Source organism: Neofelis nebulosa, chromosome 11 (genome assembly GCF_028018385.1).
Source record: "Neofelis nebulosa isolate mNeoNeb1 chromosome 11, mNeoNeb1.pri, whole genome shotgun sequence".
In the NCBI taxonomy this organism is placed as follows: Eukaryota; Metazoa; Chordata; class Mammalia; order Carnivora; family Felidae; genus Neofelis; species Neofelis nebulosa.
In genome coordinates, this window is record NC_080792.1 from 92665564 (window position 1) to 93657043 (window position 991480).

At 51.8% G+C, this 991480-nt stretch overlaps 5 protein-coding genes, 2 long non-coding RNA genes and 1 pseudogene across 15 annotated transcripts; 4 read left to right on the forward strand and 4 right to left on the reverse strand.

The window, feature by feature from the left end:
* Nucleotides 1–226: 226 nt before the first annotated feature.
* Nucleotides 227–84227, forward strand: GLT1D1 (glycosyltransferase 1 domain containing 1). Of its 6 annotated transcripts, none has more exons than XM_058691489.1 (12): nucleotides 227–1690; nucleotides 15858–16006; nucleotides 25877–25982; nucleotides 30092–30143; nucleotides 40712–40748; nucleotides 42508–42564; nucleotides 50158–50253; nucleotides 51679–51728; nucleotides 64303–64346; nucleotides 64884–65004; nucleotides 75300–75398; nucleotides 83901–84227. In XM_058691489.1, the coding sequence occupies exons 1-12, from the start codon at nucleotides 1674–1676 to the stop codon at nucleotides 84060–84062; spliced, it is 990 nt and encodes a 329-aa protein (XP_058547472.1). In that variant the 5' UTR covers nucleotides 227–1673; the 3' UTR covers nucleotides 84063–84227. The 6 variants fall into 6 exon arrangements, with proteins under 6 accessions (XP_058547472.1, XP_058547470.1, XP_058547474.1 ...); XM_058691487.1 differs by lacking the exon at nucleotides 227–1690 and adding an exon at nucleotides 3068–3188; XM_058691491.1 differs by lacking the exons at nucleotides 227–1690; nucleotides 83901–84227 and adding exons at nucleotides 3068–3188; nucleotides 75651–76968.
* LOC131489498 (OTU domain-containing protein 5-like) lies at nucleotides 2331–3934 on the reverse strand. 2 transcript variants are annotated; one of them, XR_009250604.1, is made up of 2 exons: nucleotides 3830–3934; nucleotides 2331–2560 (listed from the first exon to the last, which is right to left on the reverse strand). XR_009250604.1 is itself a non-coding variant. In XM_058691493.1 (2 exons), exons 1-2 carry the CDS (start codon nucleotides 3120–3122, stop codon nucleotides 2426–2428), a joined length of 291 nt encoding a protein of 96 aa, XP_058547476.1. In that variant the 3' UTR covers nucleotides 2331–2425. The 2 variants fall into 2 exon arrangements, 1 of the variants encoding a protein (XP_058547476.1); XM_058691493.1 differs by lacking the exon at nucleotides 3830–3934 and adding an exon at nucleotides 2967–3122.
* LOC131489502 (uncharacterized) lies at nucleotides 65011–70303 on the forward strand. The gene is made up of 2 exons (XR_009250606.1): nucleotides 65011–65283; nucleotides 67814–70303. It is a non-coding gene; the product is annotated as an uncharacterized LOC131489502 (long non-coding RNA).
* Nucleotides 84228–100605: 16378 nt separating the features above from the next.
* Nucleotides 100606–110492, reverse strand: LOC131489501 (uncharacterized). The gene is made up of 2 exons (XR_009250605.1): nucleotides 109997–110492; nucleotides 100606–101057 (listed from the first exon to the last, which is right to left on the reverse strand). It is a non-coding gene; the product is annotated as an uncharacterized LOC131489501 (long non-coding RNA).
* Nucleotides 110493–131355: 20863 nt separating this feature from the next.
* On the reverse strand, nucleotides 131356–691341 carry TMEM132D (transmembrane protein 132D). Its single transcript, XM_058691494.1, is given in 10 exon segments — nucleotides 131356–132952; nucleotides 135629–135820; nucleotides 137993–138269; nucleotides 140418–140623; nucleotides 214309–214452; nucleotides 310176–310359; nucleotides 434147–434293; nucleotides 545575–546466; nucleotides 691023–691083; nucleotides 691085–691341. Coding segments are annotated over 10 exon segments (3303 nt in total). The 5' UTR covers nucleotides 691103–691341; the 3' UTR covers nucleotides 131356–131770.
* LOC131490644 (U6 spliceosomal RNA) lies at nucleotides 225590–225688 on the reverse strand (annotated as a pseudogene).
* Nucleotides 691342–849193: 157852 nt separating the features above from the next.
* On the forward strand, nucleotides 849194–851126 carry FZD10 (frizzled class receptor 10). The gene has a single exon (XM_058691495.1). The coding sequence runs from the start codon at nucleotides 849364–849366 to the stop codon at nucleotides 851107–851109; it is 1746 nt and encodes a 581-aa protein (XP_058547478.1). The 5' UTR covers nucleotides 849194–849363; the 3' UTR covers nucleotides 851110–851126.
* Nucleotides 851127–955845: 104719 nt separating this feature from the next.
* PIWIL1 (piwi like RNA-mediated gene silencing 1) lies at nucleotides 955846–987392 on the forward strand. 3 transcript variants are annotated; one of them, XM_058691496.1, is made up of 22 exons: nucleotides 955846–955971; nucleotides 957972–958139; nucleotides 959273–959358; nucleotides 959914–960025; nucleotides 964700–964825; nucleotides 965333–965547; nucleotides 966129–966250; nucleotides 966389–966469; nucleotides 967111–967308; nucleotides 967732–967843; nucleotides 971888–972014; nucleotides 972216–972333; nucleotides 972834–972948; nucleotides 974007–974194; nucleotides 974568–974640; nucleotides 978726–978926; nucleotides 979036–979139; nucleotides 979995–980065; nucleotides 980160–980313; nucleotides 983572–983697; nucleotides 986289–986436; nucleotides 986571–987392. In XM_058691496.1, the coding sequence occupies exons 3-22, from the start codon at nucleotides 959281–959283 to the stop codon at nucleotides 986685–986687; spliced, it is 2586 nt and encodes an 861-aa protein (XP_058547479.1). In that variant the 5' UTR covers nucleotides 955846–955971; nucleotides 957972–958139; nucleotides 959273–959280; the 3' UTR covers nucleotides 986688–987392. The 3 variants fall into 3 exon arrangements, with proteins under 3 accessions (XP_058547479.1, XP_058547480.1, XP_058547481.1); XM_058691497.1 differs by lacking the exon at nucleotides 955846–955971 and adding an exon at nucleotides 955984–956045; XM_058691498.1 differs by lacking the exon at nucleotides 955846–955971 and adding an exon at nucleotides 956960–957088.
* Nucleotides 987393–991480: the final 4088 nt, after the last annotated feature.

Consider the following 991480-nt stretch of genomic DNA (forward strand, 5'->3'; position numbering starts at 1 on the left):
AACGGTGCGTTCACGCGGACCATGTCGTGTGGCAACGATGAGAATCTTGGGGATGAGCTTCCTTGTGCTGAAGAGTTAAGAACCCACCACGCCCCACCTTCAGAACAGCAGTGGGAAGAAAGGGCTGCTTGCCTTTTGCTGAAAGCTCGAAGGGAAGATCGTCCGGTTCTGGTTGACTCCCCACCCCCCCCACCCCCCACGCCCCCCACCCCCCCGTTCGCCAAGCAACACTAGAAGAAACCAGTTACTTTAGACCTGCGGCTTTCTTTTGCATTTGATCATGTCAAGTGCTGTCCGGAAAGCCAGAGAAAGGAAAGCTAAGCAGGGCACTTAAACCACAGTTGTATGTGTGTCTTCTGATTTCAGGAAGATCCCCGCCCCCCACCCCGCACGCCACGTTTCTAGTTCTCAGTACTGTGGTGGGGGGACAAAGGTGGTGCAGAGACTGGAACCTGATAGAAAAAGAGAAGGAGTTTGTTAGTGTCATGAAGCAAAAAGAGAGAGAGAGAGAGAGAGAGAGAGACGTCAAGTGTTGATTTTTATCATGAGCCATTTCTAAAGTCAGTATCTCGCCCTGAAAATGCGATCACTTTTACACGGGGCAAATAACATAGTTTCATTTTTCCTGGTGCCGTGAACTGGAGAAATAGTCTAAGCAAACACTATGATGAAAGAAAAAATAGATTTTGCTTTACATATATTTTAAGGCCCTTGTGTTAGAAGCATCTGGAGAAGCGTAAGAGATGCTTACGACCTTTTCTGTTCTAGTCGTGCCCCCCCCCACTAATTATTTCTATGTCATCCCGTGATATCACATTTGTCTGTGAACCCTTTTCACTGCCTACTTGGGAGAATCACAAAAGACTTCACCAAAATGAACTAATTAGCTATGATACTGTTTACGGTCCTTCTTTTGTCTCCTAAATGGGCACACGGAAGCAATGAACAAAGAAATGGGCCCCCAAAGATCTGTCAGAATCTCCTACCCTACAGAACAGGTGTATGCCAGAAAAATCCAACGACAGTGAATTTCAGCCCAGCAAATCCTATAGCAGCACTGACTTCCATTAAAAAATCAGGAGGGGCGCCTGGGTGGCTCAGTCGGTTAAGCGTCCAACTTCAGCTCGGGTCATGATCTTGCGGCCCGTGAGTTCAAGCCCGCGTCGGGCTCTGTGCTGACAGCTCAGAGCCTGGAGCCTGCTTCGGATTCTGTGTCTCCCTCTCTCTCTGCCCCTCCCCTGCTCATGCTCTGTCTCTCTGTCTCAAAAATAAATAAACATTAAAAAAAATTTTTTTTAAATCAGGAATGCATCATCGTGGGAACAAAATTTCACAGCAGTGCAAATTCAACGATTTCACTTAATTCAACAAACATCTACCCGGTGCCTACCCTACCGATGACATCTTCCCAAGCAAGGGGGAGGTTGGAGCCATGACTAAGCTCAGACTCAGGGGTAGGAGGATTGGGAAGGGTCCCAGCACGTCGGTCAGGGCGTTCACACAAGCCATCATCTTTGATATGGGCCTGTTAGTGGGTGGAGTGGTTTGCCCTGGAAAAGATCTGTCCACAGACAAGCCCCTGGAACCTGTTATTGCTAAGTGACTGCCATTTGATTCAGGGTGATAATGTGCCCAGCAGTCACGCTACGTTTCCCAGCTGCCCTGGATGGAAGATGTGGCCAGGTACACGGTAAGATAAAGGCCTCAGGGCTGGGTGACACTCCAGGAGGAGCTCTTAAAAGTAAAAGTGTCATTTTGGTGTGCCCTTTTGCCCCTGCTCCCTGCTGCCTGGAACGTGAGTGTGATGGGTGGGGCTTCAGCACTCAAGCTTCACCTTGTGGCCCTGCTGGGAACAGAGGCCAAACACTGGGATGCTGGAGTTAGAAAGAAACCTGCGTCCCTGGTGACTGTGGAGCCAAGAAATAAGCTTCAGATTCTTCTTAAAACAGGAATTGAAATGGAGATCATGAAGGAATTGAAGTGAGTCATCAGCCACCATGGTGAACTGAAGAGCCCCGGCCCGGGCCCCGTTGTGTTAAATTAAACAAAGGCCCCTAGACCCACGGGGCTCTGATGCCTTGGTGCTGATGTGAATAAGCCTGGAGGGAGCCTGTAAAGGCCTCAAGGTTAAGGTTACCCGAATCAAAATGTAAGAACAACCAATCGGAGACAGCCAACTAGGCTTCAGGCTGTAGCCAATTAACCATCTGGCTTTGCGTCAGCATTTTCTGTGTACAGGTCTCTCCCGGAGCTCCTGTCCCGCCCCAACCTCTTCCAGTTCAGCACTTCTCCCCTGGAATCAACTTGTGCTCAAATGAACTTAGAAAAGCTCAATATAGCCCAGTTTATCTTTAACACATCTAAAGGGGTCGGTTGCCTCTTAGATCTGGTCAGTTGTGGAAATGATGGCTTCCTATCTGATTTCTCAAGCATCATCGTAGATCCCTGGTGCTGATACCCATCGGGCAGACGCTGGCCACCCGGGCGCGGATGGCAGTCCTTCCGTGGCCGCCTCTGGCTCCTGAGGGAGCGGATCTACAGTCACCCCTGCTGCTGGCCCCTGTGGGAAGAGACCCAGCGCCTCATACATCCCATGGGAGCAACCCGCAACTACCCCTGGGTCCCAGGGGGCTGGAAGTGTGTGTGTGGGGGGGGAGGGGGGGTGTGACCAACCCTGGTCCCTGTGGGAGGGGCCCCCAGATCCCCTCTGCTGCTGGTCCCCAAGGGAGCAGACCTACAGCCTGGCCCCCTTGGGAGCAGACCCACAGCCACACCTGGTCCCTGTAAGAGCGGACCCACGGTTGCCCCTGGACCCCTGAGAGTCCAGCCGTGGTCTCTTCTGGCTCCCCTGGGAGGGGCCCCCGAGGAACCCGGGGTGCCGGTCCCGCGGGAGCGGTGTCGCGCTCCCTCCCTCCCGCCCCCCACGACCCCCCACCCCGCGCGCGCCTGGGACCCCAGCGCCGAACCGGCGAGCGCGGGCGAGGCCTCGGGAGCGGCGGGCGGAACCGACCGAGCGAGCGCCACCGCCCGCCGCCGGGGTCCGGGTCCGCGTCCCCGGCCCCGCCCCCGCCCTGGGCCTGGTCGGCGGCGGCGGGCGGTCGATGGCCGGGCGGCGGCGGCATGCGGCTCCTGTTCCTGGCCGTGCTGCGGCGGCACACGGGCAACGCCGTCACGGCCGAGCGCGTCCGGTAGGTGCCGGCGCGGGGCGCTCCTGGGCCCCCGGCCCCCCCAGACCGCGCGCACAAACGGACGGGCTCGGCGCGCGTGGGGCCTGTGCGCGCGCGGGGCCTGGACCGCGGCTCCCGGCTCCCGGGCCCGCCGCACGCGCCGCCCCCACGGGCCACTGGGGAGGGGGTCCGGGGCGGGGGGGCCCCACGCGGGTCCCGGCGTGCCTGGCTTCCGCGTCCCCGGAGCGCCCAGGTCTGGGGACTGCGCGGCGCCTACATTGCGGTGGGCAGAAGACAGCGCGGAAGCGCAGGGCCGCACGCGGTGACACGCGCAGCGTTATCTGATGGGGCAGGGACCGCTCTGTGCACGGGAGCCCTTTGGGCAGGATGCTCCGGGAGGCCTCGCGGCCGGAGTGGCGTTGGCGCGGAGTCCTGGGTGCAGGAGGGTCCGCTGAAGCCCGGGCTTCGGGAGGGTTTCCAGCCCAGGACGCGGCACATTTGCGGGCCTGCCCTCCTCCTTGGGGTGGGCGCCCGGGGCGGGGGGGGGGGGGGGGGGCGGGGACGTCATTGGTCGGGGCCCTGCCGCCCGCGGGGGCCTCCCGGCGCCCCCCCACCCCGCCCCCGCGCTGCCTGGGCGCATCTTCCTCTTCCAGGGTGCTTACCTGCTCCACACTCACTTCTGCAATTATCTTGTCCTTTGTTTCCCTGGGGACTTGTTCTCTCCTCCTCACTGGCCTGTGAGCCTCCCCGGGGGAGGGGGGCGGGGGGCAGGAGCAGATTGCTGCCTGGGCTTAATGGAAACAACTTCTTCTTTTTTTGAACTGGCTTGCTTCATGAAATTTCTTAATTTACTTCCCCTCTGCGGGTCAGCTTCCCCATCATTAAAATGAGCCATCGGGGCAAAGCCCACCCTTTAACGTCCCTTTCCACTGAAACATGTTATGGGTCTTCTAAAGACGGAGAGCAGCAGGATCCTCTCTCATGACGGGTAGAGGGTACATCAGTTTTCTGAGCTTGGCGATTAGGATTTCACGGTGAGGATGGGCATCATTCGGGTTTATCTGCCGTCGGATGGCAGTGACCCAGCTTCACTCATGGGCACCCACAGTGAGGAGGGCAGGGTGGCCTCTGCTCTCGTGGAGCACGTGCCAGCAGGGGAGAGACTCTACGGGAGTGAAGTAAAGGAGGCAGCTCCAGATGGTGATTAGTGTCGTGGGCTTAGGGGAGGCTCTCTGAGATGGTGACATTTAAGCTGAGACCTCTGTGACCGAGCGAGGCAGTCCCTGAGATCTGGGAGGACAGCTGGGGAGGAGGGTAATAGCACGAGCACGGGTCCCGAGGCCAGCTTGACATGCCTGAGAGACAGAAAGAAGGCCAGGCTCTCTGGAAGACACGAGTCAGGGGGCGAGTGCCGGGAAAGGGTGTCAGAGAGAGAGGCCAGGTCCCACAGGGAGCCAGAGAAAGCATGTCTTTCTTTACCGTTTGGCTCTGGATGTGAACTGTCCATGTGAACCTCAGGATTCCAAAGGCCCCCAGGCGCTCCCAGCCAGGGGGCCATAAGCAGAAGGAGGCAGGCATGTCCAGCGAGACTGCTGGCCTTTAGCTGGGGCGCGGGGCCCCTGAGTGACTCTGCTCTCTTCCCAGCTGTGCTTCATGAAGCATGACAACAATTGTTCTTTGTGCTTCGGTCTGTTCAGGGCCAGCTTTGTCTGCCCTTCGCCCTGGAGGGATTGCAGAAAAAGAAAAATCAGAGGTTGCCAAAGGCATCTTGTGTCGTGTAAAAACGGAGGTTCCTTGAGGAGAATGCCAGGTGTCCTGGAAGGGGAGGGGACGGAGGTCCCTATGAAGACAGAGGTTCTTGTGGAGCCAGAGCCAAAGACCCCTCTGACCCTCAAGTGACCGTGGACAGTGGGGGAGGGAGACCCCCAAATGCGTAAGATTGAGGTTCCCTTCAGTCTAGCAGAGGAGGGTGTCTGAGTTAGATAAGATTGGAGCTTTACAGAGAAAAACGGGGCCCCTTCTGGTGCATCTGTTTGTAGTTGTAAGTTAACCCCCTGTCCGTAAGAAGGGACGCTGAATCGTCATGAGTACATCCATAGGCAGGTAGAGGTGAGGTGTCCCGAGAGCAGGGAGGTGGGTGACCCATCCCAGGCTAGGGGAAACACACAGACCGGTGGAAGACAAAAACTCTGGGGCAGGGCTTCCTGCCTTCACTTGCGGGCTCCCCAGCACGTGCGACGTAGGTCCGGTCACCTGAGCTCTGCTGCTCAGAGTTCTTATCCACAAAGAGGGGATACTGATATGACCTGCCTCATAGGTTCCTTATGAGGTTTAAATGCGAGTTCGTACATTTCCAGCATTTACAACAGGGCCTGGTGCTCAATATGCATGTAATAAATGTGAGCGATTCATGATACCATGGACCCTAACTGGCCAGGTGGGGAAGGCTGGACATACAGGGAGGACGGTGTCCTAGGCAAAGGGGCAGCGGGCGGGACCATGGGGGAGAGCACATCCCTTTCGGATCCGAGTTGTGCGGCCTTAGCAATGCCCGATATGCTAGATGAGTGATTCTTAGTGGGATCAGGGGCCAGAAGGATGTGCAGAGGAGGAAGGAGCAGTTTTGTCCCCCGGGGGACATTGGGCATTGTCTGGAGACATTTTTGGTTGTTACACTGGGTGTGAGAGACCACTGGCATCCAGTGGGTAGAGGCCAGGGTGCTGCTGAACAGCCTACGATGCCCGGGGTGGTCCCCACAGTGGAGAATGATCCAGCCCCAAATGTCAGTAGTGCTGAGAGAAAACCCACTCTGGCTGAGGTGGGCAGATAAGGCTGGAGAGGTAGGGGGGGCCCCGTCACACCGGACCTACGGTTTTGGGCCACCAACAGAATTAAGCCACCAAAAGCTATCTGACTTCTGTGTTGTAGAAGGTCCTTTGGGCTGCATTCTGGAGGGTGGATGAGGGTGGGCAGAGGAGGTTAAGTGTGGGTTTGCCACATTTCAGGAGTAAAATAAACAGGGCTTGGCTGTGGAATGTGGAGCGTGTCAACGACAAAGCTAGAATAATCGAGTGAGAGGTCTGGTGCCCTTTATCCAGGGGAAAACGAGGCACGGAGCAGGGCCGCCCCGTCTCACAAGCAGGGGAGAACTTCCCGAGGGATCGGGGACAAGAGCGGGTTTCGTGGAGCCTTAGAACCGCAGGGCGGAGACAGGCCTGGCTGGCTGGGAGGTCGGGGCTCCTGGGTCCCGTGAGCCAGCTGAACCCAGTCGGAGGGGCCCGACTGGTGTGTGCTAGGTCTCCTCGAAAGTGATGCATTTCCTGGCTACTGAGATTCAGGTTTGGGACGTGGGCCAGGCCAACGGGAGGTCTCCATTTTATGGGTCCCGACAGATGAAGAGTTTTCGAAGGTGCAAGCTTGGAAGACGCTGTTTGGGGGGAATAGTTTGTCTGAGGATCAGTCACTAGACAGGGACACTCTTACTGTCTGTGTGGCCCTTCAGGTACCCCTCCGTGTGCTGTGCATGTGAGCTCACCTTGTGTTCTTTAAAGAAAAAAATTTTTAACATTTATTTATTTATTGAGAGAGCACGAGCAGGGGAGGGGCAGAGAGAGAGGGAGACACAGAACCCGAAGCAGGCTCCAGGCTCCGTGCTGTCAGCACAGAGCCCGACGCGGGGCTCGAACCCACGGACCGTGAGATCGTGACCTGAGCTGAAGTCAGACGCTTAACCAACTGAGCCACCCAGGCACCCAAAAAAATTTCATTTATTTTTAGAGACAGAACAAGTGGGAAAGAGGGGGGCGGGAGAGAGAGAGACAGAGAGAGAGAAAGAGAGTCTCAAGCAGGCTTCACGCTCAGTGCGGAGCCCATTGGGGCTCGATCCCACGATGCTGGGATCATGAACTGAGCTGAAAACAAGAGTCAGATGCTTAACCAGCACAGCCACCGAGGCGCCCCAGTTCATTCTGTGTTCTAACTCCGGGGCCGGCTGTTAATTAGCATTTTAAATACCCTAATCTGGAGTTGTTTCCTAAGCACTGCAAATGTTAGATTTGTTCATTAGCGTAAAGCATCTCAGAAATAATTACCAGTGTCGAGGGTCTGTGGTTTACTGGAGGGGTTCTGGAGGCCCCTGTGTGAACACGTAGTCAGGGAGTCAGCCCCTGGCCCCACTGTGGCACAGATTCAACCGCAAGGTTGGCTGGTCTGGCTGTCCGAGCGGTGGGCAGAGGGGACCTGTGGTTTCCCCACCCACCTGTAATACCCTGAAGCTGTAAACATTTCCTGGAAGAACCTGACAACAATTTTGACAAGCCTCTAAATCAGGCGGATGGGTTCAGATCAGCCCTTAACAAAAAAGGTCACAATTAGGAGGTGCTCTGGTAAGTTAAAAACAGGGTCAGAAACCTAGGGAACAAAGTTCATTTCACTGGTGGTGGAGAAATAAATTGCATGGGTAATGGATGTAAGATATATGTGTGTGTGTGTGTGTGTGTGTATATATATATATATATATATATATATTTTTTTTTTTTCCACACAGTTGTTTTCGTGAAATCATGGGGGATCCATAGTCTCAAAAGTGGGAGGCTGGTCCTCAGAACCCTTGAAATAATCTTCTCCATCAAGGCCGGACAAAGTTATGGCCGAGGGCCAAGCAAGGCAGGGCCTGTCCTATGAGTACAATCTGGAGGACGTGGCACCTCCCAGGGGTGGTGCTGGCCGCTGCTTGCCAATGGCGGTGGCTGTCCGAGCAGCTGGACCGCGACCAGCTGCCCACAAGCCCCAAGGTGTGTACTCTCCGGTCATTTCCAGGAAAGGACTTCTGACCCCTGCTGTGAACCAAGCTCTTGTCGGGACACTGGGGGCCGTGCCTGGAGCTTTGACTGCAGGGCTCCCAAGGGCACAGGGAAGGGCAAGGCTGAGGCTGTTCCAGCCCAAGAAGGGCGTTCTGAGGCTCAGCGACGCCCACGGATGATCGTGCTGGCATCCCAACGAGCACGAGTGTCACGCACGGGGCGCTGGACTTTGCATGGAGGCTGTCGCCGGCTTGTCCTCTTTCTCCTTCCCGAACAGGGTGTGCAAGACTGGGCACCGCTGTAGATAACAGAGGCAAACAGAAGCCTGTATGGAGATGCGCTGGCAGGAAGGGAGTGTCCCCAGGGTGGCGTGGACCCAATCCGGACTCCTCCCCGCTGTGGTAGTCCTGGGTTCCACGGCGGCCGCCCAGCGTTTGGGAGGAAGGAAAAGTGAGAACGGAGTGCTCACAGGACCACAGGCTGCTGCGGAGGCCACTGGGGTGGGGGTCGGGGGGGACGAGGGAGAGCGGGGGTCTGAGAGCGATGGGAAGGGCCTGGGAGAGGACAGGGCTGGTTCCGCGGACCTGTGTGTATGGCAGAGTGGGGCCAGGCACTGCGGGGGGTACACACTGCGAGCACATCCTGTGTGCCGTCCCGCCAGGGGCTGCGAGACCACAGAAACACCCCTGGCCCAGGGCGGGACACACGCGTCCCAGCCAGGCCGCGAGAGGCAGACACCCAGGCGGCCCTGGCTTCCGGGGCGGAAAGCGCAGGGGAGCCAAGGGAGAGGCACGCTCCAGTGAGGATGGGGGGGAGCTGCGCCCTGCGCTGCGAAGGGTCCCTGAAATGACGAGCAAGGGGGCTGGGAGCTGGCGCCCGGGGCCACCGCCCTCCCACCCCATCTCACCCTGCGGCCCTGGCCAAGCCTAAGCGGGTGGCTGGAGCCTTGCTGGATACACCGAGTGTGGTACAAAAGGCCAGGGGAGAGGAGAGGCCAAGGTATTGACAAGAAAATCGCTGAAATGATGGGAAAAGGAATCTTTGCCGGGAGTGGGAGGCGGGGCGGCTTGGAGGTGAGGGGCTGTGAGGTCAGAGGTCTTTGTGGTTTTCGTGATTGAGGAGCCTGGGGGAAAGATAAGATTGTGGTCAGAGACTGGATGGCTTCACACAGGGCTTGATGTGGCAAGCAGGTGAACGTGAACGGTAAAGGCTCTATGCTCCTTGTCCGTAGCGGCATCAGAGATTGTCAGCTTTGGGGCGCCTGGGTGGCGCAGTCGGTTAAGCGTCCGACTTCAGCCAGGTCACGATCTTGCGGTCTGTGAGTTCGAGCCCCGCGTCGGGCTCTGGGCTGATGGCTCGGAGCCTGGAGCCTGTTTCCGATTCTGTGTCTCCCTCTCTCTCTGCCCCTCCCCCGTTCATGCTCTGTCTCTCTCTGTCCCAAAAATAAATAAAAAACGTTGAAAAAAAATTTTTTTAATTAAAAAAAAAAAAAAAAAAGATTGTCAGCTTTAAGGAACTGAAAGCCAGTGCAAACTGCCTGGAGAAGGCAGGGCACTGAGCGGCTCATGCTGTCAAGGGTCTGGAGGTGGGGCAGGCTTCGGGCTGGGTTTTGCAGCTCAGACGGTAAGGACAGGCGTCCATTTCTTGCCTTGGTCCACTTCGCATTCCTGCTGGATTTTCCTTGCTGGTCCCTCCACTTCCAGCCCAGCAAGAAGGAGAGTCTGAGTCTCCACAAGTCCCCCCCCAGGTCCCAGGGCTACATGTCCAGGGCGGGGGCTTGGGCAGCTGGATGTTCCGATGGGCACAAGCCAGCAGGAACACGCCTGGGCCTGGGGTGGGGTGCCCCCTACTCGGGTGGGTGACAGGGACATTCGGGGTTGTAGGAGGGGGAACATGGGATGCCTCTGCTGTGGAGGCCACCAGTATGGGTGTGAAAGCTTCACTAATTTTTATCAAGGAAAGTGGAAAGCAGACCCCCAGGAACTTTTGAACACATTGAAGGAGCAAGAAATACCTTTGGGAACATTAAAAATCAGAAACTTCCGGGGTGCCTGGGGGGGCTCAGTCGGTTAAGTGTCCGACTTTTCTCAGGTCGTGATCTCGCAGTTCGTGAGTTCGAGCCCCATGTCGGGCTCCGTGCTGACAGCTCGGAGCCTGGAGCCTGCTTGGGATGCTGTGTCTCCCTCCCTCACTCTGCCCCTCCCCTGCTCACACTCTGTCTCTCTTTCTCTCTAAAAAAATACAAAATCAGAAAGTTTTCCATAGATACTAAAACACCTTTTTTTCTCCTGGTAAATTGGCAGAACGGGCAGTACTGGGACACCTGCCCACCTGGTCCCTGAAGCCGTGCGAATGAGTGCGTCATTTTACATATTCCAGCGGCCACATTAAACAAAGCAAAAAGAAACGCATAAAATTAATTGCAATGTATTCTTTTGAACTCAGCATGTGAAAAGATCATGTCAACATTTCATCACTCCAGAAATTTTTAATGAGCTGTGTATGTATTTTACGCTTAGCTCATCTCTATTCAGGTGCTTAACACACCTCTTCAGGCACTTAGCACATCACTTTGGGCATTTAGCACATGTCTATTCAGGCACTTAACACATCTCTGATGGGGTTTTGGAGCCTTTGGGAGGGTGGGGGGGGGGTTCAGAGCCAAAGGCCAAGAAAGAACTCTTGACATCTTGGTGCAAAAATATGATTTTATTAAAGCTCAGGGACAGGTCCCGTGGGCAGAAAGAGCTGCCTCTGTAAGTGTGACAGTTTATATACTGTGGAGTGGGGGGGGAGGTGAAGTCAAGAGGAAGTTTCTTAAAGGGATTTCCATCTGCTAAAGACCCACAGATCACTGGAGGCCTGGCTGTGGTCAAGCTAAGGCTGTTTTCCCCCTAGCAAAGCATTAGCCTGAAGACAGTAGGGAGTTCCTAGACGCGAGGCTATTGATAAGATGGCCCTTTTCTTGTAATTTACTAAGATATTTGTAAACTGATGGAGACTCTGGTCCTGTGATCTCTGTCAGTTTAACCGTTTGTTTTCTGTCCTTTCCTGTGTTCTTGGGCAGCCAGCGGTGCCTGAGGAATGTCACACACATCCCACTTGTGTGGGCGGGGGGGGGGGTGTGGGGGAGGGGAAGGTGTTGTTAGCTCCTGCTTGGCCCTCAACTTGCCTTAGGCTCCCTCATCATCCCTATTCAGGCACTTAGTGCATCTGTTTGGGCACTTAGCATATCTCTATTCAGGCACTTAGCACATCTCTATTCAGACACTTAGCATATCTCCACTCAGGCACTTAGCACATCTCTGTTTGGACACTTAGCACATCTCTATTCAGGCACTTAGCATATCTCCATTCAGGCACTTAGCACATCTCTGTTCGGACACTTAGCACATCTCTATTCAGGCACTTAGCATATCTCTATTGAGGCACTTAGCACATCTCTATTCAGGCTAGCTCATCACATCTCGTGGTTTTCCACCCCATTTATTTATTTACTTACTTACTTACTTACCTCACGAGTCCAATCTCAGCAGGCCCTTCCTGACCTGGTCATTTTGCCTGTTTTCTCATGGGACTTTGCACCCTTTTAAAAACGACTGGCTCCACAACAGTAACCTCTTGACTACCAGATTCCCATTAGAATCCCAGTCAAAAAGGAGATAAACTCTACAGTTTACAAAACACACTGACAGCATATTATTCCAAGTAATATCCTGTCCTGCAAATGTATTATCAGCTCACATAATCCACCGAAGTTTCCCTGGGGCAATGTCTCCTCTGGTTTGCCATCCCAGATTAGGGCCTGAGCCCTTGTGCAAGGCCTTCGCACATCTCCACAAGCGCCCTCATCCCAAGACCAGCACGATTTCTTTGACACATCACAAATTCTTGAAATGCTGTGCAGAGAGCACCGTTCTGCCCCAAGCCAGCCAACTTTCCCCCGCAAGAAACAGCACATCCCCGTGTCTCCCCGAGCTGCCACTGAGGCGGCCGGCCGGCCAGGTGGTGCTGTGTCCTGTGAGAAGCACTGGGCCTGGCCAGGTGCCCCCACTCCTTATTTGCATAAGTTCAACACACAAATGATCAAGCTTCTCTACCCACTGAGTTAAAGAGGATGGCTTTCAGGCAGGTCGAAGCAGGTAGGATCCCATCGAATCTGGAGTCAGGTGTGTGCGCATAGTTCCGTCTCTTCCTAGAACTGCCGAGTAAATGCTTAAAACCTCTTAATTTGTTGGCGATGCTTTCTTTCTCCAAACAGCCTTCAGTCAAGTTCAGGTTCAAGTTTAGTTGAACCAAATGATCACTTACAGAAGGAATCGGGACAGAGCAATTTAAAGGCATCAAAAGCCAACCAGAAACAAGGGCAAACTCTTAGTCATAGAGAATTAGGGAGATTATATATATATGTAGGAATATTTATAAGATCATGAAGTTGGCGTTAAAATGCCATTTAAAAATATGTTTAATAGATCAAGAACAACCCATTATCTGTACCTAACCACCTCCATTCCATATGTCCTATCTTATCAATTCCACATAAGCCAGAAATGGCTCAGCAATGGGTCCTCCAAGTGGAATTCAAACTGTTTCTTTTCCAGTCATCAACACATTTGTTTTTGGTTTCTTCTTTCTTAGAGCTTTAAGGAAATGGAATGACAGTTATTCGCCCATGCTCAGAAGCACACTGAATTCTTATTTTTGTGTAATACCCATGTTTAGGCTGACGTGAGCTGATTCTGCTTGTAGGTCGCCCTCAGCCCTGCCAGAGGAGTCGAGGTGGGGTGAGGGGAGGAGGGGCGGTGCTACTGGCCGACGATGATTGATCAGCGTTAAGGGCGGAAACGATAAGATCAAGGTACTCATTGCACTTCAACAGCTTAAGCAAACTTACATGTCAGGATCTCAGTTTGTCTTTATTTGCTCAGTGACAGCTGCAACATTGTGCATTTAATCACAGCACAAGAAGAGAACACAGAGAGAGCCATTATCATTCCCAGAGTAGTGCAGGTGGATGCTTCTCGCCCTACTCCCCGGAGTGGGCGGGAGCAAGACGCGTGAACCCGCTGTTTGTGCAGAATTCCTTAGTTTGCATGTGGCTCCCACATTGCAAACAGCTTGGCCATTTGATGACCACTTTGCTTAAAGATTCTACTTCCCTCGTTCTTTTATTCTTTTCCTTGTTCTTTTCCTTACACTATTGCTCCTAAACGCAGGCCAACTAATTCACCCAGTGTTTAGCTGAAGAAATAACAAGCCATTTTATTGTTGCAGTAAAAACAAGCAGAAAAAGGGCTTTGTTGGACTTGAACTTTGTACTACAGCGACTTCTGGGTGATCTAAGATGCTCGAGTGTAATTTTAAGTGTGTTTGATCGTCACCTATGGGCTGGCTTTGTAATCAAAGCTGATGTGCAACGTGACTCCCTTATCTGCGGCTCAGAAGGATCATGAGAGAGAGAGAGAAAGAGAGAGAGAGGCTCAGCGTGATGGAGAGACAGATGTGTAATGCGATCAGGGGCTGTTGGATGTCACTGAGAAGAGCTGGCATCAGGAAATGGCCTGTCGTGGCCATGGGGATGCAGAATGCATGCCACGTCGGGTGCCCTGCAGGTGGAAGGCAGGTCTGGAGCTCAGGTGGGGGGTGGGGGGTGGGGGTGCGGCTGGCATGCACTGGCAGGGCATACAGGCTGTTGACGGCGCTGTGTGCTAGGCCAAGGCATTTGGACTTCATCCCGGAGACCCATTCAGCCGTTATTTCATTCAGGTGGCGAGACAGATGTGGGCCCCCTTCTCACAGCTGAGCTGGTGACCCTGAGCCCTTTGAGGGTTTCAGTCAAGGGAGACCTGGGTCCGTTCATTCTAAGTACTCATGCACACGTGCCTGCAACAATGGTAAAACATAGTATCTACCCGTGGTAAAAGTATCCAGTGTCTCCTCTGGAGACACAATCCTCCGATTTCTCACTCACCCTACAGATATTCTGGGCAGGCACACTACATATATACAAAGTATTCTTCCCCTGGCTCTTTTCATTAACCACGTATCCCATAGCCCATGTATACGGCCAGTTGATTCCAAAGTACAGCTGACTCTGGAACAACATGGGGTTTGCACTGCACCGGTCCACTTACATCCAGAGTTGTTTTTGTTTTTGTTTTTTTTCCAAATACAGTACAGGACTGTAACTGTATTTCCTCTTCTTTATGATTTTCTGAATAACATCTTCTTTTCCCTAGTTTATCGTTAAGAATACGGTATATCCTACGCGTACCATACAAGTTCTGGGTTAATCGACGTGTGTGTGTGTGTGTGTTGTTAGTAAGACTTCCAGCCAGCAACAGGCTGTCAGGGAAGTTTTGGAGGAGTCAACGTTATACATGGATTTTCAACTGTGTGGAGCGGGAGTGACACCCCAAAGTCCCATGTTGCTCAAGGGTTCCACTGTGCTTTGCAGAGGTCTACTGCATGAGGGCAGCGGAGCTTTAATGGCCGGAGAGCTTGTCTTGTACGTGCCATCATGTAACCGGTCCCCTCTGCCGCACACTGAGGTCACTTCCAGGCTTTTCGGTAGGTGAAACACAGCCGAGGAGCCTCTTCATGGATGCATGTGTTTGCACTCACATCCAAGTGTGTTTTTGGAATTAATTCCTGGAAGTGGAGGTGTTTGGTCACCAAGTTTGTGCATTTTAAGTGTGCTAGCTGTTGCTTCGTTGCCCACCAAAGAGGTTGTACCAGTTTACCTGCTCAGAAATGATGCAGAGGGGTGTTTATTTCACAAAGCCTTAGGCAGACTTTTGATCTTTACAGATATTCTTTGTTAAAAAGACGACTAAAGTTGGCCACCATTTCCTGTATCTAAGAACCCCAGTTGAATTTCTGTTTCTATGCACTGCGATTTAGGTCCATGCCTATTTTGGTATCGAGTTGTTACCTGTTTTTTTCTTCTTGTTGATCTATGAGAGCTCTTTATTTATGAAGCAGATTCGCTTCTTTCCTTTTGTAAGTGTTATAAGTAGTTTTTTCCCCCAGTTTTCTGTTTGTCTTTTGATTTTGCTCATGCTGTTGTCATTCAGAAAGGTTTTTTTAAAATCAGATTTATATTCTAGATTTATGTTACAAGGAACTGAACTAGGATGAGAAGAAAGACACGTGTGAAAGATATTTTTGAGGTAGAATGGAAAGGCCATGAAATGTCTTTTGAAGTCTCTATTAAGAACTGAATTTTAGGGACTCCTGGGTGGTTCAGTCAGTTGGGCATCTGACTCTTGGTTTGGCTCAGGTCATGATCTCACGGTTCATGAGTTTGAGCCTCACGTCAGACTCTGTGCTGACAGTGCAGAGCCCGCTTGGGATTGTCTCTCTCTCTCTCTCTCTCTCTGCCCACCTCCTGCTTGTGCTCTCTCTCTCTCTCTCTGTGTGTCTCAAAATAAATAAATAAATAAACTTTAAAAAATAGCTGAATTTTAGATGCCTAAAAGCAAACTTTGGGTATCATCCATAATTAAGGGACAGGAGAAAAAAGTGGAATCAAGGACATAAAACACGGAGCTTTCTGGCACAGCAAATGCCACTGAAAAATGCGTGTCCTTTGTCTCAGGGCTGCAGAGACTTCCTGAATTAGCCCTTCAACTCGCTGGCCTTGGTCCTGACCACAGTCCCAGGGACCGGACCCTGGGTGGGTGAATGGTTGTTGTCAGTGGCTATGAGCCTTGTCCTGTATTTTGGGAGGATTGCCCCTTACAGGACAATTCAGAAAATACGTTTTCTTAACTTTTTGACTTAAATAACCTTTGGATTCAAGATCTTAGTCGTAGCGGCCGCCTGTGGTATATTTACCTTTTACCTCCTTTTTTTTCCTCCCTCTGTTTGTATTTGTCGATAAAGGGACCACCTGGAGGCTGCAGGCCACGTGTGTATTCTGAAAGATGCCTCCGACTTGGAAAGCTCGTCTGAAATTGCCAAGCTCATCGAGGCCGAGAGCCTGGAGGCAGCAGTGGCCCTTCATCTGTACAGAGGAGGCAGACTCCTGCAAGGTAACCGTCTTTCTCGTCAAAGTTGACACACCAAAAGTCATGAGAACCAGACGCACGCACAACCCCAGACAAAACAGCTGAAACGGTTTATCCTGTTTATCCGGTTCGAAACTGGGAGGGACACAATTGTCTTTCTGCTCCGGCCTTCTTTGTGAGTAACCTTCTAAAATGACATAACCGTGCCAGTTGGGGACTGATGGGTGTTGAAGGTCTTCTGCTGCACTGACAGCTACTATCCTCAACGCCTTCGATGTACATCTTGTAACTCAAAGTATAACTTTCAGGAGTTAAACATACGCGTCTTTTGCAAACACAGAGCGGGCACGCATGAAAAACTGCACCCAACACTGAGATCCCAAAGCCCGCTTAAATACCATTCCATTCGAGGAACTGGGTGTTAAATAGGTGATGTAACACAGAACATTAGAATTAGTTTGCTATTCATGTCCAGTGGGCAGCGAACAAAGCTTTGGGGCTATCTTTTCTACTGGTGCTTTAGGCAGGGCTCTCCAGAGAGACAAGACCCAGGGGACGTGGAGAGACACATTTAAGACGAGATTTATGGCGAGTGGCTTGTGTGAGTGCAGAGGCCTGAGGTCTCATGGTCTGCCGTCGGCAGGCTGGAAACACCAGAACAGCCCGTGCTGCATTTCAGTCTGAGTCTGGAGGTCTGAGAATCGGAGGGGTGGCTGGCGTGAGTGGCTGGTTGAGCCTGAAAGCCTGAGAACCAGGCACTGGGATGTCCGGGCACGGGGGAAGGAAGAGGGCCGTCTCAGCTCAACAGAGAGAGTGAATTTGCTCTTCCTCCGCCTTCTTGTTCTATCTGGGCTTCCGGCAGATTGGGTAGGACCCGCTTGCATCAGACTGGAATGCTGATTCATCCCACCCAGAAACTCCCTCACAGACACACCCAGAAATAAAGCTTACCAGCTGTCCGGGCACCGACAGGGCACAAACCTTCACCACTGCACAGAAATGATGTACTTCTCTCTCCTTGGCCCAGAGCCGCGTAGTATTTAGTGTAGCTTCACGGAGTACGAGCTCTTAACTGGTAAATAGTGAAGGTGAACAACAGTACCCTCTCTGAGAAATTAACCGATCACTGCACGCGGGAGCTTCCTTCGCTGCTTCCCAGGGCCATTGAAAGCACGTGCACACAGTCCCTCTTTTGGGTGTAGCTACAGTTTGGGATATTTCTCTTTTTTTTTTTTAATCTTTTTTCAACGTTTTTTATTTTATTTTTGGGACAGAGAGAGACAGAGCATGAACGGGGGAGGGGCAGAGAGAGAGGGAGACACAGAATCCGAAACAGGCTCCAGGCTCCGAGCCGTCAGCCCAGAGCCTGACGCGGGGCTCGAACTCACGGACCGCGAGATCGTGACCTGGCTGAAGTCGGACGCTTAACCGACTGCGCCACCCAGGCGCCCCAAGTTTGGGATATTTCTTGTTAACACTCACGAGGCCAGCTTGACATCAGTGAGAGCACAGAGACCGCCAAGTGAAGGCAGAACAGATCATTTCGTCTTAGTTGCACAACGCGCGCCTTTTTCCAAATGTGAATTAACTGACATGGCACCAGTGACACATTTTGGGAGCTTGTGTGTCACTTGAGGGCCCCAGTTATCCACGGGAGTGCAGCTCTAGTCGGAAAAACGCGCCAAGCTTCTGAAAGTTTCGGAAGCGTCATGGCCAACGGTGACGGCCTGCTTCTGAACACAGCGTCCAAGTCACTTCCTGTTCTCAGGCTCTCCCCGCTGCCTCCCGCGCCCACCGCAGGGAGCGGGGTCCTGTCTGGATGCTCATGTCCTATCTGGGCGCATTCTGCCATGTACTCTTTGTAGGGGCTCCTGGCGGCTCAGGTAAGTGTCCAACTCGATTTCGGCTCAGGTCCTGATCTCACGGTTCGCGAGATCGGGCCCCACGTCGGGCTCTGCCCTGATGGTGCAGAGCCTGCTTGGGCTTCTCTCCCTCTCTCTCCCTCTCTCTCCCTCTCAGAATAAATAAATAAACATTAAAAAAAACCCAGTGTACTCTATACAATTGAAGCTGCCACACGCACATGTTAAAACCTCCCTTCAGTGCAGCGCGAACGTAACAGGATGATACAGCACGAAAAGCAAACCTTTCTCCCAATTCTTATTCCACCTGTCGAATTTCTTATCCCCCGAGGCAACTACTTATCATTTTCTGGTGTGCTTTCGGGGACTGCGTTAGAAGTCCTGGACTAGTTCTCTGTCAGTACCTGGCAAATTACCCCCAAAGGTGAGCAGCATGTAGCGATACACGTACCATCCGAATCGCTTCTGTGGGTCTGGAATCAGAATCAGCTGCGCCGGGGGATTCTGTCTCAGGGGTCTGGCAAGGCTGCAGTCGAGACTCCTTACCACATGCCAAGGCCGGGGCCGCGTCATCTGGAGGCCTGACCAGTCCCGCGTGAGCCGTTTCATTTGCAAGGTGGCGCCATCGCACGGCTGTTGACAAAAGCCCTCAGTCCCTCGCCACGCGGGCCTCTGCCGAGGTTTCTGGGGTGTCCTCAAGACAGTCAGCTTCTCCGAGAGAGGGCACACGGGAAGCTGGTTTGTCTGTTATGAGCCAGTCTTCGAAGCCATACGGCGTGAGGTCTATAGCCTCTGCCGGTTACACGGGTACACGGGTCAGCCGTCTTCAAGGTGGGCAGGGGCCCCGCCGAGCGTGACCGCCAGGCGCTGGCCACCTTGGAGGCTGGCCGCCACGGGAGCCCGTGCGCGTATTTGTACGATCTCCTCCACAAAAGCATGAATGGGAGCTTCTTGCTGAAGCAAATTCTGAGCATCTACAAATTCTGAGCATCTTGCTTTTCACCATCTAACAGTGCCTCTGGGAGGCTTTCCCACAGCAGCACAGGTATAGACCACCTTGTGTCAGTACTTGCCTAGCATCCCGTGCACGGGAGAGCCATCATCTAACCAGGCTTCAATCAGCGGGCGCGCAAGTTGTCGTCAGTTATTTTCTCCCACCGTCACTGCAGCAAATATCTCTACACGGACGTCTCAGCTTCTAACCCTATGAGAATACACCTGTGCTTCCGCATTTTTGCCACCCTGCCTGGAACCATCAGCATGAATTGTTTTCTGCCAGCAGGGAAGATGTTCCCGAGAGCATTTCTCCCGGAGGGCTCTTTTCTGCTGAACAAGCTTATGACGGTGGATTCTGTTGCAAGTGTCCCGGGACACAGAGTCTGAGGTTGATCTCAAAATAGGAAAAGGAACAGTGTGACTTGCGTCGTGGAGGCCAAGATAAAGTTCACGGCTCTTCAAGCTCCTTGGGAACCTTTACGAGGTTGTCACTGGCTGTTGTAGGTGCTGTGCACTCACAAGGCTTCAGGCCCTGAGGCTGGTGATTCTGTTGGCCTTCAGCTGTATTTTTGTCTATAAAATTATGTCTGTTTTTTAAATGTCTTGCACACGCACGCGTGGAGCGTGTTTTGTGCCCACAAGCGGGTGACTCAGCATCTGCACGACACATCTCAGAGACCTTTCCAGATCGGTAGGGCTACTTCTCCCTCGCTCTTTTTCCTGGCTGTGTGGTATACCTCTGGAAGGATGCGTCGTGTTTATTAAAAGTCTCTCCAGGTCTCGCTGTCACAAGCAACGCCACAGCAGCTCTGACCACATTTTTCACTTCACTCTGTGGGGACACTGGTGGAGTGAATTCTCTGAATAAACCAGCGGCCAGAGGACTGTGCATTCTTCGCTTGGATGGACACCAACAAGTCGTCCTCTAGAAAGGCTACTCCCGTCCGTGCTTAACCAGCAGATGGATTCGCCCTCACTCTGGTCACGGCCCCGGGTTTTTCCCTGCAAACTTCAGTTTTTCTCAATTTTACCATGCTTGGCCTTTCTTTCAGATAAATGGAGGAAATGCACAATGTTGCCCAAGGCTGTGCTTTACTCTCACGATTGGGAGGAGGAAGGAAACCCTCCCGAAGCCTGTTGCACAAGGGAAAGGATCTTACTGCTGGCGGTCCCAAATGTGGAGAAGTGAAACAGCGCCCCCCTTGGTAGATTTAGTTAGACTTTCATGCGTTTATTCCCAGCTGCTGTCTTTATGGTAGCTACACGCCGTTTATTCATTTATTGCCGAGGGTCATCTCTTTGAAAGTCAGCCCCTCCTCTGAGCAGCAAACCACAGAAAGCATTAGAACCGCTGTCGGTCGGGGCGCCTGGGTGGCGCAGTCGGTTAAGCGTCCGACTTCAGCCAGGTCACGATCTCACGGTCCGTGAGTTCGAGCCCCGCGTCAGGCTCTGGGCTGATGGCTCGGAGCCTGGAGCCTGTTTCCGGTTCTGTGTCTCCCTCTCTCTCTGCCCCTCCCCCGTTCATGCTATGTCTCTCTCTGTCCCTAAAATAAATAAAAAAAAAAAAAACGTTGAAAAAAAAAAAAGAACCGCTGTCGGCAAGTCGAGACGGCGCCACACACCTGGTGACTTTCACTTACCGTGTCTGGGGGTTTCCATGCCCGGGACCGTGTGGCCACCCCGTGCTGTCTCTGTGCACTGGACCACAGACACCGCCCAGTGCTGGTAGCTGGCTGTGTAGGATTCCGTTCTGTGCTATGTTTCTGAAACGGTCTTCATTAGATTAAACTATCTTTTAAAATATATAGCATTTAGGGGCCCCAGGGTGGCTCAGTCGGTTAAGTGTCCGACTTCACTCAGTTCGTGAGTTCGAGCCCCACGTCGGGCTCTATGCTGACAGCTCAGAGCCTGGAGCCTGCTTCCGATTCTGTGTCTCCCTCTCTCTCTGTCCCTCCCCTGCTCACAATGTCTCTCTCTCTCTCTCTCTCTCTCTCTCCCAAAAATAAATAAAACATAAAAAAAATTTTGAATAAAAAAATATATGGCAATTATTGGTTTTTTAAAATTACATATAAGCAGGATTTGGAAACTTCATAAAAACACAAAGAAGGAAATACAGCACTCCAAGTTTCACTACCCAGACATAACCACTGTTCTATGTGTTTGTTTTTATTTATTTTGTTTTTCAAAATTAAGTTTATAAAACAAGATACACTCTTGCAATATAAACTTGCAACTTCTTTAAAAAAAAAAAAAAACATGAATTGTTGCCTGTGCCAAGCACTGTGGTAGTTGCTATAAATGTCTGGTAATGTCCAGTCTCCCTCTCTCTGCAATTTATGTGTGTATTTTAAAAACCGTGATCAATGTTTATAGCAGCGCTTTCGACAATAGCCAAATCATGGAAAGAGCTGAAATGTCCATTGACTGATAAATGGATAAAGAAGATGTGGTTTATACACAATGGAATGCTACTCGGCAATGAAAAAGAATGCAATCTTGCCATTTGCAACAACGTGGATGGAACTAGAGGGTATTATGCAAAGCGAAATTAGTCAGAGAAAGATATCATATGACTTCACTCATCCGTGGAATTTGAGAAACTCAACAGATGAACATACGGGAAGGGAAGGAAAAATAAGATGAAAACAGAGAGGGAGACAACCCCTAAGAGACAAATACAGAGAACAAACTGAGGGTTTATGGAGGGGAGGTGGCAGGGGGGATGGGCTAGATGGGGGATGGGCATTAGGAGGGCACTTTCGGGATGGGCACTGGGTGTTGTAGGTAAGAGATGAATCAGTGGGTTCTGCTCCTGAAGCCAAGACTAAATCGTATGTTAACGAACTTGAATTTAAATAAAATAAACAAATAAATAATAAAAGCTGATCCTATGACAGTTTCACAGTCTGGTTTACCTACCAACACATCAGGGACATTTCCCCGTCACTGAATGGTCTTCGACGGCGTGATTATGAACGGCCACGTCTTACTTCCGTTTTGCCCCTCAACTGTGAGCGATGTTGTGATGAGCCGGTTTCTGCAGGAACCTTGGGAACCCGTCTCTAGGATTTTCTCAGAGTGGCACAGCAGCCCCCCAGGAGTGTGCATTTTTACAGCTGCTGCCGATGCGTACTGCCCAACAGTCGCTCGTCACTCGTCACTTGTGTATGTCTGGGTGCAGTAAATATATCTAAATAAAACCTTCATGGCATGGACAAATGGAAGTTCACTTTTCGCTTTAAAACCAGTATTTGCTGAGCGGATAATTAGGTAATCGCAGTTGCTAAGACCAATGGTCAAGGGAAAAAGCACATTAACAGTATGAATATTTACTGCAGCTATATTCCAGGTGCAATGCAGTTATTAAAAAAAACACCATATGAATTTCAATGCTTTATTTAAGCGATGGACCAATGACCAGATTAGCTTTCAAAGTAACACATTGTATTTGTTCTTCCCTCCTGGACACGTCTGTGAAAGACTTTTGACGTGTATACCCACCAGTCGTTCAAGTATATGGGAACAGAACTTCACAGCTACCCTTGTCTAAAATATACTAGAAGCCTGCTCTTGTGCAGGACGCCCCCTGGGGTCTCCTTCATATGCCCTAAATGGCGCACCAAGCAAGTTTCCCAGGCGACCTGATGTTGACAGGAAGCTGCATGAGAAGCATTTTGATGACGCCCTTTCTCCGTTTCTCATTGAGAATCTGCTCAGGCTTGAACCTGGTGAGGAAGCAGGTGGTGTTCTGTGGCTGATAAAGGAGCCGGGTTCAGGAACCTGTGGTGTTTCTTCCAGCAGACTATTGGGAATGAGACATTTCTAGCAGAGCCACTGATCTGTGAAATATGACCAGCCACTTGGGTGGCTCTGAGTAAATGCACTTGGAAATAGTTTGTATCCCAGTTCTCAGGCTCAGCTCATTTCCACAAGTGCTGTTGGAAGATTGAACTTTTAGCAGGTATCGTATTAGGAGCAAGGGGTACAAAACTAATAAGCCACAATTCCTGTTCTCCAGGATTTTCCAACCTACAGATCAATCCCAAAGCCTTACAATACATGGCCTGGCATCCAAGTGGGGTGGGTGACTTCTGAGGAACTTGGAGAAGACTTTAGGGAGAAGGGCATGGCTGAGGGAGGTTTTGAAGGGTCAGTAGGAGTTTGCAGACATTTATACACATCATGCCATAGCAGAGGACTTCTAGAATGTTGGGAGCGTTGCTTTGTTTTCTTAACCATAGAACAAGTGTTGAGAAAAAGATAGAGAAGTAAATGAAATATCCCACATTCCGTTCTCCCAGGTGCTGACTTAATTCAGACAGCTTCCGGATTTATGTATTTCGAAACTTCTTCGGCGTGAAGCACGCTGATACTGTATCACATGGAGTCCATGCTGTACCCGTATGGCTTATGCAGGGAGCCATTTAATCTCCCGAGTACGTCAGCCAATTGTGACCTCCATTTCACAGACGAGATGGCTGAAGTTCAGAAAAACTCAGTGACTCACTCAGTTACGCATTTTCCAAGTGGAGAACCTGGATTCTGAGCCAGGGTGGTCTGGTGTTAAAGTCTGATGTTTTTCCTACTAAATTAGGTTTGATATATGGGAGCGCTTGCCAGTTGGCTTAATTAACTAGCGGGGCTGATCATTTTCATTCCGGAACGTTCTCATAACTTTCGAGCAGCTTCTGTGATTACTCGGTGTAATATCTTTCAGGTGTCCACTGTTCTGTCTTTGGAGATTTCAAGGAACGAGACTTCCTCTGCGATTTTCTTTCCCCTCCTAAAGTGGCAGTTTTTGTTAGGGGGATGCCATCCATATTCGCCCCCTGTCGGCACTGTCACAATTCGCCACAAGCCCAGGGGCACAATACAACACACATGTATGGTTCTCCAGCTCGCCAGGTCACAGAGCTGAAAGGGATCTCATGGGGCTAAAACCAAGATGTTGGTGGGGGCTGTGTTTCTCTCTGGAGGCTTTGGTGGCAAATCTGTTTCCTTATTTTCCACCTTCTGGAGGGACACTCACTCCCATCCCGAGAGCCGGTGAGGGCCAGTCTGGTCCTCCTCACATGGCGGCCCTGGGAGCTCATTGGCCCGCCTCTTCCACCTGTAAGGCCCCCGTGATTACACTGGCCTGCCTCGGTAATCCAGGATAATCTCTCGCATTTTAGGGTTAGCTGACTGGCCCCCTCGATTCTAAATAGCTTAACCTGCCTCTCCCCTGAAACATTCTTAGGATCCAGGAATTAGGAACGGACATCTTTGGGGCCCATTATTCTTCCCACCTCATACCTCCCTCCCATCCCCGAAGATCGGTGTCCGTCCCACATGCTAAACCCATTCCCCCTGTCTCAGCATCCCCAGAAGTCCACACCCATGACACGCCGTGACTTATCTCTACTGGGAGTGGTTTTCTACAACCATCTGTAGTTTTGGAAAAGAGCATACCTGTCCATGGTAAACAGCACCGACAACATAAAATGTTAGAGTGAAAAGTAAGTTTCCCTCCCATCCCAGATCTGTGGCCTTGTGGGTCCCTTGTCCAGAGGCAATGACAACCAGTATTTTGTGTATTCTTTCACAGAACTTATACATATATACAAATGTGTATTTATATATGTATATGTATATGTGTATGTATATATGTGTGTGTGTATATATATATATATATATATATATATATATATACCAGTCTGCACTTGATTTTTCTCATGTGACAGTAGATTGTTTTGATTCTTTTTGTGTCAGTGTAAACACACACACACAAAACATATGCATCTCTTGTTTCTTTTTCTTTTTCATTTTTTTAATGTTTATTTACTTTTGAGAGAGAAACAGAGTGGGGGAGGGGCAGAGAGAGAGGGAGACACAGAATCTGAAGCAGGCTCCAGGCTCCGAGCTGTCAGCACAGAGCCCGACGCGGGGCTCGAACTCACAAACCGTGAGATCATGGCCTGAGCCGAAGTCGGACACTTACCTGACTGAGCCACCCAGGTGCCCCTCTTTTTTTCTTCTTCTTTTTCTTTTTTGCTAAAGGCTGGTCTTCACTGATGTATCTGAGTTGCTTCCCATCTTTGCTTTCCCCAGCCACCTCGTGGTGCCCGTGGGTGCGATTCTTGGGCTGAGTATCTAGAGGCTGAATCCTTAGCCGTCAGATTGCAGGGAAAGGGCCACCTTGCCAGAGAGGAAAAAAGATGGAATGTGCTAATTTGCACTGACAGAAAGAATTCTCAGGCGAATAAGAGGGAAGGCGAGTCCCCTGTGACCGACACACTGAATCTCGGGCGGGATGGCTGGTTTGAGAAATCCCAGTAGGAACACTCCGGTTAGAGCTGGTCTGTTTGGTGGTTTGCCGGCCAGTGTCTCCTGCCATTTTTGGCTGACTCTGCAAGTCCCTCTGGGGAGTCACTTCTGCTAAGCACGTCATGTGGCTTGATCTGTGCACACCCGATGCCTCACACGTCTGAGCTCATCCAACGTCCCCTGACTCAGCCTGTCACCAGCCCAGAGTGCTTCACTCAGAACAGACTCGCTCCCTGGCAGGTCCCCTCTTCCTTCACATGTGCAGGGTCTCGGATGGCTCGGGTTCCTACAACAGCCCTGCATCATGCTCCCTGGAGCCATGGTGGCCCCGGGGGCGCCCTACGTCTCCCCTGGGCCCTCGCTAGCACGGCACCTGCTACTCTGATCCCCAGCCTGGCTGCACGTGGACTGCTCCTTCTCCGTCACAGATGCCGGATGAGCCCGTCTCCAATGAGCTTGGCTCTGATGGATGGTGGCCACGGCACTGGCTTTCACCTGTTAAAATTTAACGCTAATTGATTTAAAATAGTCCTGGCACCCGTGGTCTGACATGACCAATCCCCGTGTCATGTTTATAACAGGGATACCTATTCTGTTCCTCAGGCGAGCTGGATAAAATGAAACAAACAACAAAACATGGTCCCCGGGTTTCCATTGCTTGGGGGTGGGCTGGCGAGGGCTGTTGGCAAAGCCACGCTCTGCCTCACTAACCGTCATAATTTTGCAGGTCACGGGATTCCCTTTGGAATCATCTTCGGTGGAACCGATTTAAATGAAGATGTTAACCATGGAGAGAAGAAGAAAGTGATGGGGAAAGTCCTGGAAGAAGCCAGGTAATGCCTATGAGAACTTCATGGCTGGGGGGGGGGGTGGGGAGAGGGAGTTAACCCTTTGGGGCCTGGTGCATCGAAACCCAAAGACTCAGGAGGCAGTAGTTTGGGAAGTTTCCATCTTCACATAATAAAGCCAGTGTCTGCGTTTCATTTCTTTCTTTCTTTCACTCAGCACGTTTGAATTCTGCCAGGAAGAGTCACTGTAAACAAGTCATGGCATGAGGATAAACTACGGTTAATATTGGGCCAAGCTTCGTAGAACAGGCTGGAAGGCAGGGCCCTGCTGTCCTATAGCACAACACAGGCAGGTCCCAGATCTTGGGCGCACGAAGCGGGTGTCTGGAGTGTTCTGAGCAGGGCTCTGAGCCGCGTGGGTTTCTGAGCTATGTGAAGCCGTCAGGGACAGGGGTCACTGGAGGGATTGCTCAGCAGGGTGCCCTTTGACGAACACCTTCCTGTGTCCCCCTCCCCCGGCCCCTGGCATCCACTGTCCTGCTCTCTGCTTGTCTGCATTTGACTCCTTTAGACTCTCATGTCAGTGGGACCATACAGTGTGTGTCCTTCGTGCCTGGCTTGCTTCGCAGAGCACAATGTCCTTCATCCGTGTTGTTACAAGATGGCAGGATTTCCTCTTTTTTCAAGGCTGAATATTAGGTCACTGTATGTGCTCTCTACATTTTTTTTTTTTTTTGGTGAAACATATACTACTTAAAATTTTTCAGTTTATTTGTTTATTTTGAGAGAGAGAGAGGCAGGGAGGGCAGACAGAGAGGAGAGAGAGAGGATCCCAAGCAGGCTCTGCACTGTCAGCACAGAGTCCGACGTGAGGCTCAAACTCATGAACCGTGAGATCATGACCTGAGCCAAACCAAGAGTCAGATGCCCAACCGACTGAGTCACCCAGGCGCCCCTACAGTTTCTTTATCCACTTGTCTGTCGATGGACATTTAGTTTGCTCCCATGCCCCCCAATAAATGGCCAACCACAAAATGTCTGTTCTGTCTCTACCCCTCTCCCAGCTGGGAAGTCGCGGTCAGGGAATCCAGAACTCTTTGAAGCTTTATGTCACGGAGCATTCCCAATCCCTTTAAAGACAGCGCTCCAGGGTCCACGGTGCAGCCTAAGGCAGCCCCCTCCCCTTTTTATAAGGTGGGAGTCAGTCTTGCCCCTGAAAGCTGGGGTTACAGCGGTGTATTCGTCCATTTCAGACCCACTTCCTCCTGACAACATCCTGGACGTGAATGTGGGGACACAACCAAGTCCAAATAGACAGTTTACTGTGTGCATGTGTGTGTGTGCACCTGTGTGTGTGAGGGAAAGGGAGAGAGGGGGAGAGAAAGAAGGAGGGAAACAGGGGGAGAGAGAGGGAGGGAAAGAGAGAGGGAGAGAGAGAGGGAGAGTGAGAGAGAGGAAGAGGGAAAGAGAGGGAGAGAAAGGAGGGAAAGAGAGGGAGAGAGAGGGAGGGAAAGAGAGAGGGAGAGAGAGAGGGAGAGTGAGAGAGAGAGGAAGAGGGAAAGAGAGGGAGAGAAAGGAGGGAAAGAGAGGGAGAGAAAGGGAGGGAGAGAGAGAGGAGGGTTATGGTAAACAAAGGTATACAGAGTTTGGGGTTTATCTTGAAAGGTGATCTATCATTATAGGTTTTCTTGATGTTGTTCTTACGCCCTAAAAATCTATTACCCTTTGATTCATGCAGTTTGCTATGCACGGTCTTACAGAAGGAAAATAATTCTGCTTGGTAGAAACATTATTGAATGAATTCATCTCGTGGTATTATCATTAGCATTATTCATTGTGTTGTTATTAAAACACAATTGATTTTCATCTGGGAGGGGTATTGATTGAAGCCCATGCGTGGGAAGTCGGATGAATCATAGATTCCCCGTCGGACAGCACACGGCGTACTTCTCTGTAAAATATTGAACTTGTGTAGCTTTATAATGAGTTTTGTTTTTAATCAAATACTTTTAAAGTAGTTATATTTTTCTTATAAAGTCTATTTTTGAACTTTTCCAATGTTTGGAACCTTTTTCCTCTCTGGTATAATATTGAAATTACTTCAGCATCAGCTATTTGGGTCGTATTATAATGTGGTAAGTATCTGGGACTTGTAAATACTAAATTAAGTAAGGGGTTTGAGGCCTGTGGAAATTGTTTTGTGAAGGATTGTGCAGGCTCACCTTAGAGAAACCTAATGTTGCCAAGCAAATGAGCAAAAGAGCTTATGTGAGATACACTGCCTCAGAGACAGTTTCGCCACTAGGAAATACGTAGCACGTGATGGGTAAAGCCCATGGGATGGTGGGTCAGAGGGTTCAGCATGAATAATTTCAGAGGGTCTTTGAGCTACAGTGTTACTAAAGATGTTTTCCACGAGCAAAATCACGAGTCAACGTATGTTTTGAAATGGCGATATTCGTCCGAAAGTGGGAAAGCGGTAGTTTTCTCGTTTTCGTAAGAAATGCATTATTTTAGGGTCACCTGGTGGCTCAGTCGGTTGAGCATCCGACTCTTGATTTTGGCTCAGGTCATGATCCCAGGGTCACGGGATCAAGCCCCACGTCAGGCTGCAATGCTGAGCACAGAGCCTGTTTGGGACTCTCTCTCTCTCTCTGTCTCTCTCTCTCTGGGATTCTCTCCCTCTCTCTCTCCCTCTCTCTCCTCTCTCTCTGCCCCCTCTGTCTGCCCCCCTCAAAATAAATAAATGAATAAAATAAATAAATATGTATTTATTAATGTTATTTTAAATTTATTTTCTTAGGATCGTGGGGTCAGAAGCTCTCTTAGTGGTTACCTGCTGGGTGGGTGGGTGTGAACCCAGGGCAGGGGTCTGTGTGGTGAGTGAGGGGCCCCGAGAAGGAAAGGGTCACCTGCCGCTCCAGAAGAAGCAGAAATGATGGAGCTCACTCGGTGGTCCTGCTGGCTCCGGAGACGTTTACACGTGCCCTCTTTCTTTCTTTCTTTTTTCATGTTTGTTTATTTTAGACAGAGAGAGAGACAGAGCATGAGCAGGGGAGGGGCAGAGAGAGAAGGAGACACAGAATCCACAGCAGGCTCCAGGCTCCCACCTGTCAGCACAGAGCCCGACGCGGGGCTCAAACCCATGAGCTGTGAGACCATGACCTGAGCCAAAGTCGGATGTTTAACTGGTTGAGCCACCCGGGCGCCCCAGCACGTGTCCTCTGTCTGATGCAAACCTTCCCAAGGCTGTCGTTGCCCCCTTGAGGCCTTGACCCCCTTGACGCCTAGGTCCTGAGCAAATGGGGCGCCCCAGCAGAAGGGGTAACGGGGCGGGGCGGGGGGGGGGACAGCCCCTGGGCGAGGGTGCCCGACCCCCCTCTTCTGCGCTCGGCCCCACGCACCTGCTCTTCCTGTTGGGATGGACGGCAGGACTCACCTCCGTTGGCTGGTTGGTTTGTTCAGTCCGCGGATGTTTTTGCCGGTGTGCGGGTGCCAGGCACGAGTGCAGGGCTGGGGGCGTCCAGCGCAGAGCGATACTCTCATGGGGGGGGCGGGGGGGGGTGGTCCTGCTTGCCAAATGAGGGGATTCACTTTGCGCAAAGCACCCGGAGGATGCTTTCAACACGCCCCACCAGTCCTGAGCCATTTCTCCCGGCAGGGGGCCCCCCTGAGACGCCCCTGGCTCATCCCGTGTGTACCCAGCCCTAGTTCTGGACACACCGTTGCTCAGTGAATGTGGACATGAACATTCCGTGACCACGTGCCTTCAGTAAACTTTGAAGACGTTAGCAGCGTCCTCCTGTGCTGCACTCAGGGCTAGACGGCCTGTCCTTGGATCTTTTGCGTGTCTCCCGCTTCTGGCTTCCCGGCTTTTTCCCGGCTTCCCTGACCTTGCATGGCAGGAACAACAACAACAACAACAACAAACTGAAATTCTGAGCTTCATTTGTTTATTCCTTGCACACCCAACTTGTTTCGATGTGCGTGGAGATTAAACCTGACGGCCTCTGACCACACGTGATAGAGATTGATAGCACCTGAAACTCGGAGCCTTGCCTGTCTCTGACAAGTGGTCCCAAAGAGCTGTTCCATGGTCATGCTGATTGAATTCTGCCCTAATTGTTTTCCTCATTTTTGTTCACTTTTACTAGATTTGCCGTCGCCTTCACAGAGTCAATGAAGGAAATGGCACAAGCACAGTGGGTATGTGTTTATTTTGTGGTATTATTTGGGCCGTGCTGGTGAGGTTGGGGGGGCGGCGCTGAAGGCACTTTGATTCGAACTGATGATGTTCCCATGGACAATGCTTACTGTGGCCACAATAGTGTATTATGTTTCCCGTATATCGATGTTTTTTATTTGTGTAGATGCTCTTTTTTTTGTTTGTTTATTTATTTTTGAGAGAGACAGAGATAGAACGTGAGTGGGTTAGGGGCAGAGAGAGAGGGAGACACAGAATCCGAAGCGGGCTCCAGGCTCCGAGCCGTCAGCACAGAGCCCGACGCGGGGCTCGAACTCACAAACTACGAGATCGTGACCTGGGCCGAAGTCGGACGCTCAACCCACTGAGCCACCCAGACGCCCCTGTGTAGAAACTCTTAAGACGTCACTGATTTTTTTTTTTTTTTTTTTTTTTTACATTTCTGTTTTCCTTTTGTGTGCTCAGATTGGGTGATTTACAGGCTGTGCTGCAAATGTTGCAGCCAACTCAGGTGCACGCAGAGCAACAGTCTTTTAGGCGGTGGATGTAATTTCCAAGGTTGGACCATTTATCCAAAGAGCTTTAAAGCAGAGAGGACTTTTCGTAGCTCTGCAAGTTAGTTCCCTTATTGACTTCTTTATTCAGACGGCTGGGGGGAGGGGGGCAGGGGAACGAGCTGGGGGCAGTCTGAGTTCTCGGCGGGGAGTCACAGGAAGGCCTGGCAGAGCAGGCTGGAAATGGAAGCAGCCAACCCAGAGGCCACTTTGCCTCCCCAGCCACAAGCACAAGGCTCTGCTCTCCGGGCGGGGGGACCTGCAGGGAGCCTCGGTCACCAGCTCACCCGCTGTGCCCAGCACTTAAGCCCTTAGCATTTGTCCGCATTATTCCTGTTGGGAGTATTTTACAGGCTGGGCACTTTCTTTATGGGATTTCTGCAAGATTTGGTGCTCGTATGCTGCCGTGTTGGGACAAGGGCAGATGCAGGTCCCTCACCGAAAGCTCTGGATTCTGTGGGCACGTGGGTGCGCTCACCCCCACGGCCGGGGCGCGACACCTCCTTTCTTCACGTCAAACGCTTCCCGGGCAGGAACTGGAGGTGGCCTTTTTCAGCGCAATTTAATACATTGAACATCTCAGAAGGAAGATCGACGAGCTTCCTGGCCCCGAGTTCCATGTTGTACCTGTTTGGCCACCTGCGTCCTCATGGCGTGCTGGTCCTCTGAAGTGATGCTTGTCCCCCTGGGGGATCCCGGGACTCTTTCAGGGTCTCCACAAAGCGGAGCCTATTCGCGTAAGAACAGGAAGCCGCTGTGTACCCTTCTCACCATTGCGAAGTCAGTGTCGAGAAAACCCGCGGACCGCTTTAGTCCCGGTGAAGGCCACCAGTGGGAGCCAGTAATAGCTGATTATTCACACCACCCACTTGTAGTTTAAAAAAGAAATCCCTTTAAGATTTCCTTGCTGAGCCAATAATATTGTTTAATTTCATCAACTCTCAACCTTTGAATGTAAGTTTTTTTCATGTCCTGTGTAATGACACAGGGAGTATACCTAAGGCTGTCTGCTGCCTTCTGAGTGAAGCATGGTGTTTATCTGGAGATAAAGGCGCTTGTGTGGTTGAGTCGCAAATGGAACCAGATACTTGAATGATTGGCAGACAGGCTTGGGCATTTGTCAGACATTTTTCTTCCAAACAAGTGGCTCGAGCCAGTCACGGTAAGCAAGATGGCTGGCATTATCTGTTGCCCACAATAACATTTGCCCTGTCGAGCAAAAAAAAAAATCAAAATTTCGGAAAGCCACCACGCGGTCCACAGCTTCCCTGGTCATGTTAACACAAGACTCTCCTGGTCGTGTTAACACATGAGATTTTTGTTTCGATGTTGTGTCACGAAATGCCTCAACATTCGGAAGATCTGCACCGCTCAGGGAATCCGGTCTTTTTCAGATGACGGAGGTGTGGCATGTGACATAGTCGTGCACAGGTGAAGTAGCCATCCAGAGTGCAAGATGGACCCACGGACTTTACTGGAACAGAGCACGATACGATTTCGGGTTCCTTTAGGACATTCCCATTGGTTGAGTTTTGGTGCAAGCATCTGAGAATAATGCTTGCAGTGATCTGAAAGCCCCCCCCCCCCTTTCCAGCGACCTCTCAGGGAGATGCTGAATTTCTTCACATTTCTTCACATGCCTGAGTCCAAACAGCATCCTCAAACAGGTCCAACGGAGCAGCAGATCTGGGACCCCGCCTGTCTTCTGTTAAGCCAGACGGGGAAGGAAGCGTCTACCTGTTGAAGTGTATGTTCCTGGTCTGTGAATCTGCATGTAGCCCTACACCCCCCACCCCCCGAGCTTCTCCATCTCCAATGTCACCTCTGTCCGTTGACCCTAAGTAGAGATGTGTTCACTTTACGGTACGTGTTAATTTTTGTCACGTAACAAGCCACACCCAACATAGCGCCTTAGATCAAACACTCGTTATTTATTCTTTGCGTCGCCTGGGTCAGCTCAGCCAGGCTGGGTAGTCTGGGGTGGCCACCTTGCTAACACGGCTGGGGCCTTCGCTAGGATGGTGAGGACAACTGAGGCCTCTCCCCCCCCCCCACCCCGGTCTGCTGTCCCCCATGAGGCTCCACAGCAGGAGAGAGCAGGCACCGGTGTGAAAGCTTTCAACCTGATGCTTGCCTAATGTTTGGCCAAAGCAAGTCAAGGAGTGGAGATAGAGTCTGCCTCATAATGGGAGGGGCTTCAAGGGCATGGACACAAGGAAGGATGCACTTAGCGCCGGTCCTCTCCTTCGCCCTATGTGGTTGTGAGCTCCCTGAGGACGGGGACAAAGTATGGATCGCTAGTGCGTCCCCAGAGGGGTCACACCTCCTCGTGTTCAGTACACGCTTGTTGAATTGGATTTACCAAGGAAGGACCCTTCTTGAGAACTTCTTAATGTAGAAATTTCTACACAAGCAAAAGCAGCAGGAATAGAAGAGTGAACTCCCATTACCTGCCACCTGCTTACACCCTTCAGTGCTTACTTAATGCACCGTCATTCTTCCCGCTCGCACACACACACACACACACACATGCATGCTCCTGCACACATACATACACACACGCACACATGCACAGTCACACACACTCTCACACACGTGCATGCACACACGCACACACTTATTTTCTGGAATATTAAAAAAAATCACGCCATTTCACCTGCAAATATATGCCATTTTACCTACAAATGCACTTTGATAATGATTTTTTTTTAAACCTACGTACCACGTTCTGGACAAATTTTTGTGTGGGAAGACCGTGGGAAGCATGTAAGGAAGGAGTAAAGCGGGACTCAAGAATATTAACGTGATTTAAGATTTTTATCAACAAATTCTGGACGAGCTCAACTGAAGGAGTTTGGATGGGGAAAGGAAGGAGAGTGAAATGGGAGCCCCAGGCACGCTGAATCTGAGACAGATATGGGACTCAGTCGTAAATATCCGGAGCGTCGCCGCGGTGTGAGGCTGTCCCGGGGAAGAGGGCGCAGCTGGAGATACAGAGCCGGGAGTCACTGGTGTCACACTGATAACTGACAAGTGGGACAGTTATTCTTACGTGAGTCCAATTTCCTACGTGGTGAGGACCGCACCGAATGCACAGAGCCGCCACGGTCTGGGTGGGTGTGGCAGTAGGGGTGATGATGCCCCAGACGTGCCCGTAGAAGGGATAGCTTATGTCTGGGAGCTCACCTGAGACCACTCACGTTCTCAAACGGAGATGGCCACACCAGAGGGACTGTAATCCCAGGTCAGTGGTCTTTGTTTTCAGAAGAGTCTCTTGCAAGTAGCATAACCAAAAAGCTTGTTTTTTGTTTTGTTTTGTTTTGTTTTGTTTTTAAACCAAACAGGAAGCAAATGTTCAGTCTGGGGTGATGATATAAGAGACCGTATAATAAAAGCTGACACTAAAGAAAGGAGGCATCTCGTTTTAGAGTTTAAAGTGGTGGGGGTTAGTTATGAAATTCGAACATGAACCTGTGTTTTTAATACAGTGTTTTGTGCTATTTTTGGTGGATGATTTTTCAGTAAAGTTCTGCTCAATACTTCATCTGATCAGTTTCTACAGATAAAAAAAAACGACCTATAAATAATGTAAAGCTTCATTATTCAGCTGCGTTTGTATAATTATTTTAGATGGATTTTTGTACAGATGATTTTTTACTTAGGTCTTCTGAACAGAGATACGGTTTTTGAGTAATTATGTTTGACTCTTCATTATTGAATTGACAGCTTTTGTTTTTAATTTTGTGTCCCTTTGTTTCAGGAGCAGGCTTGACTCGGGTTGTTGTTTACTGCATCCTACCTAATTATTATCAAACCGGAATCAAATTCCGATAATCTCAGATTAGAAAGATGTGTGGCATTTGCGTCTGATTGCACAGAACTCACTGACCGTTATTCTACTCGTGGTTGTGGTTTATTCTTGTGGTTGGTCTTTATCAGGCTCAAATCAGCCCAAACAAAGAGCCGTGTAGGGCCAAGGTGCCATTGCCTTCTTCCCCGTGGAGTCAAATCATTCCACCCCCTGGTCATTGACCTGAGACAATGTGCATGGAGCGTTAGCCACCCAGGGAGCTACCCAAGTGGAGGGTCCAACATTTTTATTGGAGCTTCATTCTGTAGGTTTGGGTGGTTGACAGCTCATGTGCAGGAATCCAGTGTTCAAAGTGGACAGATGCCGCTTGACTCCAAGTTCCCACCCTAAATGACCCGGTTGGTCTTTGTGGCATGGCCGGCCCCCACCCTAAGCCCATTGGTTGTGACTGGCCCTGCCCTAAACAAAGACACTCCTATCATGTATCATGTAGATTATCTCCCAGAGGTCACATGCAAAGGCCAAGTTCTTTATTGTACATCATCTAGCTCCAAAATCTTATTATTTCAACATGTCATCAATATAAAAATCACGAATGAGATAGTTCACTTTTTTCCTGGTTTGTTTTTGTACTGTCTTCAAACCTCATTGTGCCTTATGCACTTAGGGCACATCTCCGTTCAGAGCAGCCCTTGTTCAAGGGTGCCCTGGTCTCCTGTGTCTCCGGTGGCTGGTTGGTCAGCCCAGCCCTGTACATACAAGTGGGGGATGAGCTTTTTCAAGATTGCGAAGACACACTCTCGCACAGCATTGGGGAGTGGGAGATATCTTAACGGAAATGTATCCAGAACGGTGTATTTTGCCAGCCCCGGGTCCCTTCCTGCCCTCTGGGAAAGCCAGGGTACTACTTTGGAGGCTGTTTATGGTCCCCTATCTATCTCTGACTGACTACACAGATTAGTTGGATTGGATTTCAATAAAGATGGTTTTATTTTATCTCTTTTAATTGGAAATGCCTTTGTTTGGGCTCATCGTTATTATTTTTTAGTGTTGTTTAAATCACCCGTAACGTGACAACGTGCCTACTTTGTGAAGGGCACACTCCCAGCGGGCTCTTTACCGGGTCTGCACACTGTGTCGTTAATATTTATCACACGAGTTCAACGCCGGTTGTGTTTTGGGAAAACGCTGCTCTGTTGGTTTGTGAAATTATAACCTTGATGTGGCGTTTTTAGGAATTTGGTTCACTACCCATCTCTAACTTTGATGTGTGCCTTATGGAAACGTAAAGCTAATCTATACAGAATGTTGGTTTCTTATTACTGTATGTAATACACATTTCAGCATGCAAATTTGGGTTAAAAGTGAAGGATGCTTTCTCTAAATTCACCAGACTTTCACCAGAAAGTGTGACTATTTCACAGGAAGAAAGAAAGAAAGAAAGAAAGAAGGAAAGAAAGAAAGAAAGAAAGAAAGAAAGAAAGAAAGAAAGAAAGAAAGAAAGAAAAAGGAAGGATGGAAGGAAGGATGGAAGGAAGGAAGGAAGGAAAGAAGGAAGGAAGGAAGGAAGGAAGGAAGGAAGGAAGGAAGGAAGGAAGGAAGGAAGGAAGGAAGGAAAATTAGGTATACATCTTAATGGAAGTTTTTTCTCTCCACGGAAGCAGTGATCGTGGGTTTAATATGTCTCTGTTGGGTCCAAAACCCCACAGGCTTACAGAAAATTAAACTGCACTCTTGACCCACTTTCTCTAAGAAGTTCTCTGCTGAAAGGACTTTCTCCAAATTCTAATATTTATAAGCTGTTTTGTAAACATCTTGAGTTTGAATAAATATTGCTTGAAGTGTTTATTGAATTCGAAAAACCACAATGATAACCAAAATGGCCCATGTGATTCTCTGCCGAGGTTAGCACTGAGCTAAGCCTTCTGGTGTCTTGACATTTTGGAGTTTTTTGTTTTTTTTAGTTTGGAGACTGTGCGTCACTGCCTGCTGGGGCTTACCGTTCTGTGGCTCGCCTCGGCACTCAGAGAAAAATAACTTTCTCGAAGCAGTTTAGGTATAGGCAATACGTAAAGTGTACTTTTCCTTTCAGTGTGTGCGTATACTCATCAAAATTCTTTTGGAAATTGCAATGCAGAAAGCAAGACAGATTTCGTGGGCTGTCACCTGTGCAGCTGGCAGGACAGGTGAGCTCACTAAGCCAATGGAGGTGCTCCCTCGTGCCCCCCCGTCTGAATGAGCCGCGTGTGAACTAATTGCTGACCTATGTACTGAATGCATGTTGTCCTGTGAACGCTTTCTCCCCTTCTTCCCCCATGGTCCACTGCTCTGTACCTGATTATCTCTGAAAATCACACCAGCAGCGGCAGGAGCCATGCAGACCACAGCTTTTGTTATGGTTCCTACTGTCATGGAAACGCAAAGTCATTCCCCTCGTCAGTTTCATCCTTAGACGCCATCCCTACTTGTATGTGGCCCTCCCTGCAAATACCCTGTAACAGAAACTCCAGGGACTGATCACACCCTAGGAAGCTAATCGTTTTTAATAACTTCCATTAAGATTGGCTTTCCTCAGAGATTTCTCGATAGAAATGCAAATGTTCTTTGCATCTTTCTTCCCCAAATGAGATCCCTGGGAATTGGAAAGTTTTAATGTAACTCAAAGAATGGAAAACGCATCAGTTCCAGAGCGTAGACCGCCCCGCCCGGCACCTTTCACACGATCATGACCTGGGGCTCAGACATCTGGAATGATCAGAAGTGCTGAGAATTCCTCAAATCACCAAGGAACAGAAAGGCCGGGAAGCTTCTGAATCACATCAACGATTCCCAGTAAATCTATTTACTCCATAGATTTAACTGTTGTTTTTTTGTTTTTTGTTTTTTAAGACGCCTTCCTTCAGGTTTTCCTGTTGGCGTTTCTATTTTCTGTGCTGCCAGCTAGCTTTGGATACCACGGGACTGGATCCCGATCCAGTCTTCATTCAGAGATATTCCTCACCCCATTCATGAATCCTTTTCTTTTCTTGAAAAATCTCCCTTTGTCTGGTTCAGTTGCAAGAGCTCAGTGAAAAGGCTGTGCCCCATCTATCTTCTTTCCTTGCTTAAAAACTGATATCCAAGGGAAAGCGTAGGGAGAAAGGAAGAGAACCACGTTCCCTGAAAAGAGCCCAAGTCCTATGCGTTTTTGTTTTTATTTTTCTTAACATAGGTATACTTTGAAGCTTTCCACTTATGAGCCATGAGTTTTGTAACTCTCTGAAAAGCACTTTTAACGAAGCCATCGTCAAAAGTCACGTCGTCATTTCAAAGTAAAAATCAGTATTTCGTCCCAGAGACTGTGCGTATATTTCAAAAATAATACTTGCTGTGGTTTCTACTTGCAGAGAGCTTGATTTGAGAAGGTTATGTAAATCAAAAAACAGGGGGTTTGTTGTCGCTGCCTGTTATTCCATTATAAAAAGGCATCAGTTACCGTTTGGACCTGCTAGAAAGTCAGGTGTATTTGTAAGTGTCTATCCGACAGGACACTGGCTTTTTATACCTGGTAATGGGCCAAATTAAGTAATGGGTTTCTCATAGACACTTCCCCACCCCCTACATGCACACACGCTCACACACAGTCTTCTTTTTCATTTCCTGCATCAATGAGCTAATCTTGCAAGGGAAGTGATATACAAGGATTTTGACTCTTGTGTTACTTCAAGGCAAGAGAAACAATAATAAATATTGAGAAAAGAAAGCTAATTTGTACTTAGAGCATTTTAATATAGATAATGTTTTTCAAAATCAATATAAGTCAGTTGGCTTTTGCCAGATTTCTTTTATTACAGAGATTAAAAATAACCCAGGTCCAGATTTTATTTATATATATATATATATATATATATATATATATATATATATATATAGTAACTGCATTTTCTCGACTTGCTAGGATGAGATCTTAAAATACCATTCGTAACATGTTTAAACATCTATATAGGACTTGATACTTATTTTCTGATGGTCTAGTAGATTTAGGGGAAATAATGCTCAGATATATGCCAAGACCAGCAGATAGATCCAGAAATTTCCACACAGAGTCCATTCATTCTGCTTATGGAGTTTGGATACCAGTTTAATTAAGTTTTGTTTGTGTCAGATGGAATTTTCTTGAAGGCAGCATTTTGGGCCTATGCATTTCTACAGTAGATGGAGCGTATTTCCAATGAAAACAGTGGCAAGGCAAAAACCCTATTTTGCCTTCCCTCAATTAATCAAATCTATGTAGAATTATATTGAATCTGTTTTTGTTAAACGCTGGTGTTCACGTTAATGTTCAAATGCCAGGCTGGTCTGTGTTTGCCAGTGTGTTAGCCTCACTTTCCGAGCCAAGGTTTTAGACTTGGGGCTGGTTGAAGGCACCCACAGGCAACTCCATACTCCAGTAAAAGTCTCTCCAGCCTTCCGGTGAAATTATAATTACACAAAAGGAGTATTTTAGGGCTCGGAACTTCTATTTCTAATTTCAAATTGTTGCTAGCAGCCATTTTTTTCCATTAAAGTTAACTTTTTTTTTTTTTTAACTGGTAGGGAGGAGAATTTTTAAAACTTTTTTAATGGTTTATTATTTTAAGAGCATTTTATTTTATTTTATTTTAAAAATTTTTTAATGTTTATTTTTTGAGGGGGGCAGAGAGAGACAAGAGTGTGAGTCGGGGGCAGAGGGAGAAAGAGAGAGAGGGAGACACAGAATCCGAAGCAGGCTCCAGGCTCCAAGCTGTCAGCACAGAGCCCGATGCGGGGCTCGACCTCACGAACCGTGAGATCAAGACCTGAGCCGAAGCCGGACACTCAACTGACTGAGCCGCCCAGGCGCTGCTTAGGGGCTTTTTAAAAGGGGGGTTCTTCCCTGCTTTATGGAGAATTGAGGATGGTCCAGGCTTTTGAGGTCTTGGGTGCTTCTAAGGATTCGATAGAAAACGTAACACTCAGGACCAAAGCAAAGAGCACCAAGTCTCCTGTCTGTGTACCGAGTTGCATTCAGCTCCCTGGAGACAGCGGGATGCTGTGCCTCCCACCCCCTTCCCATCCACCGGGTGGAAAGCAGGGTCACCCCCTTCTCCCTGTCCACTGGCCTCCTTGGTGGGACCGCTTTGGCGTCGGCTAGCTTTCCAAACCTAGAACTGATTGAGAGTGTGGGTGGAAGTGGGTCTGCACCCACGTGCACCAGCATGGGCTCCACATCACCTTGGGGGTGACGGCACCCACCCACACACATGCAGGCGGGGGGGAACACCATTCCTGAGCTGGGCTGGTCCCCTCATGCACCAGTGGGATGCGTAGGTCTCATGACAAACCGGTAAAGACCGTACCTTCCCATCAGGTTCTAAACAGCCATTGGCGCCTATGTGACCCGCAGCCTTCCGCGCTTTGTGTCGAAACTCGATTTTAAAAGTATTTAAGCCACCGATCCAAAATGAGTTTAAGAAATGGATTCTTTTTCTCTCTAGTAGTTTTCTGAAGGTCCACCAGAAAACACCGCCAGGAGTAGTGAGTTTATATGTTGGTACAAACGTGCTCCGTCATGCAAAGTGCCGCCTGGTCCAAGTCAGAGAGGCACTCGGGGAGGGTCCTTACAGGATCCTGGAGACCAGTCCTTCCCGCGCCTTGAAGAATCTGCCCCCACCCCCCTACCGTGCCTGTTTTCCTGTTTCTCAACATACTGATGTGCTTCTCCCCTCCCCTCATGACCCTCCCTTCCCCCCTTCTCTCCCTTTCCTCCCCTTCTCTTATCTTCTCCACAGGTGGGGGTTGGGGAGTGTATTGTTTCCATTCAAGGATATGTGTCCCCAAACCGCTAGGGCACAAGGTAGACAGACACCACACGGGCTCTGCCGCTGGCTTGTTCTGTGTCTGACCTTCAGTAACTTTTCTACTAACGTCGTAACTGGAAAATTGTGATAACGCACTGCGCCTAATTTAAGGGACCTCTTTCTTTGTGCTTCTGACCTTAAAGATGCTGTGTTTTAATGGGCTAACCCCATTAAAGGCAGAAGGTAGTCTGCTTTTAGAAAGTAACTAGTCTGTGAGCATCTGTGTGGATGATCCTTTGTGGTGTTTTCCAAGGCGATTTTTTTAATGACCTTCCTTTCACTTCTAAAAGACGTTTGTAACGGGCTATCCGATTTACACTGTTTTCTCTCTCCTCTCTTTTCAAAAGCCGCATGCTAGGGGTAAGATCTATGTCCAGAGTCAAGGTAAGAATTTTAACATGTACGTATTTTTAAAACATGAGTCCATTCAGAGACCTGTCCTGAAGTGTTTGTGGATGAATACAGTGTCTTGGAATTACCTAATAATGATTAGTAGAATGGGTATGCTTGGTATTTCCTTACACGAAGATGAAGGACAGATATGAGAGCATTTATAAAAGCGTCATTTAAAATGCAGTTCAGTTAACACTTTCCACCAGCAGAAGCACGGTGCACTCTCTCGATGGTGTGTTTACAACAGGAGACCCGAGTGTGTCTGTTTTAGTTGAGATGAGGGGAAGTGCACCCCCCGCTTCCTGCCCTCCCCCAATCCCAGCCTTTCAGGAAGCTCTCAGCATCTCCTAAACACAGTGAGGAAACCACTGTCTTATTTTTTTTATAATGTTTATTTATTTATTTTGAGAGAGAGAGAGAGAGCAGGGGAGGGGCAGAGGGAGAGGATCCCAAGCAGGCTCCGCACTGTCAGCACAGAGCCCGACACGGGGCTCGAACTCATATACCGTGAGATCGTGACGTGAGCCGAAATCAAGAGTCAGACGCTCAACCCACAGAGCCACCCAGGCGCCTGAAAGCGCCGTATTATTGTTTAAACAACAGAAATCACAGGAAAGAAGCGGTTCCAAAGAACGTGTAGCTGCAAGCCTAGGTCAGCACAGGTGTTGCGGCCAAGGCCACGAGTTCTAGTTTCGTGAGGAGTTTTCCAAGGTGCTGAGCCCCAGAGGGGCCCGGGGCCCCCAAATCCCACCTCAGCTGCACGGTATAAACCCTCTAGGGGGTTCAGTGACATTTGTAGCAGAAGAATTACTTATCAAATAAACCCTTTCTTGGAACTCCCACTTTAAAAAGAGATGCCGTGACTCAGTATGTACAGAAGGCGTGTGAGTGTCAGGGCAGGTGCAGGGTTAACACCTCCCTGTTCCTCCATCGTGGCCTGATTTATAGCCCGGGGAGCACATGGGTGCACCATGAAAACACGGCTTTGAAGCACACATAGGTTTGGACGCAGCCTCCACCCCCTACGCCCTGAGTCGCTGGGAACACCGTTTGAACCTCCGTGAACCTTAGTTTCCAGCCGGATAAACCGGAGGGGTCAGTCTGCCTGGCGAGGCTTTAAGGGTTTCCAGGAGTGCGTGGGCGCCTGTGCCCAGGGCAGGCTTGCATGCATGCTCATTAAGTAGGACAAAACTGAGTAAATCTGCATAGCTCAGGGCAGATGACAGTCTCACAGGTACATTGCAAACAGGGTTACATGACTTAACTTACATTTCATAAAATGTCAGATTTTCCCCGTTACCAAGATAAGCTGTTAAGCGTTGCCTCTGAATTTTCTACATCTTAAGATGTGCAACTCAGAGAATGTTAAACTTAAATCCATCCGAGGCGATGATACAGATAACAGGATGTGTGATTTGGAGAGGGTTGAGATCAGGAATTTTAGATTAAGATGTAATTGCTACAGGGGGGCTGTGTTTTAGAGGCCGGTAACTTGCATGCATTTTTTAGGGACTCGCGTTTTCCATGACCTGGCGACTGTCCCGCCCAGTAACAGATGGTGAGGTCGAGGGGGTGCACCTTTTCTAGTTGGGGACCCGTGGGGTCCCATGCTGGAGGGATGAACAGGTGTTCACGAAGCACTCAGAACGTTGAGTTCTTTGTAAGAACCACGCATGAGACCATTATGTAAACATCAGCACAAAATGGCTGGTTACTCCTCATCATCATGGACTTTCTTTCTCTTTCCCAGGAATCGTGACAGGACCAAACTCTGCCTTTAACTGGAACACCTTTCTTCACCAGTCAGGTGAGAGATGAATCTTCTTACACGAGTTTGACTGGAGTGCATCTTATCACTGGCGTCGGGTACATGGTATGCTCACGTGCTTTTGGAAAAGAGGCCCAAAGAAAGGGGCTTCCTCAGGTCAAAGAAGTCAACGGTTTTAGGTGAACAAGGGAAGGAAGTGGCAGGAATGGGAGCCAGACAGGATTAGGACAAACGTGGCTTCTCTCCGTTTCTGGAGACGTCATTAGTGGTCTCATCCTTGGGAGAGCAGGAGGAAGCACGGGTTTGTAGGAGGATTTTTTTAATCTGTCCTGGGTTCAAATCTTCTATTAGATACATGTATATACGGGGGCACCTGGGTGGCTCAGTGGGTTAAGTGTCCGACTCTTGATTTTGGCTCAGGTCATGATCTCACCATTCATGAGATCAAGTCCCACATCCAACACTATGCCAACAGCACGAAGCCTGCTTCGGATTCTCTCTCTCTCTCGCTCTCTCTCTCTCTCTCTCTCTGCCCCTCCTCTGCTCACGTGCTCTCTTTCAAAATAAGTAAACTAAAAAAAAAAGGTACATGTGTATATGTGAATATTTTCTCCTATTTCCTCTGGTTTACCTTTTCATTTTCTCCTAGTTCACCCATTTTTATTTAATGGTTAATTAGCACTGTTTGAGCCCTAAGAAACCTTTGCCTGTTCACAGTTCACAGAGATATTTCCCCACTTCTTTTCCTCCAGAGGAGGAAGTGTTTTAGTGTTTTGGCTCTTTCATTAGGATCATAATCCATCTGAAATTAATTTTTAATGGACTGAGCCACCCAGGCCCTTCCATCTGAAGTTAATTTTTGTTGTTGTTGTTTTTTAAATTTTTTAAAACGTTTATTTATTTTTGAGAGAGACAGAGACACATTATGAGTGGGTTAGGGGTAGAGAGAGAGGGAGACACAGAATCCGAAGCAGGCTCCAGGCTCCGAGCTGTCAGCACAGAGCCCGACACAGGGCTTGAACTCATGAACCGCGAGATCATGACCTGAGCCAAAGTCGGACACTCAACCGACAGAGCCACCCAGGTGCCCCTGAAGTTAATTTTCATGTGTGGTGTGAGATAGGGAGGAAATTCATTTCTTTCGGAAAGTGGTTCTAGTCTCATTCGTTGAAAGTGTTTTTCTTTCTCCATCAAAATGCTTTGCTGAAAATCAGCTTTCCATCTACCCGTGTCCATTGATCTATATACGTCTGTCCTTATGCTGATATCACGTTGTCTCCTGCTGTTGGTTTATAGAGCATGTCGAGAAATCAGGTAGTGTGAGTCGACAGCTCTGTGTCGGCTAACCTAGGTTTTTTGCATTTCCATATACACTTAACACACCTTGTCAGTCTCTATAAAATCTATAGGTCAAGTTAGGGAGAATTGACATTTTAAAAATAATTTGTCTTAAAATCTATGAACATGATATATCTGTCCTCTTATCTAAGTCTCATTTATCTTCATAATGATTTGTACAGGTCTTTATGCCTTTTTTAAAAAAAATATTCTTAGGGATTTTATTATCTTTGTTGCTATTATAAAGTCTTTTTAACTTTTACTTTTGAATTGTTTGTTGCTAATATGTAAAAACACAATTGAGTTTCGACGTTATATTCTGAAATCTTATGCACTGACTTATTAATTCTAATTACATCATGAGTTTCAATGCCTTTATAGTGTTATTTTGAATTCTGTAAACTTATTTGATCCATCCCTTAAACTTTTGGATATGTAGTGGCGGAGATGCTAGGATTTCAGTCTTCGTATATTTGCCAAGTTGTTGTCTTTGGAACACCTGAAAACAGAAGCTCTGGGTTAGGTTATGCCCTTAATCAGAGCGTTCGTACGTTGTGCGCAACGTCTCCTGGAAAGGTAGCATCAATGTGCTTGTCTGTCAGCCATGCTGCGAGGGCGCCATTTTCCCTACACGCGGTGGAAGTAACAGTCTAGCCTTTGTATCTTCCGTATATGGTACGATCCAAGTGCAGTCACAATGTTGAAACAAAACTTTGTCGCACAACATCTTTAAATGTAGAGAGTTTGCTGTCCACAGATGAGGCCCCTAAGTGTATACTATTGGGGACTATCACTCCCCTGTAGTCTGACCAACCCGGCAGCTCTGCTGAAGATGTGGGAACAGCTGAGTGGACTCACCAAATGCAATGTCAAGTTTCGGAATACCTCTGTTTTAACCTGAACTGCTTCTCCCGAGAGTCAACGGTGCGAGGGGACTGTAGGTGGGGAGCTGACGTTGCAAGCCCGCTGGTAACTTCGGAGAAGAGGCTGAAAAGACAAGACTCCAGGCCCCGTCCGCAGCCTGCATGTGCGTAGCTGGTTTTCACTCCAAGCACAACAGACAAAAGCCCACCCCCCCACACACACACCGAACGTCAGAGTCAGGTTCCCTTGGAAGAAGAACATTTCCAAGCATTTTATTAGAAACGGTTTTGAAGTGCATCCATCAGCCTCAGGGCCAGCAGCAGGGCCGTCCTCTGCCTCGCGAGTGAACCCTCGCTGTCCCGCTGCTCTGGCACACCAGCAGGTGTGGGCCATTATTCAGAACCGGTGCGCCCGTTTGAAATCGCCTCTTGTGCAGTGACTTCATCGTCCATATCTCACGGGACGCCCGTTGTGGTGTGCCTAAGAGTCATAATTCCCAATGGGAGAGAGATTTCTCATCAAGCCCAGAGTCTCATGGCTCATCGTTTCACCGGTCTTCCTACCGAGTGATTAACGGAACAGCCGGGAGACATTCAAGACGCCTCAAGACGGCCCTTCCCACAGAGACCCGCTTGGCGGCTCCGTCTCGACGTGGACAACTACACGCTGTAACTGTGTCCAGGATACACGGCAGAGGCGAGCTCGCTGGGGTCGTGGTAGCCGGCTCTGTCGGATCTTGGCGCAAGGGTGGATGCGGAATTCATCGGCGTCTCCGGGTTTGGTGACCAGGCGTCCAATCTCATTTGTGGAGCCGTTTGTCTTTGTCGCAGGTGACTCTGGAGAGAGACTGCCTTCCCCACCCATCCTCCATCGTACCCTGGCCTCCACAGCCCATGATGGTGATTTGTCACTTCTGCTTTGAGCTTCAGACAGCAAAGACAGAAGACACGGTGAATTGGACACAGACTGTTAATGATCAAATACTCACCCTCAGAATCCTTGTGAACTGTGTAACCTTGCGATCAAGGGGAGGGGGTGGGGAAGGGCCTTGGTTAGCAGCCCAGACCCACAGGGGGGTACTCGATTAGTCACCAAAGTGTAGGGTCTGTTTCCTCAGTATCTGATGTCTATTTGATGAGGCATCCTTCCTCACAGTATGACACAGGTTTTGCCAAAAATACTCAGTTCTCTCTCCAAGTCCTAAGTTTCAAATCACTGAATCTTTTGAGTCCAAAACATTGCTTTTATGCTAACCAGATTCCATTTTCCAACAGATCAACTAGGAAAAAATAAAGACTAAAGTAGAAGGGCGCCTGGGTGGCTCAGTCGGTTAAGCGTCCGACTTCAGCTCAGGTCATGATCTCCTGGTTTGTGAGTTTGAACCCTACGTCGGGCTCTGTGCTGATGGCTCAGAGCCTGAAGCCTGCTTCGGATTCTGTGTCTCCTTCTCTCTCTGCCCCTCCCCCACTTGTGCTCTGTCTCTATTAAAAATAAATAAATGTAAAAAAAAAAAGACTAAAGTAGAATTTTTTCACATATTTACAATAGTTATCCTGATCAGGAAATAAAAGCACAGACCTCACGTTGGTTACCTTGGAGTTTGTGCATTTGCAGGTACAACTTAAACATTGTTATGGTTCAGTGATGGATGATTCTTGCTTCTCGATGGCAATGACCGACACATCGAAAGTTAGTGATTCTTTGTTGGTCATCAAACCCCAAAACTATGAAACCTTAAATTTGACCGTACCTTCTCAGTGTTCTGTTTCCCATTTTACTCAATTTCTATTGCTAATTTATTTCATTTTCTGCCTCTCTCCTTTTGTAAACTATACTTCTATTTTCCTGTGTTTCATATGGAGAACTCACGTTACCAGATCCCGCGATATATCCACAGCCTCCAAATCAGATTTTTCAGCTAACATTCACCATGTCTAATGCACTCAACTGAAGTTCTTGGATTCTTTTCTCCTTATAATAACCCATGAGAAAAATACACAGAAGACAGCAGAGAACGTGGCTCACTGCGGACTGGGTTTGTGTCGTGGAGTCATCTGACAAATCACCGGGGGGCTGGGCAGTGGGACTGGCACCTAGCCTGCCGGGGCCCATACGGTTCCAGACCGCAAGAGCGACTCACTCTGTTTTGGAGACAAAAATACCACTCTCCAGGAAATGGTAACATCGGAAGGATGGACGTGTAAATCGTGCATTTGTGAGGGATGAGTTCAGACCTTGAGTCACGGTAAACGTGGTTGCTCATAGAAAAACAAAGGGAAGAAAACTAAGTGTGGAGTTAAAAGGAAGAAATGAAATCCACTAAAACGTTGCCTAGGCGTCTGCATCACTTCCAGATGTCCACGGGCCAATTTCTTTTAATTCTGTTTTGAAATCTAAGAATGGCCACCGTACGTGCCCGTAACCCCGGCCAGGGACACAAGGGGAGTCCGTGCTTCTGTGTGCTGCTTCGGCACATGCTTGTTTGATCATGATTTTCCAGCTGTTATCTTTATGTCTTTGACAATGCTACCGTTGTGTGTGAGAAGTGCACAGAAGCTGTTCAAACCCAAAAGCTGCGTCTGCATTTTATTTTTAAAAATCTTGGAAGTCCTAGAATAAAGCAGAGCATTTAGTCCTTTGTCCTGCTGTTGGCTAACTTCGTTTCCTAAAGTCTCATGACATTTAATCTCAACCCGGGAAGGAGATGAGGAGAGAGGCAAGAGAATATTAGGCTAGCACTGTGTCCCTCCAGGGTCTGGTGGGTCGGGGCCCTCAAAATCAGTGAGCGAGTTGGGGGCCAGCACGTTTAAAACTTGAAATGAGATGAAAGGAATACTTCCATCAGAGTTCCTTGTATGTGATAAGGCTAATATTGTTTGCAACCGTGTGCGTATACAAGCTTTGTCATGTGTATGAGGTCTCGGTACGGTATGTATATCTTACCGTAAGTCGTGGAACGTTTTGAAGATCAGTGTTGTAAACCGTGCGTTGCTCTCCCTCAAGGTCGGCTCCCCAGGCATCTGGGGTTGGGGGCAGGTGGGACCTCTGAGCAGAAGGCGAGCACATCTCCCGAGCCTGCTGTTCCGGGTAGCTAACGTGTGTCACATCCCAACAGAGGAACACAGCAGGTTTCCACATCTGTGCTTGCCGCACCGCAAAAACACAGAAGAGAGTGGAGTCTTTGTACCAAGACGTCACATAAGTCCTTAGAATACTGCCGCTTTGGCTGCCGTCTCTGGGCGCCATCTTGCCGTGTTCGCTTCGGCATTGTTCCTTTCCTCGGTTCAGTAACACGGGTTCCTCTGATTTCCCCCATGTGGGCACTCCATGCTCCTTCTGTCTTCTCCTCTTCCTCCTCTTCCTCCCCCTCCTCCCGCCTCCTCCTCCTCCTTCTCTCCCCCTCCTCCTCCTCCCCCTTCCTTCTTTTCTTCTCCTTCTCCTTCTTCTTATCCTGTAATTGAATAGATATTCCATGTACATCATGATGATGATGCCCGTGATGTCGCGCCCTGCCCAGTGGACCACATGTGGAGATACATCACATCAGTTTCTCCCTCACTGGGGATTTTTTAAAAATATAAACTGAGTGCATGTTTGTGTGTGTGTGTGTGTGTGTGTGTGTGTGAGCGCACATACCTTGTGCCCTGGGCTAAGGCTTCCTCCCCTAGTTAAGTGGGTGTCCCCTGAGTTTCTCCTTGTACAGCTGTTACCTTTCTGTTGTAATTAATAAATAATTTCCATGAAGGCACTTGTCATTTTTGTCCTCACCACACGTTCAGTCTCTGGCTTCAGTGTTCATTGAGGTTCTGGCCTAGTGATGTGATTTATCTTTCTCACACCTGACCTTCCTGTCCTTAAAGGTATTTGTCAACTTCATTATTTACTAAAGGGAAGAGCTTGTGTCCTGGCCTCAAACCCCTCCACTCTTGAATTCAGATTCTGCACATAGCTTCTAGCTTCAACTTTTGGTCAAACAAATACTGAACTTTGTATTTTTTTTTAATTTTTTAAGGTTTATTCATTTTTCAGAGACAGAGCATGAGTGGGGGTGGGGCAGAGAGAGAGGGAGACAGAGAATTCGAAGCAGGCTCCAGGCTCTGAGCTGTCAACACAGAACCCAACGTGGGGCTTGAACTCACAGACCATGAGAACGTGATCTGAGCCAAAGTCAGACGCTTAACCTACTGAGCCACCCAGGTGCCCCTAAGCTTTGTATTTCTAAGCTTAGTCTCAGGGCACTCAGGATATTGGGGAAATATTTTACAAATGCAACATACGTCAATGCAATTGTCAACAGTTACTTTAAAGACTGTGATGTATTTTGAAGGGTTTTCTCAGAGGTACATCCCAACCTTACCCTCTAAGTAGAGAGTTTCCTGAGACTTGGTCACACATGAGTGTTGTGATTCTCCAGGGTTTGTGATTGTGCGAAGGTGGCATCATTGTGTCTTCTCACAGTCACCCCGATTATATTACTGTTCAAGGTCTGCAAAAGCACAGAGTAACTGAAACTTTTTGTATTAAGTCATGGGGGAAATGAAATGCATGAATGAGAACCCCCCACCTCGTGATTTTACGTCCAGTCATATGTGTGGAAATGATGAAGTCATAGGTCAGCTTGCACTAATTATACGGTTAGTTTCTACTGAGTCACTTACCTGTGGCCCCGCATCAACGCACCTCAACATTAAGGGGCTTCAGAAACCAGCTGGTCTCTCACGACGGAGCGGCTGGCAGCTCGGCCCAGACCCAGGGAGTGGCACCTGCCGGCTTCACCTGCCTGCGGCTGGGCTCACGCTCCCTTTGCAGTGGGCTGAGGCCCACCAGTCCTGCGTGTGGCCTCCCTGAGCGGGGGTGGTGGGGCGTCTGGCCGCAGAGCCTCGTCATCGAGGAGGCCAGATCGGAAGGTAGTGATGCTCCAGTGGGCAAGCGAGACTGATGCACGCGCCTCCCATGGCTGTGACTCGGAAGTCACTCCCTGTCCTTCCCCTGGGCTCTGTTGGTCAATGCTGTCACCAAGCCAGCCCAGAGCAGAGGGGTGAAGAAGCGGGTTTCGGCTCTCCAGGAGAGGGGCCACGCTGAGACCTAACCCCTTTATATTATGGATCTGTGGGCACATCTGCGTTCAGTGTGGGAACCTATGTGTACATGTGCGGACCCGAGAGCATATGACTATAGAAAACCGCATCTTACTGGCATTGTCTCCAGATATTTTCCAGGGCCACATTTCTGTAATAATTACCCCTTCTCACTGCACAGAGGAGTTGTGTTTACTGGGCTGAGCTCCACTCAGTTTTCCCACCAGGACAAACTATTCCCCACCGTGTTGTGTGGAGGTTAGAGGTCAGGGCCCCGTGGCTTCTGAGCTCTACCCTCATGGAATCAAGCCGCCCTCTCTTCTCTGAAAACATCTCAACTCCTCTGTTGCAGGGATTAACCAAAGTGCCGATAATTTACACATCTTCCTCCTGGTGTGTGGGCTGAGACAAGTGAAGGACCCTCTCTATCTGGTGGACGCGTTCTCAGGTACATCTGGTTTATGGAGCTCTGTTTGGGGGTCTGGCCTTTGCGTTTCCGTCTTTAGGGTTTTGAGTTTTGCTGTCTCTGTGTTTCCACACGAGCAGAACGGCTTCTCGATGGTTACTCTGAAACAACCAGAAAAGGAACCACACTGCATAGTGACCTCTGGTGCCCTTGGCGTCTGAGGAAATAACAAAAATAGTGAATAATTGCAAGAATAATGTAAATGAATCCAAAAATATTTTACACACGTCAGTTTGTATGATGCATTTGGACTTTTGTTGCATAGCTTGAGTTAAATGCTTTGGTGCATCCCAAATTCCATGCTGGTTTGCTCAGTGATTACTCCTGGTGGTCTAGTCGGTGGGAGATCTGGACAGTGCATAACGTTCCAAAAGGGAGCATTTTACGTAAAAGCATAAGGTATTCAACATTTACATTTCAAATACAGGAAAGCCTTGGTTTGAGAGCATAATTCGTTCCAGAAACATGCTTGTAATCCGAAGCACTTGTCTATCAAAGCAAATTTCCCCATAAGGAATAATGGACACTCAGATGATTCGTTACACAACCCAAACATATTCATATAAAAATGATTACAATACTGTAATATAACACAAAATAATAAAGAAAATACAAAGCATAGAGAAAAATAAACAAATTAACCTGAACTTACTTTTGAAAACCTTCGTGACTGGTGTGAGGGAGACAAGAGTGGAGGGTTATTTTGTAGGACGACTTTCACAATCACTAATGGAACCACTGCTATCTACTGGCTCCATGGAACCTTTTTCTGCATGGGGGCCATTGAATATGCTCACATGGATGTTGACTTTATTAATAAACTCTTGTCATATTCTATATTTAATGTAACTGGCAATAAGGTGGCAGAGGAACGGGTCTATATCCACAGGCAGCCTGACCTAGAATGAAGCAAAGCATTTCTAAGCTCACTCTTGTCTGGAAAAGCAAAGGACTGTCCACAGGTGCTTTGAGGTGACAGAAAATACACCAGTGCCCATTGTGGGCACCTTCTAACATTCTGAAAAATCAGTGATTTCTGCCAGACACCACAGCCTGAGACCGAGTGTGGGAGATAATCACCCACAATCCTGCAGAGAAAGAGAGAGAGAACCATTGGCTCAGCTGTGATCATGTGACATTGCACATCATGTATGACTCGTATTGCAAGACATTGCTCATTGATCAAGTTAAAATTTATTAGAAATGTTTGCTCGTTTTGTGGAACACGTGCAGAACAAGTTACTCACAATCCAGGGTTTTATTTTACATATAATTTGACTGTATGAACGAGAGCCAAATAGTATGAAATAACTCATATTATCACGAACTTAATGTTAAACTTAATAATGTTTTCAGCTGTGACATAAAACCATTAACGTTATTTTTTTTTCTCTTTTTCTTCCCAAGAATGGCATCGAGAAGAGCCTAATGTTTACATGGTGATCGTGGGTCCTGAAGTAAGTCGATGTGCCATACACATGGCCCTCATCCCTGCTTTCTTCTTTCTACGGATTTCCCAAAAGTAGCCGACGTTCCTTTTCTAGCCAACTTTCTTCCTTTTTAAATAACTAGAGTCTGCCTTTTTAAAAATGAAAACCACACCAAGATTATGAGGCTTTGTAAATCTTTACGGCTAGTTTATTGCTACAAAGGCTAGGTTTGTACAGAAACACAGAGGAGTCACGTAAGGAGAAAGTCCCGTGAAGAGAAAGTCTAAGCCGGTGCATAGGCACGCCTTATGTGTGGCCCTTATGGTCTCTGAAAGCCCCCGAAACTGCACGACAAACGAACACAGAGCTATTTCTTCAGCCGAGCAGCAGATTAATTGGCTGACTCACATGTAGGAGCCAAGTGGCTTGGAAAACTGCTGTCTGTAAGCACGAGAAAGCCACTCGGCCCGGGGAGATGCTGGTGGCCGTTGTCCAGGGAGTGCAGGCGGGTGGAAGGCCCGGGGGACCCTGCCTCTCGTTCCATGGGCCTCTGGGGTATCCGCTTGTCCCCTGGACGGGGACACAGGTCAAGCAGGTGCTGCTCTGTTCCACACGCAGGTCTGAGTGCTCAGGATTCGGAGACTCTGGGGGGACACATGTCTTGAGAACGAACCTTGATTTCCTCCAAGCAGCTTGGAAAACGAAGCACCCTTGGTGTTTCCAGCCGGCAGGGGTGTGACACTGTAGGAGCAGCTCCTGTCCTCCGGGGGGCAGCAGACGGCACCTGCCTTGGGAACAGCATCGCCCACCAAACTGCCTTGGTTTGTCCTGTCTACCATCCTGGGTTTAGCTGAGCTTGTGACCTCGCCGTGTTCCCCCACTTTATACGACGGGGGCGCCCCTGAGAACCTGATTGAGTGTGGATTCCCACACGACTCCGAATCCTATCTGTCTTGCGGTGTCCCCGCTGTAGGTTTTCTGGCTCCCTGGGGACCCACAAGGCACGTGGTGGGGGACACACACTTGTCTCGAGGACTTTGGGAAAACAACCCGTCTACCTGGAAAAAGGCTACTTAACCTAATAAATGTATCAAGGGCTAGAATCTGCAACATGGAAAATGAATGGCCCCGTAATCCCTCCACGTGTTTGGTGGAACATGTACTCACACTCATAGGTACACCTGCATATGCACGTTACACGCGCGTATACGGCTGCTCAGTGTCAGCCCGTCAGTGGCAACAAGATTACACCCAGTGACTAATTAATGGTGAGTCCCATAGTGGCAGAGTTGTTTATTATGATTTTAAAAAATGTTTTTTTAAATTTTTTTCATGTTTATTTATTTTTGAGAGAGGCAGAGACAGAATGCGAGTGGGTTAGGGGCAGAGAGAAAGGGAGACACAGAATCCAAAGCAGGCTTCAGGCTCCGAGTTGTCAGCACAGAGCCCGACGCGGGGCCTGAACCCACAAGCTGCGAGATCATGACCTGAGCTGAAGTCGGACGCTCAACCGACTGAGCCACGCAGGCACCCCTAAAAAATTTTTTTAATGTTTATTTATTTTTGAAAGAGAGAGAGAGACAGAGTGGGAGTGGGGAAGAGAGAGAGGGAGACACAGAATCTGAAGCAGCTCCAGGCTCCCAGCTGTCAGCACAGAGCCTGATGCAGGGCTCAAATTCATGAACCACAAGATCATGACCTGAGCCCAAATCAGATCCTTAACGAACTGAGCCACCCAGGCACCCTTATTATGATGATTATTTTAATTCTCTTTCCACCCTTCTGTTTGAAGAGTGTATTTGGAAGAGAAAGTTTTAGTTTGATGCTAAAATCCTTGCTAACCAAGAGAGAAGGCCTCAGGCTCAGACAGAATTTAACGATGTGGCTTTTGTTTTCCACTGTTTCCATTTTCATGGCTACATTCTATTTATGGTGCATGATCCTGGCTTTCCAACTATGAACACTTTCTTTAAAAATAAATGGAATTGGCTTCAAAAAAAGGTATTAAATCAGCAGCAGTACAGATGGTTTGCAGATAGGACAAATTATGAAAATGCACACAAGTGGCCGAAGTTGGGGGAACAGTTGTTACAAAGTGCTCGCGTTCGGGGTGGAAGAAACATGGGGAAGAAGGCTTGGTGAGCAGAAACGTTTGCCAGCACTGAACAGAAGACGACCCGACTCCTCCAGCAGACCCTTCCTGTGCCGTGTTTCCTGGAAGGAAACCTGTCGGGAGGTGGCCCTCTTGGAATCACACGTGAAGCACCCAGTGCATGACAGAGACCCCTTCCCAGGAAAGTAGTGACCAGGAGACACAGGAGCTGCTGTGTGTGTGGCGGGGGGAGGGGGGCATGGTCCTTTCCTGCACCCCCACCCCCCCGCCCCGGGATCCTCCCCTCGAGCCCCGTTGCCTCCAGGTGAGGGACGCAGTGCCCCTACGTTCTTGAGGCTTCTCAATCCAAAGCCTTTCAGGAGAGACACGGCCATTATTTTGTTGTGTGTACTGAACAGTCAACCGCTGTTTCTCACTTCCCAGAGGAAAGATGTCTTTTCTACCATTTGCCTTCGGAACATATCCCTTTCCTCTAACTTTTGCCTGCCTACTTCTGAAAGAACAGTGCACGTCCAGAAATGTGTCTCTTCCCCCCTAATTTCAGCGCAGGGAAACTTGTGGGCTCAGGCAGGAGGTCGGACAGCAGGGCGGGGGACTGAGGGGACAGTGGTTCAGCTGCACGTTTTTGTGCCCAGACCTTCAGGCCCTCTCTGGACTCCCCAGAGGAGCCGTGGGTCCACACGGCCGCCTGGAAATGGGCGTGCAAAGTGTCTATTTTTAAGCAGGTGCTGGGAAGTAACTAAACACACCCATGTGTACACACACATACACGCACAGAGGCCCTACAACTCGCCCCTTGTAGTTTCTTTTTATTTCTTTAACTCCTGGAAGGAGGTGACAAGTGGCTTTGCCGAAGGCTGTGACGACTCCGCCTCGTGATGAGCTGATTGGACCCGATGTTCCAGGATGAGGGGCCCGGTGGTGGTGCGGAGCCCGGTGAGGCGAAGCTGGGCCGAGGTGATGCTGGAGAGCATGTCGCCAGAAGCCTTCTTGATTCCATAAGCTCCAGGGGCCCCTCCTCGCTCTTTCCAAGCTAGCCTGGTAAGCCCACGACACCTGAGGACAGGCCCTTGCTTAACGAATGCAGATCCAAGACGAGGCCCCGCCGACTGGACCACCTACTGGGGCCCTAAGGACCATCTGGTGCACTGATAGCCCACACACTCCTCTGCTTGCGTGCAGCTCGGAACCCAAAGTGGTGACGGGAGAGGGGAGCCCGGGAAGGGGCACTTCAGGAGGGGTCCCGGGACCCTCGGTGAAGGGTTATGACCTGAGAGTCACTGGCCACAAATGACTCAGGATTCTAAAGCACCGTTTCCACAAGGCCCTTCCCCACAGGAAATGGGGAAGCACATCCACTGGGTGCACGTTTGCTGCTCAGCAAAAGCAGGAGCCAGCACGGCAACCTGGAGCTCTGCTAGGGTTCGCCCGCTTCCTGCACCGCCGAGGGAGACCACGTCCTCCAAGCCCGAGTCCGCTTAGGGTAACACAGCACCGCGCCCTGGAGAGGGCCTGCATGCAGAAGCGAAGGCTTGGGGTCTCGCCAGTTGTACATGTCTTGGTCCCTTTGGGCGGCTGCGACAGAATCCCACCAGCGCAATGGCGAACCAGCCACAGAAAAGTATTTCTCACGGTCGTGGAGGCTGGAAGCTTGAGAGGAAGGTGCCAGCACGGTCAGGTTCTGGTGCGGCCACTTTCTCCCTGTGTCCTCACGTCAGGGAAGGGGACAAGGACGATCTCCGGGGTCATTTGCGAGACCTGATCCCTCTGGGTAAGATGGATCCTATTCCCGAGGGCTCCACCGCCTTGACCCACTCACCTCCCAAAGACCTCACCTCCTGACACCATTGTCTTTGAGAGCCAGGATTTCAATGTATGAATTTGGGGGGCGGGGACACAACACTGAGGCCACAGCAACATATCCCTGTTCATAAAATGTCGTTATCAAATCTAAGGGACAACGAAAGTCACCGACAAAACCCTGATGTGTCACCGAGCAGACAGAATAACTTGAGCTTCTAAATATGGCCGCGTTGAACCCAACGAGTCACAGATTCGTGCAGACAACCTGTCTTCTTGATTCCCTGTGTCCCACAAAAGATACAAAACTGATCTATCGAGACACACATCTCAGATCCTCCAGTGACTCACGCGGCTAGCGTCTTGTTTGTTTGCTTCGTGACCAAAACAGGGGGCGGGGATGCTGGTAAGTGCTCAACAGCTAGTTCTCCTGGGGAGCAGGACAGGGGAGCCCTATTGTCTGGAAGCCCGACTGGCCTATTCCCACGGTATAGAAGCTTCTAGCATGGTCAGTTTCAAGTTATCAGGGGAGATGTTTCTAGAGAGAGTTGAGATGTGTGTGTGCATATGTGGCTGGCGTGGGCAGGAACCAACCCAGCACATGGTAACGTGGTGCCCTGCTCACGTGCGTGCAAACGCACACACACGTAGGAACACGCACACGCACGGGGGCACATGCACCGGAAACCAGCTTTACTAGACAAAGGCTTCTACGGCTTCATTCAGTTCTGTTCTCCGGTCCTTTCTAAAAGACTGCTCTACCCCACTCTTCACTGCTCTCTTCCATGTCACTTTTAAAAAGCTTGTTTTTACCCCAAAATCGATTTCATGATTTGCTTCCCAATCTGAAGTGTGAACATCACCGACTTGGCCACGCTGGCTGGCGTGGGTGAGTGAGAGTCCCGCTAAACGTATGCGCCCTCCAAGGCCCCAGATGCAGGCCTGGCTCTGTGGGGACCTGACGGCTCCGTGGAAACCAGCTCTCCCTTCGTCGTTACAAGATTTCCAAACATCTGTCAGCTTTCACCGCCAAGGATTCAACCCAACATCACTTGGGAGCACGAGGAGGGGACTCCAACTTTGCACTTGAATTTGAGTCCTTGCTGCGACATCAGTGGGTTAATGGAGTTGAGAAGTGGGTCAGAGTCAAACCTCGGGACACACCGAAACCCACGCTTCAACGGCTGTGTCATGTGTGAGATCGACCACCCTGAACATTACCGTTATTTTTGGCGTCTGATGTGAGTCCGGTCCTCCTCACTCCGTCCCCTCCTTTGTTAACCGCCAACCTCAGAGGCTGAATAAACTCTTTAGGTACGGAGTACACACTTTGGGAGGGCTGTGGCTTTTCCAGGTCCTATGCAGGGCCTCTCAGCATAAAAGCACATTGACTTGGTTAGCCGAGCTGTCTCGAACAGTGCGCCATCTGGTATTAGGGAATTAGTGAGGTGTGGGCAGCAGTGGCTCCTCTCATCCTGTCTGCACGGAGCTCAGCCACAGGGAGACCCCAGGGCAGAAGAAAGTGCTGCCCAGCCAGTGCCCCTTGGCTGCAAGCGTCAGACCAACCCCAGCAAATGCAACTTACCGGAAGATGACAAGAGTCACCAAGAGAAGTGTTGGGAGGCTGGAGACCGGGCTTGGGTTTCTGCAAGAGCCCGGAAGCTCCAGAAGCCAGGGGAGTCTTAGCCGGGGACGTTCCATGCAAGGCGCCCCATGGGACAGGGGGACAAAAATGAGCTCTATCCACTTTTCAGTCTCTGGATCCTTCTGTTCAAGGTCTGAGTTCCAGCTTGGGTTACGTCCCACCCTTTTGCAAGAAGGGGACCAGGCACCCAGTTGATTCTACTTTGAGCAACCATGTCCATGGGGAGGAGACGAGGAAAAGCCCAAAGGAAGGTAGACTCTGGCAGAAGAGGGGACGCTGAAGAGTCACAGAAAAAACAGATGCTCGCGGCATGTGTGGTTTCCCTGTTTGTTTTAACGATTGGACACAAGTGGATACTTAAAAAAATTTTTTTAATATTTATTTATTTTTGAGAGACAGAGAGAGACAGAGCATGAGCAGGGGAGGGGCAGAGAGAGAGGGGGACACAGAGTCCGAAGCAGGGTTCATTTAGGCTCTGAGCCGTCAGTACAGAGCCCGACGTGGGGCTCGAACTCACAGACTGTGAGATCATGACCTGAGCTGAAGTCGAGTGCCTAACTGAGCCACCCAGGTGCCCCATTTTGAAAAATTTTTTAATGTTTATCTTAGAGAGAGAGAGAGAGAGAGAGAGAGAGAGAGAGACAACACAAGCAGGGGAGGGGCAGAGAGAGAGGGAGACACAGAATCCGAAGCAGGCTCCAGGCTCCGAGCTGTCAACACACAGCCCGACGCAGGGCTGGAACTCATGAACCGTGAGATTGTGACCTGAGTCGAAGTTGGACACTTAACTGACTGAGCCGCCCTGGCGCCCCAAAAGTGAATACTTTTATAGGTCAATTGATGGGAATAATACAGCCACTCCCTTTGGTCCCTAGCATTTATTCAGGGCTTTTTCCTTCAGGGAAATGGAAAGAATGCCCCTGAGCAGTGACAATTGTGCTTATTGGCGAAGCTACAGTGTGTCCCTTGCTGTGTCATCCTTTACGGACGTGTCACTGTATGACAGAGCTCGTGGGCAAAGCGTCAAGAGGAGACTTGGTTATTTTTATTTATTTCATCGCTCATTTTCATGGACAATATGTGTGTGTGTGTTTATGTGTGTGTATGTATGTGTGTGTGTGCACGTATGTTTAAACATATAAAACCTGACTCCCCTAGGCAATCCTTCAAGAAATACTTACCGAGGGCCACCGTGTTGTGGGCACATGGACATGTCCCAGTGAATAGCGCAGACGTGCCCCCCGCCCTCATGGAGCACGTAGTTCAATGCAGACAGAAGCCCACAGATAATTAGGGGCTGGGGGCGTGTCATCAAGGGAGAGCCAGGGGCTGCCAGGCATTCACGCGGGCTCCTGCCGCTTCCTGCGGCCCAGCCCAGAGGGCAGGTGCCACACCGCTCTTCCGAATATCATGGCTCTGCCTTTCGATTAGCATTTATCGACTCCAGCATCTGTTTAGAAAATGGCGTGCGTGTTCTTAGGTCGCTGGAAAAAAAATCAATGATGTTGTGTACGTTTTATCCTGTAGATGCCACGCATATGTTTATGTTTGTGGCAGTAGTTAGCAAGCACATTCTAGAAAGCTGGCTCTCAGTCCCATACGGAATCTACAGAATCACACATTTGCTGCTAACCACTGGCGGGTGAGTTAACGCCCTTGGACCAAAGGGCATCGTCTGTGTCGCGGACAGGGAAGTTCTGCATGGCCGTGTAGTACGGCAGCTACATTCACAGACTCCGGAGTCAGCTCATGATCGGTGCGCTCGGTGCCTCAGATTCCCCATCTGTGAGGTGGGTACGACCCAGAAAGTGCTGCCTGCCTCACCGTCTGCTGTGGGGACCAGACAGTCGAGCTCTAGTACGGCGCCTGGTTCACAGGCAGCATCGTTCGACGTTGAGGGAAAAAAGACTTCCCCATGCCAGTGTCTCCTTTCGGCGTGGACACACTAGGATCCTGCCTTAGCAGCAGGATGGTTTGAGTCTGGCCTTGGTTTTCTAGTAAAGCTTCCTTGATCTCTCAGTTCAACCATTTTTGCAAAGCGTGTGGCAAGCTCTTGAGTGGGTACATTTCCTGGGCTCTTTGATAACGAGTGTGGTATGAACACTGGGCTTGAGCACAGCAGTTTAATGACTTCCCACGGTTACTTCTTATATCAAAGATTATTTTCCTTAAGCCTAGGAGTTGAAACAATATATTTTGCTCAGAAATAAATAAGCGGAGAAGGAGGAAATGAGAATTTTCTTTGATGCCTGAAATGCTTTTGCTTTTTAAAATTTCATAACATGTGCTTTCATTACCTGGAAAAAAAATCTACCCTTCTTTGTTTCTTTATCTTGCATTTTGTTCCACTTGGCTTCACTAGGAGATTTGAAAATGAACTGATGTGGAAGATAAATCCAGAAAACTTTCATCCGGTTTGTATTTCCAACTTGAAAGTTATTGTTCACACCTTCAGCTACATTTTAGTTAACACGCTAGGTATTCCAGCAGATTTCCAAAATTTTCCCCGATGAATTACTTTTCTCTAATAGCTAATCATGAGGGCAGAGCATGCTAATAAAATTTAAAACGGGGGATCTCTAACTAAAATTTATCGTAAGTAAAATACGAATTTGAAAATCAATATGTAAAGCCAAAAGAAGGTTTTCATTAGGCTGTTTCCTTTTTCATGAAGAGATGTTAGGGTCGTGATGCAATTCAATTATTTAAAATCACTTCAACAGAGAGAATCAGAAAAGAGAGACGGAAAGGGTAGGGAAGCTGTGCATTTAGCAAATATCATCAAGCAGAGAGCTGTATGAAAGAACCCGGGCCTGGCCTCGGAGGGAAATGGATGTGCATATGGGGACAAGACGGACATGTACCAGACCAGGCAGGCCTGCATTTGGTAGCAGCTGGAAGGAAGGTTGGGGAGGAGACACTGCTTCCGGTGTAGATGATCGGGGAAGTTCTCCCAGGGAAGTGGCTTGTGCCTTTGCCGTGGGGCTGAATAGGTGTTGGGGATGGAGGGGTGGCATTCCTGGTAGTGAGAATGGCAATAATCCCGGGGTGGGGGTGGGGGTGGGGGTGGGGGGGTTAGAAATAGAAAGCTACAGGTGGTAAATCGTGGGGAAATAAATAGGTAATCCACGTTGGCTTTTTCTGAACTATTTGATCAAATCCATGAGTAGATACCAGAGAGGCAGTGGAGGACAGTTTTGAGAATTCAGTCTCCTGGCCCAGCACCTGTGCAGCTCAGTGGTCCTGGTTAAATCACAGAAGCTCTATGAGCGTCACTGTCCTCTTGTGTAAAATGGGGTACCAATAGCATTGTCGGCAAGAGCAGCTTAGTAGAACGTAGCCTAGAACTTGGCCACGTTGGGCCCAGAGTACGTGGTGAATAAATATTGACTCCTGACAGCAGCAAACAACACATCGTCCATAAGTATGAGTTTTTGTTCTTCAAAGATCCACCTAGGAACAGGGGTGTGTTCACAGCCTCCGCACGTCTGTCTCTAACCCCAGCCCAGCGGATGGCTGGCCGAGCTCCACCGCGGGAGGAAGCGGGGAGGTGAGGAGGCCCCTAGACCATGGTTCCTGCAGAATCTACTGCCTGCGGGTTGACCGGCCGACCCGTGGTGAGGGCCCCGCCAATGACTGGCACCTGCAAGCGTGTGCCCTCTGCTGGGGGCTGAAGAAGCTTCACCCTTCCGGGCCCGCCCGCACGGGGCGCTCAGGGAGAACTGTCCTTCCCGGAAGTGATGCAGGGACTTCGCTTCCCAACATCCTGTGCAGAAATTGCTTGGGACCCCTGAACACATCTGAACGTCCAGGGTGAGGCTGTTGCTGGTTACCAAGAGGTGAGCGAGGCCTGTCTGGTTGTCCTTGGGGAAGACACCGGCCTGTGTGACACCCCCGCAAAGTCTGTAGGGACTTTGCCAAGGGACACACGGCCAGCACGCGGCACACACGGAGGACATGCTTAAGAATCCTCTAAAATGGGAAACTGCTCGTTCTGAAAACAAAAGCTCTCCTCTTGTTATTGGTGGTCCCAAATATTAGAGATTTTCCCCCCCAGGGGGCCAAAAGGCACCCAACTATGTGATCATGAGTGGAAAAACAGGGCCAGAAATCAGGCATTGGCAACTTCTCCTTTTTCATTTGTGTGCGAATTTTTCATCTAAAAGTGGAGATTTAAAGCATGAAGGCAGGTCGAAGTGCCCCAGCAAGAAAGTTCAGCAACCGGATTTTATAACAATTATACACAAGCCTATTAAGTTTTCCTGGATCATGCAAGCGTTTGGGGTTTCTCAGCAAACTGCTTGTCGATGGCAACCAAAAGGTGTTGCCGAATTGTACTCGCACGGTGGATTCCGCCCGTTTATACTCTCTCCTCACTGAGGTGTCTACACCCAAGTACATCTGTCCTCTGTGCTGTTCCTGTAAGTTCGCTATGCAAATACGTTAAACTCTAAAAAGATTTTTTTTTTTCTGGGAATAATCTCAGTGTTCCTTATGCATCCACGTTTGCTGTGTTAGCTTTGTGGGATACATCTCAAGTCATGCCGGTTGTTTGAAGGATTTGGGGTCCAACACACATGCACACACACACACACACACACACACACACACACACAGTGCTTCCTGGCCAAAAGAAATGAAAAGTTTCAGGAAAGCAACACTTTTTTTTTTCCTTCCGTTTGCATGATAAAAGTACAGGGATATTGTCATATTCATTAAACCGGCTTGTTTTGTAATTCCTAACACCTGCTGGCAAAGCGTGGATGAGACTAGAAATTGAATCTGCCCTCGCTGCTAGCTCACGGGGAGTAACGGGCCAAGCCAGCAGGCACCATATCAGTAAAATGTGTTTATGCCCTCATCTGTCTGTATCTTTGGTGATGTGCTCAGAATTTCATGTCACACTGGCAGAAACTTAATATTTGTTATTTTTCATGTTTGTTTATTTTTTGAGCGGTGGGGAGGGACAGAGAGAGAGGGAGACTGGAGCCTGAAGCAGGCTCCAGGCTCCGAGCTGTCAGCACAGAGCCTGACGCGGGGCTGGAACCCACGAACTGTGAGATCATGACCTGAGCCGAAGTCGGACGTTTAACCGACTGAGCCATCCAGGCTCCCCAAACTATTTTAAAAGTGTATTCGTTGTTCATGACACCAGGGGAGGAAGGGCCAAAGGCAAACGGTGGTCTGCTGGTTGTGTCTGCACTTGGGTGAACACACGCCGTGCCCCCCGCCCAGGGGGTCCCCTCATGTTCTCCTGGTCCCTCAGAGAGTAAGCTCGACGGATATGAGGTCACGTGCGCTCGCGGTGTCACGGCCTGGGCTCCGAGGGCCGGTCAGGGTGCCATCCTGTGGGCACCGGGCACCTGGCACCTGGCTCTGCACCTGTCAGTCCTGCGCGTTGAGAAGTGAGGCAGCGTCGCGGGCACCGTGCGTGTGAGGCGATGTTTACAGGCCTTGCCGGTGCCGTGGTGTCGTCCGCAGCTCTTTCTAGGACATTCAGCCCTTTCTTCTGCTGTTCCTAACGGTCATGGCCCCGCACTGACGCCTTTGGTCCTCCCTGCAACCCTGAGGCTCTGCTCCGACGCTCACTCGACGGCCGAGGAAACTGAGGCCGGGAGAGGCGCACGAACGCAGGTGCGGCCGGGGGCTCTGAGGGGCCTGGGGGGATCTGAGCCCCGCTGGCCTGCACCCCCTCTCTTCCCGTCCCTTCCCCGTCTGGGAATGCGTTTGCTGAAAACCACGCGGCCTCTCTTCCGGGACGACACAGTACGGGTACGTCAGTTCAGCACGTCCTTCAGCAGGACTACAACAGACAAAGTGCGGGCCCTTCCCCTGGGGACAGAACGCCTCCAGACGTGGAGTGGGAGCAAACTCCAGGCTCGAGGACATGAGGTTGTGACTAATTAAGGTTTCACTTGCCGCCCCAGCTTTTCTTGAGATATAATTCATAGGCCATCAAAATCACCATCTTAAAGTATGTGATGCAGTGGTTTTTAGTATCTTCACATAGTTATGCAACCATCACCCTTACCTAATTCTGGAACATTTTCCTCACCGCACTAGAAACCCCATGCTTATTAGCGGCCACTCCCCATTGTCTGCACCCCTCCCCCCGTTGTCTCCACCCCCACCACCAGTCCCTGGCAGCTGCTTACCTGGTTTCTCTCCCTTTGGATTTGCCGCATTCCGGACGTTCCATGTAAATGGGGTCACATGGTATGAGGCCCTTTGTGACCACTGATTTCACCGAATGTCTTGTTTTAAGGGTCACGCATGTTGCGACAGGCGTCCGTGATTCTCCCCTTCGTGTGACTGAGTTATATTCCACTGTGGGGGTGGACCTATTTGTGTATGAACACATCCGCCGATGGACATGCCCTTGGCTTTAAAACTGCGTTTCCACGAAGACACCGTGTCAAAAATAAAACTTTGGGGCGTCTGGGTGGCTCAGTCCGTTAAGCGTCTGACTCTTGATTTCGGCTCAGGTCGTGATCTCCCGGCATGAGATTGAGCCCCACATTCAGCTCTGTGCTGACAGTGTGGGGCCTGCTTGGGATCCTCTCTCTCCCTCTCTCACTCTCTCAAATAAGTAAATAAAATTAAAAACTATTTTTTAGAAATAAAATACAATGTTAATTCTGTTGGATCCTTTGTCTTAGTTCTGCCAAGGATTCCGACTCATTCTGCCCGAAAGGTTTAGGACAAGAGCCACCACTCAGTGACTCCACCAGACCGTCATGGGACAGCTGTGTGGCCGGCAGACCACACTGGCTGTGGATGACTTCTGCTCGACACCTTCGGTGGCTGTCCCCGGGGCTCCCCCAGGCTTTGTGTGACAGGCTGAACAGCAGACACGAGGTCATGTGGGTTTCTCTGAACTTCGTCTCCAGTGCGACTCTGTCCCTCGTCGCTATTACCTAGGAGCGGAACCCGTTTGACTTGGTTTTCTCCTTCCTGAGTTGTTGAGTCCAACTCTGTTGCCGTGACATGAAATTCTCTTGAGACCGAGGCTCTTCCTAAAATGTATCCTGGTGTCTTTTCAGGTGGACCCAGTGTTTACAAGGGAAGTGGGAGCCAGAGTAAAGAGGTAAGTGTGGGACGTGAACAAGCATTTCGCAGGACAGGAAACCCGGAGGCTGGTACATCCCCTGCCCCCGACTCATGGTGCCCAGGCTCTGTTCCCGGCCCTTCTGAGCGTCACCCCCTGTAATGTCCCGATGATCCCGGGAGGTCCGAGCTGCTCTCCCTCCCCCCACTCGACAGGAAGGACACCGTGCAGGTAGCGTAATAAATCCCCGAGGTAGTGGCGATGCCCAGCCTCGCTTGCTCAGGGAGACGCGGATGAAGAACACTTAGAATCGTCACTGGTCACACTGGCCAGAGCTGAAAAGACCTGAACTGTCCAGAGCGCGGCTGACCTGGGGGAAACAGAAACACAGGCTTCAACAATTGCTCACATAAGAAACAACCAACTATGAGTATGAGTCCAAGTGACTTGGGTCCTGTCTCTCTGTCCCACTGTCCTCGGCCTGAGGGTGGCAGGTGGAAACTGTCGCCTTCCCCCTTCCTGCCCCTTCCCCACATGATTCGCAGGGACAGAAGCACGTCCCCACTCCTGTTTCAGGGCTGCGGGCGTGCGGCTGATCCGAGAGATGCCCCAGGGGGACCTACACGCAGCGCTCAAGAACTGCTTCGCGGTGGTGAACAGCTCAGTCTCCGAGGGCATGTCTGCGGCCATCCTGGAGGTAAGCACGAGCCCGAGTCCCGGCACAGGAGCCGGCAGAGGGCCCCTCCTCCCTGCTCTCCTGGGCGGAGGGGGCGTCCTGGTCAGTCGAGGTCCGCACTTCTCACAGCTGCAGGGAGCAAAAATTCCCTGGGATTTTCGGAAGCCGGTTTTAAGTTCTACATGGGACTTAACACCATTTCCTGTCTCTTGGCCGTTTGTGGTTGCCAGCTACAAAACAAGACAAAACTCGGTGGCCTCTCTGAGCCGCTAAATCTCTGTGATGGGAAGGCGCTGACTTGTAGGAGGCTGGGTGGGGAACTGGGATGGGGGGGGCGGTTATTGTGGCACGAAGCCTTCTGTTTCTTGGTTTCTTCTCCCCCTTTTCAGTACGTTCTCTAATCCCAGAATTCCCGGGATGAGGACGGGTCGGACTTTGGCCTGTGGCAGGGTGGGGGCGGGGACGTGGAGGGGGGGTTACAGGTGCAGGGGGAGGGGCCGGGCCGAGCAGATCCCCTCACTCAGCATCCGGCTTCCTAGGTACAGAGACTCACCTGTTCTGCAGGGGTGGGGGAGTCGGGGGTGGGGGGGGGTGGGAATGGAGCCTGTCTACTTGGGGGTCCTGAAACAGGAGTGGGCACATGCTGTGTCCCCCCGCCCCAACGTGTTGTGGGGGGTGGGCGGCAGGCTGTGGCTTCTGACAACGGGCTCCATCCAAGCCCTTGAACCTTCCGGCTTGAGCCTCTGCAGTGGCCGGCTGACTCACCAGGGTATCTCGGCTGCTTCCCACGGTTTCTTGGGCGGCCAGCATGCGTCCAGCCCAGAGGCCCTCCCTTCCCCTTGCTGTCACTTCATCTCACTCTGGAGCCCTTTTCCAGAGGGGGCTGAGCGGGGGGCGGCCTGCGTTGGCCTGTGGCCCTGACAGCACGTCACGAGTTGCAGCACATACCTGGCTCTCATGGCCCCGAGCACGCGCCTTGAACGCGGTAGGCACGCCCAGGGTCTAGGGCAGGATAAGCCCTGCTTGGAGAAGGAAACGGTGGCCATCGGGCCTCCAGGACCGTGGACTGGGTTTCTCGTTTTCTTTCTCGCTACGTGGCTTTCTCCTTCCGACGGCTACCTGGAGCGATGCCATCGTTTGTGGTCCGTAAGATCCATTTCTTCCCTCGGACACCAGTCGAATTTACCGAACAGGTACCATTCGGTGTCTCACAGAACACGGTTCGTAACTAAAGCAGGAAAAGGAATAATCCTCCCTAAACTAAGGAACGACTGATGTGGGTGCCTAATATTTTCTCGTGGGATCGTTTAAAGAAGCTAAACCCAAACAGCATCAGGAACAGGGGTAGAAGCTGAACACGGGTGCCTGGATGCCAGCCCCAGGCGCCCCCAGAGCGCACAGCGCGGACCGAAACCCGCTTGTCGTCAGGCACAGCCGGGACCTCCATCCGAGCTGGATGATGAGCGTCTGTCTCCACGAGGCTTGTGCCCGGGGTCAGTGCAGGCCTTGGGGAGACGCCTTCCACTCCTGTCCCAGCTTCAGAAGCGTACCTCTCACATCCCCAGTCCTTGAGCTGGTGCTGATCGGCTCCTTTGTATGTAAATACACATTTTCTTGTTCAAGTTCCCTAAGATTCAGTACAGTCAAATCCAGGAATGATTTCATAACCAGCACACGCAGCGTCTGACAAGGCAGCTGGGAGCGGATCCGACCGCCCCCTGTGTAGCTGTTGTGCGCCTCCTGAGAACCCCAAGTGACCGTTGGGTTGAGGGTTTTGAATGAAACTGATTTTAGGGGAGTGGTCTGGGTCCTCGTCATTAGTGGCCATTCAGAGAAGCAAAGTGATGAATCACAGAATGAATGCCTATCACTTTTGAAGGAAGCGATCTTCCGACCTCTCAGAATTAGCTTTGTTCTGTTTTGTTTTGTTTTTCATGGAAGCAAATAAAAATCTCATTTGCTAAAACACATCTCTTACCAAGAAACTCCAAAAATCAAGCCCTAGCTGGGTGTGTGGGCGGTAGGGTGAATATTCCTACGGCAAATTCGTGGTTTCAAGTTTGGACTCATTATGGAGTTGAAGTCCCCTGGAATCAAACTGAAGTAATATAAAAAAGTATGCTCTTACTTCAGTCTTCCTACTTAGGGCCTCCTCCCCAACCCAGAACACACACACACACACACACACACACACACACACACACCACTCTGTGGGTCAAAGTTTCTGATGCCCGGGGGGAAGGAAGGCTGTATTCTAATGTTTGTTGTTTTTTTTTTTAAGAGAGAGATAGAGTACGAGGGGGGAGAGGGGCAGAGAGAGAGAGAGAGAGAGAGGGAGAGAGAATATCAAGCAAGCTCCATGCTTGGCACAGAGAATTTATGTCCTTGTTTGGGGCAGAAAGAAGGAGCTGGAGGGGCGCCTGGGTGGCGCAGTTGGTTAAAGCGTCCGACTTCAGCCAGGTCACGATCTCGCGGTCCGTGAGTTCGAGCCCCGCGTCAGGCTCTGGGCTGATGGCTCGGAGCCTGGAGCCTGTTTCCGATTCTGTGTCTCCCTCTCTCTCTGCCCCTCCCCCGTTCATGCTCTGTCTCTCTCTGTCCCAAAAATAAATAAAAAATGTTGAAAAAAAAATTAAAAAAAAAAAAAAGAAGGAGCTGGAAATAGGAAGGAGGAAATCCATAAATGAAGGTAAGGTTTTTGGAAAGTAATCGCTGCTTGGCAAGAAAGGCGGCTGCATGATTGGGACAGGGTGGGAGGTGAGGCAGCGGTCAGTGGTCGGGGAGGGAGTGGTGGTCAGTGGTGAGGGTTAGTGGCTGAGCTGTGTCCCTGCAGGAGCTCGGGTGTCGGAGTCCTAGCCCCCAGAATGCAGTCTCTTCTGGAGATGGGGCCTCTACAGAGGTGGTCACGCTAAGATGAGTGGTTAGGGTGGAGCCCAAGCCACCACGCCGGGTGTCCTCGTGAGAAGAGGCCATCTGGACAGACAGGTGCACACAGACACAGGGAGAAGATGGCATCTCAGAGCCAAGGAGGGAGGCCTGGACCAGATAGATCCTTCCCACGCCCTCGGAAGGAACCGACCCTGAACCTCGATCTCAGACTCCCCGCCTCCGGAATTGCGACCGCACATCCCGCATAGCTTAAGCCGCCCTGCTGCCGTGCTGTGTTAGCCCTCGCACACCACTGCGGTGGGAGGGGTGCCCGACCTCGACGCTAGGCATTGTGGGGAGCTGCTCCCGTCGGGATCCAGGGGAAGAGGGACACAGCAGGACGACTAGCGGGGCACCGAGAACCAAACGCATGCCTGCTTCCTGCCTGATTCTAAGCTGCTTTCCTTCCGGGAGGGATGGTGGGGCTTCTACAGAAAGCAAGTATCCCCACCAGGCCGTGTAGCTGCCACCCTACCTAGATCCCCTGTGCTGCTCGACACCGGGGAACATGCCTGTCCTGTGACCTCACCGATTCCCGACCAAGGCAATCTCCAGTAAGCGCTGTTTTTGTATGGCCAGGACAAGGCATTAAAGAAAGATAAAGCCACAACATTTATCACCGGACTGAAAACGAAGAAGTTTCCGAGATAAAGAAAAACTCATTAATTTGTGTTCAGTGACATCACCAGCCATACACACAGCATTTCATCGGATTTAGTACGGTAACAGTAAAAAGTTAGCAACAAAGTAGTCGCTTACTGTGCAAATAAATTTATTGACAAACAATATTTGGGCATGCGTTTTATAGATTGTTATCCTGGGCTTTTGTTCTGGACTGTGGGGCCCACTCCGAATATAGTGAGAGGTATTTCGCACTGTGTCTTTTTTAAATGCTTCTTTAATACAACAATTTTATTGAGCTATAAGCCACATAATGAGCGTGTACATTAGTTCACTCATTTAAAGCATCAGTTCATTCCAAGTGTGCAAATTCAGTAGCTCTTAGTCTATTCGCAAGTTGTGAGCCATTAGCAGCTTTAGAAAATTTTCATCGCCTCCCCCCCCCCCCCACAAACATTGCACACATCATCAGTCACTCGCCGTTTCCCCAGCATCCCCTGCCCCCACACCAAGCCCAGCCTGAGACAACCACTGGTCTGCTCTCTGGTGTCACAGATTTGCCTCTTCCGGACATTTCTTACAAAGGGATCCGACAACATGTGGGCTTTTGAGACCTGCTTCCATCACCGACATGATGTCATGTTCTAGGATGTGCGGGTACCTCCTTCCTTTTCACTGCTAAACGCACCATGGTAGGAACACACCGCGTGTACAGATCCACGCACTGGCTGATGGACGTTTGGGTGGTTTGCACTTTTTGGCCGTTATGAATGCTGCTGCTGTGGACACCTGTGTACAGAAGTATCTGCTTGACCACATGGTTCCACTTCTCTTGGGTTTACATCCAGGAGTGGAGTTGCTGTCCCTTCGAGGAGGAGCCAGTCTGTCTTCCAAAGTGGCTGCGTCATCTCATATCCCACCATCAGGCCATGGGGAAGATCCAGGTGCTCCACACCCTCGTCAACGTGTTACTGTCTTGTTGGCGACAGCCGTCCTATGCTGTGTGACGTGGTCGCACGTTGTGCACTTGACCCGTGATTCTTTATAGATGAGTGATATTGAGCATCTTTTCGGGCGTTTGTTGTCCTATTTATATTTTCTTTGAAGAAATCCCTTCTCAAATCTCTTGCCCATGTTTTAAAACAATTTTTTTCAACATTTGTTCATTTTTGACAGAGAGAGAGAGAGAGAGAGAGAGAGAGAGAGAGAGAGAGCATGAGTGGGGGAGGGGCAGAGGGAGAGAGGGAGGCACAGAATCTGAAGCAGGCTCCAGGCTCTGAACTGTCAGCACAGAGCCTGATGTGGGGCTTGAACTCATGAACCTCGAGATCATGACCTGAACCTAAATTGGACACTTAACCAACTGAGCCACTCAGGCGCCCCTCTCTTGCCCATTTTTAAATTGGGTTGTTTCGCTCATTATTGAGTTGTAGGAGTTCTTTATATATTATAGATATGAGTCCCTTACCAGATAGATGCTTTACAAATGTTTTCTCCCATTCTATGGGTTGTCTTTTCATTTTCTTAATGGTTTCCTTTGAAGTTCAAAAACTTAAAATTTTTATCAAGTCCAATGTATCTATGTTTGTTGTTATTACTGTTGCTTGCGTTTTTGGTGTCATATCTAAGATTGCTTGCCTAATCCAAGGTCTCAAAGATTTACTCTTGTATTTTCTCCTAGGAGTTTTATGAGTTTAGCTCTTCCATCGGGTTGATGATTCATTTTGAGTTAATTTTCATGTATGGTCTAAGAAAAGGGTCCAAGTTTATTCTTTTGCTTGTGTATACTATAATTTTTATTCCAAACTTTAATATAATTTAATTTACTTTTTTTCTAGCTCCCTAGTTCCTAAGGGCACCTGTTATTTATTTGGGATTTGGGGGTCTGGAATGCAGTCTTGAGCTCTGGGACATTAGTTTTGCTGTGTGAATCTTACTGATTCAGGTAGAGAAACCATCAGCAACCTTAATCTTACTTGTAATGATAACTATGCCTAGAAATGAGTCTAAGCTCTTCAGTACCATCAGTGAAACCTCCCATCACCCTTAACAAAGGAGATTTTATTATCATCCCGATTTTACATCAGAGGAAATAGGCGAACAGGTGAGAGAGCATGACATTGGCTCAAGATCAGACAATTAGTACAGTTGACCCTTGAGCAACATGTTGGGGGGCGGCGCTGACCCCCACACATCACAAATCCATGTATACCTATTGACTGCCCCTGAACTTAACTACTGACAGCCTACTGTTGACCGGAAGCCTTACCAATAACATAAACAGCCAATGAACACACATTTCGTATGCTGTATTCTTACCATAAAGTTAGCTAGAGGAAAGAAAATGTAATTAAGAATCATAAGGAAGAGAAAATATGTTTACAGTCCTGTAGCATATTTATTAAAAAAAAAATCCACACGTAAGTAGACTCTCATGGTTCAAACCCCTGTTGTTGAAGGGTCAGCTATACGTAAAAGAACCAGGATTCAGACCCAGTCAGAATCGCTTCAGAGCTTTTACTTTAAGAAAATTATAATTATTTTTTTTTATCTTTAAAAGTTTAAGCCTCAAATTTAAATCCTGTTATGCAGGGTCTTTCTTACCCCCCCTCCACTCCATATTTACATTCCCTTCTCCCACAGCCACACTCTGGTTCCCAAAAAATGTGATCAGAGAACATACTTTTTATGATTTCAGTCATTTTGAATGTATGGAGTCTTACTCGTTTTGACTTAACATATGGTATGTTCCGGGGGAAAAAAACCATGTGTGCTTGGGAAGAATGTGTCTTCCGTAGTCATTGGAGGCTTGTGCTGAGAATGTCAGGTTAATTTGGTTAGTCCTGTTCAGGTCGTCTGTCTCCTTGATGGTTGTCTGTGGTTACTCTATCGGTTATTGAGAGTGGGGTATTGAGATGTCCCATTATTATTATTAAATTGCCATTTCTCCTTTCAATTCTGTCAGTTTTTGCTTCACATGTTGTGGGGCCTTGTCTTTAGGTGTGTGCACATGTATAATTTTTATGTTGTCCTGATGTATTGATCCTTTTATCATTATGAAATGTCCCTCTTTGTCTCCAGTAACAGGTCTTGCCCTAAAGTCCATTTCATCTGGTGTTAATACAGCCAGGGCAGTTCTTACGGTTACTGTTTGCGTGGTGTATTTTCTCATCCTTTGACTTTCAAACTTTTGCGTCTTTGAATCCAAAGCGTATCTCTTGTAGGCAGTGAATATAGTTGCATCTTGCTGTTTTTAACTGAGCCTCACAATTTCTTCCTTTTTAGTTCAGTGTTTAGTCCATTCACATTTAATGTAGTGACTGAAATGGTTGGTTTCCATCATTTTTTTATGTGCTTCTGGATTCTGTTTGCTACTCTTTTCTTTAGGAATTTTAGGGAGAGATTTATATGTGAGATTGGCCTGTGGCTTTCTTTCCTGTGCCATCTGTCTCTTGCTTCGGTATTGTCGTTGAGCTTGTTTCATAACAACTATTTGGAACGTTTCTTTCCTCTCTGTGATCTGGAACAGTTCCTGGAGCCCTAGGATTATGCAGCTTGATGATTGTGTCGAATTCCCTTGTGACACCGTCTGAGATGATCCTTTTGTTGTAGGCGGTTTCCTTGATGACTTCTCTGTGTCTTTTATAGAAATTGATCTGTTTTAGCCTTTCTACTTCGACCACGTTTAATTCAGTAAGATGCATTTTCTTGGAAACTACCCATTTCAGTTAGATTTTCAAACTTACTTGCAAAGATTTCTATAGATACCCTCCTATAACTTTAAACGTCTTTGTTTCAGTGGTTACTTCCCCCCTCGGTCTGTCTTATTTTGCTTTCTCCTTTCTTCTGGTGATCAGGGTGCTGGTGACTTCTTTGTTTCATTGGCTTTTCCCCCCCAATGAATCTCCACATCAGTTCCTTTGTTTTTGTTTTCTACTTTCTCCTACTTCCTTTGTTGTTGTTGTTGTTGTTGTCATCTTCTTTTCAGGCCTTGGAGTCCAGCAAGTCTCCTCTACTGTGTAATACCACCTCGTTACCTCCCCCCAATCAGCTGGTCCCGTCACCTAAGCCTCCTGCATCCTGCCGTTTGCAGGTTGATAACAAATGTTTATCAAATGAGTGGACAACTCTCAGCGGTGTGCAGCCTTACGTGTAGGGTGGGTGCTCAATGAGCGCTGGCTGGGTTGATATGCCAATGAGTCTGCACAACAGGAGGGGTGATAATAAGCTCATTTTTGCGTGAAACAGGGATATGTTTCATCCCTCAGGATCGGCGGGTCCTGTGACTCTCTGATCACCGGTTTTACAAATCTACCCTTGTCTCTTTAGCGCTATATCTACCTCTGTAGATATCGCCTCTCAATCTCTGTATCTGCCACAGATTCCTCACAAATACTCCGGTGCTCAACCCAAGTCGGGGGATGAATGTACCGCTCGAGTCTGCAAATGCTGTGGGGGCTGCCTGGGACAGAGGAACACGCTACGGGGCTCGCCATGCACCCTGACGTGTGGCTCGCCTTCTTTCTGAACTCTGCCCTGACACGAGGCAGTGGGTGAAACAGGACAATCTCAAAAGTCTCATCCATGCGGAGGATTCAGCAGTTAGTTGACAAATGTCTAGAAACGAAATCACAGTGTGTTGTGTGAGTTTAACGAGCTAGCGACCTGCACTGTGTGACAAGCAGAGAGACAAGCCATATGACTCATAGCTTCAGTCACCATAATTATGTTACGACCTCGTAACTGATGTAGTTGATGTGCCAGTCAGCTTATGCCACAAACCACATAATGGTGTTTGCGCAAAACGACATCTGAATTTTTCATGCACTGTGGAGAGGAGAGTTTAGTCCCTTCTTCCCAAATGATGCAACCAAGACCCAGGGAGACGTCCAGGACCTCGACAGTATACTTGCTCTGTTGGTGGTTCTTGGATTGAACAATTGGAACTTTCACAAGTGCCTCATCGTGGGGTGGGTGGTATGGGGCAGGAGCCCGGTCGGTTTTCCTCCAGCCCTCCAGGCAACTGGGCTGTACTCCCAACGGGGACACCCACTGTGTTCGCCTGGAACAAAGATAATAAGACCGGGATCTTAATTCAAGACCAAGGCCTCTTGATCCCCAGCCCGTGCCGTCATCCAGGATGCCAGACCATGCCTGCAATGTGTCAGAACCCAAGGGGCCCAACCAGGAATCCATAAGCACTTGCGACCTAGTGTTGGGACGTGACCATTTCAGGTTACTTTTCCCTGGTGCCATGGAGGTGCCTCGTTCCCAAGTGTGATGACCATTGAAGATCCTGGTCCTGGCCCTACAAAAGGAAAATGGAAAATCTGACTCGGAGACCTTCTGTGTGCTTGAAATGCCAACAAGAGAGACTGGCAAAGACGGACCCATCACTGTGTTGGGGACGCAGCCGGGCGGCTGGGGAGGAGCACTTCAGCAGGGGCTCTCGTCCACAAGTCAACCTCTACTGCTTTCCCCGATGGTGGAAGCAAAGTAGCCCCAGAGGAGTGCCGACAGGAAGGGTGTCTCCAGCTCCTGCGTTCTCTAGGGCCTGGATCCTGAGCTCAAAGTAGACCTGGAAGGGGTAGGTGATGAAGAGCCAGAAAACAAGGCACGCCCACAGAGGCAACAGCGGGTGGTCAAGATGGCCACGGTGAACAACGCAACTGAGAATTCACTCTGCGGATGCTCCTGGGGCATTGGCCCCACAATATTTATTGAGCGTTTACTATGTGTGACGCCGGGCTCTGGTGTTCTGTGGGTGTTGCTGGCATCCCTGCCTTACGAAGGCTCTGGTGTCACAGACCTTCCCACCGCGGGGCACGAAGCGGCTGTGGTTGGGTAGACTTATGTTTCTGGGAATGGAGGATCACCCCTTTGTGAGCAAACTTTGATTCCACAGAAGTAGACGCCGCAGGCAGGGGCAGCGTGCCCACGACGTGCTTTGGTGGAATGAGAGCCAGATTATCGGTCTGCTGTTGGCGCAAGCCAGTCCTGCCCGTGGGCACCAGGCTGCCAAGGGCGTCCCTCTTACCCGCCGGACGGCACCCCCCGCACGAAAGTCCCAGGTGATAGTAGCCGCCGGATACTCACTGTCGGAGGCCGGAATGGACCCGGAAGAACTGGCCTCTCCCGATACCCTTGCAGGTCGAGCTCCCCAAAACTGCAGGCAGAGAACCAGAGAGGTGCTTCCTTGCTGGGTGGGTGAGGCCAAGTCTTCCCGCTGTGCTCGCGGGCACCGCCCGAGGTCTCGATGCCAGCTCCTGCCGGGCTGCAGATGCCATGTGCGGGCCCCATTCCCTGGGGGGTGGAGAAGCTGCTTGGTGAATAATCAGGATGATGAGTCACGCCCCTTCCTTCTCTTGTGTGCGTGCCGAGGAGACGTGCTCAGTCCTCCCGTTCTCACTGCTTGTGCTGCGGGCAGATTACCCGCCGGGGGAGTGATGAGGGTAATTAAAGATGTGTACCGCAGGCTGGCACTGCCCAGGCGTCCAGGGAGCGTTTGGAGAGAGTGCGTTTCTCTGTGACACTGTGGCAACCGTGTCAGACAGAGCCTCACGGTACATAGCTTTCCAGAACTAAAATTCAGCACGTACTTTGACAATGGCGTGCTTCGATTGGCTCACCGCTCTGGCAAGCGGCGTTTCTATGAGCTGCCAGAGGTCCGGTTGCCATAGAAGTTATTCCCCCCACAAACTGGCTCAGGCCGCCGGAGAAGCTCCTGATCGCGACTGCCCACCTGTCTCCTCTCTCTCTTACGTCCTCAGGCGATGGATCTGGAAGTTCCCGTGCTGGCCAGGAACATCCCCGGGAACGCGGCAGTGGTGAAGCACGAAGTCACAGGGCTGTTGTTCTCAGACCCTCAGGTAAGGGAGGTGGGGTCCCCGGGATCGGCTCATCAGAATGATTTTCGTTCTGCGGTTCCCATCTTTTCTCCAGCGCCCAGCGCCCCCCTCCCGCCTGCTCCCCCTTGGTGGGAGCCCCGTGTGCAGCGCGTGTCCCCGCCCAGAACAGTCTGATTCTGCCTCCAACAGGTGGCGTGGCCTTGAGCAAGTCAGGTCACCTGTGAGACGCTTGGCTGTCTCGCTTCCAAAGCGGGCACGGCCTTCTATTTCTAGAATACCTGCTGGTTTCCAGAAGGTCGCCGTATATCCGATCACCTGTAATGCCTCACAACAACGTACAGGATAAGCCAGGGGCTTGCATCTATGCATGCGCACACACGTGTGTTTTGGAAGTAAGACAGGATGGTGCCTCTGAGAGCGGGCACGGCTGGGGCACGCGTATGTGTGTGCCTGGACGTCTGGGAAGCGTGTGAAGGGGTTTCCCGTTTGCAAGCTGCTGAGCTTTCCAGGGTGCTCGTGTCTGCCTGCACCTGAACCCCCAGGGACCGCGTGCGAGGCGTGTGGCCGGGTCTCCAAGCCCTGTTTTGTCCTCTGGACACGTGCAGCTCATTGCACCTCCTGCCGCCTGGGGGTGTGAGGGGGGACATGCAGGGTGAGCGTGTTCACGCCCACGGGAGAGCCCTGGACCTGTCACCATGGAAGGAGAGGCACTACCACTGACAGCGCCTTGCGTCAGGCGGTCGTAAAGGAAGAGTCTCGGGCCCGAGTTCTGCTCTTCAAGTCTTTAAAAATCAGCTTCTACTTCTCCACGTCTTTATCAAAGCACATGTTCTATTCAGAAACGTATGGATTTGTGCTTAAAAATTGCAGTCGATTCACCTGTTTGAGAACGCGGTTCTTCAGACGTCCCTGCAGCAGGTGTTTAATCCGAGGCGGCCCTCCCTTTCCCTGGCTATGACGACGGGTCACCTCCCGTCACGGCCGACTGGCGCGTTGGCTCGCCCGGAAGGCAGGTGCACCAGCCAAGGGGGCGGGGGGCTTACCCTCGGCACCAGGGCCTTCCCTTTCGAAAGCAACACAAGCCACAGCCGTACGAGCCTGTGAAGTCTTTGGAGTGGGCACCTCCCGATTCTCCAAGCAACGGTTCCTGGGTCTGTCAAAATCAGCAGCAGCCGAGCTTTTCGGCCCGATGGCATCGTCTGCACCCTGGCAACTGCTTTCACTTCCATCTCCCCAAAGGCCACGTCTACTTATCTTATAGCTCAATTTCAGAGCGCTGTAACTTTGCCAGCGAGAGTCCCTCCGGTGGGGGATGCCTTCTAACATCAGCAAGTAACCGCCCCCCTCCCCTCCCCCCCTGCCATAGGTCAGGTCACTTCTGCCAGTGACTGGCGTTCCGACTCTCAGACACGGAGCCGCGGCAACTCACAGAGTTAAGTCAAGGACCTCCTTTGATTCCAACACCTCTACGTTGGTTTCTACAAAGGATGTTTTTAAAAAATGATTTGGATTGCCCATGGTGGGGGGGGGGTGGTGGTGGCTGTGTTTTTTAACAGACTTGAAAAAGCGCGCTAGACGCGGCTGTCACGCACGGCGTTGTCTGTCTTCTTTGCGGTTGGGACCAGACTCGCCCAAGCCCAGAGTGGGAGCTTCGTTCCAAAGCAACATGCGTTTTAAATAAACCAGCACCTCTGGTTATAGTCACGTCAACCGAGGGGCTCCAGTGGGACCGGCCGCTGCCTGGCTAGTTCAGCGCTAGCCCTCGGTCCCCGGGGACGGGACGCAGAAACCTGACGAGGCCCCTGGCTCATGGGCTCCATACCCCGCTGGCCCACCCTTCCACCCTTCGAAGCAGAAGACACGCTTCGCATAGGTTTTGCCTGAAGGGCATCAGTGGTTCTTGAGGGGCATCCGTATCCTCTGGCTCATTTTGTGAACCTTTTATTAAAACTAACACAACAGCAGGGGCAGAGACGTGACCTTTCCCCTGAGAGCGTAGCCCATACTCGGCGACGGTCCCCATCAGGGCCCTCACTCCCTGACCCCTTCCCTGTGCACCCGTCGCCCCGTCTTCACGCTCCGTGACAGCCAGCCTGCCCGTGGCCGGAGGGGGGGGGGGGCCAACCGCGTGCTGAGTCCTGAGGGCTCACGTCTTCCCGGCATTGGGTTCGGAGCCAAGCCAGCTCTGTGTGCAGGCCTTCTCCCGGAGCCCCTGGTGGTGCCCATGTGTGGCCCCAGAAGGTAAACGATCAGAGTGGTGGCAGGAGCCACGGTCATACCTGGTCAGCCCGGACAGCAGAAGTGAGGTCGGGGGAGGAGGTGCGTGACATATGCGCGTGGCCGGGAGCAGGGAGAGGGAAGAGAAAAGAAGCGGGTGTGAATGGGGCTCTCTCGGGGCCAGGTGGCTGGTGCCCTCATGTGTGGGGCACGCGGTGGAGACCACACCCGCTGGGGGGAGTGAGTGCCAGCCACCCTGGGCCCTTGGCTGGACTCACGGTCGTTGTCGTGTTTGAAGACAGGCTGGAACTCCCAGATTGTACTTGGCTTCTACCAATTTGTAAATCTCGATATTTCGGTTTTTAAAGTCATTAAACACAGCACGGGCCTGTCCCAGCATGCAGGGGAAGACTGGCCGTGCAGGCCGCCGGCTTGATGTCTGCTCCGGACGAGGGCGGACCCGTCTCTGCAGGAAGGAGAAATGGACATTCCCAGCGAGGTCGTGTCCCAGGTGGCGCATTCCTAGGCCCGAGGCTGCGTCTTGCCCTCCGGGGCGCAGGGTCTCACGAGCCAGAAAGAGGAGTTTGGGCGGGAAGGACAAGAGTGGCGGGTTCTCCCCGTGTCTGTGCGACAAGGTACGTGAATCGGTTCACGCACCAGGCGTGTAAGGCAGACGACTTTTACTGAGCCTCCTGTGTGGCAGGCGCTGAGCTCAGTCCTGGGGACAAATGCTGGGAGAGAAAGGGTCCAGGCCCCCTGGGGCTCACAGTCTAGGCAGGTGGTGGCAGGATAGGGCAGTGTGTCCCTTTCACGGCCCTCAGCACGAGGGGCACCACCCCTGATGGGAGGCTGGCCCTGTGCTTCACAGGGATGGACTCCTGTCACGCTCACAGGTCCTGCCTGCGGTGGACAAGGCCGGTGTGGAAAGAGGGAGGTTCCCTGCAGGGAAGGGCACTGGGGGTCGGCAGGGCCCCGCGCGTGGAAGCTGGGGTGCGTGAGGGTGTGCGTCGCGGGAGAGCTGGAGGCAGTGCAGTGTGCCGCAGGGAACAGCATGAACGAACGAGAACTCACGAGTAGGGTGCCTGGGACTCAGGAACGTGGGGGGCACAGATCTGGTGGGGTCCCCGCGGTGTCCGTGTCCTGGTGTTAGGCTGTGATTGTTTACATGGTACATTTTTTATAGGAAAGTTGACAGCATAAAAATTAAGAAGTGGCCACAATTGGCCATTTGGAGACAGCCTCCTCTTTCTCCAGGACACGTGCGCACATGGCCCACCCCTTCCCGTGTGGACGGGCCCTTCTGTCGCATCTTGGTTTGGTGACACATCGTGAACTGCTGTTGTGTCCACGGCCACGGGACGGAGTCTCGCTCCCGTGGATGTGGAGACAGGGCGCCTTTTCTCCCCGGGGCACCGCACAGCAGAGGTCGGGTGTGTGTCCAGCAGAGCAGGTGGGGGGCGGGGCATGCTGACCCGATGCCTGGGTTCTTTGCCAAGTACTTCCTCCTGCTTTGTTGGGGCCGTTCCCGGAGCTGGTGGTCCCGGAAAGCGTGGCCTTCAGCTACCGCCCCCGGGGAGGCACGGCTGGTGGCTGAGGTCCGAGGGAAGGAGAGCGTGACCGCCCCGAATGAGGCTGTGTGCGGACATCCGTGTGGACGAGGGCAGTGGTTGTCATCCTCCCCTATGGGTTTGTGGGCCGAGGCGGCCACGCCCAGGCTCAGCAGGACAGCGCTGATCAGGAGGCTTTGCGGGGGCCGGAGGCGGCCTCGGCCGGGCTCTGCCCTGACCCCCGGGCCTGCCTCCCACAGCCCGCCGCAGCCAGCCTCGTATCTCGTGTCCCCGAAGTGCGGCCGGGCTACCTTCGTGGCCGCTTTCCTTACGCATTTCTTGAGGGCTTTGCTCTTTCTGGCTCACTCTGTGAGGCTCCTGACCCTGCTGTGGTCACCGTGCATCCCCCAGAACCGTCCCCCGGCCACCTCTCCTCCCAACGCCTTCTCTCCCGTTCTGGTCTTTGCTTCCCGAGACCGGAGGCTGAACGGTCTGAGTGTAATTCCCGCTTCGGCCACTTTGCCTCTTACTGTGTGACCCTGGGCACAGTTCCTGGACCTCTCTGTGCTCCTGCCTCCCTGTCTGTGCGAGGAGCCGTGAGAACAGCGCAGAGTCCCCATCCCTTTCTGCAATTCCGAAATCCAGAAAAGCGCTTGGAAAACAATCTAATTTTCCGTGAGCTTCGTGCCAAAACCGACTTGGCAGCGAAGTCGCATCTGAGCCGACGTGAAGTTATTTGTGGCTTTGTTTATCCTGCTTAGGGTGACCGTTTGGACGTTCTGATTCGGAAATTGTGGTTTGTCGCGTACGGGGCGCCGTCTGAAGCCACCGCAGGGCGCGCGGAAATGGAAAAGGGCACAAACGCCATCGTTAAATCCCCCAAATCCCGGATTCTGATCATGAGCCGCTGCCCGGCAGAGAGCACGTGACAGATGCCGGCTGCCGTTTGCTGCTGATCTGCGGCCGGTCCCAGCCCCGCTGGAGGCTCTGGGCCGGACTCCAGCCGCCCTCGCGGAGACGAGAGCGGGAGCAGGCTTGCACCTCCCCGAGGCTCTCTCCTTGACTTGCTCGGGAGCCGGAGAGAAGGAGGAGGGAATTAGCTTTCCCACCACATGGATCACATGGGCTGCCCTTGCCCCGCCTGTCCCACGCAGCCCAGGGGGTCAGAACACGCGCCCAGGCCTCCGGCACGCTGTCCCTCGTCCCGGGGCATGGCTGGCTTCGGGGGCCTCGTCTGTGGGGTGACGGGTTGGGCACGAGCCAGGTGCCGTCCTACAAAATGGCCTGAGCGAGGGGGTTGTTTAATAGCCAAAGCTCGGCCTTTATACGGTCGGGTCTAGCTTCTCTTGGAGGGATAAGGATACATGGCTCAGAGAAGGTGGTGGGAGGGTAGAACTCTTGAGAACCATCTAGTTAAGAACGAGCTGCAGCATTCTGGCTGCAAGGGCGTTGCTTTCCAGGGAGGCTTCCCCCCTGCCCTGTGGCGTTAGGGGGACGTTGTTGTGACAAGGGTCCCAACAGGGCTTTAAATGTGAGTTCTGTAAAACTGCCCCGGCTCGCCATGCCCTGGACCTTGCCAGGTGCCACCGGGAGAGAAGGCGGGTCAGACGGACTCAGTGGCGAGTTTCCCACCAGCCACGGAAGACTCCTCGGGGAGGAAGGGGACTCGGAAAATGGCAAACTGCTCGCTGAATCGTTGGGAAAATGAAACCACGCTCTTTCGCGTTGAGTTTTGTTTTTAACTTAAAAACGTGTGACCTGAGCCCTGGTTTGCACACCTGTGGCCCTGGGGTGGCTCAGGTCCACACCTGCGTCTCATTTACTTTGCCATGTGCTCCACGTTTTGCATTGCTTGTCGGTATTTATCGCGAAGAGCTTTTATGTAAACATCCGGAATCTAGGCCTCTCTTGAGGAGCATGGAGAATGTGACCTCCAGTCCAGGCCTGTATTTTCTGTGGCTCGGGTGGGCGCTCGGGTTTCCAATGCTGGCCTAGAACCCTGTCTGGATCTGGATCTGTCTTTGAGCTCTCTATGGTGGGATGTGGGATGTGGGATGCCCATACCTGGCTCTGTTTTTTTTTCTTTTCTTTTCTTTTCTTTTCTTTTCTTTTCTTTTCTTTTCTTTCCTTTCCTTTTCTTTTTTCTTTTTTTTTCCTTTTCTTTTCTTTTCTTTTTTTTTCTCTTCTCTTCTCTTCTCTTTTCTTTTCTTTCTTAAAGCTCATTTATTTTTGAGAGAGAGAGTGGGGAGAGGGGTAGTGCAGAGAGAAAGGGAGAGAGAAAATCCCAATCAGCAAAGAGAGAATCCGCTGACAATGCAGAGCCCGATGCGGGGCTTGACCTCACGAGCTGCGAGATCATGACCTAAGCTGAAACCAAGAGCCGGGCGCTTAACCGACTGAGCCCCCCAGGCCCCCACATTTCTGTTTCCTCTTAACTGTCTCAGCGTATGTCCCCTTCACACCTTTTAACTTATTCTGAACGACCGTCAAGAGGAGACCATTACTCTGCATGAAGCCCCTGATGAACGTCCCCGCCCCCAGTATTTGCCCCATGGGGTGAGAGTCAGCTAACTGATCAGTTTTCTGGCAAGTTCTACGGCCAACAGCTCTGCAGAATCCAGGGCGCTCTGGCCGGCCCGCTGATGCCTTGGGGCCTGTGCTGGTTTCCGAGGAGCTCTGCTGAAACTCTCACCGCCTCGCTGCCCGGCGTGTTTGGTGAGGCACGCCTCCGCCCCGGCCCTGGCGGGCATCTCTGTCCACGTGCTGTCGTCCTCAGGAAGGCCAGCTCGGGTTTCTCCAAGCGGTGACCTCAGGGCCCGAATGAGAGCAGGAGATGCCCGGGGGCTTTGCGTGGAGGTCAGACACGTCACCCGTGACACATCCCCGCCGGTCAAGCAGGGATTCAAGAGCTGCGGACCCACCCCCACCTGGTGTGTGGGAGGAGTGGCTGAGTCGTACTACAGAGCAGTGTGTATGTGGGGACGGGGGTTGTGGCCACGCCCTCGTGTGCAGTCGGCCCCGGCAGGTGCCCCACCATCTGTCCGCCGGCGTTCTTCAGGGTCCATGGGTGTGCCCTCTGCGTGTGGCCTTGGCGGTCATGCAGAAGCTGGTTTAGTCCAGAGGAAAATAGTCCCAGAGCCCCGGGAGGGAGTCTGACCACCCACCAGTCAGGTTCCCCTTTTCTTTTCCCTGATACTTCTCTCCCTTTACCTCCGGCCACTCACCCAGGGTTTTGTTATGTGATGGCCACGGTGTTTCTGATTCCGCACCTGAGTCTCTCGTGCTAATTTATTTAAGTCTGCGTTCTGTTTGGTCTTCTGTGCTGAGAGGAGACAGTGCACTTTGTCACATTGCATCCATACAAGCTCCATCATTCAGGATTTTGCTGTCAAACGGTCACACATTCTGTAGAAATCATAAAGTCCGTGCGTTAGATAAATCCAAGATATGACCAGAGTCGTAAAATAATATGCCAAAGCCATAAGCCTCTCGAATAATTTTTATAAGAATGTTGTTCTACTATAAGGTGAGAATAAATATGTTACATTTTTATTATAAAAGAACACCCATTTACTAAAAACTATATACATAACACATAAAAATATAATTCCACTCTATCGTAAATATCGCTGTTTATATTGCTAGCTATAAAGGGCATTCAACGTTTAATTAACAATAATTTTGAGAGTATGTGGACATTCCTTTCAAACAGCAAAGCATCGTATGTTAATCCGCGTCCTGGCTGTCTTCTTGGCGTTTGCACAGGCTTTCTGGAGTCCTGGAGACAGTGATGGCCAAGCGTGTGCCGGGCTGTGCCCGGGGCCCTCTGTACTGACTCGTTCAATCCCATAAGCATGTCACGAAGCAGATGCTGTCATTGTCCCTCAGTTACAGATGAGGAAACACAGGCACAGAGAGGTTAGGAAGCGTCCCCATCTGGAGGTGGGGTGTGAGGGTAAACGCAGGCCTCCTGGCTCACAAACTTGGCTCTTGGCTGAAACGCAGTATTAACACGTATGCGTGTGACCCTCCTCTCTCTGAATACTGTTGAACAACCGAACAGTAATCATTCTGATTCTTTCCAGTTTTGAAGGGCTCTGATATTCGAAACCCGTCAGCAGGACCGCACTTGCGTTAGTGACGACTGTCTGAGGCTGTCAATAGATAACGTCAATAGATAGTACAGTTAGTTAACGGAGGAAAAGCCCAGAAAACCGAGGACATTCGGTCTCCTCTCCCTCCTTCGCCCGGGGAGTCTGGGGCAGGGTTGGGCTGACCCATCTGGTGCCACTGACCCTGAAGACAGGGTAAGTGTGAGACTCAGAGAGTTAACTGGCTTGGCCACAGGCACACAGCTCACTTGGGTCCTGCAGAAGGATTTGAGCCCGGCTCTGACTCTGCAGCCTGGCACTCTCCCCCCACGGCAGAGCATCTGAAGACAGGCTCTGTGCCCGGGAGAGAGAAAAGAAGGCCCAGCACAGTGGGAAACCGATGGGGCAGGGGTAGCATCGGACAGCGTGTGGGGCTCAGATCCTGGAGCAGGACCCAGGTCACCTCTCAGCCGACACTCATGAGCGAGGGACCAGAGAGCAGACCTAAGAGTCATTGCAGAGGAAGGTTTTGAAACAGCAGCTGTCAGCAATCCAGGGAAGAGAGGGGGGAGGCATGGTTGGTGGCTCCGCGAGCTTTCCCCGGATGGTCACCCAGCACGTGTGTGTGTTTGCTTACGCCTGTCTCTCTCCCACCCGTCCCTCGGCAGGAGTTTGTGCAGCTGGCCAAGAGACTGGTCAGCGACCCTGCACTAGAGAGAGAGATCGTGGCCAACGGAAGGGAGTACGTGAGAGCGTGTCACTCGTGGCAGGCGGAGAGATGCACCTATCAGAACCTCATCAGGACCCTCGAGGGAAGCATCCAGGACTGAGGGCGCTCGCCTGGTGCCCTCACGCGCCCGCCTGTGGCCGCCGCCAGACGCGCAGCCCCGGGCAGACTCCCAGAGACAGAGCTCTGGGCCACCGGGTCCATCCCAGGACAAGTCACACCGGTTTTATCAGAATCCTAGATAAACAACATCAGTTATAAGGCAGAACCGCATCGGGATGTCTGTGCTTCCAGATAATATCCCGGATGTGTTTACAGATCGGTCCTGATGGAGACGCGGCAGCTCCTGGGCTCATGGGGGTGGGTGGGGGGGATGGGGGAGACCACGTTAGCTGCCCTGGGACCCCAGGTACCACAGGGCCTCATTTGCAAACCACCCAGTGCAGACGCTTCCCTGTGGGTCTTCTGATGACTTAGGACCCATCGTTGTTCAAAAAGCAAAAGCAAAATCGCACGTCCGCACAGAGGGGTCCTGGCAGGTACGTGCACGGGGCCCCCGGCTCGGGGAGGTTTGCTCCTTGGGACACCAGACACAGGGCTGTGGCTGAGTCTCCCAGCAGCATGGCTCGCTCAGCAGTTCCATAGCTGAGAGGCAGGGCATGCGCCCTGGGAAAGCGGGCAGTCCACACTGCAGGCTCCTCCTGGGAAAGTGGGCAGTCTACACTGCAGGCTCCTCCTGGGAAAGCGGCTGGGAAAGTGGGCAGTCCACACTGCAGGCTCCTCCTGGGAAAGCGGCTGGGAAAGCGGGCAGTCCACACTGCAGGCTCCTCCTGGGAAAGCGGGCAGTCCACACTGCAGGCTCCTCCTGGGAAAGCGGGCAGTCCACACTGCAGGCTCCTCCTGGGAAAGCGGGCAGTCTACACTGCAGGCTCCTCCTGGGAAAGCGGCTGGGAAGGTGGGCAGTCCACACTGCAGGCTCCTCCTGGGAAAGCGGCTGGGAAAGCGGGCAGTCCACACTGCAGGCTCCTCCTGGGAAAGCGGGCAGTCCACACTGCAGGCTCCTCCTGGGAAAGCGGGCAGTCTACACTGCAGGCTCCTCCTGGGAAAGCGGCTGGGAAAGCGGGCAGTCCACACTGCAGGCTCCTCCTGGGAAAGCGGGCGCAAGGGGATGGGGTACACAGTGCTCACAGCCTGGAAGACACTCCAGCGACCCCCAGATGGAGCCTGGGTCGTTGCGGTCAGCGTCAGGGACCCAGGGGTGGGGGCCCAGCGGGTCACAAGCTTCCAGCCCGTGGCAGGACCGGCCGTCTGGTGACGTTACCCCACACCCCACCTTGGAGGCCCAGTGTGGCGAGTTTAGCCAAGTGGAGCCGTCACTGGTGTGATGTCCCTGCCGCAGCAGCACGGCGTCCCCAGAAGCGGTGCCTACTCTCCTTTGGAGGCCACACCGGCCCCTGGTGGGTCTTGAGTCCCTGCGTTCCCGGGGACGTGCCGTGGCGGCAAAGGGAGTGGAGAGTTCCACCGCGTGGTGAGAGGAAGAAAGCAGTAGAGCAGCCTCGGGAGACCACGGCACGTGGTGCTTCGTTGGTCGGTCTAGACGCCGGCAGACCTGGGGGCGAGCAATCACCTCGACTGGGGCTCCATCCAGGACGCAAGGACACGTTCAGGTTCTGGACGCTCCCTGTCCACCTCGCTCAGAGCCGAGCCAGGAAGGCAGCCGCTCCTCACGGCTGGGGTTTGCACTCGTGGCCCTGCCGGGGGCACAGCAAGGAGGGGACTCGAGGGAGAAGCCGAGCCCGAGGCGGCTCCCTCTGAATCTGGAACTGGCAGTGCCCCTTAGAGAGAGCCACGTGACGGCTCAGGGGCCACCCAGCGGTGCTGCTGGTTAGAAAACTCTGGTTGTTCGGAAGCTTGAACCCATTCCCTGTTGGAATGCTGCAGTAGATGCTTGATCACGCCGTACCTGAACGCCATCGGTTTGCGTCCCTAGATAAACATGCTCCCAAGCTGGACGCACTTTGGGGATGGGCGTGTTTCTGAACGAATAAAGTGCGCCACCGTCGGCCCAGGGAGACGGCTGCCGTGTGTTCCCGTTGTGTGCGGCGCTCTGCGAGGAAGCGCCGCCCGCCCCCCACCCCCGCCGCCTCCAGCCCCCACCCAAGAGGTGCCAACGCTCCAGAACCTCATCAAGAGGGGTTTCAAACACCATCGCTGTTTTACTGCCGAAGCGCAGACGAGAAACGGTGCTTTTCCACAAACACGGCAGATGATTCTACTTTCATACGCAGTTAACTTTACGCTTAAACATTTTGTGCATCGTTTTCAAATTTGCTGACGTACAGGCTTGAGGGACGCCAGGAGTGACTCTCCAGATAGAGCTGAGACACGACAGCCTTCACGTACGGAGGGAAACTGCATTTCAAGGAGGCACCGTGCGAGGGAGCCAAGGGGCGCTGCCTCCTCGCGGCCTCTGCTCCCGCGGCAGCTGGCGCTGCTGGCTTCCCGTCGAACACCCCCCTTGCCCTTCCACCCTGTTCTGGAAGAGCTCGCTGCCTCGGGGCCCTGCTGGTCTGAAAGCTTCCTCGCAGGTGTTCAAGGCTTACAGACGCAGACCACGTGGGCTCTCCGGGGGCGGCTCCTGGTAGCGGGACTTGCCTGGCGTGGACCCCGAGCTTTCCGCCATGTGGGGAGGGCAGCTCTTACGCGTTTTCCCGATGAAGGACGCAGTCCGTGTCTTGCTCCCACCCCCTAGTTCCTCTTTTCTTGCCTCTCCCCACGCCCCACCCTCACTTCTCCTTCCCGACCCAAAGTCCTGGGAGGGTCAGGGGGCTCATCTGGAAAGACCTCCCCCCCAGGCAAGCCGCCCTCATGGGAGAGGCCACTTTTTTTTTTTTAAGTTTGCTTATTTGAGAGAGGGAGAGAGAGAGAGCACAAATTGGGGAGGGACAGAGGGAGAGGGAGACAGAGAATCCCAAGCAGGCTCCACACTGACAGTGCGGAACCGTGAGATCCTGACGGGAGCAGAAGTCAGACGCTTCACTGACGGAGCCACCCAGGCGCCCCAGGGACAGGCCACCTGTCGAAGCAGTGGTTCGGAGGCTTGGCTTTTAAAACTCCTGGTGCCCGGGCCGCATGGCAGACCGGTGCCATCGGCTCTCGGGCGTGTAGGCTCCCAGGCCCGCAGCTTCTCAACCATCCAGGCTGCCGCGGAGAGGGACCCTGCCGTCTTCGATGCTCCAGCTGAATAGGGACCAGAAGTTCGCTGAAAACGAACTTCTAGGAAGGGGCTGGATCACGACCTTGTATTGAGAACTGAATCCAGAATTAGGCACATGGGTTACATTTGCCTCATGTTTAAGATGATTTGTTTACACAGGTAGAATTGAAACTCCAAGGGCAGGGCCGAGATGCACTTCCCCCAGAGTAAAAGGCAAGCACAACAAAAGCCCCAGGACCTGGCCCGTGTCCCCAGCGCCTGTCCTTCCTCTGACTGTTCTGTCTCCAGGTGCAGCGGCCACGAGACACCCTGGCTGCAGACTCTGCCGTTGCTTCGGGCATCCCACTTTGTTTTTTTTTTTAATGTTTATTTACTTTTGAGACAGAGAGAGACAGAGGATGAACGGGGGAGGGTCAGAGAGAGAGAGGGAGACACAGAATCTGAAACAGGCTCCAGGCTCCGAGCTGTCAGCACAGAGCCCGACGCAGGCTCCAAACAGTGAGGCCTTTCTCAGCAGAGGCCCTGAGCTCACTGCGCAACGTCCCAAAGCCTCCGCCCTTAGAAGGCTCGTGCTCCGCTTAAAACGGATTTTCTTCTTTAGCTTCTAATGTAGAAATATGCTCAGCATTTTCCCAGATCAGAAAGGTCAGCAAGCAGGCGTCTGCAAGAAGCCGGAGGCCAAGGGGCCCGGGCGTTCTATGCAGTGAGCTTTCTGACGTGGGTTTTCCGTGCCCGGTTCTTGCATTTTCGAAACGCCCAGAAAAACGGCTTACGGGGTCTCAAGAGCTGCTGACTTCCGTCCTCGAAGGCTTCCTCCCCTCTTTGCGCCTCTGGCCCGTGTTCCCGGATCTCTAGACGCGTTTAGAGGCTTGGCGGGCACAGAAACACCTGTGACTGCAAAGGACCTGTGTTTGTGACGTAAACAGTCTTGTGACCCCATTTGTGTCACTGAGGGTGAATGTGAATGCCCACCTGCTGGCAACGGTGACCATCCTCCGAGCTCCTGGAACAGCGCAGGTTGGGAGGTGCCCCCGACTTGCACCTTCTGGAAAGGACTTACCGCACAGGACCCTGTCCCCACACGACTCGTCTGGACTCACGGACGCCCCACTTGCCAGACGCAGGTCCTGCCAAGGCCCAGCTGGTCTCACCAGGGGTCAGCCCAGTGGCTTTTCCCTGCCGACCAGTCGAACGACACGCCCGCTCGTCAACCTGTGTTCAGGCTCTTTCCCTCCCTGGGTCTCCCGGGAGCCACTTCCGAGCCCCATCCTTCCCAGCCTTGGGGGCCTCCTCCCATAAGAGAGAAGCCCACGTGCCCAAACCCACGAGACGCCCGCTGCTCTCACGGGCAGGGTCCTCCCTATCGTGAGAACTCTCAGGCGTCCTTTCCGATGAAATGCCTCTTTGCTCAGCGGGGTTTACTTTCCATTCAGTAGTCTCTTCTCCGCAGTAAGTCTGTGCTCACGACAGCCCCGGGACCTCGTTCTGGCTCTCTCTCCTCCTTCCCCTGCCTGTCTCTCCCTGTCACTCCCTGATGGGACGCGGGACCGTCTCCATATCCCATGTAGCCGTCGTCAGCTGCACACCGAGGAATCTCATTTGCATGGCGGTCAGACAAGGGTTCAGCCCAGGTCAAAGGCAGCACCAAGTTGGCGCACTTGAGGGAACATTACTAAACCACCGTTATCTCCCGTGAGTTTCCCTCTATATTTACCTTCCTTCCCACACTTTGCTGCCCTACGAGCTCGAAACCCTTCTCCACAAATGTATTGCCCCTTGTTAAAATGGGTTTCGTCCAAGTCTGCGGGTCTGGCCACCACTTTGGGGGGATTCGGTTCATTTCTGTGAGCCTCCCTTCCCCATATGCACAAAGAATAAACTTTTTTCTCCAGTTCATGGGACTTGGTTTGCAGGCCCCCGGGTACAGAACCTACAAGGGGGTTTCCTCCCCTCAGCTTTCACATCAGCACGTGTATTTTGAACGAGGTACCTAGTTACAAGAAGTGTTATTATTTTTTTTTTTTGGTGATATGGAAATGGAATTCTGATCCATAGGACTTAAATACAATAAGACTTGATTGTTTCTAGAGTGTTTCTTAAGTAGTTTGGGAACAACTATTCTTTGAAGAGCCTCATAAGCTGACATTCTGCCTTCACGCAAATTTTTTTCTATTTTTTTTTTTGACGGAAGAATAACATGCCAGCATATTAATGGATACGTGTGTATATCTGTGCATGCACACACACGTGTGTAATTCTTCGTGCAGATAAGACCGCTCTGAGCTTATTACGTTTGTGGAAGGAGATGGGCTCACATCCATGCCAGATTCGAGAAGAAACAGTCACATCCTTGGCCTTCGGTTTCTGAGGGGGCTTTTGAATTTCCTGACAGAGAAAACAAGTCTTGGAAAACGAAGCTGTTTGAATCGCAGAGCAGGAGTGTTTGAGAGAGGAAGGTTTTCGTGTTCAAACTGCAAGGCCCAGGCAAGTGTCAGAAGCAAACTCCTGAAGGAGCCGATACCTGCTTTCATGATCCGATTAGAAAGAAATGGGTGGGGGGTCAGGTGATCGGGCGGGGCGGGGTGGGGTGGGGGGCAGAAAGCCGGGAGCTGAGCCTGAAGCCCGGGTGCCGGAGCCCTGCCTCCCTCCCCCACCCCGCCTGGGGCATGCACTAAGTTTGGGGACCCTCCCCTCGTGGAGCCCGGGCAGGGTGCAGGCCCCAGAGCCGCAGCCTGGTCCCCAGTGACATCGGAGCAGAAAGACGTGACCGTATATAGCACCTGTTCTAAAATACGCACATTAGAACATTTGAGGTAGGGTAAAACCAACATTTAAAAGACCGATTTTTAGGGGTGTCTGACTCTTGGTTTCGGTTCAGGTCACGACCTCACAGTTGTGAGATCGAGCCCCGTGTCGGGGCTGACGGCACAGAGCCTGCTTGGGATTCTCTATGCCTCCCTACCTCTCTGCCCCTCCCCTGCTCGTGTGCTCCCTCTCAAAATAAATAAATATACTTCAAAAAAAAGATTTTAACTCCCAGTCCCCAACAGGGCCACAGGGAGCACCAGGGCCCTCAGGAAGCAGCAGGAAGGGGGCAGATGTGGGCAGCAGCCTTTATGGAGGCCTCCACAGGGACGAATGGGCTCGTCAGGGGGAGCACGATTAGGGCTGGCCCGTGTGAGTGGCTTTCATGGGCTCTAGGACCTGGGGACTGTCCCTAGTTGTCCGGCACGAGGCTGTCGTGGGTCAGGCCGGAAGAGAGTGTCCACATCTGGACGTAGGGCCGATGTTAAAACCTCAGATTTACCAAAGCGAGAAACCTAGTTAACGCACTGTCAGGGACCGGGGAAAAAGGAAGGGGGAGGGGGACCCCGAAACGGTTGAGTTTAAGCCCAACATCCAAAGTAATAAGAGTAATACCAAAGGCTGGAGAGAGCTCACTCTGGACCAGACGCGATCCTGAGGGCCTCCTGTTGATTTTAACCCCACAAAAACCCCAACTTTTGTTGTGATTCCCACGGTACACAGGAGGACACAGAGGCACGAGGGGGCGGAGGGGACGTGGGAGGGACACGTTGGCCCGGAAGTAGGCAGATGAACGCGCAGCCAAGGGGTGTGACTGGTGGCAGTCCCTCTCCCCTCCATAGGGAGGCCTGGCCCTCCGTTCCTTGCAATCTGCAGACAGACCCCCCCGCCTTCTCTGGTGACGGCCTGAGCCCCAGAGAGCTTCCTTCCTGGGGGGCCCGAACGCTGAGATGATCTGACGTGGGTTCTAAAGGCCTGGCCCCCCGCCTGGGTGGCACAGTCGGTTGAGCGTCCAACTTCAGCTCAGGTCACGATCTCGCGGTCCGTGAGTTCGAGCCCCGCGTCGGGCTCTGGGCTGACGGCTCAGAGCCTGGAGCCTGCTTCCGATTCTGTGTCTCCCTCTCTCTCTGCCCCTCCCCCGTTCATGCTCTGTCTCTCTCTGTCTCAAAAATAAATAAACGTTAAAAAAAAAAATTTAAAGGCCTGGCCCCCTCGCCAACCCCGGACGGCTTCCAGAATGCGGGGCTGAGGCCGTCCTCGGGACAGCATTGCACATCTGCGTCTCCATTCACTTCCCGTCCTTCTCTCCCAAGACAGTCTCCGTGTTGGGGTCTGCCTCCTGGGGACCCCAACCTGGGACAGTTCCAGAAACATAACTCTGCACCTGAATACGTGACCTGAGGTGCCTACGGCCACGACGGACGACTTTCCACACCCGGTACAAATTCTTCTTGCTTGAGAGAATGTAAAACTCATCTCCCTCCGTGAATGCAGAATCTCCCCGAACTCTCACTCAGAGAAAATTCTGTGGGAAAGGCAACGGCCTTGCCCTACTGGCCCCACCCAGGGAGGAAACGAGGTCGAATTCTCTAGGACTGGTGCCGTCGGGGACATTTTTAAAAACTGTAAAATAAGATCAGGTAAAGCCATAAACGTCGTGGTTGACTTCTCTAAATCAACTGCGTTGCGATTATGACAAGAATCGTTTGGTTAATATCTGATTTTGCAGATTTCTACGTGTCTGAGTCCTAATCAGTAACATATACATTATTACCAATAATATATGTAACGTACAATCTCTTCCTCTGGCTACAATCCGTTCGTTGGTCCAGAGATGAACATTTGATCTAAGACAGGCAATCGGAATCTTTCTCTGAGAATTCTGAGCTGGGATAAAGAGGGAAAAACGCAACAAATATTCAGAAAAGAGCAGAATGTGAAATGGAGACAGAGATAGGGACAGAGACAGAGATGGGGACAGAGACAGAGGTGGGGACAGAGATAGAGACAGGGACAGAGACAGAGAGGGGGACAGAGACAGAGACGGGGACAGAGACAGAGACAGGGACAGAGACAGAGACGGGGACAGAGACAGAGACAGGGACAGAGACAGAGACAGGGACAGAGACAGGGACAGAGGGTTTTTTTAACATGTTCAGTTCCCAGATTCCGGTCGTCCGTGCTATAGTTCCAGCCCTTCAGTTCCAAGGGACCCCCTTGTCTTTCAAACAGATTCTTCTGTCATCTCTTGTTATTTTCGGTTGCACGCAATGAAAAGAGGCTACAGTTCCTCCAGAAAGGTGACACTCTGGGCTGTTTGGAGACGACACTGTCATCGGAACCAGGCACCGGCAGGTCGAGTCTAAAAGCTCGCGCTCGAGTCAAGCTTAGCGGTGGGTGAGTTACACCATTCACCAAATCTGGGGTCTGGTCCAGGCCCTGAGGGAGCACCGGGTCATGCCTTTCTCAACCCGTGTTGGAGCTGCTGGGTAGGGACCCTCCCACTGGCTGTGAGACTTCCGGCAAGTGGATTCACGGTGGGGGGCAGAGAATGCTAAACGCAGGCCCATATCCGCTCTCTCCTTCTCGCTTACCACCAAGCCCTGCTTTTGTTCAAGGAGGCAATGCGCCCGTTAAAAACACACACCGTGAGTCCAAGTTGTAAGCAGGATTTTGCAGGTGTGACATTACGAGACACAGATGACCTCTGCCCTTGACCTCTTCCCCTTTTTGCTCAGAACTCAGGCGCAATGGCTGGAACTCCAGCAGCCATTTTGCAAGCATGAGGATGGTGGGAAGACGGCAGCTGAAATGTTCTTGAAGGATATCTAGAGGGTCTCTTTCCACGGGCACAGTAACCCGTCTTTAAAAAAAAAAAAATTCTGGGGCACCCGGGCGGCTCAGTCGGTCAAGTGTCTTGGTTTCAGCTCGGGTCGTGATCTCACGGTTTGTGAGTTCAGGCCCCGCATCGGGCTCTGAGCTGGGAGTGGAGTCTGCTTGGGATCCTCTGGCTCCCTCTCTCCCTGCCCCGCCCCCACTCTCTCTCTCTCCTTTCTCAAAATAAACAAACATTAAAAAAAAAGATCTGTTGTACAAGGTAAATCCATCACGGCATTCATTACGATACCTAATTTTAAACAATGCAAATATCCAGAAATAACCAATTAATTATTATCTGGTTATATAACACGGAATCATGTGCTGCCTTTAGAAATTATATTGTCGGGGCGCCTGGGTGGCGCAGTCGGTTAAGCGTCCGACTTCAGCCAGGTCACGATCTCGCGGTCCGTGAGTTCGAGCCCCGCGTCAGGCTCTGGGCTGATGGCTCGGAGCCTGGAGCCTGTTTCCGATTCTGTGTCTCCCTCTCTCTCTGCCCCTCCCCCGTTCATGCTCTGTCTCTCTCTGTCCCAAAAATAAATAAAAAACGTTGAAAAAAAATTAAAAAAAAAAAAAAAAAGAAATTATATTGTCAATGATATGACTGAACAGGGAGACGTAGTCACCATAGTACGTGGAGTATGGTGCCAGTTTTATTACCACTTATGCATAGATACGCATAAAGGCGGGACTTACAATGATGCACATGCATCCATGGTTGGGGTGATGGGGTGACGGGCGGGATTTATTTTCCTAAGCGTTCTTCCTGTGGCTTTCTGCTTTCCCAAAACGAGCATGTAACACATTGTTGCAGGTTAAAACTACGTTTTCCCTTTTTTAAGTGAAGGAAACTAAGCAGGGAAATTCATCACGGAGCCCTGAGTCCCCCAAGTCTCGCTGACTGTTTCCCGAGTTCCCACTAGGTCCAAACCCTGACATGCCGTGCCTATGTGTTATTTCTGCAACAAACCGGCTGAGGCCGTGCCACGAAACGAAGGGCTTCCTTCCCTCTCGTTTCTGGGGGTCTCACGGGAGCTATCTCTTCCAAAAAAAAAAAAAGGCTTGAGATCTTCATCAAAAGCTAAAATCATGCTTTGTTTTCATATCTCACAGGCTTCTGGTTTAAGGCTGTATTTTGATCTTCTTGGGAAGTAGTTAAAGAAATGGCAGCAACAGGGCACGCACCAAATGCAGGGCCGTGGGAGTTCACCACCCACCCAGACCAGCACCTGCCTTCCACCTGCGAGGGCTTTAAGGGGGAGATCTGGAGTCACTCTCCAGGCAAAGACGGCCAAGGTACTTCTTAACCCGGCTGACACGACCCTGAGCTGTGTTGTGACTGCCCAGTCACTGTGGCTTAATGTGGCTTAAGTCACTGGCTTAATGGCACACATTGGGGATGCCGGCTTCCATTCACGGGTGCCCAGGGTGACCTAAAGCCCTAACGGCCCTTATCCCTGGAGCACCCAACTACCCAGATCAGAACTCTCTGAGCTTAACTTTCGTTATATAATAACCTCAGTCATGAGAACTCGAGAATCTCCGGGCAGGAGGCTCTATTTTTCCAGGTGGAAGGCAGTGACGAGCCACGTAGGCAGAGGAAGACAGCCCCTTTCTCTATGAGCAACTTGTAACTCAAGCCGAGACCAAACACATAATTAATAGCTCACTATAATCGCACGCACAAAGCACCACCCGTCTGCGGACTCTCTCGTCCTTCCGGCCGTGGCTGCTCACAGACGATGCTGTAGTTGGGCGAAGAACTTTCTGGTTAATCTTCTTCGCCCATAACATTTCCATGAAAAAATAAAGAAACAGTTTGTCAAGGGCTTGTCCCAGGCGATGAGGCTTCCGTGTGGAAGCCAACGATTTAATGCCTCAGCGGGAATTTTCCATTAAGTTGTCCAGTGCAATCTCGTCATTCTGGGAAGGAGACCCCTTTCTTCTGTGCTTCTGGGTTGGGCGGAAGCCAGACGCTGGAAAGTCCACGCTGCATCTAGGTGCCCCCGCTTCGTGGTCGGGGAAGAATTCTCAGAGCGCGCTCTCGAGATGCATTATTTACCGGTTTGCTGTTCACTGGCTTGTGAGCACTCTGCCCACGGCTTTGTTCTTCCAAAGGGCACACTGGTTGATTACCCCCAGGCCTGCCCCACACTTCATCCGCTGTCCGTTCCGATCTCATCCAGTGTGCCTCAAACGGGCTTCGTGCATTCATCCACTCATCCGTCGTCCCCACAAGTCATTTCCGAGCACTTACTCTGGGTCAGGCCCTGTTGTGGCCCTGGGGGCCACGGCCGTGAGCCAGGAAAGGCCAGCTCTGCTCGCTGCCCTCATGGCTGGCGATCTTCTGGTGGGCGGAGTCCAACCGTGTACCAGGACACAAATCAATTTTTCAAAAGGTATTTCCAGGTTGTGATGAGTGTGGCGAGGAGACAAAACAGGGCTGGAGAGTGGCCGGGGTCTGGGTGAGCAGGGCGAGATCTCCTGGCATCAGGGCAGGGGGACCTTACGCTGATGTGGGTGCACGAGAGGCTGGAACGGAAGGTACCCCAAGCCGGAAGAGCAGATGCCGGTGCCCTGGGACAGAAGGGAGCCCCGGAGCTGGGGGAACAGGAGAGGCGGCGGCCACGGGTGGAGCTCAGGAGAGGCCTGGAGAGAGGTGGGCCACGCGCTTAGGTCTCAGGGGTGAGGGTTGCGGAGGCCCTTGACGGCCCTGGGGTTTCAATGCCAGACCAGAGAGTTTTGAGCAGGGAGGGGGTGGCCCGGTCAGACTTTGCTCCTGAGCAGAGGTGGATGGCAGGGAGCAGAGTGGGTGCTGGAGGAGACCACAGTGGAGGCTCGCGGAGGACGGAGGAGGAGAGCAGAGCAAAAGGGACAGCTCGGGGTCCGTTCTGGAGGTGGAGCTGTTGAAGTGTGCTGTCCCCTCGATGTGGGGGGCGCAGGGAAGGGAGGAGTCAGGGGCACCCCCGCTTCTGGCTGGGCAGCCGGGTGGGTGCAGCACCGGGAGGTGGGAAAGTGGGCGCGGTGGGTGTGGGTGGTGCATCTGATGTCCGCCCCCCCCCCCCCCCCCCGCAAGACGACCACAGGACCTTGGCTCTGCTAGGGGTGACACCTTCCCCAGGTGACCGTCCACGCGTCCTGGCTTCCCTTGACCGCACAACGAAGTCCTGGTCAATCTGACAAAAGTGGCAGCACCGGGAGACCTTTCCAGAAAGATCTCTCACAGGGAGCAGCCCCAGAGGCTCACTTTCTCCTTCTCGTTACTTGGAATGATTACGTGAGAGTTGGAGCTGCAAGGTTCGTCTTGAGGCCTTGAGGCGGGAGCCCGGGTCTCCGATGAGGCTGGGGGTCGTCGGGTCAGGCCCCGGGCTGCCGCCCCACCGCCTCTGGAGCCCGCTGTGTTTATGTGGCTCTTGCCTTTGTCCCCCGCGGCTGCACCCTACCCGTAAGGGGGGGTCGGAGGCGGAGGGTCTGTCTGGGCCGGAGCGCAGGGTTAATTAATTAATTAGCTCGTTATTAGTCCTGACGCTGCACAGTAGGGAAGGAGGCTGCTTTTCACGTCCTACAAGAAAACTGCTTCTTCAGCAGCTTCGCAAGATCAGAGAACGAGGACCGTCCTTCCAGAAATGTTCCAAACTGACAGTAACCGGGTCCTGCTTCTCCTGACGGGTCCGGTGTGTGCCTGGGGCCCAGGGGGCCGGGGCGGCGGGGGAGACCCTCTGTGGCGTGTGGGAAGGAGTGCAGGCTGGGGTGAGTGGGTCGGGGCTGGGGCCTCCTGCCGAGACGCCCGCAGTGGCCCCCAGGTTTTCGGGAAGTGCCAGAGGAACGGCGCGACCGGCGGGAGCTCTGCTATGAGGTCATGGTGACCCAGGAGGACGGGCTCCAGGCGCGTGTCCGTCACCTGCGCCGTGGCTCTTGCGGCTGTGACATTCTCTGGGCTTATTTTAGAGAGATTTCACCACAGCGGTCCCCATGGGGAAAAGCAGGAATCGCAGACACTCATGGGTTCCCTGTGCGCCAAGCACCAGCCGCCTCGCCAGCCTGGTATCACGAAGGGCGTCCACGGAGCTTGCAGCCGGGCCACGGGGTCGTGCGGGCCGGACGCTGACGACGCCCAGGGCAGCTGAGTTTCCCAGGGGCCTGAGAGCGGCCTCCCTGCGTCCCACTTGACCGGCACAGCGGTCCCATCTCTGAGGTGCAATGAGGACACAGAGAGGGGAAGGGTCTGTCCAAGGTCCCACAGCTGGGTGAGGGGGGGTGTGGGACCCAGGGCGGTCCTACTCCCGAGCCCCGCTTTGCTTGGGCCTCTGCCTGGTTCTGCTGAATCGGAGCCTCTAGGTGGGGCCCAGAGACTATTCAGCAGGTTCTCCGGGGGCTTTATGCCCAGAAACGTGAGGAGCGTGGTCTGGTTGATTCCTCTGCTGAGGAGCAGGGCAGACGGGGCAGAGCTGAAGCTGGACCCCGGGCCCCCTGCCTCCCTCAGCCCGGAAGAAGCTTGCCGGCCTCTGGGGGTCACGGGGTCCCTGTGGGAGCACCCAGCTCTCCCTCGGCGGCCCCTGGGGGGGCGGGAGTGGCCACATAGGTAGGCACAGCAGCCAAGACCTGTCACCCTTCCTGTTAAGTTCAGTGCGGTGAGCCTCTGTGTGCACCTGCTCTGTCCCCACCTGTGAGGTCCCAGGTCAGGCTCAGCGGCCACCACCAGGTTCGCGACAGCCTGGGGACAGAGCCCTGGCATTGATTCCAGCCCTCCCTACCCCTGAGCCTCTGTGACCTCCCTCAGTGGCCAGGCACCCCTCCCCCGCCAAGCTCCCCCACCCACGGCCCCACCCCTACCATGTACAACACGCCGGTGCACACTTTGAAGGCCTGACTCCCGTCACATCACGCGGCCATGAACGCGAAGCGTGAGGGCAGGAGTAACTTGTCATCTTTTTTTTAAAGCTTATTTATTTATTTTGAGAGAGAGAGAGAGAGTGAGCAAGAATGGGGAGTGGGAGAGAGAAAGGAGAGAGAGTTCCCAGCAGGCTCTGCACTGTCAGCACAGAGCCCGACACGGGGCTCGAACCCACGAACCGTGAGATCATGACCTGAGCCAATCAAGAGTCGGATGCTTAACCGACTGAGCCACCCGGGCGCCACTCATCTTTTTCAAGACAGACACACACACACACACACACACACACACACACACACAAACTAATATAAGCACAATAAAATAGCTATTGCTCAGGAAAAGAAAAGAAGAAATAAATGTTCCAAATCAGCACACGTGCGCCCTATCCACCTTTACAGTATCCGGCAATTTCCTGCCCATCCTTCCGCACGGCACGGCAGACCTCACTGTGGGCGAGCCTTCCCGAGGAGGGGACTGGAGGGAAGATGGGGGGGGGGGGTCTGTAGAGTGTGCTCTGGATCAAGGCTTTAGGGAGCTGGGGACCAACGGGATATGTGTCCCTTCACATGACTCGTCTCTCCCGCCTTTCTGGATAAAGGTCATCTATCGCTTCAGCTTAGTCTAACCAATACTTAAGCAGCCATTCAGCCGGGTCGGAACCATTTTCGGAGGCTACTCACACCACAGAGAGATCCGAGTTATTGCCAGGGCCCTGAGGAAATTAAATGGAAAGCAGTAACTTTAATCTAACGCAAGTGATCCGGCAAAATTTATGTGTGCAAACAGGCCCATACATGTGCACACACGCTCACTTAGTTGTAAGGCTCGTACAGAGAAACACCGCCCAGCGGGCTCGCGGAAGCTATGGTCGAGTCTCCTCCTGTCTTTGGACTGAGTTTGAAATGGCAATATGTTACATTAATACTCTGTTAGTTACTGTGTATTTTATTTTTTTATTTTTATTTTTTATTTAAAAAAATTTTTTTAACATTTTATTTTTGAGACAGAGAGCGAGCATGAACGGGGGAGGGGCAGAGAGAGAGGGAGACACAGAATCGAAAGCAGGCTCCAGGCTCCGAGCCATCAGCCCAGAGCCCGACGCGGGGCTCGAACTAACGGACTGCGAGATCGTGACCTGAGCTGAAGTCAGACGCTCAACCGACTGAGCCACCCAGGCGCCCCTACTGTGTATTTTAAAAATGGGTTTGAAGTCCTGGGGACCGGAGGTACCGCACGCGGATCGAGGTCTGCGGTGGCGATTAGTGTTACATGGTGACACGTAGCTGCTACACTTGTGAGCACAGCATGATGTATAGATGTGTCGCCTCACTGTGTCCTACACCTGAAAGTAATGCAACATTGTGGCAACTACACTTCAGTTAGAAAAAAAAAAAAAGAGGGTTTGAAGTTCCCGAGGAATCAGGCATGTTTTCATATATAATAACCTTTGTTTTTATCGCTGGAAGCTAGAAGCACATTTCCTGCGTTAATTCACGTGGTCCTTGCATTCTTGCTGTGAGGCATGGGCTGTGACTGTCGCCCATTGTGCAGATAAGGAGACTGAGGCACAGGGGAGTGGACAGCCATCCCTCCCCCTCCCCCGGCCCTCGGTGTCCCTCCCGTAAGAAGCCGTGAGCACAGGGTCCACCTGGCTGGTCTGGGCAACCTCCTTGCCTCCAGCCCCCGACCTTCATTCCATCTGCAAAGTGTCCTTGGCCACGGAAGGCAACATATCCATCCACAGGTTCCAGGGATTAGGATGTGGATCTTTTCTTTTGGGGGGGCGGCGAGGGTTCACATTCTAGTTACCACATCAGCTAAATCAAGAGTTGGGGAGAGATGCCTGGATCGAATCTGATTCATCCACACTGCTGGCTTCTGCAAACCCATTTGTGCTGGGTGTGCCCTGTGAGTGTCTCATTCTGAGAAGCAGGCCGTCAACCTTCGTGGTCAGCTGTCCCTCCACTCAGTGGACGTTTGGTAAGCCCTCCAGCACATTTGCGATGTCTCGCTCTGAGTAGGTTCTCAGCAAGATTTTGTGGGATTTGAGTGATCATAGTGAGTTTGCACAAATATTGTTCACCTTTGTTCTAGGAACTGTTCTATTTTTAAATTTATTTTATTTAAAAGTTTTAAAATGTATTTCCAGAGAGAATCGGGGAGAGGCAGAGAGAGAGCGAGAGACAGAGAACCCCAAGCGGGCTCTGTTCTGCCAGCTCAGAGCCCGACACGGGGCTCGCGTCCACCCACGAACCCTGAGATCGTGACCCGAGCCGAGATCAAGGGTCGGACGCTCAATCACCTGAGCCACCCAGGCGCCCCACTCTTCTGTCCTGTTAGCGCGAATCCGCACATCCTGGAGGAAGGCAGGAAAACCCTCTCTCCTTGGGCCGTTAATGCAGCACCCAGCTTCCATTTTTGCTAAGCCTGTTCACTTTTCCAGCATTTGCAAGGTTTGCGGTCTATAGAATTAACTCTCGATGGTGCCGGGCCTCTAATTTCAGCCTTCTTAGATGACTGTTTCCCTGGGAATAGGAGCAAAGATTAAAACTGGGCCTGAACAGTTGGAATTTATCAGGTGTCAATGAGCCACTTCCCTTAATCGCCCTTCTGAAAGCCTAATTGCTCTCCCCACACTTCGGCTCTCATTAAAGTAACCGGCCGAGGCTTCGGAGGGGAGCCCACACCGAGGAGGCGGCAGGCCGACCCCCAGCTGGCCGGGAGGCGAGCACAGACCCCAGCGGCAACCGGTCCACGGGCAGCAATTATAACCGTTAGCCAGCCATTAAAGTAAACTGTCATCATAAACTGTTTCCTATATCACAATTAATAAACGACAACAATAAACGAAAATAAAAGGTCCATCATTTCATTTTTATGTCACGGGGGTCTGCTGACGTCTGTTACACAGTGACACGCGCAGTGTGTTCGCAGTCAGAAGAACCGAGGGCCAGCGTTGTGTGAGCTCCGCCAGCCGGGTCTCCGAGAATCACCGAGACACCATGAGGTCGCTGTCAGCGTCTTCAAGCCCCGTATTTTCATCCAGTTCTTATCCAGAGGTTGTGACGTGATCTAACTGAATCAATACTTAACTGAGACGTTTCGTAAGGAAACCCCCGTTCTGACCCCTTCCAGGAGGATACGAATATGCCCTCCCCAGGAAGGAGGCTAGCTGCGACAGCAGGTGCAGTGCTCATATCTCTCTATGGCTCGGTGTCCTCCTCTGTAGGATGGGGATTTGAAGGCTGGCTGTGAAGCTCAGATGATCGGCAGCAGGCAAGGCAGCTTGTCCGGCGCCTACCACCCTGAAAGCAACATGTGAGGGTTTTCCACTATTTGTTATGATTATTAATTACGATTGCTACTTTGTGTTATCAGCTATGCCCTGCAGGTATGCGAGGTCTCAACCCCTGCTCTAATGCCTTTCCACTCTTCTTTCCCACTCTGTTCCCGCGTTGGCAGGAAACAAGAAAAGCCAGGAAACCAGGAAACCAGGCAGGAAAAGGCAGGAAACCAGGAAAAAGAAAGGACAGCAGTTGGAAAACAGATTGGCGTCACTGTAGGATTCCGAATACCTAGATTTCCAATTCTCTGTGGAGGTTTTCCACAGACTGCATGGCAGGAAGCATCCTTCAGGCCACGTTGCCTTCAAGAAAAGCCCATGGGTGTCATCACTTTGTAAGACAGTGTGGCGGGAAAGACTGAAACTAAGGATGCGATGCTCTGGGACCGCGACCCCCTTTCTGAGAGGCCACTCGAGAGGGTACTTTGGCGAGTGCACCGGCCGTCAGGATGACACATACAAAAGTGGTTAACTTTTAAAAATTAACCGAATCTTTAAAAAAACTGGCAAACAACATTCTCCTTCTTTCGTCTGTAGTTCCCTGAGTTTTGACACACGTATGGGTTCTGGACCTAGCAGCACAGCCAGGGCCCATGAAATTCCCTCGCGGACGTTCCTTCCCTTTATGCTCCCACCCTCGCCCGCCCGCCTCTGGCAACTGGGACCGCTTCTCCATCAGTACAGGTGTTGGGTTTTTTGTTTTGTTCTGTTTTTGAGAATAAGACAGGAATGGAAAGATGTGATGGGCCTTCTGAGATTGGCTATCATCTCTAATAATGCAAAATCGAAACTAATCTAAAAGTACACCCACAGGGGAATAGTTAAGTAAACAGGTAAAAACAGCGTGTGAAATACCACGCAGCGGTAAAAAAATAAATAAATAAATAAATAAATAAATAAGGTAGGCATATATGCGTTAACACTGATAAAACTCCATGATACGCTACGTTACCACTCATGCGAATTCCCTCCCCTACATAAGGTTCTACGTAAGCGCCCAAAAGACTGCCAGGAAGACCCCAACTAGACGAATGGTTACCTGATAGGGGCTGAAATGCTCTCTGCAGACAGCCCATCCCTCATCCTGCTAGCCCGTGGCCACCTCCCTCACCGCCCCACCACCACTCCCCCACCTCACCCTCAGCTCTGTGACATGTTGGGATAGAGACTCTCCAGCACAGTCCCCCCAGTTCTGCTGTTCACGCCCGCTCTCCTTACCCAGTTTAGACACCACGTTCTACGGTAATCAGCAGACTCTTGCTACACCCTGCCCCCTCCAACTCTCCTGGCTGTCTTGCCATGTGTTAGACTCACCTAGAGAAAAACCACCCCCAGCTAAATCTCCCCCTCGTTTCCTACATGGTTGCACCCAGGCAGGTAAAGGTGGTTGGGGGAAACACCCACCTGCACCCGCTGGTATCACTGTAAATTCTCAACTGACAACCTGATAATTGATTATTACCCCCAACGGCTGCTGGTACAAAAGCAGCAGAAGCACGTTAGCAGACCAGCTTTTCTCTGCCCCAACGTATGTAAGAGTTCTCACTGGCTGGGGAAGGAGAAGGGACCAGAAGCCTTCTGCATACCGGATCGAGATGGAGATAACGAGTGTCTTCCACTGACACGATCCAGAAGCCCCGAGAGAGCTGGTTCAGCACCCAGACTTACTTCTCCTTCCCGTCCAGTGAGGACGTCTGACCAAGAGATGGCCAGTGAGATGTCTGGTTTTGATTTGCAAGAGCCACCTCCGAGATGGGTTCCAATGACTCCGAAGAGTGTAAGAGCCCAGGACACCTGGGAGGATTATGGGGTATGGAAATAAAACCGTTCTCTTGGCTACAGCAGGATTAGGAAGAAATAAGTGGAATTTCCTCTCTGGGCACTAACAGCTGCACGGACCAGCTGGTAGGGTGATGTGAGTGGAATATGGCGTAGCTGATCACCAGCCGGACTCCGTGTTCCCCGGGGAGGGCGACTGAGCCTACATGGTCTTTGCTGAATAACTAAAGAAGCGGGTAAGCTGGTTCAGGGTAAAGGGAGAATATCTCAATGAGGGCATCTCGCGTGATGCCCAGATCCCAGCGGAAGGCTTCTGGAACGTGAATATGGGCAACGCCTGGTCAGGGCCGGGTTAAGTGATTTAACAGTGGTCATGTTCGTGTTCCGGGCAGGTGCACAGAGGGCGTCCTCCACATGGTGACTCTGGGACCCAGGTCCTCTCCACCTTGTGGTTCTGTCCTCCTTCGAGGCTTCTTCGTCCAGCTGGTGGATGGGGAACGAGAGCTGGGCTTCTCCGGGCCGGGCCTTCCGGGCACACGCCATGTCCGTGTGCAGTGCGCTGACCAAATCTCAGGCATTTGCTTTATGCGGCTGCCGGGACACCAGGAACTTTAGCTGAGCTGCGTTCCCAAGAGAGGAGGAAACTGGGGTTTGGTGAGCCAGCAGCAGCGTGTATAGTCTCCAAACTAAGCAGGTGAATCTCCTTCCTGCCCCCTCGCCGCCGGGTAGGACCGAGCTCCCCTAGGCTCCCTAGCCTCGGAAGCGGGGGTGTGAGGTCGAGGTGGACAGCGACGCCAGGGGAACGAAGACACATCGGAGCCAGGAGGGCTCCCTGACGAATTAGCACATGCTGGCCACAGAGGCTTTCCGGGATCACCTGTAAGTGCACCCCTTGCTGTGCAGACTGTGGCTAAGTATTTTTAGCAGGGCCAAAAGTTCCCTTAAGCACCGTAATTATCCCAGTTGGAGATGTCAGGAGAGTTTACAGTTAAGGAAGAAGTTAGTCTGCCGTAAGCAAGATAATGAGGTACACCCTGTGCTGTTTTTATGGCTTTGGAACAGAACATTCCTGCGGCCGCCTTTACATACGGACGGAGGACTCAATTGTCCTTTGGGGAACCATCGAGACATAATTTCTCTTCAGTAGAGCAGGGTAAGTTATTCTGACCCACACAGCTCACACCTCAGGAGGGAAGAAAATAAATCAGCACTCTGTGGAAAATCTTCCTTCATTAGGCCCGGCTCTGATGAGGCCCCGTGGGCCTTGCTGGTCTGAAGGCAACACGCAGGCTGACTTCTCCAGAAATAAAAAGAGACCCGAGGTTATGTAAGAGGCTTTCCCGGAAACCGAGGGCTGTTGAAGGGAAATGGGACACGGGAACTTGGATCCTCGCAGGAAAGAAGTCATCTGTCGTAATAAATGGCCTCAGAGAGGGGAAGTGGGCTGTGATGCGGAGGGTATGGGGGGGAGGGAGTCAACACAGCACGTGTGTGGCCAGATAGGCACATATACATGTACATACAGTAACACACGCAGTGGTACCCACTTCTGGGGGAGCACCCCATCACGACACGTTTTTTCACATTTACGCGGCAAAACGCACACAAACGTAATTGCAGTAAGTGTGCTAAACGAACACTTTACACGGTTCCTCATTATTAGACCGGGAAATGCTTTTGCCGCAAACCTCCGAAAAAAATTTCTGGGTCGTAGAGACATATTTTATGTAATTTGGGAATTGTGGATGAGGGACTGCAGATCGGTGAGGGTGCACAGAGGCCCTTGCACAGTCCCGGGCACGTGCAGGAACGCTGTACACATCGACACTACATCTTGGGCGTTGGAAGAGGGTTTCGAGGATCGGTCTGGGAGAGCCAACAAGAGAAGAGGGTTGAGGAGCGACAGAGATCCAGAAGAGCACTGTGCAGCCTGAACGAGGAGGTGAGCCACCAAATGCTCCTGTCCCTGGAGGAAGCAGGGTGTGCATGATGAGAACTCGTGCTTTGGCACTGGATCAGCTTACACGGGCCCCCAGCCCCAGCATCTCCTCGTGGGTGACCTTGGACGAGATACCTAGCCTTTCCGTGCCTCCTGGAACCCAGCTGTGCCGCGGAGACGCGAAGTGGTCTTTCCTCGGGGGCCCTGGGGGGCCGCCACCAGAGGCCGGGCCCCGTGACGGTAAGTCACTACTTTTGTCAGTGAGGAGCAGGCGGTGGAGACAGACTGCATTTGGGGAAAAAGCGTGTGTGCCCAGGGGGCAGCGAGGGAAGGAAATCATTCTAGGGAACGTTGTTTCGGTCACACTCAGGGAATGCAGACTCCTCACTGGACACACGGGCTCAGAGAGGTAAGGTGACTGGCCCGATGTCACACAGGAAATCCTTCACAAAGCCTGCTTTGGGACTTCTGTCTTCTCCTTTCTGGTGCTGCCTTTCCCCCGCCATATTCCTTTATTTTTCTACTACAGGAGCAAACGAGCCCAGGTTTTCTTGGGATCAGTGTCAGTGTGACTTCAACGGGGATGGAAACGTGACGTATTGAGCACGATAGATGGGGACCGCATTCCCGAATCCGTGGCTGGTGCAGCTCACACCTACGAGAGCCAGTGGCCCGCAGGTCATGCTCCGAGATGCAGACAGATCCAGAACGCTCCGTGAGCGTGCAGTTTCCGGCCCCGGGCTAGAATTTAGAAAAGGCTGCCTCAAACTGTTCCTGCGCTTTAAGATGCCACCAGGGCCCGAAGCCTGGGGTGAACTACTCAGAACGAGGCTGTGCCCCGACTGCCAGGGATGCCGTCTGGGCGGGGAAATCCATTGAGTGAGACAGAGCCCGAGAGAAGGGGCATACACAATAGAAGCCACGGTGCCTGGTGCAGAGGCACCAACATAGGACCATTCGGGGAAGTATTTTTGCCTGCCCAGTCCTTGCACCTTACTGTACCGCCCACAATGTCCTCAGGGTCCACCGGCATTGTAGCACAGTGTCAACATTTCATTTCCTTTTCTGGACGAATCCCGTCCCCTTGTAGTCAGGCGTTGTGAGCCACGCTGCTGGGAGCACAGCTGTCCAAATAACCGTCTGGGTCTCTGCTCTCAGCTCTGCAGAATCATTCTTGCTGATCCCTTACAAGGCACTGTGCCGGAACCTTCCGCAGCTGTCCCTGTATGGGAAGTCCGGGACGCACAGCTTTTCTTTCTACTACTCATTCACCTTCTCTGCCTCTGAGCAAGTGTCAGTGAATCTGCTGGATTTAATTGTCCTCGTTTTACTTAGGCGTTCTTCTAAATCACTAGTGTTTTAGCAAGCCCCTTTTATCATTCCTGGAAGATTATATGCTCCTTTGTAACGGGGACCTCAACTAAGGCATTCCCCTCCTGCCACTGTCCGCAGTCCCCAGAGAAAACGTACTAGCCCTGTGTGCCACCTTGCTGAGTAATGACGGCCAATCTTATCGAGCCATGTTGAAAATAACGGATTAAAGTCACTCTTCCCTGGGAATACACTGGCATCCACCTAAGACCTAAAGCATCTTAACCGAAAGCAATTTCTAATGCAGGGATTTGTGACATCTGGCCACCTAGATGGAGGGAAGGATAATCGGAATTTGAGGGCTTTTTTAGGTTAGGAAGACACCTCAGCACAACACGTGCCCATCAGCTGGGTCTGTCAGCTTTGCACTTAGCAGCGTCTGCAGTCAGCCACAAAAGCTGCCCGCGCCTCCCGGCCTGGCGGCTTTGCCAGCGGCCCGGCGGGTCCTGAGACGGAGCCTGTTCTTCACGGCCGCCCGGTCCTCCTAACAGCCGGAACATCCCCTCAAAGGTCATTTTTGTTTTCGAAAGATGTGACATTTTTTCAGTTGGTTAATGACAAACTGGGGATCTGCAGTGTGTAGGTCTGTGGTGCTCAGATCAGAGACAGCCATATGGCTCATGTTTGAATTTCAGACTGTGGGCGAATGTAGGAGAATTTGCTCCTTCGCGGGCTCGCTCCCCATCTGGCCCCCGGGGAGTCACAGCTCGTGACACTTGGGTGTCGGCTGGTCCTTTCCTTGGGTGGCTCCGGGACTCACGGCTGGCTGTTCTGTTTTCCTGGAGTGGTGATTTTTAAGTTATTTTGGTCCCTGGTCTGGACACCAGCAAATTGCAGACGCGGTGCTTACGCGCCCCACCTGCAGGGGGCGCCCCTCTCTCCCGGCTGGCCTCCGTGCTCACCCCTCCATGTCCAGGCTCCACCCAGCACTCAGAGCCACCCTGCACGAGCTGCAAACAAGGCTCCGGTCCAACCAGGAGTTTTCCTTGCACTTAGAAGGATCCCCATCACAGCCAGGTGGCCCCGCCCAGGGCCCCCGTCTCCCGCCCCAGCACCACCCTGTGCCCCACCTCCCCTACCCCTAGACACGATGCACGTCAGCCCTTGGGGTCCCCTTTCCTGTGATAACCAGCCCGCCTCTGCTCAGAGCGCTGGCTCAAATGTCACACCCTCTGGGGACACCACTTCCGCCAAAGGGCCATCCGCCCCAGGACTTTCATGTGTGGCCCAGTGGCACGATCTGAAACGACCTTGTCCGTTTACCGCTTTGCTCGTGTGCTGCGTGCCCCTTCCCCGCCCCTCACCATGAGGACTCCGGAAAAGCAGTCACACTGGCGAAGCTGCGTCCAATGCCGTGAACCCCGCCCGGCCCGCGGCAGGTGCTTGAGGGGCATCTGAAGAACAGACAAGCGTATCCCCGAGTTGCTAGAGAATTGCATGACACACGGTCTGTGAGGCTGGGTGGGGGCTGGACGCCGAGCTGAGGCTGCACCGACGTCACCTACCTTCACGATGACCGACAGGTGCCACCGGGCGGCAGAGGCTGCAGACTGGGGACCTCCCTCGATGTCACGTCTGAGCCCCAGAATGACTATACCAGGTCAGTTTTCAGAATGTTTTTGAAGATTGAGCCAGTGTTAACACATTGGAGGGTTTATGTTAAATCCTGGTTTCTAGATTCTGTCCTTATAACCGCCCCCCAATAAAAAAATCTGCCAGCCCCAGGCTCACATTTCACACAGCAACCTGTGGCTGGTGCTGGGCAGCACCTGCTCCTTGTCACTGGGGCTGATTGCTTGCTACCGCAGTCCCTGCCATTGTTACCCTTGCCAACTGGCTCCCCAGGAGCATCTGAGTTCCTGGGATGAACAGGGGTGCGGTGATCACAGCAGGAGCCTCGAATCCCAAGGGTCTGTCTTTCTGCAGCAAGGGCGGGTTGAGGCAGGAGACCCACAGTGGCCGTAACCTCCCCCACCTGAGGCAGGCCCCCTGGGGTCACGGATCGGGCTAACGTGGCTGTGGGTGATGCTGGCCGCACGCCTGCCCCCCAGGAAGCTGATGGCCACGAGCTTTGTGCTCCCATCCCGCCTGGGAGGGCGATTCCACTCTGCCTGTAAGTCCAAGCCTTCCAGCCCTCAGACGCTGGGAGCCAGGCAGCGTCCCACACTGCCACCTAGCTCTCCACCGTCAGCCAGGAGAGGGGCAGAGACAATGCGTGTCTGACCGCCCGACACAGTGAACAGGGAGCTCTCACAGGCGCGCTCTTGATCAGTCAGGCCGTGCCCCACACCTCCTGACGGCCCGCCGGGATCGGGCAGGGAAGGAGCTGGCAGGCGGCCGGTGTTCTCGGATTTGCCCCTAAAACCAGGGCTTGAGGGGAGGCACTGTGTACAGTCATGTCGGTCCTGCTTGATGTGCCGCTCCGCTTCTGGACCCTTCCCTCCACACACAGACACACACGCACACACGCACGTACAGGCACACGCGTGCACGGGCCTCGTCTCCCTACTGCACGGCACTCGGGAAAGATGTTGTCAGAGAAAAGCTGTCAAGATCCGAGGTGCAGAGTTTAGTTTGTCAGGTAGGACCCCTGGCACTCGGCTTTTCTGTTGAGCTCTAACACCACCTAGAACGTGGTAGAACACTTCTTAGGTTGGTCCTGTTCCTCACCCCACAGGGTGCTCGTCTCCTCCCGGAGTCGTCCCTGTCTGTAGTGGGACAAAGAGGTCCTCTCAGATTGACGTCCGCCTGGAACCCCAGGGGTGACCTTATTTGGGAACAGGGCCTTCACAGATGTCATTAGTTAGGGATCCCAAGACGAAGTCATCCTGAATTCAGGGTGGGCCTTAAGTCAAGGACTGGTGTCCTTGTACGAAAGGAGCGGCAGAAAGATGCATCGGGGGAAGGAGGCCACGTGAAGACAGAGGCAGAGGAATGCCTAGGGCCACCAAGAGCTGGAAGAGGCAGGACGTGTTGAAGGGGACATGGCCCTGCCCACACTTTGATCTGATTTCAGATCTGCTGCCTCCAGAACTGCAAGGGAGTAAACTGTGGTTGTTTTAAGCCACCCAGCTCGTGGACGCTATAGCATGCTCTGTGGGGGATTGCAAATCACCCTGGACCGTAATTACTGGTCTCCTCATTTGACTGTAAGTCTCTGTATCCTTGGTTCTGACCATGGCATGTAGCCGGCAGGATTCAGAGCTTGATGGACGAGTGAGCAAGTCAGTGAATGAGTAAACGGACGTGGCTGTGTGAACCCGTGGTGCTGGTGGAGCCACTGAGGCATCATCCCACCAAGAGCCGCGCCCCTCTCTCTGGGCTGAGAACACATGGAGGCAACGGATCCGGCCTGCAGACCCCTCGTCCCCATTCCGGTCCCGAGAGTGGTCAGATTACTAGGGCTCAGTCTTGGGCCTAATGCTCAGAGCGGCCTCTTGAGGGCATTCACCTAAAAGAAGTCATGCTGTCTGTTGAAATTAGGAGAGGCGATGCAGGGGTGAGCAGACGCCTCTGTGCACACCTGCGCTGCCTCAAAGCTCAGTCACCATCATCGCCGTGGGATGACCCGTGGGAGCAAGAGGAGGCGTGAGGAGGCGGCCTCCATCCTGCTTCCCCACGGATCCTGTGCACAGCTGGCAACAGTGACCGAAATGTCCACCCTCGCCACCCCACCCGCCCTTTGGCTGTCCGGTCTGCACCGGAAAGAGCACGTACAGTTTGAGGACAGGAAAACGTCACGACCTCGGTCCCCGATCGGCGTGTCGCGTCTGCCGCTCTCGGCCTCCGTGGGCCTCGCAGCACCAGGTTACCTGACTGAGAGCAGGTCCGGGAGGGCAGGGGGCTCCTGGAAGCGCCGGGTGTCGGGGGCGAGGCGGACGGGCAGGTGGGAAGGGGTGGCCAGGAACCTGCCCCCATGGGTGGACTCTGTGTCCCCGCACAGCCACGCAGCAGGACAGGACAGCCATGCAGCTGAGGAGGAAGGGCCCTTCGGCTGGGAAGGGTGAAATCCAGTTCGCCCCGCTTGGCGGCTGCAGGGAAATGGGGCGATTTCAGGCCCCGGGCGACATGAGGTCGCCTTCCTCCGCCTACAGGAAGTCTTTCTGTTCAGCCGAGGAAACGAGCCGGGGACCTGGTTTCCAGGCCAGCGGACATGCGAACGCCCCCCTTGTCTACGTCACAGCCTCCCCGGTTCTCCTTTCGGGAAGCCGCCCAACACACGGCAGCCATGCTCCAAAGGGGGTCATGTGACCCGCGCCCAGCCAATCCAAAGATGGCAGCCTCAGGCCCATTGTGATTGGCTCGGAGATAGACACATGGCTCAGTCACGAGCCAATGAGGCTCAAGTCCGGGACATTTACCGGAAGGGCCCGGAAGAGGAAGAAAAAGAGGTTGTTTGTAGAAGACCGGTCTCTGCACTGCAGCAGGCGACCCGAGGGACAGCGTGTCTGAGACCGGCTGCGGTGTCCGCACCAAGCGGGGCCGCGTCTGGGTGGTGCCCGCCCTGGGAGTCCCGCCTTCTGGTTACGGCGGCCCGGGTGTGGCGGAGCTGTGTGGACGGATGCCCGCAGGTGCACGCGAGACCCGGGGAAGGTGGCTTGCGCGGAGGCCGACCGCCACGCGCCCGGTGCTGCAGAGACCACCCATCAGCCGTGTTCGGTCTGAGGCCCCTCTTCTCGGAGCTTCCCACTCACAGGAGTCAACATTTTATCTTCCATGGACTTTTCCTAACATGGGAGGCATCTCATACTTCCAGAAATTTCTGCCTGGTTGATGCTTCCTGGTGACATATAGAGGCACTCGCATCTCATCAATAACTTCTGTCGGAGATGTATTTTTCAGGAAGATTTGCTTCCAGGAAGCTTGTCTGCAGACAGCTAATTCCATTCGTGTGATTTGTTACCATCTCACAGTTTGATTCACACCGTCTCTGGAAGATTAGGGGAGCATCTTTGGGGGTTCTTCCAGCGTTCTTCGGTTGTCAGTGACAGGTTGGTTTTGACCAGTTTAAAGAGGAAGGGGTTTCGTAGAAGGTTATGGGTGGGGCGCCTGGGTGGCTTAGTCAGTTAAACGTCTGATTTCAGCTCAGGTCATGATCTCATGGTTGGTGGGTTCAAGCCCCATGTGGAGCTCTGTGCTGACAGCTCAGAGCCTGGATCCTGTCTCCCTCTCTCTCTGTGCCTCTCCTGCTCACACGGTGTCTCTCTCTCAAAAATAAATGAACATTTTTAAAAATTAAAAAAAAAAAAAGAAGGTTAAGGGGTACCTTACGAAGTAGAAAGTTAAGCTGAGACTCTGGACTTAGGCTGGAGAGGAAGGAACAAGGCAGCAGAACCAGGGTAGGTCACAGGAACAGAGGGCACCTGTGGGGACGCCCCTTGGAGGGGATGTCTTGACTGATGGCTGCACCCACATCCAGTGGGAGGAATGTCACTCCCAGAGCAAATTCGGGATGCTGCCACCCAAAAAAAGGGTGATCAGCAAAACAGCACATGCTTGTTATACCCTGTGTTGCCGTCTCTCTCTTGATGGACAGAGGGATTGTAGTCAAAATATTTAAGGGCCAGTATGACACTGACTAATCAGAGAGGGAGCCATGGGGATGGGTCTCCTGGACATACCAGCTGAACAGCAGCCCAACTGTAGGCGTTCAGATTCCACTCTTACAGAATCATTTCTTTCCCTGAAGGCTGGAGAGGTTGACACAGAAACACACTGCTTTCTTGTTTACCTTGTCTCCCTCCTCTGTATATTCTCTGGATAATTTTGGAACCAGCGTGTCCAAGGGTATGAGTACCGGGTTAGGAATTCTGACATTCTGTCATTTCAGCTGCCCTACTGACATTGAGCCCCATCGTCTTATTTGCACGTCAGATTTCCCATCGTGAAACTGGGGTTGTGGTCCTTTAACTCTAATCGAATCCGACAACGGTTCCTTAGAATCCTCCTTACCTAGCATCTCTCTGTGACGGATGACAAGTTCATTAACTGTCTGAAAGCAACGTTTCCCGAGGAAGACCGCCACTGGTCTTGCAGCCGCTCCCTCGGATGGAAAAGCACGGTCGCCAGGGACTTGAAGATCCCCGTCTTGTGAGCTGACGACAGTTAGAAGTACACACACTTAGCATTACTGCTCTCGAAGCCAGCTTTACTTGGAGAAACCCACCTCCTCTTCCAAAGGAAAAAAAAAAAAAAGCACAAAGCCAAACGGTGTCTCTTTTCATCCAGGAGAACAACAGCTTAATTGCCTCAGCCATTTGGTTACCAAATGCAGTGATACGTTCACTAATGAAATGTCTCATGCTATTTGGCTCCTTTGAGGGGAGAAAAGAAAAAAATAAGCTCACCCCAATCTATAAATCAAGTTGAATAATTCTGTTCCCCTCTAAAGGAACTTTTTCCCACCCTCTGTGTGTTACGTTATCTGTGTCCAACAGACGGTGGCAGAGGGAAAGATGACAGGACGCTCTAGCAAATCTAATGAAGGAGCTCCAAATATTGTATCCAAATAAATGAAGTGAATAATGCAAGCGCTCATTCCTGGTTTTTTGTTTTTTGTTTTTGTTTGTTTTTTATAACCACCCCCAGCGCGCGAACCACAAGAAGACGTGACTCACGATGGCTGAGTTGCGAGGTGCCACCAACACGCGTTTCTTAGCGGAAAACAGGCAGCGTCATTGCTGTGTTGGATTTCAGGACTTTGTTTGGGAAGTGAGCAAGAACGGGAAGGTGGGAGAAGAAGAATCACAGCCTTTTTTCCAAGTCCAAGTTTTTGCTTCGGATTCCGTCGGACGGCAGAAGACAGGTTCCTGGGAGTGAAGTCTTCCTGGATCTGCGGGCAGGCCACCCGTGGGAGATGTCGTCCATGAGGAGAACGCTGCTCAGATGCGGCTCCCACCATGGCAGGCCCTTGTCGTTTTCTGGCTGCAGCACTGAGATCCTTCTCGGGAAGCCTCCCCGGGTGTGGCGATTTCAACAACATCCTAGGGCTGAAGATGAGGCCATGCTCAGCAGATTCACTGAGCGCTCGCCATAGGCCAGGAATTGCTCTAAATAACTTATTATTTCTTATGACAAACTACAATATAAAACTAGTGAAGTATCTTCATTATAAAACAGAACAGCTCACTGAATATCACTAATAGTAACATTAGCTAAACATTAAATTATTATTTTGTTATTTATTTATTACAGATAATTTATTACTTAATTATTATCAACTCAATCCTTGCAATTATAATTTGAGGTGGCTCGTTATTGTCCCCATTTTACAGATTAGAGAACTAAAGCAGGGAGACTTGTAAATGCGTTACCTGCACGGGATCAAGAGGCAGAAAGGCCGGCAGCTGAACCCAGGAAGTGTGGCTTTGGCTCCTTCTTGCCTTTTCAGGACCACATTCCATTGCCTTTCCTGAGGAATAAAATGCCTCTAGGTGCCCCTACGGATGTCTGTTTATAACATTATACAATTCTTGGGGCGCCTGGGTGGCTCAGTCGGTTAAGCGTCTTACTTTTGGTTTTGGCTCAGGTCATGATCTCCCAGTTCGTGAATTCAAGCCCCGCGTCGGGCTCTGTGCTCATGGCAAACAGCCTGCTTGGGATTCTTTTTCACCCTCTGTCTCTGCCCTGCTCTCTCTCTCTCTCTCTCTCTCTCTTTCTCTGCCCCCTCTCCTGCTCTCTCTCTCTCTCAAAATAGATAAATAAACATTAAAAAAATAATGCTGTAGATAGGGTGATTTGGTGCTAATGGGGGTGCCCTGAGCATCCTCCCCAAACAGAGTGGCTGACTGAAATTCCACTTCCCTCCTGCCCGTGGTACCACATCACTTAGGTGGCACCACAGACTGGACACCTTACTGATTTGGAAACGGGGGACGGCGTCTGCTGCTTTTGCCAATCATCTGGTGGCCGTCGCCCCTCTGTGTGGGTCCTGGCTAAGTTTGCTGTGCCTGGTCCCCCCCCCCCACACACACACCTTAGAGAATTTGGACTCCTCGTGTCCAAAGACACTGCGATACAGTTACAGCACAGCTCCCTGCGTCTTGCTTTGTTATTTTCATATAATTTACGGACCACACAGTAAAACACCCAACCTTGTACTCAACATGGCGTTGAAATTGAGGAGCGGCAGTGCACGCGAAGTAGTTTTTGAAATCAGGAAAGGTGGATGGGGGGTACTTTCAGAGTAACCTTGTTGGGGATGCAGGAGGCTTGCTAAACCCCACCCGGGGCTTCCTGCAACCCTGGGGGGGGGGGCCTGAGCCCTGGGCTCAGCCTCAGTGTCATAAACACACGATCGCTGGCCCAGCCCAGTTAACAGATTGAGGGGCTGCAAGTAATATCATGTTTTGCACACAACATTTAATCTACGGATATAAATCACAAGGAACACGCATCATTGTTTTCAGCTAAGGTGCGCTCCATTGAATCATTGAGAAGTACAGCCTCACTTGAACGGCTGAATGCTTTGAAAACAAAACGGAAAATGGAGAGGTTACATTAAGTGGGACACGCACAGATACAAAGTGGGATCGTCATGTTGAGCGTGTGTGTGTGAGTGTGAGTGTGTGTGTGTGTGTGTGTGCGTGCGTGTGCACCAAGCATATCCATAGGATGCAGGCTCTGAAAACACCCAGGCTAATGTCGTGTCCTGGGTGAGCTACTTAGGAGCTGTGTGATCTTGGGCAAGGACCCGGGAGCTTGGAATTCAAGGCCAGGCACTCCGGTTCCAAGTCCTTGCCCTCAACCATTATGCTGCCCTGCTTCTCTGGCATGATAATACACGGTAAGTCAGGAGACAAATGTCCTTCCCACCCCTTTGCCTCTGATTCCCTCCAGAGCCAAACATAGTTACTAATTTCTTACCTATCATCCCAGTAATACAGAGTTTGATTGAACGGCTACCTGATCTAGTCCTTACATTTGTACATGTATGACATAACAGGACGCAATGTTTCACACCATGCAAAGGTATTCGTTTCTTTTGACATCTTTTACCTAAACCCCATTACATAGAGCTGTCCCTGGTGTGAGCGGGGGTGAGCCACTCCTGGTAGAGTGACATCATGCTGGTGAACTAAGGGGTGGGCAGCTCAGCCCACATCCAGATTGACTTTCCCAAATCCAACCACAATGACAAGACCCCCTTTGATGGCTCTGATGGCACCGTGGCCATCCCTTCCCCAGAAACCATCATACTACCAAAGACACCAGGAACCCTGTATAACCCCATAGACCCTACATAACCGTGGAGTCTGCAGGATCCTGTGTGGTACTAGGAAGCCACACTGGTCCTATAAAGACTAGGGAAACCATCATGGCCCTAGCACGGTGTCCTAGTTAGCTACTGCTATATTTACATCCAAGCATGAAAATCTGATGGCTTAAGTTAATAAATACTTGTTCAGCTCACGAATCTGTGCACTGGCTGCACGTTTCTGCTGGTCTCAGCTGGGCTTCCTGTTGTTCCTATGTCAGCTGGTGAGTCAATCGTCAGGTTGACTTTGCTGATTTTGACCAGACTCTGGTGTCTGGGGCCTTGGCTAGGATGATGCAATCGCCTCTACTAGTCTACATGATGCACTCCCCAGCAGGCTGGCCTGGGCTTGTTGATATGGAGGGAGAAGCTTCCAAAGGGTGACCGGGAGCGGGGCCCTTAAGGCCTGGGGGGGGGGGGGGCGGACCAGTGTCACCCCCACCAAACAAGAAGGCGAGCTCAAGTTCAAAGAGTGTAGAAATAACGCTCCACCTCTTGATAGATGGGGTTGCAAGTCACATTGGAAATGGCGTGTGTACACAGGCAGGAGAACTGGAACCCCTTTCTGCCCTGGAGCCTTGGAGACGCTTCTGTGTCTACAGAAGGCCTGCGGAGCCCAGCCTGCCTTCAAGGGAGCCCCGTGGGTGCCATGGCCAGTTCCCTGTTGACAGACATTTAGGTTGTCCCCAGTGTTTTGTTACTTCCCAGAGCTCTGCAAGAAACATCTGCACATCCCCATCTGTCTTTGTGCAAACATGCAGGCCCAGAGAGAGGATCAAATACCCAGTGTGCTTCGCAGAAGGAATCTTCTCTTTTCTGGGGCGGGGGCGGGGGAGAGGGAGGGTCATTTGGCGAGACATCTAAACAACTACACGCAGGCCCCGCACGAGAACAGAGCTCCTTGAGACCTGCTCCCGAAGGCTCGTTCGTCATCAGAGGCAGTGGTCCTGGGCCCGTGGCCGTCTCTGTGCCAAACCCATTTGCTCAGCACACTTCTGCGGGAGTCAGCATGGGCCTCCCGCGCCTTCCACCGAGTGCGCCTCCTCCCGGGTCTCGCCCTGCCATGCACGCGGAGCAAAGGGATGCAGTAAATCAAATCTCTGCCTGATGGTTCAACACTGCAGAGCACCCCAAATCCCGCCCCGCAGGTCAGTGCTACTGTTTAAGAGGAAAATTCCTCGCCCATCTCTGACCTTGGGAACCAGCCCGGCGCATGCATAGGAATGCCAAAGGCTAAGAGGAAAGCTATTGATCAGGCCTGGAAGGAGAAGGGATAACGGGGAGTCATAAACGCTTATTAACAGCAGAGAAGGGGCTGGCGCTGGGGTTTCTGGCATGAAAATAAAAGGGCAGAGAGGGAAGGTACAGAATTGGAACATAAAATCTCAGAGTTGGAAGGAACCCAGCCATCTACCAAGGTCAACTGAGGGAAGCTTTTAAACATACCAGCCCCCAGGCCCCCTGCCCCAGATCCACCAAGTTGACATTTCTTGGGGGGGGGGGGGGTCTCTCCGTCTGCATTCCCTAAATGCTCTCTGGGTAGATTTTGGGACTTGCTGACACAGCCCAGGGCCGTCATCCACACCCCAACACCCACGAAAGACGGACCTGGACATACCTACGATGATGATAATACCTGTTTACTGAGCACTTACTATAGCCAGGCGGTGGGCTTCATTGCCCAGCCGTCCTCGCCCCCCTATGCTGTGCGTGTAAGTATTTGCCCTACTTCCCATGTAAACAACTGACCATCAGAGACCGGAAGTGAACAAAGGCCCGGGGCTGGGAGGCGGCAGAACCTAGGTTCACACCAGAGACAATGTGATCCCAAAGCCTGTGCCCTCCTTGTCCCTGACTGCCTCTTCTGTGAGATGGGGTGGTGGTAGCAGCCAGCCCAGACCCGTCCCCAAGGCCCCCAAAGCCCTCGCTCTTAGCCCGTAGACCTTACTGCACTGCATAAGGGTGTGCTTCTCCAATTAAAGATAATACCGAGTGACTCTTATTACAACTGCTACCTGTTCTAGGTTCCTCTGCCTCTGGGGAGGGGGGGACACAATAAAATACAGAGGTGTGTATAAATATATAATAATGCAGAAATATATTTATGTGCATGTGAAGATATATACATGGTGTGTATGTATGTATGTGTGTGTGTGTGTGTGTGTGTGCGTGTGCATGCATGTGATAACACACAATCCTCTCCACACATACCCAGCCAAGGTAACCGGAATTCAGGGGCCTTCTCGGCACTGCCTTTGGAAGACCCCATGAGATGGGCTTTCCGAGAGGTCAGGGCCTGGGCAGAGACGGCCCGTGGTCCCCATAATCCATTCTTCCCGCCTTCCTTTGCGTGAAAGGATCCCCCAAACTTGAGCTAGGCACATGGCTTCCTGGGTGGTGATACTTCCCAGCATCCCTTGCAGCTCAGGGTGGGTGGGGACGAGTCCAGGCCAATGGGAGGTGAGTGGAAGAGAGGTGTACAACTCCAGGGTCACGTCCATCTGAAGGGAAATTTCTCCCTCCCCTCCTCTGCCTTTTACTTCTCCCTGGAGGCTGGAAAGAGGGCTCGGGTTCAGTGGAGGAGAGGTTCTTAGCCAGAAGCAATTTTGCTGCCCATGGGACACTTGGAAACGTTTGGAGACATTTTCCATTGTCAAACAAGGAGGGGGTTGCAACAGGTGCCTAGAGAGCAGAGGCCAGCGGCACAGTAAAACATCCTTCAATGGTCAAAAAATTATGCAGCCCCCAATATTGATAATTCTGAGGTTGAGAAAGGATGTAATGAATGTATTTTCTTTTTCCTGGAAGCTTAGCTTGTACCCTGATATGGGACTTTAATCAAAATGTAAGGCATCAGAGGGGGGGTGCCTGGGTGTTTCAGTCAGGTAAGCATCTGACTCTTAATTTCAGCTCAGGTCATGATCTCATGGGTCATGGGATCGAGCTCCACATCGGGCTCTGTGCTGACAGTGCAAAGCCTGCTTGGGATTCTCTCTCTCCCTCTCTCTGCCCCTCCATCTCTCTTTCTCTCTCTCAAAAGTAAATAAATAAACATTAAAGAAACCCCATAAGTGTCAGAGATCCCAAATGACTGTGGCCTGGCTGTAATACTAGGAGAACAGAAATGCCCCGTTATTATCAGGAAACATATAATAGGAAGATCGGTTTGTTTGGTTTTTTTCAGGTAGAATGATTGAAGGCAAGGAACTGACTCATTAATACAAGCAAAGTAAAATTTTCTGGAAGGCCACTGGAAGCTCAGAAATTCACTGGGGAGAGAGGACACAGGCAGGGACCAGGGTAGCTTTGGAGACTGGGAAGCAGAAGCGGCAGGAAAGGTCCCAAGCAGGGACACATGGGTTGAGCAGCTCCCGAGAGAATGGATGCATTTCACCAGCCCCTTCTGTCCTTGGTCATTTGTTTGAGAGGTAATGGCCCGAGAGAGCATGTGCCTGGTTAACCAAGCCTAGAATGTGAGCGCACCTGCTGGCTGGGCCCCCAGGTGTGATAGAAAAGCTCCGGGTCAAGGGGCGTCCAGGTGATCTTTGACTTCTGTGCAGAAGGTCACCCACCGGTCTTTACTGTCCCACCGAGAATGCACGCAACTGAGGTCATCCCCTAATAACTTGGACTGTCACTAGGAAACGGGGCTGGATAATACAGTGGCCCTAACCAATAAGCACTGGGTGCGAAGTCAGGAGACAGGGTTCAAACCCTGGCTTTGCCACTCACAGGCCATGTGACTCTGAGTAAATCCCTTTGACCTTTTCTGTCTACAGCTCAAGACCAGGCTCTCTCTCTCAATCCATATCCACCGACCCAAATTGCTCAGCCCTGCTCGAGCGTGGGTACAATATGCTTAATAGCTGCTGGTAATATGTCATCCTCCTTGCCAAGATCTATATATTGACGTGTATGGCTCAGGCTATTTGTCTGTACAATTATACATCAAAAAATGGACAATTTTAATTGCACACATTGATTACGGCTCAGTTATTTGAGGAGCATTTAGACAGGCTGGGTATGATTTTCAAAGCCTTCATATACTTTAAACCATCTCAGCAATTGGAAAGAGACAGAACAGCCTACTGTGTGGTGAATCGCCCAGGAAGCCCAGAGAGGCAGCGGTGAGGTCTCCTCTCCCCTTCATCCCACACGAAAGGTCCCCAAGTTGAAGGTCTGATGCTCATTGATTTACTTGGTGAGTGAGGAACAGGCCGGCAGCCAATTCTTCACTCTCTGAAGGAGCAACCAGTTGGTTGATCTTCCCTGTTCTCTATCCGTTCCCCTTTTTTTATGGAAATAAGAAAGCTTACCTGAATTTTCCAAGAGGAATATCATGTGATTTGGGCGGGAAGGATTCAACCCACTGCTGAGGAGTGGGTCAAAGTTTGGCCAGTGGAAGATTTCCATTTTCCCCTGGTTATCTGGTGAGTGGTTCAAGGATGGGTACCTAACTCAAACCAGACCAATGAGTCCCTTTCTGGATTCTTATTGGAACCACTGGGAAAGAGATATTCCCTTTCCTTAGTGGTTTCCTGAGCAGTTGGATATAAGCTCATCAATATGGAGAAGGTCATTTTTGTTAGTAGTTGGACAGAACCTACCTGCAAGGGTTGTGATCTCCAGTCTGCAAGATGGCCCTCTAAGATTCTTTCTTTTTTATTAAGTTTATTTACTTATTTTGAGAGAGAGACAGAGAGATAGAGAGAGAGGGAGAGAGAGAAAGAGAGGGAGAGAGAGAGAAAATCCCAAGCAGGCTCTGAGTTATCAGTGCAGATCCCAGCACAAGGCTTGAACTCACAAACCATGAGATCATGACCTGAGCTGAAGTCAAGAGTCAGACGCTCGGGGCACCTGGGTGGCTCAGTCAGTTAAGTGCCTGACTTCGGCTTAGGTCATGATTTCACCATTTGTGGGTCTGAGCCCCGCATCGGGCTCTGTGCTAACAGCTCAGAGCCCGGAGCCTGCTTTGGATTCTGTGTCTCCCTTTCTCTCTGCCCCTCCCCTGCTTGTACTCTATTTCTCTGTCTCCCCAGAATAAATAAATATTAAAAAAAAAAAAAAAAAAGAGTCAGACGCTTAACCAACTGAGCCACCAGGTGCCCTGGCCATCTGTGATTCTTACCTACAGGTATTCAGGGCCTTGTGTGGTTCCCTCCCATACCACATACAGTTAATCTGTGTGACCCGGAGAATACCAGAAATGATAGCATGTGACTTCCAGAGCTGGGTCATGAAACACACTGTGGCTCCCTTCTTGCTGTCTCTCGGATCTCCGGCTCTGGGGCAAGCTGACTGCCAAGCTGTGAGGTCACTCAAGCAAAACTACAGCAGAGTGGAATGTTCAAGACTTTCAAATAAGCACTAACTTTCCAGACAAGTGGGCGAGCCACCCCAAAGTGTATCATCCAGCCCCAAACTGACAGATGCCTACAGCCTCAGCCTGCATCACGACAGACCCTGAGCCATAATCCCCCGAGGGACGGCTCCCAGATTTCTGACCCTCAGAGATCGTGATGAGTAATACCTATGCATTGCTGTGAGCTGCTAAGTTTGGGGGGTGTTGTTATGCGGCAGTGAATAATGAATCCATGCTACTAGTTTGGGTGCAGAAGCACCCCGCCTTGGGGAAGGCGGGTCCTGCCCCATTAAGCGCTCACTGAAACCCTCTCGCTCCACACGGTGGTTTGGTTGCTGTCTGTTTCCGTGGGGGGAGAGTCAGCCCTGCATTCACTGAAACACCATTGGGGGACTGTTTGGACCACAGGCTCGTTATTTAACCCATGTGTGAGCTCTCTCGCTCTCTCCCTCTCTCTCTCTCAGCCACAGTTATTTTCAAATACCTTAAGGAGAACACTGAGTTTTGCATATTCCTTGAGGCTTTTTAAAACTGGGAGCGTAGAGATCCACAGTCAGCGGCGAGAGGCACCTGATGCGGTGGCACATTGACGGCAGCCAGTGGGGCCAGGGCACAGGCAGGACGAAGGAAGGACACAGGGCATGAGGACCGTGCCCCTTCAGGACAGAGGGGACAGAGGGAGCCCCGATCACCCTCAAGACTCGCCCTCCTTGCTTTTGGGAGCAAGGAAAAATTTGGAATATCAGTGGGATATTCAGCTGAATCTGGTGACTCGGTAGATATTCTCAGGTTGACATTTTCCTAAGATTGTGGGAAGAAAGGGAGGCGCTAAAAGGAAAACGAGGATCTCATCTTCCGGGACGTCTGTGTCCGTGCTGGGAAGGGACGAAATTCCCACTTTCACCGGTGTCCATGTCTTCCGGGGAGTAGCACGCCCTTCCCGTTTCAAGGCTGCAAGACCACAGTCTGTTTTGGTAGAGGGGCACAAGGTTCGAGAAGGTGGCCGGCTGGGGACCTTAAATCACTCCAGCTGCTCTGTAGACCCACTGGGCTGGAAGGGAGCGAGCGCCAGGCTCACAGCCCGAGAGGATGCCCCACGGCCCCCAAGCCCCAAGGGTCCTCCAGGCCCGGTGCCAGTCGGCCGTCTTCACCGCGGGCTATAGCGTTCTGTGTCCACGCCAAGAAGACCTTGCTGCTTGGCCAAGGTCCCATGGCGACACCTACGGGATCGCTCCCGCCATCTTAACGAGGCAGCCTGGTCCTCCCGTGGGACGGGCTCGCCTGCTATGGCAAAGCCCCGCGGAGTGCACCAGAAAGCATACACTCAGCCGTAGGACTTGGCTGGGGTCACAGGGAGGTGGCTTCCAGCAGGTGACAGCTTCTAGGGCACAGGTGTGAGAAGCGAGGCGTCTGCAAGGGCTTTGCAAGGGGTGCCCAGGCCAAGCGACATTCTCTCCGCACTGTAGGTGGTGAACTGAGGCTGGGGGTGGTGAAGGGACTTGTGTCCGTCCCCTGGCTCTATCACAGAGTCACGGCAGCACCACAAAAGGCTGCAAATACTGACAAGGGAGTGACCCCAGCTGTCCTCTAAGCAGCTGAGGCCACGCCAAGGTCTGAGCCTGGAAGTCCGCCCACGTCTGCCCCTGGGGAGGAGTGGGAGAGTCCAGTCCTGTTACCTGACCTTCAGCGGCCGGTTGTAGGAGCGCCATGACACCTGCACCCCATGTCCACGCGGCTCCAAAGGGCGGATGCGGAAGGGGGCCGGCGGTGTGGCCGGAGAACCGGCCAGCACCCAGGCCGTTGGGGGAAAGTCGGGCTCTTGGGTGACACCGTCACAGGCGGAGCAAAGCAGGCACAGTTCTTGGCTGATTAGCCTGCAGCAGCAATGAGAGGCCGACAAGTGGGTCCCCAGTGTTTTCCCCACGTTGGCATCAGAATGAAGATTAGGACTCCAGAGGACACTCCTGTCTCTAGGCGGTGCCTTCGTCCTGCTCTTCCTGGCCCAGCCCACGGCGGCATCTAAGTCATGCGGACCCTTGATGGGGTGGGGAAGCGGCTGGTCTGGCAGCAATCCAGTCCCCTCCTCCTGCCCTCGGAGCTCCCGCCTCAGCATGGAGGTCTGCTCTCAGGAATTCAGCGGCTCAGTGAACCAAGCAGCATGTGATGAACATATCGTATTACGATATTGTATCAACCAGGTTGCTGCAACACTAAAAATTACACCGTAACAGCAGTGATGTAACAGAACACAGGCTCCTTTCGTGTCAAGAGGGGTGTGGGAGGGTCGGTGCCCTCTGGGTGGGGCGTCCAGGCTGCTCTGACTCGTGCCCCATGTCAGCATGTGGCTTCTGGGTCACCAAAACAGGATAAGAGAGAGTATGGAGAACTCCCACTGTCTCTTCCCCACCCGCACTGGGAGTGCCACCTGTCACTACCCTTCATAGTCCTTGCTGGTGCCAGTCACGTGGCCCCGAGTGCCGTGCAGGGCAGGCTGTGAGCACCCCAACTCCCCCATGCCCAATCATGTCCAAGTACCTGGGGGCTAGAAAAGAAGGGGGGACCCCCTGCCTGTCCGTGGGGACAAGAAAGAGCCAGAGAAGTTCTCTTTGTCAGCAGCCTCTGGGGACAGATTGTACACAGCACAACTAGCAGAACACTGAGACGTCTGTCTAGTGAGGTTAATCTGGGAAGAAGCGGGATACTGAACTCATACCATGCTCTGTTCACCGAAGCTTAGGCCTTCAGAGCAAGCCAGAAAGGTCTCTATAGGAAGACGAGAAGAGGTATCATCATCTGTGTGTCTCCCGAGGGCAGGAATTGCAGCTCCTTTACTTTCCCTCCCTTGAAGACCAGATCTGGACTTCCCTACTGGCCCAGAGGAAGATGCTGGTGTCACAACAATTAGATTCTATTTTAAAATCCCCCTAGTTGTACTTTGGTTTTCTGGTTCCCACTAAATACCAACTTAATTTGTTAGACCATGCCTTTATCTTCCCTGATCTGTAAGCCATTCATTTTCCATCTGTCCTTCCATCCATCCACGTAAGCATAAAAACAGCCATCCAGCTATCCAATCATCTGTCCATCTGTCTACCCACCTCTCATCCAACCATCCATCCATCCAATCATCCACCCAACCATCCATCCACCCATGCACCCATCCACATCACATCTGTCCATCAATATGGACATCCATCCATGCAATCAAACACCCATCCATCCATCCATCCATCCTTCTTCCCATCCATCCATGCAAACATACAAACATCCATCCATCCATCCATCCATCCATCCATCCAGAAAATGCTTATTGACTGCTGACTCTTGCTAGGCATGGCTCTAGTCACAGGGTATATAGCATAGAATAGGTTAGACTAGGTCCTTATTCTTCTGGAAAGAAAATCTACAAGGGAAGACACAAGCAAGAAAGGAAATACTTAGAAAGGACAGCTCCAGAGTGTTCTGGAAGCCATGGTAGGCAGAAGAGGGGATTGTAGGCGGGGAGGGCTGACAGGAGAGCATGAGGTTGCTCTTAAGGATGTGTGACGCCCACACATCCTCGAATGGAGTCCAGAGTGGGCCTGCGGAAGGACCAGAGGAGCTGGGGCCCCAGTGATGAGGAGGCAATGAGGGCAGAAGCTCCGAGGTGCGGACGAGCCTCTTTTGTGGGAGGACGAGACTGAAGGAGACCAGTGAGTCTGGACTTCGTGAGAGAGATGGGCAGAGGCTGGGTGGGGGCAGGGTGACGGGTGAGGCCACATCACCCTGGGCCTGTGGGCCACAGTCCCGACTCCGGACTCCATTTGAGGATGTGTGGGCGTCACTGGAGGGTTTTAAGCTGGGAGTGACGCGATGGATGCTTTTAAAAGGTCACCCTGTTCATTTTCATTTAGCAAACAGTGAAGTGTCTACCTAGTAGATTCATCCAAGAGCCATGAAATGCTCTGGACGCAGAGGGAGCAGAGTAGAGCAAGGCAGGAGCTTTTAAAGTTATAAACCAATAAACCAAACGCTGGCCAGGGTGCTCTGAGCCTATTAGCATGATGGGTGGATAGGACTTGATGGACCATCAGGGAACAGGAGCCACGGGAAGCCCAAAGTCTGGCCGACCAGGAAAGAGGCAGTGACACAGACAGTGTGTGGCCCCGTAAGACCCTGGGGGGGGGGGGGGGGGAGCACCCAGCCAGAGAGTGGAGGGTGTCTGCAGCCATCTGTGAAGGGGGCTTGCTCTCGCTTCCTCAGCCTGGCCCTCGGTCTTCTGGGCTCCTGCATACGGTTCCAGTGTGGGGTGCCAGAAAAGGCAAGGAAAGAGTAGTGGTGTCAGTTGCTTTGCAGGAGCTGATCCACTCTTATGGCACGAGTCTTGATTTTCCTCTCGGAAACCGTCCTTTCTCTACTGTGAGCCCCTGTGGTTTAGGTGGGGACTTAGCCCTTCGCCAGCTTCCAGGCCTGGAGGGAGACACCCATGAGCAAGGCCTGGGTCACTCCATCTTACAGGTGGCAGATTCCTTTTAGCTTCAGCTTGTGACCCAAGCTGGCCTGCAGGGGTCAACTGAGCGACTTTTTTTCTTTTTTTAAAATGTTTATTAATTTTTGACAGAGAGAGAGACAGAGTGCGAGCAGGGGAGGGGCAGAGAGAGAGGGAGACACAGAATCCGAAGCGGGCTCCAGGCTCCCAGCTGTCGGCACAGAGCCCGACGTGGGGCCTGAACTCAAGAGCCGTGAGATCATGACCTGAGCCGAAGTCGGATACTTAACTGGCTGAGCCACCCAGGTGCCCCCTGAATGACTTTTTCTGAAGGCATCCGGACAGTCACTGTCTTTACTCTGAGATTCTTAGCTGGAAAACCAATGAGGCTGGAGCTTCTGGGGGGCTCGTGTGAAAGAGCTCTGCCTGAGAATGAAGTCAAACGGGCAGGTGCAGAGCTGGGACTTGGGGAGGGTAAGACACAGGACGCTTGGGTCAACTGTCTGGGAGTCCGACGTGCTCCCTGGAATAATAAATTCCGCGCCTGTTCCGAATTTTTTATTTTCCTTTCCGAAGTCCAGTTAAAAGATTTTGAAATATCATTTGTGATAAAAAGATTCTCACTAAAGCAAACATCCAGACAGGTCTCCTTCCCTCCCAAGGGGACTACTTTGCCCCTGGAGTGGGTACAATTCTCCCTGCCCCCAGAAGAGATGGTGAAGTCCTAACCCTCAGAGCCTGTGAATATGACATTGTTCCGAGAGAGGTCTTGGCAGATGGAATTGGGTTCAGATCTGGTCATACCGGAGCGGGGTGACTGCAGCCCCTATTAACAGGGGAAAATGTAGACCCAGAGACACAAGGAGAAGGCCGCGTGGTGACAGGCTATCATGAGGACCACCAGAAGCCAGGGAGGAGGCATGGTCACAGCCCTCAGGGGGAACCAAGTCTGCCCGCACCTTGATTTGGGGGCATCTGGCTGCCAGAGCGGTGGGACGGTCGGTCCCTGCTGTTTGAAGCCTCCAGGTTATGGGAGCTGTTGTGACAGCCCCAGGGAAATGAACACACCTCCCAGAGTCACTTAGCCTTTCCGGCACCTTTCCTGCTCCTGTCCACACACGTACGATACGCAGATTAGCGTCCTTTCCCACACACCCAGCATCGGGGCCAGGGCCGGGGGCAGGCGCGCGGCAGAGAGGAGGGCCTTTTGGTCCTGAGCGGGCGTCCGCTGATCCGAGTCAGACTTCCGTTAGACCTCTGGCCACAACGTCCTTCTCCCCCTCCCCATCGCTCCGTCACCCCCCCCGCCCTGGTCACCCCAGGCGCAAACCCAGGCCCTCGATCACCACTGGACTGGGGGACACAGGCCACCCACGGGGTGCATCCCAGTTCACCCCTATCCTGCCAGAGCCGCGAGGGCTGCTGCTACAGCGGGGGGGGGGGGGGGGGGAGGGTGTCCCCCAGGGAAGCGCTAATGACCACACCTGCGAAGCGACCATCGGGGTAGTTAATTCACAGTTACGAGCCTTCCCAGAGGGAGAGGATACGCGTCCCCTCACATTTCCAGGGTGTCCTGGCATCACCCTGCTTGCAAAGCGGGTGTGGACAGAGGGACGCAAGGCTTTTGTGGACGCATTCGTGGAAGCCCGCTGGGCCTGTGCCCGGTTCTGGGTTGGCCTGCATCACTGTCAGCTGCCCTCGATGTGCTCGCAAGTGTAGCTGCCGGGCCTCTGGCCAGAGGTCATGGTTACGGGTCAAAACGTGTCCTGCCCAATTCACACACTGAAGTCCTAACCCTCGGTGGGAGAGGGGACCTTATTTGGAAATGGGGTCTTTGGGGTTCTTACAGAGGTAATTGGTGAAAATGAGGGCTTATGGGGGGGGTGCCCTCCGATGCGCCTGGTGTCCTGACCAAAGTGGGGATCTGGACACAGACACACACAGCGCGCGGGCAAACACCACGGGAACATGAAGGCGGGAGGGGGTGAGGCCGCTACGAGCCTGGGAATGCCAAAGACGGCCAGCAGAGCAGCAGGCACTGGGGAGAGGCCTCCCACCCTGCTCGCCCCTGACACGGCTGATCTGGCACTAGCGGCCTCCAGGCGGGGAGACGGGAAGTTTCTGTGGTCCGAGCCCGGGTCCGGGACGACGAAGGCAGCCTAGCAGAGCGAGGCCCCTGATGGCCACGTCCCGGGCACCGAGGAGCCGTGAAGCCGCAACCTCCAGGAGGCACGGGTGAGCCCGGTTCCTGTTCCCCGGGGGCCTGGCCTCAGTCAGCAGCTGGGCAACTTCCTGGCTCGAGAGGGCCCCGCGGGGGCAGAGGTGAGGGCGCAGGCCGGGTGCGAGGGACAGCCGGTGGCAGCTCTTTATTACAAAAGACACCGGCCGGAAAATCATCCCGTCAAGACTTTCACACGGCTTCTTCCTTCCTGAGTTCTGGGCAGAGATCGCGTTACGGGCTGTGGGGTGGTGGCCCCCGGGGTTGCGTATGTTAGACGACAGTCTGTTTTCCTGGGAGACCACAGGGCTGTTATTCTCTGTTTCATAGAGCAATATACTTTCCCCTAATTGTCTTGCGAACACAGCACTCCCCTCAGCCTACATTTGCCTTTCTCACTTTTGCGTAGAGTCATGAGCAGGGAGAAATATTCCTCTATTATATGGAAAGTTGTGGCACAAATGGCAACTCTGGGTCAGGGAGACAATCTGGGTGTCCTGCCTGGAGGCGGCAATAGCAAACTCACCGTTTCCAACCAGGGCCAGGTTGGGTTGTCAGCCCCATTTTGCCAAAGTGTCCGGATTTTCAAAAGGGGATACAAATCCAGATTTTTAAAAGCGAAATGGCCGAAGCGTCTAGGGTCGGCTCCGTCTTTGTCCCGTAACGTGTTTCATCTCCTGTCTGTAACGGAGGACGATCTGAAATGTGTTTCGAGGTTATCTCCCTGCCCCCACTAGATGTAACATCCCGGAGAGCAAGTATGTGATGTTTCCTGTCCCACCTGTCACATTTACTGTGCCATCGCCCAAGCCTGCGGTAGTTTCTAGCCCACAGTGGGTGCCCAGTAAATGCCAGTAAGTAACTGGCCCATTGATGCTGTTGCACGAATGCAAGAATTTCACGCGACTTCTTTTTCTGTGGAATGGCTTTGGGGCTGCATTTGACTATTAGGGGAAAGGAAAAGTCAACCTTTTTCATTCAGCCCAGAGCCACGGTGGGCGTCCCTCGGGAAGCTGACATCTGAATGCACACGTGAGATCCAAAAAAAAGGACAGAGCAGTTTTCCCCGCTGCAGCCCAGAGGGAGCCGGGATATACGCTCGCCTGCCACGGCTCTCACTTACCACCATCCGTCAGCAGGCTTTTAGCAGGGAATTGCACGTGTGATTTATTTGAAAATCCTTTCGGGTCCTGAAGGAGAGATACTTAGTACACAGTGCACTTTGTCACCATGTGTCAACATTGTCTCGGTGCACAGACCACATTACACCGTGTAAGAGTGTAATTGGATTGTGCTGGGCCCCTTCAATCTGCATTTTCATTTACCAGAAGCCGCAGCATTTGGAGAGCTGTCCGCCTTGACGCCAGCCCCACGGAGGGGGTCAGAGTGTGGAAAGACAAAGGACAGCCATAAAGCCGCTGAATGCAAACTTTATATTTACAGTCAGTAAGTTTATAAACATATATTACATTCTTACGACCTACAATACATTCTGCAGGGAGGCGGGTCTGGGAGCGGGCAGCGGCTGCTGTATTAAATGACATCACGTGGGTAAAAATGGAAAGAAATACAAGGAGGCTATAGAGAGCAAAGCCCCGTCATTGAGCAAAAGGGTGACAATTTAATTGTCCAACCAGACAAGGTGAGTAGACTTGGGGACAGGAGCAGGTGGCTTATGGCTGCTGGAATCCCAGTCTTAGAGCAAACGGGGAGCACCTCAGTTGCGGGGGGGGTGCTAAAGTGGGAAGGGTGAGCTGGCAGAAACGACACCCATGATCTAAGGAGAATTCAGTTATATGCACTGGAGAAGGGGTGGGAGAAAGAGAGAGGGGAGGAGGAAGGGGGGAGGAGGTAAAGGAGGCGGGAGGAGGAGAAGGAGGACAAAGGGGAGAGGAGGGGAGGAGGAAGAAGAGGAGGGCGATGGAAGGATGGGGAGAAGGGGAGGAGGGGGAAGAGGGGAGGAGGACAGTGGAGGAGGGGAGGAGGGAGAGGAAGAAAAGGAGAGAGGAGGAAGAGGAGGGAGGAGAAGTGGGAGGAGGGAGGGGAGGGAGAGGAGGAGGGGTGAGGAGGGAGAGAAGGGGAGAAGGGGAGGATGGGTGAGGAGGGGGAAGGAGGGGAGGAGGAGGGAGAGGAGGGAGGAGGGAAGGGGGAGAAGGGAAGGAGGGAGAGGAGAAGGGGAGGAGGAGAAGAGGGAGAGAAGGGGAGGAGGGGTGAGGACGGGGAGGGAGGGGAGGAGGAGGGAGAGGAAGAAGAAGGGAAGGGGAGAAGGGAAGGAGGGAGAGGAGAAGGGAGGGAAGGGGAGGAGGAGGAGAGGGAGAGAAGGGGAGGAAGGGTGAGGAGGGGGAGGGAGGGGAGGAGAAGGGAGAGGAGGGAGAAGGGAAGGGGGAGAAGGGAAGGAGGGAGAGGAGAAGGGAGAGGAGGGGAGGAGGAGAGGGAGAGAAGGGGAGAAGGGGTGAGGAGGGGGAGGGAGGGGAGGAGGAGGGAGAGGGAAGGGGGAGAAGGGGAGGGAGAGGAGAAGAGGAGGAGGAGAGGGAGAGAAGGGAAGGAGGGGTGAGGAGGGGGAGGGAGGGGAGGAGGAAGGAGAAGGGAAGGAGGGAGAGGAGAAGGGAGAGAAGGGGAGGAGGAGGGAGAGAAGGGAGGAGGGAAGGGGGAGAAGGGGAGGAGGAGGGAGAGAAGGGGAGGAAGGTTGAGGAGGGGGAGGGAGGGGAGGAGGAGGGAGAGGAGGGAGGAGGGAAGGGGGAGAAGGGGAGGAGGGGTGAGGAGGGAAGGAGGACGGGGGAGAGAGGGAGGGAGAGACACAGAGGAAGCAGAGAAACAGGGTCAGGGAGACACAGAGACAGACAGGAACTGGAGAGGAGAAGGAAGGCAGAGGGACGGAAAGTGACAGGGAAGACACCCAAGAGACCTGGCCTCTGTGCCCCAGGCCGCTGGGCCTCTCCCGCCCCTCCCCCACCGTGGCGGGAGCTGGAGCTGGGCCGGAAGCCGCTCATCCCCCCCACCCCCCACCCCCGTTCTTAGGCTTCCCACGGAGGGGAGGGGGGCATTCCGAGTCCTTCGGATTCAAGCCACAGCAAACCTCTCAGGGCTGAGCAGGGTCTCTGTCTGCACCCCACGCGCGGACGCCTTGGTCCCCCCACGTGTCCAAGCCCGTGCAGGGGTGTGGACGGGCTTCCTGCCATGGCTCTCCCCGGCCCCACACCCCGCAGGGACGCCGGCACGTGTCTCTGTGGCCGCGGACGGGAGACCCGGCGTGGCCGTCACGGGGCTGTCCGTGAACAGCTCTCCCGTCTTTCTGGAGGAACAGGGGAGCCAGTGTCCCTTGGGGTTGAGTTCACCGCGAGAACCACTTGCCCGCAGAGACCTGCCTCTTCAAGAAGGACACGTGACGTTCGCCTGGCGGGGCCACTGCAGACTGTCCCCTGGAGCTGACACACCGGCCGTGGGGGAAGAAGGACGCCGTGAACGCTGGAAAGGCCCCCACTGCCCACGAGTGACCAACGGCTTTCAGAAAGGTGGCCGGGTGGGGGGGTGAGTACAGATTCTGACACGGTGAACTCATCCCCAAAAAGCCTGGTTCTTGGAACCGGCCTGACATTCTATGCCCTGTATCCCGAGCTTACGAAGGAAGCAACGCCCGGACCGCTCTGAGGGGTCTGTTGGTTTCTTCTCCGCATCCAGTTACAGAGACATTGGTGGCCCCTCTGCCCACGTGCTCCCTTTCAGTCCCCGTCAGCAGCGCCCCGGTCTGTCGTTGGGCCGGGCTGGGCTTTGGGAGACAATCCGTCGTGGTGATGCCTCCCAGGAGCTGCCTCGCCCTGGCCCCTGCCCCCGACCCCGCGCACGGCCAGCTGTGTGTCCGGACCCCAGCGAGGCACACGCTTCCGCGGAGTCTTGGTCGCCTTCCACGGTCTGCACGACCGCACACGGGAGCCACGCGGCTTCACAGTCTCCCAAGTGCTGTGATTAAAGACAGAAAGAGGGCCCTGGGCAGAGGGGGGCTGCTTATTCCCAGAACCTTTCGGAAGCTCAGTGATTCAGAACTCGGTTTTTCCTGCAAGTTTTAAAAATCCTGCCATGCACGGTGAGCCTCTCGGCACTGACCAAGACACCGTATGGTGGGACGTGTGCACGGGTCCCGATGTGGGGCCACCCCCAGGCGAGCCGGGGGCATTTTCCGGGGCTCTGCGGACAGGGACGACCTCATCGTGTCCGGTCGCTGTGCTCCGTCCCCAAATTAAAGGCTGGGAGTTGAGTGCGAAGCAATGTGTGCGAGTGTCCCAGCTCACGCGTCCTCACGTAACCTTCCCGCGTAGCGGTGTGGCTGTCTGCTTTCCCCAGGGTCCAGATCCCGGCAGACCCAGTCCGTGTCCTCACCACTGGTCGGGACGGAGTTCACGGCGGGGCATCCTTCATCCGAGGGGATGGTGGTGAAGGTGGTAAATTTTACCCTTTTCCTTTTTGAGGTCGGGGACGTTGGGGGCTCACTCTTCTGATCCTTCCCGTCAGCAATGGTGGGTCCCGAACACTTGAACAGCTGCCCGTTGATGCTCTTCTGGGAGTTTGTGCTCAGGAGATACTTACTCTCCTCGAAATACATGTCCCTGTCAATGGCGGTGATCTGCTCATCTTGGGAGGAGGCGAAGTTAATGTGGTTCTCCAGCAGTTCTGACCGGTGGCTCAACCCAACCCAGTCATGGGAGTGACTCATACCTTCTTGCTCTTTGAAGGGAACCTGTTTGTGCCTGTACTTCAACGCAAAGGCCACACAATTTATCAGGAAGACCAAAATGGCCAGGCAGAAGACACCCAACAGGGCATACATGCCGATCTCCAAGTCGCTCAGCCCTTTGGATGCCTGTGTGAGGCCGTTCTCATCCACTTCCCCATTGCTGCTGGGCGGGCCCCCCTGGGTCGGGAAGCTGGTGAAGTCAATGGGGACAGTCTGCAGACGGCGGCCGTCGTCTAGGAGGCTTTCTTGGTTCTTCTTTCTCTGGAAGGTTGACCTCTCTGTCGTGGACCCCCTTCCTTCCATGAGGCCCATGGAGGAACTCCCGTAGTACGGTCCCCCCTGGCCCCCCCACTCTTGCAAGGGTTTTTTGGGTCTTCTGTCACTGACATTATTTTCTAGGTGAACTCCTGCCCCCGTGTGTCTGCTGTCACTGGTGTTGGGGTTAGCATCACTTTGGCCAAATTTAACTCTGACGTTGGCCGTTCCCACAGCCAGCACACTCTTCCGCTTGGACTTCTGGCACGATTCGCTAATAACCATTTCGACCTTGATCAGGGGACCCTGTCCCTCCGTTTCAGCGGCGATGATCGGCCACTTGACTTTGGGGTCTTGGTGGATGGAGACCACTTTCTCGTCCAGGGACGTGGTCATCAAGGAGAAGTCCTTCCCATCGTAGATATCCAAGGGGGTGATGGAGCCATCGCTGAACTGCACCCAGCAACTGATGGCTGCCTCCTGTCGAATAAAATAAACCAATCAACATGGCCCCAAAGCTCACCGAACACCAAGTCTTTGTAAAGGAGACATTCTGTGGCCAGGATAATACGACCAGAACAAAGGAAAACCTTTTAAGCAGCGCAGAAATAAGAGACAAGACGCACGGGAGGTCACGGAAGAAAACCAACTCTTAGGAAGACACAAAACCGACAGCAAACAACCACCAGACTGAAATGACAATGAACCCGGGCCCGTAATAAACACTCCAGAAGAAGATCCTCTTTTTCCCTCTGGGGTGTGGAAAAAAAGATGGGGTTTTGAGGCAGGGCGAGATCTACGTCTGCGCAAACATAAATTGCACGTCAAAGGATATTACTGGCTAGTGGGATCATTTGCAAGTGTTACACGTTTACGCGGAAAATATTTTTTGGATTACTTTTTAAGTTGCTTTAATACCGAGTCTCTGCTCATTACTCACAACACAGATGAAACAGGGGCAGGACAGGACCCAGGACCTCACCTGGGTCTACAGGACTAGGTTTGTACGCGTTTCCGGACCCAGCGTGGACTTGGGACACCAGGAGTCAAACCAGCCAGGGAGATAAAGCCAGCGCCATCTGGCTTTTCTTTCTCTGCCAGCCACTCCCCCCTCAACCAGCTGGGGAGACGGGGAGGCCGAAGGGCGTCCAAGGCCAAGGTCTGAACCCATCTCAGTCTCTTGCCTTTTTACTTTGTTGCTTTAGACCAACTTTCCTTGGGACTAGGTGGACCAGGCAGACGAAATCACCTCCGATTTAACGGGAGTGGAGACGTCACCGTGCTTGACAGCGAACTGGTGGGCCCGTTGCCACCTGCCTCCCCCAGATGTCGGAGAACCCGCCCCACCCCAAGCCCGGAAGGATTACTAGCCTGGACAGGCACGTGATCCTGTACACCCAGCCCGGGCCGACTGGACCAGGGATGAGACGCACATCTCAACAGCTCCGAGCCAACGGGCATCTCTATCTGTCAAACTTGAAATAAGACAGACGGGACTGACGCCTTAGCTGTGGGAGGATGCGTGGGGGGCTCACAAAAATCTGGGGGATGAAGCCCCCCTCGCAGCGACCGCAATGGAGCAGGGCTAAGCAAGTGTTTGGGGACAGCACTTATCTCCAGGAAAAGAAAAAGAGACAGACCAAAAGGAGGTGTGGCCACCGAGAGACTGCAGACACTCTTCCTCCTCTGAGCTCCTACAGCCGGGATCCGTGAGAGCCCCCAATCCTGGTAATAAACCCCTTGTTTTCTTAAGCTCGCCTGAGTGGATTTCACCTTGCAAGCCAAGGGCCCCTGAGCGTGACAGAAGCCAGTTTTGCACGGGGGCTGTTCAGTCTCTGGAAGCAGGAAGGAAGGCTCCTCCAACGTGGCTCGTGGCTTCAGCTCCTTGGGCTCAGCCACTAGACTCTACTACTGGTCGGCATCGGCTTAGCCCAGCCGCTAGGTGCAAAACGCTACCAACACGGTGCAGGAGCCCCCGGACGGAACTCTGATTCGCCAGGTTCTTCCGATCTGCCACGAAATCAGAGCAGGAAGTTCAAATGCCCCTGAGCTTCTTGCAACTGAAATGTCAGAGCCAGGTGCAGGCAGGGACTAAGGGCCATCCAAGCTACGCACGCACGGAGCAAACCTCAGGGTCCCCTGTTGAGCTCTGCCTGTTGGGAACATTAGCTCTTTGGCCTAATTCTAACTCTATCTTACCGCTTCCTTAACGCCTAGCTGGTGGTCCACTTGATTTTATCTCCCCACGAAGATGGAAAGCAGCCTCGGGGTATCTCTCCTTTGTGACCTGCACCTTGCTTCCTGCCTGGCATCCTGCCCTGAGAAAAAGGTTGGTCTTTGGCGACCATTCACATCTGCTACTGGAATCACGCCCTTCCCAGGGTTTTATAACCCAGACCGCTGCAGGCACGGGCCACAGCGAAGGGGCCGAGTGACGCCTGCCGAGGAACACCCAGTGAGCGGTACAGGCGGGGGGGACGCGAAGGCTCCGTGTGTCCTGGGACAAGCCTGGCTCGGCTTGGAGCACGGGCACAGCCTCGGCAGTTCCGCGGGTGCGGGTGCCGGGGGAGGGGGCTCCCGTCCAGTAGGGAAGCTGCCAGGAACACCCCTGCGTGGGCTGGCGGCCTCCCCGCAGCCCCGCGGGAGGACAGTCCTGCTTCACGAGGCACGGGGCGAATCAACGGCCGGAGACCACAGCTTTGTTGCTCCGCAAGGCTCACCGGCGCCTCCATGTTCCCCCTAAAAAAGAATGCTTGCCCCCTCTAACGAGGGAGGAGCACATCCAACCTTTACAGATGGCCTATCTGCAGCACCCTTCGTTTGGAAACCGTGCCATCAACACGCAAACACATACACCGCACAATACACATTGCACACGTACACACACAGAGCCCCGTTGGAGCACGCGGGTTGCGAATACGGCTGACATCCCCACGAGGTCCTTCTGCCCTGAGCTGAACTACAAACCTGGTGAAGGGAACCTCTGTCGCCCCAGACCTGCCGCCCCGTCTTCCTTGCGGGGACTCGGCAGCAGGCCGCAGGCACCTCCCAGAGGCACTGCTACCCCACTGCTGGCCGAGGGGCAGCCACGCCTGATGGGCGACCCGCCTGCCGCGTGCCCCCACCTGCTGTGTGGCCCCAGCCCCACCTCCACACCTGTCTGGGCCTCTGAAGCAGGTCCTGGGCCACCGCAGTGGCAAAGACGGCTCTGTTGCTCCCTGGGCTGAGCTGCAGGGAGAGTGACAGCCCGGTCACCAGCTGGACCCCGAGGTCTGTGATGGTCACCTTCTCATCCAGCACGGAGATGGTCTTTTCCGCCAAGATGGCGTCCGACAGAGGTGACAGGATCTGAAAGGCAGAACCAACACAGAAGGAAAAGCTTTCTGTGGTCGCAGGAATTCCTGCACTGGCGTCAATGATGCGCGTAGAGACAGACGGATGAGCCAGAATGACAGAAACGGGTCTTTCCCACGGATGTCTTCTTCCAAAAGACGTAGCTCTCTTGTGAAAACACGATGCACTTTTAAGCATTTTTATTTTCGAGAGAGAGAGAGAGACAGAGAACACAGATCTGAAGCAGCTCCAGGCTCCGGGCCGTCAGCACAGAGCCCAACGCGGGGCTCGAACTCGCACACCGTGAGATCTTGACTGGAGCCGAAGTCGGACGCTCAGCCGACTGAGCCCCCCAGGCGCCCCTCCCAGCTCCCTTTAACCTGCTCTCCTGACACGTTTCTCAGTGCCTGTTGTTACTGATATTTATGAAGACATGTGTCACCGTGGCAGCTCTTCCCAGGACCCCCACATGCCACCTTCCGTCTCTGGGTCTGGTTAGGACAATTTGAATGGCAGTCAGCATGACATAAGAGTCCCCAGGACAAAGTGGACAAGCGAACTTATAACTCAGGAGCACTCGGCGGGAGTAGGTAAGAGGGTCTCAGCAGCAGCTGTCCCACCAGGAAAGACTCTCCAGGTTCAACACGTGGGAGGCTGGTCCATTTCCCCCTCCGTAACGCCTGATTCGCGAGCACAATGCTGTTCCCCTTGTGCCCACGCTACCATTTAGGGGGAGTGATTAATGCCCCGTGTGTGTATCCGGTTTCCAGGCATTAATTTAGCCTGTTGTAGACAGATTCCAGGAATTTAGATCTTGGGTTTAGATCTTTCAATTAAACGCCAACCGTGGAGGTTTCGAGCTCTTGTCTACGGGGCAGATATATTTTGTTTCACATAAATAAAACTTTAAAACGGAATTAATGGCCACCCTTAAGACAATCAGAGGATTTACTACAAAAATATTTCTCGCTTTTCTGGAAAGGCTGCTACATCTGGCCGTACGAGACTTGAGTTTTCGTTGGCAGCTTTAAGATATGAGCAGCAGCCCGGCCCTCACCACTGTCTGCACCGACCCCTATGGTGTTCCCAGCACTTGGGAGCCTGAGTCAGTAGCTGTCTTTCAGCTCACGCCCGGCCTGCTTTGCTCACAGTTACTTTCTCAGGTCTTAGAGGTCACTGGAGCATGTGACCCCTGGGTCACCTCAAACCCATTTATTTTCTTCCTTGAGTAAAATGATCTCTTTTAAATACCAGCCGATTTTCCAGAACGGACATGCTTTAAATCTTGCACAATCCAATACTTCCCTGACAAGGCCTCCTTGTACACAGCTGTGTCAGAAACCCCACTGAATGGCTAAGAGCGGGATCGGGGGCAGCCACGGAGGAACCATGCTTGTTCTCAGACCAGAGGTAGATAACTAACCCCAAGGGGCCGCCTGGAACAGCATCCTGGGGAGTGTTTGTTTCAAAACTCCATGTTGCAGGAATACCTGGGGTGCTCAGTCAGTTGAGCATCTGACCCTTGATTTCAGCTCAGGTGGTGATCTCAAGGTTCGCGGGATCAAGCCCCGCATCGGGCTCTGCGCTGACAGCATGGAGCCTGCTTGGGATTCTCTCTCTCCCTCTCTCTCTGCCTCTTCCCTCTCTCTGCCAACCCCCTTGTTGTACCCTGGTCCTCTCCCATTCATTCCCAGCTACGGGTGCCCCCGACACCGTGGGAGCAACATAACTTTGTTCCTCTTCTCAGCACATTTCTGACATGCCCCACTTTTCGTCCAGCCTGGGGTGGGACCTCACACGGCAGGGCATCACAGCGGATGGAGAGAGCTGTTCCACGCGACGATGGGCAGCAAGAAGCCACTGGCCATGCCCACGGTTCCCATGAGGCTAGCTCGGGCCAAGAGCCTTCTCCCCAGGATGGTAACACCCGCCATGGTGTAGACAGACAGCGTATTCGGCTTTCAAACAAAACCCGACCAGAGGAGCTGTCCAGGGTCTGCCAAGTAAATGCAGGCAACACGCGAGGAATCTCGAGATTCCGGTCACGTCATTGCACTGCTTGTATTATTTGGGGGACGATTTCTTTCACTCTAGAAATAGGTGTTGTCCTGAGCAACGACCAACCGTTCTTGTCTGGCCAGAGAAGAGGCAGGGATACAGAGGGCCCCTGCCTGGCGCGATGCTTACCTGAATGGTGGTCATGCCGAGCTCCTGGCCAATCAGGACTTGGCCCCCTTGCAGCCTGGCGATGCGGGGTTCTTCCACCTGCGTGAAGTCATTCACCAGCTCCGTGATGTCCACCTGCCAGTCTGAGCCCAGCAGGTGGACCAGGTGCCCCCCGCGGTCCGCCGCCTCGGCCACAAACTGCGTCAAGACCCGCACCATGGCGTGCTGGTATTGGAGAGTGCACCCACGGCCCCCTCTCCTCTCGTCCTCCTCCTCTTCCTCGCTGTCCCGGGCCGGCCTGTCAAAGGGTCAGTTCAGGTTAACAGGTCCTGATCTGGGCCGACGGCAGGGGCTGCAAGGGGCAGTGGGCAGTGAGCCCAGCCTGGTGGGTACACAGGTGACACTCAAATGTATGAGTCCTGACAGTCAGAAGGGGCTGTGATGTGGTCAGCAGAGCTCCTAAGGTCCCCGGGGAGCCCCACCTCCAGGAACGTGCTTGGTGGAACCCCCCCCCCCCCCACTTTGAGTGTGAGCTGGAACCGGGAACCTTCCTCCAGTGCAAGACCACAGCCAATGGTAGGGGAAGTCGCTTCCAAGATTAGGGTCTGAAAGACTGTGACATGTATCCTTTCCTCGGTTCCTCTCTCGCTTGCTCTCCTGAAGCAAGCTACGGGGTCGTGAGCCACCCTATGGAGCTGGCCACATGCCAGGACAACGAGTGAGGAGCCAGGGCCCTCCGTTCCACGGCCTGGGCCGGCCGGCAGCCACGTACGTGGGCTTGGATGCAGAGCCTTCCCCACATGAGCTCCAGCTGACCAGACAGCCTATGGGAGACCCAGCTCAGCCATGCCTGGACAGCCGATCCGGAGAAAGGGTGAGATCATACGTGTTTCCTTTCGGCCACTAAGTTTGGGGATACGTCATTAAGTTGTGCAGTGATGGGTAACTCCTATGACAGGGCTGGGGACGGTGGGAATGGCCCTAAAACCAGCACTGCAAGGAGGTCAGTGTTGAGCTCAAGGCAAGGTCACATGGCAGTAAGTGTAGAAAGGGCCGCCATGGTTCTGCTTGGGGACAGATGTTAGCTGCTTCCCTCGTGTCTGATGCCTTCTACCCAGCCCATTCTTTCTGGCATGTCGTGGTCTCTATCTGAGCGACAGCCCCATTCTGTTGTCAGAGCTGAGCAGGACAGCCGTGACACTCTGCATCTTGATGTGCCGAGATCAGACTCGGCCCGTCCTCGGGGGAGTCCTGGCACCCACCTGCCCTCGCAGGCTCAGTAACCCCTCCTAAGGCCGCCCTGCCACCTCCACATCAGAGACCCCGGCCACCAAGGAGAGGATCACTGCCGAACCCATCTTCCAACCACACGTGGGACCCACGGCCTGCAAGCTTCCCCCTCACCCAGCAGCACAAAGACTAACAGGGATGGAGCTCCAAGGGCAGGGATGTAAACAGAGGTCATCCCTCAGACCAGTGCCAGTCTCCTCCCCCGCTGAGCACACAGACACCAGGAGAGCTTCCTCCTCCTCTAATTCTGCGCATGCTCATTTTTGACTTTCTGTAGGTCGCCGGCATGCATGTCCTCAGGCACGGGTTTCTCCGAGGTGACAAAGTCCCTGAACAAAGAGCCTGACCTCTTGCAACTCTCTTGGCATCTGGTGCCCGGTGCAGACAGAGGGGACCTGTCACTGGGGCGCCTGGGGGGCTCAGCTGGTTACGTATCTGACTCTTGATTTGAGCTCAGGTCATGATCTCACGGTTGTGGGATCGAGCCGCGTGTCGGGCTCTGCGCTGAGTGTGGAGCCTGCTTGGGATTCTCTCTCCCTCTCTCTCTGCTCCTCCCCCCACCCCCAAAATAAATAAACTAAAGAAAAAAAGAAGACCTATCACCCTATCAGGCACCATCAGCACAAAGGGCCAGGCATGCAGGTCACAGGCTCTGACTTCATCTCCCTAGGACCAAGCAATCTGAGAGCTTCTGGGCTGGGGGCACGGAGAGGTTGCCCAGGTCCAGCCAGAATGCATTCCCAGGCCCCCTCCTTCTGGTATCAGCCCATTGGTTCAGGCAGGGTTGACCTCTTCCTCCAGGGGACTGTGGATGAGGCCTCACCGGGCAGTGTATTCCGTGTCCTCGCCACGGTGACTGGATCAGGGACAGGCACACAGCCCAAGGGAGGATAGCCTAACCCTAGGACTTCTGCTGGAGCCACTGGGGAGGAGAAGGACGCACCTTCTGTGGATGGAGTGCAAGTCTGGAGCCTCACGAAAAAAGAATACGGGGCCAACACACAGCAAACCAGGCTGAGAGGTAGGGAGAGATTCCACCCGTAAGGGATCCCCGGATCCACTCAGGCCTGAAATTAGCTACCCTGCAAATTTCCATTTTTAGCCGAAGCCTGTTTGGTGTGGGTCTCTAATATGGAGTCCTGATTAACAGGCCCACCGTTTGTTGGAGACGATGGGCACCCTCCAGCCCTTGATCTGGTTGAGCTCGGTGTCCGAGACCTCGATCTGCAGCGGGAGCCGGGGCACCCACACCGTCATCTCCAGAGGGCTGCTCAGGTGCTGGTAGGTGAAGTTCACCACCGCGTTCACCTTGCCTTTCATTTCTTTCCCGTTGACAAAGACGTAGTCGCAGCGGTCAGACACCTGCGAAGAGGAGAGAGGGGGTGGGAGGGACGTGAGTTCTCACGGTATCTCATCGCCAAAGGAACAGCGGAGAAGGCGGAGGAGGCGGGGGGAGGTGCCCTCACTCTCTGAGGAATAAGCCATACTGGTTCGTACACAGGTGCCAACACAGGTCCCCTGCTGCCTCTGTCCCGCTGCACCTCTTCTGGCAGGTGGCCATTGGGTGTCGGGAGCCGTGCCCTCAGTTACCCGGGTGCCGCGTGCTGCCCACCCTCCTCTTGGCCTGCTGACCCCCCGCTCTGCCCGGTGAGAGGACCCGCTGTGCACACAGCCACCACCCCGAGCACCTCCTGGGGTCAGGCGGAGGCTAGGTTTCGCTGACACTACCCTGCTAGAAACTACACGCAGCTGGAAAGGCACAGCCTGGACACCCCCTCCCCACCCCGTCCGCCCTGCTGCCTCCCCCTCCAAGTGCAGCATCCCTGCCCGAAGGGCCCGAGGAAAGCAAAGCAGAAACTATCAGGTTGTTCGAACATCATAAAAGGCATTTCCAGGGAAGGCCCCGCTCATCTCCGCGGTGAGGCGGCGGGGATACAAAGGCACCGAGGGGCGCTGAGAGGTTCCGCGGCCGCTGATGATCAACGGCTCTGAAGGGAAACGCGGACTCAGGCCCGTTTACATGAGTCAGACCAGGTTGTCATCCTAAATATCTGCCATTAGCAAAAGTACTTAAATCTGATCCAAAGGCCGAACGGAGCAGCTCGGCGGCTTTGTCACCATCGTGGCCCGGCCACGGCTCTCCTTGCCCCCAGCCCGTAATCTCAGGCTTTTCCTCTTTCAAGGGTTCCAGAAAACTGGGCTGAATTGTCACAGATGAGCTGACTGGGGAAGGCAGAGGGAGGGAGGGGGACTGAGACAGAGAGGAGAGGTAGGGGAAAAGGGAGGGGGGAGAGAGGGAGGAAGGGAGAGAGAGAAGGAGATGGGGGGAAGGTCGGGTTTGTAAGACTTGTTTTCGGGGAAACTGGCCATTTCGTGAATGTAACTTCCCGGCCCTCCTGCTGGACGAGGTCTGGGGGGGGGGGAGACGGGAGAGCATCTCAGGCGGGGCCACCACCAACAGCCTCCTGTGGAAGGTGGGAGTAGGTGCCGGGGTAGATTGTGAACTTAGGGCTAGGTCTTAGTGTTCTGCTTTGTTGTGAAATTCAGTGTTTATTCCTCAAAGTACTAAGAAAAGGGGGGTGTGTATAGGTGCATGTGTGCACATATACTTGTGTGCCCACACGTGTGTACAGACATGTGTGTATAGTGTGCATGTGCATACATGTGCATGTGTGAGCATACATGTTGTGTGTCCGTGTGAGTATGTGTACCCGTGTGGGCATGCATGTATAATGTGCATGTATAGGGGCCTGTGTGTGCATGTACTTGTGTGGGCACACATGGGTGCATGCATTAGAATACATGTGTATGTGCACATGTGTATAGGTGCACACGTGTGCATGTACTTGTGCGCACATGTGCGTGTGTATACGCATGTGCATATGTACTTGTGGGCCCACATGTGTGTACATACATGTGTGCGTGTATGTGTATAATGTGCATATGCATGCATATGTATGTGGGTGCATGTGCGTGCATACACGTGCATGTGTGAGCATACATGTGTGTGTATGCGTACCCGTGTGGGCATGCATGTATAATGTACATGTATAGATGCATGTGTGCACACATGTGTGCACGTGTGAGAACACATGTGCACGCGCACTGTGCATAGGTGCACGCGTGTGCATGTACTTGTGCGCACACGTGCGTGTGTATACGCGTGTGCACATGTACTTGTGTGCCCACACGTGTGTACACACATGTGTGCATATATGTGTGTATAATGTGCATGTGCATGCATGTGTGCGTGTGGGTGCGTGTGGGTGCATACACGTGCATGTGTGAGCATACATGTGTGTGTATCCGTGTGTGTATGCGTACCCGTGTGGGAATGCATGTATAATGTGTGTGTGCAGGTGCAGGTGTGTGCATATATGTGCACGGGTGCGTGCAAGCATAAAGTGTTTATGGCAAGTAATAAAAACACAAAACATGTCTCACTGGAGGGTCTGTGCTCTCCGCCCCACCGTTCTCTGGTTTTCCGCGCACGGCCAGAGTCGGCACGGAGGCAGTGAGCGGACAGCTTACCACCGGCGTCTGGCCCTCCTTCAGGCACACAGCGGGGCTGCCCTCCTAGTTCACGAGTGGGACAGAGAGGGGACTGGGTTGACAATGAGCTGTGAGCAGCACTTGATTCCCCACGAGGGGCCGTCTAGGGCTCCCTGCCCGTCTCTGTGGTGCCGAGGGTTCTGGAGGTGGTGACTCCAGCCGGGGCGCCCCCGAGCGCCTGCGACAGCCCCCGACAAAGCTGCAGGGACAGGCGGCCTGGGTGGCAAAGCGCAGCTCTCCTGTGTGGAGTCCCTGATCCCCTGGGTTCCGTTACGCACCAGGTTAACGGGTTTAGTGAGCTGGGCAGGGCGAGGAAGACACACGAAGGTGGACGAGATCATGAGCAGGTATCTGGGAAGATCCTAATTCTTGAGAACACAAACTGAGCCACGAGTGCAATTGGGGCCTGCAGTGGGGGCCAGAGGTCTTGGTTATAAACACGAAATCTTTCCTTTATGCCCAACTTAGGGGACCCCCTCCCCCACCTCATGCTAATGGGTTTCTAGTGATGGAAACTGTGCAAAGGAAGTAAACTAAAGATCAGGGAGGAGTGACCCACGGTCTTGCAGGCTTCACCATGGGGGAGAGTTTGGGAGGGTGGGGGGATCACGCAGCGTATAATGGGATCTCACAGGGGAAGGGGCTGGTGGTAAGTGAAAGGGGTTTCCAGGGGCGTCTGGGGGGCTCAGTCGGGCAAGCATCCGACTCTTGATCTCGGCTCAGGTCATGATCTCATGGTTCGTGAGTTCGAGGCCTGCATTGGGCTCTGCGCTGACAGTGTGGAGCCTGCTTGGGATTCTCTCTCTCCCTCTCTCTCTGCCCTTCCCATGCTCCCACTCTCTTTCTCTCAAAAGAAATAAATAAACTTAAAAACACATATATTGGGTTTCTGGAGCCTTTGTGCTGGGGACTTAGGGGGTATGACACCTGCCGGGGGTACTGATGCTCATAATCTCATGGCTTGGGGACTATGGTACCACCAGGCCTTACTTGTTGCCATTCTCGCACGGGGAGGGGCCTCCAGTCTGGGGGTGTCAGGGATACTTTGGGGAGTGCCCGTGAGTGAGCTTGGGCTGCAAGTCCGGGGGTTTCCCCCTTGCTGGCTCTCCCCGTCCCTGGTGGCCCTAAGTGCCATCCAGTCCGTCCAGAGTAAGCAGAAAAGGGGGTGTAAAAACACCCTAGAGAGAGGGAGGGAGAGGGAGACAGAGGACAGGGAGGGGGATCCACATGGCAGACGTAATTCAGTTTAGGATTCTGAGATGAGATTATCCCGGATTTGGGGTAGGCTGCAAATGCGATCGGTGTCCTTATAAGGAGAAACAGAGGAGGATTTGGCACAGAGACCAGGAGGCCATGTGTAGCTGAGGCCGACGCGGCAGGGACTGGCCACGTGTGCCTGGGCGCCGGCTGCCCAGAGCCCCAGGAGCACTCAGGAGCAGATCCTGCCCTGGAGGGGACATGATTCAGGCTTCTGGCCTCCAGAGTCGTGAGGACAGCACGCCTGTCGTAAGACAGCCAGCTTGTGGTCATTGGTCAGAGCGTCCACGGGAAACTAACCCGCACCTGTGCACGCTTCCCCGGCTCTGACCTTCCCCGCCCCCCAAACAGGCCTTACTTCTGGGGCTTTTCTCACTGAGCCTCCCGCACGAGGCGCTGGCCCACCTCGTCTCCAGGGAGCCTGACCCGTGGCTGGGCCGACCCTGACTTGGGAAGACACCGGGCTCATCCCTCCAGGGCCCGCCTGGTCCCAGAGGAACGTGCCTCTCCGGTCCTTGGGCCCCTCTTCTCTCCCTCTCCCTGGAGACCGCCAGATGAACGGTCCAGGTGGGCGGACAAGACCTGCCCGTTGCCTCTGAGCCACCCCTGCACGGTGCTGAAGGTTTGAGGGGACCCTCCTTCAGAGTCGGCTTCCAGCCCGTGGCACCGGACCACCGTGAGGACGTAGTCAACTCCAACTCCCGCTATGCACAGTCCATCACCTCTGTGAATTTAATGCCATTCCTCTTTGCTGTTTGAATGCTGTATGAATTCAATCTTATTTAAATATCACCAACATTCATGGTAAAATTTATGTCCTTCTTGATATTTTTTCTCTTCCATTTTTTCCCCCCAAGAGCTAGAGAGAAGGATGTTAAAATTCTGCCCACCCCCACCCCCCAGATTTGGCAACAAATAAACAGCCTACAGGGATATTTTGCATCCAATTCTCAAGCTACGTGTTACCTTTTTTCAGATTAGTCTTTACCCTGCACGAAAATGACACCATTGATCATCGTGGTAACAAGAAAAGCCCCTAATGTTTACTGAGCGTTTGCTACACGCAAGGCGCCCATGTGGAGTATCTAATCCCTCATTCCACGTAATCTGCAAAATAAGTCTATTGGGTAGGTGCTATTACCCCATGTTCCAGGTGAGAAACTGAGGCACAGGGTTCCGCAGCCACGAGGGACGTGTTACACTGGGCTAACTGATCAGAAGAGAACTTTACCCAGTTTACGCTGCTGGAAGGCAGCCCACCTCACTCACGTCTGTTGGTGCAAAGCCGACAGGCTTCTGCCAAGGGACAAGCAAGTTTCCAACGAACACACGGAGGAGGAGAGGCGCTCGGTGTGCAGAGGGAGCGGGCCCTGTTAGGGGCTCACCTGCGGTCCCCCCAAGTCCTCTGTGAAGCCCTGCCTCCCAGGACCCCAGACTGCGACCGTATTTGCAGACGGGACCTTGGAAGAGGGGATGATGTTAAAACACAGACTTTGGGGGAGACAGGACGGCACATAAGGGACCCAGAGGCGCTCAGACCAAGTGCGGACACGGCGAGAAGGTGGCCGTCTGCAAGGACAGCGGCAGCAGGAGTAACCAGCCCTGTGGGAACCCTGACCTTGTACTTCCAGCCCCAGGACTGTAGGAAAAGCATGCTGGGATGTGCATCCAGGCCGTCCCGGCCCCCTTCTCCCTGGTGCCACGCGGTGTGACCGTGGAGCTGTCTGGGGAGGGGACCCCGAGACAGAAGGTCTACCAGGCAGTGGTATCTGTGGAGGAAGCGGGAAGGGGCACAAGAAGGGCGGGGGCTCTCAAGTCAGATGCAGACCGGCTGCACCGAGGGGGCGGGCCAAGGCCGGCTGCCCAGGAGGGGAGCACCGTGCGGGAGAAAGCGGCCAGGCCCTCGTGTCCCCGTCTTCGTAGTCAGCACGGCCCAGCTCAGAACTGAGGGACCCGCGGAGCTAAGCGCCAGAGGATGTCAGCAGAGCAGAGACCCTTTTCCGGGGCTGCATCCGAGTGGCCCATATTTATGACACCGAAGTCGGAAATTCTAGCATCTTTGGAATCCTCCATGTGCAACAGCCTATTCTCCCCTCTGAAGCCCTGACTTTAAGTTCCCGGGAAGCTCTGTTATTTTAATTTTTTTAAATGTTTTTGAGATGAGAGAGAGACAGAGCATGAACGGGAGAGGGGCAGAGAGAGAGGGAGACACAGAATCTGAAAGAGGCTCCAGGCTCCGAGCCATCAGCACAGAGCCCGACGCGGGGCTCGAACTCACGGTGTGAGATCATGAGCTGAGCCCAAGTCGGACGCTCAACCCACTGAGCCATCCAGGCGCCCCAGCTCTGTTCTTTTAAAACCCAAACGAAACACGCTTACACGAGCCTACGCGCCCACCTGCTGTGTTTCCCGGGTCAGAAGGAATAATGCGCTCGGCGAACGCTGCCTTGTCTTTGTTCTGAAAGCCGCCGGCGCATGGCCCCTGCCGCGGGATCACGGTCGTCTCCTGTCCTGCCCCACACGGCGGGCCGGCAGGAGCCACGCACACTGAGACCCTCCCACATCCCCTTCTGGCTCAGCTGCAGAAACAGCTCCCTGTTAACCACACGCAGACGCACAGACGTGGAGGGAAAACCGGTATCTTCGGGAAGGGCATCCTTAGCTGAAGGGACTGACTCCTCTCCTGCCGGCAGCTGTTGAATTGCGTTCCCCTGGTGCGAAGCCTTCCCTCAAATAACTCCTCACGGTCCTCGGAAACAGGAAGCCACTCGGGGACGCTACAGCGTGTGGGTCTCTTTCTTCCGTCTCTCTCGCGTCACACGACGCTCCTGACACGGAAGGAGGAGCTAAAGTGAGGACCAAGCTGAAGTCCGCTCCTCCGGGGCCCGAGCGTCGTTTTCTCTTCGCGCTCCCTGGAGCTCGTGCAGGCCAAGGCCAAGGCCTTGGGAGCACAGAGCCTGTGTCCCCTGCCACATGCCGAGCAGCGGCTCCGGGGCCCCGCAGAGTGGGTTCTGCTCCGTGGAAACACGGGAGACGCGTCTGTGGGTGCGTGCTACATCAAACGCGGAGGCAGGCAGTCACGGTCCGGGAGCCCCGGCCGCCCCGCCAGCCTCTGGGGCGCGACCCCGCAGAGCACAGGTCTGATGTGCCCGCTGCGCCCACGGCTCTAGACCGGACATCTCATCCTTGGCCCCGGCTCCTGCTGGGTCCCCGGGGGGCGCTCGGTGACCGCGACGCCCGCACTCCTGCCGTCCGGGTCCCCGCGCCGCGAAGGGAGGACAGGGACGGACGGACGGGAGGACCGTCATGGGCTCTCGGCGTGCAGGCAGGTGAAAACCAACGAGTGGGCACCGTCCTCACGGGGACCCGGGGGGGCGGCCAGGCAGCCCTCCTGCTTTGTGGCAGGGAAAGGAAAACGAAGACGCTTCTGGGAGCTGCACAGACAACACGTTCCTCTTCCCCACGGCGAGAACACGCTTTCTATTAATGGCTCTCCTCTCCTCATCAATCCCCATCCGACCTCCTGTCCGTGGGGCTGTGATCAGCATTCGGCAACCGCAAAGCGGTCCATTTCCACACAGGTCATGCCTGCCCTCTTCTGTGCTGGTAGTGCCACCGATCGCGGGGAGTGGCCCGGGCGGCTCCTGTGCCAGGATGTCGTGCTGGTGGAGGGTGCCCAAGGCCCGAGCCAGCTCACTGCTGCCCTGCCAGCTGTCCTTCAGAAAGAAGGAGTGGGCATCCTTCCTCCAGGCTGAGGCATCCGAGCACATGGCACCCCTCTACCGGAGTCCTGCAGTGCACAACCTGTCCCACCACACACGGCAGTTCTGGAAGACGGCTCCTGACTTCGTAGCACTGGAAAACGACCTTAAATCATGACACCACTGGCCCCATTGCCAAATGCCTCATGGCCCCTTCCTGCTCAATTCCTTTCTTGGCGATGAGCCTTCCCTCCCAAGCTCAGTGTGCTGGGCATCCCTTCTACCATCGTTCTGGTGGCTGCAAAGCACGGGGTGTTCCGGGACTTCTGTCTGAGACTTTCCCAGTCAGTGTTTACTGGCAGGTGGCACCGCCCGCTCTCGCTCTTGAGGCCATCTGTGCACCTGCCCCAGCCTCCCTCCTTCCACCGAGGCACCTTCTGCAAGTGACTGAACAGGAGGGTCCCCTCGTCGTCCAGATGCCTGCGACGCTTTCCCCACTCGGAGGGGCAGAAACCCCACTAACACCGCACAGACGGCAGCCGGACAGGGAGGGGCAGAGCAGGAGCGTGGACCTGGCCACAGCGTACCCACCAGGTGTCCCTCCCGGAGACGCAGGACCGAATGACGGTCGCTCCACACACCGGGAGCAGGTCCCAGCACGTAGGAGGGAGGACGGCACACTTAGGTGAAATCACGGAAACGTTGCTCAGCACCCACAAAATCTACAAGCTGCTGGCGGTGCCCTTCTGTGTTTGCCCATCGGGGAGACGGTTATTTCTAAAGTCCCGAGTCTGGCCGAAATCCACACGGCTGCAGGAGGTACCCGTCCCCCGGCTGTCTCTCCCAAGCAAACCCCATTAGCTCTCCGAGGGCCGTATTCCTGCGCCCAGGCCCCAGCCTCGACCCCGTGGCACCGAGGAAGCTCACCGCGAGCTACTTTTCCCGGATTCTGGGAGGTCAGCCTGAGCCAAGCTGTGTCTCCTATTTCCCGGCCTGGTTTCCGGGCGGCACTTCAGGGTTCGGGGAGAGGGCTCGGATCCAACACCTTTGGACGGCCTGCTCGACTCAGCCGTGGCCCCGCGGGGAGAAGGGAGGCCACAGGACTCAGATGCATTGTCCCGGGAGGCCACGGCCCCACTCAGGGGCCGGGGAGGCTGAGCCACCGGGGTCGCCCAAACTCTTCTGTCCCCTCTGCCGTCCGGCCATCACCTCTGCTCACTCTCTAACGCGGCGTTTCCCAAACTCCCGCAGTGGTCCGCCTCCCCACGGAACAACTGTCGGAGTCAGACGTCGCCTCTGGTTTTAATATTTCGATCAAAATGTTTGACCTGCTTTTCCAGCACATCGTTGTGACACACTTTAAGCATAGGGGAAAATCCGTATCGTACAACGAACACCCACACACCCGCCGCCTAGCTTCTGCAGTGGACATTTTCTGTGTTTGCTTCAGCAACAGATCTCTCCGCGTTTCAAGCCTCCGTCCCTCTGCTTTTAGGATTCCCTCCAAAGGAAGCTGCAAACATCAGTATCTTTAATGCTAAATGCTCCAACTTGGGGCACTTCCTGCCTCTCTGATTCATCCCTTGCAGGTGCTCCCCTCTCAGGATCGCCTGCGTGCCCAGATCTGCCCGCTCCCAAAGATGCACACGGCCCTTGAACGTGCCCCACGTGCTGGGATCGGAGAGCTCGGCGGAGGCAGGGAAACGGCACACTCCGTCACCACTTCTACCCTCCCCCCTCCACCACCGAGAAAACTCACCAGTGGTGCGTCCATCCTCTGGCAATAAAGCCCTTTGGTCCCTACTGACCCCAGAGTGGACTGAGCCATCCTGAAGTCTTTGTTTTCTTTTCAATTTTGCATTATCTACTTTTTCTCTTCAGTCACAGAATGTAACACATATGCAACAGAACATTAAACACGTACGGCTGCACGAAAATTATAAAGCCAGCACAGACCAGCAAGCCGTGCCGTGATAACACCCTCCCTCTCTGTCTTACCAGAGGTGCCTAAGTCAGCAGAGGTGCTAGCAGGGAAGGGGCGGGAGGGCCGTGCTGGGCCTGCTTCCCCTGTCAGCACAGACCGCCCAGCCCGACCCGGCCCGTGACTCTCCTTGTGAATCACCCAGGTGCTTGCTGACCACACAGCTCTGCGGGCCACACACACCACATGGGTGCAGGAAGGAGCCAGGAGTGCTCTTCACTGACGTGGAGGGAGCATCAGGGCGGATCCCTAAGCGAAAACGGTCAGGCAAAAGCACCCGGCGTCCATGGCAAAGGCCAAACACGCCCTCAGCGCTGACATTCTTCTTGGCTCTTGGCTGTCACTGCCCCCTGCATCCTTAGGACCCTGGCACCTCCCCACTGCAGAGCAAAGAAGGGGTGTAGGTGCCCTGGAAGGAGGCCGTGAGGACCCGGACAACAGAGAAGCCCACGGAATAGGGAAGGTCAGAGTATATATGTATAAACGTCCTCCAGAGGGACATAGAAAAAGGCAATGGAACCCATAGAAGCAGGGGAGGAAGAGGCAGGGTTGCGACCCGTCCTCGGGGAGCACGTGGGCAGCAGACAGTCGCTTGCTACCATGACAGGTCACTCCCGGGGCGGGAGCCAGGTGGGGACCCGCCACACAGGACACGTGGACGCATGGGCTGCCAACCTGCGGCCCAGCTCCGTGGTGGCCTGGCTTCTCCCCCTGCTGATTCTGCTTCCCCCTTTCCCCGCACAGCGGCTGGCCCCCCTCAGAGGCGGTGGCCCCTGATTCCAGCCCAGCACCTGCTCCTGGAGAGCCTGCCTGGTCCACTTAGCCCGGGTGCTGTACCCAATCTGCAAGACGGGGAGACTGTCAGCAGCAAGTGTTCATGTCTCACATTTGCAGAGGCTGGACGTCCAGGGTCAAGGCGCCGGCAGGTCCGAGGTCTGACGGATCCCGCGTCCTGGCTCGTAGACGCGGTCTCCTCGCTGCGCCCTCCAGTGCTGGAAGGGTGGCACAGCTCTTTGCAGTCTCCTTTATGAGGACATTGATCCCGTTCATGACCAGCTAACCCCCAAAGACCCTACCTCTCAATGCCGTCACCTTGGGCATCAGGTTTCAACACATGAATTTGGAGGGGCTTGGGCGTTCGGTCTATAGCACCATCTATGGCAGGACCTTAGTGTGTCCCTTCCTCCAGGCAGCCCTCGCTTTGCACTGTGCTAGTGAAACAGGTAAGATCAGGGGGCGGGGGTTGCTCAACACATGGTCACAGACCAACGACACGGTCCTGAAGCAGGAAATCCCGCTAACGGAACGCTACACAAATGAGAACCGCCCACCTACCATTATTCTTTTAACCCAGGTGAATATAGCACCAAGTAAGAAGAAACTACAAAACTGCAGATCTCCAGGACCGTCTGCAGACCTTCTACAGGGGGCTGAATCGTGCTCCCCAAATGCTTGTCTACCTGGACCTCAGAATGTGACCTTATTTGGAAATAGGGTCTTTCCAGACATAGTTAAGATTCGGTCATACTGGGGTCAGGTGTACTCTGGGTCCGGTGAGCAAATCCTTGTAAGAGCCAGACGAGGAGAGACACAGGCATCCAGGGCAGAAGCCATGAGACGATAAAGACAGAGGCTGGAGGGAGGCGGCCACTGGCCAGAAGCTGGAGGAGAGGAGGAAATGCCGTACCCCAGAGCCTCCGGAGTGGGCACAGCCCTGCGGGCTCCCTGGCTGTGGGATCCTGGCCTCCAGGACTGAGACAGAAGGGAAGTCTGTTGCGGAAAGCCACCAGCTTGCAGTCATTATTATGGAAGCCCCGGGAAACTAACCTGTCCGCTGAGTGGGACTCCTGAGCGAGGCCAGTGAATCTGCACCCTGACAGGCAATTCTCATTTCTGATTCTCGTTCACCCTGTGAGCTGAGAGCCTGAGCCCAGAGAAGGGCCAACCCGAGGGGCTTCTTACAAAGGTGAGACCCACCCGTAGGTTCTGAAAGGCGTGGGTTTCCATTGCATCTTCCAAAGTGGATGAGAACTGATGACGGAGTCCTCCCTCCCTGTCAGCCCCTCAACAGAAGCCCAGCTTTCCCAGCTGCTCTGGGCTGCAGGACTGTCCGATTAGTAGCATTCGATGTTGCACGGTAACCCTCAATGGGGCAACGTGAATGCTCACACGGGCATTTCAAACACAACCGTGTAGCGTGGGTCGACTCAGCATTACCTACGCAACGTGCTCCCTCACCACCTGCAGAAGTGCTGTCTCTGGTGGCCTCGGGACCTGGGCCAACAGTCCAGGGGCGCCACGATAGGACCTCTGCTCAGTGGGAGTGGTGGTGGCGGGGTGGCAATGTCATGACCACAAATGTCTGCTACTCCTCTGCTTCCTCCCTCCCTCCCTCCTTCCTCCTTCCTCCCCTTATTATTCAAAAATTCATTTTATGGGGAACCTGGGTGGCTCATTCAGTTAAGCATCTGACCCTGGATTTTGGCTCAGGTCATGACCTCATGGTTCATGACTTGGAGCCCCATGTCAGGCTCTGTGCTGGCAGTGCAAAGACTGCTTAGGACTCTCTCTCCCTCTCTCTCTGCCCCTCCCCTGCTCTCTCTCAAAATAAGTGAACTTAAACAAAAAAGTGCATGGGGCATTCTTTTACAAAATGCAGACTTATCATATTACTACCGCATTATTCTTGGGACGCCATTTTAAAAACTCATCCATGGTTTTCCATTGCTTTGGGGTAATACAGGAGATTCTCACTGTGCCCCACAAGGTCTGATGTAGTCTGGCCCCTGCTGGGTTCCTGGGTCCTGTCCAGCACATGTCCTCCTCAGCATATCACAAGGTGAAAGAAACGCCAGTCTGAAAAGGAGCCATACCGTGTGACATTCTGGCAAAGGCACAACTATGGAGACGGTAAAAAGATTAGCAGAAAGACCAGCAGTCAGGAAGGAGGGAGGGATGAACAGCAAAGCACATGCTCTCTTTGGGGCCAAGGAGCCGTTCTGTATGGTGCTGAAATGGTGGCCACGTGTCATTATGCATCAGTGAAGACTCCCCAGACTCACAGCCAAGAGGGAACCCTAAAGCAAACAAGCCGTCATCTCTAATAAAGCGTCAATATTCGTTCAAAAAATCCCCAACACGTACGTAGCGTTTACTACGTTGCACGCACTCTTCTAAGTGCTTTCCGTTTTTTATTGAATCTTTATAACAAGCCAGTGAGGCAAGTATAATTGCCGTGACTGCTTTACGAGAGAGGCACAGAGCCAGAGACGATGGCTCGGGTCTGAACTGGCGGGAGCCCACGCGGGGCACTGTCTCGCCGTCTCTAACTCAGTCAACCCCAGCGAGCCCCTGTGACAATCTGATCTCGACTCGACTGCAATGAAGAGAAATACTGACATCAATGAACACGTCTCCTTTTAATGATTTTTTAAAATTCATAAAGCTTTGTCGTGTGTTATGAATGTTTCATGCCGGCTTTTCAAGTCGGCATACCTCAGTGGAGATTTTCTTTCCAACTGCTAATTTTTTTGGCATTACAATGGAAAGTGGATACTGGCTCATGGTCTAAAAGTTAAACAGAACAGAAAATTGAAAGAAGCACGCACATTGTGCTCGCTCCGGCAGCACATATACTAAAATTGAAAGAAGCACGCACCTGCGAGTCATATGTCCCGCCCACACCCACCAGGTTCCCTGTCCTTCACCCTGAAAGGGAACTGTCGTCGGTACAGACTCTTGTGAAGCCTTTCTGAGTCTCCGTATGTACATGCATCTAAGTATGTACTTTATAATTGTTTTCTAAAATCATGATGGCCAGTATTCTACCTCCTGTGTTTGTTTGTTTCTCCCTTTAAAAATACAGCTTGTAGAGAGTCCTAAATCCTTCTTGGTAATATTCAAAAAGTCTGTGAATCAAAGTCATGCTTTTGAAGATGATGGTTGAGTGGCAAAGGGACGCCCATTTTCCTTTAAACACAGGTGACGGATATCGGCACGGTGGTCTTCTGAATTATCGGGAACGTCTGCGCGGGGGCCTGGCCAGCCGCTCCAGGTTGCATCATGACGCAGCATGCTTAGTGCCCAGGATGCACCTGCCCTCCGGCCTCTGTGCCCCCCCACCCCTGGGGCCAGCAAGGTGTCCCTCTCATCTCTGCCCTGCTGGACCCTGGGACAATGAACACAGGAAATATCTAGTTGGAAGTGTATGTGTTCTCCGGTAACTGTGACATTTAGTAGTGATCAACCCGAGGGCCTTAAAATTCTGAGTTAAAAAGCAATGTCAAAATAGGTCTCTGGGTGCCCGGTGGCTCAGTCAGTTGAGCATCCGACTTTGGCTCAGGTCATGACCTCACGGTTTGTGAGTTTGAGCCCCGTGTCGGGCTCTGTGCTGACAGCTCAGAGCCTGGAGCTTGTGGGGCCGTAGAGGAGGGTGAACTGAAATGGCCAGTAGAGCAGCTCGAGGACACGAGACACAGCAATGGTGTTACTTGACCGGACTTTGTATAAAGGAACGTAGCTGCCAGATCTGGAATGAGGCGCCACCTTGGAGTCTGAGGAAGGTCACTTGGACCAGCGGGGCTAAGTGCTCCTTGACACGGCACTGGAGAGAGCCATGGACCGGGAATATGAAGTGAAAGGAATCCGTTCATTCAACAAATATTTTACGAGCACCTTTGTGTCCTCAACACTGGAGATAAAGCAGTGAATCACACAGATACAGCTTCCTGATTTCAGGAAGTTGATGGTGTCGTCGGGGGCAAAGACATAAATCCCGCCGGCGTCAGGGTCTGGGAAATGAAATGAAGCCACTTGCTGCGGAGAGATGGGGGAGAGGGTGCTGGCGGGAGGGTGGCGGCCCTGGAGGGAGGGGGGCCATGTTCTCACTGAGACCTGAACCGTAAGTCTTGTGTCAACCGTGGGAGGGCCCGAGCCAGGGGATTTGGGGGGGGTGGGGTGGGAAAATCAGACAGTGGAGACGAGTGTGGCATCTTGGAGAAATAAAATAAATGGGAGGCGCTGTGGCTGAAGCCTCAGCGAGAGAAGAGGCAGAAGGAGCGTGGGGGTGGGGCATGGGGGTTGGCAAGGCCAGATCACACAAGGCCTGAACGTCCTGGAGAGGAGGTTAGATTTTACAAAAAGCACCAACTGGGGCCATTAGGGTGTTTCGTGCATGCGAGGGACACAGCCTGAGTCACGTGGTTAAGAAGCCACTTGGGCACCTGGGCGAGGAGTGGGCTGTAGGGATGCTGAGCTGAAGCTTCCTCCCATGGACGGGACCACCGGTGTGCAGATGACTGACGGGGAGCGGGCTTGCGGCCTGGTGTCGGGACGCCACCCCAAATAGATTGCAAAGGCAGAGAAGCAACTTCACAGAGGGGCAGCCCGGCAGACAGCACCTTAAGGAAGGGGTCCACGCTGACATCATACTGACGAAAAGCACACCCTCGTCCAATCACGAGAAAACACCAGACAGACCCAAACTGGGAAGCGTCCTTCAACATAGCCACTCAGTACTCTTCAAAAATGCCAAGGTCAGGGGGCGCCTGGGGGGCCCAGTCAGTTGAGCATCTGACTCTTGATCCCAGCTCGGGTCATGATCGTGGGTTCCAGCCCCGCGTTGGGGTCTGCGCTGACAGCACGGAGCCTGCTTGGGATTTTCTCTCTCTCTGCCCCTCCCCCACGCTCTCTCTCTCTCAAAATAAATTAATCACAAAAAAAGGAAAGGTCATGAAAATAAGGAAAGACAGAGGAACTGTCCCAGATTGGAGGAGACGTAGCAGCCACAAGAGAGAACTTCCCACTCCGCTCTTGTCCCTTCCTTCTTTTCCACGTGAGGCCATGGTCCCTGGGGCTGCAAGAGCCACCTTCTGGTCACGAGGGGAAGCTCCCTTCGAGGTCACCAGGACAGTGGCCAGCGAAATGCTAACTTGGTCCTGGAACTGCCTATCCCAAATCGTTCTGTTCAGCGAGACAAGAAATATCTCAGCTGTGGCTGCACATCAGCGTTACTTGGGGGGAGTTTTTGAAAGTACGGATTCTTGGGTCTCACCCGAGACCACCTAAATCTGAACTTGGAGGGGTAGGGGGGTAGTTACTTTTTTATTCTTCTAATGTGCAGCTGGGTTGAGATCACTGGCTTAAGCCACCGTTGCTGTTGGACACGACATCACTCCCAGCTGGAAGCAGTCTTGACCAGTCCCATCAATGTGTCTGCGTCTACCTATGTGCCAAAAATGATGGAACTCATCGTTTATATGCCATCAACTTCCGGCCTCTTGGAAGCTGGTGAAATCTGGCTCAAATTCCCGCCTCCCCACCCATTTCACAGTCAGGTGGGAGTTTCACAGAGATGCGTCCCTAAAGAGATCGACTCTAAGGCCAGTCAAAGGTCAGCAGCTGCCTTGAATGGTTCTTCTCCCAAGCAATGTGTTCAAATGTTCAGGTGCTCTTGTGCTACTGGCAAAGTAAGTGATTTAACCATAATTATTTAAAACCACTGTCTCTTTCCATTACAACTGTATCTTCCTCATGCTTAGTCCGTGCCAGAGGGGTTTTGAGTGGCCATGGCATTTTTCTGTCCCTCTATGGGGCAGTTGGACTTGGGATATTACTGGATGTGGGTCTAAGGGGATCCATTTATGTGGTGTCCAGTTAGTTCCACGGCTGGCCATCCTGGTCTAGCACGACGTCAGAAATACTTAGATGGTGAGCTACGACAGCCAGAGCATGTGACATAACGCCCTACCATGAACTTGCATGTGGCATCGGGCTCTGGAAAATGTGGAGGGTACAGAAGAAGCGAGGTTTGCGGTCCAAGAAGTCAAAGGCTTGACTGGAAAACTGTTCCCATCATGTGACGTGCAACATTGGGGGTGGAGAGTTCCGTGTCCCTCTTACGATGCGCTTAGAAAAACATACGCTCTAACATGTCAGAAACCGGGCAGCCCATCAAGTAATAAACACACTCCACATTTTCTTCTTGGAGTGGGAATTATGCAAATTGGATTTTATCAGAATTTCTGTTTTAATGTCTTGCTTACTTGACGCGAAATATTGGCAATGACAAAGATGACGTAAAACTCCTAACACATCAATCTACAAAGATTCCGATGGCAAACTGGTTACGGTTAATGACTGCCAGGAATTCAAAGAGTATCTAAGATTAGTCACTTTGTAAGGAAACGTGAAATGCCCTGAAATCTTACAGCTTGTGGAAAGAAGACACAAGAGGGTTTGCCGAAATTTGAGAACAATTATACATGGGGTTAAGCATGTCAGGTTATAAAGCTAAAGGAAAATTTTCTAAACAACATTAAAAACATTAATGTTGATCTGCGATGCTAAAAGAAATATCGAATTGCCTTTCAATTCTATCACTAAGTGAAGCACTTATAAGATCATTGTCAGGAATGCTCAAAGTAGATACTGCCAGAAATACGCAGGAAAAGGTAGGACAGGTTAGTTACCGATTTACTTAAAAATAAAGATGTTATAATACTTTTGATATGTTTGATACATTTTGTGATGTCTGTAGCATTTTCCCATTTTTTGCAACTTGTAAGTTGCTGATTCCTTTACTTGATCTAAATAAATATTCAGTAAGCTTGCGTACATGGTCTTGCATTCATTCTCTTAGACGTGCGCCCCCAGCCCAACGGTGAAAGTTTCAAGCTGCATAGAATCTAGGTTTGGCCCTGCCACATTTCATGGTTTCTGGATGTTCAGCTCCCCTCCCTGTGCTGCCCACATGGACTGTCTCAGATCCATCCCAGGCCAGCCCGGAAAACGACCCTCCGCTGGTTTCCACGACAGAGACCCTCACGATGAGTCTGTCATGAATTCCCGGGGGGCGCGCAGGTGACGGGGGCTCACAGTGCCTGCAGATGTAGGCTGGCCTCCTCCCTTCCTCCCCCTCCTCCGGAATAACATACTCCGTGCTCCCCTTGACTCACCAGGAGCGACCCCATCCACTCAGGACCTTGTACGCACGGGTACTTTTGTTTCCACAGAAGCTGAATTACAGCCTAACGTTCAGATGTGCACACACCTTAACTGGACGACTCAGTGGACATCTACCCAAGCGCGCGCCTGTCAAAGCCTCCCGAGCTCAGGACCTCCAGCACTCACACAGACGCCCCAGCTCCTGCTGTCCGTCACCCCCACGCCTCCCATTAACTATTATTCTGACCGTTCTCCCCATAGATTAGTTTTCCCCATTCTAGAACTTCAGAGAAGAAACCACACGGCACATTCTGTCTTGTTTCCAGCCTCGTTTACTTGCTGTTAGGTCTGCGAGGTGTGTCTATGCTCAGTGTTCTCTGTTGCTGACAAGCGTAGAGGTGAGCACACAGCGTCCTGTTTAACCAACTGAGCCACCCAGGCACCCACAGCGTCCTGTTTATCTCTCTTACGGACGGGTGTCTCCATCATCGCCAGCCGTCGGTTATCATGAACAAAGCTGCGTACATCCTCATGCACAGCTTTTGCAATGCATGCCATTTTTCTCGGGGTGGAACTGCTTGGTTTTGGGTAGACACGCGTTTTCCATTTTTCTCGGGGTGAAATTGCTCAGTTTTGGGCAGACACGCGTTTTCCATTTTTCTTGGGGTGAAATTGCTTGGTTTTGGGTAGACACGCGTTTTCCAACCCCAGAACTCTTAAGGGCTTTCCACCTCCCTCTCAGCCAACAAACTCGGTTTCTTCTCTAAGAGGGATCCTGGTGCCAGCTAGGAATGTAATTATATTTCCCCGTCTCGTTGCAATGATCTGACTGGGGCTGGAACTCATCCGCACAGGAAGACCAGAAGAAAATGGCGTGTTTGCTTTTGGGATGAAGGGTATCTTGACAAGGCTGAGGGGGAGCGGGGGTGCCTGGCATTTATTAATGGCGCTTTGTGCTTTTCCGTTGGTTCGCACAGATCGACAGCGTGAACCAACCCAGAAATAACGTGACGTGTTCCCGGAAGTGTGTTCGTTTCTGGAGGGATTATGCGTGTCCATAGCTGGAAACTCCTGATCAGCTCTTAAGTACCTTCTGGGACACTACCTCCTAATGGACATGTATGTGATCAGAGCTGCTGAAGGACACAGCTCGGAAACCCATTCCTTCTACCCTTTTAGAACATTAGCAAGAGACTAGCTCGGTGCACACGCAATCCTTCTAGCTCGGGGTTTCTTACGCTTTCTGTGATGAAGTTACGTTTTTTTTTTTCTTTAATTTTCAATCCAGCACAGACTAACACCTCTGTAAAACACGATAAAAATGTGTTTGGAGGATGTGATGCTGTCCGGTTGCTGTCGGCATTTCTGGCTGCTTGCGCTGGACTCCTGTACCGATCTCGCCGAGGACTGGCGATCAGGTCTCTGGACCTGAGCTAGCATCCCGACCACCCTTGGTGGTACACCCGAGCCCGTCTGCTCCCCGGCCAGGAGGCTCCCCTCCAAACATCGTCAGCATGGGGTCCCTTGCCCCCACGATGCCCCTGCTAATTCACACCATGTACGGGGGGCAGGACGTCTCCTGGAGGATGTGCCCGGCTGTGCCAACCCGCACGCGCCTCTCTGTGGGAAGAAGGGAGCGAGGGGGGCATTGCCTGTATGGCTGCTTCTCTGCCCGCAAGTTCTCCCAGTAAATTTCCCTTTACTTTTTGCTCGACGTGTCACAAGAAGTGCATGTGCTTTAAAATTCGCCGAGGCGTGACATACAGGGTATTTAAATGCACAGATATTAATATCTATAAACCTCTCCCTGCGTTTGTATCTATATATCCATATTCATACCCATCGCTGTGGTGTCTATTTCAGTGATACTCGGAACCGGGAGCACTCTTTGCGTGGTTCTGTGACCCTGAAGACGTGGCTTCCCCTCTGATGCCTTCACTTTCTCCTTTTCCAGCAAGACCCAGTCTGCAGTTTCTGGCTCCCAGACCTCTCCACCAGCAGAGATCCTGGAGCACCGAGTGCCCGCAGAGGGGACAGACGTCACAAACAGCAGCTTGAGAGGCTACGGTGGGTTCGTTCTCTCTCACTTTAATTAGCATGGATAACATCTCGTGTATACTAACCCACTCAAGGCTGCGAGCACCCCATCAGCGTCTAAGGGATTTGGCTCATTAAAGAACAAAAATATGCCAGCCCTGTCAGGGTGGTGGGTGCATGCTATGGGAATAATTACGATACGTATGCGTTTGGCAGGAATTTATATTAGGTATTGAATTAGCATCCTTGAATTAACACAGGGTTCTACTTTAATATATTTTTCAAGAGCCTGATAAAATGAGCCAGAGAAGAGAGTTTTTATCTTCGTCGCTCCAAAATTTTAAATTAACAAAAGCTTTTTTCTCTTCATTATTAGCATCAGGCAATTACAAACCAGGGCCAAGTCCTGCATGAAAGGATGTGTCATTAGAGCTAACAGATCTGTCACTGGAATGCCAAGACGCTTCACCAGGAGGATGTCATATCTGCAGTGGTTCTGGGCGTGTGATGCTCTGCATTTGGGGACACCATCTAAGGGACAAGTATGCCGTCCAAACCAACCCAACATCTAAAGGGGAAACACTGGGTGCCAAGGACCGGCGGACCCGCCCATCAATCACGCACGCCGAGGGAGACAGATTCATGACACACATGCACACATTCGCTTCAAGGCTTTCCTATTGGACTCAAGCTAAATGCACCAAAGCACACATTTCCTTGATTAAATTTCTGATATCTCCAATCACTCACCTCCAAAGAGTGCTTTTTCTCCTCACCTTGCGATCTTTCAAAGCAAGACCTTTCCAAAGCCCATTCGTTGCCGAACGCGGCACAAACCAAAGTTCCATACCTCCCTGTGCCAAATGCCTCACGGTCCCCAAATCCAAACGAGTCTGGAGCAGCTGAGGCTCGTTTCATCACCGTGGCTGAGACCTACAATCATCAGATACGGGGGTGGGGGGGTGGGGGGGGGGGAGGGATTGGCAGGTGCTGTTGGCTTTCAGCAGGTTCTGAAATCTTCCCAAGAGCCAGATTTCGGGCTTTACTCACACAAACGAAAGGAAATAAGCCGAATGCACGAGAAAATCGGCTGTTTTAGGACATGCGAAAAACCTGCTATCCAGGCGTTTGCTAAGTATTGGGGCTTTCGGAAACGCTTGTATTTTACCCTTGGTTTCTGGGCAGGCGGAAAGCAGAAAGCCGCACAAACGCGACCTCAACCGCAGCGAAGGAGATTTTTGTACACTCGCTGCATTTACGTCTCGAGTTCAGATGCCCGGCTGACCGAGGGGAAGGAGATCGAGGTTGGCTGGCCGTTTGTGCCAACGCCCCGGTGTCCTGGGTCTGTGTTCTCACTCACTTTCTAACCAAAGGGCCTGCTGGTGCCTCACCTTGTTCCCCGAGGCTTCTCTGCTGCTGCCACACGGGCACCTGGGGGAACTGCTTAGAGGGCGACCACCTGTCTCGGGTTGCCAGGACCGCAGAGCTCCCTGGGACGGGGGACCTTCAGCACCACGTCTGGGGTAGCCATGGGCAAACCAGGACAGTTGGTGCCCTTCTGCTTGGTCTCAGGGACCCAGGCGCACACTTAGAAGTGCAAGGAGCTAAGAGCCTAGCCTAGCAACCCTCCAGCCACGGGGGACTTGGGAACTGTGGGCAGTGCTCCCCTCCTCGAGAGTGCTCCACACACCCCTCTGAGGGCCCCAGCGGCACTGAGCCCCTGAGCTTACGGACGAATGCGTCCTTCCCTCATTCCCTGCATCATTCTTCCTGCTCTCCTCAGCCTGCTCCCTGGGACTGCTTGCCAGAAAGAAGGACCTCCATGCAAGCTCAAATATCAAAGCCCTGTGTTTGTTTTTGGAGGCGGGGGACGGAAAGACACATCGTCTGAAATATTGTTTGAGCACTGCGGTGGTTGCTGGGATCCGGCTGCAGAGGCCAAGCCTCCTTGCTCAACTCGGGGCAGCTCAGAAGGGCCGTACCAGCCCCAGGACCCCCGTGGGGGCTTTGCGGCACTCAGCGCCCCGCTCTGTCCCATCCTGCCTCTGTGGCTCCCCCCTCCAGGTGTGGGTCCCTAAGCGATATCCTGCCTGCTAACCTCCACCTCGGGCTCTGCTTCAGGACAGCCTAACCTGCCACAAGCACTTTCTGGATGCTTAGGATGCAGCACTTAGAGCAAAAAAACTCCTGGCCTCATGGACTTGCAGTCCAGGGACACATACAAATGATAATCCGAGAAGCAAGCACATCCCCTGGCAGTGAGACACGGTACGGGGAACAGCAAAGCAGGGCTGAGGGATGGACAGTGAGGGGCTGGGCGTCCAGACAGGGTGGCCAGGAACGTTCCGGGCGAGTGCCAGGCTTTCCAGAACCTACCAGTGTGGATGTCCGGAGACTATTGCAGACAGTAGACGTTGGTGGGAACTACCCGCCTGTGGGTTACGTGCAACCTGTTCTTACAGGCAGACGAAAACTCGCCCACAAAACGCGGTCCTCACCCATTAGAATCATCTGGGAGGCGGGGGTGCTGGAAAAACGCCAGTTCCCAGGACCCACGGTTCCCAGGGGTTCTGATTCCCCTGGATGGTGGTGGGGCCTGGGCCTCAGAATTTAAACAGCTCTCCAGGTGACTTCACAGGACGTGGGGTGGACACCAGCGAGCTAAATGCTCTCAGAGTTGCTCTGTGGAGAAAATCAGCACCCGCACACGCGAGAAATCCTGCCGGAAAGTAGCACACGGCCACCAGGGATCAGAACCAGGCGCATTCAAAGCGTGTTTAGGAAAATGTGAGGGACTGAGGGCGCGTGGTGCCCCGGTCACCGCGGCCCTGCAGGAGCTTCTCACCACGGGGCTTGTTCGACTGGCTTCGAGCGAGGGGCCCAGGTCAAGGGCCGCAGACACTGAGGGCAGGGACGTCCCCACTGCCCGTGCAGATGCATGAACAAATCCCACCAACTGAGCCTTTTAAAAACTAAAACTTCATTACGTTTAAATCATTTTTGGACATTTATTCATTTTTGAAAGGCGGAGAGAGACAGACTGTGAGTGGGTTAGGGGCAGAGAGAGAGGGAGACACAGAATCCCAAGCAGGCTCCAGGCTCCAAGCTGTCAGCACAGAGCCCGACGCGGGGCTCGAACTCACGAACTGTGAGATCATGAGCTGAGCCGAAGTCGGCCACTTAACTGAGCCACCCAGGCGCCCCAAAACTTCATTACATTTAAAAAAATACCCCAAACCCTGAAAAAGGACCCGTCAAGCAGTGTGTGCAATGTTATACTGAAACACGCCCCAGCTGTGTTTCTCTGCACGCCCACGGAGCCCCCAGACCAGGAACTCATTCTTTTTTTAAAAAAAAATTTTTTTTTAATTAACGTTTATTTATTTATTTATTTATTTATTTAAAATTTTTTTAACGTTTATTTTACTTTTGAGATAGAGACAGAGCATGAACGGGGGAGGGTCAGAGAGAGAGGGAGACAGAATCGGAAACAGGCTCCAGGCTCCGAGCCATCAGCCCAGAGCCCGACGCGGGGCTCGAACTCACGGACCGCGAGATCATGACCTGAGCCGAAGTCGGACGCTCAACCTACTGACCCACCCAGGCGCCCCAACGTTTATTTATTTTTGAGACGGAGAGAGACAGAGCATGAACGGGGAGGGTCAGAGAGAGGAGACACAGAATCCGAAACAGGCTCCAGGCTCCGAGCTGTCAGCACAGAGCCCACCGCGGGCTCGAACTCACAGACCACGAGATCATGACCTGAGCCGAAGTCGGACGCTCAACCGACTTGAGCCCCCCAGGCACCCCCAGGAACTCATTCTTATATTCCAGTTCCCACTAAGTGCCCGCAATCTTTGCTCTTGGAAACTTCAGTGAAATAACCAAAATTAAAGGCAAATATTTTCTCAGTATTCTGAAACTTTTGCTGGAGGACAAATACTGAACTCTCAGCTGGGTTTCGCTCGAACGATTGCAAATTTAGCCGTCCCAAGTTGTTGAAAGCAAGAATTCATGGCACAAAGCAATTATCCTCTGTTTACAAAAGGGTTGGGTGCGAAGTTTTCTCCTACACTTTACTGTCGTGTTTATTTGCAATAAGTGATGTTAAAAGCATTTTTGAGCGCAAGAGAGCTGGTGCAATCAGTTGCTTTAAAAAGAAGAACACTGAAAAAATAGCTTTGCCCGGAATTTGTAAAATAGCTGGAAAAAACGTATGTGTGTGTATACACACATATGATATGTGATTATATGTTATAAATTACATAACACATATAATCACACACTATTAATTATAATGTAATTATAATAGTATAGTTGTAATTATACACCTATATATTAAGTTCCTAAAAACGTAAGAAAGATTCTGTCTTGAGGAAACGGCAATGTGGTCCTTATAACTGGAAGCATTTTTAAAAAATTAAATTACGGGCAACGGTCTCTGCGGTCAACTAAAAGCAACAATCTCCGTTTCCAGAGACCTTTCACAAAGAGACACAGAGGAGTGTCTGGGGCACTCCTGGGGGTGACAGACTCACCCGCGGAGGGCTGGGCACGCAAGTGGCCCGGGGCTGGTGCTAGGTTAGCGGAACAGGCTGCGGTGGCCGCGACACTCATTGCAACTTACGTCCAGGTTTCCTTTCAAGGATGCTGGCTGGAGGGTGTTAGCTGCCACTCCCATGACTTGGGATCGGATGCTGGTGCTGAGATCCCCTCGCCCCCACCTGTTTCTCTCTCCCTTTCCTGCTTCTCTCTTCTCCCTCCCTCCCGTTGGCCCCTTGTGACTCAGGGCTGGCGCCCTTCCTTCTATGTCAATGTCTTCAGCTCAAGGTAATTCTTTTCTTTGACCTGGACAGGCTGGGAATGATTTAGAGCCCTTACTATTTGCCAGGCATTGTTCCCAGGACCTGCAGTACATTATCAAATAGAGGCCCTCTGACCAGTGTAGGAGATAATTCCTACTATTCCCACTTAATAATTAGAGCACGGAAACACCGGGGGAAAATCTGTGTAATGTTACTCAGTGAGGAATTAATGGGGTCCGGCTTTGATCCTGGGCAGTCACCTCCAGAGACTGACTCCTCCATGTTGGACCGCGCAGCGGGAAGCAGGACCGGGGAGGCTGGGGCTCTCAGCTGGTCAGACACATCGTGTTTGTGGCTCAGAGCCTCATGTCTGTGGCAGACACACTGGGTTTGAGGTCCAGCACTGCCCTTGCTAGGGGGTGACTCCTCTCAGGGCCTTGGGTTGGATCACACCCTGCTTCCTCTGGGACAGACCTCATCCCCGTGCTGCACACGAGGCACGTCTCGGGCAGGGCCGATCCCAGCCCGGGGCCACAATGGCGGGTCCGTGGCTGTGTCTCAAATCAAAGCCAGTCGATCACAGGCCTGCCCTGATACCCTGCTTCAAGTTAAAGTCTGTGAAGAGACATTCTTTCGTCCTCTCTGGTCATGGGGACAAGCGGAAGAAGCAAATGGAATTTCTCAGGGCCGTGCTGGCCTGGATGTGGGGGGAGTCACGTGAACACAGATCGGGAAGACCGGCCAAGGCGCAGAGATTACAGACTGATGGCGGCACCTTAGCCTCCTCTTGAATCTCATGACCTTGACCGTCTTGGGAGCACCATTCAGTTACTTGGTAGAATGTCCCCTGATGTGGAGACCCCGGGTGTTTTCTCGTGATTAAGCTGAACTTGTGTGTTTCTCAGCGCCTCGTCTCAAGGGTACGTTAGCACTGCTTGGAAACTCTATTTGAAAATAGCTTCCTGTAGCTTCCCTTTATAAACCCTGGATGAAAACCCACCAGAGGCATCATCGACACCATCTTTTACGACGGCCAACCGTGTGCCAGGTGCTGTGTGACATACTTCATAGTCACTGACTCGCTAACTCCCGTGGAAATCCACTATGACGGGTGCCCCTCCCACCCCCGTTTACCACATGAGAAACCGAGTCAGGGGGACTAAGTGACTTGTCCGAGGTCACACTGGAGTATGTGGTTAAGTCAGAGCTTGAATCTGAGTCTTAGTGATGGCGTGCCCCACTTTATTTCCCCCCCTCCTTGAATGTGACGTTCACCTCTGCCTGCCCCTGTAATGTTCAATGCTGCAATGCATTTAACTTTCCAAATTCCCCTGAAGGTGGTAGTGGTTATGTGATACCTTGGGGACAACAGGAAATAAGCTGATGGGCTCTGGAAATGTTCTGCTTTCCTGATACACCCCGTGCCAATTTCTGCTTCACTCTTGTTCTTGCTTGGAACGCAGAACTGCGGCTGGAGGTATGGCAGCCATTTTGCAACCATAAGGCAGCAGACGTGAGCAAGAAAGTGATTCTATTTCTGAGTATTTATTTGAAGAAAACAAAAACACTAGTTCAAAAAAAGATAAACACACCCCTGTGTTTACTGTACCATTATTTATAAGAGCCAAGATATGGAAGCAGCCCATCAAGAGATGGGCTGAAGTGGGGCTTGAAGGGTCCATCAAGAGAGGAATGAATAAAGATGTGTGTGTGTGTGTGTGTATTTATATGTGAATAGATGGATATATCTATATCATATATATTATATGTATCATGTATATATAAATGGATAAATGGATATATATAAAGGATATATACATGTATATATATACACACCACATCTCTTTTATCCATTTATACACATCCATGTGGATATATACAAGTGGATCCTTTATACACACACGCGCGCGCACACACACACACACACACACACACAATGGAATATTCCTCAGCTCTAACAAGAAGGAAATCCTGCCATTCGCCACAACATGAATGCACCTAGAGATATTACGCCAGGTGACATTAGCATAGCAGAGAAAGGCAAATACAGTGCGATTTCACTTACGTGTGGAATCTAAGTCAAAAAAATCCCAAATGAGCAACGAAGTCAACAAACAGAACTGCAATAATAACAACAAAAAAGAGGAAGACTGGTAACTACGGAGAGCACCCTGCAGTTGCCGGGGGGGAAGACAGTGGCAAAACGGGCGAGGGGCATGAAGACATACAAACTAACATTATATATTAGCTACACTTTAACTCTTAAAAAATCCAAAAACTGGCTCCAGGCTCTGAGCTGTCAGCACAGAGCCCGATGCGGGGCCCAAACCCACAGACCGCGAGATCATGACCCGAGCCGGAATCGGTCGCTCAATTGACTGAGCCACCCAGGCACCCCTCGATGCAAATGTTTAATGTAACAATTCCAGATTTTCAGATCCTGGCCAGGATTCGGAAACGCTCAGGCCAAACACAACGTGCGCATTGCGACACAAGACCCACGGACGGACCTTCAATTTGCAACCTCTGACTCCGACAAAAAGCGAACTTCGCGACCTTTGTTTCCTTGAGGGATGTAAGAGAAGGGGGATGTTGCAAGAAACCGGGATGGAACTTCTCTGATCTTTGAACTGGCAATAAAAACGGACAGCAAGAACAAGTTGACAAATAGTATCTTCTCACATCGCCATCCTTCTTCAACCCGGAGGCTGCAGACCATGAAATATGGTGACAGGAAGCCCATTCTTCCAGCCTCGCTGGGTCTCTGCCGGCAGCACCACACCAACGTCCCCGCCTTCGTGCGGATGACAAACGGCCGCCTCCAGACTCAGCCTTGGCACGCTGACTTCCGGGGCGGCACACGGCAGCCCCGAGAAACCGTCTCAGCAAGAGCACGTTGAAATCCTCCCCTTGTGCACACTCTATTTTTTTTTTGCAATATTAGTTAAAGCTTGCAGGGAGGAAGAAAGATGAGTCCCAGTTTACAGTTAGGAAAATAGAGGGGGAAAAAGTCAATTCTCCAAGGTCCTACTGAAGGAAGTGCAGGGTTGCCTGGAGCAAATGAAGTCTTTCTCTTTCCAGTTGAGTTTCTGGCTCCAAACATAGGTATGTGGATGCATGCGTGTGTGTGAGTGTATGTGTGCATGCGTGTGTGCATGTCCACGTAGACGTGCATGCATGTGCGTGTGTGTATGTGTGCATGTGTGTGAGTATGCATGTGTATGTGAGTGTGCTGTATGTGTGCATGCAGGTGTGTATGTGTGCGTGCATGTGCATGTATTTGAGTGTGCATGTGCGTTCTATGTGCGTGCGTGTGCACGTAAGTGTGTGTAAGTATGCATGCATGTGTGTATGTGTGCATGTGTGTGAGCATGCGTGTGTATGTGAGCGGGCGTGTGCGTGTATGTGTGCATGCAGGTGTCTGTGTGTGCATGTGTGTGCATGCATATGTGTATGTGTGAGTGCATGTATGTGTGTATGTGTGCATGCATGTGGGTACATGTGTGCGTGTATGTATTTGAGTGTGCATGCGTGCACGTGTGTGCATGTGTGTTATGTGCACACACGTGCATGTATTTGTGTGTGCATGTGCGTTCTATGTGCGTGCATGTGCACATAACTGTGTAAGTATGCATGCAAGTGTGTATGTGTGCATGTGTGTGAGCATGTGTATGTGCGTGTGCGTGTATGTGTGCATGCAGGTGTCTGTGTGTGCATGTGTGTGCATGCATGCGTGCATGTGCATGTATTTGAGTGTGCATGTGCGTTCTATGAGTGTGCGTGTGCACATAAGTGTGTGTAAGTATGCATGCATGAATGTATGTGTGCATGTGTGTGTATGTGAGCGTGCGTGTGCGTGTATGTGTGCATGCAGGTGTCTGTGTGTGCATGCATATGTGTATGTGTGAGTGCATGTATGTGTGTATGTGTGCATGCATGTGGGTACATGTGTGCGTGCATGTGCATGTATTTGAGTGTGCATGTGTGCACGTGTGTGCATGTGTGTTATGTGCACACACGTGCATGTATTTGTGTGTGCATGTGCGTTCTATGTGCGTGCATGTGCACATAAGTGTGTAAGTATGCATGCATGTGTGCATGCATGTGCATGTGTGTGTGCACGTGTGTATGTGTGCACAGACATGTGCATACTGGCAGGTACAAGCTGTTTTCAGGTGCTGTCACATGCAGTGCCAATTTCCAGCATATTCAGCCACCAACACGGCCTGGCTACAATGGCCATCCGGTCAGACACCCGCCTTCAGTTCAGCCAGGCCAGTGCAACCCTTCTGAGTGTCACCCGTGGTCGCAGGGAACACCCGAAGGGGTGAGGGTAGAGGGAGGGGAAGGAAGCGGATTTCCCCGGCCAATAGCACTTGCCACTGGTAAATGACAACAAATAAAAACACATTTCCTATCCTGTCTCTACCGTGGAACTGTTGCCTGGCCCAAAAAACAAGTGACAGCTCTGTTGGCTTTATGTCCCTATTTTAGTAATACACTTTGTTTTGATTTTATTTATTTTTTTAAATTTTTTGCATTTGAGAGAGAGAGAGGGAGAGAGAGAGCAGGGGAGAGGGGCAGAGAGCGTGAATCCCAAGCAGGCTTCATGCTCCGTGTGGAGCCCAACGAGGGGCCTGATCCCACAACCCTGGGATCACAACCCGAGCTGAAATCAAGAGCTGTAGCCTCCACCAGGGGCCCCTAGTAATACATTTTAGAGTCTGCAGAGAAACATGCATTTTTAAACTTGCCATGGACTTCTCCTCTTGTCTCTTAGGGTACTATTCACATACAGTAACGTTTGATAATATGAAGCATGCACTTTGATGGTGTTTGGTGATTTGCACACGATCGTGTGACCCCCACCACTGAGACATGGGACACGGGCTCTTACTCTCAAGGTTCTCATCTATCTTCATATTTGATTTCCTTTTCCCACCATGGGCCACGGGCAACGACTCATTTGCTTTCTGCCATTGCAATTTTTCCCCCCAGAATTTCATGGAAACAGAATCTTTCAGCATATAATCTTTTATGCTTGCTTCTTCCAGACAGCACAATGCTTCTGAGATGCACCCACATGGCTGAATGTGTCAATAGCTCACCCACGCTGATGGCTCAGAAGCATCCCCCCTCCATGGTTTATCCACCACTGGCTTATCCATTCACCACTTATTACTGGACATCTGGGTTGCTTCCAGGTTTTGGCTTTTATGAATAATATCACACGCTCTGAATTTCGGCTTGATTTTTTAGCACTACGTATCCCATGGATGACCTCGCAACTCTTAGCTTGAAATATATAAAAACAGAGAGGGGAAATAACTTTGCTTTCAACAAGTTGGTCACTGGCCCTGCTAAAAACTAGAACAGCCCCAGGAAAGTGGATGCCCTTGGGTTTATGGTCCGTCTCAGGTTCAACGGCCAACATGATTAGATGGGAAATGATTCACTCATCCGACAAATGTCTGTGGTGTGCTTTTCTGTCAAGGCCCCTTCCCGAACTTGGAAACACAATGGCGAATTAGAGTCTTTGCTCTTGCCGAGAGGGCAGCTGGTATACAACCAGAAAAAAAAAAGTCCATGAACGGGTCAGGATTATTTTTGGTGATTCTGTGAATGACGGAGAAATTAAAACGATGTGATGTGATGGTGAGTACTTCCTTGGGTTGAGTGATTAAGGAAGGGAGGGGCTCCTGGAGGGGTGTTGGCAGGAGAAAGGTGTAGTCGCTGGGAGAATTCAATTGACAGCTATCTTTAGACCTAAGTGAAACAATCAGGCATTACCTAGAACAAGTGGTTGGAAAAAAGGCTGATACTGGGCTGCGTTCTACGGGACCCCAAAACCAGTACAATTTTCCCGGAAAAGACGAGGTCGTCTAGAGTAATAATGATTAGCCAGAAGCAACACACCGGACGTCTTCTCCCAAGTGGGCAAAATGTATCTATAAAAAACAATCTCGTGCAACCAGTCGTACGTTTGTGGACCACCTTGGAAGGTGGTCTCTTCCATAAACATAAACATTTGTTGGACGAACGAGTCATTTCCCATCTAATCATGTTGGCCATTGAACCCGACCATAAACCCTCAAGTTTCCTGACCCCAACCCCCAACATAGTTATCACCACCTGTGGCTGATGGCAGCCCCGATTCTCTGTGCTGATGAAGAACATCACACCCCACCCCCCCCAAAGAAATAATAACACGAATCAGAGACCATGAGCATGCATACAACTACGATGTGAGCTTCCGTTTACAGCCAGTGTAGCCCATGGATTGGCCTCATAGCCCTTGTTCGCTGTGTGTTTTGTTGAGTTGAATGCATTTATGAAGATCTGATATATGAGACTTTGATTTCAATGGAATGTTGAGAAATGTATAATTAAGTTGGTAATCAATATTTAAATACAATTTAACTTAATACGTTAAATTTGTTAAATTAAAATTTTTAATTTTAAGCCTATTTACTGTCGGAGTAGCTTATGGCCTTTAGAGAAAAGTTAATTGTTTAAAGACTGAGAAATTGGATGGGGGACACAATACATGTCGTGAGCACTGAATTGCAACGGTAAGGGGGTCATCCGGAAACCGTCTCTCTTCGTGGCTTTCCTTTGCTTCCCTAATCACAGAAACTCTCCCGTAAGCATGGCCCCTGTTGGCATAAGATGCCTGCGGGTGGTCTCAGATGCTTTTCTTTTTTTTTTTTTTTTTTTTTTTTTTTTTTTAATTTATTTTTTTTTTTTTTAATTTATTTTTGGGACAGAGAGAGACAGAGCATGAACGGGGGAGGGGCAGAGAGAGGGAGACACAGAATCGGAAACAGGCTCCAGGCTCTGAGCCATCAGCCCAGAGCCCGACGCGGGGCTCGAACTCACGGACCGCGAGATCGTGACCTGGCTGAAGTCGGACGCTTAACCGACTGCGCCACCCAGGCGCCCCTCAGATGCTTTTCTAATAGCGCCCACTGATTTCCAAGATCAAGTGTGATTTGACCGAGTTGCGTCCCGTGCCCGCCCCTCTCCCAATCGTGATCAACACGATAAAAGTTCTGCTCTGCAATTCTGGAGCCAGAGAGGGTGAGAGTGGCCCATTCAAACCACAGGAACACATGGGGGTATTTCCCCCAAGGAAGCTAAGCCTAAGGGGAATTGCTGGGTAGAACCAACAGCCATACACATATATGAACTTCGGGGAAAAAAAGGAGAGACGTAGCAGTTCTGAGACCTGAGTTCCTGACAGCACAGGATGCATGCAAATGAAAAAGGCTTTTTATTGAATTCCCAGGCTTTGACATTGTTCTTACTTTCCTCCGGAAGGTCAGTGCAGTTTGAGAACTCAAATTATGCCCCTCAGAACAGAAGTGAGCGGGAGACCCGCTGAGCTGCACTGACGACTTTGAACTCCCGGGGGAGACTCCCTGCACCATTCGTGGGACGGTTAATTGGGGCTGTCTTGTGACAGCTGGGCAGATGCCTTGATTTATTATTTAACATTTCTCTGCTGGACCCTTATCTACTCAGGTGGTTGATCAGTGGCCTGAGGGCCAAGGTGATATCTACTTATCTTTCTTGGTATTCTCTCCTAACAGAGGCTTTCCTGCAGGTTCCCAGTTAATGAAGAAGAAAGGTAGAAAAAAGGAGGAGCAGAGTGGGCGGCAGGGATGAGCCAGGGTGGAGGGCAAGCCTCGAAATTCTGAAACAAGCAGAACATGGGAGACGGGGATTGTGTGCTTGTCACTGTCTGGGGGAGGTGAAGCCAACGGTCTCTAATCAATCACAGACCCTTGCGCAATCCCTTCCCACATCAACTGTGGGCTTAGTGTCAAAATGATGTTCAGATCTGCTCTGGCCAATGTGACATCAGCAAGCATGACACAGAGGCTTGGGGAGTGCTCGCCCACCGGAGTGCGCCCTTTGGAGGCCAGGGGCCACCTGCCGTGCAAGGAAGTCCCACTGGACCACGTGTGAACCCTCGTGCAGGAGAACCAGGGCCCCGGCTGACCACTGGACTCGTGAGTGAGGCGTCTGGCACCATCCAGCCCTAGTCCGGCTTCCAGACAATGGTGGCCACTCATGTGATGGCAGCTGAGATCAGCCCAAATTACAGAGTCACGCGTATATGTAACTGATGGGTGTTTTAAGCCAGTCTGGCGTGGTTTTTCACGCAGTAATAGGTGGTTGGCACACCCTCCATCAGCAATAATCTAAGGCAGTGTGTGTGCGTGTCTGCATCGAAACACATATCTGGGTTAGTTGCATATATTTTGTATCTTACACATCAGTTGAAAAACCGATATGCTATAAAAGTGCACATAATCAAAAGTTATATCACACAAGACTTCTCCTGCACGTGATGCCTGATAATATTTTCTACCCCTTTCCTTCCACTCTTTCCCTCGTTCCCTCTCCTTCTCCTTCTTTAATTCTGATTAACAATCCCCTAAATCGACTGCACAACTCACTAATGCCTCGTTATTCATTTTTCAAAACCCCTGGTCTAGAGAATGTATTTTTAAACTGGGTGGGGGGAGGGAGGGTAGCAGGGATGAGCTTCATGGGGTAGTTCCTTACATTTGTAAGATGACTTCTCTGTGCAAATGGCCGTGTGCATTTTCTGGGAGCGGGCCCCAGACTTCTGTCACACTGAAAGAAGCAACCATTGATAATGAGTCACTCCGTGCTCTCCGGCCAGATGATGTCATCCACGGTCACACTGTCGCCAAGCTGAAGGCGATAACCCTGAATCTCTATCTTCAAACCTGGGCTCTGGATTCGCAGCCAACAGCCTACTGGGTATTTCCATCTAGATGTCCTAAAAGCACCTCAAACTCACTGGTTTCTAAGCCTTTTCGATGTTTTATTACCCCTGCCCTCTGCCCAAACCCAGTGCCTCCTGACATTTTCCATGCCAGAAGCCTGGGAAGTCATTCTTGATGGTTTCTTCTTACCAAGACTATGTAGAATCTGATGGATTCCGCTAGATACCCTTCAAATCCTTCCTTCCTACCTAGCGTCTTGGCAATTGTCCTGGTTCCAATGTTCATTATCTCTTTCCTGGATTGTCACCAGGAATCGTTAGTGGCTTTCCACAGGGGATTTCCATTTGTCGGGTCTATTTCCTACCACGGCCACCAGAGTGGTCTTTGAAAATTACACGTCATGACATCACTCCCCTCTTTGAACATTAATTCCCCAAACACCGTCCATACTACAGAATGACAAATAACAGACTCCTGTGCATGGGCAAAAGGCACTCCACGACTGGACCAGCTCACGTGTCTAGCTTCGACTTAAGCCACGTCCCACCTCGCGATGGAGTCTTTAGTTATTCCCCTCGACACGCCCCTGCTCAAATCTTTGCACACTTCCCCTGTGGCACCCTTACCCTGTGCGTCCAGCGGGCAAACTTCTACACATGCTCTAAACCTCTGCCTAAAATCTGCCTTTTCTGGAAAGACTAACAACAGTGGTGGTCAGTGCCTGCTGAGCACAGAACGCTCCACCCAGGGCTTCACATGAGTGAGTCCACTGGAGCCGCACATAGCCCCACAAGGGAGGTGCTGTTAGTACCCTGATTTTACCGATGGGGAAACTGAGGCCCAAAGGAATTGTGAAATCACATAGCCAACAGGAGGCCACTGGCAAGACTCAAACCCAGGCAGTCTGGCTTCTGAAGTCAATTTGTTGGCTGAAAAATACTTTTTATTTGGAAATGATTCCAAACTTATTGAAAAGTTACAAGAAAAATACAAAGAATGCCTTACGCTCTTGACCCAGATACACCTACTTTTAACATTTTGCCTACTTGCCATTATTTGTTCTTTTATCTATGTATCTATCCATCTATCTGTGTATCTACCTGTGTATCTATGTATCTATCCATCCATCCATCCATCCATCCATCCATCCATCCATCCATCCATCTGTATATCTATCTGTGTATCTATCTATCTATCTATCTATCCATCTATCTGTGTATCTATCTATCCATCTATCTATCTGTGTATGTATGTATGTATGTATCCATCTATCTGTGTATCCATCCATCCATCCATCCATCCATCCATGTATCTACCCACCTACCTACCTATGTACCTATCCACATATCCATCTATCTATCTATCTATCTATCTATCTATCTATCTATCATCTATCTAATCTACCTATCCATCCATCCATCCATCCATCCATCCATCCATCCGTGTATCTATTTACCTACCTACCTACCTGCCTGCCTATTGGCCTATCTTTCCTTTCTGAACAATTTGAGAGTAAATTACATACAGCATGCCCATTTATCCTTGGACACTCAAGCATGTATTTCTCGAGAATAAGGATACTTTCTTACATAACCTCAGTACAGGTATCAAATTCAGGAACCTTTTAATTTAAATTGATCTAATCTTCTGTCTGTAGTCTAATTTGGTCACTTGACCCAAGAATGTTTTTATAGATTTCTGTTCCCTTCCAGTATGAGACTCTGTCTTGGACTGGGTATTGCATTACACATCATGTTTTTCTTTAATTTGGAACATTCCTTGACCTTTTGTTCTCTTTCACAGTATTGACAGTTTTGAAGAATACTGCCAATCGTTTAATAGGATGTTGCCCATGGGGGTCAGTCTGATAGTCCCCTGTGGTTAGACTACTCTATGCACGCCCCCCTGGGATATCACAGAGGAGATGTTGTGTTCCGCTCACCGGTCACATCACAGGCATTAGATGTCCACCTGCACCTTAGGAGTGATGTTAATTTCGATCACCTGGTCAAGGTAGTGGCTCACTTCCCCATTCTGTAGCTACTCCTTTTTTCCCTGTAACTAATAAGCTTCCTTTGGGACACACTTAAAACCATGAGCATCCTGTCCACCAAATCTCCTCGTCCTCACCTTAGGTTTAGCATGAATTACTGATTCTCATCTGGACCAACCTGGGTGGATGGTTTCAAAATCACGATTTCACCCCCAGTTTCCAGCAATCTCTGCGTGCTCTCTGGTTAGCATCTGGCACCTGCTTCCGTCCCATCTCCAGACAGATTTGGGCGTCCCTTACCTATATCCCCATGCTACTATAACAGAAATTAACTGTCTGGTTTACTCAACTCTGTCACTGCCAAACCTGTGGTTTCTTGAGGGCAACCACCCCGTCTTTCCACCTTTGTATTCATGGCAATTGTGAAGAGCTTGTCCTAAAATGATCAGGAATATTTCTTTCTTTTTATTTAAGTTTATTTCTTTATTTTGAGAAAGAGAGAGAGACAGCATGCACATGTGTGCATGCATGAGTGGGAGGCGGGGGGGAGAGAGAGAGAGAGAGAGAGAGAGAATTTTAAGCAAGCTCCGAGCTCTCAGCATAGAGCTAAGGGTGGGGCTCACCAACCATGAGATCATGACCAAAGCTGAAATCAGAAGTTGGATGCTTAACCGATTGAGCCACCCACGCGCCCCAGGAATATTTGCTTTCAAATGAGATGAAATCTGTCACCTAGTGCGGTAGACAGAATATCGCCCCCACCAAAGTGGGCCTCGTCCTGATCCTTGGAACTTGTAGGTGGGTCGCCTTACATGGTAAAGAGGACTTGGCAGGTATGATTAAGTGAGGACCTCGGGATGAGCAGACTACCCTGGATATTCTGTCCGGGTCCACTGTCATCCCCAGGGTCCCTCTAAGAGGGAGGCAGGTCAGGGAAAGAGATTGGAAGGTGCTCTCTCCTGGTTTTGAAGATGGAGGGAGCCAAGAGCCAAACAGTACGAGGCGCTTCTAGAAGCTGGAGAAGGCAAGGGCGGGATTCTCTCCCAGAGAGAAGGAGCGCCCGCACCGGGATGTTAGCCCCTAGAACCCGTTCCTGGACTCCCGCCCTCCAGGACGGGAAGAGAATAGATTTCTGTTGTTAAAGCCATTATGTGTGCAGCAGTCTCTTAACAGCACTGAGGAGACACTGATGCTCCTGGTTCAGTGGGGACTGTTGCCCTCCTCGCTGGCAAGGAGGAGAAAGGCCTCCTGGCGTGCACCCCTCATGCCCCCACTACCTCTGAGGGTTTCCTGCTCTCTAAACCACCTTGCACGCACCGGGTTCCGGCCTGGGCAGCCACATCTCCGGCTGGCCCCCCCCTCCCCTTTCGTCGGAAGGAAGGTGTTCTCCATCGTGGGCCTCCCCAGCTTGCTCAAAAGGGATTCTCCAGAGAAACACTGCCCCAAAACCATGGGGCTCAAGTCTTTCCTCCCCTGAAACAAAAGCAGGGGGATGCCATCCCAGATTTCTGTGATGGCTCAGGACTAAGGCTGGAAAAACACCCAACACAACAGGCGACCGGGCGTCACTGGGGAGAGCAGAGGAAGGTTTGCGCTTCTGTCCTTCCAGAGCATGAAAGTATCTCTCAGGGCTTCCTGGTCCCTTGAGATCTGCTGGACTTTGAAGATGAAGCAAAGCATAAAGAGAAGGGGTATGGAGGCGGTGAGGGTGATTTCGCCTTTAAGTCCTGCCTCTTCCCTCCCAGAACCGTACACCCTCCTCCCGCACGTCCGTGTGCAGCGCTGGGGACCGGACGCGGCATCGCGAGGGACAGAAGTGAAGCTAGCTCACGTGAGACCCACGGCCGCGGCTCCCACAGCTAGCTCGCGGCTTCTCCGATTTGTGGGCCTGGACGCTCATCTGTTTCTTCTCTCGGGGAACAGCCTAACCCTTTTTGTCAAAAAACCTAACGGACGCCCCAGAGCAGAGGGGAGCGATTCCTGACAAACTGGTGCTATTTTTCCACAGACGTAGAACACGGATGGCAGCAGGCAGGAAGCCATGACCCCCAGGGAGGAGCACCACTCTGCCCACACCACTGCACACCCCGGGCAAGCACCCAGGGCGTGGGACACCCGGGTCCTGCTCTCGGCTGGCCTTGAACGTGCCGCGTGCTTGACTCACGAGCTCGTGTTCTCCACGAATGAGTGGGAACAACACCACCATTGCTGTGCACGCTTATACATACAGTCTCGGTTATTCCCCGTGACACCCTGTGAGGCATGTCCCCCATCCCTTTGTTAACCATCAGGACGCCTGGGCCGAAAGGTGTGAGCGCCATTTGCCCGGTGACAGGGTGAGTCAGTGGCAGAGCAGAGGCACGGACTCAGTGCTGGCTCCCTACGTCCGAAGTGCTGACAGGCTCCATCACGGAAGAGGACGGACACACAGCCCATCCCTTCGCCCCAAATCTGCACAGCCGTCACGGGTGGCCACACTAGGTGGAGGGTCAGGAGCCAGTCTGCAGGTATGCCCACTCGGAAGACAGCGTCTCGGGTCTCCCCGGAAGGAAGAAGAGAGAGAGAGAGACAGAGACAGAGCACGAGCAGGGGAGGGGAAGGGAGAGAGGGAGACACGGAATCCCAAGCAGGCTCCGGGCTCCGAGCCGTCAGCACAGAGCCCGACGCGGGGCTCGAACTCACGGACCGCGAGATCACGACCTGAGCCGAAGTCGGACGCTCAACCGACTGAGCCACCCAGGCGCCCCTTTTGCTTCCTGAAACCCAACACCCCCACCCGCACACCACCCGCTCTACTGGGCCATTTTCCCCGTGGAGCTGGGAAGGTGTAAGACAAGAGGGATCTTACAAAACAAATCTATCGCAGTGTCTTTGACGCTTCCGGGCCTCCCTCCAGAATGTGCCGGGTGGGGAGAAGGCACTTCTCTGGCTGCCCAGGACTGCGGGGCGGGCACACAGCACGGCGATGGCTCAACGTTAACGGGGCGTTAACGTTCACCAAATACTCAAGGATGCCACGCACTTACCAAGTTATAAGATACCTGAACGTACATGGTGATGATGGGACAAACGTTTACGTTGTGAAAGGATCCCCCCATCTCGTTAACACGTTTGTCACCTCACCTATTTGTCTTTTGGGGCGTGCAAGTTCTGCTCCCAGCAAATTTCAATTTGTCGATGCAGTGCTGTCAACAGTGGTCACTGCCTTTTACGCGAGACCCTCAGACTGCCTTCGTCCCGTACACCTACTGAATCCACTTGCTTTGAAATCAGTTCACTTTATTATTTTCATTTTTATTTATTTATTTCAGTTTTTAAATGTTCACTATTTGAGAGGGAGAGACACAGACAGACAGAGAGCAAGCAGGGAAGGGGCAGAGAGAGAGAGGGAGACACAGAATCAGAAGCAGGTTCCAGCCTCTGAGCTGTCAACACAGAGCCTGATGGCGGGGCTCGAACTCGTGAACTGAGGTCACGACCTGAGCCGAAGTCAGACGCTTAACTGACTGAGCCACCCAGGTACCCCTCAACATTGCTGTCTTTTTTTTATTATTAAATTTTTTAATGTTTATTTATTATTGAGAGACAGGGCATGAGCAGGGGAGGGGCAGAGAGAGAGGGAGACACAGAATCCGAAACAGGCTCCAGGCTCTGAGCTGTCAGCACAGAGCCCGACGCGGGGCTCGAACTCAGACTGTGAGATCACGACCTGAGCCGAAGTCGGCCACCCAATTGACTGAGCCACCCAGGCACCCCGGAATCAGCTCCCTTTAACACCCTGGAGGTTTCCACAGGCTGGGAATTTTCTCTGGAAGCTTCCAAGGGCTGGGGATTTTGCTCCGAGGTCCTGCAGGTGCTCTGACACTGAGGAGTAGGGAGCTGGAGCAGAGCGTCTCTCCACATTCCCGCCAACCTGGAAATTCTATCTGCCGAGGTCTTCAACCTGCCTTTTCATCAGGGTCCGGGAGGGAGACCAGGGGCAATCGGGTTTGCGGTCTCACCCCTGCTCGTGGCCTCCTGCTCGGCAAGGCAGGAGCACGGAAGGCGCTGGAAAACACCCAGGTTTGACCCCACGTAGGTCTGGGTTCCTGCACGAAGGCACCGTCATAATGAGCCGTTTCGAAAACGTCCAACCACTCCTGCAAGCACGTTCTGTCAGTGGGCGGTGAAAGAGGGGTCCCAGAGAGACGGGGTTCTGGCGCATCCGGGGGAAGCTAGTGGTCCTGATGCTGGCTCCGTGCACTCTTCTGTCCTCCAGAAATTATCTCCCGGGTGTCTGACGTTTCCTCCCATTCGCTCCCCTCCCTTCCTCTGTTCCGAGTCACAGCCCTTTGCAAACCATGCCCGGCTGGCCACCAGGTGGTGGCAGGCGGGGTGGAGGAGGGGACATGCCGGGGGACTTCTGCCCCCATCCCTCCGTGCTCCCGACAGCGTCTCTGCTGGAGGCCGGGTTTCCAGCTCCCACGCGGCCCCTCCGTGACGCCAGATCCTCTGTGCGTCCCCAGACCGAGAGGCGGTCGTGCCTGCCGGCCGTGGCTGATGTCGGAGCGTCTCCCGATTTCCCCTTTGCCCCTTCAGGTCTACAACTCTACTCCCGCACATTCAGTTCCCTCCACCGAGCTCTCTCTTTGCTGTGTTTTCTAATATCCCGATTGGGTCCGGCTTCATGCGCTCCTTTGCGTCCAGGGCTGTGCCGGACACGGCGAGGCGAGACGGAGTCGGGACGTGGTAACGCATCGCAGATGTGAGCCAGAGACACGTGCGCGGTGTACCTGGGGGGGCTCGCCAGACGCAGACCTTCCACGTGGGCACGCAGGGTCTCGTGCGGTAAAGATCAGAGGTTTCTGCCTAAACAGGTGGAAATCAGTGCTCGCCGGCTTTTGCTGCCTCCCCCGTGAGGCTGGATCTCGGTGCTCAGGTCACAGTGAAATGTCACAACCCCCCCCCCCCCCCCCGGCTGCGCTGTGAAAAACGGAAGCAGAGATGTGCACATACTAATTCCTTCTACCTCCTCACGCTCCTCGTGGAGATTCTCACAGGCTGATTTTATGAAGCATTTTCGTACTTACAAAGAAATATTATGAATGTTGCACCTTTAAGGTACCTACGTGCTTTTCAGAATGCCGGAACCAGAAGGAAGGGGTCTTTTCAAAGAACGCCGGACTCAGCTGGTTGAGGCCGCCCCAACAGGAAGATGAGGAGACCCCGGGGCCCCTCATTTCACTGGGGATCAGTGAGGAAGGCAAAAGCGTCAGGTGCAATTTACGGGAGAGATTTCGGGGGGCTGGGTCCCGTGTCTTCTGTGTGCCTGGGACCGGCGTGTGGCACAGGATGTGCACTCCAGACGAGACCGTCCAGAACCTTCACCGAGTTTCTGGTTAGTCTTTCATTGTCAAAATTTGCTCTGAAACCATCACTAATCTCGTATTTAAAGTTCAAGGGGCGCCTGGGGGGCTCCGTCGGTCGAGCGTCCGACTTCGGCTCGGGTCATGATCTCACGGTTCCTGAGTTCAAGCCCATTGTTGGGTTCTGTGGTGACAGCTCGGAGCCTGGAGCCCGCTTCGGGCTCTGTGTCTCCCTCTCTCTCTGTCCCTTCGCCACTCTCACTCTGTCTCTCTCTCAAAAATAAACATTAAAAAAAGTAGACTTCAAGACACAAGTTCAGTGAAGCCTCAATGGCTCTACCTGGATGACCAATAGTACACTTGACACAAGGTTGCTGGGTGGTCCACAGCCCGGGTTTTGGGATGGGATGCCCCGGGGATGCCGTGAGGGGCAGAGACAGCGCAGGTGGGAGTCCCCAAGGGAGGCAGGACGGCCTCACAGGACACACAAGCAGGTACCAGCATCCACGGGGCCATTCAGATTTGAGCGCTGCTCTCCCCCGCCCCCACATGTTTAGAAACCGTGGGAAATACGCGTTGCTTTCCCAAAGTCTGCAATTTATGTTAGCGAGCCAGGATGCACGGCTCTGATTTGTTCCCTAATTCAACAAGTACGGACTCTTCAGCACCCATCACGATACAGCATTTCCAGGGTTGTTCAAAAGACGGATCCTGCTGTTGGGTGCTGTTCTCTCAACATCTGGCCTCCTCAGATGATTTCATGGGGCGTCTGGGTGAAAATCACTAACTTATAAATACAACATAATATTTAAAAACTTAATGGTAATGACACTCATTACTAAGCAGGATCATATTGTTTGTGATATTACCCTGTGACACCTGTGTCTGACTCAGTGACAGATGGCTGGTGCCCTTAGCCATTTTTCGTAACCACTTGGCTACTTTTCATTTTCTCTTCCTCCCTCCCTCCCTCCCTCCCTCCTTCTTTCCTTTCTCTTTCGCGCTTCCTTCCTTCCTTCCCTCCTTCTCCCCTCCTTCCTTCCCACCCTCCCTCTTCCTTCCTCCTTCCCTCCCTTCTTCCTTCCTTTCTTTCTTCCTTCCTTCCTCCCTCCCTTCCTTCCTCCCTCCCTCTCCCTTCCTTCCCTCCCTCCCTCCTTCCTTCCTTTCTCCTTCCTTTCTCCCTACCTTCCTTCTTCCCTCCCTCCCTTCCTCTCCTTTCCTTCCTTCCTCCCTCCCTCTCCCTTCCTTCCTTCCTTCCTTCCTTCCCTCCCTCCTTCCTCCTTCCTTCCTTCCTCGTTCCCTCCCTCCTACCTTTCTCCATTCCTTCCTTCCTCGTTCCCTCCCTCCTTTCTTCCTTCCTTCCTTTCTCCCTTCCTCCCTCCCTCCCTTCCTTCCTTTCCTTTCTCCCTTCCTCCTTCCTTCCTCCCTCCCTTCCTTCCTCCCTCTCCCTTTCTTCCTCCTTCCCTCTTCCTTCCTTTCTTCCTTTCTCCCTCCCTCCTTCCTTTCTCCTTCCTCCCTCTCTCCCTCCCTCCTTCCTTCTTTTCTCCTTCCTTTCTCCCTTCCTTCCTTCCTTCCTTCCTCTCTCCCTTCCTCTTCCTTCCTTCCTTCCCTCCCTCTCCCTTCCTTCCTCCCTCCCTCTTCCTTCCTTCCTTCCTTCCTTCCTTCCTTCCTCGTTCCCTCCTTCCTTCCTTTCTCCCTTCCTCCTTCCTTCCTTTCTCCCTTCCTCCTTCCTTCCTCCCTCCTTTCCTTCCTCCCTCCCTCTCCCTTCCTTGCTCCCTCCCCCTTCCTTCCTTCGTTCATTCCTTCCTTCCTTCATTCCTTCCTTCCTTCCTCCCTTCCTTCACCCCTCCCTTTTTTCTTTCTTTCCCTCCAACCCTAGTTTGTTGGTTCCAACAGTTCTGGTGGTTAGAAATGATGGCACACCCAGAGCATTTGCTGTGGCTTCTCATCGCTGACTACGTCCTGGGAGTCATGTAATTACTGCCCAGTTGTCTGCACCTCCCACTGAAAGGACACATTCCCAGTGGGTTTTAATCATATTTACACTTCTCTGCCATCACAGAGTCAAGATCAGGGAGCATACTGTTGACCACAACATAACAGACTATGGCGTCATTTGCCGCTTCTCCCTCATGCTCGCACAGCACAGACGCCCAGAGCTGTTGTGTATGAAACACACACATCAATGAGTCCTTGCAAAGTAAAGCATTTGCGAGACTGCAGGTACAAGTAATTGCTTTTGCACACAGAATGCTGTCTGATAAAAGAGGTTCCCAACACCGCCTCGCACGTACTCTCTGAGCCTCTGACGTGCAATTTGCACCTGACTTTGCAAGCTCCTCAGAGCTGGGCTAATTTGTACTCATTTTACACTACAGGGAGCCCATGCATCTTTGATGGTGATTATGTGGTTTTGTTTTCTTTCCCTTTGACCAGAACGTGAGCTTGGTATAAGAGCACGATGTTGTTCCTGTGGTAATAAGTTTATGAGAGAGGTATTTCTTCCGAAGGATTGGAAACGTTCCACGTCAGTTTAATAAAATCCAATTTTCAGGGAGTCATTAGCATTCATACTCGTCACCCTTTTCTTTGTTATACCAGATCATCGTATTTCCGGATCCCCTTGTCTCCTGTCCACTCGGTATGTTAATTCCGTCATTGTAGATGTAACGCTAATATTATTATTTTAATCACTATGCTTTGCACTTAGTTAGCCTGCGTTGATCTATCTTTACGAATTCGGAATGTGATCCCAACGCAAGGGAAACAATACGCATCACAGACTTCAGAAACTCAAAGGAGACACGCGCACATTCCCCCAAAATACGTCAGCTGATATTAATTATACGCTGATAGCTGAGTGTTAGCTGAAGATACAATCCCAGACCATCTGGTCCTTGCAATGCCTACACTCTTAAAAATTATAGTGATTATTAAGAACATAATGTGGTTTTCTTAATAAGCGTAATTAATCTCACATTTAAAATTTATGACACATACGATCTCATTGCTTCTCCTCTGTGGCTGTCCAGCCACTTGCTACCCTGTTGTACATCCTCCGCCAGAGAGTGGGGGTCTGGCCGGTGGGGGCGTGGAAGTCACAGCATGACGTGCTTACGGAAAGGGGGTTCGGTGTGGCTGGAGAAACGCAGCTCGACAGGTGAGCGGGGGAGGAGGGACGGGAGGGGGTGGCAGGTGCGTATTTCGGAGACCACCGTGTGCTCAGGGACCCACATCAGGCAGAAGTGCACCAACTAACTGCCCAGCTGGATGGGGAAGTGGGCTCAGCTCTGCAGACTGGCGGAGCCCCCCCGCTGGATCTCGGCACGGGTGCAGCTGCCAGCAGAACGCAGTCCGCCGAGAGCCCCGTCTCTGTCTGATCCCCAGTGATTCCTGGGAGGGGACACCCAGGGGGCCTCCTGGGAAGTGTCCCGCAGCTCTGGTGTCCCCGGACGTCCAGCCGGGGCTCCCCTACCCACTGCGGGGGCCACAGGCCCAGGGACCCTCGTGGCCTGGTGTGGGGCCAGGTGGGGTAAGGCCCTGTGGTCAGTGCTGCTGTTCACCCGTCTCGTGCTGTCCTGCTCGGACGGGCCTCCACACTCCCGGGTTTTCAGTGGTGCCTCGTCGATGGACAGCTGCTAGTGCGGGGGACCAATCTGGTCCCCGCTAGGACGGCGCGGCCTCCAGGGGCTGTCAGCTCACAGCCGAGAGGGGCCGGAGCCAGCTCGGGGTCACCTCAGTATCCACAGCCAGGACCCAGGCCCGTACGCCCATCGCCCAAAGCCTGGGTGGGCGAGACTCCTCCGGGCGGATGACGCTGGCGACAGAACCAAAGCCAATCGAGTCCTGGGCAGGCTGCTCTCTCTGGCCACTGCGGGGACCACGGCGGCCAGGCTGCGTGGAGGTCCGCCTTCAGATGGCACTTCTCGGTCTTGGACAAGCTCCCACCCGGCTCTCACCAGTCCCACAAAGGCAGCGGGGACGCTGCGAAATTATCCTTGAGGGGCGGACGCCCGTGGTGGCTCCCGGTCTGCAGTTTCCTTCTGCTCAGCACGAATTCCCACAGCCACTGGCGCTCTGGACTCATCCAGGCTGTGTGTCTGGGCTGCCGGGGCTGGACCCGGCCCCACAGGCGGGCAGGACTCAGGCCTGGGCCGCTGGACGGTCACCTCCGCCGCCCTGGTGACTGCTTCAGTGACACACATGTGGCCGGGGCCCTGCGGAGAGGCGCTCGCTTCTCCCCTCGTCCTGGAGTGTGGGCAAGAAAGTCTGAAGGAAGAGCCTGCTCGAGAAAGACGCCGATGTCGAGGAGGACGGGCAGGCAGAGACCCGGCCTGCCCGCCGGGCTGCGCCCCAGCTGTTACCTGCGGACGCGAGGCTACGTTCACCGGTAATCCCCTCGCCTCCCTTGTTCGGGGGCAGATGAAGCCACTGTGACTAAGCCTCTGTCACGTGCAGCCACGATTCCGGACAGAAACGCCGTCTCTGGGGGTTTTGCTGCGACCGCGCTACGTGCGTGGTAACTGTGCTGAGTGACCAGACATAACGACACGGTTAACGACTAAGAAATAAGGGTCTCTCCAACTCTCTGCTGAGGACGTGTGGCTTCAGTCCCCAAATCCACGTGAGGCACATCTCCAGGCAGAAGCAGGGACCTGGTCTGCCTTGGCTTGGCCTCTGGCATCCGGGGGGGAAAGCCAGTGCACCCCTGATCGAGTCGGCATTTATTCTGAACACGCTGTCAAAATCACCTTTACCCCTAATGCTTACAGGAACACCAAAACCAGAACGAAAATCTTAGCAGGGGTCTTTAACTGAACAGCTTAGGTTTTTAGAACAGGCTGTCAGACATCAAAACCCAGAACCTTCTGGTAAGCCAAGCTTTGTGTGGGCACTTAGCATCGTAACAGGCTTACCTCAAGGAGCGTATCTCGGAGGTCTGGGGACAATTTATAACAGATCCCTTTTATGTTAACAGAGCAAAGCGAGTATATAGTACCCTTCATGTGTTTCCAGTGATGTTGGAGCCTGTTACGCGACGGTTAATGAGTGAGAAGTTAGATCACAATCCAACTATTTCAACCTGCAGAGAGCACGGCTTCCCAGAGCTCGCTAGAAGTCACGCACAACTATGTTCGCCTGGTACTCGTCTCGTCCAGCTGGACAACTGCACGGTTTCTTTTTTTCTGAGTTTCTGACACTTTGGAGATGTTTGCCATAGTCCCCAGCAACGTCAGGATCTTCCAGAGGGAGCAAAACCTTTCAGCAGGTTTCAAAAAGGACCTCTCTCCTTCCTTCACCTGCTCAAGCCCCCTCCCCTTTTGTGGTTGTCTCCTAAATGCCTGCATCATAAATTCCTTCTGCGTCTCTGCGGTCTGGGCCGGTTGATCCCTGGGCCGCTCGGGGCCAGGTCCGGCTCTGAGTACCTCCAGCCCCACCAGGAAAGGCCAGCGGTGGTCCTGTTCTCTGCGTTCCTTCCCCTCCTTGGGAACTTGTACTCTCTTCTTGGAAAATAGCTGGGAGATATGGGAACCCCCCCCCCCCCCCCCCAGTGCCTATGAGTAAGAGACCAATGATGTAAATCGTAACACGTGATGCGTGATTCCAGGCCACGGAATAAATACTCTGGGGCAGGTAAGACAGAATGAGGCAGGGGTGCCTGGGTGGCTCAGTCGGTCGAGCATCCGACTTCGGCTCAGGTCATGATCTCACAGTTTGTGAGTTCGAGCCCCGCGTCAGGCTCTGTGCTGACAACCCAGAGCCTGGAGCCTGCTTGGGATTCTGTGTCTCCCTCTCTCTGCTCCTCCTCTGCCCATGCTCTGTCCCTCTCTGCCTCTCAAAAATAAATAAACATTGAAAAAATTAAAAGAAGAGGACAGAATGAGGCAGTTGTGTGCTAGTCCGGTGGAAAGCCAGGCGCACAGCAGACGTGGTGAGTCACATTCTGTGCATCGCAAAGGTGGGGGTGGACACACGGATGTCTCGACTGTCCCCGGTGCTTGAACTGGACACTAATGACAGGGCAGAAGAGCTGGGCACCAAGGTCCGGGAGTGCCTTGACTTCATTTCACGAGCATCCGTGCGCGGGTCCTGTGACCTGAGTCCTCATCCTGCCTCCTGCACAGACTGTGTGTCCCCGCGGCCAAGCTGCTGAACCTCACTGTGCCTCGGTATTTCCATCTGTACAGTGGGGAAAATATCAGTGCTTCCCTCATACGGTTATTACAAAGGGTAAATGAGTTAACACATGAACAGTGCCCGGTTCAAACGATGTGCCGAATGAGTGTTAATTATAATCCCTGTTTCAGCCCCTTACCAGGCACATGGAAAGCCTTCTGTAAATCAGGGGAAATGTGTGAAAAACAGGCGAAGGTAAAAAAGGAAATCTTATTCGGACTAAGGAGACCCTTTTCAAGCCCAGGAAGCGATCTTTTCTCTTTGCTGCTGCCCCCACTTAGCTTCCAGCATAAACAAACACGGAGGCAGAGAGAGGCCCAGGCTGCCTAGAGGAAGAGACAGAGCTTCTGAAAAGGACTGAATAATCGTGCGTGGACGCAGGTCAGCAAATGCCACCGGGGACATAACCCATTTGCTTTCAGGCTGGGCAGGCGGGACGGTGGGGGGCGGGGGGGGGGGGGCTCCAGGAGCCAACTCTGGCTTGAAAGTTCAAATGAGCTTTGCCACCACGCACAGGTCCCTCCTGGCCCCGAGAAGCGGACAATTCCGAGAGCTGCACACTGTCCCACTTCGTCTGTTCTCTGTCCGTGTCTGCATCACGCCTGCGTCAACAACGCAAAAGCCTCCACCCCTCCTCCAGAATGTTCCGGGACACAGCGGACGCACCCGACGCTTGCTGATGGTTTGGGCACGGAGGGGCTCGAGGGGCAGAGAGCAGGCAACACTGGGGACATATGGGGACACCTGCCGCCAGAAGGGCACAGCCCCGTGTCCTGCCACGGGAGTGTCCACGGGCCGCTGGGCTCTGCCCTCCCTTCCCACAACCTCCACCTTGTCGCACTTCTCCTGTGACAGATCACATCCTCTCCTTCCAAACCACACCTGTTGTCACCCTGAAACATGGAGGCGGCGGGAGAGAGCGCAAGGCAGGGCCGCGAGGGGCACTGGCTCACTTGCTGTCCTCAAACAGCCATTAAACATTGCTTTTCTAAATACATCACAACAGTTTCCTAAAGCCATCTTCTCTGAGATGGCTTTTGCCTCTCTCTGGGTCCCCCTGCTCGGTGGAGATTAGGTTGGAGAGCCCCTGAAATTATCTTCCAAGTGAGGCCAGCCTCTCCCGTGGCCCCCTTGAGGATAACCTAGTTTGCTGTGTGCGGATGTCATTGTTGTGGAATGCAGGGTGGGAAGCACCCGCTGTCCTGAGGGCGTATGGTGACAAAAACTTCCCAGGGCCCTCACAGGACCCCTCGGTTGCTAGGAGGGAGGGAGGTTTTCAAGACCGTTTGGGGTGGGGACCAGTGGTCCAAAGTGGGGGTGTCATCAGACGTGCACGTGGGTCTGCGTTGGTGACTCAGGCTGACGCAAAGCCCCACGGATTTGCTGGGGAGCATTTAGTGCCACCGACTGCAATGTCGTGTCTTGGAGAGTAACGAAGGAAGCTACGGCCTGAACTGTGCCCCCCGCCATTGTATGACAAAGCCCTAACCCCCAGGGAGACTGTATTTGGAGATAGGGTCCTCAGGGAGGTGATTACGGTTACATGAGATCATGGGGGGCGGGGGGGGGGGGATCCTTACAAGAGACAGCTTGAAGCCGGAAGGCAGCCGGCCGCAATCCGGGAAGAGCACTCTTGCCACAGGCCAATCCCGACGGCACCTTTGTCTTGGACTTCTGGTCTCCAGAACTGCGAGAAAACAGATCCCTGCCGTGCGAGCCCCCCAGCCCGCGGTGTGAGTCACGGCGGCCCAGGAGGCTGATGCGCGAGCGTGTGAGTGTTAACACAGGTGTCCCACATGCGGGCCAGACCTGGGCCGGCAAGGTCACCACCCAGCATCAAGCACGAGGCCGTCGGGCCGTGCGGACCCCGTCCTCGACGGAGACGCCACGTGGCCGCGGATGCCACGCAGCTTTGTGGCGTCACAGCCCCCCTGGCCTCCCTGTCCTCACTTGCTCTGTGCAAGCCCCCCGCGGTCCCCGGATGAGGTGCTGAGTGGGTGGCCGCTGCCAGGAGAGTCTCCTCTTGATAATAAGGCAGCTGTGTTCTTCAGGAATTAGTCCACAACAACAGAAGAGGTAATTGTATTTGCGTCTGGAATCGGCGAAGCGAGGCGTTTCTCGGGGTAACAATGTTAAAGCAGTTTTAACAGCTATTGTTTCAAATAGGGTTTTAATTTCTTGCTCCTACGATGAATTCCATGAGCTTCGGGATCCTACTGCGTGTTTTTTATTTCCTCTTTCTGCCTCTTCAGACACACGATCGGCCCTTTCCTGTCCCCGGCCTCTCCCAGAAAACCCACTTTTATGGAGTGTGTGGCACTCCATCGCTTTTCCCCGCCCGATTCCGGGCTGGGTCCGGCCGGTGGGAGGCAGTGGCAGGAAATCAGAGTAGGAGGAGAGAACGGCCGGGGTGTTTGTTCCCTGCTGGGCTGCTGGTGTCACATTGGGTGCCTCTGCCTGTGCACGGAGCCCCTCGCGGTGCCGTGGCTCCATCCGGGGTCCAGGGCCAGCCCCCCGTCCCTCCCCTTCAGGCCCACGGGAGCCAATGGCTTCCCACCGTGACGGCTCCCTGGGCTCTTCGTCGTTCCTGCCCTCGCCTCTGAAGACGCCCCTTCCCTCACGTGTCGTCAGTTCCCTCTGCACCTTTCCTGCCAGCCCGAGTGACACGGGGTAATCCCCAGCTTCATCTTTGCACCCCTTCACCCTCTGTACTCGACACGGCAATCCTCTCTGCAGGAGAGACGATCATTTACGTGCACCAGCTGGAGGGAAGTTGGTACCAAACGACTGTGCATTCTTGTTCAAGCACGTGGCTTCTGTGTGGCTCCCGTGCCCTCCCTGACTGGGGCTGGGGACCCGAGCACGGTGACCGCCAGCTACCCCGCGGGCAGCTCGATTTGTGCGCAAGATCCTCAGCAGCAATCTCCGACCCAAGCTTGGGGTCTGGGGGCTGGTGGGAGGTCATCCCAGCTCCCGGCTTCGCGCTCACCAGGACGATGCTCCCTGGCCCAGCAGCGGCAGGAACGGAATGCGAGGGCACCTGCTCTGAACCAAGTGGGATGCTGACACCCCTGGTGCCCGTGCCCCGCGCTGGCCTGGCGGCTTGTCCACCAGTGAGATCTGCCGAGGGTCTCCGCAAAGGACCAAAGCCAGCCGATGGCAGTGAGGACTGGGAGCATGCAGAATACCCAGACTCTGCGGGCGGACGGTCTGGCAGTTTCTTACAAAGTGAGGCGTATACTTAGCGTGTGACCCCAGCATTTCACTCACACGCATTTACCAGAACGAAGCAGAAACACGTATCCGCATGCTTGCATATGAACGTTCACACCCGTATCCACGTGAGCTGAAACCTGGAAACACCCTGGGTGCCCATCCCCGGGAAATACGCTGGGAGTGGCATCGTCATGCAATAAAAAACCGCTCACCAGTAAGAAGGAAAGGATTATCGCCCCACGTGATAGCTTGAGCGAGTCTCAAAGCTATTGCCCAGAATGAAAGAAGCGCTCCCCACCCGCTGGATGTACGATCTTAAGACAGAACAGCAGTGGGACTCGGCACCTTACGAGCTCAGCGGCAGGGTCTCCCCGGCAGCAGGGGAGGCAGAGCCTCGAGCAGGGAGGCAGGGAGGCTCCCCAGACAAGCCCCAGCAACGGCTCATACCTAAAAGCAGACAGCGGAGTCAGCTGTCTGACTGCCCAGCGAGGTGGCTTCCACAGCTGCCAGGTAAAAACGGACACTGGTGGCAGGAGTCAGGCCGCTCCCACCCCAGGGACGCAGCCCACCGTCCCAACGTCTCTCCACGGACTGATGCCCGGTCAGGGGTCCACCGCCTTCCCTTGCTGCTCCTGGCTTCGTAATTTTCCCCAGCAGAGCCCAATTCTTGACACGTATCACATGACATCTTGGAGTCTGCCTTCTGCCCCTTTGCACCACGGTAGACATTGCTGAGATCTCCGGGAGGTGCGGCTCTTTAACATTAAAACAATCTAATTTTGGATCCAAATGGCAGTCTGACAAACTGGGAACCAGCCGAGCCCTGCATTCAGAGTTGCAAAGATACGGGAGCTCACAGAAGTGCAAAGAATTACCCTTTACCCAGAACATCGCAGGGGGCGGCCGTGGGCACTAAGTGGATGTCTGTGGGTGGACGGAGCGAGCCTTCCAGAAGGAGAAAGCGGTGGAAAACAAGTCTTTCTCCTCTTGTCCTCCGGGATGACCACACAGTCGAGCCGTTGCCAGGGGTAAAAATGGCGGCCGCATTCACCGAGATAACGATGACGAAGGCAGAGTTCATGGAAGGCAAAGTACGAAGTCATGGCGATTCTTGGAAAAACGCATTCACTTGGGGAAACACTGAAGGAATTAGCCGTGGGGTGGGGGGGGGGGGGAATGCGGCTTTCTGTAAGACTTGGAACAGTGGTTTCTTAGCAGAAAGAAAAATGCCTACCGCCAAGAATGGTTTTGCTCAACAGTGTTCCGCTCGGACCCTCATGTCATGTCTGTCCGCACCCAGCCCCTTAACTGTGCTGTAACTCACATCCCACACAAAGAACCCTTCCCCAGCATATCCTGTTTGTAGCGTCTCCACAGACCTACGCACCCATGACCCTTCTAACCACTGGCACCCCCACAGCCAGCCCCGGCCGGCCCCCTGCAGCCACCAGCCAGCTTCCTGTCTCTACGGGGTTGCCGATTCCAGATATCTGACAGAAGTGGGATCCTACAATGATGGGAGGCTTCTTGTCTTCTACTTAACATAATGTTTTCAAGGCCTGTCTGTGCCCCGACACGTCGTGAGTTACCATGTGCCCCCCCCCCCCCCCCCCACCGTACATCTAACCTTGTGACCGCCGACGCGTTGGGCTGGATGCTTCTCTGTGTGCCGCACGCTGTTCAGGACCAGCCCTGTCCACCACCCACTGGACGCCATGGCATCCCCTCCCATGTTGGTGGCAACGATAAATGTCTCCAGATATCGCCAGATGTCCGCGGGTTCAGGACAGGGTCGCCCCTGGTCGTAAGTCTTGGGAGCCAAGCTCCTGACAAAGCCACGCCTCACTCCGCCCCCATCGACATTTAGACACACAAAATCCGAGGAGGTCAGTTTACATCCCGAAGCCGCACACGGAGTTGGTGGCCAAGAAAGGGGCTAGAAACCCCAGCGTGTGACAATTTACCTTTCAAATTTGCCTTTGCTGAAATCGGGCTGCTTATTACCCAAACAGTGCTTTCTTAAAACAGCAGGTTTTTAGACCTCACCTGGCAATCAACTCATCGAAAGGGCTTGTTAGGACACGGATTACCAGTCCCAACCCTCAGGGGTTTTGATCTGATTTGATAGCTCTGGGGAAGGGCCCTAGAATTTGCTTCTATCCAGTCCTCAGGTGATGTCAAAGCTGGGACTCTGGGGATCCTACCTTGAGAACCACCTCAACTCTTGCAGGAGAGTAGGATCCTCCTGTCCTTTTTATGGACCAAGACTCTCACAAATTTCTGCTGTGGGCAAACAGGAAACATACCTATGAGGCGTGGTGGTGCAAGGATGCTGTGGCTGGAGCTGTGGCAGCCACTCTGGGATAGTGAGTACAGAGCCAAGAGAGGGGCTGGGATGCCAGCCTGGAGGCCTGGCAGCCCGGAGCTGCTGACATAGCCACGTCTGAAACTGGCAGTCTATGAGCTCGTTATCCTGCAGCATGGACTATAACTCGTTTTATTAGGCACTTCTAACCTGTTGTTCTGTTATTTTCACCTGAGAGCATCTCGATGAGTGCATTCACCTTGTAGAATGCAAATACAATGAGGGAACTTAGCCCACCTATGTTTTGTTTATCTCTATACGCCCACCGTGTGGGAGTGAGTCTGACACAGAGGGGATTCAAGGCGTACTTGGTGAATGAAGGAAGGGATTAGCTGCCGAGACTCTTCTCAAACTTCTGCTGTCTACACATCCCGTTTTCTGGATGTGAAAAGCCACGTCCACTAAGACTGTTACTTTACGAGAACTCCCTTAAGCTTCTGCTAACGCAAAATATCTGCGATCCCAGTTCTGATGTGCTACTCCTATTTTCCTAATATATTAAACTAGATGCACAAACACCGTATTCCGAAAACATCGATCTATGTACCATCTAGAATCCTTACGGCTGCAGTCCCGGCCACACGTCAGGAGGCCATGCTGGACCACGGCCAGCACTTAATTGGGCCCACGGGGGTCCAACTTGTTCTTGAATAATCGTGAAGTCTCCAGGCCCCTCTCTCATTTAGAGCCTCTGCACTCAGGTCCCGGGTGAGGCGAGGAGAGGCGGGGAGATGGTTTCCGAGCGCTCTTACCATACGCGCACCGAACACATAGAAGATGGTGAGATCTGGGGCCGGTCCGGGGGACCCTCGGAGCTGTGGCTGATTCACCGGTGCGCTGGGGTGTGGGGTTAGGGTGCAGGGAGCGAGCAGGGATTCCCCGTGTTTGCTGATACACAGAAGAATGAGGCTTGCTTCTTCCCAAAGTATTCAAAATGGGCTGTGTTAAGAAAAACTGCTTTCGACATGCACAGCATGATGCTTTATGCCCCCAGACGATTTTCTTATTTTGTACCTAAACATTATAAAGCAGGATGTTCCCTAATGATGCCTTATTTCTCAACACAAGCTTAGGCAGCCTTTATTGAGCTGGCTCCTTTTGTCCAAAGCCAGGCTTTTTCTCACCAAAGATTTCCAGCCAGAGGGATGCTTTGCCCGATGAGTGGATGATCTTTTTAACACCTGCAGTTTCGGAGTCTCATATCGCATTAAACCAATCTTCTTTTGTGATTTATATTTATGTGTTCAATTCTAGCACCTTCTCCTACCCGTATTCTCGATTTCCTCTCTGATTCCTTTTGTCTCGGTGATATCATTTTGTAGCTAAGTCCTAGGCTGTCGCTTTGCATTTACGAACCGAGATATAAATGTGCATGATTACTTTTGTGAGTATCCGTAAGGACTAATGCACTGACTGGATTTCTAAGACGGGGCTGTAACTTCTACTTAATGGACTGTCCTCACCCCAGCCCTCCAAATGCCCAGCTTTTTAACAATCCACACAGGCTGGAGAGGTATAAACATTTGTTAATTCCTTTTCAGGGGTTTTTCAGATGTGAAGAAAGGTAGGGCTGTATCAAAACTGTCTGAATTTTAGAGTAATTCTAAGTTGTGGTTCAAGAGAGGAGGGGAATGGAGGTCTATTTGAATAAGAATGGACCAGACGAAACCTAGCCAGGCTACATGAATACTCATCCAAAGTAAAAATCGGACCGTCTAGGAAACGATGCAATGTGCTGGAACAAAAGGCGCCCAGGACGTGGAACCAGGTGTTTATGCGATCACCTAACTGCCCAACTGTTATCAAGAATGTCCAACATTATGTATTCCAGCCCCCTTATCTGTCTTACAATTTTTTTTCGCAATGAGGAGACTGTATGAGAAAACCGCATACGTTCTGAATACGTTCATATATTCAGAAACACAGCACCGCATCAGGGAAGCCATCCTAGCAAGGCAAAGCCGTCTTGCTGCTATAGCCCCCTTGCTCTCTCAGTTTGCCAAGCCTGCCGTTGCAAATGCGGTGGTAATGTGTCCGCCTAACTTCTTGGAGGTAGTATCCTCAGCTTTGTAAGTTTATTTTTGCCACGTCCAGGAACCTTCTGGGTTTGGTCTCACACAGGGGTTGGGACGGGAGGTCAAATATTCTGCAGAGTGCACACGCCCTTGCAAACTCCTCAGGGCAGCGTCGTGTTGGATCCGGAGACCGTCCCAATAATTCCAACACGTTCACGCCCCTGTCCGCAAGGGAACTGGTCACAACTTCTCCGGTCAGGGATGGGCTGTGGGGACGGGGCTCGGGTCAGGGACCCCGCTGCGTGGAACCTGGTGTCTTCCCAAGCCAGGGCAGCCAGATGCTGACACCCCAGAAGCATCTGGGAAGGGAGTGGTCCCCGGGGAAGGCAGATTTTGGCTCCCTCCTCGCTATAGCCACAAGGGGGATCCTCAGCGCATGCGAGGTGGGTGAGATCTCCCTCCTTATCTGATGATGATTTCTCCGTCTCCCCCCTCTAGCCCACGTACGTAAGTAGCTCTCGGTGACAAATCCACACAGCGTGGCTCCCCTGTGCCACCCAGAAGCATATACGGCTGGGCTTCCTCATGCAGTCTTTGGGACTCATAACTTTAATTCCTGAATCTCGGGAAATCTTCTGACGGCCTGGCCACGGCCAGGGATGGAGATGAGCCTCAAGGAGGAGAAGCTGAGTTTTGACACAGTCCCCCCTTCTCCACGCCAGGGAGAGGATTTCACCTCCTGGGATTCGTGACACCCCATCCACTCGGCTTTGGCAGCTCTCCCTGCAACAGTGCAGAAGATACCCCGCTTGTAATTACAGTGAATTGGAACCCATTTAGAGACTCGCGTGGCCCCTGAGAGAACGTCAGCCGTCTTACTGTCAGTAATTAGCTTTGCAGAAGGGCGGCCAGTGACGGCAGGCCTGGTGTGACGACCAAGTCTGGTGATTAGTGTCCAGGAAATCAAACGATTTCCCTCCACTGGGTCGTGGGCATTGCCCGTCACAGCTGTCAAGAGACTAAGTGCTAGGCACTGAGGTGTACTTAGCCTGAGAACAAAAGCTGCAATTGGTTAAACGTCCTGTCGAGCACGTTGGGAGGGAAAATGCAGATCCAGCCAGGGCAGCCCTCGGTCGTGGCCGACGTCGCTCCGAGCGTCTTCGCTGGGATTCGGTGCCCGCTGGGCAAGGTCCCCCCCAACACAGACCTCCGCAGCCTGGAAGGGTATCACGGTGGCAAACGACAACTGGAGAGATTCGATTCTTGGGAAACGGGGAATGAACGGGATAAAGGAAAAGTGCTGCGAATACGTACAAGGGGAATCACAAGTCAGAATGCCTTGTGAGTCGGGTTCTAAAGCCAATGGGTTCCTTCCCTGAAACAAAGGCTTAAGGAGGTCCTAATGAGGCATGTCCCCGTACGGGCTCTCTCACTCACCGGAAGCCGGGGATCCTCACTCACAGGATGGGTGTTTGCAAGAAGACAGGGCTGGCAGTATGTGCTTGTACCCCAGGCGACGGGGGCCGACCCGAGGCTGAGCTCCCCGCACGCGAGGAGAGGGATCTGATTTGCTACCCAGACCACGCGGAACAAAGGTGCAAATGATTTCACTGAATCTCAAGTCTAAAACCAATTAATGTGGGCCTGGTACAACCCAAACTGAACCCATTCATTTTCTCCAATTACAGAACAGCCTCCCGCTGGGACTGGGAGCTGACCTTAAAGGTTAAAATTCCTAGTTCTGCCTTCAGGGAGGAAGACCCAGGGGCTCATGTACACCACCCCACAGAAGCGGGCCAGAGGAGGAACCGGGGGCCGGGCACGAGCGACCGCCACGTTGGAAAAAGCATTCCCAAGGTTTCAAAGAAAAGAACATTTCTGTTATCTGAAATAAACTAAAAGTGTGGCGACGCAGAAAAAAATCACATTTTCAAGTCGAAAGAACTTTTGGAAACAAAACAAATGAAAACAAGTTATCACATGGCAAATCCTCAATTAACCTGTCCACCCAGAAAGTCAATGTTTTTCCCAGGTGTTTCCAAATATAACAACAATTGGTCATTTAGTATGCCCAACATTCCACATTTCCTTCTCAAAACTGGTTGACTTAAGATTTCCTTTAAGAATGCTTAAAGCTTATCTATATTTTTATAACCATCCATCCACCCTACCTATCTGTCTATATACCCATACTATCTATCAATCATATCTATCTTTCCATCGCTATCTGTAAGTCATATCTATCTACCCATCCATCCAACCATCCATCCATCCATCCATCCATCCATCTTGTCTATCTATCTATCCATCCATCCATCCGTGCATGTATGCATGTATATATCCATCCATCCATCCATCCATCCTCCATCTATCCATTTTATCTGTGTATGTATGTATCTATCCATCCATCCTGATATCTATCTATCTATCCATCCATCCATGTATACATCCATCCTATCTATCTATCTATCTATCTATCTATCCATCCATGTATGCATGTATATACCCATCCATCCATCCATCCATCCACTCCATCTATCTATCTATCTATCTATCTATCTATCTATCTATCATCTATCTATCTCTCCACATCACTGAGTGTAAGCCACTGTGTTCTGAAATACACTGCATATACAGCTCCTGAAACAATCCAGAGGCCCTGGAAGTGTGTCTGGTTTTGATGAAGTGATCTTACTGTGACAACCCCACAGAAAACCTCTAAATTGAACTGCCACAACAAGAACTCCTCAGAGCTGTCGAGGGTTCCGCAGAGGAGTCGGAATAGGGCGCTGAGCTCCCGACTGCCACTGACAACAGAGCTCAGGGAGGTTTGTGACCTGAACAATGCCGGGCCTTTCCTTCAGGAGCCTCTAGCACGTCCATCGGGGGAGTGGGTGCAAGCGAACGTTGGCCCCCACAGGGGTTTTATGTGCTCATCTCTTGAGAGTGCATATTTATTTATTTTTCTGAAGGTATTTTTCTGCTTTTCTTAATGTTTACTTTTGTGTGTGAGAGAGAGAGAGTGTGGACAGGGCAGGGCCAGAGAGAGGGAGACACAGGATCAGAAGCAGGCTCCAGGCTCTGAGCTGTCAGCACAGAGCCCGATGCGGGGCTCGAACTCTTAAACCGTGAGATCATGACTTGAGCCAAAGTCGGTTGCTCAACCGACTGAGCCACCCAGGTACCCCAATGTTTATTTATTTTTGATAGAGACAGAGCGCAACAGAGGGAGGGGCAGACGCAGAGGGAGACAGAAGCCGAAGCAGGCTCCAGGCTCTGAGCTGTCAGCACAGAGCCCAACGCGGGGCTCGAACCCACGGACCGTGAGATCATGACCTGAGCAGAAGCTGGACGCTTAACCGGCTGAGTCGCCCAGTGCCCTAAGAATGCATATTTAAAATTTAGGTGATCCAAAGATTCCCTGGGGCAGGGCCGACTCGCATCCTGCTCCTCCGGGCCTGCTCTGGTCGCTGGGGCTGGTGGTTCTCTTTGCCTGTGCGAGGAGCCTCCAAGCCCACACTGCCTCTGGCTCGACTCTGCCTCCTTCCGCGCCTCTCCTGGGGCAGGGACTCTGACCTACACTCTTCCGGGGTCACTGTTCCTTCCACTGGGAAGGGGTGTGTGGCCGGGCTGCCCCTCCCCACCACATGACCATCCCCCCCCCGAGCCATCTGCATTGCCACTGGGACCCACTGCCTGGCTCTCCTGGGTTCTGTCTCTCGGCGTCTCAAGCAGTGTGTTTATTTGTGACAGGTCCTGGCACACACTGGAGCCAGACCGCCTGGGTGTAATGTGGCCGTTCTTCCGACCCCTCATCCACAGCACGGGCCCCACCTTCAGGGGGCGTTATGAAGCCGACGGGCGCTGTTGCATGTAAGGGCTCAGAACAGTCCCGGGGCCGGAATGACCACGACGAGTTAGTGTACCTACCACCGTTCGCTAAACTAGAACGGCCGTTGTAAATTCACTATAAATAGGACAATCTCATCTTTTTTCAGATTTGATTTGGCACAGTACTAACATCTCATGAATGCTCAGAATTCACTGAATTAAACCTAAGTATTTAATCCATTTTGATACGGTATTTTTACGTATTACAAAATATGAGGTAAATCACGCACTCGTCGCACGCTACGTATTGAACAACTACTGTCCATCTAATGTAAATAATCAGCTGCTCCTCTGGGTTTCCGGGCCCTCCAGCCCGAGAGTGCCTCTTTACTTCACTTCTTCCCGGGTGCACGGCTAGCCTCCCTGTCAGGTAAATCCTCAACCAACTTGTCCACCTAGAGAGTCCGTGATTTTCGGTAGGCAGGACGGTGTGACTGAGCTGTAGCGAATGGAACACATCCAACCAGCATCGTGCATGATTCTCCAGACGGCTCTCCATCCCGGAGAGCTGGGCAATAGAGTAGCCCCAAGATGGCAGAAGCCTGGGTCCCCGAATCGTCTCGGGGTGGGGGGTGGGGCAGGGCAGGTGATGTTGGCTGTTGTACAAAGAGAAATGGATCCTGAGTGTGTTAAAGTCTCACTCGTTACAACAGCGAGCCTCCCTCTAACCAGTGCACTGGGAGGAGGGCAGGTGGTGGGGCACTAAGGAGGCTTATGGTCTTGGAGGTAAAACGAGGCAGGGGGATTTGGACAAGGGTGTCGGGGAAGCAGTGGTGCTGAGGGAGGGCCGCCGGGGGTGGGTGTGCGCAGTGAAAGTCTGGAACAGTGCTACTTAAAAGTTACTTAAAAATCAGCTCAGGTAGTAAACCTCCATCACCATCATTAAACCAGAGCCACTGAATTTTTAAAATAGTAAGAGATCCGGCTGTGCAAAGCGAGCGTGGTGTGTGCTGTCACACGGACACAGTTAGAAGTGACAGGCTGCTGTTCTCCCCTCTCTGCCCCTCGGAAGCGATGGAACTTGACGTGTTTCTTCTCCCGCGCAGTCGTCTCCCCGCCAGCGTGAGACAGAGCGAGTGCGCGCTTCAGTGACGAGGCTCACCTGTGCTCACCGATGAAGGGTAAGCCCACTTCCGGCAGCGGGCTCGGCAGTGGACATCTGCGCACTTAATGAAGTCCTAGGTCAAAGCGGGATTTTCTGAGCATTGCGCACGACCTTTACTGCTGGTGTATATCCACCCACCTCCGACCCACATTATTCTTTATCGAGACGCTTCTTTACCTCTTCTTTACCCTAACTGCTTTTTCAACTCAGTCTGTTCCCAAGAAAGAACATGCAGGAAAAGCACAGTTGACTGCGTCAGACATATGTCCCTCTAATGGACATCAGAGTATAATCCTCCTAATACAGAGGATGTTCTTGTCGCCGTCTTGACAAACGTGGTGAATTACGCCTGAGCAAATACTACGTGAAAGCGTCCGGGACACGCGGCTTCCTTAACACCACGCAGCTCGGTGAGCGAGCCCTGGGGGCCTTCAGAAATCAGGACCGTGTCCTTTCTAGGTCTCACCTTGGGGGTGATTTTTTCCTCTGGAAACAATTAAATCGTAGGTTGTCATTCAGTAAGAAGCTGCTTTGGGGTCTCTGACCCACAGAAACACATCGATGTTCGCCGCTCAGGTTTTGGCTGTGCTTAGAAATCTCCCCCTGAATGTGAGGTCCCCCTAAATATGAGGTCCATTCTTGCTCCATGAGGCAGTTCCTGCTTGGCCCATATCTGGGGTGACCACACATGTGGTTTGTCTAGGACAGGACAGCTGTGCGCCTCTACTCGCGAATAATGTCTCATTTGATTCTAAAAAGTGACCTAGTGGGAGGAAGATACTAAATTAGATTCCACTCGGAAATGGCCCATTGGCTGCTCCCATCACAGGATCCCTCAGCATCTGAAGCTGTGAATGGCATGTCTGTGCTGTTCCAACTCCCTTTACCCTCCTGCCCCCCACGAACCTGCTTCTTTCCAAGTTCGGTATTCGTGACTGTCCCCAGATCTGACCGAGCCGGGAGCCTGGGCACCATCCGTGGACTCGGCTATATCACCTGCCCCTTCTCGCTGGCAGTACGTACCCATTTAATCCCTTTCCCCCTGCAACCCCTGCCACGATTTTTGGTCATCACTCTTCCTGTCTTGCCTTGCCCGACACGTGGCCCCTTCTGCCTTCCAGTCCCTGTGCTGCAGCCAGAGGGACGTCCCTACAACACACACGGCTTGTGCCACTCCAAGCGGGCAGACGGGACCCCGAGAGTCTCAGCGTGGCGAATGGATGGACTACATCCACGCTCTCGTGACTTCGCGCTTCCCCCATCAGGAGCTAGCGTCTGTTTCCTACCGCGTGAACTGGGGCATCGAGACGTGCTGGCCAGTAGAGCTGAGCGGCTCTGAGACCAGGCTGCAAGAGACCTTGTGCGTGTTCCCCCTTCTCTTAGACCCCGCCACGGCCCAGGTGGCCTGCTGGGGGATGTGATTCGTGCGGCCGGGGCATCTCCGACCGCCAGCCCCAGCTGACGTCCGTCCCGGCTCGGCCAGCCCTGCGGCCCTCCAGCGGGCCCCGGGTGCACGAACCAGCCGGGCTCAGCTGAGGCCAGCATCACTGCCCAGCGGACCACAGGCTTCTCAGGGAAACCAGTGCGGACTTTAAAATCGTTACTTCGTATGATGTTTGCTAGGTAGTGTCACTGTGGCAACAGAGGACAGCTACACACGGGGGCTCCAGGACGTGGGTTTCACGAGCCCCCACCCACGGACATGTCTCTGCTCCCCAAACGGGGGCGACTCTGCTCCCAGAAGACGGTCAGCAATGACCAGAGATGTTGATCCGCTGTCACCCATGGGCATCTCGCAACCCCAGGCCGGCGTCACCTCCTACCCCTTCAACGGCCACGCTTCAGACCCTACAGCACACGGAGGCCCTCGGTTCTAGCGTTCTCCCTTGGGTTCCCTCTGCCTGGGAAGACTCACCCAGTCTCTCCTGCGGCCCCTTCAATCCACAACTCTGACGCCACCTCCTCCAGGAAGCCTTCCCACACTCCCCTTACCAGAGGCAAGTCCCTCCTCGGTGAGCTGAAGTACCTCCCGTGACACCCATCACCTTGCACTGTGATGACGCGTCTGTTCCCAGCGCTGAGCTACCTCTGGGTCTATGGAGAACGTACCTGGGGTGCTAACCAGACAGAGAGAGGGAGGCAGGGAGGCAGACTGAGATGGAGACAGAGAAAGAGAGAGACAGACACAGAGAGAGAGAGAGAGACAGAGGTAAAGAGAGGGACAGAGACAGAGAGAAGTTTCAGCCTTTATGAGCTCCTCCAGAACTTTGAAACCAGAAACCCTGGAAAACAGGTAAATGTCGTATCCCACACGAGACAGGGTGGGCTTAAGTACCAAGCTGGATCCTGGCTCACGGCACACACCGTTCTAAGTGCTGAGACCACCCACCCTCCCGAAGGACGCACAGCGCTGCTCGGCTGCAAGACAGCCAACACTGTCCGCCCCTCGCTGGTCAGCCAAGGGCTGGGCCTCCAGGCCCCGAGGGGCTGTCCCAACTGGGAGAAGCCAGTGGTCCTGACAGAGAACCATCTGCGGCCCTCGGTTCCCCACGAGGAAGGAGAAAAGCCCCTGAGAGGTTACCGCCCGATGGAAGCCAGGGAAGGACGCCCCCATGAGGCACCCAAGCGTCTGGATGTGTCCAAGCCATCACCCGTCACAAAGCCAGCGGCTTGGGACCTGCCATCCCAAAGTTGGGGAGCCCCCGGACAACAAAGGGCCCCGGGCTGCTTGGAGATGAGAGAAGCGAGAATAAACAGACGGCCTGATGCGGAAACTTTCACATCTGCACCTGCTGGCCAGTAAGGAAAACAGTCCCCGCTCGGGCCTCAAGAACGAAAGCCCAAAGGGGAGATGATGCTGGAACTCTGCACGAGGGCCCGAGACCAGCTCTGGGCAAGGGGGACACACCCGGGACCTGGACACGGCCCCCGTGGGGCCCTCGCGAGGCCCGGCAAAAGGGAAGCATTGCAGGGACCAGGGGCTGACCAACAGCCCGGCCATCCACGGGGATCAAGAAAACACGTGGAGGGAGGCTGTGTGTGGCCACGGGCAGTCCGTCTCCTATCCTGTCACCTACAAATCAAGAGAGAGGGCTGTGTGTACCGTGCCACCACCTAAACATCAGAAGAACACATCCCGTCAGCGGAGATGTTGGCGAGGTGGCCCGGGACGACATGTCCCCAAAGACATCAGCACACGGATGCCGGCACCTGTGAACACATCAGGGAAGTAAGGTCATGGATGGAGCCACGCTTGCTCAGCAGCTGACCCTGAGATGCACAGATGTCCCGGGCTGCGCGGTGGACCCAGTGCGGTCAGAGGGAGGGGCGGCGGGGAGAGAAGGGGAATTCTCAGACGCGCGACCTCGGCAACACAACAGTGGGAAGAGCCACACTGCAGGCTTTGGACACGGAGGAAGGGGCCATGGGCCCGGGGACGTGGGTGGTTTTCACCGCACTTTTTCAAAGGCATTTAAAACTTCACAGGATTTAAAAACTTTCTGGGGTGCCTGGGTGGCTCAGTTGGTTAGGCCTCTGACTTTGACTCAGGTCACGATCTTGTGGTCTTTGAGTTCAAGCCCTGCGTCCGGCTCTGTGCTGGCAGCTCGGATCCTGGCTTCAGATTCTGTGTCTCCCTCTCTCTCGGTCCCTCCCCCACTCACACTCTGTCTCTGTATCTCAATAATAAATAAAAGTTAAAAAAAACTTTCAGCGTCTTTGGCATTTTAAGTAACAAGCCTCTGCCTTGTGCCTTCAGACACCCCTTCCATAAGGATCCTGGAAAGTAACAAATCACCTTTAAAAAAAGTCATTTGCCCAAAGCGCAATTTACGAGCCCAGGATCGTGCTCCTGAGGGACAATGGTGCTGCTCAGTTCCAGGAGTGTCCTCTCTCCCTCCCGCCCTCCCTCCCTCTCACGCTGCCATACTACGAAATCAATGTAAAAATCGATGATGAATTAAATCTGATGACATATTAAAAATTGATCTATTCTTTTATCTTTGTAAGTATTAGACATATTTCATTATTTTATTTAACTAATTTGATTATACTTTATTATTTTGTTAGTACTGCTCTCATCATCCTGCGTGGTTTCACACGTTTTGCTTTCACGGAGAGAGAACACTGTAATAATCTTGGCTTCAATATGAAACAATTTTTTCTGTGGCTTTTTACCCCAGCTTTAATGAGATATAATTGACATAGAATACCGTGTAATTGTACAACACGGTGATTTGACCCATGTATCTTTTGTGAAATGGTCCCCGCGACAAGGTTAGCACCTCCTTCACTGCGGTGAGAAAATGTAGGCTCTGCTCTCTTGGCGGCTTCCCAGTCCCAGTACGTAAGGCAGGACTGCGAACTCGGGCCCCCGTGCTGAACATCAGATTCCCAGAACCTATCCATCTTGTCACTGGACATTTGTGCCCTTTGACCCACAGCCTTCGAAGGGGGAAAAGTGACGGAAACAGATTCTGCCCTGGAACCGCCCCGAAAGGACGCCGCCCTACAGACCCCTTGATGTTAGTCCGCTGAGACCCATGCTGGTCTTCGAACCTACAAACCGCAGCATGATAGACGTGTACTGTTTCGGGCCAATACGCTCGTGGTACTTTCCACAGCAGCCGTGCAAAACCAACACAGATCGCAAGGGGGTCCACACAGCAGCAGCCGGGCCTGCCACCACCTCCTGGCCTCACTGCCCCAGCCCCGGGCACCGCAGAAGGCACGGTCCTGCCTCTCTGGCTGCCCCCTCATGTGTATCGCATGTGCCTGCCCCACACGGTGCCTCCCACCCTCTGCCCCCCACCGCTGCCCTTCTGGCTCCCAGACATACCATGCAGCTCCCACCTGAGAGCCCTCTCCCTGCTGTTCCTCCTCCCCCAAACACTCTTCCTTCCTGCCCACCCTCTCTGGGGACTCGTTCCCTCCTCCTCTGGGCCTGGGCCCAAGGTCCCCTTCTCAGTGAGGCAACTACACTCTTATATGAATATACACATGTATGTGCACACACACACACCTTGCTGGGAAGGCACAGAGGAGGAAGGCAGACGAATACACATATGTGTATAATTATAATTATACGTTATATTACATATTGTAATTATATGTAATTATAATGTATTTTTCTGTTTAAGATTGTATAGGAAGACTTTATATATTCTACTACACATAGGAGAATATATATATATAAAACTTTCATATAAAATGTAAGGCGCAGAGGAGGAAAAGAGAAGCATATATATTCTAATATTATGTATTAGAATATATGTATTATAATTATATTCAAACATATAATTATAATATATATTTTATTCTATTTAAAATTGTGTAAGAAGGTTATATATTCTATTATATATAGGAGAATCTATGTGAAACTTTCATATAAAATGTAAGGCACAGAGGAGGAAAAGTGAAGCATATGTATATATATTCTTATATATAAGGTTCTATAAGAAGGTTTTATATATTCTGTTTTATATAGGAGAATATATGTGAAACTATTATACAGGAGATACATGATAATAAAATACATATGTGAAAAAGTATGCATGTATAGGATATACAGAAAAGTAAAAATATTTTTCCTCCTCTGTAAAGGAAACTACATGTACGAAACTCTATATAGACTGTAGATAGCTTATATATGTGGTATATATTAATGTGCAGATGACTAACATGTAAATAGGATAGATTCTCCCTCCCCCGTATATACATCCTGTTTTCTTCCTCTGTGGAGGACGCTGCATATACATGAAATGATATATATGGGATATATTCTGTCTACATTTGAAGCTATATATATATTTCGGTATATGTATCTTATATATATGTGAAAATACCTATTTTCCTTTTCTATAAAAAAAATTATTCACATATTTATGAAAAAATATGACATAGGATACTATATATATATCTCCTATACTTGTATAGATAGGATTTCCTATTTTCCTTGTCACGAGGGCAGGAATTTTGTTTTGTCCGTGGCTCAGTCTACAGCACCTGGAACCGTGTCCCGTAGGCCATCAGAGATTCGGTAAATATTTGTTGAATAACTTATGTTTATACTTAAGACTCTTTGTTAGACTGTTTATAAACATTTTAGTATGGTTTTAATTTTGAACTCTATATGGGAGCCTCCATAATATCTTCTGAACTTTGGGTCTCTAACATCTTCATGTGTTTTGGAAAAAGAGTATTTCCATGTAGAGAGGTGGCCAAATATTAGCCCGGGCCGGGCCTCCCCTGTGTCCTGCCACAACGTGGCTTGTGTCTAAGCCTGCCGGAGAGGCCTCTCTGGAATAGACCCCTGGACCCGCCATCGTGGTGGCTTTTGTGCCAAGAAATGTTACTCAGAGGCCTGAGGGTCCACATTCGGGACTAGGGACCAGGCTGGCTCTCTCACGGACTGAGCCCACCGCCTCCAACGTGAGAAATCTGGTTTCACCAGTGTAGAACTGCCTCAGAACTCGCGTGTTCCTTTTGGTCACAAACACACATCGTACTTCCTGGTATGTCCTTCCTCTCTCTTCTTGGATTAAAGACCTTTCCCTCAGGGAAAGACAGCAGAAGCTTTCTGTGACTCACCCTAAAATTAAACTCAAGACTCAACGTCAAGCTCTTGGGAGACAGGAACACAAGACTCTGAAAGAAAATAATAGTAAAAAAATCCCTTTGGACAAGTACAGTCTCTAATTTTGGTTTCTACATGTACATTTTTTGCCACCTTTTCCTTTCTCTTAATTTAACTCTGTAGAAGCAGCTGACAAGGGTGTGCTACTGGGTTGGTACTAATTATCTATTAGATAATTAGTTCATTAAGGAGAGTCTCTGCTGTCCATTCAGGTTTGCAACACAGCAGGTGTATTGTCAGCTCAGATACATTCAAAATGTGATGTTCAAGGGAAGCCTGAGTGGCTCAGTCGGATGAGCAACCGACTCTGGCTTAGGTCACGATCTCACCGTTCAGGGGTTCCAACTCTGAGCTGGGCTCCGTGCTGTCAGTGCAGAACCCACTTTGGATCCTCTGTCCTCCTCTGTCTCTGCCCCTCCCCTGCTTTCCCTTTCTCTCTCTCTCTCTCTCTCAAAAATACATTTTAAAAAATGTGATGTTCAAGCGGGCCTCTGCATGCCTCGTTTTAGCACCAGTGAAGGTTTGACTCCTAAATCGTCAGGCAAGATAACAAAACAAAAAACAAACCACTACCATTCTAAGGCTGGGTTTTACAAAAAACATAATACAACGGCTTTGTGCCAACCATGCACATTCTGTATATACTACACACTGCTTAACTGTCTGGGTCCTGAGTGAGGATTTAAAATGAGTCACAACCTGCATCTCATGCCCTAATGCACCTGTTGTCAGTATGTTTTCCTTCTTCATAGAACAGTGTGTTTGTAGTCACAGAGCGAGTCGGATAAATGACTTCCATCACAGAAATGGAGGGGAATTAGCCAGGTTCACCCTTACAGGAATGTTAGAATCCTGGAAGGTACTACACCTGCAATTCCAGCTGCTGCCACCAGGTGGTGCCCATCAGGTAACCCGCGGTTCATACCCAAAAAGAAAAACAAAACTCACAATTTCAGACTTTAAACTATATTACAAAGCTGTAGTCATCAGAGCGAGAGTCTGGGTCCATCCAGGTGGGCCTCTGCCGCCTCCAGCTGATGCCTCCAGGTGTGTCCAGCTGACAGCTCCCGAGCATTCGGCGAACAATACATCCAAAACCCAAATTTACTAAAGGAGCCCATTAAACACAACGTATGTGTGTTAACGATGTCCATTTAGCCAGAACTATCCCAGAACGGTAAAGGAGGCTGTGATACTTTATAGCTCACTGGATGTTTCTCAATGCTGAAATACAAATCTAGGTTTATTCTCCCGTCATTCATTCAGCAAATAATTACTCAGGAACTGCCACGTGCCAGGCCTGTGGTTTAGTCCGGGAACCCAGAAATGCGCTCGATGGGTCCCCAGTGTAGGATTTCTGCAAACCCATCAGAGGTGCCCACACACAGACAACTCAGGATAAGAGTGGTCCATGGGGCGCCTGGGTGGCTCAGTCGGTTAAGCGTCCGACTTCGGCTCAGGTCATGATCTCACGGTCCGTGAGTTCAAGCCCCACGTCGGGCTCTCTGCTGACAGCTCAGAGCCTGGAGCCTGTTTCAGATTCTGTGTCTCCCTCTCTCTCTGGCCCTCCCCTGTTCATGCTCTGTCTCTCTCTATCTCAAAAATAAATAAGTATTTAAAAAAAAAAAAAAAAAAAAAAAAGAGTGGTCCAAGCCCAGGACGGTCACGTCTTACCTAAAGAAAGGTCAGTCACCTGCAGTGAAAATTACTCTTGCAAATCTTTTAAATTGAAACCCTTTTGGCCACGAATGCTTTGTTTGACTTCTAAAGTCTGACTTTTGCCATTTTAATCCTTAAAACCTTGGAAGTAACCGTGCCCGGTCTTCCTGCTGAATCTAATCATCTACACGGTGCCTGCAAAAGGGACACTTGGCCCATGGCCTCCTGTTCCCATTGAAGCTTCAGAGAATCCCAATTAACGATACATTTCACATAGGAAACGGGAAGTATGGAGTAGTAATCAGGCCGATCCCTGTCTTGCTTACCTCACCCCTGCTCCTGGCCTTTCCATCCAGAATGTTCTCTCTCCACAGCCTTCTAAACATTCTTTACTCCTTCTGAACTGGACCAACAGAGCTGTTTTCATACGGTTCTAAATACCATCCATCAACTCACTATCCCTATCCATACTCCCTCCTGGGGCCCGGAGGGTGGGCCATCCACTGTGTTTGGGATGTTTTTGCTTTTTTATACGAAGGTCCAGGGAGATCCCACTGCACAGTCAGTAAACAGGCATCTCCCACGTACTGAATTTTTCCTACTGGAGAGAAGTTTGTCTCTGACATCAGTATCCTCTGTGTGGCAGCCCAGAGAGATGATGCTCTCTGCCCACGTTCGCGGTACAACTTCCTAGCTAAGGGCCTTCCTTTCCGCAGCTCCTGGCAGAGGGCCCACGAGATGCTCCAGGCACTGGGGGACCAGCGATGACCCAGCCTGCAAGCCCCTCCCCTCGGAGAGGCAGACAGCGAACAAACGGACAAGGGAAGATACAGTAAGACAATGGGGGTATGTTCCACGAAGAACAGTAAGTCTGAGAAGGGGGTGGAGACGGGTGGGAGCCACGCCCTGGAGGAAGCAGACGGTGACCGGGTGTGCCTCTGGCAGAGGACAGGACAGCAGTGCGGCTGAGGGGAGAGTACGGAAATGAGGTCAGGGAGGGAGGGTGCGGGGCGGAGGGTGGGGAGAGGGACGGCTGTGGTGCAACTGTAAGGAAATGCAGCCTTTTCTCCGAGGGGGATGGGAAGTCACAAGAGGGTCTTGAGGGCACAGCGATGTGTTGCGACGCGCGCTTCTAAAGGGATGCCTTCGCTGCTGGCTGAGAAGAGAGTGTGGGGCACAGGACAAAGCCGAGGGCAGCGACCAGTGAAGAGGCTTGAGGAAAGTCCGCTTCACCCCCCGAACCCGGCTCCGCTCGGCCAGTTACAGATGGAGAGAATCTGTGCGACATTCTCCAGGCTCACAGTGCAGGGACAGGCATCGTCCTACTCACAAGACGAACAGACGGCCAATCAGAACGACTGTAAGGTGCAGAAGCAGGCGTGCCACGGGAACGTCATCACACCCACTTCCCGAGGGAGAAACCGAGGAACAGAGAGAGACTACGCATCTAGCGCTGGTTCTCATCTAGAAGTATCGGGGCCAGGATTTAAATCCAGGCAACCTGGCTCAAGAGCCTGCGCCCTCAAGAGCCCCGTGCGCTCTTTCCGCACGGCGAGTCAGGTAGGACACAGTCACAGCTGCGCCCCCCAGTCCGCCGCAGGCCCCACCCCTCCCTACTGTTCACACGTGTGTTATCTCCTGGATGTCGTAGCCTGCTGGGTTTGTGATCTCTGGTCTCTGCACTCAGGGACCCCTCACGTAAATTCTACGCAAGTGGGGGTCACGGTATGTGGTTTCCTTCTAGGTCTGGGAGGACAAAGGGGTGTTGTCTCTTATGCCCACGCTGGCAGCGTTGTGAGGGGTTTCCGGCCCAATGTCTCAGCACAACAGAAACACGTGCTGAATTCTACTGGTGATGTCTGCCACGGGGCTGGCGCTGTCCTAGGCTAACCCGGGGTGTGGGGCCAGGCTGATCCCCATTCTGACAGAAATGTCTGGAAACTGATACATACAGCGTCTCCCAGGAGTATATTTGCTTTAACAAAGCATCGCAGGGAGGTGTTCACGCTCAATCCCACAGCATGGCATTTTGCCGGAAGGACGGTAACCATCCATGGAGGAGTTATTTCTGGCCAGGAGCGCAGGGTCTCAGGGCGCCCGGAGAGTAATCGCCCGCGGAGGAGAGGCCTGCGTGGAGCCCCTGAGCAGAGATCCACAAGCCTCTCTGTAGGAAACGGATGGTGAGGGCACCAGGCCCTGCAGCCCTACGGCCCTACTGCTCCCTCACTGCCACTCAACTGGGCCATGGCAGCGCAAGAGCAGCCACGGAAATAATACACGAATGGGCATTCCCGGCTGGCTCCCATGGCGGGAATCGTCCGCCAAACCCTGTCCTGACGGATGAGTGATAGAGGCAGGAAGGGAACGGGTCTTGGGTACCATGGCAACGGGCCCCACGAATCTTGGCTTCTGAAGACGTGTCAAAATTCTGCGTGTTCAGAGCGGCGTGTCCGGAGACGGCCACCGGGAGCCTCCTAACACCACCCACCCGCACGCCTAGAAATCGTTAAGATGGCACATTCTACGCTCTGCGTATCCTGCCACCGTTTTACAAACCCTCCTCCGGGTTCCCTTACGCAGAAACAGATAACACTTCTTTCACGGCCTTGTTGTGAACATCCAAGGGGTGAACGCTGGGCTGCTGTGTAAGGAGTGAGCAACACACACTCAAACGCTATTTCTGTTATTATTGGTGCACCACGGGCTGCCTACACGTGACTCGAGGCGGAAGCCTAGGGCGCCCCAAGCACGTTGTATATCAGAAACTGATAGACACGGAGGAAAACAGCTGGCATCTAGGAGACCGGCCTGTGCATGGGGAAGGGAAATGCTTCCTGTAAACCCAAACATCGAATTGCAATCAAGGAATCACAAAAAGCTGACACTAGGAAGGAAGTCAGTTTCAGGCAAGGAACACCATTATCTGGTGTCAAAAGGGATGAGAGAAGCAACAGCACCAGACGACCCCCAAGTCCCTGCCCACCGCCTCCGGGCTGTCTTCCATCATTCCTCTCCTGCCCCGCCTTCGTGTGCATCCCCGGCTCCCGCGGGTGGCTTCACCTCACTCTGCAGCTACAGACTCCATCCCGCCGTGGGAGACGCCTCGTCTACAAGTGGCCTGGCGGAGTGGTGTCCTGGGGGGGGTCCACCTGCTCCGAGACCCCGCTGGGCCCAGGAGCCTAAGAGGGGCCAAGTCACGGACACCAGTGCGTCCCCCCCACCAGGGCAGGACAGGATCGCGCTGGAGCCTGGCGGGGGGCGGGGTTAGAGGTCGGCTGCTTTCTGACGGCTCCTCCCTGCAGGGGACCCAGGAGCCGTCTCCAGCGGGACGGCAGAGACCGTGAGGAGCTTTAATCCCTGCTGCTGCCTGTTCCTTCGAGGGATACTTACGAGGCCATCTGGCTGCAGTCTTGGAGAGAGACAACCGAGCTGCCCTGCAGAGCAGAACCGCAGCCGGAGGGTAAAGACGGGACTAACGCAGGCCTTCCTGCTCGCGGCTCCCTGCGCTACCCGGTGACCGAGCCCCGCAGTGCCCTGCAGGGCTGTGTACCAGCCGTGGCTCCCTCTGTTGGGGCCCACAGCCCCCGCCAGGAGGAGCCAAGCAGCAGGTGCACACCCAGCGCTGTGCGGGGGGGGCCGACAGACGGGTGGAGGGCCCCCGCCCCTCCGGCCACTCTCCCGGCCTCCAGCTCGTCCACGAAGCTTGCTCAGTGTCTGGCCCCTTGCTTCCCCTGACAGAGGTCAGTAGCCGTCTTCTGCGGGGACCAACCCCGGGAGAACGGGCCGGGCCGGGTTACGCCCTGTTCCCAACGGGCATGTCTCTGCTGGACACACAAGGGTGGACCCTGAGCTGGGAAAATACTGCAAGGTGGCGAGTCCAGCTGTGACGGAGGGGCTGAGTCCCCCGTCCCCACAAGGGACCGGCCAGTCCACTTTGGAGCTGCTCGCGAACACCCAGAACCACAGTGGAGAAGAACAACTCAGCCCATGTCTTGGTGATACTCCAGCAAATCCGTCTTTTTTCCCACAGCCTGTGATAGACCAGCTGCCCATGGCACCACTTTGGGGGTTCCTAAAATCCCCTCACCCCCAAAGCCCAGTCCCAGGCAGTGGCAGGGTGGACGCATCTACAAAGCCCGTTCCCCTTCTGTGCCAACAGCACACAGAGCTGTCCTGGGGCCTCCCTTCCCCGCCTCTCTTCCGCGGATCATGTACTTTGGGGTGATCAGGCTTCGGACAGTCGGGGGGTCGGAGCTGCAGGCCGGGCTCAAGGATAAGGAGGACCACCTGGGTGGGTCCCAAGAAAGCAGGTGCCAGGACGGGCCCAGAAGGTCTGCCTGGGATTCGAGCCACGAAGAGGCGCCTGTCTCCTCCCACAGGGTGGCCTCTGGGAGCAAAGCCATACAGGAAGGAGCTCTGTCTCCAGGTGGGGGTTGAGAGAGACAGAGACAGAGAGACAGAGAGAGAGACAGAAAGAGACAGAGAGACAGAGGCAGAGACAGATGCAGAGAAAGAAAGACAGAGAGACAGAGAGAGAGACAGAGACAGGGAGACAGAAGGAGACAGAGAGTGAGAGAGACAGACACACAGAGAGAGACAGAAAGAGACAGAGACAGAGAGATTCAGAGAAAGAGACAAAGACAGAGAAAAGGAGATACAGAGATACAGAGAGTGACAGATATAGAGATAGAGAGATACAGAGAAACAGAAAGAGAGACACACAGAGAGAAACAGAGACAGAGAGACAGAGAGAGACAGGAAAGAGAAAGAGACAGAGACAGAGACACAGAGATACAGAGAAACAGAGAGAGAGACAGACACACAGAGAGAGACAGACACACAGAGAGAGACAGAGAGAGAGAGATACAGAGAAAGAGACAAAGACAGAAAAGGAGATACAGAGAGTGACAGATATAGAGACAGAGAGATACAGAGAAACAGAGAAAGAGATACAGAGACAGAGAGACACAGAAACAGAGTCAGAGAAACAGAGACAGAGAGACAGAGAGAGAGAGACAGAAAAGAGAAAGAGGCAGAGACAGAGACAGAGAGATACAGAGAGATTCAGAGAAACAGAGAGAAAGAGAGACAGACACAGAGAGGAAGGGAGGGGTGGGAATGTTCTCATGATACCTTCTGAGAGGTTTTATTTTATCTGAATAAAACCCCCCAAACTATCCCTGACTCTGGACTTCCCAATGACATCAGCCAGCAACACTTTCTGATCTTTTTTTTCTAAACTGGAGTCGGCGTGGGTGGGATTTCCCGTCATTTCCAGACCCCAGGACTCACGACGGACGTGACCGCTGAAGTCTGCTGGCTCCTAAGCTGTGCCTCCATCCGTGCGGCTTGAGATGCCCTTGAGACCCCGGGTTTCTGGGGGTGACTGCATGAGGCCCGGGATCACTCGGGTCGGTCTGGACTCTAGAGCATATGTGTAAGTGAGGACGGACTTCTTTGGTGACTGGTATCCCAAGCCTAACTCAGACCGCTGTGCACAAAAGGGATCCCAGTTCGGGAATGTTCCCGGCAAGCCTGGCTGGTCTGACAGGACTCGGGCTCTCGGGCGCCCTCACAGGACCTGGCTTCCCTGCAGAGTGCCTCTGCCTTCTCTGTTGTTGGACGTGTCCCTGGCAGGTCCCTTCCTCGAGAAGGTGACTGCAGGAGATCTTGTCAGGAGGGGAAATCTTTCACAGGAGTTGCATCCCGCGTCTCCAGGCTGCCCTTGTCGGCTGGGATTGGGACCCTGTCTCTCCCTGAGCCAGTGACGGGGTCCAGAGGGATGCAAGGCTTTATGGCCACGCTGGGTCACTCTGGCACCAGAAGCTGGAGTGGGGACAGCACCGTGTGTTACATGGATTAAGTGCAAAGACATAGAGGAACTTTCTGGAGAGCACGTTACTGTTATGGGAAGACGGGCAAGTGAGAGCTAGTGAGAACACACACGGATGTCCTTCACGGGAGCCCGCAGCCCTCTCTGCACGGACGCGTCCTCACTGCCCTCCTTCCCACCGCCCCCGCTGCCCGCGACGTGCTGCCATATCTTGTTTCGTCTGGCCGACCGCGTGCAGAACCGCCCTCAGTGTCTGGGAAGTGTTTCCACGATTCAGTGACACGTTTTCCCTTCTAGCTGGTTACCGACCGCACGGTTCGCTCATTCATTCAACGCACATTTGCTGAGCACGTCCTACGCGCCCAGGGTTGTAAGTGACGGGACAGAGCGCCGCAGGGAGGGAACCCGACAGCACTGCCCTCCCAGAGGGCACACGGAACACCCCCACTGACCTTGCTGTGAAGTCATCCCGGAGCACGGCTGCACCCTGGCCAGCCTGGGTCTGGCCCTCCTTCCCAGCCCCCGCACCGCCCCCCCCCACCCCCCGCCACGGCCTCCCCAGGGGGCAGGAAGAGGCCCAAAGCACCTGGCAAACGCTGAAGGTCAGGAGCTTTGCAGACCAGGCTCAGCCTCCAGCGTGGGTTTGTACCCTGTTCTACTACTGTGCAGGGGAGGGTCTCCGGACCCCAGCGGTGCGGCAGCCAGGACGGGCCGGTGGACACAGACACCGCCATGGCATCGGAGTCCCAGGGAGGACAGGGAGGTGTCGACTTGCCTTGATGACATCCTCGTCGGACGACCTGCACTCCACAGACGTGAGCACATCCGTCACCGTGCCGTCTTCCTCCACCGAGACCACCTTCACCGGGACGGCCACCGTCTTCCCCGTGAGGATGGCCGTGTTCAGGATCTCCGCCTCCTGGAACAACAAACACACCTGCCCGTCACACACCTCCCGCTGGGCGGACCGCCTCCCCGCCACCCCTGCAAACGCCCCAGCGCCAGCGCCGCCCGGAGCCGACGGTCTCCCGTCACCCGGACGTCCACAGGGAGAGTGTGATGGGGAGGGATGCCACGTGCGGAGGGGCAGGGGCGCATCTGACGAACGTCACCAAGTGCCAGGAGCCGTTCATCTGAATTTCCAGATGAGACCAACAGGCATTCGTATTCTCTCCGTTTGGTAGATGGCACAGAGAGGTTGTGTCACTGGCCCGAGGTCACACAGCTAGGAAACAGTGAGGTGGGATCTGAAGCCAGGGAGTCCGGCAGCTGAGTCCCCGTGAGAGCTATTCCAGCAGGTCTGAACTCACACAACACGCACGTCTGCCTTAAGCAGTGAGCTGTCGGCCAGGGGCGCAAAGCGCCGTAAACGGAGCTGAGGTCACCTGCTTCCTCCAGTGTGTGGGGGGCACGTGGACACTGAGACCCTCACTCTCTGACTCTTCCGCTCTGCCTGTCTCTCACCTCCTGTCCCTTTTCCGGGCTCTTGTTGGGTCCTGGCCCCTGTGCACATTTGTAGTGCCCTTGTGGCTCCAAGGACACACTCAGCCCCACCGATGTGACACTTGTGTGCAAAACACACACACGCACACGCTCACCCAAACATGCCTTCTGCCTGATAACCACGTTTTTCAGCTGAGCTCAAGGGGTGTCCCGCGGGATGTCCCCGCCTGCCCTTGTTATTTGCTTTCCGAGCTTCCCGAAGCCTGGGAAATACAGGCACAGAATCTCCTCTGTGGCACCTGTCACTGCTGCTGTCTCACTTGGGAGTCATTCAGTCGGTCATCCCTCTTCTAGGCCACCAGGTCCACGGGGCTGGATGTGCCTTCTGCCAACCCCCCCACCCCCCCAGTGCCCGGCGCAGTGCTAAGCTATGGCGAGCGGTGCACGTCTGCAGAATGTACGGCTGAGGACTTCAACAGGAGGACTGCAATCCACAACCCCCTCCCTGTTCTCAGTCCTGCGCACGAACCCCGACCTGAGCAGCGGCCGTGCTCCACACCTGTGCCCAGTGCACCTGTGCCTTCTTCAGATACTCCTACAGGGCTCTGGGAGGCCACATGAGCCCATTTCTCAGATGGGTAAAACTGAGCTCCAAGAACCAGAAGTGGGTCTCATTTCCCTCTGCGGGGACCGTCTCCTCCAATCACATGGCGATCAAAGTCCCCATGTAACCCGCAGCCTCTGTACAGCACGCTTGCCGAGTTCCAGCCCACAGTGTCATTGACCACACGCGACGGCGTCCCCGAGAGGCGTCGTATCGGCGCGAATGCGGAGTTTCCTCTGTAGGTCCGACCTTGTCTGGCCCACCCTTGGTAGAGGAACAGCAAAGCGCCTGGGGGGCTGCTGGGAGGTACATCTCTGTCTCTCAGAGCCAGGCTCGGGCAGGTTCTAGCTAATTTGATTTTCATGTGAAATCACAAACGCCCGTTTTAGGAGCGTGCCAGAAGAAGGAATAGAAATGTATCATCTTCGCATTGCATAACTGTTTTCCTTATGTTAACTTTATTTCTTACGTAAGATCTTTTTTCCTTACAGGACGAGGTTCATCTTATAATTAGCTCCTTTGGTTTAGATTTGGATGCAACACTACATACACACACACACACACACACACACACACACACACACGCATATATATACATCTGCATATGTATTTTTTTCTTTATTTAATTCTGAGAGACCTCCAGTTTGGAATGTTCCTGAATCTCAAAGACCATGCCTGATACTGTCTCCATACGCAGGAGCCTCCAAAGGCCCGTTGATTATGCACTTGGGTTTGGTTTTGTTCCCTCCTCTGAGTTCCCAGCCTGATGTGATTTCATCTTGGGCACAAACACCGTAAAAGAGTGAAGGGGTGGGGGGGGGGGGGAGTGAGGCTATGGTGCTACTTTCTGCTGCATCTGGGGAGAGGGGCCCGCGTGCACGCTCCTACTGAACGGGTAGAGATCCAAGAGGACCGTTCACACTTTGGAAAAACACGGGAAAATGCTCCTTAAGTCTCTGGCCCAAACTGGCTCATCCCAAGGGAAGGAGCAGACCGGGCTGGGGAGCGGGGCATCATGTCCGATGACATGAGTTTCAGGGAAGAGGAGAGCGATTTTGCACCTCCGTGCAGGAAGGGTTACGAGCATCTCTGTCCACCAGTAAAACCCGAGAGGCCTTCAGCGTGTGCACACGGACGCCAGCACGGGAAGGAACGGCGGCGGGAATTAGCTGGCGACCATCTGTAAGCCCAGATGTCTGGGGTGCTCCCCTGGCCTCCGAATGGGCATGCCACTCTGCCTGCAGGACCTCGTGGGGATTCGTGAGGCAACTTTCAAGTCCTCCCTGCCTTCTCTGTGCACGTCCAGGTTTTCGAGGTCAAGAGCGCTCTCTCCGGCGCAGCTCTGCCGTCCCCGGGAGGCGAATGACAGGTGCACAGCTTGTAAAAGTCTCCAGGTAAGAGGTGGTGGACGTGCCCTGCACATTCGACCCGTAAGTGCCCGGATGATTAGATGCCATAAATCCCTAGAGAGCTCAGCTGCCTTACGGTCATGGGCTCTCTTCACCCCAGGCTTTCAGAGCTGGGAAATCAAGGAAGGAACCTCTTGAGAAAGCTCGTGTCCATCCTCACTGGTGGCTCCATGCTCCCTCTGCTACCTGGATGCTGTGCACGCCAGCAGTGACTCACTGGGTATCTGACCACAGAGCATCGGGCTCTCCAGAGGCCAGGAGGAGGCAAAAATGGCGGGAGAAGGTGACGGTGCCTTGCGAAAAAAGGGGCAACCTCGTAAGAGAGGCCACAGATAACGTTTCTGGGGATTCGACTCTTTATCTCTTGTAAGGAAGCAATCCCTGTCCGGATTTTGCTGGAGAGGCGATGACTCACATCTCTGCCCGGATCCCCTCTAGAAACCGACTCTGGCACAAGGATTCAAGGGCGGTTTATTTGGGGGGTTCGGGAAGTGTCAGTAGGGGAGCAGGGAAGAGAGAGCCAGGAAGGCGCGTGGGCCACGCCAGCTGCCACGGTGGACAGCTGGAGCTTGATCCCGCAGGACTGGGCTGTGATGCAAAACACCATGCGTGTCAGATATTTCAGACATTCCCTTGCAGGGAAATTACCTAAAATACACACTTAAAAATAATTCCATGGTGGGGCGAGGGAGCTGGGTTATTTATACGGCACCTCCTGAGAGGTGCTCCGGGGGCCGACCGTGCCCGGCAGGTCCAGCCTGCTGCACGAGCAGAGGAGGCAGCCCTCCGTGGTTTCAGAGAACACTCTGGACGGGTGCTGTCCAGAGCGCTCTGCCCGCGTGGGGTATGGAGCTGGGGCACGGGGCAGGATCTGCTGCGGTAAAACCGAGGAATATAGCGTCTCATACCAAGGTCTGATGGATTGGGCCCGGAATTAGAGTGTTTGTTTCTCTTAAACTTCCTCACGCCTCTGGCAGCCTGATTTTCTGCTCTGTGAACACAGTCACGGGTTCACCTTCACCCTCCAACATCCATTTGAAAAACAGAGGGGAGGAAATGATGGAGAGATAAATACGGCACGGGGGCCCTTCTAGAACGCACCGCGAGGTTGACCGGGGGGGTTGCCCACTTGGTGTCCACCCTCCTTTCTGCCCTCCTCGAAAACCCCCCATTTTCTCTGAGGCTGTAAGATGCCCAGCTAAAATTACTGCTTTTTTGGGGGGGGGCTGCCCTTACTCTGTGACACAGTTCTGGTCCGTGAGATATAAACGGAAGTCAGTTGGTGAGGCTCCCAAAAGAGTTCGTTGAAAAAAAAAAAAAAAGCAGATTCTGAACGTTGATTTGTGTTTCCCCATTCTTCCTGCTGTCAGCACAGAGGATACTGGAGTTGGGGCTGTGTCCTGCACCCCAAAGGTGAGGGCGTGAGGCTAAAATGCATCATGTTGGGGGTCGAGGGCAGGGAATCTGTTGCCGGAGCGTTGGGGGCAAATTCTGCCTTGGACGAGGCCCCCTGGGTGACCTTGGGTGACTCACCTAACTCTCGGTGCCTCATAAGCTTTGACTATGGACTGAGGACACAGCAGTGCCCCCCTCCCGCATCTGCCCCGGGTTTGGTGACTTAGTAATGCTGGAGAGCTTACAACAGTGGCCGGTGCCTCGCCCACCCTGTCTCTGACTGTCTCATAAACACGCAGGTGTGAGTGGTGGCTGGGCCAGAGTGGACAGCGTCCCCCCAGCATCCGCGTCCGCTCACAACCTCAGAATACGACCTCATGCGGGAAGACGGAGCTTTGCGGATATAATCAGTTAAGTTCAAATGAGGTCGTCCTGGATGGGGGTGGACCCTCATTTAATGGCTGGTGTCCTTATGAGACCAGAAGACACAGATGGTTCTGTGGGGCTGCAGGCGGGGGACATCAAGGAAGCCAGCAGCCACCGAGGCTGGAGGAGATAAGGAAGTATTCTCCCCCAGAGCCTTGCGAGGGAGCGTGGTCCTGCCGCCATCTTGATTTTGGGCTGTGACCTCAGAACGGCGTGCGGACAGATGTCTGCTGTTTTTCGGCCACCACGTTTGTGGTGCCGTGTTTCGGTGGCCCCAGGAAACCGGTACGATGGCCGAGCCAAAGAGAAGGAAGCGGACGCCAGCGAGATGGATCAGAACACTAATCCCGGACGCCCCCTCCAAACGCACGGCACGGCAAATTCTGAGATCTTGCTCATTCACACCTGTGTGCGTGTTCTGTGGCTCACAGACGGGCCACAGTCCCATCACAGACCGCCTGCCAGAAACAGGCCCTCCCTTTTCCCACGTCTTGGGCTGAAACCAGCAAGTCGAACTGCCTATTGTTCCTAATGAGGGGGGAGGAAACACTTTTTTTGTCTTCACCGTCACCGTGGCCCCTTTGGAGATCACGCACCATTTTAATATGTGGTTCTGAGACCATCCACATATGTCGCACTGGAGGCGTAGGGTTGGAAGAAATACAAAGAAGCGTGGCGTTGGCGGTCTCACCGCTTCAACCTCAACCAAAGCATCGCGGGTAAGCTTCAAGCAGCCCGCCGGAGGAGGGCAGACAAGGGCAGACATCCCGTAACACCACCGGCGGCCGCCAGCCACGTCCCTCCCCTGCACACGCTGAGTGTGTCACAGCATCTTACTCCCTGAGAGAGACACCTGGGAGACGGGCATTTCCAGCAGGGGGAAACACAGTCAGCGGGCACACTACGCCTGACTCAGCGTGGACGTGCACAAGGGAAGCATTTCCTACCTGGGCCACCAACGAGGACCTTAAGAAAGGGTACAAGCTCTCCCCCAAACAGGGCTTGAGTGCAATACCGCGGCCGAGTTCCTTATAACATCTTTTATTACGAGTCCCGCGGACGGAAGCTTCTGGTTTTGCCTGCCAACCTCTTGTCCGTAACCGTGCACCCATTTTCCTCTGGGAAAATCATCCCTTTTCCTTCGGAAGGAGAGTCACAGCAATCCTCCCCGCCCCCGGCCCAGAGTAGGCTGGCATCCTCTACACGCGGTGGGGCCTGTCCCCCTGGGACAGAACTCCACTCAAGGGGAGCGGGCAGGAGCCGAGATGCTGGGATCTCCTACGCAGTCAGCGGCACCTGAAAACCGGTCGTTCAGCCTGTTGTCTGCATTTCCATGAAGGTCCTGGCTCCCACCTTTCTGGCTGTCCCATCCATTCTTTGGGAGAGCCCATGTTCTTTCACTAAATTCCTTTCTAAAAATTTTTTTTAAATGTTTACTCATTTTTGAGAGACAGAGAGAGAGCAAGCCAGGGAAGGGCAGAGAGAGAGGGAGACACAGAATCCGAAGCAGGCTCCAGGCTCTGAGCGGTCAGCACAGAGCCTGACGTGGGGCTCGAACTCACAAACTGAGAGAATCATGACCTGAACCAAAGTTGGATGCTTAACCAATTGAGCCACCCAGGCACCCCATCACTAAATTCCTTTTTAGAGGATGGTTCTTATGTTAAGTGTTCTAACACACACACACACACACACACACACACACACACACACACATAATAATGATGATGATGATGATGATAATGGAAACTTTGTAAGGTGATGCCTATGTCTGTGGCCTTGATCATGAGGCTGGTTTCACAGGTATGTATACTCCGGTCCAGACTCAACGAGCTACATACATTAACTATGCACAGCTTTGTAAACGTCAACAATACCTCAAAAGTAGTTAAAAAAAACAAAACAAAACAAAACAAAAACCAAAAAACCAAACTTAACCAGAATCAATTTCCTTTGCTTCCAAGGAACTGTAATCAACACAGTTGACCAGGAAGGTGGATGAAAGCACATTGGTTCACAGGGTTTCCTCCCAATTCTCACTGGGATGCAGACTTCGTACTTGGTAACAATTACCAAGCTCAGTCCCCAACTTGCGGGCTGGAGACGGCATTAGTCTGAATCTGCACCAGAGCACAGCCTGGGGCGGCGATGGGTGGAGTTGATTTATTTGCAAGGGAGGGGGGGGGGGGTCAGGGGAGAGGCGTGGGAGGCAGACAGGTGGTGCTATCAACCTTGCAAGCAGGGACCCTGGGCACTAGTGTCTGCAGAGGCCTGGCCTCCCAGAATTGTCTGACGTCAGGCTGAAAGCAGGAGTTCCCTCCAGGGTGTCATCTGCCCACCTGTGCGGAGGTCAGGTGGCTACACAGTTCTTCTGTGTCAGGAGAGAAACTGCCCACGACAAAGTCTGGGACACGTATCTCACTTTCTAAAAAACAAAAGAACACACCTAGGCTTTCTTGTTTGCACGGAGACTTGTGGCCAGAAATGACAGTCACTCACACAGCAGGTTTCAGAAGCAACGCTTCTACTCTGTTCCGCTTATAATCGTCGGAGAAGGGAGACACTCAATGAGACGGCATCAAATGCGCCGCTGAGGCAAGGACACACACGTGGGCGCATCCCTCCAGGGCATCTGGAGACGACTCACATGCCCTGTGTCAAGGATCCAGGCGGACAGGGCGGACCCCCTCTGGGAAGGTCCCCTGCAGGGCTCTGGGAGCTCACTGCACGTGTACCTGCAACATCGTCCCTCCCTCCTGCTACTTCTGCAACCGCACTGCTCCTATTATAGATGGGCCCCACCTGTCTCCATATATTTACTCCTTCTTCAAGAATATCCTGGAAACCACGGTCAGTCTTGAGAGATACTGTGCAGGTCCAGGATCTTAGCCGTAGACAACGCAATCCACTCTCGTTCATTTCAGCAGAAAGGGGTTTGCCGAGGCATCGGCGCTGTTGACGGGGTTGCGGAAACAGACCCCCACTGACCTCCCGAGATCAGTGTGCGGAACCCCTCAGTGTTCCTGCCTCGCACCTGCTGCTTCTGCCCCGACTGGGATGCTGGGGGATCAGGCACATTGGTTTAGACCCTCGTTGACACTCCCCACCTCCCACATACCTCGCCTTCCCCCTGCTGGGAAGAAAGCGTCACACAGGCACATCCAATTGGCAGAGACCGAACCACAAGCCTGATCCCTCAGGGACGCTCTGTTCTCTCCCAGGGGAGGCCGAGCAAAGCAGATTTGTGGAATTTATTTAGAGAACACGAGATTTCCACAGCAAGGGGCTGTAAAGGATGGAGAGAGAGTGTCTTCTGGGCAGCTGCATTTGGTGGTTTGCCACGACCTGTATCAGCATCGCATGCCCTGGGATCTTTGTGATGTTTAAGTACAAAAAGGCATATTCTGCTAGGTCTGTTGGTTCTCTTTAATTGAAATTTTACTCATTTTATATTTAGTATTATTTTTTAAATCATGGTTTTAAATTTGCATCCAAATTAGTTAACATTTAATCTTATAAGGATTTCAGGAGTAACATTTAGTGATTCATCACTTACATACAACACCCAGTGCTCATCCCAACAAGTGCCCTCCTTAATGCCCACCGTCCATTTAGCCCATCCCCCATCCCCCACCCCCCACCCCCACCCCCACCAGCAACCCTCAGTGTGTTCTCTGTATTTAAGAGTCTCTTAGGGTTTATCTCCCTCTCGGTTTTTATACTATTTTTCCTTCCCTTCCCCTATGTTCATCTATTTTGTTTCTTAAATTCCAAATATGAGAGAAATCATACTTGTCTTTCTCTGACAAATATCACTTAGTATAATACCCTCCAGTTCCATCCAGTTACAAATGGCAAGATTCCATTCTTTGTTATCGCCAAGGAATACTCCATTGTATCTATATACCACATCTTCTTTATCCATTCATCCATCGATGGACATTTGGGCTCTTTCCATACTTTGACTATTGTCGATAGTGCTGCTATGAACGTTGGGGTGCGTGTGCCCCTTCGAAACAGCACCCCTGTATCCCTTGGATAAATACCTAGTAGTGCAACTTCTGGGTCGCAGGGTAGTTCTATTTTTAAGTTTTTGAGGGACGTCCATACTGTCTTCCAGAGGGGCTGCACCAGTTTGCATTCCCACCAACAATGCAAAAGAGATCCTCTCTCTGCGCATCCTCACCAACATCTGTTGTTGTCTGAGTTGTTAATGTGAGCCATTCTGACAGGTGTGAGATGGTATCTCATTGTGGTTTTGATTTGTGTTTCCCTGATGATGAGTGATGTGGAGCATTTTTTCGTGTGTCTGTTGGCCATCTGGATGTCTTCTTTGGAGAAGTGTCTATTCACGCCTTTTGCCCATTTCTTCATTGGATTATTTGGTTTTTTGGGAGCTGAGTTTGATAAGTTCTTAATACATTGTGGATACTAACCCTTTATCCGATATGTCATTTGCAAACATCTTCCATTCCGTCGGTTGCCTTTTAGTTTTGTTGATTGTTTCCTTCGCTGTGCAGAAGCTTTTTATTTTGATGTGGTTCCAGTAGTTCATTTTTGCTTTGGTCTCCCTTGCCTCCGGAGACGTGTCTAGTAAGAAGCTGCTGCGGCCGAGGTCAAAAAGGTTGGTGCCTGTTTTCTCCTCTAGGATTTTGATGGCTTCATGTCTTATGTTTAGGTCTTTTATCTAATTTGAGTTTATTTTTGTGTAAGATGTAAGAAACTGGTTCAGGTTCGTTCTTCTGCATGTCACTGTCCAGTTTTCCCAACACCAGTTGCTGAAGAGACTATCTTTTCTCCATTGGATATTCTGTCCCGCTTTGTCAAAGATTAGTTGGCCATACGTCTGTGGGTCTGTTTCTGGGTTTTCTATTCTGCTCCATTGATCTGAGTGTTTGTTTTTGTGCCAGTACCATACTGTCTTGGTGATTACAGCTTTGTAATATAGCTTGAAGTCTGGGATTGTGATGCTTCCTGCTTTGGTTTTCTTTTTCAGCCCTCTAAAAGCCCCTAAAATGTTATTATATTGGCATCATTTACCCTTGGCTCTAGACCCCACCTCCAACAACACAGAGAAGTATGACCTTATGATTCTTTGTCCACAAGAGACTGAATTCTAGGACGTCAAATGTCAGAGGGGCGTAAGATACAAGAATTCAGTTTACATTAGCCAACTTAACAATAAAATATTAAAAAAATAAATCAATCTCTGTAATTTTGCAAATATTTGTATAAACTTAGAGAAAATTTTAATATTAAAAAAATAAAACAATATACTCTGCAGTTAAAGACAGATGTTCATATCTGGTATAAAAGTGATTTTCTTCCTCCTGCTAAATTATATCATACTTAAAGGTGATATTTGAAATATGGGGGGAAAACCCTAAAACACACAGTATGGCATGAGTCGTGACTGATCGGAAGACATACCTGGTCAGTCAGTCTGGATGCTGACGGTTATGTCACATGATCGGATTTCAGTGTAAGACAGAAAAAGGAAGGCTCAGGAGGCATGCCACTTGTCCCCCTGTATTTTCCAGGTCCCTTGCAGTTAGACAGAGCCACACGACACTCACAGCTCCCAAAATGGGAGGGAAGTGTTGTCTTACTTCTTGGGTTGGGGCAATAAAGCTTTCATGCACAATTACGACCTTTCTCATCCGCTGCCCTGGTGACTGAGGAGGCCGCCATGTTCCAGATGGAGCTGCCATGTTCCAGATGGGGCCGCCATGAGATGGGAGAGCCTGTTAGCCTGGTTACCCCAGTCACCGTGCGGAGAAGAGCTTTCTACTGACCCATGCAGGACAGGAAGCAAGAGTAATGAATATGCTTTCCTCGTCTTCAGGCAACAAAGACTTCTGGGGCCACTGGCTACCGGATAACACCTAATCTATCCTAACTAACATACGACACTTCCCAACTCCAGTTTCCAAAAATAAAAATATTCATGAACACTCTGAACTCTGCCCCAAGCCGAAACAGATTGCTCAGGTATGAAAAGCTAACCTTGCCTCCACATGCTGGGCGGCTGGCCCACTGTCTCCTGATTTCTGTTGTCGTGAGCTCGGACAGACCCGGCCCAACTCAGTGCGGAGACCAGACCCCTCTGCAGCTGTGTTCTTCCCCAGTGTGATTTCTTAACTGTGGTTCTTTTCCTAAGTCTTTTTCGATGCATTTCCCCACAAAGATCAATAACCCAATGAACAGAAGGATGACTCATCACCCTGTCCTTGTTTTTTGATGGTTTGGTCAAGCTCTGTTATTCCAGCCCCCGCGACCTATGCCCGCATAAATAACATACACTTACTAGACGATGGGCTGCAGTCTGCCATTCATACCACATGAAACAAAAGAGCTGGTACGTGAGCATCGAAATACTACATTTCACTAGCAATAATGCTGCATCGCGATAAGTAACTTGCATGCTTCTTTTAGTTTATATTTTTTAATTTTTAAATATAATTTATTGTCCAATTGGGTTCCATACAACACCCAATGCTCATCCCAACAAGTGCCCTCCTCCCATGCCTTTTTAAAAAAAATACGGAATGCCTGGGGCACCTGGGTGGCTCAGTCGGTTGAGCGTCCAACTTTGCCTCAGGTCATGATCTCGCAGTTCGTGAGTTCGAGCCCCGCGTCGGGCTCTGTGCTAATGGCTCAGAGCCTGGAGCCTGTTTCAGATTCTGTGTCTCCCTCTTTCTCTCTGCGTCTTCCCCACTCACGCTCTGTCTCTCTCTGTCTCTCAAAACTGAATAAATGTTAAAAAATTTTTTGAAAAATAAAATACGGAATGCTTCAGAAATTTGTGCATCATCCTTGCAAAGGGCCATGCTGATTTTCTCTGTGTCGCTCCAAGTTTAGCAGACCTGTTGCCAAAGGGGGCACCTGTGTGCTTCTTTTAACAAGTGGGGCGCATCCGTCAATTTGGCCTGTGCTGCAAACACATTTATGAACCCCTCTGTTTTTAAAAGCTGCTGACAGCTTAGAGCCTGAACCTTTTGGATTCTGTGTCTCCTTCTCTCTCTGCCCTCAGTTTAATGTGACATCAGCGCCTCAGTTTAATGGTTGCGGCACAGTATGGAGAATTACCGCGTTCCAGCAGCCGTAGCAGGTAAAATGCAATTATCGTCCCACCCGTGGGGAAGTGGCAAAGATGCCACACAGCAGAGCCCACACGGGGCTGATGGCCGCGTGCGCCTCTCGCTGGCCGGGCCGTCTTCCGGAAGCCGCTGAAGCAAGTCAGGTGCATGGTGCTTCTTCTCTATGTGAATGAAAACACACCACCTCGTGGTTGAAATGCTCCACTTGTGGAAGGGTTTACCATAAAATGCCACCAAAGGCCATCCTTATCTCCATTCCTTCCCACTATTTCGTTCCCCTCTGGCCACCCCTTTGGACTCCTAACTGTCACCGAGGCGTTTTCATCTGTCTAAACAACACGCTACGTTACACTTTCTCGGTATGGCGGGCTCAGCCATCATCTGCCGATTTTCTGGCACGACGGGTGAAACCTCGTCTCTCTCTGTTTTCTCAACCACCACAAGTAGATTCCTGTTTTGGTTCTTCCGTGGGCTTTATTTCTAACCTGAAGCAAACACACCTCTAATCAAGACACAACGTGTTGTAGGTGCCCGGGTGGCTCAGTCGGTTAAGCGTCCAACTTCGGCTCAGGTTATGATCTCGCGGTTCGTGGGTTTGAGCTCCGCGTCGGGCTCTGTGCTGACGGCTTAGAGCCTGAACCTTTTGGATTCTGTGTCTCCTTCTCTCTCTGCCCCTCCCCTACTCACGCTCTGTCTCAAAAACGAATCAACCTTAAACAAAAAAAATTAAAGAGATGCTGTGTCGATTCTTGAGGGGTTGTGTCTGCAGAGGCGGTGACACTCCTCCTGGGTGGTGGCGGACACAGGGTGCCCTGGCCTTCAGTACGGGCTGGCCTCTGTGACTCACACGTGTGGTCGACATGCCGTGCAGGTAAGGTTGTGCTACTTGTGAGGCTTGGCCACGGAGCCACTGTGTTTTCTCCGATGATGCTCGTTCGTGGAACTTGGCCACCAAGGTGTGTGGAGGCCCAGGTGCACAGGAGGGGCCAGCGGAGGTGGTCTGGTCCACGGCCATGGCTGTGACCCATTGCCCACCCCACAGACATGACCACGAGGAAGCCTTCCAGAGGACTCCCTGCCCCAGCGGAAGCCGCCTCACCGAGTCCCATCAACTCCTAGAACCCTAACGAGAGCATAAGTGGCCACTGCTGCATGACCACTGGCGTCCCCTCACGCAGCCACGGACGCCTGAGACCCCCACGCACCGTAGGAAACGACAGTATGAGCCTGGTTCCAACTCCCGCCCACTCTTCCTACCACCACGGCCTCCCAACATCTTCTCGTTTCCAGCTGACACTTCCTTCTTCCCAGGGCTGACAACGCCCCCACCGTGCCCCCAACTACCACACAGCCTTCCATGCTTTATACGAAGGTTGAGTCCAGAAGCTGGAATCTGGAAACGGGCCTCCGATGCTCACACACCGTGGGGCCGTTTTCCAGCCTCCAGGCTACTGCTGTTCTGGGCCAGATAATGCCTTGTTTTCGGGCTATCGTGTGCACTTTGTATGTTTAGCAGCATCCCTGCACTCAACCCACTGGATGCCAGGAACGGCCTCTTCCAGCCGTGGCAACAAGAGACGTCTGCAGGCTTCTCCAAACGTCCCCTGGGAAGTGGTGGGGGGGCGGGCGGCCTCGAGACCGTGCTGCAGGAGTGAACCGTGCCAGGGACTCTGTCCTGTGTCCTGTTATTTCTGTGTCCACGTGTTCCTGGTCGCCTCTTCTTCTGCCTTGCCTTTGCTTGTTTTAATAAACAGAATGCACCAAAGGATGGGGGAGGTTTTCAAAGCACAGAAGCAGGAGGGAAATCCTCAATTTTCTTCCTGTTGGTGGCAATTACAGGCTTTGCAGCATACAGGGCTTTGTGTGACCAGAGCCGGCAGAGCCGGCAGGCTGTATGTGGTCAATGTACTCTTGAAAACCAAATATAAATCAACGTTTAAAATCGTATTTTTTTTACACCAGAGGAGTTTCCTATTAAAAGTGATCCTAAGAGGGGCACCTGGGTGGCTCACTCGGTTAGGCGTCTGACTTCGGCCCAGGTCACGATCTCACGGTTCGTGGGCTCGAGCCCCGCGTCGGGCTCTGTGCTGACGGCTCGGAGCCCAGAGCCTGCTTCGGATTCTGTGTCTCCCTCTCTCTCTGCCCCTCCCCCACTCACACTCTGTCTATCAAAAAAGGAATAAACATTAAAAAAATCTAAAAAAATTTATAATCGAGGGGCACCTGGGTGGCTCAGTCGGTTAAGCGTCCGACTTCGGCTCAGGTCATGATCTCACGGTCCGTGAGTTCGAGCCCCGTGTCGGGCTCTGTGCTGACGGCTCGGAGCCCAGAGCCTGCTTCGGATTCTGTGTCTCCCTCTCTCTGCCCCTCCCCCGCTCATGCTCTCTCTCTCTCTCTCTCTCTCTCTCTCTGTGTATCAAAAATAAATAAACTTAAAAAAAAATGATCCCAAGATAGTAAGTTCTAGGCCCAACTCAAATGCTATATCTTTCTTAATCCCTCCAGGTGGAAATGATCAGTGTTACTGTCTATAGTTTATTATCGACATTACATAAGAAAAATTATATATGGAGACAGTAGAGCCTGGTTCTGGGGCCAGACAGCGTGACTTTGAACCCTACTTTCTATACCTACTAGCTCCAGGACTGTAGACAACCTAGGTAGGGACTGCACCGTGCCTCAGTTTCCTCATGTGTTCAGTGGGGACTGTGAACATTTCCATGTTATTGGCTGGAAGTGAGGACCGAATATGTGAGAGGCACTCAGAACCGTGACTGGCAGGTGGTAAGAAAACCACGTGTTAGCATCGTCATATGGTCACTCGACGTGGCCTCAGGATTTCTTCCCGCCATGCCTAGCAGCCTGAGAGCAGGAGCCGGGAAGGGGAGCCCAGGCTGAATAGCGTGAGCCCTCCCTTGGCACGGCTGGGCGATCTCGGCCAAGTCACGTACCCCCTCGGGCCAACTTTCCCGTCTTTCAAGAAGATCTCAATGGCATCTGGGAAAGCCTGCTCATGTGCGGGTCACGTAGGCACTGTGCACCTCGTTTTTCTGACCTGGAAAGCGGGGTTCTAAGTAGCATCTACCTTGGTGAGTTCTCGTGAGGGACGGGTACGCTAACGCATGCCAAGTGTTCAAACGGTGCTTGGCATCGCCAATTTTTCAATAGGTTGGCTATTATTAGCAGTATCATAAGACATGCGGTGACTTATATTAATTCAGGATGTTCTTGGCAGAAGGAAAAAGTGAGAGAGAGACTGAGAGAGGGAGGGAAGCAGGGGGTGAGCAAAGGGGAGGGGAGGCGGGGAGACACAACCCAACTGCACGCCCGTGAGCGCTGGCCCTGTCCTGGAGCGAGACCGTGGGGACAGGCAGGGACCCAGTGGCCCACAGCATGCGCCTCTTACAGCACTGACAGGAACTTCAGAATTAAAGGTGTATTTTTCAGCCGCAGGTGCCCCAAGCATGAGCCAGCCGCTCACCTGGAGCCCAAGCAAGGAGCATTCAAGTGTCTGAACACGGAAGGAAAAATGGAGGTTTTGAGGCTTAGAGGCTGTGTTTTGCAAACTCAGGTTTTGCACATTTCCTGATTTTTTTTGAGAGAGGCTGAGAATCGATATTTCTATGTGAAATCTCCTGAATTTCACATTGGGCTCACGTTTTGTAAAAAACACCAAGAAGCCGGGACAACATACATTTACACGGCGTGTTGACCTCCGTATGGGCTCCAACTGGTGACTTCTCTCCGGGTGGATAATGAATCGCCCCTAACCATGAGATCCCTTGTGGGTAAAAAAGGTGAGATGTTTAAACTCTTGCTTGCCTGCCCGCACCCACCAGCAGGGCCAGTGCTTTCCCAGGACCCTGGTTCACTTCTCCCGGTCACCCCGCGACCCCTGCTGTCTGGGAATGCGGCCCCCTTTTATCCTGTGCCACCTGAAGAAATCTGGTCTCATAAAAGCACTGCTCAGTTTTGCATAACTAATTTCAAATCGTATTTAGCATCAAGTTTCAGAATTAAGGAGCTAAGTGACAGCTGTTTAATTAGCTCCTTAAGCTGATTAGACGGCATTACCAAAATCCCCTGAGGAGGAGGACGTCACCGTGGGGAGACCCTCGGGCCAGGTTCCTGCCACTGTTCAAACTCAGTAAGCTGCTAAGCCAATTGGCCAAGCATTCTTGACATCCTCAAGGATGTGGTCAAATAGAGATTTCTATTTATGACATTCACTGCTGCAGGAGACTCTAAGGGACAAAAATAACGCAAGCCTCTTTCGGGATGCTAGGCAAACAGACTCTGCATTAAAAAAAGAAAAGAAAAAAAGGAGTCAATTGGGAGTCTCAGAAAGCACTTTAGGACATGCATAAGCCCCATGTGTTCCGTCCTTGTATTGTATTGAGGAGAGGGGCACAGATTAACCCTTCGTCCCCACCGAATAGGCTGTCTAGCCTCCTCCTGGTCAGTAAGACAAAGGCATATTAACGAATTTAAGACTTTAAGCCAATTTTATCCGTGAGATTAGTGCTTTCAAAGTGGCATTTCCAAGAAAGACGGGGAGACTACAGTATATGCCTGACTTTGTATGTGAGCCCGGGAATGGACGGACATCCCTGGCCCTGGAGAAAGTGTACAAAACGCTGGGTTTTCATCTCGATGTTCCTTTTTCATCCGCGGCAACACTGGCAACAGGACGTGTGGACAGAGTGTCTGAGACCTTCTCGGCAGGAGGGAGGCTAAGTCAAAATGCACACTACCATCGGCCCAAATTTTCTGGAAACAGGACATAAGTTTAACTTTTGAATTGAGTTTTAGAGGGGATGCTTCCAGTGAGCCAGGGTGGGCGGTGGTGTGAATCCCAGACTTGGTGGGATTGGTTTTGGGTGCTGAAAATTTCAGCTCCCTGCTCGAGGGAGGAAGAGCGGGTTTTGGGAGCCGTTCGTGTCGTTATTTTCCTTGACAGCTTTAGTGAGATACAATTCACATCCCACATGAGTCACCCATGAGAGTGTGCACCTCGTTACTTTTCAATATATTCAGAGATGTGTGCGACCATCACCACAGTCTATCTGAGACCATTTTTATCATCTTGAAAAGAAGCCCGGTGCCCTGTGCCCTGTGGCTATTGTCCCCTCCCGTCCACCTGCCTGGCTCCGGCCGTCAGCCATGGCCAATCTACTTCGTGTCTCCATGAATTTCCCAGTTGTGGACACTTCACAGGAGGTGATTCATGCGACACATGGTCTCCCGTGACCGGCTGCTTTCAGGAGGCATCACGCCCTCACGCTTCATCCACGCCGCAGCGTGTGTTCACGCGTCCCTCCTCGTACGGCTGGGTGACGTCCCTTAAGGCATTGAAGCACTTTAAGTCTTCCATTTTGCACAACTCAATTCTCCCGATGCCGTTCAAGTCACAGTCCGTAAATTAGGGTTGTGTCAAGCTGAATCCAGCTCACGGAGGGCTTTGCTTGAATTGCACAGATTTAATCCTTTTCAACTGTTCACAACATTTAAAAATTGGGAGATATGCGAAAATCTGGATTTCTGGTTTGTCTCGAGTAATCAGAACAGACAACTCTGGGGTATCATTCCGCAAGCTCCAAGTAGTGACTCCCCTCCCTTCCACCAAAGTTCCCATCTCCTGTGTGCCACACGGCTGGCCGCAGGAGGCTGAGTCTGGGACGCCTCGTATAGATGATTCTGGACTGCCAACACGTGTGTGATCCAGCAGTCCAGGACGCAAACTTCACCCGATCCCAACAGCTAAACTGAAAACAAGCAGGACACATTAGGGACACAGGGGTAAGGATGTGGCTTCGTTTAGAACTTTCATAACTTTTTTGTTAAAGCAGGATACCGTGTGTCGGAAATGATACATCCAGGGGTTCACTGCTCTCCCTGATGAGAAAAGCCTGACAGAATTACAAGATGCCGTTGAGTACCCTGAACATATATCCGTGATTGACGACTGAGACTGTCATTGATGGTTCTTATGAGAATCTTCGCTTCAGCCTTGGTTCCAAACAGCAATTCTGTGAAGCTCGGCATGAATATTTAATTTATGTCTGTTGATAGAGTTCTCTTGATATCATAAAGTATTTGCTCTTTGAAACTGGGGGAGTTTTTGCCTGTAGCCTTTAACTAAACGAGCTGTCAGCCCCTTTCTCTATCACTACAGAAAAATGCATGTCAAATTGTCAAAGGCAACAGAATTTTCCGTAGGCTGGAAGAAGCCTATTGGTTTTATGGTACGTGAAACTAAGGAATTAATTCAATCGGTACGGAAAGGTCATACAAAATTAATAAACATCAAAGGGCCGCTGCAGACTTCATTTGACTCAGTGGGCACCTGAAAGCTGGTCTTGCTTAGAACCCCAACCCTCCAGAGGGATGGTAAGTAGTTCCGAGTCCTTTTTTGACCTGTAAGCCATAGGGATTTCGGAGAGACTTACTGGTGGGGCTTGGAGCCACGTCTCAGTTATCTATGCTAATGAACATCCAGTGGCGTGGCTAATCCCAAATCATGTGAAGTCCAAAAGTCATCTGCAGTCTGGCCCTGGAATACATTATGGGCTTTTTCTTTTTTTCCACCAGACAACTTCTTAATTACGTTTTTCTTAGGCTAATGTAAAAAATGAGTTTGCATGTCTTGAGCCCACACTAATTGGGAATTGCGGGGAGATGCAATTAAGATTGTTCTGGGAGGCAAGGAAAGAGGAGTCTGGGTTTTTTCAATGACCACAGCCATCCCTGCATTGACTTCACCCCCATGATGTACTACTGGCCGTGGAAATGTTTCTTAGATCTCTGCTTCCCTTTCTGGGGGGGGGGGGGGATGCCACCTTCAGGAGGAACAAAATCAGTATTCTTGGCTACTCCCCCAGCCGGAGTCTTTCTAACCCCATCTCTTCTGGTTATCCAGGCCTAGGATTCCAGGATTCACAGCTGTGCGTGGCTGGTGGGGCAGTCCTCCGCGAAACACAGATGGGTGCCAGGCGTGCTTGACGAAAATGAAAATGATTCTACGCCGTCCCGTACAGCGAGGCTCTGTGAACGAAACTGTGGACACCGATCTAACTCTCACCCATTTGAAATGCAGAGAAGTGTGGGCGAAGCAACTCTGTCGTCAGGTGTCGGTGGCCCCATGTGACCGCGGAAGGCCAAACCATTGGAAGTTATCTCATCCAGTCCTGAGATATCTGGGTTCTGCTCATTTGCAGACTGATGTCTCTGGCTCTGACCTCTCCCATGAGCTCCCGACTCAGATGTTCCCCTGCCTGCCTGACCTTTCCAATGGGGTGTGTCCAACTCCCTGGGTCCCAAACAGAACTCTTGCTATCCCCGCCTTGAAGCTCTCCTCTTCCAGCGCTCCAAATAGTACGTGGTGCCACCTGGTTGCTCTGGGCAGAGCCTCAGGGATCGTGATTCATCCTTTAGTCCACCCCCGTGTCCCATCCAGCAGAGCATCCTGGGAGCACCAGCTCCAATGAGTCCTGCACACCCAGCCACTTCCTTCCACCTCCACCCCTGTCAACTTCACTCAAGCCGCCATGATGGAAGCCAGCGTTAGGGAAAGCTTTGAAACCACTCATCTTGGTATTCTACAACATTGCCCTGGTCATTCCCAGAAATCATTTTTCTCTACACATCTCTTGCCTGTTTGACCACACCAGAATATAAAGCTCCAGGAGGGCAGGGCCTTGGGGCTGCTCCACACACAGCCCTGAGTACCTGTGGGAGACACCGTGTGAGCTCTGCCTCTGGGTGTCATGCGTGCTTAGCACGAGGCCCATCAAGGTGCAGTCAACTCCCACTTTCAACAGGTAACTCGCCTCATGGCCGTGTTCCCTTCAGTGTTTGGTGCCACACTGAAAGCGAAAATGCTTCACTGGTGGATCCTTATAGATATCTCTAGCTTTCACATTGCCTGGCTGGACTCAGGAAATCTTGTCACAATCATAAAGCCTGCAGGGGAAACTGAGTCACACGGTTAAAGCAACTCAACTTTGTCGGATGCTGCTGAACGCAGAGCAGGAACATAAGGAAGCGTTGCTGCATCTGCTGGGATCGCGGGGAGATCACCACCTTGTGCCGCCATCTTGATTTTTTTCCTACTGAATTCAGCTGGGCTTTGGCAGGCATGTTTCAACCGGTGTGTAGCCAAGAATGCAACTGCTGCTCATGTGCCCAGGTGGTCCGTGCATGGTACTATTGAGTCCGAAGTCAGGGGTTTAATCCCTACCTGGTCACAGGTTTGCTCAAAACCAGCAGGCTAAGATGGTGACCCTGGCTCTGGCCGACAGCTTAATACTTCCAGGAGAGAATCACTTTCAGTCAAGCCACCACGATGGGCAGCCAGGGGTGTGAAAAGCGTCGGACATATCGGAGCCTTGTCATCCTAAGGCTCTAGCACACCTGAGGTTGAGTCCAGAACTTTACCCCTCAAGTAAGGCTGCAGGGGAGATCTGACCAATGCCAGGAATCCGCCTCAGACCTGGGGGGATGAGTCCCAGACATCAGGAGTGTCGTATCTTCACCGGACATTCTAACCCAGTGACTTCCAAACTTAGTGGCTCCTGGCATCACTGGGGCAGATTAAACAGTGCTGATGCTGGATCATGCACTCAGAGATTCTGATTTAACTGCACGGGCTGCCGTCTGGACCTTTGGAAATTTAACATCTCCCCAGGTGATTCTCACAGACAGCAGAGGTTGAGAACCACCGGGAATTATCTCTGCCCACGATGGATGGCCACTTTCCCTAGTGATTCAGAAGCCTCCCCACCCCGACTGGATCTATAAAACACATGCACACACCAACACGGTCCGAGACAAATGACTCAGCAGACAGGGCAATCGGCAAACCAGTGCGAGGCAAAAGGTTTACGGCTCCACGTTTAAGGGATATTAGAAGAGAGCAATGATGCCATAAAGTAAACACAGCAGCGAGGGAAGGATTCACCGCAGAGAGTGGGATTCAGGAAGAGTAATGTGAACCTTGGCTTGGGTGGAGCAAGGCGATTCCAAGTGAGGCAGGTGCAGGGGGTGAGGCAGGACCTCACAGCCCCGGCCCGTCCATCACGCCTCATCTGTGGCATCACCACCTCCAAGAATCTTCTCTGACCACCAAGGGGCTTCTGCTAGTCCCGGCTCCCAGTGTACAAACCACCCCCCCCCCCCCGCCATCCGTTCCCCACTAGAACGCTCCCTCTTCAACTTTGTAGCACGTACAATTAGAGATGACCCTATTTTTCACGTTGAAGGTTAATTTGTTAAATTACATGATTATTAAGATGAGAAAAAATAAAAATTATTAAGTAATTCATTGTTTAGCCTTCTCAGTTGAGAGATTTACACTTTTAAAAAATTTTTAATGTTTGTTTATTTTTGAGAGACAGAGAGAAACAGAGCACGACTGGGGTTGGGGCAGAGAGAGAGGGAGACGCAGAATCCGAAGCAGCTCCAGGCTCTGAGCTGTTGGCACGGAGCCCTACATGGGGCTCGAACCCACGAACCGTGAGATCGTGACCTGAGCCGAAGTCGGACGCTCAACTGACTGAACCACCCAGGTGCCTCGATGGTTTAGACTTTCAAGCTGTCTCCTGCTCCAGACTAAAAGATGGACAAAAACAAGGACACCGTGTGTCTCGCTTACTGCTGTCTTCAGACCGCGGGGCAGTGGGCACAGCACCTCAGTCCTCCGTGGGTACGTAACTGGGTGAATGTTACCACAGGTTTGTAGAAGAAAAGGGTCTTTTCTCTCCTGGCTGTTATTCAGTTACTGCTGCTGGTCACTTGCAAATTTAGGGAGCTTTGGAAATGTGAAATCCAAGAAGCTATTATGAAGAGACATAATCGGTCTTGTAAAAAATATTCTTAGAAATGACACACAAGTAAAGGCTTCAGATCCTTTCTCATTGTAGGCATGGCAGGAACCGTTAAATACCTAATCTTTTCAGACCGGTAGCAATAGAATTTATGTTAATGCCCGCTCTGTATGCTCAAGAAAATAAATCTGGGCTTGACTTTGGCTTTCAAAGCTTGTGCCTTGAAAAATCTACATTTCTCCAAAAACCTGATTTACAGTAACTTGCAGTCTCTTCTCACCTGCCCCAAACACAAGATCGGTATTTCTTTTGTGCTTCTTTTCCAAAATGAAGTACATTTCGTGAAATTTCCAATATTATCTAAATCTCTTTAAAATACCACAGGCGCACAGAGTCACAAATCCATAAAGAATGCCGACAGCAGCGACTCCTTATGTTAATTGGATAGGTTTTAATAACTGATAGAACTCTAAGTACTATTATTGTGGGTGAACATAATGGTTTTCATTCACAAAGGCAATCTATGTGGGTGAAATCCATTATCTTAAAAGTATTTTGATAAGGATAGATCTATGTAGAAATGGCTATGCTTCTCCCCTGCAATTGTGAAACCCCATTAAACATGCCTAATAATTAGCTGGCCGAAGAGTGTCATTAGATGTACATTAAATGTGTATTTAAGGCATATTTGAGACACTTCATTAAAGGTGACACAGTGAGCCTTACTGAATAACTTTAATAAAAATTGTAGTCAAATTAAAACTTAAATTTATGGTCACTCCTTTCTGTGAGAAGAGAGCGCTGCACTGAATTCTTGTTTTTTGTTTTGTTTGGTTTTTCGTCCTCGAGAGATCAGTCCTGGTCATACTATGTATTTTCTAACTACTTTATTTAGCTAAAAGTTATATAAAGTGATGGGGCGCCTGGGTGGCGCAGTCGGTTAAGCGTCCGACTTCAGCCAGGTCACGATCTCGCGGTCTGTGAGTTCGAGCCCCGCGTCAGGCTCTGGGCTGATGGCTCGGAGCCTGGAGCCTGTTTCCGATTCTGTGTCTCCCTCTCTCTCTGCCCCTCCCCCGTTCATGCTCTGTCTCTCTCTGTCCCAAAAATAAAAAAAAAAAAAAAAAAAAAAAAAAAAGTTATATAAAGTGAATGCAACCATTTTAAGTGTATAATTTGATGACTTTAAGTAAATTAAACATTTTTTATTATTTATTTTTGAGAGAGAGAGAGACGGGGAGGGGCAGAGAGAGAGAGAGAGAAAGAGAGAGAGAGAGACGGAGACACAGAATCCGAAGCAGGCTCCAGGCTCTGAGTCGTCAGCACAGAGCCCGAGGCGGGGATCGAACCCACGAACCGCTAGATCATGACCTGAGCCAAAGTCAGAGGCTTAACCAACTGAGCCACCCAGGCACTCCAAGTTTTAGTAAATTTATATCACTGTGCAACTATTACCACAACCCAATTTTAGAGCATCCCGTTGTCTCTGAAATGTTCTTCCGTACCCTGGTATGGTCAGCCTCCCTCCCAATCGATGACTTCGAGTTTTTCACCACCCTTGAGTATTCTCTAGATATTTTATGCATGCATCATCAGGCAATACATCCTCTCTTTAGCATGACGTTTTTGAGACTGGTCTATGTTGCTGTGTGTTCATTCATTTGTTCCCCCTTTTTACTGCGGAGTAATATTCCACTCTGTGGATATATCACACTTTGTGGATACATTCGCCAGTGGGTAAACAGCTGGGCTTTCTCACTCTGGCTACGATGAATGCAGCTGATGTGACCATTCAGAGAGAAGTCTTCGTGGGACATACGTTTTCATTTCCTCCGGAGAATGGAAACACCAGGTCCTAGAGAAGTTCACGTAACTTTTTAAATCTGCGCGCTGCTTCTCAACATGGCTGCAACGCTCCCATTTCCGCCACCGATGTCTGAGGCTTCCGGCTTCTGCACATCCTCTCGAGACCTTATATTGTCAACCTTTCAGATTTTTGCCGTTTTAAGGGAGCGTGTGGATGTATCTCTTTGAGACGTTAATGTGCACTTACCTAATAACTAATGTTTTTGGACATATTTTCAGGTGCTTTGTTTGACATTTGTAGGTCTACTTTTATGAAGTATTTATTCTAACAATTTAGTTATTTTTATAGTATAGTGTGTCCTACATCCTAATTCAGAGATGAGATTTGCTAAGATTTTGTAAAGCATTTTTGCATCTGTGCTGGGAGATATTGGTCTACGGTTTTCCTTCTTTTGATGTCTTTGTGTGGTTATATTATTGGAGTAATCCTAGCGTCATTAAATAAATTGTGAAAATGTCTGTAATTTTTGAAAGAGATTGTGCAGGATTTACTTCATTTTTTAAAACTAAATACCTTATTTAGTTTGTTAGGATGTAATACACCTTTATTGAGGTGTACTTGTCATGCAATCAAACACACTTATTTAAAATCCATGACGGGGGCGCCCGGGTGGCTCAGTCGGTTAAGCATCCGACTTCGGCTCAGGTCATGATCTCGCGGTCCATGGGTTCGAGCCCCGCGCCAGGCTGTGTGCTGGCAGCTCAGAGCCTGGAGCCTGCTTCAGATTCTGCGTCTCCCTCTCTCTCTGCCAGTCCCCTACTTGTGCTCTCTCTCTCTCTGTCTCTCAAAAAATAAATAAATGTTAAAATCACTATTTGCAATCTAAGGCACAAATCACCAGCGTCAGAATTTCCTTGTGGTCCTTGACCATCCTGACTTCCCATACTTCCCTGTCACCAGCTCCCTTCCCACCCCATCTCTAGGCAAGCAATCATCTGCTTTCTGTCACCATACATATATAAAATATATATATATATATATATATATATATATATATATATATATGTATATATATATATACACACATATATACATAATGGATATATATAAATGGAATCATTTAGTATGTGTTCTTATAACATACAGCTAAGTTGGAGGATACATGTATTGACGGTTGAACTGTGTCCCTCTTCCCCCCCCACCCGCCCCACCAAAAATGATACATGCAAATCCTAACTCCAGTAATCTGTGAATGTGACCTCTGAAAATGGGGTCTTTGTATCAGTGATCAGGTTAAGATGAGGTCCCACTGACTTACAGTGGCCTTAATCCAGTGACTGGTATCCTTACATGAAAAAGGAAATTTGGATGCAGACACGGAAACAGGGAGAATGCCCAGTGACCACAGAGGCAGAGATCCATATGCTAAGGAATGTCAAAGATTGCAACCACCAGAAGCTGCAGGATGGACCTTCCCTGAAAGCCTTTGCAAGACAGCACGGCCATACCCACACCTTGACTTCCGGCTTCTACCTCTAGGGCTGTAAGAGAGCACATTTCTGTTGTTTCGAGGCTATCCAAGTTCGTGGTAATCTATTACGGCAGCCCTAGTTCACGACTACACTTTGTTTGGAACAGTTGTGATTATAGTCCCCTGGGTCTGGAGCCAGATTTCCTGAACATATTTCCCTCTCAGTACCTTAACAAAACTGGCCTTCTCTTTGCAAGGAAAGGGCAGGAATGGCTCTTAGGTTGCCTTCCAGTCCAACTAGATGGATGGCCATTCTGTCCCTTAGAGATAAAGCTTGCATCAGCTTCATTGTAGAACATTTGGAAAATACATGGGAAGCATAAAGAAGAAAATAGAGGTGAGCAATAATCTTGCTACCCAGACACAACCACCGTTACGATTTTGATGTCTATCCTTTAAGACTTTTCCCAGTATCTAGGACTATTTGTTTGTTTTATGTATAAAATGAGTCCCCGGCTTCCTTTCATGGCACTGTGGATGGGTCTCATTTCCTATTCTATAGCTAATGTAACTTTGTTCACTTTTAGTTCAGTTTCAGTAAATTGGTTTGCATTTTCCCGAGGGGGGCAGTAATTACGCCGGCCAAGCAGACGTTACGCTACAGAGCAGCTGAGGCAGTTGGGTGTCATAAATTCTCTGAATTTTTTTGTTGAATGAATACAAACTTCAGAACTGTCCCGAATGAGAACATATCAACCTAGACAGTATATTGTTTCCAAACTGTAACATCAGAGAGCAGGAGAATGAGGGAAGCTTCAGACGCAGACCAATTTCTTGATTTGTGATTAAAAAAAATAAAACCTTTGCGATACTGAGTGTTGAATTCACCTGTGTCATCATTACCATTTTTAGAGATATTTCCTCCCCCCAGGCTGACCTCTCCAAAGTCCAGGCAGGAGACCTTGTGTATAGGTGCACTAATGCTCAATTTCTAAGGTCAAGCTCAACATATTCGTACCCAAGCTAATGATCTTCCCCTACTTGAGTCTCCCCATCCCAGATAACGACACTGCCTTCCACCCAGGTGTTCAGGTAAGGGCATCTGGGGAGCCCCCAGACATTCTTCAGCCATCTATCCAACCAACCATCCATCCATCCATCCATTTATCCATCCATCCATCCATCCATCCATCCATCCATCCATCCCTGTGTCTTCTCCATTCAACCTTCTGGACCTCCTTCAAGCCCGTCTGCTTCTCTCCATACCCATCATACCCACCCCAGTCCACAGATACCCTTATCTGAAGTGCCATTTTCTCCTGCCAGAGCTGTGCCACTAAAAAGAAGCCCCCCATTTGGCCCACCCACTCCTGAGCCCCATTTAATAATCCGTTCACTATACCCCAGTCAAAAGGGCCTTTCCCACTTCCTGACACCCCATTCCCCTGCCTTACCCATCCCTGGCCAAAACCCAACCTCAGTATTTTCCACTGCTCTTGGAACAGCCAACACCTCCCTTGATGCGACCCACGAGGCCCTTGGTGATGTGGCCACTTGCCACCTGCCCATGCACACCTTTGAGACACTCTTCCTGCCCCTGTGCTCTGGTCCTGCATCCTTCCATGATGCTCCCTCCTGCCCCATGCTCTCTGCATGCCCTATTTTCTCACCCTGCAGCCCCGCCCATCCGCCCCGCGGATGTACGAGGATTTCCTCGTACTCATGCTTTGGGTCTCTGACCAAGCAACTCTACCTTGGAGAAGCATCCTCCACTTGTCTTAATAAGCTAACCTCTACACCGCAGCCCTTCTGGGATGCTCTCTCTCCTTCCCAGCACTCGTCAGAGGTAAACCGTCACATACGTTTGTGTTCATTATGTGATTCAGATCTTTCTGACTCATACTGGAGTGCTTGGAGAACAGCAGATGACCCAAAATATTTACTAAATGGATGATGCAGAGGAGGCCCTCCTAATTATAAAGATGAATGCATGAAAGGGAGACCAAACTTATTGAAGAACCAGAAAAAAACCATTACCTCCTATAATCTCACTAATCTGAGGGAGACAGAGACAGAGAGAGACTCCGAAGACTGATCCATTGACCCGGGGCACTTGGGTCAAGGGGCACTTAGTAACATCCATCTCTCGTGTTCAAAGGTCTCAGTTAGGACCGTAGAGTCCCTCAGTCAAAATGCCATTCCGAAAATGGCTGTGGCCCTATGCTTTCAGATCTGTGGAGACCGGCTTCCACACCTTCTCCCATTGACCCCGTTCTAGAGTTCAGGCCTCGATTCAAGACATGTTTCCTTATGTCTGATAAAGTTGTTCTTTTCCTCCTAAGAGGGGAATGAAGTTTCAGAAGCCTACTATTTTTGGTGAGATATTTATGCATGCACCAAGTGTACAGAATATGTGTATATGGACAGAGGCCATTTTCATGTCTCCTTATACCCTTTGCTTTAAAGTCTATTTCACTTGATAGTTTTATGGCCATACTAACTTCCTTTTGGGTAAGAATGGCTTTGTATGGTTTTCCAACCTTCTTTCAGTCCTGCCACGTTCTTAATTTTTAGGAGTGCATTTGTGTGTGTGTGTGTGTGTGTATGTGTGTGTGTGTGCGTGCCTAATACTGTTTATTTATTTTTGAGAGAAAGAGAGAGGGAGACACAGAATCCGAAGCAGGCTCCAGGCTCGGAGCTGTCAGCACAGAGCCTGACGCGGGGCTCGAACTCACAAACTGCGAGATCATGACCTAAGCCTAAGTCGGACACTCAACCGACTGAGCCACCCAGGTGCCCCCTACACATTTTTTAAGTTTTCTCTGATGGTCTTGGTTTTTCAATTGCAAAGTTTAATTCCTTTTCATTGGAAATCATTACCTATGTATTTGAATTAATTTATTTTGTGCTTTATATGTTTTGTGTTTTCTATTTGCCCTGGTTTTTAAACTTGCTTGATTTCTTCTTTCTTCTCTTACTACTTTTGTTTTGTTTGGGGTTTTGGGCTGTTTTTCCTCCCTTCCTTTGATCTTTCTTCTTTTTCTATTTTCAGAAGTTAAACACTCATGTGGCTCCTATTTCCAGCAATTATCCCAGAGATTTGATTTCTAATGACGCCCATTGATTGGTTCTTTAATCATTTAATTATTATTCAGCGGCTACAAAATGCCAGACACCGGGACTATGAAGGTGAGTAAAACACTCTTGAGGACACTCCTGTGTAGGGTGAGAGGCAGTATTTTTAAAGTAGGGTAGGGTCTGTAAGTCCAGCCCCTTTCGTGTCTTGTCTACGGAAGACCTTGTTAATGAATCTCACGCCGGGTGCAACGCCAGCCTTAGCGTCAGAAGTCCACTCAAAACCGACAGCTGGACTTAGCCCTCAACCACAGCACAGTGAAGAAAGCCCACGCGTGCGCGCACACACACACACGCTTTTGCTACCTCCGATCACAATAGATAAACTATAATACAAATCACTCGATGCTCTTTCAGAGGTGATGTAAGCAGATGTAGGGAGCCCTGTATTCACTGCAGTAAAAACTATCATGTGCCCCCAGCTATTTCTTGTTGCAGGCCCTTCTGATTCGCTTTTCTAGACGAGGACTTTGGAGTGTAGAAGTCAGGAGCGTTGAACCTAAGATTTATGAACCAGCGGGTACCTTTTCTACCACAAGGCAAGGCTAAGTGGATTTGCCTACATTGTATCCATGGCCTTATCTCCCTCGCGGCTTGTCCTTTGCAAAAGTCCATGTGGGTTAGTGAGAAGCTGGGGGGAGGGGCTGCAAATACCAGTTTAACCTAGTCCCACTCTGGGTCCACACATGCAGCTGCTGCGCAAACCTACTTCTGCAAACCAGATTAGAACAGCTGGAAAGAGCTTGGCCTCTGGCTTGTCTCCTTGCTAACAGAGGGCTTCATCTCCAGTAATTTTGAATCTCATTATCATCATCTGGCGAGACTTGATTTCAATTCTCGTAAAGGTGAGTTTAATGCAAAGTAAATTAGATTCTTTAATGGGATTTTCTTTAGCATGAATGAGAAATATAAAATGTCAATATCAAATAGCAAATTATTCTTGATTAATTTTTTTATGGGTTTAGCTAACAACCGATTGAATACATTGTAGATAATTACTTCTATTACTATCCCATCTTGGAGTTTTAATTAACTGTTGAAATGTCCTCATTTTGATTGATTTGGTTTTCTTGAGTGAACGGAGCAGGTACCTGGCTTAGGTCTGCCTCTGGAATCCTAACGCTCCCTGGGGAGGAAGTGCTGGGGGCTCCTATGTTAACAGTCACTTTTCCCACAGGGACAGAAACACCGGTGAACAGCGAGGGGTCCGAGGAAACGGATTTGCTGCTGACTACAAAATAAAGGGTAAACATTTCCCACGGCTTCATGCATTTTGGCTCTGATATGGAGAAAACAGAAAGGAACCACAAATGATTTGGAAGCTAGGGAAAACAAAGAGGGCAGACTTAGGATTGGTCTACTCCCAAAAATCAGGCCCTAAGGAGCAACTTCGTAGCTCTGTCTTCAGGGCCGAGCCACATCCCACCGTCTGGATGGATGGGGCTTTGTGCCTCCTGAAGGATGCCTCGGTTGCTTCCAATTTGGGGCAATTATGAATAAAACTACTATAAACATTTGTGTGCAACTGATTTTTTTTATCATTAGAACATTTTTTTTTCTGAATAAAGACAGCTATTGCGCTTACTAGATTTCTGATGTCGGCTGATGGATAGTAACTTCTATTCCCCCTATTTTTATGGGGTAGTGGTACATTTGTAAAAGCACAGTGATAGTGGGATGTGGGCTATAGTGGACGACCCACTACTGCTTTGGGCTAAAAGCAAGCAGGAGGAAAGTGGCAGGAAGCAGAAGAAAATCGACACGCCAGCAGACGGAACGTGAGAAACAGCATCCCAGCAGCCAGACCTGGCCTGCAGATGCGTTCTGTTTAGCCTGTCTGGTATTTAAAAAAAAAAAAAAAAAGGAATTACTTGCCAGACTTTAAAACCCAGGAAGTTTGGCATAAAAATACTGCATTACAGCGTTTATTGAAAAACCGGAAAATCTGCGAACGTGGGGTGCAACTGGGGCATGATGGCATTCGGCTGAGTGGGGGGGCGGCGGCCACGGCAGCCGGACCGTGTATCGTCTGGCTTGTCGTCCATCCTGCCCGACTCACTTCATCTCGTCCAAGCTCCCAGAGACTCTAGGGTTTTCATCTCACAAAGCAGGTTACCATATGCATGGAGAAGGGAAGGCATTCTAATGCAAAGGCGGTAGAGGAGTTCAGAGTTTGAGAGGCGTGGGCGTGAGAACAGAAAGGCAGGGTGGTCATCATGGCACACGAACCAAGGAGAAGCGGTGGCTGCTTTTCCTTCCAGGTGCAGGCGGAGAAGGAGACTGAAACCAAGGTCAAGAGATGGGCCAAGAGCTCAACAAGGGCACAGGTGAAACTACACAACGGACCAAGACGTTATCCTCTGTGGCGAGAGGACGCAGTGACGTGACAAGTGCATTACTATTTAGCGACAGGCCAGCTCTGTTCGCTTACTGGAATGGGGAAGGTGCTTTTATGGCCCAGAATAAATTATATCCCCATCCAACCAATTCTCCCTGCTCATTAAGCTGGTATCCAAGGTATAAAAACTGTACAAGCTATAATATGGATTTTCTTGTTAACGTCTCTGCCTCCCTAATCGAAAAGGTGTTTCAAAAGCCTTCTAAGTAGCTCATTTTAGTTTCCCTAAAAATGTGTATCGGCAAATTGCTAAAGCTAAAATCTGGAAGTCGATGTACAGAGTTTCTTCAGGAAATGTACAAATTAATGTCAGTTTTTAACTTTGCTAACTCTTCAGATTTGGGGTTGGCTGTAGAGGTTTTTCTGCATTTGGTGTATTGGAATGTGAATGGACAGACCTCATTTTGCAGCTGGCAAGTATTGGGATCGATATTTAAAAAGATGACACTTATAACAGATGTCTAGACCAAATGGGCAGCCCCTCCCTTTCTGGCTTCCAGAATTCTCAACACACATTATGCTGTCAGCCTTCTAAAATATTACTGAAACGGGTCACGCTCTGGACTTGGCCAACTAAATGTCATTTCTTCCAGTATTTTGATGACTAGAAAAAAACACATCCTCAACTACTTTCTCCCCTAATATTATTCTGCACTTTCTCATTCTTCTTCATCAAAACATGAAACAAAATCTTAATATACATTATCCCAATAAGATTCACATAAATGTGGAACAAAGGATAGACACAACACTATCGAGAACAACTAGACAGAATGCTATCTACAATAACTAGACAGAGTGCTATCTAGAATAACCAGACAGAATGCTATCGAGAATAACCAGACAGAATGCTATCTGGAATAACCAGACAGAGCGCTATCTGGAATAACCAGACAGAGTGCTATCTGAAATAACCAGACAGAGTGCTATCTAGAATAACCAGACAGAGTGCTATCTAGAATAACCAGACAGAATGCTATCTAGAACTACATAGAATGCTATCTACAATAACTAGACAGAACACCATCTAGAACAACCAGACATAATGCTATCTAGAATAACCAGACAGAGTGCTATCTAGAATAACCAGACAGAATGCTATCTAGAATAACCAGACAGAATGCTATCTACAATAACTAGACAGAGTGCTATCTAGAATAACCAGACAGAATGCTATCGAGAATAACCAGACAGAATGCTATCTAGAATAACCAGACAGAATGCTATCTAGAATAACCAGACAGAATGCTATCGAGAATAACCAGACAGAGTGTTATCTAGAATAACCAGACAGAGTGCTATCTGGAATAACCAGACAGAGTGCTATCTGGAATAACCAGACAGAGTGCTATCTAGAATAACCAGACAGAATGCTATCTAGAATAACCAGACAGAATGCTATCTAGAATAACCAGACAGAACGCTATCTAGAACTAGACAGAATGCTATCTACAATAACTAGACAGAACACCATCTAGAACAACCAGACATAATGCTATCTAGAATAACCAGACAGAGTGCTATCTAGAATAACCAGACAGAATGCTATCGAGAATAACCAGACAGAATGCTATCGAGAATAACCAGACAGAATGCTATCTAGAATAACCAGACAGAATGCTATCTAGAATAACCAGACAGAGTGCTATCGAGAATAACCAGACAGAATGCTATCTAGAATAACCAGACAGAATGCTATCTAGAATAACCAGACAGAAAGCTATCTACAATAACTAGACAGAACACCATCTAGAACAACCAGAAAGAATGCTATCTAGAATAACTAGACAGAATGGTATCTAGAACAGCTAGACACAACACTGTTCAGAACTAGACTCGACACTATCTAGAACTAGACAGAACGCTATCTAGAACTAGACAGAATGCTATCTAGAGTAACTAGACAGAACACTAGCTAGACCAGCTAGACACAGCACTGTTTAGAACTATACTTAACACTATCTAGAACTAGACAGAACGCTATCTAGAATAACTAGACAGAATGATATCTAGAATAATTAGACACAGTACCATCTAGAACAACTAGACAGAATGCTATCTAGAATAACTAGACATAACTATCTGAACGACTACACAAGACACTATCTAGAACTAGACATGAAACTATCTAGAACAACTAGACAGAACATTATCTAGAACAACCACACACAACACTATCTGGAATAACTACACACAACACCGTCTAGAATAACTAAAATAGTCCCTAGTTCTCAGGAAATCTCCCTCAACATGGGCAGGTGTCTCTCCTCACCATCTGAAGTCAAGGTGACAAGTTGGCTAGTGTGGAAACAGAAGATGATTCCACCTGACTAAAAAAGCGTGTCACTGAAAGTGGAGGCTGCCTGTCTTCAAGAACAGATTTTCATGATAAAACTTGGAAGAACAGGAAACTTTGAGGCAACAAAGCTCCCAGCTGGCAATTAGATTTTAATAGATAAACAAGGTTGTATTGATAGAATATTCATATACCTGTAACATAAAATTTAAGTCAAATCTATAATTATTCTATCTTGATATCCTGGAGTTAAACTTCTACAAGTCTGTTTGCAAAGAAAGGCAAAATGTATTCACACAAAATTGAAGCATCTAATAATTCTCAGCCCTTTTGACTTGCCATTTTGAGACCAAGAGAGATTACTGAGGGCTCTACACTTTTTGAAATGTTTGCTGAAGGAAATGGCTTTCGCTCACTCAGTGTGGAAACTGTGTCATATAGTTGATTTCCCCATCAACTTTGTGATAATGAGCTCAATCCGACCCTCTGATCTCACACTAATTAACTCAACTATCACGAAAGAACGCTGTAGATGCTTGTGGTAGTACAAAATAGCAAAGGCAATCCTCCTTGAAAAACCTGTTCTACAAGTAAAATGAAGACAACTCTAATGGATTAACTTGAAAATGCAGACTCTCATTGTGCCAAAGCAGAGACACCATTGAAGGTGCAGGATGAGAACCAAGTAAATTGCTATTTATGGCCACACAAAGGACTTAGGAGCTGGTGGGAACAGAGGTTGACCCTTTATTAAAATGCCCATTTAAAAATTTCGATCCAGACGAGATCAGGGATTACAGACCCTCCCCCCCCCCCCCACCTCACTGTGTAAGACCCCTGTGGCCGTGACACTCCTTGCTAAGCAGTTATGAAATCATCTTGGCACCTGCCCGCTGCCTGCCCCCCTCATTAGGTGCTTTGTCCTGTCTGAGAATATTGAGTGGGTGCTGAATCGCAAATGACAAAATCAGATTTATAATTAGTGCTTGGGGATGCCCAAACATGCTTCCCAAGTCTTCCTTGACTGGTTAATCTAGGTACTCCCTCACGTCCAGGCACCCTGAAATTCCCTGAAGGATGTTTTTCTTCTCTGCCACTGTCACGCCTGCTCATAAGTTTACTGACTGTCTTGTCCCTCTTGGGGGAGGGGGGGTGGCAGCACAAACAAAGAGGGAGCAGAGGGTGCATTTGGTGGTGCAGGGAGTGAAGGTGGCCGGCTGGCTGTGTGTCCTCACGGGGCTGCTGTGTGACATGATTGTGGCTGTCACCCTGGATGCCTGGTCTCCCTGTGCTCTCTCTGCTGGCCTTCTTCCATGGGCCCCTTCCACATGGAACCCCTCTCTCTTTGCCCCTGCTGCTTGGTCTGGGTGGGGACTGGTATAAACCACAGTCAGAAACCCTTTTGCCCAACTGGCTTCTATTTGGACTCGGGCGACGGGAGGTGCCAGCAAGGGTCTGACGGGTGGAGCAGAGGATCCCTGGGTGTTCGCGCCTGGTCCACCTCCCTGCAGGGCTTCCCCTGGTGGCTCCATTCCTTCTACTGAGGGTCTCAGCAGGTGCAAGTCAGGCTAGTCGCGCAGCCCTCTGTCCCCTGATCCCGGTCATTACTCTCTCCTGACCCGGTCAGGTCTCGGGGGCTGTCCCCATCCTACCGCACTTCGCCAACGTCTTCGCCAGACCCTGTCAAACTCTCTTCGAAACATCCTAGTGTGAGCGTGCTGTTTCCTGCAGGGATCCTGATGCTCTACTGTCCATTTTCCAAACATGGTTCTAGAATTTTCCCCATGATTCTGTGAGCCACAGGGGGTCTTTACACCCGAATTCCCTTTCGGTCTCTATCAGCCAAGGCAGGTATCTATTATTGGAACTGGGAGCCGCGGTGCACACAGCGATTGGCCACTCCGCACGGCAGGATCTCGGCCCGGTTCGCCTGCACCTGTTATGGGGGCCCACACACAGTGGACACTCAGGGAATGTTTGCTGAACGACGGCAGGCGTGTGGCTGAAGAGACAAGACTGACACGTGTGCCACAATCCCAGACAGACCCATTCTGGGCCGTTCTCAGCTGTGCCCCCCGCAAAGCCCTCTACCTCACTGCTCAGAGTACTCGTGGAAAGTCTTCTTTGGGAATTACCTCCAGGGTAGACCGTTTGTTCTTTGAGTGAACAGAGTGGAGACAGGCACCGACTTTAATCTGCTCAACAACACGAGTCCCATGGGGCACCTGGGTGGCTCAGGCGGTTAAGGGTCTGACTCTTGATTTTAACTCAGGTCGTGATCTCACAGTTCCTGAGTTCGAGCCCCGCATTGGGCTCCTTGCTGACATCTCGGAGGCTGCTTGGGCTTCTCTCTGTCTCCCTTTCTCTCTGCCCCTACCCCACTTATTTTCTTTCTCTCTCTCTCTCAAAATAAATAAGTGAACATAAAAAAAAAAACCCAAACCAAGCAACCAAACAAGGACAACATGAGTGACTGCAATCCCCTCACGCTGACAGCATCTGGGACAGACACGCACTCCTGCAGGCGAGGCTAAAAGAGTGTGTGGTCCCTGAACTCCCCTTCCTCTTAGACCAAGAGTCCACCCCTGCTCAATGCGGTGAGTGACCCACTCGTGTCCTCCGTGGGGTGGCTGAAAACGGTTCCACGACAGAGCTCCCCCCTCTCCCGAGGGTATCAGACACATGCACGGGCAGGTGCCAGGGGCTGGCCCCGGGGAGGAGGACCAGGTTACACCCCTGCCTGGGGCCAGGCTCCGCTCTTTGGGTTGCACGGCCCCGCCCCGGGTTTCCCTGTGCAGAGGGAATAGTAGATGTCAGCAGCTGCATTAGGTAAAACCGTGTGTAATCAAGGCTGGCTTTGAAAATCTGCTCAATCGCTCACCAATTTCCATTTGCCCGGGCTCATGTGTGCAGTCTCGCACGCCAAGGATCGGAAGCACCACGCAGAACTGGACACGGGGCGAACGGAAAAGCTCCTTCGAGGACCCTCAGTGGCTGACACTCTTCTGCCTTCGAGCCCCGAGTCCCGTCCAGTCCCTTGCATGGATGAGGGGTGTGGTCCTCATCTGTAGGAGGCTCTTCACCTTGCCTTGTATGAGGCCTCCCAACTTCCCAATGTGCTCACACTTCTTTCGAAGGCTAAATGACACACAGGAGCCGCGAGCGGCACTGAAGCGTCAAGGCCAGTCAGTGTTCTTGGCACAGACTATGCTTATCCCCTGGCTCCAACCCTCCCCTTTGCCTAGCACACAAGGCTAGACTACATTTCCCAGCGTTCCTTGCTTCTGGGTGTGGCCGTGTGACCAGGAATGGCCAATGGAATGATGAAATGGTGCTTTTGGACAGGTGCCTTTAAGAGAGGAGGTGTGCCTGCTTTCTGTGCGTGTGCTGGCTGGACCTCAGATGTGGTGACTCCTTGGCCACCCAGACAGCAATGAGGTTTGGGGACGGCAGAGCCATCAGGTGGAAGGAACCTGGGCCCCTAAATCGCTACATGCACGGGAGCAACTCAGGAATCGGAACAGCCTCCTTGTACTTCCAGAGTGAGAAATCCTATGGCGTGAGCCATTGCGTTTCGGGGCTCATCTGTCACAGCGGTTTAGTGGACAGAACATATCCAAACCACTCACATATCCCGTAAGTACTCCTATACCTACGTCTGGATGCTGGGCAGTTAAGAACCTCCCTGACGCCCGTGTTTCAAACTTACAAGCCTGAGAAAACTGGGCTTGTCCAGGAAAATAAAGGCAGGAGGTGGGACGCAGGCCTGACGCCACAGCCTGATGAAGAATGAGAGGATCGAGGACTGGACAGATGGTTTTGCCCAGAAGCAGAGGGCCCGGTGTGGCCTCGCCCTCCTGCCTGAGCCAGGGAGCAGTGTCCCTGGGTGCGGGGGGTGGGCATGAAGGACAGGTGACTCCTGCCCTCGGGCTTCCTGGTGGTGCTGATGGAGAAGCAGTGGGAGTGCAGAAGCGTGTGGCGGTGAAGGCAGGCAGGCAAGGCTGCGGTTCCCTCCTGGGAAGACTCCGGACTCCTGAGCACCGTCAGGAAGCCCTCAGAGCCCCGATTCCCGGCCAACAAGAGCGGGATCGTGGCTGCCCAGTGGCGACCAAACCCGGCAAAGAGTCTGAGGGCCTCATGGGCACAGCTCACCCACGGTCCGTGTGCTATGAGCCCGCTCACCCCTCCCGTGAACAAGCTCAGAAACAAGCAAAACGGGACTGGGGTTAATTTTCCTGCCAAACCATAACAAATTGGGAGCTTGGAAAGGTAATCACGTTGAGGTACCGCAAAACAAAGAAATAAATCTTTCTTGATCAAGTGAGCCATCTGAGTATGATTTATACCCAAGGAAGTCAGACCTGAGATGCTGAGCAAAAGGGACACCCGAGGTCCGCGAGCCCGGAGCGACCTTTGTCTGGGCGTCTTGGCCTCTTGCGCGTGGTGGATGGTTGTTCCAGAGTAAGGAGAACGCGTTCTGAGCACGGGCAGGCTGTGCTGGCCTGAGTCTGGGGGTTGCCTTTTCTCTTCACTTCCTTTTGTGGGAGGGGGAAGGACTGACTTCTTTGCCCACGTAAACCCGGACTTGGGAGTGAACAGATATGCTTCCAATGAGACCAGATCTGGTCACTCCTCCCACGGAAACAATCAATTTGGAAGAGAAACACAGGTGGCCTTGGTTCAGTCCCCGGCCCTGCCACTTACTAGGCCTAGGACTTTCCCAGGTTAATTCCTGGAGGCCTCAGATCCCTCGCCATCCAATGGGAACAGACAAGAGGGTCTAAACCACAGAGGTGCCTTGCGGATTAACTGGGATCATGCCTGCCTGGAGCTTATCCAAGGGCCTGGAGCGTCCGAGGGCTCACTGCGTGCCGTAGGGTTTTGTTTCCCTTAAGAAGGGCACAGCTGTTAAGGACACGGCTGTCCTCAGCACCTCTAGAATGGGCATTGCCCGGGGACACTTCTTTGGGTGCCCTTTCTCGTTCTCCTCCACCTCGTCATCCCCTTCCGATGTCAACGTGTGTCCTTCCATAAGTTAACCAGCTGGCAATTCAGTCTTCCCAGCCCCGGATCCTCAGCCCTTGCCCCAAACTCCCCACGCATGGCGGTTGTGACAGTTGGGTGAAAGTCACAGAAAACCCAGGCTTAAACCGAAGTGGGAACTCATTTTTTGTAACTGCTGCGTTCAGGCCAGGCTTGATCCAGTGGCTCGAACCATGTCACCCTATAGGAAATGCATTTCTGTCCATCTCACGGGAAGCTCTGCTTTCCACAGTATCAGCTTTACAGGGTTGCTAAGATTCGGCGAATAAAAATACAAGATGCCCTGCTGGATTTCAGGTAAACTACGCTTACTTTTTTAGTACAAGTCTGTTCCAAATATGGTACATATCCGGCGAGCCTATGGCTTTGAGAATCCTTTGTCTCTACTCCACCCTCCAAGCACATGCCATCTCTGTTCTCCAGGCTCGGCGATCTTGACAGTGAAATAGCCAATAGGACTTCCTGTCTCCACAGCGAGGCAGAGATCCACCGTGTGGGACGTGGCACCCTGCCTCACCTGGAGAGGCTACGTGTCTGCACGTGACGTGCCAAAGGCACTTGGGAACGATGGTGTTTTCTGGACAAATGGACCCGAGGGAAACCGAGCTTACCTGTGTGCGACAAGTCAGCTGAGCCTGGCCGCTGGAGCCGTTCTAGCGGGACCCTTGTTTGTGACAACCATTCACTCTTCTCCTGCTAAGGACACCTGGATGGAGCCCCGAACTACCCCTGCTCTCCTTCTCAGGTAGCCCAGGGTGAGCATGTGACCCAGACCTGGAAGATCAGAGCCTTCACCCTTCTGGGCACAGAGATGGGTCTAGAGACGAACGTGCCACCCAGGCAGAGACGGCGACGCATGAGAATTTCGCCGGGAGTTCTAGGAAATGCCCCTGGCATTGAGTCTAGGAGACTGTGAACTTACATTTGAACTCCAGCTACTGTAGGTATCTCAACACCACAAGGCGAGACGCTGTCTGAGAGATGGGGAGAACACAGATCCTAGCGACCCTCTTTGAGCTCCTGGATACAGCTCCACCTGAAGCTAGTGTTCACTGGCTTGTTCTATTATATGTTGTTCACATGCGATCCAGAGTTGCACGAGCCCTTTGCCTAGGCTGTTTGGGGTTAGGTTGTGTGTCTTCAGCAACTAAGAATCCTAACCAATTCAGCAGGTAAGGAGGACACACAGCCCACACCCCCCCCACTGTTCAAACAGGACACGGTTTTCCATAAAACCGGACATGTGTTTGAACCGCGGAGTCTAATCCCTTCTGGACGGCTGATTTGGGGCAAGCCATCTAACCTGTCGAAGCTTCAGTGGGTTTTGTAACACTGGGCTAGATCCCACTTAATTGTTTCCAGAATTAAGTAAAATCGTCTGTGTAATTTGAATAGTGCATCTATGAACCATAGTCAGAATGCTCCCAGTATTATATGCATTTTTATTACCGGCCCCGTTGATAGTGACTGGAGCGGGGATGTGAGGCGACACTACGGAAAAGACACAGTCCGTGCCTAGGAACTGCTTATCCTCAAATTGGGAAATGAATCATCTCTAATACATATTGGCTTACAGACGCCCACTGGGAGAAATAATTTTCGAATGGTGAGGTTATGGGACTCTCATAAGTTAATTCAAATTGACATCTGCGAGGGGAAAGGATGATGACCCAGGCCATGTGCCACTGTCTGCCTCTGTGCCCAAAGACGGTCATTTGCCTAGGCAGTCACGGGCGACTGGCCGCCTGCGCTCACCGTGCATTCCCTCGTTCTTCCCTTCGTGTTCTCACACGGATCTCTGTGCACCGAGCGCTGCCCTTGAATGGCACAGGATACGGATCGCCCACTTTCAAACAACCTCCAGCGGGAGGAAAGGACGGAAAATAATAAGTAAACAGATCGGTCTGTTCGGAAATGATAAGGCTTCACAGTAAATAAATAGGCGGTATTATCCCCCGGGGTAACGTGTGCCTTTGGTCCAGTTTCCTAGAGGCGAGTCTGAGACATGGGTTGGGGAGCGTGTCACTCTTCAGGAAACGCCTGTGTGAAATGAGGGGCAGAGAGGAGCAGGGACGTGTCTCAGGCGGAGTCTAGCCCCAGCCCGTCCTGGTGACCTCCTGGGGTACAAAGCACACAGCAAGGCTGTCCACAACTTCGGCCCACATGTCAGCCAGCCACAGGCTCTGGGCCACCCTCGGGAGGGACACTGTCTCCCAGGTTAGGCGGCCCCTGAACCCCGTGGGTCATTCCCCAGAGCAGGCAGTCCAGCCGACAGCTGGGGGCCTGGGCTAAGAGCCGACAGCGTCCACACGTACGATGAGTGTTTTAAGCTGGTCCGGTAAGGGTGACATTCTTGTGTCGGTGACATGTGAGCTGCTACCCGAAGGAGAAGAACTAGCCACGATACGATCCAGGGGAATACGTTCCAGGTGAGGGAGGAAGCAGTGCAAAGGCCCTGAGGCACGAATGAACTCAGTGTGCTAGTACAAAAGGGCTGGAGCCTAGCGAGGTGCAGAAGTGAGGCTAGAAAGGGGGACAGAGGCCAGATCACATCTTTGAGGAGAATGGATGGTAGGAAAGCCGGGGAAAACACCCAGGGACCAGGTGGGAGGCCACCCAGAGGGCCCGCGTGTGACATCCCGGGTTTGCAGTAGGGTGGCCGCTGTAAGGGTGGGGAGAAGCAGACAGATTCGAGAACCATTTCAGGGGTGAAGCCATCGCGACTTGTAACAGCCTGGGTGTGTGGGATGGGAGTCGGCAAAGGGTTGTAAGACGGCTCCTTGCGTTGTGGCCTGAGCGACAGGGACGATGTGGGTGCCATTTCCTGGGTGGGGAGAACAGGGGGCCGGGCTCAGAGGCTAGGACACAGAGCTTGGAAATAAAAGGGAAGAGGGTCCTGTGCAGAGGGAGACCTGGGCCACTGTTTCTGGACGCTGAGCACAGGGGACCAAGGAGGAAGGGACCCCGAGGAGCAGAGGGGAAGGTGGGAGAGGCTGAGGATGTGGACACTGAGAGCATCCGATGCCTGATGGATGAGGGGCTTCCCTGTCCTATGTTGTCACAGACAGGTGGTGACAGGAGAACGGCGGGGGCGGGGGGCGTTCCACTTGAGGCCCGGCCACCAAGAGAAGGGAGAGCTGACCAAGTGGGGGGGGGGGGAACACTGGCTTCACAACGTCCCAGGACGATGGCTACGGGAAGGGAGGAGGTCTAAGGGAGGGGGTTCCTGGGGGTGTCTGAATCCGTCGGCTCAGGCTGTGGGAACAAACAGACCGGGGGGGCCTGGACAGCACACGCTTGTTCTCAGGGAGAGTTCTGCAGACTGGGCGTCTGCAGGGCTGGCTTCTCCCGGGGCTGCCATCACCCCCCGTGTCCCTCGTGCTGATCTCCCCACGCACCAGCCGGCGCTCAGGACACTGCAGAGGCTCCACAAACGTGAACGGATGAAGGCACGTGCCAGATGTGCATGGGGACCATGCAGACAAACCTGGGAGCTGGATTGTCAGGACAGGATGGGGGCAAAAGGAGGAGACAGGAGCCTCGGGACCTCTGTACCCAACACGAACCCCGGGGCCCCTGTTCTCGCCCCCCCCCCCCCACGCCCAGATTCTGCTTCTTCCCTGCGGCCCCACGGGCAGGCTTGGTCCTTCGTGTCTCAGTCCTGGGGCAGCTAATCAGCTAGCCGGGCTTCCTCGGAGCACAGACTACGTCGCGTCCTCGATGCAGCGCCTGGCATCTCGCTAGTGAACGTGCCAGAACAGCAAGTCATCCGTCACTGCCGCTTAGTGACGGGTGGGGAGGTGACCCAGGTCCCCCAAGAGAGAAGGCAGCGCCGTGAACGTGGTGGGGGGGAGCGGCTGACGCGTGAGTGACGCTGACGGCCGGGCCAGAATGAAAAACCCAGCGAGCCACTCGGGAGAGCCACGGGGTGTGTGAGAGAGGGTGTCGGAGCCACCTGATGCGCTCTGGCTTTCTGGCTGCACTTTGTGAAGGTTTGGTGCTGGTGCCGGGGTCCTGTAGGCAGATACGGCGTCTCTCCCTTTGTCCGTTCCTCATTTTCCTTCCAGCGGCGATTTATCGCCCGCACGTCCGCCTGAAAGGTAAGTGTTGTCGAGAGGTTTCCTGTAACGGAAGCTGAGTCGTTGCATCAGGACCCGAAACCCAGCCCCCAGCAGTCCGGCCTGGTTTCCACAGAAACGCCCAGAATGCAGGTCCCACCTGAGCTGAAATTCGCAGACTGGAGAGTCGAAGATGACTTCTGGAAAATGCCTGCATCGTTAGGCAGGAGGGGCATCTGTGAGCACGTGGGTGTCACCGCACGTGTCCTCCGAAAACCATCCGCGTCCGCGACTTAAATGCCACTGGGTCACATCTAGACAACTGTCCATCGAGTGACAGAAGCAACGCGATACGTGCGTGGACGCCCCCTCTTCCGTCCCTGTGGGGGCAGCACATCCTGCCCGGTCGAAATGCCACGCTGCCTAGGTGGGCGCGAGGGTGGGCATCGGGCGACGGTGATGCCACTTACGGCTCAGGTTAATTTGGAAAAACACCTGTTCTCTGTTTCGTTGCGCGAGTGAGGCTCTGACGGGTTCTCTCCGCAAAACGGCGAGGCGCTTTCAAATTTCGCCTCAGCCTCAAAGCTGGGCACGTGTCAAAATATCAGCATCCCTTTGAATTCATGGCAGATGATTATAGTCACGACGGGGTTTCACTCGTGCTTTAAGGATGGCTGTTGTTGGTATCTTCCTCGGGCACCTGCTGGCTGATGGGCAGAGCTATTTCTGCCCTGGCGAAATAGTTCCCCACGACCACCGCCCAAAGGCATCATTGTTAGCAGCAAGAGAGGGAAAATGCTGGTGTTTTATTAGCCACAGACACGCACACAAAGGCTTGTCTTTGTTTTTGTGTCTCAGAGTACATCTTCCCTAAAGCGGTAGCTTTTAAGTAATGCTTGGGAAGTTCATTTGGAAGAAAGACCAAGCCCTGTTTTGCTGGGAATGAGTGATGTTGTCAGAGAAAACAAACAAGACGCCCAGACAAGGTGCCCTTGGAAGACCAGGGGTGCTCCCTTCCATGAGTTTAAGATTGTTATTCTTTACTGGGCAGCCCCACAGCTAAACACGGGAAAAGAACGACTTCCTGTAACGTTCTGCCTAGAAAGCCACGCTCCTCCTGGGGAAGGACAGACCTCAGGAGGATTTTTCCCTCTGCCATGTGGGAGGTGGCTGACTGCCAGGTGCTAAAATGTCCCGGGGGAAGACAGCTTCCCAAAGAGCCACACAGCACCTCGCTACTCCAAGCCTGGTCCTTGGAGCACCAGGGAGCACTCCGGGCACCTGCTAGAAATTCAGTCTCAGGCCATTCAAGTGCCTTTCAGTCAAATTCTTCATTTTAACCAGACTGCTAGCTCATGAGTACCCGAATCAAATCTGAGAATTACTTGTCCAGAGAGTCAGGGGACCAGGTCAGCCATAACCCCCGACCGTCCTCCTGGAGGACCACCTACCTGCTTCCTCTGATGAACTCCCTGGAAACATGATTAATGTTTAAGTCCCTCATTTGAAATTCCATGATTTTGAGCAGTGTGGCCCCACAAGGTTCTTCATAAATTGGGTATTTCTTTGTTATTACAACACAGCCCCATCCTTAAGAGCATTTGCATCTGACTTCTAGTTCAGGGTCCGCAATGGCTTGACTGTGCCGATAATGGGCACCTAGTTCACACGCACCCTGTCCTGGCCCCAGTGAGGAAAATGGGTCTTCTCTGACGTGAGGCCCATCGTTGTGGGCTGAAGAGAATGAACTTTAAATGCCCAGATGCCCTCTAAAAAACTGGGGAGCTGGACGGAAGCATCGAAAAGGATTCGGGGTATCTTTGTTTCCCCATCTCTCCACCTGGTGGGAACGTTTCGATCAGAACTGCAGGCTCTCCAAGATGAGAGAAAGCAGGACGGTGTCCACGACAATAATGACATCTTCGCAATGGAATTCGTGGGGCTGGAGTTTGCCGAGGGTGGAATTAGGAGCAGTTTTCATTAGTGCGTGCAAACTGAGAGGAGGTACCACTGAGTTCCTCGTACTGGGACACAGGACCCCTCCTCAATTCTCCAGCAATGGCTCCGAGCGCTTCACAGGGCTGATGCCACTGTGACCTGACCGTCCTTCAGCTATCGCCAACCCACAGCCCCGCCCCATACACACACACACATTTTTCTTTTATATTTTTTAAGTTTATTTATCTTGAGAGAGAGAGGGAGCGTGAGAGCAGGGGAAGGGGCAGAGAGAGAGAGAAGGAGAGAGAATCCCAAGCAGGTTCCATGCTGTCAGCGCAGAGCCTGACGCGGGGCTCGAACTCACAAACCGTGAGATCATGACCTGAGCCGCGAACCAAGAGTCGGACGCTTAACTGACTGAGCCACCCGGTGCCCCTACCTTTTTCTTTTAATAAAGACCAAGAAGCCCCTTCCTGGCGAGGAGATGCTCAGGAATCGTTTTATAACATAGTTCTTTTTTACAGTTGCCCTATTTTCAAACCCTACTAATAAAAGTGATACAAAGTTATCTTTTAAAAATACATTTATCAAATTAACAATTGTGCCTGCTTGAGGAACAGCATTAGCTTTAACACAAGGAGGGACACAGGAGTACCCCAAACCACGAAGGTTGTGCTTGCAGCCGAAGTTGGGCAGTCCTGCCACGACTTAAGGAACAGTGTGTTTATTCACTAGCGAGTATATTCTGTGCCACTCGCCAACTTTGATCAGCGGCTGAAAATACAAACCCTGTGCTCAGAAAACTTAACCGTCGCCTACAGGCGACTCACACAAAACGACGTGATCGAGACGGACCGCAGGCATCTCGGCGGCCGCACGCCGGGCCACGGGATGACAGAGACAAAGATCACAGGGATGTCGCCCCACATTTGCCCCCTGAACATTTCAGACCCCTGCCAGGCACCGGGCCCCTCGCGTGACCCAAAAGCCATCCCTGAGTCTGGGCACCTGGCTTGAGCCCGGCGAGCGGCTGTTTGCAAAGGCATGAGCCTGACTGCTGCAAAGATTTTTCAGGGATAGGTTCACTTAGGGAAATAGTGTCTAAGTAACTCAGTGACCATTCTCCCAAGAGAAATCTCTCTCTGTTGGTGCCCAGAGATAAGACGTTTGCTACCAAAGGCACCATTTTGTTAAAGAGCAGCTTCTACGGGGAACCCCGTTATCAGTAACTCTGAAAACTCGAGTGCCAATCTGCAGAGAGCACCGCATGTTTCCCTTTCCAGATAGCTTTCAAGGGCACTTACGATAAGTCTATGAAAAGTGAGCTACTCATAAGCCAAGGATTTGTGGAATTTGCCGGTTATTTGGGTCTCTTCTTTTGTCAGTAGCCTTACGAGTTGCTGTTTGTGTGGATTCATCCACCGACCTAAAACCTAGCAGGCTATCAAAATCTGCTTCCCAGATAAAGTCGTGCGGGACTGGGAGACATCTACGGGTCCCAGGCACGAGCCACTCCTCGGAGGGGGCAGCTCCGCCTTCTTCCAGTGCCAGGCAAAGGGGTGGCGCAAACAGGGGGCCACCCACTTACGCAGACAGTTCTCAACAAATAGTCAGTGCCTATTGTTCACAAAGTACGGTAACAGAGTCCCCCTGCCTTCTGGTTTCCTGCAAACTTTTAAAGCATAATGACACCCAATTTGTTTACCTAATGCACAGCCCCTGAAGATTACTGACAAGGCCCGCGTGATTTATTGTTCTTGCATTATGCAAACCTCTCTGGATGCATCACGCCTCATCATGCAAAATGAAAAGCACCGCTATTCACTTGAGTGAGTGTCCCTGCCTGAGACTTCAAGGCAAGGCAGGATCCCAAGTAGAGCCCTGAGGGAGGAGATGCTAATTTGGACCAAAAGGCTGGGGTCCCCGAGTCACCAGGAACAGACCAGCACACACGGGGCTTAGGAACAGAAAGGCGAACCTTGAGATCTCAGGTCATGCGTGGGAGAGAAAGAGGCACGTGTGTGTAACACAAAAACTTCAGAAACACGCGTGCCTTTCTTTCTCCCTTTACTTTACGTTTCTGGCTGGAAGGATTTGGTTTTGTGTGCCTGTGAGTCTTTGAAGGGAGAGATGAATTCTTCTCAACCGGGAGACCCAACTCTTAGAGGCATTGATGTCAACTTACAGCTTCATCATTATTTTGAAATATTTGACACCAAAAGAATTGTTTGATCAGAGAGCGGCTCAGATTGTCACGAGACATTTCAACATCAAATCTGTCAAGGAATTAAAGAAAAAAAGATGTAGTTTCAGCTGTTGTAAATTTCTGAATGCTTGTATAAAATGGTTTTAAAAAAATGTTTTTTAGGGGCGCCTGGGTGGCGCAGTCGGTTAAGCGGCCGACTTCAGCCAGGTCACGATCTCGCGGTCCGTGAGTTCGAGCCCCGCGTCGGGCTCTGGGCTGATGGCTCGGAGCCTGGAGCCTGTTTCCGATTCTGTGTCTCCCTCTCTCTCTGCCCCTCCCCCGTTCATGCTCTGTCTCTCTCTCTGTCCCAAAAAAAAAAACAAAAAACAAAAAACGTTGAATAAAAAAATGTTTTTTATCACCTACTCATCAGTGAGGACCTATCAGGAATTTGGAAGGTGGGGAGGGCGCCTGGTGGTTCAGTCGGTTAAACATCCAGCTCTTGGTTTTGGCTCAGGTCATGATCTCACGGTTCGAGAGTTCAAGCCCCGTGTCGGGTTCTGTGCTGACAGGGTGGATGGAGCCTGCTTGGGATTCTCTCTCTCTCCCTCTCTCTGTCCCTCCCCTGATGGCTCTCTCTCGAAATAAATAAAAAAACTTAAAAAATGTTTGAAGGTTTGAAGGGCTTATTAAAAAAGATCCGATGGGGCGCCTGGGTGGCTCAGTCGGTTGGGCGGCCGACTTCGGCTCAGGTCATGATCTCGCAGTCTGTGAGTTCGAGCCCCGCATCGGGCTCTGTGCTGACAGCTCAGAGCCTGGAGCCTGTTTCAGATTCTGTGTCTCCCTCTCTCTGACCCTCCCCCGTTCATGCTCTGTCTCTCTCTGTGTCAAAAATAAATAAACGTTAAAAAAAAATTAAAAAAAAAAAGATCCGATATGGCCATTTCAAGAATGAGACCAAATATTTAAGTTATGCTCAGGCAGGCATGCTGAGGTCTCTTATTAAACATTTAGAAGGTTGGATTTGGAAGTCAGAAACAGATACCGTACCCTATGTGTCTCTTAATTGCTTGCATTGTATTCTTCTCATCATGATCATATAACATGAAGAAAGAGCCCTGTGGATGCTCTGAAGCCCCTCCCCTTCCCCCAGGGCCCCTCATGTTCAAGGACGGTAAAGCTTGGCAAGTGCTCCCCCCAAGGGTGCCCCCTCACAGGCAAGAGCTCCCCTCTGCCCCACCGTCTCTTAAAGCCCCAATCTCTGTGTAGACAGGAACCTGTCCAGGCCCTCGCTGAGGATCTGTTCTCTGCTGGCCCCTCTTCCCTCTGCACCGAAAGAAGCCCAGTTTCAGTGAGACAAGGGAGCCCAGGCACAGACCGGGGCAGCAGAGAGCGTGGGGGGACAAACAGGGGGTCGTCCTGGGGACTCACCTGGTCTGGGGCCAGCCTGGGTCTTGACTGCCCCCCTTTACACGGCAAGCCCATCCCTCCCAAGCTCTCAACTGCAATGAAAACTAGAAAAGCAAGGGTTCCCCATGGGTGCTAGATGGACCCAGCAGCAGACTTCACATGGGGGGGGGGAGGGGCTCCAAATGAGGATGAGCCCGGTGGCAGGGTGTAGATAGACATCCAGGAACTGTCACTCCCAGGCCTGAGAGCGACCCGCAGGGGGCAGGTGAGCACACAGCCCCGGGCTCCCGTGGGTGAGGCTCTACGTCACTGCCCAGCCGCGTCTCCACGGTCCACGGAGCTCCTGGAGAGGAATTCTCCACAGCAGGGAAGGGCTGGCTCAGGGGCGAGCCCTTCCAGACCAAGCCCCAGTCCCTCCCCCGGGTCCCAGCCATGTCTGGCGAAACTCTTGACTTTCCAGGGTGGGGGGTGGGGGGGGCATCCAACCGCATTTGGGTTTCCTCCTGAGGAAAATGAGCTTAATGCCATTGCACCTGGGCTTCTGTGGGCTTCTGTGGGCTTCGGCTGGAGGAGGAACAAAGGGACTTTTGCTTTAGAAAGGATCATGCTGGCCTCCCGGCTTCAGGCTCCTAACAGCCAGCCCTGAACTGCCCAGGGGGGAAGGAAATGCAGGGAAATTAGCACAGAAAGGGTAGGTGCCTCGGGCATGAGCCACTAGCTCGATTTTGGACAAGTGTCTAGATGGGGCCGACACGCAGCGGGCCAAGCAGGTCCCGGGGCCCCAGACACGCAGGGTGTGCACGGGGGAGCTCACTCGGGGCCCGCCGCTGGCACCGAGCAGGATCCCCACCTGTGCGCCAGTCTCTACTTTTCTAAGAGAACTCAGACATCCGGGATTTCCTGTAAGATTTCCTGAGGTTAAAGTTATCGATGAAATTTCAATAAAGCCCTGTGAACAACCAAGCGGTCCTTCCGTGGGTGAGCGGGTTCACAGACTGCCGTTGTTTCCGGACAGTGGGATGTTGTTTAGCACGGGAAAGACGGGCTAGGAACCACGGAAGACGCGGCACAAAGCCTAACAGTGAGGAAGAGGCCGGTCTGAAAAGGCCGCGGCATCCCCCCGACGCTGTGACATTCTGGAAAAGGCAGACCTCACAAGAGCACCATCAGTGGGTGCTGGGGGTGGGTGGGGAGATCTGAGGGCAGTGAGAGTGTCCTGAGTAAGGCCGGGATGGTACAGACACATCATCACACACGTGTCCAAGCCCACGGAATGTCCAACAGCAAGAGTGACCCCTAACGTGCGCCACGGGCTCGGGTGACAACGTGTCCGCGTGGGTCACCACTGTGACAGACGTCCCATCCGGAGGGGATGCAGGCGGTGAGGGAGGCCGTGCGCGTGGGGCACAGGGTAGATGGGAAATCTCGTACCTTCCCCTGAATTTTACCGGGAACCTCAAAAGGCGCTAAAGAAACAGTCATTTCAAAAAGGCACCGCACAGCCTAGGCACAAACATATCTGGCTTACGGGACACCAGGGTCTGGTTTTTGATCCAAAGGGAGATGCTACTGTCATCTAGGTGGCGTTTAAGAGAGAAACTTAGGAAATCGGATTTTCTCTTGCAGGATAACTGTCCAAGCGTTCTAGCAACATGTGAAACGTGGTCGCAAAGCCTGTAAACCCAGAGCAGAAGCTGTAAACAGCAGTGTGGCCATGAAACGTTTGGGCAAGTGGGGATGGGGTGGGGGTCTGAGAATTCCCCAGTGGCTATGCTCTTTAATATCTGATTTCCTTAACTTGATTTTTTTTTTTTTTTGGTAGAAAAACACAAAACTTAGAAAATTTTTTAGCAAGACATTAAATAATGGATTAGAGCCAAGCCGTGAAGGGCATCCACTCGCGGGGAATCCCGTCACCCCAAAAGATGGAGCTTGGGGTCTCGCGCGTGTTAACTGGGAGGTCCCAGAAACGTCCTCCCCAGGACGGCGGGGCAACATTAAGGACAATCTCACGTTTCACACTGCTGCCTCTGTGCATTTCCAAGTGACACGACTTCCTAATGGACAGCACCAGACAATCCCACTGTATCTGAAGTTAAGTACGTTAATGTAGCTCGAATTAATTTTCCCGGTGTTAAAGTGCAAACCGGCCTAATAAAAGTGACACATTGACTTTTCCAGAGAATAATGTTCGGCTTATGAGGAATGGCCGCTCAAAGGGAAATTAGCCTCAAGACAATGTTAATTACACTTTATCCATTAGTAGGAGGGTAATTGAACTGTTCATTTCACAGCAAAGAAAACCCTGCTGGCTTCATAAAGGGAAAGTATAGTAGTTAATGTTCTCATTAAGGCCTAACAACGTGGCTGCAGAGACAAGAAAGGAAGTGAAATACGCACCGTCTATTGGGGAGACAAACCGTGAGAGCCATCTTGTTGGGTTCCTTGAACGTCGCCAAGGTCCCTCTGACTTGTAAGCAGGTATTGCATAAAAGGCATTGACGTTGGGTGCAGTGGAAACAAAGAAAGAAAGAAAATCCAATGACTGATTTTTTTTTTTTTTAAATTTTTTTTTTCAACGTTTTTTATTTTATTTTTGGGACAGAGAGAGAGACAGAGCATGAACGGGGGAGGGGCAGAGAGAGAGGGAGACACAGAGTCGGAAACAGGCTCCAGGCTCCGAGCCATCAGCCCAGAGCCCGACGCGGGGCTCGAACCCACGGACCGCGAGATCGTGACCTGGCTGAAGTCGGACGCTTAACCGACTGCGCCACCCAGGCGCCCCTCCAATGACTGATTTTTACAACAAACGTGAGTTTGCTTAGGTATTTTGAGAAGTCAGAGGAGATGGCTGTGCCCAGGCCACTGGTGGACGTGCAGGGACTTCCCAGTGGGATGACCCTGAATTTTGTCGATGGAGAGACACTGGTTTTGCGAATTTTGGAACAATGTGGCTAATCTAGATGGCAGACTCACTGAGAATAGGAAGAACCTTCTTGGTGCCCCAGTGGTGGGTCATCTGCTCCTTGGCATCCAATTATCTTCCATTCCTAGATAAATGGGACCATGGATGCCCCAGCCCCAGCCCACATCCACTGTGAGGGTTGGGTGCTAACAGCCCCACAGCTCAGGGATCTCCTGAGATCTGCCTTGGGCCGATGGCCCCTGCCTCTCTTGAGGTTATCTGGAAGGTTATGCTCTCCCCCAAAGCACCTCCCATGCCTGACTGATGGGGAGGACAGCCTCATGAGGGCTCTGCTCAGAGATGCCTTACATGTCCCAGGGCTCTGTCTGGGGTCAGGCTGTCGATGGACTTCTGTGAACCCTTTGCACACTTCTTGCCCTTCCCTATGTATTCCCTTCCCTCTCCTGAGAATTCTCCCTCAGTCACTCACTGAGAGGGGCACCTGATGGCTCAGTCGGTTAAGCGTCCGACTTTGGCTCAGGTCGTGATCTCATGGTCCGTGAATTTGAGCCCGATGTCGGGTTCTCTGCTGTCAGCACGGAGCCCGCTTTGGATCCTCTGTCCCCTTTTCTCTCTGCCCCTTCCATGCTCACCCTCTCCAAAAATAAACAAACATTTACCAAAATCATTTAGACAAGAATCTGCATCCTCCTTCTAGAAAACCCAACCTAGGACAGAGCTCAGAGCCGTGGTATCTGTAACCCAGAGATTAGTTCAGAGTCAGCAAGGGGCTGAGGGCTCTTGAGGAGACGGCCACACCCTGACTCCTCCCTGGGCTGAATTCCCAAGGCAATCAGGGCACCTGCAGGTGAGACTGGGAATGTGACAGCACAGAGAACAGGTCTCTTCCCCTAGTTCTGTCCCAGAGCGTAAGAACATCTGTATGAAAATCAGGTTCAGGACAGACCAGAGCCTCCTGTCCCTCCCGGTGGCGTCTCCGGTGAATGGCACAAGTGTGGCTCAGAAAGCTGGCAATCTGCAGATGCCCGCGGTCCAGGTAAAGACGAGCAGTCATCTGGGTTGACTGACGACCGGAGGCCAGGTGGGAAGGACTGCTCTGGAGGCTCAGCGCCCTTCCCCGGAACCCAATGCATGGCTCGGCGATAAGAAAGTTCCATGGGAGTTATGCCCCGCCCTAGACAAAGTGGGAGTTCAGCCCAGAGAGCGTCTGAGATACGGGTGGAAGGCGGGTGAGTTTGAAAATACAGTTGAGAGGTAGAAAATCAGAGAAATGTACGTTTCTGGCACATCCACGTTACTGAGATGATGGTTGCAGCCAGTAGGGCTTCAGAAGCATTTAGGGTTGTGGCCCCCTGCTGGATGACGTAGCCAAGATGCACCAGCCGTGAAGGAGAAGGGAGGTAGCTGTGAGCTTCTGGGCTGGCCCTTCCTTCTCACTGGGGAGGCCAGACGGACACCCCTCGGTCAGGCACGTCTTGTGGGAATCAGGCTACTGTTTCTGGTTCTCTGTGTCAGAAGCTGTGCGTCTCCTGGCACCAGAAGATAACAAATCTTTGGTTCCCGAGTCCCCTCGGAGGCTGTGTTTATACCGAGTAACAGAGAGGACTCGTCAGGCAGGAAAAGATAGCTACGGATCTGCCGTTCATTCACTCATGAACCAAACAATTATTTACTGAACACCTGCTATAACCCAGACGTTCCTCTTGGCTTTAGGCTTGCAGTGGTGATAGCAACAGAGAAGGAGTCCCTCTCACGGCACTCACACTGTAGTGGGGAAGACAGACAATGAATAAATAAGTCATCGATATAATTTCAGACGGCGATAAGCACTCTGAGAATGATGAAGCATGTTCTCCATACACCAGACCCTCTCGTGAGCGCTTCACAGGACTCTGTCACTCAGCCTTCATAAAAGCATCCCGAGGTGTGTGACCGTGAGGTCCTAATTCAATAAAAGCAGAAACGGGGAGGGACACAGGGGTAAGAGATGTGCCCGAAGTCATCACTAGGAAGTGGCTGGAACGTGGAAGGCCGTCAAGGCAGTTCGGTTTCCGTGTCCACGGAATGAGGTCAAGTGTCGCTAGACTGTGTTACACTGTGGCCTCGATACACCGTCCCTCGGCTGCGGCGTGACACAGGGAACTGAACGTTGGGGTCAGACACGTGCAATGGGTACAGTGCTCAGGGACAGCCTGCGGTCTGTGTGGTGGGAAGGAAATCAGCTGGTTTAGTTGAGGAGAAAATTATTCCAGGCAGAGGGAATATAGATGTGGGAATGAGCCTGGCATCTGAGCAGAACAGAAAAAGAAATCTTCATGAACTTGGCCCCCACATATATTTTCGAACTTCCACGGGGAGAATTCTTAGCACGAAGTCCCATCCTACAAGCTTCAGGAACACCTCGCCCTCACCATCTCAGACGTGATGTGGGTTCCTGTGGCTCACGCATTTGACTCCGGGCATCAGGCACCTCATACACAAATTTCCTCAGTGTGCACAGTAGGCATCCGTCCAAGTCCCGTTCCCCATTTCTTCCTCCTCTTTCTTACACGGGTTTATCAGGCTTGCATAATTATACAAAACACCTTCGACTAACACGGGTTTCTTCTAAAGCACGGAGTGCTTTCCAAACATCTCCCTGAAAATGGAACTGTGCCTGCATGGCACATGATGGAGACGTAAGACAATGGCCACGGAGGGTCACCTGGCTGGGCGTCCGTCCTCTAAGAGTCTTAGGCCACTAACCAAGATGAGAATGTTGGTTACCCCACGACAGGCACCAAGCTGTCCACACAGTTCCAATTCTCTCAGCAACGACTCCAACGACTCCCTGCCTTGGGGCGTAGTGAGTCTACAAACGTGGCCCCCGACATCTTTGTGCCTGTGCGCCCTGGGGGGTGAGCAAACTCACCCCCTCCCTGAATACGGGTCTGTCTACACAATGGAATATACTCAGCCATAAAACGGGGTGAAACCCTGACACCTGCTACCACACAGGGTCACCGCAAAAGCGCTATGCTGAAGGAAAGAAGCCAGACCCAGAGGGTACACATCGCATGAGCCCATGTAGAGGTAACATCCAGAAGACGTGCACCCACAGAGACAGAATGCAGACTGGTGGCTGCCATTGGAGGGACTGGGGAGAAGCCACTTGATCGGGGCTTCCCTTTGCAATGGTGGAGATGTTTTGGAACTAGACAGAGGTGGTGGTCCCGTGGCCCTATGTATGTATGTAACTGAGCTGTTCGCCGAGACGATTAATTTTACGTTACTTGAGTCTGACTGTCTCCCCCAGTCAGTCCACCAGGATTTGCTGAGAGGAGAGGCTGGATCCAGATTTTCTCCGGTAGATCCTTGTCGAAATGGTACAGCTTCACCAACCGTGCCTCGCCGTGTCATACTTCTATTTATTCAGAGAAGACGATTAAAAAAAAATCTGCTATTAAGCCCATGATTTTCTTCTTGCTAACAAGAAAGGTTTATTTTTTCTTTAAAAGAACAGTTTATAGAAAACTGTGGCAACCAACCCTTGAGTCCAATTCTGGAGAGAAGTTTTCTCTAGTTTTTGGGTTCATTAGGAAGAACATGGAACTAAAAATAAGATAACTAGAAGCAGACTTGAGATCATTATACGGGAAAAACAGCTGATGATAAACCCAGAAAGAGTGCAGAACCCAAAATACATGTGGGCATCAGTGTTTCGCGTGTGGTGTTTAATAAAATTCAGAAAACATATCACCAGTGCCATATTTGAAGCTGTCCTAATCTTCTTATAGTTCAGCTGGGATATTTTTTAGGGATGATGCGCATAACAGTCTACTGGGAATGTGACCAAGGAGACAGGCTTGAGGGAGTGTGTTGCAGGGTTATTTTCAAGAGTGAAAAAGTGGAAAGCAATTATATGGCGAAATAAGCTGGAGGCTAGTCACACCGAGGAACTCTACTGTGGAGGCAATAATGCTGCCTGTTTATCACATTGTTTTGCCCTACTGGAAGCAAAGAGAAAGACTTCTGGGTCTCCCTGTGTCTCAGGCTGGGGCAGGTGATGGCACGCTGGCAGCTGGGAAGGAGAACAGGGCGGGAAGCGCTCTTTCCCTCCGAAGGCAGCGAAGGGCAAGCGAATGCCTCTCGCACCAGATCTTGGAGTCTAAAGACCGTCTCTCAAAGGAACCTGGGCTCCTTGGAGAAACAGCAGGCCCCAGGGTAGGGCAGGAAAGGTACAGGATGAGCCTGGGACCTCTTAGGGGGGCAGATTGTATGCTAACAGGACATAGGAGCCAACTGGAGGCATTCCGAAAGGACAGATCCGGGACAATTTGTGCAACAAATAAATAATGATAGTAAAGGATTACGATCCACAGAATAAAGCAAATATCTAGGTGTCCGTCAGTGATGTGAGTGCATAACTGAAGAAATAAATGAGTCCCAATTAACAAACGTAGAAGGAAGGACGGAACCAGAGAATTGCCATTTGGCAAGACACCGTGGGGATGACCGTTTCAGAATCGAATCGTCAAGGGAGGCTGAGATTTGTGGGCAAAGTACAGCCATCAATAGGATATTTACGTAGTCTCCATGCATCTCTACGCTTACTTGATGCGTCGGGAGGACGGAAGCATCACAGCTGATGAACGTGGCAGATGCCACCTGAACCGGATGCTCAAAGTCCACCCCCCTGAACAGGCTATACTGACATCATCTGCCAGACGACATCACGTGACGCTGGCGGGACAGGGAAAGTCACAGCAGAGCTTCCATGGTCTCCATGCCCAAACAGTATAACCGGAATCTAATCATCAGGTCACACTAGCCAAACCCTAACTGAGGAGTATTCTACGAAGTAACTGGCCGGTACTCTCTCTCTCTCTCACACACACACACACACACACACACACACACAACGGCAAGGCCACGGAAAACCCAGCCGGCATAAGGAACCATCTTCAGAGACATGGCGCCCATCTTCAAGGTGTGGCCCCGGACTGCTCTTCGCCAGGCAAGGGCCTTTGTGCGCCAGCTGGTGGGATTTGGCCGGATCTGTATTTATTATTAGTTTTGTGTCTGTGTTTACTTTCCGGTTTTGACCATGGCATTGTGTTTCTGTAACACGTGAGCATCTGGTGAAGTCAGTCAAGGGACTCTGGGAATTCTTCCTGTGATTCTGGCAACACAGTTTTAAGCCCAAACTTGTCTCAAAATAAAATGTTAACAGACACAACCCAGTGTATTTCTTCCATGTCTCCCTCCCCTTCCATGTTAATTTTGGGAGTCATGCACTGAGGCGGGAGCATCACGAAATGGGAAAAGTCTGGATCCCTGAGTCACTGGCTGCGAAAGCACCCATGGCAAACTGAAGTTAACTTCACGCGAGCGAGAGAGAAATTTCTGTTGCGCGGGGACACAGAGCCTTCAAAGAATATCTGTTACGGCAGCACATAACCTACCTTGTTCTGAGGCAGGCAATTATGGGCCAGTTAACAGAAATCACTAGTCCTGTGTGTACAGACACGCAGAGCTTTCTAGAAACACTGTCGATTAAGGAAATTGTAAGGTCACAAACGATAGCTACGAAATGAAACCTTTTATGCAAAATCATGAAAGTTGAATGCAGCATTTATATTTGCAGGAATGTGTGTATAAAAGCACAGAAAAAGCTCAAGCAGGATACCCAACATGAAACAGAGGTCATTTCCGATGAGGACAGAAGGCCGCGCACGGGATGAGGGACGGTAACCTTACCCGCAGTATTTTAGACACGATGATACATTCAGGAATCATTTTTGCAATTAAAATTCACAATAAAAGCAGGCAGTCTGTTAAGCTGTTGACCTCAACTAAATGATTTGTAAATCCATGGCAAAGATACGTTTTCATTACAGACATCATTAATCTGGCACAGCCAGATTCTGTTTACTGTCTAATGAAATTGCCTTTCCCCAGAGGATTAAGTCCCAGACTCAGAGCTGAAGGCAGAAACGGCATAAAGCTCATTACTCCTAACATTTTCCTTACATTGTCCATAAAGTACAGGGGAGACGGTTTCCCGTATCCAATGCAGTACAGAGGTTTTCACGGCTTGAAGGTCCAGGACTCACTGAGCTACCCTAAGGAGAGAGGCCAGACAAAACTCCAGCAGCAGACATCTGGGCGCAAGATTTCCACTCTTAAGTCAAGTGCAAAATCCCTGTCAGTCCCCGGAGCGTGGCCGGAGAACCACGCCTGCGTGATGTCTTCTGTTCTAATGTTATGCTAGTTTTAACACATACTAATGGGTGTGTCTACTGCTGGGGAATTGAGTAAAATAACGAGGTTTCGTCTTCCCGGGGTTCGCTCCTAAGGACAGTTCAAATGTGATGGCAATCGTGGTGTAGCTTTGCTTTACGAGGCTCTTACATGGACGGTACCTTGTCCATAACCTTTCCTCTGGTCTTCCTGCCAAGAGTGTCAAAAAATTACAATTCTTTTGTTTTGTTCTTACCCTTGACGACTTTCTGTCTACCCTGAGCTACCGTAGTAAGACTGGGACGGGAAATGCTTGGTGAGACGCTCGCTCATGACTGCTGTAGGACAGCACACGGGCGACGGAAGGAAATGCTCAGTACATAACGGGGCACAGGTTACGGAATCGGAATCTGATGTCTCTGCAGTCTGGTTCTCACTTGGGGTTCCTCTGGGGTCCTGGGAGGGGTGGCGAGGAGCAGAAGAGCTTGGGGATGGCTATGAGGCTATTGTAGGGTGGTAGTTCCTGGCCTGAGCAGAGGCAAGGAAGCCGGGGGTCACCCAAGCAGGTGTCGCATCAACGGGAGAAGGCAAGGAGCTGGCCACAGGGGATCAGAAAGACAGAGCGAATGGGTCTGTAGAGGCCACGCGAGAAGCCACGAGGTCGTGGGAGATGGGGAGGAAGGTTTCCGGCATGAGCCCATAGCACAGCCTGTGATGGGAAACATCCTACAGGATTACAGCCTGCCCGCCATGTTAGAACACCTACAATCTCAAGGCGGAAGAACGTTGGTCAGGGATGGCATTCACGTCTGTTGGCCTTATTCACTTTCTTTCTGTGATTTAGCAAAATCAGCTCATTCTCATCCATAAGAAGACTTCTCCACATTCCTTTCTTTTGCATTGATAGAAAGCTTGGCTCCCATAAAGACACCTCCTCTCCCATTTCCAAACCGTAGCCCTAATGCCATCAGCAGAGGAGCAATGGAAGAACCCATCATCTTACTCCCCGGTAGCCTGCCCGAGTGTACCTAACACTGGAGCAGTCAGAGATCCTGTTAGAAAAGGTGCCAGGGCGGCCCCTCACATCCGTGAGAGACACTGCGATCGACCCATCCCTTAAGGAGAAGCCTTTAACAAGGGGAGGGCCAGGGCTAATCAAAGGAAAACAGCCCAGAACACTTGAACTCGGTGCTTGGCCATCTCAATTCCAGCCTCAGCCTCTGGCTGAGATGGGTGGTATCCCGCCACCAAGGGTCACTGGTGTAGACGGATAGGGATAACTCAAGTGTCACCACCCAGAGAATCCACTGATATTGTTAAGGTTCGTGAAGATGTCACCTTTATTAATACCAACAGATGGTGATCATGCCATTGTGTGAGATGAGACGTTGAGAACAGAGAGCAGAGCAGAAAGCAGAAGAGGGAGGGAAAAATCTTTTCCTGCCTTTGGATTTCCAAAAACCTACACCATAAGAGAAAAAGACCACAGGCAATGTTGAGACTTGAGGGAATAGGAGGTGGGTAACAGCAAGGGTTCCTTAACTTCTGGATCCTTCCTCCTCAAACCAACAGGAGGGAAGGCGGTCGGCGGGGAGGTGGAGATAAGTTGTGGGTTCTCGCACGAAGCCTTGGTCTTCTGCTCCCCAGAACAGGCTAAGCAGAGATGGGACCGGCGAAGGAGGAAGCATGTGCTTCCCAAGGAGGGTTCCCGGGGACGCAGGGCGTCTGCAGAGAGAGAGACTGCCTGAGACTTCACGAGGCCGGAAGGACTTCACGGAACATCTTGGAGACGCACTGTGCCCCGGGTACCAGGAGTGGCTTGAGAGTGCCAACACGTCCTTGGACCCAAAAGACACCCTGAGGTAGGTGGGGTGAAAGTTCTCAAGGTGGCTTGTGTGCAGTGGGCTTTCCTGGGCCAGGGTGTAAAAGCAGGTGGGGCAATCTTGGAAGACACCTGCATGAACGCGTTACGTGTCACCAGATATTTCCTCCCATGTGCTCTGGAAACGTATTCTGGGGCTTCCTGGTACATGAAACACAACCCAGGAGGAGAAGGAGGGGAGGTGTCTCAAGCGACAGAGACCAGGTTTGTGACAGCGAGCCCGGCAGAACATGGAAACTTGAAAAAGACATTGAGTTGCGTTATTAAAAAGTATTTACCCTTCAGCGCTATGTGGATAGCCGAGGGCACCGTCTCTATGTATGGATCCTGAACATGTATGTGTCAGAATGTAGTGAAGTATATGACTGACGTTCACTGATTCTAACTCAGAACACACTTCAAGACTCCCAATGGCCCGAGTGCGAATTATGGGCAATCGGTGGCTGGCTGGTCTTCATGCCTACTTCCTAATCTGGAAGACAAGGTCATTAGATGAGATACTTCATAAAGTGAAACAGTATAGGGAGGCTAATCATCAACTGGCTGCCACGTGGTGCTGATGCGGGACTCAAACAAGGAAGGCGCTGGCATGTGTGCAGGCTGCTAGTGGAGCTGTGCCCAGTCCACAGCCTCTCCTGCCTCTCGGTGCAGGCCTGGGACAGGGGACAGAGGCAGGGAGAGAGGAGGCTGGTTTTTTTTTTTTTTAATGTTTATTTACTTTTGAGAGACAGGCAGAGTGCTCGCGGGGGAGGGGCAGAGAGAGAGGGAGACATAGAATCCGAAGCAGGCGCCAGGCTCCAAGCCGTCAGCACAGAGCCCGACGCGGGGCTCGAACTCACAAAGTGTGAGATCATGACCTAAGCTGAAGTCAGATGCTCAAATGACTGAGCCACCTGGGCACCCCAAGGTTCCCAGGAGAGAGTTTTTAGCCCGTCATCCTGTTTCCACCTCTGTCTCACACTGTCGATTTCCAACATACCCGGAACCCCCAAGTCCTATGCATTTCTTCTTTTCCTTTCCTTTTAAATCACTATGGGCCGTCCCCACCCTCCCCCCTTCTGCAGGGGGCGCGCTGCCTCTGGTCTGCTAACTCAGCTCCCAGCTGGCTGTCTTCTTCCCATCTTTCAATATTTTGTTGAAATCTCTTCTAGGACTGTTTACTTTTTTTCTTCCGTTTGCTGAAGTTTTGGGGGGAAATACCATTGTGATGGTTAATTTTATGTGTCAACGTGGTGGAGACACAGGATGCCTGGATATTTGGTCAAACGATACTCTGGGTGCTTGGGGATGAGGTTAACATTTAGGCAGAGTGCTCTCCGTAATGTGGGAGGGTCTCGTCTGATCAGTCGAAGGCCTGGATTGAACAGTATGACTGACTTCCCTCGTGAAAAAGAGAATATATACAATTCCAACTGGTCCACATCCATATCGAGAGATACCTAATTGGGTCTGTTGCTCTGAGGTGCCCTAAGATGCCCATAAATGCAGGTAGGCAATCCTCCACGGACAATCCAGATTCAGCAAGAACAGTCTTGGATTGTTTCTTATGTACCAGGAGAACTTGAATACATCAACTCATTTAATACCCCCAATGGTGTTGCAGAGAGATGCTTGGAGCAGGTGAATGGCTCGCAAAGGAAAAATGGCAGTAAAGGTATTTTTTTTTTATTAAAAAATGTTTCTACAGCTTTATTGAAGTATAAATGACACGGAAAACTGTAGTATATTTAAAGTGCACAATGTGATGGTTTTGCATTCGTGTGCATTATGAAGTGATTACCACAATCAAATTAAGACATCTATCACTTCACATCGTTCCTCTCCTTTTAATTTAATTAATTTTTTTGGTGGAAATATGTAAGATCTACTGCCTTAGCAGATTTAAACGCACAAGGCAATATTGTTAGGTATGCTCCCTGCTCTGTACGTCACATCCTCAGAACTGATTCAACCCGTAACGGGAAGTGTTTCCCTTTGCTCAACGTCCGATTTCCGCCCCCCACCCCCCAGCCCCTGGCAAGCACCACCCCACGGTTTCTATGACCTTCTTGGTTTTTTTTGGGTTCCGCAAATAAGTGACACCACACGGCATTTGTCTTTCTCTGTCTGGCTCATTTCACTTAGCATGATGCCTTTGGAGGAAATGCAAAGTGGTAGAGCCATTACGGAAAACAGTATGGAGGTTCCTCAAAAAAAAATCAACAATAGAATTACCCTATGATCTAGCCATCTGTCCCACTTTTGCATACATACAAAGGAAATGGACTGGTAACTCAAAGATATATGTGCACCCTACGTTTATAGCAGCGTTATTCACAATGGCCAAGATATGGAAACGACTCACATGTCCATCAACGGATGAACGGATAAAGAAATTGTGGGCTCATGCATGTATGTGCACGCACACACGCACACACACACGGGAACATTACTCAGCCACGAGAAAGAAGGAGATCCCGCCATTTGTGACCACAGAACAGGAACCGTAAGCTAAGCACAGAGCCCACTACAACAGAGATACCTCCCTAAAACACCTTTACGTTCTGTCCTAGAAGGAACACGACGCCCTTGGGCACCATCAAAGAATCCCTGGGTCACGTCCTTTGTCTTCCTGCTTTTCATAGCCATGCCGCATGGTCAGCAGACAAGTGTTAGACACTCCCAGACTATACTCTTGTTTCTACCCTTGAGTACCAGGAGGATCTAGATGAAGCCTAGGGGTGCCTGGGTGGCTCAGTTGGTTAAACACTCTTGGTTTTGGCTCAGGTCCATGATCTCATGGTTTCATGGGTTTGAGCCCCAGGTCAGGCTTTGCACCAACAGCATGGAGCCTGCTTGGGATTCTCTCTGCCTCTCCCCCACTCACACCATCTCTCTCAAATAAATCAATTTTAGATGAAGCCTGTAACTCTGCCCTTCTGTGCCCGACACTTCCCTCCCCACAGTGCACTAACATCCTAGGTGTGTGGGGGCCCTTTAAGGCCTCTAAGAGAGAAAGTTTACCTGATTCTTCCAAATGAACCACAAATCACAGTTCAGCCTATGTTCTGCAGAGCCTGGAGCAAGGGTTATGTGATAAAGAACATCCCTGGAGGGCCAGCCCAGGAGCAGCGGTACAGGAGAAGGTGTGGGGCGGTGCGAGCGCAGGGCTGAGGGGGCCAGTGTTTGGTATCACGCGTGACAAATTAGTAGACTCTGCCAGACTGTTTTCCGGGAATGTTTCTGAGAATGGCCCATTTGTGGATGACTTTATCCACTGGTTTCCATCTTTTGCCAGTCAAAGCTGGTCCCTGCAGGTGCTAATTCTTCTCTGCTTCAGGGTAGCATGTGGGTGCTTCTCTGGAAAAATATTCACATTCTGGAGTGAGCATGAGAGGCCTAAGGCAGGACGGCAAGGGCTTGAGGTCAGACGCTGTCTCTTGTGCAGAGAAAAGTCGCTGGAGTCAGAGTCTGATGCAACGGCGGCAGCCGGGTCTGGAGAGCTGGCCCCACACCTGGAACCAGGTGGGGCTGAGAAGACACAGCTGTGTCCAGTCCCGTTTCTTCAGTCCAGTTCTGTTCTCCTGCCCTCCAAAGACCCCCCTGAGTGACTGGGGCCTGGCTAAATCTTACAGTGGGCACAGGGCAAAGTATTCGCTCCAGGCAGTAGGAGGCGACTCTGGATAGTTTCACCAATGCAGGGATTTACCGGAAGGATACTGGGTGGCCACCAGACTCCAAAGCACAATCACAAAGCAGGTCTCCAGAAGGACAGGAGCTTGCACATAAAGAGGCCTCTGCAAAGACGCAGCTTCCAAGCATTTTGGGGTCAATGGCTCTCCTTTCAAGTAGAAAATTCTTAAGTCCGATTGGTTTGGCTTGCATGGGTGTTTCCATGCCTCTGTCACTCAGGGAGGCCGCAGGTTCGTGGCAGGTGAAAGGTGGGCCCGTCAGAACCCCGCATCAGTCTGGATAAGCTAGGTTATGCCGCAAAAAAGAACACCCCCGTTGTCTGCTTCAGCCTTCATACTTGTCACAAGTTGGCTGGGCTCGGCTCTCCAAGACTTCCCGTTCTGGGCCCCGGATGACCCGCACAGCCGGCACGTTGGACATCCTCAGACACCAAGCCGGAGAGAAGGTTGTTCTGGAAGTTTCTGAATTGACAGTGAAAGGTTCCTTAGTACGACCCGGTCATTTGACTCCATCCAACCACAAGGGGAAGAGGAAAGATAAGTCCATGATGTGACCGGAAGCGAGGAGTAACGGAAGCCTTTGACCAACAACGTTAATCGATACCACAGACACTGGGATGTGCTGCCAGGGGATCATTTCCCAGGGGAAAGTGAAAGAGGTGCTAGGCAGACCAAACAACCCATGGCTGTTACAAGCAATGAGGAAGATCACGGTATATCAGAATTCTAGAGTTCAAGGAAACCTATAGTTTGCCAAGTAACAGTCCTACTTTTAATCAGTGGCAAAGCTGGGACCAGACCCGAGGTAACTTCCAGGCAAATGTTCTCCTTTATATGCACCTGTTATCAAATGCTCCGATGGACCCAGTGTTAGCATGAGGCTTAAAAAAGGGCCCGGTCAGTGTTAGGTAACTGGCTGACTTTCTGCCATTCGAACCATTTTTTTTTTCTAACTTTCACATCAGAACCTTAACTTCCCTTCAAGAGAACAAAATTCACTTCACTTTCCAGCCAAGTGCTTCAGAAAGAGTTTCCGGATGTGGATATGTGACTTAGGTGTGGCCCGCCAGGGCCAAATGGTGCAGACGTGACATCCAGATGAGTCCATAAGAACCAATGAGAGGCCATGAGGTGTTGCCTGGGGCTCTTGGGAGATACGTCTGCATGGACTGTGAGTGATAAAAATGATGTGGGCTTGGAGGTACTGGGGTCAGCCTGTAGAGGGTGACAAACACAGGGGAATCCAGGGTGACAAGCTGAAAACAGCAAAACAGGTCTTTACGATACTATCCGAGTTTCTGGATCCAGCTGTACCTGATGAAGTCTAAATGCAGGCTCTTTCTTATGAAAGTCACATAAGTAAGTCTTTTCTGTTTCACCCAGTTGAACTGGGTTTTCTGCCACTTGCAACAAAGAGTTTTAACAATTTCACATTGGACGGATGTGTCTCCAAAGCACATTTTGGGACTCATTTAAGGGCCATTTAAGGACTCATTTACAGAAAGCTAGGAAGGCTTTGAAAGTCTTTTGTGTGTAACAACTCATGGCAGTATCCCCTACCCCGCCTCCCATCAAACTGAACAAGCTTTTTTTTTTTAAACTCTTGGAACTAATGTGTGCAGTATTAACAATAAAATATCATATTCTCTTCTTCCTTAGTATCCAATTTAATTCACTGCTGAGACAAGAGGGACATGGGCACGGCCTCTTCCCCCGACGTCCTTCAGGACGGTCCACGGTGGTGCAAAAGAGGAGGAAGCTGTTATTTCTACGAACCTTTCATGCTGTAAAGTTAAATGGGTTTCTGCAGTGAACCATCCCGAGCTGACTGCCTTCTGATACGCTTGGTTGTCTCTGTAGGCAAACTTCAAATCTCAAGCGCTTTCCTAGCGCTTTCAAAATCCGAAATTAGCCAAACATACAAAGATGACTTTAGTGCTTTAAAGGTTGACAAAAAAAAAAAAAAAGGTGAAAACCAGGAAGCAAAAACATAAAACCTCACACCTTTTTCTTTTGTGAGTCCCTGCACATTTGGAACTTGGGCACACAGAAGGTTCATAAAATAATGACTGTTTTTAATAGCCCTTTCAAAATGTGCTGGGGAGCCAAGTCTTCTTAGAGGAGATGGTGAACATTGGAGCCAGCTGCTTAATAGAGACGCAGGAGCGTGCGGTCCGGATCCGACACTCCCGAGGCCAACCGATGCGCAGAGAAGCTATTAACCTGCAGAGCAAGGCACGTTGCCAAATCGCTCCCCTGGAAAAGGAGAGAGTTCTGAGCCATCCAAATGGGAATGCCATTGATCCGCTAAGGTACAAAGGTATTCGATTCTGCTTAGTTGCCAGGGTGGCTTGGGAAAGCAGAATCGACGGTCCCCGCCTGTCGAGAGCTCACATACATGCCACCTGCCTCTTAGGTCCTTATTTGGGTTTCCTGTTGCCATGGTAACACATGACCATGAACCTAGCGGCTTAAAACGACACCAACCTATTGGCTCTCACGTTTGCAGGTCAAGAGTCCAAGATCACGCTGTCGGCAGGGTCTGTTTTCCTGGAGGCTTCAGGACAGCATCTGTCCCCTTGCCTTCTCAGACTCCGGGAGGCCACCCGCATTCCACTGCTGTGGCCCCTTTCCAGCATCTGTCCCACCTGTCGCTTCCCTGCTAATGCCTCTTTATCCTCCTGCGTCCAGAGGCAGGCCACTTCTTCCTCCGAGCGTCCCTCACAGAAGGCCTCGCGTGGTCACACGCACACAGGCGGTGAGGACAGCCTCCTCGCCTCGCATCCTCAACCACGCCTACAAAGGCCCATTTGCCACTGCAGTTGACATTCACAGGGTCCAGAATTTAGGATGTGGGCATCTTGGGGGACCATCATTTAGCCATACGGTCTTCAGAACAGAAGACGGAAACAAGGCACGAGCTGTCCTGTTGCAGAAAGGACTCTCCTCTTGGAACAGGGCCCGGTTTTGCTGTGCCCTTTATTTCAACTTCTTGGTAACGCACACCCTTTCCCAGACTTTGGTTCATCTGGTGCCTGGGTTATCAATACCCAAATCCTCTTTTGTGCGTGTGCATAGTTCATACAGCCATACGGAGCTGCGGGAGCCCAGGGAGATCTTTGGTCAACTGTCCACCCTGCCTGCGAACGCTGGGTCAGGAAATGTTGAGGAAGACCTTGTCGGGAATGTTTAACAAAAAGAGGCCCACGGAGGAGGTTCAAGCGCCCATGGTGATTACATCCTCATAAAACCTGCTTCAGAAGCATGGACATTCTTCGTATTTTCCAGATTGAGAACCGACGGATGCACGGTTGGGTCGGCATCTGACCCCTTCACTTGTGTCTGGAACGACGCAGCAGCCACCATCATCCCAGCCACCATCATCCGCGAGCGTGACGGGGAACATCTACTGGGCACTCGTGTTGCACTGGGCACGGCTCTAAGTGCTTTTATTTTTTTAAAAAATTTTTTTTGACGTTTATTTTATTTATTTTTGAGACAGAGAGAGACAGAGCATGCACAGGGGAGGAGCAGAGAGAGAGGGAGACACAGAATTTGAAACAGGCTCCAGGCTCTGAGCTGTCAGCACAGAGCCCGACGCGGGGCTTGAACTCACGGACCGTGAGATCATGACCTGAGCCGAAGTCAGACGCTTAACCGGCCAAGCCACCCAGGCGCCCCTCTAGGTGCTTTTAGGCATTACTTCATTAAATCTGCTCTCCTTTCCAATCCCGGTGGGTGGCGAGTCATTGATTTATTTTCCAAAGAGGAAACCAAGGTTTAGGAAGGCTGAACAAAACACCTAACGCCCAGAGCTAGTGAATGGAAGACACAGGATTCACTCTCGCCTCAGTCTGATTTCCAGGCTCTGCCTCTCAAGCACCACATTCTCTTGTTGCAGAGGACGACGTGGCCGGCAGGGAACATGAGATTTTAGGAGGTACACTGGAAAAGACCATCACAGCACCGATACGCCCGAGGAACTCTCAATTCTTCCTTTCACCCAGGGTCCACGGCATCTATCTGAAGGTCATAAACTGCAGTGACTGTGAACCTGGCAGACTCCTGGGCTCTGAAGACTTTGCCGAAGCCAGGCCAGAACAGGGCCCGCCAGCCCATCAGGCTCCCGAGGCGGGGCCGGGACGCGTCCCTGAAGGGCCCCGCTCTAGTTACCAGGGTTTGGCGAACGGCACCACGCACCTGTTCTCGCCACACCGACGTGTGGATCGGCAGCTCAGCTTCAGGCCGTGGGTCTGCAGGTCAGCTGGGCTCTGAAGGTCCCCGGCACTCGGCCCTGGGCTGCTCCACGTCTCCCGTTCCCCCAGGACCGGCAGACTACGGCATGTTTTCGTCAACGATGGCAGAAGGTACAAGAGGGCGGCCCCGACCACGGAAGGCCATTGCCAGAGTCTGCTGTGTTCGTGCCTGCCACCACCACCTTGTCCAAAGCAGGTCGTGTGGCCAAGCTCAAAGTCAACGGACAGAAAGCGGCTCCGCCCTCCTGGAGGCTGCCCAGCGACGCGGCCAGAGAACCAGTGTAGACCCCAGTGTAGTCCACCACAGGCTGCCTATTTCTGGTTCTGTCCCCCCGACCGCGAGCCCCTCCCTTGTGCCGCTGCTTCAGGCGAGGAGGAAGCGAGGAATAAAGCCCGGCGTCTTCCACCCCCTCGTGTCTACACTGTGGCCACTGGTGATCTTTACAAATGTGAACTCCCTGCATCCACGATAGAATTCAAATTCCAGATCATGCCCTGAAAGACCCCATATTCTTCAAGGCCTGCCAACCACTCTGCCCTCATCCTGTAACGCCCCCTATCCTGACCTCACGCTCAAACGTGGCCTTCTCTTCGTCTGCCGTGCCGGGACCCCGGGCTTCCACACTGCCGGCCTCCTTGCTGCTCAGGGCCTGCACACACACCCTCCCACACCCACCACTAACTCAGCCGTTCTTACTGTCTTACTACTTGGGGACGGCTAGTACCTCCCACAGAAGGCAGAGAAGGGACTGTAACAGAACCTTAGGAGCCCAGCTCGCCACTCGGCCGCCCGTGGGGAGCACAGTGTCCACTTCTATCAACGGTTCCTGGACTACGTGTTGAGTTACAACAACGACCAAGCAAGGAGTCACGAACATGACACTCGCATGGGGTCCAGAAGGTTGGAGACAGGGATGCTTTGTAGCCATTACTCATGCCTGAAGAAGAGTCCTCCGAATATGAGCCCATCACCAACCTCAGCACACACTGGAGAATGCATCTCTGACGTTTGGGAAATGTCAGCCCGGTCGAGTTTCAGGGGGTCCGCGGGCCGGTGTCTCTCCTGAGGCTCGGCCTGGGTCTCGAGTCAACCCCACGCCGTGGGACATCACGTTATGGGGGACTGGGAACTGGGCATGAACGCGTGCACAGCTGAAGCGGCGGTCTGCAAGGCTGAAGGAAGGCAGCAGGCGAGTCTGAACTCTGGAGCCGGACTGTCTCAGTTGTTAGAATTCTGGAGAAGTTCCTTGGCCTCTCTTGACCTCTGTTTCGCCATGATTCAAATGGGGACCGTAACAGTACCTTCCTCACGGGTTACCAAGATTAAATGGGTCAGTTTGTGCAAAGCCCTTTGTGTACCGTGGTCGGGTACCTAGTAAGCGATCCATCTGGGTTTGCTATTATTAGTATAAATAAATATTAATTTGGATCAAATTGCAGTTGCAAGGCAGAGAGAGAAAGAAAAAAAATCATAATTAGAGTTGTTAAATAACACTTGTTATAATTTCCCTGTGGTGCCTTCTCAAAATAAGGTCTTCTGTAAATGCCACTTCAAATCTCAGAGCTTAACAACTCACCCACCAGCCAGCTGTCGGGAATGGGCCTGGCTCACAGAAGTGGCTCGGTACAGCCATTTCTCCTTCTCTGACAACGCTATCTCAGGGTTACCCGGTAGAAAAGTCACACGGCTTATTATAACCACAGTATAAACAAGGCCTGGGATTTACATAACACCTCGGTTACCGAAAGATAAAAAGCACATCTAAGTGTTGAAGTGATGTCTGTACGTACCCACAACAGCCGTGCAAAATTAGGAAACTTTGGTATACACCCCATTCGCAGATAGAGAGGGGAAAGCGATTGAATAACTTGTTCAGGGTCACCCAGTATAGAAGTTAATACAATCGCTTAAATAATCCATCGACCAAGGAAGAGATCCCGATTGCATTCCACGGGACGGGTACAGGTGGTAACAGGTGTGCTTGAGAAAGCAGGCCCTCTGCGAACAAACTGGACCCCACGGAGAAGAAAGTCTGTGGAATGTGGCAGTATTTTAATGCCTGCAAGGGGGAATCTGATTATTATTTATGGCTCCGAGTGGCCCCGCTGTGGGGAAGCCTGCTAACTGTGTTCACTCAGCATCTGACATGCCTCCCAGAGCATTTTGAAAATACAACATCAATAGTATTCAGAGTGCCAGTATTCAGATGTGCTGTGGATCATCTGGTGGGGAAATCACGGTGCAGAGAAATTAGGGGGACGGATGAGAGACCGAGGGTCAGGCGGGTGTGCACGAGTGAGCATCCCGCTGGCCGAGGAAAAGGCCGGAAGACGGGTAGCTCTAAGCGTCGGCTAACGGACCCGTAGATCTGAAAGCAGGTAGTTTCCAGGGATTGGATGAGCCTTTAACTCAAGCTCAAAGACTTTAAAATTTGAAATACAGAAGAGACACAGGTTCTGTTTTGTTTTTTGTTTTTTTTTTCCCTAAGTAAATTTAGCAGTTCTAAATTTGACTCGTGACATTCTTAGAGGTACTATTTAAATTTGTTTTAAAATTTGTGCTACTAGTTTGAAAATGGCCATGTATGTTCATGCGGAAAGACTTCACAGAGAGTTTCTGGAACGAAGGAGAAACTTGAAAACACCATGGGAAGGACATAGCTCAGAGAACGACGGCGACCAGGGGAGCCCAGGAGAGGACCCCCATTGTTCCTGTTGCCACGGCACCAGTGGAAACGCCACAGCCTCCTTAAGCTTCAGACTGTGCCCAGCTGCTCGTGGGAGGTGGGAGATTTTTCTTGGGGCAATGAACCTACGACTTACATGAGGTTCGCTTCATCACCTTAACCCTCCTGTGTCCCCAGCATCGAAAACTTTACATTTCCAAACCTAAACTCTTGCTTTCCCCTCGAAACCAGGCTGTCCCCATCGTGGCTGGCTCAGTACACGGCACCCCACATTCCCACTTGTCTGAAGACAGACAGACAGACAGAGCCCCGCCAGCAGGCCCTCTCCTTCTCGCGGTGCCTGCGAGGGCACACCGGCTCCTCTGGAGACGCTGCTCTCTGGCTCGGATCCCGGCCGCGCTGGCTGTGCCGAGTCCTTTGAGCCGACCCGCGGTGTCCACGTCCCTGCATTTCGTGCACCGGGCACTTCTTCGTCCTTTGAGCCTCATTTAAAGAACACCTCCTTAACGCAGATCTTCTCTGATCTTCCAAATTAAGTATTGCTTTTTCCCAACTCTCAACTCTCTGTCACCAAAGTCTGCTTGGTATCTTTACCCTGCAATTTCTACTTACTTATTTATTTGCCTATTCCCTGTCTGGCTCCTACGCCTTCACTGCCATGGGGAATCTATGTCTTTTTTATTTGCCAAATCTTACACTTTGCCTGAAATATTCCAGGCATAAGTGCACGTGTGCGCGCACACACACACACACACACACACTATATGTATATATATATTTATCAATCTATCTTTGTAGGATGAAGGAGGAAAACCCCACAAGGTATTCTTTACAACAAAAGAATAGAGTTCGAATGTGTGGCACATTATAGAAATAATTTGCAAAGCACCCAAGACAGGATGGTTCATTACTTAATTCCCCCCCATTTCTCCACCACAAAAGCCACTTGGGCCAACGTCTCAGAACACGAGCAGGTCCTGCCGTCTGTCACCTTACCTTTAAAACCCTCAACGACTCGCTGCCTTGCTTAGAAATCATAAATGAAATACAGCGGCAAAATGAAAGCAGATATCCTCCTCATTAGTTCTCAGTGAATGATGAAAAGTGATAAACAGCGCCCAGCACTGATGCAGTAGGTGGACTTACTAACTAGTTTGGAAAAAGAGAGGGCAGTGGAGACCCAGCTTTCTGGGTTAATCTCTGCTACACACGGGTAGAGAATGTCAGATGGAATAAAAGCGCCCTGGGTCAGAGGTCTCGATCTGCCAACGAGTGGTAGAGAGCTGAGTCTAGGCAGCTACTGATTAAGACGCCATGTTAGATGTTAAGCCACTGGAAAGGACGTAGGTAACAGTAGGTTTTACGTCTAAGTCTCCAAAGAAAAGCCCCTAAGGGAGCATTGACTTCGCTAGTGGAAGGCCAAGGAGCATTAGTCTTCAGGGTTTGTGGGCTGCTCTTCATAGCCTCGGTTCACCATCCACTAAGGGAGCCCTTCTTTCTTCTTACTCGCACAGCCTCCGGAACAAACACACTCAAACAGCGTTTATGCAGTGTGGTTGTTGATAGCAAAACGCATCGTCATTATCTTCTTAAACAGAGATTTCTCTTAGGTCCTACATTATGCATTCCCTCTGCTTTGTTTCGAATGTTGAGTTGATTCTTAACGTCTTTTTTATGGCTGTTGGTGATATGGTTTGATGCGGAGGAAAGAAGCTGTTCAATTACCTATCTAATTACCAGCTCAGTAATTACTTTATCACTACTTAGGTATCAACTTAATCTGAACAGTGTTTACTCCAGGATTCGTCTTCAAGGTCCTCCTTGGATTTGTCTCCTTATCGTACTGTTGGCCCATCTCTTCTCTCGATACACACTCTAGAGTGTGGGTGGAGTCCTTGGGCACGAACATGGGATTCTACTGGGTAGTTCCCTGCTTTAGGGTCTATGTAGTAGATGGCCATCCAGCCTATAGTCTCCATTTTGCAAGCAACCTCAGGCAGACCATCTAGAGGAAAGCAGGGTCTATGAAAATCAACTTCAGTCTTCGTTGTTATTGGTACTCACTCTTTAGCCCACAAAGATTAGCACAGCAGGAGCCTCATGGGCTGAACCACTGAGGTATGAACATACCGCCCTCATTGAAAAAGAAGCAGAGGGCAAATCAAACTCCCTAGGGGTGAACAGGCGGTCACACCAGGTAATTGAGGAATTCTAGGAAATAAGCAAAGCAAAGCTAGAGCTCAAAAGCCCGTAAGAAAGTAGCCCGTGCAAGCTAGAAAGGAGGGACTCCTTATACTTGGAAAGTTCCCACAAGACACCGTGGCCGAGTGGAAGTGGCCAGTGTGGCAGGGCCATGTTACAAAGTAGGGCCACAGAAGAAAGCCAGATTATTAGGAGTCTCAAGAAAAGACAAAAAAACAATTCCATGGACAGAAAATCCAGATGAAATCTAGCCGGGTGGGAAAACTGAAATTCTAATTTCCTAACCCAAATGATTGCTAGAGGAAGAAAAATCAAAGGAATCCAAAGGTCTACGGTTGGCCAGGAGACAACATGGGAAGACACGTGGCAAGAAATGGGATCGGTCAGCGCCCCAGCCGAAAACAGAAGGGCAGTCTGCGGAGGGCTCATTTAGAAAGGCGGGGTGTTGGGGAGCCATGGAAAATGCTTCTGTAACACAGAGCTAGCAGCAGCTGAGTTGTGGCCACCCAATGGCCTGGGGGGGGGGGTGAGGAGGAGACAAATGTGTTGGGGGGCAGTCACGTTTGGTGATGGAACAAGCCCAGCCCACCTCGGGGGACCTTGCAGACGAGGAGCCAGGAGGGAAAACGCTCTGACGTTCTCTGGCCAAACCTAGCTGGAATCTGAGGGCCCCGAAGTCGCTTAATGTAGGACACGCAAGAGAACAGCGGTAACGGGTCTGGGGAAACAACAGAAATATCCCAGGCAATGGAAGTCCTTCACAAAATGACAGCAGCTCCTCACTCCCCTTTGTGCCTCCATTCGTGTTGTCGGAGAGGGTCATCGGACTAGACATAAAAGCGATTAAGAAGGAACTGGATCTGCACGTGGAGAGCACTTTGCGAGCCATCACTGAGCCTTTTTATGTGACCTCGAGTCTCCTGGCTTGCACGTACCATTCCCTGGGACACCAAGATGGAATCTATCTGTTCACTGAACCCGTGAGGAGCTATGTATACGGAGAAAGGTCTTAGAATAATTCTCAATGAACAAAAATGACATCAATGCAGACAAGAGTTAAAAATATCACGGTGCCTTCACAAACACCTGATAATCAGTAGAAGACAGAACAGCCTCAATAAGGACTTGTCGCGTCTGAATAATCTCAGCTATGATTTGTTGATTATTAACAATAACCTCAGTTATTAATTCACATGCACCAGCATTTAGTCATTCAACAAATATTTCTGAGCCTCCACTATGTGCCAGTTAATGTTCTAGATGTGGGGATGCTCCATCAATCAAGGCGGACAAGCTCCCTGTCCTCAAGAGGTTTACCATCCAAAGGGGGTGGGGAACACTCACAAGTAAACATAAAAATAAACAGGATAATTTTAGGTAACTAAAGGTAGAGTGAAGCAAATAAGCCATGTGATGGAATAAATGGTGTCTTAACGGTGAGGTTGGGGGGGGGGCAGCATTCATCAGTTGATTCAAGAAAGCTTACACAGAGGGTCCCACTGAATGTCGGGTGAGTTGGCTGAGACACATGCTGGTGGCAGAGATTTCCAGGAAGGGGAACAGTGAATGTAGACACCCAGAGGTAAGGGTGAGTTTCAGAAATAAGAGAGGACAGGGCATGTGAAACCTACCAGCAAGTGAGTCAGTTTTAGGAAATGAAGTCAAGGAAGCAGAGAGGGGTCAGACCATGAAGGGGGTCCCTGAGTCTTGGTAGGAAATTTGAATTTTCTTCTTTGCATAGATGGAACTGCATGTAACAGCTTTAAGCAGAGACGAGGGCTATGCACACTGCATTTTAAAAAGAGCTCCCTGGGGGTACCAGGGTGGCTCAGTCCGTTGGGCGTCCAACTTCGGCTTGGGTCATGATCTTGCGGTTCGTGGGTTCTAGCCCCATGTCTGGCTCTGTGCTGACAGCTCGGAGCCTGGAGCCTGTTTTGGATTCTGTGTCTCCCTCTCTTTGCCCCTCCCCTACTCATGTTCTGTCTCTCTCTCTCTCTCTCAAAAATAAATAAAAGCATTAAATAAATAAACTCCCTGGAAGCTCTGAGGAGAATGGGAACAGGAGGGGGTGTGGGTGGCAAGAGGTGAGGAAGGGGGACCAAGGGAGGGCAAGAGTATCTTGAACTTAGCAAATAGCAGAAGAGATCAAACTCAAGACTATACTTTGGAGGGGGCACCTGGGTGGCTCAGTTGGTTAAGCGGCCGACTCTTGGCTCTAGTTCAGGTCACGACCTCCTGGCTTTGTGGGATCGAGCCCCACATTGGGCTCTGTGCTGGTAGTGCAGAGCCTGCTTGGGATTCTCTCTCTCCCTCTCTAGGTGCTCTACCCCCACCCATGCTGTCTCTGTCTCTCTGAAAATAAATAAACTTAAAAAAATTTTAAAAAGACGATACTTTGGAAGCAAAACCAAGAGACAGGGTTCTAAGTTGGCTTTTAGGGTAAGAGAAGTCAGTATCATGGAGAACTCTTAGGTTGTTGGTTTGAGGACCAGGTGGAATGGGGTGAAATTTATTGAGGTGATGAAACCAAGGGAAGAAACGGTTTAGGGGAAAAGAAGAATTTATTAATTTTTAGACTATGGCAGACATGATTTATTGGGGGTATGGGTCCAATGGTGATAAAATCTATCTCATCATGTCACTGTGGACAATGAGAAGTGATGTGAGTCTGAAGGAGAGGGCATCCATCACTTATTCATTAACTTACTCATCTGAAAATATTTTTGAACACTTACTATGTATTAAGAAATATTTTAGATACCAAAACTAACCATAAAAAAAGACAAAACAACAATTTCATGCCCCCATGGACTTACAGAAAATCATGTAAAATTCGTGGCATTTCAGATGATACTTTGGACTGTGGCATTAGCATGAGATCGGGTCAGGTTCTGGGTATCCTGTGAAGGCAGAATTACTTATCAGGATCAACCAAGAGACTGGGTGTTGGGTCTGATAGCAAAGGCTTCCTCAGGTTGGGTCTGAGCAGCTGCAGTAATGGAATTGCCACTGACTGCGACAGACAGGTTTCAAGGACCAATGCGTTTGGACACTGAAGATGATAGATGCTGGACAGAGAGGTCTATTAGACAGACCAGAGGTGCTCTGGAACCAGGCAGCTGAGAAGTATTCCAAGCTATAGGCATATGCTTCAGAATTATCAGTGACTAGGTAATACTTAATGTCGCAAGGATGAAATCACCAAGGGGCTCAGCGTAGGCAGAAAGGAATTCGAAAGACTTCCTCAGAGCAGAACAGGTGGGTAGGTGAGAAGTTGTGAGTGAAGAAGATCAAGAAAGAGGAGCCTATGAATTAGTAAGAAACCATGAAGCATGTGTTGTCTCAGGAACTTGGGGTTCCACAGAGGGTGTTGTTCTCTGTGCAGAATTTCAATTAATGGATTGAAAGAGCAAGTTGATAGCATGCTAATCATATTACACATGACATAAAGCTGAGAGTTATAATCGAAATGCTCAATCACAGATTCAGGATCCTAAAATATTTCAACGGGCTGTAATGATGATGGAGTGTGTCCAACGCGATTCAATTTTAGAAAGAAACGCCACATCTAGCTTCCTGGCTCAAAGCCCTCACCAGACTAGAACAATCATGGTTGAGACGCAGCTGAGGACCAGCATGTGAGAAAGACAAAGAGGTCTATGTGATTGGCGGTCAACAGTGCAACGTGGCTTTTCCCAAGGAGGGTCTCGGCAGACTGGCTGGTGTCAGTAGGGATACGGTGCCCAAAGGGAGACACTAACACACAGCTCAGCTCTTCTCTTGGTCAGCCCACACCCTGAATGCCATTTCCAGGGCTGGGTCTACAAATTAAGTCTGGGACCCAAAGTGACACTGATGGGCAATCGGGTGAAAAGACTGTCTCCTCCAAGAATCCCACTCAACTCCAGGGTGGTTAGATAAGAAGACCCAGCACAGTCAGAGGAGAACAGTAGTCGAAAGAACGGAGGGATATTCAAACCTGAGAGCTACTCCCGGTGGGACACTGTGTTGGGGATTTACCAACTCCTTCCTGGGTGGGGAAAACTACACTCGCCCGCTCTCGTGTAGTTAGGAAGGGCAGGAGACAACGGTGGAAGAGGCTGGGAAGGTAGGCAGGGGTTAGATCCCAACGGGGTCAGCCTCATGTGCCATGCCAAATACTGTGGTGTCTCTTCTAAGAGCAACAAGATGGCATTAGTCTGTTTCATGCAGGAAATAGGGACATCATCAAAGTTGAGTTTCTAAAAGATTACTATCTGCATGCACGTAGGGAACAGAGCCGCGAAACATCGGGAGTGGATGGCACGTCTACAATGTAGACCAGAAAGGATAATTTGAGCTACAATATTGGCAGTGGACGCCGGAAGAAAAGGGCAGGCTTGAGAAACAGGAAGCAAAATCAAAAGGACTTGGTATTGGGCTGGACACAAGGAAATGAGAGGTAAGTGTGTCAAAGGTGATTTGAATGGTGACAAAAAGGAGAAGCCACCCACTAGATATTGAACATCACAGTTTTCTCCCTCTCTCTGTATATATGGACAAAACAGGATATCTATCTATCCATCCGTCCATCCATCCATCCACCCATCATGTATGTATGTACGTATCTACCTACCTATCTATCCATCCATCCATCCGTCCATCCATCCACCATGTATGTATGTACGTATCTACCTATCTATCCATCCATCCATCTGTCCATCCGTCCGTCCACCCATCCACCATGTATGTATGTACGTATCTACCTATCTATCCATCCATCCGTCCATCCGTCCGTCCACCCATCCACCATGTATGTATGTACGTATCTACCTATCTATCCATCCATCCATCTGTCCATCCGTCCGTCCACCCATCCACCATGTATGTATGTACGTATCTACCTATCTATCCATCCATCCATCCGTCCATCCATCCATCCACCCATCATGTATGTATGTACGTATCTACCTATCTATCCATCCATCCATCCGTCCATTCATCCATCCACCCATCATGTATGTATGTACGTATCTACCTATCCATCCATCCATCCATCCATCCGTCCGTCCATCCATCCACCATGTATGTATGTACGTATCTACCTATCTATCCATCCATCCATCTGTCCATCCATCCGTCCATCCATCCACCACGTATGTATGTACGTATCTACCTATCTATCCATCCATCCATCTGTCCATCCATCCATCCACCCATCATGTATGTATGTACATATCTACCTATCTATCCATGCATCCATCCGTCCATCCGTCCATCCACCCATCATGTATGTATGTACGTATCTACCTATCTATCCATGCATCCATCCGTCCATCCACCCATCATGTATGTATGTACGTATCTACCTATCTATCCATGCATCCATCCGTCCATCCGTCCATCCACCCATCATGTATGTATGTACGTATCTACCTATCTATCCATCCATCCATCCGTCCATCCACCCATCATGTATGTATGTACGTATCTACCTATCTATCCATCCATCCATCCATCCATCCGTCCACCCACCCATCATGTATGTATGTACGTATCTACCTATCTATCCATCCATCCATCTGTCCATCCATCCGTCCATCCACCCATCATGTATGTATGTACGTATCTACCTATCTATCCATCCATCCATCCGTCCATCCATCCACCCACCCATCATGTATGTATGTACGTATCTACCTATCTATCCATCCATCCATCTGTCCATCCATCCGTCCATCCATCCACCATGTATGTATGTACGTATCTATCTCTATCCCTACATATCTTTATATCTATCAACTCTGCATTATCTGTTTCTATCATCGTCATCCATATCTACATTTACCCATATCTTTATCTATCATATCTATGTATACAGAATGGCATGGGTTTCCTTAAGAAGGTAGTGCATCATTTCCTATACCCAGAAAATACCAGAAAAGAGCCTAGGCAAACCCCTAGTGAGGATGCTGTAGAGGGAATTCTATCACATTATGGAAAATGAATAGGTTGTTTTGAAACGTATCCACAGATCTTTCTAACAAAATGTCAAGAATCCCATTAAACGGATGGGGCCCATGTGGCATTTTTGCACAGATAAGAAACGGGAGGTACCAAGACAGAAACGTGCCAAGCTTACTCCGGGAAGGGGTGGCAGAAACGTGGGTTTTCTTTGTGAGCCTCATCTATTTTCCTCTCTTATTCCAAAAGCTCTAAACATCATTCCTCCATCACTCAGTCACGTGACAGTCTGCCTCTATCACCCTCCAGTTTGGAGATAAATTTATCCAGGACCATTGCATGAACACATCTTCCCCATCCGTCCGTGTGTGGGGTTAATGTCTACCCTCTGTTCCTCTATAGGCACCTCAGAGGGCACGTGCTGGCTCAGTGTATTCTTTCTGGCAGAGCTCCACACTTAAATCCTGGACATCGGGAAGCAAGAGTCTGCAGTAATTATGCTGAGTGAAATAAGTCAGTCAGAGAAGGACAGCTATCATATGTTTTCACTTATACGTGGGTCTTGAGAAACTGAACAGAAGCCCTTGGGGGAAGGGAAGGGGAAAAATAGTTACAAACAGGGAGGGAGGGAGGGAGGCAAACCACAAGAGACTCTTAAATACAGAGAACAAACTGGGGGTGGACGGAGGGAGGGGAAGATGGGTGATGGGCATTGAGGAGGGCACTTGTGGGGATGAGCACTGGGTGTTGTAGGTAAGCCAATTCGACAATAAGTTATATTCATAAAAAGAAGACAGACGCTCTCTAGCCATGTGAATTTCAGTAACTTATTTTCTTTCCATAAATCGCAAGTTTTCCCATCTGAAAAATGACCATGATACCGCTCTTGGCGATGTTGCCGTGGAGCCTGAATAAGAAGTTTTGTGAAAGAGCCTGTACAGTGAGTCAGGCAGCAAAACACAGTAACTCCCAATGTACTTAGTAAAGGAGATGATCTGTTTATTTTCCAGGGTTGAATCCATTCTCAGTTGTTGAACTGCACGTTTATTATTCCCCAGCTTCATTATCAAGAAGGGAATTCCATTAAGTCAGAGATGGGTTTTCTAGAAAGACATGGGTCCTGGGTTCCATCACCACAGCTGGACTCAGGTACTAGGAAGTTAAACTTGCTATCTGTCCCCTATCTCAGAAATGAGTTCAATTCAACTTTTTCCTATTATTTACTTATTAAATTTTTTATATTTATTTACTTTTTGACAAAGAGAGAGAGAGAGCGCAAGCCGGGAGCGGCTGAGAAAGAGGGAAAGAGAGAGAATTCCAAGCAGGCTCTGCACTGTCAGCACAGAGCACGACATGGGGCTCGAACTCACGATGGTGAGATCACCACCCGAGCCAAAATCAAGAGTCGCATGCTTAACCGGCAGAGCCATCCAGGTGCCCTGACTTCTGTTTTTTAAAGACGAACCTTTTACAAGCAGTAAGAGGCAGGTAATATCTAACACTCTTCTATTGGGTAAAAGCATTAACCAGCTAATCACGCACATTTTCGAAACGGAAATACAAGATTTATGGAAAGAACTCTCAGGCTGCTGGTAACAAGCTTAGCAAAATCCTCTCCTTAATCATTCCATTGTGTTTCCATATGTTGTTTTATTGTCCTTGCATACAGCTAGGAATTCGCAAGGACAGATAGCCTCCGTTTCCATCTAAAACCGGTCAGGAAAACAGATCTACATGGAATACACAGGACAGTTTAAACACTTGCGTCTCCACAGTTTGTTGCTGACAGGCTTAGGAAAAGTAAGTCCCATAAAAGTCACTTTGAGGGGCGCCTGGGTGGCGCAGTCGGTTAAGCGTCCGACTTCAGCCAGGTCACGATCTCGCGGTCCGTGAGTTCGAGCCCCGCGTCGGGCTCTGGGCTGATGGCTCGGAGCCTGGAGCCTGTTTCCGATTCTGTGTCTCCCTCTCTCTCTGCCCCTCCCCCGTTCATGCTCTGTCTCTCTCTGTCCCAAAAATAAATAAAAAACGTTGAAAAAAAAAATTAAAAAAAAAAAAAAAAAAGTCACTTTGAACTGCAGCCACCAAATCACTAAAGTAGTCATTCTACTGTTTTGTGATACATCCACCTCTTTCGACAAGGCATAAAAAGTCCCTTCTTCCTAGTACAATGGACTTCTCTCATGGTTTTACAATTAAAAAACTTAAATACCAACTTTCCCCATCTTTTCTGAGCTAGTCACATTACCATCTGACACACACGATCATTCCGGCCGTGGAAAGAGGGATATACATCCATCTACTTGTTACACATGGCCTTATGGATCAACGCCAAGCTCTGTGAACAGATGCCAGATAAGACAGACAGACAGACACACACACACAAAACCAACTTAGCCTTAGCTGAATTAACAGACAAGAGAATCCCTGCCAGTGAGCCAAAGTAGACTTATTGGGAATAACAGTGACAATTCTAAGGAACTGTGGTCAGAGGTAGTTTGGAGTCAAGCGTAAGATGGTCAGAAAACTCTGTTATGTTTGTTAACATTCCTCTTGATGGGGATTTCACAGGTTATAAATAAGTACATTTCTTTTTTAATTTTTTTTAATGTTTATTTATTTTTAAGAGAGATAGAGAGACAGAGCTCAAGAGGGAAAGGGCCAGAGAGGGAGGGAGACACAGAATCCGAAGCAGGCTCCAGGCTCCGAGCTGTCAGCCCAGAGCCCGACGTGGGGCTCGAACTCAGGAGCTGTGAGATCATGACCTGAGCCAAAGTTGGACGCTTCACCGACAGAGCCACCCAGGTGCCCCTAAACAAATACATTTCAAAGCTTCAATCTTGGCTGAAGCTCAGTCTTCAACTTTTAATGTCACCAGTGGGGCACGTTAACGTAGCTATCAATGACGAGCTGCAGCCAGATCAGTACTTTTGTTTCAGGAAGGACCGCGGGGCCCCTGGTTTCCCAGTGTGCACAGCTGTGGTTCACTGACAAAGGTCAGCGTGCACGTTCCGTGTCCACGGGTCATCATTGTTATTCGCCAAGCACCCTTTCCATGGGACATTTTTGCTGTTGCTGAAGGTTTTCATATTCGGTTGTTCATAAAACGTTAAGGTGGGTACAGTATCTCCTTCACCCCAAGCCCTGTGCAAGCACATTTGTCCCGTAGTTTTCCACCGCGGATGTCCCAGCGACCTCGTGTAATACCATGCTTTCATTCTTTCTTCTCTCCTTCCTACCAGAACCATGGTTTTCTTCCAGCAGCTATCCTGACTTACAGCTTGTGAACTCGGAGAATGCTGACAGCATCCCCATCCCAGCCAGGCACGGCCAGACTATTCCCTCAGCAGGGATAAGTTTAAGAAGTCTGCTTAGACCAATCAGAATATCTGGCCATTTCGTCCAGGTTGGGGGCAGGTGACGGCCTGATGTGGCACGGTCTGACCGCCAGGAAGGATTCCCACGCGCAAGGTGGAGGAGAGGTGTTCTCCTTCCTCTGGCTGGAAGCGAACAACCTCCCTCTTTGCTCCAGTGGTTGCTGAGGACCACGAAGGGAGGGCAAGACCAAGGACAGCCAAGACTGAGCTCCCTGGACCGGCCGCCCTCTCCGTCCAGACTGCCCTCTGGACGCCCCAGGGTGTGCCATGGGAAGCTTGCTTGTTGGGCGAGCACGTTTGAAGCGGGGCTCCTCCTGCTCGCGTTCTGAAAGCACCCCCACTGATGACACCCTGCTCCCTCATAAAGAATAAGATCCTGAGGAACTCCTCAACCTGCTGTCTACAAGCTGGGGGCCCAGAAGAGCTTGTGGTGTGGATGCCAGTCTGAGAGCAGGACAGAAGAGGGGACGTCCCGGGTGAAGCCGTGAGGCAGGGACACGGGGGCAGGCTTCTTCCCTTTCTCAGCCGTAATATCATATGATTTTAATAATATTTATACACATTCATATTTATAATACATAAAAATACGTATCATATGTCCTATTGGTTCAGTCTCCCTGGAGAGCCCTGGCTAATGCAGGAGGAGGGAAGGGAGGGAGGAAAAGACAGCTTCCTTCACCAAAGTGGGAGGGAGGGAAAAAATCTGCATTAGCATTCATATCTTCCTCTTTAAAACAAAAGAGAAATTGAGTTCAAGGGTAAAGCAATCATTTTTGTTTGGGCTAAATTCAATCGGTAATTTACTTGCACTACTGGAAGACCGGTTTATACAAACGCAAAAAACAGATTTCTTTCCCTAATTTGCCCACATTGGGAAGTCCTAAGCCCGCATTTACTACCCAGCGTGCAAAGATTAACAGAGTAAAGAGCTCGTGGAGTGGTGACCTAACCCATATTTTACTGTAACTATACATCAACTCATATTCCAGCATCCACTGAAATCTCCAGTTGCCTCAGCATCTGTCAAGAAAATAATGGTTTTGTTGAAAACTTCTGAGTTAAAGAACATTGGAAAAATAGCTAGGTCCCACACGAGAAAACCACTTCTTGGTGAAAATACATATTCTAGTGTGCTCGTTTCAATTTTCTTAATGTTCATTTATCATTTATTTTGAGGGGGGGTGAGAATCCTCAGCAGGCTCCATTGCTGTCAGCACAGAGCCAAACGCGGGGCTCGATCCCACGAACCAAGAAATCACAACCTGAGCCGATATCAAGAGTCAGATGCTTAGCCAACTGAGCCACCCAGGTGCCCCACAAAAAATTTAAAAATATATCTTTTTCTCACTAGGGACCAATGTGTAATTGCTAACACCCTTACACTGAGGTTCTGTGAGTTTTGTATGGAAAGGGAGTTTTCCACACGCCCATGTGTGTCTGACAGCCAGGACCGGTGAATGCCGACTAGCGTCTTCTCTGAGATGAACGTGTTTTACGAGGAAGAAACAAACATTCCCTTTAGACTCTTCGGGGCTGCTCTTTACGGGCACTTCTGTCATACCCTGTCTGCATTTTAAACTCTTGAGCTCTTACTAAAAAGGCAACTAATGCTCCATTCATGCCCTGAAGATGCTTCCAGATGGGGGAGGTGTTGGGTTCTGGGCGGAGTGCACATCCCCAGGCTATAGGTTGACGCAGTTCTACAGGAGCCTCTGCATCCAGCCCCAGGGATGGTCATGTGACTGACTACAGGGACCAATGCGATGGAGACTCCTTGCAGGACGCGGGCTCTGATGCTATGTCTAAGTCTGTAGCTCCAACATGATGGCTGGAGCTCCACCAGCCTTTCTGGACCAGAAGGCGAGTTTGAGAATGGAGTCACCTGGTAGAAAGACACACCCAGGTGCCCGAGGAAGCCACCAGGTTCAACTCACAGTGTCTACCTCTGGACTTAATTCACGCGCAAAAGATGAACTTCCACCATTGCTAAAGCCATTGTATTCGGCGGTCTCTATGTCTGTGTCATGTAGCCAAATGGATGCAACCTTACACAGGGGGCCCGTAAGTTCTCATTTCTGCATAAAACCAGCGTGGACTGGATTTGAAAAGTCCTAACGGATTCACTACCGGTATCTTGTGCCTGTCCACCGGGCCAGCGAAGACTGCTGTATGGAACACGGCCATGGTTCCCATTTAAATTTAAATTATTTCAAAACCGGTAGGTTAATTGAGTCTTGTTGTTTCTTCAGGACATGGCTTTTTCCTTAATTTCTTGCAAAACTTGCAGAGGAACATAAGAAGAAAAGCACTTAACCGCTTCAACTTTTTTGTGCAGATATTCCAAAACGTACCTTCTCTCTTGTTGTTACTAATAACCGCAGTGGCCGTAATTATTTGACAGCCAGGTACTTCCAGGCCCCGTGCCAGACGTTTCACTTTGCCTCTCATGAAAGCCTGAACCGCCCCCCACCCCAGGAAGTAGAAATCCTAGAACTCATCCACACTTTACAGGTGAGAAAAGTAACGTACAGAGAGGTCGTTGGACTTGCCCGAGGTCCACACACTCACGAACTCTCAGGGATGTGAATTCAGTTCCATCTGGTTCAGCCTCCACTTCAGGATGTGTCTCCAGCTTCCCCTGTGGTCAGACGCGGGTCTAGGGGCTGCAGACGCAGCGTCAACTCCGCAGGCAGTGTCCCTGCTTTGGTCTTCATATGCCGGACAAAATCAACGTATGACGCACTGGGTCTCAAGAAGTACCATGGAGAGAAGAGACAAAGCAGCCTCTGACACAGGCTGCCTTCTGACGTGCTCCTGACCACCGGCTACGGGATGCCTAAAGCCTAACTGACGCTAACACAGAAGCCAGGTGGAGCTGGTGGTATCTCAGAATCACATGGATCCTGATGTTGGGTTTAGGGGGTCTCTACTGAGAGAAATCTAACAGATTTCACAGATACAAGAGACGCCACGGGCTCGGCAGCTGGCGTGCAGCCTGGAATGCTCAGGCACGTGCATGCGACCCGGCCGTACTGCGAGAGGTGTTCACCTGCCGGGAGTTGCCGAGATTTCGGGGGTACTGGAGCGAGCCAGCCTTCGGGAAACGATCTAAGAAGCAAGAAAGTGTTGGGTCTTGAACCTGGGAATTTGCTGGAATCATGCTCTTAAATCGGCGACCATTTCTCTTTGTGGACAGTTCTCTTCAACTCTTTGATAATGAGGTTAATCAAAAGGTTAATGGCAGCTGTACCACTGGCAAGGTCTGCCACTGTCCAGGGGATATCGCCTAAGAGGAAGATGAAGTTAATCAAAAAATGGGAGGGATGTTCAGGCAGATTTAGGAAGAATAACTACCAGGGATGTGGGGAGCTCCCAGGGCTCTGACAAGGTGGAAGGCGCTCATCCCACTTTAGGGGTCGAACCATCAGAAGGGCTTACTGGCACAGGGAAGTCACGGCACGGGGCTGAGCACCAAGCCCGAGGTGGGGGCGCCTGGTTCAAGGGAGGAGCCAGGCTCCCTCCACCCGCTCAGGCTGACCTGGGTCTCGTGGGGACCCTCCACTGAGTGCAGCACAGTGGGAAACGCACACTTTTCTCATGCAACGATGCTTTTCAAAATTGCTTTTCTTTTTAGGGATCCCTTCCTTCAAGGAGGTCAAGCTTTACATCATGACTGGACCACAGAGGAGGGCCGCTGTCAACCTCCTGAAGGCTAAGAAAAGGCTCTCTCGCGAATAGACGCTTTTCCAAAGAAGACACCCAGATGGCCAACGGACACATGGAAAGATGCTCAACATCACTCACCATCAGAGAAACACAAATCAAAACCACAGTGAGATACCACCTCACACCGGTCAGAGTGGCCAAAATTAACATCTCAGGAAGCAACAGATGTGGAGAAGCGGGAACGCTTTTGCACTGTTGTTGGGAATGCAAACTGGTGCAGCTGCTCTGGAAAACAGAATGGAGGTTCTAAAAAAATTAAAACGAGAACTACCCCTATGATCCAGCAATTAATTGCACTACTAGGTATTTATCCAAAGGATACAAAAATGCTGATTCAAAGGGACACATGGACCCCAATGTTTATAGCAGCACTACTGGCAATAGCCAAAGTATGGAAAGAGCCCAAATGTCCATCAAGATGAATGGATAAAGAAGATATAGTATATCCATATCCATATCCATATCCATATCCACATCTGTATCTATATCCAGACACACACACAATAGAATACCACTCAGCAATAAAAAAGAATGAAATCTTGCCATTTGCAACAACATGGATGGAACTGGAGGGTATTATGCTAAGTGAAATGTCAGTCGGAAAAAGACAGATATCATATGATTTCACTCATATATAGAATTTGAGAAACTCAACAGATGAATATAGGGGAAGGGAAGGAAAAATAAGAGAAAAACAGAAAACCCTAAGAGACTCTCAAATACAGACAATAAACTAGGGTTGCTGGAGGGGAGGGGTTGGGGGATGGGCTAGATGGGGGATGGGCATTGGGAGGGCACTTGGGATGAGCACTGGGTGTCATAGGTAAGAGACGAATCTCTGGGTTCTACTCCTGAAGCCAAGACTACACTGTATGTTAACTAACTTGAAAAAAAATAAAAAAGAAAAGCTATGTCTATAGTAGACCAGGAATGGCCTTAAAAATTACGTACCACAAACTCTAGGTTTTTGTATCGCCTTAATAGTCCTTATATTCATAAATGGTTGAAAAACATTTAAAAAGCATACTTCCTGGGGATATGTGTAAATTACATGGAATTCAAACTCCAGCCTCCACAGACAGTTTTGGTGACACTCAGCCACCCCATCCGTGTCTGTCACAAAGCCAAAGCTTTGGAGCCGTGCTGTCTCATCCAAGAGCCATTAGCATGCATGGCTATTTAAATCCAAATTTCAGTTGGCCCTTAAACAACATAGGTTTGAAGTGCGTGGGTCCACTTGTACATGGATTTTTTTTCTGATAAATCCGGTATCGTACTGTAAATGCATTTTCTCTTCCTTGTCTTTGTAATACTATTTCGTTTCTCTAGCATACCTCATTGTAAGAATACGGTGTATAATACACAGAACATCCACAATCTGTCAATCAACTGTTTATGTTATTGGTTAGGCTTCTGGTCAACGGTAGGCTATCAGTGGTTACGTTTCTGTGGAGCTCTGAGTTATACACGGATTTTTTAACTGTGCAAGGGGCTGGTGCCCCTAGCCCCTGTGTTGTTCAAGGGTCAAGCGTAATTAAATCACACAAAAGTTCAGTTACTTGCTGACATTAGTCATGTTGCCAGAGCTCAATGACCACGTGTGGCTGCCATATTGGGTGGCTTAGGTAACACAACCAACATTTGTATCAAGGCAGAAAGTTCTATCAGTACTGTCTACTCTAGACTCATTTTGGGCTTCGCCCATTCAAACTCCTGGTCTTACCTCTAACCAGGTCCCAATGGCCATACTTAGGAAGTACACCCCGAGGTCTTTAATTTGTCTTCAACACCGCCATCATCTCCATAGACCCAGTCCTCAGCCCTTTCTGCCTGGACTATCAAAGGAGCTCCCAGCATGGTCTTCCTGCTTCCATGGCTCACCCCCCACCCCCAATTTTGTTCTCCTTTTGGTATTCAGAGCGATATTTTAAAAGTAGATCATGAATCAGAAGAGATTTAAACACGATAAATGAGAAATCCTTCCGCACACCTCATGGCTGGTGAGGGTCTACATAATCCAGAGCCTACCTCCTCAGACCTCATGGTCTCCAGTCACTACTCCCCCGCTTCCCTCGACCTTTCCATCCGGAGGCGCACCACACTGGCCTCTGCTTTGGGTCTTGGCAACCACTTTCCCTTCTGTCTGGAAAGCCAGCTCTTGTCAGATCTTCCCACGTTGGATCCTTCTTGGCGTTCTGTCTCAGTTCAAATGTCACCTCCGCAGTGACGCTCCAGCCTCCAAGGGCTCACCTTGCTACACCCTGTTTTATTTCCTGCCAAGCCTCTTGCTCAATGATTTTTTTTACTCATTTGCCAGCCGCTCCCCTGAGTGGGATGCGAGCTCTGCGGGATCCCCAACACAAAGGCCAGTGCTCGGCACATCCCGGGAGCCCAGAGACTGCAGGGATGGACTGTTCTCTGGAGCGCCTACAACACGAGTTACATCACGAGCATATCTGCACACCGACAGCAACTGGTTGTACACGAGCCGGGGCTGTGATAAGCACACAGAAACCAGCAACAGCAGACACACTCTGACTTATTTTGTGCAACGTTGCTTTAAAGGCGCTGGGGTTCAGCCGCCACCGTCTCATTATAAATCACCTCCGGAGAGGATGCCTCATTAGGGGCATCAAAGGCCCCAGAGTGGGCTGAAAAGAAAAAGCAGTGGCTTTGTGCATGATAAATAATTCATTTTCAGACACCTTTCCTATTTCAGTAAGACTTCTCAATTTCATATTTTTTATGAGTATGTTTTGTGGATTTGCATCTTCCAAAGATCCTTCTGCATACTGAACTGATCAGCAGTCCAAACCCTGTTTTCACAAGGAGGGCGGTGGCGGGCACTGGAGGGAGCACGGCCTCTGGAGCCCATCCGTCTGGAATCTATTTCCAGTTCAGCTTCTTGGCTGGACTGCTTGGGGCATCCTTCAACTGTGTGCCCTCCCGCACCTGTGAAATGGGAGAGAAGCAGCCTCCCCGGGGCCTTGTGGGAATTTAATGCCTTAATATATAGAAGGAGGGGCACCTGGGTGGCTGAGTCGGTTAAGTGTCTGATTCTTGATCTCAGGGTCATGAGTTCAAGCCAGTGCTGGGCATCTCTCTCTGTGTCTCTCTCTGTCTCTCTCCAGATAGGTAGATAGATAGATAGATATGGGAGACAGGGAGAGGGGTGAATGTAGCGTCGTGCCTGGTACATAATTAGCATCAGGAATCTGGTGTCACTATTGTGAACGCTCTTCGGGGCGGCCATGCCTATTCACCAAGCACAAAGCGAGAACGCTTCTTGAAAGCAGAGAATTTCCTCAAGGGCTATTGCAGCAACTTAATTTGCACTTGGTGGAGAAGGTCTAAAAATGAAAGCAGGGGTGTGCTATCCAGTGTGACTGAATTTTCAAAAAGTCTGAGTAAAACAACAGAGGGTATCTGGCATATTAATTAACAGGCTGACACAGGAAAAGAATACCATGAAAAGTCAAACAAAAAAGAGCCAAGAATCCGCTTTCATGCCAAACATAAAAAGAAATGTCATTACTGGAGCCAGCAAAGATAGTTTCCTACTGTGACGCGGGAGCCTCTTCCCTGGTTCTGCCCGTGGCGGGTGACTGGCAGGGAAAGGCTACCTGTGCTCACTTCGGAGGTGGCGGGGGACAAATGACCCTGCGTTACCCTATCTCCGCGTGCAGGCCAGGGGGCGGTGAGGCTGCTCTCTGGGCATCGACGACGGGGCGGTACCCTGCCTTCTGCGGGGTGTGCCGATAGGAAGAAGGCCTGGGCTGGTGGGAGAACACGCGGGCAAGGAGGATATGCCAGGAGACTAAGTCGTGAAGGTCCTGAAGATCAGCGAGAGTGTGGGCAAATAAAAAGAAAGTTCGCTTTCTAAAAAGTTTTTTTAACGTTTATTTTTTTTTAAATTTTTTTTTTTCAACGTTTTTTTTTTTTTTTTTTTTTTTTTTTTTTTTGGGACAGAGAGAGACAGAGCATGAACGGGGGAGGGGCAGAGAGAGAGGGAGACGCAGAATCGGAAACAGGCTCCAGGCTCCGAGCCGTCAGCCCAGAGCCATCAGCCCAGAGCCTGACGCGGGGCTCGAACTCACGGACCGCAAGATCGTGACCTGGCTGAAGTCGGACGCTTAACCGACTGCGCCACCCAGGCGCCCCTTTAACGTTTATTTTTGAGAAGAGAGAGACAGAGCATGAGCAGAGGAGGAGAGAGAAAGCGGGAGACACATAATCTGAGGCTCCAGGCTCCGAGCTGTCAGCGCAGAGCCCGACATGGGGCTCGAACTCAGAACCACGAGATCATGACCTGAGCCGAAGTCGGACGCTTAACCGACTGAGCCACCCAGGCACCCCAAAAGTTCGTTTTTCACTTGATTCTTAACGCAGGGCTTAGGAGCACCGACCCCAGCACAGTCGAAAATCCACATATAACTTTTGACAACCCCCCCACCCCAGAACTTAACTATTCACAGCCTACTGGTGACCAACATCCTTATTGGTAATATAGTCAGTGAGTACACATTTCGTGTATTCTGTGTATTATACTGCACTCTTGCAATAAAGCAAGCTAGACACGATAAACGTCACTAAGAAAAGCATAATGAGGGGCGCCTGGCTGGCTCAGTCAGTTGAGCACCCGACTTCGGCTCAGGTCATGATCTCATCATCTCATGGGTTCGAGCCCCATGTCGGGCTCTGTGTTGACAGCTCAGAGCCTGGGGCCTGCTTCGGATTCTGTGTCTCCCTCTCTCTCTGCCCCGGCCCTGCTCATGCTCTGTCTGTCTCTCTCTCTCTCAAAAACAAATAAACATTAAAAAAAGAAAAAGATACTTAAGAAAAGTATGAGGAAAAGAACACACATTTATAGTACTGGACTGTATTCACTGGAAAACCTCCCCTTTTAAGTGGACCTGTGAAGTTCAAACCTGTGTTGTTCAAGGGTCAGCTGTGCTTATGGAGAAGAGGGTATTAGATCCAGGAAAGCTTGCTTCAGATGCATTTCATCAGAATGTTTACAATGTAGTAAGTTATATGGCCATCAAAATGCGGGCGAGCTTTGCATGCTGGGTTGATGGAAATGGAATGGTCTCCTGATTCAGGAGGACAGGCCCTGATCAGAGAGTGAAGAAGGGGCACATGAGACAAGGAGGGAAGGCGCTGTTTGATGATTACTTTCTCATAATGCCAAGAATCACGTAAGACGAGAGCTGAGCAGCAGTCAGGTGAGTGAAGGTTCTGGTGAGGTCTATGCTTCACCGCTCGGGCTCGCGGTTCTCTGGGCGACCACATCCCCCATTCACGCTAAGAAGCAGAAGGCATCTGAAAGTGGCATCGCCAGTGAGTCAGGAGAAGTACACTGGCATCTAGCCGCTTCTCCTTTGGAAGGGGGCCTGAAGATCGGAAGGGCTTAGGTGGGGTTCGAACAGGATGGAATGAAGGAGGACACAGAGGGTACGTAAAGGGATGCACTAGGGTGTTGTCTCTATGACTCTTACCTATTACAGCTCCCGATGGTGTGATCTCAACCATCAAAAATAATTCAAGAGTGTTTGCATCCTGTGACTTGACTACTGTCCCCACCGTGCACGAGGAACTCGTGGGTTGGACACAGCGGAAGAGTCAACAAGGATCAAGGAAGACTCCCCGGAAGAGGTGACAGGGGAATGGGCTCTACAAAGACCTATGAGATGCATCTGTGTTCTCATTAGAGCAAGTTTTAAGGTCATATACTGTACTTCATGAGGAGCACAGGACACAGCTGACTCTTTGATCTTGTTTAAAAACCCTGCTGGCCTTCCCCAAGGATCTAGAGACACGTCTACACCCTCACATCGCTGTAAATATCACAGAATGTCACCATCGCCAAACGGTTCATTAGGGTGAGAGTCTTCTGATGGTTTGCACAGATTATGATGTTCCACTTGACTGTATCTCGGATTATGTCCTGCTGAAAGTCTCACGCCACTTCCGATGACTAACACTTGGCAGTCAAGGCTGAACGGCACACAGTGGGAGCCCCATCAAGAGCCCGAGAGAGGAGGCACATTCCTACCATCCACAGGAGAGTGGCACCACCCACCTGTATTCCCAGACTTAGAGCAGCGCCCACAACTACAGTATCCAGACAGCCACCACCCAGCAGGATCCAAAACATGTTAGTTTTACTTCGGAATTGAGAGCACGTGCTACCGTTTTCAAGGACTAGCCCGTACAGCATTCACGCCGATAAATATCAGTTATTATTGGGCGGAAGCCCAAAACACTTGTTTTTCCCCAGACCCTGGAGGCAGGTAGGAGAGAAGGATGCTGAAAGGCCTTGAGGAACCGGAGCCTCCCTCCCCAGCCCCCACCCAGAACGTTCCAGCTCTTCTAAGAAGTGCAAACACTTCTTTCCAGAATCAGACACCGACAAGCAGTTACAGACGTGCACCAACTGCATTAATGTTAATGTACGCTTAATGACCTTTTCCTCAGGATTCTCTTCCTAAGGACAAAAATATATCTACCTACAAGATCGTAAGGCCTCATTTCCTGAACGTAAAAAACTAACGTAATAAAACTCATAGAAATACATGAATGGATTTTTTTTTTAAAAAAGGTTTTATGGCTGTAGACATCAGGGAAAAAATAGGCAAAACACCGAGTAAGAAATAAACGTCTTTTGGGAAATTAGCTTTGAATGTTAGTACTTAACCGCGTCTCATTTCAAAGCTTTCCTGGGGATGGAATCGTACGTCACACAAAGAATGGAGGGGCCGTGAGCCCCACCCCAAATGGATCTTAAATCCTTAATAACAGTATCAGCTGTCACAACTGCATTTGCCTTCAGCATTATTTTCGGAAAACTACAGTTCTCTCCGTTCAAATGCACGGTGCGGGGGTATTTTCATTTCCGAGATTTTACAAGAACAAGCGAAACAGGCCTGTTTTTCCTCTTGGTGGTAATTAGGGGGAGGAGGGGGATTTCTACTACAGAAAAGGTCTGTGGATGTGGCTGCATGGAAATTACACACCCCCCAAACTTCTGCATGTTACACCCCACGACCTGTGGGATTAGAAGGCAAGTGGTAAATCGTGGAGAATACGTGCAGCGATGTGTCAATCAAAAGGTCCGCATCGCTCATGTACAGAAACAGAACGTAGGTGGTGTCCGTGGGCTGGGGGTAAGAGGAGGGAATTCATGTGTGGATGGCGGAGAGGGTTTCAGGGAAAGTTTCGGAGATCCGTTGCGCAATAAAGTGAACATATTTAACACCGATGGACTGCACGGTTAGAAGTGGTTAAGACAGTACATTTCATGTGACGCGTCTTTACCATAGTAAAGAAAAGATTTTTTAATAACAAAGTCATAAGAAATGAAATTCCCAATAGGGAAAGGAAATGGGTAAGAGCAAATGTTTGATGGGGAAATTTGCAAATGAACCAAAAGAGGGCAAATTTAGGCAGCAATAAAAAAAAACTGAAGCAACGACGAGGTATCATTTTTGTTTAATAAATTGCCTATGTTAAGATTTTAATATCCTAAGTTTGTGAGTCATAGGGAAATGGGTACCATCACACACAGCAGGTAGAATTATACTGGTTAAACTTACCGGAGGCAACTGTTTGGCGACCGTTATCAGAAAAATTACAATATTGCATATCATTTGATTCACATCCTTTGGTTTGAATTTATTCCCAAAAGTATGTGCAGGAATCAGTCGGAACTGTGTACAAAGATCTCTGTGCAAAAATGTAAACCATAGGCTATTTCATAATAGGAGATCTCTTACCTATTTTAGGTCTGTGTGTGAACCATGGAGACACAGGGGAAGCTTTCTGGATGAGCCTAAAACCCAGACTCCTGTTTTCCCCCCATCTTTCCTTCACACCCGTGCCCAATGCAGGGGAAAGTCCAATCACCTACCCACTAAGACGGACCTGGAAGTGTCCACCTTGCCATGTCTCCACTGTCCTGGCTGCAGTCTCCTGGGGCCGTCCAGGATGGCGTCAGTGTCTGTCCTTCCTTCTCCCACCGTCACATGCTTTTAGCTGGACACATGCCCTCTTGGGATGGAGCTCACTCTCGCCGCTCCCCCGCAGCTACAGGTGGTCACTCGGCTGAGTTCAGGGCTGGCGGGCTCGGGGCACAGGTGCTGTATTCAGGGACAGGCCGTCCTTGACGGAAAGGAACACATCCTCCCTCTGCCCCTCTGCCTATTCCTGCTGGCTGCCACAGGGACATGTTTGTTATTATTCTGAGGCTATGGGGAGGAGGTCAATAGCTTTGGGGATAGAGGGAGGCTATGTCCTAACTCCCTGGAGGCATCAGAGAACCCCCAGGCTGCTCACACTCTTACAGGACAGGTGAGGGACGAGTAAACGCCTAGCTCATTAGATCCGGGTTATTGGACAGCAGCCAGGGTGCAGGCCCTAACTCTCTCTGACATCTCTCTGGCTCTCCCAAATCTACTCTCCACCTACAGCCGGAGCATTCTTCTAAACACATACATCAGTCCATGTGACACCCTGCTGAGAGCCTTGCAGCGGCTCCAAATCACATTTGAAGATCCACCCCCTTGTTCTAGCTTATGAGCGCCCGGTGCCCACGATCTCAACCCAGAGCGCCTTCTCCTCACTCATCATGGTCCCAGTGAGCTGGCTCTCCTTCCGTTTCTCTAATATTTCAAGAACGTGTGATGCAGATGAATAGACGCATGAATATCAGATCTTCAACTATCTCGCAACGAACAAATGTTGAACAAAGACACAGTGGCAGTGAAATGAAGTGGCAAAACGACCGTGTGGTGAGGGCAATGTCTCTAGAAATGGCCAGAGTTCTTTTCCCAACCGAGTCAAAGGTAAAATGAAGCCCCCTTCTCAGGAAGGGGGACTCAGAACACTCCAAATATAAAAAACTGGGGAGTCAGGACCCTGAAGACTTCACCCTTAGCTCCAAAGGAAGATATTCCGAGATCACTGGTAAAACGTCATCAGACCAAAAGTGCTCTTACAATTCATTCAATTCGGCTCAAGAATCAGTGAGCACGTACACAGTGTCTACCACTCTTTTTATGCCATGAAATATGGCAGCCGGGGCCAAATCCCTTTCCAGGAAGAATTTACAACATTATTGTCAGGGCGCTGTCTACCCTTTGCATCCAGGGGTTAAATGAACAAAATAACAGCTACCGTTTATTGTACATTTGCTCTGGACTGGACACAGTTCCAAGCACTCCTGAGTTATCATTTTAGCCTCCTAATAGCCTATGAGTAAGTATTATCTCTTCTCCCCCTTTAGATGAGGAAACGGAGGCACCGTGAGTGAAATCAGCAGGTCTGCATAGCTAGCAAGTGGAGGCTCTGATTCCCTTATGTTATTTTGCTTCCTGGGGGTTTCCTAAAGATCAAGACAGAAAACACACACAGGTGCTCAAGATGAGTCTCCACTTCCTCAAGTGGAAATGAAGGAGGATTGTGACAAATATTGCACAAATAATCATTTTCGTCTTGTTTCCTTGCAACAGAGTTTAAGCAACGTGCCATGCTAAAACAGAGATTAACTAGCCTTCCTTCCAACGAGGTACGGCCATACGACTACGTGCCGATTGGATGTAAGCAGAAATACTGTGTCGGATCCTTCTTTCTTTTATTAAATTTTTTTTTTTTCAACGTTTTTTATTTATTTTTGGGACAGAGAGAGACAGAGCATGAACGGGGGAGGGGCAGAGAGAGAGGGAGACACAGAATCGGAAACAGGCTCCAGGCTCCGAGCCATCAGCCCAGAGCCTGACGCGGGGCTCGAACTCACGGACCGCGAGATCGTGACCTGGCTGAAGTCGGACGCTTAACCGACTGCGCCACCCAGGCGCCCCGGATCCTTCTTTCTTGAAAGCTCATTTTTTTGAGCTTCTTCACTTCTGACCTTTTCTGGTCTACCGAGCATGGATATGTTGTTGGCCAGCCCTCCGGCAACCATCTTGGACCCTAGGGTTACCGCGAGGATGGAAGTCACGCCCTCAAACCACCGAGGCAGAAAGAAAGAAGGAACGAGGCATGGGCCACCACACCGAAACCAGACCACTAACCTTAGGAGTTCCTTCACGTGAAAAAAGAAACGCGTCTGGATTTTAGCCACTACTGGCTGGGTCAGAGCAGGCTGGGTGGGCGAGGAGCCCTCCTGATTTCAAACAAATGCAATTCCTAAATGGCGAAAGGCACGACTAGGCCTTGGCTGTCTCATCACGCAATCGTACGGTACTACACCCATCGTAGCTAGACGGCGGGGTAAGATGAAATGGTCACAGACCAGCAGAGGCCCAAGAGGCGCCTTGTCGGAGTGGGGATTCATGCGTGTTACGGGGAACGGTGGGGCTGGGGATACGTGATGGGGGCGTCAGGGACACATGAGGCAGGAGAAACGCTGAGTGCGGGAAACGAACAGGACGCTAACCTACGCTGAGCAAAGCCACAGAAGCCGTGCTGAGTACTGCAAAGAGCTCATTTGATCAAAGGTGCTGCACAGGAGCAAATTCAAATAATTCCTTGTTCGAGATAAATGGTCTTGCCATCCCCAGTAATAGAACCACTCACTAATAGCCTAACCAAAGGAGTGCTACCCTCACACGTGGAAAGATACACCAAGGGAGGCTTAGCGCCTCCAAAAAAAAAACACACAAAACAAAGTTAAAAGGAGCCCTTATCAAGGACGTACCCCAAACTGTTACATTTCCTAACGAATGGCATAATAAGGAACCTGCCGTCACTAGGCAACTGTCCATGCTACCTTTTATCGAAAGATTGATTCCCAATGCTCTTTCTCTACGTATATAATAACACTTGTCGATATTTTCTAATAGATGGTGTGGAGGAGACACCAGGCAGGCAGTGGATAAGTCGACTCATGTTTTACATCCGACAGGAAAAGTAGTTTTTATAAACAGGGGAAAGCTCACATTATGGTCGGCAGACCAACATGCCCAAGCTTTTGCGCTGTGAAAATTCACGATTAAAAAAGGTATCGTTCCTCTGTAGGGGCTCCTGAAGAGTCCGAGGTACAGGCAGGGCTCTACGGGGCATGTGCGTGTTTCGCTTAGGGGAACGCGGAGGACGGGTGTTCCCACAGGCGGTGGACTGCGTGACACAGAAACCAGGGGCTGGTCCTTCCAAGGAGAAAAGCCCATCTCTGTTTCATGAACCCTAAAGAACACGTAGACAGACTCACCGTCTTTAATCTTTTCCAAATAGGTAACCTAAGAATGGAATACCATTAACTTCTTTCCTAGGTCGTGTTTCATTTACTTCTAACTAGCTGCCAACACGAACAGGTTGGCATTTCACATTCAAACTGGATTTATGGCTTCCCGGGAAAATCGGTAGCTCGTAAGAACTGAGAAGCCGGTGTGGCTTTCCTGCGTGGCTGACGCTAGCTGCAGCTTTGAGAGGGGGCAGGCGTCTGCCGTGCGACCTGCGACGTTCCCCTCACACTTGATCGATGTGGTCTCTGGGGGCAGATGTATTTGAGATTGTTAAAGTCTACACTGTATGATGGAAGCACATTTATTAAATGATCCATATTTTTCATATAATGAAGATCCAAATCTAATACCCGGAGTTTGATGATTTTGTAACTAATATTCTCAGAATATGATTTAGAGAGAACAAGTTTTGAGACTCAGCTTTGTGCAGCGGACTTCGCGGGTCAGGTCCCCCCGCCCCCCCACCCCCGGTTCCTGGTTCTCTGACAATTCCCCGCCAGGTGTGGGGGGGCAGCCTGGAGCCTTTCTTTCCCTTGGGTTCTGTATTAACAGCCCAAGGCAGGGACCTTCTTACCATGGCCAGCGGTATGACGCCCATCAAGTCCTTCGGACTCACGTAGATCTTGGATACGCCCAAGTCAGACGTGATGTCTCCTGGATACTCGACCTGCCACGTGACAAGCTGTGTGGCCGGCGGGTCACTGGGCTCCTCTATCTGTACGTCAACCTGCATGACTTCATCGGAGGCGTCATCCACACTAGAGAGAAGCAGAGAAGAGCAACGTTGAGAGACTGGCGAGTGGTGACGCTCAGCAGGCCCTGGGCCGCACCTGTCATTTCCGCACGTGTGTCCTCGTGCACGCGTGTGTGTTCCCATCGTCCCCGTGAAGGGCGTCTCAAGACGCAGCGTCAAAGAAACATGCCACGTCCACCGTGATTCGTGGCACCGGGCTGGTCTGAGACATCACCGCTCCCTGTGTTTGAGCAGGCGCTCAAGGAGAGTCATGAACAGCGGGCATTCCTTTTCCTAAATGCTTTCTCTCGCCTCATCCCCTCATCATCATTAGGATTCTTTCCCCCACTCCCCGAAATCTATAGGCTGCTTATATCGGACTTTCCAGAGCCACGGCCAGCCCGGAACTTTCAAGGTGTCCGAGGGAGAGAGACGTGGCTCTGCTATCTGGTGGGGGGTGGAGACAGAGCTGCACAGACACAGAAGTGAGGCAAGAACGGGAGGGTGAGGCCACGGGGGTCATGCTGATAGGCAGGAGAAGCAGCCGGATGTCGCTTGGGGATCGGAGTAATCGTAGCAATTATTAGTGTTTAGACATGTTTTTCGCCTGTAAACATGCATCTGGAAACGAACCAAGTGAGACTATCAGGGTGATCTTTGCCACTGTTTGTATCAGTTTAATTAACCGGCCACCTCCTCTGCCTCTTCACAGATTGCTTCCACAAAATGCCTGCTCTTGTATATCATGGGTGGAAGAAAGGCAGGGGTGGGGCCAGTCACTCCCTGAGGGAGGGAAGAGTGCAGAGGGTACAGGGAAGGACTGGCCGGGGAGGCAGCCACGAGAGATGCCTTTAAAGCCTCAGTGGCCAACGCAACTCTCACCTGTCAGATCCGTCTCCGAAGATTCGGATGTCACGTAATTGCAAAATGACCACTGACACCTGACACTCAGGACTCCAAGGTTTGTCCTCTTCTATACACAGAGCTACTGAAACATGGGTCTCACACCATCAGAGCCGAGAAGAAGCTCAGAGACAGATGGTGGGGCTTCCCGGGGGCTTTCTTCTCAAAGTAGGGGATGGGCTGGAATACTGGAATAGGGGGAGGCAGGGGGAAGAAAGGAGAAAGAGGAAGGGAGGAGGAGAAGGAAGAGGGGGAGGAGGGAAGAGGAGGAGGGGGAGGAAAAGGAGGGGGGGGTGAGAAGGAACAGAGGAGGGAGATCAAGGAGCCACCCCAGGAAAGGAAAGAGGCCAGACTGAACCCCAGAGGCTGACTTTCTCCTTGAGCAGCTCTAGCACAGAGCAGGGACAGGGACAGGGACAGGGACAGGAGCAGTGGCAGGGGCGGGGGAGGGGCAGGGACAAGAGTAGCGGCAGGGGGAGGGACAGGAGCAGTGGCAGGGGCGGGGGCGGGACAAGAGTAGCGGCAGGGGGAGGGACAGGAGCAGTGGCAGGGGCGGGGGAGGGGCAGGGACAAGAGTAGCGGCAGGGGGAGGGGCAGGGGCAGGGGCAGTGGCAGGAGTAGCTGCAGCGGACGGTGAGCGGTGATCAGGAAAAATATGGCACCGAGTATGGAAACCCCACAGGACTCCCTCCCTCCCGGCCTCTGCAAGAGAGTGTAACTCTGAGAAACGGTGGCTGTGATCAAGAGTCAGCCACCGCCTGGCTGGAGCCTCCCCCTGGCGTTTCCACGGGCAGAGGGATCCTGCGGTCAGGATGCTGAACACACCTTTCTGGGTTTGGGATTTACGAGAACTCTGGCGTCTCCTCCCCGTTCCTGAGACGGCGTGTCCTTCTTGCGGCCGTACTGAGCCCTGCCTTCTCCACCTACTCACGGGAGAGCGAGATCTACAGGACAGAATGTTCAGGGACCCCACGCCACAGCGGACACCTTACAGCGGAGCGGGGACCCTGCCGTATACACGGCTTTCTGTCCCGCATCCTCACAGGTGACCTAACGTCCAGCAAAACCCCGCAGTCCTCGCTTCCTTTGACACTGGATTTCACCGCTCCCACTGCCCGCACCCTCGCTTCCGGAGCCCACTCTACTCAGAAAAGCCTTTGTCAACCTCTCCACGGATGTAAATTCTTCCCATTGGGCAAGGGCTAGCCATAAAAGCAACACCGGGAACTTTAAAAGGACTCTACGTACTTCATTAGTTTTACTCATTCAGTAACCTTGCCCGGTTCTCTATAAAATTTATTTTCTCTTTTCCTTTTAGGTCCCTTGCCTGGCCGAGATGTGAAAGAAACATGGTCACTTTTGAGCGGACTCTCCTCTCTCTGATGTGGTGATAAAAACTCCCTTTGTTGGGAATTCTTAACCCGGGGACCACAGCAGACTCGTGGATTCTGAAACTGCGTGCAAATGTGTGTTTTTCTCGAACGATTCCTTGGCTTGCACGGGCTTCTCGGTGATTCTGATGCAGTCGGGCTTTGGGGCACGTTCCTGGTAGTTTCTCCTGTAAATTCTGCACATGGTGATCTAGCTTTAGACTAGCTCGTCCTGCGTGTCTTGGTGGGTCGGTGGAAATCTGAATTTTAATACCTTTTTTGCAAATAGTTAACGCGTGCGGGATTGCAGGACGCTTGCCTACTTGGCGATATTGACCGCTTCTTCGTGTTGAAGTGTAAAGCTAAGGACTGCACCTTTGCAGTTTGTGTGTTTAACCGTGAGTGTCCTGAAGAGGGGCCGATGCTTGCTTTGCACCAAGTCGTGCCCAGCGTGTCTGATGCCCGGTACTCATGAGAATGGACTCTACTGTGTTACAGGGCGTAAGCACAGTAGGTGATGTGAGCGCTCGTACAATCTGCCTAAAGCCATGGTCTTCGTCTTGCCTGTGCGTGAGCACTGCTGGGGGAGCTTTGTAAATAAACCGATGACCAGGCACCACTCTAGCTGAGTTTCTCTCTCTCTCTCTCTCTCTCCTTTTGTTCCTTCCTTCCACCTGTCCGTCTTTTTTATCCAGGCGACCCCACCACGCCACCAAGACTGTGAACAACTGACACAGGTGTAATTATGTGGATATTGGAGCTCTGGGAAATATTCTGGAAATGATGTGTTAGAAGTAAAATGCATTCAATTAGTGGACTTGGAAGGTATGCCTGGAAAAATCAGTGAAGGCACAGGGGAGCTGTGAAGAAGGTTTCAGATGCCCCTGAGCACAAGGGTGAGGAACGACAGGAAAAGAACGCCAGCCACGGAGGCGCAGGGGGTGGCGAAGCATGACGTGTCCAGACGCCACCCCTGCAGCCTCCCTCGTCCCCTGCCCCCCCCCCAGGCCAATCAAACACCGGGCAACAAGGATGCATTCCGTGCGTGAGCTCCACGCAAAGGGCGATACTGTGGAGTCGGGAAGGTTTTGCGTGGACACGCTCCGTGCGCCATCAGACTTGGGGACTTGCCAGCCTCTGGCCACGGGGACCACGTATGGTTTTAGTTTCTTCTGCCTGCGTGGGTGCTACCAGCAGAGGAAAGCCAAGAGGCCGCCTCTCTGTCCTGTCTTGCTTGCGGCTGATAAGTGGCAGGGAGCAGAGTGGGGACGCGGCCCCTCACCGCACGGGCACCTCAGATCCCTGCACGCTGGCTCCCTCCATCTGGGTTGGGAAGCCCCTTTCTGCAGCCTGTCCTCCTTCCAGAGATGAGCACGTCTCCCTGGCCTGGAGACTTCTTCCCATTCCTCCACAACCTTCCCTCACACGGTCGCTTTTGTGTGCTGGGTTCAAGATCTAAACCTTCTCGCTACGAAGACCTTGCTTCAAGCGGACAAAGGCACAGTTGGAGACTTCCCAACATTTAAGGGAAATGAAATGCCCTTTCAGATAACCAGGCTCTCAGGCATAGACGGTGACCACAACCCTCAGGGCCACACGGCTCAGAAACCCAAGAAAGAAAACGAAGCTTGAGGCTTTGCAAGACCACCTCAGCACATCCCGAGGCCAAAAAGGGCATCGTTTTCGAAAGAAAAAGTCTCGCTTTCGGATCGTCGCAGCTCTTTCCAGAGCGATGCAAACAACTAACCTTTACCAAGTAGCTCTCATGTCCCAAACACTGATTTTAAGGGCTTTTTACGTCTTATGGCATGCGTGTAGCCCTCACGGCGTACCAATACACAGCTGTGATTCACTGCCAGTTGCAGATGAAAAGCTAGGTTCAAGGAGATATTAGCAGGGTCGCCCCGCTGACAGCAGAAGGAACCGGGAGAGGTGAGTGGGCATGCCTACTCTTGATCTCCGTGTGCTGGGCTCCCCCACCTCGTTCTCTGGGGCAAGACAGGTGTGCTGAGCAGCGATGAAGATCCAGGAGGGCAATTCTCGGCCCCCGGGGGAAACACAGGTCAGTGCGCCACACCAGGAGACCAGATGCCTCAGACAAACCGGACAAGCAAAGCCGGCACACTTTTGTGACAAGAGAGTTGGACATCAGGCTGCCTTTAAAAAGGGTCCTCAGCCGACTTTCAGTTCCATGATGTGTCTACAAATCCAAGCAGAGATCTGGAAACGGGAGCTCTAGACAGGAGAGCCTACCCTCCATCGGAGGGAGGAGAAACCACATAGACACGGACCTGGTAGTAAGAGAATGATCTAGAAGGAAGCATCTGAGACGCAAGTCCACACGTGTCAATGCCTGAACTGCCAGCCCCCACGTGGGCACCTGGCTTCCGGCGTGAGCGTCCGGGGGAAGCTGGTGGGGTGAGGGGCGGGAGGAAGCCCAGAGATTCCATTTCCAAATAGGCTTTGCGACACGGTACTCTCAAAGATAACTGGGTGACATTTCTGAGATCAAAAGGAAAGCCGGAGAGAAGGTGAAGCTCGTGTCTAAGTGTCTGCGAACTTAGAAAATAATTTGAGATGCGCTCCCCGCCCCCCAACAATTCAGAACACTCCCCAGAGGTCATGGGAATGAGAGTCATTTACCACGGGGCGGAAATTACTTCCTCACCCCTTGTGTCGTTCCCACATGCTTCACCTCTGGCTGGTGAGCGCTGCTGTTCCTGACGACCCTGACCTGTGACTTTCCCCAGATACCTTTCTTTCTTGAGTGTCCAAAGCCACCCTGCCCACTCCAGAGTGTCCCCCCCCCCCCCCCGGGGTCGGGCTGGAGCTGCCCTCCACGTGCATGGGTTCTCCCTCTCTGTTCTCTTCCCCCTGTCTCCCGGGACACGTCCTTCCTAAATGGCTTGCACACAAGGCTTTGTCTTCCAGGGAAACTGAAGGGGGTTTTGAGGCAAGGAGAACACCAAAGGCGGCTGGCAGATGCTACGTGAGACAGCCTGGCAAGAGAAACGACGAAAGAGTGAAGGGGCAAAGGGGCCATCACACCGGGTCCTCGGCCTCGCCGGCTCCACTCGGAGGAATCCTCCAGACCCAGCCAACGGTGGCCCGCGGTGGCACGTTGGAGATCTGGGCCAGACGCAGACGCGGGGTTACCGGATGTCTCTCCCGAGCAGAGGAACCTCCTTCCCCCTCCCCTCCTCCACATCCCATTTTCCAGATTCAAATAAGGATATTACTCAAATTGTTTCTTCTTGGACATTATCGCCAGTATTCCAGTTTTCCATTACGGACGTCTTTTCTCCTAACTTTTTCATTAGCATTCTCAGAATAAAATCCTTTCATTAGGAAGTAAAATATGCATAGACCCTTTAATGTATGTACTTTGTAATGAGATTTTTGTCACCATAAATTTGTCTTCTCGTGTCCTCTGTTTCTACCTTATAATCCTCTCAGGTCTGCTAACCAGAGTCGTTCTGGAAAAGACAAATGGGAAAGTCACAGCTTGGACCACATCATGCTGTCTCCCCTCCTTTGACCTCAGGGCTTCCTTCCTCTCGTTCCCACACTCCCTCCACCCATCCAGGGAGAGGCCTTGGATTCCTGGTGCTTGTTGGATACTGTGATGGGTGATGGGGAAGCGGACGTAAAAGCTGGCTTTACGATCTTGGGGCGTCTGGGTGGCCCTGTCGGTTAAGCATCTCTTCAGTTTTAATTTTTTTGGAAAGTTTTTTACTTATTTATTTTGAGAGAAACAGACAGACAGAGACAGAGACAGAGAATCCCAAGCAGGCTCCACATTGACAGCAACAAACCCACTGTCGGGCTCCTACTCAAGAACCTTGAGATCATGACCTGAGCTAAAGTCAGATGCCTAACCTAACCGACTGAGCAGGCGCCTCAGCATCAGATTCTTGATTTCAGCTCAGGTCATGGTCTCACAATCGTGGGATAGAGCATCATGTCAGGCTCCGTGTGGAGCAAGGAGTCTGCTTGGGATTTCCTCTCTCATTCTCTCTCTCAAAATAAATAAATACTTAAAAAAACAAAAATAAAACTTTAGAAACAATAAAAGAACATTTATTTCAATGTGCAAATGCTTGGGGACGTCTTCAGTGGGTGACATTATCAGGTAGTCAAATATTTATTTCCACCGAAGATGAATAAATTTGGAATTAAGTGTTGATCTGAGACTGTTCTACATTAAGAAGAACAGGAGAGGGGCGCCTGGGTGGCTCAGTAGGTTGAGCGACCAACTTCGGCTCAGATCATGATCTCACGGTTTGTGAGTTCGAGCCCCGCGTCGGGCTCTATGCTGACAGCTCGGAGCCCGGAGCCTGTTTCGGATTCTGTGTCTCCCTCTCTCTCTGCCCCTCCCCCACTCATGCTCTGTCTCTGTCTCAGAAATAAATAAACATTTAAAAAAAATTAAAAAAAAAACATATTAAAGAAAAACAGGAGAATCAAAGAGACAGGTGTATGCACCGGCCCTGGAGTAAATCCTGCAATTAGGAGAATAAGTCATAGACCAGATTTATGTGTATAAGGTAATAACGAAAGTACAAGATGATCTTAATTGACCTAGGAAAAGTAGGCTAAGCCAAGTTATAGATTGTTGTAAAGGGGGGAAGTGACAAAAAAGGGACACTCTCTGAGATGAGTTGAGCTAGGAGTCCTACAGGAGTGTCCACGGGACGTCAGAATGCCGAACAGGGTAAGGAGCCAAATGCTTCCTTGTGTGGAGCCACGCCCCACACGGCAGGACGTCTGCCATCCTGGGCCCTGCCCAAACTCCAGTGACAGTGACAGCCAAACCATGCCCTGTGCGCCCCAAAGAGAAGCACAGCCCCGCCGTGGGTCCGAGACCCCTAGGCACCCTTCTCTGAATCGGGCGGGGTTCCGGTGCTCGCTGTCAGCCACACCCCTGTTTTCAGCAATCAATGAGCTCCTCTAGGTCAAGCTCTGAGAGCGGGGTCAATCGGACGAAGGTGGGGGCAGAGAGAACAAAGGTGGGGACACTTGTCAAGGCACCGGTGCTTCGGAAGGGGGGGAGGGAGGCAGGCAGCGATTATTTGCTCTTTCCACAGGGGAAGGTGGGAGAGCCCCCCTGAAATCTGTGACCACACCCACCCTCTATCTGATCGCCCGGTTTGGGTTCCTGACCAGGGGATGCTGGTGGGTCTGCAGTGGGAAAGGGGAAGGAGGGCTCTTCAAATCAGCCCACAGATAGGTGGTGGTCAGGAGGTCGACCCAAGAAGGGACGAGGCCTCCTGGGAAACATGGCCACCGTCTTCCTGACCAAGCAATTCCCGATCTGTACCTGGATGCTTCCCACGGCGCAATCACGGCTCTTTTGTAACTTGTTCTGATGACAGAGGTGCCTCGTAGAGCCCGTGTGTCAGCATGTGGCTATTCCCTGGAGGGGCTCACCGCTGGGGTCCGATATGGGGGCTCTAGGGGTCCGGCAGTCAACCCATGAATGAACGTGCCCTTGTCTAGAAACACAAGTGACGCTTCCTGTGCTCAGGGCATCCTGGGGCACATCGGGACATCCGCACCTGCTGAGGCAGCCGTGGAGTCCTTCTCATCTAAGTGAGAGTCCGCCGAACTGTCTTAAGCAAAGGTTCATGGCTTGAAAACATCACCGTGAGTGTCCCGTGGAGAAGGGACCAGAGGTGGACCAGAGACGATGTGGGCAGACCAGGCAGACGCGAGAGAAACAGGGCCGTAGGGGAGACACATCTGGGCTCGCGGACAGCGGGGGAAATCTGCGGGCTGACTCTGGTGGCGTGTGCACGAACTTCTGTTCTGTTCTGCTGACGGTCAAGGTCTTCCAGCCCCACGACCACCTCCACTGGCTACCACCCACTCCTGCCGATGTGCAAGGAACAGACACACCACTGACGTAGTCACCGTTCCCGAGAACCACAGAGCCGCCGAAGCAAATGGCCCACCTGTCCCGGCAGCAAGTAAGGGTACGATTACCCCCTAAAAGCAGAGAAGATACCTGAATAACCATGGGGGGCTCCCTGCATCTGAACAGGGTGATGTGACATGCCGTTGACAGAAGACGACGATCTCTCCTCACTGAACATTTGCATCCTAAGCGTCCCTCACAGAGGTCACTGTGGACTGCCATTCATACACACGACATAATGGCACGCAGATGCCACCGGGATATGTCCCGTCTTGGAAAGGACGTCATACTTAATAAAACCCGTGAATGGAATCTTGGCGACAGCCGCTGGGGCTGTCTGATTCATGCCTAAAAGGACTGACAAACCAGGACGTGGCAGAGTCAAACAAGTTAGCGTTTGAAAGAGAGAAAAGGGACAAGGGACAATGAGGAGACAGGCACTTTGGAAACACAGGATGCCACTCACCAAAGCGCAAGATAAGCCTTCGAGGCAATTTCATGAAAATCTAGGTTACTTTTTCGAAACTGACCAAAACTGAGGGTTTTTTCTGAAAGGTGACCTCTCCCTCCCAACCAGTACTGATTTCCATCTTTTTCTGAGAATAAAGCCATTGTTACAACTTTTGCATGTTTAAGGTGAAGTCACCTGATATTTTGTGTTAAGCTTCATTTGTAAAAAGTAGGTTCCTAATCAAGCTTCATTTATAGTGACTTTCACTATGATGCAGCAGCCTCTATTTTACAGGTTGACTTTATTTTTTTTTAACTTTTTTAATGTTTTATTTATTTTTGAGAGAGAGACACAGAGTGCAAGTCGGGGAGGGGCAGAGAGAGAGAGGGAGACACAGAATCCCAAGCAGGCTCCAGGCTCCGAGCTGTCGGCACAGAGCCCGACGCGGGGCCCAAAACTCGTGAACCACGAGATCATGACCTGAGCCAAAGTCGTAAGCTTAACCGACCCAGCCAGGCAGGCACCCCCAGATTGACTTTAAACGCTCTTTAAAGCATGCCTATTAGCTCAGTTAAAAAGGGCTTCCAACATTTCAAAGTAAAAGGGAGGCAGCCGTTGCGGGGGATGGGGAATCAGAAGCCCCAAAGGTCTTCAATCAGAAACTGGAAAGAAAAGCAAATCCCATTGAAAGTGAAATGACCTTGAAGTGTCCTGGAGCTGCCCCCACTCACCTCCCCCCCATCTGAGGGTGTCTCCCGGACGGGAGCTACAATGGCTGCTGCAAACATAGGAAAAAAAAGAGTAAAGCGACTTTTGTCTCCACATCGTGACGTTTTCCTGAGCATACTCAGAGACGGAGAGCTATTTTCTTTGTATCTATTTCTTTGGGTTGGGAGTTTTTTACTTAAAAAAAATCCAATTTGTACGCCACAGACACATTAGCATTCTTGCCTGGGCTGCTGACTCTTCGAGATTGAGATCACGTCTTGGCTGCATGAGCAGGTAACTACGATGCCATACAGTCTTTCTGCTCAGTGTCTCTGGCGAAGCCGGGCTGTGACTTGGGCAGGACACCAGGGTCACAGTCACAGAGCGGGGTGGAGCCGGAAGGGAGGCGAGCGAACCGATTATATACAATTAGCTCCCGTCTCCCCTTTGGGGACTGGGGAACGGTCTGTCTTTGAAGCACCTTCCGCCTTCGACGTCCAACTGACAACTGTACCCGGGACGGCATGTCCCCCTAGACCTTGCCCTGGAGGATTGTTACGCTAAAAAGCTTTCCTCGGCTACATCTGGGAACTCAGTGCTGCTCCCTTCTTCCACTCCCACTCCCTTCGTTCTTACTTGTTTGTTTAAGAGAGAACGTACTAAGAGGGGGTCTCTGTTCAGACCGCACGTCGGCAGGCTCCATCAGGAGACAGATCAGAGGAAGACAGTTTGGAATGAAATTCTTGGTGTCCCGATGAGGGATTTTCGTGCCTCATCACAGGGGAAGTGCGTTCTTCTTCATCTGGCCACAATGTCTTGAAGCTGAACTGCCGGGGTAGAAGGAAGGTTCCACATGCATTTGAAAACGCGAACAGGATTATTCAGGGAGAGTGACAATCACTGTTCACTCCACTAATGGTTTTCTGACATGACAAACACAAGCCCTGAGAGGCTCGGATGCTCGACTCCTTTGCGATAAAAAAGAATTCAAACATGTGTCTAGCTGATTCCTCGTACGAAAGAGAGGACTCTGTTTCTCGAGGCTTAGCTGGTAAACTGCCATGCAAACAAGCCACGCCGTGTCCTACGATCAATATGTAACTGCTGCCTTCAAGTGCTCAGGGTCTGAGGCTGAGGAATTAATTTGCTGGTTGAGGTTAATAGAATGTCAATTAATTTCTTGGTGTAGATGTCAATACGTTCTGGTAAGCCTTGTGATTTAAATATAATTAAAGATAAACTTTAAGTCAATGTTGCCTTTTTGGATTTGGGCATGATGGGTGACTTACTAAAATCTCCCCAAGCTGCAGGGAGGAAGGATTTCGGCAGGAGGTTCGATCTTCTCGTACGAGCAGTGAGGTATGTTTGTTATCGGTGTCACGTGAGGAAACGGAACCGACTGTGTCTTATTTTACCTATGGCTTCATAGGTTCGGACGGCTCTTACCCAACGGCCTCGTAACAGTTCATGCCACGCACTGGGAGTTTACCAGCCTAGAGGGCCATTTGGTCACCACGAACACACTCTAGTTCAGACAGCGGCTACAGGCCGCGACACAGAGTGGCTGAGACAACGGACTTGGCACTGACTTGCCCCCAGGAGGGAATCCGGACTTGGCACGACTTATGTTATCCAACACCTCATCTCCCGAAGCCTCAAGGTTCTGCAGCCACAAAACGGTCAACAATCACAGCCATCTCTGTGTCCACGTGATCTCCTTTAATCATCATTGCCAGGGCTAGGACTATCTCAAACATCTGTGAAGGCTGTGCACCGCACACCTCAAGGATGGCCCACTCTGAGTGTGTGAATGATGCACCCAGAATTGTTCAGTGCACCCCCTGTACACCACACTCAGAGGCCTGACCACCATCAAAAGACATAGTCGTGATTGACTGATTAATCACTTATTCACGGGGGTAATTCTCTAAGCGCGGAGTGAATGAGTGCTCGGAGGACAGGAACTATTCCTTCCTCCCTCCTTTCCTTCCAACCGTTCCTCCTACTCAACCTTGCAACCCTCCCCCCGCCATGTTCTAGATTCTCAGGAGATGAGTATTCAACAACAGAGTGAGTCAGTGACTGTGTGGCCGGTGTTGGATGTACTCAAAATCCATTCTTCCCTTTCTCCTTTCTGACAGAGCCCAGTTTGGTCAAGTTGGCAATACGTGCCCCTTGCCAACAAGAAGCAAATGACTGGGAAGCTACTGGCCAATGAGACGTAAGCAGAAATCTGTTCTGTAAGGATTCTGGGAAACAAGGTTTTCCCTTGGTAAAGAGACACGGTTTCAGAGGGCATGTGCTTCTGACCCTCCTTCCTTTCTCTTTCCTGCCTGGAATATTGATGTGATGCCTGGATGTGCAGCAGCTATATTGTGATGGTGGCACATCAGGAAGATAGGAGACAAAGACCCCATTGCCTCATTTCGTGATTATATCAGCCATGGAGTACCTACATGCATCTTTTTTCTGTTTGGGATACACAAACCGTCATGTTTTAAAGGTCACTACATTTGGTCTTTTGTTCCATGCAGCTGAACGCTACCTTAACGGAGCAGAGAGGATCCACACCTCTTGCTGTGATGTCTGTGTGAAGGTCTGCTAGGAGACAGGAAACAAAGCCAGGACAAGTGATGCCCATCGCCAATCTCCCTCATCAATAACCCACCTTTTAGAAATTTAACTTAATAAAAATATCTGTTTCTCAAGTTCGGTTTGTTTTGTTTTTGTTTTTTTTTTAAATTCAGGTATCAGTTCCACGGTCTTCCCAATTCTGAGTGAGTCCTGCCAGGTGTCTTACATAGAAAACGGATGGAATTCAGTTGTTGGAACACTAATCTTCGTTAGAATGCTTGAGAATACATACAATCATAAAATTACACCATTACATTTAAGTGCTCACTGGTAGCTAGCACCCGTCTGTCATTTATTCTTTAAACATCCCATCTAGCTGTTGAGAGGCAGCTTGGAGAATATCTTAGTAGTTGGGGCTCTAAGGGATAATTTGCAAATATTGCTGCATGGAGAGGTGACATGAGATGTGTCAACGGAATTTTCCAGCCATACAGAATGTAGATGAGAGCCATGAATAGTCATCTTAAGCTACAGACACAGAAAGGGAGGGGAGAGACTTCTATTATGAAGAGATCAAAGCCAGGTGAGACCAAGTAATTTTGGTGCCCTTGTTAGCTCCCTTTATCCTTTGACACTTCTAAGGCTATAATACCAGGGACAAGAGCCTCACCTTCAGACAGGCCAAGCGCAGAGTGAGGAGAGCAGCCCACGGAAGGAAAACAGCAGTGGTGGGGTCTGTGGCTAACTGAGAAGGTTTACCATCCCTCATGGGACTGTCCCCACCCAGCTCTCACCTGTTGTTCTGGGAAGTATTGAGAGCTGTTCTCAATTTGCCCCCAACACCTCCATTTTTTTTTTTTTTTTATTAATTGAAAGCTCCTGATTGTCAAACATTGACAATTAATTCAAAGTTTCTTAAAGCCACCAGGAAGCCCAAATAAAGGTGTCTTTAGGCCAGACGTGGCACAAAGTCCCTTGGGTTTGCAGTGATGATGGTGATGTTGGTGATAACGGTGATGATGTGGAAGGGATGATAATGATAATGGGGCATTGACTGGAACTGGGGAGATACCCATGTCTCTTCCTATCTCTACGTATCTGTTAAACCTGGCTCAGTGTGTGAGGATAACGAGCAACATTTAACAACTCATCTGCCCTTTGCTTTTCATGTCACAGTAATGAATGGCAAGGCACGTGCTGGGGGCAACATGCATTCTGCAGCCTAGACCCTGACTGCATCCAAGTGTTAGTTCCTGTGTGGGCCAGTATTCATTGGTCAGTCTGAGCATAGGATACCAGTTATCCTTCAGCTGCTAACAAGAAAGGGAGGGCTAGTGCAGTCAGCCCCTAGTGCAGTCAGTGCCAAAGTCAGTCCCTTTGGCGGCAGGGACGATTTGCCATTGGTTGCTGCCATTGGACGATGTCACTCGGCAGAAGGGGCATGTAGAGAAGAATCCATTACCGCGTTTGATTTGTTCCTATGTCATATCTCACATATTTCCTTCAACGAAGAACAAGTATGGTCCGTTGAATAATGACCCCGAAGATGTCCACGGGTCTAACTGACAGAAAATGCGAATGCTACCTTCCACGGCCGAAGGGATGTTGCAGTTATGATTAAGTATCTCGAGATGGGGTGATTTTTCCAGCTGGGCCCTAAGTGTTATCTCAAGTGTCCTTGTAAGAAGGAGATTTCACCCCAGGAGAGAGGAGGCCAGGTGACGATCCCAGAAACAGAAATTAGGAGGATCTGCTTTAAAACGGAAGGAGGGGCTACAACCCACAGAACACACGTGGCCTCTAGAAGCTTGAAAAGACAAGGAAACAGATTCTCCATCACAGCCGTCAGACGGGCTTAGCTCGGCCAGCACCCAGTGAAAATGCTTTGAGACTTCTGACTTCCAGCACTGCAGGGGCATAAAGGGGTCATGCTTTAAGCCACAAGGTTTATGGTAATCGGTTCCAGAGGCCACGGGAAACAAATACAGCCAAGGACTCGGTCCTTGTTAGAAAGAGCAACTTACTAGGGGAACATGCTATTTCAAAGACCGAGAAAGTCAGATGCCAAGTTTCACAGTCGACACACGTGTGTCGCTCCGAAGTTCATGTTGAAACCTAGATGGTGTCAGGAGGCAGGGCTTTGGGGAGGTGATGAGGTCACAATAATGGTGTCCCATGATGGGATTAGTGCCCTTACAAAGGAGACCCCGGAGAGCTCCCTCCCCTTCTCCTGGTGTGAGGGCACTGCGAGAAGATGTCTGTGAGCCAGAAATCCACCCAAACCAGACACGGAATCTGCAGGTGCCTTGATCTTGGACTTCAGCTTCCAGGGCTGTTGCTTATAAGCCCCCCCCATTGGTGGTATCACAGCAGGAGACAAGGAACCACGCTTTTATGTAGATACAGTGTTTGGATGCTGAGCATCTGAAACGGGGACTGCAGAGCGGGACTCAACACCATCACTTACATGAACAAATTCTTCCAGCCTGATCTATGACCCCTCCCCCACCTCACGTTTCGAGCCCCATTCCAATAACAAATGTACTCAAAAGATCAAAGTTTGGGTCCTTGCTCCGAGCTTCACAAATATGTAAAAAGAGAGAAAGAAAAGAAGAAGAAAGGGGCAAAAAGCAGGTAGGGAACTTCTTGGTATTGAATAAACACGCACTTCCTGTTTCCTGCCAGTGTCATCTGGGTTGCATGTACATTACATCTAGAAGGCAAAGACCCTGCTCAACCCTAAGGACTTCAAGACGTGACATTAAGCCAAGCCGTCCGAGGAAGCGGCGGCGAGGCAGGCCAGGCAGAGGCCACAGGCACTCGGTGCTTCTGGGAGAAACGGATGAGCGTCCTGGCTTTTAAATTTCAGACGCCTCGGGCCTTAGGGAAATATAAAGATAACAAATAAATAAAGGAAATAAAGATGTAAGCATTTAGAAGAATAAAAAAGGACGCGTAGGGAAGCATTCCCAGCCCTCCCCAGAGAACGGTCAGATGTGCTGCCTCAGTCCGCTCGGCTCGGGCTGCCAAACAGAAGCCACAGCCTCCGGGCTTACACAGCAGAGATCCGTCCTTCCGGTTCCCAGGTCTGCAAGTCTAGATCGGGCTGCCGTGGGGTGAGGTTCTGATGAGAGCGCATGTCTGGCTTGCGGACGGCCACCTTCCCTGTGTGTCCAGATGTGGCGGGGAGAGAGAGAGAGACAGAGACAGAGAGACAGAGATCTTCTCTCCTTTCTCCCCTACTGGGTTAGGGCCTCACCCTTACAGCCTCATTTAATTGCCTCCTAAAAGCCGGTCTCCAAATACAGTCACAGTGGCAGTTAGGGCTTGGGCACATGAATTCTGGAGGGAATCAATCCAGTCCAGAGCACATGCCCTGGGCTGGAGGAGGGGATTCAGAGACGGTAAGAACAGGTCTCCGGGTGAGAAGTAAGGGGCCAGAGCCGAAGAGAACAGGGGAGGGAGCTGAGTCACAGCACAGACTCCCAAGGCTTGCTTCGAGAAAGCCAAAGCATCCCCAGGACCCGAGGCCCACGCTGGCCACTGTCAGGTTGTGCGAGACTCTTTCCCTTTGGCAACCACAGAACAAGGGCTGACGAATGACAGCATGACAGCAACTTTTGCCCCAAGACTGCTCACTACAGTTTGGCTGATGGCATGTGAACAGTATTTCAGGAGGCCTGGAAGGAAGAGGCTGGGTGCCCGCAAGGCAGCGGTGATGTAGAATATAACGCTCCCCAAACTATACTTGGGTGTGGCTTAAGATCAGTCCTCGGGGGACCACCCGCCCCCCCCACCTCCCCGAGCCGAGAGACTGCTCCAGCTCCCGGACAACACAGTGATCCCCCCCGGCACACCCCCTCCCTGGACCACCCTTGCTCGGGGCCCGGCCCTCCTCTGACCGTTCAGATTCACCGGGCCCTTGCAGGCCGACCAGAGGGAATTTTGGTGATGGAAACCTTGGGGAGCCTGATTCCATTTCCTCACATCATATCTGCCACAGTAAATACAGCAGGCATTTAACCACTTTATGTAGAGTAGATAATAAATTCGACATCTCGCGCGTTATGCTGAACCTTATAATAACTCAATAAATTATTCAGTACAGCCGTCAGTAAACACAGAGCAATTTACAAATAGCCCAGTCACGAGATATTGTGATTCAGGCTCAACATCTGTACCTCGTGTGTACACTACAGGCTCAACACTGGAGTCAGTGTAGAACAGAGGTTTACGACGTCGGTGACATTTGGGGACGTCAGGCAAGACCATTAACAAGGTCCCGCCTCCCAGAGATTTGAATTTAATTCCCCTGAGGTGTGCTAGGAATGCCTGTGGTTTCTCCGTTTTTTTTTTGTTTTTTGTTTTTTAATTCCTTGCATGGTTCGAATGTTGCGAACACCATTTTTGAGCTGCAAGGAAATCCAACTGTTTGGGGGCACTTGATCCTATGAGGTTTGGGGAGCAGGTGTGGAGAAGGCACCAGTGAAATCAGTTGTCCTCAACCTGCACAGCACGACACAATCGCCCGGAGCAGCTGTAACTATGGCTCGGCCTGGGTCCCAAGCTCATTCTGATTCCACGGGTGTGGGATGCCGTCTGGACATCTGGGTTGCAAAGGCATCCAGGTTATGGCAGCACAGAACCCCTCCAAACTGGTCCTCCGTGTGCTCAGCGTGTTAGGATCGCCTGGGAGTTTTACAAACGGATGTCTGAGGCCAAGCCCCAGAAGCTCAGATTTTCAATTGAGCTGGGGTACAGCCTGGGCACTGATTGTTTTCAAAGCTTCCCGGAGCCTTCTACAAGCACCCAGAAGTGGGAGCTACTGTTTTAGACATTTTCGGGTGGACACGGCCGGAATAGGGAGAAAATGTGATCGTGTGGTCCCAGAGGTGAATGTGGATGTCAGGATGCTGAAAATCCCCATGCGAATAAATGTGTCACGATTGTGGGCATTATAACAAAAGCAAGGTGCCATCTGAAGGGGCTCTGGCCTTTCAAACCGTCTCCCTGTCACCCCCACCCCCCACCAGCCAGCAGGTTGATGGCACCACAGACTCGTGTTTCTGTTTGTCCCCAGGCCCCTCCCTGCTCATCTGCCGTTATACCGAGAGATCTGCGTGCAGAGCCATGTAGAAGTTTCACTGGGAAGGCTCTAAGGAGATACACCCTTAGGGGAGTGAGGAGGAATGACAGGGAGAGGGACACCTGACTGATCCAACAGGCAGCTCCAGGGCTGGGTGAGCAACGAGGCTTCCTGCCCCTGCCTCAGCCGGGTTCTGCCAGGGACCATCTCCAGAAGGGGAGTAGCTGGGACGGAACAGTGTCTCCTGGGCATCGGGAATTAGTTCTGCCTGGTGCCCAAGGAGAGGGGACCCAGATCAGGCCAAACATCGAGATTAGAGGATAGTCTATACTGTTCTCAAAAGAACTGAAGGGAACAGCAGAATGTCACTGGAAGCAGGAAGGATGATAGGTGGAAGGAGCCAGTAGCTTCCCACATACAACAGACATCTACTGGCTGCCTATGATGAACAGAAACTGTGCCCCACAACTGGGTGGCAGGTGAATGAAAGACGTGCCCCCTGCAGGGGGTGTGCTATTTTCTCGGCCCCCACCCTTCATTCTTCTAACTGCACCTTCACAGCATTTTGAAGGGGGCCTCCCCTCCCCACCCTGTGCCCAAATGTCCCGGTCCCTGGTCAATCCCCAGCACCTGTGGCTCTCGGTCACAGGGGTCTGCTCACAGGGGTGCAGCACACTCACTTAATTCTTTTTTAACGTTTATTCATTTTTGAGAGACAGAGAGAGACAGAGCATGAGTGGGGGAGGGACAGAGAGAGAAGGAGACAGGCTCTGAAGCAGGCTCCAGGCTCCGAGCCGTCAGCACAGCCCGACGTGGGTCTCAAACTCACAAACCGCGAGATCATGGCCTGAGCCAAAGTCGGACGCTCAACCGACTGAGCCACCCAGGTGCCCCTTGATTATAAATTTTTAAAACATTTTTTTAACGTTTATTCCTTTTTTGATAGACAGAGTGTGAGTGGGGGAGGGGCAGAGAGAGGGGGAGACACAGAATCCGAAGCAGGCTCCAGGCTCCGAGCTGTCGGCACAGAGCCCGACGCGGGGCTCGAATGCACCATCTGAGATCGTGACCACGGCGCACTCATTTAAATAGATCCACTTACATTTACGGAGCACCCACGAGGCCAGCAATGCTCCAGGCACAGGGGCTAAATCCGTGGGCAAAGTGGATAGAGCCCCTGTGTTCAGGTGCTCACGATATTGGGAGGTGCGTAACAGTGAACAAGCAAGAACAATTGAAAAACAAACAAACAGGGGTGCCTGGGTGGCTTCATCGGTTGAGCATCTGACTCGGTTTCGGCTCAGGTCGTGATCCCAGGGTCGTGAGATCAACCCCACCCTGGGCTCTGCAGCCAAAGTACGGAGCCTCCTTGGGATGCCCTCTGTCCCCGCCCCTCCCCTGCTCTCTCTAAAAAAAATGATAACAAGATTCTCTCTCTCCCTCTCTCTCAGAATAAATAAATAAGTAACTAAAAACAAATAAAAATATGATGACTGGTAATGTTCAGGGTGGATGCTGGTGTTCGTCTCACCCCTTGGGACACCTGTCCCGGGTGTGCCTCGAGGCGGGGCCCAAGGGGTTGGTCAGCTCCGAGAGGCCCACCCAGCTCCGGAGCTGCCTGTCGGATTAGCGTGAACCGCGGCGGATGGGAGGTCAGCTGTCCCCCTCCCCAGGCCTCCCGCTTCTCTTCCTCACAGGCGCATCTCCCAAAAGTCTCCCCAGTGAAACATCTGTACCCAACTCTTCCTCTCAGAGACTGTTTCCAGGGAACCCAACCTAAGAAGAAAGCTCTAAAGCAAAGCAAACACAGCAGAGGGAAGGGATGGAAGGTCCACGTGTCACGGGGTGGCTGGAGAAGGCGTTAGGGCCGAAATACATCCCCGGACACACACGGGCTGGAGTCCTGACCCCTGGGACCTCAGAATGAGACCGCGTGGGGAGACACGGCCTTTCAAGAACCAATCCAGGTGTCATGGGGTCACTTGGGCCTTCTTGAGCCTGTAGGACTGGTGTCCTTAAGAAAAAGGAGACCAGAGGGGCATGTGGGTGGCTCCGGTCATGACCTCACAGTTCGTGAGTTCAGGCCCCGCATCGGACTCTGTGTGGGCAGCTCAGAGTCTGGAGCCTGCTTTGGATTCTGTGTCTCCTTTTCTCTCTAACCATCCCTCACTTGTGGTCTGATTCTCTCTCTCTCTCAAAACTAAATAAGAAACGTGAAAAAAATCTAAAAAAGAAAGAGGAGACCAGGAATTAGAATGACACACAGGGAAGACCGTGTGAAGACAGAATATGGCCATCTGCACGCCAAGGAGAGCGGCCTCAGACAAGACCAAACTTGCTGTGGGCACCCCAGCAAATTGGTACAGAAGGTTCTCTGGAGGCGGACGCTTCACACAAGGAGGCATCACTCAAGCGAGGTCATGAGCCACGGGGCATGTTGGAGGACAGCGTTCCTCGTCAGGAGAAGGGCAGATAGCTCCGTTCTCGGTCCATACTGGGGAACGTTTAAAGGAACAGCAGCAGAAAAATTAAATACTCTTCCTAATCGTTGTGATATTGCCAAGGGCGTGGTCTTCCATGTGGCACCGAGTCCCTTCTGTGAGGATGCACAGAATTCCATCCAGGTCCTGCCCCCCGGGAGACACCGTGCTTCTCCCCGGGAACCAGAATGGCCACTTTGCAGCTGCTCGGTATCTTTTCCGCGATGGCATTCTTGCTCCGGCTAAAGGCCGGAACTTTGAGAGAGGCACCTGGTCTACGGTCTGCGACTGTACAGAGCCACACGGTACAAATGCTAACTGGACTTTCCTATTTCCATCCACAGTCTCCTTTCATGCATTTTTTAAAAGCTTTTATTTATCTATTTTGAGAGAGAGAGAGAGAGAGAGAGAGAGAGAGAGAGAAAGCGTGCGTGGGAGGGGAGGGGCAGAGAGCGAGGAAGACAGAGAATCCCAAGCAGACTCTGTGCCATCATCACAGACCCCTCCTGGGGGCTCGATCTCAAGACCATGAGCTCATGACCTGAGCTGAAATCAAGAGTCGGACGCTCAAGCAGCTGAGCCACCCAGGAGCTCCTTATTTTCATGTGTCCTGTGGGTAAGTCTGGTGATCAAGCCACGCTACGTCCTATGCAGAATGAAGGAGGTGTAAACACATTGAGCATCAAGTCCAACTACTGTCTGTATGCCTGTTAATGACGTTTCCCAATCGCCACGGACTTGTTGCTTTTTCAAAGGCTGTATCCAAACGATTGTTTTCTCAAAGTGAAGCTTCAAACCATACTGGAGAACAATTAGGGGCTGCGCGCCTCAAGAGGTCTTTTAATGACAGGACGTGGGGACGTGTGCAAGGTGAGGGCAGGCACACGACGAGTCCGCTCTTGCGGAGGCAGCGAGCCCGGCCTGCGTCTCACGCGCACGTCCCCACGTTGATCAAAGCCAGGCTGCTTTGAGCTCTCCAGCCTCTGGGAACGTGCCTGCCACCCAGCACTCTCGGAGCTAATTGAAAGCCGTGGTCAGGCTGTGTTCTGAAACGCAGACCCTTTCAAGGCCCTCAATAGCGGGGAGTAGATTTTTCAGGAGCTAATCAAAGGTTTGGGAGGAACCCGAGATGAGTAATTTCACGAGGCAGCTGAAGCGGAATTAAATACTGGGGTCTCTCCGGGCTCTGCCGGCTCCCTCTCAGGCCCCGAAGCAAAGCCGGCTCTCGGCACAGGGGGGCCGCCCTCCTTCCTAGCCAGCCACCCGCAGGACGGCATTTCCCTGCCGCCGACGCTCGGTGGGCTGTACCAGAGCCGGGCTATCTGAAAACGTACTCGGAAGCACATTATGGGGGCTCCGACCACTTGGAAAGTCCAGTCGGTGCACCACTGGCCCAGCTGAGGGAGTCAGTTTTGAAAGAAATGTCTTAAGCAGCTTCAGAGACAGAAACAGGTGTGGGCCCCGAGCTTGGGTTTCTGTTGCGGCTTGCCGGCGGATGCCGTCAGGAGGCAATCGCCCAGGAACATGGGCGCACTTGACCAGATAGGTGTCTGGAGAATATGCTTTTAATTCAATCAAGGGAGTACATTTAATGAACCTGATTATGGGTAATAAACGATGGAAATGTGTTACTCTGGAAGGGGTGTTCATTCTGACGCGGGATTTACTGTTCTGGAAACAGCAGTTAGTCCCTTCTTAGAGTCTGCTTAGTTCATATGTGAATTTGGCCACCGTTCTGCTGTCCACACACACACACACACACACACACACACACACACACTGTAGTCAACTTACCAGCTGAAGAGTTTGCACTCATCAAGAAGACAAAGAAGAAAAGAGGCTCTGTAGCCTTTAGAGCTACACCTGTCTCCTAGGTGACAGCAATCCCAGCAAGTCTAGGAATGGACGGACGGATGAATGAACGAATGGTTGGATCAATGAATGAATGAATGAATGACACTATAGTCTTGATGTCTCTTTCCACAGACAGACATTTATACCACAAGATATGCTTTACGAGAGGTGGTTGGAGACATGGTGTCACACACAAACCGAGACATTAGAAAGGGGGAAGCATTTTGTCCCCAGACCCTGACCCTGCTGAATCGTTCAGTCCATGCCCGTTAGTGCAGGTGACTAACCGAAGGGGCTTTATGTGGCTGTAGGACGTCTCTGTTTCTATCACGTTCCCCAGACCTTAAGAACGGCATGGCTCCTTGGAGAGAGACCCTACCCCTTCTTCACTTTTCCTCAGTTCTTAACAAGACTTCTTCCTTTCGCACCTAACATCTTTGAAACAGACAGGATGGTGTCGTCTTTGCAAATGTATGAGCTTAGTTGTTTTATTGGTGATATAACCGGACACATGCAACCCTTTGACATTTTAGTCAGTCACCCACTTTGAGGGACATCTGAAGGACGAATACGAGACCTGGGGGTTGGTCTGAAAACCTTCCGCTGACACCTGCTAATATCAGGAAAGGGTCAAACCTGAAATTGGCAAGGGTTTGGAAGGAAATTCTGAAAACAATGGTTGGCAATCCTTTTAAGAAATGCTCGCTTATTATAGGCAAGAGGGTGAGACTCTGGGAAAGTGGGGTCACTGACAGCTCGGAGTCGATGCGACTCAGAGAAGTTAGTGTCAAAAATACAAGAGGCTCGGACATGCCTCTCAGTTTGCTTTCCTCTTAGTTTACGTATGTGTGATGCAGGCACGTGATAAAAACCCAAGTCTAAATGAGCCTACAAGAGATCTTTCATTTGGCATAAAAATAATGAAGAAGAAAGACTGTGTTATAATTTAAACGGCATGCTGTTTTCTTACTGGGAATCAAACTAACAGTACATTTTATATCTTCAGGTCCAACTGAATATGATAATGACATCCATTTACGTGACAATGCATTTAATAAGGTACATGCTTAAAACCACTAGACACATATGTAATATGCTGCTGTTATCTTCAGGATTCACTCAGCAGATAAACACGGAACCCAAAGAAGAAAACTCCCCATTTCTCAGGGGAACGACTTTTAAATGATTAATATTGAGTCTCCACTTTTATGGTATTTTTTTAAAGACTCCCAACAAAATTTTTGAGTGACTTCTACACCCAGTGTGGGGCTCAAACGCACAACCCCGAGATCAAAAGTCACGTGCTGTACCACCTGAGCCAGCCAGGAGGCCCTACGGCATTAACAATTGCTTAATTTAATGCAAATTGATACTGGGGTCATTGCAGTTTTATGCTGAGTTACAAGAAATAATAGAGAAAGATCCCCTTTACCCCGCTTCTCCCCATGAGGACATCCCGCGTGCCCTCTGGCACAACATCACGGTCAGGATACAGGTAGCAATGAGATCCACATCACAGATGGTAATTTCCCAGCTGGACTTGTGTGTGTGTGTGTGTGTGTGTGTGTGTGTGTGTGTGTGTAATTCTATATCATCTTATCACACACGTTGGTTTGCGTGTCCACTGCCACAATGGGGGTTCATCACCACAAGGACCCCTCCCACTGCCCCCCTACAGTGGCTCCACCCCTCCCACCTCCCTACCCCTACCCTTAATCCCTAGCAGCTACTATTCTGTGGCCAATATCTAAAATGCTATCAGTTCCAAAATGCTATATAAATGGACACACGACATGTAACCTTTGACGACTGGATTTTTTTTCCCCCCAGAATAACTTTCTGGGGAATCTTCCAGGTTGTCCCAGGTGCCAACAGTTCTTTCCTTTTTGTTGTCTAATTAAGTATTTCTTAAGAGACCTTTGAGAATTGTTTTGAGTGGGAACTTAGGTAAGTGTATAGAGAATGTCATTTGTGTGGTCTTCCTACAGAAGACAAGGGATCCTTCAAGCAGGATTACAGCGACTCTGGTAGAAATCAGCCCACGCAGTCAGGAGTGGGTGGAGTTGGAGCTGGAACTCACAGGTGCTTCCGGAAGCATCCGAAACCATCCTTTCCGCACACTGCTTGCTTGCTAAGCCAAAGTTATTACCAACAGTGGCTACGGCCATTGGTATCGGATTTCCTGTTTCTTTCCTCCTAGGGACTATTCTTACAGATATACAAACAACCAGTGAGAAGGTTGCCAAGAAAACCCAGCAAAGAAGGAAAGTGAGGCTCTGAACGACTCTCAAGAGGATTATCTACCTTGGAGAATATTGGAAAACACTCCCTTCCCTTCAAATATTTAACCGACGTGGAACCGTGGCTTTTCACTACAGTGAGGTTTGGGGACGCCCTTTCTGGTTTTTAGCATTTATTGAACAAAAACTTCCCACTGGCATCCTGTCGTAGATTTTCTAATTCTTCCCATTTTGTGTATGAGAAAACTTAAACCCAGCGTGACTGAGGGAATTCCTTCAGGTTCCCTGGCTCTAAAGTGGAAAGTCTGTATCTGATTCCTTGCAGTCCGACTCCACAGTTGTCTGTAAGGCTGTTAACTGCTTAGATGTTTCGTTGAGGGTATACGATACCTATCAGCAGATGCACGTAATATGTGTAGAGCTTGACAAATTCTCGCATCTGGCCCTCAGCTCCTGGATCAAGTAACAGGAACATTCCAGAGGTTCTTTTCCAGATCCTGCCTTTTGCCCCCAAAGTAGCCACTCATCTGGCTTTTAAAAGCAAAGATTAGAGATGAATCGCTGGCTTCTGCTCCTGAAGCCAACACTACACTGTATGTTAACTAACTTGGATTTAAATTAAAAAATATATATGTACATGAATCAGCATGGCTGTGTTCCAATAAAACTTTATTTAAAACCACTTAAAAAAGGCAAAGATTAGTATTGCCTGTTTTGGTGCTTGATGTAAAAGGAATCGCACAGGGTATACTCTCCTATGTCCAACTTCTCTCATTTGACACAGCTCGTCCACACTGCTGCATACACTTAAAGGTCATCAATTATCGTGGCGGGATAGTATTCCGTCACGCGAATGTTCTAATTTATGCATTCATTCTACACTTGATGAGCATTTGAGTCATCCACCATTTGAAGCCACATTCTAGGAACAGTCTAGCACACATCTTTTGGTAACATATGTGAGCCTCTTTCTTCTCAGCGTTACCCAGGGGTGTAATTGTGGGGTGGAATCCATACTCGTAAGCACGCACCGCCGCGTTCTTGGAAAACCTGTTGGTGGTGCAAGTACTGGGAAAGCCTTTTAAATTTCAGGAGCAGCCTCCATTCTGCTACCACAAAGGAAAGTAAATGCTGAAATATTCAGCAATTTAAATATCAAAACGTCCCACTTCACTCTGGTAATCAAACATCAACTCGGAAGCTGGTTTAAGAGACTTTTTCTTTGAAATTTACCACCTTTCAAGCCATAGTCATTTTAATCAAGATTAGAACATCTGATCACAGTTTTCTGAGCACTGAATTTCCTTCCAGTCCATTAGGTTGACAAGGGGCATCCGATTACCAAGTATTACTATAATCATCGCTGGAAAACGGCCTTGAGGCAACTGCCAGCATAGAGACTTGGGCAAAACAGTAGTCATCGGCCACCCGTCATACGGAAGGGTGGTGCCAGACCCAATTCCCTTAGCGGGGTGGCTCACAGGTAAGGTGATTTGTGGAGTGGATGCGTGCAACCTGCCCCCTGCTTGCAGTTCTGGTCATGTGAGGACAAACAACATAAAGTCTTAAGTCTCGACTGCAAAAGAAAGTATCAATTCAACTGAACCAGCCCGAAAGGGAAGGGAGAGGCCCCAATTATTAGCACCAGGAAGTGCTAGTAACTAGAAAGCATTGCTTTTTCATGATCATACACATTACTTTCTCGGTAAGTAAAAAATGCTAACCCAGGTCAATTTTCACACCGTGGCGCCCCAAGTTGGTCAGGCGTGCATGGAATTTAGAAAACTGGCCTCTTTTCCTGAGTATGTGGTTTGGGGGAAAAGTCAAAAGCGAGAATTGGGAAGAACGCCTGCTTAGAGCCCGATCCGTGCTCCTAAGAGCCAGGAGTCCAAGGGTGGCTTTTCTTCCACGGCTACTGGTGCTGTTGCGCCCCATCTCCCCCTTCTGTTTTTGGCAGAACTGTTACTGATCCTGTAATTTCTTTGTGGTTTTTGTTGCTCTGCGTTTAGGCACAGAGGACAGAATCCACTGTTTTTTTTTTTTTTTTTGGTAGGGCGCTAAAGACATATGGTGGTGGTGTCTAAGAGGCAGTCCAGACTGAGTTTCCACCATTTAGGAAGACCTGACCACCAAGAGCCCCCTCTTTTTTTTTTTTAATTTTTTTATGTTTCATTTTTTATATTTGAGAGAGATAGAGCAGGAGTGGGGGAGGGGCAGAGAGGAGGAGACAGAATCCGAAGCAGGCTCCAGACTCTGAGCTGTCGGCACACAGCCCCATGTGGGGCTCGAACCCACGAGCAGTGAGATCATGACCTGAGCTGAAGTTGGAGCCCAACCAACCGATCCACCCAGGTGCCCCTCCAAGAGCCTCCTCCTGTCCCAAGCAGAGAGTTGTCAAACTCTGCATGCTGATCTAGGCTACCGACTCCAACCAGCCCCAGCAACAGAAGATGCCCCACACCCTGCCCGTCTCCCCAGTGATCCAGTTCCAAACGTCAATTTACCTGTGTGCATCTGACTGAAGAAATCTAACTCACCTCCAGAAATCCTCACTTCAAGGACATCTGGGAAATGCGTATCGAGATTACTACACAGAACGCACACAGAGCCCATCGGCCACGCCCTCAGTGCTTACAAATACTACCAACAGAAAGACGGAAGTTACCACTTTCTTGCCACACGGCAGCCCTGTACATTTCAAACTCAACTCTGCAGACAACCTTTATTGAAGCTGGGATTCCCATTAACTAGACTGTCTTTTAAAAAATTTTTAATGTTTATTTATTCTTGAAAGAGAGACAGAGTGGGAGTGGGAGAGAGGCAGAGAGACACAGAATCCAAAGCAGGTTCCAAGCTCTGAGCTGTCAGCACAGAGCCCGACACGGAACTCGAACCCATGAACCGTGAGACCCTGACCTGAGCCGAAGTCGGACGCTTAACCCACTGAGCCACCCAGGCGCCCCTAATTAGACTGTTTCTTCACCTTCATGGTGTATCAGATGCATGAGGACACATGGGCTGAGTCCCAACTCCTGGAGGTCCTGACTCACCAGGTGAGGGTGGCTGGGAGAGCCCCTGGCTAATTCTCATCTGCGGCCAGAGGTGAGGAACCGTGTCAGAATGCACTGCAGAGATCTGGGAACTGCTATCTTTTGAGAACCACAGAACTTCACGGAATGTACAAGACCTTCATGGAGCTCAGGAGCAGACTGCAAAAACAAGGACACCTGAGAACACAGACTCAGGAAGATGCTCCAAACGCCTGCATAGCAAGTCAATCATGAGCCACGAGAAGCTACAGACAGAGTCACATGGAAAGTCTTTGGGTGCAGGGGGCGCCTGGGGGGCTCAGCCGGTTGAGTGTCCAATTTCTGCTCAGGTCGTGATCTCACAGTTCACGAGTTCAAGCCCCGCATCGGGCTCTGTGCTGACGGCTCAGAGTCTGGAGCCTGCTTCGGATTCTGTGTCTCCTTCTCTCTCTGCCCTTTTCCCCCTTGTGCTCTGTCTCTCTCAAAAATAAACATTAAAAATAATTTAAAAAGTTGGGGTGCTTGGGGGGCTCAGTCAGCTAAGCATCTAACTTCGGCTCAGGTCATGATCTCACAGTTCACAAGTTCAAGCTGTCCAGCTTGCTGACAGCTGGGAGCCTGGAGCCTGCTTCAGATTCTGTGTCTCCCTCTCTCTCTGCCCCTCCCTTGCTCATGCTCTGTCTCTCTCTGTTTCTCAAAAATTAATACAATACACATTTTTTTAAAGTTAAAAAAAAAGAAAGTGTTTGGGTGGACACTCTGATTAGCAAAACCTGAAAGGAGCTGCTGAAAACCTGAAAGGAGCTTATCGAAGCTTCAAGAGTGAATCAAACAAAAGAAAACAAAGCAGAACAAACAAAAACAGACAAAAGACAGCAAGCAACAAAGGGCATCACAACTTCCAAGAAACTCCTGGGGGTTTAAACTATGTTTTCATCTTCTCTCCAGACAAAGGAAGCCTCAGAACTCAAGGTCGGTCCACGGGCTCCTGGTCATCAAAGGGAAAGAGGACTCTGCTCTCACGACCGTTTATCCACACGGGTCTGCACCCAAGGTCTCATTCCACTTCCTTCCCAAGACAGACCCTGGCTACTCAATGTGTGGTCCATGGACCAGCATCACTCAGAGCTGTTCACACACACAGACTCTTAGGCCCACCCCAGATGTCCTGGATCAGAATCTGTGTTTTAACACAATCTCCAGACAACACATGTGTATGTGACAGTCTCAGAAGCACTGGAAAAAACTCCTGTGTTTCTTACCATTTTACACTATATGGGCTTATGCTTACGTTTTAAAGTGTAACATCCAGGGGTGCCTGGATGGCTCAGGTGTTTGGGCATCCGACTCTCGATTTCAGCTCAGGTCATGATCCCAGGGTCGTGGGCTAGAGCCCCGCCTTGGGCTCTGCGCTGAGTGTGGAGCCTGCTTGAGATTCTCCCTCTCTCTCTCTGTCTTCCCTTCCCCACTTGCCCTCTCTCTCTCTCAAAAAATTTTAAATAAAGTGTCATATCCTATTTTAAAACTTTTTTTTTTAATTTTTTTTTTTCAACATTTTTTATTTATTTTTGGGACAGAGAGAGACAGAGCACGAACGGGGGAGGGGCAGAGAGAGAGGGAGACACAGAATCGGAAACAGGCTCCAGGCTCCGAGCCATCAGCCCAGAGCCCGACGCGGGGCTCGAACTCAGGGACCGCGAGATCGTGACCTGGCTGAAGTCGGACGCTTAACCAACTGCGCCACCCAGGCGCCCCTTTTAAAACTTTTGAGAATATTAAAAAGGAAGCAGTATTCCAGTGTGCTGGCTCTGAGCCAACCATCCCTCACGTGACAGAAGGCGTCGATAAACCTTCACCGTCCAAACGGTTCTGTTCATCACGAACTCTCGACACAATGTGAGCAGACTCTGAACCTGCACTTCTGTCCACCCCCCGGATCCTGATGAGCATTTTCACCCCCCGGATCCTGATGAGCATTTTAAGTGGTTAAAGTTTTTCTTACACACACCAATGTATAGATTTACCAGGACATTTAGGGAGAAAGAGTTTTGCATCTTGGATATTTCCCGGGCTCTGAAAGCAAACCGGCTGTTCATTCCCTCCTGTCCACCAACTGACTCGATAACTAACTGATCTCTGACGACGGTCGGGTTGGTTCTAAAAAGAATGAGACAGAAATTTCCCTCCTTCTTTAAATATGCAGCCAGAATTAGTTGGAAGCTCAATCAAATCTCCTATGTGCTGACAAGAGAGCAGAAAGATAAGATTAACTGTAAAAATGTCTCTCCATCTTATCTTCAGGTTTAATAATTTACAGCGTGAATTGTTTGCTCAGAAGGCAAACAATATCTCCTGATGCATATTTTATGACCGCGTATTCCAGAGAGGAGCTGGCCAGGAGCCGAACCATTGGTGCATACTTACCAGGCTCTCCGGAGAGAAGCGGTCCTGTTAGGGAGGCGTCTGGGATCAGCCCTGACATTCCAACCAGAGGCTCTGACAGGTACGTGTTAGAACCTCTTCATTAATTTCCCCTGGAGACAGGCCACTCTGTGATGCACGGTTTCCCAGGCTATCCCCAAAAGTTCCTGTCTCTGATGGTCTCTTCACAAACTGGCCAATTAGGACCAACACATCCTTGTTACATGGGTGGCACAGACCCATGTAACCAGTTGGTTTGCAAGATACGCACGCACCTAATCGCCCATTACATCAGGGTATCTGACATCCCGGATGGAACCGAGAACATGATCTTGCCCGATTATGAAAACAGGACCTGTTGTGGACAGTCTCTGTAACAAAGGCACAGAGTGATTGTTTCTCAGGACCGGAGACAGTAATACTCATAATGTAAACACTAATACTAATGTTAACGCCAATGGTAACGCTCGTACTATTCTATGTTGATACAAATGTGACTATCAACGCTTATACTAATTCTACTACTAACTATATTCAATAAATAAAGTCAGAATAGCTACCACACGTTAAGCATTTACTCTATGTTCTATGCTAATTTACAATCGTGACTCATTTCATTCCTAAAACAACTCTTAACGCAGGGACTATTATCATTTCTGTTAGCGGATGAGGAAATTGAAGCAGAGAGTGGCTAGGTTCCTTGTCCGAGATCAAAGAGCTGAGTGTAAAAAAATTGAAAAATAAAGGTTTGGAGGTGAGCAGTTGGGACGCCATAGTGTAGGCCTGTGGCGTCTCTTCTGCCGTGGGGAATTTAAGCTGTACTGTAGGCACAGCAGTGTGTCCTAGGACATGCCGTGCGGACCCTTCCCAACGGTGAGCATGGGGACCCCGTCTCCCACATGCAGACCTCGACACAGGCCACATGTCTGGTGGACTGGCTGGGGGTAAGAGCATCGTGAGCGGGCAATCACCCTGTTGTGGGTGAGTGTTCAAGCTCGTCCCGTACTTCCCTCGTACCAATAAACTCTTCCAAGGTGCAGTCTACACCTAGGGCTGGCAAACCGTACCTGAGACCAAATCAGGCCTCTCTCTGCTTTTGTACACAAAGTTCTAGGACAGCACAGCACACCCGTTCACTTGCAGATGGTTCACGGCTCCTTGGGTTTACAACGGCCAAGCTGAGTAGTTGTGCCAGAGACCATGTGTCACTAAAGCCAAACGTGCTCACTCCTTGACCACGTTCTGGTCTGCCACGACCTACCTGACCCTCGGTGCTCATTCACCCCACCCCTTCCTCCAATGGCACGCCGGAGTCCACCCCACTTATCAGAAACAGGTTTCTAACAATTCCAACATTTCTAGAAAGCTTCTGGATACAAGGCACAGACGACTCAAACTGGCTTCAACCACAAAGACCACGTTGGTGGGGTTTTTTGTTTGTTTGTTTTGGCTACAAAGTTCCGGTTTTTGCTTCAAGTGTGGAAAAAGCCAGAGTTTCCAGAGGTCCTCTGGTGTTCCTGCTGGCAAAGTGGGTGCAGATGCTGGGAGGTAAGGACACTTGTTGGTTCAGGCTTCTAGCTGGTGGTGCTATGATCGCCACGCCTCCCGGTCTTGTCACGTGACCCTCCCCGGATTACCCCTTTCTATCCCAGAGCACCCTATCAACAGTAAGCTCACTGCCCCGGGATCCGGACTCAAGGGCCATGCGTGTGGCCAGTAGTGGCCATCCCACTGTCGGTGGGACGCTGGCCATGTTACCTAAACTATCCAGGTCTTAGTTCATTTATTTGTAAAATGTCAATATTAATATCCTCTAGCATGGGATTTGTGTGAATCTAAATTATTTAATATGTGCTAATACTCAGACACATATATGCACCACATATGTATCTAACACATCATAGATACTATATACCTGTTGATTATTATATCTGTTGGTTAATAAGATCATTAACCTTTCCATGGCTACTTTCTTCCCTCACCCTAACAATATCATTCCCAAGTTTATATCATTAGCATGCTTGTAATTTTGCTCTTCCTTAAGTGAACTCACTTTTTTTACTGACATAATGGTAACAGTGTGACATCATCATCATCGTATTGGCAGATGACATAGTGTGTTTGCAAGGGCACCTGTTCTAAACATTCTGCATATATTGTTGGATTTGTTGATAAAGCCCATCCCCCAAAGGATAACAACAGACCAATGTGGAGTCCCCAGTCCAGCCTCATAAATGCCAGCAGGGACTTGTTTGAAATACAATTCTTGGGCCCCCTCCCATGGATACCAAATCAGAAACCATGGGAGGGGCTCATAATCCTTGCTGTACCAAGCCCCCAACCTCACTCTTGTGTGAAATTGATTGATGCACATGACGATGGGGGACCATCGTGATGTGACATCCCCACTTGAGAACATCTGGACCACACTGAAGGTGACAAAAGCAAATGTTCACAGCCCAGACAGGTAATCTGACTGGACAGACAGGGCCAGTGTTAAGAGAAGAAGTAACAAAGAGTCAATGATTCACGACTCATGACATCACCCCTACTGTGGAACTAAGCATCAGCGGGAAAGACCAGTACAACCTACAGGATAAACCCCACCCGAACAGGCAGCCTCGGTTTGTGTCCGGTCTACATGACAGGTGCCAAGACAGGCTCACCGTGGATGGGTGTTTCTCATTTCTCAAGGGTGAAAGCTCTTGACTTTTCAAACAAGGCACATAATTTATTTTAATTGAAACACGGTTCAAACCGCATCCCATGGGACCATCGAAGTGTTATCTGTGGGACAGGTTCAGTCCCTGGCTGCAAGTTTCTGACATCTGACATACTCTGTGAACTCTTCATTATTTTTGCCCCGTGTGGGTGACTGCAGAGGGCACAGAATAGATATCCAGTGAATAAATCTGTGAATGAGTGAATGAATGAATGAATGAATCAATCAATCAATCAATCAATCAACACTGGCACTATCCAGCTCTTTGTTAAAAATGTCATTTGTCTCATTGTGGTTTTGATTTGTATTTCCCCGAAGAATGAAATCTTGCCATTTGCAACTACGTGGATGGAACTGGAGGGTATTATGCTAAGTGAAATTAGTCAGAGAAAGACAAAAATCATATGACTTCACTCATATGAGGACTTTAACAGACAAAACAGATGACCATAAGGGATGGGAAACAAAAATAATATAAAAATAGGGAGGGGGACACAACAGAAGAGACTCATAAATATGGAGAACTAACTGAGGGTTACTGGAGGGGTTGTGGGAGGGGGGATGGGCTAAATGGGTAAGGGGCACCAAGGAATCTGCTCCTGAAATCATTGTTGCACTATATGCTAACGAAGTTGGATGTAAATTTAAAAAAATAAAAAATACAGCAAGTTAAAATTAAAAAAATTTCAAAATGTCACTTGTCGGGGCACCTGGGTGGCTCAGTCGGTTAAGCATCCGACTCTTGATTTTGGTTCAGACCATGATCTGACGTTTGCTGAGATCATGCCCCGAGTCGGGATCTGCACTGACAGCGTGGAGCCTGCCTGAGAGATCTCTCTCTCTCTCCCCCCCCACCTCTCCCCCTCCCCGATGCATGCACACTCTCCCTCTCTCTCTCAAAAGAAATAAACTTAAAAAACAATGCCAATTGTCCCTGGCACTCTTGCTGGATTAATCCAAATTTAGATGCAGTGACTTCTTGCGGATTTTCCCATTTCTCTCCGGGAGAACAGCTGCTGTGTCTGAGGCGGGGGGCTGAGGGCACACAAGGGGCTTCCTGAAGACACACGTCACCTTCCGCTGGGTGGCACCAGGCCAGACTGCAGTCTTCGTGCTTGCTTTTTGAGGGGAGCAAAGCTCACCCGACAGCTCCACGCTGCTTCTCAGAAACCTGGAGCCCTGGAGAGCTGCTCTGTTCCACCCTCCTGGAGACACTTCTCAAAAGGCCATCCTGCAAAGCCTTGAGTGGCGTCCCCTTCATGAAGAGAAACAGATGCCAGCTGGCACCAACCCTCCAGCCAGCCATCGATCGCGCCAACCTGAAGTTCCTTCCCTCTTGCAGGTAGCGTACATCTCTCACCAATGCCCATCACGACGCACAGCGACAGCCGTACAACGAAAGAGCAAAGCAATGTTCTCCAGCTTCGGCGGGGCAGCTCTTCCCCGGGAAACGCAAACACCGCCCCAGAGCTCCACCCCGGATCCGTCAGGCTTCTCAGACAAGGCGTCCACCTCGCCACCACAGAGCAGTGTTTGTCCTGGCAGGATCGTCGTGCGAAATTCCTACTGAAATAAGCGACGATGCGCTCCATCTCCCCGCTTCCTCTTCAACGAGGCAGAATTACAAATTGAATTAGGCGCCTTCGATCCCCACGTGTTCCAGTGGCGCTGCGGATGCTTCAGCGGCAGGCCGAGAACGCGAAGCCGTTGATCCAACTGTGTGATCTCAGAATGATGAGGGAGAGAAAAAGCTGGCCTCGGAGCTGGGAGTTGGACCCATTGCTGTCAATTCCACTTTCTGCCCAGAAACACGGAGACTTTCTTCTTGCCGGTGTGTGTGTGATTACTGTTTCCCTCAATACATTTTTGTAAGAACGCGGAATACACCCTGAACAGGAAGGGGGCCTGTTACGGTTGCCTGTCTGGGCTGAAATACTACCTCAAAACTCAAGTGCAGGACCCAGCTGGTCGATAAAATTATGGAGATCGGCTGGCTCTGCAGTGCCCATAAGTGTTTTTCCCGATAATCCTGGCGAAAGACACAGCTAGATGTCTCCAGGCCTGCCTTGTTTCTTGGGAGCCATCATATGAGGTTCTTGTGCCGGCCATAATAAAGGACTCCCAAATGTGGGCCACTCTGGAGTTGGGGGGCTTGGAAGGGGTGTCCCCAGGGAAGGATCTGAGAAGCAGGTCAGAGAAGCGCAGAATCACAGGCTGGGCATGGTGGCTCTGACGTGCCAAACCGTGCACACAAGACCCCCACAGAGGGGCTCAAGGATGTGTCACGCCCTACCCACGTGGAAACACAGTGACCTGGAGAAGGCCACGTCTTGATGGGCCCATGTACATGAAATGTCTAAAACAGCAAGTGTATAGACAGAGAGTAGGCACATGGTCACCTGGGGCAATGGGTGGGGGTGGGGACCGGCTGCAGAGGCTCACAGGGGTCTTTCCGGGGTGACAGAAGTGTCTCAAAACCACATTGTGGTGATAGTTCCACAGATCTGCAAATATGCTGTCAGTCACCAAATTGTACACTTAAAGCAGGTGAACTCTGTGAAATGCAAATTATACCTCCGTCGAGTTCTTAAACAGTAATGACCACAGGACTCTGTCACCCTCTCATTGTGCCTGTAGCCACACGTCCCTCCAAGGACAGGAATGCCCTGAATCATGCAGGGATTTCCCCCACCAAGGGGAGCGGAGGCTCAAAGAGAAACCAACTTTTATTCTGGGAAGTTACAGGGATCCTTGTTTGCCGGTTAGACTGGTGCAGATTGAGGTGCCTGATAATATCAATGGGAACAAGAATGAGGAACAGTGTTGTGATGGAAGCCTGGGGACGTAGTGTGTCCCTCAAGCCACTCTGGAGGGGAACTGGACAGCATTTGGTACAGCAGAGAATATTCGTAACTAGCGCCCAGGAACTCTCTAGAATATACCTGAGAGGAACATTACCACATACTCACTGAGATCTACACAGTCATGCTCACTGCAGTAATGTTTATCCAAGTGAACAAGAGAAGACAGAAGTGTCCAAACAGGTGATTGAGATATCTACGCCATCTATGTCTACGTCTGTATCTATCTAGATCTATAGACAGATAGATATAGATATAGATATTTATCTTATGAGATATATATGACCAAACAAATAGATATCACCAAACAGGTGAATGAGATGTCTATGTCTAATGTCTAAGTCTAATGTCTAATGTCTAATGTCTAAGTCTAAGGTCTAAGTCTAATGTCTAATGTCTAAGTCTAAGGTCGAAGTCTAAGTCTAATGTCTAAGTCTAAGGTCGAAGTCTAAGTCTAATGTCTAAGTCTAAGGTCTAGGTCTAATGTCTAATGTCTAAGTCTAAGGTCGAAGTCTAAGTCTAATGTCTAAGTCTAAGGTCTAGGTCTAATGTCTAATGTCTAAGTCTAAGGTCGAAGTCTAAGTCTAATGTCTAAGTCTAAGGTCTAGGTCTAATGTCTAATGTCTAAGTCTAAGGTCGAAGTCTAAGTCTAATGTCTAAGTCTAAGGTCGAAGTCTAAGTCTAAGGTCTAAGTCTAAGGTCGAAGTCTAATGTCTAATGTCTAAGTCTAAGGTCGAAGTCTAAGTCTAATGTCTAAGTCTAAGGTCAAAGTCTAAGTCTAATGTCTAAGTCTAAGGTCGAAGTCTAAGTCTAAGGTCTAAGTCTAAGTCTATGTTTATGTCTATCTATGTCTATATCTATCGATCTATCTATCATCTATCTTATGAGATATATATATATATGTATTTATCCTGTGACATATATATGAGAAATCTATATTATCAGATTTTATATATATATATATATGAAAATCGGCCTATTTTGTGTGTATATACCGGTGTGAGTGTGAGTATGAATAAACCTCAAAGACAAATTCAGTAAAACCAAAAACCAAAAAACCCTATGCTTAATTATCATTATTCATTTGTGTGAAGTTAAAGTAAACACCCACTTCTGTGAAGGTAGAAGGTGCACACCAAGCCGGGGCAGTGATGCCCAACAGGGCACCGGGCGAGGGATGGGGCAGGAGATGGTCCCGGCAGAGACAGCGAATTGCCTCCCTCTTCACTACATACCCCTTCCTCTCTCCCTCTTAATAACAGAAACCCCGGGTTTGTAATGTCGGCATAAGGCGCACTGTATTCACGTGCGGCCACGCGGCATGGGGTGGACGTGTGTCCACCCAGTGGTAGATGAGAGGCACCATCTCTGCCATTTCGAGGTCATGCCCGTAAGTGGAGTTTGCTGGTCCACAGCCGCCTCCCCGTCCCCCTTCGTGCCAGCTGGACGGAGCACTTGATGGTGCCGGGCCATCTGTGTCTATGTGGATGAGGGAGCCGCTCTAGGAGGGAAGATGCAGGGAACCGGGGTCTAGGACGACCACGTCGAACAGACCTGCCTCCCTCACCTGGGCCGCTTACCAGCTCAGACTTCCATACAAGAGACAAATGGCTCTTTTACTTTGTCCACATATTGCTAAGGATTCGTTCTTCAAGCACCTCAGACTCAATGCTCTATATAATGTCATCTTTAAAACATGACTTTCACCTGAGTATTTTTCTTAACAAATCCAAGGACAATTACGATAAGACAGTATTTTAGTGTTTAATGGAGGTGAGCTATGTCTGCACGGTTATTTCTGTCTGGGTTATTTTTGTGTTTGCCTGAAACTTTCCATTTACCCAAGGAAATACAGAGCCAAGCCACACTGTTTGCACGCCTGGAACGGGGGCTCTTCAGGACGTGGCTCCACTGGGGACGTAACACACACACTCGTTGGTCTGCAGGTGAACCTGGCTGATGTCTCCTCTCTTCTCCTTTGTCCTGTGCAGACTTACAACCCTGCTCTCCGCCTTACGGGAACATGGACGGTGCTCTCGGAGTTCCAGTCCCATGGTGGGTGTGCAACCATCGTCCACGTTTGACAGTTCACCACCAGTTCACCTGACGTTACATCTCGGCATAGAAGACGCAGTGGATGCTTACTAACCTCTTCCCATAGCCTCTTATAAATCCCTCTTTGCCTCCTGAGCTTGTGGAAAATCTTGCTTGTTGGGCGGATGAAGTTTCCCCAGCCCATCACTCACCAAGAGTGTGGCTGTCACTTGGGGTCAGAGACTAGATTTAATTGTGATGGTGATGAACAGGGGTCCTTACACCGCGCTTATCCTTAATCATGTTATGCATTTAACCTTTCCAACTAACACCATAAAACTTAATGAAATATATCCCTGGAAGGCGATCAGAGAGGTATCCATCAAAAACTTGATTTAATGCTTTCTCGTTTGCGTCCAGATGATTTCCTGAAGCCTATCTTGGGACCAAAGATGAGTAGAGGACAGAAACTGGGGCTGGGGATTCTGGAAAACCGCAGTGACAGTATCTTTGTTTCCCATCCTCTGTGTCTGGGAGCGCGTCTAATGCCGTCAGTGGTCATTGCTGGCTGGTTGAAAGCTTTTCACAAATCATTTTACTATTTTCTCTCTGCCAATGCTTCTCTGTCCAAATGCCGCCTGGAAGAGAAGCGAGGTTGGAGAGTGGCATCCAGTCCTCAGGGTTCATTCACCCCTGCTCTGGCCACACTGAGCTCTACTTTGTCCCAGGTTGTGAAGCCACCGGCTTCCAAAAAACCGGCTTCTGCAGCTAACCCAGACACAGAGGCCACAGCCCTGCAACCAGAGTCTTGTACTTGGGGCTAAAGCTTCAGGAAGCACTGGAGAAGCAGGTGTGTGGTACCCAAAAGTCACGGGAGATGAGAAGGAGGGATGGGGAGTTGCCTGCACCCCAGGGGTAGGGGGAGGCCCACCGCATCTAGTAGGGGGAAGAGGCCCAGGGCAGGGGTGGGTGGGAACCAACACAGAGGCCACAACTCCCAAATGATCATCTAGACGCAGATGCGTTACTAAGAGCGCCCTTTCCGTGTGGCCTCGTAGGCTTGCACCCAGTGCCGGGAACCCCAGCGTAGGTGTGTCCAAGCCTGCTGACGGTGACACGGTCCACGAGGGCCGCCCTGGCTGCCTTGACAGTGAAAACTATTCCTCCCGCACCTCCAAGATCCTGTAAGTGGACTTCGCAGCCCAACGGACAAAACCCCAAAGGAGCGGGATGGGAAGGAGACGGTGACTTGGTGCCTTCCTGAAGAAAAAATCTTGGGGAAAGTATGTCGTGTTTATGCCAAGTTAAATATATAATATTTTACAACTAACCATCAGTATTTCCACGGGGGTGGGAAAGCCACCAGTATCTTCGTGGAAAAAATGTGACTCGTGTCCTGTTGGTCATTTAGAAAGTTTTCCACGAAGAAGAAAAATAACGTCATTTTTCCAAGCCTGACCTTGCAAACGTGAGGAAATTTGGGCACGGATGTTTACAACAACGTATGTCATTTCTCCACTTAGGGACCTGGGGTGAGGCTCCCCCACTTTTGTGACCCACCCCCTGCAGAGTTTTCACTAAACCCCAAGGACGGTTTTGTCTTTCTGCACCGAGTCCGCATGACGAACCTGCATGGTCTCAGCATGAGCGCAGCTCACCGCGACCCTGTCACTGCTCAGCCAGCACAATTTGTTTGTGAGGAGATGTGACAGGACACAAAATTCTGCCTTCAGAGAGGTGACGTGGCCAGCCAGTGTACCAGTGTTGCCGTCAGATGCGCTTTGCACACGTTGACTCATTTAATCCTCATGCTTAACCACATGGGGAAGGGAGGCAAATGAACAAGAGGGTGAGCGAGTGCTCCTAGGTCACAGAGGTAGGGGGTCAGGACTGGGGACTTGTGCTCAATGCGCTGTCCAGCAACAAATGGTACTGAAGGATGGGAGAGGACCTGGCCAGACAGGCTGTGGGATAACGCCCGCCCACTTCTCCCCACGTGCCCACGGGCTTGGAGACTGTGCGGGGTGCAGCACGACTGGTGGACGTGGGTGGAGGGGAGGGAGTGCACAGTGAAGCCCAGCCACCCAGGCTCCCTTCCCATCTGTTCCCACAACCCACAGTCTCCCAAAGGCAGGAAGCAACTCCCCAGTCGTGGGGGCGGACACGGACCACCGGGCTGGTGCCCACCTACCATCGAGGTTCAGAATCGGCTTGTGCTGTCTGGCTACAGACCCACAAGGAGAGAAAGCCGGGAAACTCTCTGGGGCATCTTGAGGCCCGATTGTCAACAGCTTCTCCCAGAAGCATGCCCCGAGGCTGCCACGGAAGCCATCAAGCTCACGTGTACCTGGTGTTATCTAGAATCTCACAGCCGGCCAAGGCTGCACAGCTGTGGCACAGTGACATTTTCCCTGGGGCCAAAGGAAGATGGGGGTGACAGCCCCTCAGCGTCCCTCTGGCAAGTGCCCACCACACATTACACAGATCTGTGAGTTTCCTTACTTGACACCCAAGTGGAAATGGTACATCTCACGAAGTCAGCATGCCCCAACCCTGTGGTTCAAGGGAGGATGTGGAAGGTCCATTTCACTTTTCTTTTTTTTTTTTTTTTTTTTTTTAATTTTTTTTTTTTTCAACGTTTTTTATTTTTATTTTTGGGACAGAGAGAGACATAGCATGAATGGGGGAGGGCCAGAGAGAGAGGGAGACACAGAATCGGAAACAGGCTCCAGGCTCTGAGCCATCGGCCCAGAGCCTGACGCGGGGCTCGAACTCACGGACCGCGAGATCGTGACCTGGCTGAAGTCGGACGCTTAACCTACTGCGCCACCCAGGCGCCCCTCCATTTCACTTTTCAACCGAAGGGGCAGAGATTTTCCCTGCCGCTGGCCATGACGCCAGAGGAAGAGTAGGCGGTCGGGTGGGACGGCCACCCTCGGGCAACGGTGAAAGAGCCAGTCCGAGACTGAAGCACAGAGTCTGAAGACCTGGCCAGGAACATTTCTTGCAGGACCCAAGGTCAGCCTTACTTCTGAATTTCCACCTACGTAAACCAATGATTCTTTGTTTGGCTAGATCGGGCTGTACTTTCAGTCCCAGACTATCAAAGAACACTCCACGTGATAGAAACATGTACCAGGATTGTGCTGGCCCTTCAGAAACCCAAACTCAGGGCTCACTACAAAGTATTAAAGCACCTTGTTATGAATGAAGGATATCATTCGCCTAGAAGGTCTGTCCAAACCAGCTCATCACCCAAAGGGACACGGTCCCACGGCTGGAGCATTCTTATTCCTTGCTACCAAAGATTTGCCCAGCAAGGCTCCTGCCACAGCTCAGTGGGGTCAGAACACTGATCCAGAATGCCAAAAAGCTGCACGTGGCTTTAGAAAATGCTCTCAGGATGCATCCAAGACACACACACACTGCATCGTGGGCATGCACATCATCGGTAACGAGAGGACAGAGATCGGTTGTCTGCTACGCCTCACAAGCTATAGGTAGCACAGTTAGACTCTAGTGTGAATGGCAGCCCAGAACCCTCCCACCTGGAATTGTGTAAAGTGCGTCCTACACTCACAATACAGCCGTTACTGGTTATGGACACAGAAGGCATGAGTTCTGTTTCTAGCCTCTAAATGATCCTGCTTGTCTGGTTCCTCTCTGCCTCCAACACAGCCAGCACACTAATGAGAGTTTAATTTTCTTTCGACAACGGTCCCCATCAAATCGGGCGAAGGTCCCCTTGATCAAAGAAAAATTGCTACAGGAAAAGGCAACTTGAAAAGAATCTTCTTAAACCAGGGTCCCACACTTCAAAATCAACAAGGCAAAAATCAATTTTTAAAGGCTTAGGACGAGGCATGAAGCTAAAATTATTACAATAAGTTGGCCTCCTGCCGCTTCAGCAAAATTCGAGTTATGTTGCAACTTTTTAAATAGAAAGGATGCACGGCAATTCTTGCCCTCAGGATTACGATGTCTACAGAGGTTTAAAAATGTTAATTTGTTAAATAGAAACCTTTAAAATGTAGCACAGTCCCTTTGCTGTTTCTTCACGCAAGAATTGTGGAATCCTTGCAAACTGGAAGGGGCCCTTGCCTCTCAGTCCCTAAGAAGCTTCGAGCAAAAGGCGTAAGGGTGAGCTGTACAATGATCACTTATTTATCTAAAAGAGGCAAAGAGAAAGATATCTGACCAACTGTGGTGGAAAGAATGGAAACGTTGCCACGAACAGAGGCTGGGATACAAGATACAAGAGTCTGTTTGTGGTTGTGAGATCTGTACCCTCGACCTATCCTTCTTGGAAGCCCGAACAACGTGCGTCCTGCGTACCCTGACATGTTTCGTTCGCGACACGCTGTTCTGTTCTCGCCCTGGCTCTTCTCCGCTGGCCCCTCTCTGTCTCTGCAGAGAAGCGGGGAGATGTTCCCTTTCTTGCTTCTTGTCAGCGATCAGAAAGGGCCCGACTCAGAGGAAGCCTTCCGTCTAGGCTCGCGGAATATTCCCGTCTAAGCGTGCCGTCCGTAAACGTGTTATTTGTAAAGTATTTGTAAGACGTGTCTTCCTTCATTGCTTCTTGTCTGCAAAGATTTGGCCGATTTTATACATAATTTAGGAATATGGAATGCCTAATTAGGTTACTTGAGGAATACTTCCTACCTCTCAGTAGAGTGGTTTGGGATTTTCTCCACACTGCTCCCAAATAATCGCTCTTTTGAGTTTCCTCCTGGGAACTTTTACATTTTCACACAAGGCAGTTTAGTACCATGGAGAGGTGTTCAGAGAAAACACATTAAGTCAGGGACTCCAAACTTTTCTGGGTCATGAATCTCTGGGAGTGTACGATGTATATTTATGCACTCTCTGTACACGTGTCTGTGTGTACGTGGATGTGCACCTGCATGGACCCGGCACACGTTCCATGCCCCTTGTTCAAGGGCCACGAGTTAGTTAGGTGAACCATGTAACGACTTTTTAAATACAGAGACTGCTTCACCTTTGGAGAGAAGTCCTCTTTATTCAAAGCAATCGTTATATAGCTACGTCTGCATTCCAACTTAACTTACGTCTCCCTTGGGAAAAAACAAATATCAAGGAATGAAGGAAAATTAAGGGAGAAAGTCTGTCTGACTCTCTCTCTCTCACACACATATGGACAAGGACAAGGCAACCAAGGATGAAAATGTAAATATTTTGCTGGATCCTCTTGGAGAAAATGTAAAGGCTCTCGGTGTCTTTAATCATTCCTGTGCCAGCAACAAAAACACCATGCGAGAGAAATTCTCCTCCTGTGCACGCTGAGAACCTGGTGGGAGAATCGCCTGTATGAATTACGAATTTACTATTTTCTACAATTTGGGGAGGTAATCGTCACGAGCTTTATGAGACTCTCATATGTTGTTCTAACTTCCATAAAATAAACAGAAGCATTTCTTTACATATGGAGTGTGAAAACCCTGGGTACCTATAAACAGCATCCTTACGTATTTGAACACTATGTTAGTTCATAGTCGTATGTTACGGAACTCAGAATGTGGAGCTTATTAAATAGTGTATGGAAAATAGTACACATCACCCCCTCAATGTGATTCGCACACAGAACCACGACTCACATGGCTGATTGGCCCAGAAAGTCCCGCTTGTTTACAAAGGCACAAATGGCGAGAGCGTCGTGAAATCTGTTTGCTCTGGTGATGCTGGTGGAGGCTGACGTCCTACTGGAAAGTCTTTTCTTTTTTTCATTTTCATTTTAAAATACTTCTATCATGAACATTCGAATAATAAAATCACAGTCAGAAAAAGCAGTGAAGTTGTTCCATTGGTTTCTTTTTTTAAGTTTATTTATTTCTTTTGAGAGACAGAGAGAGAAAGCATTGAGTTGGGGCAGAGAGAGAGGGAGAGAGAGAGAATCCCAAGCAGGCTCCGAGCTGTCAGCACAGAGTCCGACGCGGGACTTGAACCCACCAACCGTGAGATCATGACCTGAGCTGAAGTCGGACGCTTAACCGACTGAGCCCCCCAAGGGCCCCCACAGAAACCCTCCTTTGCCATTGTTTTCCTGAGCACACGACGGTCACTCCCACGGGGTCTCACAAACAGACGGCATATGTAACCACTTAGGATGCGGAAACCCTAAAGTTTTACTCCAAGTCTCGAGAACTCATTCATGTAATGTTTGGACAGCTGAGCTTTCTCATTTGCTCTGTGGGTTGACCCTGCACCGTACTGCTTTCCAGACCGAAATTAGTAAGACTTGTGTGCGGTCATGAGGCCATTTCCTTAGCCATAATGAGTACGTTTTTTGTGAAATTCATCTCCTCCCACCCCTATTTTACTTAAAAGCAGTTCTGATCTAAACTCTGTAAACATCTATAACTAGTATTGACTGAGGCTAAGCTGATGTCTTCCCTGACTAGTTAATAGCAAGTAAGTAAGAAGCCTTCTGTCTGTCACACACCCCTTTCTGTGAGCTCTGGCTTCCGCTCCACTAAGCAACGGCCCTTTTGAAAACCCGTGTTTTTGCAAGCATGTGGGGCCACAGCATTTTCTCCAGGAGCAATTACACTTACCATGATGTAATCTTTGATTTTCCCCTTAGTGCTGCTTCAAAAGTTATATGCTTTTTTCACAGTTCTTGCTTGTCATTTTGGTAAGTGTTCAAAATCAAATGTCATAATGTAAGAAACTTCCTAAGAACGTCAGGATATAAGAATTCACCCTCTTTTCTGAAAGGATAATTTTTGGGGGAAGAACTTGTCTTATGTTTGTTCATGCAAATGTCAGAGACATGAATTTACCCCAGACTTTCAACTCCAAACTTATGCTTTTCCTATCACACTGTGAGAGAATTCACAAATTCCACACTCTCTCTTCTGTGACTCAGGCCATCCCTGTCAAAATTCCAGTAACTTTGCATTACTCATCCCCCTCGGGACCGAAATAGCCCCCACTGCCTATTACATGAAGAACAAATACCTCTGTGTGGTAGCAAAATCCTCTCTGAGGAAGCCACACTCTTGGCATACAAACAGCAAAGATTCCTGCCTGACGAAGACCGTTCTTTAAGGTAGATTTTTGGGTTTTAGTATTGCTAGGGAAGTCACATTCAGGTTCTAGGTGCTTCATGAGAGCATAAACTCTCATCTAAACAGAAATAGAGCTACGCCCACCTGGTTCCTGCCATGCACCGCAGAGGAACAGAGCTTTCTCCCACGGTGGACACATCGGACATCAGCGCCTTCCAAAATGGCGGCCGTTGGCCACACGCGGTTATGAGGCACCTGAAATGTAGCTAGTGAGAGCGAGGGTCTGAGCTTGTCCTTGAATGTAATTTGAATTTAAACAGCCACGGGTGGCCGGTGATGTTCGTGCTGGACAGCACAGAACGGAAGTGTGCTCCCACCTAACACTGGTGAGAAGCACACATAGGAAGGACGTAAAGCACTTGGTTTGTTAATACTGCTACCACCCCAATGCCATGGGATGAACAATGCCAGACACTGCTCCCCAGGAGGCAAGCTCACCGCACTCCTGTGTGCAGCTCCGAGCTCTTCATGGGGGCTTACGCTGTCTTTTCTCAAGATCTCCCGCCTCCCCTCCCACAGCTCCTCCTCCCACGTAAAGCTCACAAGCCAGGTGTCCGTCTCTCATCACCGTTCACAACACCTGAACACGACTCGGTTGCTTGCGATGTCAGTAGCACGGACGAGGTACAATAACGGGGGTGCTGCAGTGGGGCCTGCGCGGTTCAGTTTAGATGGACCTTGTCCTCCAACTCCAGACCCCACCCGTCGTTCTTCTCGCACATACAGTCTTGTGCGTCTGCACCTTTTCCAATATTCGGTAGGATTCACCGGAGAGAGGTCGCCACGGGGACTGCTGGCCAATGGGCAGAATCATATGGACGTGCTGGGATTCCGTCGAACTCTCTTCCACAGGGCCGGGCTGTTTTTCATTCACCAGAAATGCGAGAGCTTCTTGGCACACGGTCATGCCCTTGGAGGGTGCTGTGGGTCCTTCATTAATCATGAAGGTGACACATGGGATCTCAGAATACTTTTCACTTACATTTGTCTTTAATGAGCAAGCTTGAGCACATTTTTATACGGCTAAGATCTACTCACTTTTATTTTCTGCACACCGATACGACTCTAAACATTTTTCTATAGGGCCATTGATCTTTTTTCCTTCTCTGGCTTTAAAAACTCCTCCTAGGGATATGGTTGGGTCTGTTTTATAACTTGCAAGTATTTTCTACAGTCTGTTATGGTTCCCCCCACCCTCCCATGCGTGGCTTATGTCATCCTGTTTATGTACATTTTTCCTTCTGAATTTTGAGTCCAAGAAGAATTTTCCTCAGTGTCCGACCATAGAGAAATCTATCCATATTGTCTACTAATACTTGTATTTACTGTTTCACTTGGCTTTGATTTTACGTTAAAATCTCTGCTTCATTTGGTATTTACCTTGGTATATACCCGAGTAGTAGCCCCAATTATATGATTTTCATATGGCTTATCCAGCTGTCCCAACACCTCTTGTTTTAAAAGTCTGTCTTTTCAGGGCCCCTGGGTGGCTCAGTCAGTTGAGCGTCCGACTTCAGCTCAGGTCATGATCTCACGGTTCATGGGTTCAAGCCCCACGTCGGGCTCTGTGCCAACAGCTCAGAGCCTGGAGCTGCTTCGGATTCTGTGTCCCCCTCTCTCTGCTCCTCCCCCACTCACGCTCTGTCTCTCTGTCTCTCAAAAATAAATACACATTAAAAAGAATTTTTAAAAGTCCGTCTTTTCTCCACTGTTTCGCGATGCTACCTTCCTCTTCCACTAAATTTCAGTATGTTAGCGAGTTTCCAAAATTGTCTACTATGTTCTACTGGTTTCTGTCACGGTTCCCACAGCAGTAACGCATGTACCAGTACTGGGATCCTGCTCTAAGTACAGACGCTATAATGCATGTTAATGTCTGGTAGGTGTAACGCCTCCTTATTCGTTCTGTTCAGATCATTCCTGAATCTGCACATGTGTTTAGTCTTCTAATGGAATTTCTGTAGCTCCGGAAAAAAAAAAAAAAAAAAAAAACTATGGTAATTTCATCGGAAATGCACTGAATTTATATATCACTTTAAGGAAAATGGACATCTTCGTGATATAGAGATTATCTACTCATGAACATGGTATGTTTTTGCCATTCGAGTGCATGTGTGTGGAATTTTCTGGAAACGTACTTCTGTCACCACAAAGGAAGATGGTTTCCCTTCTGCCTCTCTGATTCCCGGGTCTAGAGTTGCTCTCGACTATCTGACTGAAGGATATATGCCACCACAGGGTTACACGGCTGGGAAGACACAGGGCACCTTGTCCCTAACTTTAGTTAACTGCCTTTAGCACTAGTCCTGCTGGGCCTGGTATTTTTGAGCCATAAGCTCTCTGAGGTGCTGGGGGGACGCTGGGTCTGCGGCCCTTCCCCTGGCTGCATGGCGGTTCAGCGACCCCTCCTTCCACAGGGACCCCCGTGTCTCCCCTCCCCCGGGCCCTCACGCCCAGCCTCCTCGGGGTTGTGTCCCATCCCTGTGGGGATGTTCTCTCCTGTGTTTGACACGGCTCCTTGTGGAGGGGGCGTCTACAGGTGTGTGCGGCCCTCCCCCTCAGCCCAGAATCACCAGGTGGGAAACCAAAACACAGCACCCTCTTAAGTGTCACTTGTGTTCCTTTGTCGTGAAAGCTAGTCTCTTAACCACCTGTATGGGAACGATTAGCCAAAATATCAGAAAATACCACCCAAAGCCATTCTATGTAAGTTTATGTGAACACGCATATCAGTCATCTATCAATCTATCTATCTATCTATCTATCTATCTATCATCTATCAATTTATCTATCATCTATCTACCTATCTATCTATCAATCATCTATCTGTCTCATCTATGTCCATCCATCTACAGCTGTCATTAAAATTCACAAAAACACCCATGGCTTTTGCAGAGTCCAAATTCTCGTTTGAAAGAACAAATGCCCAAACAAACAAAAAACCAACTGGGACTGGGCTCTCTCTCCAGAGCATGAACGGCTTGAATAAACCGACTTGCTCATTCAGGCACACTCTGTGGAAGAGACTGCTAGTTGCCTAACCACAATCCTGGAAATTCACCTGTTTGGGTTGGCAATGAATCTGAACAAACACAAGCTCTCCCCTTGCATTCGGGGTGGCCGAGGCACAGCTTTGCCTAATATTTTAGGAAGCGCAAGTCTGCTGTGCCCTGTGAACGCCCTGTGTCTTTCCTTCTTCCAGTTCTTCCCTCAGAGAAGGAAGGACAGGGAGTTCCTGTCTTAAAACCACTTCTGGGATGGACAGCAGAGGCACAGAGCCAACACTGGACACAGGCTGGGCCAGTCCTGGACAGTCTTCATCCACACTAACATTGTTGGATGGGATTATAATCCTCTGTAGTCGAGTGTCTGCCACACAGATTCAAACAATATCTGATCAATACACTTTTCTGGATATTTAACATGATTAGTTTGAGACTGAAAATTTCCCTAGAAAGTAAGCCAAGCCATTTCCTACAGCTTGGGCAGAAAACTCATTTGGGAGGATGGAGTGGTTTTTGTAACTCTAGGGAAATAGAGTCTATTTTGGGAGAAATTAGATAAATCCCCTTTTCAGCAAGTATGCTTCTAGTGACTCTGGACTTTCGAGGATGATAATACATTTCCCCCAAGGTTTTGAGTTCCCTGATCACTGACTGCTAAGTACTTTGCTTAGTGCCAATGCATTTGAAACTCTTACCTTGCCCTTGGAGAGGTCACACCCTATCTATTCCAGGAGACACACAATCAAACAATGTGGTAAACGCTTTAACGGAGGTTTTGGACAGAAAGCTACTGAAACGCAAAGAAAGGAGTCATTATTCCTTCCGTGGAGTCATAGGAATTAAGTAATGCGAACACCTCAGCTGGCCATGAATGAACCATGTTTAATACTCAGTAGGTACTCACGAACCATTTTCGAAGTGGAATTAAATCATTCGTCCACATCAGCAGCCAGAACATGACCACGCCTATCTCTGAGTACACTGGCCCTTTAATATTTTATCATGAAGAATCATGTCAAGTCTCTGGAAGTGAACTTGTTTTCCCGGCTCACTGGTCCCCCAGCGGCATCTGAGAGCCCTTCCAAATCTCAGTGAAAGCTGGGACGCCTCGTTCTTCCCTGTTGGGCCCCCATACCCTCTGTCTTCTTCGCATTTACTACAATTTGAAGTTAAGTATTTGTTTTGGGCTCATTTCTAACACCCATTAATTTAACGACACCAAAAACCTCATGAGGGAACGGAATGGATCTCTCGGCGCTTTATTCCCTGATAGCGCCCGACACGCGGTAAGTGCCCAATGATTCCACGTGACGTAAATAAATGAGTTTCAGTGTTGCTGTGAATATTCTTCTAACGTTGTCCAGAAGTCACTCCTTCCTGTGCAGAGAGAAGCTCTGGTCTGACATTGTGACTATATTTGATGGGGAAATGTCAAAGCAGAAAGGAAGTTCTATTCTCCTAATTGAAAAAATATCTCAGGGGCGCCTGGGTGGCTCAGTCGGTTGAGCGTCCGACTTTGGCTCAGGTCAAATGATCTCAAGGTCCGTGGGTTCGAGCCCCGCGTCCAGCTCAGAGCCTGGAGTCTGCTTCAGATTCTGTGTCTCCCCCTCTCTCTGCCCCTCCCCCACTTGTGCTCTGTCTCTCTATCAAAAATAAATAAATGTAAAAAATATCTTATACAATGAACACAAGTGAGTGCACACATGCATCGAACAGTTCCTGCCACAGGCTAGAGTCACTAACCAAATAGTGTCCCTGGCCCGTAACTGTAACTCGCGACGAATGCTGAATTCACGTCCAAGGGTAAATGCCACTGACACCCAACAGGGTGGGGTCCACCTCTGAACCTCGCCCACTGTCCCCACATTAGCATCCAGCTGATGCCAAAGGAGCTACCCCTTCAGCAAAGACCGCCCATCCTGTCCCCCAGCAGTCACAAGGACGTCTGGGCACATCGAGAGGAAGTGGTGCCTGTCACTACAGATCACTCACGTCGTAAATCTGGTGGCCAGACGTCAAGGCTGAGACGCGGAGGTCAGCACGGTGATGACTCTCCGCCGGGGAGTTCAGGTCTCTGCCCTTCGTTGCTGAGTGTTAGTGTAGCACTGCTCGGCTTACGGGAGGGTTCTTTCGGGCCTCAGGATGTTAATCATGTCCCCTCTATACTGGGCAGAAGTGTGTCCCTCAAATACTCATGGGTCCTTGGAGCCTCAGAATGTGGCCTTGTGGAAATAAGATCTTTGCGGTTGTAATGGGTTCAGATGAAGTCCTACTGCATTAGGGCAGACCGCGAATCCAACAGCCAGGGTCCTCAGACCAAGGCCATGTGAAGACACAGGGGCACAGACCGGGAGAAGCCATGTGACCACAAAAGCAATGCAGCCCCCCAGCCAAGGACACCAGAGAGTCCCGGCACCTCCGGGCTGGGAGGGAGGAAGGGAGGACCCCAGGGCCTTCAGAGGGAGCACAGCCCTGTGGACACCATGGTTCCAGACTTCCAGCCTCAAGCCTGAGAGAATAAATTCCTGCTATTTTTGCCCAGCGGGTGGCAATTCCTTATGGCAAATTAGAGGCAGGAAACTGATAAACCATCTTCCTTGTGTTTTCCGTGGGGAGGCATCCCTTTCCCGGTTTTACCCCCAGGATCAGGTTGGGCTAACGCCAAGCCCATGACCTCAGGGTAGCCACAGGACCCACATGTGGCCTATCAGTATTGACTGGGATGGGGTCAGGAATAGGGATGTGACCCAGTTTGGGCCAATGAGAGAGAGTGAATTCCAGAAATCCCATGTTTCCTAGAAAAGTCTCTCTATGCCCTGGGTGTCCTGGGATGAGGACGTGAGTGCAGGTGTAGCTGCAAGCATTTTGCCACCATGAGGGAGCCAGGTGCTGGTAGGAGACACCACATGCTGCTACCTGAGGACAAAGACTTCTACACAAGGAGACAGACTCTGCCCCCAGGAACATCAATGATGGTAACTATTAAAGCTTTGCCTAAAACCAGAACTGCCATTTACCTTTCAGTTGCATGAATATTACCTTTTATAGGCAATCCACCTCTATGATATTTTCTATTACTTCCAGCTAAGAGAATGTTAGATATAATTTTGTTTGAATAAAGCTATACAATACTATGTTTTCTCTTTTATTTTAAAGTTCATTTGTTTATGAGAGAGAGAGAGAGAGAGAGAGAGAGAGAGATGTTGAATGGAGGTGGGGCAGAGAGAGGAGAGAATCCCAAGCAGGGATAGAACTAATGAACTGTGAGATTATGACCTGAGCCAAAATCAAGAGTCAGATGCTTAACAGACTGAGCCACTCGGACACCCCTATACTATGTTTTCTTCGCTGCATCTACAGTTAAATCCTACCCCACATGAATGTAAAATGCCACGTCTGTGGTCTTCTCTTTCCAAGGTGGCAAATTACCTTCAGGGAGATTTTATAGAGCTGTGTCTTAATCTTCTTTTAAATGCAAACTAATTTACATAGAAGTTATTTGGAGCTAATTTACTTCTGGTTGGGGCGGATGGTAATTTTTGTTCCGTCCTGCTTAACTACACATCATCCTTGGACCAAACCATTCTGGGAATTGAAGGATATCAAGGATATTGATATTGTTGTAAACATAAATTTAGGACAAGACGGGCATACTAGCTTTGTCTTCAACGGCCACTGTTACAGCTTGGTAGGGATTTCTGGAGAACTGTGTTAAGAAGGAGCCCAAGTTCGTGACGGCTCCATGGGAAAACACCCCGTGGTCAGGTACGGATGCCTGTTAACAGTGCTGGTGGGAATAACACTAGAACCGACCGATACCGCCCTTGGCTAGAAGACACACGCAGCCAGGCGCTGTGCGTTTTGCTTTAACCACCCCAAACAACATGTGAAGCTCATCTGAAGTGATTACACATTTTGGGGGGATTATCTGGGCCGTTGCCGTCTGCAACACTAACCGTGAGTCCTCTCTACTCGTATCCCGCCTCTGGCGGGCTCTACACTGATTTCCACCTGGGCGCTGTCCATTTCCAGACCATCTCTACAGCAGCGTGGGTTGCGGGGAACATCGTCACAGACCTGCCAAATAAACGAAGAAAACAGCAGGAGAAAACGGAGCCACGAGGGCAAAGGCACGACATCGGGAAGGAAAGCGATCGCCTCTGCTGGGCCGGTCGTCGGCGTTGCCGGCCCATCTCAAGTCCTGCGGGACGTCACAAAGGCGAACACTTAGCCTTACTGCCAAGGATCTCTCCAGCACAACCACTACCTGGCGAAGCGGCGAGGGACAGAGTCCCCAGCAGACACCCTCGTCTTCCGCCTCTCTCCGAAACCCGCCTCCAAGTGGACCGACACAAAGTAACCACAATGCGTGCTGCCTTTAGCACCCTACTCAACAACGTGCTCAAGAATGGACTGCAGACGCCTGATGCCTTTTTGATCCTGACATACGACACCTGGCCTAAACACATTAACTGAAGAAACCTTTCAGGGATGTTTTTATGTTTCAATAGTCAAGAATCACATACGGCATTCGATGCAGGATTTGAGGATATAGTCTAGAACTAGTTAAGGAAATCTCCCATCTATCCCTGCATCTAAAAGGTTGAGTTATTTGCCTATCTATTTTAAAAATCAAGAAATGGAGGGGGGGTGGCGCCTGGGTGGCTCAGTCAGTTGAGCGTGCAACTCTTGATTTTGACTCGGGTCGCAATCCCAGGATCGAGCCCCACCTGTGGCTCTGCACTGAGCGTGGAGTCTGCTTAAGATTCTCTCTCTCCTTCTGCCTCTCTCCCTCTCAAAAAAAAAAATCAAGAAACAGTATTAAATTTTATGAGACATTTCATTCGGACATTTATGAGCCATCCGTTGAGATGATCATATATTTCTTCATTTACTCTGCTAATCAATTACATTAGTCCAGTGGTGCTCATGGGGAACTCTGCCATCCAGGGCACATTTGGCAGTTTCTGGAGATAGTTTTGGTTGTCCTATGATGGGCAATACTAGGTGGAGATCAGACGTGCTACTGAACATCTTAAGCGTGCAGGACAAGCCCCCGCTCCTCGTCAAACGAGGAATCACCTATTCCAAACACCAGCAGTGCTGGGACCAACAAACCTGTGCTGACAGATTCCCTAACACTGACCTTGTGGACTCATGTTGAGCCACTGATGGGCTGTGTTCCAAGAGAAACTCCACTTGGCCGTATTTTTAACTCAGCACTTGATGTGATCTACCAATATCTTGCACAGGATTTTTACACTTACAGCTAGTTGTAAGTGATGTGAAGTGCATTTTCCTTTGGTTTTTAAACTACTGTGAGACGTCACCAGGATAAAGCTAGGCTTACACGATGGCCGGGTATCTTTCCTTTTTTTTTTAAGTTGTTATTTATTTTTTAATGAGAGAGAGAGAGAGAGAGAGAGAGAGAGAGAGAGCACGAGTGGGGGAGAGGGGAAGAGAGAGAGAATCCCAAGCAGGCTCCACGCTGTCAGCACAGAGCCTGACACAGGGCTCGATCCCAAGTGAACCCAAACAGGTGCCCCAAACACAGCTTTTTTTTTTTTTTTTAAGTTTTATTCATTTTGAGAGACAGAGAGAGAGAAAGACAGCGAGCATGCAGGGGTCAGACGCTTAACCAACTGAACCACTAAGGTGTCCCAGGAATGTTTCATGTTTTAAAGTTTACTTTTTTAATGAACATGCTGTAACATTCCCCCTTATGGTATGCATTTCTTTCTAAACTTTGACAAACGCATGGGGTCACGTGGACCGTCCCAACAGTAAAGATCCAGAGCAGATCCATCACTGTTCCCAACCAAAAATGATCCCTGGTCCTGCCTCCTCCTGGTCAAATCCTCCCTCAGCTGTCTTTTCTTTTCCTTTTCTTTTTCTTTCTTTCTTTCTTTTTTAATGTTTATTTATTTTTGAGAGACAGAGAGACACAGTGTGAGCAGGGAGGGGCAGAAAGAGGGAGACACAGAATCCGAAGCAGGCTCCATCCAGGCTCCGAGCTGTCAGCACAGAGCCCGACGCGGGGCTCGAACTCACGGACCGCGAGATCATGACCTGAGCTGAAGTCAGACGATTAACCGACTGAGCCACCCAGGCGCCCCTCTTTTATTTTTTTTTTTAACTGTATTTCTAATTACAAAATTAACTCATGGTCATTGTAATCTATCAAACCAAACAGCAATGTTAAAAAAATGCTTTTCTGCTTCTGGGTCATCCTACCCACTGCTGGCACTAAAGTTTCTAATATTTAGGAGAACATTTACATATCTGAAGATTGGGAAAGGCCTGCTGTGACAGATAAAGATGGACCTTCCTACAGTTTAACACTTTTTTTTATCGTTGTTGGTACAAGTCAGCATGAACAAAGCTCGCAAGACTGTGCTTTCAATGCAGATAAATGTTGCTTAGCTGTCCTGGGAGGAGAATCAGCACTGAAAGATAAGATAAAGACAAACAAGGAGGTAGAAAACAATTAGCCCAGGATGTAAACAGGCAAGTCACAGAAGGGAGACGCCAGCAGCCAGGAAACATCTAGAAAAAGGCCTCCTTCATTAGGAGTCAAGTAACTGCAGAATGAAACCACGAGGGTAACATTTTCCCTCATCAGATTTAGCAAAACACAGGCTAGGTTGGGGAAGGCTGTTGGCTAAGTAAGAGCTTTCACAAACGTCGTCAAATGGGCCGACTCAAGTTCCCGAGAATTACCCTGGCCGTGTCTATCATCATAAAAAATTCACATCTTCCTTGACCCACAGATCTCACCTGGGATTCTCTCCACAAAAATAAAATCACCAGGACGGAGGAACACGGGCAGAATTATGCACACTGCGAAAAGTTATCGGGAAAGAGACTGCCGGTAGGTGAATGGCTGAATAAATTATGGTAAAACTATTCGGTTGATTATCACACAGGTGTTTGAAAAGGGAAGAATTCAATCCATATGTATTGATCTGGAAGAATATACCCGACGTATTTTTTAGCAAAACTAAGTTAATCCCAGTTTATAAAAAAAATATACACAGACATGTTCAGCTGGGGCTGACATTTCAGGTCTGAAATGGTATCATTTGGTAATTTCTCTTCTTTCTTTCTCCTCCCCTGCCAGGAACCGTGAAGCAGACCTCTGTGGGTTAGAACGGGGGCACACGGTGGAATAATATGACTGAAGGCGGGCCACCTTACACGGCAAGTTGCTCCTCTGGTGACAGGGACTGTCCCGCAGCGTCCTCGCTTACCCTCGGGTGACATGCTCACGAGGACGGCTGGTTCTTCGGGCGTTGGGCTGGTGAACCTGTCTCGTGTCCAGAGCCAAATGAGACTGACCGCTGGTGGCTGCCTGGAGCCACGTCAGGGCTCGGCGGAAGAGGGTCACGGAAAATCACCTGTGTTCCCCAGGTGGGATGAGGGGAGGCGGATGGACAGTCTGCGTGCGGCCAGACGGGTCCCAGAGGCGGCTCCAGACGGGATGCAGTGACGGGAAACGGAAACCAGTGAGGCCGAGAGCAGCAGAAGCCGGGACCCCACGGCGGCCGGGTAGTTATGAAATGCAATTTCCTAAGCAAATAGTAACGTCTGATACTATTCACAGTCACATCTGGACTTGAACTCGGAATATGTCTCAACTTTTGACGAGGAAAGCCCACTGCATCCCAATTTTTTGATATAAATTTTCCAACCAGAGAAATTTAGGGCATGGAATCCAATTCATTAAAGCCAAACAGATCATAGGTCTGAGATCCCTTTAATTTATAACAGCCTCACAGGGAGGTCTCCCAGGAAGCTTTGGCTAAGAAAATATTTGACCTTTTCAGGAAATTACATAAAGTTTCCCCAGCCTTGTTTTTATTGTGTCCACGAAGATGTACTATTTCCTATGAACATTATATTTGCTTGGTACTAATTACAACTTAATAATAATGATCAATAATAATAGTATTTAGAAGCATCTCTCGTCGTGGATGATTTACTTTCCAAGAAGCTACCGGTCAGTTCTCTTTCTGCCCACGAGGGTCTAGGGCAAAAGTGCCATCAGCAGGCATTCCGCTATTTTTACCATGGAGTTTCTCCCAAAAATCTTAGTTCTCTTCTGAACTGGTGCCAGGAAAATGGGCAGTAGATGTCGAGCTGCCTCTCTGGTGACACATGTACCCTCAACGACCAGTCAGGCCACTTCAGGCTCCCGTGGCCCGAGAACGATCTAAGAAATGTCTACGCTCAGGCTGAGACGCCGAACTCATTCCCTCTCAATCCTGCATCGAGTTGTTAGAACATCGGAAGCAGCACGTACTGACCATGAGGTCATTCGCAACAACAACAACAACAATGTAACAGTAACAATAATGGCACAGCCGCCGATGCACGGTGCTCACTCTGGGCCAGATTCTCTGCTAGGCTCCTTACACGCATTAGTGAAATCTGAACCCACAACCGTCACCTGGGGGAGGTACCGCGATCACCATTTTTCAAAGGGGAGGGGAAACTGAGGCACAGAGAGGTTAAGCGGTTTGCCCAAAGTCGCACAGTCAGGACGTGGCAGGAAGTGGAAGAAACGGTTCCCAGGTCCCGGCGTGGGTCCTTCCCCGCGACCCACGGCCGGTCGGGCCCAGAATGTCCCACTCAGAGACCCACGTCCACGAGAGATGCGCACGTGCCTCTCCCTGAGACCCCGAACGCGAGGTGCACGTGCTGGCCGGCCCCTTCGCTGCCCTCCTGCTCGAATGCTTCTCATCTGAATCCGAATCCCACTGTGCGTGAGGCACAAGACGGGGCGGACACGGTGGGGGAGGTCCCGAGACACGAAGGGCAGCGAGGCGCCCTGCGACCCTCCGCTTGTCCATCGGGCCCGTGGCGTCACTCCCTGCGCGTCCCAGCCTGGGTGAGAAAATGGTGAGATGACGTGTGCCTTTTGCTTTCCTTCTTCCTTTTTTATTCCTGGAAGAAAACAAACCTCGTACATTTGCTACAGGAGGAAAATAAAATAATGGCTCTTCTGTCCCGGTGATGCAACCGGAGAGGCTTGATTTCTCTTCACTTGCCGTAATTCACGGACTTCTCAGGCACGAGGTCCCGCTGAGTGATCCCGGCCACCCTTCCTGTCCTGTCTCCGCGCGGCCGCTCAGGATTCCGAGCCTCTCCAGGACCCACGGGAATCTCCGTTTACGCTTCCGTAAAATTTTACATATATCGGCAAACATTTTCATCCACGCAATAAACAAAGGAACGAGCAAGAAACCACAGAGACGGCAGGTCAACTGTCAAACAGTGGGGAGGGGGGGAGTGAGAAATCTGTTTCTTCCTTGTGAGTTTACAGATCCGTGTTTAAACTGGATCATTCAGCAACCAGGTGTGCTTGTCAGATAATGTCACAGCAAGAGCGCCTTATTAATAAAACATTCAACAACACCTTTCCTTCCAAAAAACAAACAAACAAACAAAAAAGGGGAAAAAAACCCCAAAAAACCAGAGAGCGCTGCAGGGCCTACGTGTGAAATTTAAAAGATGAAGTAGGCTAGTCCACAAGGCTGTGGTTACCGCCACGCATGTTGAGGAATTCTTAACACGTGTCGCTGGCTCGATGAGCAGGCCCGTTGCTTCTTGACAGGCAGGCTTCACACAGAAACTCGGATTTTTATTTATTTGTTTGTTTTTATCCCTAGGACCAAATGGGGTTTTCCTCAGCCGAGAGACATCTTAGCCACGGTCAGTGCTCCGCATTACAAATTGGGGGAAGCTGGGGTGAATGCTGTTTGCCATCGGGAGGCAGTGTGCTTTTTACGTACTGCAGGGCTTGGATGTGCTCTCAAGGGGACAGCTATCCCCTTGAGCACCTGAGCTTCACTCCCTGAGACAGCCCCAGAGAACACGGTGCACTCCTGTCCCCACCGAGCTGCAGGGGAAGGGGACGACCTCAGCAATTGCCGGACACAGAAGCTCCTGGACCTCGGCGCACAAAGCACGGAGGCTGTGTTCGCGCGCTGCACGGCTTACGCGGCTCGGGCGTCTCAGAGCTGGCCGTCCCCGTGGTCCTTCCCCACGGGAGAAGAGAGATCCGTCGGTCCGTCGGGGGGTGGTGCCTTCACAGAGACCACCCTCGTGGCTTGTGCAGAAGAAGGGTTGAGCGAGGGACTCGGGCGACAACACTGCTGTCCCTGCTGCAAAATCGGGCCAACACTGGCCCCCGTGACGGCCGTCGAGGATGGCTCCCGGGGAGGAGCCCTGTGTCAGGAAGCGGGTCCCACCAGGGCCCCTGGGGCACGCCTGGTGGTCACCCACAACTGCGGCCTCCAGAGCAAGGCCGGCCACCGACCCGCCCCAGCAGAAGGACGCGGCCGTGGGCTTCCCGCCTCTGCAGGGTCCCAAGGGCATCCGACTGTCCGTCCTTATTCCGCAAGGGGGTCCAGCGGGATCGCTTTTTGCCTTTCCGTGTCTGCAGTGCTGGAGGGTGTTGGCACAGGAAGCCTGGAAGAGGCTGACAAAAGAATAAAGCAATCCGCGTCAAGTCCGCCAACAGCAGGCAAGGGCATGGTAACTGCCAGTTCCCTGTGTCCCCTACCGGCCGCCAGCAACAGAAACTCGCGGAAAGGAACAACGTTGTGTTTCCTCCCTGACGCTGGGCAGGCTGGTGGCACAGCGGCTCAGGAGGTGGAGGAGACAGGCACCGTTCTGGGCCAAACTAACTTGCCTGCCTGGGTCATCTCTGGGGCTCCAGGACACCTGCCTGCTCGAGGCACCTGGCCTGAGACCAAGCACAGTGGTGGTCAGCAGAGACCCTCGGGCACGGAGTTCCAGGAAGGACCAGTGGCTCAGTCCACAGCCTCAGCAGCTGCGCCCACAGCCCGCGCTTTCCCGCTCTGCAGGCTACCCCCCTGCACTCGCCACACGAAGCCTCCTCTTGGCTTCGGATTTTCCAGAAATCCAGTCTCCTTCCTGTTTACCTCTCACAGGGATTAAAGGCAAAGACACATCTGTCACGTCTGGGCTGGGAGCCTGAGCCCCTGCACCCAGCGGCTGGCAACGTCTCTCGCCTTCTCCAAAGCAATGCACACGGGGGTCCTGTGGGTACTCGACTCCACACCGTGGGCTCTGCCTTACAGAACAGATCTGGTTTCAACCACAGTCCACCGCCTCCCTCCCCCCTCCTGGGCTGTTTCCGTCACCTAACTGGTCAGCTCGCCTCCGCCTTTGAGCCCCCACACTTAACTGCTCACGCGGCAGCCAGAACGACTCTGATCATGCCCCTCGGCTTCTAGAAACCTCCACTGGTTTTTCCACCTCACTCTGCATAGAACTTAGATTCTCACCTCCTGCTCGAGCCCCCATACAGTCTGGTCTTCGTTCCGGGTCGCTCCCCGTTGTTCCTCTGCTCCATCGCCACCGGCCTCCCCCTCGCTCTCCCTGAATGTACGAACCACGCTCCTACCCCAGGACCTTTGCACAGGCTACCCTCCTGTGTTCACTGGTGTTCCCTTACATACGCACAGCTCACGTGGGTCTCTGCACAGAGAAACTCCTGGGGGTTTAAACTATGTTTTCATCTTCTCTCCAGACAAGGAAGCTTCTGGGAAAAGCAGGGAGTACGTGACACAGAGCCGGCAGCACAGGGCACGTGCTGTGTCTGACAAGCAAAAAACGCTGAGCTTCCGGCATGAAACCCCGGCGTGCGCCCGTGGGAGGGGGCCGCCGCTGGAGCTTCGCCTCCCCACCGTCCCCGCCTCGTTCACGTTACTCTCCTGGCCACTGTGGGAGGCGACTGTGACGCCCAAATCAACCCTAACTTGGATTCTTACCACCTTTTCCCCCCACACCGGCCTCTAGAGATGATCCCCTCTCCACTTCTCCTCGGTAACTCCTGATTCGTCTCCGGGATTACCTCCTCTGGGGGCCACCTGCACCCCCACTTCCAACAAAGCCCCAGTGCACACCTCGGATACCACATCTCCCCTGCTTCTCCCTCCTGCTGAGGCCACAACCTGGTGCTGCTGTGAGCTTTACGCACAATAAATCATTGATTCTTTACGACCCGTGAGGAAGGACAGCTCTTGTCTTCGTGTACAGAGGAGAAAACGGAGGCACAGAGACCAACAAACTTGGCCAAGGGTATTCACCAGACAAGTGGCCGAGTCAGGATTTACTCCCAGGGTATCTGGCTCCAGAGCTCAGGTTCTTTTTTTTCTTTTTTTAATTTTTTAAAACCTTTTATTTATGTTTGAAACAGAGAGAGACAGAGCATGAGCAGGGGAGGGGCAGAGAGAGAGGGAGACACAGAATCCGAAGCAGGCTCCAGGCTCCCAGCTGTCAGCACAGAGCCCGACGTGGGGCTCGAACCCATGAACCGTGAGATCATGACGTGAGCCGAAGTCGGACGCTCAACCGACTGAGCCACCCAGGCTCCCCTAAACACCCTTGTTCTTAACCACAGCTAACATTTAATAAGCTCCTACTATATACCTGAAACTCTACAGCACCTTTATTTATTTATTTATTTTTTTCAACTTTTTAAATTTATTTTTGGGACAGAGAGAGACAGAGCATGAGCAGGGGAGGGGCAGAGAGAGAGGGAGACACAGAATCCGAAGCAGGCTCCAGGCTCCCAGCTGTCAGCCCAGAGCCCGACGTGGGGCTCGAACTCATGAACCACGAGATCATGACGTGAGCCGAAGGCGGACGCTCAACCGACTGAGCCCCCCAGGCGCCCCCAGAACCCAGATTCTTAACCAGTACCTGATGCGAGTCCCGTACCTGCTAACTTGTCTCATTCCCCAGTGGGGGAAATCCCAGGCACGAGGGGCTTTTTCGTGGCCTCTATCTCTGAGCAGAAGCTTTCGTTCTACGGGGAACTCGTCCCCATGATACGCGAGATCCTAACGTGCCATCCAGGCTCACTGGCAGGTATTCTGAAAAGAATTCCAGGGCCGGTGTTCTAATGTGTCTTGCTCCTCGGTTACTAGCTATAGACCTCGAGTCGTAGCATCAGGTGCGTAAGAAATACTTCTTGCCCTGTTTTCTGCAACCCGAATGAATTTCTCACTGCAGACCCCACCTGTCTGCCTGATGAACACTTGGCCTCTGTCCTGCTCGTGAATTTTTCCCCAATCCCCCTTTTAAAAGAGTTTTTTTTTTCAACGTTTTTTATTTATTTTTGGACAGAGAGAGACAGAGCATGAACGGGGGAGGGGCAGAGAGAGAGGGAGACACAGAATCGGAAACAGGCTCCAGGCTCTGAGCCGTCAGCCCAGAGCCTGACGCGGGGCTCGAACTCACGGACCGCAAGATCGTGACCTGGCTGAAGTCGGACGCTTAACCGACTGCGCCACCCAGGCGCCCCTTAAAAGAGTTTTAAAAAGGAAGGGAAATGTGGTCCTCTTCGCATTTCAGAAAGATTGAGCTTAAGTTTAAAAAAGACCTTCTGAGGGCGCCTGGGTGGCTCACTCAGTTGAGCGACCGAGTTCGGCTCAGGTCATGATCTCACGGTTCGTGAGTTCCAGCCCCGAGTCGGGCTCTGTGCTGACGGCTCAGAGCCCGCAGCCTGCTTCGGATTCTGTGTCTCTGTCTCTCTCTGCCCCTCCCCTGCCTCTGCTGTCTCTTTCTCTCTCTCAAAAATAAATAAAAGTTTAAAAAAATGTTTAGGGGCAGGCACCTGGGTGGCTCAGTCGGTTGAGCCTCCGACTTCAGCTCAGGTCAAGATCTCATGGTCTGTGAGTTCGAGCCCCATATCCGGCTCTGTGCTAACAGCTCAGAGCCTGGATTCTGCTTCGGATTCTGTGTCTCCCTCTCTCTCTGCCCCTCCCCATGCTCACTCTCTTTCTCTCTCTCTCTGTCTCCCAAAAATAAACATTAAAAAATTAAAAAAAAAAAAACAAAACCCAAGAACCCTCTGAGCATCCCAAATGTCGGTGAGGATCTGCAATGACTCCCAGACGTACCCTGCAGGGGGCAGGGGGCGTCAATTGTAGAGCCAGTTTGGAAAAGCGTTTGCCAGGATTAAAGGCCAAGTGCGTCTGCCATAAAGCCCAGAAATCCGATCCCAGAGAACAGAGCCTCGGGTAGGGCTCATGTGCACGCATCACTGCGTGTGCGGAGAGCTTCCAAGCGCAACACGACCCTACGGCCCCTCGACGGCTCGGATCGCCAACGTGCGGTGTATGAATACGGACACCGCCCGGCCACCAGCACAGAGAGAAAACACTCCTCCGCGGGTCACACGGCTAAGGCTCAGGGACGCGACTCTCAGGAAAAGACGCCAGACCCCACAGAGCGTATGCCGCACGGCTTCGCGAACGCAAGGAACCGCTGCTCTCGGCGAGAGGGGGCAGCACAAGTCCCGCGCGCGGGTGGAGGCGGGTTCCGGCACGCAGGGAGGGGCGCCCCCGTGCGCTGCTGGAAACGCTCTGTGCGGGGACCCGGAGGGCGGGGGCCACGCCCATGCACATGCGACGTTCCGTCCTGACGGGCACGCCAGACTCGTGCGCTTTTGCTGTATGTGCTAGCGCTTGATCGTTTGAAACGCGTCCTTCCATCACCAGCCGAGTACACGTTGCACAGAAGGGAGTTTGGATGGAGGGGGCGGGGCGACGCACACAGTTTCACAGCATTTCCGGACTCCGCTACTCGCGGGTGCGCCGCCTGGGAGGCCGTACGGAACCGTCCAGAAAGTCTTCCGCTGGCTGCCGTTCCCAGTGGGAAAGCTTCTGGCCGGGCTTTCCTCCCTCCAAACCTTCCAAACCCCGTGTGTGGCGCCCGCCACGGGGCTAAAAATAGACCGGAAGCTGCTGGGATTCGCAGCTCCACCCCGGGGCTTCCCTCCCAGTCAGGCCGCGGCAGGAAGCCAGACAGGCGCTAAAGAGTGAGGTGGGACTTCGGGGATGACGGAATAAATGGGAATGAGTACGAATACCCCAAACTGAAGATGCACAGAGTTAATCAGATTTATCTTTGGCAAAAGATCTGTTCTCGGGGGGGGGGGGGGGGGGGGGGCTTGAGGAGTGGGAAGGCGGCCTGTGTCTGGGCTAACTCCCCGACCTGGTAACAAGAAGAATACGGTGGGCCCAAACATCGGAAGGTTAATCCTTGGCTTGCATTTATGCAAAACCAATATGTTTTTTTACTTTTTAAAATTTATCTTGAGAGAGAGAGAGACAGCGTGCGCGCACAGCAGGGGAGGGACAGGGAGGGAGACAGAGAATCCAAAGCTGTCGGCACAGAGCCCCGTGTGGGGCTCGAACTCACAGACCGTGAGATCATGACCTGAGCCGAAGTCAAGGGTTGGACACGTAACCGATGGAGCCCCCCAGGAGCTCCCTGAGACTGTATTTTTAAACACCCAGCTTGGGTCCCTCCACCCACCCACCCTTTTGTCTCTGTCCACCTTCTCCCACCATTCAAGCATGAGCTAGTCTGTTCTGCTGTTAACGTTCAGTAGATCGAGCAGACACGGACTGCCTCCCGGATGCTGAAATGTCAGAAACACGGCTCATTCCATTGTCCCCACTCCGTGCCGGCCCTCCGCTTGTTGGGGTGATGGCTGCCCGCCCAGGCCATCGGGCCCGGACACGTGACTTCCTTTGATCCGTGAAATGAGAACTTAAGGAATTATTACGTGGTTTCAAGATCTTTCCTCTCCCTCTTCCCCAAGAAAGCAAGTCCCAGATCGTGGCCTGGCCCCATAGCGCTAAGCCCGGCGGGACACACATGTGCAGTGACAGCATTCAGCAAGCTTCTGTTGTCACATGCCTCGAAGACACCGGGGTCATTGCTGACAGAAACGGATTTAAGCAAAATGTAGCTACCCCGGGAAACAGAAAAGACTGGTGTGCACGGAGAAAGCAGATTTTGGGGTCTCCACAATGACGGAGGAGTGAAGCATCCAGTTCTGAAGACAGAAATGCTTGGTAAGGAGGTTGCAAGGTGGAGTTTTGAAAGGAAAGCAAGAAGCGAGCGGACACTGGGGGCCAGGTCTCTGCCACCAGGTGTCCGGGAGAGGATACCGCAGGCGAGGAAGAGAGAGGGAAGGGAAGTTAGCCAGGAGACGGTGGCTCCAGGCTTATGTGGAACAGAACCCAGACGGGGACAGGAACTCACTGAACAGGGTCCAGGAGGGCGTGAACAGCAGGGCTCAGTGACGGGGGAGCCGGGCAGACTTCTCAGGGGTCCCCGAGATGCACGGGGGCGTCGGAGGTGGACGTCCACGCAAGTCGGACCCGCCGAGGGAAAGATTCGTGACACAGAAAACACCCGTGTCCTGACCCACGGCTGCAGGCTGGGCAGTACAAAACTCGGGTACGATTCCACAAGGAGGCAGGACGCCTGGACTGGAGGGGGTGTGTGTCAAAGAGCCTCTGATGACGGGGGCTGAGTGCTTTCCCCCGACAGAACGGAAGTTCGAAACACACGGTAGGATCAACGCGAGACGCTAACGCCGTATCTTGCCCGCGTGCGTTTCTAGATTGGGATTTGCATCCACCACTGTTCTATTTACCAACTGTCTCTGAGGTCTTGTTTGTAAAGCCAGGGACACCGTCTCCGTCTGGCGTTTCAGGGAGTGAATTTAATCCAGGGGACTAGTTTGAAAGATGCTGGATGATTGCTCGCTTGTACAAAATTATGCGAATTTCGTTGCAGTAAAAGCTGCGAGAGGTACAGGACGAGGGAGCCTGGGCTCGGGGCTGGCGGGACAGAGCGGACCAGGGGAGGCGGTCTGATCGGAGCCAGAGAGCGGACATGCCCCACAGGAGCCGGGGTCACGGCAGAGGCCGTCTGGTGGGAGGCAGAGTGACAGAGGGCATCCGTGTGAGATGCTGGCCCGACCAGAGAGACCGGGAGCGTGGCACGTAGCCTGGGGTCTCCTTCCCCGGGTCTCACACGTCCTGAACTTGCCCTCCGCCAACCACACCAAATCAGCACCCGGCGGGCGACGGAGGGAGCCTGAGACACGGCGTTTGTGGAAAAGAGCCTCTGTGGCCCAGCGCAGAGCAAGGGAAGTGAGGAGGGGTCTGTGTGCAGGGTGCCGGCGATGTGGGTCCACATCTGACCAGGCGATTGGGGCAGCCATTCTCGGGACCCTGGACGGAAAAGTCCCGAGATGCTGCTCTTTCCCAGCTGTCACCCTCGGGTACATCCCTGAACAGTCCGCCACACCGAGAGACACAGGCTGGGACCCAGAATGTCTTCTGAGTACGCACCCAGCGCCCCCTGCATCTGGCACGGTGCTTTGGGAGCATACACAGCGACACGGACCAGCAGAGCAGGGAACGCACATCCTCTGGTCGACTGGCCGTGTCTGTGCTCCGCCTCCCATAAGCCGCACGTGGGGAAGGCCAGAGGCTTTCCTTCCTTGAACACAGTCCAAACTGACACAAGGCAAGAGTCAAGCACATTTCGTTTGTGACCCAGAGGCCCGCCCGCGCCTTCTCTTTATTCAACCTGCTGTGTGCAGAGGCGCTCGCGGATGCTGGGGGTGCAGCCGAGCTCCCGGCACTGCCCCAGCTGCCCCAGCTGCGGAGAAGACACCTCCCCCGGGGTGATGTCCCCTCCGGGGCCGAAGGCCCCGTCTGACGACTGCTCAGGGCGGCTTCTCCTGGCTCCCCTTGGGATGGGCTGAGGCTTGGTCGGGACCACGTCCGACGTGCCCAGTCCTGTTCCTCCGCCAGCTTTTCCCAGGGGCATGGCCCCCAAACTTCCTGCACATACAGATCTCCATGCCAGAGTCCGCTTCCTGGGGATCCGTGTGCATTTCGGTGGCAGCGCCTCTCAAGGTTACCCGGCTTCCCTCTGCAGCCCTGTGGGCACTGCCGAACCCTAGTATTTGATCCGTGGAGCCCATTCTGGTATCATCAAAATGCTTTCCATGCTCTCTGATCTGATGATAAATAGGAGAAGATAAGAGCAATGACTCATCCTGCGGATTCGCTCTGGGTGTCCCTGACACCTTCTCCTCCAGTCGCCCTCCACCTCCCCAGCCTGTCCTTCCCCCACCCCCACCATCCCGAGCTGGCCCGCTCCCTCCCCCCGCTCTACACACATCCTTCCTCCTCCACTCACTCTCTCACTTTCCCAGCTGTAGCTCACACCCATTTCCCCCTTCTTCCTCACAGCATCTCTCTTCCACGTAGGAGAGCCGCCCCTCCTCTGCCCTCCGCTCGGATTAGAGCCCTGCCTATGCTTCCCTCTCCATGCAGAGATGAGCAAAGAAACCAGGCCTGATCGAGAAACATATTCCACACTCTTTGTGCACCGTGATGGCTTTCAGTTTGACCGTGTGACCCAAATGACGGCAATGATCGAAATCCCAAAATTTACATTTTTCTCTGAACCGACAAGGGAAACATGTTCTTTCTTTCAGAACCAAATGTACCAGAGTCTAAGCCTGCCATTCCTGGAGGCCGTCTGCTCACTGCCTGGGGTGTGTGCCTAAGACTGAGGCCAACCCAGAGGCAAGGGGATGACAGAGGTGGCAACATAACGAACTCCTGGATCCAGCCATGCCTGAGGCTCTCCCTCTGGATTTTCGGTTTATGAGTCATTCAATTACCTTTCAGGGTTAAGCGAGCATAGGTTGTATTTCTGTCCCTTGCAACTTGAATTTCTGGAGTTCAGCCAAATAAATCAATCACAGAAAATCTCACAGCATAGACACAAGTCATTTTTATTCTTTTTAAAAATGTTTTAAATGTTAACTAAGCATTAGATAGAAAGAGAGCATGTGAGCAGGGAAGGGGCAGAGAGAGAGGGAGACGCAGAATCCGAAGCAGCTCCAGGCTCCGAGCTGTCAGCACAGAGCCGGATGTGGGGCTTGAACCCACGAGCTATGAGATCATGACCTGAGCCGAAGTCGGACGCTCAACCGACTGAGCCACCCAGATGCCCCCATAGGCATTTTTATTCTTATGTGGTGCAGGTCAGGTTTCCCATGCAGTGGACTCTGAGATGGAAATGTGCTGAGGAGTGTTCTGGGGATAAACATTTGTGGGGAAAAGAAGGAAGCAGGAGGGGGGACGCGGGAATCAAAACTATGATGAGGTCCTCACGGAGGTATGGAGCTGGGCTTGAGACCAGGGCTTGAGCCTTTACACAGCTGCATCCTCCAGTCACCGGACATGAGCTGCCTCCACGAAAGGGGCAGGACCTCGGATGCCACTCAGGACAAGTCCGGAAAAGGGACTCAGTCCACAGTCACCGTCTGCCACACTCCTAGGAGATGGTGGAGGGAGAGAGCCTCAGCCCTGGACGGGGAGACGTGGGTGGTGCCTGGAGACACCCAGCAGTGGTCTGGAGAAAACGGTGACCTCGGGGAGAACGTGGCAGGGCGTGGTCTGTCCTCCCATCGCTGATACCCCGGCTGGAACATTGCTGGTCAAGCTCTGCACAGCCGGACTCCCAGGGGCTCCGGATCTGTGCACCTCAGCCATCCTGCTGATTCCCTTGCAGAAACAACTTGCCTCCTCATTCAGAGGTGCTTCCGGAGAACACCACGACCCAGATGGGAGTGAGTGACGGGGACAAGATCCCTGCCCTGATGCCGAAGGAGACAAACAGTCCGCAAACGACCGCATCTTTATGAACGGCTGCTTCGGGTCCATTTCGCGTCCACGAGCCTTTCTCAGATCTCGGCTCCTGAGGAGCCCAGCCCTGCCTGCCTTCTGAGCAGTGACGCGCAGTAGAGACATCCAACGCGTTCCTGTTCCACACACAGCGGTGAAGTGCTGTGTAAAACTGATCAGAGGTGGGGAATGAAAAGGTGCCGACAACACCATATTTCAGGCCTCTCCCACGATTTCTTCTCCCGTCACTTGAAGGAGGAAAACGATTTGAAACAACGACACCTGCCAGGTTTTAATCTACTTGCCTGGCCGTGAGACCAGGCTGGCGTGCACGGTCCCCAGGACATAAATGCCTGTGCCACTGAGCACACTATTAGCACGCGGCCAAGTCCCCGACTGGATCACACACAGCACGTTTGACTGTCCTGTGAAACCCCAAATAGGCTCATCTGTGTGATGAAAACCACCACTCCCCGGGAGCCCCGGTGTTCAGCTTGCCCTACGCGCGCGCACACACACACACACACACCCTCCCAACAGCCTCTCCCGTGTCCCTCGCGTGGTCTGCCCTGACGCAGGGAGAGACACAAATGCACCCTGACACCCTCAACGTGCTCTTCCAACTACGGTTCAAACCCCAGCACTTTCTCCAGTCTATCTTGTCGCTCAAGAGCCATTTTTATCTCAGTAAATCATGTGGCTCAGGGTTTTTGACTTCAGTCGTTCTGGAATCTGCCGTTTGCTCTGTCTGCATATAGCCAGCACTATTATGTAAACTGAGTATTTTTTATTAGATTCGCTTGCTTTCTTTCCTTAAATGCATTCGTTTGGAAAGGAGGCTGTACTGCCCTACAGTTTGGTGAAGGCTGGTGTCGCTTGCCCTAAGTAGAAGGCAGCCATAAACAAACAGCCAGGAAGAAAATAAAGCAACCTTATTAATTCTAACTAGATACCGTTGTGTGCCAAAGGCTTTGCGTCCGAGTTGTACTTCTCTTTGAAACACGAGGTAAGCAAATATTAGGATTTAAAGACACCCTACTATCAAACAGAGACTTTCTCTGGGAGGTAATCCGATCGGCTGGGAAAGAGCTGCAGGAAGGTTAACTTTCTGCTGTGTGATTCACGGCTCTCTGCAGCTACGTCCGTGTTCTATACATACATCGGCTCACTCCCTTCTGGGGAGCCCGGCGGTAGATCAAGCTCTCCCAGACACGCAATAAAACGTGGCGATGTGGGCACCGCTCAGGCCCGGGACGCCTCGCCTCCTTGCTATCTCTGCCACTAACGAGCTGTGTGCGTCCTGCCTAAGCACTTTGTCCGTCTGGATGTCGCTGCCCTGAGTTGTAATAATGCGTATGCTGCCTTCTGGCCTCCAACAAGCCACGAGCGCCGGGAAGACAAGAATATCTTGTTTATCTACGCCTTCCGTATGGGCATAAAATGTGACAGGGTCTGTATACCGCGAAGCGCGATGCTCGACACGTTGTAGGTGCTCAGCAAACTTCTGTGGAACGGAGGAAGGAAGAGCAGCGGCGTGCTGGACGCGGCCTGTGTGCCAGGCACGGTGATGTGCACTTTATGTATTCATCTTTCTGTCTTTTGCAGCTATACGACGTAGCGTTCATTCTGTGTGTTTCCCAGACGAGGAAAGGAAGGTTTATTTATTCTGGCTAGACAAGTTCCTCAGATGGGCAGAACAATGTCTGGGGGAACGTACGTTTCTTAAAATTTCATCATGAAACCCTTCGCGCCTCCAGGAGAAATACAGGAAGTGGTATAAGGAAGGTGTGTGTATCCTGTGCCTGGACTTCAACAGGTGTCTGTGCTTTGCCCTATTCGCTCCATCTAATCCTGCAGGCCTTAAGAATTTTGAAGGATGCTATTAATTCCTTTATAGTAATTACCCCTAGAGACTGAATGTTTGCACCTCCCTCAGAAAAAGTCACATGCTGAGATCCTGATCCCCAAGGTGATGGTACGGGGAGGCGGAGCCCTTGGGAGGCAACGAGGATGGGAGAGTGGAGCCCCCATGAGGGGGTTGGAGACCCTGGAGAGCCCCCTCAGCCCTTCCAACCCGGGAGGACGCAGGGAGAGGACAGACGGCCGTCTACAACCTGGACCCACCCAGCCTCAGACCTGCAGCCTTCAGACCGGGAGGGATGAACGTCGGTTGTGTATAAGTCCCCCTCCCCCGTCCGTGGCATTTTGTTTCAGCAGCCCAAACAGACTAAGATACGTAGTATCTGACACAATGCCAGTAACACATCACAAGTCAGATCGTTTTAAACGCCCGGAAGTAATAAAACGTAGCATGTGTTTCCAAATCTGGGAAAAGGCAGAGGACGTATCCTGGATTCCATGTGGCCACTGGCAGAAAACACACAGCGGGGAACACGCTGGGACAACGTTGGGACGGTGCCTTTGTCTGCGGTCCACAGGGCGGATGGGTTTGGAGAGGGGGCCATGGCCACGGGCGTGGGGGGACCAATTCAAACCCCAGGTCAGTCACTCCTCTGTCGTTGACCCGCACCTATGCGGTGGTAGGAACTTAAAAGTGAACCTGGCAAAAATGCTTTAGACACAAGCTGGTTGATAACTGTGATGATGCTGTCCAGTGTCGGACAAAAGGGACAGGTAAGGGCCACCCCAACTGCTAACAGCCACACAGAGTTCGAGAAGACGGCGGGTGGGTCCCTCCCACGGCCGTCAGGGCTCCAGGGGCTGGAGACAGGGCTCTGAATGTCACGCGTCTTTACACATTCGGACTGTGACGCGGCAGCCACCAGCGTCTGGGTGGGCACCCTGAGCCTGGAACTTTCCTTGTCTGGTGGCCAGGGGCTGAGCGTGCCTGCTCTGGCTCCGTGTCTCACGGTGGGAGGCCTGGTTCTCCTGTCCGGGCCCTCAGCGTACCTGCCAGTGTTGCTAAGCGTGAGGTCATACGGTGCACGGCCAGCCCTTCCCTCCCCGTAGAGTCGCCCCCAAGGGAAGGAGACAGGGTCCCTCCTGCACCACAGGAGAGGCGCCTGGGGTCCGCTGCCCCAGGGGGTCACTGGACGGGGCCGCTGCACTCAATACAGACGCTGTGTCGCTTCGTCCTCCGGGCAGGAAGGCAGGTGCCCGCACCCGGGCCTCGTGTGTTGAACCCCCTCGGGCACCCCAAGCCTGGGGAAGGCGTGGTGGCCCGAGGTCCGTGGCGTAAAGGATCAGGGCTTTTGCCACCCTGTGCCTGGCTGGAAGCCGGATCTCCCTGCCAGACTCGCCCACAGGCCCCTCGGAGCTGTGGGAGGGGGGAGTCATGGCTACAGGAACATGTCAGGGCACTGAATGTGAGTCCTGCTCCAGAACGTTCTTCCAGCGTGGCCGGCCCGCCAGTGACTTCTCCGCGTACTCCGACGACACTAATCAAACCTTCCGGGACAGAAGCCCTGCTCCGCTCGGTGCTGGAGGTTCAACGGGTGTGTTTGATTCGATGAAAGCAGATGCATCCGTCTTGGCGTAAGAGATTTTCAAGAACCATTCTGACGCTAAATGATTTTCTTTGTTTTTTTTCAGTGTTTATTTTTGAGAGAGAGAGAGACCGAGGGCAAGCGAGGGAGGAGCAGAGAGAGAGGGAGATGCAGAATCCGAAGTCGGCTCCAGGCTCCAAGCTGTCAGCACAGAGCCCGACGCGGGGCTCGAACTCACGAACCGTGAGATCATGACCTGAGCTGAAGTTGGGCGCTTAACCGACTGAGCCCCCCAGGCGCTCCAACACTGAACGATTTTCAACACTGCTTTGATCTCACAGTCTAACTCCAGGTACGACTGGGAGTTGGGGTGAAATGCACCTGAAAAGTAAAGCAAGCAGGATGATCTGAAACAGTTTGATCAATAATGTGCTGATAGCGACGTCCGCAGTAGACCAGGCCTTGCAAGTTCACTGCTGTCTGCAATGCGGTTGGCTGGGCGCTAAGAAATCACTTAGTATCCAAACAGGCGTCTCAGCCACGGGAAGTTTCCGTGACTTCTTATCAAGCCCCCTGGGCTGCAGCAGGTGTTATCTGTCTTCCGCTTCCCGGTGCGCTGAAAGGACGCTCCCCAAATGCTCGGGGCGCCCGCGAAGGCTCCCTGCATGGGTTTCCTGCACAGTCACTGACACTCCTCCAAGCTGTCAGGCAAATAAGACACACAGGTGCTGGGAAGGTCTTCATAAATATACATCAGGAAAATCTACTAGAATGGACCCAGCCGGCAGCACGGACCTCAGATAAACAGGCATAAATGAAGGCAGAGGCATCATTAAAACTCAGGTCTGCATGGCTGCCCAGCTGTACCCCCGTATGGACCCTGTGTGCCCGTGTGAACTTCCTGCTGCATATCTGGCACCTACAGAATGAGCGTTAGTTCCGGCTCGTACGGAAGTCACGCTGATGTCTGAGTGGCAATCACGGGGTGATAAATCAGGTAAAGAAATGAAACGTCCGGAAACAGGGGAACCGGCATATTGATAACCAGGCACAACTATCATGTTCACACATGTGAGGCCAAAGAAAGGACTAGAATGATGAGGCCAAAGTGGAGTGAATTCACGAAAGATGTAAGAAATCAGAAACCATGGGGCATCTGGGTGGCTCAGTCGGTTGAGCGTCCGACTTCAGCTCAGGTCACGATCTCACGGTCTGTGAGTCCGCGAGTTCGAGCCCCGCGTCGGGCTCTGGGCTGATGGCTTGGAGCCTGGAGCTTGCTTCCAGTTCTGTGTCTCCCTCTCTCTCTACCCCTCCCCCGTTCATGCTCTGTCTCTCTCTGTCTCAAAAATAAATAAACGTTAAAAAAAAATTAAAAAAAAAATCAGAAACCTGTCTACAGAGGTCTGTCCCGGTCTGTTTGGCATGCCGCCACATTGAGATTTTCCCCAAGGAACAAGGAATCCAGAGAAAGGGGCACCCTGGAAGGAGGGAAAAGGGGCCAAGACTGAAGAAGTATGCCCTTTGAATATATTCGCCTAGACACTTCACCTGGAAAATTCCACCTGTACCGAATGACGAGAACTATGTCACAGGGCCACTCTAAGGGACCGAGTCCGGGAGGGTAGTTTGACCTGGGATGACCGCTGTCCTCGGAAGGAGGAAGGACAGAGTGGACACCAGGTGTACAGGCAGAGGTCACCATAATGGTGCAGAGGCGGGAATGAACAGCTCATCTCGAATCCGGACTCCTAGGAGTCAGTCCCCAAGCCCCGGCGAATTCTCCCCGGGGCCTCATTTCCTCTGAGACACCGGGCGGGAATCGTGATAGATGATACCTCTGCACTATTCATTTGGCCCACTTTTCAGAGCAGTGAGACTCACTGGATTTTGCCTGGAAGGGACCATCATAGTGCCTGGCCGGTGGGGGAGAAAAAGGCTTCTGACAAATGTGGGAAGGCAGGTCTCTGTTAACTGTGAAAACAATTAGAAACGGCCTGGGTTTTGCAGATGGAGAAGGCAACACTTCGAACCTGCTTTCCTGTCTATCCGTAAAGCTCACGATGCCCTTCCCAAGGGGCGGATGCTATCTTTACCATCATTTATGGAGGGCTTCCGGCCACACTCCCTCCTCGTGCTGTTGTGGATGCTGACTTAATCGGGCAAGGGCCATACCTGAGGACAAAAATCCTCAATACCTCTCAGCAAGGACACTCAGGAGCCCAGGACTGCAACGGAGTCTCTCCATCGATGTACAGGTTAAATAAAAGGGCGTTCAAATGAGCATTAACACTGTCTTAATGGAAACACGCTAGGAATTCCTAAGTTGATCATTTTTCTTTGTGAAACTTTTGTTGATCCATGGCTTCTGGGTATTTTTAAGAGATTGGGAGAGAGAGGGAGAGGGAGGCTCACTTTGTTTTCCTCCTCTCACTTTCCACCCCCGTCCCCACCCTGTGCAACAGTTTAACCAGAATACAATATACACATTCTTTGGAAACATTTTAGGATTATCTTTGCTTTGCAGCTCTTAGCACAAGCTTGGGGAATACTATAGATGGTCTGAGGCTCTCCGCAGACCCCGTGGAAGTCCGTTCCATTTGTTCCTTCTCTTGGCTTTTGAGCGCGGCGTTCCTGCGCCCGGAACCCCTACCTGACACCCACCCCTTCTAAATCTGCACTCAGAGAAGGGGCCACAGCTGCTCTTTCCCACTGGATAAGGCTCCGTCTAATAATAACACATTCTCATCTCAGTTGCTTGCAAATAATAGAAACTTCGAACTAACTGATGCCAAACAGAGAAATTTTCAGAAGGATTTATCCACATGCCAATGGAAAATTCTAGTGGTGGCTGGACCCAGGCGATCAAAGCAGGTTGAGGCTTGGCTTCATCTTCCAGATGCTTTTGTTTGTTTTCCAGCTTCATTGGGGGCATAACTGGCATATAAAATTGTAATAATTAGTGTCTGGCTCTTAATTGGCTGTGACCTAACCTTCTCCACCGGGCTGGACACAGTGTCGTCAAATCCGGAGGACTGAACGCATCTCTCCTTTGATTGGTACCCAGCAGAACTGAGTACCTCCATGTCCGATGCACTCGGCTTGGGTCCTAGGCCCACTCCTGAACCGATCCCTGTCCTTGTCCTTCACATTGATGTGAAAGCTGTGTTTGGTTCGGCCCCCTGGAGCCGGTGTCACGGCAGGGATTCCGTAAACACCTGGCCTGACAGTGAAGGAGGGGAAGTTGAAGTTCTTTTTCCAGAACAGATCTCAAGCACCGACTCCAACGATCATTCTGTACCTCCACTCAAGTCGCACCTCGTATTATGAATCTCTGCAGAGCCCCATCAAGCTTCGGGCCAGAACATACTCCTGGAGGTCGAGTTCTGGGTCTTTGAGCTTTGTTTCTGGCTAGCGTTGAGCAGGGTGCACGAGTATCTCGCACTGAATGGCCAAACCGAATGGTAGTTTTGAGCACTGCTCTTACTCTTGAATGCAATATTCAACTGTTCTTAACTGATTCAGTAAGAAAAGACTGGACTTCAGATTTAGGGAAGGTGCTCCCGCAGTATCTCATGTTCTCCGTGTCAGTGGGGTCGCAGCGTGTGGTGCAGGTGACAGGTGCGGGAACAAAAGCCCACAGGAGCAAAACTAGCTGGGAAGCATTCAAGGTGGGTTCTCGTGAGAACCTCATATAGGGGGCTGCGGCCGACCTCAAGAAGTGTCCCGTTTCGCTTCCAGCTGGGGACAGAAGAGCTCCGAGATGGCAAGTGAAGATGGTCCAGACACGATGACGCTGCACCGTGCAGCAAAAAATCTCTTACCAACTCGCTAAACCGAAGGGTCCTTCAGCTGGTGCGTAAGTCAAGGCTAGGAAGCATCACATTTGCTTTTTAAAATGCTAAGGGCTCTCTCCCCAGAAATCGCCTCTTCAGTGGCTGCATGGGCCGAGGACGACATGGTCCACAGAGAGCGGATTCTCCTGCGAGAGGGTCCACTTCCTCTCTCTCTCCGTCTCCAGTTTCCAGCAGTCAGTTCCGAGACCTTCTCTGTAACTGTCACAGTTGCAGGCAGCCCATGTGCGTGTTTGCGCTCCTCAGTGAACTCCGTGGGAGGGACCTCCCGTCTCTAATACGTGACAGCCAAATCCAAGGATAAAAATCCAGCTAATTAACAGTTGACCTTTCAAAGAGACTCTGAAAAGCGTCTGAAACACAGCAAGGACTCATAACCCAGCTCGGTCTCACGGAACCACAGGCGGGGTGCCTGAAGTGGACAGGAGTAGGGACGTGTGACCAAAGGCTTGCAGAGTTCATCCGTTAACACGGTCGAGTGTCTAAGCTCTGGGTGTCAACTCCAGAAGGGATGACTGTGTTTATCCCATCAACGGGTTCTTGGTTCTGCCGGTTCTAACATTATAAAAGTGTAGCGTATTCACAGAAAACCATATAAAGCCACAGGGATGTGACACACGCAGAGTGGATATGTAATGCTACAGAGTAATGGAGTTAGCAAAGCCCCATCACTCACACGCTGTGCATCTTTGGGCAGAGTGCTTAACCCTTCTGAGCCTCCACTCCCTCAACTTTAATTGAGGATAATTGCAGCATTTATCTGATGGTGTTTTTAAAGCACTAAATGAGATAACATATGCAAAATCACTGTGTTACTATTTTGAAAAGGACAGATTTGAGCCGGAAGCTGACCTCAGCAATGTGATCACAATACATCTTGATGACAACGCATAAACAGGAGAAAACACATGGAAGAGAAGACAGCCCTGGGAGCCAGGGAAGGCTTCTGGAGGGCCTGGAGGCATTGCGTGTTGACTTGTTAGGAGGGATGCACCGTGGAAAGAAAAGGAAGAAAGGAGCCGAACATGTGCAAAGGCACGGGGGTCTGAGGAAACACCGTGTGTTCTGGGAGGGGGGAGGGGTGCATCAGGAAAAGCTACCAGTAAGATGGGTCTGGACCACATCATAAGGGACCTCGCCTCATATGGAAAGGTGACGGAACTGGTCCTCGGAGGAGCCACAGGTGTGCAATCCAGGGTAACACACTGTTTTCAGGAAGAAGAACCTATTCTTTGTGTGCAGAATGGACTCAGGGGTAGGGGTGATGGAGGCGGGGAATGATCTCAGAGGCATGGCGACAATCCAGGCCAGAGACAGACTTGGGGGGGGGGGGGTGGGGAGGGAGATTGGGAGATATTTGCCGGAAGGAGCACACAGGGACCCACACCGATCCCACGGGCAGAAAGGCCACCATAATTGTGAGGAGCGAAACCTTCAGAGACAAAAAGAACCTGTTTCAGATCCCGATTTTGCTGCGTAATCACCTTGTTGGATAAATCATCACGCCTGCTAATGTTTCCTCATTTCTTTTTTTTTTTTTTTAATTTTTTAATGTTTATTTCTGAGACAAAGACAGAGCATGAGCATGGGAAGGTCAGAGAGAGAAGGAGGCACAGAATCCGAAGCGGGCTCCAGGCTCCGAGCTGCCAGCACAGAGCCCGACGTGGGGCTTGAACTCACGGACCGCGAGATCATGACCTGAGCTGAAACTGAGTCAGAGGCTCAACCAACTGAGCTACCCAGGCGCCCCAATGTTTCCTCATTTCTAAACTGGAGATCTCTTCAGGGGCCCTTTCCCGGACCATCATGAGGAGTAAATAAGAGAAGTGTATCAGCAGTCGTCCACATAGAGGCGGATGCACAGAGAGCGTTCAGCAAACGTTGGCGGCTGTTTGCCACCACTGACTCTGCTCCTGGGGCGGGTTCTGGGCTCCCACGGTCCTGGGGAGCCTGTGTCACCAGGAACTCTGGCTCAGAAGCCAGCCCCACCCTCTCCCCTTCTTCCCAGCACCTGCCAGAGCCTTCCGGGGGCAGACGGAGCCACCCCTCCCGATGATTCTCCTGTTACGGGCACAACACAAATGATTCTCTGTGCCAAGAATTTGAGCTCGTCGCGCAGCCTGTCTTCCTCACCTGCTCCCTTCATGGGTCAGTGACCACAGGGCTGGGGTTTCCCTCTGGGTCTGCTTCCACCCACCATCTGCCACCGTAAATCCACTCCCCTTTGCTGAGCTGCCTCTCCCTGGATCCCTCCCTCCTGGCAAGTGATTGATTGTGGACAGTGAGTACAACAAGACAAGGAAGACCATTTATTCCCTGCTTCTCCCTGATGTGTTGGAGACCTCCCAGCCCGGGGGCCCCTCCGGGGCTCCAGCTCTTAGGGCGCTCTGAGCACACGCTCTCCCTCTGTCCTCCAGACCGGCAGGTGAGAGCCTCCAGCGCTGCTAGGACCTTACTGGGCCCTCACCCTGCCCACACCTTTGTCAACACGCTGCACACGCAGTCTTCCTCTGTGCCTTGACCGAGCGCCTCTCGTGTTTCCCGGCGAGCCCCCAGCTGTGGCAATCCATGGGGCAGAAACTCAGCAGGGCTGGCTAATCTCTCGCATGAGTCCTCTCTCCCTGCTGGATATTTGAGGGTATTTAAACAATAAAATGAGGGGCATCTGGTGGCTCAGGCGGTTGAGCGTCCAACTTCGGCTCAGGTCATGATCTCAGGGTTCATGGGTTCGAGCCCCGCGTCGGGCTCTGTGCTGACAGCTTGGAGCCTGGAGCCTGCTTCGGATTCTGTGTCTCCCTCTCTCTCTCTGCCCCTCCCCTGCTTACGAGCATGCTCTCTCTGTGTCTGTCTCTCTCTCTCTCAAAAATAGACATTAAAAAAATTTTAAAACAATAGGTGTAAATAACCTTTTTTTTAAAACTCGTTTTGGGGGCGCTTGGGTGGCTCAGTCAGTTAAGCGTCCGACTTTAGCTCAGGTCACAATCTCACGGTTCATGGGTTCGAGCCCCACGTCGGGCTCTGTGCTGATGGCTCACAGCCTGGGGCTGCTGTGGATTCTGTGTCTCCCTCTCTCTGTTTCTTCCCCGCTCATGCTCTTTCTCTCTCAAAAATAAATAAAAACACTAATTTTTTTTAAATTAAAAAAATAAATGAAACCAATAAAAAGAGAACAAATACAGGTTTCATTGTTCCTTTTTTTTAAAATAGGACTTGAGTCCATCAATAATGATACCATGAGACACAAGCTAAATTGATTACAATTTTCAGCCTTTTCTACCAAAAAACCTTCTGAAATGGTTTAATCAGACGCATCTGATAAAGACAATTACACAGCGAGACTCTGGGCATCACACAGAGAGAGAGAGGGGTCTGTGAGGAGAACTGGTGACACTCAGTCCTGAGGGGATCTGAACTCACAACCTCCCAGCCAATAGTTATTCCAGGGAAGGGGGGACGGGCTACACAATGGGGCTCAGACGGAGCACCTCATGGGGCTGTTACTCCCCAGAGCAGGCCCCTGTCGGTCCCGACACATGGCAGATGCCACGGGAGACTAGAACTGAACACACACAAATCAGCCATCAAGCTCGGAGCATCTGAAACAGCGAGTGGAGACAGGTGATATCCGGCTTGGAGGGGGCTGGGGAGGGGGGGGGTCGGTAAAACCCACCGAGTCGTGGACGGGGGAGTTGGAAGACAGCTCAGAAACCGTGGCCTCCACGCTGTCTGCCGGGCAGGAAAGGGAAAGACATTTTTCTCAATTACCAAGAAAAAGCCTAAGGCTAGCTTTTGCTGTCTTCGGTTTGGCACATCACACACTTCCAGAATTAGCACATCAGGCTCTGCGGGCTGTAATGGCACCAGAAACACCTGCTTCCGGGTTCCTTGAAGGTCGCCAGTGACTTTCCCTTCACCTTGGCTCATGGGGGGACACGTCGCTTCGTGAATGTCCCGGGGCAGCTCAAGGAAGCGCTCGCGGATGAGCGTGGGCTGCAGACTGGCAGTTCCATTGGCTTCCACGAAAGGATCCTTCTGCATCAAAGTCAAGAAAGCATTTCGTTCGACGACCAGGGTCAGAACACTCTCTCCTCATTTTCAACGTTTTCTGTGCACAGTGCACACCCTGAACGGTCAGTCTGCTCATTCAGCCACTGACCCATCAGATGGTGACTGAGCTCTGACGACTGGCCAGGAGCTGTTCGTGGTGCTGGCTTTACCCAGGCAGCCTAGACAGACCAGTTGCGTCTTTCTTTCATGAAACTTCCATGACAGCACATGAGACCATTAACAAGGTGATTTCCATTCCGGATGGAAAGACGTACTTTTATTTTTAATGTTTATTTATTTTTGAGAGGAGAGGGGCAGAGAGAGAGGGGCAGAGAGAGAGGAGACACAGAATCCGAAGCAGGCTCCAGGCTCTGAGCCGTTGGCACAGACCCCAATGCGGGGCTCGAACCCACAAACCGCAAGATCATGACCTGAGCCGAAGTCGGACGCTCAACCGACTGAGCCACCCAGGCGCCCCATGACATGATATTTACTGTGTGACTGCCAAATACTCCCGATATAATCCTAATTGTCTTTTTTCTTTGTAACAATTTATGTCTTAAGCATGAATTTCACTGATCCTTTATTATTTTTTTAATGTTTATTTATTTTTGAGAGAGACAGCGTGAGTGGGGGAGGGGGCAGAGAGAGACACACACACACACAGAATCTGAAGCAGGCTCCGGGCTCTGAGCTGTCAGCACAGAGCCAGACACGGGGCTCAAACTCACGAACCGCAAGATCATGACCTGAACCAAAGTCGGACGCTCAACCAACTGAGCCACCCAGGCGCCCCAAGATAAAATTCTTTAACATGTATAAAGCCGTCCAAAGAGTGTTTGGCATGTAAATAGCGTTCCGTAGATGCTCCAGTGAATTCAGTAAATGTCTCTCTGGGTGACAGATGACAGTGGGGATTGCTCAAGAGCACGTACAGATGAGCAGGGACGGATGTGCGAGGACCATCACGATTTTTCAAATGCTTGTGTGTTGGTGCTATCAATCCCTGTATGAATCAGCCTGACAAAGAAGAGACAGGCACCAGGGGATCCACACAGGAAAAGGTTTCAAGTGACTATAAAGACCTTATTTTCCACTGGGGTGTTGCTCAACACCCCCATTTTCTGATGCCTGTGGCCGCAAAGGCACAGCCAGGCAGCTGAGCAAGTGTGGCCATGAAGCAAACATACGGATGTGTAGCACTGGGTACCCTGTGTGCATCCGTGAGAGAAGGACACGGGGGCTGGCCAGGTGGGAATGGAGGTGATCCTTGGAGAGGTTCAGGCTCTATGGCTGCCAAGCTCACCAGTGCGAGTCTGAATTACAGTAGGTCTAGAAGTTCTAATGCTCTGCGGGGAAATGCTGCGGGCGGCGGGGGGTGCAGTCAGTACGAACTCTAAAGAGCAGAGGTGTCGAGGAAAAGGGCTGGGCGAAGAAGGAGAAGACAAGACAAGAACCAGCTCAGAGACTTGCATTTCAAGATATTCTCACCCAGGACAGGGAGCCAGAGCGGGGACTCCGGGAGCAAAGCCAGGGGCGGTCTCTGAGTGAGCTTTTCGGGGGATGCAGGGGAAGACATTTAAACAGAAGCCAGAGGACAGGGGTAGAAATGTGGACCGAGAAGCCAGGCCAGAGGACTGACCGGAAAGAAGGTGTTCGGTTTGCACACGGGTGTGGGTGGACCGACACGAAATTAAGAGGAGCTGGGAAAGGGACACAAAGTCTTTGTATCACACGAATAGACCCGTTTAAACGAAAGTCCCATCCGCCTTTTGACTCATTCATTTATCATCTTCAGGTGTTCACATCAAACTAGAAAGGTTCGTGGGGCTAAGCGGATACACGTGTGCTTCGTTGAGACCAAGGAAAGAGAGGAAACGAGTCCCCAGTGGCAGGTGACTGACAGAAATACACAGGTAGGTCCATACACACATACTTACGTATTCTTATCAGAGACAGAAGGCTTGGTTCAGGAAGACTGAGCAAGCGAACACCCCAGGAACCCCAAGAAGCATCTCGTTTGGGTCTCCACAATTCTGGACGCCAGCATTGATGTCTCATGACAGATAAGTCATTTGAGCAGGGAGGGTAAAGTAGGTCACTCCAGGCGACAGAGCCAACAGGTTGGCTGAAGATCCCAGAGAAGCATCTTGTCCTGAAAGTTATTCGGAGACCGGATGACAGACACTGGCTAAAGAAGCACGTGGGCAGTGGGTTCCATTGGAGGGGAGAGAAGCGGACACAAGAGAGACAGACCAAGAGGGAGGCAGAGACCAAGAAACAGGGCCACGTGGAGGTACCTAAGAGAAAGGCAGGTGGCCTGATTTTCACCTTAAACGGGACAAGGAGTTTTAGAAACTGAAATGGCTATTTTTTGAGAGGGAGGGAGGCAAACCATAAGAGACTTTTAGACACAGAGAACAAACTGAAGGTTGAAGGAGAGGGGAAAGTGGGTGATGGGCATTGAGGAGGGCACCTGTTGGGATGAGCACTGGGCGTTGTACGTAAACGATGAACCACGGAAATCTACCCCTGAAACCAAGAGCACACCGAATACACTGTATGTTGGCCAACTTGACAATAAATTATATTAAAAAAATAAAAATAAATCGAAATGGTATCACAGACCAAAAAAAAAAAAAAAAGGCATTACAATATGAGTTGCAATTTTCACATTTGCGTGATGGAAGGAACATGATGCTTTGGAGAGAATTTTATGCCTGCCCTTGCGAAGGAAATTATTATGAAAGCTGTATGGTTAATAAACACTATTCACATTACCACTCTCTCAGCCCTTGCTTATTGTGGGGGTCGAAACATAACACACCCAATTAATTTTACAACGGCACTAAATATTCCTCTTTGTTAAACAGAAATTGCCTGCACAAACAAGCTTCCAGCAATTAAATTTTGGCTACCCTTGGGATACAGTAATGAAGAATTCTTTTGTCCAATTAACGATTTCAAATTGATTATAAACGGGACTTTGAGAATCAGAGGTCAAGGCAGTAGAAAATTAACCCATTGGATCCCAAGCCATGCACAGATGAGACTCGTATTCCATAACCATGGCCACGCTGTGTCTTTCACTGTTTCTCGAGAAGGGATCTTGACAAATAGAGAGGTAGGCTCCTTCACTTTTGAACCAGGGAACCCAACAGAGGATTTCTCAAACCACCAAACACTGGAAATACCTAGAATAGCACTTGCCAGTGATGTTCATTCATTAACTCATTCACTCAACAGATATTCATTAAATATATTCCCCAGAGAAGACGCCGTTCTGTTACGTACTTTGGAATTCAGCGGGAAAGCCAGACAATCTTCCAGCCATGATGAATTATGTGCATTCCCCCCAAACTCACTATCCTTGCTCTGACTTGTTCTCGTGCATTATTTCCTAAGTCTGGAGTGCTCATTCCCCAACTCCCTTGTGGCCTGTGTGGCAAACTCCTATGCATCCTTCAACACTCAGCTTGTACATCACCGCCTCCAGGAAGTCTGCTCAGGTATGCTCAGGGTTGCATGAACAATACTGATCCTCCAAAGTGTCTGTTGAACTACTTTGCACTGCTAGAATGATCTCTCTCCCTTTAGTAGGATCCCTAGCCCTTCTAAGGAGGGCACTGCCCCTGGTGGTGAACAGGGAATCTGACAGATACCATGTAATTGAATAAATAATACATGTTAAATGAGTAATTGAGAATAAAATTAAAAATACCACCCATAATTATAATCCAAACAACAAGAACTGCTTTGGTAAGCACATGAATAGAAAACACAGTAACACAACTGTGGCTCAGACCCAACGATAATACTTCATTGGATTCTATTCCTGGGGAATTCTCACGGTGGCTCTCAACCCAGACAAGGCTGTATCCAGGGTTTAAATTCTCTTCAGGATGTGCTCTTGACTCAGCTCTTTTCCACCTCAGTTTTATTCCCAAGCAGGCTTCCAACGACAGTGACGTAGAGGTCCAGGCTTTAGTGACATCCACTCCCATCTGCCTTGGAAAACAGCTGTTTTCCCAATGGCCCCCGGCAAAATCTAAGAGTGGAATCTCATTGGCCATCCGGGAGTCACATGACCATCCCCAACCAATCACTGCAGCCCAGGGCCTGGGATGCCCTGATGCTGGGGCTGAAGTGGGTGCCCACACCTGTTACCGGAGGTGGAGAATGACAGGAGGCAATGATCAGAAAAGGAATGGATGGTGGGCAATCAGGAAAGCAGGCTCCACCTTAGAACCTTACGAAGAAACTGAGATACGCGTAGAGGGGCACAGAGGTAAAGGCATTTGCACTTGGCCTGCAAGCCAGGAAGAGGTTAGACATGTAGACGGTCCTACGGGAAGGCACAGCAGGTGACCAGTCCAGCTTCACGCTCAAACTTATATAACGGACTAAACGTTTGGAAATGGGACTTAGAGCCAGCTCCCCAAAGGCCTCGGATGTTGGGGTGCAGGACTGGCTTTCATTCAGAAGGCAATGGAAGGCCACTGATGCCTTTCACTTGGAAGGGGGCCAGACCAGAGGCACGCTGTAGAGACATGAGGCAGACAGCTGGTGTGAGGGCACTGGTGAAGTTGGAGGGCACAGGTAACAGGTAACTGGGATCTGAGTGTGATCCACAGAGGCAACACAGGGATGTGAGCCACAGAACAGGTGGGATGGAATCAATGATCCTGAAATGGCTTTTCACCCAGGCTGGCAACTCCAGTCCAGCCCACCTCTGGGGATGCTGTTGAGGAGCAACATCTGGGGACATGGGGGACCATTTCCGGGCATTACACACGGCTGCACTCCTTCCTGGCTTCTGCCTCCAAGGGCTGCGTTTTCCTTCTCTTACAAGAAGAAGGCAGGTGAGCACAGTAGATGAGCCCTGCCTCTACCGGTGGCACTGTGACCCCAAGGGAGGCCACTCACGGATGGTTCTGCTAAAGACTGGAGACACAGAAGGCAGAACGCTACGTCCCTGCGGATGGCCCCTGACACACACACACACACAGGCATTCGTGACTACGGAGAAGGCGCAAAGGATACGATGCATCTGTCACCCACACATCACTTCTGCATCCACAGGAGGACAATCAAACAGAATATGTCCCCATCTCGGGTCTCAGAGAGGCTCCAAGCATCTACGCAGTCCTTGGGGACCTCCGGTCAATAGGCTTTGTGGTTCCAAAAGGGAAGTCGGGAGACATTAATCAGAAATGCAAGTACATCCATAAATATTTCCCCAATTGTAGCTCAGTGATTACACTTCTTCAAAATCCCCCACGGCAGCCTCTTTTTCTCTTCACACTTCATAAAACAATATTTTACGTAAGATGCTTTGCCAACTGCTCTCCCCCCCTGACAGCAGTATATTTCTAATTACTCCAAGCCGAGGGTGCTTGCTACATTTTACTTTGCTTTATCTTTATGATTAGATAAATCAATTTTAATGTCATGCCTTTAAAATCTGGCTTCTTCCAGATGGAAACAGATGTTCTGCTCCCTTGCCGGGGCCTGTTTTACCGCGGCATTCTCAGAAAGAGGCCCGAGAGGTAGCGACAGGCCATTTAATAAACTCCCTCTCTCTCGCACCCTGTGCTCCAAACCCGCACGTCACCTAATGCATTAAAACAACAACAAGCAAAACTTCTCCTCCCTGACTTAATGAAGGAGGCTGGCCCACAAACAAGGGATGCTGAGATCACGGGGACAGAACACCGCCATGCCATAAAGACGCAAGAGACTGCGTCCCTACAGCCGCTGAAAAAAGGATGGCTCCTTTGTCTTCTGTTTGCATGGGAGGCATTTATCTACTGTGTCAAATCGAGAGATTAAAACTGTCTTTGGTTGGTTGGTGTGCCTGGTAGACAGTTTGCTTTCTGCTTCTACAGATGCTTAAGACAATTAAGGGAGAAGAAACTTGATGGGAGTCCTGAAAGTGAGTCCCCAGGATCACCCAAAGGCACTTCTATCGTTAGAAGAAGTGCAAATTTTCCGGACCTACTGAATCAGAAACTCTAGGTGTGGACCTAGCAATCCGTGTGTCAAGAAGCCCTCCGGGTGATTCCGGGGAGTGTTCAAATTGGAGAGCCACTGCCAGAGGGCAAATAAGAAATCGGAACATCAAAAGAGCCCCAGTAAGAGAAGAGAATGTCCATTCCAGCCATCATGCAAGAGATCACACATCACCTGCTCCGTCCAGGATGGGCTGACCATCCCGCCGGACACACAGCGAGAATCTTAGCGGCCGTTACCGCCGTTGCAGTCCAGCAGCTGATCTCTTGCAAAACCAGAAAGGGTGGCTCGCTCTTGTCTGCTTCTGACACACACCAGAATGTCTTTGGGTCACCAAGCACCACACCCTGTGGGCGTCCCACGGGGGCAAGCCTGTGTACGGCGAAATGAGATTTTGGAACACCGGACGAACCAACCTCACATCACCCCGACTTTGCCATCTGTTGTCGCTGTTGAAGACCAAAATCACGGACGTACCTCCAGTGGAATCACAGGACATGCTTGGCAGAACAAGGCTAAGGAACTAGAGATGTGAGCCCTCAGTCCCTGCTGGATGCTGGACACCGAGTGAACCTCTCCGAACTGCCCGCTCCCCTCCAAAGTGTTCTCTCCGGGGTCACATTCCCCTTCCAGACATTATAGGACGTGCTGAGAAGCACAGGTATTGACTAAGTAATTTTGAAGAGGGATGGTGGGGGAAGGGAGGCACAGCTGCCTGGCCTGTGTGTAGTATGTGAATCAACCTAGAATCTACCGATGGGAAGGTATTGGACTTATCCATCTTTATTCCTAGGCAATCAAGCAAGGGAGCGTCTTCAGGACCCTCCACAGACAGCTCATAAAATGGGGGTATTGATCAAGGGGTCTAAATTTGTAGTTCTGACTATAAAAGCAATTTGTTTTTGTGGAACGTTCATATAAGATGAATGCATTTGGGTTATTAACTTCAGAAACAATTCCTCCCGGGAACTTTGTAAGGCTTTGCAGCAGGGTTTCTTTGTGAAGTCACCGAGCAGTTTGCAAGCATTTTTTTTCTTGTGTGTGTGGTAAATTATTTTAGGCGATCGAGGTGCCTACCAACACATCTAGGAGTATGGTTTACGTAACAGATACCTCGAGGTGCTCTGAATAACAACGCGTGAGCCAGCATTTGTCAAGGGCTCCCTGGTTTGTGTCAGCCGTATAACAGGGCTTTTGCTAAACATTCCTAATTTAATTTATCCTCCTGATAATTCCATGTGTTTGGCTCTTTGTCCTTATTTTACAGATGAGGAAACTCCTGCTCACAGAAGTGAGGTGCCCAAGGACACATAGTTCGTGGGCCAAGAGTGGAGCCCCAGGTCGGTCTGTCTCTAAAACCTGTACCCTCTAAAGGGGTTACAGATGTCTTGGAAATTGCACGTGAGGAATCCCATGTCACCCAACCATACTGCACGTGATGATTTGTGCAATTCTAGAAAGAGCTTCTTCCGTAAGAAACTGACATCTACTAACCAGTTGCCCCTCCAAGGGGCTAAAACAGACCCCCATTTGTCTTGGCACGTTTTGCCTCCAGAGAAGCAGAGGAAGCTCGTCATTTGTTGTAAGAATTTTGGGGTACCCGTTGGGGGGGCAGGCAGGTCGGTGAGCAGCTGGAGAAGCCAGTAGGCAGGGTAAGAAGAACGAAGAAGACAGAGGACGTGAGGATCCCAGACCAGTAGAGGAGGAGGGCAGGTGCCGAGAAGTTCCGGGTCGGCGTGCGACCTCTTCCATACCCAGCTCTTCACCGTAGACCCTTCACGACACAAGCCCGCGTGAGTGACCCTCTCCGTGCGAACGCAGTGTCAGAGCAGACCCTGCAGGTGCCTGGCAGGGGGGAGTCTGGGCGGGGAGAGTGTCGGCTGCAGGAGCAGTGAGCCCCGCGAGGCCGTGGGGCCGTGGGAGAGCGCACAGGGTGGAGAAAGACGGCAGACAGCCCGGAGAAGGAAGGAAGCGGGGAGGCTGGGAGGCTCCTGTCCTACAGTCATGGAGGGGAGAGGCGCTCTGCAGACACATTAAGTCATCAGAGATCTCTGGCCCAGCTTTGAGCAGCGCTGTCCTACAGGGCTTTGGTTTTTTATTTTTCTAAGTTTATTTATTAATTTTGACAGTGTGTGAGCAGGGGAGGGGCAGAGAGAAGGAGAGAGAGAATCCCAAGCAGCCTCCACGCTGTCACCACGGAGCCTGACGAGAGGCTCGAACTCACAAAACTGTGGGATCATGACCCGAGCCGAACCCGAGAGTCAGATGCTTAACTGACTGAGCCACCCAGGTGCTCCCAGTCCTACAGGACTTTCCGCAGCAATGGGAATGTTCTATAATATATGACCATCTCATCCTGAATCGTAGCTTTGAACCTCCCCCCATATTTGATCATTTCTTCATGGACAGCGGAGGAGGGTGGGTCTCCGGGGGCTGGAGAACGTTGCCGGTGACGGCAGAACACTGGACGATGCCGAGCATTGGCGAGAACGTGGGGAGAGAGTCTGGCACGACGGGAGGAACGTGCCCAAATGGAGCAGACACGTCCCCTCGCCCTGCCGTCCGCTTCTGAGACACATCGGGGACGATTCCCATACAGGACCGCAGGGGACACACGCACCAGGGCTCGGCCGCAGACTCGGTCATGGAGCACGGCTCTGTGGCCACCGCAGGTGCCCTCGCTGGGGCTCAGGGGGCAAACGGGGGCCGTGAGCACCATGGGACTCGTGGGGCACCTGGACGTCACCCACTGGGAATGCGGTGGCGCGGATGGAGAAACACGGGACTCAGATCAAGGCCTAGGGGAACATCTGAAGTCCACAGATGCAGACAGGGGCCTCCCACCGAACTAGAACTTAAGGAAAAACTTAATCTACCCAGAAGATCCCACAACACTGTGACAAACGACCCTACAAAGGCAGAAAAACACAGAAGAGGGAAAATTCAATTTACCAACCAATGTACGGAAAGATTTCCGATCTCACTAACGGTAAAGGGAACGGTGGTAAAACAGCAGTTTTCACCTAAAATCCTGACAAATCAAAAAAACGTGGTGTGACCGGTAGCCGTCACTTCAGGAAAGGAGGTCTCTGACACGTGACGGGCGGCGATGTGGACGGCCACCCCTTGGGGGGAGGGGCTTTGGCCGTGCTGACCAAAACCGGATGGCAGACATCCTCAGGCCCAGTGAGCCTCTTCTTTGTGACCCCGATATGCCACCACCCCCAGTTCTGACACCGCCCTGCCTGCTGCTCCCACACCCGACAGACGCCGGGTGTGAGCGGGCCGAGCGGACAGGAGCACGTGTGACGCGTGCGGAGGCTGCGTGAGGTCTCCTGGACAAACCCTGGTCTCCTGAGGCCGCCACGTTGCTGGGAACCCCCCACGGGCCACGCAGACAGTGGCCCGCGGTCAGGGAGCCGGGGAGCCCGGCAGACCGGCCAGGACGAGGCCCCGGACACGCAGCTGTAGTTCATGTGCTGGAATAAATGTCAGAGAATGTGCGAGGGAGCGTGGGAGTCCCCGAGGAGACAGCGTGCGGGCTGGTGGCTGTAGCGACTTCAGGAGGCAGCCAGCGCTGACATTTAGATACGTTTTTAGAGTCATTTGCTCATTACATGGCCGTTATCTGATGATGAAACGGGAGAAGAGGACAGCGTTTTGGAGATGGGCATCTGGCAACTGGTCTGTGGGCTTCGCACAGGCTCCGGGTGGAGTCCCATGGCCTGCGGGTCACGTCGGCCGCCTCACGGTGACACGAATCCCACAGGAGGGTTCAGCAGCCTTCGTCGGCCCGGGTTTCCAAGGCTCAGTTTATGTGGTTACTTGGCTCTTTTCCTACCGCTTTCCCATTGCAAAGGGCAAACGTCTGGGGGATGTTTGTGGGGGGTTGTGCAGTGTGATTATGCATGTGGGGTGTATGCATATATCTGCGGGGTGCGTCCATGGGGTGTGTGTGCGTGTGTGTGTGTGTGTGTGCGTGTGTGTGGTGCAGGGGGCGTGCCAAATGATCCAACCTCCAAAAATTCCTTTTACTCTGGAATTCAAACCACCTGAGAGCTTTCAAAAAAAAAAGAGACACTTGTTTCCTAAATAACACCCTCAAGAGGGCACCTGTTGAGAGGAACACTGGGTGTTGTACAGAAACCAATTTGACAGTAAATTTCATATTAAAAAAAAAACCACCCTCAAATGCTAACATGACGAAGAAAATGTGCTCTTGGACGGCTGTCATTGTTTCCACTCTTAAGCCTTCGTGGCACTTTTCTAAATTGAAGCGTAATTGCCACCGATGTGCCGTTAGCTTCCGGGGTGCCTCCCAGCGATCCGACCTTTCTACACGTCACCCAACAAGCCCCCGGTGCGTCTAGTCACCATCTGTCACCAGACACGGTTATTACAGTATTATAGACTGCACTCCCGATGCCTCACGTTACCTGTTTATTTTATAAAAACTGGAATTTATGTTTTTTTCGAAGGAAACATCTGCACGGACGTTAAGATCTGGCCAAATCCTTGCCTACATGCTTGGCTTTTTCTACATTTTGTCTGGTCCTGCAGCTCTCACGTTTGGCTTCCCGTTAGAATCTTCCAGAGGATTTTGAAAGAAGTACAAATTGCAGGGTTCTGACTTAATTTGGTCAAAGCCTGACCCCAGAATTTGGGAGCAGTCTTGAAGATGATTTAAATATATACCCACGGCTGAGAACCACTGATCTGGGATGAGCAGGTGTAATATTCTCAACAATCTCCTAGAATGTTCGAGTCCTGTGTCTTGACTCAATGACGGATCGAATTATATTTCATAGAGTTTTAATACCAACTATACTTTACTGAAGCTCAGTCATTTGAAAACTGGTTGAAGAAAATGTCATTTAATCTAAAATCTCAGGCTACCCAAGAGTGTCACGTGCAGCCCGCCCGAACAGGCAGGTGGCTCCCCGATGCCACCGTGAATGTCTCCACACCCACGGGAGTCGGGCTATAGCTTGGTGGCATTTGGTAGCCCTGTTGGAGCATCTCGGCGGGGTTCCGGCATTTCATTCACAAAATCCCATCTATGCGGTAATCCCACCTGCGTTTCTCGAAGATTTTCCTCTACCTCATCTTGGACCCATAGCGAAACCATCTGTGTGCCGACTGTATTTAAAATCGTGAACTTGCACCCCGTGGGATGATGAGCCCTTGATTTACTGCCCAAAATGCCCCTTAACTCTCGGGCTGGACCAAAAACTTCAACGAGGGACGGAAAGTGACGTTCTCGGCCGTGTCAGGCATACGACGGGGTAATCCAGTCTCTGTTCCCCCGATTAATATTTTTGCTTGGCAAAATCGTGCGTGCTGTAAAATGCCATCCCCTGTGCCGGACGAGTCGCGATGATTCCTGCAGGTTGGAGGAGAGCCGTCCACCATCCAGGGGCCGGACAAGTTAGCGCCTTTACTCCGTCGGTGGTGACACGGACTCCACCTGGCCACTTTCCTCGAGCGGTCAAACGCGCTCGCCCCCAAACCGTGCGTCCGGGCGCCTCTCCCTTCTCCCCGTGCCCAGTTTCTGGGAAAGTTGGGGCCGGTTTAGCATCCTTGGTTCATGTACTGAACGTTGTCTTTCAAGCAAGGCTGTTAACTAAAACTCAACCTAAACACAGCTTCCTTCCATTTGTTAGAAACAGTTGACACGTATCGGAAAGAATCGGTAGGTATCACAGAAGAACTCAAAAGAGCTGGGTTCTTAAACAATGTAACAATAATAGCACAAGCGCCCTTATGTTGGGCTCTTACTAAGTGGCAGGTAGGGCTCCTGTTGTAGCGGTCCCAGCTCTGCTTCTCATCCCTGTGGGGCCACCTGATGCCCACGACCCCCTTCTAGACAGGGACCCAGGTGCGTGAAGGCCATGAGGTCGTACGTGGGTGCAGGCACTGGCTTTGGAAGGTGATGCCAGGAAGTGCCGCGGAGGAGGGTGGACGTGGGAAGGGAAGGGACGGGTCAGGAAGTGGCGTGTGATGGAGTGTCCCCGTGGGTCAGCGTGGGCATCTCCGAGAGGGGCGAACAGGCCAGCAACCCCGGGAGGAGCAGAAGGGACCCCAGCCGCCACAGAAAACCCCCAGCAAGTCACAGGCGTTTGCCCGCAGGGTTAGCTCCAGGGCCATCACGGGGCGGGGTGGGGGGGTGGGCCCGTGGCGCACTGTGGTCAGGCACCATCAATGTCCGCCACACGGGGACCCGAACGTGCCGCCCAGATGGACCCAACCCGCGTCCACGCCTGCACATCCTCATCCCGGGGGACCTCCAGGGAGAGCCGCGTGGCGGTGCGTTCGCTGCTGGACCCAAGGGTGGCCGGGAGCGGCTGCGAGCAGGGCACACCCAGGGAAGCGCCCGTGAGGTGGGCCTCTCCAAGCGCACGTGCGCGGCCGGGAGCCTGGCCGCCCGCGGGGCCGCAGGGCCCAAGGCAGAAGCGGAGAGGTCCGAGGATTCCGATGGCACCCTCGCATCCCAGGGAGTCGTGAAGGTACAGACGTCACGGCGGGAGGACACAACATCTTTTATTTATCGGCTTGTTAGCTTGATCTATAACTTTTGCGCATGGAGACATATGCCGCCTTCGGCAGATGCTGCTGGCTCCCGGCCCGTATTCCCCGGGCTGTGCCACTCCAACTGCCGAAATCTGCATCTCCGTGCCTCCGGGCCCTTCATTACTGTGGGGTCCCCTCTGCTGCCGGAACAGCAGGCCGAGGACGCAGGGGAACGGGGCCCCCGGGAGCAACCCTCACGCGAGACCCATGGGTGTCGGTATAAAAATATCCCAGCTCCCGCAGCCCTCGGGCGGAGCCATTTCTGGACGCTTCCCCGTGAGGGGAAAGCTGTGCCCGTCCACAGGAATCATCACGCTTACGACGCCCGTCTCATCGGCTACCTCCCCGTCCCCTCCCCGCTCCTGGCACTCTCCTCTATGTCCGCGAAAATTGCCCGCACCCAAATGCTTGTGTAGCACCTGCTCCTGGGAGAATTCATAGCAAGGTGGCATATGGGCCTCTGTTGATTACACGCGTGTCCCAGGCTCACAGATGCGACCTGAAGTGGCCCCGTTTCCATTCTTTGACTCCTCGCCACAGCCAAATGAGGAAGGGGACATTACGATCCCCATCTGAACAGTCCTAGGGCACTGAAGTCATCTGCCCAAGCTCCCAGGCTAATACACAAGAGAAGAAACGATGCCTGGAATCTTGGTTCCGTCCCTTACCTGCGGTGTGTCTGTGCAGACGGCATCTGGCGCTCAGGTTCTTCACCCGTGCGATGGGAGGGGGGAGCTATATCCACCTGACCCATCTACTGGGTCGCTGCAAAGGTCCAGGGACATGACCAGAGCAGGAGATCATATGCACTATAAATCATACCATCAACGTCAGGACTAGGATATCGGTGCCGATGTAACCCCGGGACCTGAGTGGGGCCTCACCTCCATGCCAGTGGCTCTTCCCCACTGGTTTCCTAATTTCTCCTTTCCTTTCCTTTCCTTTCCTTTCCTTTCCTTTCCTTTCCTTTCCTTTCCTTTCCTTCCCTCCCCTCCCCTCCCCTCCCCTCCCCTTCTCTTCCCTTTCTTCCTCCCTCTTCCTTCTTCCTTCCTTCCTTCCTTCCTTCCTTCCTTCCTTCCTTCCTTCTCTCAGATTAAAGGTAAGAATGAGGATCTCTTATCTATGGAAATCAATATTATTTCGAAGGAACATTTTCTCTTCTGGAATCAACTGAAAGAGAAGACAATTTTGTCTCTTTGTGCCCATCTTTCTTGGTGTCACTCCCACCAAACAAACGTCAAAGTGTCTACTCCGGGCTCAGTGCTCCGTTAACTATGGAAACCCTTGCCCTTGGCATTCCTGCTCAAAGGACTGGCAGGGTCTTGGGGACACAGGGCCTCTGTACTCAGGGTTTCCCCGGCGTCCAAGAGTGTTTGGGCACTGAAAGAAAGCAACAGAACTTACTGACGACCTTCTCACTCGGGCCATAATTTAGAGGTGCTGAAACCACTGAAACAAAACGGTAAGACATACGTGACCAGGTTAAGTGACACACAGCCCCTGGGCTCTGTGGCCTTGACGACAGTGGCTGTAAATGTCACGTGGCCTTGGCCTTTTAAATGACGCCACTTTTGTGTGTTTCTTTCCTGTGAGATATCGGAGGGAGATGGAAATCGTTACAGTACAATATCATCATCACTCTTAAAACTCTGATTGCCTTCTAAACTGTACAAACAGTAGTTCTAAATGGTGGACGTGTTCATAAACAGATACACAGTGGATTCTGGAAATCACCATTCTGGAATCCCATCATCCAGAGACAATCACGTCCACGTTCCGGTAAATGTTGCTCTTAGGTCTTTCATGTGTATAGTTGACCAGTCGTCCGTACAGCCAGCTGACCCGTCACCTTGGGGACAGAGACTAAGCCCTCCCGCCTCCTGCAGGTCCGGTCAATATGAGAGTGAGAGAGAGAGAAAGAGAGAGAGAGACAGAGATAGAGAGAGTGAGAGAGAGTCAGAGAGAGAGACAGAGAGAGGAGGCCAGCAGCTAGAGGCCCGTGGGGACGGAGACCAGACCCAAGTACCTCATGAAATCACAGTAAGGACATTCTTTTCAAATGTATGGCATCCTAGCTACTGACCACATCTTATTCTGTTAAATGTAGCTCCTGTAACCCACTGAGTCAACTCAAAATAAGTGGATACGTGGGTTTTTCTGGTACAAAGCTACTACGCACCGCGCTCAGAAAGAAAGAACCTTCCCCAGCCACCTGACTCTGGATGCCACCTGAATGTATAACAGAGGCCGAAAATGCTCAGCCACAGTTTGCAAACTAATGACCCACAGACAGTCTACTGGTAGGCGTAGGTGATATTTTCAACACTGGAAAACCTCACTTGAACGTCTGAATTTCTTTCTTCTCCCGAAAGCCCTGCACAGCCACGGCTCACAGAGCGTCGGTGACCCAGTAGTGCATGCCTCCGCCCACCGCAATACCTCCCTCCTTGTCCCACGCGTGGTTTCTCTGCTCATTTACGGTTCCCACCTGCCCCCACCCCCCTGGCGTCTCACCGTGTGACCCTCTGTTGGCCGCAGGTATGGGCTCCCACAGCCCTTAACGTACCCGATGTGGGACTGCAGACAACTGAGTCCCCGGGAGACCGAATTTCCCCTTCTGACACCATCACCCAATTTGCTCCTGGTAGTTGTGAACATCATCCAGAGGGCTCACGTTGAAAGCCCTCCGAATACCGCACAAGCCCTAAAAACCTGTGTGCTGTAATCATCCATCCACAGGGACGATCTTCCTGCCCTGTCAACTGGATCACGCTGACTGCTGGATGAAAACAAGGGCAAGGGCGGACCAAGGAGGCCAGCTGGGCCACTGCCTTACCAGTTCTACTCTATTTCTGTCACCAACACTGGGGGGCTCGTCACCGAAAGCCACCTCTTCCTAGTCGTGGCACAGAGCTGGACTACGTCTCCCAGGCTCCCCTGCAGGAGGGGTCACAGGGTATGCCGGAAGTGATCTGGACACATGCAGGCCATCCTGGCAACTTCCCCATGAGCCTCCCTGCCCTTCTCCTTCAGTCCCTGCAGAGGACCTTGGTAACCATGGCAACCACGTGCTGAACTGAAGACCAGGGAAACAACATTTAAAGGAGCCTTGGGGTGCCTGGGTGGCTCAGTCGGTTGAGCATCCGACTTCGGCTCAGGTCATGATCTCACAGTTCGTGGGTTCGAGCCCTGCATCGGGCTCTGTGCTGATGGCTCAGAGCCTGGAGCTGCTTCGGATTCTGTGTCTCCCTCTCTCTCTGCCCCCCCCGCTCATGTTCTGTCTCTCTCTGTCTCGAAAATAAATAAAAACATTAAAAAAATTTTTTTTAATAAATAAATAAAGGATCCTGGGTTCTCAATCTTTGCTTGGTGCAGAGCTTTTCTTAGCAATACCTGTTAGGATTCTACACATTTCTACCTGAGAAATGAACCTTGCTTGTGTGGGGGCCCTTACCAACTAGGCTTTGTTTGTTTAAAAAACCAGTACTGTTCAATATCTACTTTGTAACGCCTAAAAGAATACCAAGTAGGAAAACTTCCAGGATTTAGTTTGAATTTCTCCTCCTTTTTTGGGGGGGGCGGGGGGGTTAAAATTAGTAAGAAAAATGAGCAAATGTCAGTTCCAACCCAATTAAAAATAGTTTTGGTTACAAATGCAGCACGTGGAGACCGGCTGATTATGAAATACTTCCTGGGAGACGCATCTCCTTGTCAGAGTTCTCTGAAAAGCAATTAATTTTTATTTTAAGGAAACATGAGAGAGCTTTTCAGTACGGAGGAAAGAAATCAAGAAAGAAATATGTCTGTACAGTGGGGGAACAGAAGTACACTTAGATACATGGCACAGAACATTTAATTCTGCACCTATCGTTAAATACATTACAATAGAATGACAATTGGTGCACAAAATAAAACCAGATGCAGCCCCCATTTTTCTCTAAATCCACTCATGTGACATTGGCTAATAACGTCGTTTTGTTTGCCAGTTTGCTCGGTGGGAGCTCTGTTCCCTCGACGTCTAGAGGAAACACGGCATGTGCAATTCAAAGCTGACTTCAGACACCCTCCTGGTTGACTCTTCCCTGTTCATAAGAGGACAGTACCCCCGTGATTGGGCAGTGGCACCCCAAGTACTGTGGGGAATTATCCGTTTCCCACATGTGGGGTTCATGAGAGGCTGTGCTCCCCCAAACTCATGTACACCTGCCCATGAACCAAGCCTGGACAGCTGGGGATGTCCACGCTCTAAAAGAGGCTCGGAGGGGCGCCCGGGTGGCTCAGTCGGTGAAGCATCCGACTTCGGCTCGGGTCACGATCTCGCGGTCCGTGAGTTTGAGCCCCGCGTCGGGCTCTGGGCTGACAGCTCGGGGCCTGTTTCAGATTCTCTCTCTCTCTCTTTCTCTCTCTCTCTCAAAATAAATCAACTTCAAAATTAAAAATAAAAATCACTCTTGGGGCGCCTGGGTGGCTCAGTCAGTTAAGCGGCCGACTTCGGCTCAGGTCATGATGTCGCGGTCCATGAGTTCGAGCCCCGCGTCGGGCTCTGTGCTGGCAGCTCAGAGCCTGGACCTGCTTCCGATTCTGCGTCTCCCTCTCTCTGACCCTCCCCCATTCATGCTCTGTCTCTCTCTGTCTCAAATATAAATAAAGAAAAAAAAAACGTTAAAAAAATTTAAATAAAAGAGGCTCGGAGGGGGCACACGGCCCAAGCCAAACCAGAGAGGTGCAGACCTTGAAGTTTTTCTGGGATTGTTGGGAAACAGAAATCCCATCTTCCCTGACGCTACTCTCTACCTGGAGAGCCCAAGCCAGCACGTGGACCCTCCCGAGGAAAACAGAGGTGACAAGAAGAAGGCTGAGCCCAGCAGTGGAGAAACTATGCCCTCCTGACACCATTTGTGCCCCTGTATCCAGATGTACCTCACACTATGTGCACTCATCACGCTCAGGCCCTCGAGCCAACAAATGCACTGTCTCGCATGCATGCACGCTTCATTCTGAGTTTAAATTCCATAACTTGCAAACAAAGAGGTCAAATTCATCCAAGCGTTACTGGAAACATCTTTTTTAAAAGTTATTTATTTTGAAAGAGAGAGAGAGAGAGAGAGAGAGCAAGGACCAGCGGGGGAAGGGCAGAAAGAATCCCAGGCAGGCTCTGTGCCAGAGCCCGATGGAGGGCTCAAACTCTCACACGTGAGATCATGGCCTGAGTTGAGACCAGGATGCTTAACCGACGGCACCACCCAGGCGCCCCATGGAAACACCTTTTGGTAACGGCTACCATCACTGGGAGTCTATTAAAGAACAGGCATCAGACATGGTAATTAATACAGCCCAATGTAGTGTCTGAAACAGCACTGGAATTAGTCTCACGTAACACTTATTAGGTGCTTGCTGTATGCCGGCACTGTCCCGTGTAATTGATACAGTTTAACAGATACACATTGTTCTAACAAATTCAAACAGGTACAAACTGGCTTACAAAGCTACGTCCCTCTACTGTCCCAGACCTCAACTTCCGTTCTCTTGCTCAGAATCGTTACTGAGGCCAGTAACTTTGTATCCTCTCAGAAACATCCTTGGAAATAAACATGCATTAGAATAAAATGGACAGATACATGCCCGTGAACCTGCGTTCACTTCACACGCACAACACCTGCCACCCATAGTTGGTTTGCACAGACTGGGTACGACTTAACACACCGACCTTCCGACGCTATGCAACCCTCCCGACACTCGTGAAGCAAGTAACCCCCAGAGGAAGCCAAGACGCCCGGAAAACCAGGCAGCTGCCTCCAGAGCGTGAATTCCTAACAACACCCCTGCTCTGCTGACACGTTAGGGGATCAAGAAAAGCACAGCCCCACTCTCTGCCCAGGTTTGCAAGGAACAGAGATCGAGTGCCGGATTCTGAGCTGGCGCTCAGCACGTGCTAGACCGTGATAAGGTCAGGTGGCAGGGTGTGGCGCGGGCAGACGTCAGCAGGGCATCCCCACGTCTCTGGCCTCTGTCCTCTGTCCCCGGCCACCATCCAGTCTGGAGTCTGGGGTGGGCCACCAGGGAGGTTCGTGTCAGCAAAGCATGCCCAGGCAACATCCCCGCCTCAACTCTAGGGGGTGGAAGGAAAACAGAGACCTGATGCCTGGGTGGCCCAGGCATTCAACAGAAACGAGGATTCAGGTGGAAAACTGGGTGGAACCTGTCTGCCCAGGACATACGAGGCAGAAGTGTCCCCCGTGTGGACCCAGGAAGGGTACTGCTCTTGGAGACCTCCTTCACATCCTTACTACGTTTGTGAGGAATCGAGGGCCAGGGGAGTTAGGCAGTACACCCAAGGTCACACAGCGGGGCGTGAGGGTTGGAAAACCGCCATCCAGGGAGCTGCTTCGCAGAGACACAGCCGGCAGGTGCAATCGGGGCCACCTGCAGGCACGCAGCTTTCTTCTTGAAGGGACTCCTACCTCCGAGTTTCTCCTCACTGCCAGCCGAGGGCAGGATATGCAAATGTGTTATTTACATTTGCATATTAACAATTGGGCAAAGCGCTCTAAATCAGCGTACAGAGAATAGATATTGTGGCTTTGATCAGCGGCTCGGCCTCGTTTCTTTGTGAGGCAGAGCATGCCTCTGCTGGTCTTTGATGATATTTTATTCTAGAACGACTGCTCCTCCCTTTAAAAAAGCAAGGACTGGACACGACACGTGCCCCCTCAGCCCATCCTACATCTTCCCATCACTGAATAAAGCCGGAAGTCTGAATCAGGGACCCTGCCCCACACCTGCCTCCTTTCGTCCCCGCTCCCTCTGTCGGCTCCAGTCACCCTGGCCTCTCTCGGGGCCCACACCGCCTGTGTTCACCAGGGATGCCCGGTGCCTAGAACAGCGCCTGGCAACAGGCACGTGCTTGGTCAACACCAGCTGAGTAAATGAGCAAGGCTTTCCTGGGGGAGCGATGGGCGCACACAGAGGCGGGATGGCGAGGCAGGCTGGGGTCACTGACCGGGCTCCGCATAAGGGGGCTGGGCAGAGGTGGGCTCGGGCCACATTCTGCAAAACCTCATTTTCTTAACCAGGAGGTAGGGAGTTTAGCCTCAAGATAACACAAGCCCGGGGACCGTCGGCTCAGATTCACGCAAATACGAGACCAAAGCCAATATCGAGCTCTGCCGGTAATTCCACGGAAACAAACGATTGATGGACACAACGTGGGAACGGCTGCAGGACGGCAGGGGCGGAAACCCAGGATCTGTCCCGGCGCTTTGCACACAGCCGACCCCAGGCTAACACGGGAGGGCTCCCGGGGGCGCACATGGTGGGTGCGTGTGGCTGGGAATGCACACGGTCACACGGCTGATGTGACTCTCCTGCGAGCCACGCCCCTAAGCCCATCCACGCCAGGACTGTCGGCCTGAAGCGATCCCGGGCCAGCAGGTGCACTCTGCTAAGGTGTTAACCAAGGTAAGGACTGTGCTGCCAGCAAGGGCCCGGAGCCTGTCACTGTGAGGTGAGGGGAGGGAGTCCAGGGCACCTGCCTCCCTCCTCCCCAGAGGTGCCCCCACCACGCTGTCCCGGAAGGACAGACAGCACACCGAGCGCCGGCCGGGCAAGCCTGCCCCTCCCAAACCCACAGCTGATGGGCGGCTTTGAGGGGCTTAGGAACGGGAGCATCACATCCGACCATTTATGTCAGAGTTGCCCGAAGAAAAGGACACAGGATCAAGATCCTGGGGGCGAGGGCCACATCCCAGGCTCCTCCGATTCCCACTCAGCCCCAGGGCACAAATACCTGCCTGTCAACACACGTCTGCTGAACCGACTCCAAACTATGAGGCGTTTCATGTTCATTTTTGCAAACGGGTTATAAAATATAATAAGATAATAGGATAAACATAAGAAAATACAGTAAGATAACACACATCAGGTTAGGGGCCTAGACAGTCAGTGTGAACACACAGAGAACAATACACACGCTGCTTTATGTGTCTGTTTTTTTGCAAGAGATTTGTCCGGAAGCTCTATTAGTGAAAAGATTGAATTGTTTCATTCGCCGCTGTATGCCTCATATTTCGTCCAGTATACTCATACAACTGATATTCTCTTGAATGAACGTATTGAGTGAATATGTACGGAATTGAAAAAACACAGCAAGCTATTAAGAACGAGAGCTGATATGCTGAGAAGCATATTAGTGGGGTTGGCAGGGATGAGTTTGAAAGTGAATACACATCACCTTCAAAAACCACTAACCCCTTTAGTAGAGGATCTTAAAAGTCAGGAGAGCTAAGGGGCGCCTGGGTGGCTCAGTCAGTTAAGCGTCCGACTCTTGCTTTCAGCTCAGGTCACGATCTCGGGGTTCACGAGTTCAAGCCTCGCACTGGGCTCCGTGCTGAGAGTGCAGAGCCTGCTTGGGATTCTCTGTCTCTCCCCCGTCTCTGTCCCTCATGCACTCGCACTATCTCTGTCTCTCTCAAAATAAATACAATTAAAAATTTTTAAAAAATCAGGAGAGACGTCCTGGACTGGCTTTAGCAAGCGGTGGAGACAAATGCCACTGAATGACAAGGCTGGCTTGCTGGAGGAAGGAAATTGTTTGGCCCACTCATCCTAGACCGCCCGGTATTTGAGGAGAGTAAGGGGACCACAAAGGAGGAAGTTGCAATCGTCAACGTGGGAAGTGGTTCTGCACAAATCATGACCAAGGTAAGGATGAACTTTGGAAACGCTCCCAAGGTGGGAACAGGCAGCTCCCCGGCAAGACACAGCCTCGCAGGAAGGAAGGAAACGATGGGGCTCAGTGTAGCAGCATCACTGTGTCCCCCACGGCGGCTAACGGTGCAGGGAGCAGAGAGAAGGGTGCACCCACGGGAAGAGAGAGAGAGGAAACTCCCAAGGGTTTGCATGGCTTTGTGGGAGGGAAGGCTCCCAGCTGAGCAAGACTGGAAGGGGGAAGATGGTGGAAAATCATGGTGGCCTGGTTATTTTCCGTTTGCCCTCCGTTCCGCGAAATTCACTCTTCACCTCCTCCGTACCCAGGATTGACTCCCACAGGCTACGTCATTGGCTCAATCAGGGTCTCCTTCGGCCTTGTGCATCCAACTGGGTTTGCCAATGGGGTTTCCTGGCAGGAGACAGAGGCGGGGGGTGGGTTTGTTCTCTCTCCCGTGGCCCTGCTTTGTCCCACGTTGCTGCCACCACCTGTGTTCCTTCAGTTCGCTGCTTCTGGCCAGTGGCCCCTCCTCTGGGACCCCACCTCTTACTGGCAATGCTGTCCCCCTCTTTCCCCTGTGTCCTGAGGCCCAGCAACTGTCAGGGCTCACTAGAGCCAGTCTCGGGGTGAACAGACACCCCGGTTTCTCCCGTGCCCCTGCCCACCTTGCTGCAACGCCTCTCTTTACTAAAGTCCCTTTGTTCAAACCATCAGGGTTTCTTGCTAGAGACCCAGCTCACGCAAACTATTTCAAATTGTTTAACAGGGCACCCGAACACATCTAGAGCCCCAGAGTGACCCGGAAATGTCCAATGTCTGTGGCTGAAAGACAGAAAGAACTGTCCACTGGCTTCAAAAATCTTGTTATTTGATGATCTTTTTTGTTTGTTTGCTTTTGTTTTATTTAGCCACACTACACTGATAAATTCCCCAGGCTTGCTGATTTTGTTTCCCCCTTTTGAGCAGTGAAATTAAATCGCTAAGAAGAAATCACTCGCACCCTGCTCCCCCGTGGTGCACCTTCCCATGTGAACCCAGAGAGCAGAGAGTACACAGGAAGCTCAATAATAAAACGGTCTGACGTCTTCTCAGCAGCGTGAGGATCTTCTGGGAGCACGTGAGAACGAAGCCCATGGGGCTGTGCTACGTGCGCCACGAGGAGACATGTGCTACCAAAAGTCTCACGAGGGGAGACCACGGGAATTACCACTGCCTACATCCTTCTCTTCTTGGAAACGCTACCTACCAGTCAGCTTGGGTCAGAGTGCAAAGCTCGGGGTGCTGGCCATCCACGTGCACTCTTGGGCAAATAAAGTATTCTACTCGGTCCAGGGCAGTGTGTCCACTGAGCTTCCCCCCCCCGCCCCCCACCGTGCCTGTATCAGCTCATGTGCCACGACGTTTCAGGAGAAAGAACGTATGGAACCCCCGTCGAGTGCACCGCGTTGTTCTAGAAGCCAGGGGTAGTGTAGGGAGAGAAAGGAGGGCGACCAAGGCTTTGCTCTTGTTTCTTGCCCAGTGCGAGAGGCAGGCGAAAATAAAAGGAAGCGGCATGCTACGTGATTTGTTTCGTGTTTTGCCCAAATTTCGCTCATGTAAGCAAATAACATAACCGATGTTTAAGGTTTACCTTAGCAAGACGGTTTTATGTTTGGAAACATGAAGTCCCTGCAAAGGGGTCACGGCGGTGTTGCTCAGAACAGAAATACGTTTTGCCAGAGGAACAAACGGGGGACAGGCGGTGGGTACCCAGAACAAAAAGGTACGAATCCGAGATGACATATGCTTCGAACAGCCTCCGTTTCTCCAGGAGAAATGCAGCGTCCTGCTGGGTGGCTCTGGTCAGGAGGTAACACGGGGGACTCGGAGTGCCGACCTCCCTGCACCCACGAGACTCATGGGCTGAGCTGCTAATACAGTGAGGCCCCCAAGCAAGAGTCACTCCTGACGCCCCAAGAACGGCCTCCTCCCCGTGCTGGAAGCATCGTGAGCCACACGACAGGAGGCAGATGAGAGGGAATCAGGTCCCCAGGGGGGACCTCCACTGTTGGGGAGTCACCAGGGTAAGTCAGAGGAAGGACATAAGAAAGAAACAAAGAGCAAAGGCGTCGGGTGGGGGGCTCGGAGTGCAAGGGTGGTGGGGCAAATGGGAGCCTCGTGACGGTGTCCTCCAGAGACCCAAGCGCCTGATGTCGCTCAGAAGGACTCCTGGCCCGCAGAAGACGGACCTCAGCCTCCTGACGGCCTCAGGAGCTGCCTGGATCGACGGCAATTGTTCCGTCCGCCTCCCCGCCCGCCACCAGAACTCACAAGTCACGCCCAGAGGACACGGCTGGGTCCACTCAGACACTGACATCCTAGTGCCCCGTCCAACCCTCGATGGACAAAATATGCCGTTCCGTGTGTCTGGATCTCTGTGAGCCGCCCCTCCCCTGCCCTGCCCCGCTCCTAAGCGACAAAGCGAGTGTCAGCACAGGCCACCGGGAGCGGCAGAAGTCCCCCCGAGCGGGACTCCTCTCTGCACGCAAGTGACGCCCAGCTCTGAGTGTGCTATTACGAATCTCGCTCCTGGGCACCTGATAAAACATCATGTGGGTCCACAAGACATTTTATGGTGATTCCAATGGATCACAAGAAAACCGGGCGGGCAAGACAGGGTTCACGTCTAAACACTGTGATTCTGATGATAACACATTCGCTTCTTTCCTGCTCTCTCTGTACAGCCTCCCTGGTAAGCGAGGGTGCCGTGGAACACCTTGTGTCTGCCTCAGGGCACAGCGCATTCATAAAAAACAGAACCTAGAAACTGCGGCATCAGAGTAAAATTAAATTTCAGGCTACAGGAAAAGGCGCAAAATGAAATAAAACTTCCAGGATTGAGGGGAAATGCATACTTAAAATGACAGCCAAAGTGGAAACCATTTCGCACAGGTGGAGAGACTCAAGGTTGATCTCCTCGGATTAGAAAACGAGGCAGGAGAGGAGAAACGGAGGCTGACACAGTCCTAAAGTTCCGTCTCCCGTCTTGTGATTGCCGAGGCTGCTACGACACGGAGCCTGGGGAGTCGCCTCGCCATTCCTGCTTTGAAACGGAAGGCCGATCCGATCAGAGAGACGAGCTCATATCTCATTTGACAACTTTCTAAAACCTCCAGAATCCAGACTATCCCCCAAGCAATGCACGGAGAGAGCCATCAAAGGTTCGCAGCAGATTCTAAATTCCACGTCGTGAGTGGGTCATCGCAGCGGCCCGACTGTCCTAAGACCAGGCACCCCCAAAATTTCCTCGGCACAGGTGTGGTTTCACCATCTGCAAAATGCACCTTGTGGACCAAATGGTCCCTACTCGCCATTTCTGTGCTTCTATTAACCCGAGTGACGTCGCACACCGTCCGGGAGACTGGATATCAGGTTCTCCACGAGGGCTTCCCAGGCAAACCAAGTAAAATCAGAGATTCACTTTATACATTCATATATTCCCCACTTGAAACCTCAGATCCGGGGAAGAGAGGCTCAGAGGGCATCCTCCCGAAGACGGAACATTTCTGACACGAGCAGCACCCAAATTCAGAAGCCTGGAAATCTCGAGCTCTCTGCATTAAACCATTTCAAATAAACATTTTTGCACAGGGGCCGGAACCCCCTTCTTCTCCTTGTGCTGTTCTTGCAATCCTGTGACACGTGCCATGAAGTAAAATTTGGAACTTTTATACTTATTAACTAGAATATAGTCGGGACTATAACCTGGCGTGGGAAGACTGGCCTGCAAACGGCAGAAATCCAGGTTCGACTGGTTGAAGCGATGAGACATGATTAGCTCACGTACGTATGCGGAAAGCCCAAGGACGGTTCTGATTTCGTGCGGAGCCAGATCTAGGTGTAAAACGCGGCCACAGCCGGTCAGGACGTCCCCCTCCCCTGTCCCCTCTTCTCTGCATCCTATTCCCAGGCAGACTCGGGCCACATTACGGCAAACGGGTCCCGAGCAGCTCCAGGCGTACCTTCTACCAGCTGGAAAGGAGGCTTATTTCCCACAAAAGTCCTGGGATTGGCTTTGCTGTCCTAATAACACGGACGTGCTATTTACTCTTTTCCAACTGCCTGAATAGTTATGTGTCACAGGCAGAGTCCAGAGATGGGGTCCGAAGATTCCCTGCATGTGGAGAGGGAGAGAAAATCCAACGAGCAACTGAGCTATGGACAGCGTGTTACAGGAGCCAGCAGAGAGACAGGTCCTTTTACCTTCATTTGGGGGATTGGAGGGCAGTGACTCCCAGACACTGGGGACATTTAACCCAATAAAGGGTGAGTGTATCTGGATGGGCAGAGACAGGAGGGAAGGACATTCCAGGCGAGGAAGCAGAGTATGTAAACTCTCTCGTAAATACCTTGTTTTTTGAAACGATCTTGAATTTGTTTAAGTTTTATTTAAATCCCAGTTAGTTATCATACATTGTGACATTAGTTTCAGGCGTGCAATAGAGTAGTAAAACCTTGGTTTCGCAGGCATAATTCGTCCCAGAAACAAGCTTGTAATCCAAAGCACTCGCATATCAAAGCGAATCTCAAAACCCAGTTGTGATCACGTGACATTCGGCGACGCGTACGACTGGGATTACAAGACATCGCTCGTTTATCAAGCGAAAACATATTAGACGTGTTTGCTCGTCTCGCAGAACGCTCGCACAACAAGTTACTCGCAACCCAAGGTTTTACTGGATAGCGACTCGACCCTCCTGTACAACGCCCAGCACTCGCCGAGACAGGTGCGTTCCTTCATCCGGTTCCCCTCCCCATCCCCCACCCCTCCCCTCTGGTGACCCTCAGTGTGTTCTCTGTGGTTCAGAGTCCATTTCTTGGTTTCTCTCTCTTTTACTTTGCCCCTTGGTTTTGCTTCTTAAGTTCCACAGGAGTGAAATCCTATGGTCTAACGATCTTAAATATTGTATTCACACGTTTTGAATCTGGAAACTACAGTTACTTTACAAATGGCACTGCACAGCGCCGTAAGTTTGCTCACACAGGCCATCCACCCTCTGGGTGACAAGCACAATAATCCATAATGTCAATTCGTTTACCCTATTTCATCAATCCTAACAACACTGCGGAAGGAGCCAGAATGTGGGAACAGAAGAATGGAAGAGGTAGGGAAAAGACTCCACGTTTCCAGACTGCTCTCTCTCTCTGGTTGCGCCTGACCGCCTAATCCCGCTCCCTTTTCTCTTTCAGTTTTGAAACACGGTCATCCAGACCCTCCTCCTCCCGGTTCTCCTTTCTCCAAACTCCGACTCCTCATTCCAGTCTTGTCTCTGGAATTCCAAAGCCTCCCTCCCTCCTGCAGGTGCACCTGACGCTTGTGGATTCCCACATCTGACCCTCATGTTGCCGGCTGCCCCCGCTCCCCTCCCCGCACCACCCCGGTTCGTCCATACGCTCCACGGGGTCGACCGCCCGCTTCGCCCTGCCTGTCCTCCGTGTGCCCTTGCAGACACAACTCCATCCATCAGGTCCGTCATTTGAGGGGACGGGAGCGACAGCGGGGCCCTCTTGCCAGGCTTGGGAACAGCAAGAAGTTCGGCGGAGCCTGGAGGCGAAAGATACCAAAGGGGCAGAATCGAGGGTGTGAAGGGCTATCAATACACCCGAGACTTTAATTTACCTCATACAAGAGTCTTTTCAACTCATGCGACACTATCCAATATGGACAGGTGATGCTCTGGAAAACGTTTTCAAGTGTCAGCACGGAGGGAATATTTGATTTAAAATAAACAACAATGGGGCACCTGGGTGGCTCAGTCGGTTAAGCGGCCGACTTCGGCTCAGGTCATGATCTCACGGTCTGTGAGTTCGAGCCCCGCGTCAGGCTCTGTGCTGACGGCTCGGAGCCTGGAGCCTGTTTCAGATTCTGTGTCTCCTTCTCTCTCTGACCCTCCCCTGTTCATGCTCTGTCTCTCCCTGTCTCAAAAATAAATAAAAATGTTAAAAAAAAAATAAATAAATAAATAAATAAATAAAATAAAATAAACAACAATGGCGGGAATATTCAAGAAGAGATCAATTCAGTTCAACGGCAACAACAAGGAAGTGTTGTGCCAGCTGAAACCCGGATAAACCAGGCAGGGAGGCAGAAAGCAAATGGGACGGTGAACAAGCCATTAGTTTACAAATAACTGTTCTTTTCCTCCCCCCCCTCCTCCTTTCCACACTGATAGGGAGGACTGCACAGGACAAAGAGGCCCCTAGAGTTCCAGCTCTAAAAATTCCACCCACGTGGCCTTGGCAAGGTTACCTCATTTTTATAAAGCACAGGTCCAGCCATAGAAGCGCAGTCCCAATCAAGACGTGGGACACACCCATCGACCTGGTGAGTCCCAGGTGAACCTGAGTTGTCACCTCCCAGCCCTGCCACCGCCCTGGGCCACGCCCAACTCACCTTCCGTCACCAGTAGATTTGACATCTACGGCATTTCCTATAAACAGAACGGTACAAGGGCCACTCGCTTGTGTCTGGCTCCTTTCACTGAGCAAAACATTTTGTTTTTGTGGAGATTCATCCGTGTTGCGTGTTATGGGTTTGGGTTTCTTTCATCACTGAAAGTGTGGAGTAGATTTTCACCTGCTTTCACAGCATTGATGTGACGGCTGTATGTTTTCTTTTGGGAAACCCGCTCAAATAGTTTGCCCGTTTTTTAAATGGGGTCCCCTTTGCCTTGTATTCTGGATATCAGTCCTTTGTCGGCAGTAAGATTTACAAGAACTCTCTCCCGGGCTGTGAACATGGTTTCAGTACTGAAAACAATACTATCCTGTATTTTATATACTGTTTCCACATCCATCACCTCATTTTATCCTTGGAAAAAACTCACCAAGGGAGAGAAGACATATCGTATCCTAATTTTTCAGGTGAGGAAAGCAAGACGGAAGAAAGCGACTTACTCTGTGTTACACGGCTGGTAATTAACACATATCGTCCATCCGTGGGATCTGCAGCATTTTCAACAAGTCAGATTTCAATCACCAGAATGAAGCAATATGAAGAAGAAAAATTTGTTCTCTGGTTTCCTGATGTGGGCTGTGCCTGGCACACAGCAGCCACTCAAATAATCGTTGGCTGCGCCCCCCTTGGTTCTCGTGAGGAGACGATGATGGTCTGGTGGAGAGAAAACTGTCCCTCACCCCAACCTCTGTGTTTGCTGACTGACAATTCCTGTCCCTCCAGCCTGTGACCTAAGTCCCAGCCACAGTGACCGGTCCAGAAGGAGGCAAATGACCAAGGCTGGTCCCACCGGAGCCCGTCGTGGGACTTCTAGGGAACGACCGGAGGGATTTTCATCACGTCTCTCCTGCTGGCCCGGAAACCGGGAGGCTCTGATGCTGGAACGTAAACATGAATTTTCCACCCAGGGAGCAGAGCCCTTCTGAGCCCTTCTGAGAACACATCCAGCACGGAGCAGAGCCAAGCAACAGAGAGAAGCCGAAGAGTGACACCGTCTCCTCAGCCACAAGCCCAGCTGGACGGTGACCACAACAGCGGGAGGTGCTTGTGTTCTGCATATTCTCTGAGGTCGGGACCTTCGCAGCAGCTGCACGGGGTCGGGGTCTCATCAAGAGGCAGCTGGGGCTCCGTCGCCCAAAGGCTGGCCTGGGGCTGTCGGTCGTGCATCTCGGGGGGGGGGGGGGGGGCTCATGCATGTGGCAGAGAAGCTGGTGCTGTGGTGGCAGGAGCCCCCTCCCCACCCCCACCCCGGCCCCTCCACAGGCTGCCCAGTGTCCACGTGTCATGGCTCTAGCCACTGTCCCGAGGTGAACGTGTCAAGAAAGAGCAAAGCAGGGGCGCCTGGGGGGCTCCGTCGGTTAAGCATCCGACTCTTGATTTTGGCTCAGGTCATGATCTCACGGTCGGCGAGTTCGAGCCCCGCGTCGGCCTCTGTGCTGACAGCTCAGAGCCTGGAGCCTGCTTCGGACTCTGTGTCTTCCTCTCTCTCTGACCCTCCCCTGCTCACACTCTGTCTCTTTCTCTCTCTCAAAAATAAAATAAACACTGAAAATAAAGAGTCAGATGCTTAACCGAGTGAGCCACCCAGGCGCCCCATTCTGCGTATCTCTCAGTCAAGATGCCTATCAACTTCCCGAAGAGGCGGCCAGGCAGCCACGTCCGTGATTGTCCCCAGGGTCAGAATTCCGCACCCCTCTTACCACCCACGCTGGCTTTCAGCCTTCGACCATCATTAGAACTCATTTCGGGGAGGACTTTTTGAATACCCACCTCCCCCCCACAGACCAGTTACAAATAAAACGGGTATGAATCACCGAATGAATGAATGCAGAGTGATTCAGCTTTGACCTCTAAACCCTCGTGGCCTTCGGAAGTCTTGTGGTGCCTTCTGCTAATTACCAAATGCGATCACGATGTGGACAATCAGGTCCGTGGAAGCGCGCCTCACGCAACCGCTCCCCCATCCTCGGGATCCCCCCCCCGCCAGGCTAAGTGCAGCTATTCTGTTCATTTTACGCGCGTGGACAGTGAAGGGCAGAGACCATGCATCCCGGCCGAGGCCACACACTGCTGGTGGCAGGGCAGGGCTCTGGACCCGAACCGTGGGAATCCACATCGCCATCCGCTCACCCACTATGCTCTCCTAAGTCCAGGGCATCTGGGAGTCAGACGATCTCCAAGGCCAGCGCCACGGCTGACGGCCCAAGCCTGGCACCTGCCTCCCTGGGGCTGACACCTATTCTAACGGCTGCTACCGGGTGAACCAGGGAAGTGCACTCGGGACCCCTGGCTGCTGTACAAATTCCCACAAACGTGGTGGCCACGGATTACACACACTGGCTCTCTTCCAGTCCTGGAGGACAGAGTCTGGAGCCCAGGCACCGGCAGGCACGGTTCTCATGAACAGTCCAGCGGAGAACCCTCCATCCTGAGTCGCCAGCCTTCGGAGGTGGCCTGTGTTCCTTGGCTCCTCTCCCTCCTTTCTGATTCTGTCACATCTCTGACCCCGTTGCATTCAACCCTCACAAGGACCATTATTAGATCCCCATCATATCAGGTCAGCCGGGACGACCCCAGAGAGCCTCCCCATCTCAAGACTGGCACACACACAGAGGTCCTAGGAGCTGGGACAAAGATGTTTCACATTTTGAGAGGAGGAGAGAGGCATCGGTCGGCCCATCACAGGGACTGATTCACATAACCTGCCTCCGCCTGGGTCTCAGCTTCATGGTCCACAAAACGGGAGCGAGCTCTCTGAGCCTTTCGTGTCAGGAGAATGAGGTACTAAGCTTAGCGTGGTTACAGGTACAACACCCAGGAGAGTGTATGTACCCAGGTACATATTGATCTCTTAATAAATGTGAGATATTCGTAGTCAAATGACCACGTGTCGGTGACTAGAAGCAGACCTTACACTCTAGTGGGCAGGGGTGACCCTGAGGTTCTGGTAAATGCACAGACAACAGAGGTCACAGCGAGACGGGTCTGGCCATTACGTCGGCAGAATGCTGAGCCCACTGCTGTGTCTCATGTTTCCAGGGACAGTGAGAGCCTACCACGCGGCTGGCACGGGGCTCAGGACCGTCTGCGAGGGCGCCAGGCCATCCCACTGCCCTGTGTTAAAACAGCACTCGACAATAAATACTAAATGAAATTTTCCTTGCCCATGCAAAATCCAATTCTCATCCTCTCATAAATCCTGCCTGAGGGTTCTGCTACAATTTCTTAGGCTCATAACCCCATCACAAGGTCACTCTGAAATTAGTTGGGAGGCAGTTTTCGCCGTGGCAGGCACGGTTGAATAAAGAACAGGGGGAAATTGGGATCGGCTGTTTCGGCTGATATTTATGCTTTGAAAAGAAAATCCAAGTTCTGATCCTATCAACGGCATTAGAACTTGTTGATTTCCTTTGTTTTTATACGATTTTAATGTACGCCCTAAGACTGCTCTATAACAGAATGAATCGATTTTAATTTATCTTGCCAAAAGATAATCAATGCACATTGTTAACTCAGAAGCGTTGCAAGTATTTCCATTCCCGCAATCCAGAGAGGATTTAGCATTTGTGTCCTTAAAGGTAGACACACACACATAAAATGTACAATGTAGGCAACTGCCAAGATGATCAGAACGCGGTCCCTTTTCCCAGACAGTTCTTCTTCCAAGGACAGTAAACAACGTCGCCAACACCTGGGTGCGTCAACCCCGCTTTCACTCTTGAAGGAAACGCACACGTGTCTCTAAGGCAAGTTTGTAATAAGAATAAAAGAGTGGAAGCCTCTGGATATTTTTGTAATTAGTAAAACTAATACAAGCTTATCGGAAAGACTGGCAAACGTCGAGACTGTAAGATCCGTAAGAAGAGGTGTCACGTAACACTGAAGTCCTGTACAATCCAGCCCCCGGTACGTGGTAGGTTCTATGGCTTGACTTCAGGACAAAGTAAACACCACCCATAATCTCACTGTTACTGGATTTTGTACCATTTTACCTTTAGTCTCTTGACTGTTGCATGTGTGTATGTGTGTGTATACGCGCCAGAAAGTTGACAGCATATTCTTGGGCCAATAAATATCTTAAAACACCATTTTATTGGCCCAGTTACATTTTGTTGTGTGAGTATGCCAAAGTCACTCAATTATTCCTCTATCCCTACCTGGGTGGCAGATTCCAAATTTTTATTAATTTTTTTTTAATTTTTAAAATGTTTATTTATTTTGGGGGGCGGGGGGGAGGAGCAGAGAGAGGGAGACACAGAATCCGAAGCAGGCTCCAGGCTCCGAGCCGTCAGCACAGAGCCCAGCGCGGGGCTCCAACTCACAGACAGTGAGATCATGACCTGAGCCAAAGTCGGACGCTTAACCGACTGAGCCACCCAGGCACTCCTCAAGTTTTTATTATTAATTCAAATGTGAAAAACATGCCTGTGTATCATATTCCTGATTACGTACTTAGGATTAGTTCCTAGAATAAAGGACCAAAGAGTTATTAAACATTGTAACAAATCTTGGCACGCACAGATATATTGCTTTTCTATATGGGAACGTTTTCTGATGTTTGCAATTATATTCATGGGAAGCTGTAATATAATATACATTTCTCAACTGCGGCAGAGGGAGGGGTAGGCCTGATATATTAGAAGTATTTCGTTCTTTTAATTATGTCTCATCCCACTTCAAGGTGCCCAAACTTGTTTTCAGGAAGGGTCATTAATCTAGGGCCCCAAGGAGATGGAATTCAGGGGTCTATACACCTGGATGGGGAAAACACATTTTCATAATTGTTTTTTTTTTTTTAGCCCGGAACTGAACATCTAGCACATCCTTCAATAATGAGTGTAGGCAAGAGCCAGAGTAGCAATGATGGTGACTTTTCACCAACCGAAGAGGCAGTGACCTTCATGTGACACTGCATTTATAACAGATGCTTCAAAACATATCCTGCCCTTCACACTTATTTGAAATCCTAGCGGTTATGAGATGTGCTCCCCAGGCTTTTACGGAGGAAGCACATACAGCACCTCGCAATTAAAAACATTTTTTGAAGCCGGGTTTTAGTACAACCGCCCTCCTCAGTGCTGCTATGAATTTGAGCCTATGAAATGAAAAACATCATCCTGAGAGAAGATTCGTGAGCATCACCGGGCCGCCAGCAGAGTCCATGGCCCCGAAAAGGATGTGGATGCTCGCTTTAGCAGCAGGTGCGGGGCCATCAGGATAAAACACGAGATAAAACACGTCACACATGCACGCACACACACACACCGTAAGACACATGGCCAACTGTAAGGGGCCCTGGGAATGTGCGAGTCAGGTGGAGTCAGCCATGCAGGACAGCGTTAGTGCAGGCCTGGCATCTAATAAGACACGGAGGAACTCTGTTCAGTAGCTTTGAGCCCCTTCTGAAGAAAGGCTCAGCCGGGTCACAACCGCCTCATGCTCCTGGAGGACTCGGGGACCGTCCACGGTGACACAAAAAGGTGGCATTCAGATCCTACTGCAGGCAGAAGGCTGGACCTAGAGCTCACTAGCACTGCCTTCTTTCACTGTCTGGATTCTATGGCCAACTTGGGCACCCAAGCCACCCTGGTTTCCTGCTGTGGGTAAGATCAACTCCCTTCTGAATAAATTCACTTCCATTCAAGAGCGCTCGGCGTTCAAGGAGTCAGTGGGCGATCCAGCGGGCGAGATGGGAAACGGTCCGCTGCAAACACAGCGTGTGGCTGCCAGAGCTTTGGGGAACGTGGACCAACCTCAGCTGTTTTGATCCCATCACACCTCCGTTGTAATGAATGCACGGAAAACAAGCAAGCCTGCACACAAGCATTAAGCTGTGTGCGTTGAACACAGCCCATTTCTGGATATTAACGCCAATGTGCTACTGGGATTCGAGATCCACCCACCCACCCACTCCACGCAGCCCCTGGACACCCACACTGTCTCCTCCCTTTCTAAGGGCTCCCGGCCGGTTCTCTCTCCAGGAGGATCGGTTATAATGACACCAAGCCAGATGCGGTTCTCACCCGTGTTCCCCTTGCCTCCGGGAGTGGGCAAACCAAAACCACCCACAGCAAGCATCTCAGGCTTCGAGAGTTACACGGTCACGGTGCTGAGCAGTGACGGAGACAACCCCAGTGACAAACATTGATGTCGACCGAATGGAAAAGTACCTGCTTATGCTTAGAGAGTCCCGAATGATCGCTATGCATTTTGAAATGGATCCTGACAGGATTACATCCTGTGCTGGCATCTCTCCACAACTGAAAAACCCACTTTTACTCTCCGGAATATTTTAGAGTCAAGACGGTGGAAAAGAGGCCTCGACCTTGTAATGGGAGTTGAGGTGATAGGTCTTATTTCTATGGTATGAAGACAGGGTCTACCTTTATGTCAAAGATGAAGGATCTACAGCCCCCTGCACTTTATTGACTGGGATCTTTTGTTCAGTGGGATAAATCTCTTTAAAATAGGAGGATGGAAAACCAATTAGAGCAGCTGGCCGGCATCACTCCCTCGACGACCGATCACAGAGCATTCACGGTGAAGTGAGGGTTCCACTCAGAAAAAGTTCCGAAGTCTTACACAGGAGCAAATTCGTGTATTAAAAAAAAAAAAAGGGAAAATGAAAGAGTAATTCGAGGGGCGCCTGGGTGGCGCAGTCGGTTAGGCGTCCGACTTCAGCCAGGTCACGATCTCGCGGTCCGTGAGTTCGAGCCCCGCGTCGGGCTCTGGGCTGATGGCTCGGAGCCTGGAGCCTGCTTCCGCTTCTGTGCCTCCCTCTCTCTCTGCGCCTCCCCGGTTCATGCTCTGTCTCTCTCTGTCCCAAAAATAAATTAAAAACGTTGAAAAAAAAATTTAAAAAAAAAAAAAAAAAAGAAAGAGTAATTCGGGAAGCAATGAAGTGATCTGGTGCCTGGTAACACGGTGGGTCCCAGTGAGAAGCTGAAAACGAACTGCCGTCCAATGAGGTCTAGGAATTGCACAGAAGCGGAATGACACCGCATGCCATCTTCCGCCTGTGGCTTCCAGCCCCCAGCACCACGCCGCTGAGGTTTCCCCAAGCTCGTTCACGCACATTGGGAAGTTCTTTTTCATCGCTGCATGCTATTCCTCTGCTAAGGGGCAGCTCAGGTTTTTAGCTACTTGTCAGTTGATAGATATCTGGGTTGTCTCCACTTTGGGTTCTTATGGAAAATGCAGTATTATGGGGACAGAAAGGAGACAAAAATGATTGCTTGGAATTGGAAAAGAAAACTCACAGCAGATGATTTAAAAAAAAAAACAACAACAACTTTTTCTGGTAATGGAAGAAGTCTAATAGCAGATTGTGGTGATGGTTGTAGATTTCTAAAACTCATTTAACTGCACACTTTCCATGGGCGAATTTTACAGGATACAATTTATAACTCAAAAGCTCTAAAAGAAAAAAAAAAAGAGCTCTAAGTAAGAATATAAAGTTCCATGCCCTTCTGGCTATCTTCTCCAGCTCTGTCTCAGAGGAGAAGGCACAGCAGACTAACCCGTGACAAAATTCATCACGAGACTTAGAAGGCTAACAAGTCACTAAGGAAACTTCTTGAACTCATTGGCACACAGCACGGACGTGGAGAGCTGTCAGAAGACGGGCTTTTTGGAAATGATAGAAAACCCAAAACGTGTACATTTAAAAATAAAATGAGCCATCCTGTCCAAGAGAACAATAATCAGGATGAAATTTTTAGAACATAAGAAGCAAGATGATATTTTTCACAGTTTGACTATAAATAAGGCTACTTTGGATGGATCCTATCATCTTTCTTTTGTTTCTTTTTTTAACGCTCCATGAAATACTATTATCTCTCTAAACTGCTCCCCAGGCCTTCAAGAAACAGATCATCCAAACACAGCATCGGTTCCATGCAGCCAAGGGCACCAGCGAAAGGTGGCGATCTCAGGATGCTGGCAGGTGTTTGTGCTGAACAGCTGGGCAGTGAAGGCAGAGATCAGAAGGACAGAGTAGCCTGGGCAGCTCGATGATCTAAAAATGGGCTTTCCCCCAAGAACTTCTCCCTCAAAACATCTAAGGTAGGCGGGGTCTATGCACCTACCTTTTTTTTTCAATAGGCTTTTCTATTTTTAACCCCAAACGTGGCTTAAAAGTATATGCCTCAACATGAAAGCTTCATAGGAAAATATTTCATTAAAATGAAATTCCAAGGAACTAAAGCTGACAGTTTTATAGATTTCTTTTTATTTCAGTTTATTTTTTTTTGTTTACACCATGATCCCATTTTTATTTGATTTGATCTTTTTAAAATATAATTTATTGTCAAAGTGGCTAACATACAGCGCAGACCGTGTGCTCTTGGTTTTGGGGGTAGATTCCCGTGGTTCATCGCTTACATACAACACCCAGTGCTCATCCCCACAGGTGCCCTCCTCAGTGCCCATCCCCTACTTTCCCCATCTCCCAAACCCCCATCAACCCTCAGTTTGTTCTCTGTATTTAAGAGTCTCTTATGCTTTGCCTCCCTCCCTCTCTGTTTGTAACTTTTTTTCCCCTTCCCTTCTTCCATGGTCTTCTGTTAAGTTTCTCAAGATCCACGTATGAGTGAAAACATACGATATCTGTCTTTCTCTGGCTGACTTATTTCACTCAGCATAATACCTTTCAGTTCCATCCACATTGTTGCCAATGGCAGGATTTCAATCTTTCTCATTGCCAGGTAGTATTCAATTATATATATAAACCACATCTTCTTTATCCATTCGTCCGTTGATGGACATTTAGGCTCTTTCCATAATTTGGCTGCTGTTGAAAGCGCTGTTGTAAATATTGGGGTACTTGTGCCCCTATGAATCAGCACTCCTGTATGAACACCCACCAAAACAGTATGACTACAGAGGCTCATGACTCTTAGCGGAGTTTTAAAAAGTTGTATTTGGGGCACCTGGGTGGCTCAGTCGGTTAAGCGTCCGACTTCAGCTCAGGTCACGATCTCACGGTCCGTGAGTTCGAGCCCCGCGTCGGGCTCTGGGCTGACGGCTCGGAGCCTGGAGCCGGTTTCCGATTCTGTGTCTCCCCCTCTCTCTGCCCCTCCCCCGTTCATGCTCTGTCTCTCTCTGTCTCAAAAATAAATAAACGTTAAAAAAAATTTTTTTAAAAAAAGTTGTATTTCGCATTATGCATATATCCACATTACGCATATGTATATGCACAAATATAGATGAGATACGGATATGCATACAGACATAGATGACACAGAGAGGCTGACACATGGATACATGGATATAGAGATACAGATACAGATATAGACCTATTTTCCCGGTAGGACTTTGACCGATCATGTTTTCCATCTTCAGAGAGAAGGACTCTAAGGGCTGGGCACGTAGGGCGTGCACACACACACACCCACGCACACCCACGCACACACCCATTCGCTTCACGTGCAGATTCAAGTTCAGAAACATATAGGAAGACGGACTGCATCCCACAGCGTTCTGCACGGGACGTTACGTGTCCCGTCTGCTATTTCCACCACTGCAGATGCTCCTGGTGATTCCAACAGACGAGGGGCTTCTCCCTCCTCGGAGCAGCACACAGTGGGGCCGGTCGGCTGTGTGACATCACAAACCACCGGCAGCCCCACACCGGCCAGTCTCCACAGCACCGAAGCATGTTTAGGAAGCACTCTGATGAACACCAGCCACCGGGGTAACACAATCATCGTTGCTACTGGGGGACCACTCAGGCCGCGGTCGCTAGTTCTGTGGCCGTGGCAGCAAACCCAGCCGGTGCATCAGCTTGGAGGACCTACCGAAGGCAAAGGCAGGTGCTGTGAGCAAAGACATGCGGCCCCAGCTCACTGCCGTGGCCCCGCTACGAGTGGGTGTTAAATAACTTAATTCTAAATTTGGTGCTCTACTTGGAAACAGGAGGCACTAAATATCAAATACATGGATGTAATAAAAAGAAAAGCAACACGGGGTAAATTAAGGCAAACCTCACACTTCCCGTGCTCCCGCAGAATGGGCCTGGGGGAGGCAGATCGAGGTACCGTTTCACAGAGACTTGGGCTCGGGACGTCCCGCTAACTGTAACGCCCTGTGCTTGAATGATCACAGCGCCTCCCTCCGTCTGTGTGTTTCTAAGGGGAGCCGCACAAGGAAGCTTCCATTTCCTGGGACAAAACGCAGTGAGGCCCTGGGAGGGTCCCAGAGCTCCGTCCTCTGGGCCGTCCACCCACAGAACACCCCTGCACACCTTTCTCCGCGCTGGGTGTCAGAGGCCAGCCTTTCAGACAGCATCAACGTCTCATCCCACCTCTGACTGTATTAACTCAGCGTCTTCCTCGAAAATGACACACTTGTGTGGGTCTCTTTTGTAATCACTTGAGAGGCAACATCATACGTGATAGCCACACTTCCTACTTCCCACGACGTTGGACTTTCTTTTTTTTTTAATTTTTTTTAACGGTTTTTATTTATTTTTGAGACAGGGAGAGACAGAGCATGAACAGGGGAGGGTCAGAGAGAGGGAGACACAGCTGAAGCAGGCTCCAGGCTGTGAGCTGTCAGTACAGAGCCCGACGCGGGGCTCGAACTCACAGACCGCGAGATCATGACCTGAGCCAAAGTCAGCCGCTTCACCGACTGAGCCACCCAGGCGCCCCTGGACTTTCGGCTCAACTTAAGGTCGACACACAAGCACAACGAGATCTAGGCTACTCCTCACAACGGCAGAATGAATGCACCATTTTTAAAACTCGGCACGCCTCTTGATGAATACTATTTTGTTTTTGGACACCAGCTATTTTTAAAAATACAGCAATGAATGCTGTGGTACACGTCTCCCCGTGTCCGTGGCTAAGCTTTAATCTGGACCAGATGTATCCAGAAACGCAATTTTAGGGTCATACGGATTCCCGTCTTAAATGTGATTAGCCAGATGCTGACAGATACCTCTCCTAAGTGGATGAAGCATCTCATGATTACCCCAGCACACAGCATACACATCCTCAGAAAAAAACAAAACATTTTATTACGTGCATCTTCTCCCTCCAATATGATTAGAAGAAATGATGTCTAGCAGCATCAGAAACAATACCTCGGTCTGTTGTCTCCCTAATGCAGAAGTTATTAAGACACACTTGAACCAAATGGCTCCTGGCAGGTTCGAAAGTCACACGCAATGCTTAATAAAACCTCCACACACAACTAATGTAATTCATCTCGTACTCTGGGAAATTTTCATTTAGAGTATGGAAATAACGTGTAATTCTCCAGGATCTTGGAGGACTTGGGTACGCGTGCTTCGTATATTATAGTCATCTAAACGATCTGAAAACGATCGGTAGACGGTTTTCTTAGAATGGTGGTCTTGATTCTTTCAGTCTGCTCCCGCACAGGATTACATGGGGTTCTCACAAGAGTTCGGCAAAGGCCGACGTCGCGTTGCTGGTATTATAGAGGAGGGTGCCCAACCTCTTATCACCTCTCTGGTGGTGAGATGTGAGACGGCCAGCGTGAAAATGAGAAACACGCTATCAGCTCTTCCTGAAGGGTGCCCGCGCTCCTTCCACGCTTTGTGAAGGAATTATCACTCAAACGGTACCGTGGATGCATGTCATAATCCGTTAAGTCACTGATAAGGATGACGCAATCATTTAAGGCATCAGACAAATCACACTTGAACAGGAAAGACTTTGTTGTTGTTAAGCCCGGGTTCTGGACGTCAGAAGAGTTGAACTGTCTCGCTGGTGACAGACTGCCAGAAAATAAATCTAATCAAATTATTGAATTAATGCAAAAACAATCTCAAGGTTTTTATTTTCCATCCCTGGGTCTGCGATCTCGGCATGGCCAAGCAGCAGTCAAGTGCAACGATTCAAACTTGGCTTTGTAAAGCAAAATGGAGCGTTGACAAACAATCTACAAGGTCTCTGTTACAAGCTGTTTTTGCCAGAAACCAAGAGGCCAGATCTTGCTGGCTTCAAATCTGGGCACCCCTGCAGATGGACAAAGCATCCCCAAACAGCCCGTATTCCATTCAGCAATGACAAGGACCAACATCCAGGACTCTGCTGAACGAGATTTTCCACGGTGAAATGCAGCTTATGTTTTATCCCAGTCTTCCATACCTTGTCTTTTCCCAAGTCAGAAACGGCCCACGTTCACGATGGGAATTTTCAGAAATACACACAGAGCAGATGAAGGGGACAGAACACGGGTCCCACGTGGCGTCACCATCTGGGATTGAGCAGTGTCAACATGCTGCTCGGTCCGGCCTTGATCTTTCCTGCCCTCTTCTCACTTACATGCAAAATCGGTATGACCGTGTCAGCTCTTGCCATCTGCCGACTTCTACAACACATTGATCGAGACGGAATTCATACGCTGTAACACTCGCCATTTTAGAGTGCCCAAGTGAGTGGCTCTGGCTTATCCACAGCGCGTGGGAGGGTATCCTTACTACTTCGGGAAGACACCCCCGTCCGCGGCGGTCAGGCTCAAATCCAGAGCGGCAAGCAGCTCAGACACAGGTCCCTGGGCACCGGCCGCTCTGCACACATCGTCTAAAAGGAGCCACACAGCGCGTGGCCTTCCACAGCTGGCCTGTGTCGCGGGCTGTGGAAAGCACCTTCAAAGCCGACCCGCGTCGCACAGGGCCCGGCACTCCTCCCCACGTAACTGCCGAGCGACGCCCCCGTGCGTGGACGCACCGTACTGGGCCGCCGTCCGCCTTCCGGCTGCTGTGGGTGGTGTTGGCGAGAAGGTCTGAGCGGCGGCTCTTCCGCGGACTTTTGCTTTCGGTTCCCCTGGGTGGGTAACTAGCCGCGTTCGACCTGGTGGTAACTAGGTTAGCTCCTCCCAGGGGCATAACTAGCCGCGTTCGACCTGGTGGTAACAGGTTAGCTGTGCCTGCTCCTTTGTATACTCTCGTTGGGCTGGGCTTCAGGGGGTTCTCCTTATTTCCAGCTCTTTCTCACGCTCTCCTCTGAAGTCTCCGTGTCCCGAAGGTTCGGCTCGACCCCACTGATCTGTTTCTACGGCCGCGGCAGCCCATCTTCTCACCCCCTGCCTGGTTCCGTGGCCTCTCCTCCCGCGGCCGGATCCATCTCTTACGATACAAACGTGAGAACGCCGACCAGCGCACAATATCCCCCCTTTCATGCGGGCAGTTCTGGCTTTGCCTCTGGTTTTCGAGGGTTTCCCCCGAATTCTCGCTCAGGGTGGTATTGTGTCTGCTCCTGGGCAGGCCAGGGCCCCCTGGCCTCTTGCAGCCGCCTGTCCAGAGAGTGAGGCTCGCCAGCCCCGGCCTGCCGTGTGCGTCCGGCTCCTGGTTCTTCTGTCCGGGTGTCCACTCACATTCCGGCTCTCTCGGGATGGGCCACCTTTGCGCCCTCGTTCAGCTCGGTCCTGTCTTCACCTGGACAAACTCTTCCCTAAGTTGCCAACACGTGCGTGACGTTTCGGGGGCGTTGCTAGGCGGGCGTCCCTACCCCTTACGTTTCTCTGGAAACCTCCAAAGGAGCCTGGCAGAGGGAAGGAGATCACCGGGTACCATGAGCTTGTCATTGCCCTCCTGGAAATGCCACAACATTGAGAAAGTGGATTCGGGCTGCCCAACCCACTGCGTCTGTTCTTCTGTCTTTGGAGCAGAAAAACGGTTCTGAGCTGGACATACCACTGTCTGTAATAAATGATGTTTCCCACTTTCCTTTGACATCTGGTGCAGCCACTTGGTTAAGTCCTGGCCAAGGAGATGTGAGAGAGAACTGGGGGTTGGCATGGGTTTCCAGGCAAGTTGCTGAAAGGGAGTTGACCCAGCTCAGAAGACCCTCTTCTGGAGGGCAGGTGTGATGGCCGGCACCCCCGCAGCCATCTTCACCTGTGAGGACGGAGTCCCTGCACTGGTGCGTGTGGAAGAGGGGGCCTGGGACCCTGGAGGTGCCAGGGAGTGTCATACCAGCCCCAGCCCACCCACCCACAGTAGGCTTTTTCTGGGTGGGAGAGAAATAAACCTCTGTCTTGCTTAAGTCACTCTTTTCTGCAATAAAAATTAAATAATCAAATAATCCTAACAAATACAGTTTGAGATACATTAATCGATGCCAGAAAATCCTCCCTTTGAACATACATTCATGGTTTTGTACATCGGTCTGTATTTGAAATATCAATTGTCTTTATAGCAGTTCATGTATTTATCTAAAATATGTACTTCTTAAAGTGAAAAATACTACCTACGATACACATGAAATTAGTGCATATACAATAAATGGACAATTATTAAAAAAAGATTCATTCCAACTGTGCACTTCTTGTCTACGATCTGCTGACAAAGGACAGGCGCTATAAAGACAAGGTAGATGAGCATGTGCATCGAAGTCTCGCCGGAGAACAGAAAACCATGGAAGCTTCTGCCGTTCAAGTTGATTCAAACCCGTATCTATGCCCCACCTATGCAACGGCGGCAAACTCTGGAAAACACTCATCTATGCAGGGAAGAGCAAAGAAATAAAAAATACACGACTTGGGGTGCCCAAGTGGCTCAGTCGGTTCAGTGTTTGCCTCTTGATTCTGGCTCAGGTCATGATCTCACGGTTCGTGAGTTCCAGCCCCCAGTCATCAGCCCTGCTGGTGGTGCGGAGCCTGCTTGGGACTCTCTCTCCCTCTCTCCCTGCACTGTCTCTGTCTCTCTCTAAATAAATAAACTTAAAAACAAATACACAGCTTTTGTCATACATTGATCTCGGTTCACATTGTGCCTTAGTGAGGAATTTGATGGAGGGACATTAGTTATTCTACCCTGTTCCACACTATTTCTTGGCTATGTTTAGTCAAAAAAGACCAGAGAGGGGCACTGGGTGGCTCAGTCATTTCAGCCTCTGACCTCGGCTCAGATCATGATCTCGCAGTCCATGAGTTCGAGCCGCGTTGGGCTCTGTGCTGACAGCTCAGAGCCTGGAGCCTGCTTCGGATTCTGTGTCTCCCTCTCTCTCTCTGCCCCTCCCCTGCTCGCTCTCTCTCTCTCTCTCTGTCTCCCAAATAAATAAAAATGTTAAACACACACACACATTGAGACAGTAGTTTCACATGGCCAAGCACATTGGTTTAATTAAAAAAAAAAAAAAAAGACCAGAGAGTTGTGATAACATTCATATGTTAATACTATGATAAGGTTTTCAGCAACCCAACTTTTCCAGAAAGGAAAGGATGTATTTCAACTCAGATGAGAGATCTTCACTCCTTCCTACTGAATTCATCACGACCACAAGTGTCTCCTTAATCCATAAAATTACACCTGTCACAGTGATTTAACTTCATTAGCACAACTTCGTGATCCGTGGTGAATTATTAGCAATACAAAATCCATGACTCTCAAGCTAATTAAGACTGCCTCTTTACATTCTGATGATCTGATTCTGACTTTTAAGAATAACTAAAAAAAACATTCAAAGGGAGTAGGAAGAATTTATAAAGCAAGAAAACTTCTGAAGCAAAACCTTCTAATAGTAAAATACCCACTCTGTAATACATTTTCCAATTATCCTTCAGATAAAGAGAAACAGATCTCCTCCCAGGCCACTCACTATCCCAGATCCTGGAACATGATGTTTCGTCATTGAATTCCATACAGACAGAAGATGAAAAATTCTGAAGTGAGGATAAAAGTTGACTGTATTAATAAATGTATCATATTCAAAAAATGTCCATTTAGCTGTCTACATTTTATTAAATGGCAATACATGCACAGAGCAAACCATTCATGGTCCAAATGGTTCACAGGATAAAGCAACCCACATTCAGCCTTCTCCCCCAACTTCCTGGCACACTCCTCCGGTAGAAATCACAGTTGCTGGACCCCTCCGCTCAAAAAAGTACCTTTCTCTTGGGGCGCCTGGGTGGCTCAGTGGATTAAGCATCTGACTTCAGCTCAGGTCATGATCTCACGGCTTGTAGGTTCGAGGCCCGCGTCAGGCTCTGTGCTGACAGCTTGGAGGCTGGAGCCTATTCCCGATTCTGTGTCTCCCTCTGTCTCTGCCCCTCTCCCTGCTCTCTCTCTCTCTCTCTCTCTTAAAAAATAAATAAATAAACCTGTAAGTTTTTTTTAAAAAAGTACCTTTCTCTGGGTTTTCCCCAACCTAGGCTTCAACACACACCTTATTATATGCCTTACTGTTTCAAACAGGTGTACTGGAAAGGATTCACTATGTGTGATTTGCATCGTAACACTTAGAATAACAGAGATGAGGTGTAAGCTCCAGAACTGCAGCCGACCAGCATGTGTGGGGAGCCCCATGTGCACCAGGGGGTGCCGTCGGGCTGGGGCCGTCACTGCGGACGAGACAGACGTGTCACCAAACCAAGACGGCTTCCGCTTTTAAGCCTCCTCACCGAGCAAAGCCTTCCTAGCTGTAGCGTGAGAACCGAATTCCGAAACACGAACATCCCCCTCGACAGATGTGAGCACAGATAAATCACGTAACAGCGTATGCATACACGCAAGCACACGCTAACACCTCCATCGTATGTATGTTCTATAGAGTCATACGATATACGCATACATCTCAGTACACACACAAACACGTCGTGTCCGTATACATATGCAGAATACTGTTTATGCGCATATAACATAAGTGTGTGCGCATCTGCCTGTGCGTATGCGCGTGCTTTTTTCCTGTCCTCGGGACCCATAGGAAGAAACAGAAAACGGACATCAGGATCTACAAAGCGATCAGGAATATTCTCCATAGGGGGTCAGGACTTTGAAGGACTAATGTGAAATTCCATTCAGGGCACTTGCTTCTTAGAACAAGATCCTGATACACAGGAGAGAAGAAAAAAGGCAAACGCCATACATTTGTGTGTTTCTGTGTATTCTGCAGATGCTAAGTTTCTGTTCCATTTAATTTTTTTTTTTTTCAACGTTTTTTATTTATTTTTGGGACAGAGAGAGACAGAGCATGAACGGGGGAGGGTCAGAGAGAGGGAGACACAGAATCGGAAACAGGCTCCAGGCTCCGAGCCATCAGCCCAGAGCCTGACGCGGGGCTCGAACTCACGGACCGCGAGATCGTGACCTGGCTGAAGTCGGACGCTTAACCGACTGCGCCACCCAGGCGCCCCTCTGTTCCATTTAAAGAAGGGTTAAAAGCAATTCTTGGGAGCCCCTGAAGTTTTGGCCCATGGAAAAGCGGCTTACGCCTTGATGGGGATGAGCCGTGTTCAGAAATTTTCCTTGTTCCCTCCTCCAGGCCCGGGATAAACTGAGCTAATCCTTGGCCAGGGACTCAAAAGAAACAAAAAATCATAAAAGTTTAAAACTGCTCAAACCTTTTCATATTTTATAGAAGATGCTCCAACCACTCCTACTTACAACAACCTACAGAGGAGAGGGCAAGAGAGAAGAGAAAACAGAACAGACTAGTCGAGAGCCTTCCTCCCAAATTCCTCTCCTCTTCTAGTTAAGAGTAAAATAAGCTGATTGCCTGCCTAACTACCCACCTGCCTCCTACCGGTCATGTATCTATCCATGCATCCACCCGTCCACGCTTCCTAATTTTCGCTAACGTCACAACACAGAAGAAACCTTTCTAGGTGACAGTGTCACAGCCATCAGTTGGGATCCAAGACCTCGAGATTAGAATAAGTAAATGGAAAGAAAATAAATGTATTTTTCCAAACAGTTGCGCGCTGAGGTCTAATCACCTGGCACCAGAAATAATGTGTTCATCTGCTTGTTACTTTTCAACGGTGAGTAACATAAGGGGCAAAGACACAACCAACCTAAAAGTGGTAAAAATACGAGACGAGACTAGGGATTCTCCAGAGCCCCAAATGAGGCTTCAGGAAACAGGAATAAAAATCGAGAAGCGTTGAGCTTCCAAGTCCCTCTGCCCAGCTGTGAGTTGACGGTTTCTAACTTGCTGGGTATCAGACACAGATTCCAGTTTTAATTGGCCTCTCGGGTGACTGACAATGCCCTATGATCCCACAGCGGACACTTCCCCATGCATCGGAAAACGCGTGCGCACCAACGCAATCGCGTACGTGATCCTGGACTCCGCACGGCAGACGCGGAGCCCGTGTGCCAGAGATTCACACGCTCTCGTGTGTAAGGCTCGCAGGACAGGCCGCTTCATCAGAGATGCCCTTCCGGCCAGAGGGAGGCCTCGGCGACGTGTACCCCCAGCTGTAGGTTAGATCCCGCCTGCGCGGAGCGGCCCCTGCGGGTGACCCCGGGGCTACGCTGGACTTTTAAGGAGGCCCAGTCTGCAGAACAGCCCCCTTTCCCCAACGACGGATTCCGCCCGCCTCTCTGAGAAGCACAAGTGATACGGACAGACAGCAGGTGCCGGTGCGGGCCGCGGTGCGAGTCTGAATCTACCGCGGGCCGCGGGGACTCACCCGGTTTCCGAGCCCGCGGATTTCTTCTGGCAGAGGATGACAGCCGGTGCGTACTTGCCAGTGTGCTCCGTGCCCTCCGTGACCTCCCAAATGGAAGGGCTGCTGGCTCTCACCCCCACGACGCTCACGCCTTTCTTCACCTTGGCCCTGGGGAGACAGAGAGAGCACAGCTCAGACGGCTCTGGGGAACCCCAGGGGCGCCGCTGCTTCTGGGACTGGGGAACCTCCTGCAGCCGTGAGCCTGTGTTAATCACATCCTCGCCACCTCGCCGTCACCTTGCAATCCCTCTGTCCTGACTGCCCCCCAGCTCTTCCCAGCTTTAACGGAGGAGCTCGGACGGTGCACGGACAGTCTGCAGGCACAGAGGCTCAAAGCCGCACTCGTGGGTGGATTTAGTTTAAAAAAAAAAAAAGAAGAATCATCTGCAAACCTCCAGACCATGAAGACTGAAGCAGAAAAGGGAAATGAAAGAAAACGGCATAGGCGCGTCCGCTGACCGTCTCCTCTGCACCAGGCGCTGAGGACGCCTCGCCTGTATTGGCTGATGCCCTAACGATGTCCTCAGCTCAGAGCGGGGGGCTGCAGCTCAGACGGGGTGGGAGCCCCAGGAACGCAGGTGCGGAGGTTTGAACAGACCCGTCGACTCCCGTGCGTGCCCTTCCCACCCCACCGTCCCCGTCACAGCTGCTGTGAGCGACCGTGCACCACGCACCGGGCGCCCTTCACGGGCCTTGCGGCCTCACCTCTACGATCCCACGTGCCCGTGGGGCCAGTGCCGCTGTCATTCCCCCCCCAGCGGCTGAGGACCCGGGCGTCACGCAGCTCACGAGCAGGAGACCTGGGTGTTTCATCACCTGGCCAGGCGGCCACGCAGGTCGGGCCGTGCCCTGTGCTACCCTTAGCATCACACAAACCCACGGAACTCAGGAGCCACGTACTCTGATCCCACGCACGACCGCGGCCACTCAACACCGGTCCGTGCGCGTCTGGAGGTCTCACGCCCACCAGACTTTACACGAACACGGATTTCCTGATACAAGTGTGCCACCCTGTACACGCTTGGCACGTGCACACACGTGCCTCCCTACACACACGCGCGTGTCACCCCGTGCCCGTTCACTCGTTCTTCCCCACCGTCCGAGGCAGGGGGCAAGTCATGTGCCCAGAGCTCTGTGCCCAGACAGGAGGGGCCTCGCTCCTTCCCGAGAAGCTGGTGGGTGAGGAAGGAGGCTCCTTGCCTGCCCTTCCTCTCTCTCCGGCAAGTTTCAAGTGGAAAATCGCACAGAATGGCAAGTATGCAGGAAAATGCACGAAGCGTGGCAAACTGTCTGATGTTCAAACCGGACTCATGTTCGAAAGTCGTGTGTGTGGCTGGGCTTGCTCCTCCTGGTCCCCCGGGGGGTGCGGGGGACACACAGGGGCTTTGCAGCCAGAGCAGAGGAGGGACGAGCACACAGTCGGGGACGAGACGGTCCGGGAGGGGCAGACGACGAGGTGCACCCTCCAGATGTGAAACCGCTGTGCCTGCACGGACACGGAGGCCGGGTGCCAGCCTCTGAAACCCTGGTGCATGCTCACACCACGCACACGACCTCCCACAGAAACGCCTTCAAGGCGCACGGTGCCACAGAGTCAAGGGCAGGTCTGAGGCTGCCGTTCTAGAAAGGCGGGTGGCAAGGGTGCTCCTGGCTGGCATCCAGGCACTGGCCTCGTGGGCAGGGGGATCCCACCATCCCCTGAGGAGAGGGTCCACTGTGCCCGACCTGTCTGCACAAACAATACGGTTTACGTCCGACACCCGCTTGCTTTCTGGAAGCCTGGAATTATGGTGCGTGCCAGCCAGAGGCGCCTAGTGGCCAGCCCCCGGGGGACGCCCTGGGCATCCAGGCTCGGGTCAGCTTCCCGGGGTGGACGACACTTAACACGTGAAGCCACAACTTACTGCTGGAGGGACTTGGGGCGTCCACAGCGACTCCCCAGGAGAGGGCCGTGGGGCCCCCCCAGACCTCACCCCACAGGTCTTTTCCCTTTGCTGAGTTACTGTTCTACCGCGAGAAGAGGCATCGTCTCTCATGTGGGACCCTCGGTGCTGAAGCTTGCAGTTTTAGGAGTCTTATGGACAGCCTTGTTTCTGCGTGAAAAAAAAAATAGCATGCTTTCTGTTTTAAATAATCATCGCACAAGCCAACACTTGGAACGCAGTCATCTATAAACCAGGAAGGGCATGCGGTAGGCCAGAAAGCCGTCTAGTTTTCCAGATACTCCGGTGAGATCGGCAGGTGAATAAAGCTAGGATTTCTGCCTTGCGGGAACTCAATTAAATAGCAGGCAACCGGGAGGTGGTGGCAAAAAAAAAAAAGTTCAATTCACTGTGGACAGCTGCTATTATACGGAGATGAATTCTAAGGGGTGTCCCATTATTGTGCACTGGAATTTTATTGAATCAAATTTGCTTTAAATAAATAGGTCATCATCCTGGATTTGGCGATCTTTTCATTCTATAGGACACATCAGGGCATAAGACTTTTCTGATACAGGACAGGCTCACATTTTTCTTACATTTTATTCACAAGTAGGTCATGTGGAGCTCTGACAATGTTTCTCCCATGAGTCCTTTTTAAGTGCTCAAGAAGGAACCTGGCTGATCATTTAAGCTAGGAAGTACCCAGCTCTTGTTGCTAATAATTACTGCAGCTACCTGAAGTTATAATGAATGGCATTATTTCTAAGGGGACACGCTTTCTGAAATTTAGTGCAGGACGCTGGGAAGTTGCCTCTCACAGACACAGAACGTTTTCAGGAGAAGAGACACATTTCTAGGACGTGTTTCAGATGTTCCGAACTGAAGAATGGATCCTGGCTCCAGAGAGATGGCATGTGCATTTCAAGCACGATCGCGTACAAGAAAGTGGGTGGTCGCTCCTCGAAGACACAGCTGTGGCATATACTGAGCACGGTCTGCCTCAGGTGAATCATTTTTACACAGTGATCTCCGAGCAGCCTTTTGGAACCATTAAGATCATTCTTAGCGCACGTGCACTTTGGTTTCACTGGGCTTGAACCAAGTGCTAATCCCTGCCTGGGTTTATGACAAATGAGTCACTTGTATTCATCAACGGAAGTCTTACAACCTACTTGTGGCTCAATAGATACAGGTTACAGTGACAGCCTTATCACACAGAGATAAACAGGGCACTTGATTTCCAAAGACACTCTGTTGTCCATTTATACTCGAAAATGTATCTACCGTAGTGACAGGGAAAAGTCGTAACTTCCGCCCACAGTAGGCACATGTACTATGGATCGATACGGGTAAAACCTGCTCGGGTTCACGGTGTGCTGTGTTTTGAACACACAACTGAGCTACAGTGCACATACACCCACGACTATGCACACACATCTGTATACAGTTAACGCTGGTACAACATGGGTTTGAGGTACACATCCACTCACTTGCACATGAATCTGTTTCGATAAACACAGCACACGACCGTAAATGTGTTTCCTCTTCCTTATGGTTTTCCTAATAACGTTTGATTTTCTCTGGCCTATCCTACTGCAAGAATGCAGGATACAATACAGAGGACACACACGGAATGTGCTAATCGATGGTGTATGTTTTTGGCAAGGCTTCTGATCAACAGAAGGCTGTTAGGAGTTCCGTTTGGGCAAGTCAAAGTCATACTCGGATTGTCAACTTTCCACCGGGCAGGGGGTCGACACCCCTAACTTCCGTGTTGCTCAAGGCTCAACTCTACACACATACACATATGTGGACACACACACGCACACATATAAACGTGTGTGTGCGTGCACGCATGTGTGTTCCAAGTACGGCATCCAGGAACCTGCTGGAAAACAGCTAACGGAAACAGCTGGCTGATGTCTGCAGTGCATGCTGGGTGACCCCGCTCCCCACACCCAATCCCTCCTAGTCTGGCTCACTCATTACCCTGGGGGATTTGGTCAACGGCAGCCTCCCCCATTTGCTGATAGAAACCTGTATTTCCCCACTGGTTCAAAGTCCGGTGAAAACCCTTTGGGGCCAAAGCAAAGCTTCAAAAACAAAAATTCCCCTCCCGTGTTTACTTGTTTTCTCTCATTAACTGTGGAAAACAATACAACCTGCCCCATACGCCCATGTGCAATGGCCATAGTGCCGTCTTCCACAATCACGCACTGCTTCTGTGGCTAGTTGACCAGGAACAGTTTACGACAATGAGGCTCCCCACCGAGTCCACGTGCTACAGGCACACAGCCACCTTCTCTCCGTCCCCGCGTCCTGGCCCTGCCTCGGCCAACGAGTGCCTCCGTGTGCTTGTGAACGACGTTATTAGCGGTTCTGTGTGGATCACGTGACACTGGGCCCCTCTTTCTACCACTGGAAAGTGCTTGGCTGAGTCTCCGTGCCATGGCTGTGGGACGATCCCTAGTACACGCAGTGGCATTACAGAAAAACTGAATCCTGTGTACGTAAAATCGAAATGTGAAGCAGCAGTTTCCAAATACTCATCTATTACTATGCATTCATGCCAGTAAATTATTTCAGCATTCACCCTTAACACGGGCATATTCATTTATCAGTTTGGTACCTGGACTACCGCAGCGTAAAATATACAACAGACACACGACGGGATGCGTCGAAATGATGAGAGGAAGGCGGACGTGTTGAAGTCCAGATTCTCCACCGTCTCGTGGAATCACGCTGCCCACCCCATGGGGGGAACGTGCACGAGGAAGTCCTGCTCAAACTGACTCCCAAGTGCAGGGTGGATAAAGGTGACGGGCAGAGGTCACGTTCCAACAAGGCGGGGGGGACGGGTGTGGACGAGAAGCCGAGTCTCCGGCCAGCTCTGTGTGTTCACAGCTTCCCGAGGATGAGGGAACCTGTGTGCACGTGGCCAGTTTGGGGGTAATGCTAAATTTAGAAGGAAGGCCAGTCACTTCACAGAAAACCATTTCTGATGTCACGTCATCAGCGAGGGACGCAAGGGACTGCACGCACACATCCCGGCTGTCAAAGGAGCACCCTGTGGGGAACTCTGTAGGACAGACGATAAACATGGGCAGGAGTCTGTCCCCACGAGAAAGAGGTATCTCCAAGAGCCCCAGGGGAAGGAGCCTGGAGTGGGGGAGGCCTGGGGGGTGTGGCCTGGGGGTGCCAGGACCCACCGCCAGGCAGGAGGGGTGAGGGGTGAACGGCTCTCAGAAGATGGTTCAGTTACTGGACACTATGAGGCCCTGCCTGTGGTCTGTCACCACTAGAAAGGACCAAGTCAGGCTGGGAGCTCCAGCCTTGCCTGTGGGGCAGAGCCCTCCCTCCAGCTGCCGTGCAGGCGCGGCCAAATGTGCAACCCTGGAGACAGGCCAGAGAGCCTCACTTTTAAAAACAAATTTTGAAAACACCATCCTGGCTTTTCAAAACACGTGAGGACTGGAAGCAGCCAATGTCGCCAGCCTGTGGCCTCTGTTAGCTGGGACTCCATAAGTCAGGCCTCTTCAACTTGCGCACTGACCAACTCCGGGGCAGCATCACTCATGTACATCATGATGTGAAGTGAGGTTTCCTAGAGTTGAGCAGTATACAACCTGAACAACTGTATTCAGCTGCTTTCATTACATGCTGCTTTATTTACAGATCATCCTGGTCTCTCTTCTTGACTAGCTCCAGGGACAAATAAAATAACTTAGAGCAGGGAACAGTCTGGCTACCAACCAACTCAGGAGAACCCAAGGAAGGCAGAAAAACAGAGCGTTACATCTTGCTTGGCCCAAAGGGTAAGCAACATGTGATGTCAGGCAGGCTGCTGGCTCTGATGATGTCCTGTTTATTCTGGGGCCTCGATAACTCAGCACTTGTCCTCCTATTGAGCCTGGCCCCTGGGCTTTCTCTGCCAGCCCAGACAGAGGCTGCACGACTTTTGAAAAACATCTTCGAGGGGCGCCTGGGTGGCTCAGTTGGTTAAGCGTCCAACTTCGGCTCAGGCCATGATGTCATGGTTCGTGGGTTCGAGCCCCGCGTCGGGCTTGCTGACAGCTCAGAGCCTGGAGCCCCTTCTAGATTCTGTGCCTCCCTCCCTCTCTGCACCTCCCCCGCTCACGCTCTGTCTCTCTCTCCTACAAAAATAAACATTAAAAAAGAGAAAAACATCTTCGATCTGAGTGCTTCCTGCACACAAGCTTTAGTCTTTCTAAGCCCCTAGTTTTCCTTCCGACTCTCCGTTCGCGAAGAGGGTGCAAAGGCCAGTCTTTCCCACTGACACCAGTTCAAACAGACATGAATCGCTAGAAACAGGGCTGCCTGGCAGATGGAACCGTGCGGGCACAATGAGTGTGCGTATCACTGTCAGAAGCTGTGGAGGGAGCAAGGCTGGCCCCACTCCACCCCCCAACAAAACAGTTTGGTAAATGCGCGACTGTGTACGTTGACTATGGATACGTGACCGAAGCAGGTCCCGAATAACACAGTAAACCAAACTGTTTATTCATTCAATGATGCCTTCAACAAACACCGTTGGACTTTCCAGGTGACATTCACAGGGCTGGAAATGCAAATAAGGATGAAAAAAGCATGTTTTGTATTGACAGGGAACTCATATTCCAGCGAGAAAGCACACACACGCGCGCGCGCGCGCGCGCGCGCGCGCACACGTTTTATGTTGATAAGTTCTATAATGGATAGAAAAAGGAAGACAAGGGGACAGACAGCCCAGCATAGGAGTGGCTATCCTAGAAAGATTTAGTTTATTATCGATGTACCTGCCCAGTGGGAAAGCCAGCAATTAAACCAAGTGGGCCGGCAGAAGGGAAATACGTATACGTATACGGACGGGTGTCTTCTACGTTGGATTGGTTTTTGCCTACCAGGTGACTGGGGAGGGAAACCCGCCTTGTTCCTACTGAAAACAGACCGCCCCCCAACACTCAAGGGCACTGCTTACATGCTCCACAGCTGATTATGTGAGCCCACTGTTCATGGTTTCACGGGGATCATGACGACCCCACGCGAACCAGCGAGTCCCGTTTGGAAAAGCAAAGCCTTGATGGAATAAGCATCCCTCGACACAGCTCCCCCAAGTGATGGCTCAGCCGGATGGCAGTAAGAGAGAACAGCTCATGACCGTTTCTAGAAAGACAGAGTAGTTGTGTCTGATACTAAAGCAATAAATGCACATGCTCTCTGTGCCGCCCATACGCAGGCACCGCCCCACTCATTCTGCGGGTTATCGACTCTCCCGTCGTAGACTCGCCTCATGAGCCAGCAGATGCGCAAGAAGAAAGCCCTGTTCTTTCTTGAACGTCACGGACTCTCGGATATAACGGCACACTGAGTCCTTCATACGGTGTCCAGAAGAAGACAGACTTTAGCTCCCATCATCATTATTTTTACAAAGACCTGCACACCTGACTATTTTGAATTTCACCCTCTTTCCATCTGGTCCATGGACTAGTCAATCGCTCATCAAAGCTCTGATTTTGAAAAAAAAAAACACAGCAAAATAACACACAACCCTTGCAATCCACTGGGAGACGGGAGTGCGGACTCAAAGGTCTACGGGGTGTCCAAGTTTCCCATTTTGCCGGGGCCATCATCTCCTAGAGCAAGCAGGACCCGTATTTGCAGAAAAGCAAGTTGGGTGGGCTTCTTCCCCTGTGACTAGTCTTTGTGGACATTCGGCTGGGTTCCCTGCTCCGGGCACCGTCACGCCCTCGGCACCGCACTGTGTGGTTCCCAGGCTTTGGGATGCAACCTGATCTCACTGTCTGCGAGAGCCCAACCCTCCAGTTTCACGACAGCATGTCACAGAGCAGGACGGCTGTCTTCTCAGTCCTTGAGGTTGCCGGTGTTTCAGAGGAATTGCTTCAATATACTTCTTTAGTCAAGGGAAACGTTCTAAGTCAAAGCCAGAACTCTGGGCAGCAAACTCACACTTTCAGGGATGTCTTTGGGGGTTTGTTAATTTTTAATTAACATCTTTTTTTTCACTGAAGAAATAATCCAGGCATGTTGTAAATATTCAGATGTTACAAATGGGGATATGTAAAGTTTCTCTCCCTGAAGACTCACCTCTCCTAACTTGTACCCAATTTAGTGTACGTCTTCTGGGGGTTGAAACTACATACGTGTTTAAAAGTGTCTCTGGTAGGTGTTCTGAAGTAACATCCGGTCACCCAGTGCCCATCGATGGAGAAACAGGTGATCTCCAATCTTTGCTGTTGCAATCGGTGCTCAGGGAAGCCACACGCACACCCAAACACGCACACGCGCACGTGTGTGGCATAAACATCGACAGAGGGACTGTCATGCCAGAAGAGATGCCCAAGTCCAGTTCTGACGGAACTCGCCAAACGGCCGAAGAGATTCTACCAAATCACACCGTCACCGAGAGGGTCTTATGTGCCGTTCTGTCTGCCTCTTGGATTGCCGCAGATCCGACAAATGAAACTAGTATTTCATTACGTCTGAGGGTCGTTGGATGTGTTTTTCGCAGGCTTATGTTTGAATCACCTTTTTTTTTAATCAAATGCCTGTTCACATTCTTTGTCCATTTCTCTGTTGTTTCTTGGTCTTATTTTTATTATTAATTGGGAAATCGATGTATAAGAAAATTCCCTTGGTCCACCTGGAATTTATTTGCGTGTGAGATTCTCCATATGGGTTTCGTTGGTACTACTTATTAAACGATTCACCCAGTACCCCGTTGATTTAAAATGCCAACCGTGATACATACTATATTCGTCTGCTTATTTTTGGCTTCTCTGTTTGCCTTCATTGATCTGTCTGCCTTCTCATGAGGCAGCACCCAAATGTTTTAAAGACAGTATCTTATAACGTGTTTTAATATCTGGTAAGGTTATTTCCTTCCTATTCCCTCTCTTTTTTCAGGGATACCTTGATGCTTATTTCAACAAAAATCATCTTCTGTTAGCATATTTTCAAAGACAGCCTTTCAGTTTTAAAGAAGAGAGAGAGAGAGAGAGAGAGAGAGAGAGAGAGATGTGCCCCTAAAACATCCCTCTCTAAAATTGAAAATAACACCCAGCAGGCAATTATGGGGTGATGGCGCACGGCAGAAGTTCTGTCCCCGAAAGACAAAAGGGAAGTATTCTGTCACTGGGAACAGGTGCCTCCTGAATCCGAACACCAGACCGGCTGCTTCCCACACAACATCCTTCAGAACAATGACATCCTCACAGGGACGGGTGGCTGACCTTGACAGTGTTCTATTTCTTTGGGCAACAGCCTTGGGTCCCAGAAACAGGTGAGACTACCCACAGACAACAATTACTTTTCCTCCTTCTGGTGACAGTGACTGGGTCCAATCGGATGGGCGGGCTCAGGAATGTTCCAGGAGCTACCAGAAGAGCGTCCCCCTCCCCCCAGGTCCTCCTCCCTGACTTAAGGTGGAGCGACTTCAGCCATCACACCCCAACAGGACCAAGCGAGACGTGAGCTCATGGGGTGGGAGAGCCAGGAGAAAAGAGACAGATCCTTGTTCGTATACGAGCCCTGGATCCAACAATTACAATAAAATAAATAGAGACCAGGCTTGAAGACCGCCCCCCTCCACGCCAAGCAAATACATCCATTTAAGCCATGTGAGCAAACCTAAATCCAGCTGATGTCATGAACGTATGCGAGACTCAGGTCATTTCTTCTAAGTGCCCCTGATAATCGTCAAAGAAACTTAAGAAATCTTCCTCAAAGCGATTTTCACCAACCCCCTGCCAGCCGGGAACCCCACGGTGATAACCATCCTCCTAAAGGTTAAACAGCCCCCTCCTTCACCTGGTAATCCACCTCTGACATCACGTCCCTGCACGTTCCCATCAATTTCTAACGTGAAAGCACCCAGTCTGAAAACTGGTCTTCTGGGCACGACACTCGTACTCCACGCTATTTTACTGGTCTGGTGGGTTTAATTGTTGCTATTTCCGGATTTCTGACACACCCAAGGCCGAAAGCAAGAGTCACCAATTCCCCACCATCCCAACATTTAATCTGGTTTTTATCATTGTGAGTTCAGGTTTTATTTTTATTCCACTTTGATTTTTTACCTTTTTTTTTAATCGTGAAAAGAACACTGATCACGAGATCCGCTCTGTGAACACATCTTTTTTAACGTTTATTTATTTTTGAGAGACACAGTGCATGCAGGGGAGGCACGGAGAGAATCCCAAGCAGGCTCCACACCGCCAGCACGGAGCCTGATGCAGGGCTCGAACCCACGAACCGCGAGATCATGACCTGAGCCGAAGTCGGACGCTTAACCGACTGAGGCAACAGCGTGCTGCAGGGACTGTGTCTGCAAAGCCTCTACCTCCAAACGAGGTCCCGTCAGACCCTGGAGTCCAGCATCTGGGGAGACAGAACTCGGCCCCCAGCTCAGCTCACCACAGTAGGTTCTCATCCCCGTAAACCCCAGTGAGTGGGCAGGCTCTCATTCCTGAAACCCCACCCAAACACGATGGCCAATTAAAGACTGTCTACACAACATCTTCTGACCAGAATCGGGCTGGAAAGTATGAGGGGAGCAAACGAGAGAGTGGGTCTTTGTTGAAGACATTCATGATTAAATATCACTTCTTACAAAAATTAATAAGCTTTCGTTTTTAGAGCAGGAAGTACAGAGTTTGTGCACGACCCCTGCACCCCTACACAACCCCCCTGCTGTCAGCAGGATCCCGGAACACCCCAGCCGTATACCCCTTACCATCGATGAGCCCACAGCCGTGCCTCTCCTGAGGTGTCTGTGGACTAAAAAAAATCAATATGTTGCATAAGAGTCTCGTGTAAAAACAAAACGGTATTTGCGCAAGTGCTGTTGTGAGACAAGTTTTATCCCATCTTACGGGCGAAGAGAGGGAGGCACAGAGAAGTTAAGTAACTTGCTCGAGGCCACACAGCTACTGCGTGGTTGACGGTGGTTCCGGGAGCCCTACTCTGACTCCCTGTGTTCTTCTGCAACTTTTCTGTCCCTGCAGGGTACCTTCTGGCAAACCCAAGCCCGCCCGCAGGGCACACAGGGGCTGGGCATGCGGGTACCTCCACACTGCCCCAGTGGAATCAGACCTAGCCTCACCAAACCCTGATTTAGTCACTGCGTTACGAATGTGCGGGGCAACCTGCTTCCAGAAGCCAAATGTGGCTGGCCAGCACAGACCCTTCTGGCCTTGGAGTTCCTGCTGGTCTTCCCGGAAAATTCCTCTCTCCATCAATCAGGGGGAACTGAGGCACGCCCTCCCTTGTTCCCGCCCCCCTCCCCTCTGTCCTTCCCACGGTCCCGCAGGCCCCAACCCATGAGCACAGAGGTGGGATCTGGTCTTTTGACACACTATTTGCGTCCTCCCTGCCCCTGGAGTATAACAAAATCTATTCGTTTGATCCTTCAGGGCTCCTCGTGGTGTTGAAACGGGAGAGTGTGGGGAGATGAGAAAGATTTTCAGAAGATTCTTCTCTCGCTCACTCCCTGACATCCTGGCTTTCAGGCTGACTGCCTCTCTGGGCACAAGAGAACCCCACTGGGGACACGAGAGCCTCAACAGCCTCAACAGAAGCCCCAGGGCTTCTGGCTGTGGAACCGCATGTTCACAGAGCTTCGAAGAGCGTGTGGCAGCCCTACAGCTCTCCCGCCTGTCACCGGCCACGCGTCACTTCTGCTCACGTTCTACCGGACAAAGCAAATCATGGCGCAACCTCAGGAGCGATGGGAGAGCCCATCCTAGCGCCTCCCATCCCGAGGCCAGCAGATGCCTCGACTAAGAAAGTCCTCTCTCCAGAGACGCAGAAGAGGAAACCCATGAATGCATTCCCAAGAATGGTCACCTTTCTCCCCTTGTCAACGAGACACCAAGGTTTAACAGAGGTCACAGAGACGGACCGCTTCCTGAGCTCACGCGGGTGGACGGTCAGACGCGGAAAGGAAAGGGGCCCTGGAGACGCGGTTCTGTCACCTGCCCAGTGTGGCTCCCTCCACTCCTTTTGAAGTGGGGTCTGCCCCTGTGGCTCTGCTCAACACATCGCGAGCTGCAGACACCTCCCGGCACTGGCGGAAGCTGTAAGGGTTCACGCATGTTCTCTTGTGGCGTCTTTCCCCTGGAACCCCCTGACCGTGAATGTCCCAGATGGCACAGATCCCTCATCCGGGCCCCAACTGAGGACACACCATCGTGCGGGCTTCAGACACTGAGGCCTGGGGGTTATCGGGGACGTGGCAGAACACGGACCAGGCCGTCACTTGCAAAGCCTCCTCTGTGCTGTTGTGTGGCCAGCACGTGAGGATCTGTGGGCCCTCAGCCCTGATGACACAAGAGACAGACTGACCTGGTAGCTATTGGAAGAGGTTCTGTCGTGCGTAGAACACAGATGATTCTCCAGATTCTACAGCACTGGGGAATCTCTGATGACACCAATTACTATTCCACACTGATACGCTTTCCCATGTTTTCCTATTTAAAAAAAAAAAAAAATCCCTGATAGAGACACTTGGTTTTGTAGCCTGGGAGCGGAAGGGGAGGAGCGAATCCCTCTGCTTTCACGACGGCAAGAGGGGGTCTGTTGAAGGAGGGGTGGCTCCGTGCTCCTGCGCCCTGACTGTCCCGCTGTTGCCCCCTGTGACAGCCTCACACTCTTGATGGGCACGGAGGCCGTGAGCTGGTGCCTCTGCACGCACCTGCTCCCCCGTCCCCAGCATCAAGTGCCGATCCCACAGCCGTCCTGGTCAGCGCAAAGCCAGGCGCTAAACGACAACGACAACGAAAACCAGGCGAGGTGAAGACAGACACTTTGATAAATAAGGAAAGACAGCTTTGCATGTTAACTGGCGGACTCGGATCTCCATTCAGCCCCCCTTTGATCGTCTCGATCTGCGTGGTGTTTGACAGACATGGAAGGTCGTGTTTCGCAAAGGTGGAGCCCGTGTCCTCTTGCTCCAATGTGCCGTCGCCTCCCCTGGCGCCCAGGAGGAAGGCTATCAGCCATGGGGCAGTAACGCGATGGGACCCGTAAGTCCCACGAGCTGAGCAGCTTCGATGGCTTTGCAGGATGCTTGCCTTGGGAGCTCGCGGCCTCCTCTCAGAAGGAGCCCGCTGTCTGTGGGGAGGCCCGGCCACCAAGTGGGGCGAGTATCCGTCTGACGACCCCACTGAGGTCCCAGGTGCCAGCCTGCATCCCCCACCAAATGCGTTCGGAGTGAGCCTTCCGAGGGTCCAGCCCTCAGGGTCTTGTCGTCTCCTTGGGGCCTTCCTGGCTGAGGCCCCCAGCATCACGGAGCAGAGACAGCCACACCCCAAACGTGTCCTTCCTGATTCCTGATCCACGGAACCCGTGAACACAAGAAAAGGTTTTGTTTAGAGCATTCAGTGTGCAGTGCGGCAAGAGAAAGCAGGGTAACAGTGTTTGGACCCAAAGTGGGAACCATCGCCCACCCGCTCATCAGAGGCTTGGGTCTCTCCCTCGGTCATCTAGTGGCCGCTCACGGGCTCAAGGTAGCCAACAAACCTCTTGTCTGACATATTTTTATTCCATCGTGAGCATTTGAAACAATATTTTAAAATTACAGGGGCGCCTGGGAGGCTCAGTCAGTTGAGCGTCCGACTTTGGCTCAGGTCACGATCTCGCGGTCCGTGAGTTCGAGCCCCACGTCGGGCTCTGGGCTGACAGCTCAGAGCCTGGAGTCTGCTTTGGATTCTGTGTCTCCCTCTCTCTCTGCCCCTCCCCCACTCACGCTGTATCAGAAAATGAATTAACATTTAAAAAATTTTGTTTAAAAGATTTATAATGGAGGGGCACCTGGGTGGCTGAGTCGGTTAAGCGTCCGACTTCGGCTCAGGCCATGATCAGGTTTGTGAGTTTGAGCCCCACGTCAGGCTGTGCTGACAGCTCAGAGCCTGGAGCCTGCTTTGGATTCTGTGTCTCCCTCTCTCTCTGCCCTTCCCCTGCTCACGCTCTGTCTCCGTCTCTGTCTCTCATAAATAAAAATAAACATTAAAATTTTTTTATTTGAAATTACATTTCCTTTAAAGATCCAGATTTGGGGCTTGTCTTGAAACAGGACTGCAGTCCTTGGTCTGCATGACTTAATAGTACCAGCCAGCTGAGGCTGTTACCTTTAAACAGCACAGATGTTCTTTCCTCTTCCCCACTCCCCCCTCACCCCCTCGTGCCTCTCCAAACACAAACACCTTTCTTATGTCTGACCTGGACTGACTCACTCAATTTTATTAGATGCCTGTCCCCGCAAGGCAGCTGAGTTTGGGATCCCCGCTTTTGCCTTTGGAATTAACAAAGGGTCCGAAGTTGCAACCACATCAGTGACGACAGATTCCAGTAGTCTGATTACAGTCCCGCGCCACGAAAAAACAAAGAGAACCCAACACCCTCCGATATTTTAGTTGGGGTGTAGAATATTTTGCTGGTACAAGAGTAATATACATGGGCACAAATACAGGTTAGTCCTTTTCTGCCGGAAAGTCCTTATGTGTAGACTAGTGACGCTTCTCTCTTGCTCTAAATTCCTTCCCACAAGGGTGAAGAGTGTGTCTGTTGAGGCCTGAGAGGGAATGAAAAAACTGTGTTTGGAAAGAAACGTAACAAAGACGTGATGAAGGTAAACCCATACGTCACGCGGACAACTTCCACCCAAACTGGTTAAACGTACAGAGACTGGCAAAGGAAAGACTGAATTTGCAATGGAAAGTTACATTGTAACTGTGTTTGCTCCTGTATTAAATTCTACCTATCCATCTATTTAACCATCCATCCATCCATCCATCCATCATCTGTTATCATCTATCGACTATGTATCTTTACCGTCTATTTATTCTCTCTAGTGATTAACTGCTTCCCTTCTAGCTCCATGCCTGCTTTGTAAATTTTTTGTGTGTGTTTATTTATTTTTGAGAGAGACAGGGACAGTGTGAATGGAGGAGGGGAGAGAAAGAGGGAGACACAGAATCCGAAGCGGGTTCCAGGCTCCGAGCTGTCAGCACACAGCCCGACGCGGGGCTCGATCATGACCTGAGGTGAAGTCGGACGCTTAACCCACTGAGCCACCCCAGGGTTTTTTAAATTACCCTCTCTTTTCTGAATCCACAATCCTGATACCTTGCCCCTCTATCTCCACATTCGTCCCTGGCAGAGACACCCAGAAAACGTTCCCATTTGTTGCATCTGGTTATTTCCCAGCAAGTGACTCTCCTTTACTGGAAAGAGAGACCTGGAGACCAGCTCCCGAGCAGCCTGCAGGCTTATGGTGCAGAAGGCAAGGGGCACCTGAGTCCATCTTGCCGGGATGTCTCAGTGATGCTGACTCCAGCTACAGTAGGGCCTTAAGTCACCAAGCCCACGTTTCTGAGACACTGAAAGCCGGACCCGCTTTGTTGCCTTCTCCTATTCCTGGTGGGGTTCCAGCCACATGGATAATCCTCTCCTCGAGCCCCATCACCGTTTCAGACTTCCAGTGCCCCAAACGGTACGTTCCCTCTAGCTATGTTACTGTCTCTGTCCTTCCAAAACACCAAACATCCTGCCAATTTGTAGGCTGTCAGTAAAAACAACGACAATAATAGGAACTGCTCCACCTCCCTAAGCCCAGCAGAGCGCCTTCTCTTCCAACTTGGAAAGGGAAGCCGATTACTCAGAACTTAGGCGGCCTCGTTGTTGACGGGGACCCGACAGCTCAGTGGCACCGATACAGAGCCCAGGAACGCACTGTATGCATGGGGACGTATCTAACCTCCCTGCCAGCACGAGAACGCCCTAAGGAAAAGGGAGCTGGGCGTCAGGCAGCCCCCTTTCGCAGACCCAGTCTGCAGGTGGCTGGAAGCTTGGGTCTGCAGCCACAGAATCACCCTGGGGTGACCTCTGGGCCTCCTGGATGTTCCAGAAGAGCTGAATCGTCTGCTAGGCAGTGTTACACCCCGTTACGTACACACGTTTGAACAAGACATTTATTTCACAGGTTTTGATCTGTAAAAAGATAATCCTGGGGGGGGGAGGGACACAGATTCTGCCAGTAGTTCATATTTTGTTTATATTTCAAACCGACGTGCAGAGAAAGGGAGGTACGGTGATCTGCCAGTCGCCAGGCCTTTCCCAGTTGTCAGCACGCCTCTGCCCACACACTTCTTCTCCCTCCCAGACCCTGAACGGGGTGAAAAGCAGAACGTAGAGATGAGCAACAACTTGTTTATTTATATTAGATAAGCGAGAAGATTCCTTGACATTCTCGTGTTAATGGGTTATACTCCTCTCTGTAGAAAACGGGATAAAAATGCAGGTAGGCATAAGAAAGCTAGACGCCCACGTCAAGATATGATCGTTGAATCTTGGGAGATTGGGTCCCGGGTGATTTACGTGTTCCGCGTGGTCTCTTCTCCATCACACCAGTCATCTGTCATACGCACACAGGACGCGTGTCCTCAGGTGAGGTTGAGAGGGTGTCTGTCCCATGGAGCGTCACTCTCTCTCTGACCCCCCTGCTTCCCTATCCAAGTTTCCTCCAGAAGGACGTGGGGTGTGCGGGGCCATGGGAGGAACGTTCCCCCTGTTTTCCGATGTGGTCCTCCTAGAACGTCAACACCTTGTAGCCGTCCCTCCCACCCAACACCTGTCCGTGCACCTGAGTGGGCGGAAAATGTGTCATTACTGCCTCACCTCAGCCTCTACTCCGCCAACACCTGGCCACCTGCACCTGTATCCACACGGAGAGAGGTCTCTGAGCACCTTCTTCACCTTGTGAGCTCAGCCGGAGTCCTAGCGGAGCCCTCATTACCACAGGGAGGCTCCTGTCTCCCCTGGGGACAGAGTGGGGCTCTGTTTCCCAAAGGTGTTCCGGTGTGAAGCACAGGGTTGTCTCAGCGGCAGTTAAAATCACAGGAAAGACCGCAGACGTTACTACCAGAAGGGGGCCCCCTCTGGGACAGCGGCAACCAGAAATCATTTTGCAATTTGACTCGGTCCTTTTAGACACCTGCTGGTCCAGTCATATACTGTGAAAAAGTACTGGGCAAAAAGGCAGCCCCCCCCCCCCAGTCATGTGCATCTATTTAAACTTAAAATAGTTAAGAGAAAATAAATTCAGTTCCTCACTTTGCACAGCCACATTTTAAGAACTTGAGAGCCACATGCAGACAGGGGCTACCAAAATTATACAGTACAGGTAGAGAACGTTTCCATCACCGCAGAAAAAGTCATGGGACAGCAGTGCGCTAGAATAATTTTCTATGCTTCCCCAGGCACATTTTAAAGCTGACATTTAAAATTTTCCCTCCTAAGCTGCAGAGGTTGAGATTTTCAGTATATTGTAACTATTGACATTTAAAATTAAACTGTTATATCATTCTTTTAAAAGTATTCACTGGAATCCAAATACCATGGTGATTTGATACTCACCATTATTCATTTTAAAAAAAAAACATGCAGAAACCTCTTCTTTCCCAGACTCGAATTTTGTATTTGTTTTTTTTTATCCTTGAGCTTGCATATTCATTGTCTCTTTCACTGAATTTTACCCTAACGTGTTCTATTTTTTATGTCTGAAAGTCCTTTATTGATCACTCTGTCATATGTCTCTGCAACAAAAATACGTATATGAATTCAAATTCATGTTTTGTCTTCGTCCACCAGCCTCTAAATGTGGGTTTTAAAATTCTAGATTGAGATTCATTACAATTGGATTCCATACACACTCAAGCAGGGGCGGTCTAACTTTTAAAGAAGAGTTATTCAACGCGAGACAGGGAGGGAGTATCAGAAACGCAGTGATTCATGGTGGCGGTGGGCTTACATGCTGCCTTATGCCAGAGCAGCCCTGGCTTTTAACTGGCTTAAAACCGCGGATTTATTTTCTTGCTCATACCTGAGGTTCTATGTGACCAGAACTCAGGCTGGTGGAACCCATATTCTGGTGATGTCATCGCTACCCGGGACTTCAGAATTTCCCAAGCCCAGGAACACAGAGCAGGACACCTCACCTTGACTTTCACAGATGCATCTACGCGGAAGTGTTGGCCAAAGCAAGTCACGTGGCCACGGCTTCCCGCGTGGAAACAGGGCCTGCAGGGCCCTGCCTCAACTTGCCCCATGAAGCAAGTCTAGCACAGTCCAAGCAGAAGGTCTTTAAGAGGAGGACAGAGAAACCACTAGCAGGCTGGAAGGAAGCGTCGGGAAGCGTCCTGCCTGCAGCAGGAATGGGGGTGACTTCCAACCCTAGCTCCCCAGCCTCCGGGGATCCCAACGATCTCCGCGAAGCCACAGGACGACAGCGCATTCTTTTCTACTTTCCAAATCCTCACGCCTCTCCTCTGCAGACTCTAACCTAGCACCACAGGAAAAGGAGGCTGGGGACACAGAGGTGTGGGTTCCTGTCCTGAAATGCAGAAAAGAATATAGAAGGGGGTGCCGGTCACCATGACTTGGTAAGAGAGATCCCAGAGCAGGGACACTTCCCCCAGTTACACCTCGTGTCCGTGGATCACCGGAGGCCCTTCGTTTGCGGCAAGAATGAGATGGGTTCAGGGTCAGTTCAGGTCCGACGCTTTGTGGACGAGGTCCTTGGAAACGCTGAACAGAGTGCACTCTGATACAGCGATATACCTCGATGCTTTGAGGGAGAATGTGAGGATGGGCACCTCCAGCTTTGATGCTTTCTTGGGTTCAGCTTCAGGGAAGAGGGCTTCTGGAAGCAGAGAACTCAGCCAACAGATCTACTTAAAAGGATTTATGTCTGTATACTCCCGGAATGGTTTTGCAGAACACCAGCCATCCTCACGGCCGAGGGAAACACCTCCGGAATTTAAAACTTCCCTCAGGAATCCAAAGGGGGACTCATGTTCTGCTAGGTGAATAACCACAATGCGACCCACCAGCACACAGCTGGACACACCAGCTGTTTTTGCCAACAGGTGCAGAGGCTGTGAGTTCTCTGTGTGTGTAAAAGTTTATGCACCTGACAGGCTACACGAGATCAAGCCCGAGAGAAGAGATGGGAATCTGTGTGCTTTTTTTCTTTAATGTTTATTTATTTATTTTGAGGGGGGAGGGGAAAAGAGAGAGAGAGAGAGAGAGAGAGAGAGAATCCCAAACAGGCTCCAGTCTAACAGCACAGAGCCCAACTCAGGGCTCGATCTCACAACCCTGGGATCATGACCTGAGCTGAAACTGTGAGTTAGCACTTAACCGACTGAGCCACCCAGGAGCCCTGGGAAATCTGTTTTAATTTCCTTCTACTTCACCTAACACGCAGAGGTCACGATTTAACCCAGAACCTTCTTCCTCCCTAAATCCCAAGTGTTCACTAACAGCTCTTCTGCCTTGGGCTCTCAAGTATAGCACATTCCAGAAAGCCAACTGGGACAGAATTTTTGACATGGAGCTCACCTTCTAAGACTTCAATTCCCGTATTATTATTTTTTAATGTAGAAAGAAGAAGCATACATTTGCTTTCTGCCACATAAATTTAATCAAAATCCAAAGATACAAGGAAATTTTCATATTGACAACTTGCTGGTAAGAGAAGGTACATGTAGGACACAGATGCCAGGTTCAAGTCAAAAGAGAACCACGAAGAGAAGTGGAGTGTGGATGGCAAATGACCAACTGGAGGGGCCAGAAAAACGCAGGAACGTTCAGAGAAGATATATTTTTGTTCAGTAGGAAGAGTCTCCTAATGCTCAAAGCAAACTGAAGCTTAAGGGGCAAACTCGCGAAATGTGGAGCCATGGAGATTTCCAAGGCCGAGTCTCAAATCCATTGATGAGCACTGAGAGATCCAAGGTTTCGGTGAAGAAACGAAAGCACAGGACGTGGGTATCCCGTGTGCCAGGCACTTGCTAACTGCTGGGGAAACAGCCGAGGACAGACCAGTCCTGGTTCCTCCCGGCACAAGTGGGAATGAGCCAGTCAGGGCACGCAGACCACGGTAACAACGCCACCTACAGAGCGGGCACAGGAGCTCGTTGCTCCTTCCCACACACGCGCACCCGGGGCCAGTGCCTTCTCCCTCGGGGACAACCCGCAGAGGCTGTACCATCAGGGGTGCTGACGGATGCCTCATTTGGGGAAGAAGAGATGGAAACTCCCCTCCCAGCCCCTCCCTGTGCTCCCCTGGGAGTGACGTGTCACTTCCCCTTATCTGTCCCTTAGTCTGAAAAACCATATGAGCTCGGCGATGGGGGAGAATATCCCACTTCTTTCCAGAGGAGATTTTAGCGAGCGGTAGCAATGGCCAGGAAAGGGAGACAGACGCTAAAGGATCAAGTGATGACAGACAGTGGGGAAGAACAGTCTCAGGAGCCAGGAGGACGTCGACGGGGCCTCACTGTGGTGGAGGAACTCACAGAATGCCTCTCTCTCGGGAGAGGACACAAAACGCGGACTCAGAACAGAGCTGGTTGGATGAGAACCCAGAAACCACCACTGAGAGTCAACGGCCTCACCACTATGACTCGACCTGGACCCTAACTAGCCTTAACTTGGGATCCACACTCTGAACCACTCCACCAACCAGTCTGTGGGCACCTCAGTATGTGAAGGTCACTCCCAAGGCCCAGGCCATTCCCAGTGCTTTGAATGCTCCTGCCGGGCTTCTCACGCAGCGACAGACAGCACCCCGAGTTTCTCCAGAACGAACCTCATTTACGGCCCACGAGGTGTGGAATCAGTGCTGTTCTTAACAGGAGAAGGCTCTGAGCTCCTTCACGACACGCTAATAGTTTCACTGATTGAAAATCCGCAGCAGACAAGAACTGGGAGTCCCTAAGACGCTGCGGAGTTGGAATAATTTATGGAGAGCGGTCTGGCACAACATAAGCTATTTAAAGCTGCATAATACACCCGCAAACTCTTATTAAGGGCCGTGGTTTTCAACCCTATGAGACAGAAGCCAGTTATCATTATGCATCACCATGAAAGCAGATTAAAATTAAATCAATTTGTTTATCTCTGGGTTCTCCGCCCAATTAACGGTTCAGAGCGAAAGGCATTCTGTCCAGATACGAGGACAACCCGCTTTCAAAGCAAGATATTAAAAATATAAACCTCAGAAGGTGTTGGTGCTTAATTGAATTATCAAAAGGGCAGGAGACTAGTTGGGCCTTCGCTTATGAAAGGTCTGTGCTGTGAGTTTAGAGCTGGGCCTTCCAGACACCATCCACTCGAACTGAAAGAAGGTGATAAGCTTCTATGTAAATTAATTCAGAGCACAAGTGGATTTCTCTCCAGAAGTAGAAATGCCACTTGATTTTGATGGCTTTTGTGTGTGTGTGTATATGTATGTATATATATTGACACATTTTTAAAAGTGAAACACTAAAACTTTGGATATATTCCATATTTATTAAGGGATTCACCAAATTTAAGAGGATTTCGGTCTCAACTAACCAAGGACTTCTCCAAGGTCCCAAGCCCCTGGCTCAAAGGTGCTTGCTTCTGAGTGTCAGTAATCTGTTCTAGATTGTCCACTGGACAATCCATGTCTGGGTAATCCCGAGTTCCCAAATCACCTTTGAAAGGTGCCATGGAATTTACCAATTCTTCCATAGGAGAATTTAATGGATCTGGGGCATATTCTACTCTTAATGAGGAAGACAACGTTGCTGTAAACTCATTTCCTCAGTTGGAAGGGTTCTGCTTACCAGCAAGCAATGGAGTTTCCATGAAGATACTGAACACATCACTGACAGATATATAACCAGAGAGCAGAGAACAGATTACAACAGGTGACTGTGAGAAGCCCCCCATCCTCTGCGTTTCCTAGAACCCCAGGGAGCTGTACAAAGATCCCAGCCTAGCAGAAGGAAGTCCTGGATTCCAACCCAAGACCCAGCACCCAAGCTTTTCATCTTTGAACAATGAGCCTGATGACCTCTCTGAACCCGTTTCCTTATAAGAAACATGGTTAACCACAAACTCAATCCAAGTACGGGGTTACCTTGAGGATCAGCTTAGTACTGCATATGTAGAAGACCTTAACCATGGACATAAATTTCCACCCTTCCAGAATGCATAGAGCTCTTGTTTGTTTGTTCTTTGATATGGTTTTGATCGCAGAGCTTCTGGTGTGAGTGTGTCTGTGTATGGATGGAGCTGTATGTGGATATATTTCCCCCCATCCTTCCGTCTTTACTTTCCCCTAACCCTTCTTGAGAAGGGAAGAGAGAAGATTACATGACAGAGACACAGTGTGGTCAGCATAACCGAGCATTGCAGCAGACCTGTCAGGAAGGTTACAAGACGGACGTTTATTTTTCTGGTAGATATTTCATTCTGTAAAATCTGAAGGACCCAAGGCCTCCTCCTGCAGTGAACACCAAAGATCAGATGATGTTCCCCCTTGGGATGGATCGAGGACCCGGGGTGGGAACAGCACGACTGGGAAAAGATTTAAGATTTCGGGGGAGGGAGGAGAGAGACACCAAACCCTTACCCGAATGCCTATCTGAACTGGAGTCTTCCATCTGGCGGCGAGAACCAAATGGTTTAAGAAGTCCTATGTGACAGGAACCAATCAGGGCAGCCATCAATACTGACGTGGCTGTCCTTGACCTGGGACAGCATCCTTGACCTGAGACAGCGTCCTTGACAGTCAAGGGAAATGATAGCAAATAAAGCATCAGACCACTGGCCGAAAGGAAGCAGTGTCTAGTTTGGAAGACGAACAAAAGCGATTCTTACACGTCAGTGTTATTTCGGGTATAACGAAGGCATTTCACAGGATTTGCACTTACTGCTCCCAGAGAAGTGGTATGCCTCAATTTTGGCGATTATCTAGTCAACCTGCCTTATTTCACAGACAGGAAAACCACGGACGGGAGAAGCTGACAACGTCTGAAGTCAAGCACTCATCAGCAGCAGCACCCGCCTTCCGAGCTCAATCTCCTCGACTTGCTGAATTTATTAAAAGAGAAGCAGGCATCTTCCCGATAGGCCACGTGACAGCTCCTACCAAAAGCCACGGCACATGTCACAACACGGTGGCGACAAGATCCAATGGAGAACGGGAACATGACCAGACAGCCTGGTGCTCCCCGCAGTGTCGTCGTGGCATCGTCTGGGACAAGGACACTTTTTCTCCTCCTCGAGAACTTTGTGGACAAAGGGCCCCACAACCTCCTTGGACCGCTGTCCTGAGCATCCGCTATTTTTGTCATTCAACTTTCTCTTACACTTTTTTGGGGAAACAGTGCACTTCTGTTTCCCTAGAGGACATTTCCATCACCCCCTCACACCCTGTGGCTCCTGGGAAATGACTTCACTCTTAGGGGACTGAGTGACAAGAGGGCTCTTGGTGGCTTACGTCAGTGACTCTCCGAGAGGGATTCACCACACTTCCAGTGGCGCTGCAAAGTCACAACTATTTTCGTAAGAAAACAAAGTGCGAATTCACATTTCTCACTGTGCCGTCCTTTGTCCTAAGGGTGCAAAGGCAGCGGTGGGTGAACCTGCTGTCAGCTCAGCACGGATGGAGGCGATGAAGCCAGCTCCACTGGTAGTTATTATATTATTCACCGCAGCTTGCATCGTGAAAAATGCCAACCTTACTCCAGGACGTCCGTGATGCAACAGTAAAAGTCACCTGCTTCTGTTAAATGGGTGTCCCTGAGATCACAGGTCTTTACTATTCTGTGTGACAAAACACACAGGCCATGTCTACTGCCTACGGAGTTCTCGTGGCTGTCTTGAGAAACACAGGCGCGCTAGTCTCTGAACCACAAGCTGGGCCAGCTAGCTTCTTCACTCACAAAACACCATTTTCACTTATAAGAACGACTCGCAAACCATGGTCATGCAGTGTGGTATGCGACAAACATCTTCATCATGAGCTAAGTCAGTACGCCACTTTAAGACCAAAAACTCACACGATTTGTTCCCGATGACCAAATTACAGCTTTCACGCCAAAACTGACAATTTTGGAAAACTGTTATCTGCCACTGTGATTCTGGAAGCTTCTTCAATACATACAGGCTTTTGCTGATGACAGTGGTGCTGGTATTCAAAGGAAAATGTGAATGTGGGGTACTGCAAAATGGAACGGGTCCACACTGGGAAGTCTTCTATAACTGGAGAGTCAGTATTTTCCAAACAACAAATGCATGACGGCACACCACAGTCAGGCGTGGGCAAGGGAGACACTCAAGTCCCAGTACCCGCATTGCAGCTCACCTTCCAGAAGCCACTACTCGACAAGTTTTGGTGTAGTATTAAAAGAACACATATATGCAGTGCTCTGAAAAGGCTATTGAAATATTCCTCTCTTTTCCAACTATATAAACCTGTAAGGTCCAACAAGTCTATCTATACTTCAATAAAAGTCTTGACACGAGCGAGTGGTAAAGAGAATCAAACTACTAAGCTCAGACATTAAAAAAAAACTGGCCAACTTGTAAAACAACGCTGCCTTTGTCATCCGTTTGGTTTCATTTTGGAAAATAGTTGTTTTCCCTAAAGAAATATATTATTCACGTTAATGTGTGATGGCTTTATGACTGTTATTTAAGTCAAATCAATAAACACACACTTTAAAAGTACCTGTTTTAAGGTTTGAATGTGGTATAAATTGATGGGTATCACCTAAACAAACAAACATATTTTAGAGTCCTCGATAATGTGCATGGGCATAATGGAGCCGGAGACAAAAAGGGTTGAGAAGCCCCGGTGGAAGCCAGCAAGCACCTGACACCATCTGACCATCGGGTAAGAACAGATCTGGGACCTGAACACAGCAGTAATTAAGGAGATGTGTACAATGGTTGGGGAAAAGGAGAGTTTATCGTATCTGGAAGGGTCTGCCAGGGGAAGCATAAGGGGACAGCCTGCCCTGGGTACTGAATGCAGATCTGTGGACGGAGCTGCTAACTCACAAGGCAGAGACCTTGATGTGGAGTGCACCCTTGATGTACTGTGCTGAGGAGCACATCCCCCACCCCCGCTGGGACACAAGGACACCTTCACCCCTCGGGAAGCAGACACGCCCCAGAGGGCTCAGTACCTGTGATTTTATGACAGAATTGTTCCTGTGTCTGTTTCGTAAACAGTAGCTTTGATCATGTTCAAATCATTCACTCTGAAGGCAGCTGTTGTTCTGTTATTTTTTTTTTAAAAAAAGCTCAAACCAAACTGTTCTCTCTGCTAAGAAGTACCACTGAGCGGTGCCTGGTGGCTCAGTCCATTATGCATCCGACTTTGGCTCAAGTCATGATCTCACGGTTCACGAATTCAAGCCCCGCATCGGGCTCTGTGCTGACAGCTCAGAGCCTAGAGCCTGCTTCGGATTCTGTGTCTCCCTCTCTCTGCCCCTCCCCTGGTCACGCTCTGTGTCTCTCTGTCTCTCAAAAATAAATAAACATAAAAAAAACAATTATGTAGAAAGGCAGGGCACTTTCTATAAAGTGTTTCTAAAAGGAAGAAAGCAAACCCTTCAAATATATTAAGCAATACTTTAGCAATATAAACTTACATTTGGGTCATTGTATTTCACGTTATTTTATGTGATTTTACTTTATGTTATTTAGCTTGAATTTACTTTATATTACATTATTTTGTTTTACTTTACGTTACGTTATGTCATTTTACTTTCAGTGATTTGCATCTCCGACTCACTGCAGCATGTGTGAAGAGAATCTACATATTTGTCATTTTATTTCTGAGTTGGCTCAGCAGCGATGGAAACAGCACAGGCACACGTTTCGGTATGGACGCCCACAGAAACCGGCTCCCTAGGTCAGGACTGAAGCCTCAGGAGAAAGAGGGACGGATGGTCTGCCAGCAGGGCAGCGCTTCTCCAACCCCAGCACCGCCCGAATCACGTGGAAGTCCTCGCAGCACAGAACGCTGGGCGCCACCCCAGGGTTTCTGGCTCCGCGGGTCTGCAGACTTTGCAAGTCTAAGTTCCCGGGGGGGAACCCTGGAGCTGCCAGTCCATGGACCACACTTTGAGAACCAGTGTCCTAGATCAACCAAGAGCCATTGTCAGAGACAGGCTTCCATAAGTGAGATCTGGAAAGACCAGAACAGTACGAAGATGTTCAGCCGGTGATGCGAAGAGCATCCTAATGACCTGACCAGTAAGACTTCAAGGGATTATAAAATGACAGGGCTCTTCTGGCTTAGATCAACCTACATGTCGTTTCCCATGGCACTGAAGGTGCAAACACGCCAAGGAGACCAGAAGTTGGGACCCTACTGAGGGCATCTGGGGATGGTTTCATTGACGCTGGTACAAAAACGGAGAACGGTTTTCAGATACAGCAATGCCCCGGCCACCAGCCTCAGCAGCCACACGAACATCACCCTCTCTTCTGGATCTGGTCGGTGATTTAGATGCTCCCTGAAATCCCACTATGTGTTAGACACTAAATAAACCCTGGGGTGATGGAGACGAATGAACAGCAAGGCATTTCTCCTCTGTGTTTCCCTGTGGAATTAAAACATTTCTGTGTTTCATATTTTAGAGACAAGTTTTTGTTTGGCTTTTTGAAACTACGACAGCAGAAGGCGTAAGCACAAAATAAAAGCATTCATGAGGTTATGCAACGTGCCAATTACATAACGTCCATCAAAGACCGACCTGCAGGTTTATGATAAAGCAACTCTAATGAGGTTACAGCTTCATTTTACTGAGCTCTGCCAGGAGATGACCATCTGATGAGCACGGAGATCTGGAAACAAAAGCCAAGGCCAATTATCACTCAATTGTCACTACGATGGTGAGAGAAGGGAGCTTTTTCTTTTCTTATTTGGGTTGTTGTGGCCTGTGGGTGGAAAGATGCACTGGTAATTTTAATGAAAGTGGACACACATCCTATTTCAGCTCTAAATCCCCAGGAAGCAGCAGGTGTGTGGATTTCAGTGGATGGCAAATAAAGCCAGCAGCTTCTTCAACTTTAAAGGAAGAAACTCATGAGAAAGAGGCTGGGTGATAAATGTTTAGTATTTTTCTGTTGGCTGAATAAAATCAGGCAGAAACAACTTAGTGGATACGACGGCAGGATCAAAAATCCAAACCAAATGTTGGTTTGTTAGTTTGGATGCTTTTGGCTTTAAGCAACAAAAGACCATCTAGAAGTTTCTTCAGTAGATTAGGGGTCTTCCACTGGACAGACATTTAACCCAGATGAACCGCCGCTCAGTAAAGGCTCTGCTTTCTGCCATCTAAGCCTGCAGGTTAGTCTCCCCTGGGTCCCAAGATGGCTGGGCAGTTCCAAGCTTCTCATGGCGACACAGAGACATCTGAATTAATTTCGTGTCATCTAGAAATAGACCCCGAGACAAGGACTCAAGGGTGAAAAGTCTGCTTGAGGAGCAACCCAAAAACCACAGGTAAAAGCTGGAGGGAGCTGGAAAGGAAGGTAACATCAGGGTGACCCAGAGGGGCCCCAAGTCCTACCCACTCAAGAGGTGAGGGAAGGGGGGTGTTTGGAGCTGCCCTGGATGCCAGATGAGCACTGCGCCTGGTGGGTGCTAATTCTATGCTGGTTCTGACCCCAAGGGTTGGGCCACATGAGCACCAAGGAGCCCCCCAGGAGCCCCGCATGAAATGGGGGGCACCAGCACTAAAAGTCAGACTAGATGTATGGAGGAGATTGGGGTAAGAAGTCTCCAGGGCACCAACACCACCTGTGGAAACATCCACTGGACAGTGGGGAGCCCCCTCCCGTAAGCTTTTGACTGTTGTTTCTGGTGGTTATTTAAGGTATTCTTGTCATAGAAGGACAAAACCTCGGGGCACCTGGGTGGCTCCATCAGTAGAGCGTCCGACTCTTGATTTTGGCTCAGATCATCACCTCTCGGTTTGGGAGTTCAAGCCCCACATGGAACTCTGCACTGGCAATGCAGAGCCTGCTGTGACTCTCTCTCTCTCTCTCTCTCTCTCTCTCTCTCTCTCTCTGTCTCTCAAAATAAATAAACTTAAAGAAGTAACCAGATCCGATTCTTAATCTGGTATTGAGGGAAAGGGAAGGAAGGGAAGGAGGGTACTACCCACTGCCCAACAGAAGGGTGTCATTTAGAGACCTGGGTGGGGGGGGAAGCATTGCCAACAAGAAGAAACTCAGCAAAGTCTGCCGTCCCCCATTATATAGATTTTAGACTGTGCGGCTCCAGAGGGCGAACCCTTGGAGCTGGGAGATGAAGGGAACCTGCAGGTGAGAGCACAAGCTGTGCCCGTGTCGTATGCTGACGGGACTGCTCATGTGAGAGAGGCAGAGGGGCATGAGGAGATGCGGCCTGGAGATGTGAGCTGGTCCTGCACCACCCAGGGCACCAAGCTTCCGCCCACCAGCCTCTGGCCCATCCCCACAACACCAGGAGTATAACCCCTACCTATGGACTCTGACATGGTCATTATCTTGAGGACCAGACACAGCACAGTTGGGATAACAAAAGCAGAGAGCAGAGGGCAGTGAGGAGGAGGTCCATGGTCGACAATTCCAGACAGAACTAAGCCCAATCTTTGGTGTTTGCATGCAGACCGGAGGAGCCCAATTGGAAAACAGCCCATTTGATATGTGCATTGCCCTAGTAACATTTATCAAGCACCTAGGAGTTTCAGCTTGTTGGGTGCCCACCATGTGCGATCCAGAGGACGCCCCATTAAGCCCCAGCATCTTGTTTTCACAACCAGGTGAGTAATTAGCATGTCCGTCTGTATTCCGGTCGGATAGGGAGGTGGAGTCAGCTGCCGGTCTCTCTGACACTAAAGTCTAAGATCCAAATTCTCCACCCATGCTTCTTCAACATAAAACTGGGGATCACGACAACTTGGAAAGTGTGTGCATGGATTTTCTTTATTCAAATAAGTCACAGTAGCTTCATTTATAGCAGCCCCACCTAGAAACAGCCAGGTGACCCCAAGAGGATAAGGAATCAACCATTGATGGTGTATTCCTACAATGAAAAATGACTCACTGATGCAAGGGAACGCACTAATGATACACAGTACGACATGGATGAATCCAAAATATGATTCCGAGTGAAAGAAGCATTGTACAAAAGAGTATATTTTGTATGATTCTGTTTATTTAAAAAACTCTTGACAGGGGTGTCTGGCTAGCTCAGTCGGTAGAACACGACTGAACTTCGGTAGAACTCTTGATCTCGGGATCGTGAGTTCAAGCCCCCCATTGGGCATGGAGCCTACTTAAAAAAACACCCTAGAGCATGCTAACGCCATCTGTGGGGGGAAAAAACAGAATACTGACTGCCTCTGGGCGGTGGTGGGAAGGAGTGGGCCCTGCCTAGAAGGGGCACCAGGGAGCTCTACGGAGCCGGTAATCTCTATCTTGATAGGGGTCTGCATTAGGTAGAACTCGTCAACCGCCACATTTCACTGTGTGTAAATTTTACAAGAAGAACTATCCGTAGATATTGGACTCTTAACAATAGACATCCTAAAATATTTGGATGAAGTATACTGATGTTTGCAGCTCATTTTGAAATGCATCAAAAGTAAGACAGATTCATACATGCAAAGAAGGATAAATTGAGAAATACATGAACACACAGACATAATTAAAATGTTAATTATAGAATCTAGATGGTGATGGTATGGGTGCTAACTGTTAAATCTGATCAACATGACTGCATGTGTAAAGTCTGTATAATAAAATAGTGAGGAAAATATACATGCTCGAGTTCCATCCATTCTAATCAGGATCTTTGGGAATATGAAAACCCAAAACCTTTCCAAAAAATCTAATGAAAGGCAAAGATGTTATACACACTATGATTTGGACTTCTGTTTTCCTAGGGAGGCAACAAGGCCACCTGAGCTACAGCAACAGTTTTGTGCAAAGCAAAATGCCTTTCCCACCCACTAGCTTGTCCGACGGCAGTGGGAGCACAGGGGTCGGTGTTATTGGTGCCATTTTGAGCAAGGAGGGAGCTGAAGCCCAGAGAAGGAACGTGATGTGTCCAAGCTCATAGAACCCTTCAGAATCCATTAGGATGAAAACCCAAGGATCCAGTCCAGGGCTTTTCCACATTATCACAGTGGGTCCTAACACGAATACTTTGGAAATCCGAGGTTTGCCCTGTCCCTCCGTGCTCTCCAGTATCAAAGGACAGATGAAAGAATGCAATATGAAGCACATGGAAAAGACCCCCAACTAAGGAAACAGCAAGGGCAAAGTGACAGAAGAAGCCCCACGCCAGAGGAAACCAGATGCAGCTGCCTGCACCGAGAGATGGGGCCAGAGACACAGACGAGCCCAAACTCTCCAGGAGGATGGCTAATTTCCTCATCATGTCTGCCAGGTGGTGGAGACGGAGTCCAAGGAGGCCCTTCTGCCACCCAGAATGTGGAAGGATGTTTTCTGGAAGAAGTGGTCATGGAGATCCTCAGCACCCCAGACCGTTTCCATCCCATCAGTACAGTTAATGGTTCATGCATGATTATGGCTCTCCAGCACCTGTTTGTTGAAATTATTCAATGCTATTTGCTTGCCTGCAGGTGTTAGAAATTTCTCCCTAAATCAGCGTGGAGATAATCCTTTGCTGCAACGGTCAAAACTGAAATGATTAAGGGATTACAAGAGCCAGTTGGTAAAATAAATGTGCAGGTGTCAAACGGAAAATAGGGAGTGGTGTTAATATGTCACCAAATGAAACGCCAGGATCCCTGAAGTCATACATGCTAGAAAGATCCAACCAATCGCTGCCAACTGGAAACATGGACCGAGTGTTGCCAGATCTGCTTATCCAACGAAAGAAAAAATGTCCAGTTTCATGTGAAATCTACACATATGTTGGGTATTAGTTCAATTACGTATTGAATGCTTTAAGTATTTTTCAGGCAACTCTCGCATTTAGGAGCCAATTTCAACCCATGGGTCTTTGTGTGCAACGTTCACATTCTTTCTCTGGAATGATGTGTCGTGCTTGTCAGTTAGCTATATTCAAAACAATGCCATCTAACAAACCAACCCCAAATGCAGTGACTCAAAGCAACAATTTTTCTTGAATGTTGCCTGCGAAGGGAGTCTTTCAGTGTGATTTTTAACAATTAATAATTTTCTGAATTTGTAATTGAAAGAGACACACAGAATGAGCTCCATGAAAATGGAAATTCTGTCTTATTACCACAGTAGGCCATTATCCAGAAGGACACTTAGCAGTAGGTGTTGATCATTTGTTAAAAGAATAAATGAATAGTTGCCTTTCTAATATTAAATACATTTTCTAAGGGGGAAAAATGCATTTCCACCATGAATGCTGATCCATCCTGTTCTTTGCCCTTTTTAAGGAGAGAAGCTCTGAATTTATTGACAATGTTCCCACAAGAGGAAATTAGAATTTCAACTCCATCAATGTACCTTCCTTCGTATGTCATGAACATTTAGAGAATTTTTCCCGTTAGAGATATCTTAGCCTAGATTCTTCCAGAAATAAAGTCTCAGATATGTCTGCTATGAGTGGTTTATTTGGAAATGTGATTTCAGGGTGCAGGAGGAAGAGGTACAAGGCATGAGCAGAGAAAGGACAGTAAACATGAGACGTGTCATCAAGCTATCAAAGGAGGCAACCGCTTGCTTGACCCAAAGGGTTTTCTGAGAGGCAATGGGGTCAGTGCTGAGCCATCACTTGAGGGAGGAGAAGGGGGAAGCATTTAACTGTTGGCTTCAGCTCCTCAGTCAAGCAAGGATGGCCCCAGGAGGCATCTGCTCTCCCACATTTCTGGGACGCGCACACCTGAACGCCAAGTGGTTCCTTCAAGGCAAGAAGAACTCCAGGACCGAAGCAAGATACCCACACGCTGAGGTGTGAAGTGGTCAGATTACACCTGCACCCACCTAGCTGAAGCCCGGGCAGATCTCGTCACTGCATCCGTGCCTGGAGTCAGAGTTGAACTTGACAGAACATGAAGGAGTGCCCAAAAGGGTCTGAGCCAGAAATGTCTTGCAGTACAAGAGTCCCCCGCACGGAATATGTGGGGAAGTTTGGGGAAGCTAGGTCCATCTCTGTCAGTAACAGAAGAATCTACATCCTTTTGAGTATCGCCTTAAAAATCTCAAAATACGAATACTAAGATTCCTCAAAACGTCACAATTTGTCTTGACATTTCTCAGGTTAATGTAAATTAGATCGGCATCATCCACTACCAATCTTTAGAACTCTCAAGTCACGGGCAGGATCCCAGTGCGAAAGCCTGCCTCGCTAAACTGGCACCAGACAGACAAAGGTTAATGAGTGATAGTGATGATGGTTGGTTACTCCAGACGTGACTAGGTCATTCCTCAATGCATTCTGACATCCTTTTGTTAAAACCACAAACACTGCTGTAACATGATGTTCTAGCCACATCTACAGCCCTCAACACCTTCACTGGCCACAGTGGTGGTGTTGACACGGACAAACACATGGGTGATGATACACGGCATCAGCCATCACAGCTGGCACAAATGGACGTACCGGTGTTGCTGACTTATGCCAAAGTACCCATACGTTCTTTCTGGTTCTTCCCCGATCTCGATGAAAAATGTCGCGTTTTTACACCGTGGCACAACCAAAGGATATGGCTTGTATTTCACAACCTACGTGGCCTGTCTCATGTACTGACGTTTCTCTCATGATTGTGACCATAGCGAAATTCTTTTTTCCTTCGAGAATGGTTGAGGGGAGCTCGTGCCCCATCAAGGTGGCTGGATCTTGGTTTGTTGGCATTTTTATTGGCCACCCTGCAGTGAAACTCACCAGATATTTGTTTAAGAGCACGGCATTAGATCTGATTCCCAGCAGAGGGTCTGCGTTCTCAGAGTCATGGCTGTGGCTATGGAACTGGCACCTGAAACGTACACCTTGTCATCCTCTCTGATGCTTCCGAGCACCAGAAGCAGTCTGCTTAGGAACTCTGGCTCGCTGGGTCCATACTTGGGTTTATACATCAGCCCAACCACTCCCTCCCCAGTGCTGAGAAGTTAGGTAAACAATACCCATTATCTGTGAAACCAAGCCTCATTTTCATTATCTATCTACTGGAATAACACAGAAAATATTTTTGAGATTATGCACAGGAAGCATTTAAATTAATATCCAGCACATGGTTAGCCCTCTCAAAACTGATGTTCGTTGTACCTACTTACTAATTGATTGCATTGATTTTACAGTTTGGAACAGATAAAACCATGAGTTGGTAAGCAAATCAGTGGTCGCCAGGTGTTGGGGGAGAGGGAGGGTTTGACTAACGGACAGCAGGGTGACAGTAGTTCCTAGGGTGACGGAATGTTCTGTGCCTTGATCGTGGTGGTGGCTACACACCTCTATGAATTTGCCAAAACTCATAGAGCTGTGTACCAAAAAAAGAGTTACTTTTATTGTTGTTCAAAATCAACTTTACAAACATCATTTGGGGTGCCGTCATTAACAGTCATGGTCCTGGGCACTTTGGATTCAGAGGTAAAGGGACTTGTTTTCACACGGCTCACTTTCTAGCAGCAAAGGACTTGTAAACAAATAAGCAAGGTAACACCACAGGGTAGTGAAAATAGAGCGGATGATATGATAGAGGATGAGCTGTGGGGGTGGGAGTCTGCATTACAGAAAGCAATGCACAGCCCTCTCTGAACGGGAGTCAAGGTGACAGCAGATTTTACTAGAAAGAACCAGCCACATGCAGAGAGGGATGTGGTAGCTTCACCAACCAGACTTTTGTCAACACATTGGGAGTCCTTTCCTGACTGAAAAGACCAAATGGGGGGGAAAGGTAACTTGTTTCTGTTCTAAGTGACCCTTTTTTTAATTATTAGTTAAGCAGAGCATTCTTACATATCTCCTCTCTTACAAAGAAACAGTTCACTTTCTGAAACTCAATAGCGTACATTCAATGCGGAGAACTTGATTTCTTACCTCACCTCAGTTCAACATGGATCCAAGTTAGAAATCTTAAACCACCCCCGTCGTAACCAAGTGAGAGAGCCAATGAGTAATTATTTGGGAACAAGTCACTCTAAGTATTTAAACAAATGACTGAAGGAGCACACATGGCAAGAAATTCAAATTGTCAGAAAGTTTCAAAGAAGAAAAATAAGACTCTTTTCTTCTGCCAGTCTCCGTGAATGCAACTTCTATTTCAAGTTTATTATTCACATAATTGATAGCTTTCTCCATTCTCTGTACCTTTTTCCCCCACTTAATAATAGATCTTGGAGATTGACTCAGATCCTCCAATTACACACTGCTGCTTTCTGTACTTTGTACTCTGCCATGATTTAACACAGCCCATCACATAGTTGACCAGCATGTCGTGGCCCCCAGCCTTTGACGATGTAACTGATGCCACAGTGAGCGTCCCTCTACAGAATCTCTGCACGCACGGGCCATAGGTCACATTCTTAAAAATGGAATTGCTGGATGGACAATGATGTTCATTGGAGAAAACAGTGGCGGATGTCCAAATGCCTTTCAACATGATTATACTGGTTTAAACTCACAAGAACAGTATGAAGAGAGCATCCTTTTACAAACCCTTGCTAACACTTTTCTTTATCAAGAATTCTGATCCTCACCAATCTGTTCGATGACAATTGGTACTGCTTTTATCCTGAATGAGGCTATCTGCTTTGGAGCCATCTGCAGAGAATTTTGGCAAATTTTCTGTTCTTGTCATTTGACTATTTTTACATCGAATTGCTAGAGGATTTCTTATACTTTGTTAGAGCTCTTAATTATTTAATAAATTAGCCCCTTTTATCCCAGATTTATATATAATAGTTATTTTGTATGCACTCCAAACAGTCAGAGGCTGTTATCACTTGGCTAGAGCTCACTCTGTACCAATGTATAACCTTTGTACCAGGGGTCAGTCAACTATAGGTCACTGGTCAAATCCATCCTATCACCTGCTTTTTACAACCTGCAAACTAAAACTTTTTTTTTTAATTTTAACATTTTTAATTGTTGGGGAAAAACATCAAAAGAAGAGTAACATTTGAGGACACATGACACATGCAATTCAAACGTAAATGCCTGTAAATAAAGTTTTATTGGAAACACAGCCACATCCATTTGTTCGGGCAGTCTCCAACTACTTTCACAATATCGTTGAATAGCTGAAGAGCTACAAAGCCTAAAATATCACCAGACGGCCCTTTACAGAATAAGTTACTTTCAGGGGAACTTAGAATTCCTCTTGGTCCTTTCTAGTCGAGTAAGAATTCTCTACAGATTCAAATTCAAAATGGCGCTAGGAAGACATGACCAACTGGTCAAGTTGCACACGAGTGATAAAACTCATACACCACTCAGGTCGAGATTCAACTCTCCTTTTCTTTTCTTCATTGTCTCCTTTGGAAATTGTCATACATGGGATGTTTAAAATTAGTTAGTTTTGAAACAAACTTAAATGTGCCTAGAAAACATTATAGTGATCTTGCTAGAAATCTCTTAGCTACTTAAGCGGAAAGTCCTCAAATTAACTTGCCCAGTGGCACATTGCTTTTAGATTGCTTCCTTAGAATTCTCCGTCCTAGGAACTGCTAACTTACCAGGAAAAACATTTTCTTTGATTAAGGAAATATTTGGGGGGGGGGGGGGGGGAATGTATCTTAATCATCAAAATCTGAAGATATTTTCAAAAAATATCTAGATTATTTTTTTAAAAATCTTGCTCTCCTAATGTGCAAATAAGGGTCTTTTACAAAGGACTGTTTTCTGATATTAGAAAATTCGATGCTAGGGGCGCCTGGATGGCTCAGTCAGTTAGTTAAGCGTCCAACTTCAGCTCAGGTCATGATCTTGCGGTTTGTGAGTTCCAGCCCCACGTCAGGCTCTGTGCTGACAGCTCGGAGCCTGGAGCCTGCTTCGGATTCTGCGTCTCCCTCTCTCTTCCCCTGCCCTGCTCATGCTCTGTGTCTCTCTGTCTCTCAATAATAAATAAACGTTAAAAAAAATTTTTTTTAAGTTTTTTTTCAACGTTTTTTATTTATTTTTGGGACAGAGAGAGACAGAGCATGAACGGGGGAGGGGCAGAGAGAGAGGGAGACACAGAATCGGAAACAGGCTCCAGGCTCCGAGCCATCAGCCCAGAGCCCGACGCGGGGCTCGAACTCACGGACCGCGAGATCGTGACCTGGCTGAAGTCGGACGCTTAACCGACTGCGCCACCCAGGCACCCCCAAAAAAATTTTTTTTAAAGAAAATTCGATGCTGGAAAATTAACTGTCCAAAAAGTAGTATGTAGCATCTTTGTATCTCTGTCATTGAAATAGGCACAACGAGATCAATATTTTAAACAAACGTTTGGAAAAGGTAATAAAATTTCACACACTCTTTATATACTATTTTCAGAGGTTTTCTCATTTTTGAGATTCAGTAAGATTGTAGGCCTTTGTATGAATTTAATAAACTTGAACTGGACTCCAATTGCTATATTCGGGTTTGAATTTTTAGCAGGTGGCTGTGACACTGTCATGTACATGTTTCATACCCGTTTACGTTACGTGATGAGGAAAAGCATCATTGTCGTACCTGGTCACACCTATCACCCTATGAACCTACGAAAGACAGGTTTTCTCAAGAAACAGTTTTATGTTGCTTTTTAAAATTCTACCCACGTTTTCCTTCCTTTCTGAGAAAGACACTTTCTGCTCTTTTGGAAAAAGCTTGCTCCCTGCCATGAATTATATGGAAGTAGGATCTTAATGGCTCCACGATGGAAGATTCCTGGACATTTCACCCCAACTTTTAAAAGGGTCACAGATAATTTAATGTTTTAATTCTTAGACTGCTATTACTGTTCTTAAGAAAGTTTCTAGAATAACATTTTTTTTTTAATTTGGGGAGGAATAACGTATTTTAAATAAGAGCAAAGAAACTTCTAAAAGTATGCTTTTTCTGGGCTCCCATCAAGTAACATTCCAGAAAAATAATTTGTGTAAAGAGTTGGCCAAGGGGAACCTGTGTGGCTCAGTCAGTTAGGTGTCTGACTCTTGATTTCAGCTCAGGTCACGATCTTACGGTTCGTGGGATCGAGCCCCTCATCAGGCTCAATGCTGACAGTGTGGAGCCTACTTAAAATTCTCTCTCTCACTCTTCCCCTCCTCTTCTCTCTCATTCTCTCTTCCCCTCCTCTTCTCTCTCTCTCTTTCTGCCCCTCCTCTATTCTTTCTCTCTCTCAAAGTAAATAAACATTAAAATAAGAGTTGGCCAAGAAGCGCTATCAGAAATATCCAAAAAAATTGCATTCCCTGGCTGTTCAGTTCTACATTCTTCTATCGGCATGAACTGACCGTAGTGAACGCTGAACACGGGCGTCTCACTGCATGCTATTATTGGTAACTAAAGAGTTGGCTTAGACCTTGTATTCGTGTTAATATTTATTTTGATTTAAATAATCTGGAATTTTTAAGTCTTGGGAAATTTCTCCATATCTTTAAAAATCCAAGGATAGTTTAGACATTGTTCCTGAAGCAGGGGGAGGAGTAGATAAGATTATTATGTATAAATAATTGGCACTTTGTGCCTTACTGATCTTTGAGTCTGCTGGGTGGATTCCATTAGCAATATGGTGGATGAATGCTACCTGCCCATCCCTTGTGTTTGGGGTCTCCATGCAACTTGCTTCGGTCAAAGATGTGAGCAGGTACAGCACAAGCAGGTTTCATCAGATGTTCTCGGCTACATCCCCACCTTCACAGTGGAGAATGTTCCCTGGCTACACACTGGTCCAAGGAGGGTGTGGGAACTATCTGGCCTGGCCCAGGTTCCATGGGACTTTGTTCCAACCTGCAACTTAGGTATGCTGCATTAATTCGAATGACATTAGATGACTTGGGATAGTGGAAAAAGATCAAGGCTGCCCGCATTCATTCAATAAGTGTAGTGAAATAACTAAGTAGGATGACAGAACAGCCCTGAATGTGTGTGTCAGCTACCCACAGGGAATGGGAAGGGAGTCCCATCACACAGCAGAAGGAGGTCCAACCGAACCGAGCTTATGGGACTGGATCTCAGCTCTGTGCTTTCAGTCCAAGGGACCTCGGGAAATTACTTTATGTGCCTCAGTTTCCTCATCTCTAACATGAAGATAATAATAGGACCTACTTAATGCATGGATTTGAGGATGAAACACATCGATGGCAAATGAAACCATTAGAACAGACACACAAAACACGGTCAATAAACAGCTTTGGTACCATCATCAGTAATTAAGTAGAGGCTTCTTTATTCATTAAAGATGGCTTCGTCTACACTAATGAAGCGTATGTGATTATTTGAGTGGTGTTAAAATTTTTAAATGGTTTCAATAAAACGCAAGAAAAGCCTTATCTGCTACTAACATGAGCGGAACATCTGAACAAGGACTGTGCTCTCCTGTGAAGACTCAAGTGTGACACCTACACACGGCCCAGCCCGGGGCGGGTACAGAGCGGGGAGGAGGTTTGGGAGAGAAAGAAGGCACATCCTCACGTTCTCAAGTCTACCAGCTTGTTCTGGGTCGCAACTCAGGAACCTGCGTAAAAGATGGGCAATGTTTCAAAACACTGGAGAGTGGAGGGAACACATGGCAGGCAGCAAACGCTGTCCGCTGTGGGACACACACCAGCCCTGAGGGTCCCTGTGCATTGCTCATTCCTTAAGTGCACAACTGACCGATGGACTGCGTGATGCTGACGTGCATTTCCAAGCTTGATTTTTAAAAACATTCCCTTAAGTAATTTTTATCCCTCGGCAAATGACCGAGGGCTTCTTCCAAAGGGACTTCAAATTAAGATTTTGGATAGTTTTGTTTTGTTCTGTTTGCATAACAGAGGCATTTGGAAGAAAGGACGAATAACATACAGATGTCGATGGTCCCCCAGAATGAAAGTATGAATACAATGCATTTTCAATCAACATGCCAATGAGATGTGTGTGTGTGTGTGTGTGTGTGTGTGTGAGGCGGGAGAGAATATCTTGATAATTTTATTAAGTAAACGTATTTGCATAAGAAAACCCGTGAATATTTACAGGGGAAAAAGACATAAGAGAAAAAGATTTGCTGTAGTATATATCAATGTGCACTGTAAAATTTAATAACAGCAATTAAAAGAGAATTGTGTTGAAATATGAATAAATAGTTCCTTGGAACTAAATAGAGCATCTAGAAGCCAAACCGCGTACCTATTGGTACTCCACTAGAGACACTGCTGGTATTGCCCGTTGTAGCTTTTCCTCTCCCTGTGCACACGGGATAATCAAATTTCTCAACTGCCTTTGCAGTTAGATTGGAACATGTACTAAGTTTTGCCTGTGGACTATCACGTAAGGCACATCTAAGCTTGCACTTAAAATCATGTGTTCGATCCCCCAGCCTGACTCTGTCCTGTAGCATCTGCCCTGAAGGGCATGGAGAGTGGATGCCATCACACCAACATGGACAAGGGACCCTCCTCCACCCTCAGATTGTGCTATGTGGGGCAAACACAAGCTTATTCGCTACAACACAAGTTTATTCACTACACCAATGACTTTCAAAGCTCATGTGTCACAGTACCACGGTCTAGCCTATTAGAACTATTAAGGGCATGTAGTAGGTAACAGAAATAGCAAGACTATTTATCATAAAGGGAAAAGGAGATGATTCAATAAATGGCATTCAAATAATTACCCGTTCATGTTGAAAATGAGAAAACATGAGACAGATGCCATACACAACGCACAAAACTCCACTGGGTTCACACAATAAAAGTGTATTTTCATCCCGCATACTGCACTTGGATATGGGGCTAAAGACCACGAAATCAGTTGGGAAAATGCTAACAAAATATTAAGTGAAAGATACAGAGTTTGGCAACAATATGCATGTAGTAGTTTCACTAGAGTAAGACTTGTCATCGAAAGAGAATCCCTCCAGAGACCCCAGAAATCACACTTCCACACCTGTACATGCGGGAGGACTTGTATTTGTCAGATAGATAGATGCTGGGTTTCCTGCAGAACCCCACCCCGTGAAGACCCGTGTGCACCGTGGCCTCCAGCTCGCCCTGTCACGAGTGCCTCAGTTCCGGGGCGGGTTCCACCGAGCGACCCCACCCTCATCACGGCCAAGGCTAAGGACCCAACACAGCTGCAGGGAGATAGCAGAGCCGGTGAGCAGAGCACCGGTCTCCTACGGCTGCCGACGTGGATTTCCAAGGCTGATTCTGTTTTTAGATTTCGTGAAGTAATGCCCATCTACTCGTGAGGCTTGGGTGAGCCAAGCTTCACCCCCAGGGCTCTAGGCACAGCTCCTGAGGATGGCCACCCTCCTGGGACCGCCAGGACCCAAACATACCTGTTCGCACCATCCAGTGGTCTGGGGACCAGATGACGTTGCAGTTGTGGGTCGTGTTATGATGGAGAAGAAAAAACAAAGAGTATCAAGGACGACCAGGAATCCCCAGAATGCACACGAGGGATAAAAATAGGAGACCTTCAAATCAGTTGGAAGGGAGGGAGACAGAAAGGCAAATCTGAATGGCGGGGAGCCCCGGAAGGAAGGCTGAGGTACAAAGAAATTGCGAAGGTCCTGGCAGATGAAATCAGGAGACGGGCAAATGAGTCTCGCCACGGCTTTCTGAAAGTTCCTGATTAACCCTCACATGACACCACCACTTATTTATCCCACGTCTTCTTTCTGAGGATAGCGGCAGTGGGAGAGACCTCCAGCTTCGATCGTCCACACCGTGTGTCCGTATCAACCAGGACATCACGCTTTGGAACAAGTGTGTAAGGAAGACGAAGGATGAGCCCTGCACTGGGCAGAATATTCCAGTCTCTCTTCCCGAAGAGAGCCTTCCCACTAAACAGAAGTAATCCCACCATTTAACCAGTGTTCTGGATGGGATCTGGGTTTGCTTTTGTGTGTCAGGAACCATGGTGGGGCTATAAAGACACAGTCACTCAATACATACTTATCAAGTGTCTAGTAAGAGGCAGTCACGTAGGTATGGTGCTAGGTTTTGGCCCTCAGGAAGCTTTTTTTGAATGGGAGGCGGGAGACAGGTATTGGCCCAAATTCACGAGGGATTCATGGATGCTGTAAGCTTGAGAGCACATGATCTGATGCTTCTTCTGAATGGATAATTCTAATTGCTTAATATTTAATCAGAAGAGTGACTAAAAAGTCATCTCTTTCTTTAAGAAATTCAAGATGCTTCCATGGTGGTAGTGAAAATCAGCATCAACAAGAGAAGTAATACTGAGTTGTTAACCTGGAGAGTGCATACTGACAAATTGAACATTTATCTAAGTAACGTTATCTGAAAAGAGGCAAATGTGATTTCCAAATCAAATTATTTTTCCTATTTCTTATTACAAAAAGGGTCACAGGTCATTGAATCTCAGACACCAATGACTGCAAGACACGCCTTCAATGCATGTGTGACCAAGAAGGCAAAATTACGGCGGAACGTGACGGCAAGATACCCCCAAGTAGGACACCCCTCTGGTCGCAGGGAGGGAGAAAAGAATGACTTGAAATTGGTAAAACAGGGTGAAATATCTTGCTTTCTTTTTGCAGACGGTCTTCCAGACCCAGCTCCTACCATTAGCGTTCCAGATGAAACAGGCTAGAGAAAGAAAAATCAATGCTACTCTTGCCTATGAAATTGTTCCCGCTTTTGAAATCCGCCATTTCGCAGGACAATCCAACACACCTACAGAATTCGGTAATACGTCTCCTCCGACTCAACAGCTGCGCATTTAGCCCGCAGCCATGTTTCCAACATGGACGAAACGATACATACACGAGAATATTCTTTGCAGCATTATCTGAAATGAAGAATGGGAATAAGGCAATATCCAACAGTAGGGGACTGATTACATAAATAATGATACTTCTGCCCAATAACATATTACGCACCGATTAAAAAGAATGAGCCAGCTCTATATGTTCTGACATGGAAAGGCCACGCAAGATATAGTCTCAATGGACACAAAGCAACGTGCGGAACGTGTGTACTGTTAACGGGTGTGAGGACAGAACAAGAATTACGTAGGTCTTACGTAACGTAGATAATGATATAATCTTACAGATAACAAGAATTATGTTCAGTAAGGAGGCATGGGGAAAGGGCTGTCGGGAGCCACTGGAAAGACGATTGTATTAAACATGTAGCCCTTTGTGCTTTGTACTATTTTCAGGTACTATATTGCCTATTCCGTGATGAGGATGAGGAAAATAATGCAGTTCAGAATGAGAAAGGAGAAGCAGGAGAATGAAAATCAGAACAGATTCCCAACCTGACATCACACTAGTTACAAAGAAGTACAGAGCCCTTCGAGGTTTGCGTCTTCTGAACTTTCTTCCAATGGTCTAAACACACATTTCATAAGACCAATCACCACGCAAAAAGGCTGCTGAGGCACAAGCGTGCGTAAAATGGTTGGGGAGAGCGAAAGTCGGGAGAGTCTCGCGCTGAGCTACCGTCTAGCAGCAGGCCGGCCGGGGCCCCGGATGGGGGGGAAGCAGGCAGGCTTTCTCGACATTATATGGGTCAAACTACGCTCACTCAAGGAAACAGAAAGTGAAACAGCCTTGTGACGCCAGATTTTGTATTCTGCCATAAAATCTCCATTACCGGCATGGGAGAAAGGCAAGGAAAACTGGTCACGTACATCCCTGAAATCAAGTGTGTGCTAATATATCAATGACACAGATCAGGTCTCAGGCACTTGAAAGCTGGGAAGGGTTTTTAACACATTTTGAATGTGCTGCAAAGTAGAAGGGCGGCAGGAGGCCGCGAAGGGGCAAAGGGTGGGTTGAGAGAAAAAATAGAGACGCCAAACGCTGAGATACTGTGACCTTGGCTTTTGGACAAGATAAGCAGTGGTCGCCAAGAAATGGAGGCCACCTCTGATCAGGAGATACCTTTCCTCTACCTGGTCAATATTCATTCTCTTAGGATAAAGTGCATTAGCATAGGGCTGAGTATGACACCCGAAAGCGTCAGGGGGCACAGGGAACTTCTCTTCCACTTGGCATGCATTTTTCTGAAATATTAAGTTCCTTAGGGCCGCCAGGGATTTTAAAGCTTGCGTGACTTCAATAGCTGCTTCCCAACGCCTTCTCCACATTTGTCCATATCCTCCTGGTGTTAAGTGACCTCCTATCATGTAGCGTTTGATGTCAGACTCAGATAAGTCCTTCCGGGTCCCATTTTGACAGCTGTCCGAGGCATCCTACCAAAAAACAAGGGGCTTGCTTTCGGGCTTCCATGGTTCACGTTTAAGCCACGAGTACAGGAGACCACGTCACTCTGGCCTGCGGGGCACAGTAAGCAGGAACGCCGTAATGCCACAAACACGGGGCACTTCCCCAGGCTTCCTCTCAGGATTCACAAAGGGTTTTAAAAGCTTTTATTCTATAAGCCGGTTCAGTTCTGCAACCCCTAAGCCACGCGGCCTTATTTAAGACGATGATTTGCTTCGATGTGATTTGTACATTTAAGATTAGTCAAGAGATTTTCTGGACAGTCGTTGGATAGATTGCCGGCTAAATGAACATTAATGTTTCACCCAAGACCAGGGGCAATGAATACACTGTTTTCCTAACTGTCAGGAGGAGTGACCATCAATAGAGAGTCTCTGCCTTGCACGCAGATAGATGCCTTCAGTTTTTACTGGAACAAAGATAAAAAGGGATATATCACATATGACGCATTAAGCCAAAACCTATAGTATTTGAAGGCGTGGCATCCAATCCAGAGTGGCTCAAATCAGTTGCCACTAAGGTTAGAGGGATGTATGTAGCTGGAAACTATTTCAGCAACCCCACTCAGCCCTGCACCCATGTCCCCGGAGCTCTCCCAGATCTCGTGGGAATTACTTCTCAGTACTGGGCACGTTACCCATTGATATGGGTGTCTCGCATTTGCTGCCTGCCTGGGATACCTTGTCTTCCAACTCAGGCGGGGCACGTGTGCCTCGTAGGGATGTGAGTGACACTTGCTGAGAAGGAGAGGGCTGTTCAGACTGAAGGCAGACGACTTCCGCAGCACTCAGGAGTGAAAGCAACGTGAATCCTTACCTTATTCAATAGGCTCAAGGACTATAATCACGGACAGGCAGAGCTGAAAAAAAAGCACGAACCCATACAACTTGATAGCTTCTTTTTTGCACAGGTGACGAAGCGGGACAAGAGAGAAAATAACTGGCTTCTGGACACGGATTGTGTTCAAAGTAGATCCCGAGCTAGCACCCTGCCCTCCTCGTTAATTCTGAGTGAAACCAGACAACACGCAAACAGGAACGGGAACGGAAACCGACACTGCACATGGTCATTAATTCGACAACACCGCACTGAGCCTGTTTTGTGCCTGTGCCGATTCAGGCGCTGAGGGCGGATTTATGGACCTTCCGTTCCAGTGAGGAGGGAGGGACACACGTGTACATGTGTAAACAGTATCATTTTAGGAAGTAAGGTGCGGCAGTGTAATAGAGACGCCTCCAGCTGCAGGTGTGTGAGTGAGTCCAGCTGGGACCAGAAGAGTCACCAGCAGAGCCCAAACTGCACTGGCCAATCTCCAGGTGACCCTCAGCTGCCGGGCGACACAGGAGCCATAGAAATGCTCACTGTTTCGTGCTGCCCATCTCTATTCTACGGTACATCACGGCCCTAATTCACCGATATGCTGACGTGAGAAACAGATATCCCCCCAAAATGGACCAGTAACTTCAAAATCTCCAAAGGTAGTACAGGTTAGGCTGTGAGGAACAGGAAGGGGTCAGTCCAGTGTGAAAGCGTGAAAGCAGGGGCGCCTGGGTGGCTCAGTCGGTTGAGCATCTAACAGGTCACGATCTCGCGGTGCCTGGGTTGGAGCCCCGCATCGGGCTCTGTGCTGATGGCTCAGAGCCTGGAGCCTGCTTCCGATTCTGTGTCTCCTTCTCTGCCCCTCCCCTGCTCACTTGTGCTCTCTCTCTCTCTCTCTCTCTTCGTCTCTCTCCCAGGAACAAACATTAAAAAAAATTTTAAAGTGTGAAAGCATAGAGGGAGACACGACTGCACACAAGGAGAAAGGGGACAGATTGAGTGTGGCCCTGTAGGCTGTGGTAGAGATTTCACCATGATCACAATGGGAAGCTACAAAACAAGAGACTGACACGATCTATTTATCTTGTTGACAGATAACTGGATACTCTGTAGAGCACAGAACACAGGGAAGAACAAAAACACTTGGATGAAAGCAAACTACTTTGACAGTTCAAGTAAAACCATACACCTCCTCCTATCCCTGAAAAAGCACAGAATATATATGATGTAGCTATGAAGAAGTACGTTACACATAAACGTAATCAGATCTCTCATTTATGTATGGTAGTGGACAACAATAGCAAGACAGTGGATAACGGTTGTACACATATCAATTCGAGGGTGGGGGTATGTTCAAAAGAATGCTGATATAATCCTGCCCAATTTATCTGCACACATAAACGACCAGAACATCACAAAATGTTTTTCGGGTCCCGAAGCATTTAAAAGAGGTACACCTACAAGGAAAATCTAATCCAATCTTCTCTAATGCACACCCAGTATTTACATAAAACATAGCTGTATTGCTTCTCAGAGTGATAAGTAAAACGGTTATGAAGAGAAATGTTCCATCAGGATTACCCACAAGCGAATAACACAGCCATGCAGGACGAGCGGGAGAGCCCCCTGGGAAAACTGTATCATCTCGCAGCCCGTCACGTGAGCATGTTCCCTCAGGCGGCGCAGAGACGAAAATGTCATTCCCCTAAAAGGAAGGTGGACAAATCCTTTTAAAAATAAAAATGGATAACCAAGAAATCCAAATATTATGTTCAGACTCTTACCTGCATTTCAACCATGACACAGCATTTAGAACTTGTAGCTACAGTGGCGGAGTCATTCTCTGAAGATCACAAAGGCCCCCAAGGCAGCCTGTCATTATCTGTAGGACCACCATTTCCCATCAGGCTTGGCCTACTGGTAGCTCAGAGAGTCACAGGATTTACCATTAAGTTCAAACTGGGTCTTCCGTTTATGTGAGCCTTACAGGGCGGGGAGTGATAGGTATACTCAAACATGAGTTTTTTACAGGACATTTGGATAAGGTCAGAGGCATATGGAATTCAGACACAAGTAGTAAAAAGATATAGGAGAATTTCAAAAGTAGGAACCCAGCCATGACATCCTTTGCAAAAAAAAAAAAAAAAAAAAAAATTCTACAATGAAATTCAGTCACAAATATAAATTGTACACATTTGGGAGGTGTGGAATTCTAGCACATCGTAAGCCAGATTCCTAGGACAGATTCTTATGAAACCCAGAAGTGTGTTCACACATTACATCTTCCACAAGGAAAATGCATCCTACGAAATGCTCTTTATTCTTTTACGGGCTACTGAGGAGCACAATGTACCCTGGAATGACTCCGAGGCATTGCTTCCAGAGCAGCTGCAAGGACAGAGATACAAGAGGTCAAAGCCCCTCGCCATCTAAACACACCAACCTACTGCTGGTGGACCTGGCCCAGAGCAAAGAATCTAGATCCTACATTTTCTGTGATGTTCCTTCCCCCTAAGAGAACCATCATCACCCCTCCCTTTCAGCAGGTTCCAACCACCACTGCAAAGTTAGAAACAGATTTTCTGTGTTTGTATTTTCTATTGTTGTTGCTATACTTCTAAGCTCTTCTTGGCAACAATGGCAGAAAACAAGAAAGGAATGCTGTAATCATGACACATATAAGCCAAAGGAAAGCCATCAGGGGATGGGGGTAGGGAACCCACACCAAACACAACAAAAACTGATGCAAGGAGAAGTCACGGCTCACAGAAAGACTGCACCGATGTCTACAGATTTGTGTTTTGGTAATAGATGTTGGACATCGGTTTCCCTGCTTTCCAAGAATTCATCCCCTCTTTTCTCTGATACTACAAGCTGTATTTCTACCTCTTCCTCACTCAAAGTCCATGTGGACTGGGTAGATTGATTCTATTCCAAGCCAAGGGGGGATTTGATCAAGGTCTGGAAAGTCATACCATTTCATGGCATTGCATCAAAAGTGGTTCATAGATGGACATTTGATGCAATTGAGCCAACCACAGAAACCCCCACACTTCTGAGGGTCACTGGGGAGTCCTCTCTTTCCCCTGGGATTGTTGAGGGATAGAAAATGGGCTTGGGGTTTCTGGAAGCCACATTTCCATCAAAGAGAAGAACTACTCTGAATGGACAGAAGAAGGCAGAGCTGAGAAGCAGAAAAGGATTTATTGCCAAGGGCTCTGTTTAAATCCTAGAACCAGTCATGCATGAAAGTAGTGCCTCAGAATTCCCAGTTTTATGAACCAATAAATTCCCCATTTTACTTAATCTGGCTTCAGTAGGGTTTCTGTCTTCCGCAATTAACATATTCACAACTAATACGTACTGGTGCATGCATCTGTAATTCATTGTTTATAATCTACAGCAGAAGTAATAATAAACATGTGACTTGGAATTATGGAAGCTTTAAACACCAGTGATTATATGGTCCTCATACAAAAATTCCTTCCAGTCAAATAGAAAAAAGAATTTAAACCCAAAATATGACTACTCATATCACATAATTTGTTTCATCAGTTAGAAGGTATAATTGCTCCCAAGTTTACATTTCAAGCATCACCTTACAACCATAAAAAAGTCCATCGTCATGAATCAGTAGAATTCATGTTTTATAATTCATGCATTTTAAATGTTTCATCTATATTTTTCACTATCACTTATACTGAATGGAGCTGTAATTATTTATTTCCATCTCCCTACTTGGAACTGCTTCCCGCCTCTAAATTCAATACCCTGGACAGCACCTGGCAAAGACAAGGCTCTCTGTTGGCAGGACAGGTCCAAGGGCAAACTGATAACCATGAAAGCCGTCAGGAAGAAAGGTTAAAAGTAAAGGTTGAGTAGCCTATCTCAAATTATTACATCCACACTGTTGGTTAAGAATGTGCCAGCATCAGGGCGTCTGGGTCGCTCAGTCAGTTAAGTGTCTGACTCTTCATTGCGGTTCAAGTCATGATCTCATGGCTTCACAGGTTTGGGCCCCACATCAGAGAATCCCCTGGTTGGGATTCTCTCTCTCTCTCTCTCTCTCTCTCTCTCTTTCTCTCTCTTCCACTCCCCCACTTGTGCTGTCTCTGTCTCTCTCAAATAAATAAATAAACTTAAAAAAAAAAAGAATGTTCCAGCATCTACCCATGTCTCAATACCCATCTCCCCCAAAACTAGTGTACCAAGGAACTATTATTAATCCTAGGACATACAAATACAGCTACCAATGAGGTTCTCAAATTTTGCTTCTAAAAGTAGACTACAGTAATGCCTGGGATGTCAGTGGTTTATTTAAATGTGGGAAGGAGAGAATGATAGAATATAAGATCCAAAAAAAAAGAGGAAAAAAATGATGAGTAGAAAAAAAGAAACATGGAGGAAGTAGGCAAATAGAGGTAAAATTGGAGGTTGACACCAATCACCTCCAGCTCTTAGGACATAAATTTCATGGCCTCGTTACTGCAATTCTTTGGGTCTGCTACTGATTTAGTCACATGGGCATATGCCATTTTTGATTCAGAACATCACAGATGTCATCATTTCCAGACCTGACCCAACTGTCTAGCCTCTGGTAATTATTTCCAGTTGCATTAGGAAAGAAAAGATGCATTCAGATCACTATAATGCACCTAACCAATCGGAAAATGTCACAGAATGGAGAAAACTCCCTCCCTCGTGCCTGAAGCATTATCATACTTAGATACCGAAGCATGAGATTTAATTATCATTATCGTTACTGAAGCTTGGCTAGCTGCAAATGAATTTCAAGTTCCAGGTACCCGGCCAAGGCGCAAAATTAAGATGCTGTGAGCAGACTTAATTTTTAACAATACAAATGCACACCTTCATAAGAAAATGGTTCTAATTAAAACAGCCTTGGCCTTGGGGAGAAGGGGTGGTAAATAAGAGGTGGTATGAGGTATTAATTTTAGAACAGAGTTTTTTCCCACTTTATAACCTATCCACATGTTAATTTTAGAATTTTTCTCTTCACAGTGTAGATATTTATAAAAATGAATCATATACCCTTAAAAACATACTAGAGAGATAAAACTAAGACAACTTTGATGGGGCTCACTCTTGAATCTTCTAGTTATTGTTCTGCTTTAAGACTTTTTTTTCTCACATATTTTGTAGTTTGTTCTGCCCAGCATACAACAACACATCAATATGTCACTGAAGACTTTTAAACACAATGGGTGTGATTATAAAAATGATGGGCACTTGTGGGGACATTACTTTTTATTGTGGCACTGGGAGTTTCCCATCTTACTGAATCATCCCTAAAAGTGCGTGCACAGAACAAGTAAGAGGCAAGTGGGGGGGAACGCAGATGCATGTGACTCTAAATCCCCCAAATTACATGGAGGACACACCACCTCTCACACATCGGGAGAAAAATGACCCTTTCTGACCTGGATGGTCCTTGATTGGCACTTGGACCTCAGCAGTAGAAAATCCAATTAATTTCTCTTCTGTCTCCATGTCTCCTAAGCAGACTTGAAATTATTATGGGCAATTAGGGTTCCATATATTCGAAGACGTACTGATTAGCACTCACGTGGATGCCTAGATAGTCAAACCCCCCATTGTAAATCAATGAACAGGCAGTGGAGGTCTTAATATATCACTAGTTTTATGGGTCAGAGTTCTTGGATGCAATCAACAGCAGCCTTACTGGATCTGGTGAGCGCCACATAAACAAGCTTAGATGCTCCAGAGCCAAAAGTAGTACAGGCAGGAAAATGGCTCAATTATACCACTGCACTGTTTAGCAAAAAAAATCATGGTAGATGCTATTACTTCCTATGTAGCTATACACACTAGGGATGACAGGATACACACACCATCAAAGCTGGCTAAGAGGGACCAGAGTCCTCAGTCACTGTGCTTGCCAATTTCTCTGCACAGGGTAATCTGCACTTGTATAGACCTCGCTTCTCCTCTTTGGTCTTACAAGCGGGGTCTTCTTGGCAGAACCCAGGTTACAGGTGGAGCCCCAGCTACACGGGTCTTTGGGAAATGCCACTTTAGTTTTTACCCTCTACGTTTCAGAAAGAAAGCTAGAAGGGGATTGGAATGAATATTGGTAAAGCCAATACATAGCTTCTCTAGACTTTCTTGAGTGGGGCCCAGGGAAAGTAGGGAAATTGGCAAGAAAAATGCAGGAGGGTAGAGATAGGTCTGTCATGTGTAGGTATAGAGACCCTAAGATAGCCTCAGAGTTTGCCATAGCCCCAGAGCCACTTGAGAAAGCAGCTAAAGTTCCCTGTGTCTGTGGAATGGTGTAGACCAGCTCAGTCAGAAACCAGGGTAGCAAATGAGCAAGGGCACAGCTTTGATGAGACAGGATGGAAAGCTGAAAACCAGGCTTAACAAGGGAGACCAACGGCCAATGCCACCCTCCATCACTCCAACCCAAGACAGGCACTACAGAAATGCTTGAGACTTAGAAGCAGCTTTTGGAAAAGGGCAAGAAGAACTCAGAACTAACAAAAAGGAAAAAACCACACGGACCTACCTGTGACTGACTGAGGTGAACTTTCTGCCATGTGGGTAGAAAGTGGAGAGCAAGAAAGAGAAGTTACACTGAATTTAGAGGAATAAAAATCACATTTCTTACACACCTGAGTATACCATCTGATTGAATCATCCTCTACAAAAATGCCAGGTGTAAGGGCAACTCTCAGAATGCAACCAGCTCCAAAGAATACATTCGTCCATAGAAGGGGTCACTGGCAGTAGGTACAGTCATCCCCTTGATTGCCAAAGGGAATTTTATGATGCTCTTCTGCAGTTGTTGGTTTCTTTGTCTATCTTGGAAATGAACAAAGAGACTGTGTTCTCATCTCTGTGTCTCCTGTGCTAACGTACGTAGCCCCTGACTTTTTGCATAAGCTCTTTGTAATTCAGGAGCTCCCCAAGACCGCCTGGTGCAGTATGTCACCAGAACTCACAGAATTCGGTAAGACTGCTACACTGAATTAGGGTTCATTCAAGGAAAGGATGCAAATGAAGATCAGCAACCGTAAAAGGTCCTTTGGGTGACCCAGGGGTAGAACTTCCAGTTGTCCTCTCCCAGCACAGCCCCACAGTGTTCATGGTATGCATGGGTACTGCCCACCAGGGAAGCTTACCCAAAGCTTGGTGTCCAGAGTTTTTACTGGATGTTGGTCCATTAGGCATGACCGACACCTGCATGGGCTGACCTTAGTCCCAACCCCTCTAAAGATGGAGTTAGTATCTTGGGTATCACGACCTCCGCCATAGATCCCATTGTTAACACAGACCATCCAGTGTGGCTTAAGGTCCCCAGGTCCTTAAACAAAGACATTCTTGTCAGGTTGAGAGGTTATCCCCAGGAGCAAGGGACAAAGGGCCAAAACTGTCTCTGGGTAAGGTCAGTCCTCTACTGCACATATTTAATATCTGTTGAAGAAAACGAATGGCTGATTACTGGGTGGAAGGATGAGTAGATGGATGGACGGACGGACACCAATTCCAAAATAAATTAAGTGTGCATCCTGAATGTCTTTTCCTCTTCATGAGCACTTATAGATTTCTCACAGGCTTTCCCCTACAACTCTCAAAAGATTTAGAGGTTGCTTGCTGAGTTGTTCATGGCATGAGTCCAGCGTTTAATTCCACCAATCAACGTATAATATATTTTGCAAGGCTGGAATCACTACCACCCAAGTAACGATGCCCAGCCCCCAGGGAATATGCTGACTGGGGTGAAAGTGGGGGAGTCTGACAGATGAGCACTTGTTTCTGCTTCGTTCTGTGAAATATCGATTGCTATGGAGGAACACAGATATAACACATGGCAAGAAGAACAAATCCCTGGCTTTTAAACTGAAATCACTGTGAAGGAACCTTGAAGTGTGTTTTAAGGAGTTTTAATTCAGCCCTTTTGACCCTGAAGTGGCCGAAATAAGAACTCTTATGTTTATTCACTTGAAACGCACTGGCTTTCCACTTAACAGACCAGAGTGGTTTGCGGAAGCTAATAGAATACCGACCTTTCTGCAGGGAGTGGGTGGTGACGCCAGGCCAAGAACACTAAAGGCTCTCTTTGGAAACCCATTTTCATGCCATCCAGATGCGGAACTGCGTCCCATCAGCAAAGATGGAACGCAAATATGTCGATGATTCGATGATGGATGAAGGCTCAGATGTCGCCAGAAAGAGAAAGCCTATGAGGCAGGACAGCCCTTACAGGACCACAGCTCCCATCTGACAAGTCATGGACACTGTTAATAAGAGACCAGTCTGTTCACTGGATGGAGATGGCAATCGATTTTCTTCCCGAAACCTGTAAAGAGTCTCCTTTGTACTTACTTTTTTTTCCCTGAAAAAAAAAATGCTAAGTTCACAGGTAAGAACAAAACCGTGTGCCCTGCAGAAAACCAGGTGACCCCCGTTAATGGAGAAACTCAAAATATCCGAGTCAATGTCCTAAAAGCCTCCAGCTTCTGTTTTATTCCTCATTCCTTCCCATCTCCCAATTTCCAAACAACACTGTTTCTATTCTGGCTGCAAAGAAACCCTACTAGAGCACTGCTTCTCAAAGTTCAGGTGCACCCAAACCACCTGACAGGCTTGTGGAACCACAGGTTGCTGGACCTAACCTCCAGATCCTCCAGCTGTGTAGGTCAGAGCTGTTTTATTTCTAATATTTTCCCAGGTGATGCTGATTCTGTTTGTTTGGGGACCATCCTTTGAGAATCGGACTCATCACACCCTCTGCCCATTGGTATGGGTGGCCTCCCAAGAGGGATGATGGCCTCTTACAAAGTTCGGGCAAGTGGACAATGCTGCAGTGCTTGAGGCAATCAATTGGGGTCATGACAGGTCATGGAAGGTCATAGTAGTTCATGGATACTCAGCCCCATGACTCAGCCTTCTGATCATACCAGGGAGGGGCTGGTGCTCCAGGGAGCACTCAAGTCAAGACTCTGTGTACCATGTTGTTACCTATGCTCTAGCCCCAGACCATGCCAGGTGGGAGGGGGGGGAGGGGGAGGGGGCAGTACCTTCTGCAGCAAGTTCAAGGGTTGCCCAGCAACATTAATTATGAATTAAAGACAATGTTATGGCGCCTGAGTGGCTCAGTCAGTTGAGCGTCTGACATCAGCTCAGGTCATGATCTCGCAGTCTATGAGTTCAAGCCCCACATTGGGCTCTGTGCTGATGGCTCAGAGCCTGAAGCCTGCTTCGGATTCTGTGTCTCCCTCTCTCTCTGCCTCTCCCCTGCTTGCTCTCTCTCTCTCTCTCTCTCTCTCTTTCTCTCTCCCTCTCAAAAATAGACATTAAAATTTTTTTAAAAAACATTTAAAGACAATGTTAAAATGTACGCCAGAGAAAACATTTTTGGAGCACACAAGATTAACAGGGCAGTAAATTCTACCCTTCTCTTGATTTCATGCTTCCAAATTTCCGACCTAAATTTTAGATCCATTCAGACGCTCATATTGAATAAAGGATGTGCGATGAAAGTAACAATACCCAGGTAGTCAAGACAGTCAGCCCACAATATTAATATATTCTATCCTCCAAAACCTGGAAGGTGAAAGGTATGCAAACACGAATAGGAAAACACCCTAAAAGTCACCGTCTGCTGAATTCTAGAGCTAATATTCAAATAAGTCCTATCATGTAAGGTTAAACCTGGCAAACGCTACAAGATTCACAAACTAAAGCTGTAATTTGTCACAAGGAAGCAAGAGATCACATCCAGTGGAGAAGACCAGAGAAAATGTCTTGAATCAGAAGATGTCTGAATGAATCGCTGAGAGATATTCCCAAACGTCGATGGGCAGACATTTATCCACAAGAAGAGAGTTGTTTTCTGAACACTCTCAACTCATCCACATGTACTTGAGTAATTTCTTTTCAATGAACAAGTTGGTATAAAATTGCTTAGATTTATAATTATAAAAAGGGAAATAAAATAATGCATTTAACCGTCTCCTCTTGGACAAAATAAACCAAAGGAATGCCTAGAAATAAAAATAAAGACAACTGGGAGAAAAAAAATGGTGGTTCTTTTGTCAGGAACACAGCAGGAAGGGCCAGAGCATTTGAAAGAGTCAGTAGAAAACCCTAAAGGGCTCTCCTCCTTGGCCATTTTGTTCATAAGCCTATTATTGTAATTACATGTCTACTTCTAAGAACCGGCTAATATTTTTGAGATTAAGGGTTATGTGCTAGGTCAACGTTTCTCAAAGTTTAAGTTAAAGTGGAGATTCTGATTCTGTGTGTGTAGGCGGGGGAGGTACCCAAATTTTAAATTTCTAAAGAGCTCCCAGGTGATGTGGTCCAAACGTTAAGTAGCATGGTCTGCCCTCATCTTTTTCTTTTTTAATTCCAAGATGGTGTAGAAGAATAATTGGTACATAATGGGCCCCAAATTGAATAAACACTCGCTTAATGGGAATATGTAAGCATCGTACTCCTGAATTACTCAAAATTCTTCATGGCAAACAGCAGAAACCAACTCTGGCTAATTTCAAAAAGACAGACCCAGGTGCAAGGGCACTGGGGGGGAGGGGGGAGGGGGGAAGGGTCCATGGGATTGATGAGAGGTGAGGTATAGGGCCGGGGGACGGGTGGGACATTAAAGGAATGGGCGCAAGGGTCTTGGAGCCGGAGCACTGTGGTCAGAACTTTGTCCCTCAGAGGGCAGGGACCCTGACCACCATCTAACCATGTCTCTCAATGCCTGCTTCATGTCCGTGCTCCACAGGAGCCCACATGGTTAGACTGGTTTGGGTCAAGGACCTGCGCTGCAGAGCAGAGGAGCAACACTTGATCTCCTCTCCCTACACCGTGTTCAATCCACAAAAGATAATTCCAACTTAAGGAATCTGGGCTGCCCTCAGGAAAGGGAAATAAATCCAGGACAGGCGACCTAGAGGGCACCCATCCTCTTAATTTCAGAGACACTGAGGGAGGTGAGAAGATTATTAGCACACGCCCCAATCTATTGCTTTTCAATGAGTCTGTGATGACCAGCCTTAAAATTTTACCATCATGCAAAGAATTTGTTACAGAGACCTATACAGAAAAATACAAGCCAGACCTTACGTGAGAGCTCAGAAATCAATAGGTTTCTAACTTTGGGCAAGTTGTTTAACCTCTCTGTGTCTAAATAAATGAGGGTAATAATCCAGGCTTTAAAACTTGTTGACAAAGTGCCCGTTGATGGATGAGTGGAGAAGCAAGATTTGATGTATACTTGCAACGTAATAATACTCAGCCCGAAAAAGGAAGGAAGTTCTGACAAATGCTACAACATGGATGAATCTTGAAAACATTATACTAGTGATGTCAGCCAGACACAAAAGGACAAACACTGAATGGTGCCACGTCTATGAAGTCCCTGGAGTTGTCACATTCATAGGGACGGGAAGTAGGTGGTGGATGACGGAGGCTGGAAGAAAGAGGGCGATTAGTGCTTCCTGGGGACAGAGTTTCAGTTTTGCAAGATGAAAACGATCTGGGGGTGGATGGAGGCGACGGCCGCAAGACAACGTGAAAGCGCTGAATGCCCCCGAACTGTATCCCCAAAAATGAGTCTCACAGTGAATGTCATGTCCTATGTACCTTAACACAATAAAGAAAAGCAAGCTTGTTGAATTAAGCAAGAGTATGCAGGTGTTGTGGAAGCACAGGACGGGTATCGTCTTGTTTCTCTGTTCACTTTAACACAACGGAGTCTGAGGCTGTCCGTGGTGAATGTATCCGGGGCCCCTCCGGCCTTAATTCACCCATGTATTCTGTTCTGCACCCCGCCGGTCAGTGGATCTCAGGGTGAAAATACAAAAGGAAGGAGGACACAGTCCGTGATCTCAAGAACACACGGCCAAGTGGGGATTCACCTCTCAATTGCTGGCCAAGACAGGAGCTTCAGCTACAGCTCCTAAGGACCCTGGTGCGATCCTCTCCCGTAAGAACGAGAGGGTCCGGGAGTCAGTACGTCATTCTCTGGAACACCACCGGTGACACCCTTTCTTCTACCATAAGCCTTGCAACCAGCTTCTGTAGCAATCCCCTGATGCGTTCATGGACCCCTGCCTTGTTCCGATGCTCACTTCTCCCTTCTCTGTCACCCAGCTCAAACACTGAAACAGCCCCCAACATCCGAGTTTCTTCTTCTGCAAGTCTGGCTGCTTCCTGGAGGGCGGGGTCTCCGCGAAGGTAACGCTACCATCCAAACATCCAATGCTTCCTTGCTAGAAGGAAGGACCAAAGGACATTCTAAGTTGAAGAATAACATGCGGCCCATCAGCATATGCCAGGCATCGCTAAGAACTTCAAATTTACGCACATGTGGGCTCCATTCCTTGGGCTGCAAGTGGGTAATTAATGATGTTAACACACAAAAACTACTTGGACGCTGCTGTGTTCGTCCCTAAGTGAATTACAAGCGTGTTCCTAGGACGCATTAGGAAGTAAACAGCACGTAATCGGAGGGATTTACAGGGCAATTAGGTTAAGTACTGACGAAAGTGCATTAGTCTGATGAGGCACCAATATTCTGATAACAGATCGACAGGGGCATTGGTCCAAATTTCTCCCCAGGGAGAAGCGTGAGTTCACCTCAATCCGGAAGAACTGCCATATTAATTAATCCCCAACCTCACAGTCTCAGATGCACCACAGGAGTCAAAACATCTGCAGCAGAATTCAAACCAGGATTGCTTAAAAAGTATTGGGAAGATTCTCTCCCTCTCTCTCTCTCTCTCTCTCTCACCATGTACCAGACACTGTCCAAAGATCTTTACATGTGCTTTATATAATCTTTACAACACTCTACAAGTTAGCTACTTTTATCAACCAGATGGCATTTATGAGGAAACTAAGGCATAAAGAGGAAAAATAGCTTGCATAAGCAGGGTCACAGAGCTAGTGTATTTTAAGGGTAATTAGCATCAGCAATACCCAACACGCAATGATGGACCAAGGACAAAGTAACACAAGCACATCCATTTGCAAAAGGAAAGCTGGGGACCACAGGGCAGGCTGTGGTCCATGACCGCGGTATTAAGAGTTAGCATCGAAACCCAGGTAACACGGCCCCAGAACCAAAGCTCTTGGGTGTCATATAGGTTAGCAGTGTACTTAGGTGCAAATAACAGAAATATAACGAGAGTGGCTTAACCAAAGAGGCATTAATTTTGCCCACATAACAGAATGCCCAGAATCCAGCTATTTCTAACACAGTTTCAATGGCTCAGCAATTTCCAGACCAGAATGAGTCATCCCAGCTGTGAAGAGGCTGGAAGGGGTGGGTGAAAGCTTTGTCATGAATGGCCTGGATTCACCAGAGTTCTGTGATAGAGGAAGATAACTGGATGGCTGACAACCAACAAGGTCAGATATGATCCCCCTGCTACGCTCCCTCTCGTTAGAACAATTCTCTTCCTGGAAATTCGATTCCAATCACATCTCTACAGTATCTTGACTGTTGTGAATTACAGGACAGAATTCTGCTGGGAAGGAGCAGAACTTAACCAAATGCCTACAGGGTCCAGAGGGATAGAGGAAATGAGCAAACAGACTGGGTGGGGGCTGTGGGAACCTGGGAAGAGCACACACATGTCGCACGGAAGCACGGCAGCAGTGGTCATTGCGATCAGGTCGCACCCACGCATGCCAAGTACTCCCGGATCTCCCGGGATTGCTGAGGATAATGGACATGTGGATTTTAAATGACGTAGCTTGGTTCGCGTCGTCTGACTTTCCACGTGCACAGCAAACTAACCCGTCTTTGATCTGAGATTCTTCCATGTCTAACAGCTGACCCACTCTATACAACCACCTGGCCTTGTCCCCTATAGTTTTGTTCTCTTACAACCAAAATCACTTCTGAAGAAATGTCTATGGATCTAAGGAAACAAATGTTTCTTGTCCAATGTTGTCTAAAGGCTTATCATACAGCAATACAATGGCTGCTATGAAGCTGGACACACTAGCTGTCATCCCGCCACCCTAACACAGAGAACAGAGATGTGTGGATTGTTGTCTGGGAAGGAAATCACCGAACGATTTTACTTCCAGGTGGATCTGGGGTCCACAGTAACCCCCAACACCGGAGTCGTATCTGCAGATATCTGGCCTGTTGGGATCGGGAGACCAGGTTTAGGTAAAAGGTTGCAAAAGAATGGCTCACAGTTCCTCACCACAAATAATGTTTAATTTGGCCGACACATAGTTCGTTAATTTGTAACTACATTTAAATCAGAAAACCTTTCCTTACAAATCTGTATATGTGAGCTCTTTTTTCTTAAATATTTATTTTTGAGAGAGCGATGCGGGGAGGGGCAGAGAGCCTGACGTGGTCCTCGAAGCCACGAACCATGACATCATGACATGAGCCGAAGTCGGATGCTCAACGGACTCAGCCACCCAGGTGCCCCTATGCGAGCTTCTTAAAAAGAAAAACAGGGGGCGCCTGGGTGGCGCAGTCGGTTAAGCGTCCGACTTCAGCCAGGTCACGATCTCGCGGTCCGTGAGTTCGAGCCCCGCATCAGGCTCTGGGCCGATGGCTCGGAGCCTGGAGCCTGTTTCCGATTCTGTGTCTCCCTCTCTCTCTGACCCTCCCCCGTTCATGCTCTGTCTCTCTCTGTCCCAAAAATAAATAAAAAACGTTGAAAAAAATTAAAAAAAAAAAAAAAAAGAGAAAGTCTGGGGCATCTGGGTGACTGAGTCAGTTAAGCGTCCGACTTCGGCTCGGGTCATGATCTCGCGGTCCATGAGTTCGAGCCCCGCGTCAGGCTCCGGGCTGATGGCTCGGAGCCTGGAGCCTGTTTCCGATTCTGTGTCTCCCTCTCTCTCTCTGCCCCTCCCCCGTTCATGCTCTGTCTCTCTCTGTCCCAAAAATAAATAAAAAACGTTGAAAAAAAAAATTAAAAAAAAAAAAAGAAAAAAAAGAAAAACAGGCTCTGAAAGCACAGTCCTGGCACCGCGCCCCCACCCCCGCCAGTCCCTGGGACATAACCAGCCTCCTTCTAACATTCCTGGCACCTGCAGCCTGGAAGGTATTTCAGTTTGCAGTGAGACCACTGAGCAAAATTAACACTACTAAAACACAAGAAACCAACAAATGAGAAGTTAGATGTGACAGAGGCTGAGACACCTTACCACCACCCCTCTGTTTGGTGGGTAGGTAAACAAAAAGAGCCCAAACTGCAATTTCACTACAAGCGGGATAGATGCCAAAATCGGAGGGCACCCATGTTTCTGAGACCCAGACCCTGGAAATGACAGCTGCAGGGAGGCACCGTCACCCTCAGCCCAGATGCATCATCACCTTACAAGTCCATCTCTGGCTGACCTAACACCCAAGGTGGGGGGACAGAATGGGGGGGGGGCACAGAGATCATCCAGAGGTGGATTCAATGGCCGAGGGGTCTCTGGGCTTCCCAAGGGGGGCAGGACATATGCTTTTGTGTGCTTAATGTGGGAAGTGGGGATCACAGAATTATGTGTGTTGTAATTTTTTCTTACTGTTGAAGTTTCTAAATTTAAATATGAGTTCAGCCCGTGGCTGGAGGCCAAGCAGACAACGTGATGGGGGATACTGGCTCCTGCCGCACACACATCATTCCTTTACTTGCGTTCCCTTCTTTTATCCCCACTAAAGCACGGGGCTGGGAGCCAGGCAGCTGCATGCAGCAGACCCCGATTCCTCCAGAATTCTGGATGTAATCTTCATTTTGCCAACGCAATTCACTTGTGCAGTATTTGGAAAGGAGCACGGGATGGCAGTTGTTCCTGCTTCTTTTCACGGCGGGGCCACACCCACCACCCGGCAGGTGTGGGTTTGCAGTGGCGTCTACCCTCTCTGCAGGGGCCCTCCTGGGGGACGCTGGGAGCAGCATCAGCATTCCCAGGTGGATGGCACACACAGCTTTCGCACCCTCTGGGTCACAGACATGGGGGCACAGCTGACAACCTTCGCAATTTTGTGAGCGTCTCATTCCCTCCGTTAAATACCTTCCTGCTCAAAAACCTCGAGCAGGTCTGTGAGCCCGAACCTAAGTGATCCGGAAGCTTTGGTGCAAGCAGAATAGGGCTGAGCCAGCAAAGTGAGATGGAGAGTCGGAGAAGGAGCATAGTCCTGATGGAGGTGGATCCCCCGGTCCCAACACAGAGATCCAGGGAAGGGAGATCCAGGGAAGGGACTACGGTAGCCTGGCTGTGAGTGATCACAGGAAACAAGGGGAGAGCTCAGGACCGGAACTAGGACACACGCAGGAAAGACATTCGGCAAGTCTGCGATGCTGAGTCACAGAACTCCTTACAAAGACCCACAAGTGCCCCACAACTGTGGGCGGAGCCTGAGAGCCACGTGTGCAGGGTCAAACCCGCGGGTGCGCACTAGCAGAAGGAGGCAAGGCCGGGGTGCCAGCCATTCAGGCGCTCTGAAAACTTCCGTTTTCAAGACTAACACAGAAAATGAAGAATGAGAAAGATAAAAAGAATCTAAAAAGAGACATTCTAGCCACCAGGCTCGGGTGAGCAAGGTTCATGTATAGGAAGGCCTCCCTCCACTCATTAGACCGAGTTGTGCGAATGCACCTCAGGGTCAGCGTTGCCTCCCCGTACCCCATACCTCCATCAGTGGCTTGGGAAGCAGACTGGCAATTTTTTAAATCTCAGGCCTGACACTTCTGATGCCTCCTAGGTAGTGTTAGGGCCTTGGGGAAGTCACTTTACCTCCCAGTGCGTGAACCTCCCAACCTACTACTAGGGGGCATCTGCACCTACTTTGTGGTGCTGTTATGAGGACCACAGACAAAGCTGGGGGCGTGCCTCACACTGTGCCTGCCGGTGGTGACACTTAAATTCGATAAAACAAAGCAAAATGCACGTGGAAGATTACATAGATGCAAGGGTCTTTTTCCACTGAGTTTCAGAGACCACATGTCATTTGCTGGTCTCGGAACCCTAAGCGTGAGGTGACTTTTTTAATAAAAATACCTAAAAATACTTTTAAATAAAGCAAACAAAAATGAAATAAAATAATAACCAAGCTAGAGTGTAAAGCTTTAAGCATCCCAACAACACCGGGAACCCTCGGAACTCCAGGCCTTAAAGGTCGTTCACTTAACAGACAACTGCTTATTCACATTGTACTCGTATTCTATCTCGTGGTCTGGCAAGCGTTTGCCATGAAGGGCCAAATGGTCAGTATTTTTGGCTTTGTTGGCCAGACAGCCTCTCTTGCAAATACACAATCGTATCCAAGCTACACTCGGTAACTAAGAGAGAAGCCACACACTGAGAATCAAATTCCTTACAAGTTTTGTAGCTTCCATGATAATTAAAGTCAACATCGTTTTTAGAATTTTTTAAATACACACACACACATTTGTACTAGGACAGAAAACACCTAGGACCCCACTGAAATGCACTTGTGAACATGCCAACCTGACACAGGACAGAGTTCGCTTCCACACAAGACCTGCATCAAACCTAGCACGGGACTCAACAGAGATTAACTGGGTGCATGTTCAGGAATGTCCTTGCCAACGCAGGACTTATTACCTAATTAAATATGGAAACACTTAGCCAATTTCCCTACATTTAGCTAATTTTCCGAAGTGTTCCTATTCCTAAGGCACTCATTTGTCTTGGCTTATCCGCCCCTCCTCCCCCACCCACTTGATTTTTCAACTTCAGCCAAATTGCCTTCATTTAAACTCAATTAACTTTTGAAAGGAAAGGTATCACCCTAATCCCACTTGCTGAACTAAATTCTCTTAATGTTCCCATTACAAATTCCTGTTTTCGATGTTTTAAATATGAGGATCATCCGACATTTGGTTTAAAGGTTTCAATCAGTAGTGTTAATGGAACTCCTTAAACAACCTTCTTTGATTCAAACTGAGTTTTGGTAATCATTTTCTTCTTAAACACCATGAGGAAGTTTTCCTTAAAGGACATTTCATTTTACCATTGAGTGCACTGCCCTAACAAGAAAAGGACATTTAAAATACAAAAACCAGAATTCTTCTCCAGAAAGGCATCTAGAATCAGTTGTATTGGATTATGGTACCCTAAAATGGCCCTAAAAAGGGGGCGCCTGGGTGGTTCAGTCAGTTAAGCATCTGACTCTTGATTTTGGCTCAGGTCATGATCCCAGGGTCATGGGATTGAGCCCCACACTAGATCCAAGAGAATCCCAAGCAGGCTCCACACTCAACAAGGGATTCGCTCTCTGTCCCTCTCTGCCCCTATCTCGCTTGTGTGTGTTCTCTCTCTCTCTCTCTCTCTCTCTCTCTCTCAAAATAAATATATATTTAAAATGGCCCCTAAAATGGCCCCAAACTACCCAACCCAAGTCAGCGACACATCTAGTCTACACAAATTTATTTCTGGTTTTGTCCCCAAATCTGCTCTTCCTCCTAGAGCCATCTGCCATGACTACGGGGCCATCTCTGACTCTGCACATTCTTTCAGAGTCACAACCAGCCCAGCAGCAAATGCTGGCAACTCAGCCTCGGGGGCTTACCTAGCACCCAGCCACCTGTCACCACAACCCCTGCTACCACCCTGGACAAGCCACTGTCTGCTCTGGGCCAGACCGTTGTTGGAACATCACCTTCCCCCTCCTGCTTCCACTTGTCCCCTTCCAATGTGTTCTCCACACAGAAGCCAGGGGCATCCGCCTAGAGTGTGTCAGGCCAAGTCACTGCCCAGATCCAAGCCAACCATGGCTTTCCATATTGCTTGCAAAGGCAAAGGCAAAGTCCCTCCCGTGGCCTCTCTGGCCTCTCGTGTTCCTGGCCATCCCGACCTCTCAGAACACCTGTCTTCCCATTTGCTCTCCTCCCCCCAGCCACACCTGCCCCCTTGCTTTCTGGAAGACGCCAAGCACACTCCCTTCTCAAGGCCTCCCTACCACTCTTTCCTCTGCCCGAAGCACACGGAGCCCGCCTGTCCTCCTCCCGCCAGCTCTGCGCCTTCCCCACCAGCAGCGAGGAGCAGTCACCTCCCTTAGGTCACCCCACCCTCTCACGCTGCTATGTTCTCCCCGGAGCGCTCAGCATCGCCTCAACATGCAACACGTTTGCGTGTTACCTGCTCCCTCCCCCCACTGGAGTCTCACGAAGCCGGGACTGGGTCTGTCTGTTCACTGTTGTGACCCTACTGGCCACAACCGTGCACTTCACACAACGCCCTGATGACCAATGTCTGATGGACATTGATGTCCACCCCCTGCTTTAGCAGCCTAATAAAGGAAGCGGATGCTGAGGGTGTGCTAACAGGTGCCTGGCATTGTTCCGAGTGTTTAAAGGATGAACGCGTTGGGCGCCTGGGTGGCTCAGTCGGTTAAGTGACCGACTCTTTGATTTCAGCTCAGGTCGTGATCTCACACTCCGTGAGTTCGAGCCCCGTGTCGGGCTCTGGGCTGACAGCTCGGAGCCTGGAGCCTGCTTCCGATTCTGTGTCTCCCCTTCTCTCAGCCCCTCCCCTGCTCATGCTCTGTCTCTCCCTGTCTCAAAAATAAATAAAAAATAAAGGATGAACGCATTAAATCTCTCAACGATGTGAGCTGGGTCCTACCATTATCCCATTTTACCAATAAAGAGTCTGAGACACAGAGAGGCCAAGTCCCTTGCCAAGGACACCCAGCTGCTTGGCAGAAACAAGCTTGGACACCAGATGATCTGGTCCAGAGCCCTTGTGTGTAACCATCCCCCACGGCTGCTCCTACTTAGCACTTAGTTAATTTACTAATTAATTAATTTATTTAGTCTATGCTACTGTCCATTCTCGACCCAGAACCCACTGGCCTTTTCTGGAAAAGTAGAGAAGGTTGTGTCCCTCTGACTTGAAAACCTCAAACGGTGCCCATCCTCAGAGAGGCGACCTCTCCTTTTCTCAGAGATTCATCGGGTCCGTGGGCGAACTCTCTCTCTTTAGACACACGCCGAATCCATAAAGGTGGAAGTGTTCAGAACAAGAAGGGAACAGCGGGCTAACCGATAGTGTGTGGGAGCCTACTAGCCCCTGACGGTACAAGCTCAGAGACAGAGACACAGCCGGGCTCCCGCTGGGCTTGTGGTCCCGTGGGAGACACCATGACGGGAAATCCGCAAATGCATCACAGATGGCCAGGAGGGTGGGCGTCTGCGGAGGGGCTCCATATGCAAACGTCGGGGCCGGAAGGAAACCCAAGAACACCCAACACGTAACATAGGGAATTGAACGTGGGTAAATTTGGGAGAAAGCACATCCAGGAAAAAGTTCAAGAGTCCGAAGTTAAATGGAACTTTGATGTCCCACATCCTACATCCTGGGCTATATGCAACTTTTCTAAATATAGAAACACCCCAGCTCATCTGGCACCTGCCTCAGGTGCGAAAAGGTCCATAATGACTCACAACCGTATGGGCTAGTAGGGCTTTCTTCTCTATACTTTTGCTAAATATTCTTTTTCTTTATTTAAAGAATTTTTGTATTTATTTATTTTTGAGAGAGAGACACAGAGTGCGAGTGGGGGAGGAGCAGAGAGAGGGAGACACAATCTGAAGCAGGCTCCAAACTCTGAGCTGTCAGCACAGAGCCCGATGCGGGGCTCGAACCCACGAACCACGAAATCATGACCCGAGCCGAAGTCGGACGCTTAACCAACTGAGCCACCCAGGTGCCCCATCTTTTGTTAAATATTCTTATAACTATCACCAACTAATCCCTATTTCTGTAGTGGTCACATGCCTGCTTTATCTCCCAAGCGCCCCGCTCTTATCCAGGAGACGTCAATCATGGGTCAATCATGGGTCAATCATGGTGCCCCAACTGCTAGCCACAGGAGCCGTCATGTGACAGAAGAGGGTGGCCAGTTAGACAAACCCCTCTTCACTGCCCCGGTGCTTGGCCAGGATATGGACAAAAGACCCAACCCAGGACTGTAGCAGTCCTGCTCAGGCTGTCAAAGCTAGTGGGGTAAGCCTGGCTTTGGCCAGCAGAGGAATAATCATTAGGGCCTGCGGGAGACACCTTTCCTGGCCGCACGGTGCCACGACACTTTATCTGCGACAGAGGAAAACATAACACAGAGGGAGATCTGTGCTGAGAGGAAGGAAGGTAGGAAGGAGACAGAGAGAGACATAGATGACTTAGCCATTCTTTTCTAAGTCACTAAATCATGGCATCGGTGCCCAACATTTTGTAAAGTTCCAAGGAAGAGACACAAAAACATAATATTCCTCCGAACAGTGACTATTCTTTTCACCTGCTTCCACTTTTTAAAAGTTGTTCTTTTTGGGGCACCTGGGTGGCCCGGTCAGTTAAGCATCCAACTTTGGCTCAGGTCATGATCTCGCGGTTTGTGAGTTCCAGCCCCACGTCGGGCTCTGTGCTGACAGCTAGGAGCCCAGAACCTGCTTTGGATTCTGTGTCTCCCTCTCTCTCTCTGCCTCTCCCCTGCTCGTGCTCTCTCTCTCTTCCAAAAATAAACATTAGAAACCATTTCTTAAATTATTCTTTCCTCACCTTAAAACCGACTCTAAAAGCCGGGAAGGTACACATGGTTCTGCCTCCAGAATCAACATTCTCCCCAAGCCAGGAGCCCTTCCCGGCTCCAGGCTAACGTTATTCTTACCGTTTGTACAGACTGCTCCAGCCCACAGACCAGCAAAGCCATTGTCTCTGACAGTTAGTGTGGATAAGATTGGCATCACTTTCCAATTCCTAGTCGAGCGGGAGGTATTTCAAAGAAGGCCCCATGGAGTAGTTGCATTATTTAAAGACAGGATTTATTACCTTCAACACAATTAGACCCTTCGCACCCACAGGAATTCTGTATCTCCCCCCCCTCAATCTGTGAGGCTGCATTTAAAAAACACCCACTCAGAGGGGGCACCTGAAGTCTCAATTTCGGGTGTTTAAAGATGATTGCTGCTGTTGCAAATTACATAAATAACTCCAACTTTAAACAATTTAACTTGGAGAACTCTTCAAATGCAGGTTGAAAGTATATAATTCACAGGAGCAGTGAATACTCCACGGCTATTATAAACTTATCAACTTACACTTGTTTTCCAATTCTGTTTCCTGGAACACTAGTTTCTAATGGAATTTTAATCAGCATTAAGCTGAAAACAAAAAAGCCCCATGGTCTATTAATTCTGAGAAACCCTGGGTGGAAGAAAGCTTAGAGGGCTTCCCGGCTGCCTGACTTCGCAGAGGCTCTCCCAGTCCGGGGCTTTGCGACTCTCCGGGAGGAGGAAGACACGGGAGGCAGGGCCCTCCAGACGCGTGTTACAGTGACCTGTGTCCGGGAGGCATGCGTCCCCCCAAACGACCGTAGAATCCCCCCGACCCACAGTTGCAGGAAACCCTCACGGGGGGAGGAAGAGTGGTGCTGGGCAGGTTATATACTTGCAGACTCGCTGAGCTGCTGAAGAAGCCACACGGCAGGGGGCAGGCAGGACGAGACACAGAGGCAGCCCGCTCAGCCCTGCAACCTGGGCATTATGGGAGGTCTTCCCACGGTGAACACAGCCACCTGCAGGCAGACAGGCTTGTCCAGCCAAGCCTGGACGTTTCCTTCACTTGACAAATACACAGTGAGCACCTGCTATATGCAAGGAACTATACTAAGCTTTGGGGACGCAGCAAGAAACACCAGGGACAGAGTCCCCGCCTTTGTGGGACTTACTGTCCAACTGAAGCCCTCAACAGACCCATAGATGAACACATGGGTACGGTAAGTGCAGGTGGTTAGTGACGGTCAGGGAAAACAGAGAACGGGGATGGTCAGTGTGAGGGCCACATCCTTGACCCCGCTCACATCTGCTGGTGACCTTCTTCTTGCACTTACTATTGTGTTTAGAATAAAGCCAAAATTCCTCACTCAGGATGCGTCCTGTGCAGTCCTATTCCTCCACACTTCTGTTCTTGCCAGTCCTGTCTCTCTCTCACTTGCACACACCCCATCTCTCTCTCCCTCCATCTGTCCCTCTGCTCTGGTCAAACCCACCATGTTGGAAAGCCTTTGCCCTCCCCACACGCCCCTACCACAGTACCTTTGCACATGCCACCTTCTTTGCTGGCACATTCTTCCCTCCTCTCAATCCCTAAGTAGCCTTCTACCTATCCTTCAAAACTTGTCTAGAGCATCTCGGCCACTGGGTGGCTTCTCTGTCTGTGTGGGGCCACCTGCTCACCCCAGTGCACACTCTCGTACGGGCCACACTCCTCGGTGGCTCTCACCGAACTACAAATGTAGTCCCTATGCACCACGTCCACTTTCGCCCTGGCACCCAGCCTCGTGCCCGACACGAAGTCACACTCCACATATGTGTGACCAGTGCAAAGGTCAGTCACGTGTCTTCCCCAGAAAACTTTCTATAGTCTGGCTCCCACCTTGAAGACCACTTGGTCACTTTCCCTCAGTTTTTCGATGCCTCTTCCAGGATGTCTGTTTCCCACATTCCTTCAGAGTTACTGATTCCTTACTTCCTATTGCTTTACTGGTGCTGCCATAAGTTAACGCATGAGGAAGAAAAATGGGACGATCCAGATGGTCCTCGGAAAGCCCCCGATGACCTATAAGCTCAGTATCCATGACGCTGCACACAAACCCACAAGGATGTGTCGCCCCTCAACACAATCACCACAGGGAAGCCGACTGGCATTTTCGGTGGCACACCACATGACGTGGTTTGGCTCGTGTTTGACCCCTTGTGTATAAAAACTTGAGCACATACAGTTGAATGTGTGAAGTTAAGTATCCATTTGGAAAAGTACAATATATCCTTGAAGAGCAAGATTTGTTTCTGATTCATCTTTGGCTTTACAGAGCAATTGAAAAGAAGCTTTGCAGAGAGCAGGCGGTTGATACATATTTGCTGGGTGGCTGGCTTTTAAGAAGTGGCTTACGTGGACACACATCAAGCACACAGACGGCTGTGGCACGTGGTCAGGACACGCAGATTTCCAGGAGCCCCGGTTCACTCCCAAGGCCTTCATGCGATAGCAGGTACCGTTCATCTTTAACTGAACGTGTTCCATCTTGGAACCCAGATGATACGTGGCATGTGTGTGTTTGGGAAAAACAGACAGATGGAAACAGTGGGACCAAGCGGTGCAAGACTGGAGTTCAGGGCAGCGAGGCCCAGAGAAGGAAAAGAAAGGAAAACCACATTGCGGAGACTCAGAAGACACCTCGAAATCATCTGGTGGGGTAACGAGGAAAAGAGGGGTCCAGAGGGTGCACCTGGCTTGTACAGGCAGAATACACAGAGAGGGGTTCGAGCGTGGCAGGGGCCGCACAGAAGGAAGGTGTCGACCCAAGCCGCTGAGTCTAAGCTGACGGAGATGTGGCGGTTACGCGGGCCCCGAGAGCGCCATGGGCTCTGGCACTGTGGCGGTCACAGGGGACGCAGTGGTGACAGGGACTCCTGAGCACACGGTCAGTCCCCACCTGACGTAAGACTCGCATGGACTCCCCGGGGAAGTGGGAGCACCACAGTTATTGTCACCATCACCCCCATTTTATAGCTGTGAACACAGGGGTTCAAACGTGACGGCCGACTTGCCAGGAGGTGTGACCTCAGACCCCACCTCCTTCGGGGGTACCACCAACTTCCGCTTCCGCACAGCTCAGCTGCCCCCTGGAAACGATTACAGAGCTCTGCACTAAAGCCGTGCACCGTCCTGAAACCTTTGGTCAGGCCTGTCTCATAAAAAGAGTGGCTAAACGCGACCAAAAGACGAAAAGCTTCACTTGAACATCAAGAGAATGGGCAGGAAGGATCCCGAGATGCTCACCCTGCAAACCTCGCAGACACGGCCTTAGAAACACGCTGCACGCCCACAAACGGGGGTCACAGGGGGCTGGGAGGGGCATGCTCCCAACATCCAACCCAGGAAAGCCCGGACGTCCTCAACGGAGCGGAGGCAAGCGGCGGGGACAGAACCGCATGATTGATGATCTCCGCTGACGGGTCTGACAAACTCTTCTCCGTGAAGAGATCATTTAGAGACAAAATGAGATGTCAGGATTCCGCAAAGTCTCGCCTCTCAGGCAAATGAAATCACCGCAGAGCTGCTGGGCCGTTCCCATCATTGCAACTGACAAGCGAGGGGCGCAAACCGTACAGGCCCCTGGCATCCTGGGGAGGAACCCTTGTGATGGGTTGTAACATGACCAACTCCTAAACCCTGCAAACTCCCATGGGTCCTCAAACTCGTCACGCTGCAACTCGAGAATCGGAGACTGTTAATTCCATATCCCAGGGACTAAAGCCGGGCCAAGGGAAACACGTGAAGATATTCTCTACAGTATTATTTACAACAGCAGCCGGATGAGGGTCCCCAGGGCTCTGGGAAGGGACCGCCGATCTCCTGGCGCTTACTTGTGAGTGGCTATTAAAGGGTGGTGAAAACTGTGATTAGGAATTAACTTCACATGTTGTGAAATGCTGACACAGAAACGGAAGAGGCCAGACCAGAGCCGTGTCCATATATAATTATGCCGAGGTGACAGTCTGCCCACAGTGTCCGAGCATTGAAAGAAGACACAGAACAACTGGCCGAGTCGGAGTAGGAGGACGGGAGTTTGATTCTGCTCTGCCTTAATGCTTTTTAGGCCAAAAAATAAAAACTAAAAAGAAGAAGAAAAGAGTAATATTATGCTCAGCTCTAATGATACTCATCTTGAGTTCAAAAGTCATTTGTGTGCCTGTTTTTCCCTCTTCCTACAGACTGGATCTCATCATGGAAGGGCAGCTTTCAAGACCCGCTGGGACAAGAAACCAATCTCCATTTCACTTTACGTCCTGCATCCGTGCTGGCTGGTGGGGTCTCATTCCCCTGGGAGCGGCCTGAGGCCAGTAGGCAAGGCTCCCGCTCGGGACACTCTGCTGTTCCCTCCAGGGAAGTCACCACATCTGGTTTCTTCTCTCCCCGGCTACGGAACCCTCAGGAAACCATCCAGGATGATCTCGAGACTCTCCCGTGACTGTCTTCTCCTGTCCGTGCCGAGTCCTACAGACTCGGCCTCGTCCGGCTGCCCGTCAACAGCGAGCATTCCCATTCCGTCCTCAGCCTCAGCTACTTGGGTCCATTCGTTCACACGTTCTGTCGTCCTCCACAGATCATCCCCCTGCCCCTGCGCAGACTACAAACTCCACGGTGGCATCTGATTCACCTTGAATCCCCACAAGGGAAGTAGGGGCCCGGACTTCTGTACCCAATGCTACTGAAACTGTAATGTTAACAGAGTCATCATCTGCCCCCCAAACTGGAACAATGAACTCCACCTGCCACCATGTCACAGATAAAGCAAAACAAACAAACAAACAAAAAAAAACCAAAAACCAAAAAACAAAAAACAAAAAACTGTGCCACGAGGTGAGTGTCTTCCCCACAAGTTCCGGCTCACCTGCCCCTTGTCGTTCGTCCCCAGTGCTCCAAGGCTCTTACGGCACTGTGGATCAACACGGATGGGTATTTGAAACCAGGCAAATCCAAAGCTTTCAGAAGTCACCAAGTTTCCCACTATTACAAAAAGCTTTTACCTATTTAAAGGGGAGAAACCATTTAACTCCACGATCTGACCGGGCTCCAAACTGGGTACATGTTGGCCCCTGGCTGGAGAGATGGGATCCGTGCATTACCACGCCAGAGGCTGCTGGCCAATGCTGTGCTGCAGAACAGGAAAACTCATTACGCCTTTTTTGTCCCTCGCCTGAGAAAGAACAGGAATTCTATAGGAAAATGTGCCTGAGGGCTCTGCGAACACAGACTCCTCGGCTTGTGTGTCTTCATAGGTATTAATCCCCCCCTTTGAAGTCTGGGAAGCAGGATCGACGGCCTGAGCCTCCCCCCAGTTGGATTCATTTTACCAGCTCTCTGGGAATTTAAGTACATCCGAATGACACCGCCGTTCTGGCGAAGTGTGATGGATGACAGGGGGGCCACGCGCAAACCCGCCTGCACGCAGGCTGTCAGGACCCATCCTGCCCGCCATCCATTTCCCGCTAACCCAGCAGCCCGACAGCCTTCCTTCATATTGTTTCATTTTCTTATTGCCAGGGAGCCGCTAATGTGTGCCTCACAGGGAACTCAGAAGCAACAGAAATGAAAACACAGTGGCTTTGGAGACTTTTGTCCCCCAAACTTAAAAATACTCAGCCAAAAGAAGTTAGGCCAGTAACTCTTGAGACTCGAGTTCCATCTAAATTGATAGAACAATATTAAAAAAAAAAAGAAAAGAAGAAACAGCAACCTTCTTCACTAGGATCCATCTCTCTGTTGCAAAAGAAGCAATGAGCCCTTGCTGAAACTATTCCGATTCTCAAAACACAGTCTATCGGGCCCATCTGCACAGCCCCCCCATCACCTCCCTGCCCCCCGCGGCTGTCTAGGGCCTGCCCCCCTCCATGGCCGGCACCCAGTGCCCACGTCAAGGTCTGGTGCTCAACAGGTGTGGAGGCAACCGTCCAGAGTGCTGCCGTACTTCTCAATGGATTCAACTTCTGCGCGTATGTATTCAAGAATCTTCACAACTTTCTCTCGAAATCCTGGGAACAATTCTGGTGCTGTTTATCCCTTTCTTGGACTATCCTCAGCGATTCAAGTAATCATTTTCTGTCTAAAGCAAAGCGTCAGAGACAAAGAAAATGGGATCTTGACGCATCAGGGTGCGAATACTTTATTCAAAAAGTTACGTGAAGGTATTTTGTTTTATAGCAAAAGCTGTATCGTGTTTGCCTTCTTGGTGTTTTCTGGGATCCCACAGAAGGACTTAAAAAAAGGTTCTGCCTTTTTAAAAATTCGTGTTATGGTTTCATAAACACCTAGGAGATTATGAAAATAATTTTAAGTCACTGAGCTCTGCTCTGTAGTTCACTCATGTAAACCTGTTATACCCTTTAGAAGACAGAAACCAAGTCTGTGTAAGAATTTTTACCTTTGGGGTAAAAAGGTACAATGAAATGTCTTCACTGAAAATGTCTGAGTTTGCAGACCAACTCCACAGCTGGACTGAAAGGCTCTCCCACGAAGTCTCTGTACTGTTAGAATTTACATGCACACAATGCATCTTTAATTACAAAGAACATTTCTAAATGTTACGTCTACTTGCAACACCCCCACCTTCCCTTGGAGTCCCAGCAACCGTATACGGTGATGTCTCTACATTATTTGCCTTTAAATGTTTGGGACTGAAGTCTTGAGTTAATCGGGGCTGCCGTAGGCTGCCAGGTGCCCGTTTCCTTCTCTCTCGCGCTCTCTCTCTCTCTAACTTGATGCGCACCATTTTCTCTCTGCGGCCATCTCCATCGTGGTAGGTCCTCAAACAAACGCACGTGGGCAGAGAGGTGCAGAGAGACTGGCAGAGCTGGGAGGGCAGTGAAGAGCGGGAGGAAGTGGCCCCGTGAGCCACGGTCGCCCCAGTTCATGAGGCCTCCGCACCAGCAATCACCCTCCCCTCCGCCAACAGCTTCCTTCCAGACATCGGCCAAGATTGAAACCATCAGCCAAAAGGCAGTGCTCAGTCTTCATCGGATGGTGGAGTGCTCCCATCACTCAGAGTCAAAGCCAGTTTTAATTGATTGACTTAGGCAGAGATGACAATTAAGTATTTAGAGAAGTAGCTTGTCAAAGTCGCTGTGGTCCCAACTCCTATGCTCTGCGTGTTCCCTGGCGTTTCCCAGGTGAGGAGGCTGTATTCAGATGTATTCCGAAGCAGGTGTGAGAGACAGACAGACACAGAAAGAGGCAGAGAGGGGAGGAGAGAGGGGAATAGGCAGAGCTCAAAAGTGGGAAGTCAGGCCTGAACGTCCTCTTATTCGGAGTGAGTTTTTATCTCCACTTTTTGACAAATGAAGTCTGCGTGAAGGTTTAAGACAAAGGCGGATGGTACCATGACAAGGGGCCACCTGCATTCATAAAGTTCGCATAATAAAGAATGAGTCCAACAATGCCATAGACATCACACGGCTACGTATCAACCCCCATCCCCGATGCCAGCACACGGAAATTCTGCCACGTATATTCCCACACGTGCTCCTCAGCATGCAGTGAACACACACACACATGCATGCACATGCACACACACACACACACACACACACACACAGGCAAACTTCCAAAGCAAAGGAGACTCATGGGCAGATACTCTCACTGCTTTGTATAAATTTTTTTTTCTCAAAACGCTTTTATTTTCCTAAAATAGCCCTTTTTATGGTCAATTTTGTTCCCTCCTATTGCAAGTAACTGCAATTTTTTTCAGCTACACTACATTCAGATGCACACTTCTTCTCCACAATTTACACTGAAAAGTGAGTTTGCGAACCTACCATCGTCTTGGATTCTCGTGAGTAGGTTCTTTGAATACACGGGGAAGGTCATCATTAAGAGATTTTGTTTTGTTTCGTTTGTTTGTTTTCCTGTAAGGAATCCATTGGCTATAGTGACAGTCGCTCTCTCATTCACTTTGCAAACAGATCTAAACTTTCTGGTATCAGCTTTACACATTTTGTGTTGGGCACGGTTTTGAGTACTTTACCCAAGATGAGGAGGGTCTTACTGCCCCTCAGCCGGCCACACCTCACCAGGCTTGTCCCACGCAGGGTCCTCTCCTGCCCTCACAGTATCCAGATGGCCTAACCACAGAGGTCCCCCCTCCCTTCTCCTAAAACGTTCGCTTTAGAAAACTTGCCGTTATATCTTCTTTCTCTGTTGCCTTGAGACGTAAATCTTTTTAAAAACCTCTTGCCAGATTTACAGCCCTAGAGGGTTCTTTCCAGGGACCTAGCAGCCACCCCTTTGAAATGTAACCATCAAGAATGACGCCTATCTGTCTCCTAGCCTCTCTAGGAGAAATGGGACCAGACTTGGGTTGGAGTCATGCTCTCAACTGTCAATCTCCCTCCTGTCCTGAAGACAGGAGAAAGTTGACTTTTCCTTTGGGAAAGCCAATTAGCAGACACCAGCAACGGACTAAGATTCCCCTCCATCCCAGCTCTTAAAAATTCCTCCGTCCGTCTGTCTTGGGTGGAGCTGGGCTCAGCCCGGGCTCTGGCCTCTCTCCCCAAGTGCAACAGCCTTGAATAAAGTCTTCTTGCTTCCTTCACCTCATTCAGTGTGGTGTTTTCCTCGGGTGCCCTTATTAGTTCATTACTTCCCACAACAAAATTGTCAGCCAAGTATTACAATTTCCCCTTTTAGAGGGAAGAGGCCACGACATGCCCAAGGTGATACAGAGTGTACCTGCTGTGGTTCAAACCCAGGCTGAGAGTGAAACTCCACAGGGCACTTCTCAGCACCCCCAAATCAGAATAAGGGGACAGGTTTGCCTGGAAATAGCTCACAGGTTGAGTTTCTTAACTCTCACACTTAAGCAAAACCCTTCGTTGTAAATGCTAATGGCCACATCTCTTCATCTGCAAAATTTGTAGTGGAAAAGTCATCAGGAGCTGTGAATCTTGCAGGCTTCTATTTAAAAGGCCCCGAAACAACTCCGTTGCATTTTGTAGACCGAGAGAAATGGGCTGGTCTCTCACAGAACTTCTCTATAATGGAAAGGACACGTGAGCCAGCCCTCCAGCCAGGTACTGGAAGAAGTTTTCTATCCATGCAACAAAACCTTCAAAATGACAATACAGCGAAGAAAAACAAAGGCACGACAGCTGGAGCCATACGTCCTTTCTTACTTGTTTTATTAACTGGTCTCATACCATCATCTTGATTTCAAAGCAGAGGAGAACTCTGCATGGAAAAGCTCCAGTAAATAAGATTCAACTAGATCACGAAGTTCTCTAAAATCCTCAGTTCCTCTGCATCCCTGTTTGGAAAGTCCGTGAAGTTGCAAATGGCTCCACAGGAAAATGCATCATTTGACTTCAAGGATTATTTCTCCTCCGACAGCAGGTGCCTAAGAATAAGCCCCAGGATGCTACGCAGGAACGTCCAGATTCGCTCTGCCTCGCGGCTGATGGAGTCACCTCCAACCTTTACCCACAGATACTGGACACATCCGGGGTAAAGAAGGGCATATGTTCTGGGTTCGGCCCGACTACCTGGAGGGTTCTACTCATGAAGGTGAGGCAAAAGCCGTAACTGGAATTTGAAAATTTTACTTTTGTTTTCACGGTCAGAAATTTTAGCAGAAGGTATTTTCCCTGGTCCTCTGAAGGCGTAAGGAAAATGGAACTTCTGAATTCTCTGCGCAATTGTGGATACCGCTGGTGTCTTTGCGCGGAGTGTCTTCTCAGCTTTGGCGGGGGGGCGGGGGACTTATCAACCGCACAGGTGTGATGTGTGCGAACAGGATTCCCACGCGAGTCGCCACATGATAAGCAGCCCTGCAATTATGTATCTACAAGGTAATTAACACCAAAGGTGCCCACAGGGCTTCCTCATTTAGGTCGGCAAGGGTGAAGGCACGTAAGATTAAGGAGAGATTCGTGGGGCACCAGGAAGCCAAGGGTTCCAAACGGCAAAAACAAGACCCGGGGGGTTGGCGTGCGGAAAGGGAGGAGGTCTTTCTAACCATCGGCTTGTACAGCATGACGTCTAGTGCCGATGGATTTCAGTTCGGGTCAGCAGCTCCTCATCCTGGGTGAAAGAACAATCATGGGCGATACTCAAACCAGGAACTGCTTACTTCTATCGCTTCAATACGTGGGCACAGAATGACCCTGTCCACTCGAGGGGCATCTCCACTGCCACCTTTTTGGGGTTCCTGTTCCTCCTGCCTTCCCGGCACCCCCTCTGCGCAGCTCACTGTCCCACGGCCCAGACTGCAGACGGCACTTGGCACGGGGTCTGCGCTCGCACGCCAGCCCCGCCGAAGACTGTTTCCCACAAGCAGCATCTTTAAAACTGTGAGTCAAGCCGCACGGCTACCCTGCTCAAGGCGCCCCCGCGGCTTCCCTTCCGACTAAGGTCCAAACTCCCAAACGTGGTCTACACTGCTCTGGCATTCTGAGAACCTGCTCAAAAGTCTGGCGTGAACCTCCCTCATTCTGAGTGAACTTTTCCTCCAAATTTTCGGCAACCGAAAACCAGGCGAAGGTGTAGGGCAACCACGTGTCAGAGTCGTACCAGGAATTTGCGTTTATAAAGGAAAACTGCTGTGACGTGCGATGTGCCCCAAAACGGACATAATTCAGGATGCTACCACACTTACCTCTCAGCATGCCATGGAAATAGCACGTGCGCACGCACCCACCAAATTTCCAAAGCCAAGGAACTCCCCTAAAAGGCACGGCCTTTCAAATGAATCTATTTCCCTCCGCACTCGCTTTCGGGGCCAGCGCCCTTTTTCCGCAAAGGGTCAGAGAGGAGATTCTTCAACACCCACCCTCCGGCTGACCTCACTACACGTAACGTGGTTCCCCCCAGCCACAACCCCCTACGCTCCCACCGTTCACGGGTCAGCTCGTCAGTCACCTCCTCCGATCCCGTTGTCCGAAGCACCTGCCAGCACCGACAGTCCTCCCCCGTGAGCCGTGGCGCGGGAGGAGCCACGAAGAGCTGGTGGGGTTGTTACAGCCAGCTCTGGCGGAATCTGGGAGATGGGAACCTGGAGGGGTTCCCATCGGTCGTAACCTCCCGTGCGCCTCAGGACCCCATTTCAGCGTGTGATGTTATCATTTCCTGGGTCAGGCATGGCAAGACGAGGGTCAGGAAATCCTGCTCTATTGCAACACCTGGAGCATTTACCATTTCCACACTCACCCCACTTCCAATCACTCATTCATCTGGTCACTCATTCATTCTCAACTGAACTTAGAAAGTAAGCTCCATGAACACAGCCACATGGTCTATCCCCTCTCCAGAGCCCGGATCAATGCCTCACCCACAAAAGGTTGTCCATGAATGAATGAATGAATGAATGAACGAGTGAGTGAATGAACTTTGCAAGCAGCAGAAGGCTGGCACCTGAGAGGGGCCACACAATGCTTTACAAAAGTGTCTGAACAGCCTTCAAAACCAAGCCAGGTCGTGTCCTATATTTTCTGATTTCCAGTGAAGCCTCCAGGAGCCCACCAGGACCCTGTGTGCCCAGTGACGTTCTGGGTCACGTTAGCGTCATCCGGGCTGTCCCGATGTGGCCACAGACCCTCAACCCCCTGCCCTCCCCACACCTGCTCTGCTGGGGGGCCCGAGCGCCTCCATTTCTGGAGCCGGGCTGGGCAGGCAGTGGAGATTCACTCCTGGGCACTTCCCTTTTGGATGCATCAGGGGTGGGGGTGGGGCTCGAAAGACAGCTTTCCTTTTACAATAACAATCCTGCAGTGGTGCATTTTAAGAGCCCATTATTCTATTTCCAGGTTTTAACAGTGCAAATGTCTCACTGCAGCTCATTTTGTAGCTTACTGAGCTGAGCTGCATCATGAGAACAAGTTGGGAAATGCGCTAAAACCACCGAGTGTAGCCAAGAGTGGCGGCTTCCCAGAGCAGCTCAGCGGGGTGAGCTCTCACTGTCTCCCCCACATCTGATCCCAGGACCGGCTCTTCCTTCTGGTATTCTCTGACCCCCCCCCCCCCCAAACTCGGCCCAGCTCCCAGCCCCCAGCTGTGCCTCCGAGCTCCCTCGCAGACTGGTCTGTCCCTAACTAGCTCACCCAACCCCCACTCCGCTCCCTTCATCTGCCACAAAATGTGGAATCTGAACACGAACCGTATTGTCCAAACCTCAGATGTTCAAGAAGACCCTTCGTGATTTTTTTCAGTACGTAGATTCCACCAACATTGTTCTATACTACACACTGCCCTTTAAATCAACTCGCTGTTTTTTTAACCCATTTATTTTGAGAAGAAGCCTCACATTATTCCTGTAAATTGAACCTCGACCGAATTCCAGGAAAAGGCTTAGTTTAGCCACGGTATGTCCTTGATAGCCATCTCTCCGCTGAAATCAGAAATTTCCAAGAGTTAGAGAAATGTTACATACATTCCGGCAACGATCGAGAATTTCTCCTTGACGCAGACGGAAGGCCTTACACATAATTTTGAAAAGGAATTACTTTCTCCTGATGGGCATATTACATGTGCTGTGCCGGTACATCACCTAAAACCACCTGACTTGCCACGAGCAGAACATCCCAGCCACCAAGGCCAGCCCACCACCGGCTGCTGCAAATCACTCACAAGAACACGGTTGCACACATTCATTGCTCCACTCCCTGTGGCTGCTTTGTCTACACGGTGGTCGAGTTGGACAGCCACAGCAGAAACCGTACGGCCCGCAAAGCCAACAATATTTACTCTCGCCCTTCACAGAAAACGCTTGCCCACCCCTACGCCAGTGGATGGACAATTCGGAGAGAATCGTGCATGGGACCCTTGTGCCCATGGACAGCCATCAACCCTCTGCTTCCTTTCCACTGAGATGGGAGCTACAATACCCACCGCCATGCTACCATGACCATTAGAGAAGGACGCGCGAAAACCACCACGCACGTCACACCACGGTCAATGAGTGCTCTGTGAATAAATGAATGGATATGTCCACCAGTCAGTGTATTTTTAACTCACACCAATTCTCCCCTTCATCCCCTACCTAAAGCCCTTAGAGCCATGAGTAATTATCACCAACCAGCGTTAGCGTAGTTCTTCAAGGGCCACGCTGCCCAGTAAAGCGAACGCCAGTCACTGGGTAGCATGTCAACCCGTTCTTAATTGACATGAGCAGTGGGCATGGGACACTGGACACTGGATTTCAAAGACCCTAGTACGAAAAAGAAGAATGTATCAATAATACATGCACGTTGATTAGGTGTTGAAATGACAAGAATTTGGGGGTTTTTTTTGAAGCTCATTCATTTATTTTACTTAAGTAAACTCTACACCCAACATACGGCTCGAACTCACGACCCCGGGATCAAGAATCACACGGTCTTCCGACTGAGCCAGCCAGGCATCCCAGTAATTTGGATTTTTTTTTTTTGAATTAAATAACCTATATTATGAAAATTAATTTATGTTTGCAATTACTTATTTTTTAGTGCGGCTATGAGAAATCCAAAATGATGTTATGTGGCACACCTCTGCAGCTCGCTCTGTGTTTCTCTTGGGCAGCACTGCCCCAGGGTTGACACAGCACACTTACTACTGTGTTACCTATTCTCCACGGCCACCACTGAAATAGGCATCATCCTTCCTATTTTGCAGACAGGATGGGGAGTGTCCATGCAGGTAAGTATTCCGTCTACAGGAACACACTAGTAACATGCTAGAACATTCTAGAACATGCCAGAACATGCTAGTAACTCGCTGGCAGGCAGTCACACTCCTGATCTGTCTCCCATACACCACAGCCTCTCCTGGTCATAATGGCCAGCACCCTCGAGGGATTCTTAGGGCGTCTGCTCCCAGAGGTCAGCAAAGTAACAGAGGGGCAAGGGCTTCTGTCTCAGGGAATCTATGAGGAATACAGAGGATGTAGACGTATTACAGCGAGCAGCCATATCCCCACCACCCAGCTGAAGAGATAAATTCTCTCCCCAGATTCTACTGTATTCTCTCCTTCCCTCAAGGTAAGTAGTACCATCAACAAGTGTTTATCATTCGCAACTGTGTTTTTACACAAATGAATTCATACCTGTACGTTTGTGCGTATGTCTACATAAACGTGTATATACACGCATGCATCTGTGCACCCCGATACTCTTATACGCATATTGTAAGTATACGTGTATGTGGTCAACACACATACGCACACAACCCAAGCACGGCATCACTTGGCATGGTCCCCGGATGGCCGCAGTGTCACCTCACAGCGCCACACCATGTCAGTGAACATCTCTGCCTGCTGCCTCTGGTTTCAGACGCAGACCATCTCGGGGGCGTCTATCCAGCAGAAGCACCGCCAGGTCGCGGAGGAAGAGCACCGTGGGCTGTGTGAGACGCTGCACAGTGCTCTTCCCAGTGGACACACCGGTTTACACACGCACCGCGGTGCACACGCATTCCCGGTATTTGCTTCTTGTCCGACTTTCCCTTGGTGCCTACGGGATAAATACGGAACAGGATCGAGTACTTTGTTTCCCTGAATCCTGGAGACAAAGAGCTTTTCACGTGCTCATTACTGGCTGGTGGCATTCTCCTCTCGGAGAATTGCTTGTACCTGCCCTTTGCTAAATTTTCTGTGGCATTGTTTAGCATTTTCTTGCTAATCTGCATGAGCCCTTTAATTATTCCGGTTTCTAATTCTTCCTTGCTGTTTTAGACACAGCCTGTTTTATGATTTTCCTGTCATACATACACTGTGCACGTAGCCCAGTGCCAAGCACACAGCCTGTGTTTGAAACAAATCAGTATTAATGATTAATGAGTTTCACCCTCAAGGATGTATCTGTTTATGTTCAATTGTGATACAAGTCAATTTTATTTGCAACAAATCACGTATGTTCTGTCTAAACAACTGTCTTCTATTAACATAGAATTTGATCTTAATGAATAATACACTAAATAAACGGGATATTCTCCAAAATTTTCATGTTACACATTTTCACTCATTCTATTAACATAGAATTTTACCTTAATGAATGATGCACTAAATAAACAGGAAATTCTCCAAAATTTTCATGTTACACATTTTCACTCAAATGAAATCTACCTAACAGGGTTTTACCTTCATAAATTGGTGCGTATAATTGGTCAAATAAAACTGCAAAAGGAATTAACTACAGAATGCCGAGCAAAACGGGGGAGTCTCCCAGACCTGACGGTGAACACCCTCCATGCATCCACTCTGAGGATACAGGAGGACAGAGGACACATCCACCGGGGGCGGGCACAGCCTTGCAAGCCTTCCTTCTCACCTGCATGTAACCTTTACAGTGATCCTGTAAGGAGGATAGGATTTTCCCAGATTTCCAAGTGAAGGAAAGACTCAGAAAGGATCAGAAACTTCCCTAAAGTCAAAGCATGAATGATGGAGTCACTGACTCACACTCAGATCTCCCATTTGTTTTTCAACAAGAACGTGTTTACCGGGTGCCAGATACGGAGTTCGAACGACAGAGATAAACGAGGTGTCCTCACAGAGCTGGCTCCCAAACTCTCTGACAGTTATTCATCATGGCAGCAAATAATTCAGACTTGTTGTATTCTCCCATGTGACACCTCACTGGCTCAGTCAGTTAAGCATCCTGCTCTTGATTTCGGCTCAGGTCACGGTCTCACAGTTTGTGAGTTTGAGCCCTGTGTCGGGCTCTGTGCTCACAGCAGGGAACCTGCTTGAGATTCTCTATCTCCCTCTCTCCCTCTCTCTCTGCCCCTCCCCACCCTGTCTCTTTCAAAATAAGTAAACTTTTGCTTAATAAAGAAATGTCCCTTCCTCCCCTGAGCCCACCGCCCCTCAAAAACTATCAATTCAGTAAATACCAATTTAAGCCTAAGAAAGCACCCAAAAAAGATAGGGCATCAAATGAGAGGGGAGCCTTCTTAATCATTCGATGTACACCCATTATCACCCATTATTCTCTCATCTCTGCAAAAAAAAAAAATGTATGGTGGACATAACTTTTTCTCTGCTATTTAGAGAATCCTTAAGAAATGACTGGTTTCATTTTAACATTCTTTTTTTTTTAATGTTTATTTATTTTTGAGACGGAGGCAGAGTGCGAGTGGAGGAGGGGCAGAGAGAGACAGAGACACAGAATCCGAAGGAGGCTCCAGGCTCCGACCTGTCAGCGCAGAGCCCGATGCGGGGCTCGAACCCACAAACCGTGAGATCATGACCTGAGCCGAAGCCGGACGCTCAACCGACTGAGCCACCCAGGCGCCCCTTGTTTTCACATTCTTGACCAAACTTCTAAACCATTTCAGACATACAATAAGAGGAAAGGACCTAACGCTCAGCTGAAGAAAGAAAACCATACAAATCCAACGGAGGCCCCACGTGACTCCTCCTCCTCCTCCTGTTTCGACCCCTGGACCTGCCTCCCAGGCAGGGGCAACTCCTCTCTTCTTTACTTGCTGCTGTCATCTCTAAGGCTACCACTGCACCCCCAGTGCACACACATCTACAACTACGTTTCCATGTAATTATTTTGCAAGTTTATATAAAGTATGTCATAAGGTAGGTGCCTACCTAGAGGTCGATGTTCTTCCACAACAGGTTTGTGATAGTCACCCGGCTCCTGTTCACCCAGCCCCTCTGCTGTGGCACACACATCGAATGGATATTTCATCTTTTACGTATGCGGCCCTTTTGGGATAAACTTGTAAGTTGTTTCCGATGTTTTACCACCCGATGCTGTTTCGAACGGTCTTATATTTATCCCACTCCGAGACTCCCGCACCTTCGAATCCCCCAAGGACTGCAAAACCCCTTCTCAACACAGGTGTAACTACGGATCTGGGAGAGTCCCTGGGGCTCCATTCCATCACCTACAATTGGTATTCCCACACTTCTTAATTTGTGTCCAACTCACGGACCTCCATTTCCATGACTTCATCTGATTTCCTTTATTTGCAACACTGAGCATCGTTTCCAGGGCCACTGAGAGTGCAGGTTTCATCTATCATGAACTGCCTCTTCACGTGCTTTTTCCATTTTGTTTTGAATATTCCTTGCGATAAGCCAGCCACCAGTGACGTTCACACCCTTAACACTTGACACGTGCCTTACTGCTACGCTGCTTACCCTTGGATACCGACTAACTCCCGGGTGACGGGAGATCAGAACCATTTTCATTGGTTATCTTTTCTTGAGGATGAGCCCCATTGATATGACAAGGCAGGGGTGCAACAGGAGAACTGTTCATCTGTGATCCCCAATTTTTAAAAATTTTATCATAAATTCCACTGTAGTTAACATGCAGTGTCATGTTAGTTTCCGATGTACAGCATCATGATTCAACAATTTTATACATTACCCACTGCTCACCTCAAGTGCCTTCTTTAATCCCCATCACCATTTCACCCATCTACCCACACACCACCCCTCTAGTGACCATGAGTTTGTTCTCTGTGGTTAAGAGTCTCTTTCTCGGTTTGCTTCTCTTGTTTTTCCCTTTCCTCATTTGTTTTGTTTCTTAAATTCCACATATGAGTGAAATCATATGGTATTTGTCTTTCCCTGACTTACTTCACTTAGGATTATACTTTCTAGCTTCATCCACGTTGTTGCAAATGGCAAGATTTCATTTTTTATGGCTGGGGAAAAACATGTATATATATACATATACATATATATATATATATATATATATATATATATCTCACATCTTCTTTATCCATTCACCTATTGATGGACATTTGGGCTGCTTCCATATCTTGGCTATTGTAAATAATGCTGTAAATATTGGGGTGTATGTATTTCTTGAATTAGTGTTTTTGTATTTTGGGGATAAATACCCAGCAGGGGAGTTACTAGGTCATATGGTAATTCTATTTTTCACCTTTTGAGGAACCTCCATACTGATTTCCACAGTGGACACACCAATTTGCATTCCCAACCACAGTGCATGAGGGTTCATTTTACTCCACACCCTTGCCAACACCTGTTGTTACTTGTGTTGTTGATTTTAGCCATTCTGACAGGTGTGAGGCGAAATCTCATTGGGGTTTTGATTTGTATTTCCCTGATGATGAGTGATGTTGAGCATCTTTTCATGTGTCTGTTGGCCATCTGGATGCCTTCTTTGGAGAAATTTCTATTTATGTCTTCTGCCCATTTTTAGTTGGATTATTTGTTTTTTGGAGTGTTGAGTTTGAAGTCCTTTATATATTTTGATTACTAACCCTTGATCAGATATGTCACTTGCAAATATCTTCTCCCACCCAGTAGGTTGCCTTTCAGTTTTGCTGACTGTTTCCCTCACTGTGTAAAGCCTTGTTACTTTTTAAGTTTACTTACTTTGAGAGAGAGAGAGAGACAGAGAGAGAGAGAGACAGAGAGAGACAGAGAGAGAGAGAGTGTTTGTGTGTGAGCAGGGGGAAGGGCAGACAGAAGGGGAGAGAGAGAATCCCAAGCAGGCTCCGAGCTGTCAGCACAGAGCCCGCTGCAGGGCTCAAACTCACAAACTGTGAGATCGTGACCTGAGCTGAAATCAAGAGTCAGATGCTTAACTGACTGAGCCACTCAGGCGCCTTGAGACTTTCTATTTTGATGTGGTTCCAACAGTTTATTTTTGCTTTTATTTCCCTTGCCTCAGGAGACATATCCAGAAAAATACTGCTACAGCCGATGTCAGAGAAATTATTGCCTGTGTGCTTTTCTAGGATTTTTATGGTTTCACGTCTCACATTTAGGGCTTTACTCCATTTTGAGATTATTCTTGTGAATGGTGTAAGAAAATGGTCCGTTTTCATTGTTCAGCATGTAGCTGTTCAGTTTTCCAACACCATTTGCTGAAGAGCAAATTTTCCCCATTGCATATTGTTCTTCCTTTGTCTGAGATTAAATGACCATACCATTGTGGATTTATTTCTGGACTCTCTATTCTGTTCCTTGATCTATGTGTTTATCTCTGTGCCAGTAGCATACTGTCTTGATTAGTATACCTTCGTAGTGGAACTTGAAGCCTGGAATGTGATGCCTCCAGATTTGCTTTGCTTTTTCAAGACTGCTGTGGATATGTGGGGTGTCTGTGGTTCCATACAAATTTTAGGATTGTTCTAGTTCTGTAAAAAATGCTGTTGGTATTTTGGTAGGGACTGCATTAAATCTGTAGATTGTTTTGGGTATAGTAGACATTGGATCAATGTACTCTCTCCCAATCCATGAGCATGGAATGTCTTCCCATCTCTTTGTGTCCTCTTTAATTTCCTTCATCGGTGTTTTACAGTTTTTGGAGTATAGGTCTTTTACCTCTTTGGTTAGGTTTATTCCTAGATGTCTCCAAGTTATTTTTTTTTTTAACATTTTTTATTATTTATTTTTGAGAGACAGAGAGAGATACAGCACGAGTGAGGAGGGGCAGAGAGAGAGAGAAAGAGAGACAGAATCCGAAGCAGGCTCCAGGCTCCGAGCTGTCAGAACAGAGTCCAACGTGGGGCTCGAACTCGTGAACCATCAGACCATGACCTGAGCCGAAGTTTGACACTGAACCGACAGAGCCACCCAAGTGCCTGGTGGAAAGCTACAGCCTATTAAAGAAAGTTTCTCTAACATTATGATGACTGTGAAGTTAAACAACCTAAACAAATCAAGCAGATCATGTTGATCAAATCAGCACAGGAATTCATGCACTTTGACTACAAAGTGCAAACAACTGAAGATATCTTTTCCCAGGCCTCCCGAGGACATGCACGTACACAGTAGGAGCTTTGCAATAGTGCCAGAGACTAAGGGACTATATGGGACTTTATAAAGTCTTCAGCAAATTGGAGAAAAAAAACAGATTCTAGTCTTTGAATTCCAAATTTCTGTAACTTTGATAACTCATGTAGGAGGTTCCTAGTAGTAAGCTTTAGTCACATGTAAAAATGAAATCAATGGAATTTTAAATGACCAACCTGGAAGAATCGAAGCAAGGATGTGCAGCTTTAGATAAGAGCCTATAAGGGGGTTCTTATCAACTCTACCTGTGCTTTGAAGCCTAGATTACGACTCATTTGTGGAAAACACTTTTTTTAATCAATGTAATACCCCAGAACCTACCTTCGTTCCACAGAGAAGAGTGGTATCGAACGCGGTCATCAGATGACTGAGGAAGCCACCTCTACCCAAGAAGGTTTGAGGTAGGGCACTCATTCATTTACCCATTCATTCATTCAACCATTCAACCATCATATTTTGAGCACTGGTAGTAGGCAGGAAAATGGCCACCGAAGGTATCAATGTCCTAACCCCAGGATCCTGTGACCTCGTTATGCTACCAGGCAAGGGTGATTAAAGTTGCAGGTGGAATTAAGGTTTCTAACCAGCTGACACGAATGTAAGGAGACAGTCCTGGATCATCTGGGTGGCCCAATAAAAGCGTAAGGGGTCTTTTCACATGTAGAACACGGAGGCAGAAAGATCTGAGGATACTGTGCCTGCTGGGTTTCCAGATGAAGGAAGGGGCCACAAGCCAAGGAATACAGGCAGCCTCCAGAAGTTGGAAAAAGCACAGAACAGATTCTTCCCTAGAGCCTCTAAGAAGAAAATGCACCCCTGCCAACATCATGATTTAGCTCACTGAGATCTGCTTCAGACTTCTGGCCTACAGAAATCTAAGCTATAAGATGGGCTATTGCAAGGCCCCCCGATTTGGTGGGGTTGCTTTTACAGTGATGGGATAACCAGAACACATGTTTTTATTATGAATTCCAACATTACATTATAAAACTGACTGCTATATCGTGCTGCCACACAAAAGGAAACTTTCTGAAATGTTTGGCATAGGAAAAAAAAAGATAATTTTCTTACATTCCAGCTACTTAGAAATTCTCAAAAGCAAATAAGCGTTTACTTATGTCCTCTGCTCCTATGGAGCACAAAGGAGTAGTCAGCTTGAAAGGTTGTTATTTTGTGAACTGAGAATGGCTTGATTATCGTCTAATAATGGGTAAAATAACAGGTAAATAAAAAAAAAAGCCAAAACAACTCTGCTCTGTTAAGCTTTGTGCAACGACTCTTAAGAACACAGAATATCTTTCTTTTGTGGATTGTTGTAAACAGCTTCTGCAATACGACGGTATATGACACAGTAGAGTAGATTTTGATTATAACTGCTTTCTTATGAAAAGCAATTCAGCTCTAAAAAATAACAGCTATTTCCGAGAATGATTCGGCTGGATTTGTTTAACGGCATTCTCTAAATCTTCCAAGTAGGTAGAATTTTCAACTAATGAACAAGTGTGCCCATCCTTAGGATGCCATATCCAAGGAATGTTATTTCAGCACACCTGTGAATTAAGGATAAACTAGACGGGATTACAGCGGCATCGATGAGAAGCCCACGGAAAGGGTGCTATCCGAGCTGTTCAAGGGGGTTACTGCTGGGTCACGGTTTAATCGTCACCTACATCCCCCAGAAAAGGGGCGGTTTATAGAAAGTGGCAGGGGCAACGGGTACTGGAGGTGGAGGCCAGGGGGTGGGAGGGATACGTATTGTAAAAGAGGCAGGCTCGGTACTCGAGTAAAGTAATCACATTACAGCTGACCCTTGAGCAACCCAGGGTTGAAATGCATGGATCCACTTCCATGCAGATTTTTTTCTTTGTTTTCTTTTTAGAAATACAGCAGCACAGGAATGTAAATGCATTTTCTCTTCCTCACGATTTTACTAACATGTTCATTTCTCTAGCTTAGTTTCCTGTAACAATACAGTACGCAACACAAATAGCATGCAAAATAGGAGCTAATCAATTGCTTATGTTATTGGAAAGGCTTCCAGTCATCAGTAGGCTATTGGTGGTTAAGCTTTGGGGGAGTCAAAGTTACACATGGATTTTCAACTATGCATGGGGTCATCACCTCAATCCCTGTGTTGTTCATGGGTCGAGTGTACATGGATATATAGGGAAGTAACAGATAAATAAACGGAAAAGGTGACTCATTCTGCACCCAAGTCTTTGAGACCTCCTAGGGAAGCTGACCGGTGCAGTGTCTCAGATGCAAAAACAGCCCCCAGGGAAGTTGTCACAACATTGCTTTCTTACCATCCCCTCTGAAACAGTCACTTCCTCTTCCTTCTCTTATGCTTGCATCTTATGTCCATAACCCGTAATAGACAGAGGTCTGGTGGAACTGGCTGTGGCCATCCAATATGGAGAACCATGCTGTATGGAGAACCATGCTGTGAACTGGCTGTGGCCATCCAATATGGAGAAACATGTCGTGACCTGGCTGTGGCCATCCAATATGGAGAAACACGCTGAATGGAAACCATGCTGTAAACTGGCTATATCTACCCCATATGGAGAACCACACCACCGTCTAGACACTGCATCAAGTGCCATACTGAATATAACTCACTGATGAGGCTGGCCCTCCTTTATGTCTGGACTGCATCTTGTTGGTTTCTCTGTTGATCCCAAACCCTGGTCCAATCAACTGGGCAAGTTGGTAAGAGGGTTTCCATGGCATGAAGCCCACATGCTGTTGCCTGTCCTCTAAAAGGGGGCTATCCAGTAGAACATAAGGAGCAGCCCAAGTTTCAGAGTGCAAGTGCCGATCTGTACACGTGGCACCAAGATGCACCATCTTGATTCCCCCTGTCTGTGGGGCTGGGGATATGCCACGTCTTGGGAGCAGATGCACCAATGGGATTTGGCAAATGACTCTCCATGATAGCTGGTTTCTCTTTTTCTCAAGTGGAAATCCTCTAGACACAAATTGGTGAGCACATCACCGTTGCCATCATCAGAACGGAGGCAGGAGGGACCCGGCTGGCTGGAGATGCACTGGTGCCACTGTCCGTCCTAGTTTATTTTCCCACAGCCCAGTGCACTTCCCCAGTCTGATGTGGCCACTCGCAAACGGTGCTGCTAGAACCCAAGCCACAGTGGGGCAAGGGGGTTGGGGGGAGCAGTAGCCATTTGCATGCAGTGTGTCACCTTGGAGCTGGTATTCTTAAGCCCCTGGAAATGCACGCATTTGAGTGGCTATCTCAGGGCCATTACGTTTTAATGGAAATGAAGCCGTAAAACATTTACTTCTGTTCCTCGGCAGCTTCTGGAGCAAACACATAAAAAGAAATTTACTGAAAACCTAATTTTCAAAGATTGCAAAACACACTTGGAGAATGGAGGACAGGGCAGAATGGTTACTGGTGCTCTACAGCGTTTTGGTGACGTGCTAGCCCGTGAGTCCCCGCAGCCCATCAGGCAGGGCGGCCCCATAATTCCATAAAGGGCAAACCGTCGTTGACTCCTAACAGCCGAAGGCAGTTCGATGAATCTCATCGCAGATGCTCGGCAAGGGTACAGGTGCATCCGCCCTCACGACATGCTCTCCAGACGCGTGGCTCTGTGCCTGCACCTGCTTCACCTCCGGAAGCTGCACCGCCGCGCGATGAACAAGGAAACACAGTGACACGCTTGCTGGCTTCTCCGTGTGTGTGTCCGCACACACGGTCAGCTCAGAGCGACCCAAGCATTTCACTTCACTTTGGCCAAAGCACTGTCCATGCAGGAGTCATACGCCCCTTGTCATCAAGGACTAGGAAAAAGACAGTACAGCCATAATAACGGAGTAAGACAGAGTTCGTGTTTTCTCCTCCTCCTCCTAAGTGGTTTCCCTTTGGATTGAGCAGATGACAAGATTTTATTGAGCCCACAAATCCGTCCTGTGCTAGATGCGTCCTGCGGGACATTCAAGTTGTAGGAAATGGGATTGCTTCCATCTTCATAGAAGAGTGAATACAATTAATATTTGAGAAACAGAGGGAGACAATGAAGCTTCAGCGTGCGGTGTAGACGAGACGTGTGATAAAATTCAGGTGAAGGGATACTCTGCTGGGCTGAGGGCGGGTGCAGGTGGCATTCTGGCAGGACACACGGGTCCTGACAGAAGCATAGTTGGGGCCTGCTCTTTGTGCCCCCAGGCCACACATCTCAGAAGCTACCTCTAACTTCGCCTTAAACTCAGAGGGTTCTTCAGAGTGAACACAGCACAAACTCTCCTTCAACCCGTGTGCGGAGGCGTTTCCACCTCAGGCAGTGGGCTCTGCGGGCTCGTCCAAGCCTGGAGCCCTCTCTTACCAGGTCTACCCCCACTCGCCGATTGTGTCTAAGGAGTGGCCAGGTTCAAGTGTGCAGTGTTGTGACTCAGGAAGGCTAATCACCCAGGGGCACCCGGGGGGCTCAGTCAGTTAAGCATCTGACTCTTGATTTTGGCTCAGGTCATGATCTCACGGTTCTGCATTCAAGCCCCACATCCAGCTCCATGCTGACAGCATGGAGTCTACTTGGGATTCTCTCTCTCTCTCTCTCTCTCTCTCTCTCTCTCTCTCTCTCCCTCCCCACTCATGCTCACTCACTCGCTCTCTCTAAATAAACAAACATAAAAAAAGAAAGCTCATCACCCATATGAACAGAATACACAAACTTGGCTTTAGGGGGCGCAAGGCTCAAATCAGCCTACCTTGTAGGAAAGGCAGAAACGAGAGTCAGTAACAGGAGTGCCTTGGGCTGCAGGTAACAGATTTAACCACAGGGGTTTAACACAGCAATGATTTGGTTTTCACACGTAGAAGAAATTCAGATGTCGAGAAGGCAGGCAGGGCTACCGCTGTGCACTTAGGAGCCCGCGAGGACCTTGCCCCTGAAAACACAACCTGCTTGCCCACATTTGGGTTGTGACTCCCAGTCGTGCGGCATTGTTGCAGGAAGGGGGAAGGCGGGGGGAGACACGTCCTGGCTGTGTCTGCCTTTTTTTTTTTTTTTTTTTGATCAAGACAAGAACACCAAGTCATTCCCAAGACCCCCACTCAGACTTCACCAGAGCAGACCGGATAAAACAGCCACCGAGAACCACAAAAGAGTCTAGAAGTAACGAATGTAACCAGACGCTTTGCCCCATGCATAAAATCGGAATTCTATTAGCCCAGAACAAGGAGCTCGGAGATAGCAGCAACTAGCAGCTGCGATCGGGACTACATTCTGCACAGTTGATGACACAGCACCATACAGGCCGTCTGTGACTATCCACATGAGGAGCAAAAGGGGAAGAGAGACCTTGAATCCACGGCAGTGACTACATCCAACCTCCCCCAAATATTCTGCTTTGCACAAGCAGATACCCCGGGGGGAAACCCTTCTCTATGTCATCACGGAGTGCTTTCTATCTCTCTCCTTCTCCAGGGAAAAAAAGTGACATGAGACTAAGAGACTTTGACAATTATCCTCAAATTAGGAAACATCACCATCTGGGGGCCCTTTGCAAAGGGGTAGCCTGTGCATTCAGAAGAAGAGAGGAGACATGTCACATTTGCACATCGCCTGCATGGAGCTTTTTGTGATTAGGAATCATGGCTTGATTTTTGGGATTCTATTAAAGAAAAAAAAAAAATAAATAAGACCAGGGAGAAGTTTGCCTTCAGGCTTTCCATGGAGGCTGTGTGATTAGAGGCCCTCAGAGACTCACGGCAGCAATCCTGAGAAAATCAACACTGGAAGAGGGGGTGCGCCCGGCTTCTCCACCCCTCCACCCCAGGGCTCTGGCCGGCAGACCCTGACCTTCTGGACGACTACAGAATTCCACCTCTACGGCTGCATGGACAGGAGCCGGTTCTAGCTTGAACCAGCCTGGTCGGATAATAAGAGAAGGCACTAACAGAGCGAGACTAAAACCCTCTGAACTGCCTTATCTCTTGGCGTTCTGCAATTTTAATCAGAAGAATTAAAAACAAAACCCCAAAAACCTCAGAAAGAAGGCTTGCTCGGAGATGGCAGGAATGCTCAATTTTGGTCAGTCCTTGGAATAAAACCACAGACACAAAATCACTGAACGCGGCAACGGTGGTAGAAAGGGCAGTGACCACTGACACTTACTGAGCACCTCCTGTATGCAAAGCACCATTTCTCAGTGACTTGTATGCGTTTCCCATCACAAGGGGTGCATGCTGAACCTGTCCCTACTTTGTGGTTGAAGAATCAGACCTTCGGGGGACCCAAGGAGCCTGCATTCTTAACCACACCCTGTCACCTTCACACATAGGGATACGGCCAGCACTTGCTACCTGCATAGACTCTGGCCGCCGGTGAGTAGGAAAGCAGGCTTGGTGAAGGTCCCCAACGCCACTGTATTTCAGACTAACTGCCTCCAGCTTGGCTGATGGGCGGGCCATCTCGGGTGGGGTGATTTGCTGGTATTCCCACAACAGCCGTGATGCGCCAGGAAGAACTGGCCCAAGTCAACCCGGGTAGAAAACTAAGAACCAGAAGGAGGTTTAGACCTACCAGCATCGGGACCTGCTCCCGTCACCCATGGAACGTGCCAACCTAAGGGCTCTGTAACCAGGGCTGCTGACAGACCCGGGAGAAGCCTGGAAACCAGCTCGTGTCCAAGATGAGCGAGAACCAGACGCACCAGAGCGCAGTGCTCATGGCAAGTCCCAGGTACGAAGCAGAGGGCGTAAGCCTCTTTCAGTCACAAAGGGAAAGTGTTGCATTTGAATATTCTGCCTAAAATACCGCTCCCTCTCATACAAGGACCAACTGGGCACTTCCTTATCCGCCAAGTCACTGTAAATAGTTTCAGGCAGGTTTTTTAACTTTCTAGCTCAGATTTGGGAGTCTCCATGGGGAGAGACTGTTTTCTATATATTATGAATGTATGTATCATTATGTATATGTATTATATATTAGACTATTTTTTTAATTTTTTTAATGTTTATTTTTTGAGAGAGCTACAGAGTGTGAGTGGGGGAGGGGCAGAGAGAGGGAGACACAGAATCCGAAGCAGGCTCCAGGCTCTGAGCTGTCAGCACAGAGCCTGACGTGGGGCTCGAACTCACAAACCACGAGATCATGACCTGAGCCCAAGTCAGACGCTTAACCTACTGAGCCACCCAGGGGCCCCTAAAACCTGTTTCCATTATAGGCATGCGTCTGCGGCCATGGCTCCACCAGAACCGAACTTCGGGGGTGAGCCCCCCGGAGCCAAGTGCCCAGGGACCCTGGGAGACACACGTGTTTTACATTTGCCACAGGTCTGCACCAGATCTCTTCCCCACTTGCAAAAGCCAAAAAGAATGCATCTGATTTTGGAAGCTTTTCCTAAAAACTTTGGAACCGATTCTGATGCTCCTTTCTCAGGGGTGAGGAGACACCGAAAGCTTCGTCTGGCAGGAAGCGAGGAGACAGACAGAAAAAGTAAACACTAACGTGATATATAAAACTCCCGCTGCACGTTGCTCCTCGCCAAGGTTTGAAGAGCAAACCTTTGCGGCCAGAGGAAAGAAGCCACACATGCAGCCCGCGGCATGTTCGGGGGCTTGTACCGCTCTCGGGGGAAGAGACGGGCCCGGAGAGATCCACGGTGGACCCTCAACGGAGCACGTGAGCTCCAGTCGCTGGTATGACAGTCGCTTCCAATAGGCTTCCAACATTAAATTAAAAACGGGTCTCCAGGGGGAAAACGCATCCCAGTAACTGAAGGTGCACGCACTCAGAAAGAAGTAAACAAGGTGGGGACCCTGGCCCACGGAAGGGTTATCAGCCCTTCAGAAATCATAATACCAGCAGTTGAGGTCAATGAAAGAGTGTTGAACACTGGGTAACTACCAAAGGGAGCGTAAGAAAATGAGGAAAGAGGGCCAGGCAAAGTGGGAAGAGAAGCCCTATGGAAAAAAGAAGGGGGGCTTGAGCAGCTGAACAACGTGGAGGGGACAGAGCAGTGGCCACAGGTGCGGTGGGTGAGGGCCCGGGGACGGGAGACCCCGAAGACCAAAATGGTGAGCGGAAGGACCGGTCTACGTGGCGGTCCCTGAACAACAGAAGGACGAAGGCACCAAGACCGGCTATTTAAGCGAACAATCGCTAATCTGAAAACGTAGGAGAGACTGTAGTTCATCCGACCTTGAGGGCACGAGACGGGGACGGCAAGGAAGCAGTCAGCTGCGGGGAATGGATGGTCGCTATTCCGTTAGGTCACGAGCTGGAGAGGAAAGACGTGGGAATCAGACCGTGGGGGGTGAGGGCCGAGACCAGAGCCACGCTAAGGTTCAAGATGCGCCACCGCCCGAGAGACCCTGGGGTGTCCTAGTTACAGAATTCCCACCGCGTCACCACACGTGATGATGAAAAAAAGCAACCGAAAGAGGTAGGTCGTGCTTCAGGGTAAAGGCTCAGGCAGGCTCATTTTCTACCGCTGAGGCCCAAGAATAAAACCAGGGGGGATGCGGAATGACCGCTACGTACATACCAAACCAGCTCCTTCTGAGCACACGGCCAGGCCTCGCGTCTCCAGCATCTGCTACACCTGGGCAAGTGACCTATGGCGTCTGGCCAACAGCATCCGCGCAAAGCGCCGCCCATTTCCAGGACTGGAAGCCCTCCTCCACCATCCTCCACGCTCTCACCGCTGGCTCCCTGTCTGCTAGCTGGAAGTGAAGGACTCTAAGTCCCATAGGATGGCAAGGCCTCAGGGGAGCCCCAGTCCCCACATCCCCCGTGGAAGCCGCTCGGTGTGAACAGTGGACTCGGTGTGAGCAGGGAGCACACACTTACTGTGCTGAGCAACTGAGAGTAGGCGCCGGTCTGTTACAGCTTCCAGGGTCACCTACTCCAACCACCGCAGAGAGCGAGACTGTAGCTTAGGTGACCCAAGGTAAGCAGAACATCTATGCTGACGAAGATACAGACCGACACGACCCAGGTGAAGAAGACCTGTGCTTTTCCCACGGACACTAGTAACATGGTCAGTGTTAGATAATAAAATATGAGGTCAAAAATCTATGTTGTTTCATATAATTCATCCACGTCAAATGTCTGTTGAGTCTGGACAATTTTGTAGGCTCGTGGAATCATGCAATCTACGCGGACACGTATACGTACGCGTGTAAGTGTACCTAAGTATTTAGGGAGAGAGCTGGATGAGGTTTCGGACTGTCTAGATTCAGGGAACCACCACCACAATCAAAATAAAGATCAGTTCCTGGTGTACCTGAACGGCTCAGTCGGTTAACCATCCACCCAACTCTTGAGTGTGGCTCAGGTCATGATCTCACGGTTCGTGGGATCAAGCCTCAAGTCAGGCTCTATGCTGACAGTGCAGAGCCTACTTAAGATTCTTTCTCTCTCCATCTTTCTGCCCCTCCTTCCCCTCTCAAAATAAATAAATAAACACTTAAAAAATTTGAGAGAGAGAGACAGAGCACCAGCAGGGGAGGGGCAGAGAGAGAGGGAGACACAGAATCGGAAGCAGGCTCCAGGCTCTGAGCCATCAGCACAGATGCAGGGCTTGAACTCACAAACCGTGAGATTGTGACCTGAGCTGAGGTCAGACACTTAAATGACTGAGCCACCGAGGCACCCCTGAACACTTTTTAACATTTTATTTTAAAAAAGAGATAAAGAACAGTTCCATCACCCAAATACCCGCCTTGTGCTTTCCTGACGTGGCCAAACATCTCCCCTCACATCCCTAGCAACCACTGATCAGTTCTCCATCCCTGGGTTTTGCCTCTTCCAGAATGTCACGTAAATGGAGCCATACTGGTATTGGAATTACACTCACACCCTCACAAGAGGCAGGGAGCAGACAATCAAAATACCATGCTGATAGCTTCCGAGTCTGCATTTTTAGGATCTGACTGCTGGCTGTGTCTAATGAACCCAGCTGCAATGTCCTACTTCTCTGGGAAAAAAACAAAAAACAACCAATATCAAACCTTTGCTCTTTGCCAATCTGAGAATCCCTTAACTTCCTGACTCAGAGGTTCAATACAACAGAAATAGGCCAGCTCCATCTACAAAATGGATAGGGGACAATGAGGGCAATCTACTATGGAAAATGAATTCTGCCCCTTCTCCAAGATGACAGGTCCGTAGGGAGAAAAGGCTAACTCTAGGCATGGGTATGGGCGCCCCACCAGCCCAGCACTGACAGGACTCCTGTGCACAGACTCACAGACTGCAGCCACCCCTGAGTTTTCTCTGCTGTAACGGGTCCAGAGTGTGAAAAGCAGAATTAAAGTAAATCTTCCTCAAATCAATGGGAAAGGGCATCAGGTGCTAATTTTGGAGGCAGCAAGGAATTGAAACAGGCTCTAGAAAGGGCACATTTTCTGAGCAGCACACTGGGAACCCGAGCACTCCTGCACAGATGTCTCTTCTGGCAAAGAGAATAGAAAAATCCACCTTAAATTTTTTTTAAGATGGTTTTTCATGCACTTAGATTCTACTCATACAGAGAATGTCAGAAACGTCATTTTCTTCCCATAACGTGCATCTAGTTGTATCAAAGTAACCGCATTCAGGCATCTTTTCACAACAAACCACACGGCAAAAAGAGTCTCTCGTCCATATAATTCTTGGTTTAAAAGGCACTTCAAGGGGCACCTGGGTGGCTCAGTCGGTTGAGGTCATGATCTCAGGTCATGGCTGAGGTCCGTGGGTTCGAGCCCCGCATCGGGCTCTGTGCTGACAGCTCGGAGCCTGGAGCCTGCTTCGGATTCTGTGTCTCCCTCTCTCTCTGACCCTCCCCCATTCATGCTCTGTGTCTCTCTGTCTCAAAAATAAATAAAACATTAAAAAAAAAAACTTAAAAGGCACTTCAAGATTGAGCCACATTTATTTTATTTTTTTAAATTTATTTAATTTAAATTAATTTTTTAATATTTTTTATTTTTGTAATGAAATTTATTGTCAAATTGGTCTCCATACAACACCCAGTGCTCATCCCAACAGGTGCCCTCCTCAATGTCCATCACCCACTTTCCCCACCCTCCCGCCCCCCATCAACCCTCAGATTGTTCTGTTTTTAAAGTCTCTTATGATTTGGCTCCTTCCTTCTAACTTTTTCCCCCCCTTCCCCGAACCCATGGTCTTCTGTTAAGTTTCTCAGGATCCACATAAGAGTAAAAACATATACGGGACCCCTCTCGCAGTGTTGGTGGGAATGCAAACTGGTGCAGCCGCTCTGGAAAACAGTGTGGAGGTTCCTCAGAAAATTAAAAATAGACCTACCCTATGACCCAGCAGTAGCACTGCTAGGAATTGACCCAAGGGATACAGGAGTGCTGATGCAGAGGGGCACCTGAGCCACACTTATTTTATGTTTTCATCCTAAACAACACCCAGAATGCGGACTTTGCCCTGTAGAATGTGGTGCTTCTGTGTATTATTCCAGAACCAAGAGTGCTCTGCTATACTCTGCTTGCCCCTAGCATGGGGCTTTGGGACCCTCAACACCTCCCTCTGTTTCTTCCGTTTCCTCTCAACAGAATGTAGGAAGTGGAAAACATTGCTCGTTCTCAGACCCAAATGAGATCTTCCACCAATAATGCCTAGGAAACACAGTGAGAGCAAGGTGGAGAAATCCAAATCATGGCAAGTCAAAGAAAATGGAGACAAACCTCACTGAAAATTACTGTGTAAGCCAGAAGACAAATCTGGACTTCAACCAGCATTTCATTCCCTGCGAAGAAGGAAAGGTTTCCTTAGGGTAATGGACATTTGGCGATGTCTGGAGACATTTCTGGACGTCACAACAGAAGAGGAAAGCACACTGCCATCTACTACTAGGTGGTGGCCAGGGACGCTGTCCGTACCCTAAAATACCCCATCTGTCCATCCGTTCATCCGTCTGTCCATCCATCCATCCATCCATCCATCCATCCAACACTGTCAGAGAACACCACACACACAAACACACGCTCCAAAGAATTATCCAGTCCAAAATGTCAGTCATGCTAAGATCAGGAAACCCCCAGCCTTAAGATCAGAGTTGGGAAAAATCGAACCACAGAATCTTGAGATGTACGGCCATGGGTAAAGTTGGTCCCAATTCAGCGTCAGCAAATCTGGGCTCCATTAACATGCAAAGAATCTCTCTGGGCCTTTGAATTTGTCATGATCTTTGGCTTTAAACTGATCAAAGCATTGAGTCAGCAGAGATCTATTGAGATCTATGCACTGTGGTTTTTGCGGATGCACCACCAAGACAAATGCCTGCTCACATGGAGTCTGCAGAGGGAGAACACTAACACGGGCAAAGCACACTTACGGAAACAGCTGGATTTCAGGCAATGGTAACTTCTATGAAAACACAAACGAGGGGCGCCTGGGTGGCTCAGTCAGCTGAGCATCAGACTTGATTTCAGCTCAGGTCATGATCTCACAATTGTGAAACACAGCCCCGCATCCGGCTCCGCACTGGGTGTCGAGCCTGTTTAAGATTCTCTCTCTCTCCCTCTCCCTATGCCCCCATCCCACTCACTGCTCTCGCTCTCTCTCAAAAATTAAAAAAAAAACCCACAAATTAAAGGGGCTCCTGGTTGGCTCAGTCAGTAGAGCATATGCAACTCTTGGGGGCTGTAAGTTCAAGCCCCACATTGGGTGTACCGATCACTTAAAAATAAAATCTTAAAAAACACACACAAATTAAAGCAAGATGATATGGAGAAGGGTGGGATTCTACTTGAGATGCAAGAGTTAAAGAAGACTTACCAATATCTATTTGTCTATCCATCCACCCACCTACCACCCATCCATCCATCCACCCACCTATCTATAATCTATCCATCCATCTACCCACTTACCATCCATCCATCCATCCATCCATCATCTATCCATTCATCCATCCACCCATCCTTCGTCTATCCATCCATCCATCCAACCATCCACCCACCTATCTATCATCTAACCATCCATCCTACCCCATCTTTTGCACTTCACTTTTTTGCACCTAATGTTTTGCAAAACTTTCACATCATAATAGCTATATAGTATTCCGTGAAATAACATTATGTGACTGCAAAATAACCAATGCCTTTAATGAACACTTAGCAATTGTAGTCATTGCTCTCTTATCTTCTGACACTGAATGGTGCTCAATGTTTCTGTGGAGAAGTCTAATGCCAGCCTGAATTTCTTCCCCTCGTAAGTGACAGAGACTTGCTTTTTCTTGACAAAATATTTTAAAATTTGGCATGTATCACACACATGTGCATGCACACACTTAAGTATATATAAAGCCCTGGTGGAAATACACACACACACACACACACACACATATATATACAGTTTAAAAAGTGTATCATGCATGGACATTTTAGAAGACAGTAAGCAAGCCATGTACAATAAGCACCACAATGAAGAATGTCTTTGGAACCTCCTGTATGTTCCTCCCCATAAAATCCTCATCTTCCCCACTGACACCTACTATTCTGAATGTGGTATTCATTCCCCTGTTCTTTTACATTTGCGCCTAAATGAATGCATATGTCCATCATCCATGAGCAGTTTGTTGTTAACTCGATGCCTACATCGCATCTTCACAGAAACGTACTTTTCTGCAACTTTCCATTCCGTTCCACAGTAGAGATCAGGGGTTGCTCACACTGATGTATCTCGCTGTAATGGAACAGTCTTCATGAATGCGTGGGATCCCACTGCAGGAATGTGTCCCAATCTGTTTATCCATTATCCTGGCAATGGTCACTTGGGGTCTGCCATTAGTGACAGCATGGCTGTGGATATTGCTGGGGGCCTTCTCGCGGACGAGTGTGAGAATTTCTCTAGGTTCTATACCTCAGAAGTGGAAATTTGGTGTCACAGTCTATGCTTATCTCTCCTATTATGGGGTAACTCCAAACCACTTTCTTGTTTCTCAATTGACATCCAAGTTAGTTACCATAGAGTGCAAACATGATTTCAGGCATAGAATCCAGTGACTCATCCCAACGTGTCCTCCTTAAAGTTCCTTGCCCATTCAGCCCATCCCCCCACCCACAACCCCTCCAGCAACCCTCTGGTGTTTTCCTCCGACAGCAAGAGATGAGGCTTTTCCAACAACTCTGGAGAGGAGGAGGCTGCCTGACTCTTGGCAACCGGGTGGTTATAAAATTGAAATGCATTTTGGTTTTAATTTGTTTTTCCCTAATTTCTGGTGAGATGTTGCATTTTTTCTTAAATTTATTGCTGCTTTGTGTTTTCTCTTCCGAGCGAGTCCCTAACCCATTTTTCTATTTGTTTATTTGCTTTTAATTGTTGAATTCTAGGCATTCTTTATATATTATGCATCCTAATTCTTTGTCAGTCTGATGTGTTACAAACACCTTCCCCAAGTTTATGGTTTGCTTTTTGATTTTAAAAAAGTACTTATGTTTCACACGTAGTCAAAAGTATCGCTGTCCCCTTGGTGGTCACTGTTCCGGTATCTTGTTGAAGAAATCTTTTCCCCGCAGAGCTTATAAAGACTTCTTTACTATTTTCTTCTACATTGATTTCCTTTATTTTCCCCTCTGGATACTTAATTGATTCGCAATTGATGTGTATAAATGGCATGAAATAGAGATCGGGTTCCTTTCTTTCTCATTTGGATAATGCCCCAGTGCCATTTTTGAAAAATATATCCCTTCTCACAGATCTATAACGGTAGTTCTGTCACACGAAGTCTCATATTTGCATGGTTATGGACTTTCAGCGACCTATCTGCATTTGTCTTCTCTTTAGGTGTTTTACCCATCCTTGGCCTTCTGGTCTTCATACAGATTAAAATTCAACCTGTCAAGCTCCTTGAAGGATATCCCAGCTGGTATTTTTATTAGAATTGCATTGCCTCTACGTAGTCATTTGGGGAGAACGGACACTTTCACGACATTCCGTCTTTCTGTCTCTGAACACAGCACACCCACGTCTTTAAGTTCTTAGGAATATTTATTCTGCCTGAACGATTAGCTAACTATTTCATTATGATTGAAATTTCATAATTAGGTGATACTTTGGTATTGATTTTTTTAACTTTTTTTTTTCTGCAGTATTCCTTAGTTGTAATTTCCGTTTTATGCTGTTTGGGGCCTCAATTCACATATTAGCTCTCTCGACTACCTTACTGCCTCTATCTTTGTTTTCTTTGCATATCTGAATTCTTGAAATATTAAGTTCATATTCTTTTTTAAAAAAAACTCCCGAGCCATTTAAGCACTCACAGAGAAGTCTCTCCGTTTTTTCTCTTGGTTTACATTTTCTTCCAAAATAAATTCGTCCTCTCTCTTACGTTTGTCCTTCTTCCCATCCTTCCCCATTCCTTCCTTCCTTCCTCCTTCCTGCCTGCCCACAACGTATTTACAGAATGTCCTGCAGGTCTGTTTTAAGCGGGTCTGTGTCCAACCTGGACAACTCTGACCCAGACCCAGGCCTTCCATCAGCGCTGATGTGCTGTGGATGAATTTCAGTTGGCATGCTTTATCTTTCAAAATGTGTTATCAACACCCGAGCTTTCAACAGCCTGAGGTCAGGGAGAGAGGAAGAGAGCGCAGTCAGGGCTTGACGGAGGGAGCCCTGTCCTCCCTGTATGCAGCTGTTTCCAAACACCCCGTGCCTGAGTTCACTCAACCCCCTGTGCACATCTTCCACGCGCTTGGATAACCCTGGGCTTCAGGTGCATACTCCAGTTCACCTCTGCCTCTTGGACCCTTGCCCAACACAAGAAAGGGAAAAAAATACAAGCACTGATTTTCACCTACACACAAGGAAGTTCACAGACTGGAGACAAATATATTATCTTGCCCCGTCGTGTTCTCTCTCTGCTGCCTGTAGGTCTTTCGAAGTTTGTATCTTATTTATTACATTTTCTGTGTGGCTAAATTCATTTCTTCCCTGCCTGAGACCTTCGGGCCTATGCTCCCAGCTGAGACCGACACAGATGAGAACCCCCGATGACTGTCTTCTGCTTCTGGAACAAGGTGGAGTCCATCAGATGAGATATTCTGTTTCCATAAAAGGTATCTTCTCAATGGGGCGCCTGGGTGGCTCAGGTGGTTAGGCATTCAACTTCAGCTCAGGTCATGATCTCACGGTTTGTGGGTTCGAGCCCCATGTCGGGCTCTGTGCTGATGGCTCAGAGCCCGGAGCCTGCTTCAGATTCTGTCTCCTTCTCTCTCTGCCCCTAACCCACTCGCATTCTGTCTCTCTCAGTCTCTCAAAAATAAATAAATGTTGAAAAAATTTTTTAAAAAGATGTCTCCTCAAAGTGCTACCCCCACGTCAGGGATGAGATCCCATAGCAGACAACCGACCAGAGCACTTTCATACACAGCAGTGGTAAGAGGTGCAGAACTTGCCGGAAGACCAGCCAAACAACGGTGGCATGACCTGGATGTCCACACCTGCGGGACGCTGCTAGCTATCCTGGGTCGGGAGGACACAGCCCAGAGCTGGGGCCACGAGGGGCCAATGGCAAGGTCTCCCTCTAGGAATTGGAGCCAGGGCACGGTTGCCCCATGGAGGGGCGTTCACGCCTGAGCCAGGACCACGAAGCGAGCCAGAAGACGATTACGCAGACTTCGGCTTCCCACACGCAAGATTCCTGCCAACGGGTCCCCTCGGCCACGTGCACTCAGAAGCCCGACGCGGTCCGTGTAGGGCATGTGGGGAACGCAGGTTCTAAGGCGGACCCAGCGGAGCAAGAGAAGGCGGGAAGGAGCTGAAAAGCAAGTGACCTCAGGCACCTGCTCTGCTCCGTCCTCCGTCCTTGGTGCGTGTGTCACGACCGCTGCTCGACAAAGTACAACACGGTCTTCTTACACACGCCAACCTCACGTACCCAAAGTGGGAGCAGGGCTCTGCTGGGAGGTCGAAGCGTTCCCCCTGGAACTTGCTGAGGTCACCGGCTGAGATCGCTGCCTGGTCTACAGCATCCCAGAGAGTTTCTTTCCCTCGTGCGTCTGGGGCCTCGACGGGATGGCGAGAAGCCCGGGCCCTCCTGGTCCTTCCCTGTTCGTGCAGACGAGCTGGCCTTCTTATGTGGCAGCTCAGGCTTCAAGAACAAGTGCTCCTGGAGACCCTGGGGGAAGGTCAGCTTGCTGCGGGCTAGCCTCGGACCCCCAGATCCTCGCGACTGCCCTGTTCTACTGGGAAAGCGGTGCGCTGAGGTCGGGGCAAGGTCAGGGGGACCGGAGCCTGCCTCCCCATGGGAAGAACGTCGGAGATGCACAGCCATGCTGAGCCCATGACCCTGTGGTCTCCCCTCGCCGAGGCTCGTGGGAGGGGGACACACGCACTGTGGGTGGATGCACGGGGCCGATTTCTGGAAACTTCTGTCTCACTCTGGCTCACCCCACCACCAGTCCTTTCTGTGTCTGTTGATGCTGGTATTACTTCTGCTGATGTACTTTTTAATCCACTGACTTTTCATACCTTCAGATTTGGGAGGAGGGAGGCTGACGTCTGGCTTCACTCTACCTTCTCATTCCAGAATATGCTGAGTTAGTGGCTTCCCTCAGTCATCCGGGGAAATGCCTTGTATGCAGCTTTAAGCATGCATGGCTTTTATTATCCTTTCCAGTTAAGGCAGACGTAACGTGAACCTCGTGTTAACTCCGCCCTTTGCAGAGTAAACTGACAATGTTGTTTGGGACTCCGGGTCACGTCTGCACTTCAGCCGGTCCCTGACATACTTCCCGGTGGATGGGCTACTTACTTCCCGGATGGGCTACTTACTTCCCGGTGGATGGGCATTTGCCCAATCTGATGCCACACAATGCGTTCAAGGTTCCCTGTGGTCTTTGACTTAGACCCCATGACACCAGAAACTGAGGCTCTGGGAGCTTCGATGACCTTCCCAGGGCACAAAGTCAGGGACAATGCCAGGTGCCTGGGGCCCCGGACAACACACCCTGTGCCCTCCTCCCAGACCCCATGTGGTCTCCAGCAGGTGAACTCGGCCCTTGGATTTGAAAGTTCTGTTCCGCATCATAGCTACCACGTGTGACACGCTGGGACAGGGCCACCGCAATCCACCACCGTCCCTCAGAGCCGCTGAACTCGCCGTGACTGGGGGTCCCACCGCAGTGGCTGATGCTGGACACACCTTCGCCGGTCTCCTCTGGAAAGCACTGGCCTGCGTGGGCACCTGCTCCCCGCAGCTCGATCCCTCGGGGAAGGGCCCCGTCCGGGTGATCTGCTCGCTGATGAGTCCCCAGCGCCAAGCTTCCCACTGGACAAACGGTTGGGAAACAGCGAGAACACTTCCGGGAACTCGTTCTCTTAAGTGACGTAGAGGCTGAGCCTGCCCCCCACCCTGCACTTGCGAAGACGAATTTTCTAGCAGGTGCTCTGGGGTGTGTGACAGCAGGGGTGTGTTCACAGGACGTTAAGTCGATGTGTTAAGCTCCAGGGACTCTGGCAAGTTGTGTGACCCTCTGTGCTTCCATTTCCCCTTCTGGAAAGGCGGGTAATAACTGTGGCCAATTCATAAGGCTCTTTCACGTGTGTAAAAACCACGTGAATCACTCTAAGCAGGGTCTGACACAGATAACAAGTGTTGGCTAGTATTATTTTTAAACATTTCTTTAAGTTTTTTTAATGTTTACTTCATTTTTGAGAGAGAGAGAGAGAGAAACAGAGTGTGAGCGGAAGAAGGGCAGAGAAAGAGGAGACACAGAATCGGAAGCAGGCTCCGGGCTCTGAGCTGTCAGCACAGAGCCTGATGCAGGGTTCGAACTCACGAACCGTGAGAGCATGACCTGAGCCGAAGTCGGACAGTCAACTGACAGCCATCCAGGCACCCCGGCTACTCTTATCACCATGGCTCCTACTGTTGCCGTGTTGTTCCGGGGTCTCACGTGGCTCCTGGGCCCCGCATGTCCCCACTGGCTTCCTCAGAGGAGCCTGGAAGCGATACCCACACAGACAGAATCTGAATTTGCAGGAGGAGGACTGAAGACGCTCCCTCCAAAGCTGCTGACCAAAGACCACCTGAGACAGGGACGTCTCCATGGAGACCTTCATGCGCAGATGACATTTAGGACCAAAACCCATGTCTGACTTCTCCTCGCCCAGGCATGGGGTGCCCCTCCACAAACGCAGCCCTGTGACCGGAGGTTGCGGGGGGGCATGCAGAATGAGCCAGCCTGAGCTTGCTCACCCAGATCTGCGGACTGAAATCCACCCCCCGCCCAGCCCTGGGCCATCAGGGCGTTCCAGAGGGTGCCGGCACCAGGACCCTTTCCCTCCCACTGCTCTCAGTCTGGTTGACAAGGGGACCATGGGTGGCCCCACGACGCAGGCGAGATGATGCCAAGGCATTTCTAGGGACATGGAGGTCAGCCCAAAGTGACAGAGGTCAAACATGAGTGGCCGGGAGTCTGCAGAGTCAGACAAGACCACCGAGCACCCTGCTCAAGACAAGGTCTGTGTGGCCATCCCGAAAATAACAGCAAGGATTACAGCCAAAAGGCTGACCATCCTAAGAAATCCCTTTCGTAGGAATTCCGGCCGGACCGGCCCTCTGGTGGAAGGACGGACAGCAGCTTCCCAGGCCGTACCCGCACATTCTGCCAAAACCACATCCACACGTCGGTCCACCCGTCCCCAAGAGAACCTTCCAGAACCACGAGGAAGACAGGAACCGCCACGTCTACTCAGGTCCGCTCATTCTGTCTCCTCTCCCACATCCCTGAACGCAGTGTCAAGAGGCAGACACTGAAGGGGAGCGTGGAGACCCTCTTTCCTGTGCCCCCCCAGCCCCCAGCCGGGTGCCCTGGTGCCCGGAGCATGACAGGAGCGTGTGGAATGCTTTCCTGGGCTTCGCGGCTTTCCCCCTTGTGGCTGTTTCCCCGGTCAACGGGAAGAGGAAGTCCATGCCTGTGGCTGACTTTCGCTGACCTTGACCTCACATGCTTCCAGTGCAAGCAGCGAACGGTTTCTGCCTCACGGAGCAGACGTTCTAGTGGAAGAAAGAAGGTACGTTGCACGCGGCTTAAAAGATTCCCAAGGACAACATGAGCGCTCGGAATGTCGCCTTCACTCTAAACTCTGAAACTCCCTGGGGGTAAGAGGCGAGCTCCCTCTGTAGATGTTTCCTTTTGTCCCCAAGGACCAGAATCTCGCTCAATGGTCTTTAACTTGCTGGGGTGCCTTCTCCCGCAGGGGACGCGTGGCAGTACCCGGGCACACTGTGGGGGTGTCACTACTGGGGTTTCTGTCCTTCGTCATCTCGCGGGTGCAGGCCGGAGAGGCCGCAGGACACAGGCTGAACCCCCACCCCCAACAAAATACTACCCGATCCGAATGTCAGCAGCGCGAGGCTGAGAAACCTAGCCCGCTCTACTGGCTTATCACCCAAACTGTAGAATCAATACCCAGACGCCCTTACGGAAACAAGCCCATCACCCCTGCAGAACTCCGAGGGACTCAGGCAGGTATGACGGCTTCAAGGAGGTGCAGTAATTGCGTACCTCACTCTAATTGTGAGCGTCCCTCCAAAGCAGGCAGCGCCGGGAGCAGGGGGACGGGGGTGAGGAAGGGGGCAGCCTCCCGGTGGCGGGGCAAGGGAGACACGCCCCCAGCCGCTGGCAAGGGTACCATCGGCCAGGGTGGGTCAGCCTGGTAGGACGCGTCCCTGATGCAGTGCGGTGACCGTGGTTCTCCACCTCCGTGGTTTCAACCCCATGCCCCTCACAAGGTCTAGCCTTGAGAAAACCAGCAGACAACCACCCCTCTCCCTGCCCCTGCCCCTGGAGGCACATTCTTCACATCTCCCTACAGTAAAGTCTCAAAACTGCCAGGGTCATCAAAAACTATGTGTGAGTGAGGCACCTGGGTGGCTCAGTCGGTTGAGCGTCCGACTTCGGCTCAGGTCACGGTCTCACGGTCTGTGAGTTCGAGCCCCGCGTCGGGCTCTGTGCTGACAGCTCGGAGCCTGGAGCCTGCTTTGGATTCTGCGTCTCCCTCTCTCTCTGCCCCTCCCCTGCTTGTGCTCTGTCTCTGTCTCTTAATAATAAATAAACGTTAAAAAAAAATTAAGAAACAATGTGTAAGAAACGGTCACAGTCAGGGAATCTCAGGAGACCCAATGACCACGCGTACATGACATCATGGACAGGCTCCTGGAACAGAAAGAGGGCAACGATTAAGGGAATACGAATGAAGTGTGGCTCATTAATTGTGACAAATGTAGCATACTAACGTACGATGTTAACAACACGGGAAACCAGCCGGGAGACTGTCCTCCACGGACTTCACAACCTTCCTGTATGTCAACATCTATTCTAAAGCCAAAAGCTTCTTTAAAACAGATGGAACGCCCTCCTTTCTCTGTCCCCCTCTCACCCACTGTCCACCCCACAGGAGGCCGTTAATGCCCACTAGCGTCCCAGCCACGGGTGTCAGGGACCTCGCTGGGGTTTGGGGAGGCCCAGCACGCACCCCCTTTCCGAGGGCACCCCAGGTTCCCCATGAGGGAAACACCTCCTCCCACGGGAGGCGCTCTTAGTGACAGGCAGGGAATGGCCGGAACCCATGTCTCACTATGGGAGCCACACCGGGCCCCCGTGTCACTCCGGGCACAGGCAGCAAGTAGACACGAGAGCCAGCGGGAGCCTCCACAGAGTCTGTGCACCTGTTGTGAGCACGACAAGGACAGATGAAGGGGTTCACGCTGGCGGGTGGGAAGACGTGCTGGGGGTAGGCTGTTCCGTCCACCTCTTCTCAGACGCGACGCCCGGTGCCCCTTCTCTTATTAATTCTTGAGACCCACGATATACATCCGGCAAGCCCTTTATTTATGTATTTTTCTTAAATGAGCCAGACGGAGATTTATGGTCTGCAGCTAAGACTATCACTGGCTACAGCAAGGGCATATTTTACCTGGAACAGAGTAAGACGAGGGCCCTATTCTAGGTCAGGGCAGGTTCAAAGGCTGCACCCTTCAAGTGAATTGAGCTCAGGGCCAGTCTCGAGCCACCACATTATTCTCCAACAACCTCAGGACCTGGCACAGAGGGCTTTTCAAGCCACCACGAAGCCATTTCGAGACTTACCCATCCCGGGCCCCCTTTCTCCCCTCATCAAATATTCTTATGTTGTTCTCTCACGGCCGCCTTCACAACCCTCATCTTTGCAAGAACACCTCCTTGGTAATAATGTCTGATTCAGAGACGACCTCGCGTCTGACCACCGTGCCAGACACGACGTATGTCACACACTCTTGAGCGTTTAGCGAGGGACACGGCAGAGACCTCAGTAAACCGCCTGCGTTCGTTAGTAATCAATGATGTGTTCCTTCACTCATTCGTTCAACCAACTTAAGAATATCTCCGACTCTGAGAAAAGCCCCCATTCATCTGAGTTTTGTGCCACTGTTCTGGACCTTTCCACCTGCACTTCCCGGAGCGGTCGGGAACCAAGCTCACGTTATGCAAATACTTGCCTCTAGCCCCACGTTCAGATCTGATGACCCGGACCCCTTTCCAACTGACGTCCTGGGGGGAAAGGAACGGAAGAATAGGTAGGGGGCATGTGACAGAGAGCCCACATTCTTTTCTTCCTCCAGACACATAACCAGGTGATTAGAGACCTCGGATGCTTCTGAAATTGGCCCTCTGTGGGGGGAGAGACGGGACAGAACAGGAGGCAAGAACACAAAGAAAGAACCCAACTGCCATGGGACGCTTCAGTTGTCTCCTTGAAGGGAAACATTTCCTGAAATTAAAAGGGATCCTTAGATGTCTAAGGAATTTTGAAAGCATTTGTTTTTCCTCTTTTGTGGAGGTCTGCCCGGCAGAGCAGGAGCTACGAGGGAGAAGAGAATTCCTAAGATGACGAGAGCCCACCCAGTTTTCTTCTTCTCGACAGTTAACGCACACACCCGGGCATTGACACACACACATATACGTATGCACGCATATGCACACACGCATGCAGACATATGCATACACACCTGTGCAAACACACCTACACACAAGTACACGTGTGCACACATATCCACACACACCTGCCCACGTGCACACGCACCTGCACACACGTATACACACACCTGCCTGCATATACACCTCCACACACGTACACATATACACACGTATTCACACACCTGCCTACACACACATGCAGACATGCACACTCCTGCACACACACGTACATGTATGCATACACCTGCTCACACACATCTGCACACACCTACACATATGAACACATCTGCACACACCCACCTGCACACACACGTACACACATGCACACATACCTGCACACACGTGCACACACACACGTGCGCACACACACAGCTAAGGTTTTAAACCGCCCTTCCTGATGACTTGCAGGACACAACTGGGTTCCTGCCCTGTGTGTTAGCCCTGGCGCCACACTCAGGTCACAGGCTCAGAACAAGCAGGGGAGGTGGCAGAAGGCAGTGAACCACTCTCGGCAAAGAGCTCAAGGGGCAGCAGCTGCATGGACTGGAGGGCCCCTTCCTGTTGGTGGCACTGAATTTGGTCCCCTTCCCACTCTGGCCATCCTTCAGTGGCCATGGATGTCCTGCTGACATCTGACCTGTATACCATAAGCCCACCCCTGACCGCGTGAGCATGTCCTCACGGAGCATCTAGAAACAGAAGTCACAAATGCAGACAAAAGCCCCCAAGGACACGCGGCTGGATCCTGCAGGGTCATTTATAGCAGGTGGCCAGCCAGACGGAGCAGACCCGCCCTCATTCTGAATATTTGGAGGCTATACTAAATTAGTGTCAAACTGACTTCATTAAAAAAGACACACGGTGGGGCGCCTGGGTGGCACAGTCGGTTAAGCGTCCGACTTCAGCCAGGTCACGATCTCGTGGTCCGTGAGTTCGAGCCCCGCGTCAGGCTCTGGGCTGATGGCTCGGAGCCTGGAGCCTGTTTCCGATTCTGTGCCTCCCTCTCTCTCTGCCCCTCCCCCGTTCATGCTCTGTCTCTCTCTGTCCCAGAAATAAATAAAAAATGTTGAAAAAAAAAATTTTAAAAAAAAAAAAAAGACACACGGTCTTCCTACTTTCTAATGATGAGAAATCAGACCAAACGCCAACAGCACGACCAGATTCAGGATCACCTCCAGCCGTTACCACAAACCCCAATGACTCACCAGTGACGACAGCGTGTGAAGGATGCAGCAAACACATCATCAGTGCTTTCCAAGGGGCACGAGGTGTGCCCCTCACCAGGTTCAACACACATATATGAACGTTTAGTTCACAATGATCGTAACCGAAAAACTAAACTTTTTTACCAATTTCTAACCAGGGACTCTGAACAAACACACCTCTGCTCCACACCCCAAGTGCTCAAATCTTTACCTTCTAAGTGGCCACACCGGGGTGTTTCAAATGTGTCTGTTTCTGATTTTGCAAAGATGTGGACTCCTCAGATTATGTGGCCCAGCAATGCCAATTTCCACTGGCTTTGTTACCGCTCGCCAATGACCGAGCGGCCCTCAGGACTCTGATGACCACGCACAGTGTGGGGTAGGCGGTCACCAGCTACAAAGCTTTCTGTGAAGTGTAATACTCCCATATGCAACTGCGTCCCCCAAAAAGCTGGATGTGGACATCATCTCCTGGAGAGTCAAGGCTTCAAGAGATTTGGGGCTTTCACCCTGGGTTCGGGAAATCAACAATCAGCACTTGGCAAATCTACCGGACGACAGAGGGTCCAAAACCACCCAAGAACAAAGCTCCCCTTATTCCAAACCTTTGCCTTCTCTCAACAGAACAGCTCTCGACATCCACAGCCACCTCCACGAAGAATATTGGAGAAGACCGTATGTGGAGAGGCAGAGAACACAGCCAGCACACCTGTGACCAGCTGCATCCAGGTCTGATTCCAGAGCACGGAGGGAGAGCTAACGAGGCCTCAGCCCCACAGATGTGTTTACGTGACCTAAATCCCTGTGGTCAATCCCCAGCTGTGCCGCCAGCCCACGCCGAAGGTTTGACCTGCCAGAATCAGCCGCGTTCAACCGTGAGATTAATGTTGTGCATTAGTTTCTGTTTCTTTGGTCAAGATTAAGAGGTCATAAATCAACAAAGCTTAAACGTGCACCGTATAAGCAAAAGAATGAATCCTTTCTGAAACTCACCCACCCCTTCACAAAGCCAAAGAGAAAGGGGAGAAAGAAAACAAAGAAAAAGCAGGTATTAAGCCCACATGGAGAAGGACGAGAGAAGAGGACCATCATTGTGTGAACTCTAAAAACCACACAGACGCTGGGTCTCATGTACGCCAACAGCTCCTTTTCAGGGATCATGACAAATGTCATTACGTAGCACGTGAGACCGCATCACTGTGGTCACTAACAACGTCAGGGCACTTTGAGTGACCCGATCAGTCACGCCCAGATAGCTGTATAGTGAAGTCTGTCTTGTGTTTAAAACAAACAAAAACCGATCTAATGAAAATCCAATCAAGCCAAGGCCAGTAGCTTCTGTGACATATTACATCCCAAAGAGAAAACTAACCCGTTCTTTCCCCCCAAAGTACCCAGTCCTCCGTTTAAATGTCTTCTTGTCTTTGGTACACTCTCGAGTAAGTAACCCTCTCAACAAATTCTACTATATATTCTTCACACGTTATGCCCTTTTGTATTTCGAACGCTGCGTTCTATTTCCAGAGAGAAACAAAGTAAGGCTGGTACCATATCATACCGAGAGCTCATGGGCTCGGAACAGACTTGAGTTGGCAAAACCCTATCGTCTCTCCTTCCGACAACCGTCGCGATCCCATTCGCCGACTCGTTTCACCTGCGAGCACCGGGCTCCCGATGCTCCAAGGGCCCCAAGGGACCTCGCTAGTATTCCTACAACTTCTGAGGAGACCCCACCCTCAGGCAAAGGCGCCCATCAGCGTCCCGCGGGCTGCTCTGGGAGGGCCCGGACCATCCTGGAATGAAAATGTCTTCACCACCAAATTGCCTACCGGGAGAGGACAGCCCGTTCTATTTTCCCGGAAAAGGGGGTTCATAAAACTTGGGAGGCAGTAACTCAGCGCTCGGGGTCAAAGAGTGGGTCTCTGGAGGCACCGTGTGGCCTCAGAGGCACATGGACAGGTGCGCACGGACAGGTGCCGCCGGGGAACTCACCTCAGCGTGAAGCGATCGGCACTGCAGTTTCGGGACACGGCCACAGGGAAGGTGAGCACTTCGCCCTGCCTCGCCGTGCGGGCCGAGTACCGGATGGCCACGTTGCTGTCCAGACGCAGCTCCCTCAGGGCGGGCCTGCTGCCCGTCTGGTAGAGGAAGACGCTCCCGATCCTCTGCAGGCGGGGCACGGCCTCCTCCGGCCCGTCCCTCCCCGGCCGGATGGAGTTGCCCTTCCTGGCGTCCCCGCCGCCGGCACAGTCCCCGCGCCCGTCCCCCGGCTGCACGGCATAGTAGAGCTCCACGGGGCTCCCCTCGGGCGGCCCCGGCGCCTTCTTCCTCCCGGCCAGCACGGTGGGGGGCCCGAACCAGCCGGCCAGCAGCTCCAGCTCGGCCACGCACAGCCCCAGGGCCCCCTGCAGCCGGCAGCCGGCCCGCACCTCCCGGGTCTCCCGGAAGGCGAACACCCGCAGGCAGGGCAGTCTCTCGCCCGGGCTCCGCGCCGCCCAGTCCCGGCCCAGCAGATGGAAAAGCACCTGCACCTTGGGGCGGCTCAGGTACACCTTGTCCCGCACGATGTGCGCCCTCAGCTTCCAGTTGAGGCCGAACTTGCTGGTGAAGCCGAAGGGGCTGGAGGGCAGCATTAAGTCCTGGGGCACCACCTGCTCGATGGAGAAGGGCCCGTAGCTGGCGTTCAGCACGGGCAGCCGCTTGGATTTGTAAATCAGGAAGGATTCCACGCGGGACTGCAGGCTGGAGTTTCTCATGATGTCCTGGTTGGCCTCCTTCAGGAAGAAGGACACGTCGGTGTTCTTGATGTGGTAGGTCACGGGCAGGTAGGTGGGCAGCAGGGAGAACCTCTGGATACTCTCCAGGACCCCACGGCACTCGGTCACTGCGGGAGGGAATCGGGGCAGAGGCGTTAGAAACCCGGGGTGGCATCTCCGCGTCCCTTTGGTACAGATCACCCCCTTTGTCCCAACCTCCCAACTCTTTACCCAAACCTTCTAAATCATCCACTCACTTGGTGCGAAGTATGTCGCTCTTATTTTTTTAGTATTTTTAAAGTTTATTTACTTACTTGTTTTGAGAGAGAGAGAGAGCGAGCAGGGGAGGAACAGAGAGAGAGGGAGACACGGAATCCCAAGCGGGCTCCACACTGTCAGCTCGAAGCCCGATGAGGAGCTCGAACTCATGAACCTGTGAGATCGTGACCTGAGCTGAAACCAAGAGCCGGACGCTTAAGTGGCTGAGCCGCCCAGGCGCCCCATTAAGTATGCTGTTTTTAAAATGGGGTTGTGCCTAAAACTTACTCTTTTTGCTCAAAGGAGAGGGCATCCGGCATCGGGAAAGTCTTAAGAGTGTGCAAGCACCAGAAAGAGGAGGCTGTTCTCGTTAGCTCTGTCGGACAGACGGACGCTAGGTGGAGAACTCACTTCCTCAGCGCGGGGACTGAGGCTGCGTCCACCTCCCACCTATGACAGACGTAAGGACACGCCGGCCACTGGGAAATGACAAGGGACTCGGGGCAAAGGGAAACCAAAACGGGCCATGACAATCATGCGGACGTCACGCGCACCCCACGGGGTTATGCTGAGAAATGAAAAGCCCGGAAGGATCTGCTGGGAGCAGCACTCCACAGTCACAGGAGAGGACCTGACCGCGGCACGGCAGACCCGCGTGTCCCGAGGCAACCGGCCCCTCGCATCACAGCCGCACCCCCCCCAAAAGCCATCTTGATACTAGTCCATAAAAGGTATTCTTTTCTTCCCTCGCTGAACATAGTCCTCCGTCAGGGAGCAGGGGCAAAAACCCAAGCTGTTTTTACAGTACGCCTTATTTTCTGTAAGAAAAACACAGACGCAGAAACTGCACAATGCAAGAACCAATTTAACGGCTTTTAGAAATGGACATTATTGGCCTTGGGAACACTGACTTTCCAGGCAAAGTTCCACAAGTCACACAAAGCCCTTCTCATTAGGAGCCATGTAATTATCTCTGGTTATTCGGCGATAAAAGCTACTCGAGCCCTGACACTCATTGTGCCAACCTGCTTCAAAGGCCCACGTGAACACCTGTTCTGGCACACGACACCTCCCCGAGTCTGGACCCCTCTCAGCAACTGTCTGCGAGCAGAAGACAAAGCAAAGGACTCAGAGGAAGGGGTCCTGCGCTCGGCTCGGCCGTACATGTTTGCGAGGTGACAGGCGCTGAACCTCTCGGCCCCTCGGGGGCCGGTCTGCAGGGTAAGGGCCCCGATCAGGGCACCGAAGAACCGTCCAACCACAGCACTGCCAGGAGCTAAGCTACACTCACTCCACTTCTGGACGCGAAGCCAGTTCGCAACGGACGTTCGTCCCGAGGGTAGCGACAGTCGCGAGAGAAGAACTCTCTCAGTCCCACGGCTTTGTCAACCCCAGGCCAGGCGGAGTCCCAACCAAGCAACAGGGTTTGTGTGGTGCTGACCCAGTGGAAGCGGCCGAAAAGTGAGCAGCTGTGACTGACCGGAACAGCGACGTCATACGGTTCAACCTAATAAGGAGGACTTTCTGTTCCCCAAAATCAGAATATCAGAGGTAGAGCCAGACTCTTTCATTCCTTAACAGGATTCAATTTTTTAAACTTTCTGGACATCACTCGGGAGTCATGTTTCCTATCCTCCTGTATTTTCCCACGTGAGTTTTAGTGAAAACAGAGAACACGGAGTGGATCTGCCGCTAATGTTCTGGACTGAACGGTTTGTCCCCTCACCGGCGCCCCGTCCCCACCCTCTGCTGCACTCCCGCCACGCTCAAAGTCACTTCTCTGGAATGCTTCCCCGGACTGCATGATTCTGGGCCACGAGCCCCATCCACGTCCCACATGCCCCCACGCAGGGTGGGAGGGTGCCCAGAAAATTTAGGGTATCCAATAAATATTTGATGAATGTGTGAGTGGCTGGGCCGACAAATGAATTATGCTGTTAATATTACAAAGAGTGGATTATACGTTTACAGCGGGATTTTAGCTGCCGTCTTCTGTCCGTCATCTCTTTATAAGTGGAATCCTTGATCCCATTACGGGCTCCATGAAACATTAGCGATGTGGGGCCAAGGAAGACACAAGCTTCTCCAGGCAATGAGATCTCTGAAGGACCTACATCAATGACACAGTGTCTCCTGATTCTTTTTTTTTTAATGTTTCTATTTTTATTTTTGAGACAGAGAGAGACAGAGCATGAGCAGGGGAGGGGCAGAGAGAGGGGGAGACACAGAATCTGAAGCAGGCTCCAGGCTCCGAGCTGTCAGCACAGAGCCCGACGCAGGGCTCGAACTCACGGACCGTGAGATCATGACCTGAGCCAAAGTGGGAGGCTTAACCGACTGAGCCACCCAGGTGTCGGTCTCCTGATTCTTAAAAAGACACCTGGGCACTCGACAGAACAACTGCCTTGAGCCGCCCACACCAGCTTCTCATTCCTTCCAGAAACTGCCAAAACCAAACCACCAAGTTACAGAAAGTTAAACATCCATGGTAGACACCAAAACTGTGTGCACTTTCCTGTTGAACCCCTGACCCCCACTCCTTGAGGACACCAAACTTAATTGTGCAACTAATTACACATTCCAAGGGCAATGACTACGGGTCCTCCGATTTTATTTGGGAAAGCAATAGGGGAGGTCACAGCAAACATTGTTGAGAGGGAAGTAATTTCTAAGCTTTCTTCCGCAGGTGGCTTACTTGTCTTTTTGCCTGGTATCTGACCCGCATGTTTATTGCTTAAAAGCACTCCGAGTTGACCTAAAGCTGGTGTTATTTCTTTGTCCTTTCTTTCTTTCTTTCTTTCTTTCTTTCTTTCTTTCTTTTTCTCTTTCTGTCTTTTTCTTCCTTCCTTCCTTTCTTTTTCTTTCTTTTTAACCAAACTGCAAAACTCATGCCAATTCTGTTCCACAGTGCACAAAACGGACTAAGAAGTAAAACTCATTACCCTTGAATCCCCACAGGGGTGGCTACTATAACCTAAGAATACCAATTCTCCATCAACATGAGCAAGGTGTCAGATAACCAAGAAGCCATGCCCGGTAAAGCTCAATTAATAACCCATTAAGAAAAAAATTACATTTGGTTTTGAAGCCATGGCTTTAAACAGTAATTTGAAGGAAAGCGACATGTTCCCATCTTAAAGCAGTTCAGGGTGGCATCAGAGAGACTTTATATGAATTCTAGCATTTTTGAAAAGATAATTTTTCCCTAAATAATAACTTTTAAGAAAGATGGGGAAGATGGCAATTTGAGCACAGACTTTCATACTTTCCTCTGCGCGGGCCAGAAAGCAGTCACGGAGGGCATACGGTAACAAGCAGAAGGGTCATTACCTGCACTGACCATGAGGTTCAGTCTGCACGCCAGGAACCACGGGAGGTCCCGAGAGGTCACAGGGGTTCTAACCCCACCAGCCAAAATACAGGAAGCCAGGATCAATTTCCAATAAACAGAGACATTTCAGGGCCATGCTTATAAAAGGAAGTAAATCAATGTGTTGTTTATTTGAAATTCAAATGTAACAGAATTCCGTATCTTTATTTGCTAAATCTGGAACCCTAAGCAGAGCAGGCAGCCGGGTAGAAACTATCAGATATTTCTCTTTTTTTTTTTAATGTTTATTTATTTTTGAGATAGAAAGAGAGATAGAGAGTGAGTGGGGGAGGGACAGAGAGTGACAGAGAGAGGGAGACGCAGAATCCGAAGCAGGCTCCAGGTTCTGAGCTGTCAGCACAGAGCCCGACGCGGGGCTCGAACCCATGAACCGCGAGATCATGACCTGAGCCAAAGTCGGACGCTCAACCGACTAAGCCACCCAGGCGCCCCTAAACTGCTTGCTATTTCTAGGAGCAAAAGTCCTGAACCCCATGGATCCTGTGCACTCGGTGAGCTCACGATGCTGGCAGTGAACTTTTGCAATTAGCTGAGTTGAAAGACCCAAGAGGAAGCCTGGCCTCTCGCATAGAAAGCCCCACAGAGTCAGGGTGTCCTGCTAACAGGGAACAGAACGTGAGACATAGGCTCCCACTGCTCCTGGGATGCACCCAGGCCAACCCTAAACTGGTCCAGAGCACAGCAGCTGGGCATGTCCACAAACCCAGTGCACCCTTGCACTGCTCAAGCTTCAGGGCCCCCCACACAGGGTAATGAAGGATCAGCACCACCCCCCCCAGGTGAATTTCTGTCATGAACACTATTAGAAGAAAGAAAACTAGGGACAGAAGAATGCACTCCATTGTGTGAAGGGAAACTTCCCTACAAGAGACTTCCCTCCTACAGAGACAGTGAAACAGAAAAAGCAAAGAAACAAAAAGCAGAGAGGAATGGAATCCACATGCAAAAACAGCAAAGCAAAAGAAACCAATTTAAAAAGGCATTCGAGAGGCCAAGGAAGGACACAGCTTTGAAGAATACTCATCAGAGGGTAGGGACGTGCATGTCACCCAGGACAACTTTTAAGCTCCGCACAATTAAGACCGTCTCGGCCCTTTGCCATTTCTAATGCGATAAAGACTAAGGGGTAAGAATCTGGCAGTATTAAAAGTGAAGGGTTTCAAATGGTTTCAGAGGCAATAAAACAGATTTGAGAAAGCAGAAAATTGAATCTATCATATGAGAAGGGGAACTTTGGAAGCCTTCCCTAAAGGTAAATGGTAAAAGACAAAGAAATTGAAGCGGCCAGGGACAGACTGCCAACAAGTGAGTCACACATCAGTTGTACAGGGCAGAGAGTGGGGCTTTTGGGGAAGATACCAGAAAAAGCCAAAAGCAGCATCGTAGAAAGACAACCGAGAAAAGAAAATGTTCCTGATTAAAAACAAAAAGAAACCTATTTCTCCTAATTTCAAGGAAGCAGAGATCTGATTCCACACACCTCCTACCTGCCCCCCCACACCCCCCATCCAGGGACTCCAGGCCCTGGGCGCCAGTCCCCCACGGTGGCAGCACGTAGACCATGGAAACAGACAGACCTTACGGATCAGGGGTCACCCTCCCCGTCTCCTCCCAGAGCCAGCTGTTAAACGTTCCCTGTCTGACGACTGGGGTTTCGCTCCCCACAAGCCACTGGGCTCTTACGGCTTTGCTGTTGTCCTTCCTGTTTGTTGTTACCCCTCAAAAGGTTTCCACGGCTAGGCAGTGACTCCCACGTCAGATCTGTACCCTGCAGCTCACCGTTCACAACGTCCTGGTATTTATAATGGTTGTAATGGCCGGTTATAATGGCCTCTCCCCCAAAGCAAATCTCTAGCTGGAAAGATGCCATCTGTCCCAGCCTAGAGCACTGCCATCTGGGGCCTCTGCTTCTAGGCAAGTCAGCCCACTCATTCGCCCCGCTCCCACGGGGTCTCCAACACGTACGCAGTCCTTGATGCTGTTTTTCTCCTCGGGTATGTAGCAAACCCCCTCCAAGTGACTTAGGTAATAATTATGCTTCTTTACTTCCAGACGCTGTCCTGTATGCTCTAGAGGGGTGGGTGACCCCGCGATGCTCAGCAACCCCACGTGGCAGGTGCTTTGTATCACCCTTACTTGGCAGTGAGGAAACAGATGCTGAGAAGCTGAGTGGCCTGAAGTCATGCAGGTGGTTAAGTGGCAGACACGATCCACACCCCAGAGTCTGGCTCCTTTACCACCACACAATGTAACCCTCCAGGAGCGAGTCAAGGACTCAGCCCTGTTTTGTTCGTCTTTCCATGCGAATCCATGCCTTTCCTAGAATGTGGCATGAGTGTCAATGGCACCACGATTGACGATTCCCAGTGGTGCACAGAAAAGCACATTTTTAAAATCGCAATGAGCCAGGCATCTCTCTTAACAAATACGGGAAACAATGTAATTCCTACATCACGCCCAAGAATCATGGATAACACTGCTTAGGTTGACACTATGGGAGTGTCTGTCTACACCGGCAGCATGGATTACAAGCAAAGGGCTTAAAGAACCTACTGCTGCTCGAAAGTTATGAAAACAACGCATGTGGGACCGACCCCCGGAGCAAGCGCAGAGCTGGGCAGTTTGGGGGCTTTATTACCTATTCATGAGAATGTTAGCTCCAGAAAAACACGAGTGGTTCTTCAGGATCTCTGTCAATAAAAGGACACTTTTAGAGACACTTGCGGAGAACTGCACCCCTCCCCGCCACCGCCCCGTTTCCCTGCAGCACTGGGAATAAGGAAGAATGTCCCAAGATGGAGATGAACACATTTCCTTTCCATGCACGGTTCTTAATTAGATTCCAAAACCCAAATTTGTTGTTTCAGATATTTCAGAGGCGAATCTGTCTCCATTTCCCAAGCACGTTTTCATGCCTTGAATGAGTCAGGCAATGGGCATTTTACTGCCGCTTCTCCAAGGAGCAGCCAGTGGCACAGGCAGCACCCCCCACCCCCGTGTAGATCTAAGTGTGAGAAGCGTCCCACTTGAAGAATCATTTGTCATGAAAAACGTGTTTGGAGGCTGTGAAGTTATCTTCAAAGCAAGACACGCTTCTGCTTCTGTGGTCACAGTGCCCTTCACAGTACGGACAGACGCTCTCCAAGGTGCTGAGGAGACCAGCTTAAACAGGAGGAATGAGGTCTCCATCCCCAGGAGACCATGTCCTGGTGAGAGGGGCACATTTAAAACACAAGCGATGAATCCCTGCCACATGACCCAATGTAGCAGCAAGTGCCGTGTCGGAAACAAAGCAGGGCTGGAGGGTGGAGGGTGGCACGGCCAGTCACGTAAGACTTCCGCCTACGACAGGGAGAGGCAGTGAGGAGTTCTGTAGCCCTGTATGTATCACTCACATTCAGTCCTTGTCAGTCTTGACATTTCACGAGCTAAATGCAAAAGCCTGGAAATGGAACAGAAACTCCAACGGTCTCAATCGGTAACTCTCAACTGAGGACTACGGAGGGAACTGGTCATTGTAGAAAGTCATTTTGTGCATTGCTGAATATTTATCAGCAACCCCGGCCTCAACCCACCAGATGCCAGTAGAACCCCCTTGCTCAGCTGTGACAGCCATTCATACCTCCAGACATTGCCAAATAACCCCTCCGGGTACAGTTGCCAGATAAACACAGGCACTTATTTAAATGTGAACTTCAGAATAACAATGAATGCTTTTCTTAGTGTAAGCGTGTCCCAAATATTGCATAGGACATTCATTGTTTATCCCAAAATCAAATTTAACTGGAAGTTCTGCATTTTTATTTGCTCTATCCGGCAACCCTCATTAGGAAGCAAAACCACTCCTGAGAACCACTACTCCAGGTTTACAATGTAAACACTGTATGTACGCACACCATGTATGTATGGATGTACGTATGCATGCATACCAGTAACAGATTTACGGGCCAAAAGGACACAATCAAATGCTCTGACCATGCAGATTAGCGAACGCACAATGGCAACTGACCTTCCAGACAGACTATCAAAGATGAGATTAAAGAAACCAGGATCTGTTATTACCAGATTCTGAAAATAGAGCTAAAACTCTATTTTTGTCTCTACGAACACGACTAGAAAAGTCACGTTCCATATAGCGTATTTTTCCTCTCAGACTCGGCAAACAGTTTTTAACTCACAATGAACAATGCTGTCCAGAGTTCAGCCACAGCTACACTGGTAAACAGGGCTTGGTGTAGAAGCATGTCTAGGGCCATATTGCCTAAAGACGACTGACGTATCTAAGAGAAGGTTGGCCTCATTCATCGTATGCTTTGCCATCTATTCCTAGACTTGAAAAAATAAGGAAATGCACGGGACAGTCTACATTTTAAGAATGTTCAGTGCAGTGTCAGACTTAAAAAAATGGCAACAAACTAAGTATCAAGTGAAAGTGTATATAACCACTCCAAACCCGTTAAAACAGCCGAAACACAAAGTAATGACAACAGCAAGTGCTGGTGAAGATGTGGAGGAAAGGACCTCTCATTCATTGTTAGTGGGAATGCAAAATGATGCAGCCAATTTCAAAATCAGCTTAGCAATTTCTTACAAAACTAAGCCTACCTTTACCATCCAATCCAACAGCCACGCCCCTTGATAATTACTCAAAGGAGCTAAAAATTGATGTCTACCACAAAACCTGCCCACGAATGGTTGAAGCAGCTTTATTCCTAATTGCCACAACATGGAAGCAACCAAGATATCCCTCAGGAGGTGAACGGATAAATAACTTGTGGTACATCCAGATGATGGAGTAGAATTCACCGCTGAAAAGAAATGAGCTGTCAAGCTCTGAAGACATAAAGGGACTTTATATGATTATGGCTAAGTAAAAGATGTCAATCTGGAGGAGTCACATTCCGTCTGATTCCATCTACATTACGTTCTAAAAAGGCCAGAACTATGAAGCCAGTAAAAGGATCAGTGGTTGCCAGAGAAGTCTGGGGGATATTTGAACAGGTGGAGCACAGAGCGTTTTTAGGGCAGTAAACGTATCCCGTATGTTGCTATCAAAGTGCACACATGTCATTATACATTTGTCAACCTTATTCTTGCTAACCATCAATATTATTTGGATTTAGCATCATGTGTACATTTTCTGATGCTCGTCGTCTTTTACTAGTGATCCTCTTACTTCAAATGAATAACACCTCTAGGCATAGTTTATCTTAGGCTTTGTTGATGTAAATCAATTCCTTCACCTAAGTTATTTAAGAATATTTTCGCCACATATAGAACGCTATCTAGATTGGCAATTACTTTCATTCAGCAAGCGTCAGTCCATCGTCTTCTTACATCCATAATTTATGTACATAAGTCTGCCGTAAGGCTCATATTCCTCTTTAGAAGATAATCTCTCTTCTTGTGGCTGCTGTTAAGGTGTCCTCTTTGTCATTTGTTTTCAGAAAAATTCCTAAGATTTGTGTAGGGGTGTGTGTGTGTGTGTGTGTGTGTGCGTGTGTGCGTGTGTGTGCACATGCACGTGCGTGTGCATGCATGCACTATTGGGATTTCATGTTCCTTCTTGAATCATCAGCTTAAAATCTTTCACTAGTTTTGAAAAATTCTCAGCTGTAATTTCTTCTTCAAAGTCTTTATACCTTTTTATCTCCCTTCTCTCTCAGACTCCAATTATACCTCAGTTAGAACTTCACACAATGTCACATATGCTTATTACCATGTTTCTTCTTACTTTCTCATTTTTTATATTTGTGTATTTTCCAGGGGTCTATTTTTCAGTCCCGATTCTCACTCCAGCTCTGATTAATCTGCATTATAACACATGTATGGAATTTTTAATCACATTAATTATACTTTTTCAGTCTAAAATTCCCATTGTACTTTATTTGGTAGATTCTAGTTTTCTGCTAAAATATCCTATCTTGCCATTTGTTTACTTAAGCATATGGATCTCATTTATTTAAAATTATATATCTAGTAACTCACCTCTAACATGTGTATTACCTCTGTGCATATTTCTATAATCTATTTCATTCTTTTCATCTTGTCTTCTGGTTTACCTAGAATGTCTCTGTTGAGTGCTAGGCATATGAATAAAGGGTTATCCAGAACACCCAGATGGAGTTACATTTGTCCCAGACGATTTAATTTGCTTCTGGAAAACAAGTAGAAGAGGGTCATATCACCTTCATCCAGTAGGAGTTGATCTGATTTGAAGCTGGATTATAGTTTTTGTGAGGACTAGTTATTTCCAGTATTTTTCTTACCCACAAGGTAAAGCCTTCAAAAAATCTCTCTGAAAGCCTAGGGACTTTACCCCTATTTCTTGGCATAAAGATCAACTACTTTTGTTTGCCCAGCTCCACGACATTGTGGAAACTTCATTCAGCTTCCAGCCCCTTAGCTACTACTTTCTTCTCAGCTTTTAAGTTTCTTTGTCTTGTACCAACTAAGCAGAAGCAAATGTCCTGAGGGGAAACATCTCAGGATGTTGGATTTGCCACAATGTGCCTCCCTTTCCCCCGGCTTCTTTACTCCTTAATATCCCGTCTGCCTCCAAAGCTCACTAATGCCTTAAAGCATTTCTTTTTTCACAGTATTATTCAGCTTTTCTACTCAGCAGGAAGTCTGGTCTACCAGCCTGAAGCAAATATCACACAAGTTATTATTGCTTGAATAAAATGAGGATATGTAGGGGCGCCTGGGTGGCGCAGTCGGTTAAGCGTCCGACTTCAGCCAGGTCACGATCTCGCGGTCCGTGAGTTCGAGCCCCGCGTCAGGCTCTGGGCTGATGGCTCGGAGCCTGGAGCCTGTTTCTGATTCTGTGTCTCCCTCTCTCTCTGCCCCTCCCCCGTTCATGCTCTGTCTCTCTCTGTCCCAAAAATAAATAAAAAACGTTGAAAAAAAAAAAATAAAATAAAATAAAATAAAATGAGGATATGTAGTTTATAATGCAAAAATGCATATCATATTTTATAGTCTCTAAGATCCCATTAATTTTTAAATAAGCCATTATTTTATGTACCACTAAGAGATTAAAGGATGACACTAAGCTTTTCATTTTTCTATCGTATACTTACTGAAAATTTATTTAAAACTATTTACACATAGCGGCAATGAATTATGAGCAGGTATGACCTGGACGGCAGGTAATACTAGCAGGACAGCAATGTGAATCATGTGACAACTGATTTCAGGACACTAGTTAATTTAAGATGTCATGAATTTTAGAGATCTATATATTAAAAGAAAGACTCGGTAACAATAAAATACAGTATATCCCCATGAAGGGCAGGAGAACAGAAAGCACACCAAACAGGAATGAGTTGTATGTACCTGATGAGACTTAGTGCTAATTTTCTCCTTAAGGTTTTTCCCCTACATTTTCCCATTACCTCTAAAGATCGTTTGCTAATTTTCACGTGAATAGCATATTATCCACTATGTGACATGCCCAAAGTATAACGTTTCATTGGTACTTATAAAACCTCTCTGGCTACAGCGTTCCCATCTTGGAAAATGCGACTTCATTAGTCCAATATCCTTGACAAAAACTTGGGAGTCCTAGCTTACACTTTTCTTCCTCTCGTATTGCGTAGTGAATCCCTAAGCTGTCGGCTCTGCCTTGAAACATATCTGGAATCTGAACTCTTCTGTCCATCCCCATCTGTCAGGGCCTCTCCATCAGTCAGGGTCCCTGCAGAAAACATTCACCCTGCTACAATCGGTAGGTGAGGATGTTTTACGACAGGTTATTTAAAGCTGTGGCGGAGAGAAAGATGCATCCCGAACTAGCAGCAGCCGGAGCTAAAGCAACACAAATTCCAGGCTGGGAAAGGCGCGCGGAAGAGCGGGTGCCGGATGGCGGTGGCCACAGCTGAAGGAGGGCTTCCCAGCAGCGCGGCGGTCCTCAGTGGGGAAACACGGCCTCTGCCAACCCACGCCTTCTTCCTCGGCCTTTGATCCCTGTCCTTATCTTCCCTCGGCCAAACTCACACGGGAGCCGGAGAGCAAGGAAGCCCGTAGACACAGTTCGTAACTGTGAGCATTTCAGGGTAGAGTAGGGAGGAAGGAGCAGAGCGTGAATCCACATGGATAAATGCACAGTGTAGCTACTCTGCACCGAGCAACCTCCAACTCTCACTTGGGTTATTGTAGCAGCCTCCTTACTGGTCAGTGTGCTTCCATTCATGCCCTCGCATAGGACGGTCTACACTCTACAGTCTATTTATATTGTATAGGACAGTCTACACTCTATAGTCTACTCATATTGTACAGTATATTAAATATTACCCGGCATATTATATAGCACATGGTACATTGCACATCATGTAGTAAATAATATACTATATGGCACATGTGGTAAAATAAAGCAGCCAGAGTTACTCTGTGAAAATACAAAGCAGTCTTTCCTCTGCACAAAACCTTCCAATGCTTTACTCAGAGAAAATTCTGAAGTCCGTATGAAATCCCAAAGACGCTACAGGGTCTAGCCTGTTACCCTCTGACCTTGCCCATGGCCACCCTCCCCTGCTCCTCAGACACATCAACCCTGCATCTGTCTCAGGACCCTTGCACTTGCCCTGCCCTGCCCTGGCATCCCAGCATTCCTACATCAAGCCTTCCTCCCTCTCTTCCTCATGATTCTGTCTCCAGGGGCAACTCCCCGGGAGGCCTTCGCTGCCCTCCGTATAAAGTCGCAAACCCCTCTCCTTGGCTCCCCTCGTCTCCCGCCTTGTTCCACATCTGCCTTTCTCCTTCTCACACATCACACTGGAACATATTACATAACTTTCTCATCTGATGTGTACAGAATCTATCTTATTCGAGCACCTTTCATGCAGAACATCCCCAGTAAGTACTAACTGAATGAACACATTCTTCTCTGTGTACTGGCCTTATGTCATTTATTATATATTTATATTATATTCATATTTGCATCATAAATTATATAATATGTAATAAGTTGTACATACCTTTATGATCATTTATATGTCTGTTGGCCCAATACTCTGACAGCTATGTGAAGGCCAGGACTTTGACCATTCTGTTGGCTCACTGTTGTGTCTCTGTTAGAATATGAAGGTGCATCTACATTGACTCATATGTAGATCATGCGTTCACATACATAAAGTGAGTGAAAACATGAAGCTAACAGTTAAATGCCGGTATGATCCTTCGGATCAGTGTCGTAAGGTTGAGTTTCAAATGAGGCAAATCTAGGACTTTATAAGATTCTGAGCATCAGAGTTTAAAGCACCTAACAGCATCTGAGATCCCATCCAGCTCAGCCTGAGATGCCTTTTACTTAGTGCATGCCCTTGGTCCCGTGACAGGAACAAGAAGTTATTCTGTAAAATCAGTTTCCATGTCTGTTTATCACAATAGGACCCCAGTTTTAACAAGGACCCCCTGCCAGGGGGGAAAAACAACACATTCCCAACTGGCGGGAGTAGCCACGCCCCTAAGCTCTAGCCCCTCCCAGTCCAGTGGAACTTTCCAGGATCGTGAAAACTTATTTATCCGTCCGTTCAATGCAGTGGCCACAAACCACTTGAACGGCTGAAATACAGTTAGTGCTACAGGGAAAATGACTTTCTGAATTGCACTGAGTTCCAGGGACTTGAAGTCAACAGCCTCATGTGGCGACACTGGGCCGCTGGCCGAGGGGGTTTGCAGTTTGCAAGAAGTGATAAACGGAGCGGTGCTGCCCCGCTCCTTCCCTGCCTTCCCTCCTCCTGTGGCTGAAGATGGAGAGTGGGCACACCGACCTTGAAAAGGGGACACAGGCTGTGGACAGAAGGACTCTGGGTCCCGGCCGACCGAGCGTGCCGCTGCGTGAGCCTGAACTTTTACGTGACAGAGAAGCAATTCTCAGCCATTTTCAACTCCTCCGTTTTGCAACTCCCGCTACTCACAGCGGAGCCAATCCCTGGCTTTACGACAGAGTCATCTTTCCCGAGCTCTGTGCTCCAGCAACGCGCCCTCCGCGGACGGTCCCCACGCAGGCGGCATCAAATCCCCTGGGAACTGGTTGGACGGACGTGCGGATTCTCAGGTCCCACGGCTGACGCTTGACTCAGACACTCTGGGGCTGGGGCTCAGCGGTCTTAGCCAAAACAATCCCCGAGGGATCACAGGCTACCGTCTGAGAACAGCTATTCTAGCGAATTTCAATAGAACGGTTCTCGCGTGAACAGCCATGTGCAGACGTGCATTCACGACCGCGTACGTACGTACAAATCCATTCGCGGAAGAATTTTGTGCGTGCGTGGTTGTTCGAGTGTAGATCGCTCTCGTTCCAGAATTTGTTTTTGTTTTTGTTTTTTCTCCTGTTTAAGAAAAAATTCAGGGGTGCCTGGGGGGCCCAGTCGGCTCAGGTCAGGATCTCGCGGTTCCTGGGTTCGAGCCCCGCGTCGGGCTCTGTGCTGACAGCTCGCAGCCTGGAGCCTGCTTCGGATTCTACGTCTCCCTCTCTCTGTTTCTCCCCCACTTATGATCTGTCTCTCTCTCTCTCTCTCTCTCTCTTTCTGCCCCTCCCCCACTCATGCTCTGTCTCTCTCTCTCTCTCTCTCTCAGAAATAAACATTAAAAAAAATTTTTTTTAAAGAAAAACTGCAAAATTCCTTCAAATAATGGGAGTGGACCAGCTCTGTGCTTTTAGGGGCACACCCAATTTTTAAAAACGTAACCAGCCAGGTACAGCAGGCAAGCCGCACACAGGTCTGGCCCCAACCTCACCCGGTGTGTTTCAGTGTCTGTGCCCACATTCCGTAACTACACGGAGGGTCTCGGTTGGGAACCGTGGCAGAACGGGAGGCGTGCGAGTTCCCCCTTAATGTCTGACACTGCGAAGTAGCAAACTCTGAGCGCAGCGTTTCCCCAACTCTGGCCCACATCGGGAGGCCTGGTCCTCCCGGCCTCTGATCCACTGGGTCTGGGGTAGGCCCCAAGGCCCTGCCTTCTACCCGGTCGTGCAGGTACGGCTGGTCCAGGAGCCACACGCTGAGAACCGGTTACTTCCTGCATCCCTGTGCCTGGAAACTGCCCCCAACACTGCTAAGAAAGAGAACGTGAACGGACAAAGCATATACCTCATGACGCACATGAGGTGACTGTAAAATCCTGCAGGAGGAGGCCGTGGCCTCTCTCCGACTGCCACAGCCCCCCTGCCCATCTGCATCCGTTCATACTGCCCTGCACGCTCTCTGCCAGAGTCCTGCCTCAGGGCCTTTGCACTGGCCTCTTCTTCCGCCTGAAATGCTCTCCCCCCGGGCCTTTTGCATGGCTAACCGTCCTAATTCGGGTCTTGACCTAAGAGGCACCTCGAGCTGGCCTGAGGTCGCCCTACCTGGTCACTCCCTCAGGCTCTGTGTCCTTGCTTCCTATCTTTCATTGCCTTTCCCATCTGCTTTCCTGGCTTAATCTGCAGACCCCTCCTTCTTTGGCAAATCACCGCAGGTGGAGATCGGAGCGGGCTTGCTCAGGGCCATGGGTGTGCAGGCCCAGAAGGATGCCAGGCGCGGAGGGACACTAAGTAAACGAGGGGGGGGGAGCATGAAGGGACGCAGGGCAAACAGGCAGAGCCCATCTCCCACAGCTAGGTCCACGGCTCATCACCCCACACCTGCACTCCAGAAGGCCACGGGGGCTGAGTCTTCCGGAACGCCGCACAGATGGAAGGCCGGCGAGAAGACACGGTGAGGGTTCGGAGCCCTGACGGCACCTTTAACCTCTCACCCACACTCCTCCCCAAGGCCGGGGGCCACCCGGGATGCGGTGCAAGGACTCCAGTAAGTAGTTTCATATAAAGACCAGTACAGGGGCGCCTGGGTGGCGCAGTCGGTTAAGCGTCCGACTTCGACCAGGTCACGATCTCGCGGTCCGTGAGTTCGAGCCCCGCGTCAGGCTCTGGGCTGATGGCTCGGAGCCTGGAGCCTGTTTCCGATTCTGTGTCTCCCTCTTTCTCTGCCCCTCCCCGTTCATGCTCTGTCTCTCTCTGTCCCAAAAATAAATAAAAAACGTTGAAAAAAAAAAAAATTTAAAAAAAATAAAAATAAAAAAAAAAATAAATAAAGACCAGTACAGTGTCAGAGCTCGTAATTTTTTTTTTTTAATTTTTTTTTTTAATGTTTTTTTATTTATTTTTGGGACAGACAGAGACAGAGCATGAACGGGGGAGGGGCAGAGAGAGAGGGAGACACAGAATTGGAAACAGGCTCCAGGTTCCGAGCCATCAGCCCAGAGCCTGACACGGGGCTCGAACTCACGGACCGCGAGATCGTGACCTGGCTGAAGTCGGACGCTTAACCGACTGCGCCACCCAGGCGCCCCAAGAGCTCGTAATTTTTTAAGGACTGTTGACATTCATGTTTGATTAGTGCTGGGATTGAACAGCATTTTAAAAATCTCACAAACAGCTCTCCTTGTTCCCCACTTCCTGAGGGCAAAGTCCTTTTGGGTGATTTAATCAAAACGTCATTTCCTGAAGGAAGATAAAAGAGAGGGAAAGAAAAGGTGAGGAGAGGGAGGAGAGGGAAGGAGGAGGGGGAGGAGGAGGGGGAGGTGGGAGAGGAGAGGGAGAGAGAAGGGAGGAGGAAGGAAGGGGAGGAAGGGGAGGAGGGGGAAGGATGAGAGGAGGAGGGGGAGGAGGGAAGGGAGGAGGGAGGGGAGAGGGGGAGAGAAGGGAGGAGGAAGGAAGGTGAGGAAGGGGAGGAGGGGGAAGGATGAGAGGAGGAGGGGGAGGAGGGAAGGGAGGAGGGAGTGGAGAGGGGGAGAGAAGGGAGGAGGAAGGAAGGGGAGGAAGGGGAGGAGGGGGAAGGATGAGAGGAGGAGGGGGAGGAGGGAAGGGAGGAGGGAGGGGAGAGGGGGAGAGAAGGGAGGAGGAAGGAAGGGGAGGAAGGGGAGGAGGGGGAAGGATGAGAGGAGGAGGGGGAGGAGGGAGGGGAGGGGGGAGAGGAGAGGCACCACATCCCAAGTGTTCCAAGTGTCGCCTGTTGGTCTGTTTTTGTAAAACTGCCGGAAAATCCATACCTGTGCAACTTAAGCAGTGTCAGTAATTTCTCTTACTCCAAAATCCGAGGGATCCAGAGGTGTCAAGAGTCAGGACCCAGGTTTACAGCATCTTTTTCCCCCAAAACTAATGGCTTATGTTCAGGCTGGCCCAGTCACATGCCCGTGGCTCCCAGGAGCTCCTGGCCTCTCTCCCCCCACGGTCAAGTCCAGCAGGGTCCGTAGCTGCTTTTCCTTAGTAACTCGAGTCCGAAGCCTGGCGCTCACTAGGCCACACTGGGTCACGTGCTCGTGACAACACGGATCACAGCGGCCAGGGAGAGGGAACACACAGACTGGCCGGGCACGGGCCACACCCGCACCCTGACACCGGCATGGCTCTGGGCCCAGCGGGGTGTCTGGGCGGAGGCGGGAGGCAAGGGGAGAAGGTTCCCCGGAGGAGCTCACAAAGCACCATGAAGCCTCACGCGCCATGTTGCTACGACCGTGTTACCTCCGGTTACGTACAGTAAACCCCGAGGGGCCGGGTTTGCCCCTTACTTTCTTCTTTCTGACAAGGCTTCACATGTTTGCATCTTGCTGTCTCTGGAAGTCGGTTGACTCTGCAGGTGTTTCGTGGAAGGGTGAGGAACACAGACCAGGAAAGTGACATTTACTGTGTTCTCGCCATTTAGTACGCTATCCTACGCTCATCATGGTGCCAGGTGAGCATTTTATTATCCGCACTTAGTAGGCAAGGGAATACGACCCAGAAAATTTTCGATGCTTGAGACAGAACGTGTCCAAGCCCCGCCCGACTCCAGAATGTGAGCTCCTCGCCTCTGCACGGCCTGCCTTCCCAGCGCCGCGGAAACGGATTTATCATAAAAGTACTAACCCGGATAGCACAAGAGGTGATTCCCCTTCTGTGCATCTCCGAGGACAAAGGGGGGGTCAGAGGAGCTGCCACGCCCCCAACACACTCCAAGTCAGAACTGACTTTCCTCTTAATCTACGTCCTTTCGGTAAAACAAGCAGTAAGCGGCCAATAAGTAACTCTCTTTTGCCACCATAATAAAGGCAAAATAGAAGCTGAAATTCAGGCAGGGAAGGGGGTGGGTGAGAAAACAGGTGCTGGGCCAGGCCGCCTGGTCCGTTCCCCACTGCAGCCCGAGCCAACTCTCCCTCCTGCCAGCCGTGAGACCAGGAAACCGGTCAGTCGCCATTCTTGTCCCCCCACAAACACACACACACACACACACACGCAAAGTTTCAAGTCGGCCATTAAAGACTCGTGATTGAGAATACAACGAATGATCTGATAGGACTAAATCGTGGAAAGGTCCTCTGCACGGATTAGGTCCACATTCGAGGTGCAGATACACCATTATTTAAACACATGGTTGTAATAAATGCATTGCATACACAAAGGCTGTCTTCCCCCCACTCTCAGGCTAATGACAGCAACATTGAAGTGGAAAGAAAGGTTGAACTGCCCACCCAGGGCCGACCTGTCCACTGACCCATCCAAGCACAACACGCCCCCGTCGGGGGAGTGATTTGCACCGAATTCAACAGGTAACAAAAGCAGGTGGGAGGCCCTCACAGTCTCTTTCTCTCAGTGCCCAGAAATAATCCACGTCTCTGGGTCAAAACCAACAAGTGAATCAGGGCTCTGCCCCCAGAGGGGAGGGGTGGCCCCCTGCTAGTGGGTCCCTGGAGCTGCCTATGGAGTCTAACCGCAGGTGAACAGCTTGTCAGGCCTGACCTCCCCTCGGCTGCCCCCACTGACCTTCACCAGCTGGGACGCTTCAAGGACAGGTGACCGCGGGAGTCGGGAGCTAGATGGACAGAGCACAGACCCACGTGCACCCTGCGCAAACTCTGGCCCCGGGGCAGAGTCCCATAGTAAGAGGGCTGCAGACACCCTCGGGAGGGTCCTCTGCCCGCCCACTCCTCACACAGAAGGCACAAAGCTTGCTTCACCAGCTTGGGTCACGGGAAATGTAACTTTCTCACTTGGCCATAGTCACAGCCTCATTCTGCGCACCAGCCTGATCGATCCCCCTCCCCCATATCAATGAGCCGCTTTTCCGATGATCCCTTCTTCCCAGCAAGAAACGAGGGGGGCCCTGAAGAGCAGGCCATGGCAGAAACACACCCGGCTGGCGGTCAGAAGGCCTCCCGGCCCGGCAGAGGGTGTCACCGGCTGGAGGTTGTGGGCTGGGGCGAGCCCAGATGCCATGTGCTTGTCAGGGTCCCGCCCAGCTGGTGCCACAGCCTGACAGGTCCCACATCGGTCTGTTCTCTACACAAGGGTTTCCCAAATCTTCCTTGACCACGGGAACACCAGACCGTGAGAAGGTTAAGAATCCTGAATACTAAATCAGAGACTGAAGAAACACCCGGCCTTCATTTGCGCGTCTGGATGCCCTAGGCCCAGCACAGACTCCTGAATAGGCCACATTTAAGCAGAGACCCCTGGGAAGCTAGGACGTGGTGGCAACGCAACACGGTCAGGGATGCTGCCCAGGTTGGGGGTACAGCAAGAGCAAAGGCCCTGGGGCAGACGCACAGCCATGGGCCAGACCAGGCAAGGTCTCTTGTGCCACAGTGCACTTTGGACTTTATCCTATGTGTGATTAGGAGCCCTTGGGGTTTTGGAGGAGGCTAAAGTGTGTCCAAAAGGCTGAACGGGGAGCTTGTGAGGAGGCTGACGCAGGTCAGAGGTGAAGGGAGTCAGCGGACGCGGCGATCTCGGGGCGGAGGTCTGGGGACCCCTCCGCAGCTGAGCACACGTGCCCAAGGAGCCACGTCCCAGCTCTGAGCCCAACTGACAGGAGCCGGACTCTGTCCAAGGTGGACTGAGCTACATCAGCCTTGTCCTGCCTTTTCAGAGAAATGCGAACGCCCACCTCACCCAGTGCTGATGTATTCCTGTGGCTGTGGCCCGAACGCCAGAACTTTCTGTTAGAAACTCCCAGGTGAGTCCAAAGTGCAGCGTGGACCAGCAGCCCCTGACGAGGTGACCTCTGAGGACTGTCTTTAGATCTCCTGTATGATGATGTGACCGTCCCCATTTTAGCGACAAGACAAAACAGAACAAAGGCGCAGGTCGGGGGCGCAGGGCGATGACAGGGGGCAGCTGGGATCACGTGGGTCCCTCTGTGGACCCCCCCACCCCCCCCACCCCCCCCCACCAGCTTCCACCAGCTTCTGTTCCCAAGATCTGGTTACTCGGCATGAGATCCTCTTTTCCCAAGTGACTTACGATCAAATTAACAATTTAAACGGGGAATGTTAAGTGTGGGTGGATTAGCAGGGTCTCACTGGAACAAAATTTGAAACGGCAACCTTAAACGCTTTACATATGCTGGGGGCTGATGGAAAAGAAGCGAAACTCACAGAGCAAGGGCAGGTGGCTAAGCCCCGGCTACCCATACCATCCTTCCCAGTCGGGACATCCCCGATCACACTCTTCCCCGATCACAGGCTGCACCCAGCATGGCAACATCTGTTTCTCCACCAGGCTCATTACACTGGTTCTGTGTGTCTATCTCTTGTGCAAGCGTGTTAACAGGTGGAGGTCCAGGGCGGGGAGTGGGGAGAGGGGTCTCCAGAGAGCCTCCCACTTCAGTCCATCATAAAAGAAAAATAAAGACACAGAATGGGGGGGGGGGGGGGGGGGGAAGACAGTATGACAAGAAGCCAGAGAAAAACCCATCAGTACAGAGGGTTCTCGAAAACGAGCACAGAAATAAACTGTTTTCTTTAAAGCAGTATCAAAGGCTGAAATTCACATCTTCCAATATTTCTTAATTTGACAACAAATTTTGTCTCTGAGTGAGCACGGCACATTTTTACTCTGTGATGTGAGTGATTGCAATTAATGTGCAATCCGCTCAGGTTTGCCTGGAAATTCTTAACCTTCAGGCAATCAGCCCCTTTCTCTCGAGGGAACCCCGGCCGGCCGGCATCCGCAGTGTGGAGATGAAAACGACCTGGGAAATCTGGACCCATCGGAGCCTGAAAGGCTTGGTCTTCGTTTAGAATGTCAGAGGGCTGAAAAGCAATGGCCCATTTAACTTCTGGAGTAAATTCTGTTTTCCTGCGCTCAGGTGCTGGCCACGTGAAAGGGAAAAGGGCTGATTTCAAATCCTTTTAAGAATTATTTTCTAATTATTAAATTCTAAGATCGCCTTCCCATGGCAAAGGGACATCTATAGTTATAACGAGGGAGAGAGGGGTCACTGGGCCTTCACGATGCCAAGAAGAAACCGTCAGTCCCCAAACACGGTCTCAGGAGGAAGCCAGGTAGATGGCCACAGAATGTCACCCCACTCTTCTTTCAGTCGTTTCTTTTTTGAAAACCCTCCCCTTTGGTGCGTGATGGGCATTGAGGAGGGCACTTGTCGGGATGAGCACTGGGTGTTGTATGGAAACCAACCTGACAATAAATTTTATACTAAAAAAATATAATATAATAAAATAAAATAAAACCCTCCCCACGGCCCACAGCAGATGCAAAACTGAAGCCCCAGGAACCAGATCTGGCTCCAAAGACTGTTGGGTTTGATTCTTCATGGTGTTATTTTAAATTCATAATTTGCTTTTAATGCCAATATTTGTAAAACAGAAGATTTCACGTAAAAATCCTGACTTTGAGTTTTTCTTTAAAACGTTGCAAGAGGTGACAAGTCTGTGAATCCACTTGTTACAGTAACAAGCAAGAAAGGTGCCCATTAGGTGGGGCAGGAACTTACGAGGTTGCTACAGTCCCCACCCAGCCCTTCTGCCTCATTTGTAATCGTGCTCACCTCCTACAGCCACTTGGTTTTTTGTTGTTTTTCTTTAAAAATTTTTTAACATGTATTTATTATTGAGAGACAGAGCATGAACAGGGGAGGGGCAGAGAGAGAGGGAGACACAGAATCAGAAGCAGGCACTGGGCTCCGAGCTGTCAGCACAGAGCCCAATGCGGGGCTTGAACTCACCGACCATGAGGTCGTGACCTGAGCCGAAGTCGGACACTTAACCCACTGAGCTGCCCAGGCACCCCAGGCACTTGGTTTTTTAATCTCTAAACTGTAGGATCATCCGCTAACCCCAGATATTTGAAATGATCAGTCTGGAAACTCTACGGAGACAAGGTAGAGAGCGGGAGCAAGGGTGAAGAAGGGCCCGATGGGCGGGGGGTTGGGGGGGACTGCAAAATTCGAAGTGGGGGCCCCTGGGTGTCTTGGTCGGTTGAGCGTCCAACTTCAAGTCATGATCTCACGTCATGAGTTGGAGCCCTGCATCCAGGCCGACAAGGGGAGAGCCCACTTCGGATCTTCTGTCCCCGCCCCTCTGCCCCTCCCCTACTCACATTCTCTCTCTCTCTCTCTCTCTCTCTCTCTCTCTCTCTTGGATCCTGTGTCCCTGCCCCTCTGCCCCTCCCCTACTCACGTGCTCGCTCTCTCTCTCTCTCTCTCTCTCTCAGATCCTGTGTCCCTGCCCCTCTGCCCCTCCCCTACTCACATGCTCTCTCTTTCTCTCTCTCAAAAGTAAATAAAACATTTTTTAAAAAGTCAAGGTGACACAGGATGGTGGTTTGAGCCAAGGTGCAGCCAAGAAGGTGGTAAGCAGTGACCGTAATATGCGTAGAGCTCAAAGGCTTTTGCTGACGGACTGGACAGAACCATCAGACATGAACCAACGCAGACGCTTAGCCAAGCCAGCCTTCCGCATCTCCCCCCACATTCCTTGTTTTCATCCTCCTTGCAAAGCACCTCGGGAGACTGAGAAGGTAAACGTACAGCCCCGTCTCATCTGTTCTCAGATGTCACTGGCAACCTGGCGTCAGAGACGGTGGCTTTTAAAACAGCTTGCGACACGAACATCAGTCATTCGTGACAGAAACAGGACGATGTTGGCCAGCGAGGTGGGACCCACTGCCAGCTCCCCTTGGAGAAGAGAAAATCATGATGCTTAATTACCCATAATCAGCCATCTTGCTCATTCCACTCATGCTGCCCTTGTATTGGAACCTAATGCAAACGTAACACGTCGTGGATGAAGACGATGTATTTGCAAACGCCACAAACGTCTGCCCCTTTAACCCAAACCCTGGTCCCGTTTGAGCACCAGACCCCATCCTACCCGCCCCCCCCCATGAGGCTTTTTTCCTGACCACGGCCGTCCCTGTTCCCGTTTGTCCGTGAACTTCTGTAACAATTATCGTTGGTGCAGCGCGCAGTACAATTAGCCTCGGCGTTCCGTGCGACACTCCTTCCGCCGCCGTGAACGGCTACCGGGATTGTTAACTGTTCTGAACGACAGAATGCTCTCTCCCAAACCCACGACCCTATAAACTCAATCAATCGGAGCCAAGTTCACCCAAACGGAGAGCCCGTGTTCTCTAGACACCCTGCTTACGAAGAGAAACACTTTCGCGTGTTAGCAGAGGATGGAAACGATCCTGTTTGACTGAGAATCTGATCCCCAGCAGACACTCTGATCCCACCCACCTGCTGTTGTCTCCAGGCTTAAAAAACAAACGAGCACAGGACTCAGCTCTGTGGTGTTGGGAGAATCTGTTCTCTTCACTCACAACAAAGGAGCCTCATCGTGAAGGCATCCCTGGCGTAAATTTCCGAATCTCAACATTCTCTTTCTGGATAGAATACAAAGACCGGGAGAAAGCAAATACCAAAGCAACTAGAAAAGGCAGTCCCTCTGACCACCGCGAGTCAAAGCATGAAGAAATCAACGGGGTCCCCACAGTTGCTGGGACATCAGCTGTGAGACCAGACCTGGAACCGCCCATTCAGGGCTGGGACGATCTGAACATTCCTCCTTCAACACGTCATCGTTCAGGACAAAATACTCGAAATTCTCAGCCACTGTCTGGCCGCCGCCCGTCGCACGGCCACGAGGGGCTGACACACAGGCCGCGCTGCCACACCCCGCCTTCGTCCCCATCGCGAGCCGAGCGCGTGCAGTCCCGCTTCTGTGAGCGGAACGCAGAAAGGGGGAGGACCGCGGCACCCAGCGCAAGGTGCAGCAGGGGGAGACCTCGGTCCAGTGCGGCCCGGGTGCCACCAGCACAATGCTGACAGCCATCGGACAGCCGCTGACGGGGTCCGGGACAAGAGGCTTACGCGATGACGCGGGGCTGTTGTCATCACAGGCGCACGTGCACATGGGACCGTTTCCTGGGAACAAAAATACAGAACCCTGCATATTCGTGCGCACACACAAGGCTGGAAGAACAACACAGAAAGTCCAGCAGCATGTGAGGCAGGAGACCCAAACGGACCTCCCAACCTACGTGGAATTCGGAAACGTGACACAGAGCGTTAGAAGCGGTCCATGCGTCCCTGATGGACACGTGATGCCACCTGCGTGAAGTTCGACACCGGGCACCAGCAACACGTGATCAGGACCGCGGTGCCCACCGGGGACAAAGGGGTCTCGACCCGGAGGAGGGCGCCACAGAGGTTGTGGGCGCCACGGAAGCCCTACCCGATCTGTCTTCTTTTTCGGCTTTATTGAGATATCAGTGACAAAACTGTCAGATGTTTGGGGTGGGTGTACATCGTGGTGATTTGATATACGAATGAATTCTGACAGGTTTCCCCTCATCCAATTAACACAGCCCTCCCGACGCATCACTATACACAGTGAGCATTTAATTTCTTCTCCCTTAGCGCGTTTCAGTTATGCGATGGTGTTGTCACCTACACTCACCATGTGACACATCAGATCCACAAAACTCACCCATCTTACAGCTGGAGGTCTGTTCCGTTTTGCCAGCCTCTCCCCAGTTCCCACTGCCCCCCCCCAACCAAGCCCCAGGCAACCACATTTCCCTCTCGATCATGGATGGGTTGATTACTTGTAATTATTCGTTTGCCCCCTCTTCCTTTTTTTTAACCCTTATTTTTAACCTCTTTAGTTGTACTATCGCTCCCTTTTCTTCATAGATTTTATACTTCAGTGAGTAACATTTATTTACAAATATTAGCACGAGTTCTCCCCGGGCATAGAATTTACGATTGATGCATTGGTTTTCTTACTTTTGTTCATCCCCTTCGTTTTCTATTTTCTACAGTGATCAGGTATTACTTTTATAATAACTGCATAATATTAAAAGTATTTTTATTTCCATCAGAGCCCTCTGGACCTCTGTGAAAGCCCCACGGATCGGCGTAATCGGGGAACATACAGCTCGATCAAACCGGGTGTCTCAGGGCAGTTCATGCCGTGAAATCCACCAGGTACGCGGCCGTCCCAAGGGCAGGGGTGGGGGGCAATGGGCACCAGCGAGTTGTAAACATCCCAAACCCTGCTCATCCCTCCTGCAACCCACAGAGATTACCCTCCTGGGACGCCACGCAGGTGGGGAAGACTGGACGTGAGTGTGGAGTGACCAGTCCCACCCAGCGGAATCCCGCCCTGATCTGTGATCTCAGGTGCCCGCACCTGCTGACCTCAGGCATGACCGGCCCACCGGAATCCACACACACACACACACACACACACACACACACACACACATGTTGTTTCCTGAGATCCCTCTCTCCACACTTGCAACTCGGGTCCGTATCTCACCCGCCCACGTCCGGATTTCCACTCTGCTACAAGCGTGTTTTTCTTTTGTTCCCACGTTCTTGCCTTTCAGGGAAATCGACGACCTTGGAAAATAACTGTACTTGTATTGCTGCTCCTGCAGTCACCCTCTGCCTACACAGACTTCTCATTTCTAGCAGTGTGATGTTTTTTTTTTATGCTGCCAGGAACTGGTTTCCCATGATGCTGGTGTCACATAAGCAGGAGGAAATGTTACTGGACAAGTGGTCACAAAGCCAGTCACACGGAGAGAAATACACTCTCCATCTGAGAACCGCCCTCCCCCAGCATTTCCACGAACGCTCTCCGCCCAACATATCCCACCAGAGAATGTTACAGCATGCACACTGTGTTCCAGGGAAGAAAGGACAGCAGCTCGCAAAGGGATCCTGAGACTCCGGAGTCGGGGTCAGTGAGGAAGAAGCAGGCAGCATGGGATTATGAGCTTGCGAAGGAATCACTACTCCAGCTAAAAAAACCACAACCAGCTGATAGTGAGAAACACGTACCTGCCACACATAAACCCCAAGACCAAGATGCTCTGAGACGGAACTGTCCTTGCTTTCTGTAAGCATGAATTTGTCCTTTTTTTTTCTCCTTAAAGTTTATTTTTCTTGAGAGAGAGGGAGGGAGGGGCGCAGAGAGGGAGGGAGAGAGAGAGAGAGAGAATCCCAAGCAGGTGTCAGCACAGAGCCTGATGCAGGGCTCGATCCCACAACTGTGACATGATGACCTGAGCCAAAATCAAGAGTCATATGCTTAACCAACTAAACCCCCCAGGTGCCCCTGGATTTGTACTTCTTAAAAGAGAAAGTCTGGGGGGCGCCTGGGTGGCGCAGTCGGTTAAGCGTCCGACTTCAGCCAGGTCACGATCTCGCGGTCCGTGAGTTCGAGCCCCGCGTCAGGCTCTGGGCTGATGGCTCGGAGCCTGGAGCCTGTTTCCGATTCTGTGTCTCCGTCTCTCTCTGCCCCTCCCCCGTTCATGCTCTGTCTTTCTCTGTCCCAAAAATAAATAAAAAACGTTGAAAAAAATTAAAAAAAAAAAAAAAAAAAGAGAAAGTCTGGGGCATCTGGGTGACTGAGTCAGTTAAGCGTCCGACTTCGGCTCGGGTCATGATCTTGCAGTCCGTGAGTTCGAGCCCTACGTCGGGCTCCGTGCTGACAGCTCAGAGCCTGGAGCCTGTTTCAGATTCTGTGTCTCCCTCTCTCTCTGCCCCTCCCCTGCTCATGCACTCTCTCTCTCTAATAAATGAATGTTAAAAAATTAAAAAAATAAAAGAGTAAGTCTTAGGCATGAATATACAGCCTTGGCTTGATGCTGACCCGAGATGCAGGTGCTCCCCCCACACTGGCGACTGTGGGGCTGGACAGCTCTGTGGCGTGAGCTGCAGCACCTGTGGGCCCCACCCTGCGGCCAGCAGCACCTGGGTGTGTGTCACAAACCAAAAACACCCAAAAACACCCCACACGTTGCCCAATAACCTTTTAATATGTTCTAATTAGCTGACGACCCCGAACTCAGGATGATCCACGTGGAACCCTTAATCTCTTCTCTCTCTTGAGGTATCAGAAGACAAGGCACCTGGAAACTTGACTCGCCCTCTCGTCCCAAGTGGCCGACAGGACCAGCAACGCCGTGCGTCTGCAGCTGTGGCCGTGGCCACTTGCCTACGGCTCCACACGGTTCCTTCCCGCTCACGCCTGCCCGCTTCACTCGCATACATTTCACCTCTGGCCCCTATGGCATTTAATACCAAACGCAAAGGACCTAGACATTTCTGCGGTGAATGAATAGCCGATTTGGGGCAAATAAAATACAAAGAGCAGTAACGGAATTACCTAAAGATCATCGTAAAGGTCACCACGCTCGCGGAGGCTCCGTTAGCCACCCATTATCTAACCTGTAGGGTGAAAATCACCACATCGTGCTGGTCTCTGGTTTGTAGACGCTGTGACAATCAATGTCACAAAGACTCACCTGGAGCCAATAAAGCGAAAATTTAAAAAAACAAAAACCAAAACCAAAAACAGTTGTTCCCTGATAATCGATCGGGGCCATTCATCATTTCTATAGCCAATAATGCGCCGTATTGATCGGCTATTACTGAACAAGCAGAGCAGATTAAAGGACTCCATTCATTTCTCAAAATCTCATTTAAATTGTCTCAGTTATAATATTCTACCAAATACCAGCAAAAATCAATGAGATTAGAGACCCTGTCGCTAAACCTGAGCGGCCACGTTAGTCCTCGCCGCGCAGTGAAAGGGATTCCAATCACCACCGTGGCTCCCCGAGTGCGCACCTCCAGGAAACTCGGAGACGGAGGGGAGGCTTTTGCTGGAGACAAGAAAGAAGAAGAGAAAGAAGGGTGGAGAGGGAGGGGAGGGAAGGGAAGGATCTGCATGGGATGCGGGAAGCCCCCTGTGTCTGCGGGCTGGACAGCCAGGGGCACCAGGGTCTGAGGGCAGGAGGAGGTGGTCGTCTCAGCTCAACCGGAGGGAGAGAAGACGTGTCCTTCCAACGTCTTTTCTCTTCACGCTCTCAAAGGACCGGCTGCTGCCCGCCCACACGGGTGAGGACCATCTTCTCTCCTCTACCTCCTGATCCAAATGCCAGCCCCCCCAGGAGACACCCTCTGGAAATCGTGCTGACCAGCTGTCTGGGCATCCCTCCGGCCAGTCAGGCGAACACTGAAAACGAACCATCGCACCGAGGAAGAGAATGTTAAGTGAAATTTTGGTGAGCTCTCCTCACCAAGGCCAGCAGGTGCATGAGGATGACTTCCAACAACAAAAAAAAATCTTTTGCTTTTAGCTTATTTATTTATTTTGAGAGAGAGAGAGAGAGATGACACGCAACCAGCAGAGGGGCCGGGAGAGAGGGGGAGAGAGGGAGAGAGAGGGAACCCCAAGCAGGCTCCGAACCATCAGCACAGACAGAGCCTGATGTGGGGCTCGACGTCACAACCGTGAGATCGTGACCTGAGCCGCAAGCAAGAGTTGGTTGCGTCTTGACATGCAAATACTGAAAGGTTTTGACTCCGGCCGTAAGAGAAGGAAGGCGTACGGAACACACTCACGCTGCGTCCTGAAACAAGTAAGGTATCGCTGTCCGTGCAGCTGCAGAAAATAGACAAAACTCGAACCACACAAATTGCGTCTCCCAGGAAGAGTCGCTTTCCCCGGGGCGCCTGTGATCTTTGCCCTCTGGGAAGCCTTTAACGCAAACTGCCGCCCGCAAGCATCTGAGGCAGACCCCTGTCTTCCGGCTCCGTGACTCCACGGACTGGCTCCATCCCAGAGGCAGAAACTGATGAAAGTCCCGTTCTTTGAAGCGCGGGAATGCGAGACTTTCATCAACTTGAATGGCCTTCTGCCTTCTGGAACAGGAACCCGCCGGGAAGTCAGATGGAAGACGGCGACCCGGCAAAATTGAGAAAATGAACATGCTACCTTTGTTTAGAGTCACTGGGGATCCACTGGGAGCGACGCACTGGGAAAGCGTCCCCGAGAAAGTTTTTGGGACGCTCCCTCCAATCCAAGGGCAAAAATCCGACCTCTTGGCCTCAGCCTTGTCCGCAACGATCCCTGCTCATCCTGGTCCAGAGGCCGGCTGCAAGGGCCTCCGCTTGGGGGGAGGAAACCGCCCACAACCGCTCAGCCTCTCTCCTGCACTGGGAAACTCCTCATCTGCTCTTGGGGACTGTGGTAGGCAGGATAATGCACCTCCTCCCAAAGATGCCACGCTGGAACCCCAAGACCTGTGCAGATGGGACTTCACACCGGAAGGGGGCACTGCAGATGTGACCCAGTTAAGGACCTGCAGACGAGGCTCTTCCTGAGGGGTCCAGGTGGAATCCATGCCATCACAAGGGTCCTAAGACAGGGAGCGAGGGAGGGACACAATAAGGACCACAGGGGACGGAGTGACGCTCCCTCCAGATGATGGAGGGAGGGCTGGGAGCCACAGGGTGGCCGCTAGAAGCAGGAAACCCAAGGAAACAGACCCTCCCCCAGAGCCTCCAGAAGGAACACACCCCTGCTGACATCTTGATTTGAGCTCCTGAGACCCACTTCCGACTTCTGCCCTGCAGAACCGTAAGAGGAAAAACAATGTGTGTCATTTTGAGCCACTACGTTTGCGGAAATCTGTTTCAGCTACAGGAGATGCGTCCGGGTACCCACGCTGCTGCCGCGAGCCTGTGGCTCAGAAGCTACGCCGAGCAGAGTCAGCCTGCGACCAGGTGTCTGGGTAAATGACCTCACCTTCCTCACCTGTACAACGGGGGTGACGGCAACCGCCCCTCACGGGCTAGGAGTCCCCGTAAAACGGTGCCCAGCACATGCGAAGCATGACACGCACATCAGCAATTACTGTTCTCCCGGACGTCCGTTTTCAACTGCTTAATGCTGCAGGTTTGACAAAGTTAGGACAGCCCCAGGGACGCCCGTCCTTAACCCGGTGTGGGGAGTATCAGTGCTACATTTAAGGTTTCTCCTCCAGAATCCCGTGTGCCTGAAAGATTCCTGCTGAATTATGAAAAGCGTGTGGGGAGGGAGATCTGACACTGGCGTTGGATTCCGGCCGGAATGGCGTCTGTGACAAAAGAATTGCAAAGAGCCGTGCTAAGTGTGCAGGCTGCATAACTTGGAGCTCCGAGAATATCCCGGGGCCGCGCGGCTCACCAGGCTGGAGCACCTGCAGGGCGGGGCCGGGCTGGGCAGGTGCACGGCCCCGGGCTCGGGACGCAGGGAGCCCCCGTCTGCCCCGCACAGACCGGACGCTGAGTGTGCCAGGCACCCCACCCGAGCGACCTGGCCCTGAGCACTTCTCAACTACACGAAGGAAAACACACAGTGACACGAAGGCAGAGAATCTACATAAATCTGCACGCATTAGCTTCAGAGCCAATCCTAAGACACCGGCCTCAAGTGCCGGGTAGGACACGTTCGGCTTCCTAGCGTGGGCTCATTTTTAGACTACTTCCTCATGAGTGACTCTTCCAGAATCGATACCCACAAACACGGATTGGGGCACTGTTCCGAGCCCCCGGGTGCACCTGCTCACGGATCGGGGCGTGTCTGGGAGCTCCTACCTTCTCACAACCGGCCCCCGCATGGTGCTGTCACTCAGCCATGCCCGGAGTGTCCTCAGCTCTAAGCTGAGCAGCAAAGCATCCCAGGCTGGGGCGGGGGGAGGGGGAGCGCAAACCCGCTCCTCTCTCAGAAACCTGTCCATCCCTCACTTTCTTTACTTCAAAATGGAAAGCGTAATAGTGGTACGTGAAGGTTAAATTAGTTGATGTGTGTGCCCGGTGCTCAGCATGGGGTCCGGTCTCTGACTGCACCTCTCTCTGGAAATCACTCTTTCCCACATGCAAACAGACCCCGGGACCTACAGAAGGAGGGTCCCAGAGAAGCTCTCGGTGGGTTGGGGGAGGACGCGTGCAGTGTGGGAAGAGCTCTCACAGGGGGGACACCTGCGTCCGAAGAGAGAGCCAGGCCAACGGGAAGTGGCATTTACGGATGAAGGAAAAACAGCCCAGGAATGAGCGTTCCAGGCAGAGCAGATGCTGGACAGGAGCGGGGGTGGGGAAGCCCCAGGGGGGTGGCTGCTGAGGGTCCCACACCACCGGCCGACCTTTCAGCTGCGGCGACTTGATGCCCTTTGCACTTGAGATCACTGTTGCTGCCGCGAGCACAGGAGCAGAACTGGGGCCACGGATTAGGGGACCAGGAGGGAAAAGACATCATCGGGGACAATGGCGGACTCGGAGAGAGGAAGACGTCGTCAGGCTGAGAGGCAGTAGTCACACACATGCACACGTGCACGCGCACAGACCCAGGCCAGCCTCTCCAGCTGGCGGGAAAGACCTCCCGTCACTTAACCCTGCAAGGAGGCCCTCCGGAGGCACAGGTGCCCCGATCCTGCCACGCGCTCCGGGCCTTTCCGCTCCTGAATCTGCCTCTGCTGACTTCTCCCCAGCTCCGCGGGCAGCAACTCTGTCCTTCCCCGTTCGGGGACCAGCACGGACTCTGCTCACGGCCCAAGTCTGTGGCCCCCCCCTCCACATGGCGTGCAGACGCGGGCCTCGCTCCCACCGCCACAGCTGCTCCTACTCTGATCTGGCCTCCTCGCGGGTCCCCGGCCCCTGATGTCCCCGCTGTGAGCTGCTCCCTGCACAGCAGCCCATGAGCCTGTTGAGACAGGAGTCAGCGCAGGGAGCCCCCGAGGCTCCCAATCCCTCCGGACTGGTGCAGGGGGTGCAGAACCCCCTGGCTCCCAGCACCTGTCTGCCCCTCTCCTCACGCTCCGCGTCCGGCCACACTTCCCTCTTGGCACTAACCTACTGACGGCCGCCGTCCTGCCCGGGCCTTGGCACCTGCCGTTCGCTCCAGAGCGAGCCGTCCTCAGGCACCTGGAGCGCTCATCCCCCTGCCTCTGACACTTCTCACTTGTACACGTCTTAAATCACACGCACACACTGTAACTCACCCCCCTGCTTCATTTTTCTATCTGGCACGTTTCTGACCTCTGACATCCTGTATTCATATTTGCTTATTTACCTGCACACAGTCCGCTGGAACGGACTCCCCATGACGGCAAGAACGGGGGTGCTTCCTGTGCGTCTACAGCAGGGCTCGGCACATGCGGATAGTTATTTGTTGAACAAACGGGTCACTAAGTAGAAAGCACGGAGCAGTAGGACAGAGGCCGGTAAAACCACCCGGACAGGAAGCAGCCCAGGCTGTCTCTGCCTACGGAAGAGACAGGGTGCAGAAGACAGGAGATTCTGAAGAGTCTCAACTGTGGTTTTGACGGACTCTCCTGACTAGCAGTGAGGGCCACACTGCTGTCCAGCTAGGTGTGAGCAACTCCCCCCCGGCGCTGTCCTCCTTCGAGGAGGCATTACTCCCCCATCGTGTCCCAGCCTCCAGACCCCACCAGCTTCCCTGCAGGCACTGACTCCGGACCTGCCTTCAAAATGTTGGTTAGCTTTGCAAGCCATTTGCTTCCGGACTGTTGCCCGTGTTACAGACTGCACCATTAGCACTCCGGGATAAATGGCAGACCTGCCTGGTTTTTGTGCATCACAGACGGATCGATCACCTTGCAGACAAGGCCACGTCTGCACATACTGACTAGGGTTGCAACTTCACGAACACCATGATGATTGTGTTTCCTGTTGAAGTGTTTCCCTAAGAGAGCGTCAAGGCTTTCCCAAACAGCTTTGTCAGACATAAAGCTGATTTTAGCATGATTTCACTCCTGCCTTTACTATGTGGTCCTCCCTTCTCAGTGTTTTCTCTTCCTTGTGATCTTAATTAAAACTAATCCCATCAGAGACTTAATACTACCTTAATCTTGGGTTAATACGTCTTCACAATTGCACGGCTATTTGCTTAGCAAAATCCAAAGCTCTAAAATGATGGGTACGGGGGCGCATGGGTGGCTCAGTCAGTTAAGTGTCCGACTCTTGATTTGGGCTCAGGTCATGAGATCACTGCTCGGGATTCTCTCTCTCCTCTCTCTCTGCCTCTCCCCTATTCGTGCCGTCTCTCTCTCTCTCTCTCTCTCAAAATAAATAAATAAAATTTAAAACAAAATGAAATGATAGTGACAGAAAGAGTAAAATAAAATAAAGTAAAATAAAATAAAGTAAAATAAAAAATGAAATGATAGTGACGGAAAAAGTAAAATAAAATAAAATAAACAAAATGAAATGACAGTGACAGAAAAAGTAAAATAAAACAAACCAAAATAAAATAAAATAAAAAACAAAATGAAATGATAGTGACAGAAAAAGTAAAATAAAATAAAATAAAGTAAAATAAAATAAAATAATCAAATAAATGAAGGCGACAGAGACACATCCATCTACAGTCTATGTCCCAACCCCACGACTGTGAAGGTTTTCTTTTTAGTGGATTATATAGCCCCAGTCTTCCAGATGTGGAGGAAAACCCACATGACTTCAATATTTCAAGGCTAAAGAAATGTTAAAAAGGAGTTAAAGTTTTGCTGGATTTTCTTTTTTATTTTTTTATTTTTTTATTTTTTTTTTTTTATTTTTTATTTTTGGGACAGAGAGAGACAGAGCATGAACGGGGGAGGGGCAGAGAGAGAGGGAGACACAGAATCGGAAACAGGCTCCAGGCTCCGAGCCATCAGCCCAGAGCCTGACGCGGGGCTCGAACTCACGGACCGCGAGATCGTGACCTGGCTGAAGTCGGACGCTTAACCGACTGCGCCACCCAGGCGCCCCTGGATTTTCAATGCCTGCATTTACAATCTATCTCCCGGTATCAGTGGGCCATCACTAGAAGGTAATTCAAAACACCAAACGTAAGAAACTCCAAGCAAGCAAGGGAGACTTTGTAAACCTCATTCCCCTCTTACACCCAAAGGAAAGGCTCTAACTTCTGCCAAGGCTTTGGTGGCAGGAATTTCAGAAGAAAGAACTATCAAATCAACCTTTCATGCATGGGAACACTGGATAAAACGAGCCTTAGGAGTTGTGTGCCCAGATAAAGCCCATCAAATTATCCCTCCATGCAACTTGGCAACTGGAAGATTCTCTAATGCTTTACCCAAAGGTTTCCGCCTGCCACTACAGGACTCAGTATCAGGGTTCCTCGGTGCAAACAGGTTTTAGAAGTCTGTGGGGGTCAGTCAAAGGGATACGGTGAGTTATATAACAAGAAATAGACGCTTGGTCTTTGTCCCCATTTCTGACTCACAGCTCCTAAAACCCTTGCAATTTCCTGTAGGGAGAGCCATTTAAATGTCTTTTGTTATGTTAATGAGGCAGCTTTTGGAAAGCAAATGAAGATAGGTGCAGGTTGCCAGAGGCACCCAGTATGCAGCTGGAGGGTTGGAAATTTCAGTCCCACCCATGACCTTCGGGGGTCTGACCCAATCTACAAAGGGAATTTATCATTAGAGGCCGGTGATTTATCAATCATGTCTATGTAATGGAGCCAACAGAAAACCCCAAATGGACAGGGTTCAGAGGGCTTACGAGTGGGTGGGCAGGAAACCAGATGCGAGCATAAAGTTGAACAAAAATCAAAACGGCGGCAGGGCGCCTTCAACAAAGCTGGATTGTAAACCGGCTCTCTTCTCTGCAAGCCTCCCCTCTTCCCCTTTTGTTTCAGCAACAGGGTGCCACCTTGAAAACGAGACAAAGGAGGCTGGTAGCACTGACCCCAATCCTGTCAACACCAGTAGATCCTGTATTTCTCTGTAAGACCCCCAGCCCCTTCCTCCAGGCGGGCTTACAGTTTTGAAGGCACGTTCTTCTGAAGCCTCCTGTGCCCACAAAGCAATAAAGCTATTGCTCCCCGTATCCCAAACCCTGTCTTCACATTACATCTTGGTTCTGAAGCACGAACCGTTTTCAACAAGAAGCACATGGAGATTCAGGGTGAGTGGTGCCCAGAGAGGGCATGAAGGTCCACCCCCTTCCCCACACCCCGTGCGTCTCCTCCATCTGGCTGGCCTCAGTTACAATCTTTACCCTAAGTCAGTATAAGAGTTTCTCTGCATTCTGTGAGCTGCTCCAGCAAATTAATTAAAGCAAACAAGGGGGCGGGGGGGGGGGGGCGGTGGGAGGGAAGCTCCGATCTACAGACAGTGGGTCAGAAGCCCAGGCGACAGCCTGGACCAGTAACTGGCACCTGCAGGAGGGCAACCTTGTGGGACAGCGCCCCTCACCTGGGGGATCTGACACCACCTCTGGGTGGATGGGGTCAGGGTCAAGTTTAAGAGGAGGACCCCAGCAGGTGTCAAAGCGCTGCTCACTAGCTCAGTGGTGTGGGAAAGCCCCCAACACACACTCGAAAGATCCCAGAAAAAGTAGTCACTGGAACAAAACCAAACTTGAAAAGTCACATTCCTGAGCAGCATTGGTGATAACAGTGTAAGAACCAGGAGAGATCATCTCCAAGATACCCCGTTGGGATAAACTCATCATTTCTAGTCTCTGGGAGCCATTCCAGCAGCAAAAGGCCCCCCAGATGGGTCCCGTCTGGTCACAGGACCACCTGCTCCTTGGCCAGGAAAAGCGAGGGATCTTAATGTTCCCAAGACCGCATCCAAAGCCACTTCCGCAGGAGACTATTGGAAAGGGGGCGTAGATGCTCAACAGATAGGACGACAGATGCCCACCAGCCTGTGGCTGAGCGTTTCACCTCAACATTCCGCACCAAAGGGCATGGCTGCCTTTATTTGATCAGGATTTGCTTCAGGGCAAATAAAGTGAAACTGATCTCTCAAGATGCTGGAGACGTTGTCTGAACATAGCCTTCAGCGTAGCCCAGGTTTACTCGAACCGTCTGTGAGTGCCACCATCCTCAAAACTTAGGATAAGCTTCCTCCAGATTCCCTTTGATCCGCGCCCCACTTTGACTTCAGAATCCCTAAGAGACCCTGACATTTCCTTCCCGGGGGTGGGGGGGTCTCTCTGCCTCCCAGGCTCCTCTCTTGGCCTCCCTCCGCACTCTTCCCGAACAGGGCTCACAACTGCAGACGTGTGCATGCAAAACAAACAAAACGGGGGGAAAAAAAAAAGGCTCTGTTGCAGTCATTCGGGAAATGAATACAAGCGGAAGTCAGGGTCACAGGGGGTAAAGGGCGGGGCGTTATTGAATCCGCCATTCACACCTGGAAGGTGGGTCTCAAGGTCTCAACATCAAAAAGCAAGCTTTACATGCACCCCCCACTCTTGCCAGCATGCAGACTCTATGCTTATTTCAAAAATTAACAGTGCTCGTGGGCTGGCGGAACGCGGTATTAAAGAACAATCCGATGTGAGTAGTCTCTTGTTTTGCTTCTGTTCATCTCGGGTGCTGCAGAGGGGTCGTTCCTTGGAGGCTGGCAATTCAGTTCTGTTCTGCCCGTATAGATGTCGCTTCAAATACCATCTATATGCCAGTGACTCAAAACTCCGTATCCTCGGCCAGAATCCTGCCACACTGAGCTCCAGACCCTTGTAGCAGCCACCCACTCAGCAGCCCCATCTGGACGTCCTCCAGTCATCGTGGCCAAAGCCAGCCTCACGGCCAGCCCCACCCCCACCCCCACCCCCACCCCGCGGCTTCTCCCAGGCTGGAAGAAGTCTCGGGGACTTACCACTTCCTTTCCTCCCAACTTCAGTCCGTCATTTGCCACGTCCTCCTACACCTGCCCGCTCCTCACCACGGCCCCCACCCGAGTCTCCGTCGCCTCCTGAAGCACCCCCGCGGTCCTCAAAACTGCTCAAAGCAGCGAGAACATTTTTGTTGGTTTCTTCTTATGGCAGGCACAGGCCTACTTTGCTGCAACGCCTCCAAGGGTGTGTCCGTCCAGACCTTCCCGACCTGTCACATGCCTCCTCCCTTCTTCCTTCTCCCTACCTGCTGGAGTCGGCCACCTCATGTTTTTTTTAATGTTTATTTTTGAGAGAGACAGAGCATGAGCAGGGGAGGGGCAGAGAGAGAGTGGGAGACACAGAATCCCAAGCAGGCTCCAGGCTCCGAGCTGTCAGCACAGAGCCCGACGCGGGGCTCGAACTCACAGACCGTGAGATCACGACCCGAGCCAAAGTCGGACGGTCAACCGAATGAGCCACCCAGGTGTCCCAGCCATGTTGTTCTTCCTTATTTTACTATTATTTTCTTAGCAACCCCAGCCTCCCTCCTGCATCAATGAGAACATATAAGATAAAAATCATTAGTTACATTCTCAAAAGACATTTAAAGACTTGATGTAGCTGCTGCCCATGCCGTTTCCTGCCTGGGACACATGGGAAGTCTGCCCTGAGATTTCAGTGGGGACGTGTGAATGCCCAACTTTATCTTCCTTTACTACACAGATCTCGGACATGGGGTGTGTTGCAGGTGTGTGTGGGGGGGGGGGGGGGGTCACTGCGTGCCACAAGCGGCTGGACACCCAGGTGGCCAGGGACTCTGGATGGAAAGGGGACAAGGCATGAGGAAGAAATACAGATGTGCTATATGAGACAACTCATCTTCGGGATTTATCTGCTACCACGGCTGAACCTGTCCTAATAATGATTTCAAAACATACACGGAAGGAGCACCTCAGTGGCTCATTCGCTTGAGTGTCTGACTCTTGACTTCAGCTCAGATCGTGATCTCACGGTCCTGAGATCGAAGCCCACATCGGGCTCTGTGCTGACAGCATGAAGCCTGTTTGGGATTCTGTGTCTCCCTCTCTCTCTGCCCCTACCCCACTCGGCCTCCATCTGAAAAATACACATTAAAAAATGATAAAAAAAAAATCCTAAAACATTTAAAATGAAAATAGAGATTCTCTCTCTGCCCCTCCCCTGCTTGCATGCACGCTCTTTCTCAAAAAAAAAAAAAAAGGCAAAAATAAATAAAATGTATGCATGAGACAGCCCCATTAAACAAGTGTTTATGGGGCGCCTGGGTGGCGCAGTCAGTTAAGCGTCCAACTTCAGCCAGGTCACGATCTCGCGGTCCGTGGGTTCGAGCCCCGCGTCGGGCTCTGGGCTGATGGCCCGGAGCCTGGAGCCTGCTTCCGATTTTGTGTCTCCCTCTCTCCCTGCCCCTCCCCCGTTCATGCTCTGTCTCTCTCTGTCCCAAAAATAAATAAAAAACATTGAAAAAAAAATTTTTTTTAAATAAACAAGTGTTTATGACCCCAAGTAAACAAAGATCAATAAATAGGAAAAAGAAAAAAAAAGGCAAAATGATAGTCACCAAATGTCAATACTTGCTATACCTGAATATCAAAATACTAAGAGAACTTTCTTCTTATCTTTTTCTCTATTCAAATAATTGTCTACTATGCTATGTACAGGATTTAACTTTAAAAATACGTTTTAAAATAATTAAAAAAAATCCCACATAAAATCAAACTCCTCCAAATGCACCGCGGGGGTTACACTTTTGGCCCTGAATTCATCTGATCATTATGATGTGAAGACCCACCGAGACAAGTTATGCATGTGGCTATAATTATGGGCTCCAAATATAGGAATTTAAGACACAAAACAAACACGCCCCTCGTGAGCCCATCTGCAGAGATGCGCTTCACAGCATCTGGTACAGCACGGGGTTCAGGACATGCCAACTGCTCTCTCTCTGTTTCACACACCTTCGCGCTCGTAATCCATTAGGAGGTCGATGCCTTTTAAAGGTGAGAGGGTAACTCAGCAGACAAGGGGCTGTGAGACCCGACTGTAATCTCTGAACAGTGCGCAGGCTGCCCGAACGGCAGCAGAAAGGGCGAGCCTCCTTCAGGCACAGACACACGCGGGCGAGGACCCGGTGGGCTGCTTCCCACAGGGCGCCTGTTCGTGTCCCTCCTCCTCCTGGGATACACGAACCTGAACTGTGCCACTCGCCCCCCCAACACGCACACGCTGAGGCGACCGCATGCCAGCTTCTCTTCAGGCTCTGGGCCACGATGACTCCCGAGAGCACCTCCTTTCCTCCAGATTCCCTTTCAACAGCCGACGATTTCTGTGCGAGGTTCCTGGAAGCTGAGGTCACATCCCTTTCCCAGGCTAAATTCATCAGACTTTGCCTCCTCCTGGTCACCAGCGACTGACCGGTGCACAAGTGAGCACCTGAGCAAATGGGACCCACCACGGTGAACGCTAAGGCACAGTACTCCAATGCTAGACCAGAGTGCTCGTTTCGCCTCAGAATCCATGCGGCGATCCTTCTGACATAAGAAACAATAGCCTGACGATAAAGCTCAGACCTGGAAGAGACCAGAACGAGGACAACCACAGAGAGGTGAAGCCAGAGCCTCTTTAGAGAGCAAACCGCTGGATCCATCTGTACCTGATGCCGACGACCCCTGGATATTTCAGTTATGTGCGCCAACACGTTCTTTTTTTATCGTTTAAGCCAGTTTGTCTCTTCTGTTATTTACAAACAAAACATCCTGGGTGTCGGGACAGGTACGCGATTGCCTGAAACAGTTGTGAACTAATTTTCTATTCCCATCGATCGCACGCGTGAGCGATCTCTGCCTACTTAAGACGAACAGACTGGTTTTGTTTTTTTTGTTGTTGTTTCTTTTTTTACCGAGAGCGGCCAATAAAAATTTAAAAACCTCCAAAAAGGTTTTTCTGGTTCTTTGTTTTTAAATCCCAGAATCAAGCTATCCTACAGTGAGTCTTCCTTCAGCATCCAGAGAAGGATTCCAGTCAGGTCCCAGGAGCTTGCTCTGGGCAGGTAGGCTGCCCCTGTCTCCCGCCCGCCCGCCCTCCCAAGTGCCAGGCGGCCACCCCGGATTCCAAGTCAGCATTAGCGTTCTGCCTTCATCAGCAAGCAGGTGAAACAGAGCTAACGGATGAAGACGCCTCATCAAAGCCGCTGGCTCTAGGGGCTTCCTGTCACGCACAACGTCCCCTGACGTGGAGTCTGGCTGATCCACCACAGCCAGGCCTGCTTCTGGAGTCGGGAGCCATTTATGGTGCAAATCCACTGGTTTATCCCTGTTTGGGGAGATGGATGGAAAGCTATTGCTGTCACTCTGTTTCATGCATCAGCTCGCTGGAAAAGCCGTCCAATGTCTTTTGTGCCACCCACGCAAAGGCACCGGGGTGGGCGGAAGCACATCTGTGGAACGCCACGGTTTTGTTTTTCCTACGCTTTGCCTGAAACGTACAAAAGGCTGGATTCTGCGCAGATGGTGGTAACGTGCACTCACTCGCAACTCCAGAGCACTGTTGTGTTTCCACATTTACATTTAAAAGGAGAAACACCACGTATGGTTATTAAGCCAAAAGTTGCAGACTGGCCTCCCGGGGCTAAAAGCTGATCCATACACTATGCGTTTCTTAAGTCGAATTAGAACTCACCTTTTCAAAGGACAGAGTCGAAAGGGGAGATCTGGATGTGGGGGGAGGGGGCTTGCCCTGAAACATCAAAGCACGCTGGCAGAGCTCGAATGCCAGCCCGCGGTTACCACCCTCAAGTCTCTTGCTCTCTACACATACGGGTCACCCAAGTGGCCCCCGAGAGGCTTAACTCCCCAGGAAAGACTTCCCAAGAAGACATTCCAGTCTTCGCAAATACTCTGAATAAGCAAATACTCTGAATAATGGAAGCCCTCAGCATTTACATTGTAAATGGTGGCGATCGCATCCTATTAAGTTTTCTTTCTTTTGCCTCCTGAGAATCCAAGAGGCAAGGATTGGATGTAAAGGACTCTAACCCAACACACACGGACATCCCGTCAGCATCGGGAAGCAGGAAAGAAAAATACGAAACCCTAACGTCTCCTCTCTCCTGGGCTTCTCCCCCCACATTCGAACGATAATAAAATACTAACGTCAATAAAGGCAGAAAAGCAAAATCGCTTCTGCACCACAAGGAAGCAATCCGACAAAGAACTTCGCAAATTACGGGCTTCTGTCGCCAGTAGTCTTGGCAATGGACAGAAACAGGTGACGGATCTCCCAACAACAACCCGGTCACATCCCCCGCGGACAGATGCTAATGTGTTCATGTGACGAGTCACGTGGCAGGCTGTGTTCGGGGCTCCCTAGTGGCCAACCTGCACCACCTCCCTGAAAACCAGCACCCAGTTAGTTCAGGTTGTAGCCAGCCCTGCACCAGCCCGCCCTAGTCCAATCGTGGCGAACCCATTCTTCTTCACCTGGGATTCCGCCGAAAGGTGGGCATGTGACCCGGACCTGCCTAGAGGAAAATGTGTGTGCGTCTGCGGGGTGCCCCGGGGGCTGTCTGGTTACACGGATCACATGGCTCTTTCGCAACTGTGTGGTTTACAAAAAACTATACTGCCAGGTATCCGTCACTTTTCCCCAGTAAAATAGCAAAGCCTCTCGAGGAGAATGCGTGTCTGCTTTCTCCCGTGTGTGTTTATTTCTAGGCTTTGCTCTTACTCCCAATTGTGATGAAATACACAACACACACACCATAACATTTACCATATTAATCATTCTTCTTTTAAAAGGTTTATTTGTTTAATTATTTACAGAGCACGAGCAGGAGAGGGGTAGAGAGAGAGGGAGACACAGAATCCCAAGCTCCAGGCTCTGAGCCGTCAGCTCAGAGCCCGACGCGGGACTCGAACTCACAAACCGTGAGTCAGACGCTTAACCGGCTGAGCCCCCCAGGCGCCCCGCCGTATTAACCGTTCTTGTTTGTACACTTGGGTGGTGTTGTGTATACTCACACTGCTGTCCCCAGCCACCGCCACCCTGTGTCTTTGGGACTTTGCCATCTGCCACCTTCGCGAACTGAAACTGTCCCCGTTAAACGCTAATTCCCCCCCCTTCCCCTCCCCTCCCCTCGCCAGCCACCATCCGACTCCGTGTTTCTATGACCCTAACTCTCCGAGAAACTTCACGTAAGTGGAGTCTTACAATATCTATCCTTTTGTGTCCTGCTGTTTCGCTTTGTATCATGTCCCCCAGGTTCACCCCTGGAGTGGCAGGTAGGTGTCAGAATCCCCTTCCTTTTTAGGGCTGAGTCACATCCCATCGTGTGGAGGGGCCGCATTTTGTTCCCCCCGCTCAGCCACTCAGCCACGGAAGGCCACCTGGGTTGCTTCCACGTTTCAGCCGTTGTGACGAACGCGGCTGTGAACGTGGCTGTGCAAAGGTGCCTCCCACGGCTTCGATGATCTGTGGTACATACTCCAAAGTGACCCTGCGGGATCACGGGGCGATTCTATTTTTAGCTTTCTGAGGCCCTCCATCCTGTTGTCCACGGGGCTGCACCCACCAGTGCGCATTCCCACCGACAGTGCACGAGGGCTCCGTTGCCCACATCCTCACCAGTACTGCTGTCTTTTGATTTTCCCACGGTGGCCATCGGACAGGTGTCTGATTTCTCCTTGTGGCCAGGTCCCCCCGCTTCTGCCTGCTTCTGTCCATCTGTCCCCCTGACCTCACAGTGTCGAGGGTGAGGAAGAAGTCAACATGCTGAAGACCGTGGGGGCAGAAACGGGGACGAGCTTGGAGCCAACGGCCGGGTCCACAGCCTCAGCGACATCAACAAACGCCTCCCCCCAGACTTCTTGTGCAGTTAGAAACATGCGCTCCGTTTCCTTCGAGCACCAATAAACTGGCTTTCTGTTATTGCAGCCCAGAGCATTCTTACATTCATCGGCTGATACACTTCTAGCAAGCTTTAAGGATATGGTGGGATTGTGCCTTGCGTTTGCAGTTTGGTCCCAAAGTTACCCGGCAAGGAGAGAATCCACTTGTTCCGGACCATCCTCAAAGCCTCCGCCAACACACGGAAGAAGCGGTGACCATGGGGCACACTGGGTCAAGCCTGCACGGTCGTGGTGGTGACGCAGGGAAAGAGTACAGACTCCCGGCTCGATAAGATTTCTCCAGGGAGAGAGGAGGACGGGAGGGCCCTGCCCCCAAGGCCCGGACACTGCAGAACGGCGGGGTTTTCTACTCCCCGAGCACACACGGCTCCTCTCCGAGAACGGCCTTGACCGGGGAGGGCGGCAAGTCCCTGGAAAGCCACTGGAAAGCATGCTGACCACATGCCTGGACGGAGGGCACAGTCTTCATCCAGGACTTCTGGAATCTACAGGGGATGTTCACCCAGGGCCATACAACAGTGAAGGTCGCAGGAGGCCGGGGGGCAGATCAGTAAGGGTCCCCGTGCACGTCAGGGGCTTGCCTCTAGGACGCACAGGACTCTGCCAGAGACACGGGGCTGACTTCTCCTGACTGCAGACCCGTGTATGCGCCACCTTGGAGAGAAACTCTCCCGCGGGAAGGTGCCACCGAGAACCCGATGAACCAAGGTGTTTTACGCTGAGGTGCAAGGTATTTGCACGTCCCTGAGACCTGAGAGGCCCAGGGCCCCGGAGGCCCCTGAACACACAGCCTCCCGACTTGGGGGTGCCCGGGGTGTCCCAGGGCTCCGTGCGTAGGAGGGAGGGAGGGCAGCTCGGCCCCGAGCGCACAATGCGATCAGCGCACCTCCACCAAGTTCCCTACCAGTGCTCTCACCCCGCTTGGCTTTCCCGCACGAAGGCAATGATGGGCTGAGCGCTGGTTCTGCCCGCCCTCGTCCTTGTGTGGCTTTGGGGGAAGTTTAACCGCCCTGTGTCCCAGGTTCCCCACCCGCAAGATCTCAGCACCCGCCTCGCTGGGGTTCTGTGATGATTAAGGTAAAATCTGAACACGACTCAGCCCAGGGTTTGGTGTTTGCTCACGGTCACGGGAGGGTCCGCTATTATTATCATTAACCTGGTAAAACGCAGCAGCGTTTCTCGATCGCTATGCGAACAGAAGCCGCCCTTCCTCTGCCACCACCAGGCCCGCCGAACCGCGAAGCGACGCCCTCCGTGTGCTTGAGAACCATGGTGATGCCAGACCCAGCGAGCATCTTGGCAGCAAAGGTCTCGGGAGCAAGACGAGAGCCACTTTGTCCCCCGTCTCTGCTTTCTCGTGGCACATCCTGAGCCACGTCCACTAAGTCATGGCCCTGAACAGCTAGACGTTTCTGCCAGCTGCCTGTTGAACAGAGTGGGGGATGCTTGACGGTCAAAGTCAGGGCCAACGCACCACTTTCACACACACGTAAGCCTGTGACGAAACGTCTAGTGCTTCACAGATACTAGCTCATTACCCTTCAGGACAAATCTGTGTGGCCAGTACAATTCTCCGACTTTTCCCCAAGTAACTGCCCGGGTCGGACCCGTGGTACCCACCCGGGAGGGTAAAGCACCAGATTTCCACCCAAAGCAACAGTGGGAAGAACCCAAGTCGTGCACCTAGAATCCACAAACGGGATCACCCGGTGACAGCACTGTGCTTTTCTTCCCTTAACAAGTCGGACGGCTATTGCTAACATAAAAACCACTGACCCACCTCATTCTTTCTAATAGCCGCCACATTCCCAGGGATGACCGAAACGGAATCTGGGTAAATTTCACACACACGTAATTTAAACTGATGGAGACCTGAGTCAAAGATTCAACTGGTAAAGTCTGAAGTTTTTGCCATAACAAAGTACAGTTTTTGGGTTTTTTTTAATTTTTTTTTTTTCAACTCTTTTTTTTTTTTTTTAATTTATTTTTGGGACAGAGAGAGACAGAGCATGAACGGGGGAGGGGCAGAGACAGAGGGAGACACAGAATCGGAAACAGGCTCCAGGCTCCGAGCCATCAGCCCAGAGCCCGACGCGGGGCTCGAACTCACGGACCGCGAGATCGTGACCTGGCTGAAGTCGGACGCTTAACCGACTGCGCCACCCAGGCGCCCCCAAAGTACAGTTTTGTAGGGAAGACTGTAAAGTTCATTTTTTTAATTCAATGATTTGGATTCCATACACTTGGAGTGATGTGGATTTGGAATTCCAAATGACTTAATGATTTGGACTGTGTGCGCAGTGAGGGACGGTCCATTTAACTTGGGGGGAAAAATCAGGATCAAAGAAGGGAACGGCGGGGTATTTTAGAGAACGTAAATGTGTACATTCAGGGTACATCTCGCATCTCTGAATCCCACTGACGACCTGGAAAAACAGGCTTCGTGTCAACAAAACAGCCGTACTCAACCTCCCCTGGGGCATGTCTGCAACGGACCCCTGGAAACACAGCAGTCCTGCCGCTCACACGTCAACAGGCAGTGGGTCATCGTCTCTTCCCACATTGTCATTTCCCGGGATAACAGCACCTAGATGTCTCTAAACGCCTAACAGGAAGTCCTAGGAGCGTCTGAAAGGAGATCATTTAAGCCAGCAGAGGCCCAGGACTGCATAACCGTGTTGCTGACATTTCCAAAGGCTGACCAAACCCAAGTCCGAGGGCCCACAGGGACGGAGCCACCGGGCATTTAAAGCCAGGCGGAGCCGGGACCTCCCCCCGTGTCATTTATCTTTCTCGGCATCTTTGAGGAACGGAGGAGACACGGACGCCGACAGAGCACAAGATTCATTGCTGTGCCACCAAGCAAAGGAACCCAGAGGAGAAAGACCTCTTTTCATCTCCGTGGGGCAGAACTCCCCTGGGAAGAGTCGGGGGTTTGTTAGAGCGAGCCGGGGGGAACACAGGCTGCTTCTGTGCCTGGGCCACTTCCGGGTGCCCGGGTATCTTGGATACAAACTTCCTCTGGGCAGAATAATCCCATTCCTGGGCGATTCAGACTGATGAAATAACGGAACAAAACGGAAAGGCACACTCGTTCGCTGTATCACGTGTTCGACGTGGAGAACCCGCGGCATGCTGTGCACCATTCCGGGGGCCGGGGTGCAACTACCCACCGGCAGACACGGTATGTGGGCGGGAGACGGGCATGAGCAGGGACGCAGCCACTGGGATGACTGGAGAGCGCAGTAAGTGAAGACGTCACAAGGCGACGCACAGCAGGAGGCAAGGGCCATGGTGGTCGTTACGAGGCACTTGAGAACGGCCTTCCGCAAGAGGTGAAGTTTGAGTGGAGGGCTGAGCCAAGAAGGAGTTGGGCGAGAGGAGATTTGCAAGTAGCAGAATGTTGCAAGCACCAGGGCAGCGAGTGCAAAGGCCCTGGGGTGGAAGGAAGTTCGACCTCTCCCAAGAACAGAGGGCAGGCTCCAGTGGCTGCAGTGTGTCCGCTGCGTATCTCTGCATGCCCCCAAAGGGTTCAGAGCGGGATGACCTTCACTGAGGAAGATTGGGAGCCACCTAAATGCGAGGAGCGCAAGGATGGTTAAATAAGCAACATCACATCGGTGGATGGAATCTGCGCACTGACCAGGACCCCAGCGTCAGAGGGACGGGAAGAAAATTCTAGCCCCGCTGCTTACAATCCATGGGAACCTGGGCAAATCCCTCAGAGCCTCCATCTTCTCAGCAGTTAAATGGGGACAGCGAGGAAGCCAGCTCTGTGGGTTACTGTCCGTAGCAAGTGGGATAACGCTCACAAAACTCGTGCAGGATGCTGGGAATCACGGTGTTCGTTTAAAAACCGTTTGCCTTTACTTACGAGGTGGAGGCTGGTGATGCCACGTGAACAAAAGGCAAGAGAAAACGACTGTCAGAGGACCACACACGTAAATGGAAAGTTGCACCAGTCCTGTGGCTCAGAACCGCAGGGCACCGTGAGGGCGTAAAAAGAGGACTGATCCCATCAAGGAGGCAAGAAAGGCATCCCTGGGGAGGAGACGGTTACCATGGCCACGTGGGGACACATTTCATCTCCGCGTCTTGGGAACTTTGGTGTCTTTCTCTTGCGGAAAAGCATGCGCACAGACACGGCGGTTACGGCCACGGTAAGAGACGCGGCCGCTGAGGGCCAGAGGTGTTGCTGAAATTTCGTTTTGCAGCCCGGGTGTACTCGAGGCACACCCCGTCTTCTAGTGCACCCTCCCCTAGCCCGGCACTCCGCTCTGGGGCCACCGCAGGGTGGTTTTGTTCAACACACAAAAAAACAAACAGTTGGGCTCGTATCCGAAGGCACACCGCTGCGTCCCACAGGCATCGACCCAGCCAAGTCTCCTGCTGAAGGGAGCGTCCTAATTCACCAAAGAACCAGGTTTCTGAGAGTCACCAGGCTGCACCCAGGGATCCCTCCCCGGCTGGTGGAGACAGGGACACACGGCCCCCGGGCACAGCTTACTGTCGCCCTGGGATTTTCCGAGCTGTCACATTTCCGCCGCCGTTAGCATTTCTGTGGCAGAAGCTGAAGCCAATTAACTAAGGGACGGAAAGCGACGGCCTCTGTAAAAGGGATGTGGGCAGATAAATGCAAAGGGCAGGAGAAAACCAAGGAAGTGAGGAGGGCGATGATGCCATAGGTAACACCAAGTGACAACCTGTTACAAGTGGCCCGACTTCCTTCTGGCCCCCAGGGACACCCTCCTTTGCTCTCTCTCCGTATGCCAGCTCCTGGAGGCAGAAAATCCATCCCCCCCAAAAATACACACCCCCTGTCATTATGGTAAAACATAAACACACACAAGCATATAGATACACACAAACGTAGGCACGGTTGTATGGTTGTATGTATGTATCTACATGTGTGTATATAGGTATATTTTGATACTGAGTATCGGTACCCCACTTCAACAATAAGAAAAAGTGTCTTCTGAGAAACCGCGATCCAGCAACTAATGAGCCCTAAAATTGAGCCGTAATGAATTTTGTGTTGTGCTGCTGATTTGAACAGAATCATCCCAGGAAGGATGGAAAAGGGGAATGTCTTTAACCCCTTTGTTCCAAGAGACTAGAGCCTTGGAAAGAAGTGTAAGCAGGGGATGGGGCGCCCGGGGGGCTCAGTCAGTGAAGCATCCGACTTCGGCTCAGGTCACGATCTCGCGGTCCGTGAGTTCGAGCCCCGCGTCAGGCTCTGGGCTGACAGCTCAGAGCCTGGAGCCTGTTTCATATTCTGTGTCTCCCTCTCTCTCTGCTCCTCCCCTGCTCGTGCTCTGTCTCTCTCTCTCTCTTTCTCTCTCTCAAAAATAAACATTTTTAAAAAATTTTTTTAATAAAAATAAAAATAAACACAGTTGCTGAGATCTGGAGACTGCCATTTGGGAAGTCCTTCCAGAAGCTAAAAGGGACAAGCCCAGCCTCTTTCAACAACTGTGTTCTCCCCTTACTTGTCAGGCACTAAAGGTCCCCCAGCCCCACCCAAACCCCCCCAGTTTCCCAAAGACTGTCTTTTTCAGTTCTCTCCCTGGACTCGTGGTCGATGGTGTGGTGTGCCCAGCCCTGCTGTGAATCCACGGGGCCCCAGCCACCAGCTCCTCACCTGTCACAGACACAGAACGTGGATCCCTCACTGCTGATGCATCACAGCCCTACCTCGCCACTCACATTCGGTGAGCTGCTTTGTAAAAATTGCTTAATTCATCTTCTCAAGCAGCACCATACTTGGTGATAAACATATTCAAATTGGATACTTAAGAAACGAAAGACTGTGTTCCTTAATCATTTATGCAAGTTCTTGCTTCTTCACTAGGGATAAAAGTAACAAGAACAGCTTGTCAGGTCTGTAGCTACATCTTTAGATAATAGGCTTCAAAAAAATGCCTTCTTTCCAGGGAGGGAAAAAAAACAAAAGACCTCCCCTTGAAATCACGAAGTCCGCTCCTTCTTTAACTGTTGCTAAATGGACGTCTACACCCTTGAGGAGGAAGAGAAATCCATACCTTGAACAGTGGCATTTCCAACCACAAAGTCAGGCACTGGGACGTCTTCCGATTAACAAAGGTGTTTTTAAACAGCGGCCGCGTATATCCGACCACTCGTTTTACAAAATGCTACAGAGACGCTGAGGCTTGTTACCGGTTGGGCGACACGTTGTAAACCTTCCCCAGGGCAGTGTCATTTCTGATGTTTGTTACTGTTATTTCCTGTGGCATTTATTTAAGCAGAAATGGGAAACCCAAAGTGCTGGGGGTGTCGGGGCTAGTCGGATATCAGGACTTCAAAGAGGTATTCCAGGGGGAGCTCCCTGGATGGGGAGATGACGCCTTGTCTCAAGAGGAAGTCAAGACTCAGTGCCCATCATTACGGACCGGGAGAAGGCGAACATCCTTTTGTGTCCTCCTAGGTGACACTGCCTAGACTTTAAAAATGAGCAATTCATCTCAACTTTTTTTTTAGTTTATTTTGAGAGAGACAGAGACAGCGCGAGTGGGGGAGGGGCAGGGAGAGACGGCGGGGGCGGGGGAGGGGGGAGGGAGAGAATCCCAAGCAGGCTCAGCGCTGCCCGCACAGAGCCTGACGTGGGGCTTGAACCAACAAAGTCATGAGATCATGACCTGAGCCGAAGCCAAGAGCCGGACGTGTCACCGACTGAGCCACCCAGGAGCCCTGAGCCAAACTTAAAAAAAAAAAAAAAAACTCAATGTGGGACAAACACAATACATGTGTAAGTGAGATTCAGCCTATGTGGAGCACCCCCACGACCCTCAGTGCACAGTGTCTCAGTGGGACCAGAACAGCCACCCGGCCTGCCTCACCCCACCTTGACTGTCCATCACCAGAGTCACCAAAGAATAAGCACTTAATCCTACGAATACAGAACGGTCACGGGGACATTCTGAAGCAAGTGTACAGGATTCGCCTCTTCTGTAATAACCACCCCCCCGGCTCTTTTCACCCTTTCATGAAATACAAGGTCATCACCGGCCACGGTCAAGAGCACCCCAAACACACACACACACACACACACACACACACACACACACACACCTCAAATGCAAAGAAATACACACACACACCTCAGATGCAAAGAAATACACACAGACACACACACACACCTCAAATGCAAAGAAACACACACACACACACACACACACACACACACCTCAAATGCAAAGAAATTCACACACACACACACACACACACCTCAAATGCAAAGAAGTATACACACACACACCTCAAATGCAACGAAATACACACACACACCTCAAATGCAAAGAAATTCACACACACACACACCTCAAATGCAAAGAAGTACACACACACACACACACACACACCTCAAATGCAAAGAAATTCACACACACACACACACACACACAGTTCAAATGCAAAGAAGTACACACACACACCTCAAATGCAAAGAAATACACACACACACACACCTCAAATGCAAAGAAATACATACACACACACACACACCTCAAATGCAAAGAAATACACACACACACACACACCTCAAATGCAAAGAAATACACACACACACACACCTCAAATGCAAAGAAATTCACACACACACACACACACACACACACACACAGCTCAAATGCAAAGAAATACACACACACCTCAAATGCAAAGAAATACACACACACACACACACACCTCAAATGCAACGAAATACACACACACACACACACACCTCAAATGCAACGAAATACACACACACACACACACCTCAAATGCAAAGAAGTACACACACACACACACACACACACCTCAAATGCAAAGAAATTTACATTTGAAAAACAAAGTTAGGAATGACAGGTTAAAATCATTCTACAGGCCATGGATGATTTTTAACAATCTAAGACAAAAAGGAAAACTTTTTCGTAGAGGGAAAAAAAAAGACAAAACAACAAAAATCTTCTCTCCTGCTTCCCTCCCTCCCCTCCCCTCCCCAAAACGGAAACTATTCTTAGAAACTACACTCTTTAGATTTCAAAAAGCTCTGCTAATTCACGGAGCAAACCCAAGTGTTCTACCTTCCTGATTAAACCGTTCCCAAGCCTGACGCTCAAGCAAGCCGGGGAAGATGCTTAGCCCAATCCTATAAAAGTCTGGATGATCTGCCTTGATCTAGGATGAACACAGTTGCCAACACACCGGTAAAAAGGCAGCTGGAGAATTTGTCAGTAGTTATTTCCAGCTGTTTATTATTCCTGGAAGACGCACAGGAACACTCAGCACGATCAAGCTCCCGTTAATGGGACTCAGTCACGCCGTTGGGTACCATAATCCTATGCCTGGAAGACGCTTTAGAAAACAGTTTGCAAGTTGCTGATGCACTGGGATGATTTCAGACAACGGGAGGCTTTTACGCTGAATAAATGTTTGGAAGGTGTCACTGTGGAAAAGAGTAATTTGAACTCTGACCCAGATAGGGCCTTATTTTTTGCTTATTTGGGGATGAGATAAGAGCATGAAGGGAGCTGCTACAATCCTGAAATTGAGGAGCTTAAGCTGTTGTACATCTTTTTGTTTCACGGCGGGGGTGGGGGGGCTCTCTTAACAACATCTGGATTTGCCCATCATCTTCAGACGGCTGCTGACTGCCACCCTCAACAATGGATGCTGGACCCTGGACTTGTGATAAGGGCTCCACGGACGATACACAACAGAGGCTCCAACCAGGCACGGTGACTTCTCTCTCACGGAAACACCATCCAGCGTTAAGGGCTCCAGGACTGATCTGTGCCTCCATGACCAGCGGAGAGCTTGGCCCCTTCCGTCTTTCTCCACTCACGTCCTGAACGTTCTCATGAAACACAGTGGTTGCAGCAGCTCCGGGCATCACGTGCAGAATCCAGCCCACAGGAAGGATAGAAGGACAAATGCTCTTCAAGGACATTTCTCAGATGTTCATTGGACACGTCCACTTACAGCCAAGTGGCTACACCTACAGCTACGAGAAAACATAGCTCTCATTTTGGGTGGTCGTGTGCTCGTTTTAAACCAGGGTCCTGCTTCTAAGGAAGGAGAACGGATACTGGGAGGGACCATGCGAAGGTCCCATCGTTTTCATTCCCAGCCCCTGTGTGGGCAAGTCTCACATACTCGCGACTTTTCATTATGATGATTCCTTCTTCATTATTGAATGCCGTGGGGCCACGTGCTACAACAGGAAATGCTTACGACTCTCCTCCAAGGCAGAACCCTCAGCCGGTGTCTACAGCCGAGTCTGGCCCGAAGTGTACCCTGCCCGCGGTGACACGGTGAGTTGTGCGAAGAGCCCTGCCTGACTCTAGCGCTAGAAGCCTGCCGCCTCTGAGAAGCCCACGGGCATGCTCCCTCCTGCTGAGTCCGGTCCTTGGGTCCCTGGCTTCAAACCCGCAGAGATGCGTCTCGCCAGCTGGCCCAGGCCCGGGACGCACTGCTTTCCTGATGTTTACGTATTACCTATTCTCACTTGAAAGACGCGGTTCTCCAGGTAGTGAGCCTGACTGTGTGCGAGGCACCGTGCCGAGCCACCATCCAGGCCCATCGGGCATCCGCAGGCCAGCGGGGAAGTGAATTTCAAGCTTCCATCAGCCCCCTACACCCGCTCCACACATACATGACCAAAAAGGATCCCAGGGCTATTCATCCAGGACCCTTTGTCGTCATTATTTTGAAGATAAAAATGGAAACAGTGGCTGGAGTCTCTCTTTGATCTACAGCAAAGGCATGTTAATAAGCACGTTTCCGAGGAGAGGGCTGAGTAACAGGGAGCTTAGTGGTATTCCTGCAATAGCCACGGCCAGGAATATTCACAGTAAATGAATTCTTGACCAGCGTGAGAATACACGAAGAGGGAGATCATCTGGGTTGCTAAAGCCCGTCTGTCTTGACAGCTGATGACAGCTTGTGCACTGGGGGCTCAAAGGCGTGTTCCGGGGGTGCACAGCGGTTGATGAAAGGTTACATCGTCAAAAGCTTTGTCATAATCTACATTTTAAGATCTGTAACATCTTAAGAGGAGGCTCCAGGAGCTACGTTCTTAAAACGTATCTGGGATCCCAGAAGACACCATGAATACAGAAGGTGCCACACCTGTCTTTCTTGGCCCTGTATCTACACACGTTAAAGTGGTCCGTCGGTCTTCACACACGCAAACCTCACAATACTTCTGACTCGTGTGTCAGAGTCCATTCCAAGCACGCAATGAGGCAGACTTTACAAAGCAGCCTGGGAAACTTCTGAGGACGGCCAGAAGCCAGGCGTATTTCCGAGTGTTTTTGTTAGGATACCATGAAAAGTGACCCCAAGATACAGTGGTTTACACAAGACGCAAGTTTACTTTTTTTTCCCACGGAGGGAGTCCTGGGCCAGCAAAGCCCTTCCAAAACTCTCAGCATATGGCTTCCACCTCTGGGTTCAAAGTGGCTGCTTTGGCTCCACTCTCACATCTACATCCAGACAGTGGGAAGCAAAGAGACAGGAAGCACTTTTTAAGTCCCTTCTCGCGCCTCACCGGCACGAGGTCCGTCACATGGGCTCACAGCACCGCAACAGAGGCCAGGAAATGCAGCCTTTAGCTGGGCGTCCATGTGCCCAGGGAGAAACCAGGAATCACTTCATTAGAGAAAGAAGGTGGGAAAGGATGCTGGCAGGCTGGTGGGTAACACACGGCCACATCCACGCTAGAGGAGAGAGGGCCTCCCGAAAAGTTCAAAATCATCGTAACCTCTCTGAAGACAACCTCAACTGCAACGCAGCGGTAACTCTTGGGAAAGACAGAGGGGCGTTCACGACGAGGTCCGTGCATCACACGATCCCCCAGGCGGGACCGCGGAAACTTGCCGAATGGCATCTCAGACCACGGGCTCTGCCCCTGCATTCTCCTGCCGCTTCTTTCTGGCTGTGTGACCCTGGGCGAGTCACACCACCTTTCTGTGCCTCTGTTCTTTTCTTTTTTTAGGTTTATCGACTTTGAGAGAGCGCGTGCGTGCACGTGCAAGCAGGGGAGGGGCAGAGAGAGGGAGGGAGAGGATCCCCAGCAGGCTCAGCACTGCCAGCGCAGAGCCCGACGCGGGGCTCGAACCCACGAACCGTGAGATCGTGACCTGAGCCGAGATCAAGGGCCCGACGCTTAACCGACGGAGCCCCCCAGGCGCCCTGCCTCTGGTCTTTGTTGGCCCAAACTGGGGTGAGAGTAGCCCAGATGTCAGTGGCCTAGGGTGAGAATGTGCTAGCACGCTGTGGCCGCAGCTAGAGGACCACGCCCACTTTCTGTCCCAGCATCCCGCTTGCGCCCCAGACAGTGGGGAAGAGGAGAGGCCAGGAGCCGCTCACGCCAATCCCCTCCAGGCAGCACGCGTCACTCCTGCTCACGTCTCAGTGGGCACACGTCAGCCGCACAGCTGCACCCTGCAAGGGAGGCCGGAGAGGGAGTCCGGGTACATTTTTCTCGGACAAAGGGACGAGCCCCCATGATGCGGTACAGTTCCCGCCCACACTAACCCCTACCCGTCCTTCCAGACCTGGGCTCTCAGCTTCCACCCCTGCTGACTCAGCATCAGCTGTTGGGGGAGGGAGGTCAAGTCCCCGCCAGGAAGCGTCACCTTGTCCTTGGACCCAGACAGCGCCCTGCTTCTCTGAACAGCAACGCTGGTTTCTGGAGGCTCTGGGGTTTGAAGACGTGATGTGAGCGCTCTCTAGGAAGAACCCCCATGGCAGATGCGTGGGTCTCTTTCCAACGCCTTCCGAATGTACCACCCTGAGCCCAGAAAGAGGTTTGCTTCAAATCAGAGCTCGCAGCAAAGTGAAAACCACAGAGGGTGACGGTTAGTCAAACACGAGGGACGCCCCAGGTTCAGAGATGCACACAGTCATGAGGCGGGCACAGACACGACCCGGTCGCAACGTTTGGAACCACCTCTTCCCTGCACAAGGTCAGGGGGCTCACGTGGGGCCAAACGAGAGTTCTCTTCCAGGCTGCTGTAGGGCTCGATGTGCGGGGAAAGCAAGAGTGAATGGTGTTAAGGGCTGACAGCGGGTTGCATCTGAACCAAACGCTCAGAATGTCTTCAACTTTGAAGGTTCTGGTTTGAGTCAAAAGCTGGGGATTTGAGATTTTTGAAAGCCGAATTCGGTGGAGGCCACGAACACCAGTAAGTAGCAGGTGTTCAAGACAGCACTGCTGACGTGGCCGCTTGCTGGTGACGTGGCCGCTTGCTGGTGTCCTGTGCCTGTCGTACCAGCAGAGGTCAATTCTGCCTGGGAGGGGGCAAGAAAGGGCCGCAAAGTACGTCTGAGATCCCAGCACGCCCCAACATCGTGAATGACCCTGACGCCTTCAGAAATTCCAAAAGTCACCGTTATACGTGTGCTTCTCTCCCCCCTTCACCCTCCTCCGAGATCAAAGGAGATAACAGTTTTTTCAGGACACCCCTAGGTGACGTCACTAGCTGGCACTTAGGGGCCCATTTTGTAGGAAAAACTCATCTTGGAACCCTGCAATTGCTCCCCGAGTAGCAGGAAGCTCATTCTAGGAATGTGAAGCGGGGATTTAATGCCAAAACAGAAAAGCAGGGACACCTGGGGGGCGGGGGGGGGGGGGCGGGGAGGCTCAGTCAGCTGAGCAGCCGCCTCTTGATTTCAGCTCAGGTCATGAACCCTCACTTTCATGGGTTTGATCCTTGCATCAGGCTCTGCACTGAGAGCATGGAACCTGCTTGGGATTCTCTCTTTCCCTCTCTCTCTGCCCTTCCCCTGCCTGTGCTTGCTTGCGCTCACTCTCTCTCTCTCTCTCTCAAAATAAATAACTAACTTGAAGAAAATCTTAAAAATAAAAAAAAAAGCAGAAAGCAACACCTGTCTCTTTTGTTAAGGGCACAAGGTCCACGTGCAGAACTTGGTGGGTGCACCTGCCTTTGTTCGTGGTTTCTTTCTTCCTCCTCCTCCTCCTTCTAAGTTTTTCAGTATTCAAATTAACTCTTGAAAGTCCATTCTATTTACCATTACTTTTTTTCAAAACTGTCGATTCCGTAGTGTGGCAGATAAAAGGCAGAGGGCATGATGTTTATGCTCCAGCTGCTTCCAGCGGAGGTTGAGGACAGCCCGTGGGCTTTTTCTCTCTCGTTTTCTCTGTCTCGTCCCTGCTTCTGCAAGCACATATTTAAACCTAAAGCCAGCGGCGCTGGGAACGTGTGACCTAGTCCCCTGTTAGTAACGAGCAGCTCGGAGTGAACCGAAGGCTGATCCCTTCACACAATTTCCGACGGGAGGCTCATCCCCAGAACACACTGCTGGATCTACAGAGGAAGGCTTTCGTTTTAATCCCACAGACCCTGAACAGTCCGCAAGCCGACCCACGCAAAATGTCACGAGCTTTCACCTTAAGAGGCAAGTTTCTGAATTCTCCCGCGGCCACCCGCGGATAGCACGCACCTGCCCTGTGCCAGGCCCTGTCGCGATGCCGGGATTGCAGCCACCAGCCAAGCGGACGGCGTCCTGGCCTTCAGGGCCCCCTCCCGCCGGCCCGGCTGCTGTCACCGCCCGCCGATCGGCCCCATCCACTCACGGCTACGTCTTCTTCCTCCAGTTAGCATCAGACTCTGCAAACAGTGGTCACGCTTCTGACGGGGACCGTGCCGCGGGCCAGCTGTGAGGCCAGGCACGTGCGACCGGTAGGAGGGTCCCGTCTTCCCACGGGGGGAACGGAGATGGTCACACCTCCCTCCAGGGGCTCGGTACGTAATGAGGGGACACACAGGGCTGCCTGGAAGACACGGGTGCTAAAGACGCTCTGTTTCTCGACTCCGGTCAGTCTCCACCTGGGAACGAAGCCACGCGGCCTTGAGGAACCGGACACAGTGTGCAGGGGTGAAGTTTCACTACGTGCCTGTCCCTGACACCTGCCAAGGACAGAGCTGGGCCCCCCGAGCCCTTAGCACACCCCCAAGGTGGTACATGACCTGGGGCTTTGGGGAGACCATCAGGGTTGGCTGGAGTCACAAGGATGGGGCCCCGTCATGGGATTAGTGTCTTGATAAGGTGGGGGAGAGACACCAGCTCTCTCTCTCTCTCTCTCTCTCTCTGCCAGCGAGGACACAGCGGGAAGGCAGCCAGAGCTGGGACCCCCAGCCTCCAGACCTGGAGACAAGCAGTCTGTGCAGTTTAAGCCTCCGTCTCCGGTGTTTCCTTACGGCCGCTCACCGCCTCAACCACAGCACGGGTCTCCTACTCCACGCCGGGCTTCACCTAAGACTTGAAGCGCAAACACACGAACCGGCACTTACGTTGTGAGATCTGACCAGCCGCTGTCTTACACGCTGAGCCCAAGTTTGAAACCGAGAAGATGTCAGGGAAACACACGCACAAACGCAGAACACAAGCTGTCGGGAGCACAGATCACGGCGGAACACGGCACGAGGGGGCTGGTCGGTTAGGAACACCTGTTCCCAAGAGAAGACCGGGACCGCGGAAATACAGATCGGGGGCCTGAAGGTCACTGGCGTGTCTCCCTGTCTTCCCAGACAGCTCCCTGGCAGAGGGCAGGCGGCCCCGGACAGCCACCTTCAGCAAGGCGGGCAGTCCCTCGGGCACAGGAAAACACGCCCCGCTCTGCCCACCGTCCAATGCATGGCTGACATCCATCGTGATCAGGAACGAAGTTAACTGTCGCTGAATTTCCTGACAGCTACACCGTCTCCCGTTTCACTGGGTGTATTTATCACACGGTTCCGGCAGAATGTTGGATTCTGGTTTATTCCATCGGCAACACGTGGGTTGGAAGTTTGAAGGCTGGTGCTAGCCAATCACGGCTCCCAAGCCTGGAAGGGACCCCAGGTCCTGTGCACGTGTGCCCTGCTTGGTCCCTGGGAGAGGAGCCCACAGAAAAGACACCTGCAATTAACGGACCCTGAGGGCGGTGCAGACAAACTTCCCCGCGTCACAGAGCCCTGTTCCTGCCTCCACTCCAAGGGCACGAAATGTCCCACAGCCAAGAACAGGGTGGCCCCAAACTGTCACAAAAAACAAGAGACAGAAATGTTGAAGGCGTGAGCCCAGAATATACTCAAATGAGACGAGCCACGTAGAGCATGAGGAGGGGGCTGGAGAGGCCGGAGGGCTCCGCAAGGACCCCATGAAAGGAGGGGGTGGGGGTGCTGCAGGGGACGGTGGCCAGGAAAAGCTGCACCCAAATCAGGGGAAATCAACCCAGGAAATACCACTCTCGGTCCTCACTGCAATCACTATCAAAAAAATCTCCCCAAATGCTACCCATGGTACTACAAAATCCCTTTATTTATTAAGACTTTGATCTCAAATTTGCAGATATTGACGTTTTGGCTACTAGTGATTTGTTGGATGGATGGAAGGGAGGCAGGAGGGAGGGAGGGAAGGAAAAAGGAAGGAAGGCAGGGAGGGAGGAAGGAGGGAGGAAGGAAGGGAGGGAGGGAGGAAGGGAGGAAGGAAGGAAGGAGGAAGGAGGGAGGGAGGAAGGGAAAAAGGAAGGAAGGGAAGGAGGGATGCTGGGTGGGAGGGAAGAAGGAAGGGAGGGAGGAAAGAAGGAGGGAGGGAGGAAGGAGGGAGGAAGGAGGGAGGGGGGAGGGAGGAGGGAGGGAGGAAGGAAGGAAGAAGTGGGGAGGAGGGTGGGGGGAGTGGGGAGGAAGAAAGGAATGAAGGGAGGAAGAGGGAGGAGGGAGGGGGGAGGTCTCAGGGAAGCAGGGAGGAGGAGGAGGGAAAGGAAGTTTCCACAGGAGGTGCCCTCCTCCCTTTACAGGAGGCCCTAGAACTCTGGTCCAGGGGGGAGTTTCACGGCAGTGACTATAACCCCGCGGGTGTCTTTCTCCCCTCCCTGGGCCTCCGCTTCCTCTCAGCAAATGAAAGTATTGCACTTGGCAGTTTCTAAAATTCCTTGGTTGACTCTTAATACTGAAAAAAATGACCTTTTATTTGTCCAAACTGACCCGAAATAGACACGATAACATTTAACTGACTTTCCCTAAAACCTCAGTCCTTAACTTCCCAAAGGGCCACTATGGGCACGTGCCTCCCCGAGAGAGAACGCAGAAACCCCCCCCAGGGGCCTGCAGCTGGCCTAGGCGCCCAGGGCACTGCCCTGCTCCCCATGAACACCCTGCCCTTGCAGGGGGAGTGCAAGGCCAGGGGAGCCCACAGGTTTGGGAGGGTGAACCCGAGGAAGCAGGGGCAGGTGGGTTTCCAGAAGAGGGAGTGGGCAGTGCTGGGGGAGGGGCCCGGGGGCAGGGGAGGGAGCGGTGCCCCCCCCAACCCCCCCACCCCTGGTGCAGGTTCCAGGAGGCCAGAGGAGCAGGAGACTAGGTTCCACATCTGTGATCCGGACCCGGCCCCCCAGGACACAGGGAACCCACAGGACCCCGAGTGATGGGACACCAAGGCCCTAAAAGGGGGGGGGCGCTCTCGGAATCCATCACGAAAAGCCCTGGCGCTTCGGCCTTCTCTGTCGTCTCCACGGACCAGGAACTGGATTTTCCTGAGGGGGCGCTCCCAGTGCACCCCAGAATCCTCGGCACAAACAACCGCTTCCTGCGCCCCGCGGTCCTTTCCACTCGCGAGGCCACGAACTCGGAGAGCGCGGGGGCTTTGTCCTCCGTGCACCTGCCGCTTCGAAGCGCGTGGCCTCGCGGCTTGCCCACGTTTGTACGGGACCCAGAGAACAAGTCAAGGATCGGAGGGTGACGCGCGGAGGTCAGGGCAAAGGGAACGATCGTGGTCTTGGGCAGGATGCGCGGAGAGAGACGCAGGCGCACACAGATGGAGACCGTCCCCGAACCCAAGCAGAGGAGGCCACAGGCTCAGTCCTCGGAAAGGCTTTCACATGCAGGGTGTGTAACGACACGATCAAACTCGGGAGGGAGAAACGGGAACCCCACACAGACCGGCTCGTTCATCCGCCCACCCCGCTTTTATCCAGGCACATGCCGGTGTGGGGATTCACCCCCGGACAAGACTCGGGTCTCTGCTCTCAGGAGGCCGACGCTGCTTTTGAGGAGCGGGTGCTGGGCGTACGTGGCAAGGCAAGGGCCCAGGGAAGAGCTTCCCGGCTGGATGGAAGAAAATAGGCAGACAGGGGCCAGGCATCTCTGGGGAAGACAGAGAAGGCCAGTGCGGCGGGAACCGCATGGGACAGAAGTCAGAGCTCAGACGAGAAGAAATAAGGTCCCACGGCGGGCCGGGGACGAGCGTGGACTGGGGTCCGAATAGGACTGCAAACCAGAGCAGGGTTCATTCAGCACCTGCGACCCCCCGATGTTTATGCTGGGACAGACCTCTTCAGGGACTGTCTAGAGAGGCTACAGGGGCAAGAGCTACCTGGAGGAGACCCAGCGCAGCCTGGTCGGGGTGCGTCACGGAGGGTTAGGCTCACGGTGCCTTCCGGACACCTGCCCACAAACCAAGGAGCCACAAAATCCCGTAACCGTGGACGCTTCTTGACAAACCATCGAAATCCACCAGAAATAAGGATGAGCCTCTGCATCGTGGCGTGCGCATTAAGACAACACACGTGTCTGAACCCACAGATCGGCACCCAGGCCACCCTGGGCACGGGCCGCGGTGCCACAGTCCTCACCCTGCTCTCCCAACAAATAAACACCCGGTCCCCCCACCACACCAAGCCGAGTATCTGAAACAGAAAGATGCGTAACAGCGAGTTTGGTTCGAATGCATCGGAACTTCCCAAACATTCAGATTACCCCCCTCTATGAAATTCCGGGTTTGTTTTCAATGCGAAGCACTTCTAAAAACTGGCAATGGTCTAAGAGTCAAAAGTACGGAGACCTTTAATCTGACACTAATGGTGTCTCTATAATTTTGGGGACCTCAGTCCCCACTGGAGGTCGCAGGCTGAGTATAAACTGTATGTTCCTCCAGTTTCAACACCTTCATGACTTGGGGCAGCAACACATAGTCCAATCAGTGGCATCAGGTCAAGGACTTCAGGAGAGACAAGATCCTACCCCATTAGCATCACAAAAGCGTGCCTTTTCATTTGAGTTGCTTCCAGAAGCAAGGTCCCAAAACACATGGGTCAAAACTAGAACACGGAATAAACCTTATGGAAATGCACCCACAGACTCCCAACAAAAGAGAAATTGACCTTCCACGATTAATTATGTGGAGCATCAGGGACCGTACGTATATGAAGTTACATGCAGTTTCATCATTTTGAAAATAAAATATTGCTTCCAGACCAAAGTGGTGAGAAAAATAAAGTTATTCATTCTGACTCCCTGTCGAGCAACAGAGGTGGTTAAAAAGAATGTTTTAAATGGCTTAAAAAGTCATTGCCTTGAACTGACCACTGCAGACTACAAAATAAAAATATTTTAATGTTGATTGTTCTCCCCCTGCCCCCGCCCCGTCCCCATCACAAACATCCTATTCCTTGAAAGGAATAGCCTGAGTTGGCCTCCACAGTAACCAATCTGTGCTTCTCTGCACGTCTGCAAAAACCAGTTATGATTTTTCAAAATCTAATTACCAAATGAATCTCTCAATCTCAGCCAGCTCTTTTGAGTTTTTTAGCCACTGATGCCAGGAATCTTGGCTGTAAAAAATCAATCTGAAAAGCAAACAGCTTCAGAGCCATCAGCAGCGTCCGACAATCCACAGACCGGCTTTCCAGAGAGCATGCTTAATAACCCCCATGCGTGCGACACTTTAAGGCAAAGACAGAAGAGGCTGTAGGCCCCCTTTCCGATGGGCTTCTTGACGGAGGTAAGATAACCCGCTGTGACTTCCGCAGGGTGATTTTATTACAGTGCTAAACTACAGAAGAAGTAAACTGATCTCTTAGCATGCCGTTCAGACTCCAAAGCCGATGTCTGAATTACTCTGGGTGAAAAACAGAAGTGCTGCATTACTGATTCCTGGATGGACTCAGCATCTCGGTGTAAAAGATGTTCCCGTCTAGTCAGCCTCACTTAAGGTGTGTGTCTGCTAGGTTTTCTTTATATATACTGCTACTTTTCCTTTTTATTGGGTAGGATAGCGCTGGGCATGGTGGTTCAAAGCAGCAGCGTTGGGACTTTATCTCAAACACCGACTATCCTTGCCAGCATCTATGTAGTCTTGAATAGGGTCTTTACTCTCTAGGAGCCTCGACTTCCTCATCTGTAAAATGGGATACGTGTGAATGTATCCCATGCGAAGGGATGTGAAGGGAGGCTGAAACCATCACTTCTCCTTAATACTGCGCCTTGAGCACTTAGAACCTCAAGAATTCTGTAATAAATCAAGACGCAGAGAATATATTTGGGAGTGGATCTTAGCACACCATCCAGTTCTTTTTCCCCAGGGGATAATTTCTCCAGCTGTGTTGTGAGGAAAGAGGGCAAAAACATTTACACGTCTCTAGTAAGTATTACTGAACTGCCTTTAAAAACTTTTTTCTTGGGGCGCCTGGGTGGCTCAGTCAGTTAAGCGGCCGACTTCGGCTCAGGTCATGATCTCCTGGTTCACGAGTTCAAGCCCCGTGTTGGGCTCCATGCTCACAGCTCAGAGCCTGGAGCCTGCTTCGGATTCTGTGTCTCCTTCTCACTGCCCCTCCCCCACTCACACTCTGTCTCTCAAAAAAAATATTTTTTAGATATTCTGTGAATTGTCTGTTAATGTCCTGTTTTATTTTTCTATAGGATCTGTTACAAACTCCTCTACAATTACATGTTATATATAGTTAGATGTTTATAAAATGGTGCCATAGGACAGCAAATCACTTTACTATGGATATAGTGTGGGGGGTTTTTTTGGTGTTTTTTTTTGGAAAATAAGAAATGTTTTCGTATTTTTTACTTAAATTCAAGTTAGTTAACATACAGTGTCGTCTTGGCTTCAGGAGAGGAACTCACTGATTCATCTCTTACCTACAACACCCTGTGCCCATCCCAACAAGTGCCCTCCTAATGCCCATCCCCCATCTAGCCCATCCCCCCCTACCTCCCCTCCATAAACTCTCAGTTTGTCCTCTGTATTTAAGAGTCTCTTTGGGGTGCCTGGGTGGCTCAGTCCGTTAGGCATTCGACTTCACCTCAGGTCATGATCTCACGGTTTGTGAGTTCAAGCCCTGCATCGGGCTCTGTGCTGACAGCTTGGAGCCTGGAACCTGCTTTGGATTCTGTTGTCTCCCTCTCTCTGCCCTTCCCGTGCTTGTGCTCTGTCTCTCTGTCTCTCTCTCTCAGAAATAAAGGTTTAAAAAATTTTTACAGAAAGAGTCTATTATGGTTTGCCTCCCTCTCTGTTTTTATTGTATTTTTCCTTCCATTCCCCTATGTTCATCTGTTGTGTTTCTCAAATTCCACATGTGGCTGAAATCATATGATATTTGTCTTTCTCTGACTGACTTATTTTGCCGAGCATAATACATTCTAGTCTCGCCCATGTTGATGCAAATGGTAAGATTTCATTCTTTCTCATCACCGAGTAATATTCCATTATATATAGACCATATCGTCTTTATCCATTCATCAGTCAACGGACATTTGGGCTCCTTCCATAACTTGGCTATTGTTGATAGCACTGGGAAATACAAATCAACACCACAACGAGATACAACCTCAAACCTGTCAGAATGGCTAAAATTACCAACTCAGACAATGACAGGTGTTGGCGAGGATGTGGAGAAAGGGGAATCTCTTTTGCACGGCTGGTGGGAATGCAAACCGGGGCAGCTACTCTGACAAACAGTGTGGAGCTTCCTCAAAAAATCCAAACTAGAACTCCCCCTACAACCCAGCAACCGCACTACTAGGTATTTACGCGAAGGATACAGGAGTGCGGATTCGAAGGGGCACATGCACCCCCACGGATACGGCATTTTAAGTACACAGAAACGTAATTCTCGTCTGTAAGTAATCAGAGTTATCAACGTTTTAAACGTGTTGTTCTTTTGTAGAAACACACATACACGCTATCACTAGGCTTTCTATTTCACTCCATCAAACTCATTCTTGGGCCTATAATATAGTATTGTATTAAATTTTGTAGTCTGTTTTTTTGTTGTTCCTTTTCTTCTTTTTAAAGATTTTATTTTTAAGTAAGCTCTACACCCAAGGTGGGGCTCAAATTTACAATCCCGAAAATCAGAGTTGTGCTCTACTGACTGAGCCAGCCAGGCACCCCTATAGTGTGTTTTAATATCTAACAGTACAAGTCTTCAACATTATTCTCCCTTAAATATTTTCCTCGTTACACTAAGTCATTTATTTTTCTTAGTGAACTTCAGAATCATTTTGTCACATCCCTTAAGAAAACACTGCTATTTTTGATTGAAAAGGTAGAATCATAAATTAATTCTGGATAATTATACTAGATAATGATCTAGGTAACTATATTATATAATTATATAATATGGAATCTTCTGTAATTTTGTGTAAGTAGCCTTTTTGCCTTCACTTGTGGTTTATAGGTTTTAGTTATTTATATAGTTCCTTCAATTTAGAACATTTTTGTTAAGTTCTTCCTAAATTATTTATATTTTTGTTATTTGTGAGTGGGTTCTTGTCCCCATGCTATGCGCAAAGCAAGTGCTGTTATAATCAGACAAAATTATTATTTTTTAAAAATTTTTTTTAATGTTTGTTTTTGAGAGACAGAGAGAGACAGAATGCGAGTGGGTTAGGGGCAGAGAGAGAGGGAGACACAGACTCTGAAGCAGGCTCCAGGCTCTGAGCTGTCAGCACAGAGCCCGACGCAGGGCTTGAACTCACGGACTGTGAGATCATGACCCGAGCTGAAGTCAAGTGCCTAAATGAGCCACCCAGGTGCCCCATTTTGAATTTTTTTTTTAATGTTTATCTTAGAGAGACAGAGAGAGAGAGAGACAGACAGACAGAGAGAGAGAGAGAGACAGCACAAGCAGGGGAGGGGCAGAGAGAGAGGGAGACACAGAATCCAAAGCAGCTCCAGGCTCTGAGCTGTCAGCACAGAGCCCGATGTGGGGCTCGAACTCACGAACCGTGAGATCATGAACTGAGCCAAAGTTGCACGCTTAGCCGACTGAGCCACCCAGAAGCCCCTACTTGGACAAAACTATTGTTGTGGCTTTACTCTGCATGCCCGAGTTTCTCCGACTCTCTGGAAGACAACCGTATCATCTCTTGATAACGAATTTCCTCGTGCAAATAAAAAGGAACGCACATGTAAATGCATTTCTGGAAGAAATCTAAAGAACGGTATTAAAATGTAGTGAACATGAGCAGGCAGCCTGATGGGGAAGGGCTTTTTCTTACTCAGCACCGGACTATACGTATTTATTTGGTTATTTGAACTCTGTGGATGTATTTCCTTTATTGTGTTTTAACAGGAAAGAGGTTTATCTGAGGGAGATGAATTATCGGCTGTTGTACGGTGTTCTTTATACTTCTGTTTGTTGAAAGCATTAATAATTACTTAACGTGATCCGTTGCCATCCTTTCCAAAAGGTTGTCGTGATGCTTTTCTTGCCTCACTGCATCGGTTAGGGCAAAAAGTCTTGATTGTTTTTAACCTCAGCACAAAGCATAGAGGGCACTCCCACGCTCAGAGGATCCCCGGGCATGCGCTGTGCACCAGGTGAAATGCAGAGTTCCCCGGGTGTGAGATCCATCTTCATAGGTGCACACGTGCGCGAGACCATGCCCAGGTGGGAGCGACAGGGTTCACCAGATCACAGGGTGTCTCCCGAAGAAAACCATTTATACATTCTGAGGCATATACACCATGTAAGAAGCTAGTCTTGACTGACCTCACAAGTGATTCTGAAACGAAAGTTCAGGACACCAGAGCTGCCGGCCTCAGCTACAAACATGCTGCTTAGTGATGATGCCAATAACGGGCATCCTTTGTCTCGTGGTTCCTTATATTCCACCATGATGTGTAAGGTGGCTGCTGGACCCAGATTCTACCAGGTATCTACAATGTGGAAAGGGGTCATTCCACTCCTGTCTTACTGCTTTTATATCTTTAAATTAGAAATGCATGTTGAATTTCACCCAAACAATTGTACATCAAGAGGTCTCCTTTAATACATCTCTTAATGCTATACAATTCTTGCTGGTTTTTTTTTTTTTAAACTGGTTTTACTAATGTATTATATTACTCCATTTAATTTGTTAGTGGTTTTTAGAGTTATTTTTGTGGATGAGATTTTCCTCTTTTCTGTCTGTTTAGAGTTTGGTTTGAGCTTAGGTTGGCTTCATAAAATTCAACGAAAGACCCTTATTTTTACCTACAACTTACGTCTCTCTCCTTTCCATTTATTTATGTGTCTAGCCAATGGAACTGAACATTCCTTTAAAACGTAGAGGAAAACATCATACAAACCCATCTGGGCCCAATGCCTTTTTTTTTTCTTCCAGGGGAGAAGAGTTTAATAACATTTTAAGTTTCTTTCCACATACTCGTCTGTTACAACTTGTGTTTTTAGTTTAAAACAAAGTTCACCTACAAAAACAGTTACCATTTCCGCAGTTTTCATGTCTGTAAACATGTTGGTTTCAAATGTGGCTCTTTGAATTCTTGCTTTCCCCACTTCGTCTTCTCTCGCTACCTTGTCTCAGCTTCCGGTCTTACCCAAGTCTGTCCTACCCCGATGCTATTGAGGTCGGCTCTCAGCAGCATTTTCTTTCAAAACTATACACGTCTTCTGCACCTTCAACGCCACTCTTCTCACCCTTTATGGAACCAAGTCATCTCATTCTGTTATGTCTGTCTTCAAATGTGGCTAAGCGTTCCATCCAGCCCAGGTTCCATCAAGGGTCTCTTCCGAAGGGATCCTGACTGTTCTCTTGGCTTCACATACATCATCAGCCAAAAGGCTAAGCCCACTTTCTTCAAGTACATGTGTGGGGGGTCACTCTCTTCAGCCCACTGTGTTGGGGGCGGGGGGGGGGGTATCTGTTAACCCTTTGGAACAACTCTCTAACTCCACCACATTTGAGAAATGGAGGCTAATTTCTCAACAAGATGGCACATGAGGTGTGACCACGATACTCCCTACTCAGGAGCCCCCCCCCCCCAACAGAAGCCTGTTCACGTGGACCTTCTGGGGTTGCCCTTTCCTGAGGCCGCCTGTCCCTTCCCCCACATCCACGGATGCTTCATTACATTGGTGATTATAATCCCAGGTTAATGTTAATTGAAGAGCCCTGGGTTGGGAAGGCAGACGGGGAGGGGATGCCTCAGAAGGTTCTAGAAGTAGCCTCTGTGCACTTATGAGGAAAACTCCCATATATCTCTAGGATACCCATTACACATTGTTAAGGAGAATGGAAACCTACAGTCCTCCTTCCACGCCATCCCCCATCCCCCACCGGGGTAGAAGGGCCCATGGGCTTCCTCCCAGGACATCTCCCAACACCTGGGAAAGTGCAGATATTCTGAATTCTGGGTCACATGCCTAACTCCTTAAGAAGACCCAGCGAGCAGCTGGTATGAGAAAAGGAGGTCCAAGTGTCAGATTTCAGAGTTTACCCCTGGACTAATTCATCCTTCAAAAGAAACTCAGAGTAACATAGTTTTCAAACCTCTCTGAGGCTTGGGGACAGACGTGCAAATGGTTAAACAGATGTTTGTTTATTAATACAAACGTTCCGGAAAAGCCAAGCAGGTTATCTGGTTTCACATTTTGCAAAGGAAATTAGAAAGCTAAGATAATTAGTAGAAACACATCTAAAGGCATTTAATTTTTATTAATTTAACCGCACGGAATCAGCCAAATTAAAGCAAAAGGAAAAAACACAGGAACTATTTAAATAGTGCAGGACAATCTTTGACCACAGGCTGCCTTCTAAGGAGTTCATGCCCTGGAGGAAACAGGAGTTGAAGTGCCACAGTGAGCCCAGGGGGCTTGCCCCGCCCCCTGACCAGGGGTGGGGGTGGGGGGCGGGGAGCATCGCTGCTGGAGGGGAGGGGGGGTGACTGCAAAGAAAGGCAGGTTCTGGCTTTCCAGAGACTGCCTGTTCTAGAATTCCTGGCTTCTGGCTTGAGCGGAAATTGCAAATTGGTAAACTGCAGGCCAAATCCAACCTACCAACTAGTTTCCTCTGGCTCAACAATGCTGCTTTGTTCTTTTTTTTTTTAATTAGTCGTGAGCCTTAAAGAATTGGAAAATTTCACCTGAAAATACAGATTTCAGGCTTCCTTTGGACATAGGAAGTTCCAGCAATATTGGGCCGGCATTCCACAGGTCAGCTGTCACCTGGGGGTGACAGATTCGGGTCCCCGTGGGACCCAGTGCCCTCCAGGGCCAGACTCCTCCCTGGCAGTGGTTTTGTGACCAACCCACTTGATTTGCGGGGGCCTCACGCTTGCATACCTCACTCACTTCCGTGATATGCCGGTGCTTACAAGCAAGCTTGTTTTCTATCGCTGCTCTAGACAAATCTAGAGGCCCTGAGACTCAGGAGTACCTAGTGGCACTGAGCTGTCAAGAAAGGAATCAGCCCCCTTGACCAGGACACCTGGGGGTGACGGAAGGAGATGCGCTCGTTTCTGCAGCCTGGGGACTGCCCTTTCCATGTGAGACTCCCTCGCATTTCTGCCAAAACTCATTCCACCCGGGGAGAGGCGCACAAACACGGTGGTCACAGTGTTTCTTACTCCAGCTTTGGAACGAAGACATCCTCCTAGATAATGCTGGGAGTCTAAAAAAGCATTCTATGTGACACGACGCCCGAACCCCCAAACATGTCCCCACTGCACCTGAACCTCTCCTAACAGGAAGATAAGTCCGTCATTGTGTGATGGACTCCACGGCCGCAGAGACATCCCTCCAGAAAGGGTAAGATGCGGACTGAAGCGGGGGGATACATTCTGCTAGCATCTTTCCAAGATTTTAAACGGGGACAGAGGGGCAGTGGTAAGTGTGTAAATGAGGGAAGGTGTGTAGAGAAGCAGACTGAGGTCTGAGCTTCTACGGGTGGGGGCGGGGTGGTTCAGAAAGGGCGAGAAGGAAGAAGATGGGGGGGCGGGGAGGGGGGGTGAAGCCACAAAAGAAACGTCTGTGTTTCTCCAGGTCTGCATTGAGCCTGTTGTGTGCCAGGCCTTGGGCTGAGCTCCGGGGGACCCCCACGCTCCCTGCTCTGTCTCCCTAGAATTGTGGGTTTCGGCCCAGACGCTGAACAAGAAACTCGCTCTCTGTGGAGGGTCCAAAGTGGGGAGCAGCATCCCTCGTGCTCAGGGCTGCAGCAGGGCTGAGGGCATCTTGGGGCTCAGGGAAGGGGTGAGGGGTAGATGCCCCCGGGCATCTGTGCTCTAGAGTAGCCGGAACATACAATGCCCAGTACCTAGAGTAAAGCCTAAGGAGTCTACAGCCTCGCCTGAGCAGGTAGGAGAGTGCTTTAGTGCGTTTTTTACCTTTTTGCTTACAATAACCGTCCGACGAAAACATTAAGAGATGGGACGTAAAAATGCAGATTTTCCGATTCTGTTGAGCAAACAACGAAAGCCCTGACTTCGCTGGACCCCCGCCCACTGGTGACCAGCACTAGCGAGAAGCACCCCAGGAAGGGCTGTGACTTTGGGAGACCCGCCATAAATGGCTCCCCAGGGTGCCATCTGCCAGAAGCCACGACACCCTCTACGCTTCCAGACAGGCCTCTCCGTCGCGGCCACGCCCAGTCCCCATCACTACTTGATGGAAAACGGAACACAGAATACTCAGTCTCAGTGGCCACATTCCGCAGCCCTCCCCTCTCCCAACTCTTGATTGTATAAAGTGCTCAAATCTGGCACCGCCACTCTTATATTTTATGTTTGCAAAGTTCGGACAGGACGTAATACCGATTGCTCAAATCTGTCTTGGGTTTTTCCTTGTCTCCTACCTGAGAGCATTTCCTGCCGTGAAAGGCAGGCAGGCTGGACCCATTCGGATTAAGCTGGACTGACGGAGACGAAAAGAGCCGTGTCTGACTGAGGTCCAAGCAGCCATTCACCTGCAACCACCCTACCTCGGTCCATTATCACTCCTTTTGCAGCAATCCGTGTTATCCTAGATAGCCCTCTGGTTTAGCATTCAGTCTCATCATGCGGGAGGTTTACTGAACTGGGTGCAGATTTAGACCTAACAATGAACTCCAAAGCAGCGGGCAGTCTTGGGAATTAGCATGAGAAAAACCTTAAACGTGTCATTATTTTTGCTGACAAAACTCTTATGTTGGTCTCGACTTCTTATTTAACACCATGGCATTACACACATGGGACTATATTTAGGAAACAGTGATTTCGATTCTCAGCTGAAAGGAAACAGGTGCATGCGGCCTAGCACCGTTAATGATAAAAGAAACTTAAATCACACAAATATCTAGAGCACAGCCTACCTGCACTCAGGACACCTGCATTCTCCTGCCATTTCTGCCTAAAGCAGTCTATTCTTTTTTTTTTTAATTTTTTTTTCAACGTTTTTTATTTATTTTTGGGACAGAGAGAGACAGAGCATGAACAGGGAAGGGGCAGAGAGAGAGGGAGACACAGAATCGGAAACAGGCTCCAGGCTCCGAGCCATCAACCCAGAGCCTGATGCGGGGCTCGAACTCACGGACCGCGAGATCGTGACCTGGCTGAAGTCGGACGCTTAACCGACTGCGCCACCCAGGCGCCCCAAGCAGTCTATTCTTTATTCAAGTGATGGAAACTCGCAGAATTCGGTACTGTCCCGTCTAAAATATAGATGGAGACTCAACACGGGAACGTCGAATTGTCAAACTCGACCCCTCAAAGAAAGACACTCTCAGACTGGTTCAGAAAACAAAATCTACCCATCCCTGAAACGCGGTAAGGACGAGGATAAAGGCTGGGCACAGTTATTTCAAGAAAGCAGGGACACAACAGTGACAGCAAAAGTAAATTCAAGATCAAGGAACGAAATGTGTGAGTCTGAAGATTAACATGTACGATGTAGCCACAATGATTATTAATTCTCAAAGGCTCACCTGCATAGCACTGGAATATTGAAAACCGAATCAGATGTTGAAATATATAAAGCAAAAGATGTTACACAAAGAAATATGGGAAAATTGGAAAGAACACAGTAGAAATGGAAGATATTTAACACACTACTTTTTTTCCGACAGGTCCTATGCATGAAATGGAAGGAAACAAAGACAGACAACATGAAAAATGTAAGTAGTAACGTTTAATTAACAGCCTTCTGTACACACGAAACTAAAATATTACAAAGGTATATACACTTTTCCAAATGCCCCAAAACGCTTAGAGACACTGTCCACAGGAAATGTCAATAAATCCCCGAGAAAGAAACAGAATAAATGTTTAGACCACAATCTAGTAATGTTGTAGGTTCTTTTAAAACAGTAAGAAGGGGCGCCTGGGTGGCTCAGTTGGTTAGGCATCCGACTTCGGCTCAGGTCACGATCTCGCGGTTTGTGGGCCCGAGCCCCGCGTCGGGCTCTATGCTGATGGCTCGGAGCCCGGAGCCTGCTTCGGATTCCGGGTCTCCCCCCTCTCTCTGCCCCTCCCCTGCTCGTGCTCTGTCACTCTCTCAAAAATAAATAAACACTAAAAAAATTGTTTTTAAACAGCAAGAAAATAAAAACAAGTTGACTACTTACAAATGTATAAAGTCTTCTAGCAAAAGCCTTGGCTCAAGTTGGAAATCAAGGTCGTGATGGAGACTGACAGATGGGGAGAGGAGGTACGGGGAGCCCATGGGTCTCCCTTCTTGGCGGAAAGAAGACTCCTTCAGGCCCCAAATGAAGAAGTCAGGCAGAGTTCTGCTCTAACACATAACCAATATCAATAAATCCTATGTTTTTGAAAATCTTCTAACCTCAGTGTAGCTGGGGAAAATAGCAGCTGACGTGCATGTTTGGAAAATTAAAAAAAGAACTCTTTAGAAAGACCAATAATCAAAAATGGTAAGCCTCCGATTAATCTCGGAAATATGGGCAGGAGCTATAAATGATGAAAATTACGAACGAGAAGGTAAATAAACACAGATGCTCAGGAAATTTAAAGACAGAATACTGTATAAAGCCCTATGCTCATAAATTTGAAAATCTGAGGGGGAAAAAAGATGTTTCTAGGAAACTGTAACATGCAAAAATGGACTCTGGAAAATAGAGAAGCCCAAATTGGAAAAATGAGCATCTAACATATTAGAAGTTACTGAGCAGTGGTCCCTAAGAAAAAGGAGTAGCAGTGGGAAGGAGGCGGGAAGGAACGTCTCACCAGCCAGTAACAGAAGGGAACGCTCTCAACCCGGAACCTGCCAAAACTCAAGACAAAACACAAATATTACCTTCATGGCAAAAATATTACTAGCATTTTTTTACGGAAGAAGGGCAGAATACCTCTATCACCAGCATTTACCAGCAGAGGTCCTAGGAAAGGAAGAAAAGCAAGAAAAAGTACGTAAGGGACATACGGATTTGAAAGAAAGACTGATTTACTAATGGCAGACAAAAGGAGTGTCCGTCCACTGACAACTCTGAAAGCCTGTTTTTCTGTATTTAAAAAAACCTAAAGAATATAAAACTGAGGGGCGCCTGGGTGGCTCAGTCGGTTAAACGTTTGACTCATGATCTTGGCTCAGGTCATGATCTCACGGTTCGTGGGGTCGAGACCCCATGTCCGGCTCTGTGCTGACAGTGCAGAGCCTGCTTGGGGTTCGTTCTCTCTCTCTCTCTCTCTCTCTCTCTCTCTCTCTCTCCCTCCCTCCTTCTCTCGCTCTCCCTCCTTCTCTCTGCCCCTCCCCTGCTCCCTGCCTGTGCGCGCTCGCTCTCTCTCTGCCAAAATAAATAAACAAACATTAAAAAAAGAATACAAAAATCACAAAATGTTAGCATTTCTTCATTTGGAGTGCTCAGTAAATGAGTGATTGTTACATTGTTTTGGGGTAGTATCCAGAAATATGTGTGCAGGTGTGTGTGTGCGTGTGTGTACGCACATGTGCATCCACGTGCTTAATATTTACCAAAAAAGGGGCAATGGGAGATCGGGCACCCTCGGTGGTTTCCTATGTAAACGGTTCCCCATATTCAAGGAGAAGATACGCACTCGTACACTATATAACCTGTACCCTAACCAACAGAAAAAAAGTGTATCCCAGTAGAAAAACAATATAGGAATGTATCAAAGACGAGATTTACGTAACATTTCTAAAACTCTAAACAAAATAAACTTCAGCATTGTGACTAAGTGGAACCACTCTAGGAATTCAGAAGAAATAGTGAAACATTTGCTAATTTCTTACTCACCATATTAACAGAAGGAAGAAGAAAAAGCATGTAACCGTCTTGAGCCATGCCCCAAAGATCCACTTAAGGAAAATCAGAATCGCCCCTAATTAAAAAGCCCCAAGCAGAATAAAATAAATGGGTAGGTATTCTTAAAGAAAGTATTCGTTATTTACCACTGATAACAGTACCCGCCTGGAAAATCCGTTCAAACCTCCAGAAAAACAATCACAAATCATAAGAGCTTTCAGTGAGGAGGGCACAAAACAGAGTCAGGAACCTGTTTACAGCAAACCATAACCTGTCACAAATGCAGTGGCAGAAAGTTTCCATTTATACTCTCCAGTGGAGAACACAATATCAAGGAACAGATTTAACAAGCAAACTGTCAGACCCCTCGAAGAAAAGGCTTAAAGTCTACCGAGGAGTGTAGAGTGTTGGGGGAAATTCAGCTATCGATTCTTTCCAACAATAATCGTTTACTCCCGCCCTTAGCATGCCTGGGGCTGGATTGGGGTCAGCCTGGTCCTGCTTCCCACGCCCCATCCTGCGAGGCTCACGCCAGTGGGCACCACCCCACCTCCTCCCGGGGTCCCTCTCTATCCCGCCTTCACCTGAACACCCGAAGGCTTGGCTGTGACGAAGAACCACCCCAGAACCTCAGCGCCTGTTGACATTCTCAGTGAGACCTCAACATCCACAAAGACGACCCTCGGACCTCTGGGCTCTTGGTTCTTTGTCAGACTCTGGGAGCGGCGGGCAGAATTGCGGGCCCCAGGAAGGTTCCTGCCCTAGTCCCAGGACCATGACGGAGAGGAGACACGGCCTCTGTGAATGTGTCACCGGACAGCGACGCAGGCAGGCCAGGTCCTGGGACCCACGAGCAGAGAGGGTCCCCAGCTAGGCTCAACGAGAGAGCGGGCAGGAGGCGAGGGCAGAGCTCGCTGAAGGGCAGACAAGAGTGCATGCGGGTGGTCTGGGATTCGCATTCGATGGCTTCATCTGGTCGTGCTCTCACCTGGGCCTGTGACCTATTCTAAAGAAACCACTAAGGCCTGGTCCCTCACAAGGAGGCCACACAAGGCCTGCACCCCGAGGCAAGAGGAAAGTGGGGGGTGCAGGTTCTAGCAGGAACAAAGGAGCAAAAAGCAGGTTTTAACGGAGTCCTTCTGCTTCCCTACCTCAACAGGGCAAAATGGACTCTGCCGATGTGGTTCGGGGTGACTCTGGCACAGCGGGCATTCTGGGTTCCCCGGGGAGGGCTCACGCAGCCACCGGAGCCCCTGAAAGGCGACCCAGGAGAGGAAGCCGGACAGACCGAAAGGTGAGGAGGGCCCAGCGTGCTGCTGCTGGCTCTGCACACGGAGGTGGCCACGGGGGAGGGCAGGAGGGCCACCCAGCCGACAGCCAGCCACGAGACAGGGCCCTTCGTCCTAAAACGCCCAGGAACTAGGTCCTCCTGGCCGCTTGGGGAGCCCGGGGGCAGCGTCTCCCCCAAAGCCTGCAGCTCAGAGCCCAGCCCCCTGACCCCTGGTGTCAGCCCAGCGAGACCCTGAGCAGCGACCTGAGCCCGCCTGGACGTCTGCCCTGTAGCCCGAGTGCTAAGCCCCGCGTGCTGTGCAGCGGTGACGTGGCCACATCCCTCACTCGGCGGCAGAAAAGGCCATTCACCCTCTGCCATCCAGTCCCAAGGGTGCAGCCAGGCTGAGCCTGGCTCAGGAAGGGCACCGTCTACACCGCCCCACACCTGGGCGCCCACGTGCTCACCACGAAGCCCGACCCTCCCTCCCTCTCTCCTCCCCCCGCCCTCGCTCTCCTGTCTCCGTGGAGCTCGGCGCTGGGTCCACGGGGAGCCTCTGGGCACTGTCACTGGGCACAGCTCCTGGCCCATGGCTCCAGCAACCATCCTGCCAGCCTCCCAGGGTCCCTGTGAACCACACGCACACCTTCCGGGGTCCCCTCTTCTGAAATCTGCCGGCCTGGATTTGCCGTGGCCGCCAAAGACCACGAGTACCACGACCAGGCGGTGCCACTTTGCGCCTTGAAGAAATTCCGTCTCCCTTCACGGCTCTCTGTGTTCTGTCCTCAGCCCCACCGTTCAAACCTCTGTAAGAATCAGCTCCGGACCCAGACCGTCTCGGGTTCCTGCCGCTCAGTCCTGAAGACCTTCCAACCCCGTGTCGTCCCCACCGCAACCACCAGCCTCGGGTCCGTGCATCACAGGGACGGCGCCCGTCCGTCCGTCCCACCCGCTCAACAGCGTCTGGGAGTCAGCCCCTCCCTGGGCCACACTGTCCCCTCCTGGAGGCGACCAGCTCCGGAACTTTCTTCTTCACGCCGGGTCCCTCTGTCCCTCTCTTCCTGGATAATCCTCAGCCTGCAACTACTGAACACGAACTTCTCCAGACGTGGTCCCTTCCGTGCCCTTGCCACACTCGTCCCCTGGGGCAGCCGCTCTGCTCCTGTGGCTCTAAATGCCATCAGCGAGTGGTCCCCTCCTCTGCGTGTCCAGGCCCGCCACGCCCCTACTCCCCACGTTTACAGGTGCAATGCCTACCTGACATATCGACTTCTCCAAACGGGGCTGACGCACCCCTTCCCGATGTCCTTCTGTCCACCCGTTCCTGTCTCAGTTAGTGGCACCATCGGGACAGCGGCTCAAACCAGTCTTCCCCATTCCCCCCCTCCCCTTCCTGCCATGTGCAGCCGTTGTCAGGGTGAACTTGAAAATAACGTAAACGAGACAGCAGCTCACCTCACTTCCCTCTTAAAAACCTTCCTCGGCTTCCTATTTTACCATATAAAGTCTGAAGTTCCTAGTCTCTGGGTCCCACATGTATGGGACTCTGGCTTGGCTTCCAGCTTCGCTGGTAAAGAGGACGCCCCAGTCGGCTTTTGGCCCCCGCTACAGACAAGCCTCCCCCCAGCCTCTCCATTCCCCATTATTTCCATCAAATTATCTTTTCCATTTCTTTCCATCTGCAATTCCACCCTTACCCGTGTGTTCTCAGCCGCCCCCAACAGCCTAAGAGCTCCATCAGGCTGAACACTTCTCCTGGAACATACTAGATGCATAACGGGTATTTATTGGTAAAATATCTTAAGACCTACACGAGAGTGTTAATTGCGCGGTAATGAACCTAAGGGCATTTGTTAAATAAAGGTTAATACATGCGTGTAGTGTAGATTCATATGCAGCCATTAAGGGAGGGATGTGGTTCTTAGTTCCATAAAAACATGTCAGAATCCAGGATATATTGTGGGGTGAAAACGCAGGTTTTAAAATATCATAATAATAGGATTCTCCCAGGCACCGCTAAGCAATGTAATATATGAGCAAGTCCCTGCCGCCTCTCGGGGAAGAATGCACGTGTGGACAGCAATCAGAGCCACCCCAGCCCGCACCCACCAGAATGTGCCCACGTCTACCTGTTCCAGGCGCTGTCCCCACATCCAGGGCCCCTGCCACATTTCTAGAGGACCAAGGGCTGATATTTTGTCAAACCATTCCAAGCATCACTTTTTCCTGTTCTTCCTTTTAACAATTTATTAATTTTTAAAGACAGAGAGAGACAGAGCGTGAGCAGGGGAGGGGCAGAGAGAGAAAGAGAGGGAGACACAGAATCCGAAGCAGGCTCCAGGCTCCCAGCGGTCAGCACGGAGCCGGATGCGGGGCTCGAACCCACGAACCATGAGACGATGACCTGAGCTGAAGTTGGACGCTCAACCAGCTGAGCCACCCAGGCGCCCCCCCAAGCATCTCTTTTGAAATTAGATGGCCATGTCATGGCCGTCAGGGACTTAGTTTCTGTTTATAAGGGTTTGTGTGTCTGTCTGTCTGTCTGTCTGTGTGACCATCGGAAAGGAGAGCCCCCCAAACATTCAAGGTGTGTTCTCTGGGTGGTAGGATTTCAGCCGTTACCCATTTTTTGCTTTCGGCTGGTCTTCACCATCTGAACATTCTACCATTATTTTATGTTCCTTTTACAACTAGAAATCAAAGTTCTTTTCCCTTGGAAAACAGAGACAGAAGCAACGCCTGAGACACGGGATGAGTTCGGCGTCAGCTACGGAAGGCTGCTGACCACAGGCAAACGCTGGTTAGCAGCTGCAAACCCACAATTCACGGGGTTCCTTCTGAGGTCTCCCTCCCCTTTGCATCGTATCGTTGGGACACGAGGGTGAACAAAAGCGTGGGGGGGTATCTGCTCTGCCCGGGATCAGCGTTTGCGGAACACTAACCCGAAACCACAACAGCCACCAGGCAGGTGAGCAGAGCAGACTTTCTAGAAAACTGCCCTGCACCTACCTCGGCATCTCAGACTATGTCTTCTAGAACTAGGACCCTCTTTTTTGAGAACACAGAACAGAGGATCAGCCAGAATGCAAATATCTGCACACACGTGTGACTACAAATAAAAACCCCGCTATCTTACGACTACACTTTGCATTTCTCACAAAGTGTTACAATGTCTGCCATTTGTATGCCCCAACCTGGGTCAGAGCGCAACATGGGCCGGTATCGGCCCCATTTTCCAGACAGAAAAACTGAGTTGCTACCTAAGGCTCCCTTCTGACACAGTGTGGGGCTAATTTATTACAAAAGGCACGCACGATCTTCTGTGCAACTTGCACCGAGGAAAAGGTAAATATTAATTACAGGAAAGCAGAGATAAAATAAACCACACGTAAATAGAAAAAGTCAAAAGAAAAGAGACGCGAATTCTATCTTCGAGCCCATAAACGGAAGATAAAAATGATGAACGCCACAATTAAGACCAGATGGGAGAAAGGTCTATTTTGTAATCACCAGCCCTCCCAAGTCCCAGGGAAAAGGTTTCCTCGTAAGACGTTATGTCAGAGACTTATTGTGAGCTCATCCCGAGACTATTCACTCTAGAGCTGGCGTTTCTTCTCCGACGTGAGGCCTCTGATGACAGCATTTGCTAAAACGAACACAGAGGATATTCTCAGGCCCGAACAAGTAATTCCAAAATACTGGGATCGTTTTATCGAAGACAAAAATTCTGGGATGTAATCACACACGGGAACATAAATAGATACCATATCTCCCTATTCTGATAATGAGTCAGCTTTTATTACAGCCATCCAATTTTATCCAAGAGCATTTGGCTAATTAGACAGGAGTCAGTTTAATAACTAGCTGACGTTAGTAAGAACAGAAACGGAGTATAAGGAAAACCATGTACAACTGCAAAAGAATGGCTGAAGCTGATGGGAAATTTATTTCTCACGAATAGACGATGCTTGCAATTAAACTCCCTGGCAGGGAGATCTTGACCTTAATAAACTCATGCAGTGGCCCAGTCAACACGTTTAGTCTCTGCAATTAAGAGCCTGGGAAGGGGCGCCTGGGGAGCTCAGTCGGTTGGGCGTCCGACTTCGGCTCAGGTCACGATCTCGTGGATCGTGAGCTCGAGCCCCGCGTCGGGCTCTGTGCTGACGGCTCGGAGCCTAGAGCCCGCTTCCGATTCTGTGTCTCCCTCTCTCTCCGTCTGCCCCTCCCCTGCTCATGCTCTGTCTCTCTCTCAAAAATAAACAAACATTAGGGAAAAAAAAGAGAGCCTGGGGAAAGTCTGGCTCTTGACCACCAAGCATTATCATCTATGTGTGATTCCCAGGGCTCTGTCGGGAAAGCCTCAGAAGGTCCTCACTCCGTTTGAGAAGCGGAGGCCAGACGTCAGCAAGCAGGAAGGACAGAAGGATGAAACCCACAAGTAGAGATAAGACGGAGCGTGTGGATGTAGGTCTCTGCGTGAAGACGGGCGGGCTGCCTCTCACAGGAAGAGCGTGCCGATGGACGGACGCACTCGTGTGCACACAGGCAGCCCGTGTTGCCGCCCTCCTTTCTTAGGAGCTACTGAAGTCTGCATGAAGCCTGTCTACCCCCCACCCCGACCCCTTGCTGCAGAACACTCTGCAACAGAATGAAAACACAGATGCACGCCACCAAGTGCAAGAACGCGTTCTTGGATCACACACTCCTCAGAGACAAGGAGGCCCGTTTCACCTTGTTCGCACCCACCCCGCCCCGAGCGCCCAACGGGGCAGCGCGGTGCTCCCGAGGCCGGCTGGTGCTCCGCGAACGGACATCGGAGCGGGGCTGGGAAGGAGAGCTGGCCTCCGGTCTCACTGTCCCTGCCACTACACGTGTCCTGCCTGACAAATAAAATATGCTAAGAAACAGTCACAGTGCAGGCACGTGAACGTAGATGCCGGGTGAAATCTGGATAAAACCGGTCCCGGCCTCTGGTGCCACCCTGTGCGGAGGTACGGGTCTGTCCCAGGTCCCCGATCCCCTGTGGCATTTAGCACGGTGACTATGGTGTAACCTCTGGAGTCAGGGCGGATCTAAGCTCCAGGGAGACTGTCACCTCTCTATGGCTTCCTTCACCTGCGAAATGGGAACAAGGACGGTCTTTGTCATTCAGAGTCCGCGCAACTCGGTGTGAACGGCGTGCCCGGCATGCGGCCAGCTGAGTGCAAATTGGCAGTCGGCGGCGCTCAGTGAGGCTGCTGGTCCCGCCCAGCCCGGCCGCAACTCTGCCAGCACCATCCAGGAGCTGTGGCTCCTGTGGTTCTGGGCGCGTCCTCCACTCTGCTGCCCCGGAGCGCTCGCCAGGGCCTAGGCAGTGCTGGCCGCAGAGGCCACGCGGGAGGATCGCCGTGCTGACCGTGCCCTGGAATCTTCCAGAAGCCGCTCAGGGCAGCTTCCCCTTCCCCAGAGAAGCTGGCATCACTTCCTCCTCCTTCCCTCCTTCCTCTCCTCCGGCGTGCTCCCTGGAGCTGTCCTCTCTCCCAGCGATCCTGGCCGCAGCAGAGACCGCACCCTGGAGGACCCAGAATCCCCCCAGGACTTGTTTCTCCAAGACCACTCTCCCTCCGCCAGGAGTTCAGGAGGCAGCAGTTGCAAAGTGCGGGGCTCCCACCGCGTCGTAAGCAGCAGCAAGGCCCTTTCCAGCCTCCCTGTGCGGGGAGCGGGCACGGCACACACCTTTTGCGGGTAGGAGTCAAGGCAGGGAGAGGCGCTGGGTCTTACTGACGTGTGGCAGAGCTGGGGCGCAGAGCCAGGGGACTCTGACGCCAGCCTGGTGTTGCTTTCCGCTCCAGAACACGTAGCCCTAAGCTATAAATACCTCAAAGTCAGATTTAGCCACAAGGTTCAAGTGGAGTGCCCATATGTAGCGGGAGGGAGACCAGAAAGCCACGGAAGCCCAACCATGCGTGCTGTGTTTAACGCCCATCACGCGGAGGTGCACATTGGGAAGACCGACTGTAAAATACATGTCAGCTCCTATCTGGGGTACACACGAAGGAGCCCACCATGAAGGAGCGCCTATCTGGGGTACAAAGATACCACGTATACACGTGCCAAAGCTAGAGGAACAAGCAAAATCGAATGAAGCGTCCCCCAGATTTTCATTAATAAATCCGCAAGGACCCAGGAAAGGTTCACCACAAGCCCTGGTGAATCTGACCAGGAGCATAGAGGACTTCAGTCTCTGGCCGGCCCCTCCCTTATCCTTCCTTCCCTTCCTTCCCCTCCCCCTCCCCTGCCCCCTACCACCATCCCTTCTAAACCAGTTTTAAGAACGGGTAGAAATTAAGCATCCTGAGGTGGCATTTTCTGAGTCCACTTCTTTTTTTTAAAGGTTTATTTATTTTTGACAGAGACAGAGCACACGCGGGGGAGGGGCAGAGAGAGAGGGAGACACAGAATCGGAAGCAGGCTCCAGGCTCCGAGCCATCAGCCCATAGCCCGACGCGGGGCTCGAACCCACGGACCGTGAGATTGTGACCTGAGCCGAAGTCGGACGCTTGACCGACTGAGCCACCAGGCGCCCCAATGTTTATTTTTGAGAGACAGACGGAGCATGAGCCGGGGAGGGGCAGAGAGAGAGGGAGACACAGAATCGGAAGCAGGCTCCAGGCTCCGAGCTGTCAGCACGGAGCCCGATGCGAGGCTTGAACCCCTGAACCGTGAGATCGTGACCCGAGCCGAAGTCGGACGCTCCACCGACGGAGCCACCCAGGCGCCCCGATTCCGATTGTTACACACTCTACAGTAAAAGCAGCCCCTGGTCAGAGTCATTCGGGAAACACTGGGTTCAAGGAGTGGAGACATCTTCTCGGAGACTCCTTAGATTCTCTGACGTGGGGATGATGTATGCTGGGAGTCTGTACTGCGGGAATGTATCTGCCCAGGGAGAACTTGATTTCCTTTCCGCCTGGGGAACACACGTGCACGAGTGCAACGAGAAGTCAGGTACTGACTGCAGGGTGTCAAGAGGGCTGCCCCTCCAGGAGGCTGAACTGTAACGGGTGACAAAGCCGCTGGCTAACTGGCACCTCCACCATCGAGAAATGGGCCCATGGGACGCCCGGGTGGCTCAGTCGGTCGAGCGTCCGACTTCGGCTCAGGTCATGATCTCACGGTTCGTGGGTTCGAGCCCCGCGTCCAGCTCAGAGCCTGGAGCCTGTTTCAAGATTCTGTGTCTCCCTCTCTCTGACCCTCCCCCCATTCATGCTCTCTCTCTCTGTCTCAAAAATAAATAAACGTTAAAAAAACAAATTAAAAAAAAAAGAAAGGAAAAGAAATGGGCCCATGGAACTACCCGGAAGGCACCAGAAGTCAGCCTGCCATCCCATAGCTTCAGGGTTTGGGTATCTAAGCCCTCTGCCAAAAATCAGGTTGCTGCAAAGGCAGCCAGAGAAGGATCTTTCAGAGAAGCTGGATTTCCAGCAGGTCTGCGTCATCTATTGGGTCTGAAGAAACGTGAACACATCCACTGGAACAGGACTGCCATCAGGGAGGAAGCGAGGGAAAATACACGTGGGCCATTTGGACTTCCAGGTGGACCAGCTGGGACCTTACTGAAAGGCAGATATTGACTCAGCAGGTGCGGCAGGCGGGCGAGGACAAGAGTGCGCGTTCCTATCACACTCCCAGGTGCTGCCAGGGCCGGAGGCCTTCCCTGGCCACGGGGCCGACCAGCAAAGACATAGGGAAGAAGGAGCCCTTCTGCTCTATGGGGGAGGGTGAGGGACGTGGTCTTTGCGCTCACAGAGCACATTGCTGGGGAGACAGAAAACCAACACGTCAGAGAGAGCCTGGGGAAACGGAAAAATAAAGCAAACAAACAAAGCTGGCAGGATATGTCAGGGGACAGAGGACGGCAGCAGGCTGGGTGGGTGGGTGTCTCCGAGGACGGGACCGGGAACCGCAGCTGGAGAGGAGAAGGAAGCAGGCAAGGACTCCTCAGGACCCCTGAGCCCAGGGACTCGCTAGGAGAACCTACAGTACGCAGCAAACAGCCATGCTGGTGACCGTGATGCCTTCCGGCAAAGGGACACGACACAACACTAGCACAGGGAAGAGGGGCAGGAGGTGAGGTCCGGGGGAGCCGCGCTCAGGCTGCCAGAGTCCTCTCCCAGGGGAGTCACAGAGGACACGCTTAGCGCCCCCTGCGAGGAGTGGTGATGTGAGAGCTCACCAGGAACTGTCACCAGGAAGCCCACCGAGACTCAGCACCAGGGCGTTTACTGCTGTCGCTGAGACACCTTCTTCCCGGCATCTACCAATACCCAGACTGCCCGAGGAGAGCAGGTGTGAGGCCCGGTGAGCCGCCCTTATCAGTCAGGGAAGGGGGGAGCCCTGCTACAATCCGAGGTCCCAGACCCCACCCAGGGGCCAGCTCGGCAGGCAGCCCTTCCAGGGAGAACAGTCCCAGCAGGTGCGTTTCCAACCGCAAGCCAGAGCTCCGGGCATGGGCGCCGGGGAAAGGAAAGCAGGCTAGTTTGCTTGGAGCTTCATGGGCTGAAAGAACCCAGAGAAGAAGGCAGCGGTCACATCCCCGGGCGATCACATTCCAGGCTCCATCACTTCCGGGCTAAGTCACGTTTAACCTCAAATGAGGCCGTCACGCAAAGCACTGGATGAGAACGTTCTCACCATCATCAGCAGGTAACTCAACCTCCTCCTCATTTAAAGAACAGACATCTACTGAGGCCCTACAATGAGCCAGGCATTAGCGTACAAAAGGGCTTTTCCAAGTGCTTTTCATCTCTTAGCACCTTCCATCTGGACAGCAACACTGCGAGGCACAGTCTATCATGCTCCCATTTTACAGGTGAGAAAATAGAGGCAGGAATTCAAGCTGAAGCACCAGGAAACCACTTTGATCCGTTTTCCTTGTTCCAGGGACATCATGGGCCGTGTGACTCTAGGAAATGTGACTCTAACTGGACGGCAGGCAGGCTCCCTCATCAGGGTCTCAGGGCAATTCTGTATTTTTCAGTTACTTTTTGTTTTCAAAAGATGCTTCTTACGGCTATGAATACTCCGTTCTGTCCACTTCCCAGCTTGCAACCACGTGTTAGCCCGTCAGCCCCCAGCGAAGGTAAGGTCACATCAGGGACCAAGGGTCTGTGTCCCCGGAATTCACGGAGCCTAACCCCCAACGTGCAGGTTCGGAGGTGGGGGCTGTGAGAGGTGATCGGGGTTAGTTAGAGGAGGTCGTGCGGGTGGCCCCAGGTGGGGTCAGCGCCCTTAGAGGAGGAGAGGGACAGACGCCAGCATGCGCTCTCTCCGCCATGTGGGGACACGGGGAGAAGGTGGCCCTTGGCAAGCCTGGACCCTGACCTTGTACTCCCAGCCCCCACCGCTGGGAGGAAAAACTGTGGTCTCTGAGCGGGCACACTGGTTGCGTGGTGGCCTGGAGGGGGCCAGGGGGCACTCCCACCACCCGTTAAGTCCTCCTTCCACTGTCTCGCAGAGAGGAGGTGGGGAGAGACCCTTCTTCCTGAGGGCGTGTGCCTGGACAGTCCCCTGTTCTCCACTGGGTCGTTAACAACTGTTGCCTGCTCTGCGAACCTGTTCCTTTAACGCAGACGGGCAGTTACGTTCTCCTGCCACCTGGCTCCAAAGACAGCTTTCTCTTTGGGCTCCTCGGAGTGTCCCAGGGGGCCCCACCTCTCCTTGAGGGGCTACGGGGTCCAGGCTCGAGCTCTCCCCACCCGTCCATCCATCCCAGCCAGGGAGCCCCAAAGCCTCCCGCCTGCTGTCCCTTGCCCCCTGGCGGACCGGCCTGGCAGTGGGACGGCTGGTGAGGGGCTTACACTCCGGCCGCTCACCTGTGGGGAGCACGAGGGTCTCTGCCGTGCCGTGGGGCCGCGGGTCTCTTTCTTCCCTACGTCCCATGCCCATCACGTGAACGGCTGGGCTGGCGGATCCCCCGCCTGCAGACCCCCGGCACATGCCCAGGAGGGGCAGGAGGTCTGGGAAGGGATGGGGCAAACACAACGGCCCCTGTGGTCACCCACAGGCCTGTTCACAAGCAGCTCTCCTTCCAGGCACACCCCCTAAGGTCAGGACTGGCCGTGTCACCTGCTTCACTCCCGGAATGAGCACCAGTCCTGTAGGTCGTTGCCGGGTACAGATTCCAAAGCCCAGCACCTGATTCCACGGGGAGCCCAAGGGCAGGTGTCCCCAAGGAGCCTCCACCGACCACGTCCCAGAGGGAGCATGGCTAGAGGGACCCACTCCTGCTGGCCAAGGCTGGGCACGACCACCCGGTGAGCGGATCCAGTGTAACAAAGCCAGCCTCTCCTGGGAAGGAGACTCTGAGCCCACCTTCCCTCCCTCCCGCCTCCCTCCCTGTGTTTCTGGATGGCGAGCAAACACCTCTGAGGGCACAGCCTGGAAACATTGTACAGAAAGAGACAAATGTAGGGGGGTCCGGGATGGGAGCCCATCGGAATACCGCTGCGAAACAGAAAAGGGTCAGGGGGGACCGCCTTCGTGAATTTTCGCAATGAAACGAGGGAGAGGGGGCCTGGCTGGCTTAGTCGCACCAGTGTGCAGCTGCTGATCTCGGGGTCACGAGTTCGAGTCCCATGTTGGGTGCAGAGATTACTGAATAATAAAATCTTTAAAAGAACAAAACGAAAAGGCACATACGGAAGGCGTGCAGCATGACAAACTCATACACGTGCACAAGGGGTGGTGACTGTCACCGTGACGCTGATTGCCCTACGTCCTCCACAGGACGTCCACTGTGTCTGGGGGGGGGGGGTGGAGGGGCACCCGAAATCACGCTCAGCAAATTTCCAGGACCCAGCACGACCTCGCGACTGGTCACCCGCCGTCCACTCGCCCTCTAGAGTCCCTCGTAGACTCCGCCCAGCATCTCCCTGTCCGGGGCTCCCACCCGGGGGCGGGGGGTGCCTTCCCAGCAGCACTGGCAGTGACACCGGATGAGGAGGTGACGCAGGACGACATCAGAAACCCATGCGCCTGTGAACTCAAGCGGGAGAGCCAGCCAGACGAGCTGTGAAGGGGTCTCTCCTCTGAAAGCAGAGTCAACGAATTCTGTCCGGAGCTGACATGCAAAACTCAACCCGGGCTGTGCTAATAGGCTCATTCTGAAAATGAGCCTATGATAAAACGTGAAAAATACAAAACTGTCTCGGTGAATGTCATATCGCAATCTGGCGGCTCATGAGGTATCTCATAGCAATAAACAGGAATAATGGCAATTAATAATGGGCCACTTGTCTTTTTCATGGCTACTTTTTATTTAAAAAAATGTTTGGTGTTTATTTTGGGGAGAGAGGGAGACACAGAATCGGAAGCAGGCTCCAGGCTCTGAGCTGTCAGCACAGAGCCCGACGCGGGGCTCAAACTCACGGACCGCGAGATCATGACCTGAGCCGAAGTCAGCCGCTTAACTGACTGAGCCACCCAGGCGCCCCAAAAAGTTCATTTTTAAGCCCCTCACCTCCACGAAGCCCATCCTGAGCTAACAGATGCAAAGTGCTGTTCTTAATGTGAACACAGAACCTGGGGAAAGCACATCCATTAAAAAATAAAATATGTATAAGCTGCCTGCTACATTCACTAAGTGATTAAAAACGTAATCTTCCTGAAGAAATGTGCCACATATTTGTTTATATTAATGTTAATAACGTGCTAACTAATGATAAATGTATGATAATTTATTCTAAGTGAAACGAAGTGCGCCCTAAAGACAGACTCTCTAAATGAAAGCTTATGCTCACCAGACTTTACAGCAGGCACATTAATAACCATATTCTCTTACCAGGGTGAAAATGACTGCATGCAAATTATATGCAAAGGCACCCACAGTCGCCAAATAACGGCAAAGTGGGGGTCCTCAGAAGCAGAAATTATTGGCAAAGGTTCTACGACATGGTCTGGCCCTGGCTGCTGTGGCCCAGAAATTCATCTCATAGAGCAAGAGAATTTTCTACAGCACGCTCTTTGGGCGCATTTAAGATTCAGGATTCTTAGTCTTTGCGTCTCCACACATAAATAGAATTAATAAAAACTGCCTAATGTTCCATTGCGTGCATTTAGAAATCATTAAGCCAAACTATTTCTGTGAATTTAGAAATTATATAATTATTATCTTTATAAATAATGTTAACAATTCTAATCTACCCATGCACATAAATCTCAAAATATCTATTAGCATTCACAGCGGTCTTACATCACTCCCCACCCCCCACAGCCACCGCCAAATTACAACCTATCACCTATGGTTGGGTACAGTTTGAGCACTGAAATTAAATCCAAGCAGTTATCAGTGGCTGACATGGTTGGTTGGCTGGGCAAAGACCTTTATTCTCTTCTAGGCTAACAGAAAGGAGGAAGACAGGGAGGGAGGGAGGGAGGGAGGGAGGGAAGGAGGGAGGGAGGGGAGAGAGGAAGGAGGGAGGGAGGAAAGAGGAAGGAGGGAGGGAGGAGAGGGAGGAGGGAGGGAGGGGAGGGAGGAAGGAGGGGATGAGGGAGGGAGGGAGGGAGGGAGGGAGGGGAGGGAGGAGGGAGGGAGGGATGGGGGGAGGGAGGGAAGGAGGAAGAAGGAAGGAGGGAAGGAGGGAGGGAAGAAGGAGGGAAGGAGGCAGGGAGGGAGGGAGGGGAAGGAGGAAGGAGGGAGGCAGGGAGGGAGGGAGGGGAAGGAGGAAGGAGGGAGGCAGGGAGGGAGGGAGGAAGGAGGGAGGGAGGGGAGAGAGGAAGGAGGGAGAAGAGGGAAGAAGGAGGGAAGGAGGGAGGGAGGGGAAGGAGGGAGGGAGGAAGGGGAAGGAGGGAGGGAGGAAGGGGAGGGAGGAAGGAGGGAGGGAGGGGAGAGAGGAAGGAGGGAGGGAGGAGAGGGAAGAAGGAGGGAAGGAGGGAAGGAGGGAGGGAGGGAGGGGAAGGAGGCAGGGAGGGAGGGAGGAAGGAGGGAGGGAGGGGAGAGAGGAAGGAGGGAGGAGGAGAGGGAAGAAGGAGGGAAGGAGGGAAGGAGGGAGGGAGGGAGGGCAAGGAGGCAGGGAGGGAGGGAGGAAGGAGGGAGGAGGAGAGGGAAGAAGGAGGGAAGGAGGGAGGGGAAAGAGGGAGGAGGAAGGAAGGTAGGAGGGAGGGAGGAGGGAGGCGGGGAGGGAGGGAGGAGGGAGGGAGGGGAGGGAGAAAGGAGGAAGGAAGGAGGGAGGGAGGGAAGAAGGAAGGAGGGAGGGAGGGAGGGAGGAGGGAGGGAGGGGAGGGAGAAAGGAGGAAGGAAGGAGGGAGGGAGGGAGGGGAGAGAGGAAGGGAGGGAGGGAGGAGAGGGAAGAAGAAGGGAAGGAGAGAGGGAGGGAGGGGAAGGAGGGAGGGAGGAAGGAAGGAGGGAGGCGGGGAGGGAGGGAGGAAGGAGGGAGGGAGGGGAGAGAGGAAGGAGGGAGGAAGGCGGGGAGGGAGGGAGGAAGGAGGGAGGGAGGGGAGAGAGGAAGGAGGGAGGGAGGAGAGGGAAAGAGGGAGGGAAGGAAGGAAGGAGGGAAGGAGGGAGGGAGGGGAAGGAAGGAGGGAGGGAGGAAGGAAGGAGGGAGGGAGAGAGGAAGGAAGGAAGGAGGCGGGGAGGGAGGGAGGAAGGAGGGAGGCAGGGAGGGAAAGGGGGGAGGGAGGGAAGGGAAGGAGGGGGGAGGGAGGGAAGGAGGGGGGAGGGGGGAGGGGGGAGGGGGAGGGAGACAGGGGCCAGGTCTGGGCCACAGCTGGGACCTGGGGCAGGCGGGAAGGTTCCACCCGAGTGTGGGAAAGGGTGTGCACTGTGCCACCCGAATTAGGATGAGTGTCTCTCGACACTCGGGTCTGAAATGACAAAGGTCCCACAGCAAAGCAGAGCCGTCCCTCATGAGAAATGCGGGGTGTGACCATGAATGAGGGCAGCGACGGCCGGGGTGGCGGACTTGGGCATCAAACCCCGTTCGGATGCCCAGCTGACACGCCAGCTCCCAGCCTGTCTCCCTGAGGGTCGGGTGTCACCTCTCACTTGTGGACAAGAATCCGGATGGTGCGTTCGCGGCACTCGACGCCTCTTGGGGGCAGAGGGTCCAGAGCTCAGGCTGAAGCTGCATCGTGTGCCCGAACCCCACCCTCCACCTGTGCACCCGGGGACACAGCGCCCACTCTGTTCGGTTCCTGCAAGGACGGAAGGAAGGGGCCCAGGGACAGAGGCCGACACGTGGATGGGCGGATGTGTTTGTGGGCGGATCACGTGCCCACAAACACACACACACACACACACACACACACACCCAGAACAGCATGTGTAGCACAGGAAGTATTTCATGAGGGGTAGTAATTGTGACCACAGGGACTGTTACAAAACTACAAACCTGAGTGTCTTGGTCAGAATTTTCAGTAACTGGGGACAGAAAAGTCACTGTAATTGGACATATGCTGAGAAGTGACTTTTCCTGCCACCTGCTACTCAAAGGACTCCAGGGGGTCCACCGGTGTCGGTATTCTCCCTCCCTCCCCCACCTGCTGCCCCTCCGCCCTCCTGCCCACCACAGGAGCCCTGTCCCACCATGGCCTCTGAGGGGCCAACACGTCCCCACCCGGAGGACAGCACGGGACACAGACTTTATGTGACTGGCATGCAGTCACCATCTGGCCCTTTACAGAAAGTCGGCCCTCCCTCCACTACAGCACACAGAGCCGGTCCACTTACGAAGCAGGGACGGTGTCCATCCAGTGAGCTGCACAAGGAAGTACTGTGTGGTTGTGCACCACGAGCCAGCCACCAGCCACGCCTCTCCCCTCCTCACAGGGGGCTGTGCTCGGCCCCTGATCATACAGGTTGAGGCGTGGCCAAGGCTGCTCAGCCCTGCCTGTCACCGTTGCCCTGAGCCCAGCCGTGATCCAGGCAGAAGGCTGTCTCGATCGTCACATCTCTGTCCCGGGGACGTCCCGCAAAGGCGACGCCTCCCGAGGACCCCACTTTTACCTTCAAGGAGCTTTGTTCCGTGGGGTCCACCCTCCCCGCTCTGGCTTCCACCAAAGGAAGAGCAAATCGACCAATGACACATCTTCAGAGACTCGGCCTCGTGCACCCGGGGTGTCTCCACACGGGTGACACCAGCAGGTGCAAAGGCTCTCGCGGGCCTCAAGGCTTCAACCTCCAAAATCCTCACGCTTGACTCTGGCTTGTCCTGGGACACAGGCGCGCCTTCCAAAACACAACTCGTTTGGCGTTCACAAACTCCCGGGAAGTGTCCCCACCTAACACCACGGTCGAGTCCACAGAACTTACCGCCGGATCCCCTACAGGCCGTATGGAACACACCCCTGCACACAGAACACAGCCCTGTTTCCCTCCTCCCCCCTTCCTTCACCAGTGGAGAGTATTTGCTTTTGGATTCGCTTACATTTTATGCGAATCAGGGCTTTCTATGAAGAAGAAAGTTATGCCAAAGAGAAACCCCCGCCCTTCCCCACACTGAGCTCTGGTTTCCACCCATGTCCCCACAGGCCCACCCATCGAGCCATCTGGCACACGTGTCCTCCCCAGATACTTCTCAGGCTGTGAAGTAACTCAGGCCTGTGCATCTCTGTGTTCTTCACGACCGCCTGTAACTAACGGGACGTGCATCTTTCCAGGGGCCCGTCAGCCACAGAGACGCGGTGGCCAGGATTCTCCACTTTCCGATGAGCTCTCCAGGAGACTCAGCTGCCCTTGCCCGGGTTTCGGAACCGCTGACGGGGGGGGGGGGGGGGGGGGTCAGCCTGTGTCCCCCCCCCCCATAAGCTGACGATGTTTCCGCCAGCCTGGGGCTCACCGAGCAGGGGGCTCTGCTGTCTGGCATCAGTGTGCAAGACCCAACAACAAGTGCTGGCTCGGCCGGTTGAGCGTCCGACTTCGGCTCAGGTCCTGACCTCGCGGTCCGTGGGGTTCGAGCCCCGCGTCGGGCTCTGGGCTGACGGCTCGGAGCCTGGAGCCTGCTTCCGATTCTGTGCCTCCCTCCCTCTCTACCCCTTCCCTGCTTGTGCTGTCTCTCTCTCTCCCCCTCTCTCTCTTTCTGTCTCAAAAATACAAAATAAACATGCTCTTTAAAAACGTAAGCGCAACCACGATGGTGTCATCATTTCACGGCATCAACATGGAGCAAACACACCTCGTACGTGGGGTGTGACGCCGTGCGGAGCCCCTCGAAGAGGCCAGGGCGACCACCACCGTTCCACGTCTGGCGAAGCTCGCTGCCATCCCCTCCCTGACTCCGCAGCCACGTGTGGCTCAGACCACAAGACCTCGGGGGTCCTCTGGGGACGGCAGAGGGATGCTTTCCACCTGCTGGTTCTTGATATCCACGCGTGGCTTCCTACCATCTGCGGGACGGCTGTTTGCACACTGAAGAGCTCTTATCGTCGAGTGTTTGGCTCGTGTCTCCGGGGATGGAGGCTGTGTGTGTGCGTGTGTGTGTGTAGCACGCGCATGTGCACATGAATGCTGACAGCATGCACTACGGCTCAAGTGCCTTCTGCGTTTCTTAAATGAAAAGGGGAATAGATGAGCTCTTTGCCAAGCAAAAGTAGGGTTCACCTAACAACGGAATGACAGTTTTCCATCTATGCACATAAAATAAATGCTTCCCATGAATCATTAAAATCAGAAAGAGGATCCTCTCCTTAACACCATAAAGGGATAAATTGCTGCAGTAAAGTGACTCCCTCGCTGTCTACGGCTGTTTACACATACTGTAGTAAAAAGCAGCAGTCGGAGGCAACATTATACTTGGGATCTCTACAAACCTAAGAACTTTGGGCACCCCGCAAAAAATTACCTTGTAGCTACAGCCATTAACGGACTAATTAAGGCAACCAGTGAGGAATCTATTCCCTCAGGGATTCCAAATTTTGCAAAGCAAAGAAGGAAAACCAATAAAAGGTGGGGGGCGGGGAGTCTATTCTCTACCTACAGGCGAAAAGGATTTGTTTCAGAAACACTCTCTAGGAAATAGAAAACGGGACTCTGGTGTTGGTTGACTGTCAATAAATACCTACGTGTGTGACCACCACCACATCACATCTGCAAGGAAATACGGTGGCATTTTACACGGTAACAAATGTGCCATCGAAATCTCATTTTTATTTTTCATAGATGCTGCCTGCTTTGTTTCAAGGTGTGTAGATTGATGTAGATTTTTCAAGGTGTGTAGATTTCAAGTGTGATGTAGATTGTGGCAAATACTGTCTGATAATTTTTTCATTTGGCATCTCCCCCAAAAATATTTATTCTCAGGATACTACTTTTTTAACATTTTACTTATTTATTTTGAAGGCGGGGAGGGGAGAGAGAGAAAAAGCAGGGAAGGGGCAGAGAGAGAGGGAAGAGAGAGTCCTAAGCAGGCTCCCTGCTGTCACTGCAGAGCCCGATGTGGGACTGGAACTCACAAACCGTAAGATCATGACATGAGCCAAAACCAAGAGTTGGTTGCTTAACCGACTGAGCCGCAGAGGAACCCATCGAGGATATTGCTTTTAATTTTTTTTAACGTTATTTATTCTTGAGAGAGAGACAGAGACAGAGCGTGAGTGGGGAAGGGGCAGAGAGAGGGGGAGACACCGAATCCAAAGCGGGGCTCCAGGCTCTGAGCTGTCAGCACAGAGCCCGACGCGGGGCTCGAACTCACAAACTGCAAGATCATGACCCGAGCCAAAGTCGGACGCTTAACCCATGGAGCTACCCAGGTGCCCCCTCGAGGGTATTACTTTTAATGGAAAACACACCTGGAAACACGGAAACTAACTTCAGCTCCTCAGCGCTCTTTACAAGGGGAGAGGTTTTGTAGGGAGGATTTTAGGACAAAATTCACGTATGCAAATGAATCTACTTGAATGACCAGATTTACAAACAAAGCGCCCGATCAAGCTCTCAGTACTGGAATCCCGCAAAAAACACGATCCTGGCCTGGCCTGCGCCTTCCTCAAGGAGGCAACGTTCTCTGAACGAGAAGCGCCTCTGTGTTTCTGGAAGACGAAAGAAGGAAGAGATGTATTCTGGCTCTAAGCTTGCTCGGGCCTTACGAGTAGGAACGTTCTCCACCCAGCAAAAACGTTGGCTTTAGTGGCTCTGCGTTTTTTGATCTGCTGTTAGTCTTTTTAACCCAAACACCAGCGCAGATGATCTGGTCCCCTCCGCATACTGCCGGGCGACGAAGCTACAGCCTCAGGTTGGTTCTCCGATGTCCGTGCGCTTTGGGGCCCGTGAAATATACATGAGGTGGCTTCCTGCCACGTGCAAATGAAAACGTCAAGTAGAACTACTGTTTTGGAGGCAGATCTCCAAAGCCCTGGCTAATTTAATACGTCTGTCTTACACGGTTACGCGCAAAATGTAATCCAAAACATCTATGTGTTCTTTCTTCAAACAAAAAAATGAAGCGATTTCCCAGCCTTGGACACTAAACAGCTGCCCACCGAAGAAAGATACGAACCCTCTGACATTTTCATGACCGATAAAATCTGATCGCTCAACGTGCTTTTGCGGGAACAGCGGCTCTCTCCGTTACAGAAACTGCTACCCTGGATTCCTGCTCTGAAACCCTGGCCATAAATCAGGATTAAAAGCCGTGGGGGAAACTGCTATTATAACTCAGAGACGTCAATGGCATCTTCCCTAAATCACTCTGGAGCTCAGAGAAAAGTAAGTAAATAAGATTGCCAGAGACGTAATCTCCAGAGCAGAAACTCCACTCTAACCTTCTTCCTAAGACGTCGCAAGTGGAAGAGGGCGTATGTTGTCCAGACTCCGTCTGAGTGAGTTCACGGATCCCTCCAACACGCAGGGCTGGAGGCCAGGCCACCAGAGGGTGTCTGTCTGCGGGGACAGCGGGACGGCCCCACCGCCCAGCACAGGCCTGGCTCCTCCTTCACTCAAACTTTAAATCAGGCCCCTCTGCCCTGACTTACAACGAAGGGAAGTAAAGCAGGGCCAGCGTGACACAGACGTGGGTCTGCGTGTAGCAACTGCTGCTAAAGCTCTGTAAAAACAAAAACCTTAAAACGTGAAAGCTGACCCTCCCTATGAAACAGCTCCTAGAAATTCATCTTTAAAAAAGGATGAAACCCCAACATTAAAAAATCGACATGGGGCGCCTGGGGGGCTCAGTCGGTTGAGCGTCCGACTTTGGCTCAGGTCATGATCTCACGGTTCATGGGTTCGAGCCCCGGGTCAGGCTGTGTGCTGACAGCTCAGAGCCTGGAGCCTGCTTCCGATTCTGTGTCTCCCTCTCCCCCTGCCCCTAACCCACTCGCATTCTGTCTCTGTCTCTCTCAAAAATAAATAAACATTAAAAAAATTAAAAAAAAAATCTTTTAAGGGGCGCCTGGGTGGCCCAGTAGATTGAGCAACCGACTTCAGCTCAGGTCACCATCTTGCAGTTTGTGGGTTCAAGCCCTGCATCGGGCTCTGTGCTGAAAGCTCGAAGCCTGGAGCCTGCTTCGGATTCTGTGTCTCCCTCTCTCTGTGTCCCTCCCCTGCTCACATGCTCGCTCTCTCTCTCTCTCTCTCTCTCTCTCTCTCAAAAGTAAGTAAACATTAAAAAATTTTTAAAACCATTGTTTAGGATAAAATTTAAATACGGAAGTGGAAGCTCCGATATTTTCTGTCCACACCGGCAAGGACACCACCCTCTTTGGAGAACGATGCTCAGAGAGATTGCTCTCTCCCTCTTTCCAAGGCACCAGTTGTGGAAAGGGGGGGGCGGCTGGGAGTGAGGCAGACTTGCCCATCACGGCGACAGCCCCAGGGCTCCCGCCCCTCACCTGCAGGGGCCCTAGGCACCTGCCGCACAGACCTGGGCTGTAAAAATGGACAACAGTACCTAAGTCAAGTTTCTGCAGCCTAGTGTTGAATTCCTTGATTTACTTGTCGGCATCTAATAAGTGGGAATAAAAAACCCAGACCTTCTACCTTCAACCCAGGAAGCAAATCACATACACTTGGAGAAAAGTAAAAACAGAAGGATGATCCAGACCTTCTGAAACGCACACATTAAAAGTGAAAAGTTCAGGGGGCGCCTGGGTGGCGCAGTCGGTTAAGCGTCCGACTTCGGCCAGGTCATGATCTCGCAGTCCGTGGGTTCGAGCCCCGCGTCAGGCTCTGGGCTGATGGCTCGGAGCCTGGAGCCTGCTTCCGATTCTGTGTCTCCCTCTCTCTCTGCCCCTCCCCCGTTCATGCTCTGTCTCTCTCTGTCCCAAAAATAAATTAAAAACGTTGAAAAAAAAATTTTAAAAAAAAAAAAAAAAGTGAAAAGTTCAGTTCCATGGGTTGTGCCATCCTGAAGCCCTCGCGAGTGGCCTGTGAAGCAGTCCCTTCTCCAGCCACGGGACGCCAGCTTGTCCCTTTACTGCTCGGGGCCCTGGGCAAGCTTCGGAAGCTGTGTCCCTGTCCCTCAGCTGCAAGGCGGACAACAGAGGGCCCCCACACAGGACTGCCATGACAACCCACGAGGCCACACCCAAGCACAGGGGCTGACCAGCACTACCCGCTTAAGGAGTATCACCCAGAGGCGTTACTGCAGACCACGTGACCAAATTTAAGAACTATCTTTAGTCGTGTGCCGAGCCATTTGATTGTAAAACAGCGGAAGTCTACAGAATCGTACAGGTTATGCTTATGCAACTTTATCACAACGGCTGAGCTACAGACTGGGGAACAGTAAATACACACACGTCCATACATAACGCACATTCCATGGCCTATGTGCTATATGCATGCACACGCTTAGAGGTGCACATACAAAATTGTGATTTTGTAAAGTCTCAGGAAGGTAGTCACCGAAAGTTTTCAGGTGCTAGGCTACGATGCTCTTCGTTCTTGGAAAATTTCGAATCTCGGATGAAAGAAACAGATTCACACACCTCTGAAAATCCACTTCTAAGATTTAAAAAAGAAAAAAAAAATACCACCATCAGTTGGTTCTTTCAAAGTCCCCATAAGATTGTCTAATTAGATCAAATGACTTCTTATCTCAGGCATTCAAGGCTGAGAGATGGTGAAATCCCAGTTTAATCAACCCTAAGTCCCACTGTTCCTTGGAGAGAACATCTTCTTCAAAGCCATGAACTTCAGCCAAAAGTTTGTTAATTTTACCTTGTGTATTTCGTGCCCTGCTCTGCAGTAATAATGAGGTGCCCTGAAATGTTAATGCTGTTTGGAGTTTTCATTTAAACGATTTCTTAAACGTATGCCCTAAGTTCTCTCCCTTTAATAGATAAAGTTAGGATTCACAGAGGGAGAAGCAAAGACGGAATATGGTGGGAAGAACCAAAAGCCAAAGGTGAGTAGTCGGCACTGAAATATTAATTGTATGTAAATGAGAAGTGAACTGGAGCAATGACCTCAGGAATACTCAACAGAGGAATGGGTATCCAGTCCCTTTAATAAAAATTAAGAGTAGATATAAGAAAACGAAGAAGAGGAGGAAGAAAAAGGGGAGGAGGAAGGGAGAAGGAGGGAGAGGGAGGAGGAGGGGGAGGAGGGAGGGGGAGAGGGGAGGAGGGGGAGGGGAAGGAAGGGGAGGAGGGGGAGGGGAAGGAAGGGGAGGAGGGGGAGGGGGAGAGGAGGGAGAGGAGGGGAGGAGGGAGAGGAGGGGGAGGAGGGGGAGGAGGGAGAAGAGGGATGGGAGGAGGGAGAGGGGGAGGAGGGAGAGGAGGGAGAAGGGGGATGGGAGGAGGAGGAGAGGGGAGGAAGAGAAGGGGGGAGGAGGAGGGGGAGGAGGAGGAAGGAGGAGGAGGAGGAGGGGGAGGAGGAGGAGGGAGAGGGGGAGGAGGGGGAGGAGGGGGAGGAGGGAAAAGGGGGATGGGAAGAGGAGGAGAGGGGAGGAAGAGGGGGAGGGAGGAGGAGGAGGGAGGAGGAGGGGGAGGGGAGGGGGTGGAGGGGGAGGGGAGGAGAGGGGAGTGGAGGGGGAGGGGAGGAGGGGGGAGGAGGAGGGGAGGAGGGGGAGGAGGGGGAGGAGAACGGCTAACATCCCTTGTCCTCACCAACAGTCAGGGCACTACTGTGCTCTCACTTGGAAACATTTCACTGGACAATCCCAAAACCCAGATTCCCCGAAGACTCCGAGGGACACCTGCCAGCCCACACACAGAGACTCCGGGAGGCTGACACACCGATCGAGGACACGGTCATACCATACATGGTAGGACTTTTTCTTTTTTTCTGCGTCTTTCCAGCTGATGACACCAGGAGAAAACGGCCGTGTCAGGCTGGTGTATCCAATTTCCAGATTACTGCTCTCCCCTCCGGACCTAGGGAGACAATACTCATTCCATTTTTGCTGTGTTTAATTGTTATTTCTGTTTTTTCAGAATTCTGGCTTCCCATTTCGATTATAACATAAAATTTTGCTACCACCTCTTTTATTTACAAAGTGTCTTCTTTGCAAAAAAAAGAACATTCAGCAGCTTCCCTGCTTTTGAAAATCCTGGTGGTGCTCACAGGTGTGGCCGCCCTTAGAAGTACGACCTCAGACAAATGTCATCCCAGCCGCGTTCCTTCAGCGTGTTTAACCGCAGGGGCCATTTTTAAACCACGAATCGCCACAGACTGGTCTAAACAGGGTCCCCAATCAGCCCACGTAAGACCTTTTTTTTTCCAGAATAAGAAAAAATGGAAAATACACTTTAACAACAACAACAAGAAGAATATCACTGAGTGATCACTCTTAAGCTCACGACCACAGAGTCTACCAATCCTGACCTTTTCAAACACTTAAGCATACTCTTACCGTTACGGAACACGCCAAGTCGCGATGTGATTGCAGGACCTAAAGGAACTTAAATTTCACTGGGAAGACAAGACACGCATCAAATGCGTGGAACACAGGACAACGCAAAAGTGATTCACTGCAACTCATCGCACGCTGAAATACGGTAATGGACCAAAATTACCTGAAGAAAAAAACAAGAGAACACTGTTCCCGGGATGCTCGGAGGAGAAGGTGAGACTCATCATGGGGGGGGGGGGGGGGCCGTCACTGCAGTTTCTGAGTTTCAAACCACTCAGACGTCTTCCTTATGGCATATTTAGTCACGCACGTCGGTTGAGCTGTGAGAGGATGCTCTCCAGAGGGCATGAGGAGGTGCCCAAGCCTTGTGTGTGGTGCAAGACGGGACCATGAGACCGCTTCCGTGTGCTTTCACATTATTAGAGTTTTTACGGCGCAAATATACTGCTCTTATTTATTTACTTTTAATTTTTTGTAAGGTTTATTCATTTTTCAGAGACAGAGCGTGAACAGAGGAGGGGCAGAGAGAGAGGGAGACACAGAATCTGAACCAGGCTCCAGGCTCTGAGGTATCAGCACAGAGCCCGACGCGGGGCCCGAACTCACGGACGGCGAGATCATGACCTGAGCCGAAGTTGGACGCTCAACCGACTGAGCCACCCAGCACCCCCAAATATACTGCTTTTATAATCGAAAAAACACAAGACCAAATGCACAAAAAGTTGCTACTGATAAACGGATAAAATAGATACCAAAAGATACTTTAATGACTATCTAACCTTTATCTGGAATCTATTCAAACTTGTTCCCTGGAACAGGCAGGCAGCCTTTCTATCTTGTCCGTGGTGGGACGCGTGTTTTTAACATACCTGAAAACAGGATTCATCTCACAAGAAGACATCTTCTTTGCAATGAAAAATAGTAATAAACCAATTTAACCTCACGTGCTCAGAAAAACTGAGAGGGAGGGACATGGCGGGGAAGAGAGAGAGTAATTTAAACAGTGCAGGTAATCCTGCAAATTATTACTACCTGAGCACCTGTCCTGGAGGGCGGGCGAGATAGGGGAGGCAGGCTGCATAGCTACCTCGATGTCAGACTTCTGGGCCCCCTACGCCTCTCCTAACTTAAGTGTCTTGCTGAGACCAGTGTGACCCCAATATTTAGGGATATTATTTATCCCTATTGAAAGATCCAGCCGGGGCACTTGGGTCGCTCAGTCGGTTGGGCAACCAAATTAGACTCAGGCTGTGTGCGGACAGTGCGGAGCAGGCTTCAAATCCCCTGTCCCCCTCTCTCTGCCCTGCCCCCGCCTGCACTCTCTTAAAAATCAACTAAAAAAAAAAATTTAAAAATATTAAAAAAAAAAAAAAAGATCCAAGCCTACCTGATGCTCATGTGAACACAGAGGACCTTCCCTAGCTCTGAAAGACAACCTTCCTGTACTGGCCTCGCTGAGGAACACACGTGAGCCCCTCGCGTACGTGTAAATAAGACGGAACACCACTGCGCGGCTGGAAACGCCTCGAGTGCGAGCAGCTGTCCTAAGACCACAGCTGTGACATCACACTTTCAGCTGCACCACAGCCAACCCTCTCCCCTCTACGGTTCTTCTGCACAGACAAGGAGCTGAGTCACGGGCCTCCATGGGTGAGTAACCATAGGATGCGGACTTGGAACATGCTGCCCCATTTAGCTTGACGGGCTGAAGTCACGCTGAGCATTATCCATTGGGAAAAACGATGGAGGGGCTCCTGGGTGGCTCAGTCGGTTGAGCATCCAACTCTCCATGTCAGCTTGGGTCATGATCTCGTGGATGTGCGTCAGTCTCCAGGCTGAGCTCGGAGCCTGATTGGGATTCTCTCTCTCTCCCTCTCTCTCTCTCTCTCGCTCACTCGCTCCTCCCTCCCCCATTTGCAAGTTTGCATTCTCTCTCAAAAAAAGATGGAATCACATAATTCATGAGGTGGGGGGGACACTGTTAAGCTCTGTGAATGGTCACATGTCCCTCCTTCACCTCTGATGTGATTTCGGTGAGAAAGGTTGGGTCATCCTGATGAAAACGTTCCCTGTGTTCTTGAATCAAGTTTACCTTATTGGTGGGCACAGAATGGGTAACATCAGACCCCTTCCCTGTTCATTCTACTTCAATATCTAGAAGGAAAATACATGCAAACTAGGGAGATAAACAAGAACCTGAAATACATATACGTATATACATATATATTTTTTAAGCATGCATCTGAAGGTGATGTGTCTTGTGGCTAATATTCCAGGGATGGTTCATAATCAAAACACCACTTCCCTGTAACAGTGTTTAGAGGCAGAACAAATTGCCGGAAAATGGCTTCATGTAAAAGTAGCGTCTAAAACCCCCAGGAGGGGCGCCTGGGTGGCGCAGTCGGTTAAGCGTCCGACTTCAGCCAGGTCACGATCTCGCGGTCTGTGAGTTCGAGCCCCGCGTCAGGCTCTGGGCTGATGGCTCGGAGCCTGGAGCCTGTTTCCAATTCTGTGTGTCTCCCTCTCTCTCTGCCCCTTCCCCGTTCATGCTCTGTCTCTCTCTGTCCCAAAAATAAATAAAAAAAAAAAACGTTGAAAAAAAAAAAAAAAAAAAATTAAAACCCCCAGGAAACCTGAATGTTTTTTCCCTGTCACTGTTATAGACGTATATATATAGACGTATCCAGAGCCACCGGTCCTACATGAGTCAGAAACCAACAACAGCAAAACCATTTATAATGCTTTTTGGGGAAAGCAAAATGCTTAAGAGTGACACCATCATGCCTATAATCCCCATAATTTCCCACTCTGTCTTACTAGATTTAAATTCCAGGGGCACCTGGGTAGCTCAGTCGGTTAAGCATCCGACTCTTGATTTGGGCTCAGGTCATGATCTGAGGGTCGGGAGATCGAGCCCCAAGCTGGTTGGGCTCCACGCTGGGCACAGAGCCTGCCTACGATTCTCTGCCCCCCTCTCGCCCCTCCCTTCCACTCACGCTCTCTCTAAATAGACAAATACATAAATAAATTCCAGATAGAACTATCACATTCAAACGTCATCCCACAAGGGCCAACCAGTAGCCCGCCGGTAAGATATATCTCAAAATTTAGCTACGAGATTTATCCCAAATTATAGGAGATTTATCCCAAATTAAAATGAGTGGCAAGAACAGAATCAGCATGTCACAAACAAGTTCCATTAAACTTCAAATACAGCAATCGCCGACAGTTTATCCGATCGTTACTCTGTGCGATCAATTTCCTGCACACTCACCACTATTCTTTATCCCACCTCCTTCCCTTTTATCATACCTTCCACAGAACACATCTGGGACACATTCACTGTGCTTTTGTACGAAACACAGCATGAAGATGTAACAAAAATATCAGAGGTTACTCTTCATTTCTGAACAATGCATTTTCAAGTGTGTGACTCCATCGTCTCCCAAGTCTCATTATTTCCGCTGAAAAGTACACGGTCACTCTTCCTATTTCCTCTTTGAAGTTAAATGCCATCTTTCCGTTTTGAGCAGTGTTGGGATGATTTCTTTACCTGGATGCAGCTCCTTCTGTGTCTGTGTTGAGGTCACAGGTCTTCTGGACTCCGTGCCTCGATGGTTCTCACCTCTTTGGGGAATTTCTACCATGCACTGCTCTCTCTCTCCCCCTCTTTGCTCTTCAGAGTATGTTTTACTGACCTCCATTCCAGTCACTAATCTTAATTTGCTTGTAAACCAACTATTATTCTTGGGGCACCTGGGTGGCTCAGTCGGTTGAGCATCCGACTCTTGTTTTCGGCTCAGGTAATGATGTCACAGTTTATGGGTTCGAGCTCCATGTCAGGCTCCGTGCTGACAGCCAAAGCCTACCTGGGATTCCCTCCCTCTCTTTCTCTCTCTCTCTCTCTCAAATGCATCTCTCTTCCCCCACTCATGCATGAGTTCTCTCTCTAAATAAATAAATAAATAAATACTTTTTTAAAAAACACTATTCTTATTTTCAGTTACTCTATTATTCAGCTCTGCCACTTTTATTCGATTCATCTGAACATATTTTGATTTCCTGCTAAATCTTCCCATCATGTCATCTGTTTTCTTGAATACATTTAGGATAGGTATTTTTTTAATGTTTATTTATTTTTGAGAGAGACAGAGACAGAACGCAAGTGGGTTAGGGGCAGAGAGAGAGGGAGACACCGAAGCAGAAGCAGACTCCAGGCTCTGAGCTGTCAGCACAGAACCGGGGCTCGACTCGGGGCTCGAACTCATGAGCTATGAGATCATGACCTGAGCCGAAGTCGGACGCTCAACCGACTGAGCCACTCAGGCGCCCCCAGGATCGGTATCTTTAAATACGTTATGGAAATTCCAGTACCTGGATCACCCTGGGTCTACATCTGCCCTCTCTACCGTTGGTCCTGGCTCTTTGTGCCTCTGGCAATTTTTTCCTGAATGTCAGACGATGCAGATGAAAAACTGTAAAGGCTCTGGATTATGTTAACTTCTCCCCAGGGAGAGCTTATTTTGTTTCTGGCAGGCAATTTGAGTTAGAGGAAACTATCTTAATCCAGCCTGCAACTGAGCTATTTCGAAGCTGATGGTGAAGCTTTTGTGAGGGTTACTCTAGCTCTGGTCCACACATACTCTTGGCCCGAATCTTGGCCCTTCGGGAGCCACAACAAGGAGCCTGAGTGTTTATGGGCCCAGGTCCCAAGGGCTGGTCTGGAACCCGATTTTTGTCTCTGGCAAAACCGCACCACGAGACTGCCGAGGGCACTGGCTTAGCTCATCAGCCCTGGAGCTGCCACTCCGTTCCATTCCTCGGTATTCCCACTGTCGCTATTACTTGGCATATACTTCAAGGGAAATACTGGTGCACAACGTTGGGCCCCCTCCTCTGCCTCCTCTTCCTCCACGTCCCTTACGTCAGCCCTGTCGCCTGCACCACCCTGACCCCAGGGACTTCCGACCACTCTGGTCCACTTTGTTTCCTTAACATCAGCAAACGCACTGGGTCCACGGTGATTCCGAACATCGGGATGCCCAAGGTATTGGGTCTTCTGTGGTGGATGTAGGCATCTACACGTTCTGACCCCCCGCCCATGGAGATGGGATGGCCCGTCCTCAAATCTGAGCAGGTTCAGTGACCTACGGAATAGGAAAGGGATGCTCTGCCAGCCCCACACCCGAAGGGAATGGCAGCTTCCCCTTCCTGAACCTTGGAACACCGCTGCGGGAAAGGAGGTCCCACGCAAGAAGTCTGACCACCATCAAGCCACCAAGCTTTGAGGAAGCCCGAGGCAGCCGAATGGAGAGGCAGCATGGCATCATCCAGCCCCTGGATCAGACATGACCATGGAGAAGCCTTGGGCCAGCCCCGGTCACCACCTGCCTACAGTAGTGCTGGGGACCCCAAACAAGAACGACTCAGCTGAACCCATCAACTCCAAGAATCAGGAAGGATACTGATAAATTATAGGCTTACTACACTACCTCTGCGGGTGATTTGCTTCTGGAATATATAACCACAGCATTTTCTTCCTTCAAGTTCTGGTGGCCTGGTAGTCTCTCCTGTGTGTGTGTGTGTGTGTGTGTGTGTGTGTGTGTGTGAAGCTGTGTGTCTGTGCCTGTGTCTATGTGTCTGTGTCCGTGAATCTGTGTGTGTGTGTGTGTGTGCATGAATCTGTGTCTTTGTGCCTGCATGTGAATCTGTGTGTATCCGTGTGCCTCTGTGTGTGAATGTACGTGTGTCTGGGTATCTGTGTCTCTGGCTGTGTCTGTGTGTCTATACGTGTGAATCTGCGTCTGTGTGTGTCCACATCTGTGTACGTGAGTCTCTGTGTGTCTGTGGGTGCCCACCTGTGCCTGTGTGTATGTGTCCGTGTCTAGGTGTAGGAAAATCTACCCCAAGCCACTACTCCATCTGAGCAAAAGTTCTGGTCTAATCTGAGACAGCCTGTCCCAGCTGGAAATGGAAGCTGTGCCCATCATAAGCACAAAATCCTCCATTAAGCCTTAAAAGCCATCAGAACCGCCGTTGGGTCCGAGTGACACAGACAGACGCCGGTGGCTGGCCTGGTGGCTGCACTCAGGTCCCTGCAGGAGCGCCGGCTCCCCAGAGGGTCCCTTCCCGACCGGCCCTCGGTCACCCGGGTCACCGCCCGGCCTCCTACCATGTTTGCCTCTGTCCATGGCGCTCACCACAACCCACACCACACGTGGGCATCTCCCCCCACCCCCCTGTAACTGCTGTGAGTGCTGAGAGACAGCCCATAACCCTCTGCACCATGTGAGCTCTCCCTTCGGGCACGTGCGGGAACACGGTGTCCCTCCCAGAGAACGTGTTCGTGCACAGCCCCGTGGCCCCGTGGCTGGCTTTGGTCAGTGGAAAGTTACAAAGCGGACTGTGTCACTTCAGGCCTGAAGCCGTGTGAGCACCTGTGCCAGCCTGCGTCTTCCTCCACCACCCGGCCAGCCCGGTTTCAGGTGGGGATGCTGCCCCCACCAGCCTGGGTCCCAAATGCGAACCCAGAATGCCCAGCAGGGCCCGTGGCTGAAACTCATCAGAGGCGTCGTGTGAACAGACATCAACCTTAGTTGTTTTAAACACCAGAAACTCAGGGGCTGTTTGTTCATGCAGCAAACGATAGCCCACCCTGACTGCATTGAGCAGAATTCGGGGTGCTACCTTCGTGGCTGTGGGCCAGCACCCTAGCGCGCGGAGAGGACGTTCGTAAGCATCTGACAATGAAAACAAATTCAAGGGATTCTCTTCCCAATGTCATATAAGACACAGCTAAGTCTCAGAGATAATGAGTAATTCTCTCCGTGACACCATTCAGGCCTGAGGGAAGAACTGCACGGAAAATCATTTATCCCCATGTTTACTTCCATTGTATTAGACTTTACTCATAGCTAAATAATAACCCAAACTTCACATTCTCTCCAAGGCAAGCCGACCACCGCCACTCGCCCAAACTGCCGTATTTTTAGAAGAGAGAGAATGAGTATTATCTAAAACGGGGGTGTGTCCGCTCCAAATTAGAAGAACTGTATAAAACCTGCAGCTTAGCAGGGCATCGTTAGTAGACTATGAATCTACTGAATTAAGTCAAAAGAGCAGAGAGCACAGTGCCCTTCACACAGTGAACATCACGGTTAGTGTCCACCCAGCAGGATCGTCCCTGGGAACCGCGGGTACCTTCTCTGTATTCGACATCTGAAATACCCAAAGATAAGCTCCTAATGGCTCCTTTGAAAATTATCACAGAGATTTTATAAGACTTGCTGCAAATGGTCCCTTTCAGGATCTGCCCTTCAATGAAACGTGGAGGACTCGGGACACAGAAGTGACAGTTTTCTTCCTTGATACATAAAGAGAATTGTCACCCGGTACACAAATACATCAGCTTCGTCTTGAGATAAAAACAGCTTGTTTGGATAAGTTGGTCCTATTAGTAAAGGAGATTTGAAAATAAAACACACACACACACGCCCCTTTTTCCACTGAAGAAAAATGCAGAAAAATATCAAGAAGATAAAATGCTCTACGTGACTCTTCCCCATGCGCAGCAGGCCCTGGGTAGACACCACTGGGTAGAAAAAACGAAAGACTACTTTCGGGAAGACTTGGGCACAGCGGTCCTTTCTTGGGCTTGAAAACCCTTTGATCAGTCACTTCCACTTTTTTCCACTTCTCATCTTCTTCCATAAAGGTAAAAAATAATTTTGAGGTTCCATTTCAGTCATATACCCGAAGATTCAACTGGCACACCAGTTTCGAGGCGCCTTTGGCACGCGTGTGTTGGCCAAGAGGAAGAAGAAATGAATTCCCGTGTTCTGGCTCGCCTTCCTTCCCGCCCCGCAGAATCACATTCTGTTGTTCCTGGTAATGCCCTCTGGTTGCACCCAGACCAGCTTCCTTCCTTTTCCCACCTCTGGTTAACCGCAAAGTGCCACGTTCAGGCTGCAGATCCCAGACTTGCGTGTAGGCTCAATACTCAGAAGGGAAATGCTTCAGAGAAACGTGCCTTCAGTCACGGGCAGGAGTTTATCATGCCGCAAGGTAGACCTTACCCACATCCAGTTTCCCAGTTTCGTCTTTTACAAAGGGACACATCGGAGCCGCACGGTGGTATAACCGTGTTAGATCAATTCTCATCTTGTAAACACAAAGAGCTATTCCCTTCTCATCTTTTATATATATATATGTATATATAAATACAGCTCTTAAAACATCATGTTTAAGGATACGAATGAGCTCTCCTAAAATGCAGAACCAAAGCCCAAACAAATGCAACCATAAAACCACACTTGTTTTTCTAGGCGGAAAAAAAAAAACCAAACCCTCCTTTAGTCTGAACCATCAGTCCACAACCAAAACCAAAACCTTCGGGTGCAGTTCGCTTTGACCCTACAAAAAGCTAATTGCTTCATGGGGTGTCTGGGTGGCTCGGTCGTTTAAGGGTCTGACTTCGGCTCAGGTCACGATCTCATGGTTCGTGGGTTCGAGCCCCGTGTCGGGCTCTGTGCTGACAGCTCAGAGCCTGGAGCTGGTTCAGAGTCTGTGTCTCCCTTTTTCTCTCTCTGCTCCTCCCCCGCTTGTGCTCTGTCTCTCTCAAAAATAAATACGTGTAAAAAAAATTTTTTTACAAAGCTACTGTTTCATTTGCAGGATAATCAGAATTGAATCTACCCGAGTTCTGTTAATACAGCCGCGCAGAACGAGCACACACACAGCATGATTATGAAATGTCAACGCCTCTGACAGACGAGCTACAGAAACTAGGTGGACGCTTTGTGGACAGGGCCCATCGGGGAAGCAGGAGACAAAATTGCAGGAGGAAACTCTTCTCTGTTTAGTCCAGTGCTTTGCAGGCAATGTGCTTGCTTTTTCACACACAGTACCTCACTTCAATCCGGTGACACGACTGACTGTGATGCTAGGTCACGCGTCATGCAGGTAAGGGACGGGGTCAGAGAATGTTCGGACTGAACGGTTCATCTATAAGCAGAGCTGAAGACTTACGTGTTGCCGACCGACCACCTGACAAGCCCAGGATCTCCCCCACGCCATGGCAGACCCCCCACCTGTCCTGTCCAACAGACAGGGGTATCTGGGGCGCTCGTAACAGCGGGCGGAAAACACGCGGCATGGGCCTTCTGTTTGGTAAGAGCTCCCACGAAACACGGGCTGCCCACCAGTTCGATTTCAGTTGTGGAAAGCATGATCCCGGACTTAATTCGGGGTTATTAAACGTGAGAGCTGAGGGATGTGTAGGTCCAGGTGTGAAAGCAGCGGTGCTCTGTCTCGTGCTCACATTGGAGGAGCCACAGTCAGGGAGGCGGGTACAAGCCGAAGAGACAGAGGAGGAGCCAATCAGAGAGTTCTCTCCAGTTCCGGGCAGAGAACGTTCCAGAACGCCCGAAGCAATAACTCAACTCTGAATGTGTTAGCACACATACCTTTGGAATGCGCCCACCGTGCCCCTCCGAGGACATGTGCCAGCTGCTTATTTTAAAGCCTTCGAAAATAATCTGCCATGCAAATATGAAACAGGTTAAGGGGACACCAGGGGCAAAAATGTCAGCCACAGGTGACATCCAGCCTCGTGGAAACATGAGTTGTACACCGTGTGGGCCTGGGGTGGTCTGGTTGAGCTGCGCATGGGGTTTTGATTTCTGTTTGTTTGTGAGTCTGGTTGTGAACAGGACACTTTACACACATGCTCTCTGTCAGAACCAGAATGCTTTCTAAAGTACTTCGCAGATGGGGCAGCTGGGGGGCTCAGTCGGCTGAGCATCCGACTCTTGATTTCAGCTCAGGTCGTGCTCTCAAGGGTTCGTGAGTTCAAGCCCCACATCGGGCTGTGCACGGACTCTGCAGAGCCCGCTTGGGATTCTCTCTCCCGCTCTCGTGCTCTCTGCCCCTCCTCGGCTCATGCTCTGTATCTCTCAAAATAAGTAAATTAAAAAAAATTTTTAAATAAAATAAAATAAAATAAAATAAATAAAATAATAAATAAAATAAAATAAAATAAAGTAAAATAAAATAAAGTAAAATAAAATAAAATAAAACAAAATAAAATAAAATAATAAATAAAATAAAATAAATAAATAAAAAATTAAACAAATAAAATAAAATATAAAATAATAAATAAAATAAAATAAAATAAAATAAAGTAAAGTAAAATAAAATAAAAAACTTCCCAGAACTGAGTAAGAAGCCTGACAGGCCAGAGATTGATGTCACTCAGTCAAGGGAAACTTTCTGCAGATATATCTGGACCTTCCAGCACGGGAAGAGAATCCATATTCTACATTTTCAGGACACCTGCTGCCCATCACTGCCGACCATGAGTTATTAATACACGCGCTATTCCACACACACACTGAGGACTTTTTCATACAAATACACAAACTACTTTTCTTCATTAGATTCTTTTAAAAGAAGAATCAAGAGACAGCGGGGGGCCAGACACTTCTATTGGTTCTAGCAGATTCCACCATGATGAAAACCCGATCTCATAAACAGTTACCGGTGGGTGTTGATCCGAGCACTCAAATCAGAGCAAAACTGAGGTCAATATTTACTTCGGAGGGAACATCTCAATATGCACGCAAATATTAGCTCAGTATGGAAAACACAGCCTGTATTCTGAATGCTTTTGTTCAAATACTTTCACAGATGCAGACAAAGGCAGACGTTGCTGTCCACAGCGAAAACCGACTTCTACAAGTAAATCAGGATCACATTTGCAGAGAGAACCAATCTGAGCATGTGAGAAAGCTTTATTTTCTCCATACTGAATAGTTTCTCGATTATTTGGAAATTAGTTGACTTGCCTTTCATATTTAGGATTTTAAAACCTCCTGATTCATTATAGACTTTTTTCCCCCTTAACCAGACAGATTTTCTTCTCTTAGGCTGCCGTCATAAATATTAAATTGAAAAATTGTTCATTTACTACAAGTTGCCACATTGTTGATTAAATTGTACACATGCCAGCATTTACGTGGCTCTCAGTTGGAGATAATTATAACTTTAGTAACATGCAGAAGGCTGTATGAAGGTACAAGGATGTTTACCACAGCATTATTTGTAATAGTGAAAAATTACAGGCAACCAAAATGTCAGCAGTGATAAAACAAATTACCGCATGATAGCCTTGTTTTATTTGGTAAAATATGTGTGCCCTTGTATATGCAATACTGCTTCGATACAGCTGTGCGTGTTGTGCACTTCACAACTCCAAGCAGGGGGATGTCCACATTGTAGTCCAGCAAACCGTTTCTATGAAGGGACAGACGGTAAATGTTTTAGACTCTGAGAGTCACAGGGTCTCTGCCACAGCTGAGACTATAGCAAAAAGCGGTCAGTGACATAACTGAGTCACTGTGGCTATGTTCCAATAACACTTTGTATTTGGACACTGAAATTGGAAACGCCTATAATTTCCTCCTGTCACACAATATTACTCTTTTGATTTTTTTAGCCATTTAAAAATGTAAAAACTGCTTTTAGCTCGGGACCACCCAAAACGGGGGGGGAGGGGGGGCAGGTAGAAAATGACCTTTGACCGTGAGCCACCAATCGCTGACCCGGATCTCCATGAACGTCAGCCACTGACGGTGTGCCACGTACAATCTGCACCGCCTCACAGGTAAATGGAGCACAAATGCATCAGGGCTGACACTTCTCAGCACACAAATAGCTTCAACAGGTGTTATCTAGGACCTTCTGGGACTGGGCAGTGGGGGCAGGTGCTGATGCAAAGTCTGCAAATCATACCTGAGGAGTAAAACCGCGGATTGCAAGTGACTTGTTCTGTGCATGTTCTGCAAGATGGGCAAACATTCCCAATAACTCTTAACTCGATAAACGAGCGATGTCTTGCAATACGAGTCGTACGTGACACCGAATGTCACAGGATCACAAATGAGCCAGTGGTTCTCTCTCTCTCTCTCTCTCTCTCTCTCTCTGCAGGATTGTGGGTGATCATCTCCCATGCTCAGATGCTCATTCTCAGGCCACAGTGTCTGGCAGAAATCAGTGATTTTTCAGAATGTTGGAAGATGCCCACAACTGGCACTGGTGGATTTTCTGTCACCTCAAAGCACCTGTGGACAGTCCTTTGCTTTTCCAGACAAGAGTGAGCTTAGGAATGCTTTGCTTCTTTCCAGGTCAGGCTGCCTGCGGATATAGACCCGTTCCTCTGCCACCTTATTGCCAGTTACACTAAATACAGAATATGACAAGAGTTTATTAATAAAGTCAACATCCATGTGAGCATATATAATGGCCCCATGCAGAAAAAGGTTCCATGGAGCCAGTAGATAGCAGTGGTTCCACTGGTGATTGTGAAAGTCATCCTCACAATAACCCTCCTCTCTCTTGTCTCCCTCACAACAGCCATGCAGGTTTTCAAAGGTAAGTTCAGGTTATTTATTTTTTGTATTTTCTTTATTATTTTCTATTACAGTATTATAATCACTTTTATGTGAATATTTTTCAGTCGTGGAACGAACCATCTGAGTTTCCATTACTACTTATGGGGAAATTCGCTTTGACATATAAGTGCTTAGAATTACAAGAGTGTTTCCAGAACAAACTACGCTCGCAAACCAAGGCTTTCCTCTATTTGCTGAGTGTATATACTTTTCTCAATAGAAACGCACAAGTGATTCTTGTTAATGGCTATGAAAACGAGGCAGAAAGCGCGCTGTGAGGGGCGTGTGCTTGGGTGGAGACGGTTCCCTGGAGTCCGAGCAGGGCGGCTCCGCACTGGGGTGGTGACAAGGTGTCACATGATGTTCCCCAACGGTGGTTACACAGGAAGTGCGTTATGGTGGTTCATTAAACCTCCACGTATGCCTGACGGACTTTCAGGTACGTGTACCATCCTCAACAATGGAAAGCGTTCCAAAGGAAGATTCTACGACAAAAGAATCCTCATCCTTCCGAGCGCTCTTCAGACTTCCCTGGAGCTGAATCAGGAGGCTGAGTTTGACCATAAAAAATTAAAACAGAACATCCTCCAATAAAACATCGCACCCAAGATACGACTATTCCGTCCACTTCGCGGCCATAGACGGATGCTGGAAAACATTCACGGGAACATTCTCGACTCTAAACTGTGCACAAAGATCGGGGACCTCGTCTGGTGAGAACTTTCTCCGTGACAGCAGAGCCCGCCTGCGGGAGTTCACGCTGACAGAGGGGGGCATGCTGGTGCACATCATCCACTCTGGCTTCTATTTAACTTTGGAAATCAGGTTCTTTTTAAATGAGAAATAAGGGCCTCCTACGGCAGGCGGTAGGGTGAGCACTGGGGGTCCTAAGCCCCCAAAGAGAAGCACAGAAACAACACAGGGCAGGGGTGACGGGGGAGAGCCAGCTGGCTGGAAGGACAGGCCATGGTGCAAAGGCTCTTCCCCCAAGGTCACCTCCTCTCCAGAAGGGGAGAGACCCAAGGAAGACCAAAGCAGTGATGTCTTCAGGCTCCTCTGTGCTACCATCAAGGAGTGTGGGCTCTCCCCAGGCCACACTGCAGACTGTGACTTGTCCCTGAAGGGCCAGCTGTGGGCTGACCGACAACATGCAAATGCAAAGAGCTGCTGCTGTGTCCTTGACTTGATCTCTTCAGAAGGCCCGTGAGCATCCACTAAGAGGAGCAGATGACCACCTGGAGACCCCAGATGATTCCTCTCCTCATCTGTCCCCTGTCTTGCCCCATTCCCTTTGAATGTAGCCATGTATCTTGTTTTTATGTTAATTTATTTTGTGAGAGAGAGAGAGAGACAGCAGGGGATGGGCAGAGAGAGGAGAAACAGAGAATCCCAAGCAGACTCCACACTGTCAGCACAGAGCCCGACGCGGGGCTCGAACCCATGAACCATGCGATCGTGACCGAAGGTGAAGTCAGACACCTGACCGACTGAGCCCCCCAGGCGCCCCCGGAGTCAGGCATCTTGCTCTCTACCTTTGTTTTTAAAATACCAGACTCGCTAGTTCTTAGGTCCTTTATCACGTTTTATACAATTTCCCTTACGTCTTTCCAAAAATGACATTAAATGTTGTGTGGCTGGCGGCTGCTTGTTTATTCTGTTCTGAGCATGTCAGGGGTAGGTTTAGGATAAATGTGACCCCAGACAAACTCCCACTACTAGGTCTGATTTTCTCTCTGTGTCTACTCCTCTGCACCGTTGATGAGTGTCTCCCTCTCTCTCTCCATCCGGTGTTCAATTCAGACAGTGCTCTCTCTCTCTGCCCGTGCTGCTCAGTGAACCAACCTCCTCTCTCCCGCCTCCTTCCCTCTCCTCCTCTTCCTCCTCCTGACCTTCCCATGCCCCACCCGACATGCAAACATTTACAGGACCAGCAACACACTGGCTGAATTTCCCAAGGTAGGTGTTTCATTACAGGTTTTCAGAATGAGTGATGTTTTAACTCCACTGAACACACACGACATGGAATATGGGTAAGATGGTTTGGAAGAAACAGAATACAGCCGAAAGAAAGCAAGACATAAGGGTTCCCGAATAGATCTGTATGACCTGCTCTGAGGCGTCAGTATGTCTTTCTGGGATCTTTTCTGATTATCTTTCTTTTTTTTTAAGTTTATTTATTTTGAAAGAGAGCATGTGTGCAGGAGAGGGGCAGAGACAGAGAGAGACAGAGAGAATCCCAAGCAGGCTCTGAGCTGTCAGCACAGAGCCCAATGCTGGGCTCGAACTCACAAACTGTGAGATCATGACCCGAGCCGAAGTCGGACGCTTACCCGACTGAGCCACTCGGGCGCCCCTCTGAATATCTATGGAGAGATCGTAGGCTTTCAGTATTCCTCAAAATGTTTGCCACCAGACAGAAAAGGATAAATTTCTTTTACTTCATTGGACATCTGTGTGCCCAGTGCACCTAAAGCTTAACGTGTAAAGTGGAGGAGAGACAGAGGTTCCAAAGTGACGCATGGAGTTGAAATCCTCACTGAACATCCCTCGGCTTCCGATGGGCTCACGTACACGTTCTGGTACCGAACTCTCTGGCCTCGTACGTTCGAGGACCACAGAGCCGGAGGAAAAGACAGGTCTGCAAACACACGCCGGACTCAGCCGCTCCGCCTGGGGCGACACGGTGGGCGACCGGCACTGGGGTCTCCCCGCTGCCTGTAGGTTCTACATGGTTCTGCTTTAATCCAAAGTTGCTGTAGAACCTACAGTCATGACAAGACGTCTGCTTTCACACGAGCCTTAAAGGGGCCACGGAAGTTTGGAAGCAGCCCTCCCTGTGTTTACCGCACGGTAGGTACTGGGTTGATGGTCTTGGACGGGAGTTGCGCAGAGGTGCACGTGCTAACTGTTCTGCTCTCTGAAGGGCCGCGGAAGAGAACCTCTTTGCAACTGGCCTTAACCACCGGGGTCCCGGCTGGATGCTCCCACCCCCCGGTCAGCGGTCTCCGTCTCCTTCCAGGGGCATCTCATAAGGCCGGGGCTGTGTTCGGGGGGAGGGGTGGCTTTCCATTCGGCACACGGGCTAAGGTAGGGCACGCGGACCATACGACCCCACCCCACGACCCACACGGCACAGGGCTGACTCTGGGAGGTGCCAGGACGGGTACAACAGTTCCAAGATGACAGAGGCCACGCGAGCCGAACAGGAGGGCAGCAGTGACACCGTGCAAACTAGGTGGGAGGTGATGGCACACAACCCAACTCACGGCTGGCCCTTCCCACGACGCGTCACCTCCAACACTTTGGGTCCGCGACGTTCCAGGGCATGGAGCTAAATGACAGCTGACGAGGCCTGCGGGGTGGTCACGGGATAACACGAAACAGCCACCTTCAGAGCGGTCACTCTGTTCCAGGCACTGTGCCACACTCTTCCCGTAGGCGACCCCACGTAGCCCCACCCAACCCTCAGCAGACGGGGGGCCCAGAGCCCACGCTGCAGACCAGCAATCGACACACACAGGAGGCGCCCCGAGCGGTGAACAGGGTGGGCACAGCAACTCCTCCACGGCGTGAAAATCCCCGAAGTCTCCCTACGGCCGTCAGGAAAATCCCCAAAACTGGGCGAATGAAGGTACGAGAAAAACCAGCCTCGTGGGACAAAAGCAAAACCACAGTGGAAACGGCACCCCGGGAGAGGGTGGGCGGGCGGGCACGCGAGGTGACACATGCATCATGTGCCAGGGCTCTCCTGCCCACCTCCCCGCGTGCAGCACGCGGGCCCCGTCTGTGCCCTCGCTTCAGAAGGACCCGGCCGGCAACCTCAGACCTGCTTTGTCTCCACTCAAAGAGCTGCCCGCATTTGAAACTTGGGCATTTCCGTAAAAATCTGGACTTACAGCTTCTCATGGAAAATGTGAAGTTTGGGGGGCAGGACACTCACACGGCTCTTGGGAACAAGCTCATGGCTGGCCTCTGACGGGGCCCCCAGGCCCCGGCCGCATGGGGCCGAGCAAGGTGACGGGTTAAGGAAAACCACGCGTATTTCAGAAATAAGGCAAAAAGATTACTGCCTGCCCTTTCAAAGTCACGCCAGAGCACTCAACAAGCCCACCCAAATGTCACAGGATTCGCCAGGGAAAGGGGACTTGGCTTGACTATTTACTATTGATCGGAGCCAGGACTCCATAAGTGTAGACGTTTCCCTGAAGGAGATGGTAAGTTGCAAACGACTGGAGTCACATGGAAAAAAACCCCACCAGTGTCTGTGTCCTCGTCCATGGGGCTGTGCCTGCGTCAGACGCCACAGGCCTCCCCCAGCCCCCTTTCCTTTTCCGCTGAATACGCGTGTATGCGTGTGCCCGTATGCGTGTGCACATGCTCACCAGTGTGTGTGCCTGCATGTGTGTGCACGTGGGGGGGGGCCTGTATGTGCACGCCTGCATGGGTCTGCATGGGAATGTGTGTGTGCATGGGCACATGTGTGCCCTGGGAGTTTCTCATAACCACCTTGTGTCTGGCTGTATCCTCAAACAAGTCTCTGACCCTCGCTCACGGGCCACGCGAGGATTTTAACCGCTTGGGAAAAGTTAACTTTTGAAAACCTGTTTGGTTTCCTGCAAATCGCGATTTTTGGCAAACTTCACATCGACACGCCTTTGCTGCGGCGGAAGGAACCCAGGGACGCCCTGCCCTGCTGAGCGGCTTTTTGAAGCCCGACTCCGGAAGCCACAGAAGGCAGGTGGGTGTCCTCTCCCGGGTCTCCCAGGTCGGGCAGGGGTTTCCAGGGCAGGAGCCAGGGGGAACATTCGCCCCCCGGGGACCAGGACCTGGATCCTCACCCAAGACACAGACCCACAGGCATCAGGTGCCACACGTGCGGCACATTTCGACACACAGGTGCGGCTCTGTCCACACAGCAGACAGCAAACCTCCCCTCCCCACTCACCCTGAGCCCCTGGTTCAACCCATTCGCTCTCTGCCCTCTGAGCTCTTCATTTCCGACAGATCCAGACTGACTCACAGCAGCCACACAGGTTGATGGGCGAGGCCCTTCCGGTCACATCCTGGGAGCTACGTGCTGACATCCTTAAAAGAATTTAGCAATAAATCTAATAGAGGGCTTTTCACGCCAGAGAACTGTTTATTCGAATTCCATCAAGAAGGGACACAAATATAATCAGCGAATGGTCTGCGATTCAAAAGCACTTAGCCAAGCCCCGAACCCCCCGTGTGGAATGTAACCATTCATCCCCTTGTCATAAAGTAAAACACCACTGAAAGCTGACACAGCCCGGGGTGAAGGCTGGATGCTTTAAGCAGCAGCAAGACGAACGTCGTTTATACGTGTGTGAGCGTGTATACATCGGTCCACGGCAGCCGGGCTACACAACAGCCGCACAGCACGACAGGCGTCCGCATCGTGGTGGAAGGAGCCGGCCGGCTGCCGCGGACCCGCCCTCCGCGGTGCTGGAAGAATTCCAGGAGAGATTTAAACGGGGATCCAGGGACGTTCATCGGTTCATTCGGAGAACCGAGGCATCGGAAAGGGGGCAGGCTGCCTGTCAGACAAATATGGGCCGTGTGGCATGAAACTCACTGTAATTTTTAGCTCAGGCAAGAGCACGAGCCCCAGACCTCTGTGCCGGGCTTAGAAGCCGGGTTAAAAAGGAGACGGTGCTTTTATGCACACGTCTGGCAGGCAGGGGATGAAAGTCCTACACAACAGTGAGGAATGGACCGGGGACCCGCGGGGAACAGAAAGGAGCAGGTGCCCAGAGGCGAAGCCACGGCCTTCCCCAGGGACTGGAGGGCGGGCGCCCGCCTCCTGCTGAGACTCGGGCGGGCGTGTGTACCATTTCACACGGACGTGGGGAACCCAGTATTTTCAGGAACCTGTTGGTCTGGTCTTTGGTAAAAGGAAGGCTCCTTTTACACAGCTTCATTTCTCCACTTGACAGCGAAGGCTTTTCTTCTCTGGTATTCTGAGCTCACTAGAGCAGCCCTGACACATCCCCAACTCAAGCAAGATTGCTGGCACCGCCTTTGAAGGGCCGACAGAAAACAAGAATCCAAAACCTCTGGGGTTGGTGTAGACTCTGGCCTTCCCCAGGGAAAAAGGAAGTGCTGTAGGCCCAGCGTATGTTAATACATAAAGTGCCACTGTGGTGGCATCTGGGTTGGGGGGGGCGGGCAGGAAGGAGAGCATAACATTCTTTTTCGTCCTTTCCGGGTGACGGTGCCCCCACGAACCACAGCAGCCAGCACCCCCCCCCCCACCTCGCAGGAGGGGAGCCCAAGAAGCAGAAGCAGGGATGAGACCACGTCTTGCAATTACGGGCACGGAGGGACTCTGGCCCTGCGCTAAGTGCGGGGGTCTGACCTGCGTTTTCTCTCATCATCCGGCTGCCGAGTGACGTGGGAGCAGAAGCCACCAGCCGGACACACAGATGCCCGGAGCCGGTCACAACTGATGGGGCTGTGGGGCCTCCTCTGTGCGGGGCACAGCTCTGAAGCGCCCCCCACCCCCGGGCTGCCCTCACTCACTTCTCCCAATACCACGAGGCGGGTGCTCTATCATTTCCCCTCGGCAGACAGAGGGACGCAGGGGCAGCGTGGCCCGTGGGCACACGGCCAGCGGGGTCAGGAGCCTGAGCCCCCTCGTGGTCTCACGCTTACTTTCCTGACGGACCGGGGTGCCCCGTCACTGCAGGCGGGGTGTCCCAACAACTGAGCCGCCGTTAGCAGGGCTTGGGTTCGTTTTCCTCTCACGCTGTTGAGGTTCCACTCAACAGGCCTGGGGTCTAAAAGGTACGGTCCACAGCGGCAGGGGCCGCAGGGGTAAACAGCAATAATGAGGCACCAGGGACGGGGTGGGGCTGACGTCAAGTGGGCAGAAGGTAGTTTCTGGGGTGACGGAAATGTTCTCCGTCTCGACTAACAACACTGACATGCACCCATTGGTAAACACAAGCAAACAAAAAAAAAAACCACTAACTATCCACTTAAAGGGGGCGTACTTTATTGTACGCAAATTACGCCCCAAAGAAATTGACTTCGAATGTTTTCAGAGGTGTGTATTCACTTCAAGCAAACAACTTCCTTTTTGGATTAACGCGGGTGCACCCTACATGCACAACGAAAAGCCACCTCGGAGCTTCCAGCAGAACCTCCCGGAAGATCCAAGCATGAGCAAGGCCCTCCTCCAGCCCCCGTGGTCGAGACACGCTCCGTCCACGGGCAGGATTCCACGCGGTGAATGCATCCGGGCTCACCCGCCCACAGCAGGTGCCAGCCGTATGGCCGTGACACCCAGGCAGGGCTGCAGGCCGGCCCTTCCGGGGCTGAGCTTCCGGAAGGTCATTCACTCCTCCGGCAGCCGTGGATACAGCAGGTGTGCCCCGTTCTGTCTTCCGGCAGAGGAAGCGAGTCCAGAAGTGCCCGTCCGGCCACCGAAAGGCAAAGAGCAGGGCAGGGGCCGTCCCGCGACAGAGTAACACCAGCTTCTCGTCAAAGATCCAGGCTTGCAGGGCTCTGGGCCCCGGGGCAGCGACACTGGCCACGCCTCGCCACCCACAGCCCCCAGAACTACTTTCCGGGCCACCAGTGTTACACCTTGGGTTCTGTTTGTCTTTTAACGTAAACGTCTTTAGGCGGGACACCCCCCCCCCCGCACCCCTTATGCCAAGCAGACTCCCACACGAAGGCGCCTCCTGGTGCCCAGAGATATCTGGGTTTGTCGACTTTAGACCAAGCACCTCCTTCGCGGGGAATGAAGCAGCTCAAATGCCTGGTCAGAAGGGACCACGCTGCGGGGCACCTTTTGTTTTTCTCAGCCTAATTTTATGCATCGAATTATATACGGCAGCCAAGAAAAAGTCCTTATTTTTCAATGTCTGGGCATGAAAATCCTTTTGCATCTGAGTGAAAAGCAATGACCTTGACGTCCTTCTTGGGCTGTGCGCTACCTGCAGAGATGAGCATGAGAAGTGGGTGTGTTTCACGATTAACGGTCCCACACGCTATAGGCAACGCACGGCTCTCTGTCTACACCTGTGTCTCCACGCCCGCGCCCACACCGACACCGGATAGAATAAACACCCGACCCGCTTCAGAACCCTTGGAGTTTCCTCAGTGACAAGCGTCTGGGATCATAACGAGCCCCTTTCCACCACACCGGAGTTGACACTAACGGGGTGACTGACAGGAGGGACCGGCCACAGCACAGAGACCACACAGCCCCAGCCTTGGGAAGCAGGACCATGATTTTAACCAGCCGTGCCCACGTATCGGAACCCCACATGAAACCCTGCACCCTGACGCTCACCCACCCGGTGAACACATCCCTGTGCAGGGGTGGGAGGGTGACCAGATTCCACGTAAAAGCTCTGCGCCCACCCCCAGGTCTTCCCTATGTGTCTCCTCCCCTCACTGTTCCTGACTCGTACGCTTTATAAGGAAACTGTCATCATAAGGATGGTTTTCCAGTGAGTTCTGTGAGTTCTACAGAAGCTATGACAACTGTGAGGGGCTCATGGGAACACGGGCTTCATAGACACGCTGGACAGAAGTGCGGCAGCTGGAACGAGGGCAGTTGTGTGCTGGGCCTGGGAAGCTGCCGTCAGAGTTAAAGGGCTGTGACGTCAGCCCGTGGGGTCTGAGGCCCACTCGGGGCCGTCACTGTCGGGGCTGACCCAAACTGCGGGCCCCCCCCCCAGCTCATGTCAGAAACAACACCAGTACTGCTGTCTACATAAACACCCACAGAGGGCAGCCAGAAGCGGTCTGCTGGCCGCAAGGCTAGCACCCCCAAATCCTGGCCTACGACACTCACGCACCACACTGGGAAGCAGCCGGGGGCCCAGGAGAAGCGGGAATCTGCTCTCGTTCTCCAAGTCCTGCCTCCCCTGGATCCTCAGGCCACAGGCAATCAGTGAGTCATGGAAGTAACCAATGGTTAGGTGGAGGTGAGCCTGCCCGGAAGCAATGGGAGTCTGGTCTGGAACTTTCTGGAAACCCTCGAGACAAAGAAGCCCCTCTTTCTTGCTGCTGAAGCAGCCCGGCAGACGGGAAGCGAGACTGGAGCTGTTAACAGTCACCCTGCTCTCCTGGGGACGGGTCGGCCGGAGAGTGAAGCCACCATGAGGTCGGGCAGAGCCACGACGCGAAAGGGACGGGTCCCAGTGGCAGCATCTGCACCCTCTGTGTCCCCCGGGCCGAAGGCAGAGTGCCCCCGCACGCAGTGAGGAAAGTCAAGAAACCCCCCCTCCGCCAGCCAGTTTTGGGGGGGGGGGTTCTCTCCCAAGCATCCCAGTGAGTCTTGAAAAATAGGCAAGGCTGAAATCCACCTGAATTCTCCCCACAGGCAGAGGCAACTCACGAAGGCGCTAATACTGGCCTTATCCTGTGTAGCTGGGGCCAGCTGTGAAATCTCCAGGCCCTTTGCACGTCCACTGTCAAACTCTCAGCAGCTGGAAATCAGCCCTGCAGGCGTGGGAAGCACTCTGGTTCCAGCGTTTGGACCAAAAACCTGTGTTTAGAGGCTGTCAGGCGGCTCATGGCCGGTCTCTGGGATCCCTGCTAAACCCCCGGCCCCTCCACTGTTGGGGGGGGGGGGAGGCCTTCTGTTCCAGCCCAGCCAGCAGAGGGGAAGGGACAGGTCAGAAATGCTGCTCCTGATCCACATCCGTGTGGGTCTACGTTCACCGAGGACCTGCCTTCCTTAATTCACAGCCTTGACTCAGACAAAGACACGGGCTCCTGGAGGTTATCAAACCCTTCAGTGCCACCTGCGCTCGTCCTGCCAACCTCCCTCCAGCAACTGCAATCAAAGACCATCGCTTTCTAAATTGGGTGACTTCTCGGTGGCAACAGAGGCTCCAGAGATAGGATTAAATCCCTCCCAAGCACGGAGGCTGCTTTAATATCCCGCCTCTTTTCTCCAATAGGAGGAAACCTCCCCGAGCAAAAGTAGGAGATCAGAGGCCCAGAACTCCTAATCCAGTTTGTACAGGAAGTGGAAAGAGGGAAGACATTTATGGCACGAAGCACGTGACCTCTCTGATCAAAGGGCCGTCTTGATGTCCAGACTAACATTCAGGACCCCCACCTCCCTACCCTGCTCAGGGCCCCCAACCTTGGTATGATCGCCTCAGCATTAGCGAGTTCGTGAGACATTCAAAGACTTCTCATCCGACTGCGGAGTAACTTACACACTTAACTCCCTCTTAATCTAGAAGCCGTAAAGGTCAAATCTGCTCCACCCGCAGAAGAAAACAAGCATCCACCTAGGAGCCCAATTGGCTACCTCATCCGGGAAAGCCCGTTCACCACGTTCAAACACCTCTGAGTCCACGGGGACTAGTGTCCAAGGGAAGTTTCTGGGTAAAGTGCTGAGCAGGATGTCGGGACCACGCATCCTTGGACGGGTAAGGTCATTTCCATCACATCAACAAATTCATTAATGAAAGGTGTATCTTGGGCAAGACTTAGTAGGCTCGAACCAAACATGGACTGGACATCATGCACCTCCTCTGCCATGCGTGCAGGTGAACAGAGAGACCCTGGAGCCTCTCGGTCAACGTCAGAAAGCTGGGCTTGTGCGTTCACGGACGATCCTTCGTCCACAACGAGGCAGGCAGGTCTGCGGTGAAAACCGGAGTCCCGTTCCCGTGCACAGAACCGTGCAAGCCGGCCCCTGGCGGCCCCGTTACAAACTGGGGGGGGGAGGGAGGGGGGGGGTGCCGGGGAGTCCCGGAGCCGCGTGGTGGCCAGGAGACGCTGTCCGGCCGGGTGCCACCCCGAAGTCACTACATCAGACGCAGGCAGCAGAGACGGTCCTCAAATTTCAAATCTCCGTCTCGTCCCAGCATCTGATGAGAGAGGGGCTCAGAGCAGATGCGGTCCTCTGATTGTGATTAACCAGCGGAAGGGGGACCGCACGACACGAGGAAAGAGGTTGCTTTGATTGCCATTATCCCACCATCTCGCTGATTCGCTGCAGCGCAAATGTGGGCAGAAACGAGGACAATTAAGAGACAACCAGACTGCTGTCGCCTACATTATTATAAAAACAAACAATAGGAATTTAAGCTGACTTGTCAAAAGCAGCAGGAAATCTCAGCAACAGAATTTTTTTTTTTTTAAGTCCCGGGCTCTTTGCTGACGGGCTTCCGTGGCTCGACGCCGAGCCAGCGTGAACCCAGCTCAAAGACGGGTCAGCCTCGTTGTGACCCCTTCCCACCCTGTCCCAACCACCTCTTTTTACCACAAGACCGAAGCAACGAAACCCACGCAGACCTGACTCCACAAAAGCAAAAATGTACTCTTTTGTGTTCCTTTTCGTGGGTGAGAAAAAGGGGGGCTCTTTCTGAGGGTGAATTTCACATAATTTGCAAAAGAGAAGTATCCCACCCAAAACTGGGGATGGATGAGCCGGTTACGTTTTGTAATGTAAATTGGATCACCTGGTTACTCTACTATTTCAAACCTGCCATTGGCTTCCCCTCGATCCACGCCACAAGCCAGCTTCCTACCCACGTCTCAGATTCCACCGCCTGTGGCCCTCGCCATTTGCGACAGGCCAAAGCCAGCGACTTGCACACAACACAAGTCAGAAAACTACGGCTCCTGGACCAGATCCAGACAGACGGCCATCTGCTTCCGTACAGCCCACAAAGTGAATATGGTTTCCCATCTTTAAATTACTCCAAAAAAAACCTATGAAAGAATATTTCATGACACGTGAAAAGCACGTGAAATGGCACTGTTAGTGTTTATGAATAAAGTTTTACTGGAACAGGGGCCGGGACATTTTGAGTATTCGTTGTCTGGCTGCTTTGGCACTTCCAACAACAGGCGATCAGCCGTGACAGCAATGGTAAGTACCACCAAGTCTGAAGTAAGCACATCAGGGTTATCTATGCTCAGGGTCTTTACTTGGACCCCTAGAAAGTTCTGGTCCCAAATAATCCTCAAGTGCCTCTGGGTCAATCTTTCCGGGCCACCATAACACAGTCCGCAGACTGGGGGCTTATAAACAACATAAATTTATCTCTTCCACTTCCAGAGGCTGGAAACCCCGAGATCAGGGCACTGGCACAGTCGAACTGTGGCGAGGCCCCGCTTCCTGGGCACAGGGCAGAGAGCAGACATAGGAAGCAAGCCCGCCTGACCCAAAGGAGAGTTAATCCCATTCACGGAGGCTCTGCCTTCTCATCAAATCCCAGTCACCTCCAAAGGCCTTGCTTCCTGATGCCTTCATGTGGGGTTGGGTTTCAACCTATGAATCCAGACACAGAACAGGTGTCTGCTACCCAAATACCTCCTCCACAGAGATGGCTTCCCTGACGTCATCCAAACACCACCCCTCACTCCAGACACTCAGTAGTATTTCCTTTCCAGCATGTAGCATTTCTGAAATGATTCTACTCACCAGTTTTCTGTCATCTGCCTCCACACTAGAACATAACCTCCGTGTGGGCAGACACTTCTGTCCTCCTATTCAGTATGGTGCCCTGCACACCACAGGTGTCTCCAAATATTGAATGGATGGATGGATGGATGGATGGATGGATGGATGGACGGACAGATGGAAGAATGAATGGATGGATGGTTGGATGGATGGATGGATGGATGGATGGACGGATGGATAGACAGATGGAAGAATGGATGGATGGATGGATGGATGGATGGACAGATGGAAGAATGGATGGATGGATGGATGGATGGACGGATGGATGGTTGGATGGATGGATGGATGGATGAACGGATGGATGGATGATGAAGTCACAGCAGAGGAAGCACCAGGAGAACTATCTGGCCTTACCTCACTATTCCCAAAGGGCCTCCCACAAAAGCAAACATCTAAATTGCTTACAAATGAGATCTTAAAGGCTCATTATGTGTATGCATATGCACTGGAAGCAGTGATTTATTTGATGGGAGTCTCGAATACATATCAGAATTTGGATTGCTCTGTTGGGCGTTTCTTCTGCTTCTCGTCTCCCGTTTTTTTTTTTTTTAACCTCTTTTCCTTCCATGTAATAACAGACTCAAAAGGTGACAAACCTGTGCTGTCCTGACTCATACTTAGGAAAGCCCCTAGATCCAAATTAGGACAAACGTTCCAGGGACAACACATGAACCTCAGCGGCCGGGTGGGCACAGCTCAGGACAGGCACAGGCATCTTACCCGCTCCAAGGCTTGGCTCTGCATTGCGTGGGGGACAAATATCAGAATGAGTGGGGCTGACTTGGTGGACAAACGGAAGGTGAGTGTGTCACTAGAAGCCACAGCAGCCACGAGGCACCAGAGAGGAGGGCCCGTGGGAACAGCAGCCCAGCGAGGACTGCCGGCTCTCGAGAGACACCGGAAATCCAAATTCATGTTAATTCTTCTGATTTGAGATGCTGGCAATTCAATTCCGAAAACAACGGCAACATTCTAGTGATCGAAGATGACATGTCCAGAGGCCACGTCTGACCTGCCAGCTGCCATTTTGTTAACTCTGGCCCGGAGACTTCCAAATTAATCAACACTGCTGTATTCACTCATTCATTCGTTATTTACGAGAGCTCTGAAGGCCTTCGCAGGCTATGTTCTCAGCGTTGTTAAAGTGCCGACACTACGTTTCAGAGGCCCAAAATAAACACAGCCCCTGGTCTCAGACGGCCCACCACGGCGCTCCGGAAAGTAGACAAATGCATAAAAGCACGAGCAAATCAACTTTAAGTGGGGTCCGTGATATCGTGTGTGGATTCTCACGACTAAAGAGCAGGCAGTGTGCCAAGAAGCATTCACTGCATCCCAAATACAGTTATTTGGTGATGTAAACTCAGCTGTTAGCATCCCGATCACTAAATTCTACCCTTTAAAACAGGACTTCCAACGTTTTAATGATGCTAGCACAGTCCAGAGGAAGAGTAAACACCTCTTTGTTGCCAACTCAGCAAGAGTTCTCCACCTAGAGGCTTGTTTTGAAGTTCAGTGGAAATACTGGCTGGGGCTTTATGTGCTTGGCTGTCACTTCTCATGACTATTTCCATGGCCATCACTCTCTTCCTTTGCTGAGTATATTAGTCAGGATTCTTCCAGCAGTGACTGAGAAAAACCTAGATAAAATCAGCTCAAAGAAGAAAACAGAAAGGCTTTACTGGCTCATGTAACTGAAACTTGAGCTTCAGGCACGGCTGGATCAAGCCTCAAATGCCACCACCAAGCTCGGCATCTCCCTACATCTTTGACTGCACTCGGCGAGGTGACTTCCAGCAGCCCCAGCACACCCGATGCTCACGGTCATTCATCCCCACAAAGAGTGAACTTATCTTTTCCACGGTTTCCACCAAAAGTCATAAGCCTGCCTCTCTCTTCCTGGAATGGGACCGGGTACGGACCCTTGACCAGCCACTGGGCCAGGAGGACGGGCCGCGGTGACCGCCTCATCGCTGGGCCACGTACCCACCTCTGCCACCAGAGGTGGGCTCAGCCTGCCCTCACTGTACAGACCGACCCAGAGAAGGGGTGTCCTCTCCCCAAGAGAACCAAGATGCTATAGGAGACCTGGGAACGGAAGGCGTGTGCGCACACACGGCTGACACCCCCCACGATGACAGTGGAGCGGCTCCCCCCTGAGTCCAGGGTGAGGGAGGCACGGCTTTGTGAAGAAACCGGCTCCTTCCAACCCCTTCAGGAAGGAATACGAAACACCGCCCTCCTTCCAGGGCTGAGCCGGAACGAAGACCGTTCGCCACGGCTAGGGGGCACACGCGTCCGGGGAGCCAGACCCGCAGAGACGTGCCTGTGCCTTCTCCTAAATCCCAGCCGTCTCCTGTGCGCACGTCGGCCCCGCGGATCCGGCCGGTCAAGGGCTGACGCTCCGAGGCACCTGCCAGCGGAGGGAGGGATTCGCTCCGCTGTGAGACACCCTCAAACGCGTAGGGCAAATAAGGTCACGGAGGGCCAGCCTCCTTCACGTGTCTCCTACCCTCGGCCCGCAGACAGACACGGGTCAAAGAGCAGGCCGAGCGACTCAAGGGCGGCAGCCTAACGCGACCTGCCCCCGCGCATGCGCACACGCCACCCGCGCACACACGTGCGCGCAGCCACCACCTAAGGCCTCGTCCCGCAGCCTCCCCGCGGCGCTGTTCGGGCCGTGACGGCAGCCTGTTCCGCAGAGCTGACTCCCGGTGGCTGTGACTCGGCACGGGGGTAGCCGCCGCTTCTCCAGGCCGGAGTTCGCGGGCCTGACGTCTGCGGCCCAACCACGCGCTGAAACCCACACGCGCGGGGCCGCCTGTATCCTCAGCCCCGGGATGACGAAGGGACGCCGGCATCCCTTCCACACACTGAGGTCGGCTTCTGTCCGCTGTGCCCTAGGGACGGAGGCCATCTGCGTCCAGACACTCAAGCAAGAAGGCCCAAAACTACCACCGTCTGTATCAAGGGGCCTTTACAGTCCGTGCCAGGAAATGCCCGCCCGGGCAGATAAGGCTGTGAAATAATAAATAACCTCCCTGTCTGCTTCAGGAAGTCGCCCGAAAACTGATTTATGCGAACAAGAGATTGCTCATCGGGGCAAAGAGCCCCCACCCTTCCCAGAACGACAAAGGCTCGCCTGGCCACAAGGCTCGCTCAAGCCCGTAACTGCGGTGGCACAGGATCCTCAAGCCTCCGCTTTCGTGTGCCCGCGATGCCCGCATGGCCTCGCCTTCAGTCAGCTGGGCGCGGACCCCCAAGTTCTCTACCTCCACACCTGACCTGGAGTGTCCTGGGATACTACCGAGAGTCTCTACAGACTTCTCCTTACTGCAACAGGTAACAAAATTAGCTTTGCTTAATCAGGTGGTTACACTCGAGGTCTCTGGGAGATGGCTGGTTGCCACCTGTGAGCATTTCCCAACAGTTCTCTTGTTCCATCCGGCCCTGCAGGCACATCCTGGCTCCCAGGTCAGCGGGCCTCATGGAGGAAGGGAGAGGGGTCAGGACTTCGGCCCCATACGCTGTGTCTGGGGGACTTCTAGGAAGGCAGCTGTATCTTTTTCCTTGGCAGCCCCGCAGCAAACACCTGTCCAGGAAACTGGACCGGGGGAGCCCAGTCTCCTCCCCTTGTCCCTTCACCTCAAGACGGCACAGCTCCTGTTGCTGGGAATCTGTCACCCCTGCCCCCGTCGGCTGTCAGCCTCTCCTCACCTCTTGCACTGAAGTGTCCTCACAGAAAGGATTTGACGTGCTTTCTGTCTTCCGGGTTGGACCCCCACGGGGATCCATAACATAACTCACCAGGGACCTGAATGTCAGGAAGTAAACGTCCTTCAAGAAGACGAGACCTCACCTGTGCCGCAGCCAGAGGAAGAGACTCCAGGGGCCCCACAGGCCGATGCTGGTGGACAGCCTCGTGGCCAGATGGGGGTAGGGGGTTCCGGCAAAGACGCGGATCTAAGAAAATGGCAGATGGAAACACGAGCAATCGTAACGTAACAAAAACCTCACACAGATGAGGAATCATCAGTGGGCTTACTCGTGGACCTGAAAAGGGCCAAGGGAAGCATCCGTGTTAGGAAAACAGGTCAACAGAAATTACTGCCCCTGAATCTGTGCAAGAGAAACTAGAGAGTGAAAAGCAGAGCATCCTGGACCGCGGGACGCTATGCAAGAGGCGGCCCAACCTGAACTGGAATCCCAAGGGGAAGAGAGGCCGAAAGCAGAAATGAGCGCCAACTTACCCAAAATAACGAAAGACCTCAAACCGCACATCGAGAGGCTCAAAGAATCTCAAACGGTGAAAATAAATTAGAAAGCGCATATACTGACCCGTCATCTCCAAACAGCCAAGAAAAATAAAACAAAATTTTGATGGCAGCCGAAGAGACACATTACACACAGAGGAACCAAGATGAGGATTTCAGCGGACTTCCTCTCGGAAGCCACAGGGGCCAGGAGACGATAAAGCAACATCTGTAAATAAAGAACATATTTTCTGGAAATAAAAATATCCCCAAAAAAGTAAAAGCTAGGGCTACATTGCCATGAGACCTCTAAGACAAGAGAGGGCAAAGGCAGTTCTTCAGACAGACAGAACACATTACCAGGCAGGGACGGGGATCGACACAAAGAAATGGAGACTCCTGAAAATGGTTAAAGTCAAAGCAGATATAAAATCCAATTTTCTCTTATTTTCAATTGCTATAAAAGATAATTGACTGTAGAAAGCAAAAATCATAACAACATCGCGTGGGCTTATACCATGTCTAAAAATAAAATAAAGGACACTAATAAAACGAACAGGAAGAGAGAGAAATTGGAAATTTACCGTTGCAAGGTTTTCATGCCGCATGTTAGGTCGTGAAATACTGCTTGTAAATTAGATTGTGATAGAGGTCCATACTGAAAACCCTAGGGCAGCTACCACCGTGATTTTTTAAAAGTATAAATAATAACCTAACACTCAAGATAAAATACAACTGTAAACGATATTCCATTAACTGAAAAGTAGGCAAGGTGGGGGCACACACGCAAAAAAAAGAACAAACAACACACAACTGAAACGATTGGTAGATTGTAACCCAAATATATATGAAATTACATAATTTTATGACGTAGAAATTGTCTCAACACCCAATTAAAAACCAAAGATTGCTGGGGCACCTGGGTGGCTCAGTCGATAAAGCATCTGACCCTTGATTTCAGCTCAGGTCATGATCTCACAGTTCGTGAGTTAGAGCCCCTCATGGGGTTCCGTGCTGACAGTGCAGAGCTGGCTTGGGATTCTTTCTCTCTGCCCCCCCCCCCACCCCCGCTCATGCTCATGCTCTCTCTCTCTCTCTCTCTCTCAAAATTAATAAATAAACATTAAAAAAACAGATTATTGTAGTGGATATAAAAGCAACACCCAGTCATATGCTATCTACAGAAAATATACTATAAATATAAATACATTAACTACTTTAAAAAAAAAGGATGGGGAAAACATAGGTAACTATACCAGGCAAACAGTAACAAAAGAATAGAAGTAACTCTATTAAGATGAGACAAAAATAAGCCATAATATGGTGGGAGGAGAGGTATTGTATGTTTGTAAAAGGGGCCAATCCACCTACCATACATAGCAATCCCAAATGTGTTTGCATTTAACAAAAAGACTTCAAAAATATATAAAGCAAAAACTTGCAGAACCAAAAGGAGAAACAGAAAAATCCAAAATTATATTTGGGGAGGTCAACACTCCCCTCTTAGTTACGAAAGGAACAGAAAATCACTCAGAATTTAGAATATTTGCAGAACACTATCAACTGAGTAAACTGACAGCTACAGGGCACTCCACTCAACAAAAGCAATAATACAATATTCCTTTTAAAATGTAAGGAGCACAGGGGCGCCTGGGTGGCTCAGTGGGTTAAGCGTCTGACTTTGGCTCAAGTCATGATCTCGCAGTTTGTGGGTTCGAGCCCCGCATCGTGCTCTGTGCTGACAGCTCAGAGCCTGGAGCCTGCTTCGGATTCTGTGTCTCCCTCTCTCTGCTCCTCCCCCGCTCGCACTCTGTCTCTCTCTCTCTCAAAAATAAATAAAGATTAAAAAAATTTTTTTTTTAATTTTTTTTTTCAACGTTTTTTATTTATTTTTGGGACAGAGAGAGACAGAGCATGAACGGGGGAGGGGCAGAGAGAGAGGGAGACACAGAATCGGAAACAGGCTCCAGGCTCCGAGCCATCAGCCCAGAGCCTGACGCGGGGCTCGAACTCACGGACCGCGAGATTGTGACCTGGCTGAAGTCGGACGCTTAACCGACTGCACCACCCAGGCGCCCCCCAAAAAAGTTTTTAAGGTAAGGAGCATTTAGCAAGACAGACCTTATTCTGGAACATAAAAAATACTCAAATATATAAACAAACTGACTTCCTACAAGGTCTGATCTCTGACCAAATTGGGATTAAACTAGAAATCAGTATCAGAAAGGTATTCATGTTTCACTCTTATGTGGATCCTGAGAAACTTAACAGAAGACCATGGGGGAGGGGAAGGGGAAAAAAAAAGTTACAGAGAGGGAGGGAGCCAAACCATAAGAGACTCTTAAAAACTGAGAATAAACTGAGGGTTGATGCGGGGTGGGAGGGAAGGCGGGGGAGGTGATGGGCAGTGAGGAGGGCACCTGCTGGGATGGGCACTGGGTGTTGTATGGAAACCAATTTGACAATAAATTTCATATAAGAAAAAAAAAAGGTATTCATGAAATCCTCAAATATTTCAGACATAAACAACAAATATCTAAATAACACATGGGTCAAAAGGAAATCCCAAGAGAAATAATTGTAAATTACATGAAAATAAAGTTTGAGGGACAGAGCTTAAACAGTACTTGGAGGAAAATCTATAGCATTAGGTGCTTTTATCAGAAAAAGATGAAATGTCTCAGAAAATGATCTAAGCCTCCCTGTGAAGATATTAGATTTTAAAAAAGAAAAAACGTATTGGGGTGCCTGGGTGGCTCAGTCAGTTGAGTGACCAACTTCCTCTCAGGTCATGATCTCACGGTTTAGGAGTTCAAGCCCCCATCAGGCTCTGTGCTGACAGCTCGGAGCCTGGAGCTGCTTCAGATTCTGTGTCTCCCTCTCTCTCTGCCCCTCCCCTGCTCATGCTCTGTCTCTGACTCAGAAATATATAAACATTATAAAACTTTTTTTAAAAAAAAGAAGAAAAGTATTAAAACCAAAGCCACAAAATGAAATAATAAAAATAAGACTAGAAATCAATAAAAATGGGGAAAAAAGAAAAACAAATGACAAGTGAAAGCAGGCTCTTTAAAAAGACACATAAAATTCATAAACCTCTACCCAGACTGACCAAGAACAGAGAAAAGAAACAAACCGCTAATTGCAGGAATGAAATAGAGGACATCACTACAGATCTCACAGTTAGGAAAAGGCAGATAAGGCAATATTATGAACATTATTCCCATAAGTAAGATAATTTAGATACAATGGACCAACTCATCAAAAAAACATATACTACCAAAACCCACTCCATATAAAACAGGTAATGTGAATAGTCCTAAAGCCATTAAATAATGTAAATAGTCCTAAAACATTTTAAATTTGCAATGTAAAAGCTTCAGAAAGAAAAAACCTCCAGGCTCAGGCAGTTTCACCAGATGACTTAAACTGGACATTTTAAGAAGCACTACATTGAATGCATACAGTCTTGCCCAGAAAACAGAACAGGAGGGAACATTCCATGTCTCATTCTACAACACCAGGATGACTCTGACACAAAAACTAGTCAAAGACATTTTTTAAAAATTTTTTTTTCAACGTTTTTTTATTTATTTTTTTTTGGGACAGAGAGAGACAGAGCATGAACGGGGGAGGGGCAGAGAGAGAGGGAGACACAGAATCGGAAACAGGCTCCAGGCTCCGAGCCATCAGCCCAGAGCCTGACGCGGGGCTCAAACTCACGGACTGCGAGATCGTGACCTGGCTGAAGTCGGACGCTTAACCGACTGCGCCATCCAGGCGCCCCTTAAAAAACTGTAAAAAAAGAGCTTAGACACAAAAACCCTCAATATTAGAAAATCCAAGACAGCAACACATAAAAAGAATTATACCACGACTAAGTTGGGTTGGTGCAAGGAATACAGGTGATTCAATATCTGAACATCAACGTAGTCTAAACTATCAACAAAAACCACAGGACAATGGAACTGACACAATAGAAGGGTCAGACAAAGTTCAAACTCCATTTATGATAAAACCTTTCAACACACAAGAAACAGAGCAAAACTTCTTCATCTTCATACAAATCATCCACATGAAACCTCCAACATCACGGTTAAAGGCGTGCTATTGGGAACGGGGCAAGGATGGGAGCTATTCCCACTCTTACTCCACATTATCCTGGGGGTTGTGCAGAGGGAACAGGGCGGGGTGGGGGGAGTCCTACAGACGGAAAACGGGGCCGTAAAACCATATTCACAAATGGCATGGCTGACCATGCAAAATATGCCCAAGAGTCTACCAGAAAACAAAACCAAAAATAAATGAGTTTGGGATACAAGATCAATATACGAAAATCAATATACAAAATCAATATACAAAATTAGGTGTTCCTATATAATTGCAATAAAGACCGTAAATTCAAATCTTAAAAAAGAATACCATTCACAACAGCTCCCCAAGAACATGGAACACTCCGGCATAAATCTAAAAGTCATGTACAGCATCTGTATGCTGAAAATGATAGCACAGTCACGAGAAAAACCAAAGAAAACCTAAATACACCATCAGATGTACCATGCTCATGGATCAGAGGGCTGGTTGTTAAGGTGGGAGTTCTCATTATTACAAAGGTGTATCTTCTGTTTAGTCGATGCAATCCCAATTAAAATCCCAGCAGTTTCTTTCTTTTTTTTTTTTAAAGAAATTGACAAGTTAGTTCCAAAATATAAACTGCAAATCAAAGAAACTACAACATCCAAAGCGTTTTTAACAAAGAACAGAATTGGAGGATTCACACTGCCTGATTTCATGATTCATTATAAAGAACAGCCATGGAGATCGGCGCGGGGGCGGGGGGGGTCTCGGTGAAGGAACAGACGTGTGGGTCAGGGGAACAAAACTGACAGTCCGGAACATGCCTACCACATAAGGTCGAAGGGTCTTCACAAAAAAACAGAAAGCTGATTTAAGAGAGAATTAACAGTCTTTACAACGTATTATGGTATTATGCCAGAACAACTGGGCATTTGCATGCAAAAAAAACCTAAAAGTTGACCCAAAATGGATCATGGACCTCAGTGTACAACCCAAAACTATTACATTTCCAGGAGAACATGCTTTGTGACCTTTCATTTGGCAAATATTTCTAAGATAGGAAAAGAAAAGCAATTCCATAAAAGACAAAGGGAACTCGGACCTCATCAAAATAAAGAAATCCACTCTGCCAAAGGCCGGTTACCAGGAAGAAATGACCCATCGCAGACCAAGGAGAAATGATGTTCAAATCACATATGTGGCAAGAGACACATATCCAGGCAACACAAATAATTCTCCGAACGGAGCCAGACAGCCCACATTAGCTGCCTGGTTTTTTTTTTAATTTTTTTTTTTAACGCTTACTCATTTTTTGAGAGACAGAGACAGCATGCGCAGGGGAGGGGCAGAGAGAAAGAGAGAGACACAGAATCCGAAGCAGGCTCCAGGCTCCGAGCTGTCAGCACAGAGCCTGACGCGGGGCTCGAACTCACGAACCGCGAGATCGTGACCTGAGCCGAAGTTGGAGCTCAACCGACCGAGCCACCCAGGCGCCCCTAGTTTCCTGTTTTAAAACAGCAAAGGATTTGAAGATACTTTACCAAAGAAGATACGCAGATGGCAAAAAAGCCACTAAAAACCGTTCAACATCATTAGCAATTAGGGAAATTACGGGATATCATTACACACGTATTAGAAGAGCTAAAGTAAAATTGCAGCGTGAAAATATCAAGTGTTGGCAAGGGTGTGGAGCAGCCGGACATTCACACCAACACTTGCCCACAAACACCTGTAGCGGATCTATTCACGCTGGCCAAAACTACCAGCAAATTGAGTGTCTTTCGTCTGGCAAACGGAAAAACAAACTCTGGTCTGCCATACGGTAGGACGCTCCTCGCTAAGGGAAACAGGTGAACTCCCAACACATCCGACCACCGGGAACAAGATCGAATGCGTTGTGCTAAGTGAAAGGAGTCCAACTCAAAAGGCTACACAGCGTGTGACACCGTTTATAGAACATTCTGGAAAAAGGCACAACTACAGAGCAGCGGCCGCCGGGGGATGAGGGCGGGAGGAGGTACCAGCCGGGGAGAGCACAAGACTCTTGGGGGTGATGGAAATGCTCTCTGCATCCTGACGGTTACAAGACGATCTGCATTTGCCAAAATTCACAGACCTGTACCGTAAAAAGGTGACCTGTACTCCATGCAAATGTACCTTTATTAACGGGACACACACAACCCCCCAAAAATATCCTCTCATGGGATTCTAATGTGCAGCCAGGGTTCAGTATCACTGCTTTACCTCTCGTCCATAAAAACAGATGCCTTCCTTTGATGGCTTTGCCTCATGGCTCTCAGCCTCAACTGCCCATCAGAATCACTTGGGGGGCCCTTCAAAACCACCAGTGCCCTGATCCCAGGCTATTCTGATGTCCTCGGTCCACGGCGTGGCTTGGGCCGCGGGATGCTGAACCACTGGACGGCTGATTCCTCCCGAAATCCCTACGAGAAACCTTTTATAACTATGTACCCCCTCGCACATATAAAAAATGATCCGTATTGTTTCTTATCAGCGTTCCAACAGTTGCTAAGGATAAGGTTTCTAGTGTGTTGTAAATCTTGACATTTAAGATTAAACCGTTATATCACTCTCTTAAATATATCCACTGGGATATAAATAACAGAATGCCCTGACACCCACCACTATCCATTTATAAAATCCATGAAGAGCTCTCCATTAACAACCAGAAATGTGCCGTTGTTCCCTTTTCTCCCGAACTCCTATTTCCGTTCTAGTTGCCTCGCAGAAATTTATCCTAATGTAACGTACCGTACTCTTGAAAATAATGTATCCATTATCCCACTGTACCTTTTTACAACAAAAAATCTATGTGGATACACACAGAACTTAAACTTTTTTTGTCTCTTCTCACTGTAAAAGTCTCAGTACTCAAAAAGGTCTTCAAGCTGGCATTATTACAATTGTGACTGGGACACAAAACAGCATAAATGTCTCCCATTTCCATACATAACTTTTTTTAACAAAAAGCAATTCTCCTCCTGTAAATGTACCTCTTAATGCGCTATATGGGGTGGGAGTATTCTGCTGTCTTGACCAAAGGAATTGTCTCACTGTACTCGTGGGACAGTGGAAGTTTTAATGCCCGTAAGAAATGAATCACAGTTAAGACCGTAGATGGAGGAGAACCTTTCTATCTTAGTCAAAGCTGTGTGTGTGTGTGTGTGTGTGTGTGTGTGTGTGTGTGAGAGAGAGAGAGAGAGAGAGAGAGAGAGAGAGGTATAGACAGACACAGAAGATAACAGGCCGAACTGTAAATTTGGAGAGATCAAGTTAAAGAGTGAATACTACACCTGAAGCTAGGGAAACCTTGTGTGTCAACTATAGTAAAAAAAAAAAAAAAAAAAAAAAAAAGATGACATTTAAGAGCAAATGCACGGGGCACCTGGGTGGCTCAGTCGGTTGAGCATCCCACACTGGCTCAGGTCAAGAACTCACAGTTTGTGAGTTCGAGCCCCACATCAGGCTCTGTGCTGACAGCATAGAGCCCGCTTTGGATTCTCTGCCCCCTCTCCCTCTGCCCCTCTCTTGCGTGCACTCTCTCAATAAAACAAAAAAATAAACATAAAGGAGCGAATGCACGCAGAAGTTAAGGATCTGTGAACTCTAACCTTTCAAACACCCCCAATGAACTCCTCCCAGAAGGTCTCTGCCTTAGGCTCCCCCCATGCATACATCCTATTCAAGGACACACTGCTCCAAACAAACAGCGTAAATGAAAGGGAGGACTGACACCACCCGAGCTGCTCGTGCCCCCACCGCCAGGGCCCGGGGAGATCACATCCAACACACGTGGGCTGTCTGTATTTCGTTTCCCCGCTTTTGGTGGACACGGAGGACAGAGAAGTCCTGCTCTGTCCTATGAAACAGCGCTTCCAGCCCAGGACAATGGTGACAGGTGTGGGCCCCGTAGCTGCTGCGTACGTAGCTGGACCCACCTGTCACCACGCGGAAACATCCATCAAGGGAGCAGAAAAACCCACATTTTTATGAAGATCTCCTGATTTCAAAATACTGACGAGACATTCGTTGTGGCAGCCACATGAGACGTGTGCGGACCACAGTCTCTTCCTGACTCCCATCCACCCAGAGCCACACCCCGGACATAAGGTACACAAGGCAAGAGAGGGCTTTTTCTTTTCTATCTGGTAAAGACATGACACACCCTGTTTCTCTGTTCTACCTCCTTCAGATTCGCGAGGCCTGTGTTTAAATTTAAATTGCATAAGAACATGGGGTGCCTGGGTGGCTCGGTCAGTGGGGCGTCCAACTTCGGCTCAGGTCATGATCTCACAGTTCGTGAGTTCGAGCCCCACGTCAGGCTCTGTGCAGACAGCTCGGAGCCTGGAGCCTGCTCCCAATTCTGTGTGTCTCTCTCTCTGACCCTCGCCCCTTCATGCTCTGTCTCTCTCTGCCTCATAAATAAACAAACATTAAATTGTACCAGAATAGTGATAATGCCCCCTTCCTATCAAAAATCTCTTTACCGCAACCAAAACAATTCCAGGAAAATTACTGCGGAATAGTGAAAATGAGACACTTGGCCCCGACCCACCCTACAAGCCATTTTCCTTTCGAAAGCCTAAATAGTAGGCTGTCTAGAATTCAGAACACCTTGGAAACTGTGTCACTACAGGAGAAACCCGAGCCCCTGCCGTCAGGGCCAAACTCCGCACAGAAATCAAGAAGAACGCACCCTTGGTGACGCATTGGGACCAGACGCCCAGAACTCGCTAAGCTCCACGCGTGTGACTGCGCCCCTAAACCGCCGTTCCCTTCCCAATACGCCGCTGCTCCCTGAAAACGCAAACGATACCGTCTGAGTGGGTCTCTCTCCCTTCCAACAGAATTCCCCGGGCTTTCGGGGACCTCACGTTTCAAAATACTGAATGCTTGTAAAACAAGCAATTACGTGTTTTGATGCCTGCTTTTAACAGCACATAATGCAAATATTTAATCACAGCAGTAATTCCTATTGTGCATAGTTTTTACATCTAATTAAGGACTCTGAAAAATTACAACCATTGGAAACAAGAGCCTTCATCACATTTAAACACTGGAAGGGATAGAGAGTCACTTCTCTGGGAGGGGACAGTTCTGTACGGAGAGCTGTCACCTGAGCAGGAACCCAAAATTCCCCGTAAGGTTAAATACTGGAGACCGTGTGAGTGTTTTCATTTTAGGTTTAAAACTGCAAAGACCGTACGTGTGGAATATCGCTCTTATGGTGAACATCCAGCATCCACGATCCTTTCTGAGTAACAGCATTCCAAATTATACGTATCATGCTGTCCCCATTCTCATACCAGCTGATCTGGGTGGATTCCCACTCCTGGCTCTGCCTAAGGAGGCTCAAGGGGCAATGTGGCCTCTCCAGAGCAGGTCCAGAACTTTGATGGAACTGTGAAAGGAAATGTTCTTTGTTTTTAGCGAATTTTGGGTAAGAAGATTTAATTCTGAGCTGGGAAGCATGCTGCCTAAATGAGGGGCAGTGTCTCTAAGAACAGAAGCAATACAGTTAAAGAGGAGCAGAGAGGCTCTAGGGCCTTGTGGCATCACACACGTACCTGGATCAAGCCTTGCCTGATGCCAGCTTACCCGCAGAACTTCCCTCTCAGGAAGCAGCATGTTGCCTTCTCCCTTCCGGCGGAGACTGTGAGTACTCACCACGCGTAGGGGCACGTGCTGCTCTACATTTTCCAGCCCCCCCCTGCGGTCAGAGGGAGGCCTCGCTTCTAAGTGCCGGTCAGTGGGAGGTGCACATTAAGTAGTGAAGCCAGTTCCGAATGTGGACTTTAAAAGCATCCCACGTGATCCTCTGGCCCTCTCTTCCCCTCCCGTGATGCCTTCAGAGGCCGTGTGCTCCAAGCGGCATAACAAGAAGGTGGAGGCAGGTCAACTAGGCTCTAAGTGAACAAGAAGTAACCCTTTCTCAAATTAATCCACCAAGACGCGGGCATTTGCTTACCCTGTACCGTGGCTGGCCTATCCTCACTCCTGTACCCCCCAGGCAACCCGAAAGCTTTGTTTCATGCCTGCAACACAAACATGTCCAAGTACTGATCAGTACGAAGTGCCGCCTTAAGTAAATCTCAGGTAGAACGTTTCTGTTCAACCCGCAGGTTCTGGGACACTGTCCTCTGCCTTGTTTTACGTTCTAGAAGGGGGTCGTCCCTGCCCGAGATCTGTTCTGATTTCTCCCTTCACAGCACCTGTTAAATGCTGACCGGGAACAGCAACCTAGAGAGAGCCCCTTGGGATGATAAAACGGAACCGGTCCTCTTGAGGGTCTCCTGCTCAAAGAAACACAAGGACTACGTTCAAATCCTAGAAGGCAGGGGGATTGCCTAGAAAACCCAGAATCAAATCAGCTATGGATTGAGCACTTCTTTCCCAACGCCATGATAAGGAATGTCAGAAACACACAGGAAGACTTCTTGCTGCCTTCTTTTTTTGTTGTTGTTAATGTTTGTTTTGGGGAGAGAGAGAGAGAGAGAGAGAGAGACAGAGACGAAGACAGAGCATGAGAGGGGGAGGGGCAGAGAGAGAGGGAGACACAGAATCCGAAGCAGGCTCCAGGCTCCGAGCTGCCAGCACAGAGCCCAACACGGGGCTCGAGCTCACGAACCGTGAGATCACGACCTGAGCTGAAGTCGGATGGTCAAGGGACTGAGCCCCCCAGGCGCCCCTCTTGCCTCTGTCCTATAGCCCTCTTGGGAAGAGAAAACTAACAAGGGTGAGCTACTCCAACATGACTCTCTCGGCAACGTCAATAGCGTCAAAAATCAACTTTAACACAGCACAAGTTTCTCTGGATTCCAAAGATCGGAACATTTATCACCAATTCCAGATCCCTTCGGAGTTGCCTTCTTGAGTCCTGTTAACCAGCCCGGCAGGAACCTCCTGGAACCAGGGTTCAGGGCTGGCTCAGGTACTGGGGGCCCTGGGGAAGCAGCAGCATCCAGTCCCCGGGCCCCCAGGTCCCGGGAGGAGGGCACTGGCGAAGGCGGGCTCTGGGCCAGAATGGGAGCAGCCTGTGGCTAGGGGTCTCCCCACCCCCCACCCCACTGGTCCTTCAGCAAACTGGGCCCCCAGGGCGCCCTGCGGGTCTACACACACAACCCAGCAAGCCCCCCTCCACCGGACAGAGCCTGCGGCCAGCAGCTAAGAATCCTGGCCAACACAGAGCGAGCGGAGTCCGCAGGAAAGAGATTCCAAAGGGTTATTCGGCGGACACCAAGGACACATCCTTCCTCTCACCACATAATCAGAGAGCGTGTCCATCCCTGTACCGATCACACTGCTTTACCAGAGACGGTTATGACTGTGTCCCACACTTCCCTGCATCATCTCGACAGCAGAGTTGACTTCATACTCCTTTCTGCCTCCTGAGAACCTAGCTCACCGATAGGTAAACAACAGCCCTCAGTGCCCAGGACAGGTGGCATTCCTTGCTGGAGATAAAAAGTCAGAACTGGGTAGATCACAGCCTGAACTTGAATATTCTCTGCTGTGTGTGGGCAGCAGGGCTCTCTCAAATGCCATCAAAGTCACAGAACCGTGAAATTCCAGATTCGCTTATGTAATGGTGATTCCCAAATAGCATGTCCTAGAGGGGACCTCATCTTCCCGCCCAACAAAATAGCATCCTACCTGCCCTTTCCTTTCCTTCCCTTCCCCTTCCCTTTCCCCTTCCCTTTCCCCTTCCCTTCCCCCCCTCCCCCTCCCCTCCCCCTTCCTCCCCTTCCCTTCCCCCCCTCCCCCTCCCCTCCCCCTTCCTCCCCTTCCCTTTCCTTTCCTTTCCCCTCTCCTTCTTTCTTTAAATCCAAGTTAGTTAACATACAGTATAATAATGGTTTCAGAAACAGAATCTAGTGATTCATCGCTTACATGTGACACCCAGAGCTCATCCCAACAAGTGTCCTCAGTGCCCATCCCCCATCTAGCCCATCCCCTCACTCACCTCCCCTCCAGCAACCCTCAGTTTGGTCTCTGTATTTAAGAGTCTCTTACGGTTGGTCTCCCTCTCGGTTTTATATTATTTTTCCTTCCCTTCCCTTATGTCCATCTGTTGAGTTTCTCAATTTCCACGGAGGAGTGAAGTCCTATGATATCTGTCTTTCTTGGACTAATTTCGCTTAGCATAATACCCTCCAGTTCTATCCACGTTGTTGCAAATGGCAAGATTTCATTCTTTTTCATTGCCGAGTAGTATTCCACTGTGCGCATGTGTGTGTGTGTGTGTGTGTGTGTGTGTGTGTGTGTGTGTGTATTTACCCATTCGTCAGTTGATGGACATTTGGGCTCTTTCCATACTTCGCCTATTGTCGATAGCGCTGCTATAAACTTTGGGGTGCACGTGCCCCTTTGACTCAGCATTTTTGGATCCCTGGGTTAAATACCTAGTAGTGCAATTGCTGAGTCGTGGGGTAGTTCTATTTGTAACTTTTTCAGGAACCTCCACACTGTTTTCCAGAGGAGCTGCACCAGTTTGCATTCCCACCAACGATGCAAAAGAGATCCTCTCTCTCAGCATCCTGGCCAACATCTCTTGTTGCCCGAGTTGTCTTAAACACATTTTCTTAACTCATTTGCCTTGTCCCTCCTCCCCTGAAACCACCATCGCTCTATCTCCAAGTCACCTGCTGACTAACGACCAAGGAGGCTCCGGCTCGCAGCCCTCTTCACAAAGCGTGCCCCCAGAATGCTTGCCGTAAGCAAGTCTGGACCTTCCTCTCTGGCCACAGACTGTGTCACCTCAGCCACTGCAACCCCACAGCCTCCAGGCGCCAAAGCACCTCAGGACACCGGACCACACTGTGGGGGAAACAGAGCTTGGGGGCACTGGGAGCCACATCCGCAAACTCGCGGTTTCTCACGCCAACAGGAGAACGTCAAGTCCCCAAGAGCTAAAAGCACCGTGAGACCGCCCGTCTTCTCAAACCCGGATCTGACGCTCCATTGAGACGCTTCACTTCAGGCAGAGAAGGCAGGACGTCCGTGCCCTCTCTAATCTTTCCCTCGGCCACTGTGGTGCCATCTGCTCTGACAACACGTGCTCGGGTCTCTTTTCCAACGCGTGTCGGGATTTTGTCTACCCTGAAGTTCACGGACCTGCCTCTTTGCGGATCGGTACACCGTTAAGCGGCGGGGTGTCTTGGGCGGTATTTCTGCGTCAAAGGAACCCTTAAAACCAGCGTCCCGCAGCAGAAGTGGAGGAGACCGGCTGCGGGCTGTCGGGGGCCCCCCTCACTCCTTCCTAGAAGCAGGGTTTTCTTTAATAAATGACAAAAGCGATGGAGGTGCGTTCTGAGCCTTTGGTCTCACGTCGGCACAAGCCCGCGGCTGGTCCCCACGATCCCCACCACCTCCCTGCCGCCGGCCTCCCCTCGAGACTCACTGCTCAGTCGGGCTTGGGGTGTGGCATCTGAGCCAACCTCACCGATTCACCCGTTCATGGGACACACCGTCCCCCTCTCGAAAGCAAATCGATCCGCGTCTGTCTGCCTTCCTCCTACATGCTTCCACCTCTTCCTTTACCTCTTCTCTAAAGAGCCACCCCCCACGCCGCGTCCTGCAGGTCCCTCCCCCCCACACCTGGGGCCTAAGCGTGCTGGTGACGTCAGTGATGTGAGTCAGAGTGTCACTTAACCCTTTGTGACAGTCTGGGAATTAAAAATCAATGTACATTGGTAGGGATTAAGAGATTAAGAGGCACTAACTACCAGTTACCAAGCAAATAAGTCTCGCGGAAGAAAAGCACAGCCTAAGGAAATCCAGTGGATACGGCTGGAGCCACGTCCTCCCACGGCGCCAGGTGGTGACCGCTGAGTCACACGCACGACGGTCGATTCTCCGTGTCGCACACGCGACCCCACCCGGACACGGTACCCCCGCTCCGCCTCAACAGCGACGGTTAGGACAGAAAATAAACAAGACAACTACCGAAGGCATGTTTAAAAATCTTACACTTCAGCCCCCGTTCGGTACCATTTCCCATCGCTGCTGGAAAATCTCAGGCCGAGGAGATTACGGACAAGGACGTCCTTTCGACCACCTGTTCAACAACGCGGGTTTGAACTTACACAGGCACTGTTTTCGAGAACCACAGTCCTGGAAATGCACCGCATCACGGTTCCCTTGATAACTGACTCTAGCTCCCTCTGTCGTAAGAACACGGTAAGAAGTTCACAGAACACGGAAACCCGCGCTCATCGACTGTGTCCGTGGTCTGTAAGGCTTCTGGTCAACGGCAAGCTACTGCTGGCAGCCAGATTTTGGGGAGTCAGAGTCCTAAGTGGAGCTTCTACTGCGTAGGGGGGAGGTCGGCGACCCCGTCCCTTGTGCTGTTCAAGGGCCAGATGTGTGGAGCACCAACCATACACTAGGCTCTGAGCTACAAGTCAAACGAGGGCCTCTCTGTACTCAACGGTCAGCGAGTCTGGAAGCACGAAAGAAGGGACTGGTTTTCAGGCGTTATAAACCACCACGAGCGGCCAAGCGCATGGGCTGATCAGAATCCAGACCCTGCCCGTTTCTGCTTGTGAGATCTCGTCTGAGCCTCACTTTCTGCATCTGTAAAATGGAGTTAATAACAAACTCCAACCAGTTAGGCTTATCTGAAAAGTCCCCCCAGAAATCATTGTCCTGAATCACTCAGCACAGCGGCCGTACAATAATTACTCCCAAAACTAGCCATCGCTATTATTGACCAAAGTATTTCCTACGGCACTTTGAATTACTGAAGGAAAAAAACAGACAGACAGACAAACAAATACACGATTAAATTATTTTACCCTCGGGCAAAGTGCCTTTCGGGGGTATTCCACAGTCTTGAGCATACTTGAACACTGACTGTATCTTTGCAAGGTCCAAAGAACTATACCATGTACTGGAGAGAAATCAAAGCTACGTAGAAAAATACACAGTGTGCCCCTAGAGGAACTTGGTGTCTGGGACAGAAGAATCTAGGTTTAGAATGTGCAGGGAGAAAGGAAGGAAGGGAGGGAGGGAGGAAGGAGGGAGGGGGGAAAAAGGATGGCTAGATGGATAGCCTGATGAACAAAAAGACAGATGAATGGGTAACGACCGGTTCAATGAACAGAGGAGTGGCTTCAATGGACAGATGACACAGAAACATAGGGTAGCAGAAGCTTCTGCAGTAGGGTATTTGTGGAGCTTTTGTTTTGTTTTTCATTTTTTTCTTGGCTGCCGAAATGGAACCAATTAAACAGATCCTCACACTCGGAATTCTACCTTTCTTTGCGTGTAAGTATTTGTTACAAAACCGTATCTGTTGTTTAACTTTTCTAATTCGGAGGAAATGAAAGTTAATGATCCCCCTGTTCCCCAGCCCTTTAACACTGACGTGTAAGCAGCAGAGTCCCCCCACGTCTCCGCCTCTCACACGGGCACCGGCCAGCTCCCTCCTGGATGGTTCTGCCTCCCGGCCAAGCCCCTTGTCCGGGCTTGGCCAAGGGGCGGCTGGAAACCAGAGCTGTTTCCGGTCCAAGGCTGTACCGGATTTCTCCTGACACTCCCTCCACGGAGGCGGGGGTTCTCCCCCCTCCCGACACCCCTCTCTGGTCCTGAGACGGGACCTGCATCGCTGCAGTGGCTCCTCTCCCAGCCCCCGGGGTCGCCGAGGGTCCGCTTCTCACTGCCACGTACAGGAGAACCCACCCTGGAGGACGCAGGTGCGGGTCACGACAAGCAACCTAGATGCGGTGACCTTCCTGTGTTCGTGGAAACGTGCCCGCTCCCCGCCCACCTCCCGTGTTTTCATTCCTTTGTCTTGTCAGCCCCCACTTTCCATATCGCTACTCCCCCACCCCAGAAATGAACAGCAGCGTATAAAAACACAGTCCTGGGGCGCCTGGGTGGCACAGTCGGTTAAGCGTCCGACTTCAGCCAGGTCACGATCTCGCGGTCCGTGAGTTCGAGCCCCGCGTCAGGCTCTGGGCTGATGGCTCGGAGCCTGGAGCCTGTTTCCGATTCTGTGTCTCCCTCTCTCTCTGCCCCTCCCCCGTTCATGCTCTGTCTCTCTCTGTCCCAAAAATAAATAAAAAACGTTGAAAAAAAAAAATTAAAAAAAACACAGTCCTGGTTCACGTCAAGTTCCCAACAGGACTAGACCCACACGTAAGACACAAGCTCTCTGGCAACCGGACAGAAGACCATTCTCCAAGGAAGTCTGGGACCAGAGGACAACGTGGCCAGTCACTTACTGACCTCATGATATCATCTCTAGGTCCCCAGGATAGAAGTACAAACAGTCGAGGGCCTGGGTGGCTCAGCTGGTTGAGCGTCTGACTTTGGCTCGGGTCATGACCTCACTTTTCGTGGGTTCGAGCCCCACGTCGGGCTCTGTGCTGACAGCTCGGAGCCTGGAGCCTGCTTCGGATTCTGGGTCTCCCTCTCTCTCGCCCCTCCCCCACTCACACTCTGTCTCTCTCTCTCTCTCTGTCTCAAAAATAAACATTGAAAAAAAAGTTTTTTAAAGGAGTACAAACAACGAAGATTTTTACTTGCTTTTCAATCTATAGAAGAGTGGGTTTGCTCTGTGACCAATCCCCGCCTGCTCACGAATTACTTGAGGTTCTAGGACATCAGCCTGGAATTAAAATCTGCATTTCTGTTCATTCAAGGATTCATATTTGGAAAGAAGGAGAGCGATACAGTAAAAGCTACAACACGCTGAAGCAGATATTCAATATTTGGAAGTAATCTCCGTTTTTTCATCGGCCCCAGACCCACCAGGCACTTTGGGTTACGTGCACGTATCCGTGCGTGTGCAGACCTACATTCGCTTCCAATTAAAATCCTTCAAAACAGAGTCCATATTCGATGTCAAGCTGGTCTAAAACTTTCAGACCTGGTCAAAGAATCTCAGGGGAGAAATGCAATGTGCACACACGAGCCAGAACGAGCCATCCCTGCCTTTAGAAATCACATCTGCACCAGGAAATTTTATATAACATGATGGCATGGCAGGCGGGGGGGGGGGGGGGGGGGGTCACACTTTTTCCTGTTCTTCGGTATATTGGGGAAAATCTCCGAATAACCGACCTCGGGCTCAGCACTGTGCTTGCCGCTGTAGGAAAATCCACACAGCACTGACTCACTTCTGAACAGTTTGGCTGAGTTAAGGTCTCTAAATTCAACACACAAAATATGCCACATGCTGGGCTGATGGCATCATTTCACACGCTGAGACTCCCCCACCCCCACCCCCACCTCGCACAGGCCCTTGTTTTAAAGACATTTTTCAGGGTTTCCACTTGAAAAAGTTGGATGGCATCGGGGAAAATACAGTCTTCTCCAACACTGCCCAATCTCATAAAGAAATCGGTAACAGAGCTACATACATACCCGAGGAAACTTGAGAGTTAAGTCATATTTACCCAGCTATTCTGGACCTTTCTTAACAACATAAAAACAGAGAAGCCTCTTCCTTTCAGAAAATCAAGTGACAACCAATAAAGAAATATGCCTCACAGCCATATGCAAGACCGCTGCTGTTGCTGTGAATTGGGTTTTTTTTTTTCTTTAACCTCGCGTCTGCCTGGGTTGGATTCACTGAATTCATCAACCTTGTCTTCGGTTCCGTGTGCACACCATAAATCCCGGAGGCCCTGGTCCTCGGGACTGCTCTAACTCCTAATTAGGAGCTGTGAACCCGCTCCAACAGCACTTGAAAAGACGGCGAGCAGGGTGGGCGACCCTCCCCTCCCTGGACCACAGCAAGTGAACGGTCCTCGTCTGGCCTCAGATCCCGGCCTTCCTCACTTCCTCACCTCCGCGATTCTGCAAGAGCTCGCAGAGATTTCCTGTCATTAAAAGGCTCTGTGCATGACAAGTGGCTTTGAAGTTTCGGAGCTCTCCTCTCGAAAATCTTTTCAGAAAAAAATCTGTCGACGGGGCTTGGGGGGCACCCACTGGAGCCTGCTACGAATCTCCACTTTCCTCCTAACATGATTCCCTGCAGGAGGCAGGCGCTGGGAGGGAACCGCTCACAAAACACAGAGTCCGGATCGATAAGGAAAAAGAATTGCTGGTACTTTCCACCGTCTCCTGCGTGAACCACGTTAACTCCTCCTTCAAGGAATTAGCGCCCTGAGCCTCCAAAGCGGCTGCTGGATGCGGGTCTGGGTGCTGACTGCAGGGGAAGGGGGCACACGGGGCAGGGGTCCCTGCCTGCACTCAAGGCTCCGGGTCGGGGCCCTGCCGACAAGTTGCGGTCAGAACTCCGCGGCGAGGCCGTGCCGACGCTGGCGCGGCCCCGCGGCCCCGGAGGGCGGGAGCCTCGACCCCGCAGGACACCCCTCCCCGAGGTCCTGGGGGCGGTGGGGTCACTCCGGGGCCCCGTTTTCGGCAGCCTGCCACGCACTGAATGCATTCCCGTACACAGGAGGGCCCTGGAATGCTTTCCTCACAGGTCGGCGCCGGCAGGAAACGCGGCAGGTGCACGCTCCGGGGCCCTTCCCGGTCATTCCAAGCCCCCTCCCCCGGCAGGGCCCGCCTCCCCTCCCCTCTGCGGCTTCTCCGCGGCCCCCTCCCCCGACGCAGGGCTATTTTTCCCGGCGTCCGTCGCCAGTCTCCCCGGGGACCTCGCGGCCAAGTCCCCCCGGGAGGGACCTGCAGCAAGAGGGGCCGCCGGCGCGCGTGCACACGCGCACACGACACCCACGCCCTCCGTCCCGGCCACCCCAGCCACGCGCGCTCCCGCACCCTCACTCGCGGCAAAGTTAGTCCCGGGCCGGAGGCGGCGGCGGCGCTCACCTTTGGAGAGCAGGGCGGCCAGGCTGATGAGCACGGGGGACCAGCGGTGCCACGGCGTCCCCCATCTCAGAAGGGCACATCCCGGAGACCCGAGCGCGGCTCCTCGGCTCCCGGCGCCGTCGGGGCGCGGACCAGCGGCCGCCGGGCCCGGGTTGGCCCCGGGGGTGGGGGGGGGGGGGGGGGAGGAGCGCGGCTAGGGGCGCGAGCAGCCGCGGGGCCCTGCGCCCTCCGCCCGCCAGCCCATGGCCGGCCGGGCGACGACCGCGCGCGGCTCCGGACTGGCTCCCCCGAGGCCGGCGCGCGCCGCAAACCCCACCCCTCGCCCCCGCCGGGCGCCTCGCTCGGGTCCGCGCGGGGTCGGGCCTCCCGCTCGGCGGGCGAGGGGGGCCGCCTCGGGAGCGCGGGAGCCGGCTAGCGCGCGCGGGCGGCGGGGCGGCGGGGCTGCGGCGGCGGCGGCGGCGGCGCGGGGGCCCCCGGGGGGCTGGCCGGGCGCGCGGGGGGGCGCGGGGCGCGCGGGCGCACGGTCCCCATGCCGCCCGCGCCCGAAGTTTGGCGGCGCCGCCCCCGCGCGCCCGGCTCCGGCCCCCGCCCGCGGCCCCGGCGCGCGGAGCGCACGGCCGGCTCGGGAGACGCGGCCCCGGCGCGCGGAGGAGCGGCCGCCGGCTCGGGGACCCGCGCGGTGGCCCCGCTCGGCCGACACCGCAGCCGGCGCGGAGCCGAGCGCCGCCGAGTCCTGCGCGCCTGGGAGGTTGGGGGGTGGGGGGTGGGCTTCGCCTTCCGAATTTGTCTGTTTTTGAAAAGCCCCACCCTTTCGGAGTGACAGCCGTGAGCCCCAATCCGCGAAGTAGGGCCCACCTCTCCCCCCCCCCCAACCCCGGGGCCGCCCGCTCGCCCCGCCCTCGCCGTCCCCCCCCCCCCTCCTCCCCGCGGGTGCGGCTGGGAGGGGCTGCCGGAGGCGGCTGGAAACCCCGCCCGCCCGGAGCGCCCCGAGCCGGCCGCCCAACCCCCCCCAACAGGTGGCGAGACGGCCATCTGCCTCCCCTGCGTCCCCAAACCTCCAGCGAAGGGCCAGCCCTCCGGCCTGGGGGGTACCTCGTGCGCTCCGCCGGCCAGTGGACGCGAAGGTCGCCACAGAGGGTCCCTCGGCCCGCCCCGGGCATCCCCGACTACCTCTGAGGAGGAGGGCCTCCGACAAGCCATCCGGCCCCCGGCCCCCGGTGCTCGAATGACCACCAAGTCAGGGACCCTGAAGGGATTCCATCTTGACCACCACCACCCCCCCCCCCCCCACTAACCCCTTCCCCCCGGGTTAGCCAACTGGAACTGGGAATTGATCGGCTGAGGGCCAACGTGGCCTTGAGCATATCAGGCACAAGGTTCTAGGTTTATACCTTCCTGGATCCCTAATTAAGACAGCCCTGAAACCGAGATCACTAAGCATCATCCTCTGAGTTCAGTCCAAGGACCCCTGCGCTCCATGTGAGCCTTTGAATTAACCGGATCAAAATCAGAGAGACAGAGAAAGCATTCTGAATATTTTGAAAATACTGTAAAACAACAACACCCAAATCAAATGAGGCGAATTTACCTAGTAGGTGAAAACGGGTCTTTATCATCCGGCTAACAGAGCAGATGTTTTGATTCTCGTTGCCGGTGCCGTGGTTGTGAAAATATGCCAAAGGTTTCAGGGTTTTTAGCTTTCAAAGTTTCAGGGAAGATCAGACAGGCGGGGGCTTGTCTCCCCAGGACGGTGTCTGCGTTTCTCGGAATGTCTTTCTGTTTTTCTTTCGTCTGTTTCTTAAACTTCTGCTCCTCGTCTCTGGGTCTCCTACAGCATTGTAAAGAGTTAATGCAGCAAAGAATGTAAGAGGTTGTGTATTTCAGCACTCTGAAACTTGGGGAAGCTTGTTAAAAATGCTGCCGACCAGCCCACCCCAGAAGCCTCTGATTCGGCAGGTCTGGGTGGCATTCCTAAAAGGGGCTTCAGGTGAAGCTGAAACAGCTGGTCCCAGGACCCCTGGCCCAGCTCACGATACTCACCTCCAAGGTGGGGAAACTGAGGGCTAACCCCTGCCCACCTGGCCTCCTCATGGCAAAGCCAGAGTCCGCACTAAATGCCGATTCCAGGTGGCCAGAGTCGGTTTTGATGGGAAACAAAGTCTATCTTTCGAGCATTTCCCCAATGTGTAGACTAGAATTAATAGTCTCCGTTCTTTATTAAAAACAACCATCTTCTATTCTGAAATCAAAGTAAGTTGTTTTTATTTCTTCCAGAATTGCAATCATCAGATGCTCCTTTATGGGGTGGGGACGGGGAGGGGGGGGTTCATTGCAAAAGATTTCTCTGTGTCCTTAGGATAAAACGTGGCTGAAGGCTCTGGCCCAAAATGTGAAACTATTTCCCCGTCATGCAGAGTTGGCCAAGTTTTGTCTACTCTTCGGTGCGGACGCTTTTTGGGAAGCCGAAACTCCAGAAACCTGGTCAGTGGCTACAATAAGATGTAAGAACCGCTTCTTGGGGATGCTGTTGCAGCTAACACATCTAATCTTCTTTGGGTAATTAGCCCGGCTAGTTGTGGGGAAGCCGAGCCTTCCGAAGCCTCCAGAAGCACGCCAGGCCCGCCAGGTCCCGATGCCTCCGGGACCACCTCCCCATCAGAGCGCCTGCCTTGTTTCTCTCCAATTAATTGTAAGAAATCTGCTTTCCTGCAAGACTGTGGGTTTCATCCGCAGGGCCATAAATCAATTTGTAAGCCTAATTTTGTCAGTAATTAAATAGTACTAATTGTTCCTGCCATGTGGATTATGCTTTTACATGAGGCAGTTTGGGCCCTCGTCTTTCAAGGAAACAAAACATTCTTTGAGGCAATTTCAAGTGGTACCAGCTTTGACAACATGGATCCTGCTTGGGATTCTCTCTCTCTCTCTCTCTCTCTCTCTCTCTCTCTCTCTCTCACCCTCCCTCTCCCCCCTCTCCCTCTCCCCCCTCTCCCTCTCCCCCCTCTCCCTCTCCCCCCTCTCCCTCTCCCCCCTCTCCCTCTCCCCCCTCTCCCTCTTCCCCCTCTCCCTCTCCCCCCCCACTCCTCTCCTGCTCATGCTCTCTCTCTGAAAATAAATAAATAAACTTAAAAAAAATTTTTTTAAAGGGGTACCAGCTGGTAAAGGTGGAAAGGAGTCTGCTGGAATCCCCATGTGGAAGGGAACTGGACCACTGGTGGTAAAGAAGGTGCTGTTAGGTCCTACAAGATGGGGCCGTGTTTAACTGACAGTTCTCCCCCAGTCCTCCCGGATGCATCCAGCAGAGAGGCTCAAGCCTGAAACAATTGTTTCACATTTGCAAACGCCCTTGCTTCTTTTAAAACAGAGGAAACCTCTTTCTGCCCGGAGTGACGCTAGCTAGCCAGAGTGCATTTAACGCGGCTTTCTTTTTGTTTCGATTGTTAATATCTTTACCTTCCCACTTTACCTTTACTTAGTGGCAGGTTTCCTTTTTCAAATCAACTGAGGTAAGTTTTTGAGGAATGGGCTGACCTGCAGGGGAGGACCACATCACCGCTGATGCAGGCGTATACATCATCTTTCTCTGCAACACGACCTGGGAACGCAGGGAGGAGTGCGTGTGGGAGACACTGGACGTGAGCCGCCGGATCCATCCGTCCTTCAGGTGCAGGCAAGCCTTTTTGGATCCCTTTGTTTTCCCCCTCAATCTTCCCAAACGTGTGCAACAGCCAGGAAATAGGCCGGAAACGGCTTATCTCGTTTTAAGAGTGGGGACAGAATTGTGATTTGGAATTCACCGTCAGGAGCACCCATGTGCCTCTCGGGGAGCCGGGGGGCGGGGGAGAGCATGTCTCCAGCAAGATTACTCCAGAAGGTGGCCTTGAGGATGGTGTGACCGCTGTTGGCCAGTACCTGTCACTCTGTCCTTCGGGACGCAGGGATGACTGTGCCTCTCGGTCCCCGGGAAGGTGACGGATGGAATATGAGCGGAAGTGGTGAGGGTCTCTTCCAAGATGAGGCAGCGAAAAGCCCCCCGTGGTGCTTCACTCCGTACCTCCCCCACCAGGAGGCTCGAGGAGACCATGCGTTTGAGCAGGTGCAGCTGCTACGGGGTCGTGAGTCCCTGTCCGCCAGCCCCGCAGGCCCGTGGGGGCCAGAACACCTGCCAAGCCTCACAAGACACCCAGCAGCAGCCACGGTTGTCACTGTGTTAAGTCACTGCACTTCCGGATCCTTCCTGGTTGCCTTACTAATATGACAGTGTCCTTTACTCTCCCCAGTCGGCCCTCCCTTACTCGTCTCCTTGGGCTCCATAAGCAACTGTTGAGAACCCAGCATGCCGGCCTCCCAAGCAGCCCCCGCCATCGCCAGGTGACCTTAAGGAACAGCCTCTTTCCTAAAGGCCAGGAGTACCGTGCCCCGTTTGCCTTAATTTCCTGAGTCGGGGATCCGTGCAGACCCTAAACGGTCTTATTTGACTTCTTTGGAGTTGGATGCTGTACCCCCTCGAATAAATCCTGCCTTCGTACTCCTGGCCGGGCCAGGCCGGGTTCCTCCGTCAGGGCTGAGGATTCTGTGGGGGTCGGAGAGAAGCCCCCTGCGGAAGGACCTCCTCGACGTGCCCTGCACTTGTCCCTCGCTGGAGCCCCTGACGGTGCCACTAGCTGTTTGCTACGTTAGATCCCACGGCCGCCACCCACGAGGCGCACAGGCTTCCTGAGGGGAGGTGCGGTCCTCACGGGCCGGCTACCCAGGGGAGAGGGACGTACAGGGACCCCTTACTCCATGCCGTGCATATTAATTACACGCCTGTCATCGGCCAGGCACGGTGGATCCAGCAAGTCAACAGGGAGCCACCACGGAGCCTACGGTCTCACAGGGACAGACAGACGGGGAACCAGGAAACAAGGAACGTGATACTTTTAGAAAGACCCTGGGAGGAACTCAGGCAGGATCGTGTTTACCTTGAGAGAGGTCGGCCAAGGCTTCCCTGATGAGGTGGCCTGGGAAGCAAGGCCTGCTGACGCGAAGGACCCCGTGTGCGGATCTGGGTGATGACCACGCTGCTGGAGGGAACAGCGGGTGCAAAGGCCATGAGGTACGTCAAAGCCGGAGGCTCCGAGAGAAGCCTGTGGCTGAAGCGGAGGGAGCCGGGGGAGGAGGGGGAGGAGGTGAGGTCAAGGGTACGGGCCGGAGACACAGGCAGGAGGACGACGGAACCTCCCCAGGAAGGCGAGAAAACTGCAGTTTGCCCCCCCCCCCCAACCATCCGATAAGACGGACACATGGAAAAAGGCTGTGTTTGCTTTCCTAACTGAGCACCCACAAGGTTTGGTTTCCCGAGGCCGTTGAAAACCAGTGTCTCTCACGGCTGTGGACGGCTGGGCTGTGACTTTACAGACGCCTCTGTCGGGGAAGGACTAAACTCATTGCAAGCACCTCTGAGCCATACGTAAGTGGTATCCCAGTACTACTACCGAGAAAACGGTTCCCCAGCCCTGTCCACCCGGTGACATGCAGGGACCCGATCCTGCCCGGGGGGGAGCCAGCGCGGCCACGGAGGGAGAGGCTTTGCTGGCAGTTTGTGGATTTTGCCAACGTCAAAGAGACCCGAGGTCCCATGTGAGCGCATAACAGCTTCAAAGCTGAAATGGGAGGACATTTTCAATGGCCTAATTCGGAAGAGATTTAAGGTGCTTTGGGCAACAAACAAATGGAAATAATAGGGCTGGGAATGCTTCTGGCTTAGAACTCGATTTTCCCTCCTAATAAAATTCCTCCACATCCACCTCGTAAATCATGTGTATGCCCCAATTTCTTCCAGAAAGTGAACCGTCCCCCATGACGTAGACGTATGTGCCTGGGATTTTAATGATGGAAGAGTGGAGACCTGCTGGTGTCCCCATATCTCCCCACGGACGCACCGGTCCAGGGCGGGAGAGGCACCGGTCCAGGTGCCCCCACCTGCACAATCACAAAAGTCTTTTTAAAAACTCCGTAACAATTCTTAAATGCCACTGTTTTGTTTCACCAAAAGGTCTCTGCTTGGCGCTTAACTCGATCAACGTTGAGTAACCCACTGTGACTGCATGCGATCAATTATCTGTACACGGATTTTTAACTCCTCGCGGGACAGGTATCCGTGTCTGGAAAAGCGACTCATGGCCAGTAGGCAGCTGAGTCTGTAAGTGAACGCTTGGCGGGTGGGGCCGGAGGTAGGTTTGAAAGATCAATTGAAATTGTTCCTCGACAACAGTAAAATTCATGGCACCGGACCAACGTTTTCACTATGACATGAATGGATCAAAAAGGCTGAAAAGCAGGACCTGGAGACCGGACTCTCTGGAACATTCCCTGTTGTACAGCCAGAGAGGACAGTGATGCTGAACTGTGGTCCCGGGCGTCAAGGCCGCATCCGTGGGCCTGCAGTGACCCCTAGTGGCAGCCCAAGACACCTGTTTTCCCACAGAAGAATAAAGGAGGGACGTCTCCCGGTGTAACCGACCAGCCAGCCGCCAAGTTGTCACATTTGAATCAGATTGTATTTTTAAACGAGCTCACGCACCCATATTGATTATCCAAGCGAATGTTTCCAGATGGGACAGTGCCGGAAACCCTCCGCTTTCTCGGGTCCTCTGTCCCCTACTCCGCAGGATCCTCTGGTCTCTCCAGTAAAGGTGAAACCCTGGTTCCTTGGCTACGGGGGCCGGGGGGAGGGGGCGGTGTCCCCAGGGTGCTGCACAAGAAAGAGACACCTGAAGCAGGGAGCCCCTGGGTCCTGCTCAGAAAAGATGTAGTGTTACGTGTCATTTATTTTTTTTTAATTTTTTTTTTCAACGTTTTTTATTTATTTTTTTGGGACAGAGAGAGACAGAGCATGAACGGGGGAGGGGCAGAGAGAGAGGGAGACACAGAATCGGAAACAGGCTCCAGGCTCCGAGCCATCATCAGCACAGAGCCCGACGCGGGGCTCGAACTCACGGACCGCGAGATCGTGACCTGGCTGAAGTCGGACGCTTAACCGACTGCGCCACCCAGGCACCCCATGTTACGTGTCATTTAAAGACAAGTGAGTTCGGGGCGCCTGGGTGGCTCAGTCGGTTGAGCTTCCGACTTCAGCTCAGGTCATGATCTCGCGGTCTGTGAGTTCGAGCCCCGTGTCGGGCTCTGTGCTGATGATGGCTCGGAGCCTGGAGCCTGCTTCGGATTCTGTGCCTCCCTCTCTCTGCATCCCTCCCCTGCTCGCACTCTGTCTCTCTCTCTTTCTCTCTGAAAAATAAAGATTTAAAGCAAAATTAAAGACAAGTGAGTTTGTAAGAAATATAAAGTCGTACCAGTGGCATTGACCCTGGCGGTCCCCAGTTAAAACAGAGGGCCTTCCGGCGGGATATCCGGCCATCTCCTGGCTCAGTCTCTCAGGTTTGAGAAAACGAGAGCCAGAAAGAGGGAAGCTATAGACTTAACCACTGCGGCCTTTTAAAGACGCTGCCATATGGATTAAATAACTTCGCGAGTCTGAGCGTGAGGAAGTCATGATGACTCACCGTGCCGGGTGTCACCTGAAAGGGGCCGTGGGGGAGGGGCTCCGTGCAGCTGTGGCCCAGCTTCATGCTTCAGATAAACTAAAGCTCAAGTCGCTGGGGCTTCTTTGTCTTGTCATTTGCTTTTATTCTGGCGTTTCTGTACCGAGACCACTTCGGAAGTTACTCGTAGAAAATCTGTCACGAGAAATATGCTCTGAAAACGTATGTGTCTGTCAGGTGTTTCAATTTCTCTCCCGAAACTGGCCTTCAAAAATTACAGTTGGGCTAAAATGACCACACTAGCAAAACCAGGGTTCGCCACACATGCACGCACTTTGAGGGGATGCTTAGGGAGTAGCTGGCAGGTTCTCCGACCCTGTGCCTTGTTGCCCCATCTGGCCCTGCTGTGTTTCCCCTGGAAGACTGTGCAGCCCTCCTGGGAGTGCTCCCACTGTTGGTCTAGAGTAGCACCTAAGCCAGACCAACCACAGTCCTGCTCCAGGACCTTTGCACCTGAAGCGGGAGGGGAGAGCCACCTTTGGATGTCTGGAATGTATTGTGGGAAACTTTTACGTTGCTGCATTGCTGGCCGTGTGGCCCACGACACGATCTGGAGCCCTGGGCGAGGCAATCGCCCAGACTTGAGACAGAGTCTGGCTGCCTTAGTTGTTCATCCTGGCCCCTTCTCATGCTCCAGGAAGCACCCTGGCCTCCACGTGAACTCCACTGTGTGGAGCCAGTCCAGGTGGGGGTGTCCCCTGTTTCACTCCACCAGCCGGGCTCCTGCTTCCAGCCCGCTTTGGAGAGACATGAATTGGTTCTTGTCACCCTAGCTCAGAACCTTCCGTGGCTCCCACCTTACCCAGTGAGGATTTCAAGTCCCCACAGTGCCCTGCAAGAGGGCTGTGAACTGCCCGCCTTGTCCCTACTTGTCCCCTATTTCAGCCGGTTGTGACACCCTCCTCCAGTGCATAGGCATTGCTCCTGACACAGGGCCTTTGCACAGACTGATTCCTCTGCCCGGAACACTGTTCCTTCTGGTCTCTGCTAAACATCACTCTACAGCGGATTCCTTCCCTGGACATACTAGCCTCCTGTCCTCACCCTGTGCTGGGTGTCAGGTCAATTATCAACCCAAAATAGTATATACTAAATACTAAAATAAAATACTGTATACAAAATGCTAAATACTACGGTGGTTTAATTTTCTCCCCACCCCCCACCTCGGAATGTGAACTCCCTGGGAGCAATAGCTTTCTTCACTGCCGTATTTTCACTGCCCAGAGCAATGCAAGGTAATGTGGGCATTCTAGAACGTTTTCCTTTCCCCGACTGGGGTTGGTGAGTGAGGAACTCACCACGACTGGTGAGTTCCCAGTTCCCCTGGCCACCCAGTGCTGTTCTGTAGGATGGTTACGGAGAAGCTCCTGCTTGGGTTTGGGCTGACAGCTGTGTGACCTTGGCCGAGTTACTTAACCTCTCTGGGCCGCCGTTTCCTTACCTTAAAAATTGTAGAGTACGCTATCACCCAAGTAGTTGGGCTGTTCCTGAATGAACTGAGGATACCCACATAAAGCACCTACATGATGCCCATCCTAGCACAGCGTTAGCGGTAAAGAGAGAGCGATGGCCAGATACTCTTTTCCACAGGAGCAGCAATGCTTCAAAATGTGTTTTTCCTCGTCTGGTTTCCCTGTTTGACTGTCCACATAATTTATGGGGTTTCTGCAGGGTCAGGGCCAGATACAGATTTTCTTAGCATGATGCTAAATGATCTCCATGGGGATCAGACTCATAAGCAAAAGTCTTGTTGGTCTTAGGCTCACATTAGACCTCTAAGAACATCAATAATGCAGAAGTCAGAGAGAACAATTCTTACACATCGGCTTTACTCATCCTGGAGTTGAAAATAACTCGCTTTTTTTGTGGTAACGTTTTTCTTTTCTGCATTAAAAAAATTCCAAGCCTTAGGGTGGGTTGGGTTGGGGGGAGAAAAAAACAAAACCAAGAAAATAAAGAAAGAAATAGACCCCGGAAGACACCTTATATAATCGCAAATTTTCCGTGATGAAGTGTCTGCAGGTGTAATCTCTGCTTGTTGATTTTTCGTTCTGGTGCACACACGTCGGGGAAAATGCTGACTGCTGTAAACCAACTGTGCCACAGTTCAGGTCGTGCGCGTGAGCTGTTGCACCTCCGAGATCAAGTTGAGTGTCAGACTTACCGTTTTAAAATGGTGTTGCTGGGTGTTTATATAACGTGTGTGGCATGGTGTGGCACAGAGACGGCACGCGTCCAGAGCGCAGCCCCAGCCCGTGCCCGCGATCACGCGACCGGGTGCGTGCCATCGCCTTCCAAGGTCAGTGAGGGTCCCCCTTTGCCCCTCCGCCTCCAGAGAACCCCTGTCCGCGCCTCTCTGCCTTCAGGCAGAGAAACCGAGACTACGAGAACTGATGTGAATAAATAACAAATAATCCAGTGCTAATTCCAAGAACCTACTTTGCCCAGTAATGCCAACCTCTCCCCTCCACCGACCACATCAACGTCCCGCCACAAGCTAACTGGGGCACCCGTGCTTCCCAGAGATGGTTGCAATCACGTCCCCCAGCCGGGCGCTGTTTCCAGTGCCATCCCAACACTCCCCCACCCAGAGGCGGGTCTCGGTCCCCTTACCTGAGACTCTGAACGGACTTGTGCCTCACAAGAGACCCTGGAGGCTCGAGGCGCACGGAAGGAGTCTGACTACCCCAGGGGAGGGGCAGAGCCACACGGAGAGGAGAGCCCATGTGCTGGCTTTCCAGAGAACAGCCCTTGTCTCAAGCCCGCAGCGGCACCCCCAGACATGTGGGTTATAGGAGCCTTCAGATAACGCCGGTCCTCAGCCTCTGCATCAAGCCTTCCCAGATGAGGCCCCTACTGTGACCAAACGTTTGAAAAAGGGTATTTTAGGGGCGCCTGGGTGGCGCCGTCGGTTAAGCGTCCGACTTCGGCCAGGTCACGGTCTCGCGGTCCGTGAGTTCGAGCCCCGCGTCGGGCTCTGGGCTGATGGCTCGGAGCCTGGAGCCTGTTTCCGATTCTGTGTCTCCCTCTCTCTCTGCCCCTCCCCCGTTCATGCTCTGTCTCTCTCTGTCCCAAAAATAAATAAATAAACGTTGAAAAGGGGCGCCTGGGTGGCGCAGTCGGTTGGGCGTCCGACTTCAGCCAGGTCACGGTCTCGCAGTCCGTGAGTTCGAGCCCCGCGTCGGGCTCTGGGCTGATGGCTCGGAGCCTGGAGCCTGTTTCCGATTCTGTGTCTCCCTCTCTCTCTGCCCCTCCCCCGTTCATGCTCTGTCTCTCTCTGTCCCAAAAATAAATAAATAAACGTTGAAAAGGGGCGCCTGGGTGGCGCAGTCGGTTAAGCGTCCGACTTCAGCCAGGTCACGATCTCGCGGTCCGTGAGTTCGAGCCCCGCGTCAGGCTCTGGGCTGATGGCTCGGAGCCTGGAGCCAGCTTCCGATTCTGTGTCTCCCTCTCTCTCTGCCCCTGCCCCGTTCATGCTCTGTCTCTCTCTGTCCCCAAAATAAATAAAAAACGTTGAAAAAAAAAAAAAAAGAAAAAGAAAAAGGGTATTTTAAGCCATTAAGTGTGCGGGTGTGAGCAAAGTAGGCCTTTATTCATTGCAGCTCAGCCAATGAACACTAGTCCGGCACCTACACTCTGTCAGGCCCTGGGCTGGGCTGTTGGGATTCAGGGTCCACAAATGGCTCCTGTCCTGTGTTAGGTTTGACCCATGAATTTGCAAGTTAAAGAAACCCAACTTAACCTGACTGGTGGGTCATTGACTCGAGTAACTGACAATTCCAGGGAGGTCCTTCAGGAAAGGCGGGATCCAGGGCGTTAAATGGCATCGCCAGGCCCTAGCCTCTCTTCGTCCTCCCAGCTCATCTTTCGTCAGTGTCAACATCTCTGTTGACTCCCTTTTTCTAATCGTTCCCTGGCGTCATCTCCAATAGGGCCACGGGCCCTCTGCTAATTCCCGTCGCTGGAGTTTGGGGACGGTCTGGCTGCATCGGATTTGAGCTGCACAGAGGTGCTGAATGCCCTCCAACCGCATGCACTGAGGGTGGGGAGGGCTCGATCACTGAGGAAATCCACAGTGATGTTATCAAAAGAGAAGGATTTGCGGGCATCCAAACACAGCACGGGTCCCGTGCACCTGCTCTATTGAAGGGAAGAATGAGGATCCGTGTGTACAAGGGCAGTCAAGAAAGTCCAAGATCCAGGCTGACAAATTCTGAGTCTCCTCCTCACTTTACAGGTGAAGAAGTCAAGACGCAAATACGTCCAGAACGAGTCAAGATGGCACCTGCAATCCATGGCGAAGCCCAGACGAGACGCCCCAGCACGCGGCTTGCTCTGTTGTTGTGCCACAGACTATACCAACCATTACGCCAGGCACAACCCTGATTTCTCCCAGTTGAAGGGATTTAGACTCATGATTATTTTTTTTAATTAAAAAAATTCTTTTTAATGTTTATTTATTTTTGAAGGAGAGAGAAACAGAGCATGAGCAGGGGAGGGGCAGAGAGAGAGGGAGACACGGAATCTGAAGCGGGCTCCAGGGTCTGAGCTGTAAACACAGAGCCCGACGTGGGGCTTGAACTCACGGACCGTGAGATCACGACCTGAGCTGAAGTTGGACGCTCAACTGACCGAGCCCCCTGGGCACCCCGGGCTCATGATTATTGATTCCAACTTCAAATACACAGGAGAATAAACCAAGTTCAATTATTTCCTCCTGTCTTCTGCCAGCAAACTCAGATGCTTCAAGCCCGTCTTGCAAAGCTTATTAGGTAGAGGGCAACGGCGTCTGATTCCCCCAGATGGCGGAAATCTCTGTCCCTTACAATAGAATTGACCACTGACAAGGTGACAGCCCATCTAAGCCTCTGTTTCTTGACCTGGAAGCAGGAATGGGGGATGAAAATGAGGCTTCAGAGCCTAAGCTGAGATGTGTTTTTATTTCGTGGGATGTTTGAGATACAAGCATCTATTTGCACATGTTGATTTGCAGGGGGAGGGGGGCAGAACTGACCGGGAAGGTTTTCTGCACAAGCGTCTGTTGGTAGAGGTGGGAAGCTGGTTGCAGGGGACGGTCAGAGGTGTGCCTTCCCTGCGCCTTGCTGCAAACCCTCAGACACAGGATTGGGCTTGTGGTCTATACTGGACCCACCAATATGTATAACTCAGGGGGCCGAAGAGCCCTTCCCTGGAGAATTTGCAAACTGTAACCGGAAAATGCAAGCCCTCATTTCTCCTTGCAGAAATGCTGAAAAGGTCCAGAGCGTCGAGTAACTGGGTCCCCCGCCTGGTAGAAAGTGGGGCTTAAAGATTGAAGCCAACATTTAGAGAGCAAAAGAGAGAACCCCGGGCAAACCTGAGTAAACCTCAGGTTTGAGGAAAGCTCAAAGCCAGTTAATGTGAGCACCAGTGTCCACGGTCACGTTTGTTCTCAGGGACCCATGGAGCCTGGAGTTGTAAGGGTGGGCGAAAAAAACAAGGTATGCAAAGTTTCTGGCTCATAAGAATTATTCAATGAATGTTAGCTCCCTTCTGTTGGATTCATCCCACCCGTACGAGGCATCCATTTGCATCAATATTCGATTCCCCTCAAAGAGCATCCATGTTCCATTGGCTTGGAAAGCTATGGTCCCAACTACAAGTATCAAAGCTCGACTGTTCACTTTGCCATTAATTTCTTCGTGTGTCTAAATGTGAAATCTTCCGACGAGTAGAAATCTCCCTCACTAGTTGGTCACAGAGTACAAATGATCATTTTTCCTTAATTGTTAGAATCTGGGGTTTCTGTTGAAAACTTCTTTTGTCTGTCAATCCTAAATAGATTCTCCATTCTTCAGCCGACTACGATGTATCTTTTCCCCATCAATCTGGGGAAACCATTTCCAACATGTAACAAGTGACCTGCTGATTGCAAATCTCAAGGCTGTGTTGAATGTGTCATTGGCCTTACTTCTCTGTAACAATTAACACCACCCACATACTTCCTCTTGAGCCTGCGATCCAACTGTTTTGTGACCACAGTTTTTTGGTTTCCCCTCCCTTTACCATTTGTTGTCAGTATTAATCTGTGGTTTTCTTCTTCTCTTGCCATCTCTTAGGCACCGTCTAGGAATAGAGTCTCTCTTCAATTCCGCAGACTCTCCTCAGCACCTTGTCAACACCGTAGCTCCAACCAGCAACTGTGAAGAGACGGCCACACGTCACGCCCAAGAAGTCGCCCCTGAGACCCACACTGAATTCCCAACTGCCTGTTGGACGTCTTCTTTGGACAATTCAAGGTGTCACTTTTCTGTAATGTCACAAAACGCATCCACTCTCTCTCCCCTTTCTCTGTGCCATGTGGTATTCAGTCCCCAGCTGCTCACGGACTTGAAGGTCTCCCCCAGTTCTAGCCCTCCCTCACCCCCACATACAATAAATCATCCAACCCTGTTATCTTTCACGCTGAACATGTAGGCACGTTCTCTTCTCCCCTGGGCACCCTGCTTCTGCTGGGGTCCGTGGGGTTTCTCACGTAGGGTGGGTATAAACAGGGTCTCTGCATTATCTTCCCTGCTGCCTCCGTTGGCCCCACAGCCTCCAGGGTGATGTTACTGCAAAGGAATCTGATCGTGTTCTTTTCCCGCTGAGACTCTTGTGTGGCTCTCTGAGACCTTCTGGACAATGCCTAACCCCTCTTGTAAGCCTTCGTCCCCACCACACACCTCCTCCCCACCTCCATTCCATATACTCAGGTTTCCAAATGCTCCGAAAACAGCCGTGTGGGGTGACCGGGCTCTTTTCCACTGCACGCTTTTGCACGTACTATTCCATTTTCTTGGAAAGAGACCATCTTCTCAGTGTCCCTGGTAAGCTGTCCCTTGAAGACTCAGATGCCATGTGTCCTGTCCTTACCTGACTCCTCCCTGCAAATGGCGGATGCACAAGGCCACAGCTTCTAATGACTGGAATGGGACAGAAGTCCTGGTGTGTGACTTCCATGACTGGATCTCAACAGGTGTCTTACTGCCCTCTGGTTCTCACCTTCTTGGAACACCTGCTTGGAGAAAATCCTCAAATAGCCCCATGGAGAGGATCAGGGGGCTGGGAAGTGAGGGCTCCTTCCAACAAGGATGCAAGAGAGCCACTTAAGGAGTGGCTCATCCTCTGCCCCAGACGAGCCTTCAGATGGTGCAGCCCCCGCCCAACAACTTCGTGGCCACCTCCTGAGAGACCCTGAGCCAGAACCACCCACCTAAGCTGCATCCAAATTCCTGAGCCACAGAAACAATGAGAGAATCAGCATTGTTTTAGGCTAGTAAGTCTGGGGCTTGTTACCACCATCATCGGCCATCCAGCAAAATCGTTTGAGAATTGTCCTAACCGTGTATTTCTATGTACATGTGCGCCATGCCCCTCCCCCACACGTCAATACTGTTTCACGGCTGGGCATTTTGTGCACACTTATCATGGCTTTCATAGTCACAGAGATTCCAGAAATGACATGACATTCTTTAACAACCACCCAATCCCTGCTGCTGGAGATTAGGTCATTAATAATTGTCTGCAATTATAAATAGGCTTTGAATATTATAGTAGATAAAATTTTAGGGCATGGATATTTTCCTTAGGATAAATGCTATGAGTTTATTGCTACATCAAAGAGGATGTACATCCTACGTCTTTGGATAAACGTTTCTAACTCATCTGCCAGAAACATACCGGGCTACAAATTTTCTCATGTCCTAACCAAGTGGGCAATTTTGTCCCCTGGCGATGTTTGGAAATAATCTGGAGACATTTCTCGCTGTCACTTTTGGAGGGAGAGGGCCGGCCACTGGCATCTGGAGGGGACAAGCCTGGGATGCCAGACACCCCACAAAGAATCCTCCAGAAATGTCAACAGTGTGTAGGTGGAGAAACACTGTTTACCAACAGATAAGGGTGTTACCTTTTTTGGTAATATTTATTTATTTTTGAGAGAGAGACAGAGTGCGAGCAGGGGAGGGACAGAGAGAGGGAGACACAGAATCCGAGGCAGGCTCCAGGCTCCGAGCTGTCAGCACAGAGCCCGACGCGGGGCTTGAACCCACGAACTGTGAGATCATGACCTGAGCCGAAGTTGGACGCTCAACCAACTGAGCCACCCAGGCACCCCTCTCCCTCACTTTTTTTAAATGTTTATTTATTTTTGAGAGAGATAGGGAGAGACCAAGTGCAAGTGAAGGAGGGGCAGAGAGAGAGGGAGACACAGAATCCGAAGCAGGCTCCAGGCTCCGAGCTGTCAGCACAGAGCCCTATGCGGGGCTCGAGCTCACAAACCGCGAGATCATGACCTGAGCTGAAGTCGGCCACTTAAGTGACTGAGCCCCCCAGGCGCCCCAGGGAGTTACTATTTTTAAGATTATCTGCCAGTTTGAGAGTTGAGAAGTCGAATCTCATGGTTTCATCGTTTCTGCCTTTATTTCTTGCTGTCGCCACCAGGAAGCACACGGTGTTTTCACATGTTTTTTAGTCCTTGTTGTCACTTGCTTGTTCGCGTGAGCCTTCCAGGGTGGCCGGTAAGAGCCCTTAGTAAGATGTGAACACTCTGTCTTAGCTAGCAAGCACCGCCCCGCCCCCCCAACCGGCCGGGTGGTTTATTAGCTCTTTAACGGTATTTATGGTCTGGGGTGGGGGGGGGGGTGTAGAAACGTGTGTGTTGTTCTAGTCAAAACCGATCGTTAACCACGTCGGTTTTCCTGGTTTCATTTTCTTAATTAAACTCGAATCGATCTGGATTTCATTGTTGTCTACGGTGTGGGGTGAGGACGTGATTCTCCTCTCCTGTGTCAACAGCCAACCGTCCCCATGCCGGGGGTGAAGCCGCCCCGCTCCCCACCGAACGGAAGTGTGAACGGTATATGCGAACTTCTTCGGAGCGAAAAGCAGCACTTGTGAGATCGTCGGCGTTCTGTTCCCAGTGTGCATCGGCCTTGTCTTAATCACAGCGAATCGTGGGCTGAGTTTAACATTCGGCAGTTAACCGAACACCAAGCGATCCGCTCTTCTGAGTCTACCACCCTTCGAGGTATGAGGTTGCTCCTTAAAAGTAAGTGCTTTGTTCCAAATCTCGCGCTCCGCTGCTGAACCGCCAGGGCCCGTCGCAGTGGAATCTCTTTGTGGATCCCTGAGACTTGGAGCCATTTCTTGGGCATTGGCAGAAATAAAGCTTTTCCTTCTAGATTCCCCATTGCAGGATTTCCAGAGCCATATTTACTTGTAGTCTAACAAGAAGTAAACCTCACCAACCCCCCCCCCAAATTTACAAGTGTCATCAGGAGGCACTGTGAGATCTTGTCACATTATTAAGATTTCATATCAATCGGACACACGGCTGGTAAATGGACTGATAGAAAAGCTTTCGTTAAAATAAGGAGGTAACTCGGAAGGGAAGCTGTGTCCTATTGACATTTTTACTTGTATTTATTATGCATCTATGTTTCCAAGTGCATTTATTTATTCCTTGTTCCCTGGCAAATTGAGGTAATCTTTGCTTCAGAGGAGAGAGACCTCCCACCTTGGGAGCTCTCAATCCGCGTGGAGAACGGCTTTGTGGAAATGGTGGTTTAGGAGAGGCAGCAAGCACCTGCTGGCTGGCCCAGGGAGCCTCGTGGTACGTGGGGCCACATTCTCACTCACTGCCCCGTCTCAGGAGGCTCAGGGCCCAGCAGCTGCCCCTGCTCCTCCGCCAGCTGGGGGCAAGGGTCCCCTGAAGCCCCTTCTCCCTTCCTCCTTCCTCTTTACCCTCCGCCCCCTCCCCTGCACCAGAATCAACAAAGGTCCAAAGGCTGCTTCCGCTGCTCTCCGCCGTGGGCTCCTGGCAGGTCTGTGGGTGCAGCAGGACGCTTTCTCGTGGCCACTGTTGGTTGGACCACGGCAAGGTGACCGTCGCACGCCAGACCGGTCAGAGAGCCTTCCTTGAGTTGGGAACTGAATCACGAGGCAGGATGTCAGTCTCAGGGAGCTGGGGACGCATGTTGTCCACCCGCCACATGGACGGAGCAGCAAAGGAGAGCCCACTGCAAAGAAAACAGATTCGGATTTCTTGGTCATCAGGGGTGAATCCGACAGAAAAAGTAGCTTCTTCGGGCTGGTTGTGGAAGAAACCAGATAATGTGAAGAAGGAGACAACTTCTCCCAGACCCAGACAGACGGTGCGCTAGGGAAGAAAGAAACCGGTCCCGGGGAAAGCCAGAGCATCCAAGACTAAGGAATCTCCATTAAATAATCCTCAGGGTCTTGGAATGTTCACCTGTACATATTATGGTTCTCTGTCAACCTGGACGCCTGTGGTAATGGTGTTTCTCTCTACTCTAATCAACCGGCTGGGAAACGGGCTGGTGTTAATCTCTCACTCCTGGGAAGCAGGTGGGGAAGAAAAAAGGTCTGTGCTCTGAGGTTACAGCTCCTTCCGTCCCCGAACATGGCTTCAAGTCATGTCGAGCACATTCAACCAAAGAGGAGTAAGACAATTCTTCCCCCACACGCCAGGCCTCCTACCTGGAGCTTGACACAAAGACCGTGGAGAATGCTGCAATCTTCTGGAAGAGTGACTCAAGCATTGAGAGCAGAAGATACAATCGGAAGTGACAAGTGTCTTAAACACCTTTCTCAAAGTTCAACGAGTGAACATTTATGTGTTTTGCCGGCTCTGGATCCGTTCTCCCTTCTTCAGGATCAGGGATCTTCATCCATAGCCTTTGCGGACTGGACGCGTCCCCCACAGGCAAGCCGAGCAGGGTGGATGGAGGTCCTCAGCCCTGGTCCTGGGGGCATGCTGCCTGACAATAGAAACAGCTCAGCAGAACACACAGCTTTGTGATGAAAGGAGATCCGGCCATCATGTGAGCACCTGAATCCAGCCATGCCTGAAGCCAACACTTTGCATCCCCTCCGTGGTGATACGAACCAAACTCCCTTTTTTGCTTAAGTAAGTTTGGCTCGAGATGCTGTTATTTGCAGCTAAGAGCCCTAACTAACAAAGCACCAAATTGTCCATGGACATTAACAACAAAATGGATTGTGTCATTGCCAGGTGACATTGTACCTTTTTTCAGGAGTCACTGTGAACCAGGTCTCTACCACTGTATTTTTTCATTCATTCACAACGTGAAATTTTACCAGGTGCTAACGGTTTGTTAGTCACTATGGTAGATTCAGGGGGAGATCATCAATGGTTAAAATGACAGGATTAAAATGGCCCAAGCCCACTGTGAACTTGGACCTCTTTCTTCACCCCTAAATCACAATGCTATTGGGAGAATTTAATCAGGTCATATTTGTAATCCCCACAGCATCTTACATTTATACCATGCAAATGTTAACCAGTATTCCTAAAGAGAGGGTTACAACGTGATCTCTGCTCTCAAGCAGCTTACAGTCCAGGAAAGTTTTTTTGTTTTTTTGGTATGAAACAATTATATGGTCATCTTTCATTGATTTAAAAAAAAGCCACATATGGATTTCAAAGCACCTATAAGATCATTTATCTTAACAAAAGCTATTACCATTAATGAAAAGGAATCTAGAAAAAAATAAATATGAATCTGACTGATAATGAGATATCTGTTGTATTTCATTTAGGGCTGGCTAATTGACTTCTGGCAGTCTTAATAAAGGAGGGGAAAATGACACAGCTTCGGAATCATCACTCCCACAGAATTAAACAATTCCATGAATAATTCACTCTCAAATCTGTTTTATAGGAATAAAAATGGTAAACAAAGATCTGTTTCCCAAATGACATCAGACATGCACAGAAGCCACCCAAGATATCAAATTAAATAAGCATCATTAATAAGTAATTTGAACCGCTTTGCCTAATGTGTTGGATAAACACATTTGCATCCCGAAAGCTGGGGGGCCCTCAGCCAAGTAGGAAAAGAAAGAAATTCAGATTCCTGGGGGCATTGTTTGTATTTTAATAATGTATGACCATAACACCACATTTTCTTCTTTTTATTTAATTATTATCTAAGAACAAAACATTTGGGCACTAATGAAATTTTCAGAAGTAATTTATCTTTAATTGCCTCCATTCCATCCACGCCTCTTGTTTTCAAGCAGAGAACTGATTTCAAGCCTCTCCCCGCGCCCCCCACCCCCTGCCCACCCCTGTCGCCTCCCTGCGTTCCATCAGGTCTCAGCTCCTCACCCCCTGCTCTCTTGTACCAGTAAAGACTGACCTTTGGAGTTTATTTTTCCCAGGATCCCTGGCCACCTGGTTTCTGACGACGTTGGCCAACAGGGGACGTGGGTGGCAGGAAAGGTGTCCCCGTGGCACTGGTTCTCAGCAGGTGGCCTCAGGACTGTCACCTCCATCCATGTCCTCAGCCTTAGGATGCTTGCAGCTCCTCTGGAGTTCATGGCACCTTGTCTGGTGCTTCTGTTCCTCCAAAAATGTTAATATTTTATTTATTTTTGAGAAAGAGAGAGAGAGAGAGAGAGAGAGAGAGAGAGAATGAGCAGGGGAGGGGCAGAGAGAGAGGGAGACACAGAATCCGAAGCAGCTCCAGATTCTGAGCCGTCAGCGCAGAGCCCGATGCGGGGCTCGAACTCATGAACGGTGAGATCATGACCTGAGCTGAAGTCGGATGCTCAACCGACTGAGCCCCCCAGGTGCCCCTTCTCCAACAATTTTAACTAGTGCTTTAAGTTATGTCCTCCTGTACTTATGTAGTTGTGTCCTGGTGTGGACAGTTTTCCTGACCAGACTCTGCCTACTGTATGGACTCGCCTGCCTCTTCCCGCAGGAACTGTCCCCTGCACGTCCTAATCCCTCCGTAAGGCTTCTTCCTCCTGCCCTGAGGCCTGCATTCCTTCCAGAAGGGCACCGATCTCCCGCCCACCTAACCCCACTCCCGTCGGTGACCCTCTACAAGCCATCTCCTGGTTAACGGTTGTCTCCTCTGGATCCTTACTCTCCTGACCTCAGACAGAAAGCTTTCCCCTGCTGAAGCTCACACCAGCAAATCCCCCGCCCATGCTGGTGTCTCTTAAATTCTGACCTTGAGGACAATCCATCAGCTTTCTGGAGAACTGGCCACTGCTTTGCTTTTCTACCTGAATGTTCACCACTGCTGGGGGGGGGGGGGGGAGGCACAGCACCTCAGGTGAAGTTCTGTCCCCTTCTCTCCTGCACCTCCTCACGCTCCAGAGGTTCCCAAGGGGAAATTTCGTCCCAGCTCTACTGTTCGCTGAGTGTGCTGTCTTGAGCAAGTGACTTAGCGTCTCTGAGCCTACTTGCCCCATTCCTGCACCAAATTGTTCCTGAGGTGGTACCCTGCCCGAGAGAGAAAGCATCAACCAATATTCCACGACTGTATCTCTATGCAGTCAATTTTCTAGCAGAAGAGCAAAGTCGTAAAAATTCATTATACGTACAGTGCTGTCACTGGTGTAATTATTATGGTGACAATGAACGCAAGGGGGAAGTACAAGAGGGTCTCACAGAGGGAGGAAAAGGGTCATTTTTTGTCTTCTGAAACTACCAGCTTCTCCCTTCTTGAGGGGCTAAAGCTCCTTGTCACTTATTACAGTGAAAGCAAACTCAGGTTTGTGCGTTGTTGCCTCATGGCCGAGTCTTGGTGTTGGAGCAACAAACAAATGACTCCCCGAAGGACACGGACTTCCACGCTTGGGTCTCTTGGTGAACTCGAGGGGCAAGACTGCGAATGGCGGGGGGAAAGAGCTCTCTCCTGACCCTTAGCAGGAAGGTCATTTAGGAAATAAATGGGTCCCTTTTCTTCCTTTGTATGAAGCAAATAATTCAAGCTACCCATCCAACAGGAACCTTTTGCCATTTGATATATTTGCCTAGAAACGAAACTGTCACCACCCAACCCAAGCTGACATGAGAAAGGTAACAATTTATTAGACAGCATAACTGGAAAGGCTCAGATCCGGTTTTACACATGGCTCGCCGTGAGGTCGGATGATGTTCGGGAATCTGACTTCTCTCCTCCCTCTCACTTGTGCTTGTGTCCCCCCGCTCAGATCCGGGCCTGGGATGATCAGTCTTCTACTCTGTTGGCTCTTACAAAGCCTTCAGCCTCCTCCTGATTGGACCTGCTTCGGTCATGTGCCCACGGCGGAGCCAATCAGCGTGGCTGGGAGGATGCTGAGGATGCTGTCCTTGGTCCTGCCCGGCACTGGCTCCTGGACCACTGGAGCTCAAGCGAAATCCGGGCGCAGTTGCTGCCTTTGAAGGGTCCGGATTCCGGGAAGCCAGACCCAAATGACCTCCTAGACCTCAAAACAGACAAAGATCCTGGAAGTGGATGCTTTCCCCATTGCTCCTGTGAAGTTCTTGACCTCTAAAAACCGAGTCACAGATTTGGGGGAAGGTCTTACCCCTCCCCCCTTCCTGCGGGGGTGGTCGCGGCTGTCACTGAGCTTCCGTCTGGAGGGACGGCTGCTTGCACTTGTGCAGCCCTGAGCTCAGGGAGACCCCCCAGCAGCCCAGCAAACCCACACAGCAAACCCCATTTCGGAAAAGCCTCACGCGTTTCCTACTGACCTTTTAATGATGTAAGCAATGAATCCACACAGTTTTCCGGACAATTAATCTTACAGAAAGGTCCAAAGTCTGCCTGCTTGCAGGAGGAAGAAAAGAGAACTTTTGAAAAATAAGCAAAAATAACAACCTTTGAGATATTCCCCCAAATTTCTGTGGTAGGATACACCATACTTTTCCTAAAAGGTGAGGAATGTAGGGGGCCCCACTAGTGTGCTCAGACTATTATAACAAAGTAAAAGAGACTGGGGGGGGGGGTGCTTAAAAACCGGAAGTTTTATTCTCTCACAATTCCAGAGGCTGAAAGTCTGAAATCAAATATCAGCAGAGCTGTTCCTCCCTGGGCCTTTCTCCTTGGCAGCAGTCAATCTCTCCTCCTGTGTCCTCCTGTGGTCACCCCTCTGTGTGTGTCCACACTCCTTCTTCTTAGAAGGACACCAGTCAGATTGGGTCACGGCTCACCCTAGTGACCTCATTTTACCTTAATCACCTTTTAAAAGAACGTATCTCAAAATAGAGTCACATACTAAGGTCCTGGGGTTAGGATTTCAATCTACAGAGTGAGGGGAGTGCACAGTTCAGCCCCTAACAAGGACTTACTGCTATTCCTGTTAAGAGAAGTAGCTCTTTGTAGAAATGAAAATGGGGCTTCATGAGGATTTAAAAATCTTATCGTTGTATATTACTGTTTTTGCCTTTAAAATGTGAACATACGGGGGCACTTAGGGGGCTGGCTCAGTCCGTTGAGTGTCCAACTCTTGGTTTTGGCTCAGGCCATGACCTCATGGTCTGAGATTGAGCCCTGTGTCTGGCTCTGTGCTGACAATGTGGAGCCTGCTTGGGATTCTCTCTCTCTCTCTCTCTCTCTCTCTCTCTCTCCCACCCCTGTTCACACACTTTTTCTCTCTCAAAATAAATAAATAAACTTAAAAAAATAAAATGTGAACATATATATCTTTTAAGATTTTATTTGCAAGTAATCTCTACCCCCAACGTGGGGTCCAAACTCACAACCCCAGATCAAGAGTTTCACGCTCTGTGTCCAGACACCCCATAAATGTGAACACATTTTAACCACTCTCTCCCCAAGGAAGATTACATGGGGCATAGGAGATCAAGACTCAGAAATATGTCACCTTTGGCAGTGCTGGGGACCAGAAGGCCCTGACACACAGCGGTTGTGCATGTCCAACCAGCACCCTCCCAAGCCTCTGGGAACAGCACCTGTGTTTTCCCTAGAAGGACCTCCAAGCCACTGTGCATGGCCTTGGCCTCAGCAGGCACGTGACCAGGCAAAAGGCATCAGGTCGTCCCCCAGGGACCTGCATCTCCCGCTGGGTGACGGAGGTGGGAGATGGTTGGGGTGGATCCATGCCGGGGACAGACTGTGGTCTGTGCACCTCTGTCCTTTCAAATTCACCTTCCCTGACTCGGGAGGGAAGCGTGCGGACATGCTCTTCGGAGTGGCTGCGGGACAGCATTTGCACACACGAGTACCCAGTGGCACACCTCTGTGCATCTCACAGCAGAGACTCTGAGGGCGGGAAGGAGCCCCCTAGAGGAAGCCAGGAAGCGTGTCTGGTTTTCACCCCTGAAGAGTAGTATTTCAAGTGTCCCTGTGGACCTTCACCCACACGATGTGAGGAGCCCGGCTGCAGCCAGAAATCCTATATGTGATCTTTCAAGCAGGATCACGGGCCTCGAATGACGAGGCCCACGGGAGACCCTGACCTCCCAGCCAGACCTGGTGCAGGCCGAGCAGTGTGGTTTTCTGGAAGGAGTTGCGGCAGGGACCCGGGCATTCCCGGGCCAGCTGTGGTCACGCACACATCCACGTTCCCGGCCCGGCCGTCTGAACTCAGACGCCTCCTCGTGAGGCCCCAGGCTGACGGCCTTTCTCCTCTCCCTCTCCCAGCGCCTGGGACCGACAACAAGGAAACAACAAAATCAGGAGCCTTCTGTGTGGGGCTCCTCAGGAGAGGGCTGGTCGACCTGCCCCTTACCCTGATGCATTTCCGTGAGGAAAACTGGAACGTCAGGAGCTGGAACGTGTGTGTGTGCGTGCACACACACGTGTACACCTCCCTCCTATCCCTGCAGGTGTGTGCCACTCCTGCAGTAACATACTTGAAGGGGAAAAACTCCAGACTCTGAGAAGGAATATTCTAGAATGGTTGGGATTGTCACCTGCAGCCTTATCCCTCGTAAGCCTGGAATGAATTCATGGGGATCCACATGTGTAGGTTTGGGAGGGCATTGAAGCAAATGGAATGAGAAGACAGGGCATAGGCATATCAGGGCTAAGAGAATGTCAGGCGATGGGACTCTTAATGGACCACTCACCCGTCCCACCATCTTCCTGGAACCTGAGTGCCCCCCTCCGTCTCCCTCAGAGACACTGGTCACTCAGGCTGAGGCAGAGCTCCTCCCTGGCTGGTCCGCCATCATCCGTCCTCCCAGTCACTGCAGCCCACTGGTCACCGCATGCTCTCTCAGGCGAGATGGGGCCCCAGCGTTCTGTGTGGACGTCCACCTGCGTGTCCCTTTACCTGCCTTCTCCTGGCCTGGGTCCCCACTTTATTTGGCCCATGTGCCTCCAAGTTTCAGGTTCGAGTCTCCCTTTGGAGACACAGGGTGTCTGTAAGCCTGAGCTTCGGGGAAGCAGCACCTGCGTCTGAGGCCTGATTCTACCACTCGTGGGCTGTGTGACCTCAAGCAGGTTATTTGACTTCTCAGAGCTCAGTTTCCTCAGGTACGAAATGAGGATGATGCTCGTGTCTTCCCCTAAGTGTTGCACGGGGGTTAAACGAAAAGCCGTAGTTCAATGCTCGGAGCTCAGTGTCCACTCCAGACGCACTAGTCGTTAGTGGTTAATTATTAATGATTAATATTATCCAGTTTGTCCCCCCCGGACCACAGTACAGCTAACTGGCCCCTCCTCTGAAGTGCTTTCTTCCTTGGGGGGCTCTCGGGAGGGGCATGGAAGGTTTCAAAGCTGGGAACTCCCCAGTTTAGCTGCAAAGAGCTACACCTTTTCAAGGCTGTTACACATAAACCCCAAGTTACAGTAGAGACCCCAGTAACTCTCAACAAAGAAGCTCAAATTCCAGATCTGGAAACAAAAGACAGACCCCGCATCGCCCACGTTGGCAATAGGTTTATGTCGGAACCAACAGAAACGTCTGAAATGCAGACAGGAACCCCACGCAGATTTCCCAGCCGCTCTCCGCAGACTGCAACTGGGAGAGATAATTCATCACCGTAAAACAAACATCCATTTCACACTTGCTTGGCAATGAGGATGCTCTTATTTGCATAATGATGGTGATTTGCATATGATAAAAATTTGCCTGAGTGAGTCTTGAGCTCCAAATACATTCAAATATGATACCGTTGGTACAATTTTCTCAAGGATCCCAATTTAATACTATTTATCTAATGAAAGGAAAAAAATAAATATTGGCTGTAACATCCCATTATGCTCGAGAGTTGGTGTTAAATTATAGTTGAGTGAAGTAAGCGTGCGAAGAGCGGCTTGCCTTTCTTTGAGGTCCACAAAGTCTACAGGTGGGAATCCTGCTTGAAATGGATGTTTTCAGTCACACATGTGCGAAACTGTCCACAAAAGTCAGGAGCAGAAAGGGTGTCTTGAAGATAGGCGTCCTCAGAAAGAAGGAAGGAAGGAAGGGGAAAGAAGAAAGAAAGGAAGAAAGAAAGAAAGAAAGAAAGAAAGAAAGAAAGAAAGAAAGGAGGAAGGAAGAAGGAGGGAGGGAAGGAGGAAGGAAAAAGAGAGAGAAGAAAGAAAGGGAGGGAGGGAGGAAGGACAAAAGAAAGAACCAATGAAAAGACAAAAGAAAGAAGGAAAGAAAGAGAGAGAGAGAAAGAAATAAAGAAAAGAGAAAGGAAGGAAGGAAGGAAGAAGGAGGGAGGGAGGGAGGAAGAAAAAAGAGAGAGAAGAAAGAAAGGGAGGGAGGGAGGAGGGACAAAAGAACCAATGAATGGACAAAAGAAAGAAGGAAAGAAAGAAAGAAAAGGAAAGGAAAAGAAAGGAAAGGCAAGGAAAGAAAAGAAAAGAAAAGAAAAAAGAAAAGAAGGAAGGAGGGAGGGAGGGGGGGAGAAAAAGAAGACACCCTCCAGGTGAGGAAAAGGAGTTCCTCTCGCAAAGGCGCACAGGCAGAAACACAAGCACAGCTGAGCGCTTCTGGAAGGTCCGCGCCCTCCCAGAAGCCGCCTTCCGTCTGGCTCAGCAGAATCGAGAACTGCAGCGTGTGCCTCTTCGGGCCTGATTGCGCCTCACGCGCTCCCCACGTGGGTGGCTGTCTAAAATATGCTGCGTGTCCCTCTTTGGTCCTTCCTGCCTCCGAGGGTGGGTGGCCGGAGCCTTAATTCTGAAGGGAGGGCCTGGGGTCAGAGCTCGAGGAGTGTTGGCGTGATGTGCACCTTCGTCCCACCCGAGACCGTGTCACCCTCCCTCCCCAGCAGAGCGGCTGGTGGCGGGGCTGTTGGGGCCGGGCCGGGGCAGCAAGGACGGGGACGTGTCCTCTCCTGCAGTACAGGCCATGACGCTTTCTCGACGGCAGGTCGGAAGTAGATTTGCCACAACCCAAAACACGGAGGCGCGCGCACACACAGGTCTCGGCTGCCAGGAAATTTTGGAAAACCCTGCTCACCCTGATACCTGTGTCCTGTGGCACATGCCCCCTGTTACCTCCCCTCCCGTCCTGTCCTGCGTTGCCCCAAGCTGCTTTATTTCTTCGTACGTGACGACCACATCCCACGATGGTGATTTAAACACTCGGGAATGAATTGAGATAACAGGGATGGAGATTCCACAGGAGAGAGCGGAACCCCCAGGATTTATGTAAGAGTTTCTGTTTCTGCTTCCCTATCATCTCCCTTTTTCTCTGCCTTAAACAGAGAGAAGCCAGCCCTTTGGACCTGTTCCGTGTGGATTCTCGAACTGCTGCGTTCATTCTTACAGGAAATCTCTGGTGTCGGCTTAGAGAAGTGACATTATGTCTCCACTGAGATTGTAGAAAAGTTAATTAAGTAAAGAGCTTCTTGCCCCGAATGGTGTCATGGGTGTAGGAGCTCACCTGTGCACGTGGGGGCTCTCCGTGCTTTGACTTTATCGGGGGTGCGTTTTGAGCCGAGAAGGAGAAAGACTTCTGGCCACCCGCATTTACATACCTGTGGGGAAAGCAAGCGCACTGAGCTGACCACGCGCAACGGCCGCAGGGCGTCCACGGGCGTCAGATCTGTGAGCCTTGTGATGCTATTTCCTGGTCCTTCTCCCACGACAGACGTCACCCGCCAAATCGCTCTCCTCCTGTCCTTGGAGCCCGAGCCGACCAGAATCCCTCCCAACACCCGGGAGTGGTCGGCGGAAAGGCGGACGAAATCCGCTTGAACCTCAAGTCGACACACAGGCAAGCGTGCGAGCCTCCAACCAAGCATCAGGACGTGTGCCAGACCCTGATATAAGGGAATATTTTACTCTTCATCGTGGACTCTGGTGTTGGATAATTATGACCAGTGTCTGAAATGTTGTTGTTGTTGTTGTTGTTGTTGTTGTTGTTTTCAAGAAGGAAAGGAAAGAAAGATTGGATTACTGTAGAAGTTCTGAGTGATGAAGAAAAGCACTCCCTCAAATATCACTGGCTCTCATACAAAGTTATCTTGAAAATCTCTCGCAGCTCTGGCTTTCGATAATCACACTGAAATCAAAGGCAGGTGGCGATTTTAATTTTGCCAAGTCCAAGGACGGAAAACATACCGCTTGATAATGAACGGAGACCCCTTTGCTTCTACGAACAGATCCCACAAATATTTATTGAGCACGTACTAGGTTGGTGGGTTAAGTGGGTAATATGAATGGGTTCTAGTCTCCTTCCTAGTGACTATATGGAGTGGTTAATTAAGGTCTCTCATAGACTAACCCATTTTTGATATTTGGAGACTGTGATTAAAACAATGAGCCGGAGTCTCAAACACAGGAAATCACACCGGGTGGGAACAAACGGCCCTCTGAACAGCGTTTGCTCACGTTTGCACGGGGGCCCAGATCGGCCAGGAAAGGGTGCTTTGTTTGCTCCCAGGTGTCCATCTGCTGGCGTGACCCAAACACGCCTGGTTTTCTTAGACCAATCCCGCTGACCAGGCTGGTGAGCTGTTCAGATCTTCCCAGGAGCGATCTATGCCCCGTGATTTATCTGTCTCAGCCACCGACATGCCCAGAAACAATGTTCAGGCACATGTCTGGGCATCCTGGTGTGCGGGTACGTGGGTCTGTTCTCAGGAGAGACTGGATACACTTCCTGTACTCAAAATGCCTCCGTCTTGTGTGGCATGAAATCCAGATCCCTTGGAGTGGTCTATGTGACCCTGCGTGACTGGGCATCATCTTTATGACCATCCGTGCTGGATACCTTGAATTCTGTGCCCTCCCTGGAGCTCTCCCCCCACATGCCTGGCTTTCTCTCCTTCTGCAACTCTCTTATCAGATGCCACCCTGTAACCCCCCCCTCCCAGGACCTTAGAGCAACAACTCACCAAGGAGGGGGTTCTTCTTAGGCTTCCCAGGCAATTGCCACCACCACTGCATTGTCTGAGGACATCTGGGCAGACCTCCGAGTCCCGAATATCCCCCAGCCGATGCTTACAATTCCACCCCAAAAAGTTCCCCTTTGTGTAAGGAGTTGTCTCCTCCTCAGACTTTTATTAAAATGCAAACACTGTAACAGATTACTTAACACATTATTTCCTTAACACTTGAGTAAGACAGAAGGTATCAGACAGAGTTCTCTTCTAGCCCGAGAAAGGCAGTTTGAGAGAGAGGTACAAAAACCAAAAACCAAAAACCAAAAACCCATCTTGTCTTTCCCAAAAGATGGGACATTGTTTCTATTTAACAGGTTTACCTAGAGTAGATCTGGAAAGGGGCTCTTAATGTTTCAGTCTCGGTGTGTTCAAAATTGGTCAATTTTAGAGTGGATTTTTGGTGAAGGGTCTGACATAAATCCTACAAAATGTACCAGACGGGCGTATTACCTTACTGTGGCTGTTGTGACGGGTTACAACAAACTTGGGGGCTGAAAACATCACAAATGCACTCCCGCCATCGTGGCGGCCAGAAGTTTGAAATACATTTCACTGGGCATCAGCAGGTGCCAACCCAGCAGAGCCGATCCCTTCTGGGGGTCCCAGGGGAGAGCCCATCAGGTGCCTCTGGCTTCTGTGACCTCGTCTTCCATGGTCGTCTCCGATCCGTCTGCCTCTTTGTAACGAGGAAATCGTTTGTGATTGCATCTCAGGCCTCCAGATAGTCCGGGATAACCTAATTTAACCGTCTGTGCAAAAATCCCTTTTGCCACGTGGGTAACATTCACCAGTTCGGGGATGGGGGCTTGGACGCCACGGGGGCCATTACTCAGCCTTGATAACAGGATTGTCTCTTACTTTCACCCGTGGTATTTCTAACCCAGAGCAAGGGCCTTAGCCAAATCCAAAAACTGACAGGAGAGATTGTAGATATTAATTGAATCCCACACGATTCTGCACGTTAGGTGAGGTTCAGGGAGTAGCTCTCAGAGAGAATTAAGGCAGAGCTTTGGAGCAAAATGTTGGCCAAGTGACTTTGCTGCAGAGGTCTCAGCGGAACTGTCCCGCAGGCATTTCCTTTCCAGCCCTGGGGGGGGGGGGGGAGGGGGGTTCTCACTGGGGCTGTTAAATAGGCACCCGACACCACCGTTCAGCAGCGGACAGTCACGGTTCGGCCACATTGTTTATTTCTGACTCATCCATTTAGAAACCATTCCCTGGGACCCGCCATCACGACTCGTACGAATAAAAAAGCCGTTAAACTTTTAATGGAGCGCGACCTCTGCCAGGACACTGCTGGGATTCTTCCTCCGGCTGCCGCTCACGTATCAGGAGTAGAAATGAACGGACTAAGAGTTTGCGGCTCAATGTAGTTAAAATCTAATATATAAATGTTTGATAGGAGTGAGCTTTGTGAACAACGCCCCAAAGAGAGGAGTCGCAAAAGAAACAAATATCGATCGGAGAGATTGGATGAAACCCGACTCCCCTGGGATGCCCAGGCCTTGCGACGCACTTACACGCGCACGGACACCAAACAGGCAACCGAAACGTAGGTGCCATGTTTGCAGAAGCCAGAAGATCACGTCTTGAATGGCTAAAGGGTGCTTGCACATCAGTACGTAGAAGACAGATGGATGTGGTCAGAATTTCTACAATGTTAGGGGAAGGGTCTCATCAGTAAATGTTCAGTTTTACCTTCCGTTGGTTGTGTTTTTCAGTTGCTAATACTTGTTTTAATGTTTATTTATTTCTGAGGCAGAGAGACACAGAGCATGAGCAGGGGAGGGGCAGAGAGAGAGAGAGAGAGAGAGAGAGAGAGAGAGAATCCCAAGCAGGCTCTGAGCTGTCAGCACCGAGCCTGACACAGGGTTCAATCTCACGAACCATGAGATCATGACCTGAGCCTAAGTGGGATGCTTCACGGACTGAGAGCCCCCCCCCAGGCTCTTCCCATGAGAAGGTAGGGAAATTGGAGCCCAGCGGGGGGTCCCACAACTAGGAAGCGTCAGGATGGGGGCACAGGGCGGGCTCTCTGAGCCGGGACTCTCCAGGGCCGTGTCACTCAGCCTCCTCCCGCACAGTCAGGAGCGTGGGCCACAGTCTGATCAGGAACCAAGTGACACATGGCTCAGCGAGGCCCCTCTTCATTCTCTGTTACCCATCCCCTTTCTGCCAGAAGGGAGGAAGGGGTGAGGTGGGCGCACGTCGGTGTCTTCTGCCTTGGCCGTATGACAATGAGTTCAGCTCCCCGTCATGACCCGCTGTGCCCTGCCCTGCTCCCGCTCCCTGGGCCACCTTGCTTGGCTCCCTTGGCTGAGGGCTGCTGCCCTGCCCGCCCATCCTCTTTCCTGGAGGGCAGAGGACCAGTGTCCCCAAGCACTGCCGGGAAAGCCTCAGGGCTCCCCAAAGCTAAGTAGCCTTCATCACTGAGCCCATCCAGTGACTCCCTTTGTGTCCCTGAGGCTCACTGCTTCCCTTGTGCGGAGGATGAAGGGAGGCCCACGGCCCCAAGTCACCGTCGCAGCACCCTGCGCGTGAAGCCTGGCCCTGTCACCGTTCAGCGGCCGGAGCACCTGTTACCCGCGAAGATTGGCTGAACTCTTGGGTGGGGAGCCTACGTGCCCGCTAACGGGACAGCTTGAGTTTCTCCAGATGCTCCCATTCCAGGGTTCTGTCATTCAGCAGGATGGCTTCCGCGTTTATTAGTATAAAAGAGAGCAATCAGCTGAAAGCCGAGGCACCATCTGGAGAAAAAAATCGATGTCTCTATATTTAGGCCAGATGGAAGCAGATTCAACCCAGCCGAACGGCACGTGTCTGTGCAAGTACGTGCCAACGGCATTCTTGACGCTCCGTGGCACATGTTCGTTACTTACCAACTTGGAACAACGACGTTCAAGCCAGGCTCTGGGCAGCGCCCCTGTTTATAGGGAACCCCAGAGAACAGCCCGCGGAAATAGCTGCAGGAGTGGGGACAGACAGCCCCCTCCAGGCACTCCCAGCCGCCGATGGAAAATGCGGCTTTTGTGTTCTGCCCTGAGTCCTGTTCCAACGGAGCCCAGCTGCCAGCTCACCCCTCACAAACGGAGGGACATGGTGTCCTGGGCATGATGTCCTCCTGGGCCTCACGGTCCCTGCTGGCACTTGGGTCGTCAGAGCTCTGTGTCTGATGCATGAATGTCCGGCTCAATCTCTAGGACTCGGGAGGCACTTAGGAGTTTATCATTCATTCGAGGCAACCAATATTGATCGTCGACGATGTGCCAGGCAGCTTGGTCAGTGTGTTTAGTGGGCAACTGTATCCTTTCCAGCTTTGCTGAGGTATGAGGGACACGTGCCAGCTGTGTGTGTTCCAGTTGTACACAACTGCGTTCTGGCACACGCCGTGGAGTTGTTACCATAATCACGCTAACAGACGTCCCCGTGTTTCACATAGTTGCCCTTTGTCTTCCGTGCCGCGAGAACACCGACATCCACCCGGAGCGCGTCCTTCAGGCTCTGGAGGCATAACCGACAGAAACCAAGTCTGGCTGACTTCAGCAGAAAAGGGATCTATTAAGAGGACCTGGGGTGACTCACGGGACCTCTCTATTCAGAAGCCACACGGCAGCCATGATGCCAAAAGTGGTGTTGGCCGTTTGCCGTGAGAAACACGTGTGCCCGGCCCCGGTACAGACGCAGCGCCCCCGTGGGAGCCGGGGCGGCCTCTGAGCCGCACGAGGATGCCCCCCCGTGGCTGCCCCGGCCAGCGCTGGCTTCGTGGTCCTTTCTGGAATAACAGGCACACAGTGAGATCAGTGAGATCAGCTGGGGACGGATCCCAGCTGGACGAGGCCATCCTGGGGACAGTAGTGAGCAAAGAGGAGGAAGGGACGGGATCTGCCGGTCCCGCTGGCCTGTGGTGTGGAGGACAGACGGACTCCCTGTGCTCAGACACAGACGACCGTGGTTTATCCGAGACACCAGCCAGCGTTACGTACCTTAATTAACACGGAGACACCGCCCGAAGCAACCCATTCCACGTACAGCCACGTTCACGGGGGTTCGTTTTCTTATTTCAACGGTTACAGGATTGCCAACGACTTGTACGTATTTTCCTCTGAGTTTGTCTGTGTTTTCCAGATTTGTTTATCTAAAAAAACTTTCCAGGGCACCTGGGTGGCTCAGTTGGTTAGGTTCCTGGCTCTTGATCTCGGCTCAGGTCATGATCTCACGGTTGGGGAGTTTGGGCCCCGCGTCAGGCTCCGCCCTGACAGCGTGGAACCTGCTTGGGATCCTCTCTCTCCCTCTCTGCTTTGTATGCTCTCTCTGGCTCTCTCTCAAAATACATAAATCACGGGGCGCCTGGGTGGCGCAGTCGGTTAAGCGTCCGACTTCAGCCAGGTCACGATCTCGCGGTCCGTGAGTTCGAGCCCCGCGTCGGGCTCTGGGCCGACGGCTCGGAGCCTGGAGCCTGTTTCCGATTCTGTGTCTCCCTCTCTCTCTGCCCCTCCCCCGTTCATGCTCTGTCTCTCTCTGTCCCAAAAATAAATAAAAAACGTTGAAAAAAAAATTTTAAAAAATACATAAATCACTTTTTAAAATTTTTAAAAATTAAAAACTTAAAGCTTCTCAATTGTGGCAAAAATATATTCCCATGAGGCTGGTGATGAAGGCTTTACGACATCCACGAAGCAATCACTGTATTTCCTGTGACTTCATAACGGAAAAATAAATGGTAAACCGCATTCATTGTAAAGGGACAAAAAGAGAGCTCCTGCCCTCCCACCAAAAGTCGTGACGTCTGGACACGGGGTACCTGAGACATTGAGAAGTGGGTCAAGATTTCATCAAGCAAGCAACTGGCACAACATGGGGACACGGACCCCATCAAAACCGCAGAGACTCTATCACATCCGGTGAGGACTGATGTCTCTGCTGCACCAATGTGCAGGAGGGTCATCCGTAATCATTGTGTGGCTGGGCACTTCACATTTATCAAGTATTTAATCCGTGTGATGCCGTGTAGTTAACCCCAAATCAATTTCCAGCCTCCCTGTCTGTCTGCTGCTTTCAAATAAGGCTGGAGGGGCACCTGGGTGGCCCAGTCGGTTAAGGTCAGGTCATGATCTCACAGCTTCGTGGAATCGCGCCCCATGTCGGGCTCTGTGCTGGCAGCGTGGAGCCTGCTTGGGGTTCTCTCTGTCTCTCCCTGTCTCCATGCTCCCTCCGGCTCGCACTCGCTCTCTCTCAAAACAAATAAATAAAACTTTGAAAAAACAACAACAACAACAACAACAGTCAAACAAGGCTGGAAAACCAAATACCCTTCCCTGCAGCAAAGGGAGGCCTGCACACAGTACCGGCCAATAGAAATCTGGGAGAGAGGGAAGAAGAACCACATGGCTGTCGCCATCCCCAATTGTTCCTGCCTTGAAGACTGATGTGATGGCAAGAGCTGCAGCAGCCGTCCTGTGACTACGAGGGAAAGACTAGGGCAATCCTAACCGTACGGTCCTGAGACACGAGCGGGCCGTGAACGGATGCCTTAGGACTAGCTGTCTGTGAGAAAAAAAACTCCCCACTGACATGAATTACTAGCAGTTAATGTGTTTCTAACTCAGGGGAGTCTCATCTCCACATTACACATGAGGAAAGTGAGGCCCAGGGAGGTGAAGAGACTCTCCCAGGGCTGCTGGGCCAACATCGGAGCCAGAGTCTGCACAGTTCATTAAAACCCTGCACCGTGGAAAGCAGGGGCTAGGAAGTCAAGGGTACAAGCAACTGTTCAGTCCTGTTTAGGGGACAGTTCTGTCATCTCAGGTGAAAAGAGTACCAGATCACTAGAAATACTTCGGCGTAGTAGAACAGGGGTGACATCGGGCACCTTTCGTGGCTTGGGGAAACCTGCCTGAGGATAATGCCCCCTCCCACCCTCCCTCCGTGTCCACATGTACCAGACTTCTCTGTTGAGAAATTACCCTGTGAAGCAGCAAACAGGAGCGTGGGGCCTCCAGAACATTCTGGAAAGTCACAAGTATGCTCACGTATGTCTTTGGAGCCTGGCCGTGAGAAATCACGTACCCACGGCCAAGTCCTCCTGGATGACCCGATTTTTATCAAAGCAGAGAAACCCAACTTGGCAGAGGGATTCCTTCCAGGAAGCGGTGCCACGAGTCCTGAAGCAAGTGCAGGTCCCAGTATCCTGCGAGGGCGAGGGCCCTTCTAGAACATTCTGTCACTAGGATAGCAGACAGACCTAATCCAAAATCTATTCCATAAGTACGAAGCAATGCTAGCTCTCGGTGAGGGTGTGGCAGCCTCGAATGTGGAAGTTCTTAGCTGGCTTCTCTGACATCCTTTCTTGCCAAAAACGCAGGGATTATCGGAGGCCCCGGGGACCCTTTTGCCTCGGCTCAGACAGGTTCCAGAGACAGGATGGGTTTCGGGAAGAGAGTCCCTTGTGATTGATGCCCTGTCCGGGTCTGCTGTCTTGGCGTAGGCCTGCCTGGGGCATCTGTCCTTGAATTAGTAAGGACTCCTCTCTGCAGGGGGGGCGCACTGGCTCAGAGGAACTCAAGGGGGGTGGGGCGTGGGGGACGTTTAACAGCAGGAAGGGTGTGAACGTCCGGAGAAGAAGGAGGTTAAAAACCACTTGGACTCTCTTTCCGTCTCCCATCCCTCTACTCTGCACATCACTTCATTCCCTCTGCCCCAGGGACCTGGATTCTCCATCGAGTGGGAAACGTGGCTGCCAGCAGCAACCAGTTTGGGTGGATAAAGATCCCACTGGGATCGGGGACCCGGCTCCCTCGCCGGATCCCAGCTCCAAACATCCCGGGACGGTATCTGCAAGGGGGCTTTCTGGCCAGCGTGGACTAACCGACCTTGGGGACACGGAGGGAAGGCGATGTGGAGGCACGGCCATCCCCTGGGGAACGTGGCAGGTCCCGTGGAATTAGTTGTTCCCAGAACTGGGGCAAGGTTGGCGGCAACCGAGGTACCCCCTTCCCCCGCCTGGGCATGGGACAAGCCAGGCAGAGTCTTCTCTTTCTCTCCTTCCACACCCCTCCCCCCCATACTTCTCAGGTTCTTGTTTGTCTCGGGCTGTTCCCACAGGGATGCTGAGTGTGGGCAGTCCAGAGCACTGAGCGAGAAGCGATAGCAGCTGGCTGTGGCTGAACGCTTTCCAGAAAGCCCCCAGCCGTCTCTTGTGTTGGGGAAGAAGCCTTCATCTTACGTGGAAAGCCAGAATAGGAATATCACGTCTTAGGCTGACATCGCCATTATCTCCCCCGACCTCACGCTTACAACTGGTTTTCTGATTTATAACAGTAGCATGTTAATTACATTTTAATTGTGCCAGGAATATATATGTATATATTCTCCTTGTAAGATGCTGAAATTCAGGGGTAACGGTGAAGTTCTCAACAACTTCTCCCTCGAGCGCAGACCCTCCTTCTCTCTTCCCCAGAAATAACCACCGGTCCCTGTTTGCGTCGTATCTCCGTGGACTTCTTTCTCCGAATTCACACGCATGTGTTGGAGCACAGAACTTGCGGAAAAAAGTCGACAGAACCGTAGATGAACTCAGGCAGCTTTTTCATCCGACAGAACATCAGTGAGCTATTCGCACATCGTTGCTTGTCGGTCCACCTCTGAAACCACACTTCCCTACTCACGGACATTTGGACAAGTTCTTTCTAACTTTCCCCCATTAACTGTGCTGAAATAGACGTCCTTGTGTGTGGAGGGGAGCGTTTCCCCAGTGGGGTATCGGAGGCGTGGAATTTGTGTCTGCTTTTAAAATCCCATCGGATGGTCCTACCCGCACAGCGAGACGACACCTACCTCCAACACGCTCATCAACACCGGACACCGACGATCCTTTACCGTTTTGTTACCGTTCTCTCAAGTGGCAGCTTGAGAACCCGAAACGTGATCCACGAGCGCCGGGTCTGCGTTTCGCAGGCAGTTGATGGAGCTTGCAAGGCGTGAAGACAGCTTGAGCAAAGCACAGCATTTCATTAACAAAAGCTGACTTTTAAAATCAAATGACCGGCTATGTGCAGGGTTTCAGCCATTCACTCTTACCAACAGTTATTTGTGAAATTGACAGTCTTTGTGAGTTGTTACCAAATGATAAACACTTGGATTCCAAACGAGATGTCATTAAGAAGCTTCGCTTTATGTGTGTAATGGGATAGCAGCTGCCTCTTTGCCAACAAAAGAACAGTATTTCTTTTAAAAAAGAGCCTTAAATTAAAGTCAGAAAAACATTCTTGGACATGATTCTGTAATAGATGGAGCTTTGGATTCACGGGTTGGGCAGAAAATTGGACTGGGAGAAGTTTAAACTCCTTCCCAACTTGGAGAGCCTGCGTGTCCGTGATTCATCGGGTGACTCTCAGCCACAGGGACGACTCAGTCATTGGACACACTTTTACTTGTCTCCCGCCATCTGCCTGGTGCTGCCGTGGGCGTCGGGAGTGGAGCAGGGATCGGGACGGATATGGCACCTGCTCTCAAGTAGCTTCCACCCTAGACGGAAGAAGTGGCAGTCATCCAGATAAGGCACACCCCAGATAATTTCAGAAGAATCTCGGAAGAAAAACGCGGGTTGTCATGATGGAGACGGGCTGGCGTGGGAGTTTACGTTACCGAAAGGGCCCTCAAGCTCGGCGAGTGGCGACAGACTCATTGAGAAAGATTCGGAGGAACTACATTTTGGGATGAGGTCCTGGGGGCGGGGCTCACGCTGGCCTCCTGGCCATCTGTGGGGGAGAAGAGGATCGTCAACGCTTATCTAAAGGCAGGGGGCTGGACGGAATGACTTCTCAGCACCCTTTCCAGACTTGGATTTGACAGCTTTCCAAAACATTAGCAAATCTTACCTCTTTAAAAAAATTTTTTTAACGTTTATTTATTTTTGAGACAGAGAGAGACAGAGCATGAACGGGGGAGGGGCAGAGAGAGAAGGAGACACAGAATCGGAAGCAGGCTCCAGGCTCCAAGCTGTCAGCAAAGAGCCCGACGCGGGGCTCGAACTCGCGGACCATGAGATCGTGACCCGAGCTGAAGTTGGACGCTTAACCGACTGAGCCACCCAGACGCCCCAGCAAATCTTACCTCTTAACCTCCCTCTCTGCGGACCCGGGAGCCCAGGACAGGAATGACGTGGGCAGCTCTTGGCGAGGATTGGAGGGAGCGTCCCCGGGCATCACCAGCTCAGCCCTGACGGTAGACACCCCTGGAAGCTGGCAGCTTCCTGGAGGTTCTACTAGGTGTATGCAGTTTGGTCTTTACACACGATGGTGGAGGCAGCTAGACGTGTTGGGCTTGAGCCCTGGCTCTGCCATTTACGAGGTACGTGACCTTGGCGGAGTTCCTTGACCCTTCTGTACCTCAGTCTCCCCGCCTGTAAAGTCCTCAGACGTCTGGGAAGGGTGAGCTGCTTAGCACCTGCAAGGCACGTGACCTCTGGCACACAGCGAGCACTCAGTACGAGCCGACTACCCTGATCCCGGGGGATCCCTCGCGCTGATGAGGTTCCTTGGGGGAGGTGCCCAGGGAGACACAGGGCCCAGATGACTGCTGACTGGTGAGCGTCTCCCTCCGGCTCCGTCCTTGGTGCATGACTGTCTTTGCAGGGGTCCTCCCCAGCCTCTTCTTCCGAGGCGGACCCTGCACTGCCCTTCCGGTTCAGGACGCCTCGGCACCAGCACCAGGACGCCCAGACTGCCCGCTGGCCTGTGGAGAAGCCCCTGCAGGACCCCTCCTGCTTCTGAATTAGAGAGTCTCTTTTCCCGATGCCCCCTGCACCCTGGGGTATTCGATTTGGAGAAAAGCCAAGGATTCCCAGGAGATTTCTTCTCCTTTCTCCATCGTGTCCAGAGACACAGAATGTAGAGCATCCTCTGCTTGAGGGAGAGGGAGAAGAAAACGAAGCGTATGACCCAGAAAGATCATCCCACACGACGTGCACGTGTCCAGGCAGCTGCCGGGGCCGGCGTGTGGCAGCCGGGGCCAGCCGTGCCCAGAGGCTGCAGCCCACCGTGGGGACCCAGCAGGGAAAGGGTGAGTGGGAGGCACACCGACCCCTCTCCCCCGCCCCGTCTCCCGCCAGTGTGCCCCATTGGCCAGATCTCCCCACAGGATAATGGAACTGTCGCACGGTGCCATTCACAAAATCCAGTCCCTGAGGCACAGAGCAGTGGAGAGGAACCCAGAGGGGCCGAAGGGAAATGCCTGGTTCAAAAGCTTCTGCTCTGATCTGAAATGATCTCTTCTCTGCAGGGGACGCATTTTGTCATGCTTCCTGTAACTCGGACGTCTATTCAAGGGAAGAAGCTGAGGGATGCCTCCTGTGACACTCCCTCAATCCCCCCAGGTAGAAGGTGGCCAATGGACGATATCTGTGCAGGAAAAACATCAATTTGTGATCGTTACTGCTGCCTTCAAGGATGCAAAAGGGACAGCCCCCAAATGACACCAGATAGTGCGTGCCCGGTATCGTCTGAAGGATGGGCTTTCCACTTACAGGTAGAATCATATTTAATCATAAGCTTGAGGGAAGACTGTGCTACCTTACATAACATCCATAAATTATCCCGGTGTACTTAAGAGTCGGGTTCATTGATTTATAATACAGTTCATTTATAAAAACCAAACTTATTTCACAGACGACAGCAGCTGCTTGAAACACTCTTTAAAGTGAAGGTGGCCTACAAATTATCCGGCGGTTTCGTTTGAAACAAATTATTCATGAGAAATGCAGTGTCGGCAGGAAGGAGGCTACATATTAATCCCTGACAAAATGAGCCTGTATCAGTATCTGATCATTGTTTTGACACTTCAGGACGGGAACACGGCACTCCGATGGGTGAGGGGAGCACCGAGGGAGAAGGCAGGCTCGCGGTGGCGGAGAAATGCCACGCGTGATACACGGTCCCCCAACATATGCAGGCCCTGCGGAGTCTCCTCTTTTAAAAGGGGCAAATCGCTTTGTAAGAAAACAGCACGCTTTTACTGTCTCTGTTTCTGAGGGAGGACGTGGCAGGGCCATGCCGAGTCCCCGAGAGCGGGTGGTCCATGTGTCATCGGGATGATGTCTCATCTGAGGGCTTGGCTGGGGAAGAGTCAGTTTCCACACGCTTGCTGGCCGCTGGCAGAACTTTCTTAGGCTGCCGCCTGCCCTGTGCCCTGTGCCCTAACGTGGCCGCTTGCCTTCATCAAACCAACAATGGATCCCAGCGAGCTGGCTGCTACAGGACCGTAAGCCATAAACACGCACGGACCCCAGCCACACTCGGGGAAGGGGCCACACCGGGGGTGACTCTCAGGAGGGGTGATGACAGGACCGCTTGAGCACCTGTCTGCAGTGGGAGGAAAGGCCAGAAACGGGCTCGGGGGGTGAGGAGAGCCAGCAGCTGAGAAGACAGCGGGGCAGACACGAAGACACAAGAAAACATGTAAATGAGAAAATGGTTCAAAGACATTTGTTGTTTTTGGATCGCTGATCTCTGGTGCAAAGTAATGAAACTTCACTCCAAGCAGGTGCAGAGCAGAAAAGCACACCCCTTGTTCTATCTAGTGTTGAAGAGCAGAATTGTAACCAGTGCCAAAGACCTCCCCACTGACTTTATTATTTTTTTAAGTTTACTTATTTATTTTGGGAGACAGAGTGAGCAGGGGAGGGGCAGAGAGAGAGAGAGACAGAGGGAGACAGAGAATCCTAAGCAGCCTCCAGGCTCTCAGCACAGAGTCCAACAGGGGTTGGGGGGTGGGGGCTTGATGTCACGGTTCATGAAATCATGACCCGAGCTGAAATCAAGAGTCAGAGCTCAACCGACTGAGCCACCCAGGCGCCCCCGACCCACTGGCTTTAATTTTTTTTTTTAATGTTTATTTATTTTTGACACAGAGACAGAGAGAGAGCATGAGCAGGGGAGGCACAGAGCAGAGAGAGAGGGAGACAGAATCCGAAGCAGGCTCCAGGCTCTGAGCTGTCAGCACAGAGCCCAACACGGGGCTCAAACCCACAAACCGAGAGATCATGACCTGAGCCGAAGTTGGACGCTCAACCGACTGAGCCACCCAGGCAGCCCCCCCCCGCCCCCCGCTCCCCACTGACTTTAAACCAAAGGCCCTATCACTGTCCTCCAGGAAAGCCTGCCAGGTGCGTGTGGCTTCCTTCACCTGTTGGCCTCATGTCGGCTCTCCAGCTGTGGACTCGCACGGGAGGCCCCGGGCACCAGGCTGCTGACGGAAAGCCTCCACTCTCCTCCTAGGTTTTCGTGGAGTCACTGAAAGGCAGGCCTCTGTCAGGCTTCTACTTCGGTACTTTCCACGTAGCTTCCTCTGTCTCCGGACGCTGAGGGGAGAATGAGGACATTGGAGTCATGCCTTCTGATTCTACACAAAATAATCATATCACACAGTGAAAATATCTCTCCCTTGTAAGCCCTCCAGTTGGTTAAATGGCTGAGTGGGCAGGTTGGCATTTCGGGGAGACATTCGGTGAGCGGAGCTACGTGTCAGTGTCTCGACTCAGAAATCAGGTTACAAGTGCAGAGAATCTTCCACTTTTTTCTCCAGCTCCAGACCCTGTTACCAGATGAAATGCCTGTCATCCTGTGTGTCTTCGGACAACTCGAAATTCGTTGTGGAATCCTGCGTTGTGGGTTACGCATGCCCTGGTCAGGGGCTTAGATAACGGATCCTCTCCCAGCAACACTGAGAACGGCCGAGTTGGGGGGCTTGGGTTACGATAGGACAATGGATCACAAGGTCAATCTCAAACAGACCCAGGTATGTAGGGAGAATAAGGTGGCTTCTTCAGGGGACAGAAGGTCATACGTCACTCGAGGACAGGCACACCGGGACTCCTGGGTGGCTTAGTCGGTTGAACATCCGACTTCGGCTCAGGTCATGATCTCATGGTTTGTGGGTTCAAGCCCCACCTCAGGCTCTGCGTTGACAGCTAGGAGTCTGGAACCTGCTTCGGATTCTGTGTCTCCCTCTCCCTCCACCCCTCCCCTGCTCACGCTCTGTCTCTCTCTCAAAAATAAATAAACACTAAGAGGGCAAGCACACACGTGACCTCACACAACACCGCCGACAAGGAAGAAGCGACTCAGAGCTGGGCTCCCATCGAGGGCCAGCCACTCGCACATCACCCGGCACATTTCGTCTTAGCAAGGCCGTAACGGAGACGTTTTGGGTGGCGTCCACAGAATTGCCGAGGGCCGTCCGTGCAGAATAATTTGACGCAGAAGGGTCCGTCCCGTGGGCAGGATCCGCCCACGTGGCAAGACAGGAAGGGCAGGGATCTTGGCCAAAGACGGCTTCGCATTGCTTCTCTGGAATTAAGCACTAAAATTAAATTAGTCCGGAGTAACGGTCACTATGTAAACACCACGAAAGAAACGTAGTTTAGAGTGGCCCCCCGTCTTGATTCTGTCAGCTTGCCCGTCAGGCATGTGGCAGGAGGGGCCCTCCTGGCCTCCCCGCGTTCAGGTGATCCAGGTGTGCTCAGTCATGACCAAGCACAGGGGCCAGCGGGAGACCTCCCAGCCCTGTCCGTCCACGGGCTCGGTGACCCACAGCTTTCTAGATGGTGGCTGCTCTCTGATAATACTCTGTCATATACTTGAAAGTTGCCAAGAGAGGAGATCTTAAATGTTCTCATCACAAAAAGGAAACGGTAATCGTGTGATACGATGCAGCTGTTAGCTAATGCTATGGTGGTAATCATTTTGCAATATGTAAGTATCAAATCGATACGATGTACACCTTAAATTTGTACGATATTACGTCAATTTTATTTCAATAAAGCCAGAAATAATAAAAATAAAAGCCACACTCGTGGCTGAGCTGTGGACACGTGTGCAGCGTGACCCTGACGTGAACGTCGTTTTAAGCTGCTGAAATTCAGAGACTGTTGATTCACAGCATAACCTAGCCTGTGCTGACCTGTACAAGTTTGTGTCTGTTACCTGTATTGTCAATGATATGCTGGTGTTTTGTATCTTATTCTGTTCTACTCTATTTCGTTTATTTCTAAAATGTTGGTTGTGGGTGCCTGGGTGGCTCAGTTGGCTAAGTCTGACTTCATCTCAGGTCATGACCTTGAGTTCGTGAGTTCCAGCCCCGGGTCGGGCTCTGTGCTGACAGTGTGGAGCCCACTGGGATTCTCTCCCTCTTTCTCTCTCTCTCTCTCTCTCTCTCTCTCTCTGCCCTTTCCCCACTTGAGCTCTCTCTCACCCTAAAATAAATAAATAAACTTAAAAAAAAATTAAAATGTTGGCTGCAATCCGATAGATCTCACAGCTCACGATGTTTTTGAAAAACAGCCTTGCGAATACACATTTATTTTGGGATTGGTGGTTAAGCCTCTGCCTCTCTGCCCCGGCCACACGTTCGATGAGGCTGTGGCCGGGTCAGTGAGTATGTGGCGAACGAATGAGTGAACGAACAAATGGAATGATTTTATCTACTTATGTAAACGTCCTGATCCCAGCAGTCCTTGAGACCCAGCATAGGCTGAGCCAGTGAGTGCCACGTCCCACACAGAGAGCATGGTGGCAGGGGCAGCAGGGCTGAGAACGTTCCTGATAACAAGGCCAGCGCCCATCAGTGTTCCCCGTGATTTCTACCCACCATCGAAGGAGTGGATCCCCTTCCTGTCGTCTCCTCGTCCGAAAGAGATGCTCACGTTCCAAGCTTCCCTTGGAAACGAGCCCACGCTGCTCCGACTTGCAGGGACTCAGGCTGGGATCCACATCCATACGCTAGGAAATTGAACATTAAGGCAATGTCTCGGTAAGGGAAGCTCGGAATGAGATCCATTCAATTATTGCAAGTTCAGCTTCCATCCGGAAGATGCTTCTTAATTGCCTTGGCTGGGCTGCGGGTAATGGAAAGGTTAAATTGGCTTCAAACTTTTATTTTATTCATTGTGTGATAACTGATTTCAAATATTGAACTTCCTTCAGAGGAACAATAAATTACTTTGTGAAATATAGATTATGCCAATAACGGATGAGCTAGATATAAATGGAATCCCAATATCTTTGGGATATATTCCTGTGTGCATGTCTCTAGAAATTGGAAGAAAAGAGAGCACCCCAGTAGTGAAATAAAGCAGCATTGCTGATGTGTGTTTTTTATACGTGGGATGCCTGGGTGGCTCAGCTGGTTAAGCATCCGACTTTGGCTCAGGTCATGATCTCGTGGTTCATGAGTTCGAGCCCCGAGTCGGGCTCTGTGCTGACAGCTCGGAGCCTGGAGCCTGCTTCGGATTCTATGTCTCCCTCTCTCTCTGCCCCTCCCCCGCTCATGCTCTGTCTCTCTCTCTCTCTCTCAAAAATAAATAAACATTTGAAAAAAAATCTAAGAAAAATGAAGAGAGTGTCCATTGTCCTTTTTGCTCCATGGATCCAGGTCAAACTCATGGATGAAGTACGTTGTTTCTTTGTTTGGTCCTGGGCAACACTTAACCGGTCTTTTCAGACAAAAGTGAAACTCAGGTTTTATTCTAGAAATAAAAAGTGGGCACAGAGGTGCCAAAGGACCCCGTTTAGAAATGTATTGTGTCCACCCAAGAGATATTTATTGAGTGTCTACACCAAGGGAGATGATGGTGCACAGAAATCACCGTCCACGGAGCCCATCTTCTTGTGTGACAGAAATGGCGCCGATGACAAGGTGCCCTGGTGCGTGAGGAGGTGATGGGTGCTTTGCAGAAACTATGGCAGAGGGGGGACAGTGCAGAGAAGACGGCCAGGGAAGTCTCACTGAGAGACGACGCGCAAGGAAAGACGCCAGGCTGTTGCAGGAGACGCTGTACCAAGGTCTCAGGCAAGGGGGTCTTGGGATGGTCGCAAGCCTGCTCAGACCGGCGGCACTGTGGGGGGCTGTCCTAGGCATGCTGCGATGGTGGCATCCCTGCCTCCCGTCCATGAGGCCCGGTAGCATCTCTTTCTTTCTCCCTGTGCCCAAACATCTCCAGACGTTGGAACACGTCCCTTTGGTTGGGAGAGAGGGGGCCCGCGGCTGAGCAGCTCTGAGCAAACGGGAAGGCTCTGCCTGGGGCGGAGCGAGCAAGAGTCACAGCCGAGGTCAGCAGGGGCCAGGGGCCACACGCAGGTCCCGTGCGCCATCCTGAGGCCTTGGCTTGTGTTCTGCACGAGGCGAGATGCCGCCAGGAGGATGCCCTGGTCTGAGCTACGTTGTAACTGCCTCAGCCGGGCTGCCGCGGAGGATGAACGGTCCGGGGACAAGAGCGAGGACAGCAAGAATGGAGCAGGGGGTGCAGGAAAGCTAGCCAGGAATGAAGTCGTCCCGGGGCATAGCAGGTGCAGTGCAGGTGAGGAGAGGGGCCAGCCTGGCCCCATCCCGAAGAATGGCCGCTGGGGATTCGGGCGAATGTGAACGCGGTCTTCCTAGGGGACCCTCACGCCTCCGAGTGACGATTCTGGGTCAGCAAAGGTGGGGCTTAGGGACTCAGCGGGCGAAGACAGGAGTCAGAGGAACCAGGGGGACTTTCTGCAAATGAGGTGTTTGGTGGTTACTTGTGCCTCTATTGGATAATTGCCACACTTGAGATTTAAAATCCATCTTTCTGTGATTTTAGTCATTTTCTCGTTTCCAGAAAATCCATAAAAATAAGTGTTTTAGCGATTTTGGTTTTCTGCCTCACGTCGTGTGCCTTCCGCAGCAATGGATGTGGGTTCCCTCTCAGACTGGAAGCGTTCCGCGGCCTCTGGCTCCCTGTGAGGTGTGGCCAGCGGTGGTCAGACTGGGTGTCTATGCCCACGGCCACCAGGGGTCACCAGGGGTCACCTGGGTCCTCCACCGAAGGCCACCGCCCCGGCAGGTGGCCCCGTCCAGAGCCACCCTCTCCAGGTTCCGAGGCACTTCCTGCCGTGCCCGCCGGGTCCCCAGACAGTAACAGTCCCCAGCGTCAGCTGTCCCAGAGCCCTGCACCATCGTCCCACACCCTCGCGGGTTTCTTTGGATCCTGTCCACCTGGGTCCACTCGGTGGCTGTCTCATGGGCTTTGTTTCCTCCTGGGGCTCCGATCCATGCAACCTTCACGAGAAAACCAAGACACGAATGACAAGTACAGGGGGCGCCTGGTGGCTCCATCAGTTAAGCGTCCGACTTCGGCTCAGGTCATGATCTCACAGTTCGTGAGTTCAAGCCCCGCGTTGGGCTCTGTGCTGACCGATCGGAGCCTAGAGCCAGCTTCAGATTCCGTGTCTCCTCCTCTGTCTGCCCCTTCCTTGCTCACACTGTCTTTCTCTCTCAAAAATAAATAAATATTAAAAACAAAACAAAAAGAATGGGAAGTACTTTATCCTGCAGGGTTCCCTGGGTTTAGTCCAGCTCTGGGGACACGGCTCATGTCTCCTTCCTGCCCAGATGCTGTCAGTTTCAGACATTGCTTAAAGAAGCAAACAGAAGCGTGCAGCAAAGGAACACCTTTGGCTTTTAAAATAGACCTTGTGAGATGGAAAGGCTTCCAACAAGTCCCGTAGCCGGAGGCCTTCCGCCACGTTTACAGACGCCAGAAACACCACGGCAGCTGTTTCTAAAGTTTGCAGCCTTTCAAACCCCGGCAGCCACTGCCGGGGTGACTGGTGGCAGCTCGCCTACGATCTGGGCGAGGCAGAGGGCCCCCATTTGGGGCCATTTGGTGGAGTTCTAATTCCAAACGCCACACCAGGAGGGCAAAAAAAATTTAAAAAAAAAAAGCAGGAATTAGAGTGGCCTCCCAAGGCAGGTCATTTGGAATGAGAGATTTATAGTGAAGGTTTGGGAAAGTCATCTAAGGGTTTAAAGTCCCCTAAGGCAAGGGTAGAGCACGCACCGACGTTTTCTGAATTGCACGAAATGGGTCATGAGGCAGGAGGGAAGAATGCGTAGCATCGTCATCTATACGCGGGGTTGGGGGCCGGGAGACGCCTGAGCACTGCTCACACCCACCTGGGGCATCCTGAGCGTGAGAATTCCAAACGTCCACTTCTTGGAGGTTGGGTGGACGTGCTGTGTCCTATTCCTCCCGCTGAGCACCGCTGACCGCCACGGACATCACATACGAACAGACACCAGGAGACTCCGAAGGGTCAAGAGAAGAAGGCAGACCTCACAGGGAACTCAAGTGCGAGCCCCGCGTTGGGCTCAGTGCTGACGGCTCAGAGCCTACTTGGGATTCTCTCTCTCTGCCCCTCCCCTGCGTGTGCTCTCTCTCTCTCTCTCTCAAAATAAATAAATCAACGTTAAAAAAAAAAAGACCCGGGGTTCAGCAGGATGGTCAGCTTGCAGACTGGGTACTGAAGGGGCCGGCGACCAGAAAGGCTGCTCTCTTTAGCTACGGGAACAGGAAAGGGACAGACTCTCTGATGGAAAACCTGCCCCCCCAACAAAGGCTGAGTGGGGAGCCTTGACGTCCAGCCTCACTGGTGGCAGTGAGGTGTCCCCTGGGCCCCTGCTGGAGTGGAGTGCGGGAGCCTGGACACCAGCGGAGGCCAGATGGGGAGCAGGAACCTGGCAGACATCCCCTCCGAGGCGTCGGGTGTCAGCGGAGGCTCCAGAGTCTCAGCAGGAGTGAGCAGCCCCTCTCCCTGATATCAGAGGAGCCAGAGTCTCGTGCGAAACGCCTCAAGTGACAGGATTCCAAGACAAAGTCCGTCAGCATAGACGCAACCAGGAAAACCCCAACCTGAGCGAGAGAAAACATCGACAGATGCCAACAGCGATGTGACACATTAGCTGACCAGGATTTTATTTCATTTTATTTCTTATTTTTAAAAAAATGTTTAAAACATTTATTTATTATTGAGGGACAGAGAGAAACAGAGCATGAGCAGGGGAGGGGCCAAGAGACGGGGAGACACAGAATCTGAAGCAGGCTCCAGGCTCCGAGCTGTCAGCACAGACCCCGACGCGGGGCTCGAACCCGTAAACCGTGAGATCACGACCTGAGCCGAAGCCCATTAACCGACTGAGCCACCCAGGCGCCCCTAGCTGACCAGGATTTTAAAGCGGTATTTGTAAAAATGCTTCAATTACAAACACAATTTAAACAGATGGCGACCAGAAAGTCTCGGCCAAGAAGCAGAAGACACAGAGAAGAAACAAACAGGAATGTTGGCCCTGAACAATGACAGAACCGAAATAAGGTCGGGGAATCGTTCTCAAGAGCAGAAGGGACCCCGCTCGCTGTGAAAGAGAACAGCAGCCTGTGTCTGCCCAGCCTAGACACAGAGAAATGTGGACCAAGAGGCAGAAGGAGCCACGTTGAGACTGTGACAAGAGATGTCACGTCTGTGTCCCTGGGTCCCAGAGGAGAGGAGTCAAGGGGTCGAGCAGGAAGGAGAGAATTCCAAGAAACGATGGTTGTGAATCGCCCCATTTTGGAAAGAAGGGGGGCAAAAAGAAACACGCATCTACAGATTGGAGACTAAGTTAACCCGAAACGCAGAGGAGAGACCCCAACGACCCAGACGAAAGCCAGATTCAAGACAGAAACCAGAGAATGCGCTGGACCGTCAGCACGGTCACATCCCAGGGCGCGCTAGGAATCCAGGCCACCGGCATGGCTGGTACTGTCACCCCAACACTCACTCCCTCATTCGCGGGGCCACAGACGCTCCTGGAGACACATGGGGCTACTTGTTCCCAAGCCCCGAGCGACCCTGGTCTTCAGGTGGAAACTAAAGAACCTGATCTGGGTTAACCTCAGCGAGAACAGAGCTGTGCCCTATGACCCTGTTATAAAACTATGAAGGAACTGGATGGCGAAAAGCTTCAGCAGAGAAGGACGCCCCAAGGGTCCGCGTTGGTGACCCGTCTTGTCGGGATGTGGCCCCTGGACTGAGCCGTCCGCTGCCCTCCATCGTTCCTCCCTCTGCTGAGACCCTGCGTCCTGGGGGAGGGTGTGGGGGCCAGAACGGGCGCTCACGGTCGTGGAGGGAGCTGGGGTCTCAGACCAGCGCTGCCCCCCACACGGCCACAAGCCATAACGAAGAGCTCGTTCCTCAAGAAACAAAAGGCGGTGACAGGGCTGTGATAACACAAGTATCCTCGAATGAGGGGCTTAAGCAACAAATAATGGTTTCTCACCGTTCCGGAGGCTGCAAGGCCAAGATGAAGCCGTCAGCAGGTTCTGGGGGTCGGGCGGGACCCACGTCCTGGTTCGCAGACGGCGTCTGCTCCCTGTGTCTGCTCCTGGCGCGAGGGGCGAGGGCCCTCTCCGGGGTCTCCTTTGTAAGGACGCTAATCCCGTCCGTGAGGCCCCGTCTCAGGCCCGATCACCTCCCGAAGGCTGCACCTGCTGGCCACACACGGGGGGCAGGATGTCGGGATGTGCACTTTGGGGAGGGGGACACAAACGCTCGGCTGGTGGCAGTGCTGGAGCAAAGGTCTGGGATAGAGGTGACCGACACAGTCAGGCTGTGCCCACAGCCCAGGAAGCGGGTCAAGCGCAGGCGGGCGGCAGGCACGTTTAGCGGCTTTGCTGGTTGGAAGGACGGGGGCTTGACTTGAACCAAGGTCTGCGTAAGAAAAGGCAAGGAGGGGAAAAGAACACGGCAGAAAACAGAACTGTCTCTTTGCCAGGGGGGAGAGCTCTCGGTGGCATTTGTTAGGAATCCAGTTTGCTGTCGGTGAATCCGGTTTGCAGGTGAAATACCTAAGCTCTTCCTGAGGTATCCCCGGTGGAAGGTTGGAGGCGAGGCGGTGGCTGGGGACACAGGCAGATGGGGAGAGACAGAGGCAGGCAGACAAAGGGCCCCATCCCCCTTCTCCTGGGGGCAGGTGGGGACACCTACATCGGCAGGCCAGGCGGTCCTGCCCAGCAGAGTCCCCAGAGCCCCCAATAGAGCCTGGCCGGAGCTCAGGGAACATTTCTTTTTTTTTTTTTCAACGTTTTTTATTTATTTTTGGGACAGAGAGAGACAGAGCATGAACGGGGGAGGGGCAGAGAGAGAGGGAGACACAGAATCGGAAACAGGCTCCAGGCTCCGAGCCATCGGCCCAGAGCCCGACGCGGGGCTCGAACTCACGGACCGCGAGATCGTGACCCGGCTGAAGTCGGACGCTTAACCGACTGCGCCACCCAGGCGCCCCTCAGGGAACATTTCTTAAATGAACTTCCTGAGTGAATAACCGGTCCGACGCGGATCTCTCGTGCTGGAATCATTCCTTTCTTGCTGCTTGGATACCTCCTGAACCCCTCTCCTGCTTGGCCCCACGTGGGAGCCCACAGAACAGAAATCCCCGCTGCCGTGGCCCTTTCGACGAATCGACTGGCATCCCTCTCAGGGCCTGGCGCAGAGAATTATTACGCGCTGGCTCCTGTCCCACGGAAAGGCGAAGTCCGTTTGCCAGGCTCCACGGTGCTCCAGGGCCACGGGGCTCACGTGGGCCTCTCTTCACCTCTTGAGTTAATCCCTCGATTAGCAAAACGCACAGCTTTGCCGCTGGGTTTACACTTGTTTCGGGAGCCTGGGAGAAGACCAGCGTGTCCTCACCGGATTATGAAAGGGGCTGCGTGTCTGGCCCCCTGTGCTCCACGGGCTGGGCCTTCTTGTGTCCCTTGGCCTCACCGAGTCGGGCCACAGAGATGGGGTCGAGCCATCGGCTGACGGTGAGGGAGCCCCTTCACCTTCTCGGGTGGGCGGAAATGGAGGTCAGGGCTGGGCACGCAGGGGGTGCACAAGGCCTCGCGGCCACTGGGGAGCATGGTGGCTCTGGGTGGGGACCCTGGAGCCCGGCGGGCCACGAGCAGCCCTGTCCCGTCCCCGCCAACAGTCCAACCCTCCAGACAATTCTGCTTGGCAACAGGAGACTTTTTCTCCCTGTGGTCATTTGCTGGGGGACCAGCTCTGCTCTTGTCATGCAGAATGGCTCTGTGCTGCCTTATCCAGCCTCGGGAACCGCATCCAGTGTGGACAATTTAGCAAAGGGAATACAGGAGCCAGAGGAGGGAGAACCGTGTCCCTGGAAGAACAGAACAAAACACACACATCACTTTTTTCCCCCGTCTGAATACCCTGGAATTTGCAGAAACGTGTCTTTATGGGTGTGTGCGGGGTGGGGGGGAGGGGGGGTGACACTCCTCTGACTGCTCCCAGCTTCCCAGCCCCCCACCGGCGGGATCTGAGGCGCAGGGGCGTCTGTTGAACAAAGGCTGGGGGCGCTTGGAAAAGAAAACATCTTTACGTCGCTCACCGGGCCTGAAAAAACTAAATGAGGGTTTGGTTGCAGATGGGCAGCGACAGGAACCTGTCGTGGGAGAGGTCAGCACTCGTGCATGGAACTCAAGGGCTCCGGGAAGGAAGGGAAGGAAGGGCCCCCCGCCGGGGTCTCTGTCACAGCCACAGGGGACTGAGCCTCTGAGGGGTGGGCCGTAGCTCGGATCCTCCAAGGAAGGTGAACGGTTGGCTCTAAATTCAGTATCCACCTGAGGCCGGGGTGGCTCACTTGCGCGTTCAGACCCTCGGTGACCTTGTGGTTTGGGGGGAAAAATCTGTTTGGCCTTTGTCCCCGTTTCTGGCACAGAGCCCCTGCAAACCTTGGAATTTCCTGGATGAGAGTGAGAAAGGTGTCTTTTGTTATGTTAACGAGAGACTTTTGGAAAGCTCCTGGGGGTAGACTGGCGGTCAGAGCCCCGGTGATTAGAGGGCTGGGCTTGCCTCGGACCTGAAGCAGGGAGGGGATCTGGAGGCCGGGTCAGTGGAGATTTGGGGCCAGTGGTGCCCAGAGAGGCTATGAGCGTCCGTGCCCCCCGCCCCACACCCCGTGCGTCTCCTCCATCTGGCTGGCCTCAGTTACAGCCTTTACCCTAAGTCAGTAAGGGTTTCTCTGCATTCTGTGAGCCGCTCCAGCAAATTAATTAAAGCAAACGAGGGGGCGGGGGGGGGAGGAAGCTCGGATCTACAGCCAGTGGGTCAGAAGCCCAGGGGACAGCCCAGACCAGCAATGGACACCTGCAGTGGCAGAGGTGGGGGGGGGGGGGGTCAGTCCTGTGGGAAGGAGCCCCTCCCGGGGGGGGGGGGGGGGGATCTGACGCCACCTCTGGGTGGATGACGGGGTCAGGATCGCGTGGCACCGGAGGATCCCAGCTGGTGTCGGAGCTCAGCTCTGTGGTGTGGGGACCCCACAATTGGAGGTGGGGTCAGAATTGCTGTTAGACCAGGAAGCTGGGGTCATTGCTCGAGGGGCCCGCAGAAGGCAGAATGAAGAGTAGGGTCCTTAGGGAGGTCCCAGGACTTGCACCGTGGGTCCTGGGATGCCAGGGAGGCTCCACGGGGTCTTGGCGGGACAATGGGACAAAAGACAAAAACATCGCTTGTTCCTTTTTTCGTTTGTTTCCTTCGTGGTCTTAGAGAAACCACACTCTGAAGAGAAAGGCAAACTCAGAGACAGAAGCTCAGCTTCCATTCATTTCCTTTGCGTGTGTGTGCGTGTGTGTGAGTGTGCACGTGTATGTGTGTGTGTGTGCGCATGCGTGTGCGTGCGTGTTTGTGTGTGTGTGCATGCGTGTGTGTGCACGTGTCTGTGCATGTGTGCGCGTGCATGTGTGCACACGTGTGTGCGTGTGCAAGTTTGTGTGTGCGTGCACACGAGCGTGTGGGCGTGTACACGTGTGTGTGGCCGTCCAAGCCTCACCTGTGACATTCTGATGGGAATGCCGGCCACGTGCGACACAGCAGGAAGTCTGGTGACCGCAGCCTCCACTTCCGGGAGGTGTCGCTTCGGCTGGGGGTCTCCTCCCCCACAAGAGACTGAAGATGAATGGGTGAATGAACGAATGAGTGAATGAATGAGTGACTTAATGAATGAATGAATGTGCAAGTGTAATCGAGTGGGTCTGACTCTCCTCTTGGACGAGTCCTCTTGTAGTTCAGGCTGATCTCGTTTTTCGGTCAGGAGCACCAGGCTCTCCAACGAGGCCCGCGCTTTGCCATATTCGGGACACAGAAGGCACACATTTTCCACACTGCATTTTGCCAAATCTCTCTTTGTTTTGCAAGAACTCCTGAAACAATTATTTCTGCTTCGACTGCCAGGGCCCCACCTCCCCAAGTGTTCCCTGGTTACCGATCGCAGAGCCCTTTTCAAAAATCATGGCAACGAAGCTATCACTTAACGGTTTTCTTGGCTAGCTCCAAAAGGGTCACTTTGAGATTTTACTCGTTTAGATGAAGAAACACCAAGGACTCCCCACACATAGCCTCCGCTCCATGTACGTGATCACAGCGGAATTTTGTGGGTGTTTTTGCAAAATCCACAGCATGTGCCAGTTAATGGCGGGGCCGGGGGACCCCATGGAGTCAGTGAGCTGGATTACTGTCAGGCAAATGGCACGCAGACATTAAGAGCGCGCTCAATTATGGATGACACAGAACAGCCGCCCCCTCTCGAGGTTATCAGTGGCTGTGAAGCTGTGCCTTTAATTATGCCGCTCCCGTCTATTCCAGAACACTAAGTCTTTAGAAAAGCAGTGCATGGAAATTCTTTATTAATCACCAGTGGGAGATTCGCCTGCCCATAGAGTGGTTGTAGTTTGTTCGTGTGTTTACTTCCAAAGTCTTGAATCCTACTAGGAAATCTGCCTACAGGAAAACTCACTGGCAGCTAACGCCAAATGGACTCGACCAGGGGTGGGTAGCTCCCCTGGAGAACTACCCAGGGAGCGCCGTGTAAGGCAGTGTGCCACGTGTCTCCTTTATGCCGTGGCAGTGATGGGGGATTCACGCTCGCTTAGGGGACAAGGTCACATTGGGGCGCCGTGGACTCCTCCAACGGCAGTTAATGGAAATAGATAGAGGTGAAAAAGATCAGCGTCCATTTACCTGCTGGGAACTCGAAAGAGCTTTACAAAGGCGTGTGTGACAGAGAAGGGAAGAAGAAACAGAGGGAGCTCGCGGGAGAAGGACTTTATTTCTGGAGGAGGACGGAAAAATGGTCCTCCCTGAGAAGGAAAGGAGAGACAGGAAAATACGAAACGTGCAGTCTGATCAGCTGAGTGCCACAGCACTGTTAGGTCCCAAGTACAAGATGTGGAAGACTGGGCTTCCCAAAGATGGCCTTGTCACATCTCCCTCCCACATGGTCTTCTATGAGGTGTCCTTGTCACTCCAACGCAAGGAGGAGGCCATTTCTTTCTCTGACGATTCAGCTGGGCTTGGAAGTGACACTGTGATTTTTTGCACTGGGTGTATCCGACAGCAATTCTTTGGAACGCTTATGGCCCCGAGCCACCACGTGAGAAATCCACGGACTCCAGGCCGCCATGTTGTGGGGAAGCCCCGGGCAGGCACGTCGGTCTGCAAAGCACCCGGCGTGAGAGTGAACAGCCTTCCCGTATCCCCAGCAGCCAGCCTTAACGTCCTCCCGGGTGACAGCCAGACAACAGGGAGCAGAGAAAAGTGATCCCCATGGTGCCCTGTGCAAATTCCTGGCCCACAGGACCCATGAGCGTAATTAAACAGTTTTGTTTGGGGCTGATAAGCTTTGCAGTGATTTGTCACTTGGGAATAGTAGCTGGACGCCGAGATCTCAAGTCTTGCCAGGAGGGAAGGGCTGGGGGTCGGTCTGGAGGTATCCAGCATAATCTCAGGGCATGCCTCCTTCCTGGTGAAGATTTGAAGCATCCTGTGTCCGTGTCTGCAGTTGACCTTCACGTGCTTCAAGGTCAACAAAGTGGGAGAGAGAAAGGAGAAAGGTAAATATGGCAAAATGTCAACAGCGGTTGCATCTAGGCAGAGATTATTCTGGGTGAAAATTAAAAGCAGAGAAGAAAACATGGAGAGGAGAACCTTCAGTTGACCTTTCAGAACCATGAGAAGAGAAGTAGAAGAGTGGAACGGTGTGGAACGGAAGGGGGGCCTGAGGACCCGGGAAATCCCTCAGTCCTGGTCCAACCTGCTGATCAGGTTATTTGGAGGCAACATGACAAGGAATTAGCCATATTATGGCAAAGTAGCCAGTTGTTCAATAACAGTGATGGAAACAGGGCAGGACTTGGTCTCTCCTCGAACAGTTTCACAACTTCAAACCCGATGTCTACAGGGACATGGAAAATACCGTATGGGGGGGGGCGGGGGGGGGACCTAGAGGAGAAAGATAACAATGCATGAAGCCTGATGCTCTGTCTGCAGGGGAGGCTGTACTCAGCTCCGGGACACGACTGCCCTTCAGCGACACCAGCCAAGTCCTGTCCAATGGACCCATTTTGTTTGGAAGTCAGAAATCAGGATGGTTATGTGAGGCCTTACAATTTTTCCAATGTGGAAAATGAATTCAAAATGTGAAAATACAGTGCAGGCCAACTAAAATATGTCTCTATATCTTATTTGTTCCAGAAGCTGTTAGTGTGAGACTTCTGCTGAATTAAACCTGGCTGATTAGTCTCTCACCTCTGCCCCTGGGGGTAGTTTTGGACACCACAGAAATGAAAGATGCCTGGGCTAAAGGGACATACTGGTGTGACATTCGGCTCTCCCCTCACCACGATACCTACCTCTCTGAGAGGCATCACACTTGCCACCAGGTCAGCACGTTGCCCGCCCCCCCACCATGGGTCCATCCGTAACACCTTCTCACTAAGTGTCCAGGACCCCACCCTCCTTCTCTGAGGACCTATCTGTGTCCCAGGACTTGCTTTTGCCCGAAAGTGAGTGGTCTTGAGGACAGGCAGATGTCATTATTGTCGAACGGCCAATGAGCGAGGACAGCTTGGTTGTGCTACCTGGTCGAGGCAGGTCGTCCGAGGATGCTGTTTCAAGCTCTGCCTACAAGATCCTCTTGGCTGAGGGTCTCCTGGCTCCACCTCCCCCCCGCCCCATCCCATCTCTTTCTCCCTTCTCTGACCCTCTACTCTATCCCCGGGGTACATTTTCTATCCTAATATTCTAAAAGGAACTCTGGATGTAATTCATTGTGTTTATTTTGTACATCAATTTCTCTCAGAGCCCAGGCTCTAAGGCTCAAGTTATTTTTTTCTGTGGCAGCCTCTTCTCTGAATCGATGTCGGATGCATAGATCCCCAACCAGATGGAAGCAAAGACCGAGAACAAAAAAGGAAGAAAATACCATGAAGAAGGAAAAAAGATCAGAATATGAGACGTTGTCTTATGCTTTATCTTGTACAAACATGAGTGTGAAGGGGTAAGGGAATTAGAAAAAAATCAAAAGGAGGAAAATGGAATGAATCCAGACACTAGTTCACAGAAAGAGTCCCACCTTGGAGTGGGCCACCAAGTTACCTCTAGGCTTCCTGGAGTCTGTGTGAGCCGTGAGGTCAGACTTCATGTCAAATGCTACTCTCTCTTCCAAATACTAGTCAGGTTCCCAGTAGGTTTGCCCAGATAAACTTTAGGGATATTGGTTGTACCATGTTGAATGCTAACTTCTTGGCTGTTGTTGCATTGTTTTTCTCTTCTTGGAGAAATAAGGGGGTGTTTGCTACAATAACTGGGAATCCAGAGACAAGGATGGCTTGGTCCCCAGCGCCATCATGTGAAGGGCTGGGGACAGGGAGAGAAAGGCTATGAAGCCGTTATGTGTATGACCAGGGTGGGATGTCTCTGTTTAGTGACGCAACAAGTTCAGACCTAAACTTACTGATCAATTTCATGAGTGGTATTTGTTGGATTTGCCCACTGTAAGAACTCACAGCCAACCTGATTCATGGAGTGTTGGCTGATCTGATCAAAACATAGGAGTGGTCCTGCTTGTTTAGATGTGGGAGTGGCAAGGTCTCTGTGAAGTTAGCACTTTTTTCATGGTGCCATGTTGGTGAAGGAGAAGGTCTGAGTGGTCATGCTGGGTGAAAGGGAGGATAAGGGTGACAATGTTGGGTGAAGGGTAGGGTATGAGGACAATGTTGGGGGAGGGGGAGGGCATGGGGGACAATGTTGGGTGAAAGGGAAGGTATGGGGACAATGTTGGGTGAAGGGGAGGGTGTGGGCAGCCATGATGGGTGAGAGGACAGTTTTAGCCAACAGTTACAATGTCCTAACCACACTGGGCTCACCTCCTCCCGCCTACCCCACCCCCTTTCCCATTTTTCTACTAAAGACAAACTTGCTGATGCAAGTAGTCATCTTGCAACCACAATATCTTTGCTTTAACAATCCTTTTGAGAAAAGAGTATTAGGAGGGGCCTCTTAGGTTCTACAGTGAAGGTCATCTGAATGATGATAAAAGGCTCTACAGAAATCATAAAGCTCCTGAGAGAACAGAGAGTACCGAAAGCTTTCTCCCGGAAGAGCCTAATAAGCCAATAAGTGGCTGACCCTCGCCTCACCTCTCCAGCCTATTTGTCGCACAGATGATGGAGAAGCTTTGATATTTGAAATGACAAGGAGCAAACCACGACCTAATGGTGGTTGGCTGAATTCCGGGGCAGAGCTGTGCGTGATGTCCTGGTCTGTGACACTTAGTGGCTGTCCTCTGTCTCAAGTAGAAAACCCAGCAAGCAAAGTTGCTTCTGATGCAGAAGTCAGCCAACTTTCTCTGTAAAGGTCAGAAAGGAAATGTTGAGGTTTTATAAGCCATACGGTCTCTGCCACAACTACTCAGTTTGGCCACCGTAACATAAGAGCAGCCATAGGCATTGGATAAACCAATGCACATGGCCAGCTTCCAATAAACCTTTATTTACAAAAATCGAGAGGGGACCAGATCTGGTCTGTTCACAGATTACTTATTCCTGTTCTAGGACACCACTAACTTCAAGATATTTTAGGGAGGCAAAAAAATATATTTCTGGCTATCACCCAGCTGGGCTGTGTTGTATTAAGGGTAGACAACGTAGCTGGTAGATGTTTGTGTTGCAGGATCATATTTTGATTCTTTTTTCTTGTTTTTCCTGGGACTTTCACCTTTTCAGAGGGTGAGAATAAGTCATACATCACCCTAGGTGAGGTGAGGTTTTTACAACAGAATGAATAATAGAGACACATTCTTAAGGTTCTTTTTTCTTTAAAAGTTTAAATTTTGGAGGTTTTTTTTTTTTTTTAATGACAAAAGTGATATTCTAGATATAGCAATAGTGGTGGTTCTTCCTCATCTGGCCAGGGTGGTTTTTGGGTGGAAAGTGAAGATGTGAGAGAAAAATCTGCAGGTAGACTTGCATTTTCTGGAGGAGGAGGAGTTGAGGGAGCTCCCTCTGAAGCCTGGGCAGCTGGGGATCAGGATGAAGACGGGTGCATCTGGGAGGCTCAAGAGCTGTGACAATGTAAACTATGTCAATTTCCATCAGCCAGAACTGAATTACAAACAGAGACCTCATAGCTTCCAGCAAAAAGGCTGAAATGATCCGAACTTGAGCTGTTTGTTAATGCTAAGACCAAGAATCCAGGATGCACATTCAAACAAATATGTTTCCTTAGCTACCTGCTAGCATTTATTTTTGTCTGATAACACAAAAATAATATTTGATCCTAGAAAACATACACACTAATTTTAAGAATGGTAAATGGACATATTTACATGATCTGTTTTGAGTTTCAGACTGAAGTCGGGTTGCTTGCTGGACAAAAGGATTGCAGCTCACACTGGAGAGTTCATCTCCCCTCTTGTACTCCCCGCCCCCCACCCCAGACTACATACGGGTCCCACGAGCTGAAGAGAAAGAAAACCATCAGAGGTGAAGGTATGTCAGTTTCTCAAATTTGAGTCACTCTACAGCATGTCTGGTTATTTTTGTTGTTGTTGGAAAGTATGGCTGGAAAGCGAGAGCTTTATCTGTATCGGCTGTCTGTATCTATCTGGTATTAGTCAGCGTAAGCTAAGTTGTGCTGCAGTAACGACTAACACTAAGCCAAATGAACAAATACCTATTCCTCCTTCGTGTTATATGTTCCTTATGATCCAGCCACAGTCTATTCCAGTGTCGCTTGCTCTAGGATTCAGAGTAAAGTAGCAGCTTCTTTTTTTTTTTTTTAATTTTTTTTAACGTTTATTTATTTTTGAGACAGAGAGACAGAGCATGAACAGGGGAGGAGCAGAGAGAGAGGGAGACACAGAATCTGAAATGGGCTCCAGGCTCTGAGCTGTCAGCACAGGGCCCGACGCGGGGCTCGAACTCACGGACTGTGAGATCATGACCTGAGCAGAAGTCGGACGCTTAACCGACCAAGCCACCCAGGCGCCCCAAAGTAGCAGCTTCTAACAGCCAAGAGAACACAGCAGAACGGACAGGGCCCACTGGATTTTCCCCTGGATGTGGCATGCTTCATTCTACTCAGATTTTACGTTCTCAAGAAAGCTACCTGGGTATGCCTTCCTTTGGTGGTGTCGGTATGGAAGATCTTCTACAAAGGAGGAGAGAGAATATTGAGGCAAAAAAAGAATTATATTATCATTTTTTTAAAAATGTTTTTTAAATTTATCTTTGAGAGAGAGCACAAGCAGGAGAGGGGCAGAGAGAAGGGGACAGAGGATCCGAAGCGGGCTCTGTGCTGACGGCAGTGAGCCAGTGAGGGGCTTGAACTCATGAACTGTGAGATCATGACATGAGCTGAAGTCGGACACTCAACCGACTGAGCCTCCCAGGCGCCCCTATTATTGTCTTTTTAAATATTAATTATGGTACACAAATTTCCATTTTGAATTCCAATTTGATTCATGCTCTCCGAGTCTTCAGGGGAAAAAAAAGTAAATTATTAACTTTCATCAGTAATGCAAAGCCAGACGAGGTCATCAGAATCACAGAGTAGAAAAGTCAGTAACTCGAAAGACTTGGGTCTACATCCTGGTTCGTGGGTGGGAATCTCAGGCTTTCCAAGTGTGGTCCCCAAGTGGGGTACAAGCTGCCCCCCATCCTCTTAGCTGGGATCGCACCCAGACTGGCCTCTTTAGTTAACTTCACTGGGAGGAACAGGAAGTCCTCAGAGGAAGGCAGCCTGGAAGATACCAATGCAACCTTTTTGGGTGATTTCTTCTTATTTTATAGAACTGGTCAACCATGTGCCTGTGTGTGTCACACCACAAGATGACAATTCACGGGAGAAGAATTGTCACTTTTCATAATTCAGAGGCTGGAATGATTGCACTATCCCCCCAAAGATGAATATTCCCAGCCATTATAAAAACGTAGTGGCATTTGACAGATGCACTGGAAACACCGGAGAACCAAAGAGCCATTTGTCACTGCTGGCATTTAGATTGTCAGAGTCTGTGTTGGACCTTCACATTTTGCTTCTGATCAGAAACAATAAAGTGAAAAGTGCTTGCTGAAAGATGTGTAAGTGCCCATAGAAATGTATGTTTTCTACTTTTTCAAAAAGCAGTAGAGAAAACCCACGTGTGGCTTCCAGGAAGGCTCTTCCTGCATGGGGGATGGGTCCAGTTTGGAGTTTGAATCCTCACCATCTTGGTGAGCCCTTGGCTCCTTTTCAGGTCAGGTCAGACACACTTTAGGTTACACCTGCCAATGAGCCCAGAAAAGACCTCCTTACAGGCAGGAGTCTGCTCCTGGGATTTGGGTTGAGGATTTCCAGTATACCCACACAGACACTCAGAAAATGGTTTTGGAGAAGAATGGGTGCCAGGAGGAGGAGAGGGTAGTGTGGTATCACAAAAAGGGATTCTGGAGAAGTGGGCTCCAGAACCATTGGAGAACTCCACTGTGTCTCCATTTCCTAATCTTGGAGGCGGAGGATATGAAGGTGTTTGAAAATTTGCAATGGAGTAGATGGCTCTGTGGGATCTTCATTGGCCTGTGTGACCTAGGGGTGTGTGCAGAGGGGGAGGGGAGGTGTCTGGAGCACTTGGCGATGGTCGGTGCAGCCCTGCCAGAAGGTGAGTTGCTGATGCTCATCAACATCTCCATCATCACCATCATCACCGCCATCATCGTCACTGTCGCCATCATCATCGACAGAGAAGAGAGAAAACACTCAAGTCCTATTTTCCCCTTAAGTACCACCTCCCCCATAAGCAGTTGATTTTGAAGTCCTAATCACCCACAAACAGGTACCCAAAGACAAGTTCCAGCTCACAAACATATATTTTATTTGTTCCACCCCAACCTGGTCACCCTGTGGTTTTAAAAACACCTTCACCATTTTCAAGCTGGGGGACTTCCCCCTAAAAGCCCTAGCTTCTTTTGAAAATTGGAAGATTGGGCTACCTTGGGCTCTTCCATTGGCAACAATTGGCTCCAACTGAGGAATCACTGCCTCCTTTGGAAGACACGCTCTTTGGAGCTCACCACAGTGCTCACCATCCTTCATTGCCTAGGGACTGTCAGCTTAGATGACAGTCTACTTATATTGCCTGGTACGTTCCTATGGGTATATGGGTTTGCTACCCCATGCTTGAAAATGTTTGACTTTGACCTCTCCTAATCTTCCCGTTTGTCCTTAGAATGGGTTTAGCCTATAAACGCAAATAGTACTTAAGATTTTAGAAGTTTCCAACTCCGTCTGCCCAAATACTTAAAATACACAGTTTTAACTGACTACCATTCAAGATTCAAGGTTTCTGTCGTCTGCCTCAAAGAGGCAAAAATATTTTTTTCCTGTAAGTCAAATCAGCAACAATATTGTAAAATATATATTATTCAATAATGGTGTTAGAATAACTGGGTGTCCATATGGCAAATAAATGAAAACTGCATATTCTCAAGTAGAAATGCCCTTTCTAGGGTTGACAGATGAATTTAACTGTTTATATAAACGGCACCAAAAGGCAAATGACAAAATGGGGAATATTTGATATTTCATAAATACACAAATAAGGCTAAATTTCTCCTATATAAATATCTTTTACAAATCGATGAAAAAAAAAAAAAAAGACCTAAAACCTCAATAAGCTAGTCCACACTGGTGATTCATCGTTGGACATACAAGCTCTTCGGGACTACAGGCAGGTGCTCACGTCCATGCACGTACGATGGGAATCGTCATGGCTTTCCTGTGGGTCCTTAGGTCTTCTCATAAGGCCGATCTACGTTGGAAAAAAATCAATTATTCCTCCTGGGGGGATGTTTATGCCTTAAAACCTTTGGCTGATCCATGTGACTGCTGGCTCCGCAAATGGAAAACAATCTCATCCTGGGGCCACCGTGCAATCCAGATGCTGAAGCAGAAGTCTAGACTTCACGGCTTTAGCCAAACTGTTGGTAATCAACAATGCACACGAGCTGAGTTAAGTCATCTCTTGGTGGGAAGTGTTGGGTGTTGGATGCCGTGAAACACACCCAGTGGCGACCGCTAACCAGGGAGCTACCACAGACAGTCAAGGCCAGTTCTTGATGACAAGTGCTGGGACTCCAACAAAGATGAGCCATCCTTCATCACGTGAGACAGCAGAGGACAGAGGCGCCCGGGGTCTCCAACACCATGATGCTGCCTGCACTTTTATTTCCACGTAGTTCCTGTATTTTGGGTTCCCTAATTACAACAGCCCAGGTTGGACTCACTGATAAAGCTGACCCCAAATGTAACCCCATGCCCACCCCACCCCCCGAGTGTACATGCTAACTAAGGACTCTTTGTAGGAAGATACGCAATCACGGGGCATACTCTTTATCATTCTTTTTAACTAGCAACGGTCTCTTGTTTGTTCTAAGCAAACCGTCCGTGCATTTGGCCAGACCATGTTCTTCTCACCTTGTACGAACCTCGCTCCTACTAGTTCATAATTCACGCAGCTGTCGAGGCAGAAAAGCGTTCCCCCTGTTCTGGGTTTTTCAGTAGGTCTAATAACTAAATCGATACGAGACAGATTAACAGGAGAAAGGCAAACAAAAGTTTTATAACGTGAATACCTCCTATACACATGGGAGAGACCAGGAAAACTGAACAGCTCCCCGAAATGGCTGAAGTCATCACCTTACACTCCACCGTCATCGAGGGGCAAAGATGTTGGGGGTGGGCAGTGGGTTATGGGTGGTGACCAGGAAAAGACTCAGTAAACAGAGTGGACAGAGCGAGTCCAGTGTGGACTTCTCCACTGGTAACAGTTTCTAGAGACTGAGAGTCCTCCCCCCCTTCATGGTATAAACACGGAGATGCCCTTACGAACGCAGGTTTCCCTCATGAATGTAAATGTCTCCCATAGAAGGGTAACTTCACTGTTCAGAGCTTTCCCTGTGTCTGCTGTTTCTTAAAAAAAAAAAAGTAAAAACCACCTTAAAATAATCAGTATGCAAAAGAGGCATATTCTAGAGTGGTGTATTTTGCCCCCTTCTCCATGTGCACGTTGAACGAATGAGGGAATGACTTTCTCTAATCTCCCGTAGATACTCAGAAATTGACCCCCTATATGCTGATGTCTTTAATACGGGCCTCATTTTAGTACTAATCTCAGCGGAACTGACACTACCATCACAATGGACAAGCCAAAAACGTCGCTCGTTTGACACGATCACGGTTAGTTCTGCTCACAGCACAGAAGTGTTCCCTGGGGCAGCTGTGCCCCATGTGACAACTCCAGAAGCCAAGTTGCTTCCCTATGGGACACAGAACTTCCACGTTTGCAACCCAGTGACACGAAGGGTTCGAACCACTTCCTGAATGTTTTACAAAAATTTTTTTCATGTTTTATTTATTTTTGAGAGAGAGAGAGAGCTTGAGAAGGGGAGGAGCAGAGAGAGGGGGAAACACAGAATATGAAGCAGGCTTCAGGCTCCGAGCTGTCAGCACAGAGCCCGATGTGGGGCTTGAGCTCACAAACCGTGAGATTATGACCAGAGCTGAAGTCAGATGCTTAACCGACTGAGCCACCCGGGCAGCCCAAAGTGTTTATAAGGGCCATTCTTGGAATGGGTTACATCCCTTCTGCCCATGTCTCTTTAGATATTGATCATATGGCCTTGCCCAGATGGGGATCTGGAGATCGTGAAGTCGTGCATGGGCGTTTGACATCTCCACAGCAAACACACAGAGAAATATGGGTCAAGTCACTTGGTCTCTGCTTAACTTGTGAAGTGAAAAAAAAAATTGTCCTAATCAAAGATTCTTGTTTGAGAATATGCATCCAAATGACCCAGAGAGATTTTTCGATAATCCAGATTCCAGGATGTCACCCTAAAAGTACCGAATTGGAATCGGCAGGGACAGAGACCTCGTGTTTCAGATTTCAAAGCTGGTCCTCAGTGACTCTAAGCATGATTGAGCTGAGAACGACTGAAGCTCGTCATTCTAAACCTTCTCTCGGCTCTTACGTTAATTCTGTGGTTTTTCCTATTAATCGGCCAGTAGAGAAACGTACAGGGAGGACCCCTAGCCGGCCACACTCTGGCACCTGTTTCCCAGAAGACTGAGGTCCCAGCGTTCTGTGTCCCAGCCCTGCGGGATCTCAGTGAGATTCCCACATCGGACCCTCCAGTGGCGGTTCTCCGGACCTCACCCCGTTTTGTGCTCGGCTCGATTCGCCGAATCCGCACCCAGTGTTGCAGAACTGGTGTCCTGGCTGGAAAGCCGGCCCCAACACAACATCTTCTTCCAAAGGACCCTAGATGAACCGCATCCCTCTTTCCCCTGGACCGGATCCACAGTTATCAACATGCATTTGCCCCTCTGCATCTAAAATATTGGAACGCAAGAGTGCGGTTGTCTGTAAAACACAGCGTACCTCCCTGTTATGTCAAGGTTTGTAACACTGTGCTTGAATTAACTGCCATAAAACGATGAACGCAGCTGTGCTGAGTCAGAAGAAAATGGTGGGCTTTTTTTTTTTTTTCTACTGACCTGAAACTTTCTTCCTTTTGTTAAAGAGGTTGGCCTGTTCTTTCCAACTTAAAAAAAACAAAAACAAAAACAAAACTATTATTAAGTTAAACTCCAGGGGATGAAGAGATGGCCCAAACGAGAGCCACCGGGGGACGCTGAGTGGGGCAGGGGGCCCTCAGGCGGCCTCAGGACCGCATTGTAAGAGGACTTGCCTGGTGTCTGGGTTCTAGGATGTTCTCTCTGGAAAATCTGATCCGAAAATGAGACGACACGTGAGCAAGGAGAAGAGTGAGGTGCGGGTGGGGTAGGGGCCCCGCGTGTGCTCATTTGGTCTCAGCCCCGTTCCCAGCCCTCTGGGATGGCCACTGTTGGGGCTGAGAGTCGGAACGGCCCGTCTCCAGGCTTCCGTGCCAGCCTCTCCCGCTAGGCTCTGCCTGGACTGTCCTGCTTGTCTCACGGCTGCATCCAGACACGGAACAAGAGCGGGAATCGTGTCGGTAACAACTGCAGGCTTGTCAAGGGAGCATCTCTCGGATGGGACCTTGAGATGGACTGATGGGCCCGGCCCACACGCGCCCTTTGAATGCTGCTTCAATAAATAGCTGAAACCTGGGGCACCCGGTGGCTCGGTCGGTAGAGTGTTGGACTTCGGCTCAGGTCATGATCTCACGGTCTGTGAGTTCGAGCCCCGCGTCGGGCTCTGTGCTGACAGCTCAGAGCCTGGAGCCTGCTTCCGATTCTGTGTCTCCTTCTCTCTCTCAAAAATAAATAAACGTTAACAAAAAATAAAAAGTAGGTAAATAGCTGAAACCACGCTCGAGGCACAAAGGGACATATTCAGCCCCATGATGGGAGGAAGTCAGATCCTCACCACCTGTCCTCTCCAATGCCCGGTCCAGCCTGTAACAAAAAGGAGACATTTCCTGAAAGATATCTCAGAATGAAGAAAAATTAGGACGTATATATATGGACCGGAAGTAGGAGATATTCATGGGAGAGCTGTTTGGATGGGGAAGATATTGGAGACCGAGGACATGTAGGGACCCGGCTTGTCTGAGCCCCATTCCCTCATGTCCTGAAAGGTAAAATAAAACAACGCACAGTTAATGTGTGGATTCGAGAGGGTGCCACATGCTCGGAGCCAGGCACACAGCAGGTGCTCAGGATGCAAGTTGAATTATAAATCTCTTTTTAAAAACCTGAGCCATTGTTATAATTATTATAGTTACAATGACTAAAAGCAGCTCAAACTTCTTTAGAGGTTAATTGATTGAAAGCTCAGTGGAAATGTGGGCGTCAGGAACCACCTGATCCAGGGGCTCCCGCGAGGCCGCCAGGACTCCGTCTTTGCACATCTTACGGTCCTCCTGTCCCCACGCGGGCTCCACCCTGAGGCCCCATGTGGCGGCAAGATGGTGGGCAGCTGCCCAAAGCCAAAACCATCTGGGGCAAGTCGGGGGGGAGGGGCTGTGTGTGGTGTGCTAAGGAGTGTGAATACATTTATTTTTCAACAGTACCGGGAAAAACCCCAAATCAAAACAAAATAATCTCATCGGGTGCCTTTGGCTGTAGTTGAGCCAAAGCAGGTAAGCTGCTTATCCCCCGCTGATCACTACCCTTAGGGGATGTGATGCTCTGATTGTCACATGACCACCCCGGACCAGGGGATGGGGACCCCTCTCCCCGACGCACCTGAACTGAGAGAGAGACGGGAAGAGGTGGGATCCACGGAGGGAAGTCAAGTCCCCCTGCCTGGAGACAAGGAAAAGCGAACAGCGAGTAATGTGTCTCCTGCAAACCTCCACCTACAGAAGGGGCCGTGCGGGTATATTTCCGTGCACCTAGCAATCCCCTTGGTCTAAGAACGGGGACCCCTCTGGGAAAGTAAGCCCCCTTCTGGAAGCTTCCTGCCGCCTCCCTGCCCTGGAGCTTGACTTCCACGGGAGCCGACGTGTTCTCACACGAACACGCATGGGCCCCTGGGCCTGGCTATGCTAACAAACCACCTCCCACAGACGTCTCCGCGCAGGGGGAAGAAACTCCAGTTGATTTGTGTCGGCTCAAGTGTCAAGCTCTTAGTCACAGAAGCAGTTGATACTCGCGTGGAGAAGTCGGGAGTGCAGAGAGTGACTAATAAAGGTGACACACAGCTCACACGGCGGAGACGAGGAGAAGCAACCAAAAGCGAAATCTGCCCCACGGGGTACAAGTCCCAGACTCCAGTTTCTTCGAGACCCAGCTCTCTTCCGGGCGCCCTTGCCCCCTCGGTGCCGGGGGGGGGGGGGGGGGGGGGGACGCGGTTCCCGCAAACAGTAACCTCCGCCCGCTGCGTGTCTGTCTCTGCAAATCAAGAGATTACAGAGGTAGCAGTAGGGGTGGGGGGCGGTGAGCCCCAGCCTCTCATAGACCAAGCCCCTCTCCTTCGTTGCTGCTGACGGGTCAGAGGCAGCACCATCCAGACCGGGTGAGGCCTCCTGGGGCCGCTCAGCGTCGCACATCCAAATGCAGCGAGAGAAGTAAGAGCGCAGCAGAGGGAAGCTTCTCCGCGAAAATCCTGGGCTGACACCCACGGCCAGGCCAGGGGCCTGTGTTTAGAGACAGTTGAGAGCTGGAAAGCAAGTCGCCACCCTGGGGCACCGTGTCTAGAGATGCCTTCCGACCGAAACCACCCCCAGGCAGTAAGAATCCAGGGAGCCACCTGACCTGGACCAGGGGACCGTCCTGCGTGACCTGGCCTCCCAGGGACCCGCACCTCCGCCTTGCCGGGCTCGGAAACGCAGAGCTCCAGGTAACGCTGCCTTCGATGCGCTCGGGACACCTTCTTGATCCCATGCAATGTGCTAAACCCTCTGTAGGGACCATTATCTCAACCCTGGCAGCAATCTCGTGAATTAGGTGCAGTCACTGTGTGCGTGCCCGTTTGGGTGGCCCCCATCAATACCGCCCAGTGTCAGGTGTGTTCCAGTTGGTATGACGAATGTCGTCCTAATGATCCGTTCTACCTATGAGAATACAGCATCCGGGCCTCCCCGCCCGAAGCAATGCCCAGCTTCACGGCCTCAGTGGGACGAGAAGGGTCTGGCAGTGAGTATGGGACCCAGGCCTGCCCCTTGGGCACGTCCGTCCTCCTGGCCACAGGGGCGGCCTCGAAGCAGGGTGGCCTGGACTGGCGCCAACGGAGGGACAGGGAACCCGGAGACTCGGGGCGGTGAAGCGTGCCCATCCCCGCCTCCTGCCTCCTGGACAGATTGGGTTTCTGCCTTCGAAGCTGGAGGGGCCACGGATGGCACGAGGCAGGACGCAGAGAGCCGAGAGGCACCCACAGGGGAGCAGTGAGCACGCTGACCGTGCACTCGGCGCCGAGGCGGGGTCCCGGGCGCCGCTCTGAAGGGCCACGGGTCCCCTCCGGGGTCCCCTCTGCGGTCCGCTCAGCCAGCCGCCACCCACGCAGCCGCGGACCCTGCCGTCCGTCCCCAGGGCAGGAGGGAGCCGGCGACACCCTTTGGCAGAAAGCCTCGGGCTGACAGCCTGCCCACCTTCCCAGCTCCCGCACATCGGGCTCCAGGGGACTTAATAGCAGCACTTGATTTCTGAGGACGGCCCAATCAGATGCCTTTCTTGAGGTAATAATGCTTCATTTTCCCCCTTTTTGTGGGATGGAGATCATCTCCTACACTCTCCTTCCCAGCTAAGCACATCATCAAAATTTAACTTCCTGCATCTGTGGAGATAAATAGGGCTTTGCAGAAACGGGCTGCAACCCAGCGTTCGCCCTCCTCCCCCCCCCCCCCCCCCAGAGCTTAGGACCCCAGCCAATCGCCGTGTCCGGTGAGGGAGAGGTGGCCGGAGCCCCGGACCCCAGGGTCGGTCAGCCCTCTGCTCCGGGGTCGAGGTCACGGGGGTCGAGGTCACGGGAAGGGGCCGATGAGGAAGGACTGCAGGGATGCAGAGGACCCAGCGGGGAGGCGAGACACGCCCCCCCCACCCATCCCCACCCCCCCCCACCCCCGCAGCCAGGGCAAGACCCTTCGGGACCGTTCCTTGAGTGCACGGCACCCCGGATTTGATTCTCCTGCTCATTCTGTGAGACGATTTGTTTTTGCAGGATTTAAAACATATCAACAAAGCCCTGACCCAAGACGTGGAAGAGGTTTCTCCCGACCTGTTCAGAATCGGTGCAAATTTCATTACCGGAGAAACGCTGGCGAAGCGTTCACACAATTCGGAAGCACAGAAGCCCCCTCCCCCTCCCTCTACCCCTGCCCACCTCTCACGCACACACTCCAGGGCACGCTGGGTTCTGAACCTTCCGGCGTAAGGCAAGCTGATGCAGGAACGTAAGTGTGAGACCCCTGGGTGATGCGGGGACGTAGCAGACGCCCGCGGTGTCTCGTCCCCCTTCCCTGAGAGCCCAGCCCCCTTTGGGGTCATGATTTTCCCCGCGGAAAGATCCGGGGGCGTCCAGGCACCACGGTTACCTCTCCACCTGCTCTCAAGGGCCCACCGTCCACCGCACCTGCCCGGCAGCACGGTCTCCCAGGAGATGCCACGTAAGCCCGGCTGTGTCTACCACCGGCCCAGGCGGCCTCTCTCTCCCACCGCACGCACAGATGGCCTTCCCATCAGTCTCGAACAGCCCAGGCACCACGTATATTAGAGGGAAAAAAAATCCCTAAGTTCTGCAAAGATCTCGTGCTGGCAGGTTTAAAGCGATATATCGTGTCTCAGAACTACAAGGGCGGGACTCCCCTTGTAGGGCAAGGGTTCCCATCTCAGTGTCCTTAAGCCTCAGGGCTCCTCAGGGGAGCACAACGGTATATCTGCATCAGTCAGGGTTCTCCAGGGAAACGGCACAGCCAGTAGGATACAATATATACAATATATACATGTGTGTCGATGTCATAAACAGGATACGTGTATGTAGTACGTAGGATCCACAGGATATAATGCATATATTATGTATCAGATACAAAAATATATATGTAGCGAGAGACAGAGAGGGACGAAGGAATTGGCTTCTGTGGTTACAGGGACTGACAGGTCCCGAATCTGTAGGGCTGGAAACTCAGGCAGGACTTCTGTGTCACAGGCTTGAATCAGGATCCTTTCTTCCCTGGGAAACTTCAGGTTTTGCTTTTGTAAGTCCCTCCACTGATTAGGTGAAGCCCACCCACACCAGGGAGGGGAGACCTCCTCTATTTCAAGTCAACCGATAGTAAATATTCACCACATTCACAGAACACTGTGATGTCTAGGCTAGCGTTTGGCCAAACGGCTGGGCACCCGAGCCCAGCGAGGTGGACACATCGAAGTCACTGTGTGCCTCACGGCGGGGCTGGCCCCTTAGGAGGGGATGTGGGGCGGACCACGTGAAAGTCAATAAACTGAGGGAACCGACATTTTCTGCAGTCTGGACCAAGGGTGGGGGGGCGCAAAGCTGGGGTGTGATTGGAGCCTAAGAAGCCTGTGACAGGTGCACCCGTCTCCATTGTCAGGGGTTCTAGCCCTGAATGTTCTAGATTGGCCAAGTGTCCTTGTGTCTGGCTCTTCAGACCCTGAGATGAACAGCGTTGGGCTGGGCTTGGGAGCCGCAGGGGAGGAGAGAGAGGAGGAGAGCAGGGAGAGGAGAGGATCCTGGTCAGGCAAAGTGGAGGAGCTGGGGGCGGGGGGGGGGGGGGGGGGGTGGGGTGGGGGGGGGGGGAAGGAGGCCGAGCCGCACATGTGAGCGGGGCACCTGCTGGGGCTGTGACTCCCCCACCCCCAACCCCCACCCCCACCCCCAACGGGAGGCGGGGACGCGGTGCGATGCTGCCACCCGGTGTCCCTCGCGGGTATTGCAGGCGGGGACGCGGTGCGATGCTGCCACCCGGTGTCCCTCGCGGGTACTTCCGCGGGGAGGTTTCCTGAGTTCGTCAAGCCTGTCCCTTCACTCGCCCCTCCCGACCTTCCGAGGAATCGCTCGCTCTCCAGTCGTGCCAACACATGTCACAGACTATAAAAATGTAAGCAGTAAGTGACAACCCGGCGGGCGGGGGGGCGACGAGGCGGGACACGGTGTGACCGTCCCCTCGTCTGCGCCAAGAAGCCAGCCGGCTTCACTGAGTCCAGAGTTCCAGGCTCTGGGCTCTGGAGGAGGGCGCCGCCCATCAACACGCCTTTCTGCGGGGCGCGGACGACCAGAACCTTCCACGGACGACCGGCCAGAGCAAAGCTCAGAGGCGCGGCAGCACGAGCCCCCCACCACACACCCAGCCCCCCGTGCACGCAGGGTGTGGGTCCAGCCGCCACTGGCCTCCGGCCTCCACCTGTGTGCGGCCCCGCGATGTGGACCAACCTCGGCCCACGGAAGTCAGATGCGGGGCCCACGCAGCTGCAGGTTGTCCAGCCGCCACCCTTACAAAGGTCAGGAGAAACAGGTCACGGTCTTCCCACTCGTTGCTGTTTGGATCCGCACCCTCCCTCCCCCCAGCGCCTCCCCCTTGCACGGTCAGGAGCTGCTTCGGGAGCAGGGAAGGTCAGCGGAGGGCCAGAGGGGATTTGCATCCTGCTGTGGAGCCACTTGTGCCTCTCCGTTCTCTTTCCCCTTTGAAGCCCCTCTCCACACCCCTTTGTTCTAAAGTTACCTGTGGACATAAATGTTATGTGGACTGCTTTTCAATTTTGGTTTCTTTTTTTTTTTTTTTCAACGTTTTTTATTTATTTTTGGGACAGAGAGAGACAGAGCATGAACGGGGGAGGGGCAGAGAGAGAGGGAGACACAGAATCAGAAACAGGCTCCAGGCTCCGAGCCATCAGCCCAGAGCCTGACGCGGGGCTCGAACTCACGGACCGCGAGATCGTGACCTGGCTGAAGTCAGACGCTTAACCGACTGCGCCACCCAGGCGCCCCTCAATTTTGGTTTCTTAATGTTTATTTTTGAGAGAGAAACAGAGACAGAGTGTGAGCTGGGGAGGGGCAGAGAGAGAGGGAGACCCAGAATCCTAAACAGGCTCCAGGCTCCGAGCGGTCAGCACAGAGCCCGACGCGGGGCTCGAACTCACGGACCGTGAGATCACGACCTGAGCCGAAGTCGGACTCTCGACAGACTGAGCCCACAGGTGCCGCTCTGAGGACTTCTACAGTCAGTCAGTCAGTGCCCTCCAGCTGGAAATTCTGCGGGGATTGCACTGAATCTGGAGACTGATTTGAGAAGACGATCTGTCCTCCATCACACAAACCACGGCATCCGGACGAGAAGATGAGAAAGTTCTCCCGCCTTCGAGGCCGCACACCCTCCAACTCTCCGTGCTCAGCCCAGTGCCTCACGTAAATGCTTGGGGCGGCTGCTGGCACAGTGGCCCCTGGCCGGGAGCCCGAACTCATCCTACGGGAAGGCAGGCCTGCACCCCGGCTCCTCCAGACCGTTTAGGACAGATTTCCAGTGGCTCGGCCTCTGGGTGCCATCGTGCTGCCGGAGACCTGAAAATACAGCCCACGTTAAAGAAGCCATCGGGGAGGAAAATGGAGAGGGAGTAATTTAGGGAGACGAAATGGGCAGGCCTCTGGCCACTTATCATTGTCTCTGGGACCGGGGGGGGGGGGGGGACGTCTAAGTGCAGAAATGTCAGGACAATCCATCAGCCTGCGACGTTGACATGAAATGAAATCGTGTCGTTAGCCTGTAAAATATAGGATTTTGTTTTCCCTCTATCTGTCAGTCTGTTTTATGGTTGGTTCAGCCCTGCAATAAAACGGGAAGGAATTAGGGAGCCCGCTGGCTTCACTGGTCCTCGAATACACTTTCCGAAATGATAGAGCCGCGGGTACGGACGTTCGGGCCCCGGGCGAGCACTGTTTATGCAGACGGCGCACGGCAGTGCCTTCCGGGCCACGAGCCCAGCCAAGGGGTGCGTGGTCTGGGACGTAGCACGTCTGCAGTGAAAACTAACCCGCGGCCTGCCGAGTCGTAGTTCCAGGCGACCCCACGGAAAGGGGGCAGGTTACCACAAAGCTGACTGCCTCAGCGGGAAGGAGAGCCTGGTGGTTCACGAATTACTTGTCAGTCGGGTGAGGGGTCAAAAGCATAAACTCCCAGACAGAAGATACAAAAGTGATGGCGACGTAAGGTAGAGCATCGTTTCTATGGCTAACAATGGGGCATCGCGTATTCGGAAGTTGTTAGAATAGATCTTAGAAGTCTGCGTCATAAGAAAAAAACTTAAAATTTTTTTTTAATGTTTACTTATTTTTCAGAGAGAGAGAGAGAGAGCAAGCAGGGGAGAGGCAGAGAGAGAGGGAGACACAGGATCGGAACCAGCCGCCAGGCTCCGAGCCATCAGCACAGAGCCCGAGGCGGGGCTCGAACTCACAGACCGCGAGATCATGACCTGAGCCGAAGTCGGACGCTCAACCGGACTTTTTTGAAAGAGAAATATTTCCTGGCAGATGTCTTCGAAAACTGAAACCAGCAACGACAATAATGATTTTTTCTTATCTGTTTATGACTCCATAAGCCGGAAATGGCTATTTGTATGTATGATATCATGATTTAAAAAAAGCTTCAGTGTGCACACAGAAACAAAAGAATTGCTTCTCCCGCTGTTCTCTGGGCGGCCCTGTCACCTGTGGTCTCGAAAGTCAGAAGACGGTCGGCTGGAGTTTGCTGTGATGTTCTCTGCCCGCCGCAGGGAAGGCACGCGGCCTGCTGGTGGGGATCGGGCGGAACGGGGGAGGCCCAGGCAGGGCACCTGCTCAGGGGCGTCCGTAGCCCCCTGCCCCCGCTTAGAAGGCGGCTCAGCCGACCGTCACACTGAGGACGAGCCCCTGCGCCCCAACTCACAAACCCACCACCCTGGGGAGCGAGCAAAGAAACCACAGCAACGCGGGCGGGAGCCCCACTGGGTCGCGTGGGCGGGAGTCACCGCCAGGCCCCTGTTGGTGGACTAGCGGGAGGGCTGTCCTTCGGTTCTTGGCTGAGGGAGGGAAGCGAGGAGAGAGGAGATGGTCGAGCGGCCGGGGGCAGGAGCGCCTCGAGCCGCGGTCCCAGAGGAAGGGGAACAGGCTCGGGCAGGGCGCACGTGCACCTGAACCCCGCGCGCACTCGCGCCGCCTGGCAGCACCCTGGTGCAACAGGGGGGCCCTCTCTCCCGAGCTCACGCGGTGTTCTCGCGTCCTGCTTGCGATTCTCCGATGGCTTCCCTTTGCGGCTGGGACCCAACCAGAGCTCCTGTGCGCGGACCCGCCACCCGGTCCTCCCTCTCCTCGGCGCTCTGGGCTCGATCTCCGGACGCCCTGCTCCACGGTTCCTCCTCTAACAAGCCAGGCCTTTTGCACCCCAGGGCCTTGGGACCTGCTGTTCTGATGCCCCCGGCTCTTTGCGAGAGCACGCCTCCGTTCTGCCCGCTGCCTTCCCTTCAGAGCCACCTCTGCGGGGACGCGTCCCCTGACTGGTCCCTCTGCACGCTCATCACAGCCCTTCGCTACCCGAGATGACGTAGGGATTTGTCTTCTGGTTACAGTGTCTTCCCGCCAAGGACGTGAGCCCCCCGAAGCAGAGGGTTTGTCAGTTTGGGTGGCTTCTCCACGTCCAGTGTCGCGGACGGGCCTCGCGCAAGGTCGGCCGTCAGTAAATATTTGTGAATGGATGAATGATGAAGAAATGATACGGGGCTGAGGTCACTCAGAGCTTCCTGTGAACTTGGGAAGAGGCTCTTTCTTCCATTTCTGAGCCCTGGAACCGGTCGTGCATCCTCCTTGTGACCCCAAACAGAGAGAAGGGTCACAGGATCCTGCCTGATGCTGTTGCAACCCCTGGTCCCCTCCCCCCCGCCTCCGCCCTTCGTCCCTGTGCCGTCATCTAGAGCGTCACCAGGCCGGGTGATGGCCAGAGCCAGCACGACGTGGCTGTGCCTCCTGTGGGCTTTGGCACCCAGGGAGCGAGGGGCTGGCCAGGCCTCCAGGTTGAGAAGCCCACAGCCCCGTGTCACACATACTACAAAGCCCAGGCCTGGATGTCACAGAGCCCACAGTCCCCGACTGTCTCCACCGGGCAAAGCAGAGGGTTCCCGTGACCCCTGAGGACTCAATGCCTGGAAATGGGACTCTGGCTGGAGAAGGTCTCACGCAGGGGATGCTAACGTCAGCAGCAGGAGGAGGCGGGGCTCCAGAGTGGGGGTGGGGCTGCTGTGCACCCAGGTCAATCCAGAGGGGCCCGAAGCCAAGGAACCCCTCTCCCTTTGCCTCCTCGGAGGTAGCGTCACATCAAGAGCTGAGGCTGAGAAGTGACAGATTTCCTGGGTCCTCTTGAAGGAGCACGTCAGAGCTGTGGTCAGAGTAGGCTGTGCTGGGGCCTTCACCTACGCCCCACAAGGGCCCCGTGGGCCATAACCTGGCTCCGGAAGAGAAGCCGTGGGGGGCCAGCTCTCCTTGCAAGCGGAGAGAGGCTCAGAACCCCCAAGGAGGACCTGCTCCCCAAGTCCGTTCACATCAGGAAGTGACAAGCTGGCTCACCACCCGGGTGCCTCTGTGGCTGCCGTGGGGGTCACAAAGGGCAAAGGGTTGACTCCACGGCCAAGCCTCCACCTCTCCCCATGCCTCTCGAACATTCCAACACAGACTGCCAGGGTGGAAAGTCAGAGTCACGAAGTCTGCCATGCTCGGGGGTGCTTGGACCTTGGCCTGTCCGTCCGTCTGAAAGTGTCTGTCCAAGGGCTCGAGGTGCAAAATGATTCAAGTACCCAACATCTATCTGTCCTATGTGCCGTGTGCCATTTTGAGCGCTCGGGCTTATCAATAAACCAGGAAACAAAAAAAATAAATAAATAAAATAAAATAAAATAAAATAAACCAGGAAACATCTTGGGCTTTGAGCTCTGACCACGACTGGGCACACTTGCCCTCATGACCTGAGAACATCCTGACTGGTCAACCTGGGAGGTGCAAACCCTTCTTTGATCACATGAACATATGAATGAAAAGAGAATGATGGAGTGCACTGGAAGATACTTCTTTGTAGATTCTAAATTTCCTAGCGCGGGTTCCCTCGGAAGGAGAAGCAGGAAACGTCTGTTCTCCGACTCAAAGAGGGGGGGTGTTAGCACTTCTACCTTAGGATGGAAGTTCTCCGGATTCTGTGGATCAGCAAACAATAGCACACGGGCCAGCTGCTGGCTTCTGTCGATAAAGTTTTATTGGAACGCACCCACAGCCATCCATGGAACAGGTTGCCTGTGGCTGCTTCTGTGATGTAATGGCGGAACGGGGTCATCGCAAGGGGTCGTTGGATCCCAGAAAGCCTGAAAGAGTCATTATCGGGCTTGATTCTGAAAAAGTCTGCCAAGCTCCAACCTGGGCTGCGCGCCTGTTCCAGTCAGGACTCGGCGACCAGAACAGGAAGTGCCCTAGCTCCCGTGAGCGGAAAGGATCTAATGCAAGGAAGTGGCTGCTTCTGAACGCATCGCGAGGGCGAGAGCAGCAGCCGGAAGCCAAGACTTCCAGAAGTATCTCTCAGAGCAGCCCCACGGACCCGGCCCCCCGGGGAGTCTCTACCTCCACGATGTTTGCCAGAGTGGGGACCCAGGGCAGGCTATCGTCGGCGGTCAGGAGGCCATTGCCCGGGAACTGCCTCGGGATACCCGGGAAGTCGGTGAGTGTGCACTGGCCACAGACGGAGAGAAAAATCCCATCACCTTCCCAACTGTGTAGAAACAGCAGGAGCTTCGGGGAGGTGGGGGACAACCTTGTCTCCCAAATGCAGAACCAAATGCCCCCAGACTCCCGCAGCTGGGAGCCCAGTGTGGGACAGCACAGGGCAGACAGGTGCAATGTCCACCCAAAATATCTATCGTGATGCCAAAGGCACAAGCGAAAATTAACACGGGCACCTGCCACGAGGCAGTTCCGGCCCCCGGTCTCCCCCCGAGAAAGTTTCCCCAACTTGCTCTGCACCCCACATTACGGTAGAAGGCTCGGAGCCCAACACGAAAGCTAACGGGTCCTGTGTCTAGCAGACGTGATGTCAGCCACACAAAACATGCAAGCGAAGGTGCCGGCTCCCACGTGTAGCTTCACGAAATTGACGAGCTGTAGACCACGTGACCGATCAGAGGCGGAGATAAGGGGACACCCTAACGTTTCCCATTTACGACTACCACCGTGCACGGCTCGCCAGCAAAACTGAGCGCCATCCCAGCAAGTATGAACATAGACTCAATGTCATAGCCTTTGAAAGAACAGGGTGATAGGATTATAGCTAAGTCCTCCATCAGTCTGGAAAAATGAGGGGCCTTTTCCCTCGGTGTCCCTGAGTCCAAAGCATCTTACTCTAGACGAAGGGTCAGGCATCCCGTTGGAGAACAGATGGAGAACAGACCCCTACAGAGGCCCTCGGGTGGTGAACTCTGAAAGCAGAGCAGAGCCTCTTACCTGATCGGTAACCTGAAAATAGATCCTCACATGCCAGAAATATCTTTGGGTTAGCCTCGATCTTAATTAACATTCAAACTGTTGGCCACATGTTTTTAATCCCTTGAGAGTATAGCAAAGCAATTCACACAGGCACTTCGACAACGCAAAGCCCTTTTTAAAAAAATTTTATTATTATTTTTTTAATCCAAGTTAGTTAACATACAGTGTAGCAAAACCCTTTCCCTTAAAAAAAATACAGAAGGAAGGTGCGTAAATACTCGCAAACTAGTTAACCTAAAATTTAACTCGAGATATTGTCGTCAAATGTTGAGTTCCTTCCGAGACAAAGAATTTTCTCTTTCTATGAAAATATTGGTTTTAACTGTTCCGTGAAGCATTGACAGGTGTCTCGAAACTCAATGCCAGGATTTTGCATGAGGCAAAAAAGAAAAGTGTGTGCCCTGTGCACGTGATTTTATGTGTTTTTGTAATGGTTGTTTATTCCCGGAATATTGAAGCAGTTTAAAAATGCTGAAAACCTGGAAAGGAGGTACGTTAAAACTTACGGCATGATTTTAAGTACACGTATTTTATTTCTACCCATACAGAATCCACTTGATCAAGAGAAATGACCCTTCTCTCGGCTGCAAACGAGACAGAAATAGAAGGTTTTGAAAATACTATCGAAGACCGCTCGCACACTGTCCTTCCGGCTCAGCCTCCGTACGGATCACACGGTGGCGGTCCTCACGCACATTTTGCCATTTTGTTCCTCTCGGGTTCCTTGCATTAATTTAAAATTCTGTTCCTGAGGCACGTGCCCCCCTCTCTCCAGCCTGGGGTCCCAAACGAGGCAAGTCTGTTCTAGAAGGTGATACTGCACAGAAGCGTTGCTGCAGAAAACCGCACAGGATCATTAAACATTCTAAGGTTGGCACATTCTGCATAAAAGATTGATTTTCCTCACTAGCCTTGCGACCATCAGCCTGAGAGCTGGTGACCTCATTGATCTAACACTATTAAAACCGACCGACATCAAAACTGTGCTGATATGGTTATAATTAGGAACACAGCCAAGGCGTTCTTCCTCGAAAATAAAGAGTTACTTTTCAAGGAGGATTAACGAGAGACTCTAACAGAACTCTTTGAGCACAGCAAGCACAGTAGATTTTCCATGACAAGAGCTTTGTGACCTAATAAACAGCGAACAGTAAAACAAAACAGGGCGCAGGGCTGATCAAAGACAGACTCTGGATTATTTTACTAATGTCTTAGATTTAATCTTCTCATAATCCAGTTCTAGAAGAATTCACTGAAACCAACTTTTTTTTTTTTTTTTTTTTTTTTTTTTTTAGCAGCGATGTGGTTTCATCACCATTGCTTGGTGAGTAGATTGTAGCACACGAGATTTCCTACCAAGTTTCAGAAATGCTTGCCTATTGACCCCCTTCAAGATGACCCTACATGAGGGATAGTCAAGATGACTTAATGGGGCTCCTGGGGGGCTCAGTCAGTTAAGCATCGGACGTCGGCTCAGGTCATGATCTCACGGTCCGTGAGTTCGAGCCCCACGTCGGGCTCTGTGCTGACAGCTCGGAGCCTGGAGCCTGCTTCGGATTCTGTGTCTCCCTCTCTCTCTGCCCCTCCCCGACTCGCACTCTGTGTCTCTCTCTCAAGAATAAATAAAAAATTTAAAAAAAAAAGATGGCTTAATATTTTTTTTCCCCTAAAAACGTTTCCTGTGACTTGGGATCCATCAGAAATGGCCGGGCTTCTTAGCAAATAGACCAGATGGCCTGAGGCCACCAGGGAGCATCTTGTATGAATTCTGTGCTGTGTTGTGCTCGTGGGGAGCGTGGCTTTGCAGGGACGTGCAGCCTGTTTGCCTGGAACCACTGTCCATTCACTTCCCGCCCTTCCAGTCGACTTTCTGAATCTGGGGAGGTCAAAGCTTTCTGTTATTTTTATTGCATTTTTATCTCGCTAGCTCTGACTTCATGCTTCAGGCCACCGGGAGCTTCTGTATTGTAAGTATATTATCCAAATATCTGATTTTTCTGGGTCATCCTAAATCTGATCAGCATGCTCCGAGGCTTTGATAACATGGTTGAACAGAATACGATTAGGACCAGATCTTTGTGTCCCTACAGCCAAGACTGCCCTCCAGGTGAGTCTTAATCTGGTAACAGCAGATAAGAATTTCTTCTAGCTCTCCTGACTCAATACATTTCCCTTGCTGATCTTAAATGCATTCTCTCACCTGCTAAAATTCAGATACATAGAGCTGAGCTATCCCCCGATCAAGAAATTCATCTCAGAAAGGAAGTAAACTTGGCTTTGATGTTGGGCTTGCTCCCAGTAAACACAAAAAGTTTCTCATTTTTCTTTGGAGAGCTGGCAACTCAGGTAATTCGTAAAGGATATTTCAATTACAAAGCCATATAACATGGGCTTGACAAAAAAAAGGAAGTTATAGGATCACATAATCAAAAAGTCCGGGTGTGGTGCTTGCTAGCTTCAGGCATGGCTGGATCAAGGAGCTCAGACATAGTCACCAGAATCCAGTCTCTCTCGGCCTTTCGTCTCTGCTTTTGCACATGTGTTGGCTTCTTTCGTAGGCAGTATCACCCTATCTGGGAGGAAGATGACTTCTAGCATCTTCGGCCTTCTTTCAGCTATAACTCTGGCGAGAAAAGATTTCTTAAAAAGGTAAGTTACAGACACCCTTTGGCCTGACCACCCAGCTTGCATCAATGATCTACTCCGGATCAATCACCGTTGCCACCCATCATGATGCTGTGATTGGCCAGGCCGACTCGGGTCCCGAACCATAGCCCCAGCTATCGGGAAGCGGGGGCAAAGCTGTGCAGACCAAACGGAATGTGGGGGGGGGGGGGGGGGTTCCCACAGAAAATCAGGGTTGCTGCTCACAGAGAGACTAGATTTCTGGAAGACAAGAGTGTAGACGGTGCCGAGACTGAGGGCACACGCTCAGGTGTATAGGTAGGTATCTCAGCTCCACGGTGCCGGGACAGGAGTTCTTACAGACTGTCCCACGGGACCTGTACGGTCCTCGATCGTCGCTCACACACCCACCCCTGCCTCCCTGCAGCCACAGCCTCCAACACGGGCTTCAATTTCTGCCAGGTCACAGCCCTGCTGTGTTTTCCTCTTGGGAGGAATATCTGCCAGCGTGTTTCTATATTATTTGTGTGCATTTATGTTACAGCTCGGGTTCCTGGGATGCTCCTTTAGGAAAGAGCGCCTTTGGAAAAACATAGAAAATGGTTAGCAAAAGAACTCGTTAAAAAAAAAAAACAAACCCTTTTCTTTCTTACTTTTATCCCCCCCCCCTCTTTTTTTTAACGTTTATTTATTTTTGAGAGAGAGAGAGAGACAGAGAGAGAGACAGAGCACAAGTTGGGGAGGGGCAGAGAGAGAGGGCGACACAGAGTCAGAAGCAGGCTCCAGGCTCCGAGCTGTCGGCACAGAGCCCGACTCGAGGCTCGAACCTGTGAACACGAGGTCTAGACCTGAGCCAGAGTCGGACACTTAACGGATTGAGCCACCTAGGCCCCCTTTTCATCCCTTTCAAGTGCAGTTTAAAAGGACATCTGAGAGGAGCACTGATTCTCCATCCCTCCCTTGGAAATAATGGTCAAACACTTGGCTTGGCCTTTGCTGGCATTCACCTCCCTCCTGCCTGAATCATGCACCTACTGTGCGTCCGTCGGGTCCCTCCCGGCGCTCAGGACCCCGGGGGCACGTCTTTCCCGGCTGCTCCATCCTCGTGGGCACCTGGGCGGCTGCCGGTGCACTGCGGACTCGGCTGGCGTCCCCGCTGGACCAGTTTGAATTTTTTTTTTTTCAACGTTTTTTATTTATTTTTGGGACAGAGAGAGACAGAGCATGAACGGGGGAGGGGCAGAGAGAGAGGGAGACACAGAATCGGAAACAGGCTCCAGGCTCCGAGCCATCAGCCCAGAGCCCGACGCGGGGCTCGAACTCACGGACCGCGAGATCGTGACCTGGCTGAAGTCGGACGCTTAACCGACTGCGCCACCCAGGCGCCCCTGCCGCTGGACCAGTTTGAACTGAACGCCCCAACCAGAGCTGAGCTGCCAACCACTGCACACCTTCCAGAATTCCCGGGGAACCCCTCTGTGGGTTGGGCGGCGTGGAACGCCAGGGGACGCTTGGAAGTGTGGGAGTGCTGCCTCTGTGTTGAGAGGGGGCTCCGACCTGCCTTTGGGGGTCACGAGGGAGATGACGGGAAGGTCCCCGGAGAGTCGGCTGTCTCAGCTCCACTGGGGCAGCGCGGCCCGAGGAAGGTGCCCACGGGGTCCGCCGTCGCCCCGCCAGGCCGCGGGGTCGTCACCCCCGGAAGGGGCAGCCCCAGCTGGGCCGTGAGCACCCGGGATGCCTGCCGCCCGTTCTGCCCGCAAAGGGGGCGCCAGTGGAGACAGACCCCGAGTTACCGTAAACGCCAGGGGTGCTGTTTCCGTGTGGGAAATCTGTGGGCTCCGGGCCCGCCGGCTGGAAACAGCTTGGGCACAGCTTCTCTTTACCCTGGACTTTCTTTTTCTACGCCTAGTATTTGAAAGTGGGGAGATTTCCTGTGAAGACAAGGATTTATGGATTCTTTTTCAAAGTCAGAATTTCTGGGGCGCCCGGGTGGCTCAGTTAAGTGTCTGCCTCTTGATTTCAGCTCAGGTCATGATCTCAAGGTTCACAAGCCCCACATGGAGCCCTGTGCTGACAGCGTGGAACCTGCTTGGGATTCTCTCTCTCCTCTCTCTGCCCTCCCTGGTGCGTGCTCTCTCTCTCTCTCTCTCTCTCTCTAATAAATAAATAAACTTAAAAAAGGTCAGAGTTTCTGCCGATGCAGGGCTCCCCTCTGGCATCTGCAGTGATTGCCGAGAGCAGGGCCGGCAGACCACGACCGATGCCCCAAATCCAGTGCGGTTCCCGGTTCGGCCAATAGCTTTGTCTCATTTCACCCAAGCACCTGCCTGCCCTTTGCGGGGTCTCCTCTGCCACACCAGCACCACGGAGCAGCCGCCACAGAGGCCACGGGGCCCACAAAGCCCGGAGTGTTTGCCGTCACCGGCCCTTGACAGGAGACCTGGCCTTGGGGTGGGCAGCCCGCCGTCCGGCTGAGCACACGCTCCCGGAGACCGACAGCCACTTACTGCCGTGTCCGTGTGTGTTTCTATTGTTTTCTTTTCATGACGGCACTTTTGCTTTCCTTGTAAAAGAGACACGTTTCCCTTGGCTTTTTAGTTCTCAAAATCGCTAACAAAAGGCAAACCATTTTACCAAAACACATGGAGTGAGCGTATAAACATATTTGCTGGCAGAACTGAACAAAGATCCTAAACGTTAATGTGCAGGGGGTGTCTGTGCGCTAAGAGTTCTTGTCGAGAATGTTTCGGGACGGCTTCATCCGCGGCAGCTGTCTGATCCTGGAGGAAGTCAGGCTCCTTCTCTGACCGAATACTAACGTCTGCTGATCCCCGGGCCTTGAACCTCCCTAAACTGACCCTTATTTATAAAATTATCGGGGGGAGAGGGGGCTCGTGGGTGGCTCAGTCGGTTAAGCATCCGACTTCGGCTCAGGCCACGATCACACAGTTCACGACTTCAAGCCCCGCGTCGGGCTCTGTGCTGACACCTCGGAGCCTGGAGCCTGCTTCGGATTCTGCGTCTCCCTCTCTCTCTGCCCCTCCCCTGCTCGTGCTCTTTCTCTCTCTCAAAAATAAATAAACATTTGAAAAAAACCCCACAGGAAATGGCCGTGCAGGTGAGTACACAGAGAGGCAGGGACGGGGTGGGGGGGACCTCGTGCACCACTGGGGACCACATAACGTGGTGCAGCCACAGTAGCAAACGGAGTGGTGGGTCCTGGAAAACTGCACACGAGTTGCCATACGACCCAGCAGTCCCGCCTCCGAGTGTCCACACGCAAAGGTCGGGACTCGAGCAGACACGTGCACACCCACGTGCACAGCGGTGATACAGCAGCTGAAACGGGGAGCAGCGCAGGCGACCAGGTAAACAGGGGGAGGTCCATCCACGCACTGGGACGCGATTAACCCTAAAGAGAAAATTCTGGAGGCACTGTGAGGTCGTGATGCTGAGTGAAATGGGCCAGTCACGGAAGGACAGAGGTGCTGTGCGATCCCACTGCTGTGATGTTTCCGGAAGAGCCACATTCGTAGAGACAAAAGGAGGGTGGGCACCCGGGGCTGGGGGGCTTGGGGATTAGAGTTTACTGGGGGCAGAGTTCCAGTTTGGGGCAGGTGGAAGTTTCCGGAAGCTGCACCGGAATGTGAACACTTCGAAACCACACGTGTAAAACTAATTAAAGTGGCAAAACTTACGTATATTTGACCACAATGAAAATTCCTATTTGCAAACATGTTTTAAATGTCATGGGCTAATGACGATTTTGGAGAAATTCCATCACCCCGATTTCTTTGCCAGTTTCACCTCAAGTGCGTAAGGAGAGAACCTTCCTCACACACACACAGCAGCTGGTTAATTCACCGTTTCTCTGTGCAAGACCAAGAAACGAGGAGACAGGTGCACAGGGACACAGTGCTGAGGAGTGTGTGAGGTCAGCTCAGCAAGTGTGACAAAGCCTGGCAGCTCAGCCTCCAGCCGACAGAAGCAAGCAGGAGTGACGCGCGCCCTTGGGTCGTGCTCTTGCGTTCCCGCCGCGCACGGTGGGGAGAGAATCCCGGCTCATCCCAGACTGAGGCACAGGGAGCTGCTGAGCCCACAGCCTGAGCCCGGCGCTAAGCCCTGCACAGCCCCGCTGAGACCGGCCGACCCCCAATAACCTGCAGGCTCAGGAGCAAGAACACTGAGGTGTATTGAAGTAAAACTACAGAGACGCGGGGCTTGGTTGTTACGCAGCAAAAACGGACCGATACGCCCCCAGCAGCCCTTCCGGCAGAATCGTAACACTGCAGACGCCCTGAATGACGTGCTGTCCAAGCCTCCGCCTCCCTCGACGCTCCGACTGCTCCCGCTGCTGTCTGCTGTTCCAGCCCGCCAAACTCGTCCTGCTTCGGGATCTGTGCACCTGCTGCTCTGTCTTCCTGGGAAAGCTGTTCTCAGCAGATCCCGAGGCCGACTCCTCCTGACCATTCAGGCGCCTGTGTCTCAGGTGTCCCCTCTTCCACGGCTACTCTGCTGACGCCGTGGCCCTGGGTCCCCTCCCTCCCTGCGTCATGTCCCACACGGATCTCAACACTTCCCTCTTCTTGTCCGTGTGTTTATCCTCCACCATCCGCCTCCCGTCCAGACTATGAGCATTCACGAGAGGAGGGCGCGTACCTGTCCTCCCACTGCCGCCCTCTCGTAGTAGACGCTCAACAGAAGTTTCCTGAAACGCACCTAAATGAATTTCCATCTCAGACATGTGAGGGGAGGCCATGGCCAGATACCACACACCCACAGCGAGAAGACTGTAAGAAGAATTAAAACAAGGAGAACGCTGGTGGGGAGCGCCGCGAGGTAGGTCTCCAGGGGGCACCGGCCCCGTGAGGCGGGTTGGCGGGGAGCCCTGGGCGCCGGGCAGGTGGGGGCCTCCGGCCTGCCTTCATGCCAACTGCCAAGTGACTTGCGGCGAGCTTCTCGGGGCTCGCCGATCCCGTGGGCAGCCTTGATTGTTTGCGTCAGACAAGAGAAAGCCTTCCTAGGTGGGAACCTTCCTAGGGTTAATCATGTCCCAGTGCGTGGATGGACCTCCCCCTGTTTACCTGGTCACCTGCGCTGCCTTCCCCACCTCCCTGCCTCAGAGACGAGGCAGCCCGGAGATGGGACGTGTCGTTGCCCCTGCCCCGCCAGAGAGAGGCCTGAGAAAGAGTCTTGTCCTGGGAAGTAATGATCCAGATAATGACGTGCTTGTCTGATCCGGCTCCCTTCATCTGAGCACCTCGGAGCACTTAGAAGTGGTAAGGATTTAACGAGTGTCGCCGGACACGAAGGCATTCAAACGCAGCCCGTATCTCGGATTCCCCGCCTGGGAACTGGGCTGAACACAACCCATCATAATGACAGCCCGCGGGCAGGGTATCATTAGACAGTTTCGTTTGGGGGAGGGAGACACCAGGCGAGGCCAGTAACACCACCGCCTGCTCTCTGTGCCCGGGAATGCCTGCAGGCCAGCGAGGCGTCCCTGGAGGGGACCCAGGCGGCTGGGCCAAGCTGAAGGGACCGGGGATGCGGAGGCCACAGGCTGGAGCTCCGCGGGGAGCGCCCAGAAGGAGGTTGGTGTGGACGCACAGAACAGAGGCGGCCCCCTGGCTCGGCGAGAGCAGCCGAACGGAAAGACAGACAACCCCATTTACGAGTGGGCAAACGACTGGGGACAGACATTTCTCCGACCAGATAAACAGGTGTCCGACGTGCCAGTAGGTGGGAGGACCTTGGAAACTCGGTGCTCAGTGACAGAAGCCACACACAAGAGGCCCTACTGTGCGATCTCGTCTACACCATGGCCGCAGAACGGTGATCCACAGAGACCAGCAGCCTGGCGGTTGCCAGGGGGGAACGGGGGCAGGGGGGACTGCTAGCAGGGCGGGGGCTTCTTTTGGGGGTGACGTACTAAATGACACGGGATTGTTCACTTTAAGATGGTTAATTCTGTGTTAGGTGGTTCAAATCCTTCTATTTCTTTTTAAAAATTTTTTAAAATTTCTTTGAGAGAGAGAGAGAGCAAGAGTGGGAGAGGGGCAGAGAGAGAGGGAGGGAGAGCGAGGGAGAGCGAGTCTCAAGCAGGCCTCACGCTCGCGCAGACGGAGGAAACTCCCACCCCGGTGATCCACCAGTGACAGGCGGATGCCAGGATGACCCACGGGTGGTAGCACCTGACTGGGTCAGGTCAGCACCACGCCTGGCCCGAAGCCATGCTGGCCAGCCGTCTGTGAGGTGGGGCCAGCACACGGGCAGATGGCACGGCACGCACAAAGGTCCTGGGGTTGAACGGAGCTTGGTAAACTCAAGGAACCGAAGGGAAGAAAGACAGTGGGAGATAGGACTGCCAGCCTGCGGGGGGCATGGGGACAGCCAGGGGAGACTCAGGCAAGCCAACAGTGGGGACGGCAGAGGTCTTACTGGGGGCAGAAGGGCCAGTTCCCTTCAGAGAATGCTTCTCAGCGGCCTCCCCGCCTGGATGCTGAGTCTGCTCGAGCCGAAGGGGCATCTGACAGAGCACCCACGCCTCCAGATTTGAGCAGAGGGGCCCCCCCGAAATCGTCTCCAGTGTTGCCCAAGCCCAGCATGGTCAATGCCCTGCATCCCTCACTCCACCTTCGCCACCGCGAAAGCTGCCACCTGTTTTGAAAGGGGAAACTGAGGCAGAGAGGCGAGGACAGCTTGTCCCCGGGGGGCAGAGCTGCTCCGGGATGGGTCCAGGCCCCCCGGCCGCTGAGCCAGTGCCCACCCTCGTGCGTCTGTGCGCCCTGAGCTCCCTGGCCGTGGCCGCCCCGCGTTCACGCCCATGCGGGTTCTTCTGAGTCAGGCCCGCCCGTGTTCTCCGGGCCCTGCCGCCTGCCTCTGGCCTGCAGGTCAGTGTGCTCGGCAAGAAGGTGCCCGCCCAGCCCGGTGGCAAAGGCCGGGCCGGGGAGAGGACTTCCCCACCGGACCGGGTCCCACGGCGGGGCCTTGGCTGCCGCAGTGCCCCCAGCGGCCACCAGGGGGCGGCATCTGCGCGGTTACGTGCAGGCGACCAGCCGCAAGGGCCTGCCGTGCTGATCCCTGCGCTCCGTGCCGCTCCGCCACCCCCCCCCCCCCCCCCCCCCCGCCGCCGGCTCCTCCCGGCCTGTTTGGATCCTCGTGTCCCCATCCTCAGGGGTCTCTGCCCACCGAATTCCCTGCAGATCACTCGGCCGGTGAGCACCGCCAGGGAGCGGCTTGTCCCAGAAGCAAGACCCAGGCCTGCCACGGGGGGGGGGGGCGGGAAGGAACACTCCGGAAGCGTCGGCTCCGGGCCAAACCGGGCCCGAAAACAAGACGTGCAGGGCAGCGGCTGGGCATTCGGCAGACCATGCGCTCACACGCATGTGCCCTCAAGTACGCAGGTGCACACACATACACACACACGCACGTGCACGAGGCCCCCCCCAAACGGTGGCTGGAACCCGGTAGGGCTGAATTCCACGTCGACCAGCTGTGGCACGTGGGCCTGCAGGCCGCACCTGGCCCACAGATGTGTGCCGTTTGGCTCCCTGAGAGTCAGAGAAAATTTCTTGAGTGGCCAACATTTAAAAACCGGGTATTTTCAGACACACTCACGAAATCCCCGTGCCCTGGGGACAGCAGGGGCCTGGCCGGGAGGACTCCTGTTCCACGCCGCCAGGTGGGCCGAGGCTGAGTGGAGGCCGTCTCCCCCTGGGTGCCGAGCCCGTGTCCCTGGCCCCCGGACCGGGATCTTGCGGAGGGCGCGCACTTAGCACGAGCACGGCCATTGCGGGCCTCCTAGGATCGGAGAGTGGGGAGCCCCCGTGCCCCAGCCCACGTGTCCCAGGAGCTCTGAGAGTGTTCTGGCGGGAAGGCACCCACAGGATGATCGGGTCCTGTAATGCAAAACACCTGCGAAGCCCAAGGGCACAGCTTGATCTGCCAGAGAGATTGAAAGAGGTTCGGAGAACGCCCACCGCGGCCCCGGCCGTTCTGCTGTGATCCGCTCCCTCTGCTAGAGCCCCGGCCACACACACGCGTGCTTGCTTACCCACACGTGTGCACACTCGCAGTGCTGGCTCATCCAAGCACAAGTTCAGAGCCAGACGAGAGCCCAGACTTTCATTTCCCCCATGAAAATCATCCCTGCCCCCCCCCCCCCGCCCAGCAGGTGCCCCAGGGTTCTCTGCGCCCCTGGACCCCCAAGCCCCCCCCAAGTGCTGAGGCCGCCCCATCCCAGCCTGAACTCGTGTCGCCCCCAGAGATCATGGTTAAAGGGGAGTGTGTGGAAATGAGGGGTGGTTTCAGCTCACACCTGCGGGGGGCGGTGTGCACGGGGGCCTCTGGGGCTGCCGTGGCTGGAAGGGCCGCACCCGTGAGACCGCCGCGTCCGCGTTTCCGAGCAGCAGTGCTCCGCAGGAACCAGGCGTGCAAGGCTCCGTGTCCTGCCCTGCCGTGGCCTGAAGCCGGAGACGCGAGAAGGCGGAGGTTTCCAAGGCCGGGGTCCTGCAGCCTGTCCTGCTGCCTGGGAACTGAGCTCGAGGCTTCCAAGGACTTCCTGGAAAGGCAGGAGGCTGGAGATCCTTTTAATGAGTTTACTCAGCCTTTGGAATATCAAGTGTTTGTTTTCCTAAGACTGGAAGGAAAGGGGCAACAGCCGGCCCCCTCCTGGGCAGCCCAGCTGGTTTGTCCTCAATTTGCTGGGGCCTCTAAAGAGCTCGTGGTGTTCAAAGGCCTTTCGCACCTGAGGCCCCCTGGTTCCGAGCCTGCGACACAGGGCTTTGTAATCCCTGAGATCCCCAGGCCAAACACGGGCACCAAACAGCCCTTCCCCACGTCGCTTTGAACTTCAGTCCCGGGGGGCGTTTTGGTGTAAGCAGGATGGGCTTTGAAGAGGAAGTTGCTCTGTCCTGTGTGGGGATGGGGGGCGGGGTGGCAGAGGCCCGGGGGCGTGACCAAGCCCACCCTCTGTCTCGCACCCGTGGGGCCCCGGGGTCTCCACCTCCCCGGCTGGAAACCCGGGCAGGACCCGCTGACACAGCTCTCAGGGAAAAGACAACCAGGCCCGGCTTACCCCTTTAAGGATTTTTGCAGTGCGCATCTCTGACGTGCTTTCGGACCTGTGGGACGGTACTGAGAATAGCACGGGAATTCCTGGACAGCCCCAATTTCAGGAACCGCAAACGGTAACACCCTAACGCTTTACTATGTCAGCTTTGTCTCTTTATGTAATTTCCCTGTGAGCTTTTATTTATTTTTAAAAAAATTTTTTTAACATTTATTTATCATTGAGAGACAGAGAGGCACAGAGCATGAGCAGGGGAGGGGTGGAGAGAGGGGGAGACACAGAATTGGAAGCAGGCTCCAGGCTCCGAGCTGTCAGCGCAGAGCCCGACACGGGGCTCGAACCCACGAACTCTGAGATCATGACCTGAGCCAAAGTCGGACGCTCAACCGACTGAGCCACTGAGGTGCCACCCCTGCCCCTCCGCCCCGTGAGCTTTTAAAAGGTCAGTCTCTTACGACATAATTGTCACTGCAATTCCTTCTCCTTGCAAACACGAACACATTCCAGGCACAGACAGCATCCCTGGCCGTCCCCACGTCCCTGCGTGGCCCCCGCTCCTCCCTGGAGGACGCTGCCTTGCGGGCCGCGGGCGCGGTGCCCCAGCTGAGTCACTGCCCCTCGCTCTGCCTCCGTCCGTCCGCCTCGGGTTTTTCTGCAGCGCCACCGGATTCCATCTCTCAACAATTCTGTCTCCGAGATCTTGCCAAACTGGTCCATAAAGTCTGAAGCTTTCTTTTCCAGCCGGTGCCGTGTTTTGTTCTCATCGGACGGGCCCCAAACCAAAGTGTGATGTTCTCGAGCGTGAAGGCAGGCGTGGGGGGAACTTCTGGTGGGCAGGCGTGTAAACGAGGGGTGGGCACTTCCACGTTCCCCTCGAAACTCACAGCGCGTCTACCGTCCAGCCCTCCGGTGTGGTCTCCGGATCCAAAGGAGAGGCCGGGACGCGGGTCCGGGCTCGGGGGGGCGCACTGCCCGCCCACACGCACACACTGCTTGCACACGGTTGGAGGCTGAGCCACACTCCAGTGGGAATCACCGTGACGGGAGGGAGGGGGACTCTCGAGCCCAGCCGCACGCGAGAGCCTGGGAGTGCTCTGCAAACACCGTGCCCACGCCACACCCCCAAGGAGTCTGTTTCCCTCGGGGCTGTGTGAGACTCAGGCACCGATCACCAGTGGTGGTAGTATTTAGTGACCTCATCCGCGGCTTCCCCGCTGGCCGGCCGAGTGCAAGGGCCAGACCCCGTCCCTCGGCTGTGTCGTCGCCTAGAGCTGTGGCTGCACCCGGCACCGTTCGGGGGTCAGGGAACTTCACGGAGCTCCTCGATTTGGCACAAACCCCCGGTGACCACACACCAAGGCAGGGCCTCCTTGTGAGTCTTTCGCCCCGTCCCCCTGAGCAGGTTGCGTACTGCACAAAGGCCCCTGATGATCATGATGATGGTGGTGGTGATGGTGGGGCAGATGGTGATGACGATTATTCAGCACCTGCTATGGGCCAGGCCACCGCGGACACCTTTCAATGCGTGATTTCACCATTCCACCTCCGGATCCTACAAGATGGGTACCCGCATCCACTCCCCGTGGAGAGGAGGGAACCGAAGCAGCAAAGTGGTTAATCTGACTTTGTCCAGAGCTCGAGGCCAGTGGGTGCAGAGCCCAGACCCGAAGCTCTGAGAACTGTGGTTCCCAGAGTGCATTTGCGAGGCACCCTGGGGCCTCCCCAGCAAACACGAAAACGCCCTGTTTTCAAGGACAGCGGCTAACGTCTGTCAGGCACCACACAGACTGCTCCTGTGCAGCCATTTGGAACTCCTGAATAAATAGGAAGCTGGTAGGTGTTCCTCTGGGCCTCGGGTGGTGTGGAAATGCGACTAAGACTCTAAGGAAATCTGGGAACGTTGCTCTCAGATCTCCTCTTTATACCGTATGACAGCCTGGTGTCACCCCTGCTGGAGTGCCTTTCCGTGGCTCCCTACCCACTCAATGAAGCCCCAGCTCTGTAGCCTGGGGTTCCAGCGCCGAAGGTCGCCTCCGTCCGGACTTCCAGCCCTGCGGCCGGTGAACCGGGGAGCCCGGCAGCTCGCGGTGGTGACTGCAGCTCCCCGCGGCCCCCCAGCCCTCCTCTGCGGCAGCAGGGGAAGAAGCCTCCGCAGAGACATTCTGCTCTGTCTCCTTAATGAGCCCGGGGCCGCCCAGGATGAGTTTCCCTCTGAATTAGAAGCCGCGGTGCCTCGCAGACCGCGGGAGGCCGGGCTCCTCTGTTCTGTCGCCGGGTCTGTGCGGCTCCCCAGGCAGCCTCGAGGCCTCCCCACCCCCCCACCCCGCTAGGGGCCCGTGGATGACAACGCAGGGGCCCCGAGGAAAGCGGGCGTCTGGCTCTCGGCCAGGGGGCCCCCAGGGGGTGGGGTCGGGGATCCCTCGGGACGGGCCCCTTCTCTAGCTTGCTCCCCTTTCCGGAGCATCTCTTGGGCCGTGAAGTGGGCCCCTGCAGCCCCACGTGTGGGGCGTGCGTCCCGCCTCCCCCCGCCAGCATCCTTGGGAGGACGGGCCAGGGAACAAGTGTGGCCCCTCCTCACTCACTCTACCCACACCCACCGGGCTCCTGTCTGCCTCGGGCGTGCCCTGCCACAGAGTCACCTATAAAAACAGGACATCTGGTTAGATTTAATTTCAGATAAACAATGGGAAAAAACTGTAGCATAAGTATATCCCAAACATTGCACTAAACTAATTTTCAGTGACTCTGAAACTCGTATTTAACCGGGCATCCAATTTGCCCTGTTTATTTGCTGGCCACGACCAACCTGCATACCCACGAGAGCCCGTGCTTGGCACAGAGGCCCTGGGGACAGCTGCCTTGGTTTCAATCCCAGGTCGGCCTCTTGCAAGCTCTGTGACCTCGAGCGAGTTAACTAACCTCTCTGTGCCTAGATTTCTACACCTGCCTATTGAGGATAAGGGTGATGCGTCCTCGGAGTGCTCGAGGATGACGTGGCCGTCGGGGCGTGTACGAGCGCCCCCTGCACGGGCCAGCTCGGCACGACCTCAGAAGCCCCGACCAAGCCGCAGAATGGAATCGTTGCAACAGAGACCGTGCGGCAAAGCCCAAAATATTTATTTTCTTACCCATTGCACAGAATGCTTGCCAAGGCCCGATCTCGATGCTGGGAATACAGCGATTAGGCCAGACAATAACATCTCTGGTCTCGCAGAAGCACCACTCGGCGGGGGTACCTAAGTAGAGGGCGTCACGGCTCCGTGACGGGAAGCATTACACGGAAATGAGGCGGGGAGCCCGTGAGGAATGCCACACGGGTCTCTCCGTGTTAGACGCCTGGTCAGGAAGCAAGATGTCAGTACTGACGCTCTGGGGGCGAGGGGTCCTCATGAAGGCGCCCAGAGGGGAGAGTTCCAGCAAAGGAAAGAGAAAATGAGAGCTCGGCAGAGGGAGCACCCCGGCCCGTCTGAAGAGCCTGGAGCCCCCTGTTCCCCGGGGAGGGGACAGGCCCTCGCAGAGGTAGGGTCTGCGGGGCCTGGGCCAGGGCTGGCGAGCACAGTCAGGGCCTGGACTTTTCCCTGGAGATCGACGGGGAGCCACCGAGGGTTTGTGTTGAGATGAGATTCACAAGAGGCAAGTTTCCCATTTTAAAGTGAAGGACCCGGGGCGCCTGGGTGGCGCAGTCGGTTGAGCGTCCGACTTCAGCCAGGTCACGATCTCGCGGTCCGGTCCGTGAGTTCGAGCCCCGCGTCAGGCTCTGGGCTGATGGCTCGGAGCCTGGAGTCTGTTTCCGATTCTGTGTCTCCCTCTCTCTCTGCCCCTCCCCCGTTCATGCTCTGTCTCTCTCTGTCCCAAAAATAAATAAAAAACGTTGAAAAAAAATAAAAAAAAAATAAAAAAAATAAAGTGAAGGACCCACCGGTAGTACAGCCACGATGTGACCCAGATGCCACTTCATCTGGTCCCACATACTTCCAGCGTCTCAAAGGGTCTCTCCCGTCCACCCGCCCTGGACTCGGCCACACCACCTGCGGCCTCTCTGTGTGGCTTCACCTGCCTGGGTGTGTCGCATACGTGGAACCGCGTAGCCGTGATGCGCGTCTGGCCACTCTCGTTAGCCTCCCGTGCTTGAGGCTGAATAACGTTCCATCGCGTGCACGGACCGCTTGTCTGTCCTGGGACACCTTTGCTGTCCGGCTGCTGTGAACACGCGTGTGCGTGTGAGTGCTTGAGCAGAGGACTGACATTTTCTAAACTATACCCTGGCGGGAGCCCTGTGGCTGCTGGGTTGGGATAAGCGGACAGTGGAGGCCTGGACCCCAGTTAGGCCTCGGGGGGCTGGCAAGGGTGCCGGGCGGCGGGTGTGGCCTCCGGCCCCCGCGGAGTGGGAGCGGCAGGGAGGAGGAGGGGACCGCGAGACTCCAGAAGGACCAGGTTGAGTTGATCCAAGACGGGGACGAGGGTGGAGGGGCAGGTGCCAGGGAAGGCGGTGCATTTGCTTTGGGGACAGGTGATGTTTGGGAGGTCTCACGGGAGCAGGAGGCCGCTGGGTCCCCGAGCCTGAGAAATAGACTTGGACGGGTCTGTGCACACATGGGACTGGCCTCGGTCACCAGCACAGACAGAACATTCTTCCCTGAGTGCACAGGCTGAGCCAAGGGGCCCGGGAATACAGCCGGGTGGCCCTCTGGGCTTCTTGGGGTGCAGACCTCAGTTTGTAAGTGAGTCACAGCATGGAGCGCACTTCGGGGTTCGGTTCCAGCATGACCCGCAAAAGCTGTGGGGCCTTGGACAAATGACCCACCCTCTCTGTGCCTCACCTGCAAAGCAGGAGTCACGATGGCCTCAGAGGATGGACTGAGGGCTCACTAAGCACGTGTGTGGAATGTGCTGTGAGCGACATTGGACATCTAGTGAGCACTGTGTGCGCATGGTCCGGGCCGGGAATACTCTTTAATGTGACCCTGAGCCCCCTCATCCCTGCAGCCCCGGGGCCCAGCGCAGGGTCTGGCACTCGGGGCCCCAGAGTGCTAGCTTTAGCAGGGACTTCGACACAGACAGAGGCTGTCCCTGAGCGTGAAGCGGGAGGCGGTGCAGAGGTGGGAGGAGCCAGGCCGGGGGGGCAGTGTGGTCGGGAAAGAGGGGAGGGAGGGCAGCAGGGAGGAAAGAACGGAAGAGGCTGGAAGGATGTTGGAAGCGAGCAGAAGGGACGATGGTCCCCGACACGTGCTGAGAGAGGAGACCGCAGTAGGCTGAGGGGGGAGCGCAGACCAGCTTGCGGTCGACACGGGAGGTGAGCACAGGACAGGACAGGGCCGGACAGGGTGGGAGAGGGCAGCACAGAAGACACCATAGCGTCTAAGTGGTGACACATTCGTTCAGGGTGCGCATGCGGGCCGGGCATGAAGCGAATCCCCTCCTCGGCTGGGACAGAGCCCGGTGGGTGCGGGTGGAGTAAGTGAGGAGGGGCCACACATGTTCCCCGGCCCGTCCTCCCAAGGATGCTGGCGGGGGGAGGCGGGACGCACGCCCCACACGTGGGGCTGCAGGGGCCCACTTCACGGCCCAAGAGATGCTCCGGAAAGGGGAGCAAGCTAGAGAAGGGGCCCGTCCCGAGGGATCCCCGACCCCACCCCCTGGGGGCCCCCTGGCCGAGAGCCAGACGCCCGCTTTCCTCGGGGCCCCTGCGTTGTCATCCGCGGGCCCCTAGCGGGGTGGGAGGGGGGGAGGCCTCGAGGCTGCCTGGGGAGCCGCACAGACCCGGCGGCAGAACAGAGGAGCCCGGCCTCCCGCGGTCTGCGAGGCACCGCGGCTTCTAATTCAGAGGGAAACTCATCCTGGGCGGCCCCGGGCTCATTAAGGAGACAGAGCAGAATGTCTCCGCGGAGGCTTCTTCCCCTGCTGCCGCAGAGGAGGGCTGGGGGGCCGCGGGGAGCTGCAGTCACCACCGCGAGCTGCCGGGCTCCCCGGTTCACCGGCCACAGGGCTGGAAGTCCGGACGGAGGCGACCTTCGGCGCTGGCCCTGCCAGACGTAGCCGGCCACCTCTTCCTACAACACAGTGTCTGCCAATGAATGTATCATTGTACCTTCGTTATAAATCAGCATAAATCATACACTCCTCGCATCAGCCTATTCCATCCTGGCATCCTTAGTGATAATAAACACAAGTTTTGCCCAGGCCGATAACCACTGAACAGCTTTGGGGGAAGAGAGTCAGGGGCTGCCTGGGGAGGCCCTGAGCCATCGACTCCTGTGCTGTTTTCCGCACCCCGTGAGGACCCGGGGGCGAGTGTGGCCCCTGGGCGCTCTGGGGGCTGCTGGGAATAAGCCAACATTCATGTAGAGCCAAGTGGCTCAATCCTCGGAAGAGCCGGGAACCATGACCTGTGTCTGTTGGAGGCAGGCGGGCTCGTGGTTCGAGTGCGCCTGGCGTGGGACAATAGGGAGCAGTGGGGACCGGGGCAAACTGGAGTTGCCTGGCCCATGTAGAAGGGCAGCCGCTACTCGCCTCTGGCCACCGCCACTGTAGAAGTATGCCAGATCTCCCACTTTTCAAGGGAGGTTGAGATCTCGATTTACAAAAAAACCCATCTGAGTACAGCTGACACCCCAGTTACGTTAGTTACAGATGCCCGACATAGTGGTTCAGCTTCCCTAGAAGCATCGCTGTGCTCAGTACAGCGTAGGGACCCCCGACACGTGCAACGTGATTCCCGGGTGGTTCACTATGACCCCTGAGGTTGTGCCTTATCTTCCTGGAAGCCGGGACCTCCCCATCTCTTTCTCTGGGGCTTCTTAAAATCTAAATTGGGACCCCAGTTGTCAACTACATTTAACAAAGGGGGGAGTGGGGCGCCTGGGTGGCTCAGTCGGTTGAGCGTCCGACCGGCTCAAGTCATGATCTCACGGTTCGTGAGTTCGAGCCCCGCGTCGGGCTCTGTGCTGACGGCTCGGAGCCTGGAGCTCCCTTCAGATTCTGTGTCTCCCTCTCTCTCTGCCCCTCCCCCGCTCGTGCCTCGTCTCTCTCTCTCTCTCCAAATAAATAGACTTAAACAAATACTGAAGTGCCCTGCATTCTGTGTGCACAGCATCAGCAAGTGCCTGGCGTCCACCTCACGGGCACGCGGACAGACGTGGGATGGGGCAGACGTCCGCGCACACACGGGCACACACCGAGGAAGTTCGGCCGGGCAGACTGTAATCAAAATTGAACACTTAGGAAGTCTAGAAGGAAGGTGCTTCATTTCAGAGTCCAACGGCAGGCCAACCCGTCACGGGCACTGACTGTGTGCCTGGACCTCGGCGGGCTCACGTCCTCATGATGTTGTGGCGGGTGAGCCCTGACAGCCTCCTTTTGCGGACGGGGACGCTGATTTAGATTCTCGTGGCCCGGGCCTCTCCATCTGCCTCTTGCAGGCGGGAGGGAGGAGGCCGGGGAATCGCCGGGCGGAGGTTGGAAGCACGCTGCTGTCGCACAGGCGGGTCCTGACCCTGGCCGGTGGTGCACCGGGCCCTCCCACCGGCTCCCGGAAGCGGCCCGTGTCCATTCCTGAGCCTGTTCGTGCTAGCTGTATCTGCTGTCAGCGTGTGATTTAATGAAATATAATCTCAGCCAATGAAATACGAGCACGAAAATCGTTTCTGTGAGAAATACTTAGAATGCTTCGGAGAAATCTAATAAAAGCGGTTGCCAAAAAATTGCCTTCAAAGTAGATGTGGACCAGACACCTGAAATATTTGAGCGATAAATCACAAAGTGCATAAAAGAATCCTCAGCTTGGGGGGTTTCCCTGCGTGCTCACCGTGCTTTGAATACACAGGCTCGAGTCACAGAGGTGCCTTTTAGGCTGGTTTTTGCCACAAAGAGAATGAAACACCTATCAGAAGGCACACGCTCAAAACAAAGTATTGTCCCCATACTGAAGTGTTGGCAAATAAACGCGTGTCTCTGTGTTTGTAAGTTAAAACGAGACACGTCAGTCTTCGCTCAGAACCCATCGTGACATGAGATGATTGGGCTCGTAGACGTCTCATGTCAACGGTTACTTTCTAGAATTTCCGCGGCTGGGATTCGATGACGCTCACGCGGACAGCATCACTTATGTTTCAAATCCACAAAATCTACGTGTGAGCACAAACGAGGCTCTCCGAGTTCCTGGGAACGGTGTTCTGGGAGAACTTACTGCAAAGGTGGGTTTCCCTTTCCCCACCACCTGCTTGCTCCTGGCTCACCCACCAGCCAGCTCGTGCGAATGTGCCCTTCCCCCGCCGCCTGCACGGGCCACTGGGACGCTGAGCAGCCAGCTTGTAATCGGGACACAGGGCATGTTTAGTGACTGTGTACCGATTGGCAGAGCAGACACTCAGCTGCAAGGAGGTACCCCATGCCCCAAGTGAAGCACCTCCTTAAAATCGCAGACGGGGCTCCCGTGGGTAACGTTCTTCTCAGGGACACTCTGCACCACGGCCTGGGAGAGGCTCACACACAGGTCCTTCTGGGACAACATGTCTACAGCCAACCCCAAACATCAAAAACCCTCCCTGTGAATCTCGCCGTGGACTCCAATGGCACTTTGGACAATAGTAACCAGACGCTTGTAGAAAACAATAATATTTTCTAGGAAAGGCCGGGAGAGGTCCCTTTCCGTCTGTCCTGCTGACAGAGGTTTCGGTGACCTGATTTTTTCATCTGAACGAGCCCCAAGTGAATGTAGCTTAGCCGCCTCAGGCCAAAATAAAGACTATTTGTAAGGAAATTAGTAGACGAAAAGTTCATCACCCTCCACCCTGGACTTTACAGGAATGAGATTTGAGGGCATCTGAAGACAAAGGCTAATGAAAAGCAAGACGAGGGGGATAAGAGCCCATTATCTGGCTGGATACATGCAGAAAGTCAGACTTTCGTCTTGGCCGTGGGCCTGTGTAAGGTCATTGCTCTTGTGCCGGCTTAAAGAACGTCCCCCAAATTCATGTTCACCCAGGGCCTGGCAGCCTGGGCTTCCTCAGGAGTGGGGCCTCTGCAGATGGAAGTAAGGGTTTCTGGGTGAACTCACTCGGCTTCCGAGTGGGCACAAAATCCAAGGCCCGGTGTCTTCACAGGAGAAAGGGGAGGGAGGCTTGGAGGCAGGGAGGCGGGGGGAGGGGAGGGCCGCGGGGGGTCAGAGGCAAAGACTGCAGGGACATCCCCACAAACCAAGGGCACCCGGGCCCCGGGCTGGACGAGGCAGGAGGCTTGGAGGCAGGGAGGCGGGGGGAGGGGAGGGCCGCGGGGGGTCAGAGGCAAAGACTGCAGGGACATCCCCACAAACCAAGGGCACCCGGGCCCCGGGCTGGACGAAGCAGGAAGCTTCCTCCCCGGAGTCCCAACGTGGCCCTGCCCACACCCTGGTTTCAGACTTCTGGCTCCAGAGCTGTGAGAAAACACGCTGCTGTTTTTTTAACACCCCTCCCTGCCGCCCCCCCCCCCCACCGCCCCAGTTTGTGGTGGCTTATTACGGGGTGGATGGGGGTTGGGGGAAGCAACTATGAGTAGGCACCACCACCGGGAAAATGTTCGATAGCCCTAGGACCTCCTGTTTATCTGTTCCTCCTGCTTCTCTCCTACCTACTCTTGCAGATAAAATCCAGATCCACACTCTTCCGCGGGCAGGGGCACTGGGGTCAGACGGGGCCAAACCCTGATCTCACCACCCACGGGTGAGCTGCTCGGTCTTGCCCTGAACCCCAGATTTCTCACTTAGAAATTGGGCATAGAAACAGTGCCAACGCATGAGACGGTGGGTGCTGAGCGGACAGGCGCCCGGCGCTGGTCAGGAAGCTCTGACCGTGAGGGATGGGAGGGATGGGGGGCTCCCCTGCCCTGCCCCCTCCCGTCCGGGCGCACGGACCACGGCCACACGGCCCTGTTCCACGCCTCTTTCCTCGTGCTCCAGGTGGGTAAGGAAGGCAGAACCGGCCCGTTCCCCAACCCCCCACCGCAGGGAGGACCTTAAGCAGCAGAGTGGGGAGGGGGCTCCCGGCTCGATCCTCCCCGGACCCAGTGGAGAGAGGCCGGCCTCTGCGCCCTGAGGCCCGCCCACTCTGGGTCTCCAACTCAGCAGACCTGCCTTCCCCCAGAGCTCGGGGCCACTGCCAGCTGGGCGTGGAGGCTCCACCTGGCTGTCGGGACCTGCCCAGATTTCCCGGCAGAGGCAGAGTAAGTGCGAGGCACAGATAAGCATCTGTGTTTGCAAACAAACCGGTCTGCTCAGCCCGGCAGCCGCCTGGTGTTATCGCTGCCCCCCTAGGAGCTCAAAAGTTCTGCCAAGGCCTCCCGGAACCTGAGGGCTGAGTTGCCCTGCAGCACTGCGACAGCAGGGGAGGGGGGAGGGGGTTCGGCTCGGCTCCCCACATGCCTCAGACCAGCCCGGTGGCCTCACCCGGTGGGTGGACTGGGTGGATGGCAGAGGTGGCCGGGTGTGGAGGCAGGAACCTCCCTGCTGGACCGGAGGAGAGGAGAGGTCAGCAGGCCCAGCCCACAGCCAAGGAGACGATCCTGAACCGAATTACACCTGCAAAGACCCTGTTTCCAAAGAGAGTCGCTTTCACAGGGCCTGAGGGTTAGAACGTGGACCCGTTTTGGGGCCACGTCTCCCCCCGCCCCAGCCCCCATGAATGAGTTCCAGGGTCACGACGTCACGTGCCGGCGGTCTGCGGCTGTGACAGACCACTCCAGGTGCAGTGGTAGGAAACCGCAGCCAGCTTCTAGGTTCAGGGGTTCTGTGGGTCAGGAATTCAGAGGAGATACGACAGGACGGCTTTTCTCTGCTCCATGATGTCTGGTGGTGGTGGTGGGGGGGGTGGTCAATCAGCAAGGCCCGAAGACTGGGGACACCGGAGCAGCCAGCCAGGAGTGGGGAATCTTCTGGAGGCTTTTCCTCTTACACGTCCAGTCCTGGCTCCGCCAGGCCTGTCCCCAGCACCTCCGTGCACCTGCGCTTGTGGCTTGGCGGCCACATTCTAAGCAGCAGGCCCCGGGAGAGAGTGTCCGGAGAGCTGAGGCTCTAATACAGCCAGGTGGGATCTGTGCAGCCTCCGGCCTGGCCTTGGAATCGGGCAGAGTGCCCCCACCATGTTCCATCAGTTACGAGCAAATCGTCGCGGCCAGCCCGGATGCAAGGCGAGAGGAGGTTGGTCCGTGCCTTATTGGGAGGGTGACCAACTCACTCTGGGGGAAGCTTGTGGGACACATTGTGTGCGCCTCTTGGGCTGAGAAGCAGAGACATAAAAAGGCCACGACTGGTGAGTGGTGGGGCCAGGAGTCTATCTTCGGAGCCTGTGCTCTTGATGGGAGGGACGTCCTGCTTCCCCTAGGGCCATCCTGCCCTTGCCTGGCCCTCCCTGTGGTTCTGGGATGGACGTGAGGACCCGAGAGCCACCTGCTTAGATGCTGGGGTGCCTGGTCACCTGCCTTCCTCCGTTGAGGATGGGGACCACCCACATACCCAGGATTCACAGGTATAGGGGATGCCTGGTACCTAGAGGAGCCCGGGTAAGCAGACAGGGTCCTGATTGTTTAGGTGAAAGCCACTGTGAGTACTCAAAACCTATGCATCTTCTCCCGCCTCCTCAGATGGTGCCACGGTGCCATGACCCCTGCCAGGAAGCGTTCACCATATTTAGGCAAGGATGCATTCCCCACGTGCCCTGCCTGATTCACCAGCCAGGTCCCACCTCAAAGAGAGGAAGGAGAAGGGCTATGGGTCATTTCTGCAGGGCCTCTGTCAAGTTGGAAAAACCCTCCCCCTTGGGGCTGACTCAACCACCCTGGTGCACAGCAGTTTTGTGTGGATTAGAAAGAAGTGTTCTTTCCTCCAGCCTCCTTGCCTGGTGCCCTTATGCAGTGTACAACCTGCCCGACCGTACAGAGCAGCCCAGAGTAATAAGATTCTCAGCTCCCTCTCCCGGCTTACAGGGTTTTGCAAAACCAGGGTTAGCTGAAAGTCCTTCTGTAGCGGCTCCATACCCTCGCAGGCTCCTTACAAGGATGAGGGGCCCAGCCCAGACTGATCTGGTCAGGTTTCACATTGGGGCCAAGAAAAAACACTTATCAACTCGCCTTGGCTCTGAATTCCCTTGTCTTTTATTTTCAGGGGGAATGAAATACAGGTTCGATTCATAATTTTATTTTAATCACCAAATTATCGATGAGAATAAAAAAGTTTCGCACAAAATAAAATAGTTCGGCAGATGCTGTGTTCGCGGCCGGTCGGCCGAACGGAAAGTAAACAGACACAGAAGACTCGGGAGCGGCTCAGAATGAGTCACGCTGGCTCACAAGAGCTAAATGTCAGATTTGCAGGGACTTGTGAGCGGGAGGCCACAAGTGGCCACGGGGGCGGCGTTTATACCACAGAAATTGGCAAGTGCTGTGGACGCGGGTTTACTGTGTGTTCAGCCAGTTGTTAAACATTCTCTGCACGCCGCTGACGCGGGGGCAGAACGGACTGAGGGCCAGATACTGTCTTTTAACCTAAAAAGTGTATAGAAAAGAGGACAGAGGATGTGTTTTGAAAAAGCATCCCCAGAAGGTCTGAGCGTGAGTCCCCAGGCCCTGGGACAGCACGTGCCTCAAAACAAATCAGATTTCTGTGGCCCAGACGCAGCCTGGCTCCATCACCTCCTGGGACAGGGTGCTCCCCCCTGAGCCCTTGGGCACCTAAGCCCCTGGCCCTGAGGCGGTTGTCAGGGAGGAGCCCCGAGGAGAGTCGGGTGAGCAGGGCAAACTTTCCAGGCCTCAGAAGCAGAGCCCAGTGCTGTCAGGAGCCTGGGGGGCCCAGGAGGGGACGTGGCCTCGGGGGGCTTCTCGCGCGTGGGCTCCTGGGCACAGCTCAACCTCCTGACCTCTTTCCTTATCTTCCATCTTCCACACAGGGACAGGTGGCTCGTCATCAAGGGTGGGTGGGAAGGGGGTGTGCACGTCAGTCGCAGAACCGGGAGTCGGGACGGCCACGCACAGCAGAGACCCCAGGGTGGGCACGAGGGTTCGCGGCCCACAGGATCCCGAGGTGCACCCCGGCTTATGATTCTCGAGGTCCACGAAATCAGATGGCGTGTGCGCACCTGTACGGCCAGCAGCTGCCGCCCCGGCCAGAAAAGAAGTTCCATTTGAGGGGGCGTGTGGGTGTTTCCATGGCCACGGGGCTCCCGCTTCTGTCTCCATTTGTCCTCTTTTGTTCTTGACGATGGTGTCTGCGCTCCGGCCATGAAGACGTTTGGTTTAGGTCACAGGAAGCAGGACCCTCAAACGCGGGGACCCCCAGCTCACGAACCTGCGGGAGGGAAAAGAAAGAAAAGCGGGAAGGGAGGCGGCTTATGGATTGTTGCCGTTGAGCGAGACGGCCGGTCAGCGACCTCCTGTTCCTCTGGCCTTGCTGGAGGCAAAGCCAAAAGCAGGTGCCGTGAAAGCCCACGAAAACCCCGGGTCCCAGCCACAGAAGGAAGGAATGTTCGGGAAGGGCGAACGCAGAGCGGGTAGAGAAAAGATTGTTCCGAAAGGTCACTCGCGTGTGGTTGGCCAAGCCTCTAAAAATAGCCCGATGTTCTGGTCTGAAAGGTGATAGGAGCCGCGAGTGTCTGAGAGGCGGGAGGGCTGTGGCTGTCTGCCCCTTCTTACTACTTTTTAGTATCGAGGGGAAGCTGGCGTCCTGAACGTTATTGAGATCCGGGCAGCGTTAGCGCCAGATTTCACGCGACCGACGGTCGTCAGTATCTGCATCCCCCAGCGAGGAGCACACGGTGGAAAGAACACATCCGGTTGTGTCTGTGCTTTAAAAAACGTGAGTGTAGGGCAGTGAGGGTTCATGGGAGTGAAGCACATCTGCGGCCCCAAGCAGTCTTTGTGAGGCGAATTCACTGAATCCTCACGATAAGACCCCTGCCCCGTGCCACTGTCACGGGCACGTCACAGATGGGGACGCGGAGGCAAAGTGGGCACGGGAGCTTGGCCAGGGTGGTCTGGTCGGTGCTCGTTTGCGGGGGGGTGGGGGGGACCAGGGTTTGAACCCGCTGGCCTGGCTCCGGGCCCCCTCCTGACACTGTGTCGCAACGTGTCCCCCTGTGTTAACCTCGCCCCGTTTCATTACCTGCTTCTGCTTTCAATCGCAGTCAGAGTGCCACAGAGCTCACGTCACGTGGGCATCGGTCAGAAATCTGGTTTGCATTCGAAGTGGCAATTCCACGGAATGATTGGCCCGCGGGCACCAAACGGGCCACACGTGGGGCAGACGTTCAAACCCAGATCTGCAGCTCCCTGGCTCCTGAGAGAGCCACCCAAGCCCCCGTCCCTTGTTTTTCTTGTCTCTGAAATGAACGGGACCCCGACGTGTGCCCGCCAACCTCGGGGCGCGGCCATGAGAACCCAGCGTGACGGGCGGGGTCCACGGTCGCAGGCAAAGCTCAGACCCGCTTCCCGCGGCCGGCTGGGGTAGTGACGAGCACTGCCCTACTTTGCAGGCAGGAGCATTCAGACGCTGCCCCAGATACGCGCTCATTAGCGGGGCCGGCGCGGAGAGAGGGTGACCTGGTGGCACCCAGCTCTGCACCGGGAAAGGCACGAAGACCAGCCTCTGCGCTCCGTTAGGGGAGAGAAACTGAATTGTACTAAGCGGCCTGTTCCAACGCGATGGCCCGCGTGGCCGGGAGGAGAAAGGGAGGCTCGATTTTTACAAGGTAACTGCAACGGTGCCCGTTGGGTGTTCCGCTCAGCTACTGACCTTCCTCCCGAAGCTCCTTCTGTGTCCCCGGAGCACACGGGGCACCTGCACGTACACGGGGCACGGCCGGCAGGCGTCCACACTGGGGCTCACGTGTCTCGAATACCTGGGGAAGCCTTAGAGGGCACGGGAGGCGGCGACGTCCTTCCCGGAGGGGCCGTGGGGACCTGTGTCTGCCCCAGTCGGGCTGAAGGAGACGCGGGGCCCAGGAGACACAGGGGAGCCCGGGGGGAGATGCGGCCGGGCCCACGGTGGTGCAGAGCGCAACCCATCACCCCCCACGTGTCCCATCGGCAGCGACAGTGGCCACCAGCATGTTCCCGACGGCTCCCGAGCGCCCACTCCGTGGCCTGGTGCCACGAGCCCCGGGTGAGTGTTGCGGAAACTGTGTGTCCCCACAACCCCGTATGCATGGCCGTTACCCCTGTCGCGGGGGCAGAGCAGAGACGCGTGGTGAGCGGCACACCCAGGACAGAGTGTGCAGAGACAGCAGGCGATGGCTAACGTGGGCGGGGGGGTCCCGGGACACCCGCTGCCGGGTGACAATCGCCTCTGGTGCAACCAGCGTAGACGGCTTGTGTCCGTGGAGGAGAGGTTTGGGGCCGGCTCGGGGGCCCTCATGAGGGCGGCCAAGGCCAGCGGCAGTCCTGAAGGCGGGCAGGGGGCTCCGCTGGCTCGCCGGAGGGGCCACCGGCCGGAGGCCTCAGCTCCCCACCCCACCTGCGTGGCCCCGCGACGCGGCCTCTCTGTCCCCAGAGTCAGTGAGCCGGATGGCCGGCAGCACGTGCCGTGCCCCTGGTGACCCCGGCTTGGACGTGGCTTGCGTCCGCCTGCCAGCGTTCACCTCTCAAAGATGAGCCACGGAGCCTCGCCAACCCCGAAAGGGAGAGCAGTTAGTTTCCACCCCCAGCGAGCCCGCTCTCCGCGTCGTAGATCCACAGACGTGTTCCAAAGCCACTAGAGAACTTTCTAGCGAGCAGGGCTCCACACACAAGTGGCGGGAAGGGGCTGGGGAGACGCAGGTGGGTAGTGGGGGGGGTTCCGCGGGGATCCACATGCCAGCACGGGTCTCACCTGCGCCCCAGCGACCTCCTGCCTTGCCCTTTCTTCTCCGGGCCCTTGGAGAGCTTCTGACTCCTGCTTGGCACGGGGTTAATTCGGAGGCACAGACGGGGCTCCCGGAGGTGGAGGGAGGCAGCCCCATCAGGCATACACACTGGTCACACAGGACAGCCGGTGACAGGAGACAAGGCCCTGCCCTGCTGGAGGTGGGTGTGCCCCCTCGGTGCCCGAGCCCACGAAGCCACCGTCAGAGAGTTTGCTCCTCTGACAGTGCGTGGGGGCAACACCACGGCCTCAGGGGCTTGTAGGCAAGCAGACGTCCAGGGTGCCCCGGGGCTGCTGTTCCCCAGTCCCCATCAGCCCCCCGTTCAGCCCCGAAGCTGACAGTGGACCTGCGATGGGAACAAGAAGGAAGGGTGAGCACTGTGGAGCAGGGGCCACGTGCACCTGTTGTACAAGGTCAGGGGCCACAGGCCTGGGGCTGCTCGGGGGGCGGGGGTGGCCGGGGGGCCTCACCGTGGAGGTGCCGGGAAGCCCCGCGTGCAGGGAGCCTGGGGTAAAGACACCAGGAGCAGATGGGGCCCCGGGGTGACTGTGCACGTGGCAGGAAAGCACGGGGAGGGGGGAAGGAACGGAGGTTGAGGCAGGACCAAGGACGGAGGCCTTGGTCAGACGGAGACATTCTGCGATTATCCAGAGCCCCGGACGTGGAGGGAACCCTCTGGAAGGCAAGGTGTTTAAACGCGTGGACTTACGGCTCGTTCGCTCCTCCGCGGACCGCGTGCGTCGGTCCTGCTGTTGTGCCCATTTCGCAGAGGAGGACACTGAGGCTCGGAGAGGGAGGCGACTGCTCAAGGTGGCAGAGCAGGTGGCCGTGCGCGGGTGTCTCAGGGAACGACACACAGGGGCTTCAGGAAGTGTAAGGGTACGCTGACATTCTATTTATTAATCAACTTTCCTGCACATCATGCCGGGAAGGCGCTGCTCCTCCCCGATCTGCTGTGGGGTGAAGGCGGGCGTTTTCAAACAGCGCCTGCGGTCAGGCCAGCAAAGTGCGGGGCGGGGGCCGTTCGGAGGCTCCGCCCGGCCTTCTCAGAACGACCTTGGCCCCACTCCTAAGGCTCCCCCCGAGGAAAGCAGGGCTGCTATGAAAGTGCTCCCTCGCTTTTTGTCTGCCGGACATAAAGGAAGAACGCGATCGGCCTGGAAACCATAACAACTAGCATTTTAGTGTGTTTGCTTTTCACGTTTCCCCCGCATTGGCACGTGTGCACCTGACACTGTAATTCGGGCCAGTGAGAAGCACACGACACAGAAGTGGACCAGGGGCGCCCGGGGGGCTCAGTCCGTTGAGCGTCCGACTTCAGCTCAGGTCATGATCTCACGGTTCGTGAGTTTGAGCCCCGTGTCGGGCTCTGTGCTGACAGCTCAGAGCCTGGAGCCTGTTTCAGATTCTGTGTCTCCCTCTCTCTCTGCCCCTCCCCTGCTCACGCTCTGTCTCTCTCAAGAATACATTTTAAAAAACATTTAAAATGTTAAAAAGAAAGAAGTGGACGTTGTCTCGGTAAAACATGAGGAGATCCGAGGGGCCCGCTGGTGCCCGACAAAGGCCGCCCGGGGCCCTCTCAGGTCTTCCCGGAGCACGGTGACAATTTCCTCTGCCTTTGACCAGAGAGATTACATCACCGTCCCCTTGCTCTCTTTGTTTAGTTTTGTTTTAGGCTGTTTTTGAAAGTGTCCAGACTTCCTGCAGCCTTGTTTGCTTTCTAAACTCTTGTTATCCACTTGTCCTGTGCCTTGATTGCACTCTCAGCGGACCCCCCGCCTGCCGGCTTTATTCCGCGGGGAGCTGGGTCTCCGTGAGAGGCGGCGTGAGGACGTGCCGGCCGCGGTGCCGGTGATGGTGGGGACAGCAGGCATTGCTGCCACACGAGTCCGTGCCCCGTGCTGCGTCCCAGGGCCCCCGTGCTCTCAACGCTCCGAGATCTCCATTTGCCAGGTGCAGGCACCGGGGCCTGAATCATTTGCCGGCACGAGTCTCTTCAAAGCCGTGTCCCTAATCACTGACAAGTGTTGCCTCAGGAGGGGGCAAGAGGGAAAGAGATAAAGAAAGACACAGACGCGGAGATATCCAGACAGAGACACAGGTGGAGGATGTCTCTCGGGTGAGGCAATGAGATTCCGTCCATGCTCAAAAGCTGACGATGGTCATCGACGGTCAAGGAGACCCGGCTCAGCTACCCTGAGACCCCCCACACCCACCCCCCACGGTGGAGAAGCCACCCGTGGAGGCTCGGGGACAGTCCCAGCCAAGCCCAGTTCTGCTGAAGGTTTTGGAGAAGGAATGTTTTGGAATTCAGCAGCGTATTAACAAGCGCCCAGGCAAAAGCGTGCAAAGAACAAGACAGACATTTAAAAGTAATATTTTCAGATTATTTGTTCTCACGATCGGAGGTGGCTTAACTGAACGAATAGAAGAAGATTAAGTATCAGGACTAATTACTACGAGTTACCTTACTAAGGAGTTTATGCTTCTAGCGATAGGAGGATTCTGGAGGCAGGAACACCTTAGCCGCCCAAACAACCAGGTTCCCTCTCTCTTCTTGCCCCGCTGTGTTTGTATGCGACTTTTGTCCTCATGGCTGCAAACTTGCTCCAGAAGGTGAGGGTCAACAACGACAGGTGAGCCCTGCGTCCTCAGAGGAGCTGGGCTGGAAGCCCCACCCACTAACCCCTGCATCCATCTCATTGGTCAGGACCGGTCACGTGGCCGTCCCAGCCGCAAGGGAGTCTGGGAAATTGAGTGCTCCCAACTAATTGTGTTTCTGCTGGCGAGGAAGATCGCGAGACCCTCCAGCGCTGATGTGTCCCCTGCAATTATGCCACCAGATTATTCCAGACCCTCCGTAAAAGGAAGGGTCTCGTGCTCCCTGCTCTGCAGCCCAGTGAGGACCACGGTGCCTGGCACGTAGCTCCACCTTGTGTCAGGTGTAGCCACAGGAAGCTCTCGGTGGTCAGACCCGATGGCCAGGGGCTTAGGGAGGGTGGCACGAGGCTGGGGGGGTGGGTTGTCCGTTGGTTCAAGCTCCCAGCTCTGAACACCAGCCCAGAAAGGACGACCTTGGTGAGGCAGATGTTCTCACGGTGGGGAGTCAGGAGCAAGCTCAGGTCGAACATGCTGCAACGTATCTAGAGAAAGAAACACGCTTTGCTGGAAAAATTCATTGAAACAAATCAGGGGAACCGGGTGGGGAGACCCCGGGAGTCTCCACTGCATCCCGGGCTGGGGGGCTTGCCTGGCTCCCTCCGTCGGGCGTCCTTCACGGCCGGGTCGGAAGGATGTCACCCCCGAGGAGCAAGTCTTCAGAGGCTAACTGATTTCACTCTTGGGAAAATTATCCTGGCGACCAGCCCGAAGCTTCTTTCCCTTTCATCCCTTGCCTCTAATAGCGCCTCCTTGGATCAGCATGAAAAGCCGGCGGCACCCCCCCGCCCCTCCTTGATGTTTATCCTGCTTGGGCTTATCGCACTAGGCTTCGCCATCACCAGACAAGCTTTCACGTTTACGGAGTGGGGCACCGGCCTGCCCCACAGGCTGTGAAACTTCATGGGCGGGTGGGAGACGGGAGGGGGCTGGGAAGTGTCCAAAAGTCATTAAAACTAATTTGGTTCCAGGTAACAATTATGCCCCAGCTGTGTGGCTTTCTTCCCAACCACCCAGACGCTGTGGGTCCTTCCTCTGCGGCTCCAGGCGTGGGGTCCGGGAGGTCTGGGGGGAAGAAGCTGGTGGGACGGAAGATGACAGCAGAATCCTAGAAGGGGGATGAAGTGCTGACCGTGAGCTTGACAATGGTCCTGAGCGCAGGCAAGGGGTCCAAACCGAGGTAAGAAGGGACACAGCGGTGAGCCGTTCAGCTGGCATCTTGTCGACCTCAGTGGGTCCCTGCTCCTCATGGACTCAGCCATCATTTTAGCACCCGCCCCACAAAAACCCCACTCGGGGTCGCAAAGCTAAACGCCTCTTCGATGAACGCACAGGCTGGGCTGGGCACCAAGGGATGCCCTGTCTAAGGAGGGCGCGGTGACCCCGCCCCTGCCGAAAGTCACCCACCGCGAAGCCACGAAGGTGCAAAGTAGCAAAATCTGGGGTCTTACCCGACAAACGCTTGAAATTTCCTGTTCTTTTACAATTCTGGCAACGTAAAACGTTCGAGCACCTCACAGGTCAAACAAATACCTGGGGACAAAGTCGCTGCACGTGCCACCGGCAGACAGCCCCCACCCCCACTCCGTCCTGAGTTGGGAGATACGCACCCTGTGGCCGCCTTTCTACTTCCCGGCCGAAGCTCTCTGGGTTCGGGTTCAGTTTTGGTTTGCTCTTGCCGATTCGGCTCGACCCTTGTATTTGTTCCCTCCCGGTTTTACTTGAGAGCAAAACATTCTTGCACCTGTGCGACATTTGTGCTTTTTGAAATGCCCTGATATCTTCTCCCACGTTTGGTCCTCACAAGTGGGAGGTGGACTGGTCACGTTACTGCCGAATAAGACAGAAGCAACTTAAGGGCTCGCGTGACACCTTGAGGATTGCAAGACTGGCGTCTATCCCCAAGGATTCTGGATTCCCGAGAGCAGAATGCATTGATGTGCAGACACTGGGTGCCGGGTCCTTTCCAGCCAACGACCCCAAGCCTCTGTTTCTATGAGTTAGTCTCACGAAGCAGACAGGAGACTGGGGGCCACTTGAGAATGACACCCAGATGCGGCTGGACTTCCCCAGCCTCCTTTCCGTCGGCACGGCACGTTATCAAGGCGGGTTAACCCAGATGCCTCAGAGTTCAGCCCCCGTATTAGCGGGCATTAATTCCTTGTTCCCCGGAGCAACAGCTTCGTCTAATCAAAGCAAAGGATCATTTACGGGAGCTCCATGAGGAGCTTCCAGAACCAGTGGGAAGGCTGGAAGACCCGTCTTGAAAGTACCTCCAAACAGCTGGTGGCAGGAAGAGCTTGAAGGTCCCCTCAGTTGTCACTGAGATTAATCTCCTTCGTTTCATTTAAAAAAAAAAAAAAAAAAAAGTCTGTGCTAGGGACGCCTGGATGGCTCCATCAGTTAGGCATCCAGCTTCGGCTCGGGTCATGATCTCGCGGTTTGTGAGTTCGAGCCCCATGTTGGGCTCTGTGCTGACAGCTCGGAGCCTGGAGCCTGCTTCGGATTCTGTGTCTCCCTCTCCCTGTCTGCCCCACCCCTGCTCATTCTGTCTCTCTCTCTCTCTCTCTCTCTCAAAAATAAATAAACATTAAAAACAATTTTTTTTTTTAATTCTGTGCTAGCAAATGTCACTCAGGTTTCAAAGTCATGGGAAAAATAGTCCGGGTGGCCAAGTTAGGATCAGCTGCGTCTGCCTTGGTGGGAAGGGGCAGGCAACCTGATTTACAGACCCACCAAGTCCGTACGATGCGGGGGGACCCCCTCGGGAGATGGTGCTCCAAAATCCTTTCTCCCTCCTTCTTTCTGGCAGACAGCTGCCTCATTCTTCCCAGCCTCCTGTGCAGGTAGACGTGGGCACAATCCTCGGGTCCAGCCGCTGGAAGGTGGCAAAGTGATGGGACCCACCCACCAGACCTCTCTCCACTGCCAGCTGCTGGACCGGCAGGTGCCACGCCGCTCAAGACAGGGGGTCTCGCTTAGCCTGGGTCTCTGAACGACCACGGCGAGCAGAGCGCCCCCGCCCCCTCCTCCACCGCTTGTACGATCACATGAACAGACATGAGCTTTATCAAGTTTGTGAGGTACAGACCCTGTGGTCTACCGTTCAGAGCTTGGTCTGCCTTAACCAAAAACGCTTATTAACCAAACAGGGGTAAAGGGGTGGTTCTGTGGCCAGAAAGCAGCAAACGTCCGCGATACTCCAGAGACGGAATGAAAGTAAACCTTCCAACACGCAACAGCCTCCCTTTTCTTTTTTTAATTTCTTTTTTTAAATTTTTTAAACCTTTATTCATTTTCTGAGAGAGAGAGACAGAGCATGAGCAGGGGAGGGGCAGAGAGAGAGGGAGACACAGAATCGGAAGCGGGCTCCAGGCTCCGAGCCGTCCGCACGGAGCCCGACGCGGGGCTCGAACTCACGAACTGCACGATCATGACCTGAGCCGAAGTCGGACGCTCAACCCACTGAGCCACCCAGGCGCCCCCAACGGCCTTCCTTTTTGTGGTTCCACATGTTAGGGCAAGTTCAGCCCCATGTGGGGAATTAGAACACCCAGCTTCTCGAATGCTATCTGTACCAGCTCACGTGCCGCTTGGACGTTCCTCACAGACCCTAAAAGGAGCCGGATCCAGATTCCTCTGGGTCCTCCCCCTCCCCAGCTGGTCTGTGAATTCTAATAAATCCTGATTAGCAGGGCTGTTATCACTGCTCGGCGTTGATTTTCCTCTTCTGTTCCAGCACGTTCGTTTGCCCGACCCGGGGACTGCAGACGCGGAGAGATTTACACACCTTTTCTCTCACCCTCGAGGTTACCGAACCACATAACTCAGGAACCTGGCCCCGCCGGGGAGCTGACACTGAGACACAAGATCTTTTTGAACACTTGTGGGAAAATCAGAAAGAGAAACGGGCTGGCCCGTGCAAACATTCCAAGCCTAAACACAATAATGAATTTTGCACACATCAGTGGGTTCTCTGTTGCCAATTAAGCCCTCCGTGGGGGTCGTGCGGTTCACTTAATCCTTGCTGCCAAAGACACGACCCCCCCGAATACCACAGGGATGAAGGGCTGGAAACTCCATTACGGAGATGACCCAGAATCCTACCCTACTTTTCTGAAGTTTAAACAAGTATTTTTTCGGTCTCCTCATTTCTGACTCTGTCCAGCGGTAAAGAGTGACCAGAAAAATGGAGGGGAGCAAGCCCCCCACTGACCTCTGTTGTTAGAAGTAGGCGTCTGTGTATTTAACATGCCCAAAAATGAGTAGTCGAGGCCCCAAAGGGCGGCTGTCGCATGTAGCAGTCAGTCAAAGGGAGGCTTCTGGAACGATAACGAAGAGGATTGGGGGGAGTGTGTATGAAGTTTTGCGGATAACGTCATTCAGAAGCAAAAGGTGATGGAGTTTTATTTCCTTCTTTGTTTTATTAAAAATAAGAACAGCCAAAAAAAAAAAAAAAGAAAAAGAAAAGAGAAAGAAAGAACAACCAAGAGGTGATAAAGTCAAAATTACATTCAAAATAGTCTTTAAAATTAAACTCAGCTTAGAAAGAACCTGGCCCCAAGTCTAGTGACTGAGTAGAGGCAAACTGACTGGAAAGTAGAGGCACGCTTTGGAAACGGGGCCTCCCAGGTTCACGTGCAACCCTGCCCTGCCCGCGGCTCCTTATCGCGCAAACAGCCCAGGCTACCGGAGAGCCTCCAGGGTCCAGTCTATAGGATAAAGACAGTACTTTAAAGGTGCTGTAGAGTTTCAGGTATATAGTAGGAGCTTATTAAATGTTAGCTGTGGTTAAGAACAAGGGTGTTTAGGGGAACCTGGGTGGCTCAGTCGGTTGAGCGCCCGACCTCGGCTCAGGTCATGATCTTGCGGTTCGTGAGTTTGAGCCCCACGTCAGGCTCTGGGCTGACAGCTCAGAGCCTGGAGCCTGCTTCGGATTCTGTGTCTCCCTCTCTCTCTGCCCTTCCCCCACTCTCACTTTGTCTCACTCTTTCTCTCAAAAATAAATAAATGCAAAAAGAAATAAACAATAAAAAAAAATAAAAGAACTCTTAAAATACAGAAATCGGCTCCTGGGTGGCGCAGTCGGTTAAGCGTCCGACTTCAGCCAGGTCACGATCTCGCGGTCCGTGAGTTTGAGCCCCGCGTCGGGCTCTGGGCTGACGGCTCGGAGCCTGGAGCCTGCTTCCGATTCTGTGTCTCCCTCTCTCTCTGCCCCTCCCGTGCTCATGCTCTGTCTCTCTCTGTCTCAAAAATAAACTAAACATTAAAAAAAAAAAAAAACACAAAGAAGCGTGTTTAAACAGAGCTTCAATGGCATTTCCTATAAGGACGTCATGAGTTTCTTGGCCTAGGTTGGGCTGAAGTCTGGTAGGAAGGAAAGAAACGTTACCCAGCATGCATCCAATGTTGGTATAGACACAGGCATCAGAACTCTCACGCACGCTGCTGTTTTCTCGTGTCGGCTCTGTGAGCCTGGCAGCACAGACCCCTTCTCTAGTGTCTCTCTTTTTTACAGAGGAGAGAACCGATGAGATACGGTGTATTTCGTATATACGATTATATGTTCTATTTAATACCTGGCCGGTTTGCTCCTCCGTAAAATATATCGTATATGGGATACGTGTGTGTGTTTACGCACAAAGCCGTACGTGCGCGCACGTCCGCGCGTCCACGCGGACCGCGGCAGTTGGTGGGGAGCACGTACCCGGTCAGCAGGTGGGGCTGGCGCTGACCCGTGAAGAGTGAGCGGCGCTGGCATAAGGAGACGTGTTCGCGCGGGAGCGGGACGCGGCGGGTGTGAAGATGGATCCGGCCAGATGTAAGGAGCATGCTCTGGGGCGACAGCCAGTTCACTCGTAATCAGGCTCCCACCGGCCAGCAGTGCAGGAGCTCACAGAGTCCAAAGCCCTGTGCAGAGCCGGCCACCGGAGGACCACCGGCTCCGTGCTCCCCCAGCACCAGCGGACTCCCCCGAGCCTCCTTCCTCTGACTGCCCGCTTCTATCCACGCCAAAGTCCCGCCGGCACCCAGGGCTCCCCGGCCGGAGGACTCTGTGTCACCAGAGACCGCAGGGCCCCCCCGCCGCTGCTCTGCTCCGCTAAATGAGCGCGGCCGGGGGCCCCGGGCACATCAGGCTGTGTCGCGGAGGGCGTCCTGGCCGCTAGGCCTCGGGCATCCTTCCCTGGCCCCGCCCCCGCCCCCAGGCCAGTGGGGGGAAGCGGAGAAGGTCCTCGTCCCCCCCCCCCCCCCCCCCCGTCCCCACCCGCCCCAGCCCTGAACTTCCCATTGTTCTTGTCGCCCCCCCTCCCGCCGTGCTTCGGGACGAGAGTGAGTCCACTTCCTGCCACGACCGGGCCGCGCTTGCCTCCACCGCAATCAAAAGCCGAGGGCTCGCACATCTCCGTGTGAGGAAAGATAAAAAAGGAAAATCCTCGAGGAAGCTCCCTGGCCCCATGGCGCAGACCATTCCAGGAACCGCCCGCGTTCAAAGGCCGCGTGCGCCGGTGTCCGCGGCCTTCCCGCGCCCCTCACATCCTCCTGTCTTTGTCTTTCATGTCGGAACTGCGGAGATTCTCGGGACGGATGAGCACTTTCTTCCGAGGTGAGATCAAAGGGGCTGCGCGAGCCTGCTCGTCTGTTTCTGACAAAGCGAACTTCCCCACGTCTGTTCTGGCCGCCCGCCTGGCAGGGAGGCCGTCGGGAGCGGCCTCGACTTTCCGGGCCGGTCCCAGCTCCGCCCTAAGAGGCCCACGGCCCGCGGGGCTGCGTGCCCGAGACGAGCCCACAGAACAGGCAGGGGGCTTTCACACCCACCGAGCGGCACACCCGTTACCTCGAGATCGGGGCGTTCACGGAGGGAGCGAGAGCTTAGGGTCCCGCCAGGTACCGGCTGGGGGCAGGGCGGCTGCTTGCGAAAGTCTTGTCAAGTCTTTTCTCGGCCGACACGTCCGGATCCTAGCTTTCAGACCGTCTCCGGTCCCCTGGAAGCCGTCCCTGTGACCCTGCCTGTTTGCTGAGGGTTTCGGGGAAACACTCTCTGGTTTATGACCTCAGGGCCATGGGACTGTAATAAAAACCACTGCGGTTTGTTAATCTAGGGAGTGTGGGGTTCATCTCCAAGGTGAGCTGCAGAGGCCCTAGGAAGGAGTGTGGGGGCCCGTGCGCGTGTTTGCACGTGGGCCTGTGTGTCTGTATGTGCATGTGACTGTGTTTGCACATGTGCGTGCACACGTATGAGTGCGTGTTTGTGCCCGTGTGTGCGTGTGCGTCTGTGTGTGTTCAGGGAAGACCAAGAGTGCTGTCCCTCGCTCTGTTTTCGCGCTGGGGACACTCAGGCATCATAGAAGGCCGCTTGCCTTTTCAGTCACAAGCGAGCCCTCGCGTCCAGACCAGCGGTAACCGCGGCCGCCCTGGCTGTGTCCGCCCCATTAGCTCGCTCACCTACATCTGCGGGGCCTTTGATCTGGGCAGTGCCTCCGGTCACAGCCCGGAAGACAGCGGTGCCCCTGAGCTGGGCTCCTAAGGGCTCAGGTCCCCTGGGGTGGGGCCGGCCTCCCCCCGCTGCGGGCGGGCCCCGGCCCGGTGACCACATGCACAACCGCTGCACCCAGCCAGGCCCCTCCGGGTGCAACCCTTCAGAGATTCTCCAGATGTTCCAGGAAGAGAATTCCGAACCTGGCCGGGAACCAGCACCCATGGCTGGCATCGGCGAGGGCCGTCCTCTGTGCCCGACCTCGCCGGCCCTCGCCGCGACCGGCACAGAAGTGGTGAGGATCCGGCGGAAATGGTGGTGGGAATCTGGGGGCTGGGGGAGGCGGGGACAGTGGCCAAGGTGCACAGTGAGCACGTGTCCGGAAGCCACAAAGAGCCGCCGGCCACCAGGGAAAGGCCAGTGGACGCCATGGCGAGGCAGGCTCCCCAGGACTGCCCAAGTGAGAGCGCGCACGGGTGTGCCCGGCCTGTCCGTCCACATGGCGGGACACCGCTCAGCCACACTTCCCGTAACGTGGCTGAGCCTGGAAAGCAGGACGTGGAGGGAGGGGAGCCAGACTCACCAGGCCACACGCTGGGATTCCGTGCGCGGGGAATGTCCACAGAAGCGAAAGCGGAGATGGGGGGCCGACGGGTGGCAGCGGCGGGGGGGGCATGGCGGACGAGGGAGGACGACGTCCTGTGGGACGCTGAAGTGGCTTTGGAGCTAGATGGCCCAGCAGTGCGAGTGCCCCAACACCACTGAGCTGTGGGCACTTGAGTGATTGATTCTGTCTTATGAGCTTTTCCCCAAGCCCAAATAACGATGAACAAAGAAACAAACGCTGTGCTGAGATGGTCCTGCACACAGTAGGACGGCCGGGATGGAAAGACCCAGGGTAGGGTTGGAGCCTCTCGAGTCCTCGGCAAGACAGCAAAACGCTGTGGCCACCGAGTCAGGGCAGCTGTGACAAACTACCGGGGCCCCCCAGCTGCAGACCCTCAGTGTCTCCCAGCATGGAGGCCAGAAGCCCAAGGTCGGTGTCGGGCCCCGTGAGGCCACGAGGGAGGGATCTGTCTCCCTGAATCCTCACGTGGTCTCCCCCCTGAGCGTATCTGTGTCTACGTTCCCTCTTGTTGAGAGGACACAAGTCCTGCGGCATTGGAACCCACCCTGGTGACCTCGTTTCACCTTATTATCTTTGTAAAACCCTCTCCCCTGATACAGTCACATTCTGAGGTCCTGGAGGTTCAGATGTCAACGTATGACTTTTTGGGAGGCCCACGTCAGCCCCTAACTGCTCTGAGCGCTAACATATGGGTTGAACACATGCTTACCATCCAGTCTGCCGGTAAGACGGTCTGTATCGCATTGTGGTCTGAATGCCTCCTCCTCCAGGCAGCCTTCCTCTCTCTGGAGCACATCACTTGTTATTGAAAGGCCACCCAGGCACACAGGCAGCCCAGGGGCATTTCTGGCTCACAGATATGTCTCTTGGGTTCACATGTGATTTTAGTTTGAATCTGAACCTCTTGCCAACTTTTTTTAAAGTACCGGATTGCACATAAAAAGTCCAGATTTCCAGCTTCCGTTTAGAAATATGGAAGATTTGGCAAGAGCCGTTCACAGTTTATTGAACAAAGTCTTGTATGGGTCTCACCGTCACAACCCTCCTAAGAGCCCTATAACCAGGGACTGTTAGAGCCCCGTTCCGTGGCCGTGGCCACACAGTCAGGATCTTTCAATAGCCACACACGTGCTCACAACAGCGCCACCCACAGGTGCCAAGACGTACAAGCAACCCGAGTGCCCGTGGACGGACGATGGACACAGAAGATGTGCTCCGGGCATTCGGGCTTTAAAAGGAAAGGCATTCTGACACCCGGTACCACATGCATGAACTGGAGGGTGCTGCGGCCAGGGAAATGAGCCGGTCACGAAGGACAGAGGCGGTTCGAGCAGGAGTCCCAGAACCCGGGGTCCCTCCGAGGCATCGGGCTCGCTCACTACCCCTCCGCCAGTGCCCAGAGCACAGCAGATGGGCCAGAGGAACGATGGGGGCATGGCTGTGGTTTCCAGGTAGATGGGCAGGACGCTCTTCGCTATTCCTTTGACGGTTAGAGCTTCCTTAAGGAGCATGCACTTCTAACCCTCCCGAGGTCTGCAGATTTGACGCACACGTTTGCACTCGTGGTTCTCGGGAGGACCCGGCCAATTGTGCTGCTGGGCCCGCCTTCCCATACGGAGGGGGCCGGGGCGGCTGCCTCTTGGTCAGAGCATGCCCCCGGCCCTTTGCACCGGTCCTCACCGCCCCCAGCCGCCTCCCCCCGGCCTGCACAGCACCCTTATGTCCCCCGGCTGCACCCGGGGGGCATTTCAGTTCGCAGACGCTGCCTAAAAGATGAGTTAGCCGTCCCGTGAAATTGACCGCGAAGCCCCAAAGAAGATTGCCTCATTTTAGTTCAGATACTGCTTCCCACGGGGCACAACCGGCTTCCGTTTGGGGAGAACGGCGGGAGCCCCGGAACCACAGCCAAGGTCAGAGGTGAAGAGAAGCCCGAAATCCAAGTGTTCAGCCCGCTCTCTGCTGTGGGAAGCAGCCGTGTTGAGAGCCTCTGCGTGCTGCCTCCGAGACACCTGTCCTGCCTGGGGGTGACGTGACGGGCAGGGGGGCACTTGAGAAAACACAGATTCCGGGGCCAGGGGCTCCAAAACCAAGGGCGTGCTAAGCAGTGTCATCATACACATTAGCCGCACGCTCGACAGCGGTCGGCGGTAGGAGCTGGACGTGGGCAGAGATCAGCGACGAGGACATACGAAAGCCGAGGGACAGGCCCGTGCCATCAGACTTTTCTCAAGGGCTGGGTTACCTGGTGATTTACAAAGTAATGAAAGACTCCTGCAAGAGACTCCGATCGTCAGATTGAGTCAAGGTCTGTAATTGGCCTTAACTGGCCCAGAACTTTGGCACAGGCCACCGTGCATTTTATCTGGGATCTGATTCCCGCCGCCCTCCTTCTGCACCCCATAAAAAACCCACGTGCGTTCTGCCCCGGAGTTGCCCTGCCAACTGGATCTGAGAAGGCTTTGGAAGCAGCTCATGCACGCGCGCTGAGCGGAAACCCGCCTCTGCCCGGCTCGATGGCCTCACACAAGTGAAGAGACTTTGCTGAGCACATCTCCCCGTCTGCTAAGCAGGATAATTACTCCTCACGAGGGTGTTACGGGCATCGCGTAAAATACAAGGAGGCTAGCGGCCAGGAGTGACTGGTCCCGGGCAGTGCTGGCGGGGTGCTGGTCAGGGACGGGGAGAAGGCGGCCCGGTCTCGAAAGTCAGCAGCTCGAGCCCCACCCCCAACACCCCCAAGCCCGGTGGCTTTGTCTCCCAGTCCACGATGTGGCTCTAACTAGCCGCGCCTGCTTTCCTGTGGGCAGTGCGAATCACGTGGGGGTGCTGGGCTCATGATCATTCTGTCCCCGACGGGCAGGAGCCTGAAGGTCCCCAGCAGCCAATGATCATTCTGGCCCCAACAGACAGGAGCCTGACGGTCCTCAACAACCAGTCACGAGAGCAGCTGCCTTAGCGATATAAGGCAGTCAGATTTGGGAAAGACGGAATGAGAATTCCTAATTCCTGGACACCCGCCGGGCTCCCTGCCCTGTGCAGGCCTCCTCAGGACCCTCTGGAGGGCAGGTGATCTTACACCTTGGGTGGAGGCTGACCCATGGAGAGGCCAAGTGGCCTGCAGAAAGCCTTCCAGCTAGATGGGGACACCAGGATTCAAACCAGCTACGTCCACTGCAGGATAGTTACGGGAGATCCCCGGTGAAGGGAGACAGCGACAGCACCGTGGGCCAGAACATCCAGGAAAGGCTTTGCAGGAATCCAGAGGCCCCGATTGTGTGGCGTGGGGTTATTCATGACACCTTCCTCCCCGGGAATCTATCTCTGCGGCCGGAAAACAAACGGGCGGTTTCGCCCCAGACCTGTTTGTGTCTGGGCACCGCTGTCGCCACAGACACGAAGAAGAGTTACCTTCAAAAGGAAATGTGTAGTACGAGGATAATTCACCTACCTCACTAGGATTTTGCCCACTCACCACGGAGATCTTTCCCACGTCACCTCCAAGCCAATAGTTCAGGTCCAAACAGCTACTGGGGGCTCCCATTCCTTTCGTTCCTCCCCACATCCAACCCGCCCCTCTCAAACGCACACGTCCCTCAAAACCCCTTCCCAGACCATCTTGCCCGCCACGATATAGCCCTGCCGGCCTTCACGACTCTCAGGCACGCAACCAAACACTGTGCCCATAGCAACGGCCCGCAAGGGTGAGCTTTTAATTACACCACATCCAAATGGAGAGCTCTTTGAGTCAGATCTGGCGCTTTCCTTTAGCGTGCGTTGTGATTCCGGGTTCCATGGGCGGTCTTGATTTCTAGAAACTCCAGATGTTCAAAGGCAGACGACCATCATGCTTTATCTCTAAGCGCCTTAACGGAAGTTCGCAGCTACCATGTTTCAAACTCCCCCAAAGAGAACCTTTCATATTCAAGAGCAAAGTCACTCAATTCAAAACTTTTATTAATAATGTAAAAGGCTTGTGTGACACACAGAAGCCAGAAAAAAAAAATATGGGGAAAACCAGAGGAGGCTTTGCTTTATCAAAGAGCAGCCAAAATAAAGGTTGGTCTTAATTGGGGGGTGGGGGGAGCCTCTGCATGGAGGGGGCCACTGCCTGTTTCTTCGAGGGTCCCCGAGTCACTGCCCGCCCCGCCGCGAACTGAGCTCCTACCGGCCGCGCGCTAAGACTCACCACAGTCACACCCCCTGGTGCAAATAAGTTTGCCTCCCATACCCACCCCCTGCCCCCACGGGGCCTACAGCTTGTCCAACAGACCAAAAGTGATATGTTCATATCATCTGCACTTTGGCTTTTAGATTATGAGTAAAGCTGAGGCTTTTCTTTCTTGTGTTTATTGGCTTTTTCCTGGGCACGCTGGTAATGTTGTTACAATTGGCAGAATCACAAAACCAGCTGGTGCACCTGCCGGGACCCGGAGAAATAAAGGACAGGAACATGCTGAAGTACATGGCCTGCAGACAGTTAAAAACAAGGAGGACCAGACAAGTTGCTCTAGAAAAACACCTCCCAGATAGAGAGTAAATGAGGAAGGCAAGAAACCGAAAGCATGTATGGTAGGGGTCAGCCTTGGTTTTTAAAAAAAAAAAAAAAAGACCCGTTTATGTGCCACAGAATTCTGGAAGAATATTCTAGAATGTTCCAGGGAGGGTGGCGGAGGATTTTTACCCTTAATTTTGTTTTGACTAACCTTTTTATGGAGAAATTTTGATTTACGGTAAACCTGACAAGGCCGTGCAGAGAAGCTAGGAACGGAAAACGGCTCCAAAAACCAAAGTGCATTCATTGTTTTCAAAGATGTTCCCTGTGTCCCTCACCCATTTCAACCTCCCCAAATCGGCCACCCGCCATCACCACGGGACACTTGTCACAGCACGATGGGGCGTCACCATGATCTCCACCCCAGGCTCTCTCCAGAAGCCACCAGCCTTCCGCCAACGCCCCATCTGTCCCCGCAAGCACACGGCGTCACGTCTGTGTCCTTGGGCGCCTCCGGTCTGTGGGCCTCTCCACTTTCCATTTTCCGGGACCTCTGCTGACGGTGTTGAACGGTGCTGGTCAGGGATGCTGGGAAGAGTCCCACAGTTGGGGTCTGTCTGATGGCTTTTCTCGAGACCCGACTGGGCTTGGGGGAGGGACTACCGCAGCCGCGGCTTCCCTTTGTGTCCTTCAAAGGTCCCCAACGCCCACCCGGTCACCGCGATCACCAGGCCAAGGTGGTCCCTGAAGGTGCCTTGGCTTCAAGGCCCTGCTGGTCCCTTTCCTCCTCTGTCCTTAGAAGTGACCTCCGTACCGCATCCCCACCTCGAGTGTAGGGAGGGGGCCTGGGAAGACCCTCCCGGCGGGGAAGAGCCGCGTGCTGTATTTGGCACTTTTCTTTTACCTTTAAGCCCTTCTGTGGCTTTTCGTCTGCAACCTGTGCACGGATGATTTCTGAAATTTAAAACTATTTCGTTCCCTGAACAAACGTGAGATGCTGAGCAAAAATCAGGCGGGCGGGGGTACAGTTCCTGTGACATTCAGCCCCGAGCGAGGCTTTCTGTCCTACAGCAGAGAACGTACCCGCAGCCCACTTCCAGATCCAGGGGCAGGCGAGGTGACGATGACTCCACTGGTCTATTTTGATGAGCGGCCGTGTCCCTGATCGTGTCCCCGATGGAGGCCGGGAGGGGAGCTGCCGCTGGCATTCCGGCCAGACGGGCGGGGCCCCGCGGTGACCCGGGAGGGGACCAGGGGGCCCCGGGCGTCCTCAGGAGCACAGGAGAAACCAGAAACTCATTAGCTGCAACCCCCGCTGTGACCTTTGCCCCCCGCGTGACCTTGAGAAAGCCTCTTAGCTTCCGAGGCCCCTTCCGTGGGGGTCAAGTGAGCTGTGAATGGAGTCCTGCCTGCCTGCGTGGAAAATATCTTTTGATGATTGATTAGCTAATGCTTGGAAACAGCTCCACTGCTAGAAGCCAGTTCCCCAGAAAGTGCTAAGCAGTGTTATTAAGGGATCAAACAGGAGGACTTTTGTGTCTGATGCCAAGATGGTTTTGTTAAATTATGAAACTTGCTTTGATAAACTGCCTGGGGGTACCATCTGTCACATGCTCAATGTTTTTTTTTTTTCCCCACTTCCCCGAGCTTATTGAATTATTTGTACACAATTTATTTTACTTTCATGGGGCATTAAATTACTCGGAGACCTTGAAATATTTTTTAGCCAATTCCAGGGCCCCGGATGCCGTCAGGAGAGTCTGCGATGGGCTTTCGTCTTTGGGAGATGAACTGGGGGGCGTGTTCTCCCGTCTGGGGGTGGGGGGTGGGGGCCAGCACCTGCAAAAGAGCTTCTAGTTCAGGTGCACGAGGCCCTTTACATCCTCAGCTGCCCCTGCAACACATTTTTAAAACAGGCAAACAGATCGGGGTCTGTGTAACCATCTCCGTGTTTTAGGCAGAACCATTATGGAAACCTCTAATGACGGGAAGTTTGGAAGGTACTCCAAAGTGGAGACAAGCCTGTGATGAATCCGTGTACCCATCGCACAGACCCAGCGGTCGTCGGGTCAGGGCCGACCTTGTGTTGCCCCCACACCCGCCCACGCCATCGATCCCTTCGGGTTGCTTTGAGACCAATCCCAGATCTCGTAGCATTTCATCTGTAAATAGGAAACATACTTCTTACTAGGATAAAAGGGTTGTGGCCACTTCCCGCGGACACGTCAGCTGTGACGCTGGAGAAGTTAGTTCCTTTCCGTCCCCACCAGGTAGAGCTGCTATTACCACCGATATTGCTTGGGCAGCTCCGAAGGTGGCTCGGTCGCCGGACCCGGCCGGGCCCTCCCGGGACGTCTAGTCCCGGACGCTCACCTTGGAGGGAGGGATGTCCTGACCGGCAGCAAATCCCCGGGCACCCACGTCACTCCCGCAGCCCAGCCCCGGCCCCGGGAAAGGCAGCAGCCGGCAGAGAGGTTCCTCTTGGTTGATCGTATGTGACAGGGTACAGCCAGCTGGACCGTGCTGCTCCTTGACCCCTCCTCCTTCCACGGCTGCAGGGGCCGCCTTCAGGAGGAGGCCGCTCCAGGAATTCGGACGCCAGAGAGTAGCACTTGGCTCAGGGGTCCTGGCTCTCGGGCATGGGTGCGTCTGAGTCTCCTGGGCGGCGAGTTGAGGGTCTCACCTTCCCTCGCACGTTACTGATCTCTGGTGACAGCTATAGGGACGATCACAGTTTTAAACTGCACATGCCATTTGACCCCGAAAGGAGACCCTGTCTCAGACAGACTTGCCTTTGTGCACATGACGTCCATGTGGCATCACTTATCGTGGCCAAAGACCGGCCAGGGATATAGTAGCATCCACGAGGGCCCATCCATGCAATGCAATATGCTTCGGGCACGAAAAGAATAAGGAACGTTCTCCAAAACGTGTGGGTAAGTGGAAAGCAAGGTGAGGGGCTGCGGAAATAGACGTTATCATTTGAGGAGGGAGTGCGGTATATGCATATGCGTTTATATATGTGTAGATACGAGGGCAAGGAAACTCATCTATCTACTTTCGTTCAGGAGGCTGGATCCATGTACACACATAGACTAACTGTGCACACCTGTACATACATGTAAACAGTAGAGGCTCCGTCTTGTACACGCACCCGGCCACGTGTATTTAAACAGACACCTGGGGCGCCTGGGTGGCTCGGTCGGTTAAGCATCAAACTCTTGATTTCGGCTCAGCTCATGATCTCACGGTGCGTGAGATCGAGCCTCGCGTCAGGCTCTGGGCTGACAGTGTGGAGCCCCCTTGGGATTCTCTGTCTCTCTGCCCCTCCCCTGCTCTCTCGCTCTGTCTCTCTCTCTCAAAACAAATGAAGATAAACTGTTAAACGTATGCTTGTCTGTGCCTGAACCATCTCTGTAAACATACCCGAGAAGTGGAAACAATGTCCATTTCCTGCTGAGGACGGGGCTCGGCGGCTGGAGTCAGAGGTGGGAAAGAGGAAATCCTCCTGTGTATTCTTCGGTCCTGATGGATTTTGCCCCTGATGTGCATATGACCTTTTCAAAAAGATAAATCAAATAACTTGTTCGATTCAGTTACCTAGACCCCTCTCCAGATCTACCAAGGAATCCGTGTTTGTAACAGACCCGCTCTGGTTACCCTGGCGCACTCCGGCGCTGAGAATCTCTGCCCTCGGGCTCCGCACTTTTGATCTGGATTAATCTGCACTTACGGCGTGCGCAACGAAAGATCTCTTCAAGTGGCTTTGCTTTGTCTCCCCAATTACCTAAACTTCTGAGGGCAAGCAGTGATTTTTTACATGCGTGCTCGGAAGGCGGGAGGGTTTTGAAATGCACGGACTTGAACAAGGACCCAAAACACAGCAATGTTGCTGCCCTGCTACTCAAATCCTTCCCTCGACCCCACGTGGCAGATAGGAACCGACTGCAGATTCTTCACGACCCCTCCCTTTGACAGGGGGAGCGACGCTGCCTTTGCCCCGACCATTTGCTTGATCAACAGCACAAGGTAGAAGCAATGATGTGAGACGCTGCGATGAGAAGCCTTGCGGCTTTTCCTCGGGCGTCCTGGAACACTCGCTCCGGAAGAAGCCAGTGCCCACGTCACGGCAGATCCCTCCCGAGACCACCATGCCCCGAGGAAGCCCAAGAAGCCCTCCGGCGCACGTGGAAGGAGCAGATAGCCAACCGATAGCCAACACGAGCTTGCTGCCCACGTGAGGGCGAGCGAGCCCCTCTCCCCGACCAACATCGCACGGAGCCCGCGGAACCAGCCCCCAGCACCTGCCACCCAAGCTGCAGACCCGTGAACAGAGCAGACAAGGGCTGCTGTTTTAACCCCCAGGCTCGGACGGGAGCCTGTTACCCAGTCGTGGATTCCCAGAATGCTCTGTGCACGCGGGGCGACTGTCCCCAAGCCCTCTGTTGTGCTACTGGGGACACGGGTTCTCTCCTTTCTCACTGATGAATAATGACTGCCATTTCTGAGCCGGTCTCTGTGCCAAGGGCGCTCGCGAAAACCTGTAATTATCTTATTTTACAGATTTTACAGACGGTATAAATGCAGTGAGTGCTACCAACAGGGATGTCTATTGGGCTCTCCCCTTTTCTCTAAGTGGCCGCAATAGCGCATCACCAATAGCCGTGTCGACCCACAGCGGAGTGGGCCCAGAAGGGACACTGTCCCCAAGCTGGGACCCCGGCTCCCTTCCCCGGGCGTCAGGCGGGGGCCCTGAGGTCACCAGCTCCGTCGGGCTTGACCCGAGGACGGGAGGACAGGAGGGATGGGAGGGGCTCTGCCGCCACGAGCACTGGGCAGGGATGAGGGGCAGGTCTGCACGCCCTGAGTACGGCTGAGACACGGTGCAGCGTCCCCTCCGGGGCCCCGGGCAGGGCCAGCTCCAGGGAGCCGTCCTCTCGGGCTTCCCAAGTATGGGTTTCTGTTCCCGGCGTGTGCCGGCTCTCACTGGTTTCTACTGGTTCGGATGAAAACGAGTGTGTGAGATGCAGGGGGGCCATTGCACTAGGGTCCCCCCGCCAACCAGGGCAGGGGAGCACCGAGCCCCGTGCTGTGGGGCTGGCTGGCAGACCTCTCTCCGCTCTTTGCGAGATGTAATGACATATCGGCAAAACCACAGCACCCACAACCTCCAGCACTAGAGCCTGGGCCCTCCCGCCGCCCTGCCAGGTAATTTCTGGATACATTTTAGGGTAAGTTGCAGACATCAGTACCCTCCTCCCCTCAACTGCCCTTCACAGACCTTCTGTGATCTTATCTCAAAGCGGACAGTGCGAATCCCCGAGACTTGAGTTCGCAAAGCCTGCTGGTCCAACGAACCGTGTAGGGGGAAGCGTTTGCAACCAGCCCCGAAGGGACAGGACCTGTGTGGCTGCATAGAACCTTCCATACAGCACGCCGTTAGAAACACTTTAAACGTCCACAGACGTTGGAAGAATTGCCCAGCAAATGCCCACGTACCCACTACCTACTTTCTACTATTAACATTTTCCTCGTTTTATTCCATCAGATTTCTCTCCGTCTGTCCAGCTACCAGGGCCTCTTTTCTTAAGATACGTTTTTGACAGGCGCCTGGCTGTCTCGGTCGGTAGAGAGGAAGACTCTCAACCTCGGGGTCTTGAGTTCAAGATCCATGTTGGGCGTAGAGCCTACTTTTTTTTTTTTAATTTTTTTTTCAACGTTTTTTATTTATTTTTGGGACAGAGAGAGACAGAGCATGAACGGGGAAGGGGCAGAGAGAGAGGGAGACACAGAATCGGAAACAGGCTCCAGGCTCCGAGCCATCAACCCAGAGCCTGACGCGGGGCTCGAACTCACGGACCGCGAGATCGTGACCTGGTTGAAGTCGGACGCTTAACCGACTGCGCCACCCAGGCGCCCCGAGCCTACTTTTTTAAAGAAATACGTGTGGGGGACACCTGAGCGCGAGTCAGGCAGTTAAGTGTCCGAGTCTTGCTTTCGGCTCAGGTCGTGATCTCGCACTTTGTAAGTTCGAGCCCTGCGTTGGGCTCTGTGATGACAGCATGAAGCCTACTGGGGATTCTCTCTCTCTCCCTCTCAAAATAAATAAATACATTTTTTTGAGTAGCCGCAGAGGTCCGTGTCCTCCGCCCCCGGTGGGTCAGCACACGGACCTCTCTCTATGTTCTGTAACTGCGGCGTTCGACATGTCTCTCTACTGTCTCCTCCACCACCAGTGATTAAAAAGGAGAAGATAAAGCCAACTTTGGGGCAGAAATTTAGGGTAACCTGGGATGTTTACCCTCAGGGCAAGCAGGATCGCAGTCTGGATCTGTTTCCCAGTTAGATTTCCTCCGTCTCAACAACCCCGATACGATGGGGACAGTGAAAGGAAACATCACATTGTCTCTCATGATGGACGACATATCAGTTAGCCCTCTGTGGGGGACCAGGCCGACCAAGCCAGCGGAGGTGAACTCGAACACAGAACGTGTTTCTGTTGGATGCACAAAAGCTTAATAAAAACGAACTCTCGGGCGCCTGGGTGGCTCAGTCGCTTGGGCGTCCGACTCTTGATTCCGGCTCAGGCCACGATCTCACGGTTCATGGGTTCAAGCCCCGCGTCAGGCTCCTGCCGACAGCACGGAGCCAGCTCAGGTCTCTCTCTCTCTCTCTCTCTCTCTCTCTCTCTCGCTGCCCCTCCCCCACTCTCACTGTCCCTGTTGCTCTCAAATAAATAAATAAACTTAAAAAAAATCACAAGGAATACCACGTAGGGTTATCAACATAATAAGACTGTGTGTACAATAAATACTCAGGATGAGCGAGACATGAAGGAAGCGTTGACAACATTTGCCACGGTTATCGTCAACTTTCTCTCACCTCTTTCCTCTTCCTGGACTGGCTTGCTCTCCGCATTCAAATGCAGCGGGCTTTACAGAGGCTGCAGGTGCCAGGGACTACCCCGTCCCTGTTTGCCTTCCCGTGATGTCCTGTCAGAGGTAGGAAGCTGAGGCCCAGAGACGTTCTGTCACCGCTTCAGGGTCACGCAGCTAGCAGGGGCCACAGCAGGTCCGTCTGGCCACACGCCTGAGCTATTTGTGCACACCCCTGTTTTCTCAGCGCTGGATGCATGCTGCCATTTTGCACAAAGCAGATGCACGTAAACATTATTGCATAAAAACTACTGTATTTATTTATAATATTAATAAGGAGGGGCGCTTGGGTGGCTCAGTCGGTGAAGCGTCCGAGTTCGGCTCGGGTCACGATCTCGCGGTCCGTGGGTTCAAGCCCCGCGTCGGGCTCTGTGTGGACAGCTGGGAGCCCAGAGCCCGCTTCGGATTCTGTGTCTCCCTCTCCGCCCCTCCCCCACTCGTGCTCTGTCTCGTTCTGTCTCTCAAAAAATAAATAAAGGTGAAAACATTTTATAATATTAATAAGGAAAATATTTACATATGCCACCAAGTGGGTACCTCACAGATATTTTTGCATACGGTGAGGCCAACATAGCAACTAAGTCTAATTTTTTTAAGTGTTACTATTGAGTACGATTGTAGGTAGTTAAGTGCTCCCCCTAAATTCTGAGCGTGTTTTTGCCCCTTTTCCCATAAACTGACATCGCAGTGTGGGTCCCAAGTTTCTGTCTGGGAGGGTTTCCTGCATCACAGCAGATGTCACGCACGTAGCACACGACTCTGTTCTGAAACATCCAGCAATCACGTGAAAGGCCAGAAGGAAATACATCCAGGGAAAGAAAGAAGGCTGACACTTCCCTCCCAAACTTGAACCAGAGCAGATGCGACACCCTTCGCGCCTCGCCTGACGGTTTTGAAACTCAGACACAGAAACGCTTTGAAAAGGCTCAGCCTCCTGCGTTTCATCGGAAATGAGCCCTTTCGGCCAGCTCCCCGTTCTCCATCATCGCCTGATGCTTCTCCAGCCCCAGCTGGGACGGTCCGCCTGCTTCCAGAACGTTCTGGCTCTCTCCCTCCTGTCCTTCCTCCAGGCCCCGCCCCCAGCCCTCCCCTTCGCCTGGCAGAGGTCGTTCTCCCAATCTCACACCTGTCCGGGAGCGGGAGTTGAAGTCGCCCCAGGGTGTGTCCCAGGTCGCCCGCCCCCCAGAGCACATTCTGATGACCACCCTGCAGGCCCAGGTTTCACGAGACGCCCTCTGTGCGGGGAGATGAGGGGACTGTCTCCGAGAGGACCTCAAGCTTCTTGTGGAGACTCTGCCGAAGTCTTCCTGTTCCACAAATGCCCCTTAAACGCCATCCGGCCACGAAGCCGCCAGCTGCTGCTATCGTTAGTACGGACCATGTGTCCAATCCTGCGCCGGGCACGAAGCGAGCCTTTTCCGGCACTCTCTCCGTCATCCTGACGCCCGTCCCAGGAGGCGGGAAGGAGGGAGATCCCACTGAAGGCTCGCAGGGGTGATCTCCAGCTCATGCACCTGGGTGACTGGAGCCCACGCAGGAAGGGCCCCAAGGACGGGCTGGGTGGCCTGGCCCGAGCCAGCACGGACCTCGGGGAGTAAACGAATGACCGGCACCGAATGGAGAACAGTAAAAGGATTCAGGGGGTGGGGCCTGGCTCGGGGCTTCGCGGGGTCCCCGCGGGCGTGGGTGCGGGGGCTGCGTTTCAGGCAGGGACCGCCACCCAGCACAGCCCCCCAGCCCCTGACCTGCCCCTCGAGGAGGGCACCCGCCCCTTCTCCCATATGGGAGGGCGGCCAGCCCCGTGCGGGTGACACCATCCGGTTGGCGCCTTTCTTGTGAGCAGAGGGGGGGAGCTGGTACTGAGATGCTCCTGCCTTTAAAGAGCAGGCCGACGGGCGGGCGGGCTGCCCTTTCAGCCCTCCGCCTCCCCCCACCCCCTGCAGGGCCGCCCTCGTCCTCCCAGGGCCGACCCGAAGCCCCGCGCCCCGGCCAGCGGGGGCAGCAGCCCTGGGGTCCCACCCAGGACGGAGGTCCCCCCCGGGGGGGTCAGGTCCCTTGCTTTGTGTGAAGTTCGGTGAGTCTATGAAGAAATGAAGCACCCCAAGAGTGTCACAATTCAAGTAATTGCGTCCAGTCCGGAACACTAGGACTGCTGCGGGAGAATAATGGCATCTTCTCACGAAAATGGGACGCGGGGCCTGATGACAGCTGTTTGCTCCTTGCAACGCGGAGACTTAACTCTGTCTCCAGGCCACCTACACTAACCGCGTGTAGTGCCCGGATGTGACTGTGTGGCTGGAGAGATAGCAGTCAGCCGGGGAAGCCTGGGCTCCCGGGAGGCAGGGCGGCCTGGCGGGATGGGGAGACACCGGCCACGTGGACCCCCGAGGTCTCGTCTGGGCCAGACGCCGGGATGGGAGACAGGAAGAGGCTGACGCAGAGGACAAAGGGGTGGGGTGCTCCGAGACCCCAGTCGCCAGGCCACCGTGGCCTCTGTGACTACAGAGAACATTCCAGAAGGGCAAGAGGGATGTTCACCTCCGGGGCAGGAGGCCTGGCAAAGAGCCTCTCGTGTGTCGGGTTCAAGGTGAGCAAGACTGGACACTCTCAGGAGCCCCTCTGGGCCCTGAGACCCCCGGCGCGGAGGGAGGGCCAGGGCTGGGGCATCCTGCCGAGCTGGTCCCGCCTGCCCCTGCGCCTGCTGGGGTTCGTGGGCTTGTATTTTCTTTTATCGTCAACAAAACCGCTGTTTTCCAGGCAGCTTCGATTAAAGCCGCCCCCCCCCCCCACCTCTAGTAGTCACATTGCTTACATTTCAAAGGCCTGATCCTGACCTTGCTTCTTGCGTGATCCTTGATGAAAAGCATTTGTTCGGGATTATTCCTGAACGGCAGATGAGATTCCCCCAAGACAGCCGGTCTCTGCAAGATCCGCCTCACGGCTCCAGTGGGGGCTGGGGGTCTCTGCAGGAGGGGTCAGGCCGACCCACTCTCCTCTGCTGCCCCTCAGCCTCGGCGCCCAGGGCCGGCCCGAGCCCCGGACGCATCACCACTGGCACGAAGGGAGCAGGTGAGGAGAGGCGGGGAAACTGACGGGCTGTTTTGGCTTTGGTTTTGAGGCCGTGGTCCACGTCCTAATAATGCCCAGGGCCCGGGGGTCAGGGAGAGGAGACGCGGCTGGCAAGGTTCGGGAAGGGACTGGAGGCTGCCTGGATCGTGTCACCACAGGGCCCGAGGGAGGCAAGAGGCTCCAAACAGGAAGTAGATGTGACGAGGGAAGCGGGGGAAGGGGTCGGGAGCCAGGGGACGCGGGCAGCCTCCCCGACGGGAGACACCTACCTGCCTCGTGACAGCCTTCTGGGGGACCGCAGCCCTGCTCCCCCTTGGATTCAGCCAGACTCGTGTTAGCAGCCGGGCCTCCAGGGCTTTGCTGTTGGGAGCACTGCGTCTGAGGGCGCCTGTTCCCACAGCCGCGGTCCCCTGCTGCAGACACGCCTCTCCGCCTGGCCGGGACCCCCTGGGGGACCACGTGGCCCGCAGGCCCTGCCCGCCGTCGCCGAGGGTCCCGCTGGAAAGCAGCGTCCAGACACCGAGGCCGCCCAAGCAGGGATTCGCCGTCTGTCTCAGGGCCACCCCACACAAAAACCTGGACCCCAAGAAAACAAAACCCGGGGTCCAGGTGGCCTTCAGCAGGACACCCAAACTTTCCTCTGCACCCCCCCCCATCCCGCTCCAGTGGGCGCCTCTCGACCTGCAGCCCTCCAGCGGAACTAATCAAGAAGATTACAGGGCGGGCGGGAGAGACAAGTCGGTGGCTCGAGGGAGAAACCCGAGGAAAATCCCCTGGCCCCGTTTCCCCAAACTTTCCTTTGATTTCTTTTATTTTTATGTTTTTATTTTTTCAAAATTTCTTCATCACAGATTTCCGGATGCGTCGTCCCTGGTGGCTCACACAACAAGTTTTGGCAAAAGTCAGCGTCTTCCTTCTCGTCCCCCGGCCCGGCTAAGGAGCAGGAGGGGAAGAGAGAAATTCCAGCCTGTCCACAAACCCGATTTCTCGTCTCCACGGAGAAGTCACAAGACGAGACTTGCCGCCTGGCTGGCTTGGGGGGCCTGGGGTTGGGGTGGGAGGCTCTCGAGGAGGCCAGAGGTGCAGTGTCACCGTGGGGGCCCTGTGTCTCAGGCTCCCCTTCCCCACCGTGGGGGCCCTGGGCAGGTGAAGGGGGCTCGCCCGCAGAGCCCGTGGGGTCGCACAGCCCTCAAAGGGGTGGCAAGGACCACCCTGCACAGGGGAGCCCGGGCCCAGGTGTGAGTGGGCATGGACGGGACAGGGTGGCTGTCACATTCTCCCTGCCGGCATGGGCTGCGCCACTCACACACACTCGTGCACGCACACTTGCACGCACACTCACACAGGCACACCCACGCCAAGCCTTCCAGGAGCGGCTGCACTCTGGCCCCGGCCCGGGGAGGGGGGCCGGCCGGGCCCAGCCGGCTGCAGGGTGCCCCTCGAGGCAGAGGCCTGGGAGGGACGCCCCGCCGTCCTCCCGGACAGGCTGCCTGACTCGGTGCCTCTGACGCTGCCCTCGGGCCGGGACTCCCCCCTCGCCGGCGGGGGCCGCAGACCCAGCTGCCGGGTGGGGAGCTGTCCCTGGACATCTGACACCTGGGTCTGGAAAGCCAGCAGTGGCTCCACGGGCCTTTCACACCCAGGTCAGCCGGGTCCCTGGTGCCCTTGAAGCACCATGGGGCAGGCGGGAGGTCGAGGTCAAGCACCAGCCCGGAGCCCAAATCTGGATTCTTGCAGGTGCCCACGGGGCAAGGTCCCGCCTTCTCCACGCCAACTCCAGGGTGGTGTCGAGGGTGAGCTGGGAGGCGGCGTGCCCAGCCCTGGTTAGCCCGGGCGCCCACGGAGGCTGAACACGAGTGAACCCTGGGGCCTCGGGGTGAGCCCTCACTCACGGGTGGGGCCGCGTCTGCAGCCGCTCCGGAGGCCAGGAGCTCTCCCCAGGGAGGGGGCGGCCAGCCCGGCTCACACACCGCAGATGCCCTCCCTGCAACCTCGCCTGAGTCCACCGTTGGCTCCAGAGGGTGTGGACCCGTTCTCTCTCCAACCCGACGGGAGCTCCACAATCCTTGGGGTGGCTGGGGGCGCTGGAGGGGGCAGTGAGAGGCAAGTGCTCCCACAGTGCTCCCCGAGCCCAGAGCCATTTCTGCTCCCTCCTTAAAAGGGATCTCAAGGCGCCTGGGGGGCCCAGTCCGTGAAGCGTCTGACTTCGGCTCAGGTCACATCTCACAGTTTGTGGGTTCGAGTCCCGCGTCGGGCTCTGCGCTGACAGCTCGGAGCCTGCGGTCTCCTTCGGAGTCTGTGTCTCCCTCTCTCTCTGCTCCTCCCCTGCTCACATACTCTGTCTCTCAAAAATAAATAAGCATTAAAACAAAATTTTAAAGGGATCTCCGTCCGTGCAAACAGCACCAATGCCGTGTGTCCTCCACGCAACGGAAGGCGTCACCCGGCATCGCAGGGAATGGAGTCCTCGCACCCGCTACAACGTGGTTGAGCCCCAGGACGTCATACGAAGCAGAGGAAGCCAGACACAGAAGGCCGCGCGTGCTGTGCGCACCGACGTGCGCGGGACCGAGCGCTGGGGCTCCCCGCGCGGCTCCTGGCAGGGCCGAGGGGTTCGCGGGGGCTGATCGCCGTTCGCGATTCTGCGCGCTGTGCCGCACCAACTCACTGCCTTTACTAACCCCGAGACACGGGTCCCCCACATTTTGACATCTTTGAAGCTGGGATGGGATGTCACAGGTTAGCACTGGAGGTCACGAAATAACGCAACCAGTGAGGTCTTCGTGTGAAAAGCGAGAGAGAGCCAAGTTCCCAGCACCCATGCTTCCTGTTTACGGCAGACACGGACTTGGGTGTTGCTGCCTTTGCCCGAAAGGTTTTAAGAAAGCAACATGCGCATATGAAACCTAGCATTCAGACGACCTATTAGTGTGTAATAAATGATCCCAAAACTTAGTAGCTTACAAAAGCCATTTTTTTTTCCATCTTGCGATTCGGGGGGCCTGGGATCCAGCAGGATTCAGCAGGGCGATTCCTCCCCCCCCCCCCCCGCCCACGTGGCACGGACAGCGTGTGCTCAGAGGGATTCGGCCGTGGGAAGGGTTCCCTCACGTCCAAATGCCTTCACTAGCATCTCGAAGGGATGGCTGGGAGGCCGGGCCCCGTAGGAGCCGCGAGCAGAGAGCCTCACGTGCGGCCTCTCCAGCAGGCTGGCCTCACGTACAAGGACTTCTTCCACGGCGGCTAAAAGCCCGGGAAGCTTGTGTCTCCAGACTCCAAGGCCGAGCTGCAAGGCCCCCGGCGGACCGCCCGATTACCCGTGGCCGGGACCCCACAAGGGCACGACCGTCAGGAGGCGGGGGTTGGGAGCCACGTCGGAGGCTGGCCTCCACGCCAGGAATGACCATGGCCTCCTTCACCTTGCGTCCCGGCTTCACGAAATGGATGCCTGCCATCTGTCAAGCACTGTCCTCAGCGACAAGTAACCAGTCACACACGGTCCTGTGCTCACGGCGGGTTACACTCAGTGGGAGGGGCTGGAGGGAGGCAGGCAGATAGCAAGAGAACATCAATGGGGCAGCTGGGAGAGTGACCATCGTTGCCAAGAAGGACCTCGGTGGGGGTCGGAAGTGCTGGAAGGGAACAGCACATGTGCGGGCTGCAGGGCGGAATGGGGCTGAAGTTCTCGCGAGACAGACGACAGGCATGTGTGAGAAGGGCGAGTGGTGGGAGGAGTCTGGGACGGGGCCAGACCACAGGTGTCGGGGACCTGGTAAACGGCGTGGGTTTTCTCCCCAGAGCACTGGGACTGATTGAGCCAAAGCCTTGCCCCAAGGCGGGGTCACTGGGTAGTTGGGTTGTGGGTGGCTTGTGGTCGGCTGGGCGCATCCAGAGGTGAGCTGGTTCGGCAGGACCAGCTTGTGTAGCCCAGCCACGGCAGGGGGGAGGCGTCTGCAGCACCCCACGTCTCAGACGACTCCCTCCTGAGGCTTGTCGCTCCCACCTACACGTGGCCCGTGCGTCTCTCATGCCAGTAACACCAGGAAACCACACGCCTTTGCGGGGAGGACACAAGGGCCCGGCCACAGGTCAGGGAGGGCAAGGGCTGGGGTGTTGCCGTGCTACCGATCTTTCTTGACTTTATTCTTGTTCGTAACCCCTTTAGCCACCCCCAAAGAGGGTAGCATACAATAGGTGCATAATAAATGCTTGCTAATCGTGTGACAGCGGCAGACAGAATGATGCCCTCCCCTGTGGTATGCAATCTGTGACTGTGTTACCTTCCATGGCATAAGGGACTTCGCAGATGCAGTTCAGAGTAAAGACCTGGGGATGGGGACACTGCCCTGGAAGGTCCAGGTGGGCCCGGTCTAGCCACTGAGGATTTCATACTGGAGAGCCTTTCCCAGCTGGGGTCACAAGGGGACACAATGACAAGGGTCAGGGAGGGGCTGTCTCAGGAGAAGGAGGGAGGCGCCCTGAGCCCAGGGGGGCGGGAACTTGAAGGAGCTGGAGAGTCAGGGAACAGATTCTCCCGAGAGCCTCCAGAAGGAACGCAGCCCCGCAGACACCTTGACTTCAGGCCGGTGAGACCCGATTTGGATATATGCATAGGGGAACGGGTGTTACGGCAGCCTCAACCCCTCCTACAGTAATGCTAACTCACGCCGCTCCCTTCTGTTCCGTGGTGAGGTGCACATTCTCTTACAGGATACATACTGCTGTGTTTGGGGTGGGGTGGTGTTAGCTGGGACTTTCTCACCGGCAGTTCCTAAGACCCAACTCAACGTGGCTTAAGAAACAAACAGAAGGAATGTTCTGACTCACGGGGATGGGATTGGTTAGATTCACATGCTGTCATCAAAGCCAGCTCTGGGTCCTGCTCTCTCCCGAGAGCCCCCACTCCCACACGTGGTCCCCCCACAGCGTCCCTCCTTGGGCCCCAGCCGACACCCTGTCTGTTCGGACCCAGGAGACACGAACATTCTCTCCCTCACCTGTGTGAGCAGACGCTTGCGGCCAGATGCTTATTGGCCAGGACCGGGTCACCTCAGTCGAGCGGCCAAAGACGCCCGGTGTTGTGGAGGGTCAGGTCTGGTTCAGGGTCAGTGATGCAGCGTGAGAATAAGGGGAGAAGGGAAGTGGATGCTGAGTGCCCAAACAAATGTCTGCTCCAGGAATACTGGAAATTCGCTGGTTTGCTGGAGGGCCACCACGTGGACCCTGTGATTGGGCGGTGGGGGGGGGGGGGGTCTGTGGGTGTTGGGGCAGCAGGTATAGAAACGATATTCCCAGCGAACGCTCGGCTCGACCCGCAAGGTCACTCCAGCATGAGAAGTGGACACGGTGGCCGCCCCTTTGTTCCCACGTGAAAGTCTCCCTCTGGGTCCGGGCCTGGGCACTAGGTCCTGGGGTCCTTTTCAACCCTGGTTCCTCTGCAAACAGCCTCCCATCCCCACAGCTGCCCTCTTGGAAAGCCTCCTGATTGTTTTCTGTCTGTCATGCTGGGACTGGAACATTCACTCCTGGGTTTGTTTTCACAGAGTGTGCAAGCCTGAGTCTTGGCCTTAAACCAGGGAAATGATCGACTTTTTCCATCCGCCTGCTGCCATCCCCAACTGGCCTCCAGAAGGGCCCTGGGAACACTGTGGGCAGGACTCCTGAAGGGCCGGGCTTGCTGGCCGCCGCTTAGCTCCCGTCCGCCACCGCCGGGCTCCGGGACGGACACCTGGGCTGTGCCCTTGTTCCCCGGGCGTGGGGACGGACCGTCTCCCACCTTGTGCAGATGCTCAGCCGTGGCTCCGAGGGAGGACGCGCTGACCAGGTCCGTCTTCTTTCTCGTACGCCTCTGTGACACCACCTGCCCTCAAGCTCGGATACCACCAGCCCGGAGGCTGGAACGCGTTCGCCCCAGGATGTCAGCCCTTCGTGCAGCAGGGGAGTGAGTCACTGCTCACCCGGCTGAGGCTGCACTCAACTGGCACCACCAGACGAAAATACTTTGGGCTAATTCCTTTGGCAACAGCATCAAAGCCCAGAGAGGACCAAGGCCAAGTTTTCTCCTCTTTTAAAAATAAAATAAAATAGAAACAAAAACAAATCCTGGCACGAAGAGAAGGAAAACTCTGATTAGCTCTCATCGCCTGTGTTTGCTAGAGCGGGAGGTGTGGGAGGTGCGACCTGGGTCTGGTCTTTCTCACCATCCTGTCCCTGCACCTAACGTGGCACCTGACACACTGTAGGTGCTCAAGAGGTGTTTGCTAGACGGTGTTCCGGTTTCTCCAGATGAGGCTTCACGACCGTCTCATTAGGCTCATGGGTTCTGCGGGTCGAGAAGCTGGAGAGGGCGTAGCAGGGGTGGCTTTGCTCTGCTCTGCAGCACCTGAGAGCTAGGGGCCGGACGGTGGAGTCACCCGGAGGTGTCTTCATGCACCTGTCTGGCATTCGAGGCTGGCTTGCTGTCCGCTGGGGCCTCGACTGGGATGTTGGCCACACGCCTCCGCAGGACCAGTCCGTGTGCCCCTCCCGCTTGGGGTACCTCGGGCGTCCTCACGGTACGACACCGGGGTCCCGGGACGGGCACCTTCCAGAGAGCCAGAGGAAGCTCGTCACCATTCGTGACTTCTCAGAAGTTAAGTGGCGTTGCCTCGATGCAGTCTGTAGCCCCCTCAGATCCAAGGGAGGGGAACACAGGTCTCTCCGCTCGATGGGAGGTTGGGGGGCAAAGTCGTGTTTCGATTCAGTGACGGACAATCTGCGTTGACTCTCGATTTCGGCTCAGGTCATGATCTCACAGTTTGTGAGTTCGAGCCCCACGTCGGGCTCGATGCTGACAGCTCAGAGCCTGCTTGGGATTCTCTCTCTCTCTCTCTCTCTCTCTCTGCTCCTCTGCTGTTCACAGTCTATGCCTCTCCCTCAAAATAAACAAATGTTTTTCATAAAATAAAAAAAGAAAGCAACTTGGTTGAGGAAACAGCGTATCAACGGGTGTGGTGACCCCGCAGCTGATTAAAAGTGAAGCCTGGGGCGCCTGGGTGGCTCAGTCGGTTAAGCGTCTGACTTCGGCTCAGGTCACGATCTCACGGTCTGTGAGTTCGAGCCCCGCGTCGGGCTCTGGGCTGATGGCTCAGAGCCTGGAGCCTGCTTCCGATTCTGTGTCTCCCTCGCTCTCTGCCCCTCCCCCATTCATGCTCTGTGTCTCTCTGTCTCAAAACTAAATAATAAAAAAATAAAAAAAATTAAAAAAATAAAAGTGAAGCCAGATCAGTGTCCGCAGCTTGCTTATGCCGTGGTGCCACGGTTTTGCAAGACGCCAAGATGCGGGAACGGGGCGAGGACGCCCGGAACATCTCCGTCCGGTTTTTGACGACCCTCTAGCTACTTCAGTTAAAACTTCGGTTAGGAGAATGTGAAGCCAGGCTCCTGGGGTTCGAACCTTGATTCTGTGCCCAGCAAACCGGGTCAACACAGACCAACAAGTTTCTCGGCGCCCGGCTTCCCCCGTGTCAGGTGGGGCCGCCAACGGCACGGGCTCCGTGAAGCCGTTGACGAGGACAAAGCCAGAGCACGTGAAGGGGTAGGAGAAAGCGCTCGCGCTGACGTGGCATCACGGGCTTTCGCCGCCCTCCTCGTGACGGGACCAAACGCCCTTCCCTCGGGCCCACGGGCATTCAACGGGACTCCCGTTCCGGACAATCAGGAGGAGAAAGCCGGAGTCCGCCCCGGGGAGATTCCCGCGCCCGGGGCCCGCTTGCCGGAGAGATGCACCGGAGACCTGTCCGCCAGCCAAAGCGCTCTCTGGCTGCAGGGGAGCCCCGTGACACGGGCGAAAGGAGCCGAGGTGGAAGCACACGGCCGGGGTGTAAAGCATCTGCTGGGCGGCCCGGGAGCGCAGACACACGGGGCCCCCAGGTCCACCCGACCGACCGCGTGGGCGCCGACCCCTCTTCCGGGCGCTGGAACGTCCGCGCGTGGAAAACAGAACGCGCGGACCCGTGACTGGGAGGCCGGCGCCTAAGACACCGTCATGATTTTCCTCGCGCGAAGGGTTAGCTCTCGGAGGCTCGAGGAGGCTGCCATCTGCCTAAGGCCACGCAGCTCGGACCGCGGCAGAGCCCGGTTTGCAGCCCGCCGGCTGGCGTGCAAGTCTGTTTTCTGCCCCCGCTCCTCCCCGCTTCCAGGAGCAGAATCGACCCCTCGAGTCCGCCCGGAGACGCGCCCAGGTGGGAGCCGCTCGGCCCGCTGGGTGCACGGATGGCAACAGCCGGGCCTCCGGTGTCGCGGGTGTTGTGACTGACGGTCGTGACGGCCCTGCCCCTTGGAGCTCCGCTGGGGACAATTGTGCCCGACGGCTGTCACAAACGTGTTGGTGGGGGGCAACCCTGGAGACAGACGAAGACGGGGGCTCTTCATCTAGACCATGTGAGTTTAGGTCTCACTGGGATGACCTTGGCCTCAGTCTCTTCGTCTGTAAAGTGGGCATCGCAAGAACGCCAACATCGTGGCGGGGTGGGGGCGGGGGAGGGCTCTTTCGAGGCTCAAACCAGCTGGTACAAGCAAAGAGCTTTGGGCTCCCCAGAGAGAAATCTAGATGAAGTTTGCAAACGAAAGGAACGTGACACCTGGTGACCAAAAATCAGAAGTCAATGGCACTTCCTTCCTGCGCCTTAGGGGGGCGTCCCCTCCCTCAGGAAGCCTGCCATCCGTTTCATGAATGCTGTGTGTGCCCACACTGCAACCCTGTCCATCTTACTCGTGGCGGGGGGTGGGGGGGTGCGTTCAGGACCCTCCCAAACAAATCCAAGCGGCATGCTTCTTCCCCTTCTCCGCCCTTCTGGGCATCAAAGGGAACGTGAGTCTTGGGGCTCCCTTGCCATCTGGTCTGGGGAAGGTTCTAGCAGAGGGGCCCCTGGCAGGCAAGAGGTCTGGAAGGCGGAGCAGGGGGAGGCGCGGCTCTCTCTCCCTCTCTCTCTGCTCGGGCAGAGGCAACCTTGCTGCTGTGGTTCGGGCTCCAACCTCGCGGGCCCCGCTCCTGTCCGGGAGGCCCGGCCCCGGGGGACTCCTGCTGATCTCCCAGGGAGGCCGCACCACCGCCCGCAGCCCGCAGGGGTGGCGGCCCCCTCCCTGCGCGTGCTCACCTCCGACGCTGCCCCGTGCCTCCCGTCCATCCTGCCGTGGCCTACGGGGTGGGGTGGCGTTCATGGGAAGCCACGGCCTACAAGTCCTGGAACGGAGCCCCCCCGACCCACTGAGCTCCTTCCCACAAATCCAGGTGCTCCTGGCAGTGGGCTGAATAGCCTCCCCCCAGCACACATGTTCAGCCCAGAACGCGACCTCCTCTGGAATGAGGGTCTTTGCAGATGGAATTCAGGTAAGGATCGCTCGAGGTCGCGCTGGACGAGGGTGAGCCCTAAATCCGATGACTGGTGTCCTTACAAGACTAGGAGGGGATGGAGACACACACAGAAGGGACCGTGTGACGAGGAACCCCGGGGGAGAGAGGAGGAACGGACTCCCCCCGGCACCTGCACAGCAACCGGCCCTGTGATGCCTCAAATTCGGCCTCCAGCCTGGTTCATGAAACACTCCCCCCACCCCCGTTTCGGCCAGACGTCACAGCGCCCCAGGACAGTCACACGCTCTTCTCCCCCCGCCCCCGCAAAGCCTGACATCAGCAACCCCGGGGCCAGGATGGCGCCCGTGGCAAAGGGGTCCTGACCAGGCCCACGTGGGAAGGGCCTTTAAGATGCAGTAAAAGAGATGCTGTGAAGAGTAAAAAAGAAACCTGATGAACAAGATAAGAATTCAAGTTGGTGAAAGATGGGGGAAAACACAGCGGTCCCAGCTCTGCTCCGTCCGCCCAGCACCGGGGGCCGCCAGGCGCCCCTGCTGCCGCGGGAGAACGGGGTGGGGGGCTGGCCGGGGACGCGTGGGCCCTCGCCACTCCTCACCCTGCGTCCCCGAGCCCGGCCAGCAGGGACCTCTGTCAGCGACGTGCTTCTGTGTCAAAGGTCTCTGCCTAGCAGAGGCTGGATGACAGCGGAGTGGCCCTCGCACACACAGCTCCTCGCGGGGCGGAAAGCCAGGCTGCAGGTGCGCGTCCGGGTTTCTCCCCTGGGCTGGAGCCCTGAGGCAGCTGCGCTGGGACTTTCCCACGCAGCGCCCTTCCCCCACTCCGCGTCCACACCGTCTGCCTTTTCCAGTCTCACCGAGGAGCCCCCCCACCCACCGTTTCACGGAATTAAGCGTGGCTTAGTGTTGTGGGGCGAACCTTGTCCCCCAAAAAGACGATGCAAAAGCCCTAATTTGGAAAGAAGGTCATGACAGCTGTTATTAATTACAATAAGGCCATAGCAGGGTAGGCGAGGCCCTAGTCCCACATGACAGGAGTCACACGGGGAAAAGGCCACGTGAGAATGGGGGCGGAGCTTGGAGAGACACAGCCCGAAGCCAGGGACGCCGGGATGGCCGGCATCCGACAGAGCAGGGGGAGGCGGGGAGGGACCGGCCCTGGAGCCTTCTGGGACAGCGTGCGGGGCCGACACCCTGATTCCTGACTCCTGGCCTCCAGAATTGTGCAAGAAGGAGTGTCTGTTGTTTCAAGCCACCCGTCGGTGGCACCTCGTTTGGGCAGCTCTGAGAGACGAACACGTTGGCAAAAACAATTAGAGAGGTCCCTGCAGTCGGGCGGGTATGACAGGTAGACGTGAAGGGCGAAGACCGTGTGTGTCCAAGTCTGTCCCACTTAAAGCCCTCGGACCGGCTCTCCTAAGGCGGCCGCACTCAAACTCTTGTTGGCACAAAATTACGGCAGCTCGGCTGCGGCAGGAGCCCCGCGCCAGCCCGGCCGCGTGCAGCGGTGTGCGGGGGGCCAGGGGGGGCACACGGTGACACGGCCCCGTCCCCGGGGACCGGCCGCGCCCGCAGACAGCCTGCTGGGTCACCGTGGCTGGGTTCGACCTCCCCACGCCTGACTCAAGGGGTGACGACAGATCAACTAGACAGACAGGCAGACCCGGCATTCCCAAAGCAACGCGGTGAGTTTGCTCCCCTGGCCTGGCCTGGCCTGGGGGCACAGGGGCCGTCTCTAAAAGCTTGTTGGCCAACCCGCCCAGAGACGCAGCTCGCGCTGGCCCGTCGCCAGTCCCGGGGCGTTGCAGAAAAGTTGGGGTGGGAAGGTGCCTCCGAGGGTGGTTCAGACGCTCCAGGGGCCCCGGCAGCTACCGTATGAAGTGCAGGGAGTGAGCAAGCCCGCTGGGGATTAGACACCGGCAGCTGCCTGGGTAAGGGCGCTCGCAGGCCGGGGCAGGTGCGCCCCTGCGCAGGGGGGTGGACCGAGGCGGGAAAGGCCCTTGGCTTCGGGGTCAAGGAGAAAGCCCCGCTGGGCGCGGCCTGGCTTGGGAGGGGGCAGGAGGTCACGGCGGGGACAACACCCAGGACATGCCCGGTGGTGACGCCGCAGGACTGTGAGCGAGAGCATTAGCGCGTGCTCGTGCCGCGTCTTCCGAAATCCCGCCGCTGCGGGCCTTAATTTCCGAATCCAGGGCGATCGGCAGAGGCAGAGAGCCAGGCTTCGCTCCACGTCCACACTGTCACCACGGCCGTGGCGTCCCAATGACAGGGACCTCGCTCCGTGGACTCCTTCCTTCCCCGAGCTCCCCCATCCCCTGATGTCCAAACATTCCCGGAAAATGATTCTGGTCGTGCTGTTTGTGCCAAGCTCACTCCCTGCCTGTCCGTCTGTCTTGAATCGCCAGATGTGTTGCCTTCTCCCACCTGGAAGGCGTCGCGTGAAGGTGCCGCGAGCGGTAGCGTGTCCTGCGGGTGAGCTGAGCCGGGACAGGGCCTGGGAAAGCGCGGCCCCAGGCAGAGGCGATCCGGAGGTGACTGTTCGACATGCATCAAGCCCCAGGGGTGCCTGAGTCACCGACTGGGGGAATGAACGTGGCCCCGCCCGGTCTTCTTTATCACTGTGATTTACCAAAGTCCCACTGGGCCTGCGCACAGTCCTAGGTGCTCACGGAATCCTGACCGCCAACTCTGTGCATCAGCCGGGGTCCTCCAGAGAAACAGAACCAACAGGAGACAGACGGATGGAGGGAGGGAGGGATAGACAGATGGATAGAGAGATTGCTAGATAGACAGGATGGAGGGAGGGAGGGATGGATGGATGGATAGACAGATAGATGATACATAGACACGATAGATAGATAGATAGATAGATAGATAGATAGACAAGATGGAGGGAGAGAGGGAGGGAGGGATGGATAGACAGACAGATAGATGATACATAGACAGATGATAGATAGATAGATAGATAGATAGACAGATAGACAGGATGGAGGGAGGGAGGGAAGGAGGGATGGATGGATGGATGCATAGACAGACAGACAGATAGACAGACAGGATGGAGGGAGGGAGGGGTGGGGGGGATGGATGGATGGATGGATGGATAGACAGACAGATAGATAGACAGACAGGATGGAGGGAGGGAGGGGTGGGAGGGATGGATGGATGGATGGATGGATAGACAGACAGACAGATAGATAGGTAGATAGATGATAGATAGATTGATTGATAGATAGCCAGGATAGATGGATAGATAGACCGATAGATAGGATGGATGGAGGGAGGGATGGCTGGATGGGTAGACAGACAGATACATAAATAGACAGATGGTAGATAGACAGAGATTTATTTTAAAGACCTGGCCCACGCCACCGGGGCAATGCCAAGTCCGAAATGCACAGGGCGGAGGCCCAGGCAGGCTTTCTACGTCACCGTCTTCAGGCAGAACTTCTCTTCAGGAAACCTCCGTGTTTGCTCCTACGGCTTCAACTAATCAGAGAAGGACCACCCACATTACGGAGGATAACTTCCTTCGCTTAAAGCCAACCGATCGCAGATGCTAATAACGTCCACAACATGCCTTCACAGCAGCACCGAGTTAGGGTTTGACGAAATCACCGGGAAGGGTCACCAAATCAACACGTAAAACTAACCACCACACGCTGTGTGTCCCAGATGAGAAGTTAATTAGAGGCTCGGAGAGGTCACCCGCCTCGCCCGAGATCACAGAGCCAGTAATGGGTGGGAGGAGACAGAGTGTGGCACAGGGGTCCCCGTCAACCTCCTCAGCTGCCGTTGACCTGAGTCGTGGCGCCGGGCACGGGGGTGACCCCAATGCTGAGTGGGACACGGGAAGGGACAACGTCCCCCAGCAATCACACCTGTTGTCCAGAGCCCTGTCTTCCTTCCTGAGAAGTTCCTCCACGTGAGGGGATGGGTGGGCCGCAGCCCCTAGCACGTCCCGGTGGCCCCTGAGCTGGTCTTAGCTTTGCAGACCCCCCCCGGAAGGTGCCCTGCCCTGCCCTGAACCCCCCCGCGCACACCTGACCCAGCCCGCTGACAGCTACGGCTACCCTACCCGCAGGAATTGGGGTTTCCCACAGAACACCGTCGCATGATCCTTTCAAGAGGGTCCTTGAAAACGTAGGCCCGCGGGAGCGCTGTTTCTCCGCAGACCCTCCAGGGGCCCCCGAGGGCCATCGCATTGTTTCCGGTTGCGTTCATGGTAAACTCAAGACCGTGAAACACCTCTGTCTTCAAAAAAGATAGAAGGCATCTTGGAGATGCCTGAGAGACAAATTTTCATCCTAAATCTTTTAGGTGCACTTTCCAGGTGGTAGAAAAAGCAGAGAGACACCTGAGGGGAGACCTCGGCTCAGGTCACGACCTCACGGATCCTGGGTTCGAGCCCCGCGTCGGGCTCTGGGCTGACAACTAGGAGCCCGGAGCCTGCTTTGGATTCTGTGTCTCCCTCTCTCTCTGCCTCTCCCCTGCTAGTGCTCTGTCTGTCTCTCTTTCAAAAAGAAACAAACATTAAAAAAATGTAAAAAATAAATAAATGAAAAAGTGCCAAGTGGCTGAGCACAGAACTGTTCTGCCCTCCTAGCCAAAGATCAAAAACTGAAAAGCATCAGGTCAAGATGGAAAGGACAGGAGATCGTCTGCAAACGCACAGCTCGCAAAGAACGGCTGGTGGTTTAGCCCAGGGATGCTGAGCTATCTCCAGGCGTGCCCCTCGGGACGGAGGGCTGATGAGCAGGCCACGGGCTGCAGAGAACAGGACGCGGACGTGGCTTCGGACTGTCAAGGGACGTGGGGGTGTCTGTCACAGGCGAGGCCTCGGGGGTGCAGACCGCAGCTGGGGGGAGCGGCGGGAAGGGCAGGCCTCACGGTTCTGCTTCCTCCCTGGGCACGACTTTGCTGTGTGTCTGCGGGCCACTGTCTCAACCACCCTTGTCCCGCCCATCTCACCTCTGGAAACCTGTCCGTCCAGACACTGGTGTGTGGCCTCCCCCACACCACATTCTCTGCCCAACCTGAAAACCGGGTGAGCCGCCGGCTTGCACTCTGCCCTGGGCCCCGAAACCAGGACTGGGTAAGCCACGGGCCACAACCAAAGTCGACCTCTCGCTGCACGGCCGGGAGCCCCAGGCGCCAAGGCGTTTCAGGGAGAACGAAGCCAAAGCTAGGGCACTCTTCTAAAATGTTAGAGGGGCACCTGGGTGGCTCAGTCAGTTAAGCATCTGACTTCGGCTCAGGTCATGATCTTGCGGTCCGTGAGTTGAAGCCCCGCGTCGGGCTCTGTGCTGACGGCTCGGAGCCTGGAGCCTGCTTCGGATTCTGGGTCTCCCTCTCTCTCTGGCCCTTCCCCTCTCGAGCCTCTCTCCCTCTCTCTGAAAAATAAATAAACATTAAAAATAATAATAAAAGTAAAATTTTAGAGATGTGATACTGCTGATAAAAAATTATACTGAGAATAAAATACTGGAAATTATCTAAATGTCCCATTAAGGGGGGGGGGCGGGGATTCCTTCAAAGCTTTTGACGCAGTGGGATGTGATCATAGCCATCACGATGATCTTTTCAGGGAACGTTCCGTGATCGGGGAAGATTCTCACGATGGTGAATTAAGTGAAATCCAGAGCGGGTTACGGAAAGGTCTCTACAGCAAGGTTCCCCGTACAGAATCGTGCATTCCTGGAGATACAGCCTCCCAGAAGAACCAAAGACAGGAAGGCTGTGCATCGAGCAGTGAGAGCATGGGGATCTCTGGGTGGGGGATTCCTGACGACCTTTGCTTGGATCTCTTTGCTTGTATTGTGTGTTATGTATGAACAGGTATTAATTCTACAATCATAGATCATCCGTTGTGTTTTATTTTTAAGGCAACATGGTAGGAGGCATTTCTGGAAAGGGTCACTTCTCTCAGACTCCCCAGAACTTCAGGGGGCTGCCTGCGAAGTTTGCCCAGGCACCACAGAGAAAGGCCAAAGACAGAGGAAACAACGAAAAAACCTCAAACCCAAGGGAGAGAGTTCTTGTCTGCAAAGAGGCGGCGTCTTCAGAGGTCAAACAGAACACGACAGGTCAGGCCACCCTCAACGGCGCGACCTAGATGACAGGGACAGCAGAAGTTGGGAGGAAAGTTGGGGAGGGGGCAGTGAGCCAAAGATGACTCCAGAGGGAGGGCAGGGTCGGGCGCTCAGCTGGGAGTCTCACTCAAGTCCCGCAGGGTCTCCTCCCTGCGGGGTCGCGGGATGGACTTTGAAATCCAATGTGATAACGTTCGTGCCACCGTCCTGTGCTCCCCGTGCCCTGACGGGTGCCTGAGTGAGTACCCCGTCTTATAAGCCACTCTGATAGTGCCAACCTGTGGCCGGGCTCCTGGCTTCTCCTTTCTGGCCTTAGCCTTGGCCCAGGGACCAGCAGAGCACTGCCTGCGGGTCCCGAGGACCAGCAGTGAGGCAGGACCACCAACGGCTCGGCCACGGCCCTCCCTCCCTCCATCTGTGGCACCCCCGTCCCCGGTCCCCGGCGGACCCCTCCTTGCCCGGCCCCCTGCAGCCCAGCCCCGGAACCCCTGCCAACGGTCGGCTTCGTGGCCCGGAAAGCAGGCTGTGCCCACAGAGAGCCCGCCTTCTGCCTTCAGCCCAAGTTCGCGCTCAGGTGGGAGTGTCCCCCGTCATCCTCCAAAGGGAACAGGATCCGAGGGCTGGACGGCGAATCCGACCGGCCCGTGTCTCCTGTACCTGGAGGTCCGATGTGGTCTGAGGCGGCCACGCAGAGCCCCCCGTCTGTGCTGGCTGACCGGCCGCACGCAGGAGCCAGGTGGCTCACCTTCCCTTAGCTTGGCATGAGAACCGGCGCCCAAACCCCGATGAGAACCCTTTGCACGGCTCGTGAGCCAGTCTCGCCGTGGGGCTTCCCAAATAGTAATCACACGTCCCCACTCCTGCTCTGCGCCGGGGATCACGCTGACTTCACACACAGGGAAACTGAGGCAGGGACCTTCCCGGCCTCAACTGTGTGACGGGCTGTCACCCGAGTGACCTTGGCTCACGGTCGAACCCAGAAGCGGGGTCATCCCGGATGCAGGAGGTGGGATGTCCTCCCTAAGCCTGGGAGCTGGGTCGGACACGGCCCAGACACAGCCCCATGAAGGTGACAGCAGCGAGGGGGGCTCCGCAGAGAACCGGGCTGCAGGGGGCCGGGGCCACTCAAGATCTCTTGAGAAGCTGAAGCTCCATTTTTGTATGTGAACATATTACAATGGCTGCAAATTCCCTAATCGGTTCAAAAAGCTTGAAAGCACAGGACAGGCCAAACGACACTCGTGTCGCCGGGGCGGGGGGTTCGGCTCTTAAGAAACAAGCGTGGCCCATTTACCCAGATCGGCACAGTCCGGTGGAAATCTAACACGCACCACCTAGGTGTTTTAAGTGTCCTAGTAGCCGCTTGTAAAAAGTAAAGGGAAACAGGCACAGTTGGTTGTGATAACACACTTTAGTCAACCATACTCCAAAATAGGTCACTTCAGCGTGATCGACATAGAGGTTATTTAAAACAATTTTTAAAACTTATTTATTTATTTTGAGAAAGAGAGAGAGAGAGAGAGAGAGAGAGAGAGAGAGAGAGAGAGACGGGGCACGTGAGCAGGGGAGGGGCAGAGAGAGAGAGGGAGAAAGAGAATCCCCAGCAGGCTCCAGGCTCCGAGCCGTCAGCACAGAGCCCGACGCGGGGCTCGAACTCACGGACCGCGAGATCCTGACCCGAGCCGAACTTGGACGCTCTGCTTGGACGCTTGGATGTAGAGGTTATTCACGGGAGGGGAGGCGGCACCTGCGACACGTGTCCGGCTCCTTCTCTCCCCCGTCCCTTCCCACGAGGAAGCCAGCATCTGACCTGTCACAACACACGTCCCTAGGGACTGCGCTACGCTCCCCACACTGCTGTGACGCTTCGAGACGCCATGCCTGGGTGTGAGCTCTTCCCTTCCCTCGCTTGTCCTTGCTCCTTGCTTAGTCTGGGAGCTCCTGCCCACCTTTCGAAGGCCCTTTAAACGGTGCCTCTTCTGGAAATCCCTCCCACGCACCCCTGTCCCTTCGTATCAGGCGCCGCCATTAGCCCTCACGTCTTGCCACCGCCCCCTGAGTCCTACTAGGATCAGCCCCATTTGGCAGTGAAGAAAACCCAGACTCAGAGAGGTTAAGCAACTTGCCCAAGGTCACACAGCACGTGGGTGGCAGGGCCCGGGATCCCAACCCGGAAGTCTGGCCCAACTGTTACATTAGGCCACTTGTGGACTCCTGAATGGTGACAGGGACCATGACTTAGTAATATTCTAGCTCGTGACTGGCAGCCAGAATGGGTCACGTGCTTACTGGAACCGCATCAACAAGGAACAATTGCGGGAAGGTGCACTCTGAGCCCCAGCGCCCAGGCACTTGCCTGGGTCTCCGTGCACCTGGGGGGCCACGGCTGAGCACCCCTCAATGCAGGCAGTGACCGTCCTGTCTCCATCCGGGTTCCCTCGTTTACCATCCTCACGGCACACAGAAGGCTCTGAGCGTATCTTGATATCTTCTCTGTCTATCGCGTGTGCCCCACTACAGTATCTGTCCCATGGGGAGCAGGGGCCTTCTCTCCCTCGTCCGTGGCTGAGTCCACATCCCTGACTCGGTGCCCGGCACAGAGGCGGCGCTCCGTGTGTACCTGCTGAGGCACCGAAGGAACGGTGACTGAGTCTGTGGCCCCTGCTCGGACGCTGCGTTCTGCACCAGCTCCTGGCCCCCCGCCAATCAGCCTGGACAGAGGCAGGTCACGCGGGACACGGGGTGGCGTCCAGAGGGCCCCAGCGTGTCACGGTGCGATGACCGTAAGTCACGCAAGGCTGCAGATCTGCTCCCAAAACGCGGGCAGGTCAAATCACACACCGCCCGGTGTGGGCCACACCGACATGAGTCGAGTCTGTTTCGCCCTCTAAGAGCGGGACGGGAAGGAATCAGAGACTTCCGGGGGGGGGAGGGGGGCGGGGGGCGGCCCTTTCTGCTCAGGAGGCAGGTGGATTTTTCTCTCTGCCAATGGTTTGTGCGTCCCTGTGTTTTACAGTAACTGCTCGTGTCGGATGGCACAGACCTGGTCTTACCAGGAGCAGGAGGAAGGAGCAGAAAGTACTCCCCACGTCCCTGCGAAGCTAGGATCGGGGTCTGAAATGCCCTGCTCTACAGAGCGTTGGTCTAAGCACCTACACTTCACAAGGCATAGTGACCACGTGGCCTCATACACCACATCAAAAGCGTTTGTCGAGATGCCTTTTCCTCCATGAGGCCTGAGGCCATAAGCTGCTCCCTGGGCCCCCCAGATAAGCGTCCGAGCTGCCCAAAGAGGAAGAAGCCAGTGTCTTCCTCGGTGGGATCTCAGTGGCCAGGCGTCTGTCCCGGCAGCTCTGTGTTTACACAGGGGAAGGAGCTACCTGTGTGCCCTCCCGGGGGGCGTCACCAAGTCAAAAGCAGACTCCTCTGGTGTCAGCCCCACCCTCCAGCAGCCACCGGACCCCAGCGAGCGGCTCACCATCTAGCCGTGCGGTGACCAGACGCTGGTTTCTGGGCACTGTCCCCGAGGAAAGTGCATTGGCTGCTAACCTGTCGTCACCCTGAGTTTACTGCCTTGACCAGCCACTGGGGGACAGAGGCCAAAGCAGACCCTATGGACGCCTGTCCCCCACCCTTTCTCCTCCTCCCTCGCTGGCCAACACCCAGCTCCCCCGGAAGTCCGCCCTCCTCCCTGGGGCCCAAAGGGCACATCCTAGCTGGTCTGCACCAATCACAGCCTCCGCCCTGAGCTCCATCCTTTCTATCCCAGACAGAGGAACCTTCTTTGCTTGAAGCCCGTTGGAGCTGGGTTTTGTCACTTCCTTACAAGACTCTTAACCTTTGCAGTGATTAGCAAATGCAGTCTTCCGACACATTCCACCGTGGAGGGTGCCATGAGCCGTTCCCATGCATCATGTCACATAAATCCTTTCGACGACCTTTTGAGGACACAACGCTCCGCATCCAAGGCCGTCCACGAGGTGGCCGCTGGCCCTTGGGAAAGGGGTCCTCCCAAGGGCACACAATTCGGGGGACCAGGTTTGGGGGTCTGTGAGCAACCTGGAAGAGGGAGCCCTCGCTTCCACAGAGGCCGGCGCCGGGACGTGTGGTTTTGGGGGGGGGGGGGGGGAGGCTGTCCCGTGCGGGACCCGAGTCCGCACACCTGGAGGGGCCCTGATTACCCCACTCACACCTCGTACGACCGAGCCTGGAGCGCCGTCCTTCTGGCCCCAGGGCCTCATAGGAGCCTGGCATGAAGCCAGAACGTACAGTAGCAAACCTGTAAATACATAAAGAGATTCATTCCAAGGAATTGGCTTACACGACGGCGGGGGCTGAGTGTCCTTCCCCGCTGGAACCTCACATCGTTCACCCTGCCACCCCGCCCCGGACCAGGCTGACCGCACTGCTGAGGGCGGTGACCTCCTGACCGCAGCTGTCGGTCACCTGCGCACACACCTTCCCCGGGACGCCTGGGTGCTGTGACTGTTGCCCGGCCCAGTGACACACAGCGGGCGGCACGGCCACAGAGATCGCTGCCACTTGTCACTGCGTTGTCACAGAAGAGTCCCCGGGCACTCACAACCCCCCGCCTGCCTCACAACCCTCGCCCAGTGGCTCCTGCGGCCACTCCCCACGACGTCGCGGCCGGGTCATAAGTCACAGGGCGCATCCATGGGGCACAAGCTGAGCCCTGCCTGCTTTCCCCCTGCAGAGTCTACACCACCCGCCCTTCTCTTTCCGTGCCACCTCCCTGCTCCGGCATCCCCGGGCTCTTCTGTCAACACGGGGAGAAGGGGGCCGAGGGGTGGGGAGCGGGGCCCGCGGACCCCAGGATGCTTGCACGGCTTGCTCAGGTTACTCAACTCTGGGGCACCCTGGGGCTCAGCCAGTTGGGTGCCCGACTCTTGATTTCGGCTCAGTTTGTGATCTCAGGGTCGTGGGAGGGAGCCCCACGGCGGGCTCTGTGCTGACAGTGTGGAGCCTGCTTGGGATTCTCTCTCATTCTCTCTCTCTCTCTCTCTCTCTCTCTCTCTCTTTCTGCCCCTGCCCCTTCCCTGATCGTACTCTTTTTCTCAAAAAAAAAAAATGTATTCAACCCCCTTTACACTTCAGTCACTTGGGGGGACGGAGACAGCAGCCCCGACTTTATGAGGTTGTAGAAGGATGGAAGGAGTTAAATGGAGTTTCCTAAAAGACTGGCACACCTGTTGAGTAAGCAGGAGGCAGCCGTATGCTCTGGTCTCTCCCGCGTCCCCACGGCCTGAGGGCAGGGGACGGCTAAGGCTCCTCTTTTGGCTGGGACCTTGGGGCCAATCTAGCCTCACATGTCCATCCTCGGTGCGTAAGTGGGTCAGTAGCACATCCCGTGGCTCCCGGCCACGGAGAGAGCACAACCTTCCACGTAGGACGGCAGCATAGGAAAAAGTCATTTGGGGCGCCTGGGTGGCTCAGTCGATTAAGCGTCTGACTTCGGCTCAGGTCACTATCTCGCGGTCCGTGGGTTCGAGCCCCGCGTCGGGCTCTGTGCTGACAGCTCAGAGCCTGGAGCCTGTTTCGGATTCTGTGTCTCCCTCTCTCTGGCCTTTCCTCTCTCTCTCTCTCTCTCTCTCTCAAAAGTAAATAAGCATTAAAAAAATTTTTTTTTTTTTTTAAAAAGTCATTTGTTCGATTGCTGAGAAAACATGAACTGGGCCCAGTTCTCGGTCCTGGGGACGCACACAAGGTCAAGCTCAGAAAGGCAGCTTCACAATTAGAGTATTTATATGACTAGATTTTATAAGTAATACATACGTGTTAGGGAGAAGGAGGGAAGGAAGGAAAAGGAGAGGGAGAGAGAGAGAGAGAGAGAGGGAGAGAGCCTGACCGTCATCGAAGGAGGGAGAGTGTCCGTCCCCGAGGTCTGTGGCCTCAGCTACCAGAGCAGGAACAAAGACCTTCCCGAGTCTTACTTCGTGGCAAACAGTGAAATGCAGGCAGGAACAGCAAAACCGTCTGTCCTGCCCTCTTCCGGACCCTAGACAAAAACGTGCTCACTCCTGTGAACCACCGTTTACGACGAGGGATGCAAACGGACGGCTTGAACGTGACTTTCTTTCCTGCAGTGAAATATGAGGCCAAAGCTTGACCTCTGTCCGCAAGGCCGCAGGTGTCTGTCTTCGCGGGACAGGGGGGGAGAGGCCCACGGAGGACCCGGAGCCCCTGCCGGGAGCTCAGTGGCAGTCGTGGCTGGACATGCCCGTGGGAGCGCAGAGGGTCTGCGCCCAGGATGCGGCCACCGCTTCAGGAGGCCCCCAAGGCGGCAGAGAGCCCCCCAGCTTGCCGGCTGCCTGTTCCTGGTTTCGTTGGAGGAAGACGAGGGAAGCCACGAGGGTAGCGGTTCTGCGCAAAGAAAAAGGCTCGCGGCTGATGCTCTTAGGAAACCGTCGGCCGTCTAGCGGGCCAAGACACGTCGAAGAGCTGACCGGACAGAGCGGACGGACCTCAGCGTCGCGGCTAAAACCCCGGTGCCAGACACACCTGTAAGTGCTTTCTGAGTTGTCTCGCTGGCTCCTACCCCAGACCTGATAAAGGAGGACTTGGCATTATCCTCATTTTATGGCGAAGCTCAGAGAGGTTAAGCAACTTGCCTGAGGCCACACAGCCCAGGACAGGAATAAACCAGTACGGGCCAGTACCTCCCACATGGTGTTTCCTCCACGTTTTCCTCACTGGTGACCCTAACGGATCCCTTCAAAGGCGAGAAAGCACGTGAACAAGAAAGCGATAAGGAAACACTTGTCAAGATGGTAAGACAGTGGCCGACGCGTCTCAGTCCAGAGGAAAGGGAAAAGGCCACCATCCGGGCCTTTATCTTTCTCCTGGCTGCCGACATGACACCAGAAGAGGGTCCCCAGCCGAGCAGAAAGCTCAGGCTGACCCACAGAGCCTACTGGGGAGAGGCCGTGGTGGAGGGAACCCGGAGCCCCCCGCCCACTGCTGACAGCCGTGGGGCCTTGGCCAGGCTCCTTGGATGCCCAAAGGCTCCCGTTCCTCATCTCTAAAATGGGCATCTCCCCTGGACAGGCTGCTTGGGGTGCCTGTAAGTGAGTCACCCCCCAGGAGAGGCTCAGCCAGTGCTGGCCACTCGTCAGATGCCCTGTTGGCTCCTGCTCCTTCTAGCATTTTCTAGCATTTTCATTATTCACTTACAGGAACATCCGCTCGTATTACCTCAGTCCTAACACTGTGCTTTCCCCGGACGCTCGCTCCCAAGTGTCACACCCTGGGCAGCCTCTGGATTTCGCTCCCTCCTTCCGTGGACGCTGGAGCGCTGCACCGTGAACCAAATGCTTGCTGCACGGTGGCCTGGTTCTCTACGTGCTCCCTGTGCGTTGTGACATAATCCTCCCCCTGCCCTGGGAGCCTGGAGCCCTGCCGGAGCCCATTTTTCTGCTGAGAAAACTGAGGCACGAGACCAAAGGGACCGCTCCCTGGGTCACCTGGGAGAAGGTGGTGGAGGGGATTCGGACCCAGAGCCCACGCAGCTCAGCACCGTGGCCTCGGGCCGCCGTGCGTTTGGCCATGTGGTTTCAGACTCAGCCAACCAAAGTCCAAAGTGGGAGTGTGGCTCGTTCTTGCTTCTTTTTGAGGCAGAACCAGGCTTTGAGGGTGTCCTCGCTCCGCCCCTCAAGGGACGGTTTCTCTGTTTAATCTCCCTCTGTCACCTGTGCGGGGGCAGCGGCCCTGGGGGGCGGGGAGGGGCTGACCTCTTTCTGGGCCTCCATGTGGTGGCCCAGCTCCCCAGGACAGGCAGTGAAAATGCTCTGGGGTTGGGGGGGCGGTGAATCAGAAAGCAAACAGATGGGAACGTGGGTAATTAAATCAATATATCCCAAACAGATGAGGCAAGGGGGGGAGGGGGGGAGGGGGAGGGGAGGGGAGGGAGGGGGGTGGGCCTGGAAGGAGGGGGGAAGCAAAACAATTAGGTCAAAAACTGAAGTTTGAACTCATCACACGCATTCATTTCCAACAGACTGTCCCTTAAAGCAGAATAAAAACGCAGAACAGAACAAAACACGCACACGCACATTCTAGAATCTCTTTTGTTCCGTTTTTCTGGAATTCTGTGATTTCTTTTTTTCATATAATTCTTTAGGAAAAAAAGAAAAGAAAAGAAAAGAAAAAAGAAAAAGGCAGTCCCATATAGAATAATGGGTTTAAGTCCTTCTTATAGGGGCCGGTTCTGTCACAGGTTAAGGGTCAATTTGGTTGTGTTTTAGAGCAGGCATGTGCTAAGCCTTTCCTATATTTTAAACAGATAATGTCCTTGTAATTTGGGAACACTTACACGAAGGCTGGCTTTGTCCCTTTTTTCCAGTATGTTTGTGGCTGCTGCTGTTGTGTTGAGAAAGAAATACTGTACCTTTAAATTAGGAGGCTCTGAATAATCAACCTTGGGCAGTGAAAAGACTAATGTGCTGTGGAGAACAAGGAGTTTAATCTAATTTAGTTGGAGGGTGTCTGTCTGCGGTGTTGTTTTTTGGAGTGTGGGAATAGGAGACTGAGCTGGCTCCTTGAATGGTCCCTCCTGTGCCAGAAGCGGTGGGGAGCCCCGTAGACGCCCGGGATCCAAAGCCGGCCCTTGAAAGGGAGATTAGAAGCATGCTCTGATTTGCAATTCACACTGGTGCACCCCGTGGAACCTTTGGTAAGATTTCAAACCACATTTCAGGAGAAGTGGCCTTAAAATAGCTGCCTAAATTGTATCGGAGTAACCCAGTGCATGCCAGTCATCTGCTTCCCGACGTGCGTGCTTTGGGGGAGCCCTGCCCTCCGCACCCCCACCGGCATCTTACAAGGAGCGTCTTTAGGTGTAGTGCAAACTTTCGTGCCTGTTGAATTTGCCGCATTGCTTCCGGAGGCACAGACAGTGTGTTTTTCCCTAGTAAGTTCCACATCAGAGGACGAAAAGTATTTTCCTTGCAGAAAAATGGGGGGCCAGGGTGCCTGTTGGGTTAGAAAATAGAATTTTCCCTGACTGCCTTTTTTTTTTGTTTTTTGTTTTTTGTTTTTTTAAGTCTGGTAATAAGTTTCTGCAGAAATGTACCACAGGATGAGGTCAGGGAAATAGTGCCTACTGGGATCAGAGACCTCTCTGCACGTCAGGCAATGATCAGCAAAGAGACCACGTTTTCCCCTTGCTGGGAAGCAGCCTTGGAAAAGTTCCTGGTGAAATTACACACATTGAGGACACTGGAAGTTGAAAGACCACAATCCTCGTTTCACGGGATCGCCAAGCCTGAACGTGCCGGGAGAGACCGTCCACGCGAGAGCCGGGAACAGGCAGTGAGAGGCAACCTGAGCCACGTTTTACCTGAAACTTCCCCAACGCTCTCCTCTTTCTTTGCACGAGCTCGGCTGACACGCTACAACTCTACTCTCGCAATTAGCCTGTACCGTGCAAAGCCTATGCTTTAATTTTTCTCTTGCTGAAAGTGTCAGTATTTTTGTCTTAAAGAGATTATATGGGTTTTCTCTAATCTCATTTCAGAGAGCCGAGCACAGCGTTTATAAGTTCCACTGACTATAACATACTAATAAGAGATGCAACTTTGATTTCTAGCAACATCCGTGTCAAAGTATTTTATACTTTGGCCTTTGCTAGGATGGAATGTCACTGCCTCGCTTTCAATTCCCTTCCATCCGAAAATATTTAGGTATCGTTCAAGATACTGCCTGACTTCAGAAATAGTCCCTTTCAAAAACCTTCTACTTTTCTGGGGGCACATTTTTGCAAGAGCTCGAAGGTAGCCCGTGTGTGAAGAGTAGTTCTTGGATATCTTTTTTTAGGTGGTTGGGGTAAAAAAAAAAAATTATATTCCTTGTCCCTGCATGTTATTTGAAATCATGTTTAATTATAAAGTTTCATTAAAAACCTTTGCTCAAAATTTTAGAGGCCTAATAAGATTTCCATTAATTTAAACATATCACTATTCCCACGACAGCCCCAAATGCTTTCTTTCACCGCTTTCATCCATGGTTAAATATGTAAATAAAATGTCTAAAGTCATTCTTCAAAGAAGACAAAAGAAAAAAGAGCTGAGGGGAAAGACAGCCATAAAATTCCTCCCAATTCTCCATAACATTTGCCAGAGGGGGGCCGGTTGCCAGCCAGGGCCGAGCAGCAGGGGACCTCCCTGCTCCTAACGATCACACATCTCAAATCCCACACACAGGAAAAAAAATAAAATAAAATATCTTTTCAGCTGGAGCCATCGAAAGGCCCTTTTCATTTATTAGTTACAGAGTTATCTCACAGCTGTTCATTTCTCATCTATAATAACGTCTATTTGTTGGTTTCCGTCTCAGCTGGGCAGAGCGGAGCACTGGTGCAGACATTTTTATAAAAACGAGGGAAGAAAGCCATCTGAAGTGGTTATAGCTAAAATAATGGGTCTGAACATGGCTGAATTAAAATGGCACATAAAAGATCAATTAGGACGCACTTTCTCAAATAGCTCACGCCCACTCCTGGCGTTTGGGGCTCTCCCTTGCGTCCAGAGTTTCTGTGGGAGAGAAGCAAACAAGGAAAGGAGAGAAAATGGGACCGATGAAGGACCTCGGCAAGGAAGATTCTGGAGAGGCCAAGGGATGCCCGCTGAATTTTTTTTTTTTTAACTTAAAGGTTTTAAAACAAGTCACTAAACAAACAACAACAAACACAAAATCATAAGAAGGATGGCAGCCTTTAAAACAGCAGGGGTTTTGTTTTGTTTTGTTTTGTTTTTTAACTTGGGAAATAATGACACGGTTGAAGGTGTCCTTTCCACTATCTCCCTCCCTCCAGCCTCCTCCAACACCCCCACAGCGAGAGTCAGGGTAGCGATTCAGGGCCGGCTGCACAAATCTGCCTGTTAGTTCTAGGGTCCTGGGCAAGCCTCAGCCTCAGTCTTCTGGGTGTTTACTGGACGGATGGCTGGGTGGATAGGCAGGTGGATGGATGGAGGGTTGGTGGGTGGGAGGACGCTGGGTAGGTGGTGAATGGGTGCATGGATGATGGGTGCGTGGATGGATGGATGAATGTTTGGACGGGTGGATAGATGGATAGGCTGCTGGATGGGTAGGTGGACTGGTGGATGGTTAAGTGGATATGTGACAGCTCCCAAGTTTCTTACAGCTGTAAAAGAGTACCACTTGTCTTAAATAAAAGCCAGTATTCCGAAGAGCCTTCTCAGAGGAAGGGCCCCCCTTCTGCCACAGCTTACCAAAAGCTTCCCGGGGGAGGAGGAGTGCCTGCAGTCGCCTCTCCCGCGGGAGCACTTCCTAGAGATAGCCGGCAAACCCGCAGCGCCTTCCCCTGGAGGGATGCATCCAGCTCCCCCGATGCCCAGTGCAGGGCAGGGAGACTGAGGGGGCCGCAGCGATCCACACCGCACACCTCTCCACTGTTAAACCTCAGAAAGGAAGGCGGAGGAAGAAGGCCCGCTCCTGCGACCTCCCCTCTGGCCGCAGTCATCCAACTGCCCCTCTATACGAGATCCTGGGAGTCTCAGAGGAACTTAAAAAAGATCCTGACCTAGAGGGCGTCTAAGAGGAGAGAGACCCGCCCGGCCACCTCCTAGGGGAGCTGTTTATTTAAGGGTCACTACGGGCTTTGCAAGTTCTTCTGGAGGCCAGGAGTGGTGTGGGTGCCCCCCCCCCCGCCCCCGCACGCCCAGGGCGGCAGACCCTGTGTCCCAAGTCACAAACTGGCTCCTGTATGAGGGGGTGAGACAGGGGGACGCTTCTTCTCCACTTTCATCGAAATTGAGTGGCGTGCGCGCCGCCCCCCCCAACCCCGCCTCCCGCGGGAGTTGGGGACCCTCCGCGCGCGAGCTGACGCCGCGCGACCTCCCACCCCCAATTCCGCATCGTCTTACGGGTCTGCGGCCCAGGAGGGCGCAGGCCGGGCAGATCAGTCGCCAAATAATATAAATACCCGACGAGCGAATGACTTCCTATAATAAATAAACTCAGCCGCCTAGAAGAACTCAGCAGCCCTGCCTGGCGCGAGGCCCCTACACTGCGCGGCTCCGTCGGGGGCGACGGGGGGGGGTCATCGCACAAGCCAAGCCCCCGCTTCCCGGGGTGGGGGGGGGGGGGCCCGCAAGCGCCCCGGGAGGCTGCCGCCCCTCCCCCTCCCCGCCCGGCCCGCGGAGCCCTCGCAGGAGCGGCCCTAAAATCCGGATTCCCCCGGCCCCTCCCCCTGCCCCGAGCTCTTCCCTTTGAAATTTCAAAGGCAGCCCCTCCCCGGAGCCGCGGCCCGGAGCGCAGGCCTGGTGACTCCCGGGCCTCGGGAGGATGCGGGCAGGTTTACAAGCCGAGGGGCCACTTTATGGCCAGGGCTGTAAAACGCAAATCCCACCTCGCTTTGAAAGCGCCCCCCGCCCGGGGCCCACCGTCAGGGCGAGGGAAGATGCGCCCCCCGGCCCCCCGCCGCGGACCACCCGCCCGCTCCGCCGGCCCCGTCTCCGAACTTCGGCGAGCCGGGCCCCCCGGCGGCGCAGGGGGGCGGGGGAGGGGGGGAGGGGACACCCGGGGCTTCCCCGGGCGGGGGCGGGGCGCGCGCGGGGAGGGGGGTGGGGGGCGGCGGGCGGGCCGGCGGGGGGTCCGGCCGGCGGGGCGGCGGGAGCGGGCGCCGGGCCGGCTTTCTCATGCAAAGCGGCGGCGGGGGCGGGGCGCGCGCCCGGGGGGCGGGGCCTGTCGCCGCCCGGCCGCGCTCCCCCCGCCCCCCCTCGCCTTTTGCGCGTCTTCTCCGCCCGGGACGCGCGGCGCCGAGCAGCTGCGGCCGGGCCCGGCGAGGCCGGCGCGGGAGGGAGGAGGCGCCGCCAGCCGGCCGGCCACCGTGCGCCCCGCGCCGCCGGCCTCCCGGACGCGCTCGCGGAAGAGCCCAAAGTTTGCCGCGGCCGGGAGCCGCCGCCCGCCGGGAGCCCGGGGCCCGTCGCGCTTCCCGGTACTGTTGGCCAACTTTGCCCGTCTCTCCCCCGTCCCCTCCCCGTCGCCTCCCCACCCCTCCCCACCCCTCCCCTCCCTCCGCGGCCCCCCCCCCCCCCACCTCGGCCGAGGCCGGGGGCGCGGAGCGCAGCGCTCGGGCCGGCCGAGCGGGCATGGGCGGGGGCCCGAGCGGGGACGGGGAGCCGGGGCCCGCGGCCCGAGCCGGGCAGCGGCGGCGCTGAGGGGAGCCGACCTCCCCGCCGGGGCACCTCCGACGCCAGCATGCCGCGGCCGGGCCCCCGCCTGTGGCTGGTCCTGCAGGTGATGGGTTCGTGCGCCGCCATCAGCTCCATGGACACGGAGCGCCCGGGCGACGGCAAGTGCCAGGCCATCGAGATCCCGATGTGCAAGGACATCGGCTACAACATGACCCGCATGCCCAACCTGATGGGCCACGAGAACCAGCGCGAGGCCGCCATCCAGCTGCACGAGTTCGCGCCGCTGGTGGAGTACGGCTGCCACGGCCACCTCCGCTTCTTCCTGTGCTCGCTGTACGCGCCCATGTGCACCGAGCAAGTCTCCACCCCCATCCCCGCCTGCCGGGTCATGTGCGAGCAGGCCCGGCTGAAGTGCTCCCCGATCATGGAGCAGTTCAACTTCAAGTGGCCCGACTCGCTGGACTGCAGCAGGCTCCCCAACAAGAACGACCCCAACTACCTGTGCATGGAGGCGCCCAACAACGGCTCGGACGAGCCCTCCCGGGGCTCCGGCCTCTTCCCGCCGCTCTTCCGGCCGCAGCGGCCGCACAGCGCGCAGGAGCACCCGCTCCGGGACGCGGGCCCGGGGCGCGCCAGCTGTGACAACCCGGGCAAGTTCCACCACGTGGAGAAGAGCGCCGCGTGCGCGCCGCTGTGCGCGCCCGGCGTGGACGTGTACTGGAGCCGCGGCGACAAGCGCTTCGCCGTGGTCTGGCTGGCCGTGTGGGCCGTGCTGTGCTTCTCCTCCAGCGCCTTCACCGTGCTCACGTTCCTCGTCGACCCGGCGCGCTTCCGGTACCCCGAGCGCCCCATCATCTTCCTCTCCATGTGCTACTGCGTCTACTCCGTGGGCTACCTCATCCGCCTCTTCGCCGGCGCCGAGAGCATCGCCTGCGACCGCGACAGTGGACAGCTCTACGTCATCCAGGAGGGGCTGGAGAGCACCGGCTGCACCCTCGTCTTCCTGGTCCTCTACTACTTCGGGATGGCCAGCTCGCTGTGGTGGGTGATTCTCACGCTCACCTGGTTCCTGGCGGCGGGCAAGAAGTGGGGCCACGAGGCCATCGAAGCCAACAGCAGCTACTTCCACCTGGCGGCCTGGGCCATCCCGGCGGTGAAGACCATCCTGATCCTGGTGATGCGCCGGGTGGCGGGGGACGAGCTCACCGGCGTGTGCTATGTGGGCAGCATGGACGTGAACGCCCTCACCGGCTTCGTGCTCATCCCGCTGGCCTGCTACCTCGTGGTGGGCACTTCCTTCCTTCTGTCCGGCTTCGTGGCGCTCTTCCACATCAGGAGGGTGATGAAGACCGGCGGGGAGAACACGGACAAACTGGAGAAGCTCATGGTGAGAATCGGGGTCTTCTCGGTGCTCTACACGGTGCCGGCCACCTGTGTGATCGCCTGTTACTTCTACGAGCGCCTCAACATGGAGTACTGGAAGGTCCTGGCCACCCAGCACACGTGCAAAACGAACAACCAGACCAAGAGTCTGGACTGTCTGATGGCCGCCTCCATCCCCGCCGTGGAGATCTTCATGGTGAAGATTTTCATGCTGCTGGTGGTGGGTATCACCAGCGGCATGTGGATCTGGACGTCCAAGACCCTGCAGTCCTGGCAGAACGTTTGCAGCCGCAGGTTCAAGACAAAGAGCAGGAGGAAACCGGCCAGCGTGATCACCAACAGTGGGATTTACAAAAAAGGCCAGCATCCCCAAAAGACGCATCTGGGGAAATACGAAATCCCTGACCAGCCTCCCACCTGTGTGTGAACTGGCTCTTTGGGGGGGGGGGGGGGGCGGGGGTTGGGGAGGCTGGAGTGGAAAACTTTTCCCAGACAGGATACAGTGGCAGTCAGAGCCACGGGTCGGTCGGTTGGTTTTTTAAATAAAAGTGAAAGAAAAAAGTTTTTGCCCTGAAAGTCAGGATGCTGTGATAACACTGAAAGTAAATATGAGCTTACAGGTTTGTTGTTGTTGTTGTTGTTCTGTTTTCTTTGCGGAAGGAGAGCCCCTCGGGGTTAAGTAACCCCTGGTGTAACTAATTTGTGGTAAAGTGGTTGGTTCAGCTTCCAGGAGAAAACTTTTGTTTAGAACCTTCCGTAAATGCATGGTGCTATGTTGACGTTGGCTTTGCTACCCATTTGCAAATCAGAAGGGATGACTTCTCTGTCAGTTAAAGAACTTCTTTCTGCTGGGTGGCTTGGAGGGGGACAGGGAGGGAGGGAGGGAAGAAGGCGAAGCGGGGGTCCAGGAAGGAGCCATCCCCGGGGGCCCACCCCCAGGAGGGCTGTGTATGGGACAGCAGTTTCTGTGCAGACAGGAAGAAAGGGGAGCCCTGACAATTCAGTACACTCCAGTGGATTCGGAGTCACTTAAAATAGACTCCAGCCTTCACAAACGGTCTTTCTCCAAGACAGAAACTGTCACCAAACCCCACATTTGCAAATGCAAACAATGTGCGATACATTTCTTCCCTCTTTCCTTGAAAACGAAAAGACAAACAAGTATTTTGCTGTTCCAGAGAGACGACAAAAGAAATCTCAACAAAAGCACGGGGAGGCCCAGCCCTCAGAAACCCTCTAGTGTTAACATTTTGTGGCTTTTTAATGGAAACCAAGCCAATGTTATACACGTTTGGACTGATTTGTGGAAAGGGGGGGGGGGAGGGGAGGGGAGAAAGATCATTCAAAAGTACCCAAAGGGTTTATTGACTCTTTCTATTGTTAAACAAATGGTTTCCATGAATAGATCCAGAAGCACTAGACAAGTCTGGTGTAACCTCTCTACCACACCCGGAAAGAGTGGTGCTGCTTGTGTATATTTGTAATACAGGGTATTTTTCACGCTCCACTATTTTTATTAAAAATAAAATCTGTTCTCTAGTTCGGTGCCCGTCCCTTGTGCATCATGACGTTTCCCTCTCCCGAGTGTGGAGAGACTAGAGAAAACTTCCCCTCTGTTGGCTTTTCGGGCAAATCCTGAGTGTGCGTCTCTTCCTAGAGATTACGGTGCTCCGTACGGAATGGCAGATGGGCGGACGCTAAGGTAGGCAGAATGATTTAATCTCGAGTTTCTGTGGAATTAACGCAGGAAATGCGGAAGGCTGGATGTGAGGGCCTGGTTGGAGACGCTTCCTCAGGGAGTGACTTGGCTGCAGAGTGGGGGTACCCTGGTGAGCCCCGGACCAGCCTCCGGTAATATCTCTGGGGAGCGGGGCCAGCCCAAGTAAGAGGACCAGATCGGAGTAGTGTTCAGTTTCTTGCTGGGATCAGGTTGTACCTAGACGGTTCTGTACACCCATCCAAAGCGTGCTGGCTTTGTGGCAAGTCTCGGCCATGTTTACGAAACAGATTATAGACCTGGACAGGAAGAAAATAGCTGCTAAGGGTGGGCAAGTCGTTAAGGAGAAGTTAATCAGCTTTGTATGTCTGTGAACTTGGTTCTTCTCCTGTGTTGGCTGCGGGAGGGACGTAGGTAATACCTGAAGGGAGCCCAGGTTCAGCGGTCAGAGGCACAGCTACACTCAGGTCCTAACCCGGAGTTTCCAAGGTCACGGTCCAGACCCACTGCCGTGGGAAACCGGCAGAATAAACCACGCTATCCGTGGGGTCGTGGTGAAGTCAAGCTCTCGGTTGAACAAAGAGCCAGTAAGAATTTTGAACGTGTGTTAAGGGCTTACTAAAGACGGACAGAAGCCTGGAGTCAGGACAGCCTGTTTCTTGAAGAGGGTGTTTAGGAATTGAGCCTGGTGACGGTAAGGCCACCCTCGCATCGATACCAGAGCTGGGCAAAGGTACGGGTTGGTTTGGGGGCACCACCTCCCGTGGACGTGTATGGCTGCGGCCTTCCCGAACAGGGACCCCGGGGGGTTTGGGATGACACCACCTGAGTAGGCAAATTAGTTCAGAATAAAATCCAAAATAGCCTTCAGCGCATTGAAAAAGAAAGACAAAAGTTTTTTTTAAATGCCCGCAAATAAAAACCTATTTGTGGACCGTTCCCGCCCAGCCCCCCCCCCCCCCCGCCCCGAAAAGACCATCTAGAGATACTCGTGTATGGGTGTATGTATGTACGTCATGTTCCCTTAAAGTGACTCTTAGGAAAAATAGAAATGACGTGCTGACAGAGCTTTGGAAAGTCTGGAAAGGTAACACTACAGAGAGCTGCTGTGAGCATCAGAGCTGAGTGTGACCCCCAGATTCCTCCGTGGTGAACTCCGCGGACATCTGCCCGCGTTCGGCTGTGTCGGCCGCAGACCTCAGTCCCCCGGGAAAACTAAGTTCCGCGGCAGTGGCATGCGTTTCGGCGTGGATACAGACCGCAGGAGTCGTGTTCGCAGATGTCAGGGGCTCTTACCACACGGTCGGGGCAGGGGCACGGGGCGGGGCCGAGTCGGCCGGAGATGCCGGCCCCAAATTGCCCCAAACTGCTTCTTGGGGCGCTTTCCTGCGGAGCCCCCATCTGACCTGGGTCACGCGCAGATAATTTGTGAATTTTAGGAGAAGCATCGAGGCTCCAAAGCGCAAACGCCACCACTAGGCCCTCAGGTCCTCTCGAGCCGGACTCGGGACTTCCGCAGGAATTGTCGCCTGCCTTAACGTGGTGATTTCCCAGCCTCCCGGCCCTCGCCTTCGCTCCGGGGAGACGGAAGCCCGCTTTGGGGGACGGATCCCAGCCGCGAGGTCGTGGTGAGAAGCCCAGAGCAGGGGACTGTCCAGAGTCACGCTGCAGCGCGTCCCCGTGTGTTCCGTCATTCTTTCCCTCTGCCGCCCAGCTCCTCGCCACCTCCTCCGTGCCAGCGCCCGGGAAACGGGACACCGTGGCTCCGAGATCACGGCCCGGCGCGGGAGACCAGCATGCCGTGAAAGGGGCTCGTGAGTGACGCGTCTTCTGTGTACTTCTGTTTTGAGTGGGGGAGGCCGACCAAGGGTGGCCCCAAGTGCACCAGACAGCAGATCCGACACAAATCGTCTCACAGCAAGGCGATGCTGCGGGGACACGGCAATGGCCAGGGCAGAAGCCGTGAGCCGCACAGAAGCTTCCGCGCGGCCCTCGCGGTGCCCGACGCCCGGCGGAAGTTCCCGGCGTGGTAACAGTAACTCCAGCAGCAGCGGAGACAGCAGTCGTTGCTGCTGGGCCGAGTGCTTTCCGGGAGTCTCCTTTCATGGTCGCCCAGAGAGGTGCCGCTGTCAGCCCTGCTTTCCCTTGGGGCCCAGAGAGGTTCAGTACATTCCCAGGGTCACCCAGCAAGTAAGAATTAGAGCCGGACAGGACAGGCAGTCTGGTCACAGGTCCTGGACCACCGACTGCCTCGGTTCTTGTTGAGCGAATGAACGATCGCTGAGCACCGGATGCCACGTGCTTGCTCGATCCGCTGACCCTTTCTGGCAGGACCGTTTTCATCCCCGTGCCGCAGATGAGGACAGGGGACCACAGAGAAGTCGAGACACGAGACACGTGCCCAAGGCCACGCGGGGAGCCAGCAGGAGCCCGATCGTGGACCTGGCTGTGTGGCTCCAAACCCACAACCGTGAGCACCGGCCCTCCCACCTCTCTCCATGGTCCTAAGGACTCCAGTGTGTTGAGTTCCTTGGCTTTCACAGCAGCCCCCCCATGCCTGTGCCGTGAGCCGGGGGGGGCAAGGGCATGCTGGCACGGAGCACAGGTCGCCTCGCCGGCTTGGGAGACGACAGGAGGGGGTGGCAGCCGCTTGCTGCGCTGGCTGGAGAGTGAGCCCAAAGGTGGGCGCTCAGGGGGCGGGGGCAGCAGGGCTGGGCCCAGATGGGCCGGAGGGGCCGGGTGGTCAGGGACGGCCACGGTTTTGACTGGGGTGGCCAGGGGGCGCTCGCCAAGACAGAAGAGGACAGGTGGCCGCAGGCCGGAGGAGAACGGAAGGGGAAAGTGGCAGGAGACGGGGCCTCTGATGTGCCGGGTGGAGGTCAGCACGCAGGCTGTGCCTGGGCTGTGGGACTTGGGAGGGAGCCTGGGGCCAAGGGTGGGTGTCCCAAAGCGGTCAGGGTTGGAGGGGGGTTTAATTGGGAGCAGAGGAAGGAGGAGGAAGAGAGGGATGAAGGAAGGAGTGGGGAGAGGGAGGAAGGAGGGAAGAAGGAGGGAGGGAGAAGAGGAGAGAGGGGGAGGAGGGCAGAGGAAAGAAGGAGGGGGGAGGGTGGGGAGAAGGAGGAGGGAAGGGAGGAGGGAGGGGGAGGGAGGAGAAGAGAAGGAGGGAAGGAAAGAGAGCAGAGGAGGGAGGGAGGAAGGAAGAGAGAGGGGAGGAGGAGGGAGGGAGGATGGAGGAGAGAGAAAAGGAGGAGGGAAGGGGACAAGCCGAGGAAGAGCAGCCACTAAATTTCTCAGGGTCACAGTGGGAGTGTTGCGGGAGATCACGTGACAGTCTCATCTGGAAGCAGATATGTGGTCCAGATAGAGGTAAGGGGAGCTAGGAGGGTGGGCGCCTACAAATCCCTCCCCACCACCCTCCGGAGCCTGGGGCATTCGCCTCTCTCTCTAACTTACCCCTTGGGCCACCCAAGCAAAATTAAAATGATGTCCACGGGCTGGTATTCTTTAATCCTCTACCGGCGCCCGCGGGAATGCTGCTTCAAGACCGAAAACAGAAAACAAAAGTCAAGAAGTGACGCCAAGCAGTGGATGTCCTCCGATTTCCCACACCGCCTTCTCGGGGCTGCAGACAAGAGACCGGGGTCCAAGCTGGCGCCTGACACTTGCAGGGCGCGGGGCCGCCGTCTGATCTGGGACCGAGCACCGTCTCGCCCCCACTCTGCCCCTGTTTCCAGTCTGCCTCGACCGCCGGGGCGGGCTGCTGGACTTGTCTGCCTCCGTTTCTCTGTTTGTAAAATGGGGGTGCTGTCGGTGCCTGCCTCGCTGGGGGCTCAGCGTCCCCTAAGTGGTCCAACGTGTTCACCTGTCTGCTCCCCACGACTGTCCGGAGCCTGGAGAAACTCCCGTGTGCACAGTACCCAGAAGACGATCTGGCGGAGGACAGAGGAGGGCTGGCGTTGTGTTTACGGCCTCTCCCTCCCCCAGAAAGTAAGCCCCGCAGGCTAATGAGGAGTGATCTTTAAAGAGAATGAGGGTTTTTTTTAGAGAAACACTTTCCCAATGCCGTGTTCGGTTACACAGGATACCCACTGGTCTTTCAAGTTGAAAAGGCAGGTGCAGTGTCTCTGCCACGGTGGAGAATGTGCTCGGCCTTCCTCTTTGAACACAATCACATCACACTCACTTCCCAGGGACTCAGACCTCATGCATGGACATTTCTGTACGCAAATGGATGGAGGTGGCTGTAATGGGCCGACGGAGAAAAACGGCCAGACTTCAGGGAAGCTCGCTGAACACGCTCAGGCAACATAGCGTGGCGTATTTTTTAATGTTTTATTAAGAGTGTGAAGGCCAAGCTGGAGGGAGGAGGGAAGGAGGCGTTTGAAATCCGTGCGGGTGAAGTTTCTGCCGCTGCCGAGGTGAGCCTTCGTAATTGGGGACTCCCGACAGTCCCGCCCCTGGGAAGGTGATGTCCCGGACCCCGCACGCTATCCGCAGCCGAGGGGCACTTCTCGAAAGTCCCTGAGTTTCGCTTTGTTGTTCTAAGACACATCTTTTGTGCAGGGAGGAGGGCGGATACCAAGCCCGCATCCAGAGGGCTTCAGTTTGTAGGAGAGAGTTCTTAACATCCATCCTTGAAACACATGCTTCCGTCCCACACGGAGGGACTCTTCTGGAATCGGTGGCTTCCGGGAGCACAGTAATGATGGATGGGATGCTCTCGGGCGGTCTCTGACGACCCGGGGTCTCTCCCAACAGATGTCCTCAAAGGGAGCACTCCGTGGCGTTTGGGGGAATATTTGCACTAGAAGAAAGAAAGGGGAAAAAAAACCCTCTTAAAAACCTACCTTAACAATGTTTTTGTAACTCAGGCAGGACTACAAAGTTATCAAAACCCTGACAGGTGATCTATCCCGGCCTGCTTTGAAAGGTGGGCGCCCGTTATTATGGGGGGCAGGTGCCGGTGCCGACTTTGATCAGCAGAGACAAGCTCTGGGGTCGGGGCTGCGTCCTCCCTCGCTCGCCCCTGGGGCACGGCAGCACCTGTTTACCTCCGGGCCGCCCTCTCATAAAACACTTGGGCTCTGCTGGCTCCCAGTAAGATTTTTCATTTGCAAAAGGCTTTTTTTCCCACAGCTCATCTGGAGTGATGTTAACCAACCTGTGTCCATGTTGGCTAACTGTCCTTGCATTTCAGGCCGCAGCTTAAATTCAGGAACCTTGTAAGCCAGCTGACACTTTTTTTTTTTCCTTAAAGGGAAGACATACTTTCTTAAGTACTGGGAGAATAAAAGTCAACTTGCCCTTCTGTGCGTGGCATAGCAGACAGAGGATGTGAGAGATGTATAAAGAATTTGTGGTTCTACTTTGCTCTAATGCTAATACAGGCCTGCGCAGACAAAAAGAAACACAATCAGAATGAAAGGGAAAGGTCAATTACAAAATGTAACCATTCGTCTAAGGGTTTTTTCCACCAATGAAGCCCGATACCGCAGCAATGTTCACAGTATTGCGTGACATCTTTTGGGTAATAGAGGGCATTAGAGAGAGAAAAGAGAGACGGGGCATTAGAGAGAGAAAAGTGTAAGAGAGGAAGGGGCATCAAACAAAGTTGGAAATGTGTTTTAATTTCCAGCCCACCTCTGTCTTCTCAAGGTTTTATTCTTGTAAATAAGATGATCCCACTGGGCTAGGGGTGTTCAAATCACTCAGTCTGGCCAAGCAGGTGGGACAGAAGAGTGGGTGTGTGTAGGTGAAAGTCAGGGAAGCTTCTAGGAAAGATTGTGCTTCGTGGTAAAAAGACAGATGATGAGGAAGCCTGTCCTTTTCCTGCACAGAAGTAGCGTGTGAAAGTCGTACGTGGAGCTGTTGCAACCGTTTTGTGACCATGAGGCAATAAACTCAGTATTAAAGCCATCGCTCTGAGGATGGCAGGTGCAAAACGAGAACGCCAACCTCACGATGACTTCATCAAGCTCCTACACCTCCAGGCTTCTTGATATTTGAGGTAATTAACTGCCTGGGTCCTCCGAGAGTCCTTGAGTTGGGGGTCTTATGACTGATAAGAAAACATATTTGATGTGGTCAACTAGTCCAGTGCTTCTGAAATCCTAATGTGCATACAAATCACCTGGAGCTCTTGATAACCTATCAGATCCTAATTCTGTAGGTCTGGGCGGGACCCGAGAGTAATAAACTGTAATAAAGAGGAATAAAGTTTGTAACAGACTCCCGGGCGGTGCTGAGGATGCTGGCCCCCTGACCTAGTCTGAGTAACCATCCACCACCACCTGCACTGTAAAGTTCTTGCACGTTGTTCCTGGCCACAATTAAATGGCCTTCTCTTGGGCACCACCACTTGGGTGTCCCAGCTTGGATTATTAGCTCTCCGTTTTTAAAAACGTCTTACATTGAAGTAAACTCTGCTTCCTTATGACTTTTGCCTCTTGGCTCTCCTTCTGACACATGGTCTGCTATCCTTCGTCTAATTCACTTTCCCCACGAAGCCCCCGTGTCTTTAAAGTTGAGCGTTATGTGTTCCCTGCCTCTGGTTGGATTCTTAAAACTGTGGCCCAGACAGCTTGGCATCACTTTGCTGACTGTCCTCCGAGTACGCTCACCTGGGTCTAAATTCTTGTTCAGGAGCGGTGCCCACAGGCGGCTTCGACTCTCCAGGAATTGCCGAATGAGGACCCGAGGATCACTGGACACCTACAGCACGCAATGTCCGTAACAGTGGGACACTAGAGGCATTTTTATGAAAGCGGGAACCGAACAAGGCTCTCGACGATTGTCCAACGTTACCCCAGACGTGCCGGACCCACCATGCCGTGAAGTAAGGCACGCGGAGGAGACACAAGGGAGACCGGCGGAAGCTGTCAGTATTTGCAGACGATGTGATCGAAAAGATAATTAGCTTAAAACAGAATCTATGAGAACGGAATAGAATTGATAAGGAGACGAAGAGAAAACAAATCTGCAGAATTATCAGCTTCCTTAGGACCCAGCAGTAACCAGTTGAAAATATAAAGGACATAAAGACCACCTTTGCAGAACCTATGAAAAGCGTAAGTAAACCTCCAAGAAACAAGGTCTGCAAGCCCTTTGGAAGAAAACGCCACTTGTTCCCGGAAAGAGAAAATAATTGGGTCAAATACTTGCCAAATGATACCATGTACCTGGCCAACACGTCAGTTGTCCCCAAATCAATCCCTAAATATAATGCAATTCCTATGTAAAAGCCTGTATTCTTTGGAACTCTACAAAATGATATTAAGCCATCAAATCTGAGCAAAGACCCAAAGGAGGGGAAGAAACTGAGACAATGGTAAGAAAGAGTGTAATTTTCACAACAGTCGGGTGCCCTTTGAAGCTACAGTAATGAAAACAGTATGGGAAGACAGCATTAAAACAAACAAAATATAAGGCCCAGAAAGAGCCTCAAATGCTTTTGGGACTTTATTTCAAATGAATAAGAAAGAATGCCTTATTCAATCAATAGTGTTGAGGCTTGTTTTAGATTTGGGGACATATTTATACCAGAGCTCTCATACATTTATCAAAATCTATTTTGGACTGTTCAAAAACGTAAATGTAAAAATAATACTACCATCAGGGGGAAAAAGCTATTTGAAATTGTCATTCCGTGCCAAGTAAATTCTGGTAAATACTACCTATCACTTACCAGGAAGGAATCTTCCTAGTATGACACCACAGCCAAAACCAGCAACAAAAATGATTTGACTCCATCGAACTTACACATTCTGTATGGCCAAAAAATAAAATAAAATAAAATAAATAAAATAAAATAAATAGAAAATTTTAAATGCGAAATCCCCAGGAACAAAATTAAAAAGCAAAAACTATAGTTTCCTGCATGGGTCTATAAAGAGGCGATTCAAATGGGAAGAAATACAACCATCCGTAAACCTGTAGAAATAAAGTTCATCTCCCCCAATGTAATCAAAGCGTGCGTGTGCGAAAACATGATTATTTTTGCCTAAGACGTCGGCACTCTCGTTTTAAGGCTCCTAATACCTAGAGTTGGCTTGGGCGTGGAGAAACGGGTTCCCTGTGTCATGCCAGTGGGGATCTAACGTGGATTGTCCTCACTGTAGCGAATGCAACGTGTATCCAACACCTTTTCAGATGGGTGGACCCTGTGAGGCAGGAATTCTACTAACATTAAATGTATTGAAAGATGGAAACAATCTAGGTGTATACCAGCAGGTTGACTGTTCAATTCAACCGTGGTAAATCCTTAGAATATCATGTAGTCATTGCAGTAATTATGTAGAAACATGTTATTAACATGGGCAGATGGCCAACCGTGTTACTAAGCAGGTGGACACCAGCCAGGGAAGACCAGGGCAGCCCTCTGGCTGTTTATGATTGGCATGTTTTCTGATTGGTTCATACCTAGGCCACATCAGTTGTTAGGCATTTTGAATATTAATCTGCTGTTAATTGAACAAGGCAGGGCATGCGATGCATTCTGTGGACCCTAACATCTCGTTTTTCGTCAAATGTGTGTATATTCCTGGGAAGACATGAAATGTTTACAGTGGTTATCTGTGCTTGGCAGGATTTATGGACAATCTTTGCATTCTTCTTTATACTTTCTCAATTTCAGTGTTTAGTGATAAAGATGTATTATGTAGAAAGAAAGAAAGAAAAAAGAGAGAGAGAAAGAAAGAAAGAAAGAAAGAAAGAAAGAAAGAAAGAAAGAGGAGGGAGGAAGGAAGGATGGAAAGAAAGATGGATGAGTAGGTGGATGGATGGATGGATGGATGGGAGGATGGATGGATGGGCAGACAGATGGACACATGCACAGGTGGACAGACGGGTAGGTGGATGGATGGGTGGACAGGTGGATGGGTGGGTGGAAGTTTGGATGGATGGATGGACGGATGGGTGGACAGGTAGATGGATGGATGGACAGACGGATGGGTGGATGGACAGGTGGATGGATGGATGGATGGATGGACGGATGGATAGTTGAATGGATGGATGGATAGATGGACGAATGGTTGGGATGGGTGAGAGAGGGTTTGCAAAGCTATTAAAAACAATAGGATAATTGCGTACTACTTTGTACATCAGAGGCTGCAAATCCAAACGCCTGTAGGGCTAGAGAAACAGTGAATGAAGCAGATAATGGGAGAGAGTAAACAAGGAGAGTTGTAGGGTCTCTGGATCTATGTGTCCTGTCTGAAAGGCTGCTGCAGCTAAGCTCCAAACCACTGCTGCAGTGCAGATTTGGGAGCCTGGTGTTAACAGAAATTCTGATTTTTCAAGATAAACCAGAAATCTTGATTTTTTTGAGGGGGGGTGGTGGTTAGTGTTACACTTTTAAGTATGAACAACTAATCACAACTTGTAAAAATACTCTGCTGGCCTGCCATGTCTATGCCCTGTTCTAGACCCCAAATTTGGGGGAGAATTACAGCGGCTTTCCAGCGGGTCCCCGGCACGAATGATTTAAATTGGGCTCTCTCCCCGCTGTCCTCCACACCCCATGTCTGTCCCGTGGTCCCCCGACCCCTGTCCCTGTATGACTGCGCTTGCCTCCCCCCGGAGACATTTCCTTCCCCAAGCTCACGGCCGTCCCTTTGGCCCCGACTTGGCTCCCCCCTTCCGGCACGTGCCTGGTTCTGAGCTCTTTCTGACGCCTACTTCTGTCATACAACGTGTGTTGTTCTTTCCGCGTCTCTGTCATCCCAAACTTGACCAGTGTTTTCTGGAGCCTTCTGGCTTCAGAAATTCGTTGTGGGAGGGGGGAGCGGGTTTTCCAATTCCCTGAGTTGGCTGTTGGGAAACAACCAGGGAGCGGCTAGCAAAGGCAGCCCGTCCTTGGTAAGCCCGGCTTTGTTTCCGGCGTGGGGTTCTGACGGCGCCGGGGACGGCTTTGGTCGCAGCGACCCGGGCAGATTTCTGCGTGCCCCTCAATGCTGACATTCGTTAAGGGATGTTGCAGAAGTTCGGGAGCTGGGTGCGAGATCCGGTTGTCAGCATCCTTCCCAGCTCCGCGTGAGGCTGGTGGCTTGAACTCCACACAGTGGGAGCGTTTGCACCGCAGAAACTGGCAGGTGCCCCCAGCGAGGGAAACGTCTCCCTCTGGGCAGCTGCCCGCTGACTTTTTCCAGCAACCACCCCCCCATGAGCTGTCTTTGTTGTTTTTTTTTTTATTTTTTTTATTTTTGGGACAGACAGAGACAGAGCATGAACGGGGGAGGGGCAGAGAGAGAGGGAGACACAGAATCGGAAACAGGCTCCAGGCTCTGAGCCGTCAGCCCAGAGCCTGACGCGGGGCTCGAACTCACGGACCGCGAGATCGTGACCTGGCTGAAGTCGGACGCTTAACCGACTGTGCCACCCAGGCGCCCCAAGCTGTCTTTGTTTTTATTCTCAGATAGAAACGCAGGCAGCATAGTCTTCAACGCATGAGCCGAAGTGTATGTGTGAGAATTTCTCACACCTCATTTTCTTTCACTACTTTATTTTTTTACTCTTTATTTATTTTTGAGAGAGAGAGAGAGACAGAGAGACAGAGCGTGAGCAGGGGAGGGGCAGAGAGAGAGGGAGGCACAGAATCCGAAGCAGGCTCCAGGCTCCGAGCTGTCAGCACAGAGCCCGACGTGGGGCTCGAACCCACAAACCGCGAGATCATGACCCAAGCTGAAGTCGGACGCTCAACCCACTGAGCCACCCAGGCGCCCCTCTTTCTCTACGTTAAATATTACCTCAGTTCTTATAAGTGTATGATTTATCTCCTGCTCTTGAATTACGGTAACAAGGAGCAGAAGTTGGAGGTCTTTCTCCTTGCAGGGAAAGCGTGGTCGTGGCGTCCGTTTCACGAATGGACGTGAGCTGGTTGCCTCCCCGCCCCCACCAGGATTCACCGGATCCTTTCTCTGTTCGTGGCTCCGTGTGGTTACAGGGGTGCAGGTGCCCGCTCCGGCCTCCATGGGCTCCCTCCATCCGGCTCCCCGGGGAGGTGGGCACGTGCGGGGTCACAGTGCATCTCTGTCACCCGGTGGGCACAGGCCCTCCCTCCCGGGGTCCGGCGGCATGGCAAGGCCAGTACCTGGAGGGGAAGGTATTTTCAGAGAATCTGAACCAAAGCTGTGCTCACATCATGAAACACTGGGGCCGTCCAAGCCTGAATGAGGACATTTGGGCTTCTCGGTCCCAAAATGACTTTTTAGATCGTACGGCAGGGTCTTCTCCTCCTCGCAACCTACTGACAGAGGGGCTCCCACTGGCACAAAAGCGGCTCGTGAGGGCTTCGTAGGAGAGCCGAGGAGGTGAGTGGACCCACCCCGGGCTCTGGCCGTCTGTCCCTCCGTAGCAAGCACCTAAAACTCTTATTCCCAGCGGCGCGTTGGTTTTGCCGGTGATCTGGTGAGTCGGGCATTCTGGAAGGGCTCGGCCGGGTTGTTGGGCTCCGATCGCCCTGATGATGGCCGTCCTCTGTAGGGCTCCCCGCATACAGCCCTCCAGCCTCAGCGCTGGGTTCACGGAGGGTGGCCCCTCCGTGCGGGCTGTGTGCGCGAGGGCCAGGCCCTGTCTGACAAGGGAGTCTCGGAGCCACCTGGGTTCGAGGAGAGAAGTTAGTCTTCACCTGCCCGTCGGAGGAGGCAAGGACGCTGTGGCCCTCTCCAGGCCCGGGAGACGGGGCGCCTCCCAGCTCACCCAGAACAGAAGCTCACCTCCTTCCCCCTCCCACCACGGATCCCCCCACCTTGTGGTTTTGGTTTTTTTTTTTTTTCTCTCATAAATTGCAAGAAAAGGGTCCCCAGGTGGGATCATTCCTCCTTGTCAGAATCACGCTGTCCCTGTCTTTAGCGGCATGTTGACTTTCAACCAGAGGACCTCAGCCCTGGAAAGAGCGCGCGTTGGGCCGTTTTGTCCAATGTGCTGACGGGTCTGGTCTCCAGGCCGACGGGGGACACTTTTTGTGGGCCGAGTCTGTTTACTTCTGGAAAAACCTGGCTTCCTGTCTCTAAGGGGGAACAGGTTTAAAAGGCCTCATAAAAAAGTGCTCAAAGCCCCTTAACATCAAATGGTTCTTACAGGACAGCGTCTGATGAGTTAAGTGTAAAGGAATCAGAAACATAAGGCTTGAATTTCCTCGCAGATACACATAGGTTATAAATTAAGGGGGAAGAATCATGTCAAAACATGTTCTGGCATTTAGCCAGAACTGAAAATGTTTCAAAATTGGTTTTGAGATGCTGGACGTTCCCGTGTCCCGTCTCTGTGGATCCCTTCTGGTCTGCGAGGTTTAGTTATTTTTTAAGTAAACGGCAGTGGGATTGAGGGACAGGGGAGCGGCTCCAACTTGAGTTACCAAATTTAAAAAAAAGTTTCTTCCTGCAAGACGGTCCCGCACAGAGACTCGAAACGCTCTCGTTTTGTGTTGGTTTTAATTGAGATTTCAAAGAAAGGGCTGTAGCTTTTATGGCGGTTGGTATGGTTCTTATTTAGATTAAGGCTCCAGGAAGGATAAAGCTCATTAAATTCAGTGCTCGGCCAGGGAACGGCTGCGTGGCCTTTGTTTCACCTGTTTTCGGGAGGTTTATGTACCTACAGCCCCGCGTCTGGCCATGGGCAGGGCCCGCGTGTGGACGGAGACACGGGAACCTTTAGGAGGGAAGGGAACGTGTACGACCGTGTTCCCAGGGGAACGTCTGTGAGCTGGGGCTGCCAGGGCAGGGACGCACCACATTTTTCGTTTAAGCTTTTTGTTTTAGAAACTTTAGACGTGTCATAGTTCTTAAAACGGATGCCCCAGTGCCAGCTCAGACCGGAATTGATCAGCGTCTACGTTTCTAGGGGGTCCTCAGCTGGGACGCTCCCTCCCATCCTTAAAAAATCAGTCGGCGGTAGGAACGTTGTCCTGAGCAGCCCCGGCCACCAGGGATGTCCCAGACCCTCCCGCCCCTCCCCCCGCCAGCTCAGCAGAGACCGCAGGGCTGATCCCCGGGGACCCGAAAGCCAGTGTGACCTGCCCTGTCCTTCCAAGCCACCTTCGGCCAAGGTGCAGGCCAGCGGGACGCCGGCTGTCCCTAGAAATACCTTCTAGTTCCTGCCCACAGGGCTGTGCGGCAGGGTGAAATGAGGACACGGGTGTAAGCACCTGTCAGGGCGGCCAGCGGGCATCTGGCCTTAGCTGAACGCCTGCGTGCACGCCGTGCCGTGGGTACACCCACACCTTGTCCACACTGGGTATTCGTCAGGTTCCAAGTCCCTCCGGGAGCCCACGCCGGGCTGCTCCCTCGCCGTGTGCCCCTTCGGGCCCTCGGTCCTCCCTGCGCTGCCCGCACGAAGCCGGCCCCTACTCACCGTCTCCTGCCCTGCGCTCTGGGCCCGCCTGACAGAGAGGTGATGGTTTTCCTCTCCCCACTGCCCCGCTCCTGTCTGGCTGTGGCTCCCATCCCTAGGGGTCAGCCCTCTGGGGCCGAGACATCGCGGTGCCCACCCGGGTGTCCACGCAGCCCCGCCATCCACGCTTGGCTAGGGTGTCAGTGACTTAGATGGCCTCCAGGTCGGCCCGCCTGAGCGATCCCGGGCAGCTCCCACAGGACACGTGTACCCCTCAGGGCTCTGCAGGCGGGCGGCCCAGATCTGGATGCTGGCAGCTTCCGTCCCAGGCGAGGGCGGCGTCCTGGCTCACGGACGGCCACCGTCTGGCCGTGTCTCCCCCGCCCCCCAACCCCTTCCCCTGAGTATGCAGACACTTTGCTGACTTCTGCCTCCCAGAGAGGTGCCGACCCTGTCGCATCTAAACCCGGTCGCCCCCAGAGGCCCCGCCTCCTCACACGGTCCCACTGGGGGCCAGGACTTCCACAAATCCACTTTGGTGGGAACACAAACGTTCCCGCGGATGCCGGCCGCTTCCCGCAGGAGCCCTGGGTGCCGCACGGTCTCAAGACGCAAGCTATTGGCCTCGTTTCCACGTTTCTCGAGCATCTGCAGGAAAACAGACAGACCTGACAGTTGCATGAGGACGAGAGCTCAGGGAGCGTGCGAGGAACGTGATCCCCACTCCCACAGAGATGCGGGGCCACACCCACCTCACAGACGGGACATGACGATTGAAGAGAAGGAGGAGGCAAGGACGCTACGTGACAGCATGGTGATCGATCTCCCCCGGCTCGGAGCCTGAGCCTCAAGGTGCAAGGTGCTCAGTGAATCTTTAGGTTTCTTTTTAACGAAACGGCGACGCACAGAGTAAGGCGGTGAGTGGCCAGGTCTAGCCGAGCTCTCCCAAAAAGTCCGGAGAAAACGGGCACCAGACGCAGGCGGGGAAAGGCAGCTGCGATGTCACAGCGTTGCAGACAAGCCGCCCGCGGCTCCTCCCTTTCCTCAGCCTGGTTCTTCCACGGCTCTCGAGGGGGAGGCGGAGGCGGTGCTCCCCCCCCCCCACACCCCCGGCAGAGCCTCCATTTCTCCTGACTTTCCACCTGTCAGAGGCGTCCGCAGAGGGGGCCCCGGGGCACGTGCCCGCAGGCGAGGGTCCGCCCAGCCCCGCGGCCCAGGGACACTGGTCATTCTAGAACAACGTCCGTCCGTGTCCACCCTGAGAGCCGTTCTCTGGGACACACCCAGTCTGCCCCGTTTAGTGGCCTCCTGCTCTGCCCCTGCCCACCGCCCACTCGCTCCCCTCCCCACACACCTTTAGGTTGGTTTTTCTCCAAATAATTTATTGAGCTGAAGTTCACGTGAAGGCAAGGATTCAAAGTGAACAATGTTGTGCGGCCACTTCTGTCGCGTTCCAAAACATCTCCACCCCCGCTCAGGGGGACCAGCCGCAGGCTTCCCTGAGAGGCCATCTGACAGGCCCCCCCTCCACCCCCCCAGGATGTATGCCGGTCCCCCTCCAGATGCAGGACGCACAGTTGTTCCCATCATCTTACTGTCACTCCTGCCTCGAGCCCAAATCTGTGCCCTCGTCTAAGCTGGAGGCCTCACCTTATTCTCTGTCGGTCCCTCCTGAGTTTCCAATGGCTCATTTTCTCATTTCCCTCAAAACCTAATGAATAAACCGTCTGCAGCGGATTGGGTTGTGTCCTGATGTCGGGTTCTGTGAATGTGCCCTTATCTGGAAACAGCTCTTCTCACATGAAATTGAGTCAAGGGTCCTGGGATGTGATCACCCCGTGTTTAGGGTGTTTCCGTAAGAGGAGGAAGAAGATGGAAACACAGAGACCTGGGGGAGAGGACGAGGGAAAGACAGGGGCGGAGACACGGGTGATGCAGCCAGGGGTGCGGGACGCCTGGGGACACCGGGAGCCCAGGAGGCAGGAGGGATCCCCCAGCAGCCCCAGAGGGAGCGCGGCCCCGCCCACGCCTTGCTTCCAGACTTCTGGCCTCCAGAACTCTGAGAGGATGAATTTCTGTTGCTTGGAGCCACCCAGTTTGTGATCATTTGTCACAGCAGCTCCGGGAAACTGATACACCCCCATAAGTGTGTCTATAGAGGGGTTGTTGGGAACACAGGTATGTGAGGAACACAAGCTCGGGCCAAGCCTGCCTCCCGGCACCTGCCGGCTGCGCGACTGTGGACAAGGAAGTTCGCATCGGTGTGGCTCCCAGGGCAGCGAGTACGCACGAGTCCCTCCACCTGCCTGTGCAGAACACCGTCAGGGACTCGGGGCTGGGTCCACCCCTGCCTTCTCAGCGCACGAAGGGTGCACATGGGTCCACGCCGGGACCCGTGAACAGTGCACGCGGGGTTTACACTCAGACCCGTGGATGGTGTGCCCGCAGTCCATGCTTGGACCTTGGCGCATCTCGGAGCCCTCCTCCCCCGTGCTCCTGCATCTGGGCAATGTTGCTTGCCCGTAGCAGGGCTCTCCGGCTGTCTTCTGCATTCGCGCGCCCAGCCGGGCCCGGGCCGGGCTTGCAGCTCCTCTGGGGCGGTGGGGAGGGCCCCCCGTTGGTCTGCTCGCCAGGAGTGTCCCCTGCCCTCAAGTGTGCAGGAGAGTTTCCATAAAGTCCAGGGTTTCCCGTAAAGTCAATGGTGTGGTTCTCCAGAGTCCTGCTCCCCCCCCGAGAGACGACCACGTTTTTATTGGCTAAGAGGTGTGAAGTCTGTGGGCGCCTTTACAGGGGAAACGTGGGCATATCTGGCCTCAGAAATGTGCAGGCACAACCCCCGGGGGCTAACTGAAGCCAAGGCACAGAGGAGCACCCAAAGGCGGGCACACAGCCCCCGATCCTGCGAGCAGGGCCCCAGGCACCCAGAGATGGTACCGGGCCACCTTTCCCACCTTGTCTCCAACCGCCCAGCGCCACCGTTCTGGGGCTGGGGGCTTTGCTGTGGCCGCCAGGTGTGGTCTCCAGGAGAGACCAGGAGACACAGGACAGGGTCAGGAGCTATTTGGGTGAAGAGTACACATTCTCGGGCCTGCCACCCCAAACCCTCAGGTCCCGGGCGCTCAGCATGGAGTCTTGTCACGTGATATCAAACAGAAACAGAAGTCGGCAGAGTCGTGCGGGTCCGGGATTTAGGCTCTTAGAAATGGAGGGCGTGGGGCGCCCGGGGGGCTCAGTCGGTTGAGCGTCCGACTTCGGCTCAGGTCATGATCTCCCAGTTCGTGGGTTCGAGTCCCATGTCGGGTTCTGTGCTGATGGCTCGGAGCCTGGAGCCTGCTTCGGATTCTCTGTCTCCCTCTCTCTCTGCCCCTCCCCTGCTCTCTTTCTCTCTCTCTCTCAAAAATAAACATTAAAGAAAAAAAAGAAAAAAGAAACGCAGGGTGTGTAGCTGCCTGGCTGCCCGTAGTTGTGCGGGGCAACAACGCGTCTGACTCTCTAGCACTCTCCACAGGGGCCCCACCCGGCTTGTCTGTGGTGCGAGGGGACGGGGGTGGGAAGCCGGCCTGCAAGCCGCCGGGTCCCCGGACCCCCTGGCCCGTGCCCCCCGCCCCCAGCCCTTCTCTGCTGCCTCAGCAGCAGCCCTGAGGACAGGCCAGGGATTCCAGGAGTCACACAGAAGAGAAAACTCCCCCCCCCCCCCCCCCCCCCCGCCCCCGGGTCCTGCTGACTCAGGCTTTCGGGGCAAATGGACAGAAACAACTGTACCTGGTTTGTAATGAAACACTGACTTCAAAAGCCTCAGCAGCTGTTTTCTGGGACTCGGTGCCCAGCTCCAAAGCCCCGAGCTCCCGGCCCAGCGTCGCCCTGGCCCAGGCCGGACATGCCAGCCACGGAGCAAAGTCGAGGAGGGCGTTTGACCATCCGAGCCCGGGAAACCAGGCCGGTGACCTTAGGTCCTCGGTCACGATTTTCTCAACTCCCTTTTCCACGGGACGAGCAACCTGTGGGATTCTCGGGGCTCCCCTGCGAGACCCGCTCCCCGGGTCCGTCCCAGCAGGCAGGGACCGGGTGGCGAGCAACGGGGCTCACCGTCCCCAGCAAGAGGGGCTGTGGGCGGTGGGGAAGGCGAGTCCGAAGGAGGCCTGAGGTCCAGCGCCGGGACTCAGGAACCGCCCGGCAGGCGTGCCCCCGTCCCCAGGCCCCGTGTCACCACAGTTTATAAAATAATCTCCAGCCGTTCCCACTGGTTTGTGTCACCGGCTGCAGAATCCCAGCTGGGGCGGTGCCACCGGCCAGGCCAGGTGGGAGAGGGGTCGGTCGCCCTTGGGCCTCCGTAGTGGGAAGAGGAGTTCTTGAGAAGGCTGACCCTGACCCGTGTACCTCCTTGGAGCGAGGCCTAGAGGGCGGGTGGCCCCCTCCCCAGCAGGGGCCCGAGTCAGCCATTCCACAGCAGTGCACCTGCGAGCTCCAGGCAGGAAGCGGGTCAGCACCAGATGGGAGCCAGGGTGCCATTTTCCCACCCACTCTGCTGTGATGGCGGGGACCCCCCTCCCCGGGAGCCGTGGTGTTCTCTGTGCCTCTTGTGGGTGCCCCCCTGCCCGGCCTGCGTTCAGGGGTCTCTACAGACAGCAGCTGCTGGAATAGGGCCAGGGCTCAGGGGTGGCCTCCCTCTGTTGCCCAGATCCGGTGAGCCAGTCGGAAGGGATGGAAGGCCACACCTGCGCCAGCTGGGACCGGGACCCGGCAGAGGATTGGGCCGGGAGCTCTGACCTTGGGGCGGCCTTGCCAAGTGCAGGAAGCTGGACGCCAGAAGCCAGACCCCACTTGAGGCTGGGCACACACAACGTCACGTCCTCTGCACGCGTTCCGTCCGGGCGGCCTCGGCCACCACAGGGATTTCCTCTCCCGCCGGGGCCGCGCTACCTAATAGCCCGACAGATGACGCGCCTGGGATGCCGGAAAACTATGGGCGCCAAAGCTTCATCTTAAAGCGTTTAATATTTCAAAGGGAGCCTGAGGGGGAGGCCAGCACGGGAAATGCTGGACATTCGCTCGCATATTTTACCCTTCAGAGTTGCTTTTGCTTTGAGTGATTTGCAGGGGCACGAGGCTGCTGGAATGTTCTTCAGTGTCACACGTGCGTGCACACCCCCAGCTGGCCAGGAGGCCCCCCCAGTAGTGTGACGCTCCCGGCCAACAGCCGACCTTTTCTATTCTTTCTCCCAGGGGCAGCAAAATTAAAAATCACTTTTTTTTTTTTTTTTTGCCTTCTACTGCACTTGGATGACCTTTCCGTGACGTGTCGGGATGTGCCGTCTTCCTGAAGCCGCTATCTGCCGCTGATCGAGACCTCAGGTTCTCAGAGTGGGGTCCCCGGGGCCGGCACATCAGCGTCACCTGGGAGCTGGGTAGAAACAGAACAGAGCCTTCTCACCCCACACCCGCTGAGTTAGAGTCCCCGGGACCGGCCGGGCAGCGCGTGGCCATCAAGCCTTCCATGATGCTGTGCGTGGCAAAGTTCGAGAACCGATGGCTGAGTCAGAGCAAAGGGGGAAGCCAGACGCACGTGCTTCGCCAGCACAGGGCACCCCGCCCTTGCAGACACACCTGCTTTCTGCTTCCCCGGAGCCTCCCCACGACCCCGGTGGCCGCGCCCATGAAAGAAGGATCCCATAATCGTCGCACGCGAATTGTATATTAAAATGTGTTACATTCATTAATTAGTTTGGATAGTGCCAAGAGCTTGTAAATCTACTCAGGCCCTTTTTATACGAGGCTTGGAAAGGTATTTTCGTTTTCTTCCCGGTTTAATATACCATTCATCCCCGGAAGACAAAACAGAACAGTACATGCTTGCTGTGTATTTGTTAAATGTATTTATAACAATTTTTGCTCTCTTTTATAGTCGACTTGTTTCTTTTAGCTTCAATTTCTTTCACCTTTTCACTTTAATAATTGTCTGTGCTTGAATTTATTCCTCAGTTTATAGCATATCCTTTTTACAGATGTGTATGTATACATCATTCTGATACGGTATTTGTTACATTTGTTAGATTCTTGATTTAAATGTGTGTCTGCCTTCCACCATTTTCCTGTTTTCTCTCCGAAACATTCTTTAAAAAAAAAAAAACCACTGAACCCACTGAAGGTGGTAACACGTCTCAGGAGAGCAGCTCTGGGCACATCCTGTGCATTCTAAGATTTCATGTGTTTGTAATTGTTATTCTAACGTCCACAGTCGGAAAGTCTATTTCCTCCTCCTTGACAGACTTTCAGAAGGCAAATTTTTATTGTTGGAAACCTGAGTTTCCTATTTAAACCTTCACAATGACTCCTGCTTTCTGGACCGTAAACATGGACGGTGCTGACACTTTTTAAATGTGCTAAGGTTTCTTGGTGCCCGATCTGTCCTTTGTGTCGCTGGCGTGCAGGTAGCTTGATAAAGGGCCTGCTTTCTGGAAGGCACAGGGCGGTGAGTTGTGGTCAATCTTAGTGCTACATGGTGGGCGTTTCTTCTTCCCTTCTGTTGCATTAGGAAGTTGGAGGTCGGTGGGGGCTGCTGGCAGGAGCCTTTTTTTTTAAATGTTTATTTTTGAGAGAGAGAGACAGAGAGAGAGAGAGAGAGAGACAGTGTGTGAGTGGGGGAGGGGTAGAGAGGGAGGGAGACACAGAATCCGAAGCAGGCTCCAGGCTCTGAGCCGTCAGCACAGAGCACGACGTGGGGCTCGAACTCACAAACTGCAAGATCATGACCTGAGCCGAAGTCGGTTGCTCAACCGACTGAGCCACCCAGGCGCCCTGCAAACATAGCATAATTTCAATGGGAAAATGACTATATTTTCCAAAACGGCAAAAAAATAAAAAAAATAAAAAATAGGAGCATTGTGGTTTTTTCCAGATTTTGTGAATCTCTTTCCCCTCTGGCCTAATAAGACAGTGCTGGGTTCTCATCTCTGCCTCTGTTCTATCTGTTGTCCTATCACACGCCATGTAGCTTCTGGAACACTCTGCCGTACTTCTGTGAGATAGTAGAGTGAATATGTGTCCAGGATCCCTCGTAATGGCCTTGGGGACGCCCAGGGGATGGCCCAGATCTGTCTTGGAGAAACTGTAATTTTTTATGCTTAACCCCATTTCAAAAAGTACTGGCTGTACCTTTGGCATAGGTCTAGGAGAGGAAGACCCAGCGATCTGAACGGCTTTTGCAGAAAACAAGAACCGGAGGTGCGTCAGCCCCGCTCTGCCAGGCACCTGTCTTGTGCGCATCACGCGGTTTTAGAGACAAGAGCACATCGTGGGCAGAGACCCCGGATCCCACGTCCCCAGTGCACACAGGTCTGCTGACTGTTTTCGGTCCCGCAGAAGGGAGACGAGACATTTAGGGAGGTTCTCGCCCGTCTCCCCTTTAGTTGAGTATCTGCCTTTGTTTCCCTGACCTGTAACAGCACGGAGGGGCGTGGCCCCGCTTGGCAGGCGCCTCTGCTCCATGGGGTCGCCCCGCCACCCAGGTTCCCTCCGCTTTGCTGCTCTTCCAGTCCCTGGAGGCTCGCCCTCACCTCCCCGAAGCAGCCGTGGGAGTGGCCGTGGGCACCAGCCCTGGTGCCAGGCGAGGTTTGATCTACACGGGTGTTTGTTTTCAAGAATGACAGCCCAGCAGCGTCTCTGTCGGCTCCGGCTGCTGCTGTAAATCACCCCAGGCCGAGTGGCTTCAACGGACATTCGTTTCCCGGGGTTCTGGAGGCTGCAAACCGGAGCCCGGGTGCCGGCACGGTTGGGATCTCTGGTGAGACCTTCCTCCGGGTTCACGGAGGGCCGTCTCCTCCCTGCGTCCTCACGCGGGAGAAAAAGAGTGAGCTAGCTCTCCTTGTGAGGACCCGGGTCCCATCCTTGGGGACTCCACCCTGTGACCCATCACCTCCCAGAGGCCCCACCTCCTGATGCCAACATTGCAATTAGGGTTTCAACACACGGGTTCGGGGAGGACACCGAACATCCAGTTCGCGGTGCTCGGCAACCTTCCCCTTAAGGTGCTTTATCAAGAGCGGCCGAAAGGGAGGCGGCCCCTCCGGCAGAGCAAGAACCTTCCAGAAGCTTTCTCAACGGACAAGACAATTCGCATTTGGTTTGGTTTGACTTTTTTGGTTTCCTTGTTTGGCCTTTGAGACCGTTGACCTGGCGGAGCTGAAAGTCTCAGTGATGGTGCCGTCACCTTCTCGTCAGCCAACATGGCACGCCATCTCAGAACAAGGCAAGCAGAAAACAAAGCAATACAATCACAACAATCATAATAAACCAGCAGTCCTGCATTGTCACATCTGAGAACTCGGAGAGTTCTGTCCGTCGACGCACATTTTGATGGGGCCTGTGGCCTAACCAGTATTTCATTTCCAGGAGCTTCCTCGGAGTTGTGGCTCCGGTGTCTGAATGAACAGGCAGGTGCTCGCGATGAAAGTCTCGCAGAGCTATTTTTGTCACAATGAATCCACGGGAGGCCGCAGTGCCTTCATCCTGACCTACTTCCCTCAGCCCCTTTGCAAGTGCACTCGCGGCCCGAAGGATTCTCTATTAGCGTCTGCCTTGCCGTTCCCCTCTTCACCCCACCGTCCGGGAGAGACAGGCTGTCTGGCCTGCATTTGGTGCTTGGGTTATTAGACGGCCTTCCTAAACATAAGGACCGGGAAACACAGTGGGGAGCAGCCCCTTGCTACTTTAAGGTTGTGTTATCACCCGCGGCTCCTACAGACGCAAATCTCCGTTTGTGTCTGGACCCGGTTTCCCTGTCTTATAGCCAGACCTTTGGCCCCAAACCTTCCACGAGAGCCTGGTTTTCGTAGGCAAGAGGCAGAAGGATTTTGGACAAGGAGGGAAGGTGTTAGGAAAGAGGCAAGCGGAGAGGACACGTTAAAGGCTCAAGAACTGTGTGGTGCTGTTTTCCCGAAACAGAGGCTGTCGTGGACGGTTCACGGCGTGATAGCCACGTGTGCCCCACAGGACTTACACTCGGACACAGAACTCCGTATTTAGGAAGTCAGATAAAGTATCGAGCCTCGGAACCCCCGAGAAGCCTTCGTATGTCCCTCAGCCCGTGCTGCTGTCTTTGAACAACCTACAGCTACTTTGCCCGCAACTCAAAGGGCAGGACTCCGTCACCTGGTGACATTCTTGTTTCTCGAGACCGTTGTCGACGATGTCTTCCGAATGCTCCAGCGGTAGGTGGTCAGCGATAACCAAGCTCCTCCTCCCTGAGCTATTGGCCCGCCAGCTCGAAGGTCTCCAGGCCCTGCTTGTCACAGGCTTCTCCAACGTTGCGGATCAATAGGCCGCCGTGGCGCGGGAGAAGATGCCTCCCCGCCTGACGCTGCTAGAAAAAATAATCACTAATGGGAAAAGTGGCACTGTGCATGAGAGGAATACTTGATTAAGTATCATAAATAAACCTTTACTTCATGCCAGTACTGGAAGTGTCGAAATTACTGTAAACGTCACGTTGTCAAAGGTGTTAACGCAGTAAGACAAAGAGGAGAGCCCATCCACGGTCACCTGAAGGCCTGTCACACTGCTGTGTGGCCCGCACCTTGGATGAGCCCAGCGCAAACCGTATCTCAGAGCCACCGCGGTTATCCCCCGAACGCGGTCCTCCAGTAATGCTCGCATACGTGAGGGCAGGTGTTTGTGGCATCATTTTTTTAAAATTCTTTTTAACGTTTATTTATTTTTGAGACAGAGACAGACAGAGCACGAACAGGGAAGGGGCAGAGAGAGAGGGAGACACAGAATCGGAAGCAGGCTCCAGGCTCCGAGCCGTCGGCCCAGAGCCCGACGCGGGGCTCGAACCCACAGACCGTGAGATCGTGACCTGAGCCGAAGTCGGACACGTAACCGACTGAGCCACCCAGGTGCCCCGTAATGTTTATTTATTTTTGAGAGAGAGACAGACAGAGCATGAACAGGGAAGGGGCAGAGAGAGAGGGAGACAGAGAATCGGAAGCAGGCTCCAGGCTCCGAGCCATCAGCCCAGAGCCCGACGCGGGGCTCGAACCCACGGACCGCGAGATCGTGACCTGAGCCGAAGTCGGACGCTTGACCGACTGAGCCACCAGGCGCCCCAATGTTTATTTTTGAGAGACAGACGGAGCATGAGCCGGGGAGGGGCAGAGAGAGAGGGAGACACAGAATCGGAAGCAGGCTCCAGGCTCCGAGCCGTCGGCCCAGAGCCCGACGCGGGGCTCGAACCCACAGACCGCGAGATCGTGACCTGAGCCGACGTCGGACGCTCGACCGACTGAGCCACCAGGGCACCCTGTGGCATCATTTTTTGTAGTAGCACAAAATGGAAAAGGAAGCAGACGTCCACAAGAGGTTAGCTAGAGTGCTGCACATTACGGGGAAGCAGGGAGCCCTGGGGAGGGGCGGTCATGCCCCTCACGCGCCCGCAGCACAGCCCCCTGGATGGACGTATTGAGTGGAGGAAAAAAAGCAAAGAGCCCAACCGTCATCAGAGCCTGATTGATTTGTACAGAACGACAGGTATGTGTCCGTTTGCTTGTGTGAATGTTCAGAGCCGAAAAACGGAAGGACACAGGGAAATATGAACAACACTGTTTCGCGAGACAGGAAGCGGAAACCGTCTGGGGAGGGTAGGAGGCGTCAGGGGCCGGAGCGTCTGAACCTCTGTGTTTTCTGTTACTATGATCAATGAATGGTGGGAAAACCTGTCATATTTTACAGAAATGATACTTGAGAGGCACTTGACGAAACTGAACACGGACTGGGTGTTATTTTACATTAATGAATTGTTGACAATGGTCTTGCTGTGGTGTATTTTAAGGAAAACGCTCATTTGTAAGGAATATGCACTTAGGGGTGTGCAGGTAAAGTGACAGGATGCATGGCTTTAAACACGACATCAAGGGGCGCCTGGGTGGCTCAGTCAGTTAAGCATCCGACTTCGGCTCAGGTCATGATCTCTCAGTTTGTGAGTTCGAACCCCACGTCGGGCTCTGTGCTGACGGCTCGGAGCCTGGAGCCTGCTTCGGATTCTCTGTCTCCCTCTCTCCGCCCCTCCCCTGCTCACGCTCTGTCTCCAGGGCCACCTGCAGGGCCTTGGAGCCAGCTTTTCGGTTCACACATGGCCGATGTCACACGTGGCCAACGCTCCTGAGTTCTCGGAAGAAACTAGGCACGCAGATGGGGGTCTGCCTGGGGCTAGCAAGCAGGGAGCTGAGACTGCCGAATTTGAGGAGCACTCACTCTGGGGGCAGCCCCACCCCTGCAGACCCTCAGACCGAGCAGGGTGGGGGACCGGGGGGGTAGTAATTATGTGGCCCAGGCTTCTGCTCTCCTCCCCCAGTCAGGCCCTGTCCTGGTGGGACGCTTACCTCCTAATATTCAAATATTGGCCACTGATATAATTGCACGTGAGTGAGTGTGTGCGTGCACGTGTGTGAGCGTGCCTACAGGTGTGGGCACGTGCATACCGTGAAGGAGAATGTGTCTGGGCACCCCTGGGCCCACGGGTGAGCAGAGAGTGATTCCGGAGCTAAAACCGTCCCTGTGAAGGGTCCTTTCCTGCTGGCAGGCGGAGGTCCTAACAGCAAGCCACAGGTGGTCGAAACAGAGCCCGGCGATCCGGTGACCAGAGGCCAGAGGGAAGGTCGCTAGAGGGGCGCCAAGGTTGGCTTGCACGTACGTCAGAGTCTCTCTAAGTGTGTGCTTCCTCTATACGTACCCTGTTCAGTACAAAGTGATTCTGACTCCCTCGGAGACACCCGTCCATCCGAGTCCCTCGTGTTGGAACCCCTTGTCGGGTTAAGGGTCTTTAAAAGACGTTTTGAAATATAAACGGGGAGCACGGCCCCAAGGTTTCCTTTCATCGCAGAGACTATAATCTCATGGGGCTGCAGGAAGTCAGCAGATCAACAGAGAAATGAGCAAGATCTTTCCAGAAGGGGGAAAGGGGGCCCCCGGGGGATGGCTACGCCGGAGGGGCGGCTGGGGACTGAGTGGCCCGCGCGAGGCCTCGTTCCGAGGACCGGGACGCACGGCTCTTCCCGGCCCAGGCCCTGCTCCCGGCCACGTGCGGCCGGGCCGGGGAGGCTCGCTGATGCCCGGGGCCGAGAGAACCCGCAAACCCTCTCGCACTTACCCCCTGCCCGGCCTCGCTCCCGTTTCCGCTCTCGCCTTCCTGCGCCCTCACTTCCCGCTCACCTGCGTCAGCGCTCTCCTTCGGCCCCCAAGGGATGACGGCTTCGGTGGCGCTTGGGGCCAGGTGTGGAGAAGGGCGAAATCTGGGCTGGAGCCCCCGTGACCCGAGCCGGCGACGGCGCAGCAGAAAAGCCGCCCGGAGAAAACCCGGAGGGCCTTTCAGACGCACCGCCAGGTGGCTTCCCTTCTTGTTCCCCGTCTTTAACTTCAGGCCAGGATAATGCCGGGGGAGGAGCCACTTTGGAAAAGTGGGGGAGCCTTCCACCCCCAGGCTGCTGGAGGAAGAGGTTCCCGCTGTGACACTTGAAAGCCCCGTAGACACGTCTGAATTTATAATACGCTCTTGAAGTGCTCATTCATAGTCCTGAAGGCAATTTCAAAGCCACGCAGAGGACGGATGACGCGTGGACGGCTTAGGTGCGGGGAAGGGTGTCTCCGGGGCTCTCGGGGCAAGGGCACGAGCCAGACTCTTCGCTAACAGCACCAGTGGCTAAAACTCTGGCGCTTAATTCCATCTGGCACACGTTTGTCGCGTGCCGTCCGTGGAGCACAGGTCGGGAAAGGGCAGGAGGTAAGGATCCGAGGTGCCCGTGAGGGCGCGCGGTCCGCGTCGGGAGGGGCCTGGGTGGGGCTCCCATTCGCTCTGGACACACGGGGGCGGGGCATCCGCCGTGTGCAGGGCTCTCTGCTGAGCACCGGTGCCCAGGAGGTGCCCGTCCTGGAGCAGAGAGGCGGGAGGCGGGTGCACGGCAGGCACGGCCCGGGGCTCGCCTCAGAGCGGGCCGCACCAGGCTGCCGGGTGTGTGCGCCATGCCACCGCATCCGAGCGGATAGCGGACAAGGCGTGCGGACAATAGGGATACACACCGTTGCGGGAAGTGAGGTGGGGGGGGGGGGGCTGGGGTCCAGGAGGCTGTTTCGAGGACACCGTGTGCACGCGGGACGAGAGGCGACGGGTGACAAAGAGCGAGTGACTCCGGGAGGAAAGTCATTCCGTGAACTTCAGCCAGAAAGTTACCACGGTGAGCCGGGCACAAGTCCGTCCCTGGGGTAGAGGCGCCCGCCGACCCGCTACCGTGGAGCTCACGGGTCAGGGCTGTGCCCGCTCCAAGATGGGATGTGACTGGTGGGCGCTGCGCGATAAGGAAAGGCAACAGGGAAATGGGGCCGGGCGTCACCTTTTCGAATGGGATCGCAAGGAGAAGCCAGTGGGAAGGGGGTGTCAGAAGAAAGCCCTGACGGAGATGGCACCCGGACGTGTCAGAGAGAAGAGAGATCCGGGCAGACGGACCAGGCTGTGCAAAGGTCCTGAGGCAGGGACAGCCCGGCAGGCCCAACGAAGCCGGCAAGCTCGGCGGGAGAAGGATGGATGTGAGGGTGAGGGGTGGAAGACGAAGCCACGGTGGGGGCAGGGTCCCACCGTACTAAGCCTCAGCGACCGCCCAGCGCTCTGTGGGTTCGCCTTGAGTGAGATGGGGGAGGGTCGAGGGTTCAGGAGCGGAAGCCGGGATCGACATCCCCCGGGACGGGATGGGGAGACCGAGGCAGCGACAGGTGTGAGGGTAGAGCAGGAGCAGAGGAAATGAGAGTTCACTCCTCGCGGACCAACCGAGGGGCTGAAGCAAAGCCTCCAGGAGCGGTGTGGTGTGCACCCGGGACCCCCTGCTCCCTGGAAATCCCAAGGAGGGGTGTGCGGCCAGGTGAAGTCAGGGGGGGCTCCACCTACCACATCCGGGTCCAGGCGAGGCCGGCGGTAGCTGTCGGAGCCCTCGGGGGTGCTGCCGCGGAGTCCCGCGTCTCCTTCCCTCTGAGGCATCGTCTGCCGTGGCACCTGCCACCACGTTGCGTTCCTTGAAGGAAGAAACTGGGCTGACAGCTCACGTTAGGGCCTGGTGCTGTCTCACCACCTGGAATTCGCATCGCGTGCGTATTTTGCGCACGTGGCAGGAGCTCTTTGAGACGAGCGTAGACCCCGAGCTTCATATCACGCAGCTCTCTGCGTGTGCAAAGTGCCAAACGCACACAAAACCAACCTGTCAAGGTGTCTGCAAACTTCTCCGTTCAGAGTCCGACTCCTCTGAAACGTTTGAGGCCAGAATCGTCGCTGCCCAGGTTTTCCCACACGCCTGGGGGCAACGGTGGTTCCAAGTCATGGGCAAGGCTGCCTGCCTCCCTCCTCCCTCCCTTCCTCCCTCCCTCCCTCCCTCCCTCCCTTCCCTCCTTCTTTCCTTCCTTCCTTCCCTCCCTTCCTCCCTCTCTTCCCTCCTTCTTTCCTTCCTTCCTTCCTTCCCTCCCTTCCTCCCTCTTTCCTTTTCTTTCTTTCTCTCTTTCTTTCTTTCTTCTTTCTTTCTTCCTTTCTTCCATAATCTCACCTACTTGATTCAGAGAAGGAATTTGACTGAAGCAATGCGACTTAATTTTGAGATGATCTTGAAATGTTTAGTGAACTGAAGTGTAATTCCGTACGGTCTTAGAAGTAAGTACACTTTTCATCTGTACTACAGCGCTTTCTTTTTAATTCTTAGCGCGTCTTTTACCTTTAAAATGTTCACTATTGGAGTACAGCTGGCATTCAACGTTATGTCAGTTTCCAGTGTACGATAATGCTCCCTTTCCGGAAAGAGCTCTCCTCTGTGGGCTCTACGGCTTTCTCGGACCATCGGTAGCCGTTCCGCAGTGTTGAACTTAGTGCTCTGTCTCTGCAGACACATCGCTATTGTGTTGGTTTAGCCAACTGAGCCACCCAGGCGCACCAACATCGCTATTGTGTTGGGCGCAATCAGTTACAAAACACATCCTTGTATCAGAAACGTCAATGCAAAAAGATACACCGTTTAGAACCAATGGCAGGTGGTGGGATCGACTGCCCAGCGACGCGGTCCAGGCTAACAAGGGGAAAAGGAGCGCACGAGAAATGCCTGTGCTCAAGCAGGCGAGCGTAGGAGCTGTGGTCTGGACAAACGTCTCGGGCGGCCACGGCCACAGACCTCAGAGGCCGGCGGCAAGTGTTGGTGGCTCCCCGGTGGGGGTGGTCCGGGGCTGAGCGGGCCTGCGCGTGTGCAAGGGGTGGGCTGGCCGTGGCTCCGTGGGTCTCCTCCCCAGCAGGCGCGCCTCCTCGTGGTGACAGAGCACGGGGACAAGGGCAGACACACAGGCCTCTTGAGGGTTGGAATGAGCACGCTGTCCTTTGCATCCCACTCTGCTGTCTAGACCAAGGGTCGCCGGCCTAGACTCAAGAGGAGGGGTTGGGCGTTCACCTTTGTGAATGTGCGGGTGAAGTTTGGAGGCCTCGTTCCAACTTCCCCGGGCGGGCCTGACGAGCACTGTCCCCCGGAAACACGGGGACAGCGGCGAGGGGACACGGGTGCGGTCAGACTTGCAGGGGGACAACGGCGAGGGGACACGGGTGCGGTCAGACTTGCAACTTCCTCGGGTGAGATCATTGCAAGGGCGTCGGACCCAGGGTGCGATCCTGGTGTGGGTGACCAAGGTCAACCGGAGTGATGGGGTCCCTACTGTCTGGCCATGACTGCTGGAGGGGCTGTCTACATGGGTGGAGAAGTCCCCCCGGGGCTGTGGGTGGGGAGGACAGGCTGGGTGTGCGGACCCTGTAGTTTCATAACAAAGAACCACACCCGGGGTGCTGCAAATAAGAGACACTTGTTCTCGCTCGGTTCCCGAGGCCAGAAGCCAGAAAGCAAGCGTCCAAAGTGCCCTGCTTTCGGCGCCCAGGTGGCTCAGTCGGTTGAACATCCGACTTCAGCTCAGGTCATGAGCTCATGGTCCGTGAGTTCAAGCCCCACGTCAGGCTCTGGGCTGACATCTCGGAGCCTGGAGCCTGTTTCGGATTCTGTGTCTCCCTCTCTCTCTCTGCCCCTTCCCCCGCTCATGCTCTGTCTCTGTCTCTCTCTCAAAAATAAACATTAAAAAAAAAAAAAAAAAGTGCCCTGCTTTCTCTGAAGGCACAAAAAAGGGGGTCTGTCTGTGGCAGGCCCGCTGATGGCCGGCCACCCCTGGCTTTCCTTGGCTCGCAGACGCATCCCTGGGTGCTTTGAGCATCGGGGATGTCCGGCACCGGCTCCACGGGGCGCCCCTCTCCAGGCGCCCCTCTGTCTCTTTCCCCTTCTGACCAGGACACCAGTCACATTGGGCTTAGGGCCCCCTCCCGCTCGCAGCGTGAGTTCATTTTGACACATTCCATCTGCAGAAACCCTATTTCCCACTAAGACTGCGTTCTGAGGTCCTGGGTACACATGGACTTGGGGGGGTTGGGATTTGGGGGGCCGGTGCTCACCGCAGGCAGAGAGTCAGTGCTCCAAGTCTCAGTGAGGGGGGCACCGCAGGGAGGTTGGTAGAAGGCAGAGGTAGGAGGGCGGAGAACACAAGCAGATGGCAGGAGCCAGATGCACGGGGCCTGGTGACCTCGATACCCTCCCTCCGCACTGGCTTGGCCTGATCTACCAAGCAGAGTGGTCCCTTGATCCCGTCCCCCGGGTCAGCTCAGGGAGCTGCGGGACCTTGATGCTGGCTGGTCCCTTGACCACCTTGACCGGTCCGCCCACCGGCACTGGTGTCTCTGACCTGCCCTTGATCCCGGGCCATCCTCACCAGATACGGGCTCCGGGCACCTTCCCAGCCCCCTCCACAGCCGCCATTCTATGCGGCGACAAACCGGACTGGGGAAGGGAGGCCTTGGACGGGCACTTCTGGTTCCTTCTCTCTCCTTACTAAGAGTGCTTTTCCCACTACGCCTTGCATTCCTCCCCTTGTCTGTTGACGTCGTCCTCAAATGTACGGGCTTCACACAATAGCTCAGCTTAATGCATTCTAGCAGAAGGAGAAAGCGACGCGCATGTCACGGAAATGTTTAATTCCTTGTTTGCACACAAGGCCATTGCTTACAATATGCTTATCAAAGGCGGAATCATGAAATAATGTCCCCCCTGCCCGAAGACGTCCCTGCCCGAAGCCACAGAAGCCGGGGGCTTGTTGGGCTGCAGATGCCAGGAAGGTGGGAATCATCTGGCCCGACAGAGGGAGAGTCCTGGGTTTTCCAGGTGGGCCCAGTGATCACTCGCAGCCGATCTGACGTCACCCCTACCTCCATCCACTTTCCCTTCCCCGGATGAGTTGGAAGCAAATCCTAGACATCATATCATCTACTATTGATGATTTCAGAGCATCTCTGTAAAAGACAAAGACTCTTTCTTGAACAAAACCGTGATACCATTAGGTTCATAGAGCAGTAAGCCCCTGACCGCGTCAAAAACCCATCAGTGTTCGCATTTCAGTCGCCTCATGTACTTTGTGCGGAATCCGATCACATCTGCATGGTTTTATTCATTTATTGACGTATTTACCTAATTTGCTCATGTTGATTTGAATCAGGACCCAGAATCACTCCACACTTTTGCCTCGGGGGTGATATCCTTACACCTCAGCATTTGTGGAAAAATCTAGTTTCCATGGTCTGGCTGTGCTTGTGAGTTTGGGTTTGTCAATCACAGCCTCGTGGCGATGCTAATATTCTTCTCCGTCATGCGTGTTTCCTGCCAGTTGGAAATTGGAGGGCCAGGCTCGATCGGTCGTCACCTGGATTTTCGGCAAGAAAGCCGCAGGCGTGGGGTGTTGTTCTCCCCTCCCCCAGAGCAGGGAGGGGCGCCGAAATCTGTCGCCTTCCACTCTGATGTCTGCGGCCATGGTGCGCGGAGCCTGGGCCTGTGACCTCAGTGCAGTGGTGTAGTGGTGGCTTCATGTTCACATTCTGTTTGGGCTTTCTCCTTCATCTGTCTGCTGGACAAGCCCGCAAAGAGAAGATTCTTCTCAACTGTACTTGCTTATTAATTGGCAACGTTTTCTGAACTGTTTCTTGATTAACGAGCGTCGGCAACAAACCTAAGGTCTGCTCTGTGTTTGGGGGGCTAAGGCCCGCGTGTCGCTAGAGACCCACGGGGCTCCCGATGGTTGAACGCTCACACACAGTCCCTCTCTGGCCGAAGCCGAGGGGTGCTGCCTTCTTGAAGGGGTCTCTGCTGCCCCAGTTATTCTGGCTTGAGGGCCCTCCACTTCTCCAAGTTGGGTTGTGTTGAGCTGTGTCCTCCTCCCCCCAAAATCCCGTGATGAAGTGCTAACAGCCAACACCGGAGTTAGTTAAGATGAAGTCGTGAAGGTGGGCCGCGATCCAATGTACCTGCTGTCCTTATGAGGAGGGAACATTTGGACACAGACATGCACACACGGAATGAGGGAGGCGTCCACAGCCGGGAAGCACCGACGGCAGCCAGTGCCCGCCAGAAGCCGGGGAGAGCCCTGGGAAGGGGCGACCCCAGCACACGGTCACGGCCGCACCTGGGAACAAACGTCCACCGCACAGAGGTCTCCCCTCTGGCCGTTTCTTTTCACACACGCTTGGTGCATCTCCGACTGGTCTGGCATTTTGCACCCGGAGGTCATTCAAAGTTTCAATCCAACAAATATGTACGGAGATCCTACGTCAGGTGCGGCTAAGGATAACGGATTGAAAGAGGAAATAAATCACGTCCTCTACCCCCGTCTGGAGGCATGCAGACACTTAGCAGGTACATATATCAGATGGTCACTCACACCGATGGACATTCACGTTTGTACCATGAAGGGCAATGAAGCCAGAGTGGGGTGGAGGGTTTGGGGAATTGAACGGAGATGAGGGAGGTCGAGGCTGCAGGGCTGGGGGCAGCTCGGGAGCTCGGGTGGATAGCTGCCCGCCCCAAGGTGAAGACACGGGAGGAACCAGCCTGCGACACAGGGGCACAGAGCCGCGGGGCCTGCAGGACATCAGGGGTGGGGAGCTCTGGCAGACACTGTGGTCCCCGAGCCCCAGCTCACGGGGACAGCCTAGGGCACAGCGCTGGAAGAAGCCCACGGAGACCCAGGGACAACACTTCTTAGGACCATTCTCTTAACTGACGAGTATATTGGGTTGGGGGGAAATGTTGTTCGGATGATTCACAGGCTTCTCTGCGGTTTCCCGTATCAACTGGTGATCGGTTGGGGGCGGGGGGACGTGAAGGGAAACCCTGTGGCCTCAGCATAGCCCTAGAAACTGGACAGGGAGCCAGCAGTGAGCAGCACAAGTTGCCTGGTTCTGTTCTGTTTCCCTCGTATTCCCCTCCGGTACCCGGGTAGGAGTCCCGCATCGACCGGCTTCAGCCCCTTCACCGTCTCCAGCACCCCGCTCACAAAAGCAGTGGTCTTGCTGCGCAATCCCAAGCTGGGGACGGACCCTGTGTCCTCGTCCCTTGGACGGTTGTTGGAAGGACGTCATACACGTAAGCTCAGTAGCCCCAAGCCAAGGCCAAGGGCAGGAGAGCTCAGCACGAGCTCTGGAAGCAGACAGGGCTGAACCATCACTGCCCAGCTCACTCTCCACATTTGCGACATGGAGACAATCACAGGGACTTCACGGTCTCAAGATGAGATGAGACGAGATGGCGCCCAGCCCCCACCAGCCCCTTCTTGCCCTTTTGACACACGCACTGTCCCCACTGCCTTACGTTCTTCTGACACAAAGCGGCAACAAGAGCACAGTGCAGAACACTAAACGAGGGTCCGTGAGCATGAGAACCGGTCTGAGATATTTGCTGGCATCCCCGGTGCTGAGCTACCAAAGGAAAGATCAATCGGGACCCCCTCAACCCGGGGTTTATCAGAAAAAACGAGCCCGTCTTCGTCAGGGTCACACCCTGCTTTGTGGACTCAAAAGTCCCCACCGTGTCTGTGCCACAGTTTCCGATGCTTAGAAATTCGTCCGATAAAATTCTCAGGAAGCAAGACGAGTGGGGGCCTGTCTTCTCTTTTCGCAGCTCCACGGCTCTCGGCCTGAGAGGATGAACGTCTGTCGAGCAGGGAAGTAGCAGGAGCCCCCCCCACCCCCTTCCCTGCTCAGCTTCGTTAGGGAAACCCAGGAGTGCCCCAAAACGGCAGAGAAGAGTGCCCACGTGCTCATGGGACAGGAGACGCCATGCTCCTGGTTTTGCAGTGGCGGGAACATCATGGGGACAGCTGCCCCGGGATGCGGAGGGGGCCGTGTGACCAGGCTGGGGGAGAGGCCCCATGAGAGTTTAGGCCCTTGAGAATAGCTGATGGGGCCCTGGGATACGTGGTATCATGTTCCATCAATATTTGAAGAGACTGAAGGAAAGGGCCAAGTTTTCCTTGGAGCGTGCTTCTGTAAACCAAGCCCTATTCCAGGTTTTCTTTGGACTGTGCTATTGTAAACCGAGCCCTATTCCAGGTTTTATTTGGAAGCTGTTACTATAAACTGAGCCCTATTCCAGGTTTTCCTTGGAGCATGCTACTGTAAACTGAGCCCTATTCCATGTTTCCTTACCAGCATGTTACTGTAAACTGAGCCCTACTCCAGGACCAGGATGCACATGTGAAATTTTGCTTCATCAGAATCAAAGACAATGAATTGGATCGTGCAGTGACCACACCACAGGAGACCGTGAGCGCTTCCTGTGAGCTGTCCCCGGCCACTTGAAGAGACAGAGAAGCAGGTCTCCTGCGTGAGAGTCTGTCCCTGCTGTCTGGGTGGGTCGGCGCTGGGCGGGCAGCGTGAGCTGAGGCTCTCCTGGAAACCAGGGAGAAGGCGGTGTGTGGAACAGCACAGGCCGGTTAGGGGCCCGTCGGGACAGAGAGCCAGGGGGAGCTGTGCTGCTGGAGACACATGGGAGGGGGATCCCGCAGACAGGATTTACTCTTACCAGGTGCCCCTCCAAGCATCCGGCTGGCTGAGTGCTGCTGCGGGAAGGGCCCCCCCAAGGTCGGAGCCACGAGTGGGTATCGTGAACAGTGCCTCCTGGTTAAAGTGAAATACAGCCTCACCAGGGCCCCCGTGTGGTTCTGGTGACTACCGTCCTGCTTTGCCCCGGGATGGAGGGGCTTCCTGGAACACAGGACCTTTGGAGCCCAAACCCGGAAAGTCAGCCACCCGTGACCACCTCATGTCAGCATGCTCACACGGGGGTTTCTGGAACACCCCGGCTCCGGGCTTCGGCCCTTGCCCCTCCCTTTCCCTACAACACTCTTTGGCCCAGACCTGGACCCGGACCTTTCAACGGTGACCTGATTCTTGTCATCCTGGCCTCAGGTCCCACACCACCTCCTCCATGAAGCATTCTTGGCTGCCCGCCCCCCCCGCTTCCTCCCCTGTTTTCCCAGTTGTGTCTCTCAGGAGAGACTTTATTTGGGTGTTTATTGTGTGCTTACGGCTGCGTGTTTCTCTAGGAGGTAAGCTCCATGGATTCCAGTCCCTGAATGCAAACGGGACGCGGGTAGACGGGAGAGGGAAGAAATTCTACGCACCCAAGCGCACCGACCAGGATCCCCTGCCCCGTGATGCCCCATGATGCCGGCACACCACGCCCCGAGCCTTCGTGACAATGCACGCGCTGGGGTGCGTGGGCGGGGGTCCAGGTGTGACCTCTCCCGGGTGCCCCTGTGGCCACACTCCACCCACAGGCACCGTCTCCCGGGGTCCACCGTCTTCCCAGCCCCCCATGCTGTTCCCTCTGTGTGTCAGAACCGGGCTTTCTGAGATTTACCTGCAGGCCTGCATTTTCCACTGGGGCCCCTTCCCTTCCTGCCCGCAGCCTCCGAGGCTGCTCCCCCTGCCCAGCTTCCACTGGCTGCCCTCCCCTCCTTTGTTCCCTAAACCGCTTGGTCTCTGTGCTGCTACCGTGCGGGACTCAGACCCAAAGCAGCTTTGCTTATGTTTAAAAACTTCTGTCCGTCCCTCTTTCTCCTTTTAAATAGACTTTAACCCCTCAGGTGCACGGCCTCCAGGCCGTCAGCATCCCCACCAGGGGGACACTTGTCACAACGATGACCCACACGGACTTGTCGTCCTCCCCAGAGTGCAGCTCTTAGGCTGGGGTTCGCTCTTGGTGTTGGGCATTCTGTGGGCTTGGGTGAATGTCTGCGGGCTCGGGCACACGGCGTGGTCTCCCTGTCTCAAGCCGCACCCCCCCCCCACCAGGGATGCCCCTGTTCACGCCTCCACTGCTGTGCCTTTTCCAGAATGTCACCGAGCTGGAATCGCCCAGTGAGACCCCCAGAGCTTTTCTCGCATTGGCCCTGGTTAGCTTCCCGCATTCCGTCCGTCCTCCCCGCAGCCTCTAGAAGGCTCCGCGTCCACGGCGGAGTGCACACAGGCCGCCACGTCCAGCGAGCACAGTAACCGGAGTGAAAGGAGAAACTCGGACACGAGTCTGACCCCGAGGTTGGCACCGGGGTCCTCCAGGCTGCCCCCCGTCCCGGCTGGAGGGCTCTCCTTCCCCGCCCCGCCCCCCACCGGCCCCATCAAGTCTCATAAAAATATCAAACGAGAAAGTAAAATCTCCCCCTGTTTTTCAAAAGCAAAACTTTAACGAACGGTCTTTGATCCACAAATGTAATTGGAGATGGAACGGATATTTGTCTAAACGCATTAATTTAATTCCTGGCCCAGTTTTTTTCTTTCCCCCTTATCGGAGCCCTTGTTCTAACGGTGCCTCTGGCAGAATCAGAAATCAGAGGGAAGGAACAAGTGAGTCTTCGTGCAGCAAAAGCACAAATAAAACTTCCACTGAAAATATTTTCAGAACCAAGGTGCACGGAGCGGCCCAGACGAGTGGGCCCGCTCCGAGGGCGCGTCAGAAACCCAGGCTCGCCGCCGTGCTGACGGCCACGGTCTGTCCACACGCGTTCTCGCCCACGCTCAGCGGGGGTCACGTGTGGAGCTCGGCGCTCAGGCCCCGAACACCATCTGCCCAAATGTTTCTCTCGCTGAAATTCACGAGCTGCTGATGTCCTGTCGTGTTTACAGACAGTGACTTTACGGCCTCAGTTGCGAAGTTCCGACAAGGTTTTGGGGAATGAGATGTCTTGTCTTATTCAAAGTGGAAGAGACATGGGGATTTAAAGCTGGATTTTTCCAGTCACCTGCCGGGTGCGCGTGCTCGGGCCGCCTTCACAAAACGCCACCGGCCGGGGGCCCAAACAACAGACGTTTGTTCTCAGGCTCCGCTGTTGGGACCCCCACAAATGCCTCTGGGGGCACATCCAGCCCACGGCACCTGCTCGGCCAAGCGTCTAACAAGACCCCGCCTCTGGTCTCACCAGCCGGGGAACCTCAGCGTGCCCCTGGTTCGCAAGACCTGACTTCATGCGTTCTGGGGGGAACTCGGGGTCTTGGCGGCCACCGGAAACGCCAGAAGCCCTCCAGGGGCCTCGCTGCCCTCAGCCCGTCTCCGATCACCGAACGTCCCTGCAAGCTGGATGGTGCGGATCGACCCACGCTTCTCCTTTGCTCCCCGGAAGCCGCACCGGGCCTGGAGCCCACCCTGTCGTGCTGACGTCTCTCTCCTCGGCTGTAGGATCGATTGGCGGTGTTGTAAAGGTTAACAACGTGTAGCTGTTTCCCCATCCCCTGCACAGTGTTGTCAACTGCTTTATTCATTTCCCAAGGAGGAAAGTGACTCTGGCGGAACAAAGGCCGCGTGGCTGTGCCAGAGACGGCCCTCGGAAGCGTATCAAAGCCACGCCGAGTGGGAATAATTACTCGCTCTCAGCTGGGGGTGCCGGTGACACCATCTGAGCACCAGGGCCGCTCATCCCTTTCAACGAGGAAAAGTAAGAAGAAAATGCAGGAGTGATTCTGGGGAGAGGCCGGGGCCCGGGAGACACAGGCAGGACAGGGGCCTCCTTCCCTCCAGAGCTCACCAGCGGCCGTGTCTGAGACGAGACAGCGGCCTCGGTTCTAAATGGTGTTTCTAAAGAGCCTCAGGGGAAGAGGAAGGAAGACAAAACCTTTCTTTATCTTCCACCCAGAAATCGAAATACATGAATAATAGAAGGGTTGGCTGAGGAGGAAATCGCGGGCTCGTTGAAGGAGTTTTTGCTTAATAACTGATTAGGCTGCTCTTCAGAAGAGTCGGCTGTTATTCACTTTTTATTTCAAAAAATATATACGAATTCGTATTAAGACAACATCTAGGAGCCGAGGTCATACTGTGCACCCTCTGGCCCCCTGGGCGGGGCCGCGTGTAGTGTGCTTGCAGCCTGACCCGAGCGTCAGTTACAGGGTCCCCAAATGTAGTCGTGACCAAAACAAATCTGGTGCCCATCACATCCTTCCACCCTCCCCACGTGGTGCGCTCCACAGAAGAGCGGGAGGTGTGAGCAAAAACCCTTCAATAGAGACAGGAGCGTTGTACGGGGGAGGAAAGGGACGAAGGGTGGGGGTGGATGTGCCCACATGTGTGTGACTGTATGTCTGTGTGTGTGCACGTGTATGAGGATGTATGTGCCTGCGAGTATGTGTATAGAAGTATGCATGCATGTGTGTGTGCTTAAAAGTGTGTGTGCACATATGTGTATACCTATGTGTGCACATGCATGTGTGAATGCCTGTGTGTAACAATGTGTGTGCGTGCAAGTATGTGTATAAGAGTGCATGTGTATGCATGTGTGTATATATGTGCATACATGTGTGTGAAAGCGTGCACACTTGTGTATGTGTGTGCGTGCATGTGCATAAGAAAGCACGGGCATGCAATTCTGTGCGTAAGTGTGTATGCATGTGTGTGAGAATGTGTGCAAATGCGTGTGTGTGTGTACATATATGTGTATAAGAATGTGTGTAGGCAAGTATGTGTATAAAAGTGTGCATTCATGTGTGTATGTGTGTGCATGAGTGTGTGCACACATGTATGCACATATGTGTATCGTGTGCATGCATGTATGTATAAGAGTGTGCACACATGTGTGTTGTGTGCATGCATGCACGCTCGTGAGTGTGTGCACATATAGGTATTGTGTGCATGCAGGTATATATGTACGAGAGTGTGCATGTGTGTGCACACAGTGCGTCCGAGTGTGTGTGCATGTGTGGGTGCATGCGTGTGCAGGAGAGAGTGTGCCGTGTGCTTGCTGAGGTCAAAGCACAGAAGAGCCCCCTGCCCACCTCCACAATCTCTGGTCGTTCCCGCCACGGCTCCTGTGTGAACTGTGACCCCACTGCCGTTGGATCTGGAGCCCTTGATGCCCCGAACCTGGTCCATCCCAAGCTTGTGACGAGCAGGCTAGAGTGACGGCGGGGTCTCCTCTCCTTTGCCTTTGCTCATCTGGATAATGACTTTATACAGCTCATGGAAATGAGCCCATCCGCCTATAGGATTCGCACTCTTTTGGAGATCAAAAAACATGCTTAGTGGGCTGGACAAGAGGGCAGGGTAAGTGGGATGAAAGTCCCGGGGAAGGACTGAGGCAAAGGCAGACGCGATCCTGGTGCAGTGAGCTGGTGGCCAAGGGCGGTGTCGCTGGCATTGCACCTGCTGGGGGAAAATGCCCGCACTCGCCGAAGAAGACACGTGTGGCCACTGCTCTTTAGGGAAAGTCGAACGACGTGCCGCTGGTAAGAAATGAGGGGGCTGGCAAGCTGAAAATGCGGACGGTCTCATCTCCACGCGGGTCCCCTCTCAGGGGGAGGCGCCTCATCCCTCTGCCTGAAGGGCGTCCCCCGGGGCTGTGCACGGCCATCCTGAGGGCTTGCGGCCACCACGCCCAGCTTCCTCAGCCCTCTGAGCCACGCGAACAAAAAAACAAAAACAGGTATTTGGGACCTTCGGATTCCAGGATTTGGAAGACACAAGGAATAACAAAAATGCAGTCCCCGGTCCGGTGATGAGTGGACACTCACACACACAGACGAGCCCCAGGCCGGGCACGCTGCACACACACCAGGCCAGGAGCCCCGGCAAGGGCGCGCCAGAACTGCCCCCCACACGCGGCTCTGGCAGATGCCTGCTTTGCGGACGGAGCCGGGTGAGCCCTCCGGGCCACCCTGAGTCGCGCACGCTTTCTGCCATCGAAGTGACCCAGGCAAGTCCGGGTGGCGTTTCAGGGGCTCCGATGGAGGCGGCAGTGGGAGAACAAAGCTGGTGGAAACACAAGCTGGGGCCCGCGTGGGATGGAGACCTCCTTCCTTCCTGCAATAAACAAGTTGCTGCCCCCCCATCCCCCCTCCGCCACGCACACACCCACTCCCCTCCGCCGGGGGCTGCTTAGATGTTCCGTAATAAAAATACCGCGTGCATGCTATGTATTCCGTAAGACTGGCACAGCCGTATTCAAAACGAGTTGAGTACCAGGGGAAAAATGTTCCCCATTGTCAAAAAGAAATGGTTGGTAGGGCTTTCATTTTTTTTTTTTTTTCCTTTAAAAAAAGCAGTCGCTACTTTCAAAGTCAGGAAAGGCAATTTTTTTTTTTTTTTAACACAAAGAAAGAGATAGCAACAGCAGGGTGTTGCCTTACTCTGCCTGTGCCCTTTAAAATTCCAGCTTCAGGATACACTATTAATTTTCCCCTTTCTCTTCCTGCATGAGGTTCTGAAAACTACCCATCATGCTGCAAATCTGCAGGCAAATTAGCTGAAGATCGCTTGCCTTGTGGGATATGGGGTGGGTGGGAGTTCCTTCTCCGACTGCCCCCTGCCCCACGTGCTCGGGCTCCGTTTCTCCCCGGGAGCGACTGGTGACCGCGTGGCCCAAGTCCTGCCGACGTCCCGCCCGGGCTCACGGAGACTGATGAGGCCTGTGTCTCTGCCCTGCCGCACAAGCCAGAGATGCACCGCCGCGGTGACCCCGGGGCCCGCGGTTATTGTCAGCAGGTCAAAGCGCTGAATATCAATAGAGTCGGTCCTGCGCCCCGCAACCCACCCTCTGCCGGGAACGTAAACTTCTGTAACACACGTCTCACCTCTGCCCCCGCCCTCTTCACGGCTCCTTGCTTCAAAGGACGCTCCTCACGTGGAAAGCGCTCCACGGAGGAAAAATGGCCATCGCCGCACAATTATTTCAGAAACTCTGCATTGTATTTTAACGGAGGGCAGACGCCCTGGCTGAAGTCTGGAGTGCTTTTAAGATGAAGATCTGAATCCCGAGGTTTAGAAACGGGCGCGTCAGAAGTACAATCGTGCCTGCACACCGAGTCGGGTCTTTGCTCCTTGAAATAGATTAAATTAAAGAATGAGTCTCGGCTTGACAACTCGCCACACCGTTTTCAAATAAAGGTAACAAAATCCCAGTGCTAATAAAGCCACTTTCTTTTCTGCAAGTTGGATGACACTGTTGATTATTTGATAGCTCTTTGAACCTTCAAACAACGCTGACTTTGAAACGCTGGCTGTGCCGGGCGAGGAGTCCGCTGCCCTCTCCGAATGGGATTTCTCTTCCGATTCCACATCACAAGCCCTTCCTCGGCCAAGTACAATGCGAAGACGGTCCGTGTCGGCCTCGCAAGGAGGGACGCGGGAGCCGGAGCGCGGGCGGGGCGGCGGGAAGGGGGTGGGCGGGCGAGCTCCCGGGGGGGGGCCTCCCGGCTCAAACGCGTCCTTCGGGGAGATGTTAATACAACAGGCGGGTTGCGATCAACGCAGCAGCTCGACACACGGAAAGTGGGATCCCGCGACCCAGCCCGCTTGTCCGTTCCCGGAAAACAGCCGAGGGCGGCGTCCGGGAAGACGTTTCCCTGTGTCCTCTGGCACGATGCCCGTTTCTGCGAGAAAGTTTCTGATGGCGAGGGGGGCCCCCCGGGGACACACCTCTGCTTGGCACTAACCTTTTCATGTCGCCGCACAAATACTCGCGGGTCAATCAGATGGTTTATAGGCGGGTGCTTGATGTCCCCCTTTTAGAATTTAACGGAGGGCAGACGCCCTGGCTGAAGTCTGGAGTGCTTTTAAGATGAAGATCTGAATCCCGAGGTTTAGAAACGGACTCCCCAGTTCCGTGTGCTGGGCTCCCTGCCTCCATGAAAGATGGAAACTGCCCAGTTCACGGAATTCCCCCCAGTGTAGAAAATGCCCGCTGCACTAGGCTTTTCCCCACTGCTGTCCTCTGGCCGGTCCTGGCCCAGGTGCCGAGGCCTGCTCCAAGCAGCGGTGGGCAGGGCGTTCGGACAGGTGATGTCTGACAGTTTTAGAAGCTTGTCTTGGCCCCGCGTGCCCTCCCGGGTCCCAGCCGGGGCTCCCAGTGCTTGTATGCGAGCAGGTGGCAGGGTGCGGGGTGCCCGTGGGGAGCTGTGTGAAGACAGGGCTACCCGCCGACCCTTCCGGGAAAATCCCCCCCGAAAGCCAGACCCTGGCTCCCAATAGGCTGCTGCCCCACCAAAATGGTCATCGCGTGAGAAGCTCGGTATATCTCGTATTTCCGAAAGCACGGGACGCTGTCTCTTTCCAGGTGAGTTGTGGGAACAGGGCATTCGAGCTGGTCTCCAGCCTCCCTGTCCAGACTCACCCATCCGTCCTCCACAGGACAACCGGAGCGAACCTCTGTTGTTGTAAAAGCCATGTGCACTCCTGGTTTAAAATAAATTCAAATTATCGCGTATCCATTAGGAGGGCTGCTATGTAAACAAACAGAATAACAAGTGTTGGTGAGGAAGTGGAAATGGGGAGAGATGTGGAGAACTGGGGACCTGTGGTCAGCAAAACACCAGGAGGACGCACCCACGAGCTAGAAGAAAACGTGCAGCTTTTAAAATAAAACGATAGGAGGGGCGCCTGAGTGGCTCAGTCAGTTGGGTCCGACTTCGGCTCAGGTCGTGATCTCGCGGTTCATGAGTCGAGCCCTGAGTCAGGCTCTGTGCCGACAGCTCAGAGCCTGGAGCTGCTTCGGATTCCGTGTCTCCCTCTCTCTCTCTGCTCTTCCCCCACTCATGCGTGTCTCTCTCTCTCTCTCTCTCTCTCTTTCTCTCTCCCTCACAAAAGTAAATGAAAAGAAAACATTAAGAAATAAATAAATAAAAATAAAATGATACGAGATTAACTAAAAAGAGAACAATATAACTTGAAACCAGAAACCTCAGAAGGGTTTTATACCCAGCCCTGCTGGTCATCGAGACTGTCACCCACTTAACGTGTAAGGACTGAGCCAGGATGCATCTGTGGATCTTTCTGGAGAACCTTGTAAGTTTATAGCTTCATACAACCAACAAGAGTGGAGACACGTCAACACAGCTGACGTGAGCTGTGAGTGTGTTCATTTGTTGGTGAGACCTGTTGAATGGTGTGAGAAGGTAAGGAGGGTGTGCAGGCACTCTCCGTCCTGACCACGTCAGCAGAGGACAGCGGTCATAAGCAGAAAGTGGTGGGAAAACAAACATTTTTGCTATTTTCAAAGGAGGTGGCCTTGGTTTTGCTACTTTGAGACTGTCATGAGCGTGACACGGGATAAGGCACCGTTTTAACCAGTGTCCTATCACACTGACGTCCTTGAGAACGAGGCCACCGTGGTGGCAGCCAAATGACACATGTAAAGGAGGAGACATGACATTAAGAACCCTGTAGTCCTGGGGCCCCAGAGTGGCTCAGTCGGTTAAGCGTCTGCCTGCCGCTCAGGTCAAGATCTCGCACTTCGTGGGTTCGAGCCCCGCGTCGGGCTCTGTGCTGACAGCTCAGAACCTGGAGCCTGTTTCCGATTCTGTGTCTCCCTCTCTCTCTGCCCCTCTCCTGTTCACGCTCTGTCTCTGTATCAAAAATAAACATTCAAAAAAAATTTAATAACACTGTAGTCCTAAATTTGAGCGGGAAAAATCAGCACGAAGCCCGGAGGTATTTTTCTTTACAGATCTTGATATGTAAACCTGTATTTCCCGCCTCTGTCCACTGGAAGGTCTAGAATTCAGGAACAAATTAATGGAATGAACACACCTAGCATAGATTGTGGTCTTGAAATACCATTTCCAACATAAACTAACAAATTAAACAAGACTTCTTTCCTGGAGGGATGACTGATGGCTGTCCCCAGGTCTGGGGCAGGGGAAGGACAGAGGAGGCTGGCACCAGACAGCAGTGAGGTCCCCAAAGACTTCTAGAGTCCAGCAGAAAAAAAATCTCAAAAGCCAACTTGGAAAGGCTGCCACTAACCAAAGGTGAGAGAGCACGAGCATCGCTAGGAAAATGACTATAATGAATTAAGACGCATTAAGCATGTTTAAATCCATGAGTTCACAATGACGTTGCAGACGTAGAATCAGTTGCTGTTGACCATTGGAATAACTCAAAATGTTGAAAACTGACAGCAAAACAGAGCTCTCCTATGTGAACTGTCCCATGATAACTGTGTCACTGCATAATCAAATAATAGAAAGAGGAAACTGCCTTTTTATGAAACTATCCCAGCTAAGAAAGGAAGAAACATTATAGAATTATAACACCATCATCAGCTACTTCTAGTGAATTCAAGGTCCTAGGCGTCCAAGGTCACATTTGCCATAACAACCACTTGTGTTTCCAAAGGATACCACTGTGCGGTTGATGAATTTGTCTCACTGAAAAAAAGGTTGAACCTTGCGACACCTGGTTGGCTATCGGTTAAGCATCCAACTCTTTTTTTTTTATTTCCTTTTTTTAATGTTTATTTATTTTTGAGAGAGAGAGTGGGAGAGAGAGAGTCAGCGCGGGAGGGGCAGAAAGAGGGAGAGAGGGAGACACAGAATCCGAAGCAGGTTTCAGGCTCTGAGCTGTGAGCACAGACCCCGACACAGGGCTCAAACCCATGAGCTGTGAGATCATGACCTGAGCCGAAGTCAGACGCTCAACTGAGCCCCCCAGGCGCCCCAGCATCCAACTCTTGATTTCAGCTCAGGTCATGATCATGATCTCATGGCTCATGGGATCGCGCCCCGAGCCAGGCTCTGCACTGACAGTACGGAACCTGTTTGAGATTCCCTCTCTCTCTCTCTCTCCCCCCCCCATTTGCGCACCCTCTCCCTCCAAAAATAAACAAATAAACATAAAAAAAAATTGAACCGGAATCTGATCAAGCCTAGATAGCCAACTATCAGTTTACAGGAAATACAAAGAACAGAGGAACAGGGTGGGGACTGGTCTCTAGTGACGCTTTCGGGAAAACCCCAACCGTGGGAATACACCACGTCCAACAACCTGGTTTCTTCACCAAACAAATTACACAGAAAACAGAAGAGGGGTAAGGGAGGAGTCTATAGATTAAAAAAGACTTCAGAGACATATTAAAATGGACGAAACCAAACACGCCATTGAGAGATCACACCTGAGTGATAAAACTGTGGGAAAAGGCCAGGAAGTAACTATCAGGAGACCAGGGTGGTGGTGATTTCCGGAGCAGGGGAGAGGGTTGGCGCCCAGGGGCCCCGGGCTGCAGAAGCGGGCTGACGGGGTTCTGTCGCGTGACCCGCATGGTACCTACAAGGGTTTTGGTCATCATATTAAGTGGGCTATACGTTTTCTTTATGTAATTTTCTGTATCTGCTCCATACTGCATATTATATATGCATGATAAAAGTTAAAAGCGTATATAACAAAGAAAAAAATGCACATAGCATGCAAACACATTCAAATGTATTCCACACACTTTAAAGCTGCATTAAAAAAAAAGAAGAAGAAACCCTGTGATTCTCTATCATGTATCATTAGACGGGGCCCTTGAAATGTGTTTAAAAACAGACAATTCTGTAAGCAACGATGAGCAAAAAAGGAAATCTGAATTATGTAGAATGAATAAAGCTGTAAGTTTTGAAGGGCTGAAAGGTAAGGAGTGTGTGAGTGTGTGTGTGTGTGTGTGTGTGTGTGTGTGTGTGCATCCTGCTGGAAACCCCACTAGGAGAGAACAATTAACTACCGTGATGCATGTATTTCTAGTCTCAAGACGATTTATTTATTTAAGGTGTTTTGTCTCGATCAGAAGTGTTATCACATGTGCACGTTTGATGAGGCTGGTTTCCTGATGTACAGGGCAGGCGCTGTGAGCATCAAGTACGAATGAAAAATGTAAGCGCGTTCATTTGCTAAAGGAAGAACTTTTATTTAAATCAATATATAAACAGCTTTGGGAATACGGGGATAAGTAGACACACAATCTGTGAGTGTAAATAAATGAATACCGTGCTTATTAATTGGGGCATTACCAGCGCTGGCAGTGGGACCTTTCCCAAGTTCCTTCCCTCCTCTGCCTGGAAAATGGGAGTGCCAACCTTGGAAGTTTCTTCTGAACAAAAATGAGGGCACATTTGCAAGTGCTTGGTGAATGTTCCTTGAACAAGCTGCCCGGTGATGCTGATGCACATTCCTGGGACAAAAAATGAGCGGGAAGGAAAAGAAATTACTACCTGGGACAGAGATTAAGGGCTGTGAGAGCAGTCCAGGCAGGAGAATGATCCAGATCCAAGGGGCAGAAGAGATAAGATGTGACGTCCGATTGGGGAAGGTTGGGACGCCATTGATGTAGGGAATGAGCCCGGAGGAGTTGGGCTCGGGTCGTGGGATAGTGAATTTAATTACAGACTTGTTACACTTGAGTCTATAGTCTATTTAGAAAGTCACATTCAAGAAGCTCTCAGGAAATGGTCCATCGGCTCAAGGGAAGGTTCGAGGCGGAACAACGGAGTTGGCGCTCAGTGTGTGGCAGAAACCAGGGCAGGGAGTGTGACCCTTAGGAGTGCTCTGCAGACGTGGCCAGGGTGACCAACCACGGGACTCATAGCCACAGAGTCCGGAGACAGAAGAAACAGAAAAGGAGTAGCCAGATGGGCAGAAGGGCCATCTAGAAATCGAAGAAAGGGTGCATTTCAACAGGCGCCTGGTCCGCAGAGTAGAAAGTTCCTAGATGAACTTAAACGTGGCATTTAGTCTTTGGAAGGTGAACAGGGCCTTCAAACATGGGTTTCTATGGAGAACACGGGGGCTGGGAGCCAGGCTGGTCCTGGCGGCCGAGCGAGCTGGAGAAAAGGCGCTCCGGCTGCCCTTGGGCTGCCCCAGCACGAGGGAAGCAGCTGGGAGGAGAGAGCAGAGAGAGGGAGGACAGCTGAGCTCGGGGGCAGGTGGAGGCGAGTTTGGTGCCTGAAGAGAGGCACGAGCTGCGACAACGGGGACGAGGGAGGGCGTACATCCCGTGGGGGGGATAATGCGTGGAAGGAAAAAGAGCTGTGTTTTCCCCCAAAGAAGAGATGGGGACCATTGTAGGTTTGTTTCTAGGCAGGGGAGGGGACGTCAGGGGGCATTGTGGCTCGGTGATCTCTAGTTTCCCTGGGACGGAGACAGCAGAAACAACGGATCCTGTACAAATGGGAATTTGTACACACTGGGAGCAGACACCTGGAAACATACGGAGGCACGTGGCCTTATGATTCCAGCCTCAGGATGAGCGCCCTTGCCCGGAGTTGGCCAAGCACAGCCCGACGGCTCGGGTCTGTTTTCACCCCCAGGGTTGGGGGACCGACTTTTATGAACTCTTGGGAGAAAATGGGATGAAACACAACGGGCTGGGGGTTGCGGGGTGGGGGTGGGGGGTGGGGTGGCCGAGAGCCCCGGGGCATCAGGCGCCTTACAGACCGAAGGAAAACTCTACTCGTGAAAACACACCAGCACTAAAGTCAAGACAGAGAACCAGCATTTGTGGACAGATTTGATCATCAGACACTTTAATTTGGAAAACATTTTGAAGTAGGGATTTCCTTTCAGGTCCCCTAAGAGGTAACGGAGGGGGATCTGAGACATGGTCCCCCATGTCCTGGAACAAGGCGGAAATGCTTTCATCATCAATTGGATTGTAGTTGGGTTAACAAAGAATGCGTTTCAGTCTCTCCCTCCCTCCCTCCCTCTCTCTCTAGAAAACGCATTTGGCCCAACTTTATTGTTCAGTAGACATTACGCTCCACCCACCCATTTACTTTGCTCCTAAAATGTTTCTAAGATTCTAAAATGAGAGAGACCCATGCATTCCCTATGTCCTCCCTCTTTTCTGCGTCCAGTTCTGGGATCATGGCTCCCCTTTGGTTTTGTTCTGGTCGGATGCCTTCCTTCTTTTATTTTTAAATTTTCTTTCTTTCTTTCTTTTCGCCTGCCTTCCTTTAACACTGCACATCTTCGCGGCCGCCATGTTTCGAAGATGGTAAAGTGGCCCAAGCTGAGTTCCACCTAATGGAAATGTGCCGTCCAGACAGGAAGCAGGGACCTGTTAAGGCTTCTCATGAACTGGGATCTTGGTTTTTGCAAAATACACGGTGGCTAAGAAAATGCCACCACATTTGCTTTGCACTTCTCCTGTTTCAATTTTTTTTAATGTTTATTATTTATTTTTGAGACAGAGAGAGACAGAACGTGAGTAGGGAAGGGGCAGAGAGAGAGGGAGACACGGAATCCAAAGCAGGCTCCAGGCTCCGAGCTGTCAGCGCAGAGCCCGACGCGGGGCTCGAACCCACGGACCGTGAGATCGTGACCTGAGCCGAAGTCAGATGTGTAACTGACTGAGCCACCCAGGCGCCCCTGAACTTCTTCCATTTTAAAGACTTTCGTCACATCCAATGTTCCTGTTTTACCTGTGTGGTTTGGGAAGGATTCACGCCACAGTCTGTGCAGAAGACCTGGGTAGAGACAAGTGGGAATTGAACACGTACGGGTCGTGTTGCTGGGTACAGAGTCCAGGAGAAGAAGAAAGTAGCACATTATTTTCGATTAGGAAGTGGTACCTGCGTATCAGCCACACGCTCTGCTGCCCTCACCCGAGCTTGACCAGGCCATCCCCCCTCTTATGCCCCGGATTCTGGATCCCCCCTCCTTCCCCCGAGTGCTTCCCACCAGCCTGCAGGTGTGCTCTTAGCCGGTCTTAAACGAACAAACCTCCCTGGACCTCTGTCCCCTCCAGCCCCTGCCCCGTTTCTCTCTTCCCCTCTCCACAAAGCTCCTGGAAGCTCCTGTCGGCCCAGCTGTCTCCGTTCCCTGCTCTTGTCCGCTCTTGACTGCTCACGCCTGGTGTCCGTTGGGCAGCCGTGGGGGGATGTCAAGGAGCCGGCTGGATATGCGGGCCTGGGGTTTGAGCCAGAGGCCGACGGTGGCGACTCGGGGGTCATGATGGTGGAGGCCGTGGCTCGAGCCTTGGGGCCGGGGGACTGCCCGGCAGGCAATGGTGGGGAGACGCGAGGCCGCGCCTGGGCTCCGGGGGCCGCCCGGTTAGCTGGTCCGGTGGGGGGGGGGGGAGAGGTGCGGGCTGGGTGCTGGGGGGCTTCCCCAGCGGTGGGCGGAGAGCAGGGTGTGGTCTCCGGGAGCCGAGGGAAACAGGGTCTGGGGAGAAGTGAGCTCTGGCCTGCATCCCGCCGACAGATCGGGAAGAGGGAAGAGCGGAAGGGCCCAGGGGAAGCCGGTGGAGTCCTCGGGGGGGGGGGGGGGGGGGTGCTTGATGGGAGCGGCCCGGCGGGGGGGCGGGAGGGTTACAGGACTGCACGTAGCCCAGCGAACCCCACCTCAGCCTTCAGGCCCCAGAACTGAGAGGGGATATTTTCACCGCCACTGAGTTCGGGTGGCTTGTCCCAGGAGCCTCGGGAAACGAATCCAGTGCCCTATGCTGCCAAAGAGCCGTGAGTGAAGATCACGGCCAACCGGACTCTGCGGCGGGAAAGAACGAACACGTACAGCTGTTGCTCTCCGTGCAGATGGAGATACAGACACAAGGAGGAAAACAACTTTGTAGCAGCTGCAGGGGACCCAGCCCCTCTCTCACCAGATCCGTGCGGATACTGAGCAGAGAGACTGAGAGATGCTCAGACCCGTGTGTCCGTCTCCCTCCACCTGCTGAGGAACAGAGCCCCACACTGCCCACCTGCCGCCCACACGCCCTCTGCCTCTCACCTGAGTGATTCCTGCCTGGTTTCACGGCCTCTGCTCTCACCGCCTCAGCAGCCAGAGCTACTGCCTAAAACTCGGTCGGTGCCTGTCGCACCCCTGCTCCGGCCCTCCTCGTACTGGCCCACGTCTCCCAGAGAGAAGGCGACGTCCTTACTGGGTCTCCATGCCTTGTGGTCTCACCTCTCCTCCCTCCCGGGCCTCAGCTGTCACTTTCCTGTCTGCTTATTCTGCTCAGTTCCGCAACAGGCCACACCGGCCCTACCGCAGGACCTTGGCTCTTGCTGCGCTCTCGGCCCAGAATGCTCTTCCCTCTGATTTCCACCTGGCTCATTCCCCTTTCTCCCTAAACTCTATGCTCACCTGTCCCCTTCCCAACGAAGCCCCTTCTGGAACGCTGTCCAAAATTGCAGCCTGGCTTTCTTCACCGCTTCACACTTTCCTCAGTCCGTACCGCCACCTGCCAGATGCTCTGGATGTTAACTGTTGACCTTGTGTGCTACCTGTATCCACACACTAGCTCATGAAGGCAGCAATTTCTGCCGTGTCCTGTTCACTGCTGTGTCCCCGGTGTCTGGGACAGCGCCCGACACGTAGTAGGTGCCCAGTAAACACTTACTGAAAAAATGAATGAGTGAAATTCTACATCGGGTTCATGAACACTGGATGGTCATGATGGTGGGCCAGAAGTTTCCTTTTTTAGCACAAGAGAAGGGAGCACTGAGGCATTCGGCCGGTTTTGTGAGGTCAGCACCACAGTGCTCGTCTTCGGCAAGTATTGCCAAGAATAGTGTTATTGGGGGAAGCCGGAAAATCCAAACCCTCGGATCATGATCCATCCGTTGATTTTTCAAGAGCGACTTTAGGTGGGATTTTGACTGCGTTTGATGTACCTGATTAGAAAGCAACCCCCCCCCTCCCCCCCACCTAAATTTCTGTTTTAAAAGCCCGAATCTCAGCCCCAAATCCAGGTGACGGCAGGGTCCTGCTCTCTCGGAGGTTCTGGAAAACAGTCTGGTCCGTGACACCATCCGAGCTTCTGGGGGCTTCTGGCAATGCTCGGTGTTCCTCGGTTTGTAGAGCGATCATTGGAATCTGTCTGTCCGCACGCGGCGGTCTGTTCCGGACACGAGTCGCTGGCTGAGACCTGCCTTAGTCCGCCATGGCCTCACCTCCACCCTGTAGGCTAAGACCCTCTTTCCAAATAAGGTTTCCGGTAGATGTGAACTTGAAGGGGGGGCAGTACAATTACCCCCACATTATATGGAAAGGGAGCTGGAAAAGGCTGACCTTTCAGAGGCCATGTTGCCCAGTTGACAGAGAATTAAAATCAAAATATGAGGCCTTGTGATCTTCCTTTTCTTATAGACGGCAACACTCTAGGGGGCTAACGGTCTGCTGTGCACCCCGGGAAAAGAGGATTTTATTTAGAATATACCGTAGTGGTGTTTTGCAACAGGCGTCCAAGGAGAGGCCTCCGTGATGAGCCGCTGGGGATCTCGTCCCTCCCTCTTCCCCACAGTCACGCGCTGTCATTTGAGTCTCTGCTTCTCCATGACCATCCCGGAGATATTTACACCCACAAACACCCTGTCCAGTAACGCACTCCGGTTCGGACACGGATAAGGTGCTCCCACACCTCGGAATCCTCAGGAGACCCCCACGTCCCAAGAATATCCGGCGTGTGACCCAAACCCTAATTCCACCGAAAACCTCCGGAGGACTGATCTCTAGCAGAGCTCTTGTCTTTAGGGGAGAAACAGACAGGAAGCCGCTGACGGGGCTCGCAGGTGTTTGCCGCGAGGAGCTGGGAGCACGGCCCCTCGGTGCTCCCCGTGCCACGTAAGCCCTTTCCGAAATCCCTTTGCCGGTGTGAACGACTTGGCTGCTCGTGTCTAGGCAGCATCACAAAATCTGCTTTCTAACTGCACAGAATCTGCCAAGATTGAGTTCTGTAGTGAAGATCCCACGGGTGTCGAGCGATATGAGGGACGTGCTATAATATTTGCTGCTGATCACACTCTGTTCCCAGAGTTTTGCACATCCTCCTTAACTTCGTCTTTAAAGAGCCCTTGTGAGTTAATTGCTACTATTACTCCCGCCCTACTGAAAAGATAAAGTTCAGAGGGTACCAGTGACCTGCCCAAGGTCACGTAGCTAACGAGAGGCGCGGGGACCATAGCGGGGTTTTGTTGTAATGCGTGGTTGTATTGAAAAGAAACTGGCAAAATAAGGTAAAAACACAGAGGGAGGCAAACCCTAAGAGACTTTTAAATGCAGAGAACAGACCGAGGGTTGCTGGAGGGGAGGGGGGTGGGGCATGGGCTAGATGGGGGGATGGGCCTCAGGGGGACGCTTGTTGGGATGAGCGCCGGGCGTCGTGTGTAAGAGGAGAATCACTGGGTTTTGCTCCTGAAGCCAAGACCACAAGGTACGTTAACTAACGTGAATTAAAATTCTAAAAATAAACTAAAAGATCCTGGGGAAAACCACCATTGGACACACAGTACGATAATAATCATTTTAGACAAGAATCGTCCATGGATGCTAAAACCAGTGGTGAAAGTTTGATGAGAAAGCAGCTATTTACAGAGTCCCAAAGTATCTCCTCGGAAGACACTAATTCCTTACAACGGGACAGACGGCAGCTTTGCGGTAGAGAGATCTGGTCGACCCCCCTCTATCCCCGAATAGAGTTCCATCATACGCCCCTCAGCATTTAGCACCTGCCTCGGAGGTCACAACGCTGAAGAAAGCATCATTCTCGTCTCAAAATAGTTGAGAGCGACAATCAATCATCTCTGCATTTCTTCGGGTGTAGAGGATGTTTGAGGTCAAGCCAACTTTAATTACTTGTTGAAAAGATTAAAAGGGGAGTAGGTGTGAAGGGTGGGGGCCGGGGTGGAGGGTGAGGTTGCATAAGAAACGTGTTGTGATCTCACTCCCACCGGTACAAGTCACAACCTGGAGAGAAAATGCGGCCAAGTCGTGTCGCTGCCAGCCCTCTCCCCTGAAGAGCTGAGCACACAGCTTCCCCATCGAGCCGAGAACGATCCCTCCAAGGACTTACACATCCATCAAGGGTTCCACCCTCTCCCCGCTCACACAGCATGAAGATTGATAACACACACCCCGTTCCATTTATCTCCGTGTCTTGAAAACACTTGGAAGTTGGTACACTGCGGGCTCAGTGAATATTCCTGAACGAGCCAATTCATCAAGTCCTTGGGGCTACCTCAATTTGAATCTCAGCAGCTGTCAGGCAGCGTTTAGGAGAAGAAAATGATGCAGAAAAGTCAAGTCCAGGCAACAGATTTTCATTTTTAAAAATGCAGAAAGAGCCTTCGTTATACCGTATAGTTGAAGCAGAGCGAGGTGTCTTTGAACTGTGTTCTGTGAAACCGAAAGATGCTTTTGGAGAATATTAAATCACCCCTTCGGGGTGTTTCCTATCTTCAGCTGATGGGAAAGTCCAGTTTGTGGTTCTTACCTTCTGGCTTCAAGCCCCTTTCCCCTTCTGTATCCCAGCGCACCGTGCGGTGGTCATCTGTGGGCATTTACTGAGCGCTCATTTAAGTGTCCGGCAAATAGTCACCGATCGCCCAGCAGGACCTGGCGGGACTGTGGATGAAGACAAACCTGCTGGGGGGGGGGGGGGGGGGCTTCAAGTCGAGCCGCCAGAAGAGACACTGAGCAAGGAGTTAGAATGTGGGCTTCGGGCCGGGGGGTGGCCCTGGGGCTGGGAAAAGGAGAGAACCCGTCGTCGCTCTCTCCAAGGGACTCAGATGATCCTTAGGGGTAAAGAAACCAATAATTATCACAAAGAGGAGAGGAGGGGAAGAGGGGGAAGGGGGGGTGCGGGGGGAGGGAAGGGGAAGGGGAAGGGGAGAAGAGGAGGGGGGAGAGGGGCGTGTGGGGGGAAGGTGGGGAAGGGGAAGGGAGGAGGTGGGGGAGGGAGGGATGGGGAAGGGAAGGGAGGGGGAGGGGGGAAGAGGAGAGGGGAGGGGAGGAGGAAGTGGGGGAGGGGGGGAGGGGGGGAGGGGGGAAGGGGAAAAGAGGAGGTGGGGGAGGGAGGGATGGAGAAGGGAAGGGAGGGGGAGGGGGGAAGAGGAGGGGGGAGAGGGGGTGTGGGGGAGGGGGGTGGGAAGGTAGGGAAGTGGGGCAGGGGAGGGAGGTGTGGGGCGAAGGTGGGGAAGGGGAAGGGAGGAGGTGGGGGAGGGAGGGATGGAGAAGGGAAGGGAGGGGGAGGGGGGAAGAGGAGGGGGGAGAGGGGGTGTGGGGGAGGGGGATGGGAAGGTAGGGAAGTGGGGCAGGGGAGGGAGGTGTGGGGCGAAGGTGGGGAAGGGGAAGGGAGGAGGTGGGGGAGGGAGGGATGGAGAAGGGAAGGGAGGGGGAGGGGGGAAGAGGAGAGGGGAGGGGGAGGGGGAAGGAAGGGACGGAGAGAGCATGAGCTTCAGTACCAGACCGGCCTTCTTTCCAGTGCTGGCTTTTCTCTCTTACGAGACAGTTGTCATTCCACACCAATCAGCTAATGTCTCTGGGACCTTGACTTGCTCATCTTCCAAATAAGGGTCACCACACCTATGTTTCTAGGCTCTGGATAAGAAGTAACCAGGTGGATCCATTATTTAAATCTGTAGAAACCGGAAACATGCATTCAAAAAGGACGTTTGATCCAAATGCACGTTAACACCTCCTTCCCCTTCTTGCTCCAAATTCGCAAAATCCTGGAAAAAGCATGGTTACGTATACGTTTCAAATCCAAGATCCGTGGAAAACAAGAACGGTGCCATGAGCGGAAGGGGAAATTCCAGAAATACGTGGAAATGGGAACCAGGTTGGGCGGACGGGATCGGTGGTGGGTCAGTGTCCCACAGGCCACCAGGAGACGCACTGGCTGTGAGGCGAGAGCCGTCTTGTGACAACCCCAGAAAGCTGGGGGGGGGGGGTGGGACAGGAGCTGGAAACACGGAACTGGGGCTCTTGTTGCGTTTGGCGGGGGAAGCCATTGATTAATATTGGCTATATCGATCCAACTAGAAAACTGGATATGGCGATTACGTTCTTCAATGACCTCTGAAGGTAGAACCAGGTTGCGTATCTGCCACCTCAGCTGCGAAAGAGGCGGTTTCTGGAATGAATAAGCCTTGCTTGGCTTAATTTGAAAAAGAAAAAGGCACCAAAAAAAAGAAACAGCGTAAGCAGAAACAACCCGTGCGTGAAATCACGAGGTAACCCGTGCTATTTGGGCAATTCTGCCTAAAATAAAATCAATCGATGAACCAAAGTTGCACCAACTTGGGGAAATACAGAAAGTCGGCAACATGCTGTCCACAAGAGGTGCGTTGATGATACAAAGGTTTGAGAGAGAAGGCGACGTTAATACTTGACAAATAAACTCACAGTGAGAGGCTGGAGAAGAAGGTGTCAAAAGTAAGACGGTTAAGAAAACATCCCAACCACAGAGCGCCCCCCGCACGCCGTTTCTTCCGTACAGATAAAGCGGATGTCGTCAGCCGCCACGAGCCGAGATCACAGCGAAATGCGGTCAAAGCATCAGGAAGCGACCAACCGCGGGTCGGTCGCCTTTACTTTGTGCTTTACTTAATTGCAAATATGTAGAAGTTAATGTTGAATGATGGCTGGGTTCGACCACCGGCTCACAAAACCCCTGAAATGTAACGGCCGGTGGTCAGAAGCCGGTAGGGGCTGACCCCGACGCACCACCGCCTGGTGCTGAGGAGGACCCCGGGTGCGAGTGGGTTGAAGGGGCGGCCGGTAGCCGGCCCCGTCTGGCTTCCCCTAAACCACAGCCTCGGGGCGCCTGGGTGGGTCAGTCGGTAGGGCGGCCGACTGCGACCCAGGTCATGATCTCACGGTCTGTGAGTTCGAGCCCCGCGTCGGGCTCTGTGCTGACAGCTGGGAGCCTGGCGCCTGCTTGGGATTCTGTGCCCCCTTCTCTCTCTGCCCCTTCCCTGCTTGGTCTCTGTGTCTCTGTCTCTCTCTGTCAAAGATAATCAACATTAAAAAAAATTTCTTTTAACCACAGTCTCTTCACTTGCTGGCACACAAGGGCCAAAGCTGTGTTCCGGCGCAGACGAGGGTGTGACGTGTTCGTTGACTGACTAATGGTTCTCCGCGGCAAACCTCCCTTTCTGAGCCGATCTCGGAGTGTGAGATAAGTGAGCTCAGCTCTCCAGAATCTCAGCTAATTCAGCTAATAGGAATGCAAACATTGATCTAAACTGAGGCCGGGAGACCGGTCTCTTACATCTCCCTCGCCCCAGGGGGATGCATGAGAAAAGATTACTCGTGGATTATAATTGCTTAAAATAGGTTGTGATGTAAAACTCTAATACCCTCTCCCCTTCAATAGTAAAGTTCTACAGACAGAGAAATTATGCTGAATGCCAGTGTCTTGAAGGTAAAAAGAAAATTCTGTTCTCCCTTTGGGGGAAAAGAAAGGACATCTTTTTAGAGCTGTCAGAATTCACAAGCCATAATAAATTATTCTTTTTCATTACTGATTTATTAAGCAGGCTGCTTGGTGTAATGGCAGACAATTTCTGTTTAATTTTCATAGGACTAGACGACTCTGATTCCTGATCTGAAATCAAGTTGTTATTAAAAGAAGGGAACGTATTTAACGTCATGCATCAGGGTCTGTCTTTACTAAATTCTTCTAAGTGTGGAGTTTAAGTATTTATGTGATGCGGCCATTGTTTGGGTACAAATGAGACATCAGCCTGTTTGGGGGACGGGTCCCTGTCGGGTGCACAACCCGGGGCTCCGGTCTTGGGGGGACTGGTGGGGAGGTCAGCTCTGGAGCACTAGAAATGCTTCTGCAAATCCCAAGCCAACAGGTCAGAGGATGCAAAGAATTCTCATTTCCCCTGGAAGTAGGATTTCTTAAATGGCAAACGACGGACCACAAGGTAAGCATCGTTGATGTAGCCACAGCTGGGGTAAATGTGGAACATGGCAAGAAACTCGCCATGATCTACATAGAGTTGTAATTCTGTGAGCCGCGTCCGCACCCCTGGGAGGAAGGAAAGCCACCGGGTTACCTTTGCACGTGGTCTCAGCTGGGTTCCGGGGTTGCGGTCTCGGGTTCACGCATCTCGTGTGAAACAAGGGTCCACCACAGTCTCTCTCTGGGGTGATGCGGCCCTGGAGGACGTTTTGAAATATTCTGGGAAGACGGCGAGCGAGAGAAGGTCTGGATGAACTACGAGATGTTCCAGGCAGGTGTGGGAGAGTGTGGGGGGCAGCACACCGTCCAGGATCCCTGCCTGGACGGGTCTGGGGGGGGGGGCTCGCTGACCGGGGGTCCTGAAGCCGAGGCTCTATGGCTTGTATGGAATTGACCTGAAATCGAGATCGCCTGTAAGTACAGCGGCTTCCTGCCATCAGTAATGAGAGAAAACTCTATTTTACCGAATGAGCACAGCCACTGAGTGGATAGGTGCTACCCGGCTCCAGATCATCTCATTTCTGGATTATTCTACCGGAGCTCATTTTTAAAATCAACCTCTAAACTTGCAGAAACTAGTCAGGTATGAATTAAATGCATGCTGACACATCCGAGTGAGTGAACTTGGGACTTTTGCCCACAGTGCGGATTTCTTGGTTGGGAATCCACCCTTCCCGGGCTCAGCCAGCTGAGGGGCTGAGACCATCTGTGGCAGCCTTTACGGGGCTCAGGCATGGAGGCGTCCTTTACACGTGGTGCCCTTCATGCGAGGTGTGTGGTGTGTAGGTGAGGCCCGCCTTGACGCTCGGCTGAGGCCCGAATGACCAGTCGGGGAGACAGGGGGACACCCAGGGAGGCGTGGGGGCCCGGAGCAGCGGCCCCTGGACACGGCCAGGTCGGGCAGCCCCCCCTCCGCCAGAAGGAACTTGCCTTTTCTTTCAAGAGAGTCTAGGAGCCCCGAGGGTTTAGGCAAGAAGTAGCATGATCCTCGTTTTAGAGCGATCTCGCTCGCTGCAGAGCAAGAAAGGCCAGGGGGCAGGAGGGAAGCAGGGGTTCCTGAGGCTCTGATTGTCCTGCAGACAAGGGAGAGCTGGCTTGAGAGCGGCCGGAGCCGATGTGAACAGAGCGGACGGGCTGGGCAGCAGGTGGGGGTTGGAACAGTGGTCCTGCCGAACGAGCCGGCGGGGGCCAGGGGCTGGGGACGCGTTCCTGTCAACAGGGGCACATACAACACGGTCCTGGGGTAGCAGGAGGAAGGTGGGAGGGGAGCAAGGATGGGGAAGGGGTGAGGGAAGGGGAGAAGGAAAAGTGCCGTCCCGGGTTTACGCTTTTCCGCCTCCGAGCGGACGGTTGTGACCCGCTGGCCCGTGGCGGGTGGCCCCCTCCCGGTCACCCCCGTGGCGTGACCTCCAGAGGCGGTGCCAGAACCCACAACGCCGAACCTTCAGGAAGAAAACGATCCACGGCTGAGGGATCGCAGCCCATTCACGAGGAGGGGAGGGCGGCCTGCGTGAGGCCCGCCTCCCCCGGCCGCTCCCCCACCCCCACCCCCGCGCGGTCACCCCGAGCTCCTCCTCCGCGGACGCCTGGAAGCTGTGCGCTTGGACGGGTGGCCCAGTTTGCAGATGGCGGCCAAGGCGCGGGAGTGTATCACCAACCCCAACGATGCAGAAGACCGTCGTAGGGCAGGATTTTCTCTTTCACTGGGGCCGGGGTGGGGGGTGGGGTGGGCAGGAATTAAAGGGGAGAGAAAAGGAGCAGAAACAAAAATAACAAGGCCATTAATCTTTCATTACGTTAAAGGGATGAAAAGGAATCACTTACAGGATCGTTCTTTCCTTGCGCCACAAGTGTGCTGCCCCCCGCTGACTTCAAAGGCGCCGAGGAGAAGTTGGTTAATGTTGTTGGCACAGTATCAGGCTGTGGTTTACTTTTGCTTAAGTGTGATCTTTTTTCCCTTCTCGACAAAGAGAGCGTGAGGGTCGGGCACTGGCGGATGGCAGGAGGCACATCCCACGACCTAGAAGGTGCCTTTGTGTCGTGTGCAGAGGCCTGGGGGTGGGGCTCTGCCCACACGGGGGGTCTGCAGACTGTTGTCGTGGAGGCGAGCGGCCACCACGCACACGCACACGCGCACACGCCTGCCGTAGGGCCATCGCCCTTCTCTACGCTCTGCCCCCCACCCCCCTCCCCGCCTCTGAGGAGTCAGGTCCAGTCATCCGGGCTCCTGGTGGTCTCATCAAGAGGCAGTTTGCAAGAAAGCAAGAAACCCCACAGATGGTGGACCCCAAGCGTCTGTCTCCTGCCGGGGGGCGGAGGGGAGGGATAAATCACCTGGCTCCCTGGAAGGCCGTGCTCTCCTCCAAGGCCGTGCTGTTTACGCTGGTGGCCAGAGGCAGGGTGTCGAGGTTAGGCCCTGGCTCTGTGCTGGCGGCTACAGAATGGTGAAGGCAGGCTGTCCCACCTGGCAAGTGCAAATGGCCTGGGGCAGAGGCACAGGAAAGGGGGCTGTTTGGGAAGGTCTGGGGGCAGGTTTTGAGGGGGGCTTAGTGGGAAGCCCCCCGGAGGGCTCCTGCCATACTGGAGGATTGTTCCAATGCCCGTTTTTGGTTTGTTTTCATGAGACAAGGCAAGGAGTGGGAGGCAAAACGTGACCCCCTCCAGGTAACGGAGGCCTTGCTCCTGGGCACCACGACAGGTAGGGGTTGAGGGAATCTTTGGGGCCCAGGGGTCATGACCTGTGATCCCAGCTTTCCCTGGACTGTCCTGGGGTCTCTGCAACCCTTGACTTCTGCTCTTCCAAGCACCGTGAGCCCCGCCATCGATGTTTTGGGGTCAGATTAAACCAGGTGGAGTCCTGGCTCTGCCGTAATGCCGAACGGCCGTACCTCCCGGGGTCACTTAGCGTGACGACTCACAGAAACACGGGCCCTTACACGGGGCTTGACACAGGCTGCCTGGCTACTGTCATTGTCACAGACGTCTACTGCATCTATCGATTGCGGGAAATGTGGGCTTTTCCAAAAAGTATTTACTGTAGAGAAAGGGAGGGGATGTTACGGTTTCTTTTTTAGAAACACCGGGCGTGTAGGCTTAAATAAATTCTCCTAACAGCTTACCTCCGCACTGAGGACTGAGCGGGGCACCTCGGAGAAGCGGGGGACGTCAGGAGGGACGAGAGGGGTGGATCCCACCACGGGGCCAAGGATACAGCTTTGGCTCCCTCACTGCTTGGAAACCACGTGACAAGAGAGTGACACGGGGCAGGTTCCTCACAGGGCTTTTGCGACCGTGTAAATGGAGAACGGGGCCCGCACATCGTCACCTCAGTTAGGAGTTAGCTGTCCATACAATTGCCACGTTTAATAAAAGAGCCTCTGACCCGACTCGGGCCGTTTGGAGCAGAGAGGTCTTAATCCGGAGTGACCTGGGTGGCCCGGGTTGTAAACAGCTGCACCAGGGGTCCTAACGTCGTAGGTGCCTTGGCACACGGTTTTCTCTGGAATCCCCGACCTACGTAGGCCACACGCCTACAGCTCTGCCGTCTGGTTTTTGAGAATCAGAAGCTGGACGGGGTCTCACTGCCGCTGTGAGTTCTCACCTGAGGCTGACTTTCTGCACAGGGCGAGCCCCAGTTTGCCTTCATGGGCATTCCGATGGCCACAGCCAGCCATTCGGAGTCTAATAAAAGTGTCGAACAGGAGATGCAAAACCCAAACCTCTGGCCTTTCCCCCAGACACCCCCCTTCTACCCCGTCCCCGGCTCACTTGTCCCCAGACACCCCCCTTCTACCCCGTCCCCGGCTCACTTGTCCCCAGACACCCGCCTTCTACCCCATCCCTGGATCACTTGTCCCCAGACACCCCCCTTCTACCCCGTCCCCGGATCACTTGTCCCCAGACACCTGCCTTCTACCCTGTTCCCTGATCACTTGTCCCCAGACACCCCCCTTCTACCCCATCCCCCGGCTCACTTGTCCCCAGACACCCCCCTTCTACCCCGTCCCCGGATCACTTGTCCCCAGACACCTGCCTTCTACCCCGTCCCCTGATCACTTGTCCCCAGACACCCCCCTTCTACCCCGTCCCCGGATCACTTGTCCCCAGACACCTGCCTTCTACCCCGTCCCCTGATCACTTGTCCCCAGACACCCCCCTTCTACCCCGTCCCCTGATCACTTGTCCCCAGACACCCCCTTTCTACCCCGTCCCCTGATCACTTGTCCCCAGACACCCCCCTTCTACCCCGTCCCCTGATCACTTGTCCCCAGACACCCCCCTTCTACCCCGTCCCCTGATCACTTGTCCCCCAGACACCCCCCTTCTACCCCGTCCCCTGATCACTTGTCCCCAGACACCCCCCTTCTACCCCGTCCCCTGATCACTTGTCCCCAGACACCCCCCTTCTACCATGTCCCTGGGTCACTTGCAAGTGAATCTGTCCTTCCAGTTAGTTGCTTAGACTGAAACACTTGCGTTATCTTGGACCATCCTTTTCTCTGAAACCTACATCTAAACGGTCACAAGTCCCACAAACTCCCTCCCCAAAATACCCAGAATCTGACCTTCCCCTGCTGCTTCCCGGATCTGGGCCACCAGACCTCTCTCCCGGACAACAAGGTCCAACCAGGCTCTCTGTTTCTACCTTGGCAGCTTCTGTCTAATGCTCAGCGTGGCAACGAGGTGATCCTTTTCAAAGCTGAGTCACGTCACATCACTGCCGTGCTCAAACTACCCGAAGGCTTCCCAGGAACCCAGAGTGGAGCCTTTTGCGTGTGTGATGGCCTCCGAGCCCTCCACACCCTGGCCCTGCTGCCCGTACTGGCCCATCTGCAGCCTTGTGCCTCCCGGAACCCCCGGACGCCGTCCACCGCAGGCTCCACGGCCCCCACGTCCTCTGCCGGGGTCGCCCCCCTCAGCTCTCTGTGGGCCGTGTTCTCACCTAGTCGGGGGGCTCAGGTGGACGGACGAACGCACACATGACCACACATCTGGAGGCCCTCCCCGCAGCTCCGTGCGGCCAAAGGGTAAATGCAGGTCCCCGAATGTGGGGGGGGGGGGGGGGGGGGGAGACGAGGTGCAGGCGATTTCCGGGTCTCCACCTTCCAAACAAGGCCGGTAAACCAAGACTAGTGCGGCCAGCCTGGCCCAGGGAGAGAAGGCACGTGTTCCCGATGGCAGAGCGCCCCGTCGCCCCGCACCGCCTCTCTGGAGGGAGAAATCAGCCTTGTCCTCCAGCCTCGTGGGAGCCGGTCTGTCCTGTGGCCCCCATGTTTCGGCAGCTCCCTCTGTGCCCTTAGATGTCTCCACAGATTTTCAGGTCAGAAAACTGACTGAAAGTCCTGTGTGTCTGGCCACCGTATTCTGGAATATGACCGAGGACGCGGTCCTTTGAAAGCGTCTCCGCGGAGAGCGGACTCCCGGGAGGAAGCGTGCCCGCACCCGCCTGGCCACGGAAGGCACCAGCGATGGCTGAGGGTGCCTTGAGAATCCCGGAATCAAAGGGAAACGATCCGGTATTTCAAACAGAATCGTGTCTCCTACGTGTCTGCTCCATTACGATAGGGTAAGTTCGATCCGGTCTTACCGGGCCCTGCTATCTTAGATGTGGGACTCTCTCTCGGTGCTTAAAAATCTTCTATTTTATTACATACACGAAGGAGCTCTTTACTACAGCTACTGTCTGTGACACGGAAGTCACGTCTCCGTTTTCTGTTTCGACGGAGACCCCTCGAGACGAGAAGGCAGTCCCACCACTGAAGAATGTATCTCACGGGTGTTCGGCACAGGGGAACGGGCCGCGGGCATCGTCGTTTCTTTAAAGGACACTGTTCGTTGACCAGATTACCAAAACGGTTCACCTGTCTCCAGTAAGTTACACATTTTTGTGATTTTTGGTACCTGCGAAATATTTTTTGGTCAAAATGTAAAGCTATGAAGTTAGTGTTTTCTCTATAATTAAAGGGTAAGTCCTTGGTAATTATACATCCCCACCCCCCCCGCCTCCGCCCTTGTTAACTGTTGAAAGAATCCGACTGATGAAGGGTTTTGAAAAGTAACCTTTCTGGGACGTGATTCCGGGTTAATAGTTTATCCACGAACGCACCATCGTAAAATCTCATTTGCTCCGTAAAAGCAAATCTAAAATGCAGAGTTAACGAACCAGAAGAATTTTGCAAATCTAACACCGAGATTTTTGGCCCCACAGAAAATTTATCCTTATAAATGCCTAGTTTTGGGCCCAAGCTCCCAAGACCGTGGCTTCTGTGGTCCTCTCACGTAGGAAGCGAGGTGTGACGGCTAATGGTCAGTGCAGCCGAGTGGTTGAACAGACAAGGGGACGAATTTTGATGTTTTCCTGTTTCAGCACGTGCTTCTTGAGAATCTAGGGTGTGCAGGCGACAAAAACTGTCCCTGTCCTCACGAAGGTAATCAAGCGGGAATACAAATGAACATACGGGCATGTGAGGCACCCCTTAACACGTGCAAAACCGTGCTGGCGTTTTTCCCAGGTTCCTATCTTTTCTTTTTCTTTTCTTTTTTTTCTTAATGTGTCACTGATGAAGTTTCTGAGTATGATGCCTCAACCCCTTGTGTCTCATAAGCGGCGTGAATCGTATTCTGGGACTCTGCACAGCACAGTGAGTTTTAGGCACATGTGTGTCCCATTACAGCAGAACTGATTACAATGATCTCTGCTAAGTTTTCTCGACTCTCAAAATATTTTGACCCTGATTCTGTCGCTCATAAGAATCGATGTTTCTAATCTTCACGTTAGGCATGAATTGCATGAGAACATTAAATGCCTGTAAATCACCAAGAAGATGGAAGGCTGTATTCGGGACTACAGCCTGTGGAATGAGGTGTTTTCGGGGTAACGATGAGGTTTAAATAATGTTATTGATTTAATAAGCTCTTTTCTGTGTTTGCTTCGGGAGGAAAAGACATTTCCCCTGGCTACTGAAATCCTTAAGAACCACGGGGCTGTGGACTTTGGGCAGCGTGTAAGGATTTGCCTAGCACTATTTCCTCACTCAAGACGCGGGCCAGCGTGGCTCTGGGGACGCCGGGGACGGAGCCAACTTTCCAGGCTCCCAGTTCACGGCTGTTCTTACAACACCGGGCTGAGCCCCGCGGTCACAAGTCGTGCAACGTCACGTCCTTGTAATGACAACACTGCAGTGCCATCAGAGCGACTTATTTAATTATTTAGCTTACAAATGTCGAACTGGTGAGGAGCCTCCGCATAATATCTTCACATATCCATTCATGTACGTGTTTATTTATTAATTAACTCACTTCTCCACTTACTTATCTCCGTGGAAGCTCCTGGCTTGGAGCATTCCTTCCTCCGTTGGCTCGTCTGGTGCCTGAGAAGAGGTACGGCATCCACAGGGCACACGGGCTCAAAGGCGTCACAACACAGGGGTGCCACGGGGGTTCCGTTAGCTGAGCGTCCGGCTCTTGATCTCGGCTCAGGTCCTGATCTCACGGTTCGTGAGTTCGAGCCCCGCGTCGGGCTCTGTGCTGACAGCTCAGAGCCTAGAACCTACTTCGGATTCTGTGTCTCCCTCTCCGTCTGCCCCTCCCCTGCTTTGTCTCTCGCTCTCTCTCAAAATAAATAAGCATAAAAAAGGAAAGGGTATACAGCAAAAATAGATCTCCTTCTCTCCCCCACTCTCACCTCACCTGGGAGAGACAACCACGTTTTGACAAATAAGAAACGCGTCTCCCTTTCCCGGGTGGCCCACGCGTCCACAACCGTGTGTGTGGTAACCACGTACCCGTTGTTCCGGTGCTCCTCACCAGGAGTGGATTGGCCTCCCGGTGATGGCGGGCGGTGTCTGGGGATAGTTTGGGTCGTCATGACCAGAGGTGGGCTGCTACAGGCATCTGGGGCATCTGATGGGTAGACACCAGGGATGCTGCTCAATGCCCCACGGCACGTCCCAGGATCCGGCTGGAGCGTCAACAGCGCAGAGGCTAAGAATAACTAGATTTTACTGTTCCCGTTTCACTTCTTTTTAATTTTCATTTTTTTATGTAGAGAGAGTGTGTATGAGTGGGGGAAAAGGGCAGAGAGAGAGAGAGAGAGAGAGAGAGAATCCCAAGCAGGCTTTAAGCCTGGGGTGGAGCCCAACATGGGGCTCGATCCCACAACTCCGGGACCACGACGTGTGCAGAAATCAAGAGTTGGACACTCAAATGACTGAGCCTCCCCAGCGCCCCTGTTTTTGTTTTACGTCTCAAGCTACCCTGTTCTTCGAACGGTTTAGCCAAGCTCTCCTCAGAGCATAGAGGGGAGAAAGTTGTACATTGGTACAGAACAGGATCTCCAGTCTGGTTTTTTGGATCCCAGCATGCAGCAGAGACACAGAGAGCACGGCTCTCAGCAAGTAGGAGTATGCTTTTAATGCATAAATTATGAATTAATTATGGATGGGAGACGTCCGAGATGAATAAAACAAAACGGAACGTGCCGTAAGCTCTCCCATCCTTCAAATCTGAATTTCCCACCGTTCCCACCGTTCTGCCGCACAGCTCTCGGCCCGCGACTCAGGAGCCACCAAAGAGGCAGAGCGCACGATTCTTTGGACCCACGGGAGACACCACGGCTCCGAAGAGACTTTCCTGGCTTGGAGACAGGCGCTGGAGAAGTTAGCCGCCCAGAAAAGGTCCCGGGTCCTTCAGCCGTCCTCATTTACAAAGACGAGTTATTAAAATTGGGGCGCCTGGGTGGCGCAGTCGGTTAAGCATCCGACTTCAGCCAGGTCACGATCTCGCGGTCCGTGAGTTCGAGCCCCGCGTCGGGCTCTGAGCTGACGGCTCGGAGCCTGGAGCCTGTTTCCGATTCTGTGTCTCCCTCTCTCTCTGCCCCTCCCCCGTTCATGCTCTGTCTCTCTCTGTCCCAAAAATAAATAAAAAAAAAAAAACGTTGGAGAAAAAAAATAAAATAAACAGGAAGCCTGCCTGGTTTTTTCAACGGAGAGGCAGCCACCCTCCATAAAAGGCGTTAGAACCCACATCAGTGAGAAGGGTAGAAGGTGTTTCAAGTTCATCAAAAAGCATGAGAAGGAGGACGTCCTTTGTATCCGTGCTTTCAGGAAGTTTCAGGATTGGTATTTATTTCACATCAGAGCCGCGCGCATAGCAAGCCCCCCTTTCCGACACGCGTGGCGTGTGGCGATCCCAGCGATGACCTCTACCCTCCGTGGCTGGACCGAGATATCATTTTTATGGGAAAAATGGGTCTCTTTAATCAGCTTTAAAAAAACATCGTGACCAGTCGTTTCTCTTATTTAAAAGTTTGACTTTACTTTCATCAATTTATAATCAGAGTACCCCTGGTATGTTTGATTCCTGACAAACAAGGATAAAAGTCTTGTGCCCCCATTGCTAATGAGATGATAAGACAGCAGGGATCAAGTTTTTAATTACTACAGGCGAGGCGCTGGAGAGGTACTGATGATATTTTCTATTGCATGTCTAAGTTGTAACTTCAGGCTCATGACAGTCCTGCTGAGTTGCACTGTCTTTGATGATCACTCATTTTTCTCTCCTGAGAACACACAAAAATTTCTGAGCTGGGATCCTGGGGGGCTGGCAATTATTGGCATAACCTGGTGCCGGTTCCCTCTCTAACCATTATGCTCAGAAAGGACCCCGTCTCTTAATGCCTGCCATTATCCCAAAAGGGAAATTGGACCCTGGAAATGTCTGTGAACTCTCCCACTCAAACGACACCCATTCTCCCTCTACCAGCATGGGCTTTCCATTAATAATAAAATGCTTAATTGAATTGGGACATTTTTAATATAGACTGTTTCAAAGTCGGGCTTGAAGTTTTTTCAAAAACCTTATTTTTATACACTTTTGCAGACGTGTATTATACTTCGCACGCCAAGCTATTTAAACATTTCTGACAATATTCTTTTTGTTACTGTAGACAGTCGGTAACTGGAATTTTTAAAGGCACCATTTTGGGTCAAGTGTGTGAAATGTAGAGGTTGCATTCTCCTTGCCCTGATTGAAATGGAAGCTGGGAGTGGTTTTCATTAATTCTTGGGTTCACAAGCCACATGGACACACACACACGCACGCACTTCGCTGGATGGCCACAGTACTCAACAAATACACCCTGGCCCCAAATCTGTTTTTAGCCCTAAAGACCAGAGCACGGAATTAATCCGACGTATGGACCATCACCAACCAAATGTGAGTCTAACCAACAAGCTTTACCATCTACCCAACTCATCAAACAACTAATCTCTGATCCCTCAAGTCATTTCTAGATTAGGAAGAAATGACTGAGTGTCAGAATCACAAGCGTAGACTGAGTCTAATCCTACATTTCTACCATTCGGGGTCATAAACAGAAAAAGGCATCCTCACATACTACATTGGGAAGAGCCCGCTCACGAAGAGAGCTTCACGAATAATAAAGGTAAGTGGACCTCTTTTGTGTCCACCACCTCTCAGAGCCTAAACGTGCAACACCCACTAGGACTTTTCTAGGGCGATCAGCATAATTTCAGCGCTTTTATTTTTTTTTATTTTTTTTTTTCAACGTTTTTTTTGTTTTTTTTTTTTTTTATTTATTTTTGGGACAGAGAGAGACAGAGCATGAACGGGGGAGGGGCAGAGAGAGAGGGAGACACAGAATCGGAAACAGGCTCCAGGCTCCGAGCCATCAGCCCAGAGCCTGACGCGGGGCTCGAACTCACGGACCGCGAGATCGTGACCTGGCTGAAGTCGGACGCTTAACCGACTGCGCCACCCAGGCGCCCCAATTTCAGCGCTTTTAAAAAGATGCCGTGTCTGTGACACTTGAAGGCCAGATACTCGCGCTTTTTTTTTCTTCTTGGCGAGGGGAGGTTAAACATGTTTTCATTGCTTAATTTACGTGTAACACAGCATCGGTGTTGTCTGTATCAGTCAGGCGAAACCAACTGCCGTAACAAACAGTACAGAACCTCAGTGGCCGAACACGGCAGGTGTTTGGTCTTGTTCGTGGAAGCCTACGTGGCTGGCCCTGGTTGGGCACTGCTCCCGTGCGATGCCCCGCGGAAAAGGCCAGCTCCTCGCACCCAACAGCCCCCTCCCCCTGTCTTTCTTTATAGCCGCTATCAATAATGCTTTATGGTTGTTGAGAGCTTTGCTGATACCAAATCATTTCGTCTTCAGAGTCTTGGGAATTAGAGGTTATTACTATTCACAGATGAGCAAGCCAGAGTTCAAAAATATTCATTCCCTTATGAGAGTTCAGGCAGCTACTAAGAGCTAGAACCGAATGCTGGTTTCCTTACCTCTCCCTTCCTTTGATGTCTGCTGTGCCACAGGCTTGCCTCGATTTATGAAGTCCATTGTCCTTTAGAAGTAGTTATTATAAGGCCATTTATGCTGCAGATAAACAGTGTCACAAGACATGTAATCTTCTGCATAACTTGAAATGAAGTTCACAGTAAAATGCCAGTAATCCAAGCAGCAGAAATCTTCTCATTTTTAATGCTTTACTCACTCACATAATCCCAAGTCTACAAACTTCGGCAAAACGTACCCACAGATGGGATAAGTACCCCAACTATCAGAGTGATAGGTCTTGAAGTTTGTTTGCAGATCTTATCGTCTGGGAGACCCTGACAATTTTCATTGTAGAGTGGCTCACATTTTCATAATTCCAGTGACTGTGGGGTAGTTAAACCCTATATTCTTCTCCTGGCAGACCAGAGAACAAGGGATAGATATTTATAACAATGGCTGAACATAATTATCAGGATATATTCATACAAATGCACAACAAAACTGTAAAAACATGCATGAAGGCTGTTTTTTAAAAAAAAATGTTTCCTTCAGAAACACATAGATCTGAACCCTGTAACTTGGTCAAACGGCTCAACTATGAGAATTTTTTTAGCACAACCACCGATGAAGCAGGTTAGATTTGGGGCAGGTAGGTAGGTAAGAGCAGACATCGCCAGGGTAGCTGGCGGGTGAAGGGTTGCAGCCATGAGTGGACCAGAGTGTGAGGGTTTCTGTCCAGTGACACCAAAAATTGCAGAGACGGACGGATTCCTGCAGGATGCCAACCACTGTGCCCAGAATCCCACGTATGTTACCTTAAATCCACGCAGCGAAAATGCAAGGTGGTGGTATTACTTTTCTGCTAACCAAAGACACACGGAGAAAAAAATGGGGGGCGGAGCCTCTTTCAAAATGGGATCCGGCTGATTCTGAAGTCTGCGTTGGGTTGATTGCAACGGACAACACAGCCCTGCACAGGAGCAACAGACCGCCAGAGTGGCCCCGCGAGTGTGGACAGTGGTTCCAGGCCGCTGGATTCTCCCACCGCTTGGCCACGTTACTTAACCTCTTACCCCGTGTGTCCTTGGCCTGTTTGTAAAGTGGGGGTGATAATGGCACCCAGGTCCCCGTGTGGATTACGGGGGGAGGATGCACCCTTCCGGCACGCGCTGACGTGCTGGCTGTTACTAGCACCCCTGTCGGCTCCCCGAGCTCATCAGTAGACCAAGAGGCACGTGTTCAGGGGCGCCTGGGTGGCTCAGTGGGTTGAGCGTCTGACTTCGGCTCGGGTCATGATCTCGCAGTCCGTGGGTTCAAGCCCCGCGTCAGGCTCTGTGCTGACAGTTCAGAGCCTGGAGCCTGTTTCAGATTCTGTGTCTCTCTCTCTCTCTGCCCCTCCCCTGCTCATGCTCTGTCTCAAAAATAAATAAAAATATTAAGAAAAAAATTTTTTAAAAATAAAAAAAAGAGGCACATGTTCAAAGCACCAACTACCACGCCGGTCCTCAGAAAGCTGAGGAAATAAATGTGCATTGTCTACACCCCCTGCTGACTCCCATCCCGCAGAAGGGAGCGTCCTCAGCCTCCCTCTAAATAAAAATCAACCCCGCCACGCGGAAGCATCCCGTTCCTTCAGAGAGTTGGTGATAACCAAAGTCAACCCGTGACGTCAGGCAGAAAACAAGACACACACGGTCTTCCTCGGGAGGAAGCTACGCGCAGTTAGCTGAGCAAGTCCTCCGGAGAGCTGTGTGCCCGACTCGGCCCCAGCCCGGGACCAGAGGTCAGGAAGACGCCACATTTCCTGACCGACGCCCAGGAGAGCCGTGGGAAGGAGTTGCACACCAACTGGCTTTTTCTGCGAGGTGAAGACAGACGGCAAGGAGGCAGCGTCTGCCTCCCGCTCGTGGGTTTGGCCAGAGGCTCTCCTCACACACACTCAGCACCGGGACACCCGCCACGGGCCCCTTCTGGCCCTTGTGCACTTGACCCACACAGGAGTGGTTCACACAGGAGTGCGTGGGGGCAGTGTTTCTGAACTTGGAAAATTTGGCGTGCGGGTGAGAATCGTGTCCTTGGCGTTGTCCCCTCTCCCCAGACCCAACCTCGTAAGGGTCCCTGACTTGCCCCGGGGCCTGCAAAGTCACGTCCTCTATGACACGTCTCCGTCCTCGGCATCCAGAGACAGATGAGACTCTGACACAGGACTCGTGCATGAACCGTCTCTGAGCCAGGATCCCATCAGTTTTAAAATGTTAAAAATGTGTAGATCTTCATGAAATGTGAGCCATGAAGTTGAATGTACCCGTGAGCCCCTTAGTATACCAAAATGTCCACACCTGGCTACTTTTTAAATTCCTTCTATGATCTCCAAGGCAGTAAGGATGACGGGAAAATGCCATATTTGTTCCATTTCTTTTTGTAATACAAAGTTGGTTAAATGAGAGCTCCCAACAGTCAAATTCGCCGTTAGGACTTACATTCAAGAGAAAAGGGTTTAAAGTTTTTGAATTTTCATCTGTGGTGTGACGGCTAATGTTAGTCAGTTTTCACTCGACTAAGGGATGCTCAGATGGCCATGGCGTGTCTATGAGGGGGTTTCTGGAAGACATTTGCATGTCAGTGGGGAGGTGGGTAAAGACAATGACCCTCATCAATGTGGGCAGGCTCCATCCAATCCTTTGGGGGTGTCTGTGGAAGGGGGGATTTTTTGCTCTCTCTTCCTGAGCCAGGATGTCCATTTTCTGCCCTAGGACACCAGAGCTCCTGGTTCTTGGGTCTTTGAATTCCAGGACTACACCACTGTGTCTCGGTCCCCCGGCCCGGGTTCAAGGCCTTCAGCCTCAGACGGGAAGATACACCATTGGCTCCTGTGGTTCCCAGGCCTTGGCCTCAGACTGAATTACACCCCCAGCCTTCCCGGGTCTCCAGCTGCAGGTGGCAGATCATGTGACTTCCCAGCCTCCACAACCACATGAGCCAATCCCTCTAATAAACCTAGCGTCGATAGATAAATAAATACCCTACGAGTTCTGTTTCTCCAGAAAATTCTAACGTGTACGGTTTACGAACCACCCAGACCTAACGTCCGTTAGTTGGTCAGAGCTTCGTTATGACCCTCATCATTGCCCTTTCTTTCATTAAAAGAAAATAGTAACATTTATGTTTATGATTGCATTGATATAAAGACTAATGTAATACGGGCCAGATTATATTCATATTTTTTCTTCTGTCAGTCCACTCTGCGTCTGTCCCTTAAATATTACATAATGAAAATTGACAGCAAAAGTGGTGACCCTCCAGAATTAAGATGTTTAGCCATCGAATACCTAAGTCACTCATTAATCGCATATAATAAAATAATGTTTTGTTTCCCTAGAGCTCGGTATGGGTAAGGCATTGTTTTAACTACTTTTTTTTTTTTTTTTTTTTTTTTTTTTTTTTTTTGAGACAGAGAGAGACAGAGCATGAACGGGGGAGGGTCAGAGAGAGAGGGAGACACAGAATCCGAAACAGGCTCCAGGCTCTGAGCTGTCAGCACAGAGCCTGACGCGGGGCTCGAACTCACGGACCGCGAGATCATGACCTGAGCCGAAGTCGGCCGCTTAACCGACTGAGCCACCCAGGCGCCCCTGTTTTAACTACTTTTATATTTGCAAACTCTTTCAATGCCTGGAGCTACTTCATTAGGTGGTTACCGCCATCATCATCACCATCGTTTTCATTTTTTTTTTAATTTTTTTTTTAACATTTATTTATTTTTGAGACAGAGAGAGACAGAGTATGAACAGGGGAGGGGCAGAGAGAGAGGGAGACATAGAATCTGAAACAGGCTCCAGGCTCCGAGCTGTCAGCACAGAGCCCGACGCGGGGCTCGAACTCACAGACCGTGAGACCGTGACCTGAGCCGAAGTCGGACGCTCAACCGACCGAGCCACCCAGGCGCCCCACCATCATTTTCATTTTTGTCACCGTCGTCATCATTCTCCATTTTGTAGACAAGTCGAGTGACTTTCCCCGTGTCACACACCAGTAAGTGGCAGCGGGGGGATTCAAGTGCAGGCAACATGATCGCAGAGTTCACATTTTGAACCGGAACGCCCCACCACCTCTTACGCACCCAGCACTTATTTGAGGCAACCAACGCAGACTTGCTATTAAAATCTTCCTACCACGAAGGATGTTAAGATTTAACAGAAAAGCATTGGACTTAAAAAGAGACGAGGGGAACGCTTTATTCCTTTGATTCCGATCCGGATTTTTTTCACTTCAGTGAGAATTTTAAAATATAACTATATGCAGATTATTTTGTAGAAAATACTATTTTAACAAATCCAACTTTATGTAAGTTTTCTTTATGAACCTATCCTGTTAGAGTTATGGCAATACAGACATAAATTTATCTTGCTTTTTTCACCTTAATGTTATTCTGATATCGTGTTCCCCCGTGTTAATGGAGCTACTGTGCTTGGTAATCTGAACACTTACATCATATTCAATTATAATGATAAGTCACGGTTTTCCAGAGCATTCCCAGTTCCTGGGCATAGAATTCTTTCCAATTTCTCACCATTATATATATATATATATATATATATATATATATATATATATATACATATATATATACCCAAGCTTTAAATACTCTGGATAAGATATTTTTAGATGGGTGGTTTTTCTGGGTTTTATTCCACAAGGTGGGATTAGGGTATGGATAATTTTATAGCTGTCTTCACGTAGATCCTTATGAATAAACTATCTTAAGGCCTATGGAATATACAATTTATGATAACTTCTACAATCTAGTTATATCAGTTAGGTTGCCCTGAGATACAAGTAACAGAAGACTATTCAAGATGACCTAACAAGAGGTTTGGAGGAAACATTGTTTCAGATATCTGTTGGGACCCCATGTTTTTCCACCCGGGGCCCAACATGGCTGCTCACATTCCAAAGGGAGAAGAAGGAGGGAGGAAACAGGACATCTGGTTGCCATGGCCAGCAGGCCATGGCAACAATTAGGTGAAAGATCGTGGTGCTCAGGGCAGGTGGTAGCAGTGAAGACGTGTTCAGATTCTAGAAATATTCTCAAACTCACGCTGGGAGAATTTTCTGATGGCTGGACGTGGGTTTTGCGGGAGACACATTGAACATGACTGCAAGACGGACCTAGATCTGCCCGTACCCCCAAGAAAAGATCCTTAGGATGGAGGAGGGAACAAACACCATGGACGTTATCTCTATACGGACGTGTACACACATGTCTAGGTGAATCGACAGAAAAAGGCTGAGACAGACTACAGAGCTTTAACAGCCGCCATTTTGGGGACAAAAACTCAGGGCGTAGGAGGGGGAAACAGCAGATACGGGGGGACTTCGAGTTTTTACACCATATATTTCGTTCTTATCTCTCACTATGAGCAGTAACTCCTTTACTACCTCTGTGACACTTTTAAATGCTTGAAACAAATTCTAAAAATTAAGTTTTCAGGGTGTAGCGGAATGAAAAATATGGGGCAATTAGCACGACGCTATTGGAGAAATATTTAAAAGCATACATATGGAGACAGACCGATAGACCTTCTTACACGGACAAAGATGTCTCTGGAAAGACACGTAAGAAAATGGTAAGAATGGAAGTCTGTGGGCAGGAGGTAACTGGCTGGGGAGTGGGGGAGGGGATTGTGACTTCCTTTCCATTTGGTACCTTTTGAATTTGCTACCTTGTACACGCATTACCTACTTAAAGTGAGTTACTTAAACGTTAAAATAAAGGATAGAAAGAAAACAATGTAGACGCCCAAGAAATAAATTAGTGCAAATAAAACAAAAATTACCCAGTCCTATTAAAGTCCCTTGGGTCACTACCATTACTTTAGACGGGTTCTAGGTGAAGTCTGGATGAGGATGAACAGGACAGGTGATTTGGAGAAATTTCCCCAGACCCTCAAAGATCCTATAATTTCTCACAATCCGGCACAGGAGGAATTGGTCTGGGTAGCTCAATTTCTAAATTAAAAGAGGAAACGGAGTAATTCTAGAAGCATCTAATCATCCCAAGTCAGTAGGTATTTGTGGAACCATGTCATGGAGCTAGGTGCTTGCTTGCTTGCTGAGGACAATATAAAACACTAAGTTATTTTTGTGGAAAATATAAATACTTAAAATAACAATAACAACAACAACAAAAACCCCACAGTGATCTCCCTAACTTGAGAAAAACCATTTGAGTCTTTCAGGACCCCGTGCTGAGATAGGATAACAGAGGGTAGAGATTGCCGTGGCTACTGGACTTGTTGTTTCTTTTTTTTTTTTAATAACACTTTTTAAACGTTTAAAAAAATATTTTTTAATGTTCTTATTTATTTTTGAGACAGAGCATGAGCAGGGGAGGGGCAGAGAGAGAGGGAGACACAGAACCCGAAGCGGGCTCCAAGCTCTGAGCCGTCAGCACAGAGCCCGACGTGGGGCTTGAACTCACAGACCGTGAGACTGTGACCTGGGCCGAAGTCAGATGCTCAACCAACTGAGCCACCCAGGCGCCCTAAAAAATTTTTTTAACATTTACTTATTTTTGAGAGAGAGAAAGAGACAGCAGAAGCAGGGGAGGGGCAGAAAGAGAGGGAGACACAGAATCCAAAGCAAGCTCTAGGCTCTGAGCTGTCAGCACGGAGCCAGATGTGGGGCCTGAACTCATGAACCTTGAGATCATGACCTGAGCCAAAGCCGAACGCTGAACCGACTGAGCCACCCAGGCGCCCCTGGAGTTGTTGTTTCTAAATATTGTTTAAATGTTTGTCTCTGATAGTAGTTAGTCTCATTGCCTTTCGTTCCTCCACTTACAACATCGGAGAAATCACTTCCTTTCCCCTCTGGTATTTCAAGGGGTGCCACATAGGAAAGGAGCGGAGATAAAGAGGGGCTTGGTAAGAGCGGACGCAAAGCCACCACCACTCCGGAGAACGAATGAAGGCTCAAGCCTAGTGACCAACAAGCACCCTTTAAAAGTGAACGTGTCTTGCGTCAACCGTTGACCGAAAGCGTGAAAACGTCCCTCTCGTGATGAGCAGAGGGACAGGGGTAAGTTGTTGACAACATCTTGGCTTTCCTTCCAGATAAGGTCAGTGGCTTGAATGACGTCAGCACATTCTGAACGGCGGATTATTTAACGATGTCAAAAAGATTAAATTATCCGGTTAGCCAAAGGTCTGGCACACAGACACAGGTCATCCGGCCCAGGGCCGGGAGATAAAAGGCTTTTCCTAGCCGTTGGTGGCCGAGTTACACATTACTGCTGTCTCCCCAAACCCGCCATTTTCACACACAGGGATCCTCGGGAGACAAACGCACAGCCATGTGATTGTCCCCTGCTATGTTAAAAATGCATTTCTATGTTTTCAAGCGTGCTTCGATTAAAGAGGGCACATCTGTTTTAAGTCCTCTTTTATGAAAATTACTGAGCTTCCTCAGTGTGCTTATCTTTTAATTTCGGAATTCTTTGTAGCAATAACTTGAGATAATAACGAACCATATTTCTGGCCCCTTTAAAAAATAAAGGGGGGGAGGAGAAAAGAAAGCATGAATGAGCCATTTTAGAGCTTTGAACTCTGTCTCTAATCCTCCCCTTTGGGCCCCGGTGGAAAGGGCCCCCTCATTTGCGTTTAGAACGGCTGAGCCCCGCCTTGATCGCAGTGCTGGGTCTGGCGGCCCGCGGAGAGCCAGGCTCAGCTTGAGGCTCCAGGATTATTCATCAAGTCCCCGGCAGGGGGGAGCCGCCTCTCACTTCCAAGGCGCGGCCCCAAGTGTTCCCCTTCCCTTTCTAAGCCGTCGTCGTCCTCCTCGTTGGCCTCCTCAGACCCTTTCACAAAGTTTCCCCCCACCTCCTTCCCTGCAGAGGGGTTTGCCTGAATGTCTAGGACGCCAGATCGCTTTTTAATCCCTAAATCCCGCCCCCCCCCCCCAGCATTTCTGTTTTGAATAGCACATAATAGGCAGGGGGTGATTTGCCGTGTGCCTTTCCACTTTTCAACTGTTGTCCGAGGCTCGGACCCTTCCCCGACGGAGTCTGGGACCGAGCAGACCTGAGTGGGAGAACCCGACACGGACTGCCACCGTCCCTCTCTTGCTTCCCCTGAGCGCCAAGTGCCAGGCTCTGGGGCGAGGTGGGAAACAGGACGGCTCCATTTGTCCGGGGACTTGGGAACAGGGGGCACGTCCCGAGGCTTCTGTCTGTGGCTCGTGCACTGGTCTCGGTTTGAGGACCTTCAGCAGGAGACCCGGTTGAAGTTTTGGTCTTCCTTCCTGCCCGGTGAGGCCAATGACATTTCCCAGAGCGCTGATCATCATCCAGGGGAAGGGGTTCCCGCACGGCCAAATGGGTTTTAGCGTGTGCTGTGCTGACAGGTGAAGGGTAAAACAGGCAGGAACGTGAGGTTCCTGGCTCCTTCTCGTCCGCCGTGTAGGAAGCCCACACATTCCCATCCCGGAAGCGACCACTGCCATAGTCACATCTGCAATAGTGACTCGGGCACTTCCTGAGCAAATGACCGCGGAAGGCAGGAGACGATCATCCAATTCAGAGAAATTTGAGGACATCTGCCTTCCTCCTGCCCCCACATGATGGCAGGGTCTTTCTGCCTTGGTGGACAGGGACGGAAATAGAAGCAAAATCTAAATTACCCAGTCCTGTTAGGTGAGCAGCTCCGATCATCAGTATTTCTGTGGATCCGGGAGTCACAGCACCTTCTCTGCCTCTCCCTAGGACATCGGACGTTGAATTTACGTATGACTTAGAAATGAACTGAATCAAAAAAACAGCTCACCATCCACAGGTTACATTTATTGTACACCTGCTATACACAAGAAGCTTCCAGGCTAGGCATTCAGGACAAATGCAAATTATCAGAGGGATGGGTTTTTAAGATTTCAGATCTGATCGGAGAGAGGACGTCTATGAAAAGAAAAGGGGCATGTTTGGGGCGCCCCTGGGGGGGCTCAGTCCGTTAAGCATCCAACTCCGGCTCAGGTTCTCAAAGTTCGTGAGTTCGAGCCCCGCGTCGGGCTCTGTGCTGACAGCTCGGATCCTGGAGCCTGCTTGGGATTCTGTCTCCCTCTCTCTCTGCCCCTCCCCCGTTCATGCTGTCTCTGTGTCTCTCAAAAATGAATAAAGGTTTAAAAAAGAAAAAGGGCACGCTTAATTCAGGATGTCATTCGAAAAGTGTCCAGAGCAGTTGCAGGAGTATTATTCAGAAATGAGTGAACAATGTTATTCTTGGTTCTGGGATCATCATAATAAGGAGACATGCAAATATTCTGCTGCTGTGGAGGGTACATACAACCTTGCAAGGAGAGTGAGACAGAAAATAGACATGTAAACACAGAAAAAATTGAATTCCAGATAGGGACACCAGGGAGGAAGGAAACAGCAGGGTGATGAGCTGGGGTGTGGGTGATACTGTAACCATCTCTGGGAAGGTGACCTTGAAGCTAGGGCCGGCCAGGTGAGGGGTGGGGCCGGCCAGGTAGGGGGTGGGGCCGGCCAGGTGAGGGGTGGGACCAGCCAGGTGAGGGGTGGGGCCGGCCAGGTAGGGGGTGGGACCAGCCAGGTGAGGGGTGGGGCCGGCCAGGTGAGGGGTGGGGCCGGCCAGGTAGGGGGTGGGGCCGGCCAGGTGAGGGGGTGGGGCTGACCAGGTGAGGGCCTGGGGCGGCCAGGTGAGCATAGGGGAGAGAAGGGCTGCATCGTCTAGGGTGGAGTTTCGTGGGCTTTGATGTGCATACGACCCACTTGGGGGATCAGGACACAGCGCAGCCTGCTTTGGGGGAGAGAGAGACGGTATTCCTAACAAGGCGATGTGATGCCCCTCATGCAGCCTCACTCATTGCGGCGGGGACAGGAGCCATGGATTCCCACCCGGCCTCACAGATGCTGGGGCCGACCCCAAGGGACCGGCATGTGCAGCCAGCACCGAGAGTCTCAGTCCCCCTTGCCTGGGTGGGGTGGGAGTGTCTCCACCACCAGAAGCAGCGGGCAGGAGCCTCGGCCTGGCCTGCAGAGAACGGATCTGCGATTCTCTCTGTGGGACGGGTGTGCTCACGAGGACGAGCCGAGGGGGCCTTCTGGGTGCTGGAAGGGTTTGCCCTGGGGAGCAGGGTGGCGGCTGTCAGAATGCCTAGGGACGTAGAAACGGGTAGAGGTGAACACCTGAGTCGCACGCTTGCCTGAAGTTCTGTGTGCCCAGAAGGCCCCCTTTCCGCGAAGCTTCAAGCTTCTAAAGCTATTTCCGAGCCTGACCCAGGGAATGCCTGGCTGATTTCTGTCTGGATGATGGGATCTGTGTCGAATTATTGTCAGCTGGGCACAGAGCTGGGTGGAGGCGGTGTGTGATGGAAAAGTCAGCGTCCAGCCCGGGAGGGGTGGGTGCTGCGGGCGCGTAAAATTCTCTCTTCCAGCTGCCGGGATGTCTTGCCCCTTCGTGCTGTTTAAATGGGCCAGAGAGAGAGTGGCTGGCAGTTCGGATCAGGCCCCTGCCATCAAAACCTGAAGATGGGATGATGGATAAGCGAACGGACGGACAGACGGATGGTAAGGCATCTCCAGCAGAGGGTCCGTGTTAGCGTCCAGGAGTGGGCGTCCTCCCTGCAGGTCTTTGTATTTTTCTATGTGTTTGAAACATTGCATAAAATCTGGGGGGGGGGGGGGAAGTTGGGCCCCTTGTCTCTCTGTTTCCGCTGAGCCAAAACACCATGAGAGCTTGTATATAATGGAGCAAATCTCATTTTAAAGCTCTAGTCGCTGGGGCGCCCGGGTGCCTCAGTCGGTTAAGCATCTGACTTCGGCTCAGGTCACGATCTCGTGGTTTGTGGGTTCGAGCCTTGTGTTGGGCTCTGTACTGTCAGCTCGGAGCCTGGAGCCTGCTTCCAATTCTGTGTCTCCCTCTCTCTCTGCCCCTCCCCTGCTCATGCTCTGTCTGTCTGTCTGTCTCTCTCTCTCTCTCTCTCAAAAATAAATAAACATTAAAAAGAAATTTTAAATAGTCTTATGCACACGTGCAAAATCCAACACGGGGCTTGAACCCATGAACCGCAAGACAATGACTTGAGCCAAGGTTTGAGGCTTAACTGAGCCACCCAGGTGCCCCTATAATTACACTTAAATTATACGCATAATATATGTAGCCTATGTAATATAGATTATATGTAGTATAGGTGATATTAACCTGTATTCTACATAAAAATAAACATAGAAAGAAAGAAATGTGGTGTCTCTAAAATTTGACTATATTCCAAAGGATTCCAAAGTAACACTAAAGATTATTATTCGGGACATCACTCATATTATCAAGCCGAAAAACGAGCTAAAATTTTCAGACTTAAAATCTCTGATTACCAATGTTTACAGACGCCAATTTAAGGCATTTTGTTTTGCAACAAGACGATCTAAAATATTTACTTTGGGAAAAACAAAATAATAATCCTCCAGCGGTAAACTTTTTTGCGTAAACAAGACCTCAACCTATGGGGCTGTTGTAACTCGGTGATGAGCGCTCCTTGGAACGCCATGGCCCACGTGGCTGCCTGATTCCCTAGGATCGTTGCAGCTGAAGCTTATAAGACCCAGGGCCTTAAACTTCAACCCAGTAGCAGAGGTGTCCTCCCCCAGCATGCCCCAGGCGCCCTGGATCAGAGTAGTTTGGATGAGACAGAGAACACAAGGCCGTGGAGGACAAACCAGAGTGGACGCACACACGCGTGTGTGTGTGAGTGTGTGTGTGTGTGTGTGTGTGTGTGTGTGTGTTTAAATCTATCTAGGTCTACGTGTTCTCTGTATTTCTGTATTTTCGCACGAGTCAACTATAGCAGCATTGACATAGCATTCGCTGTGTGTGGAGGGCTGTGCTTGGATGGTTCCCCGACTCCTTAGCCCAACTCCTTAGATGTGTTTTTTTTTTGTTTTTTGTTTTTTTTTTAATTTTTTTTTCAACGTTTTTTATTTATTTTTGGGACAGAGAGAGACAGAGCATGAACGGGGGAGGGGCAGAGAGAGAGGGAGACACAGAATCGGAAACAGGCTCCAGGCTCCGAGCCATCAGCCCAGAGCCTGACGCGGGGCTCGAACTCACGGACCGCGAGATCGTGACCTGGCTGAAGTCGGACGCTTAACCGACTGCGCCACCCAGGCGCCCCTCCTTAGATGTGTTTTGAAACTGGGGTAACCTCTGTAATAGCAATATCCAACTCCACACGGTAATATTCCATAAAACTACAAGTAGCCTCGTTACTTACTGTCAGATGTGGGGTCTTGGAGCTATTTGGATTACACAAAAGGACTTAGGTCACTTTGTTAACTCTCAGAACAACCCTATGACATCGCTAATATGATTATTATTCCCACCATGTGGATGGGGACACGGAGGCATCATGAGATTAAGCCGTTTGCCCACATCTCGTGGCTGATGTGTGGTAGATGGGGGTTTGAGCCCCGGGGCTGGTTCCGGGATTCAAGGTCTTGACCCCTACACCTTGCTGCCTCCAGTTACTTCCATGAGCTCTGCGTTACACCGTTCTGCTCTGGTTCTGTTCTGTCTGGCCGCCGCATTCACCCAGGCACCTATGAATGTAGACATCATGTAACGGGAAAATCTCTCGAAGTCTGGTGAAATGAAACTCTCACCTCAATGTGTGCGGACATCCGTCAACTGGTGCTTTAAATTCCAAAGCACGTCCGCTACGGTATTGTTGCGGATGGGTCCGGGTACCCCCGAGAGACCCCATGTCTGTGCACCCAAAAGTACGCACACCCACGCACACTTGTGTGCACACACACTATTTTGCAGGTTCCTGAAAGAGACAGCCTGGGTCAAAATTCTGCTCGAAAATGAACCCGTGATCCTTGAGCTGGCTGTACGATATCTCCGAGCCGGGGTTTCCTCATCTGTCCCATGCGAGGAGTGCGTGTGTCGAGGGTGCTGTTGGCAGCAATTGCACTGAGCTGTCTCATCCGTGGCCTTCAGGGCTGCACGTCAGCCACCGTTAGAGGATGGGCTGCAGAGACGTGGCTTTGTGGGATTCTGTCTTCATCCGACCCTGAAAGCAGAGGACGGTGGGACCTGAAAGAAAGATCTCCCGTCCAGGTGCACGCTGCCTGTCTCCCCAGGTTCATGTGGCTGGACCGGCAGGTGACAACATCGGGCAAGAGTGTGGTGATGGCCACCGTGCCCCCGTCTGCAGGCGGAGGAACGTGGGTCGTCCGAGAAAGTCTCTTTCCTGTCGGATGGACGTTTTAGAATCATCTCCCATCTTAACCGGTCCGTGGCATGCGACACATCCCCAGGGCGGTGCGGTCCTCACCACCGCCCACCCCCGGACCCCTTTGCACCCTGCAGAACTCTGCGCCCGTCAAGCACTCACCACCCACTCCCCGTCCCTCCAGCCCCCGGCAGCCACCATCCCAACTTCCGGCTCTGCGGGTTTGCCGACATCCTTGGGGTAAATCCCTTTCCTGCTGAAATTCGCCAGAGTAGCGTGCGGCTGCTTCCAGGGAGGAACGTGACTGGCGTTGACGCCGTGTTTGTGTTCCCGAAGCCCCGGAATCCTCGTCGCCTCGTAGGAAACTGCTGGATGGTTGCAGTGGCTAAGACACCATTTCCAGGGAGGCTGCTCAGATACCCAGCAACACACTTCGGTGGGCGACGCCCATCTTTCCGTTCTGCCTGTAGGGTTAGCCAGAAAAATCCTTTTATATCAAGAAAGGCAAAGTGAACAATTGCCAAGGATTCAGTTTTCTGAAGGCACAATGCACTCAACCGGAGAGCGTGTGCCCTCGTGATGTGGCGATGCTTTTAAGGGACTTCAGAATAAATCTCCTTCTGCAGGACGGTCAGGAATGTGGGTGTGAACAGCTGGTGGGTTGCCTCGGTCCAACTATTGCTGGCACATTCCACACCAGCTTCATAACTAATTGAATCTGCAGGGAAAATGTCATTTGATCTGAGATGCATTCTTTTTTAAAGAGGTTGAGGCACCCAGTAGACTCGGTCCAGCAGCTACAGAAGAAAATGTGAAGGAAAACCGAATACGCCACTCAACAGAAATCCCGTAATCAAAGGGTGGGGGAGAGAGAATCTGCTGTGGATTGAAGGGTGTCCCCCAGAATGCATGCGTTGAAGCCCTGCCCCCCCCCCCCGATGTGATGATATTTAGAGATGAGGGCCTTGGGGGGGGGTCACGAGGGTGGGGCCCTGGTGGTGGGATTAGTGCCCTTAGAAGGAGGGACTCCCCAGAAGGTGCTCTCTCTCTCTCTCTCGTCAGCACGTGAAAACACAGCCAGAAGCCAGCTGTCGGCAAGCCAGGAAGGGAGCTGTCACCAGAAGCCAGCCGTGCAGGCACCCTGGTCTCAGACTCCCAGCTTCCAGAACCGTGAGAGTGGCTCTCTGTGGTCCGTGCCGCCCAGTTGACTGCATTTTGTTACAGCAGCCGAGCTAGTTATTATTATTTTTTTCTGATAGTGAGTAAGAAACACATGCCCGGGGGCGTGCACGACACTGAGGGGAGCCCCGGCCTGGTCTGCTGACACCTGGGGCGGTACCGCTTGTGGCCGTGGGCGAGCCAGTGCCTTCACCGTGTGCTTCCGGGCTCCCACAATGTGCTAAGGGGTGCACCGGGGGCTGGGGGTGGAGCAGGATTTGAGTGAGGGAAGGCTCCCCCTGCCGCCCCGGAGCTTGCACACGTGCACGGGGGGGGGGGGGGGGCGCGGGGAGGGTTGTGCAAAAGTGAAGCCTAGAGGGGGCAGGACGACGGGAGGCATCATCTCAGAAGGGGCAGGTGCCAGCCCAGTGCGGTTGAGGCAGAGGCCACGGCGGGCGTTTCAGCAGGTGGACGCAGCCCCGGGAACGGGTCACACGGGGGGGCGGAGGGCTGACAAGAGCCAGACGGAGCAGGGGGGTGACCCAGGGGTGGTAACCGCACGAGCCACGGCCATGCTAGGGCTGGGGGAGCAGGGACAAAGTTGGGGTTACTCCGGAGAGTAACAGGTGTAGGCAGCTCAGGAGCTCACCGGAGGGGCCTGCTGCTGGGACAGCCGGGCTACTCTGGGGGGACGGGGGCGGCTGGAACCGCCTGCCGCATTGGGGGTGGACACAGTGCAGGTGCCTGGTGACTCGGACAGGGCCAGCCAGCGAGCAGGGAGGAGCGGGCCCCCCCTTCTCCCCGCGGCCTCTCTCCCGCACTGGAGCCCTCCCCTCATGGGTTGAGACAGCCGGCCAAGGAGAAACAGGCCGGGCAGAGTCCCGACCCCGGCCTCCAGGCGGGGCGTGGAGGGCCGGGTGTGCCGCAGGCAGAGGTCGAGTCAAGTGAGAGAGCGGTGCGTGCTGGCACCTGGGGGCGGAATATTTCAGGCGCGAGGGAACCGGCGATGAGGGTCCGCTCGCGCAGCACGGGCCACGGCCAGCGTGCAGTGACCAGAGGCCGCTCGCGTGTATGATGCCCGTGTCTGCCCACCAGCAATACAAAGAGCCCGATTGCTGTGTTCCCCGAGTAAGCAGAGCCCCGCTGTTGTCTGATACTCTGAACAGTTCCTTGCAGCCCGTCGTGACACCCTTTCTAGTCAACTACCTGTTACGCCCCTCCTAAACACTAAGCCCTATTTAAAAATTTTTTTTCTGAAAGGTCCTAGAGGCCGATAACAGACGGTTTAGAGACTGTCTAACAGCTCAGTTTTAACGTTAGCCCTCGTCCGGAGCTTCCTTCTCCTTTCTGCCCGGAATGCAGGCGAGTCTGGGGCGGCGGCAGCTGTCTTGCAACCGTGAGGTAGCTGTGGAGGTCAAAGTCACTCCCCCCACGGATGGTGGAGCAGGAAGACGGAAGAAAGCTCGGGTGGCGGTCAACCCCAGAAGTCGCCACACCAGTCTGGCTGGCCTGTCTCTTGACTTTTCGTTATCACGCAAAATTAACGGTTGTCCGTATTTTAACCGAGTGAAGTTCGAGGTTGGTTTGTTAGACAGTAGCTAAGAAAGAAAAGTCCCTGCCCGTTAAAGTATGCCACAATATCTTAATGATAATCTCACGGACACATGGACGGTCGTATCATGCCCTCTCGTCTGTGAGATTTCTCCCATCTCTCCGGAGACTCTTGACTGTCCCTGCTGTCCCTAGTCGTATTGCTTGGCCCGTGCTGGCCAATCCAGCTTCTATCTTAGCCTCTTTCGTTGGCGGGTGTTGGCGGGTGTTTTCTTTTCTTGGATTCCCGGAAGCACTTTAATGTCGCCTTGGAAGGAAAATGTGGAGCCAGACTCACTTCTCTTAAGACAAACATGTGCCTTTGTTCATAAGCCCACTTTCCAGAAGCACATGGGTGCGTAGTTTTGGGCTCACATCTCCACCACCGCTAAACCCAACACACACAGCGCTGACGTTGTACAGAAGTTGAAGGAAGTCGCAAAAGATGAACAGCTGTGGCCAAGCTCGAGCCCGGGGAAGGAAGCTCTGGCAGCTGTCACACCTGCCTCCCAGCCCCAGCGATTCTGGGACACCACCGAGGACAAAGCCGACGCTGTCTGCCGAGATGAGAAATACATCTTCCAATCCACAGGGCGCGGAGTGCTTCACAAAGGTTGCCATTGCCATTGTCATTGCAGTTGTGAACTTTACCACCGTTAAGAACAGTTGTGTGACTGTCCCACCATTGAATTTGAGATCTACTTGGAAACCTACTAAGTTTCTAAACTCCAAACATGAGATTCATCTGAGCTTCTTAACCTATGAGACAAATCGGTGTTTAATTCGCGTCTGTACCCCCAAAAACATTGGGGAGGGGAGTGTCTGTGTAGGTTAAATAATCTCACCCCGAGTAGACTTTTCGCTGAAATAACCCAACGGGTGTGGTACACGTTTCAGCTGCCTGCGTGGACGCTGGACAAGTGGGGAGGTGGCTTTGAGGACCCAGGGCGCTGCTCGAAGGCAAAAGGTCGTCGGCATCTGAATCCTTTGAGCTGTACGCCCCACGCCTCATTCATTTCTCCTGTCTCAGGTGTGCTCGTTCAGTGAGCAGCCCTTAGGTCACTAGACTTGAGAGCCTGAGCGCCCGTGCATGGGCTCACACCCACCGCCCCCTTTTTCTCTGCAGATCTGTGCATGGCACACAGAGAGGCACTCGCCTTTTACTGAAATAAAGCTCTGACTTGAAGACAGACTCTGAAACGGCCAGAGGTAGAGACCCAAGCAGGAGGGTCCCACCTACAGTCCACTTCAGGAGCAAGGGATTCAAAAGTATCAAAGTCAAGGCCCCCCAGTGTGAGACATTGCCAGTTAGTCACGTGACCCGTATATCGGAATGCCAGATAAAATCCGATGTCAAGCCTTTAGAAATATATGACATTTTTTAGCCTCAAGCCACCCACGGATATTTTCACATTTAAATACCCTTGTAAACAAAACTCCATTGTGAAATGCAGCTTTAAATATTCTAGCCTTGAAGAAAAAAAATCCTATCGTGGAGATTTCTTTCCACTCATAAACGAGTCATGCATTGACGGAGCACGGAGAGTTTTTATTTTTAATTTATATTCCTTTGATAAATAGCTATCTATGGTGACAAATATTCTATCCTTTACTTCAGAGCCCCAGAGATCAAATCCTTATTATATGATACGGTGTTATAGATCATATTACACTGCTTGATTAATTCTAAACCAGGGGTATTAAAAGAGATTTAGAGTATGTGAGGAGCATAAAATGTTTTTAAAAAAGAGCCTTTGATGTTTACAAACAAAAATACTTTATTTCATTGCCGAGAAGGGATTTTTTTTTTTTAACTTGAGATGCTAGAACATATTTAAATGGGACAGAAAACACCAGAGAGGCAGGACCACTCACTCTGAAGGAATTTGCTAAGTTTCTACCGACGTAATGTGAAGAAATTTGAGCACAGGGCCGCAAAAGAGACCCGTTCCCTCCTGCTGAGGACGCCCCACCAGAAAATAAACACAAGTGACCCGACTCAGAAGAATATAAATTGCACGGCAAAGTGACAGTAATATGGGTTGATTGTCACGGGAAATTTCAAGACCTCCGAACAGCTTTATTAAAATACACATTCTTTGCAGAGATCTTGGCAAGGCCACAAGAAAATACATTTTTCCCCCCAAGGGTCTGAAGTTTTTTTAAGAAGTCGCGGAACGACCATGCACGTGCAATAAAACTGACCCTTTGCAAGCCTACAACTCGGGGGGGTTTGCACACGGTTGTGCAGCCGTCCCTGCTAATTTTAGGACATTTTCATCAGCACGGAAAGAATGTGCGTACCCGCTGGCAGCCGCCGGCCCCGCGTCTCCCCCACGCCAAGCGTTCGTTAGCCTACCTCCTGTCTCTACGGCTTTGCCTGCTCGAGGCGGTTCACGTAAGGGGAATCCCACAACACGTGGCCTCTGGAGCCCGGCTTCTTCCGCTGAGGGCAACGTTTTGAAGGCTCGTCCATGTTGAAACGTGGCCAGCATGGTGTTCCTGCCTCTTTAGGGCTGAATCGTAATCCATTTCAGGGATAGGCCACATTTTGTGTCTCCGTCGGTCTGTTAACGAACTTTTGTGTTCCTTCCGCTTTTTGGCTCTTTGGTGCAAGTTTTTCAGGGGATACACAAGTTTGGTTTTCTTTCAGAGAAAGAAGGAAAGAGAAAGAGAGCTGTGTGCTCTCACAGCTCCGGAGGCCAGACGTCTGAAGTGAAGGCGTGGGCAGGGCCACGCTACCTCTGGAGACTCTGGAGAGGGGTTTGCCAGTGGTCTCCCCGGGCTTGTGGCCACACCAGTCCAGTCTCTGCCTCTGTCCTCACGCGGCCTTCTCCTCTGGGTGTCACTCTGTGGCCTCCTTGCTTCTTATAAGGACACCGGCCTTATAAGCCCCCCGCCCCTATCCCTGATGATTTTGTCTCGAGATCCTTAACCGATGGTACCTGCGAAGACGCTTCCAAGTAAGGTCACATTCTGAGATTGTGTGTGGACGTGGGTTTGAGGGGGCGTCTGGCGATCGGTCAGGCAGCCTCGCCCAGGGCCCCCTTGCCGGCTGCCTTTGAGCTGGCTACAGTCAACGGGGGCACCAGCAGCAGCCAGAGGGCGGGAGGAGAGACAGGTGGATTTCTTCCCACCCCTGCGCCCCTGCCCGCCTGCAGGTTCCAGGCGTCGGTGGGCTCCGCCATTCAGAACCCGGGAGGGACACCCCCTATTCCTGCTTGCCTGGGGCCCCCACCTCTAGTGCTGCCTCCCTTAACCCTGCCCACCCTCCCAGGGAGCCCCTTGTTTCCACATCCTTTAGCGAAACACCGGCATAAATTCTTTTTCCTGCTGAGACCGATTGATACAAAGGTCGTCCCTTACTTGTTTTTCTCAGTGCTAACCACAGACAACCCTTCCCGGGGTGAGAGAGTTTTTTCACTTTATGTACAAAATAACAAAACGTGGATGTGCCGGGCTCACCTCAGCACTCTTGAAAACACGTCTAGACTAAGAGCAGCCCTAAAACACAGGAGTCCTCGGGGAGAGGTGCTTCATGAAGCCAGGGCACATTTCATTCTTTTTCTTGGTTTGATTTTTTTTTAACCTTTATTCATTTCTTTGAGACACAGAGAGAAAGCGAGCAGGGGAGGGGCAGAGAGCAAGGGAGACACAGGCTCCGAAGCAGGCTCCAGGCTCCGAGCTGTCAGCGCGGAGCCCCACGCGGAGCTCGAACGCGCCAACCGCGAGATCGTGACCTGAGCCCAAGTCGGACGCTTAACCGACTGAGCCACGCAGGCGCCCCTTCCTTAATATTTTTTAAGGGGTCTGCCTTTTCTGTCTGTGGAAAAAGATTCTTTAGCACGGAAACATACACATATCCATGTAAAATCGGGTTCCAGTGTTTCCTTGGTTTCATTTTTTTTTAACATTTAAATATTTAAACCACCTAAAACTTATTTAGAGAAAGTTATAAATTATGGGTTTGAATTAATTAATTCGGTTCTGAGTGGTTATGTAATTGACCCCAGACACGTTATTAAGTAATCCACCTTTGCCCCTGGTTTGAAATACCTCGTTCTTCTTCTTTGGCCCCATCCTAAAGTTCGTACCTGTGCTGATGATCTGCCTGCTCCTGGCCCTGCCAGGCCCCCTCTGTCTTTACTGTTATAAATATATATTTAACAAGAAGATGAAGCCTCTGCAATATTCGGGATTCTGGACCGGGAGTACAGCTTCCTGTCTATTCATTGTCGCAGCCGTCCGCAAAGTGTTAGGGTCCCTTCTTACACATGGCTCGTCTCGGTACCTTCCTTTCACTGTTCATACCCCTTCTATCTATTTCTTGCCTTGTTGCATCAGCTAAAACATTATCAAATACAAGTCACGGGTTTTTAAATCTTTGATTCTGGTTCTCGTGCGAACACGCCCGTTTCTCGTGTCGGGGGGGTTGCTGGCTAGTTCAGGGTGACGCTCACCCCACCATGTCTGGCTGTGCCTCTGTCTTCCCAGTTTCTTTTGTGTTCAATCAAAAGTCTCCCTGGCATTTATCAGCCTGGTTCAGTGGCTTTCCTTCTTTATCCATTTCACGTGATGAATTATATCATTAAGTTTCTAAGTAACGAGCTACCCTTGCATTATCAAAATAAACCTTAATTGGCCATGGCGCATTATCTTACAGCATAGTACTGAATTTGATTTTCTAGTATTTGGTTTAGGATTTAGAGATCTTTAATTATAGAGGAAATAATCTCTATTTTCTTTTTTCAACTGTTGGGTTTGGGGAACCAGGATTAGACTGGTTTGTAAAACAAACGGGGAAAGATTCCATCTTTTCCTATGCGTATAAACTAAGGAATTTTCAAGTTTTGGGAATTTGAACCCCACATAGTTTCTTCCATCTGTCTTTCCCATTCCTTCTTTTTTTTTTTTTATTTTTTAATGTTTATTTATTTGTTTTGAGAGAGAGAGAGAACAGGGAAGGGCAGAGAGAGGGTGAGAGAGGGAATCCCAAGTAGGCTCAGTGCTGTCAGCATAGAGCCCCACGTGGGGCTTGAACCCACGAACCACGAGATCGCAACCTGAGCTGAAATCAAGAGTCGGACGCTTAACCGACCGAGCCTCCCGGGCACCCCAGTCGTTCCCAATCCTTCCGCCGGTGCTTGCTTCTGGCCCCTGTCATTACAGATTCCCAGCCAGTGTCTCAGCCTCCAGTCTCCGCCCCTGGAAAATTCAAGGTAGATGTTATGATTCAAAACCAAGCCCCAGACCCCATGCTCTGAGCCACCCTCCTACACTAGTGTCCGTAGGGTTCAACACTGAATTCCAACTGCCTGAGCACAGATCCAGGCCCCACCCATTGCTGTGTGACCAAAATCAAGTGACATAACCTCTCTGTGCCTGTTTCCTGGTTTGTCCACGAGGATAATAATAATTCCCTCGTGGGAGTTTCCTGGGGCCGTCATAACGAAGCACCACCCAGAGCGTACTGGAGACAAGTGAGTACGGAAATTAGGAGTCAGCACCACTACAATTGTTTAAACTTTATTTATTTAAATTCGAGTTAGTTAGCATACAGTGCAGTGTTGGTTTCGGGACAGATATTGGCACGGAAGCAGAGAGAGGGCACCGGTCCAATCCGATGGTGCTGTTTGTCAACGCTAATTTCAAAATTGAGCTTGTATTTTGTATGTCCTTGTTTTCTCTTCCTCTCACTTTCCCGGACACTCGTTTTTGTCCTATTTTACGAGAGTAGCCGTCCGTGGCACGCCGGGCATCAACCGCAGCAACCCAACAGTCTTCGCCTGCCGATGGTGCGGGAGCCCCGTCCCAAACAGCCTTCGCGCCTCGTCTCCACGGCAACTCGGGAGTCCCGCAGATCGCGCCTGAGACACGCAGGACCAGCGGGGCTGTGCTCACACCAGGCGCGTGTCATGTGTCCGTCAAGCTCTTGGTGTAGAAAGGATTGTTTCAGGTTTCCAAGATTCCCCACGACCGGCGGAGGCTTCCAAAGTTGAGCAGACCATATGAGGGCTCCGATCTGGGAAGCAGCAAAGACAGAATCCAGTGCTGCTCCCTGAGAGCTGAAGCCCACGTTCCTGTGGCCGGTGAACTTGGGGGGTGGCGTGGGGGGAGGTCTGCGTCCATCACTGACAAGCACAATGAGATAGGTTCCCAGTCCAGTCATGGTGAACTCCCAGGTGCCTTTTAAAAAGAGAGAGGAAAAAACCCAGGCGCTGTCTCAAATATTAAGCAGAAGGAATCGAGCCATTCCAACAGCCCATAACCGAAGCACGGTAGCTAGAAAAAGCAACCTTTCAAACCTTATCCTAGGATACTAGTCGCTTTTTTTTTCTTTTTGAAAAAAAAATGACAAAACGTAGCTCCAAGATCCAGCATTTCAGATGGTCAGATTGATCCAAAGAAGCAGGACAATATTTTCTCAAACGGCAAGCCTGTCTGCGGATTAAAGGCAAGCATTTGAAAAATTACTCTGTAGCTTAAGAAAACATACTTCAACAATTACTGTTTCCTTTTCCGTGTAACCAAATTCACTGTACATTACAACTTTAAAGCTGAGATCTAAGGTTTAGATCAGCCCTTTAATCCTGCCTGTGGCTTTCGGTCCTTCCTGCTCTTTATGAGAAGGGCTCCAGGCCAGCAGCTGCCTCTGAACAAAAAAAAAAAAAAAAAAAAAAAAAGGAAAAGAAAGAGAAGAACATAGCTGACTGGGACAAAGTTCCACAGCATTATCAAGGTTAAGCCACGGCATTCACAAACCTGACACTTGAAGGGTACGTAACTTTAATGACACAGCTCGGCCCTTGTGCCGGGGGTCAGATACAATCACTTAGGACAGAAGTGGCATTGAATCTCCTTCTTGTCAAGCATTTAACTTGAAAACTGTATTCCAGACCAGGAACACCTAACTTCGGTCTTTCAAAGTTGAATGCACTTTTGCCTTAATTTGGTGCGCACCTTTCCAGATTTACCTCCTTTTTTTTATTCATCGGTCTTCTTCTACGTCAGCTTAGTTTCGCCGTGCGTTACGATGGTGTTGTCGTGGGGGAAAGCCCAACGTGGGCTACTCACTGATCCCGCACGCCGGGACTCCATGCCAGCTGTTCATAAAACGTGGGCCCGTGCGTGGCTCATGACTCACCACTGCGTGGCCTCGGGCCGGTTGGGTACAGCTTTGGGCTCTACCCAGGAATCTCCACCTGCCAGGGTTCTTCTGGGAACGAAACGAGATGGGAAAGTCGTGTGTCTCGTGACAACGCCTGGCCCTCCGGCGTTGCTTCTCACGTCGTATTGTGTAGACATCGCTCCCTACGTCCCCTACCACGGCTAACTGCACTGTCACCAGGCCAACGGCCACCGAGGAGCTCTGTGGAGGACAGAGAGACAGATACTGTCACACCCTCTCAGAAAACAGAAAATGCTTTCTTTTCTTGGCTCCGCCTCCCTGAGCGAGTTACCCCCCGTGTCAGGGAGAACGGAGGTTTCCGCCCCTCCCATCAGCAGAAACGTTTGTTTCTTGCTCAGAATGTTCTAGAACATATTCAACACAACACCGGAGACCCCGCAGTGTCTCTGAAAATCAAATGAGTGACGGGATTGCGGATTTTGCACACGTAACTACTGACACCCTAATGCAGTCTATGTTCCAGGTTTCCTTAAATGGGACCAGCCTGTGTCAAAACACGCTCGATCCAGCAGCAGGCGAAGACGCGGGCAACCCCAGATTCCCAGCAACCCGCCCCCCCCGGGCGGTGTGGGGGACCGCCGGCGGCTGCGGCCGGCCTTAGCACGCTTCACACCCTGACAGTCATGCAGAGGGCAAGTGTTCAGACTCCCTCCGAGGTGCACCCCTGTATCTGGGAGCTGACTCTCAGGAAGTCAGATACGGGCTCCATTCTGCCCGTGCAAAGGGGACTTAAAATAGCACGAGAGAACGTGGGGTCTTTCTCGAGCCCTCTCCTTTCCTGTATTTTCTTCCTTTGCAAATTCACCGCCGACATGCATTAACAGCCGTCTGCTGAGCAATTCCGGTCTCCTCGGGCATCTCTTTCCTGTTTACACTTGTACATCAAATGTGCCTCTGGAAAGTTCCCTGGTTTCTTTTGTCCTGTTTTCTTTGTTCTGTTTCCACTTAGACACGACATGGAAGGGAAGTGGCTTTACTGCAGCAACTGGGGATGGTGGGAGAGGATGCAGACTGTGCAAAAGAGAGCACACACACACATGCCACATGGGCACACGTATCGTACTCACACATATGCCATGTCGACACGCACACACACACACCCCATATGCACACACACATACACACACGCACACCATATACACATATACACACACCATATGCACACACGTATACACACACACGTGCACATACATATACACACATACATACACCATATGCACACACCATATGCACACACATACACACAGGCGCACACACACATACACACATACACACACATGTGCACACACGTATACACACACCATACGCACACACATACACACACCATATGCACACACCACACACCATGCACACACAGCACACGCATACATAAATCACACACCACGCACACACACACACACACACCACGCACCCCACATGCACACATCCACACACGAACCATGAGAAGGCAAATCTCAAAGCCATGTTTCCCAAATAACCACCGACCGCTACCCCTCACACACGATCGGGCACATCAAGACGTGAACGTCTTTGGGGGAAATTTTGTACAAAATGGCATGTCATGAGCTTTTCTGGAACTTTCAGCTTCACAGCTACTTTGTTTCTGATCATCAGCAGGTGTGCCCCAATTCCAAGCTGCTCAGTTCCTCCCAAAGCCCCCTCGACCCAGCGATTCCAGTCTCCTTGGAACCGGCCACATCCCGCAGGTGCGTGCACAGCGCACAGACGGCGGGCCCTGCACACGGATGGCCTGGCGACCGACATGGGGGTTAGCCTTCCTCAAAGTCACCGCGAGGAGCATAACACTGAAGGGAGAACGGCTTGCTGGCTATCCAGGGGGGCCGCCCCGGTCCCCACAGAGGCACGGGGTCCCGCACCCGCCTCGAGGAAGCCTTGGAGGGGTCACTGTTGGCCCCGGCACCATGACCAATGAAATACCCTTAGAAAAACAATACTCACAGGCATTTATTGTAATTGACAGCACTTTACAGGCCAGGGAGGGACCAGGGAAGACCATCTCGAACGGTTCCAGACTAAAACTAATCCAGATCTGTAAATGTAGCCTCGGGAAGCAGGATGCGCGCTCTTTCGTGAAAGCGACACTGGTATTTACAGGTTTGGTTTTGCTTAGACTCCGCTGCCCTCCCTCCTCCCCCCACCCCCATGGCAGGGCATTTAACTAATATCGTGAAAAGGCTTTGATAATCCTTCTGTTTATCTTCCCGACAAAGCTGAGCTCAGATGATTCTCAAATCATGTTTCTGTGGCTTTAACCCCTGACCCGCAGGAGAGCTCAGCTGGTTACTGCAGAATAAAACTCCCCACTGCGGGCAAAGCGCCCAGGGCAAGTTCAGTGCTAATCAGGAGAGAGCACGCCTTGCATAACTGTGCTCTGTTTTGATGAAATATTCATCTATATTGATATTGAAGCAATAAAAATTATGGTTGAAAAGTTCCATAACCTCTTTGTGAGCTCAGTCCTGACACGCTAAATGTCATCCTTTCAAAGGGTCACCGACGTTTTGATTGGGTGATATGGGTTCCTGGCCTTTTCGATGAAAACCAAACACAATGGAAACCTTTGATCCACTAAGACTATTAGTCAATCGCATACATTGCCTGTTTTTTTTTTTAATAGAAATAATTCCATTGTTTTTGTTTATTAAAAAGAGTATGTCCACACAGAACTCATATGATTAGAAAAAGACACATAGGGGCGCCTGGGTGGCGCAGTCGGTTGGGCGTCCGACTTCAGCCAGGTCACGATCTCGCGGTCCGTGAGTTCGAGCCCCGCGTCGGGCTCTGGGCTGATGGCTCGGAGCCTGGAGCCTGTTTCCGATTCTGCGTCTCCCTCTCTCTCTGCCCCTCCCCCGTTCATGCTCTGTCTCTCTCTGTCCCAAAAATAAATAAAAAACGTTGAAAAAAAAATTTAAAAAAAAGAAAAAGACACATAAAGGACAACTCAGAATGATGAATTTACCTCTCTCCATTGTATCTATCCTTCCAGATTGCCCCAGACTCACGCACAATACACACACACACACACACACACACACGTGCAACATATGCACATCCACACAGAGGATATGGTTCCAAATATGTGGAAAGAGACAGAGATACAGGCAGGGAAAGGGGCAGGGGAGGAGCAGGGAAGAGGCAGGACCTGGGAGGAGAGGGACACCGAAGAGGGGCCGTGTGCCATGGGCTTGTTTGTAACCGGCTTTGGCCCATTAAGAGTGAATGCTGTGCCTTTTGACATCAATAAACGTAGACCGACGCATAATTTTTCAACGACTCTGTAGATTACTACCATCCACACCATAATTTATTCAGACACTCTCCTACTAGTGGGTGCTTGTTGTATCCATGTAGCCTCCGTTCTAATACCATATGTCCTTTATGATGCTTAGAGGCTGACCCGCCCTCTAACCCTCAGTTATCCTTGGGGTGAGCGAATACAAGTCAGATCAGAACAGAATCGTTCCCAGTTCTCAACCGTTACCAACTGGGCGTTTATGAATTCACTTCCGTGATTTCAAATCCCCTGGAGGAACAAAAATGATTGGCCTGGGGAAGAAGTGAACTGGATCCAAGAGGGGAGAATAAGGGGGAGGGTGAATGAGGCCGGATTTGGGAAATACTGTCAGATCCTAATGGGGGCGGAATATATCAGTTTGGTGAACACCAAGCATACGTCTGCAAAATTACCGTATTTAAAAAAAATTTTTTTTCAATGTTTTTTATTTATTTTTGGGACAGAGAGAGACAGAGCATGAACGGGGGAGGGGCAGAGAGAGAGGGAGACACAGAATCGGAAACAGGCTCCAGGCTCCGAGTCATCGGCCCAGAGCCTGACGCGGGGCTCGAACTCACGGACCACGAGATCGTGACCTGGCTGAAGTCGGACGCTTAACCAACTGCGCCACCCAGGCGCCCCCAAAATTACCGTATTTTACATACGTTCGTAACTTCAATTTTCAACCAGCGATGTGGCTTCTTCATTATGGTATCACACACGTCAAAAGTGTGTTTTTAAACTGTGCCAAACCCCAAATGCAGCCATTTGTGTCGGGAGGGCAGGGAGCACAGAGGCACATCATACGAATCTGCAAATGTCACTTCCTTGTACTAATAAATTCACGCAGAATATAATGTCCATCGGCTATGCGTTGAGAATTCTGTCAATGTCGTTGTGAGGTCCTCACTTGTGCGTTGAACGGCTCAGGGCGACCCCGACCCACAAGCTCTGATTCTTGACCTGCCCGGCCTCCATTTCTCCATCTGTAAACCAGGGCTAACTACAGAGCTTCCCTTGGGAGTGTGGCGAGGACTGAATGAACGGCGGCCTTAAACCACCCACCAGAGCGCCCGATGCACGGAGCTTGCACACGACGTCACGCGGTGTTTGTGTGTGACGATGGGGCGGTCATGAAAACGACGGTGTCTCTCAAGCCGAAGCTGAGCCGCCGCTTACAGCCGACCGAGTGCAGGATGTACAGGTGAGCGGTGGCGTGGCCAAACCACGTGTTTGCACCACGTGAGCTAAAGAAAAAGTCGTGTTGGCGTGGGCTGCCGCACTTTCGGACGGAAAGATGAAACTTTATAAAGATGACAGTTTGTCCCAAGTTAGCACGGAGCTTCCTCACACGCCGGTCCCGCCGGGACTTGTGCCGGAGCTCACGAGGGGTGGTGGCGTCACCGAGTCAAGACTGTCCTCCGGTGAGAGTTTAAGCTGCACCAGCCTATTTCTTTACATTTGCCTCCATAACGGCTCTCTTGGGGTCTCGTACAATTCGTCCATTCAGAGCGTGCAGTTCGGTGGTTTTTAGCGCCTTCACAGTGTTGTGCGATCCTCAGCGCTATTTGAGAACGTTCTCACCAACCCCTCCAAAGGAAGCCTGCACACAGCAGCGTCACTCCCACCACCCCTCAGCCACGCCGGCCCCGGCAATCGCGAGCCTAATTTCTGTCTCTATACACTTGCCTCTTCTGGACCTTTCACGGAAATGGAGTCATAGAGCACGCGGGGTCCCTTGTGTCTGGCTTCTTTCATCTGGCATCACGTTTTCGAGATGCTTCCACGGAGGAGCAGGTAGGACTGTCTAGCTTTCCGTGCTGGTGTTAAAGCGTCCGGTCTGATTTTGATTAGCAGCCTTTGACTTGTGGCCTCTTTCTGCCCCTTGGGTATCTTTCTTTTAATCCCTGAAATTCGTGTCTTTTGCATTCTACTACTTGAGAGGCGTAGCATTTTATGGCCATTCTGTAATGCTCCCTTCTGGAACACGTACTCACCTACTCACATCATGTCCTTGCTGCTCTGCTAGATTAGGGGCATTTTTCATACAGTATAGACGGGACCCCTTATCTGTTGTCTGCATTGCGGCTAGCTGCTCCGAAAGGTTCTTTGTTCACGTGCTCTATTTATGGGACCCTGTGGCACACCAAACTTTTTACATCCTTAAATATTTTCATCTCTCTATGATAGCTTTGGGTTTTCTAAGTCACAAAGGCCTCCTCAACACCCAGGCTGCAACTTAGTCTCCCAACGGCTTCTGAACATTTGCATCATTTCCTCTGCACGTGTACATCTGGATGCCATCGGGAATTGCATTTTGTATGGTGCCCAGTTTAGGCTAGAAACGCGACGTGACTTTCCCCTAGATACCGCGTTGGCTGTGGCACCCATTTATTTCAAAAAAGTCTATGTTCTCCCCACTGCGCTGAAAAATCACTTTTGCTCTCTCAAATCCCCATTTATACTGGGGTCTCTTTCTTAGGATCTCCCTGTTGGTCTATCACGACGTCAATACCACATTGTTTTCATGCTGGATAAGGAAGACTAGTGTCTTGTCACTTCCCTTTCTGATGGTGGCCCTTAGAGGACACAGTAAAACTGATATCTGGGTAGCTAGTGGCAATGGGGAGTAGCCCAATCAGGACTTTTCGAAAAGCAATTATGTAATATGCACAGGGCCCTAAAAGTGAACAGTTCCCTGGGAGATAATAACACGCTTTAGGGAATTTATCCTCAAGATATGTCTAAAAGAGAGAAAAGGCTACATATGGAGTAGAGCATTGTTTACAATGTTGCAAATTTTGAATCAACAAAAAATCCAATCAAAGAGAGATGATTTTCAATTTATGATGAATCCACATAATAGCATAAGCCATTAGAATGGTAATTTGAGGGGCGCCTGGGTGGTTTAGCTGGTTGAGCGTCTGACCGTTGATATCGACTCAGGTCATGATCTCTCGGTTGGTGGGACTGAGCCCCATGTTGGGCTCTGTGCTGAACACGAAACCTGCTTAGGATCCTCTCTTCCTCTCTCTCTGCCCCCCACGCACACCCCACCTCATGCTTTCTCGCACACACATTCTCTCTCTCTCTCTCAAAATAAATATATTTTTTAAAGCAATTTGATTAATTTCGAATACCCGTGGCAGCAACGTAATGGTGCATTTGCAAACAGAGATAAAGGTAATGTACCATTAACAGGTCGTATGTGACACGATAAGCCAATGGTTTGAGAACGGTTTTCTCTCCTAAGTAGGTTAGACTTGTCTCTTCGATTGTGTTTGCACAATTGATTAGTATCTGGAGCCCTTCTTGAAGTACAAAGATAAACTTCAACCCAATTAAGATTGCATTATCCCTGCTTCTCATTAACAAAACTCAACATAGCAAAATTTCCCCACGCATCATCACTTACCAAATGAATACGGTTTTGTGTTCGCTCGCGTAAGGAAAACCAGCATAGCTATAACTTTCCCACCTGTAACTCAGGTTTACAGACCCCCCTCCCCCCAGAACTGGGTACAACAAGTGAATTTATTGTGAATCTATGACACGATGGGAATAGTTTTAGGCATTTTATGTGTATTACCTCGTCTGGTTCGCACATTGCTCCTGTGAGCTTGGAATTATTGATTCTACTGTGACCATGAGACACTGGGTGTGAGAGAGCTGTGGCTCGCCCACAGAGCCCTAGGTGTGTGCGCTCAGCCATTTGTGCGTTCAACAGACATTCACGGAGCCACTTTGTTCGGAGTAGAAATTAACAGGTGCTGGATGACTGTAACAAGAACGTCAGGGTCCTTGTTTACCTCGAAACAGTTCCCCAAGGTCAGGTACATATTTGTCAAAACCGGTGTCCTGGACTAAATTCGGAATTTAATTTCTGCTTCAGAACAGACTTTGAAACAGAATTTATCAGTGCTTGTCAAAGTTTGATGTTGATGTATCGACACAGAATCAGCGGGAGAGCCTTCTAAAACCCGAGATTTCCTGTGGCGTATCGTCTGAGTTCAATGCTGTGGGTTCACGGCTCAGCCTTGGAGCCGGGAATTCTCGTTCTCCGAGTTCCTGTGCAGGTGCTGCCCTACGGGAACAGCTACCTCTCTGCTCAGGTGTCTTCGGCCGCAGTTACAGGCATTCAACGGGGTTCCCTGGATTCAGCGGGGTTGAGCCTCGAGGACAGTAGTCTGGACTCACTCTGTTCTCAGCCACAGGACGGCCACAGCACTCTGGACTGCATCTACTTCAAAGTCCAGAGTCAGGAAGCACCGTCTCTTTGTGAAGCTCCCTCCCTCTCTCTCTCTCTCTGTCTCTCTTTTTTTTTTTTCATATTTCTTTTTTTCGCTGACCCCAGCCAACAACCTCTCTTGTGTCTTTGGCCAGAATTGTGTCACATGCCACTGTCAGACATAAAGCACTCGCTGGCAAAGGTTTGGGGGCCATCACTAATAGTTCAGCCTAATGTGCAGTGAGCCCCGAGTCACCTGGGGAGGGGGGTAGACACCCACCGAAATGCTGGGCCGCGACAGCAGGGAAGGTAGGAAATGGCCGTGGGGGTCTCGGGCACCAGGAAGCTGTGTTCAACTTAATTTGGGAGGAACACGGCCGGTCGCTACTGCCATTGCAGAACAGAAATACACGACAGAAAGCAAAACACCTGAGGCTATTAGCCAAAGACAAAAAGTCCAGAGCGCAGGACACGATGATACTTGAAGGGGAAGGAGACGCCAGCATGTCCATGGCAGGTGACTTTCACCCTCGCCTGGCCGCCGGGAGGCACGCGGGAGTGGGAAGGACGGCGTGCTCACAACACAAAGGCCTATATAAAGCTGAACACAGCAGCTATGCTCATGTATTCAACGGCATTTCCTCAGTTCACACCCAGCTGAGGGAGACAGGGTCCTGTCCTCAGGGAGCTTCCCGAATAACAAAGGAACTAGGGTGGGGGAGGAGTACCTACTTCCAGAGCACCCAGTGGCCAGCAGGCCATGGGCGCTCTTAGGATGTACACAGGTCAGGAGCCGCAGGCCCAGAGAGCAGGGCCCTCCGGGGCCCAGTGGCCCCCAACCGACCTCCAACATGCACTTGTCACAAGTTTTTGGAGCAGGTGCACCCAAGACATTTACATTCATTTATGACAAAGCACTACCTGTATTTACAAGATACAGTGCCCTATTATGCTCGTGATAAATATGCTCCAATATAAAAATCTCAAAAATTTCATCTTGCAAAGCTTTATTTTAAAGATGAAATTTTAGGGGCGCCCGGGTGGCTCTGTTGGTTAAGGGTCTGACTTCAGCTCAGGTCATGATCTCACGGTTCGTGGGTTCGAGCCCCGCGTCGGGCTCTGTGCTGACAGCTTGGAGCCTGGAGCCTGCTTTGGATTCTGTGTCTCCCTCTCTCTCTGCCCCTCCCATGCTCATGCTCATGCTCTGTCTCTCTCTCTCTCAAAAATAAACGTTAAAAAAACATTTTTTTAATGAAATTTTACTTTTGACCTTTGTTTTATAAAACGATTTGATAACATTACTTACATATTTTATTTATTTACATATTATTTTATATTTTGATACTTTACATATTTTAAATGATGTTATATTTGTGTATTATATATTATTATATATTCTCATATTTCTCAAGAGAGCAACGGGGCTGTTAGGCCTGCAGGATTCAGCATGTACAGCCCCACAAAAAACTGATTAGCGGAAGCATCGGTTTTAACACTTTCTTATTGTTTGGTCATGTTTGCGTTTTTCATTGGTTTTCCGCCATGTTTCTGCGGCAGGAATCTTTTGAAGCAGCTTTCTCATTTCGTGAGGCTTGGTTCAGAGTGAGTAGGATTACGTAACCTGAGCCACGGCCTACAGACCACGTGCAAACGGCAGCCCGTCCCAGTGCTCACGACAACAGGCGGGTCGCGGGACAGCTGTCAACCCCTGCCCACCCACTCACTCAGAGACCCAGGAGCCACGGGAGGGCACCAGGGACACCTACCTCTCAAATATCATTGAGGCTTCATTTCTTTCCTTATTTTTAGAAAAAAACTAGTTATGAGTAGAAGCTCTTCTCCAACTTCCCACAGCTGTCCTGTGCCTGCTTACAAGACTACTGCCAAGGCAACTGAGAACGGAGCGGCTCCTGCCAGAATATGCCAGAATGGAGGCTCAGGAGCCACCCACAGACTTCAGGGCCATTGCACTAAAGAGGCCATCTGAAGTCATGGTGATAACCGGGCTCCCCCATGAGTGAGCAAGGTGGTCAACTCAACCCCTTTGCTCAGGGGTTAGCTCAGGGGAGCACCTGCTACCCGGTGAATCAGAACCGACCAGCAGGCTGCTTAGATACAGATTTCTGGCCCTCGCCTTGAGTTCCTGGTTCGGCAGGCCTGGGGTGGGACCCAAGAATTCCCCGTAGGTTCTAGGTGACGCTGATGCTGCTGACCTGGGGACCACACTTTGAGAACCGCTGCAATGGACATTTAGGACATGGGCAGGAAAAGACACACCCATGAATCACACGAAGGAGGACTAGCCTGAGCCAGAGGAAGAACACCCGGGTCATGGAAGGCAGGACAGAATATATGTAAATGGAGCATGCATCACTCAGTGGTACGGAGAAGACAGGTAGGTCCAAAAGGTGTGCACTGGATTTGGAACAAGGATGTGATGTGGCCACAATGCCCCTCAGCACAAGTGCCACCAACCCATGGCCACGGGCTGACAATGAGCCCACAGGTCTCCAAGAGCCCTGCTTCTCTTTGAAAACATTAGACTCTTCCTTCAAATGATAAATGGATAGACAAACATGGTCTTCCCGTGGTCTGTGGGGTATCATTCGGCCATAAAAAGGAACAAAGGACTGATGCATGCTACAGCGTCCAAGGACCAACCTTGAAAACATGACGCTCAGTGAGAGAAGCCAGACCCAAGGGACCACATAGTGTAGGATTCCGTTTACATGACGTGAATAAAGTCGATAAGTCCATAGAGACAGAACATAGATTTGTGGTGGCCAGGGGCTGGCAGGGAGGGGGCAACAGGGAACTGGCTTTACTCGGGGACACTGGAACCAGACAGAGGTGGTGGTTGTCCTGGCAGGATGCATTCAATAGTCTGGACATTCAGTTTTTTATGGTCACTCAGCTTCTAGAACACGGTCTGCCCCTTCAGTGTCATCACCTGACACTCTTCTGCGTGCACTTGTCACTCCCGCAGCACCAAATCACTGGCGGTTCTCGAAACACCCCTCCCTGCTTGCACCACAGGGCTCCCCACAAATCCCATTCACCCTTCCAGACTTCAGCACCCACATGTGCCAAGCGACCCTCCCTCCCAGCTCCCAGGTCACTTGAAGCGCTCTGCTCACTCTCAGTGATTGATTCCCCCTTTTCTCCTGCTCTTGACCAAGCTCCCAGAAGGAGGATCTACCTCCATTCATTTTTCAGTTTCTAGAGTGTGGCGCATAGTTGTATCCAGTAACTGGTGTCACTAGGTCATGCGGTCAATGTAGAAACTTAAATTAAAAAAAAAGTTTCCCCAACTTCTCTTGTAGCTTGTTTATTTTACACAAGCACTGTGTCCTTAGAAGTCCGAGGGGTGTAGGCACATAGAGCAAATCAACTGAGGGAAAAGTGTTACTTCTTCCCTGCAGGGTGCATTCCTGGCCTCTTTCTCCCCTGCATCCAGGGGAAAATGTAGACTTATTTCTTGTTTTCTTGCCCCATCTGCTGGCAAGATCACAGAACATCTTTCCCGCCAACATCTTCGATCCTTCCCAGAAAAGTTAATGTTTGCCTTTGTATTCCCAATGGTGCCTTTTGCTTTTTATTTTTTTTAAATTTTTTTTTTTCAACATTTTTTATTTATTTTTGGGACAGAGAGAGACAGAGCATGAACGGGGGAGGGGCAGAGAGAGAGGGAGACACAGAATCGGAAACAGGCTCCAGGCTCCGAGCCATCGGCCCAGAGCCTGACGCGGGGCTCGAACTCACAGACCGCGAGATCGTGACCTGGCTGAAGTCGGACGCTTAACCGACTGCGCCACCCAGGCGCCCCGCCTTTTGCTTTTTAAAAAGTGAACAGTGAAGCCGTTTCTCCCAAAACTACTGCCGTCACGTGCCACGGCTTTTTGGGTAAATTCCTTAAGTGTGCACGTTGTCAGGCTCACGCATCCTGCCTTAAAGTTCTCAAACTTCTCCCAGCATAAAAATCACCTGGTGACTCCTTAAAAGAAAATTCCTCGCTCCCCTCCCAAACCTATTGAATCAGGATTACCTGGGAATGTGGGTTTTTACAATGCAGCAGGTGCAGAATACGCTGAAACCCAGCCTGTTCCTTCTGTCCCACAGAGGAGACCATAGACTTGGGGACGTGGTTTGGGAAAACTCCCAGCCCCCTGAATACACGCTTAAGAACAAAATAGCGTTCGCTGTGCAAAGGCAGCTTTAAGACAAGTCCGTCTAGGCAACTGTATTCCTGCTCTCCCCTACACTCCATCGTTAAGAAACTGTTGAATATTACTGGACTTAACTACTTACATCAGTAGTCTCATGTCCCATCCTGACAATCCTGTCCTATTGGACAATGTTTACAATAGTTTTAATTGTGTTGGGGTTGTCCAATGAGGAAACGAATTCCCACTGAAGGCATCTAACAAAGAGCCTCGGATCAACGTGGACCCAGAGCAGCGCGCCAGCATCACCGGCAGCTCGTCAAGAAATGGACCTCAGCCGACCCCACCAACCGAATCTGCAGAATCCGAATCCCCAGGGGAGGGGGCCAGCCATCCGTGCTTTAACCGGCCCTCCAGGTGACTCTGATGCCCGTCAGTAAAGTTGAGAACGGCTGCCGTACACGTCAACACGCGTGCATTCGGCACACAATTTGCGCCCACTGAAATTTGCAGGTTCACAGCCGCCTGGCATTCTGGCTCCGGAACGACTCTGGCTCTTTCTTTGGGGCAAAAATCCAATCTCATTTCTCTCTCTGATGAGCTGAATCGCTTCTAATTTTAAGGGGCCACCCAAGGTTCAGTGCACCACTTTGCGGCGGGGCGCTCACAGCTAACCCAGGCCCAGCGCCGTGCACCACGGTGTCCCCGGAGGGGGGAGCCCGCCCCGCCCCCGGAGCCCGCCCCGCCCCCGGAGCCCGCCCCGCCCCCGGGGCCCGCCCCGCCCCCGGAGCCCGCCCCGCCCCCGGAGCCCGCCCCGCCCCCGGAGCCCGCCAGCCCAACCGCGATTGCAGCCCCGGCCTCCCTCAGGCCTGAGCTCGTCTGGCCCCGCCCCCACGGGCAAACGGCCGTGGCGTGTCAGCCAATCGGGGCGCAGCGCGCGCACGTCCTCGCCGTTAGCCGGGTGTCACGTGCAGACGGGCTCACCGCCAGGCGGCAGTGTTCATCCGCCCAGAAAAGGAACGCCGCGCTCCTTCGGCCGGAGTCCGCGCCCCGCAACCGCCCGCAGGTGGGAGCCCCGGCTGGTGGCGATGGCGAGCGGCAGGGCTTCGCGGGCCGAGGAGCGCCAGGTCACTGGGGTGGTTGTCGGGGCGTGAAGTCCCGGCGCGGAGGGATCCGGCGTGCGGTGACGGTTGGCGCGGTTCGGTCGGCGGAGGCGGAGGTGGAGGTGAGGCGCGGGGCTGGGGGTCGCGGGGCCCGAACGGCGTGTCTGCTTCCCTGCACCTGCAGCCTCTGGGCCTGGTGAGGCCGGGCACCGAGGCGACGATGACGCAGGGGTTGGAGGGGGCCTCGCCGGTGGGGAAGGGACAGGCCCAGGGGCGGGGAGTGCGGCGGGGTGGGGGTGGGGGGGGCCGCATATCCGGACACTGCTGGGGACTGGAGGCCACTTGCAAGGTCAGGGGGGTATTCCTGGATGCTGCCCGGGTTCGGGAGGGTAGTGTCTGGGTCAGATAGGTTTGGCCCTATCTGGGTCAGGGGGCATTCCTGGACACTTCCGGGATCAGGGAAGGGCGATCTCGGGCGCTACTTGGGTTGGGGGGCACCGTCTGGTTTGGGGGACATTCCCAGACACTGTCTGGGTCGGAGGGTATTCCTGAACATTGCCTGGGTTGGGGGGGCACTTTCTGGGTCAGGAGGCATTCCTGGACACTCCCAGGTTAAGGGGGCACTGCCCCTGTCAGGAGGGCATTCCCCGATACTGCCCAGGGTGAGGAGAGTGGCACTGTCCGGGTGGGGGGAGTTCAGGGGGCCCTTCTTAGGGGGTTGGTCTGGACTGGTCTCCAGTCCACAGGGGCCCGGGCAGCTCTCGTTTGGGGGCAGGTGCTGGGATTGCATTGCCTCTGGATGGAGCACAGTTTGACCCGGTGTGGTTTCTAGCTGGGGTGATGATTAGAAGCATCGCCTCCAAGTCTTACTTGAAAGTGACTATCCAACTCGTCTCCCGTTCTGGGGCGCCCTGAGGTTGGAAGGATGTAGCCGAGAACCACAGCTGTACCGGCCAGCCCAGCACGGGGTCTACACACCCCACCTGTGTGTGTGGTTACGTGGGTGTCTTGGTTGATGGTGAGAATCACCTGGAGGCCCGCTGAAACGAGCCGTGGACCCCGTGGGTCTGGGAGCGGGGAATCCCCCTGTCTAACTGGCGTTTCCAACGAATTCTGGGTGTTGGTGAGAGAGGTCACGTTCTGAGAAGCGTGCTAGGAAAACGTTTTCTGTCGGAGGTGGCAGTTCAGCTTTTTACCAGGCTTAAAAAGAAACCCCGGACGTGCACTTGGGCCGGGCAGGTGCGCAGGACTGACTAGGACCAGCGTCCGCGTCTAGTGAGGGAGGGAATTATTGGGCTGTGCGGTAGCTGCAGTAATGCCGGTGGGACCACAGCCGTGTGGAGGAGGTAGGGCACCCCGTGGTACGAGGTGGACGGTGGAATTTACCGGGGTGCGCGCGGGAAGGAAAAGTCTCATTCTGTACCCCTTCAGTAAGCGCCCTGAGCACATATGCCGGTAGGCCCAGGGCGGGAGTTCGGTGCGCATAGCCATTGTCCCGATACGGGCAGTATATGCACGGTAGTTGAAGACGGCATTAAACACGGGTTCTGATACGTGGGCCCCTCGCAAGTGATGTTCTGTAAGCTGCTTTGGAGATGGCTGACTTAGAATCAGATCGTGAAGGTTTCTACCATTTGGTAAGTTTGAGGATTTGCTTCCGATCCTGTGGAACACAACAGGAAGTCAAAGAGGGCTTTCCCAGTTGGAGGATGTCATTAGGTTGGTCTTTCTAGGAAGGCCCTCGTACAGCAAGGATTTTAAATTTTTTTTTTTTTTCAACATTTTTTATTTATTTTTGGGACAGAGAGAGACAGAGCATGAACAGGGGAGGGGCAGAGAGAGAGGGAGACACAGAATCAGAAACAGGCTCCAGGCTCCGAGCCATCAGCCCAGAGCCCGACGCGGGGCTCGAACCCACGGACCGCGAGATCGTGACCTGGCTGAAGTCGGACGCCTAACCGACTGCGCCACCCAGGCGCCCCTCAGCAAGGATTTTAGAAGCTGTCCACACTGGAGAAAAAGATGAAAATGGGATGTGAAGCAGAGCGATCTTAACTGTAAGTGTCACAGCCCGCCCCTCCGTAATTAGAACCTTCGTGGCACCCCACCCCGTTGTCTGCAGGGCCCTGCGCATTCGGATCTGTGCCTGCCTCGAGCTCACCAGCCTCCCTTCCTGGTACCTGGAGTCCCCGGGCGGCTCCCAGTCCTGCCGACCAGCCACACTCAGCACGTCGCCCTGCTGGGGAAGACAGGCACCGTCTGCCTTCCAGTTCGAATCTTCCAGCTCCGTGTAAGTGGAGGCGCACTTCAGTGTGTAAATCAGTTCCTGCTTGCTTTTTGTATGAGAACGGTGCTTCTTATTTGCCGCGTTAAGCTTTACAAAATTTGGGGCTCCAATTTCGCGTGCCTTTCCTACTACAGCCGATGTTGACCGTTCACTGTGTGTCAAGTGCCTCGTGTGCGTTCTCACTTGCACCGCACACTGGACCTGTGTGGTAGGCTATTAACTCCCTATCACGGATCAGAGAGGAGTCAAGGTTGTGTGATGTGCTCAGGGTCACTTCTGTGAAGGAGTGGGGTTCGGGCAGACTAGCTCTGAGGTCTACACCTGAACAACCCGACGATACTGCTGTCCACTCTGGTGGGGGTGAGCGGGTGGGGAAACTTGGCGTGGTGATGTGTCTGCCGCCCAGCACCCGTCCCGGCCCCCAGGGCCTTACGGACACGGTGTTGGAGAGAAGTGTTGGGTCAGAAGTAGCAAGAGCAATAACGGAGTAGTTAAGTGACTCCGTCCTTTTTCCCCGAGAGAGAGATTGTGGAGCGCGAGTGATGTGCTGTCACAGACACTCGTTTGGGCGCGCACGCGCGTGAGTCCCGCGAAGGGCCTGCCCGTGCCACCAGTGCCCGGTGTCCTAGATACGTGTCTGGGTGTGAAAGAGCTAGTCCCCACCCTCAGACACTTCTGAACAGTTTTCTCCCTGCGTCTGTATAGAACGATAATTCAGGGCGCCTGGGGGGCTCCGTCGGTTAAGCGTCCAGCTCTGGCTCAGGTCCTGATCAGATCCTGATTTGCGAGTTCGAGCCCCCGCTCTGTCTTGTCAGCACAGAGCCCATGTGGGATTCTCTCTGTCCCCCTCTTTCCCTTTCTGCCTCTCCCGCATTTGCATTCCCTCGCTCTCAAAATGAGTAAACTTTTAACTATTAAAAAAAAAAACAGTAGTGCAACGAAAATGAGACACTGTATTAAAACAGGTCTTCTGCTTTAGCGCCGTCCCGCCAGTGCTCGAGTTCGTTAGAGGACAGGTTAGGAAGATAAGTGATGATTCAGGAGCTTCTTTTAGAATCTTGAGGCTTAAAGGTCATGCGTAGAAACAGTCAAATTGTGCACATTGAGAATTGTGTTTGTGATTGTTTTCTCTCAAGGAAGAACAATGACCGGGCGAGCCAGAGCGAGAGCACGAGGAAGGGCTCGCGGTCAGGAGACGGTGCAGCACGTGGGGGCCCCTGCCGTGAGTGTTTACCATTTTCTAACTGCAGAAACGACCTTTAGGAAACAAAAATCTGTGAAATCTGCTTTTTAAACTTTTCTTTAATGTTTACTTTTGAGAGACAGAGTGGGGGAGGGGCAGAGAGAAGGAGGCACAGAGTCCGAAACAGGCTCTAGGCTCTGGGCTGTCAGTACAGAGCCCGGCCTGGGGCTCGAACTCACAAAACGGGAGATCATGACGTGAACCGAAGTCAGATGCTTAACCGACTGAGCCACCCAGGCGCCCCAAATCTGTTAAATCTTTATCAACTTAGGCTGTTGAAAATAAGTTTAAAAGACTGTCCTGTGATGGACAGGGGAGGAGAACAAAGACGATCATGTTCCCTTTCCTGAGGATCTTAAGAGTCGGTTCTTCAGTTAGTGACCCTTTTTGAAGAAACTGCTCTGTGGGAACACAGCGTTGGATTTCTAATTGAGATGACTTTTGTTTGAGTGTCTCAGTCGTGTTTAAGACGGTTTCCTCTGTCATGTGACCTTTGACGTGAAAAGCCTGCTGTTTATTTGCATGTACCTATAGAGTCAGCCCCCTGGCTTCGTCCAGCCTCGGCCTCAGCAGCCGGCAGCAGAGGGGGAGTTAGTTGGCCGTGGACGACAGAGAGGAGCAGGCGGAGCGCCGGCCAAGTCACAAGGTGAAAGGAGGGTAAAAAGACTTCGCGCGCGGTGGACCTGGCACGGCAGCCGCTGTGCAGACTCCTTACGATGAAAAGCCACAGTCCTCTGAAGTATGACAGGGGCGCTCAGGCTGTGTTGGGCGCCACGGGATTTCTCTCCTTCTTGGAACGCAAGAGCGTGTCCTCGCCAGGCCCCCGGCGTGGCTCTCACAAAGTAGTTCTGAACCAATCCTACGTCTGCTTCTTCACTCATTAGCCACTTAGAACATTCTTGGGGCATCTTTAGTGATTTCACCAAAAGCTAGACCACCTGTAACGTTTCTGACTTTGCTTTGCAGGACACAGTGTCTTATGTGTTGTGTTGGCTTCCCCCATTACTCAGGCACAGAAACTTGGGGGCCAAAGCTGCCACAGCTGGTGAGGTCAGAACACCAGTTCTGATTCCAGAAATTGTGCTTTTTCGTTACTTTGTTACAAACCTGGATTACTTGGGCGCTTAATGTAAGATCCTTCAACAGTTAAGTTTGGTTTCAGTGTAGGAAAAGCTCCCCTGTACATGCGGGACCTGATGTAATGACGCTGGCTTTCTTGCCGGGGTGGCCACGGGAGACGGGCTGTTCTGTAAACCAGCGTGGGGACAGCTGGTGACGAGGCGAAGCTTGTACCCGGCTTTGCTCGGGGAGTGACCCCCCATGTACTCCAGAGGTCTGGTCCTACCCAGTGAGATCCGCGAACGTCCGAGGAGCCCCTGGATGAGTCTGTGGTGTCAGAGCCACGTAAACGGTGCCGTGACAGCCGCTGTCCGTGTCGGAAGCCTGGAAACTTGGGGAAGTGATGGTGGGGCTGGGTCTGTGGCCCACACAACACTCCTATAAAACCCGTGATGTCTGACAGGCTGGTGGGAGGTGGGCAGAGGAAAGGGGAGGGCAGTGCACTGAGAAGTGCAAAGACTGATGAAAAGAGTAAGCCTCGTGGAAGAAAGTGAAATCAAACGAACATTTTGTTTACCTGTCTGTTGTTCTGTCTTACCGCTTTGCCGATGTTGGTGGTTGTCAGGCCGGCACTGTCCTCCCTGAGGGGTTGTACGGTTGTACCGACTTTTGTAACGTGTAGCAGCCGTGACGGTGCCCTGTCGTTAGCACGTCCCCTCCTGGGAGTGCACCCGACGGGCCGAGCCAGGGACGGCATGACCGTGTGAGGGCCGTCACACACCCTGCCCCACACCGGGAATGCCTGCCCGAAGGGTCGGAGAGAACTGTCGCACTAACGGCACGGCACCTTGTTACCACGCTCAGGGGTGTAGACCCTCGCCTGGGCTACGGCAGACAGGATCGGGTGGTGAGACAGCGTTAGCTTCGTATTTTTAATGAATACGTGAGTATGTGTGTGTTTTTGTTCAGAAACGTTTGAGGCAAAATGTCAGTTAATAGTGCTACATTTGAGGGGCACCCGGGTGGCTCAGTTGTTTAAGCGTCCAACTTCGGCTCAGGTCATGGTCTTGCAGTTTGTGGGTTCAAGCCCTGCATGAGGCTCTGTGCTCACAGCTCAGAGCGTGGATCCTGCTTCAGATTCTGTGTCTCCCGCTCTCTCTGCTCCTCCCCTGCTCACGCTTTCTCTCTCTCTCTCTCTCTGTCTCTCTGTCTCAGAAAGAAATAAACATTAAAAAATTAAAAATACTGCTACATTTGAAGAGTCAGTGAGAAGTCTGGAATGGTCTTTTGTTATGTATCCAATTACCTGTTAACTATTCTGATATGTGATGTTTTGTTTTTTAAGCTGCCTGATGAGAATTCATTTATAGGCATTAATCTCTCTAAATTTATAGCGTGTTATGCAGTCACTTCCTCTTCTAATTTTGATGCCTTTGTTCCTTCGAAACTTAGAGTACTTGGCATGGTCAGTGTGTTCACCAGCAGCTAGATTTGCCAAAGTTGTTTCAAAAACATTTCCCTACTGTTGCAGCCTTAAAATTACGATAAGATTGTGGGAAATACGTTAATTTCTTAAACATGCTCTATATTGACCATTATTAATCATTAACCGTTGTGCATGAACTTAAATTTTGTGAAACTCAGTTTCCCATCTATAGAAAGGTAGCATCTAACTTTAAGGACCATTGTGAGGATTAAGTAGTACTTGGAATAACAAATTACGTCATTTTACTGCTTTGGGGAGGGTCGTCATTTCACTTCACTGGGAACTGCTTGCCCCAAATGTTCACAAATCTAGGTTTTAGAAACTGAAGTGACAAGTTAGGTTTATTGTCAATAAACCTTGTTTATTGATTTTCATTCTCAAGGACTCTGTAGTAGAAGAGTAGCGAGGTCTAACGTGTAGTTTTAGGTGTAGTTTTAGTCGTTCGAGCAGCTGCTTGGAGGGGGAGGTTCTAGGTGGACCTCAAGAGATACGGCAGGCCCGGTTCCAGACGCTGCAATACAGCAGCTGGAACAAGGTGAGTCATGTGAATCGTTGCGTTTGCCGGCGTGTATGGAAGAACTGTTCGCACTGCTGTAGTCTGCTAAGTGTGCAACAGCGTTGTGTCCAGTGTATGTACCTAATTCGAAAATACTGCTAAAAAGCGCCAACCATCATTTGAGTTTTCAGCAAGTTGTAGTTACTGATCACACATCACTGTAACAAATACAATAACGAAAAAGTTTGAGACGTTGTGAGAATTACTGAAACGTGACACAGAAATGAGACGAGCAAATGTTGGAGAAATGACCCCAGTAGACTTGTTCGATGCAGGGTTGCCACAAGGCGTCAGTTGTAAAAACTACCTGCAAAGCACAATAAAATGAGGTACGTTAATAATTAGCAAGGTTTACAGTTTTATTTGTTCTGAAACCTGTTCTCTTTACAGGCTGACAGTTATGCTGTTGCTAAATGTGATAGCAATACTGTGTGTAGAGAGGGGAATGGACTTCATTATTTATATTCAGAAACTTGTAGTTGGGTTTTTGTATCTGGAATGGAATTTTAAGACAAACTCAGATTTTTTTTTCAGGAGAAAAAAGCCTCTATGACCTGTCATTGTTACTAAGTTGGATTCAGTACGCTTGACCTGTGTTAGTATACAGTTAATCACCCAGTGCCGAGGATGCTCTAATTTGAAAGTTTTGGGGATAAAAAATTCACCAAAGGAGACAAAAATAGTTAAATATTTAAAGGATTTTTTATCTTTAAGAAAAAAGCGTATTTATTAGAGAGAGCACACGTGTGCGTGAGAGCAGGAAAGAGGCCGAGAGAGTAAGAGAATCCCAAGCAGGCTCCGCAGGTCAGCGGGGAGCCTGACACGGGGTTCAGTCCCAACTGTGAGATCATGACCTGAGCTGAAATCGAAACCTGGATGCTCCATTGACTGAGCCACCCAGGCACCCCTAAAGGACTTTGAAATAGGGCCCCTGAATATCATGAAGTACAATAACCAACATATTTAGCAACACCTTTGAGGAGTTTTATAAATCATATTCTCATTTAAAACATACGACATACCCGTGAAGTTCCTCACTTTTCCACGTAAAGAAGTCGAAGCTGACATTAGAATAACCGGTTTCCAAGGTGTTTCAGGAACCCGATGTTTTGCTCAAGCCGCCGTGTCCTCTAATGAGAAGTCCAGAGGTTGGCAGTTGGGTGCTAGATTTGGAACTTGCCACCAGAAGAAAACTGGGTTCTTCAGTCACTTTGTTCTTTTGTCCCAACTTCTTGTCATTAAGACCTACATGCGGTGATCACGACCAGAGTCCAGGCAAGATTGGCAGGCAGGGGCACAGAGAATGGAAATGCCAGCCGCTGGCTCTCCTCCCAAGGTGCTTTCCCCGAAGTTTCTGCTTAAGTCTCTTCCGCCGTCCTTGCCTGCAGAGAAGGTGGAATTCTAGTCTTTTAGGTACATTGTTCCCTAAGTAAGGTGTTTTAAAAAAGAAGGCTGAGAGGTTGGGAAGGCTGAAGTCTCTAGTACATGAAGTATCATGCCGATTAACTGAAAGCTAGAATTCTAACACGTGACCACAAAGCCCATGTTCATTCTTGGGCCCACATCATACTATGAGCTGCTTCCATATGTTGTTAAAATTGAAAGCTTTAATGGTTTTGGATATTATAAGCAGTTTTTGCAACTAAGCATGAGCGGATAGTTAACCTGTCCCAAAAGGACAGGTGCATGATGGCCATGGGACAGGCACCACACGGTCCCATCTGCTCTGCTGGGTGTTCAAGGAATTAGGAAATTATGCTTTAGACCTGTATTTTCTATTTCAGGTTACGTGTTGAAACCTAGAAACCACTAATTCCTGTAGCTATAATTATATCATAAAGCTGTGAAAAATACTGATAAAAAGGTCCTTAGGTTGTTCAGAAGTTAGATTCGAGAAGAATAACTTCCTAGTCAACAAAAGTGCTCCTGAGTTGTTGAATCTCCGTCTAGTTGTCTTAATCCTTTAACGGTACGTATGTCCTGTGGGGGAGCGGCAGAGCTTGACTAGGCCATGGCGAGAAAGGCTTTATAGAAGTCCTAGCTAGGATGTTGTGATGGCCAGAGATACCTAAAACCCTCTGACGGGACCCTTCTACGTGATCTTTAGCACCTCAGTAGCTTTCGGGTCTCATATGGCATGATTTGGGGTGTTGATGCTGTTGTCGTTTATTTGGTGTTTCACGTTACTGTGTGTATAATTTCTTCTTTTTTTTTTCAAGACCTCCAGATATCCGCTGGATTTCAGGAGTTATCGTTAGCAGAGAGGGGAGGTCGTCGTAGAGACTTTCATGACCTTGGTGTTAACACAAGACAGAACCTAGACCACGTTAGAGAATCAAAGACAGGTAGGCGATTATGAAGAACACAGTGTTCACGAGATTACGTTTCAAGTACGTAGGACGCTGAATTGAGGCTCCGCGCTCCGCACATCCACACGTGACGCGGTCCTGGGGAGGAGAGGCGCATCTGCATCTACTCAGGGTGCCGCGTGGCTGTTCCACTTCCCCCTCCCTCTCTGCTCTGACGAAATAAGTTATAGACGTCCTCAGCTGCGTTGCAGTCTTTTATTACATGTGATGTAGATAACGTTTTTCTTTTAGAGGGTTTTGCCATAGGTTTGGTTGGTTCTGTTGTACGTTGCTTAGTCTGAGGGGGATTTACTCCTAAATGTATGCTTTTAGGAACTTCTCCGGACAGGACAGTGGTCCTCAAAGTCAGATGTCTGAGAACTATAGTGTCCTGTACTATTCCCAGCCTTGTGTTTGCAGAACCGTGTCTGCTTGCCACAGTAGGAAGGAGTTCAGGGAAGACGAAACCTGTTTTGTTCATCAAATGCGACTTCCTTTTTGCAGGGTCTTCAGGTATTATAGTAAGGCTGAGCACTAACCATTTTCGACTGACGTCCCGTCCCCAGTGGGCCTTGTACCAGTATCACATTGACTATAACCCGCTGATGGAGGCCAGAAGACTCCGCTCAGCTCTTCTGTTTCAACATGAAGATTTAATTGGAAGGTGTCATGCTTTTGATGGAACAATATTATTTTTACCTAAAAGACTACAGCACAAGGTTATTTGAAAATGTCGGGTCGGGGAGAGGGTGATGAAGGATCCCCACTTCAGAGCAGAACTGCCACAGTCTAGGGTAGCTTTTAGAGAAGCACCAGTGGCCTTCAGTCTGACGTTCCATGTAATAAACCCACGGGGGACTTGGGCATTGTTTCATTTTCAGATCCACCCAGTAACTTGATTACAATTATATTCATAAATCTTTTTTTAACGTTTTTATTTTTGAGAGATGAGGGTGAGCAGGGGAGGGTCAAAGAGAGAGGGAGACACGGAATCCGCAGTGGGCTCCAGGGTCTGAGCTGTCAGCACAGAGCCCGACGCGGGGCTCAGACCCACGGACCGTGAGATCATGACCTGAGCCGAAGTCAGATGCTTAACCGATGGAGCCCTGCAGGCGCCCCACAATTGAATTTATAACACGGGCCGCAACCACTCTTCCTCTCCTAGTGTTTTTCTTTGTTTGTTTTTTTTTAATTTCAAACTGTTCTGTAGTCCTGTCATTGCCTTATTAGCAGGAATTATGTGATTGGGCTTATTTCTTTTGATAATTACAAGTGTGGTTTTCCACTGCTCCGGCTTCAGGTTACTGAAGTATTTAGTCAGACCCGAAATGGAGAGCACGTGAGGATAACGATCACCTTAACAAATGAGCTCCCACCTACATCACCAACTTGTTTGCAGTTCTATAACATTATCTTCAGGAGGTATGTCAGTGTTTTCTAACCCTCTACACAGAAAAATTAAAAATCAAGGGGAAAGTTGAAAAACCAGTGTGGTGAGGACCTGTGTGTTGGAGTTGCCTGTCAGTATTCACGTTTCTGTTCTGACTTTTGAATTTCTAGGCTCTTGAAGATCATGAATTTACAACAAATTGGACGGAATTATTATAACCCAAGTGACCCAATTGATATTCCAAATCACAGGTTTGTATAAGGTGGAAGCTTTCTATTCCTTGGGCTTAATCGTGGACTTGGAAAGGGGTGCTCCAGTTTGAGACGATCAGATTGACTACGGTGGCTGTTAGCGGTGCCCGTCTTGGTACGTGAAGTTTCAGCTTGGTCCGAATAATAAAAGAGACCTCCCGGATTACTCGGCTTTAAAGACGTCACATGCTCTCCATCTGTCACTGGGGAAGCATAAAGAGCTGTCCAGCATTTGTATTTGGTCTCGGGTAACCAGACTTGTGAGCTCAGGAGATTGCTTCAGAAGTTCCTTTGTATGGCGTGCGTTCAGGTGCGGCCCACACGGGTCAGGCTTGTAATCACAGGTGCTTTCAGTTCGATTGGCAGCTTTGTTAAGGCTTAGTCCAGCATCAGCAATAGTTTAACAGAGTGTATTCAAAATGGAACTTAAAAATTACGTTAGGAAAAAACATTCGTTGTTGAGATCTTAAAAAGATGGGTGTCTATATGGAACCGCGTGAAACCTAGAAATAACGAAATTTATTCACTTCAGGAACTTTTGTACTTTAGACCCACTTAAGACAGGAGAAAAAGACAACGTGATACGTGCAGACCATGTTTGGGCGTTAGAGGTTACTTCATACTTTCATTCTGCTTGACAGGTTGGTGATCTGGCCTGGCTTCACCACTTCCATCCTCCAGTACGAAAATAACATCATGCTTTGCACCGACGTCAGTCATAAAGTCCTCCGGAGTGAAACTGTGTTAGATTTCATGTTCAACCTGTACCATCAAATAGAAGAGCATAAATTTCAAGAACAAGTTTCCAAAGAACTGATAGGCTTAATTGTTCTTACCAAGTAAGGCTTTTTTTTAAAAATGCACAGCAATCGTTTTGCAAGTCTTAAGACCTCATGGCTTTCTGGTCCATCCTGTTAGAAAGTAGGGTCTACAGTTGACTGGTGGGAAGAGCATGAAAATGGGGAGGGGTGTACGTCACCCTTCGCAAGACACGAGTTCTCGGGGAGTATAGTCGTCTGAAAAGGGTATCTAATGACCTTAATCCTTGTCAGTCTTTGTTTTCTGGTAGTAATTTAGTCCCTTCCCCACCCATCTAGCATGGTCTTTAGGAAGATTTCCCTTTTCTTCCCAGGACATTGTGTATCGCTAAGCGATTTGAAATTTTATTTTGTAGGGACTACATACTATCTCTGTTTAGGTTCTTTTTAATAATATCTCTACACGTTCCAAGCAAATACCAGTAAATCTCAATCATTTCATAGGTATAACAATAAAACATACAGAGTAGATGATATCGACTGGGACCAGAATCCAAGGAGCACCTTCAAGAAAGCAGACGGCTCTGAAGTCAGTTTCCTAGAGTACTACAGGAAGGTAAGGGGTCGCCGTGGACCTGATCTTTTAACGTGTGGTATTTAGGCCTTCGAGGAAATCTGAACTCATTAGGATTTTCTAACGCTCGTACACACGGAACAAATTGCTTTGAAAACTGTAGAAACGTGTTTGTTAAGGCGGTCGGAGCATAGTTCACTTGAACTCGTTATCAGATGAGAAGTGCTTGGGCCCGTTTCCTTTTTCCCAGCCAAACAGAAGATGACATTTGAATTTAAGCACGGGGAGGACAAACAGGCTGATCTGTAGTGAACACCAGAAGTTCACTGTTCTGACCCATATTCCACAGTGGACACTTTTTTAGATTCACCCAGGGATGGGGGTAAAGATGGCTGAGTCTTCGGCATGAGCTGAATCTGCCTATGGGTCACTCTTAACGTGCATCTCCCATATCGCTAACCTCAGACCAGCTCGTATCATCCAGGCTACGTCCTTTGACTATGTGACCTTCCAACGCTAGTTTTATACAGAGTAATCGCTGAATCGACAGACAACAGCGGCAAGAAAGAACCTCTGGGACTAGAAGAGAACACAGTGTTGATGCAGGAGCGCGCACGAACGTTGCTGTCCCGAGAGGGGCAGATCTGGCCCCTCAGTCCTTAGAAGGCTGCATATGCTCTGTTACAAGTGCTGGAAAAGCGTTTGTGAAACGCTCTGCACTTAAAATTTTAAAACTTGGTTTTGAAGTGCTAAGATTTATCTTCTTTTTCCTACTTTCAGTACATTATTTCCTTTTCCTAAAAAGCTGGGCAGATGAGCTGTTTGTTGTGTCTTTATATCTTATGTCAGAATCATACGTCAGGTTGGTGACCCTGAAGTGTCTTGTTACTTGCTGGTTATCGACTGTCATGTGACCTTGAGCTGCTCTGCTATGAATGAAAAGATCAGACGCTCTGGAGGGAGAGGATTCTCTGAAGTCGCGTTAAGAGCTGTTCTCATTTTGGGCAAGATGAAAACAGGCCAGGGGCCATCTCAGCTTGATTTCTCTACTGCCCTTTTCAACCTCTAACTGCTTGAGGACTCCGGCCATGTTTAACCTAGATTCCTTCCGGGTGTTCGAGGCTACCGTGAGAAATGAGTTGGCATCGTTGCGTGGTTTCGTAATCCCTGTCAGGGTTGGGAAAAGTTGGTACGTGTCAACAGCAGACACGAAGGAGTTCTCAGCAGAAAGTTTGGTTTAGACCCGAAGGAAGGTTAGAGGAAAGTCCTCCCCTCCTCTGCCTGGTCGTGAGTCTTAGATGGCAGCTCATTCTCCGTAAGTGGCCTTCTACGCATTGGCATACTTGGAGGCTCTGCCTCGACCCCCGACCTAACTATATTTTAACTTGCTAGGTGATCTCCAGGCTCATCTGTTGTCAGACTAAAAGTGTTCTACGTTCACAGTTCTCCAGTTTCAAGCTCCAGCCCAGACCTGTCTAAGCCTTCCGGTTCTCAGTGTTTGCAAGTCTTAAAGACTCCTTCCACGTGACCAGCGCTGAGCATGTTCTGTCCCATGACCTGGCCCCTGTGCACCGCTCTGGGTCACTGCAGGGACTGTCACTTCCTCAAGGGCAGGGATTTTGTGGTTTATGTGCCCCTCCCCCGCACCCCTGTGCCCGCATAGGCACTGAGGTATTTGAGTGGACGAACACATGCCTGACGGACAGTTACAGCCTCCTGCCAGCAGACAGCTATGCCACCTGCCACCTGCTTACCTTGCTGTGCTCCTGGTCATCTCCCTGCCGGAAATGCCTCTGTCCTCCCCCTGCTGAGGGGCTGCCCTCCCTGTGGAGGCCCCTGCTGTCTCTCATTCCGCTGGTCTCTCAGTTTTCATTTCTCCTGCTTCCTGATCCATTTTCATACTCCTACAGATGGGATGTTATTTTCTACCCACAGCACATAAGTGGTTTCCCCTGCTCCCGTGGCTTATTGAAGTGCACTTGGTCTGTATCCAGTGAGCCCCTGAGCGATGCGGCCTTGGCCTGCTTGCCCTTCCTCACCTCTGTCACCCTGGCTGTCTCCTCTAAGCCTGGGGCTCCCCCTGCTTGGAACGCTCTCCATGCCTCATTCGTGTTCTGAGGCCTCAGTCTCCGCTCAGATGATTTCTTCTGGAAGACTTCTGTCACAGCCAGGCCTCATTGGGTGTATCTGCTAGCTATACAGTTAATCACAACGGGGTAAGGGTGAAATGTTGGAAGGATTCCAGGCATTCTTAGGACTTCCCAGTGGAGAGGCAGTTTCAATGATAAGTGATAGCTTGGATGTTCTGTAGCAAAGGTCATGTTTAAGGAAGCACGAGAGAGAAGGGCCTTTGAAAGGAAAGATCATGGTCAGTTTTTAGCTGCTGTTCGGGCCCCGAATATAGAGAGGGGGTCCCAGGGTTCTGCAATAAGGAGCAGAATATAGAGAGGAGGTCCCAGGGTTCTGCAATAAGGAGCCCTCAGTGAGGTAGGGACACACCTGCCTCCACTCCCACACCCCCCCCGTGGGTGCACCCAGGTAACAGACACGGGAGGCAGAAGGGCGGGGGCTGTGAGCAGGGGTGCGGGGTGCTGGGGGGCTCAGGCAGTTAAGTGTCCGACCCTTGGTCTTGGCTCAGGTCGTGATCTCGCAGCTCGTGGGTGGGTTTGAGCCCTGCATTGGGCTGTGCACAGACAGCCCAGAGCCTGCCTGAGATTCTCTGTCTTCCTCTCTCTCTGCCCCTCCTCCACTCGGATGTGCACTCTCTCTAAATAAATTAAAAAAGCACTAAAATCAGTAGTGTAGGTGCACGGAGCAGAGGTTAGATAAGAGCACTGATGTTTTCTGCCCTGAAATAGGAAAATTCGCTTTCTTCCTGAATGGTTGCTGAAGAGTTCAGTACAGGACAAAGTCAAGAACAGTCTGGGATTCAAGGTCTTCATTCACGAGGGTGGGTGGCCGGGACCTTGTCATGGGATGGGAACAGGAAGTAGTTCTTACTGTGTTGGTAAGAGATGGGAGCCAACGGAACGGCCGTGCTGATTAAGCTCACGTCCTGTGTGCCAAGTAGAGAGGTGTGGTTCTCTTAAAAAGAGCCCGATGAACCGGGGTGTCAAAAGATGCCAGGAGAGGGTGCGAGAGATGCCACGAAGAAGGTCTCTAGGAAACCAGGCCGGAAACTCTGGTGAGGTCGTGCAAGGCCAGTCCGTGGTTCTGAGGCTGCAGGGCCGAGCTGGAGGCCCGCAGGCCAGCGCACGCCTCCATTAACCCCTGGAAGTCAGCATTTTTGTCTCTTTTTGTGTTGTAAAAACCTGGCGATTGATGCGGGGAATCTGAAGGCTACTCACTGAGGGCAAGTTCAGCTTCTACCAAGTGTCAACATTTGGTAAAAACTATTCCTAATTAAAAATGTTCTCTGGCATGCCAACCTCTTCCTCCCCCACATTTATCGTTCTAGCAAGACTTGTTTCCCCCACGCTTCTTGCCGTAACACTAGTAGTTTTGGGGGGATTGTTGTGAGGACCCAGAGGTATGCAGACTACTGTTGGTAGACCAAGAAATCACAAAACGAAGTGAACTGTGACTAAAACTCAGAGTTTAGATAAAGTCAGGGACAGTGAGGCTCTTAAGTTCTTGGAAAGAACGATGAGCGATCACATAAATCACACCTCGTTTTGGTAGGATTAAAAACGCACCTTGTAGGGGGCACCTGAGGGCTCAGTCGGTTAAGCGTCTGACCTCGGCTCGGGTCATGATCTCGCGGTCTGGGAGTTCGAGCCCCACGTCGGGCTCTGGGCTGACAGCTCAGAGCCTGGAGCCTGCGTCAGATTCTGTGTCTCCCTCCCTCTCTGCCCCTCCCCCGCTCATGCATGTGCGCGCGCGCGCGCTCTCTCTCTCTCTCTCTCTCTCTCTCAAAACTAAAAAATAAAAACGTAAAAAAAGTGCACCTTGTTAGCTTTCCTTGGAAACTGATACCAGCCTTGCTGTGGGTGTCAGTTCTCAGAACACAAAACAAAAACCCCTTGGTCCTCCGACCTGTTAGCAGAGGTGTTGCCGTGAACGGTGACGGCGTCTTTTCTTGACCAGCAATACAACCAAGAGATCACGGACCTGAAGCAGCCTGTGTTGGTCAGTCAGCCCAAGAGGAGGCGAGGCCCTGGGGGCACCTTGCCGGGGCCCGCGATGCTCATCCCGGAGCTCTGCTATCTCACAGGTACTGCTGCGCCCCGGCTCCCCCAGCTTGCTGCCCCGTTCTCTTCGGGGAGTCCTGAAACCCTCGCCGAGACGCCTGCCCCCTCCCCCTCCACGGGAGCCCTTCCTGCTGCCTGTCCCGTGTCACCACCACCCTGCACCCCAGACGTTCACAGACTAGACCCTTGTCACTAACCCCCGCCTTCCGACGTCTTGTTTAAAGGTCTGACTGATAAGATGCGCAACGATTTTAACGTGATGAAAGACTTAGCTGTCCATACGAGACTAACTCCGGAACAGAGGCAGCGCGAAGTGGGAAGACTCATTGACTACATTCATAAGTAGGTCCCCCCCACGGCTCTGGAGCGTGGCTTCCAGTTTGTGCTATTTTCTGTGGGTTTGGGGAGCGACAGCGCAGTTTTGGTTTCCTTTTTGCGTTTGCGGTCTTCGGGGCGGGCTCTTGGTGTTTCTAGGCGAGGCTGCTGTCATCAGGGCGTGTCGCGTTCTGTAGTCCGCGGCCTCATTCTTCTGTTAAAGAAGGTAGAGCAGAAGGTGAACCATTTTGGACAGACGGATTTTCTGTCTTGGTGACGACCTCGAGGGGGTTACTTTGAAGAGGTGGTTCGGGCATCAGAACTTCAGGTGAAAGGCCATCGCGGAGGGACCCAGGGCTGCAGGGAGGGAGCAGCGGCCGGCACCTTGCGTGTTTCCTGGCGCTGCGAGGCTTCCGGTCCCGGGAGACACGGGAACGCGTGCTGTAGGTCGGAGTGGGTCTGTTTGCCTGTGTCTGTTCCTGCCGTTTCCTTCTGTTGAGTGGTACGTAAATATGTTAAATTTACAGAGATGATAACGTTCAGAGGGAGCTTCGAGACTGGGGTTTGAGCTTTGACTCCAACTTACTGTCCTTCTCAGGAAGAATTTTGCAAGCAGAAAAGATTCACCAAGGTGGAAAAACAGTAAGGCAGTTCTTAAAGTTGTCAATCACGTCAGATGCGGGTGTGACTCGTGATAAAGTCCCAAGCCAGTCTGCTGCTGTGCCCACTCCTCCCCTCCCCTCCCCTCCCCTCGCCCCTCCCCTCGCTTCACCGCCTCCCAGGAGCAAGGAGGTGCCTGGGGCTGGGTCATCGGTGAGACTTCACTGAAAGCCGGCTTTACTTTTCCTCGTGACACAAGTCGTTGAGCTAAGGTATTGGGTTGGCGTGATGTCTGCCGCCGAAGTGATTTTTTTATCCAGGAAACTTCCAGTCTATTTGGCCTCGTCTTTGCCTGGATGACTTGTTTGTAGAGAAACATGTTAAGTGTTGCGATGCCTTTTATGCTTTATGCTCAGGAAAGGGAAGCAAGCATTCTGAAAACATTCTGGTGTGTAATTGAAACCCACAAGTGCTAGAACTTGAAAAACCCTTTTATAGAAAATGATGCCCTCCCACCTCGTAAATGGTCTGCGAATAACAGCCCGATGAAGTAGTTTCGTATTTTAACAGCGGTTGTTTTTATCACCCCCGTGGAAACGGTAAAAGCATCCGCCCCCACATAAAGGTTGTCGGGAGGTGGGGAGGACACGCAGAGAGCACTGGGTGGTTTTCCTCTAGGGGGAAAGTAGCACCAGGTCACTGAGCTTCTGGCCTGTGAGCCCTCTGTCTTGCTGTCACACATGGTCACTGCTCGCTTTTGGTACGGACACCTCAGCCAGTTGCTCCCTCTCAGAGCCTTGTTTCTCTTGGGTCTTTATCACGAGGGAAGTACCTCGCGTCCTCGCGGTATCTCAGCAGAGGAAGGCGGGTACGGGAGGCGGCGGGGCGGGGAGTGCCTGGTGGGATGGGACCCCGTCGTCTGTGGATACCTCCGTGTCCCTTTCTCCTCCACCGAGGCCATTTTGTCTGTCACCACAGTCGAAAGTACAAGAAGTTCTGTAAGGTTCGGGATGGGCCACGAGAAGAATTGTTACAGACTTGTTGGCTTTGTCACCGAGAGCATTCCGTGGAATTCACAGTGTCTCTGAACTTTCTTCTAGTTTGATTACAATCCACAGTTTGCAGATTGGTCAAAAGAAACCAGAGGTGCGCCGTTAATTAGCGTTAAGCCACTAGATAACTGGCTGTTGATCTATACTCAAAGGAATTACGAAGCCGCCAATTCGTTGATACAGAATCTATTTAAAGTTACACCAGCCATGGGCATACAAATGAAAAAAGCAATAATGTAAGTCTATCAAGTCATTTCTACTCTGAAAGATTGATGAGTAGTCATTTGGAGGGCGTGGGAACGCAGAAGCGATGAAAGTGTTGGAAACGTTCTAGATGACGGGAGTTTAAAGACCTGCTCCAGTCCCCTGTAACGTGGATGCGGAACTGTGTTTGAGTGACAAAGAAGGGGCGGGAGAGCAGGCAGTGGCTCGTCTCAAATTATCTCTGCTGTTTGTGTTAGAACGACCTTTGCCTGAATGACCACTCTCGGTGGTTCATTTCGTATCTCATACGGAACGTGTCGTATGTTATAATCTATAGGAAACTGTTTATGTTGGCACGTTTTTCGTTGCTTTTTCTGAATGTTGGATACCGGGTTTCCATTCCAGGATTGAAGTGGATGACAGAACTGAAGCTTACCTGAGAGTCCTACAGCAGAAGGTCACATCAGATACCCAGATAGTAAGTAGCGCACAGATACGTAGGTGGGTGTCCCGGAGTGACTGGTTTCAAAAACAGCATTTGTAGGGGCGCCTGGGTGGCACAGTCGGTTAAGCGTCCGACTTCAGCCAGGTCACGATCTCGCGGTCCGTGAGTTCGAGCCCCGCGTCAGGCTCTGGGCTGATGGCTCGGAGCCTGGAGCCTGTTTCCGATTCTGTGTCTCCCTCTCTCTCTGCCCCTCCCCCCGTTCATGCTCTGTCTCTCTCTGTCCCAAAAATAAATAAAAAATGTTGAAAAAAAAAAAATTTTTCAAAAACGGCATTTGTAAATCTTAGTGGTAGAGTTTGAAATGTCGTAGTTAGGGTCATAAAGTAGCCACACGACAGAGGTCTCACCTTCATGAAGTGGCCCTGGTGATGCTGGCGTCGCTGTGCGCAAGGAAGGGCTGGGGGAACAGAGCCGTCTCGAATTTATTTGGATTCGAAGGCTTTAACTGTATGGGTCCCACTCCGGGTTCTCTGTTCTATTCCATTGGTCTGTGCACCTCTTCTTGTGCCAGCGCCATGCTGTCTTGACGATGACAGCTTTGTAGTAGAGGCTGAAGTCTGGGATTGTGATGCCTCCCGCTGTGGTTTTCTTCTTCAGTATTAGTTTGGCTTTTCAGGGTCTTTTGTGGCTCTGAGAAATTTGAGAAGAACGCTGGTGCAATTTGGAGTGGGATTGCATTGGATGTGTAGATTACTTGGGGTGGTATTGGCATTTTAACAATATTTCTTTTTCTAGTCCCTGAGCATGGAATGTCTTCTTGTTTCTTTGTGTCTTCTTCAATTTCCTTTATAAGTTTTCTATAGTTTTCAGCACACAGACCTTTTACATCTTCTCGTTAGGTTTACTCCTAGGTATTTTATGGTTCTTGGATCACTGACAAAGCAGGAAAGAGCATCCAGTGGAAAAAAGACCCTCTCTTCGGCAAATGGTGCTGGGAGAACTGGACAGCAACATGCAGAAAAATGACCCTGGACCACTCTCTTACACCATCCACAAAAATGAACTCAAAATGGGTGAAAGACCTAAACATGTGACAGGGAGCCATCAAAATCCTACAGTTGGAGAAAGTAGGCAAAAACCTCTTTGACCTGGACCACGGCAACTTCTTACGCAGCATGTCTCCAGAGGCAAAGGAAACGAAAGCAAAAATGAACTATTGGGACCTCATCAAGACTAAAAGCTTCTGCGCTGCAGAGGAAACAGTCAACAAAACTAAAAGGCAACCGACGGAATGGAAAAAGGTATTTGCAAATGACATATCGGATAAAGGGTTAGTCTCCAAAATTGGTAAAGAACTTAACCAAACTCAGCACCCGTGAAACAAATAATCCAGTGAAGAAATGGGCAGAAGACATGAACGGACACTTTTCCAAAGAAGACATCCAGATGGCCAACAGACACATGAAAAGATGCTCAATGTTACTCATCATCAGGGAAATGCAGATCAAAACCACACTGAGATACCAACCCACACTGGTTAGAATGGCCACAATTAACAACTCGGGAAACAACAGATGCTGGTGAGGATGTGGAGAAACGGGAAACTTCTTGCACTGTTGGTGGGAATGCAAACTGGTGCAGCCGCTCTGGAAAACAGTGTGGAGGTTCCTCAAAAAATTAAAAATAGATCTACCTTATGAACCAGCAATAGCGCTGCTAGGAATGTACCCAAGGGATACGGGAGTGCTGAAGCATAGGGGCACTTGTACCCCAATGTTTATAGCAGCACTTTCAACAATAGCCAAAGTATGGAAAGAGCCCAAATGTCCATCAGCTGATGAATGGATAAAGAAATTGTGGTTTGGGGCGCCTGGGTGGCGCAGTCGGTTAAGCGTCCGACTTCAGCCAGGTCACGATCTCGCGGTCCGTGAGTTCGAGCCCCGCGTCGGGCTCTGGGCCGATGGCTCGGAGCCTGGAGCCTGTTTCCGATTCTGTGTCTCCCTCTCTCTCTGCCCCTCCCCGTTCATGCTCTGTCTCTCTCTGTCCCAAAAATAAATAAAAAACGTTGAAAAGGGGCGCCTGGGTGGCGCAGTCGGTTAAGCGGCCGACTTCAGCCAGGTCACGATCTCGCGGTCCGTGAGTTCGAGCCCCGCGTCGGGCTCTGGGCTGATGGCTCGGAGCCTGGAGCCTGTTTCCGATTCTGTGTCTCCCTCTCTCTCTGCCCCTCCCCCGTTCATGCTCTGTCTCTCTCTGTCCCAAAAATAAATAAAAAAAAAAAAAAAAAAATTGAAAAAAAAATTAAAAAAAAAAAGAAATTGTGGTTTATACAGACAATGGAATCCTACTTGGCAATGAGAAAGAATGAGATCTGGCCATTTGCAGCAACATGGGTGGAAATGGAGGGTATTGTGCTAAGTGAGATAAGTCAGTCAGAGAAAGCCCAATATCCATTCATACATGGATCTTGAGAAACTTAACAGAAGACCATGGGTGAGGGGAGGGGAAAAACTAGTTACAAACAGAGAGGGAAGGAGGCAAACCGTAAGAGACACTTAAACACAGAATAAACTGAGGGTGGGTGGGGGGGTGGGGGAGAGGGGAAAATGGGGGATGGGCACCGAGGAGGGCGCCGGTGGGGAGCACTGGGTGATGTATGGAAGCCATGAACCATGGGAATCTACCCCCAAAACCGAGAGCACCCTGTACACACTGTATATTAGCTAATTTGACAGTAAATTATATTAAGAAAAAAGGCTTTAATTGTAGAAAATTTTGTGGGGAAAAGGCACAAAAGTAAAAATCAGTACTTAGTTGGTGAGCATGCGTACAGGTACGGCTAGGGTGGTGGCAGAGACCAGTGTGATGGTAAACAACATATGTATGTTGCGTTAAGCCTAAGAAGTGAATTGGCTTCAACTAATCTGTTCCCTTTTCCAGCCCTTCATCTCCTACTTAAGTGCCGCAGGCAGATTACTATTACGTTGTCGGGAATAACAGAGACACCTAGGAAAGCAAAGTGATTTGGTTGGGGACTAGAGAAAAGAGAAGAATCGGGGACTATAAATTAGGAAAACACAGTGAGTTAAAGATCTGTGTTCAATTCTAGAACACCAACTCGGATTGGGCAGGAACTGGTTGTTTTATTTCCAGTGTTTCTAAGACACAGTGGACACAGAACAGCATAAGTTGAAAGCGTAGGGTGTACGGTGTGGTCGTTAGACGTGCGTGTATGTTGCAGAAACGATTATCACGACAGGGTTAAGGCATAACGTGCACAGTGTGATCACTTGATCATCCCAACAGGGCGATTTCTCTCCTCTGTCACCTCACTTACAGTTTTGTTTTTTTGACGATCTAGTCTGTAGTACCTTTCAGGTGCATAACACAGCCTTGTTACCTGTGGTCACCTGCACCGTACATCAGATCCCCAGAACTTAATTTATAACTGCAAGTTTGTGCCCTTTGACTAACATCGTCCCATTTCTGGCCGGGACATATTTAGATTGGGCACTCCATTTTGTCCCCAGAATTGTCCATGGACTTCCTGAGAAATTTCATAGGGTGATCAGGTTCTCAAGCCAGAGCTTTAAAAGTTTCAAAGCCATGGCGCGCCTGGGTGGGTCAGTCAGTTAAATGTCTGACTTCGGCCCAGGTCATGGTCTTGCGGTTCGTGGGTTCAAGCCCCGCGTCGGGCCCTGTGCTGACAGCTCGGAGCCTGGAGCCTGCTTTGGGTTCTGTGTCTCCTCCTCCTGTCTCTCTGCCCATCCCCCACTTGTGCTCTCTCTGTCTCTCGAAAATTTTTTGTGCACCTGTAGGTTACCACTAACTTACTTTGCCCTATTCTTTATCCCTAAAGTACTCCAGGCTGGCAATAGAGCGTGTTTAAGTAGGTTGGCAGGTTTTCTTGGCCTTCAATTTTGAGTTGTTTGCTCCACGTGGTTTCTTTCCTCTGTGAGTGTCTGTCACTGGGTTGAAGGGAATGAGACCGTATCAGCTAACGTCACGCCAGTTAGCTCACGGTGGAGATGTGGCGGGTGGGCTTGGTTCTGTCTTCTCTCCCCTGAACTTGATCGTCACTTTCCTAATCCTCTGTGACGAGAACGTTTTTTGGTTTTCAGGTTGTTTGTCTGTTGTCGAGTAATCGGAAAGACAAATACGATGCTATAAAAAAATACTTGTGTACAGATTGCCCTACTCCAAGTCAGTGTGTGGTAGCCCGGACCCTGGGCAAGCAGCAGACAGTCATGGCCATTGCGACCAAGATCGCCCTGCAGATGAACTGCAAGATGGGAGGGGAGCTCTGGAGGGTCGATATGCCCGTAAGTTTGATTGACATAATTGGTGCTTAAATGCTTTGTTTACCAAAAAGGGACTTTGTAACCACTGCTGGTATTTCGTTTATCTAAAAGCACAGGGTTTTTGTTACAGCTGAAGCTGGCGATGATCGTTGGCATCGATTGTTACCATGACACCACAGCTGGACGGAGGTCAATTGCAGGATTTGTTGCGAGCATCAACGAAGGGATGACCCGGTCAGTGCGGTCAGGTGACGGGCGGTTGGCTGTGGACACCGCAGGAGAGGTGTGCGTGCAGGGCCGACTTCTGGGGTCTGCGAGGTTCTCTTGAACCTATTGACTTCTCTGAACTCGATAATCAAGAAAGTCAGGGAAGTAGAATAACAGCTACCTGGCCGTTTGCGACTTTGTCCCCTGGCCCTTAATCTGCACTGGTCAGATCACATTCCCGGCTGTTTTATAGGTGATTTCTGTGGGGGGTGGGGAGCGGATCTCCTTAAATGCGGCCGTCTCTGAAAAGGTCTCTCACCATTTTTATTGACCGCTGAAACGTACCTTAAAGTTTTTGTGTTGACTTTATTTTGGAAAACCCACTTCTTCAGTTTACCCAGCCACTTGTGTTTTGATGGAGTGAAATTGCTTTTCAGCGCTTTTCTTAGAACTAAGCATTGCCAAGGATAGGAAGGGATGAAAATTGAGGGAATGTTGGTGTGTGAGCTTTAGTAACGGCATATTTCAAGGTATTTTATCTTTTTAAAAGAGTGCAATCTGTAATAAATGTCTCCTGAAGAGCAGAGCGAGAGGGGGGTGTGTGTGAGGGAGGGAGGACGTGTCTCTGGGTCTCCTAGTTCCGATCTCACTTTCGCCTCGGCAGGGGAATCGTGTTGATCTGTGACGAAAGCAGGCTTGGTTTGTCGCGTTATAAGTGGCTTGTCATTGCTGTCCAGGGTTTCACAAAGCACCCGACATGCCAGGGGACCTCTTTAAAGGGGCGAAAGACGAGCTGCTGGGAGGGAAGCAGTGCTGTGAAAGGAACCGCCTGCGGGCAAGGGCGTTCTCACCGCGGTCCGGTCGCGGTTTTTCTCGCAACAGCTGGTTCTCTCGCTGCGTCTTTCAAGATCGAGGACAAGAGCTGGTGGACGGTCTCAAAGTCTGCCTCCAAGGTCGGTCTCCTGTCGCCTTTTCACCCCGGTCCCTGACGTGGCCCTTCGAGAGGTGACCCCAGGGTTACGTGGCGCGGTGCTGGCTTTCCCGCAGCTGCCCTGAGGGCTTGGAACAGCTGTAACGAGTACATGCCCAGCCGGATCGTCGTGTACCGGGACGGCGTCGGCGACGGCCAGCTCAAAACCCTGGTGAACTACGAAGTACCGCAGTTCCTGGACTGCCTCAAGTCTGTCGGGAGAGGCTACAAGTAAGCGTGTGTGTCGGAAAGCCTTTTGTGTCTGTGCCGTCGCGGCTCTTTAGCCGCGAGGTCCGTGTGGCAGGATGCAGCGTAAGGGAGCCCTTAACCTCAGGTGTGGGGGGGGGCGGGTGAGATTGCGGAAGGGGCGGGAGGTGCTCGGGGAGCCTTCCCTGGGGGCGAGGCTGGAGGTGTGGAGGGTCCCTTCCTTCAGGGAGGATGCGTGAAGACACCTCTGCCAGTGGTCTGCCTTCGGCCTTCTCGCCTGGGGCCGTGGCGCAGGATCTGAGTATTCCGAGACGTCTGCAGGCATCTGCAGAAGCGGTTACTAGAAGAAATTCCCAGCAGTCTTCGTGTACTCTCTCTCGATTGCTTTACGCAGCGAATACTTCGTTGTGAACTCGACTGGCACCGACGTCTTTACTCCGTCCGTGGGGATGGCGTGCACATGCGAGGGACACACTGGTCCTCCCCGAGCACCCCGCCTGTGCCCTTGCAGACCGTGCTGGTCTCTGCCTTCCTCCGCTCCCCCGCGGGAGTGAGACTGCGCCGTCTCCACACGGCCCTTTGGAGGAGTTACGTCTTGCTAGTCTGTCGGGTGGTGAGCAAGCTGACGTCCGTCCGGGACCGTTGCGTCAGGGGCTCCCTGGTGCAGAATGACGGCCGGCGGAGTCCGTGTTTAAGGAGCCCCGGAAATTCCGAGAGGCCTGTTTGTGCGTTCAGCCAGCAGTCGGTACCGTTGCAGAAAGGAGGGCGTCGGAGAGCCCTTGAGTGCACCTGGGCTTGTGGTGGCGCTGGGCACCTGTGGGCTGGGCACCCGGAGCCGCTTGCTTCGCTGGAGTGGAGGGTACTTCTGGGTCAGCCTTTTGTGTCTGTACAGTCACGGCTTTTTAGCTTCTCGGTGTTGATGGCACCCGTTTCTTAGAGTGAGTTTATTAGTAAGCTCTCAGAGCAAGTCAGGGAGGTTTTTCAGAGTAAAATGCTGATCAGCATTTTCCGATATTTTGGAAGTGGATGTTAATGTTCTTTTCTGTCTCCTTTAAAAACCTTAATGCTTGCATTTTCTCACTAAAAGAACGGTATTGGCTTTCGGTCTTCGAAACGTTGTAAGCCTTACTGGATGTGTTTCTCTGAGTTCAGTGCTCCGTCCGCACGGACAGGGTTGGGGGGGCGGGGTGGGCAGAGGAAGGCGCGGAGAGGCGGCTGCCTGCTGGTCTCCTTTTCAGGTCCCTGCACTGGCCCTCAGCATCTTCTAGCCCCATTGCCTTTTTCTCACACGGAGGGGAAAGGGAATTTCCGGGAAGTAAGGAGGAGACGTAACGGTGCAAGTTGATCTCACAGCCTCGAGCTGCATGTTGTTTGGGATTTGGGGACACACCCTGTGGCCGTGTGGGGCCTGGGGCCCTGCTGCTGGGAGTCTTTCAAGTCCTGTGGGCTTGGGTCCCAGAAGGAGCAGCAGAAGTTGCTCTCGAAGAGGAGCCTGGAGCCCGAGTGAGGGGAGTCGGTGAACCGGGTCCTGCCCGGGGCGGGGTCATGCCCAGGGTGGCTGCCGGGGGGGGTGGTGGGGGGGGGTGGGTGGTGGCCTGCCGGCTCCCGCTCCGGGGATGGGCTAGACGGGTGTGGGGGAGGGGACTTCACGCCGAGGCCGCACGAGCCTGACCAGCTGCCACAGGACTGGAGCCACGTTGTGAGTTGTGCCAGGACGTGGTGGCTGCGGGGAGAGGTGACCGAGCGCAGGGTGTCTCAGGAGCAGGGCCAGGTTCCACCCAGCTTCACCTGCTGCATCTCGGAAATGGGGAGGCGACCAGCCAGGGTCGTCAGAAGGAATAAAGGAGAGTGCTTGACACGGTACCCGATACGCACTCCATAAATGGTGGAGAACTCGTGTGTGAAGTAAAGCAATACCCGAGAATCGTTCCTCACTTTGAAGAAATGCAGTGTGGATGTAAATATTCGTAATTATTCTTAGAATCACAGTATTTGTGTTTTGATTGAAATGGTGATGTTAACTTTATAAAAATGCATAATGGATTAGCTGATTTAGAATATTTGGCAGAAGAACAAATCAAAATGTCACCTCATCCTTACGACTTTGTTCTGTGACATTTGCTGAATCGCTTCCTGTGATGTCAGAGGGCTGGGACCCACCTGCCTTAGGTTCCTGGGACTGGCTTTGTTCTATCCAGAGCCACAGTAACTGGGCAGCAGGGTGGTGTCTCTAAAAATACCTTCTGTTTATTGAAGTGACATCACCTCCCCGCCCCTTGTCTGTTTAGTTACTGCTACCAGGAAGGAGTGAAATTAGGTTTACCACGGAACAGAAGTTCCCATTTCGGGGTCTCTTTGACCATTTGTCCAACAGTGTACTCTGGACCACCTTCCCAAGCCAAACGTTCCAGATCCCACTGCACGTAAAGCCCGTGGCATCCCAAAGTTTGCAATCCAGTGTACTGAGGCTCTTCAGGAGCCAGTGCTCTGGTTGGGAAAAGGGCACAGGGGAAACCGAGGCATCGGTAACTGTCCTGTTTATCAAACGCCCATCCCATGCCAGCAGGGTCCCGAGTGCCTTCCATGCACCAGTTCACGTATTCCGTGTTTCAAACGCTGCATTTGACGTGGGCCTTGGAGGTGGTAGAGAAGGTGTGAAAGTAGTCGAGCCACACGTGCTGCCCTTGAAGGGCTGCCCTGCGGGGAGCCAGGGCCAGGTTAGGGGCCAGCACACCTCCTCGGATGCAGAGCCGGACGCGCGGGGAGAGGGACTCCGTCCTGGTGCGGGAAAAGCAAGCAGAGAGTCTCACTGGGGGAGACGCAGAGGGCACATTCTCTGCTGCCGTGGGGTGGGCTGAGGGGTGATTGGGCCCCGGGAGGGAGACGGAGACAGGGACCCCTGATTCCTCGTGAACTGGTAATGCTAGGCTGCACTCGGACACTGCTCGCACCAGCCCCCCTAGCAGGGATTTTAGATTCGAGGTCCTATTTTCCACGTAGAAGAGGCTCCGAACTGTGTGCCGAATTTAGTGTTTCAGTGTGGTAGGCAGATGACGTGCTTACCTGTTGATTAGACACCGGGCACGTGCACGCTGTCCCCTCACACCCTGGATCGGTGCCCTGCCCTGGGGGGGTGGGGTTCTGGTTAGAGCCACATGAGTGGGCTGTTGATTGACTGAGAGTGTGGCTAACTCGGTGTCGTTACATTCATCCGCATCTGCATCATCATTATCATCATCATCGTCGTCGTCGTCGTCGTCGTCGTCGTCGTCGTGTTTTAAGCCCAAGACTAACAGTAATTGTGGTGAAAAAACGAGTGAACGCCCGATTTTTTGCTCAGTCTGGAGGAAGACTTCAAAACCCACTTCCTGGAACAGTTATCGATGTGGAAGTTACCAGACCAGAGTGGTAAGTTGTGTAGTGTTCGCTGAACATTGTTTTCTGCTTTATCCACTTTAACTCGTTTACTTTTATGGTTTTTTTTTTAATTCATTTGAGAGCAGCTCACATGTGAGCGAGCAGGGGAGGGGCAGAGAGGGAGGGAGGGAGAGAATCCAAGCAGGCTCCACAGTCAGCACGGAGCCCGACACGGGGCTGGAACTCATGAACCAAAAGGTCAGGACCGGAGCCTAAATCAAGAGTCAGACGCTTAACCGACTGAGCCACCCAGGCGCCTGTTACTTGTTCTTCTGTTTCTTACGAATCCTAAAGTCCCCGATTAGTTTGATCCAATAGTATTACTAAAGCCTACGATTTATTTGCGTCTGAAATGGTCAGCAGGTTTCTGTGCAGTTTTTCTTCGGGGCAAGACGGTTCTTGTCTGTGGCACTAATGATCTAGAGAGGTTAGAACGGCTGCTGTAGACTGCTTTTGTCTTTTCTTTCACATCTGTATCTTCATCCAGATTGTTTTCTCAGTAAAAGTTTTTAGGTCTGTAATGCTTTTAATTACCCAGAGGCCAAAACGTTTCATCTGAAACACAAGCACAGGTAAGAAAAGTGGCTTCTGAGTAAACATTTTTATGCAACCTGGGCTACACTTTGCCGTCGGAAAATAAGCTAGTAAGTAGGACCTGAGGGGCCCGTGGTAATGAGATCAGCGCACAGTGTTCCGCTGTCCAGTGCTGAAGCCCGCTGGCCCCTGGGAAAGCCCTGTGTGTGGCTGGGCACCCGGCCCGTAGGTCCTGTGGGTAGTGGGAGGTCCTCCCTCGGCCCAGGTTAGCCCTTCCTCGGGAAAGCACGCTGTTGGGACTGTTCTGTTTCATCGTATTGGCGCTTTTTCAAAAGGCCGATCTGGGGCGCCCGGGTGGCTCTGTCAGTTAAGCAGTAACTCTTGGTTTCGGCTCAGGTCATGATCTCATGGTTTGTCAGTTCCAGCCCCACATTGGGCTCTTTCTGTGCTGACAACGTGGAGCCTGCTTGGGATTCTCCCTCTCCCCCACTTGCTCTGTCTCCCTCAAAAATAAATTTAACCAAATTTAAATTCCAAAGGTAGATTTAACCAGAATCAAGTGCAGGCCTAGGTGCGAAGCTGTTAGTGTGCTGCTCCTGTATAAACCGCGGGCACAGGAGGGTTTCTTCTGCTAACTTTGTGTGGATAAACGATCATACAGGTTTCAGTTCTGTCAAGCGACCGTGAATGCGTGACCTTGGATCGTGGCAGTGCTTCAGTAGGATTCTACTACTGGGGGGGAGTCAGCTGAGGAAGACGGAATAGCTAAGATACTGACTTAAGTTCCTTTCCTGCAGGATCCCTTAACCATTCAGAATGACCCCTTGGTACTTTCTAGTAACGGTATTCCTGCTGCGGTAACCAGAGCTCAGGGGGTAACACGGACCCGAAGACAACCGATGTAAACAAATTGGGTAAAATCCAAGTTGAATTAAGAAGTATGAAAACATTTCATTACTTTTTATTAGATGCTGTTTAAAATTTAGCTGATGATGCTATTGACATACCTGGAGAAGTCCACTTTTAAAAACGTTTCTGTTTATTTTGAGAGGGAGGACGGAAGGGAGGGAGAGAATCCCAAGCAGGCTCTGCACTGTCAGCATAGAGCCCGACCTGGGGCTTGAGCTCACAAACTGCGAGATCACGACCTGAGCTGAAATCGAGAGTCAGATGCTCCACCGACTGAGCCCCCCAGGCGCCCCTGGAGAGGTCCACTTTTAAGGACTAGACCAGAGTCGGTGTCAGCCGCCAGCACTTTGGACGGTGACTTGCCTGTGTTGGGAACTGAGATTTTGACTCCAGCTCTGGTGTGAATTCTCTGTTCTTTGGGGCAGGTTATTTGTCACTGAAACCCTCATTCTTCTAAAACACTACAGTGTTACAGATCAGTCCTGATTTTTATAATTTCTGTAGTTTTCAGTGAACCTAGCAAGTTGCACACGTAATCCACTTCAAGTCTGGTAACAGCCTGTCTGGATTGATGTTTTGTTGTCCGTCTTGTCCTTTTATGCTGCACTCCTTGGTTTTGTTTTACCGTTTGGGTCCTGAACGAATTGTGCTTGTGTCCTTGGACGCTCTAGTCTAAAATTTGTTTTTTATCCTTGACGAGTAACATTAAGTGTATTTTTGTTAAGTAGCACTGGGAACAGCAAGAGGGGGAAAGGTCCTGGGGTGAAAGCAGATTTTGGAAACTGCAGAGCCCGAAACGAGACCTCCTCCACTCACCCCCACCATCGCTGCCTCTCCGGGCCCGTGTTACGGCTCCGTCCTCCCCTGAGCTCCCGTGTCCACCGCCGTGGAAGCAGCCCCGTCGGGTGCCGAAGGTCCCGAGGCGTCAGTGACCGAGATCTCAGATACACGCAGTAGTGGCAGCTTGAACATCCTTCGCACATAAGCACTCCGAGATGGTCCGCGAACCGCAGTCTCTGACTTCAGGAGGCCCGCTCTGTCTTGAACGAGGAGGTCACGTCGGTGCGCGGGATCCCTTCGCCGTCCGCTTCAGCTCTCGTTCGCCTCACGACCGTGTGGTTTTTCTGCCGTCCTTGCAGGTATGACTTTTTTATCGTGAGCCAGGCGGTGAGAAGCGGCAGCGTCTCGCCCACACACTACAATGTCATCTACGACAACAGCGGCCTGAAGCCGGACCACATACAGAGGCTGACGTACAAGCTGTGTCACATCTATTACAACTGGCCGGTAAGTGTGTTCGTCCACTTCGGCGAGACTCGGAAAGCAGCTGCTGGGTTTTTAAAGGCCTTTTATAGTTGACACTGACATGTGTAATGCACACCAGATTTAGAGTAACAGGCCCTGTGTTTCTTCCTCTAAAGGGCGTCATCCGGGTCCCGGCTCCTTGTCAGTACGCCCACAAACTGGCTTTCCTCGTGGGCCAGAGCATTCACAGGGAGCCCAACCTGTCACTGTCCAACCGCCTGTACTACCTCTGACCTCCACCAGAGGACGACACACAGCGGTTTCTGTGTTGGGAATGTAACGTCGGGCTTTTCTTAAGCTTTTTATTTCTTTTAGCTGTTACCTTTCTAGATGAAACTTGGGGAAGGAATTAGGTCTGGAGTCTCATTTCTAGCATTGCTACTTGACTGGCTTATAGGTAAAAATTCAAATTTTATATTTTCTCTTGTTTGTTTCCTCAGCTACAGTGTGAGGATTTTTGTTTTGGAGAAAGCTATGGATAAGGTGCTTTGTATTGTAAACACACTTTTAGACTATTTGAAAAGTGGGGATTTACTCAAAAGTACTTTCAGGAGTGAGCAAGTCCTTCTTTGTAGGCCTTACGTTAATTATCTTCTTTTTGAAATATTTTCATTTAAGGAAGCTCACTAGAACTGTAAGGTGGGGTTTTATTTGGGTATCTGATCTATTTTAGAGGTGAAAGCTGCCATTAAATAACCTGTACAAGGTGTGGGAACTGTATGAGACTCTGTGGAGAAGTAGGCTAATTTTTTATTTCATTTTGGGGCTAGGTGGTATAGGGGTTAAAAGAAGATGGTTGAAAAGTTTTAAATTTCTGTCCAAAGAAACATTTTAAGACTCTTAAGAGGTCAGTAATCTATATTAACATTACGAGTTGTTTTGCAACTGAGACATTATTCTGCTTGTTATAGAATAAAATTGGATTGTTACCCTGTTCAGGAACAGTTTGTTTTTACTGAAAGCATCTGCATTTTCATTCATTTACTGTATTTTTTTTTTTTTAAACGGGGAGAGTTCACTCCGTCAAAGGGCTGTGATCCATTTACAAAAGCGAAGGTCCGTGAGTTCGAGCCCCGCGTCGGGCTCTGTGCTGACAGCTAAGAGCCTGGAGCCTGTTTCCGATTCTGTGTCTCCCTCTCTCTCTCTGACCTTCCTCCATTCATGCTCTGTCTCTCTCTCTCAAAAATAAATAAATGTTAAAAAAAAAAAAAAAAAAAAAAAACACCGAAATCCGCATCACTTGAACTTGAGGGTCTACGGCTGCCATCCGCGAGTTTGCAACACAAGAATGGGAGCCGTAGCTCAGAAGTGCAGACCAAGAAGGGTGGTGTTGAGTTGATAATCGTAGCTGTTCACGTTTACGTATCTGTAGGAATTGCCAGGAAATTCTGCACTTAATGAACGGAACTCACCTCTAAATGTTGCTTGTAAACGTAACGGGTGTGAATGTTAGCGATCGTACATAAACTCGTCTGAGCATGTTATACTTGTCTTTTCAAATAAATGCCTTATTAACATGAATGAAAACCATTTTATTTTCCTTTTAGTTGTAGCTAATAACTACATAGCTATTGTTAACACTGATCTTGGCTATTAGCCCAGGTTCCTTAACCTACTTCCTTAACCCTGTGAACATGAGAGGGAAAGAACAGGGCCTGCCTTGCGAGCGTTCGGAAAGCTGCCGGAGACAAGATGCCGTTGCAGAAGTTGCGTTAGACGCTGTCCCGGTTCAAAGGGGTGTGAGGACGGCTAACCCTGCAGCTGTGACAGATTGGTTTGGGGTATTTATGTGTGGATTTGTAGTGCTGCCCAGTAGCTGTTAAGTCAGTAAAGCGTCATCCATAGCAGCTTTTACACAATCTGTTAAAGGTTTCAGGTCTTTACCGATTCTTCAGGATTTCAGTCTAGAGAAGTTACAGTGGCCAAGAGACGCTCACCCAAGCCCGAAGACTCTGCCGCCACGGACGGAACATCTGCTCAAATTCGTTCCGGCCAAAAGGGTTCTGGCTTGGCTTGTTCACTCATCCCGGGCAGTGGTTCCCAGATTGAATGTTAAATGTCACTCATTTGCCTGGTCTGGGTCCGCGCCGCACCTAGGCCCGAACCTCTGCCAGGTGAACTGTCCCGTAGACACATCCCGGGGCTTCGTCTGGGGACTTGGGCCAGTGCCAGGTGAGAAGGCATCTGGAGCCTAGTCGACAAGAGGATATGGGGGGGGGGGGGGGGTCTCTGTTGTCTGCTTTCTTCGCTGGCGTTGATGGGCCTCCTGGGGGACAGAGAGGGCCAGAGGGTCTAGGTTTGGGTGTCCACCTCACCCCCTTGGAAGGGGCACCCTTTCCACAGTAGTGCTGGCAAAAACCCTGGCTGTCTACACCTCCGGGAACCTAAGGGATGCACATCGGGGTAGGTTGAACCCGGCTCCCGTGCCGTGTCCAGGAGCGCACGTGTGCGCGATGCCGAAGGGACGGCGCCCACGGGAACGGCAGGGGCTGCGCTGTGCGGTCTGCCCCCCCCCCCCCTGGTCCGTCTGGGTGGAGGGGGCCAGGTGGGGACCTCGGGACCCTCCGCTTCAACACGTGGCAGAAACACCCGTTCCGAGCATTCCCTACTTGTCTGTCCCAGGCAAGCCCACGACCCACCTCGCTGACACGCCGGCCCGCGGTCAACCCTGCGTGTCCCCGGTCTGCACCCTGCCCCTCTTGGAGGGCCTGGTGCCCGCCCCCCTCCACCCCCCGCCCCCCACCCCCGCCGGCCCTGCCACCGCTGCCCTGCTTCTCCAGCAGCCTGGGGTGGGCCACGGCCACGTGCAGCCCCCTCCCCCGTCACTGGGGTCCCCGGACTCCCTGCTGCTGCCACACCTGCTCCCGCCCACCTGCGCGCCCGACACACCCGCTCCTTCGAGGATGTGCTGTCATTGCGCCTCCCTTGCCCCGCATCAGTGTTTCCTCTGCCTGCCTCCCTCTCCGGGCCGACAAAGCCGGCCGTGTTCTTTCCATCCTAAAAAGGCCCCCGGGGCCCCCGTGGTCCCTTTAGGTGGGGGAGGGTCGGTAAGGTGTCCTCCTACCTTCATAGCAAATGGCAAAGCCGGCCGCTTACTGGGGTAACTCCCCACGGGGGGGCCCGGTGAGGAGGTCGCGGCCGGCGGGAGGACAGGAGGGGGGCGGGCGGAGGGAGGGAGTTCGTCCCGGGGACCCCACAGCCCGAGCTTGGCCTCCCGAGCCACCGCAGCAGAGAGGACGGTCACGTGAGCCGGCCCAGCCGTGCCGGCGGGAGTCCCTCTCGGCGCACCTAGCGGGGTCCTCGTGCGCTTCGGTGCCACGTGGGGGGCTCGCCCTGCCGCTGGCACTTCGAGGCCAGTGACGGCGGCCAGGGTCGTGCAGACCGCACGGCTGTGGGCTCTGCCCTCAGCAACGCAGTGGCCGCTGGTGACGAGCCGGCCCCGCCCCAGCTTTTCTCTACTCCTCACTGCCGAGGGGGCGACTGCCCCGGCCTTCCTGCCGCACAGGGGCCTGTGCGCCCGGCACCCAGCCTCAGACACCCCCGTGCTCAGAGAGCCATGATTCTGGAAGCCCCAGACACAGGCTCGGTCTCCTTGCACGTTTCATAGCAAGGGGAGGCCGGGTAACAGTGGCCTCCTCCCGGGAGGTGGCCCTGCCTGGCGGGGGGGGGGGGGGGGGGGTTCCAAAGTCCGGCGCGAAGCGTGCAAGCAGCCGGGCCGAACGCGGGCCACGGGGACACCAGAGTGGTTCTGCAGGCGAGCAGAGCACTGAACTTCCGGGGCCGGCATCCAGGGGTGCTGCCGAGGCCGTGTTCTGCCCCCCCACCCCCCGAGCTAGTTCACCCTCCTTTCTAGCAGAGGTCGAACAGTCCAGTCCTCCCAAACTCGGCCTAATCGTTCACATAAGTGCGGCAAGAACAGCGACGGGTCGTCTAGGCTCCCTTAACTCTGCTGGGGCTTCTCCCAAAGAACTTCAGTTAAAAGTTTCTTTAATGGCTTCATTTTGGGGAGCGAGTGAAAAGGGGAGGTGCAGGGAGAGACAGAGGATCTGCAGTGGACCCTGTGCTGACAGCAGAGAGCCTGGCGCAGGGCTCGAACTCACCCTGAGATCATGACCGGAGCCGAAGTCCGACGCTTAACCGCCCGAGCACCCCCCCCCCCCCCAGGCACGCTTCTCCTAAGGAATTTCAGATGGAGCCTTTAACAGCCGTTCAAGGCCAAGAGCCCCACCAGATGCTCACCCACCAGCAGACTCGCCTGCAACACCCACCGTCGGCATTTGGAGTTCCCTCCCTTCCTGAGGCCCCCAAGACCTGTCGGGCAGCGACCTGCCTCATTCACCTGGTCAGGCTCCCGGGAACCCCGGAAGCAAGGTACCAGGCCAGTGTCTTCCAAGGGCTCTGTCGGGTCCGTAAAGTCAACCCTCGCTCCCTAAAGCCGTGTGGGCGCCTCTGTCTCAACTACACTTTCCAGTCAAAGCCTTGTTGGTAACAGCCGGTGTTTCCAATGACGTCATGTCACAAGAACAGATTGTCCTCAAACTTGTGCGAATAACGAGCCGATTTCCTTCTGTTGCCACAAGCCCCAGCCCCGTCCTCCTGGGTATGAACTGACACGGAATTCACCACTCACACCCCCAGGGCCTGTACCTGTTTCACCAGCATTTTCACCCGGGAGAAAGCCTCTTGGATGGCACCCAGCCCCTCGGCTTCCGAACCAAGCCACATACAGGTCTAACACCTGCGCTGGTCGGGGAATAAAAGGCCTCCGGGAACCTAACGAGAGCCTGGAATTCATCTTAGGGACCGGGAAGGTTCATACTGTGTCAGCGACCGCATCCCGCATCACTTTTATCCGGTGAACCGAATGACTCCGCCCTGGGCTCTTGCCGGCACTGACCTGCCATCCTCCGGACGTCACGCCGTAATGACGCGGCCGCTGGAGACCCAGGGTGACTCTCGGGGTCCGCAACCTGAGTTCACCTGCCCTGGTTAGATCCAGACCCTGCGGAACGTCTACCCCCACGTG

What these genes read in the sequence shown, in the direction of transcription:
- FZD10 (XM_058691495.1), top strand. Translation starts at nt 849,364, where the DNA reads ATGCCGCGGCCGGGCCCCCGCCTGTGGCTGGTCCTGCAGGTGATGGGT.
- LOC131489498 (XM_058691493.1), bottom strand. Translation starts at nt 3,122, where the DNA reads ATGCCGCCGCCGCCCGGCCATCGACCGCCCGCCGCCGCCGACCAGGCC. An exon ending in GGCCTCGCCCGCGCTCGCCG is followed by an intron (nt 2,561 to 2,966) that starts GTTCGGCGCTGG and finishes CTCTTCCCACAG; the next exon opens with GGGCCAGCAGCAGGGGTGAC.
- GLT1D1 (XM_058691487.1), top strand. Translation starts at nt 3,121, where the DNA reads ATGCGGCTCCTGTTCCTGGCCGTGCTGCGGCGGCACACGGGCAACGCC. An exon ending in CACCTTTCTTCACCAGTCAG is followed by an intron (nt 42,565 to 50,157) that starts GTGAGAGATGAA and finishes CCTCTGTTGCAG; the next exon opens with GGATTAACCAAAGTGCCGAT. An exon ending in TGTCTGCGGCCATCCTGGAG is followed by an intron (nt 65,005 to 75,299) that starts GTAAGCACGAGC and finishes TTACGTCCTCAG; the next exon opens with GCGATGGATCTGGAAGTTCC.
- PIWIL1 (XM_058691496.1), top strand. Translation starts at nt 959,281, where the DNA reads ATGACCGGGCGAGCCAGAGCGAGAGCACGAGGAAGGGCTCGCGGTCAG. An exon ending in GGCTTAATTGTTCTTACCAA is followed by an intron (nt 967,309 to 967,731) that starts GTAAGGCTTTTT and finishes ATCATTTCATAG; the next exon opens with GTATAACAATAAAACATACA. An exon ending in TCTGGAGGGTCGATATGCCC is followed by an intron (nt 978,927 to 979,035) that starts GTAAGTTTGATT and finishes TTTTTGTTACAG; the next exon opens with CTGAAGCTGGCGATGATCGT.